Source organism: Ranitomeya imitator, chromosome 6 (assembly GCF_032444005.1).
Source record: "Ranitomeya imitator isolate aRanImi1 chromosome 6, aRanImi1.pri, whole genome shotgun sequence".
In the NCBI taxonomy this organism is placed as follows: domain Eukaryota; kingdom Metazoa; phylum Chordata; class Amphibia; order Anura; family Dendrobatidae; genus Ranitomeya; species Ranitomeya imitator.
Window position 1 is genome coordinate 388,658,008 of NC_091287.1, and position 1,151,525 is coordinate 389,809,532.

Sequence of the window (1,151,525 nt, forward strand, 5' to 3'; positions counted from 1 at the left end):
ACGTCCGAAAGCTTGTCGTTCTGTTTTAGACAGAATCCTATCACACTGCATAGGCTCAGGAATCTGCTCTGAGGACAACGCCACAGTGCGCACAGTTCTGCGCTCTCGCAAGCGCCGATCAATCTGAATGGCCAGAGACATAGAATCACTCAGATTGGACGGTGTGGGAAACCCCACCATAACATCTTTAACGGATTCAGAAAGCCCCTTTCTGAAAATTGCCGCCAAAGCATCATTATTCCATTTAGTCAATACAGACCATTTTCTGAATTTCTGACAATACAATTCTGCCGCCTCTTGACCCTGAGACAGGGCCAACAAGGTCTTCTCAGCTTGATCCACAGAATTAGGTTCATCATACAGTAATCCTAACGCCTGAAAGAAGGAGTCTACATTAAGCAAAGCAGGATCCCCAGATTCCAGGGAAAATGCCCAATCCTGTGGATCACCACGCAGCAGGGAAATGATGATTTTAACTTGTTGAATGGAATCACCGGAGGATCGAGGTTTCAATGCAAAAAACAGTTTACAGTTGTTTTTAAAACTCAAAAATTTGGACCTGTCACCAAAAAACAAATCAGGAGTAGGAATCTTCGGTTCTAAAGCAGGAGTCTGAACAATGTAATCAGAAATACCCTGTACTCTAGCAGCAAGCTGGTCTACATGAGAAACTAATTCCTGAACATTCATGCTAGCACAAGGCTCTTCAGCCACCCAGAGATAAAGAGGGAGAAGAAGACAAAACAGGCTGGAGAAAAAAAAATGGCTCAAGATCTTTCCTCCCTTCTTCTGAGATGCAATTAACTCATTGTTGGCCAGTAGTACTGTTATGAACAGGTGGCCTTGGAGCAGCATGAAATGACCTTCGCTGGAGCAGTGGTAACTTTACTGACCGCAAACCCTGATCCTATCATCGCAACTAGAAGTAGCCGTGGGGTGTGCCTAACCAGACCTAGACACCTCGACACAGCCGGAGAACTAAATATCCCTAAAGATGGAAATAGGAAAACTCTTTTGCCTCAGAGCAGATCCCCAAAGGATAGGTAGCCCCCCACAAATAATGACTGTGAGTAGGAGAGGAAAAGACACACGCAGACAGAAAACAGGGATAAGCAAAGGAGGCCACTACTACTTAGATAGGAAAGGATAGTACAGGATACTATGCGGTCAGCATAAAACACTACAAAATATCCACAGCAGAAAAATACAAAAACTCCACCACCCAACTAAAGATGTGGAGGGTATATCTGCGACTCCAGCGAATCCAACTAGACTGAGAAAAACATCAGGCACACTCTAGCAGGAACAAAAATAGAAACAAGATCAGCACAGAAAATAAACACACAGCAGTGTGTCTAAAAAATGAAGCCAAACACTTATCTTTGCTGAATTGGCAGCAAGCAGGAGAGGCCAGGCAGAGGACCAACACTTCCAAAGGAACATTGACTACTGGCAAGGACTAATGAGTCTTGCACAGCTAAATACCCCAGTCAGAATTGCAATTAGCAGAAACACCTGTCCAAGACTGCTGCTCAGGAACAATTGCATTACCATCAACAACCACCGGAGGGAGCCCAAGAGCAGAATTCACAACTGTTCTCCTGGTTGCCAGTCCTGAGTTTCAATCTTCTGGCTCTTGTTAAATAGTTTTTTAATCAAACTGCAGTGGGGCTACTAGTTTGGTTGGGGCCTACTAACGGTGTATGCCGCTCCGTGCTGTTCTCCAGGTTTCCTGTCGTGAAATTCCATTTTCAGGCTCTCGTTAAGTAGTTGTTGAAACAACACTGCATTAGGCCTACAAGTTGGGTCTGGGTAGTAGAGACGGTGTCTGCCGCTCCAAGGTGTTCTCCTGGTTGCCTTTCCTGAACTTCAATCTTCAGTCTCTTGTTAAATAGTTTTTTAATCGAACAACTGCAGTGGGGCTACTAGTTTGGTTGGGGCCTACTAATGGTATATGCCGCTCCATGCTGTTCTCCAGGTTTCTTGTCCTGAAATTCCATTTTCAGGCTCTCGTTAAGTAGTTGTTGAAACGACACTGCATTAGGCCTACAAGTTGGGTCTGGGTTGTAGAGACGGTGTCTGCCGCTCCAAGGTGCTCTCCTGGTTGCCTTTTCTGAGCTTCAATCATCAGGCTCTTGTTAAATAGTTTTTTAATCGAACAACTGCAGTGGGGCTACTAGTTTGGTTGGGGCCTACTAACAGTGTCTGCGGCTCCAAGGTGTTCTCCTGGTTGCCTTTCCTGAGCTTCAATCTTCAGGCTCTTGTTAAATAGTTTTTTAATCAAACAACTGCAGTGGGGCTACTAGTTTGGTTGGGGCCTACTAACAGTGTCTGCCGCTCCAAGGTGTTCTCCTGGTTGCCTTTCCTGAGCTTCAATCTTCAGGCTCTTGTTAAATAGTTTTTTAATCAAACAACTGCAGTGGGGCTACTAGTTTGGTTGGGGCCTACTAACAGTGTCTGCCGCTCCAAGGTGTTCTCCTGGTTGCCTTTCCTGAGCTTCAATCTTCAGGCTCTTGTTAAATATTTTTTTAATCGAACAACTGCAGTGGGGCTACTAGTTTGGTTGGGGCCTACTAACGGTGTATGCCGCTCTGTGCTGTTCTCCAGGTTTCCTGTCCTCAAATTCCATTTTCAGGCTCTCATTAAGTAGTTGTTGAAACAACACTGCATTAGGCCTACAAGTTGGATCTGGGTTGTAGAGACGATGTCTGCCGCTCCAAGGTGTTCTCCAGGTTGCCTCTCCCTAGCTTCTATCTTGAAGCTCTCATAGTTACATAGTTATTAAGGTTGAAGGAAGACTATAAGTCCATCTAGTTCAACCCATAGCCTAACCTAACATGCCCTAACATGTTGATCCAGAGGAAGGCAAAAAAAACCCATGTGGCAAAGAGTAAGCTCCACATTGGGGAAAAAAATTCCTTCCCGACTCCACATACGGCAATCAGACTAGTTCCCTGGATCAACGCCCTATCAAGGAATCTAGTGTATATACCCTGCAACATTATACTTTTCCAGAAAGGTGTCCAGTCCCCTCTTAAATTTAAGTAATGAATCACTCATTACAACATCATACGGCAGAGAGTGCCAAAGTCTCACTGCTCTTACAGTAAAGAATCCGCGTCTGTTATTATGATTAAACCTTTTTTCCTCCAAACGCAGAGGATGCCCCCTTGTCCCGGTTTCAGGTCTATGATTAAAAAGATCATCAGAAAGGTCTTTGTACTGTCCCCTCATGCATTTAGACATTGTAATAAGATCACCCCTTAGCTTTCATTTTTCCAAACTAAATAGCCCCAAGTGTAATAACCTATCTTGGTATTGCAGACCCCCAAGTCCTCTAATAACCTTGGTCGCTCTTCTCTGCACCCGCTCTAGTTCAGCTATGTCTTTCTTATTCACCGGAGACCAGAACTGTGCACAGTATTCTAAGTGTGGTCGAACTAGTGACTTGTATAGAGGTAAAATTATGTCCTCCTCATGAGCATCTATGCCTCTTTTAATGCATCCCATTATTTTATTTACTTTTGCAGCAGCTGCCTGACACGGGCCACTAAATGTGAGTTTGTCATTCACCCATACACCCAGGTCTTTTTCAGTGACAGTTTTGCCCAGTATTTTAGACTTAAGCACATAATTATACATCTTATTACTTCTACCCAAGTGCATGACCTTACATTTATCCCCATTAAAGCTCATTTGCCATTTATCAGCCCAAGCTTCTAGTTTACATAAATCATCCTGTAATATAAAATTGTCCTCCTCTGTATTAATTACCCTGCAGAGTTTAGTGTCATCTGCAAATATTGAAATTCTACTCTGAATGCCCCCTACAAGGTCATTAATAAATATGTTAAAAAGAAGAGGTTCCAATACTGACACCTGTGGTACCCCACTGCTAACCGCTACCCAATCCGAGTGTGCTCCATTAATAACCACCCTTTGTTTCCTATCCCTGAGCCAGCTCTCAACCCACTTGCACATATTTTCCCCTATCCCCATTATTCTCATTTTATGTATCAACCTTTTGTGTGGCACCGTATCAAAAGCTTTTGAAAAGTCCATATACACTACATCCACTGGGTTCCCTTGGTCCAATCCGGAACTTACCTCTTCATAGAAACTGATCAAATTAGTCTGACATGAACGGTCCCTAGCAAACCCGTGCTGATACTGGGTCATGAGGTTATTCCTCTTCAGATACTCCAGTATAGCATCCCTTAGAATGCCCTCCAGGATTTTACCCACAGTAGAGGTTAAGCTTACTGGCCGATAATTTCTGAGTTCAGTCTTTGTCCCCTTTTTGAATATTGGCACCACATTTGCTATACGCCAGTCCTGTGGTACAGACCCTGTTATTATGGAGTCTCTAAAGATTAAAAATAATGGTCTATCAATGACTGTACTTAATTTCTGCAGTACTCGAGGGTGTATCCCATCCGGGCCCGGAGATTTGTCAATTTTAGTGATTTTTAGACGCCGCCGCACTTCCTGCTGGGTTAAGCCGGTGACATTTAATTGGGAATTTTTATCACTAGTCATTTTGTCTGCCATGGGATTTTCTTGTGTAAATACTGATGAAAAACAGTCATTTAGCATATTGGCTTTTTCCTCATCCTCATCCACCATTTCACCCAGACTATTTTTAAGGGGGCCAACACTATCATTTTTTAGTTTCTTACTATTTATGTAGTTAAAGAATATTTTAGGATTATTTTTACTCTCTCTGGCAATGAGTCTCTTTGTCTCAATCTTTGCTGCCTTGATTTGCTTTTTACAGAATTTATTTAATTTTTTGTATTTATTTAATGCCTCATCACTACCTACTTCCTTTAGTTCTCTAAATGCTTTCCTTTTGTCACTTATTGCGCTCCTTACAGCTCTATCTAGCCATATTGGTTTCCTCCTATTTTTAGTATGTTTATTCCCATACGGTATATACTGTGCACAGGTCCTATCCAGGATGCTAATAAACGTCTCCCATTTTCTTTGTGTATTTTTATGTCTCAGGATATCGTCCCAGTTAATTGCACCAAGATCCTCTCTCATCCGTTGGAAATTTGCCCTCCTGAAGTTTAGTGTCCTTGTAACCCCTCTACTACAAATAATATTAAAGGATACATGAAAACTTATTATTTTGTGATCGCTATTTCCCAAGTGACCCCCAACCCTTATATTGGATATGCGGTCTGGCCTGTTGGTTAATATTAGGTCTAGCAGTGCCCCCCTTCTTGTTGGGTCCTGAACCAGTTGTGAAAGGTAATTGTCTCTCATAGTTGTCAAAAAACAATTACCTTTGCTGGAACTGCAGGTTTCTGTTCCCCAATCTATTTCAGGGTAGTTGAAGCCCCCCATAATAATGACTTCTCCTTGAGTCGCAGCTTCATCTATTTGCTTTACGAGGATATTCTCCATTGCTTCCATTATTTTTGGAGATTTATAACAAACCCCTATCAGTAATTTATTATTTTTTCCCCCTCCCCTTATCTCCACCCACAGGGATTCTACATTTTCATTAAATTCACCTATATTATCACGCAGGATGGGTTTTAAGGACGATTTTACATACAGACACACCCCTCCCCCTCGCTTATCTGTACAGTCATTTCTGAACAGGCTATAGCCCTGCAAGTTAACAGCCCAGTCATGGCTCTCATCCAGCCACTTTTCAGATATCCCCACCATGTCATAATTATGCTCCAACAACATTAGTTCTAATTCGTCCATTTTGTTGGCGAGGCTTCTGGCATTAGTATACATGCACTTGATGTTCCTCTCTGTACCTCTATTCTTTCTTAAATTATTAACTGTTCTAACCCCACCCCCCCATGCCACCGCCACCCCCAACTTCCTTATTTGTGCCCAGGTCTCTGTCTGCACTATCTTCCCCTCCTATAAATTGAATACCCTCCCCCCCAATTCCTAGTTTAAACACTCCTCCAACCTTCTAGCCATTTTCTCCCCCAGCACAGCTGCACCCTCCCCATTGAGGTGCAGCCCGTCCCTAGCGTAGAGCCTGTAGCCAACTGAGAAGTCGGCCCAGTTCTGCAGGAACCCAAACCCCTCCTTCCTACACCAATTCTTGAGCCACTTATTAACCTCCCTAATCTCCCGTTGCCTCTCTGGCGTGGCACGTGGTACAGGCAGTATTTCAGAAAATACCACGTTGGAGGTCCTTGCTTTCAGCTTGCGGCCTAAATCCCTGAAATCATCTTTAAGGACCTTCCACCTACCTCTAACTTTGTCATTTGTGCCAATGTGCACCATGACCGCTGGGTCCTCACCAGCCCCTCCCAATAATCTGTCCACCCGATCAGCGATGTGTCGGACTCGAGCGCCAGGTAGGCAGCACACCGTTCGACGATCCCTGTCTTTGTGACAGATTGCCCTATCTGTTCCCCTAATAATTGAGTCTCCCACTACCAGCACCTGTCTGGCCTGCCCTGCTCTCCTATTTCCCTCCTTACTGGAGCAGTCACTCCTCCGGCTTTCAGAGGACATGCCTGGCTGCAGCAGTGCTACCCCTGTACTGTCACCCCCCTCATCTGCCAACTTAGCAAACTTATTGGGGTGTTCCAGATCAGGACTAGCCTCCCTAGCACTCTTCCCTCTACCCCGCTTCCTAACTGTCACCCAGCTTGCTACTTCACCATCCTGCAGCTCTATCCCACCATCCCCCTCTCATCTGTCCCATTGAGCGTCTGCTCCGTGAGCAGAAGACTCCTCTCCATATTGTCTATGGATCTCAGTGTTGCCAGCTGCACATTTAGATTCAGAATCTGGGTTTCCAAATGCACAACATGCTCACATCTCGCACAGCAGTATGCACCCTCGATCGGCTGCTCAAGGACTGCATACATGTGGCAAGATGTGCACTGGATGGCATTAACAAGAGTGGAGCACATTTCCTAATGGGGATTGCACCAGACAGAAAAGTTAAATAAAAAAAATAAAAAATAAATACAAAGTATTAATAAGAAACAGACAGCAATTCAGTAATTCCTCCCCTGGAAACTCCCTGAATACAAAGTCACTGAATCACATGTCACACTTACCGCCGTCCACACTTATGCTCAGGCCACACTCAGCTCGCTCACACTCGCTATGCTGAAGATTTATAGATTTTTTTTTCTTTCTCTAGTTCCCTTAACAGCAATCCACCTTGCTGTTCAAATGCACTTCGTTAAGTAGTTGTTGAAACAACAATGCATTAGGCCTACAAGTTGGGTCTGGGTTCTAGAGACGGTGTCTGCCGCTCCAAGGTGTTCTCCAGGGTGCCTCTCCCTAGGTTCTATCTTCAAGCTCTTGTTAAGTAGTTGTTGACACAACACTGCATTTGGCCTACAAGTTGGGTCTGGGTTGTAGGGACGGTGTCTGCTGCTCCAAGGTGTTCTCCAGGTTGCCTCTCCCTAGCTTCTCTCTTCAAGCTCTTGTTAAGCAGTTGTTGAAACAACACTGCATTTGGCCTAAAAGTTGGGTCTGGGTTGTAGGGATGTTCTCTGCCGCTCCAAGGTGTTCTCCACATTGTCTCTCCCTAGCTTCTATCTTTGAAGCTCTCGTTAAGTAGTTATTGAAACAACACTGCATTAGGCCTACAAGTTGGGTCTGGGTTCTACAAACGGTGTCTTCCGCTCCAAGGTGTTCTCCAGGTTGCCTTTCCCTAGCTTCTATCTTCAGGCTCTCGTTAAATTGTTTTTAATATAACACTATATTTGGCCTACTTGTTTTGTTGGCCCTACTAATGGTGTATGCCGCTCCTTGATGTTCTCCTACACTGAACAATCCAGTGCCGCCTATTTACTTCTGTTACCAATTTTGAACTGCATTTAGCCTACTTACTGATTTAGGCCTACTCACTGTGTCAGCCTCTCATTACAGTTGTACTCCACTGAACAAAGCAATGCCCCCTGGTTAGTCCTGTTACCAATTTTGAGCTGCATTTAGCCCACTTTATTATTTGGGCCTATATCTGTGTTTCCTCCTCATCCTGCCCATTGCCCAGCCAGTGATAGATGAGTCTGCTGGTACATTGACCCAGAACGCTACATTCCCCGTGCACGCTACACAGCCAGAATGTGACCCTGCTGAAAGTCAAGTTCCCCTTCCCGCATACCATACCACCTTACACGGGGACAAAGAGGAAGGTGCAGATGAAAGTGCAGGTTCCTTCATCAGGTGGGGGGAATACTCGTTGGCGACGTCACTGGCACAGGGCCCCTCATAGTACGCAAAAGTGTCGCTGCCAGTGGGAGGCGCCCCCGCCGTGCAAACACACCGCCGTACTTTGAGGGGCCCTGTGCCAGTGCCAATGACAACGAGTGGGCCCCCCCTGCTTGCTCAGGATCACAGCACTTGCAAAGTTGAAATACTTACCTCTCCCTGCTCCACTGCCGTGACGTGGTCCAGATTTCCTGGGCCCACTAAATACTTGAACCAGCCCTACCTCCCACAATGACTTTAGCCAAATGACCCCCAATTTCCAATGCCTTACTATTATTATAAGGTAAATTAAGATTGACAAGCTTCAGTAACAAGAATGGATGTTTTTGCCATTAAAATGGGCACTGTAGGTGTTTTCCTGGCCTCCACTCATGTTGTGAATTCTGTGGCAGAGCTCCCTCCTGTGGTCACAAGTGGTACTTCGGCTGATTCTATGAGCTTCCGTTGGTGGAGGAGAGTGGTACTGCGGCTTCTGAGTTTCCTTCCTCAGGTGATGTGGTGAAGTCGTTAGGTGCTGCTATATTTAACTCCACCTAGTGCTTTGATCCTGGCCTCCAGTCAATGTTCTAGTATTGGACTTGCTTCCTCCTGGATCGTTCCTGTGGCCTGCTGCTCTGCATAGCTAAGTTTCGCTTGTGTTATTTTTTGTTTGCTGTTTTTTCTGTCTAGCTTGCATATTTGTTTTTTCTTGCTCACTGGAGGCTCTGGGACGCAGAGGGTGTACCTCCGTGCCGTTAGTCGGTACGGAGGGTCTTTTTGCCCCCTTTGCGTGGTTGGTTGTACGGTTTTGTGTTGACCGCAAAGTTACCTTTCCTATCCTCGCTCTGTTCAGAAAGTTGGGCCTCACTTTGCTAAATCTATTTCATCTCTACGTTTGTCTTTTCATCTTAACTCACAGTCATTATATGTGGGGGCTGCCTTTTCCTTTGGGGTATTTCTCTGAGGCAAGGTAGGCTTATTTTCTATCTTCAGGCTAGCTAGTTTCTCAGGCTGTGCCGAGTTGCATAGGGAGCGTTAGGCGCAATCCACGGCTGCCTCTAGTGTGGTTGGAGAGGATTAGGGATTGCGGTCAGCAGAGTTCCCACGTCTCAGAGCTCGTTCTATGTTTTTGGGTTATTGTCAGATCACTGTATGTGCTCTGACTTTTATGTCCATTGTGGTACTGAATTACCAAATCATAACACACTCACTGCCGACTATGCTCCCCCATTGACTTGCATTGGGTTTCGTGTTTCGGTCGATCCCCGACTTTTCGCGATAATCGGCCAATTCCACTCGACTCGACTTTTGAGATAGTCGGGTTTCGCGAAACCCGACTCGACCCTAAAAAACTAAAAGTCGCTCAACCCTAGTCCTGAGCCATTTTTATATCTACAGTGGGTACGGAAAGTATTCAGACCCTTTTAAATTCTTCACTCTTTGTTTCATTGCAGCCAATTGGTACATTCAAAAAAGTTCATTTTTTTCTCATTAATGTACACTCTGCACCCCATCTTGACAGAAAAAAAAACGGAAATGTAGAAATGTATGTAAATTTATTAAAAAAGAAAAACTGAAATATCACATCGTCATAAGTATTCAGACCCTTTTCTCAGACACTCATATTTAAGTCAGACGCTGTCCATTTCCTCGTGATCCTTCTTGAGATGGTTCTACTCCTTCATTTGAGTCCAGATGTGTTTAAATAAACTGATAGGACTTGATTTGGAAAGGCACACACCTGTCTATGTAAGACCTGACAGCTATCAGTGCATGTCAGACCAAATGAGAATCATGATGTCAAAGGAACTGGCCAAGGAGCTCAGAGACAGAATTGTGGCAAGGTACAGATCTGGCCAAGGTTACAACAGAATTTCTGCAGTACTCAAGGTTCCTAAGAGCACAGTGGTCTCCATAATCCTTAAATGGAAGAAGTTTGGGACCACCAGAGGTCTTCCTAGACCTGGCGTCCAGCCAAACTGAGCAATCGTGGGAGAAGAGCCTTTGTGAGAGAGGTAAAGAAGAACCCCAAGATCACTGTGGCTGAGCTCCAGAGGTGCAGTAGGGAGATGGGGGAAAGTTCCACAAAGTCAACTTTCACTGCAGCCCTCCACCAGTCATGCCTTTTTGGCAGAGTGGCCCAATAGTAGCCTATCCTCAGTGCAAGACACATGAAAGCCTGCATAGAGTTTGCTAAAAAAAAAAAAAAAACACATGAAGGACTCCCAGACTATGAGAAATAAGATTCTCTGGTCTGATGAGACAAAGATAGAACTTTTCGGTGTAAATTCTAAGCAGTGTGTGTGGAGAAATCCAGGCACTGCTCATCACCTGCGCAAATACAATCCCAACAGTGAAAGATGGTGGTGGCAGCATCATGATATGGGGGTGTTTTTCAGCTGCAGGGACAGGATGACTGGTTGGTATTGAAGGAAACACAAATTCGGCAAAGTACAGAGATATCCTGGATGAAAACCTCTCCCAGAGTGCTCTGGACCTCAGACTTGGCCAAAGGTTCACCTTCCAACAAGACAATGACCCTAAGCACACAGCTAAAATAACAAAGGAGTGGCTTCAGAACAACTCTGTGACCATTCTTGACTGGCCCAGCCAGAGCCCTGGTCTAAACCCAATATTGAACATCTCTGGAGAGACCTGAAAATGCTGTCCACCAACATTTACCATCCAACCTGATGGAAGTGGAGAGAATCTGCAAGGAACAATGGCAGAGGATCCCCAAATCCAGGTGTAAAAAACTTGTTGCATCATTCCCAAGAGGACTCATGGCTGTGTGAGCTCAAAAGGGTGCTACTACTCAATACTGAGCAAAGGGTCTAAATACTTATGAACATGTGATATTTCAGTTTTTGTAAATAAATTTGCAGAAATTTCTACATTTCTATTTATTTTTCAGTCAAGATGGGGTGCAGAGAGTGAAAATTTTAAAGGGGTATGAATACTTTCCGTACCCACTGTATTTACTGTCTAATTCCACAACTACCTCTAGAGGGAGCCTACTGGATACAATAATAAGAGGTAAATGTGTAAATCTAATCTCCCCCTAGCAGTGGATAGAGGCTGTTATGAAATTAATTAGCATGGAAGTATGAAATAATTTGACTTTCAAAAGATGTCGCTCTCCAGCACTCCAGATGTATCACAAATATAATTAGAGCTATTGATCTGTCTTTGATAAGTTGCAACACTATATAGAAATGTGATGAGTTCACACCCTTTACTCTACATTCACACATTGCATATTTGTTGCAAATCACAAAACAATATAAGTGAATGATATAGAAGCAGCCTTACTGCAACCTGTCTGCACAGGAGTGTAGGGGCATGCAGATAAGTATCAGTAATCAGCCATTCTCTAGTGCTCTCCCACACGTGGCCCATCATCGCCTCCTCATACAGTCAGTCCTCACTACCAGCATTGTACCATGATTTGCTGCCTCATTATAAAGCACATGATACAGTGTCAGGCTTAGCTTTAATGTCAGGCTTTACAAGGCGGCAGCACCCAATGAGGCTCTGATTTGCAGGCTCAATTGCATGGGAATTGGTTGAGGCTGCCAGTGGGAAAAGAATAGCAAGCCACATTAGCATCGCCCTCTCCCAGGGAGCTGCAGCTGCTGCTGCTCCTCCTCCAGCATTCAGTGGACTACTGCACAGACTTCTCCATACAACCCTGATACATTGCTCTGCAATCACAGCAGCCGAGGCCAGTAACAGAGGAAGCTGCGTCCATCCCACCCTGCTCAGCCCCACTCATTCCACGCAGGATTAGCCAGGCATTAGCTCCACTGCTGCTTTCCATTGGTGTCCGGCAGGTAAGCCCTGGTGTAATATCCCAGTGTACAGCCGGGGGCTGTGGTTGTGTCCCAGCAGCTCTGCTTACAAGGCAGGCAAAGATTTCAGCACCTGTCGCTGTCCACACTGCTGCCTCACAGATCCTGCACAATGAAGCCCAGCTCTGCCAACTCTGCATGCACTCAGACACCAATAATTGCTGTAGTATATAAAGGATATATATATATATATACCGTATATATATACTGTGCCTGTGACTAACAGGCTGCTGCACTGGACTGCTCTAACTGCTGCCACTACTCCTGCTAATAATGCCTTGTATTGTAAGCACAGCAGGGCCAGCAGCATGTATGTCTGCAGTATATATACACACACACATACATATTACACACACACGCACACATATATGTATATACACATGTTATAGATGTACACACATATATGTGTATGTGTGTGAGTGTGTGTGTATAAATATATATATATATCTCTATAAATGTGTGTGTATGTATATGTATGTATAATTATATTGCCCACTTATATGTATATACACACTACACACACATATATTGTATACACACATTTTATACATCTGTGTGTATGTACAGTATATGTTTGTGTATATATGTATATATGCATGTAGAATAATATGTGTGTATATGTACATATCTATGTATATACACATATTACACACACCACTTTTATGTATATACACATTTTGCAGATTTTATGTGTATGTAGAGTATATATGTGTGCATATGTGGGTATATGTATATATATACATATATGATTATATGTGTGTGTACAAATATATATACATATATTATGCACATATATATGTATGTGTCTATCTATATTTATATGCACAGTATAAACCCATATGTGTGTGTGTATATATACAGTATGTGTATGCATATATAGATACACACACATATACAGTATGTATACATACACATACATTCATATGCACATACACATTTTTATACACATACATATATATGTACGTAACTATGTATTAGATGGATGAACTGATAATAACTGTTGTTCACCAACCTATAACAAGAATAGTTGCTTGGCACTGATGATATGTGCTCTGCAGCACAAAAGCCACATCATTTGTTACAGAACCTTATTTGCAGCTTGTGTCTTTTTGTGTATGAATTACATGGCCATAGCCGCCACCATGTTATTCCGATAAGAAGTATTTGTCACAGGCAATGAAGCATTTTAATTTTACTGCAGGAGAGGAGTACTTCATTCTAAACACGCTCCACAGTGCAATTATCACAGAACTTGTGACATTGTTGGGTTACCATGCTGAAGGCATCATTACTCTGTAGGATTTTTGTCCGGTGGCACAAATTGTGTAATGTCAAGCATTAAGCACTTGACCCAAAGAGATTGTATTGCTATAAATAAGGAAGAAACACATCTGTAACTGTAATGCCAAGCATGCCACAAAAGTTGCTGGTCCTATAAGTGTCTCAATCATCTTAACTGTTCAGTACTAGCTGTTGTGCCTTAGGATCATATGTGTTCTACAAACAGATATTTGCTTAGAAATTCATGTATTTGCTGTTGCTGAGATGTATGTACTGTGTACGAATGTCTATCAGTGTATCTATCTTTATACTGTATATGCTGCAGCCTAACATCAGGCATACACAGAATCTGTACCAATTTATGTGTCTGTCTATGGAACCACAAGTCACACAAGTTAAAGATTTTCTCCCACTGTTTTATAACTGGAAGCCACAGCCTGGTCATCGCATTTGGAACCCTCAATGAGAGTATCACACATTCATTGTCATAAATACTAAATATATTTTCTTGCAGTATTTCAAAAAAACGTGTATTTTCAAAAAAAGCAGAGAGCAGAGGGCACCGCTAGAAATACAAAGGTATTGGGGCTCACCATGGGCTTGAAAAGTTACCTACTGACCAAAAGAAAAGAAGATCATGCCCACACAAATGGGAGCTACCCAACATATATAAAACATGTGACTTTATTGATACAAAAATGCAAAAAGCATATAAAAAAACACTTCACACAAAAGACAAGATTGTTATATATGCTTATCAATAAAGTCACATCTTTCATATATGTTGGGTAGCTCCCATTTGTGTGGGCATGGTCTTCTTTTCTTTTGGTCAGTGTTTCACAAACATGTAACGCAACTACAACCACAATACTGGACAATTATTAGGAGGCTTTAGGAAGTTGACTTTGAGCAGATACCAGCTCTAAACAGAGTGTGGCACTGGAGATCCCTGGTGGAGATCTCAGCAACTGAAGCCGAGGTTATTAGAAGTAGCCAGCAGCGGTCTGGAGTTTGTCGGCCAGTTCTGGAAGATTTAATTACTGATGAGGGATCTTTTTTAATATCTCATGTCAGGTCAAAACACCTAACACTGGGCCCTCCTCTATCAACCCAGACACTGAGATATCATGTGCAAGCTCACTGAGACAATGATGCACACATTGTTAAGAATGTCAGCATTCTAACCAGCTTATGTCTATGATACTGTGGGTCCTATCTACAGTATCTATCTATCTATCTATCTATCTATCTATCTATCTATCTATCCCACATCTATCTATCTATCTATCTATCTATCTATCTTTCTATCTATCTATCTATCTATCTATCTATCTATCTATCTATCTATCTATCTATCTATCTATCTATCCCACATCTATCTATCTATCTATCTATCTATCTATCTATCCCATATCTATCTATCTATCTATCTATCTATCTATCTATCTATCTATCTATCTATCTATCCCATATCTATCTATCTATCTATCTATCTATCTATCTATCTATCTATCTATCTATCCCACATCTACCTATCTATCTATCTATCTATCTATCACACATCTATCTATCTATCTATCTATCTATCTATCTATCTATCCCACATCTATCTATCTATCTATCTATCTATCTATCTATCTATCCCACATCTATCTATCTATCTATCCCATATCTATCTATCTATCTATCTATCTATCTTTCTATCTATCTATCTATCTATCTATCTATTTATCTATCTATCCCATATCTATCTATCTATCTATCCCATATCTATCTATCTATCTATCTATCAAGATTCAAAGAAGCTTTATTGGCAGGACCAAATACACATCAGTTTTGCCAAAGCAAGTGTATAGAGGCAATAGGGATAGGGACTGAGGGGATGTTGGGTAGGAGCTGTGGGGGGAGGTGGATGGGGCAGATCCAGGGTGGGGGCTATAGTCCATGGCATAGGAGAGGTGGATGGGGCAGATCCAGGTTGGGGGCTATAGTCCATGGCATAGGGGAGATGGATGGGGCAGATCCAGGGTGGGGGCTATAGTCCATGGCATAGGGGAGGTGGATGGGGCAGGTCCAGGTTGGGGGCTATAGTCCATGGCATCATAGTTCTCTTTCTCGTAGTCTATGACATTCGCTCACATACCGCGCTGCTATCTCCACCGCTCTCTCTTCTTCTCCCAGCAAGATATAGGTTTTCTCTTCCTCCTTCATGGTGATGAAGTCTGGGAAGAGATGTGAGAGTCTCCTGAAGTGAGTGTCCCTCACTGCTGAGTATTTGGAGCAGTGTAGCAGGAAGTGGGTTTCGTCCTCTATGGCCTCCTGATCACAGTGTTGGCACAGTCTTTCCTCCCTGGGCTTGTAGCTCTGCCTGTGTCGGCCACATTCGATGGCCAGACTGTGGGCACTGAGTCTATATCGGCTCAGAATCTTGCGATCTCTGGGGTCCGGAAGTTTCTCCAGATATGGGGCCAGTCTGTAGTCTCTCTGTAGGCTCCGGTACATGGTCAGTTTCTGTGAGCTGTTGATATCATTCTTCCAGTCACTGACATACCTCTCCTGGCCTTCGTCTGCCATCTTCCTAATTCCGGCTTTTGTCAGGTTGTTGTGATTGGTGTTCTGCTCCGGTTGGGTTTGGCTGGGCTGTTCCGGGGGTTCTGGTTTTTCTGTTTCACCTTCATGTATCAGGGCTTTATGGTGATGGGAGCTTGGATTGCTCCTATGCAGGTGAGCCCGGAATGACAGCGCCCTCTTTAGAACTGTTAGGTGTAGAGGGAATCTGCCCAGCTCGGCCCGACAAGCACTGTTGGAGGTGCTCCGATGGACCTGGAGAAGGTGCTTGCAGAATTCCAGGTGGAATATTTCTGTTGGACTGGAGTCCCACTTTGACCAGTCTGGGTAGGTGTGAGGACCCCAGACTTCGCTGCCATACAGGAGGATTGGGGCGATGATGGAGTCGAAGATTTTTAGCCAGACCCTCACTGGTGGCTTCAGATGGTAGAGTGTCCTTCGGATGGCATAGAAGGTTTTGCAGGCCTTGTCTTTCAGGGTCTCTATGGCTTGTTTGAAGTTCCCTGACCGGTGAATATCTAGGCCCAGGTAGGTATATTTGTCCGTTCCTGTGAGGTCGCAGTTGTTGAGGATAAATGATGGGTGTTGGTCTGATCTTCTCTTTCTCCTCTGGAACACCATGGTGTTGGTTTTCTTTAGGTTGACCGGTAGGGCCCAGGTGGAGCTGAATTTCTCTAGGATTTTCAGGTTGTCCTGGAGGCCTTTCTCGGTTGGTGACAGCAGCAGCAGGTCATCTGCATACAGCAGGAATTTCACCTGGGCGTCGTGGAGGGTGAGACCTGGTGCTGAGGAGGATTCCAGGGCGGTAGCCAGCTCGTTGATGTAGATGTTGAAGAGCGTTGGGCTTAGGCTGCAGCCTTGTCTTACTCCGCGGCTCTGCTGGAAAAAAGCCGTTCTTTTGCCGCTCACACTCTCGCTGCAGCTGTTCTCGGTGTAGGAGCTTTTGATGACATCGTAGGTCTTTCCTCCTATTCCACTCTCCAGCAGTTTCAGGAATAAGCCCGGGTGCCACACTGAATCAAAAGCCTTTTTAAAGTCCACAAAGCAGGCGTATATCTTCCCATTCTTTGTATTGTAGACGTGTCTCTGAATGAGGCTGTGCAGAGTATAGATGTGGTCAGTGGTGCGGTGGTTCGGCATGAACCCTGCTTGGCTCTTGTTGAGGACGTTGTGCTCGGTGAGGAAGGTGAGGATCCTCTTGTTCAGGATACTGTTGAACAGTTTTCCCAGGTTGCTGCTGACGCATATGCCTCTGTAGTTAGCTGGGTCATACCTGTCCCCACTCTTGTGGATGGGTGTGATGAGGCCTTGGTTCCAGGTACGAGGGAAGTAGCCGGCACTCAGTACAATATTGAAGAGTTTAACCATTGCAGCCTGTATTTCTGGTGGGCTGTACTTCAGCATTTCTGGTAGGATTCCATCTAGGCCACCGGCTTTTCTACATCTTATGGAGGAGAGTCTCTCGGTTACTTCCTGTAGTGTTATAGGTGTATCCACCGGGTTTTGGAAGTTTTTGATTTTTTCCTCCATTGCTTTTAGTTTCGCCATTATGTTTTCCTGTTCTTGGCTTAGTCCTTCCTTTGGAAGGACTTCCTCTATCTATCCCACATCTATCTATCTATCTATCTATCTATCTATCTATCTATCTATCTATCACACATCTATCTATCTATCTATCTATCTATCTATCTATCTATCTATCTATCTATCTATCTATCCCACATCTATCTATCTATCTATCTATCTATCTATCTATCTATCTATCTATCTATCTTTCTATCTATCTATCTATCTATCTATCTATCCCACATCTATCTATCTATCTATCTATCTATCTATCTATCTATCTATCTATCTATCTATCTATCTATCTATCCCATATCTATCTATCTATCTATCCCATATCTATCTATCTATCTATCTATCCCACATCTATCTATCTATCTATCTATCTATCTATCTATCTATCTATCTATCTATCTATCCCACATCTATCTATCTATCTATCTATCTATCTATCTATCTATCTATCTATCTATCTATCTATCTATCCCATATCTATCTATCTATCTATCTTTCTATCTATCTATCTATCCCACATCTATCTATCTATCTATCCCACATCTATCTATCTATCTATCTATCTATCTATCTATCTATCTATCTATCTATCTATCCCATATCTATCTATCTATCTATCCCACATCTATCTATCTATCTATCTATCTATCTATCTATCTATCTATCTATCTATCTATCTATCTATCTATCTATCCCACATCTATCTATCTATCTGTCCCATATCTATCTATCTATCTATTTATCTATCTGTCCCATATCTATCTATCTATCTATCTATCTATCTATCCATCGAGCTATCTATCTATCTACAGGTGCATCTCACAAAACTAGAATATCATAAAAAAATTAATTTATTTCAGTTCCGCAATACAAAAAGTGAATATTATATATTAGATAGAGTCATTACAAACAGAGTGATCTATTGCAAGTGTTTATTTCTGTTAATGTTGATGATTATGGCTTACAGCCAATGAAAACCCAAAAGTCATTATCTCAGTAAATTAGAATACTTTATAACACGAGCTTGAAAAATGATTTTAAAATCCGAACTGTTGGCCTACCGAAATTTAAATTCAGTAAATGCGCTCAATACTTGATATCTATCTATCTATCTACCTATCTATCTATCTATCTATCTATCTATCTATCTATCTATCTATCTATCTATCTATCTATCTATCTATCTACCCCATATCTATCTATCCCATATCTATCTATCTATCTATCTATCTATCTATCTATCTATCTATCTATCTATCTATCTATCTATCTACCCCATATCTATCTATCTACCCCATATCTATCTATCTATCTATCTATCTATCTATCTATCTATCTATCTATCTATCTATCTATCTATCTATCTATCTACCTATCTATCATCTTGTATGTACTATCAACCCATCACTGTCAATGTCATGATCCTCTTAACAGCTTGCTCTCACTTGAAATTTCTTTTTCACGTTTTGTTAGGAAGCTTCTAGTTTTTTCGTCATTTGAGCTTTTAGCTTTTTCTCTTTTCAGTTGTGCTGACGATAGGACACTGACCCAAGGTCACACATTGCAGGTCGTAGGGAAATTGTATCTAGAGATGACTGGTGCAGATAGTGAATTTTATTTGTAAAGCTTAATAATGATTTGAATTAGGCTATTTCCATTGTCTATAGTCTGGAAATGGTGATCTACATGGTTAGAAAAGCAAGTAATGTACAATGTTGTGTGGCCACATTGAACAACACATGCATGCACGGTGTATTTTGTATTTATGTATATTACTTAGTGTTGAGCGATACCTTACGATATTTGAAAGTATCGGTATCGGATGGTATCGGCCGATACCGGCAAAATATCGGATCTCGCCGATGACGATACTCGATACCAATACAAGTCAATGGGACACAAATATCGGAATGTATCCTCGATGGTTCCCAGGGTCTGAAGGAGAGGAAACTCTCCTTCAGACCCTGGGATCCATATTCATGTAAAAAATGAATAATAAAAATAAAAAATATGGCTATACTCACCCCTGGCTGTCACCGCTGCAAGCGTCCGCCTCCATTCCTGAGAATTGCAGAGAGTGAAGGACCTTCGATGATGTCGCGGTCAGGTGACCGGTCACGTGATCGCTCACCTGACCGCGACGTCATCGAAGGTCCTTCACTCACTACATTCTCAGGAATGGAGGCGGACGCTTGCAGCGGTGACAGCCAGGGTTCTTTGGAGGGGTGAGTATAGCCATATTTTTTTTTTTTATTATTTATTTTTTTACATTAATATGGATCCCGGGGCCTGAAGAGAGTTTCCTCTCCTTCAGACCCTGGGAACCATACGCACCGCACACTCCGATACCGTTTTCCGATATCACAAAAATATCGGAACTCGGTATCGGAATTCCGATACAGCAAGTATCAGCCGATACCCGATACTTGCAGTATCGGAATGCTCAACACTATATTAGAAAACTATTAGAAACCCTAAAATTTAGATGAAATGATAAAAAACTCTTTTCCTTAAGTTATTTGTGTTCTACATTTTCTAATGTACAAATTACACTGGTAAGTAAATAGTAGAGATCATTTTATACTTAACCTGTGTTAAACTAAATTAATATGAAATGGTGTTTATATGATATTAACATGTCAACATGTTCAAGAGCCATTTTGAGAGAATGATTTGTCATCTGGCTACAGTATGTGCTTAAGGGGAATCTGCCAGCAGGTTTTTGTTAAATCATCTGAGAGCAGCATAATGTAGCAAAAGAGACCCTGATTCCAGCAATGTATCACTTAGTTTTCTGGGTGCAGCCTTTGTGACACAATCAGAGTTTTTTGATGTGGCTCAAAAGGCTAACTCTGCCGCAGCTTTCTATGTACATTGTCTATTAACAGTGAGCTGCTAATCAGAGGAAGAGGTGGATTAGGACCAGAGCTCACATGCTGCTGTAGTCCAGGCAGTGATAATCTCCTGATCATATAACCTTCATTGTATGGAAACAACAGCACACAGTCTAATAAGTGACACATCTCTGAAATCTGTGTCTCAGCTGCTACATTATGGTGTCCTCAGATTACATGCTGACATATCCCTTATAAAACCTTATAAAAAAATTTCCGTATCTTGCGCATGCATATTCTCCAAAGCCAATTCATTGGAACAATAAAGGAAACTGATGTGTTCAAAAGAAATCTCCCGAAATAGGCAAAAAATGTGAATGCTTAGTTGTATTCAATGGCTTCTATTTGTATTAGTTTTTTTTTTGTTTCAGTAATTTGCTCAAACTATTAAATTAAACCGCAGAAATAGTGTTAAAGAATGCATAGATTTAGGAGTTGGCAAAAATGGTACAATTTGTGCCAAAGTTCCACGAGTGACATGCATAATTATAAATGTGGTACTCACTAGATATGTTAAGCACACTACTAGCTAAACTCATCTTAGCCCATTCTTTAGACAAATGTTGTGGACGATCAGTAAAAAAGTGTCAACGATGCATAATAAAAATTGTGCAAACCATTCTGTTTCTATTTTTGATGTTTTTTTGCCACATTATTATTCCGCATTTTTTACACATTTGCCACGTTTCCTCTGAAATGTAAAGGGAGCGTAATGTGTTAGACTAGGTTGGATAGACCAGTCTTTTCGTATTTACCGTACGTTTTCACAGCTTTCATAATTCTAATGATCTGATAATTTGTAGCGCATGTGTGTAAGAAGTGTGCAGGGAAAAGGCAAGATAATATATCATCCATCATATACAGTGTTTGGTGCACAGAGACTCACGGAGAGAACAGAGGGAGTTTTATGTTCAGAATTGCTTTAGTGCTGCCAGTATAATATGCAGGGACATGCCCGTCCATCAGATCTGTGATGTTAGTGTGTCTGTAATGAAAGACTAGTTGATATGTGACTGTTTTTTACCAATGTCGTTCCCAATACCATTACTAAATGATTCAATGCAATTTCTGCTACTCACTTTAATGATGGTGGACAAACAGGTTCTCTTCAATATATAGTTCTATAGGTGTGAAAGAAGGCAAGATAAATTATACAAAAAATATATATATTTTTTTAAACTCACTAATGCCCAATTGTAAGAATAGAGCTATCTATGTTATTGGCTCCAATGTAGGAATTTAATTCTGCACTGTATAACTTACAAATCCCTACTGATTTAAAGCAGACCCTCATATTCTCATCGTTTCGTCTTTTGCTTATTTGTGTAATTTCAAATGTAATCTATGGTTTAATAGGGGATATTTCATAGTTGCATCACTTTAAAGAAAAGGCCAAATAAAATAACTCTAAGAAACAGGAATAAGTAACTCTATATCTAAGTTTTCCGGAGTTGTACAGTCCCCAAGGCCCCACTTGTCTGCCTAAGGTAAGACCGAAAATGTCATCTTAAATTGTCGGCAGATCTTTTCGGTGTTACCGGCGAGTACATAAATTGTCCCTCATGTACAGAAACTGGGAAATTACTGCATAGAGCTGCAGTGTGTTACTGAACAATGTAACTTCGTAACCTTGGCTTTACTGGTTTTAAAGCAAGAGCTGACAATAAAAGAGAACATTTCTGTAAGTGGATATTGTAAATGAAGTATGATCGTCTAGTTTTCCTTTTATAAAATCAGTACAGTACAGAAGTAAATGCGAATGCAAGAAACCTTTGTAATGATATTATTGGGGAAAAGTAACATCTGCCTCAATGTCCATGAGTCTATATTTTTCTTTAACCCATTTAGCTCTTTGTAAATGCTTCAGATCCTATGCAGCCCCCCTAAAAAGTTGAGAACAAGGCCTCATGGTCACTGCTGTACATGTGTTCCACAATTTATGGATAGTCAATACAGTGCCAATAGTTTTCCATGGGCCTCTGTGGTATCATCGTTCAGAAGCTGTTTTTCTTATGGATTGCATGAGTAAAAGTCATACAAGCTGTATAAACAGGGAGTATTCTTCTCAAGAAGTATTGTCTCGGTTCATAAAATGACACACATACTGCATATGTTTTAGTGGGAATGAGGCTTAATAAGAAGTACACGGGGAAAGCAGGAGATGTGGATGAAGCGTTGGTTTGATTCAGTGAAGAGACTGTATGGGTGGACTTCTGGTTGACTGAGTGTGTTGGGGAGAGGAGTAATTTTACACTTAGCAATCATGGCTTGAAAAAAGGGCAGTTTCAGAATACATGTAAAAAGACCCCCAAACGCTTTAGCAGATAAATCTACTATACACATACAGTTATCTAATGAATGATAGTAAATTACAGATTCTCCTAAAGGCACAGTAAAGGTACCGTCACATTAAGCGACGCTGCAGCGATATAGGCAACGATGCCGATTGCTGCAGCGTCGCTGTTTCGTCGCTGTGTGGTTGCTGGAGAGGTGTCACACAGACAGCTCTCCAGCGACCAACGATGCCGAAGTCCCCTGGTAACCAAAGTAAACATCGGGTTACTAAGCGCAGGGCCGCGCTTAGTAACCCGATGTTTACCCTGGTTACCATTGTAAATGTAAAAAAAAAAACCACTACATACTTACATTCCGGTGTCTTTCCCCCCGACCTCAGCTTCCCTGCACTGTCTCAGCGCCGGCCGGCCGTAAAGCAGAGCGGTGACGTCACCGCTGTGCTTTACGGCCGGCCGGCGCTCACAGTCAGTGCGGGAAGCTGACGGCGAGGGGACAGACACCGGAATGTAAGTATGTAGTGTTTGTTTTTTTTACATTTACAATGGTTACCAGGGTAAACATCGGGTTACTAAGCGCGGCCCTGCGCTTAGTAACCCGATGTTTACCCTGGTTACCAGTGAAGACATCGCTGAATCGGCATCACACACGCCGATTCAGCGATGTCTGTGGGAGATCCAGCGACGGAATAAAGTTCTGGACTTTCTGCTCTGACCAACGATGTCACAGCAGGATCCAGATCGCTGCTGCGTGTCAAACAAAACGATATCGCTAGCCAGGACGCTGCAACGTCACGGATCACTAACGATATCGTTGTTAAGTCGCTCAGTGTGAAGGTACCTTAAGACTGTTAGGTTAGTGGTTGGATGGTCTCCTAACCGGAACACCTCTAGTTACATGTACAGATTCCTCATGTAGGTGGTTTAGTTAGAAAATCAATCACATTGTGGCTGTCAGTGTGAAGATGGATGGTAAATACATAGATATTATATTTGTTGTTCTTCTAGGACTTGCGGTAAGGTGCTGTGATATTATATTAAACACAGTCTGTTCAAAACGTTAATATAGCACCATAATCAGTAATTAGGGGTTTCTTTGTTGGGATTGCGGTATCTATGTAAACACCGGATTGTATAATATATTCTATTCTCACAGTATTGTGCGTCTTAAAAAAATAAATATCTCAGTGTTCTGGAATATATACAATTCCTGGACGTTGTGTTTTACTATTAGCTTTCTAACCAACTTTGAGGCTCTGTGCACACGTTGCTATTTTTTGCGGTTTTTCCCGATAAAAATGCTATAAAACCGCAAAAAAAACCGTACATTTTGTAAATTATTTACTAACATTAAGTGTTAAACTGGTTTTCAGATAAAGATATCTTCCTCTGTAGGGGTTTTCTAGATTAGAGCTTATCTAAACAGGCTGATAAAATAAATATGATTTAGTTGCACTTTGGAGATGTATCGAGCAAACCCAATAGATGCAACCAAATTCTACTATTGTCATTCTGGGCACATTAAGAAATACTGTGTTTTATAGACTGCACAAACTTAGGTTAGACACTCCTAAAATCTTAAAATTGCTTTTACTTTTTTATTTACAGCAGGGTATACATTGACAAGCAAAAGGGTAAAAATGTTTTGAACTTTTGACTTACAGGCTTCATATCTCACCATCCATTACAGGTTCTAATGAAAAACTATGAGATTATCTTAGTGCAATAAACTGGGACGATATCCTGAGACATAAAAGTACACAAAGAAAATGGGAGACGTTTATTAGCATCCTGGATAGGACCTGTGCACAGTATATACCGTATGGGAATAAACATGATAGAAATAGGAGGAAACCAAGATGGCTAAATAGAGCTGTAAGGTGCGCTATAAGTGACAAAATGAAAGCTTTTAGAGAATTAAAGGAAGTAGGCAGTGAGGAGGCATTAAATAAAGAAAATTAAATAAATTCTGTAAAAAGCAAATCAAGGCAGCAAAGATTGAGACAGAGAAACTCATTGCCAGAGAGAGTAAAAATAATCCTAAAATATTCTTTAACTACATAAATAGTAAGAAACTAAAAAATTATAGTGTTGGCCCCCTTAAAAATAGTCTGGGTGAGGATGAGGAAAAAGCCAATATGCTAAATGACTTTTTTCAACAGCGGCGTCTAAAAATCACTAAAATTGACAAATCTCCGGGCCCGGATGGGATACACCCCCGAGTACTGCAGGAATTAAGTACAGTCATTGATAGACCATTATTTTTAATCTTTAAAGACTCCATAATAACAGGGTCTGTACCACAGGACTGGCGTATAGCAAATGTGGTGCCAATATTCAAAAAGGGGACAAAAACTGAACTCGGAAATTATAGGCCAGTAAGCTTAACCTCTTCAGTGGGTAAAATCCTGGAGGGCATTCTAAGGGATGCTATACTGGAGTATCTGAAGAGGAATAACCTCATGGTCCAATATCAGCACGGGTTTACTAGGCACCGTTCATGTCAGACTAATCTGATAAACTTCTATGAAGACATACAGTGGGGCAAAAAAGTATTTAGTCAGTCAGCAATAGTGCAAGTTCCACCACTTAAAAAGATGAGAGGCGTCTGTAATTTACATCATAGGTAGACCTCAACTATGGGAGACAAACTGAGAAAAAAAAATCCAGAAAATCACATTGTCTGTTTTTTTATCATTTTTTTTGCATTTTATGGTGGAAAATAAGTATTTGGTCAGAAACAAACAATCAAGATTTCTGGCTCTCACAGACCTGTAACTTCTTCTTTAAGAGTCTCCTCTTTCCTCCACTCATTACCTGTAGTAATGGCACCTGTTTAAACTTGTTATCAGTATAAAAAGACACCTGTGCACACCCTCAAACAGTCTGACTCCAAACTCCACTATGGTGAAGACCAAAGAGCTGTCAAAGGACACCAGAAACAAAATTGTAGCCCTGCACCAGGCTGGGAAGACTGAATCTGCAATAGCCAACCAGCTTGGAGTGAAGAAATCAACAGTGGGAGCAATAATTAGAAAATGGAAGACATACAAGACCACTGATAATCTCCCTCGATCTGGGGCTCCACGCAAAATCCCACCCCGTGGGGTCAGAATGATCACAAGAACGGTGAGCAAAAATCCCAGAACCACGCGGGGGGACCTAGTGAATGAACTGCAGAGAGCTGGGACCAATGTAACAAGGCCTACCATAAGTAACACACTACGCCACCATGGACTCAGATCCTGCAGTGCCAGACGTGTCCCACTGCTTAAGCCAGTATTGTCCGGGCCCGTCTGAAGTTTGCTAGAGAGCATTTGGATGATCCAGAGGAGTTTTGGGACAATGTCCTATCGTCTGATGAAACCAAACTGGAACTGTTTGGTAGAAACACAACTTGTCGTGTTTGGAGGAAAAAGAATACTGAGTTGCATCCATCAAACACCATACCTACTGTAAAGCATGGTGGTGGAAACATCATGCTTTGGGGCTGTTTCTCTGCAAAGGGGCCAGGACGACTGATCCGGGTACATGAAAGAATGAATGGGGCCATGTATCGTGAGATTTTGAGTGCAAAACTCCTTCCATCAGCAAGGGCATTGAAGATGAAACGTGGCTGGGTCTTTCAACATGACAATGATCCAAAGCACACCGCCAGGGCAACGAAGGAGTGGCTTCGTAAGAAGCATTTCAAGGTCCTGGAGTGGCCTAGCCAGTCTCCAGATCTCAACCCTATAGAAAACCTTTGGAGGGAGTTGAAAGTCCGTGTTGCCAAGCGAAAAGCCAAAAACATCACTGCTCTAGAGGAGATCTGCATGGAGGAATGGGCCAACATACCAACAACAGTGTGTGGCAACCTTGTGAAGACTTACAGAAAACGTTTGACCTCTGTCATTGCCAACAAAGGATATATTACAAAGTATTGAGATGAAATTTTGTTTCTGACCAAATACTTATTTTCCACCATAATATGCAAATAAAATGTTAAAAAAACAGACGATGTGATTTTCTGGATTTTTTTTTCTCAGTTTGTCTCCGATAGTTGAGGTAACATAGTAACATAGTAACATAGTTAGTAAGGCCGAAAAAAGACATTTGTCCATCCAGTTCAGCCTATATTCCATCATAATAAATACCCAGAGGTCTACCTATGATGTAAATTACAGACGCCTCTCATCTTTTTAAGTGGTGGAACTTGCACTATTGCTGACTGACTAAATACTTTTTTGCCCCACTGTATGTTCCGGACTGGATCAAGGGAACGCAGTGGATGTAGTGTATATGGACTTTTCAAAAGCTTTTGATACCGTGCCACACAAAAGGTTGATAGATAAATTGAGAATAATGGGGATAGCGGAAAATATGTGAGGGTGGGTTGAGAGCTGGCTCAGGGATAGGAAACAAAGAGTGGTTATTAATGGAGCACACTCTAACTGGGTCACAGAGGTCAGTGTTGGGCCCGCTTCTTTTTAACATATTTATTAATGATCTTGTAAGGGGCATACAGAGTAGAATTTCAATATTTGCAGATGACACTAAACTCTACAGGGTAATTAATACAGAGGAGGACAATTTATTATTACAAGAAGATTTATGTAAACTAGAAGCTTGGGCTGATAAATGGCAAATGAGCTTTAATGGGGATAAATGTAAGGTCATGCTGCTACAAAGGCAAATAAAATAATGGGATACATTAAAAGAGGCATAGATGCTCATGAGGAGAACATAATTTTACCTCTATACAAGTCACTAGTTCGACCACACTTAGAATACTGTGCACAGTTCTGGTCTCCGGTGTATAAGAAAGACATAGCTGAACTGGAGCGGGTGCAGAAAAGAGCGACCAAGGTTATTAGAGGACTGGGGGGTCTGCAATACCAAGATAGGTTATTACACTTGGGGCTATTTAGTTTGGAAAAATGAAGACTAAGGGGTGATCTTATGTTAATGTATAAATATATGAGGGGACAGTACAAAGACCTTTCTGATGATCTTTTTAATCATAGACCTGAAACCGGGACAAGGGGGCATCCTCTGCGTTTGGAGGAAAAAAGGTTTAAGCATAATAACAGACGTGGATTCTTTACTGTAAGAGCAGTGAGACTATGGAACTCTCTGCCGTATGATGTTGTAATGAGTGATTCATTACTTAAATTTAAGAGGGGACTGGATACCTTTCTGGAAAAGTATAATGTTACAGGGTATATATACTAGATTCCTCAATAGGGCGTTGATCCAGGGAACTAGTCTGATTTCCGTATGTGGAGTCGGGAAGGAATTTTTTTCCCCAATGTGGAGCTTACTCTTGCCACATGGGTTTTTTTTGCCTTCCTCTGGATCAACATGTTAGGGCATGTTAGGTTAGGCTATGGGTTGAACTAGATGGACTTATAGTCTTCCTTCAACCTTAATAACTATGTAACTATGTACTTGGGCAGAAGAAATAATATGTATAATTATGTGCTAAATTGTAAAATACTGGGCAAAACTGTCACTGAAAAAGACCTGGGTGTATGGGTGAAAGACAAACTCAAATTTAGTGGCCCGTGTCAGGCAGCTGCTGCAAAAGTAAATAAAATAATGGGATGCATCAAAAGAGGCATAGATGCTCATGAGGAGAACATAATTTTACCTCTGTAATTTTACCACTTGTGCGACCATACTTAGAATACTGTGTATAGTTCTGGTCTCCGGTGTATAAGAAAGACATAGCTGAACTAGAGCTGGTGCAGAGAAGAGCGACCAAGGTTATTAGAGTACTGGGGAGTCTGCAATACCAAGACAGGTTGTTACACTTGGGGTTAGTTTGGAAAAATGAAAGCTAAGGGGTGATCTTATTACAATGTCTAAATGCATAAGGGGACAGTACAAAGACCTTTCTAATGATCTTTTTTACTCCCAGACCTGAGACGGGGACAAGGGGGCATCCTCTACGTCTGGAGGAAAGAAGGTTTAATCATAATAACAGATGTGGATTCTTTACAGTAAGAGCAGTGAGACTATGGAACTCTCTGCCATATGATGTTGTAATGAGTGATTCATTACTAAAATTTAAGAAGGGCCTGGATGCCTTTAGTGAAAAGTATAATGTTACAGGTTATATACACTAGATTCCTTTATAGGGCGTTGATCCAGGGAACTAGTCTGATTGTCATATGTGGAGTCGGGAAGTAATTTTTTCCCCAATGTGGATGTCATGATCCATTCCAGAGTTTAGTCCTCTCTGCTCTTTTCCGGGCGGATCATGTCAAGGGTTAACTTTGCCTCATTCTTTGCTCAGGTTTTCTATTTAGCTCCCAGATATCCTCCTTGTGGTGTCAGCTATAGTTCTTTTTTCGGCGTATGAACCTGACTCTGGTAACTCTTGATTTGTCCTGCTGCGATCCCTGACTTGTCCCATGGCTGTTTACTCCCACTATTTGCCCTTTTCCCATCGTTTCTCTGTTTATTTGATTGATTCTCTGGTTGTTATATAGAAAATGTTCAGCACAGCCAAAAGGAGGAGGTGCACGGTCATAGGTTCCCAAGCCTTTATGTAAAATGCAAGTGACTAGCACATTCCAAAAGTGTTGTGATGCAAAGAGGGGTTTTTATTTACATACAGTATTCACAAACATTTCGGTCGTTACTGGACCTTCATCAGTGTGCTAATATACTAGTATGCTTAGAGAAGCCCCGAGTAGCAAAGTTAGATTGCATCAATAAGAAGCCTGAAGACATATAGGTCGCGGGGGTAGGCACAAGCCGCAGAGATACAATGGTGTGTCACAAGTGACACTAACTGCTGGATGGAGCAGGAGCCATGAAGCAGGAGGCACGTGGTATGTACCACCAGTATGGGCTGCAAAATAGTGCTCAAGGGGTAGGCACAAACTGCTGAATGAAGCAGGGGTCACACGGTATACACCGTCAGTCTGGGCTGCAAGAATAGTGCGCACTATCCGCCTCATCAGCAACAGGAAGCATGCGGTGTCCACCGCAAGAGCCTGCACTGGCGGTACATACCACGTGCCTCCTGCTTCATTCCGCAGATAGTGTCAGTCCGTGCACTATTTTGCAGCCCATACTGGCAGTACATTCCGCGTGGCTCCTGCTCCATCCAGCAGTTAGTGTCACTTGTGACACACCATTGTATCTCTGCGTCTTGTGCCTACCCCCGCGACCTACATGTCTTCAGGCTTCTTATTGATGCAATCTAACTTTGCTACTCGGGGCTTCTCTAAGCATACTAGTATATTAGCACACTGATGAAGGTCCAGTAACGACCGAAACGTTTGTGAATACTGTATGTAAATAAAACCCCCTCTTTGCATCACAACACTTTTGGAGTGTGCTAGTCACTTGCATTTTACATGATTCTCTGGTTGTGACCTCCTGGCTTGGCTATTGACTTCGTTACTGTTTGTCCCTATTGCACTGTATATTGCCCATTCTGGTCTACTGATCTCTTGCTACATCCTGACTATCCGTTCTGTCTAATCCTTTTGTACTGTCGTTCTATCTCGTGCTTTGACTCGGCTTGTCTGGCCACTCTCTCGCCACTTGGTGGCGTCTGTTCTGCTGCTCTGTGTGTGCAGTCTCACTTCCCTCTCAAGCTCCCCGTAGTGGAGGTTGCGCTCTACTGCACTGCAGCAGCATGACAGTGGAGCTAAGTATTTACCACATGGTTTTTTGCCTTCCTCTGGATCAACATGTCAGGTTATGGGTTGAACTAGATGGACTTAAAGTCTTCCTTCAACCTTAAATACTATCTTACTATGTTAATTTTGTATATGTTTAGTTATGCAGATTCTTGTCAAGTTCTTCCTGTACTATACAAATTACAACCTGTTCTCAAATTCCCTAATAGCTCAGTGTGTTATTATGTTGATTCCCAATCAAAATGTCGCCAGTTTAAATCGAGAAGCAGCTATGAAGATGATTTCTTAAAACAAGACAAACAACATCATCCAGTTCATCAACTGTCTGTCGACCAAGAAAATTGCCAAAATTCATCATGGGAGTGCCATGACAGTTGGAAGAATACTACAAAATGAAGTCCATTCATCCATTCAAAAGCCAACAGGTGGATGTCTAGGCAAAATATCGGTATCAACATGTCAGCTCATAACAAGGTCTATTAGTTCTGTCAAGACAAGCATGGCAGTAGGCTTCATGATTGTGAGATCACAGACATCCATGCAAGTACCGTATGATGCACATTACACAAGGCTGGAATGGTGGCCCAAAATAGGTGAAGAAGCCTTGACTTGAATATCATCATAAGAAGTGTCAGCTCGAGTTTGCAAAAAAGTACGAAAAGAGGACAGTAAAAGATTGTAACCAGGTGATTTAGAGCATTGCAACAAAAGTCAATAAACTAGGCTCTGATGTGTGCAAATGGGTCTGGAAAAAACAAGGCAAAAGGGGCTAATGGATTGAGAAATGAAAGAACTGTCAAGTTCGGGGGAGGAAGCCTGATTATATGGGGTTGTTTCACAGCCAAAGGAGTTGGACACTTGACCAGGATTGATGGTGGTATCAATGCTGAGCTACATGTGAGTATCCAACAAGATGAGTTACTTTGTAAAGTACTATGGGTATTAAAAGGACAACATAGTTTTTCAGAAAGACAACGACCTGAAGCATACGTCGAGATTGGCGGAGAAATGGTTCAACGACGATGAAGTAGAGGTGCTCCAGATCTCATCCCAATCAAACACTTGAGGGGTAGAATAAAAGAAAAAGCTGTATACATACCCAAGTGAGTCAACCAGTATGCACCAGCTTTGGGAACGTGCTTGAATCTGATTGACAGCATGCACAGCAGGATTTAGGCATTGTTGAAAGCCAAAGGTGTATTTACAAAATACTAACAAAATAATCAAAATTAAAATTTAGATTTTTTTTGGAGCAAAACAGTAACAATGCAATGACATGACAAGAATCTGCATAACTAATAATATGTAAAATAGTTACAAGTCAAATTTATGTATGAGAAAGTCAAAATGATTGTCTAATGATGTCAGTTTCATGTTCATAGCAGTAGGGGATGATGAGATATGGAGCATGAAAGTCAAAAGCTCAAAAAATTGTTACCCTTTTGATCATCACTGTATGTTCATTTCCTTTCTATCTTAGGTTTTGACTCTTAAAATCCAACAGATTTATCAAAACAGTTCATGTTTGGTAAAGCTGGTGTACTTTGAGGCTGTCTAGTCTAAGTTTACATCACCTATTAGTTGTTTTTTTTGTCACATACATTACACCATGCCCCCTTTCCACCAAGACTTTCCCCTTTTCAGAGATGCCATGCTCCCTTGTCAGACAAACAGCAGAAAGTGTTTATACCACACAATACATGCAAGTCATGATAGACTGTTTGTTTTATCCAATTTACACTAGAATTCTGACATAATGAGTTTGACAGATCTGCCCTAATGTTTTTATTGCGTGTTTTGTTGCCTATTGTCTAAGGTTGTTTGTAGCTTTCTCACTTATTCCTTAAACATTTATTTTGTTTACTTGATAAAAGCTAAGGAATCCCTAAGATATAAAATCAGAGTATTTAGCCAGGCACCTAATCATTATTCTACTCCCATAAGGTAGAGAGGAGCAATTATAGAAATCTCCCTTCCTATGTGGTAATGTGCAGGAACACATCACTTTCTAGTTTATTCCCTGAAGGTAGAAAGCAGCTACATGTGTGTAGGCGGAATTCTACTGATTCATCATGTTTAATAGAAAAATATAATGGTGTGATACATATCTGCATTGCAACACATGCTCCGGACGCTACTGGCTGCACCTAAGTATATATATTTTTATAAAATGAACAAATAAAAATGAAAAAAATGAAATAACATATTTCATATTATTTTCTCCGCTGCTGGTGTGGGAGAGGGCTCGTTTTACGTGTTGATTTCTTTTTGTGTTAAAACTGTTTTTGGCCATTATATGACAGTATTTTGAGCATTTTTTCCCCTCCTGTACTAGATGTCCTACCGACATCTTTTTGTGTCTTTCAGCCTTTATCTTCCTCCAGATTCTCCCATTTCAACATGTAATTGATCTATGACTGCAGACAGATTTGTAGACAGATTTGAACAGTTTTTGAGAATGAATACTCAGTGCAGGTGACAAAAACCGAATGATCTCTAATATGATATATTGCAAATAAAGTTTCTTATCTTGTATTATTGATTTATTAAAATATAAGTGCGGTTACTGTGCAAGCCTGATTTAGATAAGCAAAATCTGCCACGCTTCCACATGGTACAGGAAGCGCAGATCTAGGCATCGCCCTGTCTCTGAACGTCTGGTATAAGCTCTGGTCACATCTGGGTCTCAGCGTGTAGTGACTTTTTCCTGGCTCAACCACAAACCTCTTGGTCAGACCTGACGGACTCTGCTAAAAGTCCATAGTGTCTGTCGGGCCACGCTGGAGTTGTGGCTTCTGATTTTAGGCAGAATGCAGGTTGCAGAACATCGTCTTAGCTATTTCATGCAATCAATTGTGATATGATCGCAAACAAAGCGCATTTTTCCTATAAAACACTTTCTTTAATTGGAGTTTGCATGTTTATTTCTTAAAAACTCTCATATTCGCATACCCGAATCTTTATACTTCTAACCACACACAATAGATTGTGCCAAAGTCAATGAATGTGGCCAAGATTTATATTATCTGTATGGACAGCTTAAAAAAATCAATGATAACCTATGTATTCTTAAAGTCAGTTGTGATTGTGCAGCTACATTTAGGCCACGTACACATGTTGAGTATTTGGAAAGTTTTTTACCTCAGTATTTGTAAGCCAAAACCAGGAGTGGAACAATCAGAGGAAAAGTATAATACCACTTCTATAAAACCACTTCTGTGTTTATCACCCACTCCTGGTTTTGGCTTACAAATACTGAGGTAAAATACTGACCAAATACTGAGGTAAAATGCTGACCCAATACTGTGAACATGGCCTTAGAGATAAATTGATCCTGAAATGCACAGAACCTACATGCAGTGAAACCACAAACTATGTTGTGACCAAGGCAGATGGGCATGTAATGCGGATGTGTGTTTAAAAAATATCTTTTATAGATGTGAAATAGAGTTAGCATAGCTTTCCAGATGGAATTGACAGTCATGTATTGTGCTTTATGACAGTATTTTCTAGTGTGTTCACAATTTCTGCATAATAAAGGAGAATTCAAATTGTTTGTCTTCCCTTCTTATGTGAGAAGCCGGTGATATCCTTCCTATCACTTCCATGGTTAGTAGATGGACGGGAATTCACCATCAGCAGATGCAGGCTGTTTGACAACCTTCACTCTGAAGATCATTGAATATTGAAAATGTCCCAAATAGCAGTCTACACAGTCTACACTGTGTAGATATATACACTCTCTATCTACACATAGATTTTGACAATAACAGAAAATAGTACATGTATTTATTCCCAGATTTCTTGTGTGGCGAATGAACATTGTACCGGTTTTGACTATATTCAGGATCTGCGATCTAAACTACTGTATTTCTTGATCCTTTCCAGTGGAATCACCAAATATCAGGGATAGTCAAGTTTCAGAAACATCAAATATTGGCTGTCTCATATAGTCAACCCATGGTTAGATGCACTGATAAGTCATATGGGCATTTTAGCCGAGGATCCCCCACTCAGAAGTCCTCTGTGTGTCATAACGAATTCAGTATGACCATATCTAGATGGCCATTGCAAAAACATTTTTTTTATCAAGATTTATCAGATTTTTTTCCTACCCCATCTGAGAACAGTATGACCTAGGGGCAGAGACCCTAATTCCAGAAATTTTCACTAGCTTTACTTGTTGCTACAGTTTTGATAAAATCACTGTTTTATCTGCTGCAGATCTATCATTTCTCTGTATACCCCAACCACTGACTTACAGCTCTCTGTAAACCCTGTGCATAGGCAGAAAGCTGCCAATTAGTGGTGGTGGCATGGTTGAACTACATGGCCATAGGTTTACTGATCTTCTAGTGATAATTTCCTGCTGATAGAATGCTGATTTTATAAAAACCCAGTAAGTGACATGACGCTGGTATCAGGGTCTCTGACTCTAAATAATGCTGCTCTTAGAAGTTACAAAACCTCGGTGACAGATTCCCTTTAATGGGAGTTGTCTCCCTTCGACATCCTATTAGTAATGCTTACAGTCATAATGACTTTTTTTTGACAGTCTGGTGCTTCTTAACTTCTGGCAAAACCAAATAGACTTGTATTCTTCGCTCTCATTATTTTCACTCATTGGCTAATGTGGATGTCCCTGTGAAGAGCTTTGCTGATTTTTCAAAAGATTACAAAAAATATCAGTCATGGTGCCATCAGAAAGGTCCTGGGAGTTCACAGCCAATGAACTCACTTCACCTATGTGGCGTCAGCACGAGTGCCATGGGGATTTTCTCACAGCGCTCGTGCTGATGTCAGAAAGGTGAAGTGAGTTCATTGGCTGTGAACTCCAAGGACCTTTCTGACGGCACCACGAGCAGGAGATTTTTCTCACGCTCTTGGTGCCTCTAACAAGTAATATGAGTTCACAGGAAGACACTGAGCACACGCTGCTTAGTGTCTTCGTGTGAATGGCAGGCTGTATGTTTGCATCATGCAACCATGCAGCCTTCCATTTAGATGTAAAATAAACAAAACAGTTTCACTCTGTAGTGCAAAAGCATGTCAATGTGAAATATATGAAATATGAATAGCAAGACAGGTTCTGGATACTAGGAAAAAATGAGACTCCTAGCACATAATTTGGCCTATTCATGCATGCCCATCAACCAACGACAAGGTGGTCTCAAAACTGATGGGTCTTAATGTGTCTAATGTGAATACCTCTCTAAGACTGAAGTCTGAATTTCTGGGTAATTGTGAATACCTCTCTTCCAAGTCAGATTTTATGGGTAGGTAGGACCTTGCTGCAATTAAAATCCACCACATGCTGAAGGACAGAGTGCTTGGTCAGAAAGCAAATATACAATGACAAAAAGACTGACTGGCACTTCTAAGCTAATGTGAACAGGTACCAACTAGGAACAGCTATCTTCATATACAATTATCAAAAAGGTTGCACACTGTAGTGCTAAAGCACGTCAATGTGAATTAAATGAAATATGAATAGCAATACGGCTTCTGGATACTAGGAAAAAAAGAGATGCTTGACAGATAATTTGACCAATTCATGCATGCCCATCAATCATTGACAAGGTGGTCTCAAAACTGATATGTCCTAACGTGGCTAGTGTGAATATGTCTCTAAGACTGAAGCCTGAATTCCTGGGTAGTAGAGCTAGACCTATCGTGGGATAAATGGGTTATCATCTTCTCTGCAGAAAGGTGAGGAATATTGTTCTTTTTTATTTAAATTCTCTTGCAGAAGACAATGGCGTCAGTGGATTGGGCAAGGTCGTAAGTATGGATTAATTAAGATTTATTAAAGGAGTCTGTGTCATTCTTGCAACTAAAGGACTTTATTCTGAGTTTTTGTGTTTTTATGCAATATGACTATGGGGTTAGTAATGCAGGCCACTTATTGATGCCTCTCCATTACTAACCTCGAGGCATGATGTCACCTAACAATTAGTGATGAGTGAATATACTCGTTACTCGAGATTTCTAAAGCACGCTCAGGGTCCTCCAAGTATTTTTTAGTGCTCGGAGATTTAGCTTTTCTTGCCGCAGGTGAGTGATTTACATCTGTTAGCCAGCATAAGTACATGTGGGGATTCCATAGCACCCAGGCAACCCCCACAAGTACTTATGCTGGCTAACAGATATAAATCATTCAGCTGCGGCAAGAAAAACTAAATCTCTGAGCACTAAAAAATACTCAGAGGACCCCCGAGCATGCTCGAGAAATCTCGAGTAACGAGTATATTCGCTCATCATTACTAACAATACAATGGTGACATAAACCCCCAAACTATCACCCCACTTGCCACCGCTACAGGGCAAGTGGGAAGAGCGAGTCTAAGTGCCAGAATTGGCACATCTTATAGATGTGTATTTTTTGGGATGGCTGAGAGCTGATGTCTTTAGCCTGGGGGTAGTATCAATGACCCCTTCATAGGCTATTAATATCAGCTGGCAGCTGTCTGCATAGCCTTTGCTGGTTATTAATTATAGGGGGACCCTATGTCATTTTTTTGGAGATCCCCATTTTAATAGCCCATAAAGGCTTAGTATACAGCTGTGAGCTGATATTAATAGTGTGGGAAGCTCCATGGGTATTACTTCTTTCCCTGGCTATAAACATATGCCCCCAACCATCAGCTTTCCCTCTGCTGGTTACGAAAATTGCACAGGAACCCACGCCATTTTTTTCAGAAAAGGAATCTTTTAACAATTAAACACATGTACAGAAAGCTGCACACACGGTACTAATTGTATTTGTCACTGAAATCTATATATCTATCTATTCTATGTGAATTTACTGTATGTAATCCATCTATTCTATCCTGTTGGCTCCTGCTCTGATTTTTTATTGGATTGCATTTGTTCGACTTAATCGCAAGTGCGAATGAGCCCTTAATCTGCAGGTTAGTAGAGTTCTGAAGCTGCCCGATCTCAGCATTTACCACTCTGCTGTTGGGAAGAAATTAACTTTATTACTCCCAGCATCGTTTCGGTTTCAGTAGCGGGAGTGGCACCGGCACGAGTCTAGTCACCGCTATGTACTGTATATGGAGAGCTGTGTCTGCAACCGCACCCCTGGCACTAACTGCTGTTCTTAATGCTGACAAGCTGCTGTCAGTCAGTGTCAGGGCACAGTTACAGGCGACGCTCTCTATATACAGAGTGGTGACTGGATCCGTGCCAGCACCACACCCGTGACTCAGGCCCGAACTCAGCTGGGTGAAGTAAAGTTCATTTTGTCCCAGCAGTGGGGCTCTAAGTGCCGAGATCGGGCAGCTTAAGGATGCTATTAACCTGCAGATTAACCCCATATACTGTATGCAGGTTAATAGTGTTTTTTTCATGTGGCAGGTTCCCTTTAAGAGATCTGTCTTTTCAGATTCTAAAATATTTATAATTCTTTTCTCCGTTGACTTCTTAAAATGCAAATCACTCCAATAAATCTCAGTTTGGACAGATCATTTTTATCATGTCTATCTGTCATCAGTAAGATAAGTTAAATATCTAAATCCCCTGACAACGTCTATATTTGCATATTTAGATTCTTCAGTGCTACTTTTGACACATTTTCCACACACGCACAATAGTGCCACACATTGTTAGCCCATGTTTCAGTCTTATCATTGGAAATTACATACTTACCATTTTTTCTAAAAAAAAACGGATAAAGACTCCTATGTGACTTTGCATTTTGCACAGAAAGATATGCCAGAAGTGACAGCCTGATTGGAAACGCATTTTATATAAATAGCGCTGTTATTTTTTCTCCCTGAGACAACATGTTGCTATGGCTACCAACGGAATGGTGTATTAATTCCAGATATTTTTTTCTAAACAAAATGTTGGATATTTGGTTCCGTAAAATATATAACATGTTTTTTAACAATTATCTATCTATTGGTCAATTCTAAAAGCACCTTAAATGAGAAGAAAACATTTTTTTAACACTGATAAGACAGATGTAGGAGGTGGCTTGATTCTCACATATTGGTCATGGCGCGAATTAGGTGCAGGCGTTATGTGGATAAACATTGCGTTGCGTTAAACTATTATGATGATGACGTTGCATGTCATAGGTTATGATAAGGTAGCGACTAACTTAAGAAAGTAGGTAACACACTAAAAACTGCAGCTGACCCTGCTGTTTCCTGTAGAGACTAGAGATCCTGTCCCGCAGTTTCTAGTGGTTACTGCATGAGCTGAAATAGCCCTAACCATAGACTAGATGATGGCAACTCGGACCTACGCTGCCTGAAAGGCTGTCAAGAGTCTCACGTTCGTCTTAAAGAACCAGAGGGCAGAGCAGAGTGCAAATTACCTGCAGAAGGGAAAGTGTGCTGAAATAGAAAGAGTAAAAAACCCCCCCCCACAAAATACAATATAAAGGATTAAGTATACAGCTGTGAGCTGATATTAATAGTCTGGAAAGCTCCATGGGTATTACTCCTTTCCCAGGCTATAAACATCTGCCCCAGCCATCAGCTTTCCCTCTACTGGTTACAAAAAATTCATGGGAGCCCACGCCATTTTTTTCAGAAAAAGAATCTTTTAACAATTAAATACATGTACGACACTTATAAACATAATGAATGCTACATCATTAATATCATCAGGACTGTGAAGAAGAGCAATACCTGAAATTAGAAAAGACAGCAGGGGCAACAAGATGACAATCCCCATCCAAAATAAATTTGATACAGCAGCTATTCATATTTACTTGCATCAAAGAATCCTGTGGTATACCTGTCCAGGATTCAATGTTATTTCAATGAAATACTGTATATACAGTAGCTAGTGTGACGCCCAGGAGACCGGGATACCCAGCACCGGACCAATGGAGTCTGTCTCTTGAGGGGGATGTCACGGGTGGCTTGACCCGGTGCTGTGGCCTCAGGCAATGCACAGTGTAAGGGGTATCGTGAGGGGACAGGCACTTACTTGATCAGCAGCAGGTTCTCCCAGCGGTGACGATCTCGATCCTGGATAGATGGCTATTGTCCAAATGAAAGACTGAGGCACTGAAACGTTTAACCAGTTTACTTTAACATAAAAGGATTTACAACCAGTCCTGTCAAAGGAGTCTGTATGGGAACTCTGAGTTACTTTGACCCTGCCGGGGTCTTCGCCTCTTATTGTGCGCAATTTCTGTGTGGCCCTGCTGCTGTATGTGAACTGGCTGCCGGCCCAATCTGTCCCCTCCGGGTCCTGGTTCGACGGGCAACCCGAGTCCTTTTATCAGCTTACCCCCTCCAGGAGTACCGCTGAACTCTGTGTCTGTTGCTGCATCCGACCCTAGTGAAGCTGATATCACCTCACGTTTTTCCGGTTGCTGTATTATATATAATGAATACAGCCACGGATCCGGTATCCATCTTTGCGCCTGTTCTGGGTAGTGATTAATGCTACCCGGTTCTCACAATGTCCTTTTTCTCTATCCCTCTTCTCCTCAGGCCGGTGATTTAGGCCTGGTAACAGTCACAGGGCTGTTAGAGATTCAACTGTATGACCTCTCACTATCAGCTCCTTGGCCCAACTGCCATTTCTTCTCTCAGACCAGAATGGATCAAGGGAAGTCTCTGGAGCTCCCCCTTCTGGCCGGAGGTGGTAGTGCAGTCTTGCTATTTTAGTATTTGTACTTACTGTCAGTAACTATTTTTGTGGCAAATACCCCTAGGGGTGCCACATTCCCCCTTAGTTAAGAACAGTACTCCGGGACTGTGGGACAATAACATTTTGAAATAACAATTAATATGTACAGAGTCTTAAAAATGAAAAGTTACAAAAACCACTCAAGGAAACAAAAATAGAGTTCTGTAAAAAGTCACTTCAAATAGCGTCCATTAATACAGTTCTATCCTTGAAGGTATTAGGAACGGCACTGTACTTAGTGTCCAGGAATTTAGTTCCATTTTTCCAACGGAGTTATCAATATAAAGTCTAAAGAAAGTTCAAAAAGAGCAAAAAGCAAAGTTCAAAAAGCAGTCTTTCCGGAGCTTTGATTTAGTGCCTCCGGGCTGATAAAAAGTTCAAGAATATGCAATAAGTTCATACAGACAAGTCTCTGTAGGCACTGGGCTTAAACGTTGCAGACTGATAACAATGACTATACTACATTTTCTGTTTAACTATATACGGCATAACATATATACAATTCACATTATGAGCTTTATAGTTGGTAATCTGCATACCTGGCCGGTAATTGACCCTGGGTACTACGCTGTGATCTACGTAATAGCGGTGTCTCTTCATGTGGTGTACTACTGTCTACTGCGGATGTAGTATCTGCCCGCTCTGCTAAAGATAATTCCACGACTATGGAGTTGGCAAGTCCACCGTGAATGGGATTACTCTGACCAGGAATCTGTTCTTCCTGGCCTGGAACCTCCTGTAGTACGGGGTCAGCCTCTTCCTGTCTTGGGACTTCTGGTATTGGGTTCGGTGTTGGGTAAAAGGCCACCATGGGAACCACTACTGCACCATGGTATGTTAGTAGGGTTTTGGGAAAGTCTCCTATACAGGTGTGATACACTTCCTCTTCTTTTTCCTTTACTGGTTGAACCTGTATGGGTTGAATAACTTCTGGTTCTGGCTGGACAACGTCTGGCTCTTTCAATGCTTCCGGACATAATTTAAGATTGTCTCTTGACACTAGTACAGATGTTAAGCCTCCGTTTTTGCTAATGAGACACATTTTAGGATTATCCACTCTTGTTGGTAAAACTGTGTAGGGTACGGCTTCCCACTGATTGTCCAGTTTATTGGTTCGACGATTTCTCTTGAGCACTTGGTCACCCGGTCTTAATGGGGTCGCTAGAGCATTCTGGTTGAAAGTTCGCTCTTGTCTTTCTCTAGTTTGCTGAAGGCTTCTTTCCACACTCTCTTGCACTTGGCGATACTGCTTTTGCCGTATGATATCCCAATTGGAGTCTTGAACTTCTGCGTCTGGTTTCAGAATTCCCATTTCTAGATCGATTGGTAATTGGCCGGGTCTTGCACGCATAAGGTAAGCTGGGGTGCAGTTGGTGGAGCTCACCGGGACATGATTATACAGATCCACCAAGTCAGGCAATTTCTCTGGCCATTGATTCCTTTCTGTCTCAGGTAAAGTCTTTAGTAGGTCTATTACAATATGGTTCATCTTCTCGCATAAGCCGTTTGTTTGTGGATGATAGGCCGTCGTCCGGATCTTTTTGCAACCATACATATTACAGAATTCTCTGAAGATCTCTGATTCAAAGGCTGTACCTTGGTCGGTGAGAACCTGTTCCGGATATCCATGGGGTCTACAAAAGTACGTTTGGAACGCTTTGGCTGCTGTTTTTGCTGTCAGATCTTTTACGGGTACTACTACCAAGAAACGTGAATAATGGTCCACGATGGTCAAGGCATAGACATAGCCGGACCGGCTTGGTGTCAACTTCACGTGGTCCATGGCTACAAGTTCAAGTGGTTGTTTGGTGATTATGGGCTGCAGTGGTGCTCTTTGGTTCTTTTGATCGTTTCTTCTGAGGTTGCACGGGCCACAATTTCTGCCCCACTGTTCGATTGATTTTCTCATCCCGACCCAATAAAATCTTTCTCTTAGAAGTACTTCTAACTTTTTCCAACCGAAGTGACCAGCACCATTATGGTAAGCTTCGAGGACCATCTTCACATCTTGTTTAGGCACAATAATCTGCCAAACCAATTCATGTGTTTTCGGATTGGTGTATCTTCTACAGAGCTTCCCTTGATACAGGAACATTTTGCCTCTCTCTTTCCAGAGTTGATGCGTCTCTTCTGGGGCATCCTCATAGGGATATGCACTTTGCTCAGTCAACAGTTCCTTCACCAACTTCACAGCCGGATTGCTGTCTTGGGTGTCAGCCCATCTATGGTGTGCTAACGGATTAAAATTCACCTCTTGTTGTTTCTGATAGGTACTTGACTGATGATGTTTTGCCTTGGGACGATGGAAGGCTGGTAGTTCAATTTCTTCAAGCTCCCCCGTTTCCTCTTCTACATCTCTCAAGTGTGGCATCCGGGATAGGGCATCGGCATTTCCATTCTTGCGACCTGCTCGATACTTGATTATGAAGTTGTAATTAGATAACCGGGCTATCCATCGCTGTTCTAACGCACCTAATTTGGCTGTGTCCAGGTGGGTCAACGGATTGTTGTCAGTATAGACAATAAATTCTGCAGCGGCCAGATAGTGTTTGAAACGCTCCGTCACAGCCCAAACTACTGCCAGTAGTTCCAATTTGAAGGAGCTGTAATTTTCTGAATTTCTTTCAGTAGGCCGGAGCTTTCTACTTGCAAAGGCGATGACTTTCTCCCGACCTTCTTGCTTTTGTGACAGCACCGCTCCTAGTCCCACATTACTGGCATCGGTGTAGAGGATGAAAGGTTTATGGTAATCTGGGTATGCCAGAACCTCTTCTCCGGTTAGTGCCTTCTTTAGTTGTTCAAAGGAGTCTTCCCTTTCGTCGTTCCACTGAAAAGGAGGGTTTCGGTTTGAAGGTTTCTTCGTCTGCCCTACCAAGGTGTCTTGCAAGGGTGCTGCCAACTTGGTAAATCCTTTTATAAATCTGCGATAGTAACCCACCAATCCCAGGAATTCTCTCACTTCTTTTGCGCTGGTAGGTCTTGGCCAATCCCTTATGGCGCTTATTTTCTCGGGATCTGGTGCTACTCCCTCCGAACTCACGATGTGTCCCAGGTACTGTACCTTTGGCTGGAGAAGGTGACATTTGGATGGCTTGACTTTCATGCCATACCTGGATAAGGCTTCGAACACTTCTGCCAGGTCTATTAAGTGTTGTTCGTAAGTCTTTGAGTAGACGATCACATCATCTAGGTACAGGAGGACGGTCTCGAAGTTCTTGTGTCCGAGGCAGCATTCCATCAGCCGCTGGAAGGTACCGGATGCGTTGCAGAGTCCGAACGGCATGCGATTAAATTCACATAGACCCATTGGTGTGGTGAATGCCGTCTTTTCCTTATCTCTCTCAGCCACAGGGACTTGCCAATACCCACTTGTTAAGTCTAAGGTGGAAAAATAATTAGCAGATTTCAAAGCAGTTAAGGACTCTTCTATCCTAGGCAAGGGGTAGGCGTCTTTATGGGTGATGTTATTAATCTTCCGGTAGTCTACGCACATTCTCATGGTTCCGTCCTTTTTTTTGACAATCACTAGAGGGGCCGCCCAGGGGCTACAGCTGTCTCTTATTACCCCGGCCTGTTTCATTTCCCTCAGCATATCTTTTGCACATTGATAGTGAGCGGGCGGTATGGGTCTATATCTTTCTTTTATTGGGGGATGGTCACCTGTGGGGATTGTGTGTTCTACCCCTTCTATCCGTCCGAAGTCCAATGGGTGTTTACTGAAGACTTGTTCATATTCCGTCACTAGCCTATACACCCCTTGTTTTTGATGGGTAGGTGTTGAATTTATGCCCACGTGTAGCTGTTGGCACCAATCCTCCATTTCTCCATCTGAGCCATTGCCTTCCACCTGACAGGTTGGTTCTAAGGGCTCAATGGTTGTGATGGCATTGTTGTCAACAGTATATAGCTTTGCCATTGTAGCATACCTTGGCAAAGTGACCTCTTCCTCTCCACAGTTCAAAAGTCGTACCGGCACTCGTCCCCGGTGTACCTCGACTATCCCTCGTGCTGTGAGTATAGTGGGCCTGCTGTCGGTGTACACTGGTTCTATTAAGGCTTGATAATCTCGTCCCTTAGTACCAATGGCTGCTCTACACCATACCAGCATTTCTGTTTTTGGTGGGATTACAATAGACGTTGGATCACTTACCCTCACACTGCCGATTTCTCCACCTGCAACTTCTACCTGTTGCCTTAACATCAATACTTTTATTTCCCTCCGGAGAACTCTCTGCTGGCAGGATTGGGCAGTTTCAGCAATTTGCTGTAAGACAGAAATGACTTCGGAAAAGCAGTTCTCTAACACATTCATTCCTATCAATACAGTTGGTTCACAGTTCCGCCGGTCAACATCAACAACAATTATACCCTGTTTCTTCAGTTCTACTTTACCAATCTTTATGGTCATCTCCCTGAATCCTAGTTTCGGTACCAACTTACCATTACTGGCCCATATATCTAGTTCAACATCAGAGGGCCCTTTATCAATATCTGCATCAGCCCAGTACCTTTTATAAAGGATATACGGTATAGATGAAATCTGGGAACCTGTGTCCAGCAAAGCGTTAAGGGGAATTCCGTCCAGCACGATAGGGATAATGGGTTGTCCTCCGATGTACCTGTCGTGCCAGGGTGTTGGGCCTTGAAAGTTCATTCCTGCGAAGCGGCCCGCATTCCCAGGGGTTTCCCGTTTAAATCACAATCTCGTGCAAAGTGGCCCGGCTGCTGGCAACGGCGGCAAATGGGCTGTCCATCCGGTTGGTAGCGGTCGCGGGGTCGTCCTCTCCATGTCGGGTATCTCCGGGGTCTCATCCATGGAACATCCTCTCTACAGTTTGCCAACTCCATCTTGTGTCCTCTCATCTCCTGCATGGTTTTAGCCATTGAAGCAACAACATCAGCTAAAGAGTCAAGCTTTTGTTGAAGAGCCTCATTAGTACTGGGCCCCAGGGGCTTAGCAATGGCCCCAGACATAGCTGATGTCACTGGCACTCCCTGTTGTTGAGGTGCCTCTGCCATGGGTTGCGCAGGATCCTGATCCCGAGGTGCCTCTGCCAGCTGGAGACGTATAGCGCTCTCCTTTAATTGGGCAAATGTCAATTCAGGGTTTTTAAAAACAAGCATGCTCACATGCCCCCGGTGAGAAGGGGTGTAGAGTCCCTCAATAAATTGATCTCTTAGCAGTTTATCCGCTCCGGTGTTAAAAATGGGTTCAGCCAGTGTAAGTGATTTAAGGGCTTCCTGCAGGTTTAAGGCAAAGTCTCTCACGCCCTCATTAGCTTTTTGTTTGCAACTAAAGAATCGTATTTTAGCTTTGCTGCTGGCCGTGGTTTCAAATGTAGCTTTTAATCCAGCAAATATGCGTTCAACAGTGCCTTTTAGATCAGCTGCCCATGCTGTGACTTCTCGCTTAGCATGGCCACTTAACTGCATCATCAGGAGACTAACACGCTGAACTTCACCCACAGGGAACATGTCAAAATGGGCCAGCATCTTTTCTCTGAAATCGTCAAGGGTATTAGGCTCACCTTCATACATTGGAAGCCATGGGCCACCCGGGGTATATGGCATCAGCACCGGCATGATGGGTGCCACTCCTTGCACCGCTGCGCTGCCGGACTCTCTATTGACACTCTGTCTTTCAGCTGCATTAGCGTTGCCGAGTGCTGCGGCGTCTCCGTGCTGCGACATACTGTGCCCCCTTAGTTAATCCGGACCCTTCCGGTCCTCCGCTTCCGTCGGGATAGTGTAGATTCGTTCTGCTATGCAGCAGGATCGATTTTCCCCTTGCTCTGATGTCAGAGCGCTCAGCTTGGTGCCGCCCACAATGACACGCCCCCTGCTGCTCCCACCCCCCGCGCTCTGTAATGGCGGATTCTGAAGTTTTTCAGTTAGACTGGGGCTCAGGTGATGGCGTAGCTCAATTAACAGTCTCGTACCTAACGGTTATGAAGTGATTACCTCAGGGGATGGCGGCCATCTTTACTCCATTATAACCAATGGGGAAAAGTCACTTTCAATAGTTTTCAATGGGGAATGGATTTTTCTTTAATAAAGTCAATTTTCAAGATTTTTCATCCCAGTTTTCACAGTTTTGGGCTCCAATCACGGCACACAATACCCGGTATACGGGCTGGCTAGATCCTGTTCGTGACGCCAATTGTGACGCCCAGGAGACCGGGATACCCAGCACCGGACCAATGGAGTCTGTCTCTTGAGGGGGATGTCACGGGTGGCTTGACCCGGTGCTGTGGCCTCAGGCAATGCACAGTGTAAGGGGTATCGTGAGGGGACAGGCACTTACTTGATCAGCAGCAGGTTCTCCCAGCGGTGACGATCTCGATCCTGGATAGATGGCTATTGTCCAAATGAAAGACTGAGGCACTGAAACGTTTAACCAGTTTACTTTAACATAAAAGGATTTACAACCAGTCCTGTCACCGGAGTCTGTATGGGAACTCTGAGTTACTTTGACCCTGCCGGGGTCTTCGCCTCTTATTGTGCGCAATTTCTGTGTGGCCCTGCTGCTGTATGTGAACTGGCTGCCGGCCCAATCTGTCCCCTCCGGGTCCTGGTTCGACGGGCAACCCGAGTCCTTTTATCAGCTTACCCCCTCCAGGAGTACCGCTGAACTCTGTGTCTGTTGCTGCATCCGACCCTAGTGAAGCTGATATCACCTCACGTTTTTCCGGTTGCTGTATTATATATAATGAATACAGCCACGGATCCGGTATCCGTCTTTGCGCCTGTTCTGGGTAGTGATTAATGCTACCCGGTTCTCACAATGTCCTTTTTCTCTATCCCTCTTCTCCTCAGGCCGGTGATTTAGGCCTGGAAACCGTCACAGGGCTGTTAGAGATTTAACTGTATGACCTCTCACTATCAGCTCCTTAGCCCAACTGCCATTTCTTCTCTCAGACCAGAATGGATCAAGGGGAGTCTCTGGAGCTCCCCCTTCTGGCCGGAGGTGGTAGTGCAGTCTTGCTATTTTAGTATTTGTACTTACTGTCAGTAACTATTTTTGTGGCAAATACCCCTAGGGGTGCCACACTAGCTTAGAGCATGAGGCTATATTGACCAGCTCTACCCTTGCCTACTGTATTCTCACCCTTTCCTTGTAGATTGTGAGCCTTCGCGGGCAGGGTCCTCTCTCCTCCTGTACCAGTTATGACTTGTATTGTTTAAGATTATTGTACTTGTTTTTTATTATGTATACTCCTCCTCACATGTAAAGCGCCATGGAATAAATGGCGCTATAACAATAAATAATAATAATATGTATTTCCTTTTTGCTCCCTGCTTGATGCTACCATACTTAAAACTACTCACAATAAGAAGTTCAAGTGTTTTCTCATGATTTTAACACCAATTTAAGTATGCGGCGGCATGTAAAGAGAGCTGAAAGAATTTTCCAAGGAAGAAAGGATGAACATCCCTTGAACTAGAACTGACAGACTCTTGTCTGGCTACAAAAAGTGCTTACAAGCTGTGATACTTTCAAAAGGGGATACTACCCATGCAGGATGCCCAAACATTTCCATCTGTCCATTTTCCTTTTTGTAATTTTTAAAATGTAAAAGTTGAAAATTATGTATTTTTTTGCCTACAATACAAAGGAAATATGTCACTTTTAACTTTAAGCCTTTTAGAGATCATTTCATCTTCAACTTGCTTAACTGTTCACAATAACAGTAATTTGGACCAGGGGTGCCCAAACTTTTTCATGCCACTGTAGATGGTATCAGGAAAATAAAAAAGCTGTGCAGTTTATCATAACTCATGAAAAGAGCCAAAATTGGAATGTGCTCATTCTGCATGGACTCTGAGAATTAGGATGGCCTGCATGTATGTCATGTCCACCCTGAAAGAAGATCCACTCAGGAAAAAATCATAAAGTGACAGTAAGTGAAATTATATAAGGCTTTTCTGGAATACAGTATGTCATTAGCAAATCAGATTATTTTTCACCTCTGGTCCAAAGATTGAAATGGGAGAAATGATTCGCCTATTTTTGACATAAATTCCCTAACTGAGAATGACAACATGGTGAATAAATTCCTCAGTAAATCCAACATACAGTATAGAGAATCAGTGTAATGCAAATTGTACTTCCTTTTTGATGGCGCTTCGTTTGAGAATCCCAGTGCATGCTGGGATACCCAAACGAAGCATCATCAGGGGCAGAGCGTCATCAGTGATGCTCGTTTTAGGGGCTGGCAGGGACTGTGCAAGTGATCGCAGCCTCTGCCCCCTGATTATGCTTGATTTGGTAATCCCAGCATGCACTGGGATTCTCAAACGAAACGCCATCGAAAAGGAATTGGAAGAATAAAAGAAAAGCAGTTAGTGTAGTTGGGGAAGGATAGGGATTTTTTAATTAAAGTATATTAGAAAATGGATTAGATTATGGCATTAAATAGATAGGGATTTAGGATGAAAATTCATTTGGACGTCGGACCACCCTATTATCAGTTGTAAAAAAGATTTTATATGTAAATACTCATTTGTACCTGTATATATTGTCATCATATTAGTGGTAATAAAAATGGAAAATGATTTGTCATTTTGCTTCATAGCAGGGAAATATTGGTGTCAAACATCAGTAGTTAACCATTCCAGTATTTAGAGGTTGTATTGATCTTTATTAGCACAAATGTCATGTAATTACAGTACACACATCTTATATTCGACACACTATATATTGCTCAGAATGATGTTAGTAATGCTTCATTGGGTTTGTATATGGCGACTAATCATTACCCAATTAGATGGCAACAAAATGCTAAAATGAATAAGCGCTCCACGCAATTGACTTAACCTCTATTCCATGTACATGTATTCACCTCTCTGATTTATTGGTGGTCCAGTGGCACTTTATATCTGTTTTCATGGACATTGATCTCAGTGCCAATATTATTCAATCAACCCTTCACGCTTCAGAATATTGTTATTGTTAATTTTCCCCTGATCTCTTCCAATGGGAAATGGTTAAGATGCAGGGGCATAGGTGTGGAGAAGTAATTAGCATTCTATGGTTAAGGCCGATTTCACATGAGTGTATTGCCAACCCAAACTTACTGAATCATAGACACATACTGTATATGGCTGTTAATGCTGGATGGGAGGTCCGGAGGTAGACTGCACATTGTGCTCCGTATATGGTCCATGAAATATGTTCGTGTGAAACTGACCTACCAGAGCTTTGGTAAAGGTGGAGAAAATGGCTGAACACTGTAAAAGAGTTTTTAACATATTTTTCAGTTTTCATTCAATGTGAGATCAAAATGGAGGATAACCATTAGATTAAGTTTGCATGCTGTGTAAAATATCTGTGTATATTCCGTACAAAAATTAACCTAAAGGCAGGTGCAGACAGCCATGTATTCTGTCTTTTGAGAGAGTCAGGATGATTATGCAAATGGCACTCTGATCAAACTCTGATCAGCGTTTGATCAGAGTGTGATGCGATTCTCTTAGATCAGAAGATGGAAACAAAATTTCTCTATCTTCTCTATTCTGTGAGTGTACAGAAATGGGACCCCACTCAGATGTCATCCGAGTGAAGTCCAATGGATTCCACTGACTCGTTGACTTGGATTGCTGAGTGCAATCTGAATATCAGATAAAACTCAGGAATGGAGTCATTGTTTTCTTGAACAGACTCTGTCTGAGGAACAAAAATCAAACATATACACGGCCCCTTATACTAACTTTGGTCCGAGTGCGATTTTCTGGATTTCACTCATTCTAATGTTTGTGGTAAATATGCAAAAAAAAAACATGTGAAAGATTCAGATTTTGCAGCAAATTTTCAGTTGATCTTTTTCTCTGCAAATTATATTCTATTACACATTAATAGAACTACGGTATTAATTTTTATTATTAGTTGTTCTACATTTTTTTAAAGTTTATGTTTACATAATTTTACTTTGACATCTTGATCGAAAGAACTGTTCTGCAGCATTTATCAGTGGAACGTTGTCAACCTTTGAACATGCAGAAATAACATGAAGAATCCACCCTGTGAAAAAATGTGTCGGCTCATTATTGTGTCAAGTGTTGAGTTGTAAACCACTGAAAGTGGTATTGTAGTACAGATATTAAATTATGATTATTGTTTCTCACAACGATTGTTGACAGTTATTGTTGGCATTTCCAATCTCCCTGACAATGGAGATCTTCGTGGCAAACTGCCACAATCATTTGGATGAATTACCATTAGAGTGACAGCTAAAGTGCGCTCAAGAATATAGAATGTGTACAGGCCAGTGTTTGTTAAAAGAAATGAAGATGGACTGTACATTACACTGAAGATCTTCACACACAATGACCTAATGTCAGGCGCACCCACTGATATCAACGGATTTTGCTAACACTAATGTGTATTGTTGTATGGGGGCTCCGGCCAACTGATGGTCGGTGAGATGTTAATTGATTTCGGACTGTTGATCCCTTTTTTCTCATGGAGATGATCCACTGGCTGAAATTTCTGTTCTCCGGGAGAGTAAAATAATCAGTAGTCCAAAATTGGAGAAGTCGATCAACATTTACCCCATAATACAGGAGTGCGCGGGCAAATGAGCTCTTTTATGAATGGGAGAGTTGGCTGAGATGGTTCTCAGGCAAACATTCGACCGACAGTCATCTAATATGTGTGGAGGTCTTCACGATATTTTTTGTATAAGGCCGGTACCACACACGTGAGAAATATGGCCAAGTCTCGCATGTTAATACTCGGCATTGCCACCGTCACTCAGGAGCAGAGTGTGCGGCTGCATGTATTGCTATGCGGCCGCACGCTCTGCTCGTGAGCGACGGTGACAATGCTGGGTATTAACATGCGAGACTCGGCCGTATTTCTCGCATGTGTGATCCCGTCCTTAAATGTAAAATTGGGACATTCTTATGTGTCTTTGTATAGTCAATGTCGTATAGATTGCACTATAGTTATACCTTCATAGTCACTAGCTTTCCTTTTCGCTCTTCCAGAAATTTCATTTTCTACTGATTTAATAACATTCATTTTTTTCACTTTTGAAAAAGGAATCTTAATGGGTTTGTTCAGCTAAAATATCTAAAAGCATCTTGGAAAGTTAAAAAAGACCTATCCAACTAATTAATACAGTGCTGATCTGGTGCAGATGCTTCCACATTCTCCATCAGTCTCTGGCGGTACAACCATTTGACCACTGTAACTAATCACGTAACTAGACTGCAGGTGAAGTCTCTATATTTAAGTAAAAATTAGGTCACCGCGCTACCTTTCTCCTAACTGATGGAAGAAGGTTCCCACAGAAAGAATAAAATGAGCACTTACTTCGTAGCTGAAGTGTCGATGCTGTGTCTGTGGGGACTTGGTGGAGCGCTGAGGAGATAAAAGCAGCCGCTCCTCCGTAGGTCCGAGATGAAGGATCCGGACGGCGGCGTGAAGCGGCAGGCCCGAGGGGAGCGTCCTCCCTATTGGCGCCTAGCCACCACGCGCGCCGGAAAAGAAAACAAGCAGCGTCCTGGCCAGGGGCGCCGCTACACTGCAGCAAGGAATAGGGGGGCGTGGTCTGGGTGACATCACCCGGAGCTGCGAAAAAATGAGCAGAAGACGGATGCCGAGCAGGGTCTCTATTGCCTATGCGAAGAAGGTCCGGTGACCTTCGAAACGCGTAGGCAATAGAGACCCTGCTCGGCATCCGTCTTCTGCTCTTCCTCGCTGCAGTGTAGCGGCGCCCCTGGCCAGGACGCCGCTTGTTTACTTTTCCGGCGCGCGTGGTGGCTAGACGCCAATAGGGAGGACGCTCCCCTCGGGCCTGCCGCTTCACGCCGCCATCCGGATCCTTCATCTCGGACCTACGGAGGAGCGGCTGCTTTTATCTCCTCAGCGCTCCACCAAGTCCCCACAGACACAGCATCGGCACTTCAGCTACGAAGTAAGTGCTCATTTTATTCTTTCTGTGGGAACCTTCTTCCATCACTTAGGAGAAAGGTAGAAATTTTTACTTTATTATTTCTTTTTACATACATGACAGGCTTAGCACAGTAGCTGTCTAGGCACCAGCAGCTTCCCCCACTTTCACGCTTACTATCGCTTGGAGCGCTGGTGTATTTACTATATAAGTCTCTATATTTCCCTGCCACTAATCACATGCTTTTGAGAAAGTTGTCCGGAAAGCATCAAAAACTGGTCCAATAAGATATAAGTAAGTTGACTCGAAACATGGTTGTTTTCAGAACTTTTTTATGGCTATTGAACCCTGCAGTGTATATTATACAGTACTATATCCTTGTTGCTTCATAATATAATTGCTACATAATACATTACTCCAGTACTGTAAACCTTGCATATTAAAAGGATAGTCATTTCGTATTAATTAATTAATGATAATGATACTAGTGATGAGCGAGTATACTCGTTGCTCGGGTTTTCCAGAACATGCTCGGGTGATCTCCGAGTATTTGTTAGTGCTGAGAGATTTAGTTTTTGTCAATGCAGCTGCATGATTTTCGGCTGCTAGACAGCTTGAATACATGTGAGGATTCTCTAGCAACCAGGCAACCCCCACATGTACTCAGGCTGTCTAGCAGACGTAAATCATGCAGCTGCATTGACAAAAACTAAATCTCCGAGCACTAACAAATACTCGGAGACCACCCGAGCAACGAGTATACTCGCTCATCACTAGTCTATACTCATTTTTCCAAAAGCTTAGATGTATTTTAAACTAAATGACATACATCCACTATAATTAAATGGAAAATTAAAAGTTGTGGATTTTATGACCATTTATATATGCATTTACCCTGTAGCTTTGTTTTTTTACATGGCCTTGGAACTTCTGAGCTAATAATTTTTATTAGATAATGAAAAATAAGTTTAACTTTTGTGCCCAGTTCTCCTGATGATTCTAGTTTGTTCAGCGAAACATGTCAGGCAGACACATGTATAACTGTTAAATAGCATCCATAAGTGTTAGGCCTCGTTCATGCATACATCTCAGTTTTGAATTTTCAAAAACATTCCATTTTTCTTTGGTGCAGTAATTAATTTTTTCATTTGCATTCCTTGTGTTAGTGCCATCTGTGTGTCATCCATTTCTCTTGTATGCAAAAATGGAGATTTCCCAAGCTACCTGTGAAAAATTGACAGCACACGAGTGCCAATTTTTGGACTTTTTCAGTTGAATGAAGTTTTGTCCTTAAAATGGACCAGAGCAGGATATGTCTGACCGTCGGTCTGGTGATGGAGTCTAGCAGGGCAACAGTAGCAGGCTGTATTTTATTCTCGTTAGCTTAGTAAGCGATAATATTAATTGAGCATTAGCAGTGGGCCTTGTGGCTAAGCGCAAAACACTGAGGTGTTTCTTTTAAATATCAGTATTGTGCATTCTGAAAGGATTCTTTAAGAATTTATAAATGCTAAGCTCAATTCTCTTGTACCAACGCAAAGGACAAGTCAAAAGGTGGCAGAAGAGCTTTTAGCAGCTTCTAGCCCAGCTGATCTAACAATCACTAATAGTCTGTAAGATGGCTTTTGTACTATACTTAACCGTGTAACTGGTGCCCGGTATAAACCTTATCTATGAACAAGTATAATACTTAGCAGCCACCCTCTCCCATGAGGTATAGGTGCATGAGTGACTTTATTATTGCATTGCAAGTGCGTGCATCCTCCCCATATAACATTATGGCTACACATGCTGCTGCTCTTGTATCAGTAAGTATGGCCTCATTCTGTGATTTTTAACTCTCTTAATACAGAACACAATAGCTATCCTTATAACCCTGCATAAAACACAAATTACATGTGTTAAATGAAAAATGTACCTAAACTGCACTCAAAGTTACTAGATCTACACATGAAAATGTTGCAATAATACATGTACAAAACCAATGACATACTATTCCGTATACTGTAATTGAGCCAGATCCTCTGATCAGGTGATGAACTCACCATATGTTCCCTTTCAGAAAATGTCAGTGCTATTGCTTCATGGCATTACATGAAAAAAAATTGATGCGTCTGGCAAAAGTGTGCTGTCACAGCAGCTTTGACCTGGTGAGACGCGCGTCATGGGGATGGTAGCATTTAATCACAGCGCCGTGTTTAGCATTCAAAAACATTGAGTTGATTCATAAATTTCACCTGCAGTGAAAGCAGAAAGAACACAACTGAGGCCACCACTAACAGAGGCAGAACACTTTCATCGATAGTGTTTGTTATTCTCTCTACTGGGTTGGAGATTTTGAAGTCACCACGCACTGAGTGTTTTTCTTTGGTTTATAGATTTCTGTGCTGATGTTGTCTTTGTAAGATTGACTTAAGTTCCATCTGAAATCTACTATTTGAAGAGCAAAAATAGTAATGTTGACCTGATGGGAAAGCCGCATCCTTGTGTTTTCCTTTGCATGAGAACGAATTTCGAGTTAACTTTATGCTCTTTTTGTTTAGTGAATATTAATGCATTCCTGGATGAAATTGTAAAATTATAAGGTCTTTTTATTTTATTTTCCAAACCACTAAAATGTGCATAGACCCTATAGAGTAATACAGAGTCCCATGAGTCTGTAGGCACTACATTTGCCACCATATGGTGCCGCCATACGGCACTGCATTAGAGATATTGTTCCCTAGAAGCTATGCTTCTAGGAGAACTCAGATGTTATACAGAGTGACAATAAACCCATAAGTCTTTAGTGTTTTAAATACAGATATTGGAATTTCATCCCATAATATCACATGACATTATCCCTTTTACAATAAAACTCATTGTCCTTACAGGTACTTTTATAGTAATCGAATATGTTAAATAATGATAACTCTGAAGTGTATTGTAATTGGTCGATTGTTGGTGGAACACCAAGGATCCAATAATTGGACAATCATCGTTATCATGGATGGCAAGACCACATGACTCTAAAAGTAATAAGAGATCCAAAAAGTGGGTAACTCAATGTGTATATCTACTGTGCCCTACAATGGAGAAAGTCACCCTTAATCCTTTTACCCCCAAGAGTGTTTTGCATGTTAATGACCGGGCCAATTTTTACAATTCTGACCACTGTCCCTTTATGAGGTTATAACTCTGGAATGCTTCCATGGATCCCAGTGATTGTGGCATTGTTTCCTCATGACATATTGTACTTCATGATAGTGGTAAAATTTCTCTGATATGACTTGTGTTTATTTGTGAAAAAAAATGGAAATTTAGCGAAAATTTTGAAAATGTCGCAATTTTCCAACTTTGAATTTTCATGCCCTTATATCACAGAGATATGTCACACAAAATACTTAATAAGTAACATTTCCCACATGTCTACTTTACATCAGCACCATTTTGGAACCAAAATCTATTTTTGTTAGGAAGTTATAAGGGTTAAAAGTTAAACAGCGATTTCTCATTTTTACAACACCATTTTTTTTAAGGGACCGCATCACATTTGAAGTCCCTTTGAGGGGTCTATATGATATAAAATACCAAAAAGTGACACCATTCTAAAACCTGCACCACATAAGGTGCTCAAAGCCACATTCAAGAAGTTTATTAACCCATCAGGTGCTTCACAGGAATTTTTGGAATGTTTAAAAAAATGAACATTTAACTTTTTTTGACAAAAAATTTACTTCAGATCCAATTTGTTTCAAGGGTAACAGGAGAAATTGAAACCCAAAAGTTATTGTACAATTTGTCCTGAGTACGCTGAAACCCCATATATGCAGCTAAACCACTGTTTGGGCGCACGGCAGAGCTCGGAAGGGGAAGAGCACAGTTTGATTTTTCAATCCAAAATTATCTGGAATTGAGATCGGACACCATGTCGCATTTGGAGAGCCCCTGATGTGCCTAAACAGTGGAACCTCCCCACAAGTGACACCATTTTGGAAAGTAGGCCCCCTAAGGAACGTATGTAGATGTGTGGTGAGCACTTTGAACCACAAGTGCTTCACAGAAGTTTATAATGTAGAGCCGTAAAAGTAAAAAATATTTTTTCCACAAAAATGATATTTTGGCCTCCAATTTTTTATTTTCCCAAGGGTGACAGGAGAAATTGGACTACAAAAGTTGTTGTACAATTTGTCCTGAGTATGCTGATACCCCATATGAGGGGTAAACCACTGTTTAGGCACATGGCAGAGCTCAGAAGGGAAGGAGCACCGTTTGACTTTTTCAACGCAGAATTGGCTGGAATTGAGATCAGACGCCATGTCGCGCTTGGAGAGCCCCTGATGTGCCTAAACAGTGGAAACCCCCCAATTCTAACTCCAACCCTATACCCAACATACCCCTAACTCTAATCCCAACCCTAACCATAACCCTAACCGCAAACATAACCCTAACACACCCCTAACCCTAATCCCAACCCTAATCCTAACCCTAACCCTAATCCCAACCGTAACCGTAATCCTAACTTTAGCCCCAAATCTAACCCTAACTTTAGCCCCAACCTTAACCCTAACTTTAGCCCCAACCCTAACCCTAACTTTAGCCCCAACCCTAACTTTAGCCCTAAATCTAGCACTAACCCTAATGGGAAAATGGAAATAAATACTTTTTTATTTTATTTTTACCTAACTAAGGGGGTGATAAAGGGGGGTTTGATTTACTATTTATAGCAGGTTTTTATAGCTGGTGTTTCTGTTTGGCAGCTTTTTATTGCAATGTATCACCACATTTTCAGAGCTATAATTTTTCCATATTTTGGCCCACAGAGTCATGTGAAGTCTTGTTTTTTGCTGGATGAGTTAATGTTTTTATGGGTACCATTTACGAGCACATGACATTTTTTTATCGCTTTTTATTCCAATTTTTGTGAGGCAGAATGAACAAAAAGCAACAATTCATGAATTTATTTTTTTTTTTTGGGGGGGGGCGTTTATACCGTTCCTTGTGTGGTAAAATTGATAAAGCCATTTTATTCTTTGGGTCAGTACAAAGACAGCGATACCTCCTTTATATTTTTTTATGTTTTGGCACTTTTATATAATAAAAACTATTTTATCTAAAAAATAATTATTTTTGCATCACTTTATTTTGAGAGCTATAACTTTTTTATTTTTCCGGTGATAAAGCTATAGGGTGGCTTGTTTTTTGCAGGACAAGATGATATTTTCAGCGGTACCACGTTTATTTATATCCGTCTTTTTGATTGTGTGTTATTCCACGTTTTGTTCGGTGGTATAATGATAAACCATTTTTTTGCCTTGTTTTTTGGGGGCTGGCAGCTCCCTTTGCAATTGTGGACCAATGACATCTCAGATGTGCACAGTGGGAGACATGTCTGGAGATGCTGAAGGTCATAGTAGCACCTTCAGGCCATACAGACTGCTTGCAGTAGCACAAGCAACATGCGGTTTTCTGTTGTGTTAAAAAATGGCTTTTATTACACTTTGAAGAAATGACCATACCATTGGTTCCACCACCAAATCAATGCAATTCTGTATTATCAGTGTACATGGAATAAAGACTAGAAAAGCCCAACTACCTTACAGTTTGCGACCCTACAACTTAATACTGGATAAGAGACCTTTGTGACATTCCCTCATTAATGGCCTCTTTATGGCGCTGCCAATGTAGTTTCCAGACCAATCTCTGATTTTCATTAAGCCAAAGACAAAAGCGAGACTCCCCAATAAAGTAAATATATATCATTGCAGGCTGTAGTGTGAGGTCAATAGAATATCTGTAGCTGAACGTCCAGCTTATAGCCCAAATTCGTGCAGATGCCTTTTGATGGTTTATGCAGACAATGGCACTTTAGGCTTGGTGTTTGATAGCCAATTTCCCTTGAAGTAAAGAATAGATCATGCTTTGTACAAAAAAAAAAGAGCATGAACCGCACATCCCAAAATTATACGTTGATCTAAAGCCGTTAGGCAAAAATTTATATACTGAACATGAGGTTTTCAGTTTAACATTCTGATCAGACTGTATGAAGCCCACTGCCACTTCACGTCAAACCTCGTAGTGGGTTCTATCGCCCTAACGGAGCGGAGCCATGCGGCGACCACCGCCACCGCGGCCACGCACCAGCAGGGCGGACGGCCTGTTGCCCCACAGCACCCATGCTGCAAAACTGAGCCCCCATGACTCCAGACCGCGCCGCCCCACCAGCACCAAGCCCCAGCAACAATGGCCGCCACACAGCACCAGCACCAAAATGAAAGGAGCATTGAAACTCACCTTCCTCCAGCTCTTCAGCGAGAGCCAAAATGGGCTAGACCCCTTACTTTGCAGTCTCCTGCTAATTAAAATCACCTGTGCCAAATGGGAGGAGTGCTGGTCCAAGAAAGACAAGAACATGCTTTGTACAAAAAGAAAAAAAAGAGCATGAACCGCACATCCCAAAATCATACGTTGATCTAAAGCCATTAGGCAAAAATTTATATACTGAACATGAGGTTTTCAGTTTAACATTCTGATCATACTGTATGAAGCCCACTGCCACTTCACGGCAAACCTCGTAGTGGGTCCTATCGCCCTAACGGAGCGGAGCCATGCGGCGACCACCGCCACCATGGCCACGCACCAGCAGGGCGGACGGCCGGTTGCCCCACAGCACCCATGCTGCAAAACTGAGCCCCCATGACTCCAGACCGCGCCGCCCCACCAGCACCAAGCCACAGCAACAATGGCCGCCACACAGCACCAGCACCAAAATGAAAGGAGCATTGAAACTCACCTTCCTCCAGCTCTTCAGTGAGAGCCAAAATGGGCTAGACCCCTTACTTTGCAGTCTCCTGCTAATTAAAATCACCTGTGCCAAATGGGAGAAGTGCTGGTCCAAGAAAGACAAGAACATGCTTTGTACAAAAAGAAAAAAAAGAGCATGAACCGCACATCCCAAAATCATACGTTGATCTAAAGCCGCTAGGCAAAAATTTATATACTGAACATGAGGTTTTCAGTTTAACATTCTGATCAGACTGTATGAAGCCCACTGCCACTTCACGGCAAACCTCGTAGTGAAGAATAGATCATGTTATAGTCAATTTCAGGGTTAATTCCATGACTTTTTCCTTTTGATGCTGCAATTTCAATGTTGAGGAGTGTATTTGATTAAGTCTATAGTCTAAGTCTTCTTTTGCAATCTTTAGCTTACCTGTAATGCAATTGAATGTCCTTTTACTGTTGTGTCTGAGTGGCTGTTATCGGAGAATCAGGGAAGACTTCCAGTTATGCATCTTCTTTAGACCATCAATAACACAATAAAACATCTGAGCTTTTGAAGTAGTTTCCTGCAAGCCTCTGCCTGACTAATGACCTTTAGTCATAGCCCTCTGTTCTGCTGTCAATATTAAGTTAGATAAACATCTGTTATATCTGATATTCTATCTTTTTAAACTGTGCAGTAAATGTTCAGGGACCCATTCAGTCAATCATGAGCAGATGCTCATGGGAAATAGTTCATTTAAGTTTGTCCCAAATTTACATTTTTCCAAAAAATTAAGGGAATACAAATTACACATTGGATCTCAATCAATAAAAGATTCAAGTGAATCAAGTGAATACTAAAATAAACAGAGTAATTTGTTGAGAATAAAAATGATGACTCAATGGTTGATAAAAAGCAATATTATCAACCAGGAAAGGTTTCTAATTACCATATTTTTCGGACTACAAGATGCAACAGACCATGAGACGCATCCCAAATTTAGAGGAGCAATATTGGAAAAAAATAATTTTTAATGTGAAAATAGGGGTCTGTCTTATAGAATGATTTAAGCTTACTGGGAAGGGGGCGGTGGTGGAAAGGGGTCACAGGGAGACAGGGTCACTGATGCAGGAAACCAGCGGGGGCAGGAGTGGGACGATGCTGCTGGTTGTGGATTGGGGAGATGAGGTGTCCCGATGGTGGATGTCATTTTGAGGGATTTTGGCATTTCTCCTCCTGTACTACTCACAAAGGAACAGGTGCTATTTGTGAAGCTGAGTTGATGTTTTTCTTTGGCTCTGATCATCTACTTGCGTAATGACCGATGTCCTGGTATCTGCTCTATGCCCTTGAGAATGTGTTGGGAGACACATCAAGCCTTCTTGTGATGGCATATATGCAGGGTCAGACTGGCCATTTGGCAATTCTGGCAAATGCCAGAAGGGCCGGTCTGGTTGTGGGCTGCCTTGTGTGCTACGTTGTTAACAGAATCAATGTTCTCAAGACACCCATACTGTTAACAGTTGTGACGGAGCACAAAGCTGGTCACTCTGTCACTTACCTCAGCATGCCGTGGGTATAATTAGAAATATTGGTCTTGTAGTAAATCTTCCTTTCCTCCATCCAGGGTAATATTAGTAATATATCCCATCTGGTTATTGGGGATGGGGACACCATGAGCCTGTGTGATTTCAAATGCAAGGGCTGAATTTCATCCCCAGTCCGTACCTGCATATATGCATGCACCATTCTGGATGAGCTAGACCAGAGGTCCCCAACTCCAGTCCTCAAGGCCCACCAACAGGTCTTGTTTTCAGGATTTCCTTAGTCTTGCCCAGGTAATAATTGCATCACCTGTGCAATGCAAAGGAAATCCTGAAAACATGACCTGTTGGTGGGCCTTGAGGACTGGAGTTGGGGACCTCTGAGCTAGACTACCTGATCAACCTGAATGGACTGCATTTACTGCCTCATATTACCAGTAGGTACAAAGAAGCCAAGGGAAAAATTAGAGAAGAACCTGGAGGGATAAGGAGAGAATAATTATTTGTGGCCACCACCTGAAAAACTATTCCCTTTTATGGGTTGTTTTGTTGTTGACTCTCTAGTGTACCTGTTGTCACTTTCATTACAACCCAAACAGGTAAAAATTCTCAATCACTGATGCTTCCTAAATGGACAGATTGATATTTCTGACGTCTAACTGACTTGCAGTTATACTGCAAATTGCCTCTTCAGAGAGGAAGAGGACTTGAACTCTACAGTGCCACCTGTTTTAAGCAGCAATCCTACAAGTCACTATCCACCAACCCTTTAATGAGTCTTGCACTATGGCTTAAGATAAAAGCCAAATCAGAATCTCGATTTGCAGACAAGGTGTTTTGGGCTATTGGCCCTCGCCAGTGCAAAGTATTAGAACTCATTGGGCTAGGTGAGAGGCTCTGGGCTGAGGCTTAAGGGGTAACATTTTTCCTTGTGGAGAGTGACATACCGGCTCTGTCAGGCACGGGAAAGATCCAACTTTGAAAAATTTGACCTCAAAAGTTAAATTTGCGATAAATATTCCACATAAAAACTAATACCAAGAAGTAGGAACACTGCCTAATAATAGTTAGGTGATGCACTGTGGCCAAAATGTAGAATTTAAATACATAGGCAAAAAGTAAAATGTGTGTAACTATGTTTATCTTTTTTCACTTTCTTAATTTTCTTTTGGGGGGAAATTTTTGGTTTAAAATTATCTCTCTCTTAACACAAAATGCCTATCTCCAAATAAAGAGGTTGCTATGAAGGACTGTCAAAGAAAGTAATTTACTGCAACAGCCAGCAGTATTGTGATGATGCCTATATTTGTTAAATGCGACTATTCAAGAAGTTAGTTTTTTTACATTGTCTTTATTGTGTTTCAGTTTTTTTAATTTTTGCATTTTTTTTTAAATATTGATCATTTCTCTCTTTTATCCAAACTGAAGTGTAATGTAAGGAAACCAAAAATGCTAGGTTGTGAAGTTACTACATGTAGTTTCATGACTGGAAATGAACATGTGGCAACAGTGGGCAGAATGGTTGAGGGGTATATAGTGTTTAAAGTAGACAAGGCTGAAAAAAATAGAGAGAAACCTTTTATGTAAAAGTTGGAAAAAAGTAAAACCACTACAACATGTCTACATGCCTTTACAAAATAGGATGAGACTACAAAATCGACGTAGAATTACGTGTTCAGGATGCTTAATTCTGGTGGTGTGCGTATATGTATAATATTATTTTAATCAACACACTCATTAGTAGGTAGAGAGATGTGTTTAAGAGTCAGAATTATGGAGACTTTTCTTTAAAAAATTTAAAATTTGGTTTGCGCGTCCCAATTACAGAAATTACATTTTAAGTGACACAAAAGTTTTCAGTTTGGATTTAGTTGCACAATTAGCAATGAGAGGCTTCATACTGGCCCTCTTTGCTTGGACTGTGTGAAAAAAATGGAAAAAAAAATGGAAACAAATGCATGATTGACTTTCGGGGAGTTTCTTGGTCATGGACCCAAAATTTCAATGTTTTGTTCATCGAGTCATTTAGTTATTACTTTTGTCTTGTGACATGGTGTTCTATCATGCTTTAAAAAACATTGTATCTCACCAAATTGCCCTTCCATCATTGGGAGAAGTTGCTCTTGAAGGTTCCATTCAAAAATGTGCACGTGTATCTAGGAGAATTGATGCTATTGTGAAGATAAAGGGTGGATACACCAAATATTGTTTTCATATAGATTGTTCATTTGCTCATTCGGTTTACTTTTTTTTTTTACGAATAACATATTAATAGTTGTATTTTTTTAAAACACTCTTAGTTTGTAGCATACAGTATTTCCACCCCTCTCTAAAACAGGACTACATACACTTTTGCTATATATATTTAAGAGTTCGGTAACAGCATGTTTCACAGTGCTGTAATGTATCAGTAATTTACTTTGTTAAGTGCATCATCGGTCCTTTAAAAAATCTTATTTTTCAACATTTTTGAGAATGCAAAGTTGGAAACTGAAAACAAACCTGTAAAATGACACCCTGTTGTGAAAGTGTCCAGTGAGCTGATAACACTATTTTCTGCTCCATCTGAGGCATCTGCTTACTATGAACTTGCCCTGAGGACATCTGCTTCACACTAGGAAAGGTACAGCGCCTAAGCCACAATTCCCATCTGCCACAAGGAAATTAATTGTTGTATTTTGTTGCTGCGATTCCCCAGGTGAGATAAGTTACATAAAATTGGTATAAATCATTTTTACACTTAGAAATCTAAGGTATTTTTTTGTCTCCCCCTGTTTTATTAGCACTATTATTGGAGATGTGGAGACCCTGTTAACTTAATTGTTTTGCTTCCTTGTAATTTGTCTTTTTGTGAGTTAGGCCTCATTCAGATGTCAGTGATTTTTATCATACAGAGAACACAGATTTGGTAACTGTTTCAGTTTCTCCATCAGTGATGTTCTGGTATTCAAAACAGGAATGGTTAATCTCCTCTCCCTTGTTAGAACTGAACATTACAAGACTGGCACATGGAATGGCATCCGTATACTGTCTGTGATTTTCACAAAGCCAGAGTTGTATGGATGATTTTGAGCCTTGATTTTGATAAAAAACAGACATGTCTGATTTTTTTTAATGCACACTGTCCAAAAAAAGTATAGACGTGTGAACAGCTCCATAGATTATAAGTACAGTGTGTGTTGTATCCGCGAACATGTATATGAAATACATGTTTCTGAATGAGGCTTTTTACCGTGGCATGAAAAATGTGGGCATCACTGGTCAAAATTACTGTTATTGTGAACAGCTAAGCAATTTGAAGGTGAAATTATCTCTAAAAGGGATAAACTTAAAGATGACACATTTCCTTTGCATTTTAGGCAATATATATATATATATATATATATAATATATATATATATATATATATATATATATATATATATATTTATTTTAAATTTTAAAAAGTATAAAAAGGAAAATGTGCCAATGCAAATGTTTGGGCACCCTGCATGGTTAGTTCCTAGTAGCATCCCCTTTTGAAAGTATCACAGCTTGTAAACACTTTTTGTAGCCAACTAAGAGTCTTTCAACTCTTGTTTGAGGGATTTTTATCCATTTTCCTTGGAAAATTCTTCCAGTTCTGTGAGATATCTGGGTCGTCTTGCATGCACTGCTATGTTTAGGTTTAGTCACAGATTTTCAATGATGTCCGGATCAGAGGACTGTGAGGGACATTGTAAAACCTTTAGCTTGCACCTTTTGAGGTAGTCTATTGTGGGTTTTGACATGTGTTTATGATCATTATCCTTTTGTAGAAGCCATCCTCTTTTCAACTTCAGCTTTTTACAGAAGGTGTTATGTTTGCATCAAGAATTTGTTGAAATTTCATTGAATCCATTCTTCCCTCTACCTGTGAAATGTTCCCCGTTCCATTGGTTGCAACACAACCCTAAAGAATGATTGGCCCACCCCCATGCTTAATGGTTGTCAAGATGTTCTTTTCTGAAATTCTGTGCCCTTTTTTCTCCACACATACCTTAAATCATTGTGGCCAAAGAGTTCTATTTAACCTCATTGGTCCACAGGACTTGTTTCCAAAATGTATCAGGCTGGTTTAGATGGTGTTTTCGAGAGGTTTTCTTCTGATTACTCCCTCCATAAAGGCCAGATTTGTGCAGATGTCTTTGAACAGGAGAACAATCTACCACAACTCCAGAGTCTGCTGAATCTTTCTGGAGGTCTTTTACCATCAAATGGGCATTCTGATTTGCCTCTCTAGAAAATCTATGAGCATCTTTCACTGAAATTTAGCTTGGTCTTCCAGACTTGACCTCCACTGTTCCTATTAGGCTTCTTTCACTCTTCTGTCGGTACGGGGCCGTCACAAAGCGTCTCGTGACTAACAGTGGTGATTTTTTGCACAACGTGGGCAGCGGACGCAGTGTTTCGACACGTCTGCTGCCCATTGTGAAGTTCCAGGGAGGAGGGGTGGAGTTCTGGCCACGTCTGCGCAGTTCAAAATGCAGGACGCGACGTATGAAAAAACATTCCCTTGAACGTTTTTTCGCTACGACGGTCTGCCAAATACCGATGCATCCAGTGCACAACGTACGGAACCTGTGTCCATACGTCGCGATGCGTTGGTAATACAAGTCTATGGAGAAAAAAACGCATCCTGTGGGCAACTTTGCAGGATGCGTTCTTTCTCCAAAACGACGCATTGCGACGGAGGCCAAATGACGGAAGTGTGAAAGAAGCCTTAACTGCCATTTCTTAATTACATTTGAACTGAGGAAAAGTAAACTTGAAAATATTTTGCTATCTTTACATAACCTTCTCCTACATTGTGGGCCTCTGCCATTGTCTTTTTCAGAGTGCTACGCAGCTCCTTAGAAGAACCCATGGATGCTATTTTTTAGTTAGCAAAGCCTGTTTTTTTTTTTAAAGCCAGGAAATTTGCATCACCTGGCTTTTCCTAACAATGATAGTGAACAATACACAACCGTAACAGGATAATTAAGGTCTGAAACCTTGGTCAAAGTTATCTGAGCACACAAATCTCCAAGTGTGCCCAAACTTTAGCATCGGCCCATTTTCCTTTTGTAATTGTTAAAATGTAAAACAATGACAATATATATTTTTTTTTTCCAAAATGCAAAGATAATGTGTCATCTTTAACTTTAGCCCTCTTAAAGATCATTTGATCTTCAACTTGCTTAACTGTTCACATTAACAGTAATTTTGACCAGGGGTATCCAAACCTTTACATGCCACTGTAAATATTAAACCGATGTCTCATCATTTTATTATTATTTCAATAATATAAGTACACATACTGTTGTATTTGTATTGAGATTATAAATATCAAAACATGGAACTTGGACATAGTTTTTTTCAGGATCTTTGACCAAAATATTTTTCCTTCCAAATCCAAATGAAAGGAGAAACTTTCATGTTTATTATCGTAAGACATCAAAGGGTAGTGTAAAACTATATGGCATAATTGCAATTTCAGGTGACTTTTGGGGATAAGTTATAATGTGTGTACGCGAGGAATCACACTATTTCTTACCATCCTATCAGCTGTATTCTGCATTCTAACAGTTCTCCCTTTTTACTAGTAGCCTCAGCATTTTCTCCTTGTGCCTCCCTGATATTGTTTCTTTTTGGCATTTCCTTTCTTCCCTCTCCTTAGAGTTTAACAGGCGAAAGGTGCCATTTGATTCTTTACTGCAGACAGATATGTAGATATATTTGAGAAAGACCGTACTTTGAAAAAAATAGAGTATGAGCACAGGTAGCATGTATCAGATGCTGGCTGCATGATTTCAGAAATATGTTTTACTCTGAAACGCTGCAGCATTTCAGAGACAGACATAGTTTAATAGATGCAGATGACTGAGCCACACCAGAGACTAGTTACAGAGAAGCCATCGTGGGCCCGCCTTTCAGACTAGTCTCCCGTTAAACATATGGCTGAAATCAAGCAGCCAGCATCTGACACATCCTTCCCTTCAGTTGGCAGCATGTCTCACCTATTAGGTTCCCTGTAAACTTGTACTTTTGATTTATAAAAACACTAATTCCGTGTTTTTGCTTTTTCCTACCTTTTTTCTGAGAGCCATAACTATTTTAGTTTTGAATTCGAGGGCTTGCTTTTTGCAGGACAAGTTGTGGTAAAATGAATGACAACATTGATTTTACTGAATAAAGGTGGACAAAATTCCAGATGCAGTGAAATTCTGAATTTTTTCGTTTTGCTTTTATGACATTTATTGAGATAAAAATTACCTGGCAATGTGGTTCTTCAGGTCAATACCACTATGGTGTTTTTTTTTTTTTTACATATTTTAGTAATTTAATAAATTATGAACTTTAACAAAAAAAAATTGGTTTGTGCTGTTATTTTCTGAGACCCGAAACAATTATATGTTTCTGTTGATGTAGCTCTTAGTTGTTTTGCGTGGCGAGCTGACATTTTTATTGGTAACATGTTTGGGGTATCTACAAAGGTTTTTATTGACTTTTTGGAGATAGGTGCAGTGACAAAATGACAGCAATTCATTTTTTTCTTTATGTTTACCATAAGGGTTGGTTAATTTTATACTTACACAACTCTGACTTTTACTGATGCAACAATACCAAATATGTTAATTTTTTAAAATTTCTTTATTGGCAATATGTTGGCAGAATATGAACTATTGCATGAATACTTTAATGTTTAGATTTTTCATGTGACTAAGGCTACGTTCACATTTGCGTTGTGCGCCGCTGTGTCGGCGACGCAACGCACAACGCAAATAAAAATGCACCAAAACGCATGCAAAAACGCTGCGTTTTGCGACGCATGCGTAGTTTTTTGCCGAAATTTTGATGCAAAAAAATGCAACTTGTTGCGTTTTCTTTGCCCGACGCTTGCGGCAAAAAACACGCATGCGTTGCACAACGTAGCACAACGCATGTCCATGCGCCCCCCATGTTAAATATAGGGGCACATGACGCATGCGTTGCCGCTGCGTTTCCCGACGCTGCGTCGGGAAACGCTAATGTGAACGTAGCCTAACTTAATTTTTTTTTAAATCCAAAATCTAGTAATTTTCACCTTGGCAGGTAAAGTTTTTAATTGTTTTTTTAATTAATTTTAATTCTTAAGTATGACTTTTTAGCAGTCATAAGAGATGATCATATAGATTTTTATTCCGCCACAAATCGTTTTGTTGTTTTTTTAAATATTTGCCATACTTGGTTACTTTGAATTTGAACAATCCACAAATCATTCAGCTGCGGCAATGAAAACTAAATCTCCGAGCACTAAAAAATACTCGGAGGACGCGAGGTAACGAGTATATTTGCTCATCACTAATTATGCATCAAATACGTGAGCTGTGTGCGCCATTTTGAAGAATTTGGTGCAAAAAACATTGGGAAATACCACAAGACAAAAAAATAAAAATGACTTTTAAATCAGTAAAAGTAAATCTTATTTCTATAAAAAATCTTTTACATTTTTCATTTTTGATGGAGAAATATTTGATTAAATCATTAATGTGTATTTTTTGACAATATAATCACTGTGCTGCTTATGCAGAGCTGATAAGAGTGCTTCAAGAAAAACTGTTTTTTTGTTATTTAAAGAAAGATACTCTTGACACATATAAGATTGCCTACTTATCACAGTTTGATGAAGCTTTTGAAATTAGCCTCCTGTAGATGGCTTTTGACTTCTTAGATTTGTAATCATAAATGTAGAAAATGAGAGCTCAACATTTGATGTACAATAGCACCCGATTTAAATCAAACAATGTTAGTTGGAAGTCCAATCCTATATCAGTTGGATTGCAGCATGTATTGTCATACTATAAAAAACATATTTTAAAAAAAGTATTTACTTTCTAATGCTATTGAATACTTACTCTATGCCTATAATTCTGCAAATATCCTCTTCAAATAGGAAGACAACAGGAAGTCTAGTACAAACTATTGGAGGTAGCAATACAAAACGACAATATCGACCCTTTAAAGAGCCCTGCAGTGTTACTTAGGGTATGAAGCCAAACCAGAAATTCTATTTACAGATGACTTGATGCTCTTCTGATTTTCATGCTCGGCACTGATGAGGGACAAAAACCTTAAAACATCTGCATGGAGTTTTTTGGAACGGCTCTTTAAATAGTAGACATTAGCTTTAAGGATTGCTACGTACAGTAGAGGGTACTAAAGTTCTTGTCCCTCTTTTCTTTTAGCTAATTGTTGATCAGTCTTTGCAAAGTTATGAATAGTGTTGAGTAGTGTTGAGCGATACCTTCCGATATCGGAAAGTATCGGTATCGGATAGGATCGGCCGATATTCAAAAAATATCGGATATCGCCGATACCGATACCCGATCCCAATGCAAGTCAATGGGACCAAAATATCGGAATTAAAATAAACCCTTTCTTGCCTTGTAGGTTCATTCTACATGAAGGAAAACAACTAAGAATAATGCCGGATGTATTTGGGGAGGTGGCGGAGACATTAAAGTCATAGAGGTTTATCCCAATCAAATAGAATAGCATGTTTTTTGTTTTTTTTTAAGACGTTCGGAGTGACAAAGATATTGACTATGTAATTTTTTTTTTTTATTTTGTCAGATATTGATGTTTCACTATTCCACGCCCTTCCCCTTCTTTTTTTTCTTTTTTTTTTTTCTTTTCCCACACTTTCATCTTCATCATCATCAGCATCTTTGACATCAACTTCTTCTTCACCTTATTCATCTTCTTCTTCATCCTTTACCTTTTTTTTTTTTTTTTTTTTATTACATTCTTCATATTCATTTTATTCAACTATTATTATTCTTCCTATTCTACATGTTCTTTTTATTCCACTGTTATTATTCTTCCTATTCTACTTCTTCATCATATTCTCATTTGTGACAGGCATTCCCGTAGTTGTTATCTATAAAAGTTGGAAGATTACACCTTCCGTTCTGCCAGTCACAAAAGTTACATTTGTCCGCGTTCAGTTTGGCCTGCAGCATCAGGCTTTATCCAGGGGCACCACGAGGAGGAACGGACTCACCCCCATACACTGCTTAGTCTTCTTCTGCATATAATTTAGATAATATCTTTTGCTCTGATATTAAGTCTTATGCTTAATGTTCTTCTGCTCTTTGTTCTGCAGCCTCTTGTTCTTCTGCTTCTCGGTCTTCCATGTCGTCGTCTCCAGGGTCGTCGTCTCCAGTGTCGTCATCTCCGCCGTCGTCGTCTCAGCCGTCGTCGTCTCCGCCGTCGTCGTCTCTGCCGTCGTCGTCGTCGTCATCGGGGTGGTCTTCCGGGTCGTCGTCGTCGTCATCGGGGTGGTCTTCCGGGTCGTCGACTTTAGGGTCTTCAACTTGGAAATGTAGCAGAAGGTACAAGAAGGCTGAGAAAATGCCAAGAACCAGCTGATGGAACTGGAACTCGGATGGCTACCCGAAGGTTCAAGAGCCTATGGAACTACCGAGGACCAGCTGACGTTACTGGAACCCGGTTACTAAGCAGGAGGTACCCGTGCTAAAAAGCACTACCAAGGACCGCCTGACGTTGGCGGAACTCGGATACCCAGAAGGAGGCACCTAAGCCAAAGGCTCTGCCCGGAACCAGCTGACGGTACTAGAACCAGGATGGGGAGCAGAAGGTACAAGAGCAAAAGACACTGCCGAGAACCAGCTGACGGTACTGGAACCCGGATGGGTAGCCGAAGGTCCAAGAGCCAATGGAACTACCGAGGACCAGCTGACGTTACTGGAACCCGGTTACTAAGCAGGAGGTACCCGTGCCCGAAAGCACCACCAAGGACCACCTGACGTTGGTGGAACTTGGATACCCAGAAGGAGGCACCTAAGCCAAAGGCTCTGCCCGGAACCAGCTGACGGTACTGGAACCAGGATGGGGAGCAGAAGGTACAAGAGCAAAAGACAATGCCGAGAACCAGCTGACGGTGCTGGAACCAGGTGGTGGACCTGAAGGTCCACAGGAGAGGAGAGAACAGCTAGGCCGCGAGGGAGCCGCAGTTACCGAACCCCAACAGTCCTACAGGGGGAGCTGGGCCTACTGGCACTACAGAACCAGCCTTGACTACCACTTCACGCAGCCCACATAGGAAGCTCCTAAACTGGAGGCACCCTGGAGTTGGCTAACCCGACCGCACCACGACGGGGCAAGCATAGGCGTCTCAGTGAGCTTGACACAACCCGGAAACAGCTGACGGTGCTGAAACCAGGCTTGGCACGAGGGAGTACCTGTGTCAAGAACACTGCCGAGAACCAGCTGGCGGTGCTGGAACCCAGATGCGTTGCCCCAGTGTGCAAGAGCCAATGGCACGACCGAGGACCAGCTGGCGGTGCTGGAACCCGGTTACTAAGCTGTAGGTGCCCGCGCTTAAAAGCACTACCAAGGACCGCCTGACGTTGGCAGAACTCGGATACCCAGGAGGAGGCACCTAAGCCAAAGGCTCGGCCTGGAACCAGCTGACGGTGCTGGAACCAGGTGGTGGACCCGAAGGCCCACAGGAGAGGAGAGAACAGCTAGGCCGCGAGGCAGCCGCAGTTACCGAACCCCAACAGTCCTACAGGGGGAGCTGGGCCTACTGGCACTACAGAACCAGCCTTGACTGCCAGTTCACGCAGCCCACATAGGAAGCTCCTAAACTGGAGGCACCCTGCAGTTGGCTAACCCGACCGCACCACGACGGGGCAAGCATAGGCGTCTCAGTGAGCTTGACACAACCCGGAAACAGCTGGCGGTGCTGAAACCAGGCTTGGCACGAGGGAGTACCTGTGTCAAGAACACTGCCAAGAACCAGCTGGCGGTGCTGGAACCCAGATGCGTTGCCCCAGTGTGCAAGAGCCAATGGCACGACCGAGGACCAGCTGGCGGTGCTGGAACCCGGTTACTAAGCTGTAGGTGCCCGCGCTTAAAAGCACTACCAAGGACCGCCTGACGTTGGCGGAACTCGGATACCCAGGAGGAGGCACCTAAGCCAAAGGCTCGGCCTGGAACCAGCTGACGGTGCTGGAACCAGGTGGTGGACCCGAAGGCCCACAGGAGAGGAGAGAACAGCTAGGCCGCGAGGCAGCCGCAGTTACCGAACCCCAACAGTCCTACAGGGGGAGCTGGGCCTACTGGCACTACAGAACCAGCCTTGACTGCCAGTTCACGCAGCCCACATAGGAAGCTCCTAAACTGGAGGCACCCTGGAGTTGGCTAACCCGACCGCACCACGACGGGGCAAGCATAGGCGTCTCAGTGAGCTTGACACAACCCGGAAACAGCTGGCGGTGCTGAAACCAGGCTTGGCACGAGGGAGTACCTGTGTCAAGAACACTGCCGAGAACCAGCTGGCGGTGCTGGAACCCAGATGCGTTGCCCCAGTGTGCAAGAGCCAATGGCACGACCGAGGACCAGCTGGCGGTGCTGGAACCCGGTTACTAAGCTGTAGGTGCCCGCGCTTAAAAGCACTACCAAGGACCGCCTGACGTTGGCGGAACTCGGATACCCAGGAGGAGGCACCTAAGCCAAAGGCTCGGCCTGGAACCAGCTGACGGTGCTGGAACCAGGTGGTGGACCCGAAGGCCCACAGGAGAGGAGAGAACAGCTAGGCCGCGAGGCAGCCGCAGTTACCGAACCCCAACAGTCCTACAGGGGGAGCTGGGCCTACTGGCACTACAGAACCAGCCTTGACTGCCAGTTCACGCAGCCCACATAGGAAGCTCCTAAACTGGAGGCACCCTGGAGTTGGCTAACCCGACCGCACCACGACGGGGCAAGCATAGGCGTCTCAGTGAGCTTGACACAACCCGGAAACAGCTGGCGGTGCTGAAACCAGGCTTGGCACGAGGGAGTACCTGTGTCAAGAACACTGCCGAGAACCAGCTGGCGGTGCTGGAACCCAGATGCGTTGCCCCAGTGTGCAAGAGCCAATGGCACGACCGAGGACCAGCTGGCGGTGCTGGAACCCGGTTACTAAGCTGTAGGTGCCCGCGCTTAAAAGCACTACCAAGGACCGCCTGACGTTGGCGGAACTCGGATACCCAGGAGGAGGCACCTAAGCCAAAGGCTCGGCCTGGAACCAGCTGACGGTGCTGGAACCAGGTGGTGGACCCGAAGGCCCACAGGAGAGGAGAGAACAGCTAGGCCGCGAGGCAGCCGCAGTTACCGAACCCCAACAGTCCTACAGGGGGAGCTGGGCCTACTGGCACTACAGAACCAGCCTTGACTGCCAGTTCACGCAGCCCACATAGGAAGCTCCTAAACTGGAGGCACCCTGGAGTTGGCTAACCCGACCGCACCACGACGGGGCAAGCATAGGCGTCTCAGTGAGCTTGACACAACCCGGAAACAGCTGGCGGTGCTGAAACCAGGCTTGGCACGAGGGAGTACCTGTGTCAAGAACACTGCCGAGAACCAGCTGGCGGTGCTGGAACCCAGATGCGTTGCCCCAGTGTGCAAGAGCCAATGGCACGACCGAGGACCAGCTGGCGGTGCTGGAACCCGGTTACTAAGCTGTAGGTGCCCGCGCTTAAAAGCACTACCAAGGACCGCCTGACGTTGGCGGAACTCGGATACCCAGGAGGAGGCACCTAAGCCAAAGGCTCGGCCTGGAACCAGCTGACGGTGCTGGAACCAGGTGGTGGACCCGAAGGCCCACAGGAGAGGAGAGAACAGCTAGGCCTCGAGGCAGCTGCAGTTACCGAACCCCAACAGTCCTACAGGGGGAGCTGGGCCTACTGGCACTACAGAACCAGCCTTGACTGCCAGTTCACGCAGCCCACATAGGAAGCTCCTAAACTGGAGGCACCCTGGAGTTGGCTAACCCGACCGCACCACGACGGGGCAAGCATAGGCGTCTCAGTGAGCTTGACACAACCCGGAAACAGCTGGCGGTGCTGAAACCAGGCTTGGCACGAGGGAGTACCTGTGTCAAGAACACTGCCGAGAACCAGCTGGCGGTGCTGGAACCCAGATGCGTTGCCCCAGTGTGCAAGAGCCAATGGCACGACCGAGGACCAGCTGGCGGTGCTGGAACCCGGTTACTAAGCTGTAGGTGCCCGCGCTTAAAAGCACTACCAAGGACCGCCTGACGTTGGCGGAACTCGGATACCCAGGAGGAGGCACCTAAGCCAAAGGCTCGGCCTGGAACCAGCTGACGGTGCTGGAACCAGGTGGTGGACCCGAAGGCCCACAGGAGAGGAGAGAACAGCTAGGCCGCGAGGCAGCCGCAGTTACCGAACCCCAACAGTCCTACAGGGGGAGCTGGGCCTACTGGCACTACAGAACCAGCCTTGACTGCCAGTTCACGCAGCCCACATAGGAAGCTCCTAAACTGGAGGCACCCTGGAGTTGGCTAACCCGACCGCACCACGACGGGGCAAGCATAGGCGTCTCAGTGAGCTTGACACAACCCGGAAACAGCTGGCGGTGCTGAAACCAGGCTTGGCACGAGGGAGTACCTGTGTCAAGAACACTGCCGAGAACCAGCTGGCGGTGCTGGAACCCAGATGCGTTGCCCCAGTGTGCAAGAGCCAATGGCACGACCGAGGACCAGCTGGCGGTGCTGGAACCCGGTTACTAAGCTGTAGGTGCCCGCGCTTAAAAGCACTACCAAGGACCGCCTGACGTTGGCGGAACTCGGATACCCAGGAGGAGGCACCTAAGCCAAAGGCTCGGCCTGGAACCAGCTGACGGTGCTGGAACCAGGTGGTGGACCCGAAGGCCCACAGGAGAGGAGAGAACAGCTAGGCCTCGAGGCAGCTGCAGTTACCGAACCCCAACAGTCCTACAGGGGGAGCTGGGCCTACTGGCACTACAGAACCAGCCTTGACTGCCAGTTCACGCAGCCCACATAGGAAGCTCCTAAACTGGAGGCACCCTGGAGTTGGCTAACCCGACCGCACCACGACGGGGCAAGCATAGGCGTCTCAGTGAGCTTGACACAACCTGGAAACAGCTGGCGGTGCTGAAACCAGGCTTGGCACGAGGGAGTACCTGTGTCAAGAACACTGCCGAGAACCAGCTGGCGGTGCTGGAACCCAGATGCGTTGCCCCAGTGTGCAAGAGCCAATGGCACGACCGAGGACCAGCTGGCGGTGCTGGAACCCGGTTACTAAGCTGTAGGTGCCCGCGCTTAAAAGCACTACCAAGGACCGCCTGACGTTGGCGGAACTCGGATACCCAGGAGGAGGCACCTAAGCCAAAGGCTCGGCCTGGAACCAGCTGACGGTGCTGGAACCAGGTGGTGGACCCGAAGGCCCACAGGAGAGGAGAGAACAGCTAGGCCGCGAGGCAGCCGCAGTTACCGAACCCCAACAGTCCTACAGGGGGAGCTGGGCCTACTGGCACTACAGAACCAGCCTTGACTGCCAGTTCACGCAGCCCACATAGGAAGCTCCTAAACTGGAGGCACCCTGGAGTTGGCTAACCCGACCGCACCACGACGGGGCAAGCATAGGCGTCTCAGTGAGCTTGACACAACCCGGAAACAGCTGGCGGTGCTGAAACCAGGCTTGGCACGAGGGAGTACCTGTGTCAAGAACACTGCCGAGAACCAGCTGGCGGTGCTGGAACCCAGATGCGTTGCCCCAGTGTGCAAGAGCCAATGGCACGACCGAGGACCAGCTGGCGGTGCTGGAACCCGGTTACTAAGCTGTAGGTGCCCGCGCTTAAAAGCACTATCAAGGACCGCCTGACGTTGGCGGAACTTGGATACCCAGGAGGAGGCACCTAAGCCAAAGGCTCGGCCTGGAACCAGCTGACGGTGTTGGAACCAGGTGGTGGACCCGAAGGCCCACAGGAGAGGAGAGAACAGCTAGGCCGCGAGGTAGCCGCAGTTACCGAACCCCAACAGTCCTACAGGGGGAGCTGGGCCTACTGGCACTACAGAACCAGCCTTGACTGCCAGTTCACGCAGCCCACATAGGAAGCTCCTAAACTGGAGGCACCCTGGAGTTGGCTAACCCGACCGCACCACGACGGGGCAAGCATAGGCGTCTCAGTGAGCTTGACACAACCCGGAAACAGCTGGCGGTGCTGAAACCAGGCTTGGCACGAGGGAGTACCTGTGTCAAGAACACTGCCGAGAACCAGCTGGCGGTGCTGGAACCCAGATGCGTTGCCCCAGTGTGCAAGAGCCAATGGCACGACCGAGGACCAGCTGGCGGTGCTGGAACCCGGTTACTAAGCTGTAGGTGCCCGCGCTTAAAAGCACTACCAAGGACCGCCTGACGTTGGCGGAACTCGGATACCCAGGAGGAGGCACCTAAGCCAAAGGCTCGGCCTGGAACCAGCTGACGGTGCTGGAACCAGGTGGTGGACCCGAAGGCCCACAGGAGAGGAGAGAACAGCTAGGCCGCGAGGCAGCCGCAGTTACCGAACCCCAACAGTCCTACAGGGGGAGCTGGGCCTACTGGCACTACAGAACCAGCCTTGACTGCCAGTTCACGCAGCCCACATAGGAAGCTCCTAAACTGGAGGCACCCTGGAGTTGGCTAACCCGACCGCACCACGACGGGGCAAGCATAAGCATCTCAGTGAGCTTGACACAACCCGGAAACAGCTGGCGGTGCTGAAACCAGGCTTGGCACGAGGGAGTACCTGTGTCAAGAACACTGCCGAGAACCAGCTGGCGGTGCTGGAACCCAGATGCGTTGCCCCAGTGTGCAAGAGCCAATGGCACGACCGAGGACCAGCTGGCGGTGCTGGAACCCGGTTACTAAGCTGTAGGTGCCCGTGCTTAAAAGCACTACCAAGGACCGCCTGACGTTGGCGGAACTCGGATACCCAGGAGGAGGCACCTAAGCCAAAGGCTCGGCCTGGAACCAGCTGACGGTGCTGGAACCAGGTGGTGGACCCGAAGGCCCACAGGAGAGGAGAGAACAGCTAGGCCGCGAGGCAGCCGCAGTTACCGAACCCCAACAGTCCTACAGGGGGAGCTGGGCCTACTGGCACTACAGAACCAGCCTTGACTGCCAGTTCACGCAGCCCACATAGGAAGCTCCTAAACTGGAGGCACCCTGGAGTTGGCTAACCCGACCGCACCACGACGGGGCAAGCATAGGCGTCTCAGTGAGCTTGATACAACCCGGAAACAGCTGGCGGTGCTGAAACCAGGCTTGGCACGAGGGAGTACCTGTGTCAAGAACACTGCCGAGAACCAGCTGGCGGTGCTGGAACCCAGATGCGTTGCCCCAGTGTGCAAGAGCCAATGGCACGACCGAGGACCAGCTGGCGGTGCTGGAACCCGGTTACTAAGCTGTAGGTGCCCGCGCTTAAAAGCACTACCAAGGACCGCCTGACGTTGGCGGAACTCGGATACCCAGGAGGAGGCACCTAAGCCAAAGGCTCGGCCTGGAACCAGCTGATGGTGCTGGAACCAGGTGGTGGACCCCAAGGCCCACAGGAGAGGAGAGAACAGCTAGGCCGCGAGGCAGCCGCAGTTACCGAACCCCAACAGTCCTACAGGGGGAGCTGGGCCTACTGGCACTACAGAACCAGCCTTGACTACCAATTCATGCAGCCCACATAGGAAGCTCCTAAACTGGAGGCACCCTGGAGTTGGCTAACCCGACCGCAGCACGACGGGGCAAGCATAGGCGTCTCAGTGAGCTTGATACAACCCGGAAACAGCTGGCGGTGCTGAAACCAGGCTTGGCACGAGGGAGTACCTGTGTCAAGAACACTGCCGAGAACCAGCTGGCGGTGCTGGAACCCAGATGCGTTGCCCCAGTGTGCAAGAGCCAATGGCACGACCGAGGACCAGCTGGCGGTGCTGGAACCCGGTTACTAAGCTGTAGGTGCCCGCACTTAAAAGCACTACCAAGGACCGCCTGACGTTGGCGGAACTCGGATACCCAGGAGGAGGCACCTAAGCCAAAGGCTCGGCCTGGAACCAGCTGACGGTGCTGGAACCAGGTGGTGGACCCGAAGGCCCACAGGAGAGGAGAGAACAGCTAGGCCGCGAGGCAGCCGCAGTTACCGAACCCCAACAGTCCTACAGGGGGAGCTGGGCCTACTGGCACTACAGAACCAGCCTTGACTACCAATTCATGCAGCCCACATAGGAAGCTCCTAAACTGGAGGCACCCTGGAGTTGGCTAACCTGACCGCAACACGACGGGGCAAGCATAGGCGTCTCAGCGAGTTTGACACAACCCGGAAACAGCTGACGGTGCTGAAACCAGGTTTGGCACGAGGGAGTACCTGTGACAAAAACACTGCCGAGAACCAGCTGGCAGTGCTGGAACCCAGATGCGTTGCCTATTAAAGATTGTCTTCCTAGAGCCCCAACTAGCGGTGCTGGAGCAAAGGGTAAGCAGGGGGAGCAGAGTGTAGGCCGAAGCCTGCACTGGAGGCAGCTTTGTGTTAGCGTTGCGTTTGCAGGACACTTTGCCGGCTACACAGTGTGGGAACAGCTGGCGTTGCTGAACCCCACTAATACAATGGTGGGTGTTTTTCTCTGTGCAGCTAGCACTTGCGGGCAAAAACTAGCGATGTTAGAGCCCGTGGTGAAGCAGGAGGAGGAGGAGAGGAGCAGAGTGTAGGCCGAAGCCTAGTTGAACCAATTTCAAAGGAAACCTTTAACCCCCCCTCAGGTGTTACAAAGTACAAGAGACACACCTTGTGCAGTATTAATGCTGCACAAGTGAAAGGTTGCTTATTAATTTGTCTACTTGCACACGCTGAATGAAAGACATACACAATTTAGCCCATTCTACAGTCAAACTGTAGTGGATGCGTGACTTGGCTTTTTAAGGAGACGCAGCACAGGTGTCCCAAATAACGCCTTGGTGCTTGGCGCAGCTTCCTGAGCGTTGTTATTTGCTGTACAGGAGTCTGCACTCTTGTGTTATCCCTTGGCAAAGCCCTGTTAGAGCTGCCCGTCTTATGACCTCATTTCATGTTGGCCGGTGCGGTTAACGATGGCCATAAATCCCAGACCCACAGTGCCTTTTCATAAAGTCACACTGCGGTGCTGGGATTCGTGGCCTTGAGCAGTAAATATTTTGGCCGCTCACACACGTCCTTACACCTGCTTCAGACTGGGCGGCCTCTGCTGATCCCTTCTCGCATGCCGCGGCCATGAGGCTGCACAGTCTGAAGAAGGCGGAAGGAGATGAGTTAAGACAGGCGAAGATATGCACTGCTCGTGCCCATCAATCACACCCTCGCAGTCAAAATAAGTAAGACAACGAGGAGCATTGTTTCAGGCAGGGCGGACGCACAGGCGCAACAAGCCAACCAATGATGTCAGAAGACGGGAAGCGCTACCAAGGGGGGTGCTGCGTATCATTAGAGAGGAAAGTCACACCTCAGGGACAGTGGAATGGTCTCAATGAGACACATTTTGTACGTGTTGAGTTCCACGTGGGCAAGGAGAAAAAGTCAGCCACCTTGTACAAATGCAGCAGTACTGCTGTACAAGGTGGCTGTTATACATAGAAACACCTGGGGGGGTGGGGCCAGGTTCCCTTTAATTTCAGTTCATGTGCCTGCGTGGCGTTTGCAGGTCACGTTGCCGGCTACACAGCAGGGGAACAGCTGGCGGTGCTGAACCCCACTAACACATTGGCTGGTGTTTTTCTCTGTGCAGCTAGCACTTCCGGGCAGAAACTGGAGGTGTTTGAGCCCAGGGTCAGCAGGAGGAGGAGAGGAGCAGAGTGTAGGCCGAAGCCTGCACTGGTGGCAGCTTTTGGTCAGTTGTGCCAGCGTGGCTTGTGCTGGACACGATGCCGGCTACACAGCGGGGGAACAGCTGGCGGTGCTGAACCCCACTAACACATTGGCTGGTGTTTTTCTCTGTGCAGCTAGCACTTCCAGGCTACAACTGGCGGTGTTATAGCCCAGGGTCAGCAGGAGGAGGAGAGGAGCAGAGTGTAGGCCGAAGCCTAGTTGAACCAATTTCAAAGGTAACCTTTAACCCCCCCTCAGGTGTTGCAAGGTACAAGAGCCACACCTTGAACTGCATTAATGATGCACAAGTCAAAGGTTGCTCTCTTAATTTTGCTCCTTGCACACGCTGAATAAAACACGTACACTATTTAGCCCATTATACTGTCAAACAGTAGTGGAGGCGTGACTTGTCTTTTTAAGGAGACGCAGCACAGGTGTACAAATTTACACCTAGGTGCTGGGCGCAGATTCCTTACCGTTGTTATTTGCAGTACAGGAAACTGCGCTCTTGTGTTATCCCTTGGCAATACCCTGTTAGTGCAGGCCGTCTCATGACCTCATTTCATGTTGGCCGGTGCGGTTAACGATGGCCATAAATCCCAGACCCACAGTGCCTTTTCCTAAAGTCACACTGCGGTGCTGGGATTCGTGGCCTTGTGCAGTAAATATGTTCGCCGCTCACACATGTCCTTACACCTGCTTCAGACTGGGCGGCCTCAGCTGATCCCTTATCGCATGCCGCGGCCATGAGGCCGCACAGTCAGAAGAAGGCGGAAGGAGGGGAGTGAAGACAGGGGAACATATGCACTGCTCGTGCCCATCAATCACACCCTCGCAGTCAAAATATATGAGACAACGAGGGGCGTTGTGTCGGGCAGGGCGGACGCACAGGCACAGCCAGCCAACCAATGATGTCAGAAGACGGGAAGCGCTAACAATGGGGGTGCTGCGTGTCATTAGAAAGGAAAGTCACACCTCAGGGACAGTGGAATGGTCTCTAATGAGACACATTTTGTACATGTTGAGTTCCACGTGGGCAAGGAGAAAAAGTCAGCCACCTTGTACAAATGCAGCAGTACTGCTGTACAAGGTGGCTGTTATACATAGAAACACCTGGGGGTGGGGGGCAGGCTCCCTTCAATTTCAGTTCATGCGCCTGCGTGGCGTTTGCAGGACACGTTGCCGGCTACACAGCAGGGGAACAGCTGGCGGTGCTGAACCCCACTAACACATTGACTGGTGTTTTTCTCTGTGCAGCTAGCACTTCCGGGCAGAAACTGGAGGTGTTTGAGCCCAGGGTCAGCAGGAGGAGGAGAGGAGCAGAGTGTAGGCCGAAGCCTGCACTGGTGGCAGCTTTTGGTGAGTTGTGCCAGCGTGGCTTGTGCTGGACACGATGCCGGCTACACAGCGGGGGAACAGCTGGCGGTGCTGAACCCCACTGACACAATGGTGGGTGTTTTTCTCTGTGCAGCTAGCATGTCCGGGCAGAAACTGGCGGTGTTTGAGCCCAGGGTCAGCAGGAGGAGGAGAGGAGCAGAGTGTAGGCCGAAGCCTGCACTGGTGGCAGCTTTTGGTCAGTTGTGCCAGCGTGGCTTGTGCTGGACACGATGCCGACTACACAGCGGGGGAACAGCTGGCGATGCTGAACCCCACTAACACATTGACTGGTGTTTTTCTCTGTGCAGCTAGCAGTTCCGGGCAAAAACTAGCGGTGTTTGAGCCCAGGGTCAGCAGGAGGAGGAGAGGAGCAGAGTGTAGGCCGAAGCCTGCACTGGTGGCAGCTTTTGGTCAGTTGTGCCAGCGTGGCTTGTGCTGGACACGATGCCGGCTACACAGCGGGGGAACAGCTGGCGGTGCTGAACCCCACTGACACAATGGTGGGTGTTTTTCTCTGTGCAGCTAGCATGTCCGGGCAGAAACTGGCGGTGTTTGAGCCCAGGGTCAGCAGGAGGAGGAGAGGAACAGAGTGTAGGCCGAAGCCTGCACTGGTGGCAGCTTTTGGTCAGTTGTGCCAGCGTGGCTTGTGCTGGACACGATGCCGACTACACAGCAGGGGAACAGCTGGCGGTGCTGAAACCCACTAACACATTGACTGGTGTTTTTCTCTGTGCAGCTAGCAGTTCCGGGCAAAAACTAGCGGTGTTTGAGCCCAGGGTCAGCAGGAGAGGAGCAGAGTGTAGGCCGAAGCCTAGCTGAACCAATTTCAAAGGTTACCTTTAACCCCCCCTCAGGTGTTGCAAGGTACAAGAGCCACACCTTGTGCAGCATTAATGCTGCACAAGTAAAAGGTTGCTCTATTTAATTTGCTCCTTGCACACGCTGAATAAAACACGTACACTATTTAGCCCACTATACTGTCAAACAGTAGTGGAGGCGTGACTTGTCTTTTTAAGGAGATGCAGCACAGGTGTCAAAATTTACACCTAGCTGCTGGGCGCAGATTCCTGAGCGTTGTTATTTGCTGTACAGGAGTCTGCGCTATTGTGATCCCTTGGTCATGCGCTGTGAGCGCTTCCTGTCTTCTGACCTCATTTCATGTCGGCCGTTGCGGTTAGCGATGGACATGAATCCCAGACCCACAGTGTGTTTTCAAAAAATCACACTGCGTGGCTGGGATTCGTGGCCTTGTGCAGTAAATATGTTTGACACTCACACATGTCCTTACACCTGCTTCAGACTGGGCGGCCTCATCTGATCCCTTATCGCCTGCCGCGGCCATGAGGACACCCAGTCTGAAGAAGGCGGAAGGAGATGAGTGAACACAGGCAAACATATGCACTGCACATGCCCATCAATCACACCCTCGCTGTCCAAAAAAATAAGACACCGAGGGGCGTTGTTTCGAGCAGGGCAGACGCACAGGCGCAGCCAGCTAACCAATGATGTCAAAAGACGGGCAGCGCTAACAAGGGTGGTGCTCCGTATCATTAGAAAGGAAAGTCACACCTCAGGGACAGTGGAATGGTCTCTAATGAGACACATTTTGTACGTGTTGAGTTCCACGTGGGCAAGGAGAAAAAGTCAGCCACCATGTACAAATGCAGCAGTACTGCTGTACAAGGTGGCTGTTATACATAGAAACACCTGGGGGTGGGGGGCAGGCTCCCTTCAATTTCAGTTCATGTGCCTGCGTGGCGTTTGCAGGTCACGTTACAAGCTACACAGCAGGGGAACAGCTGGCGTTGCTGAACCCCACTGACACATTGACTGGTGTTTTTCTCTGTGCAGCTCGCATGTCCGGGCAAAAACTGGCGGTGTTAGAGCCCAGGGTCAGCAGGAGGAGGAGAGGAGCAATGTGTAGGCCGAAGCCTGCACTGGTGGAAGCTTTTGGTCGGTTGTGCCAGCGTGGCTTGTGCTGGACAAGATGCAAGCTACACAGCAGGGGAACAGCTGGCGTTGCTGAACCCCACTGACACATTGACTGGTGTTTTTCTCTGTGCAGCTCGCATGTCCGGGCAAAAACTGGCGGTGTTAGAGCCCAGGGTCAGCAGGAGGAGGAGAGGAGCAATGTGTAGGCCGAAGCCTGCACTGGTGGCAGCTTTTGGTCGGTTGTGCCAGCGTGGCTTGTGCTGGACACGATGCAAGCTACACAGCAGGGGAACAGCTGGCGTTGCTGAACCCCACTGACACATTGACTGGTGTTTTTCTCTGTGCAGATCGCATGTCCGGGCAAAAACTGGCGGTGTTAGAGCCCAGGGTCAGCAGGAGGAGGAGAGGAGCAGAGTGTAGGCCGAAGCCTAGTTGAACCAATTTCAAAGGTTACCTTTAACCCCCCCTCAGGTGTTGCAAGGTACAAGAGCCACACCTTGTGCAGCATTAATGCTGCACAAGTAAAAGGTTGCTCTATTTAGTTTGCTCCTTGCACACGCTGAATAAAACACGTACACTATTTAGCCCATTATACTGTCAAACAGTTGTGGAGGCGTGACTTGTCTTTTTAAGGAGACGCAGCACAGGTGTCAAAATTTGCACCTAGGTACTGGGCGCAGATTCCTGAGCGTTGTTATTTGCTGTACAGGAGTCTGCGCTATTGTGATCCCTTGGCCATGCGCTGTGAGCGCTTCCTGTCTTCTGACCTCATTTCATGTCGGCCGTTGCGGTTAGCGATGGACATGAATCCCAGACCCACAGTGTTTTCAAAAAATCGCACTGCGTGGCTGGGATTCGTGGCCTTGTGCAGTAAATAGGTTTGCCGCTCACACATGTCCTTACACCTGCTTCAGACTGGGCGGCCTCAGCTGATCCCTTATCGCCTACCACGGCCAGGAGGCCGCACAGTCTGAAGAAGGCGGAAGGAGATGAGTTAAGACAGGCGAACATATGCACTGCTCGTGCCCATAAACCACACCCTCGATGACAAAATAAATATGACAACGAGGGGCGTTGTTTCTAGCAGGGCGGATGCACAGGCGCAGCCAGCTAACCATGATGACAAAAGACGGGAAACGCTACCAAGGGGGGTGCTGCGTATCATTAGAAAGGAAAGTCACACCTCAGGGACAGTGGAATGGTCTCAATGAGACACATTTTGTACGTGTTGAGTTCCACGTGGGCAAGGAGAAAAAGTCAGCCACCTTGTACAAATGCAGCAGTACTGCTGTACAAGGTGGCTGTTATACATAGAAACACCTGGGGGGGTGGGGCCAGGTTCCCTTTAATTTCAGTTCATGTGCCTGCGTGGCGTTTGCAGGTCACGTTGCCGGCTACACAGCAGGGGAACAGCTGGCGGTGCTGAACCCCACTAACACATTGGCTGGTGTTTTTCTCTGTGCAGCTAGCACTTCCGGGCAGAAACTGGAGGTGTTTGAGCCCAGGGTCAGCAGGAGGAGGAGAGGAGCAGAGTGTAGGCCGAAGCCTGCACTGGTGGCAGCTTTTGGTCAGTTGTGCCAGCGTGGCTTGTGCTGGACACGATGCCGGCTACACAGCGGGGGAACAGCTGGCGGTGCTGAACCCCACTAACACATTGGCTGGTGTTTTTCTCTGTGCAGCTAGCACTTCCAGGCTACAACTGGCGGTGTTATAGCCCAGGGTCAGCAGGAGGAGGAGAGGAGCAGAGTGTAGGCCGAAGCCTAGTTGAACCAATTTCAAAGGTAACCTTTAACCCCCCCTCAGGTGTTGCAAGGTACAAGAGCCACACCTTGAACTGCATTAATGATGCACAAGTCAAAGGTTGCTCTCTTAATTTTGCTCCTTGCACACGCTGAATAAAACACGTACACTATTTAGCCCATTATACTGTCAAACAGTAGTGGAGGCGTGACTTGTCTTTTTAAGGAGACGCAGCACAGGTGTACAAATTTACACCTAGGTGCTGGGCGCAGATTCCTTACCGTTGTTATTTGCAGTACAGGAAACTGCGCTCTTGTGTTATCCCTTGGCAATACCCTGTTAGTGCAGGCCGTCTCATGACCTCATTTCATGTTGGCCGGTGCGGTTAACGATGGCCATAAATCCCAGACCCACAGTGCCTTTTCCTAAAGTCACACTGCGGTGCTGGGATTCGTGGCCTTGTGCAGTAAATATGTTCGCCGCTCACACATGTCCTTACACCTGCTTCAGACTGGGCGGCCTCAGCTGATCCCTTATCGCATGCCGCGGCCATGAGGCCGCACAGTCAGAAGAAGGCGGAAGGAGGGGAGTGAAGACAGGGGAACATATGCACTGCTCGTGCCCATCAATCACACCCTCGCAGTCAAAATATATGAGACAACGAGGGGCGTTGTGTCGGGCAGGGCGGACGCACAGGCACAGCCAGCCAACCAATGATGTCAGAAGACGGGAAGCGCTAACAATGGGGGTGCTGCGTGTCATTAGAAAGGAAAGTCACACCTCAGGGACAGTGGAATGGTCTCTAATGAGACACATTTTGTACATGTTGAGTTCCACGTGGGCAAGGAGAAAAAGTCAGCCACCTTGTACAAATGCAGCAGTACTGCTGTACAAGGTGGCTGTTATACATAGAAACACCTGGGGGTGGGGGGCAGGCTCCCTTCAATTTCAGTTCATGCGCCTGCGTGGCGTTTGCAGGACACGTTGCCGGCTACACAGCAGGGGAACAGCTGGCGGTGCTGAACCCCACTAACACATTGGCTGGTGTTTTTCTCTGTGCAGCTAGCACTTCCGGGCAGAAACTGGAGGTGTTTGAGCCCAGGGTCAGCAGGAGGAGGAGAGGAGCAGAGTGTAGGCCGAAGCCTGCACTGGTGGCAGCTTTTGGTGAGTTGTGCCAGCGTGGCTTGTGCTGGACACGATGCCGGCTACACAGCGGGGGAACAGCTGGCGGTGCTGAACCCCACTGACACAATGGTGGGTGTTTTTCTCTGTGCAGCTAGCATGTCCGGGCAGAAACTGGCGGTGTTTGAGCCCAGGGTCAGCAGGAGGAGGAGAGGAGCAGAGTGTAGGCCGAAGCCTGCACTGGTGGCAGCTTTTGGTCAGTTGTGCCAGCGTGGCTTGTGCTGGACACGATGCCGACTACACAGCGGGGGAACAGCTGGCGATGCTGAACCCCACTAACACATTGACTGGTGTTTTTCTCTGTGCAGCTAGCAGTTCCGGGCAAAAACTAGCGGTGTTTGAGCCCAGGGTCAGCAGGAGGAGGAGAGGAGCAGAGTGTAGGCCGAAGCCTGCACTGGTGGCAGCTTTTGGTCAGTTGTGCCAGCGTGGCTTGTGCTGGACACGATGCCGGCTACACAGCGGGGGAACAGCTGGCGGTGCTGAACCCCACTGACACAATGGTGGGTGTTTTTCTCTGTGCAGCTAGCATGTCCGGGCAGAAACTGGCGGTGTTTGAGCCCAGGGTCAGCAGGAGGAGGAGAGGAACAGAGTGTAGGCCGAAGCCTGCACTGGTGGCAGCTTTTGGTCAGTTGTGCCAGCGTGGCTTGTGCTGGACACGATGCCGACTACACAGCAGGGGAACAGCTGGCGGTGCTGAAACCCACTAACACATTGACTGGTGTTTTTCTCTGTGCAGCTAGCAGTTCCGGGCAAAAACTAGCGGTGTTTGAGCCCAGGGTCAGCAGGAGAGGAGCAGAGTGTAGGCCGAAGCCTAGCTGAACCAATTTCAAAGGTTACCTTTAACCCCCCCTCAGGTGTTGCAAGGTACAAGAGCCACACCTTGTGCAGCATTAATGCTGCACAAGTAAAAGGTTGCTCTATTTAATTTGCTCCTTGCACACGCTGAATAAAACACGTACACTATTTAGCCCACTATACTGTCAAACAGTAGTGGAGGCGTGACTTGTCTTTTTAAGGAGATGCAGCACAGGTGTCAAAATTTACACCTAGCTGCTGGGCGCAGATTCCTGAGCGTTGTTATTTGCTGTACAGGAGTCTGCGCTATTGTGATCCCTTGGTCATGCGCTGTGAGCGCTTCCTGTCTTCTGACCTCATTTCATGTCGGCCGTTGCGGTTAGCGATGGACATGAATCCCAGACCCACAGTGTGTTTTCAAAAAATCACACTGCGTGGCTGGGATTCGTGGCCTTGTGCAGTAAATATGTTTGACACTCACACATGTCCTTACACCTGCTTCAGACTGGGCGGCCTCATCTGATCCCTTATCGCCTGCCGCGGCCATGAGGACACCCAGTCTGAAGAAGGCGGAAGGAGATGAGTGAACACAGGCAAACATATGCACTGCACATGCCCATCAATCACACCCTCGCTGTCCAAAAAAATAAGACACCGAGGGGCGTTGTTTCGAGCAGGGCAGACGCACAGGCGCAGCCAGCTAACCAATGATGTCAAAAGACGGGCAGCGCTAACAAGGGTGGTGCTCCGTATCATTAGAAAGGAAAGTCACACCTCAGGGACAGTGGAATGGTCTCTAATGAGACACATTTTGTACGTGTTGAGTTCCACGTGGGCAAGGAGAAAAAGTCAGCCACCATGTACAAATGCAGCAGTACTGCTGTACAAGGTGGCTGTTATACATAGAAACACCTGGGGGTGGGGGGCAGGCTCCCTTCAATTTCAGTTCATGTGCCTGCGTGGCGTTTGCAGGTCACGTTACAAGCTACACAGCAGGGGAACAGCTGGCGTTGCTGAACCCCACTGACACATTGACTGGTGTTTTTCTCTGTGCAGCTCGCATGTCCGGGCAAAAACTGGCGGTGTTAGAGCCCAGGGTCAGCAGGAGGAGGAGAGGAGCAATGTGTAGGCCGAAGCCTGCACTGGTGGAAGCTTTTGGTCGGTTGTGCCAGCGTGGCTTGTGCTGGACAAGATGCAAGCTACACAGCAGGGGAACAGCTGGCGTTGCTGAACCCCACTGACACATTGACTGGTGTTTTTCTCTGTGCAGCTCGCATGTCCGGGCAAAAACTGGCGGTGTTAGAGCCCAGGGTCAGCAGGAGGAGGAGAGGAGCAATGTGTAGGCCGAAGCCTGCACTGGTGGCAGCTTTTGGTCGGTTGTGCCAGCGTGGCTTGTGCTGGACACGATGCAAGCTACACAGCAGGGGAACAGCTGGCGTTGCTGAACCCCACTGACACATTGACTGGTGTTTTTCTCTGTGCAGATCGCATGTCCGGGCAAAAACTGGCGGTGTTAGAGCCCAGGGTCAGCAGGAGGAGGAGAGGAGCAGAGTGTAGGCCGAAGCCTAGTTGAACCAATTTCAAAGGTTACCTTTAACCCCCCCTCAGGTGTTGCAAGGTACAAGAGCCACACCTTGTGCAGCATTAATGCTGCACAAGTAAAAGGTTGCTCTATTTAGTTTGCTCCTTGCACACGCTGAATAAAACACGTACACTATTTAGCCCATTATACTGTCAAACAGTTGTGGAGGCGTGACTTGTCTTTTTAAGGAGACGCAGCACAGGTGTCAAAATTTGCACCTAGGTACTGGGCGCAGATTCCTGAGCGTTGTTATTTGCTGTACAGGAGTCTGCGCTATTGTGATCCCTTGGCCATGCGCTGTGAGCGCTTCCTGTCTTCTGACCTCATTTCATGTCGGCCGTTGCGGTTAGCGATGGACATGAATCCCAGACCCACAGTGTTTTCAAAAAATCGCACTGCGTGGCTGGGATTCGTGGCCTTGTGCAGTAAATAGGTTTGCCGCTCACACATGTCCTTACACCTGCTTCAGACTGGGCGGCCTCAGCTGATCCCTTATCGCCTACCACGGCCAGGAGGCCGCACAGTCTGAAGAAGGCGGAAGGAGATGAGTTAAGACAGGCGAACATATGCACTGCTCGTGCCCATAAACCACACCCTCGATGACAAAATAAATATGACAACGAGGGGCGTTGTTTCTAGCAGGGCGGATGCACAGGCGCAGCCAGCTAACCATGATGACAAAAGACGGGAAACGCTACCAAGGGGGGTGCTGCGTATCATTAGAAAGGAAAGTCACACCTCAGGGACAGTGGAATGGTCTCAATGAGACACATTTTGTACGTGTTGAGTTCCACGTGGGCAAGGAGAAAAAGTCAGCCACCTTGTACAAATGCAGCAGTACTGCTGTACTAGGTGGCTGTTATACATAGAAACACCTGGGGGGGTGGGGCCAGGTTCCCTTTAATTTCAGTTCATGTGCCTGCGTGGCGTTTGCAGGTCACGTTGCCGGCTACACAGCAGGGGAACAGCTGGCGTTGCTGAACCCCACTAACACATTGGCTGGTGTTTTTCTCTGTGCAGCTAGCACTTCCGGGCAGAAACTGGAGGTGTTTGAGCCCAGGGTCAGCAGGAGGAGGAGAGGAGCAGAGTGTAGGCCGAAGCCTGCACTGGTGGCAGCTTTTGTTCTGTTGTGCCAGCGTGGCTTGTGCTGGACACGTTGCCGACTACACAGCAGGGGAACAGCTGGCGGTGGTGAACCCCACTGACACATCACCTAGTGTTTTTTCTGTGTAGACAACACTTCCAGGTGGCAACTGACAGTGTTGAAACCCAGGGAATCAAAGAGGAGCAGAGTGTAGGCCGAAGCCTGCAGTGGAGCAAGTTGAAAGGGAACCTTTAACCCCCCCCCAGGCATTTGTTGCTGAAAGAGCCATCTTGTACAGCAGTAATACTGCACATGGAAAATGGTGGCTCCGAAAATTATGCTCCTTGCAAACGCTGAAGTACACACTCATATAATGTGTCCCCTCACACCGTCAAACCATCCTGGAAGTGGGACTTTCCTTTGTAATGTGACACAGCACAGCCGTCATTCCAACCCCCTTGGTGCCGGGCGCCACCTCCTCAACGTTTGGTTCTGTCACGGAGCCCGCGCTGTAATGTTATCCCTTGGCCATGCACAATTAGCGATGTCCGTCTTCTGACATCATGTAGGTGTCAGGCTGGCAGTGCCTGTGCGTCCAAGCCGCCCGAGATCCAACCTTGCAGTGTCATCTAATGTAGTCCCACTGCGGGCCAGGGATCCATGGGCATGCGCAGTGCATATCATCGCCTCTCACTCACCTCCTTCCTGCTTCTTCAGACTGTGCGGCGTCACGGCCGTGGCATGCTATTAGGGATCAGCTGACGCCGCCTTGTCTGAAGAAGCGTGAAGAAGGGGAGTGAGAGGCTAGTATATGCACTGCGCATGGCCATGGATACCAGGCCCACTGTGGGATCACATTAGACGACACTGCGAGGTGTGATTTCGGGCAGCGTGGACGCACAGGCGCAGCCAGGACGACAACAAATGATGTCAGAGGACGGGCAGCGCAAACTGTGCATGGCCAAGGGATAACATAACAGCGCAGGGTCCATGACTGAATCAAACAACGCTAAGGAGGCAGCGCACGGTGCCAAGGGGGTAGCAATGACGGCTGTGCTGCGTCACATTACAAAGGAAAGTCCCACCTCCGGGACGGTTGGACGGTGTGAGGGGACACATTACATGAGTGTGTAGTTCAGCGTTTGCAAGGAGCATAATTTCAAGAGCGACCTTTCCCTTGTGCAGTATTAGTGCTGCACATGGTGGCTCTTTCAGTAACAAACGCCTAGGGGGGGGGGGGACAGGTCCCCTTACATTTTAGTTGTGCCAGCGTGGCGGTCGCATGACACGTTGCCGGATACACAGCTGGGGATCAGCTGACGTTACTGAACCCCAATAACAGAGGAGCGACTGTTGACTGTGCACACAGCACTTCCAGGCACCAACTGGCGGTGTTAGAGCCCAGGGACAGCAGGAGGAGCAGATTGGAGGTATTGCCGCACACACAGCTGGGGATCAGCTGACGTTACTGAACCCCAATAACAGAGGAGCGACTGTTGACTGTGCACACAGCACTTCCAGGCACCAACTGGCGGTGTTAGAGCCCAGGGACAGCAGGAGGAGCAGATTGGAGGTATTGCCGCACACACAGCTGGGGATCAGCTGACGTTACTGAACCCCAATAACAGAGGAGCGACTGTTGACTGTGCACACAGCACTTCCAGGCACCAACTGGCGGTGTTAGAGCCCAGGGACAGCAGGAGGAGCAGATTGGAGGTATTGCCGCACACACAGCTGCGGATCAGCTGACGTTACTGAACCCCAATAACAGAGGAGCGACTGTTGATTGTGCAGACAGCACTTCCAGGCACCAACTGGCGGTGTTAGAGCCCAGGGACAGCAGGAGGAGCAGAGGAACAGAGTGTAGGCCGAAGCCTGATTGGAGCAAGTTGAAAGGGAACCTTTAACCCCCCCCCCAAGACGTTTGTAGCTGAAAGAGCCATCTTGTGCAGCACTAACGATGCAAAAGGAAAAGGTGGTTCTTTTAATTATGCTCCTTGCAAACACCGAAGTAAACACTAAAAATGTGTCCCCTTATACCGTTAAACCGTCCCGGAGGTGCGAATTTCCTTCGTAAAGGGACACAGCACAGCTGTCATTCCTATCCCCATGGTGCCGTGCGCTGCCTCCTCAGCGTTGTTTTAAGCTGTCACGGAGCCTGCGCTGTTCTGTTAGCCCTTGGCCATGCCCAATTAGCGCTGCCTGTCTTCTGACATAATTTGGTGTCAGGCTGTCACTGCCTGTGCGTCCACGCTGCTCCAGATCCCACCTCGCAGTCTCGTCCAACGTAATCCCACTGCAGGCCTTGGAACCATGGACATGCACAGTGCATATCCTCGACTCTCACTCCCCTCCTTCCCTCTTCTTCAGACTGTGCGGTGTCACGGCCGTGGCATGCTATTAGGGATCAGCTGACGGCGCACAGTCTAAAGAAGGCGGAGGGAAATGAGCGAGAGCCTGAGGGGAAGATATGCACTGCGCATGCCCATGGATCCCAGGCCCGCAGTGTGACTCAATCAGAAGACACAGCGAGGCGGGATCTCGGGCAGCGCGGCGGCCGCACAGGCGCAGCCAGCCTGACACCAAATTATGTCAGAAGACAGGCAGCGCAAATAGGGCATGCCCAAGGGATAACAGAACAGCGCAGGCTCCGTGACAGCTTAAAACAATGCTGAGGAGGCAGCGCATGGCACCAAGGGGGTAGGAATGACGGCTGTGCTGCGTCACATTGCGAAGGAAAGTCCCAGCTCCGGGACAGTATAACGGTATCAGTGAACACATTTTATAAGTGTTAAGTTCTGCGTGTGCAAGGAGCTAAAAAAAAAAGAGCTACCTTTTCCTTGTGCAGCATTACTGCTGCACAAGATGGCTCTTTCAGTAACAAACGACGGGGGGGGGGGGACAGGTTCCCTTACATTTAGGTTGTTGTGCCAGTGTGGCGGTCGCAGGACACATTGCCGGCTACACAGCTGGGGATCAGCTGATGTTACTGAAACCCAATAACACTGGGTCGTATGTTTTTACTGTGCAGCCTGCACTTCTGAGCCGCAACTGGCGGTGTTGGAGCCCAGGAATAGCAGTTCAGGTGGTAGAAAGATGAACACAGCAGGAGACCTGGATGACACCCAATTACTTAATCAGGCAGAGGAGTGGCAAATTCCTGCGAGATCCAGGCCTGGTTCATTTTCAGGAAAGTAAGCCGGTCAACGTTATCGGAGGATAGTCGCATGCGACGGTCTGTTAGTACACCACCTGCGGCACTAAAGACACATTCCGATAAGACACTAGCCGCAGGGCAAGCCAGCACCTCCAATGCATACTGGCTTAGCTCTGGCCATGTATCCAGCTTAGAGACCCAAAACTTGAACGGGGAAGAGCCGTCTGGGAGTACAGTAAGAGGGCAAGCCATGTAGTCTGTCACCATCTGACGGAACCGTTGCCTCCTGCTGACTGGAGCCGCCGGTGATGGTGTAGACATTTGGGGCGGGCACACAAAAGTGTGCCAGAGTTGTGCCATACTGGGCTTGCCTTGGGCAGAGGCACTGCTTCTGCTCCCTCTTTGGGCAGAGCCTCCCCCACTGCCTCGACGCACTGAGCTGCTTTGTAAAGCACTAGCAGCACTCCTCTCAGTTGGACAGGAGAAGATGATGGAATTCACCAGTGTGTCGTGGTACTCCCGCAATTTACGCTCCCGGGTCAACGCAGGGATGAGGTTTTGGACGTTGTCCCGGTAGGATCGAGGAGGGTGAACACCCAATAATCAGGCATGTTGAGAATGTGGTCGATGCGGCGGTCGTTTCTCAGGCACTGCAGCATGAAATCCACCATGTGCTGCAGAGTGCCAACTGGCCCAGAAACGCTGTCCCCTGCTTGAGACATGATCTCTGCCCGCTCGTCATCACCCCACCCTCGCTGTACACACTGACCACTGGACAATTGTGTCGCTCCCTCCTCTGGACGCAGCTCTTCCTCCTCCATTGACTCCTCCTCATCCTCCTCACAAATTGGCCCCTGCGTACCCCTTTGTGAGGAACCACGTGGCGCTGACTCTCCAGAAGCTGATGGAAAAGGTGACTCCTCATCCTCCACCTCTTCCACAACATCATTCCTTAACCCTTGCAAAGTTTGCTGAAGCAGGCAGATAAGGGGGACAGTCATGCTGACTAGTGCATCATCTGCACTTGCCATCCGCGTGGAATAATCAAAAGGACGCAAAACCTGGCAGACGTCCTTCATAGTGGCCCACTCTGTGGTTGTGAAGTCTGATCGGCGCTGACTGCGACTTCTTTGCGCCTGATGCAGCTGGTACTCCATAACTGCTTGCTGCTGCTCACACAACCGCTCCAACATATGTAACGTGGAATTCCACCGGGTAGGTAGGTCACATATGATGCGGTGTTCCGGAAGGAGGAATCGGCGCTGCAGAGCAGCAATGCGGGATCTGGCCAAGCTGGAACGCCGCAAGTGAGCACACTCTAGGCTGACCTTGTGCAGCAGGGCATCAAGATCCGGATAGTCCCTCAGAAAACTCTGCACAACCAAATTGAGCACATGTGCCAGACATGGGATGTGAGTGAGGTTGCCAAGGGCCAAAGCTACCACCAGATTTCGGCCATTGTCACACACTACCATGCCTGGCTGGAGATTCGCTGGCAGTAACCACACATCGCTCTCCTGCTTGATGGCATTCCAGAGCTCCTGCGCTGTGTGGCTTCGATGCCCCAATGAAACTAGTTTCAAGACGGCCTGCTGACGTTTGGCCACGTCTGTGCTCATGTCGGTCATAGGTAAACGTTCACGGGTCCATGTGGAGGTGGACTGTGACGGATCCTGCAGAGAGGAATCTGAGGAACTGGTGTAAGAGGAGGAGTCGATGCGTACAGACTGGATTCCTGCAATCCTTGGAGTGGGCAGGACACGTCCTGCGCCACTCGCACGATCTGTACCTGGCTCAACAACATTAACCCAATGGGCAGTGAGGGAAACATATTGCCCCTGTCCATGCTGACTGGTCCACGCATCGGTGGTGAGGTGGACCTTGCTACTGACGGCGTTCAGTAGCGCATGTTTTATGTTTGCCTCAACATGCCTGTGCAGGGCAGGGACAGCCTGCCTGCTGAAGTAAAAGCAGCTGGGCACCTTGTACTGTGGGACTGCCAATGCCATCAAGTCACCGAAGCTGTCAGTCTCCACCAGCCTGAACGAGAGCATTTCCAGGGACAACAGTTTGGCAATGCCTGCATTCAGAGCCTGTGCTCGGGGGTGGTTGGCCGAGAATGCCCGCCTTTTCTCCCATGCCTGTACTACCGATGGCTGTAGAGTAGACTGGGAGTGTGAGGATGACTGGGAAGGTGGTGCTGTGGGTGGAAATACACTAGGTCTCTGGACAACAGTGGAGGAAGAGGCAACACGAGATGAAGAGGTGGTAGCTGCCGCTGTTGGTTGGCCTACGTCTTCACTGTGTTTCTGTAACTCCACCGCGTGCCTGGTCCGCACATGTTTCCACATATTTGTGGTATTGAGGTTGCTGACACTTTTACCTCTTTTTACTTTCTGATGACACAGCTTGCATTTGACAAAACAAATGTCATCTGCAACTGTGTCAAAAAAGGACCAGGCACTGCAAGTCTTGGGAGCGCCCTTTTTGGCTTTGGAAAGAGACAGGCTCCTAACGGGTGCCAAAGTGGAGGCTACAGGCTCCGCAGTCTTCCCCCTCCCTCTCCCTCTTTGGCCCGTAAGGGGAAGCTCTTCCTCAGAGCTGCTCCCACCACCTTCCTGTTCCTCACGCCACGATGGGTCAAGGACCTCATCATCTCCACTACCCTCTGCCACCAACTGCTCCTCCTGGGTAGTCTCGGCAGCACAGTACGCATCAGAAAGCAGCACCTGAGTTTCATCATCAGATGCGTACTGCGCTGTGGTCACCGGAGGCACTGGCCCACCTGCCTCTTCAGAGTCAGAGAGAAAAAGCTGTTGGGCATCACTGCACACTGCCTCTTCTTCCATTTCTCCAATGCTGCTTGGCTGGCCCCCTGTTTCCAAGCCAAGAGATTCAGAGAACAGAAGTAGAGACGGCTCCTGTCCTGGGCTCTCTGACTGCCTGGCCAATTTGGCAGGTGGTGAAGAGACAGATGGCTGCTCTCCAGTGCTCTGTGCCTGAGAGGATGTGGCACTAACTGAAGTCGATGCCGAGGCGTTAGCTGCCATCCACCCGACAACGGCTTCAATTTGGTCTTCACGCAGCAGCGGTGCACGGCGCTCTCCGACAAAGCTGCGCATGAAGGACTGTTCCCTGCTGAAACTGAGTGACGACGAGTCACCGGCGCCCGCAGCAGGCACAGAATCACCACGTCCTCTCCCTGCTCCTCTCCCTGCTCCGCGCCCACGCCCACGTGCCTTACTCCCTGCCCTCTTCATCTTGGTTGACAGATAAAGATAAGCAGAAAAGTACTAAGGCCTTAGCGTGCTTATTCCTGAAATGCTCCTCCTAACAGGTGTAAGAAACACTAATGTTGTAAAGTGTGGACTAAACTTTATTATTTTTCAAATGTGGCCTACACAAGTGTTAAGTTGTGTTTGGTGAACTTTACTTTTTTTTGTGTGCAGATCGGGCTACAGAGCTAGTTTAAATCACACGGAGACCGTGCAGACAGCCGTAAACGGCGCTGCAAGGCCAAAAAACCCTCCTCTAGGTTATCCTATGTAGTGTTTTTCCACTATTTAGCTGGAGACGGGTGGAAAGACACTAATAGGAATTTTTTTTTTTTAATTTTAAACAGGCTGCACTATTTGAAAAAAAGGAAATTGTTTTTCAAGGTATGAGGCAGTAACGCACCCTGAGCTGAATCCAACCGGCTATAGCTGCACACAGACTACAGGGCGAGCTGCGCTCACACAGAGACCGTGCAGACAGCCGTAAACGGCGCTGCAAGGCCCAATAAACCCCCTCTAGGTTATCCTATGTAGTGTTTTTCCACTATTTAGCTGGAGACGGGTGGAAAAACACTAATAGGGAATTTTTTTTTAAATTTTTAAACAGGCTGCACTATTTGAAAAAAAGGAAAATTTTTCTCAAGGTATGAGCCAGTAACGAACCCTGAGCTGAATCCAACCGGCTATGGCTGCACACAGACTACAGGGCGAGCTGGGCTCACACGGAGACCGTGCAGACAGCCGTAAACGGCGCTGCAAGGCCCAAAAACCCCCCTCTAGGTTATCCTATGTAGTGTTTTTCCACAATTTAGCTGGAGACGGGTGGAAAAACACTAATAGGGAATTTTTTTAAAAATTTTTAAACAGGCTGCACTATTTGAAAGAAAGGAAAATTTTTCTCAAGGTATGAGCCAGTAACGAACCCTGAGCTGAATCCAACCGGCTATGGCTGCACACAGACTACAGGGCGAGCTGGGCTCACACGGAGACCGTGCAGACAGCCGTAAACGGCGCTGCAAGGCCCAAAAACCCCCCTCTAGGTTATCCTATGTAGTGTTTTTCCACAATTTAGCTGGAGACGGGTGGAAAAACACTAATAGGGAATTTTTTTTAAAATTTTTAAACAGGCTGCACTATTTGAAAGAAAGGAAAATTTTTCTCAAGGTATGAGCCAGTAACGAACCCTGAGCTGAATCCAACCGGCTATGGCTGCACACAGACTATAGGGCGAGCTGGGCTCACACGGAGACCGTGCAGACAGCCGTAAACGGCGCTGCAAGGCCCAAAAACCCCCCTCTAGGTTATCCTATGTAGTGTTTTTCCACAATTTAGCTGGAGACGGGTGGAAAAACACTAATAGGAAATTTGAGAAAAAATGTGCAGCAGGCTGCACTATGAGCAAAAAAGGACAACTGTGTGAGGCAGTGTGAACCCCCCCTGAGCTGAATACAACCGGGTATATGGCTGCACACAGACTACAGAGTGAGCTGCACACACACACACACACACACAGAGACCTTGCAGAACGCTGTTAAAACAGCGCTGCAAGGCAAGAGCAAGGTGAACAGTGAAGAACACACAGCGTTTTGCTAAATTAGCCTTTGGAAAGGAAAATAAAGCAATTAGCTAGCTCAACTGGCCCTCAGTTAGAACACAGCATCCTGTCCCTAACTGAAATCACAGCAGAGTGAGCGCAAAATGGCGGCAGCGTTTTTTATAGTGCAGAGTGACATCATTTCAGCAGCCAATCACAGCCTTGCCAGTACTTACATGCCCACCATGCTAAACAGGATGTGCCCACACTTCCAATCATTCCTCATTGGCTGCTGCGTTCTGTTTGAATTCTGGGAACTTCCGATTCCGGTATCCAATACGCAGGAAGTATCGGAATTCGGTATCGGAATTCCGATACCGCAAATATCGGCCGATACCCGATATTTGCGGTATCGGAATGCTCAACACTAGTGTTGAGCATTCCGATACTGCAAGTATCGGGTATTGGCCGATATTTGCTGTATCGGAATTCCGATACCGAGATCCGATATTTTTGTGATATCGGAAATCGGTATCGGAGTGTGCGGCGCATATGGTTCCAAGGGTCTGGAGGAGAGGAAACTCTCCTTCAGGCCCTGGGATCCATTTTAATATAAAAAATAAAGAATAAAAATAAAAAATATGGCTATACTCACCCCTCCGAAGAACCCTGGCTGTCACCGCTGCGAGCGTCCACCTCCGTTCCTGAGAATGTAGTGAGTGAAGGACCTTCGATGACGTCGCGGTCAGGTGAGCGGTCACGTGAGTGGTCCGCGTCGTCATCGAAGGTCACATTGGCATTCTTAAGGACGGAGGCGGATGCTTGCAGCGGTGACAGCCAGGGTTCTTCGGAGGGGTGAGTATAGCCATATTTTTTTTTTTTTATTCTTTATTTTTTACATTAATATGGATCCCAGCGCCTGAAGGAGAGTTTCCTCTGCTTCAGACCCTGGGAACTATCGAGGAATACCTTCCGATATTTGTGTCCCATTGACTTGTATTGGTATCGGAATTCGGTATCGGCGAGATACCGATACTTTCAAATATCGGAAAGTAGCGCTCAACACTAGTTATGAATCTTTGTAATTTACTCAATTACCTTAGCTTCCTTCCCTTTCTCTCAAACTCCATGCTAAAAGGGTTGTTAAAACCATCTTGTTTGTGTACTTATAGTAGCAGTTTTAAACTGTTGGTCTAGCAAATATCTGTGCTCCTATGTGAGCTTCTTTGCTCCCTCCCCATGGCTCAGACAAACAGAGTGTACAGTATGTAAATAGTGTCTGAGCATGGGGAAGGGTTGTAGTGAATTTCTTACCGAAGTACGGTTATTTGCTGCAGTTTGAAACAGCTATTCTAATTGCAAGAATAAGGTAGGTGATACAACTCTGTCATCAGAATTTTGAGAGAAATAAGTGACGTGCAAAACAGGATGCATGAAAGATTATAAGGATAATCACAAATATTCCACTTTGGAATTTTCCATCCATATTTAAAAAATAAAAATAGCTTGTTTTATACAACTTCTAGAGCAGGATGGGGAGAGTAATTTGGAAAAAAAATACCAATTTATTATGATTTTAGAGTCCCATTAAGTCAACTGAATAAAATCAGCTAGGAGCAAAGAGGTATGTACACAGACCACATACATACACGCACAGGTACAGTGGGGCAAAAAAGTATTTAGTCAGTCAGCAATAGTGCAAGTTCCACCACTTAAAAAGATGAGAGGCGTCTGTAATTTACATCATAGGTAGACCTCAACTAAGGGAGACAAACTGAGAAAAAAAAATCCAGAAAATCACATTGTCTGTTTTTTTAACATTTTATTTGCATATTATGGTGGAAAATAAGTATTTGGTCAGAAACAAAATTTCATCTCAATACTTTGTAATATATCCTTTGTTGGCAATGACAGAGGTCAAACGTTTTCTGTAAGTCTTCACAAGGTTGCCACACACTGTTGTTGGTATGTTGGCCCATTCCTCCATGCAGATCTCCTCTAGAGCAGTGATGTTTTTGGCTTTTCACTTGGCAACACGGACTTTCAACTCCCTCCAAAGGTTTTCAATAGGGTTGAGATCTGGAGACTGGCTAGGCCACTCCAGGACCTTGAAATGCTTCTTACGAAGCCACTCCTTCGTTGCCCTGGCGGTGTGCTTTGGATCATTGTCATGTTGAAAGACCCAGCCACGTTTCATCTTCAATGCCCCTGCTGATGGAAGGAGGTTTGCACTCAAAATCTCACGATACATGGCCCCATTCATTCTTTCATGTACCCGGATCAGTCATCCTGGCCCCTTTGCAGAGAAACAGCCCCAAAGCATGATGTTTCCACCACCATGCTTTACAGTAGGTATGGTGTTTGATGGATGCAACTCAGTATTCTTTTTCCTCCAAACACGACAAGTTGTGTTTCTACCAAACAGTTCCAGTTTGGTTTCATCAGACCATAGGACATTCTCCCAAAACTCCTCTGGATCATCCAAATGCTCTCTAGCAAACTTCAGACGGGCCCGGACATGTACTGGCTTAAGCAGTGGGACACGTCTGGCACTGCAGGATCTGAGTCCATGGTGGCGTAGTGTGTTACTTATGGTAGGCCTTGTTACATTGGTCCCAGCTCTCTGCAGTTCATTCACTAGGTCCCCCCGCGTGGTTCTGGGATTTTTGCTCACCGTTCTTGTGATCATTCTGACCCCACGGGGTGGGATTTTGCATGGAGCCCCAGATCGAGGGAGATTATCAGTGGTCTTGTATGTCTTCCATTTTCTAATTATTGCTCCCACTGTTGATTTCTTCACTCCAAGCTGGTTGGCTATTGCAGATTTAGTCTTTCCAGCCTGGTGCAGGGCTACAATTTTGTTTCTGGTGTCCGTTGACAGCTCTTTGGTCTTCACCATAGTGGAGTTTGGAGTCAGACTGTTTGAGGGTGTGCACAGGTGTCTTTTTATACTGATAACAAGTTTAAACAGGTGCCATTACTACAGGTAATGAGTGGAGGAAAGAGGAGACTCTTAAAGAAGAAGTTACAGGTCTGTGAGAGCCAGAAATCTTGATTGTTTGTTTCTGACAAAATACTTATTTTCCACCATAAAATGCAAATAAAATGTTAAAAAAACAGACAATGTGTCAGGGGTCGAGTTCCCGCTTCTGCACAGGGGGAATCTCAAGCCACCTCCGCTGCAGTCTCCCATTCTTGTCCAGCCACAGTGGAGTCTGCTCAGCAAAGACATCGGTCCCAGCGTCTTGCTCATTCTCACTCTGTTCAGAGAGTTACTGCTGCTTCTCCAGTCTCTGCCATTAAAGTCAGTGCTGGTCAGCAGCGAGCGGACTTCTCTGGGACTAAGTCCTTGTCTGCACGTACTGAGCATGTCCAGGGTAAGATCTCCCGTTGGAGATCGAGGGTCATGTGCTCAGGCTCTGCAGCACATTCCATTGGTCCTTTTGGCAGGTCTTGGAAGGGCAAAGGTACTGTAGCCACTTCCTGTGCTGCTGCTATATAAACTGCGCATGACCGCACGGCCATGCGCTAGTATTGTCTTACAATTGAATACGTGTGTTTGTTGTGAGTGCAAGTCGTTCATTAAATACCCCTACCCTATTGTATGACTGTTCGCGTATGGAGTATGGCTGCTATCTGGCGCCCGACTAATCTCTCAACGTGTCACACACGTATCAGCGTCTATTGCTGTGACCGCCAGTGCGGTGCCACGCGCCAGTAGTGTGCTTCCTGACCCACGTCTGGGTGCTTAGTGGTGGCTGCCAGCACGGCACAGTTCGCACTTCGGTGCTCTAATTATAAGAGTTGCCTTACACACCCTGTTGCGGTGTTGTGTCAGCAAGTGGTCTAATCGGACTTCAATCCTGTGTCTTGGGGTTGTGTTCGCTGACTCCTTGCTTGCACTCTTTAGTGCGGTATTGCGGACCTGTGGTTTTACCGGGTTCGCTTCCACCGCCATATTACGCTGCCATTTATTAGCAGCAGGTTTTTACCTGCACGGTGGACCCCGAACTGCAAACGCATCTATTACATCTTTCTTGGTGCGTTCCGCCAGTCCTAACAGAATACTAGGGCCAGGGTCTGGCTAGTAAATGGCAGACGATCAGCGTTTACAGCGGTACATCCAGCAGCTGGAGGGAAGGTTGGCGGCTCTAGAGCGTTCAACCTCAGCTGTGGATGTCACTGCTGTCGCTGTTCAGGCTGCAAGTGTAGCCGCAGCCAGTTTGTCCGCTGCCACCTCTGCCCCGACTTTATCCCGTCTCCCGCTTCCTGACAAGTTTGCTGGTGACAGTAAACAATGTCGCGGATTCATAAGCCAGTGCTCCATACACCTTGAGCTCCTGGCGGCGCGTTTCCTTACGGAACGGGTGAAAGTGGGATTTATTTTATCTTTCTTGTCGGGCAGGGCGTTGGAGTGGGCAACGCCACTTTGGGAGCGTGATGACCGTGTGGTACAGAGTGCTCCGCTCTTTCTGGACGCTCTGAAGCAGGTCTTTTTGGGACCCCGTATTACACACGATACCGCGCTCCAGTTATTGACAATCACTCAGGGTTCGTCCATGGTCAGTCAGTTTGCCATCCAGTTCCGGACTCTAGCCTCGGAGTTAGAGTGGTCGGATAAAGTTCTAATTCCGGTGTTCTGGGGTTGACTGGCAGACCACGTGAAGGACGCCTTAGCCACCAGGGAGATACCCGCCACACTGGAGGAGCTTATTTCTCTATCTACCCGCATCGACCTCCGTTTTCACGAACGAAGGTTAGAGCAGACCCAGTGTAGGCAGAGGTTTAAACTGGCTCCCACCTTCGCCAGACCTCTTGAATCTTCCGTTTTGGCGTCCGACTCCCATGAGCCCATGGAGGTTTCTCGAGCGGGACCTAAGTCTCAGGCCGCTCGAGTACCCATGGTTTGTAAAAATTGTCACCAACGAGGACATTACACTAATAAATGTCCACGGCGGTCGGGAAAACGATCGCGTCTAGTAACCTTAGGGGGAGGTTCACTAGACACAGCGGCTGTTTCCTCCAAATTGTCCTTTAAAGGGACAATCCTGTTTGACTCATCCACTCTACCAGTCGAGCTTTGTGTGGATTCAGGAGCAGAGGGAAATTTCATGTCCTCTGCTTTTGCTCTGCGCCACGCTGTACCACTTGTTATGCTCGCCAAACCTGTAACTGTTAGAGTTGTGAATGGGTCGACACTTCCACAACAAATCACACACCAGACTGTTCCATTCTCGTTGTCCATGTCCCCTTCCCACCAGGAGATTATTTCCCTTCTAGTCCTACCCGAGGGAATGGATGAGATTTTACTGGGAATTCCCTGGCTCCGTTACCACTCCCCACATATTGAGTATATTCTCTGGGAGAATATTGGGTTGGAGTAAGTCTTGTATGGGCAGGTGTGTGAGTGAGTGTGTACAGGTCTCTACTACCGAGGTACCCGCAGACCTTTCATCTCTTCCAAGGTACTATTGGTGCTATGCAGATGTATTCTCTAAAAAGGCAGCAGAGACTCTACCGCCTCATCGCCCCTATGACTGTCCTATTGACCTCTTGCCTGGAGCTGAACCTCCTCGGGGAAGGGTATATCCCCTCTCTCTCCCTGAGACGGAGGCTATGTCTCAATACATCCAGGAGAATTTGGCAAGAGGATTCATTAGGAAGTCAGTGTCTCCTGCAGGGGCGGGATTCTTCTTCGTACAGAAGAAGAACGGGGAATTACGTCCTTGCATTGATTACAGGGGTCTCAATGCTATCACCATTAAAAATAAGTACCCGTTGCCCCTGATATCGGAGCTCTTTGACAGGCTAAGGGGAGCAAAGATATTCACCAAACTAGATCTGCGGGGTGCTTACAACTTAATTCGTATCCGTGAGGGGGACGAATGGAAAATGGCTTTCAATACCAGGGATGGGCACTATGAGTACCTAGTGATGCCCTTCGGGCTCTGTAATGCCCCAGCCGTTTTTCAGGACTTTGTCAACGATATCTTCCGGGATATGCTTTCCACCTCGGTTGTAGACTATCTGGATGATATTCTCATCTTCTCTCCAGATATTGACTCCCACCGGAGAGATGTTGGCAGAGTCTTCGAACTCTTACGGGCGAATTCCTTATATGCAAAGTTGGAGAAGTGTGTGTTTGAACAGGAGTCCTTGCCTTTCCTGGGCTATATCATCTCGGCCCAGGGATTGGCTATGGATCCTGCCAAACTACAAGCAGTGATGAACTGGCAGGAACCCCATTCTCTTAAAGCGGTGCAGCGCTTTATGGGGTTCATAAATTACTATCGCCAGTTCATTCCCCACTTCTCAACTTTGGTAGCTCCCTTGGTATCCCTCACCAAGAAGGGAGCGAATCCCAAATCGTGGTCCGAAGGGGTCTCCAAGGCCTTCTCTTCTATAAAGTCCCATTTTGCCAGTGCTCCTATCTTACATCGTCCCGATGGTTAAGCCATTCCTTTTGGAAGTGGATGCCTCATCCGTTGGTGCTGGAGCAGTCCTCTATCAAAAGGATGCTCAGGGTCGGAAGCACCCATGCTTCTTTTTCTCAAAGACCTTCACACCAGCGGAGAGAAATTACTCCATCGGGGATAGAGAGTTGCTGGCAATGAAGTTGGCCTTTTCGGAGTGGAGACATCTCTTGGAGGGTGCTCGGTTCCCATTCCAAGTTTTCACGGATCACAAGAATTTGGTCTATTTACAAACAGCCCAGCGGCTGAATTCTTGTCAGGCCAGATGGTCCTTGTTTTTCTCCCGGTTCCACTTTACCCTACATTATCTCGCCGGGGAGAAGAACATTCGTGCTGATGCTCTCTCTCGCTCCTTCGTGTCAGCTGAGGAGGAGGAGGACGAGCCTCGGCTCATTGTCCCTTCGGAGAGTCTGAGAACTGTAGCTCCGGTTTCGCTGGAGTGTGTGCCCCCGGGCAAGACTTTTGTTCCCATCAATTTGCGTCCGGAGGTTCTCGCTTGGGCTCATTCATCCAGAGTGGGTGGACACTTTGGGGCAAAAAGGACATCTGAGCTACTGGCGAGGACGTACTGGTGGCCACATATGGTTCGTGACGTCGGAGACTACGTTCAGGCATGTGTCTCTTGTGCCAAGAATAAGTCTTCCCGACAACGGCCAGCTGGTTTGTTATACCCTCTGCCGGTGGCAGTCAGGCCCTGGGAGATGGTCGGGATGGATTTTGTTGTGGGTCTGCCCAAGTCTCGTGGCTGTACCATTATTTGGGTAATCACCGACCATTTTTCTAAAATGGTGCATTTGGTGCCGCTTTCCCGGTTACCTTCTGCACGGGCCTTGGCAGCGTTGTTTGTCAAACACATCTTTCGTCTTCACGGTATGCCAGACAAAATTGTCAGTGACCGAGGTCCCCAGTTTGCGTCTCGGTTCTGGAGAGAGCTTTGTCGTCTTCTCAGTATCGAGTTGAATCTCTCTTCGGCTTATCATCCCGAGACGAATGGGTTGGTAGAGAGAGCCAACCAGACCTTGGTCACATATCTGCGACATTTTGTTTCGGCTAAGCAGGATGACTGGGCATCTTTGCTACCGTGGGCGGAGTTTGCTCTTAACAATGCTGTCGCTGATTCCACTGGACAGACTCCATTCCTCCTTAACTATGGTCAGCATCCGCGGGTACCTGTGCCCATGCCCGTGTCTTCCGCCGATTGCAGGGTGGCAGACTGGGCTGTGGAGGCACGGGACATTTGGGATCGCACTCAGGATGCCATTCAGGCTTCCAAGGAGAGAATGAGGTCCTCCGCCGACGCACATCGGCGCCCCGCTCCAACCTTTGCTCCTGGCGACTTAGTGTGGCTCTCCGCCCGTAACATCAGGCTGCGAGTTGAGTCTACCAAGTTTGCACCTCGCTACTTAGGTCCTTTTAAGGTCCTCGAACAGGTTAATCCTGTGGTTTACCGTCTGGCCCTTCCTCCACGCCTAGGTATCACCGACACCTTTCACGTGTCCCTCCTTAAGCCCGTCTACATGTCCCGGTTTTCTGAGTCATCTACTGGGACGTCGGGTTCGTCTACGGATGATTACGAGGTGAACGCTATCTTGGGGTACAAGGTGGTTCGTGGCAAAAAATTTTATTTGGTGGATTGGAGGGGTTACGGTCCTGAGGATAGATCCTGGGAGCCTGCTGAGCACATTCAGGCTCCGCAGCTCATTGCTGCCTTTGAACGTAGCAAGGCCCAAGGAGGGGGGGGCCCTAGGAGGGGGGGTAATGTTAGGGGTCGAGTTCCCGCTTCTGCACAGGGGGAATCTCGAGCCACCTCCGCTGCGGTCTCCCATTCTTGTCCAGCCGCAGTGGAGTCTGCTCAGCAAAGACGTCGGTCCCAGCGTCTTGCTCATTCTCACTCTGTTCAGAGAGTTACTGCTGCTTCTCCAGTCTCTGCCATTAAAGTCAGTGCTGGTCAGCAGCGAGCGGACTTCTCTGGGACTAAGTCCTTGTCTGCACGTACTGAGCATGTCCAGGGTAAGATCTCCCATTGGAGATCGAGGGTCATGTGCTCAGGCTCTGCAGCACATTCCATTGGTCCTTTTGGCAGGTCTTGGAAGGGCAAAGGTACTGTAGCCACTTCCTGTGCTGCTGCTATATAAACTGCGCATGGCCGTGCGGTCATGCGCTAGTATTGTCTTACAATTGAATACGTGTGTTTGTTGTGAGTGCAAGTCGTTCATTAAATACCCCTACCCTATTGTATGACTGTTCGCGTATGGAGTATGGCTGCTATCTAACGCCCGACTAATCTCTCAACATGTCACACACGTATCAGCGTCTATTGCTGTGACTGCCAGTGCGGCGCCACGCGCCAGTAGTGCGCTTCATGACCCACGTCTGGGTGCTTAGTGGTGCCTGCCAGCACGGCACAGTTCGCACTTCGGTGCTCTAATTATAAGAGTTGTCTTAAGGCCCCGTCACACATAGCGACGCTTGAGCGATTCCGACAACGATACGACCTGTCAGGGATCGCTCAAGCGTCGCTATGTGGTCGCTGGTGAGATGTCACACAGTGCGATCTCCCCAACGACGCAGCAGCGATGCGGCGAACTGTAGCGACTTGTAGCGACCTGTAGAACAATGCTATTTCATGATGATTCAATGGGACGTCCTGTCAGCGAGGTCGTTGGTAAGGTGTCAAACACAGCGATGTGTGCTACCCAGCGGGACCTCAACGATCAAAAAATGGCCCAGGCCATTCCGACACGACCAGCGATCTCACAGCAGGGACCTGATCGCTGCTACGTGTCACACATAGCGAGATCGCTACTGAGATCGCTGTTGCGTCACAAAACTTGTGACTCAGCAGCGATCTCGCTAGCGATCTCGCTGTGTGTGACGGGGGCTTTACACACCCTGTTGCGGTGTTGTGTCAGCAAGTGGTCTAATCGGACTTCAATCCTGTGTCTTGGGGTTGTGTTCGCTGACTCCTTGCTTGCACTCTTTAGTGCGGTATTGCGGACCTGTGGTTTTACCGGGTTCGCTTCCACCGCCATATTACGCTGCCATTTACTAGCAGCAGGTTTTTACCTGCACGATGGACCCCGGACTGCGAACGCATCTATTACATCTTTCTTGGTGCATTCCGCCAGTCCTAACACAATGTGATTTTCTGGATTTTTTTTTCTCAGTTTGTCTCCCATAGTTGAGGTCTACCTATGATGTAAATTACAGACGCCTCTCATCTTTTTAAGTGGTGGAACTTGCACTATTGCTGACTGACTAAATACTTTTTTGCCCCACTGTATATACGAGCACATACATAAAGAAATACTGCATATGTATACACAAAGCACATACATACAGTCACATGTATATAAAAAATACATACAGACATACATACATACACATAGCAAACATATACAGTGCCTTGCGAAAGTATTCGGCCCCGTGGAACTTTTCAACCTTTTCCCACATATCATGCTTCAAACATAAAGATACCAAATGTAAATTTTTGGTGAAGTATCAACAAGTGGAACACAATTCTGAAGTTGAACAAAATTTATTGGTGATTTTAAATTTTTGTGGATATTCAAAAACTGAAAAGTGGGGCGTGCAATATTATTCGGTCCCTTTACTTTTAGTGCAGCAAACTCACTCCAGAAGTTCATTGTGGATCTCTCAATGATCCAATGTTGTCCTGAATGCCTAATGATGATAAATATAATCCACCTGTGTGTAATCAAGTCTGCACCTGCTCTGTGATAGTCTCAGGGTTCTGTTTGAAGCACAGAGAGCAACATGAAGACCAAGGAACACAACAGGCAGGCCCGTGATACTGTTGTGGAGAAGTTTAAAGCCAGATTTGGATAAAAAATGATTTCCAAAACTTTAAACATCCCAAGGAGCAGTGTGCAAGCAATCATATTGAAATGGAAGGAGTATCATATCACTGCAAAGCTTCCAAGACCCAGCCGTAACTCTAAACTTTCATCCCAAACAAGGAGAAGACTAATCAAAGATGCAGCCAAGAGGCCCATGATCACTCTGAATGAACTGTAGGCATCTACAGCTGTGGTGGGACAGTTTGTCCATAGGACAACAATCAGTCGTACATTGCACAAATCTGGCCTTTATTGAAGAGTGACAAGAAGAAACCCATTTCTCAAAGATATCCATAAAAAGTGTGGTTTAAAGTTAGCAACAAGCCACCTGGGAGACACACCAAACATGTGAAAGAAGGTGCTCTGAACAGATGAAACCAAAATTTAACTTTTTAGCAACAATGCCAAACAATATGTTTGGGGTAAAGGCAACACAGCCCGTCATCCTGAACACACCATCCTCACTATCAAACATGGTGGTGGCAGCATCATGGTTTGGGCCTGCTTTTCTTCAGCAGGGACAGGAAAGATGGTTAAAATTGATGGAAAGATGGATGGAGCCAAATACAGGACCATTCTTGAAAAAAATCTGTTGGAGTCTGCAAAAGACCCGAGACTGGGACGGAGATGTGGCTTCCAACAAGACAATGATCCCAAACATAAAACAAAATCTACAATGGAATGGTTCACAAATATACATATCCAGGTGCTAGAATGGCCAAGTCAAAATCCAGATCTCAATCCAATCGATTATCTGTGGAAAGAGCTGAAAACTGCTGTTCACAAATGATCTCCATCAAATCTCACTGAGCTCGAGCTGTTTGCCAAGGAAGACTGGGCAAGAATTTCTGTCTCTTGATGTACAAAACTGGTAGAGACATATCCCAAGCAACTTGCAGCTGTAATGGCAGCAAAAGTTGGCGCAACAAAGTAGTAAGTTAAAGGGGCCGAATAATATTGTACGCCCCACTTTTCAGTTTTTGAATTTCCACAAAAAATTAAAATAACCAATAAATTTCGTTCAACTTCACAATTGTGTTCCACTTGTTGTTGATTCTTCACCAAAAATGTACATTTGGTATCTTTATGTTTGAAGCATGATATGTGGGAAAAGGTTGAAAAGTTCCAGGGGGGAGAATACTTTCGCAAGGCACTGTATGTACACACAGAGCATATACATAAATAGGACACATACAGTCATGGCCAAAAGTATTGACACCCCTGCAATTCTGTCAGATAATACAAATTTTCTTCCTGAAAATGATTGCAAACACATATTTGGTATTATTATCTTCATTTAATTTGTCTTAAATGAAAAAACACAAAAATAATTGTCCTAAAGCCAAATTGGATATAATTCCACAGCAAACATAAAAAAGGGGGTGGACAAAAGTATTGGCACTGATCGAAAAATCATGTGATGCTTCTCTAATTTGTGTAAATAACAGCACCTGTAACTTACCTGTGGCACCTAACAGGTGTTGGCAATAACTAAATCGCACTTGCAGCCAGTTGACATGGATTAAAGTTGACTCAACCTCTGTCCTTGTGTGTACCACATTGAGCATGGAGAAAAGAAAGAAGACCAAAGAACTGTCTGAGGACTTGAGAAACCAAATTGTGAGGAAGCATGAGCAATTTCAAGGCTACAAGTCCATCTCCAAAGACCTGACTGTTCCTGTGTCTATCGTGCGAGGTGTCATCAAGAAGTTTAAAGCCCATGGCACTGTGGCTAACCTCTCTAGATTTGGACGGAAAAGAAAAATTGACAAGAGATTTCAACGCAAGATTGTGCGGATGTTGGATAAAGAACCTCGACTAACATCCAGTTCAAGCTGCCCTGCAGTCCGAGGGTACAACAGTGTCAACCCGTACTATCCGTCGGCATCTGAATGAAAAGGGACTGTATAGTAGGAAACCCTCGTTGTCCGCTATCATTTGCTATTTTCTTCAAAAATTATTTGGTGGTGCCTGTGCACTTGAATAAAAACAAAAAAAATTTTCTACATTGAAATTAAGACTTGAGTGCGGCTGTTTTTCTTGTATATTTGACGTTGGATGTCCAGCCAGCACCTTCTTCATTGGACTTTACAGTGTGCCCATTTTTTTCTGGATATAGTAGGAAACCCAGGAAGACCCCACTTCTTACCCCGAGACATAAAAAAGCCAGGCTGGAGTTTGCCAAAACTTACCTGAGAAAACCTAAAACATTTTGGAAGAATGTTCTCTGGTCAGATGAGACAAAAGTAGAGCTTTTTGGGCAAAGGCATCAACATAGAGTTTACAGGATGAAAAAAAGAGGCATTCAAAGAAAAGAACACGGTCCCTACAGTCAAACATGGCGGAGGTTCCTGTTGTGACCTGGTGGTTAGGACAATAATGGACCTGATGATCAAGAGCACTCGGAAAGATCTGATAGCTACAAAAACACGGGACAAGCTCTGGGAAGTGGAAACTCTGCTGACCGCAATCCCTAATCCTATCACACACACTGGAAATAGCCATGGATTGCTCCTAACGCTCCCTATGCAACTCGTCACAGCCTCAGAACTAGCTAGCCCTAAGAAAGGAAAATAAAGCCTACCTTGCCTCAGAGAAATTCCCCAAAGGAAAAGGCAGCCCCCCACATATAATGACTGTGAGTTAAGATGAAATCACAAACATAGAGATGAAATAGATTTAGCAAAGAGAGGCCCGACTTACTGGACAGACAGAGGATAGAAAAGGTCACTTTGCGGTCAGCACAAAAACCTACAAAAAGCCACGCAGAGAGTGCAGGGAAAAAAACCTTCTGCACCGACTCACGGTGCGGAGGCGCCCCTCTGCGTCCCAGAGCTTCCAGCATGCAAGGCAATATTCACAATAGCAAGCTGGACAGAAAAAATAGCAAACAGGAAAATAGCAAAGAGGAACTTAGCTTCTGCTGAAGTAAACAGGTAACAGAACGATCCAGGAGCGAACTAGACCAATAGTACAACATTGACAGCTGGCATGGGGCAAAGATCTAAGTGGAGTTAAATAGAGCAGCCCACTAACGACTTAGCCTCGTCACCTGTGGAAGGAAACTCAGAAACACCCACAGCCACCAGAGGAAGTCCATGGACAGAACCAGCCGAAGTACCATTCACGACCACAGGAGGGAGCTCGACAACAGAATTCACAACAGGTTCCATGATGTTTTGGGGTTGCTTTGCTGCCTCTGGCACTGGACTGCTTGACCGTGTGCATGGCTTATGAAGTCTGAAGACTACCAACAAATTTTGCAGCATAATGTAGGGCCCTGTGTGAGAAAGCTGGGTCTCCCTCAGAGGTTTTCCAAACTTGATCTCAGGAGAGCATATAACCTTATCCGCATTCAGGAAGGGGATGAGTGGAAAACAGCACTTTTCACCTCCGAGGATCTGTTTGAAAATTTGGTCATGCCCTTCGGTCTCACGAACACGACCACAATGTTTCAGAACTTCATGAATGATGTTTTTTCTGATTTTATCGGGCACCTTATGGTTGCCTACCTGGATGATATCCTTGTTTTCTCGCCTGACAAGGAATCCCACATTGGTCATTTGCGTGCTGTTCTTCAGGTTACAGGGAAATTCTCTGTTCGCTAAACCCAAGAAAAGTTTGATTTGTGTCCAGGAGCTTTCCTTTCTGGGGATCATCCTTTCTGCCAATGGGTTTTGGACGGATCCCGGAAAGGTACAGGCCATTGTTGATTGGGTGCAACCCAGAGACCTCATGGGGTTGCAACGTTTTTTGGGTTTCGCCAATTATTATCAAAAATTCTCAGGTGGTCAAGCCACTCACCGAGCTCACTCGCAAGGAGGCTGATCTCAAAGTTTGGTCACCTTTGGCAGTTGAAGCATTTGTTACATTAAATATGTGTTTTATGTCGGCTTCTATAATGTTTCAGCCCGATCCATCTGATTCATTCATTGTAGAGGTGAGCGCATCAGAAATAGGAGTAGGGGTGGTGTTGTCTCAGGGACCCGTTACTTTGACCAATTTAAGACCATGTGCCTTTTTCTCCCGGAACTTTTCTTCTGCAGAGAGGAACTATGATTTTGGTAACTGGGAGTTATTGGCCATAAAATTGGCTTTTGAAGAATGGAGGCACTTTTTGGAGGGGGTGGCTCATTGGATCACAGTGGTTACGGACCACAAGAACTTGTCTTATATTGAATCTGCCAAACAGTTAACTCTGAGACATGCGCATATGAGCTACGGACAGGGATAATGTCACGGACATGCGCAGTACAATGTGCACCATTGGACAAGAGTGGGCGATGTTTGTTTACTACTGACATGTGGACCAGCAGCCTATGAACTAGCGCGGTGAGGAGCGCTGCATGCTGGGCATATTGTTGTGGATTCTGTTTTTGGGCTCCCTCTGGTGGTTACAGATGGTACTGGGTGACTTGTGTTCTCTGCGGTCTCTGGTGTCCACCAGTTCTATCAGGATATGGGAGTTTCCTATTTAACCCTGCTGTTCTGTTCGGTCTGGGGAGACCTATTTTGAACTTTGGTATTTTTTGGGGTGTTCAAGATGCGGTTCTGAAACTTGTGGTTGATTGACTTAAATGAGGATGGGTCGGTCGGCCACGGGTTTCAGAGCCGCATCTTGAATATTTTAAAGAATATTGAAGTTCAAAGTCGGTCATTTTTGACCAACAGAACAGCAGGGTTAACCTGGCTTTCTTGTCATTTCCTCGCCGGCGATCAATGTAATCAGTGTGTCTTGTTACCTCTGCTTTCCGCTTCAGTAATCTTCAGGACAAGCTAAGTTTTTGATTTTCCTGTTCCACGTTTTGCTTTATTTTTGTTTTAGTCCAGCTTGCAGTTATGTGATTCCTTGTTGCTGGTTGCTCTAGTGGGCTGATATTACTCCTCATGTTCCATGAGTTGGCACATGAGTTCAGGTAATTTCAGGATGGTTTTTTGTAGGGTTTTTCGCTGACCGCGCAGTTCACTTTTGTATCCTCTGCTATCTAGTTTTAGCGGGCCTCATTTTGCTGAATCTGTTTTCATTACTACGTATGTGCTTTCCTCTCATTTCACCGTCATTACATGTGGGGGGCTGCTATTTCTGTGGGGTGTTTCTCTGGAGGCAAGAGAGGTCTTTGTTTCTTCTAATAGGGGAAGCTAGTCCTTCGGCTGGTGCGAGACGTCTAGAATCATCGTAGGCACGTTCCCCGGCTACTGCTAGTGTTGTGAATTAGGTTCAGGATCGCGGTCAGCTCAGTTTCCATCACCCTAGAGCTTGTTCCGTTTTTTGTGTGCTTGTCCTTTTGTGATCCCCTGCCATTGGGATCATGACAGTATCGCCGGCCCGAAAAGTGGTAATCATATTGGCTGAAGTAGGAGGAAAAGTAGTCTGAGGAAGTTTTTTTTTTTTTTTTTTCCCCTTCCCTCAGAGTTTGCTGCGTCTTACCTCCTCTTAATCCTTGAATGGCTCTGACCTCAGCTGTTTATCATGGACGTCCAGAGTTTGGCTTCCAGCCTGAATAATCTTGCTGCTAAGGTTCAAAATATACAAGATTTTGTTGTACATGCTCCTATGTCTGAACCTAGAATTCCTATCCCAGAGTTTTTTTCTGGAGATAGATCTAGTTTTCTGAATTTTAGGAACAATTGCAAGTTGTTTTTTTCTTTGAAATCTCGCTCCTCTGGAGACCCTGCTCAGCAAGTCAAGATTGTAATATCTTTCCTGCGGGGTGACCCTCAGAATTGGGCATTTGCATTGGCACCAGGGGATCCTGCGTTGCTCAATGTGGATGCGTTTTTTCTGGCATTGGGTTTGCTCTATGAGGAACCTAACCTAGAGATTCAGGCTGAAAAAGCTTTATTGGCTCTCTCTCAGGGGCAAGATGAAGCAGAATTATATTGTCAGAAATTTCGGAAATGGTCGGTGCTTACTCAGTGGAATGAGTGCGCCCTGGCTGCAAGATTCAGAGATGGCCTTTCTGAGGCCATTAAAGATGTTATGGTGGGGTTCCCTGCGCCTACAGGTCTGAATGAGTCTATGACTATGGCTATTCAGATTGATCGGCATTTACGGGAGCGCAAACCTGTGCACCATTTGGCGGTGTCTTCTGAACAGGCACCTGAGACAATGCAATGTGATAGAATTCAGTCCAGAAGTGAACGGCAAAACTATAGGCGGAAAAATGGGTTGTGTTTTTATTGTGGTGATTCAGCTCATGTTATATCAGCATGCTCTAAACGCACGAAAAAGGTTGATAAGTCTGTTGCCATTAGTACTTTACAGTCTAAGTTCATTCTGTCTGTGACTCTGATTTGTTCATTATCAGCCATTTCCGTCGATGCCTATGTGGATTCAGGCGCTGCCCTGAGTCTTATGGATTGGTCATTTGCCAACCGCTGTGGGTTTAGTCTGGAGCCTCTGGAAGTCCCTATTCCTTTGAAAGGAATTGACTCTACACCTTTGGCTATGAATAAACCTCAGTACTGGACACAAGTGACCATGCGTATGACTCCCGTTCATCAGGAGGTGATTCGCTTCCTGGTACTGTATAATTTACATGATGTCTTAGTGCTTGGTCTGCCATGGTTACAAACTCATAACCCAGTCTTGGACTGGAAAACGATGTCTGTGTTAAGCTGGGGATGTCAGGGGGTTCATGATGATGCACCTCCGATTTCTATCGCTTCATCTACTCCTTCTGAGGTTCCTGTATTTTTGTCTGATTATCGGGATGTTTTTGAGGAGCCTAAGCTCAATTCGCTTCCTCCTCACAGGGATTGCGATTGTGCTATAGATTTGATTCCTGGCAGTAAATTTCCTAAAGGTCGTTTGTTCAATCTGTCAGTGCCAGAGCATACTGCTATGCGGGATTATGTTAAGGAGTCCTTGGAAAAGGGACATATCCGTCCATCTTCGTCTCCTTTGGGAGCAGGTTTTTTTTCGTGGCCAAAAAAGATGGTTCCTTGAGGCCTTGTATAGATTACCGTCTTTTGAATAAGATTACGGTCAAATATCAGTATCCTTTGCCATTGTTGACTGATTTGTTCGCTCGCATTAAGGGGGCTAAATGGTTCACTAAGATTGATCTTCGGGGTGCGTATAATCTTGTGCGAATTAAGCAGGGTGATGAGTGGAAAACCGCATTTAATACGCCTGAGGGCCATTTTGAGTATTTGGTGATGCCTTTTGGACTTTCTAATGCTCCTTCTGTCTTCCAGTCCTTTATGCACGATATTTTCCGTGAATATCTGGATGAATTTATGATTGTGTATTTGGATGATGTTTTGGTTTTTTCTGATGACTGGGAGTCCCATGTTCAGCAGGTCAGGAAGGTGTTTCAGGTCCTGCGGGCCAATTCTTTGTTTGTAAAGGGTTCAAAGTGTCTCTTTGGAGTCCAGAAGATTTCTTTTTTGGGGTATATTTTTTCCCCTTCTACTATTGAGATGGATCCCGTCAAGGTTCAAGCTATTTGTGACTGGACGCAGCCTACATCTCTTAAGAGTCTGCAGAAGTTCTTGGGCTTTGCTAATTTTTATCGTCGTTTCATAACTAATTTTTCTAGTGTTGTTAAGCCTTTGATGGATCTGACTAAGAAGGGTGCTGATGTTGCTGATTGGTCTCCTGCGGCTGTGGAGGCCTTTCAGGAACTTAAGCGCCGGTTTTCTTCTGCTCCTGTGTTGCGTCAGCCAGATGTTTCGCTTCCTTTTCAGGTTGAGGTTGATGCTTCTGAGATTGGAGCGGGGGCGGTTTTGTCACAGAGAAGCTCCGATTGCTCGGTGATGAAGCCATGTGCGTACTCTTCTAGAAAGTTTTCGCCCACTGAGCGGAATTATGATGTTGGTAATCGGGAGCTTTTGGCCATGAAGTGGGCATTTGAGGAGTGGCGTCATTGGCTTGAGGGTGCTAGACATCGTGTGGTGGTCTTGACTGATCACAAAAATCTGATTTACCTTGAGTCTGCCAAGCGTCTGAATCCTAGACAGGCTCGTTGGTCACTGTTTTTCTCCCGTTTCGATTTTGTGGTTTCATACCTGCCAGGTTCAAAGAATGTGAAGGCGGATGCTCTTTCTAGGAGTTTTGTGCCTGATTCCCCTGGAAATTCTGAGCCCACTGGTATCCTTAGGGATGGGGTGATTTTGTCGGCTGTCTCCCCAGACTTGCGACGTGCTTTGCAGGAGTTTCAGGCGAATAAACCTGATCGTTGTCCGCCTGAAAGACTGTTTGTTCCGGATAATTGGACCAGTAGAGTCATCTCCGAGGTCCATTCTTCTGCGTTGGCAGGTCATCCTGGAATATTTGGTACTAGAGACTTGGTGGCCAGGTCTTTTTGGTGGCCTTCCTTGTCGAGGGATGTGCGTTCTTTTGTGCAGTCTTGTGAAGTTTGCGCTCGGGCTAAGCCTTGCTGTTCTCGGGCCAGTGGATTGTTGTCACCTTTGCCTATCCCGAAGAAGCCTTGGACGCACATTTCCATGGACTTTATTTCGGATCTCCCTGTCTCTCAAAAAATGTCCGTCATCTGGGTTGTGTGTGACCGCTTTTCTAAGATGGTTCATCTGGTCCCCTTGCCTAAGTTACCTTCCTCCTCTGAGTTGGTCCCTCTGTTTTTTCAGAACGTGGTTCGTTTGCATGGGATTCCGGAGAACATTGTTTCTGACAGGGGATCCCAGTTTGTGTCTAGATTTTGGCGGACGTTCTGTGCTAGGATGGGCATTGATTTGTCCTTTTCGTCTGCATTCCATCCTCAGACGAATGGCCAGACGGAACAAACTAATCAGACCTTGGAAACTTATTTAAGGTGTTTTGTTTCTGCTGATCAAGATGACTGGGTTACCTTTTTGCCGCTTGCCGAATTTGCCCTTAATAATCGGGCTAGTTCTGCTACCTTGGTTTCTCCTTTTTTTTGTAATTCGGGGTTTCATCCTCGTTTTTCCTCTGGTCAGGTGGAGCCTTCTGATTGTCCTGGAGTGGACATGGTGGTGGATAGGTTGCATCAGATTTGGAGTCATGTGGTGGACAATTTGAAGTTGTCCCAGGAGAGGGCTCAGCAGTTTGCTAATCGCCGTCGCCGCGTGGGTCCTCGACTTCGTGTTGGGGACTTGGTGTGGTTGTCTTCTCGTTTTGTTCCTATGAAGGTCTCTTCTCCTAAGTTCAAGCCTCGGTTCATCGGTCCCTATAGGATCTTGGAAATTCTTAACCCTGTGTCGTTTCGTTTGGATCTCCCGGCATCGTTTGCTATTCATAATGTGTTCCATCGGTCGTTGTTGCGGAGGTATGAGGTACCTGTTGTTCCTTCGCTTGAGCCTCCTGCTCCGGTGCTGGTGGAGGGAGAATTGGAGTATGTTGTGGAGAAGATCTTGGATTCTCGTGTTTCCAGACGGAAACTTCAGTATTTGGTCAAGTGGAGGGGTTATGGTCAGGAGGATAATTCTTGGGTGGTTGCCTCTGATGTTCATGCTGCTGATTTGGTCCGTGCTTTTCATAGGGCTCATCCTGGTCGCCCTGGTGGTTCTCGTGAGGGTTCGGTGACCCCTCCTCAAGGGGGGGTACTGTTGTGGATTCTGTTTTTGGGCTCCCTCTGGTGGTTACAGATGGTACTGGGTGACTTGTGTTCTCTGCGGTCTCTGGTGTCCACCTGTTCTATCAGGATATGGGAGTTTCCTATTTAACCTGGCTTTCTTGTCATTTCCTCGCCGGCGATCAATGTAATCAGTGTGTCTTGTTACCTCTGCTTTCCGCTTCAGTAATCTTCAGGACAAGCTAAGTTTTTGATTTTCCTGTTCCACGTTTTGCTTTATTTTTGTTTTAGTCCAGCTTGCAGTTATGTGATTCCTTGTTGCTGGTTGCTCTAGTGGGCTGATATTACTCCTCATGTTCCATGAGTTGGCACATGAGTTCAGGTAATTTCAGGATGGATTTTTGTAGGGTTTTTCGCTGACCGCGCAGTTCACTTTTGTATCCTCTGCTATCTAGTTTTAGCGGGCCTCATTTTGCTGAATCTGCTTTCATTACTACGTATGTGCTTTCCTCTCATTTCACCGTCATTACATGTGGGGGGCTGCTATTTCTGTGGGGTGTTTCTCTGGAGGCAAGAAAGGTCTTTGTTTCTTCTAATAGGGGAAGCTAGTCCTTCGGCTGGCGCGAGACGTCTAGAATCATCGTAGGCACGTTCCCCAGCTACTGCTAGTGTTGTGAATTAGGTTCAGGATCGCGGCCAGCTCAGTTTCCATCACCCTAGAGCTTGTTCTGTTTTTTGTGTGCTTGTCCTTTTGTGATCCCCTGCCATTGGGATCATGACAGCATATGTCGATCACATGATCTAAGATTTAGGAGCTGATTGGACTGCTCCTGTTCTGAACACGCCCACAATGCCATGACGATCGTGGATGCAGTACCCGGATTGGTGCGAGTGATATTTGTTTACATTGTGGACTTTGGGGACTTATTGGGGATTTATGAGTGTGATACAATAGCGGCGAGCGATCAGAGGTAGTTCGACTATGTTAGCGGCTAGTATATATAGGGGGCTGGCAATGTGGGACTGTTTTTATATGTGTATATGTATGTTGCACTATGATGTATTTTTTCCAGGTGTATGGAGCCACACCATTGGTTGCTTGTTATTTAATCGGTTTGGCCTAAGGGTATATTATGGTGGTTGTATTGTCTTTTCACTATGCTTGAAAAAGGTCCACGGACCGAAACGTTGCAGATGGCAGAATAAATACGGGAGCTGTTTTTTCACAATTGCTGTGGTGCTGTCCTTCTCTTCATGTGCTTCTAGATTCAGTAAACAGGCGCATTTTGTACCACTGGAAGGATTGCCTAATGCTGAAACACTATCTAAGGCTAGTTTCACACTAGCATTTCCCTGATGTGCGGCGGGCTGCGGACTTCCTCCGTGAAGCCCCACCCTCGGCTGCACCTCCGCTGCTAGCTCTGCCTACATCTGCATGCGGCCCGCATGCGGCCTGCGTACCTATATTTAACATTAGGTACGCAGGTCATGTGGCTGTATGCGGATGGTGACGCATGCGTCGTTTTGACGATGCGGCGACCAGCGGAGATGCAGCCATGTAGATGTAGGCGGAACTAGCAGCGGAGGTGCGGCTGAGGGCAGGGCTTCACAGAGGAAGTCCGCAGCCCGCCGCACATCAGGGAAACGCTAGTGTGAAACTAGCCTAAGCTGTTTGCTGAGCACATTGTACAGTTGCATGGTGTGCCTTTGAATGTGGTTTCTGATAGAGGGGTACAATTTGTGTTCAAATTTTGGAGGACATTTTGTAAAAGATTGGGTATTTGCTTGACCTTCTCCTCTGCTTACCATCCTGAGACCAACGGTCAAACAGAGAGGACCAATCAGTCACTTGAACAGATTTTGAGGTGTCTTGCTACATCTCAGCAGGATAATTGGTGTTCTTCATTGCCCGTGGCTGAGTTTATTTAACAATCGGATTAATCAGTCTACGGGCACCTCTCCATTCTTCTGTAACTATGGTTTTCACCCCCATTTTGGCAAATTTTCTAGGCTGAATTCATTATGTCCAGGGGCTGATATGGCAGTGCAACGATTGGGGGAGGTGTGGAGGGAGGTCCAGAAGAACATTGGGGAGGCTCAGGGCAAACAAACTTTTTGCGGATAAGCGGCGGTCTGTAGGACCTATATTCCTTGAAGGAGATAAAGTGTGGTTGTCTACCAAAAACATTCGTCTTAAGGTTCCTTCTGCTAAGCTAGGTCCCAGGTTTATTGGTCCTTACGAGATCATTGAGGTGGTCAATCCAGTTCCCTTTCACTTGTGCCTTCCTCCGTCACTTCAGATCCCCGATGTGTTCCATAAATCCCTTCTTAAGTCATTTGTACCATCCTCTGCTGGACCTCCATCCCCTCACCCTCCCGTCTCTGTGGATGGTCAGACCGAGTATGAAGTGGAACGGATTGTGGATTCTCGCATGGTCCATAGTTCACTTCAGCATTTGGTCCATTGGAGGGGTTACGGTCCTGAGGATCGATCTTGGGTCCCGGCATGATCTGTCCATGCTGATTGATTGGTTCAGGCATTTCACACACGTTATCCTGGGAATCTCCGGGGTCGGGAGGCCCTCCTTGAGAGGAGGGTACTGTCATTCCAGGGTTTAATCCTGTCTGCCCTTTTTCCGGGAAGAGCATGTCAAGGGTTAACTTTGCTCTGCCTCATTCTGGGTTCAGGTTTGCTATTTAGCTCCTATGCATCCTGCTGTCAGTGTCAGCTATAGTTCTACCTTTGGCATGTGAACCTGACTCTGGTAGCCCTTGTTTTTTCCTGCTGTGATCCCCTGACTTGCCCCGTGTCTGTTGACTCCCTCTGTCTGCCCTTTTCCCAGCATTTCCCTGTTTGTCAGTTTGATTCTCTGGTTTCTGAATTGGCTTGTATTCAGACTTGCTTCTTCCTTCTGACTTTGTCTTATCTGCTCCTGACCATTGCTGAACCTCCTAGCTTGTTCCTGACCACATTTACTTCTGATCCCTTTAGTACTTCTGCCTCTGATTTTTGACTTGGCTTGTCTGACCACTCTCACCACTTGGTGATGTGCTGCTGCTCGGTGGTGCTTCTCTGTGTACGCAGTCTCACTACCCTCTCAAGCTTCCTCTGGTGGAGGTTGCGCTATACTGCACCGCAGCAGCATGACAATTTGCCCACAAAGAGCTATCCAGAAGCCTCTTGAAGGGAGAAAAAGAAGCGCTGTGGTGAAGAAGAAAAGGAGAATGGTGGTCATGGTGGATTCCCTACTGAGAGGTACAGAAGCCTCTATCTGCCCACCGGACATCACCTCCCGAGAACTGTGTTGTCTTTCAGGTGCCCAAATCAAAGATGTGTCTGATAGGGTATCAAGATTCTTCAGTGCTCCAGATGACCACTCATGACTACTAATACTTGTAGGAACAAATGACACAGCAAAAAAGGACCTGCAAACTATATGCAGAGACTTTAAAGACCTAGGCCAGAAAGTGAAGGAACTGGGAGCGCAGGTTGTCTTATCATCCTCCTAGTGGATGGACATGGAACAAGGAGTTGGAACTAAACTCTACAGGTGAAATACTGGCTACGTCGATGGTTCTATCAGAAACATTTTGGAGTTCATGACCATCGAGTGAAATACTTGCATGATGTACTCCTTGCTATAGATGTGTTGCATCTTACAAAAAAACAGGAAAACACATATTTGGTAGACACCTTCCTACTGGCTATAGCCTCAAATGATTGGCTCCAGTCAACATAGACTACTATTAAACTAATATAATGTGCACTACATATATGAGTGATCAAAAATGTAACCTTTACTACAAAACATGAAATACTGAGACTATCATAGAATAAGGCCCCAAATGGGCTAGAAAAGCTAAAAAAAACGCACAGACACAATCCATCATTAACTTGTACATAGCTACCTAGGTAATGATATGTTGCTTCCCTCAGCTTGTGTCAAAACTTGCAACCCCATATAGTGTGTGTACAAAGCAAAGCAAACACCTCCTCTTGCTTGCTGGAGAGAGGTATTAAACACATTTATATGTCAAATCAGAGCACTCTTACCAGTCTCTAGGTTGTTCCCCCTCCGACAGGTACCCTCTGCAGGGGTTCAGTCCTGATCCTGTCTGGTTCAAAATAAGGTAATGGTGCATACGTTACTCTCGACGCATTTGTTCAAAACATGATTCATCATGAGAGCTCCCATAGGCTGGGGTCCGATGACCCTCTCTCGCACCAAGATCAGCACTCTGTTATCTATTTATGCAGCTTTCCTACCCTCATCAGGAGAGCTTTAAACTAGAGCAATAGGGGATGGGAAATATACGGCCAGGAAAAAGCATGCAGCTTATTAATTATTTTCAGGACCCTGCTATTAGAAGTGGAAATAAAGAACAAATACAACAAATTCTGAATGAAAATAGAGTAGCAGGACAAACCGATTACAAACCAAAATGTGTCTATACAAATGCATAGGAAAATAGCATGGGAAACAAACAAGGAGAATGGGAGTTGGAGCTGCTATCACATGGATGAACTCTTTTTACATCCGATGCCTTTTTTCTTAAAAAAGTATGCTATAGTGATCATGGGAGATTTTAACTATACAGTTATTTATTGGGAATCTCTCTCAGGCAAAAGAAATGGGTCCAGAAAATTCTTATCTTATCTCGCTTACAACTTTGTCTTTCAAAAGGTAGAATAGAGAACAAGAGGATCTGCAATCTTGGACATAATTCTTACCAACAGGGAGGAAATGGTTGAGGAAGTATAGGTGGCTGGGAATTTAGGAGGCAGTGATCATACTGTCCTCGAATTTTGGATTACAAGATCAGGAAAACCTGCGAAGACTCAGAATTTAAGGTTGGACTTCTGAAAGGCAGATTTTAATAAACTCAGAAAGAGGATAGGAAAGATCCAATGGCTGAATGCTCTAAAGGACAAAAATGTCCAAGAAGGATGGGAGATTTTGCTAAATAAAATTCTCACTGTAATAATCCTAAAAGGAAGGAGGAATCAGAAGCATTTAAAGAAACCAAAGTGGATGAACACAGAACTTAAATACTTGCCAAAAAGAAAAGGGATGTGAAAAAAGAAAATAAAAAGAGATGTGTATTAAATGGAAAGAGGAAGGAATATCTTTAGAAGAATATAATGCAATCTACAGTGAATGCAAAGCAAGCGTTAGACGAGCTAAATCCAGTAATGAAGTGAGCAGGACCGGACTGGCCATCGGGCAGTTCTCGTAAATGGCAGAAGGGCCGGTGCCAGGAGTGGGCCATTGCGCACCGACTTACCCACTAACCCCCCACCAGCGCCGCCGCCACATTCAACTATATCGGCGTCTATGACTCCGGTACAGTTGAATGCAATGATGGAGGAGAGAGCATCCTCTGGTGCTCCCTCTCCCATCATTCCCCGCTCTGCCTCTGACACTGTGGGTGTGCTCACTGTTGTAAAATTCTGCTCTTGGGCTCCCTCCGGTGGTTATGAGTGGTAGTGCTGCGGTAGTTGGATCGCAGCATTTATCAGGTGTATCTATTTTTTGCAATTTGGGCTGGGCTATATAGCCTTGCTTGATCCTTTAGTCAGTGCCAGTTGTCCATTGTTTTTGGAGGATTCACATCCCTTCTGGTCTCTCCTGTTTGCTGTGCTTTTCTTCAAAGATAAGTCCTGGCTTTGTTTTTGCTGTCCACCTGCTGTGGACCTTATAGTTCTGTGCATTTTCATGTATTTGTCTTGTCCAGCTTAGTCTGTGAAGGATTTTTTGCAGCCTAGCTATTTCTCTGGAGATGCAGATATACCCTCCATGTCTTTAGTCAGATGTGGTGTTTTGTATATTCTGTGGTGGATATTTTCTAGTGTTTTAATACTGACCGCATAGTACTCTGTTCTATTCTTTCTTTTTAGCTAGTATGGCCTCCTATGCTAAATCCTGATTTCATTTCTGCGTATGTTATTTCCCTCTTCTCTCACAGTCAATATTTGTGGGGGGCTGTCTATTCTTTGGGGATTTTCTCTGAGGCAAGATAGGTTTTCCTTTTCTGTCTTTAGGGTTAATTAGCCCTCCGGCTGTGTCGAGATGTCTAGGGAGCGTTAGGTACATTCCACGGCTACTGCTAGTTGTGGCGTTGAGTTCAGGTCTGCGGTCAGTACAGGTACCACCTTCTCCAGAGAACGTCTCATGTTGCTCCTAGGCCACCAGATCATAACAGTACAACTGGCCAACAATGAGTTAAACGCATCTCAGAAGAAGGGAAGGAAAGTGCTGAGCCATTTTTTTTCTGTAGTCTGTTTTGTCTTTCCTTCCCTCTTTACCTCTGGGTGGCTCAGGAGTTAGGCACTGGCATGGAAGTTCAGGAATTGGTTTCTCGTGTGGACCAACTTGCTGCTAGAGTACAGGGTATTTCCGATTATATCGTTCAGACTCCGGCTTTAGAGCCTAGAATTCCTACTCCTGATTTGTTTTTTGGGGACAGGTCCAAATTTTGGAGCTTTAAAAATAACTGTAAACTGTTTTTTGCTCTGAAACCCCGTTCTTCTGGTGATTCCATTCAGCAGGTTAAAATTGTTATTTCCCTGCTGCGTGGTGATCCTCAGGATTGGGCATTTTTCCTGGAATCTGGCAATCCTGCTTTGCTTAATGTTGATTCTTTCTTTCAAGCATTGGGGTTATGGTATGATGAACCTAATTCAGTGGATCATGCAGAGAAGACTGTAAACTGTTTTTTGCTCTGAAACCCCGTTCTTCTGGTGATTCCATTCAGCAGGTTAAAATTGTTATTTCCCTGCTGCGTGGTGATCCTCAGGATTGGGCATTTTTCCTGGAATCTGGCAATCCTGCTTTGCTTAATGTTGATTCTTTCTTTCAAGCATTGGGGTTATTGTATGATAAACCTAATTCAGTGGATCATGCAGAGAAGACCTTGTTGGCCCTGTGTCAGGGTCAAGAAGCGGCAGAATCATATTGCCAGAAATTTAGAAAATGGTCGGTGTTGACTAAATGGAATGAGGATGCCTTGGCGGCAATTTTCAGAAAGGGTCTTTCTATTTGGATGATATTTTGATTTTTTCCGATGATTGGGAGTCTCATGTGAAACAGGTCAGGATGGTATTTCAGATCCTCCGTAATAATGCTTTATTTGTGAAGGGGTCAAAGTGCCTCTTTGGAGTGCAGGTGGTTTCTTTTTTGGGCTTCATTTTTTCTCCCTCATCTATAGAAATGGATCCGGTTAAGGTTCAGGCCATTCATGATTGGATTCAGCCCACATCTGTGAAGAGCCTTCAGAAATTCTTGGGCTTTGCTAATTTTTATCGTCGTTTCATTGCCAACTTCTCCAGTGTGGTTAAACCTCTGACCAATTTGACGAGAAAAGGCGCTGATGTGACGAATTGGTCCTCTGCGGCTGTTTCTGCCTTTCAGGAGCTTAAACGCCGATTTACTTCTGCCCCTGTGTTGCGTCAGCCGGATGTTTCTCTTCCATTTCAGGTTGAGGTTGACGCGTCTGAGATTGGGGCAGGGGCCGTTTTGTCTCAGAGGAATTCTGATGGTTCCTTGATGAAACCGTGTGCCTTCTTTTCTCGGAAGTTTTCGCCTGCGGAACGCAATTATGATGTCGGCAATCGGGAGTTGTTGGCTATGAAGTGGGCATTTGAGGAGTGGCGACATTGGCTTGAGGGGGCCAAGCACCGTATTGTGGTCCTGACCGATCATAAGAATCTGATTTACCTCGAGTCTGCCAAACGGCTGAATCCTAGACAGGCTCGATGGTCCCTGTTTTTCTCCCGTTTTGAGTTTGTGGTCTCGTACATTCCTGGTACTAAGAATGTTAAGGCAGAATGCCCTTTCTAGGAGTTTTTTTCCTGATTCTCCTGGGGTTCCTGAGCCGGTCGGCATTCTGAAGGAAGGGGTGATTCTTTCTGCCATCTCCCCTGATTTAAGACGGGTTCTTCAGGAGTTTCAGGCTGATAAACCTGACCGCTGTCCAGTGGGGAAACTGTTTGTTCCTGATAGATGGACTAGTAAAGTGATTTCTGAGGTTCATTGTTCTGTGTTGGCTGGCCATCCTGGGATTTTTGGTACCAGAGATTTGGTTGGTAGGTCCTTTTGGTGGCCTTCTTTGTCGCAGGATGTGCGTTGTTTTGTGCAGTCCGGTGGGATTTGTGCGCGGGCTAAGCCTTGCTGTTCCCGTGCTAGTGGGTTGCTTTTGCCTTTGCCGGTCCCTGAGAGACCTTGGACGCATATTTCTATGGATTTTATTTCAGATCTTCCGGTTTTCCAGAGGATGTTGGTTATCTGGGTGGTTTGTGACCGGTTTTCTAAGATGGTTCATTTGGTACCTTTGCCTAAATTGCCTTCCTCTTCTGATTTGGTTTCGTTGTTTTTTCAGCATGTGGTTCGTTTGCATGGCATTTCGGAGAATATTGTGTCCGATAGAGGTTCCCAGTTTGTTTCTAGGTTTTGGCGGGCCTTTTGTGCTAGGCTGGGCATTGATTTGTCTTTTTCTTCCGCATTTCATCCTCAGACAAATGGCCAGACCGAGCGAACTAATCAGACTTTGGAAACTTATTTGAGATGCTTTGTGTCTGCTGACCAGGATGATTGGGTGGTGTCACGTTATTGGCGATACAGGACTGAAGGTCAATGGCCGAAGCAGATGTATACAAGTGACCGGACTGTGGAAAGACCTCGGGAGATGCAATATATGGCAGTGGCAGTTCAATATATCCGCAGATGCAGGGACCAGCTCGAGCCAGGGCCGGCCTGGATCACACACGTGCACAAAGTCCGTATGAGCAGCAGGAGTTCAGGGTAGTAGCAGCAGAAAGTCAATAAGAAGCAGAAAGATGCCAGCAAGACACCTTCCAACCAGGAGCTCAGAGATTGCTTCACTCAGTTAGACTGAGCACACAAAATTCTCAGCAACAGGAAGCTGCACAGGGCCAGGTATATATAGCAGGTCCAATCAAGCTCAATCAGGGTGGGGACAAATCAGCAGGGCAGGTGATGATCTCTATCTCAGACGAAGTTCATATGGTTTCAGGCATAAGTCAAGCAAGTTCCAAATAGCTCACCAAGCAAAGGAACAGACTAGCAAACAAAGAGTCGCAGGTTCAAATCCTAACAGGTGGCTTTCTTGCCATTAGCCGAGTTTGCCCTTAATAATCGGGCTAGTTCTGCTACCTTGGTTTCGCCTTTTTTTTGTAATTTTGATTTTCATCCTCATTTTTCTTCAGGGCAGGTTGAGCCTTCTTATTGTCCTGGTGTGGATTCTGTGGTTGACAGGCTGCAGCAGATTTGGGCTCATATGGTGGACAATTTGGTGTTGTCTCAGGAGGAGGCTCAACGTTTTGCTAACCGTCGTCGGTGTGTTGGTTCCCGGCTTCGGGTTGGGGATTTGGTCTGATTGTCTTCCCGTCATGTTCCTATGAAGGTTTCTTCCCCTAAGTTCAAGCCTCGGTTTATTGGTCCTTATAGGATTTCTGAGATTTTCAATCCAGTGTCTTTTTTTTTGGCCCTTCCAGCCTCTTTTTCCATCCATAATGTGTTCCATAGATCTTTGTTGCGGAAGTATGTAGTGCCCGTTGTTCCCTCTGTTGATCCTCCGGCCCCGGTGTTGATTGATGGGGAGTTGGAGTATGTGGTTGAGAAGATTTTGGATTCTCGTTTTTCGAGGCGGAGGCTTCAGTATCTGGTCAAATGGAAGGGTTATGGCCAGGAGGATAATTCTTGGGTTGTTGCCTCTGATGTTCATGCTGAAGATTTGGTTCGTGCCTTTCATTTGGCTCGTCCTGATCGGCCTGGGGGCTCTGGTGAGGGTTCGGTGACCTCTCCTCAAGAGGGGGTACTGTTGTGAATTCTGCTCTTGGGCTCCCTCCGGTGGTTATGAGTGGTAGTGCTGCGGTAGTTGGATCGCAGCATTTATCAGGTGTATCTATTTTTTGCAATTTGGGCTGGGCTTTATAGCCTTGCTTGATCCTTTAGTCAGTGCCAGTTGTCCATTGTTTTTGGAGGATTCACATCCCTTCTGGTCTCTCCTGTTTGCTGTACTTTTCTTCAAAGATAAGTCCTGGCTTTGTTTTTGCTGTCCACCTGCTGTGGACCTTATAGTTCTGTGCATTTTCATGTTTTTGTCTTGTCCAGCTTAGTCTGTGAAGGATTTTTTGCAGCCTAGCTATTTTTCTGGAGATGCAGATATACCCTCCATGTCTTTAGTCAGATGTGGTGTTTTGTATTTTCTGTGGTGGATATTTTCTAGTGTTTTATTACTGACCGCATAGTACTCTGTTCTATTCTTTCTTTTTAGCTAGTATGGCCTCCTATGCTAAATCCTGATTTCATTTCTGCGTATGTTATTTCCCTCTTCTCTCACAGTCAATATTTGTGGGGGGCTGTCTATTCTTTGGGGATTTTCTCTGAGGCAAGATAGGTTTTCCTTTTCTGTCTTTAGGGTTAATTAGTCCTCCGGCTGTGTCGAGATGTCTAGGGAGCCGTTAGGTACATTCCACGGCTACTGCTAGTTGTGGCGTTAAGTTCAGGTCTGCGGTCACTACAGGTACCACCTTCTCCAGAGAACGTCTCATGTTGCTCCTAGGCCACCAGATCATAATAGCTCACACTCACTCTGTCCCAGGCAGTGCAGTGGCAGCCGCCGAGACAGGAGCAGAGAGCAACGCGGGCACGTGGAGAGGTGAGTGTTTTTTTTTTACTTGACTGTGGGCCCTTTCTTGGGGGGGAGGGGGGAGGAGAGATGCGGGCTGTGCTGTATACTACTATGTGGACTGTGCTATATACTACTGTGTAGGCTGTGCTATATACTACTATGTGGGCTGTGCTATATACTACTATGTGGGCTGTGCGGTATACTACTGTGTGGGCTGTGCTGTATACTACTGTGTGGGCTGTGCTATATACTACTGTGTGGGCTGTGCTGTATACTACTATGTGGGCTGTGCTATATACTATTGTGTGGGCTGTGCTATATACTACTGTGTGGGCTGTGCTGTATACTACTGTGTAGGCAGTGCTGTATACTACTGTGTGGGCTGTGCTATATACTACTATGTGGGCTGTGCTATATACTACTATGTGGGCTGTGCTGTATACTACTGTGTGGGCTGTGCTATATACTACTGTGTGGGCTGTGCTATGTACTATTGTGTGGGCAGTGCTATATACTACTCTGTGGGCAGTGCTATATACTACTGTGTGTGCTATGTACTACTGTGTGGGCAGTGCTGTATACTATTGTGTGGGCAGTGCTATATACTACTGTGTGGGCAGTGCTATATACTACTGTGTGTGCTATGTACTACTGTGTGGGCAGTGCTGTATACTACTGTGTAGGCAGTGCTGTATACTACTGTGTGGGCTGTGCTATATACTACTATGTGGGCTGTGCTATATACTACTATGTGGGCTGTGCTGTATACTACTGTGTGGGCTGTGCTATATACTACTGTGTGGGCTGTGCTATATACTACTGTGTGTGCTATGTACTACTGTGTGGGCAGTGCTGTATACTATTGTGTGGGCTGTGCTATATACTACTGTGTAAACTGTAGATGTGCTGCTGATAACATGATACGGTATGGTGATATGTTAGTGATCTATTAGTGATCATTCTGTCCCATCATTTTTTCTCAGCTGGTGGAAAGAGGCCGGGAAACCAGCGTTGAACAACTTCAGTATTGTCGATCAAACTCATTTAGCGGCCTGAGATCAGCGCATGTAAATACGACCAAAATGCTTTTGTGTGATGTGCAATATGTTAGCATTTGAGGCCCCATTTTAACTTTGCCTAGGGTCCCACTTTGTCTAAAACCAGCCCTGCCTACAAGCGTACAAAGATATTATACAGTCACCATGTAACAAGTGGGCCTGTGCAACTTCAAATGCCAGGGCTGAATTTTAGTCCCAGTCCGGCCCTGGCTATATCTATCTATCTATGTATCTATTATCTATCTATAGATGTATCTATAGCACAATTCTTTTTTTTGTATATCTTTATTTAGCTTACAAAAGCACACACAAATCCGCATGAAAAAAACGCATCAAAAACGCATGTAAAAACGCAGGTGACCTTCCAGTGACCTCAGGTGCAGATTGGTGCAAATTTTACCTGCGTCAAATCCTGAACAAATCCTGATGCAATACTGACCGTGGAAACACGAGAAGCAATGGAATGAAACTGAAAGGGAGAAAAATACAGATTAGCTATTAGTAAAAACTTTTTTGACAGTGAGGGGGATCAATGAGTGGAATAGTCTGCTACCAGAGGTGTCGAGTTCTCCTTCAATGGAAGTCATCAAACCGAGGCTTTACAGACATCTGAGACATGACAGTGTGCATAACGCAAATTGGGTTAATGCTATGCATGGGTTGTTTTCTGTGCCAATCCTGTAGTAAGCAGCAGTTTTGTATGTGGGAACGTTAGTACGGTATGTGCTAAGTCCTCTGTATAATGACGGGTCTGTTTGACAGGTGGTCTTTATTGCCCTCTGTGCACTATGGTAACCATACATAATTTATATACTGCACTGTAAAAGGAATATGGACCATATTGTGAGCCTGGAATAGACTTTTACTTTCTGACCCAGGAGTTTTTCCGTCTAGTATATAAAGGTACATCGTTACATAAGTCTGTATTCATTGTGTAATAACATCAGTAAAATTATTTCTCACTTTTATTATTGGAAGTCCTTAGGTAACTTCTTCCGTTCTTATTATTTCATAGCGCATTGTGTCTCGTTAACTAGTTGTCCGATGACAACCATGTCAAGCGTATTCTAGATAGATATTACATAATAATCTGGTGCTCATTTGCACTGAAATTTAGGCTTAACTGTTTTATGAAAAATTTCAGAGAACAAACAAGATGATAGCTTTCCCATGTAGAATGATTTCTAGAACCCTTCGAAAATTACATACTCTTCTTTCCCTTTTTACAAATATGCCAAGATTAATTTTATGCTCTGTAGAGCACAGCTAGTGAGACAGCGAAGCAGAGTGACATTTCACACAGCCTGAGTCAACTTGCTGCTATGCCTGCTGGGAAGCAATGCACAAGCTAAAACTGTAGCACAGAAGTCAACGACTGGTGATCAGGATAGGTTATATAAGCATTTGTCAAGCTCTTCTCATTTCTGACAAACAAGAAAAAGGGGTCTTTACAATTACTTATCCAAAACAATTTCTTACCCCATAAAAAACAATGAAACAGAACACTGAACATGGCACAATGGAAAATATGGATATTAACTATCTGCAGATGAGCTATCCATTGTATTGTTTTAGCAGGGCTAGTTTATTATTTAAAGCAGGGGTGGGCAATTAATTTTGCCATGGGGCCGCATGAGAAAGTGGGATGGTTTTAGAGGGCCGAACTAATATAATTACTGTATTTTTCAGACTATAAGACGGACCAAACGATAAGGCGCACCCCAAATTTGGGGTGAAAATTGCAGAAAAAAAGATTTTTTATAAGATGGGGGTCTGTCTTATTGTCCGAATTTACAGTATCTTACGGTAAGATTCTTACCTGAGGGATGGTGGCAGAGTAGGGTCACAGGAGGCATGGTGTCGGCAGAGGTGGGGTGATGCGGTGTGGCGTGCACCTGAGCAGGGTCCCTTCCTGCGAAGGCGGGCGACGCCACGGCCTGGTGTCCATGGGGGGGTTGCAGCACTGGTGGTGCGGCGGCAGAGGTGCGGTATGGCGGGAGCAGGGTCCCTTCCACCGTTGAGGTGACGCAGCGGCCCGGAATGCAATGTGAGCAGCAGAGCCGGGTTGAATATCGGTGGCGGCGGCCATCTTCCCTAGGCCGCGCATGCGCAGATGAAGTACTGTGCTTCACGGGGCTTCAGAAAAATGGCCGCGGGAGGCCGCGCGTGTGCAGATGGTAATCGCAGCGGCCATTTTCCTGAAGCCGAGATCTAAATCTGCAAACTCGGCTTCAGGAAAATGGCCGCCGTGATCTCCATCTGCGCACGTGTGGCCTCCCACGGCCATTTTCCTGAAGCCCCGTGAAGCAGAGCACTCCAACTGTGCACGCGTTGCCTCGGGAAGATGGCCGCCGCCACCGATAAACAGGTAATCAACCTGGCCTTCACTCCAGCCGCCAGCGGTCCTCAGAAGCGGCTGGCGGCTGGCCGAGCGGTGTCGGGGGCGGCTGTCAGAAGTGACAGCTAGCTGGCGGGCCGCTTAAAATCATCAGGCGGGCTGGATGCGGCCCGCGGGCCGCATCTTGTCCTGGTCTGATTTAAAGGGAATATGTGAATAAGACCACCTCCCCCACCAAGCCGCGTATACTGACAAGCAGGTACTTGAAATGTAAGTCCATTGATACTTTTATACCTTCTATTGCTTCATTCCCAAGAAATGAGTATTTTAATTCATTTGCAAATCAGGCATTAATGGGGTTTTCCCAAGATCAAAAATTCATTTTAATCAATAGATCTTGGAATAATAATAACTTCTGCAATTGGATGTGTTGATGTTGAAATAAAATGTTCCTCTGCTAAGATAATCTTTGGGTCTTCGTTTACTACCTTGGCCCCTCCTTCTTCCTCTGGTGTCTGTATCTTCCTCATGTTCTAAAGTTTGCATCAGTACCATCTTCACTGTGGGCGGCACATACACAGATGGATCTCTTGGCAGTCTTCCATAAAATGGTGCTGATATATCATTTAGGTTACTGGATACAGCAGTTGTTATAGAATCATAGATTTAGCAGAGGTCAAAATACTGAGCCCTGTTTAACCAAACCAACACCACTGATTGACAACTTTCTGTGTACACTGTATATTGACAGAAAGATGTTAATGGTGGGGACATGGTTGAACAATAAGGTACAAGGCCTGTTGTCCTGTAGTGATATTCTCCTGCTAGTAAAACACTGATTGTATTGAAGCAGCAAAACCCAGCCCCATAAGTGACACATCCCTTTTAGGGTGTCAACCCCTATATTATGGTGCTCTCAGGTTACATATAGCAAAAACCTGCTAACAGATTCCCTTTAACCCCTTAACGACCGCCAATACGACTTTTAATGCTGGTAGTTAAGGGTACTTAAACCACAGTGCCATTAATTACCGGTGCTGTGGAAAAAGTGTATAGCACCCACCACAGTCGGATGTTCTCCCAGAGAACATGATTCGGGTCGGGTTTTTACTGACCCCGGGGTTGCGGTCGCCGTTATTAACCATATAACGGCGACCGCAAGAAAAAAAGTGCGCTTTGCCATTTAATTTCTCTGTCCTCTGATGTGATTGCACATCAGAGGACAGAGAAATAGGGTCCACGATCCCCCCAATACTTACCAGTGTCTCTGATGTCCCTGGGTCCTCTTGCTTCCCCCCACAGCCGCTGGCATCTTCTTCCGGCATGGGTGCATGCGCAGTGTGCCTGCTGAGATCTGCTGGCCGGCACCCAGCAACAATAGGAAGATTTTTCATATTGGTTCATTTTGGTCACTGTGATAGACCCTATAATAAAAAATAGTAAACATCCCCTTTATCACCCCATCAGTTAGGGAAAAATAATAAAATAAAGAAAATGTGTTTATTTCCATTTTCCCATTAGGGTTAGAGTTGGGTTAAAGTTAGGGTTAGGGTTAGGGTTGGAGCTAAAATTAGGGTTAGGGTTAGAGTTGGGATTAGGGCTAGGGTTAGAATTAGGGTTAGGATTAGGGTTAGGTTAGGGTTGGAATTAGGGTTTGGGTTAGGGTGGGTTAGGGTTGGGAATTGGGTTAGGGTTGGGATAAGGGTTAGGTTTGTGGTTAGGGTTAGGGGTGTGTTGGGATTAGAATTAGGATTAGGGTTGGGATTAGGGTTATGGTTAGGATTAGGGTTAGGGGTGTGTTGGGGTTAGGGTTGAGATTAGGATTAAGGGTGTGTTGGGGTTAGGGTTGTGATTAGAGTTATGGTTTGGGTTGGGATTAGGGTTAGAGGTGTGTTGGAGTTAGAATTGGGGGTTTCCATTGTTTAGGTACATCAGGGGGTCTCCAAACGCGACTTGGCACCACCATTGATTCTAGCCAATTTTGCGTTCAAAAAGTCAAATGGTGCAACCTCCCTTCTGATCTGCCGTGCACCCAAACATTGGTTTACCCCCACATATGGGGCATCAGCCTACTCAGGACAAATTGGACAACAACTTTTGGGGTCCAATTTCTCCTGCTACCGTTGTGAAAGGAAAAATTTTGGGGTGAAAAGATTATTTCTGTGGAAAAAATATGATTTTTTATTTTCATGTCTCTACGTTATAATCTTCTGTGAAGCACTTGGGGGTTCATAGTGCTCACCACACATCTGAATAAGATCCTTGGGGGGCCTAGTTTACAAAATGGGGTCACTTGTGGGGGGTTTCTACTGTGAAAGTAAAAATTTGGGGGTGAAAAGATCATTTTTATGGAAAAAATATGATTTTTTCATGGCTCTAAGTTATAATCTTTGGTGACGCACTTGGGGGTTCATACTGCTCACCACACATCTGAATAAGCTCCTTGGGGGGTATGTACACCCCTTAAAGTTACTTTAAATGTGAGGTGGTCCCTAAAAAAGATGGTTTTGGAAATTTTGTTGTAAATATGAGAATCGCTGGTCAACTTTTAATCTTTATAACTTCCTAACCAAAAACATTTGTTTCCAAAATTGTGCTGATATTAATTGTGCCATGTGCCATGGGAAAAGTTATTTATTAACTATTTTGTGTGACATATCACCACTCTGAGCATAAGGGCATAAAAATTCAAAATTTGAAAATTGCAAAATATTAAAAAATGTCACCATATTTCCATTTTTTTCATAAATAAACGCAAGTAATATCAAGGAAATTTTATCACTAACATGAAGTATAATATGTCATGAAAAAATAGTCTCAGAATCAGCGGGATCTGTGAAAGCATTCCATAGTTATAACCTCATAAATTGACAGTGGTCAGAGTTGTAAAAATTGGCCTGGTCATTAAGCTGCAAATTGGCTCCGTTACTAAGGGTACCGTCACACAGTGAAATTTTGATCGCTACAACGGTACGATCCGTGACGCTCCAGCGTCGTAGACTGCTGTCACACTTTGCAATGTACGACGCTGGAGCGATAATTTCATGACGTATGTGCGATGTAGAAGCCGTTGGTTACTATGCGCACATCGTATACGATATATGTTACACCATGCGATCATGCCGCCACAGCGGGACACTAGACGACGAAAGAAAGTTTCAAACGATCTGCTACGACGTACGATTCTCAGCGGGGTTCCTGATCGCAGGAGCGTGTCAGACATTGCGATATCGCTCGAACGTCACGGATATATCGCTCGAACGTCACGAATCGTGCCGTCGTAGCGATCAAAATTTCACTGTGTGACGGTACCCTAAGGGGTTAAAACTTGTGTTGGCTGCTTTGTCTAATCAGCACTTTCCACAATGAAGTTGCTATCTCCCAGGTCACTACTGTGAAGATTTAATCATGTCAGCTCAGATCATTTGTAACTGCAGTGGGAGAAACAATGGCTAACCCATACATTATTTGACTCATCCTTATACATGAGTTTAAGTATATTGTGTATACATTGATAACATATGTAGTATAGTGACCTATGTTATAGGTAGGGGGCGCTGTATGAGCTTCCCAGAGTGCGCATAGAGGCATATGGAGGCCATAGGAATGCATGGCAATCACAGATATAAGTGTGGTGATGAGTCAAAGTACGGCATTAAGGTGAATGGCCGGTGTGTGTGTCGCAGAGGGAGGACACTCTCCGCTGTCAGTCTGAGGTTATGTTGTGTTCTGTGACCTGTAGTCCTACATGTCTATGGTGTTGTTTAGCTAGGGAGGCTGGCAGGGCTGAGAAATGGGAGGGTCAAACTAGCCACATACACTCCCATCTAGGGGAGGGGTTACACTATATAGTGTGACTGTGGTTTGGTCACATGGTCTCTGAGTGTAGACCTGAATGGTCTGTGCTGGAAGGTCCTGGAGAGCCCCATGTGTTGGGAGTGTTCTCTCCCTGAAGAGCACATGTCGGGGGGCTCTGGACCTCGCACAGACTAGACTGTGGAACGGATGGAGATCTGTGTTGCATTGACCGGGGTCAGAGTGAAAGAAAGAGAGAGACATTGTGTCTGGGGCACCTCTGAGGCCAAGAAGTGTCCAGGAACCCGTGTAGGTTGCCAACGGGTAACGATCTGAAAACTGTGTGTTATGCTGATCGGGATCAGTGAGGTACTGTGATAAAGCTGAATATGTACAGACGGTGTTCATGCTGTTATCAAGTTCCTGAAGATGTTGTTTATGTGGATGGGAAATAAACCTAATAGAGCCTGTATGCATTACTCCCGTGCCAAGCGAGTGTCCCCCAAGACCCAAAGTAAGGGAAACGCTACACATAGTATAAAGTAATCTTATAGGTCTCCCTTTGTGAGCACCACTGAAAGCTAACATTTTTGAGTTAGCTTTCTCTTCTCCAAGTTACTTTAGATCTGTGTATCAGAACAAAATAAGTCTGACCACTATAAAGATATCTGTAATATATTACTCTAGATTAGATTAAAAATTGCAGAATTGTGAACCTATCCAGAATCCCAAAAAAACTCTAAATATTGTGTATTGATGGACATTCATTTTAAAGGGATGTTCAGTGTTCTCATTTCTTCTGGAGTGTCTGAGTCAGCGACATTCATGCCTCTGTGGCTGTCTCTCACACTGCAGATCTGCTTAATAAATATTAATGACCAGTGTTCTGTGTAGCGTCCTCTTTACTGTTATATTCTGGAAAAACAAATTGGCATGAAGGTAATCATGATTATATGGAGCATCTGAATGTTATTTTTTAATGTAGAGAAACTTTTTTTCACTGTTTGTGACATGTCATTGCTAATTATTCTAATTATTATGCTCATCTTCGCTTTGCTCACCAGCCATTAGGATCTCATTGGATGTGAGTTACTATTGTATTTATTATTTCAATCAGATATGTTTCTTACTTTTTAACTGCATGGATATGTTAATAATTAAAATACCATTTATAAAATTGTGCCGGACTATTCATCTATTATCAGATTTAACTTAATAATGAGGTACATGCAAACTAAGCAGAATTTTGGGAAATATGTCTGATTTCTTGATGAGACATTTGCTATTTTTGATTTTTATTCTTGCTGCCATTACTGGCAGGGAGTTTGGTGTGCTGGGGTGCACCAGCAAGTCACTGCCATGTTGAGGGTATCTATGTAAAGGGCAATACCAGAAAAGTGATAATTTGATGCAGACAATGGAAGTTCTTATTAGCCCTCTCAGATATAAAAAAAAACTGTTACTCATAAGATCAACTCCCCGCTGGAAGTCCTTCAGATTAGTGATGGATCAATTTGATATTGCATGAATATTATTCATATCAAAACCCCTTGTAAGGTATTATTATTGACTGCGAATATTAATATGTGCTTCATGCATATGAGTAATAACCGTGCCCCCAGGTTTCCCTTTAGGGTTTTTACTGTAATTCTGCAGATTAGTGGCATCCTTTTTCTCACAGAGATGATTATAGCCATCGACCTATTTTCTCAGCTATCCATGGTTTTCCCAAGTAGCATTCATACTTTTGATATTCTATGGGGCTGTGCACATCTGATTTTTTTCCTTGGACCATGTGATCTGCTAAAAAAAAAATTGGTGACCTGTCCGATTCAGAGCCAAGTATCAGATTAAAATTGGCAATGCAAGTCTATGGAGCCATGAAAGAAAAATCGGACTTCAAATGGATGAAGTGCGTGCTGATTTTCACTGACTGACAAAATGGAGAAGACGGAGAAACCTTTTTTTCGTTTTACTCTCCACATCCGATAAAAACTGATGCCTCTGTGATCAAAGTCTGATCAGAATAATTGCTGCGTCTTCCTCGGATGTGGAGCAAATGGTCGTGTGACACCAAAGAGATGATGTGACTAACTACAACAGCTAGACTACCCAGATTTAAAAAATGGAAAGCAATACAAATGAAAAAAAAAGACATGCTGTTTTTGTTAATGATTCCCAATATTATGCAAAAAATGTGAAACCACTGAAGCATTGCAACCCCTAACCCTAACCTGTGGGCAGCATTGTAACACAACCACTATGCTAGAGATAGATTTTTGCAGTCATCGGATAGGAGCCCATGTTACCATTCATAAGAAGGAATTCCAGTTCAGATCGAATACGCTTTAGGGTCAATTCACATGTTGTGATAATAAGATGTTTTGGAAAGTTTGTTTAGGAAAATGTCTGCAAATTGCAAACATCACCACTGCTTGTGAATAAACCCTTGCTCCTGAGAGTGTGATACAGTCGTTTCCAATGTTGACACCTATGAGAAATTAAGGCAATCAGAATAGAGATCTTTGCTGCCAATACCGTTATCACATTTCCAAAAATAGTTTTAATAACAAGAGCATTAGATCTGTACAGTCTTCCTGTCTCTCAATGTAGTGTGGACACGGACAGCAAGCAAAGTTCTGGAAAATCTCAACTGTTCGAAACACAAATTCTAGACACAAATTCTGTTGATTTTTTTTGTTTGGTTTAACATAAAATATGGAAGTTAAAAAAAAAGCAAATTCAAACTTTACCGATTCCTCTCCCGTCCATTGTCTTCAAGTTTGGTGACAAATCTACGCAGAAATAAACTACAACAAAATGCCACAAATCTGCAACGTGTACATAGGCCCTATAGCACAATACTTGTTTTATTAAAAGAGGTGCCCAATGCACCCTCCGACTGTTAATAAGGGGTTATCCAATAGTGGATAACAGCATTAATTGTAGACAGAAACGCACGGAGGATAAAAAATAGTACGAGCAATGGAGAGAGTTGAGTAGATATTAAAAATGAATGAGCAGAGAAGCCTTGAAGAGAATGAACATAGAAAGAATAAGACAGTAAGAATGTACAATGCAGCAGGGAGTGAAGCAATGTCCTTGTAGATATGGCACTTATTACATTTTTTTCTTGTTATGTCAGTATATCTTGCTGAGTATATATGACAGGACATACATAGATGTACAAAGACAAAATAACATAAATATTGAAGTCATCAGTTTATGCATTTGTCAGTCTACCAGGTAAGATGACATTAGTAGAGCACTAAAAGTGTACCTGTCATCTCACACAATATTGCGGTCCTCATCCTCCACATACTAAAGCTTCTTTCGGGTAGGCCAACTATATATGTTAGTCATATTTCTCTTGGTCTGTCATTGCAATCTACTTTTTTTTTTAGCAGTTTGTTTCTCATCATCACATCTTGTCGGCACTAAAAGTACTTGGATTTTCTTTTCCTTACTGCCCAGAATGCTATGCTCCTACCATTAATCAAAGGCTTGACTGCCCTGGAATGAAAGATAGCCTTTCTGTTATGCTTCTGAGTAATAAGACAGGCAGAATATCGGGAGAAAACAAATAAAAGTTCTGATATATCAAACACTTTTCAACAGAACAGTTGGGAATGTCAGAATATTTTTAAGCAACTCATAGATATGCAAAAAAGTGTACGATTTTTGACATTTTTATGTCAGTCTCAGGGAGCTTATTAGAAAGTGAATGGAGCGTAGCTATGAGGGGGCATTGCCAAGTGTGGCCGGGAAATTCAACATAACTTATGTAACAAAGGTAAACGGGACAGAAATGTACTCCAGTCATTGACTGGTGGATTCTTCTTGTGGTCGACCACAGAGGCTGAAAGATGAACCAAATTAATTATTAACGCTTCTTAATGAATTTGGCGAATCTAACGTTAATAAGCTCTTCATCTAAACCGGCGTACAAAATGCCAGTCTTGATCGGGCCTAAAGTGATTTTCCCATTTCCTATTTAGCACAATAACTATCAATGGAGATCAAGTTTTCTACAACTACAGTATTTGCCAGAGGAATCTCTGCTTATTTTATAATCAAGCCTGATTAGTGGTGAAATTCGTGCGCAGGCATTAACGATACATGGCAGGAGTGAGCTGGCATCTATCTTATTTTATGAGCCATTGGAATAAATTTGGAGCCTTTCCGGACTGCCCAGTATAGGTTTATTCTGCTTATACTGTATATTAGACAAGATTAGTAAATCTGCCCCAATGGTTCTCTAGCAACTTAGCAGATTTCAATAATTATTTTATAGGACTTATTACTTATAGAAGCTATTGAGCTCCATTGCATTTTTTTTGTTTATTATTCCTCTGTGCTATTAACCACCATGATTTTAACCCCGTAACGCTTCATGATGGATATAAAAGTCATGGTGTATGTCAGGATGGTCCCGCTACACACTCGACAGATGCCGGCTACAGTTCATAGCTGGCTTCTGCTTTTAATAGCAATGATCTGCACTATTACTGATTGCTGCTGTTAACCTCTTAAATGCCACTGTGTATCACTGACATCAGCATTTAAAAGTCACAATACAACCTGGGTGTAAGTTCAGGCATCAGTCTGCCCCCCTGAGAAACTATCGTGGGACACTAATAAGTTGCCATGTCAGCAGTGGGACTGCTGTAGGACCGTGTTGCTGCTGTAGGGCCCCGCTGCTGCCTTGTTAATTATCCTATGACATCAGACATAGGTTGGTCATCTTAGAAACAGTGATTTTTACTGTTTATAGTATTATTACAGTACTATTTATGTGGTCAATGTGATCAAAAGAACACAGGTTCAAGTCACGTAAAGAAGATTAAAAATGAAGTGAAAGAGAAAATAATTTAAAATTGCAGTTTTTCACTCACCACAACACCACAAGAAATGCAATTTGAAGTGATTAAAATGTTGTATCTCCAAAATAGTATAAGTAAACACATCAGCTCAACACACAAAAATCAAACCCTAATGCAGCTCCATTAATGGACATTAAAGGTACCGTCACACTCAGCAACTTTGCAACGAGAACGACAACAATCCGTGACGTTGCAGCGTCCTGGATAGCGATCTTGTTGTGTTTGACACGCAGCAGCGATCTGGATCCCGCTGTGCCATCGCTGGTCGGAGCTAGAAGTCCAGAACTTTATTTCGTCGTCAGGTCGGCGTGTATCATCATGTTTGACATCAAAAGCAACGATGCCAGCAACGTTTTACATGGAGCTAACAACCAGCGAGAACGGTAAGTGAGTCGCCGTTACGTCACAGGATCGCTCCTGCATCGTTCTGGAGTTGCCGTGTTTGACGTCTCTACAGTGACCTAAACAGCGACGCTCCAGCGATCGGCTCGTTGTCTATATCGCTGCAGCGTCGCTGAGTGTGACGGTACCTTAACATTTAAAAAAAAAAAAACTATGGAGCTTAGAGAATTCAGAATTTTTAAGCCATTAAAATATAAAAAAAATCTATATTTGATATCACCATAATCATAAGGATCTGGAGTATCAGGAAGCCTGTGGTTAAGTCATTTTTACTGAACAATAAAAGTAAACCTCAAAACCAAAGGCAATATTGCATTTTTTTCACCATTTTACCACACTTGGATTTTTTTTTAAATTTTCCATTATTCTATATGGTAAAACGAATGGTGTCATTCAAAAGAAGAACTATTTCAGAAAATTAACGAGCCTTTATAGCTCTATGTTGATGGAAGACTACAAAAGTTATAGAGATTTTAAAAAGAGGAGGAAAAAAGGAAAACTCAAAAATGAAAATTTGCTGCATTCTTAAAGAGTTGAAAACACTTAAAATAAATGCCTGGTAAGGGTAATAAAACAAGCTTACCCCTACGGTTCCTATGTAAATGAAATATTTCTCCTTGAAAGAGTAAATATATGGTTTTGCACTTAGTTATGGATCCATAAATATTTGATTGAGTCTGTAACTTAATTCTACTTTCAAGATTTGTATTGGTGCACATTTGTGCTTTGTTAGTAAAACCCCGGGATGTGATTTACTGAGGCAAACATAATTGCATTTAAACTTTCTTTCAAGATTTCTCTGAATCTGATAGGTCAGCATCACAAAGGTTCCTAAATACTGGGTCGCAGTTATGTACTCATTCATAAATCCTTCTGTTTTCCCAGAGTGCTTTGCCATGCAGCTGTGATAATAACTGTAATAAGCTTTGGGAAGATATTGTCTCCAATGCCTCATTTAGATTAGCAGTGCAGCACATCACCAGATGGAGCCTTTATCGAGCTCAAGGAAAGCACACAATCATTTTTGGCCGATGCTATCCGGGACTCCGGGAGGGCATGTTGTAATGGATGCCTTGTATCTTCATAATCATTTCATTTATGCAGGTTTTGTGCATATAAATAAAAGCATTTCTGGAAGCAGATATGCTACAAGAAAATAAAATATCCTTACATGAGTAGCTTGCCCCCGTCGTAGAGACTATGTAGTTGTTACTGCCTATTAGTTCCTATTTAGCCCATAATATTGGTTACTGATGGAGCCACAATTATCCCTAAAAGTAATGCTGTTGCTTCACGGGATGATATTTAGAGAAAAGCCAATGCATTTTTTTTAACTGGCATGTACTACAGTAATATTATCTAGCAGCATATTGTGTTGTCTTGGAAGAATGTCATACATGTGTTGATTAGGACTTTAAAAGTTGGTATGAGTTAGAGATGTGATGTTAATGAACCTTTGAAGCAAAAAGCATTAAGTTACTTACCGGTAATGGCATTTTTCAGAGGCCCATGACAGCACTACAAGAGAGGGTATCCGCCCTTCAGGAACAGGAAACCTACAGATACAAAAAGGGCGGCACCTCTCCCATGCATCAGTTGGTTTCCTGTTCCTGTAGGGACAGGATCCTACAGGGTCGGGCGTGGAGCCAGCGAGCACTTCAGGGTTGCTGTGTTGCTGTGCATGCGGAGGAGCGGGGGGAGATCAGCATCGCAGGGGCGAGATCAGCATCACAAGGGGCGAGATCTGCGGGGCAGGGGGGAGATCCACGGGGCAGTGGCAAGATTAGTGTCACAGGGGCGAAATCAGCGTTTTAGGGGCGAGATCCACGGGGCAGGGGCGAGACCAGGGTCGCACAAGGGAGATCAGCGTCGCAGGGGGGTGATCAGGGGGGCAGAGGGTGATCACTGGGGTGGGGGGTGATCACCGGGGGCAGGAGGGGGCTGTCATGTGTGGGGGGGCTGGGGATATGCAGGAGGAGATGGAGCCGGCGGTAGCAGCAGCAGGTGATCACCGGGGCAGGGGGAGGGGGTGGTCACCGGTGCAGGGGGGAGGAAGCGGAGGTCGGGAGTGAGCGGAGGTAAAGGAGGGAGGGAGTGGAGGTGAAGGAGGAAGGAGCGGAGGTTGGGGGTGTGGCATTAGATGGCAGGGGGAGCAGAGGGGAGTACCAGGTGGCGACCGAGAGGCGGTGGCAATCGAGGTAAGTATGCTGCAGGGCAGCATGCAGGCACCTCTCTGTTCAGCTTCCATGGACACCATGAAGCTGGACAGTGAGGCAGCCATCAATCACTCTGCCACGCTACATCTGAATGGAGAGATAGCGTCACATGGATGCTAGCTCCAGTCAGATCAGGGGGGTTGTGACAAGGTGGTCACCAGAGCGATCGTAGCCAAGGGGGGGCAAAGCCACCCCCCCGGACTAAAGTACAACTCCCCCTGTCCCTGCAGATCGGGTGAAATTACAGTTAACCCTTTCACCTGACCTGCAGGAACGCGATCACTCTGTGACACAGCATATGGGTCACAGGTCGAATTGGCACTGACTTTCATGACGCATACGCTGTGTCACAGGTCGGGAAGAGGTTAAAGTATTTATAATAAATTAAGTTTTTAACATGTCATGTTTTTTTTCCCTTGGAAATGCGTCTCATTTGCATGGGAACACTTACCAGACAAATTAGTAGCTTCAGCACCTATAGCTGCTCCTCCCTGAGCTAACATCGCTCAAATTTCAGTACACACGGCTACTGGGAGACATATGGTGTTGTACAACTACTTTCAAATTTCCCACTGCTATATATAAAATCTGGTGCAATTAGGTTTAATATAACCTCATTTTTCAGTATTACAGTGAGTGTCCATATTTCATAATAAATCCAGGGAATACACAGAAAAATGTTTTCATATGGCCACAGTGAACTAATGGTGCACAGCATGCAGGGGTGTATATATAGACGGGTCAGGGGCACGGACCATAACCCTGATGAAGAAGGACTGTGTCCTTTGAAATGCGTCGGCTTTCTGGTCCTCTCGCGCACGTATCGCTGAGAACTGGTGACATCACCTATACCATGCCCCCACATACCTCGCTACTACACAGCGGCGCTTCTGGCCAGAGCGTACCGCAAGCTTGCCTGCTCTGATACCCTGAGGGAATCCATTGCTATGGGAGGACGCTCCCCAATCTTTACACCCTCCACATGGAGTTTTCCCCACCACTGGAACATTAGGGCTGCCATCACTCTAGCAGTATTTGGTCAGTATTTTACATCAGTATTTGTAAGCCAAAAGCAGGAGTGGATGATATATGCAGAAGTGGTGCATATGTTTCTATTATACCTTTCCTCTAATTGTCCCACTCCTGGTTTTGGCTTACAAATACTGATGTAAAATACTGACCAAGTACTGCTAGTGTGACGGCAGCCTAAGACAAGCACTGCGCTCACCGGGAGCTGAGTAAGTAGCCTACTACCATGTACACCTTACAAGTTTGCCGGTGGCCATTCTTGCACAGGATATCTATCTTTTAACCTTCGGCTGTAGCGTGGTATCTCCTTTCTTTATAGCCTTATTATATCTGCTCACCAGACAGATTACACACAGAGTCTGTCCAGCTACCAGCTGCTTTGGCCCATTATCTGCCTGCAAGCACCAGTGTGTTCCACTCATTCATGTCCTAATTGATGACATGTTATCTATGAAGTTCAAACATATGAGCCAGGGTTCATAAAAATGAATAGTATATGAGCAGTAAGGAATATATTAAGTAAGTATATTGACAAGCATTCACTAATAATTTTAAGCCAACATTTATTAAGTGCTGTACAATACAGTGTGGAGTAAAGTAACATGTAAAGTAACATGATTAATTAAAACTGGAATTGCACATGGCAGTCTTGGCAAAGGGGCTTTCTGGAGTACGATATACCTAATTCATTAAGTGGCTCATGCACGGCTGCCAGGAATACCCTCTAGTCAGGGAGTGTAAAGTGATATAACTTAGCAAAGAATTTCATGGCTGGGCATAGCCATGCTCTGTCCTACACACATTATGCCCATATTGGTGTAGTTGACCGGGACTGGCGTGTACACACCAGATAGTGTTATATTTTTGCACACCTTTCAAGCTGCACAAAAACATTTTTACGGTGTTTTATGCCAGAATTCTGGGGTAAATATCTTAATGGTTTGCCCCCAAAGTTTATTATTTTATTTTGAAAATGTTCACCTCGTAAGATGAGGGATAATACCCCAAAAATGGCTGTCTGTTGATGGTGGGCATGATTGCTTATCAAAGGCTGGAGCAGTGACCAATATATCACCGCTGTGGTCAGTGAATGACTATAGCAGTCAGATGTCTGTATGACTGGATGGTCTCCAAGCTGCCTTCTCCATTGGGGTGGATATATGACCCCTGCAGCCAATCACTGGTCTTAGCCGTGAGCAGTGATTGGCTGGAACTCGATTTACTGATCTGGTCATATGGGAATGTGACAGCTTCTGCCAATCACTGACTGATATGGTGATGCGTTGGTAACCACCATAATCATTGATTGGCTGCAGCGGCCACATGCCAAGCCTAGATAAGACACTAGTGAGGGATAGACAATCATTAGGTGAGCATACATTTGTATTTTTAGACGATGCTGGGCCCTGTTTTAGACAAAAATAAAGAGGCAGACAAGCTCCTTAACAGCTTGTTGTATTTTAATTTTTTTTCAACTCTCCTTTCTATTCAGACAGGAGAACGCTGATACATTTACAATAAATCAAATGTATGTATTGAATTTACATGTATAAATTATTACTTTTCGTATATACTAAGGTAATAAACCTTTTGAAACACATTGGCCAAATGAGAAACACTTGTATCCTTACCGCCAAAAATAATAGAATGGATTTATGCTTTATATCTCCAATGGAAATGTTTTAGATTATTACTAAATCAAATTGCATTTCCTTTATGAAACAGAATATTCAATAGAAACATCTACAACGTATATCTTAATGCAGCAATGCTTTAGCTGTATTCATCTGTATCTTTCAATAATTTAAATTCTTCCAATAAAATTGGACAGTTATATAAAACTTTTCCTTATAAAATGAGTATTGTTCCTGCGGAAAACAGTTTTACAATACAACTGCTGGACGCAAAAATAAATTATTGGGAAAATTAATTGTGTGACTAATAATGTTTAAAAAAAACCCATACAAAATGGTAAAAAGGTCTGGTTAATTTCTAGCTGAGTGAAAATGGCTAATAAAATTTCAATGCATTTGTACATATAATTGAAAAGTGCTTGAAACCTATCACAAACTGAGCAGGGATAATGGTTCCCAATGCTGTGATGGAAAAGGGAACCACTTTCTGTGGATTCCTCTTTTGTTATACAGTATATAGAAAGTCAATGGCACTAAATAGCTTCAGATGTTGAAAAGTCAATTAAAACAAGTAAGTAAATGAGGTCTGCGAGCACATTCAAAGAAATGTTTTCTTTCCTATTTTTTCCTATTTTGTAGTATATAGGTGGAATACCACATTTTCAGTATGGCGATACTTTTGTTTTAGAGCAAAATTGCTATAGGAGTAATACTATTGTAATAATTTCACTGCTTAAATTGTGTTTGAAAGCTTTTGGGGCAACACACATTCTGAAAAGGCATGTCAGAGTCCAGTGGTGGATAAATACAGAAGATGGCCCCTGTGCAAGAACAGTACATGGGGCCTTTGCAGTCCAATAGCTCATTATAAGGCACAATACCACCTGTTTTTGAGGTGGAAGGGGCCCTCTTACCCCCTTGGCCTCTGAGTGGCCGCAGAGGTTGCACCAAATATATATCTGCCCCTGTCAGAGCCGCGTAATCAGGATCCTTTGTATAGACTGTAGATAGGTGATAATTTTTAATGTTAAGAATAACTCTTCAATCTTAAAATGACCTTTCAATATTAAGGCCCCCAATTCTACATTTGTATTTTTCAAGTCACTTTTGTTGTTTTTCTTGTCTTATTCTTTGACATTTTGGCACCAAATTCTTCAATACAGTGAATGTTCATTAATTTTTGCACAAAGTCAGCTACACTTTTACTTTTGACCTTTTTTGTGACTTTTTTAGCAGAAAATATTTGGAAAATCTTGCCTAATTTGCGCAATAATTTTCAGGAAATACATAAAATCATTGGCGTACATTTGCGCACAAAAAAATTGCAACATTTTGACAATTGGTGCATCAGTTGAAAGCATCTGAAAAGTTTAATTTCCATCCATAATTGCAAGCTTAAAAAACAAACAAAAAAGTAAACAGATGAACACTTAAAAAGGTGCAAATTAAAAGATGAGCATGGTGCGAAGAAAAAACAGGCGCAAATCATGAAAAGGCAAGGATAATTTGGTCCATAAGACTTTTAAATCAGTGATAAGCTACATTCACATGACCATATTTTCGATCTATGTGCTGTCTGTGAAAAGAAATTGACATCAGTTGACCTATGTTATTCAAAAGAGCTATTCAGATGTCCATGTTCTCTCACATGTGAAAAAACATTATACAGTACAATGTACTATTGTCTTCTGCATTTCAGATGAGGCTTGTCTATTCAAGTCTATGGGTGCACGAAAAAAATATGATCTCATATGGATCTACTGTATAACATCTGATTTCTAAGGACACATTGCAATTCTTTAACAAATAAAACTGTATTTGTTTTTGTAAACTTTAACAACTGCTGATATATAAAAATTAATTGCATGCGGATGACCATACAGGTGAAAAGTTGTACATTTATTCTGAATGAAAATCAAACAGTTGTTCATGCACTCTGGTCCAGATAAGTGGATTCCTCTTGTGTATTCAACCCATTCCTTATTCTGTGGTGGATTCATCTTGGTTTGTAGGTTTTGGTTTAGTTTCCCCAATATAGGTTTCTTCAGGGTTTCTTTTACACTGTAACATGTACATCAAATTGGGGGTTATACATGAAACTGTTCCAGTGTTTTCATAGTCCTGTTGAGTGTTGGGTATGTGGACTGTGCTAGATGATAAGAAATGGGTCCATGTCTTGCATTTTTACCTAAGGGAATCTTCGCTTAAGGAATTATTTACGTTTGGTGGCTATTTCTATGAAATAACAGTCCTCAATCATCTATATATAGTCATCATGGCTGAAAGTGCTGGTATCCTTGAAATTGCTCCAGAAAATGAAGTATTTCTCCCCCACAATTATTGCAATTACACATGTTTTGCTATATACATCTTTATTTCCTTTGTGTGTTTTGGAACAATACAAAAAAATAGAAAAAAAGGCAAATTGGACATAATTTCACACAAAACCCCAAAAGTTGACTGGACAAAATTTTCCGCACTTTTACAAAATTGTGCTTAAACATCTTTGTATTAAGCATAGGATGCTCATTCAAACTCACCTGTGGCAAGTAACAGGTGTCAGTAATATGAAAATCACACCCGAAACCAGATAAAAAGGGGAAAGCTGACTCAATTTTTGCATTGAATGTCTGTGTGTGCCAACCTAAACATTGAGATTAGAAGAGGAAAAGAAAACTGTCTGAGAACCAAAATTGTCCATCTCCAGATATCTTGATGTTCATTTGTCCACAGTGCACAACATAATCAATAAGTTTACAATTCATGACACGGTAGCTAATCTCCCTGGATGTGGACTGCAGAGAAAAATTGATGAAAGGTTGCAATGCAGGATAGTCTTGATGGTAGATAAGCAGCTCTAATCAAGTTCCAAAGTAATTCAAGCAGGCTGCACAAGTGTTAACCTGAAATGTCTATCAACATTTGAAGGAAATAAAACACTATGGCAGGAAAACTCCACCACTGAAACAGATTCATAAAAATTTTCTAAAATGTACACGAGTAACCCAAAATATTTCTGGGAAAGCGTCGTGTTGACAGATTAGACCAAGACAGAGCTTTTAGGTAAAGCACATCATTCTACTGTGTACCAAAAACAGAATGAGGCCTACAAAGAGAAGAATACAGTTCCAACAGTCAAATTGGTTGGAGCTTCAAAAATGTTTTGGGGATGTTTTGCTGCCTCTGGCACTAGGTGCCTTGAATATGTGCAGAGCATCATGAAATATGAAGATCACCACAGGATTTTGGGCCTCAAAATAGTGCCCAGTGTCAGAAAAATGGGTTTGCACCATAGGTCATGTGTCTCCCAGCAAGACAATGACCCCAAACATATTTCAAGAAGCGCCCAGAAATGGATGGAAGCAAAGTGCTGGAGTGTTCTGAAGTGGCCGGATCTAAATCCTGTTGAACACTTTTTTCTCTGCTTTTGTTGCGCTGTTCCAATACTCAAAAAGGAAGTAAACGTGAGCATTACAAAACATGTAATTGCAATAATTTTCTGGGAGAAACACTTGGGTGCCAACATTTTCGGCCATGACTGTGTGTGTACAAACATATTACAGCTTTGAACAACTACAATAGGTCTACTGGATTATGACTAGTGTTGAGCATTCCGATACCGCAAGTATCGGGTATTGGCCGATATTTGCAGTATCGGAATTCCGATACCGAGTTCTGATATTTTCAGTATATCGGATACCGGAATTGGAAGTTCCCATAATTCAAACAGCCAGAATTCAGCCAATGAGGAATGATTAGAAGTGTGGGCACATCCTGTTCTGCATGGTAGGCATGTAACTACTGGCATGGCTGTGATTGGCTGCTGAAATGATGTCATGATGCACTATAAAAGTCGCTGCCGCGATTTTGGGTTCACTCTGCTGTGAATTCAGTTAGGGACAGGACGCTGTGTTCAGACTGAGGGCCAGTTTAGAGATAGTGATTTGCTTCATTGTGCTTTACCCAGGCTAATTTAGCAACCGCTGTGTGAGAACCTTGTTTTTGCCTTGCAGCGCTGTTCACAGGTGTCTGCAAGGTGTCTGTGTGAGAACAGCTCACTCTGTAGTCTGGTCTGCAGCCACCGCTGGTTGTAGTCAGCTCAGGGTGTATCACTGCCTCATACCGTTCCATTGTCCATTTTTCAATTAGTGCAGCCAGCTGCACATTTGTTCAAATTTATTCTATTAGTGGCTTCCCATCCGTATCCTGCTATATTGTGGGAAAACACTATATAGGAGTACATAGAGGAGCTTTTTTGGCCTTGCAGCATTGTTCACGGCTGTCTGCACGGTCTATGTGTGAGTGCAGCTTACTTTGTAGTCTTTTCTGCAAAAAAAAATACATTAATTCCTGCTATTCCTTTTGATTGGGCTAAACCTCTATGCCTTTAATGTCTCCTCCACCTCCCCCAATACATCCTACGTTATTCTTAGTTGTTTTCCTTCATGTAGAATTAACCAACAAGGAAAGAAAGGGTTTATTTTAATTCCGATATTTTTGTCCCATTGACTTGCATTGGTATCGGGTATGGGTATCGGCGATATCCGATATTTTTTGAATATCGGCCGATACAATCCGATACCGATACTTATGGATATTGGAAGGTATCGCTCAACACTAATGATGACCACACAAGGCACAGACACTGTTGGTTGAACTCTCTTGCTTTTTAATGCAGTTCTTTTCATCAGCAATATAACAACAGGCTACAGAAGTAATGGATATAATAAACCTAACAGTATGCACAGTCTCCGATGGTAATATCAGTGGTGGCTTCTCCTGGGTGCTATTTAAACTCTGTCTTCAAGAGAACTTGAAACTACACAGTGCTAAAGAAGTAAACTGAAACAGGTTTAGCATACAAAAGTCTCTAAGGTGTTCATAAGGAGGTGGGGTTATGTGCTTTTTAATCACAAAATCAAAATGTTTTTACACTACACAGTTTCTCATGTCTAAGCTATGAGGCTTTCTGTTGTTTGCTTGTATCTTCAGTAGTGATGAGCAAGTTTACTGAATTTTAATATGGGAGATCCACTCAAATTTGGCAAAGAAAATTCTATTTGCATCAAATTAATTTATTAATCTACTTATTGAAAATGACTTTATTATGCTCAGAAGTCTATCCAGTTTCCAAAACATAATGATGATTAACAAAAATAAAAAATATTATACCTACCTCACCCTCGCCCTTATCCAGCTGAGCAGCCAATCTCCACTCTAGACTGCTTGCCCTCTCTGGTTTTTAGTTGTCCCTCCAAACTGTTTAGGACTCAATCTATCATGACATTGCTTGAGACCTAGGCTAAAGTTGCCAAGACATGGCAGGAAAGCGGAAATGTTATGCACAGGTGGACAGATGATAGTTACATCGGTATCATTTTTTAATTTTTATTTTATCCCTTTCCCAACCCATTGGATTCCAGCAAAATGGCAGATACCATTTTTCAGGAATAGTGCTAAATTAATTGCCCAAATTTGAATTCACCTGAAATCACAAATTTTGGAAAATTCTAAATTAATTCATTTAGTTTACTTTGCCAAATAAGTTACGTTGTCAGTTTATTTTCAACAATTAATCTTGAAGTAAGTCAGTTTACTACAACTCACAATACTACAAAAGCCCCCAATTGCCCTGAAAATACATGTGTAATACTCTGAGGTTTTTCAGGTTTGTATTTAACCCCCTTTGAGCCCTTCAGCACAAATACTGCATTAGTAATGGGAAAATAAAAGATCCATAACTGGTGGTAACAAACAGTCTGTGTTAGGACTGGCGGAACGCACCAAGAGAGATGTAATGGATGCGTTCGCAGTCTGGGGTCCACCATGCAGGTGAAACCTGCTGCTAGGACATGACAGACGATATGGCGGTACTCATAAGTATACACGCGTGGGTTAAACCTCACCCAGCGTGAAGAAAGCGATCCTGTTGCGTCACAGGATCGCGGTACCGCACATAGAGCGCGAGCAAGTGGTCAGCGAACTAGACCCCAACAGGGATAGTAGTCCGATTAGACCCTTGCTGGCACTACACCACAACTGGGTGTGAAAAGTATATACAATAGAGGCACCGAAGTGCAAACTGTGCCGTGCTGGCAGGCACCACTAAGTACCCAGACATGGGTCAGGAAGCGCACACAGGCGCGTGGCGCCGCACTGGCGGTCACAGCAGAGGACGCTGACACGTGTGTGACACGTTGAGTGTTAAGTCGGGCGCTAGATAGCAGCCATACACCATACGCGAACAATCATACAGTAGGGTAGGGGTATTTAAAGGACGACTTGCACTCACAACAAACACACGTATAAAGTTGTACACTAGCGCATGGCCGTGCGGTCATGCGCAGTTTATATAGCTGCAGGACAGGAAGCGGCCACAGAAACTTTGCCCTTCCAAGACCTGCCAAGAGGACCAATAGAATGCGCTGCAGAGTCTGAGCACATGACCCTCGATCTCCAACGGGAGATCTTGCCCTGGGCATGCTCAGTGTGCGCAGACAAGGACTTAGTCCCAGAGAAGTCCACTCGCTGCTGACCAGTATTGGCTTTAAAGGCAGAAGCTGGAGAAGCAGCAGTAACTCTTCTCACAGAGTCAGACTGAGCGAGACGCTGGGATCGACGTCCCTGCTGAGCAGGCTCCACTGCGGCTGGAGGAGAATGGGAGACCGCAGCGGAGACGGATCGAGATTCCCCCTGTGCAGCAGAGGAAACTCGACTCCTAACAGTCTGTTTACTAACACTTTGTTCTTACAGACTTTTCATACTTTTTAAAATTAAAAAGTCTAAATTGATCACTAATTGATGATTAGTCTTATATGATCAGGCAGACCTTTTTTTTACTGCCTGTAAGTTCTGGAGAATGACTGAAATTTTCTGTGCAAGGGCCCCCTAAGAATTCACCTGCCTATGCTGTGCAGGGTCCATACCAAACTGGTTTGACCATGCATTTTAGAAATGATTCATGCAAGGTCCTGGACTTGACAACCATCCATTTTTGTAATTTATACTGTGTCTAATATAAACATTAAATGCTGACTTCTGTGGCTAAAAAAAAACAGCAAAAACAAACCAGAAAAAACAACAGCCTTATCCAACAGCAAGTCAGATCACAAATGCACAAACAGGATGCAGCAGACCCGCATTATAAAGGCAGGGGCAGCACAGGTGCAAACTACTGATGAAAGCAGCTACTCACAAACCTTCCAATTCGTCAATTGGGTGGCTGCCTAATAAAAAATGCACACAAATGAGGCTTGAATAGAACGCCAGTTAACAGGTACATGTGACGCATAGTATCCGGTTCATTGCCTATTAATGATAGCCAAAATATTATATCAGGCGGGTTGCCCAGCACTATATGAGTGCACCCCACAAGGACAGATGCCCCAGTTCAGCCAACCAACAAAAAAGGGCCTGACTGCATCCTGACAAAGTGGTAAAATGTGCAATAAAAGATGAAAAAATGAAAACTAATGTACAGTGGGGGGAAATAAGTATTTGATCCTTTGCCGATTTTGTAAGTTTGCCCACTGACAAAGACATGAACAGTCTATAATTTTAAAGGTAGGTTAATTTTAACATTGAGAGAAAGAATATCAAAAATAAAATCCAGAAAATCACATTGTGCAAATTATATAATTGTATTTACATTTTTCAGTGAGAAATAAGTATTAGATTCCCTACAAACCATTAAGAGTTCTGGCTCCTACAGAAAACGCTCTTAATCAACTCATTACCTGCATTAAAGACAGTTGTCTTACATAGTCACCTTTATAAAAGACTCCTGTCCACAGACTCAATTAAACAGTCAGACTCTAACCTCTACAACATTGGCAAGACCAAAGAGCTTTATAAGGATGCCAGGGACAAGATTATAGACCTGCACAAAGCTGCAATGGGCTACAAAACCATAAGTAAAACACTGGGTGAGAAGGAGACAACTGTTGGTGCAATAGCAAGAAAATGGAAGAAATACAAAATGACTGTCAATCAACATCGATCTGGGGCACCATGCCCCACCTCGTGGGGTATCCTTGATCACGAGGAAGGTGAGAGATCAGCCTAAAACTACCCTGGGGGAACTTGTTAATGATCTCAAGGCAGCTGGGACCACAGTCACCAAGAAAACCATTGGTAACACATTACACCGTAAAGGTTTAAAATCCTGCAGTGCCCGCAAGGTCCCCCTGCTCAAGAAGGCACATGTGCAGGCCCGTCTGAAGTTTGCCAGTGAACACCTGGATGATTCTGTTAGTGATTGGGAGAAGGTGCTGTGGTCAGATGAGACAAAAATTGAGGTACTTGGCATGAGATGATTATGATGATCTGCAAAGAGGAGTGGAGCAAAATTCCTCCTGACATGTGCGCAAACCTCATCATCAACTACAAAAATGTGTGACTGCTGTGCTTACCAACAAGGGTTTTGCCACCAAGTAATAAGTCTTTCTTGCCAGAGGGATCAAATACTTATTTCTCACTGCAAAATGCAAAAAATATATATAATTTATACAATGTGATTTTCTGGATTTTATTTTTGATATTCTATCTCTCAATGTTAAAATTAACCCTTAAAATTATAGACTGTTCATGTCTTTGTCAGTGGACAAACTTACAAAATCAGCAAGGGATCAAATACTTATTTCCCCCACTGTAAATGATAAATTGGTTGAAGAAAATTGTAATATCTTAGCTTTTGTGCCCAGCCCTGCATAGGGTCCTATCATAGGAATTCTTCCCATTTGATACCCAAAAATTTAATTTCACAAAAAATAAATGTGAAGCAGAGACAGTAAAGAGCATTGTAGTAAAAAAAATGTGTATTTTTAACAAAATTCAACCCTCCTTTCCACCAAAAAAATGTGCCAATAAGTGCTAGGTAAGTTCACACCCCAAAAGTCAGCACCTCCAACAGGGCATTGTGTTGGTTTGGCATGTAAGGACGTAAAATTTGGCTATAAAAACAAATGTGTAAAAAAAATGAAGGCCCAACTTGTGGGTAGACAGGTGCATTTAAATGTCTGGACTGTTGGAATTTTCATTTGTTATTGTTTTTTTCTAAACCATTAGGCTACATTCCCATGATGAGCTTTTGGTGACTTTTTGATGTTGCAGATTTTTTGCACCACTCCTGCACCCATTAAGCAAAATAGGTAAATTCCTTTTATTGAAAATATCCAGCATAAAAAAACTAATCAAAAGATCGAGAGTGTAGCCTGGGTCACCCCTTTCACAAAAAGATTTGCACAAAAAAATGTAAAAAATTACATAGTTGCTTAGCATCACCTGGCCTTTCCTAACGATGATAATGAATAAGTCATAATCCTATCAGGCTAACTAAGGTCTGGAACCTTGGTCAACGGTATCTGAGCCCCAAAATCTCCAAATGTAGCCAAACTTTTGCATCTACCTATTTTCCTTCTTGTAATTTTTAAAATGTAAAAGATGACAATATTTTTCTTTTTGCCTAAAATACAAAGGAAATGTGTCATCTTTAACTCCAGGCCTTGAAGAGATCATTTCATCTTCAACTTGCTTAACTGTTGCAACCCAACAGAGGTCGTTCCAGCAGGTGGCACAATACACACCAAACAATGGGATGGAATGGATAGAGGAAGGCCCTCACAGTAGGGAACAAGGGATGAGGCACCTCCTGAGCTCCAACCTGTGCCTTTCCCTAAACTTCCCTAATGCCTTAAGCGGGTCCTTCCCCCCACCACCATCTCATGCCTAAACCCTGTTTCTCTCCTCACTATTCCCTGGCTAGTGGACTGGCAAGGACGAAAGCCTCACCACTGCATATGGTGAACAACACAGGGAGAGGGACAACAACAAGACAGACAGAAAAAGGGAAAATAGAACTTAACACAGTCCCCGCTGAAAAGCAGCACACAGCTGAGGATACAGCACCAGGACCACGAACTCCATGAACACAGTAGAAGCACCACTGCAACCAGAGAGCTTTTTACTCCAGGCTTGGTCAACATAGATTATTCTATCACCGACAGTCAGCTGATGCATCAGGTGGTCATTTAAAGGATGGAGGGAGTGGTCACCGCCCACATCAGCAGACCAGCAATGCAGCAGCTGTCAGAAAAGAAACAGACATTAACCCTTGCTGGCCTGAAAGGAAAAAGCTACATTTAAATTATAGTGGAATCAGAGATGCCATGAATCAAAACCTGAATCGTGACATTAACTGTTTGCAATAACAGTAACTGTTACCAGGGATGCCTAAACTTTTACATGCCACTGTATGTGAAGGACTGTGAGATCGGACATGATTAGAGATGGTCGAACCCAAACAGTAAAGTTTGGGGTCCATATTGAGCACCTAGTGTACGGACCCCAAAAGCAGACTTCTTCAGGAAGTCCGCATTACTGTTCTAGTTCGTCACCCTGAACAACAGCTTTTTCCACATTGTCATCTGTGTGACAGTGCGAGAAACACTGGCGTCTCTGAACGGCAGTAAGATCATTATTGCCAGTCAGAGAGCTACGGTTCCCACGTTGTCAGATGACAGCATGTGAGCCAACAGCTGTGACTGGTGGTAAAAAGGTTACCGCCAGTGACAGGTGTCAGCTAATGAAAGAGTACTACTCTCATCAGCCTACACCTGTTGTTGCTGATAACAGCAAGAGCAGGCACTGTTGATAGGAGTGTTCATCAGCTGGTGCCTCTGCTGTAAGAAAATATATATTTTTTTTTAAATGACATGGTGTCTCTTCTATTTTTGATAACCAGTGCAGGCAAAACCGACATCTGTGAGGTGCAACCCTCAGCTGTCAGCTTTATCATTGCTGTTTATCAAGACTAGAGGGGTCCCATGCCTTTTTTTGAATGATTTAAATAAATTATTAGAAAAAATGGCATGGCGTCCCCTCATTTTTTGAAAACCAGCCAAGCTAAAGCAAAGAGCTGGTGTTAGGGCTAGCGGAACGCACCAAATAATAAGACAGATAGAGTATGGTGCCTTCGCAGCCCGAGGTCCACCGTGCAGAGATGGAACCTGCTGCCAAGTAATGACGGACTATATGGCGGTACTCATAAGTATACACACGTGGGTTAAACTTCACCCAGCGTGAAGGAAGCGATCCTGTTGCGTCACAGGACCGCGGTACCACACATAGAGCGCGAGCAAGTAGTCAGCGAACTCAACCCCAACTAGGATTGAAGTCCGATTAGACCCTTGCTGGCACAACACCGCAACTGGGTGTGTAAGGAAACTAGATAACAATATTAAGGCACAAGAGTGCATGCGGTGCCGCACTGACGAACGCCACTAACCACCCAGGCTTGGGTAAGGAAAGCACAGAGGAAGTGCACGGCGCCGTACTGGCGGTCACAGCAACTGGACGCTGTAATGTGTGATTCGTGCTGTAGGATAAGTCGGGCGCTAGATAGCAACCATACACCTTCCGCGAACAGACATTCAATAGGGTAGGGGTATCCAAGGACGACTTGCACTCACAACATACACACATTAACAATTGTACACTAGCGCATGGCCGTGCGGTCATGCGCAGTTTATATAGTTGCAGCACAGGAAGTGGCCACAGAAACTTTGCCCTTCCAAGACCTGCCAAGAGGACCAATGGAATGTGCTGCAGAGCCTGAGCACATGACCCTCGATCTCCAACGGGAGATCTTGCCCTGGGCATGCTCAGTGTGTGCAGACAAGGACTTAGTCCCAGAGAAGTCTGCTCGCTGCTGACCAGCACTGGCTTTAATGGCAGAAGCTGAAGAAGCAGCAGTAACTCTCTGTACAGAGTGAGACTGAGCAAGACGCTGGGACCGACGTCCCTGCTGAGCAGACTCCACTGCGGCTGGATAAGAATGGGAGACCGCAGCGGAGATGGCTCGAGATTACCCCTGTGCAGAAGCGGGAACTCGAGACCTAACAGCTGGTTGCTGGCATTCTCAGACTGGTAATAGGCCATGGATATTGCCCACCCCAGCCTAATAAAACAGCCCACAGCCATCTCAGAAAAGGTGCATCTAATATATGCATCAATTCTGGCACTTTGCCTGGCTTTAACCACTTGCCCTGGTGTAGTGGCAAGTGGGGTAATAGTTATGGGGTAAAATCCTTTAATTGAAATAATGACATAGTGGAACCACTGTGTCGGGTCCGAGTAGAGATTGGAGAGGTGTGAGTATCTGACTCTTCACTAAAGCCCCTGATGGTGGGGTTAGACTTGGCTCCTGATGGCCACCAGATCCTACTCCAACACAGACCTCAGACGCACGGCAGCTGAGCTGACCCCCAGGTGACAGGTAGCTGGAACAACCCGGCAGGAGAGCAGCTGATACAGGAAAGCTTGGCAGGAACACAGGAACCACAGATGTAGATGGGTTCAGATGATATATGGATAGGCACTGGCAGGTGCAGGCTTGTCCGGCTGATATACAGATAGGCACTGGCAGGTACAGGCGAGTCCAAATGATGTACAGATTGGCACAGCAGGTGCACATGGTTCTAGCTAATATACAGATTGACATGGTAGTACTAGCATGGACTGACAGGAACAAGACAAGAACCAATAGTTTGAGTGGGGACAGGCAGAGACTAGTAGACTTAGAGGGTACTAACGGACAGGGACCTGACAACTAGCAAGTACAGTGGGGCAAAAAAGTATTTAGTCAGTCAGCAATAGTGCAAGTTCCACCACTTAAAAAGATGAGAGGCGTCTGTAATTTACATCATTGGTAGACCTCAACTATGGGAGACAAACTGAGAAAAAAAATCCAGAAAATCACATTGTCTGTTATTTTAACATTTTATTTGCATATTATGGTGGAAAATAAGTATTTGGTCAGAAACAAAATTTCATCTCAATACTTTGTAATATATCCTTTGTTGGCAATGACAGAGGTCAAACGTTTTCTGTAAGTCTTCACAAGGTTGCCACACACTGTTGTTGGTATGTTGGCCCATTCCTCCATGCAGATCTCCTCTAGAGCAGTGATGTTTTTGGCTTTTCGCTTGGCAACATGGACTTTCAACTCCCTCCAAAGGTTTTCTATAGGGTTGAGATCTGGAGACTGGCTAGGCCACTCGAGGACCTTAAAATGCTTCTTACGAAGCCACTCCTTCGTTGCCCTGGCGGTGTGCTTTGGATCATTGTCATGTTGAAAGACCCAGCCACGTTTCATCTTCAATGCCCTTGCTGATGGAAGGAGGTTTGCACTCAAAATCTCACGATACATGTCCCCATTCATTCTTTCATGTACCCGGATCAGTCGTCCTGGCCCCTTTGCAGAGAAACAGCCCCAAAGCATGATGTTTCCGCCACCATGCTTTACAGTAGGTATGGTGTTTGATGGATGCAACTCAGTATTCTTTTTCCTCCAAACATGACAAGTTGTGTTTCTACCAAACAGTTCCAGTTTGGTTTCATCAGACCATAGGACATTCTCCCAAAACTCCTCTGGATCATCCAAATGCTCTCTAGCAAACTTCAGACGGGCCCGGACATGTACTGGCTTAAGCAGTGGGACACGTCTGGCACTGCAGGATCTGAGTCCATGGTGGCGTAGTGTGTTACTTATGGTAGGCCTTGTTACATTGGTCCCAGCTCTCTGCAGTTCATTCACTAGGTCCCCCCGCGTGGTTCTTGGATTTTTGCTCACCGTTCTTGTGATCATTCTGACCCCACGGGGTGGGATTTTGCGTGGAGCCCCAGATCGAGGGAGATTATCAGTGGTCTTGTATGTCTTCCATTTTCTAATTATTGCTCCCACTGTTGATTTATTCACTCCAAGCTGGTTGGCTATTGCAGATTCAGTCTTCCCAGCCTGGTGCAGGGCTACAATTTTGTCTCTGGTGTCCTTTGACAGCTCTTTGGTCTTCACCATAGTGGAGTTTGGAGTCAGACTGTTTGAGGGTGTGCACAGGTGTCTTTTTATACTGATAACAAGTTTAAACAGGTGCCATTACTACAGGTAATGAGTGGAGGAAAGAGGAGACTCTTAAAGAAAAAGTTACAGGTCTGTGAGAGCCAGAAATCTTGATTGTTTGTTTCTGACCAAATACTTATTTTCCACCATAATATGCAAATAAAATGATAAAAAAAACAGACAATGTGATTTTCTGTTTTTTTTTTTCTCAGTTTGTCTCCCATAGTTGAGGTCTACCTATGATGTAAATTACAGACGCCTCTCATCTTTTTAAGTGGTGGAACTTGCACTATTGCTGACTGACTAAATACTTTTTTGCCCCACTGTATATTTGGGAACCAAATTAACAACGTCGCACAGGCAATACCATGCAGGTGGAGATGTCTTAATTAATAAGTGTCTCCCAGCCATTGGCTGGGGACATTTTAAGATTGCAGCCCCTTTAAGAAGGAGGGAGCTCATGCATGCCCTAAGCACAGTGTGTGAGAAAGTTCTCACATGGCAGCTATGAACTCCTGTGAACTTTCACACAGCAGCTCAGCACTACACACTGCAGGTGCAGATTAGGCTCCTGTCTCAGAGTGAGTGGGCTGTTGGTGAGAGCGGTCACTAATGTGACTGCTCTCCAAACCATCTGAACTGTCGTGGGACATTATGGATTATCTTCATGTCAAACAGATGAGGGATATGGTTGTTTATTATTTTTCTTCTTTTCCAGGGGACATGAGCTTCAGTGGATTAGGCAAAAAGGTGAGTATTATGGCTGTTTATTATTTTCTGCTTTTCTAAATCTTTTTTAGATGTTCTGCCAAATCTTCCGGCCCCGAATATCCACGATTCGCGCATCACTAGACATGTAATAAAGTGAGCTGCCGTCTCTTTCTTCTGTAGCCTTTGACATTGTGAAAATAGGAAGTAGGCATTTTTGGGGGGGCACGTCACGTGAACAGATTCACAAGTTGTTCCAATTTGCTGGGACCTGCACATTTTATGAAATTCTGCACAAAAGGCATTCACATCGAATTGATTCATTCATCTCCACTCACATATTATTTAACTCCTAAATTAAGCTTGTGACCATGGAATAAATATTGCAATGAATGCATGTTCTTTAGTGACAAAGGTATTATTAGTCAGCTTGCTGTCTTGTGAGCTAAAAATGTCTAAGAGAATATTATATTGTGTCAGAATACCAAGGAACATCTTGAATCTGGGAGACAAGCTCTGGATTCCAATGAATGTTTCCATGGTTATATAGATTTTATTGACTGTCAGTTATTAACAACAAGTGTACCAAATGGCTTAAGCAGCCATGTCATCATCTCCTGTCCTTTTTTGAGTCAGCAGTCATTCAAGTAAGTTACAGTACTCAAGATAATGATGCTCTTCAGTGCAGAAAGGATGAGTTTGAAATCAAATTCTATTTGACAGGAAGATCAGACAAAAATCTTGTTTTTTACTATCTTTTAGTTCCATAACTATTAACATGTCATTATTCAGTTGGCATATTTTGCCTTTCGAGAACAATCCAATGGTACTGTAAAAGAAAATGTGCAGTTTAATGGCTATCAACATTATTAGGAAAAAAAACTCAACCCTGGGACTAAAAAGTGACTTTACTATTTCTAAATTGACATTCTATTTCCTGATTTCCAAAATGGCTGTCATGCTCGTATGGAGGGTGCAGTGGTAAGTCTAACCCATGTCTTTCCTGCCTTTACAGTGTTGAGATGTGGTTTAGGTTTTGCTTTGGACTCCTTGTGCCACTGCAGTGGCCAACTTGGAACAGAAGAATTGGGACACCATTCTTAGTGAAAGACAATGGGAGCCCAACAGGGAGCACCAGATAGGGTGACTAAACATGACAAACGTATTGTGGCTATTCAGTGTCAAGGTGGAAGGTTGATTTAGGGTTAAAAAACTGCAAAAGATAAGTCTTATTTGTTTGTTTTTTTTGTTTTTTTGCCTAATGCAGTATGAATCTTCTCAATTTGGTTATACTGTACATGTATGAACCTAGCTTATACATGTTTAACCTTACCAGGAACTACAGTGGGGCAAAAAAGTATTTAGTCAGTCAGCAATAGTGCAAGTTCCACCACTTAAAAAGATAAGAGGCGTCTGTAATTTACATCATAGGTAGACCTCAACTATGGGAGACAAACTGAGAAAAAAAAATCCAGAAAATCACATTGTCTGTTTTTTTAACATTTTATTTGCATATTATGGTGGAAAATAAGTATTTGGTCAGAAACAAACAATCAAGATTTCTGGCTCTCACAGACCTGTAACTTCTTCTTTAAGAGTCTCCTCTTTCCTCCACTCATTACCTGTAGTAATGGCACCTGTTTAAACTTGTTATCAGTATAAAAAGACACCTGTGCACACCCTCAAACAGTCTGACTCCAAACTCCACTATGGTGAAGACCAAAGAGCTGTCAAAGGACACCAGAAACAAAATTGTAGCCCTGCACCAGGCTGGGAAGACTGAATCTGCAATAGCCAACCAGCTTGGAGTGAAGAAATCAACAGTGGGAGCAATAATTAGAAAATGGAAGACATACAAGACCACTGATAATCTCCCTCGATCTGGGGCTCCACGCAAAATCCCACCCCGTGGGGTCAGAATGATCACAAGAACGGTGAGCAAAAATCCCAGAGCCACGCGGGGGGACCTAGTGAATGAACTGCAGAGAGCTGGGACCAATGTAACAAGGCCTATCATAAGTAACACACTACGCCACCATGGACTCAGATCCTGCAGTGCCAGACGTGTCCCACTGCTTAAGCCAGTACATGTCCGGGCCCGTCTGAAGTTTGCTAGAGAGCATTTGGATGATCCAGAGGAGTTTTGGGAGAATGTCCTATGGTCTGATGAAACCAAACTGGAACTGTTTGGTAAAAACACAACTTGTCGTGTTTGGAGGAAAAAGAATACTGAGTTGCATCCATCAAACACCATACCTACTGTAAAGCATGGTGGTGGAAACATCATGCTTTGGGGCTGTTTCTCTGCAAAGGGGCCAGGACGACTGATCCGGGTACATGAAAGAATGAATGGGGCCATGTATCGTGAGATTTTGAGTGCAAACCTCCTTCCATCAGCAAGGGCATTGAAGATGAAACGTGGCTGGGTCTTTCAACATGACAATGATCCAAAGCACACTGCCAGGGCAACGAAGGAGTGGCTTCGTAAGAAGCATTTCAAGGTCCTGGAGTGGCCTAGCCAGTCTCCAGATCTCAACCCTATAGAAAACCTTTGGAGGGAGTTGAAAGTCCGTGTTGCCAAGCGAAAAGCCAAAAACATCACTGCTCTAGAGGAGATCTGCATGGAGGAATGGGCCAACATACCAACAACAGTGTGTGGCAACCTTGTGAAGACTTACAGAAAAGGTTTGACCTCTGTCATTGCCAACAAAGGATATATTACAAAGTATTGAGATGAAATTTTGTTTCTGACCAAATACTTATTTTCCACCATAATATGCAAATAAAATGTTAAAAAAACAGACAATGTGATTTTCTGGATTCTTTTTTCTCAGTTTGTCTCCCATAGTTGAGGTCTACCTATGATGTAAATTACAGACGCCTCTCATCTTTTTAAGTGGTGGAACTTGCACTATTGCTGACTGACTAAATACTTTTTTGCCCCACTGTATTTCCCTCAATTTAATTGGTCACAAAGGCACAACAGCTAATTAGTTATAGTGACTGATAAGGCGGCTGTCAATGACAGCTACATTCACTGCTTAGATCAGAGAAACAGTCAAACTTCTTTAAAGGGAACCTGTCAGCAGGATTGTGCACAGTAACCTACTGACAGTGTCAGGTTGGATCTGTTATACTGATTAAAATGATACCTTGGTTGATGAAATCTGTCTTGTGGTTGTTGTATAATCTGTATTTGCAGCTTTCAGTTAATGAGATTCTTGTGCTCTGGGGCGGGCCTGTGGGTGGTGTCTTCATGTGGTGATCTGCTTATATATGCATCTGTATGACTTATAACAGACCACTGATCCCTTAGCGACCTGCCTCCTATTTTACATACTGTATATCATATTGTTTTGAAAAAAAAATTACATTCATCATGCAGGCACCTGCACTGTAGTATGATCAGATCTATAATATCCTTTTGTTCATTTTATTTAGTGATATAAATTTGTTGACCAAAAAAAATGTCTTCCTCAAAAAGGCGTTAACCGTGCCTGCGCAGTAGCATAATTCGGAACGCGATAGATGCTACTGCGCAGGCGCCACCGCTGGCGCCGTTATGCTAGATGAAAAAATTGACTCCACCAAGATGGCGCCTGCACAGTAGCATTTATTGGACCGCCAATAGATGCTACTGTGCTGGCGTGGTCTGCACTATTTTGCTAGAGAAAAAAAATGTGACTCCATCAAGATGGTGCCGGTGTCCATTCTTTTAGGATTGCATAAAAGTGCCGTCGGCCACAGTTTTGTGCACTTCTGAAAAGCACGCCGCTGAACAGAGGTCAGCAGGAGTCCAGAGTAAATCTGCTGCTTCATTAGAGTGAACAGATCCCTCGCCCTCCAGGGTTTCATCTGAATCACGTCACTCAGAAATTTAGATGGAAACCCCAAAGTATGTAGTCAGGATAGAGCGCCTGATAAATGTGATCCCAAACGTTATGTAAAATGTTCCCAATAAAAGCTTCAACTCAATTCACGAAAAAAGCAAATCCCCACTCAGGTCTATCATCTATTAACGGAAATATAAGGGGCTTTCACATTACTGGTAGCACAAAGGCTATGGAAAAGCAAAATGTCTCCTCGCCCCCTATACAAATCCTTCTGAACCCCAGTGTTCCTAAACCACATATAGGGCCCACATGTTTGGCATTTCTGTAGTGATGAGAGCCTGCCTAATTTACAGTTTGTGTCTCCAGAAGCACAGGGTGGGCATAATGTACTGGTGACTGCGATGGCAGTTTGCAATTTTCACTCAGCAACATCCACTGCCTGTTTGTGGAAAACAGCCATGGAGTCAAAATCATCACTACATCTGTAGAAAAATTCCCAAAAGGTTATAATTTCCAAAGTGGGGTAACTTGAGGGAAGATTCTGATTTTCTAGCATTTAGGTGCTCTTTATATGGAGTCTGCAAACTAGTCTAGGAAAATCTGCGCTCCAGGAGGCAAAATAGTGCTCCATCCCTCCCGACTCTCTCCATATAGCAAAGAGGTACTGTACACATCCACATATGGGGTATTTCTACGCTCAGCAGAAATTGTGGGACAAATTTTGGTGCCATTTTTACCCATTTCATAGTGTGAAAATGTAAAACTTATGACTAACGCACAATCTTGGTGGTAAAAATGTAAATTATTTTTTCTTCACTGCTCAATGGTATAAAAGTCTGTGACACACCTGTGGTGTCAATATAATCACTGCACCCCTAGATGAATTCATTGATAGGTTTAATTGGTAAAATGAGGTCACTTATGATGGGTTCTGTTGTTCTGGCTCATCAGGGGCTCTGCGAATGTAACATGGCACCCTCAAACCAGTGCAGCAAGATCTGCACTGTAATATGGCGCTACTTTCCCTCTGAGCTTTGCACTGTGTCTCAGAAGTAGTTTTCGACCACATATGCTGTATTAGTGAACTCAGGAGAAATTGCACAACACACTTTAAGGTCCATTTTCTTCTTTTGCCCTTGTGAAAATACAAAATTTGTACTTAATAAAGATTTTTGTTGGAAATATATGATTTTTTTATTTTCATGGCTTAACGTTATAAACTTCTGTGAAGCACCTGGGGATTCAAGGTGCTCAATACACATCTAGATAAGTTCCCTAAGGGGTCTAGTTTCCAAAATGGTGTCACATGTTGGGGACTTCCACTTTTTAGGCACATCAGCGGCTCTCCAAACGTGACATGGCAACTGCTAATTATTCCCATAAATTTAACATTCAAAAAGTCAAATGGCGCTTATTTCGTTTCAGGCCCTGTCGTGTCCCCAAACACTTGTTTCATCCACATATTGGGTATCTGCGCACTCCAGAGAAATTGCACAACAAACAGTATGGAGCAATTTCTGCTGTTACCCTTATGAAAATGCAAAATATGGAGCTAGAAAAGATTTATTTGAGAAAAATGTGATTTTGTTTAAATTTCCACAGCTCTACTCTATAAACGTCTGTGAAGCACCTGTGGGTTCAAGGTGCTCCATACACATCTAGAAAAGTTCCATAAGGGGTTTAATTTCCAAAGTGGTGTAATTTGTCGGGGGTTTCCATTGTTTAGGCAAATCAGGGGCTCTCCAAATGCGGCATGCTATCTGCTAATCTAGTTAATTTTAAATTCAAAAGGTCAAATGCCTCTCCTTCCGTTCCAAGCCCTGCCGTGCGCCCAAACAGTGGATTTTCCCCACATATGGGGTATCGGCATGCTCAGGAGAAATTGTTCAACAAAACATATGGTCCATTTTCTACTGTTAAAAAATTAGGTCTAAAAAAAAATTTTTGTGAAAGAAAAGTTAATGCTTATTTTTTCCTTCCACATTCCAAAAATTCATGTAAAGCACCTGAAGGATTAATAAACTTCTTGAATGTGGTTTTGAGTACCTTGAAGGGTGCAGTTTTTAGAATGGTGTCTCTTTTAGGTATTTGTTTTCATATAGACCCCTCAAAGTCACCTCAAATGGTTTTGTAAAGTTTGTTGAAAAAATGAAAAATCGCTGGTCAACTTTTAACCCTTATAACTTCCTAACAAAAAAATTGGTTCCAAAATTGTGCTGATGTAAAGTAGACATGTGGGAAATGTTATTCATTAACTATTTCATGGGATATGACTCTGATTTAAGGGCATTAAAATTTTTGCCAAATTTCCTATTAGGTATATACTCACCCTCGGAGGCGCCCTGCTTCTTTCCGGCAGCCTTCCTTCCTAAGAATCAGCGCTTGCAGGACCTTGCGGTGACGTCGCGGCTTGTGATTGGTTGCGCGAGCGGTCACATGGGCGGTCGCGCGACCAATCACAAGCCGCGATGTCACCGCAAGGTCCTGCAAGCGCTGATTCGAAGGAAGAAAGGCTGCCGGTTAGTACCAGGGCGCATCAGAGGGTAAGTAAGTAAGTTGCAAACATATCGAAACTCGGGATCGGAATTCCGATACCAGATTCAGAAGATCGCCGACTTCATGGCCGACCCCACACAGGGGTCGGGTCGGGTTTCATGAAACCCGACTTTGCCAAAAGTCGGCGACTTCTGAAAATGGCCGACCCGTTTCGCTCAACCCTACTCTTCAGCCATCAGACAAGCAAATTTACTTCTGTTGCAGCCACACATTTTAAATTATGATTAATTACTACAGACCCCTTGCTGCCATTTTCTGAACTCCTTTTCCAATGTTTTTGTGCATTGTTCAGTCATTTGGCATTGTTTTCATGCAAAAGGTTTGGATTTTTGATGCAACTGACAGAGATCAAAATCATAGAATCTTTGTGAAGACAGAAGAATTTGTGTAAGCCTTCAGCCACTCAAAATATATTGTTAGTTCTCCAAATAAATTTAAACTTCTATGTTTGAAAGCATCCTTACATTTCAATATTTTTTCCACACGAGAATACAATTTTTGCACAGAACTGTATGCATACATATACATGTGAGACATGGAGCAGTTTGCAAGAGAAGAGTGGTCCAAAATTACAGTTGAGAGGTTTAATTTTTTGATAGTTAGAGCAAACGATTGACCGAAGTCATTTATTCCAAAGGGTGTGCAACCAAATATTAATTTGAGGGTGCCCACAATTTTGTCCTGCTCATTTTGTGTTAAATTGTCCAACTTGCCTTTCTTCTCATTTTTTGTGTGTATATCTGTGAGATCTCCCTGCTGTTAGCCCTGTCAGAAATTACGAGTGGTTTTCTAAATATTGCAAAAATATAAAAATTGAAGTGCATTTGTAATCAGCCCCCCTCCCCCTGAGTAAATTACGTTGTAAGAACACCTTTTGCGCCAATTACTGCTGTAAGTCTTTAGGAGTATGTCTCTACCAACTTTGCACATCTAGAGGCTGTAATTTTTGCCCATTCTTCTTTGCAAACTAGCTCTGAGTGAGACTGGATGGAGGCGTCTGTGAACAAGAATTTTCAAGACTTGCCACAGATTCTTAATGGCATTTAGGTCTGAACTTTGATTGGGCTATTCAAACACATGAATATGCATTGCTCTAAACTGTTCCTTTGTAGCTTTGATTGTATATTTTGGGTTGTTGTTATGCTGGACGATGAAACTACGTCACAGTCTCAAGTCTTTTGTAGCCTCTAACAGGTTTTCCACCGGGTTTGCCTTGTATTTAGCTCCATCCATTTTCCCATCAGCTCTGACCAGCTTCCCTTTCCCTACTAAAGTAAAGGATTCCCACAGCATAATGCTACCATCACCATGTTTGATGGTGAAGATCGTGTTTTCAGGGTGATGTGATGTGTTAGTTTTCCACCACACTTAGCATCTTGCATTTAGTCCAAAAAGTTTTACTTTGGTCTCATCTGACCACAACAACTTCTTCCACATGCTAGCTATGTTGCCTACATGTTTTTTTGCAAACTGTGTGAGACTGGGTGGAGGCGTCTGTGAACAACAATTTTCAAGACTTGCCACAGATTCTTAATGGCATTTAGGTCTGAACTTTGACTGGGCTATTCAAACACATGAATATGCATTGATCTAAACTGTTCCTTTGTAGCTCTGGTAATATATTTTGGGTTGTTGTTATGCTGGAAGATGAAACTATGTCACAGTCTCAAGTCTTTTGTAGCCTCTAACAGGTTTTCCACCGGGTTTGCCTTGTATTTCGCTCCATCCATTTTCCCATCAGCTCTGACCAGCTTCCCTGTCCCTGCTAAAGTAAAGGATTCCCACAGCATAATGCTACCATCACCATGTTTGATGGTGAAGATGGTGTTTTCAGGGTGATGTGATGGGTTAGTTTTCCACCACACTTAGCATCTTGCATTTAGTCCAAAAAGTTCTACTTTGGTCTCATCTGACCATAGCACCTTCTTCCACATACTAGCTATGTTGCCTACATGTTTTTTTGCAAACTGTGAATGGGACTTTTTATGGCTTGCATTCAAAAATGTCTTTCTTCTTGCCACTATTCTAAAAGGCCAGATTTGTGGAGTATATGAGTAATAATTGTCTGTGGACAGATTATCCCACATGAGTTGCGGATCTCTGTAGCTTCTCCAGAGTGACCATGGGCCTCTTGGCTGCTTCTCTGGTTAGTGATATTCTTGTTTGGGAAGTCAGTTTAGGTGGATGGCCATGTTTTGTTTAGGTTTGTAGTTGTGTCATACTGTTGTGAATTCCGCTCTTGGGCTCCCTCCGGTGGTTGTAAGTGGCACTTTTGTGAGTTCTGCTCTTGGGCTCCCTCCGGTGGTTTTAAGTGGAATGGCTGCTCCTTGGATTTAGCAGTCAGCAGCTGCTTCCACTGATTGTCTATTCTGCTCGGCTATTTAGCCTGGCTCTTTCCTTCAGCTTGTGCCACTTGTCAATGGTTCCTGGTTGGATTCACATCTCTTTGGATTTCCCTGTTATCCTGACCAGTTCAGCTAAGCTAAGTCCTTGCTTGCTCTTTTCTGTCCACAGGTTGTGGACTTATCCATTCTGTGCATTCTATGTTTGTCCAGCTTGTCAGTATGAATTAATTCTGTGTAGCTGGAAGCTCTGGGAAGCAGATTTACCCTCCACACCTTTAGTCAGGTGTGGAGATTTTTGTAAACTCTGTGTGGATTTTTTGTAGTGTTTTATACTGACCGCACAGTATTCCATCCTGTCCTACCTATCTAGCTAGACTGGCCTCCTGTGCTCATCCTGGTTTCATTCTGTGCATGTCTTTTCCCTCTCCACTCACAGTCATTACTTGTGGGGGGCTATCTATCCTTTGGGGATTTTCTCTGAGGCAAGATAGTTTTCCTGTTTCTATCTTTAGGGGTAGTTAGTTCTCAGGCTGTGACGAGGTGCCTAGGGAGTGACAGGAGCATCCCACGGCTACTTCTAGTGTTGTGTTGAGCTTAGGGACTGCGGTCAGTACAGGTACCACTTCCTTCAGAGCTCGTCCCATGTTGCTCCTAAACCACCAGATCAGAACAGTACAAGTGGACAAAAATGAATTAAATGCATCTCAAAAGAAGGAAAAAATTCTGAGCCATTTTTTTTTCTGTGCTCTGTTCTGGCTTTTTTTTCTCTTGATCTCTGGGTGGTTCAGGATTTATGCTCTGGCATGGATGTTCAGGGTTTGTTTTCTCGTGTGGATCAACTTGCTGCAAGAGTACAGAGTATCCAAGATTATGTTGTCCAGACTCTGGCTTTGGAGCCTAGAATTCCTACTCCTGATTTGTTTTTTGGGGACAGATCCAAGTTTTTGAACTTTAAAAATAACTGCAAATTGTTTTTTGCTTTGAAACCCCGTTCTTCTGGTGATCCAATTAAGCAAGTTAAAATCATCATATCCTTGCTGCGTGGTGACCCTCAGGACTGGGCATTCTCCCTTGAATCAGGGGATCCGGCATTGCTGAATGTAGACGCATTTTTTCAAGCGCTCGGATTATTGTATGACGAACCTAATTCTGTGAATCATGCAGAAAAAACCCTGGTGGCCTTGTGTCAAGGTCAGGAAGCGGCAGAATTATACTGCCAGAAATTTAGGAAATGGTCTGTGCTCACTAAATGGAATGAGGATGCTCTGGCTGCTATTTTCAGAAAAGGTCTTTCTAAAGCCCTTAAAGATGTTATGGTGGGCTTCCCTATGCCTCCTGGTTTGAGCGAATCTATGTCTCTAGCCATTCAGATTGATCGGTGTCTGCGCGAGCGCAAAGCTATGCACCATATGGCAGCGTCCTCTGAGCAGAGTCCTGAACCTATGCAATGTGATAGGATTTTGACTAGAACAGAACGGCAGAAATTCAGACGTCAGAATAGGCTGTGTTTTTACTGTGGTGATTCTGCTCATGTTATTTCTGATTGCCCTAAACGTACTAGGAGGGTCGCTAGGTCTGTTACCATTAGTACTGTACAGCCTAAATTTCTTTTATCTGTGACCCTGATTTGCTCATTGTCGTCCTTTTCTGCCATGGCATTTGTGGATTCAGGCGCTGCCCTGAACTTAATGGACTTAGAATTCGCCAGGCGCTGTGGTTTTTCCTTGCAGCCTTTGCAGAGCCCTATTCCTTTGAGGGGCATTGATGCTACACCATTGGCCAAGGATAAACCTCAGTACTGGACGCAGATGACCATGTACATGGCTCCTGCACATCAGGAAAATTGCCATTTTCTGGTGTTGCATAACCTGCATGATGTTGTTGTACTGGGTTTTCCATGGTTACAGGAACATAATCCGGTGCTGAATTGGAAAACTATGTCTGTGACTAGTTTGGGTTGTCAAGGGGTACATAGTGACGTTCCTTTGATGTCAATTTCCTTTTCCCCCTCTTCTGAGGTCCCTGAGTTTTTGTCGGATTTCCAGGATGTATTTGATGAGCCCAAGTCCAGTTCCCTTCCTCCACATAGGGACTGTGATTGTGCTATTAACTTGATTCCTGGTTGTAAGTTCCCTAAGGGCCGACTTTTCAATCTGTCTGTGCCAGAGCATGCCGCCATGCGGAGCTATGTTAAGGAATCTTTGGAGAAAGGGCATATTCGTCCGTCTTCGTCACCATTGGGAGCGGGTTTCTTTTTTGTTGCTAAGAAGGATGGCTCCTTGAGACCCTGTATAGATTATCGTCTTCTTAATAAGATCACGGTCAAATTCCAATACCCCTTGCCTTTGCTTTCTGATTTGTTTGCTCAGATTAAGGGGGCTAGTTGGTTTACTAAGATTGACCTCCGAGGGGCATATAATCTTGTTCGTATTAAACAGGGTGACGAATGAAAAACTGCATTTAATACGCCCAAAGGCCATTTTGAATACCTTGTGTCTGACAGAGGTTCTCAGTTTGTCTCTAGGTTTTGGCGGGCCTTTTGTGCTAGGATGGGCATTGATTTGTCTTTTTCTTCGGCGTTTCATCCTCAGACTAATGGCCAAACTGAGCAAACTAATCAGACCTTGGAGACCTATTTGAGATGCTTTGTGTCTGCTGATCAGGATGATTGGGTGGCTTTCTTGCCGTTGGCCGAGTTTGCCCTTAATAATCGGGCTAGTTCGGCTACTTTGGTTTCACCTTTCTTTTGTAATTTTGGTTTTCATCCTCGTTTTTCTTCTGGGCAGGTTGAGCCTTCTGATTGTCCTGGTGTGGATTCTGTGGTGGACAGGCTGCAGCAGATTTGGACTCATGTGGTGGACAATTTGACGTTGTCTCAGGAAAGGGCTCAACGTTTTGCTAACCGCCGTCGGTGTGTTGGTCCCCAGCTTCGTGTGGGGGATTTGGTTTGGTTGTCTTTTCGTCATGTTCCTATGAAGGTTTCTTCCTATAAGTTTAAGCCTCGGTTTATTGGTCCTTATAAGATTTCTGAAATTATCAATCTGGTGTCTTTTCGTTTGGCTCTTCCAGCCTCTTTTGCCATTCATAATGTTTTCCATAGATCTTTGTTGCTGAGATATTTGGTGCCCGTTGTTTCCTCAGTTGATCCTCCTGCCCCGGTGTTGGTTGAGGGAGAGTTGGAATATGAGGTTGAGAAAATTTTGGATTCTCGTTTTTCGAGGCGGAGGCTTCAGTATCTTGTCAAGTGGAAGGGTTATGGCCAGGAGGATAATTCTTGGGTTGTTGCCTCCGATGTCCATGCCACCGATTTGGGTCGTGCTTTTCACTTGGCTCGTCCTGATCGGCCTGGGGGCTCTGGTGAGGGTTCGGTGACCCCTCCTCAAGGGGGGGGTACTGTTGTGAATTCCGCTCTTGGGCTCCCTCCGGTGGTTGTAAGTGGCACTTTTGTGAGTTCTGCTCTTGGGCTCCCTCCGGTGGTTTTAAGTGGAATGGCTGCTCCTTGGATTTAGCAGTCAGCAGCTGCTTCCACTGATTGTCTATTCTGCTCGGCTATTTAGCCTGGCTCTTTCCTTCAGCTTGTGCCACTTGTCAATGGTTCCTGGTTGGATTCACATCTCTTTGGATTTCCCTGTTGTCCTGACCAGTTCAGCTTAGCTAAGTCCTTGCTTGCTCTTTTCTGTCCACAGGTTGTGGACTTATCCGTTCTGTGCTTTCTATGTTTGTCCAGCTTGTCAGTATGAATTAATTCTGTGTAGCTGGAAGCTCTGGGAAGCAGATTTACCCTCCACACCTTTAGTCAGGTGTGGAGATTTTTGTTAACTCTGTGTGGATTTTTTGTAGTGTTTTATACTGACCGCACAGTATTCCATCCTGTCCTACCTATCTAGCTAGACTGGCCTCCTGTGCTCATCCTGGTTTCATTCTGTGTATGTCTTTTCCCTCTCCACTAACATTCATTACTTGTGGATGGCTATCTATCCTTTGGGGATTTTCTCTGAGGCAAGATAGTTTTTTAGGGGTAGTTAGTTCTCAGGCTGTGACGAAGTGCCTAGGGAGTGACAGGAGCATCCCACGGCTACTTCTAGTGTTGTGTTGAGCTTAGGGACTGCGGTCAGTACAGGTACCACTTCCTTCAGAGCTCGTCCCATGTTGCTCCTAAACCTCCAGATCATAACACATACGCCTTGCATTTTTGGATGATGAATTGAACAATGCTCTGTCAGATGTTCAGAACTTTGGCTATTTTTTATAACCTAATCCTGCTTTACTCTTCTTCACAACTTTATCCCTGACCTGTCTGGTGGGTTCCTTGGTTTTGATGATGCTGTTTGATCCCTAATAGTCCCAAACTAATCTCTAAGTCTGTCACAGAATAGCTGTAGTTATACTGAGAATACATTTCAGAGAGATAGACTTAATTTACTAATTGCTTCTGGAGGCATTTGGTCACTCAGTATTTTATTCAGAGGTGTCAGGTTACAGAGGGCTGAATACAGATGCATGTCACAATTTTCAGATTTACATTTTTTAAATAATTAGAAAACCATATATCATTTCCTTTACACTTCACAAATACTTGTGTTAGTAGTGTGCAATATAAAAAAATGTGGAAAAGCTCACGAGCTATGAATATACATACATACAAAACACACATGTACTCATTCTCATATACATGTTGGTACGTAACATGAACCAGTTAATTTGGGCTAAAAAAATATATAAATTTGTCCTGCAAAAATACCTACGGTATATAGATTTAAAAACTAAAGATGTGATGGCTAAGAGAACTGTAAAGAATTCTTTATGCTTAAAAGGTTAAAACAAAATGATTCGGAATACCATCTCTTTTTTATTTTTTTAAATCATGTGATATTATGCTTATATGAGCAGCACATCATTGCACCAGTATATACCTCTGCTTTTATGAGTTATAAGGAAAGATTTATACTAGACATGGACAACTAATCTTAGTCATGGGAGCTTCGAGAATAACCAATAATTCACCTTCATTTCAAGTAATTAATAATGTCATTTTTATCTGAGAGAACGATACTTCTCCCGGGACAATACCCTGTACAGCTAGGTTGCTTTTTTTAGAAAGGTTACATTGCACTTTCATTTTTCTTGTCTTATTACAAGTAACATACATTTTAGATTACTGTACAATACTATTTTACTATGCTGAAAAGAATATACCACTTTCAATGCACTCTATTATGCTGTGTTAGTCTGTGATAGACAAACTAGTTGGAAAAGTGTAGATTATTGAAAAAGGGATATTTTCCTTATCATTCATAGCTTTATACGATTTATAGATGCATATTGTACAAATGTAATGTAATAAACATGCATTATTAGATTATTTAATAGAACAGAAAACTTCGTAAAAAAGATGATAAAAAATTTGTAATACAATTGGTTCTCTACAGGCCCTTTCAATAAAATAAACTTTAAATAGTGAGGATAACTATAAAGAAATTAGAAAAAAAATTGAACATATTTGTGGAAATGATTTTTGGATATGAGTGATTCTATTAAACCCAATGGTATAACGTAATGCATACCAGCTGTAAACTAATATATATCTAATAAGTAATACTGATGGACATACACAGAAATGTGCCCCTGTGCAAGAACAGTATATGGGCCCTTTGTAATCCAATATAATGCCCAATTCTACCTGTTTAAAGGTAGAAGTGGGCCACCGTACCTCTTGGGCCCCTGTTGCAGCAATGGTATGTCCGCCACCGATTTTCTAAATATTAAGACTTTTTTCAGATTTGATACAACGTATAGCAACTTTCAGCCTAGGGCTAAGGTTAGATAGGACAATAGGGGAATTTACTGAAAAGAAACCAGAGTTTAGTTCCAAGCATTGCCAAAAATGGTGTGTACTTGGCACTCACTTGCTGTTTAATTAGTTAAATGCTGATGTCAAACTCTTCCAGTGGTATTTTCTTGGAACAATTTCATGGCATAATTGTTATGGCACCCATCACCCCAATCACTTACTTTCCCCACAAGATCTCGGAAAGCCGATGGTTTGCCTTCAAATACAGTAAACTCGGATAACCAACATCTTGGTGCTTGGCTGGGATTCATAGATCAGTATATATGTAAGTAACAATTATTATATAAAAATACATTTATAAAATGTAAAAATATAAAACTTTAAATCACACAAAATAAAGAAATTTAAAAGTAAAAAAATATATATATATTTGGTTCTGTTCTGTCCAACATATCCGATGTAGAGTCAGGGATTTTGCATATAAATATTAATTGGTTGTAATGTAAATTATTTAAGCTTCTTAATTATTTCTAACGTAGTCACAGAAAATGAAGCCCTTGCTTAGATATCACAGGTGTCTCCCATCCTTTGGCCTCCTGTTTCTCTAGCTGTTTAGCACAATGTCCTCCTACAATGTTTTCCTGGACTTTGGCAATCCTACGTAAGTTTAATTAGTTAATATCAGAATTTTGTCAGATTCTGCTTATATATCAGGCAGTCAGCACATACAGGATGTGATTAATGAAAGCAATGTGCTTGAGGTTTGAGCATCTTTAATTCTCCATATGATGTAGATAATGGGTGTCTGTTGAATAGCTGGGTGATCAGATAGGAAAGGGTGTCAAGATTACCATTAGACTAGAGAAATTATTCTACTGAAAACTAACTTCATACAGTACTTACTACTTATCCTAAATGTATTTATATTCATTCTTGAAAGAATACTTTGGGAAGAACTGATTATGCCTATTGGACCTCAGGAGCAGTTCATGACTTGTATTCTTTTTGTCAGTCATTAGTGATAAAAGTAAGTAGATCACTTTACAGGCCCAAAAGCAGCCACTCCCTCATCAACGCCTGCTAATTTCTCACAACCCACACTGACCCAGCTAGCACTTCTCCCATGCAGACCCAATGGTCTTTATTGTCCACATGCTTGAAGTCAAACCATAGCATCCCCAACATGATTCCTTCAAGCTCCCAAAGCCTCACTTTATTTACACAAGGCTGAAGACGTAGACAGTCATACAATCCACGAGACATCTTCTCCCAGCCAGCTCACTAATTACCATTCTGTGACAACATTCTGAACTTTTGGGTGCCACATCATTGTGCCACTTCTGAATCTATACGTTACTGTTTCAAATAAAGGAGACCCACCAAGGTGGCATTACTCAATTTACAAGAACATGTCATGGCTGCTTCCAAAAGATTAATCTGCAAGCGAAAGGAACAGCAGCCTGTAAATGGCTAATCTGAGAAACAGCTGCATGTAAATGTCTAATCTATGAAACAGCAGCCTGTAAATGGCTAATCCGAGTCATCAGGCAGCAACCTATTTGTCATAGGTTTTACTTTCTTTGTTGTTGTTGCAGGTTCTTGCTTCCTCCTCCGCCTCCTTTAATACACAGAACCAAATTTTACTTTGCTTCCAATATAGCAGAAAATATGACAGCACTACAGATCTCCTCTGCTTTCCATACTGCACATTTGCACTCCTTTCCTCCCACACACAAAGTGGTATCTCCCAACTCAGAAGCTGTCAAAATAGTGGGACATTGAAGAGCCCATTTCAGCCGACTATGGTTTCGACGTTTTAAAGTGACAGAACTTTTATCAGTAAATTAGAATATACTTTTTACATTTCCTAATTCTATAAGTTATCACGTTTTATATTCCAGTTGCATTTTCATTCATGAAGTTTCTCTGGAGGTGATAGATCCTATTTAAAGGTATATCAAGTGTTGCATTTTACAAATGGCTGTTCCGTCTTCTGCGCTGCACTCTTGATGTGGTTTGAAAAAAAATAGTCATGGTCATTCTGAAATCTGAAACAACAATGATTCATGTCTCACCAAGCAAATTACCACATTATCCACATGCAATGAGATGACACAATCAGCCTCCTTGTTAGCGAATGTTCAGAGATGGCAGAATCAATTTACCAGTTTCAAGATCCACAGCTAATCATATCATCATTTGTATTTTGGAGAACCTAAATTACACTTTTAAAAGATTTGTTGCTCTCTAGAAGTATATTCAAAATATCTCTACAAAAAGGGTTATCTCTACTAGCGGAATGGGAAAATGGGTTCTCACTGGAAATCAACTCAAGAGCGCTAAAGGTTTGTCAGCGTGAATCTCAGTTGACTGTCTAAGTATATCTTGAATTTTGTCATTATTTTTAATTTTACCAAAGTACTGTAATTTTGACTAAAATATAAATTGCATGCATTTTATATACTATGCACAATATTTGCCACTCTTCTATTTTATAACCATGTCTGTCTTTCTACATGCTATTGTAGAATTTGATTACACAGCAACTTCTAAAGCTTTCAGATATTCTACATATATAGTTTTAAAACAAGGAATAATTATATACCCAGAACTGATGTTTCTCATTATTTAATTAATTCCTTAACAAGCTTTTTCTAAATCACAGAGCTGTGTTAACAATGACATGATCTGAAAAATGGAAATTTATTGATACATTTATAGTTGAGATGAAAAATGTAGACATTCCGGCTCAGATGTTTAAAGATGGCTCTCTGCTTGCAAAATCTGAATTACACTACATAATTCTGGACTAAAGTCTTGATTGTAATATAAACTGGAAATACAGTATAAAAAGTACAGTCGGGTTTTATCTGGGTTAAATGAGTAACAGAGGCAGAGAAAATGCTCAACTGAGGTGGTTGTGAGCCTAGCTTGAACAGATTTGGTCTGCTGCAGGTCTACAAAATGGTATATCATATAGAAGCTGGAGAAAAGTGGAGGTAAATCCACCTTGCCAAAAGTATTGAATGCAGTACGGGACAGTAAAATATGTTTATTTGTCAACTATAAGGAAAAACATTGAGCAAGAAAAATTTGCATAGAATAATATTATAATGAAAGCAGCTAATGTCCACCAAACATATGACAACTATCTTAAGTTTCAACTGTTCACCTGGAGGTTGCACAGTTTTGTAAGTAAAATTTCTCTTCACAGATGAGTCAGATGTGAATATTTTTAGCATTTACTATAATTGGAGATAATAAAAACACTGCACTACAACACCAAAACCTTATCCCAACTGTGAAACATGATGTAAGGAATATCATGGTTTGGAAATGACTTGCTACTTCAGAATTTGGACACCTTTGGAATCACTAAAGGAACAATGATTTAAAATATGTACCAAAACTTTTAAAGGTAAATGTAAGGGCAACAGTTCATGGCCTGGAACTTAAGAGTTGTTTAGGGATACTATAAGATAAGGATCCAAGAAAACTATCAAGAATGGTTCAAAAGAAGATTTGTGTTTTGGAATGGCCAGATCAGAGTTATGACCTTAAGCCTCAAGTTGTAGCATACTCTAGGGTGGACATGCAATTAGATATGAGCAAATCAGTTTGAAATGAATGGAATTTGCCTTACACGTTACAAAAAAAAAATCAGATTTGTCTGCATCCAACTTTTGGGATTTTGTTTTCTGTAGGAATCCAGGATAATGTCGGCTGACTGGAAAAAGGCTAAAAACAAAAAAACAAACAAAAAAATATACTTACACAGGATTCACCTGTCCTTCTCCAAACTCCTGTTGCGTTGTTTTCTTCAATCTGGTTACTGGTGGAGATATAATTTTTTTATTTTGCAGATATAATTTTTTTATTTTATTTAAGTAGGGATCTATGGATTCATACACTCAAGGATTCATGTATTATTTTCCCTGTACTGTGGATGTAATAAAAGATAGGAATAGCACATCTGAGTGCATGTTAATAGTTTTGTTAGATTGTGCTTGTGTAATCATATTTGGGATATCAGATCAGAATTAGTGATTATTGAGTGTGCCCGTTACTCTAGTTTTCCGAGCATGTTCGGGTGTTCTCCAAGTATTTTGGGTGTCCTTGTAGATTATGTTTGAGTCCCTGCAGCTGCATAATTTGCGGCTGTTAGACAGCTTGAATACATGCAGGGATTGCCTGTTTGTTAGGGAATCTCCACACGTATTCAGGTTGTCAGGCAGCCACAAATCATGTAGCTGCAGTTACACAAGCATAATCTAAGGACACCCAAAATACTCGGAGAACACCCGAGCATGCTCAGAAAACTCGAGTAATGAGCACACTCGCTCTTCGCTAATCAGAATACATTTTATAATTAATCAGTGCAGAAAAATAGGTCATTCCAAGGGTTCACTTTTTTGTGCAACTGTATGTCCTTATACAAGTGTCCATTATAAGACAGATTTGCATTAAAATCTGTGTACAAAGCTTACAAAGTGCTAGCCTTTGACCGTCTGCACTCAAAGAACTAGGAAAATGTCCCATATAGCTATAAATTATGTGGATATTCAATTTGTCTTATATAATAGGACTGGGGAAGAGTTAATGAAAAAAGAGTTATTCATGAGCTCGTCTATAAATATAAAATTGAAAATGAGTGCTATTAATGACATTATAGACACTTCTGTTGAGGATTGTAACATGCTTTCCTTATGGTTAGTGCTGCTGTAAAATGCTTTTTGTAATTCAATTTCCATACACATTCTTGAAATACAGTAAAATTGCTGTGCTTGGTATTGATTTATAACCTACACATTTCCTTTCTTCCATTGTTAGGGCTACATAGGGACACAATTGCTTGGCAGCAGCATCCGCCCTCTCTTGAGCCAAAAACAAAAGAACATAACATTTACATTTCTAGTTTAATTACTTGGTTTTCCGCAAAATTACGTATGGACTTTGTAGAAAGGACTAACATCTTGAAGTGCCCTATCAAAGGCCTGTATTTAGCACACAGCATATTCTTTGTTTTAACATTGCAGTCTAGTTTGAAAAGTTCACAGTAAGTGACCCATTCAGTAAAGGCTAGTTTCCTAAATGCCACACATTTATTTTCCTACTGTTTAGAAGCTAGAAAGTGCAACATACATATAATATAAATTAGCTTTATGCCAAACGAAAAGGTTATGCAAATTTTTTAACATGATGGACATAGAAATGGATGACATATTAGCTCTCTGATAATGACTTTCAAAGTAAATTTTCACATACTGTACATATCTTACTTTTCATTATCAAATTCAGTGAACGATAACATTGTTCTATAGATAAAAACAAAACTACATCACAGAAAAATGAAAAATTAGAAATATATACATTATATACATTCCATCCCATTCAATAACATTGCTTCTTTACTATATTTTGTACCATCTGTCATTAAGTTCTCGCATCAATTTTCCTCTTTTCACCTTGTACTGGAAAGTTCTTGACTGTACCTTGAGCAAATTTTTGATAATATTTTGAAGTATTAAAGCCAAAATGCAAGGTTCTTTGTAAAAAGTATTGTACCCTTTAGACTGCTTGTGCTTGTAATAATTAATCACTAGTCTTTGTCATTATTAAAACAAAGATTAGAATGTGTAGGGGTAAACTAAATAATTCAATCTTGGTGGGATTATTTGTATGGCTATATTATTATTAATGAAAACTGTTTATTACTTTATCATCATTTTAAAGACAAAGTCATTTTACGTTCAGAGACATAAGTGTTAAAAAGGCGACAAAATTAATCTTTTGTCTCAAACTGAAACATTTTACTGAACAGACTTAACAGTCAACCTCCAATATGTTTGCATCTAAAAACCAGCCCACCACACTGCTCCTGAATGGAGTAAAGTGGGTAACACAGTCTGCCTGAAAAGGCTCACATATGCTTGCAGTGAACACCAACTCCAAGAAATTGTGAATCATTCACGTCAAGCAAAGCCTGCCAGGAAATAAAGTGAATAGAACTTAGATTCATCAAAAACAACAAATCTATAATAGAAAAATATGTCTCTGACAAGTCCAAAGGTGTTAAGCTGCATACAGAATGTCTAGATTTGGACAAACAAAAAAATGCCTTGTACCATTAGGTGATATATTAAAGGGGATATCCAGGACTTTAAAAAAAGCATGTAATTTCTAACAGAGGCAACTACCTGTCTGTTGTACCCTTCACCGGTCATTGACTGCTCCTGTCAGAGATTCAGCTACTCCCTCTTAACAGAGGAGCAGTTTCTCTCCAAGTTGACAAGGGCAAGACTACTGGTGTCATGCTGATTAACGACAGCTCTCCACTGCCTTATTGGGGGAAGTTGGCTGTCAATCAGCATGACACCAGTAGTCCCACCCTGTCAGCAGGAAGAGAAACTGCTGCTCTATTGGCAGGGAGCAGCTGAATCTCTGGCTGGAGCAGTCAATCACCAGCATCGGGTACAACAGACAGGTAGTTGTGATGCAGCTGGTGAGGGAAGAGACTGTACACTCACAGCGTAGCTGTTAGGTCTCGAGTTCCCGCTTCTGCACAGGGGGAATCTCGAGCCATCTCCGCTGCGGTCTCCCATTCTTATCCAGCCGCAGTGGAGTCTGCTCAGCAGGGACGTCGGTCCCAGCGTCTTGCTCAGTCTCACTCTGTACAGAGACTTACTGCTGCTTCTTCAGCTTCTGCCATTAAAGCCAGTGCTGGTCAGCAGCGAGCGGACTTCTCTGGGACTAAGTCCTTGTCTGCACACACTGAGCATGCCCAGGGCAAGATCTCCCATTGGAGATCGAGGGTCATGTGCTCAGGCTCTGCAGCACATTCCATTGGTCCTCTTGGCAGGTCTTGGAAGGGCAAAGTTTCTGTGGCCACTTCCTGTGCTGCAACTATATAAACTGCACATGACCGCACGGCCATGCGCTAGTGTACATTTGCTTACGTGTGTTTGTTGTGAGTGCAAGTCGTCCTTGGATACCCCTTCCCTATTGAATGTCTGTTCGCGGAAGGTGTATGGTTGCTATCTAGCGCCCGACTTATCCTACAGCACTAATCACACGTTACAGCGTCCAGTTGCTGTGACCGCCAGTACGGCGCCGTGCACTTCCTCTGTGCTTTCCTTACGCAAGCCTGGGTGGTTAGTGGCGTTCGTCAGTGCGGCACCGCATGCACTCTTGTGCCCTAATATTGTTACTCAGCTTCCTTACACACCCAGTTGCGGTGTTGTGCCAGCAAGGGTCTAATCGGACTTCAATCCTAGTTGGGGTTGAGTTCGCTGACTACTTGCTCGCCTTCTATGTGCGGTACCGCGATCCTGTGACGCACCAGGATCGCTTCCTTCACGCTGGGTGAAGTTTAACCCACGTGTGTATACTTATGAGTACCGCCATATAGTCCTTCATTACTTAGCAGCAGGCTCCATCTCTGCACGGTGGACCCCGGGCTGCGAACGCACCATACACTATCTGTCTTATTATTTGGTGCGTTCCGCTAGCCCTAACATTACACTAGCGCCAGGGTCTGGCTAGTGATGACGGACAAACAGCAATCCTTGCGGTATATCCAGCAGCTGGAGGGTAGGTTGGCGGCTCTTGAGAGTGCAACCTCAGCTGTGGATGTTACCGCAGTTGCTGTACAGGCTGCTAGCGTGGCTGCAGCAACCCTGTCCATTGCCACCCCTGCTCCGACATTTTCTCGCCTCCCGCTGCCAGAAAAATTTTCTGGTGATAGCAAGTTTTGTAGGGGATTTGTGAGTCAGTGCTCTATTCACCTCGAGCTCCTGGCTGCACGTTTTCCCACAGAGCGGGCTAAGGTGGGATTTATAGTGTCTCTCTTGTCGGACAGGGCGTTGGAATGGGCTACGCCGCTGTGGGAGCGTGGTGATCATGTGGTGCAGAGTGCTCCGCTGTTTCTGAGCACTCTGAAACAGGTCTTTTTAGGACCTCAAGTCACCCATGATACTGCGCTCCAACTGCTGGCATTAACTCAGGGTGAGTCCTTGGTCAGTCATTTTGCCGTCCAATTCCACACTTTAGCTTCTGAGCTGGATTGGTCGGATAAAGCTCTTATCCCCATATTTTGGAGGGGCCTGGCTGACCACGTTAAGGACGCTCTGGCCACTAGGGAGATTCCTGCCACACTGGAGGAGTTGTCACAAGCGGGATCTAAGTCTCGGACCGCTTGTGCACTCAAGGTCTGTCATGTTTGCCAGCAGTCAGGACATCTAGCCACCAGATGTTCTCAGCGGTCGAGGAAACGTCAGCGTCTAGTGGTAGTAGGTGGAGGTACACTAGACACGGCGACGTTTGCCTCTAAATTGTCCTTTAAGGGGACAATTACTATAGGCTCATTCTCCCACTCGGTAGAGCTCTGCGTGGATTCTGGGGCGGAGGGCAATTTTATGTCTTCTGCCTTCGCCCAACGTCACGCAATACCCCTGGTTATGCTAGCTCAACCAGTAACGGTACGAGTGGTGAATGGGTCGACACTGCCCTCACAGATAACACACCAGACCATCCCTTTTACTCTGTCCATGTCGCCATCTCATCAGGAGATTATATCTCTGCTCGTCATTCCAGAGGGAATTGATGAGGTCCTGTTGGGAATACCTTGGCTACGGTACCACTCTCCTCATATCGAGTGGTCCTCTGGCAGAATCCTGGGATGGGGTGAATCTTGTGGGGGTAGGTGTCAGAGGGAGTGCGTTCAGGTTGCTACTACAGAAGTACCCGCAGATCTTTCCTCTCTCCCCAAGCAGTATTGGTCTTATGCAGACGTGTTCTCCAAAAAGGCGGCGGAGATCCTTCCACCCCATCGCCCCTATGACTGTCCTATTGATCTCTTGCCTGGTGCTGAGCCTCCCCGGGGTCGAGTCTATCCGCTATCTCTCCCGGAGACGGAGGCAATGTCACAGTACATCCATGAAAATCTGGCAAAAGGATTGATTAGGAAGTCAGTGTCACCTGCTGGGGCAGGGTTCTTCTTAGTGCAGAAGAAGAATGGGGAATTGCGTCCATGCATAGACTACAGGGGTCTTAACGCTATCACCGTTAAAAATAAGTATCCTTTGCCCTTGATATCTGAGCTCTTCGATAGGCTTCGGGGAGCAAGGGTATTTACTAAACTAGATCTGCGGGGTGCTTACAACCTCATTCGCATCCGTGAGGGGGATGAATGGAAGACGGCTTTTAACACCAGGGATGGGCACTATGAATATCTGGTGATGCCCTTCGGGCTCTGTAATGCCCCAACCGTTTTCCAAGACTTTGTGAACGATATCTTCCGGGATATGCTTTCCACCTCGGTCGTAGTCTATCTGGATGATATTCTCATCTACTCTCCAGATATTGACTCCCACCGGAGAGATGTTTGCAAAGTCTTCGACCTCCTACGGGCAAACTCCCTCTATGCCAAGTTGGAGAAGTGTATGTTTGAGCAGGAGTCCCTACCTTTCCTAGGCTACATCATCTCTGCCCAGGGATTGGCTATGGATCCTGCCAAACTACAGGCTGTGATGGACTGGCAGGAACCCCATTCTCTTAAAGCGGTGCAGCGCTTTATGGGGTTCATTAATTATTATCGCCAGTTCATTCCGCACTTCTCAACTTTGGTAGCTCCCTTGGTTGCCCTCACCAAGAAGGGGGCGAATCCCAAATTGTGGTCTGAGGAGGTCTCCAAGGCCTTTAACTCTATAAAGTCACACTTCGCTAGCGCTCCCATCGTACATTGCCCCGATGTTGATAAGCCATTTATCATGGAGGTGGATGCCTCTTCTGTTGGTGCTGGAGCAGTCCTCTTCCAAAAGGATGCTCAAGGTCGGAAGCATCCTTGCTTCTTTTTCTCCAAGACCTTCTCACCAGCAGAGAGGAATTATTCCATCGGGGACAGGGAGTTGCTAGCCATGAAGTTGGCTTTCTCGGAGTGGAGACATCTCTTGGAGGGAGCACGTTTTCCCTTCCAAGTCTTCACAGACCATAAAAATTTGGTGTACCTGCAGACAGCCCAGCGGTTGAATTCTCGCCAGGCCAGATGGTCCTTATTCTTCTCCCGGTTTCATTTCACCCTCCATTTTCTTTCTGGGGAGAAGAACATTCGGGCCGACGTTCTCTCTCGCTCCGTTGTGTCATCTGCGGAGGAGGAGGAGGAGCCTCGGCTTATTGTCCCCACCGAGAGCTTGAGAACTGTGGCCCCGGTTTCGCTAGAGTCTGTGCCCCCGGGCAAGACTTTTGTTCCATCCAATTTGCGACCGGAGGTTCTCTCTTGGGCACACTCGTCCAGGGTGGGTGGACATTTTGGTACCAAAAGGACATCTGAGTTACTGGCGAGGACGTACTGGTGGCCGCATATGGCTCGTGATGTCGCAGAGTATGTTCGGGCGTGTGTCTCTTGCGCCAAGAACAAGACTCCTCGGCAACGGCCAGCTGGGTTGCTTTTTCCTCTGCCGGTGGCGGACAGGCCCTGGGAGATGGTCGGGATGGACTTTGTGGTGGGCTTACCCAAGTCTCGTAACTGCACCATTATCTGGGTGATCACCGACCATTTTTCCAAAATGGTGCACTTGGTGCCTCTTCCACGGCTACCTTCTGCACGGGCGTTGGCTGTCTTGTTCGTCAAGCATATCTTTCGCCTACACGGTATGCCAGACAAAATTGTTAGTGACCGGGGTCCCCAGTTTGCATCTCGATTCTGGAGAGAGCTTTGTCGTCTACTCAGTATTGAGTTGAATCTCTCTTCGGCATATCATCCCGAGACGAATGGGTTGGTAGAGAGGGCCAACCAGACCTTGGTCACATATTTAAGACTTTTTATTTCTGCCAGGCAGGATGACTGGGCATCCTTGCTACCGTGGGCAGAGTTTGCACTTAACAATGCCGTAGCCGACTCCACCGGTCAGACTCCATTCCTCCTAAATTACGGCCAGCATCCGCGTGTTCCGGTGCCCATGCCTGTGTCTTCTGCTGACTCCAGGGTGGCAGACTGGGCTGTGGAGGCACGGGACATTTGGGACCGCACGCAGGATGCCATTCGGGCCTCCAAGGAGAGAATGAGGTCCTCCGCCGATGTTCATCGGCGCCCCGCTCCAACCTTTGCTCCTGGCGACTTGGTGTGGCTCTCCGCCCGTAACATCAGGCTGCGAGTTGAGTCCACTAAGTTTGCTCCTCGCTACTTGGGTCCCTTCAAGGTTCTCGAACAGGTTAATCCTGTGGTCTACCGTTTGGCTCTTCCTCCACGCTTGGGTATCACCGACACCTTTCATGTGTCCCTCTTGAAACCCGTATACATGTCCCGGTTTTCCGAGTCATCTGCCGGGACATCGGGTTCGTCTACGGACGATTACGAGGTGAACGCTATTTTGGGGTGCAAGGTGGTACGCGGCAAAAAGTTCTATCTGGTGGATTGGAAGGGTTATGGCCCAGAGGACAGGTCATGGGAGCCTGCTGAAAACATTCGGGCCCCACAGCTCATTGCTGCCTTCGAGCGTAGCGAGGCCCAAAGAGGGGGGGCCCTAGGAGGGGGGGGGTAATGTTAGGTCTCGAGTTCCCGCTTCTGCACAGGGGGAATCTCGAGCCATCTCCGCTGCGGTCTCCCATTCTTATCCAGCCGCAGTGGAGTCTGCTCAGCAGGGACGTCGGTCCCAGAGTCTTGCTCAGTCTCACTCTGTACAGAGACTTACTGCTGCTTCTTCAGCTTCTGCCATTAAAGCCAGTGCTGGTCAGCAGCGAGCGGACTTCTCTGGGACTAAGTCCTTGTCTGCACACACTGAGCATGCCCAGGGCAAGATCTCCCGTTGGAGATCGAGGGTTATGTGTTCAGGCTCTGCAGCACATTCCATTGGTCCTCTTGGCAGGTCTTGGAAGGGCAAAGTTTCTGTGGCCACTTCCTGTGCTGCAACTATATAAACTGCGCATGACCGCACGGCCATGCGCTAGTGTACATTTGCTTACGTGTGTTTGTTGTGAGTGCAAGTCGTCCTTGGATACCCCTTCCCTATTGAATGTCTGTTCGCGGAAGGTGTATGGTTGCTATCTAGCGCCTGACTTATCCTACAGCACTAATCACACGTTACAGCGTCCAGTTGCTGTGACCGCCAGTACGGCGCCGTGCACTTCCTCTGTGCTTTCCTTACCCAAGCCTGGGTGGTTAGTGGCGTTCGTCAGTGCGGCACCGCATGCACTCTTGTGCCCTAATATTGTTACTCAGCTTCCTTACACACCCAGTTGTGGTGTTGTACCAGCAAGGGTCTAATCGGACTTCAATCCTAGTTGGGGTTGAGTTCGCTGACTACTTGCTCGCCTTCTATGTGCGGTACCGCGATCCTGTGACGCAACAGGATCGCTTCCTTCACGCTGGGTGAAGTTTAACCCACGTGTGTATACTTATGAGTACCGCCATATAGTCCTTCATTACTTAGCAGCAGGTTCCATCTCTGCACGGTGGACCCCGGGCTGCGAACGCACCATACACTATCTGTCTTATTATTTGGTGCGTTCCGCTAGCCCTAACAGTAGCAACACTGAGCTGCCACACAGGTGTCACAGGTAACTAAAGAGTGGTCAGATGAGCAGAGTCAGAAACTGTCAGGAGCAGAAGTACCAGAGGCCACAGCTATGCACAAAGTCAGAGACAAGCCAGAAGTCAGAGCCAAATGGGAGAGTGGTATTCAAAATGTGAGACGTAAGATGAAGTCGGGATACAAGCCAGAAGTGAAAGCTGGTTGGGAAACGAGGTATCAGAGGCAAAAAGCAAGAGGTGGGGTTCAGAGATCAGGCTGAGTCATACACTGAAAGGAAAACTACCAGACAAACACTAAGTCAGGGATAGGGAATGGGTCTCACACAAATATGGGAAGTCAGAGGCAGAAGGATCACCAGGGTATACAGGTCAGCTGCTCCAGCCTGGAAGCATGAAATATCACTGATGCTAGCCAGCAAATTGCAGAGGACTGAAAAACCCAACCAGCTCGAAAACGAGGCAGAGGGGGTAAACTCCCACATGACCAGTCCAGAGGATAGCAGCAAGCAAACTCCAGAATCATGACAGTAGTTGCCTCAGTTAGCAACTGCATGCCTTTTTTTAAGTCCCAGATATCCCCTTTAAATTTGAGAAGCTATGGGTACTCCATCTGCCACCTACCGTATGGTATATTTGTGCGCCACAGCATTACAGAGTAATTTCCTTTAGAAAGAAATTTTAGAAAAGAAAATCTCTGATGAATAGTGTTGAGCATTCCGATGCCGCAAGTATCGGGTATCGGCCGATACTTGCGGTATCGGAATTCCGATACCGAGATCCGATATTTTTGTGGTATCGGGTATCAGTATCGGAGGTGTAAAATAAAGAATTAAAATAAAAAATATTGTTATATTCACCTCTCCGGCGGCCCCTGGAACATCACCGCGAGTCTCCGGCGTCCGGCAGGCTTCTTTGTTCAAAATGAGCGCCTTTAGGACCTGCGGAATGACGTCGCGGCTTCTGATTGGTCGCGTGCCGCCCATGTGACCGCCACGCAACCAATCAGAAGCCGCAACGTCATTCCACATGCCGGACGCCGGTTCCTCGCGGTGATGTTCCAGGGGCCGCCGGAGAGGTGAATATAACAATATTTTTTATTTTAATTCTTTATTTTACACCTCACTATGGATCCCAGGGCCTGAAGGAGAGTTTCCTCTCCTTCAGACCCTGGGATCCATCAGGATACCTTCCGATACTTGATGTCCCATTGACTTGTATTGATATCGGATATCGGTATCGGCGATATCCGATACTTTTCGGGTATCGGCCGATACTATCCGATACCGATACTTTCAAGTATCGGACGGTATCGCTCAACACTACTGATGAAGCATACTACTTTTTCCCATTGAATGCATATACTATGTAATTTAAGGCAAACACTTCTATATGAAATAACAAACATATGGAGGCACATTAGGGCTTCATGGACTTCTATCCATGCCATTACACAGCTGTAGCATATAGTATGTTTTATATTGCTCAGTTACATGAGAATTCTTTATGGAAGAACTATATATAAATTAGATACATTATATTTTCTTGTGCAGTGGGGGAAACATTATGCTACTTGAAGACTTTTCATCTAATATTAATATATTTCCTCTGCTCTTTTTGCTGTATCAGACATTATTCCCATTTTAAGTTTAGCTAACTTAAACTAAAGTATCTCCATCTCTTTTCATTTTCCTCAAGGAAAAGCTATCATAGGCCCTTGAGGACGAATTTTGGCCTTTGCAATTTCACTGCAAAGTTTAGTCAGTAACATTTTAATAAGACTGCCAGAGATAGATGAACGCTTCCTGCGTTCTTCATAGGGCATGCAAAGTGTTGTGCTTGGATTTCTTCATCCATGAAAGATGGCTTTGTGAAATGCTGATAAATTATGCATGATTGATGGTGGGTTATGACTTACACAATCAAGTGTCTTGATTCTGCAGAGCACAAAGTGAGTCCTCATTTTCAGAACATTACCAGGATAGGTTCGGCTCTTACTGTTGTCATGGATACAACAAATCCTTCATCCAACTAATTATTTTAACAATAGGTGCTCAGTATACTATACATGGTGATTGCAACAAAAGTTTTCAAGACAAACATAATTATTCATATTTATTTTAAACACATAATATGTTTAAAAATTATAGGTCTAATACTGTTCTTGCACATAAGATAAAGAGAGCCCTTAACATTTTTATTTCCGAGTTTTAATAGCTTTTAATAGTAGTATTACATTTTTGGATGCCCAAACATTTTTACTGTCTGTTGCCAGGATTCTTATCAAATCATTTTCTCTGACACGGTATATTATACAGCAGAAACATGTTCATCATTTTCAGTGGGAATTCTATTATTTCTTGAAGTAGGGCATGGCATATGAGTATTTTAGGGACAGATTCTTCTTTTGGAACCCAACCTGCAGACTCGGTGCAACTATATGTTACATAGTCAGTCACTGAATAAGGGACATACAGTCATGGCCAAAAGTCATATAGTCATGTCCTTGAAATTGTTCCAGAAAAATAAGCATTTCTCACAAGAAAGTTATTGCTATTACAGGTTTTGTTATACACTTTGTTATCCTTTGTGTTCATTGGAACAACACAAAAAAGAGAAAATAAGGCAAATTAGACAGAATTTCACAAAACAAACTAAATGGGCCAGACAAAATTGTTGGCATCCTCAACTTATGTGTTTGCACACCTTTTGGAATAAATAACGGCAATCCATCTCTTCCTAGAACCATCGACAAGCGTGAAAGACCCATGACCTAGGACATGAACCAATCTTTCTGACACTGGATGCTACATTGTGACCCAAAATCCTTTGGTAGTCTTAAGATTTCATGATGCCTTGCATATAGTCAAGCCACCTAGTACCAGAGGCATTCAAACTTTGGTAATTAGTAGAATTATTATTATGATTATTATTTATTATAATGGCTCCATTTATTCCATGGCGCTTTACATGTGAGGAGGGGTATGCATAATAAAAAACAAGTACAATAATCTTAATCAATACATGTCACGACTGGTACATGAGGAGAGAGGACCCTGCCCACGAGGGCTCACAATCTACAAGGGATGGGTGAGAATACAGTAGGCGAGGGTAGAGTTAGTCATGCAGCGGTTTGGTCGATCAGTGGTTACTGCATGTTGTAGGCTTGTAGGTCTTCAGGTTCTTTTTGAAAGTTTCTATGGTAGGCGAGAGTCTGATATGTTGGAATAATGTGCTTTACCAAAAGCTCTGTCTTGGTCCCACCTGTCCACAAGACACACAGAAGGATTTTGGCTTACTCACATAGATTTTGGCAAACTGCAGTCTAGATTTTTTATGTCTCTGTGTCAGCAGTGGGGTCCTCCTGGGTCTCCTGCTATAGCTTTCATTTCATTCAATTGTTGACATATAGTTTGTGCTGACACTGATGCACCCTGAGTCTGCAGAACAGCTTGAATTTCTTTGGCACTTCAGGTGAGTTTGAATGAGCTTCATATACTTGAAACAAAGTTGTTTACCCATAATTTTGGAAGGGTGCTAACAATTTTGTCCTGCTCATTTTTGGAGTTTTGTGTGAAATGATGTCCAAGTTATCTTTTTCTTGTTTTTTTGTGTTATTCCAATACACACAAAGGAAATAAATGTGTATAACAAAACATTTTCTAAGAGAGATGCTTCATTTTCTGGAACAATTGCAAGGGTGTCAACACTTTTGGCCATGACTGTATAATAGTGCATTCCCCTTTAAGGGCAAATGAGCAGCCATACAAGTTTTTTCTCATTGATAACAGCTGATTGTGAAGGGTTTAATAAGCTGGATTCGCCATGATCACTGTGGCAGCTTCACTATAAAGTTAAGCTCATATTACGTTTTGTCTACAGTTTTGTGACTCTATTAGAGACTCTTCTGACAATCCAAAAAATGTGATTTGGACAAGCATGCAAAAGAGACATAGACTTTAGTTAACAAAAAGAGTCCAAAACATGCATCTTTGGAGCTTTTAAAGGCTGTATTCATTTTTTTAAGTTGAGAACAATCGCAAAATTAATACTGCGCTATTGTTTCTGATTTCAAAGATGGATGCGGGCAGAAGCCAAACACAGTCACGAATGTGTGGTTAAAAGGTGTAATGTAGTGTCAGTGGTAACCTGGCAGCTCTACAAGGCTACTATGAACAGGCTTAGCTTAAGTTACTCTGCTTACCAGATCCTAGTGTTAGCCTAGCCATGACCCTTTAACCCTGTAAAGAAATTATTATTATTCATTTTATAGTGCCATTTATTCCATGGTGCTTTACACGTGGAAGGGGCAATTATAGACAAGTACAATAAATATGAGCAAAACAGGCACACACAAGTACAGAGGGAGAGAGGACCCTGCCCACGTCGACTCACAGTCTACAGGGATGGGTGAGGATTCACTAGGAGTAGGTAGAGCTAGTTGTGCGGAGGTCCAACAGACTAAAGATCACTGCAGGTTGTAGGCTTGTCAGAAGAGGTAGGTCTTCAGGTTCTTTTTGAAGGTTTCCGTGGTAGGCGAGAGTCTGATGTGTTGGGGTAGAGAGTTCCAGAGTATGGGGAAAGCACAGAAGAAGTCTTGTATGTGGTTGTGGGAAGAAGAAATAAGAGGGGAGTAGAGAAGGAGATCTTGAGAGGATCGAAGGTTACGTGTGGGTAAGTACTGGGAGACCATGTCACAGATGTATGGAGGAGACAGGTTGTGGATGGCTTTGTATGTCATAGTTAGGGTTATCAACTGGAGCCTCTGGACAATGGGAAGCAAATGAAGGGCTTCGCATAGAGGGGAGGCTGGGGAAGAGCAGGGAGACAAATAGATTAGTCGAGCAGCAGAGTGTAGGATGGATTGGAGAGGCGCCAGAGTGCTAGAGGGTAGGCTAGAGAGTAGGGGTTGCAGTAGTCGAGGCGGGAGATGATAAGGGAGTACCCTAGTGTTTTTGCGGTTTCAAGGTCAAGGAATGCACGGATCCCGGAAATATTTTTGAGTTTGAGTCGGCAGGAGGAGGCAAGGGCTTGGATATGTGGCTTGAAAGAGAGGGCAGAGTCGAAGATCACCCCCAAGCACCGAGTGTGTGGGACTGGAGAAAGTGAGCAGCCATTGACATTGATGGATAGGTCTCGTGGAGGGGCGTAGTGAGATGGGGGAAAGATGATGAATTCTGTTTTGTCCATGTTCAGTTTTAGAAAGCGAGCAGAAAAGAAAGCTGAAATCTGGACTTAAACAATGGCTTCTAGGCTGGGGTCATGGAATAATCTGGTATATGATGGTGCAGGCTGGCAGGAGGGGTCAGGTAGCCAGTTCAGAAACAAGAGGGCAGAAAAAGTACAAAATCAGAAGATGCAAGAATAGTCAATAAAACAAGCCGAACTCGAAAACAGAAAACAAACATAGTATACTGGAGCTGAACTAACAAGACTTAACCAAAGGGGCACAAGGCTATCTCTGGCAGCTTCCATCAGTAAGCTAGAAGTCTAAGTAGGGTGTGGTGCTCTACAATTGGCTGAAGCAGGGTGCTGAAAACTACAGCTAGACAAGCCTATACTGCCTGACTGGACGACACTGGGAACATACTATACCATGGGGGGTCAATGTGAGACTACACATTTAAGATATCCTTTTTCCAAAAATGCACTTTCAGTTCACTTTCAATTGAAGGATGTTGTTAGAAAGTCTTTTTGTACAGTATACAGGGCCTTATTTAGACTTTATGCTGCCCTAGGCACTGTACATGCAGCCTCCCCCATTGGTGAGTATGACTAATGAAGACACAGTGCAGTGTCTTAGGCTGCTTTCACATCAGTGATTTTTGCCATATGCAGCAGATTCGGCAGTTTTTCTGTGTCTGCCGTGTAACGGATCACTTACGGCAACACTGTGTTCGGTCTCATTCATTCCCTATGGGACTTGCAGACATGTGCAGCACTTGCAGTTTTGCCGCGATCCGGCAAATGCGGTACTTGCAGCAGCAGAAAAAAACGCTGCTAACAGTGTTTTTTGTCTCACCGCAAGTGCAAAACCGCAAGTGCCGCACATATGAGCAAGTAGCCATCACTACCTGTCCCTGCACTAATGCTAGCTCATCCCTAACCATCCCTCTCTGACCTGAAACTACACTATAAAGCTGTAGAAAAACAATTTATTAATTGACATATTCCTATGATAATGAGAGCTCCAGGCTACGGCGTAAGTGAATTGTTTTCCCTGCGGAGGGCTTCAGGAAGACGGCCGCCATAGGCGGCGCATGCGCAGACTGAGATCTGGACCTAGATCCCAATCTCCGCATGCACCATCTTTGGTGGCCCACAGGTTCAGAAATATGACCACCAGGAAAGCAATGCACTCCACTAACCTCACCACCAACATCAGGCCCGCAGCATTGCACCACTAGGATACCCCCTCCTCCAATTCAGGTCCCGCTGCATTGTCCCACTTCTGCCACTGCAGACTTCCAGAGGAAGGGACTCGGCCTCCTGTGATCCTGCTTACAAGACAGGAGACCATTATTACAGGACAAGGTATGTTATTACAGGACGGGGGATGTGATTACAGGACAGAAGTTTGTCAGGAGTTTGCTTCTGCTTTACTCAGCTCCAGCCAGGTGTCTAATCATTCACCTCTACTACTCTTGACTTCCATGCTACAGTCAGCATTATTTTCAAGCATAGTCCAGCTTGCTCGGTGTTGTCCACAATTACCTCTCAGCATGCAAATTATCAAATCCCTACAACTGTTTTCGGTCCTGCTCACACCTGGCTTCTGCAATTAAAGTAACACATCTCTTCAATTGAGTCTCAAGTTTGCCTAAACTTCATTATTTTCCTGTGGTCTATTTCCTTGCTACTAGTCACTGCTGTTAACCATTGTATTGCTGGAAGATACCAGACTGAATTTACTTCTATGTTACTTTGATGTATAACCAATGCTCTGCTGGAAGAATCCATACTGAATTCCTGTGAATAACTGCTTCCCTGTCAAGAAGATACTAGTTTCCTATACAGTTACTGTTCCTGTGTTTCCACACCAGACTCTACATCATTTGTGCTACCTGTGCCTTGTGTTTGTCTGTTACCCTGCATTCTCTGTTGTTCTGGTCTTTGTTGATACACAAGTCATTCGTCATGGCCCCTGCTACTGCACAATCTTCTTTGATCTCTGCAACTTTATCAGACATACAGCATAGAGTATTTACATCAGTAGGTGAGCCCTTAACAAGATGTATACAAGAGTAGTTACCTATAACGTGTAACCAATAACCTATACCCTATTGTATTTCTGATTTGTTATATGTATTTTAATGATGCAAGCTTCTTTGTTGCCATGGACAACTGCTCCATTTTTCCTACATATGTACAAGCGAATAAATGTTAATGGTATGAACAGCACTCCAATTCTTGGGTTTTGAGGCATCCACCAGTATACCAGACAGACCACCACACAAGAGCAAAAATATAGGAAAGAGACAGCAATCCAGGCTAGTTGCATACAAGTGCATTAGTCCAACATGCAATGTTCCGAGTCCGACTACAACATTACCTTTTCTTAACCCCTTAGTGACAGAGCCAATTTGGTACTTAATGACCAGGCCAATTTTTGCAATTCTGACCACTGTCACTTTATGAGGTTATAACTCTGGAACGCTTCAACGGATCCCGCTGATTCTGAGATTGTTTTTTCGTGACATATTGTACTTCATGTTAGTGGTAACGTTTCTTCGATATTACTTGCGATTATTTATGAAAAAAATGGAAATATGGCGAAAATTTTTAAAATTTTGCAATTTTCAAAATTTGTATTTTTATGCCCTTAAATCAGAGAGATATGTCACGAAAAATAGTTAATAAATAACATTTCCCACATGACTACTTTACATCAGCACAATTTTGGAAACTAAATTTTTTTTTGTTAGGGAGTTATAAGGGTTAAAAGTTGACCAGCAATTTCTCATTTTTACAACACCATTTTTTTGTAGGGACCACATCACATTTGAAGTCATTTTGAGGGGTCTATATGATAGAAAATAATGAAGTGTGACACCATTCTAAAAACTACACCCCTCAAGGTTCTCAAAACCACATTCAAGAAGTTTATTAACCCTTTACGTGCTTCACAGGAACTGAAACAATGTGGAAGGAAAAAATGAACATTTAACTTTTTTTTGCAAACATCTTAATTCAGAACCATTTTTTTTATTTTCACAAGTGTAAAAACAGAAATGTAACCATAAATTGTGTTATGCAATTTCTCCTGAATACGCCAATACCCCATATGTGGGGGTAAACCACTGTTTGGGTGCACCGCAGAACTTAGAAGTGAAGGAGCGCCGTTTGACTTTTTCAATGCAGAATTGGCTGGAATTGAGATCGGACGCCATGTCACGTTTAGAGAGCCCCTGATGTGCCTAAACAGTGGAAACTCCCCACAAGTGACACCATTTTGGAAACTAGACCCCTTAAGGAACTTATCTAGATGTGTGGTGAGCATTTTGAACCCCCAAGTGCTTCACAGAAGTTTATAACGTAGAGCCGTGAAAATAAAAAATCGCTTTTGTTTACACAAAAATGATCTTTTCGCCCACAAATTCTTATTTTCACAAGGGTAACAGGAGAAATTAGACCACAAAAGTTGTTGTGCGATTTCTCCTGAATACGTTGATACCCAATATGTGAGGGTAAACCACTGTTTGGGCGCATGGCAGAGCTTGGAAGTGAAGGAGCGCCGTTTTACTTTTTCAATGTAGAATTGGCTGGAATTGAGATTGGACGCCATGTCGCGTTTGGAGAGCCCCTGATGTGCCTAAACAGTGGAAACCCCCCACAAGTGACACCATTTTGGAAACTAGACCCCTTACGGAACATATTTAGATGTGTGGTGAGCACTTTGAACCCCCATGTGCTTCACAGAAGTTTATAATGTAGAGCCGTGAAAAAAAAATCGCATTTTTTCTACAAAAATGATATTTTTGCCCACAAATTTTTATTTTCACAAGGGTAACAGGAGAAATTAGACCACAAAAGTTGTTGTGCAATTTCTCCTGAGTACGCTGATACCCAATATGTGGGTGTAAACCACTGTTAGGGCGCACCGCAGAGCTTGGAAGAGAAGGAGTGCCGTTTTACTTTTTCAATGTAGAATTGGCTGGAATTGAGATTGGACGCCATGTCGCGTTTGGAGAGCCCCTGATGTGCATAAACAGTGGAAACCCCCCACAATTGACACCATTTTGGAAACTAGACCCCTTAAGGAACTTATCTAGATGTGTGGCGAGCACTTTGAATTCCCATGTGCTTCACAGAAGTTTATAACGTAAAGCCGTGAAAATAAAAAATCGCTTTTGTTTAAACAAAAATGATCTTTTCGCCCACAAATTCTTATTTTCTCAAGGGTAACAGGAGAAATTAGACCACTAAAGTTGTTGTGCAATTTCTCCTGAGTACGTCGATACCCAATATGTGGGGATAAACCACTGTTTGGGCGCACCGCAGAGTTTGGAAGAGAAAGAGTGCCGTTTTACTTTTTCAATGTAGAATTGGCTGGAATTGAGATCGGACGCCATGTCGCGTTTGGAGAGCCCCTGATGTGCCTAAACAGTAGAAATCCCCCACAAGTGACCCCATTTTGGAAACTAGACCCCCCATGGAACTTATCTAGATGTGTGGTGAGAACCTTGAATGCCCAAGTGCTTCACAGAAGTTTATAATGCAGAGTCGTGAAAATAAAAAATATTTTTTTTTTACACAAAAAAGATTTTTTAGCCCCCAAGTTTTTATTTTCACAAGGATAACAAGAGAAATTGGACCTCAAAAGTTGTTGTCCAATTTGTCCTGAGTATGCTGGTACCCCATATGTGGGGGTAAACCACTGTTTGGGCGCACGGCAGAGCTCGGAAGGAAGGAGCGCCTTTTTGGAATGCAGACTTTGATAGAATGGTCTGCGGGTATTATGTTGCGTTTGCAGAGCCCCTGATGTACCTAACCAGTAGAAACCTTCCACAAGTAACCCCATTTTGGAAACTAGACCCCCCAAGGAACTTATGTAGATGTGTGGTGAGAACTTTGAATGCCCAAGTGCTTCACAGAAGTTTAGAATGCAGAGTCGTGAAAATAAAAAATATATTTTTTTCCACAAAAAAGATATTGTAGCCCCCAAGTTTTTATTTTCACAAGGGTAACAGGAGAAATTGGACTGCAATAGTTGTTGTCCAATTTATCCCGAGTACGCTGATGCGCCATATGTGGGGGTAAACCACTGTTTGGGCGCACGGCAGAGCTCGGAAGGGAAGGAGCGCCTTTTTGGAATGCAGACTTTGATAGAATGGTCTGTGGGCATTATGTTGCGATTGCAGAGCCCCTGATGTACCTAAACTGTAGTAACCCCCCACAAGTGACCCCATTTTGGAAACTAGACCCCCCAAGGAACTTATCTAGATGTGTGGTGAGAACTTTGAATGCCCAAGTGCTTCACAGAAGTTTAGAATGCAGAGTCGTGAAAATAAAAAATATTTTTTTTTTCACAAAAAAGATATTGTAGCCCCCAAGTTTTTATTTTCACAAGGGTAACAGGAGAAATTGGACCACTAACGTTGTTGTCCAATTTATCCTGAGTATGCTGATGCCCCATATGTGGGGGTAAACCACTGTTTGGGCGCACGGCAGAGCTCGGAAGGGAAGGAGCGCCATTTTGGAATGCAGACTTAGATAGAATGGTCTGTGGGCGTTATGTTGCGTTTGCAGAGCCCCTGATGTACCTAAACAGTAGTAACCCCCCACACGTGACCCCGTTTTGGAAACTAGACCCCCCAAGGAACTTATATAGATGTGTGGTGAGAACTTTTAATGCCCAAGTGCTTCACAGAAGTTTATAATGCAGAGTCATAAAAAATATATATATATATATTTTTCCACAAAAAAGATTTTGTAGCCCCCAAGTTTTTATTTTCACAAGGGTAACAAGAGAAATTGGACCGCAGAAGTTGTTGTCCAATTTATCCCGAGTACGCTGATGCCCCATATGTGGGGGTAACCCACTGTTTGGGCGCACGGCAGAGCTCAGAAGGGAGGGAGCACCATTTGACTTTTTGAGCGCAAAATTGGCTGTCGTGTTTGGAGACCCCCTGATGTACCTAAACAGTGGAAACCCCCCAATTCTAGCTCCAACCCTAACCCCAACACACCCCTAACCCTAATCCCAACCTGATCCATAATCCTAATCACTAACCCTAACCATAATCACAACCCTTACCCCAAAACAACCCTAATGTCAACCCTAACCATAACCCTAATCAAAACCCTAAATCCAACACACCCCTAATCCTAATCTCAACCCTAACCTCAAACCTAACCCTAATCCCAATACACCCCTAATCACAACCCTAACCTTAACCCTAATCCCAAACCTAACCCTAATCCCAAGCATAACCCTAATGCCAACCCTAACCCTAATACTAACCCTAATCCAAACCCTAACCCTAATCCCAACTCTAACCCTAACTTTAGCCCCAACCCTAGCCCTAACTTTAGCCCCAACCCTAACCCTAACCCTAAGGCTACTTTCACACTTGCGTCGTTTGGCATTCCGTCGCAATCCGTCGTTTTGGACAAGAAACGGATCCTGCAAATGTGCCCGCAGGATGCGTTTTTTGCCCATAGACTTGCATTGCCGACGGATCGTGACGGATGGCCACACGTCGCGTCCGTCGTGCACTGGATCAGTTGTGTTTTGGCGGACCGTCGGCACAAAAAAACGTTCAATGAAATGTTTTTTTTGTACGTCGCATCCGCCATTTCTGACCGCGCATGCGTGGCAGTAACTCCGCCCCCTCCTCCCCAGGACATAGATTGGGCAGCGGATGCGTTGAAAAACTACAGCTGCTGCCCATGTTGTGCACAATTTTCACAACGTGCGTTGGTATGTCGGACCGACGCATTGCGACGGCCCCGTACCGACGTAAGTGTGAAAAAAGCCTAACCCTAAATTTAGCCCCAACCCTAACCCTAAATTTAGCCCTAACCCTAGCCCTAACCCTAGCCCTAACCCTATCCCTACCCCTAACCCTACCCCTAACCCTAACCCTACCCCTAACCCTACCCCTACCCCTAAACCTACCCCTAACCCTACCCCTAACCCTAACCCTAGCCCTAACCCTACCCCTAACCCTACCCCTAACCCTAACCCTACCCCTAGCCCTACCCCTAACCCTACCCCTAACCCTACCCCTAACCCTAACCCTAACCCTACCCCTAACCCTAGCCCTAACCCTAGCCCTAACCCTACCCCTAACCCTACCCCTACCCCTAACCCTAACCCTACCCCTAACCCTACCCCTAACCCTAACCCTACCCCTAACCCTACCCCTAACCCTAATTTTAGCCCCAACTGCTGTTCTCCTGCCGGCCGGCAGATGGAGACAGATGGCGGGCGCACTGCGCATGCGCCCGCCATTCTCTTCTGCCGGCGGCCAGGAGGAGCAGCAAGAGGATTCAGGGACACAGGTGAGTATTGTAGGGTCCCCGAATCCCCCTATTTCTCTGTCCTCTGATGTGCGATCACATCAGAGGACACAGAATTACACTTTACTTTTTTTTTTTTGTGGTCGCCGGTAAACAGTTAATTACCGGCGATCGCAAAACAGGGGTCGGTAAAACCGACCCCGATCATGCTCTTTGGGGTCTCGGCTACCCCCGGCAGCCGAAACCCCAAAGATTCTCGCGGGGCCGGCCGGCGGGCGCACTGCGCATGCGCCCGCCATTTTGAAGATGGCGGCGCCCACCGGGAGACACGAGGAGCATCGGGGGAGATAGGGAAGTGTTGGGGGGCCACCTGGGACCCCTTTTCTCTGTCCTCCAATGTGCGATCACATCGGAGGACAGAGAAATTAAAAAGAGATCGCGTTTTTTTTTTTTTTTTTGCGATCGCCGGTAAACGGTTAATTACCGGCGATCGCAAATGCGGGGTGGGTTAAAAAACCCCCGAATCATGTTCTCTGGGGTCTCGGCTACCCCCGGCAGCCGAGACCCCGGAGAAAATCCGACTCTGGGGGGCGCTATTTACTTTTTCCACAGCGCCGTTAATTAACGGCGCTGTGGTTTAAGTACCCTTAGCGGCCGCCGTTAAAAGGCGTATCGGCGGTCGCTAAGGGGTTAAACAGGATCTATAGGCAATGCCCCAAAGATTTGTTCAATGAAGAAGAGAAAAATGCCCTCAAACATCTTACATTGTACATGCGATTAGTCTCCAAGACCATAGACATTAAGGGTATGTGCACACGTTGCGGATTTTGCTGCGGATCCGCAGCGTTTCCGCAGCTGCGGATCTGCAGCAGTTTCCCATGAGTTTACAGTACAATGTAAACCTATGGGAAACGAAATCCGCAGTGCACACGCTGCAGAAAAAAACGCTCGGAAATGGAGCGTTTTATTTTCCGCAGCATGTCAATTCTTTGTGCGGAATCCGCAGCGTTTTTACACCTGCTCCAATAGAAAACTGCAGATGTAAAACCGCAGCAGAATCAGCAATAGAAACCGCGATAAATCCGCAGGAAAAAACGCAGCAGTTTTGCACTGCGAATTTATCAAATCCGCTGCGGAAAAATCCGCAGAGGAGCTTTCTACGTGTGTGCATACCCTAAGAGATACATGTGAATCATCGACCTTACAACACCATTTAGACTGTGCCGAGGTCTACTACAGAAGTTTTCTGACTACGTCATCTCCCATGCATAACGGGGGCTTAGTCTGAAATCAGAGCATCTTCCATCACCATGACAACAAGTGTAACCATGCTGGCAGTTATTAGCCGCAAGCACAATTTCTGTGCAAATAAAGTGTCAGAGCTGAATTTCACAATATAGACTCTGGCACTTTATTAGTTGTGACACCCCCCTCGTTCCCTGGAGATCTGCTTTAATAAATCATCTCACTCTCTGAGCAGCCATATTGCTATCTAATTCTTTGTCTACACATTGTGGGACAGTCAATGAATGTCAGATCTGCTACTTCTGTGAAGAACACACAGAGGGATCATTCTATTTACAGCCACATGACAACGGTCTAGAGTCTTATTGCAGCAAAGGCTTTTACTTCTGGTGAATAATAGAGATTTCAAGTAGTAAGACCAATCTTCGTCTATTTATAAAGAAGGAAACATAATATATCTCACTTCATTGCAGCTTTTCTGAAGCATTTATTTCTGCTTTGACTATAATGCAACATCATGATAATATATGAATGAAAGGGATTCATTTTTCTTTAAAATTGCAATATGTGTATCCTAAACAGGGGAAAACATAAAATATAAAAGTAAGAGGATACTACTACAGGCAGTAACATTCAATAATATTTTTTGTATTGTGATTTTTTTTGTGTGCCAATATATAGTGATGTTCTACTAAGTGTGACAAGGGCCTCCAAGTTGTATAGAAGTACAGCACAGACCAAAAGTTTGGACGCACCTTCTCATTTAAAGATTTTTCTGTATTTTCATGACTATGAAAATTGTACATTCACACTGAAGGCCTCAAAACTATGAATTAACACACATGGAATTATATACTTAACAAAAAAGTGTGAAACAACTGAAAATATGTCTTATATTCTAGGTTCTTCAAAGTAGCCACCTTTTGCTTTGATGACTGCTTTGCACACTCTTGGCATTCTCTTGATGAGCTTCAAGAGGTAGTCGCCGGAAATGGTCTTCCAACAATCTTGAAGGAGTTCCCAGAGATACTTAGCACTTGTTGGCCCTTTTGCCTTCACTCTACGGTCCAGCTCACCCCAAACCATCTCAATTGTGTTCTAGTCTGGTTACTGTGGAGGTCAGGTCATCTGGCGTAGCACCCCATCACTCTCCTTCTTGGTCAAATAGCCCTTACACAGCCTGGAGGTGTGTTTGGGGTCATTGTCCTGTTGAAAAATAAATGATGGTCCAACTAAATGCAAACTGGATGGAATAGCATGCTGCTGCAAGATGCTGTGGTAGCCATGCTGGTTCAGTATGCCTTCAATTTTGAATAAATCCCCAACAGCGTCACCAGCAAAGCACCCCCACACCATAACACCACCTCCTCCATGCTTCACGGTGGGAACCAGGCATTTAGAGTCCATCCGTTCACCTTTTCTGCGTCACACAAAGACACGGTGGTTGGAACCAAAGATCTCAAATTTGGACTTATCAGACCAAAGCACAGATTTCCACTGGTCTAATGTCCATTCCTTGTTTTCTTTAGCCCAAACAAGTCTCTTCTGCTTGTTGCCTGTCCTTAGCAGTGGTTTCCTAGCAGCTATTTTACCATGAAGGCCTGCTGCACAAAGTCTCCTCTTAACAGTTGTTGTAGAGATGTGTCTGCTGCTAGACATCTGTGTGGCATTGATCTGGACTCTAATCTGAGCTGCTGTTAACCTGCGATTTCTGAGGCTGGTGACTCGGATAAACTTATCCTCAGACGCAGAGGTGACTCTTGGTCTTCATTTCCTGGGGCGGTCCTAATGTGAGCCAGTTTCTCTGTAGCGCTTGATGGTTTTTGCAACTGCATTTGGGGACACTTTCAAAGTTTTCCCAATTTTTGACTGACCTTCATTTCTTAAAGTAATGATGGCCACTCCTTTTTCTTTACTTAGCTGCTTTTTTCTTGCCATAATACAAATTCTACCAGTCTATTCAGTAGGACTATCAACTGTGTATCCACCAGACTTCTGCACAATACAACTGATGGTCACAACCCCATTTATAAGGCAAGAAACCCCACTTATTAAACCTGACAGGGCACACCTGTGAAGTGAAAACCTGTTATGATCTGGTGGTTTAGGAGCAACATGGGACGAGCTCTGAAGGAAGTGGTACCTGTACTGACCGCAGTCCCTAAGCTCAACACAACACTAGAAGTAGCCGTGGGATGCTCCTGACACTTCCTAGGCACCTCGTCACAGCCTGAGAACTAACTACCCCTAAAGATAGCAACAGGAAAACTATCTTGCCTCAGAGAAAATCCCCCAAAGGATAGATAGCCCCCCACAAGTAATGACTGTGAGTGGAGAGGGAAAATACATACACAGAATGAAACCAGGATGAGCACAGGAGGCCAGTCTAGCTAGATAGATAGGACAGGATGGAATACTGTGCAGTCAGTATAAAACACTACAAAAAATCCACACAGAGTTTACAAAAATCTCCACACCTGACTAAAGGTGTGGAGGGTAAATTTGCTTCCCAGAGCTTCCAGCTACACAGAATTAATTCATACTGACAAGCTGGACAAACATAGAAAGCGCAGAACGGATAAGTCCACAACCTGTGGACAGAAAAGAGCAAGCAAGGACTTAGCTTAGCTGAACTGGTCAGGATAACAGGGAAATCCAAAGAGATGTGAATCCAACCAGGAACCATTGACAAGTGGCACTGGCTGAAGAGAGAGCCAGGCATAAATAGCCGAGCAGAAAGACAATCAGTGGAAGCAGCTGCAGACTGCTAAATCCAAGGAGCAGCCATACCACTTAAAACCACCGGAGGGAGCCCAAGAGCAGAACTCACAAAAGTGCCACTTACAACTACCGGAGGGAGCCCAAGAGCGGAATTCACAACAGTACCCCCCTTGAGGAGGGGTCACCGAACCCTCACCAGAGCCCCCAGGCCGATCAGGACGAGCCAAGTGAAAAGCACGAACCAAATCGGTGGCATGGACATCGGAGGCAACAACCCAAGAATTATCCTCCTGGCCATAACCCTTCCACTTGACAAGATACTGAAGCCTCCGCCTCGAAAAACGAGAATCCAAAATTTTCTCACCCTCATATTCTAACTCTCCCTCAACCAACACCGGGGCAGGAGGATCAACCGAGGGAACAACGGGCACCACATATCTCCGCAACAAAGATCTATGGAAAACATTATGAATGGCAAAAGAGGCTGGAAGAGCCAAACGAAAAGACACCAGATTAATAATTTCAGAAATCTTATAAGGACCAATAAACCGAGGCTTAAACTTAGGAGAAGAAACCTTCATAGGAACATGACGAGAAGACAACCAAACCAAATCCCCCACACGAAGCCGGGGACCAACACACCAACGGCGATTAGCAAAACGTTGAGCCTTTTCCTGAGACAACGTCAAATTGTCCACCACATGAGTCCAAATCTGCTGCAGCCTGTCCACAACAGAATCCACACCAGGACAATCAGAAGGCTCAACCTGCCCCGAAGAAAAACGAGGATGAAAACCAAAATTACAAAAGAAAGGTGAAACCAAAGTAGACGAACTAGCCCGATTATTAAGGGCAAACTCGGCCAACGGCAAGAAAGCCACCCAATCATCCTGATCAGCAGACACAAAGCATCTCAAATAGGTCTCCAAGGTCTGATTAGCTCGCTCAGTTTGGCCATTAGTCTGAGGATGAAATGCCGAAGAAAAAGACAAATCAATGCCCATCCTTGCAGAAAAGGCCCGCCAAAACCTAGAGACAAACTGAGAACCTCTGTCAGACAAAATATTCTCCGGAATGCCATGCAAACGAACCACATGCTGAAAAAATAATGGAACCAAATCTGAGGAGGAAGGCAACTTAGGCAAAGGTACCAGATGGACCATTTTAGAGAACCGGTCACAAACAACCCAGATAACAGACATCTTCTGGGAAACAGGAAGATCCGAAATAAAATCCATGGAAATATGTGTCCAGGGCCTCTCAGGGACCGGCAAAGGCAAAAGCAACCCACTAGCGCGGGAACAGCAAGGCCTGGCCCGGGCGCAAGTCCCACAGGACTGCACAAAAGCACGCACATCGCGCGACAAGGAAGGCCACCAAAAGGACCTAGCAACCAAATCTCTGGTACCAAAAATCCCAGGATGACCAGCCAACACTGAACAATGAACCTCAGAAATCACCTTACTTGTCCATCCATCAGCAACAAACAGCTTCCCCACTGGACAGCGGTCAGGCCTATCAGCCTGAAATTCCCGAAGCACCCGCCGCAAATCAGGGGAGATGGCAGAAAGAATCACCCCTTCCTTAAGAATGCCAACCGGCTCAAGGACTCCAAGAGAATCAGGCAAAAAACTCCTAGAGATGGCATCAGCCTTAACATTCTTAGATCCCGGAAGATACGAGACCACAAAATCAAAACGGGAGAAAAACAGGGACCATTGAGCCTGTCTAGGATTCAGCAGCTTGGCCGACTCGAGGTAAATCAGATTCTTATGATCAGTCAAGACCACAACGCGGTGCTTAGCTCCCTCAAGCCAATGTCGCCACTCCTCAAATGCCCACTTCATAGCCAACAACTCCCGATTGCCGACATCATAATTGCGTTCCGCAGGCGAAAACTTTCTGGAAAAAAAAGCACACGGTTTCATCAAAGAACCATCAGAATCCCTCTGAGACAAAACGGCCCCTGCCCCAATCTCAGAAGCGTCAACCTCAACCTGAAAAGGAAGAGAAACATCCGGCTGACGCAACACAGAGGCAGAAGTAAATCGGCGTTTAAGCTCCCGAAAGGCCTCAACAGCCGCAGAGGACCAATTCGCCACATCAGCGCCTTTCTTAGTCAAATCAGTAAGGGGCTTAACCACACTGGAAAAGTTGGCAATGAAACGGCGATAGAAATTAGCAAAGCCCAAAAATTTTTGAAGGTTCTTCACAGATGTGGGTTGAATCCAGTCATGAATAGCTTGGACCTTAACAGGATCCATTTCCATAGACGAGGGAGAAAAAATAAAGCCCAAAAAAGAGACCTTCTGAACTCCGAATAGGCACTTAGACCCCTTCACAAATAAAGCATTATCACGAAGGATCTGGAACACCATCCTGACCTGCTTCACATGAGACTCCCAATCATCGGAAAAAATCAAAATATCATCCAAATATACAACCATGAATTTATCAAGATAATTGCGGAAAATATCATGCATGAAGGATTGGAACACAGATGGAGCATTAGAGAGCCCGAATGGCATCGCAAGGTATTCATAATGGCCTTCGGCGTATTAAATGCAGTTTTCCATTCGTCACCCTGTTTAATACGATCAAGATTATATGCCCCTCGGAGGTCAATCTTAGTAAACCAACTAGCCCCCTTAATCTGAGCAAACAAATCAGAAAGCAAAGGCAAGGAGTATTGGAATTTGACCGTGATCTTATTAAGACGATAATCTATACAGGGTCTCAAGGAGCCATCCTTCTTAGCAACAAAAAAGAAACCCGCTCCCAATGGTGACGAAGACGGACGAATATGCCCCTTCTCCAAAGATTCCTTAACATAGCTCCGCATGGCGGCATGCTCTGGCACAGACAGATTGAAAAGTCAGCCTTTAGAGAACTTACAACCAGGAATCAAGTTAATAGCACAATCACAGTCCCTATGTGGAGGAAGGGAACTGGACTTGGACTCATCAAATACATCCTGGAAATCCGACAAAAACTCAGGGACCTCAGAAGAGGGGGAAGAGGAAATTCACATCAAAGGAACGTCACTATGTACCCCTTGACAACCCCAACAAGTCACAGACATAGTTTTCCAATCCAGCACCGGATTATGTTCCTGTAACCATGGAAAACCCAGTACAACAACATCATGCAGTTTATGCAACACCGGAAAATGGCAATTTTCCTGATGTGCAGGAGCCATGTACATGGTCATCTCCGTCCAGTACTGAGGTTTATCCTTGGCCAATGGTGTAGCATCAATGCCCTTCAAAGGAATAGGGCTCTGCAAAGGCTGCAAGGAAAAACCACAGCGCCTGGCGAATTCTAAGTCCATTAAGTTCAGGGCAGCGCCTGAATCCACAAATGCCATGACAGAAAAGGACGACAATGAGCAAATCAGGGTCACAGATAAAAGAAATTTAGGCTGTACAGTACTAATGGTAACAGACCTAGCGACCCTCCTAGTACGTTTAGGGCAAACAGAAATAACATGAGCAGAATCACCACAGTAAAAACACAGCCTATTCTGACGTCTAAATTCCTGCCGTTCTGTTCTAGTCAAAATCCTATCACATTGCATAGGTTCAGGACTCTGCTCAGAGGACACTGCCATATGGTGCATAGCTTTGCGCTCGCGCAGACGCCGATCAATCTGAATGGCTAGAGACATAGATTCGCTCAAACCAGAAGGCGTAGGGAAGCCCACCATAACATCTTTAAGGGCTTTAGAAAGACCTTTTCTGAAAATAGCAGCCAGAGCATCCTCATTCCATTTAGTGAGCACAGACCATTTCCTAAATTTCTGGCAGTATAATTCTGCCGCTTCCTGACCTTGACACAGGGCCAACAGGGTTTTTTCTGCATGATCCACAGAATTAGGTTCGTCATACAATAATCCGAGCGCTTGAAAAAATGCGTCTACATTCAGCAATGCCGGATCCCCTGATTCAAGGGAGAATGCCCAGTCCTGAGGGTCACCACACAGCAAGGATATGATGATTTTAACTTGCTGAATGGGATCACCAGAAGAACGGGGTTTCAAAGCAAAAAACAATTTGCAGTTATTTTTAAAGTTCAAAAACTTGGATCTGTCCCCAAAAAACAAATCAGGAGTAGGAATTCTAGGCTCCAAAGCCAGAGTCTGGACAACATATTCTTGGATACTCTGTACTCTTGCAGCAAGCTGATCCACACGAGAAAACAAACCCTGAACATCCATGCCAGAGCATAAATCTCGAACCACCCAGAGATCAAGAGGAAAAAAAAGACAGAACAGAGCACAGAAAAAAAATGGCTCAGATTTTTTTTCCTTCTTTTGAGATGCATCTAATTCATTTTTGGCCACTTGTACTGTTATGATCTGGTGGTTTAGGAGCAACATGGGATGAGCTCTGAAGGAAGTGGTACCTGTACTGACCGCAGTCCCTATGCTCAACACAACACTAGAAGTAGCCTTGGGATGCTCCTGACACTCCCTAGGCACCTCGTCACAGCCTGAGAACTAACTACCCCTAAAGATAGAAACAGGAAAACTATCTTGCCTCAGAGAAAATCCCCCAAAGGATAGATAGCCCCCCACAAGTAATGACTGTGAGTGGAGAGAGAAAATACATACACAGAATGACACCAGGATGAGCACAGGAGGCCAGTCTAGCTAGATAGATAGATAGATAGGACAGGATGGAATACTGTGCGATCAGTATAAAACACTACAAAAAATCCACACAGAGTTTACAAAAATCTCCACACCTGACTAAAGGTGTGGAGGGTAAATCTGCTTCCCAGAGCTTCCAGCTACACAGAATTAATTCATACTGACAAGCTGGACAAACATAGAAAGCACAGAACGGATAAGTCCACAACCTGTGGACAGAAAAGAGCAAGCAAGGACTTAGCTTAGCTGAACTGGTCAGGATAACAGGGAAATCCAAAGAGATGTGAATCCAACCAGGAACCATTGACAAGTGGCACTGGCTGAAGAGAGAGCCAGGCATAAATAGCCGAGCAGAAAGACAATCAGTGGAAGCAGCTGCAGACTGCTAAATCCAAGGAGCAGCCATACCACTTAAAACCACCGGAGGGAGCCCAAGAGCAGAACTCACAAAAGTGCCACTTACAACCACCGGAGGGAGCCCAAGAGCGGAATTCACAACAAAAACCATTTCCGGTGACTACCTCTTGAAGCTCATCAAGAGAATGTCAAGAGTGTGCAAAGCAGTCTTCAAAGCAAAAGGTGGCTACTTTGAAGTACCTAGCATACAAGACATATTTTGAGTTGTTTCACACTTTTTTGTTAAGTATATAATTCCATGTTTTAATTCATAGTTTTGATGCCTTCAGTGTCAATGTACAATTTTCATAGTCATGAAAATACAGAAAAATCTTTAAATGAGAAGGTGTGTCCAAACTTTTGGTCTGTACTGTATATATGGCCATAATCTACCTCTTGTAAAGGCTCATCAGCTAAGGTGGATTCACTAAGCCTCTTGTCCAGGTGGGCACAAGGACCAAAGTTAGTGCAGCTTCCAGAGGAGATGTGGAATTGTGGAGACTAAGATTAACTGGAAACACAGGAGCAGTTGGACAGGAGTGAAACCCAGCAAGGATGGATACTAGTTGAAACACAGTAGTATAGATAATGGAGCACACCAAAAATGGACAGTCTCAATCTCAAGACACATGTGTGTGTTGATGGGCGTTAAAGGGAATCTGTGATCAGGTTTTTACTATGTAATCTGAAGACAGCAGGAGATAGAGGCTGAAAGACAGAATTCAGGGATGTGTCACTTGTCAAACTGCTCATTGTTGTTAACTAACTGTGAAGGATTCATCACTAAGAGATTAATGACCCCCCACCTGCTATGATAAGCAGCTCACAGTCTATTGTCTTTGTACACTGAGAGCAGGCGGGGCTAGCTTTCTCAGCTCTGCTTCATTTTAAATCTAAAAGCTCTGATTGTGCAGGAACTACTGCACCCAGTAATTTAAGTGATGCATCGTTTTATTTAGCTTCTCTTTAACTACATTACGCTGCTCTCAGATGAGGTAGCAAAAACCTGCTGACAGAATCCCTTTTTAATAGGTCTATGGAGATGATGTCACCAGGCAACCTGCAAACCCCAATGTGGAGCACAACAGATTGCAGCGGACCCAGGAGAAAGAGCAGAGCCTGAGATACCTGGAAGAGCTGTGTAAGGCTGGTTTCACATTTGCGTTTTTTTGGGGGCGTTTTTGCGGTAAAAAACGCAAAAAACGCATGCTTTTTTCCCCTATATTTAACATTAAAAACGCATGGTTTTTTTTGCATGTGTTTTGACGCATTTTTGCAATGCATGTGTTTTTCTCTGCATGCGTTGTGTTGCAGAAATGCAACATGTAGTAATTTTTGCCGCAAAAAAAAAAGGCATGCGTTTTTTCGCGGCAAAAAAACCTATTGATGTCTATGTAAACGCATGCGTTTTTAAGCACATGCGTTTGTTTGCGTTAAAAACGCATGCGTTTTTATAAAAAAAAAATACAGAAAACACACTGATATGCCACCCCCCACCATATAGGTGATAAAGGGATCCTAACCCTAACCCTAAAGGGATCCTAACCCTAACTCTACCCCTAACCCTAACCCTAAAGGGATCCTAACCCTATCCCTAACCTTATCCCTAACCCTACCCCTAACCCTAAAGGGATCCTAACCCTAACCCTACCCCTAACCCTAAAGGGATCCTAACCCTACCCCTAACCCTAAAGGGATCCTAACCCTAACCCTAACCCTAATCCCTTTAGGGTTTGGGTTAGGGTTAGGATCCCTTTAGGCTTAGGCTTAGGGGTAGGGTTAGGGTTAGGATCCCTTTAGGGTTAGGGTTAGGGTTATCATCCCTACCCCTAACCCTACCCCTAACCCTAACCATTTCTGTTTATAGTGGGTTTTTTACTTTATTTTGATGATTGGCAGCTGTCACACATTTCTCAGCATGCGTTTAAAAAACGCAAACGCATGAAAAAACGCATGTAAACGCGTCAAAACGCCGCGTTTTTTTCACCACATGCAAAAACGCATGCGTCAAAAAAACGCAGCGTTTCCACGCGTTTACATGCGTTTTTTCACCATGCATTTTTTTAAACGCATGCGTTTTGAAACGCAAGTGTGAAACCAGCCTAACACCTCTATATGTTATAGATTGTATGTGGAATTTGTTAGAAAAAAAATACTTGTGTGCTTCAATATCTGCTGAATTACAGAGGTATTTGGCCACCGAAGCATTGTACTGTAATATTGTGCTGCATGAAAGCAACATATGGCGTCTAAAATAAATACATCATAGGCAGCTTCAGAAACTTGTAAGGTGGTTTAACTGGTGCAATCACAGCATTGCTAAACAGCAGGCTTTAGTTAACACAATCATAGCTTGTCACATAAATGCAGGTGAATAAAAGGAGAGCACCATTAATAAGGAAGAACAAAGGTAAACTGTACATTTAAAGGGGCTGGCCAGTCTTTTGCTAGAAGTTTGCAGTCTCTTTATATGACTGCTGACTTCTGAATCCTCACAGTGTGTGCCTACATTGCATACTTCTGGCCAAAGTCTAACTAGACTTGCATGGGTCCTCTGAATTCATTTGTATTGTGCTGTGATGTAGCCGCGACACTTTGTAATATTCGGTTACACAATTTGTGTCACTTGCCCTTTAGCCCCAATCTTAAGGATTCCCTGGTCTTTTCCCTTTAATTCCTATACATGAATAATTTCTAGAGCTTATCTTTATCACAAACAAGAGAAAAATAATCTATTACTAAGGGCAAAAAGTGGAAAGGGCCCCTAAAAGGGTACGTGTCATGTTGAATGTGGTGACCAATCTGTCAGCATAATGTTATTTAGCAAGAAAAGCTAAGTAATTTCTCCTGATATATGACATGATGACGGTGTGTTACACAGCATTTTCCCAGTTATAGGTTCCTTTTTAAGTATCCTGAGTTAGCTGAGTTTTGACAAAGGATTAACTGTCCTTGAGAGATTTTTGGGGGTCCTTAGAACCACACTTGGAGAACAGGAGCAAATCAGGGATCAACACTACAGCAGATTGGATACCAGTGCATCTGGTCATGGCGTTCAGTAATGATGACAAGATCACAATTTCTAAGAGAAATATGTTGCTACAAGTAGACAATATTACCATTAACTGTCAATAATCACTGAATTTAAAGCAAGCTTTCAAGAAATACTAAAAAAAGACTAATCACTAAAAGTGGTGCCCATTACTGGCTTCATACTGCTTGTGTTTGCAGTTGTTCCATTTCTACAAATGTCCAATTTTCTAGGCACAACCTAACTATCAGCTGGGCACCTTGCCAGTCTGCTACATCCAATAACTTTGTAAAAAGGTCAATGATATATTACAACTATACATCTCTATGAAGTTATCTAATAAAAATCTGCACAAAGATTAAACTCTCCAAACAGTAAAAGTAATAAAAATAAGTTGAGGAATTTTTTGTTGGAAGTGGCAGAAGGAAATGTGTAGTATAAATTTTATTTTATCGGGGCCAAACATTCAGATTGAGAAGGGGTTGTCCTAGTAGTGAACAATCCCTTTAATGTTATTTGAAAAGTTTTTCAGTCTATATTTGCACTTAATTAAATTAAAGGTATCCAAATGTAAACCTGTCTCAAGAGTACCCACATTTGGAATTGGATTGCCTCACAGAAATCTATATTGTATGAAAAATTCTCTTTTTTTGCTAAAGAAGTACAGTACTGTGCAAAAGTTTTAGGCAGGTGTTAAAAAAATGCTGCAACGAAAGAAGGCTTTAAAAAAATAGAAGTGTTAGTTTATTATAATAATAATAATTTTATTTATATAGCGCCAACATATTCCACAGCCCTTTACAAATTATAGAGGGGATTTGTATAGACAATAGACATTACAGCGTAACAAAAACACAGTTCAAAATAGATACCAAGGGGAGTGAGGGCCCTGCTCGCAAGCTTACAGACTATGAGGAAAAAGGGAGACACGAGAGGTGTCATCAATTATCAAAATGCAAAGTGAATGAATAAAAGCAAAATCCTAATCAAATCAATATTTGGTGTGACTTCCCTTTGTCTTCAAAACAACATCAATTCTAGGTACACTTGCACCGAATTTTTGAAGGAACTCTGTAGGGTGGTTATTCCAAACATCTTGATGAACTAACCACATATCTTATCTGGATGTAGATTTGCGCACATCCTTCTGTTCCTTCATGTAAGCCCAGACAGACTCACTAATATTGAGGTCAGATATTTGTGAGGGCCATATCATCAATTCCAGATGTCTTTGTTCTTCTTTATACTGAAGATATAGGGGAGCAAGTCATCAAAGCTTTTTGACAAATTCTGCCTAAAAAACGTTGAAAAGTGGTATTTTTTGCGCAAATGCATGGTTGTGCAAAAACTGTGACTTTTGGCATGTTCATGCCATTCTTAACCCGGCTCCGACAAAGTGGGCACAGCTGGAGTGGAATGGGGGCTCATCCCCACTCATCAATTTCATGACAAATGGCAACGTTCTCTACACCACAAATCTTACTCCAAAAGGGGCTCCATAGTAGCACACGTGACTATGCACCTCCCCAGATTCCTTAAGGTACAGGAGCCTCTAAATGAATAGGGAATGTCTGCTCCAAAACTCTCGTTCATCAAGATTGGTGAGAAAATCACAGGTATTTATGTATCATCCCCATATTTATTAATAATATTTGTTGTATATTTGAGGTAATTTCCTGCTGTAGACTAAATTTAGAGCCAATCAAATGCCTCCCTGATGATATTACACAATGGATAAGTATCTGCCTGTATGTGATTAAAGTTTCACCCTAGCTGTATCGAATTGTGATAAGGCAGTTATATTCATTTATACAAGTATACTCTATTTTTATGGATTTCATGCTGAACAATGTTCAGATTGCTTCTATAAGAAAATACAATGCAATATGGTGCCATACTGAGACACCATATGGTGACAAAAGCCAGTACAGAGCTGGAGTGACTTTATGTGGCTTTACACTGCAGTCTTTTATCGGTTAAACATTTTAATAATTTCTTATTTTTATCTGCTTATGCAATGCTGATTGACAACTTCTTGTTGCCAAAGCCCCCAATGGTGAGCCCCCAGCTGGGATGTCACTTAAAAGCTGCATCTTGTTTCTAGTAATTCTATTATAAAAGTTACGTAGATAGATAGATAGATAGATAGATAGATAGATAGATAGATAGATAGATAGATAGATAGAGAAGAAAAACCTTGTAGTGTTTCTATGGCAACATCCAATGCCATAAAATAAATGATTGCTTCTGCATGAGTGAAAGAATAATCTACTCCGCACAGCGCTGATATTGTCTATGGACAATTCCATTAACAAATCTGTAGAATTAGGATATAGCTTGAAAGAGACAAGAATCCTTTAGTAGGAAGCTAAATGAGGAACGTTCAAGATGGTTTCTAGCTGTATAGAGAAAAAAATGAAATAAGATTACTGGAAGAAGAAATAGAAGAAAACAGGAACAGACAAGGTGAGAAAACATTCATTAGAGCTGGACATAGGCAACACAAGTCATACTGAAGGAGCTGCAGGATCTTTTCAAATAGACTGTTATTCAGAGATTATATAGACCAAGATCAGAAAGGTGATAGTAAGAAAACAGAACAAGATGATTCAGCGACATCATTCGAATATCTATAGGCCTGATACTTTGTTGCCACTTAAGTGGCAGCCACCTTCTAACCCAGGACATTTGTCAGCCTCCGTCTGTGAGGTAGGACATTGGAACTCACTCACCATACAGCTATAGCCTTTGTGCAGCGCGGCACCTCTTGTTTGTTTGTTTGTTGTACAGATTTAGTTCTTGTCTGGCAGGGTTTTGCACACAGTCCGCCCAGGTGCCTGCAGCTTTACTTCGGGGTGTTTATCTTAGCGCCAGTGTGTTTGTTTTATTGCAAGTGTCTATTCGATTGCCGTGCTTAAATCAGTCTACACACAGTAGAGATGAGGAGATCTGGAAACATTTGAGGATTTTCCAAGGAGCTTTACAGCAAAGTTAATCTCTACTAATTGAATGTTCCTTATTATGGTCATGGGCCTGTCCAGAGGATAATAAACATAAAATTTGAAAATCAAGCAAAATAAATAAATAATACCCCTTTGTTTACCATCCCGCTTCTCACTGAAACCCGTCCGGTCTTTAGGGCTTCTTCTTTCCACTGTTGCACTCTGCATCTCTGATGTTTTCACTGTAGAATGGAACTTCTACCTGCAACCAGAATTAGGGTGTCCCTGGGCGCAATAGTTGGTGTCGTGGCATCACAACATGTACCATGATCATATAATGCGTACTGACCAAGGCCTAGTCATTTCCAGAAGCACTGTCACAGAGTGAAGACACCTGAGATGTAGAACTCAGTGGTGAAAAGATGAGGCCCTGAGGATCCAAAGGCAGTCAGTGAGGAGCAGGGTGCCCAGCAGGCGCGGGCTGGGCCGGGTGGCAGAAATGCATATGCCCCCTGGGCCGGTGTCTAAGCAGCTGCACAGGGCCGCTGGAGGACTGGCAGTGACTAATACATAGCGCACCTGTAGTGCGCGGTGGTGTCCTCCCGCCAGCAGCCCTGACATGTAGGCTGCAGGGGTATGTGATGAGCAAGCTCCTATGCGCCACTGCCACTCTGAGGGAGAGAGCCAGCAGCCAAGATGAAAGGTCGGCATACCCGCCTGTGTGTGCACGGAGCTCCGGCTTCTCCTGCTCTTATCTGCTATCCCGGCAGAGAAGGAGAGACGGGGGAGGTGCCGGACAGTGCAGAGCTGTGAGCAGGAGAAACTGAAGAGCTGCACATGGACATCAGCCGCCCCTGCACCACAGAGGAGAGTGTGTGATGTGTGTATGAGGAGAGTGTGTGTGTGTGAGCTGCGTGCGTGTGTGAGCTGCGTGCGTGTGTGTGTGTGAGCTGCGTGCGTGTGTGTGAGCTGCGTGCGTGTGTGTGTGAGCTGTGTGCGTGTGTGTGAGCTGTGTGTGTGAGCTGCGTGCGTGTGTGAGCTGCGTGCGTGTGTGTGAGCTGCGTGCGTGTGTGTAAGCTGCGTGCGTGTGTGTAAGCTGCGTGCGTGTGAGCTGCATGTGCCTGTCATACAGTGGGGCCGTGCGTGTGCGTGTCATTGTACAGTGGGGCCGTGCGTGTGCGTGTCATTATACAATGTGGTTGTGCGTGTCATTATACAGTGGGGCTGTGCGTGTGTGCGTGTCATTATGCAGTGGGGCTGTGTGTGTGCGTGTCATTATACAGTGGGGTTGTGCGTGTGTGTGTAATTATACAGTGTGGCTGTGCGTGCATGTGTCATTATACAGTGGGGCTGTGCGTGTGTGTGTCATTATACAGTGGGGCTGTGTGTGCCTGTCATTATACAGTGGGGCTGTGTGTGCCTGTTATTATACAGTGGGGCTGTGTGTGTCATTATACAGTGGGGCTGTGCGTGTGTGTGTCATTATACAGTGGGGCTGTGTGTGCCTGTCATTATACAGTGGGGCTGTGTGTGTCATTATACAGTGGGGTTGTGCGTGTGTGTGTAATTATACAGTGTGGCTGTGCGTGCGTGTGTCATTATACAGTGGGGCTGTGCGTGTGTGTGTCATTATACAGTGGGGCTGTGTGTGCCTGTCATTATACAGTGGGGCTGTGTGTGCCTGTCATTATACAGTGGGGCTGTGTGTGTCATTATACAGTGGGGCTGTGTGTGTCATTATACAGTGGGGCTGTGTGTGTCATTATACAGTGGGGCTGTGTGTGCCTGTCATTATACAGTGGGGCTGTGTGTGTCATTATACAGTGGGGCTGTGTGTGCCTGTCATTATACAGTGGGGCTGTGTGTGTCATTATACAGTGGGGCTGTGCGTGTGTGTCATTATACAGTGGGGCTGTGTGTGTCATTATACAGTGGGGCTGTGCGTGTGTGTCATTATACAGTGGGGCTGTGCGTGTGTGTCATTATACAGTGGGGCTGTGTGTGTCATACAGTGGGGCTGTGCATGTGTGTCATTATACAGTGGGGCTGTGTGTGTCATTATACAGTGGGGCTGTGTGTGTGTCATTATACAGTGGGGCTGTGTGTGTGTCATTATACAGTGGGGCTGTGTGTGTGTGTGTCATTATACAGTGGGGCTGTGTGTCATTATACAGTGGGGCTGTGTGTGTGTGTCATTATACAGTGGGGCTGTGTGTCATTATACAGTGGGGCTGTGTGTGTGTGTGTCATTATACAGTGGGGCTGTGTGTCATTATACAGTGTAGCTGTGTGTGTGTGTCATTATACAGTGGGGCTGTGTGTCATTATACAGTGTAGCTGTGTGTGTGTGTCATTATACAGTGTAGCTGTGTGTGCGTGTGTCATTATACAGTGGGGCTGTGTGTGTGTGTGTCATTATACAGTGGGGCTGTGTGTCATTATACAGTGTAGCTGTGTGTGTGTGTCATTATACAGTGGGGCTGTGTGTCATTATACAGTGTAGCTGTGTGTGTGTGTCATTATACAGTGTAGCTGTGTGTGTGTCATTATACAGTGGGGCTGTGTGTGTGTGTGTCATTATACAGTGGGGCTGTGTGTCATTATACAGTGGGGCTGTGTGTGTGTCATTATACAGTGTAGCTGTGTGTGTGTGTCATTATACAGTGGGGCTGTGCGTGTGTGTCATTATACAGTGGGGCTGTGTGTCATTATACAGTGTAGCTGTGTGTGTGTGTCATTATACAGTGGGGCTGTGTGTCATTATACAGTGGGGCTGTGTGTCATTATACAGTGTAGCTGTGTGTGTGTGTCATTATACAGTGGGGCTGTGCGTGTGTGTGTGTGTCATTGGTGCATTCACTCTGTCATTCTTTGGACTGCAGACTTGTGCTTCTCACATTGCTGGCAGTGCTGTGGTCATTTGGCGGGTGTGTGGCTGTAAGTTTGTGATTTGCATACATGCGGTCACATGCCGACCAGACTTGCATGGCCTAATGCAACTGTATTGAACAAGGCCCAAAACAGTCTAGTCGAAATGTGGCTGGGAATATATATATCGCATGCTTGCAGTCACAAGACCACCTGTTGCCGGCACCAGAGAATCTTCATAGCGCACGATATGAGGATTCACACAGTGTCTGTAGACATGTAGCATAAGATCCGACAACCCCTTTAACCCTGCTGTTTTGTTCGCATTTACTATACACTTGTAGTGTTCCGGGTCACTATGACCCGAACAGAACAGCAGGGTTAAGGATGAGCCGCTACTCATGGGCCACTGCTGTGTGCTTGCCCCCCAGGCCAAAATTTGCCAGTCAGCCCCTGGTGCCCAGAGAGGTAAGCGGTGAAGTATTAGTGTTTTATTATTATTATTATAGCATCATTTTTTCCATAGCGCTTTACATGTGAAGAGGGGTATACATAATAAAAAAACCAAGTACAATAATCTTAATCAATACAAATCACGACTGGTATAGGAGGAGAGAGGACCCTGCCCGTGAGGGCTCACAATCTACAAGGGATGGGTGAGGATACAGTAGGTGAGGGTAGAGCTGGTCGTGCAGCGGATTGGTCGATCAGTGGTTATTGCAGGATGTAGGCTTGTCGGAAGAGTTAGGTCTTCAGGTTCCTTTTGAAGGTTTCCACAGTAGGCGAGAGTCTGATGTGTTGTGGAAGAGACTTCCAGAGTATGGGAGATGCGCTGGAGAAATCTTGTATGCGATTGTGGGAAGAAGAGATATGAGGGGAGTATAAAAGGATATCTTGTGAGGATCGGAGGTTGCATGTAGGTAAGTACCGGGAGACTAAGTCACAGATGTATGGAGGGCACAGGTTGTGGATGGCTTTGTATGTCATGGTTAGCGTTTTGAACTGGAGTCTTTGGGTAATGGGGAGCCAGTGCAGGGATTGACAGAGAGGAGAGGCCGGGTAATAGTGGGTGGGTTGGTGGATTATTCAGGCAGCAGAGTTTAGAATAGCTTGGAGGGGTGCAAGAGTGTTAGAGGGGAGGCCAAAGAGCAGGAAGTTGCAGTAGTGAAGGCAAGAGATCATGAGGGCATGGACTAGGGTTTTTGCAGATTCTTGGATTAGGAATGTACGGATCCATGAAATATTTTTGAGTTGAAGTTGGCAGGAAGTGGAAAGGGCTTGGATATGTGGTTTGAAGGAGAGGTGAGTGTCAAGGATTACCCCAAGGCTTGTGGAACTGGGGAGAATGAGCAGCCATTTACTTTAACGGAAAGGTCTGTTGAGTCGAGTGAGATGCGGGAAAGATAATGAATTCTGTTTTGTCCATATTAAGTTTTAGAAATCTAGCAGAGTAGGATGAAATAGCAAACACATTGTGGGATTCTGGTTAGTAGGGTGGTGATATCTGGTCCAGAGATGTAGAGTTGTGTGTCGTCGGCATAGAGATGATACTGAAAGCCATGGGACTCTATGAACTGTCCAAGGCCAAAGGTATAGATGGAGAAGAGCAGAGGTCCTAGAACTGAACCTTGCAGGACTCCGACAGATAGGGGGCGAGGTGAGGAGGTGGTGATCGAGTGGGAGACGCTAAATGTTCAGTCTGTTAGGTACGACAAAATCCAAGATAGGGCCAAGTCAGTGATGTCAAGAGATGAGAGGGTCTGTAGTAGTAGGCAGTAGTCCACTGTGTCAAAAGCAGAGGACAGGTCTAGGAGGAGGAGGACAGAGTAGTGTCGCTTGGCTTTGGAGATTAAAAGGTCATTGGTGACTTTAGATAGGGCAGTTTCAGTGGAGTGATGCAGCCGGAAGCCAGATTGAAAGCGGTCAAAAAGGGTGCAGGAAGAGGGGTGGGAGGAGAGTTCAAGATGGACGTGTTGTTCCAGTAATTTTGAGGCATAGTGGAGAAGTGATATGGGGCAATAGCTATATGCAGAGGATGAGTCAAGAGAGGGCTTTTTGAGGATAGGTGTGATTGAGGCATGTTTAAAGCTTAAGGGGAAAACAACAGTTGTTAGTGATAGGTTGAAGAGATGAGTTAGGGTTGGGATGAAGACTGTGGTGAGGTTTGAGATGAAGTGGGATGGGATTGGGTCAAGTGTACAGGTGATGAGATGTGATCTTGAGATTAGAGTGGAGAGTCAATCTTCTGTAATGGTGAAGAAGTTGGTTTTGGAGGAGGAGGGCTGGGCAGTTGGGAGGAAGGGCTCTGGGGGTTGTCGACTAAAACTGTCTCTGATGTTATCAATCTTCTGCTTGAAAAATGAGGCAGTGTCTTCGGCCGAGATGAGTGGAGAGGGAGGGGGTGCTGGGGGACGGAGGAGAGAATTGAAAGCGTTGAATAACCGTTTAGGGTTGTGAGACAGGGAGGATATGAGAGATGAGAAATAAGTTTGTTTTGCTGCAACGAGTGTGGCATTGAAAGTAGTGAGGGATTGTTTGAATGTGATGAAGTGCTCGTTGGAGTGGGCTCTTTTCCATCTCTGCTCAGCAACCCCGGTAGCCCATCTCATTTCTTTGGTCAGGCTGTTGTGCCAGGGTTGTCTGTTGATTTTGCGAGCTTTGGTATGTGAGAGGGGCGACTTATTCCAGAGCTACAGTGATTGTGGTGTTATGTAAAGCAGTAGCGGCATCCGCATTGTGTAGTGAACTTATGTCGGTATGAGGGAGGAGGGATTCAGAGAGTGAATGTAGATCGAGGTGTTTAAGATTTCTGCGAGGGTGTGCAAGTTTGTGGAGTTGGGATTAGGCAAGGAGTGGAGAGGGAAGAGACTGTGACTAGTTTGGGTTTTTAATTCTACCAAGTGCTGACCTTTTGTGGTTCAGAAAAAAAATAGAGGCCAGCATGGTGCCATTTTGCTGTATTCGCACAGAGTGAGCTACAAAAATATGTATTTTAGAGAATACGGATCTTTGTAAAATTTGAGTGGAATTCAATTCCACTTCTATCTTTTATAGACAGTTTATTATAGCGCCCTCTAAAATTCATATACAGCTCATGATATTCTATAAGCAAAACATAACAACCTCACATTGCATATACTGTTCCATTGAAAGGATGCCTCATACATTTACAATCAGAAGTACTACAGGATGGGCCATTCATATGGCTACACCTAAATAAAATGGGAATGGTTGGTGATAACAACTTCCTGTTTGTGGCACATTAGTATATGAGAAGGGGGAAACTTTTTTATGGGTGGTGACCATGGTGGCCATTTTGAAGTCAGCCATTTTGGATCCAACTTTATTTTTTCCAATGGGAAGAGGATCATGTGACACATCAAACGTATTCAGAATTTCACAAGATAAACAATGGTGTGCTTGGTTTTAACATAACTTTATGCTTTCATAAGTTATTTACAAGTTTATGACCACTTATAAAATGTGTTCAAAGTGCTGCCCATTGTGTTGGATTGTCAATGAAACCCTCTTTTCCCACTCATGACACACCGATAGCAACACCGCTTGTAGGCGTAATGTACTATTTAAGTTTGGCTGCTTAGATAGCCCCTTTCTACGTGTTATATTATGTTATATGAGTGTTTCCTGCTTGCGGTAACTTTTATATTTGTTTCTACAAAGATAACCTCCCCCTTTGAGGCTGCTGTCAGACGTCCATAGATTCTCTCATATGAGAGAATCGGGCTGAATATACTAACAAGACTCAGCTCAAAATCTATCAGAGTTTCATCTGAGTCAGATAGTTAGTTAATGTGATCTGATTCTGTCACAGCACAGGTAGGGAGAAGAGGGAGCACTTAATTTTTTCCATCTTTTCCATTGTCTGTATCTGCGTAAATTGAACTCCACTTGGATGACATTTTTTCACGCACCAATTCGATCCGCAAAAAAATGCTCATTTACCCTTTCCCATTCAATAACATTGGTCTGAGCGATGTCCGTTTTTTTCATGGACAGCACTCAGACTGAAAATACTGTCATGTAAACTAGGTCTAAAAGAAAAAAAATGCAGAAAAACAAAAGTGGCAATTAATTTGTGATTAGTCCATAGTAAAACCAGCCATTTTAATAACAATCCCTAACCATTGTTTCTTGGTGATGGATAAAAATACATTCTGCAATAGAATTGTTATACTTTATTATGATGATCCCCTTAGCTGTTTATATCCCAGGAGAATTTGTCAGCACTTCATAAGGAGGGGGTAAGGAATAAATAGGAATAAATAGAATGCAAGTGCCTGAAAAGCTCTAGAAATATCTATAAAAATGTAGTTTATCTGAAGATCCGGAAGTGTAAGGATGTAATAAATCCCACATTTAATTAACTGCTTCAGTAAATAAATGAAAAGGAGCATTGCAGGCAGCTAAAGCCAATGTCCATGTTGTCATTGTGAGGTGGGATCTGCCCACATATTCCTTTTTATCTGCTATCTACAGTGGATTCCCTGCTTATAGAAAAGGTTTCCATTGCTAAAACAGTGGCTATTTCTATAAGTCAGCAGAGAACGGAACATCTATTAAAAGGACTATTTCATACATATCACTGTTAAATGATTATTATATATTGTGATGAACATTCTTCAGCATAGCCCATTATTATATGTATGCCTCAATACAATTAATGTGTTATATAATTTTCTTGGGGGCAGCAAACCAATGAATTTTATATCTGATTCTTCACAGAAATGGAAACTGTATAATACCCTATAAATGTACTGTATACGATAAACCCTCTTTATGCCAACGCGTTTTAGATTTTCACATTTTTTCATTGTAATCTCTAGATCCGGGTTCTAGATCAACTTGTGGCACACGTGGCTCGTTGATGGCGGACGCTCCGCTATGTTTACAGTTGTTTGCTTCCACTATGCTTTAGTGTTGGAGCAGACAGCAAGAAGCGGGATGAAGAGGAGGAGGACGAGCCAAGAAAAGGTTAGGGCTGCCTTCTCCTCCGTGCTGGACAGTGAGGGGATGCAGGCAGTCACACTAGTGAGCAGATACAAGCACAGGGCAGAACTAACAAGTGCTGCCTCTTTGGTCTCTCTAATAATGCTATTACCAGTCCAGGCAGGCAGTGAGACTGTGGTCAGCAGCAGGAAGCTCCTCCACCATTCATTCTATGCAGAGACTGGAGATCCAGCCAGGACCCTCTGGTACTTTGAGCCCAATATATGAGATAAGCGCAGTACGAATGTTTTGTTTTTTTGTTGTCACATGACATTCTCACATGATCTCTAGGTCCTGGCCAGATAGTCAGTTTCTGCACAGACTGAACTGTGGTGGACACATCCAATGGCTAGTCAGCAGAGATATAGAGCAGGACACATGCAAGGTGTGTATATGATGATGTAACAGAGCTGTGTGTACACTGTGGAGGAAACATACTGCATGGGGAGCATTGTAGGGGCCATGAAAGAGGCACCATACCGAGTGGGAATACTCCGATTTCAGACCCGGGACTGGAGGGTATGCATGAGTTATACACCCCCCTGACCAGTGGAGATAGGGCCATTTCTTAAAGAATGCAGACATGTTTTTCTAATCATAGACAATCCCTGTAATTTAGCTAATACAAGAGTAAGTTGAGTTGTGGGTTTACATACATCTAAATAATATTTATCCAAAGGCTGGTTTTGTTTCAAAATTCTTATCCCTGTGAACCTGATCCGTCTTTTTAGGTGTGATCCACATTTCATTCGAAGTTTCAATCTAGTTAAAGATTCCATTCAATGGTATTAGATCTGATGATAGTAAATTGCTTCCTATCATTTTATCGAATAGTAATCATTTTTATTTTCAATGAAGGAACCCCACAGATGAAAAGTGGATAGATCATGACAAATAGAGTAATACATTGGAAATTTATAAGAGGAATATAGAAACCAATTTTCGCTTTTTTCAAAATCTAAATCACTGAAGCATTATTTTCTATTATAATGCCATTTTGTATATACTTTATTTTAGCAATATAGAAGAGAAAAAACAAACACATCTATATTTAGGAGTAGCATGGATAATTATTCAGTTGTTCATTCAATTCATTTATTGAAGTGGTTGTTAAGTGAATGTTATGTGATTACAGAACTGCCACTGAATATCAGCATTTCCCATTTTAATTATCATGTGAAAATCCACAACTGAGGGGGTAAAGAAGCTTGAACACTAATGTGGAAGAAATAAATTATGCAAAAAACAGAAGTGTTCATCATGTTGCCTGATAGTGGTGGCACGCTGTGTATACAAGAACAGACTTACAAATGGGCCAACTGGAATTTTTCAACCTTGAATAAAAGGGGTTGCGTATAAGAATGTGACTTATAATATGTAGAATTTATAGCAATTTTAGTCTTATGATTTAGTATGGAGAGTAACAGAATCCCATTAGCCATGTGCCTCGGCAGATTGCCTCTGTTGGCTTTCATATGAATCTGATGTAGGTCGTACAGAGCTATGATATGGTTATTTGCATTTACCATATTACTCAATCTTTATATTTTTATTTATTTATTTTGGTGCAGTTGAGTATTATTTCTGCTTGGTATTATTAGAAATGAGTGAATATTTTGAAAATTGAATTCTTCAACTTCGCCGAATTTTCCCCAAAAAATTGATTTGGAAATAAATTTGGGCGTATCTCAATATTGGAAAGCTTGTAATTGCTCTGAAAATACACATGGGGACAGGCGAAAGAGACAGAAGACCCTGCTTGATCATAAGAGCTTAAACTGTACAGAAGAGAATGAGAGGCTCCCGTTAATCACAAGAGCTTACACTTTACAGGAGGGAGAGACTTAATCAGAGACTATGAAGATGGAAAGCTATTATTGTACAAGGTATGATAATCCATTAGGCTACTTTCACACTTACGTTGTTTTGCATCCATCACAATGCGTCGTTTTGAAGAAAAAATGCATCCTGCAAATTTGCTCGCAGGATGCGTTTTTTTCCCATAGACTTGTATTGCCGACGGATCGCGACGTAGGGCCACACATTGCGTCCGTCATGCACTGGTTGCGTTAGATTTTGTCGGCCCGTCGTTTGGAAAAAACGTTCAAGGGAACGTTATTCTGTGTGTTGCATCCTGTTTTTCCGTCTGCGCATGCTCGGCAGGAAATGTCTCTCTCTGTCTCTTTCCTGCCCGGGACTGCAGATGGAAATGTGAAAGCACACACTTCCGTCGGTACGTCGCGCCAACGCTTTGTGACGGGCGACTACCGACGGAAATGTGAAAGTGGCCTAAGATGTCATATCTGCAAGGCATTATGGGGAGGTCCGTGCAGCATCGCAAAATGACATTAACCTGCTGCCTGATGTTTCAGCAATGTGGTATAAAACTGTTACACTAGTTAAACCCCTTTCTGTAAAAAAGTAATGAAAAATGTTGCAAAAAACTATGCTTTTTCATTTTATCGACAAAAACGTGAATTAAACACAATCAAAAAGACAAATATAAAGAAAAATTGTATCAATGAAAATGTCATCTTGTCCTGCAAAAAAAGTTCCGCAAATGAAGAAATAAAAAAGTTATAGCTCTCAGAATATACAGGTCCTTCTCAAAAAATTAGCATATAGTGTTAAATTTCATTATTTACCATAATGTAATGATTACAATTAAACTTTGATATATTATAGATTCATTATCCACCAACTGAAACTTGTCAGGTCTTTTATTGTTTTAATACTGATGATTTTGGCATACAACTCCTGATAACCCAAAAAACCTGTCTCAATAAATTAGCATATTTCACCCATCCAATCAAATAAAAGTGTTTTTTAATAACAAACAAAAAAACAACAAATAATAATGTTCAGTTATGCACTCAATACTTGGTCGGGAATCCTTTGGCAGAAATGACTGCTTCAATGCGGCGTGGCATGGAGGCAATCAGCCTGTGACACTGCTGAGATGTTATGGAGGCCCAGGATGCTTCAATAGCGGCCTTAAGCTCATCCAGAGTGTTGGGTCTTGCGTCTCTCAACTTTCTCTTCACAATATCCCACAGATTCTCTATGGGGTTCAGGTCAGGAGAGTTGGCAGGCCAATTGAGCACAGTAATACCATGGTCAGTAAACCATTTACCAGTGGTTTTGGCACTGTGAGCAGGTGCCAGGTCGTGCTGAAAAATGAAATCTTCATCTCCATAAAGCATTTCAGCCGATGGAAGCATGAAGTGCTCCAAAATCTCCTGATAGCTAGCTGCATTGACCCTGCCCTTGATGAAACACAGTGGACCAACACCAGCAGCTGACATGGCACCCCACACCATCACTGACTGTGGGTACTTGACACTGGACTTCAGGCATTTTGGCATTTCCTTCTCCCCAGTCTTCCTCCAGACTCTGGCACCTTGATTTCCGAATGACATGCAAAATTTGCTTTCATCAGAAAAAAGTACTTGGGACCACTTAGCAACAGTCCAGTGCTGCTTCTCTGTAGCTCAAAAGTGGCTTTACCTGGGGAATGCGGCACCTGTAGCCCATTTCCTGCACACGCCTGTGCACGGTGGCTCTGGATGTTTCCACACCAGACTCAGTCCACTGCTTCCTCAGGTTCCCCAAGGTCTGGAATCGGTTCTTCTCCACAATCTTCCTCAGGGTCCGGTCTCCTCTTCTCGTTGTACAGCGTTTTCTGCCACATTGTTTCCTTCCAACAGACTTACCATTGAGGTGCCTTGATACAGCACTCTGGGAACAGCCTATTTGTTGAGAAATTTCTTTCTGGGTCTTACCCTCTTGCTTGAGGGTGTCAATGATGGCCTTCTTGACATCTGTCAGGTCGCTAGTCTTACCCATGATGGGGGTTTTGAGTAATGAACCAGGCAGGGAGTTTATAAAAGCCTCAGGTATCTTTTGCATGTGTTTAGAGTTAATTAGTTGATTCAGAAGATTAGGGTAATAGGTCGTTTAGAGAACCTTTTCTTGATATGCTAATTTATTGAGACAGGTTTTTTGGGTTATCAGGAGTTGTATGCCAAAATCATCAGTATTAAAACAATAAAAGACCTGACAAATTTCAGTTGGTGGATAATGAATCTATAATATATGAAAGCTTAATTGTAATCATTACATTATGGTAAATAATCAAATTTAACACTATATGCTAATTTTTTGAGAAGGACCTGTACTAGCGCAAAACAATTCTTTTTCTATAAAATTGTTTTTATTGTGTAAAAGCAGCAAAACATAAAAAAATATAAATGTGATATCACTGTAATCGTACGGACCCAAATAATAAAGGCGCCTTATGACTTTTACCATATGATGAACGGCATAACAGCAAAAAATAAGAAAAAAACAAAATCTGAATTGCTGGTTTTGTTCTTTCTGCCTCCTAAAAATTGGAATAGAACGCGATCAAACAATGTCATGTGCTCGAAAATTATACTAATAAAAATGTCAATTCATCCGGTATAAAATAGCCCCTAACATGACTCAGTCAGCAGAATTACAGAAAAAATATAGCTATCAAAATACAGCGATGCAAAAGTTTTTGCTAAAAAAAGCATCTTTTAGTGTGTGACAGCAGCCAAACATAAAACGCTGATATAAATCTGGTATCACTGTAATTACATCAACCTGAAGAATAAAGTTGTCTAATCACTTATATCTGAACGGCATAAAAAATAAATAAAACTAATTCTTGACCTGCTGCTGATTTGTTCATTCTGCCTCCCTAAGATCTCCGTACAGCTCAGCTCACATTTATCCTGCTCTCTACGCCGAGTGCTTTCACAAGGTTTTCCATATAAAACTCTGAAATATGTGATTCAGACGGAACCACTGGTGGGCGATTCCATATAAAGAGGCAGAAGGAGACACTGTGGACACTGTTTGTCCTATCACCCAGCAATGTCTGTCTTTTTAAGCATGCATTAAAGCACAGTAGGCCACAGTTTTGTGCACCTTTGAAAAGAAGGGCACTGCCTCATTATAGTGAAAGGATCCTTCAAGGGTTTTATCTGAATGAAGTGATTCAGAGATTTAGATGGAAATCGTGCTATAAGTGCTTAGCATAGCACACAAGATAAATGTGATCCAAAATGTTCCCAATAAAAGCTTAATCTTAATCCACAAAAAATCAAAGTTCACGCTCAGATCCGTCATCTGTCAATGGAAAAATAGAGGACTTGCATGTTACTGGGCGGCACGGTGGCGCAGTTGTTAGCATTGCAGCGCTGGAGACCTGGGATCAAACCCCACCGAGGACAACATCTCCAAAGAGTTTGTATGTTCTCTCCGTGTTTGCGTGGGTTTCCTCCGAGCACTCCGGTTTCCTCCCACATTCCAAAGACATACTGATAGGGAATCTAGATTGTGAGCCCCATCGGGGACAGTGATGATAATGTGTGCAAACTGTAAAGCGCTGTGGAATATGTTAGCGCTATATAAAGATAAAGATTATTATTATTATTAGTACTGATGCTTTTGAAACGCTAGTGGCTCTTCGACGTCTAAAAGAAATCTAGCAAGTTCTGCTCACTAAAGATTCAAATGCCCCCTCCTCCCTGCCTAAACCACATTTAAGGTACCGTCACATTAAGCGACGCTGCAGCGATCTAGACAACGATGCCAATCGCTGCAGTGTCGCTGTTTGGTCGCTGGAGAGCTGTCACACAGACAGCTCTCCAGCGACCAACGATCCCGAAGTCCCCGGGTAACCAGGGTAAACATCGGGTTACTAAGTGCAGGGCCGCGCTTAGTAACCCGATGTTTACCCTGGTTACCATTGTAAAAGTAAAAAAAAAACATTACATACTTACATTCCTGTCGCGTCCCCCGGCCTCAGCTTCCCTGCTCTGTGTAAGCGCACTTGCCGGAAAGCAGAGCGGTGACGTCACCGCTGTGCTTTGCTTTACAGCCGGCCGGCGCTGACACTGGGGGATGCAGGGAAGCTGACACTGAGGAACGTGACAGGAATGTAAGTATGTAGTGTTTTTTTTTTTTACTTTTACATTGGTAACCAGGGTATACATTGGGTTACTAAGCGGCCCTGCGCTTAGTAACCCGATGTTTACACTGGTTACCAGTGAAGACATCGCTGAATCGGCGTCACACACGCCGATTCAGCGATGTCAGCAGGAGATCCAGCGACAAAATAAAGTCCTGGACTTTCCCCAGCGACCAACGATCTCCCAGCAGGGGCCTGATAGTTGGTCGCTGTCACACATAATGATTTCGTTAACGATATTGTTGCTACGTCACAAAAAGCAACGATATCGTTAACGATATCGTTATATGTGACGGTACCTTAAGAGTCCATTGCCATTTCTGTAGTGATGAAAGCCCGCTTAATTTACTGGTGCATGTCTCTAGAAGCATAATATACTAGGCACTACAAAGTACTGGGCACTAAACTGGCAGATTTACAATTTTTACTCGGCAACATCCACTACTGCTTGTTTCTGGAAAACACCCATGGACTCAAAATTGTCACTACACCTGTAGATAAATTCCTAGAGGATTGTTGTGGAGACACAGTATTGTATCTTAAGTAACCAGACATCTATTTTTAGCAAGCCAGGAAGAACAGACTGCTATCTATATGTTGACTTTTGAGAATGTATTTGTTTCTTTCCGGTTGGTAAAGAAAACAGACTTTTGCTTGTGTAAGCCTGTAATATTGACTTGTAAGTTGATATTTGATATAACATATTCTGCTCTTATCCTTGATGACTAGTGATGTTTACTGATATGCTAATTATACATTGTACATGCCATCCAGTTTGTTGGCATTCAAAGCAGAGGAGAAAAACCTATGCAAAAAGATTACATAATCAAACAATGTGAATTGCTCTCCACAACCAGGGAGGTGTACAGACAGGCCCAGCAGACTATTGATGAGGCATGCATATGACGCTCTTCCCATTGGAAAATATAAAGTTGGATCCAAAATGGTTGACTTCAAAATGGCAACCATAGTCACCACCCATCTTGAAAAGTTTCCCCCTCCCATATACTAATGTGTCACACACAGGAAGTTGATATCACTCACCAACCATTCACATTTTATTTAGATGTATCCATATACATGGCCCACCATGTAGTGCCTAATGACATCTGCAAACTATAACAACAAAATCTGTACTATAATATGTCTCTCCTTCCCTTCTGAGCTTTCCACTCTATCTGAAAAGCATTTCTTGGTTACATGTAGCGTATTGGTGTATTGAAGAAATTTTACAACAAGCTGTGATGTCCATTTTTTCCTATTAGCCCTAATAAAATCTAAAAACTTGGTGCTGAAACAACATTTTAGAATTAAAAATATAATAATTCTTTCTTCACCGCCAATGGTATAAAATTCTGTGAGGCACAGGTGATGTCAACATGATCTGTTGTGAATTCTGTTGTCGGGCTCCCTCCTGTGGTCATGAATGGTACTTCGGCTGGTTCTGTCCATGGACTTCCTCTGGTGGGTGTTTCTGAGTTTCCTTCCACAGGTGACGAGGTTAATTCGTTAGCTGCTGCTCTATTTAACTCCACTTAGATCTTTGCTCCATGCCACCTGTCAATGTTCCAGTATTGGTCTAGTTCACTCCTGGATCGTTCTTGTGACCTGTCTTCCCAGCAGAAGCTAAGTTCCAGCTTGTATTTCTTTGGTTTGCTATTTTTCTGTCCAGCTTGCTATTTTTATTGTTGTCTTGCTTGCTGGAAGCTCTGGGACGCAGAGGGAGCGCCTCCGCACCGTGAGTCGGTGCGGAGGGTCTTTTTTGCGCCCTCTGCGTGGTCTTTTTGTAGGTTTTTGTGCTGACCGCAAAGTAACCTTTCCTATCCTCGGTCTGTTCAGTAAGTCGGGCCTCACTTTGCTAAATCTATTTCATCTCTGTGTTTGTATTTTCATCTTTACTCACAGTCATTATATGTGGGGGGCTGCCTTTTCTTTTGGGGAATTTCTCTGAGGCAAGGTAGGCTTTATTTTTCTATCTTCAGGGCTAGAAAGTTCCTTAGGCTGTGCCAAGTTGCATAGGGAGCGTTAGGCGCAATCCACAGCTATTTCTAGTGTGTTTGATAGGATTAGGGATTGCGGTCAGCAGAGTTCCCACGTCCCAGAGCTCGTCCTTTATTATCAGTAACTATCAGGTCATTCCGTGTGCTCTTAACCACCAGGTCCATTATTGTCCTGACCACCAGGTCATAACAATGATCACTATACCTGTAGATTAATTCATTGGGGGGGTGTCGTTTGTAAAATGGGGTCTCTTATGGAGGGGTTCTGCTTTTCTGGCACCTCAGGGGCTTTGCCAATATGACATGACCATTCCAGCAAAATTTGAATTCCAATATGGCCCTTCTTCCCTTTTGAGTTTAACACTGTGCCCCAATGTACTTATTTATCATGTATGGGGTATTGGCATACTTAGAAGAAATTGCATAACTAGTTGTTTGGTTCATTTTCTCCTATGATCCCTTTTGTAAATTAAAAACATTTTTTGTGGAAAAAATAGTAATTTTCCATTTACTCAGCCTAATGTTATTCATTTTTGTGAATCGTCTGAAGATTAAAAATGCTGACTACACTGTGTTAGGTGTTGATTTCCCTCCGCTGCACAGGGGGAGTCTCAAACCATGTCTGCTGCAGTCTCTCATTCTCCTCCAGCTGCAGTGGAGCCTGCTCAGCGGAGACGTCGGTCCCAGCATCTGGCTCAGGCTGATACTGGACAACTGGTTACTACTGCCCTTCCAGGCTCTGTTATTGTAGCCAGTGCTGATCACCAGCGAGCAGGTCTTTCTGGGACTAAGTCCCGCTTTTCCCATACTGAGCATGCCCACGGGACGACCTCCCATTGGAGGTCGGGGGTCACATGCGCAGGTCCTGAAGCAGTTCCTGTTGGACCACTAGGATGGTCCTTTAGTGCTAAAACTATAAAAGGTTCGCATGGCCGAGCGGCCATGCGGTAGTATCAAACCAATGTTAAAGAGCTCGGCACCAGTGTCGTCTTGCTTGTATGTGGTCAGGGTTTGGCTGAAATAAGCCCCTAGAATACCAGCACCTCCGGTGAGGAGTTGTTTGTCTGCTATTCTAACTGCATGACCACAGTTTTGCTCTGTTTGGTAGCTGTGTTCCACTGTGAGGTTAACAGGGCACAGCATATTGTTATTCTAGCAAATCTGTGAAGTAACAGAGTTCGCTAATACCGCCATATAGTACCGCCTATTACTAGCAGCATGTTTCTCTCCTGCACAGTGGACCCCGGGTTGCGAACGCACGAACTGTTTCATATATATATATATTCGGTGCATTCCGCCAACCCTAACACACCCCTAGATGAATTCTTCGAGAGGTGTAGTTTCCAAAATGAGGTCAATTGAGGGTGTTTCTGCTGTTTTGACATGTCAGTGTCTCTTCAAATGTGAACTGTAAAATTCTGAGCCTTGCCATGCGTCCAAACAGTAGTTTTCCACTACATATGGGGTATCAATGTACTCAGATGAAATTGCACAACAAATTTTACTCTTGTAAAAATAAAAAAAATGTGTAAAAAAACTTTTTTTGCAGGGAGAATGCATTTTTTCATTTTCACGGCTCAATATTATAAAATTCTGTGGGCTCACCACACCACTAGGTATGTTCCATGAGGGGTGTAGTTTCCAAAAATGGAGTCACTTGTGTTTTTTTGCTGTTTAGACAAATACAACATGGCATCCGCTATCTTTCCAGCCAATTTTATACTCCAAAAGTTGAAGGGTGCTCCTTGCGTTCCGAGTCCCCAAATAGTAGTTTTCCACCACATATGGGGTATTTGCGTGCTCAGGAAAAAAAGAGTAACAATTTGTATTGTTTATTTTCTCATATTATCCCTATTTAAAATTAAATACTTGAGGTCAAAGCAACATTTTTGTGGGAAAAAATGGTAATTTTCCATTTACTCAGCCTAATGATATACAATTTTGTGAATCACCTGAAGGGTAAAAATGGTCATTACACCCCTAAATAAATTCCTAGAGAAGTGTAGTTTCCAAAATGGAGTCACTTGTTGTGGTTTCTGCTGTTTTGGCATGTCAGGGGATCTTCAAATGTGACATAGTATCCAAAGTCTATTCCAGCCTTCCGCAATCTATTCCTTCCCTTCCGCGCCTTGCCATGCATCAAAACAGTAGTTTTCCACCTCATAAGCGGTATTTGTGTACGCAGGAGAAGTTGCAAAAATTGTATGGTCTATTTTATTCCTGTTACTCATGTGAAAATGAAAAATTTGGGGCAAAACCAACATTTTTGAGGTGAAAATGTATTTTTTCACTTTCATTGCCCCTATGTTATAAAAGTCTGTGAAGCACTTGTGGGTTTAAGATGCTCATCATACAGCTAGACAAGTTCCTTGAGGTGTTTCCAAAATTAGGTCACTTTTTGGGAAAAACTGTTTAAGCATATCAGGGGCTCTGCAAATGCACTTGTCATTGGCTATCTAGTTCAGCCAATGTTGCCCTTCAAAAGTTGAAGGGTGCTCCTTCTTTTTCACTACCACATATGGGGTATCGGAATACGCAACACATTATATGATCCAATTTCTCTTCATACACTTGTGAAAATGCAAAATTTGGGGCTAAATCAACATTTTTGTGTGAAAAAGTGAATTTTTCATTTTTTTTCTTACCCATTGAGGGGTGCAGTTTTTAAAATGGTGTCACTTTTGGGTATTTTCTGCCATATATGCTCCTCAAAGTCACTTTAAATGTGATGCGGTTCCTAAAAAATTGGTTTTGTAAATTTTGTTTGAAAATTGAAATTGCTGATCAATTTTAAGCTTTCTAATTTCCTAACAAAAAAATATGATTACTAATGTTGTTGATGTAAAGTAGATGTGGTAAATATTATTTATTAACTATGAAGTGTGATATAACTATCTGGTATAAGGGCATAAAAGCTATTAGTTGGTACATTCATATACACAGTATGTACTCAAGTTTAAACATTTCCAAAACTCCAATAGATCTTTGCAAATCCCAGTTTTGCTACCGCCTACATGGCTTCCATATGTTCTTTCACTTCCAAAAATGTATCAATATGTTAGTATATGACCCTTTTCCCTACAGTAGAGCAGATGGATATAAAAATCCTCCATGTCCAATCTCAATGGGTTCAAGCATATGAAAGACATGAGCATGGGTGGCACACAGAGACATAGGGACTTAACGATCTACCATAATGCTTCAATATGGCTTTTTTTAGCCCCTCACACATATAATAGCCTACAAGGCAGCACACAAAGGCCATACTGACTCTTTGCTGTCATCCTTATTTATCAACTGCCATATTTAGAGTTTTCTTACCTAGAAGCAATCCTTCAATCTTTCTGGAAGAAAATACTACAAGACAATTTAGGACCAATTCCATATGAAAATGGAGCCATACAAAGGTACACTATGGGCACAACTCATAATATCATGTCCAATAGAGTATGCCACCACTTTGCTATTGTTCATCTCTGTATGAATCCGACACAAAAAATCCTTTAAAAGACATTGATGGCACTTAATTTATGTCATCACATAATAACCATAGTTTGGTGACAATTAAAAGTCATTTCACAATAGAAATAAGTATTGTTAGTTTGCCATCTGTCACAAGGAATGGTACTTGTTTTATCTAGATCTTGAGGGACTATTCATTCTGGCACATAAAAAGGTAAATTAACATTGCATGTCTTTGAAATCAACTTGCAGTATCCAGGGCTTATGTGTTTGTTATATTTAATAAAAGTGTTCAGCTTTGACAGGAAAGGCGATTGTCTCCTCATTTTGTGAAATAAATTACAATCCGGATTATTGTTAGTTGGCAATTATAATGAGCTCGAGACCTTCTGGTTAGGATGTTCAAGTTGCGCTGCCAAAACGAAGAAGTAATGCTCTTGTCCTGTTGTCTACAATTATTAAGTTATTTCAGAGTTATGGTAGTTTCATTGGAAAATAAATTGGATTAGTAAAATCTACTGAACGAATTCTATAATAATAACATTTTTCATGACTTCTGGCAAAATATTAGTCAAACCCATTCATTTTTTTTGGTGAATAATGACTACGTGAAAATTTCCTATTTTAGACTTCATGCATAAATGTAATATTTCAAAGAAAAACTGGAGTTGTGGTGTGCATACCTGCCCTAGTTTTCAAAAACTCTAAGGCTAGGTTTATATTGCAGTGGCTATGTCGGGGCTTAACCCATTACTCGCCAAATTAGCAATTTTCATTTTTTTTATGACAGATTTTTAATGATTTGGGTCCTAATGAATCAGAAACATAATTTGCAAAATTTTTTCAAGTATGGATTTTTCAGAAAAGGGCGTCCCAATATTCAATTAAAAATGACAATGACATGATGTTAGGACTGGCGGAACGCACCCAGAAAGATGATATAGATGCGTTCGCAGTCCGAGGTCCACCGTGCAGGTGAAAACCCGCTGCTAGTAAATTGCAGACTATATGGCGGTACACTAAAGTAAACACACGTGGGTTCAACCTCACCCAGTGTGAAGGAAGCAATCCTGTTGCGTCACAGGACCGCGGTACCGCACCTAAAGCGCGAGCAAGCAGTCAGCGTACTTAACCCCAACTGGGATTGAAGTCCGATTAGACCCTTGCTGGCACTACACCGCAACTGGGTGTGTAAGGAAACTAATTAGAAATATATAAATGCACAGGAGTGCGAGCAATGCCGCACTGACGGACGCCACCAACCACAAAGGCTTGTGTATGGAAAGCGCTAGGCAAGCGCACGGCGCCGTACAGGCGAACACAGCAAGAGGACGCTGTAATGTGTGTATCGTGCAGATGGTTAGTCGGGCGTTAGATAGCTACCAGCATCCGCGAGCAGACAACAACTCTAGGGAGGGATATTTAGGAGCTTTCATCCATCGACATACATCCATCTACACACACACATATATAATTATGAGACAATACTAGCGCATGGCCGTGCGGTCATGCGCAGTTTATATAGTTGCAGCACAGGAAGTGGCTACAGAACTTTTGCCCTTCCAAGACCTGCCAAGAGGACCAATGGGATGTGCCGCAGAGCCTGAGCACCTGACCCTCGATCTCCAACGGGAGATCTTGCCCTGGGCATGCTCAGTATGTGCAGACAAGGACTTAGTCCCAGAGAAGTCTGCTTGCTGCTGACCAGTACTGGCTTTAATGGCAGAAGCTGGAGAAGCAGCAGTAACTCTTAGAACAGAGTGAGATTGAGCAAGACGCTGGGACCGACGTCTTTGCTGAGCAGACTCCACTGCGGCTGGAACAGAATGGGAGACCGCAGTGGAGATGGCTCAAGATTCCCCCTGTGCAGAAGCGGGAACTTGACCTCTAACACATGATTTCCTATTTTGAAAACATTCATTTTCAAACACAACACAAAAAATTGGACCTAATTATAAAAAATATAAAATCTTAGTTGCTTGAAGCTAAAGATTAGGCATCCCAATAAAAGGACATTGGTAGATAATGGGTTAAGTCCAATCCCCTGCAAAATAGGATTTGTGCGTCGTGTATCATTTTCAGCTGTATACGCTTAGTTGAGGAGGGCAGCAAGGCATAGTCAACTAAGTCTTTCCTCCAATAGGTGATTATAGCCGAAAATGATGCACGACAGAGCACACAGTGCATCATTAAAGTCTAAGGCCCTGTCAGTGTTTCAGATGTAGGTCTCGATGGAGCCACTGAGTGTAGTGACAAAATACAGCTCTGGCAAAAATTAAAAGACCACCACATGAAAACTCTGTCATGGGCATCCCAATCTCCCGATCTGAATCCCCTTGAAAACCTCTGGAATATAATCAAGAGGATGATGGATAATCACAAGCCTTGAAACAAAAAAGAACTGCTTAAATTTTTGTACCAGAAGTAGTGTGAAAGACTGGTGGAAAGCATGCCAAGGCGCATGAAAAGTTGTGATAAAAAATCATGGTTATTCCATAAAATATTGATTTCTGAACTCTTTCTGAGTTAAAACATTAGTATTGTTGTTTCTAAATGATTATGAACTTGTTTTCTTTGCATCATTTGTGGTCTGAAAGCACTGTTTTGTTATTTTTATTTTGACCATTTCTCCTTTTCAGAAAAAAAAGATACAAAATTTATTGCTTGGAAATTCGGAGACATTTTGTCAGAAGTTTATAGAATAAAAGAACAATTTAAATTTTACTCAAATATATACCTATAAAGAGAAAAATCAGGCAAACTGAACATTTTGCAGTGGTCTCTTAATTTTTGTCAGAGCTGAACATGAACCCAGTCTAAGCCAGTTTTCTGGTGTGAAATAGTCACACTATTTGGCTCAAGAAGTATTTGTGCAAAATGTTAGAAATAAGATGGCAAAAAAAATCACTATCTCTGACACTTTCTTAAAAATAGACAGGGTTTAGCAAAAGGTTGTGTGGCGAACCACTGTGTGAAAAATGTACTATAATGTATGCCAGAAAACTAGTGTACTTTGTAGTTTAAATCTACGTCAGCTCAGAACTGGAATTGATTTCATTTTCATGGACAGCACAAAGATGTGTTAAAATTATTTAGGGGTTTGCCCTTTCATACGTTTGTCACACTTTACTCTAGCAAGCTTTGGATTCAAGACTGGTATATAAATTACCAGTCTTGATAAACTCACTCCTTTATAATATAACTAGAGATGAGCAAATATCTTCATCTCCCTCCTTATTCGGCACGCTATAGCGTATACCGAAGAAGCTGCAACGGGAACCCGCATACCTGGAGCGCTCCTGATAATCAGCTGTGTGACAATTACAGCACATGTATGGAGAGCCTGTGTGTTGTGACTGTCACACAGCGGCGACACATGTAGATGTGGAGCCGGACGCCTGATTATCGCGAGCACTCCAGGTATCCGGGTTCCCTTTGCAGGTTCTTTGGTAAGCGCTATAGCTTGCCAAATAAGGATGGAGCCAAAGATATTCGCTCATGTCTAAACATAACTAGTTTTCAGGCGTTTTTATCTAATTAAAATACAAATCTCTCTTTTTCGCTAAAAATCGAAAATGATAATCTTTATATACGTGAATTGATTGAACCCACATGCACATGATTATGTTCTAGAAATGTTCCCTGTTAGTTCAACAGTGGACAGAGCACTTCAAAATATACTTTTGTTATCAATGTACTTTGTATATATAAAGTTTTGTTTGTCCAATAGTGATCTGGAATCCCTGAGCACCAATGAAACGTGATGTGGTGACAATATCTTCCCGAATACTCGTGGCACTTCTCCCTTGGGGACTGGTGGCAATGGCCTGTGATGCTGTGTAGTGAAGACGATGGACTAGGAAGCAGGAGAAGCCATTATAGTTAACGACAGAAAGTCTTTTACTGAAGTAAAAGAACATCACAGATAACTTACATGAGATTGGATAGAATTCACACTTGGATTCGACAGGGTTTTCATACAGATGGTTATACATGGCAGTAGTTTACATTTCTGATTTTAGCAAAATCTATCTTTACTACTTCCTGCACACGTTTGCAGCAGACACTTTTCCAGACACTCACATGAGACAAGCAATATAATTCCTTCTCTAAAACTTCCATAAAAGGTTGGCAGTTGTTGTCCACCACGGTATGTATACAGGTGGCCTTGTCTAACCCACCACAGTCTCAAGACTTCTAATAGCTATGATGTAAATCATTCAGCTACGGCACTGAAAACTAAATCTCCGAGTACTTACAAATACTCGGAGGACACCCGAGCGTGCTCGGGAAATCTCAAGTACCGAGTGACTCATTTGAGAGTCACGTACTCCACATGTTCAGTACAACACGTAACTGAAGAAGGTTCTGCTTGGACCGAAACATTTTCCGTGTACTACAATAAATCATTTCTCAAAGCATTTAAGCTGAGTGCTAGGTTTATATTTACTGAATTTATTGCAATGTGTCTTGTGGTTCTCCAATAATTAGGCCCCATTCTTAAAGCTACTCTAAGGGTACCGTCACACAGTGCAATTTTGATCTCTACGATGGCACGATTCGTGACGTTCGAGCGATATACGGTAGTTACGAGATCGCAGTGTCTGACACGCTCCTGCGATCAGGGACCCCGCTGAGAATCGTACGTCGTAGCAGATCGTTTGAAACTTTCTTTCGTCGTCTAGTGTCCCGCTGTGGCGGCATGATCGCATGGTGTAACATATATCGTATACGATGTGTGCATAGTAACCAACGGCTTCTACATCGCACATACGTCATGAAACTATCGCTCCAGCGTCGTAGATTGCAAAGTGTGACAGCAGTCTACGACGCTGGAGCGATATTGTTACGATGCTGGAGCGTCACGGATCGTACCGTCGTAGCGATGAAAATTGCACTGTGTGACGGTACCCTAACTCTGGCTCTAGTTAATAAAGGGAGTCCATAGTGGGGTATTCTCTCTATTTAAGGGGTATTACCATCCTATTGGGAGATCTGTATCTCTTTTAAAGGAACCTGTCAGCAGTTTTGGCTGATATAAGATACAGCCACTGCCATTCAGGGCTTATCTACAGCATTCAATAATGTTGTAGATAAGCCCCCAGTCTGACCTGAAAGATAAGAAAAATAAGTTTTACTATACTCACCTGGGGGGCGGTCCGGTGCGGTCTGGTCTGATGGGTGTAGCTGGTTCGGTGCTTCCGATTTTTTTATAATCACCGCCCTCCTGTTGCTTCATCGCTCTCCGACATCGCACTGCACAGGGATACTTATCTGCCCTCTTGAGGGCAGACCAAAGTACTGCAGTACGCTGGAACCGGGATAGATCAGAGAGGCCCAGTGCCTGCGCACTGCAGTACTTTACTCTGCCCTCAACAGGGCGAATCAGTATGCCTGTGCAGGAGCGCGATGCCGGGGAGCGATGAAGGATCAGGAGGGCGGCATCACAAGAAGAAGGGAAGCTCTGGATCCAGACCTACGACTCCCATCAGACCGGCCCCCCGGGGGGGTATAATAAAACTTATTTTTCCTATCTTTCAGGTCAGACCAGGGACTTATCTACAGCAATACAGAATGCTGTAGATAAGCCCTGAAAGGCACTGGCCAAATCTTATAAAAACTGCTGACAGGTTCACTTTAAGGTCAGAGCGACTGTGAATGGAGAGGCTGGCAGAACATGGGCGGCTTTCTGGTTTCATTTCTATGACCATAATTATTGTAAAAAGTTTAAGATATTAATCCTATATACAATCCTTATAGCCATCAATATTGCCTAGGGATAACAAATCAGACCAGCGGCTATCATGACTTTGATTCTGATTCATTTGTGAGAATCAAGAAATCCAACAAGTAAATTTCACAGCATTGTAGACCTATCAGTCGGATTGCTGCGAAACAAAACCATTACAATCCTAGCCTGGGTCCCTGTTGCTGAACAGTAAAACAAATATTCTGGTTATTTCAAATGATAAATGAATCAAACAATGGCTTTTCTTCCCCTTTGAACTATTACATGACAATTTTAATAGGACATGAAAAAGAATAAATTATTTATTTGTTTCCAGCAAGCAGAATCCTCTTATTGATATGGAAACTCTTCCAGCTATATACCGGAAGGAGCCATTTTTATCCATTGATAATTCAAAGCTTAAATAGGAATTGTGTGTTTCCATGGTAACCTGCTTGTCGACTTTTTGCACAGTGAAAAAAAATCTGTATGTAATGCCTTCATGTTCATATAAAGATAAAGAAATGTGAGTGATGATGTAAATTTGATGGCTTCCCTCCAAATTTTCTGAAAGCTGTGAACATTTTATATATATTGTTATTGCTGATTTATCTTTTTCAGTGTATAATATAACTTGGAAAAGCTTTAAATGTCAGTAAAATGCCCAACTTATAGTTATAGTTACTGATTATACTATTCTACAGCAAAGGACACTTATGATACATGACTCTGCTCCTTCAACTTCATCTCATCACTTACACTTTCAGTATTTTATTTTATGTTTTATATATCATATATTTTTTCATTGTTATTGTATTCAATAACATTGTCTTTTGCTTACTATCTATGTACATTAAAACCATCCCACAATGGACACCAATATACTTGGTCTTTTACACATCCTAGTAGTACTGTGTTTAGAAAAAATGACCAAGATCAACACTCAATAGAGGACACCCCAACAGTATATAGAAAAAACGGAGTATGAGTCCCATTTAGAAAAAGTATAAATACATATCTTTATTAACAAAACCGTCAAATACAAATTAATATAGACAATAAATCATTATAGACATAATATACACAGAGAGGAACCGAAGGACAGCACTGAAAAAGTCACTGCAGGGCGGCAGCCCCTGTGAATCCCTGTCAGTTACGCAATCATAAAGTGCCAATAGTGTATGTAAAGGTGAGGGACGCTATTGTTAAGTCCTTCTCAGTCCCTGGCTTACTAGAGGTAGGGATCCTGAGTAAATGACACGCAAACAAGGTATTGTGTGATCATATACAGGGGAAGCCCAGGAGCACATCTCTCTCTCTGGGCTTTGCCCTCCCTTTATATAGAAAAGAATTATTCTTTTACAGACATGCGCACAAGCGCTCATATTTCACTATCTCTTACATAAACAATCTATACCAGTCTTTATCAGTAGAAAGTTACATCATCTGGAAGGTGAATGAAAGGCTGCTATTGAAAGAAGGAATGCACACATGATTACTTCCATAAAAGGAAATGTCAAGTCAGCAGAAATGTATCTTGTTGTAAGCGAGATTTCTCAGAAAGAAGACAAGATGGATTCCTTTAGTTCAGTCTGATCTCCACAATTCCCCCCTTTGACATTTTCTTTTATTTATTTTATTACCACAGGGCCAAAGACAAAGCCTTTATTTGGTATTACACATGTACATGCTTGTATTCAATAAGAGAATCAAATCTAGTATTAATTCTTCCGTTTAACTCTCGCAACCTTTTCTTTGTTTTGCAATAAGTACAGATATTACAAAGGGATAGCAAAATAAGCGCAATAATCAGTATTAGCAAAGGATAACATAAGAGAAGAAGGAAAAAAAAAACAAAACTTTATACTCTTGCATCTATTACACAAAGTTTATCTGTGCATACTGAGATACTCTTGAGCACAATCTGGAATAGTACGTATATGACTACAATAATCATAACTATATGTATTATGCTCTGCATAATCCCAGCAACCCACCCACCGATTCCTCTGAACCAGTTGGCTGGGTTAAGAAAAGAAAAGGTATCTGACCACCAGCTATCCTTATTCTGGTCATTGTCTTTGTCATACTGATCTCTGAGTCGTTGTACGTCCTTTAATTTAAATGTCATACTCATAGTACTATTCGGGTCTATATAATGACAGCAGGTGGGTCCGATGATTTGACACATACCCCCTTGTGAGGCAGTTAGGTAATCCAATACCAGGGTATGTTGGTTAGTGACTATTATAAGCTGATTCTGTACAGCTATACTAGTGTTTAGTATATCCAATATATCCCAGATCTGATCATCTAGATAATCCGTGGCTCTAACTAATTTATCCCACATCTGTGTTAACATAGGATAAATAAAAATGGTACTAGCAATTTTGTTAGGAATTCCCATTTGTACTATATGTGGCCTCCCCGAGGGACGTGGTGAGTTATCTGCAGCTCTTTTATACAGTGTGTGCTTGGGCACAGCTTGCATATTCACTTGTTTATTTGAAATTATGAATGTAGCCGGGGTTAGGCGTCCTAATGTACAAGTACCCTTTATACCTACGGGAAGCCATTTATATGCTCCTTCTCCGCATATCCAAAATGTACCTTCAGGCAGATCCCATAGAGCTGAGTGCTGCAATACCAATCTGTGAGCCAAGTCCACAAATCTAGATACATTCTAAAGCATACACCAAGAGGGTTTTTGTCCCAAGGGGCTACAGTACCCGGCTGCGGGATTCCCACATACAGGCATTCCTTTGATATACTCATTGGATTCATTACAAACCAGGTTCCCCAGCTTACTTGTACAACTGTTTGCATCACCTTGGGGGAACAATTTAGAATGTTTCCATTTTCTATTATGTATGTATCTTTCCAATACTACAGGTTTGAAAGCATCAGAGGGGGGGACGGTTGTACTGAAACTAAGCTGTAGATTTTCTGTGGGGACCTGTCCTAAATTAGTTAATCCAGTCTTATTTCTAGGTACCCATTTTCCTCCCCTAAATGCTAAATATTGTAGATGTGTGTTACTCCCTGAGAGATTACCCTGCCACCAAGGAAATTCTACCCATCCCACAATTGGTATGGCGATTGTAGTATTCCACAGCCTAGCATTACCAATTTGGTTGTTGGCCAGGTTGTCTGAACAATTAGGCCAAGCGAATATTTCTTCTGCTAATACGGGAACTGCTAGAAAAGGTATACTTGTGGCTGATACCGGCGAATGGGTACAGATCCAACAATCTGTTAGGGTTTGTGTATTGTTTAACAAGTCATGCACTAATTTTCTATGATGTTGTACGAATCTATTGTTCAAAGGGGCTAGAGAATTCAGTCTATCCCACGCCTCCGTTGAGGTTATCATTATTAACATCAATATCATGAGTTTATACTGCTTTTCTTGCAATGGCTTGCATGTATCCATGATGCCTTTCCTTCAAGCTTGACTGATGTAGGTGTTGTCAACAGGACTTGGAAGGGTCCGTCAAACCTTGGTTCTAGAGCCTTTCTGGTGTGTCTTTTTACATAGACTTGATCACCTGGTTCCAACTTGTGACTTCCTTCTGTGTTGTCAGGATCTGGAAGGGAAGCAAAAACTTGTGCATGCACCTTAGTTAATTGTTTCTGAAGATTTTGCACATAAGAAGTCAATGACTCAATATTTAACACAAGTTGCTGTGGAAAATAACATCCTAAATTGGCAGTCCTGCCAAACAAAATTTCATATGGAGACAGTTTAGTCTTACCCCTTGGGGTATTGCGTATTGAGTAAAGGGCCAGTGGAAGGCATTCTGTCCAAGGCTTTCCTGTTTCAGCCATGGCTTTCTGTATTTTTAATTTTAAAGTTCCATTCATGCGTTCCACCTTACCAGAACTTTGAGGATGGTACGGAGTGTGTAACTGACTTTCAACACCCAACATTTTCAGTACATTTTGAAATATTTCTCCAGTGAAATGAGTACCCCTATCTGACTCGATCACTTCAGGGAGACCGTAACGGGGTATCAGTTCGGCAACTAGCTTTACAGCAGTGTTTTTAGCTGAAGCCTTCCGAACTGGATAGGCCTCTGGCCACCCCGAGAACATGTCCACACACACCAACACATACTCATACCCATTACTCTTTGGCAGCTGGATAAAGTCTATCTGCAACCGTTGAAACGGGTAGAGAGGTCGGACGTGGTGCTTCATAGGGGTCTTTGTTGTCTGTCCGGGATTATGTGCCAGGCATATAGCGCATGCAGCACAATAGTCTCTTGCATAGTTGCCAAAACCTGGAGCCAACCAGACTTGCTTTGCCAGTAGTGTCATTGCATTTGCAGACACATGAGTAGGGTGGTGCAGTCCACCAACTACAATCGGATACCAGGCTCTAGGTAGACATATTAGTCCATCTTTCTTCCAAATTCCCGCTTGTTCTTCTGCCCCTTCCTTTTTCCACCTGTCCCTCTCCTCTTCTCCTGCATCTTCCTGTGCTTGTCTCAGTCTATCTTCAGTATTTTCTGTGGGGTTTACAGTATGAACCTGTTGTAAGGGTTTGACTGCTGCTGCTTTGGCTGCTTTATCAGCCCTATCATTTCCCCTAGATTCCCTAGTGTCGAGTCTCACATGTGCAGCTACCTTGATTACTGCTACTTCTTTTGTTTCTTGTGCAGCCTCTAAGATCTGTTTGATCAGAGAAGCATGTTTTACAGGTTGTCCTGACGCTGTCATGTAACCTCTAGCTCTCCAGATTACTTCAAAATCAAACACAATACCATGTGCATACCTAGAATCAGTGTATATATTAGCTGTCTGGTTCTCAGCTATTTTAAGAGCTTCAATCAATGCTGTTAGTTCTGCTTCTTGTGCAGACTGTTTCGGTGGAAGTGGTTCTGCTTTGAGAGTTTCAGATTCTGACACAGCTGCATACCCTGTATGGAAGTTACCTGTGTCATCTGCAAACCTACTACCATCTATAAACAGCTCTAAATCTGGATTTTGAAGTGGTGTTTCGGATACATTGGGTAAGCCTACCGTTTCTTGTAAAATGAGCTCTGTACAATCATGTGTGTCTGTAGGGAAAAAATTTGCGTGTGGATCAGTGTCCTTATTCCCCCCTTCAGACTCGAGAGGTAGCAGTGTAGCTATATTGAGAGTCTGAAGCCTAGCAAATGTGATAGTAGAGGGGAGCAACAAAGAACACTGTAGCCGCAAATGTCTGGCCATGGAAATGTGTTTTGGTTGGACCTGGTTTAATATTCCATAAACATCATGTGTAGTTTGAACTGTGAGTGGATACTCTAGAACAATTTCTGATGCTTTGTCCAACAATAGTGAGACAGCAACAACTACACGTACACAGGTTGGCGCTGCTCTAGCTACGGGATCTAACCTTGCTGAAAGATATGCAATTGGTCTTTGTTTCCCTGCATGCTTCTGGGTAAGAACTCCTGTAGCATGGGAATCAACTTCTGCAGCCATAAGCTGAAACGGTTTGGTGTAGTCTGGTAGCCCTAACGCTGGAGCTGAAACAAGGGCATCTTTTAATTGTTGGAACGAAATCTGACCTTCTTTTGTCAACAAATAAGGTTCACTTTTTACACAGTCATACAGTGGTTGCATTAGTTGACTGGCATGTATAATCCATTGTCTACAATGAGACACTATTCCTAAAAATGCTCGTAGCTGTTTATGATTTCTAGGCTCATTCATCTGTCTTATTGCTTCAGTTCTTTGTGGTGTAAGATGCTTTTTACCTTGAGAAATGCAATGACCTAGAAAGACCACTTTGGTCTGACAAACTTGTAGCTTTTGTCTATTCACTTTACACCCTTCTTTTTCTAAAAAACATAGTAAACTTACAGTGGACCTTTCTGCAGTTTCTAGATCTGGGCAGCAAAGTAGTAGGTCATCCACATACTGCAAAATTACTACCTGTGGTTCGGGTTCAAACCTCTGAAGGACTGTTTGTAGGGCATTTGAATAAAGAGTAGGGGAGTGTATCATTCCCTGTGGAAGGCGTGTCCACGCCAACTGTTTGCCCTTAAATGTAAATGCAAACAAATGCCAACTATCTTGGTGTAAAGGAACCGAGAAAAATGCATTTGAAAGATCTATTACAGTAAATACTTGAGAACTGGCTGGTATCTGTGATAGTAACGTATGAGGATTGGGTACAACTGGGGTGATTGGATCTAGAACTTTGTTTATTTCTCTTAAATCATGTACCATACGATATTTGGGCATAGAACTCTTATCAAGAGTTCTCTTTTTGACTGGATACAGAGGAGTGTTAGCAGGTGATTGTATCTCTACCAAAACTCCTTTCTCTTTATATCCCTCTATCTGTTTTGTAATCGCTAGTTCCTGCTGGGCACTCACAGGGTATTGTCTGAGCTGTGGGAGAACAGTTCCTGGTTGCACAGATAGTTTTACAGGAGAGATATGCAATAGTCCCACATCGGTGTCACCCTGTGCCCACAGTGTTTCTGGGACCATTGAGAGGTCTAGATCTGTGGTGTACTCTTTTTCTTCAGCATAATCCTCAAAAGCCTGAATTCTAACATATTGTTCTAATGTTTCTGCATCATCAGGGATAGTCAGTATAACTGTGCCATCTTCCCTAAAATTGATGTTAGCTTCTAATTTCTTTAGGACATCAGTTCCTAACAAACATGTTGGGGCACCTCTGGCATACAAAAATCTGGATGCAAAACATTTAGGTCCTAATGAGACCTCTAGGGGCACAGTATATGGCAGTGTTCGAATTACCCCATCATAACCCTCAGCAAAAGTTGTTTGTTCTGAAATATCTTCCGGATTCGGAAGAAAATCTTGATTCAAAATTGAGGAAGTTGCACCTGTATCTATCAAAAATGGAATCTCTCTCCCCCCCACATTCACCTGTATCATAGGTCTTCTAGCTGGTAGGGAAGTTTGTAACACATCGAGTCAATCTGAATCTGGTATGGGACCATCTATGATGGTAGATTTCTGCTGGTTGTCCGTTTGGGGAGGGTTATTTCTGGGAACAAATTTGCCTGACTTTATATCTGCCAACTTCTTCCTGCACTCTCTTTGGAAATGACCTGGCTTTTTACAGTAGTGGCAAGGAAAGTTGTGTCTCACTCTTCCTCCTGTATTAGCTTGTGCTATTCTAACAGGCTTACGATTCTCTCTCATATCCATGACTATTCCTAAACATCGTTGTTTCACAATATTTGGTTGTTCAATTGTTCTCCAATCTGGAGTAGAGGATTTAAATTTTTCTCTGATTTTCGGATCTAGCCCCTCTATTAATTGTTTTGTAAAAAGTCTCCTTACTGAAGCATCAGTCAAATCCAATCCTTCATCCCTAAAGCTATTTTCTAATTCTTGACTATATTCTTCAATACTTTGCCCAAATTTCTGCATAATCACACCCGTAGATCCCCTTTCCCTCTGTTTTTCTCTCATGAAAATTATTAATGCCTCTGTGAACTGGGTACCTGATGCTTCTGTCTGTAAGGCACCCCCTTCTGCCACTGGTCTATTGGGCTGTAGGTGTGTCAATAATTCCTGAAAAAGTCCGGGGGACATTTTCATTCTACATAATTCTTCCCCGTCCGCCCAGACCCCAGCATGAGTCCGCATGATTTGTTGTATGTATTGTGCAAATCGGATGGGATATTGAGTGGGATCAGGCGCATTATGCAGGAGGGACATACCTTCAGCAGGGGACCAAGGAAAATACTGTCGGGTCTGGTGATATCTAGTTCCCATTACCCCGTCAGCACCAGGTTCCCTAAAGGGTCTTGGTACTACCCTAACAGGGGCAAGTACAGCGCCATGTCTAGGTGTACCACAGACTAGGCAATCATTTCTCCAATCTGGATTTTGTTGTCCACAGTGTGAACATACCCATCCTCCTACCCCACCAAGATTGGGATACAAGGCTGGAAATTGTTTTCCTCCTTCTGCTCCTCCAGATGGTACAAATGATTGGGCTTTTGGATCTAGGTAAGGTGGTGGGATTATGTCACAACTTTTTCCCTTCCCCATAATCCATTTGGAAGTGTCTGGATCATACTTCCAATTCTCCTCTTTAGCTGTTTTTGAGACCTCTATCATACAGTGTATGATTTCTTCCCACCCATTGTCTTTGATAATTCCACCTCGTTCTTTACTCAGTTTTTCCCATTCTGTACTGAACATAAGTGCTTCTGAAATTCCCAATTTTTCTCTTACCCTTCTAATCTGACTTCTGACTGTCTCCCCACATCTTTCCTGTATGATATCTGCTGCTTCCACTTGTCCTAAGACGGTTTTTGTCTGTTTATTTCCCATTTTTCTTTTTTATTTTTTTTCAATATTAGCTATTTCTACCCCAGGTGACGTTTGGACAATCACTTATCCTAGGTGATGTCTCGTTGCCTTCTCTCCTAGGGAGCTAAAATATTGAAGGGCTGATCTGCTCCATTCTTTCTAATGTGCAGAATGTACTTAAGTGCTATTATGCACGCAAACAGACCCAGCAACACCATACAGATCACAAAACTTTCTGTGTCAGTTAGCATACTTGTCCCAGGCTCATGGACCCGCGTCCTGGGCTCATTCTATCAAACCTTATCCAGAAATGAAGGAGGTTAAGCACTTAAATGAGAGTCAAGCATGGGCGGAGGTCTCCCCGAAAGGACGCAACCACATGACCCAGTTAGGCTGACTTCCGTGTATAAGGCTTATACCCCAACTATTTCGGCTTATTTTTCTACGCACTTTTGCTCTTCTTTCACAACATACCACAACCTTCACACTATTCACACACTGCCAGGGACAGGACTCATAAATCTATACAATATAGTAACCCGAGTTTTATAGGTATCTACTCACTACTAGACTAACCCAGCGTGACACGGCTCATAGAGATCTTTCGGATAATACAAGGCAGATAAAAGAGAACTAATAATGTCTCTTACCTGGCCAGGTTTTTCAGTTCATTTGCCGTCCATTATCCCAGATCTCCATTGTCCGTATCTGCAGGTGAATCTCGAGCAAATACTCTCATCTCGGGTCCCTGTTCGGTGCGCCAAAGAAATGTTAAGTCCTTCTCAGTCCCTGGCTTACTAGAGGTAGGGATCCTGAGTAAATGACACGCAAACAAGGTATTGTGTGATCATATACAGGGGAAGCCCAGGAGCACATCTCTCTCTCTGGGCTTTGCCCTCCCTTTATATAGAAAAGAATTATTCTTTTACAGACATGCGCACAAGCGCTCATATTTCACTATCTCTTACATAAACAATCTATACCAGTCTTTATCAGTAGAAAGTTACATCATCTGGAAGGTGAATGAAAGGCTGCTATTGAAAGAAGGAATGCACACATGATTACTTCCATAAAAGGAAATGTCAAGTCAGCAGAAATGTATCTTGTTGTAAGCGAGATTTCTCAGGAAGAAGACAAGATGGATTCCTTTAGTTCAGTCTGATCTCCACACTATGTAAACTGGATGACTAAAAGTCTATCCACATATCTCCCATAGTGGGATACTGAACGCCATATTCGGCTGCTATCGTACTCAATCCGGTTCAATATCTCTTACCCATAGGACAGGAGCACAGGGGTCACTGCCAAGGCCCCAACGCCCGTTTTGCGTCGGCTTTGTCAGGGGGGCGATGCTTCATCGCTCCCCGTCATCGTGCTCCTGCACAGGCATACTGATTTGCCCTGTTGAGGGCAGAGTAAAGTACTGCAGTGCGCAGGCACTGGGCCTTACCCTGTGCTCCTGTTCTACGGGTAAGAGATATTTACCTGCACTATTGGCACTTTATGATTGCGTAACTGACAGGGATTTACATTTGTATTTGACGGTTTTGTTAATAAAGATATGTATTTATACTTTTTCTAAATGGGACTCATACTCCGTTTTTTCTCTGGTGTTTTCTATCTATGTACATGTATTATCTTTATTTATCTATTCTATAAGGTAGGCTAAATGGCGGCACATAAAGTTCAGTCTGGCCCCACATTACGCTTGTCACTGTACAGTGTTCCATTAGGTATTATGTGTAGGAGATATCATCCCCTAAAGATAAAAAGTCCAAGAACTATATAAAACCCAAAACAAAACAAAAAAACACATTGCAATAAATAAACAAATAGCAATAGCACTTTAAAAAATATTATAGAATACATAAAAACGTAAAAGCCATCCCACCACGTCACGGTGACCCTATCCGGGACAGTCCTAATCTCTAGTATTAAAACCTAGTATTAAAATATATCAAGTGATGTAATGTGCTGAGAAGGACTGAGACCCCGCTAATGGACACCCAGCCATGGAGAACTATATGAATGTAATGTCCAGCTCAAGAAAAAGGGAAGCCACATACAAAAATGGCTGTGCATGCTAAAAATCATACAAAGTACAATTTTATTGGTTCAAATTATAACTCAAATATAAACACAAAAGCCCAAATTCATCAAGATTTGCATTCTGCACTTCATTCTTGATGATCTGTGCGCTCGAATGCAAAGCACCAAATTCATGCTACGCGCCATTGCCAGACATGTTACTCCAGTCAGTGCTTGGAGCACTTTTCTGTCATTATTTGTCACTTTGATGAATTTGTTAGGCATGCTTTCCCACACGAGCATTTCTTTCAAAAAGTTGGTGTAGTTTCCAGGAACTGCTATAAAAATGATAGAATTTTGCTCCAAAAATCTGGCAAAAATTGCTTGATGTATTGACCCTAAATATATAACACAAATGCTTAAAAACACGTAAGAGGAAACATAGGTGACTCATGCTGCCCAAACTGCGGGCAGCAAGAATTAGAGCCTTGCTCAACACTTGCGGACAGGTGTATTTGTCTCTGAAATCCTCTAGGGCCAAAGCAGAAATCAGATTAGTCCAAGGCCGACCCGGCCATCTCTTCCCAGCACTGCTAAAGGTGATTGACAGGTATTTCCCTATGTATACATGTCAAGCAATGTTGAGATACTTAAAGTATATTTTCTCTGAAAATTCTCAGAGCAGTTATGCAGCCACACTAATTCATGTTTGTGCAGCATGAATCAGATGACAGGTTTCCTTCAAAAAAAGCACACGTAATTCAAAAATCACAAAATCACTCTCCCTGCCCAGCACAAAAATAAGTACCACACAGCAGAAAGTGCAATTACGTATATAGCGTAACATAGCATATTAATATAATATATCTAATAGAATACCAATACCAAGAATAATGGCAAGCATTATAGTCAATCAGTTCAAGGTAATAGGGAATCTGTTAATTGGATTAATACTTCTAAACCAACTATATTGGCATGTAGGTCATAGGAAGCTGAATAAAATGATACCTTGGTATCTGTGATCCAATGTCTTTTTTCAGAGAAATCCATGTTTTTCTTAATGTCAGTCAATCGAGTTCAACCTATTGCCTACAATGTTGATCCAGAAGAAGACAAAAACCCCATGAGGAAGATCTAATTGCCCCATATTAAAGGAAAAATTCCTTCCTGACTCCACTTTTGTCAATCAGTCTAATTCCCTGGATCAAAGCCCCATCACAGAACGTAGTACTCACAACCTGTAATATTATATTTTTCAAGAAAGGCATCCAGGCCCTTTGAATTTTTGTAGTGAATCAACCATTACAACATCATCGTACTCACTGCTCTTACAGTGAAGAACCACTGACTGTGATTATGATGAAACCTTTTTTCTTCTAGATGTAGAGGATTTCCCCTCATCATCATTGCAAGCTTAGGTGTAAAAAAGATCATCAGAAAGATCTCTGTACTGTCCCTTCATACAGTTATATGAAAAAGTTTGGGCACCCCTATTAATCTTAAGCTTAATGTTTTATAAAAATTGTTTTTTTTTTGCAACAGCTATTTCAGTTTCATATATCTAATAACTGTTGGACACAGTAATGTTTCTGCCTTGAAATGAGGTTTATTGTACTAACAGAAAATGCGCAATCTGCATTCAAACAAAATTTGACAGGTGCATAAGTATGGGCACCCTTATCATTTTCTTGTTTTAAATACTCCTACCTACTTTTTACTGACTTACTAAAGCGCTTTTTTTTTGTTTTCTAACCTCATTGAGCTTTGAACTTCATAGCCAGGTGTATGCAATCATGAGAAAAGCTACTTAAAGTGGCCACTTGCAAGTTGTTCTCCTGTTTGAATCTGAGTGGCATCATGGGCTCCTCAAAACAACTGTCTAATGATCTGAAAACAACATAGTTGTTCAGGGGAAGGATACAAAAAGCTGTCTCAGAGATTTAACCTGTCAATTTCCACTGTGAGGAACATAGTAAGGAAATGGAAGAACACAGGTACAGTTCTTGTTAAGGCCAGAAGTGGCAGGCCAAGAAAAACATCAGAAAGGCAGAAAAGAAGAATGGTGATATCAGTCAAGGACAATCCTCAGACCACCTCCAGAGAGCTGCAGCATCAACTTGCTGCAGAAGGTGTCACTGTGCATCGGTCAACTATACAACGCACTTTGCACATGGAGAAGCTGTATGGGAGAGTGATGCGAAAGAAGCCATTTCTGCAAGCACGCCACAAACAGAGTCGGCTGAGGTATACAAGAGCACATTTGGAGAAGCCAATTTCTTTTTGGAAGAAGGTCCTGTGGACTGATGAAACCAAGATTGAGTTGTTTGGCCATACAAAAAGGCGTTATGCATGGCGGCCAAAAAAGACAGCATTCAAAAAAAACACTTGCTACCCACATTAAAATTTGGTGGAGGTTCCATCATGCTTTGGGGCTGGGTGGCCAATGCCGGCATCGGGAATCTTGTTAAAGTTGAGGGACGCATGGATTCCTCTCAGTATCAGCAGATTCTTGACAATAATGTTCATGAATCAGTGACAAAGTTGAAGTTACACAGGGGATGGATCTTTCAGCAAGGCAATGATCCAAAACACCGCTCCAAATCTACTCGGGCATTCATGCAGAGGAACAATTACACTGTTCTGGAATGGCCATCCCAGTCCCCAGACCTGAATATCATTGAACATCTGTGGGATCATTTGAAGAGGGCTGTCCATGCTCGGCGACCATCAAACTTAACTGAACTGGAATTGTTTTGTAAAGAGGAATGGTCAAAAATACCTTCATCCAGGATCCAAGAACTCATTAAAAGCTACAGGAAGCGACTAGAGGCTGTTATTTTTGCAAAAGGAGGATCTAAATATTAATGTCACTTTTCTGGTGGGATGCCCATACTTATGCACCTGTCAAATTTTGTTTGAATGCAGATTGCACATTTTCTATTAGTACAATAAACCTCATTTCAAGGCAGAAACATTACTGTGTCCAACAGTTATTAGATATATGAAACTGAAATAGCTGTTGCAAAAAAAACAATTTTTATAAAACATTAAGCTTAAGATTAATAGGGGTGCCCAAACTTTTTCATATAACTGTATATTTGTTCGTTTTAAGTGTACAACCTGTAGATCAGGAGAGCATACTAGTAACTGTCAGGGAAATCGTTGTACAGCCAGTAGATTTTAAAGGGGTGGTCCAAAGTAATTTTCATTCTAAATTCTAATCTATTTAGGGCCATAATCTTAACTATTTTCTAATATTCAGTACATTAAAAATTTGCTATTCTTCCTTAACTACACAATCTAACTGCTTTCTATTTTTTTCCCTATTTCCTTTGAAAATCCAAATGCATCCTGGATACTCAATCGAAGCATCTTCCAGGGGCAGAGGCTGCTGTCAGTGCCGCAGCCCCTGTCCCTTCCCTGAAATGAAGCATCATCAGTGATGCTTATTTCAGGGGTTGGGCTAGTCCCTGTGCGATGTGCAAAGTGCCATGTGCACAATGATAGTGCACTCTCTGTTGTCAGCTCAGATCAGCAGTAATGAGCTGGCAACAAAGCTGTATAAGAATACCCGGCGTGCAGAGACCAGCGCCGCCGTGCATGCCACTTCTCCACTGACATCCAGACGTAGGGGACCCTCCCTAATATAAATTCAGGTCCCTGAGATGGTACCGTTATCTATCAGACATTTACGATGTATCCTGTGGTGGTGCTATAAAAATGTCTCAGATGAAATTACACCTTTAACTCTCCCTTTATTCAGGAAATTAGGAAAAGAATATCACTAGTAGTTTTTAGAGGTTTTCATGTCTGATATTAAATGGAGCATTTTATGAGTCCAGCAGAAGCTAAAATTTCAATATTATAAGTGACAACAGAGCATTATATCATCATTCTGACATGGATTTGTAAAGTAAGAACATCAGGTCTAAGAGATATTTAATAATGTATGAATTCAATCTTGCGAATTATGGTGACAGATCCACTTTAAACTTTGAAAACTAAGTTGAGAGTCTTATTTATTTTTTATTTGCCATGGCTGGGGCATGTGGAGCCTTTTAACCTTTTCCTCACATAGGATATACTGGTATTATATTGGGTGAGTGTATATGGTGCAGTCTCAGGAGCTGAGCCTTTTCCACATATGCTGGATAGCAGCTGTGTTATCCTCCTCTAACAGCAGTGACTGGAGCTTACGCCAATCTCTGTTTAGCATCCGAAATGCTGCTGCCAGTCTAGGAGAGTGGCCCGCAACTATGGGGGTGCAGAGTTTCATGTACCACAGTCTGGGCTTCCAGGTAGACCATCAGTTTCCCTATGTATTGCAAAGCTGTAGTATAGAACAAATGATCAACCGAGTGCTGGTTCTAATCCTTTAAAGAGAATTAAAATAAAGTTTTTAGAAAAAATATAAAACATTCGAGTCATCTCTATTCCCAGTTTAAAAATAAAATAAAATAATTCACACTTCTGGTATTGCCACATCTACAAGAATCCATTCCATTCTATCAAAATGTAAAGATATATAACTCATGCGTTAAACGCTGTAAAGCAGAAAAAGAAAAAACAAACGCTAGAAGTGTTGCTTTTTTAGATACCTCTTCGGGGATGAGGCATCTAATAAAAAGCAATAATGGAATGAAAATTAATGAGTTCGTGTTGGAACCCACAAGCAAGTTGCAAAAAGCTGGAAACATTTGGATTTTTTTGCGACTTGCTTGTAACAGCCACAACCCCTTGTGGGTCGCAAAGTTTTTTCCACTGTGGCTTAAAACCACTCTGTGCCACTGATATATTGCATTACAGTAGAAGTGAAGATGGTCACATTTTGACCCACCTACAAGCAAGCTGTAAAAATCAGAACCAGGTGGATTTTCTGCCACTGGCTAGTCACAACCGTGGCACCATGCGGTTCGCAGTGGAAGAACATTCACTTCTATTGTGCGTCAATGTAGCCGCGACACTGACTGAAATCCTTTTTTAAGAACATCTTTGATGTTGCACCTGGTCTTTACTAGCATTGTCTGTCGATCAGTATCTTGTGCTTACATTCTTAGGCCTGATTAAGACTTTCCGAGTTGTATCTGTTTTTTATGTCACGGAAACAACACGTACTCATTATAATTTATTACGCTGTTCGCATGTCTGTTTTTTGCACCAGCACAGGTGACAAGGGCCAATACAGGTCTATGGGTCCATGAAAACACATACAGTGATGGCAAACGTGTGCCGTCTGTGTTTAACATAGCAAAGTAAAGGAGAACTTTTGAAATTTATTTATTTATCCATCTGTAAAAAAAAAGTGATGACCCCTCACTGATGGTCAATATGAAAACATGAATGACACACTGAAGGTAAAAATGGACACACGGATAACACACTGATGGTAAAAATGGACACACAGATAACACACTGATGGTAAAAATGGACACACAGATAACACACTGATGGTAAAAATGGACACACGGATGACACACTGGTGGTAAAAATGGATACACGGATGACACACTGGTGGTAAAAATGGACACACTGATGACATACTGATGGTAAAAATGGACACACTGATGGTGAAAATGGACACACGGATGACACACTGATGCACAACAATGATGACACCAGTACCATTTTATCACGTATGTTTTTAGACACGAACATGTGAATGAGGCCTTAAAGAGGTTGTAAGGTCTAGCATAGTGATGACCTATTAGTGGATTCAGTGGGGATCCAACATCCGGCACTCCAACCAATCAGCTGATATCTTCTCCCGCAGCAGCCACATGTTCCCTGTATACAGACTAAACACTACAGCTTCCACACTGCTGCAGTTTATCTCTTGAATGGGAGATAAAATGCAATAATCATCAGAAGGCACTAGAGAATGCAGAGAGCTGTGATGTTCTGCTCTGTACATCGCTTACAGATATCAGTTGTTTGGTGGGGAATGGCTATTGAGTGTCAATCCTCACTGATCTCATATTGATGACTTATCTTGAGATGGGTCATTAATAGGGTTGAGCGAAACGGGTCGGCCATTTTCAGAAGTCGCCGACTTTTGGCAAAGTCGGGTTTCATGAAACCCGACCCGATCCCTGTGTGGGGTCGGCCATGAGGTCGGCGATCTTCTGAATTTGGTATCGGAATTCCGATCCCGAGTTCCGATATATTTGCAATATCAGAAATCGGTATCGGAATCCATATTTAAGTGTAAAATAAAGAATTAAAATAAAAAATATTGCTATACTCACCCTCTGACGCGCCCTGGTACTAACCGGCAGCCTTCCTTCCTTAGAATCAGCGCGTAAAGGGCCTTAGATGACGTCGCGGCTTGTGATTGGTCGCGCGACCGCCCATGTGACTGCTCACTCGACCAATCACAAGCCGCGACATCACCGAAGGTCCTTCAAGCGCTGATTCTTAGGAAGGAAGGCTGCCGGAAAGAAGCAGGGCGCGTCCGAGGGTGAGTATAGCAATATTTTTTATTTTAATTCTTTATTTTACACTTAAATATGGATCCCAGGGCCTGAAGGAGAGTTTCCTCTCCTTCAGACCCTGGGAACCATTGGAAACCCAATGCACTGCATTGGGTTTCGTGTTTCGGCCGACCCCGACTTTTTTATAGGATCGGCCGATTTCACTCGACCCGACTTTTGAAAAAGTCGGGTTTCGTGAAACCCGACCCGATCCTATAAAAGTAAAAGTCGCTCAACCCTAGTCATTGATATATCAGTCACTGACAACCCTTTTAATAATGTGTCTCCATTCTGTTAGTCAAGTTAAGAAATTAATAGCAACAGCTAAAGCAGCATCCAGTGAAAGAGCTGTACTTAAGAATACCGACAGTAATTCTTTGCTTCCAGGGCTTCTGTGACTATAATTTGTGGGGGAGTTAAAAAATTGCTCTTAATTTCGGGAGCTAGATTTTAACAAAGACATGCTTACATTAACAAACAAAAGCCAGATTTCAAGACAAAGCTGCTGAATTGAAGTCAGTCTACAGTAAAATGTAATCAAATGCATTTCCTTGCTAAGCATTTATTCTGTTTTTGCTGCACCTACATTACCTTTTCTTTCCGATCCCTTGTTCATAGATCGCAGCCTTTGCCATATGTTCCTTTTTTCCTTTTAGAGCACAGTATTTTTCGACACTGTCTGACGTCTCACTGATCTTACATGAAATGGTATTTCACAAATTAACTAAAAGGCCTTCCGTGCAAAATCGCTCTTGGCTTGTAAAGTGTTCTCCAAAGATATATACACTGTAAAACTATTCAGCCGAAGACAGGAACCATCTTACTGAATGTAGGTCATGAGCAGCACTGGTTTTCTATGTAAATGCTGGAATTATTTTTCAAATCATATACTCAGTATGAAATAGTTGTGATCTGGAGAGGATCATGGTTCAAATATCTGAAGTATTCACACAGTGATGATTATCTTGCTAGTTCACTGGAATAGCAGTTAAATTACACCTCGGACTAAAAATAGGCAAATGCACCTGCAGTATTGTAGGAGCTTACCATGAATCTGTATAATTTGGACCTCTTTTGAGCAATTTCTCAGTTTCATTTATTTTTGGAAAACCTTGAATAATGCCCTGAACAATGGAAAAAAGAAAAAAAATGTCATAAATCTTCACGCAAATATGGTGTGCACCCCAATGTGCAACTTTTTTATGCTAGAAGAGTGGCTGAAGAACAATCATAAATTTCCCCCCATAGATGTTATAGGTCCCGTACTTGTCACCCTTCCAAGCATTTCAACTTTGTTTTACTCTGGGAGAATAGCAGAAGATAAGTAATACATTTCCCCCATAGATGTCATAGATGGAGTCATCTGCCTGGGATCCCTTTCATGAACCTGATCAGATTGCTGTCAGCACGAATTTCTGAAAATCAGTGTTGCTCAACATTTCTAAGCAAAATACCCTCTGCAAATCTTACATTGAAGTACCCTCATGGCTATCATAACTTATGTACTGTGTATTAAAAGCATAGAATGATCATAAATAGAGCACAGAGAGACGTGACATGCCCACTTGCCATGCATGGCAGTTTCCGTTTCTTTGTATTGCCAATGTTTGAGCAGCTAACTGTGGAAATTCTTGCTCATCTTCCTAAATTAAATACAGAAGACCATGAGTGGAATTAACAGAACTAGTGTAGCTCACCTTGCAATGCTATTTAAGTGTAGCATATCAACTTGACTGTGTTTTCAAAGTCCTGACCCCCTGTGGCCAGCCCATAGAGACAAATAATCCCATCGCAGCCATGAACAGTTGACATGGAAATGACCTTCAACTACAAACAGAAAAAAAAATTGCTTAAAAATGCCAATGAAAGGCACAAAAATCAGAACTAGTTGCTCCGTTTGTATCCAGGCTTAAGTCACAGCTTGTGATTTCTCCACTTAGTTAAACTACAGCCATAAAAGATCTTTTTTATCTATTAAACTCACATGTTAAAAGTCTGATGTGACTATCAGCCTCTTCAGCTGCTCTCTCCATGTCCACTGTCAGGTGTATAGTGCATCCACTGGTTCAGCCTTGTAAAATGTAGAAAGCGTTACCCTTTGATCCTTTACTTCTCACACATAAAACTCTTATTTTCATACCTGAAAAGAGAAAAGGTTGGCTTCTGGTTAAGGCTATACATTGCATGTTTGATGCTAATCACTGGCTTGTCACTCTCCACAAGGAAAACGTTCCTTCTTAGACGTGCTGTTAGACATCTCTATCCTAGCCAAGTGAGATCTCGTGCTTTTCACTCATGAGGAGCAAACACCCTGAAATATGTCTGCAAATGGAGTGTCTGTTTTGGAATCTTATTCTAAGTCATGTGGCAAAGGTCTTTAAAGGATCGATATGGACTCCATATAGTTCTACATACAGTATTATGGGTCCCACATAGTCCTGCATACAGTCTTATGTGCCCAACATAGTCCTCCATACAGTATTATGGGCCCAACATTGCCATTCATACACTATTATGAATATCAAGGGCCCCATATAGTCCCCCAAACATTATTATAGTTCCCATGTAGATCTCCATACAGTATTGTAGGTCCCCACTGTTCCTGTCTCTGCCGTGCATTTTCTGACCCTCTGCATTGCTCATCATCACATAGGACGCACCCTCTGCACTGAGACGTCACAGACGTCAAACACAGAGGGGGAATGATGGGAGAGGCTTCGTCAGTTGACTGCTCCCTCTCCCATCATTGTTTTCAACTGTATCGGCATCCAAGACCAGGACCTAGATGCAGTTGAAAGTACGATGCCGGTGTCAAGGCAACTCACTGGCCCCATATCAGCCACTCATTGATTCAATCTGACAGAAAAGGTACTGTAACACAAATTGCTGAAAAATGTAATGCAGGCAATGATGGAGTACAAACCCAGTAGAGGAATGTGATGCACTGGGCAATGTTCTGCTGGGAAACCTTGGTCCTGACGGTCATGGTGGTGTTACTTTTGACATATACTTCCTCACTAAACATTGTTATACACCTAGTACATCCCTCCATAGCAAGTGTATTTTTTATCAGCAGTAGCCTTTTTAACCCCTACCATTGGCAGCCAATTTTCGAATTTGAGTCATAACTTTTTATCTTTCCATTGACATAGCCATACCCCGGCTAGTTTTTTTTTTTACAAGCAATTTGTAGTTTTGAATTATGTCAAACATTTTAACATTCAGTGTACTGGTAAATGGAAAAAAAATTCCAAATGCAGTGAAATTGTGAAAAAATCTAATTCCGTCAGGGTTTTTGGTTTTTATGGTGTACATTATGTGGTAAAAACTACTCTTAATCATGATTCTCCAGGCCAGTATGTTTATGGCAATAACAAACTCATCAAGATATTTTATTTTTTTCATTTAAGTTAAGAAAAATATAATTTTGGAATATGTCACCATTTTCAGAGACCCTTAACATTTTTATTTTTTTGTTTGAGTTGTTTGGGAATTTGCAGAGATAGTAATAAACTATATTTGCTTTCTCTATGAGGGCTTCCATCTCAGACTGATGCCTCTTTGCTCCGACAGTTACATTACCTCTGTGCAGATGCTGACTTTGCAGTGACATTCTATAACATCATTGCAGAGATATATACGAAGTGGCCTGTTAATAACAATAATAATAATAATTTTATTTATATAGTGCCAACATATTCCGCAGCCTGTTGTTTTAAATCATAATTCGATCTGTAAATAGTTAAATATGTGACTTTTAGGAAAGTTGACATTTTTTCTCCATTTTATAGTTCACAGTAAATGCTACTAACTCGTTCTTATAAATATCTGCTCAGGAGATGATTTAACTGTGATTCATTTGTAGATTTCCAATTATGGTAATTAGTAACTTTTTATGCTGTCTGAAATTTTTTGGCTAAGTCATCCAGTAAAAAAAAGTGAAAGTTTGGCATCTCCACTTCTGTATAAAGGAGGCTGTAGAGTGGTCACTTTACTGCTAATTATGACTAGCTCTGTTTTTCTAGCTAGCATTAATAAATTCAGTAAGTACTAAATGATTTGGCTCGAATTGCACATGGTAACTTCTATTCAGACAATATGTTCTGTGCACCACTTTGAAATGGTCTATTAGAAACAGACTAAATGTGGGCTGTGACTTCTTCAAAGATTTTACTCTTTTCTACTTATTTTTTTCCTTCTCTCACAACCATTTTTATTAACCCATTTGTATAGTTCTTTAAGATTATGCACAATTTTGCCTCTTTTAATTTTGGTACAGTGCATCCAAAACAAAAATCCATATAAAAAATACAAAAATATGTTTACAGCTCCTAATTAGGGATATGTGTTTCCATGGTTATAGAAAACAAATAACATTTTTGTAGTGATTTGTCCACAAAGGGGTTGTCCAGGGCATATATAAAAAACTACTGTGGGATCTAATATTCAGAATCTTAGCAGTGTGTAATTTATTTATTGTTAGGGCGCAGTCAGACAGCCGTATAAATCGGACTGAGATCAGAACGCAGTGCAAGGACTGGCTGGCAGCTCTCTAGACCCGAATGTGACAGTTGCATAGAAATTCATGAAGCTGTCACGCTCAAGTCAGGAGAGCCACCGGTCAGTCCGTGCCCTGTGTTCCGATCTCGGTCTAATTTATACGGCCATCTGACTGTACCCTCAGACTGGGTTCCCACAAATGTATTTTGGTCAGATTGCTGTTCATTAAAAACAAATGGCACACAGACAATCCTCAAACCAGTGCTTTATTCAATCGGGCAGTTCAAAGGAACATTTTTTTTTCACGGACCAATATGGCCGTGAAAAAAATCACAGTATGCAGAAGTTTATTCCATTTATCATATGAGACTCATCAATCCCACCTGCATATAAAAATGGATGCAAATATCCAGCTATTTTTTTTTACATTGCATACTGTATTTAATTTAAAAAAACTGCTGCTGTATAAATACGGATTGCACACAGATTACTGACGGATGACAAATGGGCAAAAGAAAAATATCTGGATATAACTCAGACAATTTTTTATATATTTGTGTGATCCTGGCTTAAGCTAAATTACCGTAATTCAAGAAAAACAAACAATTTTTCATTTGTATTGTTATCTGAATGCCACTCATTTTTATACATTATCAATTAATGAAATTTACAAGACCAAAAATTGTTGCTTACGTTAATCATTGAATGCTATATGGATGACCTGTATGGCATTCAATTTTCTCTATGCACCTATAGACTTGAATAGACGAGTCTCATCCCAAATATGGAATTAACCAATGCGTGTTACAATTTTATTCAGATTAATTGAATAGCATTGCTTTGCATTCTGTCAGATTTTTCTATTGACAGCACTCGTCGAGTGAATATAGCCTTCGGATACTGTTCTGTTTCACAGTCCTGGTTGCCTTCACATGATCAATTACAAGTGCTTCTCACAAAATTAGTATATCATGAAAAAGTTAATTTATTTCAGTTCTTCAATACAAAAAGTGAAACTCATACAGTGGGGCAAAAAAGTATTTAGTCAGTCAGCAATAGTGCAAGTTCCACCACTTAAAAAGATGAGAGGCGTCTGTAATTTACATCATAGGTAGACCACAACTATGGGAGACAAACTGAGAAAAAAAAATCCAGAAAATCACATTGTCTGTTTTTTTAACATTTTATTTGCATATTATGGTGGAAAATAAGTATTTGGTCAGAAACAAACAATCAAGATTTCTGGCTCTCACAGACCTGTAACTTCTTCTTTAAGAGTCTCCTCTTTCCTCCACTCATTACCTGTAGTAATGGCACCAGTTTAAACTTGTTATCAGTATAAAAAGACACCTGTGCACACCCTCAAACAGTCTGACTCCAAACTCCACTATGGTGAAGACCAAAGAGCTGTCAAAGGACACCAGAAACAAAATTGTAGCCCTGCACCAGGCTGGGAAGACTGAATCTGCAATAGCCAACCAGCTTGGAGTGAAGAAATCAACAGTGGGAGCAATAATTAGAAAATGGAAGACATACAAGACCACTGATAATCTCCCTCGATCTGGGGCTCCACGCAAAATCCCACCCCGTGGGGTCAGAATGATCACAAGAACGGTGAGCAAAAATCCCAGAGCTACGCGGGGGGACCTAGTGAATGAACTGCAGAGAGCTGGGACCAATGTAACAAGGCCTACCATAAGTAACACACTACGCCACCATGGACTCAGATCCTGCAGTGCCAGACGTGTCCCACTGCTTAAGCCAGTACATGTCCGGGCCCGTCTGAAGTTTGCTAGAGTGAATTTGGATGATCCAGAGGAGTTTTGGGAGAATGTCCTATGGTCTGATGAAACCAAACTGGAACTGTTTGGTAAAAACACAACTTGTCGTGTTTGGAGGAAAAAGAATACTGAGTTGCATCCATCAAACACCATACCTACTGTAAAGCATGGTGGTGGAAACATCATGCTTTGGGGCTGTTTCTCTGCAAAGGGGCCAGGACGACTGATCCGGGTACATGAAAGAATGAATGGGGCCATGTATCGTGAGATTTTGAGTGCAAACCTCCTTCCATCAGCAAGGGCATTGAAGATGAAACGTGGCTGGGTCTTTCAACATGACAATGATCCAAAGCACACTGCCAGGGCAATGAAGGAGTGGCTTCGTAAGAAGCATTTCAAGGTCCTGGAGTGGCCTAGCCAGTCTCCAGATCTCAACCCTATAGAAAACCTTTGGAGGGAGTTGAAAGTCCGTGTTGCCAAGCGAAAAGCCAAAAACATCACTGCTCTAGAGGAGATCTGCATGGAGGAATGGGCCAACATACCAACAACAGTGTGTGGCAACCTTGTGAAGACTTACAGAAAAGGTTTGACCTCTGTCATTGCCAACAAAGGATATATTACAAAGTATTGAGATGAAATTTTGTTTCTGACCAAATACTTATTTTCCACCATAATATGCAAATAAAATGTTAAAAAAACAGACAATGTGATTTTCTGGATTTTTTTTTCTCAGTTTGTCTCCCATAGTTGAGGTCTACCTATGATGTAAATTACAGACGCCTCTCATCTTTTTAAGTGGTGGAACTTGCACTATTGCTGACTGACTAAATACTTTTTTGCCCCACTGTATATAGAGTAATTACAAACAGAGTGGTCTATTTCAAGTGTTTATTTCAGTTAATGTTGATGATTATGTCTTACAGACAATGAAAACCCAAAAGTCATTATCGCAGTAAATTAGATTAATTGACAGGGTGCATGTCCACGGTCCAGATTGTCTGGTTGGCGGAACGCACCAAATAAATATAAAGATAGTAATAAGGTGCATTCGCAGCCGGGAATCCACCGTGCAGAGATGGAACCTGCTGCTAGGTAATGGCGGCACTATATGGCGGTACTACTCCAGAATAAACACGGGTTTCATCACCCGGTATGAACTGATGCAAACTCTGTTTCTTCACAGAGCTGCAGGGAAAACAAAGGTAACACTGCGTCCACAGGGTGCAGCAGATGGATGCTAGTGGGATCCATGAAATTCACCTCCACTATGCTGGTGATTGATCTCGCTCTGACCCTCGGTGAATTTTGAGCCCACGCCTAAGGGCGCCCTGAGTCATATGTTGAGATCAAGCAAGATTTCCCACCCTACACTGACCGGTTGTAAGGACTAATAAAAGATTACTGCACAGAGTGCGTGCAGCGCCACTCTGGCGGATGCCACTAACCACCCTAACTAGGGCTAGGAAAGCGCACTAATTGGGCTCGGCGCCACACTGGCGGTCCCTGCTGGTTTGACGCAGTAAGGATCGTGCTCTTGTGTTAAGGATAGCACTGTCAGGCGCTAGGTAGCTCCATCATTCGCGAGCAGTCAACATCACTAGGAAGGGGTATGATTTAGGAGCATTTACCAGATACAGGCATACATCCACACACACGATAACAGGTTTATACTAGCGCATGGCCGTGTGGCCATGCGAACCTTTTATAGCTGTAGCTCTCCGGGACATTCCTAGTGGTCCAATTTGAGATGCCACAGGACCTGAGCATGTGACCCCCAACCTCCAATGAAAGGTTGTCCCTTGGGCATGCTCAGAAGAAGAAAAGCAGGACTTAGTCCCAGGAGCGCCTGCTCGCCCCTGATCAATGCTGGTTACAATGAAGGGAAGCAGTAACCAAACACACAGTATCTGCCTGAGCCAGGCACTGGGACCAATGTCTCTGCTGAGCAGGCTCCACTGTGGCTGGAGGAGAATGGGAGACCACAGCGGAGGTGGTTCAAGATTCCCCCTGTGCAGCGGTGGGAACTTGACACCTAACAGTCAGCGCTTTGGACAGAGCAGAAAAGCCGCTCCCCCAAAGCGCCGCCCCCTTCTGTATGTGCGGTGATTCTGGATGTGTTCATTGCACACATCCGGAATCACCGCACCCTATACATAGGACCCTGTTATTTACCTTGCAGCGACGGAGCATCACCGCAAGGTAAACAGACATGCTGCATTCTAAAAAGACGCACCTCAAGTCTGTAAATGCAGGGCTGCCGGATGCGTGTTCGCATGCATAGTGGAGACAAGATTTTATAAAATTCCCCCCACTATGCTGTAATATCTGGACGCTGCGGGTTGAACGTTGCGGTTGTATGCAGCATTCAGTCCGCAGCTAATCCAGATGTAATCCGGCCCGTGGACAAATACCCTTAGTCTGTTTCAGTAGGCTCCACAATCATGGGGAAGACTGCTGACTTGACAGATGTCCAGAAGGCAGTTATTGACACACTCCGCAAGGAGGGTAAGCCACAAAAGGTCATTGCTAAAGAAGCTGGCTGTTCAGAGTGCTGTATCCAAGCATATTAATGGAATGTTACTCCATCTGATGAAGATAGTGTGCCGCTATTGAAACATGTTGTGGAGTGTTTTAATAAAGATCTGTTTTAATTTTTAAATTTTTAATTGCCTTGTCCCATTTTGCCTCAGCGTTTCTTAAGACCATGATAACTTTTCCTCCCCATTCAAAAAATTTAGGGGGATTCACAAGGAGTGGACTGCTGCTGGAATCATTGCTTCAAGAGCCACCACACACAGACATATCCAGGACTTGGGCTACAAGTGTCGCATTCCTTTTGTCAAGCCACTCATGACCAATAGACAATGCTAGAAGCATCTTTCCTGGGACAAGGAGAAAAAGAACTGGACTGTTGCTCAGTGATCCAAGGTGTTCTTTTCAGATGAAAGTAAATTTTGCATTTTATTTGGAAAACTAGGTCCCAGATCTATAGGAAGAGTGGGGAGGCCCACAATCAAAGCTGCTTGAGGTCTAGTGTAGTGTGAAGTTTCCACAATCAGTGATGGTTTGGGGAACCATATCATCTGCTGGTGTAGGTCCACTGTGTTTTATCAAGACCAAAGTCAGTGCAGCCATTTACCAGGAAGTTTTAGAGCACTTCATGCTTCCCTCTGCTGACAAACTTTTTGGAGATGGAAATTTCATTCTCCAGCAGGACTTGGCACCTGTTCACACTGCCAAAAGTACCAATACATGGTTTAAAAACAACAGCAGCACTGTGCTTGATTAGCCAGCAAACTCACCTGACCTTAACCCCATAGTGAATCTATGGGGTAATGTCAAGACGAAGATGAGACACTGAGGTTGAAGGTTTTATTTTTTGCACGCCAATTTGATGTTTTTATAGATATCATTTTGATTGCCCGTCATTGCATTTTATTGCAAGATAGTGGCTATCAAGAAAACATAATTCTGGCATTTTGATTTTTTTCTCGTTACGCCGTTTAGCGATTGGGTTAATTTTTTATATTGATAAATCAGACGATTCTGAATGTGGCGATACCAAATATGTGTTTATTTGATTTTTTTTACTGTTTACTGATCAGATTGCCTACGTGTAGCAGAAATGCTCACTTGGAGCGCTGACCACAGGGTTGTGCTCATAGCAATACGGCAATGGCAATCATAGAGGTCTACTTCAGACCTCTGGTTGTCATGCTGACTCATCGGTGGACCCATGGTTATGTGTCGTGGTCACCGATGGGCGGGATTTCCAACACGCTTACGGTAAGAGCGAGATAAGTGCCGCTGTTAGAGATTGACAGCAGCCTATAACAGGTTAACAGCCACGGGTGGATCGCGATTTCACCAGCGGCTGTTTGAAGCACATGTCAGCTATTCAAAACAATGTCGAAAAGTGGTTAAAGTGGATTTTTGCCATATGGTGCTTTGCAGAATTGACAGTAGTAAGTTTAGACCATATTATACAAGGATTACTCAAAGAAGTAAGATATAAACATACAACTTTTTTCCCACTGGATGATTTGCAAAACCTTATCAGAAAAAAATGCCAAAAGAACTCCTCAGCAGGGGGCAGCCATCATTCTATCCTCAAATTTTGGATTACAAGAGTAGGAAGACCTGCAAGGTCTCAGACTTTAAAGTTGGACTTCAGAAAAGGCAGATTTTAATGAACTCATAAAGAGGGTAGGAAAGGTCCAATGGCTGGATGTTCTAAAGGACAGAAGTGTTCAAGAAGGATTGGAGATTTTGCTAAATGAACTTCTCACTGGACAATCAGTAACAATCCCAAAAAGAAGAAAGAATTGGAAGCATTTAAAGAGACCAGGATGGATGAACATACAGCTTAATCACTTGATAACAAGGAAAAAACATATTAAATGGAAAGAGGAGGCAAATCTAAAGAAAATATATGGGATTTAACTAATTTAAATGAATTTAAACCTCATGGTCCAGATTAATTACATCTTATGGTACTGAAAGAGTTAGCAGAGTTAGCAGAGGAAAATGGCTGAACCACTAGCCAGAATATTTTGAAAATTCCTGGATAACAGGAGAAGTCCCAGAAGACTGGAGAAGGGAAAATGTTGTCCCTATCTTCAAAAAAGGAAAGGTAATGGAGCCTGGAAATTATGGGTCAGTGAGCCTTACTTCTATACCAGGAAAGATATTTTAACAAATTATTAAACAGCATGTATGCAAGTACTTGGATAAGAATACAGTAATTAACCAGAGCCAGCATGGGTTTGTAGCAAACAAGTCATGCAAGACAAATCTAATTTCCTGCTATAATGGAATCACTGACTGGGTGGATCAGGACAGCAGATATAGTATATCTCGACTTCAGCAAAGCATATCGTTATTGAAAAAATGACAAGCGTGACATTGACAAGGATAGGGTTAGATGGATTCAAAACTGGCTCAAAGAGTGATAATAAATGGTTGCACATCCAATTGGAAGAGTGTTTCAAGTGGGGTACCACAATGCTCTGTTGTGGCCCCAATATCATTCAACATTTTTATAAATGACCTAAATAAGGGAGCCAAAGGTGAGATAATCAAATTTGCAGACGAAGCAGAGATAGGAGGAATAGCTAACAGTAGAGGAAACAGAGAAAGGATTCAGAAGGATCAAGAGAAGCTTGAACAATGGGAAGTGACTAATAGAATTATATTTAACAGGGAGAAATGCAAGATTCTACATCTGGGCAAGAAAAACAAAAATTACATCTATAGACAGGGAGGAATAAAACTAAGCAACAGCACGTGTGGAAAAAAACTTTGGTATACGAATAGATAACAAACTGCACGAGTTAACAGTGCGATGCATCATCAAAAAAGGCAAACACAGTTCTGGGATGTATTAAGATAAGCATAACTCGTGGAGTCTAGATCATGTGAAGCAATTATCTCTCTCTACTCCTCTTTGGTCAGACCTCATCTGGAATACTGTATTCAGTTCTGGGCACCACATTGTAAAAAAAGATATATAAAAACTGGAGCAAGTTCAGAGAAGAGCTACCAGGATAGTGAGCGTTCTGCAAACTATGACCTACAAATAACAGTTAAAGGATCTGGAAATGTTTAGCTTGCAAAAAAAGAAGACTAAGAGGAGACTTAAAAGCTGTCTACAAATATCTGAAGGGCTGTAACAGTGTAGCGGGATCATCCTTATTCTCATTTGAACATGGAAATGCTAGAAGCAATGGGATTAAACTGAAAGGGAGAAGATACAGATTACATATTTAAAAAAGTGTTTTGGCAGTGAGGATAATCAATGAGTGGAACAGGCTGCCACGAGTGGTAGTGAGTTCTCCTTCAATGGAAGTCTTCAAATAAAGGCTGGACAGACATCTGTCTTGGATGGTTTAGTGAATCCTACATTGAGCAGAGGATTGGACCAGATGAGGTCCCTTCCAAGTCTACCATTCTATGATCCTGTATTCTTCATTCCACCTGAATTATCACAGCTGCATTCTCCATTCTAGCATGATTTTATTAATATACCTTGCTTTCGGCTTTGACATTGACTGACTATTGCAATACAACACTGGGAGAAGTTTGACAGACGTTGCTTTCCTGCACATCCTAACTTCTTGCTGCACAGAAGGAATGATAGTCATAGTAATGTAGATGTACTACACCGATCTGTCAGTCACACATTACAGCTATGTTTAATATCTCCTCTCTGGCATTTTAGAAATTCAATTTTCATTTAGTGGCAATACAAATATCCTTCGAGATGTATTCTGTGTCCACTGTCCCGATATCTTTAGAGCGTTCTTGTGTAGGAGTATTTTTGAGAGTATTTTTTTTAATGCTTATGCAGTAGTAACAACGGTTGTCATGCTGTCATCTTTGTTGCTATGGAATTTTTTTTTTTATGCGTGCTCCTGTAGAACATGATCTGCCAGCTTAACTCTCACATATATTTGATGAAGATGTTTATTTTGAGACTGACATCATTAGAAAGGCAGGCGTGGCCACGTCTCGCAGCCCCAGGTGAGATGGCAGAGCAGATAGCAGCTCACCTGGACTGAATTTACCTAGGAAAGGTAAGGAAATCCACCTTCGCTTCAACTAAAGTGCATTGTGTGTCAGGAATGAATGGCGAGTACGTATATTTTTAGCTTCATGTGCCTATGGATGGATGAGAACAGACATTTAGTACATTATAAACACCTGCTATTTATTACAATTTTTTAAGGGAACATGGCAATTCATGGGGGAGCTAGAAAGGCAAATGACCTAATCATGCTGTATTGTATGTTGTGATCAAGATTGCGTGAATCAAATGCTGCAAAATGTATAGCAATCTGTAGGCGTACTTCTGTGTAGGAATTGAGAATGTCATTTGTCTTAGAGGACAAACAGATGACCCTTTTTTGACCATTGTAAATATTCTTAATATGGTAAGTTTATAGGTAAAGAATATAACAAATTCTACTAAACATGTTTACATTTGAAATATATTTAATATATATGCTATATAAAAAGTTAAGTAACTTATCTTGGTACTGGTCCTTAGTTACAGCCTGAAGCTCATGTTTTTACGTGTCCAGCAATACTGAAGTTCATGTATATAATGTATGGAGAGTGCTGCTGCATAGTGTTTGTATAAGGACCTTTGTAATGCAGCCATGGTTTATTTTCACCTGTATGTTCATTTATTACTTTAGGTAGTACTGGCCAATTCCTATATTTTCTGCCTACTCCAGAGTTGAGATTCTGAGTTTAATAAGCCTCTTGTATTCACATAACAGCAATATATTGCCCTTTTTGCTAACCATTTTATAGCTTTTTTTTTTCTTGCAACACAATAAATTGACTTTTCTGAGACACTGTTTAGGTACATGAGGTAGTAGAGGTAATGTTCTGGTTTAGAAAAATCTATGGTTAAATTCACACAATAAGGGATTTGTTAAACAAATTTCTGTAACAAGTTTGCAAGTTATCACCAATTCATGTGCTAGGAGAAGTGATATTAACTCGATGACCATAGGACTTCCACTAATCCCAAGCACAAGGGTCTGAAGTGCTTGGTCTGAGTAGAGCCGAGGTCCAGCATGCAGCATGTGCACCCCCTCTAGATTCACAGTCTGCGTGACTGCTACTGATGGCTGAGTGGTGTACTATGAAATCTCCTTCAGTCCCATAGACAACGAACCCGGGCATCTACTATGTCTTCCGACAGATGGTATTGGGGCAAAAAAAAGATCAGGCATTTTGAATTTCAATGCCAGATGCTTTTACTTTTAGGGGAGGTAAATAGCCACTGAAGGAGTCTGTCTCTGCTTACCCCTGTCTTCCTAATCAGAAGACATGCATGCTCGGCCAACCCAAGGGTGCATGTGTATGGAGGGTCAGAAGATATAGAACTGGCTATCAAATGAACATTGGGATGACAATTGTTTGATGTGTGTATCCAACTAAACAGCTAGTGTAGCAAGGAGAAATGTACTCAAATTAGCATAAGCTCAACAAACTGCCCGATTAAGATCCATGTAGGCTCAAAGCATATAAGCTGGAACACTGAGCTGCATTTTACTTTAATGCTCAATGAACTAAATTATTGTATGCAGTGTTAGAAAATCTACCTTTTTACTGTAATTGTGACTACAGCAGTAAACTCATACACATAGCCTTATCATATCTAGTGTTTAAAGAGCCAAGATAAGGCTGGCGTAGACCCTACTGTGTCTATATATACCTCAAATTATATATAGAGGCAAACAGAGGTTCTACCCTCTCAGATTTTTGTTCTCAAGTCCTCAGACAGTTCTCTTCACCTCTTTCTGTTCTCCATGCTTAGTGTGGCACAGACAGACACACAAGGCAAAGATTGAGTCAACTTCTCCCCATTTTTTCTGATTTCAGGTGTGATTTTCATATTGCCCACACCTGTCACTTGCCACAGGTGCATTTGAATGAGCGTCACATGCTTGAAACAAAATTGTTTACCCACAATTTTGGAGAGGTGCCAACAATTTTGTCTGGTCCATTGTTGGGGGTTGTGTGTGAAAAGATGTCCAATTTGCCTTTTTTTCTGGTTTTTTTTTTATGTTCCAGTACTCACAGAGGAAATAAACATGTGTGTCGCAAAACATGTGTAGTTGCAATAATTTTCTGGGAGAAATACTTCATTTTCTGGAACAATTTCAAGGGTACCAACACTTTCAGTCATGACTGTATATGTAGTTTCTAGGGCTGCACACTAGGCCTCTGTGTAGCGCAGTGTGGAACACTAGAAAAGTAAGCACACATACCCTGTGACGCCTGCTTGCTGCTGTGTTTCTGTGTCCCGTATAGTTATTCTTATATCGGACAGTTGGGCTAGGGTCGTCTATTCACAGGAATGTAAACTAGCCACTTATATAACTGCCCAGAGGAACTTCTCTATATTCCTTACCATCTATAATTTTTTAATAATTATTTTCACAGCCTAAAAGCAGAAGGATTATTCTCATAATTGCTTCAATGAAAGGATGAAATACTATTTCAACAATATCTGCCTGGAAAAGCGCTTTGAAAATGCTATTAACTATGTAGACATGCTTTGCAATGTCAAAATGGCTTGTTGTGCATATGTTTTAATTTTGTTTAACCGCTTCAGGCTTCGAAAGCTGTGAAGTGGCTAAAAGAAGTGACTTGACCAAAGTGTCTCAAATTAAACCCACCTGTGAAAATGAAAAAGATGTAATAAAAGATGCTTAAGAACAAAAGATGCTAGTGTGTTCTGAAGCGTCTTTCTCTGGCACATCTTAGCAGGTATATCGGCATCTAAAGACTTTGTGTGCCAAAACCTTGGATGTGCTATATCTTGTGTTCAAGTACTCCCTGTAGTGAACAACATCCATTATATATTGAGGAAAATGTCTAATTTAGATCAATTAAATAGTGATCTGTTAGCAAAAGAAAACATCATTTTCCGATCATAAGTGCAACCGTGAATAGAGAAAATGAAAAAAAAGATGAAAAAAATGAAGCACCGCTAGTAGTTACGATAGAATTAGCAGAACAAGCAGAAAGTAAAGTGTTGCACAAGCACCTAATGCTGCTGAGGTCTGTTTTTCAGATATTATACAAGGTAAAGGGAATCTGTCAGTAGGATCAACCCTTCTAAGCCACCTATACGGGCATGAACCTCATGGGAAACTGAATAAAATGATGTTAAGACTGGTGGAACGCACCGAGTAAATGATAAGGTGCGTTTGCATTCCGGGGTCCACCGTGCGGGAGAACCCGCTGCTGGCAAATGGCGGCACTATATGGCGGTGGAAACAAACTCTGCTACGTCACAGAACCATAGAACCGCACCAATAGCACAAGCAAGAGGTCACAGAACCCAGTTCCAAGACACGGGATTGGGTTCGTCTAGACCACTTGTGCTCGACACCACAACTGGGTGTCAGAACAAACTAAAGAAGTTTGAAGCACAAGAGTGCGAGCGCCACTAACCACCCAGGCTTGGGTTGGAAAGCGCTTTGTAATGCACGGCGCCGCACTGGCGGTCACAGCAATGGACGCTGTACGTATGTTTTTTTGCTGAGACGCTGTAGCTTATGCTAGTTGCTGATAGCTCAGCCGGGCGCTAGATAGCATACATCCGCCTTTCACGAACAATCATACACAAGGAAGGGGATGTTTAAAGAACGACTCGCACTCATCAACACACATACGTTTTCAAATGTACACTAGCACATGGCTGTGCGGTCATGCGAACCTTTTATAGCTGCAGCATGTACAGGACCTTCCCAGAAGGACCAATGGGAGGCTGCTACAGAAGTTGAGCACCTTCAGGACCTTTCTGGAGGACCAATGGGATCTGCTGCAGTATCTGAGCATGTGACCCTCGATCTCCAACGAGAGATCTTGCCCTGGGCATGCTCAGAAAGGGAAAAGCAGGACTTAGTCCCAAAAGCGTCTGCTCGCCGCTGCCCAGCACTGGCTTTAATGGCAGAAGCTGGAAAAGCAGCAGTAACCCTTTGCACAGAGTGAGACTGAGCAAGACGCTGGGACCGATGTCTCCGCTGAGCAGGTTCCACTGCGGCAGAAGAAGAATGGGGGACCACAGTGGAGATGGCCCGAGATTCCCGCTGTGCAGAGGCGGGAACTCGACCTCTAACAAATGATACCTTGATATCTGTGATCTGATGTTTTATTCCAGAGAAATCTTTTCTTAAAGTAAAGGAGCTCTTAAGATCTGGGGACCAGTGATAGATCTCTCTGAAAATCTGCCTCTAGAGTTATTTTGTCCAGGAGATCAGCCCCAAAACCTTTTTAGAAACAATCTGTCATAATTATTTTTGCCTCCTTGCAGATGACATTTGATATGTTATCCAAGTTTTATTGTATATGTGTGGATAGCCCTAGATTTTCAATGACTATGTTAGCCAAACTTCCCTTGTCCATAGCAACTTTTCACAGCCCAGTTATCATTTTTCAAGAGCAGAATATGAAACAAAATCTATGATTAGCAGCAATAATAAATTCACAATTTTTGTTTTAGACAGTATGCAAAAATTTTCCTCAGTATTGTTAACTAAAGCCAAAATAAAATTGCCCTTTGGGATTAAGTACATCTTTATTGCAAACTCAATCTAGCTTATTCCTAATTTCTCTTACATTCAGGATTTTATGTTTCCAACCTGAAGGTACAATGTCAACTTTTTAAGAGATTACAGATAGGGATGAGCAGTGCAGCAAAAGTTTGAGTTCAGGTTCCCGAGCTCTTTAGTCCATAGTCCGGTTTGGGTACCAGAACTGTACCCGAACTTGAACCAGAACCTGAACCCCATTCAAAACAATGGGGACACGAACTTTGGAGCAGGAAACTTCCCATAGAGCTATGCCTTAGTGGAGGAATGAATGTGTCGCATGGATTTATGTCTTTTTACGTCAACTAAGGAACTTGCCCCTCAGACTATGAGGGGTCATCACAACAGAACCAGACCCCAATCAGAGGACAATAAAACATTCCTTATCTAAGAACTGGTCCAATATTTATGGACATAACTGTTTATCACTCATGGTAATTCTTCTTCATGTCACCTGTCTTATCCATTTTTTTTTGTCTGTGCTATGTTGTGCATAAATATGTGATTCTTCAGAATTTCTTTTAGTCTTTGCCTGATGAAGAGACCTGAGTAGTCTCGAAAGCTTGCAATTTGTTACCATCTTTTCAGTTAGCCATTAAAAGGTATTAACCACTGAGGACTCTCAATTCTAAATATTTTTCATGGAACTATGAACATGCAGCGCCCCAGAGATCTGGTCGTTGCAGTATGACACTCTGCCACTAAGGGGAGTGATGGTACGTCTGACATGGTACATCTGGCACTGAAGGAATTCTACTGAACAGGTATCACCAGCACACATTACACTTCACACTCTGGCCACTAGGGGGAGCAAAAGGCTTTATTTATTGGGCCCCTCCTCACACTGGTAAAACTAGGAGTTGGATAGAAAGTTAGTCAGAAGCTGACTGGGTTGGATTCAGGCAACATCCTGTGGCAGGGGGTGTTGCAGGGAGAAGACACAGGGGGGTCCCTGTCTGGCGTGGGAACCTGGCATGCACCTAGAGACCAGAATAGAACGTTACGGAACCGCGCCTGCACACCCCATAGCGGTATCCTAGGAAAGAGACATGAAGCAAAGGATATTGTGAGACAGTGAGAAATGAGATCAAGCACAAAGGAGAGCCAGTAGGAGTCGTGCCGTGAGACCGAGGCAACATTCTACTGAGGCGCGTAGCCGGTGGCCGGAACACCGAGAGAGTAACTGACTCTGCGCCTTACTTCAAACTCCGCAGGACAGTTAATTATAGGTTGGTTGTCTCACCTAAACACCTACAAAGACATAGGGGGCAACAGTGGGAGAGGTGCGTCTCTAGCCCCTATCTGACCTCGGACGGGATAGTACGTCCGAGGTCAGATCCCCTGCTTTGATGCAGGGCTCCGCGGTGAGCCCGCATCAAAGCCGGGATATGTCAGCTGTTTTGAACAGCTGACATGTGCCCGTAATAGGCGCGGGCAGAATCGCGATCTGCCCGCACCTATTAACTAGTTAAATGCCACTGTCAATCGCAGACAGCGGCATTTAACTTCCGCTTCCGGCCGGGCGGCCGGAAATGACGTCATCGCCGACCCCTGTCACATGATCGGGGGTCAGCGATGCGTCAGGATGGTGACCATAAAGGTCCTAGAGACCTCTATGGTTACTGATGACCGGTGGCTGTGAGCGCCACCCTGTGGTCGGCGCTCACAGCACACCTCCATTTCTGCTACATAGCAGCGATCAGCAGATCGCTGCTATGTAGCAGAGCCGATCGCATTGTGCCTGCTTCTAGCCTCCCACGAAGGCTATTGAAGCATGGCAAAAGTTAAAAAAAAAAGTTTAAAAAAATGTGAAAAAAATAAAAAAATATAAAAGTTTAAATCACCCCCTTTTCGCCCCAATCAAATTAAATCAATAAAAAAAAATCAAATCTACACATATTTGGTATCGCCGCGCTCAGAATCGCCCGATCTATCAATTAAAAAAAAGCATTAACCTGATCGCTAAACGGCGTAGCGAGAAAAAAATTTGAAACGGCAGAATTACGTTTTTTAGGTCGCCGCAACATTGCATTAAAATGCAATAACGGTCGATCAAAAGAACGTATCTGCACCAAAATGCTATCATTAAAAACGCCAGCTCGGCACGCAAAAAATAAGCCCTAAACCGACCCCAGATCACGAAAAATGGAGACGCTACGAGTATCGGAATATGGCGCAATTTTTTTTTTTTTTTTAGCAAAGTTTGGAATTTTTTTTCACCACTTAGATAAAAAATAACCTAGTCATGTTAGGTGTCTATGAACTCGTAATGACCTGGAGAATCATAATGGCAGGTTAGTTTTAGCATTTAGTGAACCTAGCAAAAAAGCCAAGCAAAAAAGTAGTGTGGGATTGCACTTTTTTTGCAATTTCACCACACTTGGAATTTTTTTCCCATTTTCTAGTACACGACATGCTAAAGCCAATGATGTCGTTCAAAAGTACAACTCGTCCCGCAAAAAATAAGCCCTCACATGGCCAAATTGACGGAAAAATAAAAAAGTTATTTCTCTGGGAAGGAGGGGAGTGAAAAACGAACACGGAAAAACGAAAAATCCCAAGGTCATGAAGGGGTTAAGGTCCCGGAAGACCTCCAGGCCTTCCCGTCATACCGGTGCGTCCTAGCCATAACATACCTGGGGGACGTTGAACTAGAAACATCTGGAACATATTAGAAAGAACGAACGAACGAGAACAGAAGTTGTGAGGACTATTCCGAATGCTCAGCAGGGTAGGACTACAACACACAGGCGCTATTGGTAGGCAACGATTTCCACCTGCAAAGGGAATTCTGGAAGTGCTCATCGGACCGGCTGGTCTCAGATAGCCCTGTTAAGCGTACTCTGGATTGCGGATCCTGAAGCCTTCAGTAAAGAGGTAAAGAGACTGCAACCTTGTGTCCTCGTTATTGACTGCACCTCACACCATCACCATCCACCTTACTGGGAAGCCCTGGGGACATACTTCACCTGTGGGAAGGTATACCATCTAGCTGCCATTCCATCACCCCAGTGGACCCCACAGCAGCGTCGGTCACCCTGACCGAACACCACAGGTGGCATCACGAATCCCTGACAGACTGTACCACCTTTATTGGACGCCCCTTAGCAGGGTCGCAGACCGGGTCTAGCCACCGTGACATCCCCAGAACCGAACCAGAGAGGCCCGGTACTGAGAATGCGTGGCCCTGTGTCTGGGGGCGCTCCAAACATTAAAACGGACTTCCGGGAGAAGTCCGTGTCTGTAGTTTAGCATCGGCACAACCCCGAACTTTTACATTCGAGTTTGCTCATCTAATTACATGACAATGTGAAACCAAAAGCAGTTTTCATGTTTACTGGTGCTAGGATTTCTTCTCAGATTTTCCTTTTTAGCTGCCGTGATTCTGCAGGCAGATTGTCTAAGGCCAAGTTCAGTATTTGGTCAGTATTTTACATCAGTATTTGTAAGACAAAACCAGGAGTGGAACAATCAGAGGAAAAGTATAATAGAAACATATGCACCACTTCTGTATTTATCACCCACTCCTGGTTTTGGCTTACAAATACTGATGTAAAACACTGATCAAATACTGAATGGTCTTATTCTTGTCACTTATTGAAACTGTTTTCAAATCAGAGGAGAGATAATCCCCAAAAATATAATCAGCAATACAGGTTTCTCATTGATCACAATAGGAGTAGGTTTTTGGGTTGTTTTCATGGTCCTCTCTCCTCCTGTACCAGTTGTGACTTGTATTGTTTAAGATTATTGTACTGTTTTTATTATGTATACCCCTCCTCACATGTAAAGCGCCATGGAATAAATGATAATAATAATCTGCAATGTCTGGCTTGTGTACGTTGGGTTTGATCCGTTTGACACCAAATATGATACTTTATAAAATCAGAGCAGACTAGCAAAAAAAATTAACCCATATTAGTATAAATCAGTGTGTTGTATTTATAGCAAAAAAATTAAATGTAAGTGTCCTATAAGTGTCTAAGTAGAAGCCAGACTTGGTTAGTAATAATTATACAACATCAATAACCAATAGTTTATTATTGCATTAGGTATGTAATGAAGAGTCTACTGAACAAGTATTGTTTGTGTATAATGTTTTGTAATCTTGTAAGTAAAAAAAAACTATTAAGCTGTGTGTCCGCTGCATCCAAAGCGCTGCCATCTATTGAACACAGGTGAATCCGCATGGGTTCACTGAACTCACCGCGTCCAATACATGCTATTGGTGAAACTTCTATTGCGGAGACACATGTGCTGTAACATCTGGATGCTGCTGGTTGGAAGCTGTATAAGTACGCAGCGTCAAACCTGCAGCAATTTCTGATCATGTGCACATAGCCTGAGTCTGAGATAAAACATACCGCATTTTTCAGACTACAAGACGCACCGGACCATAAGACGCACCCCAAATTTTCAGAAGGAAAATAGGGAAATAAAAAATAATGTGTCAAATGGGGGTCCGTCTTACAGTTTGAATTCAGCTTACCAGGGAAGGGATCAGAACAAGTAGAGGAGTGGTCACAGGGGTCGTTCGGTGGTCCAGGCTGGTGCAGTGGCCTCTGGGAAATCTGATCCCAAGCTGGTGCCATGGCGGTGGCTCTGTGCTGGGGCAGGGACTCTGTGACTGGGGCTCTGTGCTGGGGCAGGGGCTCTGTGCTGTGGCTCTCTGCTTGGCAGGGACTCTGTGCTGGGGCTCTGTGCTGGGGCAGGAGGACTGTGCTCCAGGGCAGGGGCTGTGCTCCGGTGCAGTGGCAGCAGCTCTCTGTGCTCCGTGGGGGGCTCTGTTGGCCTTTCATAAAAGCCTGGAGGCCCCCGCACATCCATTGCTGCCATGTTGTGGTCGCCTCCGAGAACATGGCCTCCGGGAACATGGTCGCCTGGCTGGGGGCGGTGCATGCTCAGATTCAAATCTCGGCAGTGAGATCTCATCTCCTGAATCTGAGCATACACCACCTCCAGCCCGGCGGCCATGTTCCCGGCGGCCATGTTCCTGGAGGCCACCACAACATGGTAGCAACAGATGTGTGGGGGCCTCCAGGCTTTGACAAAATGCCGGTGGAGCCCCCCATGGAGCACAGAGAGCCGCTGCCACTGCCCCAGAGCACAGCTGCCACCGCCACACTACAGAGCTCTGCTGCACTGCCACAGCCACAGGATTTGTAAGTATATAGCAACCATAAGACGCACTCCCAATTTTTCCAAAAAATTTTTGGGAAAAAACTGCGTCTTATGGTCCTAAAAATACGGTATACGACTGGCAGATTTAGATGGCATGGTAAGAGACATTCACCATTTTGTGTCCAGTACTATTGCATAGTACTTCACTCTTGATTTGCTGCACAAACATGTGATGTTTTATGGGTCGAATGCAGATGACTGAGGAGGCTTTCTGCGTACTATCCAAATATATATTCACTAGGCAATATGAGTAAAGACTATGCAAAACCATGCACTAAAAATGGATCGCTATACAAATTATGTGCACAGGTTGTCTAAACAATAGCTATGCCACAGTCCAAACTGCTAATAAACCTGGCAAATCTTACAACTTCAGACACATGGCTGCATCAGACAGATTGCCTTTGTATCTAATGTGATGATGCTGTACAGACTATAAGCCTCTTATAGACCATGTTTGCGCCATACAGCTAAAAGCTGTATTCTCTTAAAGGAAAACTATAATAAGGTTTTTGTGAAAATTATATTTCTTAAAAGAATTTTGGCAATTTATTTTATTTTACATGTCACAAACTCTATTAAAAAACATGCCTCTGAGGCTTTTTTAGACTCTAACTTCTTGTTGTTTCAGGAAACAACACATGTACATACTGTAACCACAATAATCAGTTATAGTCCCTATGTTTTGTTTTGAAGTACCTAATGAGCATGTGCAAAGGGTCATTTTGAAGGAAGGGGAGCAGGGTCAGCTGTGAAATCACCTTTTGTTTTAAGTGTATCCTTTGTTACCAGCTGTGTAAATCTATCATTGTAATCCTGCCTCTGATGATAATGGAAGTGCAGAAAACTCTTCCTAAAAAGACAGGAAGTATGGGTACCGTCACACAGTGAAATTTTGATCGCTACGACGGCACGATTCGTGACGTTCGAGCGATATATCCGTGACGTTCGAGCGATATCGCAATGTCTGACACGCTCCTGCGATCAGGAACCCCGCTGAGAATCGTACGTCGTAGCAGATCGTTTGAAACTTTCTTTCGTCGTCTAGTGTCCCGCTGTGGCGGCATGATCGCATGGTGTAACATATATCGTATACGATGTGTGCATAGTAACCAACGGCTTCTACATCGCACATACGTCATGAAATTATCGCTCCAGCGTCGTACATTGCAAAGTGTGACAGCAGTCTACGACGCTGGAGCGATATTGTTACGACGCTGGAGCGTCACGGATCGTACCGTTGTAGCGATCAAAATTTCACTGTGTGACGGTACCCTATGAGTCTAAAAAAGACCCAGTGGCCAGTGAGAAAATTACAAGAGAAAGAGTAGTTTTTTAATAAAGATTGTGATATGAAAAAAAAATTACAAAATAAAAAAAAAACACGTGCAACACAAAGACCGGATTTGACAAAAAGTAATTTTCTGATTATAGTTTCCTTTAGAAAGGAAACTGTCAGTAAGAGAAACCCACCTCCAAACCATATATTTCGCCATACTGGTCTTTCGAAGCTAAATCTAGTAACAGTTGTATATCTTCTATCGATTACTGCATTACAGAGAAATAAGTGTTATAATTCACGAGCAATTGAGGTGTTCAATGCTCTGGGCATGACCGAGCACTTTGGAGCTTCAGCTTCTTGGGATTGTTTCCCCACTTAACACCATCCTCTTTAGATTGATTGATTCCTCACTGTCTGTGTGACATCAGGCACCAGGTGGCAGTCAGGCAGCTATCAATCAAGCTAAAGAGGCCGGTGCTAGGTGGAGAAATAATCTCGGGAGGTAAAGATTCCTAAAGTGCTCTGATCATGCCCAGAGCACTTAATGGCTCATTTGCATATCCATTTAAACACTTATTCATTGGGAATGTGGCAATAGACAGAAGATATAAAGTGTTGATGGATTTAGTTTCGTAGACCTTGCCTATTTACTATATATGGTTTGTGGCTGTTGATCACACTGACAGGTTCCCTTGTTACAATCACGTGGCATACTAATAATATAATGTTAGTTCTCACAGAGCTGCTGGCGATTTGGGGCATTAATAAATGACTTATATTACAATGTCTGTAAAGAGTGACACGACTGACCTGTCTTCAATTACTTTTAGTTTCTGCCTGAACTATGGATTATTCTGACTATAGCAGGGTATATGCACCTCAGTGCTTTTTAATGTGACATTGATTCTTGGAGACCAAACCAAGTAAAGACAAATACATTCACTATGGGATTTATTATCAAGTCTATATATTCAGTAAGACTTGATAAAGATGATCAAAACTTCAAATAATACCATAATACTTCTGTAATACTCCATGTGCCTTCTTATTATAAAGTAATTCTTATAGGGCATTAAAGCTTGAAAAACATGTGTGAGGCAGTGATGGGTATTATATGCGAGGGACGCTTTGTGTCCCCCCTCCCCCCCCCGGAAGCGTTTTAAGGCCACTGGAGTGCATTGCAATAATAGATACAGCTGTGGTTGCAATGCAGAATAAAATTAAGTTTTTATTGCGTTGTCTTGGACAAGCTATTTGCCCAAGGCAGATTTCAGAAAATGACAGGATGGAAAAAACTACAGGATGGTAGTGGGGCAGTTAGCTCCCTCCAGGCCGGGTCTTACAAGTGGCCCATGGCCACAGATTCCATTTTAAAACCCTGCAGTAAAGGGTTTGGGGTTGTCACTGTTTGTTTGCAAGCGGCAGAGCAGGTGGCTCTGCAACAGCCGGCATGGGTGAGGTAACACAGAGCCAAGAGCAGCAAACGCCTGGCACTCCTCATCATGACATGGTGGTGCAGTTGCCCATGGCAACCGGTCTCGGGTACGAACTGTTTTGACGCCCCGACTGCAATCCGGAGAATATCCTGTGCTTTTCATTTTGTGTGAGTTTTTGGACATTAAACACGTTTGCTTTGAACTTTCTTGGGTCACTGCCTCATTACTGTACGGTGTGGACACCGCTGCACTACATATGATATAACATTGCTATGACTGTACATTTCTATATGGCACAACTGTATGGACTGCATCATGTAGGTATTTCTGTATGGGATGGGAACCACTGTAAAAGAAACATATTATTGGTATATCTTATTATTTTGATACACAATCCTATATAAAAATGTCAATATGGTGCAATTACTCCTCACTACATTGATTATGTACATAGTGCCTTTTTTACAAAGACACTGGTGTAACAAATAAAAACCCAATAAAAAGGCACTCCAGACTTTTTCGTCTTCGATCTCTTTGTTATAGATCCTGAATGTAAGTGTAAAGGATATAGTTGTATACTCTCCTGCATCTCCATCTGTTATCAGCCCCGCTCCGGTCACTCTTTTGTAAGCTGCTGGATCATTGTGTGCTCTGAAGGTCACTTTTCTCAATACAATTCTATGGGACTCATAACAAGGCTGTGGAGCAACCACTGTGTGATATGGCCAGTCACAACTACAGTCATGTGGTGCCAAAGAAGGTTTGAAAATGGCAAAGATGGTTACTGTTGAGTATGTGACCAAATGCATCACATACACGATCCCTAACAAAGGGATTAAAAAATTAAACATTGAAGTGGTGCTTTAAGGTGTTATCTGAGCATGCTCGGGCCCTAACCGAGTGTCTTCAGCATGCTCAAAAAATATGTTCGAGTCCCCAGCACGTTCACTCATCATTAGTGAGCATATACAGTATTACATTGCCAAAATTTTGGAAGTTTGCTCAATGACAAAGACGTGAACAGTCTATAATTTTAAGAGTAGGTTAATTTTAGCAATGAGAGAAAGAATATCAGAAATAAATCCAGAAAAACGCACTGTATAAATTATATAAATGTGTTTGCATTTTGAAGTGAGAAATAAGTATTTGATCCCCTACTAACCATTAAGAGTTCTGGCTCCTACAGACCTGTTAGACGCTCCTAATCAACTCGTTACCTGCATTAAAGACAGTGTCTTACATAGTCACCTTTATAAAAGACTCCTGTCCACAGACTCAATTAATCAGTCAGACTCTAACCTCTACAACATGGGCAAGACCAAAGAGCTTTCTAACAATGTCAGGGACAAGATCATAGACCTGCACAAAGCTGGAATGGGCTACAAAACCATAAGTAAGACGCTGGGTGAGAAGGAGACAACTGTTGGTGCAATAGTAAGAAAATGGAAGAAATACAAAACGACTGTCAATTGACATCGATCTGGGGCACCATGCCCCACCTCGTGGGTTATCCTTATGGTATGTTGTTATTGTTATCTTAGTCAACCTGCCCTGCTGCCATCTCCCCCAGAGAGGATGCCCAGTGTACCCAGGCGTATTCAGCAGCACTGTTCAGTGTATAACAGTAATCTGTAGGTGGAAAACAGAAAAGGTCTCATTCACACCACTGCGTATCACATATGTACTTTGTCCATTGTTTTCATGGATAGATGATGTATCCATTATATTTTATGAGCATGTTCACATATCGATTTTCTTTTAAGATTGAAAGTCAGCAAAAAAAAGCCAAAGATGTCCGATTTTCTTCAGATTTGTAGACGAAAATCGCCCATTTAAATCAATGGGACTGTGAAATAATGGACAGCACCCAGATGCCATCCATGTGTCTTCCCAATGCTGTCAGGTTATTCTAATGGCTAAAAGAAGCTTGCCATTTTTTTCCATACAAGAATAAGTCATGGTAAAAACAAACACAAAGACAAAAACTGAAAATCAAATAAATCCCACCAAAATTTAGTCTGTTTTTCTCATGCGTTAAAAAAATGGACATGGGCTCTCATGAACTTAAAGGTGTATTCCCATCTCTAAGATCCTATCCCAATATGTAGTAAGTATAATAATAATAATATTAGCAAGTAGCTCGAATTAGAAATGTAGTATAGTTCTTCTGATAAAGCTATGTCGCCTACCCCATCTACAGGGCATTGCAGTAGCTTAGGTATCCATGGTTTATGACCACTCATCTAGTGACAGTTAGTTGTTAGTGGTCTTAACCCCTTACCGGCATCGGACGTACTATACCGTCCGATGCCGGCTCCCCTGCTTTGATGCAGGGCTCCGCGGTGAGCCCGCACCAAAGCCGGGACATGTCAGCTGTTTTGAACAGCTGACATGTGCCCATAATAGGTGCGGGCAGAATCGCGATCTGCCCGCACCTATTAACTAGTTAAATGCCGCTGTCAAACGATTTGAGCTGCATATTGCAGCATACTGCGATTTTCTTCTGATGCCGAATCACCGTGAGAAAAAACAGCTGATCAGCGCTTCCCCATAGTGTAACATTGGTACAAATGTTATCTCATAAACAGTCAGATAGCACTCGTCCGATGTATACGCTCATGTGAGTGAGCCCAAAGACACAGTTACAGACTAGTGTTGACTAGTGATGAGTGAACGGCTCAGATAACGTGTTATCCGAGCACGCTTGGGTGTTATTCGAGTATCTTGGGTGTGATCGAATAATATGTTCGAGTCCCCGTGGTCTAACAGCCGTGACTAATGCAACAACGGGGACTCGAACATAATATACGAGCATGCCCAAGATTCTCGGATAACACCCAAGCGTGCTCACACAACATGTTATCTGAGCCGTTCACTCATCACTTCTAGGGACACATCTAAATACTCAAGGGGTTAGACCTATTGCGCAGCTGAATTATCTCATGACACTGACAGATTGGGGCCCCTGTGCAAGAAATGTGCCTGGGCTCCCCTACCTGGTAATGGTACCCCTGGGACCTGAGGCTCCGATAAAGAAACCAGATCGCCATCATTAATACTGCCCTGCAAGCAGTGGCGTGGCTTACATAGCAATCACAGGGCCCCATAGCAAGTTTTATTTGGGCCTCCGCAATTCTAAAAAATATTTATATTTATATTTTTCACTGAGATGGAGATATATATACCGTATGTGTATACAGTATATATATATGTATATATATCTATATCCATATATCCGTTAGTATTCAGTTCTGCTGCTTCTAGCGCAGTCATACTTGCAGTCAGGTGACAACTAGTGTCAACTGCAACTGTCAGGCTTTGTGCCCACGTTACGTTTTTTATGCATTTTTGACGCATTTTTGCCGCAGCAGAAATGCTTAAAAACCACAATCCCATGCAATCCTATGGGATTCTGCAGTTGCTGTGCCCATGCCGCGGATTTTCCCGCTGCGGAATCGCATAGCGGTAAAATCCGCAGCATGTTCATTATTTCTTCGGAATCGCTGCAATTCCGCCTCCATAGAATCGCATTGAAAAGCTCACTTTACGCATGTGGCTTCAGGCCCTGGGATCCATATTTCTGTAAAAAAAAAGAATAAAAATAAAAAATATGAATATACTTACCTTCAAATGGCCCCCGGAGTCCTCCCACCTCTCAGCGGTGCACAGGGCGGCTTCCATTCCCAGGGATGCATTGTGCGAAGGACCTGGGATGACGTCGTGGTCACGCGACCGTGACATCACAAAAGTCCTTTGCGCAAAGCGTCTCTGAGAGCGGAACGTACCGGGAGCGCCGCTGAGGAGATCAGGGGCCGTCGGAAGGTGAGAATAAATATATTTTTTATTTTTTTATTATTTGTAACATTCTATCTTTTACTATTGATGCTGCATAGGCAAATTAATAGTAAAAAGTTGGTCACACTTGTCAAGCACTGTGCTTGTGTGACCAACCTGTCAACCACTTTTCCAAGTGATGCTTCAAATCGCTTGGAAAACGCAAGCATTCTGCAAGTTAAAAACGCTTGCAAAATGCTTGTGTTTTGTCGGAAAACGCATGCGAATTCCGCATGTGTTTTACCCATGTCAGAGAGTTGCGGAAATGCTGCGGACATTTCCTCAGCATTTCTGCAACGTGGGCACATAGCCTAAGTAAATAAACACTGCAGACGTGGCTGACACTCTAGTTGGCACAACAAGTGTGCAAAGCGCCTCCTCATGATTACATGATTACTGCTGGAACCGGCAGAGCCCGACCATGTATATAATATATTACATTATATGTCTGGTATCTGTATCATCTGGTATCCACTTTATTCATTGTCTGTAGAACTGATGGAAATAGCCAAGCACAGCGCTCACCAGCTTTATAGATAATGAATAGAGCAGAGACCGAGCATGCACAACTTTGCTCCATCCAGGACGAGACTGCAGAGCGCTGTTCTCAGAGTCTCTGGGGGCCCAGTGGTCAAATCCCCAGTGATCAGCAAGTCATCCACAATTTGATAGATCACATATACATTTACATACATAAACAGTGCATACATACACACATATACTGTACATACTCACACAGATACATATACTGTACATACATACAAACACTTATATCGTACATACGTTAACACATACACTGGACATACATATACCGTACATACATACACACACATATAGCGCACATACATACGTACATACATACACACACATATATCATACATACTCACACAGATACACATATATATAATGTACATACATACACTTATATACACATATAGTATACACCTACCGTACACACATATACTGTACATACACATATACCATATATATACACACATACACATATACCTTACATACATATATGCACATAGACAAACACCATATATACATACACACATATACTGTACATACACAGATTTACACATATATACCGTACATACATATACCGTATACACAAATAGTATACACCTACCGTACACACATATACTGTTCATACACATATACCATATAAATATACACACATACACATATACTTTACATACATATATGCATATAGACAAACACCATATATACATACACACATATACTGTACATACACAGATTCACACATATACCGTACATACATACCGTATATCGTATACACAAATATACACACACACATAGATACATACATATGCATATACTGTACATACATACACACATATACTGTACATACTCACACAGATACATATACATATACCATACATACATACACACACACTTATTTCGTACATACGTTAACACATACACCGGACAGTCATATACCGTACATACATACACACACATATAGCGCACATACATACGTACATACATACACACACATATATCATACATACTCACACAGATACACACATATATATAATGTACATACATACACTTATATACACATATAGTATACACCTACCGTACACACATATACTGTACATACACATATACCATATATATACACACATACACATATACCTTACATACATATATGCACATAGACAAACACCATATATACATACACACATATACTGTACATACACAGATTTACACATATATACCGTACATACATATACCGTATACACAAATATACACACACACATAGATACATACATATGCATATACTGTACATACATGCACACCCATACACACACAGATGTACAGACATACATACACACACATATACATATACTGCATATACTGTACATGCACACACATACACTCACATAGATACACACAGATATATACACACGTATATACAAAAACACATACATACTGTACATACAAACACACACATATGTACATATACATACACACACATACTAATTTAAGACCTCAGGTGATCAGATGAGCCCTGGAGGAGGTCGGCCTCATAGCTCAGAGATCAGCTGGAGAGGACTGCAGAACCCACTGTGGGGGATGGGGACACAGCAGAGAGGACATCAGCTCCTGGCTGCCGTTCTTATCTGTGCAGTGAGCCCTCCTCCCATGACCTCTTCTCTGTGAGATGCTGCTGGAAGGGAACAGTGAAGGGAGCCGAAGACACACAGTAAGTCTTGCTCTTCCTCCGCTGTTGTCCCCTGAGTGCTGCGCAGCCCGGGGCCCCTGACTACAGGTGAATACTCACCATTGGGATGCACCATGCAGGAGGACAGAGACAACAGCCAGTGAGCGGTCTCATCAGTCTGGTGGGGAAAGCATTCATTGGCCATCATCTCTCCCTGCATAACACACCCCCTTTTTGAACTCCTGCACTCTGTGCACCACGCTCTACCCACTCTGGATATTCGCATGATTACTGGAGGGAGTGAGAGGGGCCCGATGCTGCATGACACCGGGCCCCTCTCACTAACGCCCATAATCCTCACTCAGCGGCCCCATAGCCATAGTGGCTGCATACTCTGCCGCAATTGGCAGTAAGCTCCTGCCTGCAGGGGCCCTGCTCCACCCTTGGTCCTCGGTGCTGATGCACCAGCTGCACTGTTCGTATGTCCGCCCATGATCTCTACTGCCCAAACTTCCATCTCAGACCCTGATGTTCCTATTTCTTAGAGCCTTTTTTTGCTCTATGTTTTGATCGATCAGAAAAAGAAGCCTTGACATAAAGACTATGAACACTAACTGATGTCTGCAATATCTGTATTTGAAAATAAGCATAGACACTATGTTCTTGGACTATTGCTAACTATTTAAAATGGGATTCTCAAATTTTGAAATGTTCCCCCATCTATAGGGGACCCTAGTGATCCCGAGAACCAGGGTTCTGAAGATCCCCGTGTGAATTGAGGAGCCGTAGATCATGTACACTGCAGCTCCATTCATTCTTATGGGAGTGCTGAAGACCAGCCATGCTCAAAACTCGCCTGTCTCCGGTGGTCCCTTTAATTCCATCCCGACATGGCTAATCTCTGTTTGTGTTTGCTTTACTTTATCATAGTTTCATAGTTTTAAGGTTGAATGTAGACATAAGTCAATTGAGTTCAACCCATTACTTAACATGCTGATCCAGAGCAAGGCAAAAGTACCCATCAGGAAGATGGTAATGGTCCCATAATAGGGGAAAAATTCCTTCCTGACTCCAGACTTGTTCCATAGATTAACATCACATTACAGAATCTAGTACCCATAACCTGTAATCTTTAAAAAAAAAGCCATCCAGGCTCTCCTTGAACTTTAGTGAATTAACCATTACAACATCATGTGGCAGAGAGCTCCATAGTCTCACTGCTCTAACAGTGATTATGATTAAACTTTTTCATCTAATTGTTAGAAAGATCTTTGTAATATTCCTTCATAAATTTGTACATTGTAATAGATCACCCAAAAATACTTCATTTTTCCGAACGGTTTCAATTCACCAATTCCCTAAACCTTGGTTGCTCTTCTCTGCACTCACGTCCAAGTCCCCATGTGGGAATAGTAAACATTGCAAAAATAAAAAAGAAACAAAATGTTTTTAAGTGTTATAAAAAATAAATCAGTTTTAAACATTAAAAAAAAGTTTTCCTTTAAACAAAATCCCCACAAAAAGTCACATATTTGGTATCACTGCGTTCGAAATGACTAGTGCTATGAAATTGTATCAAGTTTCATTCAATTCTGCGAGTGAGTGTTGGTAAAAAAAAGTGAAAAACTCTAACGCAGTTGCCATTTTTGGTAATCTGGGCTCCAAAAAAAAGTGATCAAAAAGTCATGAGTGCTCCTAAATGGCAACAGTGGAAACTATACTTGTTATGCAAATAAAAAAAAAAAAACGCCTTTGATACCATATGACAATGAAAAAAAGTGATTTTTTTTTTTTAGTGAAACAGCAAAAAAAAACTGTAAAAAAGGTATACATTTGGAATCAATGTAATCATATCAAACCACAGAATAACATTGACATGTCAATAATAGTGTAACTCTGTAAATAATACAATTTAGAAACAATTCAATTTTTTTTCACGCCCGCCTCAAAAAAAAAGAATTAAACTGTGATCAAAATGTAATGTGTACCAAAAAAGTAGCCACAGTAAAAACTACACCTTGTCCTGCAAAAAACATATAGCATAGCTCCATCTACAGAACAGGAAAAAAAGTTATGGGTGTCAGAATATGGTGATAAAAAAAAGGATTTGTTACTTAAAGTAATTTTATATATTATATATTTCTTGAAGAAAAAAAAAAATATATATATATATATTTACCGTATATATATTTAAATTTTGTGCTTTTCTCAATCGTATCAACCGATTTACTGTAATAAAGACACTATGCCAATTATAACCAAACAGTGATTTTTTTTTAAGGAGACCTGTCACCAGGTTTGGCCTATATGAGATGCTGCCACCGCACTTTATAATGCTGTATATCTGACCCCAACCTAGAAGAACTGAAAAATAACTTTTATTATACTCACTTGCATGGTGGTCCGGTCCGAGGGGTGTCGCTGGTCTTGGTCCAGCACCTCCCACCTTCTTACAGTCACCATCTTCCTGCTTGCTTTGGGGGGATGACGCGTCCTTGCGTCATCCACACAGGCTCCCCGGCATCGCGGCTCCTGCGCACTTTTGAGGGCAGCGCAAACTACTGCGGTGCGCAGGTGTCGGGAAAGAAAGAAGAGTGAAAAAGAAATGGTCAGGCATAAAGTCCAAAACTGGTTGTGACATTGAGGCGGTTATAAATCCCCCACAATATTTTCTTTTAGGAAATTTAGATAATTGAAGTCTATGGTGTTTTAAGAGATTATACGAAGGTATCAGCTGTATGGCGGTGAGAGATTATTATACAATATCTAGAGCTGATTTGAAGTGCACTATTGCCTATAGTCATATTTCCTTCCACTTGTTGACACCCTCCATGCCCAGTATATACTAGGCACTACCTGATTCAGAGGAGGTATTCAGAACTGGGCAGCTCATGACGCATCATCTCTGCGCAATAAGCTCCGTGGGTGCTATGCTATGGAGGAGTTGGAAGCAAGAAATCTCAAGCTCCTTGGGCTTTTTGAAATGATTGAAAGGATAGAAAGATGAATATAAGATTTCCTTTCTGACATTCACCTGGGAAAAAGATGGTTATAATTTTCAGGTTCATTTTGCAAAGAAACTTATAAATACAATATAATTGATCAATGTGAAAATAAGGACAGTCCATCAGCAGTAAGACAGATGGTTTTGACTTCATGAACAATAAATGGTCTTTGATGCTTCATGTAGATAAACTCCTAACTGTGCAGTCACATCTGATCTTAGTGCTGAGGCTTTTATCGGTCTCGTACAGTTTGGTGGCATTCAGCGAGCAGAGGATGCCACTGGCAACAGTGACGTAGATGTTCTGCATTATTTTAGGAAGCCCAATCTCTGCTCTGTGTAATAGGCAAGATGCAGTTCTTTTGTGATTCACATATCAGGACAGATCGGGGAAAAAGCAAACAAAACACAAGCATACACATGGCACATAATGACTACATATGGATCAAAACAGCACGATTAACAGGGCTGCATAGAAGGGTCTGAGCACGGCTGTTTCCTGTTTAGCATTAAGATGAAATCCTAGTTACATCATAGAGAACAAACCAAGAAAAGAAATGGGGAAACAATCATTATACCAGAATATATCCGCTTATGTTTCTTGTATCTTATCTATGGCATTACAATATTTTGTCTGAAAACTATCTAAGATGTGAGTGTGCGACAATTAGCCTTTACTAAAGGTGCATCCTAATACTAGGCAACATTCTGAAGGTCTAAGCCTTTGTATTGTGTGGTTTGACTTATATCTGCTGCTGTAATTAGTAGATCTAATTCCAAAGTACAGGCAAAATATTTCAGTGTCATTTTACAATAATCACAATGAGCTGCAAACAATATTTTTTTTCTTTTCTGACCATCCATGTCTACAGATTGCTTGTTAGTGGGTGGCATTGGCGGACATGCATTCCTGCAGATGATGACATTAATGGACCCAAACTGTCAGTGACAGCCTGAGGATAAAGAATCTTCGGAGTTGGCTGGAGCTGAGTAATTCATTTGCAAGCTGCTCTGAAATATAAGCAGCACATTTACTAGTCTTACTGTACAAGGGACAGCGATTGGTGAACTACTCCTTGGATAATGCTTGAAAAGTACAGCATTGCCTTTGTAACCTAAAGATATTTGCATGTTATTTGTTTCACGACAATGGACAGAGCAATGCAAAACACTTATTTTTCACCTCTGTGGCTTACTTCCAAAATCTCTGGTTTATAGCAGAGCATCCCAGGAGTTAATTTTGAAAATGTAACTTTACTCCAAAATCGGCAGAAATCTTAGCAGTTACAGACAATGCACACAATTACAGTCAATGGTATATGTCTATGGATTTGCTTGCATTGCGGAAAAATCAGAATTCTTCCTGCAGTCAGTAAGATATCTCCAGTAGATGGGGCAGCACGGTGGCACAGTGGTTAGCACTGCAGCGCTCAGGTCCTGGGTTCAAATCCAAGGACAACATCTGCAAGAGTTTGTATGTTCTCATTGTGTCTGTGTGGGTTTCCTCCGGGTACTCCGGTTTCCTCCCACATTCCAAAAACATACTGATAGGAAATATACATTGTGAGCCCCAATGGGGACAGCGATGATAATGTCTGTAAAGCGCTGTGGAATTAATGGCGATATATAAGTAAAATAAATAAATAGACAGTCCATTGCTCCAATACACAGAATCTCTGCCTATTCACCAACTCTATTGTGGCATTCCAAAAGGCTATATGTGAACCGGATAATACTGATAATACTCCTGCAATGAAACATCTTGTGTCAATGTGACTTCCCCACATGTGAGACACCTCAGATCATGTGTTGGACACATTTAATTACTACTCTCGGGAATTTACAACAGGAAAATGGTTAAACAGCCAGTTCTAAATACTACTGGAGTTTGCTATGTATGCCGTGGTCAGCTCATGAGTCCAAATTATACACTTACACCTGATGGAGAACTTACATGTACGTAACTTTGCTCAATTTTTCCACAAAATTTGGTTGCAGTGAATAAATTTGTGTAAATCTCAATACTGGAAAGCTTGAAATGACTCAAAAAATACATATAGGTGAGAGATGAGAGAGAGAACCCAGCTGACCATAAGAGTTTGCAATCTACAGGAGAGAGAGAAAGAGGACCTCAATGACCATAAGAGCTTATAGTCTATAGCAGAGAGAAAGGACCCTGATGACCATGAGAGATTACACTCTATAGGAGAGAGAAAGGACCCTGATGACCATGAGAGATTACACTCTATAGGAGAGAGAAAGGACCCTGATGACCATAAGAGCTTACACTCTATAGCAGAGAGAAAGGACCCTGATGTCCATGAGAGATTACACTCTATAGGAGAGAGAAAGGATTCTGATGACCATGAGAGATTACACTCTATAGGAGAGAGAAAGGACCCTGATGACCATGTGAGCTTACACTCTATAGGAGAGAGAAAGGACCCTGATGACCATAAGAGCTTATACTCTATAGCAGAGAGAAAGGACCCTGATGACCATGTGAGCTTACAGGAGAGAGAAAGGATCCTGATGACCATGAGAGATTACACTCTATAGGAGAGAGAAAGGACCCTGATGACCATGAGAGCTTACACTCTATAGGAAAGAGAAAGGACCCTGATGACCATGTGAGCTTACACTCTATAGGAGAGAGACAGGACCCTGATGACCATAAGAGCTTATACTCTATAGCAGAGAGAAAGGACCCTGATGACCATGTGAGCTTACACTCCATAGGAGAGAGAAATGACCCTGATGACCATAAGAGCTTATACTCTATAGCAGAGAGAAAGGATCCTGATGACCATGAGAGCTTACACTCTATAGGAGAGAGAAAGGATCCTGATGACTATGAGAGATTACACTCTATAGGAGAGAGAAAGGACCCTGATGACCATGAGAGATTACACTCTATAGGAGAGAGAAAGGACCCTGATGACCATGTGAGCTTACACTCTATAGGAGAGAGAAAGGACCCTGATGACCATAAGAGCTTATAATCTATAGCAGAGAGAAAGGACCCTGATGACCATGTGAGCTTACAGGAGAGAGAAAGGATCCTGATGACCATGAGAGATTACACTCTATAGGAGAGGGAAAGGACCCTGATGACCATGAGAGCTTACACTCTATAGGAAAGAGAAAGGACCCTGATGACCATTTGAGCTTACACTCTATAGGAGAGAGAAATGACCCTGATGACCATAAGAGCTTATACTCTATAGCAGAGAGAAAGGATCCTGATGACCATGAGAGCTTACACTCTATAGGAGAGAGAAAGGATCCTGATGACTATGAGAGATTACACTCTATAGGAGAGAGAAAGGACCCTGATGACCATGAGAGATTACACTCTATAGGAGAGAGAAAGGACCCTGATGACCATGTGAGCTTACACTCCATAGGAGAGAGAAATGACCCTGATGACCATAAGAGCTTATACTCTATAGCAGAGAGAAAGGATCCTGATGACCATGAGAGCTTACACTCTATAGGAGAGAGAAAGGATCCTGATGACTATGAGAGATTACACTCTATAGGAGAGAGAAAGGACCCTGATGACCATGAGAGATTACACTCTATAGGAGAGAGAAAGGACCCTGATGACCATGTGAGCTTACACTCTATAGGAGAGAGAAAGGACCCTGATGACCATAAGAGCTTATAATCTATAGCAGAGAGAAAGGACCCTGATGACCATGTGAGCTTACAGGAGAGAGAAAGGATCCTGATGACCATGAGAGATTACACTCTATAGGAGAGGGAAAGGACCCTGATGACCATGAGAGCTTACACTCTATAGGAAAGAGAAAGGACCCTGATGACCATGTGAGCTTACACTCTATAGGAGATAGACAGGACCCTGATGACCATAAGAGCTTATACTCTATAGCAGAGAGAAAGGACCCTGATGACCATGTGAGCTTACACTCCATAGGAGAGAGAAATTACCCTGATGACCATAAGAGCTTATACTCTATAGCAGAGAGAAAGGATCCTGATGACCATGAAAGTTCTTTTTTTCTGGCCATTTTGAGAGTTTAATGGAACCAACAAATGTAATGCTCCAGATTCTCAACTAGCTGAAAGGAAGGTCAGGTTTATAGGTTCTCTAATCAGCCAAACTGTTTTCAGCTATGCTAACATACTTGCACAATGGTTTTCATGGGTATTCTAATGATCCATTAGCCTTCTTACACAGTTAGCAAACACAAAGTACCATAAGAACACTGGAGTGATGGTTGTTGGAAATGGGCCTCTATGTACAGTACCTATGAACATATTGCATTACAAACCAGACATTTGCAGCTAGAATAGTCATTTACCACATTAACAATGTATAGAGTGCATTTCTGAATCCTTTAATGTTAGTTTCATTGGCTTTTCTTTCAAAAATAGGGAAATTTCTAAGTGACCCTAAACTTTTGAACGGTAGTGTATATCTACTATATAATTGTCTAAGGGTCACTTCCGTCTTTGGCTGGTTTCACACTTGCGTTTTAAAACGCAGCGTTTTAAACGCAAACGCATTTGGTGCAAAAACGCGTTTAAACGCATTTAGACGCATGCATTTTTTAGTTTAAACGTGTTTTTACGCGTTTAAACGCATTTTTTCCTGCGTTTGCGTTTTTGAAACGCATGATGAGAAGTGTGCGACGGCTGCCAATCAAAATCAACTAGAAAACTCACTATAAACATAAATACCTAGGGTTAGGATCCCTAGTAACCCTAGGGATCCTAACCCTAACACACACCCTAGCCCTAACCCTAGGGATCCTAACCCTAACACAAACCCTAACCCTAACACAAACTCTAACCCTAACCCTAACCCTAAAACACAAACTCTAACCCTAACCCTAAAACACAAACTCTAACCCTAACCCAAACTCTAACCCAAACTGTAAAACAAACTCTAACACAAACCCTAACACAAACCCTAACCCAAACTCTAATCCTAACCCTAACCCTAACCTTAGGGATCCTAACCCTAACACAAACCCTAACCCTAACCCTAGGGATCCTAACCCTAACACAAACCCTAACCCTAGGGATCCTAACCCTAACACATAACCCTAACCCAAACCCTAAGGATCCTAACCCTAACCCTAACACAAACTCTAACCCTAACCCTAAAACACAAACTCTAACCCTAACCCAAACTCTAACCCAAACTGTAAAACAAACTCTAACAGAAACCCTAACACAAACCCTAACCCAAACTCTAATCTTAACCCTAACCCTAACCCTAGGGATCCTAACCCTAACCCTAACACAAACCCTAACCCTAACCCTAACACAAACTCTAACCCTAACCCTAAAACACAAACTCTAACCCTAACCCTAAAACACAAACTCTAACCCTAACCCAAACTCTAACCCAAACTGTAAAACAAACTCTAACACAAACCCTAACACAAACCCTAACCCAAACTCTAATCCTAACCCTAACCCTAACCTTAGGGATCCTAACCCTAACCCTAACACAAACCCTAACCCTAACCCTAGGGATCCTAACCCTAACACAAACCCTAACCCTAACCCTAGGGATCCTAACCCTAACACAAACCCTAACCCTAACCCTAGGGATCCTAACCCTAACCCTAACCCAAACCCTAAGGATCCTAACCCTAACTCTAACACAAACTCTAACCCTAACCCTAAAACACAAACTCTAACCCTAACCCAACCTCTAACCCAAACTGTAAAACAAACTCTAACACAAACCCTAACACAAACCCTAACCCAAACTCTAATCCTAACCCTAACCCTAGCCCTAGCCCTAGGGATCCTAACCCTAACACAAACCCTAACCCTAACCCTAGGGATCTTAACCCTAACACAAACCCTAACCCTAACCCTAGGGATCCTAACCCTAACACAATCCCTAACCCTAACCCTAGGGATCCTAACCCTAGCCCTAACCCTAACCCTAAGGATCCTAACCCTAACCCTAACACAAACTCTAACCATAACCCTAAAACACAAACTCTAACCCTAACCCAAACTGTAAAACAAACTCTAACACAAACCCTAACACAAACCCTAACCCAAACTCTAATCCTAACCCTAACCCTAACCCTAGGGATCCTAACCCTAACCCTAACACAAACCCTAACCCTAACCCTAGGGATCCTAACCCTAACACAAACCCTAACCCTAACCCTAGGGATCCTAACCCTAACACAAACCCTAACCCTAACCCTAGGGATCCTAACCCTAAGTATCCTAACCCTAACACAAACTCTAACCCTAACCCTAAAACACAAACTCTAACCCTAACCCAAACTGTAAAACAAACTCTAACACAAACCCTAACACAAACCCTAACACAAACCTTAACCCAAACTCTAACTCTAACCCTAACCCTAGGGATCCTAACCCTAACACAAACTCTAACCCTAACCCTAGAAATCCTAACCCTAACCCTAACCCAAACCCTAACCCTAGGGATCCTAACCCTAACACAAACTCTAACCCTAACCCTAGGAATCCTAACCCTAACACTAACACAAACCCTTACCCTAACCCTAAGGATCCTAACACTAACCCTAACCCTAACACAAACTCTAACCCTAACCCTAAAACACAAACTCTAACCCTAACCCAAACTGTAAAACAAACCCTAACACAAACCCTAACACAAACCCTAACACAAACCCTAACCCAAACTCTAACCCTAACCCTAACCCTAGGGATCCTAACCCTAACACAAACCCTAACCCTAACCCTAGGGATCCTAACCCTAACCCTAACCCAAACCCTAACCCTAACCCTAGGGATCCTAACCCTAACCCAAACCCTAACCCTAACCCTAAGGGATTCTAACCCTAACCCTAGGGTTAGGGTTAGGATCCCTAGGGTTTGGATTAGGGCTAGGGTTAGGGTTTGGGCTAGGGTTAGGGTTTGTGTTAGGGTTTGTGTTATAGTTTGTGTTAGAGTTTGTGTTAGAGTTTGTGTTTTAGGGTTAGGGTTAGGGTTGGGGGGTGGCTTATAAGTGTGTATTCTTGTGTTTTTCTATAAAAACGCATGCGTTTTAAAATGCATGCAAATGCATGTGCTTAAAAACGCATGCGTTTATATAGACATCAATACATTTTATTGCCGCGAAAAAACGCATGCGTTTTTTGTGGCAAAAAAACACCGCTAAAATTACTACATGCAACAAACCGCATGCAGATAAGAAACACATGCGTTGCAAAAATGCGTCAAAACGTATGCAAAAAAACGCATGCGTTTTTAATGTTAAGTATAGGAAAAAAAATGCTTTTTTTGCGTTTTTTACCGCAAAAACGCAAAAAAAAACGCAAATGTGAAACCACCCTTTCCGTCTGTCCTTCTGTCTGTCTTTCTGTCATGGATATTCATTGGTCGCGGCCTCTGTCTGTCATGGAAATCCAAGTCGCTGATTGGTCGCGGCAAAACAGCCACGATCAATCAGCGACGGGCACAGTCTGGAAGAAAATGGCCGCTCCTTACTCCCCGCAGTCAGTGCTTGGCGCCCGCATACTCCCCTCCAGTCACCGCTCACACAGGGTTAATGCCGGCGGTAACGAACCGCGTTATGCCGCAGGTAACGCACTCCGTAACTATTAACCCTGTGTGTCTCCAACTTTTTACTATTGATGCTGCCTATGCGGCATCAATAGTAAAAAAATGTAATGTTAAAAATAATAAAAAAACAAAAAACCTGCTATTCTCACCCTCTGTAGTCCGCCGAGCCGCACGCGCCTGCTGCCATCTTCCGTTCCCGGCGATGCATTGCAAAATTACCCAGAAGACTTAGCGGTCTCGCCAGACCGCTAAGTCATCTGGGTAATTTCGCAATGCATCCTGGGAACGGAAGATGGCGGCAGCCGCCCGCGTATCGCCGGAGCTTCGCTGGATCCCAGGGGTGAGTATATAACTATATTTTATTTTAATTATTTTTTTTAACAGGGATATGGTGCCCACATTGCTGTATACTACGTGGGCTGTGTTAGATACCGCGTGGCTGCTTTATACTACATAGGCAGTGTTATATACTATGTGGGCTGTGTCATATACTCCGTGGGCTGTGTTATATACTGCGTGGGCTGTGCTATATATTACGTGGCCACTGTTATATACTGCGTGGGCAGTGTTATTTACTACGTGGCTGCTATATACTGCGTGGGCAGTGTTATATACTATGTGGCTGCTATATACTGTGTGGGCAGTGTTATATACTACGTAGCTGCTATTTACTGTGTGGCCTGTGTTATATACTGCGTGGCTGCTATATACTGCATGGGCTGTGTTATATAGTACGTGGCTGTGTTATGTACTGCATGGCCACTGTTATATATTGCGTGGCCTGTATTAATGCATCGGGTATTCTACAATATGTATGTATATAGCAGCCACATAGTATATAGCACAGGCCACGTAGTATTTGTCTGCTATATACTACATGGCTCCTATATACTACGTGGCCTGTGCTATACACTATGTGGCTGCTATATACATACATAAATATATATTCTAGAATACCCGATGCATTAGAATCAGGCCACCATCTAGTATATACATATAGGTCATTATGAGATTAGAACCTACATCACCAGCATGTCTCCATATTTGTATACTCGCTACGTATAAAGTGAAGGTTAATCACACTTTTTAGGTCTAACAATTTACTAATATTTTCTATTAATATAGAAATTGCACAGGTAGTTTTTTCTTCTATCCTTCCAGTAGACGGGCATGGCACCAGGAGATGGAACAGGATCCTTGATGCAAACAACTGGCTAAGACGATGGTGCAGACAACAAGGATTTGGATTCCTGGACCACGGTGTGAATTACTGGTATGATGGACTCCTCGCCAGAGACGGACTACACCTCAACAAACCTGGGAAACACACATTCGCCAGAAGACTCGCTACACTCATCAGGAGGGCGTTAAACTAGAAGAAGAGGGGACGGGAAGAAAAACATTAGACTCGAACAAAGACGACCCAGGAAAACATACTCAGAAGGGAGGTAAGAACATTTCTAAAACAATCCACAGTGAGGAGATTGGAACAAAACAAAATCCTCTAAACTGCATGCTCGCAAACGCCAGAAGCCTGACAAACAAGATGGAAGAACTAGAAGCAGAAATATCTACAGGTAACTTTGACATAGTGGGAATAACCGAGACATGGTTAGATGAAAGCTATGACTGGGCAGTTAACTTACAGGGTTACAGTCTGTTTAGAAAGGATCGTAAAAATCGGAGAGGAGGAGGGGTTTGTCTCTATGTAAAGTCTTGTCTAAAGTCCACTTTAAGGGAGGATATTAGCGAAGGGAATGAGGATGTCGAGTCCATATGGGTTGAAATTCATGGAGGGAAAAATGGTAACAAAATTCTCATTGGGGTCTGTTACAAACCCCCAAATATAACAGAAAGCATGGAAAGTCTACTTCTAAAGCAGATAGATGAAGCTGCAACCCATAATGAGGTCCTGGTTATGGGGGACTTTAACTACCCGGATATTAACTGGGAAACAGAAACCTGTGAAACCCATAAAGGCAACAGGTTTCTGCTAATAACCAAGAAAAATTATCTTTCACAATTGGTGCAGAATCCAACCAGAGGAGCAGCACTTTTAGACCTAATACTATCTAATAGACCTGACAGAATAACAAATCTGCAGGTGGTTGGGCATTTAGGAAATAGCGACCACAATATTGTGCAGTTTCACCTGTCTTTCACTAGGGGGACTTGTCAGGGAGTCACAAAAACATTGAACTTTAGGAAGGCAAAGTTTGAACAGCTTAGAGATGCCCTTAATCTGGTAGACTGGGACAATATCCTCAGAAATGAGAATACAGATAATAAATGGGAAATGTTTAAGAACATCCTAAATAGGCAGTGTAAGCGATTTATACCTTGTGGGAATAAAAGGACTAGAAATAGGAAAAACCCAATGTGGCTAAACAAAGAAGTAAGACAGGCAATTAACAGTAAAAAGAAAGCATTTGCACTACTAAAGCAGGATGGCACCATTGAAGCTCTAAAAAACTATAGGGTGAAAAATACTTTATCTAAAAAACTAATTAAAGCTGCCAAAAAGGAAACAGAGAAGCACATTGCTAAGGAGAGTAAAACTAATCCCAAACTGTTCTTCAACTATATCAATAGTAAAAGAATAAAAACTGAAAATGTGGGCCCCTTAAAAAATAGTGAGGAAAGAATGGTTGTAGATGACGAGGAAAAAGCTAACATATTAAACACCTTCTTCTCCACGGTATTCACGGTGGAAAATGAAATGCTAGGTGAAATCCCAAGAAACAATGAAAACCCTATATTAAGGGTCACCAATCTAACCCAAGAAGAGGTGCGAAACCGGCTAAATAAGATTAAAATAGATAAATCTCCGGGTCCGGATGGCATACACCCACGAGTACTAAGAGAACTAAGTAATGTAATAGATAAACCATTATTTCTTATTTTTAGTGACTCTATAGCGACAGGGTCTGTTCCGCAGGACTGGCGCATAGCAAATGTGGTGCCAATATTCAAAAAGGGCTCTAAAAGTGAACCTGGAAATTATAGGCCAGTAAGTCTAACCTCTATTGTTGGTAAAATATTTGAAGGGTTTCTGAGGGATGTTATTCTGGATTATCTCAATGAGAATAACTGTTTAACTCCATATCAGCATGGGTTTATGAGAAATCGCTCCTGTCAAACCAATCTAATCAGTTTTTATGAAGAGGTAAGCTATAGACTGGACCACGGTGAGTCATTGGACGAGGTATATCTCGATTTCTCCAAAGCGTTTGATACCGTGCCGCACAAGAGGTTGGTACACAAAATGAGAATGCTTGGTCTGGGGGAAATTGTGTGTAAATGGGTTAGTAACTGGCTTAGTGATAGAAAGCAGAGGGTGGTTATAAATGGTATAGTCTCTAACTGGGTCGCTGTGACCAGTGGGGTACCGCAGGGGTCAGTATTGGGACCTGTTCTCTTCAACATATTCATTAATGATCTGGTAGAAGGTTTACACAGTAAAATATCGATATTTGCAGATGATACAAAACTATGTAAAGCAGTTAATACAAGAGAAGATAGTATTCTGCTACAGATGGATCTGGATAAGTTGGAAACTTGGGCTGAAAGGTGGCAGATGAGGTTTAACAATGATAAATGTAAGGTTATACACATGGGAAGAGGGAATCAATATCACCATTACACACTGAACGGGAAACCACTGGGTAAATCTGACAGGGAGAAGGACTTGGGGATCCTAGTTAATGATAAACTTACCTGGAGCAGCCAGTGCCAGGCAGCAGCTGCCAAGGCAAACAGGATCATGGGGTGCATTAAAAGAGGTCTGGATACACATGATGAGAGCATTATACTGCCTCTGTACAAATCCCTAGTTAGACCGCACATGGAGTACTGTGTCCAGTTTTGGGCACCGGTGCTCAGGAAGGATATAATGGAACTAGAGAGAGTACAAAGGAGGGCAACAAAATTAATAAAGGGGATGGGAGAACTACAATACCCAGATAGATTAGCGAAATTAGGATTATTTAGTCTAGAAAAAAGACGACTGAGGGGCGATCTAATAACCATGTATAAGTATATAAGGGGACAATACAAATATCTCGCTGAGGATCTGTTTATACCAAGGAAGGTGACGGGCACAAGGGGGCATTCTTTGCGTCTGGAGGAGAGAAGGTTTTTCCACCAACATAGAAGAGGATTCTTTACTGTTAGGGCAGTGAGAATCTGGAATTGCTTGCCTGAGGAGGTGGTGATGGCGAACTCAGTCGAGGGGTTCAAGAGAGGCCTGGATGTCTTCCTGGAGCAGAACAATATTGTATCATACAATTATTAGGTTCTGTAGAAGGACGTAGATCTGGGTATTTATTATGATGGAATATAGGCTGAACTGGATGGACAAATGTCTTTTTTCGGCCTTACTAACTATGTTACTATGTTACTAATATAAAACTAAACATAATTAAATGCCTATTCAGCATGTAGAAGAGGAAGCTTAGCTACTATTACAGGCTAAAGATTTCTTTCAAGCTCGGTCAAGATGTATGAGCATAATAAATGAATAGTAGAGTTATGCAAAAATGTACTTTGATCTTCAACCTATGTAGATTTGCTGACAAAGAAAGTTTCTGCTACTTGCAAATTCAACCACACATTTTCCATTGGATTATTATTGAAATCTAGACGTCAGTCTTAATGATTCTAGGTTGATACCTGCATATTTTCAGTACAGTACAGGGAAACATAGACCCCAATTCATCAAAATGTTTACTCCACAGAAACTGGCGAAGGTTAAACCAGCTGCACTCTCACTAATTTGTCACCTCTACAGCAGCACTGAGACATGTGCCTCCAGATACCTCATTTACATGCAAATCCCCGACACCTTAAACCGTGCAGCATTTGTTGGGCCAATTTAAAATCAAATATAGCGTTGTTTGAAAAAGACCCAGTTGGGGTCGAAATGTCACACGCTTCTTGATTTTTTTTTGCCTATCACACAAAAATTATTTTTTTTGTATCTTTTGTGGTGTCAGTATTTTCATTTCTTAAAAACTTTTGCAAATGAGTGAGAGTGCAACTGGTATAATGTTCGCCTGTTGAATTTTGGATTAGTCCTGTTCAGCTAGCACCTCCCCCTCCACAAGCTGAGTGCGCCTTCTTACTAATTTTCTACTCCACAGAAGTGTCATAAAACACTTTGAAGAGTCAACATTTTTTGGCTTAGCCTGGAGTTGTGAAAACATTTTGTGACTTTTAGTGTTTTCATGCCAGTCTTGGACAACTCTGCGAAAATGAGAAGATCTGGAGTAGGAGGAAGGGGCTTAGCAAAGCCCGAGCTATCTAATTTATTACTAGACTTGGCTTACCTTATGCCAAAAATCAGTCAATGACTGTAGTAAGATTTCTAACAAGGCGTACAGAGGCGCAAACCATTTGTAAAATGCGACTGATTCATTAAGTGTCATGTTTCTTTTATTGAATCTTACTCCACTATGCTCCTTAATTAAAACTGGCATGTACAGTGCCAGTCTTAATGATGCTATAGTTTTGGAATACAATATCAAATATTGAATGAGAACCCTACTAGAAAAGTAGATAACACATCATGTGACTTCTCAATCAACTTAGCTGTTGTGTGGATTATTTAGGTGCCTCATGACAGTGAAAATCTCCATGTAAAGAATAAAATGAGAACGGGACAATGGACACACACACAGTTCCTCTGCAGCCCAGGACTTATGTTATCCTTTATCCTTATCTGATTTGGAGGCATAAATAGCCTTGAGTGAAAAAAATTCTAAAGCTGCCATGTGCTTCAATGTCAACATAACTCAGTAATCACCCATAACTATTTGGAATTGTTTTGTTGCTTCCAGCCTTCTATCACACAGGCTAGTATTATCCCTCTGCTTGATGAAAGTTCAGTCCAGCAGTGATCATCATTTACCAGTGGGGTCCAACAGTATGTTCTCAATCAAGGTTTGAAAGTGCAAATGATTGAACTCAACAGATTGACTCCCCTAGGACAAGTAGATTTGTAGGTCACATCTTGAGCACCTCTGGTATTTCATTCTTGACTTTGAGCAATAAATGCACATTGTCTATACGTAACTCTGGAAAGCGGCATCTTTATTTGTGTCGGACTCAAATTATACATAATGAACTTCAGAAAGCTTTACAGCACTTTGCACACACAAAGCTTTCTTTCTTGCTTTTGTTCAAAATTACAAAAAAGATGTAATTTGTCTCCTTCAGTCTCTACTAGCTACATTGTACTATATATATTTTTTTCAAACTGTAGATCCCAAGATCTCAGAAATACCAGTAAGTTTATCCAATTGAGCAACCATCGCTTAAATTATACCTTAATTTTCATGACAATATGTAATCCTGTAATAATTAAAAGCTAAAAGAAAGATTCTGTCAGGATTCCGTAAAGCAAATTTAGAACTAAAGTTGGTATGCGCAGCTCTATACAAGCCCATAGTTTTAGTCGCCTATAAGGCTCTATGGTATTTTCTTATACCTCAGTTTCCCACCAAAACTTATAGAACTATTTCTTGTTTCATTAGTACAGCAAACAAAAACAAATAAATTGTGCTTTCCTATCAGTTACCGTTTTATGGAGGTATTCTCTCTGGATACATTGTATGTTATCAAATGATGGAAACATCCTTAATCTACATCTTTGCCATATGAAAAGCAAACTTTGTGACTGGAAGGACCTTAAAGTTAGGAGGTGGTGCAATACACAGGAATGTAAAAAAACACTTGCGAGAATATCTCTTTCATACACTACTGCTTATCATGAGCAAATTGTCAATGCTCTGTAAATCTTGTCTTCAACCAAATTGTCCCTTTGTTCAATCTGTGAAGGAGAAAAGATTGCAAAGTTCCCGACATGAGAAAATTAGGAAAATTCACTTTCCGATTAGATAGCGCTCCGTTGACTGTGCTAGTGCTGTAGAAATGTAATAGGATATTCTGTATGAAGTAATGAAGACATTTTTTTGTGCATCTTTGTTGTATTTTAAGGAGTGACATAAAAGAATTAACCTAATACCATGTTAGTAGGAACCTTGCAAATTGTTTTTCCAGCAGACGGTATCTGTATCTTTCATTTTGAACCCACTCTTCATGTTGTTTAGCAAATCCAATAATTCCATTATCTTTAATCCATTGCTGTTAGATAGCAGATTAGAAAGTTTGGCTTTTAAGTTTTAAATAGCCGATTACAAAGCTACTCTTCAGGTCAGGATCTCAGATAAATTGCTCTCTAACTTTGTATCTTCTAGATTTCTACTTACTAATGTTAATCAGTCATTGCAACATAATAATTCTTTTAGATTTTCTTAGTATTTTCTGCTAGTAGATTTTTATTGTATTTTTTACATCATTATGTGGCAGCCATCTCGCCAAAGCTGATTTAGTAGCTGAGAGATACACTTTAAAGCAGCCCCGACAGCTATAAAGATCACCTTTCAGGGCTTATATACAGTACTCCATAATACAGTACATAAGCCCACGATCCGCCCTGCAAGAGAAGAAAAATAACTTTATTATACTTACCTGGAGGGCGGTCCAGTCCGATGGGTGTCGCAGGTCCTGGTCCGGCGCCTCCCATCTTCTTACGATGCCACCCTCCTGCTTGCTTCATGGGCTCCCTGGCTTTGCACTCGTGCGCAGGCATAATTATCTGCCCTGTTGAGGGCAGAGCAAATTCCTGCAGTGCGCAGGCTCTGGGCCTCTCTGACATTTCCCGGCGCCTGTACACTGCAGCACTTTTCTCTGCCCTCAACAGGACAGATAAGTATGCCTGCGCAGGAGCGCGATGCCGGGGAGCCTGTGTGGATGACACAAGCAAGCAGGAGGATGGCATCACAAGAAGATTAGTGGCGCCGGACCAGGACCAGAGACACCCATCAGACCGGACTGCCTTCCAGGTGAGTATAATAAAAGTTTTTTCTTTTTTTGCAGGTCGGATCTGGGGCTTATCTACAGCATTATAGAATGCTGCATATCAACCCTGAAAGGGGGTGGCCGTAACTCGTATCAGCCAAACCTGGAGACAGGTTCCCTTTAAAAAAGTCAAAATTCTTACACCAATAGAGGTGGGCTTAAAAAATTGGAGAAAAAAAGGTTTAGACATTGTTGTATCAAAAGTTGCACCAAATTTATCAGACATATTGAGACACATTGACAAATTTGGTGCAATAAAGGCTAAGCTGACTTCATAAATACATTTAATAAATCGTCTCTATGATTTCAGACCATACTGATAATATAGATGCTGCAATTTTTCCTCTAACTAATGATTTGTGGTTTCAGTTACTGCTGGGGTTGTGTGAAATTATCATTTTTCCATTCTCATCTTATTGTGCAATTCGATCCTTCTCTTTGAATTTACTGCGAGCCCTTTATGTAGGAACAACGGACATGGGAGAATTGTAAAAATATGCCTTTCATAGGTCTATAAAAGATGACTGCAAATAAAAGAGTGTGATGCCTTGTGGACAATACATGTCTTCACTTCCACATGAAACTTTACAAGAATGCTGTAAAAATATTGTATTACTGCAGCAGGTATATGGTAATTCTGTAGTTTTCTCTCCAGTGAGCATAGACAGTGTTAGTAATAGCTGCCTCAGATCATATTTATTGGAATCAGCTGTCACATTAGTCACTGCTGTTTCCTAATGTGTCTGAGTGATATATAATTTCACTTAAAGGGGAGGAAAGGAGAGCTAAATAATTTATGCACAGTCAAAAGGTTTTTGTGACAGATTTGTTCCAGGCTGTACATTTTTTAAAGAAGAACCTATTGATAACCTCACAATGATGACCTTTACAGTTTAAATAGGAAAAAATAACAAGCAGAAAAAAAACAATGTATAAATAAAAGATTCATTTACTATAGTTTTACTTTTTTTTAACTTTAGAAAAATGTCTCAATCGTAAATAATTTGTAAATAATAGTAACATCTAATTGCTACCCATTTTGAAAAGCCCCTCTTGTATGTTGTTTTAATCAATTCTGGCGATTTTCTTGCCGGTCTTGATGAAGGGGTGTGGTGGAGTCTCTTGATTTATTAAGAGGGTCACGCCTCTCCATAAATCTGGAGCGTCTGACGAGTGGTGGACGCCTCCGTGTGCTACGCCTGCCTGCAGAGAGATTTCTGGCATACGGAACGTCACAGGTCATCATGAATTAGGCAAGCTGTGGCGTCACTCGTCATGCCCTACCTCCAACCATTTCGGCAGAGCTGGTATAAAGTCGTAAGAGCAGTGAGACTATGGAACTCTCTGCCGTATGATGTTGTAATGAGTGATTCATTACTTAAATTTAAGAGGGGACTGGATACATTTCTGGAAAAGTATAATGTTACAGGGTATATACACTAGATTCCTTGATAGGGCATTGATCCAGGGAACAAGTCTGATTGCCGTATGTGGAGTCGGGAAGGAATTTTTTTCCCCAAGGTGGAGCTTACTCTTTGCCACATGTTTTTTTTTTTGCCTTCCTCTGGATCAACATGTTAGGGCATGTTAGGTTAGGCTATGGGTTGAACTAGATGGACTTATAGTCTTCCTTCAACCTTAATAACTATGTAACTATGTAACTATGTAAAACTCCTCAACTCCTAGTTGCGCCAAAAATTGTGATTTTTTTCAAAGCTTTTACAGAATTCTGTCATGAAGGCTTTGATGAATTGGGCCCATAGTCTCCCATAAAAACACTGATTCTATTATACCATATCCAATGGAAAATGTCAATATTTTTTCTATCTATATCTATACCTTCAATTCCACAGCCCCATAGATTTTTTTAGGTGCTTGTACAGAGACATAATATTGTCATGTGTATGAAAGTCATGCAACACATTGAAATTACTTAAAGAAACACACCCATCAAAGTTTCTATCCTCTCAATATCTTGCAATCATCATATTGTATAGCACTGTGTACTTACAATTGCTCATTTTGCCTGTCTACCAAGCTAATTCTTCTTCAACTTCTGATGCAGCTGCTCCCTCCTCCCCTGCCAAGGACATTTGCAGTGACTTCTGACTCATGCAGGGAAAATTGACCTCCAGTTTCTACATATAACTTAGAAAGAATCAGTTAGTCAGTTTTTAATCATGTCATGTCGTACACCTAATGGAAAACAGAAGAATTATCTTGGTAGAAAGGCAAAAGGAGCAATTGTAAGTACACAATGCCGGAACTCATATTTATTTTAAACTACAATACATTGCAACAATTTCCCACCAGTTTCCATTTTAATACATTTTTCTACATCTATATTAGGCTGAAAAATTCCCAAACAGCTCTGTGTAGATGTTTGCCAGTAAGCAATGCTGGGAAATCTCAGCTCTGAAGTGTGCAGATTTGTAAATGCAGTTCTGGATTAAAATACAGGCTGGAATTTATTATCAGTACAATAGAACTAATGTAATGTCTTCCCAAGGTTATATGTGTTCAGAGGAAGACTACAGAGTTCATGTGTAAGAAAAGTAAAAAAAATACATGTAGTGTAGCTCTTGATTTTATTATAGTGGTTACATCAATAAAACAACATCGTGCTGGGATGTCTGTCTCTTTTCTCCTTTAATGAGATACATATGATTTCATGCGAGACCTTAGATTTCAGATATGCTGATAGACGGGATGTATGCATCAATAAATAAAGTGGCATCAAAAACCACCAAGAGCAATTAGAAGGTGACTGTGTGGGGGTAATCTCATAATACACCACAAACGGCCATTTAAATACACAGGGGAAAATGTTAAAGTACATAAGATAATGATATCCATTTATGCAAAGGTCCCAAGGGACTAAAATTGATCATTTAGCCCTTTGTGGCTATATATTTGAGGATTGTGCAGATAAGAGTTGGTAGCATATCCCTAATAATTAATGTGCCACATTAGTTTTATTTTCGGCTGCAGAAAGAATTATTGATGCATCTCTTTCTATTACCATAGTCTGCGGTTACAGGCTGAAAGCATTGTGACGCAGGTATAAAGATTAGCATTGTATGTAACTGTGTCAAACAACGTCTAAAATAAACCTAAACAGTCTGATAATATTAATTTGAACTATTACATAGCATATATATTCACCGTATATGTAAAGATACATGTAAAATGATCGTGATAAGACTGTCAGTACCTTTTTTGATTATAATCATAAACTTTTGAAGGAGTGGAGAAACCTTTGACACCCCCCTTGAAAGTTACTTACTGATATAATGTATTGCCATGCTTGAATGTAGTTTTATCTGGTTTTTGGCCTGTAGCAGTTGGTTAGCTGCAGATAGGGTTAACTATTGGGGTCAGCCCATTGAGGGAGGAGTTACGTGGGCAAAAGGAACTCAGTTCCTGTTATTAGGCAAATAGAGAACATTATTGAAAGGAGAAGGACTGATGGTGGTAATGTTTTCAGACCTACAAAAAAGGGTTGTGTGTGTGAAGGGAGACCACCATACTTGGATAGCACGCTCTGAAGTAATCAATGATTAAGTGGCAGAAGAATTCCTTATCTCAGGTAAGTGTGGCCTACAGCAAAAATTATCTATATTAGATAAAGAGTGGAGGTGTTGCCAGATCTGAGGGTCATAGAAGGAGAAGATAGCTAGTATGTACCACATGTTCTGCTATGGGGAACTAGATATGCAGTGGCACACCAAGGAGCATGAGGCCCTCATCAAATGTACTTTGAGAATAGTTGTAAGGAGTTGTAGTGATGCACCCCAGCCAGTGAGGTGCTCACACGAAGGGAAGATGGAAATTCCTATGGTTGCTGGTCTAATGTAACAGAAGTAATGTACCACCAAATCTAACTGTGAAGTTCCTGCCTCTGGGTTATGCACAAGATGTATTCTTCAAGTGTTGTGCCTGCTATCTGATGTATATACTTCTCATCAGTTTGTCCAGTAAAGAATAGTTTATGTTTGTTCTCTGCTCCCCTTCATTCATTTCTACTTCATGGGGTCATGGGCTGTCATGTTAAGTGGCAGCATGCGGTCTGCAGTGGCAGATCGCTTGGGCAAAAGCACACACACTCCGCCAGGATGCCATTTTCCTGTAGTGTGTCTGGAAACGGACGCGAACTTCAGCCACAGACGCCCAATTATATATCAAAAGTTCATTTTGAATGGATTGCTCCTTTAACCCTGCTGTTGTCTTCAGTCAAAAACGACCGATTTTGAACTTTAATATTTTTTTAAAATATTCAAGAAGCGGTTCTGAAACTTGTGGTTGATTGACTTTTCCTCATTTGAGGGGTTCTTACTATGCGTATTGTTATATATTTTTTTATGTTTACTTTTTGCTCCACAATTTTTTATACACTTGTACTCTTCGGTCAAAAATGACCAATATCCTTTTATAGTGATCTCCAGCCATTTTATGATTAAAATAAAGGAGCTATAATCTCATTTTGGACTATATATTACATCTACTACTATTTATCAATTTATTTAGGTCCTTTTGGTCCATGCAGATTTACACATACATACATTTTCTCATTACAATACTGCTGATGGATTACCTTCCAGTATAGTTATGTGCCAAATCTTTTTACCCTGCTGTTCCTGTAAAATAGTTCAATTCAGTTTGACCCAGGGACTCAAAGGACAAAATGTCACATGTTGGGTACTATTAGAAAAAATAAGCCAGAACTGCCGCAAGGTATTCTCAGTAAGAGAGACATTTATATTTCTATGTTTTATTTTACTAAGGATACCACAGTAGTTTCTTACGTTCCAAAGAAACACAAGCAGGTAATTCTGATGAGCACAATGCATCATGATAGTGAAATCAGTAATAGAGATGACAGAAAACTGGACATCATTGTAGAATATAATGCTACAAAAGGGGCTGTTGATACTCTAGATCAGCTGATAGGCACTTACACCTGTAAGCGCAAAACAAATCGGTGGCAAATGGTGATTTTTTACAATATGCTTGATGTGTCAGCATACAATGCATTCGTGTTATGGAAGGAAATAGACCCAAATTGGACCAAAAATAAATTATATAAGAGAAGACTTTTTATAGAGTTGGGAAAATCACTGGTTAGCCCATATATTGAAGAACGAAAGGTAATACCCAGAGCTGATGGAGCTGCAGCCATTGTCCACAGGATCCAACAGCAAGATAAAGAAAGTGAACCCACAGCTTACACCAGCACTGCTACAATACCCACGGACGCCACCAGCAATGCAACCAGCCTAAAACGGAAATGATGCGACTTCTGTCCAACATCAAGCAATCACAAATCAAATGTGATATGTTACAGATGTGAAAAATATTTATGCAAAAGACATGTCAATTATACCTGTGACAATTGCAAACAGTAAATTTTGCACTGTGTGACTTATTTATCATTTTACATAAAAAACTGAGCTGTTAATTTTTTTTGTTTGTTTTTTGTTGGAAAATAATATACCGTATTTTCCGGCGTATAAGACGACTGGGCATATAAGACGACCCCCAACTTTTCCAGTTAAAATATAAAATCTTCTCAAAAGTCGGGGGTTGTCTTATATGCCGGGTGTCGTCTTATAGGGTGGGTGCGGAGCAATTTGCGGTCGACGTATATAGTGGGGGGGAGTGGTCCCGATGACGAGGTGAGGGAGCGCCTCACCAGGAAAGTGTAAGTGAAGCAAACTGTCAGTGTCTGGGATGCCAGAGTTATTAAAAAAAGAGAGAGAGCGATGCTGTGCCTAGAAAAACACTCCTCTTTCACTCATCTGGCTCGCCCTTGTATCCTATTATCTCCTTCTCTGCCTCTGCTTCACTTACACCTTCCCGGTGAGGTGCCCCCTCACCTCGTCATTGGGGTCGCTCCCCCACAATATGCGGCGACCGCAGATTACTCCGCACCTGCCCGTATAAGACGATACCCGACTTTTGAGAAGATTTTCAGGGGTTAAAAAGTACTTATACGCCAGAAAATACAGTAATTACATTTAGTTTATTGTTATTAGTTATAGTTTACAGTTGGATGAATAATTATTTTTGTATGTGCAAATATGCAATATGCATAAATATTCCAATAAAGCCATGTTAAATGTTTTGACACAAAAAAATTACAAGTAAGTTTTTCTTTCCATTTTTCATTTGTTTATAAACAACCAGGTTCACATACAATAAAATACTGCAAAAATTATTCAATTCAAACACTTAAATTAGCTAAAAATCAAGACTTTATTAGGTCCGGTCAAAAATGACTGGAAGATAACAAGTGTATAGTGGAAACCAGGAGAATAGCAGGGTTAAAAAGGTGTCCTCTGTGGATGTAAAACCAACCAAAAAATGGTCAGAATATAAAAAGTAAAAGTCTGAGGTTGTCCACTGATCTCTAGCTCCTGGTTCATCTCGATAACCTGAAAATGGCTGCATAGCCAATTACCGGCAGCCAGTGGTGGTTGTATGGACAGTACTGTATATGTTCATGTCTGTGTATCAGGAGATCATCTCTGCCACAGAAAGTAGAGACTGGCTGGGGACTAGGCAGCTTTGGGACAGAATTGTTGTGGCATCAGAAGAAGGGGGTGGCACGGTGGCTCAGTGGATAGCACAGCAGACCTGCAGTGCTGGAGTCCTGGGTTCAAGCCCAACCCTGGACAACATCTGCAAGGAGTTTGTATGTTCTCTCCGTGTTTGCGTGGGTTTCATCCCACATTCCAAAGACATACTGATAGGATATTTAGACTGTGAGCCCCATCAGGGACAGCGATGATAATGTGTGCAAAACTGTAAAGCGCTGCGGAATATGTTAGCGCTATATAAAGATTATTATTAAGGTATTATTTTTTAGGGGGGTTTAAAGCGATCTTCTGACCAGTCTTATATCTGTTGTACCTAACTGATTTGAACTGGTTTTAAGTGAATATTAGAAGATATAGTTCTGAAGGACTCATTTTCCGATTATCAAAGTGGCTGCTATTTCCTCCATAACTACCCAGATAGGCTCAAATCTTAGAAACACCTCCAGGTAGTGTACAAGTGAGCGGTCTCTTTTCCATGAAGGTTCTTGTCTATAATAATGAAAGTAATAATTTCTAAAACTATTTTTACAGATTAAGTTATTTTAACCACAGAATTATGCAGTGTAGTTTCCCAGGCTGTTATTTTTCTACTGTGCATTTAGAAACAGATGGTATGAGTTAGATTTAAATATTAAAGCAATGTGTGAGAGGAGAAAATCTACATTTATGCTCTACCTGATTTTTTTTAATAAAAATGTATCTCCTTGCTTATATTTCAGTTGGCATTTTTTTATGATTTATGAATAATTTTTTTCTGACTACTTTACTTTGGATCTGCAGCATTCTAGTGTCAGAAGTTCGGATGTGCTGCAGAATTAAAAATTCATAGAATGGCATGAATTCACTGAAGATTTAATTTACCATGTGTGGATTAGATCTGGATCAAATCTTTATTGAACTGCAATTTGGAGTGGATTTACCCCCAAAAACCTTGAACAATCAAAAAATCCTTCATATAATTACCCTATTAGCGAGCTCAATGCGAGAAACTCTCGCATCAACTCCTGGCACTGCCGCCAGAAGCGGAGTGTGCGGCTGCGTGTATTTCTATGCAGCTGAAGGCTCCGGTCCCAAGTGCCGGCGGCAGTGCCGGGGCTTGATGCGAGAAACTAGCACGAGTTTCTCGCATTGGACTCACAAGTGTGACCCCGGCCTTACATTGTATAAAACTCGTCCGATTTCACTGATTTCCACTGAATTGGCCAACCAGATTATTTTGTGCACATAAGGATTAAGCGGTGGGAATTCAATCATCCGATCCTTTTGTTTGACTGAGAAATAAGCAGCTGCTAGGTGACTTTAGTAGAGGCTTTCTTATAGACAACACAGGAAACCTTGGCTGAATGTGTTTGTGTGTTACTTGACATGTTTATAACTGTACTAATTGACAAGGAAGTATCTATTGTGTTATGTGGCATAAAAGAGGAAATATCCTCTGTCTCCATGTTTTGTATGAACATCTTTTAAAAGATCAATTTATTAATATTTAATTTTTTTTACAGTACAGTGTAACATCACTGATCCTACCAGCTCATTTCCCTTCACATTTGCACAATAACAATGAAAATCTGACAAAAAAAGGTATGTGTACTGTACAGTCTTTTTTATATTTCTAAGATCTATTTTGTTTTAAATACATATGTATACCATATGGACATCTTTGCATTGAACTATTAGGCTGTGTTCCCACAATGAGCTTTTCATGATTTTGTTATGCTACAGAATTTCTTCACCATTTCTGCACCTATTATTTAAATTGGACTACTTGTGTCTTTTCATTGCGTTTTTGTGTGCAATTGTTTTAACATGTGTTTTTATCGCGTTTGTGATGCTGTGGGTTTTGTCTCTTGATGGTGTGTCATGCTTTAAATAAAGCTGTTTTGCTATTGATACTTCCTGGTATTTGGCTTTGACAAAACTTTATTGACATACTGAGGTGCGGATTACATGCTTTTTGATGCGTTTCAACTGTGGAAATGCACTAAAAACGCATGTACATTTTTTACTTGCTAAATGTTAACATCTAAGGGGAAATTCTGCTCAGAAAATTCAGTGTACCAACAAGAGAAATTGACATGCTGTGGATATCAAACACGCACCGCAGATGAGTTTATGTTAGGTTAAAAAAAGCACTGTGGGCATGAGACTTCTAGAATTCCCCTCCATTTTGCTGGAACTGTAAGACACTGCGTTCTTGACTCACACAGCATCAAAAATGCACCATAAGTTCATCATGGGATCGTAGCCTTATAGTGTTAATTTGCTCCTTAAATGCCAAATTAAAGGGAACCTGTCACCCCCAAAATCGATGGTGAGGTAAGCTCACCATCATCAGGGTCTTATCTACAGCATTCTGTAATGCTGTAGATAAGCCACCGATGTTACCTGAAATAGGAGAAAAAGACGCTAGATTATACTCACCCAGGGGCGGTCCCACTGCGGTCTGGTCAAATGGGTGTCTCAGGTCCGCTCCGGCGCCGCCCATCTTCATTCCATGACGTCCTCTTCTGGTCTTCATGCTGCGGCTCCGGCGCAGGCGCACTTTGTCTGCCATGTTGAGGGCAGAAGAAAGTACTGCAGTGCGCAGGCGCCGGAAAGGTCAGAGAGGCCCGGCGCCTGCACAGTGCAGTACTTTGCTCTGCCCTCAACAGGGCAGACAAAGTATGCCTGCGCCAGAGCCGCAGCGTGAAGACCAGAAGAGGACGTCATGGAATGAAGATGGGCGGCGCCGGAGCGGACCTGAGACACCCATCGGAGCAGGACCGCCCCTGGGTGAGTATAATCTAATGTCTTTTTCTCCCCTTTCAGGTAACATCAGCGGCTTATCTACAGCATTACAGAATGCTGTAGATAAGCCCCTGATGATGGTGAGCTTACCTCACCATCGATTTTGCGGATGACAGGTTCCCTTTAAGCAACTTTCTAAACAGTCTTCATTAAAAATTCCTTTCAGTTTTCATGCTGTGTAGTCTGTAAAACATCTTCACATTGCTGGCTGCCTTGTTGCTTCTGTCATAGATCTGACAGCACACGTTTCCGCTGGCTGCTGTGGACCCAGGGAAAGCATTATCATCTCTATCCAATCTTAACTTACCCTCACTTCTCTTAGTGTTAGAAATAATGAGACTGGGAGCAAGGAGGTTGTACAAGGCAGGACTGAATGTAGATGGATGTGAGTATCCTAGTGTTTAGTGAAGGCAGATCAAACAGACTGAAGAAATTTGGAGGAAAGCAAACACATGGCAGTCTAGAAAGAAGAGAGAGAGAATCACATACTCCTCAGCATCAGTATCTATCAGTACATCATAAATTAGATGCTTTGTGTGGTATAGAAGAAGTCATCGGTACAGAAATTAAAGGGGTTGTCCTGTCTAATTCGATAAGTCTGCAGTCACACTGCACGCTGCAGGGATTTGCTGGTTTCAGACCCAGGAATGGAGGGTATACATACCCCTGTCCAGTGGGCACGGCCTCGCTCTCCATATACTTGTATGGAGCAAAGCCGTGCTCTGTAGTCGGCCACACCCGTTGGTTGTCTGCCTCACTGGTCGAGGCAGGGGCTCAGCTCAATCCAAGTGAATGGAGCGAGGCCACGCATACTGGCTGGGAGTATGTATAACTCATACCCTTCATTTCCTGATCTGAAACCAGCAAATCCCCACAGTGCACGGTGCGTGTGCTGGGGGGATTCATGAGTCTACAGTCACACAGAGTGACTGCAGACTTATCGATTTAGACCTGACAGTCCCTTTAAGATGTCCTTATATATGAGAGCTAGTGAAGACAACAGTGTCCTGGACATACTGACCTTACATCCGGGATGTATTATTATATATTCAGATGCAGCATTTTTGGTCACAGAACTTTTGTGACAGTCCCATTCATCTAAATGAAATTGTATAAATTCATATTTTTCTGTAAATGCAATCCATTTAAGTTGAATAGAACTGATTTGCTGTGAGTTACAAATCTGTTGTGCATGAATTTACTATTAGATACCCAAATGAGCCTAAATACTTTTACGCCCAAACAGACTAAAGTATTATAGGAGTGATACCTTCATTGTCTAACCATCGGCTTTTATACGTAGATGACCCTAAATACATACAGAGGCCCAAACTTCTATGTAACCTTATACACCCATAATGATTCCAAAGGAAACAGTGTATCCTTGAACGATTTCTGTGTTATATTTTATTCTATCATGCGACAAATGTTCTGAAGCCTAACCAATGATCTTACTTTAATTCAAAGTGTTTTCCACTTTTAGAAAAGTAGACCCCAACCAATCAGGCAGTAGTAAAAAAGTCCAGCGCCTGCTCCTTGCCGCTGTTCCTTTGTCTGTGGTTTGGCTGCAGCGGTGACATCATGACTATAGCGTGCATAATTGCTGGAGCCAATCACTGAGCTCAAAGGCTCTGTTGTTGTTAGCAGCATGACCTACTGATATCAGTGATTGTCTGCAGTGGTGGTGCGTGCTGTGGTCATGTCATCACTGCTGCAGCCCAGCCAAAACACAGACATCTTAGCAATGGCAGGGAACCGGCAGAGGACCGATAAAGGATGAGTAACTAATTCTATTTTTTACTTCTAAGTGATCAGTTGAGGGTCTTTATTGACTGACCCTAAGGGCATGTTCACATGTGGCGTTTATGCTGCGCTTTTTAAAGCAAATTTACAGCTGTGTTTTGCAGTACCAGCAAAGACTATGAGATTTCAGAAATCTCATCCACACAACTTAATTATTTTGTCCTCAGTATTTTGTGATTTGCGTGCTTTTTACAGAATAGAGCATGTTCCTCCTTTCAGCATTTTTTCGGCATTTTGTACCCATTGAAAATAATGGGTAGTGAAAAAACTCAAGTATCAGGCTTTGCTGTGTTATTTGTGCCACAACCTTTATGAAGTAGAATATTTTTTTGTCACTAAATTTTATCAGCATGTACAAGAGACAAACGTAGCATGACAAAAACACAGCAAAAAACGCAACAAAAGCCAAGAAAAACCTGCTTTTATCTGCAATTTCTTTACTGCTAAGAGAGTAGGTTTTGCTGCAGAAAAAATGCAGCAAAAATGCCACATGTGAACATAGCCTTAGTCTGTATTTACCTGTCACCTATGTGCATTCACTGCCAAATTCTGTGTCCTTTTGGCCATGTAACATTTTCTGTGACCTTAGGACAGAATGAGTGACCCATGTCTCCTCATTACTTCTCTCCTCTCTCCTCTGTGCCGGCATATTTAACCTGAAGCTTTAGTTAATAAATTGCAAGTTTTTTTAATGAGGATTTTTCTAATTGTTAATGTTATCTCATGCATCAATGAATCGGAGCATGCTCAATTATAAAGTATAAGAACTTTTCTGTGTTGAAGAGCTAATGTACATACATATACACTGACAAGAGTAAGGTACTGGACAGCAATGGGTATTGCCTGCCCTATGCTTTTGGGACAGTACAACTTCACATACACAGATAATCTCCATACATCCATGGCTATGCTAAGGCTATGTGCACATGTTAACCAATTGGTGCAGAAATTTATAATTTCTGCATCTCTTGGCTTGAAAAACCTGGCATAAAATAGGCAGCTTTTTTTACATGCTTTTTTGGGTGCAGTTTTTCCCCTGCTCATTAGTATGAGTTCAATCTGCAGCAAAAACTCTGAAAGAATTGACATGCCACAGATTAAATCTGCAAGTCACAAATATTCAAAGTGTGCATGAGACATCTGGATTCTCATTCTCTTTGTTGGCATCAGGAAAGCCTTTAGATTTTGTGACAAATCTACAATAAATCTGCAATGTGTGCACAGCACCTAAGAAGTATAGAGAAACTGCATTGTCATCCAACATGTTAATAGACTACAGAAGGAAACCGCTTGAGATAACATTCTGTAGACAATGCAATAAAAATATTATAGGTACTATAGGGGGCTTTTTCTAGTATTGATACAGTTTAACAAGTTACCATCAATAACTGAACATGGATCATTTTTATATATTGTGACAGAGTCACTGGTGAAGTAATAGAGGGGAGATACGTGTCACTGCACATGATGGCGTCACTGATGTAAAACCAGAATAGTTTCCTCCAGCACACTACGTGTTGAGAGGGTGAAATGAGTTATGCTATGGGCTAGTTTTAGTGGACCTCCATAGAGCGGGTGGGAGGGGGTCCACCGTATCTCACCTGCAATGTCCTGACAGGACCTGTGTGATGTCAAGATCATGTGATCAGTCCAGTAGCGTAGCTACCAGGGGGGCAGAGGGTGCGGTCGCCCCGGGCCCGGAGCTCAAAGGGGCCCACCTGGAGCTACTGCCAATGCTAACTATATCAGTGTGCACAGCACGCCGATATAGGTAAGCTCCACTGTAGTGCAGAGAGACATGATTGATCTCCCTGCACTACAGCTGTCTGTTCTATAGACCGGGATGCTGAATGCCGGCCCGGAACTGTACCTAAGCTGCAGGGGTCCAACTGCAGACACGCCCACATTGCACGCTGTGTCTGCAGGAGAGACCTCACAGCGCAGGGAACTGGCTTCTTCCTGCTGAGAGGAGCAGGAGAAAGTCAGGACGCTGCTTCCCTCCCTGAGCCCTGCATACAGGAGCAGGACAGGAGATAGAACAAGGTAGGAGCTCATGCTGCAGGGGGCCGGAGGTGACTGCACTGTGCAGTAAGGAGGAGGCAGGACACTGTTCCTCTCCTGACAAGTCCCTGAGGTTTCTTGCATCCATTTTGCTCTGTCTCTGACAGTCTCTCTCAGTCTCCCTCGCTCTCTGTCTCTCTCGCTCTGTCTGTCTCGCTCACTCTCTGTCTCAGAGTCAGTCTCTCTCTGTCTCGCTCTCTCTCGCTCTCTATCTCTGTCTCACTCTCTATCTCGCTCTCTATCTCTGTCTCGCTCTCTGTCTCTCTCTGTCTCGCTCTCTCTCTGTCTCTCTCTCTGTCTCGCTATCTCTCTGTCTCGCTCTCTCTCTGTCTTGCTCTCTCTCTGTCTCGCTCTCTCTCTGTCTCTGAGTCTCTGTGTCTTTCTCTCTGTCTCTGAGTCTCTGTGTCTTTCTCTCTGTCTCTGAGTCTCTGTGTCTTTCTCTGTCTCTGAGTCTCTGTGTCTTTCTCTCTGTCTCTGAGTCTCTGTGTCTTTCTCTCTGTCTCTGAGTCTCTGTGTCAGTCTCTGTCTCTGAGTCTCTGTGTCAGTCTCTGTCTCTGAGTCTCTGTGTCAGTCTCTTAGTCTCTGTGTCTCTGTGTCAGTCTCTCTCTGTCTCACTCTCTCTTTGTTTGTCTCAGTCTCGCTCTCTCTCTGACTTGCTCTCTCTGTCTCGATCTCAGTCTCTGTGTCAGTCTCTCTCTGTCTATCTCTGTCTATCTGTCTGTCTCTCAGTCTCTCTCTGTCTCTCTCTCAGCATCTCTCTCTCTCTATCTCTTGTAATGTGGTCCTGTAGCCGGGGTCAGGGTCCTATCAGTCCAATGTGTCTCATCTCATATCAGTAAATACAAGGTAACAAACATGAAAATGCCATTTATATAAACAATAAAAATCCCCATAAAGTTGAGGATAAATATACATGATGAAGAGCCAAATAGAATAAAAATGGGAACAGCCAGTAAGTGAGTATAGATAATCACAATCACATATAGATGCATATGTATACTCAGTCTGAATAACATGGCCCACAAATGGGGAGAAGGGAAAAAAAAGAAGAGATGACATACAGGGGCGCGCACTTTCTTCTTTCATTGTGTTATATTCCCCCCCCCCCCTTTCTTCTGTTTTCCTCTTTCTTTCCATTCACCTCTTTAGGGTCTTGTCCAGACAAGAGTATTCCTTTTAGGGTTACCTGGATTCATTCAGGGACCTATTCCCATATGGTGGACTCTATACGCATTTACTGGTTGTTTTTATTTTCTGCAATTTGCAGCCCACAGAAAGGGACAGAGACCAAAATCCAAGGAAGATACAACGTGGGGGCTAATGCGGGGGCCATTATACATTTTCAATTACAGCAGGATCATCTGCTGAGCTTCCCCCTATACCCATGATTAAAGTGTGCCACCATAGTTGTAATCAAGGTTTAGGGGCCCACTCAGATGGTTCGCCCCCCCTGAGTTGAACCCTTAGCTACACCTCTGGATCAGTCACATGATGGAGTAGTCTCAAGGTCTGGGCTTAGATGGCTGAAGGTCAGAGCTTTCAGTGCTCAGTATGTGCCTGGAGAAGGAGCACTCCAGGAAAGTGTTGCATGGACGTGTGAAGCTGAACAGTGTGTGCTCTGACAGCGATGAGTAGGAGAAACCCCGCTCACTGAAGAACTGTGTTTGTTCTGCCACCACTTTCTTTTCCTGTTTTGCCCAGAGGGCTGTATTTTCTTTACCACACCTTGGTTTATGCTGCCTACAATAAACCAAAGGAAATCCTTAAAGCCACAGTGTACCTGTGTCCACCTCAGTGTGCAGCCAAGTAAGCCGATCTACCACAATATATTTTAGCATAAATTATTATTCAGACTGGAAAACCCCTTTAAGTTTATGCATGTGCTGATTTCCATAAAATATTTTATCTACACTATCAACATATTGTTTCTTTTAATGCCTTACCTTGATCTAATAGAAATGAATATTTGATACTTGAAACCATACCACATATCAAAGTCACTGCAACCTCTTCCTCAATGTATACAGTTACGAAGAAAAGATACAGAAGCAGTAATAGAATTCTAAAGCATGAGAATCTAGGTCATTTTGTGGTGTAATTAGCAGGTATTCAGAAATCCATAGTGGTTTATAAATATACATTAACTTTTGCAGAGAATTTAATAAACAAAGTTTTTCATGAAACATGACATAAATTCTCCACTTGCACACAAAGATCATATATTGCTACTAACAGCGGGTCCTTGAATAGTCTATGCCAAAATGTTTTACTGCACAAAATGAATTTCTAAAAAAAAAAAAAACCCATAAGGGCACACAATATATTTAAATAAGCTGGAATTATTAGCTTTCAAATAATTCTTTTCTTCTCGCAGTGCTTCCACCTACTCAGCTTCCATCCATTCTGTAAAGGAACTATATTTGGCCATAAGAATTTTCACCTGCTGCTGAAGATACCTCATAGGGTTCACAGACAAAGCCAGCTGAAAGTTTACTTTGCATTTCGAAGGCTAGTATTTACCAGGCAGGGCAATCACATAGGCAGCATTCATATGCTAGTGGCACACGCAGAACATGATGTGCTTATATTTCAATATGTTTAAATTGAAATCACTTATGGTTTTTAATTTGAGGCTTCCTTTTTTTTATTTCACTACTTTGTACAAAACTACAAAAAATGCAACATAATCAGCAGAGACAGCCATAAAAAGCTGAAGAAAATATCAAGACCCAACCATCTCTACAGAGAATGACTAACTACCAGAACAGTAGAGAAGTAGAACAATCATTGGTAGATCTCTCTAACAATTAGGGTCACAATCTGGCTGCAGATTAGGAGATAGTACATACTGTATTTTCCGGCATATAAGACAACTTTTTAACCCCTGAAAATCTTCTTAAAAGTCGGGGGTCGTCTTATACGCCGGGTGCAGACCAATGTGTATATGGTGGGTGGGGGGAGTGGTCCCGATGAAGAAGAGAGGTGGTGTCTCACAGGAAAGTGTGAGTGGAGTTTCCCCCTATTACCTCATTGTGGCAGCGTGGGGTTTCTGTGCTGGGGAGCGGCGGCGGCTCCTCTTTGTGCAGCATCAGGGCTCTGTGCTGTGCGGCGGCATATCTTAGTGCAGAGTCGGGTCTCCCCCGGCATTGCCTCAAAGCCCGGAGGCACCGGCAGCTCCATTGCTGCGATGCGGTGGCCTCCGGGAAAATGGCCACTGGGGGTGGCGCATGCTTAGATTCAGATCTCGTCCAGAGATCTCGGGAGACGAGATCTGAATCTGGTCATGCGCCGCCCCCAGCGGCCATTTTCCGGTGCCTCCGAGCTTTGAGGAAATGCCGGAGGAGCCCCGACTCTGCACTAAGATACGCCGCCGCCCCACAGCACAGAGCCCTGACGCTGCACGAAGATACGCCGCTCCCCAGCACAGAGACCCCACGCTGCTACAATGAGGTAATAGGGGGATACTCCACTCACCCTTTCCTGTGAGACATCCCCTCTCTTCGTCATCGGGACCACTCCCCTCAAAAGGCATATTAGTCACCGGCCCTATAAGACGACACATGGCATATAAGAAGACCCCCGACTTTTAATAAGATTTATATTTTAACTGGAAAAGTTTGGGGGGGTCTTCTTATACGCCCAGTCATCTTATACGCGGAAAATACGGTACTTTTAAGAACTTCACATTGAACTGTCAATGGCCAAATGAAAAGGGAAATCACATTTCAGACTTTTATGACATATCTACAGCCAATAGAAAAAACTCCGGCACACATGTTAGGGCATGTTAGGTTAGGCTATGGGTTGAACTAGATGGACATATAGTCTTCCTTCAACCTTAATAACTATGTAACTATGTAACAATAGAAGTCAATGCAATTTTCTTGTGAATTTATTAGAAAAATAACAGCGTTTCAAATAATGTTAAATCCGTTGAAGAAAAATATATGTAACACCGCATACGGAGAAAAAAGATTTCAATGAAATGAAATTGTTACCTGTGAATTGATGCATAGAAATCTTTTTTCTCCGTATGCGGTGTTACATATATTTTTCTTCAACGGATTTAACATTATTTGAAACGCTGTTATTTTTCTAATAAATTCACAAGAAAATTGCATTGACTTCTATTGTGTGCCGGAGTTTTTTCTATTGATTCTACTATTTTTCTCCTGAGCACCTTATCTAAGGACAGTGAGCACCTCATTTTCTATAGACTGATATCTACAGCCAATGTCATATACTGTATGTAATAGCATATGTCATAAAATGTTATGATCGCACCTCTCCGAAGGGTCCAGTGACCCACATCTACCACTGTACTTTTCATATACAGTGCAGGAAATAATTATTTGATCCCTTGCTTATTTTGTAAGTTTACCCACTGACAAAGACATGAACAGTCTATAATTTTAAGGATAGGTTAATTTTAACATTGAGAGATAGAATATGAAAATAAAATCCAGAAAATCACATTGTATAAATTCTATTAGTTTATTTGCATTTTGCAGTGAGAAAGTATTTGAACCCTCTGGCAAACAAGACTTAATACTTGGTGGCATAACCATTGTTGGCAAGCACAGCAGTCAGATGTTTTTTGTAGTTAATGATGAGGTTTGTGCACATGTCGGGAGGAATTTTGGTCCACTCCTCTTTACAGATCCTCTCTAAATCGTTAAGATTTTGAGTCTGTCGCTTGACATCTCGGAGCTTCAACTCCCTCCATAATTTTCTATGGGATTAAGATCTGGAAACTGGCTAGGCCACTCCATGACCTTAATGTGCTTTTTTTAGCTGCTACTTTGTTGCCTTGGCTGTATGTTTTGGGTCATTGTCTTACTGGAAGACCCAGCCATGACCCATTTGTAAGGAGGGGGTTGTCACTCAGGATTTTACGGTACATGGCTCCATCCATTCTCCCATTGATGCAGTGAAGTAGTCCTGTGCCCTTAGCAGAGAAACACCCCCAAAACATAATGTTTTCTCCTCCATGCTTGACAGTGGGGATGTTGTTCATTGGGTCACAGGCAGCATTTCTCCTCCTCCAAATACAACAAGTTGAGTTAATGCCAAAGAGCTCAATTTTTGTCTCATCTGACCACAGCACCTTCTCCCAATCACTCACAAAATCATCCAGGTGTTCATTAGGAAACTTCAGACGGACCTGCACATGTGCCTTCTTGAGCAGGGGGACCTTGCGGGCACTGCAGGATTTTACTGTAAACCTTTACAGCGTAATATGTTACCAATGGTTTTCTTGGTGACTGTGGTCCCAGCTGCCTTGAGATCATTAACAAGTTGCCCATGTGTAGTTTTAGGTTGATGTCTCACCTTCCTCATGATCAAGGATACCCCATGAGGTGAGATTTTACATGGTGCCCCAGATCGATGTCAATTGACAATCATTTTGTATTTCTTCCATTTCCTTACTATTGCACCAACAGTTGTCTCCTTCTCACCCAGCATCTTACTTATGGTTTTGTAGCCCATTCCAGCTTTGTGCAGGTCTATGATCTAGTCCCTGACATCGTTAGAAAGCTCTTTGGTCTTGCCCATGTTGTAGAAGTTAGAGTCTGACTGATTAATTGAGTCTATTACAGGAGTCTTTTATAAAGATGACTATGTAAGACAACTGTCTTTAATGCAGGTAACGGGTTGATTAGGAGCATCTAACTGGTCTGTAGGCAGGGCCGGCGTTAGGGGCAGGCAGACAAGGCAGCTGCCTAGGGCCCCCGCTCCCCCAGGGACCCCCAGCTAGTGGCACATCACACAACCGCTATGGGGCCCCTGTGAGGCAGGGGGGCCTGCCTGCCGTCAGCACCAACTTCGCCGCCGCATCGAACTCTACCGGCGTCTGCCAGTACAGTTCAAAGCAATGATGGAGGAGAGAGCATCAGCTGACGCTCCCTCTCCCATCATTCCCCACTCTGCCTCTGACACTGTGGGTGCACGATGATGTCATCACGCACTCACTGTGTGCCAGGCAGTACAGCCTCTGAGACAGGAGCAGGGAGCATCACAGGCACGAGGAGAGGTGAGGATTGTGTGTGTGCTTTTTTTACTGTAACAGTGAGTACTGGACTGTGGGGCCATTCTCGGGGGGATTTGAGCTGTGCTATATACTATGCGGGCTGTGTGATATACTATGCGGGCTGTGCTATATACTATGAGGCTGTGCTATATACTATGCGGGCTGTGTTATAAACTATGTGGGCTGTGCTATATACTATGTGGGCTGTGTTATATATATTATGTGGGCTGTGCTATATACTATGCGGGCTGTGCTATATACTATGTGGGCTGTGCTATATACTATGTGGGCTCTGCTATATACTATGCGGGCTGTGTTATATACTATGCGGGCTGTGCTATATACTATGCGGACTCTGTTCTATACTATAGTAATAATCTTTATTTTTATATAGCACTAACATATTCCGCAGTGCTTTACAGTTTGCACACATTATCATCACTGTCCGCTCACAATCTAAATTCCCTATCAGTATGTCTTTGGAATGTGAGAGGAAACCGGAGTACCCGGAGGAAACCCAGGCAAACACGGGGTGAACATACAAACCCCTTGCAGATTTTGTCTTTGGTAGGATTTGATAGTATGCGGGCTCTGTTATATACTATGTGGGCTGTGCAATATACTATGCAGGCTGTGCTATATACTATGTGGGCCGTGTTATATACTATGCGGACTGTGCTATATAAGATGAGGCTGTGATATATACTATGTGGGCTGTGTTATATACAATGAGGGTATGTTATATTTTATGGGGGAGGCTGTGTAATATACTGCTGTGGGTATATTATATTCTATGGGGAGGCTGTGTTATATACTATGGGGGTATATTATATTCTATGGGGAGGCTGTGTTTTATACTAAGGGGGCTGCATTATATTCTATGGGGGGCTACATTATATACTATGGGGAGGTGGGCTGCATTATCTTCTATAACGGTATGCATTATATTCTATGGGGGGCTGTATTAGATTTTATGAGGGAGGGTTGCATCATACTCTTTGATGAGGCTATATTCTATTCTATGGGGAGGTGGGCTGTAATATGTTCTATTCAGGGCTACATTATATTCTATGGGGTTGTATTATATTTATATTCTATGAGGAGTGAATGCAGCATACTCTATGAGGGGGCTACATTATACTACATGAGGGGGGCTGCATTATATTCCATGGGGGGTTACATTATACTCTGTGGGGTGGTTGCATTATACTCTGTGGGGTGACTGCATTATGCTCTAAGGGGTGGCGGCATTATACTATATGTGGGCTGAATTATACTGTATTGAGGCTATGGGGAATATATTATTCTATATGAAGAACTATGGGGTGCATTATACTATGGGAAGTGAATTGTACTACATGGATGACTATGGCGGTGCATTATACTATATGAAGCACTATAAGGAGTGTATTATACTATATGGAGGACTATGGCAAGTGTATAATACTATATGGAGGACTGAGGAGTGTTTAATACTATATGGAGGACTGAGGAGTGTTTAATACTATATGGAGGACCATGGGGCTTATTATGTTATATGGAGGACTATAAGGTGTACATTTTACAATATGGAGGACTGTGGTGTACATTATATTATGTGGAGGACTACGAGGTGTATTATACTAAACAAGCAAAATGCGAGTGATTGGATTGTTTATCCCAGAACAAAAATCATTGTTCTCAGCAGCACATCGCCGATGTAAACTGTAGATATGCTGCTGATAACATGGTACTGTTAGTGATCTATTAGTGATCATTCTGTCCCCATCTTTCTTTCTCAGACTGTAGAAAGAGGCCGGAAACAAGCGTTGAACAATTTCAATATTGTCGATCATACTCATTTAGCGGCCTGAACTCAGCGCATGTAAATACAACCAAAATGCTTCTGTGTGATGTGCAATATGTTAGCATTTGGGGCCCCATTTTAAACTTTGTCTAGGGCTCCACTTTGCCTAAAACCGGCCCTGTCTGTAGGAGCCAGAACTCTTAATGGTTGGTAGGGGATGAAATACTTATTGTCAAGAGGAAGATAAGAGACACCAGTCCCAACATTGTAGATGAGCTGATGGCTGCAATCAAAGCAACCTGAGCTTTCATAACACCACAGCAGTGCCACAGGCTGATCGCCTCCTTGCCACGCCGCATTGATGCAGTAATTGATGTGAAAGGATCCCTGACCAAATACTGAGTGCATTTACAGAACATACATTTCAGTGGCCCAACATTTCGGATTTTAAAATGATTTTTCAAGCTGGTGATACGAAGTATTCTAATTTACTGATATCATGACTTTTGGATTTTCATTGGCTGTATGCCATAATCCTCAACATAAATAGAAATATACACTTGAAATAGATCACTCTGTTTATAATTTTTCTGGCAAAAGGTTTTAAAACATATTTTAAGTCAATTTTGGCTGCTGATTACGAATATGAACTCCGTTTTTGGCTATCACATCAGGATTTCGAGATATTTTCAATTTTTGATGAAAATTACTCCTAATGTTCTATGATAAAAACACATGCTTTTTGGTACTACATTTTGTATATTTTTAATCAAGGAATAACAAAGATTACAAAGTCTGTATACAGCAAATCAAATATACTTACAGAATTAAACTACAAAATATAAAAACACATACCGTATATACTCGAGTATAAGCCGAGATTTTCAGCCCAAAATTTTGGGCTGAAAGTGCCCCTCTCGGCTTATACTCGAGTCACGGTAGTGGTGGGGTCGGCGGGTGAGGGGGAGAGGGCGCTGAGGTATACTTACCTAGTCCCAGCGATCCTGATGCTCCCCCTGCCGTCCCACGGTCTTTGGTGCTGCAGCGTCTTCCCCTCTTCAGCGGTCACGTGGGACCGCTCATTAAAAAAATGAATAGGCAGCTCCACCCTCATAGGGGTGGAGCCGCGTATTCATTTCTCTAATCAGCGGTGCCCGTGACCGCTGATAGAGAAAGAGGCTGCGGCACCGAAGACCAGCTGTGACAGGCAAAGGGAGCGTCAGGATCGCTGGGACTAGGTAAGTGTGTAATATTCACCTGTCCGCGTTCCAGCCGCCGGGCGTCGCTCCATCTTCCCGGCGTCGCTCCGCTCTGACTGTTCAGGTCAGAGGGCGCGATGACGCATATAGTGTGCGCGGCGCCCTCTGCCTGATCAGTCAGTGCGCAGAGACGCCGGGACCGGACGCAGAGGAGCTGCAAGCAAGAAAGGTGACTATGGCATTTTTTTTTTTATTGCAGCAGCAGCAGCAATGGCAGAGCTTTCTATGGCACAGCTATGGGGCAGTACTGAACGGCACACAGCACTATATGGCAGCTATGGGGCAGTACTGAACGGCACACAGCACTATATGGCAGCTATGGCGCAGTACTGAACGGCACACAGCACTATATGGCAGCTATGGGGCAGTACTGAACGGCACACAGCACTATATGGCAGCTATGGGGCAGTACTGAACGGCACACAGCACTATATGGCAGCTATGGGGCAGTACTGAATGGCACACAGCACTATATGGCTGCTATGGGGCAGTACTGAACGGCACACAGCACTATATGGCAGCTATGGGGCAATAATGAACGGTGCAGAGCACTATATGGCAGAGCTTTCTATGGCACATCTATGGGGCAATAATGAACAGTATGGAGCATTATATATGGCACAGCTTTATATGGAGCATCTTATGGGGCAATAATGAACGGTATAGAGCATCTGTTTTTGTTTTTGAAATTTACCAGTAGCTGCTGCATTTCCTACACTAGGCTTATACTCGAGTCAATAAGTTTTCCCAGTTTTTTGTGGCAAAATTAGGGGGGTCGGCTTATACTCGGGTCGGCTTATACTCGAGTATATACGGTATATATGGCACACAGGTGAATGACAAACGGCAGATATTTGAACTTTCTTCTCTTGGCTGATCTGTAATGTACAGCTTCTGGGTTGTCTCTCATCAAGCTCCAACAATAGTCAGCCATCAAATGTGAGTCCCACCGGCCTTGATACCGTTCTTCCATTGTTTTAATGTCCTGATGAAAACGCTCCCCTTGTTCCTTGCTCACATCCCCAAGGTTCTCTGGAAAAAAGTCCAAATGGCTGTGTAAATAGTGAATCTTGATACTCATTCTACATCCAAGATTTCGCAGACTCACTAGTAGCTCTTCCACAATCTCTTCATAGTTGTCTGCTTTCTTATTCCCTAGAAAATTCTGCACCACATTACAAAATGCATTCCAAGCTCTTTCTTCTCTCATTCATTGATATGATAAAATTTGGGTCTCTCATAAGTGTTCTTATTTGAGGTCCATCAAATATTCCAGCCTTTTTCCTCTCTTCACTAAGACCAGGAAAAGTTGAACATATATAGTTAAAGCATTCTCCACTGTGATTGAGAGCTTTGACGAACTGCTTCATCAATCCAAGTTTTATGTGTAAGGAAGGAAAGACAATGTCCTTCCTATCCACTGGAGGATCATGGATGACATTCTTATCGCCAGATGCCAAACTCTGTCGCTGAGGCCATTCAGTTTTCACCCAATGCTCTGCTGTAGCTCTACTGTCCCAGTAGCACAGAAAACAAGGGTGTTATCATAACAAATGGGAATTATGCATGTTCAAAGAAAACAAAGATATTCTCACATTTATTGAGAGACTAAATGAAAACTAAATTTACCTTAGTGAACCGTATAAACCGGCACTTTTCATACACTACTTATATTTATCATGGAATTCATGAAAATGGGCTATATACCTATAGCGCAAAAACGTGATGTGATAGAGAAATTATAAGACCAGATTTGAATTCAGCACCCTCATATTAGTCTAAAACTTTTCTTAACCCCTCTGTGACCTTGGACGTACTATCCCGTCGAGGTGCCCTGGGCCTATCTGACCCTTGACGGGATAGTACGTCCTGCCCTTTAATGCGATACCGCGACTTAAGTCGCGGTGATCGCATTAAAATTCCGACGCCATCTCACCTGGGAGGAGATGGCCTCGGCATCCAGGGCATTGTCGCCGCCCACCCGCCCTCTCGATCGCTGTGATTGGCTGTTCAATTCTGAATAGCCAATCACAGCCATTCTCATTGTTTCAGCCAATCGGAGCGGCTGAAACAATGAGGTCACAGGCTAGGATCGAGTACCGATGTACTCGATCCTAGGTCCGGTGCCTGGCAACGCCAGGCACCGGCAAGAACACCCCGGATTGGCGCGATCGCCGATCCCATCGATCGCGCCAATCGCAGGGCACCGCGCGGTATTACCGCGCTGTGCCCTGCCGGAACCTGCGTGGATCGGTGCTCTAATAGCACCGATCCTAGGATAGGACACAGTGCAGGGCCTGCAGGAGCCGATTGGCGCGATCGATGTCATCGTCGATCGCGCCAATCACAGGGCGCAGCGGCGATCACGCTGTGACCGCTCTGTGCCCTGCAGGTGACCTGGCTGTGACCTGCCTAGGATGGCGCGAACAGATCCGATCCTAGGCAGGTCACAGCCAGGTCACCAGGAAAGCTCTGATTGGTGGGATCGATGTTATGGTCGATCCCACCAATGACAGGTCACAGCAGCAGCATGACCGCTCTGTGACCTGTCTGTGTCACCTGCCTGACCTGTGTATGACCGCTCTGCAGGGTCCTCATTCTAGCTGAGGATTCCTACAGAGCGGTCATACTGCTGGATCTCCCTGCTGGATTTTGTGCCTGGATCTCCCTGCCGTGCTGGGTATTGTGGTGCCACAGCAGCCTGTAGCACCACAATCCCTGCTAAAGAAAGAAGACAACTAAACGTAAGTTTTATCCCTGATCCCTGCCCAATCCCCGTTCATCCACCCCAATCCCCGTTCATCCACCCCAATCCCCGTTCATCCACCCCAATCCCCCCTTCCCCCTCTTTTTGCCCCCTCCACCCCCATTTGTGCCGCCTCCGTGCGCACATTTAGTAGCCGCCGAGCGTTGATTGGTGACGCAGTTCACCGATCAACGCTCGCGCTCGCTTTTTTTCCCTCGCCCCCGTTGCGCCAACTCCGTACACACATTCCGCAGCCGCCAAAGTTTGATAAGTGACGCAGTTCACTTATCAGAGTTTGTGCCTGCCGTTTTCCTTTTTTTTTTTTACCCCCCTTTTGCGCCACCTGACTACAACCGTACGTTTTGATCACTGATCCCTGCCCAATCCCCTCTTTTTACCCCCCTTTGCACCTCCTTCCGTGCGCCCATTTAACAGCCGCCGAACGTTGATTGGTGACGCAGTTCACCGATCAACGCTCGCGCTCGCTTTTTTTCCCTCACCCCCGTTGCGCCAACTCCGTACACACATTCCGCAGCCGCCAAAGTTTGATAAGTGACGCAGTTCACTTATCAGAGTTTGTGCCTGCCGTTTTCCTTTTTTTTTTTTTCACCCCCCTTTTGCGCCACCTGACTACAACCGTACGTTTTGATCACTGATCCCTGCCCAATCCCCACTTCCACCCCCATCTCCCTTCCCCCTCTTTTTACCCCCCTTTGCACCTCCTTCCGTGCGCCCATTTAACAGCCACCGAACGTTGATTGGTGACGCAGTTCACCGATCAACGCTCGCGCTCGCTTTTTTTCCCTCACCCCCGTTGCGCCAACTCCGTACACACATTCCGCAGCCGCCAAAGTTTGATAAGTGACGCAGTTCACTTATCAGAGTTTGTGCCTGCCGTTTTCCTTTTTTTTTTTTTCACCCCCCTTTTGCGCCACCTGACTACAACCGTACGTTTTGATCACTGATCCCTGCCCAATCCCCACTTCCACCCCCATCTCCCTTCCCCCTCTTTTTACCCCCCTTTGCACCTCCTTCCGTGCGCCCATTTAACAGCCGCCGAGCGTTGATTGGTGACGCAGTTCACCGATCAACTCTCGCGCTCGCTTTTTTCCCTTCAGCCTTTTTGCGCAACCTCCGTACACACATCCCGCAGCCGCCAAACTTTGATAAGTGACGCAGTTCTCTTATCAGAGTTTGTGCCTGCCTTTTTTTTTTTTTTACAGGTTTTTCTTCTCCTTTTAGCATTTTCTTTTCAGATAAGTTTGCACAAATCACTATCCCCCCACACATACACATACAGTTATCAATAAAGTGCACCCAATCACCATATTCACACAAAAATGTCCCGCTCGTCCCGTTCGTCCCAACAGCGCTATTCATTGGAGGAGGCATATGCTTTCCTTGCCTCCGACACTGATAGCGAGGGAGAGGATCCCACTTTTCTTCACTTTTCTGATTCTTCATCCTCTTCCTCCTCCTCCTCCTCTTCCTCCTCATCTTCCTCCTCGGGTCCTGCGGAACCACCACGCAGACGCCCCAGGACAGAAGATGAGGCAGCCCCCACCACTCCTGAACCAGCGCTCCCCACTGCGGAACCCACATGGACCTCGCCCCCCGAAAATTACGAGCCACTGATTCCTGATTTTGTGGCAGAATCAGGAATCAAGTTTGACACCACGGGCCTCACAGAAACAGACTTTTTCAAAGTCTTTTTCTCTGAGGATTTTATTAACCTCATGGTGGAGCAAACTAATTTGTATGCTGGTCAATTTTTGGAGCAAAACCCCGGTACATCATTTTCCAACTGGTCTCCTGTAGACGCAGTTGAAATGATGCAGTTTTGGGGCCTGGTCCTCCACATGGGGATCGTGAAGAGGCCAGAAATGCGGCAATATTGGAGTGTAGATGTTTTATATAACACTCCAGTATTCCGAATGGCCATGGTTCGAAGACGTTTTGAGGTCATCCATAAATTCCTGCATTATTCCGATAATGCAGTGTCCCGCACGAGATGACCCCAACTTTGACCGTCTGTTCAAAGTTCGGCCGGTCATCGAACACTTCAACAAAAAGTTTTCTGAAGTGTACGTGCCCAAAAGGGACATCTGCGTGGATGAGTCCTTGGTCCATTTTAAGGGGCGGCTCGGATTCCGTCAATACCTGCCCAACAAAAGGGCCAGGTACGGAATCAAACTCTACAAGCTGTGTGAGAGTGCCTCAGGGTACATCCACAGGTTTAGAGTGTATGAAGGGAAGGACAGCAGGATTGAACCCCCTGAGTGTCCTCCTGTCCTGGGAGTGAGTGGGAAGATCGTGTGGGATTTGGTGCACCCACTGCTGGATAAAGGTTATCACCTCTATACTGATAACTTTTATACCAGCATCCCACTCTACAAATCCCTCTCTGCGCTAGGTACCGCAGCCTGCGGTACTGTGCGCAAAAATCAGAGAGGCCTCCCAAAGACGCTACTTCGGCAGATGCTCAGAAAAGGTGAGAGCAAGGCCCAATGTAGCGACCACCTGCTGGTGGTCAAGTACAAGGACAAGAGGGATGTCCTTCTCTTGACCACCATACATGGTGATGGCAGAGCCCTCAGCACTGTACGGGGTACCTCTACACAGGTCTGCAAACCGGACTGTGTACTGGGCTACAACAAAAGCATGGGGGGGTTGATCTCTCTGATCAACTCCTCCAACCATACAGTGCTTTGAGAAAGGCCAAGGTGTGGTACAAAAAGTTGGCCGTCCACATCGTACAAATTGCAATGCTCAACGCTTTCCTGCTGTTACGATGTGCACGCCACACCGATACGTCGTACCTTCAGTTCCAGGAGGTAGTGGTTAAGGCCCTGATATTTGGTACTCCGGAAGGAGAGGGCCCCAGTACTTCCGGAACTGAAGGTGCTCGTGTCGTACCAGGCCAGCATTTTCCGTGGGTGGTCCCGCCAACCGGCAGAAAAGGTAAGCCGCAAAAAAGGTGCCGAGTGTGTTACAAAAGGGGAATACGCAAGGACACCATTTATCAATGCGACACCTGCCCCGAAAAACCTGGCCTGTGTATGAAGGATTGCTTCAGATTGTACCACACCTCCATGCACTACTAATTTACTTTACAAGAAAGCGTACATTAGTTCCAAAAAGGGGGCACATCTAGATAAGTTCCTTGGGGGGGGTCTAGGTTCCAAAATGATGTCACTTGTGTTTTTTTTTTACTGTTTAGGCACATCAGGGGCTCTGCAAACGGAACATGACGACCGCAGACAATTTCTGCATTCCAAAACGTCACAACTTCCCTTTCGAGCCCCAACGTGTGCCTAAACAGTTTTTTCCCACATATGGCGTACCAGCGTAATCAGGACAATTTGGACAACAACTTTTGATGTCCAATTTCTCCTGTTACCTTTGGGAAAATTAAAAATTGGGGACTAAAATATCATTTTTGTGGGAAAAAATAGGATTTTTTATTTTCACGCCTGGGCATTATAAACTTTAGTGAAGCACGTGGGGGTTCAAATTTCTCACCAAACACCTAGATAAGTTCCTTAGGGGGTACAGTTTCCAAAATGGGGTCACTTGTGGGGGGTTTCTACTGTTTAGTCACATCAGGGGCTCTGCAAATGGAACATGATGCCAGCAGAACATTCCATCAAAGTCTGCATTCCAAAACGTCACTACTTCCCTTTCGAGCCCCAACGTGTGCCCAAACAGTAGTTCCTCCCCACATATGGGGTATCAGCGTACTCAGGACAAATTGGACAACAACTTTTGGGGTCCAATTTCTCCTGGTACCCTTGGGAAAATTAAAAATTGGGGACTAAAATATCATTTTTGTGGGAAAAAATAGGATTTTTTATTTTCACGCCTGGGCATTATAAACTTTAGTGAAGCACGTGGGGGTTCAAAATTCTCACCACACAACTAGATAAGTTCCTTAGGGGGTACAGTTTCCAAAATGGGGTCACTTGTGGGGGGTTTCTACTGTTTAGTCACATCAGGGGCTCTGCAAATGGAACATGATGCCAGCAGAACATTCCATCAAAGTCTGCATTCCAAAACGTCACTACTTCCCTTTCGAGCCCCAACGTGTGCCCAAACAGTAGTTCCTCCCCACATATGGGGTATCAGCGTACTCAGGACAAATTGGACAACAACTTTTGGGGTCCAATTTCTCCTGGTACCCTTGGGAAAATTAAAAATTGGGGACTAAAATATCATTTTTGTAGGAAAAAATAGGATTTTTTATTTTCACGCCTGGGCATTATATACTTTAGTGAAGCACGTGGGGGTTCAAAATTCTCACCACACAACTAGATAAGTTCCTTAGAGGGTCTAGTTTCCAAAATGGGGTCACTTGTGGGGGGTTTCCACTGTTTAGGCACATCATGGGCTCTCCAAACGCGACATGGCGTCCGATCTCAATTCCAGCCAAAGTTAGCTTGAAAAAGTCAAACGGCGCTCCTTTCCTTCTGATCCCTGCCATGCGCCCAAACAGTGGTTCCCCCCAAATATGGGGTATCAGCGTACTCAGGACAAATTGGACAACAACTTTTGGGGTCCAATTTCTCCTTTTACCCTTGAGAAAATAAAAAATTGGGGACTAAACGATCATGTTTGTGGAAAAAATAGGAATTTTTTTTTTCACGCCCGGGCGTTATAAACTTTCGTGAAGCACTTGGGGGATAAAAGTGCTCATGACACATCTAGATACGTTCCTTAGGGGGTCTAGTTTCCAAAATGGGGTCATTTGTGGGGGGTTTCCACTGTTTAGGCACATCAGGGGGTCGCCAAACGCGACATGGCGTCCGATCTCAATTCCAGCCAAATTTAGCTTGAAAAAGTCAAACGGCGCTCCTTTCCTTCTGAGCCCTGCCATGCGCCCAAACAGTGGTTCCCCCCAAATATGGGGTATCAGCGTACTCAGGACAAATTGGACAACAACTTTTGGGGTCCAATTTCTCCTTTTACCCTTGAGAAAATAAAAAATTGGGGACAAAACGATCATGTTTGTGGAAAAAAATAGGAATTTTTTTTTTCACGCCCGGGCGTTATACACTTTCGTGAAGCACTTGGGGGATAAAAGTGCTCATGACACATCTAGATAAGTTCCTTAGGGGGTCTAGTTTCCAAAATGGGGTCATTTGTGGGGGGTTTCCACTGTTTAGGCACATCAGGGGGTCGCCAAACGCGACATGGCGTCCGATCTCAATTCCAGCCTAATTTAGCTTGAAAAAGTCAAACGGCGCTCCTTTCCTTCTGAGCCCTGCCATGCGCCCAAACAGTGGTCCCCCCCACATATGGGGTATCAGCGTACTCAGGACAAATTGGACAACAACTTTTGGGGTCCAATTTCTCCTTTTACCCTTGAGAAAATAAAAAATTGGGGACTAAACGATCATGTTTGTGGAAAAAATAGGATTTTTTTTTTTCACGCCCGGGCGTTATAAACTTTCGTGAAGCACTTGGGGGATAAAAGTGCTCATGACACATCTAGATAAGTTCCTTAGGGGGTCTAGTTTCCAAAATGGGGTCATTTGTGGGGGGTTTCCACTGTTTAGGCACATCAGGGGGTCGCCAAACGCGACATGGCGTCCGATCTCAATTCCAGCCAAATTTAGCTTGAAAAAGTCAAACGGCGCTCCTTTTCTTCTGAGCCCTGCCATGCGCCCAAACAGTGGTCCCCCCACATATGGGGTATCAGCGTACTCAGGACAAATTGGACAACAACTTTTGGGGTCCAATTTCTCCTTTTACCCTTGAGAAAATAAAAAATTGGGGACTAAACGATCATGTTTGTGGAAAAAATAGGATTTTTTTTTTTCACGCCCGGGCGTTATAAACTTTCGTGAAGCACTTGGGGGATAAAAGTGCTCATGACACATCTAGATAAGTTCCTTAGGGGGTCTAGTTTCCAAAATAGGGTCACTTGTGGGGGGTTTCCACTGTTTAGGCACATCAGGGGGTCGCCAAACGCGACATGGCGTCCGATCTCAATTCCAGCCTAATTTAGCTTGAAAAAGTCAAACGGCGCTCCTTTCCTTCTGAGCCCTGCCATGCGCCCAAAAAGTGGTTCCCCCTCACATGTGGGGTATCAGCGTACTCAGGATAAATTGGACAACTTTTGAGGTCCATTTTCTCTTTTTACCCTTGGGAAATTAAAAAGATTATTGCTGAAAGATCATTTTTGTGACTAAAAAGTAAAATGTTAATTTTTTCCTTCCATGTTGCTTCTGCTGCTGTGAATCACCTGAAGGGTTAATAAACTTCTTGAATGTGGTTTTGAGCACCTTGAGGGGTGCAGTTTTTAGAATGGTGTCGCTTTTGGGTATTTTCTGCCATATAGACCCTTCAAAATGACTTCAAATGTGAGGTGGTCCCTAAAGAAAATGGTTTTGTAAATTTGGTTGTAAAAATGAGAAATTGCTGGTCAAATTTTAACCCTTATAACTTCCTTGAAAAAAAAAGTTTGTTTCAAAAATTGTGCTGATGTAAAGTAGACATGTGGGAAATGTTATTTATTAACTATATTGTGTCACATAACTCTCTGGTTTAACAGAATAAAAATTCAAAGTTGGAAAATTGTGAAATTTTCAAAATTTTCGCCAAATTTCCGTTTTTTTCACAAATAAACGCAAGTTATATCGAAGAAATTTTAGCACTATCATGAAGTACAATATGTTACAAGAAAACAAGCTCAGAATCGCTAAGATCCGTTGAAGCGTTTCGGAGTTATAACCTCATAAAGGGACAGTGGTCAGATTTGTAAAAATTGGCCTGGTCATTGACGTGCAAACCACCCTTGGGGGTAAAGGGGTTAAAGTCCATGTCAGAAAACATTTTTTTGTAGACCAGTGTAATATATGAGTTTCACTTGTTGTGCTGAAGAACTGAAATAAGTTAACTTTTTGATGATATTCTTATTTAGTGAGAAGCACTTGTACATAGTACATATTTGCTCAAAAGGCCTTACCCTACTTTCACACTAGCATCGGACTCGGCCAGTCGCAGTGCGTCGCGCCGAGGTTCCGACGCTAGCAGTGAAACGGAGGCACAACGGAGGCAGTGGATGCATTTTTCCTGCGCATCCGCTGCCCCACTGTAAGGTGCGGGGAGGTGGGGGTGGAGTTCCGGCCGTGCATGCGCGGTCGGAAAAAGCGGGTCGTCGGCAGCAAAAAACGTTACATGGTCCGCCACAACACGGCGCAACCATCGCACGACGGTTGCAACATGTGTCAATGCGTCGCAATGTGTCGCTAATGTTAATCTATGGGGCAAAAACGCATCCTGCAAACAACTTTGCAGGATGCGTTTTTTCCCCTAAAGGACACATTGCGACGTATTGCAAAAAACGCCAGTGTGAAAGTAGCCTTACTATTTTACTATTTCTTTAATTCACTTGCTGGAAAATTGTGTTTATGCCTTTCTTTCTAGGTTCATATGAATTGGATTTCTTTGGTTTAAACCTTTTCTGGACTTTGCTTTTCTTTAGGAGGAGTGGGTATTTCTTACTTTGCTGTCATTTGGTTGATTTTTCTTTGTTTGGTTATGTTACCTATTTAAGATTTGAAAATCTGTAATAAAAATGTATCAGATTAAAGAAAAGAATGAAGCAAATCAAAATGTGTATTTTAAGTATAGCAGGACAAATGGGCATGTATCTAATGTTTTATGGCTTTTGTTCCCTATCTTTATTGCTGATCTGTGACCTCTGACATACTTTCACTATACTTACTTTACTTAATCACCCTTAAATGACTTTGGCTGCTGAATTCCCCTGCCTTGGCTTTTTTACAGGCTCTTAAAGTCCCTCCTAATTATCTGTACTATACTATGTGATGTGATAGCTGCAAGTCTTTATGTGAAAACATGTGTGGTCATGCCTGAGCTTTATGTGGCTGATGCATTTTTTCAATATTTAATTGCCATTTTGTCTTTTTTTGGTAATTCACTTGAATCATATTGCTAATTTTTCAGAGGACCTGCAATCTTTCTAAAATTCAACGCAAGTTTGATTTGCATTAAATCAATTTCCTGATCTCTCTACATAAATATAGCACAGGGAGCCCAAAAGGGAGCCAAATTCAATAAAAGGCATAAGCCTTTTAAGAAATTTGATGCATCTTAAACCAGTGGAATTTAATCATTTGCACTATTTGCCACCGTATGTATTCTATGTTGCAATGTCTGTTGCTCAATGGGTTAGCTGAAAATCTGTCAGTCTATTTATTTAGACTAGAGAGTTTATAATTGTTACCGTTCTGCTTCTGAGCTGATTTATGTCCACGGAGTTCATGCCAACTTTCATGTGGTCATATAACTGGTATGAAGAGCTCAGAAGAAGTAAGATAAGTTAGCTCACCAATAAGAACCAGTTTACTGGCGAATTCTCAGCTAACTCATTTTGCAGCCACCAGCAACACAGGCAACACATTTACAAGGTAAATGGTGGAATTTTTTTTAAAGAAGTCTTATTGTAATTTTTTTTCAAAATGACATACGTTTAAAGAAAAAAAAAAGACATACCTTAAAGTAAATTAAAATTGTTCTTGAAGGTGTCCATATTTTTAGTCTGAATATATCTACATTTTAACAAAGTAGTTGTTTATATTCCTTGCAATGTTTGAAAGTATTTGAAAGATTCTAAAGGTAATGAATAAGTTATGTAAACCTACCCCAAATGTATTGGAGAAGTTTACATCCAATTAGCAAGAAGCGTGGAGCTGACATGTTATGTACTAAATTTTGGAACATGTATTATAAAATGGTAAATTCCTTGCTTCACTGGCCTCCTTTTGTGTAAACATCTTACATAAGACTTCAGTGCATTGAACTGTCATTGAATTTATTATTAAATTAAGGCATAATGTGGAACGTTTTCTACAGTGTTTCTTGTTTTTTGCTCACTGAACATATATTTTGCAGACTTCTGAGTAATAGCTGTATACATAGCCTGCACCCAAAGTTCTCAAAATTAACCTTGTCCAGAAAGTGCCCACACAGGCCTCTAACTGAAGCTTAAAATTAAGTACCACACAGACACACGGAGTAAGATGGTGATGTACAATAACAAATTATATTGTGGTACTGTGTTAGCCAGAAAAATCGATGTGAATACTTTTCTGCCCAATGATGACAAAAGTATTGTCAGAGTGATACCTTTATTGGCTAACATTATTTTCTGGTTAGCCAGTAAAGGTATCACTCTGAGAAGACTTTTGTCATCATTGGGCAAAAAAAGTATTCACATCAGAGTAAGTGGCAAAATTCTGGCTAAATACCTTTGCTATTATCTGGAACCTAATATTAACCCCTTTCCGACATTGGGCATAACAGTACACCCACGTTGGAATCCCTCCCTTTGATGTGGGCTCCGGCGCTGAGCCTACATCTTTCCCGGCACATGTCCGCTGTTTTGAACAGCTGCTAGTGCTTCTAACAACTGCGGGTGGAATCACAATCCACCCGCTGTTGTTAACCTGTTAAATGCCCCTGTCAATCTCTGACAGTGGCCCGGAAGTGCGTCAGAAATCCTGCCCGTGACGCTGTCATGTGATTGCGGGTCACCGATGGGTTGGCATGGCAAGCAGAGGTCTGCAGCAGACCTCTATGGTTGTCATAGCCGGATTGCTATGAGCGCCACCCGGTAGTCAGCGTTCATAGCAAGTGAGCATTTCTGCTACACACATGCGATCTGATCATCGTCTGTGTGTAGCACAAGCGATCATACAACTGCAGCTTCTAGTCTCCCATGGAGACTATTGAAGCATGCAAAAAGGAAAAAAAATTAACACAATGAAAAAAAAATTTAAACAATGAAAAAAAAATATATATGAAAGTTCAAATCACCCTCCTTTTGCCTCATTCAAAATAAAACAGTAAAAAAAAATTCAAAACTCTAGAATTACATTTTTTTGGTCACCACTACATTGCAATAAAATGCAACAACAGGCGATCAAAAGATCATATCTACACCACAATGGTATCAATAAAAAGGATAGCTCAGTGCGCAAAAAATAAGCCCTCACCCAGCCCAATATCATGAAAAATGGAGACACTACAGGTCTCGGAAAATGGCTCCAATTTTATTTTTTACTAAAGTTTGAATTTTTTTTCACCACTTAAATAAAAAAGAGCCTAGACATGTTTGGTATCTATGAACTCATAATGACCTGAGGAATCATAATGGCAGGTCAGTTTTAGCATTTAGCAAACATGGTAAAAAAAAAAACCTTTGGAATTTCAATTTCACTGCACTTGATTTTTTTTCCTGTTTTCCACTGCATGATATGTTAAAATTAATGGAGTATTTCAAAAGTAAAACTTGTCCACAAAAAACAAGCTCTCACATGGCCATATTGACTGAAAAATTAAAAAGTTATGGCTCTGGGAAGAAAGGGGAGCAAAAACCAAAAACGCAAAAACAAAAATACCTCCAATCATGAAGGGGTTAATAGACCCATGTCAACTGTAACATGGACCAATTCCAGTGAGTTACAATTCTAGGTGTTGAGTTGTATTGGTCAATGTACAGATTCTGCTTAATGGCATAGTTTGATTTTGTGAAGCACCTTTTAGATAGCAATGTCATGAGAAGCAATAGAGTCCTTTAAAATACATAATATTAAAGAGGTTGTCCACTGCTTTTTCATTTGTGACCTATCATTAGGATAAATCATCAATGTCTGATGGGATAGAAGGTGGATGTGTAGTGCCTTGCTGTGCCCACTATCAGAAGATGGAGCAGCTCCTCAATCGAGCAATTCCAACTACCGCCGACACTGAGAACAGCTGATCAGTGTAGTTTCAAGGTATCGGACCCTGACCACTGATCAGACATTGATGACCTATCCAAAGAATAGGTAATCAATGAAAAGTAGTGGACAACTTCAATCATTCTCGTATTTTAAACACATGTAGATTAAATATAGTATTAAAATTCTACAAAAGTTGCTTATAAGGGTCTGTAATAAGTTGATGATTCAACAACTTAATATTTATTGCTGTCAAAAAAGAGCAAAATATTAGCTTGAGAATCAAGAGAAAAGAATCTTACTTTCTAAAAACCAGCCTAGGGACAGCAAGATGGCCCTTATATCATGGGACTTACTGCTGTCAATGTTGTGGAAGAACCCTGGGGCCATGTAATATATACACAACTCTAAAACAAAAATTCCAAAGTAATTATACTGCAAATCTAAAACTAAAAGATTTACTCCTGTCATTATAGAAGATATCTATCATCAGAAAAGGACATGTTATTAAAATCAACTTTTCTTAAAACATATTTTTAAGTTAACATTACCTGTACTGTAGAGATCACTTCCCACCAGTTTCATTATCATCACAGGCAGGAGTGCTGTGTAATAAGATAACACCTCTTTGTGGATAGATAAACACGATGGTCAATATGTAATGAAAATAGCTCACCTCCTCCCCCTCTCCAGCATGTCACAGGGCATGTCTTAACCCCTTCCCGACCTGTGACACAGCGTATGCATCATGAAAGTCGGTGCCAATCCGACCTGTGACGCATATGCTGTGTCACAGAATGATCGCGTCCCTGCTGATCCGGTGAAAGGGTTAACTCCTATTTCACCCGATCTGCAGGGACAGGGGGAGTGGTAGTTTAGCCCAGGGGGGGTGGCTTCACCCCCCCATGGCTACAATCGCTCTGATTGGCTGTTGAAAGTGAAACTGCCAATCAGAGCGATTTGTAATATTTCACCTATTATAACTGGTGAAATATTACAATCCAGCCATGGCCGATGCTGCAATATCATCGGCCATGGCTGGAAACATTGATGTGATAAAACCTATCGCAGTGATCAAAATAAAAAAAATACTGAATGACCCCCACCTTTGTCACCCCCATAGGTAGGGACAATAATAAAATAAAGATTTTTTTTTTCTTCCACTAAGGTTGGGGTAAGAACTAGGGTTAAGGTTAGGGGTAGGGTTAGGGGTAGGGTTAGGGGTAGGGTTAGGGTTAGGGGTAGGGTTAGGGTTAGGGTTTCGGTATGTGCACACGTATTCTGGTCCTCTGCGGATTTTTCCGCTGCGGATTTGATAAATCCGCAGTGCTAAACCACTGCGGATTTATGGCAGATTTACCGCGGTTTTTCTGCGCATTTCACTGCAGTTTTACAACTGCGATTTTCTATTGGAGCAGTTGTAAAACCGCTGTGGAATCCGCAGAAAGAAGCGACATGCTGCGGAATGTAAACCGCTGCGTTTCCGTGCAGTTTTTCTGCAGCATGTGTACAGCGATTTTTGTTTTCCATAGGTTTACATTGAACTGTAAACTCATGGGAAACTGCTGCGGATCCGCAGCGTTTTCCGCAGCATGTGCACATACCTTTAGAATTAGGCCATGTGCACACGTTGCGGATTTGGCTGCGGATCCGCAGCAGTGTTCCATCAGGTTTACAGTACCATGTAAACCTATGGAAAACCAAATCCGCTGTGCCCATGGTGCGGAAAATACCACGCGGAAACGCTGCGTTTTACACCTGTTCCTCAATAGGAATCCGCAGGTGAAATCCGCACAAAAAACACTGGAAATCCACTGTAAATCCGCAGGTAAAACGCAGTGCCTTTTACCCGCGGATTTTTCAAAAATGATGCTGAAAAATCTCACACGAATCCGCAACGTGGGCACATAGCCTTAGGGTTAGGGTTGGAATTAGGGTTGTGGTTAGGGTTAGGGGTGTGTTGGGGTTAGGGTTGTGGTTAGGGGTGTGTTGCGGTTAGGGTTGTGATTAGGGTTATGGCTACAGTTGGGATTAGGGTTAGGGGTGTGGGGGGTTAGTGTTGGAGGTAGAATTGAGGGGTTTCTACTGTTTAGGCACATCAGGGGTCTCCAAACGCAACATGGCGCCACCATTGATTTCAGCCAATCTTGTATTCAAAAAGTCAAATGGTGCTCCCTCACTTCCGAGCCCCGACGTGTGCCCAAACAGTGGTTTACCCCCACATATGGGGTGCCAGCATAATCAGGACAAACTGCGCAACAATTACTGGGGTCCAATTTCTCCTGTTACCCTTGTGAAAATAAAAAAATGCTTGCTAAAACATCATTTTTGAGGAAAGAAAAATGATTTTTTATTTTCACGGCTCTGCGTTGTAAACGTCTGTGAAGCACTTGGGGGTTCAAAGTGCTCACCACATATCTGGATAAGTTCCTTGGGGGGTCTAGTTTCTAAAATGTGGTCACTTGTGGGGGGTTTCTACTGTTTAGGCACACCAGGGGCTCTGCAAACGCAACGTGACACCCGCAGACCATTCCATCAAAGTCTGCATTTCAAAAGTCACTACTTCACTTCTGAGCCCTGACGTGTGCCCAAACAGTGGTTTACCCCCACACATGGGGTATCAGCGTACTCAGGAGAAACTGGACAACAACTTTTGGGGTCCAATTTCTCCTGTAACCCTTGGGAAAATAATAAATTCTGGGCTAAATAATTATTTTTGAGGAAAGAAAACGTATTTATTATTTTCACGGCTCTGCGTTATAAACATCTGTGAAGCACTTGGGGGTTCAAAGTGTTCACCACACATCTAGATAAGTTCCTTTCGGGGTCTAGTTTCCAAAATGGGGTCACTTGTGGGGGGTTTCTACTGTTTAGCCACATCAAGGGCTCTGCAAACGCAACGTGACGCCCGCAGAGCATTCCATCAAAGTCTGCATTTCAAAACGTCACTACTTCACTTCCGAGCCCCGGCATGTGCCCAAACAGTAGTTTACCCCCACATATGGGGTATCACCGTACTCAGGAGAAACTGGACAACAACTTTTGGGGTCAAAGTTCTCCTGTTACCCTTGGGAAAATAAAAAATTGCAGGCTAAAAGATCATTTTTGAGAAAATAATTTTTTATTTTATTTTCATGGCTCTGCGTTATAAACTTCTGTGAAGCACTTGGGGGTTCAAAGTCCTCACCACACATCTAGATTAGTTCCTTTGGGGGTCTAGTTTCCAAAATGGGGGTCATTTGTGGGGGATCTCCAATGTTTAGGCACACAAGGGCTCTCCAAACGTGACATGGTGTCCGCTAATGATTGGAGCTAATTTTCCATTTAAAAAGCCAAATGGCGTGCCTTCCCTTCCGAGCCCTGCCGTGCGCCCAAACAGTGGTTTACCCCCACATATGGGGTATCAGTGCACTCAGGACAAACTGGACAACAACATTTGGGGTCCAATTTCTCCTAATACCCTTGGCAAAATAGGAAATTCCAGGCTAAAAAATCATTTTTGAGGAAAGAAAAGTTATTTTTTATTTTCATGGCTCTGCGTTATAAACTTCTGTGAAGCAGCTGGGGGTTTAAAGTGCTCAATATGCATCTAGATAAGTTCCTTGGGGGGTCTAGTTTCCAAAATGGGGCCACTTGTGGGGGAGCTCCAATGTTTAGGCACACAGGGGCTCTCCAAATGCGACATGGTGTCCGCTAACAATTGGAGCTAATTTTCCATTCAAAAAGTCAAATGGCGCGCCTTCCCTTCCGAGCCCTTCCGTGTGCCCAAACAGTGGTTTACCCCCACATATGAGGTATCGGCGTACTTGGGAGAAATTGCCCAACAAATTTTAGGATCCATTTTATCCTATTGCCCATGTGAAAATGAAAAAATTGAGGCGAAAAGAAATTTTTTGTGAAAAAAAAGTACTTTTTCATTTTTACAGATCAATTTGTGAAGCACCTGAGGGTTTAAAGTGCTCACTAGGCATCTAGATAAGTTCCTTGGGGGTCTAGTTTCCAAAATGGGGTCACTTGTGGGGGGGATATCCAATGTTTAGGCACACAGGGGCTCTCCAAGAGAATGCCAAGAGTGTGCAACGCAGTCATCAAACCAAAAGGTGGCTTGTTGTGAATTCTGTGGCAGAGTTCACTCCTGTGGTCACAAGTGGTACTTCGGCTGATTCTCTCTGGGATCTTCCGTTTGTGGAGGAAAGTGGTATTGCAGCTTCTGAGTTTCCTCCCTCAGGTGATCTGGTGAGCTCGTTAGCTTCTTCTCTACTTAACTCCACCTGATGCTTTGATCTATGCTTCCTGTCAATGTTTCAGTGTGGGACTTGTTTTTTCCCTGGATCATTCCTGTGGCCTGCTGCTCTGCAAAGCTAAGTTTTGCTTATGTTATTTTGTTGCTATTTTTCTGTCCAGCTTGCTTAATTGGTTTTTCTCGCCTGCTGGAAGCTCTGAGACGCAGAGGGACCACCTCCGTACCGTTAGTTGGTGCGGAGGGTCTTTTTGTCCCCTCTGCGTGGTTTTTTATAGGTTTTTGTGCTGACCGCAAAGTTATCTTCCCTATCCTCGTTCTGTTCAGCTAGTCGGGCCTCACTTTGCTTAATCTGTTTCATCTCTATGTTTGTGTTTTCATCTTACTCACAGTCATTATATGTGGGGGGCTGCCTTTTCCTTTGGGGAATTTCTCTGAGGCAAGGTAGGCTTATTTTTCTATCTTCAGGATTAGCTAGTTTCTCAGACTGTGACGAGGCGCCTAGGTTCTGGTCAGGAGCGCTCCACGGCTACCTTTAGTTGTGGTTTGATAGGCTTAGGGATTGCGGTCTGCAGAGTTCCCACGTCTCAGAGCTCGTTCTATTATTTTGGGTTATTGTCAGTTCACTGTATGTGCTCTGACCTCCATGTCCATTGTGATTCTGAATTGCCTTTCATAACAGTACAGGAAGCCAAAAGTGCTAATGATTCTCAATAGAGGGAAAAAAGAAGTTCTGAGACCATTTTTTTTTCTTTGCACTGTGTTTTGTCTTTTTTTTCCCCTAGACATTTGGGTGGTTCAGGACACAGGTGTGGCAATGGACATTAAAGGTCTGTCTTCATGTGTGGATCAGCTCACGGCAAGAGTTCAAAATATTCAAGATTTTGTGGCCCAGAATTCTTTGCTTGAACCGAGAATTCCTATTCCAGATTTGTTTTTTGGAGATAGAACTAAATTTCTGAGTTTCAAAAATAATTGTAAACTATTTCTGACTTTGAAACCTCGCTCTTCTGGTGACCCAATTCAACAGGTTAGGATCGTCATTTCTTTTTTGCGCGGCGACCCTCAGGACTGGGCGTTTTCTCTTGCGTCAGGAGATCCTGCATTGAGTAATATCGATGCGTTTTTCCTGGCGCTTGGGTTGCTGTACGATGAGCCTAATTCAGTGGATCAGGCAGAAAAAAATTTGCTGGCTCTTTGTCAGGCTCAGGATGAGATAGAGGTATATTGTCAGAAATTTAGAAAGTGGTCAGTGCTCACTCAATGGAATGAATCTGCGCTGGCAGCAATATTCAGAAAGGGTCTCTCTGAAGCCCTTAAGGATGTCATGGTGGGATTTCCTATGCCTGCTGGTTTGAATGAGTCTATGTCTTTGGCCATTCAGATCGGTCGAAGCTTGCGTTAGCGTAAACCTGTGCACCATTTGGCGGTATTACCTGAGCTTAAACCTGAGCCTATGCAGTGTGATAGGACCTTGACCAGAGTTGAACGGCAAGAACATAGACGTCTGAATGGTCTGTGTTTCTACTGTGGTGATTCCACTCATGCTATCTCTGATTGTCCTAAGTGCACTAAGCGGTTCGCTAGGTCTGCCACCATTGGTACTGTACAGTCAAAATTTCTTCTGTCCGTTACCTTGATCTGCTCTTTGTCATCATATTCTGTCATAGCATTTGTGGATTCGGGCGCTGCCCTGAATTTGATGGACCCCTTGCAGTGTCCTATTCCATTGAGAGGAATTGATGCTACGCCTTTGGCCAAGAATAAGCCTCAATACTGGACCCAGCTGACCATGTGCATGGCTCCTGCACATCAGGAGGTTATTCGCTTTCTGGTGTGGTCGTGTTGGGGTTGCCATGGCTACAAGCCCATAATCCAGTATTAGATTGGAAATCCATGTCGGTGTCCAGCTGGGGTAGTCAGGGGGTACATGGTGATGTTCCATTTCTGTCAATTTCGTCATCCACTCCTTCTGAGGTCCCAGAGTTCTTGTCTGATTACCGGGATGTATTTGATGAGCCCAAGTCCAATACCCTACCTCCGCATAGGGATTGTGATTGTGCTATCAATTTGATTCCTGGTAGTAAATTCCCAAAAGGTCGATTGTTTAATTTGTCCGTGCCTGAGCACACCGCTATGCGCAGTTATGTGAAGGAATCCCTGGAGAAGGGGCATATTCGCCCGTCATCGTCGCCATTAGGAGCAGGGTTCTTTTTTGTAGCCAAGAAGGATGGTTCGCTGAGACCTTGTATAGATTACCGCCTTCTTAATAAGATCACGGTTAAATTTCAGTACCCCTTGCCATTGTCATCTGATCTGTTTGCTCGGATTAAGGGGGCTAGTTGGTTCACAAAGATAGATCTTCGTGGTGCGTATAATCTGGTGCGAATTAAGCAAGGTGATGAATGGAAAACTGCATTTAATACGCCCGAGGGTCATTTTGAGTATCTCGTGATGCCGTTCGGACTTGCCAATGCTCCATCAGTGTTTCAGTCCTTTATGCATGACATCTTCCGAGAGTACCTGGATAAATTCCTGATTGTGTACTTGGATGACATTTTGATCTTCTCGGATGATTGGGAGTCTCATGTGAAGCAGGTCAGAACGGTTTTTCAGGTCCTGCGTGCTAATTCTTTGTTTGTGAAGGGATCAAAGTGTCTCTTTGGTGTTCAGAAGGTTTCATTTTTGGGGTTCATCTTTTCCCCTTCTACTATCGAGATGGATCCTGTTAAGGTCCAAGCCATCCATGATTGGACTCAGCCGACATCTCTGAAAAGTCTGCAAAAGTTCCTGGGCTTTGCTAATTTTTATCGTCGCTTCATCTGCAATTTTTCTAGTATTGCTAAACCATTGACCGATTTGACCAAGAAGGGTGCTGATGTGGTCAATTGGTCTTCTGCTGCTGTGGAAGCTTTTCAAGAGTTGAAGCGTCGTTTTTCTTCTGCCCCTGTGTTGTGTCAACCAGATGTTTCTCTTCCGTTCCAGGTCGAGGTTGATGCTTCTGAGATTGGAGCAGGGGCTGTTTTGTCGCAGAGAGGTTCTGGTTGCTCAGTGATGAAACCCTGCGCTTTCTTTTCCAGGAAGTTTTCGCCTGCTGAGCGTAATTATGATGTGGGCAACCGAGAGTTGCTGGCCATGAAGTGGGCATTCGAGGAGTGGCGTCATTGGCTTGAAGGAGCTAAGCATCGCGTGGTGGTATTGACTGATCATAAGAACTTGACTTATCTCGAGTCTGCCAAGCGCTTGAATCCTAGACAAGCTCGTTGGTCGTTGTTTTTTGCCCGTTTTGACTTTGTGATTTCGTACCTTCCGGGCTCTAAAAATGTGAAGGCGGATGCTCTGTCTAGGAGTTTTGTACCCGACTCTCCGGGTTTATCTGAGCCGGCGGGTATCCTCAAGGAAGGAGTAATTGTGTCTGCCATCTCCCCTGATTTGCGGCGGGTGCTGCAAAAATTTCAGGCTAATAAACCTGATCGTTGCCCAGCGGAGAAACTGTTTGTCCCTGATAGGTGGACGAATAGAGTTATCTCTGAACTTCATTGTTCGGTGTTCGCTGGTCATCCTGGAATCTTTAGTACCAGAGAGTTAGTGGCTAGATCCTTTTGGTGGCCCTCTCTGTCGCGGGATGTGCGTGCTCTTGTGCAATCCTGTGGGATTTGTGCTTGGGCTAAGCCCTGCTGTTCTCGTGCCAGTGGGTTGCTTTTGCCCTTGCCGGTCCCGAAGAGGCTTTGGACACATATCTCTATGGATTTTATTTCTGATCGTCCCGTTTCTCAAAAGATGTCAGTCATTTGGGTGGTCTGTGATCGCTTTTCTAAGATGGTCCATCTGGTACCCTTGTCTAAATTGCCTTCCTCCTCTGATTTGGCGCCTTTGTTCTTCCAGCATGTGGTTCGTTTGCATGGCATTCCAGAAAATATTGTTTCTGACAGAGGCTCCCAGTTTGTTTCGAGGTTTTGGCGAGCCTTTTGTGGTAGGATGGGCATTGACTTGTCTTTTTCCTCGGCTTTCCATCCTCAGACTAATTGCCAGACCGAGCGAACCAATCAGACCTTGGAAACATATCTGAGGTGCTTTGTTTCTGCTGATCAGGATGACTGGGTGTCCTTTTTGCCTTTGGCTGAGTTCACCCTTAATAATCGGGCCAGCTCGGCTACCTTGGTTTCGCCGTTTTTCTGCAATTCTGGGTTCCATCCTCGTTTCTCTTCTGGACAGGTTGAGTCTTCGGACTGTCCTGGTGTGGATACTGTGGTGGACAGGTTGCAGCAGATTTGGACTCAGGTAGTGGACAATTTGACCTTGTCCCAGGAGAAGGCTCAACTTTTCGCTAATCGCAGACGCCGTGTGAGTCCCCGACTTCGTGTTGGGGATCTGGTTTGGTTATCTTCTCGTCATATTCCTATGAAGGTTTCCTCTCCTAAGTTTAAACCTCGTTTTATTGGTCCGTATAGGATTTCTGTGGTTCTTAATCCTGTGTCTTTTCGTCTGACCCTTCCAGATTCTTTTTCCATACATAACGTATTCCATAGGTCATTGTTGCGGAGATACGTGGCACCTATGGTTCCATCTGTTGAGCCTCCTGCCCCGGTTTTGGTGGAGGGGGAATTGGAGTATATTGTGGAGAAGATTTTGGATTCTCGTGTTTCAAGACGGAAACTCCAGTGTCTGGTTAAATGGAAGGGTTATGCTCAGGAGGATAATTCCTGGGTTTTTGCCTCTGATGTCCATGCTCCCGATCTTGTTCGTGCCTTTCATGTGGCTCATCCTGGTCGGCCTGGGGGCTCTGGTGAGGGTTCGGTGACCCCTCCTCAAGGGGGGGTACTGTTGTGAATTCTGTGGCAGAGTTCACTCCTGTGGTCACAAGTGGTACTTCGGCTGATTCTCTCTGGGATCTTCCGTTTGTGGAGGAAAGTGGTATTGCAGCTTCTGAGTTTCCTCCCTCAGGTGATCTGGTGAGCTCGTTAGCTTCTTCTCTACTTAACTCCACCTGATGCTTTGATCTATGCTTCCTGTCAATGTTTCAGTGTGGGACTTGTTTTTTCCCTGGATCATTCCTGTGGCCTGCTGCTCTGCAAAGCTAAGTTTTGCTTATGTTATTTTGTTGCTATTTTTCTGTCCAGCTTGCTTAATTGGATTTTCTCGCCTGCTGGAAGCTCTGAGGCGCAGAGGGACCACCTCCGTACCGTTAGTTGGTGCGGAAGGTCTTTTTGTCCCCTCTGCGTGGTTTTTTATAGGTTTTTGTGCTGACCGCAAAGTTATCTTCCCTATCCTCGTTCTGTTCAGCTAGTCGGGCCTCACTTTGCTTAATCTGTTTTATCTCTATGTTTGTGTTTTCATCTTACTCACAGTCATTATATGTGGGGCGCTGCCTTTTCCTTTGGGGAATTTCTCTGAGGCAAGGTAGGCTTATTTTTCTATCTTCAGGATTAGCTAGTTTCTCAGGCTGTGACGAGGCGCCTAGGTTCTGGTCAGGAGCGCTCCACGGCTACCTTTAGTTGTGGTTTGATAGGCTTAGGGATTGCGGTCTGCAGAGTTCCCACGTCTCAGAGCTCGTTCTATTATTTTGGGTTATTGTCAGTTCACTGTATGTGCTCTGACCTCCATGTCCATTGTGATTCTGAATTGCCTTTCATAACAGTGGCTACTTTGAAGAACCTCGAATATAAGACATATTTTCAGTTGTTTCACACTTTTTTGTTAAGTATATAATTCCACATGTGTTAATTCATAGTTTTGACGCCTTTAGTGTAAATGCACAATTTTCATGGTCATGAAAATACAAAAAAATCTTTAAATGAGAAGGTGTGTCCAAACTTTTGGCCTGTACTGTACATTTGCATTCAATATAGTCTTGCTTTCAAAAGATTTAAAAGGCTGTAGTGGCACAGAGTTTATAAAAAACGTAGAGTAGGACTGCCCCATCTGAGAATGCCGTGACGTGGCAGGTTAGCTCAAAGAATTGATCAATTGTTTGCTAAATGTGTCAGTTTAAAGTACAGTTAGAAATTAATATGTGTATACTGTATGCACTTTATGTATTACCTGCTAACTAGTGATGAGCGAGTGTGACCTCCGAGAATTTGTTAGTGTTTGGAGATTTAGTTTTCATCGCGGCAGCTGAATGATTTACAGCTACTAGACAGTTTGATTACATGTGGGGATTCCCTAACAACCAGGCAACCCCCACATGTACTCAGCCTGGCTAGTAGCTGTAAATCATTCAGCTGCCACGATAAAAATTAAATCTCCGAACACTAACAAATACTCGGAGATCACCCGAGCTTGCTCAGGAAAACCCGAGCAACGAGTACACTCGCTCATCACAAGTGCTAAGGCAGCTCTGGCTTCTTGTTTTTTTTTATAATTTACCATAACTTTTATCTTCTTTGGCATAATTTTTAGACGTTATCACCCATAATTCTCTAGTATGTTGTTATAATAATAAATATAATAAATACATAAATAAAATAAATAATATCTGCAGGTTGTATGTTTGATTGTTGCATATGACTACATTTTGGTTTACTGCTATTCACATTAGCCCATTGGCTTGCTGCCAGCATCTGTAGGTTGTATATTAGGACCACAAGTATGGAAATCACACATGTGGTCCCATGACCACCCACCCACAGGGGGAATGGATAAGAATTCACACGGTCATGGTTCAGCGTTCTGCAGTCGCATAGAGTGACTGCAGACTTTTTTTTTCTGAGACTGGATGACCCCTTTAAGTATGTTTGTCTGTTCTGCTGCCCCAGAAATTTACCGTACTTTTTATAGTGAAATACAGAAATTAAATAGTAAAAAAAAGATCTTTTATTAATTATTACACCATTATGTTGTAAAATTGTTTTCATTTTGTAAGTTTGGAGCTCCTGTAATATCTGTGAGATTTTGTAGAATTAGTCTACACTTCTAGGATATTGTCTGGGTTATATAAACTATTTCTAGCACTGGTTTTGTTGTGTAGGTTTTCTTATAGCCTTGATATCTTAGACTACATTATATATCAGCCCTTGCTGCTGAACTCCCACATACTGTAACCCACTTCAGATGAAGTTCCTCTTTACATGTCTGTTACATTTGATTGACTATGACATGAGTTTCATTAGACTGGGTTAGGTTGTAGCAGGACAAATTACGTGAACCTCTTGAAATAATAAAATCTGACATAACAAGGACATTTTGCTATACAACTACAATCCTTTTGGTTTCTATGATTTAGATACACACAAAAGCACAGGCGAGCACCTAATAGCTCAAAATAGTAACATAGATTGGATTTAGATTACATTTATATTTTTCTACCCATTTGTGAAAGCTTAATATGGTTGCGCTTTGCTTGGCACATACGAGTCGTATACTTTAGATTTCCCAGTCATTGACTTTGTATTTCTTTTATAACTTTAACTGTAACTAGAGGTTATCAGAGATAATGGTGTATAGAAAGAGAGTGTAATTCACATATAGGACTTACTGGACTAGTAAGGATGTATTCGTAAATATCAAATTATACAGAAATTCTACCAAAGAAAGAAATAGTTTTTCCAAAGATTATAAGAAGCCTAAGCAAAAATATTACATAATCCTGAGAGACATAACTATACTTCGGCTAGGTTCCTATTTATAGAGTGCTGTCCACCAAGCACTATATTGAGTTTTCTGTCGGAATCCCCAAAAAACAAGAGCTCGATGGGAATCCCAACAGAGAGCCTGGATGGAGCCAATGTTGTGAATCTAGACAATGTCCAGCCTTTATTCTACAGCTTTTTTCCAGATAGGCACAAAGATATGGCAGATAATGGTTTATTGGATGTCTGAAAAAGACTAATACTTCCAGAATGGAGGCCTATGAGTGTCTGCATTAGCTTCATTGAAGTGCATGGCTCTGTTGTGGTTACTGTTGGAATTCTGTTTTTTTGGAGATTCCAACAGAAACCTTGGCAAAGTGCTCTGCAGAGACCAATGCTAAGGGTACCGTCACACTATACGATTTACCAACAATCACGACCAGCGATAGGACCTGGCCGTAATCGTTGGTAAGTCGTAGTGTGGTCGCTGGAGAGCTGTCACACAGACAGCTCTCCAGCGACCAACGATGCCGAGGTCCCCGGTAACCAGGGTAAACATCGGGTTACTAAGCGCAGGACCGCGCTTAGTAACCCGATGTTTACCCTGGTTACTAGCGTAAAAAAAACCAAACACTACATACTTACATTCCGGTGTCTGTCCCTTGCCGTCTGCTTCCCGCACTCACTGACTGCCGGCCGTAAAGTGAAAGCATAGCACAGCGGTGACGTCACCGCTGTGCTCTGCTTTCACTTTACGGCCAGCAGTCAGTGAGTGCGGGAAGCAGACGGCAAGAGACCTGACGGACACCGGAATGTAAGTATGTATTGTTTTTTTTTTTTTACATTTACGCTGGTAACCAGGGTAAACATCGGGTTACTAAGCGCGGCCCTGCGCTTAGTAACCCGATGTTTACCCTGGTTACAAGCGAACGCATTGCTAGATCGGTGTCACACACCGATCTAGCGATAACAGCGGGAGATCCAGCGACGAAAGAAAGTTCCAAACGATGTGCTACGACGTACGATTCTCAGCAGGATCCCTGATCGCTGCTGCGTGTCAGACACAGCGATATCGTAACGATATCGCTGGAACGTCACGAATCGTACCGTCGTAGCGACAAAAGTGCCACTGTGTGACGGTACCCTAAGTGTGAAGCTAATCTATCCTTAAAGGGGTTCTTCAATTTCCCACAACCTGACCAGCACTTCTGTCCATAAAATGGCTGCTGGTTGAAACAGATTAGTCCATCAGCCTCCTCCAATAGAAAAAAGCAGCTTTCTCATGTGAGATGTTTTACAATTTGAGAAGGCTGATTGACTGGTCTGGACACAATAGCTGGTCAATTTCTGAGGAAAGCTGCAATAACCACAGAAAGTGGCCAACATCTTTAACCCTTTTCTGACATTGGGCATAACAGTAGACTCCCCCTGTTTGGTGCAAACTCCGGCGCTGAGCCTGCACCTTTACAGGCAAATGGCAGCTCATCTATAAAGCTGACATGTGCCCACAACAGCCACAGGTGGAATCGTGATCACCCTGCGGCTGTTAATTAGTTAAGTAGCTGTTAACTAGTTAAATGCCGCTGTCAATCTCTGACAGGGCATTTAACTCGTGCTTACCGTTGCTAATCCCGCCCATCAGTGACCCCATAATAGTGGCTCACTGATGGGTTGGTGTGACAACAAGAGTTCTGCAGCAGACCTGCTTTGTTATCATTGCCAGATTGCTATGAGCGCCAGCCTGTGGTCGGTGCACAAAGCAAGTGAGCTTTTCTTCGACACACAGGCGATCTGATCATCGCCTGTGTGTAGCAGAAGCGATCAAAGTACTGCAGCTTCTAGCCTCCAAGGAGACTATTGAAGCATGCAAAAAGTAAAAAAAGTTGTGAAAAATATATATATATATAAAAAATATATAAAAGTTTAAATCACCCCCTTTTGCCCCATTTAAAATAAAACAATAAAAAAAATCAAATATACACATATTTGGTATCGCTGCATTCAGAATCGCCCGATCTATCAATATATAACATGAATTAACCCAATTGCTAAACGGCATAACAAGAAAAAAATTCAAAACATCAGAATTATGCTTTTTTGGTCACTGCTACATAATTATTATCAGAAAGAAATGTGGTCAAGTGTTAGTATGTATAGCTTATATTGTTTTTTCACAAAGTTGCCATTAGTGTTTCATGACAGCAGGGACAATAGTGAATAATTAGGCAGAACATATGTGTATTTTTAAAGGGACTCTGTCACCTGAATTTGGCGGGCTCTATTTACATTCCGATGGGCGGTGTTTTCTCTCCTTTGATGCACCCCTTCCTTTCCCGCTGGCCGCAATATGGTCTTGAATTTGATTTGGTTTCCTCCGTAGTACATGCGTGCACAATGCAATCTTGCCTTGCGCACGTGCAGTATACTTTGCCCAACTGCGGGCAAAGCCGAAAAGCATTAGGGCGCATGCGCCGGCGCACTATGTCCCAGAAGTATTTCACTGTGTGTCGGGACATAGTGCGCCAGCTGTTGTGAATTCTGTGGCAGAGCTCCCTCCTGTGGTCACAAGTGGTACTTCGGCTGATTCTCTCTGTGAGCTTCCGTTGGTGGAGGAAAGTGGTACTGCGGCTTCTGAGTTTCCTTCCTCAGGTGATGTGGTGAAGTCATTAGGTGCTGCTCTATTTAACTCCACCTAGTGCTTTGATCCTGGCTTCCAGTCAATGTTCTAGTATTGGACCTGTTTCCTCCTGGATCATTCCTGTGGCCTGCTGCTCTGCATAGCTAAGTTCTGCTTTGCTATTTTGTTTGCTGTTTTTTTCTGTCCAGCTTGTCAATTTGTTTTTTCCTGCTTGCTGGAAGCTCTGGGACGCAGAGGGTGTACCTCCGTGCCGTTAGTTCGGTACGGAGGGTCTTTTTGCCCCCTTTGCGTGGTTTTTGTAGGGTTTTGTGTTGACCGCAAAGTTACCTTTCCTATCCTCGCTCTGTTCAGAAAGTCGGGCCTCACTTTGCTAAATCTATTTCATCTCTACGTTTGTCTTTTCATCTTAACTCACAGTCATTATATGTGGGGGCTGCCTTTTCCTTTGGGGTATTTCTCTGAGGCAAGGTAGGCTTATTTTCTATCTTCAGGCTAGCTAGTCTCTCAGGCTGTGCCGAGTTGCATAGGGAGCGTTAGGCGCAATCCACGGCTGCCTCTAGTGTGGGTTGGAGAGGATTTGGGATTGCGGTCAGCAGAGTTCCCACGTCTCAGAGCTCGTTCTATGTTTTTGGGTTATTGTCAAGTCACTGTATGTGCTCTGACCTCTATGTCCATTGTGGTACTGAATTACCTTATCATAACAGTACTGGAAGCCAAAAGTACTAATGATTCTCAATAGAGGGAAAAAAGAAGTTCTGAGACCATTTTTTTTTCTCTGCACTGTGTTTTGCCTTTTTTTTCCCCTAGACATTTGGGTGGTTCAGGACACAGGTGTAGCGATGGACATTAAAGGTCTGTCTTCATGTGTGGATCAGCTCACGGCAAGAGTACAAAATATTCAAGACTTTGTGGTTCAGAATTCTATGTTAGAACCGAGAATTCCTATTCCTGATTTGTTTTTTGGAGATAGAACTAAGTTTCTGAGTTTCAAAAATAATTGTAAACTATTTCTGGCTTTGAAGCCTCGCTCCTCTGGTGACCCAGTTCAACAAGTTAGGATCATTATTTCTTTTTTACGTGGCGACCCTCAGGACTGGGCATTTTCTCTTGCGTCAGGAGATCCTGCATTAAGTAATATTGATGCGTTTTTCCTGGCGCTCGGATTGCTGTACGATGAACCTACAGTTAGGGCCAGAAATATTTGGACAGTGACACAATTTTCGCGAGTTGGGCTCTACATGCCACCACATTGGATTTGACATGAAACCTCTACAACAGAATTCAAGTGCAGATTGTAACGTTTAATTTGAAGGGTTGAACAAAAATATCTGATAGAAAATGTAGGAATTGTACACATTTCTTTACAAACACTCCACATTTTAGGAGGTCAAAAGTAATTGGACAAATAAACATAACCCAAACAAAATATTTTTATTTTCAATATTTTGTTGCAAATCCTTTGGAGGCAATCACTGCCTTAAGTCTGGAACCCATGGACATCACCAAACGCTGGGTTTCCTCCTTCTTAATGCTTTGCCAGGCCTTTACAGCCGCAGCCTTCAGGTCTTGCTTGTTTGTGAGTCTTTCCGTCTTAAGTCTGGATTTGAGCAAGTGAAATGCATGCTCAATTGGGTTTAGATCTGGAGATTGACTTGGCCATTGCAGAATGTTCCACTTTTTGGCACTCATGAACTCCTGGGTAGCTTTGGCTGTATGCTTGGGGTCATTGTCCATCTGTACTATGAAGCGCCGTCCAATCAACTTTGCAGCATTTGGCTGAATCTGGGCTGAAAGTATATCCCGGTACACTTCAGAATTCATCCGGCTACTCTGGTCTGCTTTTATGTCATCAATAAACACAAGTGACCCAGTGCCATTGAAAGCCATGCATGCCCATGCCATCACGTTGCCTCCACCATGTTTTACAGAGGATGTGGTGTGCCTTGGATCATGTGCCGTTCCCTTTATTCTCCAAACTTTTTTCTTCCCATCATTCTGGTACAGGTTGATCTTTGTCTCATCTGTCCATAGAATACTTTTCCAGAACTGAGCTGGCTTCTTGAGGTGTTTTTCTGCAAATTTAACTCTGGCCTGTCTATTTTTGGTATTGATGAATGGTTTGCATCTAGATGTGAACCCTTTGTATTTACTGTCATGGAGTCTTCTCTTTACTGTTGACTTAGAGACAGATACACCTACTTCACTGAGAGTGTTCTGGACTTCTGTTGATGTTGAGAACGGGTTCTTCTTCACCAAATTAAGTATGCGGCGATCATCCACCACTGTTGTCATCCGTGGACGCCCAGGCCTTTTTGAGTTCCCAAGCTCACCAGTCAATTCCTTTTTTCTCAGAATGTACCCAACTGTTGATTTTGCTACTCCAAGCATGTCTGCTATCTCTCTGATGGATTTTTTCTTTTTTTTCAGCCTCAGGATGTTCTGCTTCACCTCAATTGAGAGTTCCTTTGACCGCATGTTGTCTGCTCACAGCAACAGCTTCCAAATGCAAAACCACACACCTGGAATCCACCCCTGACCTTTTAACTACTTCATTGATTACAGGTTAACGAGGGAGACGCCTTCAGAGTTAATTGCAGCCCTTAGAGTCCATTGTCCAATTACTTTTGGTCCCTTGAAAAAGAGGACGCTATGCATTACAGAGCTATGATTCCTAACCCCTTTCTCCGATTTGGATGTGGAAACTATCATATTGCAGCTGGGAGTGTGCACTTTCAGCCCATATTATATATATAATTGTATTTCTGAACATGTTTTTGTAAACAGCTAAAATAACAAAACTTGTGTCACTGTCCAAATATTTCTGGCCCTAACTGTAATTCAATAACAACCACAGATACACCAATCACCGTATACCAGCAAAAAAATATAAAATTATAAAATATATAAAATCTTAATGTGAATGCCAGTGACTAGCGTCCTGTGGAGAGCAAAGTGGAAACCACCACCATACCAAGAGAGAGCAACCACAGCAAATATGGAGTAGTCCAAAAAGATCTACCAAGCAGGGATAAGATACAAATTGCCTTTATTGTATATAATTGGCAAATATTAAATAGAAAATACAATATATAATACAAATACAAAAAATTGTAAACATATGTGCGCACAAAGGGACAATATTTTTTGTATGAATAAAATCAATGTCAACAATGATACAGGCTGACCCTTTTATATAAGAGGTATTTTTTTTTTAAAAATTTATATATATATAACAAGCTCATACACCCCCCCACACTGACATATATTGTAGCCTGAATTATGTGTAGTATAAAATCCACATATATTTCAAGTATATACTCCTTAATGCAATGTGTGCAAAATATACCACGAAAATAATTTATCTGTGCAATATAGCAAAAAAGTGCAAGGAGAAGAGAGAAAACTGAATATAATCAATTTAATATGCTGAATTGTGAAAAACCACAAAAAGTGCAATGTGCAAAGGTAAAAAAACCGCAAAGAGCAACCATATGCGGATATTGCTACTAGGTGGTGTTAAAATAACTATAGTGTGCAGAAAAACTTTTTAAGGACGTCACTTATAATAGGGTAATACAGGTTATAATATGCCACTACTGGTTCAAACCCGTTTTGCACTATACGGTCCAAAGGGATCAAGGGACCGGATATCAATCCAGCCAATATGGCACAATGCAGGGGGATGTATAGAATCTCCAATGTACCTGTAAATGTGGGGTCAGCCGGATCCCAAAAAGGCGCACCCCTTTTTGGGATCCGGCTGACCCCACATTTACAGGTACATTGGAGATTCTATACATCCCCCTGCATTGTGCCATATTGGCTGGATTGATATCCGGTCCCTTGATCCCTTTGGACCGTATAGTGCAAAACGGGTTTGAACCAGTAGTGGCATATTATAACCTGTATTACCCTATTATAAGTGACGTCCTTAAAAAGTTTTTCTGCACACTATAGTTATTTTAACACCACCTAGTAGCAATATCCGCATATGGTTGCTCTTTGCGGTTTTTTTACCTTTGCACATTGCACTTTTTGTGGTTTTTCACAATTCAGCATATTAAATTGATTATATTCAGTTTTCTCTCTTCTCCTTGCACTTTTTTGCTATATTGCACAGATAAATTATTTTCGTGGTATATTTTGCACACATTGCATTAAGGAGTATATACTTGAAATATATGCGGATTTTATACTACACATAATTCAGGCTACAATATATGTCAGTGTGGGGGGGTGTATGAGCTTGTTATATACTGTATATATAAATTTTTTTTAAAAAAATACCTCTTATGTAAAAGGGTCAGCCTGTATCATTGTTGACATTGATTTTATTCATACAAAAAATATTGTCCCTTTGTGCGCACATATGTTTACAATTTTTTGTATTTGTATTATATATTGTATTTTCTATTTAATATTTGCCAATTATATACAATAAAGGCAATTTGTATCTTATCCCTGCTTGGTAGATCTTTTTGGACTACTCCATATTTGCTGTGGTTGCTCTCTCTAACTGTAATTCAGTGGATCAGGCAGAGAAAAATTTGCTAGCTCTGTGTCAGGGTCAGGATGAGATAGAGGTATATTGTCCGAAATTTAGAAAGTGGTCCGTACTCACTCAATGGAATGAAGGTGCGCTCGCAGCTATTTTCAGAAAAGGTCTCTCTGAAGCCCTTAAGGATGTCTTGGTGGGATTTCCTATGCCTGCTGGTCTGAATGAGTCTATGTCTTTGGCCATTCAGATCGGTCGACGCTTGCGTGAGCGTAAATCTGTGCACCATTTGGCGGTATTACCTGAGCTTAGACCTGAGCCTATGCAGTGTGATAGGACTTTGACCAGAGTTGAACGGCAAGAACACAGACGTCTGAATGGGCTGTGTTTCTACTGTGGTGATTCCACTCATGCTATCTCTGATTGTCCTAAGCGCACTAAGCGGTTCGCTAGGTCTGCCACCATTGGTACGGTACAGTCAAAATTTCTTCTGTCCGTTACCTTGATCTGCTCTTTGTCATCGTATTCTGTCATGGCATTTGTGGAATCAGGCGCTGCCCTGAATTTGATGGACTTGGAGTATGCTAGGCGTTGTGGGTTTTTCTTGGAGTCCTTGCAGTGTCCTATTCCATTGAGAGGAATTGATGCTACGCCTTTGGCCAAGAATAAGCCTCAGTACTGGACCCAGCTGACCATGTGCATGGCTCCTGCACATCAGGAGGTTATTCGCTTTCTGGTGTTGCATAATCTGCATGATGTGGTCGTGTTGGGGTTGCCATGGCTACAAGTCCATAATACAGTATTGGATTGAAAATCCATGTCTGTGTCCAGCTGGGGTTGTCAGGGGGTACATGGTGATGTCCCATTTCTGACTATTTCATCATCTATCCCTTCTGAGGTTCCAGAGTTCTTGTCTGATTACCGGGATGTATTTGAGGAGCCCAAGTCCGATACCCTACCTCCGCATAGGGATTGTGATTGTGCTATCGATTTGATTCCTGGTAGTAAATTCCCAAAGGGTCGACTGTTTAATTTATCTGTACCTTAGCACGCCGCTATGCGGAGTTATGTGAAGGAGTCCTTGGAGAAGGGGCATATTCGCCCGTCATCGTCGCCATTAGGAGCAGGGTTCTTTTTTGTAGCCAAGAAGGATGGTTCACTGAGACCTTGTATAGATTACCGCCTTCTAAATAAGATCACGGTTAAATTTCAGTACCCCTTGCCGTTGTTATCTGATTTGTTTGCTCGGATTAAGGGGGCTAGTTGGTTCACCAAGATAGATCTTCGTGGTGCGTATAATCTTGTGCGTATTAAGCGAGGCGATGAATGGAAAACTGCATTTAATTCGCCCGAGGGCCATTTTGAGTATCAAGTAATGCCATTCGGACTTGCCAATGCTCCATCAGTGTTTCAGTCCTTTATGCATGACATCTTCCGAGAGTACCTGGATAAATTCCTGATTGTATACCTGGATGATATTTTGATCTTCTCGGATGATTGGGAGTCGCATGTGAAGCAGGTCAGAACGGTGTTTCAGGTCCTGCGTGCTAATTCTTTGTTTGTGAAGGGATCAACGTGTCTCTTTGGTGTTCAGAAGGTTTCATTTTTGGGGTTCATCTTTTCCCCTTCTACTATCGAGATGGACCCTGTTAAGGTCCTAGCCATCCATGATTGGACTCAGCCGACATCTCTGAAAAGTCTGCAAAAGTTCCTGGGCTTTGCTAATTTTTATCGTCGCTTCATCTGCAATTTTTCTAGTATTGCTAAACCATTGACCGATTTGACCAAGAAGGGTGCTGATGTGGTCAATTGGTCTTCTGCTGCTGTGGAAGCTTTTCAAGAGTTGAAGCGTCGTTTTTCTTCTGCCCCTGTGTTGTGTCAACCAGATGTTTCGCTTCCGTTCCAGGTTGAGGTTGATGCTTCTGAGATTGGAGCAGGGGCTGTTTTGTCGCAGAGAAGTTCTGATTGCTCGGTGATGAAACCATGCGCCTTCTTTTCCAGGAAGTTTTCGCCTGCTGAGCGAAATTATGATGTGGGCAATCGAGAGTTGCTGGCCATGAAGTGGGCATTCGAGGAGTGGCGTCATTGGCTTGAAGGAGCTAAGCATCGCGTGGTGGTCTTGACTGATCATAAAAACTTGACTTATCTCGAGTCTGCCAACGGTTGAATCCAAGACAGGCTCGTTGGTCGCTGTTTTTTGCCCGTTTTGACTTTGTGATTTCGTACCTTCCGGGCTCTAAAAATGTGAAGGCGGATGCTCTGCCTAGGAGTTTTGTGCCCGACTCTCCGGGTTTATCTGAGCCGGCGGGTATCCTCAAAGAGGGAGTAATTGTGTCTGCCACCTCTCCTGATTTGCTGCGGGTGCTGCAAAAATTTCAGGCTAATAAACCTGATCGTTGCCCAGCGGAGAAACTGTTTGTCCCTGATAGGTGGACGAATAAAGTTATCTCTGAGGTTCATTGTTCGGTGTTGGCTGGTCATCCTGGAATCTTTGGTACCAGAGAGTTAGTGGCTAGATCCTTTTGGTGGCCATCTCTGTCGCGGGATGTGCGTACTTTTGTGCAGTCCTGTGGGATTTGTGCTCGGGCTAAGCCCTGCTGTTCTCGTGCCAGTGGGTTGCTTTTGCCCTTGCCGGTCCCGAAGAGGCCTTGGACACATATCTCTATGGATTTTATTTCAGATCTTCCCGTCTCTCAAAAGATGTCAGTCATTTGGGTGGTCTGTGATCGCTTCTCTAAGATGGTCCATTTGGTACCCTTGTCTAAATTACCTTCCTCCTCTGATTTGGTGCCATTGTTCTTCCAGCATGTGGTTCGTTTACATGGCATTCCAGAGAATATCGTTTCTGACAGAGGTTCCCAGTTTGTTTCGAGGTTTTTGTGGTAGGATGGGCATTGACTTGTCTTTTTCCTCGGCTTTCCATCCTCAGACTAATGGCCAGACCGAACGAACCAATCAGACCTTGGAAACATATCTGAGATGCTTTGTTTCTGCTGATCAGGATGACTGGGTGTCCTTTTTGCCTTTGGCTGAGTTCGCCCTTAATAATCGGGCCAGCTCGGCTACCTTGGTTTCGCCGTTTTTCTGCAACTCTGGGTTCCATCCTCGTTTCTCTTCAGGGCAGGTTGAGTCTTCGGACTGTCCTGGTGTGGATACTGTGGTGGACAGGTTGCAGCAGATTTGGACTCATGTAGTGGACAATTTGACCTTGTCCCAGGAGAAGGCTCAACGTTTCGCTAATTGCAGACGCTGTGTGGGTCCCCGACTTCGTGTTGGGGATTTGGTTTGGTTATCTTCTCGTCATATTCCTATGAAGGTTTCCTCTCCTAAATTTAAACCTCGTTTCATTGGTCCGTATAGGATTTCTGAGGTTCTTAATCCTGTGTCTTTTTGTCTGACCCTTCCAGATTCTTTTTCCATACATAACGTATTCCATAGGTCATTGTTGCGGAGATACGTGGCACCTATGGTTCCATCTGTTGATCCTCCTGCCCCGGTTTTGGTGGAGGGAGAGTTGGAGTATATTGTGGAGAAGATTTTGGATTCTCGTGTTTCAAGACGGAAACTCCAGTATCTGGTTAAGTGGAAGGGTTATGCTCAGGAAGATAATTCCTGGGTCTTTGCCTCTGATGTCCATGCTCCCGATCTTGTTCGTGCCTTTCATATGGCTCATCCTGGTCGTCCTGGGGGCTCTGGTGAGGGTTCGGTGACCCCTCCTCAAGGGGGGGTACTGTTGTGAATTCTGTGGCAGAGCTCCCTCCTGTGGTCACAAGTGGTACTTCGGCTGATTCTCTCTGTGAGCTTCCGTTGGTGGAGGAAAGTGGTACTGCGGCTTCTGAGTTTCCTTCCTCAGGTGATGTGGTGAAGTCATTAGGTGCTGCTCTATTTAACTCCACCTAGTGCTTTGATCCTGGCTTCCAGTCAATGTTCTAGTATTGGACCTGTTTCCTCCTGGATCGTTCCTGTGGCCTGCTGCTCTGCATAGCTAAGTACTGCTTTGCTATTTTGTTTGCTGTTTTTTTCTGTCCAGCTTGTCAATTTGTTTTTTCCTGCTTGCTGGAAGCTCTGGGACGCAGAGGGTGTACCTCCGTGCCGTTAGTTCGGTACGGAGGGTCTTTTTGCCCCCTTTGCGTGGTTTTTGTAGGGTTTTGTGTTGACCGCAAAGTTACCTTTCCTATCCTCGCTCTGTTCAGAAAGTCGGGCCTCACTTTGCTAAATCTATTTCATCTCTACGTTTGTCTTTTCATCTTAACTCACAGTCATTATATGTGGGGGCTGCCTTTTCCTTTGGGGTATTTCTCTGAGGCAAGGTAGGCTTATTTTCTATCTTCAGGCTAGCTAGTTTCTCAGGCTGTGCCGAGTTGCATAGGGAGCGTTAGGCGCAATCCACGGCTGCCTCTAGTGTGGGTTGGAGAGGATTTGGGATTGCGGTCAGCAGAGTTCCCACGTCTCAGAGCTCGTTCTATGTTTTTGGGTTATTGTCAGGTCACTGTATGTGCTCTGACCTCTATGTCCATTGTGATACTGAATTACCTTATCATAACAGCCAGCGCCGGCGCACTAATGCTTTTCGGTTCGGCTTTGCCCGCAGTTGGGCAAAGCATACTGCGCGTGCGCAAGGCAAGATTGCATTGCACACGCATGTACTACGGAGGAAACCGAATCAAATTCAAGACCATATTGCGACCAGCGGGAAAGGAAGGGGTGCATCAAAGGAGAGAAAACACCACCCATCGGACCGTAAACAGAGCCCGCCAAATTCAGGTGACCGGTTCCCTTTAATTAGAATATTCGATACCAAGTTTGGAGAACTATCACATACGCTAGCTTGTAATCAATTGTACTAAAGTCTTTGCTATTAAAATAAACAATTAAAATCTCTTGCCTTATCCAATAAAGTCACCTCTCAAACGGGCTTTTCCTATTGATTATATGTCGCTGCTAGAATTGAACATGTGACCTTTGTAGTGTTTTCCCCATACATGTAGGATAAGAATCAAAATTCGCCGTCTTCACCCAATCAATGATTAGGATGTAATGGCTGCAACATTTTAATTGGCCAACTTGATTATGTTTACTAGAAAACAAAAGCATTTTGACAGTCATGTAGATAAAGCACAGCAAAGACTTGAGTAGTCAACACTTTTCTCAAGAAAAGCAGTGTCAAATTATTTTCTATATGCCACTTAATTGTCAACCGGTAGCGCTAGGCTTGTCGAGCATTTATTCCTGTGCATTGGATTGGTGTCAGGAAACTACTTGCCATGAAGAAGAGAATACGAAGAATACAGTATGTATCACAAAGTGATCAAGATCAGCAGCACAGAAGACAAGCTGCAATCCAGGGGCTCCGAGAAATTATTACCGATTCTGTGGATATACGTGTTTGATAAAACCCCTTCAAATTATTCCCGCCATAACTATTTTGGTAGAGATTTTTCAGTTTTTTCATTGTGTCCAACTTTCTCTACTCCACTCTATTAGTGCTATGGAAAGAGCCGTCAAACGTGTTAGTCTCCATTTAGGCAAACGCCTGACAAGAAGACAATTCTAATGAGAAGAGAGTATCTCAGAAAATATTTATGTATGTTTACTTAGAATTATATGGTATCATCCTATATCCATATAATAAAGCTTGGGTTCAGTGCTAACACTAGAAATATTGACGTGCAAATCAAAGGAGTAATCTATTGTATTTGAAAAAAACAAGGACCGTGCAGTAGTAGAATAAAATAAGATATGCATGTGGTTCAATCTTGTCCTGTCCAAATCGATAAGTCTGCAACTACTCTGTGTGGCTGCAGACTTATGAATTCCCCCAGCGCACACACTGCATGTTGTGAGGATTCACCGGTTTCTGAACCGGAACAGGAGTGTATGTATTCTTTTGGACCGGACAACCCCTTTAATGTAAAGAACATTTTACTATACTTTTTGAAAGATGGAACCCCCTATACAATGTTGTTTTGGTTGAAATGAAACTATAGGTTAGAGGCATTATCCTAGTCCTCAAACTTTAGATCTCAGAGGTTCTTGTCAGTTTTTTTCTGTAAGAGAGTTCTATACTGTAAAAAGAGCAGTATAATATTAAAGGGGGAATGCGGCTTTGGCGTACAAGTCTCCATTCACTCTGTGTGATTGCAGAATTGTGAATCCTCACAGTGTGCAGTGCTTTCTGAAGAGACAATTTCCATATTTAATTTCCCAGAGTAGCATGCATGACATTTAAGTCTCCTCATACTGGCATGCCAGACCTGGCATGTCACTCTCCACAAGAAGAAACGTTACCCCTTAGATCTCAGTCTTAGCCTCTCTCCTAAGCCAAATCAGATCTCATACTTTGCACTGACGAGGGGTAATACCACGAAAGACCATGTCTGCAAATAGAGATTCTGATTTGGCTTTTATTCTTTCTAAGCCATATTGCATGGCTCGTTAAAAAGTCTATATTAACTTTTAGGATTGCTACTTCCAATACAGTGGGGAAAAAGTAGTCAGCCGTCAATTGTGCAAGTTCTCCCACTTAAAAAGATGAGAGAGGCCTGTAATTGACATCATAGGTAGACAACAACTATGAGAGTCAAAATGAGAAAACAAATGCAGAAAATCACCTTGTCTGATTTGGCAAGATTTATTTTGCAAATTATGGTGGAAAATAAGTATTTGGTCATTAACAAAAGTTAATCTCAATATTTTGTTTTATATCCTTTTCTGGCAAGGACAGAGGTCAAACGTTTCCTGTAAGTCTTGACAAGGTTGGCACACACTGTTTGTGGTATGTTGGCCTATTCCTCCATGCAAATCTCCTCTAGAGCAGTGATGTTTTGGGCCTGTTGCTGGGCAACATGGACTTTCAACTCCCTCCAAAGGTTTTCTACGGGGTTGAGATCTGGAGACTGGCTAGGCCGATTCTTACAAAGCCAATCCTTCATCACCAAGGTGGTGTGCTTGAGATCTTTATCATACTGAAAGACCGATCCACATTTCATCTTCAATGCTCTTGCTGATGGAAGGAGGTTTGCACTCAAAATCTCCCAATACATGGCCCCATTCATTCTTTCATGTACACGGATCAGTTGTTCTGGTCCCTTTGCAGAGAAACAGCCCCAAACATGATGTTGCCACCTCCATGCTTCACAGTAAATATGGTGTTTTTTGGATGCAACTCAGCATTCTGTCTCCTACAAATATGATGAGTTTTGTTTTTACCAAACATTTCTACTTATTTCTACTTTGGTTTCATCAGACCATATGACATTCTCACTATACTCTTCTGAATAATCCAAATGCTCTCTAGCAAACTTCAGATGGGCCTGGACATGTACTGGCTTAAGCAGGGGGACACGTCTGGCACTGCAGGATCTGAGTCCATGGCGACGTAGTGTGTTAATGATGGTAGCCTTTGTTACGGTGGTCCCAGCTCTATGCAGGTCAATCACTAGGTCCTCATATTGTTCTGGGATTTTTGCTCACTGTTCTTGTGATCATTTTGACCCCATGGGGTGAGATCTTGCGTGGATCCCCAGATCGAGGGAGATAATCAGTGGTCTTGTATGTCTTCCATTTTCTTATTATTGCTCCCACCATTGATTTCATCACACCAAGCTGCTTTTCTATTGCAGATACAGTCTTCCCAGCCTGGTGCAGGGCTACAATTTTGTATCTGGTGTCCTTCAACAGCTCTTTGGTGTTCACCATAGTGGAGTTTGGAATGTGACTGTTTGAGGTTGTGGACAGGTGTTTTTTTATACTGATAACAAGTTCAAACAGGTGCCATTACTACAGGCAATGACTGGAGGACAGAGGAGCATCTGAAAGAAGAAGTTACATGTCTGTGAGAGCCAGAAATCTTGCATGTTTTTAGGTGACCAAATACTTATTTTCCACCATAATTTTCAAAATAAATTTTGCCAAATCAGACAAGGTGAATTTCTGGATTGGTTTTCTCAATTTTGACTCTCATAGTTGTGGTCTACCTATGATGTCAATTACAGGCCTTTCTCATATTTTTAAGTGGGAGAACTTGCACAATTGATGGGTGACTAAATACTTTTTTCCTCACTGTAGGTGTCCTCTTTCTCTCTGAAGAGGCAATTTGCAAATTATACAAAAAACAATGTCTTTGGAAAAATGCATTGAGGGGAAAAAAAGGCCATTAAAACATTACCTGATATGCACTAAATTGAACCCTGTTTTGCATTGTGCTGAATTTATTACATAAACAGTAAATTAGAAATGAGAGGATCTGGCAAGATTTGAATTTGCCCAATAGTGTGGATTTTACTGGGAAATTAAATTTGCAGCGTAGTTGTTCTTCAGAAATTGAATGCTCTCTATTATGCTGAGGTGCTCCGTGACTGTCTTTACTAGTGTTGAGCATTCCGATGTTGCAAGTATCGGGTATCGGCCGATATTTGCTGTATCGGAATTCCGATACCGAGTTCTGATATTTTTGTGATATCGGAAATCAGAATCGGCGTGTGTGGTGCGTATGGTTCCAAGGGTCTGGAGGAGAGGAAACTCTCCTTCAGGCCCTGGGATCCATATTCATGTAAAAAATAAAGAATAAAAATAAAAAATATGGATATACTCACCCCTCTGGCGAACCCCGGCTGTCACCGCTGCGAGCGTCTGCCTCCGTTCCTGAGAATGCAGTGAGTGAAGGACCTTCGATGATGTCACGGTCACATGAGCGGTCAGGTGACTGATCACCTGACCGCGACGTCATCGAAGGTCCTTCACTCACTGCATTTACCTAAAGGGTAAATCTGCAACGTCAAAAATTCACCAAATGCTCATATTGGGGAAGTAGGCTTTTTTGGTAATGGTAGTTAAACTTTTAAAGAGAACCTGTCACCTGAATTTGGCGGGACCGGTTTTCGGTCATAGGGGCGGGGTTTTCGGGTGTTTGATTCACCCTTTCCTTACCCGCTGGCTGCATGCTGGCCGCAATATTGGATTGAAGTTCATTCTATGTCCTCCGTAGTACACACCTGCGCAAGGCAAGATTGCCTTGCGCAGGCGTGTATTACGGAGGACAGATAATGAACTTCAATCCAATATTGCGGCCAGCATGCAGCCAGCGGGTAAGGAAAGGGTGAATCAAACACCCGAAAACTCCGCCCATATGACCGAAAACCGGTCCCGCCAAATTCAGGTGACAGGTTCCCTTTAAGAATCTTTTGACATGTTGGACATAGAGGAGCTTAGAGAAATTTAGATTTATGCCTTAGCCACAATGTACACACCGCTGACGGCGAAGGTTGATTTATGGCTCATGTGTGACTACTGTATATGCGAACAGTTTGTATTTCATTTGTCATTGAAACAAAACTTAACCAAAGGCAAAGTGATGTTCACACAATATCAATAGTAACAGCCCAATAATTTACTGTGCACAAATTGTCACATTCGTTGTCTGCGCTCGCGGTGCTGTTAGTTGTATTCCACTATATGTTAATCATTGCATGTGTCAATTACACATAGCACGTACATCACAGATCTCTCTCTGACTTTTGCTTCGCTAATACCAAAAGCAGATATACGTTAATGAATGAGGACTTCAGCCTGATTAAACTGGAAGCCATGACACACAATAAACCTTGATATTTCAGTTTTGTAATTGGTCACTTTGGTAATGATGTACATGAACACATCTAAGATAATCAGACCCCGAGCAATCTGTAAATGTTTTCATGAAAATAAAAAAATAATAACAAAACTCTTGACGGTAAAATAAATAATTGGTTCTGTTAATATAAAAAGCTAACACTGGAGAAAACTGTTTCTTTTTTGTGATTTTTTTTTCCTTCATTACTTCTGCTCTGGTTCAAGGATGTTGGTTGTAAGCCAGAGGCAGTTTCAAGTCTTTCCCATGTACTCATTTAGTTTAATGTTCAAGTTGCACCCATCGGGCAAAGTGTCATCATCTATGTATCTCAGTAATATTCTTCATAACAAAATGCTAACAAAATGGAGGGGAGGAAAATTAAAAGGACTTGCATGTGTTGCTATCTATCTATCTATCTATCTATCTATCTATCTATCTATCTATCTATCTATCTATCTATCCCATATCTATCTATCTATCTATCTATCTATCTATCTATCTATCCCATATCTATCTATCTATCTATCTATCTATCTATCTATCTATCTATCCCATATCTATCTATCTATCTATCTATAAGATAAAAAAGAAAAAGCAGCACAGGAAAATAGAAAAAAAGTGGACTTTATTGCCTGAACGGCGTGGCGACGTTTCGGATATAGTATCCTTTCTCAAGCTTGAGAAAGGATACTATATCCGAAACGTCGCCACACCGTTCAGGCAATAAAGTCCACTTTTTTCTATTTTCCTGTGCTGCTTTCTCTTTTTTATCTTATATTTGGAGACCATTGGATTGCTGGTTGGGAGAGCTTTGCACAAAATGTGATTTAGTACTGGATGCTGTTCCAATTTTTTTTCGTATCTATCTATCTATCTATCTATCCCATATCTATCTATCTATCTATCTATCTATCTATCTATCTATCTATCTATCTATCTATCTATCCCATATCTATCTATCTATCCCATATCCATCTATCCATCTATCCATCCATCCCATATCTATCTATTTATCTATCTATCTATCTATCTATCTATCTATCTATCTATCTATCTATCTATCTATCCCATATCTATCTATCTATCTATCTATCTATCTATCTATCTATCTATCTATCTATCCCATATCTATCTATCTATCTATCTATCTATCCCATATCTATCTATCTATCTATCTATCTATCTATCTATCTATCTATCTATCTATCCCATATCTATCTATCTATCTATCTATCTATTCCATATCTATCTATCTATCTATCTATCTATCTATCTATCTATCTATCTATCCCATATTTATTTATCTATTTTTCTTTAAGTTATAAAATCTAGATTATATGTTCTTAATTTTTTTTGTGTTTTCACATGGCCTAAACTTATACATAGTGCTGCTGTGCTTTCTTTTTTCTATATAATGCAGTCTGGCAACTTGCACATGTTGACACTTAGGCTCTTTCACACTTCCGTCTTTCTTTTTCTGTCACAATGCGTCGTTTTGAGAAAAAAAACGGCTCCAGCAAATGTTTCTGCTGGATCCGTTTTTTTCTCATAGACTTGTATTAGCGACGGATTGTGACAGATGGCCACACGTTTCATCCGTCGTGCACTGAATCCGTTGTAAAATCGCTGTCCATCGGGCGGAGACAAGGCACAGAGGAACGTTTTTTGTGCACGTCGGAAAATCGTGCAGCGAGTATCATTCTGTATTGTTGGTAATTGTAATGCAGATGGCACGGTTAGCTCTATATAGCACTAAAGGTAAAAAGCACCAATAAATATAGGTACTTCCGTAGTATTACGCCATCTGAAATGCAGGAGTCTAAAAAATTAGGATAATAATCAATGTGGCTGTGATTATAGCACCAATCCATGTAGGCACCTAAGCTTTCTAGTTCTTATTGGTAAATGTGAATACAAATGTGTATTCTTTTGTCTATTTTTTTACTTGTATGGCAAGAGATGATAAATGGGGGCATTGACGGACACAATCTACCTGCCATCCATTAATCCCCCATGGTCCATTGGTCACCATTAGGTTCTCATATTACATAGTAACATAATTATTAAGGTTGAAGGAAGACTTTAAAGGGGTTGTCCACTACTTTCAGTTAACCCCCAAAGTATCCCCCGGGGACCCTAATGAATTTTATAAATACCTTCTGTTGCCATTTTCGCCTGTGAGCGGCGCTATGGTGGCGGCTGAGTCCGGGTCACGTGACCACCAGGCTGCAGCCGCTGCTAATTTCCACTGACGTCACGTCAATTTCCAGACGTCAGCAGCAGGTATGACCCAGCCTCCACAGACAGCAGTCACTCAAGAGTGACTGGGCTGTGGGCGGGGCTGCCTGCGGGGCTGTGCTGGGGCGGGCGGGGCTGGGATCTGTGGGCAGGCAGGGCTGGGGTCTGCAGGCAGGCGGGGATGGGGTCTGCAGGTGGGCGGGGATGGGGTCTGCTGGTGCTGAGATGTGCTGCGGTGGCGGGGGCAGGGCCGGCATAGGGGCAGGCAGACTAGGCAGCTGCCTAGGGCCCCTGCTGCCCTAGGGGCCCCCAGCCAGGGTTGGAAATACTGCTGATGGCACTGCTCCAGGGCCCAGAGGTGGAGGGGGCCCCTACAGGCAGGCCCAGTATCATGCAGGATCAGGCCCCTTTCACTCCCTCCTGTAATCATGGAACACCCAGTGCCGGAGAGAGAGCGGGGCGCAAAGTGCAGAAGTTCAAAGAGGGGGCGTGTCATGCAGGGAGAGACGCTAGCCAATGAACGCTTTCCCCACCAGACTGAGGAGAGCGCTCACTGGCTGCTGTCTGTCCTCTTGCATGGCGCGTCCCAATGGTGAGTACTCACCTGTGGTCGGGGCCCCAGCTGCACAGCACACAGGGACAACAGTGGAGGACGAGCAGGACTTACAGTGTGTCTTCTGCTCCCTCCACTGTTCTATTCGGAGCAGGCTGTGGCATCTCCTCACTGTGAAAAGATGGGGGAGGAACTCACTGCACGGGACAGCACTGCAGAACCAGGGGGCTGATATCAGTCTGCTCTGTGCCCCATCCCACACAGTTGTTTCTGTAGACCTCTCCAGCTGTACTATGTGACCTCATCCAGGGCTCATCTGATCACCTGATATCACAGATTAGCATGTGTGTATATACAGTATGTATGTGTGCATCTGTGTATGTACAGTATGTGTGCATCTATGTATGTACAATATGTGTGCATCTATGTGTATGCTTCTATCTGTGTGTATCTGTGTATGCATGGATGTATGTATGGTATATGTGTGTATGTATGGTATATTTGTGTGGCTGTATGTGTATGCCTGTACAGTATGTGTGTGTGTATGTGATTGGTTTTGCCGGAACAAAAATCCTTCTTCTCATCAGCACATTGCCCAGTGAAAACTGCAGATATGCTGGTAAGATGATACTGTATAGGGACAGATTGATCTACTAGTGATCATTCTGTCCCCATCATTATTCATCAGCAGGTGTAAAGAGACTGGGAAACAAGTGGCGAATGACTTCAATATTGTTGATCACACTCGTTTAGTGGCCTGAAATCTGCGCATGTAGCTACAACCAAAATGTTTCTGTGTGATGTGCAATATGTTAGTATTTGGGGCCTCATTTTAAACTTTTGCCTAGGGCCCCACTTTGCCTAAAACCAGCCCTGGGCGGGGGGGTGGGGATCTGCGCGGTGAATCTGCCATCAGTGGATCTGCTGGCAGTGGGGGTTCTGCACGGAGGGTGCTGGAGTGTGCGGGCGGGGGGGATGTGTGGTGGGGTCAATGGTGTGTGTCTCTGTTTGCAGGCATCATCTGATGGGACTACAAGTCCCATCGGGCTCTGCCTGCTACAGTGACAGTGAGTGACACATTAGCCAATGATGGGACAGTAGTAGTCCCATCATCCGGCTAATGTGTTGAAAGTAAAAAAAAAAAAGCACAAACACACATATACAGTACATACAACATACATTACACACATTCAGAGCATACACCATGCAACATGCACCATACATCATGCGACGTGCACCATGCGACATGCACCATGCAACATGCACCATGCGACATGCACCATGTGACATGTGACATGTACCATGAGACACGTGACAAGCACCATGCGACATGCACCATGCGACATGTGCCATGCACTATGCGACATGCACAATGAGACATGCGACATGTGACATGCGCCATGCGACATGTGACATGCACCATGCGACATGTGACATGCACCATGTGACATGTGTCATGCACAATGTGACATGTGCCATGCACCATGTGCCATGCACCATGTGACATGCACCATGTGACATGTGACATGCACCATGTGACATGTGACATTCGCCATGTGACATGCACCATGCGACATGTGCCATGCACTATGCGACATGCACAATGCAACATGTGACATGTGCCATGTGACATGCACCATGCGACATGTGACATGCACCATGCGACATGCGACATGCACCATGCGACATATGGCATGTGACATGCACCATGCAACATGCGCCATGTGGCATGCAGCATGCGACATGCAGCATGCGACATGTGCCATGCACTATGCGACATGCACAATGAGACATGCGACATGTGACATGCGTGCGCCATGCGACATGTGACATGCACCATGTGACATGTGACATGCACCATGTGACATGTGTCATGCACCATGTGACATGTGACATGCACCATGCGACATGTGCCATTCAGCATGTGACATGTGACATGCACAATGTGACATGTGACATGCACCATGCGACATGTGACATTCACCTTGTGACATGCACCATGCGACATGTGCCATGCACTATGCGACATGCACAATGCGACATGTGACATGCGCCATGCGACATGTGACATGCACCATGCGACATGCACCATGCGACATGCACCATGCGACATATGACATGTGACATGCACCATGCAACATGCGCCATGTGGCATGCAACATGCGACATGCACCATGCAGCATGCGACATGCGACATACGACATGCGCCATGCACCGTGCAACATGCGCCATGTGGCATGCACCATGCGACATGCAACATACAACATGCACCATGCCACATACAGTACATACATACACTACATACATGCAACATGCATATAGACATACAGTACATATAACATAGAGTACATACTCACCATCACTTGTCACGTTGTTCCCCGAAGCCAGTGTCACCTGTAAAAAATATTAAAATAACAAACAAACACTATACTCTCTGATCCGCAGAAATCCAATTAAAACAAGTGTCCCTCGACGATCTCTTATGGACAACAGCCGATCTCCAGGGGCTCCAGGAATACAATGATGGAAGGTATCCTTCCACAATGTATTCCCCATAATGTATTCCTATGCCCCTGTGAGAAAATAGTCCCTAGTCTCACTTCTGGCACTGCTGTGTGAGAAAGTTCCCACGCAGCTTTTGCCATAAAGTGAGACCAGTGAACTATTGTAACCTCTCAGTGATACACTGCAGGAGCCATTGTCTCCTGTCAGTGTGTCACTGAAGGTCCTATAGAGCAGTGACATCACCCGATGTCACTGTTCTATAGGGAAGATCATCGTAGGACACTCGTTATTAATTGGACTACGGCGGGCAGGTAGTATACGGTTTATTATTTTAATTTTTTGCAGGCGATCGAGTATGGTAAGTATGGTTAAATTAAGAATATTAAAATACTTTTTTTCTGGCTGTGCTTTTCTTTTTTAACTCTTTCACTACTATAGGATTAATAATGGATAGGCGTCTTATTGATGCCTCTCCATTATTAACCCGGTTTAATGTCACCTTATAATAGCAAGGTGACATTAACCCCTTATTACCCCATATCTCACTGCTACTCGGGAGTGGGAAGAGAGGGGCTAAGTGCTGGAATTGGCACATCTCACAGATGCACCATTTCTGGGGCGGCTGGGGGCTGGTATTTGTAGCGGGGGGGGGGCCAATATCCATGGCTCCTCTCTAGACTATGAATATCAGCCCACAGCTGTCTGCATAGCCTTTCTGGGTCCCCCTATTTTAATAGCCAGTAAAGGCTACGCAGACAGCTGCGGGCTGATATTCATAGCCTGGGAGGGGCCATGGGTTCCCAGGCTACAAATATTGGCCCCCGGCCGTCAGCTTTCCCCCTCTGGTGCAGAAAATTGCGCTGCCAAAAATTGCGCCATTTTTTTAAAAAAAATTTTAAACTGAAACATATTGTTCATTAACCCCTTTCTGCCAGTTGATGGAATAGTACGTCAGCTGGCAGTATCCCCCGCTTTGAGGTGGGCTTTGGCGGTGAGGCCACTTCAAAACAGCAACATGTCAGCTGTTTTCAATACAACAAAAAATTTACATGATCGCTAAACGGCTTAGCGAGAAAAAAAATTAAAAGACAGAATTATGTTTTTTTGGTCGCCGCGACATTGCATTAAAATGCAATAACGGGCGATCAAAAGAACTTATCTGCACAAAAGAGATATCATTAAAAACGTCAGCTTGGCGTGCAAAAAACTAGCCCTCACCCCACCCGATATCTCAGAAAATATAGACGCTACGAGTATTGGAAAATGGCTCAATTATTTTATTTCTTTTTAGCAAAGTTTGGATTTTTTTTTCACCACTTAGATAGAAAAGAACCTAGACGTGTTTGGTGTCTATGAACTCGTATTGACCTGGAGAATCATAATGGTAGGTCAGTTTTATGCTGTGTGCACACTTTGCAGATTTGGGTGCAGAATTTTCTGCACAAAATCTGCATCTCTTTGCATAAAACGCAGCTGCTTTTCTATGCTTTTTTTCATGTTTTTTCATGGTTTTTTCACGGTTTTGATGCAGGATTTTTGTGCAGTTTTCATGTGTTTTTGATGCAGTATTTGGTGCAGTTTTGATGCAGTTTTTGCTGTGGTTTTGATGCCGTTTTTGTTGTGGTTTTAATGCAGTTTTTGGTGCGGTTTTCATGCATTTTTCATGAGTTTTTGATGCGGCTTTTGGTGCGGTTTTGATGCAGTTTTTGGTGCGATTTTGATGCAGTATTTGGTGCGGTTTTAATGCAGTTTTTGGTGCAGTTTTGATGCAGTTTTTGGTGCAGTTTTTGGTGTGGTTTTCATGGAGTTTTTGTTCCGGTTTTCATGCAGTTTTTGGTGCGGTTTTCATGCAGTTTTTGGTGCGGTTTTCATGCGTTTTTTATGCCGTTTTTGCTGTGGTTTTCATGCATTTTTTATACAGTTTTGATGCATTTTTGGTGCTTTTTGCGCAGTTTTGGTACATTTTTTAAATTTGTTTTTGGTGCAGTTTTTGTGCGGTTTTTATGTGTTTTTGATGCAGTATTTGGTGCAGTTTTGATGCAGTTTTTGCTGTGGTTTTGATGCCGTTTTTGTTGTGGTTTTAATGCAGTTTTTGGTGCGGTTTTCATGCATTTTTCATGAGTTTTTGATGCGGCTTTTGGTGCGGTTTTGATGCAGTTTTTGGTGCGATTTTGATGCAGTATTTGATGCGGTTTTAATGCAGTTTTTGGTGCAGTTTTGATGCAGTTTTTGGTGTGGTTTTCATGGAGTTTTTGTTCCGGTTTTCATGCAGTTTTTGGTGCGGTTTTCATGCAGTTTTTGGTGCGGTTTTCATGCGTTTTTTATGCCGTTTTTGCTGTGGTTTTCATGCATTTTTTATACAGTTTTGATGCATTTTTGGTGCTTTTTGCGCAGTTTTGGTACATTTTTTAAATTTGTTTTTGGTGCAGTTTTTGTGCGGTTTTTATGCATTTTTGTGCATTTTTGTATGCGTTTTTGAAAGCTAAATAAAGATGTATTATTGAACAAAAAAAAAGATTTGTGATGTCAAAATTGTCCAACCTCCGCTTTTACATTTGTCCAACCCACACTCAATTACACACATAGATAGACAGATAGATGATAGATGAAATGGATAGACAAATCTACATATAGATAGATCTATAGATGCATACATCTACATATCTATTCATATATCTATCTATAGATATATCTGGATAGATATATCTATTGATAGATGTATGGATAGTGAAGGGTGCATGTCCACTGTCCGGATTACATCTGAATTAGTTGCAGATTGGATGCTGCGTACTTGTAGTCCCATCGGATGATGACTGCACACACACCCCAAAAGACCCCCTGCACAGCCCCGCACACACCTGAACACTCCGGCACACACCCGAACAGTCCCGCACACACTCAAACAGTCCCGCAAACACCCAAACAGCCCCGTACAGCGCCGCACACATATACACGCACATAGTCACCGCCCATACACTTCCCTCCTCCCAAACTGCAGCGTTTCTTGGACACAAATCCGTAACAAAACTGCAGATCTTTTTTACATCTGCGGTTTTGCTGCAGATGTGCCCGACTCAATGAAAGTTTAAGGGTGCAGAAACGCTGCAGTTCGGCACAAAATAAGTGATTTGCTGCGGAAAAAGCTGCATTTCAGTGCGGCTTTTTCCGCAGTATGTGCACAACAAGTAATAGACTTACACTGGTTGTGCGCTACAATGCGGATTTGATACAATTCTGTGCTGCAAAAACCCTGCGGATCTGCAATTAAATTCGCAATGTGTGCACACAGCCTTAGCATTTAGTGAACCTAGCAAAAAAGCCAAGCAAAAAACAAGTATGGGATTGCACTTTTTTTTGCAATTTCATCGCACTTTGAATTTTTTTCACATTTTCTGTTACACGACATGGTAAAACCAATGGTGTCGTTCAAAAGTCGAACTTGTCCCGCAAAAGATAAGCCCTCACATGGCCATATTGATGGAAAAATTATGGCTCTGGAAAGAAGGGGAGCGATAAATGAAAACGAAAAAAGGGGATTAGAAACATGGATATGGACATATCTATGGAAATAGACATATATATATATATATATATATACAGTCATGGCCAAAAGTATTGACACCCCTGCAATTCTGTCAGATAGTACTCATTTTCTTCCTGAAAATGATTGCAAACACAAATTATTTGGTATTATTATCTTCATTTAATTTGTCTTAAATGAAAAAACACAAAAAGATATGCCCTAAAGCCAAATTGGATATAATTCCACACCAAACATAAAAAAGGGGGTGGACAAAAGTATCGGCACTGTTCGAAAAATCATGTGATGCTTCTCTAATTTGTGTAATTAACAGCACCTGTAACTTGCCTGTGGCACCTAACAGGTGTTGGCAATAACTAAATCACACTTGCAGCCAGTTGACATGGATTAAAGTTGACTCAACCTCTGTCCTGTGTCCTTGTGTGTACCACATTGAGCATGGAGAAAAGAAAGAAGACCAAAGAACTGTCTGAGGACTTGAGAAACCAAATTGTGAGGAAGCATGAGCAATCTCAAGGCTACAAGTCCATCTCCAAAGACCTGAATGTTCCTGTGTCTACCGTGCGCAGTGTCATCAAAAAGTGTAAAGCCCATGGCACTGTGGCTAACCTCCCTAGATGTGGACGGAAAAGAAAAATTGACAAGAGATTTCAACGCAAGATTGTGCGGATGTTGGATAAAGAACCTCGACTAACATCCAAACAAGTTCAAGCTGCCTTGCAGTCCGAGGGTACAACAGTGTCAACCCGTACTATCCGTTGGCGTCTGAATGAAAAGGGACTGTATGGTAGGAGACCCAGGAAGACCCCACTTCTTACCCCGCGACATAAAAAAGCCAGGTTGGAGTTTGCCAAAACTTACCTGAAAAAGCCTAAAACGTTTTGGAAGAATGTTCTCTGGTCAGATGAGACAAAAGTAGAGCTTTTTGGGCAAAGGCATCAACATAGAGTTTACAGGAGAAAAAAAGAGGCATTCAAAGAAAAGAACACGGTCCCTACAGTCAAACATGGCAGAGGTTCCCTGATGTTTTGGGGTTGCTTTGCTGCCTCTGGCACTGGACTGCTTGACCGTGTGCATGGCATTATGAAGTCTGAAGACTACCAACAAATTTTGCAGCATAATGTAGGGCCCAGTGTGAGAAAGCTGGGTCTCCCTCAGAGGTCATGGGTCTTCCAGCAGGACAATGACCCAAAACACACTTCAAAAAGCACTAGAAAATGGTTTGAGAGAAAGCACTGGAGACTTCTAAGGTGGCCAGCAATGAGTCCAGACCTGAATCCCATAGAACACCTGTGGAGAGATCTAAAAATGGCAGTTTGGAGATGGCACCCTTCAAATATCAGGGACCTGGAGCAGTTTGCCAAAGAAGAATGGTCTAAAATTCCAGCACGGCTTAGTGTACAGTGCAATGCATCATGGAACTTGTAGTATTAGAGCACAATAACTCAGGAGAAAGGAAGTTGTCGATTAACCCCATGAGAGCTGGATCCAACACTGAAGATGTGCTGCTTCAGCATGATAAAAGGTAGTATTGCTAAAATAAACACAGTAGATGTTTTCAGTGGCTCATAATAGCAAGATTTATGAAAAAAAATTATTGTAGTGCATAACTTCTTTAAGTCCATCTAGTTCAACCCATAGCCTAACCTAACATGCCCTAACATGTTGATCCAGAGGAAGGCAAAAAAACCATGTGGCAAAGAGTAAGCTCCACATTGGGGAAAAAAAATCCTTCCCACCTCCACATATGGCAATCAGATTAGTTCCCTCGATAAACGCCCTATCAAGGAATCTAGTATATACTGTATAACCTGTAACATTATACTTTTCAAGAAAGGTATCCAGTCCCCTCTTAAATTTAAGTAATGAATCACTCATTACAACATCATACGGTAGAGAGTTCCATAATCTCACTGCTCTTACAGTAAAGAATCCAAATCTGTTATTATGCTTAAACCTTCTTTCCTCCAGACGTAGAGGATGCCCCCTTGTCCCTGTTTCAGGTCTATGATTAAAAAGATCATCAGAAAGGTCTTTGTACTGTCCCCTCATATATTTATACATTAAAATAAGATCACCCCTTAGCCTTCATTTTTCCAAACTAAATAACCCCAAGTGTAATAACCTATCTTGGTATTGCAGACTCCCCAGTCCTCTAATAACCTTGGTCGCTCTTCTCTGCACCCGCTCTAGTTCAGCTATGTCTTTCTTTTACACCGGAGACCAGAACTGTGCACAGTATTCTAAGTGTGGTCGAACTAGTGACTTGTATAGAGGTAAAATTATGTTCTCCTTATGAGCATCTATGCCTCTTTTAATGCATCCCATTATTTTATTTGCCTTTGTAGTAGCTGCCTGACATGGGCCACTGAATATGAGTTTGTCATCCACCCATACACCCAGGTCTTGTTCATTGACGGTTTTGCCCAGAGTTTTAGAATTAAGCACATAGTTATTCATCTTATTACTTCTACCCAAGTGCATGACCTTACATTTATACCCATTAAAGCTCATTTGCCATTTATCAGCCCAAGCTTCTAGTTTACATAAATCATCCTGTAATATAAAATTGTCCTAATCTGTATTGATTACCCTGCAGAGTTTAGTGTCATCTGCAAATATTGAAATTCTGCTCTGTATGATCCCTACAAGATCATTAATAAATATGTTAAAAAGAAAAGGGCCCATTACTGATCCCTGTGGTACCCCACTGCTAACCGCTACCCAGTCCGAGTGTGTTCCATTAATAACCACCCTTTGTTTCCTATCCCTGAGCCAGCTCTTAAACCACTTACACATATTTTCCCCTAACCCCATTATTCTCATTTTATGTATCAACCTTTTGTGTGGCACCATATCAAAAGCTTTTGAAAAGTCCATATACACTACATCCACTGAGTTCCCTTGGTCCAGTCCGGAACTTACCTCTTCATAGAAATTGATCAGATTAGTCTGACAGGAACAGTCCCTAGTAAACCCGTGCTGATACTGGGTCATGAGGTTATTCCTCTTCAGATACTCCAGTATAGCATCCCTTAGAATGCCCTCCAGGATTTTACCCACAGTAGAGGTTAAGCTTACTGGCCTATAATTTCCGAATTTAGTTTTTGTCCCCTTTTTGAATATTGGCATCACATTTGCTATATGCCAGTCCTGTGATATAGACCCTGTTATTATGGACTCTTTAACCCCTTTCTGCCATTAGACGTACTATTGCGTCCATGTGGGGTGGGCTTTACTTCCCAAGGACGCAATAGTACGTCATATGCGATCGGCAGCGCTCACGGGGGGAGCGCCGCCGATCGCGGCCGGGTGTCAGCTGCCTATCGCAGCTGACATCCGGCACTATGTGCCAGGAGCGGTCAAAGACCGCCCCCGGCACATTAACCCCCGGCACACCGCGATCAAAGATGATCGCGATGTGCCGGCGGTGCAGGGAAGCACCGCGCAGGGAGGGGGCTCCCTGCGGGCTTCCCTGAGCCCCCCGCAGCAACGCGATGTGATCGCGTTGCTGCGAGGGTCTTACCTCCCTCCCTCCCTGCTCCAGACCCGGATCCAAGATGGCCGCGGATCTGGGTCCTGCAGGGAGGGAGGTGGCTTCACAGAGCCTGCTCAGAGCAGGCACTGTGAAGCAGCCTGCACTCCTATCAGATCGGTGATCTGACAGAGTGCTGTGCAAACTGTCAGATCACCGATCTGTGATGTCCCCCCCTGGGACAAAGTAAAAAAGTAAAAAAAAAATTTTTCAAATGTGTAAAAAAAAAAATAAAAAAAATATTCCAAAATAATGAAAAAAAAAATAATATTATTCCCATAAATACATTTCTTTATCTAAATAAAAAAACCAAAACAATAAAAGTACACATATTTAGTATCGCCGCGTCCGTAACGGCCCGACCTATAAAACTGGCCCACTAGTTAACCCCTTCAGTAAACACCGTAAGAAAAAAAAAAAAAAACGAGGCAAAAAACAACGCTTTATTATCATACCGCCGAACAAAAAGTGGAATAACACGCGATCAAAAAGATGGATATAAATAACCATGGTACCGCTGAAAGCATCATCTTGTCCCGCAAAAAACGAGCTGCCATACAGCATCATCAGCAAAAACATAAAAAAGTTATAGTCCTGAGAATAAAGCGATGCAAAAATAATTATTTTTTCCGTAAAATAGTTTTTATCGTATAAAAGCGCCAAAACATAAAAAAAGATATAAATGAGGTGTCGCTGTAATCGTACTGACCCGAAGAATAAAACTGCTTTATCAATTTTACCAAACGCGGAACGGTATAAACGCCTCCCCCAAAAGGAATTCATGAATAGCTGTTTTTTGGTCATTCTTCCTCACAAAAATCAGAATAAAAAGCGATCAAAAAATGTCACGTGCCTGAAAATGTTACCAATAAAATCGTCAACTCGTCCCACAAAAAACAAGACCTCACATGACTCTGTGGACCAAAATATGGAAAAATTATAGCTCTCAAAATGTGGTAACGCAAAAAATATTTTTTGCAATAAAAAGCGTCTTTCAGTGTGTGACGGCTGCCAATCATAAAAATCTGCTAAAAAACCCGCTATAAAAGTAAATCAAACCCCCCTTCATCACCCCCTTAGTTAGGGAAAAATTAAAAAAATGTATTTATATCCATTTTCCCGTTAGGGCTAGGGTTAGGGCTAGGGTTAGGGCTAGGGTTAGGGCTAGGGTTAGGGTTAGGGCTAGGGTTAGGGTTGGGGCTAGGGCTAGGGCTAGGGTTAGGGTTAGGGCTAGGGTTAGGGTTAGGGCTAGGGTTAGGGTTAGGGTTGGGGCTACAGTTAGGGTTGGGGCTACAGTTAGGGTTGGGGCTAAAGTTAGGGTTAGGGTTTAGATTACATTTACAGTTGGGAATAGGGTTGGGATTAGGGGTGTGTCAGGGTTAGGGGTGTGGTTAGGGTTACCGTTGGAATTAGGGTTAGGGGTGTGTTTGGATTAGGGCTTCAGTTATAATTGGAGGGTTTCCACTGTTTAGGCACATCAGGGGCTCTCCAAACACGACATGGCGTCCGATCTCAATTCCAGCCAATTCTGCGTTGAAAAAGTAAAACAGTGCTCCTTCCCTTCCAAGCTCTCCCGTGTGCCCAAACAGGGGTTTGCCCCAACATATGGGGTATCAGCGTACTCAGGACAAATAGGACAACAACTTTTGGGGTCCAATTTCTCCTGTTACCCTTGGGAAAAAACAAACTAGGGGCTAAAAAATAATTTTTGTGGGAAAAAAAAAGATTTTTTATTTTCACGGCTCTGCGTTATAAACTGTAGTGAAACACTTGGGGGTTCAAAGTTCTCCCAACACATCTAGATGAGTTCCCTGGGGGGTCTAGTTTCCAATATGGGGTCACTTGTGGGGGGTTTCTACTGTTTAGGTACATTAGGGGCTCTGCAAACGCAATGTGACGCCTGCAGACTATTCCATCTAAGTCTGCATTCCAAATGGCACTCCTTCCCTTCCGAGCCCTCCCATGCGCCCAAACGGTGGTTCCCTCCACATATGGGGTATCAGCGTACTCAGGACAAATTGGACAACAACTTTTGGGGTCGAATTTCTCCTCTTACCCTCGGGAAAATACAAAACTGGGGGCTAAAAAATAATTTTTGTGGGAAAAAATTTTTGTTTTATTTTTACGGCTCTGCATTATAAACTTCTGTGAAGCCCTTGGTGGGTCAAAGCGCTCACCACACATCTAGATAAGTTCCTTAGGGGGTCTACTTTCCAAAATGGTGTCACTTGTGGGGGGTTTCTACTGTTTAGGTACATTAGGGGCTCTGCAAACGCAATGTGACACCTGCAGACCATTCCATCTAAGTCTGCATTCCAAATGGAGCTCCTTCCCTTCCGAGCCCTCCCATGCGCCCTAACAGTGGTTCCCCCCACTTATGGGGTATCAGCGCACTCACGACAAATTGGACAACAAATTTTGGGGTCCAATTTCTCCTGTTACCCTCGGGAAAATACAAAACTGGGGGCTAAAAAATAATTTTTGTGGGAAAAAATGTTTGTTTTATTTTTACGGCTCTGCATTATAAACTTCTGTGAAGCCCTTGGTGGGTCAAAGCGCTCACCACACATCTAGATAAGTTCCTTAGGGGGTCTACTTTCCAAAATGGTGTTACTTGTGGGGGGTTTCAATGTTTAGGCACATCAGTGGCTCTCCAAACGCAACATGGCGTCCCATCTCAATTCCTGTCAATTTTGCATTGAAAAGTCAAACGGCGCTCCTTCCCTTCCGAGCTCTCCCATGCGCCCAAACAGTGGTTTACCCCCACATATGGGGTATCAGCGTACTCAGGAAAAATTGTACAACAACTTTTGGGGTCCAATTTCTTCTCTTACCCTTGGGAAAATAAAAAATTGGGGGCGAAAAGATAATTTTTGTGAAAAAATATGATTTTTTATTTTTACGGTTCTCCATTATAAACTTCTGTGAAGCACTTGGTGGGTCAAAGTGCTTACCACACCTCTAGATAAGTTACTTAGGGGGTCTACTTTCCAAAATGGTGTCACTTGTGGGGGGTTTCAATGTTTAGGCACATCAGTGGCTCTCCAAACGCAACATGGCGTCCCATCTCAATTCCTGTCAATTTTGCATTGAAAAGTCAAACGGCGCTCCTTCCCTTCCGAGCTCTCCCATGAGCCCAAACAGTGGTTTACCCCCACATATGGGGTATCAGCGTACTCAGGACAAATTGTACAACAACTTTTGCGGTCCAATTTCTTCTCTTACCCTTGGGAAAATAAAAAATTGGGGGCGAAAAGATAATTTTTGTGAAAAAATATGATTTTTTATTTTTACGGTTCTGCATTATAAAGTTCTGTGAAGCACTTGGTGGGTCAAAGTGCTCACCACACCTCTAGATAAGTTCCTTAGGGGGTCTACTTTCCAAAATGTTGTCACTTGTGGGGGGTTTCAATGTTTAGGCACATCAGGGGCTCTCCAAACGCAACATGGTGTCCCATCTCGATTCCAGTCAATTTTGCATTGAAAAGTCAAATGGCGCTCCTTCGCTTCCGAGCTCTGTCATGCGCCCAAACAGTGGTTTACCCCCACATATTGGGTATCGGTGTACTCAGGACAAATTGTACAACAACTTTTGCGGTCCATTTTCTCCTGTTACCCTTGGTAAAATAAAACAAATTGGAGCTGAATTAAATTTTTTGTGAAAAAAAGTTAAATGTTCATTTTTATTTAAACATTCCAAAAATTCCTGTGAAGCACCAAAAGGGTTAATAAACTTCTTGAATATGGTTTTGAGCACCATGAGGGGTGCAGTTTTTAAAATGGTGTCACACTTGGGTATTTTCTATCATATAGACCCCTCAAAATGACTTCAAATGAGATGTGGTCCCTAAAAAAAAATGGTGTTGTAAAAATGAGAAATTGCTGGTCAACTTTTAACCCTTATAACTCCCTAACAAAAAAAAATTTTGGTTCCAAAATTGTGCTGATGTAAAGTAAACATGTGGGAAATGTTACTTATTAAGTATTTTGTGGGACATATATCTGTGATTTAATTGCATAAAAATTCAAAGTTGGAAAATTGCGAAATTTTCATAATTTTCGCCAAATTTCCGTTTTTTTCACAAATAAACGCAAGTACTATCAAAGAATTTTTACCATTGTCATGAAGTACAATATGTCACGAGAAAACAATGTCAGAATCACTGGAATCCTTTGAAGCGTTCCAGAGTTATAACCTCATAAAGGGACAGTGGTCAGAATTGTAAAAATTGGCCCGGTCATTAACGTGCAAACCACCCTTGGGGGTAAAGGGGTTAAAAATTGAAAATAATGGTCTATCAATGACTATACTTAGTTCCTGCAGTACTCGAGGGTGTATCCCATCCGGGCCCGGAGATTTGTCAATTTTAGTGATTTTTAGATGCCGCCGTACTTCCTGCTGGGTTAAGCAGGTGACATTTAATGGGGAATTTTTGTTATCACTGATCATATCGTCTGCCATGGGATTTTCTTGTGTAAATACTGATGAAAAAAAGTCATTTAGCATATTGGCTTTTTCCTCATCCTCATCAACCATTTCACCCAGACTATTTTTAAGGGGACCCACACTATTATTTTTTAGTTTCTTACTATTTACGTATTTAAAGAATATTTTGGGATTATTTTTACTTTCTCTGGCAATGAGTCTTCCTGTCTCAATCTTTGCTGCCTTGATTTGCTTTTTATAGAATTTATTTAATTTTCTGTATTTATTTAATGCCTCATCACTACCTACTTCCTTTAATTCTCTAAATGCTTTCTTTTTGTCACTTATTGCGCCCCTTACAGCTCTATTTAGCCATATTGGTTTCCTCCTATTTCTAGTATGTTTATTCCCATATGGTATATACTGTGCACAGGTCCTATCCAGGATGCTAATAAACATCTCCCACTTTCTTTGTGTATTTTTATGTCTCAGGATATCGTCCCAGTTAACTGCACCAAGATCATCTTTCATCCGTTGGAAATTTGCCCTCCTGAAGTTTAGTGTCCTTGTAACCCCTCTACTACACATTTTATTAAATGATACATGAAAACTTATTATTTTGTGATCACTATTTCCCAAGTGACCCCCAATTTGCAAACTATGTAGATTAATATATACTTATTTTATATTCAATTGCTGTGACACTTACGTATGATGAATGCCATTTATCAGTTATCTGTCGCTGATAGGTTCTTGTGTTGGCTTTTATTTTTAACTTTTTAACTGCATGACTTTAGATCATATTCATTTGGTATAATGACAAATTGTATAACTTAACCCAATTCACGAAAAGTTAAGGATGAACACATATGCAGTTATATCAATATTGTTTTAAAACATTGGTAACAGATTCAAATTATGTATCAGTGGGGATCCACTATGCTGAGACCTCACCGACCCTGAAGAGGAGGTGCAGAAATACTCAGCTGACATTGGCCAAGTTTGTTCAGCTGACAGAGAGAAGAGACGTCAGTAGTGTATGCGTCATAGGCAGAAAGGGCTTCGCCGGTAATATTATATTGATGACTTATCCTTCTTTTGTTTTTGTTTGCATTGTAATGATAGGCCATCAGTATCAGATCTGATGTTACTAGTTCCAGTGGTGGCTGGATGTATACAATGAATGGATCTCTACTGTACAGCTCTGTGCAATATGTAGAAGTTACTATGAAGTAGTGCACATCAGTTCTTATTAAAGCAGGAGCAGATATGCAGTATTCGGGAAAGGCCAAATATCCAAATATAAACATTGTACGGCGCGGCACTGTTCAGCACTGTTTGATGTGTAGCAGCTGCTGTCAAGTACTGTAGATCAAATAAGAGCTAATGCACAATACCTGGCAGTGGCCACTACACATTAACCGTATCTGTGTTGTTTATCTCCACTCCATGTTTCCATTCAGATACCACGGGATCTACTAACTGTGGAAACTGCCGACTGGAGACGAGCAGACTTGACAGAATTTGAATTCACCAAATTGTACATATTTTTCCATTTTCCAGGAAATTCTATTTGCAGCTGAGTTATTCTCCTTGAATTGAATGTCCTTTATTATGTTCTGGCATCTTCCCAGACCCCAAAGCATAATAACGCGGAAGGTGTAAAAAAAAAATCTCACCCCACCGCTCACCTGTCCGGTCCCTGTGCTTCTCACTGCATGCTGCATGCCATTATGGTACCAGAGATATCGGCCTCTTTAGTGTGTGCTAATTTTTCTGGTTTGTTTCAAAGGAGTGTATCTCACCTAGTAATTGTGCATAACAGACTAAAAACATGCCAACAGAAAATACTGTGACCTACTCCCTTTTGGAAAAAAAAACTGAAAAATTAGCAGTAAATAAAAAGCCTCATATCTCTGGAATCGTATGGCAGGTTAAAAAAAAAAAACGCAAATTACTCAGGGGTCCCGAGGGAATAAAATGAGTCAAAAGCTGGCTACTTTTGGCTCGCTGACAGGTCCTCGTTAAAGCCATGTTCATATTTGCATTATGAACTCATATAGTATATAATTCATACTATAACCAAAATGCTCTCTGGGATCCATTACTCAACAAACCTGTTGGCTTACAGACGTTTAACTGAACGTAGATGATACCGTGATATCACAAAAAGGGTAATTTGCCAACTAACCTGAGATAGGTCGATAGCTTGTACCGAGTTAAATTATCTTAATTCTCTTAAGTGAAATATTTTTCTGTGATAAGTTATCAAGATGGAGCGTTATCTGTCAAGATAAACTTGGCTACATCTGTAAAATCAGGAGTGAACAAGGTGTTCATCAGTTTAACAGGGAAAATGATTTTCGACTCCTCTGACACAGATATCAGCACAAGATCGGCTTTAATTTTTCTAATTGGAAATTGCATAACACAATTTAATTATTTAGATCACTCCACATATAAGCTGGACTCATTTAGTAATAACCCTGCAGGAGTTATCAGTAGTATATATGTATTTTTCACAACAGCCTCTACTCTGCAAATGCTTTGCTACTACTAAGATCTGCAGTCCATATAATAACGAGAGTCCCATGATGATCTCCCCTATAGAGCTGTCACATCAGGAGATGTGACTGCTCTACAGGGCTTCCAGTGACACACTGACAGGAGGTAATGGCTTCTGCAGTTTTATCACTGAGAGTTCATGCTTTCACTTTACGGCACTGCTGCGTGAGAATTTTCCCACGCAGTGGTGCCACAAGTGACAGCTTGAACTCCAGTGACTTCTGACGGTGGAGTGATAGTGGAGGATACCTGCTGTCATTGTATCACTGGAGTCCCTGGAGAAGGGTCACATATGCCGATGTGTCAGCTCTCCACGTGAGATCGTCGTGGGACACTCGTTGTTAAATTGATTACATCGGAACTGGGAGTATACTGTTGGTTTATTATGTTATTTTTTATTACAGGTGATTGAGTGAATCGGGGATTAGTTGTATGGTGATTATGTACTGTATATGTGTGTATGTGTATTTTTTTTTACACAGTAGCCTGATGATGGGACTACTACTGTCCCATCATTGGCTAGCTGTCACTGTAGCAAGCATAGCTGGATGGGACTAGTAGTCCCATCGGACGATGCCTGCCTACATACAGACCCGCACACACAGCCCGGCACACACACCCAAATACATGCTGATACACACAGACACTCGCACACAGACACCCGCACACAGACACGCACATATTCACCGCTCGTACAGTCTCCGCCCACATACATATAGTTTCCGCCCACACACTCTTCCTCCTCCCTATCTGCAGCGTTTCTCGCACGCAACTGGACAGCAAAACCGTAGATCTGTTTAAACCTGCGGTTTTGCTGCAGATTTTCCTGACTCAATGGTAGTCAATGGGTGCAAAAACTCTGCAGATCCGCAATATGAATTGACATATAGCGGAAAATAAAACGCTGCAAATCCGCGCGTATTTTTCCTGCAGCATGTGCACAACAATTCTCAATTGTCCATTGACTAACATTGTTTGTGCACTACACTGCGGATTTGATGCAGTTGTGAGTAAAATAAATAAACTTCTCTGGGTTCACTGTTAAATAACTTTTGCTTGTAAATGTAATAATTCTAGTAATATCATAATCATTTTCATGTGGCAATTGTCAGTCAGAATTACGAGGTTAAGCCACAGTTAGATGTTGAAGAGCATTTCAGTGTACTTTAAATTGCAAACTCTGATGGCTATTGATAATCTTATTAAAAGCATAGCAAAAGCAGAAAATCATATCGTACAACTAGTGTGAAGATAATCTAGGAAGACATGTGGAAAATGTGTCACTATGCAACAAACCAAAATAGTGGAGATTAGTAGAACATTTGAGAGCAAGTTGTCAGATGTGCCCTATTTAATGATGTGATGTAGTCACTGCAAGCCTTTAGATTTGGATAATTAAGAAACGGTATAACGTTATATTTTTATGATTATGAGTAATATCATTATATATTGCTATTGTATCTCTTCTGTAAATATCAGTTATTAAGAAGTGTGATGATCATATGGAAGCACTAAAACATCCAACCAAACAGAATGTCTACGTGATACATGACCTAATTTTGAAGATGAAGCTAGAATTTCATATCTGTCTCTCACTGAATAATATTAATCTCCTTTTTACCTTCAGAAAAGGGCCCTGCAGCGACTTAGTTAATGCAGCTGTTGCCGTCCTCCTTCTTCACAGTGCCAGGCAGAGTGCCCCAATAATTGTACCATCTCCAGTGCCTCACGTACAATGCTACACACTGTACAAGAAACAATGCTGCTAATGTCAGCCGCAGTTTACCTCAAACAGTGCCAACCACAATCGCCACAGAGATTGCTTCTTGCAGTGCACACAGTGGCAATTAGTTCTTGCCTTACAGTAAAGGTCTAATGCGGTGCCAGTCACAACACCAGTCACAACCAAAAGCCACGGTGTCCCTGTGCCCCCCAAAAAGTCAAACTGGTATGTCCTTCATACAGTGCTATTCAGAAATCGAGCCACATTGGCCCTCAGTATAAACCAAACACGCCCCTCACACAGTGTCAGCCAAGAAAGTAGATATCTCTTATATTCCTCTGTATTGTTGGGAAGAAGGTTCTAGACAATAACCACTAAAATGTGAAACCAGAACCAGAGCTGAATTAAGCAGAGACGAGCAGATTAACCCCTTAACGGCCGCCGATACACCTTTTAACGACTGCAGTTAATGGTACTTAAGCCACAGCGCCGTTAATTAACGGCGCTGTGGAAAAAGTGAATAGCGCCCCCCAGAGTCGGATTTTCCCTGGGGTCTCAGTTGCCGGGGGGTAGCCAAGACCCCAGAGAACATGATTCGGGGTTTTTTTTACTGACCCCCGGGTTGCGATCGCCGGTAATTAACCGTTTATCGGTGATCGCAAAAAAAAAAAAAGCGATTTCCCACTTAATTTCTTTGTCCTCCGATGTGATCGCACATCAGAGGACAGAGAAGTGGGGTCCCCAATAGCCCCCCGATACTCACCTGTCTACCCCGGTGCTCCTCGTGGCTCCCGATGGGCGCCGCCATCTTGTTCTGACCAAAAATGGCGGGCGCATGCGCAGTGCGCACGCCGGCCGGCACCCGGAAAATGATCGGGGTCGGTTTTTACCGACCCCTGTTTTGCGAGCGCCGGTAATTAACTGTTTACCGGCGATCGCAAAAAAAAGCGATCTTTCATTCTCTGTCTTCTGATGTGATCGAACATCAGAGGACAGAGAAATAGGGGGATTCGGGGACCCTGCTATACTTACCGGTGTCCCTGGGTCCTCCTGCTTCTTCTCTTGGCCGCCAGCTTCTTCATCCGGAAAGAAAATGGCGGGCGCATGCGCAGTGCGCCCGCCATATTCTGCCGGCCAGCAGGTGGAGTAGTTGGATCTAAATTTAGGGTTAGGGTTAGGGTTGGGGCTAAATTTAGGGTTAGGGTTGGGGTTAAATTTAGGGTTAGGGTTAGGGTTGGGGCTAAATTTAGGGTTAGGGTTGGGGCTAAATTTAGGGTTAGGGTTAGGGTTGGGGCTAAATATAGGGTTAGGGTTGGGGCTAAATTTTGGGTTAGGCTTCTTTCACACTTGCGTCGGTACAGGGCCTTCACAATGCGTCGGCCCAACGTACTGATGCACGTTGTGAAAATTGTGCACAATGTGGGCAGCGGATGCAGTTTTTCAACGCATCCGCTGCCCAGTCTATGTCCTGGGGAGGAGGGGGCGGAGTTACGGCCACGCATGCGCGGTCGGAAATAACATAGTAACATAGTAACATAGTTAGTAAGGCCGAAAAAAGACATTTGTCCATCCAGTTCAGCCTATATTCCATTATAATAAATACCCAGATCTACGTCCTTCTACAGAACCTAATAATTGTATGATACAATATTGTTCTGCTCCAGGAAGACATCCAGGCCTCTCTTGAACCCCTCGACTGAGTTCGCCATCACCACCTCCTCAGGCAAGCAATTCCAGATTCTCACTGCCCTAACAGTAAAGAATCCTCTTCTATGTTGGTGGAAAAACCTTCTCTCCTCCAGACGCAAAGAATGCCCCCTTGTGCCCGTCACCTTCCTTGGTATAAACAGATCCTCAGCGAGATATTTGTATTGTCCCCTTATATACTTATACATGGTTATTAGATCGCCCCTCAGTCGTCTTTTTTCTAGACTAAATAATCCTAATTTCGCTAATCTATCTGGGTATTGTAGTTCTCCCATCCCCTTTATTAATTTTGTTGCCCTCCTTTGTACTCTCTCTAGTTCCATTATATCCTTCCTGAGCACCGGTGCCCAAAACTGGACACAGTACTCCATGTGCGGTCTAACTAGGGATTTGTACAGAGGCAGTATAATGCTCTCATCATGTGTATCCAGACCTCTTTTAATGCACCCCATGATCCTGTTTGCCTTGGCAGCTGCTGCCTGGCACTGGCTGCTCCAGGTAAGTTTATCATTAACTAGGATCCCCAAGTCCTTCTCCCTGTCAGATTTACCCAGTGGTTTCCCGTTCAGTGTGTAATGGTGATATTGATTCCCTCTTCCCATGTGTATAACCTTACATTTATCATTGTTAAACCTCATCTGCCACCTTTCAGCCCAAGTTTCCAACTTATCCAGATCCATCTGTAGCAGAATACTATCTTCTCTTGTATTAACTGCTTTACATAGTTTTGTATCATCTGCAAATATCGATATTTTACTGTGTAAACCTTCTACCAGATCATTAATGAATATGTTGAAGAGAACAGGTCCCAATACTGACCCCTGCGGTACCCCACTGGTCACAGCGACCCAGTTAGAGACTATACCATTTATAACCACCCTCTGCTTTCTATCACTAAGCCAGTTACTAACCCATTTACACACATTTTCCCCCAGACCAAGCATTCTCATTTTGTGTACCAACCTCTTGTGCGGCACGGTATCAAACGCTTTGGAAAAATCGAGATATACCACGTCCAATGACTCACCGTGGTCCAGCCTATAGCTTACCTCTTCATAAAAACTGATTAGATTGGTTTGACAGGAGCGATTTCTCATAAACCCATGCTGATATGGAGTTAAACAGTTATTCTCATTGAGATAATCCAGAATAACATCCCTCAGAAACCCTTCAAATATTTTACCAACAATAGAGGTTAGACTTACTGGCCTATAATTTCCAGGTTCACTTTTAGAGCCCTTTTTGAATATTGGCACCACATTTGCTATGCGCCAGTCCTGCGGAACAGACCCTGTCGCTATAGAGTCACTAAAAATAAGAAATAATGGTTTATCTATTACATTACTTAGTTCTCTTAGTACTCGTGGGTGTATGCCATCCGGACCCGGAGATTTATCTATTTTAATCTTATTTAGCCGGTTTCGCACCTCTTCTTGGGTTAGATTGGTGACCCTTAATATAGGGTTTTCATTGTTTCTTGGGATTTCACCTAGCATTTCATTTTCCACCGTGAATACCGTGGAGAAGAAGGTGTTTAATATGTTAGCTTTTTCCTCGTCATCTACAACCATTCTTTCCTCACTATTTTTTAAGGGGCCTACATTTTCAGTTTTTATTCTTTTACTATTGATATAGTTGAAGAACAGTTTGGGATTAGTTTTACTCTCCTTAGCAATGTGCTTCTCTGTTTCCTTTTTGGCAGCTTTAATTAGTTTTTTAGATAAAGTATTTTTCTCCCTATAGTTTTTTAGAGCTTCAATGGTGCCATCCTGCTTTAGTAGTGCAAATGCTTTCTTTTTACTGTTAATTGCCTGTCTTACTTCTTTGTTTAGCCACATTGGGTTTTTCCTATTTCTAGTCCTTTTATTCCCACAAGGTATAAACCGCTTACACTGCCTATTTAGGATGTTCTTAAACATTTCCCATTTATTATCTGTATTCTCATTTCTGAGGATATTGTCCCAGTCTACCAGATTAAGGGCATCTCTAAGCTGTTCAAACTTTGCCTTCCTAAAGTTCAATGTTTTTGTGACTCCCTGACAAGTCCCCCTAGTGAAAGACAGGTGAAACTGCACAATATTGTGGTCGCTATTTCCTAAATGCCCAACCACCTGCAGATTTGTTATTCTGTCAGGTCTATTAGATAGTATTAGGTCTAAAAGTGCTGCTCCTCTGGTTGGATTCTGCACCAATTGTGAAAGATAATTTTTCTTGGTTATTAGCAGAAACCTGTTGCCTTTATGGGTTTCACAGGTTTCTGTTTCCCAGTTAATATCCGGGTAGTTAAAGTCCCCCATAACCAGGACCTCATTATGGGTTGCAGCTTCATCTATCTGCTTTAGAAGTAGACTTTCCATGGTTTCTGTTATATTTGGGGGTTTGTAACAGACCCCAATGAGAATTTTGTTACCATTTTTCCCTCCATGAATTTCAACCCATATGGACTCGACATCCTCATTCCCTTCGCTAATATCCTCCCTTAAAGTGGACTTTAGACAAGACTTTACATAGAGACAAACCCCTCCTCCTCTCCGATTTTTACGATCCTTTCTAAACAGACTGTAACCCTGTAAGTTAACTGCCCAGTCATAGCTTTCATCTAACCATGTCTCGGTTATTCCCACTATGTCAAAGTTACCTGTAGATATTTCTGCTTCTAGTTCTTCCATCTTGTTTGTCAGGCTTCTGGCGTTTGCGAACATGCAGTTCAGAGGATTTTGTTTTGTTCCAATCTCCTCACTGTGGATTGTTTTAGAAATGTTCTTACCTCCCTTCTGAGTATGTTTTCCTGGGTCGTCTTTGTTCGAGTCTAATGTTTTTCTTCCCGTCCCCTCTTCTTCTAGTTTAACGCCCTCCTGATGAGTGTAGCGAGTCTTCTGGCGAATGTGTGTTTCCCAGGTTTGTTGAGGTGTAGTCCGTCTCTGGCGAGGAGTCCATCGTACAAGGAATTCACACCGTGGTCCAGGAATCCGAATCCTTGTTGTCTGCACCATCGTCTTAGCCAGTTGTTTGCATCAAGAATCCTGTTCCATCTCCTGGTGCCATGCCCGTCTACTGGAAGGATCGAAGAAAAAACTACCTGTGCATCCAGTTCCTTTACTTTTTTCCCCAACTCTTCAAAGTCCTTGCAGATTGTCGGTAGGTCCTTCCTTGCCGTGTCATTGGTGCCAACATGTATCAGAAGAAATGGGTGGACGTCCTTGGAGCTGAAGAGCTTTGGTATCCTATCGGTCACATCCTTGATCACCGCACCTGGAAGGCAGCATACTTCTCTTGCAGTTATGTCCGGTCTGCAGATGGCTGCTTCTGTGCCTCTCAGTAGTGAGTCTCCCACCACCACCACTCTTCGTTGCTTCTTGGCTGTACTTTTTGCTGTCACTTGTTGCTGTGTGCCCTTTTCTTTTTTGCTTGCTGGTATTGCTTCATTCTTGGGTGTGCCATCTTCATCCTCTACAAAGATTTGATATCGGTTCTTCAGTTGTGTGGTTGGTGATTTCTTCATGGTCTTCTTGCTTCTTTTGGTCACATGCTTCCACTCATCTGCTTTTGGAGGTTCTCTGACACTTTTTGCACCTTCTGTGACCAGTAGAGATGCTTCTGTTCTGTCTAGAAAGTCTTCATTCTCTTTGATGAGTTTCAAAGTTGCTATTCTTTCTTCCAGACCCCGCACCTTTTCTTCTAAAAGGGCCACTAGTCTACACTTCTGACAGGTGAAATTGGATTCTTCTTCTGGTCGATCTGTGAACATGTAGCACATGCTGCAGCTCACCATGTAGGTTGTCACATCTGCCATGTTGCTCCTAGATCCTGCTGACTTGCTGTGTGTTTTCCTTCTTGTGTAATCTACTCAGCCAAGCTCTCTTGCAATAATGTCCTACAGGCAAAAATTCGCGCGGTTTGGTGATGCTTTCGAAGCAGCTGGTCCCGGCTGTACCCAACGATCTTCTAGCTTAGGGAGACTTCGCTTCTCCCAGAAGGCACCTGGAATATGCAAATTAGCCTCCTGAAGCTTGAATCCCTGGTTTGGTGATGCTTTCGAAGCAGCTGGTCCCGGCTTTACCCAACGATCTTCTAGCTTAGGGAGACTTCGCTTCTCCCAGAAGGCACCTGGAATATGCAAATTAGCCTCCTGAAGCTTGAATCCCTGGTTTGGTGATGCTTTCGAAGCAGCTGGTCCCGGCTGTACCCAACGATCTTCTAGCTTAGGGAGACTTCGCTTCTCCCAGAAGGCACCTGGAATATGCAAATTAGCCTCCTGAAGCTTGAATCCCTGGTTTGGTGATGCTTTCGAAGCAGCTGGTCCCGGCTGTACCCAACGATCTTCTAGCTTAGGGAGACTTCGCTTCTCCCAGAAGGCACCTGGAATATGCAAATTAGCCTCCTGAAGCTTGAATCCCTGGTTTGGTGATGCTTTCGAAGCAGCTGGTCCCGGCTGTACCCAACGATCTTCTAGCTTAGGGAGACTTCGTTTCTCCCAGAAGGCACCTGGAATATGCAAATTAGCCTCCTGAAGCTTGAATCCCTGGTTTGGTGATGCTTTCGAAGCAGCTTGGCGGACGCGATGTACAAAAACCGTTACATTGAACTTTTTTTGTGCCAACGGTCCGCCAAAGCACAACTGATCCAGTGCACAACGGACGCGATGTATGGCCATCCATCGCGATCCGTCGGCAATACAAGTCTATGAGCAAAAAAAGGCATCCTGCGGGCACATTTGCAGGATCCATTTTTTGTCCAAAACGACAGATTGCAATGGATGCCACACGACGCAAGTGTGAAAGTAGCCTTAGGGCTAGGGTTAGAGTTGGGGCTAAAGTTAGGGCTAGGGTTAGGGTTGGGGCTAAAGTTAGGGCTAGGGTTAGGGTTGGGGCTAAAGTTAGGGCTAGGGTTAGGGTTGGGGCTAAAGTTAGGTCTAGGGTTAGGGTTGGGGCTAAATTTAGGGTTAGGGTTTGGGCTAAGGTTGGGGCTAAAGTTAGGGCCAGGGTTGCGGCTAAAGTTAGGGTTAGAGTTGGGATTAGGGTTAGGGTTTGGATTAGGGTTGGCATTAGGGTTAGGGTTGGCATTAGGGTTATGCTTTGGATTAGGGTTAGGTTTGGGATTAGGGTTAAGGTTAGGGTTGGGATTAGGGGTGTATTGGGATTGGGGTTAGGTTTGAGGTTAGGGTTCAGATTAGGATTAGGGGTGTGTTGGATTTAGGGTTTTGAATAGGGTTATGGTTAGGGTTGACATTAGGGTTGTTTTGGGGTTAGGGTTAGGGTTTTTTGGGGGTTTCCACTGTTTAGGTACATCAGGGGGGTCTCCAAACACGACAGCCAGTTTTGCGCTCAAAAAGTCAAATGGTGCTCCCTCCCTTCTGAGCTCTGCCATGCGCCCAAACAGTGGTTTACCCCCACATATGGGGCATCAGCGTACTCGGGATAAATTGGACAACAACTTTTGGGGTCCAATTTCTACTGTTACCCTTGTGAAAATAAAATCTTGGGGGCTACAAAATCTTTTTTGTGGAAAAAAAAATATTTTTTTATTTTCATGACTCTGCATTATAAACGTCTGTGAAGCACTTGAGCATTCAAAGTTCTCACCACACATCTAGATAAGTTCCTTGGGTGGTATAGTTTCCAAAATGGGGTCACTTGTGGGGGGTTACTACTAGGGTTGAGCGACCTTTACTTTTATAGGATCGGGTCGGGTTTCACGAAACCCGACTTTTTCAAAAGTCGGGTCGAGTGAAATCGGCCGATCCTATAAAAAAGTCGGGGTCGGGGTTGGCCGAAACTCGAAACCCAATGCAGTACATTGGGTTTCCAATGGTTCCCAGGGTCTGAAGGAGCGGAAACTCTCCTTCAGGCCTTGGGATCCATATTTAAGTGTAAAATAAAGAATTAAAATAAAAAAAATCGCTATACTTACCCTCTGACGCGCCCTGGTACTAACCGGGAACATTCCTTCCTTAGAATCAGCCTTCCAGGACCTTGCGGTGACGTCGCGGTGACGTCGCGGCTTGTGATTGGTCGCGCGGCCGCCCATGTGACCGCTCGCGCGACCAATCACAAGCCACGACGTCACCGCGACGTCACCGAAGGACCTGGAAGGGCTGATTCTTAGGAAGGAAGGCTGCCGGAAAGAAGCAGGGCGCGTCCGAGGGCGAGTATATTCCTATTAGGTATATACTCACCCTCGGACGCGCCCTGCATCTTTCCGGCAGCCTTCCTTCCTAAGAATCAGCCCTTCCAGGACCTTCGGTGACGTCGCGGTGACGTCGCGGCTTGTGATTGGTCGCGCGAGCGGTCACATGGACGGCCGCGTGACCAATCACAAGCCGCGACGTCACCGCGACGTCACCGCAAGGTCCTGGAAGGCTGATTCTAAGGAAGGAAGGTTCCCGGTAAGTACCAGGGCGCGTCAGAGGGTAAGTATGGCGATATTTTTTATTTTAATTCTTTATTTTACACTTAAATCTGAATTCCGATACCAATTCCCGATATCTTAAACATATCGGGAATCGGTATCCGAATTCCGATTCCAGATTCAGAAGATCGCCGACTTCATGGCCGACCCCACACAGGGGTCGGGTCGGGTTTCATGAAACCCGACTTTGCCAAAAGTCGGCGACTTCTGAAAATTGCCGACCCGTTTCGCTCAACCCTAGTTACTACTGTTTAGATACATCAGGGGCTCTGCAAACGCAAACATAACGCCCACAGACCATTCTATCAAAGTCTGCATTCCAAAACGGCGCTCCTTCCCTTCCGAGCTCTGCCGTGCGCCCAAACAGTGGTTTCCCCCCACATATGGGGCATTAGCGTACTGGGGATCAATTGGAAAACAACATTTGGGGTCCAATTTCTACTGTTACCCTTGTGAAAATAAAAACTTGGGGGCTACAATATCTTTTTTGTGGAAAAAAAATATTTTTTATTTTCACGACACTGCATTCTAAACTTCTGTGAAGCACTTGGGCATTCAAAGTTCTCACCACACATCCACATAAGTTCCATGGGGGGTCTAGTTTCCAAAATGGGGTCACTTGTGGGGGGTTTCTACTGTTTAGGTACATCAGGGGCTCTGCAAACGCAACATAATGCCCGCAGACCATTCTATCGAAGTCTGCATTCCAAAACGGTGCTCCTTCCTTCCGAGCTCTGCCGTGTGCCCTGTTATGACCTGGTGGTTAGGACAATAATGGACCTGGTGGTTAAGAGCATACGGAATGACCTGATAGTTACTAATAATACAGGACAAGCTCTGGGACGTGGGAACTCTGCTGACCGCAATCCCTAATCCTATCACACACACTAGAAATAGCCGTGGATTGCTCCTAACGCTCCCTATGCAACTCGTCACAGCCTAAGGAACTAGCTAGCCCTAAAGAAAGAAAAATAAAGCCTACCTTGCCTCAGAGAAATTCCCCAAAGGAAAAGGCAGCCCCCCACATATAATGACTGTGAGTTAAGATGAAAATTACAAACACAGAGATGAAATAGATTTAGCAAAGAGAGGCCCGACTTACTGAACAGACAGAGGATAGGAAAGGTAACTTTGCGGTCAGCACAAAAACTACAAAAAGACCACGCAGAGGGCGCAAAAAGACCCTCCGCACCGACTCACGGTGCGGAGGCGCCCCTCTGCATCCCAGAGCTTCCAGCAAGCAAGACAAAAATCAAAATACCAAGCTGGACAGAAAAATAGCAAACAAGAGAAAAACAAGCAGGAACTTAGCTTCTGCTGGGAAGACAGGTTACAAGAACGATCCAGGAGCGAACTAGACCAATACTGGAACATTGACAGGTGGCATGGAGCAATGATCTAAGTGGAGTTAAATAGAGCAGCCAGCTAACGAATTAACCTCGTCACCTGTGGAAGGAAACTCAGAAGCAGCAGCCCCACTCACAACCACCAGAGGAAGCCCATGGACAGAACAAGCCGAAGTACCATTCATGACCACAGGAGGGAGCTTGACAACAGAATTCACAACAGTACCCCCCCCTTGAGGAGGGGTCACCGAACCCTCACCAGAGCCCCCAGGCCGACCAGGACGAGCCAAATGAAAGGCACGAACCAGATCGGCAGCATGAACATCAGAGGCAAAGACCCAGGAATTATCTTCCTGACCATAACCCTTCCACTTGACCAGGTACTGGAGTTTCCGCCTCGAAATACGAGAATCCAAAATCTTCTCCACCACATACTCCAACTCCCCCTCAACCAACACCGGGGCAGGAGGATCAACGGATGGAACCACAGGCGCCACGTATCTCCGCAACAACGACCTATGGAATACATTATGGATGGCAAAAGAAGCTGGAAGGGTCAAACGAAATGACACAGGATTGAGAACCTCAGAAATCTTATACGGACCAATGAAACGAGGCTTAAACTTAGGAGAGGAAACCTTCATAGGAACATAACGAGACGACAACCAAACCAAATCCCCAACACGAAGTCGGGGACTCACACAGCACCGGCGGTTAGCAAAACATTGAGCCTTCTCCTGGGACAATGTCAAATTGTCCACCACATGAGTCCAAATCTGCTGCAACCTATCCACCACAGTATCTACACCAGGACAGTCTGAAGACTCAACCTGCCCTGAAGAGAAACGAGGATGGAAACCAGAATTGCAGAAAAACGGCGAAACCAAAGTAGCCGAGCTGGCCCGATTATTAAGGGCGAACTCAGCCAAAGGCAAAAAGGACACCCAATCATCTTGATCAGCAGAAACAAAGCATCTCAGATGTGTTTCCAAAGCCTGATAAGTTCATTCGGTTTGGCCATTTGTCTGAGGATGGAAAGCCGAGGAAAATGACAAATCAATGCCCATCCTAGCACAAAAGGATCGCCAAAACCTCAAAACAAACTGGGAACCTCTGTCCGAAACGGTGTTCTCCGGAATGCCATGTAAACGAACCACATGCTGGAAAAACAATGGCACCAAATCAGAGGAGGAAGGCAATTTAGACAAGGGTACCAAATGGACCATCTTAGAGAAGCGATCACAAACCACCCAAATGACCGACATCTTTTGAGAGACAGGGAGATCCGAAATAAAATCCATAGAAATATGCGTCCAGGGCCTCTTCGGGACCGGCAAGGGCAAAAGCAACCCACTGGCATGAGAACAACAGGGCTTAGCCCGAGCACAAGTCCCACAGGACTGCACAAAAGAACGCACATCCCGTGACAAAGACGGCCACCAAAAGGATCTAGCCACCAAATCTCTGGTACCAAAGATTCCAGGATGACCAGCCAACACCGAACAATGAACCTCAGAGATAACTCTACTAGTCCATTTATCAGGGACAAACAGTTTCTCCGCTGGGCAACGGTCAGGTCTATCAGCCTGAAATTTTTGCAGCACACGCCGCAAATCAGGGGAGATGGCAGACAAAATTACCCCCTCTCTGAGAATACCCACCGGCTCAGGAACACCTGGAGAGTCGGGCACAAAACTCCTTGACAGGGCATCAGCCTTCACATTCTTAGAGCCCGGAAGGTACGAAACCACAAAATCAAAACGGGAGAAAAATAGCGACCAACGAGCCTGTCTAGGATTCAACCGTTTGGCAGACTCGAGATAAGTCAAATTCTTGTGATCCGTCAAGACCACCACGCGATGCTTGGCTCCTTCAAGCCAATGACGCCACTCCTCGAATGCCCACTTCATGGCCAACAACTCTCGATTGCCAACATCATAATTGCGCTCAGCAGGCGAAAACTTTCTAGAAAAGAAGGCACATGGTTTCATCACCGAGCCATCAGAACTTCTTTGCGACAAAACAGCCCCTGCTCCAATCTCAGAAGCATCAACCTCGACCTGAAACGGGAGCGAAACATCTGGCTGGCACAACACAGGGGCAGAAGAAAAACGACGCTTCAACTCCTGAAAAGCTTCCACAGCCGCAGAAGACCAATTGACCACATCAGCACCCTTCTTGGTCAAATCAGTCAACGGTTTAGCAACACTAGAAAAATTACTGATGAAGCGACGATAAAAATTAGCAAAGCCCAGGAACTTTTGCAGACTCTTCACAGATGTCGGCTGAGTCCAATCATAAATGGCCTGGACTTTAACAGGGTCCATCTCGATAGTAGAAGGGGAAAAAATGAAACCCAAAAATGAAACCTTCTGAACTCCAAAGAGACACTTTGACCCCTTCACAAACAAAGAATTCGCACGAAGGACCTCGAACACCATTCTGACCTGCTTCACGTGAGACTCCCAATCATCCGAGATGACCAAACTATCATCCAAATATACAATCAGGAATTTATCCAGGTACTCTCGGAAGATGTCATGCATAAAGGACTGAAATACTGATGGAGCATTGGAAAGCCCGAATGGCATAACCAGGTACTCAAAATGGCCCTCGGGCGTATTAAATGCTGTTTTCCATTCATCGCCCTGTTTAATACGCACAAGATTATACACACCACGAAGATCTATCTTGGTGAACCAACTAGCCCCCTTAATCCGAGCAAATAAATCAGACAGCAGCGGCAAAGGGTACTGAAATTTGACTGTGATCTTATTAAGAAGGCGGTAATCAATACAAGGTCTCAAAGAACCATCCTTCTTGGCCACAAAAAAGAACCCTGCTCCCAATGGTGACGACGACGGGCGAATATGACCCTTCTCCAAGGATTCCTTTATATAACTCCGCATAGCGGCGTGTTCTGGCACAGATAAATTGAACAGTCGGCCCTTAGGAAACTTACTACCAGGAATCAAATTAATAGCACAATCGCAATCCCTATGAGGAGGTAGGGCACTGGATTTGGGCTCATCAAATACATCCCGGTAATCCGACAAAAACTCCGGGACTTCAGAAGGGGTGGATGACGAAATAGAAAAAAATGGAACATCACCATGTACCCCCTGACAACCCCAGCTGGACACAGACATAGATTTCCAATCCAATACTGGATTATGGACCTGTAGCCATGGCAACCCCAAAATGACCCCATCATGCAGATTATGCAACACCAAAAAGCGAATATCCTCCTGATGTGCAGGAGCCATGCACATGGTCAATTGGGTCCAGTACTGAGGCTTATTCTTGGCCAAAGGCGTAGCATCAATTCCTCTCAATGGAATAGGATACTGCAAGGGCTCCAAGAAAAAACCACAGCGCCTAGCAAACTCCAAGTCCATCAAATTCAGGGCAGCGCCTGAATCCACAAATGCCATAACAGAATAGGATGACAAAGAGCAAATCAGAGTAACGGACAAAAGAAATTTCGACTGTACCGTACCAATGGTGGCAGACCTAGCGAAACGCTTAGTTCGCTTAGGACAATCGGAGATAGCATGAGTGGAATCACCACAGTAAAAACACAGCCCATTCCGACGTCTGTGTTCTTGCCGTTCAGCTCTGGTCAAAGTCCTATCACATTGCATAGGCTCAGGTCTATGCTCAGATAATACCGCCAAATGGTGCACAGCTTTACGCTCACGCAAGCGTCGATCGATCTGAATGGCCAAAGACATAGACTCATTCAGACCAGCAGGCATGGGAAATCCCACCATGACATCCTTAAGGGCTTCAGAGAGACCCTTTCTGAAAATTGCTGCCAGGGCACATTCATTCCACTGAGTGAGTACAGACCACTTCCTAAACTTCTGACAATATATCTCTACCTCCTCCTGACCCTGACACAGAGCCAGCAAGATTTTCTCTGCCTGATCCACTGAATTTGGTTCATCATAAAGCAATCCAAGCGCCAGAAAAAACGCATCAACATCATGCAATGCCGGATCTCCTGGCGCAAGGGAAAATGCCCAGTCTTGAGGGTCGCCACGTAACAAAGAAATAATGATTTTCACTTGTTGAACAGGGTCACCTGAGGAGCGAGGTTTCAAAGCAAGAAACAATTTACAATTATTTTTGAAATTCAGAAACTTAGATCTATCCCCAAAAAACAAATCAGGTGTTAGGGTTCGAGTTCCCGCCTCTGCACAGGGGGAATCTCGGGCCATCTCCGCTGCGGTCTCCCATTCCTCTCCTGCCGCAGTTGAGCCTGCTCAGCGGAGACGTCAGTCCAAGCGTCTTGCTCATTCCCACTCTGTACAAAGAGTTACTGCTGCCTTTCCTGCTTCTGCCATTGAAGTCAGTGCTGGGCAGCGGCGAGCAAACGCTTCTGCGACTAAGTCCTGCTTTTCTCATTCTGAGCATGCCCTGAGTAAGATCTCTCAGTGGAGATCGAGGGTCACATGGTAGGAAGGTCCTATAGCTGCTAGGACTAACTCCTGCTTTTCACACACTGAGCATGCCCAGGGTAAGATCTCTCAGTGGAGATCTAGGGTCACATGCTCAGGTATGGCAGTCTCTCATTGGTCCTTCTAGGAAGGTCTTTTACTTGCTGCAGCTATATAAGGCTCGCATGGCCGCACGGCCATGCGCTAGTATCAATGCATGACATGAGTTTTGCGCCAGTGTGGTCACGCTTGTGTGTATTCAGGGACCCGGCTGAAATAAGCCACTAGAATACCGGCACCTCTGGTGAGGAGATTGTGTGTTTGGTTACAGGGCCCCGGCTGAAATAAGCCACTAGAATACCGGCTCCTCCGGTGAGGAGATTGTATGTTTGCCTCCTGGACTGCATGACCACAAGCTGCTATCTGCTCAGCAGTTACTGTGTATTCCTGTGGAGTTTAACAGGACACAGTCCTTTCCTTATAGCGACTCTGTGATGCAACAGAGTTCGCTTCTACCTCCATATTGTGCCGCTGTTTGCCAGCAGCAGGTTCTTTTCCTGCACGGTGGACCCCGGGCTGCGAACGCACCAAATAACATCTCTATATTTACTCGGTGCATTCCGCCAGCCCTAACAGTATACTAGCGCCAGGGTCTGGCTGGTAAATGGCGGATGATCAGCGTTTACAGCGGTACATCCAGCAGCTGGAGGGTAGGTTGACGGCTCTCGAGCGCACAACCTCAGCTGTGGATGTTACCGCAGTCGCTGTTCAGGCTGCAAGTGTAGCTGCAGCCAGTTTGTCCACTGCCACCCCTGCTCCGACTTTATCCCGTCTCCCGCTTCCAGACAAGTTTGCTGGTGACAGTAAGCTATGTCGGGGATTCGTGAGTCAGTGCTCCATACATCTTGAGCTTCTGGCTGCACATTTTCCTACGGAACGGGCGAAAGTGGGATTTATTTTATCCCTTTTGTCGGGCAGGGCGTTGGAGTGGGCAACGCCGCTATGGGAGCGCAATGATCGTGTGGCGCAGAGTGCTCCTCTCTTCCTGGACGCTCTGAAACAGGTCTTTTTGGGACCTCGTGTCACCCACGATACCGCGCTCCAATTGTTGGCAACAGCACAGGGTTCGTCCATGGTCAGCCAGTTCGCCGTGCAATTCCGGACTCTGGTCTCTGAGCTGGAATGGCCGGATAAAGTCCTTATTCCGGTGTTCTGGAGAGGACTGGCAGACCATGTGAAGGACGCCTTGGCCACCAGGGAGATTCCCGCCACACTGGAGGAGCTTATTTCTATATCTACCCGCATCGACCTCCGTTTTAACGAGCGGAGGTTGGAGCGGGCCCAGTGTAGGCAGAGGTTTCGGCTGGCTCCCACCTTCGCCAGACCTCTGGAATCTTCCGTTCAGGCGTCCGACTCCCATGAGGCCATGGAGGTTTCTCGAGCGGGACCTAAGTCTCAGACCGCTCGAGTACCCGTGGTTTGCAGAAATTGCCAACAAGAAGGACATTATGCCAATAAATGTCCACGGCGGTCGAGTAAACGATCGCGTCTAGTAACCCTTGGAGGAGGTTCACTAGACACAGCGGCATTTTCCTCCAAGCTGTCCTTCAAAGGGACAATCATATTAGGCTCTTACTCTCTAACAGTCGAGCTTTGTGTGGATTCTGGAGCTGAGGGGAATTTCATCTCCTCAGCTTTTGCTCTGCGCCATGCAATACCTCTGGTGATGCTCGCCAAACCGGTGACTGTTAGGGTAGTGAATGGGTCGACACTTCCATCTCAGATCACACACCAGACTGTCCCTTTCACGTTAGCTATGTCCCCATCCCACCAGGAGATAATTTCCCTTCTTGTCCTTCCCGAGGGAATGGATGAGATTCTGCTGGGAATACCCTGGCTCCGTTTCCACTCCCCACATATTGAGTGGTCCTCTGGGAGGATATTGGGTTGGAGTGAATCCTGTAAGGGCAGATGTGTGAAAGAGTGCGTTCAGGTTTCCACCACCGAGATACCCGCAAATCTCTCTTCTCTTCCCAAATACTATTGGTCCTATGTAGTGTTGAGCGATACCGTCCGATACTTGAAAGTATCGGTATCGGATAGTATCGGCCGATACCCGAAAAATATCGGATATCGCCGATACCGATATCCGATACCAATACAAGTCAATGGGACATCAAGTATCGGAAGGTATTCTCATGGTTCCCAGGGTCTGAAGGAGAGGAAACTCTCCTTCAGGCCCTGGGATCCATAGGGATGTGTAAAATAAAGAATTAAAATAAAAAATATTGATATATTTACCTCTCCGGCGGCCCCTGAACTCAGCGCGGGTAACCGGCAGGCTTCTTTGTTCAAAATCAGCGCTTTTAGGACCTGAGAATCACGTCCCGGCTTCTGATTGGTCGCGGGCCGCCCATGTGACCGCCACGCGACCAATCACAAGCCGTGACGTCATTCGCAGGTCCTTAACGCGCTCATTTTTTAAAAATGAGCGCGGTAATGACTTTCAAAGACGTAGCGGCTTGTGATTGGTCGCGGCCACGCGACCAATCACAAGCCGCTACGTCTTTGAAAGCCATTAACGCGCTCATTTTTAAAAATGAGCGCGTTAATAGCTTGCGGTGACGTCGCGGCTTGTGATTGGTCGCGTGGCCGCGACCAATCACAAGCCGCTACGTCTTTGAAAGCCATTAACGCGCTCATTTTTAAAAATGAGCGCGTTAATAGCTTGCGGTGACGTCGCGGCTTGTGATTGGTCGCGTGGCGGTCACATGGGCGGCCCGCGACCAATCAGAAGCCGGGACGTGATTCTCAGGTCCTAAAAGCGCTGATTTTGAACAACGAAGCCTGCCGGTTACCCGCGCTGAGTGCAGGGGCCGCCGGAGAGGTAAATATATCAATATTTTTTATTTTAATTCTTTATTTTACACATCTCTATGTATCCGATACCGATACCCGATACCACAAAAGTATCGGATCTCGGTATCGGAATTCCGATACTGCAAGTATCGGCCGATACCCGATACTTGCGGTATCGGAATGCTCAACACTAGTCCTATGCAGACGTCTTCTCCAAAAAGGCTGCGGAGACCCTTCCGCCTCACCGCCCCTATGACTGTCCTATAGATCTCTTGCCTGGAGCAGAACCTCTTCGGGGACGTGTCTATCCCCTCTCTCTTCCGGAAACGGAGGCCATGTCCCAATACATCCAGGAGAATTTGGCAAGAGGGTTCATTAGGAAGTCAGTGTCACCAGCAGGGGCAGGGTTCTTCTTCGTGCAGAAGAAGAATGGAGAATTACGTCCTTGCATAGATTACAGGGGTCTTAACGCCATCACCGTTAAGAATAAGTACCCGCTGCCCCTGATTTCTGAGCTTTTTGATAGGCTAAGGGGAGCTAAGGTATTTACCAAGTTAGATCTGCGGGGTGCTTATAACCTGATTCGCATCCGTGAGGGGGACGAATGGAAGACGGCATTTAACACCAGAGATGGGCACTATGAGTATCTGGTGATGCCCTTCGGGCTCTGTAATGCCCCAGCCGTTTTCCAAGACTTTGTCAATGACATCTTCCGGGATATGCTTTCCACCTCGGTCGTAGTCTATCTCGATGATATTCTCATCTTTTCTCCAGATATTGACTCCCACCGGAGAGATGTTGGCAGAGTCTTCGACCTCTTACAGGCAAATTCTCTCTATGCAAAGTTGGAGAAGTGTATGTTTGAGCAGGAGTCTTTACCTTTCCTGGGCTATATCATCTCCGCCGAGGGATTGGCTATGGATCCTGCCAAACTACAGGCTGTGATGGACTGGCAAGAACCCCATTCTCTTAAAGCGGTGCAGCGCTTTATGGGGTTCATTAATTATTACCGCTAGTTCATTCCCCACTTCTCAACTTTGGTAGCTCCCTTGGTAGCCCTCACCAAGAAGGGAGCAAATCCAAAATTGTCGTCAGAAGAGGTCTCCAAGGCCTTTTCTTCTATTAAGTCCCGTTTTGCTAGCGCTCCCATCCTACATCGTCCCGATGTTGATAAGCCATTCATAATGGAGGTGGATGCCTCATCCATTGGTGCAGGAGCAGTCCTCTTCCAAAAGGATGCTCAAGGTCGGAAGCATCCTTGCTTCTTCTACTCCAAGACCTTCACACCAGCGGAGAGGAATTATTCCATCGGGGACAGGGAGGTGCTAGCGATGAAGTTGGCTTTCTCAGAGTGGAGACATCTCTTGGAGGGGGCTCGCTTTCCCTTTCAAGTCTTCACGGACCACAAAAATTTGTTATATTTGCAAACAGCCCAGCGGCTAAATTCTCGCCAAGCCAGATGGTCCTTGTTCTTCTCCCGGTTCCACTTCACCCTCCATTATCTCGCTGGGGAGAAGAACATTCGTGCTGACGCCCTCTCTCGCTCTGTTGTGTCATCTGAGGAGGAGGAAGAAGAGCCTCGGCTTATTGTCCCTTCTGAGAGCCTGAGAACCGTAGCTCCGGTTTCGCTAGAGTCTGTGCCTCCGGGCAAGACTTTTGTACCCATTAATTTGCGACCGGAGGTTCTCTCTTGGGCTCATTCGTCCAGGGTGGGTGGACACTTTGGGGCAAAAAGGACATCTGAGCTACTGGCGAGGTCGTACTGGTGGCCACATATGGTTCGTGATGTCAGAGATTACATTCAGGCGTGTGTCTCCTGTGCCAAAAATAAATCTCCTCGACAACGGCCAGCAGGGTTACTCTATCCCTTGCCGGTGGCAGACAGGCCCTGGGAGATGGTCGGGATGGACTTTGTGGTGGGTTTGCCCAAGTTTCGTGGCTGTACCATCATTTGGGTTGTCACCGATCATTTTTCTAAAATGGTGCATTTGGTCCCGCTTCCACGGTTACCTTCTGCACGGGCCTTGGCAGCGTTGTTCATAAAACACATCTTCTGCCTACACGGTATGCCGGACAAAATTGTCAGTGACCGGGGTCCCCAGTTTGCGTCTCGGTTCTGGAGAGAGCTTTGTCGTCTTCTCAGCATTGAGTTAAATCTCTCTTCCGCATATCATCCCGAGACGAATGGCTTGGTAGAGAGGGCCAACCAGACCTTGGTCACATATCTGCGACATTTTGTCTCAGCCAGGCAGGATGACTGGGCATCCTTGCTATCTTGGGCAGAGTTTGCGCTGAACAACGCCGTGGCCGACTCCACTGGACAAACCCCATTTCTCCTTAACTATGGTCAGCATCCGCGGGTACCTGTGCCTATGCCCGTGTCTTCCGCCGACTCCAGGGTGGCAGACTGGGCTGTGGAGGCACGGGATATTTGGGACCACACTAAGGATGCCATTCGGGCCTCCAAGGAGAGAATGAGGTCCTCCGCCAATGCACATCGGCGCCCCGCTCCGACCTTTGCTCCTGGCGACTTGGTGTGGCTCTCCGCCCGTAACATCAGGCTGCGAGTGGAGTCCACTAAGTTTGCACCTCGCTACTTGGGTTCTTTTAAGGTCCTCGAACAGGTTAATCCTGTGGTCTATCGTTTAGCCCTTCCGCCACGCCTGGGTATCACCGACACCTTTCATGTGTCCCTCTTGAAACCCGTATACATGTCCCGGTTTTCCGAGTCATCTGCTGGGACATCGGGTTCGTCTACGGACGATTACGAGGTGAATGCTATTTTGGGGTGCAAGGTGGTACGTGGTAAAAAATTTTATTTGGTGGACTGGAAGGGTTATGGTCCTGAGGACAGGTCCTGGGAGCCTGCTGAGCACATTCAGGCTCCGCAGCTCATTGCTGACTTTGAGCGTAGCGAGGTCCAAGGAGGGGGGGGCCCTAGGAGGGGGGGTAATGTTAGGGGTCGAGTTCCCGCCTCTGCACAGGGGGAATCTCGGGCCATCTCCGCTGCGGTCTCCCATTCCTCTCCTGCCGCAGTTGAGCCTGCTCAGCGGAGACGTCAGTCCAAGCGTCTTGCTCATTCCCACTCTGTACAAAGAGTTACTGCTGCCTTTCCTGCTTCTGCCATTGAAGTCAGTGCTGGGCAGCGGCGAGCAAACGCTTCTGCGACTAATTCCTGCTTTTCTCATTCTGAGCATGCCCTGAGTAAGATCTCTCAGTGGAGATCGAGGGTCACATGGTAGGAAGGTCCTATAGCTGCTAGGACTAACTCCTGCTTTTCACACACTGAGCATGCCCAGGGTAAGATCTCTCAGTGGAGATCTAGGGTCACATGCTCAGGTATGGCAGTCTCTCATTGGTCCTTCTAGGAAGGTCTTTTACTTGCTGCAGCTATATAAGGCTCGCATGGCCGCACGGCCATGCGCTAGTATCAATGCATGACATGAGTTTTGCGCCAGTGTGGTCACGCTTGTGTGTATTCAGGGACCCGGCTGAAATAAGCCACTAGAATACCGGCACCTCCGGTGAGGAGATTGTGTGTTTGGTTACAGGGCCCCGGCTGAAATAAGCCACTAGAATACCGGCTCCTCCGGTGAGGAGATTGTATGTTTGCCTCCTGGACTGCGTGACCACAAGCTGCTATCTGCTCAGCAGTTACTGTGTATTCCTGTGGAGTTTAACAGGACACAGTCCTTTCCTTATAGCGACTCTGTGATGCAACAGAGTTTGCTTCTACCGCCATATTGTGCCGCTGTTTGCCAGCAGCAGGTTCTTTTCCTGCATGGTGGACCCCGGGCTGCGAACGCACCAAATAACATCTCTATATTTACTCGGTGCATTCCGCCAGCCCTAACATCAGGAATTGGAATCCTAGGCTCTGACATCGGATTCTGAACCACAAAATCTTGAATGTTTTGTACCCTTGCAGTGAGATTATCCTTACAAGAGGACAGACCTTGAATGTCCATATCTACTCCTGTATCCTGAACCACCCAGAGGTAAAGGGGAAAAGAGAGACAAAACACACTGCAAAGAAAAAAAAATGGTCTCAGAACTTCTCTTATCCCTCTATTGAGAAGCATTAATACTTTGGGCCACCTGTACTGTTATGACCTGGTGGTTAGGACAATAATGGACCTGATGGTTAAGAGCACACGGAATGACCTGATAGTTACTAATAATACAGGACAAGCTCTGGGACGTGGGAACTCTGCTGACCGCAATCCCTAATCCTATCACACACACTAGAAATAGCCGTGGATTGCTCCTAACGCTCCCTATGCAACTCGTCACAGCCTAAGGAACTAGCTAGCCCTAAAGAAAGAAAAATAAAGCCTACCTTGCCTCAGAGAAATTCCCCAAAGGAAAAGGCAGCCCCCCACATATAATGACTGTGAGTTAAGATGAAAATTACAAACACAGAGATGAAATAGATTTAGCAAAGAGAGGCCCGACTTACTGAACAGACAGAGGATAGGAAAGGTAACTTTGCGGTCAGCACAAAAACTACAAAAAGACCACGCAGAGGGAGCAAAAAGACCCTCGCACCGACTCACAGTGCGGAGGCGCCCCTCTGCATCCCAGAGCTTCCAGCAAGCAAGACAAAAATCAAAATAGCAAGCTGGACAGAAAAATAGCAAACAAGAGAAAAACAAGCAGGAACTTAGCTTCTGCTGGGAAGACAGGTCACAAGAACGATCCAGGAGCGAACTAGACCAATACTGGAACATTGACAGGTGGCATGGAGCAATGATCTAAGTGGAGTTAAATAGAGCAGCCAGCTAACGAATTAACCTCGTCACCTGTGGAAGGAAACTCAGAAGCAGCAGCCCCACTCACAACCACCAGAGGAAGCCCATGGACAGAACAAGCCGAAGTACCATTCTTGACCACAGGAGGGAGCTTGACAACAGAATTCACAACAGTGCCCAAACAGTGGTTTGGGCACATAAGGGGTACCAGCATACTCAGGACAAATTGGACAACAACTTTTGGCGTCCAATTTTTCTTGTTTCCCTTGTGAAAATAAAAACTTGGGGGCTAAAAAATCTTTTTTGTGGAAAAAAAATATTTTTTATTTTCACGACTCTGCATTATAAACTTCTATGAAGCACTTGGGCATTCAAAGTTCTCACCACACATCTAGATAAGTTCCATGGGGGTCTAGTTTCCAAAATGGTGTCACTTTTGGGGCGTTTCTACTGTTTAGGCACATCAGGGGCTCTCCAAACGCGATATGGCGTCTGATCTCAATTCCAGCCAATTCTATATTGAAAAAGTAAAACAGCACTCCTCTTCCAAGCTCTGTGGTGCGCCCAAACAGTGGTTTACCCCCACATATGGGTATCAACGTACTCAGGAGAAATTTCACAACAACTTTTGTGGTCTAATTTCTCCTGTTACCCTTGTGAAAATAAAAACTTGGGGCGAAAAGATCATTTTTGTGTAAACAAATGCATTTTTTTATTTTCACGGCTCTATGTTATAAACTTCTGTGAAGCACTTGGGGGTTCAAAGTGCTCACCACACATCTAGATAAGTTCCTTTAGGGGTCTAGTTTCCAAAATGGTTTCACTTGTGGGGAGTTTCCACTGTTTAGGCACATCAGGGGCTCTCTTAACGTGACATGGCATCCAATCTCAATTCCAGCCAATTCTACATTGAAAAAGTAAAACGGCGCTCCTTCACTTCTAAGTTCTGCGGTGCACCCAAAAAGTGGTTTACCCCCACATATGGGGTATTGGCGTATTCAGGAGAAATTGCACAACACAATTTATGGTTTAATTTCTGTTTTTACACTTATGAAAATAAAAAAATGGTTCTGAAGTAAAATGTTTGCAAAAAAAAATTAAATGTTCATTTTTTCCTTCCACATTGTTTCAGTTCCTGTGAAGCACGTAAATGGTCATTAAACTTCTTGAATATGGTTTTGAGAACCTTGAGGGGTGCAGTTTTCTAGAATGGTGTCACACTTGGTTATTTTCTATCATATAGACCCCTCAAAATGACTTCAAATGTGATGTGGTCCCTAAAACAACATGGTGTTGTAAAGATGAGAAATTGCTGGTCAACTTTTAACCCTTATAACTCCCTAACAAAAAAACATTTTGTTTACAAAATTGTGCTGATGTAAATTAGACATGTGGGAAATGTTATTTATTAACAATTTTTCATGACATATTTCTCTGATTTAAGGGCATAACAATACAAAGTTTAAAAATTGCAAAATTTTAAATTTTTTTGCCATATTTCCATTTTTTTCATAAATAATCGCAAGTAATATTGAAGAAATGTTACCACTATCATGAAGTACAACATATCACAAAAAATCATTCTCAGAATCAGCGGAATCCGTTAAAGCGTTCCAGAGTTATAACCTCATAAAGTGACAGTGGTCAGAATTGTAAAAATTGGCTCGGTCATTAAGTACCAAATTGGCTCTGTCACTAAGGGGTTAAAACAATCGCACTCATGCCCTGTAGCCCAAGGGGCCCCAAAGTCATTAAAATCTGCAGTGACTCTATGCGACTGCAGACTTTTCAATCTTCACAGCATGCACTGTGCACTCTGTCAAGATTCTCCAGTGCGGGCTCTGAGAACAGGCAGTTATGTGACTGCAATTATGCAATTTGCATACTTCTGGCCACATTCTGACTAGATGTGTCCATCATTGCTCATTACACTTGCATTGAACGAGGCTGCGCATGTTTAGTCGGCACAAGACTGCATGTATGCAAATCACCTACTTGGAATCACGCATCCACCCCTGTTGCAAATGCAGGAGAATCCTGATAACAAACACAATGCGTGCTGTGAGGAATAACAGGTCTGCAGTCATATAGAATAATGGCAGACTTGAAGCCCAAGCCTGGACAATCATTTTCAAGCTGTGTTCATATTTGCATTTTGACCTCTGTTCATAATATAAACTAAAATGCTCCCTGGGATTCATTATGTTACAAACCCGTTGACTTACAGAAGTAGCCAAGTTTACCTGAACACAGATAAAACTGTGATGTCACAGCGCAAAGAAAAGGTCTTTCGACAACTATCCTAAATTATCTTAACCATGCTGTTCTTTTCATAATGGCTATACACTTGTTCTGTCCGGGTCAATATGACATATTAAAGTCTGTTCATTTTGGCATTTAGCTCCTCTAAGAATATTATTTCAATACCAGTTTCATTATTTCGCTGTGTGTTAACATGGTTGGTCAAAAACAAATAAAAAAATGAAAAAGAAAGCTCAAGTTTGCTTTATTTTCTTTAGAAAAGGGTATTCTCAGAAATCACTCATTTGCTTTACATAAATATTTACTACAACTAGAACATTGAATATTTGTTTTATCACAGGAAGATGGACAAATGCTCCATCTTTTCCTTTAGGCTTTTTCCTGTGCTCCTGGATGCGGTAGATTCACATTGTTGATCATGCTGCGGGATACGGTTTACTATGGCTTCTGCTTCTTCACTTCAGGGTTTTACTTTTCATCCTAAAATAGTCGTATCTCCAGTAATGTAAAATGCTGAACTATGAACATCTCTTTTACCAACAATATCTTACGGCATTTTAGTGTTGCTTTTTCATACAGTGCCCACCATTGTAAGGTTATGTGCACATGTATTTTTTAGGGCTGCGGATTTTTCTGCAGCGGATTTCAGAAATCCGCAGGTAAAAGGCACTGCATTTTACCTGCGGATTTACCTCGGATTTACCGCGGTTTTTATGCGAAATGTGTGCAGATTCCACCTGCGGATTTACATCTCCGGATTCCTATAGAGGAGCAGGTGTAAACCGCAGCGGAATCCGCAGAAAGAATTGACATGCTGCGGAATGTAACCCACAGCATTTCCGAGTGTTTTTTTCTGCAGCATGGGCACTGCGGATTGCGTTTTCCATAGGTTTACATTGTACTGTAAACTCATGGAAAGCTGCTGCGTACCTGCTGCGGATCCGCAGCAAAATCCGCAACGTGTGTACATAGCCTAAGTTTTCTTTTTAGCAACAGTTACCCCAGTTGGTGAGATGTAAAAAAATAGTCACATGTCACATTTTGCCCTCTTACGTCAAATCTGAAATTACTTGCATACCCTGGTTCTTTTCAGGTTTTTCTCCAGGCTGTTTTCTTGTTTATACCTGAGCATTTGGAGCGTATGAACTGCTGCTGTCACAAAGTGTCCATATATTGATGCCGTACTTTGCTGACCTACCTCGGAATGGCACATGTTGTTCATCCACAGTGACATTTTCTTCAGCCTTGTATAAATTTGAAAGAATCTCTATCCATTTATCACAAACTTTTATGATAGCGGCTAGTTCATAGACAATTATCTGATGTTAGCAGAGGACAATTTTCCTGCTGGGGCCGAAGGCTGCAAAATCCAAATTACCGTACATTTTTCTTTTTAGACTGAATAGTTGCATCAGACTAGTTGTCTAGGTATCGTGCCTCATCAGATGCAACTTTAGAATTCTCATAAGTACTTTCCATGCCATTTATGTGTCCACCTCATTTTTGGACACTTTCTCCAGCTGGATATCTTTTTTAGAATCTGAGGTGTCCGCAAACCTTTATAGATCAGCTTTACTCAATGGACGTCTTCACCACATTTTTATCCAATTTTTGAAATAATGGACGCTCATGACTTTCACAAAGTAAATTCAGCGTAGTGGAATAAAATAGCACTTTATTAATAAATAATAATAATAATAATAAAATCACTGCAAACACTAACCAGTAAAGCAACAATAAGAGCTTATATACTACAGCGAAAGAGACCTGTATGGCTGGAGACCTGTAGAAAACACTATTGATCCAAACAGTACATATATAACAATCCTTATTTCATACAAAAAAAGTTAAAACAAAAAAAAACCCACTCATAATAATAACGTCTATGATTTTGCATCGGGACCCACAAGCTTCAAGTTACACCATTGCCAAAGAGCTTTTTTTCTTAGATAGTGAATGAATATCCTTGATATTTAGCTTCCAAGTTTTAGCTTTCTCTGTTTTCATGACTCAATTGCTGCAATGGGGCAGTAAATTCAATTTAATTTTATCAATTAGATGAAGTTCCATAGCAGATGTGACTCATTTTAAAAATAAAAGGCACTTGGTAAAAAATAACTTCCTTACTTTTATGATAACTTTCACTATAAAAACAAGAAGTATCGTTTCTCCTTGCGGAGAGTGACATGTTAAGCATGTCGAGGTGAGCAGACTTAAAGCAGCAATGCTCCTCTGGGAAATAAGCAAATTGTCTCTTCAAAGAGGAAGAGGACTTGAACTCTAGTGCCACCTATTGGAAGTAGCAATCCTAACAGTCAATGTCGACCCTTTAACGGGCCTTGTCACATGACTTAGGATAAAAGCCAAACCAGAATCTCAATTTGCAATTTGAGATTTCCCTTTTCTTCCCATCATTTCCAGTTCAGAATATTACCAGGCAGTCAAACCAAAAGCTGTTATTGCTTGATTATAGATATAATGTATCAATAGTCCGACTCCTAATATACTGTTGTTAAACAAAATCTTGTATACCAATGCAAATATTACCATCAATGCCAACAAACCATAACCGTATAGTGCCACCATACTGATAATGGTGAGCAAAAACCACTGTAGTCAGTCTGATATTACCACCATACAGTGAACACATATTGATAAATAATAGACCATACAATATATGTGTGTGATTCACCAATAAATCCACTGACTCACCAGTTACATTCTCTCTGATCGTAGACGTTCTTTTACCATTGTCATCTCCATTTATCTCCATTCCATGACTCATCTCTGCAGAATGTAAAACACAGATCACTTTGGTTTATCACTTTTCCAACAACCTTTACACAATCTGCATAGTACTATACCCATTTAATGTGGCCCAGTCTCACTGGTGTCTTCCACAGTAATAGTACCCTTCTTTTGAATGCCTCCAAACATTAGCTTCCCTACTTGGTAATTGTGCCCCCTCTGTGCCTCCATGCGGTAATAGTGCCCCATGCTTTAATGGATCCACTTCTGTGCTCATATGGTGTAATAGTGCCACTTCTGTGCCTCCACATAATAGTAGGCGTAGTTATGCCGAGTCTGTGCCCCCGCATGGTATTAGTCCCCCAACATGATAATAGTGCTATGTCTGTGCCCCTAAACAATAAAAATTCTTTCCCTATGTCTTCACTTGGTTGCCTCAGAGTAATGTCCCCCTTTTTGCCAACTTAGTAATCGCACACATTTTTCTCACGATTACCGTATTTTTTGGACTATAAAATGCACTTTTTCCCCAAAAAATTTGGGAGGAAAATGGTGGGTACGTCTTATAGTGCGAACGCAGGCTTACTGGGGGGTTGCGGCAGAGGTGTGCTGATGCTGCGGCAGTGCGGAGTGCACCTGAGCAGGGTCCCTTCTTCAGGATGCCGATGGCAGAAATGTGGCGGCGCTGCTGATCGGTGTCTACGGTGAGCCGACTGCACCACCGATTTCCCTGTGGCCATCTTCCTGAAGCCATGGGCCACTGGAGGTTTCATGAAAATGGACGTCAGAGGCCATGTGTCTGCAGATTGAAATCTCGGCGGCACTCGGCTTCAGGAAAATGGCTGCCGGAGGCCGAGCGTGTGCAGATTGAGATCTCGATGGCCATTTTCCTGAAGCCGAGTGCCGCCAAGATTTCAATTTTACTGAAGCCTCCGGCGGCCCACAGCTTCAGGAAGATGGCCGCAGGGAAACCAGTGATGCAGTCTTCTCCCCGTTGTGCACCAGGTCGCAGTGCCACCACATTTCTGCTGGATACGCTTTTACATGCACAGACATTTTTTTTAGCAATTATACATGTTACTAACGAAAATCAAAATGGATGATTATCCTGTTGTCTGATCTTTAACCATTTAATGTGAAATCAGGTATGTGAATGCAGAGGTTGCAGCATGTGCAGAGGGCTCAGGAGCCCAGCTCTCTCCATGCACGTCTGATGCTATAATACATAGCATACTGTGTCTTACAACTGAGCTCTGATTGCTGCTGTTAACCATTCAGGCCCTGCTATCTCTATCTCTATCTCTATCTCTGATAGTGTTCAAATGGAACATGCACCAAAGCTCATATATAATGGCTCCCATTGGCCCTCTGCAATTCAGTTTGTAGAGCTCCGATGGGTTTCCATGTCAGCCAGGGCGTGCTGAAGCCCCCCATTGCTGCCTTGTTAGTTTTCATATGAAGCTAAGCACCTGACTGAGCTTTGTAAAAGACTGCTTAACATAAGCAATCAGATATTCACAGGGTCAAGGAGACAGAAGAATCTTAAAGTATTAAAGAATAGAAAAATGTAAAAAGTATAAAAATCAAATCAACCTCTTTTACCCCTTTAAAAATGAAAAAAAGTAAAAAAAACAAACATACGGTATTTGTGTGAGGTAGTGACTCATGTCACAGGTAGGGGTCGCTGTGTGTTCTCCCCAGGTTGTCCATGGAGACGAATAAAGTCCATAGGTGTGCATGGGAGTCACGGATTTCCGGTTCAGGTTTTCCATGTGGCTTAAAGCCACAGGATTATTTGCTAAAAACCCTGCAGTATGGGGTACGGGTGTATCAGGTGCAAAGTCAGCGTCAGTCTGGTGTGTGCTGGTGTGCAGAGCAGAGGCCTGCAGAGTGCTGGATGAGTGCATGGAGGCACAGGCCAGCAGAGCCAGCAGCTATGGCAACTGAATAGCCTGGCACCCGCAGCGTATACAGTGATGCAAGTCGTCCATGCTAACTGGTCTCGGATGTGAACAGTCCTGTGCCCAGAGATGCCAGAGGTGGATGTCCTGTGCCCGAAAGAATCAGATGTGGACAGTCCTGTCCCCGGAGGTGGATGTACTGTGCCCAAAAGAGGACTGACATGCGTATCGATTGCAAACAGGTGGATATGGTGCCAGACTGCTATCCGGAGATATCCTGGGTTGTGTATGGCTGTGTGAGTAGATAGTCTGTGATACAGCGGTGCAGGACACCCATGGGAACTAGTCAGAGGAGTACTGGCATGTGTAGTGTCTGCAACATGTAAAGCTGTGTGTTTGGAGACTGTAATATGGCATGAGGTCGCACCACGGTACTGGACAAGGAGAGGTCCGGTGTGTTTAGGGACTGCAATCTAAAGCCATATGATGTGTAGTGCTAAGAAACCGTCACTGAGACGACATGCAGCTGTGTGCATTTAACTTTGATGACGTGTACTATAAAATGCTATGCACCTTTATGTGTGAAGTAACACAGTAAAGAGACTTTTATGTTTGAACTTTGTGGGTCACTGCCTCTTCACTGCGTACGATGCTACTGCTGCATTACATATGGTGGAGAATGCGGGCAGTGTGAACTGAGGCATACCCCCAAAGCATGCTGCATTGCGTTGTGCAAATCTGCTGGAAATTTTTTCAAAACAGTTTGCTGTGGCTCGGCGGGGCCACGAAGATTGAAGGCTTCTGGCAGTAACTCGGTGGGGTTACGAAGATTTACTGTGGATCGGCGGGTCCATGAAGTCTGCATTGCGGAGAAGCTGCAGCTGCAGCAAGAGGTTCTGCAGCAGCAGATGCTGCAATTGCAGCAAGAGGTTCTGCAGCAGCAGAGAATATTCTTATGTGCTGTGTCGGGTGTAGAACCTGAAAATGCAGAGATTCCTGCCATAGGGATTGCCAAATTAGGGTCAGAATGTAATCCCGATAGGCTCCCCCTAGAGGTATTGGCAGGAGAGACTGAAAATGTTGTTTTGGGCAGGGATGTCGCAGGTTCATACGGATGCCCTGTCTCGCGCCCATGCGGGGTAACAAGTGTTCAACCCCACAGGTATGAACAGGGGGTGGGGATATGTGAGGCAGGGATTCATATTACAGGTAAGGGTCGCTGTGTGTTCTCCCCAGGTTGTGCATGGAGACGGTTGAAGTCCATAGGTGTGCATGGCAGTCATGGATTTCCGGTCTGGGTTTTCCATGTGGCTGAAACCCATAGGTATGTTTGTTAAAAACCCTGCAGTAAGGGGTATGGGTGTGTCAGGTGTCAGGTGCAACAGCACTGCCAGTCTGGTGTGTGCTGGTGTGCAGAGCAGAGGCCTGCAGAGCACTGTCTGAGTGCATGGAGGCACAGGCTTGCAGAGCCAGCAGCTATGGCAACAGAATAGCCGTATACCCGCAGCGTATACAGTGATGCAAGTCATCCATGGTAACTGGTCTCGGATGTGGACAGTCCTTTTCCCAGAGGTGGATGTCCTGTGTCCGAAAGAGTCGGATGTGGACAGTCCTGTGCCAGGAGGTGTACCCGGAGGTGGATGTTCTGTGTCCGAAAGAGGAATGGCATGCAAACAGGTGGATATGGTGCCCGGCTGCTATCCAGAGGATATCCTGGGCTGTGTACGGCTGTGTGAGTAGAGAGACTGTGATACACCCACAGGAACTAGTCAAAGGAGGACTGGCGTGTGTTGTGTCTGCGACATGTACAGCTGTGTGTTTGGAGACTTTATTATGGCTTGTGGTCGCCCCACGGATACTGGACAAGCAGAGGTCCGGCGTATTTAGGGACTGCAATCTAATGCCGTATGCTGCATTACATTTGGCATTGACACATTTGTAAAATTCTGCTTTATGAAAATATAAGATTAATTAACCCAATCGATAAATGCTGTAACAAAGAAAAAGAAGTGTCAGAATTGTGAATTTTTGGGGGCCACTGTACCTCCCTAAAAAAATACTATAAAAACTAACATAGTGCCTATGTTTAAAGGCAATTTATAAAATCATGAAAACAAGTAGATTGCCACACAAAAAAACAAGATGTGACACAGCTTAAGCATGAAAAATAAAAATCTTATGGATCTTGGAAAATGGCGACTTATACCTTACCCCCAAAATATATTTTTTACAGACTTTGAAATTTTAATTTTTGCCTCCTTTGTAATGAAAAAATGTACTCTATTGTGCGTAGTATAAGATGCACCCCAAATTTTCTGAAGGAAAATAGGAAAACTTTTTGTTTTAATAAAATATCCATCATGGCCCTCTGAGGAAGCCAATGCGAAATGTGCGTTGGGGCTAGGCGCATAGCATCACTAGCACCTGACCATGGGATATGGTGGGATGAATATATAGGAAATATAACATTGAGCACATGCTGCAAGCTGAAGCATTTGTTGCTCCCTCCTACTATCCTACCCCTGATATTGTTTAACTGTAAAGGCACTATGCATTTTTTTATGGATATCTAAGCTTTCAAATTAAGCTAGTAATATGCATGCTGCTATCTACCTGGTCTCTACACTTATATGTATACTGATACCTGTCAATTTGTTGTATTTTCTTATATGTGTGATTATGTTCTTGTGATTTCAATAAATTGATATTTTTTATATATACATTATTTTTTTCTCGACATTTACTCTGTAGTTTCAGTTTAAACTAATGCTACTGCATTGATGTATATTGTGAAAATCACGGTTTCCTATGAGCTCTCACAGGAGTTGCGTGATGACAGGCACAGAGGTCTTCATCAGACCTCTGGCTGTTACAGCAACCCATGATCGCATCATGGAAGTGCCAATGAGTGGTTGGAGAGGTGCACTACCCTGCCGCTATGCTGTAAATGCCACTCTCACAGATTGACGGTGGCATTTAACAGGTTAACTTTAACAGCATAAGCTGTTAGAGGCAGATGATGCGAGCCACCTTCAGAGTCAGAGAGAGGTCATATGACGTACATAGTGCGTCAGATGTTGTTAAGGGGTTAAAGGAATCTGTAAGTAGGATTTCATACTCAGCTATACCCAAAATATTTATCTGTACATTTAGCTCTTTTAAAGACAGGTACAGCAATACCTTTAGACTATGTGCCCACATTGCGTTTTTTATGTATTTCCGCCGTGTTTTTGCACCAGCGAAAATGCTTAAACGCTTAAAAAATGCATTCCCATGCAATCCTATAGGATTCTGCAGTTGCTGCACCCATGCTGCGGATTTTCCCGGAATTGCATAGCGGTAAAATCCTCAGCATGTTCATTATTTCTGCGTAATCGTGGCGATTCTGCTGCCATAGGATTGCATTGAAATGTTCATGTTACGCATGTGGCTATGACCACCATGCATAGAGTGAGTGCTTCATGTGCGGCTGCTACCCGGATCTGGAGGAGAGAAGACTCTCCCCCAGGCCCTGGGTACAATATTCCTGTAAAAAAAGAATAAAAATAAAAATAGGGATATACTTACCTTCTGATGGTCCCTGGAGTCCTCCCGCCTCTCAGCGGTGCATGCGGCGGCTTCCGTTCCCAGGGATGCATTGCGCGAATCACCTGAGATGATGTCGCGGTCATGTGACAGTGAGTTCACAAAGGTCCTTCGCGCAAAGCATCCCTGGAAACGGAACGTACCGGGAGCGCCGCTGAGGAGATCGGGAGCGCCGCTGAGGAGATCGGGAGTGCCGCTGAGGAGATCGGGAGCGCCGCTGAGGAGATCGGGGGCTGTTGGAAGGTAAGAATAACCATTTTTTTAAAATTATTTTTAACATTATATCTTTTTACTATTGATGCTTGACAAGTGTGACCAACCTGCCAATCACATGCTTACAAATCGCAACGTGAGCACATAGCCTTACATGGCCAGTCCATTCCTTCATTACTGAATAATCAGTGTTTGAATTTATATGCAAATGTGTTTGTAGATCCAAAGCCTCTGTCACTCCAGCTCTATTCCCCAAACAGCTCTGCCTCTTGCTTGACTGACAGCCTCTAAGATGTGTGCTTTCAGACAACGAAGCCATCAATCAAGCAGGAGTAGGTGGCGCTGGGCATAGAATAGAGCTCGAGCGACAAAGGCTTCAGATCTCCCATAACCATTGGTATATCAGTCTCAGTAATAGAGGAATGGAGTGGCCATGCAGAGGTATTACTGGATTTGTCTTTGAAAGAGCTTTGTGCACATATAAATAGATTGGGGTGAAATGCTGCTGATAGATTCCCTTTACCCACAGTCTGGGCATCATTGTTTCTGTATGTTGTGTACACATTTTTTAATTACCAGACATAATTGTTTAATTTGGTCTTTTTTAGGCTGGAGTCACACTCGGCGTAAGACAATACGGTCCGTATATTACGGCCGTAATAGGCTGAAAAGTCACCAAAATAGTGGTCCGTAGCTCCTCCGTAGGCAGGGTGTGTCAGCGTATTTTGCGCATGGCATCCTCCGTATGTAATCCGTATGGCATCCGTACTGCGTGTTTTTCTCGCAGGCTTGCAAAACCAACATACGGCTATACAAGGGATCCATGTGTAAAAAAAAAAAAAAACATATATACTGTCTATATATATATATATATATATATATATATATATGTCAGTAGACACATATATGTATATATATTATTACTTCATACAGCGCTAGATAGCTTTAAAGCCGGTAATTCAATTGCCAGCTTTTGCTATCTCCTTCCTAAAACCCGACATGATATGAGACCTGGTTTACATACAGTAAACCATCTCATATCACCTTTTTTTTTGCATATTCCACATTACTAATGTTAGTAGTGTGTATATGCAAAATTTGGCCGTTCTAGCTATTAAATTAAAGGGTTAAATGGCGGAAAGAAATTGGCGTGGGCTCCCGCGCAATTTTCTCCGCCAGAGTAGTAAAGCCAGTGACTGAGGGCAGATATTAATAGCCTGGAGAGGGTCCACGGTTATTGGCCCCCCCTGGCTAAAAACACCTGCCCCCAGCCACCCCAGAAAAGTGTTGTGAATTCTGTGGCAGAGCTCCCTCCTGTGGTCACAAGTGGTACTTCGGCTGATTCTCTCTGGGAGCTTCCGTTTGTGGAGGAAACTGGTACTGCTGCTTCTGAGTTTCCTCCCTCAGGTGATCTGGTGAGGTCGTTAGGTGCTTCTCTACTTAACCCCACCTAATGCTTTGATTCATGCTTCCTGTCAATGTTCCAGTGTTGGACTTGTGTTTCTCTGGATCATTCCTGTGGCCTGCTGCTCTGCATAGCTAAGTGCTTCTTTGCTATTTGTTGCTATTTTTTCTGTCCAGCTTGTCTATTTGTTTTGCTGGAAGCTCTGGGACGCAAAGGGTGTACCTCCGTGCCGTTAGTTCGGTACGGAGGGTCTTTTTGCCCCTTTGCGTGGTTTTCTTTAGGGTTTTGTTTAGACCGCAAAGTTATCTTTCCTATCCTCGTTCTGTCTAGAATATCGGGCCTCACTTTGCTGAATCTATTTCATCCCTACGTTTGTCTTTTCATCTTACTCACAGTCATTATATGTGGGGGGCTGCCTTTTCCTTTGGGGTATTTCTCTGAGGCAAGGTAGGCTTATTTTTCTATCTTCAGGCTAGTTAGTTTCTCAGGCTGTGCCGAGTTGCATAGGGAGCGTTAGGCGCAATCCACGGCTGCCTCTAGTTGTGTTTGGAGAGATCAGGGATTGCGGTCTGCAGAGTTCCCACCTCTCAGAGCTCGTTCTGTTATTTTGGGTTATTGTCAGATCACTGTGTGTGCTCTGACCTCCATGTCCATTGTTATACTGAATTGCCTTTCACAACAGTACAGGAAGCCCAAAGTACTAATGATTCTCAATAGAGGGAAAAAAGAAGTTCTGAGACCATTTTTTTTTCTTGGCATTGTGTTTTGTCTTTTTTTTCCCCTAGACATTTGGGTGGTTCAGTACACAGGTGTAGCGATGGACATTAGAAGTCTGTCTTCATTTGTGGATCAGCTCTCGGCAAGAGTACAAAAGATTCAAGACACTATTGATCAGAAATCTATGTTAGAACCAAGAATTCCTATTCCTGATTTGTTTTTTGGAGATAGAACTAAGTTTCTGAGTTTCAAAAATAATTGTAAGTTATTTCTGGCCTTGAAACCTCGTTCCTCTGGTGATCCAGTTCAACAGGTTTTGATTATTATTTCTTTTTTGCGCGGCGACCCTCAGGACTGGGCATTTTCTCTTGCGCCAGGAGATCCTGCATTAAGTAATATCAATGCATTTTTCTTGGCGCTCGGATTGCTGTACGATGAGCCTAATTCAGTGGATCAGGCAGAAAAGAATTTGCTGGCTCTTTGTCAGGGTCAGGATGAGATAGAGGTATATTGTCAGAAATTTAGAAAGTGGTCCGTGCTCACTCAATGGAATGAATCTGCGCTGGCAGCTATGTTCAGAAAGGGTCTCTCTGAAGCCCTTAAGGATGTCATAGTGGGATTTCCTATGCCTGCTGGTTTGAATGAGTCTATGTCTTTGGCCATTCAGATCGGTCGACGCTTGCGCGAGCGTAAATCTGTGCACCATTTGGCGGTATTACCTGAGCTTAAACCTGAGCCTATGCAGTGCGATAGGACTTTGACCAGAGTTGAACGGCAAGAACACAGACGTCTGAATGGGCTGTGTTTCTACTGTGGTGATTCCACTCATGCTATCTCTGATTGTCCTAAGCGCACTAAGCGGTTCGCTAGGTCTGCCACCATTGGTACGGTACAGTCAAAATTTCTTCTGTCCGTTACCTTGATCTGCTCTTTGTCATCATATTCTGTCATGGCGTTTGTGGATTCAGGTGCTGCTCTGAATTTGATGGACTTGGAATATGCTAAGCGTTGTGGGTTTTTCTTGGAGCCCTTGCAGTGTCCTATTCCATTGAGAGGAATTGATGCTACGCCTTTGGCCAAGAATAAGCCTCAATACTGGACCCAGCTGACCATGTGCATGGCTCCTGCACATCAGGAGGTTATTCGCTTCCTGGTGTTGCATAATCTGCATGATGTGGTCGTGTTGGGGTTGCCATGGCTACAAGCCCATAATCCAGTATTGGATTGGAAATCCATGTCGGTGTCCAGCTGGGGTTGTCAGGGGGTACATGGTGATGTTCCATTTTTGTCAATTTCGTCATCCACCCCTTCTGAGGTTCCAGAGTTCTTGTCTGATTACCGGGATGTATTTGATGAGCCCAAGTCCGATGCCCTACCTCCGCATAGGGATTGTGATTGTGCTATCAATTTGATTCCTGGTGGTAAATTCCCAAAAGGTCGACTGTTTAATTTATCCGTGCCTGAGCACACCGCTATGCGCAGTTATGTGAAGCAATCCCTGGAGTAGGGGCATATTCGCCCGTCATCGTCGCCATTAGGAGCAGGGTTCTATTTTGTAGCCAAAAAGGATGGTTCGCTGAGACCTTGTATAGATTATCGCCTTCTTAATAAGATCACTGTTAAATTTCAGTACCCCTTGCCTTTGTTGTCTGATTTGTTTGCTCGGATTAAGGGGGCTAGTTGGTTCACCAAGGTTGATCTTCGTGGTGCGTATAATCTGGTGCGAATCAGGCGAGGCGATGAATGGAAAACTGCATTTAATACGCCCGAGGGTCATTTTGAGTATCTAGTGATGCCATTCGGACTTGCCAATGCTCCATCAGTGTTTCAGTCCTTTATGCATGACATCTTCCGAGAGTACCTGGATAAATTCCTGATTGTGTACTTGGATGACATTTTGATCTTCTCGGATGATTGGGAGTCTCATGTGAAACAGGTCAGAACGGTTTTTCAGGTCCTGCGTGCTAATTCTTTGTTTGTGAAGGGATCAAAGTGTCTCTTTGGTGTGCAGAAGGTTTCATTTTTGGGGTTCATCTTTTCCCCTTCTACTATCGAGATGGATCCTGTTAAGGTCCAAGCCATCCATGATTGGACTCAGCCGACATCTCTGAAAAGTCTGAAAAAGTTCCTGGGCTTTGCTAATTTTTATCGTCGCTTCATCTGCAATTTTTCTAGTATTGCCAAACCATTGACCGATTTGACCAAGAAGGGTGCTGATTTGGTCAATTGGTCTTCTGCTGCTGTGGAAGCTTTTCAAGAGTTGAAGCGTCGTTTTTCTTCTGCCCCTGTGTTGTGTCAACCAGATGTTTCTCTTCTGTTCCAGGTCGAGGTTGATGCTTCTGAGATTGGAGCAGGGGCTGTTTTGTCGCAGAGAGGTTCTGATTGTTCAGTGATGAAAACATGCGCTTTTTTTTCCAGGAAGTTTTCGCCTGCTGAGCGGAATTATGATGTGGGCAACCGAGAGTTGCTGGCCATGAAGTGGGCATTCGAGGAGTGGCGTCATTGGCTTGAAGGAGCTAAGCATCGCGTGGTGGTATTGACTGATCATAAGAACCTGACTTATCTCGAGTCTGCTAAGCGTTTGAATCCTAGACAGGCTCGTTGGTCGCTGTTTTTCGCCCGTTTTGACTTTGTGATTTCGTACCTTCCGGGCTCTAAAAATGTGAAGGCGGATGCTCTGTCTAGGAGTTTTGTGCCCGACTCTCCGGGTTTATCTGAGCCGGCGGGTATCCTCAAGGAAGGAGTAATTGTGTCTGCCATCTCCCCTGATTTGCGGCGGGTGCTGCAAAAATTTCAGGCTAATGAACCTGATCGTTGTCCAGCGGAGAAACTGTTTGTCCCGGATAGGTGGACAAATAAAGTGATCTCTGAGGTTCATTGTTTGGTGTTGGCTGGTCATCCTGGAATCTTTGGTACCAGAGAGTTAGTGGCTAGATCCTTTTGGTGGCCATCTCTGTCACGGAATGTGCGTTCTTTTGTGCAGTCCTGTGGGATTTGTGCTCGGGCTAAGCCTTGCTGTTCTCATGTCAGTGGGTTGCTTTTGCCCTTGCCGGTCCCGAAGAGACCTTGGACACATATCTCTATGGATTTTATTTCAGATCTTACCGTCTCTCAAAGGATGTCAGTCATTTGGGTGGTATGTGATTGCTTTTCTAAGATGGTCCATCTGGTACCCTTGTCCAAGTTGCCTTCCTCCTCTGATTTGGTGCCATTGTTCTTCCAGCATGTGGTTCGTTTGCATGGCATTCCAGAGAATATCGTTTCTGACAGAGGTTCCCAGTTTGTTTCGAGGTTTTGGCGAGCCTTTTGTGGTAGGATGGGCATTGACTTGTCTTTTTCCTCGGCTTTTCATCCTCAGACTAATGGCCAGACCGAACGAACCAATCAGACCTTGGAAACCTATCTGAGATGCTTTGTTTCTGCCGATCAGGATGACTGGGTGTCCTTTTTGCCTTTGGCTGAGTTCGCCCTTAATAATCGGGCCAGCTCGGCTACCTTGGTTTCGCCATTTTTCTGCAATTCTGGGTTCCATCCTCGTTTCTCTTCAGGACAGGTTGAGTCTTCGGACTGTCCTGGTGTGGATACTGTGGTGGACAGGTTGCAGCAGATTTGGACTCATGTAGTGGACAATTTGACCTTGTCCCAGGAGAAGGCTCAACGTTTCGCTAATCGCAGACGCCGTGTGGGTCCCCGACTTCGTGTTGGGGATCTGCTTTGGTTATCTTCTCGTCATATTCCTATGAAGGTTTCCTCTCCGAAGTTTAAACCTCGTTTCATTGGTCCTTATAGGATTTCTGAGGTTATTAATCCTGTGTCTTTTCGTCTGACCCTCCCAGATTCTTTTTTCATACATAACGTCTTCCATAGGTCATTGTTGCGGAGATACGTGGCACCTATGGTTCCATCTGTTGACCCTCCTGCCCCGGTTTTGGTGGAGGGGGAATTGGAGTATATTGTGGAGAAGATTTTGGATTCTCGTGTTTCAAGACGGAAACTCCAGTATCTGGTTAAATGGAAGGGTTATACTCAGGAGGATAATTCCTGGGTTTTTGCCTCTGATGTCCATGCTCCCGATCTTGTTCGTGCCTTTCATGTGGCTCATCCTGGTCGGCCTGGGGGCTCTGGTGAGGGTTCGGTGACCCCTCCTCAAGGGGGGGTACTGTTGTGAATTCTGTGGCAGAGCTCCCTCCTGTGGTCACAAGTGGTACTTCGGCTGATTCTCTCTGGGAGCTTCCGTTTGTGGAGGAAACTGGTACTGCTGCTTCTGAGTTTCCTCCCTCAGGTGATCTGGTGAGGTCGTTAGGTGCTTCTCTACTTAACCCCACCTAATGCTTTGATTCATGCTTCCTGTCAATGTTCCAGTGTTGGACTTGTGTTTCTCTGGATCATTCCTGTGGCCTGCTGCTCTGCATAGCTAAGTGCTTCTTTGCTATTTGTTGCTATTTTTTCTGTCCAGCTTGTCTATTTGTTTTGCTGGAAGCTCTGGGACGCAAAGGGTGTACCTCCGTGCCGTTAGTTCGGTACAGAGGGTCTTTTTGCCCCTTTGCGTGGTTTTCTTTAGGGTTTTGTGTAGACCGCAAAGTTATCTTTCCTATCCTCGTTCTGTCTAGAATATCGGGCCTCACTTTGCTGAATCTATTTCATCCCTACGTTTGTCTTTTCATCTTACTCACAGTCATTATATGTGGGGGGCTGCCTTTTCCTTTGGGGTATTTCTCTGAGGCAAGGTAGGCTTATTTTTCTATCTTCAGGCTAGTTAGTTTCTCAGGCTGTGCCGAGTTGCATAGGGTGCGTTAGGCGCAATCCACGGCTGCCTCTAGTTGTGTTTGGAGAGGATCAGGGATTGCGGTCTGCAGAGTTCCCACGTCTCAGAGCTCGTTCTGTTATTTTGGGTTATTGTCAGATCACTGTGTGTGCTCTGACCTCCATGTCCATTGTTATACTGAATTGCCTTTCATAACAGAAAAGGCACATCTGGAAGATGCGCCTATTCTGGCACTTGGCCACTCTCTTCCCATTCCTGTGTAGCAGTGGGATATGGGGTAATGAAGGGTTAATGCCACCTTGCTATTGTAAGGTGACATTAAGCCAGATTAATAATAGAGAGGCGTCAATTATGACACCTATCCATTATTAATCCAATACTAGTAAAGGGTTAAAAAAACACAACCACATTATTAAAAATTATTTTAATGAAATAAAAACAAAGGTTGTTGTAATATTTTATTCTACGCTCAATCCAATCACTGAAGACCCTCGATCTGTAACAAAAAAAATAATAATAAACCAACAATATCCATACTTTCCGCAGATCTGTAACGTCCAACGATGTAAATCCCTCTGAAGGGGTTAAAATATTTTGCAGCAAGGAGCTCTGCTAATGCAGCACTGCTCCTTGCTGCAAAACTCCGGGGAATGAAGGTAAAGTAGGTCAATGACCTATATTTACCTTAATTTGCGGTGAGGCGCCCTCTACTGGTTGTCCCTAGATCGTGGGAACTTTCCTAGAAAGCTCCCAGGCTCGAGTTCATATGAGGACAACCAGCAGAGGGCGCCTCTTATGAACTCCATTATTAATCTGGCTTAATGTCACCTTACAATAGCAAGGTGGCATTAACCCTTCATTACCCCATATCCCACCGCTACACGGGAATGGGAAGAGAGTGGCCAAGTGCCAGAATAGGCGCATCTTCCAGATGTGCCTTTTCTGGGGTGGCTGGGGGCAGGTGTTTTTAGCCAGGGGGGGGGGCAATAACCATGGACCCTCTCCAGGCTATTAATATCTGCCCTCAGTCACTGGCTTTACTACTCTGGCGGAGAAAATTGCGCGGGAGCCCACACTAACTTTTTCCGCCATTTAACCCTTTAATTTAATAGCTAGAACGGCCAAATTTTGCATATACACACTACTAACATTAGTAGTGTGGAATATGCAAAAAAAAAGGTGATATGAGATGGTTTACTGTATGTAAACCAGGTCTCATATCATGTCGGGTTTAGGAAGGAGAAAGCAAAAGCCGGTAATTGAATTACCGGCTTTAAAGCTATCTAGCGCTGTATGAAGTAATAATATATATACATATATGTGTCTCACTGACATATATATATATATATATATATATATATATATACCTATTCTATGTGCACACATTTATAATACCTATTCTATTGTAAGATGTCAGTGTGATTTTACTGTACACCGCACTGAATTGCCGGCTTTTCTCTCTAACACCGCTGCGTATTTCTCGCAAGTCACACTGCTGGTCTGTGTGTAATCCGTATTTTTCTGGCTTCCATAGACTTTCATTGGCGTTTTTTTGCGCAATACGGTGACAAACGCAGCATGCTGCGATTTTCTACGGCCGTAGAAAGCCGTATAATACTGATCAGTAAAATACGGCAGATAGGAGCAGGGGCATAGAGAATAATTGGGACGTTTGTTAGGCGTGTTTTACGGACGTATTTTCTGCACTCATACGTCCGTAAAACTCGCTAGTGTGACTCCAGCCTTACTGGTATGTAGTAACCAGCCTGCCTGCACAACCGCTTGTATTCAGCGTGTAAATACGCTATAATTTATCGGTTGTTTTCATAAGTAAATGGTGTTTATATTCTTCTGCCCTAGACAATGCTCCTGCAAATAATTGTTATTGCAAATCAATATTTATGAGATTTTTTTTATGTGTAATATGAGGATTTATTCACTGCCGAGCCTTGTGCCTAAAAACAAAATGGAAACGGATAATTCATCTCCCTTTAAACTGCGTTCACAGCTCAGTTGTGATGGCAGAAAAAATTTAGGAGCATGGTTGCCATAGCGCCAAATTACTGTGCTCATTTAGGCACGATGTAATGCTGGAGATTACTAATTTTACAAGTGACTAACGCAGCACAGGGATAATACGGGATAATTGTACATTTGCTTCTAAAAAGTGTCACACTTACTAAATTTAGTCAAAAGTGCATCTCTTGTAATCACTGCTGCCTGAGTCCCTGATAAACTGCATCTTGTTTACCAACTTGTCTTGTGTGTTTCATCTCTAGACAAAAAAGGTAACAAAATCTATCTTAATTGGATGGAAGCAATTATAATTAAGGTCTATTTAACTAGCCTTGAATTTCAGTTAGAACAAAACATGAAACGTTCCTGCTGCATGCGATACTCTGCTGCTTGCAAAAACGAAAAATTTAATAAAGCCAAAAATTAGAGATGGCAGAATTGTTTAAGAGGTCTGAGCGTAGATTTATTTTTAAGATTTATAACCAATGATAATGAATTCCAACAGCAATAATGATGATAGTAATGATAATATAAATATTTTTTTTTTAACGGCCTTTGACTCGATCTCGAGCCATGGCGACATGATGGATGAATGGTCTGTAGGAAGATCGATCTTGTGCAAGCCTAGACAGGTCCACCAGGGTCTTCTTTGCTGTTACTTTGATAGTATGAAGCCATCAAGAATCAATACAAAGATATTTCTAGTAAATTGAAGCTTACCTATCCGCAGGATTGTCAGGTTGGTGCTGTTATACTGATTAAAATGATAACTGGGGTGAAGAAATCTGTCTTGTGGTTCTTGTGTAATCAGAAGTTTTCAGTTAATGAGATGCCTGTGCTCCAACTGTATGCAGTCTTATCTTCCTTCCTGCTGTAGGCACACCTGAGCAATAATCATGCTGTCTGATCAGCATCTGCCACACAGGTGAGGTGGATGAATTATCACGACAAAGAAGAAATGCTCACTAACATAGATTTAGACACATTTGTAAACAATATTTGAGAGGAAAAGGCTTTGTGTACATAGAAAAAGTCTAAGCTCTTTGAGTTCAGCTCATGAAAAATGGGAGCAAAAACAAAAGTGTTGGGTTAATATTTTTGTTCATTGTATAAGTTGGAGTAGATTCCTGCTATAATTTATGCCACTTTCTAACACAAATTATAGTGAAATCCGTCAGGCCTCATCCCATTCAACTTCATCCTCCTTGAAGAGTGGTAACAAGTCACATTTTTGTGCACGTTTTTAAAATGGCCTAAACTATGTAATAAATTCCACTCTTAGATTTTTCCCATAATTCAATATTTGATACCCATATGACATAATCTAATCTAAAAAATCAACAGCCATTATACATCCAGCTCATAGAAAGTCAGACTTTCAATTGGCTGCAGATTTATAATCTACAGTTTGAGCTCCATACAGAAACTATAGACCACTTTAAGTGGGGGTAAATAATCTTATCACTTTACCCCTATAGTTGATCTATGGATTTTTCTTCTTATTTATGTCTTCACATCATTCTAAAAGTGATTTTTCAGCTGATACTTCATAGAGGAATTGTGTATGATGCTATTTCTATGTATATAATGGAAGGAATTTCCAGAATTACCAAGAATGAGTTTGCTTTTTTATCTATTTTTTATATCTCCTTTTTTATTGACTGTGTCTGGGAATGCTGCACAGTCACCTTTAGAATGAATATGGGTGAAGCATGGAAAAGAGAAGTGCGTTCAAGAGAAATACTTAAATTTAATGACAATTATCTTTCATTTTCACAATTTGTCCCTTCTTCTGGCTTTACCTCTAGTTTTCAATTTTTTTGGAGCTGACGGTGGAGACTACCTGCTATGATGTCTCCAATACACAGTACACAGAGAGGTGGATGCTTGCTCTTCTTTCTCTGTAGCACAAGAGCAGAAGTAGCAGTAGCATGAAGGACATTATACAGTAAGACTCAGCTGTGTTGCTGGGAATCCATCACTGAAGTGATATAAATATACTAGAAGCTGCATCTCGATTTGCCTGTATCTACCTGGCCTCTCGCTCTGCTGAGTGAGCCTCACTTCTACTCCCCTTACCCACAACAGACTTCAATATTCTCCTATAAACTGAGGGACAGTGAAGAAGTGACTTAAAAGTGAGAAAAACACATATTTAGCTGAAAAAAATAGATTACAAAGGTTCTATATTTCCCAGTACTATTGATTCACGCAAAGTTTGTTACAACAGTGACCATTTCATCTGGATTCCTCTGCTCACACCATATAGTAGATATATATTGATTTATTTGTGGATACATTTTTTTTCAAACTGTGCTAATGTGCTGTGTATAGAGCTTTCATTCTCAGGATCGGATGGGATCCCAGAGATCAAATTCTAAGTGTTGACATATTCTGGCAGTATTATATCACTTAGATGGGAAGATTCCATTAGAGGACTATATAGACATGTACATTTTTGTTTAGTGGCAATCTCACCTCGACTTCTGTAGATACACATTGATGTTTCCTTTACACCTCTAGGCAGCATAACTTGTGATTTGGCTTCCACTTTATCATGTGAGCTTTCATCAAGCTTCTGCCGAGCATCACCAAGCATTTTACACCTCAGCACTATGTCAGGAGAAATCCATATGTACTAGAATAAAGGAGATGAAGCTTGACATATGCGGCTTGGCTGTCATTTCTTGTAGGGGTCGTAAATCAGGTCAAGCTTCTAATGCTAATATATCGTAAGTAAAATGTGAATCAGACCAAGGTCTTCCAAAGACAGTCTACTCATACAACGATAATTATAAAACAATAGATTTCATTTGTAATTGCATAAGTATCGTGGAATATGTTAATCATTTTTCCAAGCTCCCTGCTATGCATCTGCCATGCTGATCTTTTAGTTTCTGGGTTCTGCAGCTACGTTTTTCAGTGCCTTAAATTAATTCATTATATTGATGGAAGAGAATGAGAGAATGTGAGCGATGAAATGGAGAGAACGTAGATGAAGGTAAAGAAAAGGGAAGATTTCCTACTTACATTATAACAGCACCTCCTTGTGGCTGACACCTATTGTCATTCAAATGTTCTAACCATCCGAGACACATGAAATATTCCAGGTTCTGCAGTTTTATGACCCTAATGTCATTACCACTTTTTTTTGTTGTATAATGCAAAAAGTGTCGCAGATAGCAGCTATTCAGATGACCGCATTACTATTTATTAATTTTCAATGGATCTTCTAATAAAACTAACATACTAAACAATTCGACCTATGACATGTAATAAAAGTACAAAGGAAACCAAATGTCTGCCATTGTGGTACATCTGTTACACATTACGGGAAGATTCCTAAAGGAAAATGACATCATTCGAGCTTACAGGTCAGGCTGGCTTCATTCATCACATCTGAAGTAGTCAACTCTAAAGGAAAGACGTAGGCTATGTGTACACAACGTCGCTTCCAGGTGTATTCTGCCTGAAGAGGCACTTAAAAAATGTCAAAAAAATTGAACATATGCAGAGAAATGTCAAAAAAGGGCTAAAAGAAGTGATCAACTTATTCTACTAAAAGCTTCCAAGCTATTTTATATACAAAATGTAAACATATGTATTTATAGAAGGTAAAAGAAAAAAAGACGCCAACGGCAAAGCCGCCGCAAAAGACGTCCAACGGCTGTCAGAAATCATGCTTCAGAGAAACGCTGGCTAAACACCTATAGCAAAAATGATGCAGATCCATTGGTGTCTGAGAGACGCCATGTGCGCATATCCAAATTATATCAAAACTGAGGGGCTGATTCATCCTTTTTTCTGGACTAAAAATGGTTCTAAGGCTCGGGTCACACAATCGTATTTTCTCTCATCCGAGAAGCTCAAGCCAATATACTAATTCAACTCTAATCAGAGTGTGATCAGAGTATAAATAGTAGAATACCACAGCACCAAGAGGGTGAATACTTTCACAAGCCACTGTACATATCATGCCCTAATCCTAAATTCCATGCGTTATATGTAAACATTGGTCTATTATTTATTACTATTATTATTATTATATATTTATATAGCACCATTGATTCCATGGTGCTGTACATGAGAAGGGGTTACATACAAATTACAGATATCACTTACAGTAAGAAAACTAACAATGACAGACTGATACAGAGGGGCAAGGACCCTGCCCTTGCTGGCTTACCTTCTACAGGATGGTGGGGAAGGAGACAGCAGGCTGGGGGGGGGGTTTGCAGCAGCTCCGGTGTTGGAGAGGCGGTAGCTCCAGTAGTGGGGAGAAGGCAGCGGGGTCAGTGCAGGCTGTAGGCTTTCCTGGAGAGGGGGGTTTTCAGGTTACGTCTGAAGAATCCAAATGTGGTTGATAGTTGGACGCATTGAGGCACAGAATTCCAGAGGATGGGGGATATTCAGGAGAAGTCTTGGAGGCGATTAGGTGAGGAGAGAATAAGTGTGAAGGAGAGAAGGAGGTCTTGGGAGGACCGGAGATTACATGAGGGAAGATCGCACATCAGAGGAGAGATAAATAGGATCCCCAATTTCCCCCTGGTACCTCACGGTGTCCCTGAGTCCTTCTGCTTCCCCCCATAGCCACCAGCATCTTTTTCTGGTAAGAAAATGGCGGGCACATGACAGTGCGCCCGCCGATATCTGCTGGCTGATACCCAGCAACAATAGGAGATTTTGCTATTGGTTCATTTTGATCACAGTGATCAAAATAAAAAATAGGAAATACCTCCCCCCCTTTATCACTCCCTTAGTTAAGGAACAATAATGAAATGAAATATATATATTTATTTCAATTTTTCCATTACGGTTACAGTTGTGCTAAAGTGAGTTGTGCTAAAGTGAGGGTTAGGGCTATTGTTAGAGTTAGGGTTGGAATTAAGGTTAGGGTTGGGAATAGGGTTAGGGGTGTGTTATGGTTAGGGTTGGGGCTAAAGTTAAGGTTAAGGCTGGCACTAAAGTTAGGGTTGGTGCTAAAGTTAGGGTTGGGGCTAGAGTTGGGGTTATGGTTAGGGTTTTGATTACGTTTATGGTTGGGATCAGGGTTAGGATTGGGATTAGGGTTAGGGGTGTGTCAGGATTAGGTTTGTGGTTAAATTTATGGTTAGGGGTGTGTTGGGGTTAGGGTTGTGGTTAGGGTTGAGATTAGGGTTAGGGATGTGTTGAGGTTAGGGATGTGGTTAGGGTTATGGTTAGGGTTGGGATTAGGGTTAGAGGTGTGTTGGGGTTAGGGTTGGAGTTGAATTGGGGGTTTCCATTGTTTAGGCACATCAGGGACTCTCCACACGCGACATGGCGTCCGATCTCAATTCCAGCCAATTCGGCATTGAAAAAGTCAAGCGGTGTTCCTCCCTTCCGAGCTCTGCCGTGCGCCCAAACAGTGGTTTAGCCCCATATATGGCATATCAGTGTACTTGTGACAAATTGGACAACAACTTTTGTTGTCCAATTTCTCCAGTGACCCTTGTGAAAATAAAAATTTGGGGACTAAAAAATTCATTTTTGGGGAAAAAAATGATTTTTTATTTTCATGACTCTGCTTTATAAACTTTAGTGAAACACTTGGGGGTTCAAAGTTCTCACAACACATCTAGATAAGTTCCTTGGGGGGTCTAGTTTCCAAAATGGTGTCACTTGTGTGAATTTCTACTGTTTAGGCACATCAGTGGCTCTGCACACGCAACATGAAGCCCGCAGAACATTCCATCAAAGTCTGCATTCCAAAACGTCACTACTTCCATTCCGAGCCCCAAAGTGTGCCCAAACAGTAGTTTTCTCCCACATATGGGATATCAGCATACTCAGGACAAATTGCACAACAACTTTTGGGGTTCAATTTCTCCTGTTACCCTTGTGAAAATACAAAATTGGGGCTAAAAAATCATTGTGGAAAAAAATGATTTTTTATTTTCACTTTATTAAATGATTTTTTATTTTCACTTTATTTAAACTTTAGTGAAACACTTGGGGGTTCAAAGTTCCCACATCCCACATTTTAACGCAAATGTGAAACTAGCCTTAGCCTGCAATTTTTTATTTTCCCAGGGGTATATGGAGAAATTGGACCCCAAAAGTTGTTGCACAATTTGTCCTGAGTACTCTGATACCCCATATGTGGGGGGTGCCACTGATTTTGTGCATGGCAGAGCTCGGAAGGGAAGGAGTGCCATTTTGGAATACAGACTTTGATGGAATGGTCTGCGGGTTTCACGTTGCATTTGCAGAGCCCCTGATGTACCTAAAAAGTAGAAACTCCCCACAAGTGACCCCATATTGGAAATTAGACCCCCAAGGAACTTATCTAGTTTGTTGTGAGAACTTTGAACCCCCAAGTGTTTCACTAAAGTTTACTGTATAATTTACAGTATATAATCTGTAGACCCTTCTTACAACACACAATGTACAGATACCCTTATACCCTTGGATGTTAATACACAATATAACAAAGCAACACTTGATAGCAGTCATATTTATATGCACATTATTGCTATTATATTTATGTGCTATGTCTTATAATTTCATGTTTGCTTAAATGGCATTTAATAACAGCTGTCCACGATTTTAGCAGACTCCATTATGCAGTACAATAAGGCTTCAGCTTTGATTCATGTATTTGAATGAGAATATGTAAGTATGTAAATCTAAGCATGAATATCAGTATCCAGCAAGTATGATTTTTACGTTCCATTATACAGTCTTTGGACTCATGTACGTGTCACAGCCGATTGTATAGAACGGGTAGAATATTACATGAACACCATATCGCTGGTAGTACGCACAGGGCCGGTTTTAGACAAAGTGGGGCTCTAGTCAAAAGTTTAAAATGAGGCCCCCAATGCTCACATATTGCACCATGACACTCAAACATTTTGGTTGTTTTGACATGCGTTGAGTTGCGGCCGTTCAATTAGTGTGATCGACAATATTGAAGTCGTTTGGCTCTTGTTTCTCGGCCTCTTTACACCGGCTAATGAAGAATGATGGGGACAGAACACTAGTAGCTCAATATGTCCCATATAGTATCATGTTATAAGCAGCAGGGCTGGCCAGGCGGAGTCAGGGTCCATTTTGGTGCAGTTGGTATTAACTGGACAGACTCTTACTCCTTAAATACATTATATAATACATTGGGTGCAAGATGTGCTGTCATTTTTTCATAGTAATTTGGGAAAGTTATGAAATGTCCTATAAATCTCTGTTCTGTTACTGATCTCAGGATCTCGTCTGTTAGTTGAGATGAATCTGTGCTGCACTTTATGTACATGCTCAGTAGTGACCAGTGCTGTGGTGATGGAGTCAGGGAAGTTGAGGAGTCGGAGTTGGAGGTTTGGCTTACCGACGCCACAGCTCTGATTAGCAGCATACCTGTAGTGTACACCAGTGATGTGATGCCAAGAACAATGATTTATGTTCTGCCATGAACAATCCAATCACCCAATGAATGAGCAGCATTGTGCTCGTTCGCTGGACGATTGCCAACATATATATATATATATATATACACATATATATACAGTGGGGCAAAAAAGTATTTAGTCAGTCAGCAATAGTGCAAGTTCCACCACTTAAAAAGATGAGAGGCATCTGTAATTTACATCGTAGGTAGACCTCAACTATGGGAGACAAACTGGGGAAAAAAAATCCAGAAAATCACATTGTCTGTTTTTTTATCATTTTTTTTGCATATTATGGTGGAAAATAAGTATTTGGTCAGAAACAAACAATCAAGATCTCTGGCTCTCACAGACCTGTAACTTCTTCTTTAAGAGTCTCCTCTTTCCTCCACTCATTACCTGTAGTAATGGCACCTGTTTAAACTTGTTATCAGTATAAAAAGACACCTGTGCACACCCTCAAACAGTCTGACTCCAAACTCCACTATGGTGAAGACCAAAGAGCTGTCAAAGGACACCAGAAACAAAATTGTAGCCCTGCACCAGGCTGGGAAGACTGAATCTGCAATAGCCAACCAGCTTGGAGTGAAGAAATCAACAGTGGGAGCAATAATTAGAAAATGGAAGACATACAAGACCACTGATAATCTCCCTCGATCTGGGGCTCCACGCAAAATCCCACCCCGTGGGGTCAGATTGATCACAAGAACGGTGAGCAAAAATCCCAGAACCTCGCGGGGGGACCTAGTGAATGAACTGCAGAGAGCTGGGACCAATGTAACAAGGCCTACCATAAGTAACACACTACGCCACCATGGACTCAGATCCTGCAGTGCCAGACGTGTCCCACTGCTTAAGCCAGTACATGTCCGGGCCCGTCTGAAGTTTGCTAGAGAGCATTTGGATGATCCAGAGGAGTTTTGGGAGAATGTCCTATGGTCTGATGAAACCAAACTGGAACTGTTTGGTAGAAACACAACTTGTCGTGTTTGGAGGAAAAAGAATACTGAGTTGCATCCATCAAACACCATACCTACTGTAAAGCATGGTGGTGGAAACATCATGCTTTTGGGCTGTTTCTCTGCAAAGGGGCCAGGACGACTGATCCGGGTACATGAAAGAATGAATGGGGCCATGTATCGTGAGATTTTCAGTGCAAACCTCCTTCCATCAGCAAGGGCATTGAAGATGAAACGTGGCTGGGTCTTTCAACATGACAATGATCCAAAGCACACCGCCAGGGCAACGAAGGAGTGGCTTCGTAAGAAGCATTTCAAGGTCCTGGAGTGGCCTAGCCAGTCTCCAGATCTCAACCCTATAGAAAACCTTTGGAGGGAGTTGAAAGTCCGTGTTGCCAAGCGAAAAGCCAAAAACATCACTGCTCTAGAGGAGATCTGCATGGAGGAATGGGCCAACATACCAACAACAGTGTGTGGCAACCTTGTGAAGACTTACAGAAAACGTTTGACCTCTGTCATTGCCAACAAAGGATATATTACAAAGTATTGAGATGAAATTTTGTTTCTGACCAAATACTTATTTTCCACCATAGTATGCAAATAAAATGTTAAAAAAACAGACTGTGATTTTCTGGATTTTTTTTTCTCAGTTTGTCTCCCATAGTTGAGGTCTACCTATGATGTAAATTACAGACGCCTCTCATCTTTTTAAGTGGTGGAACTTGCACTATTGCTGACTGACTAAATACTTTTTTGCCCCACTGCATATATATGAACTCTAGTATGTGCAGCCAGTATTTAAAAATGTGCATGACACACACACACATACGAACATATATTTAAGTTAGAATAATGCGAAAATGTATATACACTGTGTATATATATATATATATATATATATATATATATATATATACTGTATATATATTATACATACACACACATATATAGCACGCACTTCCGAAAGGGTACACCCAGATGCCCCAACTAAACTTGTATGTGTTGGATGTGAGTGTTAGAGTCCTGGGCAGTGCTCCCTCCTTTCCTGAGAGTGGGATACCACACCTCTGGGTGAGGTGCAGCATCTCTGTGGCGACTGGACCCCAGGAGCACCTCACATACATGGCACAAGCTTATACGCACACACACTTATACTCACACATGTACATGGGACACACACACACGTACATGGCACACGCTTATACACACACACTTATACACACATACATACATGTTCATGGCATGCACTTATACACATACATACATACATGGCATGCAATTATACACACAAATACATGACACACACTTATACACACATGTACATGGCACACACTTATACACACACACTCATACACACACATACATACATACATACATACATTGAAACAATAATCAAAAAACACCTTTGAAATAATGGGGTAAAGAGCATAGTGTAGTCAAACTCTCCCCACCATATTATATAGAAAATGTTACTGTGAAGTACTCCAAATACAATATTTAGAACTACAGAAAAACTGAGTAACAACACGCCACAATATGGATAAAAATTACCAAAAACATCTTTATTAAGACAAATATACATATAAAACAGGTCAAACCAAATCCATATAAATACAATAGTCTACACCAAGGAGGACAAAGAGGTATACATGGGGTGAGTAAAATGGTCAAACAAAGTAAAGAGACTAGGGAAAGAAAGCCACTGTATATAGTGATGCAGCCACTCCAGAACTAATAGGAAGATCAGCAATCAAAGGACCGAAGTCCGTATATAGTGACCACTTCAAATATATAACATCCATTCATCAGCCAGCTTACCCATAATAAGTCCGGACCAAAACTGCACCCCAGATGACCCCTGACGCGCGTTTTGCGGATAGCTTTATCAAAGGGGATAAGTATATATATATATATATATTTATATATATATATATATATGTACATGGCATGCACTTATACACACACATACATACATGTACATGGCACGCACTTATACACATACATACCTACATGTACATGGCACGTACTTATACACACATACATATATGTACATGGCACGCACTTATACACACATACATATATGTACATGGCACGCACTTATACACACACATACATATATGTACATGGCACGCACTTATACACACACACATACATACATGTACATGGCACGCACTTATACACACACATACATACTGTTAGGAGTCGAGTTCCCGCCGCTGCACAGTGGGAATCTCGAGCCGTGTCTGCTGGGGTCTCCCATTCTGCATCAGCCGCATTGGAGCCTGCTCAGCGGAGACGTCGGTCTCAGCGTCTCACTCAGCCTGATACTGTGCAAAGGGTTGCTGCTGCCTTTTCAGGCTCTGCTATTGTACCCTGTACTGGTCTGCGGTGAGCAGGCTTTTCTGGGACTAAGTCCTGCTTTGCACACACTGAGCATGCCCAGGGTAAGATCTCTCAGTGGAGGTCTAGGGTCACATGCTCAGATACTGCAGCGACTTCCATTGGTCCTCCAGGAAGACCCTGTACCTGATCAAGTTCTGTGGCAGCCTTCCATTGGTCCTTCTTGGAAGGTCCTGTACATGCTGCAGCTATAAAAGGTTCGCATGGCCGCACGGCCATGCGCTAGTATCACCTTATGTTATGAGCTTGTTAATTGTGGTTGCGCCTGTACGTGTGTGTTCAGGGACCCGGCTGAAATAAGCCCCTAGAATACCGGCACCTCCGGTGAGGAGTATTGCATGAAGGTATTCAGGGACCCGGCTGAAATAAGCCCCTAGAATATCGGCTCCTCCGATGAGGACTGTTTGTATGCTTTTCTGGGTGCGTGACCACTGACTGCTTCCAGCTCAGCAGTTAGCTGTGTTCCCCTGTGACGCTAACAGGGCACAGCATCTTATTTCTAGCGACTCAGTGGAGTTAACAGAGTTCGCTTATACCGCCATATAGCGCCGCCATTTGCCATCAGCAGGTTCCTCTCCTGCACGGTGGACCCCGGATTGCGAACGCACCTATTTATACATATATATATACTCGGTGCGTTCCGCCAACCCTAACACATACTTGGCACACACTTATACACATAAACTCTTATACTTACATACATACATGTACATGGCACACACTTATGCACACTTACATGGAACAAGAGCAGGAGTTGCTGACAGCAGGACAGGAGCCATTTCCACCAGGAGCAGCACACACAGTGCTGCACTACTTACCTCACAGCTCAGGTTGGTAGCTGCCATCTGTATGTCTCTGTCTCCCTCAGAAGCCCTGTGCAAGAGGACAGGAGCACTGGCCAATGAGCACTTCTATCACTCTGATGGGGGAGGTTCAGTGGGCGATGCTCCTGTACTTCACTGCACGCTCCTTTTTCATTGCCACAAATGTCCAGACATTCCCAAAGTACATGGCCTGTGGTGATATCATGGTCACATGGCAGGTCACCTGATCGTGAAGTCACTACAGGTCCTCAGCCAGTCTCTACAAGGAAGCTTCACTGATAATGCTATTATAAGTGAAGATTCTGCTGTAGATGCTGGGGGCACCCAAGGGAGTGAGGGCCCTAGGCAGTTGCCTAGTCTGCCTTGCCCTAACACCAGCCCTAAGTATGCAGGTTTCTTGGAGTGTTGTCGAATGGAGATATTTCCCACTAGAAGTAATACTACTAAAGGAGAATACCTCAGTATGTAATGGATTCCAACTCTGCATGCCATTAATGAAATATACTATTTGTGGGTTCAATGGGTAACTTTGACTTGCATCTGCACTACAAAAATCCTCCATATAGCCTCCAAACTGAAAGTTGCATCTTTGTAGCAATGATGCCAATGAGAATCGTCATTAAAACTTTAAAAAAAACAAGCTTTGCTCATGTTAGTCCGTTTGTGGAGGCTATTTTTTTAATTCTAGTCACATGATAGTCTCTATGGGAACTGTTCCACTTGACATTTTTGTTAAAACTACCCCATTGTTTGTACCATTTTAATAACCAGCATAATCTATGAGGCCAAATAGCAACAGTACCTTTTTAGTTTAATGAAAACTGCTTAAATTTAATTCCAAAACTAAAGTCAAAAATATAAAACTTATGAAAAATTAAAATAATAGAAATAACAGTGATTTAGTAAAAAGTGGTATTGCAGCACTTGCTTTGAAGGTCAGTGGAATAAATAAAGGCTTTTGTTCAAATATTGTGCAATTTCTGTCCACTTGGTTTGCCAAGTTTTGAATGATTCATTGATAAATATGGCTCATTGATTATTTTCTATTACTTTACAAGCAACTTTAGCTTTTCTCTGCACTGCCTCACTATTTTCCACCTTTTATCCTTGCAACTGCATCACAACTCCATTTAAATGGTTGGGCTTTATGCATTTCCCTACACAACACGCAGATGTCAATACCTCTGTAGAAGGGGAAATCTGGTAGGTAGTCGTATTGCTGATCATCTTCATTGACAGCTTCTCTAGTGGTTCAAGCATATTCTAGTAATTTGGCTAGACATTGAATTTAAAAAAATGCATAATATCCACCTAAATCTACAACTATGAGGTCTATTTGGTAAATTTGGGGAAAATTTACAATGTTTGTTCTTTTTTGTGCCTGCTTATTTTGCTTACTTTGTGACAAGTTAATTTTAATTTAGTATATTAACTAATCCTATGCATGTAATTTTAGTCCGCCTTTGAAGACAAGTTATTCCTTAGATGGGCTACTGAACAAAATATCTACTGTTCATGGAGCTACTTACCACATTACTCAAAAAACAACTAGATTTACAGGCAAAGAAATCCAGAAACTTCCATTGCCAAGTCAATCACTTGACATGAATCACATAGAACATGTTTGGGACACAATTAATCATACATTGAGACAATATTCATGAAAATCTGTTTCCCGTGGAGAGTTTTGAGATTACTTGTATGTCAAGTGGGCCAACATTCTACAGGTCAAGATATCATAACTTGATTTGATTAAAGAGTTTTCATCAGTTTAAGCATTTTAAACTGACCTTATCATGGAGTAGCAGCTGCAGTGGTGAATAAAACATAGTTTATATATTTTTGTATTTGCCATCTCCAAGATATTAGATTGGGAATAAGTTAGAACTCGTGATTGGTTCATAGGGCTGCTACAACAGATTTGTATCTGGAGACATGTACTTCTTCCCCTGTATGATGTTGACCAATTATAAGGAAGCAGCAGCATACAGGGGAAAAAGAATATGCCCCCCTACAAAAGCTTAGAACAGGTTTCTCTGTGTGAGATGTAATAATATATGATCTCCTCATTGATCTCACAACAGAGCTGTGTGTGATTACAAAATGGCGGGAGGAGAGCAGGGATGCTTGTGATTACTAATAATTCTTCAGTTTTCATCTCACAACAACCAACGTTGGGGGAGTCAGCACAGCAAAGCTGAGAGCACTGTAGGAGGAAAGCTGTTAGAAATGTTTGCAATGAGACAAAGCTCAGCTCTGTTGTGAAGGTCCTCCCTCCACAGTGACTGCAATAAGGTGAAAGCTGAAAATATGTGTGCAATCTCACGTAGCTCTACAGTGAGATCAGTGAGAAAAGTGCTTCCTGTCATTCAGTGTTTCACAGAGGAGAAAACCTATTTTAAGCTTTTGTGAGAGTGTGTTCTTTTTCGCCTGTATCTTGCTTCCTGCTTATGATTGGTCAGTGTCATACAGGTGAAGAAGGACACTTCCCTAGATAAAATGTTATAATACCCAGTTGTGATTATCATAAATTATAACTTAAACTTTTCCAGCTAAAATTCCTGTAATGGAGATGGAAAATTTAAAAATAAAAACTATGTTTTACTCAGCTCTGCAGGCATTATTTCATGATGTGGGCAGTTCAACATGCTCGAACTGTAAGAGGTCCTCTTTAAAGGGAATCTGACAGAAGGTTCAAACCTCAACTGACCTAAACCATCTAAATGGACATAGAGGTGAAAAATTGAATAAAATGATACCTTGATATCTGCAATCCGATGTCTTATTCTAGAGAAAGCTTTTAGGTCTGTAGACAGGATCTACGTCGCACAGACAGTCTGCCTCCAGAAGTTATTTTAAATGAATAGGAGAGTTCCCAGTGTGATATATTAACAGAAGCATACATTCTAGATCATGTGAAGTCATTATTACCCTCTACTCCTCTTTGGTCAGACCTTATCTGGAATACTGTGTCCAGTTTTAGGCACCACATTGTAAAAAAGACATCAGTAAACTGGAGCAAGTTCAGATAAGAGTGACCAGAATGGTGACTGGTCTGCAAACCATATCCTATGAGGAACGTTTACAGGATTTGGCAATGTTTAGCTTGCAAAAAAGATCGAGAGGAGACTTAATAGCTGTCTACAAATATCTCAAGGACTGTCACATTGTAGAAGGATCATCTTTATTCTCATTTGCACAAGGAAAGACTAGAAGCAATGGGATGAAACTGAGTGGGAGGAGACACAGATTAGATATTAGAAAAAACTTTTTGACAGTTAGCTTGATCAATGAGTGGAACAGGCGGCCACAAGAGGTGGTGAGTTCTCCTTCAATGGAAGTCTTCAAACAGAGGCTGGACAGACATTTGTCTGGGATGATTTAGTGCATCCTACTTTGAGCAGGGGGTTGGACCAGATGACCCAGGGGGTCCTTTCCAACTCTACCATTCTATGATTCTTTGACTAACAGACTCTGACTTTCCTGATCTTACCACAGAGCTAACCAGAGCTAACACAGTACAGCAGAGCTGAGCTTTGTCTCATTGACAGCACATCTGCTACTGTAGCTCTCATATCATTGTGTTGTCAGTTCTGCTGCAGAGCTGTGTCTGATTACAACTAACACTTCTGACACAGCTTTCTTTTCGCAGTCAGTGTAGCTGAAAAGAAATGCAGCAGTGCTGACAGCACTATAACAGCAGAACTACAGCTGGAAATGTATTTGTATGTGGAACAACTCAGCTGTTATGTGCTGTCCTATCCCTGACATTGACAAACTTTGAGATGGAACCTGAAGAAGTGTAATTTGTAATCACACACAGCTCTGCAGTGAGAGCAGTAGAGCAGACTGTCCATGTTGACATGTCTCACAGTGGTAAATGCCCCTGTCACTTAAAATGAGCTTTGGAGGCTGACTCTCTTTGAGATCTCTGCCCTACCTATAAATCTTAACAGCTCATCTGCATATTAATAAAAATATTGATTTCTCTGAAATAAGGAATCGGATCGCAGATATCAAGGTATCTTTTTTTCACTTTTTATGTCTTGCATGCTCATATAAATAGTTTACAAAGGTTGATCCTTCTGACAAATTCCCTTTAAGGCTTTGTGGAAAGTAAATGTTAAGACAACTGAGCATTGATTTGCATATTTGGCATTAGTGTGAAGTGGATACTGTGAAATAGCAATGCCCAAAAATCAGTGTGACTTTTTATTTATACGTTATCCCTTTAGATCAGGGGTCAGGAACCTTTTTGGCTAAGAGAGCCGTAAACGCCACATATTTTGAAATATAATTCCGCGAGAGCCGTACAATATGTTTAAAGGGCCATTGACAGATCAATCGCTCCAATGTTCACTTAGTACAGCAAGGAATGCTCCTCCCTGCTGTATAAAGCCACAACTGGACTGAAACAATGGTAATTAGCAGTAAAAAATTAAATAAATAACTTACATTGTGAGCTTGCGATGCATGACATCAGTCCAGCAGTCTGGCTTCTTCTTTTTCCTGCGCATGACTGGAAGCTGGCATTCTTCCCACCTGATGTTGAGAGAATGCCAGATTTGAGTATATAGTATACAGTGTATATATAGTGTCAGTGTATAGGCAACACTGACTCACCAGTGACGTCTCTAGGTGAAGTCCTTCATCTTTCATCCAGCACAGACCGCCATCATTCCTTCCAGCCAGGACTCGTTTCTGCAGGAAATAACACAGTTATCTCGAGCTCCGCTTGCAGAACACATTACTTAATTTTTCACAACTTCTACATTACATCACATGAAGAAAAAAAGGCGATATAGTGTCACTCTGCACAGTAACCGTATCTACATTCTGCCCATGCCTCAAGTCCTGCCCCCAGTGTGTCCAGCATATTACCCCCATGTTGTCCAGCAATCTGCCCCAGTGTGTCCAGCATATTACCCCCATGTTGTCCAGCAATCTGCCCCAGTGTGTCCAGCATATTACCCCCATGTTGTCCAGCAATCTGCCCCAGTGTGTCCAGCATATTACCCCCATGTTGTCCAGCAATCTGCCCCAGTGTGTCCAGCATATTACCCCCATGTTGTCCAGCAATCTGCCCCAGTGTGTCCAGCATATTACCCCCATGTTGTCCAGCAATCTGCCCCAGTGTGTCCAGCATATTACCCCCATGTTGTCCAGCATATTACCCCCAGTGTGTCCAGCAATCTGCCCCAGTATGTCCAGCACTGCCCCCAGTGTGTCCAGCAATCTGCCCCAGTGTCCAGCCTTTCCCCAGTGTGTCCAGCAGTCTGCCCCAGTGTGTCCAGCATATTACCCCCAGTGTCCAGCATTGCCCCAGTGTGTCCAGCAATCTGCCCCATGGTCTCCTGTATTGCCCCAGTGTGTCCAGCAATCTGCCCCATAGTCTCCTGTATTGCCCCAGTGTGTCCAGCAATCTGCCCCATGGTCTCCTGTATTGCCCCAGTGTGTCTAGCATTCTGCCCCATGGTCTCCTGTATTGCCCCAGTGTGTCCAGCATTCTGCCCCATGGTCTCCTGTATTGCCCCAGTGTGTCCAGCATTCTGCCCCACGGTCTCCTGTATTGCCCCAGTGTGTCCAGCATTCTGCCCCACGGTCTCCTGTATTGCCCCAGTGTGTCCAGCATTCTGCCCCATGGTCTCCTGTATTGCCCCAGTGTGTCCAGTATTCTGCTCCATGGTCTCCTGTATTGCCCCAGTGTGTCCAGCATTCTGCCCCATGGTCTCCAGTATTGCCCCAGTGTGTCCAGCAATCTGCCCCATAGTCTCCTGTATTGCCCCAGTGTGTCCAGCAATCTGCCCCATGGTCTCCTGTATTGCCCCAGTGTGTCCAGCATTCTGCCCCATGGTCTCCTGTATTGCCCCAGTGTGTCCAGCATTCTGCCCCATGGTCTCCAGTATTGCCCCAGTGTGTCCAGCAATCTGCCCCATAGTCTCCTGTATTGCCCCAGTGTGTCCAGCATTGCCCACAGACAGTCAGACATAAAGAAAAAAAAAAAAAAAGTAAAATCCTCACCTCTCCCATTCCTAGCGTAGGTCCGGTGCAGTCAGCGTCTCTCCGGCTCTGCGACGCTCAGGACAGAGAGGCTGAGCGGCGTGCACAGGAGTCACGTCATCGCGCCCTCTGCTCTGAGACGTCGCAGAGTCAGAGGACGCTGCAGCTGCCGGCGCCGCAGGAACCAATAGAGGTGAGTATTAGAGCGGGGGCGGGGCCCGGGGGTGGGGGGAGCTGGTCATGGCGGCGGACGGCGCCGCCCGAAGATTTAAAGGGGCGTCTTTTTTTTTTTTTTCTCCCCGCTTCCTACTTGCCGGCCCCCTGTCTGCGAGCCAGATACGGCCATCAAAAGAGCCATATCTGGCTCGCGAGCCATAGGTTCCCGACCCCTGCTTTAGATGATTAGTTCATAGGCTTTATAAATAGGCTCAGCCATTTCTGAATATCATATCACATACCGTAGCCATTAAGATGTTATAAAACATCAATGACAGTAGATCAGTGCTGTTTCTTTAAAATCATACTTTTTATGATCACCCAGAGGAGATGCAATATCCATCTCAAATTTTCACCTTATTGTAAATGTTCTGATTCTTCTATGTTACTCTTTACAAGCTTTTTCAATTATTTGTCTTTGATTAGAAATTAGTTTCATGACCCATTGTCTTTGAAGGTCATTATTCATGTTTTATTGTCTGTTACATTGAAACCACAGAGAACAGGAAATGGAATTGTAGGCAATAGAAAAAGTTTCAAAATGGTTGGAGAAATCTGATTGAATATATAACGTAAGAGACAGAAATGGAGGCCTTTGTAATCATTTAATATCCAGTAGAGTAATAATACAAATATAAAACATCCTAAATTTAAGATGATAGCATTTACTAGAATGTTTCTAACTCGTTGGAACTGGAATAATACTGTTTAAAAGGCGCCATTCATTTTAACTAACTTCTGACATGTTGCAGTGCTATACCAGAAGTCTTAATCAGTGGATGTCAAGAAGACTATAGACATTCTATGTATCCATACACGGCTTGCTATTCTTTATGATACGAGCTAACCAAATAGTAATGAGGGAGCACAGTGTTTAGTATGATTAGTGGTGTCTCATCTGAAATTCAGCCTGTGGTTGGTGTTCATAGGAGACTGTGATTTTGCTTTTCACAGCTGTGCATAGCACAAGTGATCAGCCGATTGCGGGGTTAAGTCCCCTAAAATGACTATTAAAAACAGTAGAAAGTGGTTAAAAATGTTTTTAAAAATATGAAAAAATATAAAAGTTCATATGACCTCATCCCCCATTTGCCCCGTTAAAAATAAAGCAATTACAAAAATTAAAAATACACATATTTGGCATGGCTGTGTACATAAAAGTCCTGTCTATCAAAATATAAATAAATTAATCTTATCAGTAAGTGGCATGGTGAAAAAGAAATGAAACAGTACAATTAGGTTTTCTGCTGGCACAAGGGTCTCAAACAGATGTCCAGCAGTCATGGCAACCCATCGGCACCCCGTAATCATATTATGGATGCACCAATGGGTGCATAGAATGACATGCCCCTTTCCTGTACACATTAAATGCCACTGAAAGTCAGCGACAGTGGCATGGGAGAAAAAACAAAAGTGTTGCATTTATATTTTTGTTCAGTTTATGATCTTTGGAATTCTGACATATTTAGCTGAATAAATGTGTATTTTATTGTGTTTCTATATAATGACCGACATTTGTATATGTAATATTTGAGTGATGTTTGTATTTTGAATCCAATGCAACTGCTACACAGCTAGTATTGCGATATATAAAAATTGCAAGCATTTCAAAACATTCACACAGTCATGGCTTAAAGTGTTGGCTCTCTTGAAATTGTTCCAGAAAATAAAGTATTTCTCCCAGAAAATTGTTGCAATTACACATGTTTTGTTATGCACACATTTATTTTATGTGTGTGTGTTTTGGAACAATACAAAAAAAAACAGAGAAAAAAAATGCAAATTGGACATAATTTTACACACAACCCCAAAAATAAGCCAAACAAAATTGTTGGCTCCTTTCCAAAAATGTGGGTAAACAACTTTGTTTCAAGCATGTGATGCTCATTCAAGCTCACTTGTGGCAAGTAACAGGTTTGGGCAATATGAAAATCACACCTGAAATCAGATGAAAAGGGGAGAAGTTGACTGAATTTTTGCATTATGTGCCACACTAAGCATGGAGAACAGAAAGAGAAGAGAACTATCTGATGACTTGAGAGCTAAAATTGTTGAACAATATCAAACAATCTCAAGCTTACAAGTTAATCTCCAGAGAGCTTGATGGTCCTTTGTGCTCTGTGCTCAACATATCGGTAATCAAGAAGTTTACAACCCATGGCACTGTAGCTAATCTCCATGGAAGTGGACAGAAGAATAATATTCATGAAAGATTGCAATGCCAGCTAGTCAGGATGGTGGATAAACAGCCACAATCGAGTTTCAAAGAAATTCCAGCTGTCCTGCAGGCTCAGGGTGCATCAGTGTCAGCGCAAACTAACCGTTGACATTTGAATGAAATGAAGTGGTATGACAGGAAACCCAGGAGGACCCCAATGCTGACGTAAAGAGGCATAAAAAGCTTGACTTCAGTTTGCCAAAATGAACGTGAGTAAGCCAAAATCCTTCTGGGAAAGCATCTTGTGGACAGATGATACAAAGATAGAGTACTTTACTTTTTGGTAAAGCACATCACTCTACCGTTTACCGAAAAAGTAATGAGGCCTATAAAGAAAAGAACACAGTACCTACAGTCAAATGTGGTGGAGGTTCAAAGATGTTTTGGGGTGGTTTTGCTGCCTCTGATACTAAGTGCTGTGATGCAGTGACCCCTGTGGCAGCTAGAAGGTGCTGTGTGTGCTCCTCAGGATATGCATGGAGGCGTATCTGTTAATAATAATATTTATTTTTATATAGCGCTAACATATTCCGCAGCGCTTTACAGTTTTGCAGACATTATCATCACTGTCCCCGATGGGGCTCACAATCTAGAATCCCTATCAGTATGTCTTTGAAATGTGGGAAGAAACCGGAGTGCCCGGAGGAAACCCACGCAAACACGGAGAGAACATCCAAACTCTTTGCAGATGTTGTCCTGGGTGGGATTAGAACCCAGGACCCCAGCGCTGCAAGGCTGCAGTGCTAAGCACTGCGCCACCGTGCTGCAGTGTCTGTTGTTGTAATGGTGGTGAAACAGTGACTGGCAGAATTGTAAGTGACCGATATGTGTCCCAAAGGGAGTCTGCGTGCTAAGTCTGATGTAATGTTGTTGTTCTGGGACCTGTAGTCCCACAAGTGTTCATATAGTTGTAAGGGAGACTTACTAGGCTAGTTATGAGAGATGGGAGGGTCTAACTGGCCACACACACACTCTCACCTGTGGGAGTGGTTACAGCTCCATAATGTGACCAGGGTGTGGGTCACATGGTTGCTGAGTGTGAACCTGAATGGTCTATGCTGGAAGGTCCTGGAGAGCCTTTGTGTTGGAAGTGTCATCTCCCTGAAGAGCACATGGTGGGGCTTTGGACCTCGTGGCCTGGGGTGTTGGACAGACATCCATAATAGCACAGGTCACATGCCTGTGTGTTGGACGGTCCCCGGTAAGGACGGACGTCCTGAATAGCGCACTGAGTAACCTGTGTTGGAAAACCTGGGAGTAGGCTTCCTGAAGAGCACAACCTGTGTTGGATGTCCTGGGAGTAGGAATCCTGAAGAGCACATGACAGTGTGTCGGACGGTCCCATGTGGGATGGATGTCCTGAATAGCGCACAGTAAGACTATGGTCCTGGACAGTCTATATTGGAAGCTCCTGTGAGTGGAGTCTTCCTGGAGCACCTGAGAGGCTGTGGACCTGGATGGTCTGTGTTGGGGAAGCTAGCGTCCTTCGGTGGCTCTGGACTGACTGATGTGTGCCAGCCAGGCAAGTTGGTGAACCCCGTAAGGGAGTTTCCCCAGGAGAGAGGACTGACGAGGAGTCAGCAGATGGAGCAGGAGCTCCCATAAGGTACCATTGACTGTTGGTGCTTGTGATAATCTATGAACTGTGCGGTCTCCCACAGAAACTGAACGACGTGAGGTTCAGCGTGTTTAGAGACCGCGACCCAATGTCATATGCTATATATGACTAGGGACGTTGATGAACTGTTCGGCATATGGAGTCCCATGGTAACTGGATGAAGTGAGAGGTCCAGCATGTTTAGTGTCTGTGAGACAAAGCCGTATATGAAGTGTCTAAGATAAAGCTGCAAGATAATATCACCGATTGGTGCCTATTGTGTTCTGTGAAATGTAAATAATGAACTGTGCATACCCGGTTTATGACGCCATAATAAATTGCATGGACTGTGTTTAAACGAAAAACTGTGCCCGTGTGCTTGAATCCCGTGTCAAGAAAGTGTCCCCAACACATGCGGTAAGTACAATCTTACAGTGCCTTGACTGTGTGTGTTCTGTCCTCACTAGCTGAGGCAGGCTCATACGTAGCTATACAGTTAGCTAAACCGCTATACCGGGGTCCAATAAGGAGACTGTGGTTGAGTCTGTGCTTTATTAAACGTAGTGGTATATTGATGCGGTGAAACTGTGAACAATGATATACATAGAATCAGTGCATGGCATAGAACAGATACATAATACACATGATATACATTATGCATAACATTTAGGAAGCTAGTAACTGAACTGGGAGTACAACTGGCTAGGCTAGGCTAATATGGAGCAGAAATATCTATAGGAAGCATAAAGACATACCGGCAATGCAATCGCAAGGGGGATGAAGTGAAGCGTCTTTCCTTGAAGGCAGACTGAGGAAAGTGAAAGGAAAAATGGAGGGAAATGGAGGCTGAGCTACCATAATGCATTGCAAAGGAGGAGGAGAATCAGACATGGATAATACAAAAACAAGATTGAACTGCCAACATAACTCTGGCCGCTAGAGGGAGCCAAAGCATCACAGATGAATAAAGGCATGAATATATCAATACTGTATACTGAGGAAACTGCAATTATGCAAGCAAATAATCAGGGCAACAATATTAGATGGCGGAGACAGAACACTCCCCGTCTGGCATCAACGGATGTCACTACTCCTTTCTTCCGAAGGCAACAATAGGACCAGTTCAGATACCGGTCTGGAAAATGTCTTAGGTTCATTCCCTTTGGTCATCCTTAGCTCAACTTTGTGGACGTTGCCGTCCTTGCTCGGGAACGTTGCGGTAACTAGACCAAGTGGCCACTGGTTCCGGTGAATCTGACAGTCTTTCACAAGAACAAGGTCACCTATGTTCAGATTAGGTTTAGTAGATTGCCACTTCGTCCGTGGCTGCAGGGTAGACAAATATTGTTTGCGCCACCTGTCCCAGAAAGTATTTGCAAGACTTTGTACCTGTCTCCATTGGCGCTTGTAGAGGTCCTTAGTGTCGAATCCTCCTGGAGGGGCACTGGACAGTCCTGTTTTCTGGGTAAGTAAAGCAGCTGGAGTCAATAACAAAGGCTCCTCAGGGTCGTTAGGAACTGGAACTAGGGGTCTTGCGTTAATTATAGCTGCAGCTTCAGCCATGAAGGTGATGAGACTTTCATGGGTAAGCCTCGCTACTCCTTTACATTTTTCCATGTCACGAGTTCTGGTGGTCCTGAATGAGCGAGCTATATGTGTCAGGCAGGTAATGGCTCGAGAAAGTGACTTCCAACTTGAGAATCTGTCGAACCTGCAAGATCCAAGCTGGATAACAGAGGTCACTGTATGAAGGGTAGACACCTCAGGGCGGATTTCAGCATCTGAGTCCTCTCCTACTAGTTCAAAGGTGTCTGGAAAACATTCCTCAATGTACAATAGTTTTGGTCCCGAGAGCCACGTTGTGCTTCCTAGTCGACTTGCGTCAACTGCTCTAGTTGCATGATCTGCGGGATTCTGGTCTGTGGGTAGGTAATGCCACTGCTGTGGGTGAACTGATCTCCTGATTCGTAGCACTCTGTTATTGACATAAACGTAGAATCGCCTGCTTTCGTTGTGGATATATCCCAGGACTACTTTGCTGTCTGAGTAGAACTTGGCTTGTGTCAGGTCGATATCCATTTCGGATGCGATGAACTCCGCTAACTCAATGGCTAAGACTGCGGCACAAAGCTCTAACCTGGGTATAGTGTGCTCTGGTTGTGGTGCGAGTTTGGCCTTTCCCATGACGAAACCAATGTGGCACTGACATTTGGAGTCTACAGTTTTGAGGTAGGCAACAGCAGCAATTGCTTTGACAGAAGCATCTGCAAATACGTACAGTCTTTGGCTCTGTATCTCAGTAGATGGCACAGGGGTGTACGGTCTCGGCACATTCAGGTTGGAGAGTGCCGCTAACGAGTTCTTCCACTCTTCCCACTGGATCCTCTTCACAGGTGGCAGAGGTGCATCCCAGTCAAATTTTTCCCTAGTTAAGTCTCTTAGTAGGGCCTTGCCTTGTATAGTAACAAGAGCTGCGAAACCCAAGGGATCGTACAGACTGTTGATGGTAGACAGGACGCCTCTACGTGTGAAAGGCCTTTCTTCCTGGTTGTCCTGAAAGGTGAAAGTGTCTGACTGTAGATTCCAGAGAAGCCCGAGGCTGCGTTGCATTGGTGCGGGGTCTGACCCCAGGTCCAGGTCTCTGAGACCATTACATAGGTCTTGAGAAGGGAACGCTTCCATGAGTTCTTGGCTGTTTGAGGCTATTTTATGAAGCCTAAGGTTCGAGCAGGCAAGCATGTCCTGAGCTCTCCTGAGAAGACTGATGGCAGTCTCATTTGAAGGTATGGCTTTTAGACAGTCGTCGACATAAAAGTCCTTTTCTATGAATCGTCTGATATCTGCTCCGTATTCTGCTTCTCCTTCCTGAGCCAACCTTTTGAGTCCGTAAATGGCGACTGCAGGTGAAGGACTGTTGCCAAAGATGTGCACTCTCATGCGATACTCCGTGACTTCTTTAGTAGGATCATTGTCTCTGTACCAGAAGAATCTTAGGAAGTTCCTGTCTCTCTCTCTCACAAGGAAACAATGGAACATTTGCTGGATGTCAGCGATGAAGGCAATGGAATCCTTACGGAAGCGCATAAGTACACCCAGTAGTTTGTTATTGAGGTCTGGTCCTGTCAGTAGAACATCATTCAGGGAGACATCATTAAATTTAGCACTGGAATCAAACACGACTCTGATCTGGCCTGGTTTCTTAGGGTGGTATACTCCGAACATGGGTAGGAACCAGCATTCTTCAGAGTCTTTGAGAGTGGGAGCTAGTTCTGCGTGACGGTTTTCAAAAATCTTTGACATGAAGGAGAAAAAGTGATCTTTCATCTCTGGTTTCTTTTGCAGACTACGAATGAGAGAGGAGAAACGTTGTAATGCCTGATTTCTGTTGTTCGGTAGACGTGGTCTGTGGGTTTTGAAGGGAATAGGTGCGACCCAGCTGTTGGTCTCATCTTTAACGAGTCCCTTGTCCATTACCTCTAAGAACAACTTGTCCTCTACCGACATTGCCACTTGGTTGTCCTGCTTAGTTCTCTGGAAGACTGTGCACCCTAACTGCTCCTCATAGCTTCCCGACACTATATTGCTGTCGTGAGTAAAGTCTATTAGATGGTTGGGCAGTTGGATGCTGTGTGGCAGTTCCCTGACATGGAACTCATTGTTACAAGGTTGAAACAGAGATGGACGTCCTTTCTCCAATGTATTTGTCAGCATGCTTGTCACAGAAGATGGGGCATGCATGCGTCCCAAGCATACGTTGCCAATTATGACCCATCCTAGGTCTATCTTTTGGGCATAGGGAGCATTGTGGAGTCCATTGATATGACGTCTCACTTTATGAACCTGCAGGATATCTCTCCCCAACAGCAGAATTATCTGGGCCTGCTGGTCGAGTTCCGGTATAAGGTGTGCTATTCGTTTTAAGTGAGCGTGATGGATTGCTACATCTGGTGTAGGGATTTCAGATCTGTTGTCTGGGATCTGGTTACATTCGATGATCGTAGGTAGCGGTAGGCAGAATTGTCCATCTAAAGACTCGATCTGGTAGTCAGTAGCTTTCCTGCCTGCTGTTGTCACAGTACCTGCACACGTCTTTAAGGAGTAGGGAGTCCTTGGCCCTTTGATGTTGAATAGGTCAAAGAACGTTGATCTAGCCAAGGATCGATTACTTTGATCATCCAAGATAGCATACAGTCTTACAGCTTGGTCTCTATGGCCCTTCGGGTATACTTTGACGAGGCATATTTTTGAACAGGACCTACTGTCTATTGTCCCTTTGCAGACCTCGGTACATTGTGAAGTGATCTCTGGCGTAGCTGTATCAGTGTTCCTTTCCTCCCCGCCATGCTCACTGTCAGCTGGCGTGTTTTGTGTACTCCATGGAGCTGGGCCAGGGTGTAGAGCGGTGTTATGATCTGTGGTGCCACATTCTGTGCATTTTACACTGACCTTGCAATCCTTGGCGAGATGAGCTGTGGACGAGCAGCACTTGTAGCAGATACCGTTTTCTTTCAGGAAGCTTCTGCGATCTGGCATAGATTTTCCTCTGAAGGCTCTGCATTTCAGGAGAGGATGAGGCTTCTGATGAAGTGGGCACTGCTTGTCAGGGTCCTGCACCTTTGTCTCTGATTGGGAGCAGCCAGCAGACCTGTAATTAGAACCTGGAGAAGAAACATAAGTCTTGTGTACTTCCACAGATGTTCTGCGTGGATTTGCAGGTGGTGACGGTGTGGCATATGGTATTGCAAAGTCAAAGCTGGGATCGTTTCTAATTCTCGCTTGTTGGTGTATGAAGTCTACAAAAACGGAGAAGGGAGGGAATGGAACGCTGTGTTTGTATTTGTACGTGGAACCATGTGTGAGCCACCTCTCCTGTAGATTGTAGGGCAACTTCTGGACTATAGGGTTAACACCTCTGGCTGTGTCGAGAAATGCAAGTCCCTGTAGGTCGTCCTCATATTTGGCAACTTGGACTTCCTTTAGCAGGTCGCTTAGCTCTCTAAGTTTCTGGAGACCTTTGTTAGATATTTTAGGAAAGTCATCGATTCTTTTGAACAAGGCTCTTTGTATTACTTCTGCTGAGCCGTAACACTCATCCAGCCTTTTCCAGATCTCTTTGAGGCCAGTCTCAGGGCGGTTTATATTAATGTCTCTGATCCTTACTGCGTGTTTGACTGACTCTTCTCCCAGGTATTTGACTAACAAGTCTATCTCTTCCCTGTGTTGTAGCCCCAAGTCTCTAATGACATTTTGGAAGGAAGCTTTCCAAGCTCTGTAACCTTCAGCTCGGTCAGTGAATTTCATGAGTCCCTTGGCAACCAGTTCACGTCGTGTGAAGAACTTGGCAAATTCTGTCGTGAACCGGTTGTCAGCAGAGTATACTGGTGATGGGTCGCCCTGATAGTGATGTGAGGTGCGTTCGTACCTGTTAGTGTCCTCATGGTGGCGCCAGCCGGTGTCGTATTGCTTCGGCCTGATGTACGGTGCGTCAGCAGGGTGATCCACGTTGGTTACCTGATGAGGAGCAAGGTAGTCATTAGCAGAGTTGTTTTGCCTCACATTTTCGAGTTTGTTTCTGTCCTGAGCCTCGTGACGACTCTCGCTCACTTCGCTGGAGGTGTCGTATTCTGGTTTTGGTACTGGTTCAGGGTTATAGTTTGGATCAGGAAGTTCATTAACATACTGAGATGTGCGTTGTGGTGAGTCTTGCAGTGGAAACTCCAGACTCGACGTACTGCTTTGGCTATGCAGCTTGGGATTTTGCACGGCTTCTAGCGATTCTGCTTCGGCGAGGGCTGCGGCAGCTTCCCTTTTTGCTGCTAGGCTTTCTAAGGCGGCATCCACACGTGCCTTCTCTAACTGCGTTCTTCTCTCTTGGTCGGCTCTCTCTAAGCGTGACCTTCTCTCTTGCTCGTCTCTCTCTAAGCGCGACCTTCTCTCTTGCTCGTCTCTCTCTAAGCGCGACCTTCTCTCTTGCTCGTCTCTCTCTAAGAGTGACCTTCTCTCTTCGTCATCTAGGCGTGCTTTTTCTAATTTAAGTTGCATCTCTTGGTCAGCAAAGCTCGCTCGTATTTTGGCGGCTTCAGCATTTGCGCGGGCAATGGCGACCGCGCTGCTGATGTTGTCTTTAAGGAGACGGAAGTAACAGATCTTGTCCTATGTGATTTGTGAGACATGGTGTCTTGGGAAAGTGCTTGGCTGTGCAGAGATTGCTGCAGCTGTATTCAGTCTCTGTGTAGCCGGTGACTTGAATCCCACTAGTTGGATGGTTGCCGTTTCACTGTTCTGTCCTCACTAGCTGAGGCAGGCTCATACGTAGCTATACAGTCAGCTAAACCGCTATACCGGGGTCCAATAAGGAGACTGTGGTTGAGTCTGTGCTTTATTAAACGTAGTGGTATATTGATGCGGTGAAACTGTGAACAATGATATACATAGAATCAGTGCATGGCATAGAACAGATACATAATACACATGATATACATTATGCATAACATTTAGGAAGCTAGTAACTGAACTGGGAGTACAACTGGCTAGGCTAGGCTAATATGGAGCAGAAATATCTATAGGAAGCATAAAGACATACCGGCAATGCAATCGCAAGGGGGATGAAGTGAAGCGTCTTTCCTTGAAGGCAGACTGAGGAAAGTGAAAGGAAAAATGGAGGGAAATGGAGGCTGAGCTACCATAATGCATTGCAAAGGAGGAGGAGAATCAGACATGGATAATACAAAAACAAGATTGAACTGCCAACATAACTCTGGCCGCTAGAGGGAGCCAAAGCATCACAGATGAATAAAGGCATGAATATATCAATACTGTATACTGAGGAAACTGCAATTATGCAAGCAAATAATCAGGGCAACAATATTAGATGGCGGAGACAGAACAGTGTGCACGGCATCTTGAAATCTGAAGATTACCAAAGGATTTTGGGTCGTAATATAATACTCAGAGTGAAAAAGCTGGGTTTGTTTTCTACGTCATGGGTCTTCAAGCAGGACAATGACCCCAAAGCATACTTCAATAAGCACCCAGAAATGGATGGGAAAAAAGCACTGTAGAGTTCTGAAGTGGCAAGCAATGAGTCCGGATCTAAATCCCATTGACCATTTGTGGAGAGATCTTAAAATTGCTGATGGGAGAAGTCAACCATCAAATATGAAAGACTGGAGCAGATTGCAAAAGAAGATTGGTCCAAATGTTCAGTTGAGAGGTGTGAGAACCTGGTTGATGGTTATAGGAAGCAAGTGATTGCAGTTATTTATTCCAAAGGGTGTGCAACCAAATATTAAGTTAAGGCTGCTATCAATTTTTTTCCAGCCCATTTTGGGGGTTTTGTGTGAAATTGTGTCCACTTTGCATATTTTTTTCTCTCTTTTTTTATTGTGTTGTTCTAATACATACGAATGAAACAAACATGTGTATAACAAAATGTGTAATTGCAATAATTTTCAGGGAGAAATACTTCATTTTCTGTAACAATTTTAATGGTGCCAACACTTTTAGCCATGACTGTATATAATGCATTTGGAAATAAAACAAGATTAAAAAAAAAAAAAAAAGACTAACAAGAAAAGCATCACATGTCTTTGCAGAAAACCATATCTATCGAAACATTGCATATTTTCATCACATCGGGAAATCTTGGGTACATATAAAATTAATTATTGTGAATCTAATCTATCTTTCTTTTCTCTTGTCTTATTTACCTTTAGTAGTAATATGAATATGCACGGAGAACATTTCCAAATATTTACATTGCAGATGTGAATTATTCAAATTGGGCCCAAACTGTTAATTTCTTTATGTTGACATCACATTTGCTGTAGTTTACACCGACTCAATTAATCTTTAGCAATCAAGTTTTTATATGCATTGCAGAGCAAACAAATAAGAACTAATGGTTTCTGTATATTTAGGCATAAAACCCTAAAGTCAAAAGCAGAGAATCATTTTACATGTTAATTTTTAGTCATAAATTCACTTTAGTTTTTAGATTTTGTTTCATTATGAATTTGTAGTTTGCATATTCTCATGTAGGACGTTGCCTTAAACACATTGTGAATAATTCAATTGTTGAAGCAAACATAAAGCTAGGTTCACATTGCGTTAGGGCAGTCCGTTTAGCGCATACGCTAACGGACTGCGTTAACGCAATGTCAAAAAAGGGATCGCGTTTAGCGATCGCGCTAGCGCAGATACCCGATCTGCGCTAGCGAGAACGGACCCAAAAACGCTGCAGACAGCGTTTGAGGTCCGTCACAAAATAACGGAGCATCGATAACTCATGCCAAAAATGGCATGCGTTAGGATGCGTTACATACATTGCAGTCAATGGGTGCGCTAACGGATCCGTTACATTGCGTTAGTGGCGCTATGTAACGGATTCCGTTAGCAGATATCCACTATTGCAATGTGAACCTAGCCTTAGAAACTTTGTAATTTTATCTTTCTCTACCCATGACTCACTAATCAATCATTCTGAAAGTCTGCTTTAATCTGTGTAATTTAAGAGAAAAAGGACTGCTGACTCTCTTAGGGATCAGTTTACAGTTGTTTAGTACAGGATCAGAGTGAGAAAAAGAGCAAAAAGTCAAACATTGTTGCTGCTTTCTTACAAGTATTATATTGCCCACCCAGGGGCATAACAACTGCGGTCACCACTGTGACTGGGCCCAGCGGGTTAGGGGCAGCATATGCTAGCTGAAACTTCAACTGGGTGTGTGTCCTCAGACGCACAGCCTGTTTAAGTACATTACTCACACAGACCCATTGGGTGCGTGCACGACAATACATGCTGCTGGACAATCAGAGGCCAGCACCTTACGTCGGCATGCACGTGATGGGAAGCATGGCAGTGACGTCATGTACTCCCATAGCATGCCAAAGTCAGCTGATGGCTTCATAAAAGAACTCTGTGTGGCAGGAGAACAAAGGGAAGGTAAGTATTTATTTATTTTTTAAATCAGTGACCATACTAGTACATGGATGATGATGGGGATGCATTATACTTGACTATGGATGACTGCCATGGGGTGTATTATACTTTATGGATGACTAGGGGGTGTTTTACAGGTGCTTTTCACAAAATTAGAATGTCATCAAAAAATTAATTTATTTCAGTTCTTCAATACAAAAAGTGAAACACAAATATTACATAGAGTCATTACAAACCGAGTGATCTATTTCAAGTGTTTATTTCTGTTAATGTTGATGATTATGGCTTACAGCCAATGAAAACCCCAAAGTAATTATCTCAGTAAATTAGAATAATTAACAAAAACCACCTGCAAAGGCTTCCTAAGCATTTTTTAATCTGTATCGGTAGGCTCCACAATCATGGGGAAGACTGCTTACTTGACAGATGTCCAGAAGGTTGTCATTGACACACTCCACAAGGAGGGTAAACCACAAAAGGTCATTGCTATAGAAGCTGACTGTTCACAGAGTGCTGTATCCAAGCCCATTAATGGAAAGTTGAGTGGAAGGAAAAAAGTGTGGTAGAAAAAGGTGCACAGGCAACCGGGATAACTACAGCCTTGAAAGGATTGTAAAGAAAAGGCCATTCAAAAATTTGGGGGAGATTCACAAGGAGTGGACTGTTGCTGGAGTCATTGCTTCAAGAGCCACTACACATAGATGTATCTAGGACATGGTCTACAAGTGTCGTATTCCTTGTGTCAAGCCACTTATGACCAATAGACAACGCCAGAAGCGTCTTACCTGGACCAAGGAGAAAAAGAACTGGGCTGTTGCTCAGTGGTCCAGGGTGTTGTTTTCAGTTGAAAGTAAATTTTGCATTTCATTTGGAAATCAAGTACCAGAGTCTGGAGGAAGAGTAGAGAGGCCACAATCCAAGCTGCTTGAGGTCTAGTGTGAAGTTTCCACAATCATTGATGGTTTGGGGACCCATGTCATCTGCTTGTTAATTATTCTAATTTACTGAGATAATGACTTCTGGGTTTTCATTGGCTGTAAGCCATAATCATCAACAGTGACAGAAATAAACAGTTGTAATAGATCACTCTGTTTGTAATGGATCTGTATAATATATGAGGTTCGCTTTTTGTATTGAAGAACTGAATAAATTAACTTTTTGATGATATTCTGTTATATTCTGATATTTTGTGAGAAGCAACTGCATCTTTTATTGATGACTATGGGGGTGCACTACACTTTTTGGGTGACTATGGGATGCATTATACTTTATGCATGACTATGGGCTGTGCATTATACTTTATGGATGTCTATGGGCTGTGCATTATACTTTATGGTGGAATATGAGCTGTGCATTAAACTATATGGATGACTATGTGCTGTGCAGTATATTATATGGAGGACTATGGGATGCATTATACTATATGGAGGACTATGGATGGTGCATTATACTTCTTCTATGGAGCCCCATTACTTCTATGTACTCCCCTGGTGCGTATAATGGTTTATTTTCTTCTATACACCAAAGAACAGTGGCAAAACAGAGGACACATACCAAACTGGTGGATATACTGTATATAGCAGAATGGGACCCGGATAAGGGACATATACTGGAATGGGCGATTGGGGGCCCCGGTCCAATACTTGCACCAGAGCCCATCAAACTCTAGTTACGCCACTGTCTTCACTAAGACCTGATTTTACCGTCATTGCGCTGCTTGTGAAGATGTATTAAACACAATTGGGAGAGCAGAAATTCCTCAGGTCTATGTGTATTGCATGTAGGAGGCATCAAGGCAGCAGGTCTTTAACCATTAGCTCAAAGAAATTAAAGATAAAATGTTATGAATGGAAAACTGGTGATTACTAAAGGATCCAAGTTGTATAATGGCCCAAAATAGTGTCATTTCTAATGCATACGTGACAAATTATTCTAAAAAGAAGTCACATAAAACAACAGATAAGCATTAGGTTAATTAAGGTGTAACTATTGAAATTGATGAAGATTTAGATCAATGTACTGCCTCTATGGTAAGCTGAATTTCTATGGAACAAGCGTTCTTCTTTAGGGCAGCCTATAACATGCAGTTTGGGAAAGTTATACCTTTAAATAACATTGCAAAGTGTTATTGTTCTCCAATAGTAATTTTTGTCACTTTATACTTCAAGCAGAGTGTTATTTTATGGTAGACTTCAGACTTCGCAATATATTTCATAGATTAGCTTCTCAGGTAATGAGCCCCCGTGTAGAGATGAATCTCTATAGGACAGCAATACAAAATGCTATCTAACACAGGAAAAAGTATACCACATAAACCTGCTCCATAATCTCCATAAGTCTAAAGAAATAACAACATAAAGCATTCCAAGGAAGACTTTGCGTTCTGCATCTCTTATGTCCTAGACGCCTTTTAATTTATATAGGTGATTATTCTTTGTTAGGGCACTTGTCATGTTTTATTATGTATTCACTTTCTGTTTACGTCAGTACTAAAAAGATACGCAGAACAATATATAAATTCAGTACAGATCCTAGGTCCGGATGTTCGTGTGCGGGGTGATGAATGAATGGGAGACTTTGTTATTTAATCATAAACCCGTAAAAATACAGACAAGGATGAAACACAGACAATGCTTGACCCTGGAGAATTTTCTTAATGGACATTTCTAAAGGAAACCTATGTTTGGAGCGTAGATATTTGTTTTTCTAGTGTTCACAATGGGAGCTATAAAATAAAATTAGGACAATAAGGATAAATAAATGCAATAACTGAGCCAGCAGATTGCACTTCTTGGTTAACTTTACTCTTTTGGAAATAGTTTTCTTGAACTTCAATATTATAAAACATTCTTTCTAAATATATGCTCATCTATCATCTTCAATGTATCATCTATCTATCTATCTATCTATCTATCAGTCATCTAACTATTAATACATAAGGTTATGTATGGGCAGCATGGTAGCTCAGTGATTACCACTGCAGACTTTCAGCGCTGGGGTCCTGGGTTTAGATCCCACCAACTACAACATCTGCAAGGAGCTTGCCTGGGTTTCTTTCAAGTGCTCCAGTTTCCTCCCAAAATCCAAAGATATACAAATAGGGAATTTAGATTTTGATCCTTATTGGGGACAGGGCTGAAAGTGTCTGTAAGACACTATGGAATTGATGGCGCTGTATAAATGAGTAAAATATATATAGGTACACATACTGTATATACTGTACTGTGCCATCTATCTAAAATGCGCAGTATATCTATCTGTCTGGCAAACTATCTATCTCTTCCATACATGGTACAGAGAATACAGTTTCACGTTGCCCTTGGACTACGGCAAACCCAACAGTCAAGTTAGGAAAAGAGAATATTAGTTTATTATCCCCGTGCTATGACATTATTGTGCTCATTATTCTGTATTATAATGGACATCATATTCATCAAATCATAGTATCAAATTTATCAAGATTCTTATTATCTTAAAATTTTGGGCAAATCCTGTAGGATTCTGTTTAAAATTGGAGAAACAATAGCCATAAGTCCACTATGTTTGGTCATTTCGATGAGGGAAAGACAAATGTCAGACACCTCTGCGGGTGGCATGTCTCCAATTGCCCAGTAATGGTGTAATTCTCATTGTTGGCAGATATCAAAATAATTTAATGTGTACAAGCATGTCTTAGGTGTTGAAATAATTTGTTATGCATGATATCAAACAGTTGATATTTTAGATAGCCAGGCTTCAATTCATGAAGGCGCTTAGGTCAGAAAATTAGAAAAAACATTTTCAAATGTTGTAAAAAATTTTCCCAATTCGAAAGTTTGCTACTTTTTAAGCCAGTCTAAGCCCGCCTGTCTAATTCATCAAAAGTGACACTGCTCTAGTGGCACAACTTACTCCAGAATTGTATTACAGTCTGACAGTCACTTATAAGAAGCCCCAAATTCATTAAGTGGTGCATCTTACGCCAGCAGTCCCAATCATTAATACTGGCATATAAAACAACAGTTTTAACTAATCAGACCCCAAGCTTTGGTTTTACATGAACTGGAAAGTACAGTATTTTTTGGACTATAAGACGCACCGGAACATAAGACGCACCCCAAATTCTGGGGTGAAAATTATAAAAACAAAGATTTTTATAAGATGGGGGTCCATCCTATTGTCTGAATTTAAGGTATTTTACCTGAGGGCTGGCGGTGGTACAGCAGAGTCACAGGAGGCTGATGTTCGGTGTGGGCTGTGGGGAGTGCACCTTAGCAGGGTCCTTTCCTGCTAAAGTGGGTGATGCCACGGCCTGGTGTCCACGGGGGTTGCGGCAGTAGTGTGGCAGTGGCAGAGGTGCGGTGATGCTGAGGCGCGATGGGCAGTACGGCGTGCACCTGATCAGGGTCCCTTCCTCAGGTGTGTTGACGCCGTGGCCTGGTATCCAAGGCAAGCAGCAGAGCTGGGTTAATCACAGGTTTCTCGGTGGTGGTGGCCATCTTCCTGAGGCCGTGCGTGCGCAGATTGAGTACTCTGTTTCCAGGGGCTTCAGGAAAATGGCTGCAGGAGGCAGCGCATGCACAGATGGAAATCGCAGTGACTATTTTACTGAAGCCAAGTGAAGCCGAGATCTCAATCTGCGAACTCAGCTTCAGGAAAATGGCTGCCACGATCTCAATCTGCGCATGCGCAACCTCCCGCGGCCATTTTCCTGAAGTCCCAGGAAGCAGAGAACTCAATCTACGCATGAGTGGCCTCAGGAAGATGGCCGACGCCACCGAGAAACCCGTCATTCAGGTGCACGCCTTACCTCCGATCGTGCCTCAGCATCGCCGCACCTCTGTCGCCACCACACCACACCACTGCCACAACCAACCAGTAAGCTTGCGTTCTAACTAAGACGCACCCCCCCCCCCATTTTCCTCACAAAAATACTGTAGGTCAATGAAAGTTTCTTAGACATGTGAATAGGTAAGGGGATTAAAGAAATTATAAGTGAGGGGATCCGATTGAATCCAATAATTAAATAATCAGAATGGTTATCATAATTATTGAAAAACTAGACATGACCCTTATATATTGTATATATTTATAGCTCTGGCAAAAATTAAGAGACCACTGCAAAATGTTCAGTTTGTCTGATTTTTCTCTTTATTGGTATATTTTAGGGCAGCACGGTGGCTCAGTGGATAGCACTGCAGCCTTGCAGCTCTGGAGTACTGGGTTCTACTCCCACCAAGGACAACATCTGCAAGGAGTTTGTATGTTCTCCCCATGTTTGCGTGGGTTTCCTCCAGGCACTCCGGTTTCCTCCCACATTCCAAAGACATACTGATAGGGAATTTAGATTGTGAGCCCCATTGGGGACAGTGTGTGCAAAACTGTAAAGCGCTGCGGCATATGTTAGCGCTATATAAAGATTATTATTATTATTATATTTTTGAGTAAAATGAAAATTGTTCTTTTATTCTATAAACTTCTGATAACATGTCTCTGAATTTCCAAGCAATAAATTTTGTTTTTTTTTCTGAAAAGGAGAAATGGTCCAAATTAAAAACCCCCAGTGCTTTCAGACCTCGAATAATGCAAAGAAAACAAGTTCATAATCATTTAGAAACAACAATATTAATGTTATAGCTCAGGAATAGTTCAGAAATCAATATTTTGTGGAATAACCATGATTTTTAATCACAGCTTTCATGCATCTTGGCATGCTTTCCACCAGATAGATAGAAAAAAAGGCCGTGCTCTATGCATAGCAAAATATAGATGAAAAAAGTTTATTTCATGTCCAGGTACAGAACATTTCGACTCAAAATGTGAGCATTTTATACTTGGTAAAGCCTCACATCTTTACCCGAAATGACTTGTACGTTGGGCATGGAATAAACTTCTATCTATTTTTGCTATGTATGGAGTGCGACCTCTTGTTCTCCTATATATTATCATTATCCGGAGGATTAGTAGGATTGCACTCAAACTTTGGAAGACTGGTGCTGCTTCACCTTCTTTTGAAAAGTAGATAGATAAATAGATAGATAATAGATATATAGATAGATTAATAGATGATGGATAGATAGATGGATAGATAGATATATACATATAGATAGATAGATGGATTAATAGGTAAATAGACAAATATGAGAGATAGATAGATAGTGTAATGCTGCGGTAGCACTGTACGCAGTGAAGAGGCAGTGACCCACAAAGTTAAAACACAAGTCTCTTTAATGTGTTACTTCACACATAAAGGTGCATAGCATTTTATAGTACACGTCATCAAATTTCAATACACATAGTTGCATCTCGTCTCAGTGCCTGTTTCATAGCACTACACATGCTGGACCTCTCCTTGTCTAGTATCCCTGGGGTGACCGCACACCATATTACAGTCTCCAAACACAGCTTCACATGTTGCAGACACTACACACTCCGCTGTATCACAGAATCTTTACTCACACAGCCGTACACAGACCAGGATATCCTCTGGATAGCAGCCGGGCAACATATCCACCTGTTTGCAATCATTACACATGCCAGTCCTCTTTTGAGTACAGGACATCTGCAGCACCTCAGGTGACCGGTTGCTGCAGGGATGTTGCTTTCCTTTCGGGGAGGGTAATATAATACTCAGAGGCAATGGAGTTCTCTTCACCAGGTAAGGCACCCACACACAACATATTCCAAATCCAGGCCAGGAGGGGGAGCTCAGGACCCAGATTCAGGGGAGCTTCCCTAAGCTATATGTATCCTGAACTGGAGGAGGAGCTGGACAGTTGGTCCTAGGAGACCAAGCAGAGCAGACGTCTAGAAGAGGCGCAGCGCAGACAGAGAGGCCTGGCAGCTACGAGGGAGCTGCAGCCTCTGGAAGGAGGAAGACCTGAGGGGTTGAATGTGGAGGAGCCAGAGGGGAAGGAGCAAAGGAGGGGAACAGGGGTCAGAGGGCAACTGTGACCGGGCACCCTCAGAGCCATAGCGCAGAATTGAGGTACCGGGTGCCCGAGGCCTTAGTGGAACTGTACGACACTTGGCAGAACCGGAGGGCATAAGATCATGCAGACATTGCCCACACCACACCTGAGACGTAGCAGCATCTGAGGAGCCTGGGGCATGATAGAGTCCCTGTAAAAAGGCTCAAGCTGCCCGTCATGCAAGTACCTGTCTCAGGACAGGGGGAATAGAGGACTCTGCAGGAAGCTCCAGGCAGCAGGGACCTCACTTTAGCAGGCACTAGTTGGAAAGGCTCTACTGGAACAAGAGAACCCTCAATTGCCTCTGGGCCGGCCAAGCCATACCATCATCCGTGCCTGGTACCCTGGATTGTGGCCTGCTAACTATAGTAAACCAGGTAAAGACTTTAAAACTTGTGTCCTCCACTTATTCATCTGCATTCACCAACTTGCCACACACCTTAGGACCCCTGGGGACCCCGCTTCACCTGTGGGAAGTGTACCATCAGTACTGCAATAACATCCCCCAGAGGACCCCTTTAATGCAGCGTCGGTCCCACTATTGATGGAACACCACAGGTGGTGTCACAACAGACTTATAAACACATATCCCTTAAAAGACCTTTCCCCTTTAATTGGACGCCCAGGGCCACTGTGACATCTGTTTAAGACTAGACCTGGTACCGAGTACCCCGCTGCTCTGGTGGGCGTTCCATATCCACCTCCATTTCACCTCCTGGGCACAGGACTGGCCACATCCAAGACCAGTTACCATGGATGACTTGCATCGCTGTATACACTGTGGGTGCCAGGCTATTCAGCTGCCATAGCTGCTGGCTCTGCTGGCCTGTGCCTCCATGCACTCAGCCAGCGCTCTGCAGGCCTCTGCTCTGCACACCAGCACACACCAGACTGACACTCACATTGCACCTGACACACCCATACCCCTTACTGCAGGGTTTTTAACAAACCTGTGGCTTTCAGCCACATGGAAAACCCGGACCTGAAATCCATGAACACACAGCCACCCCTACCTGTGATACGAGTCACTGCTTCACAATAGATAGATTAGATAGATTAGATAGATAGATAGATAGATAGTGCAAACAAGCAGCTGGCAGAATCCTGGATGGGAGGTGTGTGTCACTGAGGTGGCAAGCCTCTGGATTGTAAAACCTGGCAAACAGGCTCCATCACTGATAGGTGCTGAGAGCGTTAATACGACCAGTATGGATTCAGGTTATACATGAGATGGACTGGTCTAGTCATTCCCACCCTCCAATCCAGCAGGTACAGCTGATATCAATATGGTAGCAAAGCTCTTCATAAGGGCCCTGAGGTGGAAACACCTCTAATACTTGTCTGGACTGAAGGTTAAAAGACCTGGTATATGTTGCTCAATCTCTGCCAGAAGCTGGAAGAGCAGGACTGAGATTATAACAGGTGAGCCGTACCTTCTATGGGACTGTTTATTGTTATGTTATACCTTTTTTTTGGTGAAAATACTTTTTCATGTTCTGTTGCAACTGTTTATGGACTCAAAAAAACCTTCCTGTTTGCACAAAAAACTGCACGTTTGTGTGAACGCTGCCGACTGACAAACAGCTGATTCCATACAATAGATAGATAGAAATACTGTACATAGATATTATTAGATATCATGAGCTGCAAGCAAATAGCTTATTGTAATTTAATAAATGAATACAATATACTTCAATGATTAGTTTTCCTTTCTTAGAATGTATAGGGGAAAAAACATGCAACCAGTAATTGTTTACGAATAATACAAGGCAAATCTACAATTATTGAAGTTGTCATTAGGTATAATTGTTTCATATCATGCATAGCTCAGCTTGGTCTTCTGAACCCTGTAGGACAAATAAGTGCTTGAAAAGAGCTGAAATGGACACTGGGAATCTTGATATTTTATCTGTGTCTGACTGAACAGAACATAAAGCCTTCGACCTGTGAATAGTGTATTTTCTCTGCTGGAGAGCATCTATACCTTGTTATTTTGCCTGGTGCAGGGTGCTCATTTGACTGTATGAATTTAAATTAACAGCATTTGCCTAATGAATAGGCAGCTGCTCAGTGGAGTAAATGACTCATACCGGGAGATTTATACATTGTTTAGCTCTATTATTCATGAACATTGATCACAGAATTGAGAAGGAAGTTGTTGATTTTTCTTAAATATTATTCTACCACGGGTTTAAAAAGTTTACATCCTGAAAAAGAATATGTGCTCATAAATGGTCATGGATTTTGGAATGGTGACAGGGCTAGAGCAGGTGGCCAGGGCTGTATCGCCTTCATTTTAAAGGGAACTTGACATCTGATACACGCTGCCAAATCCATCAGCAGCGTGTATCAGCCACTGGCTGTACGATCACAGCCGTGCATGTTTGAATCTGGAATGCTGCGGCGTTTCAGAGACAACCTGCTTTAACCCCTTAGTGACAGAGCCAATTTGGTACTTAATGACCAGGCCAATTTTTGCAATTCTGACCACTGTCACTTTATGAGGTTATAACTCTGGAACGCTTCAACGGATCCCGCTGATTCTGAGACTGTTTTTTCGTGACATATTGTACTTCATGTTAGTGGTAACATTTCTTCGATATTACTTGCGATTATTTATGAAAAAAACGGAAATATGGCGAAAATTTTTAAAATTTTGCAATTTTCAAACTTTGTATTTTTATGCCCTTAAATCAGAGAGATATGTCACGAAAAATAGTTAATAAATAACATTTCCCACATGTCTACTTTACATCAGCACAATTTTGGAAACAAAATTTTTTTTTGTTAGGGAGTTATAAGGGTTAAAATTTGACCAGCAATTTCTCATTTTTACAACACCATTTTTTTTTTAGGGACCACATCACATTTGAAGTCATTTTGAGGGGTCTATATGATAGAAAATAATGAAGTGTGACACCATTCTAAAAACTACACCCCTCAAGGTTCTAAAACCACATTCAAGAAGTTTATTAACCCTTTACGTGCTTCACAGGAACTGAAACAATGTGGAAGGAAAAAATGAACATTTAACTTTTTTTTGCAAACATCTTAATTCAGAACCATTTTTTTTATTTTCACAAGTGTAAAAACAGAAATGTAACCATAAATTTTGTTACGCAATTTCTCCTGAATACGCCAATACCCCATATGTGGGGGTAAACCACTTTTTGGGCGCACCGCAGAACTTAGGAGTGAAGGAGCGCCGTTTGACTTTTTCAATGCAGAATTGGCTGGAATTGAGATCGGACGCTATGTCACGTTTAGAGAGCCCCTGATGTGCCTAAACAGTGGAAACCCCTCAAGTGACACCATTTTGGAAACTAGACCCCTTAAGGAACTTATCTAGATGTGTGGTGAGCACTCTGAACCCCCAAGTGCTTCACAGAAGTTTATAACGTAGAGCCGTGAAAATAAAAAATCGCTTTTGTTTACACAAAAATGATCTTTTCGCCCACAAATTCTTATTTTCACAAGGGTAACAGGAGAAATTAGACCACAAAAGTTGTTGTGCGATTTCTCCTGAATACGTCGATACCCCATATGTGAGGGTAAACCACTGTTTGGGCGCACCGCAGAGCTTGGAAGTGAAGGAGCGCCGTTTTACTTTTTCAATGTAGAATTGGCTGGAATTGAGATTGGACGCCATGTCGCGTTTGGAGAGCCTCTGATGTGCCTAAACAGTGTAAACCCCCCACAAGGGACCCCATTTTGGAAACTAGACCCCTTAAGGAACATATTTAGATGTGTGGTGAGCACTTTGAACCCCCATGTGCTTCACAGAAGTTTATAATGTAGAGCCGTGAAAAAAAAAATCGCATTTTTTCTACAAAAATGATCTTTTTGCCCACAAATCTTTATTTTCACAAGGGTAACAGGAGAAATTAGACCACAAAAGTTGTTGTGCAATTTCTTCTGAGTACGCTGATACCCAATATGTGGGGGTAAACCACTGTTAGGGCGCACCGCAGAGCTTGGGAGAGAAGGAGTGTCGTTTTACTTTTTCAATGTAGAATTGGCTGGAATTGAGATTGGACGCCATGTCGCGTTTGGAGAGCCCCTGATGTGCCTAAACAGTGGAAACCCCCCATAAGTGACACCATTTTGGAAACTAGACCCCTTAAGGAACTTATCTAGATGTGTGGCGAGCACTTTGAACCCCCATGTGCTTCACAGAAGTTTATAACGTAGAGCCGTGAAAAAAAAAAATTGCATTTTTTCTACAAAAATGATATTTTGCCCACAAATTTTTATTTTCACAAGGGTAACAGGAGAAATTAGACCACAAAAGTTGTTGTGCAATTTCTCCTGAGTACGTCGATACCCAATATGTGGGGGTAAACCACTGTTTGGGCGCACCGCAGAGCTTGGAAGAGAAAGAGTGCCGTTTTACTTTTTCAATGTAGAATTGGCTGGAATTGAGATCGGACGCCATGTCGCGTTTGGAGAGCCCCTGATGTGCCTAAACAGTAGAAATCCCCCACAAGTGACCCATTTTGGAAACTAGACCCCCCATGGAACTTATCTAGATGTGTGGTGAGAACCTTGAATGCCCAAGTGCTTCACAGAAGTTTATAATGCAGAGTCGTGAAAATAAAAAATATTTTTTTTTCCACAAAAAAGATTTTTTAGCCCCCAAGTTTTTATTTTCACAAGGGTAACAAGAGAAATTGGACCACAAAAGTTGTTGTCCAATTTGTCCTGAGTATGCTGGTACCCCATATGTGGGGGTAAACCACTGTTTGGGCGCACGGCAGAGCTCAGAAGGAAGGAGCGCCGTTTTGGAATGCAGACTTTGATAGAATGGTCTGCGGGTATTATGTTGCGTTTGCAGAGCCCCTGATGTACCTAACCAGTAGAAACCCTCCACAAGTGACCCCATTTTGGAAACTAGACCCCCCAAGGAACTTATCTAGATGTGTGGTGAGAACTTTGAATGCCCAAGTGCTTCACAGAAGTTTAGAATGCAGAGTCGTGAAAATAAAAAATATTTTTTTTTTCACAAAAAAGATATTGTAGCCCCCAAGTTTTTATTTTCACAAGGGTAACAGGAGAAATTGGACCACTAAAGTTGTTGTCCAATTTATCCTGAGTATGCTGATGCCCCATATGTGGGGGTAAACAACTGTTTGGGCACACGGCAGAGCTCGGAAGGGAAGGAGCGCCATTTTGGAATGCAGACTTTGACAGAATGGTCTGCGGGTATTATGTTGCGTTTGCAGAGCCTCTGATGTACCTAAACAGTAGTAAACCCCCACAAGTGACCCCGTTTTGGAAACTAGACCCCCCAAGGAACTTATATAGATGTGTGGTGAGAACTTTGAATGCCCAAGTGCTTCACAGAAGTTTATAATGCAGAGTCATAAAAAAATATATATATATATATTTTTCCACTAAAAAGATTTTGTAGCCCCCAAGTTTTTATTTTCACAAGGGTAACAAGAGAAATTGGACCCCAGAAGTTGTTGTCCAATTTATCCCGAGTACGCTGATGCCCCATATGTGGGGGTAACCCACTGTTTGGGCGCACAGCAGAGCTCAGAAGGGAGGGAGCACCATTTGACTTTTTGAGCGCAAAATTGGCTGTCGTGTTTGGAGACCCCCTGATGTACCTAAACAGTGGAAACCCCCCAATTCTAGCTCCAACCCTAACCCCAACACACCCCTAACCCTAATCCCAACCTGATCCATAATCCTAATCACTAACCCTAACCATAATCACAACCCTTACCCCAAAACAACCCTAATGTCAACCCTAACCATAACCCTAATCAAAACCCTAAATCCAACACACCCCTAATCCTAATCTCAACCCTAATCCCAAACCTAACCCTAATCCCAAGCGTAACCCTAATGCCAACCCTAACCCTAATACCAACCCTAATCCAAACCCTAACCCTAATCCCAACTCTAACCCTAACTTTAGCCCCAACCCTAGCCCTAACTTTAGCCACAACTCTAACCCTAACCCTAAGGCTACTTTCACACTTGCGTCGTTTGGCATTCCGTCGCAATCTGTCGTTTTGGACAAGAAACGGATCCTGCAAATGTGCCCGCAGGATGCGTTTTTTGCCCATAGACTTGTATTGCCGACGGATCGTGACGGATGGCCACACGTCGCGTCCGTCGTGCACTGGATCAGTTGTGTTTTGGCGGACCGTTGGCACAAAAAAAGTTCAATGAAACGTTTTTTTGTACATCGCATCCGCCATTTCTGACCGCGCATGCGTGGCCGTAACTCCGCCCCCTCCTCCCCAGGACATAGATTGGGCAGCGGATGCGTTGAAAAACTACAGCTGCTGCCCACGTTGTGCACAATTTTCACAACGTGCGTCGGTATGTCAGGCCGACGCATTGCGACGGCCCCGTACCGACGTAAGTGTGAAAGAAGCCTAACCCTAAATTTAGCCCCAACCCTAACCCTAAATTTAGCCCCAACCTTAACCCTAAATTTAGCCCGGTTTTAGGAAGTTTCGCCCCCAGCAGTTCGCCCCCAGCATTTCGCCCCCAGCAGTTCGCCCCCAGCAGTTCGCCCCCAGGTACACTTCGCCCCCGAACATTTCGCCCCCAGCATTTCGCCCCACAGGATGTTTCGCCCCCGCACATTTCGCCCCCGCACATTTCGCCCCCAGCAGTTCGCCCCCGGATGTTTCGCCCCCGGATGTTTCGCCCCCAGATGTTTCGCCCCCAGCAGTTCGCCCCCGCACATTTCACCCCCAGCAGTTCGCCCCCGGATGTTTCGCCCCCGGATGTTTCGGCCCCGGATGTTTCGCCCCCAGCAGTTCGCCCCCGCACATTTCGCCCCCAGCAGTTCGCCCCCGGATGTTTCGCCCCCGGATGTTTCGCTCCCAGCAGTTCGCCCCCGGATGTTTCGCCCCCGGATGTTTCGCCCCCAGCAGTTCGCCCCCGGATGTTTCACCCCCAGCAGTTCGCCCCGGATGTTTCGCCCCCAGCAGTTCGCCCCCGGATGTTTCGCGCCCAGCAGTTCGCCCCCGGATGTTTCGCCCCCGGATGTTTCGCCCCCAGTAGTTCGCCTCTGGATGTTTCGGTTTTAGGAAGTTTCGCCCCCAGCAGTTCGCCCCCAGCAGTTCGCCCCCAGCAGTTCGCCCCCAGCAGTTCACCCCCAGGTACACTTCGCCCCTGAACATTTCGCCCCCAGCATTTCGCCCCCAGGATGTTTCGCCCCCGCACATTTCTCCCCCGCACATTTTGCCCCCAGCAGTTCGCCCCCGGATGTTTCGCCCCCAGATGTTTCGCCCCCAGCAGTTCGCCCCCGCACATTTCACCCCCAGCAGTTCGCCCGCGGATGTTTCGGCCCCGGATGTTTCGCCCTCAGCAGTTCGCCCCCGCACATTTCGCCCCCAGCAGTTCGCCCCCGGATGTTTCGCCCCCGGATGTTTCGCCCCCAGCAGTTCGCCCCTGGATGTTTCGCCCCCAGCAGTTCGCCCCCGGATGTTTCGCCCCCGGATGTTTCACCCCCAGCAGTTCGCCCCCGGATGTTTCACCCCCAGCAGTTCGCCCCCGGATGTTTCGCCCCCAGCAGTTCGCCCCCGGATGTTTCGCCCCCAGCAGTTCGCCCCCGGATGTTTCGCCCCCGGATGTTTCACCCCCAGTAGTTCGCCCCTGGATGTTTCAACTCCAGATGCTTCGTCCCCAAGCAGTTCGCCCCCGGATGTTTCCCCTCAGCAGTTCGCCCCCCGGATGTTTTGCCTCCAGCAGTTCGCCCCCAGATGTTTCGCCCCCAGCAGTTCGCCCCCACACATTTCGCCCCCAGCAGTTCGCCCCCGGATGTTTCGCCCCCAGCAGTTCGCCCCCAGATGTTTCGCCCCCAGCAGTTCGCCCCCGTATGTTTCGCCCCCAGATGTTTCGCCCCCAGTAGTTCGCCCCTGGATGTTTCAACTCCAGATGCTTCGTCCCCAAGCAGTTCGCCCCCGGATGTTTTCCCCCAGCAGTTCGCCCCCCGGATGTTTTGCCTCCAGCAGTTCGCCCCCAGATGTTTCACCCCCAGCAGTTCGCGCACGGATGTTTCACCCCCAGATGTTTTGCCCCCAGCAGTTCATCCCTGGATGTTTTGCCTCTAGCAATTTGCTCCTGGATCTTTCGCATCTGGGAAAGACCTGCCTGAACTGAACATTGGCAGGTTTGCTTATCACTAATAATACACCATATGAGTCTAAGATATATAATTCTGATCAAATTAGTTTTTTTATTTTAAAACTTTGTTTTCTAGATGAGTCATTTTACAAACAGACAGGAAAATAGTAGGATTTCTTTGGTTACTAAGGAGGTCGTGCCCCCTTGGTAGCAGAACGGATCCTGGCTCCCTATGATACATTCAGGGCTGCTTGTTCACAGCCCTATGCAAAGCTCCCTTTCACCCTCCGCTCATGTGCTCTTTCCTGGACAAGAGGAGGGCTCCCCCTGCCTGTGTAAAGCCATTACAGGATGGAACACATAGGGGGGCTTTGCAGAGGGCTGTAAACCAGCAGCCCTTTATACATCATAGGGAATATATTGTTAGTTGCATGCTCCTGTGCAGCCACACCCTCTAGAATCCATCCACAAGTACTGCTACTAAGGAGAAAAAACCTCCTTAGCAACCACTGAAATCCTGCAGCACATGGAGCTTTAACTTGGATGAGACTTTTCACACAGAAGTGAAGCTGCTGGAAGGTCTCCTTTGGAAATGAATATCATGGGCACAGGTACTATAACATAACATATTTTTTGTAGAGTTATGCTTTAACTGTATGTATAAAAACTGTTTAAACAAGAAACATAAAAAGGTATAGAGGGGAAGGATTAGAGAAAAAGAGAAAATACAAATTACAGGTTATAATGCTTGAATTATTTTACAGCTAAGAACACTGCTCTCAAAACATACAATATGTGACCATGAACTAAAATTCAAAGCTGTAGGCAATGCCTCTCAGATAATCCATCAAGCTTCTATTATTGAAATCTTGCACGATACGTTTAACCCTTGCTGAAATTGCAGCATACTTTTTGTTTCTTGCAGCAATGGGATTTCCTGCTATTATCTGAATAATTTCAAAACTATGGAGCTCTTGCTGATGTTTCAGACAGTTAATGAACCGGTATATATTTTGGAAAAGAGTACCACATGTTTCTCGAAAGCTACGGTGCCATCCTTCGACATCATTATTTGTTCGCTGTTGATCATTCAATGTTCGCTCATACACATTCCAGAATTGAATTGGAAACAAAGGTGCTTGACGTCCTCTGCGATTCATTCGACCGATATAGCTGTCTTCAAAATAGTTAGCAATAGGTATTGCTTTTTGTGGAAAGTCAGGATCTTCCACCAACTCTTCAAATGATTGCACAACATTCTGTGGTGGTAGAAAGGCCAGGGCAGGTATCATGCGTATCCAACGGGCAAATTCATGGTCACCTTGGTATTGCATCTTGAGTCCTTCATTTTGAACTTTACGCCAAACCGACTGTGATAAGTGGAAAAAGCAACCAGTCTTCACAAGGTTGGGGAACTCACTTTCAAATGCCTGTATTGCAGCTAGTTCAGAATCCAACATCAGGTTGTCTGGCTGCAGTCCAGGCTGCAAGTTCTTCAGCTCTTGCAGCAACCTCTGGTATGTAGAACGGCTCTTGTCTGTCAGCAAGGTGTACACTAGCGGAACAACAAGGCCGCTGTGGACTACATGGATTGTGTAAAGTTGCTTAAACAAGGCTGGTGTAGTGAAAAACATGCCATCAGCAAACCACTCTTTACTTTGTGCCAGTAGATGGAGATTGTCTCTTGTTCCAAATATCAACATACGGCTGTGTCCATTTCCTAATTTAAAATGAAAGTATTAGTAGAGGAAATAACAGAAAAAGTGTAACAAGCAGCAGAGAATTTTGGGATAAATTCACAAAAAAAAATATCCTAATCAGAAGCCTCTGTTCATATCTCACATTAAAAACTCACATTTTGCTCCAGATTTTTGGATTTCATAATAAAAAAACTGAAGCAAAATCTAGTGTGAAGGGGCCAACCAATAGTTTTTTACAACATATATTGTCCCAGTGGAAAATGATATATTTTTGTTTAAAATTAAAATTACTTCCAAACTTGAAATAGGTCACATTTTTTGGGTACCTTTAGACCCTTCAACTAGACGGCCGTTCAGCACGGCCGATCGCTGCCATGCTGAACAGCTGTCTAGTTGACAGCCGCATCCAGACGCGGCGTGCGGCTAGACGTCTGAATGAATGACTGGGAGGGCCGCCCGCCTGAATGAGGTGTTCCATTCAAGCGGATGGGCGCGCTAGTCGTCGGGTGGGCAGGGCGGACGTTCGTGACTATGCTGTCTCATTGAGAGGATTGTGCAGGATGCAAAAAACGCCAGTAAAATCACCAGTGTGCTTTTGGCCTAAGGCATAACTGAATGGTCCATTACACTGGGGTCATATGAAGCATTAATGTGTAAATCCCATCCACATGCTGATGAAAAAATTTTGTTTACAAAAAAAAACATGCAGTGCAGCATGTCAATGTATGCTGCCATTATACAAAGAAAATTCCAGCCATTTAGATAAGAGGCTGAAATCCTGCACTAAAACCTGCACCTAAATCCATAGAGTTAAGTGAAGATTTTGATACAGAATTAGGGTACCACAATAGTGGCCACTAGGGTTGAGCGACCTTGACCTTTTTAGAGTCGAGCCGGGTTTTGCGAAACCCGACTATGTCCAAAGTCGGGTCGAGTGAAATCGGCCGATTATGACGTAAAGTCGGGATCGACCGAAACACGAAACCCAATGCAAGTCAATGGGGCAGCATAGTCGGCAGTGAGTGGGGGCCAGGAAAACACCTAGAGTGCCCATTTTAATGTCAAAACCATCCATTCTTCTTAATGAAGCTTGTCAAGCGTAATTTACCTTAAAATAATTGGAAGGCATTTGAAATTGGGGGTCATTTGGCTAAAGTTGTGGGGGGTAGGGCTGGTTCAAGTAATTAGTGGGCCCAGTAAATCTGGACCACGTCACGGCAGTGGAGCAGGGAGAGGTAAGTATTTCAACTTTGCAAGTGCTGTGATCCTGAGCAAGCAGGGGGGGGCCCACTCGTTGGCATTGGCACTGGCACAGGGCCCCTCAAAGTACAGCGGTGTGTTTGCACGGCGGGGGCGCCTCCCACCGGCAGCAACACTTTTGCGTACTATGAGAGGCCCTGTGCCAGTGACGTCGCCAACTAGTATTCCTCCCCCCACCTGATGAAGGAACCTGCACTTTCATCTGCACCTTCCTCTTTGTCCCCGTGTAAGGTGGTATGGTATGCGGGAAGAGCAACCTGACTTTCAGCAGGGTCACAATGTTGTTGTGTAGCGTGCACGGGGAATGTTGCGTTATGGGTCAATGTACCAGCAGACTCATCTATCACTGGCTGGGCAATGGGCACGATGAAGTGGAAACACAGATATAGGCCCAAAGAAGAAAGTGGGCTAAATGCAGTTCAAAATTGGTAACACAGGAATAACCAGGGGGCATTGCAGTGGAGGACAACTGGAATGAGAGGCTGACACAGAGAGTAGGGCCAAATCAGTAAGTAGTCGAAATGCAGTTCAAAATTGGCAACCGTAGTAAACAGGCGGCACAGCTTTGTTCAGTGGAGGAGAACAGCAAGGAGTGGCAGACACCGATAGTAGGCCCCAACCCAACTAGTAGGCCAAATGCAGTCTAACATTAACAACTACTTAACGAGAGGCTGAAAATGGAATTTCAGGACAGGAAACCAGGAGAACAGCAAGGAGTGGCAGACACCGATAGTAGGCCCCAAACCAACTAGTACGCCAAATGCAGTTGTTCCATTTAACCACAATTTAATGAGAGCCTGAAGATAGAAGCTCAGGAAAGGCAACCTGGGGAACACCTTGGAGTGTAACACACCATCTCTCTCCACCCCATACCCATTTTGTAGGCCTAATGCTGTGTACTTTTCTACAACTACTAAACGAGAGTCGGAAGACCGAAGCAATGGCAAGGAAACCTGGGGAACACCTTGGAGTGTAACACACCATCTCTCTCCACCCCATACCCAATTTGTAGGCCTAATGCAGCCTACTTTCCGACACCTACTAAACGAGAGCATGAAGATCGAAGCTCAGGAAAGGCAACCTGGGGAACACCTTGGAGTGTAACACACCATCTCTCTCCACCCCATACCCATTTTTTAGGCCTAATGCAGTGTACTTTTCTACAACTACTAAACGAGAGTCGGAAGACCGAAGCAATGGCAAGGAAACCTGGGGAACACCTTGGAGTGTAACACACCATCTCTCTCCACCCCATTCCCCATTTTTTAGGCCTAATGCAGCCTACTTTCCGACACCTACTAAACGAGAGCATGAAGATCGAAGCTCAGGAAAGGCAACCTGGGGAACACCTTGGAGTGTAACACACCATCTCTCTCCACCCCATACCCATTTTGTAGGCCTAATGCTGTGTACTTTTCTACAACTACTAAACGAGAGTCGGAAGACCGAAGCAATGGCAAGGAAACCTGGGGAACACCTTGGAGTGTAACACACCATCTCTCTCCACCCCATTCCCCATTTTTTAGGCCTAATGCAGCCTACTTTCCGACACCTACTAAACGAGAGCATGAAGATCGAAGCTCAGGAAAGGCAACCTGGGGAACACCTTGGAGTGTAACACACCATCTCTCTCCACCCCATACCCATTTTGTAGGCCTAATGCTGTGTACTTTTCTACAACTACTAAACGAGAGTCGGAAGACCGAAGCAATGGCAAGGAAACCTGGGGAACACCTTGGAGTGTAACACACCATCTCTCTCCACCCCATACCCAATTTGTAGGCCTAATGCAGCCTACTTTCCGACACCTACTAAACGAGAGCATGAAGATCGAAGCTCAGGAAAGGCAACCTGGTGAAAACCTTGGAGTGTAACACAACCTGTCTCTACACCCCATACACAATTAGTAGGCCTAATGCAGCGTAGTTTCCAACAGCTACTAAACGAGAGCCGGAAGATCGAAGCTCAGGAAAGGCAACCTGGGGAACACCTTGGAGTGTAACACAACCTCTCTCTACACCACGGAAGGGCTGATTCTTAGGAAGGAAGGCTGTTGTAAATAAGCATTGCGCGTCCGAGGGTGATTATATTCTTATTCGGTATCTACTCACCCTCGGACGCGCCATGCTTCTTGATTTGTAATTAATGTTTATTTGCAATGTGCTTTTGACTTACTCAATTATTTTTTTAATTATTGATTTTATTAAATTAATAGTTTAACATCTTATTGGAAATAATTTAAAGGAGACGCGACAGGACAACACTCGGTGGATGCCATATCTGTGTTAACAACTCCAAAAAACTTTCAGTTAACTTCTTGCAGGAGAAAGAAATTGTAGCTGTTGGACCTTTGTAGTACAGTTCCAGATATTTGTTGTGTGTTTGTTTTGATTGTTAAAATGTCTGCATTTGAGATCTCAACACGATCTTATTTTTATAATCAAATTAATTTTTTAAATATTTTATTAGGTTGGTTCAAGGGGTACACGGGCCGCAGTAGACAGGTCAGTGGAGGCCTAGTGGAAGGAGGGACCACAGACAGGCATCGAAGGCCTAAAATAATAACACATGGCTTTAGGCAATTTTAAATTGGTTCCAGGGGTACACGGGCAGCAGTGGTGTGGTCAGTGGAGGCCTAGTGGAAGGAGTGACCGCAGACAGGCATCGAAGGCCTAAAATAATAACACATGGCTGTAGGCAATTTTAAATTGGTTCCAGGGGTACACGGGCAGCAGTGCCCTGGTCAGTGTAATAGTAGTTGAAAGAATGGACCGCAGACAGGCATCGAAGGCCTAAAATAAAAAAATTGGGCTGGCTGTAGGCAATTTTAAATTGGTTCCAGGGGTACACGGGCAGCAGTGGTGTGGTCAGTGGAGGCCTAGTGGAAGGAGTGACCGCAGACAGGCATCGAAGGCCTAAAATAATAACACATGGCTGTAGGCAATTTTAAATTGGTTCCAGGGGTACACGGGCAGCAGTGGTGTGGTCAGTGGAGGCCTAGTGGAAGGAGTGACCGCAGACAGGCATCGAAGGCCTAAAATAATAACACATGGCTGTAGGCAATTTTAAATTGGTTCCAGGGGTACACGGGCAGCAGTGCCCTGGTCAGTGTAATAGTAGTTGAAAGAATGGACCGCAGACAGGCATCGAAGGCCTAAAATAAAAAAATTGGGCTGGCTGTAGGCAATTTTAAATTGGTTCCAGGGGTACACGGGCAGCAGTGGTGTGGTCAGTGGAGGCCTAGTGGAAGGAGTGACCGCAGACAGGCATCGAAGGCCTAAAATAATAACACATGGCTGTAGGCAATTTTAAATTGGTTCCAGGGTTACACGGGCAGCAGTGGTGTGGTCAGTGGAGGCCTAGTGGAAGGAGTGACCGCAGACAGGCATCGAAGGCCTAAAATAATCACACATGGCTGTAGGCAATTTTAAATTGGTTCCAGGGGTACACGGGCAGCAGTGGTGTGGTCAGTGGAGGCCTAGTGGAAGGAGTGACCACAGACAGGCATCGAAGGCCTAAAATATTAACACATGGCTGTAGTCAATTTTAAATTGGTTCCAGGGGTACTTGGGCAGCAGTGCCCTGGTCAGTGTAGTAGTAGTTGAAAGAATGGACCGCAGACAGGCATCGAAGGCCTAAAATAAAAAAATTGGGCTGGCTGTAGGCAATTTTAAATTGGTTCCAGGGGTACACGGGCAGCAGTGGTGTGGTCAGTGGAGGCCTAGTGGAAGGAGTGACCGCAGACAGGCATCGAAGGCCTAAAATAATAACACATGGCTGTAGGCAATTTTAAATTGGTTCCAGGGTTACACGGGCAGCAGTGGTGTGGTCAGTGGAGGCCTAGTGGAAGGAGTGACCGCAGACAGGCATCGAAGGCCTAAAATAATCACACATGGCTGTAGGCAATTTTAAATTGGTTCCAGGGGTACACGGGCAGCAGTGGTGTGGTCAGTGGAGGCCTAGTGGAAGGAGTGACCACAGACAGGCATCGAAGGCCTAAAATATTAACACATGGCTGTAGTCAATTTTAAATTGGTTCCAGGGGTACTTGGGCAGCAGTGCCCTGGTCAGTGTAGTAGTAGTTGAAAGAATGGACCGCAGACAGGCATCGAAGGCCTAAAATAAAAAAATTGGGCTGGCTGTAGGCAATTTTAAATTGGTTCCAGGGGTACACGGGCAGCAGTGGTCTGGTCAGTGGAAGTCTAGTGGAAGGAGTGACCGCAGACAGGCTTCGAAGGCCTAACATAACAAACTTGGGCTGGCTGTAGGCACTTTTAAATTGGTTCCAGGGGTACATGGGCAGCAGTGTATGGTCAGTGGAAGTCTAGTGGAAGGAGTGACCGCAGACAGGCTTCCAAGGCCTAACATAACAAACTTGGGCTGGCTGTAGGCACTTTTAAATTGGTTCCAGGGGTACACGGGCAGCAGTGGTCTGGTCAGTGGAAGTCTAGTGGAAGGAGTGACCGCAGACAGGCTTCGAAGGCCTAACATAACAAACTTGGGCTGGCTGTAGGCACTTTTAAATTGGTTCCAGGGGTACATGGGCAGCAGTGGTCTGGTCAGTGGAAGTCTAGTGGAAGGAGTGACCGCAGACAGGCTTCCAAGGCCTAACATAACAAACTTGGGCTGGCTGTAGGCACTTTTAAATTGGTTCCAGGGGTACACGGGCAGCAGTGGTCTGGTCAGTGGAAGTCTAGTGGAAGGAGTGACCGCAGACAGGCTTCCAAGGCCTAACATAACAAACTTGGGCTGGCTGTAGGCACTTTTAAATTGGTTCCAGGGGTACACGGGCAGCAGTGGTCTGGTCAGTGGAAGTCTAGTGGAAGGAGTGACGGCAGACAGTCTTCGAAGGCCTAACATAACAAAATTGGGCTGACTATAGGCACTTTTAAATTGGTTCCAGGGTAACACGGCCAGCAGTGGCCTGGTCAGTGTAGTAGTTGTAGAAAGAAGGGACCGCAGACAGGCTTCGAAGGCCTAACATAACAAAAATGTCAAAACAATGGTATTGTCAGTGCCAGGCATTGAAGGATGTCAGCGCCTAGACTACACATTGGTGAAGCTGTGAGAGATAATTTTGCTAGTGGTAGAGCACTGTTTGAGCTGGGGGGGGAACTGGCTTGTGGCCGGCGGTACAGGCACAGGGCCCCTCATATTACAACGGTGTGTCTGACGTTGGGTGCGCACCACCACCGCCAGAGACACTTTATTGTACTATGAGGGACCCAGTGGCAGTGCCGTCGACCAAAAGCGGCCACACCCACCTCTTCAGACAAACAGCACTCTCAAGGGTCCAAGCGCAAAGTGGCGATAGCACGGCCCCGTGTGGGGAGTTTGGCCATTTCGTGAGGTGGAAACATGTCGTATGCTGGACAATCAGGTGAAGAAAATTACGAGATTGGAAAAGTCATTCAGAATAGTCCACAGGCAAGACCTTTTCATAGGAAAGCTAGGTGTCAGCCGGGCAGGGTGGGGCAAAAGATTTTGAAATCCAGTTGTGGTTCATTTTAATGAAGGTTAGATCATCTACATTTTGGGTAGCCAGACGAGTCCTTTTTTCTGTTAGTATTGAACCTGCAGCACTGAATACTCTTTCTGATAGGACACTAGCTGCCGGGCAAGCAAGCTCCTGCAATGCATATTCTGCCAATTCTGGCCAGGTGTCTAATTTGGATGCCCAGTAATCAAATGGGAATGACGGTTGAGGGAGAACGTCGATAAGGGATGAAAAATAGTTTGTAACCATACTGGACAAATGTTGTCTCCTGTCACTTTGAATTGATGCTGCAGTACCTGTCCTGTCTGCGGTCATAGAAAAATCACTCCACAACCTGGTCAGAAAACCCCTCTGGCCAACGCCACTTCTGATTTCTGCCCCTCTAACACCTCTGGTCTGCTGGCCCCTGGAGCTCGTGTGAGAACGATCACGGGCGCTGTGTGCAGGGAATGCCAGAAGCAAACGGTCAACAAGAGTTGATTGTTTTGTTGCTAATATTAGTTCCAAGTTCTCATGTGGCATAATATTTTGCAATTTGCCTTTATAGCGAGGATCAAGGAGGCAGGCCAACCAGTAATCGTCATCGTTCATCATTTTTGTAATGCGTGTGTCCCTTTTGAGGATACGCAAGGCATAATCCGCCATGTGGGCCAAAGTTCCCGTTGTCAAATCTGCGGTTGTGCTTGGTTGAGGGGCAGTTGCAGGCAAATCTACGTCACTTGTGTCCCTCAAAAAACCAGAACCCGGCCTTGCCACGCCACCAATTTCCCGTGCCCCCGGGAAAGCTTCCTCATTAAAAATATACTCATCCCCATCATCCTCCTCATCCTCCACCTCCTCTTCGCCCGGTACCTCGTCATGTACACTGCCCTGACCAGACAATCGCTGACTGTCATCAAGGCTTTCCTCTTCCTCTGGTGCAGACGCCTGATCCTTTATGTGCGTCAAACTTTGCATCAGCAGACGCATTAGGGGGATGCTCATGCTTATTATGGCGTTGTCTGCACTAACCAGCCGTGTGCATTCCTCAAAACACTGAAGGACTTGACACATGTCTTGAATCTTCGACCACTGCACACCTGACAACTCCATGTCTGCCATCCTACTGCCTGCCCGTGTATGTGTATCCTCCCACAAAAACATAACAGCCCGCCTCTGTTCGCACAGTCTCTGAAGCATGTGCAGTGTTGAGTTCCACCTTGTTGCAACGTCTATGATTAGGCGATGCTGGGGAAGGTTCAAAGAACGCTGATAGGTCTGCATACGGCTGGAGTGTACAGGCGAACGGCGGATATGTGCGCAAAGTCCACGCACTTTGAGGAGCAGGTCGGATAACCCCGGATAACTTTTCAGGAAGCACTGCACCACCAGGTTTAAGGTGTGAGCCAGGCAAGGAATGTGTTTCAGTTGGGAAAGGGAGATGGCAGCCATGAAATTCCTTCCGTTATCACTCACTACCTTGCCTGCCTCAAGATCTACAGTGCCCAGCCACGACTGCGTTTCTTGCTGCAAGAACTCGGACAGAACTTCCGCGGTGTGTCTATTGTCGCCCAAACACTTCATAGCCAATACAGCCTGCTGACGTATGCCAGTAGCTGCCCCATAATGGGAGACCTGGTGTGCAACTGTGGCAGGTGCGGATGGAGTGTTTGTGCGACTGCGGTCTGTGGACGAGCTCTTGCTTCTGCAGGAGGACGAGGAGGAGGAGGAGGAGGAGGGGGTGCGAACGGCTACAGACAACTGTTTACTAGACCGTGGGCTAGGCAGAACTGTCCCAAACTTGCTGTCCCCTGTGGACCCTGAATCCACCACATTTACCCAGTGTGCCGTGATGGACACGTAACGTCCCTGGCCATGCCTACTGGTCCATGCATCTGTTGTCAGGTGCACCTTTGTGCTCACAGATTGCCTGAGTGCATGGACGATGCGCTCTTTAACATGCTGGTGGAGGGCTGGGATGGCTTTTCTGGAAAAAAAGTGTCGACTGGGTAGCTCGTAGCGTGGTACAGCGTAGTCCATCAGGTCTTTGAAAGCTTCGCTTTCAACTAACCGGTAGGGCATCATCTCTAACGAGATTAGTCTAGCTATGTGGGCGTTCAAACCCTGTGTACGCGGATGCGAGGCTAAGTACTTCCTTTTTCTAACCATAGTCTCATGTAGGGTGAGCTGGACTGGAGAGATGGAGATCGTGGAACTAGCGGGGGTGCCGGTGGACATGGCAGACTGAGAGACGGTGGGAGATGGTATTGTTGCCGCCGGTGCCCTAGATGCAGTGTTTCCTACTACGAAACTGGTGATTCCCTGACCCTGACTGCTTTGGCCTGGCAAAGATACCTGCACAGATACAGCAGGTGGTGCGCTAAATGGTGGTCCTACACTGCCGGAAGGGATGTTGCGTTGATGACTAGCTTCATTGGCCGAGGGTGCAACAACCTTAAGGGACGTTTGGTAGTTAGTCCAAGCTTTCAAATGCATGGTGGTTAAATGTCTATGCATGCAACTAGTATTGAGACTTTTCAGATTCTGACCTCTGCTTAAGGAAGTAGAACATTTTTGACAGATGACTTTGCGCTGATCAATTGGATGTTGTTTAAAAAAATGCCAGACTGCACTCTTTCTAGCATCGGATACCTTTTCAGGCATTGCAGACTGAGCTTTAACCGGATGGCCACGCTGTCCTCCACCAGGTTTTGGCTTTGCCACGCGTTTTGGGCAAGATACGGGCCCGGCAGATGGAACCTGTGGCGATGTTGATGCCTGCTGCGGCCCCTCCTCCTCCTCTGCTTCAGAACTGCTGCCGCCTGCACCCTGTTCCCCCAATGGCTGCCAATCGGGGTCAAGAACTGGGTCATCTAATAACTCTTCTTGTACCTCCTGCGCAACTTCGTCTGTGTCACCGTGTCGTTCGGTGGTATAGCGTTCGTGATGGGGCAACATAGTCTCATCAGGGTCTGATTCTTGATCAGCACCCTGCGAGGGCAATGTTGTGGTCTGAGTCAAAGGACCAGCATAGTAGTCTGGCTGTGGCTGTGCGTCAGTGCACTCCATGTCAGATTCAATTTGTAATGGGCATGGACTGTTAACTGCTTCACTTTCTAAGCCAGGGACGGTATGTGTAAAGAGCTCCATGGAGTAACCCGTTGTGTCGCCTGCTGCATTCTTCTCTGTTGTTGTTTTTGCTGAAGAGGACAAGGAAGTGACTTGTCCCTGACCGTGAACATCCACTAACGACGCGCTGCTTTTACTTTTACCAGTTTCACGAGAGGAGGCAAAAGAGCTAGAGGCTGAGTCAGCAAGATAAGCCAAAACTTGCTCTTGCTGCTCCGGCTTTAAAAGCGGTTTTCCTAATCCCAGAAAAGGGAGCGTTCGAGGCCTTGTGTAGCCGGACGACGAACCTGGCTCCACAGCTCCAGACTTAGGTGCAATATTTTTTTCCCCACGACCACCTGATGCTCCACCACTACCACTACCCTCATTACCAGCTGACAATGAACGCCCCCGGCCACGACCTCTTCCACTAGACTTCCTCATTGTTTTAAAAACGTAACCAAACTAACGTTATTTGTTGCAGTCACACAACTTACACGGTGAGCTATAACTTCAGTATGATTTAGCTACCCCTTTACAGGTTGGTGAGACCACAGCGAAAATCAGGCCCAATGTTACACACTCTTTTTTTGGTGGCTGCAAATTAGAGAGATGCCCCACACGCAGGACTGTCACTGAAGCACAAATGTTAATATTAATGTCACACTATTATTTTTTTTTTATTTTTATTTTTTTCAGGAACACTTTAGAAACCCCCCCCAAAAAAAAACATTGATTTTTGCAGGGAGAATTTAGAAAACAAATGTAACAAACTATATGCTTTCTATGGGCCACTGAGTGAGAGATGACGCACACAGGAATCAGAAGTGGCACACAAGCCCAGAGGCCAATATTTTTCTACCAATGATTGATGGAGTTATTTTCTCTGGTAGATTTTGGAACCCAAATCAAGGAAAAAAAATATAGGCTTTCTATGGACCACAATTGGAGAGAGAGAGAGAGAGAGAGATGGCACACCCAGGAGTCAAGACTGGCACACAAGCAGAAAGGCCAATATTAATCTCCCACTGTTTTTTTTTTTTTTTTTTTTTTTTTTTCAGGGAGACTTTAGAAAAAAAAATAATAAAAAAAATATGATTTTATCAGGAAGAATTTAGAAACCAAATAAAATAAAATGATTTTTTCAGGGAGAATTTATAAAACAAATAAAACCAAAAATAGGCGTTCTATGGCCCACTGACTGAGAGATGACGCACCCAGGAGTCAAGACTGGCACACAAGCAGAAAGGCCAATATTAATCTCCCACTGTTTTTTTTTTTTTTTTTTTTTTTTTCAGGGAGACTTTAGAAAAAAAAAAAATAAAAAAAATATGATTTTATCAGGAAGAATTTAGAAACCAAATAAAATAAAATGATTTTTTCAGGGAGAATTTATAAAACAAATAAAACCAAAAATAGGCGTTCTATGGCCCACTGACTGAGAGATGACGCACACAGGAATCAGGAGTGGCACACAAGCCCAGAGGCCAATATTTTTCTACCAATGATTGATGGAGTTATTTTCTCTGGTAGATTTTGGAACCCAAATCAAGGAAAAAAAATATAGGCTTTCTATGGACCACAATTGGAGAGAGAGAGAGAGAGAGAGAGAGAGAGAGAGATGGCACACCCAGGAGTCAAGACTGGCACACAAGCAGAAAGGCCAATATTAATCTCCCACTGTTTTTTTTGGTTGATTTTTTTTTTTTTTTTTCAGGGAGACTTTAGAAAAAAAAATAATAAAAAAAATATGATTTTATCAGGAAGAATTTAGAAACCAAATAAAATAAAATGATTTTTTCAGGGAGAATTTATAAAACAAATAAAACCAAAAATAGGCGATCTATGGCCCACTGACTGAGAGATGACGCACACAGGAATCAGGAGTGGCACACAAGCCCAGAGGCCAATATTTTTCTACCAATGATTGATGGAGTTATTTTCTCTGGTAGATTTTGGAACCCAAATCAAGGAAAAAAAATATAGGCTTTCTATGGACCACAATTGGAGAGAGAGAGAGAGAGAGAGAGAGAGAGATGGCACACCCAGGAGTCAAGACTGGCACACAAGCAGAAAGGCCAATATTAATCTCCCACTGTTTTTTTTGGTTGTTTTTTTTTTTTTTTTTTCAGGGAGACTTTAGAAAAAAAAATAATAAAAAAAATATGATTTTATCAGGAAGAATTTAGAAACCAAATAAAATAAAATGATTTTTTCAAGGAGAATTTATAAAACAAATAAAACCAAAAATAGGCGTTCTATGGCCCACTGACTGAGAGATGACGCACCCAGGAGTCAAGACTGGCACACAAGCAGAAAGGCCAATATTAATCTCCCACTGTTTTTTTGTTTTTTTTCAGGGAGACTTTAGAAAAAAAAATAATAAAAAAAATATGATTTTGTCAGGAAGAATTTAGAAACCAAATAAAATAAAATGATTTTTTCAGGGAGAATTTAGAAAACAAATAAAACCAAAAATAGGCGTTCTATGGCCCACTGACTAAGAGAGAGAGAGAGAGATGGAACGCTTAGTACTGGCACACAAGCCCAAAGGGCAATATTAATCTCCCTTTTTTTTCCAGGGAGAATTTCTAAAACCCCCAAAAAAAAAAAATAGGCTTTCTATGGCCCACTATTTGTGAGAGAGATGGGACGCTCAGGACTGGCACAGATGGCACGCTCAGGACTGGCACAGAAGCCCAGAGGCCAATATTAATCTCCCTTTTTTTCTGGGAGAATTTATAAAACCAAAAAAATATTTAAATAGGCTTTCTATGGCCCACTATTTGTGAGAGAGATGGCACGCTCAGGACTGGCACAGATGGCACGCTCACAACTGGCACACAAGCCCAGAGGCCAATATTAATCTCCCTTTTTTCAGGGAAAATTTATAAAACCAAAAAAAAAATTAAATAGGCTTTCTATGGCCCACTATTTGTGAGAGAGATGGCACGCTCAGGACTGGCACAGATGGCGCGCTCACAACTGGCACACAAGCCCAGAGGCCAATATTAATCTCCCTTTTTTCAGGGAAAATTTATAAAACAAAAAAAAAAAATTAAATAGGCTTTCTATGGCCCACTATTTGTGAGAGAGATGGCACGCTCAGGACTGGCACAGATGGCACGCTCACAACTGGCACACAAGCCCAGAGGCCAATATTAATCTCCCTTTTTTTCAGGGAGAATTTATAAAACCAAAAAAAAAATTAAATAGGCTTTCTATGGCCCACTATTTGTGAGAGAGATGGCACGCTCAGGGCTGGCACAGATGGCACGCTCAGGACTGGCACACAAGCCCAGAGGCCAATATTAATCTCCCTTTTTTTCAGGGAGAATTTATAAAACCCCAAAAAAAATAAAATAGGCTTTCTATGGCCCACTATTTGTGAGAGAGATGGCACACTCAGGACTGGCACACAAGCCCAAAGGCCAATATTAATCTCCCACTGTATTTTTATCAGGGAGAATTTATACACCCCACAAAAAAAAATACAGAAAAATGAAAAGGCTTTCTATGGCCCACTATGTGAGAGAGATGGCACACACAGGGATGGCACTCTAGCAGAAATGCCAAATTGCCAATCTTAATCTCCCACCAAAAAAAAAAAAAAAAAAAACACAGGGAATGTCCTACAATTACTATCTCCCTGCCTGCAGTAATCTCAGCCAGGTATGGCAGGCAGCTACTATCTCCCTGCCTGCAGTAATCTCAGCCAGGTATGGCAGGCAGCAATAAGGAGTGGACTGATGCACAAATGAAATAAAAAGTGTGGACAAACAAAAAAGATAGCTGTGCAGAAAGGAAGGAACAAGAGGATTTGTGCTTTGAAAAAAGCAGTTGGTTTGCACAGCGGCGTACACACAGCAATGCAGCTATCAGGGAGCCTTCTAGGGCAGCCCAATGAGCTACAGCGCTGAGGGGAAAAAAAAAAAAAAAAAACTTCCACTGTCCCTGCACACCGAGGGTGGTGTTGGACAGTGCAAATCGCTGCAGCACAAGCGGTTTTGTGGTTAATGGACCCTGCCTAACGCTATCCCTGCTTCTGACAAAGCGGCAGCAACCTCTCCCTAAGCTCAGATCAGCAGCAGTAAGATGGCGGTCGGCGGGAACGCCTCTTTATAGCCCCTGTGACGTCGCAGACAGCAAGCCAATCACTGCAATGCCCTTCTCTAAGATGGTGGGGACCAGGACCTATGTCATCACGCTGCCCACACTCTGCGTTTACCTTCATTGGCTGAGAAATGGCGCTTTTCGCGTCATTGAAACGCGACTTTGGCGCGAAAGTCGCGTACCGCATGGCCGACCCCGCACAGGGGTCGGATCGGGTTTCATGAAACCCCGACTTAGCCAAAAGTCGGCGACTTTTGAAAATGTTCGACCCGTTTCGCTCAACCCTAGTGGCCACAATTGCAGGCACAAATAGATTCCTGTGAGATCTGCAGTTGCTACCGCAATTACAGCCGCTGCGGAGATGCCGCTCCGCAATCCCCTTCCATCAGTGGGCACGAGGCCTCAGGCTTTATCCAGACAAGCTGGATTTACAGGCGTATTCCGTGCTGTGTTTCCTGAAAGAAACCCGCCCTTTCATGTCTATGGTGCGGGTTACGGGCAGATTCCGGCTGGGGCCAGAAAACGCCCCACCGGAAAATAGCTTTAAAGCTATTTTCCGGCGGATCCCGTGCTTAACTTGCCCATTCAAGGGAATGGGCAAGAGGGAAACCTCCTGAAAAATGCCTGCAAACCACTGGAAAAACGCTCGGTTTAGGCAATAGCAAGGCATGACCACGCCCATAGCAGAGCTTGGCCACGTCCCCTATTTGCAGAAGCGTTTTGCCAAAGCGCTTAAAAAGTGCTTGCAAGCAGCAGGCAAAATGCCTCTGCAAATCATGGCGTATCTCTCACCTGAGCTCCGGAGTTCAGCCCGACCTGTACACGGATCTGCAGGACTGAACTACGAGAGCCGAGGAATCAGCTGGTGATGGCAGTTCAGCCCGTGCATGCCGAAGACAGGCGAGGCTGAACTCCGGGGCAGCATCCAGGACAGGTATGGCCAGTACAATGCTGCATATTTGGAATTAGTGCTGGCCGATCCGATCACTGAAGATCGTAATTTATTACGATTTTCAGGCTGATCGTTATTTTAAATTACGATCCGATTTGTAGCCAGATCATGATGATGATCAGAATTAGAAATCGGAATCCTCCGTAATCTGAAAACACTGTCCGGGCATATATAGCTCTGGAGAATTAATTCCAATCTTTTGGTATGATCAGCCCGATCTGATCCTATCTTTCCAGTGATCGGCCAACACTAGTTGGAATCAGTAGGCCTCACTACATTATATTACCCTCAAAGTTTCCCTTGAAGGCAAAAATCACATAGTATTTTATATCAGCACCTTACAGTCTAGCATTTTTCACATTTGTGCAAAATAAACTTTGCAATAATTATGCATAATGGAATTGTTTTAATACAATTTTAAATGGTTAAGTAGCTTACCAGAGTCATGCAGAAGGAACTGCTGCTGGACACCATCAATACTGATCTCCTGGAACTCCAGGGGGATAACAAGTTGATCAAGGGTTTGAGGTAACCTTGGGATATTGCCAAGTTGCCTTGCTAATCGTATTGTCCTCTTCAGTGATGCTTTCCTTGGGAGAAGTGCTGCAACATTAGAATGGGCTCCTGAAACGACGTCTGTGAGAATCTGTTGTGGTGTCTCCTGTGTTGTCCTTGCCCTGGTGACTGCCTCATTAACAAGTCGGATTGCTTCAGGTCTTGCAGCTTGTGCTGCGTGACTGTGAAGATTGACTACTTTCACAACTTCGCCAGATTCTTCATTGGTCCAAACACGTCCCTTGCAAGTCGACCGTTTTTCACATGCCCAGATGGAATGGACATCATCAGCGGTTCGTTTGCAAAATAAGTAAATGTGATTCTCATGGACCAACTTCCTCCTTCCACGTTTGGACAGAACTGAATTCATAGTTGTAGAAAGTGAATTGCTGTGGAAGCTGACTGATTTTTTGTGGCAGTACACTTCTCTCTTTGTGGAGATTTCAGACACTGCTATATTCTGATGTACAGATGGAATAAAAGCTAGTCTAATGTAACTTGCAGGACATGTGACCTGCTACTTCTTACATCTGCAACAAAACTTGCAACAAAGCAGGTCAGTGCTGGGTCAGGTAAAAGTTCAAAATTGTTTAGATTTTAGGCCTCTTGCACACTGTAATTTTAGAGTGGTTTCACACTTGTGTTTGTGGCCGCCAGAGGTCAATCCGCTCTGGATCTGACATCCAGCTGACCCCAGGGCAATGCTGGCGGAATGCTGGCATTCCGCTCGCATTGCCCATAGAAGTGAACGGCTCGGTTCCGCGATCTGCAGCCGCCCGTTCGCTTTCATAATGCCGCATTCCGCTATCAGTGTCAAAATAAAAAGAAGAGCTTTTTCTTCTTTTCATTCCACTGCAGGATAGCGGAATGCGGCATCACAGAAGCGAACGGGCGGCCTGTAGTGCATATGTAGCAGAAGTGTAAAAGCACCCTTATGCTGCCACTATTTTAGAACTCCAAAGCACATGCTTTACTGACATTTTTTAGAGCGCTTTTGTGAGCGCTCTCGGTAATGACCCATAAGATACAGGCTATTGATGAATGCTAAGTGCTCAAAAATAGCTCCTGTAATAAAATAAAAAGAGCTGGCCGAAACAACACCTCGCTTTTCCAGCCATTGACTTATTTACTATATAACTGTCTAAGGGTCACTTTCGTCTTTCTGTCTGTAACGTTTTATTCGTATATTCATTTGTCGCGGCGTCTGTCTGTCTGTCAAGTCGCTGATTGGTCATGGCAAAGCGCCCACGACCATTGCCACGACCAATCAGCGACGGTCACAGGCTGCCAGAAAAATGGCCGCTGCTTCACTGCCCTGCACTCACCGCTGACCGCTCACACAGGGTTAATGCCAGCGTTAATGGATCGCGGTGTACCACACTCCGTTAATGCTGCTATTAACCCTGTGTGACCAACTTTTCACTATTGATCATGCCTATGCAGCATCAATAGTGAAAAGATGTAATGTTAAAAATAAAAAAAAATTAAAAAAAGTTATTCTCACCCCCTCCGATGTCGCGCTGTCCTCCGCGCCTCTCTCCAGTGCACGCCGTGCCTTCCGGTCCGAACGATGCTATGCGTCCAGGACCTGCGATGATGTCACGGTCATGTGACCGCAACATCATCGCAGGTCCTATGCTCAGACCGGAAGCCACTGCCAGCACTGCAGAGAGGCGCGAGGACTTCAGGGCCCGTGGCTGAGGTGAGTATATCTTTATTATTTTTTTTTTTAACACGAATATAGTGCCCACATTCCTAGACTACGTGGGCAGTGCAATATACTACGTGACAAGTGCAATATACTATGTCGGCTGGCCAATATACTACATGTGCTGTGCAATTTACTACGTGGACTGTGCAATTTACATGCGCTGTCCAAAATACTACTTCGGCTGTCCAATATACTACATGGCCTGTGCAACATACCACGTGGCTGCGCCTTCTAGAATACCCAATACGTTAGAATCGGGCCACCATCTAGTATATTCAAAATTGGCAATCTTCTTAGCGATTTTCCAGTGCTTAGCACTTGGGAAAGTGGCTACTGTGAAAGAGGTCTTAGGGCTAAAACACAAGGCAAAAATTCCCTGCCTAATTTGGGGCCAAAACATCTGGGGGGCAAAAAGCTGGGGGTGAAACATCCGGGGGCAAACTGCTGGGCACGAAACATCAAGGGGCGAAACATCCGGGGGCAAAACATCCGGGGGCGAACTGCTGGGGGCGAAACATCCGGGGGCGAACTGCTGGGGGCGAAACATCCGGGGGTGAAACATCCGGGGGCGAACTGCTGGGGGCGAAACATCTGGGGGCGAACTGCTGGGGGCGAAACATCCGGGGGCGAAATGTGCAGGGGCGAACTGCTGGGGGCATAATGTGCGGGGGCGAACTGCTGGGGGCGAAACATCCGGGGGCTAAACATCCGGGGGCGAAACATCCGGGGGCGAACTGCTGGGGGCAAAATGTGCGGGGGCGAACTGCTGGGGACGAAACATCCGGAGGCGAAACATCCGGGGGCGAAACATCCGGGGGCGAACTGCTGGGGGCGAAACATCCGGGGGCGAACTGCTGGGGGCGAAACATCCGGGGGCGAAACATCCGGGGGCGAAACATCCGGGGGCGAACTGCTGGGGGCGAAATGTGCGGGGGCGAAATGTGCGGGGGCGAAACATCCTGGGGGCGGAATGCTGGGGGCGAAATGTTCGGGGGCGAAGTGTACCTGGGGGCGAACTGCAGGGGGCGAAATGCTGGGGGCGACCTGCTGGGGGCGAAACTTCCAACTCCCATTTAGCCCCAACCCTAGCCCTAACACTAGCCCTATCCCTAGCCCTAACCCTAGCCCTAACCCTAGCCCTAACCCTACCCCTAACCCTAGCCCTAACCCTACCCCTACTCCTACCCCTAACCCTAACCCTACCCCTAACCCTAGCCCTAACCCTAGCCCTAACCCTAACCCTACCCCTACCCCTAACCCTAGCCCTAAACCTACCCCTAACCCTACCCCTAACCCTAACCCTACTTTTAGCCCCAACTGCTGTTCTCCTGCCGGCTGGCAGATGGAGACAGATGGCGGGCGCACTGCGCATGCGCCCGCCATTTTCTTCTGCCGGCGGCCAGGAGGAGCAGCAAGAGGATCCAGGGACACAGGTGAGTATTGTAGGGTCCCCGAATCCCCCTATTTCTCTGTCCTCTGATGTGCGATCACATCAGAGGACAGAGAATTACACTTTACTTTTTTTTTTTTTGCGGTCGCCGGTAAACAGTTAATTACCGGCGATCGCAAAACAGGGGTCGGTAAAACCAACCCCGATCATGCTCTTTGGGGTCTCGGCTACCCCCGGCAGCCGAGACCCCAAAGATTCTCGCAGGGCCGGCCGGCGGGCGCACTGCGCATGCGCCCGCCATTTTGAAGATGGCGGTGCCCACCGGGAGACACGGGGAGCACCGGGGGAGCTAGGTAAGTATTGGGGGGCCACCTGGGACCCCTTTTCTCTGTCCTCCGATGTGCGATCACTTCGGAGGACAGAGAAATTAAAAAGAAATCGCGTTTTTTTTTTGCGATCGCCGGTAAACGGTTAATTACCGGCGATCGCAAATGCGGGGTGGGTTAAAAAAAAACCCGAATCATGTTCTCTGGGGTCTCGGCTACCCCCGGCAGCCGAGACCCCGGAGAAAATCCGACTCTGGGGGGTGCTATTCACTTTTTCCACAGCACCGTTAATTAACGGCGCTGTGGTTTAAGTACCCTTAGCGGCCGCCGTTAAAAGGCGTATCAGCGGTCGCTAAGGGGTTAAATTCCTTCCTCGGACTGAGCTGCGCTATTGGTTAGTCAAACCGGTGGCTTCTCCCCGCCCACTGACAGTGACTGACAAGTCACATGTAGGCAGAGTCATATCAATCCAGGACAGCGAGCTTGAAGAAGTTGCCGGGGGCCATCCTCTCTGACTAGTACACAGAGCGAAACATACAAGGCTGGGATTGCACAGCTGGTGCCTGATACATGCTGCCCACAGATTGGGCAACATGTATAAGGTGTCAGGATTTCTTTATGGATTTTAAAGGGAACCTGTCACCAGGTTTGGCCTATACAAGTTACGGCCACCGCCTTTCAGGGCTTAGCTACAGCATTCTATAATGCTGTAGATAAGCCCCCGATCTAACCTGCAAGAGAAGAAAAATAACTTATTATACTCACCTGCAGGGCGATCCGGTCTGATGGGTGTCACAGGTACTGGTCTGTCGCTTCTCATATCCTTGCGATGCCCCTCTCCTGCTTGCTTCACAGGATCCATGGCATCACGCTCCTGTGCAGGCGTACTTGTCTGCCCTGCTGAGGGCAGAGCAAATTCCTGCAGTGCAGCAGATGCCGGCCTCTCTGACCTTTCCTGGAACCTGCACACTGCAGTACTTTGCTTTGCCCTCAACAGGGCAGAGAACTACGCCAGTACAGGAGCGCAATGCCGGGAAACCCATGTGGATGATGCATGGATGCGTCATCCATATGAAGCGAGCAGCCGGGCGGCATCACAAGAAGAGGGGAGGCACCGGACCGGGACCTGCGACACCCATCAGACCGGACCGCCGCAGTTGAGTATAATAAAATTTATTTTTCTTCTCTTGCAGGTCGGATCGGGGGCTTATATACAGGATTATAGAATGCTGTAGATAAGCCCTGAAAGGAGGTGGCCGTAACTCGTATTGGCCCAACCTGGTGATAGGTTCCCTTTAAGGATGGCCAAACCTCTCAACCCCCCAGCAATCCAGAAGTGGTCAATCAAAGTTGAAAATGTCTAAAAGTCTTTGAGTCCCCAACATAATGTAAATGACATGCTGTATTCTTTGAATAAATAAATCAATACATATTTTTTGTCTGTGACATCTAAGGTAATTCTGTCACTTGATTGTCCTTTGTTTTGACTTGAAATAACCCTTTACTTAGCAATAAAGATTTTACTGTCTATTGTGATTGCATTCATTGCATACAGTTAAAATTCCATTTATTCCCCATTTAATTGTTATACTTAAATGTTGTTCTAAGGATTTTCAGTGGCTCAGTGGTTAGCCCTGTTATTTTACAGCTCTGGGGTGCAGGGTTCAAATCCCACCAAGCACAACATCTCCAAGGAGTTTGTATGGACTCCCTGTGTTTGTGTGGGCTTCCTCCAGGTTCTCAGGTTTCCTCCCACATTCCAAAGACATACTGATAGGTAATTTAGATTGTTAGCCCAATTAGGAACAGTGATGATGTCTATTAAGTGCTGCAGAATAAGATAGATACATTTTAGATTTATAGTGTATTCTATTTTCAATGCACAACCCAGTAACTTATTAGTTTGTCAGACTAGGTACCAAGAAGGTGCCATAGGGTCACCACTCCAGAAAATCATGTGAAAAAGGAGAGCAGAGTATAATGGTTAAAAAGACTAATTTTAATTAAAGGACAAGGTAGCCATATAGTTAAAAAAAAAGTACAAACAAGACAAACAGAGCAATTATAGAAGAATTAAAAGAGTGTCCGCAGCATCTCAATATCATGAATGGAAAAATGTCCCTATTGCTAAAAACAGCACAACATTTTACCCTCAAAAATTTGAGAGGACTCAGGAGCTGAAAGAACCGGATGGATACAATTCCCAAAATGTGTTTTGCGTGGATATTATCCCTGTTTTCTCAAGGGGAGGTATCTCTCTGTCCTCTCCCAGAGAAAGAGAAAAGGGGTCCTAGGGGCCAGGGAAGTGAGGAATCCACCCGTGGCACCCGAATTCACAGGTGGAAGTTGGGTGGAGGGACCAGGTCACAGGGGGGACCAGCCCCAGACTAGTGGAGGAACTTCAAGTTTTAGCTAGCAAACCGGAGCCTGTGGTACCTGTATGTGCCACAGCCAAATCCACACACATTCACTGAAAAGGCAGCCATAGAGGGTCGTGGGGACCAGGAGAGCATCGCCAGACAGGACCCGAGGCTGCTGGCTTGGGACACTGTGTGTGAGGTGCCGGGCAGGAGGGCGAAGCCAGCGTAGAAAGATGGCCTAGAAAGGTACACAAGAAGGGAGTCTCAGTAAAGTGCACCCAAATTACCTGAGAGCTGGCTGGACCACAGATCCGGAGGACATAGCACCCAGCTGGAGACTGTAACCAACCGACTGTGAGTAAAATGTGAAAACTGCACCCTGCTGTGTCCTCAGAATTATTACTGTGTCACCTGCCCTGTACTACAACAGTCCATCATTGACTTTAACACTTTAACTGCCCTGGGGCCTAGCTCTACCTGTGGAGAGCTGTAACACCTCTGCTGTGTCACCAACTGCCTCAGTGGACCTGAACTGCAGTGTCGGCCATTTTCTTATTGCCGAATACCACGGATGGCGTCACAAACTAATCCCCTATAAACTTTATTTCCCCTTCATTTCAATTTTCTTGGACGCCCAGGGACACGGACCGGGTCACTGCTGCCATGACAACCCCTGACGAACCGTCAGATCCAGCCCTAGTACCCCATGACCCTAGCGGGCGCTCCAGTGAGACCTGGTAAGTGGCCAGAAGCACCCAGGATGCCAGGCCAAGGACATGGAGCACAGAAGTGAAGCCTAACTACCAAGGAGGACCCGGACTGGACATCGGACTTGGGCAGTTTGAATCGAATTGCTCACCTCCAATTCTCTGTTAGTATATTCCACACTTAATTGCCAGCTCTGAGGCACTAAAAATTGACATCATTAGACATTAACTGATGATTAGTTGCAAGGATAAATTCTCAATAAGCCAAACTTGATTCACCATTTCATACATCTGTTTTCATAATGGTCTCTCACCAAAGATATCTAGTAAGCCATTTTTGCTCCATTTTTACTCTTGAAGTAAATGTGTTCTCTGAGTTGGGCTACGCTCTTCTCATATTGATATCATGGATTCCTCTTTACAGGAGCCTAGACAAATGTGACAGATCCATTTTCATCTGTTTTGTAACAGATGTTAATGGATCCCATTGACATAATGAGTCCATCAGGTTTCTATTTCCTTACAAGTAAATAGCACAGCAGACTCTTAAAGAGCATCAATCATTTTTGCACAAATCCATTTCGAAAAATATAATAAATATATTTCACATTTGGAGATTTCTTTTCTCCTGTCTGGCATGTGATTTACAGAGGTTATTCCCCTGGATGCTCATGAATATTAATGAGATATTTCCACCTACATACTTTCTGCTGACTTGCTAATCATATGACTGTGCTACAATGAACATGATTGGTGAAAACTCTCACTGAATATGCCTGAATAATTATCCCATAAAGTCATTCAAAGACAAGACTCTTAGACTTAGGGTCACACAAGCGTATAAAAAAATCGGTCCACTTTTCATCCGGAAAAGTGGTACGATTTTTTTTCTCACTTGTCATCTGTATGCAATCCGTTTTTTGTTTTTTTTTACTCAGCAGTTATTAATTATTTACAGGCCCAATTGCAGTTTTATGCTACAAAATTGCAATGCATCCGTAAATATTGGAATATATATTGTGGCTCCTTACAGCGTCCAATTTTTTTCTCGCACCCATAGACTTAAATGGATGAGTGTCTTCCAATGTCGGAGTCAAGTCGCAGCATGCTGCAATTTATTTCACAGGCAGATTGTGTCAGTGGAAAAAAATGGTCATCAGCACTGCCTCATTGAATTATATTGGCCCAAGTGCTATCTGATAAATAATCGGATAAAACTCGTTTAGTTTATACGGTGGTGTGAGCACCACCAACACTAAACCTATAAAATCAAACAAACAAAAAACAGTTAGCTGCAGAAAAAACACACCATAAGTTAGTCTGTAAAATTTAAAATAATTTTTGCAGAGAGCATAAGTTCTAACTTTCTCCAGATCCCTTCCATTTTAGATGACAGATGAAAGAGGGTGAGGTGTTAAGGTGGCCACTCACATCAGATACAAGTAGGTTGATGGTTGAGCAACTAGAGAATGAATACATCTTAGATTGTCACGCCAATGCGTTGGTACCCATTTTCCTCGACATTGGCTGTTAGTTATTCAAACTTCAATCGTGGAACTTTTGGATCTTTTATACTTGGAAGGCTTGTTAACAGATAATGAAAGTCTGTCATCTCTTGGCTAAAATGACATTTGTTGTTTTTATTTATTATGTATTTCTTATATAGAGCCATCTAGTGATGACCAAACTTGCTCAGATAACGTCTTATCCGAGCATGCCCGGGTGTTATCCGAGTACCTGGGCGTGCTCGTATTCTATGTTCATTCCCTGCAGCTGCATGATTTGTGGCTCTTAGACTGACTCAACACATGTAAGGATTAGGGTTGAGCGAAACGGGTCGAACATTTTCAAAAGTCGGCGACTTTTGACAAAGTCGGGTTTCATGAAACCCGATCCGACCCCTGTGCGGGGTCGGCCATGCGGTACGCAACTTTCGCGCCAAAGTCGCATTTCAATGACGCGAAAAGCGCCATTTCTCAGCCAATGAAGGTAAACGCAGAGTGTGGGCAGCGTGATGACATAGGTTCTGGTCCCCACCATCTTAGAGAAGGGCATTGCAGTGATTGGCTTGCTGTCCGCGGCGTCACAGGGGCTATAAAGGGGCGTTCCCGCCGACCGCCATGTTACTGCTGCTGATCTGAGCCTAGGGAGAGGTTGCTGCCGCTTCGTCAGAAGCAGGGATAGCGTTAGGCAGGGTCCATTAACCACCAAACCGCTTGTGCTGTAGCGATTTCCACTGCCCAACACCACCTTCGGTGTGCAGGGACAGTGGAAGCTACATTTTTTTTTTTTTCCCCTCAGCGCTGTAGCTCATTGGGCTGCCCTAGAAGGCTCCCTGATAGCTGCATTGCTGTGTGTATGCCGCTGTGCAAACCAACTGCTTTTTTCAAAGCACAAATCCTCTTGTTCCTTCCTTTCTGCACAGCTATCTTGTTTGTTTGTCCACACTTTTTATTTAATTTGTGCATCAGTCCACTCCTTATTGCTGCCTGCCATACCTGGCTGAGATTACTGCAGGGAGATAGTAATTGAAGGACAGTTCCTTTTTTTTTTTTTTTTTTTTGTGGGAGATTAAGATTGGCATTTCTGCTAGAGTGCCATCCCTGTCTGTGTCATCTCTCACTCAGTGGGCCATAGAAAGCCTATTTATTTTTTTGCTTGATTTGGGTTCTAAAATCTACCTGAAAAAATCACTACATCAATCAGTGGGAGAAAAATATTGGCCTCAGGGCTTGTGTGCCACTCCTTACTCCTGTGTGTGCCATCTCTCAGTGGGCCATAGAAAGCCTATTTATTTTTTTGCTTGATTTGGGTTCCAAAATCTACCTGAAAAAATCAATAAATCAATCAGTGGGAGATTAATATTGGCCTTTGGGCTTGTGTGCCAGTCCTAAGCGTGCCATCTCTCTCTCTCAGATAGTGGGCCATAGAAAGCCTATTTATTATTTTTTTTTATTGGGTTTATAAATTTTCCCTGGAAAAAAAAAAAAAAGTGGGAGATTAATATTGGCCTCTGGGCTTGTGTGCCAGTCCTGAGCGTGCCATCTCTCTCACAAATAGTGGGCCATAGAAAGCCTATTTATTTTTTTGGTTGATTTGGGTTCTAAATTCTACCTGAAAAAATCAATAAATCAATCAGTGGGAGATAAATATTGGCCTCTGGGCTTGTGTGCCACTCCTGACTCCTGTGTGCGTCCTCTCTCACTCAGTGGGCCCTAGAAAGCCTATTTTTTGTTTTATTTGTTTTCTAAATTCTCCCTGAAAAAAATCATTTTATTTTATTTGGTTTCTAAATTATACCTGAAAAAAATCATTTTTTTTTTTTCTAAAGTCTCCCTGAAAAAACAAAACAAAAACAAATCGGTGGGAGATTAATATTGCCCTTTCTGCTTGTGTGCCAGTCTTGACTCCTGGGTGTGCCATCTCTCTCTCTCTCTCCAATTGTGGGCCATAGAAAGCCTATTAATTTTTTTGCTTGATTTGGGTTCCAAAATCTACCTGAAAAAATCACTAAATCAATCAGTGGGAGATAAATATTGGCCTCTGGGCTTGTGTGCCACTCCTGACTCCTGTGTGCGTCCTCTCTCACTCAGTGGGCCCTAGAAAGCCTATTTTTTGTTATATTTGTTTTCTAAATTCTCCCTGAAAAAATCATTTTATTTTATTTGGTTTCTAAATTATTCCTGAAAAAAAATCATTTTTTTTGTATTTTTTTTTTCTAAAGTCTCCCTGAAGAAAAAACAAAAACAAACAAATCAGTGGGAGATTAATATTGCCCTTTCTGCTTGTGTGCCAGTCTTGACTCCTGGGTGTGCCATCTCTCTCTCTCTCTCCAATTGTGGGCCATAGAAAGCCTATTAATTTTTTTGCTTGATTTGGGTTCCAAAATCTACCTGAAAAAATCACTAAATCAATCAGTGGGAGATAAATATTGGCCTCTGGGCTTGTGTGCCACTCCTGACTCCTGTGTGCGTCCTCTCTCACTCACTGGGCCCTAGAAAGGCTATTTTATGTTTTATTTGTTTTCTAAATTCTCCCTGAAAAAATCATTTCATTTTATTTGGTTTATAAATTCTTCCTTAAAAAATAATTTTTTTTTTTTTTTTCTAAAGTCTCCTTTTTAAAAAAAAAAAACACAAATCAGTGGGAGATTAATATTTACATTTGCGCTTCAGTGACAGTCCTGCGTGTGTGGCATCTCTCTCATTTGTTGCCACCAACAACAGAGTGTGTAACATTGTGCCTGATTTTCGTTGTGGTCTCACCCACCTGTAAAGGGGTAGCTAAATCATACTGAAGTTATAGCTCACTGTGTAAGTTGTGTGACTGCAACAAATACCGTTAGTTTGGTAACGTTTTTAAAACAATGAGGAAGTCTGGTGGAAGAGGTCGTGGCCGGGGGCGTTCATTGTCAGCTGGTAATGAGGGTAGTGGTAGTGGTGGAGCATCAGGTGGTCGTGGGAAAAAAAATATTGCACCTAAGTCTGGAGCTGTGGAGCCAGGTTCGTCGTCTGGCTACACAAGGCCTCGAACGCTCCCTTTTCTGGGAGTAGGAAAACCGCTTTTAAAGCCGGAGCAGCAAGAGCAAGTTTTGGCTTATCTTGCTGACTCAGCCTCTAGCTCTTTTGCCTCCTCTCGTGAAACTGGTAAAAGTAAAAGCAGCGCGTCGTTAGTGGATGTTCACGGTCAGGGACAAGTCGCTTCCTTGTCCTCTTCAGCAAAAACAACAACAGAGAAGAATGCAGCAGGCGACACAACGGGTTACTCCATGGAGCTCTTTACACATACCGTCCCTGGCTTAGAAAGTGAAGCAGTTAACAGTCCATGCCCATTACAAGTTGAATCTGACATGGAGTGCACTGATGCACAGCCACAGCCAGACTACTATGCTGGTCCTTTGACTCAGACCACAACATTGCCCTCGCAGGGTGCTGATCAAGAATCAGACCCTGATGAGACTATGTTGCCCCATCACAAACGCTATACCACCGACCGACAAGGTGACACAGACGAAGTTGCACACGAGCTACAAGAAGAGGTAATAGATGACCCAGTTCTTGACCCCGATTGGCAGCCATTGGGGGAACAGGGTGCAGGCGGCAGCAGTTCTGAAGCGGAGGAAGAGGGGCCGCAGCAGGCATCAACATCGCAACAGGTTCCATCTGCCGGGCCCGTATCTTGCCCAAAACGCGTGGCAAAGTCAAAACCTGTTGGAGGACAGCGTGGCCATCCGGTTAAAGCTCAGTCTGCAATGCCTGAAAAGGTATCCGATGCTAGAAAGAGTGCAGTCTGGCATTTTTTTAAACAACATCCAATTGATCAGCGCAAAGTCATCTGTCAAAAATGTTCAACTACCTTAAGCAGAGGGCAGAATCTGAAAAGTCTCAATACAAGTTGCATGCATAGACATTTAACCACCATGCATTTGCAAGCTTGGACTAATTACCAAACGTCCCTTAAGGTTGTAGCACCCTCGGCCAATGAAGCTAGTCATCAACGCAACATCCCTTCCGGCAGTGTAGGGCCACAATTTTCTGCACCACCTGCAGTATCTGTGCAGGTTTCTTTGCCAGGCCAAAGAAGTCAGGGTCAGGGAATCACCAGTTTCGTAGTAGGAAACACTGCATCTAGGGCACCGGCGGCAACAATACCATCTCCCACCGTCTCTCAGTCTGCCATGTCCACCGGCACCCCCGCTAGTTCCACGATCTCCAGCTCTCCAGTCCAGCTCACCCTACATGAGACTATGGTTAGAAAAAGGAAGTACTTAGCCTCGCATCCGCGTACACAGGGTTTGAACGCCCACATAGCTAGACTAATCTCGTTAGAGATGATGCCCTACCGGTTAGTTGAAAGCGAAGCTTTCAAAGCCCTGATGGACTACGCTGTACCACGCTACGAGCTACCCAGTCGACACTTTTTTTCCAGAAAAGCCATCCCAGCCCTCCACCAGCATGTTAAAGAGCGCATCGTCCATGCACTCAGGCAATCAGTGAGCACAAAGGTGCACCTGACAACAGATGCATGGACCAGTAGGCATGGCCAGGGACGTTACGTGTCCATCACGGCACACTGGGTAAATGTGGTGGATGCAGGGTCCACAGGGGACAGCAAGTTTGGGACAGTTCTGCCTAGCCCACAGTCTAGGAAACAGTTGGCTGTAGCCATTCGCACCCCCTCCTCCTCCTCGTCCTCCTGCAGAAGCGAGACCTCGTCCACAGACCGCAGTCGCACAACCACTCCATCCGCAGCTGCCACTGTTGCACACCAGGTCTCCCATTATGGGGCAGCTACTGGCAAACGTCAGCAGGCTGTATTGGCTATGAAGTGTTTGGGCGACAACAGACACACCACTGAAGTTCTGTCCGAGTTCTTGCAGAAAGAAACGCCGTCGTGTCTGGGCACTGTAGATCTTGAGGCAGGCAAGGTAGTGAGTGATAACGGAAGGAATTTCATGGCTGCCATCTCCATTTCCCAACTGAAACACATTCCTTGCCTGGCTCACACCTTAAACCTGGTGGTGCAGTGCTTCCTGAAAAGTTATCCGGGGTTATCCGACCTGCTCCTCAAAGTGCGTGGACTTTGCTCACATATCCGCCGTTCGCCCGTACACTCCAGCCGTATGCAGACCTATCAGCGTTCTTTGAACCTTCCCCAGCATCGCCTAATCATAGACGTTGCAACAAGGTGGAACTCAACACTGCACATGCTTCAGAGACTGTGTGAACAGAGGCGGGCTGTTATGTTTTTGTGGGAGGATACACATACACGGGCAGGCAGTAGGATGGCAGACATGGAGTTGTCAGGTGTGCAGTGGTCGAAGATTCAAGACATGTGTCAAGTCCTTCAGTGTTTTGAGGAATGCACACGGCTGGTTAGTGCAGACAACGCCATAATAAGCATGAGCATCCCCCTAATGCGTCTGCTGATGCAAAGTTTGACGCACATAAAGGATCAGGCGTCTGCAGCTGAGGAAGAGGAAAGCCTTGATGACAGTCAGCCATTGTCTGGCCAGGGCAGTGTACAGGACGAGGTAGCGGGCGAAGAGGAGGAGGAGGACGAGGAGGATGATGGGGATGATTATATTTTTAATGAGGAAGCTTTTCCGGGGCCAGTGGAAATTGTTGGCGCGGCAAGGCCGGGTTCTGGTTTTTGGAGGGACACAAGTGACGTGGATTTGCCTGAAACTGCCCCTCAACCAAGCACAACCACAGATTTGAGAACTGGAACTTTGGCCCACATGGCGGATTATGCCTTACGTATCCTCAAAAGGGACACACGCATAACAAAAATGATGAACGATGACGATTACTGGTTGGCCTGCCTCCTTGATCCTCGCTATAAAGGCAAATTGCAAAATATAATGCCACATGAGAACTTGGAACTAATATTAGCAACCAAACAATCAACTCTTGTTGACCGTTTGCTTCTGGCATTCCCTGCACACAGCGCCCGTGATCGTTCTAACACGAGCTGCAGGGGCCAGCAGACCAGAGGTGTTAGAGGGGCAGAAATCAGAAGTGGCGTTGGCCAGAGGGGTTTTCTGACCAGGTTGTGGAGTGATTTTGCTATGACCGCAGACAGGACAGGTACTGCAGCATCAATTCAAAGTGACAGGAGACAACATTTGTCCAGTATGGTTACTAACTATTTTTCATCCCTTATTGATGTTCTCCCTCAACCGTCATTCCCATTTGATTACTGGGCATCAAAATTAGACACCTGGCCAGAATTGGCAGAATATGCATTGCAGGAGCTTGCTTGCCCGGCAGCTAGTGTCCTATCAGAAAGAGTATTCAGTGCTGCAGGTTCAATACTAACAGAAAAAAAGGACTCGTCTGGCTACCCAAAATGTAGATGATCTAACCTTCATTAAAATGAACCACAACTGGATTTCGAAATCTTTTGCCCCACCTTGCCCGGCTGACACCTAGCTTTCCTATGTAAAGGTCTTGCCTGTGGACTATTCTGAACGACTTTTCCAATCTCGTAATTTGCAGCACCTGATTGTCCAGCATCCGACATGTTAACACCTCCCTAAATGGCCAAAGTCCCCACACGGGGCCGTGGTATCGCCACTTGGCGCCAGCACCCGTGAGAGTACTGTTTGTCTGAAGAGGTGGGTGTGCCCGCTTTTGGTCGATGGCACTGCCACTAGGTCCCTCATAGTACAATAAAGTGTCTGGCGGTGGTGGTGCGCACCCAACGTCAGACACACCGTTGTAATATGAGGGGCCCTGGGCCTGTACCGCCGGCCACAAGACAGTCCCCCCCCCCAGGTCAAACAGTGCTCTACCACTTGCAAAATTTTCTCTCACAGCTCCACCAATGTTTAGTCTATGCGCTGACATCCTTCAATGCCTGGCACTGTCAATACCATTGTATTGACATTTTTCTTATGTTAGGCCTTCGAAGCCTGTCTGCGGTCACTCCTTCCACTAGGCCTCCACTGACCTGTCTACTGCTGCCCGGGTTCCCCTGGAACCAATTTTAAATTGCCTACAGCCAGCCCAATTTATTATGTTAGGGCTTCGAAGCCTGTCTGCGGTCCCTCCTTCCACTAGGCCTCCACTGACCTGTCTACTGCTGCCCGGGTTCCCATTGGAACCAATTTTAAATTGCCTACAGCCAGCCCAATTTATTATGTTAGGGCTTCGAAGCCTGTCTGCGGTCCCTACTTCCACTAGGCCTCCACTGACCTGTCTACAGCTGCCCGGGTTCCCCTGGAACCAATTTTAAATTGCCTACAGCCAGCCCAATTTATTATGTTAGGGCTTCGAAGCCTGTCTGCGGTCCCTCCTTCCACTAGGCCTCCACTGACCTGTCTACTGCTGCCCGGGTTCCCCTGGAACCAATTTTAAATTGCCTACAGCCCGCCCAATTTATTATGTTAGGGCTTCGAAGCCTGTCTGCGGTCCCTCCTTCCACTAGGCCTCCACTGACCTGTCTACTGCCGCCCGTGTTCCCCTGGAACCAATTGTAAATTGCCTACAGCCAGGCCAATTTATTATGTTAGGGCTTCGAAGCCTGTCTGCGGTCCCTCCTTCCACTAGGCCTCCACTGACCTGTCTACTGCTGCCCGTGTTCCCCTGGAACCAATTGTAAATTGCCTACATCCCAATTTTTGTTATGTTAGACCTTCGAAGCCTGTCTGCGGCCCGTTTTTCCACTACTACTACACTGACCAGGCCACTGCTGCCCGTGTTCCCCTGGAACCAATTTTAAATTGCCTACAGCCAGCCCAATTTATTATGTTAGGGCTTCGAAGCCTGTCTGCGGTCCCTCCTTCCACTAGGCCTCCACTGACCTGTCTACTGCTGCCCGGGTTCCCCTGGAACCAATTTTAAATTGCCTACAGCCAGCCCAATTTATTATGTTAGGGCTTCGAAGCCTGTCTGTGGTCCCTCCTTCCACTAGGCCTCCACTGACCTGTCTACTGCCGCCCGTGTTCCCCTGGAACCAATTGTAAATTGCCTACAGCCAGGCCAATTTATTATGTTAGGGCTTCGAAGCCTGTCTGCGGTCCCTCCTTCCACTAGGCCTCCACTGACCTGTCTACTGCTGCCCGTGTACCCCTTGAACCAACATCAGAAAATATAAAAATAAGTATTTTGCTTATAAAAAAGAAAATACTGGAGAGATATCAAATGCAGACATTTTAACATTAAAAACAAACACATACAACAAAAATCTGGTACAGTACTAAAAATGGCCACCAGCTACAATAACTTTCTCCTGCAAGTAGTTAACTGAAAGTTTTTTTCAATTTAAAACACAGATATGGCATCCACCGAGTGTTGTCCTGTCGCGTCTTCTTTATATTATTGCCAAGAAGATGCAAAACAATGAAAATAATAAAATCATTATTTACCAAAAGAATAGAGTAAGTCAAAACAACATTGCAAATAAACATTCATTACAAATAAAGAAGCAGGGCGCGTCCGAGGGTGAGTATATACCTAATAAGAATATAATCACCCTCGGACGCGCCCTGCTTCTTTCCGACAGCTTTCCTTCCTAAGAATCAGCCCTTCCGTGGTGTAGAGAGAGGGCTTGTTACACTCCAAGGTGTTCCCCAGGTTGCCTTTCCTGAGCTTCGATCTTCATGCTCTCGTTTAGTAGTTGTTGTAAACTACACTGCATTAGGCCTACAAATTGGGTATGGGGTGTAGAGAGATGGTGTGTTCCACTCCAAGGTGTTCTCCAGGTTGCCTTTCCTGAGCTTCGATCTTCCGGCTCTCGTTTAGTAGTTCTTGGAAACTACACTGCATTAGGCCTACAAATTGGGTATGGGGTGTAGAGAGATGATGTGTTCCACTCCAAGGTGTTCTCCAGGTTGCCTTTCCTGAGCTTCGATCTTCCGGCTCTCGTTTAGTAGTTGTTGGAAACTACACTGCATTAGGCCTACAAATTGGGTATGGGGTGTAGAGAGATGGTGTGTTCCACTCCAAGGTGTTCTCCAGGTTGCCTTTCCTGAGCTTCGATCTTCCGGCTCTCGTTTAGTAGTTCTTGGAAACTACACTGCATTAGGCCTACAAATTGGGTATGGGGTGTAGAGAGATGGTGTGTTCCACTCCAAGGTGTTCTCCAGGTTGCCTTTCCTGAGCTTCGATCTTCCGGCTCTCGTTTAGTAGTTGTTGGAAACTACACTGCATTAGGCCTACAAATTGGGTATGGGGTGTAGAGAGATGGTGTGTTCCACTCCAAGGTGTTCTCCAGGTTGCCTTTCCTGAGCTTCGATCTTCCGGCTCTCGTTTAGTAGTTGTTGGAAACTACACTGCATTAGGCCTACAAATTGGGTATGGGGTGTAGAGAGATGGTGTGTTCCACTCCAAGGTGTTCCCCAGGTTTTCTCGCCAATGCTTCGATCTTCATGCTCTCGTTTAGTAGTTGTTGGAAACTACGCTGCATTAGGCCTACAAATTGGATATGGGGTGTAGAGATGGTGTGTTCCACTCCAAGGTGTTCTCCAGGTTGCCTTTCCTGAGCTTCGATCTTCCGGCTCTCGTTTAGTAGTTCTTGGAAACTACACTGCATTAGGCCTACAAATTGGGTATGGGGTGTAGAGAGATGGTGTGTTCCACTCCAAGGTGTTCTCCAGGTTGCCTTTCCTGAGCTTCGATCTTCCGGCTCTCGTTTAGTAGTTGTTGGAAACTACGCTGCATTAGGCCTACAAATTGGGTATGGGGTGTAGAGAGATGGTGTGTTCCACTCCAAGGTGTTCCCCAGGTTTCCTCGCCAATGCTTCGATCTTCATGCTCTCGTTTAGTAGTTGTTGGAAACTACGCTGCATTAGGCCTACAAATTGGGTATGGGGTGTAGAGAGATGGTGTGTTCCACTCCAAGGTGTTCTCCAGGTTGCCTTTCCTGAGCTTCGATCTTCCGGCTCTCGTTTAGTAGTTGTTGGAAACTACGCTGCATTAGGCCTACAAATTGGGTATGGGGTGTAGAGAGATGGTGTGTTCCACTCCAAGGTGTTCCCCAGGTTTCCTCGCCAATGCTTCGATCTTCATGCTCTCGTTTAGTAGTTGTTGGAAACTACGCTGCATTAGGCCTACAAATTGGGTATGGGGTGTAGAGAGATGGTGTGTTCCACTCCAAGGTGTTCTCCAGGTTGCCTTTCCTGAGCTTCGATCTTCCGGCTCTCGTTTAGTAGTTGTTGGAAACTACGCTGCATTAGGCCTACAAATTGGGTATGGGGTGTAGAGAGATGGTGTGTTCCACTCCAAGGTGTTCCCCAGGTTTCCTCGCCAATGCTTCGATCTTCATGCTCTCGTTTAGTAGTTGTTGGAAACTACGCTGCATTAGGCCTACAAATTGGGTATGGGGTGTAGAGAGATGGTGTGTTCCACTCCAAGGTGTTCTCCAGGTTGCCTTTCCTGAGCTTCGATCTTCCGGCTCTCGTTTAGTAGTTCTTGGAAACTACACTGCATTAGGCCTACAAATTGGGTATGGGGTGTAGAGAGATGGTGTGTTCCACTCCAAGGTGTTCTCCAGGTTGCCTTTCCTGAGCTTCGATCTTCCGGCTCTCGTTTAGTAGTTCTTGGAAACTACACTGCATTAGGCCTACAAATTGGGTATGGGGTGTAGAGAGATGGTGTGTTCCACTCCAAGGTGTTCTCCAGGTTGCCTTTCCTGAATTTCTATCTTCAGGCTCTCATTAAATTGTGGTTAAACGGAACAACTGCATTTGGCGTACTAGTTGGTTTGGGGCCTACTATCGGTGTCTGCCACTCCTTGCTGTTCTCCTGGTTTCCTGTCCTGAAATTCCGTTTTCAGGCGCTCGTTAAGTAGTTGTTAATGTTAGACTGCATTTGGCCTACTAGTTGGGTTGGGGCCTACTATCGGTGTCTGCCACTCCTTGCTGTTCTCCTCCACTGAACAAAGCTGTGCCGCCTGTTTACTACGGTTGCCAATTTTGAACTGCATTTCGACTACTTACTGATTTGGGCCTACTCTCTGTGTCAGCCTCTCATTCCAGTTGTCCTCCACTGCAATGCCCCCTGGTTATTCCTGTGTTACCAATTTTGAACTTGCATTTAGCCAACTTTATTCTTTGGGCCTATATCTGTGTTTCCTCCTCATCCTGCCCATTGCCCAGCCAGTGATAGATGAGTCTGCTGGTACATTGACCCATAACGCAACATTCCCCGTGCACGCTACACAACAACATTGTGACCCTGCTGAAAGTCAGGTTGCTCTTCCCGCATACCATACCACCTTACACGGGGACAAAAAGGAAGGTGCAGATGAAAGTGCAGGTTCCTTCATCAGGTGGGGGGAGGAATACTAGTTGGCGACGTCACTGGCACAGGGCCTCTCATAGTACGCAAAAGTGTTGCTGCCGGTGGGAGGCGCCCCCGCCGTGCAAACACACCGCTGTACTTTGAGGGGCCCTGTGCCAGTGCCAATGCCGAGTGGGCCCCCCCTGCTTGCTCAGGTTCACAGCACTTGCAAAGTTGAAATACTTACCTCTCCCTGCTCCACTGCCGTGACGTGGTCCAGATTTACTGGGCCCACTAATTACTTGAACCAGCCCTACCCACCACAACTTTAGCCAAATGACCCCCAATTTCAAATGCCTTCCAATTATTATAAGGTAAATTACGCTTGACAAGCTTCATTAAGAAGAATGGATGGTTTTGACATTAAAATGGGCACTCTAGGTGTTTTCCTGGCCCCCACTCACTGCCGACTATGCTGCCCCATTGACTTGCATTGGGTTTCGTGTTTCGGTCGATCCCGACTTTACGTCATAATCGGCCGATTTCACTCGACCCGACTTTTGAGATAGTCGGGTTTCGCGAAACCCGGCTCGACTCTAAAAAGGTCAAGGTCGCTCAACTCTAGGAAGGATTGCTTGTTTGTTAGGGTCCCACATGTGTTTGTTAGAATCCCCACATGTGTTGAGGCTGTCTAACATCCGCAAATCATGCAGCTGCAGGGACTCGAACATAATATATGAACATGCCCAGATGCTCGGATAACACCCAAGCATGCTCGGATAAGATGTTATCTGAGCAAGTTCGCTCAACACTAGCGCCATCATGTTTTACACACGCTTTTATCATCACTGCCCCTGCAATCTAAGTTCAATATCAGTATGTCTTTAAAGTGTAGGAGGAAATCGTAGTATCCCCAAACAAACTCGGAGAGAGTACAAACTCCTTGCAGTTGTTGGTCATGGTGGTATTTTAACCGAGGACCCCGATGCACAGCAGAGCAACCAAGCTAACCATTGAGCACCGTGCTGCCCCAATTTCATCCAAAGTAGGGTCCCTCTGTCTCTCAGCCAAATAAAGCATGCATGTTTATTTGGGAGTCAGTCAATAGATGTCTTATGTGTATGGAAAACTGACCAATTTATATTTGAATAAACAAGATAAAATAAGATATATGCTTAATTTAGGTTCAAAGGAATATATTATGAGATGACTTTAAACAATGGTAGACAAGCAAGTTGGGAAGCAAGTGTTATGCAATATACCTACTGGAATCTCTAATACAAAAACTTGTAGAAATTAAGTCATACTAAAATACCACTCTATAAAATTAATAAAACAGAAAAGTTAAAAGTTAATCAACAATCAATTCATGTCCATTGCTACTCTAAAATCATTGGATTTGCAGAGTAATTAGATAAAATTGTGAAGTCCAGAGAACTTATAATAGTCTTCGGCTCAGTGTTTTCTTTCTTTATTTCCAGCTACACCTGAATGAGAGCTGATTTGTTACTTGAGGAATCATTAATTTTACTTCTTCCTGTAGGCTTTTTGTAAATTGTGAAATCAATCCTAACTGACAAAGACTAAAGATAGTGTGCCGTTTGCACAGTCGGCACATTTATATATGTCAGGTAGTCTTTTTATCTTATTTGGTAAAACAATTTGACTCCAAACTTTTCCCCTTGATTACTGATTCATGGAGCTATCCAAATACAATTACAAGTTTTAATCACTCATAAATGAAAATCATGTACATCACCTTTCTAATCAATAACGTAGAAAATAATTGCATTCTCTAACGGTATGTGTAAGCTGTAATGTAGGAATACCAATAAGTGAAACAATCATCCAGCATGCACATAATAGGGCAGATTGATTAAACTAGTGCAAGGTAAAAGTAGAGGAGTTACCCGAAAAAATCAATTAGATTCCACCTCTTATATTTTAGAGGCCTGTTTATAAGTATGATATTATTTCCAATAAATTCTAAAAGAATATCATTATATTATATTATTACATTCACTGTGCAAAACGGAGATCAGAGATAGCAGTTACAGAGGTTTTAACCAATCATTACTCTTCTTCAATATCGCCAGACGATCAGCAGGAGACATAAACCTTAGAAAGGTCAATTGGAAACTAATTATGTAAGATTCTGACAGTGACAAAATAGAGCAGCACAGTTTTTTTCTAGCTTTCTGTCATTTAATTCATGGTAGGCACAATTATTGATGAGAGAGGGGGTACCTTGGAATGGTTTAACCCCTTTACCCCCAAGGGTGGTTTGCACGTTAATGAGCGGCCAATTTTTACCATTCTGACCACTGTTCCTTTATGAGGTTATAACTCTGGAACGCTTCAACGGATCCCGGTGATTCTGACAATGTTTTCTCGGGACATATTGTACTTCATGATGGTGGTAAAATTTCTTTGATATTACCTGCATTTATATGTGAAAAAATGGAAATTTGGTGAAAATTTTGAAAATTTCACAATTTTCCAAATTTGAATTTTTATGCAATTAAATCACAGAGATATGTCACACAAAATACTTAATAAGTAACATTTCCCACACGTCTACTTTACATCAGCACAATTTTGGAACCAAAATTTTTTTTGTTAGGGAGTTATAAGGGTTAAAAGTTGACCAGCAATTTCTCATTTTACAACACCATTTTTTTTAGGGACCACATCTCATTTGAAGTCATTTTGAGGGGTCTATATGATAGAAAATACCCAAGTGTGACACCATTCTAAAAACTGCACCCCTCAAGGTGCTCAAAACCATATTCAAGAAGTTTATTAACTCTTCAGGTGTTTCACAGGAATTTTTGGAATGTTTAAATAAAAATGAACATTTAACTTTTTTTCACAAAAAATTTACTTCAGCTCCAATTTGTTTTATTTTACCAATGGTAACAGGAGAAAATAGACCCCGAAAGTTGTTGTACAATTTGTCCTGAGTACGCTGATACCCCATATGTGGGGGTAAACCACTGTTGGGCGAAAGGGTGAGCTCGAAAGGGAAGAAGCGCCATTTGACTTTTCAATGCAAAATTGACAGGAATTGAGATGGGACGCCATGTTGCGTTTGGAGAGCCACTGATGTGCCTAAACATTAAAATCCCGCACAAGTGACACCATTTTGGAAAGTAGACCCCCTAAGAAACTTATCTAGATGTGTGGTGAGCACTTTGACCCACCAAGTGCTTCACAGAAGTTTATAAGGCAAAGCCGTAAAAATAAAAAATCATATTATTTCACAAAAATTATATTTTCACCCCCAATTTTTTATTTTCCCAAGGGTAAGAGAAGAAATTGCACCCCAAAAGTTGTTGTCCAATTTGTCCTGAGTACGCTGATACCCCATATGTTGGGGCAAACTCCTGTTTGCTCGGAAGGGAAGGAGCACTGTTTTACTTTTTCAACACAGAATTGGCTGGAATTGAGATTGGATGCCAGGTCGTGTTGGAGAGCCCCTGATGTGCCTAAACAGTGGAAACCTCCAATTATAACTGAAACCCTAATCCAAACACACCCCTAACCCTAATCTCAACGGTAACCCTAACCACACCCCTAACCCTGACACACCCCTAACCCTAATCCCAACCCTATTCCCAACCGTAAATGTAATCCAAACCCTAACCCTAACTTTAGCCCCAACCCTAACCCTAGCCCTAACCCTAGCCCTTACCCTAACCCTAGCCCTAACTCTAGCCCTAACCCTAACCCTAGCCCTAACCCTAATGGGAAATGGAAATACTGTATTTTCTGATGTATAAGACTACTTTTTAACCCTTGAAAATCTTCTCAAAAGTCGAGTATCGTCTTATACGCCAGGTGTCGTCTTATAGGGCAGGTGCGGAGTAATCTGCGGTCGCCGCATATTGTGGGGGGAGCGACCCCAATGACAAGGAGAGGGGGCACCTCCCCGGGAAGGTGTAAGTGAAGCAGAGGCGGAGAAGGAGATAATAGTGACAGTAAAGTGACTGATCGCTGAACTGACACTTTGCTGTGCGCTGGTAAGCCACCTCCTTGCAGGACCCGGATGCAGCCCTGTGGCCATTTTGGATCCAGGCCTGCAGGAAGAGGGAGGTAGGAGACCCACAGAGCAACGCGATCACATCTCGTTGCTCTGAGGGTCTGAGGGAAGCACACAGGGAGCCCCCTCCCTGCGTGATGCTTCCCTATACCGCCGGAACACTGCGATTATGTTTGATCACAGTGTGTCGGGGGTTAATGTGCCAGGGGCGGTCCGTGACCGCTCCTGGCACATAGTGCCGGATGTCAGCTGCGATAGTCAGCTGACACCCGGCTGCGATCAGCCGCGCTCCCCCGGTGAGTGCGGCTGATCGCTCTGGACATGCTATTCCGTCCTTGGGAAATAGGGCCCACCCCACATGGATGGAATAGTACGTCCAGTGATAGAAAGGGGTTAAGTCCAGTGTAAAGTTGGACGGACCCCTGGATGTTTGGGTCTTACAGGTTTGGCCAAACAGTTAAAAAAGTTTGGGTTTGGGTACCAGAACAGTACCCGAACCCAAACCAGGACCTCATTAATGGGGGGCCCGAATATCCACTGTGTGCCACCCTGTCATGTGCATGGCAGCGTGGCAAACACTGCTTCTGATCGTCGGTAAAAATATTACCGCTTGTCAGACAGCTGCAGTTCCCACGCTGTCAAATGACAGCATGAGCCCACAGCTGTGATCGGAAGTAAAAAGTTTACATCTGGTCTCTGGCATTGACGGATGGAACTTCTGTTACCATCAGCCTACGCCTGCTGCCGCTAATAACAGTGAGAGCAGGCAATGTGAGTATTCATTTGCTGGCGTCTGCCCTCTAAATACATAATCATTTTAGAAAAAATGCTGTGGGATCCACTGTATTTTTGAAAACCAGTCGGGCAAAACACACAGCTTTGGGTGCAACCCTCAGCTGTCAGCTTTAGCAAGGCTGGTTATCAAGAATAGACAACCTTTTTTGAAAACCAACCAAGCTAAAGAAGACAGCTGGGGGCTGGTATTCTCAGACTGAAAAGGGGCATGACATCGGCCCCTCTCAGCCTAAAAATAGGAGTCCGCAGCTGCCCAGAAATAATAAATGTACCTTTTCTGGGTGACTGTGGGCTGCTATTTTTAGGCTGGGGGAACCAATGTCCATGGTACCTTACCAGCCTGAGAATACCAGCCTCCAGCTATCTACTTTAGCTTGGTTGGTTGTCAAAAATGGGGAGGGACCCCGTGCCATTTTATTTATTTAAATAATTTAAAAAATCGGAGTGGAGACCCCTCTGTTCTTGATAACCGGCCTTGCCAAAGCTGACAGCTGAGGGTTGCAGCTCCCAGCTGTGAGTTTAGCCTGGCTGGGTATCAAAAATACAGGGGAACCTATGCCAATTTTTTTGTAATTATTTATTTAGAGCCCATACGCTAGCTGATGAATAATCCCATCAGCAACCGCCTATTGTTACTGTTATTAGTGGCAGCAGGTGTAAGCAGTAGTCCCATCAGCCGACAGCATGGGAACCGCCACTGTCGGACCAGCGGTAATGATTTTACCACCTATCAGAAGCAGAATTTGCTGTTAAAGCAACATTAAAGCAGCAATCCCTTTAATACTCTAAAACAGCAATAAACTTTTTTAGTGCAAAACAGGATATAGACATTAAGAAAAATACTATAATAAAAACGTATTGTTTTGTTTAGCTTCTGTTGACCGTATTTACACCTTCCTGTTAAACAGCAGAGATGTTTGACAAGTTAGCCCTATTTAATCCCAGGCCATTCTATTTGTTTGCTTCATTTTCAGTGGTTTAAAGTGCCTAATGCATTCGCTTCATGATAATTGTCATGTATTATTTACCATCAGCATTAAATGGCTTTTCCTATCTCCAACAAAATATTCAAGTAGATTAAAACTGTGAGAGCGATGTCTTGCATGCATATGGAAAAGATTTGTAGTTCTTAATTGCTTCTCTGTGGTGTGTGTGTGAAAATAATGCTACACAATTAAAATGATAAATATTTACAAATATTTAATTAAGGACGCACTTAAATGAAGGGAAAGAGTACTGAGGTGCAGGCGTTGCCTATAATACACTGTGAGATAATAAACTATGAGTTCAAGAAATTTCTGATTGTGCCCTACGTGGAAGTATACTAGTGAACTGAATCACTGAATCATATGCAACATGCAACTTCTTAAAGGGAATCTGTCACCTCATTTTGCCACCATAAACTGTGGCCACCGCCATTAGGGGCTTATCTATAGCATTCTGTAATGCTGTAGATAAGCCCCCGATGTAACCTAAAAGATAAGAAAAACAAGTTATATTATACTCACCAGGGAGTAGTCCGGTGCAGTCAGGGCCCGATGGGTGTCGCAGGTCCAGGTCCAGCACCTCCCATCTGCATGCGATGATGTCCTCTTCCTTGCTTCTGTCGCTGCTACTACGCAGGCGTAATTTTCTGCCATGTTGAGGTCAGAGCAAAGTACTGCGTGCGCAGGCACCGGGAAAGGTCAGAAAGGCCCAGCGCCTGCAGTACTTTACACTGCCCTCAACAGGGCAAATCAGTATGCCTGCGCAGGAGCCACAACAGAAGCAAAGAAGAGAACGTCATCACATGAAGATGGGAGGCGTCGGACCTGGACCTGCGACACCCATCGGACCTGGACCACATCGGACCGCCCCCTGGTGAGTATTATTATTATTTATTATTATAGCACCATTTATTCCATGGCGCTTTACATGTGAGGAGGGGTATACATAATAAAAACAAGTTCAATAATCTTAAACAATACAGGTCACAACTGGTACAGAAGGAGAGAGGACCCTGCCCGCGAGGGCTCACAATCTACAAGGGATGGGTGAGGATACAGTAGGCGAGGGTAGAGCTGGTCGTGCAGCGGTTTGGTCGATCAGTGGTTACTGCAGGTTGTAGGCTTGTCAGAAGAGGTGAGTCTTCAGGTTCTTTTTGAAGGTTTCGATAGTAGGCGAGAGTCTGATATGTTGTGGTAGAGTTCCAGAGTAGGGGTGATGCGCAAGAGAAATCTTGTATGTGATTGTGGGAAGAGGAGATAAGAGGGGAGTAGAGAAGGAGATCTTGTGAGGATCGGAGGTTGCATGCAGGAAAGTACCGGGAGACGAGATCACAGATGTATGGAGGAGACAGGTTGTGGATGGCTTTGTAAGTCATGGTTAGGGTTTTGTACTAGAGTCTCTGGGTAATGGGGAGCCAGTGAAGGGATTGTCAGAGGGGAGAGGCCAGGGAATAGCGGGGGGACAGGTGGATTAGTCAAGCAGCAGAGTTTAGAATTGATTGAAGGGGTGCAAGAGTGTTAGAAGGGAGGCCACAGAGCAGGAGGTTACAGTAGTCAAGGCGGGAGATGATGAGGGCATGGACTAGGGTTTTTGCATATTCTTGGTTTAGGAATGTACAGATCCGTGAAATATTTTTGAGTTGAAGGTGGCAGGAAGTGGAAAGGGCTTGGATATGTGGTTTGAAGGAGAGATCAGCGTCAAGGATTACCCCGAGACAGCGAGCTTGTTGGACTGGGGAGAGTGGGCAGCCGTTTACTGTAATCGATAGGTTTGTTGGGGGCGTCGCGTGAGATGGGGGAAAGACGATGAATTCTCTTTTGTCCATGTTTTATAAATCTAGCGGAGAAGAAGGATGAAATAGCGGACAGACATTGACGGATTCTGGTTAGTAGGGTGGTGATATCTGGTCCAGAGATGTAGATCTGCGTGTTGTCAGCATAGAGATGATACTGAAAACAGTGAGATTCTCTGAGCTGTCCCAGGCCAAAGGTGGCAGCTGTCAATCATTCAGCTGCCGTGATAAAAACTAAATCTCCGAGCAGTCATAAATACTCGGAGGTCACCCAAGCATGCTTGGGAAAACTCGAGCAATGAGTACACTCGCTCATCACTACTCATTACTTTTGATTTGAGCCGGTGATGCAACGCACTGTTATTGTGCACAGAGACAGAGACAGAGACAAGAATCTACTGAGTATCTGTTGGAATTGACAATGCCTCTGCCCCCTGATGACATTTCGTTTGAGTATCCCAGCATACACTGGGATTTTCAAATGAAGCATCATTAAAAATGAAGTAGTAAAAAAAATAAAGTAGTTAGTATAGTTAAGGAAGGATAGGGACTATTTAACTAAAGTATATTAGAAAATAGATTAGATCTTGGCATTAAATAGAAAAGCATTTAGAATGATAATTAATTTGTGTTTTGGACTACCTTTTTAATATATGATATTATTTACTTGTGTTAGTTCTATTATTAATATCCTATCCTAAATAACCATAGAAAGTAAATAATGTAACTTATGGCAAGTTTTGTTATTTTTGTTTCTATTAATTGTATTTATTTTGAATATTATATTTTCTTAAACATTAATGTGAACATACCATTAAATAAGTTGAAACATGCAAATAGATTTATTTTTATAGTGTTGTATAGCAATCTTTCACCATTTGAAGGATCTATAACTCTACATAAATAAATAACATTAATAATAATAAACAATTAGCAACAATAGCAACAATAAGAGCTTACATACAACAGCAAAACAGACCTGCACAGATCTGTACTCAAAGGCCATCCATCTGCAGTAACTCTCAAATGTACTGAGAGTACGGACCTTGAGGAATTGGAAAAATAGTAGATGCAATAGATAATCCACAATGATACTATAAATCATTTATATGACTGAAAATATGTCAGGAGATCTTTATAAAACACTATCGCCATATTGACTCTAACAGTACATATGTAAAAATCATTATTTCAGAGGAAAAAAAACAACACTCATAATAATAAGACCTACCAATAAACAAACTCTCCTAACCACAATTTGTAGATCCTCATAATAAATAATCTGAAGCTTAACAAACTTTCAGACCCGAACAGTTAAGCAGGGTTAATGTGATATGTTCCAAGAGTGAGCTGACAGAGGGAGGGGTGAAGGAGGTTTTGGACTGGTAGATGAAGATATTAGCCTCATGAGAGCCAACATGGATTACAGGCAGTAGCTTGTTTTGCATCACAAACTATAGACAATGGAGAGAGGCTGCAAATAGCTGCTGGACTTGAGGTCTCAGGAGGACAGTGCTGTTTAAATAGGCTACATTTACCCATAGTAGCACCAAGCATACAGTACATATATTGAAAGATGTAGACTTTTATTTTGATTTCCAGGGACATATTTTTTTTACTGAGCATTACATATTTTCAGAAGCATTTGTTTAAAAGCCTCGGGGAAGAAAATCTTTGGAAACCAAACCTGAAATACTTTGGAAATCTATTCAGCTGTTCAAGAAGATCAGATAGAACTGAAGGGGAACCAGACTCCTCTTGAACTTAAGATTTAACCTCTTTGTGGTTTCCTTGGTAGTGATGTAAGTAGAACAGAAGACTGTTTCCTGAGGATCATTGCATAAATCCAGGAAGGCGCCACCCACCTGTTCAATAGCAAAACTGACAAAATGAGTACAGTTTTGTGATAAACTGTACATGTATTCATTAAAGAGAATCTGTTAGTAGGATCAAACCTTCTAATTCATCTATATGGGCATGTAGATCATTGGAAACTGAATAAAATGATATCTTGATATCTGTGATCTGATGTCTTACTTGAGAGATATCCACGTTTTTCTTAAATGTAAATCTGTTCAGAACTGTGAGCCGGGCACTGATCTGCATGATAATCTGCCTCCAGAGATTATTGTAAATGAAAGGAAACGTTACCAGTGTGATACATGTTACTAATATAGGACAATAGAACTGAACTTTGTCTCACAACAAACAGCTCTGCTGTATTTAAACAATATTGAAACCATGTCTGGCTGTGAGATGGAAGCTGAGAGGAACCTGCAGATGTGTCAGTTATAGCCACACACAGCTCTGCAGTGAGATCAGGAGAGCAGAGAGCGGTCATTACATGTAACACTGCTAATGTCCCCTTTCATTGAAAATAAGTTGTGGAGGCAGATTCTCAAGCTGATTAGTGTCCAGCCCACAGTCCTGAACATCTAATTTACATATAAGAAAAACATGGATTTCTCTGGAATAAGACATCGTATCGCAGATATCAAGTTATCATTTTATTCTGCTTCCTATAACCTACTTGCCCATATAGACAGCTTAGGAGGGTTGATCCTACTGACAGATTCCATTTAAACATTCTAGAACTAAACTCCTTGACCAGGTGTGACACAGTAACTAGTGTTAATGTACTTTATCAGGTCAGTTCAGTCAAAAATGGAATGAGATGGCCTCTTCCAAAGTTATATAACACTTAAGTAACTAATGATTACAAATACATTAATAAATAGGAAGAATTGAATGGCACTAGGAGCTGTAGTACATTTCAAGGCATACAACAGATGATCCTTCAGGACTAAAAAACCGGTTGCTTTTTGCCACTGGGAACTGGTGCTTCACATATAATAGTCAAAAAGATAGTCCATAGTAAAAAGTAAAAAGAAATGCGGCACTCACCCAGTTTGCAGTGAAGTTGATGTCTTTTATTTTACCATATCAATGTTACAGACATTTTCTTGGAGTCGGCAGGTAAAAAGTGAAGGTGCGGGGAGTGAACAGCAGGACGATGGCCGTTTCGCACACTCAGCACTTCTACGGGACGTCCCCGGTGTTCAGTACTGGTCTTTTCTGTTTCTCTGTGACCCCACCACTATGCAGACTCTTGGGGTAACACTGTACTTCACATGACACAGGAGTATTTTTTACAATGAAAGTCTAGGGAGTATAGAACAAGCCAACTAGTCACAGACAAGCAGTGAAGAATGGCACTGGACATCGGAGAACGAGGCAGAAGATGAGTATATTCATACACTCGATGGGTGGAGAGTGGAATGCGACCCAGCACCAGGCAGAGATGCCGGTCTCAATGCACCTGATCAAGAAAGTTCCTGGAACAACCGATGTCATGAAACACGGTGCACGGGATGCCAGCCAGAAAATAGTACAGCGTAAATGTCCAAGAAGAAAGGAGGCAGTGTGGGAGAAGAAGTGGAGACAACGTAGGTCATATACTCAGACTACATTACATGCATGTACACACATTTAATGCATTCAAAAGTTAGTGCTTCTTTAAACACTGCAAAAACTTCCAAACTCCATGTAGATTTTGCCCTTGGTTGAATGAGTGAGTGGATGTTTTTTTCCCTTTAGTGACCCATATAAGCATGGTAGTGAACTGCTAACAAATGGTAGAATGCTCAGACATCAGCTTAGAAATAATTGTTTGCAGCGCTTATTCCCATCATACCAGAGATTGGGCTGCCACAATATACAAACTGTATGGGGATTGAACAATCATGTTAGCAATCGTTCATCCCCAGTTTAGCCACTTTACAAGGCATTAACGCGATCAATAATCTTCTTATTATATTATTGATCGGCATTCATTCGAGCAGAAAACCTCCTCATGTAAATCTGCTTTTGCTCTGTTGCCCAAGAAGTTTCATTTACATTTAGTACAAGAACTCATAACTCTGTATATAAAATGACCGTACGTAAAGTCAGAAGCAAATATTTTTTTTTAATTCTGTGAAAACTCTCTTCATTCTATGACTGAGTAGAAACTGCAGATCATAAATTCACATTCAGAGTGAGTTAATCTATTCTCAAGCTGTAAAAAGATGATGCCTAAGTTGTCATTGTAATATTTAATGCAATCCCGATCTTCAGTCTGTTGTGGGAAATTAGAAGTGACATATAACCAAAACCACTGGAATTTTACATAATACAGTCAGACAGAATGTGTTTCATTAGCTGTGTCATGCTTGATATAACAGATATACCTCACAAGCGCATGAAGCAAAAGGATATAAAACAAATCTGCAGCAGAAGCATGTTTGGTTCTCCAAATAGGCTATGGCTAATCTTCGATTACAGCACAGCCCTGAAATGACTGCGCCAAGTCTACTGTTCATTTATTACAATTACTACACTGCTAACCATAAAACTCCAGTTACTGTTTCCTTGTGTCTTATTCATTCTATTTTATGATTTAATTTATTCTTAGCAATGTTTTTATTATTAATCACATCTTGTTAATAGTTGCCTCCGGGTTACATAATCTATATTAAATAAATTACCACATTTTATCAAATAGTGCATTATAGGACTCAATGACAGAAAATATAATTTGGGTTGGTATAGGTTTTATCTCCTGGCACAAGGACAGTAAGGGGCAAAACTCATATTTGGGCTGCAGTGCTAACAACAAGCTGTTTGGCAGTTCTGAAGTTGACCTAATGTGTATCCCCGAAAATAAGAGCTACCTTGAAAATAAGCCCTAGATTGATTTTACAGGATCTTTTGAGTATACTTGAAATATAAACCCCACTACAAAAATGAGCTCAAGTTACTGTCAGGGACAGTGTTGGGGGAATGCAAACTGGGCAATTGCCCAGAACCCCTACTGTCCTAGGGGCCTCCAGCATTTTATTCTGAGGTTAAGAGTGCTTAAGGATGTGACCATGATGCCACCAAAGGTTCTTTAACTGCAGGAGCCTAGAGGAACTGAAGAGGAGACAGGCTGGTATTTACTGTATGTGCAGGTTGTATACACAGTGTATTTATATGAAGTGTATGTACAGTTGTGGCCAAAAGTATTGACACCCCTGCAATTCTGTCAGATAATACTCAGTTTCTTCCTGAAAATGATTGCAAACACAAATTCTTTGGTATTATTATCTTCATTTAATTTGTCTTAAATGAAAAAACACAAAAAGAATTGTCCTAAAGCCAAATTGGATATAATTCCACACCAAACATAAAAAAGGGGGTGGACAAAAGTATTGGCACTGTTCAAAAAATCATGTGATGCTTCTCTAATTTGTGAAATTAACAGCACCTGTAACTTACCTGTGGCACCTAACAGGTGTTGGCAATAACTAAGTCACACTTGCAGCCAGTTGACATCCTTGTGTGTACCACATTTAGCATGGAGAAAAGAAAGAAGACCAAAGAACTGTCTGAGGACTTGAGAAACCAAATTGTGAGGAAGCATGAGCAATCTAAAGGCTACAAGTCCATCTCCAAAGACTTGAATGTTCCTGTGTCTACCATGCGTCAGTGTCATCAAGAAGTTTAAAGCCCACGGCACTGTGGCTAACCTCCCTAGCTGTGGACAGAAAAGAAAAATTGACAAGAGATTTCAACTCAAGATTGTGCGGATGTTGGATAAAGAACCTCGACTAACATCCAAACAAGTTCAAGCTGCCCTGCAGTCCGAGGGTACAACAGTGTCAACCCGTACTATCCATCAGCATCTGAATGAAAAGGGACTGTATGGTAGTGTTGAGGGAGGATCTAAAGTGATCCTTCACGGTTGACTCAGTGATTTCCAAATTAATCTAAAGGGCGTTGCCTGTTATGTAGGCAATCCAGTGACACAGTGTGCCAGCAATCAGAGCACATACAGTGATCTGACAATAACCCAAAAAACAATAGAACGAGCTCTGAGACGTGGAATCTCTGTAGACCGCAATACCTGAACCTATCCTAAACACAACTAAAGGCAGCTGTGGATTGCGCCTGACACTACCTATGCAACTCGGCACAGCCTGAGGAGCTGACTAGCCTGAAGATAGAAAAACAAGCCTGACTTGCCTCAGAGAAATACCCCAAAGGAAAAGGCAGCCCCCCACATATAATGACTGTTAGCAAGATGAAAAGACAAACGTAGGGATGAAATAGATTCAGCAAAGTGAGGCCCGATATTCTAGATAGAGCGAGGATAGCAAAGAGAACTTTGCAGTCTACAAAAAACCCAAAAGCAAAAAACCACGCAAAGGGGGCAAAAAGACCCACCGTGCCGAACTAACGGCACGGCGGTACACCCTTTGCGTCTCAGAGCTTCCAGCAAAACGAATTAACAAGCTGGACAGAAAAAGTAGCAACAAAAGCAAAGAAGCACTTATCTAAGCAGAGCAGCAGGCCACAGGAAAGATCCAGAAGCTCAGATCCAACACTGGAACATTGACAAGGAGCAAGGAAGACAGAATCAGGCGGAGTTAAATAACAAAGCAGCCAACGAGCTCACCAGAACACCTGAGGGAGGAAGCTCAGAAGCTGCAGTACCACTTGTGACCACAGGAGTGAATTCAGCCACAGAATTCACAACAGTTGCCGGCAACTGAAAATGACCAGACGGAGACTCGTGCCTCTGTGTGGGGGATCGAGCAGATCTCTGGGCCCCCGTTTATTGTCTGACTTTTCATAGTCATAGAAAGTATACTTCAACCAATCAGCATAAGAACACGTTCACAGTTCTTAACCTATAAGAATACAGGAAAAACTTAACCCATGAGGATACAGGAAAAATGGAAACTACAGATATGGTCATGTCTTTTTGGCATAGAAAAACATATTAACAGATGCCTCAGTCTTGTATAGCGATACCCCCACGAGTCTCTTATCTGGCTCACTCGAGTTAGAATACTCAAGGTCTTTATACCAATTATGAACCATAGACTAGCTGAATAACAAAATGTTATCTTCGTGAGAAACAGGACAGAGTTATTTCATAGCAGCTCTAACCTTCTACCTAAGTAAATAACAGAATTTATCTTTAACCAACAACAAAATGGAGTCAAAGCACAAAATGGAGAATCTTTCATAATTTGTTCCTTCACATTCCCCCCTAGATAAATTTTGTTAATTAATGTCCAGCATCAGAGGTACTATCCCAAGCTATAAGCTCGAGGGGTACTGGTCTTTACATGACTGGTGTCATGTTACCAGCCATGGCTGTTGCGGCGTACCCGTCCCCCCTGTATACTAGAATTTATGAATAACAATTATTGATAACAGTGGTTGGGATCTTTTGAAGATAGCCATGCGCTTGGCTTCAACATCTTCATCAGGTAACTTTGTGAAATCGGTGTAGAGAAGAGCAGGGGTGGCAACGCTTTTGGTTTCATCATTAGTTGTCTTAGTGCAGAATTTCCTAATACATACAGAAATACATCAAAAAACAAGTTTTAGTATTACATACATGACAAGGATAAAGGCAGCGATGTGTAACAAACTTTGCAAGATTCCAGCTATCCAGCCCCCAAAGTCCCTCAAACCAATTGGCTGGATTAAAAAGGAGAAGATATCTGACCACCAACTGTCCTTATTACGGTCATTGTCTTTATCATATTAATCTCTGAGTCTTTGAATATCTTCTAACTTTAACTTTAACTTTAGAGTACTATTGGGATCTATATAATAACAGCATGCGGGTCCAATAACCTGACACATACCACCCTGTGCTGCTGTTAAGTAGTCCAGTACTACAGTATATTGATTAGTGACTATGGTAAGTTGGTTTTGGACAGCGACAGTAGTATTAAGTATATCCAATAAATCCCAAATTTAATCATCTGGATAATCCGTGGCCCTAAGCAATTTATCCCACATTTGTGTAATCATAGGGTAAATGAAAATAGAACTGACAATTTTATTGGCTATACTCATCTGTACTATTAATCTTTCATGATATTGTACAAACTTATTATTCAAGGATGTTGGAGAATTTAGGCTGTCCCATTCGGTTATCAATATTATTATATGGAAATACGAAAAACCAAAACATCATGTCCCCTTATTTGCCACTAGTCTGTTTGACCAGCTTGCAGTGCGATACGTGGATCCACGTCGGCCTTCCTTCCAGCTTTACTGACATAGGAGTAATGAGGAGGACTTGGTAGGGACCATCATATAAGGGTTCTAGTCCGTGTTTTCTGACATAGCTTTTCACGACCATAAAACCACCAGGCTTCAAATTGTGACAAGTGTCGGTTTCTGCTGAATCTGGAAGGAAAGAAGAAACTAAAACATGGGTGTTAGCAACATTTTTACTAAACTGAATAACATATTGAACAGCACGGTCAGTTTCTTCTGATAACTACTGAGGCTGGAAATTTGTAACTGAGGGCCTAGCACCAAACAATATCTCATATGGGGACAGGCCATGTTTTGCAATAGGGGTAGTACGAATGTGTAAGAGCCCTGGCCATGGAGCCGTAGTCTCCTGCATCATTTTGGTCAATTGTCCCTTCAATGTGCCGTTCAGCCTCTTAACATTCCCACTGGATTGTGGATGGTACGGAGTATGGAGGGCTACAGTGGATCCAAGCATTGTCAGAACCTCCTGATACACATGAGAAGGAAAGTCCGGGTCTTGGTCACTTTCAACAACTTCTGGAACACCATATCTGCATATAACTTCCATCACCAGTTTCTTTGCTGTGGTCTTTGCAGTCACGTTGGTAACGGGGAATGCTTCTGGCCAATTGGAGAACATATCGACAACCACCAGACAATATTCATACCTTCAGACTTAGGCAACGTGATGAGGTCCACCTGGAGCCTTTGGAAAGGATAGTCGGGCTTAGCAAGGTGCTTTGGGGTTACACGTTGAAGTTGACCAGGATTGCAGGTCTGACAGATACCTCGATGTGTGGGCCCATGCGCCCACGTGGCAATAGCAGGGTACATCTGCTTAGGGAGACACACAAGTTGGTCCTTTTTCCAGCGACCATTGTCCATACGTGCTCCATCAGCTTTCCACTGCTTCACTTCTTCCTTTGGAGACATTCTCTGCATCGTCATTAAGCGGTCTCGCGGGGTCCGGCAGAAAACCTCAGTCTGTTGTAGATCATCAGGTTCCTGTAGAGTCAGTGTTTCTTGTAACTGTTTACGCTGAGAGCGTGTGGTCACCATAGCTGGTATGGTCTGTTCAACAGGCAGAAGAGCAGCGGCTTTTGCTTGCATATCCGCAAAGGCGTTACCACCACCAGTCTGTGGACTGTTCCATAGTACCATGCTCTTTAACTTTGATAATGGCCACCTGGGTAGGTAATTCGATTGAGTCCATAAGGGTTTTAACAGCTTCGGCATTCTTCACTGAGTCCCGGCAGTAGTAACAAATCCTCGATTGGCCCATAGGGCTCCGAAACCATGAGCAATACCAAATGCATACTGTGAGTCCGTGTATTTATTAGCCCGCCTGTCTTTGGCCAGAACACATGCAGTAGACAGATCCTGAAGTTCTGCTTCTTGTCCTGACAGGGAGGGAGGGAGTGCAGCTACGTGCACTACAGTGTCTTCCGTAGTAACAGCTTATCCGGTGTGGACTCTGCCAAAATCATCACCATATCTGGAACCGTCTTTCAGGGCATTGTAGAGAGGTTGCATTATGCGGGATGCGTCCGGTATTCACTGACAACAATAAGTACATAGTCCAAGAAACCGCTGGAGCGCAGTCTCATCTTTTGGAAATGGAAGGGAGCTGACGACTATTTTTCTTTCTTCTGTGAGGTGTCTGGCACCCTGAAGGAGACAGTGACCCAAAAATATCACTTGACCAAGGCAGAACCGAAGTTTCGAGGCCGAAACCCGACAGTTCAGATCTGCCAGATACTTGTGAAAACTAACAGTGGCAACAATGGCTTCCTGCTCTGTCTGTGCACACAACAAAAGATTATCCACATACTGAAGCAACGTGACATAGGCATATTCTAACTGACAGGGTTAAAGACACTCGCCCATATTTTTTTGCAAACTGATTGGGAAAGGGCGTGTAGGATACACATCTCATTATATTCATCTGCATAGGGGTTATATAACGTAAGGACCATCCGACCATCATCTTGGCTCACCAACTCTCTAGGTCTGCTCAGGTGCACTTATACGTCCATCATATTATCTTTGTCTGTAAAATGGGAAAGGTTTGTTCTCAGGGTCAGCCAATTATTTTAGCGTAGCTAGCTAGTCAGAGGGCTTCCAGGGATAATACTCCTGTATCTGTCTTACACCACCTGATGTGGTTGGTTCTCTGGTGGTGGGGGTGACATGATGACCGGTTGGGGGTGACATGACATGCTGGTCTACAGCTCCTTCCCAAAAGGATTACTGTCAGTTTACTCCCAAAAGTTAATGTCCCCACTACCCACTAACCACAATCCTGTGTCAGCTTCTTATATCACTACATGTGATCTTGTCTGGACAGGATTCAGCGTAATTCACTTAGGTTGGGTTGCAGCACAGATTATACAAGTATTTCTCCAGTCTGGGTTTGTCTGACCGTAATATTTACAAGTCCATCTGTCTTGTCTTGGTCTGAGAATTAACATGGCGAGGGAGATTTCCAGACACAGGGTTAAAATGAATATTGGAGTATGAGACTGGATTTGTGTAAGGGAGGGGGGCTGGAGCTGAAGTCTTCTGCTTGGGCCATTGATAAGGAACGAGCTGGGAGCTGTGTCCTTGCAGCTGTGGGGGGGGCTGAGAGCGGTGGGGGCTAGAGAGCACAGCTGCTGATACAGAATGGGTTAAGTTCTTCTGGAAACTTTGTACTACTTTTTTTTTTTTCAATGCATCATCCAGAATGGAAGTCTCAGTATAGGGTCTCATTGACATTATTGCCTCTTTCAATTCAGATTTAAGGCCGGACATCAAAGCTACTGCAAAAAGGTGTGAATGGGCTTTATTATACAGTGAAAACCCCAAATCTTTAAGTACTACCATAAGACGCCCATAGAACCTCTCGGCAGTCTCCCCCTTGTCCTGTGTGACATCTGTGAGGGAGGTAGCGTGGTCCACTAGTCTATCTTGTGCCCAAACTTTTAAAGCATTACAGAAATCAACATCACTCTCATAGGTTCCCCCGTCCAAATTCACATTATAGGTCACCTGGAGTAAGTGTAACAGATCTCTCCGGGGAGTGGAATAAATCTCTTGATTCGCTGCGATTTGTCTATAGGAGGCCATGGGGGAGGTTTCTGGGTCTGGTAACTGGTTACAAAGGGTGTTTATCTGGGATGGAGAAAAGGGGGTATACTTTGACCTGTCATGAGTAGGTTTCACATCATCTTCTTCAAACTCTGATATTACTGACTCAGGGGCGGGAGGAGGTGGCTGTAGTACGGGCACAAGAGGCATCTGCTGCAGAAGCGGGGCAGGAGGCTCTGTTACAGTTAGAGATTGTATTGCCTGATGGGCCGTTAGGTGGCTATCGAGAACAAATCGGACCTCCTCCAATTTTATGGGGTTTTCCTGTATACAGTGCTCTATTGCTGATACTATGACCATAGCGGCATCCTTCCTGGGATATTGAAAGATACCGGCAGAGATTAATGGTATGGCCATTGTACGTTGAGGCATCGTACCGGGGGTAACAGAGGAGGCATACAGGATTGCGTTCTGGACAGCCTCGGTAAGTAATTGTTGGGATCTTGGGATATTGGTAGGATTATATCGTGGTCCCACTGCATGTATCACATATTGGCACGGCAGCTGTCCTGCTCTGGTTGCTGCGACCTGTCCTGTTTCTACCTGGCCATAAGTTTGTATATACGAATTAGATTCTTCCTGTATCATGGGTCCGCCTTTCTGTGAAATCATTGCAGCCAGTCCTCCAGCATGGTGGAGTTGATTGTTTGTGGCATTTACTATGGCCCCAACATGTTGTCTTGTGAGATCCCCTGACCCTATCCTAAAGAGCACATCATGGCTGTGGGGTCCAGGAATAACATTAGAATACATTTCCTGGAAATCTTCTATCTCCTCTGTATATCCTGTCTCTGACCGAGTGACTAAGGTAGGTGGGGCGGATACTCATAACCACTCGCAATACTAGGCATAACAGGAGCTGGTGCTGGCGGTGGCCGATAATAGGTGCCGTCAGCGTTTAGCAAGGGAAAGGTGGGGGCTGCGACCCTGGGTCTCCTCGCTCCACAATTGTAACAGACCTGTCTCCACTGAGAATTAGTAACTCCGCATACATCACAAATCCACCCGGCAGGATCATAGGGTGGGGGCGCACTGAGTTTTGGCAACCCAGAATATATTGGTGCTTTGGGATTGAGGGGCACGGAGTTTACAGTCGGGAGGAGAGGCTTGATTTCCTGGGGAGGGACCATATCATCTAACAGGGAGCCCCCCTGTTTCAGATTATTATTTTTTAATTATTTGTCTTTCTAACACATTACCCACAATCACTTTCTCAATTCCTTCCTGCACCACAAAACATTCAGCCACTTTCTCAGTCTTTGTCATAGTAGTAGACAGCTTCCCTTTTTCAACGTAACAAAAACAAATCCGAATTCACTTTCTCTGTTAATCCTTAGTAAATCTTTTACCAATATTTTAATTACACTGATAACCAAACTATCATACAAGTTCCTTCTAAAACAAGACACCATATTTTACTTTAAACTTACAATAATTCTTACTACACAAGGAGAGGATGCAGCGACTCGCCCCCTCCATACCAGAAACACGGAACAGATAAGAACATCACAGCATTCCTCAGCACAGAAAGCAGAAAGACACAGCGCAGTTGTTTGACCCCTCCCATCGGGAAATCTACACAGAAACAGAATACAGCAGTTCTCAGACTTAATTAATTTCTGCAAAACCTTCATAACACAATTCATATGCCAGAACACCTTAGAAAAACCAATGATTGAGAATATTTTCCTCATCTTTGGGCTAACAGTATCAGATTCAACACACAAATTCAAAGTCTTCTCTTACTTCCATGGAAACATGATTCTCCTTTAGAGCTAAATATCCTTACCTAGTTGTGCACAATACCGAGAGGCCTTTACGGTTTGATCCACTGGGTCTCTCTGTCCCCCGCTGGGACAACCCAAAAACGCGGTACTCAGTGAAAGGAGGAGGGCGTCTTAGACTTCCCTCCGAATACCTCTGGATATATATACTGTATACTTCTATATATTCCTGAGTTACGTATCCTACCCAATCTTCGATCACCTCACCGCGCCTGATTCTAACAATGATCAGGAATTCAGGATATTTTGACTATAAAGAGAATTACATCACTGGTCAATCCGGGGTGTCCGTCCCTTATGAGGTACGGTTCGAGCACTGGGCTCCCAACGGAACTACACCTCTATATGATTCCACCCAAAAATCACCCACCATCGGGGACAAACCTCAGATCCTCTTTGCAGCAACAAACACAGGAAAACCACACCAAACGGTCAGTCTGGACAGTATAACTGCCAACTTACCGTGGTTGTTGTGGGGGATGATCAGTCCCAATTTTCCAGTGCCTGTGTCAGGTCCGAGGGTCCTTTGTCTTGTTGTCCTCCGGGGAAGAGGAGTCCCTAATTGGGAGCCCCACGAATGGGCGCCAAGCTGTTGAGGGAGGATCTAAAGTGATCCTTCACGGTTGACTCAGTGATTTCCAAATTAATCTAAAGGGCGTTGCCGGCAACTGAAAATGACCAGACGGAGACTCGTGCCTCTGTGTGGGGGATCGAGCAGATCTCTGGGCCCCCGTTTATTGTCTGACTTTTCATAGTCATAGAAATTATACTTCAACCAATCAGCATAAGAACATGTTCACAGTTCTTAACCTATAAGAATACAGGAAAAACTTAACCCATGAGGATACAGGAAAAATGGAAACTACAGATGTCTTTTTGGCATAGAAAAACATATGTTAGGAGTCGAGTTTCCTCTGCTGCACAGGGGGAATCTCGATCCATCTCCGCTGCGGTCTCCCATTCTCCTCCGGCCGCAGTGGAGTCTGCTCAGCGGGGACATCGCTCCCAGTGTCTTGCTCGCTCTCACTCTGTACAGAGAGTTACTGCTGCTTCTTCAGCTCCTGCCATTAAAGTCAGTGCTGGTCAGCGGCAAGCGGACTTCCCTGGGACTAAGTCCTTGTTTGCGCACACTGAGCATGCCCAGGGCAAGATCTCCCATTGGAGATCGAGGGTCATGTGCTCAGGCTCTGCAGCACATTCCATTGGACCTCTTGGCAGGTCTTGGAAGGGCAAAGTTTCTGTGGCCACTTCCTGTGCTGCAACTATATAAACTGCGCATGACCGCACGGCCATGCGCTAGTGTACAATTGAATACGTGTGTTTGTTGTGAGTGCAAGTTGTTCATTAAATACCCCTACCCTATTGTATGACTGTTCGCGTATGGAGTATGGCTGCTATCTAGCACCCGACAAATCACTCAACGTGTCACACACGTATCAACGTCTATTGCTGTGACCGCCAGTGCGTCACCACGCGCCAGTAGTGCGCTTCCTGACCCACGTCTGGGTGCTTAGTGGTGCCTGCCAGCACGGCACAGTTCGCACTTCGGTGCTCTAATTATAAGAGTTGCCTAACACACCCTGTTGCGGTGTTGTGCCAGCAAGTGGTGCTCGCCTTCTATGTGCGGTACCGCGATCCTGTGACGCAACAGGATCGCTTCCTTCACGTTGGGTGAAGTTTAACCCACGCGAGTATACTTATAAGTACCGCCATATAGTCCGTCATTACTCAGCAGCAGGTTCCATCTCTGCACGGTGGACCCCGGGCTACGAACGCACCGTACACTATCAGTCTTATTATTTGGTGCGTTCTGCTAGCCCTAACAACATATTAACAGATGCCTCAGTCTTGTATAGCGATACCCCCACGAGTCTCTTATCTGGCTCACTCGAGTTAGAATACTCAAGGTCTTTATACCAATTGTGAACCATAGACTAGCTGAATAACAAAATGTTATCTTCGTGAGAAACAGGACAGAGTTATTTCATAGCAGCTCTAACCTTCTACCTAAGTAAATAACAGAATTTATCTTTAACCAACAACAAAATGGAGTCAAAGCACAAAATGGAGAATCTTTCATAATTTGTTCCTTCACAGTAGGAGACCCAGGAAGACCCCACTTCTTACCCCGAGACATAAAAAAGCCAGGCTTGAGTTTGCCAAAACCTACCTGAAAAAGCCTAAAACATTTTGGAAGAATGTTCTCTGGTCAGATGAGACAAAAATAGAGCTTTTGGGCAAAGGCATCAACATAGAGTTTACAGGAGAAAAAAGAAGCATTCAAAGAAAAGAACATGGTCCCTACAGTCAAACATGGCGGAGGTTCCCTGATATTTTGGGGTTGCTTTGCTACCTCTGGCACTGGACTGCTTGACCGTGTGCATGGCATTATGAAGTCTGAAGACTTACAACAAATTTTGCAGCATAATGTAGGGCCCAGTGTGAGAAAGCTGGGTCTCCCTCAGAGGTCTTGGGTCTTCCAGCAGGACAGTGAACCAAAATACACTTCAAAAAGCACTAGAAAATGGTTTGAGAGAAAGCACTGGAGACTTTTAAGGTGGCCAGCAATGAGTCCAGACCTGAATCCCATAGAATACCTGTGGAGAGATCATCATGATTATATTTGAATAAATGTTGTTTTTCTTTTGTTCAAGATTAAATGTGGAAAAAATAAGACATCCCTTAAAAATAATCTCTAATCCATCTTTCAAAATGAAAAATAAAATAAGACCCTGTCTTATTTTGGGTGAAACATGGTATTTAATAGGTTAAAATGGGCAAACTGAGTTCCCAATATGGTGCGTTTTATGTCACATCAGATCACATCTAGTTTTAATATAAACCCCAAACTCTCTTTGCATTGACCCACTGAATTTATTAAATGAGCTTAACCCCTTAAGCCCCGAGGGTGGTTTGCACGTTGATGACCGTGCCAATTTTTACAATTCTGACCACTGTCCGTTTATGAGGTTATAACTCTGGAACGCTTCAACGGATTTTCTCGAGACATATTGCACTTCATGATAGTGGTAAAATTTCTTTGATATTACCTGCGTTTATTTGTGAAAAAAGCGGAAATTTGGTGAAAATTTTGAAAATTTCGCAATTTTCCAACTTTGAACTTTTATGCCCTTAAATCACAGAGATATGTCACACAAAATACTTAATAAGTAACATTTCCCACATGTCTACTTTACATCAGCACAATTTTGGAAACAACAGGTTTTTTTTGTTAGGGAGTCATAAGGGTTAAAATTTGACCAGCAATTTCTCATTTTTACAACACCATTTTTTTAGGGACCACATCACATTTGAAGTAATTTTGAGGGGTCTATATGATAGAAAATAACCAAGTGTGACACCATTCTAAAAATTGCACCCCTCCAAGTGCTCAAAACCATATTCAAGAAGTTTTTTAACCCTTCTGGTGCTTCACAGATATTTTTGGAATGTTTAAAAAAAAATTAACATTTAATTTTTTTCACAAAAAAATTACTTCAGCTCCAATTTGTTTTATTTTGCAAAGAATAGCAAGAGAAAATGCACCCCAAAAGTTGTTGTACAATTTGTCCTGAGTACCACGATACCCCATATGTGGGGGTAAACCACTGTTTGGGCGCATGGCAGAGCTCGGAAGGGAAGGAGCGGCGTTTGACTTTTCATTGCAAAATTGGTTGGAATTGAGATGGGACGCCATGTTGCTTTTGGAGAGCCACTAATGTGCCTGAACATTGAAACCCCCCACAAGTGACACCATTTTGGAAAGTAGACCCCCTAAGGAACTTATCTAGATGTGTGGTGAGCACTTTGACCCACCAAGTGCTCCACAGAAGTTTATAATGTAGAGCCGTAAAAATAAAATATAATATTTTTTCACAAAAATGAATTTTCGCCCCCAATCCTTTATTTTCTCAAGGGAACAAGAAGAAATTGTACCCCAAAAGTTGTTGTGCAATTTGTTCTGAGTACGCTGATACCCCATATGTGGGGGTAAACCACTGTTTGGATGCATGGCAGAGCTCGGAAGGGAAGGAGCGCCGCTTGACTTTCCAATGCAAAATTGGCTGGAATTGAGATGGGATGCCATGTTGTGTTGGGGACCCCTGATGCGCCTAAACATTGAAACCCCCCACAAGTGACACCATTTTGGAAAGTAGACCCCCTAAGGATCTTATCTAGATGTGTTGTGAGAGCTTTGAACCCCCAAATGTTTCACTACAGTTTATGACGCAGAGCCGTGAAAATAAAAATTCTTTTTTTTTCCACAAAAATTTTTTTTAACCCCCAGTTTTGTATTTTCCCAAGGGTAACAGGAGAAATTGGACCCCAAACGTTGTTGCGCAATTTGTCCTGGGAAAACTGATACTCTATACGTGGGGGTAACCACCGTTTGAGCACATAGCAGAGCTTGGAAGGGAAGGAGCGCTATTTGGAATGCAGACTTAGATGGAATGGTCTGCAGGCATCACATTGCGTTTGCAGATCCCCTAATGTACCTAAACAGTAGAACCCCCCCACAAGTGACCCCATATTGGAAACTAGGCCTCCCAAGGAACTTATCTAGATGTGTTGTGAGAACTTTGAACCCCCAAGTGTTTCACTGCAGTTTATAACGCAGAACTGTGAAAATAATTTTTGTCCCACAAAAATGTTTTTTTAGCCCCCCAAATTTTTATTTTCCCAAGGGTAACAAGAGAAATTGGACCCCACAAGTTGTCCAATTTGTCCTGAGTACGCTGATACCCCATTTGTTGGGGTAAACCCCTGTTTGGGTGCACGGGAGAGCTCGGAAGGGAAGGAGCACTGTTTTACTTTTTCAACGCAGAATTGGCTGGAATTGAGATCGGACGCCATGTCGCGTTTGGAGAGCCCCTGATGTGCCTAAACAATGGAAACCACAATTCTAACCAAAACCCTGACCCAAACACACCCCCAATCCCAACCACACACCTAACCCCAACCCTAACCAAACCCCTAACCCTGACACACCCCTAACCCTAATCCCAACCATAAATGTAATCAAACCCTAACGCTATCCCCAACCCTAACCCTAGTCCTAACCCTAACCCTAGCCCTAACCTTAACCCTATCCCTAACCCTAACCTTAACCCTTACCCTAACCCTAGCCCTTACCCTAACCCTAGCCCTAACCCTAACCCTAGACCTAACCCTAATGGGAAAATGAAAATAAATACATTTTTTTAATATTTTTTATTTTTCCCTAACTAAGGGGGTGATGAAGAGGAGTTTGATTTACTTTTATAGCATTTTTTAGCGGATTTTTATGATTGTCAGCTGTCACACACTAAAAGACGCTTTTTATTGCAAAAATATTTTGTACACATTTTGAGAGCTATAATTTTTCCATATTTTGGTCCACAGAGTCATGTGAGGTTTTGCATCGCTTTATTCTGAGAGCTCTGCCGTGTGCCCAAACAGTGGTTTACCCCCACATATGGGGTATCAGCATACTCAGGACTGATTGGACAACAACTTTTGGGGTCCAGTTTTTCCTGTTTCCCTTGCAAAAATAAAAAAAAATGGGGGCTAAAAAATCATTTTTGTGGGGAAAAAAATGATTTTTTATTTTCATGGCTCTGCGTCAAACTACTGTGAAGCACTTGGGCATTCAAAATGCTCACCACATATCTAGATAAGTTCCTTGGGGTGTCTAGTTTCCAAAATAGGGTCCCTTGTGGGGGGGTTTCTACTGTTTAGGTACATCAGGGGCTCTGAAAATGCAACATGACACCCGAAGACCATTCCATCAAAGTCCGCATTCCAAAAAAACGGCGCGCCTTCCCTTCCGAGCTCTGCCATGCACCCAAACAGTGATCTCCCCCCACATATGGGGTATCAGCGTACTCAGCATAAATTGCACAATAAATTTTGGGGTCCAATTTTTCCTGTTACCCTTGTGAAAGTAAAAATCTGGGGTGAAAATATCATTTTTGTGGAAAAAATATCATATTTTATTTTCATGGCTCCACATTATAAACTTCTGTGAAGCAGTTGGGGGTTCATAGTGCTCACCACACATTTAGATAAGCTCTTTGAGGGGGGGTTCTACTGTTTAGGTACATTAGGAGCTCTGCAAATACAACATGACGCCCGCAGACCATTCCATCAATGTCTGCATTTTATAACATCACTACTTCACTTCCGAGCTCTGCCATGTGCCCAAACAGTGATCTCCCCCCACATATGGGGTATCAGCGTACTCAGGACAAACTGGACAACAAATTTCGGGGTCCAATTTCTCCTGTTACCCTTGAGAAAATAAAAAATTGCGAGCTAAAAAATCATTTTTGAGGAAAAAAAAGTTTTTTATTTTCACTTTTTGGGTCTAATTTCTCCTGTTACTCTTGTAAAAATAAAGATTTGCCGTGCACCCAAACAGTGGTTTACCCCTACATATGGGGTATCAGCGTATTCAGGAGAAATTGCACAACAAATTTTGTGGTTCATTTTCTCTTTTTACTCTTGTGAAAATAAAAAAAATTGATTCTGAAGTAAAATGTTTGCAAAAAAAGTTAAATGTTCATTTTTTCCTTCCACATTGTTTCAGTTGCTGTGAAGCACGTCAAGGGTTAATAAACTTCTTGAATGTGGTTTTGAGAACCTTGAAGAGTGTAGTTTTTAGAATGGTGTCAAGTTTGTGTATTTTCTGTCATGTACACCCCTCAAAGTGACTTTAAATGTGAGATGGTCCCTAAAAAAATGGTTTTGTAAATTTTGTTGTAAAAATGAGAAACCGCGGGTCAACTTTTAACCCTTATAACTTCCTAACGAAAAAAAAAATTGTTTCCAAAATTGTGCTGATGTAAAGTAGACATGTGGGAAATGTTATTTATTAACTATATTTCGTGACATATCTCTCTGATTTAAGGGCATAAAAATTCAGTTTGAAAATTGCAAAATTTAAAAAATTTTCGCCATATTTCCATTTGTTTCATAAATAATCGCAAGTAATATCGAAGAAATGTTACCACTACCACATGAAGTACAATATGTCATGAAAAAGAATCAGCAGGATCCATTAAAGCGTTCCAGAGTTATAATAACCTCATAAAGTGACAGTGGTCAGAATTGTAAAAATTGGCTCGGTCACAAAGGGGTTAATATACACAGAAACTACAATGTCTGTGATAACTGAGACACAAAAATGACTAAGCTTTTTAGACAGCAGAACAGGGTGGGTGGGGAACATTTAGCGAAACGGGGGGGGGGGGGGGGGGAGAATGACAATTACGGTATGTCTTTCTATATCAACTAAGTAGTGTGTTCCTCAGACCTAGTAGGGGTTTTACAACCTGACCAGACCTCAATCACAGGACAATAAACCTTTCACACTCCTTATCTATGAATTGTTCCAATATATACAGCCACAAGTGTTTCTCCCTCTCCCCAAATTATAGTTTTGCTTCACATCACCTGTCCTATCTAGTTCGTTATTCCTGTGTCCTCTTGTGCATAAATATGTGATTCTTCAGAATTTGTTTTAGTCTTTGCCTGATGAAGAAGGGACCTGTGTAGTCTCGAAAGCTTGCAATTTGTTACCATCTTTTCAGTTAGCCATTAAAAGGTATCAACCACTGAGGACTCTCAATTCTAAATATTTGTCTATCTACTGGCTAACACGGTACCAAGATATATATATATATATATATATATATATATATATATATATATAAATTTTTTTATTTTTTTTTTCTGTAAAATTATGTAGTTGAAACTTTGAAGAATATTCATTTACTTTATATTTGATTCTGCAGGCTCAGGTTTCCTAGCAACTACCTGACCAGTATTTAAATAATTAAATGCGACTATATGTTTTGCTGATCACAGAAAGCTCTGTCTGCCATATTACCAAACTGTATCTCTGTCATACATAGGTTTATACAGTGCATCTATGCACTAAAGATTGGGGGAGGCAAAGTGCAGCAAGTGGATATTTACCATACAAACTCTCATTTGCTAGTATTATCTTTATGTTCAAGTTCTGCCCCCCTGTGCATTGATCTGTAAGAAATGTCCATACAGGCAGTCTTTATACATAGATCCATTGTCAGAAATCATATTGTTCCATAGACAATATTGGGAAATGAGCCCATTCCTATGTGAATATAGGGCATTAAACCATTAATTACAATTTAGCAAATTGTAATTAATGGTTAAAAGCCCTACGCTGACTTAGTGGGCAGTAATTCTGGTGTGTAACATTCCTATGTGAAAACACTATTTTATGATTTGTACTATTTAAGAAATGTATATAACTAACTCAAGATGTTTGCAGAAATACCAGTTCATGAGCTTAGTATTGCATATGATTGTGACAAATGATTTATTAATGATGGCAATTAACAGTCATACTGAAGTCAAAGGATTATTACTAGACATGTAGATATATGCAATGTAACAAGATATGACACTTCTGTTACAGATCAATTGGCTAATAAACCTGGATGCCTTATACAAAACAATGTATTAATACACACAAATTCTTAGTTCTTACTTTACCAGTATAAACACTATGATGCAATCACTCCATGTTACAAGGTGACAATATAGATTTCCCATTATTTGCTATGATGCAGAGTTTTGCCACCATAAATAAACATTGGCAAACCTATAAATTATTCATATGTAGAAGCATGCAGCGCTGTATGTAATGCTTCCTTGTGTGCAGGATAAGTCTTATCAATATTTAATTCATAGGGCAAGAGTTTGTTCTTGAAGGACAATATCATAAAATAATATGGTTTGTATATTATGGTTTGTATATTATAGAAATGCATGCCTACATGATGGTTCATGAGTTATAAGTCTTGTAGAAGGGCGAGGGATTACTGGTGCCTTATGGGGAAAGAGAGATGGAGAGAGTCTTAAAAGAATAAGTAATAAAAAGAAGTAAAGAAGGCGAAGGCAGAGAAGAATTACAGTCCAAAAACACAACCATATTATTTATTACTCTATATGGTGTTTTGTCTTTATCTGCTTAGAAATGCCAGATAAAGAAGGAATGCTCTAAGAATTTTGAAAGAGAATAATACATTTTAAATAATACACTATCTACTATATAATTGTCTAAGGGTCACTTCCGTATTTCTGTCTGTCCTTCTGTCTGTCCTCCTGTCACAGATATTCATTGGTCGCAGCCTCTGTCATGGAATCCAAGTCGCTGATTGGTCGTGGCAAAACGTCCACAACCATTGCCACGACCAATCAGCGACGGGCGCAGTCCGGCAGCAACATGGCCGCTCCTTCCTCCCTGCAGTCAGTGCCCGCTCCGTACTCCCCTCCAGTCAGCCCTCACACAGGGTTAATGCCAGTGTTACCGGAGCGCGGTGTAACGCACTCCAGTTACGCAGCTACTAACCCTTTGTGACCAACTTTTTACTATTAATGATGCGTATCCAGCATCAATAGTAAAAAGATCTACTGTTACAAATAATAATAATAAAAAAAAGTTATTCTCACCCTCCGACGTGTCGTCCTGTCCTCGGCAGTGCAAGCGGCAGGTTCCGGTGCTAAGGATACTATGCAAGAAGGCCTGCCATGACGTCACGGTCATGTGACCGTGACGTCATCACAGGTACTGCGCTCATACCAAACCTATGACCGGAAGCTGCCGCGTGCACCGCACACAGGCGACAGGACTACAAGGGGCCCTTCAGAAGGTGAGTATGTTTATTTTTTATTTTTTAACCTGCTACATATGTGGCTGGGCAATATACTACGTAGCTGGGCAATATACTATGTGACTGGCCAATATACTATGTGTCTGTGCTGTATACTACATGGCTCTGTTCTGTATACTACGTGGCAATATACTATGTGACTGGGCAGTATACTACGTGACTGGGCAATATACTACGTGACTGGGCAATATGCTATGTGGCTGGGCAATTGACTACGTCACAGGGTAATATACTACGTAACTGGGCAATATACTACATGACTGGGCAATATACTACGTGGCTGGGCAATATACTACGTGACTGGGCAATATACTACGTGACTGGGCAATATACTACGTGGCTGGGCAATATACTACGTGACTGGGCAATATACTACGTGACTGGATAATATACTACGTGGCTGGGCAATATACCGTACTATGTGGCTGGGCAATATACTACGTGACTGGGCAATATACTACGTGACTGGGCAATATACTATGTGGATGGGCAATATACTACGTGACTGGGCAATATACTATGTGGATGGGCAATATACTACGTGGCTGGGCAATATACTACGTGACTGGGCAATATACTACGCGGCTGGGCAATACACTGTCACAGGGTAATATACTACGTAACTGGGCAATATACTACGTGACTGGGCAATATACTATGTGGATGGGCAATATACTACGTGACTGGGCAATATACTACGTGACTGGGCAATATACTACGTGACTAGGCAATACACTATGTGACTTGGCAATATACTATGTGGCTCTGTGCTGTATTCTACATAGCTGGGCAATATACTACGTAGCTGAGCAATATACTATGTGACTGGGCAAAATACTACGTGGCTGGGCAATATACTACGTGACTGGGCAATATACTACGTGACTGGGCAATATACTACGTGGCTGGGCAATATACTACGTGACTGGGCAATATACTACTTGACTAGGCAATATACTACGTGACTGGATAATATACTATGTGGCTGGGCAATATACTATGTGGCTGGGCAATACACTATGTCACAGGGTAATATACTACGTGACTGGGCAATATACTACGTGACTGGGCAATATACTACGTGGCTGGGCAATATACTACGTAACTGGGCAATATACTATGTGACTTGGCAATATACTATCTGGCTCTGTGCTGTATTCTACATAGCTGGGCAATATACTACGTAGCTGAGCAATATACTATGTGACTGGGCAAAATACTACGTGGCTGGGCAATATACTACGTGACTGGGCAATATACTATGTCACTGGGCAATATACTACGCAGCTGGGCAATATACTATGTAGCTGGGCAATATACTATGTGTCTGTGCTGTATACTACATGGCTCTGTTCTGTATACTACGTGGCAATATACTATGTGACTGGGCAGTATACTACGTGACTGGGCAATATACTACGTGACTGGGCAATATGCTACGTGGCTGGGCAATTGACTACGTCACAGGGTAATATACTACGTAACTGGGCAATATACTACATGACTGGGCAATATACTACGTGGCTGGGCAATATACTACGTGACTGGGCAATATACTACGTGACTGGGCAATATACTACGTGGCTGGGCAATATACTACGTGACTGGGCAATATACTACTTGACTGGGCAATATACTACGTGACTGGATAATATACTACGTGGCTGGGCAATATACTATGTGGCTGGGCAATATACTATGTCACAGGGTAATATACTACGTAACTGGGCAATATACTACGTGACTGGGCAATATACTATGTGGATGGGCAATATACTACGTGACTGGGCAATATACTACGTGACTGGGCAATATACTACGTGGCTGGGCAATATACTACGTGACTGGGCAATATACTATGTGACTGGGCAATATACTATGTGGCTCTGTGCTGTATTCTACATAGCTGGGCAATATACTACGTAGCTGAGCAATATATTATGTGACTGGGCAAAATACTACGTGGCTGGGCAATATACTACGTGACTGGGCAATATACTATGTCACTGGGCAATATACTACGCAGCTGGGCAATATACTATGTAGCTGGGCAATATACTACGTGGCTGGGCAATATACTACATGGCTGGGCAATATACTACGTGGACATGCATATTCTAGAATACCCGATATAAAATATATAAAAAGACACATATGCATGTTTTCTCAATATCTGACATGAAATCAGAATAAACTTTTCCAATTTTAGGTCAATTAGGATTACCATAATCTATCTATTTAATTGTCAAAGGGGTACTTCCATCTGTTTGTCGGTCTGTCGCGGAAATCCCGCGTCGCTAATTGGTCGCGGCCGGCCGGCCACGACCAATCAGCCACAGGCTTAGCCAGGCCCAAACTGACCCCTCCCTACTCTCCTCTAGTCAGTGCCCCCTCCCTACTCCCCTCCAGTCAGTGCCAGTGTGTCTCCCCATCCCGGACCAACTTTTTACTATTGATGCTGCATATGCAGCATCAATAGTAAAAAGATATAATGTTAAAAATAATACAAAAGTATAAAATTGTGCTATTCTCACCTTCCTCCGTCCACCGATGTGCGCGGTGCTGCCGCCAGCTTCCGTTCCCAATGATGCATTGCAAAATTACCCAGATGACTTAGCGGTCTCGCGAAACTGCTAAGTCATCTGGGTAATTTTGCAATGCATCACTGGGAACGGAAGCTGGCGGCAGCATCGCGCGCATCGGGACAGCTTCGGTGGATGCTGGAGGGTGAGTATATAACTATTTTTTATTTTAATTTTTTTATCAGGGATATGGTGCCCACACTGCTATATACTACATGGGCTGTGTTATATACTATGTGGGCTGTGTTATATACTGCGTGGCTGCTATATACTACGTGGGCTGTGTTATATACTGCGTGGGCTATGTTATATACTGCGTGGGCTGTGCTATATATTACATGGGCTGTGCTATATATTACATGGGCTGTGCTATATATTATGTGGGCTGTGCTATATATTACGTGGGCTGTGTTATATACTATGTGGCTACAATATACTACATGGCTGCTATATATGCTATATACTACGTGTCTGTCTGTGTTACGTTGGCTGTGCTATATACTATGTGGCTGCTATATACTATGTGGCTGTTATATACTATGTGGTTGTGCTATATACTAAAGGCCCCTTCACATTAAGCGACGCTGCAGCGATACCGACAACGATCCGGATCGCTGCAGCGTCGCTGTTTGGTCGCTGGAGAGCTGTCACACAGTCAGCTCTCCAGCGACCAACGATGCCGGTAACCAGGGTAAACATCGGGTAACTAAGCGCAGGGCCACGCTTAGTAACCCGATGTTTACCCTGGTTACCACCCTAAAAGTAAAAAAAAACAACCACTACATACTTACCTACAGCCGTCTGTCCTCCAGCGCTGTGCTCTGCACTCCTCCTGTACTGTCTGTGTGAGCACAGCAGCCGGAAAGCAGAGCGGTGACGTCACCGCTCTGCTTTCCGGCTGACCGAAGCTCACAGCCAGTACAGGAGGAGTGCAGAGCACAGCGCTGGAGGACAGACGGCTGTAGGTAAGTATGTAGTGGTTGTTTTTTTTAACTTTTAGGATGGTAACCAGGGTAAACATTGGGTTACTAAGCGCGGCCCTGCGCTTAGTTACCGGATGTTTACCCTGGTTACCAGTGAAGACACGCCGATCCAGCGATGTCAGCAGGAGTCCAGCGACGAAATAAAGTTCTGGACTTTATTCAGCGACCAACGATCTCCCAGCAGGGGCCTGATCGTTGGTCGCTGTCACACATAACGATTTCATTAAGGATATCGTTGCTACGTCACAAAAAGCAACGATATCGTTAGCAATATCGTTATGTGTGAAGGTACCTTTAGTGGCCGTGCTCTATACTATGTAGCTGTGCTATATACTACGTGGCTGTCTGTGTTAGATACTACGTGGCTGTGTTATATACTACGTGGCTGTGTTATATACTACATGACTGTGCTATAAACTACGTGGCTGTGCTAAGCGCGATGTACATACATACATAGATATTTTAGAATACCTGATGCGTTAGAATCGGGCCTCCATCTAGTTATTAATATTTGCCAAATCCAAGAATAATGAGAGAGAGAGAATGTTTTAACCCCTTCAAGACTTTGCCCTTTTCCGTTTTTGTGTTCTCGTTTTTCGCTCCCCTCCTTCCCAGAGCCATTACTTTTTTATTTTTCCATCAATATGGCCATTTGTGGGTTTGTTTTTTGCGGGACAAGTTGCACTTTTGAACGACATCATTGGTTTTAGCATCTTCTGTACTAGAAAACGGGAAAAAATATTCCAAGTGCGTGAAATTGCAAAAAGAGTTTAATCCGACACTTGTTTTTGATTTGGCTTTTTTGCTAGACTCACTAAATGCTTAAACAGACCTGCCATTTCTCCAGGTCATTACGAGTTCACAGACATCAAAGATCTCTAGGTTATGTTTTATCAAAGGCTACGTTCACACTAGCGTTGCGCCGCCCTGCGTCGGCGACGCAACGCGCGACTCACGGAAAAACGCGTGCGTCGTTTTTTGACGAAATCGGACGCAAGAAAAATGCAACTTGTAGCGTTTTCTTGCGTCCGACGCTAGCGTCTAAAACGACGCACGTGTCGGAAAACGCGTGCAAAAAGACGCACGCGTCCCCTATGTTAAACATAGGGGCGCGTCGCCGCTGCGTCGCCGCTGCGTCGCCGACGCAACAGCGACACGACGCTAATGTGAACGTAGCCTAAGTGGTAAAAAAAAATTTCAAACTTTGCTAAAAAAAAAATTGGGTAATTTTCCGATACCTGTAGCGTCTCTATTTTTCATGATCTGGGGTCAGATGAGGGCTTATTTTTTGCATACTGAGCTGACAATTTTAATGATACCATTTTGGTGCAGATACGTTCTTTTGATCACCCGTTTTTGCATTTTAATGCAATGTCGCGGTGACCAAAAAATGTAATTCTGGCGTTTCTAATTTTTTTCTCGCTACGCTAATTAGCAATCAGGTTAATGCTTTTTTTATTGATAGATTGGGCGATTCTGAACTTGGCAATACCAAATATGTGTAGGTTTGATTTTTTTATTGTTTTATTTTGAATAGGGAGAAAGGGGGGCGATTTAGACTTTTATATATTTTTTTTTTTTTTTCATATTTTTTTAACATTTTTTTTTACTTTTGCCATGCTTCAATAGCCTCCATGGGAGGCTAGAAGCTGGCATAGCCTGATCGGCTTTGCTACATAGCAGCGATCATCAGATCACTCCTATGTAGCTGAATTACAGTCTTGCTATGAGCACCAACCACAGGGTGGCGCTTACAGCAAGCTGGCATCAGCAACCATAGAGGTCTCAAGGAGACCTCTGGTTGCTATGCCGTTGTTGCTATGCCAACGCATCGCTGAACCACGATCATGTGATTGGGTCGGCGATGTGCTCATCTCAGGCCTGATGGCCAGAAGCGCCGGTTAAATGCCACTGTCAGCATTTGACAGTGGCATATAACTAGTTATTAGCAGTGGGTGAATCACGATTTCAACTGCCACTATTGTGGGCACATGTCAGCTGTTCAAAACAGCTGACATGTCCCGGCTTTGATGCAGGCTCACCGCCGGAGCCCACATCAAAGCAGGGGATCCGACCTCCACAGTAATAGTACGGCGGAGGTTGGTAAGGGGTTAAGGCATTTTTATTACTTACTGCAAAGTCAAAAGTTTACATACATTTCATTAGCATTTGGTACCATTAAACTGAATGACTTTGGTCAAAAGTTTGGGATATCCTTACACATAGATGGTCAGAATTTGGGCCAATTCATCCTGACAAATCTGGTGTAATTGATCCAGGTTTGTAGGTCACCTTGCTTGCACATGCCTTTTCAGCTTTGCCCATACATTTTCAATAGGTTTGAGATCAGTGCTTTGCGATGGCCACTCCACAACATTGACTTTGTTATCCTTAAGCCACTTTGTTACCATTTTGGCAGTGTGCTTCAGGCGATTGTCCATTTGGAAGACCCATTTCCGCTCAAGCTTTAACTTCCTGGCTGATGTCTTGAGATGTTGCTTCAGTATTGCCACATAAACTTCTTTTCTCATGTTGTCAACTGTTTTGTGAAGTGCGCCAGTCCCTCCGACAGCATAACAACCCTACAACATGATGGTGCCACCCCTATGTTTCACAATTAGGATGGTGTTCTTAGGCTTCGAAGATTCTCCCTTTTTCCTCCAAAACTAACGGTGGTCAATAGGCCCAAAAAGTTCAATTTTAGCTTCATCAGATTACAGGACATATCTCCAAAAATTAAGAGCTATGTCCTTGCATTTGTAAACATTAATCTGGCTTTTTTATGTTTCTTTTGGAGTAATGGCTTCTTCTTGGCCGAGTGGCCTTTCAGCTCATGTTGATGCAGTACTGTTTTCAGTGTGGATATTGGCACAATCTTACTAGCTTCCACCATCATCTTCACAAGGTCTTTTGCTTTTGTTCTTGGGTTGATATGTACATGTTGGACCAAAGCACGTCCATCTCTGGGACACAGAACCCATCTCCTTCCTGAGCAGTTTGATGGCTGGACATTCTCATCTTGTTTGTACTTGCATATATAATTGTTTGTACAGATGAATGAGGCACCTTCAGGTATCTTGAAATTGTACCCAAGAATGAGCCAGACTTGTGCAAGTCCACAATTCTCTTCTTAATATATTTGCTAATTTCTTGAGACTTTCCCATGATGCTACACAAAGAAGCAGTGTTTTTCAGGTGTGCATAAAAATACATCCACTGGTGTGTGTCTAATTAACTATCAGAATTTTCCAAACATATGACATCATCATATGGACAGTCCAGAATTGTTTAAAGGCATAGTAATCTTAGTGTATGTAAACTTTTGACTTTTCAGTAACAAAAATGCCTTTAAACATTCTCTCTTTCTCATTATTCTGGCATTTGGCAAATAATAATTATGGTAATCCTAATTGACCTAAAACGGGAAAGGTTTATTCTAATTTCAAGTAAGATATTGACAAAAACATGCATATGTGTCTTTTAATATAGTGTATGTAAACTGGTTTCAACTTTATATATATATAGTATATTGTTTAAAACACATTATTCTCTTTCAAAATTCTTAGAGCATCCCTTCTTTATCGGGCATTTCTAAGCAGATAAAGACAAAACACCATATTGAGTAATAAATAGTATCGTTGTGTTTTTGGACTGTAATTCTTCTCCACCTTCGCCTACTTTACTTCTCTTTACTACTTACTCTTTTAAGACTCTTTCTATCTTTCTTTCCCCATAAAATATAAGAAATCTCTCGCCCTTCTACAAGACTTATAACTCATGAACCATCATGTAGGTTTGCATTTCTAATTATAATATACACACCATATTTTTTATGATATTGACGCCCCCGGAAGAAGCTTGGGCGAAACGCGCGTCGGGGCGCTTGGGGAATCGAGACACACCGCTCCTCGAGGTAATATACCTATTCCACTGTATAGTTGGTTTGCTGCTTTCTATGTAGTTAGGATATTTGGGGGTGTTACATAGTGCTTGGTATCTGGACAAGGGCATTTCGCTGGTGTATGGGAGTATTTGTAGCTCCTCCTTGGATTTTTCCTTCCTGCACCTTATTTTAGGCATTTACATATGTTTGCCCATCCCTTTCTCTTTGTTATGTTTCAGTAACCTCTATAGTGGTTAGAGTTATAGGTACCCATACATGTATTGGTTACAGTGTGTTATATATAGTGGTGGATGTGGTTGCTGTCTCTCCCCTCGTAGGACACTTTGTTTGGCATGTATCTAATCCTGTCTGTTGTATGTTTTTATACTGTAATTTCAATAAAAAGGTTTTTTTAATATTGTATGGATCTCTTCGTGCGGTAAATTGAATCTAAATCCGCTTTGTGTTGATATAGTTAGTTGAAGTGCCGTATATAGTCCACATTTTGACATTTGTTGATAAGTAATGCTTCTACATATGAATAATTTATAGGTTTGCCAATGTTTATTAATGGTGGCAAAACTCTGCATCATAGCAAATAATGGGAAATCCATATTGTCACCTTGTAACCTGGAGTGATTGTATCATATTGTTTACACTGTTAAAGTAAGAAGTAAGAATTTGTGTGTTTTAATACATTGTTTTTATAAAGTGTATGTAAACGTCTGGTTTCAACTGTATATAGATGCCACATGTTGCTCGTTCTATTGTGAGCAACCTGCTGGACTTAAAAGTACTACCGTGGCCTGCAGTGTCTCCAGACTTATCTCCCATTGAACACATTTGAAACGTGCATGGTTTTATTGAAAGATGCAGACTTTTTCCTGCACCACTGCTTGAAGAAAGTGTCTCCTATATACTGGCAGTAGGTTTGGGAGTTGATTTTGAACCCATATTCATCCCCCAAAGGTCCAACTGCCTCAACTTTATTAATACCAGCCCATAGCTGTACTCAGGCTCGGACTGGCCCATAGGGGAGCAGGGGAATCCCCCGGTGGGTCCCTGTGCAGATCTGGGCCACCAACCCCATTGTATGGGCAGTACTAGGAATAATTCACTTGCTTCACTTTGTACAGAAGAAAAACAGCATATCATCATTCATTAACCAAACTACCCAGTTTACGACTATATAGAGATATAGGTACATTTGTGAATTAGGGCAGTGTATTATTTGTATGCAAGTGAAAAGTGGGCCCCCAAAGTCAATGCAACTGTTGGTCCCTTGGCATCCCAGTCCAACACTGGCTGTACTCAACTCCATCTTGTTGGTTTGTGGTCTGTGACCATTACTGATCCAGCCATGGGCCCATCCATCTGGCCCATCAAGTCACTCTCATCTCATCAGTCCATGAAACCTTTGAAAAATCTGTCTTCAGATATTTTTTGGCCCAGTCTTAATAATTCAACTTCTGCATCTTGTTCAGTGGTGGTCGGATTTCAGTCTTTCTTACCTTGGCCATATCCACATTATTTTTCAAAAACATAGATAGTGTTTTAAAATATATATTTTAAAAAGTTAAGGGATCATGAAAATCATTGATATATCTTAAAGTCGTATTCCCTTCACAAAGGACATATGAAAGGATGTGTCATACTTTTCCCTTAGTGTGTTTTGTCCAACTTAATCCAATGGTTTAATTTTTCCGCTGCACAGCAAAACTTGCTACCACTGCATAGTAAATTAAATGTATCTGTGTTGCAGTTCCATGCACAGGATCTTATGGGGTCTGGGCAGGAACACCCTATTAATTAAAAAAATATTAAGTATGTCAAACATAACTCATTCATTCTGATAAAAACTGGTATTCCACTGGTTGATAGTGGGTCACACCTACGAAAATGTTACATGATAGATGATGTGGTTGATGTATATCCAGTAAAATTGGGGCAAAATGATTCGCAGGATGTGCTCCTGCAGCAGATCAGGAATCTCAGGTTCCTAGACCAGAGCCCGGAGATCTGTCTCCTATCTCCTAACATACAAGGCTGTTTTTTTGACCAACTGGCCTGGAAGAACATAATCATTGCATTGTGATGAACATGTGATGTTGTGCCATGGTGTTTAATCAAAAGAAGAATGGCGTATGCCAGAATGAGGGAGATTGTTCTCATGGTTCTAGTGCAGAAGCCAGAACTGGCCGCTAGACTGGGTATAGCCAATCAATTCACACCAACTCTAATGTCCAGTATAAAGCGCAGGAGAAGTATACACAGAAATCATAATGACTTCATTTAATTCAGTGTGTCTTGTATAACAATAATACTATTTGTTTTATGAAATGGAAAATGTCAATTAAAGGATCGGAAGTAGAATAAATTCTTATCAATTAGTATGAACATTAGGCTGCCTAGAACAGAAGGTCTCTCTGTTGTTGGAAGGATATCAAATCTGAACAATCTAATATCAATCTCATGCAAGTGTGAAAATACTTTAGAAAATAAAATAGTAACAAATGAATCACAGTTTAAAAGAAAAGCTTCTACAAAGCAACATTAAAAAATACTTTTATATTTATGTAAAAGTTACCTATAAGAATCAAAGCCTGGATAGTAGCAATCAACCGAAATGTAAAATAATAGGAGCAGAATGATTGGTTTGTGTATCGCCCCGTCTAGGGCTAGGGGTACTCGGTACTGGGTCCTGTGGTTCTCAAGGGGGATGTCACAGTGGCTGACCCGGTCCGTGGCCCTAGGGACGTCCGTGCAAAAGGGGAAAGGTCTTTAAAGGGGAAATGTTCATGATACCACCTGTGGTATTCGGTCAGGGTGACCAACGCTGCTTTAAGGGGTCTGCTGGGATGATGTTATGGCAGCTAGATGGCATACATTCCCACAGGTGAAGTATGTCCACAGGGCTTCCCAGTGTGTAGATGGTGGATAGTGTGAGGCGCAGTGAAGAACGAGGACACAAGGTTGCAGTCTCTTTACCTTTTTACTGAAGACTTCAGCATCCACAGTCCAGAGCACAAATCACAGGGCAAGCAGAGTCTGGCTTTGGAGGCAAATTCAGAGTCCCCTTATCCAGGTGGAAATCAGTAGCCTTCCTCTAGCACCTTGGTGTTGTAGTACCTTATTGCTGAGCCTCTCATAAGGTCCTCACAGATGTTGTAGATGCTATAGATGTTCTCTCTCTGTCTGTCCCCCAGATGGATAGGACAACCCGTATGACCAGTGGCTCGCGGCTTTTTACAGGGACTCTATCATGCTCCGGCCTCTCGTGGGTGCCACCTTGCCTCCTGGGTATGGGGCGGATCAGTAACGTGAAATTAGCAGTCCTGCCGGTCTCTGGAGCAAGGCATAAAGGACTGTTGCTCCCTCGGTGTTCTGGCTACCGGATCCCGCGCCTCAGAAGGAAGCAGCCTGTGCAGGACAGAACTCCTTCTGGTTTCCACTCCTTTTGCTATGACTTCTTTTCTCACCCTCTCTACAATACAGTTCTCGGTTCGTGTCCTTTCTTAGAAACTGCCGCACGTGGGGCAGGCGCAGCTCCGTGACCTTCTGTCTAGGCGTCTGACAGGCTCCCACCCTGTCGGGGACCAACTACCTGAGCGGAGCTCAGACAGCAACTGCCTAACTTCCTCTCCAGGCCACCAGTTTTACCTAAGTGTGAAGAGTGCCCTAATAAATAGGAGCATAGCTCCCCCTGGTGGATTGGAGTATGAAATGTGTTGTATGTTTGTGATACCCAGTAAAGAGATCTCCTTCATTGCCTCCAAACGTAACATCACTCCCCGATAGAGGAAAATGATATTACTGCAACGACCAGGGCCCTGGGGTGCTGCATTTGCATCAGGCAAACACAAGTCCTGTACCTTTGTATTTGAGTGACATTCTTTTTTATTTGCTGATATAAAATGCTTCAGCATATTTATTGGACTTTTTTTTGCATTTTCAGGCTTTATTCCAGTGTGATACTCTCAAAAATCACCCTTTGTCTTTACATTGCCTATTTAGCTTTACATTCTGCGCAATTAAATGCTTTCCACAACTTTATCATCTTGGTTAGGTCTTAATTAAGGTCACTCCTCATATGGAAAACTTTTCCTAGCAAAGATTCAGTCTTCACATACGATTTGAATAAAAGGAAAATGTATTTACAATTATAATAAAAAATGAATACAAATATACATGATAAAAATTACGTATACTGAGGACTCGATGAATATGAGTGTGAGAGACTTGCTGCAAACGGGTGATGTATTTAATGAGGATCTGTCAGCAGGATTTTGTTATTTAATTTGAAGGCAATATAGGTAGAGTGGGGTAGGGCCTGAGACACCGATTTCAGTGATGTGTCACTTATTAGGCTGTGAGCTGTTATTTTAAACAAATGAGTGTTTTATCAGCAGGAGATTATCACTGCCCAGACTACAACTCCACCCCACCACTGATTAGTAGCTCACAGACAATGTACACGCAGAGCCTGTTGGGGGCGCGGGTTAGCCTTCTCACCTCTGCTACATGTTACATCTAAAAACTCTGATTGTATCACAATTGCTGCACTCAGAAAACTACGTCATACATCATTGGAATCTGGGTCTCATTCTCTGCATTATACTGCTCTCAGATGAGGTAGCAAAAACCTGATGACAGATTCCCTTTAAGTCAAAATTCTGGCTCACAGCCATGGATTCTCAAAATAATATTGTGGCTTTGCATAAACATTTTCCAGCATTTCAGGGATGCCCAAAAGATAAAAATGCTGTTTTCACACCGATAAAAATAAGCATTTGCCTTTCAGTTATATACTACTAGATGGCAGCCCGATTCTAAAGAATCGGGAGTCTAGAATCCATATATACTTTATTTATTCAAATGTAAGAATAATACAATTAATAAATAATAGTAAGAAAGAACAAAAAATGGCTGCACTCACCAGCTCTTGACAATTCTTGTTATTTAAGGTACAGTTACACAGGATCCATGAACATGCTTATGAGGGGAGGGATGAAAGACATCAGACGACAACTTTGCGTGTTGTGGGCAGTGTCAGGTAGTAGGAAAATAGCCAGTTAATAATAGGCAATAGGTCTTTGCAGGAATGCAGATATTAATAAATAGGCAGTTTATATTGCAGAGAAATTGCTGGGCAATAATGGACAATGTCCTTATGTGGCAAATAATAGAGCAATATACCCAATGTGGCAAAGAAGAGGTTAATAAACGGCAGTCTCTCAGTATAACAGTCAGTGAATAATAGGCAGTATATGGAGAAAACACCAAACAAAAGTTCAAAATTGGTGTGAAAATGTCACTGAACCACTTCACAACTAAATATATATAGTTTTGGTAAATGGTATTATCATTTTTTTGATGAAATTCGGCAGGAGCTTGAAGAGCAACGTCACTGGGCCCGCCTCCACGCAGTAGAAACTTGCTGTGAGGTAAAAATTCAAAAATCACACCAAAATGGCGGGCGGAGTGTGTCACAGTACGGCACGTTTCTGATTGGTCGCTTGCAGCAGGCGGCAACCAATCAGACACTGGACACTGTTGACGTCACTTATCTCCGGACATTAGCTCCGGACATTAGCTCCGGACAGGAAGTTGGCACAAATTGCAGGAAGTAGTATTCTAGGCAATTATATATTAGATAACATTTTACATGTTGCAAACATTAACCCCTTCACGAAGCAGCCCTTTTTAGTTTTTGCATTTCTGTTTTTCACTCTTCTTCTTCTCAAAGTCATGAGCTTTTATTTTTCTATCAATATGGCAATGCGAGGTCTTGTTTTTTTGTGGGACATGTACTTTTGAACAACACCATTTGTTTTACCATGTTGTGTACTCGAAAACGGTAATGCTAAAACTGACCTGCCGCTATGATTGTCCAGGTCATCACGACTTCGTAGATACCAATGATAAATAGTCTCCATTTTTCGTGATCTAGGGTTGGGTGAAGGCTTACTTTTTTGCGTGCCCAGCTGTCATTTTTAATGATACCATTTTGGTGTAGATACGATCTTGTGATTGCCCGTTATTACATTTTAATGCAATGTTGCTGCGACCAAAAAAACTGTAATTCTGACTTTTTGACTTTTTTTCGTTATGCTGTTTACCGATCACATTTATTCTCTTTATAGCTTGATAGATTGGATGATTCTGAATGTGGCGATGCCAAATATGTGTATTTTTTTATTGTTTTTTGAATGGACGAATGGGAGGTGATTTGAACTTTTTTTTCTTTCATATTTTTAAAAACATTTTTTTCTACTTTTTGCATATTTCAATAGTCCCCATGGGAGACTAGAAGCTGCAGTTGTCCGATCACCTTTGCTACACGCAGGCGATGATCAGATCACATGTGTGTAGCAGAAATGCTCACTTGCTATGAACGTTATTCCTCCTTGCAGGCTTGGGCTATTCAGTGAATAGTGAGCAGCAGGTAACCATGCCCCCACTGAATGACATCGCTAGGAAAAATAGGGTTAATTTCCTGCCAGCAGTGGGGATCTCAATGCGGGCCTTGGGCAGCTTCACAATGTTATTAACCTGTAGATTATCCCCATCTGCAGGTTAATAGCATTTTTTATATGACAGTTTCCCTTTTAAGGCTGCCGTCACACTAGCAGTATTTGGTCAGTATTTTACATCAGTACTTGTAAGCCAAAACCAGGAGTGGAACAAATAGCGGAAAAGTATAATAGAAACATATGCACCACTTCTGGATTTATCACCCACTCCTGGTTTTGGATTACAAATACTGATTATAATACTGACCAAATACTGCTAGTGTGACGGCAGCCTAAATGGTCACTGTTATTTCTCCACTAATGAGCCCCTTTACTTCTGCCTTATGAATTTATGGTCAATCTGAAAAACAGCTCTAATGCATCGTGGTCAAACAAAGTGGATTTCCAGCTCACTGAAGCATCAGGTTACAGTTTCTACTAAACTATATGAAGAGGGCAGGGTAATGAAAAGTTGAGTGCAGTGAAAGACCAGATAGTTACAGGCAGATTATGCTGTAGTTTCTCATTAACTTATTTCACTTCATTGCTGGATTTGTAGTGGCACAGCTCATGCTGCTGTTGTGTCTAGCTGTGTGCTAGAGAGAAAGAAAGGCAGGAATCCATCTCTGCCTGTAGCTGCTATGATGTTTCATATACACAGGACAGTCTCCACTCACTAGCTCAGAAACAACTGAATATTCAAGACAGAGTCTGCAGAGTGGAAAACTGGTGAAAAGTGCAGGAAAAAGAGTGTTATTCTCTATGTTCACGGTAGTAGACTAAAAACTTTTAATAATGTTTGGATATAAAAGGGAACATATTCTGCAGTAAAAAATAATTTGAAATGTGTTCAAACTCTTTATTTTTATTTTAAAGGTAAATGGAATATATCAGGTCGTTTTTGCTGGAATTAAAGTTCTGTTATCAGTTCAGAAAGAGGTCCATCCTTACTGTATTCTTAACATGATCAAGGTGACATCTGTATTATCAGGTGTAGATATGAGCAAAAATGTCTCAATTTTTATTGTCCTGAACAAATGGATGTCATTGCTGAAGTCCCAAGTAGAGATGGGGTTACTGTTACTGTTCGGGTTTGGCTGCCCGAACACCGAGTGTTTGTCATGCTGTCATGTGAATGACAGTGCGGCAAACACCGCTTCTGATCGGCGGTGAAATCATCCCCACTGGTCAGAGAGCCGCGGTTCCCACGCTGTCAAAAGACAGCGGGAGCACTCAGCTGTGATCGGAGGTATACAGTTTACCTCCGGTCACTGGTGTCCTAGTGTCAACTGATGGGACAACTGATCCCATCATCTGACACCTGCTGCCGCTTTTAACTGCGAGAGCAGGAGCGGTGGATGAGAGCATTCATCAGCTGCACCTGCTCGGTAAATAAATAATTTAAAAAAACGGCGTGGGTTCCCCCGTATTTTTGTTAATCAGCCAGGCAAAACTCACAGCTGGGGGCTGCAACTCTTAGCTGTCAGCTTCAGCAAGGCTAGTTATCAAGAATAGAGGGGTCCCCACACAGTATTTTTTAATTATTTAAATAATGAAAAAAGCGGTGTGGGTCCCCCCCATTTTTGACAGCTAATTTTGCTAAAGCAGACAGCTGGGGGCTGGTATTCTCAGGCTGGTATGGGGCCATGGATATTGACCCCAACCTAAAAATAGCAGCAAGCAGCTGCCCAGAAAAAGCACATCTATTAGATGCACAAATTCTGGTGCTTTGCCCGGCTCTTCCAACTTGCCCTGTAGCAGTGGCAAGTGGGGTTGATGTCACCTTTGTATTGCCAGGTGACATCAAGCCCACAGCTTAGTAATGGAGAAGCGTCTATAAGACACCTCTCCATTACTAATCCTATAGTTGTATTATAAATAAACATATTATAAATAAAGACACAGCCAGAATAAAGTCCTTTAATTGAAAAAATGACAGAGACTCCATTAATATTTTCAATTAAACCATACTTACGATCTCGCCTAATTCCACCAAAGCCCTCGATCACCTGTATTAAACCAAAAATAATAAAACATACCATACCTGTTCGTTGTTGTGTCCCACGCCATAATACATGTCTGGGGGAGAAATAGTTTTCAACCTGGATGGTGCCAAGATGCGACCGTCCAGGCTGAGAACCACTGGTGAATGAGCTGCTGTGAGTGCAGCCTCAGTGACTGGAGGTAATGTCATCGAGGTTACCTACTGTCACTGAGGCTCCATTCCCAGCCGGGCTGATCTGCAGTGACCTCGGTGAGATCCCCGCTAGCAGTGTGAGAGTTTTTCTCACGATACTTTTGTTATATTACAGGATATCACACATTATAATGTCAGTATTATACAGAACTACCTGCATGAAACAAAACTTTACCAAATTTTTCCATTGTCATATTTTTTTCCACTTTTGGCAAACTGTTTAAAAACAACATTTTTGCAACCTGCTCCAGAAAACACTTGAATATTTATTTTATTGCCCCGGGGGTTATTACTGGCTGTATTTCTCAAAATTGTTATTTCTACTCAGCAGTTTGCGCACAAAATGTTTTGTAGCTTTTCTGAAAAAAGTGCACGTGCATTGTATAAGTAGGTTTTAACAAATTTAATACAAGAATACTTTGGGCCAAGTTATCTCTATTGGCATATGTTTCCATACACACTCATTGAAAAAAGACAGCATTCCCAATCTCTGATTGGAAAAAAAAATCATGATTTATTCTCCATTCAATACAATTTTTTCGCCTAGTAATAGAGCCATTTTTGTATTTTTGGTAAGCAAAACTCTTATGTCATATGGCTGAATATATCAGAATTTTTCCATTGGAAGCATTGAAGTGCTGACTACATGTGATGGGACTCTGGTCAGGAGGCTTAGGCTTGCACCCAGATGCTGTGTTACCTATAAATGGTGCTGCTGTCATTTTATCTTATTTTTATATTTTGAAAAGTCACAAGGAAAAAATATTAGATATGGATATATAATAATTATCCCAGGCATTAAACATATAATATACGGTAAACTAAGGTTTTCGTGAAAATACTGTTTACCGTTATCAATCAGCTTAATAAGAATAAAACATCTTGTAAATGTCAAAAGCATTTCACATTTCAACTCTCTTCTCGTTTCTTCTGTCAATTGTGAAAGCAAAAGAAGAAAACAAATGTGATGTTGATTGATATTCTACACATTTATATTTGTGTTTTATTTCCCAAAGAAAGCCCGTGAATTTCAGATTGAAACGTATTCAGATATGCAGATTCTCCTCTCCGAATAATATCACAGATGTTTACTTGTAGACCAATTTTACAAGTATAATGAGTTAGTAAAGTTGACTTTTAGAAACGATTACATTCCTTACGATAATCTGGCATCGTATGTCCATCGTACTGGTGGCTTCTCACTAATAACAGTACTAGGTTAATACTTCATACATAAGTCATCCCGCAAAGAATTGGATCATAGCAGACAGTAAGCAAATAGAGCTTCTATGGTATTGTGTTCTGACAGCACTAGAAGCTTTTTCCAAATAAAATTTATTTCACTTTACAAATGTTTTTTTACTTCTCATTTCTTCATAGTTTTACTAGTAACATTATCTTCTCAAAACTGATATAGTGTATGGATTGAGGGAAGAGTGTATGATACCAAGATTCTCCACCCCTGTCCTATAATTCTGCGAGAGAATCGGATCACAGTAAGCTGATACTGGACTCAATCCCTGGTAGTTTGAACCAAGTGTCAGCATAATCGATCCAATTTTCTTGCATGAGAGAATCAACGCTCATGTGACCCCAGCCTTAAACTGTGGCATGTCAGCACAGTAACGTCAAAAAGAACTGTGCTTTCAATAACTTTTCAGACTAAGCTGTGGTGCAAATACATGAGGAATAACACTATTTATGGCCATTATATGGTTTATATCCTGCATTTTTTACCGTTTTCCCTGTTGCATGCCCTATCTCTTAAAGGGAACCTGTCACCTGAATTTGGCGGGACCAGTTTTGGGTCATATGGGCGGAGTTTTCGGGTGTTTGATTCACCCTTTCCTTACCTGCTGGCTGCATGCTGGCCGAAATATTGGATTGAAGTTCATTCTCTGTCCTCCATAGTACACGCCTGCGCAAGGTAAGATTACTTTGCGCAGGTGTGTACTACGGAGGACAGAGAATGAACTTCAATCCAATATTGCAGCCAGCATGCAGCCAGCAGGTAAGGAAAGGGTGAATCAAACACCCGAAAACTCCGCCCATATGACCCAAAACCAGTCCCGCCAAATTCAGGTGACAGGTTCCCTTTAATTCATAATTGATTGTGATCTCTTAATTCATAATTGATTGTGAGCTAAATGGCAGCAGACTTGGTCCTGTGATGTCTCCCATACACAACATGCCCTTCACTGCTTAATTAGCAAACAGTCAGAAGCAGCCGAGACATGGGAGGAATTATACAGCGGCAGTGATCAGTGTGGCTGTGAATCCAACTCTGGGGAGAGGTAAAAGAAGTTTTAAAAATGGTCAACACTATCTTTGTGTGTCTCCATTGCCTGTTTTCTTATGCTGCCCCTCACTCATCCTTCCCCCTCACCTCTCTACGGTGTGTTGTACAGGTGTTGGCAGGTGATGTCTCCCATTCATGGCATGACACACAGAAGGGGACTCCTGGTCTTCACTGCTTAAGTAGCAGTCAGAAGCAGCAGAGACATGATGGGAGGAATTATACAGCGGCACTGATCAGTGTGCCTGTGAATCCAGCTCTGGGGAGAGGTCAAATAATTTTTAAAAAAGATCAACACTATCTTTCTGTGTCTTCATCTGCCTGTTTTCTTATGCCGCTCCTCACTCATCCTTTCCCCTCACCTCTCTATGGTGTTGGAGAGGTATTGGCAGTCCCTGTGTTGGCAGTCTGTCTTTGCCTTGTCTGTGGCATTTTTTTCAGAGTGGATGGTGAAATTAAGAGTCACAGAAGAGAAGAAGTGGCTCATAAATGTAGACGGTAGCATATTTTCCTGATCAAATATATTACAAAGTTCCTCTGACTGTTGATTTATACAAAGTTGTTTAATATTATAGCTTAGCCTCTTTGGTATTTTATTGACCATGGATGTTTATATATTGCAGAATATCCTAGTGCTATATGAATAAAGCATATTAATATGTGTGACTGTCATTCAAACATTGTGCAGATTGTCATATTACCCCGAACTCAATGCTGATATTACTTTTTATAGCATGCAATGATAGTAAGGAGGCGACATGTCACAATATGATTTTGGAGTGAGATAATGGGAACACTGCTTTAAACCTGGCAATTGCTCCTTTATAGAAGTAATCATATCAGTGGGGTACTACATCCTCCCTGAACGAGCCACACTGTGATTACCTGCGCTGCAAGGAACGAGCAAGCGTCACTCAATGTGCTACTGTATCCTTAGATGCGCAGAAATGGCGCTCAATACCCCTTGAAGCTAGAATGCGCCACTGAAAATAGTGCTGATCAAAGGCGTGTAAGCATGGCATTTTTCAGTCTGTTTTATTCCTGCTGTGCTAAGGAAGAGATCTCATGGAAATGCCTCTTCCATCTGCGTCTGCAGTTTCAAGGTGCTCGTTTCTTTTAATCTCCGATGGCAAATTCTCGGTAGCTGTTACTTTGTGATATAAACATTTGCTTATTAAAAGTTCTAACAGCTCTTAGATAACTTGTCAAATTATGTTAACCAATGCATTGTAAATGGGTCATCCCGGAAGAGTCCTGTTACAGTTCCCCTACCTACTTTACTATTGGTTCAGAAAGAACATAAATACCAAAATGACATTTGGGCACTTATGGTCAAGTTACAACTGTGTATATATGAGAGAAAAGGTCATTCTGCTGCCTCTAGAGCTAAAGGTATAACCCGGGTGTAGTTATAGGGATGCAGATGCTCCTCTGCCACATGGGACACCAGTAATCTAAATCTTGGTATCAATTGTATAATAAAAAATGGTATAAGGTAGGTTGGGGCCCTGTTACAGATTTTACCTCGGGGCACAAGAGCTTTCTGTAATGGTCCTTCACCCCAATTATCTTGTATAATTTTTAAACAGGTTGTCCGCCTTGGGAAAAGTCCGAGGTCATCCTGTTTGGCTGCAGACTGCTGATTTATGACAGCATGCTGTGCACATGCTGCCATGATTTCCTGGCATGGCTGGTGCAAGTTGGTGGTCACGTGACCACATGTATGCCACCTTCATACTTGTGCGTGATTCTATGCGATTTGCATATGTGCTTGACTTCTTTACATAGAAGTGAATTGAGAGAAGCCAGACACATCTAGTCAGCATGTGACCATCAGTATGCAAATCGCTTACATTCAGTCACGTGACTGCCCACTCACTCTAACGGTACCAATGCACCGAGTGCCAACTTTTGCCCCAAGCCTGGACAATGCGATTAATAAAAGTCTTGCCAGATATTGCAAAGGAACCTGTGAATCTCCAAACTGCAGGACTGTTTGTGATCACAGTTTCTGCACTCTCATTAGTTGAATAGGTTTATCACCTGTTTATAAGGTAGGTTACAAATATATGATTCCTGGAGATCCAACTGCTGGGATTCCCACTGATTACAAGATAGTGGCTCTATGTTCCCCATGTGAATGGAGCAGTACAACCATCACTGCTGGTCACAAGGGTGGCCTACTGCTTCTTTCCTAAGAGGTCACGGCCAGGACCCACATTTTGGCAATGTTCGTTGAATAACCAGTTTAAAAATCTGATTAAAATAATGATAATATTCTAGATTTCAATATTTGTTGCATTTGTGATGGAACCTTTTAATAGTATTCTCATTAAAAAGTGCATGATAGACAAAGGAAAGGTGTAATCAACTATACCGGATGATCATTCTTGAGTGAGTAATATGGTAAAGGGGTTATTCAATGCTTAGATATTGATAGCTTATCCTTAGGATAGGCCATGAATTCCATATTGGTGGAGGTCAAAGAACTCAGCACCCAACCAATTAGCTATTTGCAGTGGCCGGATGTAAACCAGAGCCAGACAGCACAACACAGCTACATACACTATGCGCTGTCCATCCTCAGATACTGCATCTTAGGTTCTGTTCACATCAATAGGAGACAAGCTGCAGTACTTGAGAACAACCACTATAGTGTATGGAGCTTTACTGTTCCCGTGGTGTACACTGTTTGTATCCAGCCAGCAAACACCTGATCTTTAGAGGTGCCAAGTGTCAGACCCCCACTTATCTATTAATGATGCTCATTCCTGACCATAGGACATCAATATCTAAATGAAGGACAATGCCATTGATTACAGCATTTATGCCATAATTATTCTGTACTAATTGAGATGCTAGCCATGTTCAAATTTTCTATGTAACTTTTTCATGTGACATGTTCATGTTTTCTATATTTGTAAATCAGATTACATAAACTTTCCTAACATATTTATTCTTTTATAGGCCTTGGTTTAGAACCTGACCACTGGCTACAATAAATAGTCAATGACTCTGGAATATCTTTCAGCTCAACTATGAAAGGATTATCAAGCAGCCGTAGCCATCATCATGGGGTTGTATGTGACTCAGTATGTGATGCCCTCCCTCACCATACAGATAGAAAGCCATATTTGCTCAACCCAGTAGATCCTCATCCTGCGGATCACCCTTACTATGCTCAAAGGAACTCCTACCCAGTAGAATGCATAATGCCCTACGGGGATCAGATTGCTAGCAGTACATTTCCAAGGAGACATTACAATTCCCACCATGAGCTTAAAGATGAGTGTGCTCTAGTGCCCCATGGAAGTGTTGGAAAAGGTAACCGACTTCCTACTAACCTCTTGGATCAATTTGAAAGGCAGATTCCTATCAATCGGGATGGATATCACACTTTGCAATACAAAAGGAGTGCAGTGGAACACCGCAGTGACAGTCCTGGTAGGATACGACATTTGGTTCATTCTGTCCAGAAACTGTTCACAAAATCACATTCACTTGAAGGCCCAACGAAAGGAAACTCTAATGGAAATAAAGCCAGTCCAGAAGAAATGCAAACTGTGAGGTATGGCAAGCGAAGTAAGAGCAAAGAAAGGAGAGCTGAACTGAAACCGAGAACAAACATTTCAGGGTGGTGGGGTTCACAGGATAACTTAGACAATGATGTCTGCATGTACCATGGTCCCACTGCTGTCATGACTATGGGGAGATGCCCGGACCGCTCCACGTCTCAGTACTTTATGGAAGCTTATAACACACTTAGCGAACATGCATTAAAGTCATCAAGAAGCAATAATGATGTAAAATGCAACACTTGTACAAACCTACCTGTGAGTTTACCTGTAAGTTTGGACAGCCAGATGCTAAAGAAAAGTTCTTGGGCATCCACACTAACAGTAAGCAGGGCTCGGGAAGTCTACCAGAAACCTGCAATAAACATGGATCAAGCACTGGTAAAGTCTGACTCATGTCAACAAGAGAGGTCATGCCAGTACCTGCAGGTAGGCCTCCGAATGTGTTCCTTTGTCACTTGTCCTTCTTAAATCATGTGTAATTATTACTGATAAATTACTAACACAATGAAAAATGCAAAGCATTTGTGATGCCTGCCATACATGATTATTCATTCGTTTATATTGAATAAGTGCAAATAGTCATGATTTTAAAAAAATGTCTAATGTTCCTGTGCATAATTGTTTCCATGGTAACAGACTGCAAACAAACTGTGTAGTCTGACTCCATAGTCATACGCTTTTCATCTGTACTCACTTCTCATGAACATATATATATATAGTAGAAGTGAGTGATATTAGGGAATCAAAACAGTCCCAACAAGCACAGAAGTTATATTCTTGACCTTTATTGAATCAATCTAGACATTCTTCGTTCAGTCCCGAGCTTTCGACAGCAATAAAGAAGGGTGAACCTATGATCACAATATATAATGGAGTCTCAAGAAAAGGACATCGCTAAATTAGTGTTAATCACTAGTGATGAGTGAGTATGCTTGTTACTCGAGATTTCTGAGCATGCTCGGATGTTCTCTGAGTATTTTGGGCTCGCTCAGAGATTTAGTTTGTGTCACCGCAGCTGCATGATTTGTGGCTGCTAGACAGCCTGAACACATGTGGGGATTCCCTAACAACCAGGCAACCCCCACATGTATTCAGGCTGTCTAGCAGCCACAAATCATGCAGCTGCGGTGACACAAACTAGATCTCCGAGCGTGTCCAAATACTCGGAGATCACCCGAGCATGCTCGGAAATCTCGAGTAACAAGCACACTCACTCATCACTATTAATCACAGAAGCGAGGGATGTGACTGCTATATCAGACTACACACTTTAATTCAATCGATTTGCCTATTTGCTTTGATTTTTCAGAAATATATAGTACTAAAGTTGGGTTTAGCCCTTTGCTGTTTTGCTGTTTTCAAGCTGTGTCTTTCTACACCTTAAAATATCACTATACAGAAGGAATATAATTTTCAATTCTATTTGCAAAAATCTCATTTCCATTTGAAAGGCGCATATCTTCTGTGGTGTTTTATTGCTGCAAACTCTAATTGTTACAATTTTTCTCTATTTTTCTCTATTGACTTCCAAAGGGAAAAGCATAGCATTGAAAACCAATAAGATTTATAGAACTTTGTTTACAAAAAATCTGAACCATAATGTTGTAAAAAAGACTGGAACACAAAGCCAGTCTTCATAAGCCACTTTAATATGCAAGTATTTTAGTCAGTAATTCGGATCAGTATTCATAAGACGGGAGTGGAACCTACAGAGAGAAAGCATAATGGAATCATTCGTACACTTCACTGTTTTGTAACTTTTCTAGATTGGGATTCAGAACTTGGACACAAAATACTAACATCTTATAGTGTTCTTAAAAGGGGGTAGTCCTAAATCCCTATCTATTTAATTCCATAATTTATTTTATAATATACTGGAAAAAATCCATATTCTTGTTAACTAGACAATCTAACTGCTTTTCTTTTTTTTCCTACTTCCTTTTTGATGACATATCGTTTGAGAATCCCACTATTGTAAAGGGCCATGTAGAATATAACCCTGCAGTTCATTGTTTCTCAAGGGCAATTGAAGACCACAAGTCAAGTTACTTAATTCCATTAAAGATAAGGAGGATATAGGATATATACACAGGTCGAAATCAATAAAAGTAAAATAAGTTCATCAATAAGGGCCAGAAAAAGACTCCCAAAAAAACTCCTTAGGATAAATATGTGGACTCATATTACCAAATGGGCAAAGGAAAATAAACCACAACCAAAGTGAATCAGCAGGGAACCAGAGGCCCACCAATACCGTCAAGCCTTTCACTGAGAAAACTTTGTCCGGTGGTAGAAAAGTAGCGATGGATTGTAACATTGGGAATAGTAGCAGTCATTAATTTATGTATTGTTAGAATTCTGCTCTTTTTCATAAATCCAGAGGTAGTCACAAAACATTGAGAGAAGATGAAGAAAAAGCAATCGGCTTGTGACCGGAACTATGCAAATCACATATAAACAGTCACATAATGACTGCCAGGACTGAGACAGAGCAGAGTCCTAACAGCGTATATACTACACCAGTTGTGCAGCATGGGGAGGGGACACTTGACGGAAAATTCTTAGTAGTACTTTCTTTTTTTTTTAAATTTGCAGACTATGAACATGACGTTGTAGCATAGAAACTGGGGAGTGAACAAAAGTGCAATAGCTTCTTAACTGGTAACACAGTGAGAAACCAATTGTGGGTGCTAACTCACCTGGTGGGGTAGCAACATGCACAACACATAAATCAGCTGCAGAAGGACACGAGTCCGTAGACCGAATAGGATATTCAACCAGTAAAGGAAAGAAATTGGGTTTGTCCTGAAGAAGAGGTCCTGTGTGACCTTGAAACTAGAGATGAATGAATATTTCAATATTCGGTTTGACTCACAATCACCAAATTTGCAATATTCGCCAATTTAATCACTGAATATTGCCAAACATATGCAGCACAAAAGCCGATGTTTCTCACGCTATGTAGCAGCATGGGAAACACCAGCATATTGCTTCTGATCAGCGGTGAAATCATATCCGTCGGTCAGAGAGCCGTGGATCCCATGCTATCAGAAGACAGCATGAGTGCTCAGCTGTGATTGAAGGTATAAAGTTTACCTCTGATCAATGGTGTCAGCTGATAGGACTACTCCTACAATCATCTGACACCTGCTGCTGCTAATAACAGTGAGAGCAGGAGCAGCAGATGTCAGTATTCATCAGCCGCTCCTGCGCTGTAAATAAATAATAATAAAAAAAATACCTGCATGGGTTCCCCTGTGTTTCTGATAACCAGCCAGTTCAAGCTCAGGAACTTCACAGCATGTGTGGTGAAGTTACTGAGCATGAACTGCGGTGACCTCATCACTGACTTTTACCCACGGTGCTGAGGTCACAGCAGTTCAGCCCTGCTAGGAACAAAGCCTCAGTTACCGAAGGTAACCTCGATGACGTCACCACCAGTTACTGACACTGCACTTACAGCAGCTCAGTCACCAGTGGTTCTCAGCCTGGACAGTCTCATCTTGGCACCGTCCAGGTTGAAAGCTATTAATCCCCCAGACATGAATTACTGTCTGGGACAGAAAGACAGAAAGACCGACAGGTGAGGGATATTGTTGTTTTTTTAATTTTATATACTCGCCAATGCAAGCCTACGGTGCGAGAAAAAAATTGCACAGCACTCGGACCATGCGAGTGCTTTCTGATTTTTACACACCGATTTCCTTTGAAAAGCCAGCAATTCATGTGCTGCGTACAGTAAAATCACACTGACAGGTTAGAATAGAATAGATAGAATAGATGTACAGTGCCTTGTGAAAGTATTTGGCCCCCTTGAACTTTTCAACCTTTTCCCACATATCATGCTTCAAACATAAATATACCAAATGTAAATTTTTGGTGACGAATCAACAAGTGGAACACAATTGTGAAGTTGGTTGGTTATTTTAAATTTTTGTGGAAATTCAAAAACTGAAAAGTGGGGTGTGCAATATTATTCGGCCCCTTTAACTTAATACTTTGTTGCACCACCTCAGCGACCAATCACAAGCCGCGACGTCATCGAAGGCCCTTTACGCGCTCATTCTTCGGAACGAAAGCAAGGCGGTTGCAGCGGTGACGACCAGGGCGCGTCAGAGGGTAAGTAAATCAATATTTTTTATTTTTATTCTTTATTTTACACATGAATATGGATCCCAGGGCCTGAAGGAAAGTTTCCTCTCCTTCAGACCCTGGGATCCATTACAGGATACCTTCCGATATTTGTGTCCCATTGACTTGTATTGGTATCGGATATCGGTATCGGCGATATCCGATATTTTTCGGATAACGGCCGATACCATCCGATACCAATACTTTCAAATACCGGACGGTATCGCTCAACACTACTGATCAGTCTTCTCCTTGTTTGAGATGAAAGTTTAGAGGGACGGCCGGGTCTTGGTAGATTTGCAGTGGTATGATACTCCTTCAATTTCAATATGATTGCTTGCACAGTACTCCTTGGGATGTTTAAAGTTTTGGAAATCATTTTGTATCCAAACCATTCTTTAAACTTCTCCACAACAGTATCATGGACCTGCCTGTTGTGTTCCTTGGTCTTCATGATGCTCTCTGTGCTTCAAACAGAACCCTGAGACTATCACAGAGCAGGTTCATTTATACGGAGACTTGATTACACACAGGTGGATTATATTTATCATCATTAGGCATTTAGGACAACATTGGATTATTCAGAGATCCACAATGAACTTCTGGAGTGAGTTTGCTGCACTGAAAGTAAAGGGGCCGAATAATATTGCACGCCCTACTTTTCAGTTTTTGAACTTCCACAAAAATGTAAAATAAACAATAAATTTTGTTCAACTTCACAATTGTGTTCAACTTGTTGATTCTTCACCAAAAATTTACATTTGGTATCTTTATGTTTGAAGCATGATATGTGGGAAAAGGTTGAAAAGTTCAAGGGGGACGAATACTTTCGCAAGGCACTGTATACACATAGAATACATAGATACAGTAGATGTCAGTGACACATACACATATATATGTACAGTATATATGATAGATAGATAGATAGAAGAAAAGCCAGAAATTCATCTGCTGTGCACTGTAAAATCACTGCAGGAGCCAACAGGACAAAAGAGATGGAATAAATACAGTAAATACAAATAGAATAGGTAGATATACAGATGTCTCTGACAAATACAATTAAAACAGTGTGTGTAGTTAAAATGGTGTGGGCTCCCGGGCAATTTTTGAAACCAGCAGAGGTAAAACCAAAGGCTGGAGGACAATGTTTATAGCCTGGGAAGGGGGTAATAATATCAGCTCACAACTGTCTACTTAGCCTTTACTGGCTATTAAAATAGGGGACCCTAAAAAAAATGATGTAGGGTCCCCCTATAATAAATAACCAGCAAAGGCTATGCAGATGGCTGTGTGCTGATATTAATAGCCTAAGAAGGGGCCATGGATGCTTCCCCCAGGCTAAAAACATCAGCTTTTAGCCACCCTAGAAAAGTCACATCTCTAAGATGCGCCAAATCTGGCACTTATCCTCGCTCTTCCCACTTGCTCTGTAGTGGTAGCATATGGGGTGATAGTTGGATGGGTTGATGTCACCTTTGTATTGTCAGGTGACATCAAGCCCCGAGGTAAATAGTGGAGAGGCATCAATAAGACACCCCCCATTACTAACCCCATAGTCACATTGTATGAAAACACAAACACTGAGAAAAAGGTCCTTTAATTGAAAGAATGACAGAGACTTCTTTAATAATATTAATTAAACCATACTTATGACCTTGCCCATTCCCGATGCCCTCGTCATCTGCAAAAGAGGTAAAAAAACAATATTCCTCACTTTTCTGCAGAAATGCTTTTAATCCATTTGTCCCACAATGGGTCTAGTTATGTTACATCTAGATGGCAGACTGCATGGTAGCATGATGCGACCATGCAGCCTGTCATCCAGTAGACACTGAGCACCGTGTGCTCAGTGTCTCTCTGTGAAATCCTATTACCTTTCTGATAACACCGCAAGCGTGAGAAAGTACTTCTGCTCGCGGTGCCCTGTGACAGGTCCTGCGAGTTCACAGCCATGTCATCTGCTGGTATGGGTCCACTGTGTTTCATCAAGACCAAAGTCAACGCAGCCGTCTACCAGGAAATTTTAGAGCACTTCATGCTTCCCTTTGCCAACATGCTTTTCGAAGATGGAAATTTCATTCTCCAGCAGGACTTGGCACCTGTCCACACTGCCAAAAGTACCAATACCTAGTTTAAAAACAACAGTATCAATGTGCTTGATTGGCCAGCAAACTCATCTGACCTTACCTCATAGAGGATCTCTGGGGTATTGTCAAGAGGAAGATGAAAGACATCAGCCCAACAATGTTGAAGGCTGTTAGCAAAGCAACCTGGGTTTCCATAACACCTCAGCAGTGCAACAGGCTTATCGCCTCAATGCAACACCACCTTGATGCAGTAATTACTGGAAACGGAGCCCCGACCAAGTATTGAGTGCATTTACTGAACATACATTTCAGTAAGCCAACATTTTGGATTTTAAAATCATTTTTCAAGCTGGTGTTATAAAGCATTCTAATTTACTGAGATAATGACTTTTGGGCTTTCATTGGTTGTAAGCCATAATCATCAACATTAACAGAAATAAACACTTGAAATGGATCACTCTGTTTGTAATGACTCTATATATGAGTTTCAATTGATACTGATGATATGATATTCTAATTTTGTGAGAAGCACCTGTATGTGGTTAGATTCAGCTTCTCTTTGCCTACATGAGTCTGCTTGCACATGAGGTAGCAAAAACCTGCTGACAGATTCCCTTTAAACTGAAAAAGTGCTATTTTATTTACATGATACTGGCCCCCGAGGAAGCCGAAAGTGAACCGTGCGTTGGGGCGCATGTGTGCACCTAAGGAAAAGGATATAGGTAAGAACATATAATTTGAACACTTGTACTTTGACACAAAGGGTTTCTTACTATGCGGTCCGAGACCGATTTTGAATTGAGGGATATGTGTCTCCCCATACTCATGTGTTAGTAGGGGACTGTAGTCGCTTTTGATATTATGCACTGGCACTTTATTATTCTAATATTGCTGGTTATATTGAGAAAAAAAATCTCCCTCTGCTTTATTACTTCTGTGCCTATACCCTGCTTCTGTGGTGCAACACATTTTTTTCATGGGTGCACCTGTACTGTATATTCAAATAGCTCTGTTCGTGATACTTGGATTTTGATTGTCATTTAATTGTATTTTATGGTAATTTTCTATTGTAAATAAAATATACCTTTTTGTTTAGTACCTTTTTTTGTGATTTTTATGTTTCAAGTCATGTGTTCTAATTTATTTACATGAACCTTTGCAAAATATTAACCCTTTCCAAGTTGTGAAATACTTTGGATGGTTTGGAAACTTTGTGTATGTTCATGTACAGAACCGTACACTTCAATTTGTTTCCTACTGCCGTGATATCATAAGACAGGTATAATGAATGCAGCATTATAATAAAAGTATAATGCACACAGTAATGTCACAGCATGGCAATACCCATAGTGATTTCATAGAAATAACAAAAATGTTGATATCACAGATAAAGGTTAAACAAGTGATATCATAGCAAAGGTATAATAAAGATAGCATTCCCAGAATATTGTACTCAGTAATGTCATAATATAGAAATAAGAATGAACATAGTGATGTAACAGCTGAAGTCTTATTGATGTCACAGCACTAAGATAATGCACTATTATAATAGAAAGATAAACAGCGATATGGCAGCACAAAGGGAATAAACACTATTACTTTCTGAGGCACAGTGGTTGTTCCTGCCCCAATAATTAATGGGGTCCAACACCAGGCACGGACACCAATCTGTCGTTAGCTCCAGAGACTTGATGTGAAAATTTAATGGAGCTCAACAGCAAAAACGGTTCAATAAGTAGAACCTATCGTTGAGAACTGCAGATCTGCTCTTATTCTCCTAAATAGGTGATCGTCTGCAGTTCTCCTTAACGGCCGCTGCACGCCAAACACATCTGTGCAGTTCAGCTTCATACAATGTTTACATCCAGCTGCCACTGGAGAAAATGGCAGCTGATTATTGGGGGAGCTGAGTGTGGGACCTCTATCAATCCATTATTAATCATCTACCCTAAGCCTGAACATCTCCTTTCAGTATCTGGCCAATGATGAAGTTAAAATCTCGAGTTCTGCATTTATTGACTATTCTGCAATATGTCTTCCCATTAAAGTGTTAAGCAGCATTAAATCTCCTTACTGTACTAAGAGCATCTGGGACCTTCCCGAGTACATCATAAATCTGCAAGACCACAGATGTCACAAATATTGGTTATTAAAAGCCATTTACTCTGCCGTGCAAATTAATTATTTTTCACGTAGCGCATATTAGTGATAGAGCACAAAGAACTTTTTAGGGATAGTACACGAATGACCCTGGTTCTTAGGGGACTGGAGTTCTTAGAAATGTATTTGGAAATATATTAGTCAATTTGGACCAACAGAAACACGTCACATCATCTTTGTATCACAACATGCATGTATCACAGTATGTATGTATCACAGCATGCATGTATCACAGCATGTATGTATTATTATTATTATTATTATTTATTATTATAGCGCCTTTTATTCCATGGCGCTTTACATGTGAGGAGGGGTATACATAATAAAAACAAGTACAATAATCTTGAACAATACATGTCACAGCTGGTACAGGAGGAGAGAGAACCCTGCCCGCGAGGGCTCACAATCTACAACGGATGGGTGAGGATACAGTAGAGCTGGTCGTGCAGTGGTTTGGTCGATCAGTGGTTACTGCAGGTTGTAGGCTTGCCGGAAGAGGTAGGTCTTCAGGTTCTTTTTGAAGGTTTTTATGAGAGTGGGCAGCCATTTACTATAATGGATAGGTTCGTTGGGGGGTCACGTGAGATGGGGGAAAGACAATGGATTCTGTTTTGTCCATGTTAAGTTTTAGAAATCTAGCGGAGAAGAAGGATGAAATAGCGTATAAACATTGAGGGATTCTGGTTAGTAGGGTGGTGATATCTGGTCCAGAGATGTAGATCTGTGTGCCATCGGCATAGAGATGATACTGAAAACCGTGAGATTCTATGAGCTGTCCCAGGCCAAAAGTGTAAATGGAGAAGAGCAGGGGCCCTAGAACTGAACCTTGCAGGACTCCGACAGATAGGGGTCGAGGTGAGGAGGTGGTGTGTGAATGGGAGACGCTGAATGTTCGGTCAGTTAGGTATGACGAGATCCAGGATAGGGCCAAGTCTGTGATGCCAAGGGATGAGAGGGTCTGTAGTAATAGGGAATGGTCCACTGTATCAAAGGCAAAGGACAGGTCCAGGAGGAGGATAGAGTAGTGTCGCTTGCTCTTGGCGGTTAATAGGTCATTGGTGACCTTAGTTAGGGCAGTTTCAGTGGAGTGGTGTGACCGGAAGCCTGATTGTAAGCGGTCAAAGAGGGAGCAGGAAGATAGATGGGAGGACAGTTCAAGATGGATGTGTTGTTCCAGTAGTTTTGAGGCATAGGGGAGAAGTGATATAGGGCGATAGCTAGATACAGAGGATGGGTCAAGAGAGGGCTTTTTGAGGATAGGTGTCATTAAGGCATGTTTAAAGCTTGAGGGGAAAACACCAGTTGTTAGTAATAGGTTGAAGAGATGGGTTAGAGTTGGAATGAAGACTTTAGCGAGGTTTGGGGTGAAGTGGGAAGGGATCGGGTCAAGTGCACAGGTGGTGAGATGCGATCTTGAGAGTAGAGTGGAGAGTCGATCTTCTGTAATGGAGAAGTTGGTTTTGGAGGTGGAGGGCTGGGTAGTTGGGAGGAAGAGCTGTGGGGGTTGTCGACTAAAACTGTCTCTGATGTTCTCAATCTTCTGCTTGAAAAATGAGGCAAAGTTTTCAGCTGAGATGAGTGGGGAGGGAGGAGGTGCTGGGGACAGAGGAGAGAGTTGAAGGTGTTGAATAACTGTTTAGGGTTGTGAGACAGGGAGGATATGAGAGATGAGAAGTAGGTTTGTTTTGCTGTGGTGAGTGTGGTCTTGAAAGTAGTGAGGGACTGTTTGAATGCGATGAAGTGCTCGTTGGAGTGGGATCTTTTCCATCTCCGCTCAACAGCCCTGGAAGCTCGCCTCAGTTCTTTGGTCAGGCTGGTGTGCCAGGGCTGTCTGTTGATGTATCACAGCATGTATGAATCACAGCATGCATGTATCACAGCATGCATGTATCACAACATGTATGTATAATTAATAATAATAATAATTTTTATTTATATAGCGCCAACATATTCCGCAGCACTTTACAATTAAGCGGGGACATGTACAGACAATAAATTCAGTATAAGTTAAGACAATTTAAACAGTGACATTAGGGGTGAGGTCCCTGCTCGCAAGTTTGCAATCTACAAGGAAAAGGGGGGACACAATAGGTGAAAAGTGCTTGTTATTTCAGGTCTGGCAATTATAATAAATGGGGATTTTCATATGAAGCTGTATGATCCGGTCATCAGCCCATGTGTTTAAGTGCAATAGTCAAGTATCAAGTGCAGTTATCGTGTGCATGGAGGGTGTGGAAACAGATGAATAGTAGGGTGCAGATTCACATGCAGATAATATTTGGAAGGAGGGAACAGGGCAAAGTTAGTTTACTGAGTAGTTGATATGGTAGGCTTGTTTGAAGAGATGGGTTTTTAAACCGCGCTTGAATAGGTCAGGGCTAGGTATCAGTCTGATCGTCTGGGGAAGTGCATTCCAGAGAGCTGGCGCAGCACGAGAGAAGTCTTGGAGACGGAGGTGCGAGGTTCGGATTACGGGGGATGTTAGTCTTAGGTCATTTGTAGAACGGAGGGCATGTGTAGGGCGATAGACGGAGATGAGAGAGGAGATATATGGCGGTGCAGAACTGCGGAGAGCTTTGTGGGTGAGAGAGATGAGTTTATACTGGACCCTGTAGCGAATGGGTAGCCAGTGTAATGACTGGCACAAGATGGAGGCATCGGTGAAGCGGTTGGACAGAAATATGACCCTGGCTGCCACATTCAAGATGGATTGGAGAGGAGAAAGTTTGGAAAGAGGGAGACCAATCAGAAGAGAGTTGCAGTAGTCCAGACGAGAATGAATAAGAGCAACAGTAAGAGTCTTAGCAGTTTCAAAGGTGAGAAAAGGTCGGATTCTGGAGATGTTTTTAAGATGCAGGTGACAGGAGCGAGTGAGTGATCGGACATAGGGAGTAAAGGAAAGTTTGGTGTTGAATATGACCCCAAGACAGCGGGCATGCTGTTTGGGAGTTATGGTTGAACCCTCCAGGGTAATTTTGATGTTGGGTAGAGTGAGTTTAGTAGAAGGGAGAAACACAAGTAGTTCAGTTTTGGGGAGATTTAGTTTCAGATAGAGGGAGGACATGATGTTAGAGACAGCAGACAGACAATCCTTGCTATTTTGAATTAGGGTAGGGGTGATGTCGGGGGAAGAAGTGTATAATTGGGTGTCGTCAGCATAGAGATGGTACTGGAACCCAAATCTGATGATTGTTTGTCCAATAGGGGCAGTGTATAGAGAGAAGAGGAGGGGGCCCAGGACTGAGCCCTGCGGAACCCCGATAGTAAGGGGACGAGGAGAGGAAGACGAGCCGGCAAAAGATACAGTGAAGGAGCGGTCAGAAAGGTAGTTGGAGAACCAGGAGAGGGCTGTGTCCTTGAGGCCTATGGAGCGGAGCATGGTGAGAAGGAGCTGGTGATCCACAGTATCAAATGCGGCAGATAGATCCAGGAGAATCAGCAGAGAGCAATGACCTTTGGATTTAGCTGTTATTAGGTCATTAGAGACTTTAGTGAGGGCAGTTTCAGTGGAGTGTAAATAGCGGAAACCAGATTGTAAGGGGTCAAGAAGAGAGTTATCCGAGAGATAGCGGATTAGATGGGAGTGGACCAAGCGTTCCAGGAGTTTAGAGATGAAGGAAAGGTTAGAGACAGGTCTGTAGTTAGCCGTGCAGTTCTGGTCCAGGGATGGCTTTTTAAGTAAAGGGGTAATTATGGCATGTTTAAATGAGGAGGGAAAGATGCCTGAGGAAAGAGAGAGGTTAAATATTTTAGTCAGGTGAGTGGTGACCACTGGTGAAAGAGACTGCAGGAGAGGTGAAGGAATGGGGTCACTACTGCAGGTTGTAGGCCGGGAAGAAGCGAGGAGCTTGGAAACTTATCACAGCATGTATGTATCACAGCATGTATGTTTCACAACATGTATGAATCACAGAATGTATGTATCACAGCAAGTATGTATCACAGCATGTATGAATCACAGCATGTATGTATCACAGCAAGTATGTATCACAGCATGTATGAATCACAGCATGTATGTATCACAGCAAGTATGTATCACATCATGCATGAATCACAGCATGCATGTATCACAGCATGCATGTATCACACAATGTATGAATCACAGCATGTATGAATCACAGCATGTATGTATCAGAGCAAGTATGTATCACAGCATGTATGAATCACAGCATGCATGTATCACAGCATGCATGTATCACAGCATGTATGAATCACAGCATGTATGTATCACAGCATGTATGTATCACAGCATGCATGTATCACAACATGTATGAATCACAGCATGTATGTATTACAGCATGCATGTATCACTGCATGCATGTATCACAGCATGCATGTATAACAGCATGTTTGTATCACAGCATGTATGTATCACAGCATGTATGAATCACAGCATGTATGTATCACAGCATGCATGTGTCACAGTACGCATGTATCACAGCATGTATGTATTACAACATGTATGTATCACAGCATGTAGGTATCACAGCATGCATGTATCACAGCAAGCATGTATTACAGTATGTATGTATCACAGCATGTATGAATCACAGCATTTATGTATCACAGCATGTATGTATCACAGCATACATGTATCACAGTATGTAGGTATCACAGGATGCATGTATCACAGTAGGTATATATCACAGAATGTATGAATCACAGCATGCATCACAGCATGTATATATCACAGTTTGTATCACAGCATGTATGTATCACAGCATGCATGTATCACAGCATGTATATATCACAGTTTATATGTATCACAGCATGTATGTATCACAACATGCATGTATCACAGCATGTATGTATCACAGCAGGTATGTATTACAACATAATAATAATAATCTTTATTTACAGTATACAGCGCCAACATATTCCGCAGCGCTTTACAGTTTAACAGTTTTAAACACAACAGTCATAAGTAATAACGCTAGCAATACAATAATTAAAGCAAAATAAGATGACCCTGCTCGTGAGAGCTTACAATCTACAATGAGGTGGGGGAGATACAAAGTACAGGAGCTTATTTACAATGATGTATTTACAATGATGGTCCAGCCATCTTCAGGGGGTGGGGGATAGATGGGGATAGTGAATGGGTTACACACACACACAAAAGCTTAAAATGACTTTGGTTAGGGAATGTGATAGGCCACTCTGAACACATGTGTTTTGAGGGAGCGCCTAAAACTATGCAAAATGTGGATGGTCCTAATATCTTGGGGTAGAGCATTCTAGAGGATTGGCGCAGCGCAGGAGAAGTCTTGGAGTCGGGAGTACGGATTAGCGCAGAGATTAGTCAAAAGTCATTTGCAGAGCGCAGCAGTCAGTTAGGCTGAAAGACCGAAATGGGGGAGGAGATGTAAGGGGGTGCCGCACTGTGGAGAGCTTTGTGGGTGAGAACAAGTACTTTGAATTGGATCCTATAATGAAAGGGCAGCCAGTGTAATGACTGGCGAAGAGCGGACTCATCTGAATACCGATTAGCTAGATGGACTACCCTGGCTGCCGCATTAAGGATAGACTGGAGCGGGGAAAGTAGAGTGAGGGGAGGCCAATTAATAGAGCATTGCAGTAGTCCAGGCGGGAGTGGATCAGGGCAACAGTGAGGGTTTTAGTTGTTTCCATGGTGAGAAAAGGACGGATTCTAGGGATGTTCTTTAGGTGTAAGCGGCACGAGCGGGCAAGAGATTGTAGGTGGTAAGGAGCAGAAGAAGTTCAGTTTTGGAGAAGTTGAGTTTCAGATAGAGAGTGGATATGATGTTGGAGACTGCTGACAGTCAGAGGCGTTCTGTAGTACAGCGGGGGTAGGGTCAGGGGATGACATGTATAGTTGTGTGTCATCAGCATAAAGATGGTACTGAAAGCCAAATCTGCTGATGTATGTATCACAGTATGTATGTATCAGTATGCATGTATAACAGTATGTATGTATCAGTATGCATGTATAACAGTATGTATGAATCACAGTATGTATGTATCATAGCATGTATGTATCACAGTATGTATCACAGCATGTATGTATCAGATTAGATAAATCCGCAGTGCAAAACCGCTGCGGATTTATCGCAGATTTACCGCGGTTTTCTGCGGATTTCACTGCGGTTTTACAACTGCGGTTTTCTATTGGAGCACCTGTAAAACCGCTGCGGAATCCGCAAAAAGAAGTGACATGTTGCAGAATGTAAAGCGCTGCGTTTCCGCACGTTTTTTTCTGCAGCATGTGCACAGCGTTTTTTGTTTCCCATAGGTTTACATTGAACTGTAAACTCATGGGAAACTGCTGCGGACCCGCAGCTGCGGATACGCAGCGTTTTCCGCAGCGTGTGCACATACCCTTATTCTTTTATTTTTGGATGGTGAAGCATAGAACATATACTGATTATAAAATTCTGTAGCAATGTTTGACAATATCATATTAAATCTGCATCAATCTTGGAAACATATCTCCGCAAAGTCATTTACATGTATTACAAGCAACGAAAAATTAAATTTATAACAAGTCTCCGTTAAGTTGATACATATGTGATAAACCTCACAGCAGATGTGCGTGAGGATAGGTCTTTTCAACAAACACCTCAGGCCTCTAACACTAATATTTTAATCCTTTACTTTCTGGTTTCTTCAAATTTGGCTTTGTGTTTGTAGGGTTGCTTTGCTAGAAAATCTCTTCATGGGTATGAGCACATAATGTCTTTTTTTCAGGCAGATTTCACCTTGGAAACTACCTGAAAAACCTATTGGACACCACTCAAACAATAAACATATGCATTTTTATGTAAAAAAATGACTTTCTGTGCCTTACGTTCAGGTTTTTGAACGTCTTTTAACCCCTTCACGACATTTGAACACCAATGTTTAGCTGGTGTTCATAAGAGATCGTGATTTTCTCTATACATAGCAGTACTGATGTACAGCATAAGTGATTGGACAATGGCAGCTTCAAGTCCCCTAAGGAGACTATTAAATGCAGTTAATAGTTTAAAAAAAGTTTTTCAAAATGAAAAAAAACCGCAATTGTTCAAATCACACCTCTTTTGCCCCATTAAAAATAAAACAATTAAAAAATGCATATTTGGTATTGCTGTGTTCGTAAATGTACAGTCTATCAAAATGTAAATTCATCCAATCAGTAGACGTTGTAATGAGAGAAAAAAATCAAAACTACAGAATTACGTTTTTTGACCACCATGACATTGGGATCAAAACATTGTATGCACCCCAAAATGGCGTAAGTAAAAACACCACTTCAGGCTGGTTTCACGCGTCCGTTCCTCTAGAACGTGTAGTGACAGTTTTCTCACGTACCGGAGACACTGACACAAGTAGACCCATTCAAATGAATGAATCTATGCAGACGTCAGTGTGTTTTGATGGACCGTGTGTCCATGTGCAAAACACGCAGACATGTCCGTTTTTACAAACGTGCCACACACGTACACACGGAGAACAGTGTACACTGTCCTCCATGCACACGGACGGACGCCTGTAAGCACTGTTCCCCTGCATGTGGTGCTAAACACGGCTTTCACCCATTATCCCCTGCTCTGCCGGCGAGCAGCGAGAGCAGGGAACAATAAATGAAAGAAAAAACTGATGTGGGGTCCCCCTATAATTTTAAAGCAACCCGACAAAACTCACAGGTGCGGGCTGCTATTCTTTAGCTGGTAACGAGCTATGGATATGGGCCCCCCAGCATAAAAACAGCAGCCCGAAGCTGCCCAGAAAAGGTGCATCTATTAGATGGGCCAATTCTGGAGCTTTGCCCAGTTCTTCCCACTTGCCCTGTAGCAGTGGCAAGTGGGGTAATGAGGGGTTAATGTCACCTTCCTATTGTAAGGTGACATTAAGCCGGCTTAGTAATGGAGAGGTGTCAATAAGACACCTCTCCATTACTAATCCTATAGTTGTTAAAGGCTTAATCAAACACCACACAGTAAGAAAAAAGTCTTTTAATTAAATAAAACAATATATACAGTTTTTCCGTTTTTAATAGTCTGCCATTTTAAGCGAAGCCCTCGATCTCCTGTAAAAAATGTCAAAATAATAAACCAACAATATACCCATACCTGTCTGGTGTACAGTCAGTCCCACACAGTAATCCATATCTAGGAGAATGTACAGTTTACAACTGGGAGCGCTGCTACTGCGATGGCTCCCAGCTGTAAACTACTGGGGAATGAATGAAAGGCTAGGAGAGGAGCTTCAGTGACTAGCGATGACGTCACCGAAGCTGTGCTCCCTGCCAGCATGAACTCAAATGAACTCTTGAGTGAGGGAAAATGCCGGCTGATTTTCCAATGCTGAAGAGTTCATCTTAGTTCAGGCCGGCAGGGAGCGCAGCTTAGGTGACATCACCGCTAGTCACTGAGGCTCCACTCCCAGTATTTCAATCATTGTTTTATGTCATTATTTTTGCTTAAAAGAAAATGCTTCTTCATTATTCAATGGAGTGAAAAAAATAACTGTAAAATAATAGTAAATAAAGACGTCACAAAAACACGGAGAGAAAAAGTTGCAAATGGCCAAAACCTTGGGAAAAATACTAGAAAATGACCAAGAAAATGACACAAAACACAGAAAAACAAATGCCAGAGTTTAATGATGTGTCTTCTGCTAAAAAAACTCATCAAGTTTGTGCACACCTCATTTTTTAGGTTTTGGAGCACAAATTGAGTGGAAATTTGCTATGTGCACTTTAAGTTATTCAATACATTTTTGCAGAGGAAATTGAGTGGAAACTAACATGAAATCTCCAAATCTACCTAAAAAATGCAGAAGTTCTCATAAACTTGCCAAGTTTCCGCTGAACTTCTGCTCAATAAACTCAACAAAAGACTCCACGTGCACATACTGTAGCCATTGAGTGGAAAGTTTCCAAACCTTTCTCCAAATCACAAAACTGCAAAAATGCAGGAAAAAAACTCTGTGTGCATTCTAACAAAGTGCAATTCCCTTCCAGACTGTTGCCGTCCCTCTGTGATCAGGCTTTCAAGGCCTACTGCAGAAAAACATATCCACAACATGATGCTGCTCTTTAGCAAGTGTAATAATTGTGAATTCTGTAGATAACATATTGACACTTTCAAAAGTCACGAGACTTAGGAGGATATTTTAGCTATGAACAGTGGCGTAACTTGAAACTCATGGGTCCCGATGCGAAAGCTCCAAAGGGACCCCCAAATATTTTAAATATTTAATAGCAATAGTCTTTTTCTATATGCCAAAGGGACTTTTAGAGCCCCCTAGGCTCCAGGGCCCGGGTGTGATTGCAACCCTTGCACCTGTTGTAGTTACACCCCTGGCTATGAAACCTTTCATTATTAAAGGGAACCTGTCACCCCCGTTTTTTCAGATTGAGATAAAAATACTGTTAAATAGGGCCTGCGCTGTGCGTTACAATAGTGTATGTAGTGTACCCTGATTCCCCACCTATGCTGCGAAATACATTACCAAAGTCGCCGTTTTCGCCTGTCAATCAGGCTGGTCAGGTCAGGTGGGCGTGGTGACATCGCTCGTTTCTTCTCCAGCTTTCCGTTGGTGGCGTAGTGGTGTGCGCATGTCCAAGTTCCGAATCCACTGCGCGCACGTGAAGAAACAGCGCGCGATCTGCGCTATTACCCCTGTCATCGGTGGGGCCGGCCATCTTCCTGGGGTCGCGCGTGCGCAGATGGAGTGCTCTGCTGCACGGGGCTTCAGGAAAATGGCCGCAGGATGCCGCGCGTGCGCAGATGGAGATCGCGGCGGCCATTTTCCCAAAGCCGAGTTTGCATCTCGGCTTCAGGAAAATAGCCGCCGCGATCTTCATCTGCGCACGCGCGGCATCCCGCGGCCATTTTCCTGAAGCCCCGTGCAGCAGAGCACTCCATCTGCGCACGCACGGCCCCAGGAAGATGGCCGCCCCCACCGATGACAGGGGTAATAGCGCAGATCGCGCGCTGTTTCTTCATGTGCGCGCAGTGGATTCGGAACTTGGACATGCGCACACCACTACGCCACCAACGGAAAGCTGGGGAAGAAAAGAGCGATGTCACCACGCCCACTTGACCTGACCAGCCTGATTGACAGGCGAAAACGGCGACTTTGGTAATGTATTTCGCAGTATAGGTGGGGAATCAGGGTACACTACATACACTATTGTAACACACAGCGCAGGCCCTGTTTAACAGTATTGTTATCTCAATCTGAAAAAACGGGGTGACAGGTTCCCTTTAAATTAATTGATTCAGTAGTTTCCAAAGGAGTGTCTTCCACGTTTTTAAGAAACTTGTATTGTAATTTTTTGATGATGAGATTATCACTATTTAAAAAAATAACCCAGTGTTTTCAGACCTCAAATAATGCAAAGAAAACAAGTTTATAATCATTTAGAAACAACAATACTAATGTTTTAACTCAGGAACAGTTCAGAAATCAATATTTTGTGGAATAACCATGATTATTAATCACAGCTTTCATGTGTCTTGGCATGCTTTCCACCAGTCTTTCACACTGCTTCTGGCGCAAAAATGTCTTCTTTGTTTGATGGCTTGTGACTATCCATCATCCTCTTGATTACATTCCAGAGGTTTTCAATGGGGTTCAGGTGGAAATTGGGCTGCCCATGACAGGTTTTTGATGTGGTGGTCCCTTTTTGCCAGAGCTGTAAATATCCCCCATAAAATTGAAAAAGCAGACTGGTGTTGGTGAATAATGGATCCTTACTTTTTCATTATTTTCACTATTTTGGAACTGGTGCCTCCTCTTTGGATTTTTATCTATTTGATAGGAAGCTGTTGTGAATTTGCTTTTTGGCTCCCTCTAGTGGTTACTAGTTTTTTGACTCTGGTTTTTCTGTCTTTCCTTTTATCCGCACCTGGGTCGTTAGTTAGGGGCGTTGCTTTATAAGCTCCCTGGACACTCAGTTCTATGCCTGGCAACGTAGTTATCAGAGCTAATCTGCTGTGCTCTTGTCTACTGATCCTGGTCCGGTTATTCAGCTAAGTCATTTACTTTGCTTTTTGCTATTTGTTTTTGGTTTTGTATTTTTGTCCAGCTTGTTCCTAATCTGTATCCTGACTTTTGCTGGAAGCTCTAGGGCGCTGGTGTTCTCCCCCCGGACCGTTAGACGGTTCGGGGGTTCTTGAATTTCCAGTGTGGATTTTTGATAGGGTTTTTTGTTGACCATATAAGTTACCTTTCTATATTCTGCTATTAGTTAGCGGGCCTCTCTGTGCTAAACCTGGTTCATTTCTGTGTTTGTCATTTCCTCTTACCTCACCGTTATTATTTGTGGGGGGCTTCTATCCTGCTTTGGGGTCCCTTTCTCTGGAGGCAAGAGAGGTCTTTGTTTTCCTCTACTAGGGGTATTTAGATTCTCCGGCTGGCGCGAGTCATCTAGGATCAACGTAGGTATGACCCCCGGCTACTTCTAGTGTTGGCGTTAGGAGTAGATATATGGTCAACCCAGTTACCACTGCCCTATGAGCTGGATTTTTGTATCTTGCAGACTTCCACGTTCCTCTGAGACCCTCGCCATTGGGGTCATAACAGTTTGCCAGGCCTATATTAAATGTTTAATGCATTGCAAAAGAGGGATTATAAGAAAGAAGATTCTGAGTTTTTTTTTTTCTCCTCTCTCATTTTTTTTTTTTTTTTTTTTTCTTCATCCCCTTTACCTCAGAGTGGCTTATGCTTGCTGCAGACATGAATGTCCAGACCTTGATTACAAGTGTGGACCAGCTGGCTACTCGTGTGCAGGGCTTACAAGATTATGTTATCAGAAGTCCTGGGTCAGAACCTAAGATACCGATTCCTGAACTGTTTTCCGGAGACAGGTTTAAGTTTAGGAATTTCAAGAATAATTGTAAATTGTTTTTGTCCCTGAGACCCTGTTCATCTGGAGACTCCGCTCAGCAAGTAAAAATTGTTATTTCGTTCTTACGGGGTGACCCTCAAGATTGGGCTTTTTCGCTGGCGCCAGGAGATCCGGCATTGGCTGATATTGATGCGTTTTTTCTGGCGCTCGGTTTACTTTATGAGGAACCCAATCTTGAGATTCAGGCAGAAAAGGCCCTGCTGGCTATGTCTCAGGGGCAGGACGAGGCTGAAGTGTATTGCCAAAAATTTCGGAAATGGTCCGTGCTGACACATTGGAACGACTGTGCACTGGCCGCTAATTTTAGAAATGGTCTTTCTGATGCCATTAAAGATGTTATGGTGGGTTTTCCCATTCCCACAGGTCTGAATGATGCTATGGCACTGGCTATTCAAATTGACCGGCGATTGCGGGAGCGCAAGACCGCAAATTCCCTCATGGTGTTGTCTGAACAGACACCTAATTCGGTGCAATGTGATAGAAAAACCGCAAATTCCCTCATGGTGTTGTCTGAACAGACACCTGATTTAATGCAATGTGATAGAATCCTGACCAGAAATGAGCGGAAAATTCATAGACGCCGGAATGGCTTGTGCTACTACTGTGGTGATTCTACACATGTTATCTCAGCATGCTCTAAACGTATAGCTAAGGTTGTTGGTCCGGTCACCGCTGGAAATTTGCAACCTAAATTTATTCTGTCTGTAACTTTGATTTGCTCACTGTCGTCTTATCCTGTCATGGCGTTTGTAGATTCAGGTGCTGCCCTGAGTCTTATGGATCTGTCATTTGCTAAGCGCTGTGGTTTTACTCTTGAACCATTAGAAAATCCTATTCCTCTTAGGGGTATTGATGCTACGCCATTGGCAGCAAATAAACCGCAGTATTGGACACAGGTTACCATGTGCATGACTCCTGAACACCGCGAGGTGATACGTTTTCTTGTTTTACATAAAATGCATGATTTGGTTGTTTTAGGGCTGCCATGGTTACAGACCCATAATCCCGTCCTGGACTGGAAGGCTATGTCAGTTTCTAGTTGGGGCTGTCGTGGTATTCATGGGGATATCCTGCCTGTGTCTATTGCTTCTTCTACGCCTTCGGAAGTTCCGGAGTATTTGTCTGATTATCAGGATGTCTTTAGCGAGTCCAGGTCCAGTGCATTGCCTCCTCATAGGGACTGTGACTGTGCTATAGATTTGATTCCAGGCAGTAAATTTCCTAAGGGAAGACTCTTTAATCTGTCGGTACCTGAACATACCGCTATGCGTTCGTATATCAAGGAGTCTTTGGAGAAAGGACATATTCGTCCGTCTTCTTCCCCTCTTGGTGCAGGATTCTTTTTTGTGGCTAAAAAGGACGGATCTTTGAGGCCTTGTATTGATTATCGGCTTTTAAATAAGATCACTGTCAAATTTCAGTATCCTCTGCCGCTGTTGTCTGACTTGTTTGCCCGAATTAAAGGTGCCAAGTGGTTCACCAAGATAGACCTTCGTGGTGCGTACAACCTTGTGCGCATTAAGCAAGGTGATGAATGGAAAACCGCATTCAATACGCCCGAAGGTCATTTTGAGTACTTGGTGATGCCTTTTGGGCTCTCCAATGCGCCTTCAGTTTTTCAGTCCTTTATGCATGACATTTTCCGGAAGTATCTGGATAAATTTTTGATCGTTTATCTGGATGATATTTTGGTTTTTTCTGATGATTGGGACTCGCATGTGGAGCAGGTCAGGTTGGTCTTTAAAATTTTGCGTGAAAATTCTTTGTTTGTCAAAGGCTCAAAGTGTCTCTTTGGTGTACAGAAGGTTCCCTTTTTGGGGTTTATTTTTTCCCCTTCTGCTGTGGAGATGGACCCGGTCAAGGTCCGAGCTATTCTTGATTGGACTCAGCCCTCGTCAGTTAAGAGTCTTCAGAAGTTCTTGGGTTTCGCTAACTTCTACCGTCGTTTTATCGCTAATTTTTCTAGCGTTGTGAAACCTTTGACGGATATGACCAAGAAGGGCTCCGATGTAGCTAACTGGGCTCCTGCTGCCGTGGAGGCTTTCCAGGAGTTGAAACGCCGGTTTACTTCGGCGCCTGTTTTGTGCCAGCCCGATGTCTCACTTCCCTTTCAGGTTGAGGTGGATGCTTCGGAGATTGGAGCAGGGGCCGTTTTGTCGCAGAGAGGCCCTGGTTGCTCTGTTATGAAACCTTGTGCCTTTTTCTCTAGGAAGTTTTCGCCTGCCGAGCGAAATTATGATGTGGGCAATCGGGAGTTGTTGGCCATGAAGTGGGCATTTGAGGAGTGGCGTCATTGGCTCGAGGGTGCTAAGCATCGTGTGGTGGTCTTGACTGATCACAAAAATCTGATGTATCTCGAGTCTGCTAAACGCCTTAATCCGAGACAGGCCCGCTGGTCATTGTTTTTCTCCCGCTTTGATTTTGTTGTCTCGTATTTACCAGGTTCAAAGAATGTGAAGGCCGATGCTCTTTCTAGGAGCTTTGTGCCTGATGCTCCTGGAGTCGCTGATCCTGTTGGTATTCTTAAGGATGGAGTTATCTTATCAGCTATTTCTCCGGATCTGCGACGTGTGTTGCAGAGATTTCAAGCTGATAGGCCTGAGTCTTGTCCACCTGACAGACTGTTTGTTCCGGATAAGTGGACCAGCAGAGTCATTTCCGAGGTTCATTCCTCGGTGTTGGCAGGTCACCCGGGAATTTTTGGCACCAGAGATCTGGTGGCCAGGTCCTTTTGGTGGCCTTCTTTGTCAAGGGATGTGCGGTCATTTGTGCAGTCCTGTGGGACTTGTGCTAGAGCTAAGCCTTGCTGTTCTCGTGCCAGCGGGTTGCTCTTGCCCTTGCCTGTCCCGAAGAGACCTTGGACACATATCTCCATGGATTTCATTTCTGATCTTCCGCTATCTCAGGGCATGTCTGTTATCTGGGTGATATGTGATCGCTTCTCCAAGATGGTCCATTTGGTTCCTTTGCCTAAGCTGCCTTCCTCTTCCGATCTGGTTCCTGTGTTTTTCCAGAACGTGGTTCGTTTGCACGGCATCCCTGAGAATATTGTGTCAGATAGAGGATCCCAGTTCGTTTCCAGGTTCTGGCGATCCTTTTGTAGTAGGATGGGCATTGATTTGTCGTTTTCCTCTGCTTTCCATCCTCAGACTAATGGACAGACGGAGCGAACCAATCAGACTTTGGAGGCTTATTTGAGGTGTTTTGTCTCTGCTGATCAGGACGATTGGGTGACATTCTTGCCGTTGGCTGAGTTTGCCCTTAATAATCGGGCTAGTTCCGCCACCTTGGTTTCGCCTTTTTTCTGCAACACTGGTTTCCATCCTCGCTTTTCTTCAGGTCATGTGGAGTCTTCTGACTGTCCTGGGGTGGATTCTGTGGTGGATAGGTTGCAGCGGATCTGGAATCATGTGGTGGACAACTTGAAGTTGTCACAGGAGAGGGCTCAGCGCTTTGCCAACCGCCGCCGCGGTGTGGGTCCCCGACTACGCGTTGGGGATTTGGTATGGCTTTCTTCCCGCTTTGTTCCTATGAAGGTCTCCTCTCCCAAATTTAAACCTCGTTTTATTGGTCCTTACAAGATATTGGAAATCCTTAATCCTGTATCTTTTCGTCTGGATCTTCCTGTGTCGTTTGCTATTCACAATGTATTTCATAGGTCCTTGTTGCGGCGGTACGTTGTGCCTGTAGTTCCTTCTGCTGAGCCTCCTGCTCCGGTGTTGGTTGAGGGCGAGTTGGAGTACGTGGTGGAGAAGATCTTGGATTCTCGCCTCTCCAGGCGAAGACTTCAGTACCTGGTCAAGTGGAAGGGCTATGGTCAGGAGGATAATTCCTGGGTGGTCGCCTCTGATGTTCATGCGGCCGATTTAGTTCGTGCCTTTCATGCCGCTCATCCTGATCGCCCTGGTGGTCGTGGTGAGGGTTCGGTGACCCCTCACTAAGGGGGGGGTACTGTTGTGAATTTGCTTTTTGGCTCCCTCTAGTGGTTACTAGTTTTTTGACTCTGGTTTTTCTGTCTTTCCTTTTATCCGCACCTGGGTCGTTAGTTAGGGGCGTTGCTTTATAAGCTCCCTGGACACTCAGTTCTATGCCTGGCAACGTAGTTATCAGAGCTAATCTGCTGTGCTCTTGTCTACTGATCCTGGTCCGGTTATTCAGCTAAGTCATTTACTTTGCTTTTTGCTATTTGTTTTTGGTTTTGTATTTTTGTCCAGCTTGTTCCTAATCTGTATCCTGACTTTTGCTGGAAGCTCTAGGGCGCTGGTGTTCTCCCCCCGGACCGTTAGACGGTTCGGGGGTTCTTGAATTTCCAGTGTGGATTTTTGATAGGGTTTTTTGTTGACCATATAAGTTACCTTTCTATATTCTGCTATTAGTTAGCGGGCCTCTCTGTGCTAAACCTGGTTCATTTCTGTGTTTGTCATTTCCTCTTACCTCACCGTTATTATTTGTGGGGGGCTTCTATCCTGCTTTGGGGTCCCTTTCTCTGGAGGCAAGAGAGGTCTTTGTTTTCCTCTACTAGGGGTATTTAGATTCTCCGGCTGGCGCGAGTCATCTAGGATCAACGTAGGTATGACCCCCGGCTACTTCTAGTGTTGGCGTTAGGAGTAGATATATGGTCAACCCAGTTACCACTGCCCTATGAGCTGGATTTTTGTATCTTGCAGACTTCCACGTTCCTCTGAGACCCTCGCCATTGGGGTCATAACAGGAAGCTCTGCCAGTTTCCTTGAGGGAGTTTTGCACCCTTTTAGGTAGTGCTTCTATTTTTCATTTGTGGCGTCATCATGGGATGGGACACTGGCATGAATCATTCATGCCAGTGTCCTTTTCTCCTGATGATGCCACAAATGCAGTGAAACCAGGGCTATAAATCTTTTTGTCCTATTCTGACAGATTGGTATTAGCACCCCAGGGTGTTACCCATTAAACGTATAAAATTGAGCATTGTTATTAATAAAAAGTTGAAGCCGATTAGGGACAAAGTTTTCGATTTACCCCAAAGCATTTTATATTTAATAATAACCATAAAAGTTTAATTGTTGGGCTTGACAGTGAGGTTTTTGGAGTTTTCCCCAATTTGGTAATAATTGATGTATCCCACCAAATACTTTATTTTGTCCCCAAATTTGTAGCTCGTTATGTGGTTTCAACGAAGGCCATTTTCTAACAATAGATTCACTGACCTGTTGAAATTCTTTTATTAAAATTGCCATCCTACCTTCTAGTGTGAATTGGGCAAAGATTGTAATGTTTCCGACAAATGTGACCCTTTGGTTAAGATTTTCATGGACTGGGGCCATACTTACTGGTTGGCTTCCAGCACATGTAGATGTTTACAACATATGAACTTTTGTTGCCTCGCTCTGTGACCCTTTTGTAAGTCAACAATCATTTTCTTTTTTGTTACGTTGGCTGATTTATTTAGATTTGGTTATTTGTTTCTTTTCTTTGTGTGAGCCTGCCCTATTATCGCAAACTGGTTTCTGTGGCAATGAAGCAGAATTACACGCTGAGTCTTCCACTTTCGAAGACTGAGGAATATTCAGCTTGCTCTGCATGCCAATGAATGGTTATTGACATTGCTCCTGAAGGTTGGCATCCATTGAGCTATTATTCTAAAAAAAAAACAGGCAATCTCGATATATAAAGCTAGGAAATCACGAAAATGATACAGCCCTCGTTTTGTTTTTTGGCCATAACATCGAACACGTTAAGGTTGAGTAATAACTGGCGAGGACACTAAATTACATGTGTTAGACAGTCAGTTCTGAGCAGTCATTAAGCATTGTTCTCTCGTTCTGTGATCTCATTTCATTAATTATTTGCGTGCTAAAAGGAAGCTTAAGTTACAAATATAGTGTTTTGTGAGTGATTGTTAAGCACTCCTCTCCGGTCCCTGTGTTTACCGCTATAGTCACCCACTTTGAAATGGCAGAACGATGAGAAAAACCTAGATCTTTCTTGCTGCCTAGAGCTGAAGAGATGATGAATATAATTTATCATAAAGAATGTTTATTTGCATATTCAAGGCGAAAGGTAAGTGTCTGGCAATTACTATGCATGCATAATATCATATGTGTCAGACACACTGATTACGTTGATGCCGCTTGGGCTAATGCTATGATTCACTTGTGACATTGTGTTGCCGTTATCATATTTCCCATTTTTTGCATTAATTCTTAGCATTTTATTAGCGGCCATCAGTTTTGCATTTGCTTTTACATGTGAGATATAGTTAAGGCTCAAATAATGAATATGCAAAATGAAGAATGCTTTTTGTTTTCCATATTAATAATCAAAATGAACTAGTTTTCATGCAAGTAAACATGTATATTGCATGTAGCATTAACCATTTGTGAGATGGAAAGATCTGAGTGTCGCCTATGAGCCTGATTGTTATACCGTGCTGTTATATAATGCCATTACGTTCTATTTTGTGACACTTGATGCTAATTCGAGCAGCCCGCCGGTCTTTAGTGTTGTCCAATAGTAAATACCAGCATACACCACCTATATTAAGCCAATAGCACATTGCTTTTATTTTACTATATTGCCTTTTGTGTATTTCTAGATGATGTTTTTCATTTTATGCTATGATATGCCATTTTATACAGATCTAATGGAAGGCATTCCGATAGATTGCATTTCCAATAAAATTCAATTTTTTTCTATAATTTATTCTAATGAATAGTTTGAGATTGGTAATGGCTATACAGGTGTATAATTAGATTATTGCTGCAATGCAATCAGAAGGAGAGTAAAAATGCTGCGAGATCTGCATTCTGTACGACACTCGGCAGCAGCAGACACGTCGCATCAGTTGATATAATATTTACGTTATCATAATTATGCAGAGCAAGTAAATTACATTTAATTAACTGAAAATCGAGGCCTGAAACAAACCTGTTCTTGGCATTGAGATTTATCTACTTTCCATAAAACATAAAGCTAGAAGAGAAGTAAATATTATTTGAAGTGAGATCTAAGATTTGGGATTTAAAGGTAAGACCTTAAAGGGAATCTGTCAGCAGGTTTTTGCTACCTCAGCTGTGAACAGCATAATGTAGAGAAAAATATCCTGATTCCAATGATGTATCACTTAGTGTACTGGCTGCAGCAGTGCTGACACAATAAGAGCGTTTAGATCGGGTCGCCTCATGGCCCCCTGAGGAAGCCCACGTGAAACGCGCGCAGGGGCTGGGAGTCTGGTGTCACACTGGGACAGATATGGGTAAGGATCAATCCTGAGTTAGCCAATACACTCATGGCCTCTTAAAGGCACAGTAACATATTTTACTTGGGTTTATCCCTCATGAACATGATTCTCCCGGTCCTTTACTTCTGTGTGTAATGTTGACTTCCAGACTCAATATACCTGAATCCTTTCTCAAATGTGCCTGTCATTTATGTATTACTATTATCTCTATTGGTGAAAAACATTTTATTAAATGTTTATGGTTAATGTAGTAATAAAAACTATTTTGTAGTTACTTCCAAGACAGACTTGCTGACGCCACTTGTTCTAATGTTTCTAAGAAATTTTAGATGTAGCAGTGCTCAGAAAGCTAACTCAGCCCACACCACTGATTACCAGCTTTATTGCGTACACTGTATATTGAAAATGAGCTGCTACTCAGTGGAGGGGGCGTAGTTGGACCAGGAGGCACCAAGCAGCTAGTCCTTTAATGATAATATCTTGCTGATAAAACACTCATTGTATCAAAACAACACCACAAAGCCTAATAAGTGACACATAGCCGAAATCAGTGTCTCAACCCCTACCTCAAGCTTCCCTCAGATTACATAGCAAAAACCTGCTGACAGATTCCCTTTAAGATTATTCAGAAAACCTGAAATAACATCACTCACTCAACTATCTCCACATTATCCTTCTGACCAACAAAGGTAGCATACGGAAGCTTCTTTCATAGATTATTCTGATTATAGAGGTCTCTATTTCTAATAGTCAACATTCTGGACTCCAAAATTCACCAGGACTAAGCGTCAACCACTATTTTGTAATGGAAAGAAAACCCCAAGCTCTCCATTGTGATGACCTTGGAAAAACAAATCCTATAGCTTAACTTCTAGAGCTCTGAGAGTGTATATGAGTAAGACCCTACGTGGAGAGGGATGCCGAGCTTGATTGCAGTCACACTTGAATTTTCAGTTTCTGACCAGTAGAGCTAAGCTTTAAGGCTTTTTTTAATAAGGCAATAAAAATGCCAAGAGCCGACCTGAGCATCTCCGTGCTGATCCCTGACAATAGGTTCAGGAATATTACATCGTAACTGGAATAATGCAATATTCTGCACTATTCACTGCGACGACTTCTAGGCTTATATTTCAGTTGATGGCAGTGAAACGGCATCCGTGTTACATGCCTTTACGCTTGACTAGGTTGCAAAAAGTAATCTATTATTTGAACATTAACATGTGATGCTGGTAGAAATAGTATTATGTAACATCATTATGCTTGTGAAGGAATTTCAGAGCCTACAGAGCGAGACAATTCTATGAAGAGAGGAATTAACTATTTCAACTTTCCGCCCATTGATCTGTCATAGTGATTAGTTTAATCCCACTGGACAGATAGAATTGTTCAGGAAGTTCAAAGTTATCATTATGATATCAAACCCCGGCAGTCTGGTATACTTCTTATTTTTACGGAAATATTTCTAACTCAATTGAGTTAATTAGGGTCAGATGGATCCAACACGTTCTCATAAGTAAAAGACCCTGTAATGGTTCTATTACTAAGCCAGTTTTATATACCACATCCATTGTAAAAAGCTCTGCTACTTCTGCCTCATCCCCCTATCCCCTACTTTAGGACAGAGATGTAATCATGGAAATAAATGGGGATACTGGTTTTATAGATCCACAATGTATCCGTAAATATGTCATTTAAAAGTGACACATGTATCACAGTGATTTTTGAGGGGCAAATTAATTATTTAAAAAACAGCAATTCTGCTGGCTTATTTTGGAATAAAAAGTACATTAACTTTATTTTAAGGGAAAGTATGATTATGGAGATGCCAAATTTATACAGTTTTTTTTGTTTTCCTACTTTAAGAAACATATAAAAAATGCTTTAAGTAAAATTAAAAATAAGATTGTAAAATTAAATTTAAAAAGTTGTGATTTCCGTTGTCTTCTTATGAAAAGTGACAAAATGATAATATTACTGTAGGCAACACCTTCAATTTAGAAATAATTCTGAACAAGGGAGAAGGTCATGAAAAGCCATGTCCACTCTCTGTGTGTCTCCATATGGCGCCTCATTGCAACATTTTAATCACTCCTAGAAGCAATACTTTACAAGGACCTGATGTGTCAAAAAAACTATCAACCTGCAGGTACGGGTTTAATCTGCCGATCAATAGTGTCCTGACATCTTGTGGTGCCAGCACTGAGAGCCCCGCTGCCGGGAGGATATTAAATTTATTCCAATGGTAAAATCAAATAAGAAAGGAGAGCACTCACCAACCACTGTAATTGTCCTTACTTTATTGTGGCATCAATACAAACATAGCAAAATGTGGCAGGGAGAAACTGTGGTTCCTTTAGACAACGGCCGTTTCGCGCCAATTGCGCTTCAACAGGTCTTCTGAGTAAGCACCCGAATACCGCTTGGGCAACTGCTTGTTTCTCCATTTGGACATGAGTGGTGTTTTGGACTGATTGTGCAATATATTGTCTCTTCTAATCTTGCTCAGGATATTAAATTTATTCCTCCTGGCAGTGTTCAACTTCCAGTCATAGGAGTGGTGCCGCCACGGCTTCAGTCACTGCTCTGTGCTTAGACAGGAACAGCTGTAACTGTGCCCCCGGTACTGACTAACAGCTGGCCCTAATTCTAAGTCTGGTATTAGTCAGTACTGGGGGCACACTTACATCCACCGCGCTCTATACACAGAGCAGTGACTCAACCCACTCCGGCGCCCCTATGACTGGAAGCCGAATGCTCCTTGGGGAATAAAGTTAATTTCCTCTCGACAGTGGGGCTCTCGGTGCCGTGGTCGCATGGTGTCAGAACGCTATCAACCTGCAGATTAACCCCATATCTGCAGGTCAACAACGTGACTTTACATGACAGATCCCCTTTAACAATTTTTTTTCATTCTCTTGAGGTCTTTAGTGAGATGAAATATTGTTGTTTAGAACTAAAGCATATGATCCCATATTTACATCTTGAAAAAGATTAAGACCCTCAGCAGGCTTCAAATGCATGAAACATGGTATAAAGTGTTATCTAATGTTCTAGGGATTATATTCTTGCTCGGAAGTATTGGGAAGTGTTTGTTAATGCAATATTGATGTAATTTTTTATTGATATATTAGTTTTAGACTTCTACCAGCTGATACAGTAAAGGACTTAATATCCGTTACTAGAGCTGTGCATCAAGGTAGGAAGTCTTCCATTAGACCTGATGAGACTTATTCATGAGGATCAATGCATTTGATCGGGGAGATACATGAGATAACTTTATTTTTAAATCGCGTTCACTTATCAAAGTCCCCTCTGTGTCAAGGGCACGAGACTGATTGCTGAAGTAACTGACATATCTTTTAGCGTCTTTCAGGAAATTTGCTCTTCCTTTCTTGTATTCATTTCAGCTGCACAACACTTGGAATAAATTGAATCAAGTTAACATTCTCTCAAGTAACTTCTGTGCACATTTTTGAGGTCAGTAGAGCTCACGTACATTATCAATGGATTTTCACTTAAGTTGAAAAGTTATTACTAAAACAAGCTTTAGTTGCATTCTATATGCAGGGTGGTAGCACTCAGTAGTAGCCCACCCTAAGAGAAGATATGCACCAACTCCGAAAGAACAATAAACTAGAAAGAAAAGCACTTCTGCAATTATGCACACCACAAAAAATTATAAATACGGTAGTAATATTGAAAAATTTTATTGGCACACCACAAAATTAGATTAAAACATAATTAAAACCAAAGACAAAAGCATATCCACTCAGGTTGAATAATAGAATGCCCAATATACAAAAATATGCATAAATGATCCCTATTTTAGACCTTCTGGCTCATGAGGCAAATATAGTAGAGAAAACATGGGTGACCCCACATGATCAGCAAGGGGACCCCACATAATTAAAAGGGTCCAAAATATCATGCCCATTAACGATGGACCACGGTCTCCATACCGCTCAGTCTCTGGATTTGGGAGGCCATCCTCTTTATATGCTGAGCATTGGGTAACTTAACCTTTGTATTCTCGCAGCATTATGGGGCCTTCCTGCCCTAATGCGTAGATGCCTTGGATCTTTTTGTAGCTATCGTTATGGGATGTGATATTTTGGACCCTTTTCCATATGTGGGGTCCCCTTGCTGATCATGTGGGATCACCCATGTTCCTCAATATTTGCCTCATGAGCCAGAAGGTCTAAAATAGGGATCATTTATGCATATTTTTGTATATTGGGCATTGCATTATTCAACCTGAGTGGATATGGTTTTGTCTTTGGTTTTAATTATGTTTTAATCTAATTTTGTGGTGTGCATTATTCAACCTGAGTGGATATGGTTTTGTCTTTGGTTTTAATTATGTTTTAATCTAATTTTGTGGTGTGCCAATAAAACTTTTCAATATTACTATTTATAATTTTTTGTGGTGTGCATAATTGCAGTAGTGCTTTTCTTTCTAGTTTATGTCTTAGTTACTACTGACCTTGCACCTCTAGTCTTTTGTTATTTATACAGATAGTGGTGCACTTAAGGTACCTTTACACATAACGATTTCGTTAACGATATCGTTGCTTTTTGTGACGTAGCAACAATATCGTTAACAAAATCGTTATGTGTGACAGTGACCAACGATCAGGCCCCTGCTGGGAGATCGTTGGTCACTGGGAATGATCAGGACCTTTTTTTGGTCGCTGATCACCCGCTGTCATCGCTGAATCGGCATGTGTGATGCCGATCCAGCGATATGTTCACTGGTAACCAGGGTAAATATCTGGTTACTAAGCGCAGGGCCGCGCTTAGTAACCCGATATTTACCCTGGTTACCATTGTAAAAGTTAAAAAAAAAACAGTACATACTCACATTCCGATGTCTGTCACGTCCCCCGGCGTCAGCTTCCCGCACTGACTGTGTCAGCGCCGGCCGGCCGTAAAGGAGAGCACAGCGGTGATGTCATCACTCTGCTTTACGGCCGGCGCTTACACAGTGCAGGGAAGCTGACGCCGGGGGACGTGACAGACATCGGAATGTGAGTATGTGCTGTTTTTTTTTTTTTAACTTTTACAATGGTAACCAAAGTAAATATCGGGTTACTAAGCGCGGCCCTGCGCTTAGTAACCCGATATTTACCCTGGTTACCCAGGGACTTCGGCATCGTTGAAGACAGTTTCAATGATGCCGAAGTCTTTCCCCTGATCGTTGGTCGCTGGAGAGAGCTGTCTGTGTGACAGCTCCCCAGCGACCACACAACGACTTACCAACGATCACGGCCAGGTCGTATCGCTGGTCATGATCGTTGGTAAGTCGTTTAGTGTAACGGTACCTTTAGTTTTTTCTTTATCAACTCCGAAAGAACAATGTGACAAAAGGTACTGAGTACTCCTTATCCACCTTAAGTTGAAAAGTGAAGTTTGTCTGTTATGTATTATTCAAGAAGGTTTTTTTTTTTACTCCTTCTATTGAACCCCTTAATGGGCAGAAATTTAATTTCTTCCATATGCAATTTATGATTTAATCTCTCTTATATATATATGCTGTGTATACACTCAACATTGAATTTGCAACACCAAGAAGAAAAAGTTATGCATTTATGGAAATTACAGGATCAATAGAAATGTTATTGATATTGGAAATTATGAAAAAATGGAAACAGCATTTTCAAAATATCACCATATTTTCAGTATCAACTATGAGCGCCACAAGCAGAAGCACACTCATATACAGGCCTTGGCATGCTACCAATGAGGTTATTAATGGTTGTCTGAGAAAATTACTGCCATGCTGAATGCATGGGGCACACATCAAGATCAGCTGCTGGTAGCTCCCTTTCCACTTGTTTGAAGATGTTGCAGGCCAGGAAAGCACATTTAGGATATGCGGACTGTTTACAGTTGGACAAACAAAATTTGGCTCGGGATTCTCTTCACAAATAATGTTATCTGGGGCACTTTGGAGAGATGACTGGACTACTGGTTCTATGCCCAAATCAAAGTAATACAGAATTGTTAGTCTAAGGGGTAAGGTTTCTCCTTGTGGAGTGTGACATACCAGCTCTAGCTTGTTAAGGTAAGGAGGCTTATTCGCCGTGCAATGCTCCTCTGGGAAATTTAATATGCAAATTACCTCTTCAGAGAAAAAGAGGATTTGAATTCTATAGCGCCACCTGTTGGAAGTAGTGATTCTACAAGTCACAATCAACCCTTTAACGAGTCGTGCTATATGACTTAGAATTAAAGCCAAATCAGTAACTCAATTCGCAGACACGGTGTTTCTGGCTGTTGCCCTTCATCAGTGCGAAGCATGAGAACTGGTTTGGCTAGGTCAGAGGCTCTCGACTGAGGTCTAAGGGGTAAGGTTTCTCCTTGTGGAGAGTGACATACCAGCTCTGGCTTGTCTAGGTAAGGAGGCTAATTCGCCCTCCAATGCTTCTCTGAGAAATTTAATATGCAAATTGCCTCTGTCAAAAAGTTTTTTCTAATATCTAATCTGTGTCTCCTCCCATTCAGTTTCATCCCATTGCTTCTAGTCTTTCCTTATGCAAATGAGAATAAAGATGATCCTTCTACAATGTGACAGCCCTTGAGATATTTGTGGACAGCTATTAAGTCTCCTCTCAGTCTTCTTTTTTGCAAGCTAAACATTCCTAAATCCTGTAAATGTTCCTCATAGGACATGGTTTTCAGACCAGTCACCATTCTGTTTGCTTTTCTCTGAACTTGCTCCAGTTTGTTGATTTTTTTTTTTAAATGTGGTGCCCAAAACTGGACACAGTATTCCAGATGAGGTCTGAGTAGAGGGCAATAATGACTTCACGTGATCTAGACTGTATGCTTCTGTTAATACATCCCAGAATTGTCTCTCTCCTTTTTACTGCTGCATCACACTGTTGACTCAGTCTGTGATCTATTAGTATACCCAAGTCTTTTTCACATGTGCTGTTGCTTAGCCCTATTCCTCTCATTCTGTATATGCTTTTCTTTCATTTTTATTGCCCAGATGTAGTACTTTGCATTTTTTCCTGTTAAAAATCATTCTGTTAGTTGCTGCCCATTTCTCCAGTTTATTCATATCTTTTTGAATCCTCTCTCTTCTCTAGTATTAGCTATCCCTTCTAGCTTTGTGTCATCAGCAAATTTAATCAGTTTACTCTCAATTCCTTCATCTAAATCATTGATAAAGATGTTGAACAATACAGGGCCCAGGACAGAGCCCTGTGGTACCCCACTTGAGACATTCTTGCAACTGGATGTACAGCCATTTACGACCACTCTTTGGGTCCGATTACTAAGCCAGTTATGAATCCACCTAACAGTTGCCTTGCCCATTCCATACTTAGTCATTTTTTCAATAAGGATTGTGTGAGATACTTTGTCAAATGCTTTGCTGAAGTCAAGATATACTATATCTTCAGCATTTCCCTGATCCACCCATTCAGTGTTTCTGTCATAGAAGGAAATTAAGTTACTCTGACATGACTTATTAATTACAAACCCATGCTGACTCTGTTTAATCACTTCAATCTTACCCAGGTACTTACATACATGTTGTTTAATAATTTGTTCAAAGATCTTTCCTGGTATAGACGTCAGACTCACCAGCCTATAGTTCCCTGGGTCCACCTTCTTCCCCTTTTTGAAGATAGGAACAACATTTGCTCTTCTCCAGTCTTCTGGGACTTCTCCTGTTCTCCAAGAATTTTCAAAGATTATGGAGAGTGGTTACAAAATTTCTTCTGCTGGGGCGTAATTCATCTGGACCCAGAGACTTGAATTAATTTATGTTAGCTAAGTGTTTCCTCACTATATTTCTGTTTAGAAATATCCTGAATTCTTCCATTCCCTTAATAGGACAGTGAAAATCAGTTGCTTAAGTAGCTTAAGCTAATCTGATTTGTGCCCTGCAGGTTCTGCAGACAGCATTATATTCTTCTTTAAAAATGCCTCCCTCTTTCCATTTGATAAACATTTCTTTCTTCCTTTTTAGCATCTGTTTAAGTTCTGTGTTCATCCTTCCTGGTTTCCTTAAAAGCTTCCTATTCTTCCCTCTTTTTGAAATTGTTAACGATTGTGCTTTGAGAATCTAATTTTTCGAGATTTCCCATCCTTCCTGAACATTTTTGTCCTTAGAGATATCCAGCCATTGGATCCCTCCAATTCTCTTTCTGAGTCCCTTAAAATCTGCCTTTCTAAAACCTAACCTTGACGTCTGAGTGTTCACAGGTCTTCCTCTTCTAGCCCCCTTTTTTGCCCTAATATGATTTATTGTATGATGCATTTTACTTAATGGGCTGAAAGGATTTTGAGGCATTGATATATATATATATATATATATATATATATATATATATATATATATATATATATATAAACTATTTTGAACATTGTTGGTTTCATACCCATAGTGTCTCTTAATTCTTACATTTTTGTCATCATCAGTTATTTCTTTATGAAACTTCCTTGTCTTGTTTTATGTATGATTTTATGTAATTGATAATAAAAATATATATTTTATTCATATCTGCCCAAGTCTCTGTGTTTTACCAGTAATATATCTGGTAAATATGTGTTTATCATATTGATTGGAGGTGGCCATTCCACTATTGGACCTTTTTTGGTAATGTATAAGTTTTTTTCAAAATTGCAAAGTAAGATATGAAAAATGCACTATAGTAATTTTGCAAAAAAAGTAAGCTTAAGCCCGGGTTACGCATTCTACACCTTTGTTCTGAATCTGGGTTTAGTTGTATCTGCTCACTTGTGTTTGGGCTTCTGCTGACAGCCATTTGTTCAGAGGCAGACAGATCACTGTCAATTTTCACTTCCTATTTTCAGTCATATCTACTATATAATTGTCTAAGGGTCTCTTCCGTCTTTCTGTCTGTCTTTCTGTCTGTCTGTAACGGAAATCCCAAGTCGCTGATTGGTCACGGCAAAACAGCCACGACCAATCAGCGACAGGCACAGTCTAGCGGCAAAATGGCCGCTTCATACTCCCCGCAGTCAGTGCCCGCTCCATAATCCCCTCCAGTCAGCGCTCACAAAGGGTTGATGGCAGTGTTAATGGACCGTGTTATGCCACGGTGTAACGCACTCTGTTAACGCTGCTATTAACCCTGTGTCACCAACTTTTTACTATTGATGCTGCCTATGCAGCATCAATAGTAAAAAGATCTAATGTTAAAAATAATTAAAAAAATAAAAAATAGTTATATACTCACCATCCATCGGCCCCTCGGATCCAGAACAGGTCTTTCCCGCTCCTCGCGACGCTCCGGTGACCGCTCCATGCATTGCGAACTCGCAAGATGATGACGTCATCATCTCGCGAGACCGCAATGCACTCTTGAGACAGGAGTGCATGAGGAGCATTGGTAAACGCTTCGCCTGGATCCGGAGGCCAACGGAAGGTGAGTATATAACTATTTTTTATTTTAATTCTTTTTTTTAACAGGGATATGATGCCCTCATTGCTATATGCTATGTGGGTTGTGCAATATACTACGTGGGCTGTGCAATATACCACATGGGCTGTGCAATTTACTACGTGGGCTGTGCAATATACTATGTGGGCTGTGCAATATACTACGTGGACTGTGTAATATACTGCGTGGGCTGTGCAATATACTGCGTGGGCTGTGCAATATACTGTGTGGGCTCTGCTATATACTACGTGGACTGTGCAATATACTACGTGGGCTGTGCAATGTACTTCGTGGGCTGTGTAATGTACTACGTGGGCTGTGCAATGTGCTACGTGGGCTGTGCATTGTGCTACGTGGGCTGTGCAATGTACTCTATGGGCTGTGCAATATACTACGTGGCTGTGCTATATACTATGTGGCCTGTGCTATACACTATGTGGCCTGTGTTATACACTACGTGGCCTGTGTTATACACTAGGTGGGCTGTGTTATACACTACGTGGGCTGTGTTATACACTACATGGGCTGTGTTATATACTGCGTGCGTGGGCTGTTATATACTATGTGAGCTGTGTTATATGCTACGTGGGCTGTTATAAACTACGTGGCTGTGTTATATGCTATGTGGGCTGTTATACACTCCGTGGGCTGTGCTATATAATCCGTGGGTTGTGTTATATACTACATGGCTGTGCTATATACTCCATGGGCTGTGCTATATACTCCGTGGGCTGTGCTATATACTACGTGGCTCTGCTATATACTACGTAGCTGTGCAATATACTACGTGGCTGTACAATATACTACGTGGCTGTGCAATATACTATGTGGCTGTGCTATTTACTACGTGGGCTGTTATATACTACGTGGTTGTGCTATATACTACATTGCCGGCCACGAACAATCAGCGACAGGCGCAGTCCAGCCGCGAATTGGCGCGGGATTTGAACCATGCTTTGCTAATTGGTCGCAGCCGGCCGAATCCTGTGTATTCAATGTATTTTTCTAAATTCTTCATAAATAAACTACATACATATTCTAGAATACCCGATGTGTTAGAATCGGGCTACCATCTAGTCATCACATAATCTTCCAGATCCTCAGCATAAGTAATGCTGTCGCAAATATCCACTGTTTGTTTTGGATTTTAGGATTCTGTATTACTTTCTACAGTGACAGTGTATTAGATCAAGTTATTGTGAAGCTATGCCCTGACTCTCCTTAGGAAGTGGTGCTCTTGTATTCTTGACATTATTACAGCATTCCTATCTTACAATATTTTGACAAGTGGACTCTGTAAGATCCTTTGTCAGCCTCTTTTTTTCAGTTTTTTAACACTTCCCGGATGTCTGTGACCCAGTTGTGTATGTCACATATGGATACCTACATTATGTCCATGTGAGCTTTGTCTCACTTCTTCCTTTACTGTATGAAGATGATATTATTTCTTATCTCTTTTGCATCAGATATCATACTCTCTCCATTTAGGATGGCGCACTTTCCACCTTGAAATTTTATAGAGCATTGTTTAGCTTTCATACGCTTTACTGATAAAAGTCCCCCTTCTAGTCTGGAAATATACAATATCTCTTTTTCTGGTATGGATAAATTCTGTCCATTCTTAATGGAAGCACATCAGGAATCCATGTGTGAACAGGTTACTACAATGCAACAAGCAGATAGAGATGAGTCAGATGCACAAATCTACAATGAAGCCCAAACTTTTGCATCATCCCTTTTTTTTTTCTAATTTTAAAATGTAAATGATGAAAATATATAGATGTATATATTGCCTAAAATTCAAAAGAAATGTCATCTGTAATTTAGGCCTCTTAGATCATTTCACCTTTTAACTTGCTTACGGTTCACAATACCAGTAACTCTCTCATTCACATGTATATGTATGTACTGTCCCGGGGAGGGGGTGTATGTCTGTATACCTGGGGGGAGGACGAAGGTGATGTATGTATACCTGGGGGGAGGATGAAGGTGGTGTATGTATACCTGGGGGGAGGACGAAGGTGATGTATGTATACCTGGGGGGAGGACGAAGGTGATGTGTGTATGCTTGGGGGGGAGGATGAAGAGGATCTGTGTATACCTGGGGGGAGGATGAAGGTGATGTGTGTATACCTGGGGGGAGGATGAAGGTGGTGAATGTATACCTGGGGGGAGGACGAAGGTGATGTATGTATACCTGGGGGTAGGACGAAGGTGGTGTATGTATACCTGGGGGGAGGACGAAGGTGATGTATGTATACCTGGGGGGAGGACGAAGGTCGTGTATGTATACCTGAGGGGAGGACGAAGGTGATGTATGTATACCTAGGGGGGAGGATGAAGGTGGTGTATGTATACCTGGGGGGAGGACGAAGGTGATGTATGTATACCTGGGGGGAGGACGAAGGTGATGTATGTATACCTGGGGGGAGGACGAAGGTGATGTATGTATACCTGGGGGGAGGATGAAGGTGGTGTATGTATACCTGGGGGGAGGACGAAGGTGATGTATGCATACCTGGGGGGGAGGATAAAGGTGATGTATGCATACCTGGGGGGGAGGATGAAGGTGATGTATGTATACCTGGGGGGGATGAAGGTGATGTGTGTGTATACCTGGGGGGGGGATGAAGGTGATGTATGTATAACTGGGGGGGGAGGGGTGAAGGTGATGTGTGTATACCTGGGGGGGAGTGAAGGTGATGTGTGTATACCTGGGGGGGAGTGAAGGTGATGTGTGTATACCTGGGGGGAGGATGAAGGTGATGTGTGTATACCTGGGGAGGATGAAGGTGATGTGTGTATACCTGGGGGGGGGGATGAAGGTGATGTGTGTATACCTGGGGGGAGGATGAAGGTGATGTGTATATGCCGGGGAGGATGAAGATGATGTGTGTATACCTGGGGGGGGGGATGTGTGTATACCTGGGGGGAGGATGAAGGTGATGTATGTATACCTGGGGGGGAGGATGAAGGTGATGTATGTATACCTGGGGGGGGGGAGGATGAAGGTGATGTATGTATACCTGGGGGGGGGATGAAGGTGATGTGTGTATACCTGGGGGGGATGAAGGTGATGTGTGTATACCTGGGGGGGTGAAGGTGATGTGTGTATTCCTGGGGGGGATGAAGATGATGTGTGTATACCTTGGGGGAGGATGAAGGTTGTGTGTATACCTTGGGGGAGGATGAAGGTTGTGTGTATACCTTGGGGGAGGATGAAGGTTGTGTGTATACCTTGGGGGAGGATGAAGGTTGTGTGTATACCTGGGGGGAGGATGAAGGTGATGTGTGTATACCTGGGGGGGATGAAGGTGATGTGTGTATACCTGGGGGGAGGATGAAGGTGATGTGTGTATACCTGGGGGCGGGATGAAGGTGATGTATGTATACCTGGGGGGGAGTGAGGGTGATGTGTGTATACCTGGGGGGGAGGGATGAAGGTGATGTGTGTATACCTGGGGAGGATGAAGGTGATGTGTATATACCGGGGAGGATGAAGATGATGTGTGTATACCTGGGGGGGGGGAATGAAGGTGATGTGTGTATACCTGGGGAGGATGAAGGTGATGTGTGTATATCTGGGGGGGATGAAGGTGATGTGTGTATACCTGGGGGGGGGGAATGAAGGTGGTGTGTGTATACCTGGGGGGTGATGAAGGTGATGTGTGTATATCTGGGGGGGAATGAAGGTGATGTGTGTATACCTGGGGGGGGGAATGAAGGTGATGTGTGTATACCTGGGGAGGATGAAGGTGATGTATGTATATCTGGGGGGGATGAAGGTGATGTGTGTATACCTGGGGGGAGAATGAAGGTGATGTGTGTATACCTGGGGGGAGAATGAAGGTGATGTGTGTATACCTGGGGGGGATGAAGGTGATGTGTGTATACCTGGGGGGAGGATGAAGGTTGTGTGTGTACCTTCGGGGGGGGGGGGGATGAAGGTGATGTGTGCATACCTGGGGGGGATGAAGGTGATGTGTGTATACCTGGGGGGAGGATGAAGGTGATGTGTGTATACCTGGGGGGAGGATGAAGGGGATGTGTGTATACCTGGGGGGAGGATGAAGGTGATGTGTGTATACCTGGGGGGAGGATGAAGGTGATGTGTGTATACCTGGGGGGAGGATGATGGTGATGTGTGTATACCTGGGGGGAGGATGAAGGTGATGTGTGTGTATACCTGGGGGGAGGATGAAGGTGATGTGTGTATACCTGGGGGGAGGATGAAGGTGATGTGTGTATACCTGGGGGGAGGATGAAGGTGATTGTCACGATTCACACCGTTACCGTCACCCCTACATCACGGATCGGGGTGCCTTTAGGCCAACAGACGGCTATCACATGTGCAGGGGGGCTTATCTTGGTTATCCCTCCACTGCTACAATGTGATGAAAACACACACACAAGGCTATTGACCTCTTAGTTTACAGCAGGGTCTTATTTTAGGTATAACACTGCTCTTCAATATACCACGAACTGCAGGGATTTATGTATATCCCGCTTTACAGTTCCGCTTGAAAACTTGCAGCTCTCTGGCGCCTCCCTCACCCTCAGGTCAGACTAGGTACGCCAGAAAGGCTGCCTGCTATGTACTGGCTATTGAGCACGCTGCAGCGAGGCGATATAACTACTCCCACTCAGGCAGGAACAATAATTATCAACGCCGCAGTCGCTACGACTCCCAAAGGCCCCGCACAAGGTATGCTGCCACCAGCTTCAATTAAACGGGTCCGAAGCTAACCCAGAACAGTAGCGTAATTCCCTTCAGAAGACTCAGGGTACGTTTTAGAGCAGGAAGAACGAAAACTAGTAATTTATATATTTTACTCCGAAAGAAGGCAGTGTTTATAAAAAGGCATATAAAGATGTTACAATATGATACAATTGAAATATGTACAAAGGTAATTATAAAAATAACATGGATTAAATAAGAAAGGTAAAAATCACATGTTCTCAGTTCATGTCAGGCAAAACCATGGTGGTAGGCGGAACCCCAAATATCCCAGTGCATCAGGAGGTCTGGATAGAAACAGCTCCTTAAGTAAAAACTCTGCTTAATCCAGGCTGGGTTAAGTGTAAAGACTTTTAAACTCCAGCCTCGTGACATCACTAAAGGGGTTGAGTTAAGATCGCCCTCCTCTTTCCTCAGCTGTCCAGTTTTCTCCAACCATTCTTATGATTGTCATATCTTTGCTGGAGAATCTGGCAGAGTCATAACACACTCCTCATCCATCTTGTATTAAGATTTGCTCTCTATAGATACTAAATTCGGGCTAGTTGGGACACCCAGTTCCAGAGAAATCCGTACTTTTTTACCTGTTGGAATTAGAGGCTAGCGCTTACAGTGGCTGATAGATCCGCCGATGGACTTTAGCAATATGTACTTATTATTTTCCTAGCCCAAATCGGTGGCCCAGAATCTTAGAAAAAGAGCCTCATGTTTTAAAAGAGAGATCCGACCAGTTTCAGCTGGTGGGAGATTTGTGCCGCCACAAGTGCAATAAACCTTTCTGGCTTGGGGGCAGGGCAGAGCATTGAGAAGAAAAGCTTCACTCACACATAGAAGCAAAGAGAGAAGGGGGGGGGGGGTTAGCCCACAGCAAAGCTATGAAATCATATTACATTTCATACAATATCGTGACAATGATGTGTATACTTGGGGGGGGGGGGGGGGGATGAAGGTGATGTGTGTATACCTGGGGGGAGGATGAAGGTGATGTGTGTATACCTGGGGGGAGGATGAAGGTGATGTGTGTATACCTGGGGGGAGGATGAAGGTGATGTATGTATACCTGGGGGGAGGATGAAGGTGATGTGTGTATACCTGGGGGAAGGATGAAGGTGATGTGTGTATACCTGGGGGGAGGATGAAGGTTGTGTGTGTACCTTGGGGGGGGGGGGTGAAGGTGTCGTGTGTATACCTGGGGGGGAGTGAAGATTATATGTGTATACCTGGGGGGAGGGCGAAGGTGATGTATGTATACCTGGGGGGAGTGTGAAGGGGATGTGTGTATACCCCGGGGGGGGGGGATGAAGGTGATGTGTGTATACCTGGGGGGAGTATGAAGGGGATGTGTGTATACCGGGGGGGGGGGGATGAAGGTGATGTGTGTATACCTGGGGGGAGGATGAAGGGGATGTGTGTATACCTGGGGGGTGGATGAAGGTGATGTGTGTATACCTGGGGGGAGGATGAAGGTTGTGTGTGTGTACCTTGGGGGGGAATGAAGGGGATGTGTGTATACCTGAAGACTCATCTCTTCCGACAAGCCTACAGCCTGCAGTGATCCTCAACCTACTGAACCGCCGCACAGCCAGCTCTACCCTCTCCTAATGTATCCTCACCCACCCCCTGCAGACTGTGAGCCCTCGCGGGCAGGGTCCTCCCTCCTTATGTACTCGTGTGCCTTGTTATCTGCTCATGTTTAATGTATTTGTCTATATTTGCCCCGTATTCACATGTAAAGCGCCATGGAATAAATGGCGCTATAAAAGTGTATAATAATAATAATAATAATAATGTAACCAACTAAGCTACTAATCTAACACGGAAATGAAGGTGTCAATTTTTGAAGCAGTCAGTTGTTCGGTACAGAGTATCAAGTCACACAATATTAGCTGTAATGGCAATAACAACAATTCAACAGTTTCAATATATTATTCTCTATTCTATTTTTCAGTGTGAATGGCGCTTTAATGTCTTTCCACTTTTCTTTCATGGGCAGCAGTCGCAAATAATAGGCCCGTCACTACAGAAGTCTTTCAAGCAGTTTTCATTACTACACTGTCACTAACGGGGGTCACTGGTCTTCCCCGCTAGGCCACAAGTCGTTAGCAGCCAGTCACTTCATACTCTATGTGTGCTCCTCATGCTTGCCAGTCCCGGCCGCTTGTATGGCCCTGGCCCTCACTGTGTACCATGCATCTACAATGGAAGTAACGGCCCGATTCACTCATGTCTCCTGGTCACCACGGCAGACGTTTGGCCCCATACAATAATCCAAATTTTTCAGTACTTTAACCCCCTTCTGTCATCTGACATACTATCCTGTCCATGTGTCCTGGAATAGTAAGTCATGGTGATCAGCCGGGCACATGCGGGAAGATCAGCTGATTGCTGTGACAATCAGCTGATACCCGATACTAAGCACCAGGAGTGATCACGGACTCCCGTGCACTTTAAACCGGAGAATACTGTGATCAAACATGATCACAGCATTCCAGAGCCGGCAGAGGGGCTGACAGCACCTCTGCCTTTGGATCGGAGACCCCACGGTAAAAATGTTACGTGCCCGAAAATGGTATCAATAAAAACGTCAACTCGTCTCGCACAAAACATGACTCTGTGGGCCAAAATATGGAAAAATTATAGCTCTCAAAATATGGTGATGCAAAACCTATTTTTTGCAATAAAAAGCGTCTTTTAGTGTGTGACAGCTGCCAAACATAAAAACTCGCTATAAAAATACGCTATAACTAGTAAATCAAACCCCCCTTTATCACCCTCTTAGTTAGACAAAAGTAATAAAATGAAAAAAATGTATTTATTTCCGTTTTCCCATTAGGGTTAGGGTTGGGGCTAAAGTTAGGGTTAGGGTTGGGGCTAAAGTTAGGGTTGGGATTAGGGTTAGGGTTGGGATTAGAGTTAGGGGTGTGGTTAGGGTTATGGCTAGGGTTGGGATTAGGGTTAGGGGTGTGTTGGGGTTATGGTTGGAATTAGAATTGGAGGGTTTCCACTGTTTAGGCACATCAGGAGCTCTCCAATCGTGACATGGCATCTGATCTCAATTCCAGCCAATTTTGCATTGAAAAGTCAAATGGCGCTCCTTCCCTCCTGAGCTCTGCCATGCGCCCAAACAGTGGTTTATCCCCACATTTGGGGCGTTAGCGTATTGTACAACAACTTTTGGTGTCCAATTTCTCCTATTACCCTTGATAAAATAAAACAAATTGGAGCTGAATTTTTTGTGACAAAAAGTTTAATGTTCATTTTTTTTAAAACATTCCAAAAATTCCTGGGAAGCACTTGAACGGTTAATAAACTTTCTTAATGTGGTTTTGAGCACCTTGAGGGGTGCAGTTTTTAGAATGGTGTCACTTTTGGGTATTTTCTATCATATAGACCCTTCAAAGTGACTTCAAATGTGATGTGGTCCCTAAAAAAAACATGGTGTTGTAAAAATGAGAAATTGCTGGTCACCTTTTAACCCTTATAACATCCTAACAAAAAAATGTTAGCTCCAAAATTGTGCTGATGTAAAGTAGACATGTGGGAAATGTTACTTTACTTTTTTTGTGTGACGTTTCTGTGTGATTTAAGGGCATGAAAATTCAAAGTTGGAAAATTGCAGAATTTTTCTAAATTTTTGCCAAATTTCCATTTTTTTCCACAAATAAATGCAAGTTATATTAAAGAAATGTTACCGCTATTATGAAGTACAATATGTTACGAGAAAACATTGTCAGAATCACCAGGATTCATGGAAGCGCTCCAGAGTTATTACCTCATAAAGGGACAGCGGTCAGAATTGTAAAAATTGGCCCGGTCATTAACAAGCAAACCACCCTTGGGGGTAAAGGAGTTAAATGGTAAGATGCATAAAATAAAAAAGTTGTGAATCTTGAAAGAAGGGTAGGGAAAAAACGAAAGTGTAAAAATGACCATTTTTACAGAAGGGCGTAAGAGAAACCTACAGGTAGAAGAGGTGCATTTTTTCCTATTTTACTGTTCCTGTTTGTTCCCCTCGTTGCTTTGGCTTACTTATGCAAATGCTGAACACAATATTGTGAGAGTGGCCTAACACTGACATTTGCCACTATTCCCAATGTTTCTTTTAAATGTTTTTCCTAATCAATCAGCAACAGGATGAGTCTGCAGAAAGAAATAAGAAGTGTCTATACAGCACCATTTATCTCTGCATACTCAAAATGTGATTTTTATACATTCATTATTCATGGCAAGCATAGCAGTAGACATTTTCCACTTGCAAATATTCTAAAAAATATAGTATAGGGTGAAAATGAAAAAAAATGTCATTGGCATTGTATTCTGCACAAGCAATGAAGAATTTTATACAATGTCAGGTCCATTCTATATTAAAAGTATAAAACTTTGTGTGTAAATGATTTACTTAATTGCATTACTGTATTTTTCGGTCTATAAGATGCACCGGACCATAAGACGCACGCAAATTTGGGGTGAAAATTGCAGAAAAAAAGATTTTTTATACGATGGGGGTCCGTCTTATTGTCCGAATTTACAGTATCTTACCTGAGGGCTGGCGGTGGCAGAGCAGGGTCACAGGAGGCATGGTGTCGGCAGAAGTGCGGTGTTGCAGTGGGTGATATGGTGTGCACCTGAGCAGGGTCCCTTCCTGTTTAGGAGGGCGATGCCACGGCCTGGTGTCCAAGGGGGGTTGCAGCAGTGCTGTGGCGGCAGCAGAGGTGCGGGGATGATGAGGCACAGTGAGCGGTAAGGCGTGAGCTGGGTCCATTCCACAGGTGAGGTGATACAGTGGCCCGGTAAGCAGCAGAGCCGGGTGAATCATGGCTTTATCAGTGGCGGCGACCATCTTCCTGAGGCTGCGCATGCGCAGGTGAAGTGCTCTGCTTCCCGGGGCTTCAGGAAAATGGCTGCAGGAGGCCGCGTGTGCGCAGATGGAGATTGCGGCAGCCATTTTCCTAAAGCTGAGTTCGCAGATTTAGATCTGCCGCCTCACCTCTGCCGCCGCCACACCGCTGCCGGTAAGCCTGCATCCCATCTATAAGACGCATCCCCCATTTTCCCACCTTTTTTTTAGGGGGGGGGAAATGCGTCTTGTAGTCTGAAAAATATGGTATTTTTCAATAGTTATTGTTAGTTTGGCATTTAGTTATTATTTTATGTAGATAGATTTCATCTTAAGTCATTATATTCATACTTATCCTTTATTTTTAGGTTCCGCAAGATGAATGGAGCGGGTATACCCCCAAGAGCAAAGAAGAGGAGATTCCATGTCGACGAATGCGCAGTGGCAGCTACATCAAAGCCATGGGAGATGATGACAGCGGGGACTCCGACACAAACAGCCCAAAGCCATCTCCAAAGATTGCAGCACGAAGAGAGAGCTACCTTAAGGCTACGCAGCCATCACTCACAGAACTCACTACTCTCAAGTAAGACAGGTTTTTTAGTCTACATTGCAAGGTATGTCCTGTGGGACAGGATATGTCCCTCAGTTCGACACACTGCAGTTGGCAAGAAAACCTTAAAATTTGGATATTGATTATGTAAGAAGTTCATCTTTAACTCTTCATACTTGTTATGATGTATGATCCAAAAACAGAAGTTGGATTGAATTTCCTACTAAAATTCAAGGAACCTGTTAGAAGCTTTAACCCCCATAAAATCATTTATAGGACTGTGCAGAACTTTGAATGATAAGCTAGCCATTCCCTTTTTATGATGCCAAAGCTCTGCTCCAGCAGTGAGAAATCACATTTTGAAGTTGTGTCTGGAAGTGCGTTGGGGTGTGACAATGCTCTACTAACTTCTCAGCCTCCAATATATTCCCAAACTGGCAGCACCCTCCCTTGTCTGATTGACAGGTTGCTTGCTCTGGTATATGGCCACTGACCTGTCAATCAACCAAGGGAGGGTGCTTTTAGGTAGGAAAAGCAGCTTGAGTCTGAGAAAGTAGAAGTGCATTGACACACACCTATGCCCTTCCAGAAACACTTACCAAATAACAATTTCTGACTCTTAGAGCAGTGCCTTAGGGTCATAAAGGGATCGGATGGCTTATGTTTTAAAGGGCTGCACAATTATATTAGTGGTTTGACGGTAGGCAGGTAAAACTTTCTGACAAGCTCCTTTTAATATAGTTTTATAATGGATCTCTATCTTCCCTTTATCTTTTTACCTTTTTCTGCAGTTTAAAGCTCTGTGGAGGTATTTTGATTTTTTTTTTAGGATTCAAAGGGAGAGACTTTAATTTTGTCAGCAGTATTCATCTCTTGTTTGTTGACCAACTCAATCGGCCTAAATTCTGAAATAAGTAGTAAAATGATTCTCTAATCAACAAGCACTAAATATTCTGCAGTGCTTCACAACTGGAGACGTAACAAACTAATTAAAATATTGAATAAAAGGTGAAGTCACTTTCAGTCTAAATGTTGATTTTATCCAGAAACATTCCAGCTAATGGAAATATGAGTAGAGTTGCATGAATCTAGCCAGTATACGAGCCAAGATCTATGGTTTTCGTCCTCAATCACTATGTAGGTCTGACTTGGTGGTAGATCACTAGAACTGCACCAGTATAGTCTTTTCTTTATAGCGGTGTCCACAGCAACCCTTAGAATGGTTCTCTGGACATGATGAAAAGCCCAACTTTAATTAAATGGACATGAGCATGTTCAACCTTTGCTTCACTTTTTGTCTATGGAACTGATACAAATATAGAAATGTGCAAGAATTGTACGCTGGTGTGGGAAAAATGTAAGAATATTTAAAAAAACTAGAAGAATTAATAGTTTACTATTTATCAATGAACAAAATATAAAATGAGTAAAAAAAAAAGAAAAATGTAAATCAATATTTGCGGCTGTTAGGAGTCGAGTTTCCTCTGCTGCACAGGGGGAATCTCGATCCGTGTCTGCTGCGGTCTCCCATTCGGTATCGGCTGCAGTGGGCTCTGTTCAGCGGAGACGTCGCTCCCAGTGTCTCGCTGGGGCTGATTCGGTGCATAGGGTCACTACTGCCTTTTCTGGCTTTCCTATGGTACCCTGCACTGATCTGCGGCGAGCGAGCCTCTCTGGGACTAAGTCCTTGATTACTCACACTGAGCATGCCCAGGGCAGGGTCTCCAATTGGAGGTCGAGGGCCACATGTTCGGTCACATGCTCAGGTGCTGCAGTACATTCCATTGGTCCTTCTGGAAGGTCCTGAAAGGGCAAAACATGCTCAGGTACTGCAGCACTTTCCATTGGTCCTTCTGGAAGGTCCTGAAAGGGCAAAAACTTCAGTAGCAGCTTCCTGTGCTGCAACTATATAAACTGCGCATGACCGCACGGCCATGCGCTAGTATCGTCTTTTGCTATATGCTTTGCGCCAATGTGGTCATGTGTTTGTATGTGTTCAGGGACCCGGCTGAAATAAGCCCCTAGAATGCTGGCACCTCCGGCGAGGAGATTGTGTATAAGTGTGTTCAGGGACCCGGCTGAAATAAGCCCCTAGAATGCTGGCTCCTCCGGCGAGGAGATTGAGTATGCATGCATGACACTCACTGCTCACATCTGGGTAGTTGGCCTGTGCCTCTGTGAAAGTCTAACAGGGCACAGAGCTCACCTCTCGCGGTTACTCTGTGAAGCTAACAGAGTTAGTATATACTGCCATATAGAGCCGCCATTATTTAGCAGCAGGTACTTTCCTGCACGGTGGATCCCGGGTTGCGAACGCACCAATTCCTTTTAATAAACAATATATTTGGTGCGTTCCGCCAACCCTAACAGTATACTAGCGCCAGGATCTGGCTAAGTAATGGCGGATGAACAGCGATTGCAGGGGTACATCCAGCTGCTGGAGGGCCGGTTGGCGTCTCTTGAGCGTGCAACCTCGGCGGTGGATGTTACCGCAATAGCTGTTCAGGCTGCTAGCGTGGCTGCAGCAGCTTTACCCACTGCCACCTCTGTTCCGACCCTATCTCACCTTCCTTTGCCTGAGAGATACTCTGGGGACAGTAAGTCCTGTAGGGGTTTCGTGAGCCAATGTGGTATACACCTCGAGCTTCTGGCTGCACGTTTCCCTACTGAGTGGGCAAAGGTGGGATTCATAATCTCTCTCCTGTCGGACAGAGCGTTGGAGTGGGCTACGCCGCTGTGGGAGCGCAACGATCATGTGGTGCGGAGTGTTCCTAGGTTTCTGGACACTCTGAAACAGGTCTTTTTAGGACCTCAAGTCACCCATGATACAGCGCTCCAACTGCTGGCTTTGACTCAGGGTTCAACCATGGTCAGCCATTTTGCTGTTCACTTCCGGACATTAGCGTCTGAGTTGGAATGGCCAGATAAAACCCTCATTCCCGTATTTTGGAGGGGGCTGGCTGACCATGTGAAGGATGCTTTGGCCACTAGGGAGATTCCCGCCACACTGGAGGAGCTCATAGCCGTATCTACTCGTATTGACCTCCATTTTAACGAGCGGAGGTTGGAGCGAGCCCAGTGTAGGCAGAGGTTTCGGCTGGCTCCCACCTTCGCCAAACCTTTGGAATCTCCAGTCCAGGCATCCGAGTCACATGAGGCCTTAGAGGTGACACGAGCGGGATCCAAGTCTCAGTCTGCCCGTGCACATAAGGTCCGTCATGTTTGCCAGCAGTCAGGACACCTTGCCTCCAAGGGTCCTCAGCGGTCGGGGAAACGTCAGCGTCTAGTGGCAGTTGGAGGAGGTACACTAGACACGGCGACGTTTGCCTCAAAGTTGTCCTTCAAGGGGACAATTACCATAGGCCCATCCACTCTTATGGTCGAGCTATGCGTGGATTCTGAGGCAGAGGGTAACTTTATGTCTTCCGCTTTTGCCCAGCGTCACGCAATACCCTTGGTGATGCTCGCCAAGCCGGTAACCGTTCGAGTGGTAAATGGGTCAACACTACCTTCACAGATTACCCACCAAACCATTCCTTTCACGCTATCTGTGTCTCCATCACATCAGGAGATAATCTCCCTATTAGTCATTCCTGAGGTCCTGTTGGGGATACCATGGCTTCGTTACCATTCTCCTCATATTGAGTGGTCCTCTGGGAGAATTTTGGGTTGGAGTAAATCTTGCGAGGGTAGATGTCTGAGGGAGTGCATTCAGGTTGCTACTACACAGGTACCCGCAGATCTTTCCTCTCTCCCCAAGCACTATTGGCCCTATGCAGACGTGTTCTCCAAAAGAGCTGCGGAGACCCTTCCGCCTCACCGCCCCTATGACTGTCCTATTGACCTCTTGCCTGGTGCTGAGCCTCCCCGGGGTCGAGTCTATCCGTTATCTCTCCCGGAGACGGAGGCAATGTCCCAGTACATCCAGGAGAATCTGGCAAGAGGATTCATTAGGAAGTCAGTGTCACCGGCAGGGGCAGGGTTCTTCTTCGTACAGAAGAAGACTGGAGACTTACGTCCATGCATAGACTACAGGGGTCTTAACGCCATCACCGTTAAGAACAAGTACCCACTACCCCTGATATCTGTGCTGTTTGATAGGCTACGGGGAGCGAGGGTATTTACAAAGTTAGATCTGCGGGGTGCTTACAACCTGATTCGCATCCGTGAGGGGGATGAATGGAAGACGGCTTTTAACACCAGGGATGGGCACTATGAATATCTGGTGATGCCCTTCGGGCTCTGTAATGCCCCAGCCGTTTTCCAAGACTTTGTGAACGACATCTTCCGGGATATGCTCACCACCTCGGTCGTAGTCTATCTGGATGATATTCTCATCTTCTCTCCAGATATTGACTCCCATCGGAGAGATGTTCGCAAAGTTTTCGACCTCTTACGGGCAAACTCCCTCTACGCCAAGTTGGAGAAGTGTGTGTTTGAGCAGGAGTCCTTGCCTTTCCTTGGTTATATCATCTCTGCCCAGGGTTTGGCTATGGATCCTGCCAAGCTACAGGCTGTAATGGACTGGCAGGAACCCCATTCTCTTAAAGCGGTGCAGCGCTTTATGGGGTTCATTAATTACTATCGCCAGTTCATTCCACACTTCTCAACTTTGGTAGCTCCCTTGGTTGCCCTCACAAAGAAGGGAGCAAATCCCAAGTTGTGGTCAGAGGAGGTCTCCAAAGCCTTTCTCTCGATCAAGTCACACTTCACTAGCGCTCCCATCCTACATCGCCCCGATGTTGATAAGCCATTTATCTTGGAGGTGGATGCCTCATCCGTTGGTGCTGGAGCAGTCCTTTTCCAAAAGGATGCTCAAGGTCGGAAGCATCCTTGCTTCTTCTTCTCCAAGACCTTCACACCAGCGGAGAGGAATTATTCCATCGGGGACAGGGAGTTGCTGGCCATGAAGTTGGCTTTTTCGGAGTGGAGACATCTCTTGGAGGTAGCTCGCTTTCCCTTCCAAGTCTTCACTGACCACAAGAACTTGGTGTATCTGCAAACGGCCCAGCGGCTGAATTCTCGCCAGGCTAGATGGTCCCTGTTCTTCTCCCGGTTCCATTTTACTCTCCATTTCCTCTCCGGGGAGAAGAACGTTCGTGCTGACGCTCTCTCCCGCTCCGTGGTGTCATCGGAGGAGGAGGAGGAGGAGCCTCGGCTTATTGTCCCTTCTGAGAGCCTGAGAACTGTAGCTCCGGTTTCGCTAGAGTCTGTGCCCCCAGGCAAGACTTTCGTACCAGCTAACTTGCGACCGGAGGTTCTCTCTTGGGCTCACTCCTCCAGAGTGGGTGGGCATTTTGGGACCAAGAGGACATCTGAGCTTCTGGCGAGAACATACTGGTGGCCGCATATGGCCCGAGATGTCAAGGACTATATTCAGGCGTGCGTTTCTTGTGCCCAGAATCGGTCTCCTCGGCAACGGCCTGCTGGGTTGCTTTACCCTCTACCGGTGGCAGACAGGCCCTGGGAGATGGTCGGGATGGACTTTGTGGTGGGTCTACCCAAGTCGCGTGGCTGCTCCATTATTTGGGTTGTCACCGACCATTTCTCCAAGATGGTGCATTTGGTGCCGCTTCCTCGGTTACCCTCAGCACGGGCCTTGGCGGTGTTGTTCATTAAACATGTTTTCCGTTTGCATGGTATGCCTGGTAAGATTGTCAGCGATCGGGGTCCCCAGTTCGCATCTCGGTTTTGGAGAGAGCTCTGCCGTTTACTCAGCATAGAGTTAAACCTCTCCTCTGCATACCATCCCGAGACGAATGGGTTGGTGGAGAGAACCAACCAGACTCTGGTGACATATTTGCGACATTTCGTCTCTGCTAGGCAGGATGACTGGGCATCTTTGCTACCTTGGGCGGAATTTGCCCTGAACAACGCCGTAGCCGATTCCACTGGTCAAACTCCTTTTCTCCTTAATTACGGCCAGCATCCGCGTGTCCCTGTGCCCATGCCCGTGTCATCCACCGATTCTAGGGTGGCAGACTGGGCGGTGGAGGCACGTGACATCTGGGACCGCACACAGGATGCCATCCGGGCCTCCAAGGAGAGAATGAGGGTTTCGGCTGATACACACCGGCGCCCCGCTCCGGTCTTTGCTCCTGGCGACTTAGTGTGGCTCTCCGCCCGTAACATCAGGCTGCGAGTTGAGTCCACTAAGTTTGCTCCTCGCTACATTGGCCTGTTTAAGGTTCTGGAACAGGTCAACCCTGTGGTCTACCGTTTGGCTATTCCTCCACGCCTTGGTATCACCGATACTTTCCACGTTTCCCTCTTAAAGCCCGTTCATTTGTCCCGGTTTTCCGAGTCATCTGCTGGGACATCGGGTTCATCCACGGATGAGTTTGAGGTGAATGCTATTGTGGGGTGCAAGGTGGTACGTGGCAAGAAATTTTATCTGGTGGACTGGAAGGGTCACGGCCCAGAGGATAGAACCTGGGAGCCTGTGGAGCACATTCGGGCTCCGCTGCTTATCGCAGCTTTTGAGCGTAGTGAGGCTCAAGGAGGGGGGGGGCCCTAGGAGGGGGGGTAATGTTAGGAGTCGAGTTTCCTCTGCTGCACAGGGGGAATCTCGATCCGTGTCTGCTGCGGTCTCCCATTCGGTATCGGCCGCAGTGGGCTCTGCTCAGCGGAGACGTCGCTCCCAGCGTCTCGCTGGGGCTGATTCGGTGCATAGGGTCACTACTGCCTTTTCTGGCTTTCCTATGGTACCCTGCACTGATCTGCAGCGAGCGAGCCTCTCTGGGACTAAGTCCTTGTTTACTCACACTGAGCATGCCCAGGGCAGGGTCTCCAATTGGAGGTCGAGGGCCACATGTTCGGTCACATGCTCAGGTGCTGCAGTACATTCCATTGGTCCTTCTGGAAGGTCCTGAAAGGGCAAAACATGCTCAGGTACTGCAGCACTTTCCATTGGTCCTTCTGGAAGGTCCTGAAAGGGCAAAAACTTCAGTAGCAGCTTCCTGTGCTGCAACTATATAAACTGCGCATGACCGCACGGCCATGCGCTAGTATCGTCTTTTGCTATATGCTTTGCGCCAATGTGGTCATGTGTTTGTATGTGTTCAGGGACCCGGCTGAAATAAGCCCCTAGAATGCTGGCACCTCCGGCGAGGAGATTGTGTATAAGTGTGTTCAGGGACCCGGCTGAAATAAGCCCCTAGAATGCTGGCTCCTCCGGCGAGGAGATTGAGTATGCATGCATGACACTCACTGCTCACATCTGGGTAGTTGGCCTGTGCCTCTGTGAAAGTCTAACAGGGCACAGAGCTCACCTCTCGCGGTTACTCTGTGAAGCTAACAGAGTTAGTATATACCGCCATATAGAGCCGCCATTATTTAGCAGCAGGTACTTTCCTGCACGGTGGATCCCGGGTTGCGAACGCACCAATTCCTTTTAATAAACAATATATTTGGTGCGTTCCGCCAACCCTAACAGCGGCGACCACCCTTTTGTCTCGAAAACAGCAGCAAAGCATCAATTCTTTAGATACATTCATGCACAGTTTTTGCAAAGTCAGCAGAGAGGTTGTTCCGAACATCTTGGAGGACTAACCACATATATTCAGTGGATGTAGGCTTGTGCATATCTTTTTTGTCTATTCATGTAAGACCAGACATTCTATGATGTTGAGATCATTGCTCTGGAGGGTGTGAGATATCACTTACTGCATGTGTTGGGGGACACTCGCTTAGTAACGGGACTCAGTCACACGGGCACATTTTTCTCACAAAAGCAGTTCCTGCAGTTTATTATGCAATCATAAACCGGGTTATGCACAGTTCATTATAAACTTCATAGAACACAATAGGCACCAACCGATGACATTAAGTCGCGGCTTTAACTTATATACTTCTTATAAGGCTTTAACTCACAGTTCAGACACTACACCCGCTAGCCCTCCTTGACTAGTTCCTGGAGGTGTCCGTACATCTTATCAATGTCTCTAGTCCCATAGCACACATGACAGTGATTTGCAATCTCTAAACACGCTGGACCTCACTTCGTCCAGTTATTGTGGGAGACCACACAGTTCATTACTGACACCCTGTCAGTGCACACAGTTCCCCATACTCTGGGTTACCTTCCAGGAGCTCCTCCTCCACACGCTGACTCCTGTCAGTCCTCTCTCCTTAGGGAAGCTGCCGACCTGGGATCACCATCCCGAACAATGCCTTGCTCACTAGGCCACATGACAGTCCAGATCCTCAGACGGGCTGTATCTCCCCCAGTGCAGTGCTGTTGCAGACTCTGCATTCTCTCCTTCCCATGTGCTCTTCAGAATATCCTACTCCCAGGACTTCTAAAACAGGTTGTGCTATTCAGGACGTTCGTCCCCACCTGGGACCATCCAACACACAAGTCTCTAAGTGCGCTGTTCAGAGATCCGATCCTACTCTCAGGATCTCCCAACACACCAGTCTTCAGATCCACGGCCTCTCAGTGCGCTGTTCAGGGATCCGGTCCACACACAGGACCTCCCAACACACAAGCTGTCCAGGATCTCACACACTCTCCATTACAGAGCACATTCAGGTCCATACACAGGAACCATTACAGACTCCATTGCAGAGACCACAGGAGCCATATGACCCACACCCTGGTCACATTATGCAGTTGTAACCATTCCCATAGATGGGTGATGTGTATGTGTGGCTAGTTCGACCCGCCCAGCTCTCATAACTAGCCCTGTAAGCCTCCCTTCACAATTATACAAACACTTGTGAGACTACATGTCCCAGAACAACAACATTACTACAGGGTTAAAGCACAGACTCCCTCTGCGACACTTACCAGCCAATTACAATTCTGCCAGTCAGTGTTTCACCATCATTATAACCACAGATATGCCTCTATGCATATTCCAAGGAGCACACACAGCGTCCCCTAGCTGTAACAGGGGTCACTGCATCACGGGGATCACATAACTTCCAGCAGCCAATGGAGGAATACAATGTAGAATGAGGCAATGGAAGTACAGTACAGACCAAAAGTTTGGACACACCTTCTCATTTAAAGATTTTTCTGTATTTTCATGACTATGAAAATTGTACATTCACACTGAAGGCATCAAAACTATGAATTAACACATGTGGAATTATATACTTAACAAAAAAGTGTGAAACAACTGAAAATATGTCTTATATTCTAGGTTCTTCAAAGTAGCCACCTTTTGCTTTGATGACTGCTTTGCACACTCTTGGCATTCTCTTGATGAACTTCAAGAAGTAGTCACCAGGAATGGTTGTCACTTCACAAGTGTGCCCTGTCAGGTTTAGTAAGTGGGATTTCTTCCCTTATAAATGGTGTTGGGACCATCAGTTGTGTTGTGCAGAAGTCTGGTGGATACACAGCTGATAGTCCTACTGAATAGACTGTTAGAATTTGTATTATGGCAAGACAAAAGCAGTTAAGTAAAAAAAAACGAGTGGCCATCATTACTTTAAGAAATGAAGGTCAGTCAGTCCAAAAAATTGGGAAAACTTTGAAAGTGTTCCAAAGCGCAGTTGCAAAAACCATCAAGCGCTACAAAGAAACTGGCTCACATGAGGACAGCCCCAGGAAAGGAAGACCAAGAGTCACCTCTGCTTCTGAGGATAAGTTTATTCGAATCACCAGCCTCAGAAATCGCAGGTTAACAGCAGCTCAGATTAGAGACCAGTAGATGCAACACAGAGTTCTAGCAGCAGACACATCTCTACAACAACTGTTAAGAGGAGACTTTGTGCAGCAGGCTTTCATGGTAAAATAGCTGCTAGGAAACCACCCCTAAGGACAGGCAACAAGCAGAAAAGACATTTTCGGCTAAAGAACACAAGGAATGGACGTTAGACCAGTGGAAACCTGTGCTTTGGTCCGATGAGTCTAAATTTGAGATCTTTGGTTCCAACCACCGTGTCTTTGTGTGACGCAGAAAAGGTGAACGGATGAACTCTACATGCCTGGTTCCCACCATGAAGCATGGAGGAGGAGGTGTGATGGTGTGGGGTTGCTTTGCTGGTGACACTGTTGGGGATTTATTCAAAATTAAAGGCATACTGAACCAGCATGGCTACCACAGCATCTTGCAGCGGCATGCTATTCCATCCGATTTGCATTTAGTTGGACCATCATTTATTTTTCAACAGGACAATGACCCCAAACACACCTCCAGGCTGTGTAAGGGCTATCTGACCAAGAAGGAGAGTGATGGGGTGCCATGCCAGATGACCTCGCCTCCACAGTCACCAGACCTGAACCCAATTGAGATGGTTTGGGGTGAGCTGGACCGCAGAGTGAAGGCAAAAGGGCCAACAAGTGCTAACCATTTCTGGGAACTCCTTCAAGATTGTTGGAAGACCATTTCCGGTGACTACCTCTTGAAGCTCTTCAAGGGACTGCCAAGTGTGCAAAGCAGTCATCAAAGCAAAAGGTGGCTACTTTGAAGAATCTAGAATATAAGACATATTTTCCGTTGTTTCACACGTTTTGGTTAAGTATGTAATTCCACATGTGTTAATTCATAGTTTTGATGCCTTCAGTGTGAATGTGCAATTTTCATAGTCAGGAAAATACAGAAAAATCTTTAAATGAGAAGGTATGTCCAAACTTTTGGTCTGTACTGTAGATAGTTGAGGAGATAAAGTGGCGATTCCTATGATTACATTAGGTTGATTATGAGCCATGGACAGTAGTAATGTAATTCTTAATGAAAGTACAGTGGTGTTTATAGTACTAGAGAACATCAGTGAGCCTAAAATTATTTTATATGCTATAATTCTGTGGTTGTCTTATCAGAGAGATATGGGTTTCAGGACAATGTTTGCTAAAGTAAGAACATAGTTAAGTGTAGAGCTTTACTATTACAACCAATTCCATAGATAATGAGAGGTTTTGATCATGCATGTCCACCACTCACTTAAGTGAACGATGGGGTTACCAAATGATACATTTATCATCTCTCATGTGGATAGTGGATAAATGTTGTTTGTGAGCCCACCCACTTAAAGTGACATGAACAAAAATGAACCATTGCTGACCTGCTAGCGGAATTTAACAAAAGGATATAAAAAAATGGACAAATAGACAAAACACTGCGACATATGGATGATAATACATATGACGATTGATTGTTTATCAAGTGTAAATGACAATCCCAGAAAACGCAAAGAGTATCTGTAATCAAGGTGCTGGAAACATTTAGACATGATCAATTGCATTTTAATGTATTTATAAAAAACATTGGTCTGATTGTAATAAGTGCCTGGAGGTCCACTTTCATCTTTATGATATATCCTTGTGGAATATGATTTCCTCCATTTTCATTTCAAGCCCCCATAGCTCATATCTCATACGCTTTTATTATATTTTTAGATGCTAATTTGTGCTCATAATTATGTAAACTCTCTGTGCAATTACATAACTGTAATTACAGCTTGCTCTGCTTCCCGCAAACTATTACAAAATGAAGCAAAATCAACACTTGTCTAAATCAGATAAAATAACTAAAATAAGTAAGTGCAAAGACACCGAGGTTACAAAGTATCCACAGATAATTGCACATGAAAAAAAGGTTGCATATGTGGTCCTGTCTTGTCATTTGCATTGTATTGATTCATATTTCAGTGTGATAGTTATTATGGAAATTTAGGCAAAGTATACAAGTGTCCAAAGACATACTGATAGGGAATTTAGATTGTGAGCCCCCTTGGGGACAGTGATGATAATGTGTGCAAAAAATGTAAAGCGCTGCGGAATATGTTAGCGCTATATAAAAAAAAAAAAAAAATAAAGATTACAAAAAAAATGGAACTCATTTGATAATTATTCACTAATATGAATGTGTGAATGTCGCTCAATCTTTAACGTTGCAAGAACTTGTTGCAAGAATTGTGATGCCAAAAATTACCTGCGCTCTTCTCAATCACAATATACGTCTGCCTGGGTGGTGACTCACTAGAATTGCACCAGTTTTGTTTAGGGTCTTTATTTGAGGCTCCGGTCACACTACTGTATTTTCTCTCATCTGAGAAAATCGGTCTGATTATGCTAATCACACTTTAGTCAAACTCTAAGTAGAGTTTGATCACAGTGTGATCCCATTTTCTCAGATGTGGAGAAGATGGAAGAAAAATTGGACTCTCTTTTTCACTCAGTTTGATTTCTCTGTGACATCTCTCCTTGGTACTAAGTGTTAGGTGTTGAGTTCCCGCCACTGCACAGGGGGAATCTTGAACCATGTCTGCTGCGATCTCCCATTCTCCTCCATCCGCAGTGGAACCTGCTCAGTGGAGACGTTGGTCCCAGCATCTGGCTCAGACTGATACTGTGCAAATGGTTACTGTTGCCTTTCCAGGCTCTGCCCTTGTAGCCAGCACTGGTCAGCGGCAAGCAGGCTTTTCTGGGACTAAGTCCTGCTTTTCACGCACTGAGCATGCCCACAGGAGGACCTCTCATTGGAGGTCGGGGGTCACACGCTCAGGCCCTGTTGCAGCTAATATTGGTCCACCAGGAAGGTCCTGTAGAGCTGCAACTATAAAAGGTTCGCATAGCCGCATGGCCATGCGCTAGTATCAAATGTGTTTGGCTTATGCCAGTGGATACTATACATATATGGTGTGAGGCTGTAGCTTTAGTACTGTACACTCAGGCAGGCAGCTAGCATCAGTGGGGGCAATTAGCCTTGGCTTAGCATCTGGTTCGCTCATGTGTGCGGTTAGCACAGAAGAGTTCCAGAGCAAGCACAACCCTTAGTTACGGTAATAGTTTTGTGTACAGCGCGACTCTGTGAATCAACAGAGATCGCTTCCAGTTCACATGGGGTGAAGCTTAACCCATGTGTGAGCGCAGAGGTTATCTGCCGTTACTTTACAGCAGATATCTCTGCACGGTGGACCCCGGGCTGCGAACGCACCTTGTAGCTACCTTTCTATACTCGGTGCGTTCCGCTAGCCCTAACACTAAGAATGCTAAAGCTGATGCTTTATCACGTAATTTTGTTCCATAGTTGAAAGATGAAAATCCAGTCAAAATTCTTAGTGAAGGGATGGTGGTGGGTGCTCTAAGGATTGATCTCACACAGCACATTGTGGAAGCTCAGGTTGGTGCATTGGAGGGCTTGCCACCCAGCAAACTTTTGGCGCCATCCTCGCTTCACACTGATCTTGTTAATGAAGTGCATGACTTTGTGTTGGCAAGACATCCTGGTTCCTCTGCCACCTGGAAAGCTGTTTCTAGGACATTTTGGTGGCAGAGTGTTTGAAAGGATGTTGATGAGTATATCCGTAAGTGCAGAGTTTGCACCAGGTCTAAAGTCTCTCGTCAGGCCCCCAGCAAGCGATTTTTTTGCAAATAAGGTTCCGTCTCAACCTTGGACTTATTTGTCCATGGATTTTGTCACAAATTTGCCTAATTGTGGTGCTAATACTATAATATGGCTGGTGGTGGACCATTTCCACAAGATGGTTCACTTGATTCCTCTACTAAAATTTCCTACGTCTAAGAATTTAGCTACATCGTTTATCTCTCATATCATTATTTTACATGGTGTTCCTAAAAACATTATTTCCAATACAGGGATTCTGTTTATGGCTAGTTTTGGTGTAGATTTTGCTCCAGATTAGGAATTAAACTTTCATTCTCCTCAGGTTATTATATTGAGGCTGATGGTCAGATAGAGAAAACAAACCAAGAAATAGAACAATATTTAAGATTTTTTGTGTCATATAATCAAGAAGACTTGGTGGATTTTCTTCCTCTGGCTGAGTTAACTCTTAATAGCTGCATGTATACTACTACCAGTAGCTCACCTTTTATTATTGTGGGGGTTTTCATCCAGTTTTTGAAGATTTTTCAGGTTTGCAGTATGTGGTCCCAGAGGAGGAAAGATATTGTTCTCGTTTGATAAAGGTCTGAAGAGAAGTTGAAAAAGATCTTTGATAACTTGCGATCAGACCAAGAGAACTGCGAACCACAGACGTAGGAGGGCCCCTGTCTTTAGGGTGGGAGATTTTGTTTGGCGAGCCTCAAAAAATCTTAATCTTAAGGTTCCTTTGAAAAAATTTGCTCCTAAATTTGTTGGGCTGTATAAGATAATTAAGATCATTAATCATGTGAAGGTTAAGAATCTCCAACTCCCTGTTCAATGGATGTTTAATAATTCCTTCCATTCCTCTCTTCTTGAAAAGTTTGAGAGGATATCAGGTCCTCAGAAAATCATTGAGATTGACTTGGTGGAGGACAAGGAGTATGATGTGGAACCAGTTTTGGAGTCCCAGACGTGTCAGATGTCGACTGCAATATATTGTTAAATGGAACGGTTTCAGTCCGGAGCATAATTTCTGGGTTGATGCAGAAGATTTGCATGCAGGTTATCTAGTCAGAGAGTTCTGTCAGTGACATCAGTGGTTGGGGATCTCAGTGGGTCCAGTGGCCCCTTGTAGAAGGGGGGTACTGTTATGCATCTGGGTTCGAACTCTTGACAGTGCTTTGTGGTCAGTTGAGCCATAGCAGATACACCTTTTCTCTTGGTGTTTAGTTTCTGTTACCCTTGCTTCAGTCTTTTTAAGGTAACATGTGATTTCATTTTCTCATTTGCCTGCCCTATCACCTTTCGGGTGAAGCTTTATTTACTTTCCCCCTTCTAATATTTCCTGCTGTTGATAGTCTCATTTGGATGTCCAGCCATACTGCTGTAGTATAAGCCAGTCAGTGAAAGACCATCTAGGGTTTCTCTCTCTGTTGTTTATGTTCTTTACCCTGCACCTGTTTCTTTTTAGGAAGTAAGCAGAATATTCTCTAACAATACATACTTAATCCTTTATTGTGTATTTCATGGTTTGTTTTACTCACTCTAGGATCACTTTCTATTTCAGCACACTTTCCCTTCAGTAGGTAATTTGCATGCTGCTCTACCTTCCAGTTCCTTAGAAAGAACGTGAAGCGCTCAAGGGCCTTTCATGCAGCATAGATCCAAGTTACCATTATTATTTATTATTATAGTGCTATTTATTCCGTGGCATGTTACATTTAAAGAGGGGTATATATAATAAAAAAACAAGTACAATAATCATGAATAATACAAGTCACTGAGGAGACAGGACTCTGCCTGCCTGCGAGGGTTAACAATCTATATAAACCCCTGAATCTTTCTCATTGCCAATTTATCTTTCGGTTCTCTGGCTCTATCTTGTGCTATCTGCTCCTTACTGCTTGTTGACTTCCTGTGGACTGACCTCATCCTGTTCCTGACCATGCTTTGTCTGCTAATTTTATGTCTCGACTGCCCTACCTGTTCTGACCCAGCTACCATGACTTCTCTTGTCTCTCATTCACTCATCTGGCCAGCAGCCTTTCCGAGGAATCAATCCAGTGGACTCCATTGTAAGATTCCTGTACATGGATTAAGGGGCAAAGGCAGGAGTTCCTATCGAACAGGCTGCCCAAGGTGACCTTTTTGAGCCTTCGGCCTCTGATGAATTTTATACTCTGTAGTTGTCTAACACATTTTGCTATTATTATTTTTCTATACTAGCAAAAAGAGGGAAAAAGTATGATTGCAATAATATGTGCACTGCATATCATATTTAAAAAAGCACACATTAACCTTTCCTACCTCCCATAGCTAAAGGTTACTGAAACATGAAGTAGACTTAGTGGTCTGTACCATGTGGATATTAATGATCTGCAATTTAAGTAAAGACAGGTTTATACAGACAGTCTATTATTACTGTCCAAACTGAACACCTTTCTTTTCAACTTTCCACATCATTCCATGCTTGAGTCAGTACAAATGGTTTGTGGGAAATTGATTATTAATTTGATCATTTGCTGTCTTTACCCGGGCCAGATAAAAGATATGGGAATCCCATGAACGAGCAAATTGCTAATTCATCACAATGGTTGTTATGCTTACATTGGCCAATGATAGAAAACATTCAATCTTATGATCGCTCGTTTGTCATCACTTGTAAAAGGTTCTTTAGAATTGGACACCACATGTGCTTCACATTCAGCACACATTTCACCAAGGCTTCATGATAATCCAAAATAATAATTCTAACTACAATGCGATTGTTAAGCTTTTGTAATGGGCTTAATTAGAGAGATCAACATATAATGTTTCACGCTGTGTGCATTCCTATTTCGCCTGCCAAAAATCATATTAATGTTTAATTAGAATATCTGTAGTGAGTCATTTGTAACCAAGCAAAGGGTGAATTCAGATCAGCACCGTTTATTAACTTTTACGTTAAATCTATTATAGCCATTAAGACAGAGAATACAGTGAGGAAACATGTGCCCAAAGAGTATAGAACACATAAATCTGAATTTTACGAAAGGTAAAGCAATCATTAATTATTTAAGGTCAACATGATGACCTTAAATATTTTAGAGGTCTCCTAATGGAATTGAGCAAATATAGTAAATCTTGTTTAAGAAGGAAAGTACTTATAAAAGTGATCTATCTTACTGAACTACATTCATTGTGGGACACCTGTATCCCAAAAATGGGGGAATTCTCTTAGTACTAATAACTTAAGTAAAACATTTATGGTTTATATGGGTTTTTTCCAAGTTTTATGTTCATAAACTAGGAAAGCCTAAATATGGTGCAAATTTTGGAGCAAATGCACATTTGCTCACTGCATACCGAGATTTGGTTTCCAACTACTACACAGTTCCGAATGTGCTAAATATATTAAGAGGAGTGCAACGTCTAATAAATTTGGCCCAAAATAACACTATGTTCTATTACTTAGACTGTAGCCTTAGCACATGTGAGCCAATGTTTCCGACCTGCCATATGCAATTCTGTCTAGCTCAGGGTTGTCATCTTGAGTTTATATTTTTTAGAAAAAAACGACAACTGAAATATTGACAGACACATTGGAACACTATAATGAAACAATGGGATTATAAAATATATTTGTCTGCTACTAAGAATACTGATATAAGCCCATTAGCAGCATTTGCTCTGGACTGTAAAATGATGACAAAAGTTAACTAGTTCATAATTGAAGGAGTATTTCCATAGTTGAGAATTAACCGTCATCTACAGAATAGGGGATAACACTGAGGGTCCAACACTGGGAACTGCACCAATCCCAACAATGGGGCTCTGGCTCTGCAGAGTTCCAAATTGAATACAGTGGATGTGCACATGCCTAAACTCTGCTCCATTCATTGTCTAAGTAACTGCTGGAAACAGCCAAGCTCTGTCTTTATAGAAGAATTCAAGCATACGCTTCTCTCTGCTCCATTCAAAACTGGGTGGCATGTCCCCTTTTTCAGATTGTCAAATGTGAAATACAATATTTGTTAACCACCCTTCGCAAAGTCAAACTCAGCAGATCTCCTGTTAGGCATTTACACATTGAACCTTAGTATTTCAATTTGTTCTCATATGAATATGAAAAGTTGTGATGGTATAATATCTTAGCTCTTACATTAAAGTCAATTGTGTTTTAGGCACCTGTATGTATAAACATATTCTGCAGATTGGGAATGAGAAGTTGAGTTGTGCAGCTCGATCCATCCCTTAATTGATATAACGTTAGTATGTACTAAGTAAAATGCCAATATTTCAACTGCATGAATTTTCTTCTACATCTTTCTGAGAGTTTCTAAAATTGGCCAGATTGATCATGGAAAATAAAAATGGCTCATATCGTAGTGTTATGAGCCAGCACATGCTGTATTAAAGCTGGAGACAGGAACATGCTGTAAAAATCAGCTGCCCATCTTTGCATCTCTAATTTATTATCTCCAGGCTCATTTAAGATAGAACTTAACATAACAGTCTTATGAGTCTTTACAATCATTGGTTAGTTGTATTTATGATATGGATTTTCTGTTGGAAAAGAAACAAGAAAAGAGAAGTATAACTAATATGAGGTTAATTGCATCTGGGATCGAGTAGGTAATTTTTGTTCATCATGGTGTTAAAGGGCCACTGTCACCCCCTCCAGCCATTATAAAGTAAAATTGCCACCTTGTGCAGCAGTAATGCTGCATTCTAACAAGGTGGCTCTTTTAGTTTTTGTTTCTGTTATTCCCTCAATAAAGCGTTTTATAATTTTCCCCAAATACCTATCTTTAGCCAGGGAGGCAGGTCTGAAGCCCCCTCTTTGAAGCGCCCAACTGCTGTCAGTCATCTCTTCTGGGGCGCTGGTCGCCTCCCCTTCAGCGCTGTTTACGTCTGAAATCCGGCGCTGGGCTGTGTGTGCCTGCCAGGGGCAGGCGCATTGAGTAGTGGCCGTCATAGCTCAGATGCCATAGCTCATAATGCATAACACACTGTGGGGCGGGGATTCATCAACAGGGTTGCTGCACTGCCCGCACAGGCGCTGTCAGGAACTCGGCATCTGAGCTATGATGGTCACTACTCAATGCGCCTGCCCCTGGCAGGCACGCATAGCGCAGGTGCCGGATTTCAGACGTAAACAGCGCTGAAGGGGCGGCGACCAGCGGCCCAGAAGAGATGACTGACGGCAGTTGGGCGCTTCAAAGAGGGGGCTTCAGACCTGCCTCCCTGGCTAAAGATAGGTATTTGGGGAAAATTATAAAATGCTTTATTGAGGGAATAACAGAAGCAAAAACTAAATGAGCCACCTTGTTAAAATGCAGCATTACTGCTGCACAAAGTGGCTCTTTTAGTTTATAACAGCTGGAGGGGGTGACAGTGTCCCTTTAAGTCATGGTTAGACATAGATGCATCTGCATAGCCATCCTATTTAACTAAGAGGAGGGGTCTGAGCTAGAAAAGGAGAGTTCCAAGCAAGCTCTATGTCACAGTTGTGTCAGATGCTACAGACAGTCGCTCTGGGTCTGGCTGCAGAAGGTCTCTGTGTTTGGCATTGCAGATGCCTTCTTAATCCTTCCGACTTTTGGGCCGAGTGGCAACCTCCCTCCGACTCTAATTGACACATCTGGATCTGGGTGTTCATAGACTCTCTGTCTGTTACAGGGAGCCGCTGGTGATAATCACATTTTCCCCTTGTGAAGGCTTGGAGCTATAACAGTCGGCTTCCTTCCTCTCTGGTGCTGTTGGAGGATGTTTGGTGTTACCTCTTTGAGTCTGCTCAAGATAAGTTGCTTTCCCTCCTGTTTGTCTCCCTTCTTCTCTTTAGTGTACAGTGGAGACTGACCAGTGCTCATCCCTCGTCCCTATTCAGGACTTAGCTCAAGGGATATACAGGGCTTAGGTTCCTGCTTGGCAATTGGTGTGGAACCAATGTAGGGATGGTAGGGGAGGCAAGGTGCTATTAGAGCTGCCTAGGGGTCTCCACTCCCCCTTTCCATCCCCTCTTCCCATCATGTTGCACTTAGTCTTCCCACACTTTGCGTTACACTCTAACGCCAATGGGAAGGTATATAGGGTCACCATGCACCTCTTCTTTTGACCTTTTCTCAGTTTGCAGCATGAATTAACATACTACTTGGGTTCCTTCTTCTCCAGAAATTTGCAATTTCATTGCCCATTCAAAGCTACTAAACTAAATTAAAGAAGCACTCCAGTTATTTTTTTTATTCCCTAGACCTGTGTAAATGTTGGTGTAATGTAGTGTATACATGTAAAAATTGCTTTTTAAAGCATTTTTTTAACTCCATTATGTTATACAGGACTGGTTAGGGAGAGAGTTGAATCATACATAGCTGAATCCTGCTGGATTGGTGGGCATGAGGGACCTGACAGGCTCCCTCTATATATATTTCCATTTTTAAATATATTTTAGTTGTACTTTGTGGTCATAAAAAAAGAAAAATGTGAAAATGTGTAAGACAAAAATTTATTTTATTTTTCTATTGCTATTGTCCAATATCTGCAAATAAAAAGTTTGAAAATGTCATAAAAATGATGTCCCATGTATCTTGATAGAAAAATGTAAAATTTGTTAGAGTATTTGAACGAGAAAAATTTTTTTTACAGCTTTTTAAAACGCATGTATGGAAAAAAAATGTGCCTGGTTGGGAATAAGGTCAATGGCCTGGTTTTGAACTGGTAAAACTGGTCAAATATATTACATAAGTCAATTGTGTGTGCATGGGTGTCTTCCAACTATCCTCCAATAGCAGAAGTTGGTGGAAAGAAGGATGTAAAGTGGCTCCCTGGTCCCTGGATTAAAAAGCTGTTCGCTGACAGCACATGAATTATAACTAGCCAGCAGATGAAATATAGCTTTTTTGCGTGATTGCATAAGGTTTGTCATAATATCCTACATTTTTTGTTCTAATTTTATATACTGGTGATATTCTAAAAATGTGTATATATCTAAAGCAATAAAGATTACGTGTTTGGATATTTATCATTCATAATATGATGTTAAAATAACAAGAGACTCTAAAGATATTCCAAGGACAGTTGAAGAGGACATAAATATAACAGCTTACTTTTTCTAAAATGATACAGTAAGGTTAATTGCAGTGCAGAAGTCTGAGGTGCACATTATCGGATCAGCATCTGTCAGGCATGGAGGAGAAGGTTCATACTTAGTGCGTGGATCAGCTTCATATTCTGATCACAACTATTATTCACTTCCCCTGGGAATGTTCCTGAATTAGAACATTTCCCATGTTTTCTTCAAAGATTAAATCAGATGTATAAAGATTGCTTGCTAGGAGATCAGTCAGGTGTTTCAGGTATGTTTCCAAGTAACTACACATCTGCTTGAGCCTGTTTTATCACAAAGCTTTTTGACTTGTTTGCAGTGAAATTGTCTTGACTAGTGTTGAGCATTCCGATACCGCAAGTATCGGGTATCGGCCGATACTTGCGGTATCGGAATTCCGATACCGAGATCCGATACTTTTGTGGTATCGGGTATCGGTATCGGATCCATAGTGAGGTGTAAAATAAAGAATTAAAATAAAAAATATTGATATATTCACCTCTCCGGCGGCCCCTGGACATCACCGCGGGTAACCGGCAGGCTTCTTTGTTTAAAATGAGCGCGTTTAGGACCTGAGGAATGACGTCGCGGCTTCTGATTGGTCGCGTGCCGCCCATGTGACCGCGACGCGACCAATCAGAAGCCGCGACGTCATTCCTCAGGTCCTAAATTCCTAGAATGAGCGCGTTTAGGACCTGAGGAATGACGTCGCGGCTTCTGATTGGTCGCGTCGCGGTCACATGGGCGGCACGCGACCAATCAGAAGCCGCGACGTCATTCCTCAGGTCCTAAACGCGCTCATTTTAAACAAAGAAGCCTGCCGGTTACCCGTGGTGATGTCCAGGGGCCGCCGGAGAGGTGAATATATCAATATTTTTTATTTTAATTCTTTATTTTACACATTAATATGGATCCCAGGGCCTGAAAGAGAGTTTCCTCTCCTTCAGACCCTGGGAACCATCAAAATACCTTCCGATACTTGGTGTCCCATTGACTTGTATTGGTATCGGATATCGGTATCGGCGATATCCGATACTTTTCGGGTATCGGCCGATACTATCCGATACCGATACTTTCAAGTATCGGACGGTATCGCTCAACACTAGTCTTGACTTAAAAACAAAACTGAGTCCAGATGTTATTTTTATATGTACACTAAAATATTGTAAATGCTACAAGCACAGTCATGTAGTTTGTGGAGTTTTTGTAGTATTTTTTGGTTAGCGCAACATGCAGCATTCTCTAGGTATAGCATTTAGTGATGAGCGAACATACTCAGCTAAGGTGACTTTGGTGTGCTCAAAAAATATGTTCAAGTCCCAGCAGCTGCATTTCTCACGGCTGGGGGACGCGAACATATTATTCGAGCACGCCGAAGTCACTCGGTTAGCACCCGAGCATACTCAGATAACACCTTATCCGAGCACGTTCGCTCATCACTAATAGCATTCTAAAGAGCAAAGATAGTGAAGAACATAAAGAAAAATGAGAATTAGGCTTTCTGCCTTTGCTGGCTTAAAGGGAACCTGTCACCCCCAAAATCGAAGATGAGCTAAGCCCACCAGCATCAGGGGCTTATCTACAGCATTCTATAATGCTGTAGATTATCCCCCGATGTATCCTGAAAGATGAGAAAAAGAGGTTAGATTATACTCACCTGGGGGGGCGGTCCGGTCTGATGGGCGCCACTGTCCGGTCCGGGGCCTCCTATCTTCATAGGATGATGTCCTCTTTTTGTCTTCACACTGCGGCTGAAGCAAAGAGCAAAGTACTGCGGTGCGCAGGTGCCTGGCCTCTCTGACTTTTCCCGGCACCTGCACACTGCGGTACTTTGCTCTGCCCTCAACAGGGCAGACAAAGTACGCTGGAGTCGCAGCATGAATACAAGAAGAGGACGTCATCGTAAGAAGATGGGAGGCCCCGGACCAGACAGCAACGCCCATCAGACCAGACCGTCCCCCAAGTGAGTATAATCTAAATTCTTTTTCTCATCTTTCAGGATACATCAGGGGTTTATCTACAGCATTACAGAATGCTGTAGATAAGCCCCTGATGCCGGTTGGCTTAGCTCATCTTCGATTTTGGGGGTGACAGGTTCCCTTAAAGCCAACAAAACCATGTAGGTAACTTGTTCACTTGCTCGATACCCTTTCTAATGCTCCTAAAGAAAGGAGGGTGGAAATAATCTGTTATCCAATAGTAAAGCAAGTGCAAGCTGTGATCTCCCCTTTCTCATTGGCCCATAGCGTTTTCTTGTTTGACCACATGGTAAATATGTTCTCTGCAAAGAATTAGATATATTAAAATCAATCCATGGTTTTACGTGCATATAATATGCATGAGGGATGTGTTTTGGTCCTGGTATCTGGCATCTTCTAGTCTAGCGGATCTTAAAAATAAATTAATTTTTTCACATTTTTCAAGTATTTAGTGTGGAGAATATACCTGCAAAATGATTTAGCTCAATTCTCAAAATTAAAAAAGTTAAAGCACCTTATAGGGATCGATCTCCAGCGCTCACTCGGTGCTCTGACCGCTCAGCGCACAATGGCGCATTCCATCGGCGTTGTGGGCATGTATCGTCTGACTCCGTTTGAGACTACAGATTTCATCGCAGAAAAAAAACCAGCTCTGCAGGAATTTTATGAGCACGAGGAAGGATTATTCTATGGTCCTGGAATAGTTGATTGATCATAAGTAAACGTGTCTCTGTGTAATCAGTATGAAAAACTTTAATGTGCTTTTCTTGAAACCACTTTTTTCAAATCGGTGGCCATGATATCAACACAAGCAATTGGTCAATTGAGTCAGGCTTCTGCATCCAAAAAATGCTTATACTTTTTCCACAAAGCAAATTAAAATAACTAAAATAACATAAAAATCGAGCTTCTAGACTAGAGGACCCCCTTAATGTTCTCGACCCCCTTATACTAGGGATGAGTGAAGAAATGCTCATTAATCAAACTGAGCAATTCCTAATGCTCGGGTGCTCCTTTTGAGTAACGAGTAGTGTTGAGCGATACCGTCCGATACTTGAAAGTATCGGTATCGGATAGTATCGGCCGATACCCGAAAAATATCGGATATCGCCGATACCGATATCCGATACCAATACAAGTCAATGGGACATCAAGTATCGGAAGGTATTCTCATGGTTCCCAGGGTCTGAAGGAGAGGAAACTCTCCTTCAGGCCCTGGGATCCATAGGGATGTGTAAAATAAAGAATTAAAATAAAAAATATTGATATATTTACCTCTCCGGCGGCCCCTGAACTCAGCGCGGGTAACCGGCAGGCTTCTTTGTTCAAAATCAGCGCTTTTAGGACCTGAGAATCACGTCCCGGCTTCTGATTGGTCGCGGGCCGCCCATGTGACCGCCACGCGACCAATCACAAGCCGCGACGTCACCGCAAGCTATTAGCGCGCTCATTTTTGAAAAATGAGCGCGTTAATGACTTTCAAAGACGTAGCGGCTTGTGATTGGTCATGGCCACGCGACCAATCACAAGCCGCGACGTCACCGCAAGCTATTAACGCGCTCATTTTTAAAAATGAGCGCGTTAATGACTTTCAAAGACGTAGCGGCTTGTGATTGGTCGCGGCCACGCGACCAATCACAAGCCGCGACGTCTTTGAAAGCCATTAACGCGCTCATTTTTAAAAATGAGCGCGTTAATAGCTTGCGGTGACGTCGCGGCTTGTGATTGGTCGCGGCCACGCGACCAATCACAAGCCGCTACGTCTTTGAAAGTCATTAACGCGTGGCCGCGACCAATCACAAGCCGCGACGTCTTTGAAAGCCATTAACGCGCTCATTTTTAAAAATGAGCGCGTTAATAGCTTGCGGTGACGTCGCGGCTTGTGATTGGTCGCGGCCACGCGACCAATCACAAGCCGCTACGTCTTTGAAAGTCATTAACGCGCTCATTTTTAAAAATGAGCGCGTTAATAGCTTGCGGTGACGTCGCGGCTTGTGATTGGTCGCGGCCACGCGACCAATCACAAGCCGCTACGTCTTTGAAAGTCATTAACGCGCTCATTTTTAAAAATGAGCGCGTTAATAGCTTGCGGTGACGTCGCGGCTTGTGATTGGTCGCGTGGCCGCGACCAATCACAAGCCGCTACGTCTTTGAAAGTCATTAACGCGCTCATTTTTCAAAAATGAGCGCGCTATTAGCTTGCGGTGACGTCGCGGCTTGTGATTGGTCGCGTGGCGGTCACATGGGCGGCCCGCGACCAATCAGAAGCCGGGACGTGATTCTCAGGTCCTAAAAGCGCTGATTTTGAACAACGAAGCCTGCCGGTTACCCGCGCTGAGTCCAGGGGCCGCCGGAGAGGTAAATATATCAATATTTTTTATTTTAATTCTTTATTTTACACATCTCTATGTATCCGATACCGATACCCGATACCACAAAAGTATCGGATCTCGGTATCGGAATTCCGATACCGCAAGTATCGGCCGATACCCGATACTTGCGGTATCGGAATGCTCAACACTAGTAACGAGTATAATTGGAGTCAATGAGAAATCCAAGCAGTTTTCCAGCAGACCCTGAGGAGGTCTGAAGGACAGCGAAAATGTTGAAATCAATGAAAAAAGTGCTGAATGGAAGGAGAACAGCATGGGGTAGACCCCTGGTAACATCTCTGACTCTTACTCGTACAGTGAAAAAAAAGTTAAGAAACATTCTTTCCTGTATAATGACTTGTACAGTATATAACGCAAAATGTAAAAAGGATTTAAAATAATAATATAATAATCTTTATTTTTATATAGCGCTAACATATTCCGCAGCGCTTTACAGGTTGCACACATTATCATCACTGTCCCCAATAGGGTAGGGCTCACACTCTAAATTCCCTATCAGTATGTCTTTGGAATGTGGGAGGAAACCGGAGTGCCCGGAGGAAACCCACGCAAACACGGAGAGAACATACAAACTCTTTGCAGATGTTGTCCTTGGTGGGGCTTGAACCCAGGACTCCAGCGCTGCAAGGCTGCTGTGCTAACCACTGCACCACCTTTAAAAGAATAATAATAATTTTATTAAATCAAAATTCAATTTTTTTATTAAAAAAACTGGAAATGTCAGTGTGATTTATGAAGGAAGCAATAACTGCCAAACATTTGATGGAAGAGGGACTCAGATACACACTGTATTAGACATAAAGGAGGGCCTTATACACATTGTGATGAAACTGTCATGTAGTGGTACTCCTAGACTCATAAAGGCTATGCACTATATGCGAAGCCTGACGAAAATTACAAGAAGGGTCATCCATACACCCTTGAAGGTACCAACTGTAGTGTCTCATACAAATATTGTAATCAAAGTGTAATTGCGGTACTCCTACACTCATAGAAGCTCTGCACACAGTGCAAACTCTACTTAACATTACAAGCAGGGTCATCCATACACTCATGAAGGAACCAACTGGAGTGCCTCATTCAAATATTAAGAAAGTGTAGTTGTGGTACTTCTACATTCATAAAGGCTCTGCACATAGTGCAAAGCCAGAAAAGAAGAAAAAAAAATATAAGGAGGGTCATCCATACACTCACTCAAATATTAAAAAAAAGTGTAGTTTGGTACTTCTACACTCATAAAGGCTCTGCAAACAGTGCAAAGCCAGAAAAAAAATTATAAGGAGGGTCATACATACATTCTTGAAGGCAACAACTGGAGTGCCTCCTTCAAATATTAAGAAAGTGTAGTTGTGGTACTCTTATACTCATAAAGGCTCTATACACAGTGCAAAGCCAGAAAGAAAAATAAAAGGAGGGTTGTCCATACACCGTTGAAGGTAAAAACTTGAGGGCCTCATTCAAATATTGAAGATTAAATCACTTTGGTGTGGAAAAGTGGGGGCTAATCCAGGCTGTGTTCATTTTTATCAGAGTGAGTCTGTCAGCATTTTCTGTTGACAGGTGAAAGCGCTTGTCTGTTATGATCCTCCCGGCGGCACTAAAATACTGCTCAGTCAAGATTCTAGCGGCAGGGCAGCACAACACCTCCAATGCATAGAGGGACAGCTCATGCCAGGTGTCCAGCTTTGAGACCAAATAGTTGAAGGTCGCAGAGGAATTAGGGAATATGGTGGTTGGTCAGCTAGGTATTGCTTGACTGTAATGCTGGGAGGATGTCATGAAATTGACTCAGTGTACCCCTTCTTCTGCTGTACCTGGTGTGTGTCTCGCTAGTCTCTCCTCCTTGGTTGGGCAAGGAAGCTTGCCCCCTGCTGCTAGCGTAGTCTGATGAGAATTTTTTACTCACGTTTACTTTTTTTACTTTTACTCAGTGCGTTGTCATGTCGCCCACAAGTTGGTGAACTGGCACTTGCATGCACTGCTGCAACACTGCCAGAGCAGAAGCAGTTGCAGCTGAATTTACATTTTTCAATCTTTTTTCATTGCAGCCATTTGGTAAATTCAAAAAGTTCATTTTTTTCTCAATAATACACACTCTGCACCCCATCTTGACTGAAAAAAACAGAAATGTTATTTTTGCAAATTTATTAAAAAAGAAAAACTGGTCATTAGTATTCAGCCCCTTTGCTCAGTATTGAGTAGAAGCACCCTTTTGAGCTAGTACAGCCATGAGTCTTCTTGGGAATGATGCAACAAGTTTTTCACACCTGGATCCTCTGCCATTCTTCCTTGCATATCCTCTCCAGTTCCATCAGGATGGATTGTGAACATTGATGGACAGCCATTTTCAGGTCTCTCCAGAGATTCTCAATTAGGTTTAGGTCAGGGCTCTGGATGGGCCAGCCAAGAATGGTCACAGAGTTGTTCTGAAGCCACTCCTTTGTTATTTTAGCTTTGTGCTTAGGGTCATTGTCTTGTTGGAAGGTGAACCATCGGCATAGACAGAGGTCCAGAGCACTTTGGAAGAGATTTTCATCCAGGATATCTCTGTACTTGGCCGCATTCATGTTTCCTTCAATGACAACCAATCGTCCTGTCCCTGCAGCTGAAAAAGACTCCCATAGCATGATGCTGCCACCACCATGTTTCACTGTTGTGATTGCATTGGGCAGGTGATGAGCAGTGCCTGGTTTTCTCCACACATACCGCTCATAATTATTGCCAAAAAGTCTATCTTTGTCTCATCAGACCAGAGAATCTTATTTCTCATAGTCTGGGAGTCCTTCATGTGTTTTTTAGCAAACCTTATGCAGGCCTTCATATGTCTTGCACTGAGGAGAGGCTTCCGTCGGGGTACTCTGCCATAAAGGCCCAACTGGAGGAAGGCTGTAGTGATAGTTGACTTTGTGGAACTTTCTCCCATCTCCTTACTGCATCTCTGGAGCTCAGCCACAGTGATCTTGGGGTTCTTCTTTACCTCTCTCACCAAGGCTCTTCTCCCATGATTGCTCAGTTTGGCTAGATGGCCAGGTCTAGGAAGACTTCTGGTGGTCCAAAACTTCTTCCATTTAAGGATTATGGAGGCCACTTTGATCTTAGGAACCTTGAGTATTCCAGAAATTCTGTTGTAACTTTGACCATATTTGTGCCTTGCCACAATTTTGTCTCTGAGCTCCTTGGCCAGTTACTTTGACCTCATGACTCTCATTTGGTCTGACGTGCACTGTGAGCTGTAAAGTCTAATATAGACAGATCTGTGCCTTTCCAAATCAAGTCATATCAATTTAATAAAAAAAACACAGCTGGACTCCAATAAAGGAGTAGGACCATCTCAAGGAGGATCATAAGGAAATGGACAGCATGTGACAAATTTGAGTGTCTGAGCAAAGGGTCTGAATACTTACGACCATGTGATATTTCAGTTTTTCTTTTTCTATCAAATTTGCAAAAATTTCTACATTTCTGGGTTTTTTCAAGTTGGGGAGCAAAGTATACATTAATGTGAAAAAATGGCTGCAATGAAAAAAAGAGTGAAAAGTTTAAAGGGGTATGAATACTTTCCGTACCCACTGTATATACACACACAGCAGTCTTGTTTGTGAACCCTTCAGAATATTCCTTTATCTATGCATAAATTTGAACTAAAACAAAATCAGATTTTGACATAACTTTTAAAAGTAGATAAAGAGGACTAAATCAAACAAAACAGTTGAAATAATTGGACTTCGTAATTTATTATAAGGGAAATGATCCATTATTAGATGTCTGTGAGTGACAAAAGTGTGTACAAATTTGATTTAAGTATTGTTAGAGGAGGGATTTCTAACCTACTCAGGTGTTCTCTGTCTTAGGTACCCAAGCGATGAAGCAATAATCAGAGACAGACTGCTCATTGTCTTTCCAAATAGTCTCTGTTTAATGGGAAGGTTAAGGTGTTCTTTTATAGTACAAGATCAAAGGGAAATGAGGCATTACACAATAATCTGGCAGAAATATGAGTTATACAATGGGTTGTCAAACACATCCTGGGATATGAGATAAATTACATGAGAAAATGTGGGGGTACTTCCCGCATGTCAATGTGCTCTGGTTCAAAAGTTAAAGTTCTCAAGAGAATCTGGCTGAACAAATAGAATTTTTAGGTGATTACAGACCATATTCAAAACAACATGTCTTTGACAATTTCTGGGAATTGTAGGAACTGACCATTGGCCATAAGTAGGGTTGAGCAAAACGGGTCGGCCATTTTCAGAAGTCGCCGACTTTTGGCAAAGTCGGGTTTCATGAAACCCGACCCGACCCCTGTGTGGGGTCGGCCATGAGGTCGGCGATCTTCTGAATCTGGTATCGGAATTCCGATCCAGAGATCCGATATGTTTGCAATATCAGAAATCGGTATCGGAATCCATATTTAAGTGTAAAATAAAGATTTAAAATAAAAAATATTGCTATACTCACCCTCGGATGCGCCCTGGTACTAACCGGCAGCCTTCCTTCCTTAGAATCAGCGCGTGAAGGGCCTTAGATGATGTCGCGGCTTGTGATTGGTCGCGCGACCGCCCATGTGACCGCTCGCGCGACCAATCACAAGCCGCGACGTCACCGAAGGTCCTTCAAGCGCTGATTCTTAGGAAGGAAGGCTGCCGGAAAGAAGCAGGGCGCGTCCGAGGGTGAGTGTATACTTTTGAAAAAGTCGGGTTTCGTGAAACCCGACCCGATCCTATAAAAGTAAAAGTCGCTCAACCCTAGCCATAAGTATATCGGCATGTAGACAGATGATAACTGGGACATAGGCCATTATTGCATAATACTGTTTTCTTCTATTTTATTCAGAATATAAATTAACCACTTCTTTCACAGTATATGGTGTGACCCCCTTGCATCTAAACATTTCTGGTATTGATTAATCCTGCACATCCACTTAGAGGAATTGTTCCAAAAACCATTTTTTTGTCCATGTGATCTTTAGCAAATTTCAGATAAGCAGGAGTGTTCTTTTTAAAAAAGAGTGGCTTTCTCAGTAACATTAACTAATATGAGAGAGGCCTTTAGTTGCTTAAAGGTTAACTTGGGTTCCTTTGTGATTATGCAAACTGTGGGTCATAATCATCTTGAATTTTCTCTATTTTTTCACTATCTGTCTGACTGTGGATTGGTTTAGTCTAAACTCTTTATTGATGATTATGAAACCTTTTCCATAAAAACACTTTTACACCCCAAAAGACAAAAGTATTCTAAATTTTATATATTTATTCATATATATATATATATATATATAATTATTTTACCAATTTGCTTGATTTGGATCTCTTTAATTACTTGTAAAATTTGTGTGAAAATATGATGTAATTCTGAAGGGTCCACAAACTTTCAAGCACAAGAATCTACTTGTACCAGTATATGAAGGGATGGAATGACTGGGCTGTCACACCGCATTCCTCTACATCCACTTCTTTTTTACCATTAAGTCCCTCCTCCCATGGGCAATAGTTTTTTTCTACTCTCTCTCTCTCTCTCTCTCTCTCTGGATCCCTAGATAACCAGTGATTCCATTCCTTCATACTGTATACTGGTGTAAGTGGATTTTTCCTTTTTCGTCCAAGAAGGATATTCCACACATATTCCACTGTAGTCTGCGAAGAGTACATTACCCAAAACATTGCTATACTTCAACTTGCGTTGTAATAACTTTTTATGGAATATGAGGCAAATGATAAAAAGCATTTTAAAAAGTTATTTTTTATGCCTATACTTGGTGTGCTATTCCTTTCTACACTTTTTATTTTCTTAAGAAGTTGGGAGTAATGTGGTCTTCTCCAGTAGAACAGGCACCCAAGCTCTTCTTTGGCAGCTGATCAAGCAACCATTTGTCCATTGTATACAATAGTTAAGTTCTGCCAGTTGTTTTTGGAAACAGTCAACAAACTACTCATTAAGCACATTTCTTAAAGATTTTCTGAGCCACTTTAATGTAGCGAGACAGGTTACTGTATAATAACATATGTGAAAAGTACCCGGAATGCCAATCATCAAACGAAAACATCTGTACAGACATCTGTTCATCCAGCAAGTAATTTTAGGTACTACTTGAAGAATAGCGGATACATTTCTAGACTGTAATATAGGTTGAAACTCATGATCAAAAGAGTTTTATGTAGTTTTATTAAGTTGACATAGTCACTTTGGTTATCTACAAGACCTAATAATGGATAGCTGGCACAATCACTACTCTACTGACAATACTACATCACTAACACATACATGCCAAGAGTCACGATTTTGGCAGGACAGTCTAGCATCGACCTAACTGCAAATGGGACCTACCTAATCAGTTACCAAATGTATGTGAGATAGAATTTGTAGCATCTTATAGAAGTAAAGCCTATTTCACTGAAAATTAAATGTGCTTGAAAATACTTGAGATATATTTTATTACAATGAAATCCCAGTCCTACAATATGGCTCTCAGATCTTAGAGCACACCTAACAAAGAGATATACTCTAATAATCAAATATTAATGTGAATCTGTCAGGTGATCATGCTGCTAGAACCACAGGGAGCATAAACCAGGGACCTGGTTTATGAGCGGCATGATCACTTGACAGGTTCACATCAATACAGTATTTACTACCGGTTGCTTGGACAGCATGAATCACCTGACATGATCCTTTTAAAATCTGCCTTGTCCTTTAAAACTCCAAAATATAAAAACTGTACTATTGCTTTTTACCAAATCAGCATTTAACATGTCATGTCAGGATACTTTATAAGATGGCATGAGGAAAACACAGAGATCATTTGCATACATGTAAAATTCAATAAAAATATGCAGATTCACCTCAAATATTTCTCCTTGAAACTATAGCCAGTCCCCTCAGTTCTTTTAATCAGTATCTTGATCTCCACCGAGTTGGCAAAAATAATATTGTTTGTGCAGTATTAAAACTAATATCTGTGTATATACAGAGAGAAAAAGAGATAACACTCTTTGTATATTCTATTTACTTATATCAGTTTTAGTTCTGCACAAATAATATTAATATATATATATATATATAATAATATTAACAAATATAAATACACACACTCGTCAACAATGAAATTCCAACGTCAAGTAGAAAAAGTAATGGAATTATGAAAATCACAGAATCTGTAGACATGTTAATTGTATGCAAACCATCAAGATCAACTGCTGGCAGCTTCTTTTGCAACTGTCGATTAATGACATCCCAAATGCGCTCAATATAAGTCCAAAGAGGATGCAGGCTACGTTAACATATTTGGGCCGCATAGGGTGCTAACGGTTACATAAGTAACCTGGCCTGCTGAAAAAGTCTTTTGGGACCCTTTTACTTTCCCTCCTGATGGCTTCTTCATGGTGTTGCCTATATGTTTTCCAATCTAATCGCCAGCTATCATTGTATCCAAGACAAAAATGGGATTTATCACTGAAGAAGATACATAGTAACATAGTAACATAGTTAGTAAGGCCGAAAAAAGACATTTGTCCATCCAGTTCAGCCTATATTCCATCATAATAAATACCCAGATCTACGTCCTTCTACAGAACCTAATAATTGTATGATACAATATTGTTCTGCTCCAGGAAGACATCCAGGCCTCTCTTGAACCCCTCGACTGAGTTCGCCATCACCACCTCCTCAGGCAAGCAATTCCAGATTCTCACTGCCCTAACAGTAAAGAATCCTCTTCTATGTTGGTGGAAAAACCTTCTCTCCTCCAGACGCAAAGAATGCCCCCTTGTGCCCGTCACCTTCCTTGGTATAAACAGATCCTCAGCGAGATATTTGTATTGTCCCCTTATATACTTATACATGGTTATTAGATCGCCCCTCAGTCGTCTTTTTTCTAGACTAAATAATCCTAATTTCGCTAATCTATCTGGGTATTGTAGTTCTCCCATCCCCTTTATTAATTTTGTTGCCCTCCTTTGTACTCTCTCTAGTTCCATTATATCCTTCCTGAGCACCGGTGCCCAAAACTGGACACAGTACTCCATGTGCGGTCTAACTAGGGATTTGTACAGAGGCAGTATAATGCTCTCATCATGTGTATCCAGACCTCTTTTAATGCACCCCATGATCCTGTTTGCCTTGGCAGCTGCTGCCTGGCACTGGCTGCTCCAGGTAAGTTTATCATTAACTAGGATCCCCAAGTCCTTCTCCCTGTCAGATTTACCCAGTGGTTTCCCGTTCAGTGTGTAATGGTGATATTGATTCCCTCTTCCCATGTGTATAACCTTACATTTATCATTGTTAAACCTCATCTGCCACCTTTCAGCCCAAGTTTCCAACTTATCCAGATCCATCTGTAGCAGAATACTATCTTCTCTTGTATTAACTGCTTTACATAGTTTTGTATCATCTGCAAATATCGATATTTTACTGTGTAAACCTTCTACCAGATCATTAATGAATATGTTGAAGAGAACAGGTCCCAATACTGACCCCTGCGGTACCCCACTGGTCACAGCGACCCAGTTAGAGACTATACCATTTATAACCACCCTCTGCTTTCTATCACTAAGCCAGTTACTAACCCATTTACACACATTTTCCCCCAGACCAAGCATTCTCATTTTGTGTACCAACCTCTTGTGCGGCACGGTATCAAACGCTTTGGAAAAATCGAGATATACCACGTCCAATGACTCACCGTGGTCCAGTCTATAGCTTACCTCTTCATAAAAACTGATTAGATTGGTTTGACAGGAGCGATTTCTCATAAACCCATGCTGATATGGAGTTAAACAGTTATTCTCATTGAGATAATCCAGAATAACATCCCTCAGAAACCCTTCAAATATTTTACCAACAATAGAGGTTAGACTTACTGGCCTATAATTTCCAGGTTCACTTTTAGAGCCCTTTTTGAATATTGGCACCACATTTGCTATGCGCCAGTCCTGCGGAACAGACCCTGTCGCTATAGAGTCACTAAAAATAAGAAATAATGGTTTATCTATTACATTACTTAGTTCTCTTAGTACTCGTGGGTGTATGCCATCTGGACCCGGAGATTTATCTATTTTAATCTTATTTAGCCGGTTTCGCACCTCTTCTTGGGTTAGATTGGTGACCCTTAATATAGGGTTTTCATTGTTTCTTGGGATTTCACCTAGCATTTCATTTTCCACCGTGAATACCGTGGAGAAGAAGGTGTTTAATATGTTAGCTTTTTCCTCGTCATCTACAACCATTCTTTCCTCACTATTTTTTAAGGGGCCTACATTTTCAGTTTTTATTCTTTTACTATTGATATAGTTGAAGAACAGTTTGGGATTAGTTTTACTCTCCTTAGCAATGTGCTTCTCTGTTTCCTTTTTGGCAGCTTTAATTAGTTTTTTAGATAAAGTATTTTTCTCCCTATATTTTTTTAGAGCTTCAATGGTGCCATCCTGCTTTAGTAGTGCAAATGCTTTCTTTTTACTGTTAATTGCCTGTCTTACTTCTTTGTTTAGCCACATTGGGTTTTTCCTATTTCTAGTCCTTTTATTCCCACAAGGTATAAACCGCTTACACTGCCTATTTAGGATGTTCTTAAACATTTCCCATTTATTATCTGTATTCTCATTTCTGAGGATATTGTCCCAGTCTACCAGATTAAGGACATCTCTAAGCTGTTCAAACTTTGCCTTCCTAAAGTTCAATGTTTTTGTGACTCCCTGACAAGTCCCCCTAGTGAAAGACAGGTGAAACTGCACAATATTGTGGTCGCTATTTCCTAAATGCCCAACCACCTGCAGATTTGTTATTCTGTCAGGTCTATTAGATAGTATTAGGTCTAAAAGTGCTGCTCCTCTGGTTGGATTCTGCACCAATTGTGAAAGATAATTTTTCTTGGTTATTAGCAGAAACCTGTTGCCTTTATGGGTTTCACAGGTTTCTGTTTCCCAGTTAATATCCGGGTAGTTAAAGTCCCACCTCCATTCCAGCCTCCATTGCCTTCTTGCTCTACATTATGATATATTTTGATAGCACTGGAATTAAGTCAATGGAACACTATAGCTGGACTTCTGGCTTGTAGCTCAATGTCATGCAAACAGCTCGGTTTGTGGAGACACTGTTTGCCTTGGTATGTGATATCTATTTTCACTTGCAGTGCAGAATAGATCGTAGTCATTCTTCTTCTCAGATGAGACCATGTGGGTAACACCCCAAGGAGGTATTCATGATGGAACATTACACCTGTCTTACTCCTGGAATTATGGTGTGGGTTGGAATAATATACAGTAACTGGACTCCTCTAGTCTTCATTCCAGGTACAGTAACAGCTTGGCGTTATTCCGCTTTGGTGGTGGATGCAGTGGCAAAGTTATTTCTCCAACGTATCCCAGAAGTCATATTTCAACACAACACCAGGCCACATTTTGCTCAGGCTATTATCCGCAGTCTGTGTGGCCCAAACAAGTTACCAGGGTCTGCGCCACCTCTGGACTTGTCCCCCATCGAGCACCTCTGGGATATCAGCAATATTGAAGGGAGCTTCCAGCAGCAGATCATGATGATTTGCCTTTACAAGTGTATTCAGTGTGCTAAAACATTCCTCAGATGAGACAATAAATAACCACATTGATAGCAGCAAAGCCATGTTAGTGTGTATATTTCGGCATGTGGCTGATACTGAATAAATCAAGACATTTTCAGAATTTTCTTTCCATCTTTTCTTCATTGCATATCATTAATAGTGATGAGCCAATGTACTCAGATATAGTGCTAACCGAGCATCTCCGGCGTGCTCGAAAAATATGTTTGAGTCCGTACCTGTATGTCTCACGGCTGTTAGACAGCAACAACACATGCAGGGATTTCCTGTTTGTTAGGCAATCCTTGCACGTGTTGTGGCTGTCTAGCAGCTGTGGAGACTCGAACATATTTTGCAAACACATCCAAGACACTAGAATGCTCGGAAAACACCTATCCGTGCACTAATCATCAACAAATCTATCATGGCTATTTCAGTGTTGAGAATATTATGTATCTATATATATATATATATATATATATATATATATACCATATATACTATATATACTCGAGTATAAGCCGACCCGAGTATAAGCCATCCCTCCTAATTTTGCCCCCAAAAAACTGGGAAAACTTAATGACTCGAGTATAAGCCTAGGGTGGGAAATGCATCAGCTACCGGTAAATGTCAAAAGTAAAAATAGATACCAATAAAAGTAAAATTAATTGAGACATCAGTGGGTTAAGTGTTTTGAATATCCATATTGAATCAGGAGCTCCATATAATGCTCCATAAAGTTTACGATGGCCTCATAAGATGCTCCATATTAAAATATGCCCCATATAATCCTGCATAAAGGTTAATAATGGCCCCATAAGATGCTCCATAGACACATTTGCCCAATATAATGCTGCACAAATGTTGATTATGGCCCCATAAGATGCTCCATAAAGATATTTGCCCCATATAGTGCTGCACAAACCTTGATTATGGCCCCATAAGATGCTCCATACAGACACTTGCCCCATATACCGTAATGCTCCATAAACGTTAATTATGGCCCCATGAGATGCTCCATAAAGATATTTTCCCCATACAGTGATGCACAAACATTGATCATGGCCCCATAAGATGCTCCATACAGACACTTGCCCCATATAGTGCTGCACAAACGTTGATTATGGCCCCATACAGACACTTGCCCCATATAGTGTTGCATAAACGTTATGGTCCCATACAGACACTTGCCCCATATAGTGCTGCACAAACGTTATGGCCCCATACAGACACTTACCCCATTTGGTGCTGCACAAATGTTATGGCACCATACAGACACTTGCCCCATTTAGTGCTGCACAAATGTTATGGCCCCATACAGACACTAGCCCCATATAGTGCTGCACAAACGTTATGGCCCCACAAGATGCTCCATACAGACACTTGCCCCATTTGCTGTTGCTGCGATAAAAAAAATCACATACTCACCTCTCCGTCGCTCAGGCCCCCGGCACTTTCAATATTCACATGACTTCGTTCCGGCACTGCTCCATCTTCAGTGTCTTCTGCACTGACGTCCAGGCAGAGGGCGTGCACTAACCACGTCACTGTGCCCTCTGACCTGAGCGTCACTGCAGAAGACGCTGAAGACGGAGCGGCGCCGGAATGAGATGCAGGTGAAAATCGCGCAGCGCTGCACTCCCCTCTCCGTTATACTCACCTGCTCCTGGCGCTGTGCAGTTCCTGCTTCCCCGACGCCGCAGCTTCTTCCTGTACTGAGCGGTCACCGTTACCGCTCATTACAGTAATGAATATGCGGCTCCACCCCTATGGTAGGTGGAGCCGCATATCCATTACTGTAATGAGCGGTACAATGTGACCGCTCAGTACAGGAAGAAGCTGGGGCACCAGGGACGTGCAGGGACCTGCAGGGACCGCGCTAGGAGTAGGTGAGTATAATTAGACTGCCCTGCTCCCCCTCCGCTGCTGACCCCTGGGTATGACTCGAGTCTAAGCCGAGAGGGTGACTTTCAGCCCAAAAAAGTGGGCTGAAAATCTAGGCTTATACTCGAGTATATACGGTATATACATATATATATATACAGTATATGTAGAATAGTATATATATTTATATAATATATATGTAATATTGTAGGGACAGGAAGCAGTTTCATCAAAATGTCCAGGCTGGTTTACTAAAGACCTCATACCGCTCAGCATAAGCAAGCAAAAAGACAGCCTTTTTCAGCCCAGAGTGAAAAACCATACAGTAGTGCGGGTTCAAACACTCAGGTTAGTGTCTTTTGGCAAACACACTGGAGATCTACACATCTCGAGACACAGACTCTGAATGAGACAACTGGTCTCCATTTTATTTGCCATACCACACCCACCAGGGTGGGAATATGTGAGCAGCCAGTCCCACCCATCTCTTTGACTGCTCATAAACCAGGCGCCAATACACTCTATTAACTCTCTCAGCACTATACATGCTGGAGCCTGCTTTCCTGGGCTTACATCACCAAAGCTACCAACCTCAATGATATATATTTCCCCTCAAGGACCTGTTCAACCGCCATCTTAAAATATATGTATGCATCTTACAATATACAGCTCTGGAAAAAATTAAGAGACCATTACAAAATGTTCAGTTTGTCTCGTTTTTCTCTTTATAGGTATATTTTTGATTAAAATGTAAATTGTTTTATTCTACAAACTTCTGACAACATGTCTCCGAATTTCCAAGCAATAATTTTTGTATTTTATTTCTGAGGAGAACAAAGAAAAATTGTCAAAATAAAAACAAACAGTGCTTTCAGACCTCAAATAATGCATAGAATACAAGTTCATAATAATTTAGAAACAACAATACTAATGTTTTAACTCAGGAAGAGTTCAGAAATCCATATTTTGTGGAACAACCATAATTTTTAATCACAGCTTTCATGCGTCTTGGCATGCTTTCCACTAGTCTTTCACACTGCTTCTGTCGCAAAAATGTAAGCAGTTCTTCTTTGTTTGATGACTTGTGACTATCCATCATCCTCTTGATTACATTCCAGAGGTTTTCAATGGGGTTCAAGTCTGGAGATTGGGCTGCCCATGACAGGGTTTTGATGTGGTGGTCTCTTAATTTTTGCCAGAGCTGTATATATATACAGTACATACTGACAAGTTATTCACTAAAATTGCAACATCACCAAAAAAGTTGTGGAATTTTGGAAATAACGAAATAACAGGATATATATGTGTATGGATATACAGTATATGCCCTTCAAGCCGCAGCCCATTTTCGTTTTTGTGTCTCTGTTTTTACTCCCCTGCTTCCCAGAGCCATAACTTTTATTCCGTCAATATGGCCATGTGAGGGCTTGTTTTTTTCTATCTTGATAGATCTGGCAATTCTGAACATGGTGATACCAAATATGTGGGTTTTTTTTTATTATTGTTTTATTTTGAATGAGACTAACAGGGAATGATTTGAACTTTTGTTAATTTTTAATATGTTTGAAACCTTTTCTTTTTGTTCTTTTCACTTGCTTCAATAGTCTCCATGGGAGACTAGAAGCTGCGATCTTATGGTCGCCTATGCTACACACAAAGATTGACCATGGCATTTAACAGGTTAACAGCCATGGGTGGATCGCGACATGTGCCGGAAAAGATGTGAGCTCAGAGCTGGAGCCCACATCAAAGGGAGAGACACAACATGCGCTGTACATGTATGGCGCATGTCGTGAAGGGGATATATAGTATTTACACTGTGTGTCCAATTATTAGGCACGGGAGTATTTTGACCATATTGTCATTTCTATACATATTTTCCAACATCGAGCTGTATTATCTTGAATGCTTATTGGATGAAGCATATCAGGTGATGTGTATTTATGTAAAGAGGGAAGGGGTGGCCTAAAGCTACAATGCTCTCTATCAAGGTGTGCAGAATCATTGGGCAGCTTGTTTTCCTGAGGCAAAAAATAGATTTAATTGACTCTTCAAAAGTGAAAAATTGTTACAGATTTAACAGAGTGATGCCACACACTTGAAATTGGAGAGTGATCACAAAACCATCAAAACTTTTTTCACACATAGTCAGCAGGGTCGAAAAAAATGTCTTGAGCAAAAAATCTGCACATTGATTGCCAAAGATTTGACAAGACTCAAATGTGAAGTAACCAGGAATCCATTATCCTCCAGTGCTGTCATATTCCAGAACTGCAACCTCCCTGGAGTACCCAACAGTTCAATGTTGGAGTACCCAACAGTTCAGTTCAGTGCTCAGAGACATGGTAAAGGTAAGGGAAGGCTGAAACCCGACCACCACTGAAAAGATGCATAGGTTGAAAGGCAAGACTGGGCCAATAAATATCTGAAGACAAGTTTTTCAAAGGTTTTATGGACTGAGGAGATGAAAGTGCCTCTTGATGCTCCTGATGGATGGGTCTGTGGATGGATCATTAATGGGCAGCCAGCAAGGTGGAAGTTGGGAATTTCTATGGGCTCATATTATTAATGACGAATTAATGGGACTTTTCAAGTGGAAGATGAATTCAAAATCAGCGCCGAAACCTACCTCCAGTTTTTACAACACACTTTCTTCAAGTAGTGGTACAGGAAAAAGTCTGCATCTATCAAGAAAACCATGATTTTTATGCAGGACAATACCCCATTTCATGCATTGAAGTCCTCTACTGCTTGGCTGCCAGTAAAGGTCTTAAAGATAAAAGAATAATGACAAGACCACTTCATCACCTGACCTGAATACTATTGAGAACTTGTGGGTTCTCCTTAAATGGGAAATGTATGGTGAAGGAGAACAGTCCACCTCTCTGATAAGTGTCTGGGAAGGTGTGGTCTGTGCTGCCCAAAAAGTTAATTGTGAAGAGATTTAGAAACTGACAGAGTCCATGGTTGGTAGGTTTATGACTGTTATTGAAAAGAAGGTTGGCTATATTGGTCACTGAAATTTTTTTAAATTGTCGCAAATTAATTTTTTAACATTTTGAGTTGTTTGGTTATTATTCTCAAAGTAACAGATGCAAAAACACTTGAGGTGGAAAATGTATGCTATTCATTCACTTTCACAATAATTCTGCACACATACATATTGTCCTATGAAAGACAAAACCTAATTTTTACTTTCTTACAAGGGTATTGCAATCTCCACGATCCTATCCCAATATGTAGTAGGCGTAATAATAATAATAATATTAGCAAAGAGAAAACACAGTAGTTTGACAATAAATGGCTTCACCCAACCACTAACCATGAGTGGAGAAAAAGTTTTGGTGTTATCAATTATATTCTCTGAAAAAAGGCCAAGAAAGCAACAATTCTGCTGGGGTATGTAAACTTTTGAGCACAACTGTATATATATATATATATTGCATCCATGGATACATAAGGTCCTGCAATGCCTGCATATGAGGAGAAATGCATAGTGAGTCAGAAAAACTATACTACATTTCAAATTGGATGTATTTGCTAATATTATTATTATTATTATTATTATTACTACACCTACTACATATTGGAATAGGATGTTGGAGATGTAAATAAAACTTTAAATATTCAGGTTTCATGCTTATTAATCTTCTGAATGGACTGACATCACTGGGTCATAATAAAAATGCATAGATTAATGTATACAGTACATATCTGTAGATATCTGTCTATCCGTGTATATAGTATACTTGTCAAATTTGTTCTATTTATTTTGAATTTTCTAGTGTTAGAGAATAAAAAATATTTTCACCTGCTTAGATATAAAACAAAGCAGAATAAACAATTTGAGCATTTTCCATGCAGCAGCTATTGATAAGTGAGGTGCTTTGTTTAATTGCCTGGCTCAGGCTTTATTTTTTCTATAAAACATAACATCTGGCGCCGTCAGGTCTTTTGGCACAGCTACTATCTCTGCTGAATGATCATGATTAGTATCTACTCTGTTTATTCACTAACCACCTTCAAGTGTTCTTGGGACCGTGCCATCTGGTCCTGGGATTCTCTTGTAAGCATCATATAGTTTCTTATACTTTTTTTATTTTTGTGATGCTAAGTTCTATTTGAGAAACTTTTATGACATATTTGAAGTCTGGATAAAATGATGGACTCAGATTTAATAAATTAATACAATATCATTCACTCTATTTCTAATTTCTGTTCAGATTTATTTAGATGACCATTTACAGTATATTGAATAGAAAAAAATTCTGCTACAGAAGACATGTCATTAGGCCCCTGGAAACAAAGAGAACCCATCGTGTCGCTATTAGATTTGGCATGGAGCTAAAACAGGATTGAGATTACCACCTTAAAATGGCACTCACTGGGGTGAGGATGGACTTTGCATAAAGAATCCCAAGGCTGCATTAGTAGAGTAGTCACTAACAGCAACCAGTGGCGAAACGATAGCGCTCAAAGACCATGACCAAGATCAGGCCTTGAGGGTACGGGGCCACGTCTGGATTCCCAGACCAATAGTGCTTTCAACTTTATGACGGTGATAAAGTTGAAAACTGAAGCTCCCTGCACCACAACCTACTTTGGCAAGCAGCAGATTTCTTTCATGTCAGGCAGCTCGATGACATCACTTCATCCTGCCGCCTGCCCTGTGCTTACTGCAGGGAGGTGGGGAGTTGCATTGCGTTGTGAGACCTCATCTCACTCTCTTTGTGAGAAATGGGGTGAGTTGAGTTCCAATGTATTTATTAATAGCAGAAGGAGGGTATGGGAGTACTATTATATAGGAGCACATTATTAATACATGAAGGCCCAAGGGACCATAATTTATAAATGAAGACAATGGGGGGGGGTATTATTTTTATATGGAAGCAAAGAGTGGGCATTATTAGTGTTAGGAAAGTGGGGGCATTAATAAGTGGCGGCGCAAAGGTGGCAGTTTTCTCGGATACGGTCATTAACACTGTTATCTACCACTATATGATCATTGCATGTGTGTCATATTGGACTTAGTTCAGTGTTTTTGTTCATTGTAATATTTAGTCAGTCATTATATGGTAGTAATATTTGTCCCATATATAGTGGTATTTATGGTAATATTAGCCTTGGAATACTTGGTTTTGTTCAGCAACAGTTTAATGGTATTATATAGTTACTACTGTATATGTTGGTCATGATGTGGTGTTCCTTATTATTGCTGAAAATACTGATCTATAAAGTAACATATTATTATATTGATATATAAATTTATATTTGTGTTATTTTTTGAGAGGAGATGAGCATATGTAGATTTTAGTGGTATCTGCCAGATGAAGGGAGTCCAGAAGGTGCCTGGACCGCATATGATTCTACAAAACAGGGCTGCGCGGCACTCCAATACTCGGGATACTATTCCAATATTATGCAAAAATAGATTCGGAACACACAATTCAGATGCAGGAAAAATAGAAATAATTTTATTGGTATAGGTACATCCACCGTTTGAAAATGTTGACATTTCGGCCAGAACTAGGCCTTCATTAGAAATTGTCTTTAGCTCTTGAGGACAAGAGTCAGGTCAGGTACACCAGAGCAGAGGAGTCATAGAGGAACTAAATTGAGCGCTGGAGACATGCACTTCTGTGCAGGGGATAGTGCATGTCTCCAGTGCTCTATTCGGTTCCTCAATGACTCCTCTGCTCAGGTGTACTTGTCTTGGGTGTGCCGCACATGATTCTAGCTACACCACCCCTGATAATAACTTCTCATCACATGCAGATAGTCTTTCCAGTTCAATAAACAGAAGAATGGTTATACAAATCTGGGGTCATACATGTCAAATGTAATGCAACGTGTGGCAGCATTGGTGTTATGACCTGGTGGTTAGGACAATAATGGACCTGGTGGTTAAGAGCACACAGAATGACCTGATAGTTACTAATAATATAGGACGAGCTCTGAGACGTGGGAACTCTGCTGACCGCAATCCCTAATCCTATCACACACACTAGAAATAGCCGTGGATTGCTCCTAACGCTCCCTATGCAACTCGTCACAGCCTAAGAAACTAGCTAGCCCTAAAGATAGAAATATAAAGCCTACCTTGCCTCAGAGAAATTCCCCAAAGGAAAAGGCAGCCCCCCACATATAATGACTGTGAGTAAAGATGAAAATTACAAACACAGAGATGAAATAGATTTAGCAAAGTGAAGCCCGACTTACTGAACAGACTGAGGATAGGAAAGGTAACTTTGCGGTCAGCACAAAAAACTACAAAAAGACCACGCAGAGGGCGCAAAAAGACCCTCCGCACCGACTCACGGTGCGGAGGCGCTCCCTCTGCGTCCCAGAGCTTCCAGCAAGCAAGACAAAAATCAAAATAGCAAGCTGGACAGAAAAATAGCAAACAAGAGAAAAACAAGCAGGAACTTAGCTTCTGCTGGGAAGACAGGTCACAAGAACGATCCAGGAGAGAACTAGACCAATACTGGAACATTGACAGGTGGCATGGAGCAATGATCTAAGAGGAGTTAAATAGAGCAACCAGCTAACGAATTAACCTCGTCACCTGTGGAAGGAACCTCAGAAGCCGCAGCCCCACTCACAACCACCAGAGGAAGCCCTTGGACAGAACCAGCCGAAATACCATTCATGACCACAGGAGGGAGCTTGACAACAGAATTCACAACACATTGGGTCAAATCCCACCACGGACAGAATTTACAAGGAGTTTGTATGTTCTCCCCATGTATGCCTCTGGGTTTCCTCTGCGTTCCACTACTAGGACAACCCCTTCTCATTCCTCATGTTTAGCCCAGTTAAAATAAAACCACTTATACTCACCTTCCGTGCCAGTGCCGTTCCAGCGGTGTCGGCACTCGCATTCCAGAGGCTCATCTCATGTAAAATTGTTATGTCAAGTGAGTCCTGCGTCCATTCAGAGCTGGGGTCACTGTGCCAACCTTTGGACATATTGAACACCAACAGGAAGTCAGGGCTGCTCTCTGACTTCCTTTTGATGTTTGACTTGTCCGAAGGCTGGGACAGTGAAGCCGGAGATGAATGGGCTCAGGGCTCACATGATATAACCTTACATGAGCTCCAGGAATGTAAGTGCCAACATAGCTGGAATGCCGCCAGCATAGGAGGTGAGTATAGGTGTTTTTATTTTAACAGGGCTAAACATGAGGAATGAGAAGGGGTTGTCCAAGTAGTGAACAACCCATTTAATCAATAAAGAGCCCCATAGAAGAAAAAACAATAGATACTCACCTCCAGCAACAGCACTATTCCAACAATATTGGCGTTGCTGTCCTCAATGGGTGATGTGACATTGTTCTATCACAAAACCACTGATTGGCTGCAGGTTATCAATATTCTGTCAAAGTGGATGTCTGCTCTGATGAATAGTAAAAGTTGCAGCCAATTAGCAGCCATGGATGGGCTACAGTGGTCACGAGACACAAAGCCTCACCAACCAGTCATATCACCAATTAGTAACAGCAACACCGACATCCCTGTATCATTGTTTTTATTTTCTACATGGCACTAAATTGATTAAAGGGTATCTGTCAACAGGTCTTCACCCTACAAACTATTTATATGCGGATGTAGCTATTTGAAAGACAAGTCCAGCAATACCTTTACATGGCCAATCTATTTCTCCATTACTGAGACATCATCATTTGAATTGATATGCAAATGAGGCTGTAGAATCTGAAGCCTCTGTCACTCCACCTCAATTCCTCACCCAGCACCACCTCCTCCTCCTGCTTGTCTAACAGCTCATTTGCATGAAGTTATACAGCATAGAGGTGGACAGTCAAGCAAGAGGAGGTGGCGTTGTGCAGTGAATAGATCTGAAGTGACAGACGATTCAGATATACAGCCTCATTTACATATCAATTCAAACGTTGATTTCTCATTAACTGTGTAGCGGACTGGTCATGAAAAGGTATTGCTGGACTTGTCTTGAAAGAATTACTTCTGCATAAAAATAAAGGCAGGTGAAATCCTACTGAAAAATTCCCTTAAAGCAAGGTTTGGCCAGAAAACCCCTTTAAGTATGGGTGGTATATTACATTACACTAGGCAGTGCTCCCTAGTTTTTAGTATTGTAGTTCAGCACATGCCCCACTGGACACACTAGCAGCCCCCACCTCTAAATATTTCCTCCCGGCATCAAAAAATCTATTTCTTTCTAGGATACTCAAAGCACCTTATTAAAACCATCCGTCAATGAAATTTGTATTTTTCTTCTCTGTTTTACACTAGTTGCCCTCAAGACTCAGAAGGCGTATATACATTTCCACAATAACAGAACTTAGGCCTAGAGGCTCTGTTTGCATTGAAACAGCATTTATAGACTTGTTTTTGCCAACAAGAAAGTAGATGAAACCATTCAGTTCTGCAAAGGAAAAGTCCAACTTTGCTAATGCATTTTGTAAAGGGTATTAGTACCTTCAGGGGATATTTTTTAATATATTTTTTCTCTAGTACATTGCATGCATTTCTTACTGTATTATCCTCAAAGTAGAATCTGACACATTACAAGCGGGGACATTATAGTGTACTGTGACAAGTCAACTGCAATGTTGTCCGTTCTGAAATAAACATGTTCTATGCAATAAGAACAGAGAGCAACTGAGTTTGTCACTTTAACTAAATAAAGGGAATTTATCTTCTTTATACCATACTAGCTGAAGAGCCCGGCGTTGCCTGGGCATAGTAAATATCTGTGGTTAGTTATAGCACCTCACTTCTCTTATTTTCCCATCACACCTCTCATTTTCCCAATCACATCTTTCATTTTCCCCCTCACATCTCTCATTTTCTCCCTCACACCTCTCATTCCCCCCTAACACTTACACATACACATAATAGGCAGGTCATGTGACTGACAGCTGCCGTATTTCCTATATGGTACATTTGATGCTCTTGTAGTTTGTCTGCTTATTAATCAGATTTTTATTTTTGAAGGATAATACCAGACTTGTGTGTGTTTTAGGGCGAGTTTCGTTTGTCAAGTTGTGTGTTGAGTTGCGTGTGGCGACATGCATGTAGCAACTTTTGTGAGATGAGTTTTGTGTGGCAACATGCGTGTAGCAACTTTTTGTGTGTCGAGTTGCATGTGACAGGTTAGTGTAGCAAGTTGTGTGCAGCAAGTTTTGCGCATGGCGAGTTTTGCGCGTAGCGAGTTTTATGTGTGGTGCCTTTTGAGTATGTGCAAGTTTTGTGTGAGGCAACTTTTGCATGTGTTGCAACATTTTTGCATGTGGCAATTTTTCCGTGCGTGCAAGTTTTGCGTGTGGCGAGTTTTCCATGAGGTGAGTTTTGCACTTGTGGCGAGTTTTGCAAGAGCCTAGTTTTTGCATGTGGCGAGTTCTGCGCGTGGCGAGTTTTGAGCGGCGACTTTTGTGTTTCGACTTTTATGTGGCGAGGTTGGTGTATTTGTGGTGAAATGTGTGCTGAGGGTAATATGTGTTCAAGCACGTGGTAGTGTGTGGCGCATTTTGTGTGTGTGTTCATATCCCTGTGTGTGGTGAGTATCCCATGTCAGGGCCCCACCTTAGCAACTGTACGGTATATACTCTTTGGCGCCATCGCTCTCATTCTTTAAGTCCCCCTTGTTCACATCTGGCAGCTGTCAATTTGCCTCCTACATTTTTCCTTTCATTTTTTCCCATTATGTAGATAGGGGAAAAATTGTTTGGTGAATTGGAAAGCGCGGGGTTAAAATTTCACCTCACAACATAGCCTATGAGGCTCTCCGGGTCCAGACGTGTGACTGTGCAAAATTTTGTGCCTGTAGCTGCGACGCCTCCAACACTTTTCCTTTCACTTTTTCCCCATTATGTAGATAGGGGCAAAATTGTTTGGTGAATTGGAAAGCACGGGGTTAAAATTTCACCTCACAACATAGCCTATGACGCTCTCAGGGTCCAGACGTGTGACTGTGCAAAATTTTGTGGCTGTAGCTGCGACGGTGCAGATGCCAATCCCGGACATACATACACACACACTGTTAGGGCTAGCGGAACGCACCAAGTAGAAATAGATATTTATTATAAATGGTGCGTTCGCAGCCCGGGGTCCACCGTGCAGGAAGAACCTGCTGCTAGTGAATGGCGGCACTGTTTGGCGGTATAGACGAGCTCTGTTACCTCACAGAGCAGCCGCGAGAGGAAAGCACTGTGCTCTGTTAGCCTCACAGGAGCACAAGCTTACTGCCTAGCTGATAGCAGTCTGTGGTTATTCAACATGCAATCTCCTCACCGGAGAAGCCGGTATTCTAGGGGCTTATTTCAGCCGGGTCCCTGAACACTCTCATACAATCTCCTCACCGGAGGTGCCGGTATTCTAGGGGCTTATTTCAGCCGGGTCCCTGAACACACTTATGCATAACCACACTGGCGCAAAGCACATATGACTTGATACTAGCGCATGGCCGTGCGGCCATGCGAGCCTTAAATAGTTACAGCACGTTTAGGACCTATCAAAGAAGGACCAATGGAGTGCTGCAGCACCTGAGCATGTGACCCTAGATCTCCAGTGAGAGATCTCGCCCTGGGCATGCTCAGAGTGCAAAGCAGGATTTAGTCCTAGCACCTACAAGGACCTTAGCTGCAGTATCTGATCATGTGACCCTCGATCTCCACTGAGAGATCTTACTCTGGGCATGCTCAGAATGTGAAAAGCAGGACTTAGCCCCAGAAGCGTCCGCTCGCCGCTGCCCAGCACTGACTTCAATGGCAGAAGCAGGAAACGCAGCAGTAACTCTTAGCACAGAGTCAGACTGAGCGAGACGCTGGGATCGACGTCTCCGCTGAGCAGGCTCCACTGTGGCAGGAGAAGAATGGGAGACCGCAGCGGAGATGGCCCGAGATTCCCCCTGTGCAGAGGCAGGAACTCGACCCCTAACATTACCCCCCCCTCCTAGGGCCCCCCCCCCTCCTTGGGCCTCGCTACGTTCGAAGGCAGCAATAAGCTGCGGAGCCCGAATGTGCTCAGCAGGCTCCCAGGACCTATCCTCAGGGCCGTAACCCTTCCAGTCCACCAAATAAAATTTTTTACCACGTACCACCTTGCACCCCAAAATAGCGTTCACCTCGAAATCGTCCGTAGACGAACCCGATGTCTCGGCAGATGACTCAGAAAACCGGGACATGTATACCGGCTTAAGGAGGGACACATGAGAGGTGTCGGTGATACCAAGGCGTGGGGGAAGGGCCAGACGGTAGACCACAGGATTAACCTGTTCGAGGACCTTGAAGGGACCCAAGTAGCGAGGTGCAAACTTAGTGGACTCTACACGCAGCCTGATGTTACAGGCGGAGAGCCACACTAAATCGCCAGAAGCAAAGGTCGGGGCAGGGCGCCGATGTGCATCGGCGGAGGACCTCATTCTCTCCTTCGAGGCCCGAATGGCATCCTGAGTGCGGTCCCAAATGTCCCGTGCCTCCACTGCCCAGTCTGCCACCCTGGAGTCAGCAGAGGACAAGGGCATAGGCACAGGAACCCGCGGATGCTGGCCGTAATTAAGGAGGAAAGGAGTCTGACCGGTGGAGTCGGCTACAGCGTTATTAAGGGCAAACTCTGCCCATGGTAATAAAGATGCCCAGTCATCCTGCCTGGCAGAAACAAAATGTCGTAGATAAGTGACCAGAGTCTGATTGGCCCTCTCTACCAAACCATTCGTCTCGGGATGATATGCGGAAGAGAGATTTAACTCAATGCTGAGAAGACGACAAAGCTCTCTCCAGAACCGAGACGCAAACTGTGGACCGCAGTCACTGACAATTTTGTCTGGCATGCCGTGTAGGCGGAAGATGTGTCTTATGAACAACGCTGCCAAGGCCCATGCAAGAGGTAACCGTGGGAGCGGCACCAAATGCACCATTTTCGAGAAATGATCGGTAATTACCCAAATGACGGTACAGCCGCGAGACTTGGGCAAACCCACCACAAAGTCCATCCCGACCATGTCCCAGGGCCTGTCTGCCACCGGCAAGGGATAGAGTAACCCAGACGGCCGTTGTCGAGGAGACTTATTTTTGGCGCATGAGACACACGCCAGCACGTAATCTCTGACATCTCGGAGCATATGCGGCCACCAGTACGTCCTCGCCAGCAGCTCAGATGTCCTTTTTGTCCCAAAGTGTCCACCCACCCTGGAGGAATGAGCCCAAGAGAGAACCTCCGGTCGCAAATTTATGGGCACAAAAGTCTTGCCCGGAGGCACAGACTCAAGCGACACCGGAGCCACGGTTCTCAAGCTCTCAGAAGGAACAATAAGCCGAGGCTCTCCTTCCTCCTCCTCAGATGACACAACAGAGCGAGAAAGGGCATCAGCTCGAATGTTCTTCTCCCCAGCGAGATAATGGAGGGTGAAGTGGAATCGGGAGAAGAATAAGGACCATCTGGCCTGGCGAGAATTTAGCCGCTGGGCTGTTTGCAAATATAGCAAATTTTTGTGGTCTGTGAAAACTTGAAAGGGAAAACGAGCCCCCTCCAAGAGATGTCTCCACTCTGAGAAAGCCAATTTCATCGCTAGCAACTCCCTGTCCCCGATGGAATAATTCCTCTCCGCTGGTGTGAAGGTCTTGGAGAAGAAGAAGCACGGATGCTTCCGACCTTGAGCATCCTTTTGGAAAAGGATTGCTCCAGCACCAACGGAAGAGGCATCCACCTCCATTATAAATGGCTTATCGACATCGGGACGATGCAGGATGGGAGCGCTAGCAAAATGAGACTTAGTAGAAGAAAAGGCCCTGGAGACCTCTTCAGACCACACTTTGGGATTTGCTCCCTTCTTGGTGAGGGCTACCAAGGGAGCTACCAAAGTTGAGAAGTGGGAAATGAACTGGCGGTAATAATTAATGAACCCCATAAAGCGCTGCACCGCTTTAAGTGAATGGGGTTCTTGCCAGTCCATCACTGCCTGTAGTTTGGCAGGATCCATAGCCAATCCCTGGGCGGAGATGATATAGCCCAGGAAAGGTAAAGACTCCTGCTCAAACACACACTTCTCCAACTTTGCGTAAAGAGAGTTTGCCCGTAAGAGGTCGAAGACTCTGCCAACATCTCTCCGGTGGGAGTCAATATCTGGAGAGAAGATGAGAATATCATCCAGATAGACTACGACCGAGGTGGAAAGCATATCCCGGAAGATGTCATTGACAAAGTCTTGGAAAACGGCTGGGGCATTACAGAGCCCGAAGGGCATCACCGGATACTCATAGTGCCCATCTCTGGTGTTAAACGCCGTCTTCCATTCGTCCCCCTCACGGATGCGAATCAGGTTATAAGCTCCCCGCAGGTCTAATTTGGTAAATACCTTAGCTCCCCGTAGCCTATCAAAAAGCTCAGAAATCAGGGGCAGCGGGTACTTATTTTTAACGGTGATGGCGTTAAGACCCCTGTAATCTATGCAAGGACGTAATTCTCCATTCTTCTTCTGTACGAAGAAGAACCCTGCCCCTGCTGGTGACACTGACTTCCTAATAAACCCTCTTGCCAAATTCTCCTGGATGTATTGGGACTAGTGTTGAGCGATACCGTCCGATACTTGAAAGTATCGGTATCGGATAGTATCGGCCGATACCCGAAAAATATCGGATATCGCCGATACCGATATCCGATACCAATACAAGTCAATGGGACATCAAGTATCGGAATGTATCCTCATGGATCCCAGGGTCTGAAGGAGAGGAAACTCTCCTTCAGGCCCTGGGATCCATAGGGATGTGTAAAATAAAGAATTAAAATAAAAAATATTGTTATATTCACCTCTCCGGCGGCCCCTGGACATCAGCGGGAGGATCCGGCGTCCGGCACGGCTTCTTTCTTCAAAATGCGCGCCTTCAGGACCTGTGGAATGACGTCCCGGCTTCTGATTGGTCGCGTGCCGCCCATGTGACCGCCACGCGACCAATCAGAAGCCGCGACGTCATTCCTCAGGTCCTAGAAGGCGCTCATTCTAGGACTTTAGCTGAGGAATGACGTCGCGGCTTCTGATTGGTCGCGTGGCGGTCACATGGGCGGCACGCGACCAATCAGAAGCCGGGACGTCATTCCACAGGTCCTAAAGGCGCGCATTTTGAAGAAAGAAGCCGTGCCGGACGCCGGATCCTCCCGCTGATGTCCAGGGGCCGCCGGAGAGGTGAATATAACAATATTTTTTATTTTAATTCTTTATTTTACACTTCCGATACCGATACCCGATATCACAAAAATATCGGATCTCGGTATCGGAATTCCGATACCGCAAGTATCGGCCGATACCCGATACTTGCGGTATCGGAATGCTCAACACTAATTGGGACATAGCCTCCGTCTCAGGGAGAGAGAGGGGATAGACACGTCCCCGAGGAGGTTCTGCTCCAGGCAAGAGATCTATAGGACAGTCATAGGGACGGTGAGGCGGAAGGGTCTCCGCGGCCTTTTTGGAGAAGACGTCTGCATAGGACTAATAGTATTTGGGGAGAGTAGAGATATCTGCGGGTATCTCAGTGGTGGAAACCTGAACGCACTCTTTCACACATCTGCCCTTACAGGATTCACTCCAACCCAATATCCTCCCAGAGGTCCACTCAATATGTGGGGAGTGGAAACGGAGCCAGGGTATTCCCAGCAGAATCTCATCCATTCCCTCGGGAAGGACAAGAAGGGAAATAATCTCCTGGTGGGATGGGGACATGACTAACGTGAAAGGGACAGTCTGATGTGTGATCTGTAACGGGAGTGTCGACCCATTCACCACTCTAACAGTTACTGGTTTGGCAAGCATAACCAGAGGTATTGCGTGGCACAGAGCAAAAGCAGAAGACATAAAATTTCCCTCTGCTCCTGAATCCACACAAAGCTCTACTGTATGAGTGGATGTGCCTAACAGGATTGTCCCTTTAACCCCTTACCGGCATCGGACGAACTATACCGTCCGATGCCGGCTCCCCTGCTTTGATGCAGGGCTCCGCGGTGAGCCCGCACCAAAGCCGGGACATGTCAGCTGTTTTGAACAGCTGACATGTGCCCGTAATAGGCGCGGGCAGAATCGCGATCTGCCCGCACCTATTAACTAGTTAAATGCCGCTGTCAAACGCAGACAGCGGCATTTAACTACCGCTTCCGGCCGGGCGGCCGGAAATGACGTCATCGCCGACCCCCGTCACATGTCCGGGGGTCGGCGATGCGTCTCCATTGTAGCCATAGAGGTCCTTGAGACATCTATGGTTACTGATTGCCCGTCGCTGTGAGCGCCACCCTGTGGTCGGCGCTCACAGCACACGTGCAATTCTGCTACATAGCAGCGATCAGCAGATCGCTGCTATGTAGCAGAGCCGATCGGCTTGTGCCTGCTTCTAGCCTCTCATGGAGGCTATTGAAGCATGGCAAAAGTTAAAAAAAAAAAGTTTAAAAAAATGTGAAAAAAATAAAAAAAACATAAAAGTTTAAATCACCCCCCTTTCGCCCCAATCAAAATAAATCAATAAAAAAAATATCAAATCTACGCATATTTGGTATCGCCGCGCTCAGAATTGCCCGATCTATCAAATAAAAAAAAGTATTAACCTGATCGCTAAACAGCGTAGCGGGAAAAAAACTCGAAACGCCAGAATTACGTTTTTTTGGTCGCCGCGACATTGCATTAAAATGCAATAACGGGCGATCAAAAGAACGTATCTGCACCGAAATGCTATCATTAAAAACGTCATCTCGGCACGCAAAAAATAAGCCCTCAACCGACCCCAGATCACGAAAAATGGAGACGCTACGAGTATCGGAAAATGGCGCAATTTTTTTTTTTTTTTTTTTAGCAAAGTTTGGAATTTTTTTTCACCACTTAGATAAAGAATAACCTAGTCATGTTTGGTGTCTATGAACTCGTAATGACCTGGAGAATCATAATGGCAGGTCATTTTTAGCATTTAGTGAACCTAGCAAAAAAGCCAAACAAAAAACCAATGTGGGATTGCACTTTTTTTGCAATTTCACCGCACTTGGAATTTTTTTCCCGTTTTCTAGTACACGACATGCTAAAACCAATGATGTCGTTCAAAAGTACAACTCGTCCCGCAAAAAATAAGCCCTCACATGGCCAAATTGACGGAAAAATAAAAAAGTTATGGCTCTGGGAAGGAGGGGAGCGAAAAACGAACACGGAAAAACGAAAAATCCCCTGGTCATGAAGGGGTTAAAGGACAATTTGGAGGAAAATGCCGCTGTGTCCAGTGAACCTCCTCCAATGGTCACTAGACGCGATCGTTTCCCGACCGCCGTGGACATCTATTAGCATAATGTCCAAGTTGCTGGCAATTTTTACACACCACAGGTACTCGAGTGGTCTGAGACCTAGGTCCCGCTCGAGAAACCTCCATGGCCTCATGGGAGTCGGACGCCATAACAGGAGATTCTAGAGGTTTGGCAAAGGTGGGAGCCAGCCGAAACCTCTGCCTACACTGGTTCCGCTCCAACCTCCGCTCGTTAAAACGGAGATCGATGCGGGTAGATATAGTAATGAGCTCCTCCAGTGTGGCGGGAATCTCCCTAGTGGCTAAGGCGTCCTTAACATGATCTGCCAGTTCTTTCCAGAACACCGGAATAAGGACTTTATCCGGCCATTCCAGCTCAGAAGCTAGAGTCTGGAATTGGATGGCGAACTGGCTGACCATGGACGAACCCTGAGTAATTGCCAACAATTGGAGCGCGGTATCGTGGGTGACACGGGGTCCCAAAAAGACCTGCCTCAGAGCGTCCAGGAAGATAGGAGCACTCTGCACCACACGATCATTACGTTCCCAAAGCGGCGTTGCCCACTCCAACGCCCTGCCCGACAAAAGAGACAAAATGAATCCCACTTTCGCCCGTTCCGTAGGAAAACGTGCAGCCAGCAGCTCGAGATGTATGGAGCACTGACTCACGAATCCCCGACATACCTTACTGTCACCAGCAAACTTGTCTGGAAGCGGGAGACGGGATAAAGTCGGAGCAGGGGTGGCAGCGGACAAACTGGCTGCAGCTAAACCTGCAGCCTGAACAGCGACAGCAGTAACGTCCACAGCTGAGGTTGCACACTCTAGAGCCGCCAACCTACCCTCCAGCTGCTGGATGTACCGCTGTAGACGCTGATCGTCCGCCATTTACTAGCCAGACCCTGGCGCTAGTATTATGTTAGGGCTAGCGGAACGCACCGAGTAGAAATAGATATTTATTATAAATGGTGCGTTCGCAGCCCGGGGTCCACCGTGCAGGAAGAACCTGCTGCTAGTGAATGGCGGCACTGTTTGGCGGTATAGACGAGCTCTGTTACCTCACAGAGCAGCCGCGAGAGGAAAGCACTGTGCCCTGTTAGCCTCACAGGAGCACAAGCTTACTGCCTAGCTGATAGCAGTCTGTGGTTATTCAACATGCAATCTCCTCACCGGAGAAGCCGGTATTCTAGGGGCTTATTTCAGCCGGGTCCCTGAACACTCTCATACAATCTCCTCACCGGAGGTGCCGGTATTCTAGGGGCTTATTTCAGCCGGGTCCCTGAACACACTTATGCATAACCACACTGGCGCAAAGCACATATGACTTGATACTAGCGCATGGCCGTGCGGCCATGCGAGCCTTAAATAGTTACAGCACGTTTAGGACCTATCAAAGAAGGACCAATGGAGTGCTGCAGCATCTGAGCATGTGACCCTAGATCTCCAGTGAGAGATCTCGCCCTGGGCATGCTCAGAGTGCAAAGCAGGATTTAGTCCTAGCACCTACAAGGACCTTAGCTGCAGTATCTGATCATGTGACCCTCGATCTCCACTGAGAGATCTTACTCTGGGCATGCTCAGAATGTGAAAAGCAGGACTTAGCCCCAGAAGCGTCCGCTCGCGGCTGCCCAGCACTGACTTCAATGGCAGAAGCAGGAAACGCAGCAGTAACTCTTAGCACAGAGTCAGACTGAGCGAGACGCTGGGATCGACGACTCCGCTGAGCAGGCTCCACTGCGGCAGGAGAAGAATGGGAGACCGCAGCGGAGATGGCCCGAGATTCTCCCTGTGCAGAGGCAGGAACTCGACCCCTAACACACACATACACACACACATTCAGCTTTATATATTAGAAGATATTAGATATCGTATTTTTATGTACAAAACATATGTGGATGTAGGTAGTATAAACTACTATATAATTGTCTAAGGGTCACTTCCATCTTTCTGTCTGTCCTTCTGTCTGTTTGTCATGGATGTTCATTGGTTCCGGCGGCAACATGGCCGCTCCTTCCTCCCCGCAGTCAGTGCCCACTCCGTACTCCCCTCCAGTCAGCGCTCACACAGGGTTAATGGCAGCACTAACGGACCGCGTTATGCCGCGGTGTAACGCACTCCATTAACGCTGCTATTAACCCTGTGTGACCAACTTTTTACTATTGATGCGGCCTATGCAGCATCAATAGTAAAAAGATCTAATGTTAAAAATAATAAAAAAAATAAAAAATTGTTATATACTCGCCTCCTCGCAATGCCCCGGTGACCGCTCCATGCATTGCGATCTCGCGAGACCGCAATGCACTCTGGAGACCGGAGCGCGCGAGGAGCGTCGTAAACGCTTCCTGGATCCAGGGGCCAATGGAAGGTGAGTATATAACTTTTTTATTCTAATTCTTTTTTTAACAGGGATATGATGCCCACATTGCTATATACTACGTGGGCTGTGCAATATACTACGTGGCTGGGCAATATACTACGTGGGCTGTGCAATGTACTACACGGGCTATGCAATATACTACGCGGGCTGTGCAATATACTACGCAGGCTGGGCAATGTACTACGCGGGCTGGGCAATATACTACGCGCGCTGGGCAATATACTACGCGCGCTGGGCAATATACTGCGCACGCTGTGCAATATACTACGCGGGCTGTGCAATATACTGCGCTGGCTGTGCAATATACTGCGCGGGCTGTGCACTATACTGCACGGGCTGTGCAATGTACTGCGCGGGCTGTGCAATATACTGTGCGGGCTGTGCAATATACTGCGTGGGCTGTGCAATATACTGCGTGGGCTGTGCAATATACTGTGTGGGCTGTGCTATATACTGCGTGGGCTATGCAATGTACTACGTGGGCTGTGCAATGTACTACATGGGCTGTGCAATGTACTACTGGCTGTGCAATATACTACGTGGGCTGTGCAATATACTACTTGGGCTGTGCAATGTACTACTTCGGCTGTGCAATATACTATGTGGGCTGTGCTATACACTTCGTGTCCTGTGTTATACACTACGTGGCTTGTGTTATAGACTAAGTGGGCTGTGTTATATACTGCGTGCATGGGCTGTTATATACTACGTGAGCTGTGTTATATGTTATATGGGCTGTTATTCACTCCGTGGGCTGTGCTCTATACTACGTGGCTGTGCTATATACTCCGTGGGCTGTGTTATATACTGCGTGGCTGTGCTATAAACTACGTGGCTCTGCTATATACTCCGTGGGCTGTGCTATATACTCCGTGGGCTGTGCTATATACTACGTGGCTGTGCTATATACTACGTGGCTGTGCAATATACTACGTGGCTGTGCTATTTACTATGTGGGCTGTTATATACTACGTGGCTGTGCTATATACTACGTGGCCGGCCACGAACAATCAGCGACAGGCGCAGTCCGGCCGCGAATTGGCGCGGGAGTTGAACCATGCTTCGCTAATTGGTCACAGCCGGCCAAACCCTGTGTATTCAATGTATTATTCTAAAATCTTCATAAATAAACTACATACATATTCTAGAATACCCGATGTGTTAGAATTGGGCTAACATCTAGTACATACATACAGTGGGGCAAAAAAGTATTTAGTCAGTCAGCAATAGTGCAAGTTCCACCACTTAAAAAGATGAGAGGCGTCTGTAATTTACATCATAGGTAGACCTCAACTATGGGAGACAAACTGAGAAAAAAAAATCCAGAAAATCACATTGTCTGTTTTTTTAACATTTTATTTGCATATTATGGTGGAAAATAAGTATTTGGTCAGAAACAAAATTTCATCTCAATACTTTGTAATATATCCTTTGTTGGCAATGACAGAGGTCAAACGTTTTCTGTAAGTCTTCACAAGGTTGCCACACACTGTTGTTGGTATGTTGGCCCATTCCTCCATGCAGATCTCCTCTAGAGCAGTGATGTTTTTGGCTTTTCGCTTGGCAACACGGACATTCAACTCCCTCCAAAGGTTTTCTATAGGGTTGAGATCTGGAGACTGGCTAGGCCACTCCAGGACCTTGAAATGCTTCTTACGAAGCCACTCCTTCGTGTGCTTTGGATCATTGTCATGTTGAAAGACCCAGCCACGTTTCATCTTCAATGCCCTTGCTGATGGAAGGAGGTTTGCACTCAAAATCTCACGATACATGGCCCCATTAATTCTTTCATGTACCCGGATCAGTCGTCCTGGCCCCTTTGCAGAGAAACAGCCCCAAAGCATGATGTTTCCACCACCATGCTTTACAGTAGGTATGGTGTTTGATGGATGCAACTCAGTATTCTTTTTCCTCCAAACACGACAAGTTGTGTTTCTACCAAACAGTTCCAGTTTGGTTTCATCAGACCATAGGACATTCTCCCAAAACTCCTCTTGATCATCCAAATTCTCTCTAGCAAACTTCAGACGGGCCCGGACATGTACTGGCTTAAGCAGTGGGACACGTCTGGCACTGCAGGATCTGAGTCCATGGTGGCGTAGTGTGTTACTTATGGTAGGCCTTGTTACATTGGTCCCAGCTCTCTGCAATTCATTCACTAGGTCCCCCTACGTGGTTCTGGGATTTTTGCTCACCGTTCTTGTGATCATTCTGACCCCACGGGGTGGGATTTTGCGTCGAGCCCCAGATCGAGGGAGATTATCAGTGGTCTTGTATGTCTTCCATTTTCTAATTATTGCTCCCACTGTTGATTTCTTCACTCCAAGCTGGTTGGCTATTGCAGATTCAGTCTTCCCAGCCTGGTGCAGGGCTACAATTTTGTTTCTGGTGTGCTTTGACAGCTCTTTGGTCTTCACCATAGTGGAGTTTGGAGTCAGACTGTTTGAGGGTGTGCACAGGTGTCTTTTTATACTGATAACAAGTTTAAACAGGTGCCATTACTACAGGTAATGAGTGGAGGAAAGAGTAGACTCTTAAAGAAGAAGTTACAGGTCTGTGAGAACCAGAAATCTTGATTGTTTGTTTCTGACCAAATACTTATTTTCCACCATAATATGCAAATAAAATGTTAAAAAAACAGACAATGTGATTTTCTGGATTTTTTTTTCTCAGTTTGTCTCCCATAGTTGAGGTCTACCTATGATGTAAATTACAGACGCCTCTCATCTTTTTAAGTGGTGGAACTTGCACTATTGCTGACTGACTAAATACTTTTTTGCCCCACTGTATATCTGTCCAACGAATGCTTTTCCAGAACTCAGCTGGCTTCTTTAGATGTTTTTTGACAAAGTCAAATCTGGCCATTCTTTTTTTAAGATTAATGGTTTGCACCTTGTGGTGAGCCCTCTGTATTTGCTCTCATGAAGTCTCCTGTTTATGGTAGATTTAAAGGGAACCTGTCACCAGGAATAATGCTGTTAATCTGCAGATATGCAGTTAATATGCTGGTTAACAGAGTCATGATGCTGTCCGGCGTCTGTACGTAGCCGAATGCAGTGGGGAGAAAATTATCTTTATACTCCTCGACACTGGACCCACAGCATCGCACCGCTTCTACTGCCACCAGCTTCCTGAGGAAGTGACTCTGCCTCCTGTGATCCCGCTCCAAAAATTTTTGTTAAAAAGTTCATGTTATAGTTTGTAAAATATGATAATATACAGCTCTGGCAAAAATTAAGAGACCACCACATCAAAACCCTGTCATGGGCAGCTCAATTTCCAGACCTGAACCCCATTGAAAGCCTCTGTAATATAATCAAGAGGATGATGGATAGTCACAAGTCATCAAACAAAGAAGAACTACTTAAATTTTTGCACCAGAAGCAGTGTGAAAGACTGGTGGAAAGCATGCCAAGACGCATGAAAGCTGTGTTTAAAAATCATGGTTATTCCACAAAATATTGATTTCTGAACTCTTCCTGAGTTAAAACATTAGTATTGTTGTTTCTAAATGATTATGAACTTGTTTTCTTTGCATTATTTGAGGTCTGAAAGCACAGGATTTTTTTTAATTTTGACCATTTTTTTTGTCAGAAAAAAATACAAAATTTATTGCTTGGAAATTCGGAGACATGTTATCAGAAGTTCATAGAATAAATGAACAATTTACATTTTACTCAAAAATATACCTATAAAGAGAAAAATCAGGCAAACTGAACATTTTGCAGTGGTCTCTTAATTTTTGCCAGAGCTGTATATGTTAAATATATACAGTGGGGCAAAAAAGTATTTAGTCAGTCAGCAATAGTGCAAGTTCCACCAGTTAAAAAGATGAGAGGCATCTGTAATTTACATCATAGGTAGACCTCAACTATGGGAGGCAAACTGAGAAAAAAAAATCCAGAAAATCACATTGTCTGTTTTTTTATCATTTTTTTGCATATTATGGTGGAAAATAAGTATTTGGTCAGAAACAAACAATCAAGATTTCTGGCTCTCACAGACCTGTAACTTCCTCTTTAAGAGTCTCCTCTTTCCTCCACTCATTACCTGTAGTAACGGCACCTGTTTAAACTTGTTATCAGTATAAAAAGACACCTGTGCACACCCTCAAACAGTCTGACTCCAAACTCCACTATGGTGAAGACCAAAGAGCTGTCAAAGGACACCAGAAACAAAATTGTAGCCCTGCACCAGGCTGGGAAGACTGAATCTGCAATAGCCAACCAGCTTGGAGTGAAGAAATCAACAGTGGGAGCAATAATTAGAAAATGGAAGACATACAAGACCACTGATAATCTCCCTCGATCTGGGGCTCCACGCAAAATCCCACCCCGTGGGGTCAGAATGATCACAAGAATGGTGAGCAAAAATCCCAGAACCACGCGGGGGGACCTAGTGAATGAACTGCAGAGAGCTGGGACCAATGTAACAAGGCCTACCATAAGTAACACACTACGCCACCATGGACTCAGATCCTGCAGTGCCAGACGTGTCCCACTGCTTAAGCCAGTACATGTCCGGGCCCATCTGAAGTTTGCTAGAGAGCATTTGGATGATCCAGAGGAGTTTTGGGAGAATGTCCTATGGTCTGATGAAACAAAACTGGAACTGTTTGGTAGAAACACAACTTGTCGTGTTTGGAGGAAAAAGAATACTGAGTTGCATCCATCAAACACCATACCTACTGTAAAGCATGGTGGTGGAAACCTCATGCTTTGGGGCTGTTTCTCTGCAAAGGGGCCAGGACGACTGATCCGGGTACATGAAAGAATGAATGGGGCCATGTATCGTGAGATTTTGAGTGCAAACCTCCTTCCATCAGCAAGGGCATTGAAGATGAAACGTGGCTGGGTCTTTCAACATGACAATGATCCAAAGCACACTGCCAGGGCAATGAAGGACTGGCTTCGTAAGAAGCATTTCAAGGTCCTGGAGTGGCCTAGCCAGTTTCCAGATCTCAACCCTATAGAAAACCTTTGGAGGGAGTTGAAAGTCCGTGTTGCCAAGCGAAAAGCCAAAAACATCACTGCTCTAGAGGAGATCTGCATGGAGGAATGGGCCAACATACCAACAGTGTGTGGCAACCTTGTGAAGACTTACAGAAAACGTTTGACCTCTGTCATTGCCAACAAAGGATATATTACAAAGTATTGAGATGAAATTTTGTTTCTGACCAAATACTTATTTTCCACCATAATATGCAAATAAAATGTTAAAAAAATAGACAATGTGATTTTCGGGATTTTTTTTCCTCAGTTTGTCTCCCATAGTTGAGGTCTACCTATGATGTAAATTACAGACGCCTCTCATCTTTTTAAGTGGTGGAACTTGCACTATTGCTGACTGACTAAATACTTTTTTGCCCCACTGTATATATATATATATATATATATATATTATGAGGGTCCACATTTCCGATACAGAGCTCCTAATTCCCTATTAGTTACCTATTTACACCATGTTCCAAATTGCTGTATTATGCAAATTACATTTTTCTCGGATTTTCCTAAATGGTCGGCGCAAATGACAGTCAGTCTAATAAAAGCCATCACCTGTTAGAGTATACATCGAATTTTATTGAAGAAACCTCCCAATGATAACAGTATAATCTTCAAAATGAATAAAAACTCAAAATGCACTGTTCCAAATTATTAGGCACAGTAGAATTTCTAAACATTTGATATGTTTTAAAGAACTTAAAATACTCATTTGCGGAATTTGCCTCATTAGGAGGTCACATTCACTGAACAAAAAAGATATTTAACACCAAAACATGCTAACAGGCCAAGTTACTTGTTAACATAAGAACTAGTGATGAGCGAATATACTCGGTACTCGAGATTTCCCGAGCATGCTCGGGTGTCCTCCGAGTATTTGTAAGTACTCAGAGATTTAGTTTTCAGCGCCGCAGCTGAATGATTTACATCTGTTAGCCAGCTTGATTACATGTGGGGGTTCCCTAGCAACCAGGCAACCCCCACATGTATGCAGCGCCCCAGGGTCCTGGTCATTGCAGTAATGTCATTTTCCTATAGGGGGAGTGATGTAACGTTTGGAGGCAATGATGGAAAACTCTTTGTTAGGTAACACAATGCATGCAACATGTTCACACTCCAGACCAGAAGGGGGAGCTCTAAGCCTGTTTAAGGTGAACTCCCCTATAAGAACATCCTGATCTGGAGGGAAAGGGTTTCAGTTCCTGTCAGGAAGACAGAGGGAAAGGAAGCATAGGAGCCGTGTGGCCTGAAGTGCTACAGCTCCTGCGAAGAGACACTGAAAGAGAACTGTATTGCAGAGAGGGTGAAAAGAAGTCATAACAAAGGAGTGGATTTCAGAGGAGTTCTGCCCTGCACAGGCTGCCTCCTTCTGAGGCGCAGGATCCCGGTAGCCGGAACACCGAGGGAGCAACAGTCCTTTATGCCTTGCTCCAGAGACCAGCACGATAGCTAATTTCACGTTACCTGCCCGCCCTATACCCAGGAGGCAAGGTGGCACCACTTAGAAGCTGGAGCATGATAGAGTCCTTGTAAAACGCCTCAAGCCACCGGTCATATGGGTTTGTCCTATCCATTTGGGGGACAGAGAAAGGGACATAACATCTACAACATATGTGAGGACCTTATGAGACGCTTAGCAGTAAGGCACTACAACACCACGGTGCTAGAGGAAGGCTACTGATTTATATCTGGATAAGGGGACTCTGGATTTGCCTCCAAACCGGACGGACTCTGCCTACCCTGTGGCCTGGTACCCTGGACTGTGGATGCTGAAGCCTTCAGTAAAAAGGTAAAGAGACTGCAACCTTGTGTCCTCATTCTTCACCGCGCCTCTCACCATCCACCATCTACACTCTGGGAAGCCCTAGGGATACACTTCACCTGTGGGAAAGTATACCATCTAGCTGCCATAACATCACCCCAGCGGACCCCTTTGCAGCGTCGGTCACCCTGACTGAATACCACAGGTGGCGTCACAAACATATCCCTTTAAAGACCTTTCCCTTTAACATGGACGTCCCAAGGGCCAAGGACTGGGTCAGCCACCGTGACATCCCCCTGTGAACCGAAGGACCCAGTACCGAGTATCCCTAGCCCTTGGGGGCGCTCCATGTACTTATGCTGGCTAACAGATGTAAATCATTCCGCTGCGGCGCTGAAAACTAAGTCTCCGAGTACTTACAAATACTCGGAGGACACCTGAGCATGCTCGGGAAATACCAAGTATATTCGCTCATCACTAATAAGAACCCTTCTTTGATATCACCTTCACATTTCTTGCATCCATTGAACTTGTGAGTTTTTGGAGAGTTTCTGCTTGTATTTCTTTGCATGAAGTCAGAATAGCCTCCCAGAGCTGCTGTTTTGATGTGAACTGCCTCCCACCCTCATAGATCTTTTGCTTGATGATACTTCAAAGGTTCTCTATAGGGTTGAGGTCAGGGGAAGATGGTGGCCACACCATGAGTTTATCTCTTTTTATGCCCAGAGCAGCCAATGACTCAGATGTTTTCTTTACAGCCTGAGATGGTGCATTGTCATGCATGAAGATGATTTTGTTCTTGAACGCACATTTCTGCTTTTTATACCATGGAAGAAAGTTGTCAGTCAGAAACTCTATATACTTTACAGAGGTCATTTTCACACCTTCAGGAACCTTAATGGGCTCTACCAGCTGTTTCCCCATGATTCCGGCTCAAAACATGACTCCTCCACCTCCTTGCTGACTTCACAGCCTTGTTGGGACATGGTGGCATCTACCAACCATCCACTACTCCATCCATCTGGACCATCCAGAGTTGCTCAACACTCATCAGTAAACAAGACTGTTTGAAAATTATTCTTCATGCATGTCTGGGCCCACTGCAACCGTTTCTGCTTGTGAACACTGTTTAAGGGTGGCGAAATAGTAGGTTTATGCACCACAGCAAGCCTTTGAAGGATCCTACACTTTGAGGTTCGAGGGACTCCAGAGGCACCAGCAGCTTCAAATAACTGTTTGCTGCTTTGTAATGGTATTTTGGCAGCTGCTCTCTTAATCCAATGAATTTGTCTAGCAGAAACCTTCCTCGTTATGCCTTTATCTGCATGAACTCTGTCTGTGCTATGCTTCAGTCACAAATCTCTTCACAGTATGATGATCACTCTTAAGTTTTCGTGAAATGTCTAATGTTTTCATACCTTGTCCAAGGCATTGCACTATTTAACGCTTTTTTGCAGCAGAGAGATCCTTTTTATTTCCCATATTGCTGCAAACCTGTGGTCTGCTTAATAATGTGGAACATCATTTTTTAGTATTTTTCCTTTAATTAGAATCACCTAGAAAACTAATTATCACATGTGTTTAAGATTGATTTCAGTGATCCATTGAGCCCTGAGACACAATACCATCCACGAGTTTATTTGAAAAACAAAACAATTAAATCTTTATGACACTTAAATCCAATTTGCATAATAATTTGGAACACAGTGTATATATACCGTATTTTGCGGTTTATACGACACATTGGATTATAAGATGCACCCCAAATTTTGTGGAGAAAAATAAGAAAGAAACCTTTTTAATAAAATGGTGGTGCCTCTTACAATCCATGCATCTTATTGCTTACCGGGGGTGGTGGGGGCAGTGAAGAGGGGTCCCAGGGTCACTGCTGGTGGAAGCAGGAGTGGGGCGATGCTGCGGACCCCAGACTGGGAGAAAGGGGTATTCGGATGTGCGATGCAGCAGGTGTTCAGTGGTGCGGGGGCTCCGCCAACATTTTGTGAAAGTCCGGAGCCACCGTACTTCCATGGTTTACTTGGCGGTGGACTCCGGGAAAATGGCTGCTTGGAGAGGCGCATGCGCTGAAATCTCATCTCCCGAGATCTTGGTGCCAAGATCTTCATCTGTCCATTTTCCCGGAGTCGACCGCAATGTAAACCATGGAAGTGCGGGGCTCCTGGGCTTTCCCAAAATGTCGGCAAGGCCCCTGCACCACCGAACACACACCCGCAGTGTCGCACCTCCAAACAATCCGTCATCCCAGCCTGCGCCCTGCAGCAATGTGCCACTCTTGCCTCCTCCAGCAGCGACCCTGGGACCCTGCTCCACTGCGGCCGGTAAGGTATATTCGAATTATAAGATGCACCCCTATTTTCCCCCAAATTTGGGGTAAAAATGCCTCTTATAATCTGAAAAATATGGCAAAACATTTTAATTCTTGCCTGGAGCCACTACTATTCATTTTTAGGACCTACTTCTAGTTTTAAACATTCATTGTCTTGAACGCATTTCTCCCTGTAATGCATGCTGGATAATATTTGTGAATCCAGAATGGTGCAGTCTTCACTAGCTTTCATGTATTGGTGCAGCTTTCCGCATTGATCTTTTCTTCTACAGCTAATAAGGATGCTTGTTGTTGATGTTGATAATCACTGATGCTGGGGATTTTTTCTTCTACCTCTTTGGGTGCTTTGCTCTCTGTGCATCGTCTATGTAGCTCCATCAACTCCTACTATGTCTGTTTTTTTATCTTTATTCACTAATGCTAATATAGTAACCACTTGTATCATCTGCTCTCCATGAAAACTTTTATACTTTTCCCCGCTCTAGTCTTTGATTCCCTTTCTGCTGCTGCCTTTAACACTGGGAGAATGGAGAAGAACAGGAGAGCCAGGAGCAGTGTGCAGTCAGATTTACATCAGAATCAACTGGACAGCCAGCTGTTTGAAGGAATTGCTCAGATTCTACAACAATGATCTAGTAGTTAATGTCAAATTTAAAGTTTGATTTTTTTAGAAAATTTACTGTTTGCATTTAAGCAAGTTGAAATTAAACAAATTAACTAGGGCAAATGTGATGTGTTTTTAGCCATTAAGGTTGATCATAACAAGGATTTTATGAACGGATATAAAAGTGGAAATTCTTGAAGCTCATGCTTGAGGGACCTGAATGGCAACTATGTTTTGTTGGTATGTTTATTTGCACTTCGTTCCAAGACAAAATGTTTTTAAACACAAAAAACAACTATTATTCTTCCAAGAATAGTAGAATTATTGCATTCAATGATGATGTTTCTCTTTTACAGAATCTCCAATGAACACTCTCCAAAGCTTCAAATTCGGAGCCACAGTTACTTGAGGGCAGTGAGTGAAGTTTCCATCAATAGGAGCATGGACAGCCTTGACCCATCAACCCTCCTTACGTCTCCTAAATTCCGATCTAGAAATGAGAGCTATATGAGAGCCATGAGCACAATAAGTCAGGTGAGTTCCCCGCCAGTTCACAATTCACATAAGGCTTATAAGGATCAGTTTTGATCTGGAGCGCATGTGAAATAAATGACGCAACCTACATAATATTCACTGTATTTTAGTATGGAACATTGTGAATTAATTTCATCCTAGCACATTGTGGTGTTTAAAATGTTAAACATGGGTTACAATACTGGTGGAGCACTGCTGGAATCCAGTGGCCGGAGGAGCACGAACAAGGAACAGAAAGCGGTAATAGAAATCCTTGGAAATCGCAAAAGAGTTGTAGGAAACAATCATCAGTAGATACATGAGAACAATCTAGATAAGAAACTGGAGACTGAACTAGACTAATAGCTAGACACAATACTCAAGCAATGAGTGAGAGATCCATGTGGCTTTTAGTAGGCCCAAACAGGAAACAAGATGAACTCCCCAGGTTCAAAATCTGCCATCTTAGTAAAGGGCAATTGCATAACACAACAGCAGCCTCCAGTGGTGAGCAGTGGGATTGCAGCACAATTACTATTAATGTGAATAATAGCAGCCACTAGTGGTCAAACTGTAGGTAGACAAGAGAAATCCTGACATTTTACCCCCCCCCCCCCCCTTTCAACAGCGGCCCCGGACATTGCTTTACTTAGTTTTTGTGGGTACTTTTGGTTAATCTCTTTAAGAGCATTGATATTTTCAACAGATGCCCAGGAGTTATTTTCAGGGCCATATCCTTGCCACTTTACTAAGTACTGCAACTTGCTTCTGAATATTCAGGAGTCCATGACTATTGCAGCTGTGTAATGTTCTTGCCCATCAATAGGATCAGGAGGAGGTAGAAGATGCCCTGGGAAAGGATTTGGAATAAATGGCTTTAGTAAAGAGATATGGAACACTGCATGGATCTTCATTGTTCTGGGAAGTTAAAACGAAAAGCTACTGAGCTAACATGTCCAATCATTTTGAAACGACCAATACATTTTTGGCCCAGTTTTGGTGAGGGTATATGGAGTTTCAAATTCTTGGTGGCAACCCATACTTCATGACCCACTTGGAAGCTTGAAGCAGGTCTGCCAGATTTATCCGCTGCTTCCTTATATTTCTCCTGGACAATTCTTAAAGTGTCTTTTAGCATTTCCAGATTCTGTTGCAGGGATTGTATTCTGTCAGTGACAGCAGGAATAGGCGCTTTTCTGGGAAAATTAGAACGACTGATTGGATGATAACCCAAATTTGCAAAGAATGGTGTTTATTTGGTCAAAGCATTTTGAGAATTGTTGTATAAAAATTCTGTCATAAGAAGAACATCAATGCAGCCATCCTGAAGATGACAAATGGAGCATCTGAGATATTGCTCTAAGGTTTGGTTTGTGCATTCAGTCTGACCATTAGATTGGGGATGGAATGCAGAAGATACGCTGACATCAATGTCCAATGCTTCACAAAAATTCTTCCAAATCGCAATGTAAATTGTGCGCCATGATCAGAGACTATTTCGTCTGGAACCCTATGAAGACACAACACATTTTGAATTTACGAGACCAGCAGTCTCTTTTAATGAAGGCAAACCAGGGCAGGGGACAAAATATGCTGCATTGATGAGTTGGTCAACCACTACTAGGATGTAACTCTTCCCCTTTGTAACTGGTAGTTCAAAAATTCCATAGATATAGAGCCCCAAGGACGAGATGGAATTTCAGAGGCTGCAATAATTCCATTGGTGATGTGCAGGGTGTTTTATAAATGGCACAGGAAGATACACATTGTTTAACATCTTTTAGGCAGTTAGGCCACCAAAAGAAGTGACATAGAAATTCTTGTGCATTTTGGATTCCTTTGTGTCCTGCTAAATTGGAGTCGTGGATCAGTTTTCATACCTTTAGTCTCACAGTTTCTGGAACATAGATGCAACATAGAGTCCATACTTTAGTTTGAAAGGTAAGAACAATATCATCAGGTGGATACAGACGAATTGGGTCTGTCTTTTATGCTTCCCGTATACCTTTCAGAAAGTCTTTGTTATGGATCACCCCCAGGAAGTTGGACTCAGGCAAAATAATTGTTGGTGGTGCTGCTGTAGAAGAATATTTAGAGAACAACCTAGATAAAGCATCAGCCTTACCATTAGGGGAGCCAGGTCTGTAAGAGATAACCAAGTTGAATAAATTAAGAAAAAGACTCCATCAAGCTTGGCGGGGGGGACAAACATTTAGGAGACCTGATTACTTCAAGGTTGCGATGGTTAGTTAGAACAATAATTTGTTGAGTTGCTCCTTGTAGATGATGCCTCCATTCCTTGAAAGCAGCAATGACAGCTAAGAGCTCGTTGCTTCCCACATCATAATTCTTTTCTAAGACAGTCAAACTTTGGGAGAATTAAAACAAAAGGAAAAGAAGCCACAATATAATCTGCACACCACCAATAAGTTATATGAAACAAAAGACAATTTTATTGGTAACAAAGGTAATTTAAAAACAGTTAAAAATACACAGAACAACTCCCCCATGAGGCCTGTCCAAAACAATATCTCATAAATGGTATAGATAACACATGGTGCCTGACACAAGTACACAAAATATAAAGGCACAGCTGGGTTTAATCCATACAAATGTATACACCACCTGTTATTCCATCCCAGTGGGGAAATCCAAGTCCCGGCTACAAGCCTAATAATATAGACAACCCATGGGAGAAAATATAGAAGATAATAAGATATCAGTCCCTACTGAAGGATGGATAGAGCATGGCCATTGCCCCTAATAAGGCTGTCAAATAAACAAAAAACAAAAAAACCTCAACAGCGTGCGTAGAGAACCAACTTTGGGAGAATTAGGCATAAGGATGTAGCAAATCTTTTGTTCCTGTTATTTGTAATAGAATTGCCCCTGCTGCACCATCTGAAGCATCCATGTTTACAATAAAGGCATGTTCAGGATTGGGATGAATCAGTGTAGGAGCTGTGCTGAACTTCATCTTCGGGCAAGAAAAAGCATCTTGAGCATCTTGTGCTTTAGGAGACCAAACAAATGATATGCCTTTCTTTGTTAATTCAGTGATTATACCTGAATAATCCTTAATTAAATGTCTTTTTAATTTTTTGGCGTTGGCTACTCAATGATAGCTTGAATCTTGCTAGAGTCCATTTGCAGTCCTTGAGTAGAGATTATATAGCCCAAGAACTGGATCTCTGTTTGATGCAACTAACATTTCTCCAGCTAGCAGGTTTCACATGATTCTGATGTTCTTCCGAAGAAATAAAAAGATTAGTATATCATCCAGATAACTGACCATAAATTGGTCAAGCAAGTCTTGGAAAAGGGAACAAAACAAAGTTGCCTATTATCTCTTCTTTTTAACCCAATCGTAGAAACCCTATTTTGCATCCTATCGAACCCAAATACTTTTAAAGGTATCACAACAAGAAAAAAATACAGTTTTCTTTGCAGGCGATATAATCCTGTTTATGTCTATCCCTAAAGACCACCTACCAATTTTTGTTGACCTTCTTAATGAATTTGGTTCTTATTCAGGCTTTAAAATACTCACCTTAACCGAAAGTGTGAAAAATATTCTCCAAAATACTTTGTGTCTTAGATTGGCCTTAGGCATAGTACACCTTACCAAAAAGATAAGTATGACCATGCTAATATGCCAACTACAAATCCTCCTATTGTTGCTTAACTCCTTTGCGACATGTGCTGCACTAGTACTGCGCTGCGGGAACTGCATTTGTGCCACGGTCAAAAAAGAATTTTTTGCAATAAAAAGCATCTTTTAGTGTGTGACAGCTGCCAAACATAAAAACCCACTATAAAGACCTGCTGTAAGTAGGAAATCAACCCCCCCCCCTTTATCACCCCCATAGTTAGGTAAAAATAATAAAATAAGAAAAATGTATTTATTTCCATTTTCCCGTTAGGGTTAAGGTTGGCGCTAAAGTTATGGTTAGGGTTGGGGTTAAAGTTAGGGTTGGGATTGGGGTTAGGGATGGGATTAGGGTTAAGGTTGGAATTAGGGTTAGGGTTGGAATTAGGGTTAGGGATGGGATTAGGGTTAGGGTTGGTATTAGGGTTATGGTTAGGATTGAGGTTAGGGTTAGGGGTGTGTTGGGGTTAGGGTTGGAGTTAGAATTGGGGGGTTTCCACAGAGCACAGAGCACATCAGGGGCTCTCCAAACGCAACATGGCATCTGATCTCAATTTCAGCCAATTTGCGTTAAAAAGCCAAATGGCGCTCCTTCCCTTCCGAGCTCTACCATGTGCCCAAACAGTGGCTTACCCCCATATATGGGGTATCCGCATACTCAGGACAAATTGCACAACTTTTGGGGTCCAATTTCTCCTGTTACCCTTGGGAAAATAAAAAAATGGGGGCGAAAAGATCATTTTTGTGAAAAAAATATGATTTTTTATCTTTACGGCTCTACATTATAAAACTTCTGTGAAGCACTTGGGGGTGCTCACACCACATCTAGATAAGTTCCTTAAGTTATCTAGTTTCCAAAATGGTGTTACTTGTGGGGGTTTCCACTGTTTAGGCACATCAGGGGCTCTCCAAACGCAGCATGGCATCCGATCTCAATTCCAGCCAATTTTGCATTGAAAAGTCAAACGGTGCTCCTTCCTTTTTGAGCTCTGCCGTGCGTCCAAACAGTGGTTTACCCCCACATATGGGGTATCCGCTTACTCAGGACAAATTGCACAACAACATTTGGTGTCCAATTTCTCCTGTTACACTTAGTAAAGTAAAACAAATTGGATCTGAAGTAATATTTTTGTGAAAAAAAGTTAAATGTTCATTTTTTTTAACATTCCAAAAATTCCTGTGAAGCACCTAAAGGGTTAATAAACTTCTTGAATGTGGTTTTGAGCACCTTGAGGGTGCAGATTTTAGAATTGTGTCACTTTTGGGCATTTTCTGTCATATAGTATAGGCCTCTCAAAGTCACTTCTAGTGTGAGGTGGTACCTAAAAAAAAATGGTTTTGCAAATTTTGTTGTAAAAATGAGAAATCGCTGGTCAAATTTTAACCCTTATAATGTTCTAACAAAAAAAATTATGTTTCCAAAATTGTTCTGATATTAAGCAGACATGTGGGAAATGTTATTTATTAACTATTTTGTGTGATATGATGCTCTAATTTAAGGGCATAAAAACTAAAAGTTTGAAAATTGCAAAATTTTCTAAATTTTCACAAAGTTTTAATTTTTTTCACAAATAAACGCAAGTCATGTCGAAGAAATGTTACCACTATCATAAAGTACAATATGTCATGAGAAAAAAGTGTTATAATCAGTGGGATCCGTTGAAGTGTTCCAGAGTTATAGCCTCATAAAGTGATAGTGGTCAGAATTGTACAAATTGGCTCTGTCATTTAGGTGAAAACAGGCTTCGTCTCAAAGGGGTTAAACACTCGTACATTATTATGCTTACTAAAGCATTCAATAATTTCTTATGGAGAGGGAAACGCTCCAAAATCAGCCTAATTAAACTCATGGCTTCTAAGAACCATCGCAGTTTTAATCTTCCTAGCGCTAGAAATGATATCCTAGCTTGCCTCACATGCTATATAATAGACTGAATCCACAAAAGACATACTTATTCTAACTGATTTTGCATACCCTTTTAATTTATAACAGGATTCTTTAACTCTTTACCAACATCGGGTGTAATAGTACTCCTATGTCGGTATCCCTCCCTTTGATGTGGGCTCCAGCAGTGAGCCCACATCTTTCTGAGGATATGTTAGCTGTTTTGAACAGCTGACATGTGTCCACAATAGCCGAGGGTGGAATCACGATCCATCCGCGGCTATTAGCTAGTTAAATGCCGCTGTCAAACTCAGCGGGATTTAAATGGCACATCCGGGAATCGGAATAATTAAAAGCGTCAGCTCGGCACACAAAAAATAAGCCCTCACCTTACCCGAGATCACAAAAAGTGGAGATGCTACGGGTATCGGGAAACAGCACAATTTTTTATTTTTTTTTAACAAAGTTTGGATTTTTTTTTCACCACTTAAATAAAAAAGAACCTAGTCATATTTAGTGCCTATGAACTCATAATGACCTGGATAATCATAATGGCAGGTCAATTTTAGCATTTAATGAACCTAGTAAAAAAGCCAAGCAAAAAAGGGTGGGATTGCACTTTTTTTTTGCAATTTCACCACACTTGGAATTTTTTTCCCATTTTCTAGTACAAGACAAGGTAAAACCAATGGAGTAGGTCAAAATTACAACTTGTCCCGCAAAAAAAAAGCCCTCACATGGCCATGTTGATGGAAAAATAAAAAAGTTGTGGCTCTGGGAGGAATGGGAGCGAAATACAAAAACGCAAAACCGAAAAAAGCTTCGGGGTGAAAGGGTTAATTCTCATCTTGCCTCTCTAACTCCCGCAAACAAACATTCAATAGTTTTTATAGATACTCTCCCAAGTTGGAAGGCAGTTAGAGAAAAGTATGGTCTCTCTTTCAGAATTTCAAAACATCTGCGTCTTTGGTAAAACCTCGCATTTCCTTAGGGCATGAAGAATAAACTATTTAATGTGGTGCAAGAGTAGTATAATCAATATCTCCCATCTTTTTCACCCAACTTGAGACCAGATGGCTGACAATTACGGAGTATTTTGAAAATTTTTACCTTCACCACTCTCATTATCTACAATATGAACATATTAGACTCTCCATTATGACTAATCTACGAGATGTCAATTTTGAATCTGAACAAAATGGCCAAAACACTATTTTCCTATATCCAACTGGCACTCCCTCGATATCATCACTTTACTCCATGGTGAAACCTAACCTACGGGGAGTACATCCCAAAACCTTTTTAAACACTGGAGGTTGCAATTGGACGATGTCGATATTCCTTCCAAAATCAGAGTGGGGTGGTCTACATTTCGTAAAAGCAATTTGCTAATGAATTTTGGTGAGAAATACAGCTTAAAATTATGCATGTGGCTATTTACTTTTAATATTCCTAAAATGGATACATCATCTGACAGATAACTGCATGCGCCAAATGTCATCTTTCTGATTCTGACCTAATATCATGGTATATGGTACTCTCTCGATACTGTCTCCTTTTGGAAATTGAAAGATCTAGTGGGCACCCTTTGGAGCCCTATATGTCCCTTGTCTCATTAAGCGGCCCTCCTACACTATTGGGATAACCCATATGTTGGCACTAACCTATTTAGAGGCCTCCAAAATTCTTCACACTATACTGTTATTAACCAGAAAACTAGTCTTTAAATATTGGTTATAACGCTCCTTTCCCCTCTATCCTAGAACTGATAGCCCAGATAAAACACTTTATGGAGGTTGAGCAAGGGGATGCAATTACTAATAAATAATCACAAGCAGGTGAATTCCTTTTGAAGTGGAAACAGTTATAAAATGTTGTAACCTGGAGGAAAGAGAGGAAAAAAAATCTTTTGTCACAACCGCATGGTGCATCTTAGAGGACTTAAAAAACAACCTAGGTCAACTCCGTGTCAATAATTGAATAAGGGAGCCACACTTGGCTAATAATGAATTTTTTCCCCTACATCATTTTTTTGATGGCTATGGGACTACTACTCAATTCAAAGAAAAAAAAGATATTGACTACTGCCAGGTACAACCCAGACACATTTGAGATGGACGGTGACGAACTGGAAGTTGTAAAGGACTTGAACCTACTAGGATCAATGATCACTCAAGATGCAGTAACGACATCGGAAGTCAATAGGATAATAGCTATCGGCAAATCAACAATGAGGTCACTGGACAAGGTCTGCGAATCGAAGAACATTTTACTGGTGACGAAGACACTGCTCGTACATAGTCTGGTCTTCCCTGTAGTAACATATGAATGCAAAACCTGGACAATAAAAAAAACAAGACAGAAGGAGAATCAACGCCTTTGAAATGTGGTGCCGGAGAAGGATCAATACCATGGATGGCAAGAAGAACAAATAAATCAATTTCGGAACAAATCAAGCCAGACATGTCAGTAGAAGCAAGGATCACTGAGCTACAACTTGCCTACTTTGGATATATCATACGAAGAGAACAATCACTGGAGAAGGACATCATCAGATGAATAGATGGGACAAGGTGAAGAGGAAGAACAGCAACCTGAAGGCCTGATACAATTAAGATAGCGACAGAGAAGACGCTGGTAGATCTATCTAGGCTTGCACAACTTCGATCTTCCTATAAAGCGTTTATCCATCAAGTCACCATGGCTTGAAATCGAGCTGAAGGCATTTAAATAATAATTTATATTGGTTTGCTTTAATGTTAATTTTAATTTTCCTTTTGCTTTTATATGTTACAAAAATTTACTTTTTACTATTTTATAAAGAGAAAATTAGTCATCGATAAATATGCCATAATCAATCATTTTATTTACCCTGTCTATGCACTGGATGCAGTTTATTTTGTTGAAATTATTGATTTTATTGCTTAACGAAACTTTCAATAAAAATTATATATATTTCGAAAATCACTTTATATTAAATAAATGGACTGATAAAATGTCAGTATTATTTTCTACCTCTATGGCTACTTTAACACTTGTGTTTTTCAGCTTCCGTCACAATCCGTCATTTTTTGAGAATGCGGGATCCTGCAAAAAAATGTGCAGGATCCTGCATTTTCCCATAGACTTGTATTGGCGACGGATTGTGACGGATGGCCATCCGTTTCATCCGTCGTGCACTGGATCCGTCAGAAAATAGCGGTCCGTCGTGTGGAGAAAACATTCAGAGGAACGTTTTTTCTGCACGACGGAAAATCGGTCAGCGATGGGTCCTGCGCTTTCAGTCGTCGGCTATAATGGAAGCCTATGGGCGCAGGATCCGTTGCTGACCGTCACACACAAGAATCCAGCGATGTGTCACGTTTTCCCCTCTGAGCATGCCCGAAAGGATTGTCAAATCCGGGAAAAAGTCTCTCTCTCTCTCTCGTCCCCGGACATTTAATTCCCGGAATTTGTGGACGACGCATCCGTCATTACACTGGATGCATCACACACGTTTTTCCCTATTTTCGTGACATCCGTCGATACATCATTTTGCTGCACAACGACATACAGCACAAAACGCAAGTGTGAAAATAGCCTTAGTTAACATTCCTTTGGTCTAGAGATCCAAGTTCTAGAGCAATTTTAGAGTATAATTTTTATTCCACAATTTTTTTTATCAGTCAAAATATTAACAGATGACAGCATCACAATCAATTCTTAATTTACTTTACAGAAGGAACAGTATTATATTATACGGTACATGAGCTAACTGGTTCACAATCTACATTAGGGTCATTACTCGTTTTCGATCTCGTAAACTGCATTAAACATAATAAGATTTGATAATACATGGTCCCAAGAATTTCTCATTCTTAAAAAAAATTAATAGTGAGACTCTCTACTTTTGCTTGTCAACCAGTGAGTTGCCTACATCATGGTTGCAGAAAAGTTTGTGTATAAAAACTATTCAAGTTAATGCCTGGAGCAAAATAAACATATACGGTAAGTCAGTCCAAATCCATGCCGCATGTAGACTAGAGGACAGAATCAGCTGAAGTTCACTGTTTGAGTCTCTCATTCTACTATACAAAATGAGCTCTATTTGGCTGAGATTCATCGAGTGTGCATTAGAGATGAGCGGATCGATTGGAGGAGGATTGCGTTGTAGTCAAATTTCCTTAAATTTTGCAGTTTCGCTTGAATTCATACATTTTGAGATTTGATTTGAGGATTGCAAAAAAATGTGTCTGAAACCATTTCCTACACTGCTGAAGCACCAAAGAGTGAGCTAATATAATTTTATGTTGCCGCAGCTATGACATATTAAAGATGATCATACCTTGTTCGATGGTGGTCAGTATCTAGGAAATCACAGATCAGCGGTTCCCAGAGGAGTACTGCTTGTACAGCAGAGTAATTTTCTTTCTCCAGAGTTACTGGATAAGTCTCTCCGTTCTGTAGTGTGTGAGATCATATGTTCAGTGGAGTGCTCTCTGTCTCTCCCTCTTCTGTAGAGTAATAAGCTCAATAGGAATCCGCAAATGTAAAACCGCAGGTGGAATCCGCACAAAAACCGCAGAAAAACCGCGTTAAATCCGAACCGTCAGCTGCACTCACCAACTGCACCTATTACAGTCTCAGTTTCATGTTCAATATGTTATACAAATATGTACTTATAAGAGCTTTTCATAATTTTCAGGTCAGTGAAATGGAAGTCAATGGTCAGTTTGAATCAGTATGTGAATCCGTTTTTAGTGAACTAGAATCTCAGGCGGTGGAGGCGCTGGATCTTCCAATGCCCGGCTGTTTTCGAATGAGAAGCCACAGCTATGTTAGAGCAATCGAGAAAGGATGTTCTCAAGATGACGACAGCGTGCTGCTTAGACCCTCATCACCTCCGCGCACAACTACTACAGTGAGGACAATCCAGAGCAGCACCGGTTAGTACTAGCTCATTCATTATTATTAGTAGTAGTATTTTTGTTAAACCTTTGTTTTATTGACCGTAAGACATTTCAGTAAAAGCAATATCTCACATTTAATACTAATTTCTGTGACAAGTGATTTGTTTATCAATAGATTCCTTCATGTGGAAAAAAAAACCTCCAAGTGCCATGGGGTGAAAATAGCAAAATTATGTACACTCACCCTCTGCCGTCACGTCACCCCTATCAATTCAGTACAGGCCATTTGTGGTGCCATCTTTGGCATGGTCCAAAGACACCCATTCACTATTTTGTTACCTGAGAAACTGTAGGTGATAGATGCCATTCTGTACTATCTGTTAAACATATATACCAAAGGCTTCCATTGGAAATAGTCTCCATATAAACCCTGGGCAGACACTGAAAACACAGAGCTTGAAAAAAAGCCTTATATTGAGTTTTTCCTGACACACTTAGATTTATTTCAGTTGCCCACTAGCAACAAACTACAACCATTTACTTGATTACTTCTAGTACACACTGTGGCAGTTGTCATGAAGAGTTATAGCTTTACCTTACACTCCAGTAAAGTCTACCTCTGTCATCAGGCGCCATTTCAATTACTCTGAAGTGGTGCTGGTGATGGAAGAGTCAACATTACCAGCATGGCTGCACAACACAGACACTGTCCATCTAAGAATACTATTGTGGCTATGACTTGTGGTACCAACCATCCAGGTTTAGTGTGTGTTTTCTGTCCAGCTGTTAAGCAGTGGGAATCGGCTCCCTGCTGTTGCCCCCGGGGGCAGTACCACACTTTATTTAAACTCTCAGCAATCTGCTGGAGGTTGCCAGTTACTGTTTGGTTTACCATAGACATCTCTGATTCTATTTGTGTACTGAATACATGTTTCTGACTTGATTTAGACCTTGTATTCTCTACTATCCTTCCTGACTTTGACCCCACCTTATCTGACTCTACTCTTGACTGCCCTCCTGGTATTTGATGCCGGCTATTCCTCAAACTAGGGTTTTTTCTCCTGATTCTGTCCCTGGTTCTGTCTCTCCAGTTACTGACCTGGCTAGTCTGACTACTCTTGCTTCAGGCTCGCGGCTCCGGCCAGCAGCTACTCCACGGACACAACCCAGGGGGCCCCAGTGTAAGTATAGGAGTTCAAGGAAGATGGCCAGCATAATTCTGGGCCTGGTAAACAGAGTGGTCAGTGCCAAGTTTGTCTAACTTTGCCTTTTTGAGATGCCGAACTTAGTCAGTCATAACTATTAGAAATTTATAAAAAGTAAAGCAATGTTTTAACCAATTTAAGTTTGAGAGATAATTAACTGGTCTCTCCAGCTCAAGATATATATTGTTTTAGCTTTCAAGTTAACTGTTGTGAATTTCCTGTACTTTATTTATTCAAACTGAATAAAATGATAATTGTTAAAGCTCAGAAGACACTTTAGAAGTCAATGCATCGTATGTATCTACCTTTGACATTATTTACATTTTTTTTTAGCATAGTTAACATTTACTTTTTAGGCTCATAATTCTATAAATTGTTTCATAATACATCTTTATAATGGTTTGGATTATGTTTATCTGTTATTCCCTGTTTAAATTTTTGTCTATGTGAAACAATGGGTTCTCCACTACTGCAAAAGGTAATCTTAAAGGGCCAAGAGCCGACATACCTCCCGAATCAGTACTTCTCCACTGCACTCCGTACTGTATTTCCCAGCAACAAAATCTGGCAAAGGCTGTCACATAACTGCTGCAGCCAATCAGCTGCCACTGAGCGACTCCATATGGGTGGTTTCCTCCTGTGTGGATGGAATGCAAAGGCTGCAGTCAATCAGTGGCTGATCAACTGCAGCAGTCACATGATACCCCCTTTCCCTTCCAGATGTTGATGTCAGGAGACTGCCAGGAGTTGCTTTCCGGGATTTTTTTTCTTACAACAAGCTATGCCCATTAAGATGAACTTTTTTTTTTAGCGGCAGACAAACATGTTAAATAAAAAATTCTGTCTGCCTTCAACCACCATCAGAGAGTGCTCACTGCGGTCACTGATATTCCATGTAGCTGACTAGTAAATCAGTATACAGTAAGCCCTGGAGCTTTCACAGGCATGGCTTTAGGCATTCAAATTATCATCATCAAAGTGGAAAGCTAAAGAAGCAACAGCCATCAAATAAACAGCTGGTGTGCTAAGCTGTTCTGAAACACAATATTTACATAGTGTTCATGATTTAGTATTAGTTTTTTGCACATCACAGCATGAACATTGCTTATGCATGTTATGGTAGTGGCATGACACGCCACAGTACTTGTTTGATGACTGCTATATCTGTATTAAAGGGAATCTGTCACCGGATTTTTGCTACCTCATCTGAGAGCAGCATAATGTAGGAAAAGAGACCCCGATTCCAGCGATTTATCACTTAGTTTACTGGGTGTAGCAGTTGTGACACAGAGTTCTTAGATATAGCATGTATCAGAGCGGAGAAAGCTAACCCCGCCCACACCACAGCTTTCTGCAGTTATTGGCTATTTACAGGGAGGTGCTTATATTGGGAGTGGGTGTGGTCGGACTAGGGCTCACATGAGCTGTAGTCCAGGTAGTGATTGGTGATAAAACCTTCATTGTATGGAATCAACAGCATCCAGCCTAACAAATGACACATTGCTGAAATCTATGTTTCAGCTGCTATATTTGCTGTCCTCAGATTGCAAAGCCAAAACCTGCTGACAGATTCCCTTAAAAGAAATTTGAAGCTAAGTATAAGCAACATTGATCTCCTTTGTTTAGAAATGTATATTGTGAAATTAAGCAGCCTAGACCAATTTCAACCTAAAAGGCACATGACGTCTATAATTGTAGTGAAATTGAGATTAATTTCTTAGCAATGTATTTGGTGTAAGTAAGAGAGAGGTTCCTTCTAGTTCAAAAATATGTATTATTTATATTCTTGAATACTGTTACTAATGCTGCAATGATACCACAATACAATAAGCCATAAAAAAGGAATTTGTAAAAAAATAAATACTAGGAATCTAATGTACAATACACTACATCAACGCCAGATGTTTTAGAGAAAGAACAGCTCACAATACTAATGGCCCGAACACTTGCTGTTTATTGATCCAAGTCTACGGTAGAGTTAAAGTTTCAGCACAGATCGGCAATCGATAAGCTGAAGGTGAAGAGGCAAAGGCAGAAATAAATGGAAGATGTGTAACATGTCAGTGCAATTTCTCAAATGATAGGTTTAATCACTTTATTTATGAAGTAGTTTACGGAACTTGTTTTCCCCTTTCACTAGCAGATACGATTATGAATTATCCATAATTAATGAGGGACCAAATCTGAATATTTTCTCATTTGCATCCCCTTAATCATAGAGTGGTGACAGCAAGGAAAAAACCATGCCAAAAACACTCACATGGAATTTAAAACAGATGTTGTTTTGGTACTCTGTGATACTGAGAGGATACGGCAATGATGCTCGCATTGCTCAGAATAGCTTGTTATGTTATGTCAGTATCGGGGTGACATGTTGATGATAATTATTCCCTTCACAGCCTGAGCCTGCTATATATGCACGATTTGTGACAAAGGCCATTTCACAGGATTTCCACATTTAACCTTGCTGAAAGAAATGCAAATCTAACCAGTAAGGGAAAGACAAATTAGCAGATTTGATACAATTTCTGACATTTTAAAAATGTTTGTTTATGTTAATGGAGTAATAAATCATGAAAAATGGAAATAAAAATGCAGCTGAAAATGTACTCGCTCGGATATTCCTGATGTAAAGTCTCTTCTATCTCACACTACTCCTTTCTACAGTTATATAGGGCAGATAAAAGTCAGAGGAGCTAATGGTGGAAGAGCAGAGCCCACATCTCCATCTATTGGTGGCTAAAATAATGGTGGGAATCTAAGCAGCAAATATCACAAAGATCACCTGCGCATTTAGTGTCTTCAAAGGCAAAGAAATGAGTGAAGGTACACGTTCACACTGTGGCCACCTTGCAGACAAAAGCAAAACAGCATAAACGCCATCCCACCGCGACAAGGTGTACCCAATCGGGACAGTCCTATTTTTAGTATTAAACCTCACCCTGTCACCAGACCTACACGTAGATGGGGGCAGAGCAGGACCCAGGCTGACTGTTCAGACATCTGCTTGTCATCATCCGTTCCAGAGTTTATTAGTGTCTGCCCTTTTTTCTGGATGGATCATGTCAAGAGTTAACTTTGCTCTGCCTCATTCTGGGTTCAGGTTTGCTATTTAGCTCCCATGAATCTTGCTGGCAGTGTCAGCTATAGTTCTGCCTTTGGCGTGTTAACCTGACCATGCTGGTAGCTCTTGATTTGCCCTGCTGTGAACCCTTACTTGTCCTGTGTCTGTTAATTCCCTCTGTCTGCGCTTTTCCCAGTATTTCTCTGTCTGTCTGCTTGATTCTCTGGTTCTGATCTCCTGGCTTGGTTATTTACTTTGTTGCTGTTTGTCCCTATTGTACTGTATATTGCCCGTTCTGGTTTACTGATCTCTGGCTACGTTCTGACTATCCGTCTGTCTAATCCTATTATACTGTCTTGCTATCTCGTGCTTTTGATTCGGCTTGTCTGACCACTCTCACGCCACTTGATGGCGTCTGTTCTGCTGTCCTGTGTGTGCAGTCTCACTTTCCTCTCAAGCTCCCCCTGGTGGAGGTTGCGCTGCACTGCACTGCTACACTGCAGCAGCTTGACACTGCCAATGGAAAGCTGTATATAGACAAAAATGCTATCCCAATTGGGTACACCTTGCCGCCGCGGGATGGCTTTTACAACTTTTTTATCAAAACTAAGTACCCCATGTTATTTACTGTACATGTACTATTACTATTTATTCATTTGCTTAGTGCAGGGTATTTGTTCATTTTGGTTTTATTTTAGGTTTTATTCAGTTTTTTTCTGAAGAGATTTCCTTTAAATGTCTATCATAACACACACATTTATTAATTAACAGACTTGTCCTAAAAATAATCCCTAACATTTGGGAGAACAACACTTCAAAATCAATAGCAACATAATTACCCCCAAAAAAATTGTTAAGAAGTGTTCAGAAAATATTTAATGTAAAAAGAGTCTTTATTTATTAATCATAATAACACATAATAGAATAGAATAAAATAAAATAAGGTGCCTCATGCAAATAGGAGACCCAGTAACGAAAAAGCTTTGTAGGCAATATATAGGGAAACTGCCATCTACTGGCTACATTATTAATCATGGTAAAGCACACACCTTGAGAATAGACAGTAATACAGAATTCCAAGCAAAATGCCCAAAGTGGATTGGGGAAAGTAATAAATATGGTATTAAAAGTGTCACACAATTTTGACTTTCCTGTGTATGGCAACTGGTGATGATGGGATTTGTGCACATTTTGTACATTTGTTATGAACATGTAGAATGTAAATAACATGGGGTACTTAGTTTACACTGTTTTGATAAAGATGGTGTAGGAGTCATTCCACCATGACAAGGTGTGCCCAATTGGGATTGCATTTTTATCTACATGCAGCTTTCCATGGAAGATACCAATAACAAATGAGAGAAAAGAATTGCTGGATGGCTGGAGAGATGAAGAGTAACAAACAGTGATGAGCGAACGTGCACGGACAACGTCTTATCCAGGCACGCTCTGGTGTTATCTGAGTATCTTGGGCGTGCTCATATATTCTGTTCGATTCCCTGTGTCTACATGATTTGCGGCTGCTAGACAGCCTGAACACATGCGGAGATTGCCTGTTTGTTAGGGAATCTCCACATGTTCAACAGCCGCAAATCATGCAGCAGCAGGGACTCGAACATAATATACGAGCACGCCCAAGATACACAGATACACGTTATCCAAGCACTTTCATTCATCACTAGTAGAAAACTCTTACTGAGTTTTTGGAATCAATCACAGTGAAACTTTCAAGAAAGCTGAGGAGGCCTTTTATTTGTTTCATTCAATGGAGAACTTAATGGGTGGAAGGGCTAAATTCAGTGATTTAAGGAATGTTATGAGGCTTTCAGGTGTACCCTGCTAAAGAAGAAAAAAGTCATCGAAATGATTAAAAACCTATTCTAGAATACTGACGTAAGATGCAAGTATTCAAACACTTTATTCCAAAAGTAATCAAATTGACAATCCTAGTACAGCCAAAGAATGTTATTTTCTTACACGTTTTAGACTAAATCGAAGTTCTTATTCAGACTTAGGATGAGGCTGAAACATGTAGGAAATAACATTATGACGGTAGTCACTACTCATGAACAGGCCGTGAGGCAGAAGAGTCAGACATTCCGGGGTCAATACCGAGAGAGTATATAGATAACCAAGGGAAAAGACAAAGGCATAAGTCAGGTCACAGTCCAGGGTCAATAACAAGAGATAGCAGAGCAAAAGCTGAAGGACAAGTCAAAGGGGTAGTCAGAACACAGTCCAAATGGTCAGGCAGCAGAAGATCAGAACTCAGAGCAACAGAATCAGGCTAACACTCACCAAGAAGCACAAACTATATCTGGAAGAGATCAGGAGTAGACAGCTCAGTTAAGTAGCTATGCGATTACCAGAACACTGAACACCTGCAGAAAGTCCTGCACACCCCAGTCACAGACTGGACAGCTGAGCAGTCAATTAAGGCACCAACAGCCCAGCAAGCCCATCACAGTATTGGACAACCAACCTGCCAATGATGACACAGACAGCTCAGCAAGACAGTTTCCATAGAACAGCATAGTAATTATTCACTGAGCGGAGGAATCGTGACAAACATTCTTTGGATGTATCAGGATTGTCATTTTTAGAAGTTTTGGATTATAGTGTTGGAATATTTGTAATCCAAAAACTGGCTTGAAATTCCACCATCTTTTATTACTGTTTTGCCACATCGGCAGGAATGGTGTTTCCATGTTGAAGAATTCTGGAAGCCTCATTCAGGGTGAGCTGGTTCAAAAATGTTAAAACTTTGGACACACCTGTTCATGCAGTGGATTTCCTTATTGGAATGTGCCCATTGTAGATTCAGACTGAAGGCAGCAAAACCACAAAGGAACAAGAGTAAAACAATCCAGAATGTGTTACACTTTAAATTACTCAAAAAGGGGGTATTTTGGGTAATCTGAGATTTAACGCATTCTGTCTTTTTTTTTAAACTTGTTTCGTTACTCTTTGTTTCCATATGTGCTCCTTGTTTTGCTGCCTTCAGTCTGAATCTGCAACATACACATCACAATAATATGAAGGAAAAACATTGCATTAACCGGTGTGTCCAAACTTTATAATGTATATTTCTAATATAAACAAGTTTTTAACATAAATTAGAGTGTTTCAATTGCTTTTTTTTTGCACAAGTCAAGTATGGCTTTTTACTATCTGAAAATTCAAACAGGGTCCTTTGTAAATATTCCTCGTTATTTTTTGTAAGAATAAAATCCCAAATAATACAATATAATAGATAGATAGATAGATAGATAGATAGATAGATAGATAGTGGGAGATAGTGGGAGTAATGATATATACTCTATGTACCTGTATAGAAAGAGCAAGAGAGAGAAAGAGAGATTAATGTGTCGTTTGGAACAAGATGTCACAGTAACCAAAAGCATTTTCTGTGTTTCTCTCCCCCAGTATAAAATGTTCATCTCTTTGTGAATTTACTTGGTGATGCGTGGGAGTGTTAGAATTCTTTGAAGGAGCTGTGCTGCAAATGTGTTTTGTTCAGAAAAGATCCTTTGGTAATAGTGGATGCTGTTATATACTGATTAGATTGTGACGTAGGCTTCTTATGTATTAATAATAATAATAATAATCTTTATTTATATGTAGAAGATATCAAAATAAATGAAATGACAATCAGACATTTTTTTTCTTGAGTAAAGTAAAATTAGCCATAAGGGTTTTTTAGGAATAGACGATTTGTTATTTTGAGTCTAAATGTATTACATAGAAATGCAGTTACTCATCTACATATCATTTCTAACATGTACTGTATGTCACTGTCCCCTGCTTTGGAATTACCAAGAGATTTACTAAGGCCTCATTCACATGTCCGAGTTTAAACACGTTGGTGAAAAATGGTATTGGTGTCATCAGTGTTTTTGATCAGTGTCATCAGTGAGTGGTCAGTGTGTCATCAGTGTGCGGTCCTTGTCTCTGTTTTTATCAGCAGTGTGTCATCAGTGTATGGTTCATGTGTCCATTTTTACCCTCAGTGTGTCATCAGTACATGGTCCGTGTGTCTGTTTTTACCATCATTGTGTTATCAGTGTGTGGTCCGTGTGTCCATTTTTACCCTTAGTGTGTCATCAGCGTATGGTATGTGTGTTCGTTTTTACCATCAGTGTGTCATCAGTGTATGGTCCATGTGTCTGTTTTTACCATCAGTGTGTCATCAGTGTATGGTCCATGTATCCATTTATACCATCAGTGTGTCATCAGCGTATGGTCCGTGTATCAATTTATACCATCAGTGTGTCATCAGTGTATGGTCCGTGTGTCCATTTTTACCATCAGTGTGTCATCAGTGTTTTTCAAGGATGTATGCATAAATAAATTGCAAAGCTTGCCCTATACTTTTCAATGTGAAATGTGAATGGCACGTGGATGCCATCCGTGTGCTGTATGTATTTTTCACAAAGACTTGTTAGGGTATGTGTCCACGGTCCGTAATCATTGCTCTTTGGATGGAGCGGAAAACCCGCTCCGCCCAAAGCGCCACCCCCTTCTGTACGCGTGGTGATTCCGGATGTGTTCATTGACACATCCAGAATCTCTGCACCCCATACATAGGGCCCTGTGATTTACCTTGTGGCGACTTTCACTATTTTAAACTGGCTTATGGGCATTGTGTGAATCACAGTTCACCTTTATGGGAACCTGACAAAACCCCGATGCCCTCCGAACCACCAGTCCCTTTTAAATACATGCCTAACAAGCCCTTTAAAGTGTTTGACATATTAAGAAATCTTCAAAAAAATGTATTTTTATGGTTTGTTTTTACTATGCAGATGAAAAGAAAAAACATTGTATTTCAGCTCACCCGCATGGCAGAATTTGCCATAGTCCAAATGTAATCCGAGCACGGAAAGCGTCTCTGTCCAACGCTGAGGTAAATGAGCAAAAAAGAAAAAAAATCCAGCTCCAGGAGTAAAATTAAACAAAATTTTTTATTAAATATCTTTAAAAATTGGAAAGCTGCTTAACAAAAATATAAATCACAAAATAAGGATGAAGACAAACATCAATTCGCTGAACGCGTTTCGAGCGCCAAAAGCGCTCTTAAACTTCAGCATAAGTTTATGCTGAAGTTTAAGAGCGCTTTTGGCGCTCGAAACGCGTCCAGCAAATTGATGTTTGTCTTCATCCTTATTTTGTGATTTATATTTTTGGTAAGCAGCTTTCCAATTTTTAAAGATATTTAATAAAAAATTTTGTTTAATCTTACTCCTGGAGCTGGATTTTTTTTCTTTTTTGCTCATTTACTATGCAGATACCCTTTTTACTAGTCAATGGGGGAACTGGATTCCCCAGACTCATTGTCCCACTCAGTATGTTATCACTCTCCTGTGAGCATGATAACATGATATTCAAGAATCAGTGCCAGCTCTCTGCAAATCTTGCGCACTCTCGTGACTTTCTTTCCTTCATGTCATTACGCCTCTGAAGCCGGGTGTACGCTTCCCATCCATCATCAGAGGTGCACTGCGCCTGTGCAGAAGCAAAGAAGAAGTCTGGCGTCAACTGAAGAGCCCAAGATGAAGCCTACTTACTCCGGGACATAATAATAATAATAATAATAATAATCTTTATTTATATAGCGCCAACATATTCCACAGCGCTTTACAGTTTAACAGTTTCAAACACAAAAGTCATAAGTAACAACATGTGCGGTGGACTTCAGCTGCTGGTCTGGGTGCAGGTATCCTGCGACTGCTCATGAGTTATGGGGGTCTGGAGGTGTTTGCTTGTTTTTGGGGTCGCCCTGTTGCAGAATGATTGGGCACACGCCGTGGCGCCTTTATTGTGCCGCTCCAGTGTCTGCAACATCAATCTAACCCAGAATACCATCACCTTAGAGAGACCCTACTGCTTCTATACAAAGACCACGCCGAACAAAGTCGCCTTATACGTAGTGAAGGACTCTGCTGTGAGCCAGCAACTAGCGTTGACCAGTACCTACTACACGACGGATAAGGGAAGTACAGGACTGTATGTAGTTGATACTATTGCTAATCCCGACTGCGCTGAGAACCCCACCACTGCTGACGTAGAAAAATACGTGTACCGCGTGGGAAGTAATGTGAACTGCTTCAATAGCGCGTACTGCAATGGACCTCTGGACAACAACACTGTTTATAGGTTTAAGTATGCATTTTACGATGCAAATAATGCATTGCTGCTCGAGTCAGATTGGTCAGCTCCAATCACCACTAAGCAAGGAGTATCTTCAACCAACATAGACACCTGGCCCGGTAGAAGAAGCGGTGGGATGATTGTCATCAACTCCATTCTTAGCGTGTTGACCTTCTTCGTTTTGGCAGGTCTGGTGTCCGCGATAATTACATATTTCATGTCTCCGACAAAAGAACTGGAGCCTACAAGACATGAAAGCCGGATGGGTCATGTAGTGCCGCAGAGTGTGGAAGGAGGAGCTGCTGCTGCCGAGGGCAGTGAACGCTACTCTACCACCAACCTGCAATCGTGAGGAAGCTCTGCAAAAATCCAGTGCAAATAACTGATGAGCCGTGATTATGAAGTCATGAATTAAATGCCGACCATCAGATTTCTAGTTGGCGGGAGGGGGTGGAGAACGCTGATTACTGGGGTTTCCTTTTAAATACATGCCTAACAAGCCCTTTAAAGTGTTTGACATATTAAGAAATCTTCAAAAAAATGTATTTTTATGGTTTGTTTTTACTATGCAGATACCCTTTTTACTAGTCAATGGGGAACTGGATTCCCCAGACTCATTGTCCCACTCAGTATGTTATCACTCTCCTGTGAGCGTGATAACATGATATTCAAGAATCAGTGCCAGCTCTCTGCAAATCTTGCGCACTCTCGTGACTTTCTTTCCTTCATGTCATTACGCCTCTGAAGCCGGGTGTACGCTTCCCATCCATCATCAGAGGTGCACTGCGCCTGTCCAGAAGCAAAGAAGAAGTCTGGTGTCAACTGAAGAGCCCAAGATGAAGCCTACTTACTCCGGGACATGCGCGGTGCACATGGCCGGGGTCACACTTGCGAGTGTGATGCGAGAAACTCGTTTGAGTCTCTTGCATCAATACCTGGAACTGTCTCCAGCACTCGAGGCCGGAGTGTGTGGCTGCATGTATTTCTATACAGCTGAACGGTCTGCATGCTGACGGCAGTGCCGGGTATGAATGCTAGAGACTCACATGAGTTTCTCGCATCACACTCGCAAGTGTGACCCCGGCCTTAGAGGCACACTGATGTGTAGGCAAGAAAGTCTTGTACATTTGCAAGATTTGCAGAGAGCCAGCAATGACTTCGGCTCTTGCAAATGATGTTCTCACTTCCACAGGGGACTGATAACATGCTGAGTGGGGAAACCAACACCCCATCAACTAGTCAAAAGGTTATTTACATATTAAAAATGGACTTGAAAATTTTTTTTTTTAAAGATCTGTTAATGTGTCAAACACTATAAAAGGTTTGTTAGGCCTGGTATTTAGAAAGGACTATACAAATGTTCTTGGTTTGTAGAACATGGGGACTTGTCAGGTTCCCTTTATAGACTGTAGTATATTCTGATTAAAATAGTTGATTTAGGATGTAGACATTTACATGAGACTGAATTAAGCGAATTTACTCGGGTTCCCTCTAATTTGGCAAGCTACAGCGCTAACCGAATAAGCTGCAGAGGGAACCTGGCTTCCTGGATCGTGCCAGCCTATCAGCTGATCGGCTCCTCAGCTGCATGTGTCGCGGATGTGTGACAGCCATGACACATACATGGAGATCCTGTTTGTTGGGCTCTCCATGCATGTGTTGTTACTGTCACACAGCCGCGACACATGCAGCTGAGGAGCCGAACGGCTGATAGGCCGGCACGATCCAGGAAGCCGGGTTCCCTCTGCAGCTTATTCGGTTAGCGCTGTAGCTTGCCAAATTAGAGGGAACCCGAGCAAATTCACTCATCTCTACATGAGACTTCTGGACAAGATGAGACACACAGGAAATAATTGCCTTTTTATATTACCAGACTAGCGGATGACACTATAATGATATTATGACAGAGACAGTCAAACAGTAATGGTATAAAATCTTATAGACCTTATTGCTAGTTGCCCCAACTGTCCAACTATCGTAAGGGAAAACAGAAATTATGAAGCACCCTTGTTGGTTTCTGAAAATTAATTTGTTGTATGAAGACTGTATGTGTTGGGTAGTTTTTCCTTTAGTGTGCTGGTTTGGATAAATATACATTTGTTATCTCCGAGCTTGCGGAGTGTTCGCTTTTCCTAGCCTGTTGTAGGACCTGTGCTCTGAGGCAGTCAGATTGCTCCTGCAGTTGCTCATTTTTCCCAGACTGTACCATGAACCTGCCACCTCCCCTTCCCCTCTCACAGCACAGAGGGAGAGATGCTGCTGCACGGGAGGTAAAGAGGGGTGTAGACAGACATATGGCACATACTATATACATAAACATTACTCAAGTTTTAAATTAAGTAAATAAAATATACCTGTAGAGTAACTGTAATTCTTTTTAATATGCAATTTTCACTTCTTTATTGTCTTCTGAAGCTTAGGAGCCTTGAGAGGATCAGACTCTAGTCTTTAGTACTTGGCTTTTTACTTAGTTGTTTGAAGTCACAATTTGCCATGACACCAGCTTTTTTGCCTAATTGATATTGCCCACAACGATCAAGGCAGATTGTGAAGTTCATCAGATGAACAAGAACAATATTTTACATGCATTTTAACATATCTCCTTAACTCAGGAGATTCTTGTGCTGCATTATTAAAAGAACATTTTGATCTTTTGAAAATTCTGATCAAAGTTGTTATACTAAATGCAGTCACTTTGCAGTCCCTATTTCAGTATTGCAATGTTTGTTTAAAGATTTTTTTTTTTAAACGAGGCAACACTCCTCATTCACAGCTTTTGATATAGATTATGTGTTCTGTGTAGATCCTCTTCATGCATCTTAAGTAACTTGTACAAGGAAAGGTGTTGAATAGTGGAAAGGACTGCTGCCTAAAGGTACCGTCACACTGAACGATATCGCTAGCGATCCGTGACCTTCTAGCATCCTGGCTAGCGATATCGTTCAGTTTGACACGCAGCAGCGATCAGGATCCTGCTGTGATGTCGTTGGTCGCTGCAGAAAGTCCAGCACTTTATTTCGTCGCTGGACTCCCTGCAGACATCGCTGAATCTGCGTGTGTGATGCCGATTCAGCGATGTCTTCACTGGTAACCAGGGTAAACATCGGGTTACTAAGTGCAGGGCCACGCTTAGTAACCCGATGTTTACCCTGGTTACCAGCGTAAAAGTAAAAAAAAAAAAAACACTACATACTTACCTTCCGCTGTCTGTCCCCAACGCTGTGCTTCTCTGCACTGGCTGTGAGCGCCGGCCAGCCGGAAAGCAGAGCACAGTGGTGACATCACCGCTCTGCTTTCCGGCCGCTGTGCTCACAGTCAGTGCAGGAAAGCACAGCGCCGGGGACAGACAGCGGAAGGTAAGTATGTAGTGTTTGTTTTTTTTACTTTTACGCTGGTAACCAGGGTAAACATCGGGTTACTAAGCGCGGCCCTGTACTTAGTAACCCGATGTTTACCCTGGTTACCGGCATCGTTGGTCGCTGGAGAGCTGTCTGTGTGACAGCTCTCCAGCGACCAAACAGCGACGCTGCAGCGATCGACATCGTTGTCGGTATCGCTGCAGCGTCGCTGAGTGTGAAGGTACCTTAAGAGTAAGGCCTAGTTCACATGAGCATAATAATGTCATGTTCCTGTGGCCTAGTGGGTTAAAGCACCTGTCTGCTGAGGTCATCATGCGTTCAAATCTCGGAAGTGCCTATTTTGTCACTGTAGAGGGATCATCCTTATTCTTATTTGTACATGGAAGCCCAAGAAGCAAAGGAATGAAACTGAAACGGGAAAGATACAGATTAGATATTAGAAAACAAATTTTGACAATGAGTGTGATCAATGAGTGGAACAGGCTGCCACGAGAGGTGGTGAGTTCTCCTTCAATGGAAGTCTTCAAACAGAGGCAGGTCCGACATCTGTCTGAGATGTGTTAGTGAATCCTGCATTCAGCAAGGGTAATTTATATCATATACTTGATGTTTTCAACTGGTTTTTACACATAATAGGGATTATGGCTTATTATTTATGCAGTGTCTAATGAGCGTCGTTAGAGTTTACTTTATGACCAGACTAAAGATAAGGTTTTTTCATCAGATCAATAATACATCTCCTGTTTTTTAGGGTAGTTATGAGAAATGGTTAATTATTCACCTGTTCATTATTCTTGTTTTCGCCTCACATGATTGTGTGGCGCCCCAGGGTCCTGGTCATCACAGTAATGTTGCTTTCCTCACGGGGAGAGTGATGTTACATTTGGAGGCAACGAAGGAGAACTCTTTGTCATGTAACACAATGCATGCAACATGTTCACACTCCAGACCAGAAGGGGGAGCTCTAAGCCTGTTTAAGGTGAACTCTCCTATAAGAACATCCTGATCAGGAGGGAAAGAGTTCAGTTCCTTTCAGAGAGACAGAGGGAAAGGAAGCAGAGGAGCCGTGTAGCCTGAAGTGCTACAGCTCCTGGAAGGAGACATTTCAGAAAGCAGAATACGTTGCAGTGAGCGTGCAGGAAGGCAAAGCACAGGAGGGGATACCAGAAGGGGACCAGCCCAAAGCAGGCTGCCTCCTTCGGAGGGGAAGAACGCCAGTAGTGGAACACCGAGGTAGTAAGGACCTCTACGCCTTACTTCAGAGACCGTCTGGACAGCTAATTGCACGTTACCTATCCGCTGCTACACCCAGGAGGCACGGTGGCACCCCTCAGAAGCTGGGGCATGCTAGGGGGACAGAGAGAGAGAGAGACACAACATCTGTGAGGACCTTATTTGAAGCTTATGCAGTAAGGGACTACACCACTACAGCGCAAGGGAAGGCTATTGATTTCAACCTAGACAAGGGGCTTGGGGCTGTGGACTTGCCTCCAAACCGGCCGGACTCTACCTGCCCTGTGATCTGGTGCCCTGGACTGTGGCTGCTGAAACCAACAGTAAACAAGGTAAAGAGACTGCAATTCTGTGTCCTTGTTCTTCAGTGCACCTCTCACCATTCTACCATCTACATACTGGGAAGCCCTCTGGGAAGGTATACCATCTACCTGCCATAACATCCCCCCAGCAGACCCCTTAAAGCAGTGTCGGTCATCCTGACCGAATACCACAAGTGGCGTCACAAGCATAAACCTTATCCCTTTAAAGACCTTTCCCTTTTATACGGACGTCCCAGGGCCACGGACCGGGTCAGCCACCGTGACATGCCCCTGTGAATCGCAGGACCCAGTTCCAAGTAACCCCCTTGCACTGACGGGGCGCTCCACCTGTTGTGTTCAATTATGATTGGTCACATGTAATTATACAGTATATACTGTACATATATATATGTATATATATATATATATATATATATACTGCTCAAAAAAATAAAGGGAACACTCAAATAACACATCCTAGATATCACTGAATGAAATATTCCAGTTGTAAATCTTTATTCATTCCATAGTGGAATGCGTTGAGAACAATAAAACATAAAAATGATCAATGTAAATCAAAATTATCCCATGGAGGTCTGGATTTAAAATGATACTCAAAAACAAAGTGGAAGATCAAATTACAGGCTGATCCAACTTCAGTGGAAATGCCTCAAGACAATGGAATGATGCTCAGTAGTGTGTGTGGCCTCCATGTTCCTGCATGACCTCCCTACAGCGCCTGGGGATAGTCCTGATGAGGCAGTGGATGGTCTCCTGAGGGATCTCCTCCCAGACCTGGACTATCCGCCAACTCCTGAACAGTCTGTGGTGCAACGTGACGTTGGTGGATTGTGCGAGACATGATGTCCCAGATGTGTTCAATTGGATTCAGGTCTGAGGAATGGGCGGGCCAGTCCATAGCTTCAATGCCTTCAACTTGCAGGAACTGCTGACACCCTCCAGGTGAGGTCTGGCATTGTCCTGCATTAGGATGAACCCAGGGCCAACCGCACCAACATATGGTCTCACAAGGGGTCTGAAGATCTCATCTCGGTACCTAATGGCAGTCAGGCTACCTCTGGCGAGCACATAGAGGGCTGTGCAGCCCTCCAAAGAAATGCCATCTACACCATTACTGACCCACTGCCAAACCCGTCATGCTCAAGGATGTTGCAGTCAGCAGATCGCTCTCCACGACGTCTCCAGACCCTGTCACGTCTGTCACATGTGCTCAGTGTGAACTTGCTTTCATCTGTGAAGAGCACAGGGCACCAGTGGCGAATTTGCCAATCCTGGTGTTCTGTGGCAAATGCCAAGCATCCTGCACGATGTTGGGCTGTGAGCATAACTCTCATCTGTGAACATCGGGCACTCAGACCATCCTCATGGAGTCGGTTTCTAACCATTTGTGCAGACACATGCACATTTGGGGCATGTTGGATGTCATTTTGCAGGGCTCTGGCAGTGCTCCTCCTGTCCTCCTTGCACAAAAGCTGAGGTAGCAGTCCTGTTGCTGAGTTGCTGCCCTCCTATGGCACCCTCTATGTCTCCTGGTGTACTGGCCTGTCTCCTGGTAGCGCCTCCAGCCTCTGGACACTACGCTGACAGACACAGCAAACCTTCTTGCCACAGCTCACATTGATGTGCCATCCTGGATGAGCTGCACTACCTGAGCCACTTGTGTGGGTTGTAGAGTCCGTCTCATGCTACCGCGAGTGTGAAAACACAACCAACATTCAAAATTGACGAAAACATCAGCCAGAAAGCATTGGTACTGAGATGTGGTCTGTGGTCCCCACCTGCAGATACACTCCTTTATTGAGTGTGTCTTGATAATTGCCAATAATTTCCATCTGTTGTCTATTCAATTTGCACAACAGCATGTGAAATTGATTGTCAAAAGGTGTTGCTTCCTAAATGGACAGTTTGATTTCACAGAAATTTTATTTACTTGAAGTTATATTCTGTTGTTTAAGTGCTCCCTTTATTTTCTTTAGCAGTGTATATATATACAGTATGCATATATATATATATATATATATATACAGTATATATATATATATATATATATACATATATATATGTATATATATACATATATATACACAGACGATATGGAAAGTCTTCAGACCCCTTTATATTTCATAAGTATTCAGACCCTTTGCTCAAACACTAATATTTAAGTCACATGCTGTCTTTTTCCTTGTGATCCTCCTTAAGATTGTTCTATTCCTTCATTAGAGGCCGGCTGTGTTTAATTAAACTGATAGGACTTGATTTGGAAAGGTGCAAACCTGTCTATATAAGACCTCACAGCTCACAGTGCATGTCAGACCAAATGATAATCATGAGGTCAAAGGAACTGGCCAAGGAGCTCAAAGACAGAATTGTGACAAGGCACATAATTGGCCATGGTTACAACAGCATTTCTTCGGTACTCAAGGTTCCTAAGAGTACAGTAGCCTCCATTAAATGGAAGAAGTTTGGGACCGCCAGAAGTCTTCCTAGACCTGGCCATCTAGCCAAACTGAGCAATCGAGGGAGAAGAGCCTAGGTGAGAGAGGTAAAGAAGAACCCCAAGAACACTGCGGCTGAGCTCCAGAGATGCAGTAGGGAGATGGGAGAAAGTACCACAAAGTCAATTATCACTGCAGCCCTCCACCAGTCGGGCCTTTATGGCAGAGTGGCCCGACGGAAGCCTCTTCTCAGTGCAAGACATATGAAAGCCTGCATAGAGTTTGCTAAAAAAAAACACATGAAGGACTCCCAGACTATGAGAAATAAGATTCTCTGGTCTGATGAGACGAAGATAGACCTTTTTGATGATAATTCTAAGTGGTATGTGTGCAGAAAACAAGGCACTGCTCATCACCTGCCCAATACAATCCCAACAGTGAAACATGGTGGTGGCAGCATCATGCTATGGGGGTGTTTTTAGCTGAAGGGACAGGATGACTGGTTGTCATTGAAGTAAACATGAATGTGGCTAAGTACAGAAATATCCTGGATGAAAACCTCTTCCAGAGTGCTCTGGACCTCAGACTTGGCCGATGGTTCACCTTCCAACAAGACAATGACCCTAAGCACAAAGCTAAAATAACAAAGGAGTGGCTTCAGAACAACTCTGCGACCATTCTTGACTGACCCAGCCAGAGCCCTGACCTAAACCCAATTGAGCCTCTCTGGAGAGATTTGAAAATGGCTGTCCACCAACGTTCACCATCCAACCTGACAGAAGTGGAGAGGATCTGCAAGGAAGAATGGCAGAGGATCCCCATTCCAGGTATGAAAAACTTGTTGCATCATTCCCAAAAAGACTCATGGCTGTACTAGCTCAAAAGGGTGCTTCTACTCAATACTGAGCAAAGGGTCTGAATACTTATGAGCATGTGATATTTCAGTTTTACTTTTTTAATAAATTTTCAAAAATTTCTACATTTCTGTTTTTTTCAGTCAAAATTGGGTGCAGAGTGTACATTAATGTGAAAAATGATCTTTTTTTAACTTACCAAATGGGTGCAATGAAACAAAGAGTGAACAATTTAAAGGGGTCTGAATAATATACAGTGCATAGGTTTAGAAGTCTACGAGTCCCACTACCTAGTTATTTTAACAGAATGTGTATGAAGCCCTCCTTTTTGTCTAATACATAGTGTATCAGAGTCCCTCTTTCTTCTAATTTTTATAAGTTCTTGCATTGTCCACATAGGCTTTGTGTATTTTAGGGTCCTTCCTTTATAAATTAAACAGGATGTGTCTAACCATGTCACATATACCACATGCCCAATTAAGGTGGTAAAATCTTAAAATTACATTTATCAGTGACTACCTGTGGGTATAGTTTTATTTCTCCCTCTATTATGTCATCTGCTGTAGTCATAGACGACAAGGAAATACTGTGAGAGATGGCCTGGCTATTAAGTGGTGGAGGAGGTTTTTTATTCTTTTTTTAATTTTGACTTATATACAAGTCATTACACAGGAAAGAATGTTTCCTAACATTTTTTCCGGTAAAATCCATTTTAGCTTTGGTTTTGTATGTTTGTCAGTCCATAAAAGTGGAGTAATACTCTGACAACATTGCTCCCAGTAGCAACCTGGGAGTCAGAGATGGGTCCAGGCGTCTTCCCCATACTATTCCCATTCCATTTGAGCACTGTATCTATCAACTTCAGTGATTTTTCTGCCCATTCTGACCTCCTGTTAGGGTCTTCCAGAAAAATGCTTGAGTTTCCCATTGCTTCCATTATACTGGATACTCAAGTTGAGCCCGTCCGGGCGTTCAACCAACTCGATTTGAGTACTCAAGCATTTTAGTGCTCCCTCATCACTAATATTGGATCTTCTGTCTCGGAATTATATCATTTTCTTTTTTACCTTGGGAAAGGTGCTGTTCTGGGGCCGAAATGTGTTGGAAAAATAAAGAACCATTTTGGAAAACAAAAGCTTTCTCATTTACCACAGCGCATCCCATTCATCATGATATCGTCCTCCTCTATTTATAAATACTTGAACACTTATAAGTTCATCTTTAGTGTTCATAACATTGTATATAAGTGTGTTAGTTTTATACAAGTGTTGTGCGCTCAGCTGAGCAGGTATTAGAGAAGCAAATTCTGACCTAGAAATTAGGATTTTAGAACTTCGTGGTCTAAAACACGTTGCCACAAGGAACGTTTTTACAACCTGTTGGATTTCATTAAAGGTAAAGAGAAATTTTTGCCTATTATCAGGTAGCAGAGTGCTGACATTTTCTACTTTTCTCTTTCCTTATTTATGACTCAAGGTACAATGGTGGGTAATGGCCACAATGTGGAAGTAAATACACTGGTCTGTAGATATAACACAGGTAGCACTTTCTGTTCTGGTTGAACAGAGTGGTAGCAAATTCTAATGCCAATTCTGAAAAATCTAAGAAGCATTTATTACACTAATCAACCAAATTGTAATTATGTGAGAATCAAATCCAAATTTCCCAACAACCAGCTGTGAGTGCATATGAGGTGACTTCTCATTGTATTGGTGGCTTTAATTACGAGAATGGTTTTCCTGTCTAAACCCTCTTCAATCCTCTTCATTATTTCCCACTTTTAGGAAGCAATTCAAAGCCTGTATTTTCAACATGATTTGATTGTGGTGATATGTTCTGCCACAGTAACCTTTCCTACAGATGGTGCTTTGTAGATCCTATACATGATTGCAGGTCTTGAAATAAGCGTTACAAGCAGCACAGCTGTACATTACGAAAACTGAGTCGAAATATACATAGAATTTTACGTAGTGAAGAGATAGAAGAGGATGGAGTGATCATTACTGTCATCTGGTTCAGTGCAAAGGGAAATATTCTTCTCTCCCACCAGAAACCTTAACGACATTATAATGCAAACATTATTGCGATGTACGATGATGATTTCAATGCTTTTTATATGTAAAACCAAGAGCAAACAGAGTGGCACACATTCCCTTAGATTGATAGGAATGATTTCAGGCATAGTTCACACCAAGATTCTGGCACAACATTTTTTAGACTGAGCTCAGCATCTCTGCCATTGTAGATAGCATAAGCCGCTAAGCTTACTGATAGGCTGCAGTGCTGACGACTTCACATCACCGCTGCAGCCTGTTCACAATCGTCGGATCAGTAGCTGGACCTAGGGAAGAGGCGTACCAGCTGACTTTGTTATTTTTATCATGGTAAGAATGATTTTATGCAAAAAGATAAAAGGGGAAACCTTTTTAATGTATTGCATAAAGAATGTCACTGTGTGCACAATTCTTGATACTTTTTCCCCAAAATGGGTTTAGTTTTCAATTTTTAATAGCGCAACCCAAGATATTTGGCACAAACAATTAGTCTAAAGTAAGCTAAATATGAGTTGGCATAAGAGAAAGAAGTCGAACTTATAGCAAAATGCACCCCTTCTGAGGAAGATACAAGATCGAATAGCGCGTCAAAGGGGTACGCTGGACCTGTACCTACATAGGGTAATTATAGCATCTTTGGGTATTTGATTTGATATTCTTTTTGTACAAATTGCTACTTTACTGTTATGATGTGCACATTGTCATTGGCTATTTAGCCTGATATCACATTAACAATGTAATTTACTCATTTAGGCATAATTTAATTTACTTCATGTCCAGTGTGTGCTGTTTTGCCATTACCTGTATGGTGTACTAGCATCTCCTATTTTTAAAATGTTTTTTTTAAATCTCATATTTGAATAAAATTTCTATATTTAAAATTATTTGATATTGGAGGACTCCTTTTGCTTTTTTGTTTGTTGATCTATATGCGGTCCTCCGCATGTATTTTGGGGCTACTCATTTTTTGTTTTAGCAAAATGTGCCAACTCTATAAAATACTATGGCCTCGATTTATCAAGTCAATTCCACCAGCATTCTTGTGAATTGGAATATAAGGGTTAATTCTGCACTGCTGGTAGATCAAGGATGGAAGATGAAAGCGGTAACCATATTTGCAGTTTATTAGTCAATGCGTTTTGAAGTTACAAACATCTTACTCAAGACAAACCACAGTGAGTGTCCTGATGAAGAAGTTTGTAACTTCAAAACGCATTAACTAAAAAGGGCTCATACACATATGTGAGAAAAAAAAGGTCCATTTCCGGGCCAAAAAAACGGACTAGTGCTATGCGAGTGCCATGCAAGTGTCATGCGAGTATAATACGAGTACAATGTGATTTTCACACCTAGCATCGGATTTACATCCGAGTGCAGTGCGATTGCTATCCGATTGCAATGCGATTTTAACATGAGCTTATACATACAGCAGTTCTCTAATACATAACTGTACACATCCTTTTAAAACCAAATATTCTTCAAAACATATATATTTATATATATATAGATAAAGAAGAACACAGCAGCACATGTACATGAATCTAGGCCATGTGAAAACACAGAAAAATATTCAATACGAATTATATTTCTCAAAAATATTTTTTCATAAAAAATTTTTCAAAAACATTTTTTTCATAAAACTTACAGTTATAGATAAAATGAAGATTCTTAGCACATAAATTGGCCAATTCATGTGTGCCCATCAACCACGGCAAGGTGATCTCCCTCTGATGGGTCCTACACTACCATACATGCCACTTTTGGGCCACCAGCCTACAACTCTGGACAAAACATGTCACTCTGGGCTAAACCTACAATTTATGGGCAGGTAGAGTCGATTACCACCACCTGCAAGGTCAATGGGAGGAGTGCAAAGATCAGTCAGGATGCAGCTGCATCCATACATCAAATAGAGAACAAAAAAAAAACAACCAGCACTCCTAATGTGAACACGTGCAAGCTGCAAGCTGCATCATATAGATAAAGAAGAACACAGCAGCACATGTACATGAGTCTAGGCCATGTGAAAACACAGACAAATATTCAATACGAATTATATTTCTCAAAAATATTTTTTCATAAAAAAATTTTCAAAAATTTTTTTTTCATAAAACTTACAGTTATAGATAAAATGAAGATTCTTAGCGCATAACCAGCACTCCTAATGTGAACACGTGGAAGCTGCAAGCTGCATCATATAGATGATTGATGGGCACACATCTTATATATATAAAATATTAAAGATTAAAAGCCGGCAAATGATCTGCCGCGTACAGTATAGAATAGGTTTTAATAGAATAGATATAAACACATAGAATAGGTATATATATATATATATATATATATATATATATATATATATACATATACAGTATGTCAGTGACACACATACACACACATATACAGTACAGACCAAACGTTTGGACACACCTTCTCATTTAAAGATTTTTCTGTATTTTCATTACTATGAAAATTGTACATTCACACTGAAGGCATCAAAACTATTAATTAACACATGTGGAATTATATACTTAACAAAAAAGTGTGAAACAACTGAAATTATGTCTTATATTCTAGGTTCTTCAAAGTAGCCACCTTTTGCTTTGATGACTTCTTTGCACACTCTTGGCATTCTCTTGATGAGCTTCAAGAGGTAGTCACCGGGAATGGTCTTCCAACAATCTTGAAGGAGTTCCCAGAGATGCTTAGCACTTGTTGGCTCTTTTGCCTTCACTCTGCGGTCTAGCTCACCCCAAACCATCTCGATTGGGTTCAGGTCTGGTGTCTGTGGAGGCCAGGTCATCTGGCATAGAACCCCATCACTCTCCTTCTTGATCAAATAGCCCTTAGCCCATATATATATATATATATATATATATATATACATACACACACACTGCTCAAAAAATAAAGAGAACACTTAAACAACAGAATATAACTCCAAGTAAATCAAACTTCTGTGAAATCAAACTGTCCATTTAGGAAGCAACACTGTTTGACAATCAATTTCACATGCTGTTATGCAAATTTAACAGACAACAGATGGAAATTATTGGCAATTATTAAGACACACTCAATAAACCCAGCAGCCTTAGTGCAAGGAGGAACAGGAGAAGCACTGCCAGAGTCCTGCAAAATTACCTCCAGTAGGAGTAGGCCACAAATGTGCATGTGTCTGCACAAATGGTTAGAAACCGACTCCATGAGGATGGTCTGAGTGCCTAATGTCCACAGATTGGGGTTGTGCTCACAGCCCACACCGTGCTGAACGCTTGGCATTTGCCACAGAACACCAGGATTGGCAGATTCGCCACTGGCACCCTGTGCTCTTCACAGATGAAAGCAGGTTCACACTGAGCACATGTAACAGACATGATAGAGTCTGGAGATGTCGTGGAGAGCGATCTGCTACCTGCAACATCCTTCAGCATGACCGGTTTGGCAGTGAGCCAATAATGGTGTGGGGTGGCATTCCTTTGGAGCGCCGCACAGCCCTCCATGTGCTCGCAAGAGGTAGCCTGACTGCCAATAGGTACCGAGATGAGATTCTCAGACCCCTTGTGAGACCATATGCTGGTGCGGTTGGCACTGGGTTCCTTCTAATGCAGGACAATGCCAGACCTCATGTGGCTGGAGTGCGTCCGCAGTTCCTGCAAGATGAAGGCATTGAAGCTATGGACTGGCCCACCCATTCCCGAAGCCTGAATCCAAGCCTGAATCTGATTAAACACATCTGGGACATCATGTCTCCCACCATCCACCAACGTCACGTTGCACCACAGACTGTCCAGGAGTTGGCAGATGCTTTAGTCCAGGTCTGGGAGGAGATCCCTCAGGAGACCGTCCGCCGCCTGATCAGGAGCATGCCCAGGTGTTGTAGGGAGGTCATACAGGCACGTGGAGGCCACACACACTACTGAGCGTCATTTCCTTGTCTTGAGGCATTTCCACTGAAGTTGGATCAGCCTGTAACTTCATTTTCCACTTTGATTTTGAGCATCATTCCAACTCCAGACCTCTGTGGGATATTAGTTGCGATTTACAACTATCATTTTTAGGTTTTATTGTTCTCAACACATTCCCCTATGTAATGAATAAAGATTTACAACCGGAATATTTCATTCAGTGATATCTAGGATGTGGGATTCTAGTGTTCACCTTATTTTTTTGAGCAGTGTATATATATATATATATATATATATATATATATATCTTTATGTTGCACAGATATATTGATAGATTAGTCGTTAATTCCTTTGTCGGCTTCTGTAAAATCAATGCAGGAGACATGGTTTACATTCAGTAAATCCATGCAGAAAAGTTAGATATATAGATATGTGTGTGATCAATACAATTAGCATAGTGTGTGTGCAAATTAGGGGACATGTATGAATCTAATATTCTTTTCAGGGAAAAAAATGGCGTGGGCTCCGGCGCAATTTTCAAAACCAGCAAAGGGAAAGCTAGCAACTGGGGGCAGATGCTTATAGCATGGAACGTGGGTAATACCTATGGACCTTCACAGGCTATTAATATCAGCTCACAGCTGTATACTAAGCCTTTACTGGCTATTAAAATAGGGAACCCCAAAAAAATGATGTCGGGTTCCCCCATAATTAACTACCAGCAAAGGCTATGCAGACAGCTGCAGGTTGTCATTAATAGCCTAGGAAGGGACTATGGATATTGCCCCCCCCCGGCTAAAAACATCAGCACTCAGCCACCTCAGAAAAGGTGCATCTGTAAGATGCACCAATTCCGGCACTTAGCCTCGCTCTTCCCACTTGCCCTGTAGCAGTGGCAAGTGGGGGTAATAGTTGTGGGGTTGATGTCACCTTTGTATTGTAAGGTGACATCAAGCTGGCTTAGTAATGGAGAGGTGACACCTATCCATTACTACTCCTATAGTTGGTAAAGGGTTAAATAAAGACACAGCCAGAATAAAGTTTTTTAATTAAATAAAACACAACACAGTTTGACCATTTTATTGTTTCTGCTAATCCATGTGACACCCTCAATCTCCTGTAATAAATAAAAAATAACAAACCAACAATATACCATACCTGTCCAGTGTTCAGTCCCATGCCGTAATCCATATCTAGGGGATATACTGTTTACAACCGGGAGCGGTGCAAATGTGACCGCCCCGGCTGTAAACTACTGGGGAATGAATGAGAAGCTGCCGGTGCTTGCTTCAGAAACAAGTGCTGACGTCACTGAGTCTGCGCTCCCTCACAGCCTGGATTCAGATGAACTCTTGAGCGTAGGAAAATGCCAGCTGATTTTTCCATGCTCAAAAGTTCAGTGCGGGTCAGGCTGTGAGGGAGCGCAGCATCAGTGACATCACCTCTATTCACTGAAGCTGTTCTCACAGCCAGCATGAACTGCTGTGACCTCCTCCCTGGCATTTTTCCACGTCCTGAAGTCACAGCAGTTCATGCATTTTGTGACAATGAGACTTCTGCACATGTTCACAGGTATTTTAGCCCACTCCTCATGAACAAACGTATCCAGCTGTCTCAGGTCTGAAGGTGCCTTCTTCACACTGCATGTTTCAGCTCCTTCCAGAGATGCTCCATAGGATTCAGATCATGGCTCATAGAAGCCATTTCAGAATAGTCCAATGTTTTCCTCTTAGCCATTTCTGGATGTTTTTAGCTGTGTGTTTTGGGTAATTGTCCTGTTGGAGGATCCATGACCTGCGACTCAGACCAAACTTTTTGTGACTAATGCTTTTATGGTATTGAGATTTCATTGTACCCAGCACACATTCAAAACATCCTGTGCCAAATGTAGCAAAGCAGCCTGAAAACATAACCAAGCCTCTGCCATATTTTCCAGTAGGTACAATGTTCTTTTCTTTTTATGCTTCATTTTTGCATCTGTAAACATAGAGTTGATGTGACTTGCTAAAATCTCCAGTTTTGTCTCATCTGTCCAAAAGACATTCATGAAAAGCTTGTCAATATGCATACTGGCCAATTCCAGTCTCACTTTTTTATGATTTGCTTTCATTAGTAATTTCCTCCTCTGTCATCTTCCAGGAAGTCCACTTTAACCAAGACAGCGACACTGATGTACCTTGACATTAAAGTTCACCTCTAATTTATTTAGAAGTTGTTCTGGGCTCTTTGGTTACCAATCATATTATCTATCTCATCAAGTTGTCGCTTGTGACCTTGTCCAAGGAGGTTGGCTACAGTGCCATAGACCTTAAACTTCTGATTAGTTGGGAGATTGTCTTGTAGCATTTAGCTTTAACATTTTTTCTTATTTCCTGACAAAACTCTTTCCTTACATTTCTTTGGTCCCAGTTCAGTCTGGACGACCATGATACCAAACAGCACAGTGACTACTTTTCACCCTTTAAATGGAATCTGTCAGCAGGTTTTGCTATGTAATATGAGAGCAGCATAACATAGGGGAAGAGAGCTTGATTCTAGGGATTTATACTGGGCTACTTGATGTAGTTTTCATAGACTACTGTTTTTCTCTAGTCTAGATGTAACAGGGATGTCTTTTGCTCTGTGTATAACCCCCCATCACCCATGACTGGCAGTTTCCTATGTACAATATAGATTGTGAGATAGCTGCTACTCAGAAGGGGGTGTGGTTACACAAATTAGTCTAACTGCTTGTCTCTTGAGCTGTAGTCTTGGCAATGTTAATCTCCTGATCATAAAACATTGTTTGCATTGAAACTATAACACACAGCCTAATAAATGACACATCCCTGGAATCAGGGCCTTATGCCCTATAATATTCTACTCTCAGATTAAATTGTAAAAACCTTCCGAAATATTCCTTTTAAGTAGGCAGACTGACTGATTACAAGATTGCAGACACCTACTATGATGACACCTACTGGACACCCCTTAGTTAGCATCAGAGCATCATAATTGAACTTACAGTCAAATTATTCTCAATATTTTCTAGAGGTACCATCATTTTTGTCCAGGCCATTTTCATTAGCTTGTTTTCAACAAAATGAGAATGCTGGGTCTGGTTATAAATGGTATATTCTCTAACTGGGTCGCTGTGACCAGTGGGGTACCGCAGGGGTCGGTGTTGGGACCTATTGTCTTCTACTTATTTATTAACAATCTGGTAGAAGGTTTACACAGTAAAATATTTATAATTGCAGATGATACACAACTATGTAAAGCAGTCAATACAAGAGAAGATAATATTCTGCTACAGATGCATCTGGATAAGTTGGAAACTTGGGCCGAGAGGTGGTAGGTGCGGTTTAACAATGATAAATGTAAGGTTATACACATGGGAAGAGGGAATCAATATCACCATTACACACTGAATGGGAAATCACTGGGTAAATCTGACATGGAGAAAGACTTGGGGATCCTAGTTAATGATAAACTTACCTGGAGCAGCCAGTGCCAGGCAGCAGCTGCCAAGGCAAACAGGATCATGGGGTGCATTAAAAGAGGTCTGGATACACATGATGAGAGCATTATACTGCCTCTGTACAAATCACTGGTTAGACCGCACATGGAGTACTGTGTCCAGTTTTGGGCACCGGTGCTCAGGAAGGATATAATGGAACTACAGTGAGTACAAAGGAGGGCAACAAAATTAACAAAGGGGATGGGGGAACTATAATACTCAGAGAGATTAGCAAAATTAAGATTAATTAGTCTAGAAAAAAGACGACTGAGGAGCGATCTAATAACCATGTATAAGTTTATAAGGGGACAATACAAATATCTCTCTGAGGATCTGTTTATACCAAGGAAGGTGACGGGCACAAGGGGGCATTCTTTGCATCTGGAGGATAGAAGGTTTTTCCACCAACATAGAAGAGGATTCTTTACTGTTAGGGCAGTGAGAATCTGGAATTGCTTGCCCGAGGAGGTGGTGATGGCGAACTCAGTCGAGGGGTTCAAGAGAAGCCTGGATGTCTTCCTGGAGCATAACAATATTGTATCTTACAGTTATTAGGTTCTTTAGAAGGACGTAGATCTGGGGATTTATTATGATGGAATATAGGCTGAACTGGATGGACAAATGTCTTTTTTCGGAATTGCTAACTATATTGTTATAGGGTTTTTTACGTTTTCTGTTAAATGTCTGATTTTCATTAGTTGATATTCTGTAAATTTAGATTGAAAATTAGTTTTGTCAGTTTCAAGTTATTTCAGTGATACATGTGGGTTTTTCTTACTTTAACAAAAAGATGACAACAATTCTGCCCAGTTCTGTATATATAAAGTGGGTATGGAAAGTATTAATACCCCTTTAAATTTTTCACTATTTGTTTCATTGCAGCCATTTGGTAAATTCAAAAAAGTTCTTTTTTTATCATTAATGTACACTCTGCACCCCATCTTAACTGAAAAAAAAATGAAATGTAGTAATTTTTGCAAATTTATTAAAAAAGAAAAACTGAAATATCACATGGTGATTCAGACCCCTTTCTCAATATTGAGTAAAAGCTCCCTTTTGAACTAGTACAGCCATGAGTCTTCTTGGGAATGATGCAACACTTTTTCACACCGGGATTTGGGGATCCTCTGCCATTCTTCCTTGCAGATCCTCTCCAGTTCCGTCAGGTTGGCTGGTGAATGTTGGTGGACAGCCATTTTCAGGTCTCTCCAGAGATGCTCAATTGGGTTTAGGTCAGGGCCTTGCTGGGCCAGTCAAGAATTGTCGCAGAGTTGTTCTGAAGCCACTCCTTTGCTATTTTAGCAGTGTGCTTAGCGTCATTGTCTTGTTGGAGTGTGAACCTTCGGCCAAGTCTGAGGTCCAGAGCACTCTGGTAGAGGTTTTCATCCAGGATATCTCTGTACTTGGCCACTTTCATGTTTCCTTCAATGACAACCAGTCGTCCTGTCCCTGCAGCTGAAATACACCCCCATAGCATGATGCTGCCACCACCATGTTGCACTGTTTGGGATTATATTGGGCAGGTGATGATCAGTGCCGGGTTTTCTCCACACATACCGCTTAGAATTATCACCAAATGGTCTATCTTCGTCTCATTAGACCAGAGAATTATATTTCTTATAGCCTGGGAGTCCTTCATGTGTTTTTTAGCAAACTCTATGCAGACTTTCATGGCCACTCTGCCATAAAGGCATGACTGGGGGAGGGCTGCAGTGATAATTGTCTTTATGGAACTTTCTTCTATCTCTCTACTGCATCTATGGAGCTCAGCCACAGAGATCTTGGGGTTCTTCTTTACCTCTTTCACCAAGGCTCTTCTCCCACGATTGCTCGGTTTGCTGGACAGCCAGGTATAGGAAGACTTCTGGTGGTCCCAAAATTCTACATTTTTGTATTTTTTTCAGCGTGTACATTATTATGAAAAAAATAAACTTTTTTTGAATTTACCAAATGGCTGCAATGAAACAAAGAGTGAAAAATTTAAAGGGGTCTGAATACTTTCCGCACATACTGTGTATATACAGTGCCTTGCGAAAGTATTCGGCCCCTGGGAACTTTTCAACCTTTTCCCACATATCATGCTTCAAACATAAAGATACCAAATGTAAATTTTTGAGGAAGAATCAACAACAAGTGGAACACAATTGTGAAGTTGAACGAAATTTATTTCTCATTGTAAATTTTTGTGGAAATTCAAAAACTGAAAATTGTGGCGTGCAATATTAATCGGCCCCTTTAACTTAATACTTTGTTGCGCCACCATTTGCTGCGATTACAGCTGCAAGTCGCTTGGGGTTTGTCTTTATCAGTTTTGTACATCGAGAGACTGAAATTCTTGCCCATTCTTCCTTGGCAAACAGCTTGAGCTCAGTGAGGTTTGATGGAGATCGCTTGTGAACAGCAGTTTTCAGCTCTTTCCACAGATTCTTGATTGGATTGAGGTCTGGACTTTGACATGGCCATTCTAACACCTGGATACGTTAATTTGTGAACCATTCCATTGTAGATTTTGCTGTATGTTTTGGATCATTGTCTTGTTGGAAGACAAATCTCTGTCCCAGTCTCAGGTCTTTTGCAGACTCCAACAGGTTTTCTTCAAGAATGGTCCTATATTTGGCTCAATCCATCTTCCCATCAATTTTAACCATCTCCCCTGTCCCTGCTGAAAAAAAGCAGGCCCAAACCATGATGCTGCCAGCACCATGTTTGACAGTGGGGATGGTGTGTTCAGGGTGATAAGCTGTGTTGCCTTTACACCAAACATATCTTTTGGCATTGTTGCCAAAAAGTTCTATTTTGGTTTCATCTCACCAGAGCACCTTCTTCCACATGTTTAAACAACACTTTTTATGGATATCTTTGAGAAATTGCTTTCTTCTTGCCACTCTTCCAAAAAGGCAAGATTTGTGCAGTGTTCGACTGATTGTTGTCCTATGGACAGACTGTCCCACCTCAGCTGTAGATCTCTGCTGTTCATCCAGAGTGATCATGGGCCTCTTGGCTGCATCTCTGGTCAGTCTTCTCCTTGTTTGAGATGAAAGTTTAGAGGGACGGCCGGGTCTTGGTAGATTTGCAGTGGTATGATACTCCTTCTATTTCAATATGATCGCTTGCACAGTGCTCCTTGGGATGTTTAAAGTTTTGGAAATAATTTTGTATCCAAATCCAGCTTTAAACTTATCCACAACAGTATCACGGACCTGCCTGTGGTGTTCCTTGATCTTCATGATGCTCTCTGTGCTTCAAACAGAACCCTGAGACTATCACAGAGCAGGTGCACTTATAAGGAGACGTAATTACACACAGGTGGTTATATTTATCATCATTAGGCATTTAGGACAACATTGGATCATTCAGAGATCCACAATGAACTTCTGGAGTGAGTTTGCTGCACTGAAAGTAAAGGGGCCGAATAATATTGCACGCCCCACTTTTCAGTTTTTGAATTTCCACAAAAATTTAAAATAACCAATAAATTTCGTTCAACTTCACAATTGTGTCCCACTTGTTGTTGATTCTTCCTCAAAACTTTACATTTGGTATCTTTATGTTTGAAGCATGATATGTGGGAAAAGGTTGAAAAGTTCCAATGGGCTGAATACTTTCGCAAGGCTCTGTGTGTGTGTATATATATATATATATATATACATATATATATACTGCTCAAAAAAAATAAAGGGAACACTAAAATCCCGCACCCTAGATAACACTGAATGAAATATTCCAGTTGTAAATCTTTATTCATTACATTATTCATTAAGAAGTGGAATGTGTTCAAAACTATAAAACCTAAAAATTATCAACGTAAATCACAACTAATATCCCACGTACTGTAGGTCTGGATTTGGAATAATGCTCAAAATCAAAGTGGAAAATGAATTTACAGGATGATTCAACTTCAGTGGAAATACCTCAAGGAAATGATGCTCAGTAGTGTGTGTGGCCTCCACGTGCCTGTATGACCTCCCTACAATGCCTGGGCATGCTCCTGATGAGGCGGTGGATGGTTTCCTGAGGGATCTCCTCCCAGACCTGGACTAAAGCATCCGCCAACTCCTGGACAGTCTGTGGTGCAACATGACGTTAGTGGATGGTGCAAGACTTGATGTCCCAGATGTGTTAAATCAGATTCAGGTCTGGGGAATGGGCGGGCCAGTCCGTAGCTTCAGTGACTTCATCTTGCAAAAACTGCTGACACATTCCAGCCACATGAGGTCTAGCATTGTCCTGCATTAGGAGGAACCTAGGGCCAACCGCACCAGCATATGGTCTCACAAGGGGTCTGAGGATTTCATCCCGGTACCTAATGGCAGTCAGGCTACCTTTGGCGAGCTCATGGAGGGCTGTGTGGCTCGCCAAAGAAATGTCACCCCACACCATTACTGACCCACTGCCAAACTGGTCATGCTGAAGGATGTTGCAGGCAGCAGATCGCTCTCCACAGCGTCTCCAGACTCTGTCACATCTGTCATATGTGCTCAGTATAAAACTGCTTTCATCTGTGAAGAGCACAGGGTGCCAGTGGTGAATTTGCCAATCCTGGTGTTCTGTGGCAAATACCAAGCATCCAGCACGGTGTGGGGCTGTGAGCACAACCCCCATATGTGGATATCGGGCACTCAGACCATCCTCATGGAGTCAGTTTCTAGCCATTTGTGCAGACACATGCACATTTGGGGCCTGCTGGAGGTCGTTTTGCAGTGCTCTGGCAGTTCTCCTGTTCCTCCTTGCACTAAGACTGAGGTAGCGGTCCTGCTGCTGGGTTGTTGCCCTCCTACTGCCTCCCCCACGTCTCCTGGTGTACTGGCCTGTCTCCTGGTAGTGCCTTCAGCCTCTGGACATTACGCTGACAGACACAGCAAACCTTCTTGTCACAGCTCGTATTAATGTGCCATCGTGGATAAGCTGCACTACCTGAGCCACTTGTGTGGGTTGTAGAGTGCGTCTCATGCTACCATGAGTGTGAAAGCACAACCAACATTCAAAAGGACCAAAACATCAGCCAGAAGTCATTGGTACTGAATTGTGGTCTGTGGTCCCCACCTGCAGAACCACTCCTTTATTGAGTGTGTCTTGATAATTGCCAATAATTTCCATCTGTTGTCTGTTCCATTTGCACAGCAGCCTGTGACATTGATTGTCAAACAATGTTGCTTCCTAAGTGGACAGTTTGATTTTACAGGAGTTTGATTTACTTGGAGTTATATTCTGTTGTTTAAGTGTTCCCTTTATTTTTGAGCAGTGTACTGTATATACAGCTGTATATATATATATATATATATATATATATATATATATATATATACAGTTGTGCTCAAAAGTTTACACACCCCGGCAGAATTTTTGCTTTCTTGGCCTTTTTTTCAGTGAATGTGAATAATAACACCAAAACCTTTTCTCCACTCGTGGTTAGTGGTTGGGTGAAGCCATTTACTCTCAAACTAGTGTGTTTTCTCTTTTTAAATCAAAATGACTACCCAAAACTTTCAAATGACCCTGAACAAAAGTTTACATACCCTGGTGATTTTGGCTACTAAAGGTAACATCCACACCTGTGACCTGTTTGCTTGTAATCAGTGTGTGTGCATAAAAGCTGAGCGAGTTTCTGGAATCCAGACAGACTCTTGCATTTTTCATCCAGCCACTGATATTTCCGGATTGTGAGTCGTGGTGAAAGTAAAAGAATTGTCTATGCATTTATAGGAAAAGGTAGTTAAACTGTATAAAAGAGGAAAGGGATACAAAAAGATATCCAAGGAATTGATAATGCCAGTGAGCAGCATTCAAACTGGTTTTAGCAAATGGAAAATCAGGGGCTCTGTGAAAACAAAACCACTGTCAGGTAAACCAACAAAAATGTCATAAACTGCCAGAAAAATTGTTCAGGATGCAAAGAAAAACCCACAAATAACATCAGCTGAAATACTGAACTCTCTGAAAACTAGCGGTGTGGCTGTTTCAAGATACACAATAAGGAGGCATTTGAGGAAAAATGGGCTGCATGGTCAAGTCGCCAGAAGAAAGCCATTACTGCACACATGCCACAAAGTATCTCTCCTACAATATGCAAAACAGCACAGATACAAGCCTCAAAACTTCTGGAACAAAGTAATTTGAGCAAAATTGACCTTTTTGGCCACAACCATAAACGTAACATTTGGATTTGGAGAGAGGTCAACAAGGCCTATGATGAAAGGAACACCATTCCTACTGTAAAGCACGGAGGTGGATCACTGATGTTTTGGGAATGTGTGAGCTACGAAGGAACTTGGTCAAAGTTAAAGGAAAGATAAATGCAGCAAGTTATCATCAAATACTGGGGGCAAATTTGCACTCATCAGCCCAGAAGCTGGGAATGGGACATACTTGGACATTCCAACATGACAACGATCAAAAACACAAGGCCAAGAAGACCTGTCATTGGCTACAGTAGAACAAAGTGAAGGTTCTGGAGTGTCCATCTCAGTCTCCTGACCTCAATATCATTGAGCCACTCTGGGGAGATCTCAAGCGCATAGTTCATGCTAGACAACCCAGGAATTTACAGGAATTTACAGGAATTGGAGGCTTTTTGCCAAGAAGAGTGGGCAGCTTTACCGTCTGAGAAAATAAAGAACCTCATCCACAGCTACCACAAAAGACTTCAAGATGTCATTGATGTTAGACAAAGTTTTAGTGTAATCATTCATATTTTCTGAAAATAGGCCAAGAAAGCAAAAATTCTGCTGAGGTATGTAGACTTTTGAGCACAACTGTAAATAAATATATATATATATATATATATATATATATATATAAATATATATATATATATATATATATATACACACACATGAGACAGCATAGTCATATCTAACTGCAACAGGTATAACAATAGTGACCATTGTTACATACGGTACTCGGAACAAGATAGGAACAGCGCCTGACTATGGGTACACAGCAGGGAAATTCACCACAAATCTGCATGAATTTTGGAAATTTAGGTAACCAGATGGTATCTTCACCACCACAGGTTATCTGTAATCCATGGTGACAGCAAAGAACATGAGAGCCCTTGAAAGTCCAGACTATAACAGGGACATTTGGGTAGTCCTTCATATTAGTAAGAGTGTGGCAGACTTGTTTTCAACCCTCTTACATTCTTAGTGAGCTCCTGACCTAATCATGCAAACGTTTTACCATCCAAAATGATTATGCATTTGTTTGTATTTTGTAACTCTTAGGACAAATAAATCAATACAAGGAGCTCCATCCTGAGAGCTACGCTAGCGGACATTGTGTGACAGATCTTTACCTCTGTCTCTTATATCCATGCTTTCCAGACAGTCTTACTTGCTGACCTCAGTCAATCCATTAAAAAAGATCTATTATGACCAAAATGTTCATTTTGATTCTATAATAGATGGATTATACTTAACCTGGATGCAAAATTAATGCATGAACTGGATTTTCTTGCTTCAATTTAAAATAAATAATTGAAATAATTGAATACCTCGCCTCTTGACTCTAGAGAGTCAAGATTATGCTTTGACTGTTTTTTTACTCTACCAAGTTCTTCTCTGGCAATCTTGAATCTGTGACAGATTGCAGAAGATATAAATATTAACTCATTACTATATGATTCTGAAAAAAGTTATTAATCTTAGTAACCCTTTTGATGCCACTACTTGTTCATACTTTTTCAAACATACAGGTGCTTCTCACAAAATGCATATATCATCAAAAAGTTAATTTATTTCAGTTCTGCAATACAAAAAGTGAAATTCATATATAGAATCATTACAAACAGTGATCTATTTCAAATGTTTGTTTCTTTTAATGTAGATGATTAAGGCTTACAGCCAACGAAAACTCAAAAGTCATTATCTCAGTAACTTAGAATAATTAACAAAAAAACGCCTGCAAAGGCTTCCTAAGCATTTACATAGGTCCCTTAGTCTGTTTCAGTAAGCTCCAGAATCATGGGGAAGACTGCTGATGTGACAGATGTCCAGAAGGCAGTCATTGACACACTCCACGAGGAGGGTAAGCCACAAAAGGTCATTGCTAAAGAAGCTGGCTGTTCACAGAGTGTTGTATCCAAGCATATTAGTGGAAAGTTGAGTGAAAGGAAAAAGTGTGGTAGAAAAAGGTGCACTAGCAACCAGGATAACAGCAACCTTGAATGGATTGTTAACAAAAGTCCATTCAAAAATTTGGGGGAGATTCACAATGAGTGGACAGCTGCTGGAGTCATTGCTTCAAGAGCCACCACACACACAGACATATCCAGGACATGGGCTACAAGTGTTGCATTCCTTGTGTCAAGCCACTCATTACCAATAGGCAATGCCAGAAGCGTCTTTCCTTGGCCAAGGAGAAAAAGAACTGGACTGTTGCTCAGTGGTCCAAGGTGTTGTTTTCAGATGAAAGAAATTTTGCATTTCATTTGGAAATCAAGGTCCCAAAGTCTGGAGGAAGAATGGAGAGGCCCACAATCCAAGCTGCTTGAGTTCTAGTGTGAAGTTTCCACAATCAGTGATCGTTTGGGGAACCATGTCATCTGCTGGTCTAGGTCCACTGTGTTTTATCAAGACCAAAGTCAGCGCAGCCATCTACCAGACATTTTAGAGCACTTCATGCTTCCCTCTGCCGACAATCTTTTTGGAGATGAAAATTTAATTCTCCAGCAGGACTTGGCACCTGTCCACACTGACAAAAGTACCAATACCTGGTTTGAAAACAACAGTATCTGTAACGAATGGAAACGGAGGCACAGATGGTGAAGTTCACATTCGTTTTTATTGAAATTAAACATGGAACCTCTGGACCATGGTCCAGGGGGCTCCGAAGGGGGCGTGACTACGTGAGCCCCAGACACCCGTGGTAAGACCCCTCGAACAGGGTCAGAATGGCATACCTGGGGGACATGGGTGCTACCTCCATTTAGGCCCCGGATTCGTGGTAGCTGACCCAGTGGGACAGATGGACAAGCAGGGTTAGCAGGTGAAGTAGAGCTAACTGGTGGGTACCGGGGGAAGGGTAGAAGCTGGTTCCAGCAGTACTGATGTTGTCTTGAGGTTCAGGTGACTGAATGGTGGGAAGGGACGGAGCTGGAGTAAACAGATTGGAGATCATCCAGGAAAGCCAGGTAACAGGTAGCAGATAGTCTGTGGAGACGAACAGTATAAGCGGAGCACTGACAGACACGTCAGAAACAGAAGCACATGCTAGCAGGAACCGGAAGGTAGCAACTGAGGATACTTGTTGCTCCGGCACCCTCCCTATGGTGGAGGGGCTAGAAATAGTAATCATTAACACGCCATTGGTCAGAAGCACTTTAAGAGACTGGAAGCGAATGCGCATGCGACCTAAACACACAGCCCGAGGACCTGCTGGCTGCATGCCAGGAAGCAGAGGAGAGAGGGGAAGCAGAGGCCCTGCCAGGACAGCGTGGAGCCAGCACAGAGCGGGAGTCCCGACGGGGACCCTGCGAAGGTACAGGGACCGGACCGGACACAGTATCACTGTGCTTAATTGACCAGCAAACTCACCTAATCTAAATCCCATAGAACATCTATGGGGCATTGTCAAGAGGAAGATAAGAGACCCCAGACCCAACAATGCAGACGAATTGACAGCTGCTATCAAAGCAACCTGGGCTTCCATAACACCTCAGCAGTGCCACAGGCTGATCGCCTCCATGCCACGCCGCATTGATGCAGTAATTGATACAATAGGAGCCCAGACCAAGCACTTAGTGCATTTACTGAACAAACATTTCAGTAGGCCAACATTTCTGATTTTAAAATCATTTTAGAAGCTGGTGTTATAAAGTATTCTAATTTACTGAGATAATGACTTTTGGGTTTTTATTGGCTGTAAGCCATAATCAACATCAACAGTTTGTAATGACTCTACATAATATATGAGTTTAATTTTTTTTTGCATTGAAGAACTGAAATAAATTAACTTTGTGATGATATTCTAATTTTGTGAGAAGCACCTGTACCATATACATACACGATGACATGCAAAAGTAAAACCTGAATTATAAAATTTAAAAAAAGTCATTCATACAGTGGAAGGCTTTTCAGGAGGAGAGTTAATAGTAACATAGTGTAATCTTTCTTTTTACTGTCATTATTGTGTTATTGTGCTATTCACTGGGAAGTTTAAAAGGTGCGGTGGAGAATGGATATCTATGTCATTTATTTATTTCTCTTAGAAGTTCCAGGAAGGGGGTTTAAAGGATTTGTTGCTTATCTGTCTGATTATTTCTTCACGAAATATGTACCAAATGTTAATTTAGACAGTACTGAAGTCCTGAGATCAAACTACTGCATGTAGTAAATGATTTCTCATTAACACTGTTATAAAAATTCTATGAGGGTGATCTTCATTCAAAATTCATAAATTAGACTACAAAGCCCTAAGAATAAAGGGAGGCTGAACAAGAAGCGATCTAGAAAATATTTATTGTTCTGCGGAACAATCAAAAAAATATGAGCAGAAATAATCCACAGCGTGACACAGATTCCTCACTGCCTTAGAAAAAAGGCCGCTGTTTTCATGCTGCTTGACATTTATAGAAAATACTCCTTGATTTTAAACCTTGAGTTCTTTGTACTGCTATAAAAGTTTGTATATGTCTCCCTTGTTTTGCCTTCATTGACCCTAGCTTGTGTTTATGATATTCAGTATATCTGTGCAGCTTTTTACTTCATGAATAACAAGTGCTTCTTTCATTATTCACTGTTCTACAGTTTGTTGGCCAATGACATTGAGTGGTAAGGGTATTGGCAGGTTCCAACAGCTGATAAATCTTCCAATATTTCAGAATAATGATGCTCAAAGTGGTAAATGATGGTAAAATATTGAGACATGCCAACCCTGTGCACTGGGGTCATAGTACTACAGTACAAATTGGTCAATGTACCATCTTTTGTTGTTGCTTACCACGTTGCAGACTCTTATGTCCCATCCTTCTTACATAGTAACTGTGAAGAGGGAGCAGCTGCCATATTGGACATGGGGCATAATGCTGGCCTCCTATCAGAGATTGGCCTGACTCCATTTTGTCTCATATCAGATTTCACCTGGTCACACGCATGCAGGGACATGAGCACTCCTGGGCCCCACCTTTTCCCTACTTGAATGAAGACCCTTTAGTATGGTAATGGACAGAGACCAGTGTAGCAGGCAGATGGCACTTCAAAGCTTGAATGAGGAAGCCACGCCAGCAAGGGGCATGGAGGTGCCTGGGGGCTCAATTAAAGCATACATGTCAGACAGCTACAGGAAGACACGTCTATTGTCTTCCCAGCCGGACCGTCGACAACATGAAATTATGAATTATGGACACATCGTCTGAGGTACAGGCTCATAGAAAATATCCTCATAGCCCTGAAGAAATTGCGAATCTGACAGTGCAACTCCCAGGTCAGTGAGAGTTCTGGAACCTGAGATATAGAGATCAACCTCCCACAGCGATTGAATGGGTCCAGGTTTGATCCATGTACGACCTGCAGAACAAACCATATGCACTGGTACCGCCTGTGTATTGATCCGATCATCCTGAGAGAAGTTATTCCATTTATTAGGTATTGGGAATAGAATTAAGAGCTGAGGACACATGCAGAGTCAGACACAACAGAAGAAGATGATGATGATGAAATAAGGGACAGGGCATATGCCAGCCAGAGGGGAGCAAGCACATGCTTTTTGGGGGCTGCCCAGCAACTAGAAGTCGTGTACCTGTGGAATGCAGAGCTCCCCGGCCTCCACAAGCGACCTTCAACCTGGTAAATTGACATCCAGCTTTATACCTCTAAGCCTTGTACTATTATTGTTATATTTTACTCTGACTAACTCTTGGTATATTCTTACTGTATATTTCTTGTAATTATCTAGTGCTCCCTTAAGGCACTTAAACCATAAATTAATTTTGGGCTGATCCTTTTATTCTGATTGCAAATCTTAGAATACCCAGCGTGGGTAACAGGGCAGTCTCCTCGGCAGCCATTTGCTCTAGGTGCATTTCCCTTATTGACCTGAGAGACAAATGGGGCGCCGGACAGCTGTGCCTTTGCAGTTACGTCACGGATTGGTGATGTGAGAGGAACCAATTTTCTTCACAGTAACATAGTAACATAGTTATTAACTCCTTCATGACCTTGGGATTTTCTGTTTTTCCGTGTTCGTTTTTTGCTCCCCTCCTTCCCAGAGCCATAACCTTTTTTATTTTTCCATCAATATGGCCATGTGAGGGCTTATTTTTTGCAGGATGAGTTGTACTTTTGAACAACATAATTAGTTTTACCATGTCGTGTACTAGAAAACGGGTAAAAAATTCCAAGTGCGGTAAAATTTAAAAAAAAAGTGCAATCCCACACTTGTTTTTTGTTTGGATTTTTTGCTAGGTTCACTAAATGCTAAAACTGACCTGATATTATGATTCTCCAAGTCATTACGAATTCATAGACACCAAACATGTCTAGGTTCTCTTTTATCTAAGTGGTGAAAAAAAATAATTCCAAACTTTGCTAAAAAAAAAAATTGTGCCATTTATCCCATACCCGTAGCGTCTCCACTTTTCGTGTTCTAGGGTCGGGTGAGGGCTTATTTTTTGCGTGCCGAGCTGATGTTTTTATTGATACCACTTTTGTGTAGATATGTTCTTTTGATCGCTCGTTATTGCATTTTAATGCAATGTCGCGGCGACCAAAAAAGCGTAATTCTGGCATTTCAAATTTTTTCTCGCTAAGCTGTTTAGCGATCAGGTTAATGCTTTTTTTTATTGATCGGGCTATTCTGAACGCGGCGATACCAAATATGTGTAGGTTTGATTTTTTTTATTGTTTTATTTTGAATGGGGCGAAAGGGGGGTGATTTAAACTTTTATATTTTTTTCACATTTTTTTTCCTTTTTTTTAACTTTTGCCATGCTTCAATAGCCTCCATGGGAGGCTAGAAGCTGGCACAACTCGATCGGCTCTGCTACATAGCAGCGATCATCAGATCGCTGCTATGTAGCTGAATTGCAGGCTTGCTATGAGCGCCGACTACAGGGTGGCGCTCACAGCAAACCGGCATCAGTAACAATAGAGGTCTCAAGGACCTCTATGGTTACTATGCAGAAGCACCGCTGACCCCCAATCATGTGACGGGGGTTGGCAATGCACTCATTTCCGGCCTGATGGCCGGAAGCACCGTTTAAATGCCGCTGTCTGCATTTGACAGCGGCATTTAACTAGTTAATAGTGGCGGGTGAATCGCGATTTCACTCACCGCTATTGCGGGCACATATCAGCTGTTCAAAACAGCTGACATGTCCCGGCTTTGATGCGGGCTCCCCGCTGGAGCCCACATCAAAGCGGGGGTTCTGACCTCGGACGTACTATCCTGTCCGAGGTCAGAAAGGGGTTAAGGTTGAAGGAAGACTTTAAGTCCATCTAGTTCAACCCATACCCTAACCTAACATACCCTAACATTTTGATCCAGAGGAAGGCAAAAAAAAAACCATGTAGCAAACAATAAGCTCCACATTGGGGAAGAAATTTCCTTCCCGACTCCACATACGGCAATAAGACCAGTTCCCTGAATTAACGCCCTATCAAGGGCATTCTTGACTTTATTTTGGTACCACAGAGACTTTAACTTTTGGGGTTGTCTTTTTGAGGAAAAGATATAACGTCTCTCTCAGAGGCAGACACAGACAGCTAAGGGCTCCTAGCAAGACAGCATTGGGGCACCATGGTATTCAGCATCTCATTATAAAGCACCCCTGTATGTCTCGCCAACAATTTACAATTGTGAGCCATAAAATTAATTTGCCTAGGCATTTACCTGCAATTTACTACATGGTAGAATGCTGTTTGTAAGGTGAGTGGATCCGAATACCTAGAGGAACAATTAAGCTCATAGTGAGCTTTAGTGCAAAATGTGAACCTGGGTTCCCTCCTCTACCCCTGACAGAACCCCTGGTCTCCCTAACCCACCAGCAAGTTGGTTGGATGCATAAGACCAGACCACAGATTACCACCATATAGTGACCAAATTATAACACCATACTGATCATTACCAAAAATCAATGTACTAACACTAATATTGTCACCAGTGACAGTTACACATGAGAGATCTGTAGATAGTATAAATCAGGGGTGGGAAACCTCAGGCCCCAGGGTCATTTATGGCCCTCGATGACCTTTTATCAGGCCCCCGAGCAGATTCTCAGGGACCGCATTCTTGGGCAGGGAGCTGTATTTTGATTGCCGCCAGCTCATTAATTCTTTCTTGCTCTGTTAGCACAGACACGCAGTGTTCACTACTGAACACTGAAGGGCATGCAATGAAAGATTATGTCCCGACACCAGTGCCAGAGTCAGGATGTACTATGTAGGCCGAGTTTGTACGGCCCCCGAAGAATGGTATAAATACCCAAATGCCCTTGGCAGAAAAAAGATTCCCCACCCCTGGTATAAATGTATGCAATAAAGTTAAATATAATGACATTGTAAGGGTGGTGGACAATGGCTGTCACGTTCCTACCCCTTAAGACACCCATTGCATTGTGTTGAAATGTCATGTGAATTGTGTCCTGTGTCTTTGTGAATATCGTGATGTAATGTGCCATGTGAAATGTAATATGCTCCTGTGTAATGTATAGAGTGTGATAAGTATTGTAAGCATAATATGCATAGTGTTACATGTGATGTATAGTGCACAGTTGAGTATAGGAAGTTCTGCCCAGCAACAGACAGCAGGGTCAGAAGTTGTCAATGTTTGGGACTAGCTCACAGGGGGTGGGAGTAGTGTTAGGGAGAGCAACTGTTTCCTGTTGGCTAGTCAATTAGGGACAAGTTCTAGCAGTAGTAGGAGGTGTCTGTGAGCAGTGCTGCCATTGTGGGTGAACTACAGAAAGGAGACTAAGGGTATGTGCACACACTGCGGATTTTGCTGCGGACCCGCAGCAGTTTCCCATGCGTTTACAGTATAATGTAAACCTATGGGAAACGAAATCCGCAGTGCACATGCTGCGTAAAAAAACGTGCGGAAACGCAGCAGTTTACATTCCGCAGCATGTCAATTCTTTGTACGGATTCCGCTGCGGGTTTACACCTGCTCCAATAGAAAACTGCAGTTGTAAACCTGCTGTGGAATCCACAATAGAAACCGCGATAAATCCGCAGGAAAAACCGCAGCAGTTTTGCACTGCGGATTTATCAAATCCGCTGCGGAAAAATCTGCAGCACTTACAGATACGTGTGCACATACCCTAAGGGACAAGGGAGTAGCACAACCTTGAAGTGACTGAAGAGACAGAGTAGCCTTCCACTTTAAAGGGGTCCTTGAAAAGGATGATGTGTCACCAGAAACCCTGAGCTAGCAAAATGTCAAAGGTAACGGACCTAAACAGGATTGCGTTTGACTAGTGAGGGTGCTGAGCTGTAGATCAAGGTTGCCAGTCGAATGTAGTAATAACATCCATTATTCCTGCCCATTTATAGTAAAAACTAGATGGTGCCCCGATTCTAACGCATCGGGTATTCTAGAATATGTATGTAGTATATTTATGAAGATTTTAGAATAATACATTGAATACACAGGATTTGGCCGGCCGCAACCAATTAGCGAAGCGTGGTTCAAATCCCGCACCAATTCGTGGACCGTAGTATATTGCCCAGCCACGTAGTATATTGGCCAGTCGCGTAGTATATTGCCCAGACACGTAGGTATATAACACTGACCACGCAGTATTTAGTTGTGTGTGCACCGTATCACTGTTAAAAAAAATTATTAAATAAAAAATAGTGATATACTCACCCCTGGGATCCAGCGAGGCTGTGTGATGCGGCCGCCATCTTCCGTTCCCAGGATGCATTACTAATTTACCCAGAAGACTTAGCGGTCTCGCGAGACCACTAAGTCATCTGGGTAATTTCGCAATGCATCCTGGGAACGGAAGATGGCGGCCGCATCACACAGCCTCGCTGGATCCCAGGGGTGAGTATATCACTATTTTTTAATTAATAATTTTTTTAACAGTGATATGGTGCACACACTACTAAATACTGCGTGGGCAGTGTTATATACCTACGTGTCTGGGCAATATACTACGCGACTGGCCAATATACTACGTGGCTGGGCAATATACTACGGTAAGAAAACACGGCACTCAGTAAATATGAGGGTTGGCGGTGCTCAAGTAGGGTGTCCACCCCGTATATTAACCCCTTCATGACCAGGGGATTTTTCGTTTTTCCGTGTTCGTTTTTCGCTCCCCTCCTTCCCAGAGCCATAACTTTTTTATTTTTCCGTCAATTTGGCCATGTGAGGGCTTATTTTTTGCGGGACGAGTTGTACTTTTGAACGACATCATTGGTTTTAACATGTCGTGTACTAGAAAACGGGAAAAAAATTCCAAGTGCGGTGAAATTGCAAAAAAAGTGCAATCCCACATTGGTTTTTTGTTTGGCTTTTTTGCTAGGTTCACTAAATGCTAAAAATGACCTGCCATTATGATTCTCCAGGTCATTACGAGTTCATAGACACCAAACATGACTAGGTTATTTTTTATCTAAGTGGTGAAAAAAAATTCCAAACTTTGCTAAAAAAAAAAAAAAAAAAATTGCGCCATTTTCCGATACTCGTAGCGTCTCCATTTTTCGTGATCTGGGGTCGGTTGAGGGCTTATTTTTTGCGTGCCGAGATGACGTTTTTAATGATAGCATTTCGGTGCAGATACGTTCTTTTGATCGCCCGTTATTGCATTTTAATGCAATGTCGCGGCGACCAAAAAAACGTAATTCTGGCGTTTCGAGTTTTTTTCCCGCTACGCTGTTTAGCGATCAGGTTAATACTTTTTTTTATTTGATAGATCGGGCAATTCTGAGCGCGGCGATACCAAATATGCGTAGATTTGATATTTTTTTTATTGATTTATTTTGATTGGGGCGAAAGGGGGGTGATTTAAACTTTTATGTTTTTTTTATTTTTTTCACATTTTTTAAAACTTTTTTTTTTAACTTTTGCCATGCTTCAATAGCCTCCATGAGAGGCTAGAAGCAGGCACAAGCCGATCGGCTCTGCTACATAGCAGCGATCTGCTGATCGCTGCTATGTAGCAGAATTGCACGTGTGCTGTGAGCGCCGACCACAGGGTGGCGCTCACAGCGACGGGCAATCAGTAACCATAGAGGTCTCAAGGACCTCTATGGCTACAATGGAGACGCATCGCCGACCCCCGGACATGTGACGGGGGTCGGCGATGACGTCATTTCCGGCCGCCCGGCCGGAAGCGGTAGTTAAATGCCGCTGTCTGCGTTTGACAGCGGCATTTAACTAGTTAATAGGTGCGGGCAGATCGCGATTCTGCCCGCGCCTATTACGGGCACATGTCAGCTGTTCAAAACAGCTGACATGTCCCGGCTTTGGTGCGGGCTCACCGCGGAGCCCTGCATCAAAGCAGGGGAGCCGGCATCGGACGGTATAGTACGTCCGATGCCGGTAAGGGGTTAAAGATGAATGAAACTTGGCACTCAATTTTTGAGAAGAAAGGCTTCTTAGTTTATTGATGCATCCAGACAAACAAAACCGCTAAATGTTTTCGGTCCACACCGGACCTTCGTCAGAGCGTTTTTTAGACATTGACTGGATGAGGAAGCTAATGAGCCTAAATGAGCGTCAGCCAGAGCACGGGATATAGGAGCTGCAGTCTGCTGCAGGATCACAATGGAAGGTGAAGCGCCAGAGGAGAGGCACAAAGCCTGGAGGGAGTAACGGCGCTGGATCCTGAACGCTAGTAGTGCAGAGCAGCGTCGCTCTCCTCTGTCCTGGGCAATATACTACGTCGCTGGGCAATATACTACGTCGCTGGGCAATATACTACGTGGCTCTGTGCTGAATACTATGTCGCTGGGCAATATACTACGTGGCTCTGTGCTGAATACTACGCCGCTAGGCAATATACTACGTGGCTGGGGAATATACTACATGACTGGGCAATATACTACGCAACTGGGCAATATACTACGTGACTGGGCAATATACTACGTGACTGGGCAATATACTACGTGGCTGGGCAATATACTATGTGGCTGTGCAATATACTACGTGGCTGTGCAATATACTATGTGGCTGGGCAATATACTACGTGGCTGGGCAATATACTACGTGACTGGGCAATATACTACGTAGCTGTGCAATATACTATGTGGGTGGGCAATATACTATGTGACTGGGCAATATACTACGTGACTGGGCAATATACTACGTGACTGGGCAATATACTACGTGGCTGGGCAATATACTATGAGGTTGGGCAATATACTACGTTGGCTGGGCAATATACTACGTAGGCTGTGCAATATAGTACGTGACTGGGCAATATACTACGTGGGCTGTGCAATATACTACGTGGGTTGTGCAATATACTACGTGACTGGGCAATATACTATGTGGGCTGTGCAATATACTACGTGGGTTGTGCAATATACTACGTGACTGGGCAATATACTACGTGGGCTGTGCAATATACTACGTGGGTTGTGCAATATACTACGTGACTGGGCAATATACTACGTGGGCTGTGCAATATACTACGTGGGCTGCGCAATATACTACGTGACTGGGTAATATACTACGTGACTGGGCAATATACTGCGTGGCTGGGCAATGTACTACGAGGTTGGGCAATATACTACGTGGGCTGGGCAATATACTACGTGGACATGCATATTCTAGAATACCCAATGCGTTAGAATCGGGCCACCATCTAGTACACTGATAATGTCCCCCATTCTGGCTCCAATACTGTAATAATGTCGCTCGTCCAGGCCCCAATAGTGAAATAATGTCTCTCATTCTGGAGCTCTTCACATTGACATTAAGAAAAACCTAAAGATTCCTCCCACCTGACCCCTACTCACAGTAAACAGCACCCTGTTCATCCACCAAAGCCAGTGCAAGCACATAGATACACACACGCTTATGCACACCTTCAGGCACATACACACAGGCGCGTACATACATACATACACACACAGGCACATAGATACACACACACTCATACATAACTACAGGCACATATATAGGCACATAGATACACACACACGCTCATACATACCTACACCCACATACACACAGACATGTACACACATACATACACACACAGGCACATGGATACACACACGTGCTCAGACATACCTACAGGCACATACACACAGGCATGTACACACATACATACACATACAGGCACATAGATCCACGCACCCGCTCATACATACCTAAAGGCACATACACACAGGCATATACACACATACATACACACACAGGCACTTAGATACACACACACATTCATACATACCTACAGACACATACACACAGGTATGTACACACATACATACACACACCGGCACATAGATACACACACACGCTCATACATACCTACAGGCACATACACACAGGCACGTACACACATACAGTACATACACACACAGGCACATAGATACACACACAAGCTCATACATACCTACAGGCACATACACACAGGCATGTACACACATAGTACACACACTGGCACATAGATACACACACACGCTCATACATACCTACAGGCACATACACACAGGAATGTACACACATCCATACACACACCGGCACATAGATACACACACACGCTCATACATACCTACAGGCACATACACACAGGCACGTACACACATACAGTACATACACACACAGGCACATAGATACACACACACACTCATACATACCTACAGGCACATACACACAGGCACGTACACACATACAGTACATACACAGACAGGCACATAGATACACACACAGGCACATAGATACACACACACGCTCATACATACCAACAGGCACATACACACAGGAACGTACACACATACAGTACATGCACACACAGGCACATAGATACACACATGCTCATACATACCTACAGGCACATACACACAGGCATGTACACACATCCATACACACACAGGCACATAGATACACACACACTCTCATACATAAATACAGGCACATACACAGAGGCACGTACACACATACAGTACATACACACACAGGCACATAGATACACACACACACGCTCATACATACCTACAGGCACATACACACAGGCACGTAAACACATACAGTACATACACACACAGGCACATAGATACACACATGCTCATACATACCTACAGGCACATACACACAGGCAAATACACACATACATACACACACAGGCACATAGATACACACACACTTACACATACCTACAGGCACATACACACAGGCACGTACACACATACATACACAGGGACATACAGGCACAGACACATTTTAACATACTATGATTATCGTGAAGCATAGAGGTATTTCAGGCAGTTCTTTCCTAGAACATTTGGATATATAAAGTAACAGAACAAGTGACTCGCTGTCATTCACATTGATACGTCACTGAACTCCAACTGTTGCTATGAAACATAACATCAAAAATAGTAATGTTCCTATGATCTCTGAAGGTAGAATGCAAATTTTGCACTGCTCTTTACAAACAATATGTGCTGCATATGAAGCAAGGTCTTTGCAATCAAGCTGGTGCAAACAAATCTTCAAAGGAGACCTGATTTACAGTACAATAGCAGGAAAAACAAACTGCTTAGAACCTCCAGTTTGAAGTGAGTCTGAATTTGAAGTTTGAAGTTTGAAGTCAGGTCCAGTGAAATCGGCCGATTATTGCGAAAAGTCGGGGGCTGACTGAAACACGAAACCCAAAGCAAGTCAATGGGGAATCAAAGTTGGCAGTGAGTGGAGGACAGGAAAACACCTACAGTGCCCATTTTAATGCCAAAAACATCAATTCTTATTACTTAAGCATGTCAATCTTAATTTACTTTATAATAATAGTTAGGCATTGAAAACTGGGGGTCATTTGGCTAAAGTTGTAGGGGGGTAGGTCTGGGTCAAGAGTTTCGTGGGCCCAGGAAAAGCGGAATACGTCACGGCGGTGGAGCAGGGAGAGGTAAGTATTTCAACTTTGCAAGTGCTGTGATCCTGAGCAAGCAGAGGGGGCCACTCGTTGGCACTGGCACAGGGCCCCTCATAGTACGGCGGTGTGTTTGACAGCGGGTGGCGCCTCCCACTGGCAGAGACACTTTTACTTACTATGAGGGGCTCTGTGCCAGTGACGTCGCCAACGAGTATGCCCCCCCCACCTGATGAAGGAACCTGCACTTTCATCTGCAATTTGCTCTTTGTCCCCATGTAAGGTGGTATAGTATGCGGGAAGGGGGACCTGACTTTCAGCAGGGTCAGATTCTGGCTGTGTAGAGTGCAAAGGGAATGTAGTGGTCTGGGTCAATGTACCAGCAGACTAATCTAGCAGTGGCTGGGCAATGGGCAGGATGAGGAGGAAACACAGATATAGGCCCAAATAATAAAGTAGGCTAAATGCAGTTCAAAATTGGTAACAGGACTAAACAGGCGGCATTGCTTTCTTCAGTGGAGGAAAACTGTAATGAGTGGCAGACACAGTTAGTAGGCCCAAATAATAAATGTGGGCTAAATGTCTGCCAAAAAATTGTTCATAAATAAACAGGCGACATTGCTTTGCTCAGTGTCGGAAAATTATAATGAGTAGCAGACTACGTTAGTAGGCCCAAATAATAAAGTGGGCTAAATGTCTGCCAAAAAATTGTTCTTAAACAGGTGGCATAGCTAGGCACAGGGGTGCGCTCCTCTGCTGAGTAGCAGACAGTGGTAGTTGGCGCAAAGTATTAACTGGTCTAAATGGAGGCCAGAGCCCCTGTATATTTTAACTATCATCTATCATTTCAACAAATTTGTATTGACAGTGCCATTGAAGGATTTAACAGCACAGACTACACAGTGGTGGAGCAGGGAGAGGTAAGTATTGCAAGTGGTAGAGCACTGTTCGAGCTGGGGGGCGGCGGTACTGGCACGGGCACCTCATATTACGACGGTGTGTCTGACATTGGTTGTGCACCACCACCGTCAGAGACACTTCATTGTACTATGAGGGACCCTGTGCCAGTGCCGTCGCCCAAGAGTGGGCCCACCCACCTGTCCAGGCAAACGGCACTCGCACGGGTGCTTGCACCAGGTGGTGACCATGGCCCTGTGGGGGGAGTCAGCCCATTTAGGGAGGTATAAAAATGGCCTATGGTGGACATTCAGCAGCTGCAAATGGAGGAATTGGAGCAGTCAGTAAGAGGAGGCCAAAAGCAAAACATTTTTCAGGCAAGCTACGTGTCAGCAGGGGAAGGTGGGGAAAAATAATTTGAAATCCATGATTGGTTCATTTTAATGACGTTAGATCATCAACATTCTGCGTAGCCAGACGTGTCCTTTTTTCGGTGAGTATTGAACCAGCAGCACTGAAGACTCTTTCTGATAGCACACTAGCAGCAGGGCAAGCGAGCTCCTGTAATGCATATTCTGCCAATTCAGGCCAGGTGTCTATTTTAGATGCCCATTAATCAAAGGGGAATGACCTGTGAGGGAGAACATCGATAAGGGAGGAAAAGTAGTTCGTAACCATACTGGACAAATGCTGTCTCCTGTCACTTTGAATTGATGCAGCAGTACCTGTCATGTCAGCGGTCATTGTGAAATCACTCCACAACCTGGTAAAAAAAAACCCTCTGTCCAGCGCCACTTCGGATTTGTGCACCTCTAACACCTCTGCCATGTTGCCCCCTACGGCTCGTGTGAGAACCATCACCGCCGCTGTGTGCTGGAAATGCCTGAAGCAAACGGTCTACAAGAGTTGCTTGTTTGGTAGCCAATATTTGCTCAAGGTTCTCATGTGGCATGATATTTTGTAATTTTCCTTTATATCGTGGATCCAGGAGGCAGGCCAACCAGTAATCGTCATCGATCATCATTTTGATAATGTGGGGGTCCCTTTTTAGGATACGCAAGGCATACTCAGCCATGTGGGCCAATGTTCCAGGTGTCAATTCACTGCTTGTGCTGGGTTGAGGAATACTTTCTTGCAAATCAACATCACTTGTGTCCTGCAAAAGCCCTGTACCTGACCTTGCAACACCACCAGTTTCTATTGCCCCCTGAGAAGCATCCTCCTCCCATAAATATTCATCCCCATCATCCTCCTCTTGATCCGCCACCTCCTCCAGGAGAGTTCCCTGAGCAGACAATGGCTGACTGTCATTAAGGCTTCCCTCCTCCTTGGCTGCAGACGCCAGCTCCTTAATGTGCGTCAAACTTTGCATCAGCAGATGCATTACTGGGATGCTCATGCTTATGATGCCATCGTCTGCACTTACCAGCCGTGTGCGTTCCTCAAAACACTGAAGGACTTGACAGAAGTCTTGTAGCTTCGACCACTGCACAACAGACAACTCCATGTCTGCCATCCAAGTGCCTGCCCGTGCATGTGTGTCCTCCCACAAATTAATTAGAGCACGCCTCTGTTCGCACAGCCTCTGAACCATGTGCAGTGTGGAGTTCCACCTTGTTGCAACATCGATTATTAGGCGGTGCTGTGGAAGAGTCAGCGATCGCTGATGGTTCAGCATACGGCTGGACTGTGTGGGCGACCGGCGGATGTGTGAGCAAAGTCTTCACACCTTCAGGAGCAGGGCTGGTAACTCCAGATAATTTTTGAGGAAACACTGCATCACCAGGTTAAAGGTGTGAGCCAGGCAAGGTATGTGTTTAAGTTCTGAAAGGGCTATGGCAGCCATAAAATTCCTTCCGTTATCACTGACTACCTTGCCTGCCTCAAGATGTACACTGCCCAGCCATGACTGAGTTTGTTGCTGCAAGTACTCGGCCAGTACTTCCACGGTGTGTCTGTTGTCGCCCCAACACTTCATTTGTAACACAGCTTGCTGACGCTTACCACTAGCTATTCGATAATGGGACACCTCGTGTGCATCACTGGCAGCTGCGGATGGAGTGGTCGTGCAACTGCGCTCTGTGGACAAGCTTTTGCTTCTGGAGGAGGAGGAGGAGGAAGAGGGGTGGCGAACGCCTACAGCCAACTGTTTCCTAGACCGTGGGCTAGGCAGAACTGTCCCACTATGGCTGTCCCCTGTGGACCCTGCATCCACCACATTAACCCAGTGCGCCGTGATGGACACGTAACGTCCCTGGCCATGCCTACTGGTCCATGCATCTGTTGTGAGGTGCACCTTTCCACTGACTGATTGCCTCAGTGCATGGACAATGCGGTTTTTGACATGCTAGTGGAGGGCTGGGATGGCTTTTCTCACAAAGAAGTGCCGACTGGGTAGGTCATAGCATGGTACTGCGTAGGCCATCAGGTCTTTGAAAGCTTTGCTTTCAACCAACCGGTAGGGCATCATCTCTAACGAGATTAGTATAGCAATGTGGGCATTCAAACCCTGTGTACGTGGATGAGAGGATGAGTACTTTCCTTTCCTAACGAGAGTCTCTTGTAGGGTGAGCTGGACAGAGAGCTGCATATGGTGGAACTAGCGGTGGTGATGGTGGACATGGTGGATTGAGATGGTATTCTTAATGTTGGCCTACATACAGTGTTTCCTACCAATAACTTTGTGATTCCCTGACTGCTTTGGCTTTGCGACGATACCTCCACATTTGCTGCTGGTGGTGTCCTAACCGGTGGGCTTACAGTGAGGGAAGCAATGTAGCATTGCTGACTACCTTCATTCTGAGCAGGTGCACCAATGATACGGAACGTTTGGTAGTTAGTCCAGGCTTGAAAGTGCATGCTGGTTAAATGTCTAAGCATGCACGTTGTATTTAAATTTTGAAGATTCTTCCCTCTGCTAAAGGTCTTTGAGCATTTCTTACAGATAACTTTTGACTGATCAATCGGATCTTGGTTTAAAAATTGCCACACTACACTCTTCCTACTATGGAATACCTTTTCAGGCATTGCACGCTGTGCTACTTTAACCGGATGGCCACGCTATCCTAAAACTGTTTTTGTTTTTGACAAACGTTTTTGGCCTGATACGGGCCTGCCAGATGACAGCTGTTGCGATGTAGATGGCTGCTGCGGATTATCCTCCTCTGCTTCTGAGCTACTGGCAGCGGCACCTTCTTCCCCAATGGCTGCCAATCTGGGTCAACAACTGGGTCATCCATCACCTCCTCTTCAATGTCATGTGCACCTTCCTCTGTGTCACCGTGTAAGGTGCTATAGCGTTCAGGACAGGGCACCATAGTCTCATCAGGGTCAGATTCTGGCTCAGTACACTGCAAGGCCAATGTAGTGATCTGAGTCAATGGAACAGCATAATAATCTAGCTGTGGCTGTGCATCAGTGCACTCCATGTCCGATTCATCTTGTAATGGGCAGTTAACAATTTCCCTTTCTAACCCAGGCACGGTATGTGTAAAGAGCTCCATGGAGTAATCTGTAGTGTCACCTGACGCATCCTTCACTTTTAGTTTGGTTGAAGGACACAAGGAAACGTCTTGTTCCTGACCGGGAGCATCCACTAACGACTCGCTGCTTTTATATTTGGAACTTTCTGAAGAGGAGGCGAAAGTCAGCAAGGAAAGCCAAAACTTTTTCCAGCTGCCCCGGCTTTATAAGCTGTTTTCCTACTCCCAGATAAGGGAGCCTTCGAGGCCTTGTGTAGCCAGACGATGATGCTGGCTCAACACCTCCAGCCTTAGGTGCTATTGTGCTTTTGCCACTACCACCAGATGCACCACCACCACCATCAGTACCACCTGGCAACCACCGCCCATGGGCTCTTCCACCAGACTTCCTCATTCTTTGGAAAATCTAACCAAAATAAAAACCGTTATATGGTACTGTAAAACAAGGTAGAAGGTGTATATAAACTTGTTGAGAATTTAAATCTCCCTTTTTTTGGGGGGGAGACTGAACCAAAACTCAGGCCCTGTGCATAAAACAACACAATGTAAGTGGCAGAAAGTGGCTGGCTGATATACGACAAACTAATAGGACTGAAGTATATCCACTTTGTGAGAATTTGAATCTCCCTTTTTTTTTGGGAGACTGAACCAAAACTCAGGCCCAGTGTATATAACAACGCAATCTAAGTGGCAGAAAGTGGCTGGCTGACATACGACAAACTAACAGGACTGAAGTATATCCACTTTGTGAGAATTTGAATCTCACATTTTTGGGGGAGACTGAACCAAAACTCAGGCCCAGTGTATAAAACAACACAATGTAAGTGGCAGAAAGTGGCTGGAAGATATGTTGTGAATTCCGCTCTTGGGCTCTCTCCGGTGGGGTTGTAAGTGGCACTTTTGTGAGTTCTGCTCTTGGGCTCCCTCTTGTTGTTTCTAGTGGTATGGCTGCTCCTTGGAGTTAGCTGTCTTCAGCTGCTTCCACTGATCGTCTTTTCTGCTCGGCTATTTATGCCTGGCTCTGTCCTTCAGCCAGTGCCACTTGTAAATTGTTCCTGGTTGGATTCACATCTCTTTGGAGTTCCCTGTTATCCTGACCAGTTCAGCAAAGCTAAGTTTTTGCTTGCTCTTTTCTGTTCACAGTTTGTGGACTTATCCGTTCTGTGCTTCTATGTTTGTCCAGCGTTATCAGTATGAATTAATTCTGTCTTGCTGGAAGCTCTGGGAAGCAGATTTACCCTCCACACCTTTAGTCAGGTGTGGAGATTTTTAGTAAACTCTGTGTGGATTTTTGTAGTGTTTTATACTGACCGCACAGTATTCCATCCTGTCCTATCTGTCAAGTTAGACTGGCCTCCTGTGTTCATCCTGGTTTCATTCTGTGTATGTCTTTTCCCTCTCCACTCACAGTCATTATTTCTGGGGAGCTAATCTATCCTTTGGGGATTTTCTCTGAGGCAAGATAGTTTTCCTGCTTCTATCTTTAGGGGTAGTTAGCTCTTAGGCGGTGACGAGGTGCCTAGGGAGAGTTAGGAGCACCCCACGGCTACTTCTAGTGTTGTGTTGAGCTTAGGGACTGTGGTCAGTACAGTTACCACTTCATTCAGAGCTCGTTCCATGTTGCTCCTAAACCACCGCATCATAACAAAGATATATGAAAAAATACAAGGACTGTAGTACAATTTCAATCTCCTTACAATGATCTCAGGACAAGTATGGCAGCAATAAAAAGGACTGCTGCACACAAAAGTGTGAACAAATAAACAAGATAACTGTGCAGAAAGTAGCAACAGGATTTTTGCTTTTAAAAAAGCAGTTGGTTTGCACAGCAGCGTGCAAACAGCAATGCAGCTATCAGGGAGCCTTATAAGGCAGCCTAATAATCTACAGAGCTGATGCACAAAAATATAGCCTCCACTGTCCCTGCAAAAAAATGGTGGTGTTGGACAGTGGAAATCGCTACAGCACAAGCAGTTTCGGGGTTAATCTTCACTCCCTAACTATATCCCTTCTTCTGATGAAGCTGCAGCAACCTCTCCCTATGCTAAGATCGGCAGAAGTAAGATGGCGGTCAGCGTCATTGCCCCTTTATAGCCCCTGTGACGCCGCAGAAAGCAAGCCAATCACTGTCATGCCGTTCTCTAAGATGGTGGGGACCGAGACCTATGTCATCACGCTGCCCACACTCTACGTCCTCCTTCATTGGCTGAAAAATGGCGCTGAAAGCATCATATGAAATGCGACTTTTGCGCTCAGATCGGCGACCTCATGGCCGATCCCACACTAGGATCGGGTCGGGTTTCATGAAACCCGACTTTGCCAAAAGTCGGCGATTTTTTAATTTGTCCGATCCGTTTCGCTCAACCCTACTGACATATTTATATTGTCCAGACCAAATAACGTACTACAACGTAAGCCAAAAATGGTTAGAGAACATGCTGTCTTACGCATTAAACCTCAGTTGCGTCCTCTGCCAGATCTTTTCTTACCAGAACATGGCAAGTATTCATGGGATTCCGGTGTAAGTTAATATCAGACAATAGAAGCCTGTTATAAAAATACAATTGAAAGAAACCCGTTCTGTCTGCTACAGCAGTGAGATCCATTGTATTAGGGAATATGCATTGTACAACTCTGCAGGGCTGAATGTGACGAGGCAATTAAAATGCATTTGTGCTAAGGCTTTCTGACTCAGAACAATGTGGGTTCTCTCCTGCTCAATGTGTTCATTCCTTGAATCTAGTGCTGTGAGTGGGTGGAAGCAGAATATAAATAACTTTCCAGAGGAGTACAACTGAAGAATTACTGTGGTGAATATGTGCATGCAAATAGGTGGAGAGGAACCGAATTGTTGACCCGGGATGAAGACTTGGGTAACACCACCCTATGTAATGCAATGTCATAGTGATGGGTCTTCTCCATATTCTGTCTTAGTGTCCTTACATCTGTTGCGTGCAATGATTACTCATATACTGTTATCATATGAATAATGCTTGCAGGATGTGGGAGCTGAGAAAAAATGTTACGTACATAGACCTCTCAGTACATTGCGTTCTACTCCTTACAATGAAACATCCACATTTCTGTGCATTTACATACAGAGGGTGTTTTTATTAAAGATACAGAGCCAACATATATTTCATAATTGGCTTTCTATCAATAGTCCTATGAAAGCATACCTGCAGTGACAAGTGCATGCTTCACAGTGCCTTTACAACTTCACGAAACTTTTGCTCTGTAATCATTGCCATGTTATACATAAGGTGGAACTACTGCTTGGTCTCAATCACTCTGCGCACAAGGTTACTAGCTCACGGTACTGCACGCATCACTTCACCTCATCACACTGCAGAGAAATGAAGAAAGAGAGGAAGAAAGAAAGAAAGAAAGAAAGAAAGAAAGAAAGAAAGAAAGAAAGAAAGAAAGAAAGAGTCCTGTGATTCCAGCTCCTTGCTGATGCTGCTGGAATCACAGGACTTTATTAGCTAGCAGATTCTCTCTACAGTCTTTCAGACAGCAAGTAAATTCCCGTTTGGATGAAAAATTAAAATGGCAGGATTTAATGAGGCTGCTTGGTGAAAACAATCCAGACCATTGATCGGTATTGGTCTGACTATTCAGACATTCACCAATTGGCAGATTGGCAGCTTTTATCCCCATGAGAATGGATCGGCAGTACGTATGTACAAAACGCCATTCAGCAAGGAGGAAGTAAAGGGTCGCAGTTAGTCACGTCTTCTGAAATCAGATTAAGAAAAAAATGCTCACTGTTATCACTTACTAGAGAGCATAGTCATTATTTCTTATATGATGTCAAGCCGTGCTGAATGTATAGTAAAAAATAGAATAATCTAAATAGATATAGAAACATTATAAATAAGTGGTCATGTAAATTGTAAGTGGAATGGTTCTTACTACAAGGACTGAACTTCATTCTCTGTCTTCTCTTATCAATATTAGACCGGTGATGGTCCAACTATTGGCACCCCTTCCAATCGAGTGTATGAAAAAGGTCATGCAAATGCCACGGTTTCTTCGAAGTTTACAGTAGCATGCAGGCTAGTTTCTACACTACATCTTTTTTATTAGCAGCTGCGTGATATTGCAGTGTTATTCTATTAACTGGTTGTTCTCATCTTCTGTTCTTCAGGAGCATATCGCTCCCTGCCCCGGCTTCCTGCCTGCTGGGAGACGGTGCGCTCCTGAAGATTCATTGAGCACGCCACCGTATATCTAACAGAGGAAGCTTTGCATCTGCAGCATAGGAGAAACATAGAAGGGACTGTGGTGGGTTTAATCCAGTGATCCATCAAGATTTAGTGCGGCGTGAGCAGGGACAAACTCTTTAAAGGATTAGGACAACACTGAAATACTGTACATTGTATCACTGCTGTGAAAAGTACACAGGCCTGAAAGTACAAACGAGCAAGTACAAACCATTCCTCAAGCTGTTGAAATGATTGAATAGTCACTGTGTGTATACTCTGACCCCATTGATCCACAGAATGGGTGATAACTTGGTGATGGGTTCAGGTCTGACCATTCGTGAAACTTTATTCCCATTAGAATGTAGTAGCAGTACACATGTGCAACATGTGGGCCATTCATTGTCTATGAGGCTGCCAAGAGCTGCGCTCAGGTTTTTCTGGTAGCCCATGTAGCGTGGCTAAAGGTCATGTGATTAATGGACGGTATGTATCGCAGAGGTGGGTGGCCCTGTGATGGAAGCCTGGGTATGTTTTGCTCAAGCAGATCTACTGCTGAGGGATTTGTTTACATTGGGAAGGCTTCCAGGTGATTGGAGAGATGGGTGGGTTCAGTCACCTACAAACCCACTCTAAGAGGCGTGTTTGAATACCTAAGATGGTTTTGTGTTGAAGGACCTGTGGTGATGTCATACTCACCTGACTGGCCATGTGACAGGTATCTGGGTGTGGTTACACTTATGTAAAGAGGTGTGTGTAGCCCATGTGGTGAGTGTTTTGGAAGTCTGTCAGAGTGGACACACTTCCATGTGTCCTGGCCGGACACTGCAGAGTGGCCTGTGTGTTGGACGGTTCCACGTGGGGACAGACGTCCTGAACAGCACACAGAGACCATATTTAGGCTGGAGAGCCTACGTGCTGGACATAGCACAGCCTGTGTGCCTACAGGTCTGAGAGAGAGCGGAGCTCTACTATGGACATTGAGGATTCATCTGTCTGACGTAAGACTGTTTACCTGTTGTTCATGCTGCTATGTGGTTTATGGAGCAATAAACCCACTTGAACACTGAAGAGAGTGTGCCTCCTGTTACCTCCTAAGCATCTGAGCGAGTACAACCCCTATAATTGATGGAGTATGCAGGCAGCGATCCAAGGAGCACATGTTTGTTATGATGAGGTAATTCCGTACCACAATGGACATAGAAGTCAGAGCACATACAGTGACCTGACAATAATCCAAAAACATAGAACGAGCTCTGAGACGTGGGAACTCTGCTGACCGCAATCCCTAATCCTCTCCAACCACACTAGAGGCAGCCGTGGATTGCACCTAACGCTCCCTATGCAACTCGGCACAGCCTGAGAAACTAGCTAGCCTGAAGATAGAAAATAAGCCTACCTTGCCTCAGAGAAATACCCCAAAGGAAAAGGCAGCCCCCACATATAATGACTGTGAGTTAAGATGAAAAGACAAACGTAGAGATGAAATAGATTTAGCAAAGAGACGCCCGACTTTCTGAACAGAGCGAGGATAGGAAATGTAACTTTGCGGTCAACACAAAACCCTACAAACAACCACGCAAAGGGGGCAAAAAGACCCTCCGTACCGAACTAACAGCACAGAGGTACACCCTCTGCGTCCCAGAGCTTCCAGCAAGCAAGGAAAAACAAAAAAGCAAGCTGGACAGAAAAAACAGCAAACAAAATAACAAAAGCGGAACTTAGCTATGCAGAGCAGCAGGCCACAAGAACGATCCAGGAGGAAACAGGTCCAATACTAGAACATTGACTGGAGGCCAGGATCAAAGCACTAGGTGGAGTTAAATAGAGCAGCACCTAACGACTTCACCACATCACCTGAGGAAGGAAACTCAGAAGCCGCAGTACCACTCTCCTCCACCAACGGAAGCTCATAGAGAGAATCAGCCGAAGTACCACTTGTGACCACAGGAGGGAGCTCTGCCACAGAATTCACAACAGTACCCCCCTTGAGGAGGGGTCACCGAACCCTCACCAGAGCCCCCAGGACGACCAGGATGAGCCATATGAAAGGCACGAACAAGATCGGGAGCATGGACATCAGATGCAAAGACCCAGGAATTATCTTCCTGAGCATAACCCTTCCACTTAACCAGATACTGGAGTTTCCGTCTTGAAACACGAGAATCCAAAATCTTCTCCACAATATACTCCAACTCCCCCTCCACCAAAACCGGGGCAGGAGGATCAACAGATGGAACCATAGGTGCCACGTATCTCCGCAACAATGACCTATGGAATACGTTATGAATGGAAAAAGAATCTGGAAGGGTCAGACGAAAAGACACAGGATTAAGAACCTCAGAAATCCTATACGGACTAATGAAACGAGGTTTAAACTTAGGAGAGGAAACCTTCATAGGAATATGACGAGAAGACAACCAAACCAAATCCCCAACACGAAGTCGGGGACCCACACAGCGTCTGCGATTAGCGAAACGTTGAGCCTTCTCCTGGGACAAGGTCAAATTGTCCACTACATGAGTCCAAATCTGCTGCAACCTGTCCACCACAGTATCCACACCAGGACAGTCCGAAGACTCAACCTGCCCTGAAGAGAAACGAGGATGGAACCCAGAGTTGCAGAAAAACGGCAAAACCAAGGTAGCCGAGCTGGCCCGATTATTAAGGGCGAACTCAGCCAAAGGCAAAAAGGACACCCAGTCATCCTGATCAGCAGAAACAAAGCATCTCAGATATGTTTCCAAGGTCTGATTGGTTCGTTCGGTCTGGCCATTAGTCTGAGGATGGAAAGCCGAGGAAAAAGATAAGTCAATGCCCATCCTAGCACAAAAGGCTCGCCAAAACCTCGAAACAAACTGGGAACCTCTGTCAGAAACGATATTCTCTGGAATGCCATGTAAACGAACCACATGCTGGAAGAACAATGGCACCAAATCAGAGGAGGAAGGTAATTTAGACAAGGGTACCAGATGGACCATCTTAGAGAAGCGATCACAAACCACCCAAATGACTGACATTTTTTGAGAGACGGGAAGATCTGAAATAAAATCCATAGAGATATGTGTCCAAGGCCTCTTCGGGACCGGCAAGGGCAAAAGCAACCCACTGGCACGAGAACAGCAGGGCTTAGCCCGAGCACAAATCCCACAGGACTGCACAAAAGAACGCACATCCCGCGACAGAGATGGCCACCATAAGGATCTAGCCACTAACTCTCTGGTACCAAAGATTCCAGGATGACCAGCCAACACCGAACAATGAACCTCAGAGATAACTTTATTCGTCCACCTATCAGGGACAAACCGTTTCTCCGCTGGGCAACGATCAGGTTTATTAGCCTGAAATTTTTGCAGCACCCACCGCAAATCAGGGGAGATGGCAGACACAATTACTCCCTCTTTGAGAATACCCACCGGCTCAGATAAACCCGGAGAGTCGGGCACAAAACTCCTAGACAGGGCATCCGCCTTCACATTTTTAGAGCCCGGAAGGTACGAAATCACAAAGTCAAAACGGGCAAAAGACAGCGACCAACGAGCCTGTCTAGGATTCAACCGCTTGGCAGACTCGAGATAAGTCAAGTTCTTATGATCAGTCAAGACCACCATGCGATGCTTAGCTCCTTCAAGCCAATGTTGCCACTCCTCGAATGCCCACTTCATGGCCAGCAACTCTCGGTTACCAACATCATAATTTCGCTCAGCAGGCGAAAACTTCCTGGAAAAGAAGGCGCATGGTTTCATCACCGAGCAATCAGAACTTCTCTGCGACAAAACAGCCCCTGCTCCAATCTCAGAAGCATCAACCTCGACCTGAAATGGAAGCGAAACATCTGGTTGACACAACACAGGGGCAGAAGAAAAACGACGCTTCAACTCTTGAAAAGCTTCCACAGCAGCAGAAGACCAATTGACCACATCAGCACCCTTCTTGGTCAAATCGGTCAATGGTTTAGCAATACTAGAAAAATTGCAGATGAAGCGACGATAAAAATTAGCAAAGCCCAGGAACTTTTGCAGACTTTTCAGAGATGTCGGCTGAGTCCAATCATGGATGGCTTGGACCTTAACAGGGTCCATCTCGATAGTAGAAGGGGAAAAAATGAACCCCAAAAATGAAACCTTCTGAACACCAAAGAGACACTTTGATCCCTTCACAAACAAAGAATTAGCACGCAGGACCTGAAACACCGTTCTGACCTGCTTCACATGAGACTCCCAATCATCCGAGAAGATCAAAATATCATCCAAGTATACAATCAGGAATTTATCCAGGTACTCTCGGAAGATGTCATGCATAAAGGACTGAAACACTGATGGAGCATTGGCAAGTCCGAATGGCATTACTAGATACTCAAAATGGCCCTCGGGCGTATTAAATGCAGTTTTCCATTCATCGCCTCGCTTAATACGCACAAGATTATACGCACCACGAAGATCTATCTTGGTGAACCAACTGGCCCCTTTAATCCGAGCAAACAAATCAGATAACAAAAGCAAGGGGTACTGAAATTTAACCGTGATCTTATTTAGAAGGCGGTAATCTATACAAGGTCTCAGCGAACCATCCTTCTTGGCCACAAAAAAGAACCCTGCTCCTAATGGCGACGATGACGGGCGAATATGCCCCTTCTCCAAGGACTCCTTCACATAACTCCGCATAGCGGCGTGCTCAGGCACAGATAAATTAAACAGTCGACCTTTTGGGAATTTACTACCAGGAATCAAATCGATAGCACAATCACAATCCCTATGCGGAGGTAGGGTATCGGACTTGGGCTCATCAAATACATCCCGGTAATCAGACAAGAATTCTGGAACCTCAGAAGGGGTGGATGACGAAATAGACAGAAATGGGACATCACCATGTACCCCCTGACAACCCCAGCTGGACACAGACATGGATTTCCAATCTAAAACTGGATTATGGACTTGTAGCCATGGCAACCCCAACACGACCACATCATGCAGATTATGCAACACCAGAAAGCGAATAACCTCCTGATGTGCAGGAGCCATGCACATGGTCAGCTGGGTCCAGTACTGAGGCTTATTCTTGGCCAAAGGCGTAGCATCAATTCCTCTCAATGGAATAGGACACTGCAAGGGCTCCAAGAAAAACCCACAACGCCTAGCATACTCCAAGTCCATCAAATTCAGGGCAGCGCCTGAATCCACAAATGCCATGACAGAATAAGATGACAAAGAGCAGATCAAGGTAACGGACAAAAGAAATTTTGACTGTACCGTACCAATGGTGGCAGACCTAGCGAACCGCTTAGTGCGCTTAGGACAATCAGAGATAGCATGAGTGGAATCACCACAGTAGAAACACAGCCCATTCTGACGTCTTTGTTCTTGCCGTTCAACTCTGGTCAAAGTCCTATCGCACTGCATAGGCTCAGGTTTATGCTCAGATAATACCACCAAATGGTGCACAGATTTACGCTCACGCAAGCGTCGACCGATCTGAATGGCCAAAGACATAGACTCATTCAGACCAGCAGGCATAGGAAATCCCACCATGACATCCTTAAGGGCTTCAGAGAGACCCTTTCTGAAAATAGCTGCGAGCACACCTTCATTCCATTGAGTGAGTACGGACCACTTTCTAAATTTCTGACAATATACCTCTATCTCATCCTGAGCCTGACATAGAGCCAGCAACTTTTTCTCTGCCTGATCCACTGAATTAGGTTCATCGTACAGCAATCCAAGCGCCAGGAAAAACGCATCGATATTACTTAATGCTGGATCTCCTGGCGCAAGAGAAAATGCCCAGTCCTGAGGGTCGCCACGTAAAAAAGAAATAATGATCCTAACTTGTTGAACTGGGTCACCAGAGGAGCGAGGTTTCAAAGCCAGAAATAGTTTACAATTATTTTTGAAACTCAGAAATTTAGTTCTATCTCCAAAAAACAAATCAGGAATAGGAATTCTTGGTTCTAACATAGAATTCTGAACCACAAAGTCTTGAATATTTTGTACTCTTGCCGTGAGCTGATCCACACATGAAGACAGACCTTTAATGTCCATCGCTACACCTGTGTCCTGAACCACCCAAATGTCTAGGGGAAAAAAAAGGCAAAACACAGTGCAGAGAAAAAAAAATGGTCTCAGAACTTCTTTTTTCCCTCTATTGAGAATCATTAGTACTCTTGGCCTCCAGTACTGTTATGATGAGGTAATTCAGTACCACAATGGACATAGAAGTCAGAGCACATACAGTGACCTGACAATAACCCAAAAACATAGAACGAGCTCTGAGACGTGGGAACTCTGCTGACCGCAATCCCTAATCCTCTCCAACCACACTAGAGGCAGCCGTGGATTGCGCCTAACGCTCCCTATGCAACTCGGCACAGCCTGAGAAACTAGCTAGCCTGATGATAGAAAATAAGCCTACCTTGCCTCAGAGAAATACCCCAAAGGAAAAGGCAGCCCCCACATATAATGACTGTGAGTTAAGATGAAAAGACAAACGTAGAGATGAAATAGATTTAGCAAAGAGAGGCCCGACTTTCTGGACAGAGCGAGGATAGGAAAGGTAACTTTGCGGTCAACACAAAACCCTACAAACAACCACGCAAAGGGGGCAAAAAGACCCTCCGTACCGAACTAACGGCACGGAGGTACACCCTCTGCGTCCCAGAGCTTCCAGCAAGCAAGAAAAAACAAAAAAGCAAGCTGGACAGAAAAAACAGCAAACAAAATAACAAAAGCGGATCTTAGCTATGCAGAGCAGCAGGCCACAAGAACGATCCAGGAGGAAACACGTCCAATACTAGAACATTGACTGGAGGCTAGGATCAAAGCACTAGGTGGAGTTAAATAGAGCAGCACCTAACGACTTCACCACATCACCTGAGGAAGGAAACTCAGAAGCCGCAGTACCACTCTCCTCCACCAACGGAAGCTCATAGAGAGAATCAGCCGAAGTACCACTTGTGACCACAGGAGGGAGCTCTGCCACAGAATTCACAACACATGTTGCAGCGATGGCTGGTCTGAGCCAGAAGAGTGGACGGTCTTGACAACCGTGAGTAATGCTGATCGGGATCAGTGAGAACTGCTGTTTATGGGATACCTCTGAGGAGAAGAGAGGTATCCGAGAACCTGTGCGGCACCAACAGGTAACGGATGGAGATCCGTGTTATGCCGATTGGGATCAGTGAGAAAATGTGTTTGGGCTGTAAAGCTGAGAACGGATGGAGATCCATGTTGTGCTGACCGGGGTCAGTGTGAAACAAAGAAGGAGACATTGTGTCTGGGGCACCTCTGAGGCCAAGTGGTGTCCAGGAACCCGTGCAGGTTGCCAGCGGGTAACAGTCTGAAAACCGAGTTTTGTGCTGATCGGGATCAGTGATTTTTTTGTAACAGACAGGAGTCTGTGCTATGCTGACCAGAGGTCACTGAGAGACTGTGTTTTTTTTTCTATAAGCACATGTGCAAGTGCTTGCTGTGGACCGGCGAGTCCATGTATTTCTTTTTTCCCTTCTGTGATCGACTTGCTGTGGCTCGGCGGGGCCACGAAGACTGAAGGCATCTGGCGGTAACTCGGCGGGGTTACGAAGTTTTGCTGTGGATCGGCGGGTCCACGAAGTCCGCGGTGCAGAGCCTTGTGAAGTGTAGCTGCAGTTGCAGCAAAGAGAAAAAAGAGAGAGAAAAAAAAAGAGAAAAACATTGCTGGGTTACAGTGTGCAGACTCTTAAAGGGCCAGAGTCACATTGGTGTGCTGTGCGAACTGGGGCCTGAGAGTACGGTGGGAAGTCCACAGGGTGTACCCAAAGGGGGGTGGAGTCCCAAAAACAGAGTGGTGACCCAAATAATTATGGTTGGCCAAAAAGGGGCTGGGCATCCCAAAAAAGGGGCGGCGTTCCAAAAGATGGTAGTTGCCCAAAAGGGGGTGGAGTCCCTAAAGGGGGTGGTGGCCCTAAAGGAGAAAATAGCCCACAAGGGGGGGTGGCCCTAAAAGGGGCGGAGTATAAAAGGGGGTGGAGTCCCTAAAGGGGGTGGTGGCACTAAAGGAGAAAATAGCCCACAAGGGGGGGTGGCCCTAAAAGGGGCGGAGTCTAAAAAGGGGATGGTGACCCCAAAAGGGGTGGATCTTTCAAAAGGGGAACAGCAATGTTTGTGTTTTATGTATTCCGAGTGCGGCATAGACTTCCCGTTTGATGACAGGGCGCAGGTGTGTACTGTTATGTTACACCACATGAAGGAGTATCTGGACTGCTGGACTCAAAGAGTCAGGTGACTCTGACAGGAACTCCTCTCGTCTTCTGTCTGAGAAAAAGGTCAATGTTCGCTGCATTCATGGGGTCACTTAACTATACTGTGGACAGAGTGATCATTGATATGTCCAAAAATGTAAAGTGCCAAGATGGCGGTATAACACCAGACTTGTTTTACCCCTTTGAGGGGGGCCGAGACTTTGTGATCTTTGAAGACATATGGGAAGTTGATGCAGTGTGGGGTTGTTCAGAGGAGAGACGGAATGGTCATATTGAAGCCCCACCACAACAAGCGGCTGTAGTGATTCTGGATTGTGTGATGTGTGAAAAGGAGATAGCGACACCTAAGGTCGATAGTCCAGAGTTCCAGGTGATTGGAAGAAAGTGTGGGTCTGACACGTGTTTAAATGCGGAATTGCTGTTCCAGGATGACAGAGTGAGAGGGGGTGACTCCTATTCAGACTGTGACTCGAGCACAAAGGGAAAGGAGTGCAGTAAGGAGGAGCCGAGTAAAAATCACAGATCTTCATCACGTCGTGGGGGCCGCAGAAGGGCGGGACAAGTTATACCCTCTGAGAAGAAAGATGATGAGGAAGAGACAGGGTCAGGTGCAGATAACGTTATTGTCCTTGATGAGGGGGTCACTTTATCTCTGACAAATCCTAGCACTGAGGTAGTTAGTGACGGGCTGGGGTTAGAACAGACCTGTAGTAGACCCACATCTGCAATGCCCGCAAAGAGTGAAGTGGCTCAGTATGATGAAGTACCTGATGCTGAAGAAACAGGTGGAACTCTGAAGAGGCAGAGTGTGGGTGGGCAAGAGACCCCATCTGATAATCTAATTAAAGAGGTGATGGTGCGACATGTGCTGGCCAAAAGAGAGCAGGACCATGAGATAGAGCTGCTTAAAGAAATAGTTGAGCGAGAAAGGGTCCTGAGAGAGGTGATTGAGCACAGAGTGGGTGAGCTGGAAAAGGAAGTCGCTGAGCTCAGAGGTCACCTGTCAGCATGTCAAACCATAAATAAGGCCGTATTAAAAGATATGGAGGTGCTCAGAGAGGCCCAAGAAAAGAATCAGCAGGAACTTCTCCAGAGATGATGAGCATCGCTGCCTGGTAGAAGAGCAAGATAAAGTTCTCCAAGAGCTCAAGACAAAGGAGACTAATCAACAGCTCCAGAAATCCACAGATGACCAGGAAATCGAACTGTTACGCTCTCCCGATCTGATCGCGGTGAATGAGAGTAAGCTGGAGAGGCTGACCAAAGAACAGGCCTCCAAGGAGGAAGAAATCCAGCAAGGGAAGTGCCACGCAGATGGCCGAACAAAGGACATCGAGGTCTTGGAAAACTGCGCTGACGCTAAGGACGAGGAGGTCCAACGATATGACCAAGAAGGTGAGACTTCGATTTTCAAGTGCGTAATTGACGTACCCAAAGACATGCAAGAAGCGTGTGCCAGTGAGGAGGTGCATGAATTGTTTAAAAAGGTGGTCGACGCATGTAGGGTGCACTGGGCACCTGAGACCCATCAACTGGTCATACTGTCCACTAAGGAAGTCACAGTGAAGCGGGTGGCTGTCCTGAGAGAGATGCATCTACAATGCCTCCGCACAAAACAAAGGATCATGTTGAAGAATAAGGAAGCCGTTCGACGTCTGGAGCTAGCAAGAGAAGCTCAAAGTCGGTTGGGTATTGTAGAAGATGTCGTGCAAGTGCCCAGAGGTCTGGTGGGGAAAGTCATTGGAAGATTTGGCAAGGTGATGCAAGAGATGGTGAATAGGTCCGGTGTTATGAGAGTGAGCATTCCGGTTGATGATGAAGCCCAGGTCGTGAGTGAAGATGGGATGGTTCCATTCCTTGTCGTCGGATCCATGGAGAGCCTTGGGAATATCCAAATGCTCCTGGCGTATCGTGTGGCATACCTGAAACAGATAGAGCAGCTAAGACGTGAGAGGGAGCAGATCAATATAGAGCTGCAAGGATTGGCAAACAGGTTGCCACCACCTTCAACTCGTGGTCTAGAGAGGCAAAGAGGTTTTCTAAAGACTGGAAGTTCTCAAGCAGAAGTTAACAGAGGATATAGAGGTAAAGTGAAGAGCTGCTCTCTGAAGAAAGACAATAGGAGAGATCAAGAACCGAGAGAGAACCGAAGGTGGTCAGATGGAAGAGTTGGAAGTAGTGATTCCTCAGTTAGTTCAGGGCTCAGTGACTTAAGCGGGAGATCCTATAGCAGACGAGATGACAAGGGGTTGTATAGGCTGAACTGGATGGACAAATGTCTTTTTTCGGCCTTACTAACTATGTTACTATGTTATGTTACTAAGGGGTCATCGTTGTCAAAGGATGTGATGGAAAGGGATGACGAATGCCGACGAAAGGGTTCAATAACAGGCCCTGACTTAGACAGACAGTTTGACTGTCAGGGACGACTGAGAGGGGTCTCTAGTCAGTTTAGGACAAGTGCCAAGCTCCACGGCTTTAGGCAGAGGGGGGAGGTATGTAGCGTGGCTAAAGGTCATGTGATTAATGGACGATATGTATCGCAGAGGTGGGTGGCCCTGTGATGGAAGCCTGGGTATGTTTTGCTCAAGCAGATCTACTGCTGAGGGATTTGTTTACATTGGGAAGGCTTCCAGGTGATTGGAGAGATGGGTGGATTCAGTCACCTACAAACCCACCCTAAGAGGCGTGTTTGAATACCTAAGATGGTTTTGTGTTGATGGACCTGTGGTGATGTCACACTCACCTGACTGGCCATGTGACAGGTATCTGGGTGTGGTTACACTTATGTAAAGAGGTGTGTGTAGCCCATGTGGTGAGTGTTTTGGAAGTCTGTCAGAGTGGACACACTTCCATGTGTCCTGGCCGGACACTGCAGAGTGGCCTGTGTGTTGGACGGTTCCACGTGGGGACAGATGTCCTGAACAGCACACAGAGACCATATTTAGGCTGGAGAGCCTACGTGCTGGACATAGCACAGCCTGTGTGCCTACAGGTCTGAGAGAGAGCGGAGCTCTGCTATGGACATTGAGGATTCATCTGTCTGACGTAAGACTGTTTACCTGTTGTTCATGCTGCTATGTGGTTTATGGAGCAATAAACCCACTTGAACACTGAAGAGAGTGTGCTGTTGTGAGTTCTGTTTTTGGGCTCCCTCTGGTGGTTACTGATGGTACTGGGTGATTTGTGTTCTGCTGTCTCTGGTGTCCACCTGTTCTATTAGGATTTGGGAGTTTCCTATTTAACCGGGCTTTCTTGTCATTTCCCCGCCGGCTATCAAGGTTATCAGAGTGTTTTGTTACCTCAGCTTCTGGCTTCAGTAATCTTCAGGACAAGCTAAGTTTTTGACTTTCTTGTTCCACGTTTTGCTTTATTTTTGTCTTGTCCAGCTTGCATATAATTGTTTCTTTGCTGCTGGTTGCTCTAGCGGGCTGTAATTGCTCCTCATGTTCCATGAGTTGGAACATGAGTTCAAGTAATTACAGGATGGTTTTTTGAAGGGTTTTTTGCTGACCGCGCAGTTTACTTTTGTATCCTCTGCTATCTAGTTTTAGCGGGCCTCATTTTGCTGAATCTGTTTTCATACTGTGTATGTGCCTTCCTCTCATTTCACCGTCATTATATGTGGGGGGCTGCTATTTCTGTGGGGTATTTCTCTGGAGGCAAGAGAGGTATGTGTTTCTTCTAATAGGGGAAGTTAGATCTTCGGCTGGTGCGAGACGTCTAGGATCAACGTAGGCACGTTCCCGGCTATTGTTATTTGTGTGTTCAGGTTTAGGGTCGCGGTCAGCTCAGGTTCCATCACCCTAGAGCTCGTTGGTGCTTGTCCTTTTGTGATTCCCTGCCATTGGAATCATGACAGTATAGCCGGCCAAAAATGTTTGGGCTGAAGTAGGAGGAAAAGTAGTCTGAGGAAGTTTTTTTTTTTTTTTTCTCCTCTGAGGTTGCTGTCTAGCCCTAATTGCAGCCTGGCTGATTTTTTTTTTATCCTCCTCTTAATCCTTGAATGGCTCTGACCTTAGCTGTTTATCATGGACGTCCAGAGTTTAGCTTCCAGCTTGAATAATCTTGCTGCTAAGGTTCAAAATATACAAGATTTTGTTGTACATGCTCCTATGTCTGAACCTAGAATTCCTATTCCAGAGTTCTTTGCTGGAGATAGATCTAGTTTTCTGAATTTTAGGAACAATTGCAAGCTGTTCCTTTCTTTGAAATCTCGCTCTTCTGGAGACCCTGCTCAGCAGGTTAAGATTATTATATCTTTCCTGCGGGGTGACCCTCAAAATTGGGCATTTGCATTGGCACCAGGGGATCCTGCGTTGCTTAATGTGGATGCGTTTTTTCTGGCATTGGGTTTGCTCTATGAGGAACCTAACCAAGAGATTCAGGCTGATAAAGCTTTATTAGCTCTCTCTCAGGGGCAAGATGAAGCAGAAATATATTGTCAAAAATTTCGGAAATGGTCAGTGCTTACTCAGTGGAATGAGTGCGCCCTGGCTGCAAAGTTCAGAGATGGCCTTTCTGAGGCCATCAAAGATGTTATGGTGGGGTTCCCTGCGCCTACGGGTCTGAATGAGTCTATGACTATGGCTATTCAGATTGATCGGCGTTTACGGGAGCGCAAACCTGTGCACCATTTGGCGGTGTCTTCTGAACAGGCACTTGAGGCAATGCAATGTGATAGAGTTCAGTCTAGAAGTGAACGGCAAAACTATAGGCGGAAAAATGGGTTGTGCTTTTATTGTGGTGATTCAGCTCATGTTATATCAGCATGCTCTAAACGCACAAAAAAGGTTGATAAGTCTGTTGCCATTAGTACGTTACAGTCTAAGTTCATTCTGTCTGTGACTCTGATTTGCTCATTATCATCCATTTCCGTCGATGCCTATGTAGATTCAGGCGCTGCCCTGAGTCTTATGGATTGGTCATTTGCCAAGCGATGTGGGTTTAGTCTTGAGCCTCTGGAAGTCCCTATTCCTTTGAAGGGAATTGACTCTACACCTTTGGCTATGAATAAACCTCAGTGCTGGACACAAGTGACCATGCGTATGACTCCCGTTCATCAGGAGGTGATTCGCTTCCTGGTATTGTATAATTTACATGATGTTCTAGTACTTGGTCTGCCATGGTTACAAACTCATAATCCAGTCCTTGACTGGAAAACAATGTCTGTGTTAAGCTGGGGATGTCAGGGGGTTCATGATGATGCACCTCCGATTTCTATCGCTTCATCTACTCCTTCTGAGGTTCCTGTATTTTTGTCGGATTATCGGGATGTTTTTGAGGAGCCTAAGCTCAGTTCGCTTCCTCCTCACAGGGATTGCGATTGTGCTATAGATTTAATTCCTGGTAGTAAATTTCCTAAAGGTCGTTTGTTCAATCTGTCAGTGCCAGAGCATACTGCTATGCGGGATTATGTTAAGGAGTCCTTGGAAAAGGGACATATCCGTCCATCTTCGTCCCCTTTGGGAGCAGGTTTTTTTTTCGTGGCCAAGAAAGATGGGTCCTTGAGGCCTTGTATAGATTATCGTCTTTTGAATAAGATTACCGTAAAATATCAGTATCCTTTGCCTTTGTTGACTGATTTGTTTGCTCGCATTAAGGGGGCTAAATGGTTCACTAAGATTGATCTCCGGGGTGCGTATAATCTTATACGAATAAAGCAAGGTGATGAGTGGAAAACCGCATTTAATACGCCTGAGGGCCATTTTGAGTATTTGGTAATGCCTTTCAGACTTTCTAATGCTCCTTCGGTCTTCCAGTCCTTTATGCACGATATTTTCCGTGAATATCTGGATAAATTTATGATTGTGTATTTGGATGATATTTTGGTTTTTTCTGATGACTGGGAGTCTCATGTTCAGCAGGTCAGGAAGGTGTTTCAGGTCCTGCGGGCTAATTCCTTGTTTGTAAAGGGCTCAAAGTGTCTCTTTGGAGTCCAGAAGATTTCTTTCTTGGGGTATATTTTTTCCCCTTCTACTATTGAGATGGATCCCGTCAAGGTTCGGGCTATTTGTGACTGGACGCAGCCTGCATCTCTTAAGAGTTTGCAGAAGTTCTTGGGCTTTGCTAATTTCTATCGTCGTTTTATAACTAATTTTTCTAGTGTTGTTAAGCCTTTGACGGATTTGACTAAGAAGGGTGCTGATGTTGCTGATTGGTCTCCTGCGGCTGTGGAGGCCTTTCAGGAACTTAAACGCCGGTTTTCTTCTGCTCCTGTGTTGCATCAGCCTGATGTTTCGCTTCCTTTCCAAGTTGAGGTTGATGCTTCCGAGATTGGAGCGGGGGCGGTTTTGTCACAGAGAAGCTCCGATTGCTCGGTGATGAAGCCATGTGCATTCTTTTCTAGAAAATTTTCGCCCGCTGAGCGGAATTATGATGTGGGTAATCGGGAACTTTTGGCCATGAAGTGGGCATTTGAGGAGTGGCGTCATTGGCTGGAGGGTGCTAGACATCGTGTGGTGGTCTTGACTGATCGCAAAAATCTGATTTACCTTGAGTCTGCCAGGCGTCTGAATCCTAGACAGGCTCGTTGGTCACTGTTTTTCTCTCGTTTCAATTTTGTGGTTTCATACCTGCCAGGTTCAAAGAATGTGAAGGCGGATGCTCTTTCTAGGAGTTTTGTGCCTGACTCCCCTGGAAATTCTGAGCCCACTGGTATCCTTAGGGATGGGGTGATTTTGTCGGCCGTCTTCCCAGACTTGCGACGTGCTTTGCAGGAGTTTCAGGCGGGTAAACCTGATCGTTGTCCGCCTGAGAGACTGTTTGTTCCGAATAGTTGGACCAGTAGAGTCATCTCCGAGGTCCATTCTTCTGCGTTGGCAGGTCATCCTGAAATATTTGGTACTAGAGACTTGGTGGCCAGGTCTTTTTGGTGGCCTTCCTTGTCGAGGGATGTGCGTTCTTTTGTGCAGTCTTGTGAGGTTTGTGCTCGGGCTAAGCCTTGCTGTTCTCGAGCCAGTGGATTGTTGTCACCTTTGCCTATCCCGAAGAGGCCTTGGACGCACATTTCCATGGACTTTATTTCGGATCTCCCTGTCTCTCAAAAAATGTCCGTCATCTGGGTTGTGTGTGACCGCTTTTCTAAAATGGTTCATCTTGTACCCTTGCCTAAGTTGCCTTCCTCCTCTGAGTTGGTCCCTCTGTTTTTCCAGAACGTGGTTCGTTTGCATGGGATTCCGGACAACATCGTTTCTGACAGGGGATCCCAGTTTGTGTCTAGATTTTGGCGGACGTTCTGTGCTAAGATGGGCATTGATTTGTCCTTTTCGTCTGCATTCCACCCTCAGACGAATGGCCAGACGGAGCGAACTAATCAGACCTTGGAAACTTATTTAAGGTGTTTTGTTTCTGCTGATCAGGATGACTGGGTTACCTTTTTGCCGCTGGCCGAGTTTGCCCTTAATAATCGGGCTAGTTCTGCTACCTTGGTTTCTCCTTTCTTTTGTAATTCGGGGTTTCATCTTCGTTTTTCCTCTGGTCAGGTGGAGCCTTCTGATTGTCCTGGAGTGGACATGGTGGTGGATAGGTTGCATCAGATTTGGAGTCATGTGGTGGACAATTTGAAGTTGTCCCAGGAGAAGGCTCAGCAGTTTGCTAATCGCCGTCGCCGCGTGGGTCCTCGACTTCGTGTTGGGGACTTGGTGTGGTTGTCTTCTCGTTTTGTTCCTATGAAGGTCTCTTCTCCTAAGTTCAAGCCTCGGTTCATCGGTCCTTATAGGATCTTGGAAATTCTTAACCCTGTGTCGTTTCGTTTGGATCTCTGTTGTGAATTCTGTGGCTGAGTTCACTTCTGTGGTCACAAGTGGTATTGCAGTCTCTGGGCTTCCTCCCTCAGGTGTTTTGGTGAGCTCGTTGGCTGCCTTGCTATTTAGCTCCACCTGAGTCTGTCTTCCTTGCTCCTTGTCAATGTTCCAGTGTTGGATCTGAGCTACTGCATCTTTCCTTGGGCCTGCTGCTCTGCTAGATAAGTGCTTCTAGTTTGTTTTCTGTTTTTTCTGTCCAGCTTGCTATTATCTTTTGCTGGAAGCTCTGAGAAGCAAAGGGGTGCACCGCCGTGCTGTTAGTTCGGCACGGTGGGTCTTTTTGCCCCTTTGCGTGGTTTTCGTTTTAGGGTTTTTTGTAGACTGCATAGTTCTCTTTGCTATCCTCGCTCTGTCTAGAATATCGGGCCTCACTTTGCTGAATCTATTTCATTCCTACGTTTGTCTTTTCATCTTGCTAACAGTCATTATATGTGGGGGGCTGCCTATTCCTTTGGGGTATTTCTCTGAGGTAAGTCAGGCTTGTATTTCTATCTTCAGGCTAGTCAGCTCCTCAGGCAGTGCCGAGTTGCATAGGTAGTTGATAGGCGCAATCCACTGCTGCTTATAGTTGTGTGAGGATAGATCAGGTACTGCAGTCTACAGAGATTCCACGTCTCAGAGCTCGTCCTATTGTTTTTGGTTATTGCCAGATCTCTGTATGTGCGCTGATTACTGCACGCTGTGTTGCCTGATTGCCAGCCATAACAGTACAAGGAGCCACACCAATGATTTCCAATAGAGGGAAAAAAGAAATCCTGATATCATTTTTTTTTCTTAGCTCTGTCTTCAGTCTTTTTTTTCCCCTAGACATTAGAGTGCTTCAGGACACAGCTGTGGACATGGATATTCAGGCTCTGTGCTCCTCAATGGATAATCTCGTTGTAAATGTACAAAAGATTCAAGATACTATTGATCAGAAATCGATGCTAGAACCAAGAATTCCGATTCCTGATTTGTTTTTTGGTGACAGAACTAAGTTCCTGAGCTTCAGAAATAATTGTAAGCTATTTTTGGCCTTGAAACCTCATTCTTCTGGTAATCCTATTCAACAGGTTTTGATTATTATTTCTTTTTTGTGCGGCGACCCACAGGACTGGGCGTTTTCTCTTGCACCAGGAGATTCTGCATTGAGTAATGTTGATGCATTTTTCCAGGCGCTGGGATTGCTTTACGATGAGCCTAATTCAGTGGATCAAGCTGAGAAAAATCTGCTGGCTTTATGCCAGGGTCAGGATGATGTAGAAGTATATTGTCAGAAATTTAGGAAATGGTCAGTACTCACTCTGTGGAATGAATCTGCACTAGCGGCTTTGTTCAGAAAGGGTCTCTCTGAAGCTCTTAAGGATGTAATGGTGGGATTTCCTATGCCTGCTGGTTTGAATGAGTCTATGTCCTTGGCCATTCAGATCGGTCGTCGCTTGCGCGAGCGTAAATCTGTGCACCATCTGGCGGTATTGTCTGAGAGTAAGCCTGAGCCTATGCAGTGCGACAGGACTATGACTAAAGTAGAACGGCACGAACACAGACGTCTGAACAGACTGTGTTTCTATTGTGGTGATTCTACTCATGCTATTTCTAATTGTCCTAAACGCACTAGGCGGTTCGATAGCTCTGCCGTTATTGGTACTGTACAGTCCAAATTCCTTTTGTCCATTACCTTAATGTGCTCTTTGTCATCATATTCTGTCATGGCGTTTGTGGATTCAGGCGCTGCCCTGAATCTGATGGATTTGGATTATGCTAAACGTTGTGGATTTTTCTTGGAGCCTTTGCGGTGTCCTATTCCGTTGAGAGGAATTGATGCTACACCTTTGGCCAAGAATAAGCCTCAGTACTGGGCCCAGCTGACCATGTGCATGGCTCCTGCACATCAGGAAGTTATTCGCTTTTTGGTACTGCATAATTTGCATGATGTGGTCGTGTTGGGGTTGCCATGGCTACAAACCCATAATCCAGTATTGGATTGGAACTCTATGTCGGTAACCAGCTGGGGTTGTCAGGGAGTACATGGTGATGTTCCATTTTTGTCTATTTCGTCATCCATTCCTTCTGACATCCCAGAGTTCTTGTCGGACTTTCAGGATGTATTTGAAGAGTCCAAGTCTGATGCCCTACCTCCGCATAGGAATTGTGATTGTGCTATCGATTTGATTCCTGGTAGTAAATTCCCTAAGGGTCGTTTATTTAATTTGTCCGTACCTGAACACACCGCTATGCGCAGTTATGTGAAGGAGTCCCTGGAGAAGGGACATATTCGCCCATCGTCGTCACCATTGGGAGCAGGGTTCTTTTTTGTAGCCAAGAAGGATGGTTCGCTAAGACCGTGTATTGATTACCGCCTTCTTAATAAGATCACTGTTAAGTTTCAGTATCCCTTGCCATTGATTTCTGACTTGTTTGCTCGGATTAAGGGGGCTAGTTGTTTACTAAGATTGATCTTCGTGGTGCGTATAATCTGGTGAGAATCAGGCAGGGAGATGAATGGAAAACGGCATTTAATACGCCTGAGGGTCATTTTGAGTATCTGGTGATGCCGTTCGGACTTGCCAATGCTCCATCTGTTTTTCAGTCTTTTATGCATGACATTTTCCGTGAGTATCTGGATAAATTCTTGATTGTTTACTTGGATGACATTTTGATCTTCTCAGATGATTGGGAGTCTCATGTGAAGCAAGTCAGAATGGTTTTCCAGGTACTGCGTGCTAATTCCTTGTTCGTGAAGGGATCAAAGTGTCTCTTCGGTGTGCAGAAAGTTTCATTTTTGGGGTTCATCTTTTCCCCTTCTACTATCGAGATGGATCCGGTTAAGGTTCAGGCCATCCAGGATTGGACTCAGCCGACATCTCTAAAAAGTCTGCAGAAATTCCTGGGCTTTGCTAATTTTTATCGTCGCTTCATCTGTAATTTTTCTAGCTTTGCCAGACCATTGACCGATTTGACCAAGAAGGGTGCTGATTTGGTTAATTGGTCTTCTGCTGCCGTGGAAGCTTTTCAGGAGTTGAAGCGTCGTTTTTGCTGTGCCCCTGTGTTGTGTCAACCTGATGTTTCTCTTCCGTTCCAGGTCGAGGTTGATGCTTCTGAGATTGGTGCAGGGGCGGTTTTGTCACAGAGAGGTTCTGGTTGCTCAGTGTTCAAACCATGTGCTTTCTTTTCCAGGAAATTTTCTGCTGCTGAGCGTAATTATGATGTGGGCAACCGAGAGTTGCTGGCCATGAAGTGGGCATTCGAGGAGTGGCGTCATTGGCTTGAGGGTGCTAAGCATCGCGTGGTGGTTTTGACTGATCATAAGAACCTTACTTATCTTGAGTCTGCCAAGCGCTTGAATCCTAGACAGGCCCGTTGGTCGTTATTTTTTGCTCGTTTTGATTTTGTGATTTCATACCTTCCGGGCTCTAAAAATGTGAAGGCGGATGCTCTGTCTAGGAGTTTTGTGCCCGACTCTCCGGGGTTATCTGAGCCGGCGAGTATCCTCAAGGAAGGAGTCATTGTGTCTGCCATCTCCCCTGATTTGCGGAGAGTGTTGCAGAAATTTCAGGCTAATAAACCTGATCGTTGTCCGGCCGAGAAACTGTTCGTCCCTGATAGGTGGACTAGTAAAGTTATCTCTGAACTTCATTGTTCGGTGCTGGCCGGTCATCCAGGAATCTTTGGTACCAGGGAGTTGGTTGCTAGATCCTTCTGGTGGCCATCTCTGTCACGGGATGTGCGTGCTTTTGTGCAGTCCTGTGGAATTTGTGCTAGGGCTAAGCCCTGCTGTTCACGTGCCAGTGGGTTGCTTTTGCCCTTGCCGGTCCCGAAGAGGCCTTGGACACATATTTCGATGGATTTCATTTCTGACCTTCCCGTTTCTCAAAAAATGTCGGTCATTTGGGTGGTCTGTGATCGCTTTTCTAAAATGGTCCATCTGGTGCCCTTGGTTAAATTGCCTTCCTCCTCTGATTTGGTGCCTTTGTTCTTCCAGCATGTGGTTCGTTTACATGGCATTCCTGAGAATATTGTTTCTGACAGAGGTTCCCAGTTTGTCTCGAGGTTCTGGCGAGCCTTTTGTGGTAGGATGGGCATTGACCTATCTTTTTCCTCGGCCTTCCATCCTCAGACTAATGGCCAGACCGAACGAACCAATCAGACCTTGGAAACATATCTGAGATGTTTTGTTTCCGCTGACCAGGATGATTGGGTGTCATTTTTGCTGTTGGCTGAGTTCGCCCTTAATAATCGGGCCAGCTCGGCTACCTTGGTCTCTCCATTTTTCTGCAATTCTGGGTTCCATCCTCGTTTCTCTTCAGGACAGGTTGAGTCTTCGGACTGTCCTGGTGTGGATTATGTGGTGGACAGGTTGCAGCAGATCTGGACTCAGGTAGTGGACAATTTGACCTTGTCCCAGGAGAAGGCTCAGCTTTTCGCTAATCGCAGACGCCGTGTGGGACCCCGACTTCGTGTTGGGGATCTGGTTTGGTTATCTTCTCGTCATATTCCTATGAAGGTTTCCTCTCCTAAATTTAAACCTCGTTTTATTGGTCCGTATAGGATTTCTGAGATTCTCAATCCGGTGTCTTTTCGTCTGACCCTCCCAGACTCCTTTTCCATACATAATGTATTCCATAGGTCGTTGTTGAGGAGATACGTGGCACCTATGGTTCCATCTGTGGAGCCTCCTGCCCCTGTTTTGGTGGAGGGGGAATTGGAGTATATTGTGGAGAAGATTTTGGATTCTCGTGTCTCTAGACGGAAACTCCAGTATCTGGTCAAATGGAAGGGTTATGCTCAGGAAGATAATTCCTGGGTTTTTGCCTCTGATGTCCATGCCCCAGATCTTGTTCGTGCCTTTCATGTGGCTCATCCTGGTAGGCCTGGGGGTTCTGGTGAGGGTTCGGTGACCCCTCCTCAAGGGGGGGGTACTGTTGTGAATTCTGTGGCTGAGTTCACTTCTGTGGTCACAAGTGGTATTGCAGTCTCTGGGCTTCCTCCCTCAGGTGTTTTGGTGAGCTCGTTGGCTGCCTTGCTATTTAGCTCCACCTGAGTCTGTCTTCCTTGCTCCTTGTCAATGTTCCAGTGTTGGATCTGAGCTACTGCATCTTTCCTTGGGCCTGCTGCTCTGCTAGATAAGTGCTTCTAGTTTGTTTTCTGTTTTTTCTGTCCAGCTTGCTATTATCTTTTGCTGGAAGCTCTGAGAAGCAAAGGGGTGCACCGCCGTGCTGTTAGTTCGGCACGGTGGGTCTTTTTGCCCCTTTGCGTGGTTTTCGTTTTAGGGTTTTTTGTAGACTGCATAGTTCTCTTTGCTATCCTCGCTCTGTCTAGAATATCGGGCCTCACTTTGCTGAATCTATTTCATTCCTACGTTTGTCTTTTCATCTTGCTAACAGTCATTATATGTGGGGGGCTGCCTATTCCTTTGGGGTATTTCTCTGAGGTAAGTCAGGCTTGTATTTCTATCTTCAGGCTAGTCAGCTCCTCAGGCAGTGCCGAGTTGCATAGGTAGTTGATAGGCGCAATCCACTGCTGCTTATAGTTGTGTGAGGATAGATCAGGTACTGCAGTCTACAGAGATTCCACGTCTCAGAGCTCGTCCTATTGTTTTTGGTTATTGCCAGATCTCTGTATGTGCGCTGATTACTGCACGCTGTGTTGCCTGATTGCCAGCCATAACAGATCTCCCGGCATCGTTTGCTATTCATAATGTGTTCCATCGGTCGTTGTTGCGGAGGTATGAGATACCTGTTGTTCCTTCGCTTGAGCCTCCTGCTCCGGTGCTGGTGGAGGGAGAATTGGAGTATGTTGTGGAGAAGATCTTGGATTTTCGTGTTTCCAGACGGAAACTCCAATATTTGGTCAAGTGGAAGGGTTATGGTCAGGAGGATAATTCTTGGGTGGTTGCCTCTGATGTTCATGCTGATGATTTGGTCCGCGCTTTTCATAGGGCTCATCCTGGTCGCCCTGGTGGTTCTCGTGAGGGTTCGGTGACCCCTCCTCAGGGGGGGGTACTGTTGTGAGTTCTGTTTTTGGGCTCCCTCTGGTGGTTACTGATGGTACTGGGTGATTTGTGTTCTGCTGTCTCTGGTGTCCACCTGTTCTATTAGGATTTGGGAGTTTCCTATTTAACCGGGCTTTCTTGTCATTTCCCCGCCGGCTATCAAGGTTATCAGAGTGTTTTGTTACCTCAGCTTCTGGCTTCAGTAATCTTCAGGACAAGCTAAGTTTTTGACTTTCTTGTTCCACGTTTTGCTTTATTTTTGTCTTGTCCAGCTTGCATATAATTGTTTCTTTGCTGCTGGTTGCTCTAGCGGGCTGTAATTGCTCCTCATGTTCCATGAGTTGGAACATGAGTTCAAGTAATTACAGGATGGTTTTTTGAAGGGTTTTTTGCTGACCGCGCAGTTTACTTTTGTATCCTCTGCTATCTAGTTTTAGCGGGCCTCATTTTGCTGAATCTGTTTTCATACTGTGTATGTGCCTTCCTCTCATTTCACCGTCATTATATGTGGGGGGCTGCTATTTCTGTGGGGTATTTCTCTGGAGGCAAGAGAGGTATGTGTTTCTTCTAATAGGGGAAGTTAGATCTTCGGCTGGTGCGAGACGTCTAGGATCAACGTAGGCACGTTCCCCGGCTATTGTTATTTGTGTGTTCAAGTTTAGGGTCGCGGTCAGCTCAGGTTCCATCACCCTAGAGCTCGTTGGTGCTTGTCCTTTTGTGATTCCCTGCCATTGGAATCATGACAGTGTGCCTCCTGTTACCTCCTAAGCATCTGAGCGAGTACAACCCCTACACCCAATACAAAATGAATGGCAAGACAGCCAGATGTTCAACCTGCCATGACATTTTGGTATGGAAATAAAAGTTCCAGTTTCTGACGATCGATGCAGGTCCTAGCGGTTGATCACCAATCCTGCAGATAGATGATACCTTGTTTTCACCAGACAACCCCTATAAACCATCCCATTTTCTATAATATTGTGCGGCAGTAACAATGGCTTCCATATGAGATGATGCTGTATGCAAACCCCTGTAACTCACGTTACACGCATCATGGGAATATTCTGCCAGCAAATACTTTTCTCATGGAAAAGAAATGAAACATCTGCCTTGCCGTGCTGACTATAAGATGAAGGCCATGTTAGTGGCAGAAGCCCTCTGCTAGAATTCAGGAGACACCTCAGAAGATTAATTGCAGTGTCGTGAGGCTCTGCTCCAATTTAGACTTGTATGGAGAACTGCTGATAATGGGGGCGCTCCGCAGGGTTCAGGACTGCTAGAAACTTGCTCAATGAGCGTCTACTACTATTATTGTGAGGTAGTTATATCAGAAGATGGTGTAAAAACGGCAAACTACAGCAATTATCCTACAGGAATATATTGTGAGTCTAACAATGAGAAGAATATGACATGGATAATCACTGTACAGTGGGATATATGCATCAGTGGCCTTACAGTATGCTGTGAATATCATGCTCAGTCTGCAGGGTATGTTTCTCTGCTATTACCTTTAATTGAAGGCCATGCATCTGTGCCTTGTACATATGTATTCCTGGATACATGATCAGATGTGTATTTATCTGTGCAGTCCGTTTAAAGGGAGCTGGGCAGCTTTGAAAAGTTGGGCAGTCTACGGGCAGCATGTTATAGTATAGATCAGATGTGGCTGAGCAGGTTTCTGGGAAACTATTCCATATATATTCACTTGTATTTTATTGATAGAAATCCATACTTATTCTGGGATTAGCAATCCAGTGGGCGGTCCTAATCACTGACTGATGGCCTGTCCTGTGGAAGTGTGCATACAGTTAGCTGTCAGTCACTCATTAGGACCGTCTCCTTGACTACCCTGAAAGAGCAGGAATTTGGATTCATAAATGAATAATACTTCATCTTTTTCTACAATATCAGTCTGTTCAGCTCCTTCTGTTCTATAACATTCTGAGGGCTGATTAGACTGCATGTATAACGTGCCATGTTTCATATAAGCATTCAAACATGACATAAGAGGAAGATTTTTTTCCCTCATCAATAACAAGCCAAAATGTCATAGAGGTAAATTTACAGAGAAGTCAAAATGACCTTAAATGTGGTTGTTATAATGTCAATGGAGAGATAGACACACATGTGCAGCTTTCTCCATTCATTTATACAAAAGTTTTGAAAATTCCCAAGCAGCCGAAACTCTCATACAAGTGAAGGGAGAGAGCTGCACATGGTTGGCCACCCCTCCATTCCTGAGGTCTCTTCTCAAGGTAGATGCTCCTTACATTGTTTTGTGACTTTTTCAAATTCACTGTCACTCCTAAAACCAGTTACTTTGGCAGTGAAAAATATTTAGAATTGAGAGTCCTCAGTGGTTGATACCTTTGAATGGCTAACTGAAAAGATGTTAACAAATTGCAAGCTTTCAAAATTTGGCAGTGAATTCATTTTTCTGTAAGCATGTTGTCTCATGTCATTAAAGTTTCTAAAACTTTGTAGAACTGTTTTATTATTATTTGTTACTGGAAAAACCAGACAAGACTCTAAAATAATGGAGCCATTCATTATAATGAGACAAATGGAGTTACTTTGCACTCGGTTTGACCTCATATTTGGCAAGCTTCCTTTTTTACGTGGGTTCAAAAGCATGGTCAACCAAAACACACATTTTTCAGGGCTTCAGAAGGAAGCCTCAGTGTGTGGCTTAAACATAATGTGAACTCAACCACTAAACTCATTCAGACTACAAATCAAAATGTAGAGATTAATTTAGATGCCAGACCAGACGCATTATTGATATAGGTCTCAGAGTATACAGCCAGCTATGTCTTGTGTGTTCACTGTGTGTACACTGACTAGCACATGTGCATGCAAACAACCACAGACAATTCACTAAACACGTTAGCAAAAGTGCAATGCTGCATACATTTAACAAGACACTGGCCTCCTAATATGATCCCCACCCCAAAAAAAATTTGGCGGAATAGCCGTAGCCACAATTCCCAAACTTTGAAAAACAGGGAGGGCTCCCTGAAATTTGGGGTGCGTCTCATGGTCCGGTGCATCTTATTGTCTGCAAAATACGGTTTGTGCCCCAAAATGTAACCACACAGTATGATGCAACCATACTGAATTCTGCCCCACAGTACCCCTATATGCACAGTATGATGACCCCCACAGTGCCTCCAGCAAAGTATGATGCCCCTCAGTGCCGTCCACAATTTGAGATGCAGACAAAGTGTTCCCAAAACAGTATGATGTCCCAACAGTGTTCCTAATATAATATAAAACCCATATAGCATTATACCCCTAAATTGCTCCCCACACAGTATGATGTCCCCACAGTTCGTAGTGATATCATCGCACTGCCTTAGGCTGGTTTCACATTTGCGTCTGTGCGCCCTGCGTTTCTTCTGCATGGATCCACATGCGTCATGCCTACCTATCTTTAACATGATAAACACATGGACATGCGTTTGCATGCGTTCACTTGTGAATGCGTAAGCATGCATCATTTCAAGGTGTGCAGCTGGGTCTGGTGAATGCAACATGTTGCATTTTTTGAGGAGTCAAATATTCACACCCATACACATGCTGATGATTGAGGATGGAGTGCGTCAAAACAACGCATTACTGTCTATGGGAAAGCAAGCGTACGCAAGGACATATATACGCTTGTGTGACGCCCCAGGGTCCTGGTTGTCACAGTGGCATTGCTTTCCTCACGGGTAGAGTGATGTCATGCTTGGAAGCGATGAAAGACCTCTTTAATAAGGTAATCACATATCCACATCATGTTCGTACTCCAGGCCAGAAGGGGGAGCTCTGAACCAGCTTAAGGGGAACTTCCCTAATAGATTCCGGCTGGAGGGGAAGGCAGTGAGCAGTCTGTCAGAGGACAGAGATGAGAGCAGTCGGATAGTGAGTGTCCGAAAGACTCAAGGGGCCGTGTAGCCAAAGTTGCTACAGCTCCTGGAGAAAGAGATACAGAAGGAAAGGACAGTTTGTGGAAAGTGTGCAGGAGAGCAGAGCACTGGAGAGTGATACCAGGGGAGCTTAGCAGCGTTCTGGCTACCTCCCTGGCTGAGCGCAGATTCCGGTAACCGGAAGACCGAGGCCGTGTCGGATTCTAAGAGGCACAGCAGAAACCGGAAGGACAGCTGGACTTTAAGTTATCTGTCCTCCTTTATATCCAGGAGGCACAGTGACACATAGAGCCTGGATCATGATAGAGACCCTATAAAAAGGCTCGAGTCACCTGTCATATGGGTTTGTGTCCTAACCTATATGGGGGACAGAGAGGAACTGTGAGGACCTTATCAGAAGCCATAGGCAGTAAGGGAACTACAACACCACCGAGCTTTGAGGAAGGCTTTCATCTCCACCTGGTAAAGGGGATTCTGGATTCGCTTCCAAGCCGGCCGGACCCTGCCTGTACCTGTGATCTGGTGCCCTGGACTGCGGTTGCCTGAAGCTACAGTAAACCAGGTAAAGAGACTGTAAAGCTTGTGTCCTCCGTTCTTTACTGCATCACGCACCATCTATACATCGGGAGCCCTGAGGACCTACTTCACCTGTGGGACGTTATACCATCTTAGCTGCCATAACATCACCCCAGAGGACCCCTTTAAGCAGCATCAGTCCCCTCTGACCGAATACCACAGGTGACGTCACGAACACAAACTTTATTTACCAATCCCCTTAAAGACCTTTCCCTTTAATTGGGCACCCAGGGCCATGGACCAGGTCGCAGCCACCGTGACATCCCCTGTGAGTATCGGACCCGGTACCGAGTACCCCATGGCCCTGGCGGGCAACTCACTTGCGTTTGATGTGAATGCGTACAACAGACTGAAAAGATACATGAACTGGTTTGCCACACCCAAAACAAAGCTGTATAAATCAAAGAGGATGTGGGCACTGGAAATCCAGTACTCTCTTGTCTCTGGAACTGATAGGAGCTGCTCTGAAGACTGCTTTGCTGAAGACTCTGGATTTCACTCAGGATGTGAGTATATACAAGCTCTGAAAATGTCTGTCTCTCTCTCTCACTGCAGTCTGTACTCACTTCTGTCTCTCTTCCAGACTTCTTCAAAGATGTCCTCAAGCGAACAACAGAATTCCTCCCACAGTGGACAGGAGATTGATGAAGTAAGTACATTTGCTACTGATTGGTAAGTATTGACTATCAATATGACACATGTGGTAAAATCATGTATTATCTTTACAGGACAGTTTCAGTGCGTCAGAGCAGGAGCAGACTCAGGCCCAAGTTCAGGTGTCAAGACGGCGTGTAAGGGTATGTGAACACGCTGCGGATTACTCGGCGGATTTATCCGGACTGATTTTGGTAAATCTGCAAGTAATCCGCACTGCGGAATTACCGCGGATTTACCTTGATTTTTTTGCGGATTTTGTGCAGATTCCACCTGCGGTTTTACACCTGCGGATTCCTATTATGAAGCAGGTGTAAACGCTGCGGAATCCGCACAAAGAATGGACATGCTGCGGAATAAACAACTCTACGTTTTCGCGCGTTTTTTTCCGCAGCATGTGCACTGCGGATTTTGTTTTTCATAGGTTATCATGGTACTGTAAACTCAAAGGAAACTGCTGCGAATCTGCAGCGGCCAATCCGCTGCGGATCAGCAGTAAAGTCCGCAGTGTGTGCACATACCCTAAGTGTTCTTGAGTGTTATTGTGGAATATTAATGTTTTTCTTTGATTTCTAGGTTGCACATCATTCTTTTAAAAAATATTAATGTTTTTCTTTGATTTCTAGGTTCCACATCGTGACGTACCCATCGATAATGTCCTCCTCATCACCCTGGGGCAGGAGCGAGTTCCGTTGTTGGACACCTGGGATCAGAAGCACTCGGACACTCTGGTCATTCGGCGGCTATGGCATGAAGTGGCCAGAGCGCTCGTGTAGTTGAAAAACTTCTGAGGGTTTGCACGCAGCTCTGTGTACAAGGAGTGGTAGGCTCCATGGCTCTCTCTGACTTCAACAATGGGGTGTTGCCAGTAGTGACGACGACGACGTCTTCTCCGCCTTTCTTTCTTCATAACAAGCCACAGCAAAGGCATAAGGCAAGTTCAAATCCAAATCCAGATTACGATATAAGCTCTCCATGCGAAGATCCATCTTGCAGCTGGATACAACAGCAAAAGATGGAGATTTCATCTGTACAAGGGTATATACAGAGAATTTCTATGACACACGCCCATTGAACGTGGCTTGTGTGAAGGAAATTCTTGAACAGCATCCAAACGCATGCGCATAAAAAACGCAAACGAATGTCAAAACGCATGCAAACGCTGCATTTTTTCCAGATGATGTGGATAAAAAACGCAGCGTTTGCATGCGTTTGCGCATGCAGATGATATGCAAAGCGCATATACGCAAATGTGAACTTAGGTGAGTCTCAGGCGCACAGACTGAATGGTGCAGAAGAGGAAACAGCTCACAGCTATACTATTCTACTAAACTATATGTGTATTCTGAAAATGCAGAAACCAATTAAATTGTGAGTAAGGGTGGGGGGCAGACTCACAGGTCGGGTGGTCTACCCTATGGACAGTACACTCTTGAAAGCCCCACCCCGTGGCGCAGTATAGGGGGGGTCTCATGGGAACACGGACTCTATTATTTTGTAAGGATAATTTGAATTATATTGAATTCTTCATTAAGTGTATTTATTTCACTGTTTTTCTCTTTTAGTCAGAGATCAATTTTTCTGTCAGTTTTCTGTTTTTTTTCTGGTTACAGCTGGTTGGTAGTGGTGCTATGTTACTGCTTGCTGACTGGCAGTTTGAAAAAAGGCGGGAAGATTATTCATTGCTGATTGGCAGTTTGAAAAAAGCGGGAAAGGTATTCTATATTTAGTTTGAGATTCCCCTCGGTTTTACTCATTACAGCTACTGTGAAGAAAGAAGATCTCGCCCTCCCTCCCTATTTTAAGTAAATTTCCTTTTATCGTGGTTGTTTATTTGTGGGTAAAATCGCCCTGTATACGGGCGGATTGGTACGGTAAAAAGTTTGATGTTTTTTTGGTTTACTATTTATTTAAGTTATTCATGTAACCCTGAATAAACAACACGGCCATTGTTCTCCAACTTGAGTGTCTGCGTCTTTATTTATTATGGGTTCTGTGTTACCATGGGTTGTTCAAATGTTCCCTTTTTAGCAGTGAGTGCTTCTCTGCCTCCAGGCTTCCTGTTTACACCGGGGTGGTGTGCTTCTGAATACTGACAGTTCGGACTAGCTGCATGGTTGTGCCACAAGTTTAGATTTGTCGCTCTCAGGCCCCTAGCTGAGCTTTGCCTCTGTAGCATGGGAGAAGTACAGGGGGACTGAAGCTGATGAGAGGCAGAGGTCCTGCCAGCTTCACTGCGCCACAGTCAGGCTATAAAGCATAGCGCCTACAAATAGCGTGTGCTCCAGAGTGGTAACCGGCCACTCTGACACTGCAGGGAGCTGGTAACCAAGGCAATGAGCTTTACAGTATACAATTAAAAGTCTTTCTTGAAAACAGAGAGAATTGTTAAAAGGAGGTAAATTGCAAAGTTGATTGTTTCTATAAGCACTTTTCAATGTTAATAACTTTAGACAACCACTTTAATGGTGCAGCCCTCATCACTGCTGTGTTATCCTCAGCGGAGACATGACTGAGCAGGCACACATATACTAATGTGTCAGGCATTTTAAGCAAAGAGGGGAATAGCTTAAAGGGAACCTGTCACCCCGAAAATCGCGGGTGAGGTAATCCCACCGGCATCAGGGGCTTATCTGCAGCATTCTGTAATGCTGTAGATAAGCCCCCGATGTTACCTGAAAAAGGAGAAAAAGACGTTATATTATACTCACCCAGGGGCGGTCCCGCTGCTGGTCAGGTCGGATGGGCGTCTCCAGTCCGCTGCGGCGCCTCCTATCTTCTTTCCATGACGTCCTCTTCTGATCTTCAGCCACAGCTCCGGCGCAGGCGTACTTTGCTCTGCCCTGTTGAGGGCAGACAAAGTACTGCAGTGCGCAGGTGCCGGGCCTCTGACCTTTCCGGCGCCTGCGCACTGCAGTACTATCCTCTGCCCTCAAGAGGGCAGAGCAAAGTACGCCTGCGCCGGAGCTGTGGCTGAAGATCAGAAGAGGACGTCATGGAAAGAAGATAGGAGGCGCCGGAGCGGACCGGAGACACCCATCCGACCTGACCAGCAGCGGGACCGCCCCTGGGTGAGTATAATCTAACGTCTTTTTCTCCTTTTTCAGGTAACATCGGGGGCTTATCTACAGCATTACAGAATGCTGCAGATAAGCCCCTGATGCCGGTGGGATTACCTCACCCGTGATTTTCGGGGTGACAGGTTCCCTTTAACATCAGGAATCAGTCTCTGATATTCACATAGGAAAATGCTTTGTCCAAACCAAACTGTTTCAGGTGTATTGTCATATTCCATGATGTTCCCGCATGTTCACCCTCCGACAAGTCTCCTAATAATCTAGAAAGGGTTGGGTTCTGTGATTTCTGTCTTAGTATATTTATAGGTTTTCCTGAGAAGAGACCCTCTGTCAGTTTATTAGACTCCATGATAGGTGCTGATATCCCACTTGTTAGAATCTACAAACACATCTCTGTGACAGTCTTCTGGCAGAGCGACACATGGCAAGTCTTCAGAATGCTTATATATCCCATGGTGTGTGCTGCCATCTTCTGGAAATAGAAGAAAATGTATTTTTTCATTCGCCTTTTTTGGGGGAATCAATTTTGAAGTCAAGTGTTTGCAACCCATTTATTATTGTGTTATGCGTCTTTAGATATCATTTTACTTTGGCGTACAACAAGATTGTTATCTTTTTGTATAGCATAAAACTTGCACAATGCCTTTGATAAACTCCCCTCTGTGGTTATAGGTTAGGATCAGTTTTGGCCTCCGTCAACCCGACATGTCACTATAGCTTTTTCTTTACTGTAAGACGAGAGTATGAAATATCATCCCAATTTTATCCAGAGAACTCGGACGATTTTCAACTAATTTTCATCTGTGTACCATCCGTGTGTCCGTTTTTTATGTTTCTGTGAAATCCATGTGAAGTGTGTGTGCTGTCCATATGAGATCCATTTTCATACAGGTAAATTAATAAATGCACATGATCACATACAGTTTCCGAAGTTTATAATAGAAATATATCTATCAAAATCTGATGGCACTCAGATGCTCCATGTAGGATCTGATTTTTTTTCTATACCTTTAGACTTACAAACGTGAGTCTCATCCGATACTCAGAATCCGAGAAGTATCGTTTCTCCTTGTGGAGAGTAACATGATAAGCATGTCGAGCCGCAATGCTCCCCCGGGAAATATGCAAATTGTCTCTTCAGAGGGGAAGAGGACTAGAACTCTAGTGCCACCTATTGGAAGTAGCAATCCTAACAGTCAATGTCAACCCTTTAACGAGCCTTGTCACATATCTGATACTCAGAATAAAATAGTGAATACTGCATTTTTTAGTGGGGTACAGCACACGGATCGATAGAGTTTCACTGAACCTTATAAACATGAATTTTGAAACCAGCTTCATATTTCCTGTCTGTGAGACTCAGAACATGTCTATTCTCATCCTTTCGCAGATCAGGCATTAAAGTCTACAGAGATCAGTGAGACTCGGCAAAACTGTGAAAACATGTCTATCTCTAAGCATGGCTGTGAGAGGACCAATCTGCATGAAATCATGCGCTTCTGGATCAGCCGAATGATTCACTGCGTCTGCATGGAATTCACGCAGGCGCAGTAAATCAGACCACCGCCATCTTTGTGAAGACAGATAGCAACGGTCACATTAAAACTGTGCATGTGCTCCTCCTGTACAAAGATGACCGTGGTCAGTGAATCATTCGGCTGATCCCGGCAGCGGCGTTTTCGCGATGGTGTTCCGCTGGTGGTACCACGCAAGAGGCTGCGTATGGCGTATATAGTGTGTGTCTGTGTGTGGTGTGTACGGCATATACAGTGTGTGTGGTGCGTACGGCATATACAGTGTGTGTTTGTGTGTGTGTGGTGCGTAAGGTGTATACAGTGTGTGTGTGTGGTGTGTACGGCATATACAGTGTGTGTGGTGCGTACGGCGTATACAGTGTGTTTGTGTGTGTGTGGTGCGTAAGGCGTATACAGTGTGTGTGTGGTACGTACGGCATATACAGTGTGTGTTTGTGTGTGTGGTGCATACGGCATATACAGTGTGTGTTTGTGTGTGTGTGGTGTGTACGGCATATACAGTGAGTGTGTGTGTGGTGCGTACGGCATATACAGTGTGTGTTTGTGTGCGTGTGGTGCGTAAGGCATATACAGTGTGTGTGTGGTGCGTACGGCGTAAACAGTGTGTGTTTGTGTGTGTGTGTGGTGCATAAGGCGTATACAGTGTGTGTGTGTGTGGTGTGTACGGTATATACTGTGTGTGTTTGTGTGTGGTGCGTACGGTATATACAGTGTGTGTTTGTGTGTGTGGTGCGTAAGACGTATACAGTGTGTGTGTGTGTGTGGTGCGTACGGCATATACAGTGTGTGTGTGTGTGTGGTGCGTAAGGCGTATACAGTGTGTGTGTGGTGCGCATGGCGTATACAGTGTGTTTGTGTGTGTGTGGTGCATACGGCATATACAGTGTGTGTGTGTGGTGCGTAAATCGTATACAGTGTGTGTGTATGTGTGTGTAGTGCGACAGTGTTCCGCTGGTGGTACCGCGCAAGAGGTACCATATTGAGACACCCACCACTTGGGTGTCCCAATATGGCGGTCAGTGAACTTGCACCACTTGGAATTCTGGGATCCAGACACATCTGGACGGAACAAGATGTGAAGACATTACAAGGTAAGTATATATTAAGATTTATTACCATGAATTTGGATAAGCTCTTAGTAAAGCAGTGCTGAAGTGCACTCATCACAGGGAAGCAGTTTTGTGGGTTAATGGTGGCTCACATTCGCATCCGCATATATGGAGATTTTTAATAAGGACTTATATCCAATGTGCTAAGCAGGTTTGCAGACCCATGTCAATCACAATAATTTACCAGTTCCTACAGAAAAATCTGCAGAGTGTAGTAGTAACTGGAGGGTCCTATCAGTTTACCATGTGGAGACAGGGAATATCGTACATCAGTGGCTTTCTTAGTAGTATTCCTCAGCACAATGAAATGGGAAAATCTTGTGTACAATATCTTATTAGCTGAATAATGCAGAAAACGCCCTACAGCTGACCATAAAATAGCACCCCCCAAAGCTGGAATTCAGGATTTCCCTTGGTGATGGAAGTAACAAAGATTGAAATATCCCACTGTTCTATCTACTTCTTGCATTTATGAAATATATTCTATTACATTGGTAATAATCAATCTGTACAATGAATAGTTATTAGTAGCAGTCATCCCTGAGTAAAACTGTCCTATCACTAGATGATCCGCTTGATTACATTGTGCTTTATACAATAATACATCTCTCCATTTCGGTTTCTGTCCAGTTCTCATCTGTTTGTAACAGGATTTTTTTTTAAATTTGCTCCGTTGCAAACAGACCAAAACCACTGCACAGTGTAAAGTAAACTTTCCATTTTTTAATAGATCTGTCATTAAAAATCTAATAAAAGGGACACATTTGTAATAAAAACAAGTTTACAAAGCTGTTATGCCTGAAGTTTTGTAAACTTGTTATTTGTGGCTTGAACAAGGCTTGTCATGGCCGAACGTTGCTTGATGCATCTACCTCATTTGTAACTAATGCCATATGCTTTTAACCAGGGGCGGACTGGGCCAGGTGGCAGGAATGCATCTGCCCCCCGGGCCGGTGCCTGAGCAGGAACACAGGGCCGCTGGAGGAGCAGCAGCGATTTTAATACATAACACGCCGCATCCCTCCAGCCGGCCCTGTGTGTGCGCGTTGCCTGCTCTGACAAGTGCCGCGGCGGCCCGCACTAGTGTGCGAGCACGGCCGCGGTCCTCATTCCTGCGCGTGCTCCTCTGCTTCCCATGTCAGAGCGGGCAAGCAGGAGACCATGCGCGCGCGCGCGGTGGCCCGCACTAGTGTGCGAGCACGGCCGCGGTCTTCGATCCTGCGCGTGCTTGTCTGCTGCCGCCTGCCCATGTCAGAGCAGGCAAGCACGAGACCATGCGCGCACATGCTGATATTTGAAAAGCCGGCGCGCATAGCCTGACTGTGTCTGACGCTGGCCGGCCTGCACCAGCGTCAGAGAAGCCTGCTCACCAATGCCTGGGGCTGGGATCCTCTTCACCGCCGATGCTGGACAGGACCCGACCCTGGACAGGACCCGACCCACCTCAGTTCTTCATCCCCCGACCTCCCCCCCCAATCTCAGGGACCTGGGTGAGTCCCGAGATGATTTTTTTACTGTATATACAGCAGTATTGCCTAGATAATGTGTATAGACTGCTATATATACATTATATAGGTGATACTGCTGTATATAATCACTATACCACTATAATGCATGTATAGCAGTCTATATCTTATATAGGTAACACTGCTACTGATGCGTATATACCTTTTATAGGTGACACTGCGGTGTGTGTGTGTATGTATGTATATGTATGTATATATATATATATATACACACATATATGTACATATATATACACACATATATGTACATGTATACACAGCAGTATCACCTATATAAGGTATATACGCATCAGTAGCAGTGTAACCTATATAAGATATAGACTGCTATACATACATTATATAGGTGGTATAGTGATTATATACAGCAGTATTACCTATATAATGTATATAGCAGTCTATACACATTATATAGGCAATACTGCTACTGATGTGTATATAGGTGATACTTCTGTGTATATATGTCGTTATGTAGGTGATACTGGTGTGTGTGTGTGTGTGTGTGTGTGTGTATGTATATACACACACACACACACACACACGTACATATATACACAGCAGTAACACCTATATATAACGTATATACACATCAGTTGCGGTATTGCCTATATAATAAATTTAGACTGCTGTATATATGATATATAGGTGATACTATCATTATATACAGCAGTATCGTCTATATAACGTGTATCCAACATTTGCAGTATCACCTGTATAATGTACAGACTAATGTATATACATTATACAGGTGACACTGCTGTGTATAGTCGCACTATCTATCTGTGTCTAATCTACATATATATATATATATATATATATATATATACATACAATTGCCTAAGGGGTACTTCCATCACGAAAATCCCGCGTCGCAGATTGGTCTCGCCAGCTGTCTGTCATTGACCAATCAGCGACAGGCACAGTCCGATTAGTCCCTCCCCTACTCCCCTGCAGTCACAGTGCCCGCCGCCCGCTCCATACTCCCCACAGTCAGTGTACCCGGCGCCCGCTCCATACTCCCCGCAGTCAGTGTACCCGGCGCCCGCTCCATACTCCCCGCAGTCAGTGTGCCCGGCGTCCGCTCCATACTTCCTGCAGTCAGTGTGCCCGGCGTCCGCTCCATACTTCCTGCAGTCAGTGTGCCCGGCGTCCGCTCCATACTTCCTGCAGTCAGTGTCCCCGGCACCCACTCCATACTCCCCGCAGTCAGTGTGCCTGGCGCCCGCTCCATACTACCCGCAGTCAGTGTCCCCGGCGCTCCGCTCCATACTCCCCGCAGTCAGTGTCCCCGGCGCTCCGCTCCATACTCCCCGCAGTCAGTGTCCCCTGCGCCCGCTCCATACTCCCTGCAGTCAGTGTGCCCGGCGCCCACTCCATACTCCCCGGAGTCAGTGTGTCTGGCGCCCGCTCCATACTACCCGCAGTCAGTGTCCCCGGCGCTCCGCTCCATACTCCCCGCAGTCAGTGTACCCGGCGCCCGCTCCATACTCCCCGCTCCATACTCCCCGCAGTCAGTGTCCTCGGCACCCGCTCCATACTCCCCGCAGTCAGTGTGCCCGGCGTCCGCTCCATACTACCCGCAGTCAGTGTCCCCGGCGCCCTCTCCATACTCCCCGCAGTCAGTGTCCCCGGTGCTCCGCTCCATACTCCCCGCAGTCAGTGTCCCCGGCACCCGCTCCATACTCCCCGCAGTCAGTGTGCCTGGCGCCCGCTCCACGCTCCCTGCAGTCAGTGTGCCTGGCGCCCGCTCCATACTCCCTGCAGTCCGTGTGCCCGGCGCTCGCTCCATACTCCCCGCAGTCAGTGTCCCCGGCGCTCCGCTCCATACTCCCCGCTCCATACTCCCCGCAGTCAGTGCCCGCTCCATAATCCCCTCCAGTCACCGCTCACACAGGGTTAATGCCAGCGGTAACGGACCGTGTTATGGCACGGGTAACGCACTCCGTTACCGCCGCTATTAACCCTGTGTGACCAAGTTTTTACTATTGATTCTGCCTATGCAGCATCAATAGTAAAAAGATGTAATGTTAAAAATAATTAAAAAAAAAACCTGCTATACTCACCTTCCGTCATTGGACGATGCGCTCCAGCCGGCCGCCATCTTCCGTTCCCAGAGATGCATTGCGAACTTACCCAGAAGGCTTGGCGGTCTCACGAGACCGCTAAGTTATCTGGGTAATTTCGCAATGCATCCTGGGAACGGAAGATGGCGGCCGCATCACACAGCTTCACTGGATCCCAGGGGTGAGTATATAACTATTTTTTATTTTAATTATTTTTTTTAACAGGGGTTATATACCTACGTGACTGGCCAATATACTACGTGACTGGGCAATATACTACGTGACTGGGCAATATACTACGTGACTGGGCAATATACTACGTGGACATGCATATTCTAGAATACGTTAGAATCGGACCACCATCTAGTATATATATAATCTGTTTCATCTATATAATGTGTGTCACAGTATCACATACAATATATAGGTAATACTACAACTATACACATCAGTCGCAGTATCGACTATGTATTGTATATACAGTAGTTTCAATGTGATATATGTTCAGCAGTCGCAGTGTCTCCTATGTGATCTATGCATCATAATATAGTATAATGCTGTCTTAATTACCGTATATTGTAGAGATGTTTATAAAGTGTAGAGATGTTTATATAGTATGGCGCTATGTATATATTGTGGAATTCACACTATATATACACTGCTGCCACATCTTTACACCATATAATATATGCACCGCTCTATATTCCTTAACACGGTATATAATATGCCCCTGTGTATATAATATATTGTAGTATACCATATATACTTGTGTACATATTTTTTTTCTGCTGAAAACACCCCCTTGGCTTATACACAAATCATTGCCCCAGAAAGACGGAGAAGGAGCAGCGGGTGACAGAGGCAGGAGCCGGCGGCTGTGGCTAAAGCCTGTGCCGCTGCTAAAGAGAAATGAATATTCACTGCACTGGCAGTGAATATTCATTTCTCTTATAGCGTTGACAGCCACAGCCGCCGGCTTCCAGCACACATCCTGCTTACCTTCCCTGCGCACCCTCGCTGCATCTGGTTCCGGCGCTAGCAGCTCTTCAGGACGACCGATCACGTGTCTTCCGCTCATTAAGATAATGAGTATTCACCCCTCTCCACTCCCATAGGTGTGGGTAAATATTCATTACCTTAATGAGCGGGGGACATGTGATCGCCCGGCCACAGGAGCTGCTGGCACTGGAACGAGATGCTGCGAGGCCATGCAAGGAAGGTAAGTAGGATGTGGTTTTTTATTTTTTTTTAGGAACCATGCATACAAGAACAGGGATAAGGAGCCATGCATACAAGGATGGGGATTACGAGCCATGCAGACAAGGATGGGGATAAGGAGCCATGCAGACAAGGATGGGGATAAGGAGCCATGCAGACAAGGACGGGGATAAGGAGCCATGCAGACAAGGATGGGGATAAGGAGCCATGCAGACAAGGACGGGGATAAGGAGCCATGCAGACAAGGACGGGGATAAGGAGCCATGCAGACAAGGACGGGGATAAGGAGCCATGCACACAAAGACGGGGATAAGGAGCCATGCAGACAAGAATGGGGATGAGGAGCCATGCACACAAAGACGGGGATAAGGAGCCATGCAGACAAGAATGGGGATGAGGAGCCATGCATACAGGGACAGGAGAGCCATGCCTACAAGGACGGGATGTGGAGACAATGCATACCCGGCTTATAATCGACTCAATACGTTTTCACAGTTTTTTGTGGCAAAATTAGGTGCCTCGTCATATACTTGGGTCGACTTATACTCAAGTATATACGGTATATTGTGGAGCTGTGTATTCTTCTAATGTCCTGCATAAATGGTGTAATTCTCAATATCTATTCTTATGTATGTGTGTATCTGTCTATCACTCCGATTAATTGTGAGAAAAGTAGCGGACTCTTTATTGGCCCATGTGGCAACGTTTCGGATCCATAACTGAACATGTCTTTGATATGGAAGTGAAATGTTGCCACATTGACTAATAAAGAGTATAAAAAAAAAAATCGGTTCCATTTTCTTCCACAAAAGTGGTACAATCTTCTTCTCACTTGCTGTCCGTGTGCAGTTGTGTTTTTTTTTCTCAGCAGATGTTGCAGTCTGATACACGGTGAGTCAGACCATTGAGGAGATGGAGAAATTAATTTCTCCGTCTCCTCCACGCCTGTGCTGCGAGAGCATTGGAGCACGGACACTCTGATCACGCTCACAGCAGAGCAAGAGCCGAGTATCATTGGCAGATCACATGCGATGCCATATTCTAGTGTGATTCCACCCTAATGAGCACCGGTATTAAGCCCACGTTCAGATGGTCAGTATTTGTTCAGTATTTTCATCAGTATTTGTAAACCAAAACCGGGAGTGGAACAATCCAGAAGAAAAGTATAATAGAAACATATGCCCCACTTCTGTATTTATCATCCACTCCTGGTTTTGGCTACAAATACTGAGGTCAAATACTGACCAAATACCGAACGTGTGAATGTGGCCTTATTCTGTATCTATACACTGCACAGTACCGCTCCTCATTATAGAGTGGGGCTGTGTGTGTCACTATACAGTGGGGCTGTGTGTGTGTGTGTCATGATACAGTGGGGCTGTGCCTGTCATTATACAGTGGGACTGTGTGTGTTATATATATATATATATATATATATATATATATATATATATATAAATAATATCTCTATCTATCGCATGCTTGCGGTCACCAGACCACCTGTTCCCGGTGCCGGTACCAGAGAATCCTCACAGCGCACAGTGCGCACGATATGAGGATTCACACATAGTGACTGTAGACATGTAGCTTAAGATCCGACAACCACTTTAGGGATGGGCCGCTACTCATGGGCCACTGCTTGTGCTTGCCCCCCAGGCTAAAATTTGCCAGTCAGCCCCTGCTTTTAACCCCTTCACTCCCGGAGCTTTTTCCGCTTTTTCATTTTCGTTTTTTGCTCCCCTCCTTCCCAGAGCCATAACTTTTTTATTTTTCCGTCAATATGGCCATGTGAGGGCTTATTTTTTGCAGGATGAGATGTACTTTTGAGTGATACCATTGGTTTTACCATGCCATGTAACAGAAAACGGGAAAAAAATTCCAAGTGTGATGAAATTGCAAAAAAAGTGCAATCTCACACTTGTTTTTTGTTTGGCTTTTTTACTAGGTTCACTAAATGCTAAAACTGACCTGATATTATGATTCTCCAAGTCATTACGAATTCATAGACACCAAACATGTCTAGGTTCTCTTTTATTTAAGTGGTGAAAAAAAATAATTCCAAACTTTGCTAAAAAAAAAAATTGTGCCATTTTCCGATACCCGTAGCGTCTCCTCTTTTCGTGTTCTAGGGTCGGGTGAGGGCTTATTTTTTGCATGCTGAGCTGATGTTTTTATTGATACCACTTTTGTGCAGATATGTTCTTTTGATCGCCCGTTATTGCATTTTAATGCAATGTTGCGGCGACCAAAAAAGCGTAATTCTGGCGTTTCAAATTTTTTCTCGCTACGCTGTTTAGCGATCAGGTTAATGCTTTTTTTTATTGATCAGGCGATTCTGAACGCGGCGATACCAAATACGTGTAGGTTTGATTATTTTTTTATTGTTTTATTTTGAATGGGGCGAAAGGGGGGTGATTTAAACTTTTATATTTTTTCACCTTTTGTTTTCCTTTTTTTTTTACTTTTGCCATGCTTCAATAGCCTCCATGGGAGGCTAGAAGCTGGCACAACTCGATCGGCTCTGCTACATAGCAGCGATCATCAGATCGCTGCTATGTAGCTAAATTGCAGGCTTGCTATGAGCGCCGACTACAGGGTGGCGCTCACAGCAAACCGGCATCAGTAACCATAGAGGTCTCACTTGTATTTTGTTTGGCTTTTTTGCTAGGTTCACCAAATGCTAAAACTATCCTGCCATTATGATTCTCCAGGTCATTACGAGTTCATAGACACCTAACATGTCTAGGTTATTTTTTATCTAAGTGGTGAAAAAAAATTCCAAAGTTTGCATTAAAAAAAAAAAAATTGTGCGATTTTCCGATACCCGTAGCGTCTCCAATTTTCGTGATCTGGGGTCAGGTGAGGGCTTATTTTTTGTGTGCTGAGCTGGCGTTTTTAATGATACTGTTTTGGTGTAGATACGTTCTTTTGATCGCCCGTTATTGCATTTTAATGCAATGTCGCGGCGACCAAAAAAACGTAATTTTGGCGTTTTGATTTTTTTCTTGCTACGCCATTTAGCGGTCAGGTTAATCCTTTGTTTTTATTGATAGATCGGGCGATTCTGAACGCGGCGATACCAAATATGTGTATGTTTGTTGTTTTTTTAATTGTTTTATTTTGATTGGGGTGAAAGGGGGGTGATTTGAACTTTTATATATATATTTTTTTTATATTTTTAATCACTTTTTTTTTATTTTGGCATGCTTCAATAGCCTCCATAGGAGGCTAGAAGCATGCACAACTCGATCGCCTCTGCTACATAGAGGTGAAGCACAGATCACCTCTATGTAGCAGAAATGCAGGTGTGCTTTGAACGCCGACCACAGTGTGGCGCTCAAAGCAATCGACCATCAACAACCATAGAGGTCTCAAGGAGACCTCTGGTTGTTATGGCAATGCACTGCTGACCCCCGATCATGTGACGGGGTCAGCAGTGCGAGAACTACCTGCCGCGCGGCCGTGAGCGCTAGTTAAATGCCGCTGTCAGCGCTTGACGGCGGCATTTAACTAGTTAATGGGCGCGGGCGGATCGCGATTCCACTCGCGCTCATTGCGCGCACATGTCAGCTGTACAAAACAGCTGACATGTCGCGGCTTTGAGGTGGGCTCACCGCCGGAGCCCACCTCAAAGCAGGTGATCTGCCAGCTGACATACTATTCCGTCAGCTGGCAGAAAGGGGCTAAAGAAAGAATAAAAGTAATTTTTTTTATCCCAATGAGAATTTTTTTTCCTCATAACTCAGATTCTGTTGGACTTATTAGCTAAATTAGGTTACTTGCGTTTTTTTTTCTTGTAATTTTGAGTGCGTTTTTTTTTTCATGCCTTTCCATCTCATTTATGATGTTGTGTTTTTTTCTCTTTTTTTATGTCATTTTTTTAAATAAAACTGCTCAATTTTTAATACTTTCTGGTACTCATCTTTGACTAAGCTTTGATACGGTCTTGGGTAGGTTACATGTGGCTTTAGTGTGTTTTATATGATTTTTCTACATCTAATGCAATTCTATGTGGAAAATCCGCACAGAAAACTCAGCATACTTATAAGAGAAATTGACATTTTGTGGATTTCAAACACGCACCGTAGATCAGTTTACGCTGCGTAAAAGCTCAGGGCATGAGATTTCTATAAATCCCATCTACTTTGCTGGAACTGTAAGATGCAGCGTTTTTGGCCAAGCAAAAATATGCAGCATCAAAAACGCACCAACAGCTCATACTGGGAACTTAGCCTCAGAATTCAATGAAAAGCAAAATAACGGATCCAGCTATTATCTGTTTTTTGGGGGAAGCAAGACAGAAAAGATATGTAAATTTTGTTTTTTGACCCAGCTAAAAAACAGATAGTCGTCAAATGGAATTCCTTTTATGACATTTCTGACTGAATTATTTTATTTTCGATTTTGCCATCCCAAAGCAGTTCTAAAAACGGAAAAAACTATAGGACAATAGTTTAGCCTAAGGCCAGTTTCAAGCATCTGTAAAACATTGACCTTGCTTGCATCACAACATCCAACAGCCCGACTGCGTGGTCTCCTGACTTGAGATAACGGCCTCTTAGGCCTCATTCAGACGTCTCTTTTTTACATGCGTGTCTATCTTTGGTTTTCATGGATAGAATATGTATTAATAATAACCTATGGGACACAAGTATATTTTATTTTTGTGGACCATGTGTCCTCAAAAATATAAAAGAGACAAATCGGTTTTTGATCCACTTCATGGATCAAATTTACCCATAGGTCTGTGAAAATCACTGATGGAAAAACTAAATGAAATGGTGAAATTAGAACAAAAAAAAGCGTAAATAGAGTCTAATCTGATAACCAAGTGGAATCAAATATTATAGGTATGCCCACCTGATGGGGTTGTGACAGTCACAACTCCTACAGCAGCATGTAAAGGCTGCTATAAGACCACTGTTGTGAATTCTGCTCTTGGGTTCCCTCCAGTGGTTGTTGGCCTGGCCAGGTGTATCGGATAATTACAATTCTGACTGGGATATTTAGGTGTGCAGGATCCTTTAGCCCCTGCCAGTTGTCAATGTTTCTCTGGAAGTGTTGGATCTCTGCCTGGCCTCTCCTGCTTATCTGCCAGTTCAGCAAAGCTAAGTGTCTGTTTATTTTCCTGTGGCACACATGCAGTGTGCTTATTTTCAGTACTGTTCTTTTGTTTTTCTTTTGTCCAGATTAGACTGTGTCTGTGTTTTCTCAGTCTGGTTGGTTTCACTGGAGTTGCAGATTTGCGCTCCTACATCTTTTAGTAGATGTAGGAAGTTTTTTGTATATTCTGCTGTGGATTTTTTGAAGGGTTTTAATACTGACCGCACAGAACTCTGTCCTATCCTGTCCTATCTAGCTAGAGTGGCCTCCTGTGCTAAATCCTGTTTTTTCTGCCTGTGTATGTTTTTTCCTCTCCGACTCAACGCCAATATTTGTGGGGGGCTGTCTATCATTTGGGGATTTTCTCTGAGGCAAGACAGTATTCCGATTTCCATCTTAAGGGGTATTTAGTCCTCCGGCTGTGACGAGGTGTCTAGGTGTGTTAGGTACACTCCACGGCTACTTCTAGTTGCGGTGTTAAGTTCAGGTTTGCGGTCAGTATAGTGGCCACTTTCTCCAGTGAAAGTTCTCATGCAGCTCCAAGGTCACCGGATCATGACAGACCACCAATGCAATAAATAAGGAATACGGTGGTGTAGAGTCCGCGCTGCCCAAGGTTCAAAGGTACAATCACATACAAAGGTGAAGCATAAGTGCAGTTTATTATGTCAACGCGTTTCAAGGTTTTCAAACCTATTCATCAGGACAATTGTGGTTTGGCCCTGATGAAGAAACGCTTGAAACGCATTGAAGTAAGCTTTGAACCTTTGAACCTCGGGCAGCGTGGACTGCAAACCACTGTATTACTCATTCATTTATGGTAAAACCTGACACCAATCAAAGAATGATGAAACTCTAATCCAAAATATTTAAGAAACTCAACCATTTTTTGAGTATGTCAGAAATCTTGGACGTCTGAATTAGGTTTTCGGCATATGTGATGGGGATAGCCCAGGTCAGAAGACCCCGGGGTCTGACTTGTTGCTGTAAGCATAGTCTGTGTTTCACAGACGTGTGGAACCGACTTTGTTCTACAGTTAGCCAAAACTGCTACAGAGCAAAGTCCTTTATTTGTACAATGCACTCCCCGACCCTCTTTTACCCATTTATTACCTTTATCAAATCAAATATTCGAAAGGGCTCTGCCGTAAATCTATCCCTTGATGATCTCCAACTCTGCTACATCCGGATAGTGACATGACAGTAGCATGTGAATCCAGCTGCAGCAACGAGTTGACATCTCTAAGGTTATCGCAGTTCATAGTCGATAAACTGTGGTAACCTTAGAAACCTTAGCGAGATCAGCGCTCATAGCAGCAACTGGATTCCCATGCTACTGTCAGTGTGTTCTGGCTGGCGTGCTGAGAGGTTGCATTATTCATGCCGACTTCAACTCAAAAATATTTCCCGAATCCGTTCATTCCTCTACCAAGAATCTGCAAAAACCCTAGTGCATGCCCTCATCATCTCTCGCCTTGACTACTGCAACCTCCTGCTCTGTGGCTTCCCCTCTAACACTCTCGCACCCCTCCAATCTATTCTAAACTCTGCTGCCCGACTAATCCACCTGTCCCCCCACTATCACCCAGCTTCTCCCCTCTGTCAATCCCTTCACTGGCTCCCCATTGCCCAGGGACTCCAGTACAACACCCTAACCATGACGTACAAAGCCAACCACAACCTGTCTCCTTCATACATCTGTGACCTCATCTCCCGGTACTTACCTACATGCAACCTCCGATCCTCACAAGATCTCCTTCTCTACTCCCCTCTTATCTCCTCTTCCCACAATCGTATACAAGATTTCTCTCGCGTATCCCCCCTACTCTGGAACCCTCTACCGCAACATATCAGACTCTCTCACCTACCATTGAAACCTTCAAAAAGAACCTGAAGACCTACCTCTTCCGACAAGCCTGCAACCTGCAGTAACCACCGATCGACCAAACCACTGCATGACCAGCTCTACCCTCGCCTACTGTATTCTCACCCATCCCTGGTAGATTGTGAGCCTTCGCGGGCAGGGTCCTCTCTCCTCCTGTACCAGTTATGACTTGTATTGTTTAAGATTATTGTACTTGTTTTTATTATGTATACCCCTTCTTACATGTAAAGCACCATGGAATAAATGGCGCTATAATAAATAATAATAATGTCACTACTCAACACATCATCGGATGTAGCAGAGTTGGAGATCATCGTGGAATGTGGGATGGATTTATGGCAGAACACTTTGGAATTTCTTAAAGGTATTGGGTAAAAGAGGGTCGGGGACTGCTTTGTAGAAATAAAAGACTTTGCTGTGTGTGTCTTTTTTGCTTTAAACTTACCGGGTTAGTAATGTGGGGTGTCTTATAGATGCCTCTCCATTACTAACCCTTGGGCTTGATGTCAGCTGACATTACAAAACTGACATCAATCCCAAAACCAAATTACCAGGGTAAGCGGGATGCATCTCATGGATGCGCCATTTCCTGGTCGGCTGAGGGATGATGTTATTAGTCTGGGAGGGGGCCAATATCCGTGGTCCCTTCCCAGCCTATTAATATCAGCCTGCAGCTTTCTGATTAGCCTTTTTGCCTGATTATTAAAATGGGGGGGACTCCACATCATTTTTTCGGGGTACCCCCTTTTTAATAACCAGCAAAGGCAAACTAGACAGCTGTGAGCTGATATTTACCCCTTTCTGACATTGGGCGTATTAGTACGCCGATGTCGGACACCCTCCCTTTGATGTGGGCTCCAGCAGTGAGCCCACATCTTTCCTGGCACACGTCAAGTGTTTTGAACAGCTCAGAAACAAGGCCAATGCATATAAATTGCGCACACCTGGGTCACAAAATACAAAAGACAATTTTATTGACACCAAAGCACAAACACATATAAAAGCATTTAAAAACAGAAAAGCTGTACCGTCTGTTCATGTATTAGCCTCCAAGGAGACAGGGGTGTCGCTATTCTGTTGTCAAATACTTTTATATGTGTTTGTGATTTGGTGGGAGAAATATGGAATCCAATGTTTAATATTTGTAATAAAGTTTTGAATTTTCTCAGGAATTCCAATTACGCCAACCAGTGAGCCACCGTGCTGCCCACAGCTTCTCCCCCTTCTTCTCCATAGAATTTTAGATTGTCATCTCCTGTAATGCGAACATCTGTCTTCACTGAATACACATTCTACAGATTTTATCCATGTATTGAGAGTAAAAGATCAGACCAGGAGCAGAAAGAAGCAGATTTCTCTGATTTGAAATATTACAAAAATTAAATAAAAAATAAAATGACGGTTAATCATTAACCTTTTATTTACCTTTAGTTTGGATTTAAAGCCTAAAACAATAACTCCATATATCTCATGACACATGAACAGCTTGTTTCTGTAGTTCCATGGACTGTTACAACATTTATAATCCAGTAGAGGGCGTAGTACAACCAGAAGTTATCCGGTAGACGTGTAATCTGAGGTGAACATGGAGAGCTGACCACACGTATAATGCGCTGGAACCGCAGCCATATGATGAAATCAGAATTAGAAGGCTTTTGACAATGATGGTGGAACTGTAGAGACGGGAGCGATGAGTGTCAGACATGGACATCTTCCCTCGGACACCAGAGGGGAGGATATGTTACGGTTCCTAAGACACGATGTGGTCTGTATAGGTGGCACAGCTCACGGCATCTGTACCTATACAGATCGGAACCAACGCGTTTAGCCGGGATGCCACTCTTTTCAGATCTGGTGTAACTGCATAATGTTCCCCGTGCCCGTTCTTTGTCCATCTTGCTTAATATCCCTACTTGGTTTTGCAGTGAATCATCCATTTTGCAATCAGGCGTAAGACTGACGACAACCATTGAGCTGTACAGCAACCTCTGCCATGGATGTTCCGCAGAACTGAAGCTTTACCACATGCTTCCCGTTCCATTTCATTAACCCTCTCGGCTACAGATTTTGCTTTTAAGTGGCCAAAAATTCAAGGCAAGCTTCAAGGATGCATGAGCTGAGATTAATGGTTAACGTGTGACCCTCTGATCAGCACTGAGAATGGACCACCTCTCAAGAAGTTTCTCAGACTAAAAGATGTGAATATTTTTCTGCCCAATGATGACAGAAGTATTCTAGGAGTGATACCTTTGGCTAACCAGAAAATAATCTAGTTAGCCAATAAAGGTATCACTCCCAGAATACTTCTGTCATCATTGGGCAGAAAAATATTCACATCGATTTTTCTGGCTAACACGGTACCACAATACAATTTGTTATTGTACATCAGACTAAAAGAAAAAGGGTCTGCTTTCTTGCAACAGCGCCACCCATGCCCATGGGCTTGCAGCTGGTATTGCACCTGAATGATGCGGAGCTGCAATACCAGACAAAACCTATAGCAAAGTTTGGCGCTGTTTGAGGAAACAAGAGAACAAGCAGCCCCTTTTTTAATATTTTACAACCCACTTTTTGGTGTATGGGATGTGGAACAGTCTGACACGGGAAAGCTCTACGCTGTGGAGCTGTTCGGGCATCCCACTAAGGATGACGTGTTTTAAGGAAAAGGTAAGTAAAGTGTTTTTATATTTTTCTATAAGATGTATTTCTGCGGTGGTCCAGTGAGAGGGGACGGGACGGATGTCCATCAGATTATTGTGCTCTGCTAAAACCTACTACAGAAAACCTAATGTAACCCAGCAAAGAATGCGCTCAGCAAAACTTGCCTGGAAACTATTGACTTATGCATTCCTGAGACTGTCTGCTCCCTCTTGGTTTACGGAATGCTTTGATTTGCTCATGTGGCGAGGAAGCAGACTACATCCTTCCAAAAAAAGTGGGCATTGACCAGAAAATAGACCTACTGGGAAACTGCAGGATATGTAAGGTGAGCTATATAGTTCTGTGATCGCGAGGAAGGCCGAATGTAAAGGTCAATTGGATGGATCTAAAAGGCGCTTAATATTCATTCCTTCTCCCAAGATCAAATCTCACATCACTTCCTTGTGTCTCAGATTCACAATGAAGAATGTTATCCTGGTTCTGAAATATTCATTATGTAACGTCTATGAATGAATGGCAGGGGAGAGATATTCTTTTTACAAGCCATGCAAGTCAGTCTAGGCAAGACATGCCTGGTTTTATTAGCACTGCAGCAGAAGATGACTGTGTTGATTCTGTTGGATCCAGTGACCAGTTCACCTGTTTGGCAGTAAATTCTTAAAATGAGGTTCATAGTGAAACTTTAAGGCTGGGGTCACACAATCTTATAGTTTCTCCTCTATATTGATTACGGTAATGATACTCCAATGAAACTCTGATCTAAGTTTGATCAGAGTCATCTTAGAGTGATTTGATTCTCTCAGATGATAGAATCGTAGCATAGGTGAAGAGAGGATGAAGAGCAAAATTTCTCCATTCTGTGAGTCGGCAGAAAGCAGGCTGCACTCAGATGTCATCAGACTGCAGTCCAATAATTTCCACGCATCCATAGACTTGAATGGGTGCGCGTGCTACAATTTGCGGAGTCACTGGCAGCATGCTGCGATTTTTTTTTTCTCATGCTGAATCGGCAAGAGAAAAAAACGCTGATCAGTGCTGCCCCATAGTATAACACTGGGCCGAGTGCTAACCAATAAAATGTCCAATGGACACGCCAGTGTGAGCGATCACCAAAGGCAATTCTTTCAGCTTTTGTTTTCTTGTTACATAATAGTTTCTTGACAGGCTTATTTTATTACTTGTTTAACTCTTATCCTACCCTAAAAGGAGCAGAAACATAAATAAGAAACACTTTACAATGCCAAATTGTAAAAAAGGGGTAAAGAAGGATACGTAGGAATCAGGAGAGTGCACTGATTCGGCAGTGCAGGGTCAGGCACAACTCTAGTACAAGTTGTGAAAATGTGAAAACAAGAAACTTTGTGATATGTATTATCGGAGAAATCTGCTTCCTTCTCCTCCTGGACTGTCAGTCATTCTCAAAATTCTCAATTCATGGCTAAAATCTGTCTACAGTGAATACAGATTTCCCATTACTGAGATAGGAGATGACAAATTGTGCTCATAAAGTTCGATGAAGGCCCTTAACTACCCTAAAATGTAAAGTGCTACAGAAATAAAATGATTATTAACTATCATTAAACATGTCTGTGTCTGCCTCTAGCTTCCCCGTGCTCCTCATGCCCTGTCCATAACATCTTATGAGCACCAACGTTATCTCTTAGTTCGGAAATGTGAAAATCTGTCTTTACCCAATACAGATTTATTCATGGATTGAGAGTGAAAATTCAGTCCAGGGTGCGAAATAAGAAGCATTTCTTGTCTACAAATATATAACTAGTATGGCTATACTGTAAAAACTCTTGAAACCAAGAAGAGGGATGGTCCTAACAAAGTAGATGGACAATAATGCACAGTGTATGAATGAACTGAAAATATATGACTTGGGCGGCCTTAGATGGTCTTTTGAGAATTTTCAATGTATTAAAAAAGTGATCGTTTTCTTCTCTTTTATCAAGTGTTTATTGTTGGAACCAGTGGCGTACATAGAGTCCGATTGACCCCAGTGCACAATTTTGACGTGGATCACCAAAAGCATTTAAGCCAGTTGTAAGGACTCTTATAGTATTCTAGATCCTATAAAGACATATGTGTTCACCCCTCCATGTAATTATGTATTGCATCCTGGCCCGTTTGTCTAATAATCCATCCCAGAGCCTTCCTGTAATAATGTTCCCTATCCTGGGCTCCTTCCTGCATTAATGTTCTCCATCCTAGGCCCCTTTCCTGTAATAATATCCACCAACATGGACCCCTTCATGTAATAATGTCCCTATCCTGAGCTCCTTCCTGTAATAATGTCACCTATAATGGGCTTCATCCTGTAATAATGTTCCATCCTGGACCCTTTCTGTAATAATGTCTCCCATTATGGACCCATTCCTGTAATAATGCCCCCATCCTGGGCACCTTTCTGTAATAGTGTCCCAATCATTGATCCCTTCCTGTAATAATATCCCCATCCTAGGCCCCTTCCTATACTAATGTATGCCATCCTGGGCTGATTACTGTATTAATGTTCCTCATCTTGGGACCCTTCCTGTAATAATGTCTGCCATCCTGGACCCTTTCCTGTAATAATGCCCCGCATTCTAACCCCCTTCCTGTAATAATGACCTCCATCCTGTGCCCCTTACTGTAGTAATGTCTGCCATCCTGGGTCCCTTCCTGTTATTATGCCCCCATATTGGCCCATTCCTGTACAAATTTCTACCATCCTGGGCCCTTTCCTATTATAACGTGCCTAATCCTGGACCTCTTCCTGTAATAATGTCCTTCGTTATGCTGCTCTTTTCCAACACATATAAAAAATAAACAATTCTTCATGATATGAATTCTCCATCATATGTGGCATCCTCTTTCATAGCCGGTGCAGAGACCTGCAGCTGGTTTTGGCGTGCCTGAAACGGGCGATTGTTACACTCCTGGTTGGAAATAATAGTTTTCAACCAATAGGTCCATTCATTTACCACTTAAAGGGAAACGTTCCCCAGTTTTAGAATTTCAAACTGCCCACATCATGGAATAGTGGAGGCAGAGTTGAATAGCTCTTATTTTCGAATTTGTCCTCTCAATTGCTGAAATATTAGCTTGCAAAATTTAGGTTATAATTTATGTTAAGTCCAAATGGGTATTACCAGAGATTTTCCACTTGGGGCACACGTTCTTTTTCCCCTCTGTGTTGTAGCCTGCTTATGATTGGTCAACATCATATACGGGAAGAAGTACACACCCTCAGAGAAGAAACACTACTTGGTTGTAACATAAATTATAAGATAATATCTTGGCAATGGAGAATAAAAAGTAAAAATTAACAACTGTTGTACTCAGGTCTTCGGCCTCTATTCCAAGATGTGGCATGCTTAATGTGCTAAAACTGGTGAAAGGAATGGTAATTTTTCATTTTTCTGCTTTTGCTTTTTCCTAACATTCTTCCAAGAGCTTTAACTTTTTAATTTTCTTGCCGATATAGCTGTATGAAGGCTAGTTTATTGTAGGTATGACTTGTACTTTAGAATGACACTATACTTGGATACAGGAAAATTCCAAATGTGGTAAAATTGCCAAAAAAATGTAATTTTGCAATAGTTTTCTTTTTATGACATTCATTGTTTGTTAAAAATGTCCTGACAATACAATTATCCAGGTCAGTACAGTACCAAGCTGCCTTCTTTTTTTTTTTTAATGGTGAAAAAAATTGGAAATTCAATTAAAAAAATGCATGTGATACCATTTTATGAAACCCGTAAGGCTTTTATTTCTCAGTTGAGTGACCTGTGTAATCGATTGGCTTTGTGTGGAGATCTGAAGTTTCTATTTTGGGGGAATGATTTTTGGGGGTATGACATTTTATAACTAACTATTGCAATTTTTTGCCGAGCTGCAAAGACCGAAAAGTCGCAATTCTGCTATTTCAATCAATTTTTCTCTTTACAATTTTTACCGATCGGGTTAATTAGTTTCTACATTTTGTTAGATCAGACTGTTATGGAGACACTGATACAAAATATCCGTCCTTTCACATTTTATTATATCGTTAGTTTTAATGGAGGAAAAGAAAGGCGATTTGAACTTTTATGTTTTTTATATATATATTTTTTTTTTTATCAATTTTTTTCAGCCACTTAGGGGACTTGAACTTGTGATCATCTGATTGTCTATACTATATATACTGAAATGCAAATGTATTGGAGTAAATAATATCCAAATTGCCCCTTCAGAGAGGAAGAGAATTTGAACTCTATAGCGCCACCTTTGGAAGCAGCAATCCTACAAGTCACTGTGTACCCTTTAATGATCCTTGAAATGTGACTTGGATTCTGAATTTGCAGACATGGTGTTTCGGGGTACTGCTCATCATCAGTGCAAAGTATGAGAACTCATTTGGCTAGGTAAGAGGCTCTGGATTGAGGTCTAAGGGGTAACCTGCGAAGAGTGACATACTGGCTCTGGAATGCCAAGATAAGGAAGCTTTAAAAGTGTCGATAGTGACTTGTTGGATTGCTTCCAACAGGTGGCACTATAGAGTTTAAGTCATCTTCCCCTTTGAAGAGGTCATTTGCATATTGCATTTCCCAGAGGAGCATTGCATTGAGAATAAGCCTCCTTACTTTGTCATGCTAGAGCCGGTCACAAGGCGAAATGTTACCCCTTAGACCAGAGTAAATAGTAAAATTCACTGTTTCCTGGTCTTTATAGGAGCACCATTATGATGGTATGGGTGTCTTCAGCAGATCCCTGACTGTCATGGCAACCCATTAGCACCACGCTTATGCCTTGGTGACACACACTATGACGTTGTGATGGCACAGCTTGGAATGTGACATCAGAGGCCTAATTAGCATCGGAAACAAAGGCTCTGAATGAAGATGCCAGACATCGTAAGTTGAAGGAAAGAAGAGGCCAGACATAAATTTGTAGAGGACTAGGGGACTGTGGCGGCGAGATAAACAAGTAATGAGCATTTTTTCACCCTATTTTTATTATGGGGTTTGGAGAGACCCGAAATAACTTCAAATTGATTTTCTTGAACAAACGAGCCAACTGACAATTTAAAGTACAGAAGATCTGCTCATCACTGATCACCCTCTCGCTCCTCCAGCTGTCCAGCACTGGCTCTCATGCAGTGCTCCCCTTCTTTGTTTATATGTGAGCATCATTTCACCACTGCAGCCAGTCAATGGCAGTAATTGTCAGGTGCCTTACTACAGTCGTCACTGCTCAGAGATGGGAGCCACAATGCCATTTGTACAGCAGTAATTTATGGGTTTGGAAAAGCTAAGATCCTCAGCCACAATGGTAACAACACGTACATACAGTTGGTGTAAAATATCATACTGTTGTACCATGACACATATTTTTCTTGCCCCTCCATAGTAGTAGACCAGCATTTTGTGATATATATTTGTATTAGTATTAGTATTATTCCTACATCTAATTGGAAACCTACTATGGTCAATACTATTACAATGGAACAAGTAGTTAGATTTGCTGAATGTCACTGCATCTTATTGGAATGTGGTGTGTGCTGTTACACCTACACTTAAGGGGCCCATATACCTTAGATAGCAGGTGTCCAAACCAATCATTTCTCCCAACTCTCCAAAATATTTACATATGGATAGTGGAGTTAGCCGCTCACAGACACAGATGGCGGCTGCTTATCTCGTAGTTAAACAGAAGGACTGTGTGTTGTAATTCAAGATTCCCAATCCTTTTGTTCCCAGACACCATCTTTCAGAAAGAATCACATACACATTTGATAAGTCAGTGGATCCCCCTGAAATCAGCTGGTCTTGGCCAACTTTAATGGTTTACCATTGGTGTAACCTGCACCTGAGGGCTTAGGAGGACCACTTAGGAGGACCATTTCCGCCTCCAAAGCAGCAAGTAACTTCTGTCACACAAAGAGGTGCATTAATATGAGCTATTGGTCTGCAATGGGTCCATGTATTGTTCTTACTCAAGGGCCCTCTTCTGTCTGCCTCCTACCCTGTTTGGATGTCTTAAGGACCTAGGCTTGACTGATTCAATCTATACAGTGATGTCATAACTGAAAAAAGACATTATACTACAAATTCGAAGTACGGCTAGAGCAGCTATATTGTCCTGCATGAAAGTTTACCACCTCCAGTAACTATCTCGCCAGCGGGAAGAATGGCTGCTGAGAAGAAGCGCATCTAATCCCTGTCAACGCTATGTGTGTAGTAATATTGTGTAAATGGCTGATCATACGTGTTCTGGTAACATCATGACGCATGAGTGAGTAAATAAGTGAATCACCTTGCAGACGACTTTACAAATTCTCTGTGCCTGTTAATAAATACACTTAGCAATAGCTTAGCGAGACTTGTAAAACAGGACACCAAGAGAAAACTAAGCAAACGCTTATGTGGGTCATTCGGATTTAGTCCAGTTTGAAACCTAAATCCTTGTGTCAATTTGGTACAATTAGAAAGCATTTCACGGCTTTGGCAGCCATGGTGGAAATGGTAAACACGAGTAGGTTGTAGGCTGGAGCGGTGCAAGTCTGTACTCCCGCACTCATGGATGACAGAGAGAAAAGGCCGGATTTACTGTAATGATATGTTTGGAGTGGGTGGCTGAGCAGTGAGGTAATGTGCATTATTGTGTTCCCAGGAGCTGAACTTTACTTCGGGCTCAGAAGGCATGTAAACCAGACACAGCTTTTGTTTGCATTCTTAGCTGAGAGTCAAGGAAATAAATGTTCACGTGGTTGTGGGACCATCTGCTGTTGTTGCACGGAGCTTAACTTCAATAGGACATTTAGTGCGGACCTGAATTTTCCAGCACAGTCAAAGTTTGCAAAGAGGAACTTTGTCTGTTTGCAAAATGTCATTGAATACTAGATCCAAAAAAAAAACAATATAAATTAAATGATTCGTATACTGGAAAAAAACAATTACGAAAAGGAATGATCTAAAAAAAAGTCTCAAAGGTCACTTAAAAATGCTCCTATTCATTTCCAATGAAAAACCACTTTGCCGTTCATATATTCAGTGTTTTGTGCCTTTTGTTTTCTTGCTCTGGGTTTGGAAAAAAAAGAAAGTTCATGTCACTGTGAAGCGGCTAATGATGGAGACCGCTCCTAACAAGACTGTAAAAACCGCATCAAGAGAAAACTCTTCCAAAACCCTTTAAGCCATGTTCACACGAGTTATTTCCAGGTGGGCCCACTCTGAAGCACCCATTAAAAAAAACACTTGGAATTTTTTTTCCGGCTTTTCAGTCCACTGTGTGGCAGAATGAATGGTGTCATTCAAAAGTACAACTCGTCCCGCCAAAAAAAAAAAGCCCTCGTGCGGCTATGGTGGGAAGAATAAAAATAAGTTATAGCTCTTGGGAAAAAAAGGAGGAAAAAAAACAAAAATTGCCTCGGGGTGAAGGGGGTTAATGCAATTCTACAACACTGAAATGAGTGAAATTTGCATTAAAATGTCACAACAGAAATTCCATTGCTGCTAATTGAAAAATCTCCCCCTATGTCAATTACTACAAGAAAAATCCCCTTACTGTGTGGATGAGATTCATGCAAACTCAAATCACATTGTGGGGCTTGTAATCCGCCATGGAAGTTACATGCACAAATCTGCCCCGAAAATCAGCATTTCTGTTCCATGTCCTGTGCATCTACCTTATATGTCTGGTAGTTAGACTATTAATGGACTGGAGCATGGAGGAATGGCAGCACAAAGATTTTACAATTGTCTATATGGACTTTTTAATAAGGAAATGTTAGCTTTCAGGACATCTCCAAATAGCACCCTGCCTCCATTAATTAACATGCCATTTGCAAGATAATGAAAAATACTAAATATTTGAGGACCTGATTGAGAAAGCTGGTCCTACTAGGACAATAATCCCATTACAGTCCTCACACAGATTAGACATGTAGATGCCTCTCCCCAGGGGCGTTCATGTTTCCTGCGTAATGCCTTAGGGGTGGAGATGCCGATAAACACCCCCATGGTACGAAGCACATATTCCACATAATTACACATTATTGTCATTAGTCTTTATCACTGACATAACTTCCAGGTCTGGCTGATGTGCACTTCCTGACTTCTCCCTTTTTTGATCTTTTTACCTAGATCAAGTATAGATCTGTCCAGATTTACGTCCCTGTACTTACATATGAAGAGTAATATAATGTGCTGTACGGTACGCAGCAATATAATCCAGCATCAACGTGACCTGAAATGCGCTGGATTATCACATATTCTGTTTTATCGCCTCACGAATAGAAAAGTACACAACTCAGGTTCCACAATCTTACAATGAAATGTATGCTGCTAGTAATGACAAGTGCTGGATTACCAGATTGTTGGGCATAGAAGCCGCCAGAATTTCACTGCATAGAAGTGAACCACATGTAGATGCACTCGACAGGTGCTAAGATATAGGCACACACTGAAAATGTATATAATGCAATATTATATGACACATTTAGATCAAATTGTGTGATCCACCTGCCGCAAAAGATGATCGCACCGATGGGTCTCCAAATTTACATTAAAGGGAACCTGTTATGAAAGGCAATTCAGTACTACAATGGACATAGCGGTCAGAGCACATACAGTGATCTGACAATAACCCAAAATCATAGAACGAGCTCTGAGACGTGGGAACTCTGCAGACCGCAATCCCTAATCCTCTCCAAACAACACTAGAGGCAGCCGTGGATTGCGCCTAACTCTGCCTATGCAACTCGGCACAGCCTGAGAAACTAACTAGCCTGAAGATAGAAAATAAGCCTACCTTGCCTCAGAGAAATACCCCAAAGGAAAAGGCAGCCCCCCACATATAATGACTGTGAGTTAAGATGAAAGGACAAACGTAGAGATTAAATAGATTCAGCAAAGTGAGGCCCGACTTTCTTAACAGATCGAGGATAGAAAAGGTAACTTTGCGGTCTACACAAAACCCTAAAGAAAACCACGCAAAGGGGGCAAAAAGACCCTCCGTACCGAAGTATCGGCACGGAGGTACACCCTCTGCGTCCCAGAGCTTCCAGCAACAAATTAGACAAGCTGGACAGAAAAAAATAGCAAACAAATAGCAAAGAAGAACTTAGCTATGCAGAGCAGCAGGCCACAGGAATGATCCAGGGAAAAGCAAGTCCAACACTGGAACATTGACAGGAAGCCAGGATCAAAGCATTAGGTGGAGTTAAGTAGAGAAGCACCTAACGACCTCACCAGATCACCTGAGGGAGGAAACTCAGAAGCCGCAGTACCACTTCCCTCCACCAACAGAAGCTCACAGAGAGAATCAGCCGAAGTACCACTTGTGACCACAGGAGGGAGCTCTGCCACAGAATTCAAAACAGTACCCCCCCCCTTGAGGAGGGGTCACTGAACCCTCACCAGAGCCCCCAGGCCGACCAGGATGAGCCACATGAAAGGCACGAACAAGATCGGGAGCATGGACATCAGAGGCAAAAACCCAGGAATTATCTTCCTGAGCATAACCCTTCCATTTAACCAGATACTGGAGTTTCCGTCTAGAAACACGAGAATCCAAAATCTTCTCCACAATATACTCCAATTCCCCCTCCACCAAAACCAGGGCAGGAGGATCAACAGATGGAACCATAGGTGCCACGTATCTCCGCAACAATGACCTATGGAATACGTTATGTATGGAAAAAGAATCTGGAAGGGTCAGACGAAAAGACACAGGATTAAGAACCTCAGAAATCCTATACGGACCAATGAAACGAGGTTTAAACTTAGGAGAGGAAACCTTCATGGGAATATGACGAGAAGATAACCAAACCAGATCCCCAACACGAAGTCGGGGACCCACACGGCGTCTGCGATTAGCGAAACGTTGAGCCTTCTCCTGGGACAAGGTCAAATTGTCCACTACATGAGTCCAAATCTGCTGCAACCTGTCCACCACAGTATCCACACCAGGACAGTCCGAAGACTCAACCTGTCCTGAAGAGAAACGAGGATGGAACCCAGAATTGCAGAAAAATGGCGAAACCAAGGTAGCCGAGCTGGCCCGATTATTAAGGGCGAACTCAGCCAAAGGCAAAAAGGACACCCAGTCATCCTGATCGGCAGAAACAAAGCATCTCAGATATGTTTCCAAGGTCTGATTGGTTCGTTCGGTCTGGCCATTAGTCTGAGGATGGAAAGCCGAGGAAAAAGACAAGTTAATGCCCATCCTACCACAAAAGGCTCGCCAAAATCTTGAAACAAACTGGGAACCTCTGTCAGAAACGATATTCTCTGGAATGCCATGTAAACGAACCACATGCTGGAAGAACAATGGCACCAAATCAGAGGAGGAAGGCAATTTAGACAAGGGTACCAGATGGACGATCTTAGAAAAGCGATCATAGACCACCCAAATGACTGACATCTTTTGAGAAACGGGAAGATCAGAAATAAAATCCATAGAGATATGTGTCCAAGGCCTCTTCGGGACCGGCAAGGGCAAAAGCAACCCACTGGCACGAGAACAGCAGGGCTTAGCCCGAGCACAAATCCCACAGGACTGCACAAAAACACGCACATCCCGCGACAGAGACGGCCACCAAAAGGATCTAGCCACCAACTCTCTGGTACCAAAGATTCCAGGATGACCAGCCAACACCGAACAATGAACCTCAGAGATAACTTTATTGGTCCACCTATCAGGGACAAACAGTCTCTCCGCTGGACAACGATCAGGTTTATTAGCCTGACATTTTTGCAGCACCCGCCGCAAATCAGGGGAGATGGCAGACACAATTACTCCTTCCTTGAGGATACCCGCCGGCTCAGACAAACCCGGAGAGTCGGGCACAAAACTCCTAGACAGAGCATCCGCCTTCACATTTTTAGAGCCCGGAAGGTACGAAATCACAAAGTCAAAACGGGCAAAAAACAGCAACCAACGAGCCTGTCTAGGATTCAACCGCTTAGCAGACTCAAGATAAGTCAAGTTCTTATGATCAGTCAATACCACCACGTGATGCTTAGCTCCTTCAAGCCAATGACGCCACTCCTCGAATGCCCACTTCATGGCCAGCAACTCTCGGTTGCCCACATCATAATTTCGCTCAGCAGGCGAAAACTTCCTGGAAAAAAAAACGCATGGTTTCATCACTGAGCAATCAGAACCTCTCTGCGACAAAACAGCCCCTGCTCCAATCTCAGAAGCATCAACCTCGACCTGGAACAGAAGAGAAACATCTGGTTGACACAACACAGGGGCAGAAGAAAAACGACGCTTCAACTCTTGAAAAGCTTCCACAGCAGCAGAAGACCAATTGACCAAATCAGCACCCTTCTTGGTCAAATCGGTCAATGGTTTGGCAATACTAGAAAAATTGCAGATGAAGCGACGATAAAAATTAGCAAAGCCTAGGAACTTTTGCAGACTTTTCAGAGATGTCGGCTGAGTCCAATCATGGATGGCTTGGACCTTAACAGGATCCATCTCGATAGTAAAAGGGGAAAAGATGAACCCCAAAAATGAAACCTTCTGCACACCAAAGAGACACTTTGATCCCTTCACAAACAAAGAATTAGCACGCAGGACCTGAAAAACTGTTCTGACCTGCTTCACATGAGACTCCCAATCATCCGAGAAGATCAAAATGTCATCCAAGTACACAATCAGGAATTTATCCAGGTACTCTCGGAAGATGTCATGCATAAAGGACTGAAACACTGATGGAGCATTGGCAAGTCCGAATGGCATCACTAGATACTCAAAATGACCCTCGGGCGTATTAAATGGAGTTTTCCATTCATCTCCTCGCCTGATTCGCACCAGATTATACGCACCACGAAGATCTATCTTGGTGAACCAACTAGCCCCCTTAATCCGAGCAAACAAATCAGATAACAATGGCAAGGGGTACTGAAATTTAACCGTGATCTTATTTAGAAGGCGGGAATCTATACAAGGTCTCAGCGAACCATCCTTCTTGGCTACAAAAAAGAACCCTGCTCCTAATGGTGACGATGACGGGCGAATATGCCCCTTCTCCAGGGATTCCTTCACATAACTGCGCATAGCGGCGTGCTCAGGCACGGATAAATTAAACAGTCGACCTTTTGGGAATTTACTACCAGGAATCAAATTGATAGCACAATCACAATCCCTATGCGGAGGTAGGGCATCGGACTTGGGCTCATCAAATATATCCCGGTAATCAGACAAGAACTCTGGAACCTCAGAAGGGGTGGAAGACGAAATTGACAGAAATGGAACATCACCATGTACCCCCTGACAACCCCAGCTGGACACCGACATGGATTTCCAATCTAATACTGGATTATGGGCTTGTAGCCATGGCAACCCCAACACGACCACATCATGCAGATTATGTAACACCAGAAAGCGAATAACCTCCTGATGTGCAGGAGCCATGCACATGGTCAGCTGGGTCCAGTATTGAGGCTTATTCTTGGCCAAAGGCGTGGCATCAATTCCTCTCAATGGAATAGGACACTGCAAGGGCTCTAAGAGAAACCCACAACGCTTAGCATACTCCAAGTCCATCAAATTCAGGGCAGCGCCTGAATCCACAAATGCCATGACAGAATACGATGACAAAGAGCAGATCAAGGTAACGGACAGAAGAAATTTTGACTGTACCGTACCAATGGTGGCAGACCTAGCGAACCGCTTAGTGCGCTTAGGACAATCAGAGATAGCATGAGTGGAATCACCACAGTAGAAACACAGCCCATTCAGACGTCTGTGTTCTTGCCGTTTAACTCTGGTCAAAGTCCTATCGCACTGCATAGGCTCAGGTTTAAGCTCAGGTAATACCGCCAAATGGTGCACAGATTTACGCTCACGCAAGCGTCGACCGATCTGAATGGCCAAAGACATAGACTCATTCAAACCAGCAGGCATAGGAAATCCCACCATGACATCCTTAAGGGCTTCAGAGAGACCCTTTCTGAACATAGCTGCCAGCGCAGATTCATTCCATTGAGTGAGCACGGACCACTTTCTAAATTTCTGACAATATACCTCTATCTCATCCTGACCCTGACAAAGAGCCAGCAAATTTTTCTCTGCCTGATCCACTGAATTAGGTTCATCGTACAGCAATCCGAGCGCCAGGAAAAACGCATCGATATTACTCAATGCAGGATCTCCTGGCGCAAGAGAAAATGCCCAGTCCTGAGGGTCGCCGCGCAAAAAAGAAATAACAATCAAAACCTGTTGAACTGGATCACCAGAGGAGCGAGGTTTCAAGGCCAGAAATAATTTACAATTATTTTTGAAACTCAGAAACTTAGTTCTATCTCCAAAAAACAAATCAGGAATAGGAATTCTTGGTTCCAACATAGCTTTCTGATCAATAGTGTCTTGAATCTTTTGTACTCTTGCCGAGAGCTGATCCACAAATGAAGACAGACTTCTAATGTCCACCGCTACACCTGTGTACTGAACCACCCAAATGTCTAGGGGGAAAAAAAAGGCAAAACACAGTGCAAAGAAAAAAAAATGGTCTCAGAACTTCTTTTTTCCCTCTATTGAGAATCATTAGTACTTTGGGCTTCCTGTACTGTTATGAAAGGCAATTCAGTACTACAATGGACATAGCGGTCAGAGCACACACAGTGATCTGACAATAACCCAAAATCATAGAACGAGCTCTGAGACGTGGGAACTCTGCAGACCGCAATCCCTAATCCTCTCCAAACAACACTTGAGGCAGCCGTGGATTGCGCCTAACTCTGCCTATGCAACTCGGCACAGCCTGAGAAACTAACTATCCTGAAGATAGAAAATAAGCCTACCTTGCCTCAGAGAAATACCCCAAAGGAAAAGGCAGCCCCCCACATATAATGACTGTAAGTTAAGATGAAAAGACAAACGTAGAGATGAAATAGATTCAGCAAAGTGAGGCCCGACTTTCTTAACAGATCGAGGATAGAAAAGGTTACCTTGCGGTCTACACAAAACCCTAAAGAAAACCACGCAAAGGGGGCAAAAAGACCCTCCGTACCGAACTAACGGCACGGAGGTACACCCTTTGCGTCCCAGAGCTTCCAGCAACAAATTAGACAAGCTGGACAGAAAAAATAGCAAACAAATAGCAAAGAAGAACTTAGCTATGCAGAGCAGCAGGCCACAGGAATGATCCAGGGAAAAGCAAGTCCAACACTGGAACATTGACAGGAAGCCAGGATCAAAGCATTAGGTGGAGTTAAGTAGAGAAGCACCTAACGACCTCACCAGATCACCTGAGGGAGGAAACTCAGAAGCCGCAGTACCACTTCCCTCCACCAACAGAAGCTCACAGAGAGAATCAGCCGAAGTACCACTTGTGACCACAGGAGGGAGCTCTGCCACAGAATTCACAACAGGAACCTGTCACCAGTTTTATCATTTATCAACTAAAACCATCACCTTATTCAGCGCCAGTGGTGCATTCTATAAATGTTTATATCACCCCCTGACTCCCCGTTTACACCCCCTAAAAACCTTTCAAAGTTCTGCTCGCCGTCCTCCTAATTTGATTGATGTGGATGATGCCTCCGACATCATCCACATAAGGCTACTTTCACACTAGCGTCGTGCACTGCACGTCGCAATGCGACGTTGCGGCCCACCGACGCATACTGTGGAAGCGCCGCACAACGGGGGCAGCGGATGCTGTTTTTCAATGCATCCGCTGCCGCATTGTGAGTTGCGGGGAGGTGGGGTCGGAGTTCCGGCCACGCATGCGCGGTCGGAAATGGCGGACACAATGCAGCAAAAAACGTTACATGTAACGTTTTTTGCTGCCGACGGTCCACCACAACACGACGCAACCGTCTCACGACGGTTGCGACGTGTGGCAAAGCGTCGCAATGCGTCGCTAATGTTAGTCAATGGAGAAAAAACGCATCCTGCAAGCAATTTTGCAGGATGCGTTTTTTCTCCTAAACAACGCATTGCGACGTGCAGTGCATGACGCTACTGTGAAAGTAGCCTAACCGGTTGAAATCCCACACCTGCCGAGAGAAATCGCCGGCTCGCACCCGGGCACTGTGCTTTGCCCTACTGTGGGCAGAACCGAAAACATCAGTGCTCATGCGCACAGCAATGGCGGTGAAATAGTTCTTGTACATGAGCCAGAAAGACATGTGTCGGTGTGTTTGCATGAACCAGCTGTTTCTCTGTGCATCCGTGAGATTTTGCCTCCTGCGTCATCCATGTCCATCAAAGCAGGAAGACGGCGAACAGCAGCCGGGAGGAGGGGTAGAGAAACCAGAATGGACGCCTTTCGGACCGGACCGACATGATTAACATAGAGCACGGAAGAACTTTAAAAGGTTTTTGGGGATATACAGGGGGAGTCAGGGGGTGATATAACCATTTATGGACTGCACCACAGGCGCTGAATAAGGTGATAGTTTTAGTTGACAAATGACAAAACTCATGACCAGTTCCCTTTAAATTTGTACAACATGAGATACCTCTTTCTCTTGATCCTAAGCAAACAGTACTTAAAATATGCAACTTTTCTTTATATAATAGTTTTACTCAACAGGTGGCCATACAGATTAGATGAATCTCAGACACACCGGGCGATTTCAGAGGGATTAGTCGGCCATTTTATGTGTTTGTGTCCCAATTCACTTATTGAAACATGTTGTAAGAAAGAAGGATCAGGCATGTTGCATTTAAATATGTCTAATCCTTTTGTTTTAAGAGAGATAAACTGCTATAATTGCTGCCTGCTGAGCAAAAAGTGTCTGTGTATGATAGGGCTGGGAAGAATAAGGGTCCATTTACACAGATCTACCGGCGGCACGACACCACCGACAATCGGTAATCTTTTACCTATCAGCAGTCGTTTGCAATGCCAGTTCTGTTTATACAGATTATGATGCATCGCCGAGAACGATGAAAGATCATTTCACCTGATGAGCGAGCATTTTGCTCATTCATTGGGTGATCGACAGCCTGTTTACACAAGAATATAATCATGAAACGAGCATTTGTTACCACGCTTATTTGCTATTATCTTGCAATGTAAATTTCCCATAACTCTGACACATATCTAAAATACCTGGCCAGGATTTTAAGGTAAATCCAACTGAGTTACAAACATAGGCCAAGAAACGACTGACATCCAGGTGCATAGCTCCTATTTTTTGTCTTTTAAACAATAGAGATCATTAATGACAGCGGGGGGTTGGAAAGTCTTCAGTAGGTTTTCTTTGTGCCCTTGGGAACTGAAATGAAGATATCACTAAGACCTCTTTTGTGCTGATACAATGCTGTCAGATCTCAGGAATGCTGAGCTTCAGCCACATCTTATTTATCAGTAGGATTATAACAATAAGCTACAAAGCACAGAACCACTCATTGTAGTGAGCGCCCCTTACCTCCTGGAGGCGCTGGTCTCACGCTCTACACTGAGTACATCAGTCAGAAGGTAGATATCAATTGATGACAGATGAGAAGCAGATTTTTCTCATCTGGTTTTCTGATCTTCTGCATTTGCTCCATGATATGATCGGCTTTCATTTATTTTAGATATGTTCATTTATAGCTGTAAATTGGATTTTATTCATGAATGGAAAACAAAGGATTATTGTAATTGATCTTATCTTGATTCATAGACTTAAGGTACCTTCACACATAACGATATCGTTAACGATATCGTTGCAACGTCACGCTTTTTGTGACGTAGCAACGATCTCGCTAACGATCTCGTTATGTGTGACAGCGACCAACGATCAGGCCCCTGCTGGGAGATCGTTGGTCGTTGGGGAATGATCAGGACCTTTTTTTGGTCGCTGATCACCCACTGTCATCACTGGATCGGCGTGTGTGACGCCAATCCAGCGATGTGTTCACTTGTAACTAGGGTAAATATCGGGTTACTAAGCACAGGGCCGCGCTTAGTAACCCGATATTTACCCTGGTTACCATTGTAAAAGTTAAAAAAAAAACAGTACATACTCACATTCCGATGTCTGTCACGTCCCCCGTCGTCAGCTTCCCTGCACTGACTGTCAGCACCGGCCGTAAAGCAGAGCACAGCGGTGACGTAACCTCTGTGCTCTGCTTTACGGCCGGCGCTGACACAGTCAGTGCGGGAAGCTGACGGCCGGGGACGTGATAGACATCGGAATGTGAGTATGTACTTTTTTTTTTTTTACTTTTACAATGGTAACCAGGGTAAATATCGGGTTACTAAGCGCAGCCCTGCACTTAGTAACCCGATGTTTACCCTGGTTACCCGGGGACTTCGGCATCGTTGAAGACAGTTTCAACGATGCCGAAGTCGTTCTCCTGATCGCTCGTCGCTGGAGAGAGCTGTCTGTGTGACAGCTCCCCGGCGACCACACAACGACTTACCAACGATCACGGCCAGGTCGTGTCGCTGGTCGTGATCGTTGGTAAGTTGTTTAGTGTAACGGTACCTTTACCTAACCATACAACCTAACTGACCTCACTGCTAACTTAATAATCTCTTAAGTTGACTCATAATGTTAATCTGGCCGCACTCATAGATCAAAATCGTCTGATTCTGCCAAGTAGGAGGGATCAGGCAAATGCATATATGTATGAAGGTCTCCCGGACTCTTCATTGATGACGCTTGTTGGGGAAGAAGAATCTTGGATTACCAAAAGAATATGACCTGGGCTTGTTCCCTCCCATCTCCTTCATTGTAATAAACATGCACACTCAGCTGAGCATCTATGCTTATAAGGGCTGGGAAAATCGGGTGGGTTGGCCGAATGAGTGGTAGGCTCACAGTTATCTATGTGCATAGCCACTTTTATACATGAGGGGAAATGTCCTGTAAACCATTCTAATATACAGCATCCTAATATTCCTGGTCTTTGAAGGCTTAATCACACCTAGTTTATCAGCCCTAAAGAGTAACCAACATTTTAATTTATATTTCATAAATCAATAAAAACACTGCCTGGACTGATTATTCATTCTCAAAATTCTCAATTCCCAGGTAAAATCTGTATTCAGTGAAGAGAGATTGTCCCATTGTATGTAGATGTGAGGGGAAGGGAAGCGCTAGAGACAGAGCAACTTCCATCTTCTCCCCCTCACGTCTACATAGAATCGTAGCGATTATCAGTTATTATGTCAGTGATGTAACCATCTGTCTTCACTGAATACAGATTTTATCCTGGAATTCAGAATTTTGAGAATAGTCAGTCCTGGCAGAGAAAGAAGCTAAATCATCTGATAAGATATATCATAAAGTTGATTATTTTTATGTGTTCTATTGATTTATGAAATTAAAATTTAAATGCTGATTATTCTTTAACTGTCCTGATCTGCGAGTTAAGTCTGTCATGTTGATGATCGGATTGAACAATCCAATAGACAACTGATAGTCTGTATTCTGGTCTATCACAGTCTTCTGTGTTTGGTAGGCATTATGCATTCACACAGTCCAGTATTATTTATTACTAGATGGCAGCCCGATTCTAAAGAATTGGGAGTCTAGAATCCATATATACTTTATTTATTCAAATGTAAGAATAATACAATTAATAAATAATAGTAAGAAAGAACAAAAATAATAGGCAGTATATGGAGAAAACACCAAACAAAAGTTCAAAATTGGTGTGAAAATGTCACTGAACCACTTCACAACTAAATATATATAGTTTTGGTAAATGGTATTATCATTTTTTTGACGAAATTCGGCAGGAGCTTGAAGAGCAACGTCACTGGGCCCGCCTCCACGCAGTAGAAACTTGCTGTGAGGTAAAAATTCAAAAATCACACCAAAATGGCGGGCGGAGTGTGTCACAGTACGGCACGTTTCTGATTGGTCGCTCGCAGCAGGCGGCAACCAATCAGACACTGGACACTGTTGACGTCACTTATCTCCGGACATTAGCTCCGGACATTAGCTCCGGACATTAGCTCCGGACATTATCTCCGCACATTAGCTCCGGACATTAGCTCCGGACATTAGCTCCGGACAAAGCCACGGAAGTTGGCAGAAATTGCAGGAAGTAGTATTCTAGGCAATTAATCTCCGGACATTAGCTCCGGACATTAGCTCCGGACATTAGCTCCGGACAAAGCCACGGAAGTTGGCACAAATTGCAGGAAGTAGTATTCTAGGCAATTATATATTAGATGTCTCTGTCAAAACCATTATTGAATCCAACAAGGATGTAACTACAGTAGGTGCAGGGGCTGCAGTCACACCCGGGCCCCGGAGTCTAAGGGGCCCCTAACATTTCTTTGGTCTATATGAAAAGGCCAATACTATTAAAGACTTGCAATTGGGGACCCCATTGGAGCTTTTGCATTGGGGCTCATGAGCTTTAAGTTACGCCACTGAAATCCAACATAGTAATTTCTCTTTTAAGGATTTTAATGGTTTTGTAAAAAAAATACATTAAATCTGCACTTTGTGAAATAGGCCAAAATATCCAGAAAAGTGTGTCCTATTTGTAAGATGAATGAGGCAATGTTTCGGTCAGTTCATTATCTGTGTGACTTTTAACACATGCTGTATTGGCCTCGTTGACATGGTCAGTACTTGGTCAGTATTTTACCTCAGTATTTTACCTCAGTATTTATAAGCCAGAACCAGGAGTGGAACAATCAGGGGAAAAGTATAATAGAAACATATTCACCACTTCTGTATTTAGCACTCACTCCTGGTTTTGGCTTACAAATACTGAGGTAAAATATTGAAAACACTAAAATACTGTTCTTATATTTTGTGTGCTGTATTGCTCCAGTGCTGGCCGTATGTAGGAAACCAAGTCATAAGATGTCATTGCATGTTATGTGTATGTGGACATCCCAACAGTCCACCAAGGTCTGCCCTAAGGAGAAGGCAGAAGAATGGATTTCAATATGCCTGATGCTTTGTTCCCTGTGGATACGTCCTGTCGGAGGTACATGGATTTGTTCCCCTTTCCTAAATATTTCACATGTATGTAACCTGTAAGTCAATGAAAACTTAGCTAAAATAATTAATTGAGCAAGTTGTATCCTTAGCAAGCCCAAGGGAAGTTTTTAAAAATAACAGCATCAGAACTGCCATCAGTAGACATCTGTTACCGGCTTTCTGGCCAGCTGAATCATGCACACAGCTAGTGTCTGACGAAAAGTTCCCCCAGACCCAGGGACTGAAGCTCCTCTAGCAATATTAGTTAACACCACAAAGGTTGAAACAGCCTTTTGATCTTTCACTCTGCATTTCTTAAGCTTCCTAAATGCTAGAAATCCTTTGAAAACCCTTGTTTTATGGCAGGTAATTGTAATGTCTCTGAATCACCTATCTACAGTACAATCAAATTAAGAAGGCTGCATATTCCCTTTATTCCTGTGATAAAACATGCATTCCCAGCACATGTATGGAGGGAGCTGAGAGAGATACTGGAGCTGTCAGCCAGACAAATCTACTGCCCGTGTAAGATTATCCAAAAGGTATTTCCCAAGATTATTTTCTATTCTTGTGTCTTACCCACTGAAGAAAATAATAAAATATGCTTTATTCAGCCACCATAGTTCCACTGCCTCCTCTGCTCCCGATCATTGTTGCAGCAGTGACGTCATAACTACAACACAAGTGACGGATGCAGCCAATCTCCGGGCTTAGTAGTGATGCCCATGTAGCTGGCACAAAACCGCTGAACGAGCTAGGGAAATAAAAAAATGCTTGAAAACCCCTTTAATAGGTGAGTGGTGGGAAATAATCTCATGTTAAGTCTGCAAGACCAGCTGAGGATGGCGACTACCCTGGAGGCAGGTGTTGGCGAAAAAAAAAGATCAAGCTTGTTGGAGCCTACTTTTTCAGGTTGGTCTCCAAGCCTGTTCTTCCTACAGAAGTCATCACATGACCACTGCAGGCAATCAGTAGCTGCAGTGGGGAACAGTGGCCAGTGATTGGCTGCTGCAATCACATGTCTGTATGTGCAGATTATAGTGGTGAAGTATGACAGACATGCAGTGACCCAAAACAAGTTCAAAACAAACATAATGTAATGTCCAGAACTTACAAAGTAAAAAGCAAATGGTATTCTCCGAATTGCAGCCGAGAATCAAGACAGTCCGTATTCGAGACCGGTTGCCTTGGGCGACTGCATGACCGTGCTACGCTGAAGGGTACCAAGCCTTTTGGCTTCGCTTGGCTCCATGTTACTTCACACTGGCTGAGCTTTGCAGAGCCATCTGCTCTGCATGTTTGCAAACCAAAACTGACACACCTAACCCTTTGCTGTAGAGTTTTTAAAATGGAATCTGTGGCCATTTGCCACTTGTAAGACCTGGCCTGGAGGGAGCGAACTGCCCCACTACCATCCTGTAGTTTGCTCCAAAAATAAAAGCCCATGCCGAGTTTTCTTAAATCTGCTTTGGGCAAATAGCTTGTCCAAGACCACACTTACTTTTATTTTGCACTGCAATCACAGCTATATCTGTGACTGCAATATACTTCAGCGGCCTTAATACGCTTCTATGCGCTTCCTGGGGGACACATAGCGACCCTCGCATATAATAATGTCACTGCCTCACAAGATACAATCCATACAAGGAAATACAAATCCTCTTACACTGTACAAATCATCTACATCGTTACTTATCTTTGTTATTTTCGTCTACATTTTCCCATCATGTGATATAATTTGGAACAATAGAAGCAGAATGTATAATTTCGGCTTTGCTGTGTATTACAATGTGTTCGTGCAGTGCTGGGTGTTGCAGAAATAGTTAGAATCCTGCTCTGGTGACTTCAGGAACAGTGTGGGAGTATGTTTATGACGGATCTGTGTGTGTAAGACGATCCTCCACTGCAGTTCTGACAAGTTCATGTTCTCAAGACTTTTTGTTTCCTAAATCAAATGCAGGACAGATGTAATTTCCTGCCTGTAGTCATTTCCCCATCTTGACAGGCAGTCAGTGTGCTCAGATTGCATTTACAGTAGGTGGGATCCAGATCCTTGCAGCTTCCTTCTCTGCTCCACTGACAAAAGGGAGGATTATTTATATTGTGCTGCTGGGCCAGGTGGCTTGGCTCACTGCAGAGTCCGTAGCCTGGATTACCTACAGGGTAGCATCCCACCAGAATACATCCATTTTTACGCGTTGTATGTCTGTGCTGTGGCTTTTGTGCAGAAATGCTTTGTGCAGCTGCCAGTGCATGCCCTTAATTTTATAGAAGAAGACAATCTCGGCTGCTTTCCCATGTGTTCACAATGTAGAAAAAAGAAACAAATTGTCTTTTGTGATGTATAGAAATATATTAAAGGGGCTTCTGGGTTTTATGTAAATAACATTTGAGCATAGTATAAGTGATAAATACATCTTTATTTATACATTACATTTCATATACATTACATCAATTTTCAGTACATTTATACAAACCTATAAATTGAAATCTCCTTTAAGGGTTAGTTGTGATCAAATCACATTTTCTTGCCACAATCTTGTACAGCAAGAAAGTCATTTGGACAACGGTAAATAAACTCACCCTAATGGAAGAGTAAGACGGCCGAATAACTCTAATGGGGATCACAACGCAATGCTCGGACTGGCAGGTGGCTCTCCTGACCCAGGCGTGACAGCTGCATAGAGATAGTGTCACGCTGCTGCAATGCAGGTAGGTGCAGGCTCCACTAGATGGCAGTAGAGTGGAAGCACCTATACAGCGCTGACCTGCAGTGCAGCAGTAAGGCTACCACAGGTGGCAGCAGAATAGTCAAACAAGCAGGGTCAAATCCTAGACTGTAGCGCAGTACCAAAGGAATAAGCAAACTCACAGTCAGAGACAAGCCAGGGAGTCAGTAACGGTCAGGAGCGCATAAGCCAAAAGACAGAAGCAGGTTAGGATACAAGCCAAGTCAAAACCAGGAAGTCAGCACACGAACAGGACACACTGAGTCAGGACGGGAATAGGGGAAAACAGAGACATGGGTTCAGACAGCAATGTATCAGGACAAATCAGAGCAATCAGAGTCAGATACAGCAGCACTAGGCAAAAACTATAACTGACATCGTCTGCAGGAAGCAGCGGTGATAAATAGCCAACCTGAACCCAGACAGAGGTTGAAAAAGGTTAACTCTTGACATGACCAGACCGGAAAAAGGGAAAACAGGACTCAAAACCCAGTCTGGATCATGACAGATATATGCTGTCCTTTTCCGGTCTGAATTGCCTCTGGCCAGTCTGAGCATTGCGTTGTGAATGTTCCTCGTCCAAGTTATATGACCGTCTGACTTTTCACTAAAAGAATGTTCATATGAATGTATCTTCAGTCCATGTTCTGTTTATGTGTACAACCAACCATCCACATACAGCACATGCACCAATTGCAGCCTGTACTAGACTGGTGTGAATTATGGACAAGACTACTATATGTCAATATTAGGCAGCTCCTGCACTAGTTGTCTATAAGAAGAAAATGTCCAGCTTCACCGAATCCGTGAAAAAAGTTTTCTTTATTCACAAACTTAAACATGGAGGATACAAACTTCAGCACAAACCATATGGGTACGAATCTCTATTCGTCTATGCCTACAGAATTGTACATAGAGCCAAAGACCTCTGTAATTTGTGGACATCACTGGTCCATAAAGTTCAGTGCACATCTGAAATTAACCTAATAATAAAGGCCTCTTTACACTAGTCCACAGACATCCTGCATCTTCCTCCAGGTTTCAGCAATCAGAAGAAGATCCTTTCTGAGTCAGGACCCTCCTACTGTGTATTAATTAATTAATTTATTTTTCTCACTTATCTAGCGCCATAATTCCACAGCGTTTTACAGACATCATCATTACAAGGGAACATAGAGGAGAAAAGTATCTTCTGGGCTTTGTGTTTAGAGAGAGCTGAGAAGTGTTCTGATGAACAATTTTTGTTGGTACTACATGAAAGCAGTCCTACTGACACTCTCAAGAGAAGCCCCCTCCAAGTTGGTCAGAATCTGCACAGGGATGTCGTCTTCTTTGTGATGTTGGCAAAATGTGGAAAATGAACTCACGTCAAAGAAAATGTGATGGGGCAACCAAGACCTTCTATGGTCCAGAGTTTAGTGCTGTTAAAGAGGACCTATCACCAGGTCAAAAGTGGCCATTTTTTGTTCTTATTTTATTTTCACTGCTCCTCTGCATATTTAGTTTTTGTTGTTTTGTTGTTTGTTTGTTTTTAATCCGCCATAGAGCTACAGAGATATGGGTCTTTTTATTTAATGCTAATGTTTATTATCTTTTCCAAAGGGGTGTCCATGACAGGCTTGTACGTGGGTGTCTTTTTAGGATGCTCTGCACTATTACCCTGTGAATTGCACTCCCTTGGCTCAAATCTTTGAAACCGTATGGCAGAAATCATATCATTCAGGGAAGAAATGGGAATAACGAGCAAAAGCTGGTCACATTTGACTTGTTGACAGATCCTCAAAGCCACATTTGAAAAGGGGTCTAATTCTTATTTTTGTCATCATGCGCTCTGTCCTGTATGTATACTACTGGTAACAGCAAAGTAAAATATGTTTCTATGGAAATATCAGTATTTATACAGCAAAATCAGGACCAGAAGAGGTGCAAACTTTTCAATTATACTGATTTGCTATAGGATCCTACAAATAAAAATGCCCAAAAATGTTCATGAAACGTCCAAAAATAAGCCACTTTGTAGTTCATTTTCCTGAGTGTCTATTTTAAGGTGAAACTCCGGTAAAATGTATGGTTGCGATGTACAATGTGTATGGAGGGCTGCATTTTTGGATTCTGTACTGCATAATAACCAGCATAACCCATTTGGTGAGAAAATTAATACTTTCACTACAAAAGTAGCAGAGAGGAGCTTGTCATACGTTGAAACCTGAGTTTGTTGTGCTCCTCAGGGCGACGATGATCCCATGCGGGGCGTTATATGAATGTAATGTAACCCCTCTTATTTACTGCACATATTGTAGCATTGTCGGTCAGAGACTTTCCAGTTAGGACCAGAAGTGCATTGGAAACACTCAACCATTTAGTTATAAAACAAACAATACTTTGTAGATTACTCCATGAGCAGTTCAATACAGAAGAAGTAAAGCTTAATGATTAACTCTGTGATTATAGAGCTGAGCGTGAGTAATCGGACTTGTATTAATAAGATCTATTCGAGCTTTGTAAACATTTCGCATTTCTTGAAATAAGCTACATAAGTGACACCTGTTAATACGCCCCCCTATCACTAGCAATCTCTAACTGTAAATGCTAGACATGTGTTTCGCCCCGGGGTTTTGTTATTTCTTTTGTTTTGTTCCGCTTCCAAAACCTTTTTATAGTTTTGACATTTTTGAATCTGAAGGTTTTTTTTGTGCAAAATTATGCTTTATGCTCTATTATATTCAAGATCCAAAGGATAGATGATGCCTTGTAGGTCGGTGGGGGTCCGATATCTAGGACCCCAGACGATCCTGTAAATGGGGCTCTGAAATTGGCTGGAGAGTGGGCTATTCAATATTTGTAGGAAGGAAATGATGTTATTGACTTACACATTAACCTTTCATGGCACTAATCGTATTCATAGGTATAATAATTCCTACCAAATGTTGGGTCACAAAAGTCAACGTTTTTCATCATAACCAACTTCTTTATATTTTTGTAAAGCGGCCTTAGGTGTAAGGAACCTGTAAGTAGATGTGACCATGCCAAACTAACAGGAATAGATAGAAAAATCAGAGGTCTGCGGTTTATATCCTACCTGTAAGTTGCAAGTAAATGGCGGAAATCCCTTCTGAGAAATAGACTTATTCCAGCTTTCCTTTATGTCTAATAGTGGTGGATCCGAGATCTGAAATGCACTCGTTCTCTGCACTGAACACTCCTCAACCCTCTCACTCTGTGCATGATTGATGGCAGTAGTGGGCACCTGGATGGGCCATAAGGTGGGTGGGCACCTGGGTGGGCCATAATGTGGGTGGGTACCTGGGTGGGCCATAATGTGGGTGGGTACCTGGGTGGGCCAAAGGTGGGTGGGCAATAAGGCTGCAAAAACAATTGGACCCAGTTGCATTTTCGTGACTTGCTTGTGATGGTCGCAGTACCCCATTCACCTGCATTACTCTACAATGTAGCATCCCATGTCATCATGTAGCCCCGGCCTAAGTCAAGTATACAGGGAGGAGTGGTGGAGCTCTGAGTACTGATACACGAGCAAACTTCTTTCCTTTAAAGGGACTCTTCTACCAGGTTTTTGCTACTCCATCAGAAAGTAGCAAGATGTAGAAGCAGAAACCTTGAATCCAGCGATGTGTCACTTACTAGGCTGCTCGCTGCAGCTTTGATAAAAACTCTAAATGCTGAGCTCTGTATAAACCCGCCCACACACCTGATTGGTAGCTCTCCATGTACACTGTGCATAGGCAGAAAGCTGCCAATCAGTGGTGAAGGTGGGGTTTTACAGAGCATGGAGGAGTACATGATAGCAGGTTTTCTAGTCTTCTATTGAGAAAATAAGCAGGAGATTATCAAAACTACAGCAAGCAGCCCAGTAAGTGACTCATCGCTGGAAAAGGTGTCTCTTTCTACATCTTGCTGCTTAGGTGGCAAAAACCTGTTGATAGATTCCCTTTAAGCGCTGAGTAATTGTTGTTTTCAGTCTGCTGTCATGAGTAAGGCCCATGTATGTGCAGAAAAGACAGTGACGTAATGAAAACACAAACTACATGAAGCAGCTATGTAAAGAACGAGCGCAGATCTAAACTGATTGTTTACGGACTATAAGGGCTGCGGCTTGTGAACTATAGAAGGACGTTGTGTAACCTGCTGCCAATAACATCCTCTTAGTCATAGTTTAACCGATAAGCGTTCGCTTTTGTCTGCTGCCATATCAACTACACAGCTCTTAGGCAATAATCCACATGTGCTAGATTCAGCTGTCAAACTTATTGGTCCGCTGCCAGATCCAGCAACCGCCAACTGTAAGAGAAGGAACAAAGAAAAGCACATGTTGATATAAGAGTTAGAAAATGTTTCCCTCAGACACACCCGTCCTTCCAGAGCAACGGTTATTCTAGAGAAGGAAAGAATCCTGCTGATCGCCCCAGATAAGGGGCACAACAGATGGCTTCATTCACCGCCTGCACTGATAGCAATGGGAGCCATGGGATCCTATTACTCTGTGAGGATCGCCGCTTTCTGCAGGGAAATTATATTCTTTGTACACGATGACTTCAATTTGCTGCATTTCCTGGGAATGTTAGAGGGCGCGCAGGAGTTAAGTTACTCTGATCAGACGTCTCAGAGCCTATCCGGAAAGAACAACTTGGGGGAACTGCACCCCCTAGCACCCTCCAACCATCAGGGTATGCAAGGTGTTATAGTCTCCCAACAGGAGAGCCACAATGCTTACTGGTGGAATTATGCAAGAATTACCACACATTATGGATCGTTTATGGTGCTTTTGCTGAATTTATGCAGTTTTCCTGGGTGTGTGTGTGTATATATATATATATATATATATATATATATATATATATATATATATATATATATATATATATATATATCTTAGCTGCAGCTAGATGGGAGCTGGAAGGGGATTATAAAGTACAATGAAGATGATATTTTATTTTTAATTCTTTTGCTATTAGAGGTTAAAGAGTCATCGTCGTTTCAATTTTTATTTCATAAATCAATAGTGCACATTAAAATAAGCAACTCTGTAATATATATTATCTGAGGAATCTGTTTCTTTCTCCTACTTGGCTGATGATCAGTCATTCTCAAAATCCTCAATTCCTGGTAAAATCTGTATTCAGTGAAGACAGACTACTCCGTTACTGAGATAGGAGATGGTGGCTGCTAATGACACATTCTATGTAGAGAGGAGGAGGGAGGAGGAGAGAGGAGCTGGAGGCAGCGCTCCTTTCTCCTCCTTCTGTAGCAGCTGTCCTCCCCTTTTTCAGTAATGGGAAAATCTGTCTTCACTGGATACAGATTTTGCTTTTGAATTGAGAATTTTAAACATGTAAGATCAGTCCTAGAGGAGAAAGAAGCAGATTTCTCTGTTAACACCTTTCAGACCCTGGGCGTAATAGTACGTGTACGTCGGAATCCCTCCTGGCACATGTCAGCTGTTTTGAACAGCTGACATGTGCCTCTTAGGGTACGTGTCCACGTTCAGGATGGCCGGCGGTTTTGACGGAGCGGCATACTCGCTCCGCCCAAAGCTCCGCCCCCTTCTGGAGACGCGATGATGCCGGATGTGTTCATTGCACACATCCAGAATCATCGCACCCCACCAATGGGGCCCTGTGTTATGCCTTGTGGCGGCGCAGCATCGCCGCAAGGTAAACGGACATGGAGCGATCTAAAAAGACGCACCGCATGTCTGGAATCGCAGGGCCACCAGATGCGTGTTACCACGCATAGTTGAGACGGGATTTAATGAAATCCCCTCCACTATGCTGTAACATCTGGATGCTGCGTGTTTGAACGTGGAAACATACCCTAACAGCCGCGGGTGGAATTGCAATCACCTGCGTCAGTTAACCTGTTAAATGTCGCTGTCAATCTCTTACAGCAGCATTTAACTTGCACTTTCAGTAAGTGCTGAAAATCACTCCCATCGGTGACCCCGTCACATGATCATTGGTCACTGATGGGTTGGCATGACAACAGTCATGTCGTATTGCTATGAGTGCCACCCGGTGGTCGGCGCTCATAGCAAGTGAGCATTTCTGCTACACACAGGCAATCTGATCATGTGTGAGGTGTCTTTTTGTCTCCAAGCGCGCTTGTAAAATGACGGGCGTAACTCCACAATTTGGTCTCACTGGTGATCTGTCAGCTGACATTTGGGTCAGAACGAAAAACAGCTACGACACCTGTGTGTAGCAGTACCGATCAGACAACTGCAGCTTCTAGTCTCCTGTAGAGATTATTGAAGAATGCAAAAAGTAGAAAAAAAAAGCGTTTTTAAAAATATTAAAAGAATGAAAAAAATATGAAAGTTCAAATTACCCCGCTTTCGCCCCATTCAAAATAAAACAGTAAAAAAATCAAACATGCATGTATTTGGTATCACCGCGTTCAGAATCGCCCGATCTATCAATATAAAAAAGAATTAACCCGATCGGTAAATGGCGTAATGAGAAAAAAAGTCAAAACATCAGAATTACGGCTTTTTGGTCATTGCTACATTGCAATAAAATGCAATAATGGGCGATCAAAAGATCATATCTACATCAAAATTGTATCAATAAAAACGATAGCTCGGCACGCAAAAAATGAGCCCTCACGTAGCCTCAAACCATGAAAAATGGAACCTAGACATGTTTGGTGTCAATGAACTCGGAATGACCTGGAGAATCATAATGGCAGGTCAGTATTTTTGCATTTAGTGAACATGGTAAAAAAAAGTAAGTGCAGAAGTGGTGCAGAAAATCTGCAACATTAAAATGCACCAAATACTCATTGTGAGAAGTGAGCCCTATGCGTTCTAAAACTCCATATGCTCAGTATAGACATTTTTCTATAAAATTTTGCATAGGGAAAAAACAATGTCTGAGAAAAGCATGTGCCATCATAAAAAATCTTGAAGAAATGCATGAAACTCGTGAACCAATGTAGGTATTTAGGCCCCCACCTCCACTCCACAAAAAAAAAGTGTGACAGTACCACAATGGGTTTCCAGAGTTAGTCACTGCGCATATGTTTCAATTTTGCTCACCATAATCATAGAAACACTGCGATGCTTCATAAACAGGTAGAAGCTGGATGTGTGTAGAAATGCCTGGTAATTACCCCCCAGGGAACATCCTCCGTATCCCTGTTACAGATGTAATTCCCGGCCTGACCTTGGGTATCATCTGAACTAACAGCTTCATAGAGATATGATGATTAGTCCAGATCATATCCAGTGCGGAGCCTTACACATCACATACTGTCATTATCTGTCAGGGTTGGCTGACAACCTGTAAATGAAGGCAGCCAGACATTCCCAAGGCTTAGCTCTCCTGACATTACGCCAGAGGTGTTTGACAAATGCTAAAATTGAGCAATCTGCATATTCATGTGGGAAGCAGAGTTCTGATTTGATATGATATGATTAGAAATGAGCATAAATTAGTTTAAAAGGAAACAAGAGGGCGTCTGTCTGCTGGGATTGTAAAACGCGCGAACTGCGGAAGCAAAACGGGCAAAAAATGTCATTAAGACCAATTTCAGAAATGTTTTTCATTCTCATAATAAATGCAGTACAAGAAGTTTGCATGTTCTCCCCGTGTTTGCATCTAATTAATGGTACTGTATAAGAGAGTAAAAGGAGTAACTAAGCGTTGTAATAGAAGGGATGCAAAGATGTCCATAACTTTTACCTTGTATCAATCCCCTCTACAAGGGAGAACGTGAAGGCAATATTCAGTTTATCAAGGCTCTTGTCCTAAGCTAACGCTTGCTACATCAGTCCTAATGTGTTTTCACTTTGTGTATGATTGTTGGCCACTGTGATTATCAGAGGTGAATAAAGAGACACAAATTACAAATTTCATTCACTTCTGTAAAAGGAGACTTAGGTTATGTGCACACGTTGCGGATTTGGCTGCGGATACGCAGCGGATTTGACGCTGCGGATTCGCAGCAGTTTTCCATGCGTTGTACAGAACCATGTAAATCTATGGAAAACCAAATCCGCAGTGCACATGCTGAAACGCTGTTGTTTATTTTTTGCAGCATGTCAATTTTTTGTGCGGATTCCGTAGCGTTTTACACCTATTCCTTAATAGGAATCTGCAGGTGAAATCCGCACAAAAACCGCTGTAAATCCGCAGGTAAAACGCAGGGCAAAATATCTGCGGATATTTTGGGATCTGCGCGGAAAAATACGCACACGAATCCGCAACGTGTGCACATACTGTACCCTTAGTCCCCACACCCTGAGTAAATGTCATCACTGAGCTACATGCACACGTTTGATAGCAGCAGTTCAATGTGGGTGCACAAGCCTGATAGCAGTAGCTCAGTGTGGAGCCGTTTCACAAACGTGATAGATAAACTTCCTATTCCCTTTGTTGTCCGGTCTCCTACTTATCAGCATGTTTTAACCTGTAATACTGAGTTTCCTCCTCAAGGGTGGGCTCAAACAGTTACAGGATAATGGAAATCCCCTATTATACATCTCCTCATCTTGGCGAACCAAGAGTAAAGCTTTGAAAGCCGAAACGCGTAGGTGGTTATTCTACTGGAGGAACTGCCACTCTTTTAAAGTACCCAATAAATCGTGGATTTTATCTTTCACATTCCTGCTGCCTCACTGGAATTCTTTTTTCTCTGCTTTGCTATTCAGCCCATCCCAGGGTGGCTCCTCCCGAGTCTACCATCTGGTCTTGAGCAACTTTCACGATGAGCTGATTCTCCACTACTTGTCCACTACTTTATCAATGATGACATATCTTTAGGATATGAAGAAGAAGAAATAAGCAACAGTCTGCAGAGCGCTCAGATGAAGGTCGCAGGGGGCCAGCGGTGAAGAGAATAAAAACCTTTAATCCACAATGCGCTTCAACGACATATCGTCGTCTTCATCAGGTGGTCATCAGTTATCACTTTCATCTGAGCACTCTGCAGACTGCGTTGCTTATTTCTTCTTCATATTCCATTCCTCCCTCGGGGGACCACGGCTGGAGCTGCTACAGATGGACTGCATGTAACTCCCCTTACCTACTGAGAGGACTATTCCCCAGAGCTCCCCTAGATCGCGCTTCATCTCCTCTCATATCTTTAGGATAGTCATTAATATCTGATTGGTTGGGGTGCGACAACCGGCACACCCGCCTATCAGCTTTTCTGGGTAGCGTTGGACAGAACTGCTCCATTGCGGAGCTGCTCCATTTTCTGACAGTGGCCACGGCTAGGTGCGGCACATCTGCCTCCTATTATTTTAATAGGAGGCGAATGTGCACTACCCAGCTGAGGCCACTATCAGAAGATGGAGCAGCTACGCAGTTGAGCAGTTGCGGTCAGCGACCGCCACTGCCACTGGAATCAGCTGATCGGTGGGGGTGTCGCACCTCGACTGATCAGACATTGATGACCTATGCTAAGGATATGTCACCAATGATAAAGTAGTGGACAACTTCTTTAAGGCTCTGCAGCACCACAGAATAATTCATGTGGCCACTTCCTAAGCGATGTGCACAGATAGTAATCCCCAAATGACTAACTAAGCATATCCAAAGGCTGGGTTTTTTAAAAAAAAATAACACACAAAATCCAGAATATTGTCCCCAGTGCTATAATCCGTAGTGCAGACTGTTGCTCCTGTGGCTGTATACTTCTTGCACGCTCTTTGAAGCTGAGTCTGTTCACTATGCTTAATCATCCAAGGAGTTTGAATACAGCCCACCAATCGTCTTGTAAGAATGCATCTTTTGAAGTGACCGTGACGATTTCTCCCACTCCCACAGAGGCAGCGAGAAACCACCAGACTTATTCATCCAGGCAGACCGAATTCCTCCTGTTAATATTTCATAGCAAACGTTTGATTTCCTACCATAAAGAATGATCGGAGATAACCAAACGTTACGTATGAAGGCCGAGAAAATGAATATTCAGCCGAGTGTTTGACAATCCATATAGAAAGAATATCACTGAGAGCGGGGAATGGTTCACTGTGCTCAGCCTGCCGTGAAGAAATATCCCTCCTGTTCTGGACTATTCAGGCTGTATTTATTTGAAAGGGGATTAAGTCCTAGGGTGCCATGACAGGAAACGTCATGTGATTAAGAAGAGGGCTCAGGCAGACTGTAAGCACAGGGAGGAAATGATTTCTGCTCCACTTCATGCATTTTGGGTGAGTTATAACCATAGGGTCATTGCATTCAACCTCAAGAGCCAAGAGTGTTCCACTTTAAAGAAAATTGCTTTTTTAAATTACTATGTTATGGGAAAGAACAATGCATAATTCAGACAAGGAGACACTATGGGGGAGATTACCTAATTCTAGCATACTAGGTAGGAGGAAGCCTTTATAAATGAGTCACATTTGGCGAGACAGGGAGGAAACAACCCCTTCAACCAACACAATTGTCATTATTTCCAGAAGTGTTGTCCACGTTGGTAAATATAGTCATGGCTGAAAGTGTTGGTTACCTTGAAATTGTTCCAGAAAATTAAGCATTTCTTGCAGAAAATTATTGCAATTACACATTTTTGTTATACCCATGTTTATTCCCTTTGTGTGTATTTGAACAACACAAAAAACAGAGAAAATAAGGCAAATTGGACAAATTTTCACACATTTTGCAATAAATAGCTGCAATCAATCACTTTCTAGAACCATCAAGCTTCTTACACCTCTTAACTGGAATTTTGGACCACTCTTTTTTTTTGGCAAACTGCTCCTTGTCTTCCATATTGGAGGGGTACCTTCTCACAACAGCAATTTTAAGATCTCTCCACAGGTAGGTGTTCAAAACAACCCCAAAACATTATTGAACCTTCACCATATTGGACTATAGGTACTGTTTTTTTTTCTTTGTATGCCTCTTTCCGTTTTTGGTATATAGTAGAATGATGTGCTTTACCAAAAAGCTCTATCTTGGTCTCATCTGTCTACAAAACGCTTTCTCATAAGGATTTTGGTTTACTCACATACAATTTCGCAAGTCTAGCTTTTTTATGTCTCTGTGTCAGCAGTGTGGTCCTCCTGGGTTTCCTGGCAAAGCATTTCATTTCAATCAAATGTTGACAGTTTGTGCTGACATTGGTGCACCCTGAGCCTGCAGGGTGAATTTCTTTGGAACTTGATTGGGGTTGCTTATCCACCATCCGGACTATCCTGCATTGCAACCTTTCATCAATTTTTCTCTGCCGTCCACATCCAGGGAGATTAGCTACCGTGCCATGGGCTGTAAACTTCTTGATTATGTTGTGTACCTTGGACAAAGGAACATCAAGATCTATGGAGATGGACTTGTAACCTTGAGATTGTTGATATTTTTCACCAACTTTGGTTCTCATGTCCTCAGACAGTTCTCCTCTTTCTGTTCTCCATGCTTAGTGTGGCACACACTGACGCACAATGCAAAGAATGAGTCAACTTCTCTCCTTTTTATCTGGTTTCAGGTGTTATTTTCTTATTGCCCACACCTGTTACTTGCCACGTGTGAGTTTGAACGAGCATCACATGCTTGAAACAAAGTGTTTACCCACAATTTGGAAAGATGCCAACAATTTTGTCCAGCCCATTTTTTGGAGGTTTGCTTGAAATTATGTCCAATTTGCCTTTTTTTGTGTTGTTCCAAAACACACACAGAAAATAAACATGTGTATAACAAAACATGTGTAATTGCAATAATTTTCTGGGAGAAACACTTCATTTTCTGAAACAATTTCAAGAGTGCCAAAACTTACTGGCAATTATGCCAGTAAGAATAAATTCATTCAGTCCTCACAGACACATGTTAGATTGAATGTTGGAGACAGTTCTACATATTGAAATTCAGGTCCGTACTAGGACTGGAATTCAGTCCTGAAGATACACAGGCCTATGTCCCCCCAACCCTATACTCACTTTCCTAGAAAGGGTCTCCATGACAAATATTATCCTGCCTGGCTTTGGAGGAAATCAAGGTTTACTGCAAGACCAGGAGCAGATATAGACAAAAGATGGCCAAGGACAATATATGGGCTCTTTGCAGCTCAAAAAAGCACCTTTTATGTATCTGTAACAGAAGCTGCTTTTTGCTTTACAAGTGAATGTGGGCCCCCTTTCTCTCAAGGTTCCTGTATGTCTGCTTCAGTCGCACTAATAGTATATACGCCCCTGTGCAAGACCAATTTTACTGCTATATAAGATAATAAATAAAGAAATAATTCTGACAATCTATGACTACATATTACCTCCAAAAATAACAGAATAATACCCTCGTACTGATTTTTTAAAGGTGTTGCCCACCCCTGAGTACATTTTCAGCAAACCATGCAGCCTATGAAGTCCTAACGATGTATATAATACACACTGTTAGGAACCGGCAATGCTACTTGTTGTCACATGCCGACTAGAGTATCAGACCCCTCGCTCAATGTGTTGAGACATCAGACGGAACATGATTGTGTGCAAATCACATAGTTGCAGTTACATTACGACTCCAGGAACCATCGAGCGCAGGTGAATCCTAATAGTGTTCATATTACATGGCGGTAGGATTTAGCAAGTTGCATGGATTGCCAAAAATATACTTAAGCATGGACAACCCTCTTAACAAAAATGATTATACAAATGCCAATATTAGAAACAATACAGAAATATAATAGCCAAATAATTCAGCCAGACCATAACCAAATATTACACAGTAATAGTGATAATAGCATCATTCTGATCATTAACCAAAACGATTATACTAAAATGGATATATCCCCCACTCCCTAATTATGCATCCTAACAGTACAAATAATGCCCCTCTTGTACCTATTAAAGTATACAAAGAAATTAATCTTGCGTTACCCCGCTCCTAAACCTATCGGTGATGAGCTTCTCCTCTCTACAGTCCATGATGTCATCCTGCTGCCCAGCTTCCCCTGGGTTGAATTGTCTTGCAGGATGCAGGACAGAAGTTACCTGTGCAAGTGGGGAAGCAAGGAGCCGATGACTCTCTGCTCTGCTCCTGTTGTCCACAGCATCCGCATACTGAGGATGCCGATACTGTTGGAAGTCTTGCTTGCCGATACAGTCTACTACATCTGGTTTCTGCCAAAAGGTCAGTTCAGCCCTGTAACTATTGAAACTTGAAACTACTGGCATTTGACAAAAATATTCTAAAGGGATTGACTCATCTTCCTAATCAGATAAATTGAAAATAAGTTTGAAAAGTATGAAAAAAAATAAAAACACACAAGTTCAAATCACCCCCTTTTGCACCATTGAAAATAAAACAATAAAAAAAATAAAAAAAATTACAAATATTTGGTATTACTGCATTCAGAAATGTCTAATCTGTAAAAATAAAAAATAAATTAATCCTATGAGTAAACAGCATAATGAAAAAAAATTGAAATGCTAGAATAATAAAGTGCAGTAAGAGGCAATCAAAGCATCATAACTACCCCAAAATGATTTCAGTAAAAACGTCAGCTTGAGGCACAAAAAAATTAGCCCTCATCGCGCCCCATATCCCAAAAACTGAAAACAATAATGGTCTCCGCAAATGACAAAAAGAGGCAAAATAAATTTTCATACAAATTTTCAAATTTTTTTCATCACTTAAATAAAAAAAAGTTACGTTTGGTACCTGCGTATTCATGCTGACCTAGAGAATCATGTTGCCAAGTCAGTTTTACCATATATTGAACATAGTAAATAAAAAAAAAAAAAGCAATTGTGGAATTGCCCTTTTGTTTGCAATTTCACCGCACATGGAACTTTTTTCCCATTTTGCATCTCAATGGTGTCACTCAAAAATATCACTCGTCCTGCAAAAACCAAGACCTCATCAGGTCATCAGGCTGCATTGATGGAAACATTTTAAAAAAAATATAGCTGTTGGAAGATAAGCCGGAAAATACGAAAACAAAAAAAAAAGAAAATGGCCCTGGGGGTGAAGGGGTTAATTCTATAGTTTATTACTCGATGCCTAGGAGTGCAGCTAAGAGCTTGCAAGTGCTGCACTGATCGTTGGATCCAGCCACCTTCAGTGCCCTTGCTCTCCTCTGATGCTACAGCATGAAAGAGCGGACTGTTCGATCGAATGGCTCAGTCACGTCTCTGGCCAAATGATCCGTCATCACGTGTGCAGGGTTCTCTGGCAAAGAGGACGCCTGGAGGTAGAGAAGCAATGTGCTCCTCAAGAGAGAAGACTAGAGATACTCTTTAACAACCTGTGCTATTTCTGTTAGAATAATCGTGTGGGTACTGTCACTGTACCCCAAAGATCAGTAGCAGTTGAACAGTTCTGTTCGCGCTACTGCTGTGATCAAAGAAAACTCTGTTCCCGGCTGTTAACCTTGTCGGTGCTGTGAAGAAGGATCTGCTTAATGGCGAGCCTATAAAATATTTTCAGGGCTGTCTCAAGTAATTTGCTATTAAAGGGAATCTGACAGCAGGTTTTTGCTTCCTCGTTTGAGAGCAGCCTGATGTAGGAACAGAGACCTTAATGGGGGCAGTGGTTCTGACACAATCAGAGTTTTTAGATTTAGCAACATTGACTTTTAGGATTGTTACTTCCAATAGGTGGCACTAGAGTTCCTCTTCCTCCAGAGACAATTTGCATATTTCCCAGAGGAGCATGGCAGACTTGACATGTCACTCTCCGCAAGGAGAAATGTTACCACTTGGATCCCAGTCAGACGCCTCTCACTCAGTCAAACCAGATCTCACACCTTGCACTGATGAGGGGGCAGTATCTCAAAACACAGTGTCTGCAAACTGAGATTCTGGTTTGGCTTTTATCCTGTCAGGTAGCAAGGTTCGTTAAAGGGACAGCATTGACTTATAGGATTGCTACTTCCAATAGGAGGCACTATAGTTCTACTCATCTTCCTCTCTGAAGAGATTGTAGATTTAGCAAACCAGCAGAGCTGAGAAAGCTACCTCCGCCCACATCAGGCTTTGTATGCACATTATCTATAGACAGTGAGCTGCCTATCACAGGAGAGGGCGGAGTCGGACCAGGAGGCGCGTGCTGCAATGATAAGCTCCAGGTGCTAAAACAATCATTGGAAGAAAACAAAATCACAAGCTTGATAAGAGAGGCATCACAAAAATCACAAGCTTGATAAAAGAGGTATTTTAACCCCTACAACATGCTGTTTCGGATTACATAGCAAGAACCTGTTGACATAAATTAAAAGGGCGACTAAGCATTGTAATACACGTAATACATATAAAAAATGAAAAATATGGGTTATACTTTATATACCGTAATCACTTTAATTTCAACTAGACGCAAGAGGTAAAATAAAATGAATACTTGGAGGATACATTTATAAAATATTTTCAATTGTTTAATGACAAATTACACCTATTCACTGAAAAACACATTGATCCAAAAGTCATCACAGAATAAAAGCATCTCTACTTACTAATACCTAATCACATTACTTACTCACTGTAGAATGCAGCAGGCCCCCATGACTAAATGCGGAGGTAGCACATTTGCACAACACAGATTAAACAACCACTCACACACCGACCCATTATGTAGGGGCTGTTTAGTATTTAAATGCACGCGGATAAGGCTTGTACAGGGCGCCAGTCACACAGATACGTGTAGAGCCTATAGGTCACTATTAGATCAGGCAGGCTTCCAAACACTCTATGTGCACCCCATGAGGACAGGACTCCAGTTTCCCCCACCAATACTACAGGGCGTGGCAGCACCATGCAAAAATTTCAAAAGATATTTGGTATTTGTTGATATTTTGGCCAAGATATGCAAGCTTGAAACATATGTCAAGGATTCTCATTGTCTTGCATGTCCCTGGTCTAACACCAAGAGACAAGTTGTAAATTCAGAAATGTATTTCATGTTTCATTGAGAATATTTCAGATTTCATTGAGAATTTTGTTAACACAGAACTTGCATCAAATGCCCATACATTTGCAAACCACTTTGCAAGACAATTGGGGTAAGTTTTGAGAATGTCTATGTTCACATTATGTTTGAGCCACATATCCTTGGCTTCATTGGGATTTTCATCTGAACCCCTGAAAAACAGATTTCATACAGAACTCCTGACTAAGCCATTGCAACAAGGCAGGCGAAATCGCTTTCTGCCCTCTGGCCTACAATTCGCCAGTGTCAACCATTTTAAGGTTAATCATGTTCTTGTGCCTGCCAAAATGGAGGCAGTTCAGACTCATTCTGCATTAATACAATGAATGGCTCCGCTGGTAGATCTATCCAAATTTCACTTTTCAGGACTTCCGCCGAAAGTCCTGATGGAGTCACAAATGTGTGGCCTGAATGTAATGTGAACCTGGTATAAAGGTACCGTCACACTCAGCGACGCTGCAGCGATATAGACAAGAGCCGATCGCTGCAGCGTCGCTGTTTAGGTCGCTGTAGAGACGTCAAACACAGCAACTCCAGAACGATGCAGGAGCGATCCAGTGACGTAACGGCGACTCACTTATCGTTCTCGCTGGTCGCTCCATGTAAAACGTTGCTGGCATCGTTGCTTTTGCTGTCAAACATGACGATACACGCCGACCTGACGATGAAATAAAGTTCTGGACTTCTAGCTCCGACCAGCGATGGCACAGCGGGATCCAGATCGCTGCTGCGTGTCAAACACAACGAGATCGCTATCCAGGACGCTGCAACATCACGGATTGTTGTCGTTCTCGTTGCAAAGTTGCTGAGTGTGACGGTACCTTAAGTTGTCACGTATGTTTGCATGAGGAATAAAACACTGTTTCTGGCTGTTAAATGACTTGAATTCTACTTTTTTTAGCAGTTTGGAATCCTCAGCAGTTTATCTTTGTGTATTCTGCCTCTTTCTCTCTTCAGTTACCCTTCCTCCCAACTCCATAGTCTTCTGTTTGTAATTTGAACCTTTATTAAAGACAGTTCTGCAGACAAATTTGACCAGTTTTTAAAGGGAATCTGTTGCCGGATTTCACACCCCAAACTATGTATACAAGGGGTTCTCACTAAATTAGAATATCATCAAAAAGTTAATTTATTTCAGTTCTTCCATACAAAAAGTGAAACTCATATATTATATAGAGTCATTACAAACAGTGATTATTTCTGTTGATGTTGATGATTATGGCTTACAGCCGATGAAAACCCAAAAGTCATTATTTCAGTAAATTAGAATAATTAACAAAAAACATCTGCAAAGGCTTCCTAAGCATTTAAAAAGGTCCCTTAGTCTGTTTCAGTAAGCTCCACAATCATGGGGAAGACTGTTGACCTGACAGATGTCCAGAAGGCAGTCATTGACACGCTCCACAAGGAGGGTAAACCACAAAAGGTCATTGCTAAAGAAGCTGGCTGTTCACAGAGTGCTGTATCCAAGCATATTAATGGACAGTTGAGTGGAAGGAAAAAGTGTGGTAGAAAAAGGTGCACAAGCAACCGGGATAACAGCAGCCTTGAAAGGATTTTTAAGAACAGGCCATTCAAAAATTTGGGAGACATTCACAAGGAGTGGACAGCTGCTGGAGTGATTGCTTCAAGAGCCACCACACACAGCCAGCATCATCTTCTCCTCAGGGGTGGACACACCATTTGTGCAACCTGTGCAGCTACAAAAGGGCTCAATAAGTAAGGGGGTCTACTTCCCCCTCCAAGGCAGGTAGAATTGTGCAGTATGAAAATGCAAAGGACCCATATGTTGTTCTTGTACATGGGCCCTTTTCTGTCTGTGTCCAATCCTATTTCTCCTGCTTGACTAATGGCTAAGGTCACCAGCATAGATGTTGTAGAAGGAGGAGGAGGCAGAGCTGTGCGGTGAATAGAGCTGGAGTGACAGAGGCTTCAGATTATCATTATTTATTTTTGAAGTAACATTAATTCCATAATGCAGCATATTTGGTTACATATATATTACATACCGTAAGTAAAATATAGTATACAAACTGACTGCTACAGAGAAGACCCTGCCTCCATGATCTTAGAATGTATAGAGTAAGGGGGAATGAGGCTGTAATTTGGGGGCTTTGTGCAGCAGTAGGGGTAAAGAGGTGACAGTGGATTTCATGCTGTAGATTTTCAGATCTGCAATATTTCTTTGTTCTTATTTACATATCAATACAAATGGTGATTTCTCAGTAAGGAAGGAAGGGATCAGCCATGTAAAGGTATTACGGACTAGTCTTGAAAGAGCAGGAAGGGATCAGCCATGTAAAGGTATTACGGACTAGTCTTGAAAGAGCAGGAAGGGATCAGCCATGTAAAGGTATTACTGGACTAGTCTTGAAAGAGCTACACAGGCATATAAATGGTTTGGGGAGGAATTTTGCTGATAGATTCCCATTAAGAATACATGATCAGTGCAAGGACACTGATGACTGAGTGAGGGAAGAAGGCATTTTTCTTTTGGGAGACATATTGTAAAGTTTCATGTCTTCAGTTGTTCTTTATGAAAATCAGTTAGAAGTGTAATTACTACTTAAAGTTTGTGGGGCTCCTATTCCACCTTATTTTAAGGGCCCCCTAGAAGTTATAATGAGCTGAGACAGCGACTCCCTTAGTAGCAGCCAGTTTCTCCCATTATATACTCAGTATACTCAGAGAATTTCTTTGTTTTTGGCCAAATAACTTACTACTAAGAACCAAGTCAAGGTATGGTCTAATTGCTCCCTGCGTATAAATCTTACTGTGTAACTTACTCCATTGTGTACAAATTGCACATCCTGAAGTCTCTACAAGACACTTGGCATGCAGCGACATGTGAACATAGTTCTCTTTTGTTCTCGCTATGAAACATGGAGATGTTTATTTGAAGTTGGTTTCGCATTTGCTTGGATGTTGAATATTTGACCAGTGTTCTTGAATTAATTGCAGGCTCCTCTGGCAGGGAGTTGTAATACAATGGTAAAACAAGCGCAAACACAAATCCATTCAGATTTCCTTTTAAAGGAGATGTCCCATGCGCGTATACTAAGAGCACACCTTGTACCTTTTATCATACATGAGTCATGTGTTACCGGGAGATGACAGTGACAGCGTGTCTGTGCCTGACATAGGCTGTCAGTGAACCTGTCTGTGCTTTATTCCTGTACTTTGATGCCTACATCCTTCTCATACTTTGCATGTGATTAAGATTTGGCAACTTTAAGAATTTTTTTCTCTATCTCCTACTCATCCCAGAGAATCACACTCTGATCATAGTGTCATTTCCATATTTGATCTAATTCTCTCGGACGAGAGAATCTACGGCTGTCTGCACCTGCCCAAACCATGTCCAGGAAAGTGCCCATGGATCACAGAGAAGATTAAGAAGGCTCCCCTAACATGTACATGAGAAGATTCTGCATTAACTACAGTATTTTTCAGACTATAAGACGCACCCCGAATTTTAATTTCAATCTCAGGAAATCTCGCTGATTTCAATCTGAAGAAATGAGATCTCGGTGCCGAGATCTCAATCTGCGCATGTGCCGCCTCCGGCAGCCATTTTCATGAAGTCCACAGCATAGAAACCATGGAAGTGCACATGCTCCAGATTTTCACAAAATGTCGCAGAACCTCTGCACTGCTGAGCAGTGCCGGACACCCCCTCCTACCAGCCTGGAACTCACAGCTTCACACATCCAAACACCACAACAGTATCACCTGACTCCTGACACCATTGGCCCCCCACTTGGTAAGCTACATTCGGACTATAAGACGCACCCCCATTTCCCCCCCAAAAAAATTGGAGGGGAAAGTGTGTTCTATAGTCTGAAAAATATGGTATTTATTAGTAACCACCACAAAATCACTTCCCCAACACATTTGTTATAGATAAAGTAAGCAGCCTCATTAAACAGCTATTTCCATCTTCATAAATAGGCAATGTCAGATCGTGCTTGCAAATTACTGTCTTTTAAATTCTGTACAGTATTTTTGTTGACTGCTCATTGGCTTGGAGACAGACCACTTCTGATAGACAGCAGAGCATGGTAGTGCTTACAAGTTCCTTTCTATTGAGCTTGTAAGTAGTGTATTGAAGCTGGGAAGGATGGCTAGATTGTGCTATTACCTCTAAATTCCAGCTGGCTTCCACACAGTGCTTACCAAGCTACACAACAGTGATGTGGAGTCTCCTAAGAAACGTGCTGTAAAGGAAAGACATGTGTTAAAGGGAACACATGCTTTTGAAAATGTTTTTTGATCTGCAGGATGTTATAGAGCAGAAGGAACAGATTAGACTGAAATACATTTTTGTGGGAACAGTTAAAGTAATACTTGCATGTAATACATTGAATTCCCTGCATAGGCAGCTGTCAATCACTAAATAAGACCACCCAATGGACTCAAGTGCTTATAAACACCAGGGATTTCAATAAATAAAATTAAACGTTTCCAAGAAACCTATATATCATTCTGCTTAGGCCCCTTTCACACATCCGTCTTTTGTCATCAGTCACAATCCGTTGGCTCGACAGATCAATGGATCCGTCGCAGATTGTGGAAAACTGATGCGACAAATCCGGCTTTTGGACAGATCTGACTAGCTGATCTGGCTAATTGGATCGGAGCATGCTCAGTTAAAAAAAACATAATCCGTCACTGGATTTCATCATTTAAGTAGGCTGCCATTCTAGCAAACGACGGACAGCGAAGGATCCATCGCTGTCCGTTTTTTAGATGTACACAAAAAACGTTACTTTGTCTGTTGTCTCTGGCTGCCGGACAACCAATTTTCGATGCATCCAGAGAACAAAGGATGAAACGTGAGGCCATCTGTCGCAATCCATCACTAATACAATATCAATCGCCGGATCCGTTTTTGTTTTTCAAAATTCGACGGATTGCGACTGATGGGAAAAAACTGATATGTGAAAGTGGCCTTAGATGCCAACTTTCTATACCATGCTGTCCACAGATCGGACTGCACGCACAATATGACAGGTTCCTATTAATATCTTAAGAATGGGTGAATATTTTTAGTAGTAAATAGCAAAAGTCATTATCTTCACAAGAAATATCCAACAATATCCATCTATGAAGATGAGACTATCCCTTTAATCAGTGGTATAGCCTGAATCTCATGGGTCCCAATGCAAAAGCTCCAACAGGGCCTCTGATAATTCCAAGTGTTTAGTAGAATTAGTCATTTCATATAGGCCAAAGGGACTTTTTGGGCCCCTTAGGCTCTAGGGCCCAGGTGCAATTGCAACCCCTGAACCTATTGTAGTTATACCCCTGCCTTTAAGGCACATGGCTTCTATGGAGTTTGAATCATAGCCTGACTGCGTGGTATGGAAGGAGTACGACGCAGAAAAGGTGAACGGATGGACTCTACATGCCTGGTTCCCACCGTGAGGCATGGAGGAGGAGGCGTGATGGTGTGTGGGTGCTTTGCTGGTGACACTGTTGGGGATTTATTCAAAATTGAAGGCATACTGAACCAGCATGGCTACCACAGCATCTTGTAGCGGCATACTATTCCATCTGGTTTGCGTTTAGTTGAACCATCATTTATTTTTCAACAAGACAATGACCCCAAACACACCTTCAGGCTGTGTAAGGGCTATTTGACCAAGAAGGAGAGTGATGGGATGCTACGTCAGATGACCTGGCCTCCACAGTCACCAGACCTGAACCCAATCGAGATGGTTTTGGGTGAGCTGGACCGCAGAGTGAAGGCAAAAGGGCCAACAAGTGCTAAGCATCTCTGGGAATTCCTTCAAGATTGTTGGAAGACCATTCCCGGTGACTACCTCTTGAAGCTCATCAAGAGAATGCCAAGAGTGTGCAAAGCAGTCATCAAAGCAAAAGGTGGCTACTTTGAAGAACCTAGAATATAAGACATAATTTCAGTTGTTTCACACTTTTTTGTTAAGTATATAATTCCACATGTGTTAGTTCATAGTTTTGATGCCTTCCGTGTGAATGTACAATTTTCATAGTCATGAAAATACAGAAAAATCTTTAAATGAGAAGGTGTGTCCAAACTTTTGGTTTGTACTGTACTTCTGGGGAAGTTGGCTCCTTTTATTATTTGTAAAAAAAAAAAATAAAAATCTGTAAAGTAGATAATATAATGCATTCTTAAGAAGTAGAAAAATTTACAAGCGCTTAAAAATATATCTAAAATCATTGCAGTCCAGTAGGTAAGAAAGATGAGGTCTTTCATTCATATCCTAATAGACACATGCAAGAATGGGATGAGGGGTAGGAAGGGTATGCACCTGTCTAGGGTGCCACCTCCTGCCTTCCCGATCCTCAACATCTCCTCCTCTACTCCCCTCTCATCTCTTCTTCCCACAACCGCATCCAAGACTTCTCCTGTGCTTCCCCCATACTCTGGAACTCTCTACCCCAACACATCAGACTCTCGCCTACCATAGAAACCTTCAAAAAGAACCTGAAGACTCACCTCTTCCGACAAGCCTACAGCTTGCAGTGATCCTCAACCAGCTCTACCCTCTCCTAGAGTATCCTCACCCATCCCCTGCAGACTGTAAGCCCTTGCGGGCAGGGTCCTCCCTCCTTATGTACCTGTATGCCTTGTTTTTTTTGCTCATGTTTAATTGTATTTGTCTACATTTGCCCCTTTTCAAATGTAAAGCGCCATGGAATAAATGGCGCTATAAAAATGAATAATAATAATAAATAATAATAACAATAATTCTAGATTGTAAATGTAACGCATTGGAGGGGAAGGAGGGATGTGCATTAGGGATCCTGTCACCTTAGTCTCTGAGCTATTCCTTTGCTCAGGGGTGACTTCATCTGCCTACGGCACCAAAATACTTTGCCCCAGCCCTAGACCCATGGGTTACCGATGTGGCCAATGTCACATTTGTATTTGCTATTTCACTGTTCTGTTTCGTTGCTGCATGTTGTACCTCTTTTCCTGGCAAAATGTAGGAGTCTACATCAATGGCTCTGAACAGAGTCACATACTGTAATGGTCACATCTGCCGTCTTATGTTGTAGCTAGGAGTCAGCACAATCCGTGTCAACACGTCCTAAGCTCACCTTTGTCCTCAGCACCTTCTCTGTTCTGGAGTACTATATGTTGTGTATCACTGTTGTTTCAGGAAGACGATGTTCTGTAATATGATAGCATTCACACATGGAAAAATGGGAGACATGTGAGAAGTGTTAATTGACAATCTTTGGTTTCTTTTTCAGTATCTTCATGTATCACCACATATAAAAAGACACCTCCTCCAGTGCCACCCCGGACAACTACAAAACCTTTCATCTCCATCACTGCTCAGAGTAGCACAGAATCTGCCCAAGATGCCTACATGGATGGACATGGACAAAGGGGGGATATGATTAGTCAGTCAGGGCTCAGTAATTCTACTGAGAGTCTGGACAGTATGAAAGCGCTTACAGCCGCTATTGAAGCTGCCAACGCTCAGATTCATGGCCCAGCAAGCCAGCACATGGACAACACCATGACAGTGAACTCCACTTCAACTGTTTCCACCATCACTGCAGATGACAGGAAAAAGAATCAGTTCAGGAAAAACTTATCCATTGGAATTCAGGTAATCCAGCCATTCTTCTACATCCCACATGGAAGTATTAACGATTTCTGATCAGAATTGCAACATACAGACCATCACAACACAAGCAATCTGTAAGCACACTGACAATCCCTGTCTGCAGCCACCAATAAAGCCATTCTTAGTACTATGCGTAAAAGTCATAGAGCACACAAATAATAAGAATATTACAATATACAACTCCACTTAATGTTTTTCCCTTTTTTAAAATAAAATAAAAAAATTACAGTGTGTAAAAATATAAAAATAAATAAATTCCTAAATAAAGGAAAAATATATATATATATTGTTCCAATAAATACATTTCTTTATGTAAACTAAAAAAAAACAATAAAAGTACACATATTTAGTATCGCCGCGTCTGTAATGACCCGACCTATAAAACTGTCCCACTAGTTAACTCCTTCAGTGAACACCGTAAAAAAAAAAAGCCGAGGCAAAAAACAACGCTTTGTTATCATACCGCCAAACAAAAAGTGGAATAACACGCGATCAAAAAGACGGATATAAATAAACATGGTACCGCTGAAAACGTCATCTTGTCCCACAAAAAACGAGCCACAAAACAGCGTCATCAGTGAAAAAATAAAATAGTTATAGCACTCAGAATAAAGCGATGCAAAAATAATTATTTTTTACATAAAATAGTTTTTTTGTATAAAAGCGCCAAAACATAAAAAAAATAAATGAGATATCGGTGTAATTGTACTGACCCGAAGAATAAAACTGCCTTATCAATTTTACCAAAAACGGAACTGTATAAACGCCACCCCCAAAAGAAATTCAGGAATTGTTGATTTTTGTTCATTCTACCTCACAAAATTCGGAATAAAAAGAGATAAAAAAATGTCACGTGCCTGAAAATGGTACCAATAAAAACGTCAACTCGTCCCGCAAAAAAACAAGACCTCATTACCCTGTGGACCAAAATATGGAAAAATTATAGCTCTCAAAATGTGGTGACGCATAAAATATTTTTTGCAATAAAAAGCATTTTATTTTAGTGTGTAACAGCTGCCAAATATAAAAACCCGCTATGAATAGTAAATCAAACCCCCTTTATCACCGCCTTAGTTAGGGAAAAATAATAAAATAAAAAAAATGTATTTATCTCTATTTTCCCACTAGGGTTAGGGTTAGGGCTAAAGTTACGGTTGGGGCTACAGTTAGGGCTGGAGCTAAAGTTAGGGTTAGGGTTAGGGTTGGGGCTAAAGTTAGGGTTAGGGTTTGGTTTACATTTACGGTTGGGATTAGGGTTGAGATTAGAGTTAGGGGTGTGTCAGGGTTAGGGGTGTGGTTAGGGTTAGGGGTGTATTGGAGTTAGGGGTGTGGTTAGGGTTGGGATTAGGGTTAGGAGTGTGTTGGGGTTAAGGGTGTGTTAGGGTTAGGGGTGTGGTTACGGTTGGGAATAAGGTTAGGGGTGTGTTCGGGTTAGGGTTGGAGTTAGAAATGGGGGGTTTCCACTGTTTAGGCACATCAGGGCTCTTCAAATGCAACATGGTGTCTGATCTCAATTCCAGCCAATTCTGCATTGAAAAAGTAAAACAGTGCTCCTTCCCTTCCGAGCTCTCCCGTACGCTCAAACAGGGGTTTGCTCCAACATATGGGGTATCAGCGTACTCAGGACAAATTGGACAACAACTTTTGGGGTCCAATTTCTCTTGTTATCCTTGGGAAAATAAAAATTTGGGGCTAAAAAATAATTTTGTGGGAAATGTTTTTTTTTATTTTCACGGCTCTGCATTATAAACTGTAGTGAAACACTTGGGGGTTCAAAGTTCTCACAACACATCTAGATAAGTTCCTTGGGGGGTCTAGTTTCTAATATGGGGTCACTTGTGGGGGGTTTCTACTCTTTAGGTGCATCAGGGGCTCTGCAAATACAACATGATGCCCGCAGACCATTCCATCTAAGTCTGCGTTTCAAACGGCACTCATTCCCTTCCCTTTAGGCACATCAGGGGCTCCCCAATGCAACATGGTGTCCCATCTCAATTCCAGCCAATTTTGCATTGAAAAGTCAAACGGCGCTACTTCCCTTCCAAGCTCTGCCATGCACCCAAACAGTGGTTTACCCCCACATATGGGGTATCAGCGTACTCATGACAAATTGCAAAACAACTTTTGGGGTCCAATTTCTCCTGTTACCCTTGGGAAAATAAATAATTGGGGGCGAAAAGTTCATTTTTGTGAAAAAATATGTTTTTTTATTTTTACTGCTCTACATTATAAACTTCTGTGAAGCACTTGGCGGTTAAAAGTGCTCACAACACATCTAGATAAGTTCCTTAAGGAGTCTACTTTCCAAAATGGTGTCACTTGTGGGGGGGTTTCCACTGTTTAGGCACATCAGGGGCTCTCCAAACGCGACATGGCGTCCTATCTCAATTCCAGTCAATTTTGCATTGAAAAGTCAAACGGTGCTCCTTCCCTTCCGAGCTCTGCCATGCGCCCAAACAGTGGTTTACCTCCACATATGGGGTATATGCGTACTCAGGGCAAATTGCACAACAACTTTTGGGGTCTAAGTTCTCCTGTTATCCTTGGTAAAATAAAACAAATTGGATCTGCAGTACATTTTTTGTGAAAAAAAGTTAAATGTTCATTTTTTTTTAACATTCCAAAAATTCCTATGAAACACCTGAAGGGTTAATAATTAATAAACTTCTTGAATGTGTTTTTGAGCACCTTGAGGGGTGCAGTTTTTAGAATGGTGTCACACTTGGGTATTTTTTATCGTATAGACCCCTCAAAGTGACTTCAAATGTGATGTGGTCCCTAAAAAAATAGTGTTGTAAAAATGAGAAACTGCTGGTCAACTTTTAACCCTTATAACTCTCTAACAAAAAAAATGTTGGTTTCAAAATTGTGCTGATGTAAAGTAGACATGTGGGAAATGTTACTTATTAAGTATTTTGTGTGACATATCTCTGTGATTTAAGGGCATGAAAATTCAAATTTGGAAAATTGCGAAATGTTCAAAATTTTCGCCAAATTTCCGTTTTTTTCACAAATAAACGCAAGTACTGTCGAGGAAATTTTACCCCTGACATGACGTACAATATGTCATGAGAAAACAATGTCAGAATCACCCGGATCCATGCAAGCGTTCCAGAGTTATAACCTCATAAAGGTACAGTGGTCAGAATTGTAAAAATTGGCCCGGTCATTAACATGCAAACCACCCATGGGGGTTAAGGGGTTAAGGTATCATTTGATTCCATTTCTTATGACCTGTGTGCCCATATAGACAGCTTAGGAGGGTCAATCCTACCGACAGATGCTTTTTAAAACAATGCAGAAATTAATACGACACTATAGTAACTGAAATCGGTAATAAAGTATGAGTAATAGAATGTTATTAACATTTAACTAAAGCGTATTCATGTCATTACACTGTCTCATTATTAGAAGTATGGGTTTTCCAACAGTAAATTTCTTAATAAAGCCAATATTTGTTCAAGGAGTAGTGCCCTTTCAAAAGTTGCAGATGTGTTATTTATCTAAGAAATCTATGTTACATTTACATTTATTGGGAATCTGTAGTTATTTCACAATGCAAGCAGCATGCATTGTTAAACAGAACCCTTAGACCTGATGAAGCCAGTGTAGTTACTTTGAAAATCTATGGCAGAATAGCTGTTTAATCATATTTGAGGGTTCCTCCACTTGATATTAAAATTAGCTAGCACTTGCCTGCATCTCATAAGGAGATATTCCTCATCTTAATCTTATCAGGCTATACTCCAAAGACATACTGATAGGGAATTTAGCGCTGATCTCTGTAAAGCGCTGTGGAATTAATGTACAATAATTATAAATAAATATAAAGTGATTCGTGGGTGAATTTTCAAAGTAAGTACAGCAGCCTCATCAGGTCTAAGAGATTTTTTTTATACATGCAGTCTGTATAGTTGAATTTGGCAACATATCTGTTTTAATAATTTGAGAAAACTCCAAATAATATAAGGAAATGAAAACTCAAATTATTCTGAAGAAAAATCACTGATGTTCTGAAAAAAATATTTTTCACTATGACTACACAATTCTAAGCACACTGGTTTGTTATTATTAGGAAACAATCATATTAGCTGCTTCATATTTTTTTTTTAGGTTGATGGGCCAGAAGAAGCCGCTATCGCAGAGCAGAGAGAGGCCGCCTTCAGATATCAATCAGTAGGAATTCAAGTAGAAGAAGAACGAGCGTAAGAAATCTGCATCTTATTTCATAGTACTAAGCTAGAGTAAAATAGTGAATTAATAGGTAGTGCAGTTTCTGAACAGTGATTTCTATCCCTAGTTTTCTTGAATAGTAAGTTACTCTTGGCTTATGTTAGAGAGTAGAGGTGACGTTTGTCTCACATGACTAAGGTGTTTCTTAATAGCATGTATACCTAGGAATAAAAGAAAATGTATCTAGTTCATGATGCAGCGTGTTTCAAACTTACGTAATACAAGAAATAATAGACCCATATGTCAAATAAAGAGAATAGCAGGAGTCGGCCATAAATCTGGGATCTCTGTCATCTGAAGTCACACCATTTTATTCTAACAAATTGCCATAATAATATCTAAAATTATTAGATTTAGGTTAAAAATGTTCACAATGTGCAAAACGTTCATTGGTGTGCTGTGCAGGACTAAAATAAAAATATCAGCCTTAAAGGGAACCTGTCACCCCGAAAATCGTGGGTGAGGTAAGCCCACCGGCATCAGGGGCTTATCTATAGCATTCTGTAATGCTGTAGATAAGCCCCCGATGTTACCTGAAAGATGAGAAAGAGACGTTAGATTATACTCACCCAGGGGCGGTCCTGCTGCTGGTCCGGTCGGATGGGCGTCTCTGGTCCGCTGCGGCGCCTCCCATCTTCATTCCAAGACGTCCTCTTCTGATCTTCAGCCACGGCTCCGGCGCAGGCGTACTTTGTCTGCCCTGTTGAGGGCAGAACAAAGTACTGCAGTGCGCAGGCGCCGGATAGGTCAGAGAGGCCCGGCGCCTGCGCACTGCAGTACTTTGTTCTGCCCTCAACAGGGCAGACAAAGTACGCCTGCACCGGAGCCGTGGCTGAAGATCAGAAGAGGACGTCTTGGAATGAAGATGGGAGGCGCCGCAGCGGACCAGAGACACCCATCCGACCGGACCAGCAGCGGGACCGTGCCGGTGGGCTTACCTCACCCGCGATTTTCGGGGTGACAGGTTCCCTTTAATTCGTCAAAGTGTTTTAATCAGAACTATGCCATGAAGCAGCATGAGTACCAAAATGTTGTCACAAAACAGAGTTGCACAAAAAAGTTCAATACTTTTGCCCAGCTCCGTCAAAATGAGCGGAGCTGGGGCATAAAGTTCATCAACACATTTGTGCCTCTTAACGAATCAGGAGCTTCTGATTCCAACATCCGTCCAACCCCCCCCCCCCCCATTAAGACTGGTGGGAAAACCTCTCTTGATTAATTGAGTCATCGTGATTGGATGGGTGATTGTTATTCTTTTATTACTTTTGATCCATTAATTTTATTTTGAATGAGATTTTGTACAAGGTGATTCAGAAAGCATAAAGCATGGTGCAACTATCCAATTATTATCTATAAAGTACAGATGTTCAAAGTGATTTCCATTGGTCACACGGCAGATGTCTAGGTGGTAGTCCAGTTCTGTCCACATGTGTGTCAGTATGTCCTCAGATGTGGAGTCCACTGTTTCAGTGATGCATTGTCTCAGATTCACCAATCTTGCGCTAACCTCCATGATCGCCAGATCTAACTCCCTGAGATTTCTGTCTGTGGGGCTACATCAAAGACTTGGGGTATCTCCTCCCTCCTGGCCTTCCAGCCACAGGATCTGACTGACCTGAAATGACCCATCACTGAAATAGTGGAGTTCGAATCCAAAGATCTACTGGAACAGGTCCAGAAGAACTGGACCACCGTCTACACATCTGCCGTGCCACTAATATTAATCACATCTGTGGTTTATAGATATAACTTGGATACATCTTGTATCTTAGTATGTTCATACATTTTTGTTATGTCCTCTTGGTTAGGAACCTTCTTTTTGGTAACTTTCTAGATAAATGTATGCATGCGCCTAGTCTTGATGTCCACTCTGTCCTATTTTTTTTCTCTTTTGAATGGGTAGTTTTAAATATTTTTGCATAGAGTATGTTGCTACATTTTTAATAATTGTGTTAACTTTTTTATATTTATTTTACTATGTAATAATGAGTCCTAATCTAAGTGATCAAGACATGCTGTAGGTTGTATAAGTTTATTTGCAGATTACTGATGCAATCACTTATTTGCTAAGTACTGCGGTCATAGGCATCAATGGAAAGATAAATGTCATATCTTCCCAATAAAATACAGTGATTACGCTGGTAGTTTTACAACATAAGCACAATTTTTGGTAGGTAGCAGACAGACAACAAACATTTCTAATGAACCTTTCTCATGAAGGACTCAAAGAGCAGTTCAGGAATTGACTGATTCACTTGATAAAACATCCTGTGTAGAAAGCAAATGAGATATCTGCCATCAAGCGCCAAACTGAACAGGTGTGCTTTCAGTCTTGTTTTAAATGTGTCCATGGAAGAAATCTCTATGATCGATCCATGTAATGAGCTCTAGAGAGCGGGCGCTCAATGACAGAAGACTCGGCCTCCAAATATTTTATGGTGGATCCTGGGTGTGACCAGATCATTCACGCCTACTTGTCCAACAGGATGGCACAGATCATGGGGCTACACTATTTTTTTAAGTATCTGAAGCCCTAAATTATTTATGGCTTTAAAGGAAACTTGTCACCTGATAAAACGCTGTCAGTCAGTGCCGAGAGTGCGGTTACAGCCGCCGCTCTCTATACACAACGCAGTGACTGAATCTACACCAGCGCCGCTCCCGTGACTTAAGCTGGACCATTACTGGGAGGAATAACGTTTACTTCTTCCCAGCAGCATGCATCTAAGTGCAGGTTCAGAACGCTATTATCCTGCGGATTAATCCCATATCTGCAGGTTAATAGCGATTTTTCACATGACAGGTTCGCTTTAAAGGGAACCTGTCACCATGAAAATGCAGTCCAATCTGCAGGCATCATGAGGAGGTTCAGTACAATCCATGTTTTCATGATTTAATCCTCTGTTCTTTCCGGGATATTCGGTCCATTGGGCAGTCCTATCAGTGATTGACAGCCGTCTCTGTGTGCACACTTATAGAAAGCAAGCTGTCAGTCACTGATAGGACGGCCCACAGGACTGAAATCCCCAGAGAGGACAGAGGATTAAATGTTTAACACACAAGTTGTACTCAATCTTTTCTCACAAAGTGATATATTAATCTGCTCAGCTCCCCCTGTCCTCCTGCTCTATATCATCATGCCTGCAGATTGTACTGCATTTTCATGGCGACAGCTTCACTTTAATGATTTTCAACCACACTTTAAATTTTTTTCAAATTCTAATTCAGCCAGTGCAGTGTGCGGAGGTTTGGTTTATGGCAGTAAGGCATGGTTGTTTGCTTAGTTATTAGCCAAGCTGTAGTGTTTTGCACTAACTCAAGGTTAACTAAATAAATAATAAATGAATAGATCAACAAATTAGGTCATGTATTGATTTTCCAGAGGCTTACGTATACGAGGAGTCCAGGTTGCCGACATTGCAGCTATGGAGGAATACAGACAAGGTGAAGAGGACATCTTGGCATGTCTTCCTTTAGCATATAGAATATTTTAGAGGGATGACCACATAACATTGCTAAATATACACTGCAGATATGATTTCCAATCAACTGCTACCTGAGGAGCATTTTTGCTTATGGATGCTACAGCATACAGTTTTCACTAACCCTTATCTCATATTGTGTCTTGGATCCCTTGAGCAGAGCATCAGTCGCACATTTCTTGCACATAACTGTAGGGAAAACACAGATGTTCATCAAAATTCATGCAGTAAGTACATGCATCATTTTTCTGATTTGCAGTTGTTAGTAGCAGCAATAAACACACCTCTCTGTAACTTTAGGTTTCCCTTAATAAGGCTCATTTGGCTCAGTATTTGTGGTCATTACTTCATATCCTTCATTTTCAGTCTTGTGATTTAGTTACTTGAAATACAGTATATAGATGTTCTGTCCATGTTGGAAGGTAAATCCTTCCAAAGAGGTAAAACGTATAACTTTGATTAAACTTTAAATGTGTCTTTAGAAAGGGAAAATATACAATCCCAATTCTAAAAACGGTTCCAGTGTATAATGAAAAGAAAACAAGAAGGTATTGATTTGGAAATATTTTATAGCCATATTTTATTGACAACAGAACATAGAACACAGATCATTTTTTTCATTTCATTTTAACCCCTTTCCAACATCGGGCGTAATAGTATGCGGATGTCGGACTCCCCCTGCTTGGTGCGTGCTTCGGCGCTGAGCCCGCACCTTTCTGGGCACATGTCACCTGATATATACAGTGGGGAAAAAAAGTAGTCAGCCACCAATTGTGCAAGTTCTCCTACTTAAAAAGATGAGCGAGGCCTGTAAATGGCATCATAGGTAGACAACAACTATGAGAGTGAAAATGAGAAAACAAATCCAGAAAATCACCTTGTCTGATTTGGCAACATTTATTTTGCAAATTATGGTGGAAAATAAGTATTTGGTCATTAACAAAAGTTTATCTCAATATTTTGTTATATATCCTTTGTTGCCAATGACAGAGGTCAAACGTTTTCTGTAAGTCTTCACAAGGTTGGCAATGGAAGTGCGGGGGCTCCGGGCTTTCACAAAATGTCGGCAGAGCCTCCACACCCCCGAGCACCACCGAATACTGCCTTACCAGTCTGGGATGGGAGTCACTACAGAACACCCCCTTCGCAGCCCAAGGCCAGCAGAATCGTCTGACTCCTGCTGTTGCCACACTACTGATAAGTATATTCCGACTATAAGACACCCCCCCCCCCATTTTCCTCCCAAATATGTTGGAGGAAAAGTGCATGTTATAGTCCGAAAAAATATGGTACTTTTCCATTTCTCTTGTTAACTCTGTCCCAACCTTTTTGAGATGTTGTTGCTGTCATTAATTTCTAAATGAATTATTTTTTTCAAATGCAATGGGAAAATGTCTAATTTTCAACTTCTGATACGTGATCAATGTTCTGTAGTGGATAAAATATGTCTGTAAGAGATTTCAAAATCATTGCACTCTTGTTTTTTTACATTTTATACAGCATAATAACTTCTTTGGGGGTTGTAGAAATACGGCCCTGGCAAAAATTAATAGACCACCACATCAAACCCTGTCATGAGCAGCCCAATCTCCAGACCTGAACCCCATTGAAAACCTTTGGAATGTAATCAAGAGGATGATGGATGGTCACAAGCTATCAAACAAAGAAGATCTGCTTACATTTTTGCGCCAGAAGCAGTGTGAAAAACTGGTGGAAAGCATGCCAAGACGCCTGAAAGCTGGGATTAAAAATCATGGTTATTCCACAAAATATTGATTTCTGAACTCTTCCTGAGTTAAAACATTAGTATTTTTGTTCCTAAATGATTATGAACTTGTTTTATTTGCATTATTTGAGGTCTAAAAGCACTGGGTATTTTTTTCTAATTCTGACCATTTTCCTTTGTCAGAAAAAAATACAAAATTTATAGCTTGGAACTTTGGAGACATGTTGTCAGAAGTTTATAGAATAAAAGAACGATTTACATTTTACTCAAAAATATACCTATAAAGAGAACAATCAGACAAACTGAATATTTTGCAGTGGTGTCTTAATTTTTGCCAGAGATGTAGATGTCATTATTATGATAAATACATTTCTAAATATTTTGACTTAAGCAAATCACTCCATTATGTAATAAAGACAGACATTTGTCCTAGAATGTTAATAGGACAGTTGCCTGTGAGCATGTGCAGTAGGAAGCTCTGCTCCCTTCCTTCATGTGTAGGAATATGTGATCCCAGTGGATATTGTGATCTAATACTGGAGAAACCAGGGATGCTGAGGTAAGAAGAAGCTGCTCACCCTGCTAGCCACCTGTCTATCTGATGATCTAATACAAAATATATCAGAGGTACTGAGGTAAGACGAGGGTACTCAGTCTGCTGTCCACGTTGTCTATCTTATCCAATACTGGAAATACCAGGGATGCAGAGGTACTGAGAGATCACTCACACTGCTATCCACCCTGCCTATCTAATCTAATACTGGAGAAACCAGGGGCACTGAGGTAAGAAGAGGCTGCTGTCCACACTGTCACACTGTCTATCTGATGATCTAATACTAAAGATACCAGAGAGGTAAGAAGAGGGTACTCATTCTGCTGTTCACCATGTCTATCTCATCCAATACCGGAGATACAAGGGCAGTTACAGTAAAATGAGACTGCTCACACTGCTGTCCACCCTGTCTATCTGATCTAATACTGGATATACCAGGGACACTGAGGTAAGAAGAGGCTGCTCACACTGCTGTCCACCCTGTCTATCTAATCTAATACTGGAGATACCAGGAGTACTGAGGTAAGAAGAGGCTGCTCACACTGCTGTCCACCCTGTCTATCTGATCTAATACTGGATATACCAGGGACACTGAGGTAAGAAGAGATCGTTCACGCTGCTGTCCATCATTTATTTCCTACCTATCTTATCACGGGGTTACTGCGACAGTGTGGAGCTAGAAGACCACAGCATTTGATTGCTCCTACGCCGGCGTTGAGAAGAAGCATTTCTCCTTCATTTTAAATGTGTTTATTCCTTCTGACAGACCAGGGCTTAATTGGCTCGGTTAGCTACTCCTTTCCCCTTTATAATCTGGGCTCTGATACTAATCCTCGTCAGAGCTAGCTTTATTGCTGCATGGTTAACGGAGAGAGAGGTGTTCATATCAGAAGGAGAGTTGGAGGAGTTATAAGTGACTGTTGCTTGGTTTGTATACATGGTAATTCCTTATCCTTCTCTGTTTTGGTTTATTCCCCTACCTTCACACCCCGGTGCATTCTTCTGTTATATATGAGTGAATATTTTGAATGCCTGGAGTTTTCTGTTAACCCTTGTTTGTGTTGCCTTGTTTGTCGGGTTGGTGTATTACAGTGCACAGTAGCGCCCCCTCTTCCCTGAGTGGGTGGAGAGAACAGATGGAGGGCTAATTCCGGAGATAAGGCAAGAGTGGAGGCACGGACATCTTCACCTTCGGAACTATCCTGGAGAGTAGGGCGAGCTAAGGCGCCTCCTAGTGTTAGAGACAGGGAAGGAGCCCTTGGTCCTGGTTCACTCGACAGCTGTGACATGCCATAATACTTGAGATAATAATGGTGCTGGATAATAGGGGTGTTGTGGCTAAGAAGACATTTCTCACATTACTGTCCACTATGTCTTTCTAAATGCTAATAATGTATATCACATACTGTCAACCTTTCTCCAGGTTACAACAGCGGAGCTTGCTTCTGCACATGCTCACAGAGACCTGTCATATTAAAAATCTAGGGCAGGTTCCTTGTTGTGAATTCTGTGGCAGAGCTCCCTCCCGTGGTCACAAGTGGTACTTCGGCTGATTCTCTCTGTGAGCTTCTGTTGGTGGAGGGAAGTGGTACTGCGGCTTCTGAGTTTCCTCCCTCAGGTGATCTGGTGAGGTCGTTAGGTGCTTCTCTACTTAACTCCACCTAATGCTTTGATCCTGGCTTCCTGTCAATGTTCCAGTGTTGGACTTGCTTTTCCCTGGATCATTCCTGTGGCCTGCTGCTCTGCATAGCTAAGTTCTTCTTTGCTATTTGTTTGCTATTTTTTCTGTCCAGCTTGTCTAATTTGTTGCTGGAAGCTCTGGGACGCAAAGGGTGTACCTCCGTGCCGTTAGTTCGGTACGGAGGGTCTTTTTGCCCCCTTTGCGTGGTTTTCTTTAGGGTTTTGTGTAGACCGCAAAGTTACCTTTTCTATCCTCGATCTGTTAAGAAAGTCGGGCCTCACTTTGCTGAATCTATTTCATCTCTACGTTTGTCTTTTCATCTTAACTCACAGTCATTATATGTGGGGGGCTGCCTTTTCCTTTGGGGTATTTCTCTGAGGCAAGGTAGGCTTATTTTCTATCTTCAGGCTAGTTAGTTTCTCAGGCTGTGCCGAGTTGCATAGGCAGAGTTAGGCGCAATCCACGGCTGCCTCTAGTGTTGTTTGGAGAGGATTAGGGATTGCGGTCTGCAGAGTTCCCACGTCTCAGAGCTCGTTCTATGATTTTGGGTTATTGTTAGATCACTGTATGTGCTCTGACCGCTATGTCCATTGTAGTACTGAATTGCCTTTCATAACAGTACAGGAAGCCAAAAGTACTAATGATTCTCACTAGAGGGAATAAAGAAGTTCTGAGACCTTTTTTTTTTCTTTGCACTGTGTTTTGCCTTTTTTTTCCCCTAGACATTTGGGTGGTTCAGTACACAGGTGTAGCGATGGACATTAGAAGTCTGTCTTCATTTGTGGATCAGCTCTCGGCAAGAGTACAAAAGATTCAAGACACTATTGATCAGAAAGCTATGTTGGAACCAAGAATTCCTATTCCTGATTTGTTTTTTGGAGATAGAACTAAGTTTCTGAGTTTCAAAAATAATTGTAAATTATTTCTGGCCTTGAAACCTCGCTCCTCTGGTGATCCAGTTCAACAGGTTTTGATTGTTATTTCTTTTTTGCGCGGCGACCCTCAGGACTGGGCATTTTCTCTTGCGCCAGTAGATCCTGCATTGAGTAATATCGATGCGTTTTTCCTGGCGCTCGGATTGCTGTACGATGAACCTAATTCAGTGGATCAGGCAGAGAAAAATTTGCTGGCTCTTTGTCAGTGTCAGGATGAGATAGAGGTATATTGTCAGAAATTTAGAAAGTGGTCCGTGCTCACTCAATGGAATGAATCTGCGCTGGCAGCTATGTTCAGAAAGGGTCTCTCTGAAGCCCTTAAGGATGTCATGGTGGGATTTCCTATGCCTGCTGGTTTGAATGAGTCTATGTCTTTGGCCATTCAGATCGGTCGACGCTTGCGTGAGCGTAAATCTGTGCACCATTTGGCGGTATTACCTGAGCTTAAACCTGAGCCTATGCAGTGCGATAGGACTTTGACCAGAGTTAAACGGCAAGAACACAGACGTCTGAATGGGCTGTGTTTCTACTGTGGTGATTCCACTCATGCTATCTCTGATTGTCCTAAGCGCACTAAGCGGTTCGCTAGGTCTGCCACCATTGGTACGGTACAGTCAAAATTTCTTCTGTCCGTTACCTTGATCTGCTCTTTGTCATCGTATTCTGTCATGGCATTTGTGGATTCAGGCGCTGCCCTGAATTTGATGGACTTGGAGTATGCTAAGCGTTGTGGGTTTCTCTTAGAGCCCTTGCAGTGTCCTATTCCATTGAGAGGAATTGATGCCATGCCTTTGGCCAAGAATAAGCCTCAATACTGGACCCAGCTGACCATGTGCATGGCTCCTGCACATCAGGAGGTTATTCGCTTTCTGGTGTTGCATAATCTGCATGATGTGGTCGTGTTGGGGTTGCCATGGCTACAAGCCCATAATCCAGTATTAGATTGGAAATCCATGTCGGTGTCCAGCTGGGGTTGTCAGGGGGTACATGGTGATGTTCCATTTCTGTCAATTTCGTCATCCACCCCTTCTGAGGTTCCAGAGTTCTTGTCTGATTAACGGGATGTATTTGATGAGCCCAAGTCCGATGCCCTACCTCCGCATAGGGATTGTGATTGTGCTATCAATTTGATTCCTGGTAGTAAATTCCCAAAAGGTCGACTGTTTAATTTATCCGTGCCTGAGCACGCCGCTATGCGCAGTTATGTGAAGGAATCCCTGGAGAAGGGGCATATTCGCCCATCATCGTCACCATTAGGAGCAGGATTCTTTTTTGTAGCCAAGAAGGATGGTTCGCTGAGACCTTGTATAGATTACCACCTTCTAAATAAGATCACGGTTAAATTTCAGTACCCCTTGCCATTGTTATCTGATTTGTTTGCTCGGATTAAGGGGGCTAGTTGGTTCACCAAGATAGATCTTCGTGGTGCGTATAATCTGGTGCGAATCAGGCGAGGAGATGAATGGAAAACTGCATTTAATACGCCCGAGGGTCATTTTGAGTATCTAGTGATGCCATTCGGACTTGCCAATGCTCCATCAGTGTTTCAGTCCTTTATGCATGACATCTTCCGTGAGTACCTGGATAAATTCCTGATTGTGTACTTGGATGACATTTTGATCTTCTCGGATGATTGGGAGTCTCATGTGAAGCAGGTCAGAACAGTTTTTCAGGTCCTGCGTGCTAATTCTTTGTTTGTGAAGGGATCAAAGTGTCTCTTTGGTGTGCAGAATGTTTCATTTTTGGGGTTCATCTTTTCCCCTTCTACTATCGAGATGGATCCTGTTAAGGTCCAAGCCATCCATGATTGGACTCAGCCGACATCTCTGAAAAGTCTGCAAAAGTTCCTGGGCTTTGCTAATTTTTATTGTCGCTTCATCTGCAATTTTTCTAGTATTGCCAAACCATTGAACGATTTGACCAAGAAGGGTGCTGATTTGGTCAATTGGTCTTCTGCTGCTGTGGAAGCTTTTCAAGAGTTGAAGCGTCGTTTTTCTTCTGCCCCTTTGTTGTGTCAACCAGATGTTTCTCTTCCGTTCCAGGTCGAGGTTGATGCTTCTGAGATTGGAGCAGGGGCTGTTTTGTCGCAGAGAGGTTCTGATTGCTCAGTGATGAAACCATGCGCTTTCTTTTCCAGGAAGTTTTCGCCTGCTGAGCGAAATTATGATGTGGGCAACCGAGAGTTGCTGGCCATGAAGTGGGCATTCGAGGAGTGGCGTCATTGGCTTGAAGGAGCTAAGCATCGCGTGGTGGTATTGACTGATCATAAGATCTTGACTTATCTTGAGTCTGCTAAGCGGTTGAATCCTAGACAGGCTCGTTGGTCGCTGTTTTTTGCCCGTTTTGACTTTGTGATTTCGTACCTTCCGGGCTCTAAAAATGTGAAGGCGGATGCTCTGTCTAGGAGTTTTGTGCCCGACTCTCCGGGTTTGTCTGAGCCGGCGGGTATCCTCAAGGAAGGAGTAATTGTGTCTGCCATCTCCCCTGATTTGCGGCGGGTGCTGCAAAAATTTCAGGCTAATAAACCTGATCGTTGTCCAGCGGAGAGACTGTTTGTCCCTGATAGGTGGACCAATAAAGTTATCTCTGAGGTTCATTGTTCGGTGTTGGCTGGTCATCCTGGAATCTTTGGTACCAGAGAGTTGGTGGCTAGATCCTTTTGGTGGCCGGATCTGTCGCGGGATGTGCGTGTTTTTGTGCAGTCCTGTGGGATTTGTGCTCGGGCTAAGCCCTGCTGTTCTCGTGCCAGTGGGTTGCTTTTGCCCTTGCCGGTGCCGAAGAGGCCTTGGACACATATCTCTATGGATTTTATTTCTGATCTTCCCGTTTCTCAAAAGATGTCAGTCATTTGGGTGGTCTGTGATCGCTTTTCTAAGATGGTCCATCTGGTACCCTTGTCTAAATTGCCTTCCTCCTCTGATTTGGTGCCATTGTTCTTCCAGCATGTGGTTCGTTTACATGGCATTCCAGAGAATATCATTTCTGACAGAGGTTCCCAGTTTGTTTCAAGGTTTTGGCGAGCCTTTTGTGGTAGGATGGGCATTGACTTGTCTTTTTCCTCGGCTTTCCATCCTCAGACTAATGGCCAGACCGAACGAACCAATCAGACCTTGGAAACATATCTGAGATGCTTTGTTTCTGCCGATCAGGATGACTGGGTGTCCTTTTTGCCTTTGGCTGAGTTCGCCCTTAATAATCGGGCCAGCTCGGCTACCTTGGTTTCGCCATTTTTCTGCAATTCTGGGTTCCATCCTCGTTTCTCTTCAGGACAGGTTGAGTCTCCGGACTGTACTGGTGTGGATACTGTGGTGGACAGGTTGCAGCAGATTTGGACTCATGTAGTGGACAAATTGACCTTGTCCCAGGAGAAGGCTCAACGTTTCGCTAATCGCAGACGCCGTGTGGGTCCCCGACTTCGTGTTGGGGATCTGGTTTGGTTATCTTCTCGTCATATTCCTATGAAGGTTTCCTCTCCTAAGTTTAAACCTCGTTTCATTGGTCCGTATAGGATTTCTGAGGTTCTTAATCCTGTGTCTTTTCGTCTGACCCTTCCAGATTCTTTTTCCATACATAACGTATTCCATAGGTCATTGTTGCGGAGATACGTGGCACCTATGGTTCCATCTGTTGATCCTCCTGTCCCCGGTTTTGGTGGAGGGGGAATTGGAGTATATTGTGGAGAAGATTTTGGATTCTCGTGTTTCTAGACAGAAACTCCAGTATCTGGTTAAATGGAAGGGTTATGCTCAGGAAGATAATTCCTGGGTTTTTGCCTCTGATGTCCATGCTCCCGATCTTGTTCGTGCCTTTCATGTGGCTCATCCTGGTCGGCCTGGGGGCTCTGGTGAGGGTTCGGTGACCCCTCCTCAAGGTGGGGGTACTGTTGTGAATTCTGTGGCAGAGCTCCCTCCTGTGGTCACAAGTGGTACTTTGGCTGATTCTCTCTGTGAGCTTCTGTTGGTGGAGGGAAGTGGTACTGCGGCTTCTGAGTTTCCTCCCTCAGGTGATCTGGTGAGGTCGTTAGGTGCTTCTCTACTTAACTCCACCTAATGCTTTGATCCTGGCTTCCTGTCAATGTTCCAGTGTTGGACTTGCTTTTCCCTGGATCATTCCTGTGGCCTGCTGCTCTGCATAGCTAAGTTCTTCTTTGCTATTTGTTTGCTATTTTTTCTGTCCAGCTTGTCTAATTTGTTGCTGGAAGCTCTGGGACGCAAAGGGTGTACCTCCGTGCCGTTAGTTCGGTACGGAGGGTCTTTTTGCCCCCTTTGCGTGGTTTTCTTTAGGGTTTTGTGTAGACCGCAAAGTTACCTTTTCTATCCTCGATCTGTTAAGAAAGTCGGGCCTCACTTTGCTGAATCTATTTCATCTCTACGTTTGTCTTTTCATCTTAACTCACAGTCATTATATGTGGGGGGCTGCCTTTTCCTTTGGGGTATTTCTCTGAGGCAAGGTAGGCTTATTTTCTATCTTCAGGCTAGTTAGTTTCTCAGGCTGTGCCGAGTTGCATAGGCAGAGTTAGGCGCAATCCACGGCTGCCTCTAGTGTTGTTTGGAGAGGATTAGGGATTGCGGTCTGCAGAGTTCCCACGTCTCAGAGCTCGTTCTATGATTTTGGGTTATTGTTAGATCACTGTATGTGCTCTGACCGCTATGTCCATTGTAGTACTGAATTGCCTTTCATAACAGTTCCTGTTGTTGTAACAAGTTGCCTCCCATTTTAATGTTTTGTAATGATTACATCACTAAACAAAAGAAATGTGATTTGCTAATTAAAGCAGACCTGTCACTAGATTTTACACTACAAACTACATTCATTCATTTATGGATATCTCTTAGACCTTATATGGATGCTGTATTTACTTTGGACATCCTTATCAGAATGGCTGTATAATCTTTTATCAAAGGTTTACTGAATCTCCACCCACCTAACCAGAATGACAAATCCACATTACTCCTCCTTCTTGATGCTGCTGAGATCTCTCACAGCTCAGTACAAGCTGCAGCTGTCACTCAGGCCTGTGTGGAAATTAAATACATTTGGACTCATCAGCCATTTTACTCTATAAGTAGAATTCGTAAAATGCTGATCTTAATATCAGGATTATAGAGACATTCTGCCATGAAATTTCAAAGTAAATACACCAGCCTCATTAGATATAAGACATCTGTTTAATTTTTGTATACAGTTTGTATGTGTTTACAGATCCACTTAAAGGGAACCTGTCACCCCCAAAATCGAAGATGAGGTAAGCCCACCAGCATCAGGGGCTTATCAACAGCATTCTGGAATGCTGTAGATAAACCCACGATGTAACCTGAAAGATGAGAAAAAGAGGTTAGATTATACTCACCCAGGGGCGGTCCCGCTGCGGTCCGGTCCGATGGGCGTCGCGGTCCAGTCCAGGGCCTCTTATCTTCTTATGATGACATCCTCTTCTTGTCTTCACGCTGTGGCTCCGGTGCAGGCATACTTTGTCTGCCCTGTTGAGGGCAGAGCAAAGTACTGCAGTGCGCAGGTGCCGGGAAAGGTCAGAGAGGCTCAGCGCCTGCGCACCACAGTACTTTGCTCTGCCCTCAACAGGGCACATAAGTACGCCTGCGCCCGAGCCTGAATATAAGAAGAGGACGTCATCCTATGAAGATGGGAGGCCCCGGACCGGACCGCGACGCCCATCGGATCGGACTGCCCCTGGGTGAGTATAATCTAACCTCTTTTTCTCATCTTTCAGCATACATCGGGGGGCTTATCTACAGCATTACAGAATGCTGTAGATAAGCCCCTGATGCTGGTGGGCTTAGCTCATCTTCGATTTTGGGGGTGACAGGTTCAGTTTAAGAGGTATTTAGGAATGTATTTATAATGATAATTCTTTTATCTACCCAGATCTTTTCCTATTTGTCTAGAACCCCTATAAAGTTTATTTCAGACTACCTCATACTTTAATGATTAGAGAAGTATTCTGCTTTGGACAAATTCTACTTATTAGAAGCTGATCACAAATAGCCTGAACCCCCAGCCATGCCTTATTGTAAAAGTCCTTACAAGTGGCATTTAGAATTAACAATACAACACAAATCCCTTAAAGATGCAGCTAGTTTACACCCTCTCATTATCACAAGTCCCCTAGCTGGTGACTCATCCAGTCTCCTGAACAGTTTGGAATTTAAGACATTAGGTTTTAGCACCGGACCCTAACAATAACCCTTTTATTTTTTTTACCCAATAAACTACATGTGTAAAATTAGTAAATGGACAGAGATGGATCGATAAAGATTGAGCTGTCTCCCTCTTCTGCCTCAGTTAGTTGACATAAATGTTGAACAGAAGGATATTCTTCTTTGGATGATGAAATCACTACTTTTGCATAAGTTCAGCATTGGTGTGAATTATTTGGTTTCTCCTCTGGTTACTGTTCTGCCCGGAGCAGGAAGTGCAGTGGTTCTTGTTCTGCCAACAAAAGTGTGAAAAGCAATACTTCTGTTATATCGCGCATCGGCAGTCAGTGAGCTCTCGTCAACCACATACAGTAGTGTGAGCATTGGGGGGGTCACTGTCATTAAGGTTATGTCAGACTCACATACAGATCAGATGTAGGGTCACAATAGTGGATCATCTGACAGAATTATACAGAAACTCACAGATCTGGAATTGTGTTCCTAATTCTATATTATCCTTATTTTGGAATCAGTTTAATTCACATAAAAAACATAAGTAAAAAGTGTCAAAAGATAATAGGACTCATTTGTTATCCTCCCTGAAGCGCTACCCCCACTGATATTAAATGGAAGGAATGTTACAGCTTGTTTTGTCTCGTGACCTTTTAACCTTCTTCTTGACCGGTCACTCATCACTGCCCTCTGGTCGCTTCTCTCATGGGGGATCTCGGTGCTGTGCACCATGCAGTTCTAATGGATTTAGAGCTGACTTATGTTCAGAGCTGATTTCAGTACCTTTATAAATATACACATTTTAACACCCTATTTTGGGGATTTTTGGACATAACACAGACATACTGTATAAGTCCATGACAACACAAGCCCCATTTTCAAATAAGTGAATACACAACACACCACAAATAGTGTGGAAACAAATGGCCGTGGCCATTTATTTTGAGTTACTTGAAAAGGTTAATTTATTCACTCTTAAGTTATAATATTTGAAAAGAATTCATCAGCTACCTTAAATCCTGACCAACATATCCAAATGCGCCCTGAAAACCGGGCGATTTTCACACAAATAAACGACACAACAAAAATAAAAAACAGGGAGGGAGGGTGGGGATCTTCAATCTTCCTGTGACGAATGATCTTCGCTTCGCTGTACAAAACAGCTGATTTTAAAGCCAAATTCTTCCCGCACTTTTTCCCGAAAGCCAATGAAAATTTAAATAAAAGAGCGGGAAGCCAGCCAGTTTCAACCAGATGGAACCTGCTTGTGGCCAGCACAGCTTACCAGGATTATTAACCATTTATGCACTATACCTTTTTTCATTTATTAAAACGATAAAAACACATAACATGACATTCCTATACATAGGGGCCATGTTCTCATGAGACCCCCCCCCCCCCTCTATTCATGGAGGGGGGCTTCCATTATATCAAGGGACATAACTTACAGGAAATAACTACACTGAAATACAACGATTGATATACAAGTACTCATTAATATGCAAACATTACCCTTAAAGGGGTGGTCCGAAACTAATGTTGATTTTCATCCTAAATGTCTGTGTTTATTGTAATAATATAATAGTTTTTCTAATATGGCTTAGTTAAAAAGTCCATACCCTTCTTTCTCGCTCTAATCTAACTGCTTTATTTTTTCACCTATTTCCGTTTTGTTGACACTTCATTTGGGATACTCAAATGGGACATCATAGGGGGCAGAGGCTGCGGTCACTGACAAGGCCTCTATCCTCACCTTGACCCAAAACATCATCAATGACGTCCATCTCTGGGGCTGGACTAGTCCCTGCTGCACTGTGCATGCTTAAGTTGTCGATTTCAACGTATACTCAGTATGATCTCCCTTCATACTGTGCAATATTCTTCTAAGTGCACAGTGACTGCATACTCCCTCACCGGCTCTAATGAAAAGTGAAGAACAGGCAATAGAGCGCACTGTCAGTACACATTGTAAGGAGGGAAAACAGCCAGCCCCGCCCCTGAAAGTGACGTTGGTCTCTATTCACTGCATTTTCTCCTTACCTTGCGCAATAATAGTGCACTCTCTTGTCATATCATCACTTCCAATTACAGCCGGCTTGGGAGCACACTGAAGGGAGACAACCGTCACAATGCTCAGTGCAGCAGGGACTAGCCCAGTCCCTGAAAGGGTGGTCACTTATGACACTTCGTTTCAGGGAGGGGACAGCGGCAGTGGCAGTGACTGCAGTCTCTGCCCCCTAATGACATCCCCTTTGAGTATCCCTGCATGCATTGGGGATTCGCAAAAAAATACTTATGAAATCGAAAATAGGTAAAAAATGTAAATAAAGCAGTTAGATTAGAGTGAAAAGTGTAGGGACTTTTTTTTAATTATACCATCTTAGAAAAACAATTATTGAAATAGAGAGACATTCCAGATCAAAATCAATTTTAGTTTCAAACCCAACCCTTTAACTCGCAACCAGAATAACAGGGAGACAGATTCCTAGTAACTACAGGCAACTTTTATGGTGTCTGCATTCTGTCACTGAAGAGAGACCAGGGACTGTTGTTCTGTCCATTAACACATCATGACAGATGCTCTCCCTCCTTAGAGAATGCAGCCATGGCAGTCTGTATATTACTGATGGTGCCAGGCACAGCAGTCACAGGGAACTTCATCTTGCCTGTTACCTAAATTATTGCTGGTTGGAAAGAGTGTATTTGGGGTATTAGTAACATATTGGGGATTGCTGACAATGCAATTCCTAATATACAAGGGACAGAATAATAAAGGTGAACTAACCTCATACAATAACACACACAAGGGAAATTTCTGTGTTATTGGTGGTAATACTATGAGAATAGAGACTTTCCCAGAGAAGAATATAGAAAAATCCTCTAAAATGAAAACCAAACTTGAGCTGATAATTTCACTTGCTTTTTGTTTCTTCAGTCCAGGTAAGGATCTGTGCACACGTTTCAGATTTGTCTGCAGAATTTTCTGCACCAGAATCTGCATCTCTTGGCAAAAAACGCATGTAAAATTCCTTGCGTTTTTTAGGTGTTTTTGATGTGTTTCTGCTGCGGTTTTGATGCGGTTTTTGTGTGAATTTTCATGCATTTTTCATGCAGATTTGTCTGCGTTTTTGTAACCTAAATAAAGTTCTATTATTTAACAGAAAAAAAGAATTGTGATGTCATTTTTGTCCAACCTCTCATTTTACATACTGCATTGAAGAATAATGTTTATACACACAGACAGACAGATATAGACAGACAGATATAGACAGACAGATATAGACAGACAGATATAGACAGATAGATAGATAGATAGATAGATAGATAGATAGATAGATAGATAGATAGATAGATAGATAGAAGATAGATAGATAGATAATAGATAGATAATACCAAGGCCGATGTTTAGTAATGAACCTAATAAAATGGTACATATATAGTTAAATAAAGACACACATAAAATCTGCTTGCAATATCATTAATTTAAAAAAAAGGGAAAAAAATGGCGTGGGTTCCCGTGCAATTTTCTGCGCCAGAGAGGGAAAGCCGACGACTGGGGGCCGATGTTTCTAGCCTGGGAAGGGGGTAATATCCATGGAGCTTCCCAGGCTATGAATCTCATCTCAGCCCGCAGCTGTATGTTTAGAGTATGTGCACACGTTGCTGATTTCCTGCGGATCCGCAGCGTTTTTTACCGTGCAGAAACGCTGCAGTTCCGCAAGTGATTTACAGTACAATGTAAATCAATGGAAAAAAAATGCTGTGCTAATGGTGTGGAAAATTCAGCCCAGAAACGCTGCAGATTAAAAGAAGTAGCGTTTTTGTACCCATTCTATTATAGAAATCCGCAGGGGTAAAAACGCAAGAAATCCGCACAAAATCCGCAGTAAATCTGCAGCAAATCCACACAAAATCCGCATAAAAACGCATCAAATCCGCACCTGCGTTTTTCTGCCAAGAGATGCAAAATCTGCACAAAAAATTCCACAGGCAATTCCGCAACGTGGGCACATAGCCTAAGCCTTTATTGGCTATTAAAATAGAGGACCCCCAAAAAAATTACTTGGGGTCTCCCTATAATTATTAGCCACAAAGGCTATGCAGACAGTTGTGGGCTGATATTCATAGCCGAGAGAGGGGCCATGGATATTGGCTCCCCCGGCTACAAATACTAGCTCCCAGCCACCCCAGAAATGGCGCAACTGTAAAGCTGTGTGCCCACGTTGTGTTTTTTATGCATTTCTGCCGTGTTTTTTGCCGCAGTGGAAATAGATAAAAACGCTTAAAAACCACATTCCCATGCAATCCTATGGGATTCCGCAGTTGCTGTGCCCATGCTGCGGATTTTCCCGCTGTGGAATTCTCCTCCAGGCCCTTAGGAACCATATTTCTGTAAAAAATAAAAAGGATTGAAATAAAAAATAGGGCTATGCTTACCATCTGATAGCCCCCAGAGTCCTCCCGCCTCTCAGAGGTGCACGCGGCAGCTTCCGTTCTCAGGGAAGCATTGCGCAAATCACCTGGGATGACATCACGGTCAAGCGACCGTGACATCACAAAGGTCCTTCGTGCAAAGCATCCCTGGGAACGGAACTTACCAGGAGTGCCGCTGAGGAGATCGGAGGCCGTCGGAAGGTGAGAATAACCATATTTTTTATTTTTTTTATTATTTTTAACATTCTATCTTTTACTATTGATGCTGCATAGGCAGCATCAATAGTAAAAAGTTGGTCACACTTGTCAAGCACTATGCTTGACAAGTGTGACCAACCTGTCAATCACTTTTCCAAGTGATGCTTCAAATCGCTTGGAAAACGCAAGTATTCTACAAGCTAAAAACGCTTGTGTTTTGCAGGACACGCATGTGAATTCTGCATGCGTTTTACCCGCAGCAGGGAGTTGCGGAAATGCTGCGGACATTTCTGCAGCATTTCTGCAATGTGGGCACATAGATGCGCCAATTCCGGCACTTAGCCTCTCTCTTCCCACAGCCCTGTAGCGGTGGCATAAGGAGTAAGGTGGAGTATGATTGTAAGGTGACATTAAGCCCGATTAGTAATGGAGAGGCGTCAATAAGATACCTATCAATTACTAATCCTATAGTAGTGAAAGAGTTAAACAAAGACAGAGCCAGAAAAAAGTATTTTAATATTCTTAATTTCACCATACTTACAACCACACCTAATGCCCTGAAGCCATCGATCACCAGCAAAAAATAAAAAATAATAAACCAACAGTATACTCCCTGTCCGACGCAGTCCAATTAATAACGAGTGTCCCACAACGATCTCCCCTATCGGGTGATGTCACTGCTCTACAGGGCCTCCCACGATACACTGACAGGCGATAATGGCTCCTGCAGTGCATCCCTGAAGAGGCTACCTGAGTTCAGGCTCACTTTACGGCAATGCTGCATGGGAATTTTCTCACACAGCACTGCCGGTGAGAGAATGAACTCGGGTGACCTCTCTTCCAGCAGAGGGATACATCACGGAGGATTACCTCCTCCTGTCAGTTCATCGCGGAGGCCCTGTAGAGCACTGACATCTCCCGATGTTACTGTTCTACAAGGGAAGTCAATGGGTGCAGAAACGCTGCAGATCCGCAAAAAGAATTGACATGCTGCAGAAAATAAAATGCTGCAAATCTGCGCAGATTTTTCCGCAGCATGTGCACAACAATTCTTCATTTCACATAGAATAGCATTGCTTGTGCACTACACTGCGGATTTGATGCAATTCTGCGCGTCCAAAAATGCTGTGGATCCGCATCTAAATCCGCACATAGCCTAACGCTTCTACTTAAATATTTTTTTCTGTCCTTTGTTTCCAAAGGCTTTTGTATAGGACTTCATAAGCACCAGAAAAACAACATATGCTACAAATGTAGCAAAACAATAACACCACAAGATGCTCCAAAAGAAACACTATAAACAACATGGGATTTAGGTTTTGGGGTTTTTTTGCAAGCAGTGAAATGCTGAAACAAAAGTGCTCAAATATTGTTATGTAGTTGATTATATTTTAGAAAGATCAAATGTTTAATCTGCATATTATTTTTTTTTTTAAATTAGCATTTTATTTTCCCGCAGATATACACAATATGAACTTCTGAATTAGCCATAGGCTAGTCCAAATGAATGAGAGTTGATCTGCAGCACCGAGGAGCGGCCATTACAGCGTGTGGCGTTGTGTGTGTTCTTCTCCATACATCAATCCTGCCGCTTTTGGAGCTGTTGATTGTTGGACCCCCACTGATATGACATGACATAGGAGTAGAAACCCGCCCTGCATTGTCCTTTTCCATCCGTATATTTTACTCCATTCAACCTTTTCTTTTCCATCCTGAGCTGACTCATCTGTAAATTATAGTTTTGTGATATTCACCTTCCCGAACAAGATTCTGCAAATTGTACACACAGTGTCTAAGGGTGGAACCCCCATTATATTAATCGTTTAACCATTTTCTTTCTGATTTTTATTTTTTTAAGGAATTTACCCTTTATAAATATACACAATCCTATTTTTTCTCTTTGGAAAATGCCTATATTTGTTTTGTAAGCAGACTGACTCTAAGGTCGGGATCACACATGTGAGAAGCACGTCCGTGTCTCGCATGTGAAATCCAAGCTCTGGCGCCGGCACTGTGGAGCGGAGCGTCCAGCTCCATGTGTTCCTATGCGGCCGCACGCTCCGCTCTGGAGTGCCGGCGCCAGAGTTTGGATTTCACATGCGAGACACGGACGTGTTTCTCGCATGTGTGATCCCGACCTAACTTTCGATGTGTGGCCACTTCTGCATTCTGCACAGCTGCTTTACCAGGTGTGCTTGTGGCTGAGGGAAACCTATTCGTTGTACATGGGTGGCTCCCAGGGTTGGGGACCGGATCTGAGACATCTATGGCAAATCTTATGGATATCTCATTTCATGGTGTATTCCTTTGTGAAGGTTTACATAGCTCGCATTGTTTATAAACCAACCTCGGCATCCATAAATTGTCACGGTGGTGGCGGCTGTGTCTTCTACTGTGCAGTGGTTGAGTTCTACACTGGCTGAAATATTAGGCCACGTGCACACGCTGCGGATTGCTCTGCGGATTTTTCCAGACTGATTTTGGTAAATCCGCAGGTACACCGCACTGCGGATTACCTGCTGAATTACCGCAGATTTTCCGCGTTTTTTTGCGGATTTTGTGCGGATTCCACATGCGGTTTTACACCTGCGGATTCCTATTATGGAGCAGGTGTAAACCGCTCCAGAATCCGCACAAAGAACTGACATGCTGCGGAATAAACAATGCTACGTTTCCGCACGTTTTTTTCCGCAGCATGTGCACTGCGGATTTTGCTTTCCATAGGTTTGCATGGTACTGTAAACGCGTGGAAAACTGCTGCGAATCTGCAGCAAAATCCGCAACGTGTGCACAGGCCCTAAGGGATTGTGCTGTTTGTCTCTGCTCTTGTGCTGGACACTGTGCTCACCATGAGTTCTTGGTGAGTTTTTGCCCTTACATATTTTTGTTGAGTCAAAAATGCAGCGTCTTACAGTTCGAGCTGTGGCAAGAAGGGTAACTGTGTCAGTCAGCACAGTGTCCAGATCATGAGGCAAATACTTCTCTAGTTTTCTATGCAGATCTTTCACACAGACTTGCATTAGATGCTGAAATTACATAGTTATTAAGGTTGAAGGAAGACTATAGGTCCATCTAGTTCAACCCATAGCCTAACCTAACATGCCCTAACATGTTGATCCAGAGGAAGGCAAAAAAAACCCATGTGGCAAAAGTAAGCTCCACATTGGGGAAAAAAATCCTTCCCGACTCCACATACGGCAATCAGACTAGTTCCCTGGATCAACGCCCTATCAAGGAATCTAGTGTATATACCCTGTAACATTATACTTTTCCAGAAATCTATCCAGTCCCCTCTTAAATTTAAGTAATGAATCACTCATTACAACATCATACGGCAGAGAGTTCCATAGTCTCACTGCTCTTACAGTGAAGAATCCACGTCTGTTATTATGCTTAAACCTTTTTTCCTCCAGATGTAGAGGATGCCCCCTTGTCCCTGTTTCAGGTCTATGATTAAAAAGATCATCAGAAAGGTCTTTGTACTGTCCCCTCATATATTTATATATTAAAATAAGATCACCCCTTAGTCTTCGTTTTTCCAAACTAAATAGCCCCAAGTGTAATAACCTATCTTGTTATTCCAGACCCCCCAGTCCTCTAATAACCTTGGTCGCTCTTCTCTGCACCCGCTCTAGTTCAGCTATGTCTTTCTTGTACACCGGAGACCAGAACTGTGCACAGTATTCTAAGTGTGGTCGAACTAGTGACTTGTATAGAGGTAAAATTATGTTCTCCTCATGAGCATCTATGCCTCTTTTAATGCATCCCATTCCGCAAGTAAAAAAAAAAAACAGAAACGCATCAAAAACATGTGTAATCCTCACATCAATAAAGTTTTGTCAAGGCCAAATACCAGGAAATATCAAAACAAAGACATACCAACAAGGGTCAAAAAATGCAGCACCAAAACTACGACAAAAACACAAGTAAGAAAACACATGAAAAAATGAATTGAAAAAACGCAAGTAATCTACGGTAATTTACCTAACAGGTGCAGAAATTGTGCAGAAAATCTGCAAAGTCAAAAACTCAGCAAAAGCTCCTTGTGGGAGCATAACCTTAATGGGCCATTCCTCATAGACAATAACTTGCTGATTGCTGGGATCTTAACAACGGATGATTATAGCAGCTGCTGCTCGATTCATTGTCTATGTGACTGCACTCAGTTTTCTCTAGCAGACCACTAGCCAAGGAATAGAGCGCAATAGCTGAAGTAGCTGATGCCATTTTGAGAATCCATGTATACAGTAGCTTTTTTACATTCATTATCCATGAGCACTTACTAAAGTCCTGAAGCACTTTAGCATTTTTTTTATTTAATAACGGAGCAATAAAGCGGTTGACTCCATATAATAAATTATTAAAATTGCTAACTGCTTGTAAAAACAAGCAACTTTGTAATGTATCCCGTTGCCCAGGTGACAGGCCACCTCTGCAGTCTATCAGTAGTGGATGGTCTCCTAGGCAAGGAGGTACAGCTCTTAGAAGCTCTTTCCTGTAGAGCTTGCAAGTGCTGTTCTGAAGCCACTTGGATCACAGGATTCGGAAAGTTTTAGTGCAGCTGTGTGTCTCCGATGCTTCAGAAGGCAAGTTGTCTCTGCTTGTAGTATGGGAGAATGTTCCGGCACAACCAGGCAGCCATGTGAACTGTTAATCATGAGCAGACCGCCCCCCAACAAGGCGGGAGGCAGGGGAGTAGTGTGCTCCTGAAGAACTGTGTTGAGATGACTTTTTAATCATAAGTAAGCAGTTTGCAATGAGTTTCCAACAATACAGTGGAAACCTGTTGTTACTTTTATGAAGCGGCAGCTAAGTTGAATCCCAGCCTCAAGGTCCCAATGCCAATACTGATAGAAAACTAGGATTCTCTTTTAATTTCTTCTTTCATAATCCTTACTAGGTTGAATTTGATGGACAAGTCTATTTTAACTCTACCACTTATGGAATACATTTAGGAGCTGTTATTTGTGCAGTTTTCTAATAAACAAGGTTAGGTTTCCCTAACGATCACCAAAACCTACACTTACAGGCCGATAATAAATCTCATCAAACATGGGTTCCTCTACAGAGAGATATTCTGTTTAGTCCTGCGGTGGCTTGCCTTCTTTTCTGTGAAGTCATGCAAGAAAATGGATGACTCAGATTGCTACAAAAGGAGAGCCAGAAAAGTCCTAAGCATTAGGTATACTGCCTTATCTGGAGCGGCGGATAATTCCTTCTGAATTACGGTAACTGCTTTCAGAAATGAAGCTTACAACTCGCTGGTGTGTCAGGCTGATGGCACGTAAGCCGCTACACTCAGTGACATTCAGGTGACTAAGACATCTTCCGAAACATGAAAGAGATCATTGTTGTCCTGTTAGAAAAACTTTCATTCAGAGCAACAATAGATGCACAGATGGAGCAGGACTGTGGGTTGTGGGAGCGAGCGTGTTGGCGCTTGCTATTTTAGCGTTAACCATTGCAGCTGCATTTTCTTAATCTACTATATAATTGTCTAACGGTCACTTCCGTCTGTCTTTCTGTCTGTCTGTCTGTCATGGATATTCATTGGTCGCGGCCTCTGTCTGTCATGGAAATCCAAGTCGCTGATTGGTCGTGGCAAAACGTCCACGACCATTGCCACGACCAATTAGCGACAGGCACAGTCCGGCGGCAACATGGCCGCTCCTTCCTCCCCACAGTCAGTGCCTGCTCCATACTCCCCTCCAGTCAGTGCTCACACATGGTTAATGGCAGCGCTAACGGACCGCGTTTTGCCGCGGTGTTACGCACTCCATTAACGCTGCTATTAACCCTGTGTGACGAAGTTTTTACTATTGATGCTGCCTATGCAGCATCAATAGTAAAAAGATCTAATGTTAAAAATAATTAAAAAAAATAAAAAATCGTTATATACTCACCGTCCGTCAGCCCCTCGGATCCATAACAGGCCTTTCCCACTCCTCGCGACGCGACGGTGACCACTCCATGCATTGCGATCTCGCGAGATGATGACGTAGTGGTCTCGTGAGACCGCTACGTCATCATCTCGTGAGACCGCAATGCACTCTTCAGACCGGAGTGCGCGAGGAGCGTCGGGAACCACTTCGATCCGGGGGCCAACGGAAGGTGAGTATATAACTATTTTTTATTTTAATTCTTTTTTTTTAACAGGGATATGATGCCCACATTTCTATATACTACACGGGCTGTGCAATGTACTACGCGGGCTGTGCAATGTACTACGCGGGCTGTGCAATATACTACGCGGGCTGTGCAATATACTACGCGGGCTGTGCAATATACTACGCGGGCTGTGCAATATACTACGCGGGCTGTGCAATATACTACGTGGGCTGTGCAATATACTACGCAGGCTGTGCAATTTACTATGCGGGCTGTGCAATATACTGCGAGGGCTGTGCAATATACTGCATGGGCTGTGCAATATACTGCATGGGCTGTGCTATATACTGCGTGGGCTGTGCAATATACTGCGTGGGCTGTGCTATATACTGCGTGGGCTGTGCAATATACTGTGTGGGCTGTGCAATATACTGCGTGGGCTGTGCAATATACTGCGTGGGCTGTGCAATGTACTACGTGGGCTGTGCAATACACTACGTGGCCTTTGCTATACACTACGTGGCCTGTGCTATACACTACGTGGCTTGTGCTATACACTACGTGGCCTGTGTTATACACTACGTGGCCTGTGTTATACACTACATGGCCTGTGTTAGACACTACGTGCCTTGTGTTATACACTATGTGGCCTGTGTTATACACTACGTGCATGGGCTGCTGTATGCTATGTGAGCTGTGTTATATGCTATGTGGGCTGTTATACACTCCATGGGCTGTGCTCTATACTATGTGGCTGTGCTATATACTCCGTGGGCTGTGTTATATACTACATGGCTGTGCTATATACTACGTGGCTCTGCTATATACTCTGTGGGCTGTGCTACATACTTGAACCACGCTTCGCTAATTGGTTGCGGCCAGCCAAATCCTGTGTATTCAATTTATTATTCTAAAATCTTCATAAATAAACCACATACATATTCTAGAATACCCGATGCGTTAGAATCGGGCTACCATCTAGTATACATTATCTTAATACATATGAATAAGCCTTAGGCTCCATTCACACGTCTGTGCTTCATATATATATATTCTATCCTTGTTTTTTATAGATAGAACACATGCCCATTATATTATATAGCCATTTTAACTTGTCCGTTTTTAGGGGGACTGATCTGTTTTTGATCCAATTAGCAGATAAAACCATCTAAAAATGTTAGTACTTAGATGTAGAGATGATTGAACATTTTCAAATTAGAATTCATCAGGTTCAACCAGTTTTAAAAAAAAAAAAATCAATTGGCAGTGAATCCCAATACTGCAAAGCCTCTAATTGTCCTGAAAAGACAAGTGTGACACTCTGAGGTTTCTGAAGACTGCATTCAATCACAACACAAACACAGACTTAGGCTGCCAACACACTATCAGTATTTGGTCAGTATTTTACATCAGTATTTGTAAGCCAAAACCAGGAGTGGGTGATAAAAGCAGAAGTGGACTGGTTATGTGTTTCTATTATACTTTTCCTCTAATTGTTCCACTCCTGGTTTTGGCTTACAAATACTGATGTAAAATTCTGACCAAATACTGCTAGTGTGACTGCAGCCTTAGGCTGGTTTCACATTTGCGTTTTTGTTTTTTTTTGCGTTTTTGCGCAAAAAAATGCAAAAAAAAGCATGCGTTTTTTTCCCTATACTTAACATTAAAAACGCATGCATTTTTTGCATGCATTTTGACGCGTTTTGACAACGCATGCGTTTTTTCTCTGCATGCGTTGTGTTGCAGAAATGCAACATGTAGTAATTTTTGCAGCGTTTTTTTGCCGCAAAAAAAGCATGCGTTTTTTGCGGCAAAAAAAACGTATTGATGTCTATGTAAATGCATGCATTTTTAAGCACATGCGTTTGCACGCGTTTTTAAATGCATGCGTTTTTATAGAAAAACACAAGAATACAGACTGAAAAGCCACCCCCCCAACCCTAACCCTAACCCTAAGGGATCCTAACCCTAAGGGTTAGGGTTAGGATCCCTAGGGTTAGGGTTAGGGTTAGGATCCCTAGGGTTAGGGTTAGGGTTTGGGTTAGAGTTTGTGTTTTAGGGTTAGGGTTAGAGTTTGTGTTAGGGTTAGGGTTAGAGTTTGGAAGTTTGTGTTAGAGTTTGTGTTAGGGTTAGGGTTTGGGTTAGGGTTAGGGTCCCTAGGGTTAGGGTTAGGATCCCTAGGGTTAGGGTTAGAGTTTGTGTTTTAGGGTTAGAGTTTGTGTTAGGATTAGGGTTAGGGTTAGAGTTTGTGTTTTAGGGTTAGGGTTAGAGTTTGTGTTAGGGTTAGGGTTAGAGTTTGGGTTAGGGTTAGAGTTTGTGGGTTAGGGTTAGAGTTTGTGTTTTAGGGTTAGGGTTAGGGTTAGAGTTTGCGAGTTTGTGTTAGAGTTTGTGTTAGGGTTAGGGTTTGGGTTAGGGTCCCTAGGGTTAGGATTAGGGTTAGGATCCCTAGGGTTAGGGTTAGAGTTTGTGTTTTAGGGTTAGGGTTAGAGTTTGTGTTAGGATTAGGGTTAGAGTTTGTGTTTTAGGGTTAGGGTTAGGATCCCTAGGGTTACTAGGGATCCTGTTGTGAATTCTGCTTTTGGGCTCCCTCCGGTGGTTGTAGATGGTAATGTAGTTGTGCCTGGACTGCAGGATTGGACAGGTGTATCTGCTAATTGCAAAGCTGACTGGGGTATTTAGCTTTGCAGGACTCATTAGTCCCTGCCAGTTGTCAATGTTCTATTGCCAGTAATGGTTCTCTGCCTGGCCTCTCCTGCCTGCTGCCATTTCAGCTAAAGATAAGTGTCTTATTCTTTTCCTTAGGCTCACAGGCTGTGTGTCTATTTTTTCGTGCGGTTTATAGTTTCTATTTTGTTCCAGCTTCGACTGTCCTGTTGTTTTCTCAGTCTGGTTGGATTTGCTGGAGTTGCAGATATACTCTCCACACCTTTAGTTAGGTGGTGGAGTTTTTGTATTTTTCTGCTGTGGATATTTTGTAGATTTTGTGCTGACCGCTCAGTATCCTGTACTATACTTCCCTATCTAGGTAGAAGTTGCCTCCTTTGCTAAATCTGTTTTCCGCCTGCGTGTGTCTTTTCCTCTCCTACTCACCGTCATTATTTGTGGGGGGCTGCCTATACTTTGGGGGTCTACTCTGAGGCAAGTCAGTTTTCCTATTTTCTATCTTTAGGGATAATTAGTCCTCCGGCTGTGTCGAGGTGTCTAGGTCTGGATAGGCACACCCCACGGCTACTTCTAGTGTCTGTGATAAGTTCAGGGTTAGCGGTCTGTATAGTTACCACTAGGGTTGAGCGACCTTTACTTTTATAGGATCGGGTCAGGTTTCACGAAACCCGACTTTCTCAAAAGTCGGGTGGAGTGAAATCGGCCGATCCTATAAAAAAGTCGGGGTCGGGGTCGGCCGAAACCCAATGCATTGCAATGGGTTACTATGGTTCCCAGGGTCTGAAGGAGAGGAAACTCTCCTTCAGGCCCTGGGATCCATATTTAAGTGTAAAAGAAAGAATTAAAATAAAAAATATTGCTATACTTACCCTCTGACGCGCCCTGGTACTAACCGGCAGTCTTCCTTCCTTAGAATCAGCGCTTGCAAGACCTTCGGTGACGTCGCGGCTTGTGATTGGTCACGCGACGGCCCATGTGACCGCTCACGCGACCAATCACAAGCCACGACGTCACCGAAGGTCCTTCAAGCGCTGATTCTTAGGAAGGAAGGCTGCCGGAAAGAAGCAGGGCGCGTCCGAGGGTGAGTATATACCTGATAAGAATATACTCACCCTCGGACGCGCCCTGCTTCTTTCCGGCAGCCTTCCTTCCTAAGAATCAGCGCTTGAAGGACCTTCGGTGACGTCGTGGCTTGTGATTGGTCGCGTGAGCGGTCACATAGGCCATCGCGCGACCAATCACAAGCCGAGACGTCACCGAAGGTCTTTCAAGCGCTGATTCTAAGGAAGGAAGACTGCCGGTTAGTACCAGGGTGCGTCAGAGGGTGAGTATAGCAATATTTTTTATTTTAATTCTTTCTTTTACACTTAAATATGGATTCCGATACCGATTTCCGATATTGCAAACATATTGGGAATCGGTATCGGAATTCCGATACCAGATTCAGAAGTTCGCCGACCTCATGGCCGACCCCACACAGGGGTCGGGTCGGGTTTCATGAAACCCGACCTTGCCAAAAGTCGGCGACTTCTGAAAATGGCCGACCGTTTCGCTCAACCCTAGTTACCACTACTCCAGCGAAGGTTTTTTCATGTTGTTCCAAGGCCGCCTGATCATAACAGTACAACTGGCCAACAATGAGTTAATTGCATCTCAGAAGAAGGGAGGAAAGGTTTTGAGCCATTTTTTTTTTCCTCAGCCTGTTTTGTCTTCTCTTCTATCTTAATCTCTGGGTGGCTGAGGAACCTAGTTCTAACATGAATGTTCAAGAGTTAGCTTCTCGTGTGGATCAGCTTGCTGCTAGAGTACAGGGTATTTCAGATTATATTGTTCAGACTCCTGCTTTAGAACCTAAGATTCCCACTCCTGATTTATTTTTTGGTGACAGATCCAAATTTTTGAGTTTCAAAAATAACTGTAAACTGTTTTTTGCATTGAGACCCTGGTCCTCTGGTGATCTGTTATGATGCGGTGGTTTAGGAGCAACATGGAACGAGCTCTGAAGGAAGTGGTAACTGTACTGACCGCAGTCCCTAAGCTCAACACAACACTAGAAGTAGCCGTGGGGTGCTCCTAACTCTCCCTAGGCACCTCGTCACCGCCTAAGAGCTAACTACCCCTAAAGATAGAAGCAGGAAAACTATCTTGCCTCAGAGAAAATCCCAAAAGGATAGATTAGCCCCCCACAAATAATGACTGTGAGTGGAGAGGGAAAAGACATACACAGAATGAAACCAGGATGAGCACAGGAGGCCAGTCTAACTTGATAGATAGGACAGGATGGAATACTGTGCGGTCAGTATAAAACACTACAAAAATCCACGCAGAGTTTACTAAAAATCTCCACACCTGACTAAAGGTGTGGAGGGTAAATCTGCTTCCCAGCGCTTCCAGCAAGACAGAATTAATTCATACTGATAACGCTGGACAAAAAAAGAAGCACAGAACGGATAAGTCCACAAACTGTGAACAGAAAAGAGCAAGCAAAAACAGCTTAGCTTAACTGGTCAGGATAACAGGGAACTCCAAAGAGATGTGAATCCAACCAGGAACCATTTACAAGTGGCACTGGCAGAAGGACAGAGCCAGGCATAAATAGTTGAACAGAAAAGACGATCAGTAAAAACAGCTGAAGACAGCTAACTCCAAGGAGCAGCCATACCACTAGAAACCACAAGAGGGAGCCCAAGAGCAGAACTCACAAAAGTGCCACTTACAACCACCGAAGGGAGCCCAAGAGCGGAATTCACAACAGTACCCCCCCTTGAGGAGGGGTCACCGAACCCTCACCAGAGCCCCCAGGCCGATCAGGATGAGCCAAGTGAAAAGCACAAACCAAATTGGTGGCATGGACATCGGAGGCAACAACCCAAGAATTATCCTCCTGACCATAACCCTTCCACTTGACAAGATACTGAAGCCTCCGCCTCGAAAACCGAGAATCCAAAATCTTCTCAACCTCATATTCCAACTCTCCCTCAACCAACACCGGGGCAGGAGGGTCAACCGAGGGAACAACGGGGACCACATATCTCCGCAACAAAGATCTATGGAAAACATTATGAATGGCAAAAGAGGCTGGAAGAGCCAAACGAAAAGACACCGGATAAATAATTTCAGAAATTTTATAAGGACCAATAAACCGAGGCTTAAACTTAGGGGACGAAACCTTCATAGGAACATGATGAGAAGACAACCAAACCAAATCCCCCACACGAAGCCGGGGACCAACACACCGACGGCGGTTAGCAAAACGTTGAGCCCTTTCCTGAGACAACGTCAAATTGTCCACCACATGAGTCCAAATCTGCTGCAGCCTGTCCACCACAGAGTCAACACCAGGACAATCAGAAGGCTCAACCTACCCAGAAGAAAAGCGAGGATGAAAACCAAAATTACCAAAAAAAGGTGAAACCAAAGTAGTCGAACTAGCCCGATTATTAAGGGCAAACTCAGCCAACGGCAAGAAAGACACCCAATCATCCTGATCAGCAGACACAAAGCATCTCAAATAGGTCTCCAAGGTCTGATTAGTTAGCTCAGTTTGGCCATTAGTCTGAGGATGAAACGCCGAAGAAAAAGACAAATCAATGCCCATCCTAGCACAAAAGGCCCGCCAAAATCTAGAGACAAACTGAGAACCTCTGTCAGACACAATATTCTCCGGAATGCCATGCAAACGAACCACATGCTGAAAAAACAATGGAACCAGATCTGAGGAGGAAGGCAACTTAGGCAAAGGTACCAGATGGACCATTTTAGAGAACCGGTCACAAACAACCCAGATAACAGACATCTTCTGGGAAACAGGAAGATCCGAAATAAAATCCATGGAAATATGCGTCCAGGGCCTCTCAGGGACCGGCAAAGGCAAAAGCAACCCACTAGCGCGGGAACAGCAAGGCTTGGCCCGGGCGCAAGTCCCACAGGACTGCACAAAAGCACGCACATCGCGCGACAAGGAAGGCCACCAAAAGGACCTAGCAACCAAATCTCTGGTACCAAAAATCCAAGGATGACCAGCCAACACTGAACAATGAACCTCAGAAATCACCTTACTCGTCCATCTATCAGGAACAAACAGCTTCCCCACAGGACAGCGGTCAGGCCTATCAGCCTGAAATTCCTGAAACACCCGCCGCAAATCAGGGGAGATGGCAGAAAGAATCACCCCTTCCTTAAGAATGCCAACCGGCTCAAGGACTCCAGGAGAATCAGGCGAAAAACTCCTAGAGAGGGCATCAGCCTTAACATTCTTAGATCCCGGAAGATATGAGACCACAAAATCAAAACGGGAGAAAAACAGAGACCATCGAGCCTGTCTAGGATTCAACCGCTTGGCCGACTCGAGGTAAACCAGATTCTTATGATCAGTCAAGACCACAACGCGGTGCTTAGCTCCCTCAAGCCAATGTCGCCACTCCTCAAACGCCCACTTCATTGCCAACAACTCCCGATTGCCGACATCATAATTGCGTTCCGCAGGCGAAAACTTTCTGGAGAAAAAGGCACACGGTTTCATCAAGGAACCATCAGACTCCCTCTGAGACAAAACGGCCCCTGCCCCAATCTCAGAAGCGTCGACCTCAACCTGAAAAGGAAGAGAAACATCCGGCTGACGCAACACAGGGGCAGAAGTTAATCAGCGTTTAAGCTCCCGAAAGGCCTCAACAGCCGCAGAGGACCAATTCGTCACATCAGCACCTTTCTTCATCAAATCAGTAAGGGGCTTAACCACACTGGAAAAGTTGGCAATGAAACGGCGATAGAAATTAGCAAAGCCCAAAAATTTTTGAAGGCCCTTCACAGATGTGGGTTGAATCTAGTCATGAATAGCTTGAACCTTAACAGGATCCATTTCTATAGACAAGGGAGAAAAAATAAAACCCAAAAAAGAGACCTTCTGAACTCCGAATAGGCACTTAGACCCCTTCACAAACAAAGCATTATCACGAAGGATCTGGAACACCATCCTGACCTGCTTCACATGAGACTCCCAATCATCGGAAAAAATCAAAATATCATCCAAATTTACGACCATGAATTTATCAAGATAATTGCGGAAAATATCATGCATGAAAGACTGGAACACAGATGGAGCATTAGAGAGCCCAAATGGCATCACAAGATATTCAAAATGGCCTTCGGGCGTATTAAATGCAGTTTAACCATTCGTCACGCTGTTTAATACGAACAAGATTATATGCCCCTCGGAGGTCAATCTTAGTAAACCAACTAGCCCCCTTAATCTGAGCAAACAAATCAGTAAGCAGAGGCAAGGGGTATTGGAATTTAACCGTGATCTTATTAAGAAGACGATAATCAATACAGGGTCTCAAGGAGCCATCCTTCTTAGCAACAAAAAAGAAACCCGCTCCCAATGGTGACGAAGAGGGCCGAATATGCCCCTTCTCCAAAGACTCCGTAACATGACTCCGCATGGCGGCATGCTCTGGCACAGACAGATTGAAAAGTCGGCCCTTAGGGAACTTGCAACCAGGAATCAAGTTAATAGCACAATCACAGTCCCTGTGCGGAGGAAGGGAACTGGACTTGGGCTCATCAAATACATCCTGGAAATCCGACAAAAACTCAGGGACCTCAGAAGAGGGGGAAGAGGAAATTGACATCAAAGGAACGTCACTATGTACCCCTTGACAACCCCAACTAGTCACTGACATAGTTTTCCAATCCAGCACCGGATTATGTTCCTGTAACCATGGAAAACCCAGTACAACAACATCATGCAGGTTATGCAACACCAGAAAACGGCAATCTTCCTGATGTGCTGGAGCCATGTACATCTTCATCTGTGTCCAGTACTGAGGTTTATCCTTGGCCAAGGGTGTAGCATCAATACCCCTCAAAGGAATAGGGCTCTGCAAAGGCTGCAAAGAAAAACCACAGCGCCTGGCGAATTCTAAGTCCATTAAGTTCAGGGCAGCGCCTGAATCCAAAAATGCCATGAGAGAAAAGGACGACAATGAGCAAATCAGGGTCACAGATAAGAGAAATTTAGGCTGTATAGTACTAATGGTAACAGACCTAGCGACTCTCTTAGTACGCTTAGGGCAATCAGAGATAACATGAGCAGAATCACCACAGTAAAAACACAGCCTATTCTGATGTCTGAATTCCTGCCGTTCTGTTCTAGTCAAAATCCTATCACATTGCATAGGTTCTGGACTCTGCTCAGAGGATACTGCCATATGGTGCACAGCTTTGCGCTCGCGCAGACGCCGATCGATCTGAATGGCTAGAGACATAGATTCGCTCAAACCGGCAGGCGTAGGAAAGCCCACCATAACATCTTTAAGGGCTTCAGAAAGACCTTTTCTGAAAATAGCAGCCAGAGCCTCTTCATTCCATTTAGTGAGCACAGACCATTTTCTAAATTTCTGGATGTATAACTCTGCCGCTTCCTGACCTTGACACAAGGCCAACAGGGTTTTTTCTGCATGATCCACAGAATTTGGTTCGTCATACAATAATCTGAGCGCTTGAAAAAATGCATTAACATTCAATAATGCTGGATCCCCTGTTTCAAGAGAAAAAGCCCAGTCTTGAGGGTCACCCCGCAGCAAGGATATGATGATTCTTACTTGCTGAATGGGATCACCAGAAAAACGGGGTTTCAAAGCAAAAAACAATCTGCAGTTATTTTTAAAGTTCAAAAACTTGGATCTGTCCCCAAAAAACAAATCAGGAGTAGGAATTCTAGGCTCTAAAGCCGGAGTCTGGATAACATAGTCCTGGATACTCTGTACTCTTGCAGCAAGTTGATCCACATGAGAAAACAAACCCTGAACATCCATGCCAAAGCATATATCCTGAACCACTCAGATATCAAGAGGAAAAAAAAGACAAACCAGGGCACAGAAAAAAAAAATGGCTCAGAACTTTCTTTTCCTTCTTTTGAGATGCATTTAATTCATTGTTGGCCACTTGTACTGTTATGATGCGGTGGTTTAGGAGCAACATGGAACGAGCTCTGAAGGAAGTGGTAACTGTACTGACCGCAGTCCCTAAGCTCAACACAACACTAGAAGTAGCCGTGGGGTGCTCCTAAGTCTCCCTAGGCACCTTGTCACCGCCTAAGAGCTAACTACCCCTAAAGATAGAAGCAGGAAAACTATCTTGCCTCAGAGAAAATCCCCAAAGGATAGATTAGCCCCCCACAAATAATGACTGTGAGTGGAGAGGGAAAAGACATACACAGGATGAAACCAGGATGAGCACAGGAGGCCAGTCTAACTTGATAGATAGGACAGGATGGAATACTGTGCAGTCAGTATAAAACACTACAAAAATCCACGCAGAGTTTACTAAAAATCTCCACACCTGACTAAAGGTGTGGAGGGTAAATCTGCTTCCCAGAGCTTCCAGCAAGACAGAATTAATTCATACTGATAACGCTGGACAAAAAAAGAAGCACAGAACGGATAAGTCCATAAACTGTGAAGAGAAAAGAGCAAGCAAAAACTTAGCTTAGCTGAACTGGTCAGGATAACAGGGAATTCCAAAGAGATGTGAATCCAACCAGGAACCATTTACAAGTGGCACTGGCAGAAGGACAGAGCCAGGCATAAATAGTTGAACAGAAAAGACGATCAGTGAAAACAGCTGAAGACAGCTAACTCCAAAGAGCAGCCATACCACTAGAAACCACAAGAGGGAGCCCAAGAGCAGAACTCACAAAAGTGCCACTTACAACCACCGGAGGGAGCCCAAGAGCGGAATTCACAACAGTGATCCCATTCAGCAGGTTAAAATCATCATATCCCTGCTGCGTGGTGACCCACAGGATTGGGCATTTTCCCTGGAATCTGGCAATCCTGCTTTGCTTAATGTTGATTCTTTCTTTCAAGCATTGGGGTTATTGTATGATGAGCCTAATTCTGTGGATCAAGCTGAGAAAACCTTGTTGGCCCTATCTCAGGGGCAAGAGGCGGCTGAATTATATTGTCAGAAATTCAGAAAATGGTCTGTGCTGACTAAATGGAATGATGATGCTTTGACGGCAATTTTCAGAAAGGGTCTTTCTGAATCCGTTAAGGATGTTATGGTGGGGTTTCCCACACCCTCCAATCTGAGTGATTCTATGTCTTTGGCCATTCAGATTGACCGGCGCTCGCGGGAACGCAGAACTGTGCGCGCTATGGCGTTATCCTCAGAGCAAATTCCTGAGCCTATACAGTGTGATAGGATTCTGTCTAAAATGGACCGACAAGGTTTCAGACGTCTCAACAGGTTGTTTTTATTATGGCGACTAGGGTTGAGCGAAACAGATCGTTCATTTTCAAAAGTCGCCGACTTTTGGCAAAGTCGGGTTTCATGAAACCCGACCCGATCCCTGTGTGGGGTCGGCCATGCGGTACGCGACTTTCGCGCCAAAGTCGCGTTTCGTATGACGCGCTTGGCGCCATTTTTTTCAGCCAATGAAGGGGCATGGGCAGAGTGATGACATAGGTCTTAGGGGCGTGGACGCCTATCGCCATGTTGTTGCTTGTGCGCTGTAGCGATTTGCACTGTGTAACACCAGCTTTTCAGTTCAGGGACGGACGGAGGAGAGAGAGAGAGAGAGAGAGAGAGAAGAAAAAAAAAAAAATCCCATTGGCTTTGCATTGGGTTTCGTGTTTCGGTCGATCCTCGACTTTTCGCCATAATCGGCCGATTTCACTCGACTCGACTTTTGAGATAGTCGGGTTTCGCGAAACCCGGCTCGACCCTAAAAAAGTCAAGGTCGCTCAACCCTAGTGGCGACGCTTCTCATGTCATTTCTGTCTGCCCTAATCGGACAAAAAGGATCGCCAGTTCATTTACCATCAGTACTGTACAACCTAAATTTCTGTTATCTGTGTCCTTCATCTGCTCATTGTCGTAATTTTCTGTCATGGCGTTTGTGGATTCAGGCGCCGCCTTGAATTTGATGGACTTTGACTTTGCTAGGCGTTGTGGTTTTCCTTTGCAGGCTTTGCAGAATCCTATTCCTTTAAGGGGCATTGATGCTACACCCTTGGCTAAAGATAAGCCCCAGTTTTGGATACAGGTGACCATGCGCATGGCGCCAGCCCACCAGGAAGATTGTCAATTTCTGGTGTTGCATAATTTGCATGATGCTGTCGTGCTGGGTTTCCCGTGGTTGCAGGTCCATAATCCTGTTTTGGATTGGAAGTCCATGTCTGTAACTAGTTGGGGTTGTCAGGGGTTCATAATGATGTTCCTCTGATGTCAATCGCTCCTTATCCCTCTTCTGAAATTCCGGAGTTTTTGTCTGATTTCCAGGATGTATTCGATGAGCCTAAGTCCAGTTTCCTTCCACCGCATAGGGACTGCGATTGTGCTATTGATTTGATTCCAGGCTGTACGTTTCCTAAGGGTCGACTTTTCAACCTTTCTGTACCTGTACAGACCGCCATGCGGAGTTATATTAAGGAGTCTTTGGAGAAGGGGCATATTCGTCCATCTTCTTCACCGTTGGGAGCGGGGTTCTTTTTTGTTGCTAAAAAAGATGGTTCTTTGAGACCCTGTATTGATTATCGCCTCTTAAATAAGATCACGGTCAAGTTTTAATACCCCTTGCCTTTGCTTTCTGATTTGTTTGCTAGGATTAAGGGAGCTAGTTGGTTTACTAAGATTGAGCAGGGTGATGAATGGAAAACTGCGTTTAACACGCCCGAAGGTCATTTTGAATACCATGTGATGCCATTCGGACTCTCTAATGCTCCATCTGTTTTTCAGACCTTCATGCATGATATCTTCCGGAGTTATCTTGATAAATTCTTGATCATATATTTGGACGATATTTTGATTTTTTCCGATGATTGGGAGTCTCATGTGCAGCAGGTCAGGATGGTATTTCAGATCCTTCGTGACAATGCCTTGTTTGTGAAAGGGTATAAGTGTCTTTTTGGGGTGCAGAAGGTTTCCTTTTTGGGCTTTATTTTTTCTCCCTCATCTATAGAGATGGATCCGGTTAAGGTTCAGGCCATTCATGATTGGATTCAGCCCACATCCATGAAGAGCCTTCAGAAATTTTTGGGTTTCGCTAATTTTTATCGCCGTTTTATTGTTAATTTTTCCAGCGTGGTTAAACCCTTGACTGATTTGACTAAAAAGGGCGATGATGTGGCAAATTGGCCCTCTGTGGCTGTCTCTGCCTTTCAAGAACTTAAACGTCGTTTTTCTTCTGCTCTAGTGTTGCGCCAGCCGGATGTTTATCTTCCGTTTCAGGTTGAGGTTGACGCTTCTGAGATTGGGGCAGGGGCCGTTTTGTCTCAGAGGGATCTTGTTGGTTCCTTGATGAAACCGTGTGCCTTCTTTTCCCATAAATTTTCGCCTGCGGAACGCAATTATTACGTCGGCAATCGGGAGTTGTTGGCTATGAAGTGGGCATTTGAGGAGTGGCGACATTGGCTGGAGGGAGCTAGGCACCGTATTGTGGTCTTGACCGACCATAAGAATTTGATTTACCTCGAGTCTGCCAAACGGTTGAATCCTAGACAGACTCGATGGTCCTTGTTTTTTTCTCGTTTTGATTTTGTGATCTCGTACCTTCCTGGTACTAAGAATGTTAAGGCTGATGCCCTCTCTAGGAGTTTTTTGCCTGATTCTCCTGAGGTCTTGGAACCAGTCGGTATTTTGAAGGAAGGGGTGGTCCTTTCTGCCATTTCTCCTGATTTACGACGGGTCCTTCAGAAATTTCAGGCTGACAAATCTGACCGTTGTCCTGTGGGGAAACTGTTTGTTCCAGACAGATGGACTAGTAGAGTGATTTCTGAGGTTCATTGTTCTGTGTTGGCTGGTCATCCTGGTATTTTTGGTACCAGAGACTTGGTTGGTAGGTCCTTTTGGTGGCCTTCTTTGTCGCGTGATGTGCGGTCTTTTGTGCAGTCCTGTGGGACTTGTGCGCGGGCCAAGCCTTGTTGCTCCCGTGCTAGTGGGTTGCTTTTGCCATTGCCGATCCCTGAGAGGCCCTGGACGCATATTTCTATGGATTTTATTTCCGACCTTCCTGTTTCCCAAAGGATGTCGGTTATCTGGGTTGTTTGTGACCGATTCTCTAAGATGGTTCATTTGGTGCCTTTGCCTAAATTGCCTTCCTCTTCGGATTTGGTTTCGTTTTTTTTTCCGCATGTGGTCCGTTTGCATGGTATTTCGGAGAATATTGTGTCCGACAGAGGTTCCCAGTTTGTTTCTAGGTTTTGGCGGGCCTTTTGTGCCAAGCTGGGCATTGATTTGTCTTTTTCTTCTGCATTTCATCCTCAGACAAATGGCCAGACTGAGCGAACTAATCAGACCTTGGAGACCTATTTGATATGCTTTGTGTCTGCTGATCAGGATGATTGGGTGGCTTTTTTGCCATTGGCCGAGTTTGCCCTTAATAATCGGGCTAGTTCGGCTACTTTGGTTTCGCCTTTTTTTTGTAATTTTGGTTTTCATCCTCGTTTTTCTTTTGGGCAGGTTGAGCCTTCTGACCTTCCTGGTGTGGATTCTGTGGTCGACAGGTTGCAGCAGATTTGGGCTCATGTGGTGGACAATTTGGTGCTGTCTCAGGAGGAGGCTCAACGTTTTGCTAACCGTCGTCGGTGTGTTGGTTCCCGGCTTCGGGTTGGGGATCTGGTTTGGTTATCTTCCCGTCATGTTCCTATGAAAGTTTCTTCCCCTAAGTTTAAGCCTCGGTTTATTGGTCCTTATAGGATTTCTGAGATTATTAATCCGGTGTCGTTTCGCCTGGCGCTTCCGGCCTCTTTTGCTATTCATAATGTCTTCCATAGATCTTTGTTGCGGAAATATGTGGAGCCCGTTGTTCCCTCTGTTGATCCTCCGGCCCCTGTGTTGGTCGATGGGGAGTTGGAATATGTTGTTGAGAAGATTTTGGATTCTTGTTTTTCGAGGCGGAAGCTTCAGTACCTTGTCAAATGGAAGGGTTATGGCCAGGAGGACAATTCTTGGGTTTCTGCCTCTGATGTCCATGCCGCTGATTTGGTTCGTACCTTTCATCGGGCTCATCCTGATCGACCTGGGGGCTCTGGTGAGGGTTCGGTGACCCCTCCTCAAGGGGGGGGTACTGTTGTGAATTCTGCTTTTGGGCTCCCTCCGGTGGTTGTAGATGGTAATGCAGTTGTGCCTGGACTGCAGGATTGGACAGGTGTATCTGCTAATTGCAAAGCTGACTGGGGTATTTAGCATTGCAGGACTCATTAGTCCCTGCCAGTTGTCAATGTTCTATTGCCAGTAATGGTTCTCTGCCTGGCCTCTCCTGCCTGCTGCCATTTCAGCTAAAGATAAGTATCTTATTTTTTTCCTTAGGCTCACAGGCTGTGTGTCTATTTTTTCGTGCGGTTTATAGTTTCTATTTTGTTCCAGCTTCGACTGTCCTGTTGTTTTCTCAGTCTGGTTGGATTTGCTGGAGTTGCAGATATACTCTCCACACCTTTAGTTAGGTGGTGGAGTTTTTGTATTTTTCTGCTGTGGATATTTTGTAGATTTTGTGCTGATCGCTCAGTATCCTGTACTATACTTCCCTATCTAGGTAGAAGTTGCCTCCTTTGCTAAATCTGTTTTCCGCCTGCGTGTGTCTTTTCCTCTCCTACTCACCGTCATTATTTGCGGGGGGCTTCCTATACTTTTGGGGTCTACTCTGAGGCAAGTCAGTTTTCCTATTTTCTATCTTTAGGGATAATTAGTCCTCCGGCTGTGTCGAGGTGTCTAGGTCTGGATAGGCACACCCCACGGCTACTTCTAGTGTCTGTGATAAGTTCAGGGTTAGCGGTCTGTATAGTTACCACTACTCCAGCGAAGGTTTTTTCATGTTGTTCCAAGGTCGCCTGATCCTAACCCTAACCCTAACCCTAGGGATTTCTGTTTATAGTGGGTTTTCTAGTTGATTTTGATGATTGGCAGCTGTCACACACTTCTCATCATGCGTTTCAAAAACGCAAACGCAAGAAAAAACGCATGTAAATGCGTCAAAACGCCGCGTTTGTGTTAAAACATGCAAAAACGCATGCGCCTAAAAAACGCAGCGTTTAAACGCGTTTTTTCACCAAATGCGTTTGCGTTTAAAACGCTGCGTTTTTAAACGCAAATGTGAAACCAGCCTAAGTTATGTCAAAGTGACTTCACCATAGAAACAGATGGTAACCCGGAAGTCACCAACAGCCCACTTACTAATACAGTGCGCTGACAGACTTTTTGTTTTATTTTTTTAATTAAAATAAACAGTCCAAAAATTATCCCTTTTAGGCTACGTTCAGACTAGCGTTGTGCGCCACTGCGTCGGCGACGCAACGCACAACGCACGCAAAAACGCGGCAAAACGCACGCAAAAACGCTGCGTTTTGCGACGCGTGCGTCGTTTTTTTGCCGACAATCGGACGCAAGAAAAATGCAACTTGTTGCGTTTTCTTGGTCCGACGCTTGCGGCAAAAAAGACGCATTTGTCGCAAAACGCAACAAACAAAAACGCATGCGTCCCCCATGTTAAACATAGGGGCGCATGACGCGTGCGTCGCCGCTGCGTCGCCCGACGCACACTAGCACAACGCTAGTCTGAACGTAGCCTTAGTCATTTGTGATGAGACAGACCATTCTGTGAAGAACAGGTACTCAAACTGATGGTAAAATAAGTTACTGAGACAAGTAATGTGCCACACATTCACAACGCGCTCGGCTTCCTCCTCATTAATGCACTTTTCAAAAGCAAATTGTGGTCTTGGTTTGTTAGTATTGCTGCCCAGTTGGCTGGTGCCAGTGGTGGAGGTTGTGACTCTGCCAATGGCTCCCTAATTATTAGAAATGGAAATGGTTTTATTTTCTTTTACACAACCCCATCCATTGCCTTTTCTACTTTTTAATTTACTACACACATCTTGCACAACGCTATAATTAACTTTTGAAACTGTTTTCAACCCCAATTATTCGATCTTATCAAAAAGGATATAACAAGAAATGCTTGGTAGGGATGTACACAATTCAAAATGTGCAGCACGGTGGCTCAGTGATTAGCAGTAGCCGCACAGTGCTGGGGTCCTGGGTTCATATCCCACCAAGAGCAACATCTGCAAGGAGTTTGTGCACTCCAAAGGCATACTGAAAGGAAATTCAGTCTTCAATGGGACAGAAATGATGATGTTGGTAAAGCGCTGCAGGATATGATGACGCTTCATATGCAAGTAAAATAAATTAAAAAAATGTGACCGCAGGCTATAGTATAGCCTTGGTATGTATGGTTGTCAGATTGGACTAGTAAAACAGGTTGACAAATACATACATGCACAGTTTAAGGTCTCCTTTTTAAAAAAAAAATTCAACCTTTTTTCAAAAACTGATGTGATAAGTAATGCTAGGTAGGTACATAACCAAAAAGCCAGCCCCTTCAGCTGGACACTGCATTAGTGTGGTGTATATGAATGTAAAATTTGACTAGTAAAACAGATGTGCAAAAAAACACGCACACTTTGTGAGGTAGACAGTCGCAGTTAAAAGTCTGGATTGTAAGACATTTTCATTTGCTTTAAACAAAAGGAACAATTATTCCGCCTTCACAAAAAGGATTAAAGGGAATCTGTCAGCAGGATTTTGCTCTGTAATCTGAGGAGAGCATGAGGTAGGGGTTAAAACACCGAATTCAGGGATGGGTCTCTTGTCAGGCTGTGTGCTGTTGTTTAATTAAAGGGAGTCTGTCACCACATTTCAATTATCTAAACTACACCTCTCAAAAAAATAAAGGGAACACTTAACCCTGCTGTTCTGTTGGTCAAAAATGACCGACTTTGAACTTCAATATTCTTTAAAATATTCAAGATGCGGCTCTGAAACCCGTGGCCCACCGACCCATCCTCATTTAAGTCAATCAACCACAAGTTTCAGAACCGCATCTTGAACACCCCCAAAAAATACCAAAGTTCAAAATAGGTCTCCCCAGACCGAACAGAACAGCAGGGTTAATCAACACAATGTGACTCCAAGTCAATCACACTTCTGTAAGTCAACCTGTCCAGTTATGAAGCAACACTGATTGTGAATCAATTTCTCCTGCTGTTGTGCGATTGAACAGACAACAGATAGAAATGATAGGTAGTTAGCAAGGCAACCCCTATAAAGGAGTGGTTCTGCAGGGGATGACTACAGACCATTTCTATGTTCGCATCATTTTTGGCTGTTATTTTGGTCACTTTTGCATTTTGTCATTCCTCTCACCATTAGAGGTACAGTAGCACGAGGCGGTGTCTACTGTACAACCCACAGAAGTTGTTCAGGCTCTTACAGAACGGCCCATCAATGCGAGCTGTGGCAAGAAGGGTAACTGTGTCGGTCAGCACAGTGTCCAGATCATGAAGCAAATACCAGGAGACAGGCCAGTACACCAGGAGACGTGGAAGGGGCCATAGTATGGCAACAACCCAGCAGCAGGATCTCTACCTGCTTCTTTGTGCAAGTAGGAACAGGAGGAGCAGTGCCGAGCCCTACAAAATTGCCTCCAGCAGGCCACTAACATCCATGTGTCCACTCAAACTGTCAGGAACAGACTCCATGAGGGTCAGACATCCACAATTGGGTGTTGTGCTTACCGTACAGGGCAACTGGCATTTGCCAGAGGACACCAAGATTGGTGCCATGTGCTCTTCACGGATGAGAGCAGGTTCACACTGAGCACATGTGACATACATGACAGAGTCTCAAGACGCCATAGAGAACATTCTGCAGCCCACAACATCTTCCAGCATGACCGGTTTGGCACTGGGTCTGTAATGGTGTGTGGAGGCATTTCTTTGGAGGACCACACAGCCCTCCATGTGCTATCCAGAGGTACGCTGACTGCCATTAGGTACCGTGATGAGATCCTCAGAACCATTGTGAGACCATATGCAGGTGCAGTAGGCCCTGCGTTCCTTCTGATATATGACCATGCCAGGCCGAATGTGGCAAAGTGTGTCAGCAGTTCCTGCATGATAAAGGCAATGAAGCTATGGACTGGCCTGCCCATTCCCCAGACCTCAATCCAATCGAGCACATCCTGGACATTATGTCTTGTTCCATCCACCAACGCCATGTTGCACCACAGACTGTCCAAGAGTTGACTGATGCTTTAATCCAGGTCTGGGAGGAGAACCCTCAAGAGAACATCTGCCACCTCATCAGGAGCATGCCCAGCCATTGTAGGGAGGTCATACAGCACGTGGAGGCCAGACACAGTACTGTGCATCATTTTACATGTGTCAGAAAAGATGTGGGCTCACCGCCGGAGCTTACATCAAAGGGAGGGTGTCCGACATCGGTGTATTAATACGCCCGATTTCGGAAAGGGGTTAAAAGTACAATAAAGAAGTACTGAATATTATTATTGAGTTGACTTGTTCGCTGTGCATTGAGTTCTATAATAGATGCTTTAAATAAACTTCATTCTATATTAACAGTCTCTCACTTTGTCATAAAGTAACTCTGCCCATTGTGGCACAAAATACATAAAAATTCATTGTTATAACGTGTTATAGAAAATATGGTATTGTCCAAATAAAGAAGGAACCCCCGGGCAGGAGATCAAAGGATCCCAATGAACCATAGATGAAATACTGAGCAGAGCAATGAGCTTGTACAGTGTGAATAAGCAAGTCACTAAATGGAACACAAAGTATCAAAGAAATGCATGCTAAAATGGGGAGGGAAATGCGAGACTGCAGAACTCACCAGAAGAAACGCTTCTGTAACCCATCTTCTTACTATGCAGAACTTATACAAGTCCACTTTTATTTCCATCATACACTTTTTTTGTGGATTATTGCATATAGAGGAAGTATCATTAATAAAATCAAACAGGTTATTTGTGAATAATCAGTTAAAGGGAATCTGTCAACATGTTTTTGCTACCCTATCTGAGAGCAGCATGATGTAAGGGCAGAGACCTTGATTCCTGCGATGTATTACTGCTTTCTGCAGGTCTTTTTTTTATAACATCACTGTTTTACCTGCTGCCGATCTAGCAGTTCTCTGAGTGCTGAGTGCTGTATAATCTTTTTAAGGACAGCGCCAAGTCATTTAGGCATGGACCAAACACGTTGGGGACATATTGCAACATTTATCTTTTCCATTCTTTAAGAATGATGTCTTTTAGAGCCTGGATGCTGGATGGAGAGTGATGCTCAAGCTGTCTCTTCTGAATTCCCCATAGGTGTTTTATTGGGTTCAGATGAGGAGACATACAGTACAGTCATGGACAAAAATTTTGAGAATGAGACAAATATTATTTTTTCCAAAGTCTACTGCTTCATTTTTTCTAATGGCAATTTGCATATACTCCTGAATGTCAGAGTGATCAGCTTAACAGCAATTACTGTACTTGCAAAGTCAATATTTGCCCAGAAAATGAACTTTAACCCCCAAAACACATTTCAACATCATTGCAGTCCTGCCTTAAAAGGAGCAGCTAACATCATTTTAGTGATTGATCCATTAACACAGGTGTGGGTGTTGATGAGGACAGGGCTGGCAATCAATCAGTCATGATTAAGTAAGAATGACATCACTGGACACTTTAAAAGGAGGCTGGTGCTTGGTATCATTGTTTCTCTTCAGTTAACCATGGTTATCTCTAAAGAAACACGTGCAGCCATCATTGCACTGCACAAAAATGGCCTAATAGGGAAGAGTATCGCAGCTACAAAGATTGCACCTCAGTCAACAATCTATCGCATCATCAAGAACTTCAAGGAGAGAGCTTCCATTGTTGTCAAAAAGGCTCCAGGGCGCCCAAGAAAGACCAGGAAGCACCAGGACCGTATCTTAAAACTGTTTCAGCTGCGGGATTGGACTACCAGCAGTGCTGAGCTTGCTCAGGAATGGCAGCAGGCTGGTGTGAGTGCTTCTGCACGCACTGTGAGGCAGATACTCTTTGAGCAAGGCCTGGTTTCAAGGAGGGCAGCAAAGAAGCCACTTCTCTCCAGAAAAAACATCAGGGACCGACTGATATTCTGCAAAAGGTACAGGGAGTGGACTGCTGAGGACTGGGGCTAAGCCATTTTCTCTGATGAATCCCCTTTTCGATTGTTTGGGACATCTGGAAAAACAGCTTATTCGGAGAAGAAGAGGTGAGCGATACCACCAATCTTGTCTCATGCCAACTGTAAAGCATCCTGAAACCATTCATGTGTGGGGTTGCTTCTCAGCCAAGGGAATCGGCTCACTCACAGTCTTGCCTAAAAACACAGCCATGAATAAAGAATGGTACCAGAATGTCCTCCAAGAGCAACTTCTCCCAACCGTCCAGGAGCAGTTTGGCGCCCAACAATGCCTTTTCCAGCATGATGGAGCACCTTGCCATAAAGCAAAGGTGATAACTAAATGGCTCATGGAACAAAACATAGAGATTTTGGGCCCATGGCCTGGAAACTCCCCAGATTTTAATCCCATTGAGAACTTGTGGTCAATCATCAAGAGACGGGTGGACAAACAAAAACCAACAAATTCTGGCAAAATGCAAGCATTGATTATGCAAGAATGGACTGCTATCAGTCAGGATTTGGTCCAGAAGTTGATTGAGAGCATGCAAGGGGGGAATTGCAGAGGTCTTGAAGAAGAAGGGTCAACACTGCAAATATTGACTTGCTGCATTAACTCATTCTAACTGTCAATATAACCTATTGGTACTCATAATATGATTGCAATTATATTTCTGTATGTGATATAAACATCAGACAAACACTAATAAAAACCAGAGGGCATCAGATCATGTGAAAATATAATTTTGGTGTCATTCTCAAAACTTTTCAAAAAACTGCAGTAATGCAGTTTAAATTTCGTGTTTTCAAGTTTGCATGTTTTGGCGCTGCAGTGTGCTGCCCTATTTATTTAACTATGTACGAGTTGGCGACTGTGGGTTCAGCACCTGTTCACACTCAGTCTATGTTTGGATGTGCAGATCAGGTTTTTTGAAATGTATTCTCTAGCCTTCTGATCGTGCACTCCCTGCCTCCTAGCTTCAGGTGTTTTAATTATAGTAGGTCCAATACCCCTCCACAGTGAGAGAGAATTTGAGTCCAAGGAGAGGTTTCACATGTACCCATTCAGATGGAGACGTTTATTCTCAGCGAGGTAGGTTTAGAGTAGGACCTCGTATAAGAGAGATGCCGTAAAGTGGCTACGAGGTACACATAAAATTGGCCATTTTTATGCGCTAAAAGCTCTCATTTTTCATATTTCTAGTGCAGTAATGCAGTTTAAATTTCGTGTTTTCAAGTTTGCATGTTTTGGCGCTGCAGTGTGCTGCCCTATTTATTTAACTATGTACGAGTTGGCGACTCTGGGTTCAGCACCTGTTCACACTCAGTCTATGTTTGGATGTTCAGATCAGGTTTTTTGAAATGTATTCTCTAGCCTTCTGATCGTGCACTCCCTGCCTCCTAGCTTCAGGTGTTTTAATTATAGTAGGTCCAATACCCCTCCACAGTGAGAGAGAATTTGAGTCCAAGGAGAGGTTTCACATGTACCCATTCAGATGGAGACGTTTATTCTCAGCGAGGTAGGTTTAGAGTAGGACCTCGTATAAGAGAGATGCCGTAAAGTGGCTACGAGGTACACATAAAATTGGCCATTTTTATGCGCTAAAAGCTCTCATTTTTCATATTTCTAGTGCAGTAATGCAGTTTAAATTTCGTGTTTTCAAGTTTGCATGTTTTGGCGCTGCAGTGTGCTGCCCTATTTATTTAACTATTCTCAAAACTTTTGGCCATGACTGTACTTGGCCACTGAATGACTTTCACCTTCTCTTCTTCAGAAATACAACAGTGGCCTTTAATGTGTGTTTCAGATCATTGCCATGAGTGATGATAGCATTTTTTCTTTCAATATACAGCAGTACATCTGTAACTTCATGATTGAAATGTAGCTCCCCGACGCCAGCAGCACTCATGCTGTCCTACGTAAGGACACTGCCTTCCCATGTTTCACTGTAGCCTCTGTGCATTTTTCTTTGTACTCCTCACCTTTGCAAATGTCAATTTTGAAGCCATCAGTTCCAAAAAGTTCCAGTAGTCTTCATTTTTTCAGCATGGAACCTGGCAAATTGTTAAGTGGACTTTTTTGTGAATGCGCTTTGTCCTTCATGGACGACACCCATACATGCCATTCATCTGCAGCATACGCCGTGGTGTGTCATGGGAAACACTAACCCAGATCGGGCTTTCTACTTCTTCAACTAACTGCAGTGAACTTTCACGTCTATTTCCTTCAACCCTTCTTATCATAAGACGCTCCAGTTTAGGTGTTTACTTCCATGGTCAGCCTGGATATCTCTGTCAGATGCTTGCAGTTCCATCTTTAAGCTTTTGTACTACTTTTGCTACAGTATTGTAATTCATAAGTTAAGTTTTGTTGATCCTCTTGTAGCTTTCACCTTTCTTGTGTAAAGAAATTATTTTCTTTGTCAGCTTTGACATTTCTCTTCCATGTGGTGCCATTGCTGATCGCATGAAATGGGAAGAAGTTTTCTTTGTTAAGTAACGCTCTTTTATACTGTTTGCTGAATGCATATTTAATGATAATTAGACTTACCTGTGATGGAATTCTTGTTAATCTGAAGTCTATACCTTAGCTTTGCTCATAAAATTAATTGAGGTGCAGTCATTTTTGCAACATTTTCTTGAAGGAATTACTTTTTGAGGGATCAAAACTAACAAATCTTGTTTGCAATCAATGGCTCACATTTGTGGGAGCATTTTGTTATTTGGTATCCCATAGAAAATGTGGACTCTGAAAGGAAACTAAATGTTTTCTGACAAATCTGCTGGGGCATACTTAAAGGGAACCTGTCACCTGAATTTCGCGGGACTGGTTTTGGGTCATATGGGCGGAGTTTTCGGGTGTTTGATTCACCCTTTCCTTACCCGCTGGCTGCATGCTGGCTGCAATATTGGATTGAAGTTCATTCTCTGTCCTCCATAGTACACGCCTGCGCAAAGCAATCTTGTCTTTCCCAGGCGTGTACTATGGAGGACAGAGAATGAACTTCAATCCAATATTGCAGCCAGCATGCAGCCAGCGGGTAAGGAAAGGGTGAATCAAACACCCGAAAACTCCGCCCATATGACCCAAAACCAGTCCCGCCAAATTCAGGTGACAGAGTCCCTTTAATTGTGCTGAGCTCTGTATATATACTCTTTAGTAACCAATCCTTTTGATTTCACTGCTTCAACATCAAAGCCCAACCACGTGCCAACTTTATTGACTTGACAAGTATGCAGCACCGTAGCTTTAAGGATTCTATAGAACTCCAAAGTGATGGTTCATGTTACTGTGAAGCATGTGTATTCCCTCTACCTATGTTCCCACGCCTTCAAAGAAACGGATTTATCTGCTAGTGACAGACCTGATTTATCAAAAGAGGAATGCAAACACTGAACAGGGTCCAAAGCGCTGCAGACTATTGTGATGTCACCTTTTGTGACAGAGATAAATGTTTTCATTTGCAATATGTAACCTTAGCTACATGAAAGTGAAGTGCTGCACACAAGGGGATCAGATGCAAATACAGGACATGGCACATCCTGCAATGTTTATTGTGCAGAAAATCTTGTTTGTATAAAATCGCGCAGGCTGAGACATGAATCACAAATATTTCATCCACTCTCAGTAACCGGCAGGAGCTTTATGTTTAGATTATAGTCGTAGGCTACAACCTGTACAGCCCATGCCACAGATCTATTATGTAGGCAAAATAAATATTTAATCTGTGCTCCTCGACTTACATGTCACCATATTTAACCCCTTTCTGCCAGCTGACGGGATAGTACGTCAGCTGGCAGTATCCCCCGCTTTGAGGTGGGCTCCGGCGGTGAGCCCACCTCAAAGCCGTGACATGTCAGCTGTTATAAACAGCTGACATGTGGCCACAATGGGCGCGAGCGAAATCGCCATCCGCCCGCGCCCATTAACTAGTTAAAGAGTTTGACAGCGGCATTTTACAAACGACGGCAGCCGCACGGCCAGAAGCGCTCGCACCGGTGACCCCCGTTACATGATCGGGGGTCATCCATGCATTGCCATAACAACCTGACCCCGTGGTCAGCGCTCATAGCAATGCTGCATTTCTGCTAGATAGAGGTGATCGTGTAGTGTATGCTTCTAGCCTCCCATGGAGGCTATGGAAGCATGCCCGGAAAAAAAAAGTGTGTTTAAAAATATTTAAAAAAATAAATAAAAAAATTATAAAAGTTCAAATCACCCCCCTTTCACCCCAATCAAAATAAAACAATAAAAAAAGATCAAACCTACACATATTTGGTATCACCCGATCTATCAATAAAAATAAAGGATTAACCTGATCACGAAACGGCGTAGCGAGAAGAAAAATCAAAACGCCAAAATGACATTTTTTTTTGTCGCCGCGACATTGCATTAAAATGCAATAACGGGCGATCAAAAAAAGCATATCTAAAAAAAGTGGTATTTTTTGCTCGGCACGCAAAAAATAAGCCCTCACCCGACCCCAGATCATGAAAAATGGAGACGCTACGGGTATCGGAAAATTGCGCAATTTTTTTTTTAAGTAAATTTTTGAATTTATTTTCACCACGTAGATAAAAGAGAACCTAGACATATTTGGTGTCTATGAACTCGTACTGACCTGGAGAATCATAATGGCAGGTCAGATTTAGCATTTAGTAAACCTAGCAAAAAATCCAAACAAAAAACAAGTGTGAGATTGCACTTTTTTTTTGCCCCGTTTTCTGTTACACGACATGTATCAATAGTATCGTTCAAAAGTACAACTCATCCCGCAAAAAATAAACTCTCACATGGCCATATTGACGGAAAAATAAAAAAGGTATGGCTCTGGAAAGAAGGGGAGAGAAAAACGAAAATGAAAAACGAAAGAAGCTCCGGGGTTAAGGGGTTAAAGAAGCAAACTGTAAAACGCTGCACTATTTAAAAATAAAAGATTATTATTATTCATGAATACAAATTTTGGAAAAAAAAGAAATAAAACTTAAAAAGGATAAAAATAACTGGCGTTAGAAATGTGTTGTCATTGATGTGTGCATTGTTATAGATGTGTGGAATTTAGTTATATTTCAGGAGTATCATGTGAAGATCCAGCCTCTGATATCAATTGTGTATTCTATCTTAAAAGATATTCCTCAATTTGTGCCTAAATTGCACTACTCAAACAGAGAGGGAAACAGTAATATCCATATACACAAAAGCATGAAAAGAGCAGGAGAATCTGACGCGTTTCTATCGCCAAAAATGACCCGACACGCTTTTAATGGCAGAAACGGTCAGCTCTTTTCTATGGAGTATATGCAATACTACAATAAGCTGTTCTTTGTTAATCAAGATGGAATAAAATTTTGATATTTTTATACAAAGAATTGGGACTTGCAATATTCTGTACCTTTTTTCAGGAAACATAGTAATGCTGGCGCACTGTACAAGTACATGTAGTGATCGGCACATTTGTGAACAGATTGCATTACCTCATAATGGAAGAGGCATAAGAAAAAAACTGAAAAGTGTTGTTTATAGTTACAGGGGTCATCCACTATTCGGAAAGCACCTTCTCAATCGCTGTATTCTCCCTTATAAAATAGCAACAGCCTCTACTCACCTCCGGTGAAGGCGATGATGGCACTGGCTCTCCCGGGGCTTACGTGACATTATGTCACATGTTCCCTGCAGCCGTTTGATGGCTGTTTCCCTCTCACTGCCTTTGGACGTAACTGACATCATAAAGCAGCAACAAATCTCACTTTTTCCAGGTTTCAGTTTTGTCCGAAGGAAGGGAAAGTGAAGCGGCCGCTGATTGGCTGCAGAGCTCACATGACATAATGTCATGCAAGCCCCGGAAGAGCCAGTGCCGTCATCGCTGGACTAGTGCTGGCCCTGGAGGTTGGCTTAGGCTGTTTATTTTATAGGAGTGACTACAGAAAATGAGGAGGGGTTATCTATGTAGTGGACAACTCCTTTAAATGTAAGCGTGATCTTCATATTTTTACATGTCCTAACCACAGTTTTATTGAACTCCAGAGATTGTATTATAATGCTTTGATGTACAGAAGTAATAGGGCATGATTCCAGTACTTAAGTTCCCAATGTCTTATGTGCCAGTCCAGCATTTACAAAATTGGCCAAATTGTAAATAGGGTTGTCCACTACTTTATAGGTTTAAACTTAATGGGCCCAAAGTAATGTAAAAAAGAAAGAAAAATATCATCGCCTAAGGCTACTTTCACCCTGGCGTTTTTTGCCAGATGTCGCAATGCGCCGTTTATGGCAAAAAACGCATCCTGCAAAGTTGTTTGCAGGATGCGTTTTTGCCCCATAGATTAACATTAGCGACGCATTGCGACGCTGTGCCACACGTCGCAACCGTCATGCAACGGTTGCCCCGTGTTGTGGCGGACTGCCGGGAGCAAACAATGCTACATGTAACGTTTTTTGCTGCCGACAGACTGCTTTTTCCGACCGCGCATGCGCGGCCGGAACTCCTCCCCCACCTCCCCGCACCTCACAATGGGACAGCGGATGCGATGAAAATCTGCATCCGCTGCACCCGTTGTGCGGCGCAAACAACGCTAGCGTCGGTAACCTCGGCCCGACGCACTGCGACGGGCCGAGCCCGACGCTAGTGTGAAAGTAGCCTAACATAACAGCGACACTCCCTTGCACTCAGCACTGCTTCCCAACCAATCTCCTGGCATCCACGTATGGTGGGTATGGGTGTCCCGTGACTGATGGAGCCAATCAGCGGTATCTTTAACATTCTGTCCAAAGAGGAAAAGAGATGTTTCTTCCTGTTTGGACAGAAAGTGAAGGCTGCAACCCATCAGTGGATGCTGAATAGCTGCAGCGGTCACGTGATTCCCCATGCTGGATATCAGGGGACCAATGGGGAAGACAGTGCCTAGTACCGAGGAGTGGCATGGTCATGTAGGTGTGTTTAGTATTCTTCTTTATTTCATACACCACCCTACTTCCTTTAAAGCAGTAGACAGCCGTTTTTTAAGCCCTTTTATGGGGCTCTGTACAAGGACACAAAATTGCATTTCTTTGTTACCTCTAATCTTCACACCATAACTTCTATTCACATACATTATTGGAAATGGAAAGATATTGAAACTCCAGTGTTCTTGTATTTGGCAGACTGTGAGGTGTTAATGTGATGCCCCGCTATTCACTGCATAACTTTTCATGTTATCTCTTTATTAAAGGTTACGCAGACTGACCCGGTCAAACAGTGTTACTGCTGCTGTGCAAGCAGATTTGGACCTCAGGGAGCATTTTGATTGTCCAGTGGAGCTGGCTGACCAGGAATTTCAATACAGCCGGCCATTGATCAAACAGTATTCCAGAGATGCATGTACCTCCACAGTCAGCATCCAGGGCTCAGGCAATCATTACCATGCCTGTGCAGTGGAGGAGGACTTTGACGCTGATTTTGACCCTTCCATACTACCTCCTCCAGACCCCTGGATTGACTCCATTACAGAAGATCCATTGGAAGCAGTTCACCGATCAGTTTGTCATAGAGATGGACACTGGTTTTTAAAACTTCTTCAAGCAGAAAAGGATAGAATGGAGGGTTGGTGTCAACAAATGGAAAGAGAAGAACAGGAAAACGATTTGCCTGATATTAGTAAGTTTTTCATTATATACATATAAAATCAAATAAAGCCTACCATGTAATACCGTCATGTGAAACTATATGGATGGTATGTTGTCAGAAGGTCTACTCTGGACATACAGACATAGAAAGCTCTTCTTTTACTTTTTTATGTTAAGATGTCAATTCTAGACAGCAATTTCAGTGTCTAAAGTTTGGAAAGTACCAACTATGTAGAAAGTGGGTCCTGAAAAAAGTCCACTATAATTAATAAGAAGGGAAAGTCCAGGTTCCTCCTAAACAAAATATTAGTCATTTGCAGTGCAACTAAATCTGTTTGTTCACATTTGACTTTGAAGTTTAGAACTGTTCTTCCTTCTCTGATAATGAGGTTAGTTTTGTCCTTGACTTGTCTTCATTACTTCATATTTGTATCAATCTATTGTTGTAGGCGGCTTGTGTCTTGTTTTCCCCTCTTGCATGGATCACACCCTGGGGGTTTGAGATGAAAGGGAGTCTGACAGCCCCTCCAACCTGACAGTATAAACTAAGGACATAGTCTTAAGGTATCTTCACACATAACGATATCGTTAACGATATTGTTGCTTTTTGTGACGTAGCAACGATATCGTTAAGGAAATCGTTCTGTGTGACAGCGACCAACGATCAGGCCCCTGCTGGGAGATCGTTGGTCGCTGAGGAAAATCCAGAACTTTATTTCGTCGCTGGACTCCCTGCAGACATCGCTGGATCGGCGTGTGTGACACCGAACCAGCGATGTCTTCACTGGTAACCAGGGTAAACATCGGGTTACTAAGCGCAGGGCCGCGCTTAGTAACCCGATGTTTACCCTGGTTACCAGCGTAAAAGTAAAAAAAACAAACACTACATACTTACCTACCGCTGTCTGTCCCCGGCGCTCAGCTTCTCTGCACTCCTCCTGCACTGGCTGTGAGCTTCGGTCAGCCGGAAAGCAGAGCGGTGACGTCACCGCTCTGCTTTCTGGCCGCTGTGCTCACAGTCAGTGCAGAGGAGTGCAGAGAAGCTGAGCGCCGGGGACAGACAGCGGTAGGTAAGTATGTAGTGTTTGTTTTTTTTACTTTTACGCTGGTAACCAGGGTAAACATCGGGTTACTAAGCGCGGCCCTGCGCTTAGTAACCCGATGTTTACCCTGGTTACCCGGGGACCTCGGGATCGTTGGTCGCTGGAGAGCTGTCTGTGTGACAGCTCTCCAGCGACCAAACAGTGACGCTGCAGCGATCGACATCGTTGTCGGTATCGCTGCAGCGTCGCTGAGTGTGAAGGTACCTTTACAGGGGATATAGCTCCAGTAAAAATCCCAATTTAGTGATCTAATCACTGCCTCCATTTTGCAGAAACTGAAGTTTAATAAAACATGCTAATTAGGGTGCTCTGCTAACCCTTGCTATCTAAACAGTTCAGTACACCATTCTGTCCCTTGGTTTTGCATGCCTCCACCTCCCACATTGGTGTTTGACTGCACTGGCTTACATGAGCTTTTCTGCAGACTGTGCTTAGCATAGGCAAGCCAGTGCTGTCACTCACCAGGGAAGGAGGCAGGGCTCGCAATACTAGTGCACCGAGCACCCTAAGCATATTCGATAAAACTTCACTTTCTGCAGACCTAAGGCAGGTAGTAGAACATTAACCCCTTCACGACCTTAGACGTATGGGTACCTCCAAAGTGGTGTCTCTCCGGCGCTGAGCCCACATTTTTCCCGTCACATAACAGCTGATCTGATCAGCTGTCATGTGCATTTAACAGCCGCAGGCGGATAAAAGATCCACCCACATCTGTTAGTCAGTTAAATGCCACTGTCAATCACTGACAGCAGCATTTAGCACGGGGTGGGCACAAGCGTCACAAGTCTTGCCCATCGGCGCCTCTGTCACGTGATCGCGGAGCGCTGATGGGTTATCATGCTATGTGGCACATGTGATCAGACGATCACAGCTTCTAGTCTCTTAAAGGGACTATTATTTCCTTCACCCCGAAGCCTGTTTTCATCTTCCTGACCAGGCCAATTTATTTTATTTGTGAGAGAAACAGAAATTTGGCAAAATTTTAGAAAAATTTGCAATTTTCAAACTTTTAAAATTTATGCCCTTAAATCAGAGTCATATCGCACAAAATAGTTAAAAAATAACATTTCCCACATGTTTACTTTACTTTAACATGCAGGCGCTCACAAGCCACCCTCCGTGCAGGACCCGAAGGGACTCCATGGCTATCTTGGGGCTGGGGGTCCCATGGAGACCATCAAGACAACACAATCGCATCGCATTGTCCTGATAGAAGTGCACAGGGAACCCATTCCCTGTGCAATGCTCCTCTATGTCGCTGTCACTACTGACAGCGGCATAAGAGGCGTTAAATGCCCGTGATCGGTGCTAGCACCAATCGTGGGCATTGCTGGGGGGTGTCAGCTCTCACATAGAGTAGGGTAAAAAGAATAAGCCCTCTCAAAGCCCAGAGTATGAAAATGGAAATGCTATGGATCTCAGAAAATGGCAACATAAGCAAAAAAAAATTTCTTACAAACTTCAGATTTTTTTTTTAGACCACTTAAATACAAAGAAGCTATACATGTTTGATGTCTAATTTACAAGGACCGACATCCCGCATATACATATGTACAAAATATCCCTATCCAGGGAAAAGAATAACAAAACAATAAGAGGTGTAACTCCCTCAATGAATGAATCCTACAGAAAATTGGAGTGCTATGCCTGTTATGACCTGGTGGTTAGGACAATAATGGACCTGGTGGTTAAGAGCACACGGAATGACCTGATAGTTACTAATAATACAGGACAAGCTCTGGGACGTGGGAACTCTGCTGACCGCAATCCCTAATCCTATCACACACACTAGAAATAGCCGTGGATTGCTCCTAACGCTCCCTATGCAACTCGTCACAGCCTAAGGAACTAGCTAGCCCTAAAGATAGAAAAATAAAGCCTACCTTGCCTCAGAGAAATTCCCCAAAGGAAAAGGCAGCCCCCCACATATAATGACTGTGAGTTAAGATGAAAATTACAAACACAGAGATGAAATAGATATAGCAAAGAGAGGCCCGACTTACTGAACAGACAGAGGATAGGAAAGGTAACTTTGCGGTCAGCACAAAAACTACAAAAAGACCATGCAGAGGGCCCAAAAAGACCCTCCGCACCGACTCACGGTGCGGAGGCGCTCCCTCTGCGTCCCAGAGCTTCCAGCAAGCAAGACAAAAATCAAAATAGCAAGCTGGACAGAAAAATAGCAAACAAGAGAAAAACAAGCAGGAACTTAGCTTCTGCTGGGAAGACAGGTCACAAGAACGATCCAGGAGCGAACTAGACCAATACTGGAACATTGACAGGTGGCATGGAGCAATGATCTAAGTGGAGTTAAATAAAGCAGCCAGCTAACGAATTAACCTCGTCACCTGTGGAAGGAAACTCAGAAGCCGCAGCCCCACTCACAACTACCAGAGGAAGCCCATGGACAGAACCAGCCGAAGTACCATTCATGACCACAGGAGGGAGCTTGACAACAGAATTCACAACATATGCCCCACAACACTCTATGAATGAGAGTAACTATCTATTTTGTTTAAAAATTGTCAAACTTTATTTCGCACTCATGTAAAACGACAAGATACAAAACATAATATGATGGGTGAATGGTAATGACAAAGACAGGCGGGACACCATAAAAGATACTATAAGTCACTATATCACCTACCTTGAGGCTCAAAACGGTTCCATGGCGATGTATTTTAAAGGTATAAATGATTTGTAGAGAACTGGGAATGGAGCAAAATGTGTAGAATTCAAAACGTATGATCAAATAACCGCCAAATGGCTTGTTGGTACAAAAGGTAGTGTTCCACAGGTGCTCCCTCACTGTCTGTCCATAAATGCAATCAGAAAATACATGTAAGGAACATTGTCCGAATGCCTACATATAGGTAAAGTGCTGATAGTAGTGCTTACCCATGTAGTATAACAGCTGGTGCACTCACGTGCCGTAGCCCCGACGCATGTTTGGCGCTATGGGCTTCATCAGGGTACTCGTTTGATATCTGCGTACTCGTACTGACCTGGGGAATCATATTGCCAAGTAAGTTTTAGCATTTAAGGAACATGGTAAATAAAAAACCCTAAATACAATTGTGGAATTACACTTTTTGCTATTTTAATACCCTTGGAATTTTTTCCTTTTCTCCAGTATATTAAATGGTAAAATCAATGGTGTCATTCAAAAGAACATTTCAACCAGCAAAAAACAAGTCCTCATACAGCAATTTTGAGAAAAAAAATAAAAAAATTATGGCTCTAGGAAGAAAGGGAGCAAAAAATGAAAGCGCAAAAACAGAAAATGACAAGGTGGTGAGGTGACGGGGGTAAAGACGTGATTTTTTTTTTAATTGAGGCTATATCTTCTTCAAGACCAAGTGCCGGAAGCATTAATATTGGCGATGTGTGTGTCACTTTTCTGGTGTAAGTTGTGCCACTGAAGTGGCATAACTTTTGATTAATTAGATGGACGGGCTGTGGAACATGCTGTTGCACTCTGCACTTTTTGGTGAAATTGGCTGAGACTGGTGTAAAAACATTAAAAGTCGTAAAATACTGGAGTTGTGCAAAAATATTGTGATATATTACAGAGTTTTACACCAGAAAAAAGAGGGGACTTGTACTGACAATAAAGACATTACAGAATAACACATAACTTAACAGATACCAAAAGGAGTGAGGGCCATGCTCGTCAGCTTACAATCTATGAGGAGATAGGGGAGACACGGAAGGTAAATGATAAAAAGTGCTTTTATGGACCAGCCATCAGTATAATATATAGGGTATTCACAGACATAACACTGCATGAACCGATCACCAGCCAGAATCTGTAGTACAGATACAAAGTGCTATTAAGTGCATGGAGGCTGTGTAAACAGATTCTACGAGGGTCCTGTTAGGGCTAGCGGAACGTACCAAATAATTAGAAAGATGGTATAAGGTGCGATCGCAGCCCGGGGGCCACCGTGCAGAGATGGAACCTGCTGCTGAGTAATGACGGACCATATGGCGGTATAATGTGGATACACACATGGCTTAGCTTCACCCGGTATGAAGGAAGCAAGCCCTGTTGCGTCACAGGGCCACGGTACCGCACAAAGAGCGCAGGCAAGGAGTCACAGAACTCTGTCCCAAGAGTCAGGGAAAGAGTTCCTCTAGACCTCTTGTGCTCGACACCGCTACTGGGGTGTCAGAATTTAGCAGAAATAATAATTTAATGCACAAGAGTGCGTGCAGTGCCGCTCTGGCGGACGCCACTAACCACCCAGACTTGGGCCAGGAAAGCGCTAAATTAGCACACGGCGCCGCACTGGCAGTCACTGCAATCAGACGCTGTGTCATGTGCTATGTGTGCAGGTAGCACTGTTGGGGGCTAGATAGCATCCACCATTCGCGAGCAGTCAACAACAGTAGGAAAGGGATGATTAAGGAGCGACAGTCACAAATCTACACACACACGTTATCAAGTATACACTAGCGCATGGCCAAGCGGCCATGCGAACCTTTTATAGCAGCAGTGCTATGGGACCTTACAGATACAATAGGAGCCGCCACAGGACCCGAGCATGTGACCCCCGACCTCCAATGGGAGGTCGTCCCGTGGGCATGCTCAGTATGGGAAAAGCAGGACTTAGTCCCAGAAAGACCTGCTCACTGCTGATCTACAAAGACAAAGCCTGGAAGGGCAGCAGTAAACAGTCGCACAGTATCAGCTTGAGCCAGACGCTGGGATTGATGTCTCCGCTGAGCAGGCTCCACTGTGGCTGGAGAAGAATAAGAGACCACAGCGGAGATGGTTCGAGATTCCTCCTGTGCGGAGGCGGGAACTCGACACCTAACAGGTCCTGATTGGGAAGAAATTTTTGGAAGTTTTAGAACATGAATAGTTACATAAGTGAGGTAATAGGGCATTCTAAAAAGTGCCTTTCTAAGGCCCGCTGAATACTGTGGATATTGGGAACTTATCGAATTGTTCTGACTCTAAGTAGTGCATTCCAAAGAATTGGTCCAGCTCTTGAGAAGTCTTGGAGAGGGAAGCGTGGGAGGTTGTTCTAAGTCCAACTTATCCTGGTTTGTTACTCCTGTTATTTCAGCTATCTGACCCTGCTTATTTGTCACCTGTCGTTGACCCAGGACTGACTCACACCTCCGTTTACCTGGCTATTCTGCCTCTGACTCCATCCTCCTAGTTCTGATCTCGGCTACCTCCTGCCCTCATTTCTACTTCCTGATTCTGTTCAGTATCGGCCCTCTTTGGTTTTGACACAGTTAGCCAACTTTCTTTTACCACCTCGCTCCAGCAGCGACAGCTAATCCATTGATGTAGATTCCAACATGAGACCCTGATATAACTCCAGATCCCTGTAAAGGCGTTAGAGAATGAAGTCTAGGGTACACCTGAGACCTACTAGGCGAAATGGCTTGCACAAAATCTGTGTTGAAGCCCTATTAAGAGTTACCAGGCTCCACAAACAGTTCACCTTTACACTATGGGTCTGTTCACCAAGCATTCGCAAGAAAGCTGGGATTAAACTTGTGAGGCCAAATCTATGGCTATGTGAAAAAGACAGACAGCACAAGGATGCTATGCACGTCGTATCCGAGTGCTGTCTATTTTTATTATTTAATAATTAAGAAAAGCTTCCACTTTTTCACATAAAAAATGAATGATGCTAGTGTGAGGGGTAGCAGGGCCAGGGCCGTAGTCGTGGCTGAGAATATCTGTTTACACGTGCCCTGGCCTCCTGTCACATGAAAACACTGTCCCCTTTGCAGCGTATCTTTGACTACACCTTCTGCACCATCAGGGTCCCATCTGGGCTGAAGTTCTGCAGCCGGTGTTGTTATACAAAAAGAGACAGAGTCTGGGTCCAACTCAACAATAAAGCATTTACTTGCTTCAGTATATGGTAGGTCCATTTCAGTTACAGCCATGTCATAAGTTTCCACACAGTATGCATCCGTCGCTTTTCCTGTGTCTCCCCTCACTACTCTCAGGGTGTCCCCGGGACGTACCGACCCATTCGGTACTGCAGCGTCCTCCCTGTCCGGCTTAACTAATTTCAGGAGTTCCTCTGTCCATTTCACATCAGACATAAGGGCATCTGCCCACGTAGTAAGCTGCTACATCTTGGAGTGACCTGCGTCTCTGTACTACTGTGACTTCTGCTGTCACTGCTGCTCTCACTTCTGCTAAAACCTTTGGCCACTATCCGGCCCTGGACCAACTGGGCTCTTAATCTTGAACATTGCGGAGTCACTGCGCTGTCCCGAGCTTTAAAGCCCTACAGGATGCCTTGGGCTCCCTGGCCTTCTGGGCTGTCTGGGCTCTCAGGCCCTACTGCCTAAATACAGGAAATGCTCACTATCTTATCCCACAGTATAGACTCCTCCGATGTAAACTATGTACACTATTATACCCCCATCTAGTGTCCACCTTGAGGTAATGCACTTAACCTAAACCACAGCACAATATACATAGCAGCATAAGGTATTAAAACATACTGTATACAGTTAGCAACATTTAACAACGTTTAAACGGGACGTGCTTGGGGTATAAAACAGTCTGTGACCCCTTACATTATAATGGTAAAAACAGACACAAACAGACCAAACAATGATAACATCTTTCTGATTTTTCACACTCAAGAAAAAAATGGATGTCTGAATGAGGCTCAAGTATGATTTCTTATAATCTCCCTCGCATCTTATCACTGCTTGGTAATGATAATGACTACACTGCTTCTATTATCATTATTTATTTATATAGCACCATTGATTCCATGGTGCTGTACATGAGAAGGGGTTACATACAAATTACAGATATCACAGTAAACAAACTAACAATGACAGACTGATACAGAGGGGCGTGGATCCTGCCCTTGCGGGCTTACATTCTACAGGATTGTGGGGAAGGAGACGGTAGGTTGGGGGTCGCAGTAGCTCCGGTGGTGTTGAGGTAGTAGCGTGGTCATTGCAGGTTGTAAGATTTCTTTAAGAGATGGGTTTTCAGTTTCCGTCTGAAGCATCCGAATTTGGTGGATAATCAGACATGTTAGGGTACAGAATTCTAGAGGAAGGTGGATATTTACTGGTCAGCACTGTAGCCTTGCTGCGCTGGGGTCCTGGGTTCAAATTCAACCAAGGACAAAATCTCCAAGAAGTTTGTATGTTCTCCCCATGTTTGCGTGGGTTTTTTCCGGGTTATCCAGTTTTCTTCCACTCTCCAAATAAATAGAGCAAAAAAAAGGGGAGAAGCCAGCGCAGCCTAAGGTTAAGACGCAATACATAAAGTGCAAATGCACATATTAATTTCTAACTGTATTTTCAAAATGAGACATTTAGCAAACAATTGATCAATTCTTTGAGCCACCCCGCCTCTTCACGGCAATCTCATATTGGGGCAGTCCTACACTACGTTTTTTATATTCGCTGTGCCATAAAGGTCTCCTAAATGAACTAAATGCAAGACCACATTAAAAACATGCTGTACCTGGAGCATATACTGAGTCACCCCCATGGCGCCAGAGTAGGCAAGCGAGGATAAAGGTTGACCAGGTCCAGACAGACATTTCGGATCCAACCTCCATACTGCCCATCCAGAGCCACAGATGAAGAGTGAAACAGGCTGAGGCACAGGTGCATAATTAAACAAAGCCTGAGGCAGGGCAGGGCTGCTGTGTGTGGACAGCAGCCTATCAATCACTGAGACACAGAAAGAATGGCGCACATGACCAGCCACGGCGCACGGCAACAGTGGTGGTCAGCCACTGGTCCTATAAATACTTATAGGAAATTTAGATTGTGAGCCCCATTGGGGACACTGAAGATAAGGTCTGTAAAGTGCTGTGGAATTTATGGTACTATATAACTGAGAAATATAAATAAAATAAATATTCGGGAGAAGTTTTGGAGGCAATTGAGTGAGGAACGAAAAAGTGCGGAGGAGAGAACTAGGTCTTGGGAGGACCGGAGGTTACGTGAGGTATGATATTACTGCAAGATAAATTGGCTGATTCTTAAAGAAGCAGAGCCACAACTATTCCTAAAATAACTTCTATAGAAAACAAGATTGTGATACGCAGACAGTGTATACATAGCCCAATGCCCTGAGGCTTTCACATCTTAACTAATGACATTTCCTGCAACTAGTTCATAGTGCTGGCCAAGAACAGCTCTACTCACCATGAAAAGACACTGTCAGGGGCTGACACTTCATCTTGGCATGTGTCCCACAAGTCTCCTTCTTACCTTCTTCTACAGCCCTGATGATTATCACTGCCCTCTGACACCACTGACTGTTTCCTCCTAATGGAATTCCGTTCTGCTTGTCCCACATTACTCCAGCACCATCTGTCAACTGGAGCCTTAGGTCTGAGATATCTAGCTCTGGACTAAACTCTTGTCAACACCTCTTTACAATTAAACCAGCTCTTTAAGATAATTTGGATCTTACCTACATCTTCTTGGTGTATTACAACCCATGGTAGCAGAAGCTTTATTTCTGTATGTCTAGAACTTGGGCATATTATGGCTTTTATTTGGTGTAAGGCGATGCATTAGTATATCATTGTCTATCTACGTACAAACAGACCAGACTACTTTATTAATGTAATCATTGCGGGGTCATTCTAGTTTATATATATTCTATATGATGATTTGACATACATAAACCATGATCATGGGACTGTGGGATTTGGTGTTTATACAATGCACGGTGTCAGGGTGGGTGTCTGGATGTAACTGGATACATATGTAAGTAATCTGTCTTTAAAGCCCCCTATGACGTTTTCATAGCTGAAAGACATTTACTCTGCATTGTTAGCAGGAACCTTTTTTCCATTTACACTACAGGAGTTAAAGCATTCAGAAACATGTGGTCCGTCTACATCAAAACTCAGGAACTTGTGCAGTACAAGCATTATTTATCATATTAAGCTACGAGATATTTTACCTCTTCTCACTGGGTGGTCCTCAGGAAACCATCACGTACTGTTCGGCTGAGGTATCACACTAGCATTAGACATGAAGACTTGTGGCTGGGGTTTAGACACAATGAGAAAAAAGGTGAACACAGATGACTTTTGCCCCTTCAGAATTTTGTTAGGCTACGTTCACATTTGCGGTGTGCGCCGCAGCGTCGCCGCCGCAACAAAACGCATGCGTCGTGCGGCCCTATCGTTAACATTGGCGCCGCATGGAGCCGCATGTACATGCATTGTAATGCGTTTTGGTGCGTTGTACGCCGCATGCGGCGTTAGGGCGCACCTGTCAGGGCGCGGCAAACGCAACATGTTGCATTTTTCGGGCGGCGCCGACCTTTTAAAAAACGCATGCGTCGTGTTTGCGTCGTCGGTGCGCCTTTTTCCCCATTGACTTGTATTGACAACGCAGACGACGCAAGTACTTGCGTCGTGGTGCGTTGTACGACGCATGCGTTTTCCAATAAAAAATGCAAAACATAACACTAACCCTCTTCTAGCCATTGGTGGTCCTTATCTATTGTGTAGACACTTTTTTTGGGGGGGGTGGGATGAAGAATGACTCACTGCACAAAAAACGCATGCGTCGAAAAACGCTGCGTTTTTTGGTCAAAACGCAACTGCGTTTCCAAAAAACGCAGCGTTGTGCATGTGTTTTGCTGCGTTTTTGTTTGCGTTGTGCGTTGCGGCGACGACACTGCGGCGCACACCGCAAATGTGAACGTAGACTTAAAGGGGTTTTCAATGTCAATGTTCATCTTCAATATCACGGTCACTTTGGCAAACCATCTGACTTTCTAACAAACATCTACTGTAATTTCTAATAAATGGTCATAATCTAATATATAATTGCCTAGAATACTACTTCCTGCAATTTGTGCCAACTTCCGTGGCTTTGTCCGGAGCTAATGTGCGGAGATAATGTCCGGAGCTAATGTCCGGAGCTAATGTCCGGAGCTAATGTCCGGAGATAAGTGACGTCAACAGTGTCCAGTGTCTGATTGGTTGCCGCCTGCTGCGAGCGACCAATCAGAAACGTGCCGTACTGTGACACACTCCGCCCGCCATTTTGGTGTGATTTTTGAATTTTTAGCTCACAGCAAGTTTCTACTGCGTGGAGGCGGGCCCAGTGACGTTGCTCTTCAAGCTCCTGCTGAATTTCGTCAAAAAAATGATAATACCATTTACCAAAACTATATATATTTAGTTGTGAAGTGGTTCAGTGACATTTTCACACCAATTTTGAACTTTTGTTTGGTGTTTTCTCCATATACTGCCTATTATTTTTGTTCTTTCTTACTATTATTTATTAATTGTATTATTCTTACATTTGAATAAAGTATATATGGATTCTAGACTCCCGATTCTTTAGAATCGGGCTGCCATCTAGTACAAAATAATTTTAAAAGTTGATGGTTTTGCAAAATTATCTGTTAACAATTTAGCAAAAGTTACAATTTATTGATATTTTGGATAAATAAAAGCCTTTCGGGAGTTAAGAGTGGCATTTCTGAGAACGCAAGTATAAAGAGTAGTAAACAAAATAAAATGTGTACAATAAGCAACTGATAGCTAAATAATATATATGGTCCAATACAAACTTATAGAAAAATGCTGATGTCATAGTGTATGTATGAGAACTTCAGATGTCTCAATGCACTTGAGTGAAGGAAGTAAATATTAATATTAAAGTAATTAAAAGGGTACTCCCAAAATCACAATGTGCGCTTATAATAATGTACATATATATGTATATGTATGCCAATAAAACAAAATTGAAAATCTGCCCTATTTTGCACATATCACCACCATACACCTATGGATGACCCTCCAGGCAAAATGTACTGTTCAGTAGCACTGGAACCTCACTTTAGTAGTTGCCGCTCATGGATGAACATGCGCAGTGCAGTCTCTCTCAGGCTGGTTTCACACTTGCATTTGGCTGGTCTGCGTATGGCTTAAGATCCGCCTATGCTCCGCCTACTTCCGCATGCATCCTCCGTACCTATCTTTAATATTGTGTACGCAGGGACATGCGTTGTATGCGGATGCGTCTGCATGCATGTGGAGTTTTGACGTGCCCGCCGACCGCACAGGAACGCAACATGTTGGGCACATACGGTAGATTGGACAATAGAAGCATTAGGTAATTTCAATACTTAGATCAGCTCAATGATAACTCAGAGACCTGGGGATAGTCGGGAGCACACAGGAGAGGGAGGAGGGTTCTGAAGCACTGAGGAGAAGCAAGTGCTGCTGAGAAATGAAGCTTTATTAGATAATAGTACAGCCCATTCTGCTTGATGCACAGAAAGGCAGAAGGAGATGAAAAAAGACACAAAAGTGCAAAATAGATACTTTGTGTTGGGCTAAGTCTGTATATTAACAATAAGTGTGCAGTTATTGTCTTGTGAAAAATAATATGATTCTTGGAATGACCCTTTAACTGCACCTGGTAGGGAGCCGTGATTTCTAAGACAGGATTGAAGGGCTCCATCATTTACAACCTCCACCCTCGATAAGACACTGATTGAACATTTTGCAGATGTGCTCAAATTTCAGGCGATAAATTAGCTTTTACAGTAGTGTTGGACTTGTGTTTTCTACAGAAGATGTATGGAAGGTTTTTTTTACAACTAAAACCCCATCTAACCCACTTCTTTGAGTAATTGGAGTGCAGCTTTACTAGAGGGTCCTGCTACAGAAAATCTGCATTGTATTCAATGTGTCTGCTGCAGCACACATGAAGCCTGGCCACTCCCCGTAAAATGATCCAGGCCTCGGTAGGACAAAGCAGGCCTTGTGTGAAACAGCTGCTCCATGGAGCCAGCTCATTACAACCTGACAACAGCCTGGATCACTGCGGGGATCTGGGCGCCATTATCTCACTGGCAGCTAAACTGCTGCTTGGTAAACTCAATAGTTAGTATTCCAGGCTACAAACTCTACGTCTGCCAGACATATGTAGTCAAGAGATGCCAGTGACAAATATTTCCACTTCATTCATGGGGGAAATAGAATATTTGATAAATATTTCTGCTGATTTAAAAAGGGAAAACAAATGTTTTTGACATCAGAGCCTGATAACAAAGACTGAACACTGAGGATCCATATAGAAAGTTACTGGCCAGTGTAAATCTTAGGCGGCGGATGAGGCGCTCACCTTCCTTTACATGGAGACTGAAGAGCCTTCTGTCTGTCTTGAAAGCACAGCAGTCAGTTCAGACTTGCAAAGATAAAAGCATTCTTGACATTATTAGCTTCCTAGTAACAGCGCAGCCGGGCAGATTTACTGACAATGCTTAACCAGATACCATTCCTTTTCTGCTGTTATCCCATACAGTTCACAAAGTAAGGAATCAGTTATGTCCTTCTTTAATCTAATTGCTGCTGTAGAAGAAGAAATGGCTTTCTGAGTGATCCTACAGGTGCACATTCATTTATGATCACACTTGTGACCACATGCAACAATAAAGGTTCCAGGAGAAAAGTCAGCTGGTATTTATTTTTTGTTGCTTGTACAGCGGCAATATAATCTGCAGCATTATACAGAAAGTGTCATCTCTTACATCAGTATATACAGCTCTGGCTAAAATTAAGAGACCACTGCAAAATGTTCAGTTTGTCTGATTTTTCTCTTTGTATGTATATTTTTGAGTAAAATGTAAATTGTTGTTTTATTCTATAAACTACTGACAACATGTCTCCAAAGTTCCAAGCAATAAATTTTCAAATAATGCAAAAAACAAGTTCATAATCATTTAGAAACAACAATACTAATGTTTTAATGCAGAAAGAGTTCAGAAATCAATATTTTGTGGAATAACCATGATTTTTAATCACAGCTTTCATGCGTCTTGGCATGCTTTCCACCAGTCTTTCACACTGCTTTGGGGTGACCTTATGCCACTCCTGGTACAAAAAAATTCAGCAGTTCTTTGTTTGATGGCTTGTGACTATCCATCATCTTCTTGATTACAATCCAGAGGTTTTCAATGGGGTTCAGGTCTGGAGGTTGGGCTGCCCATGACAGGGATTTAATGTGGTGGTCCTTCATCCACACCTTGATTGACCTAGTTGTGTGGCATGGTGCATTGTCCTGCTGGAAAAAACAGTCCTCAGAGATGGAGAACATTGCCTGAGCAGAAGGAATCAACTGTTTTTCAAGGATAACCTTGTATGTGACTTGAATCATACGTCCTTCGCAAAGATTAATCTGCCCAGTTCCAGCCTTGCTGAAGCATCCCCAGATCAACACCTGGTCGTCTAATGGTTAGACGGAGACCTGGAGAGGCGTACAAGCCACAGTGTCTTGCACCCACTGTGAAATTTTTTGGAGGATCGGTGATGATCTGGGGATGCTTCAGCAAGGCTGGAATTGGGCAGATTAATCTTTGCGAAGGACGTATGATTCAAGTCACATACAAGGTTATCCTTGAAAAACAGTTAATTCCTTCTGCTCAGGCAATGTTCCCCAACTCTGAGGACTGTTTTTTTCCAGCAGAATAATGCACCATGCCATACAGCTAGGTCAATCAAGGTGTGGATGAAAGACCACCACATCAAATCCCTGTCATGGCCAGCCCAATCTCCAGACCTGAACCCCATTGAAAACCTCTGTATTGTAATCAAGCAGAAGATGGATAGTCACAAGTCATCAAAAAAAGAAGAACTGCTTACATTTTTGTACCAGGAGTGGCATAAGGTCACCCCAAAGCAGTGTGAAAGACTGGTGGAAAGCCTGCCAAGACGCATGAATGCTGTGATTAAAAATCATGGTTATTCCACAAAATATTGATTTCTGAACTCTTCCTGACTTAAAACATTAGTATTGTTGTTTCTAAATGATTATGAACTTTTTGGGGTTTTTTTTTGCATTATTTGAGATCTGCAAGCAATGCATTGTTTTGTTATTTTGACCATTTCTCATTTTCAGAAAATAAATACAAAATTTATTGCTTGGAACTCTGGAGACATGTTGTCAGTAGTTTATAGAATAAAACAACAATTTACATTTTACTCAAAAATATACATATAAAGAGAAAAATCAGACAAACTGGACATTTTGCAGTGGTCTCTTTATTTTTGCCAGAGCTGTATAAAGTTAGGCCTCATTCACATTAGGCTTTTTTTGCTCATTCCTTATTCAGACATCTGAAATTCACATACATGTTCTATCCAAGTTTTTTGTGAATAGAATACCGTAAATAACCATCATAGTCTACACGGCTGTTCACATGTCTGGCGGGGAGAAGTCGGCTAAGGATGAAGCTGGTTAAGGGTGAAGCCAGTCTCGTCTTTGAATGTGGACCCCCAGTCGGTACTTTAAACTATATTTTCTCTGAAATGCCGAAGCATTTCAGATGAAAATATACCTGGCTGTAATTGCCAGGCTGCGAATCATGCTACCTGTGGTTTGGATAGCATGAATCGAATGACAGGTTGCTTTCTAGTTGAAATGCTGCATTTTTGCAAGCATTTTAAATTATTTCATATAAAATCTATCTAAAATATAAAGAAGGAAGGCAGCACTCCAAATAAAGTGTGCAAAAAGTCAGGGTACTTTGTTGACCCATCTTAAATGCAACATTTCGGATCCAGAAGAAAAACAGTGGTGAGCCTTTCTCATGAGTGCTGCCTGTCTTCGTTCTATTGCACCCAATATTATATGGTACTCCTTCCTTCCTTCCTTCATTTCTTTTTCCTTCCCTCCCACCCACCCTTTCTTCCTTCCAACCCTCCCACCCGCCCTTTCTTCCTTCCTCCCTCCATTCTTCCTGCCCTGTCTTACTTTCTCCCATCCTTCCTTCCCTTTTTCTTTACTTCCTTTCCTCCCTCCTTCCAGTTCTTTCTTTCTTTCTTTCTGTTTTTATTTCTTTTCTTTCCCTTCCTCCCTCCTTCTTTCTTTCTCTCTTTTCTTTCTTCTCTTCCCTCCATACTTCCTTCCCTTTTTTCTTACTTCCTTCCCTCCCTTTTTCCATCCTTTTCTTTCTTTCTTTCTTTCTTTCTTTCTTTCTTTCTTTCTTTCTTTCTTTCTTTCCTTCTTTCTTTCTTTCTTTCTTTCCATCCCTCCCTCCTTCCTACCCTTTTTCTTTCCTTACTTCTTTTCTTTCCTTACTTTCGTCCTTCCCTCCATCTCTCCCTCCTTCCTACCCTCTTTCCTTTTGTCACGATTCTTCTGTTTAGTGTCTGGGACTCAGTGATAGACAATTCTGTCATCCTATCCTGTGCTGGGGCATATTGAGCTGTCATTGCTTTGATTGACAGCTCTGCGAACCTATCTGAGACTGGTAGGTGCAGTGATTTCCACAGGTGCTCGCTGTTCTTGGTAATTGCCCTGCTATTTAGGTGAGCTGTCTGGCCCAGATCACTGCCAGTCAAAGCTTGTTCTAAACTTGTCCTCTCTGGTGTGTGTTCGCCTGATCTCTGTGCTGCAAGTTCAGATCTTCTGCTGCTGACCTTTGGACCGAGTTCAGACTACCGGTTTGTTATTGCCCCTTTGCATCTAATATTCTGCTGCTGACCTTTAGACCGTTTTCTGACTACCAACTTGTTACTGCACATTTGCTTATCCGCTATTTCTCTAGTATTCTGAACCTGGCATGTGACCTGACTTACGATTTTGTATTTTCCCTTGGTTTACTTCGTGGTCTTTTAGTATTGACCCCAGGAACGTCTGACTTCGCAGACTCACGACCTGTCCATGGGTTGTGACTAGCTTCACATTTAGACAGGCCAGATGATCCTTAATTTTCTCTAGATTAAATTTTTCCATCACGTTCAGACCGGGGACTAAGAATGTTAGGGGTGACGCTTTGTCACGCAGCCTTGATTCAGTTTCTCCTCCAGAACCTCCATTCTTTCTCTAGGAATTTGTCCATGGATTTCATTACGGATTTGCCTTAATCTGGTGGAAAAACGGTTATTGGGTGGTGGTTGATTGATTCAGTAAACTAGCTCACTTTATTCCAATATCTGGGTTACCTAATGCTGCAACACTTTCCAGATCATTTGTCAATCATGTGGTGATATTGCATGGCATTCCTTTAAACATTCTATCTGATAGAGGGGTGCAATTTGTCTCTAAATTCTGGAGGGCATTTTGTAAGAAGCTAGAAATTGATTTGTCATTTTCCTCTTCTTATCACCCTGAAACCAACAGTCAGACAGAGAGGACGAATCAATCTCTAGAACAAATTTTAAGATGTTTTGTGGCAGCTCAGCAGGAGGACTAGTCTTCATTTTTTCCTCTTGCTGAGTTCGCTTTTGCGTCAATCAGTCCACTGGGACCTCTCCTTTCTTTTGTAATTATGGTTTTCATCCTCATTTTGATGAATACTCTAGGATGAATTCTGGATGCCTTGGACTGGAGGTGACCATTCAGAAACTCGGAGATGTTTTGAGGGAGGTTCAGAGGAATATTGAGGTTGCTCAGTTTTGGCCAAAATGTATGGCTGATAGGAAACGTCCAGCGGGTGCCACTTTCAGAGTTGGGGATCAAGTTGGGGAAGAAAGTACTAAAAGTACTTTCAGCAAAGTTGGGTCCAAAATTCATTGGCCCGTTTGAGATTTTGAAGGTAGTAAATCCAGTTGACTTTAGATTAAAGCTTCCACAGTCCCCTCGTGTCCCGAATGCTTTTCACAGATCCCTGTTAAATAGGTTTGTTCCATCCATGTTGTCTGTCTCTTCCCCTCCTCCTCCAGTCTCTGTTGACAGAGGTCTGGAGTATGAGGTGCAGAGGATCGTGGATTTGGGAATTCTCTCCAACATGTTATTCACTGGAGGGGATACGGACCCAAGGAGAGATCCGGGGTTCCGGCTCATTCCATGAACGCTGATCGTTTGGTCGGAGCTTTTCATTGCAGATTTCCTGGGAAACCAGGGGGTCCGGTGGCCCCTCTTTAAGACGAGGGGGTACTGTCACAATTCCTCTGCTCAGGGTGTCTGGAACTCAGTGAAGGACAGCTCTGTCGTCCTATCTTGTGTTGGGGCGTGCTGAGCTGTCAGTACTTTGATTGATAGCTCAATTGACCTATCTGAGACTGGTAGGTGCAGAGATTTCCACAGGTGTAATTGTTCTGTTATTTAGGTGAGCTGTCTGGCCCAGATCACTGCCAGTCAAAGCTTGTTCTAAGCTTGTCCTCTCTGGTGTGTGTTCACCTGATCTCTGTGCTGTAAGTTCTGATCTTCTTTTTGTTGCTGACCTTTAGACCATGTTCAGACTACCCATTTGTTATTGCCCCTTTGCATCTGATATGCTGCTGCTGACCTTTGGAATCGTGTTCTGACTACCAACTTGTTATTGCCCATTTGCTTATCCGCTATTCCTCTGGTATTTTGACCCTGGCATGTGATCTGACTTTCCCTTGGTTTACTTTGTGCTCTTTTGGTATTGACCCCGGAATGACTGACTTTTCTGATTCACGGCCTGTCCGTGGGTTGTGACAAGCCTCACACCTTTCTTCTTTTCTTTCCTTCCTTTTGCTCCTTTTCTCCAATATATACTATATATATCTGCATATGCAGAATGTAAAAATTCTGAATCCTCAGTGGTTTAAAGTCTAACTGAAAATGTGATGACAAATTGTAAGCTTTTGAAACTACTTATGTCTCTACATAGGGCAAGTTCATCACAACATCTGAAGAATCATATATTTATGCACAGAATACACTATTCCTATGACCTTTATTTTTATTTTATCATTCTACTAGCTAACTCAGGCACAAAGATATTTTTTATCTTGGGTAATATTAATGATTACAAAGTATGACATATTTGGCGTATTACTGTAATAATATTAGCTTTTAGTCAGAATATGTAACGGATAATATACGGAGGTCCTAAACAAAGTTTAATTTGTGGAAACTGGTTTCCTGTATTATAATAAACTCTAGAAATTCTTTAATCTTCCCAATATTCTCATGTATGTGTAGAATATTTAGGAGACCTAAAATACATTATTTTTGTGATGTTTCTTTGGAATATTTAGTATTTTGGGGTCATTGGAATGGAGCCTCTTAACCTACAGGTTTTTCTATGGGGCTATTTCTGCCAGTCACATAAAAGTGAAAGGAGTGGAGGTCACACATGCATATTACCACACGATTTACACTGGGACTTTGGTCTCCATCTCAGGATCTGTGGGGTTCTCAGAGATTGGATCTCCAGTAATCATGCTTTTTTGAATGCATTGGTAAAAAAAAACCTTCAAATTCATGATGACTAAGTATCTACTGTATCTTTCTAGCTACACCTCCATAATGTAGGCAGTGTGGTCTAGGACCATTGCACTGTCAATGAACATGTCTGCTCCAAAGTGACAGCTCCCTGGCAGTGACATCTATACTTTCCGCAACCAACCTGTAGCCACAAGTATATACTCCTGTCCACGCTTGTCACATAGACACTACTCAATGGCCGTCACCTTATGTAAGGAATGTAAACTGTTCTCTGTATTCTTGTAGTTTTAGAGAAGATTCGAGGTGCGGTTGGCTGTGCCCAGCTCCTGATGTCACAGAAATTCTACCAGTTCCGAGAGCTTTGCGAGGAAAATCTGGTATGTAAGATCCATATCCAATACAATAACAGCACCAATATATTGCTTCCTATATGTATTGAATTTCTTACACAAAAAAAAGACATAATAAATTATGACTAAATACAAGCAGCTGACCTGGCATGCCTATTCTTTGGCAATTCTCTGTTCTCTTTTATTGTGTCTGGTTCAACATGCTCTAAAGTTACAGAGTTTTCCTGTTTCTAATCCCCCTCATTACAATTCCCTGGCAAACATCAATGACTTGTATTGCATACAGCACATTGTTTGTGTTTCCATATGTACATTTGCCCAGGCATGCTCACTCCGGTGCTGGCAAGAGTAACTCTATTCCGCCAGCGCACTGATATAACATGCCTCTCCAGTTATTAGGTATTAGCACTTCTGATGACCTAAATCCCAGTAATTGCTGGAATTACTCTTCTTCGCCTCACATCTGTCGTATATGATTTTGAAATGGGGAAAATAGTGCAGCAGCTTAGCAATGACTCCAACTTCAGTTTACATTTTTCGAATGGTTGTCTTTCCTCCCAAGGGCCACTTGGTAAACTGGGCAGATAGATAATGCTTTGCCATTTATGTTGTTAGGAGGATAATAAGCTTCAGTCAGTGCATCTTTAAAGAGAACCTGTCATCAGGGTTATGGATATTGACCTAAAGCGATGCCATGTTGGCGCTGTAATACTGATTTATTACACACATTGAGTGAAGAAATCCACAGCCTGGTTGTTTTAAAACCATTTTTGGAAGTTTTGGTCTTTGTGCATCGTGGTGGGACTGCGAGGTAGGACTGTGAACAGGGTTTTTGGCTCTGCCATGGCCCCTCTACTGTCTCTGGTGTATTTATCCTCTTCTTGATGTACATTTTCCACCTTTGCTGTCATAGCTTCGGGCAGCACTTGCGCAGATTTTTCTTCAGGAAAATGGAATCGGTGCTGGCGCATGCGCAGATTGAGATTTCACTTCACTGACAAGCCGAGATCTCGATCTAAGCATGCGCCGGCACTGGCATCACTTTACTGAAGACTGCCAGCAGATCACAGATTTCTTCACTGAATGTATGTATAAACCAGTATAACAGAAGTAATGGACATACCCTGTGTTTAATATGTATAACCTTGATTACAGGTTCTCTTTAAAGCATCCATATGCATCCGAGAGCTGCTGACGAATGCTCTTTTAGCTGATAACTATCTCTCCTGACCCTGACTCCTCCTCCATCATAGACATGTCTGCTCTGTTCAACCGAGCATACATGTGCTCCATAATTAGAAAGGAGAGTCAAGGACCCAAACACATTAAATGAAAGTCAATTTGGGCAGGACCTGTTGACTATCTGATGTGTAAGGGAGATGGAAGGATCAGACAGATGGAATTTTCAGGTGAGTTAAGACTAGAGGAGTCGGGTAGAGGCTTCCCCTATCTCCTTGTTGAAAGCACATGAACACCCAAACGCTCATGTAGTTTGGATTAGGGAGAGACAGCTGTCTGCTGAACGAATGTTTGGCCGACCGATATCTCTTGTGTATGACCAGCTTTAGATGCTGTCAGACATCTCTAGTGGAAGCTTCTCAAAGGAAAAAGGATTGAGCTTTTAAATACAAAATGTCCGATTCCTCACTCTCTGGCATCATCTAATTTTAGGGAGTATCAGTTCATATAAGAGTTCAATATTCCAATCAATAGTATAGGAGTGGTACAGGATGACCTGACAAAGCGAGATACAGGGTGAAACAGCCATAGGATACTATTCATCCACGTTCTGATGTTTCTGCAATAATAAATAGAATGAAGTGAAGCAGTGGTAAGGGCCCTGATTTTCTACTTTTTACCTATACTATTGAATGGATTATACTCTTATCAAAATTGGTATCCTCTTAATATATTGCAATCATCATATTATATTGCACTGTGTACTTACATTTTGCCTTTCTACCCAGCTAATTCTTCTGTTTTCCATTAGGCTTATGACATTACATGATTAAAACCAGACTAGTTGAATCCTTCTAAGCTATGTGTAGAAACAGGAGGTTAATTTTCTCTGTATGAGTCATAAGTCACTGCAAAAGTCCCCTGGCGAGGAGGAGGTGTAGGAAGAAGCAGCCGGATCAGGAGTTGAAGAGGGGAATGATTAATGCAGGGACAAGAGAGTTCCTGTTTCTAAATAATGCAGAGAAAAGAGAAGAATTAGCTGGGTAGAAAGGCAAAATGAGCAATAGTAAGTACACATTGCTATATAATATGATGATTGAAATATATTAAGATGGGAGAGCTTCTTTAATGGCTTATCATGGAAAGTATTCACATTTTGGGTCTATCATAGCATTCTGGCTCATAAAGATGGAGTCAAAATGAGGATGCCTACCCTTCATGATGTCCATGTGCTCTATCCATAGGATAATCCCTATAGCCTAATTAGACTGTATATTTCATTTTTCAGTAAAATGTTTTAGAATTACATATAGCTGCCAATTTTATAAAGTAAAAGTTAACAAATGTGCCATAGAAAAGTATCCATATAATCTCTATTGTGTTTGTATCTGGCAGAATCCTAATGCACACCCAAGACCTACTTCTCAGGATTTAGCTGGGTTCTGGGATATGCTACAATTGTCAATAGAAAACATTAGTATGAAATTTGATGAACTTCATCAGTTTAAGGCCAATAACTGGAAAAAGATGGACTCTATAGATAAAAAGGTAAGTAATGTATACCAAAGCATATTGCTGTATAGTATGCACTACAATAAATGACAACTTTGAACTGTATCCTATATTAGCAGAATGCAACATAGGGATTCTGTAACCTGTTGTGCGCTGGTAGGATTGAGCCCTGACTGACATACAGAACAAGGCTCAATCCCCAGAGCTGTACTTCTCAGTATGGCTGAAATGAATTGTTTGCAATGGCATTCTATTCTGTTGAAAAAAAAAATAGGCTTGCGGTATATTTCGGTGTAAAGAGCAATCATCAATTTACTTGCACATTCTAGGAGGTGCTACCAAGAAAATTAAGGAAGCACAGAAAACGCTACTGAACTACAAAAATCAGCAACAAAAACTGCAAAGGAACCTCTGCCATCCTTCAAAACTAGGACACAATAAACCTTTTAACTTATTGCGCGTAATTATTTATATCTTTTTGGTGGGGTTTTCATTCTCAGGTAATATTTTAATATTTTCCCTACAAGATGAATCATTTGCCGATTGTAAAACATTTCACTTCAGATGCCGATCTGATGAGGTCTGAACCTTTTATTTTTGATCACCCTTTAACGAGCTCCCTGCTGGGCATCAACGGATGACTGTCCGAGATCCGCCAATAAATTCAGATTAGGTGGTGTATAGGATTACTATTGCAATTATGACAATGTTGGGTGCATTTAAAGGGAACCTGTCACCAGATTCCTCCCATAAAAAGAAGGGCCAGCACATGTAAGTCCTCTGTTACAGTATTCTAGAATGCTGTCTATATGTCCCCAGTCTGCTCTCCATAAATCAAAAAAGAGCTTTTATGACACTCATCATCAGCGAGGTCCGGTCCGATGGGCATTCTGATCTTGGTCCGTTACCCCCTCTTTTCTTGCGAAAAGGACACGTCATCCACACAAAGCAAGAAGGAGGATGGCGGTTGCAAGAAATGAAGAGATGTCGAATCAAGACCAGCGAGCCCACTGGAGCAAACCGTGTCGTTGGTGAGTATAATGAAAGCGATTTTTTTGTTTTATGGAGAATGGATTGGGGACATATAAACAGCATTCTAGAATACCATAAAAGAGGGCTTACAGGTGAAGGCCCTACTTCATATGGAAAAACCTGGTGATAAGTTCCCTTTAAAGGTGCTCTAAGTTTGGAAAATAAGTCTCACTGTAAGTAGGCAGCATCTAACTAGGTTTTAGCTTACTGTAGAAGCAATTAATTTAGTTTTATGTAAAACAAAGCTCCAGAAGTGATTCAGTAGGTTGGCACTAAAAAGAAACTCCGGAAGAATTAAGACCTAAAGAAACAACTGAGACCAATAAACTTGGAAAGCCAAAACCTTTCATTAATTAAATCGGCAAATCTTCAAATTTCTGTGGTCTTTTTTAAAATATTACGTTTTGTTCACACCACAATTGTCCCAAAACGTATATACACATGGAATTAGGTTTCTTCTTTTTTTCTATTAAAAAGACTTTCTTCATCCAAGCATCAACTATGGAGTGATATGAAAATCCAATGCTATGTTTGGGTCCACCGTTTTGTGGTGGGTTTGCTTTTGTGGTACAGAATAGTGTAGAAGGCTACATTACTTTAAAAACACTACATTTGAGCTAAACGTACTCGCTGTTGCCAAATGTTGGTCATATAGAAGCTTAGAGAATTAGTTTGTTATACATTGGCATACATTTTTGTTTAGGAAACGCATTAAGTAAATACCAAACATGTGGTGTAGGGTTGAGCGACTTTTCTTTTTATAGGATCGGGTCGGGTTTCACGAAACTCGACTTTTTCAAAAGTCGGGTCGAGTGAAATCAGCCGATCCTATAGAAAAGTCGGGGTCGGGGTCGGCCGAAACTCGAAACCCAATGCAGTGCATTGGGTTTCTAATGGTTCCCAGGGTCTGAAGGAGCGGAAACTCTCCTTCAGGCCCTGGGATCCATATTTAAGTGTAAAATAAAGAATCAAAATAAAAAATATTGCTATACTTACCCTCGGACGTGCCCTGGTTCTCACCGGCAGCCTTCCTTCCTAAGAATGAGCGCCTGAAGGACCTTCGATGACGTCGCGGCTTGTGATTGGTCGCGTGAGCGGTAACATGGGCGTCACGCGACCAATCACAAGCCGCGACGTCATCTAAGGTCCTTCAGGCGCTGATTCTTAGGAAGGAAGGCTGCGGGTTAGAACCAGGGCGCGTCCGAGGGTGAGTATATACCTATTAGGAATATACTCACCCTCGGACGTGCCCTCGGACGCTTCCTTCCTAAGAATTAGCGCCTGAAGGACCTTAGATGACGTTGCGGCTTGTGATTGGTCGCGTGACGCCCATGTGACCGCTCACGCGACCAATCACAAGCCGCGACGTCATCGAAGGCCCTTCAGGCGCTCATTCTTAGGAAGGAAGGCTGCCGGTGAGAACCAGGGCGCGTCCGAGGGTGAGTATAGCAATATTTTTTATTTTGATTCTTTATTTTACACTTAAATATGAATTCCGATACCGATTCCCGATATCTTAAACATATCGGGAATCGGTATCGGAATTCCGATCCCAGATCAGAAGATCGCCGACCTCATGGCCGACCCCACACAGGGGTCGGGTCGGGTTTCATGAAACCCGACTTTGCCAAAAGTCGGCGACTTCTGAATCTGGCCGACCCGTTTCGCTCAACCCTAATGTGGTGTGAACAGAGCCTATACGGCCAAAGAGAAATGGAGAATACAAACTTATCACATGCATTAAATGTGGAAATGACAGGATGCAGAAAGCAGACTCTCATGATGAATATTGAGAAAACAATGAAATGAAGGGATCTGTGCAACCTGTTTCTCAAGTCTATTCCAGTTTTTCTGTTTGCTGGGTCATAAACATCTGGAAACCCTGCGGTCTTCAGGAATATACAGTGCCTTGCGAAAGTATTTGGCCCCCTGGAACTTTTCAACCTTTTCCCACATATCGTGCTTCAAACATAAAGATACCAAATGTAAATTTTTGGTGAAGAATCAGCAACAAGTGGAACACAATTGTGAAGTTTAACAAAATTTATTGGTTATTTTAAATTTTTGTGGAAATTCAAAAACTGAAAAGTGGGGCGTGCAATATTATTCGGCCCCTTTACTTTCAGTGCAGCAAACTCACTCCAGAAGTTCATTGTGGATTTCTGAATGATCCAATGTTGTCCTAGATGCCTAATGATGATAAATATAATCCACCTGTGTGTAATCAAGTCTCCGTATAATTGCACTTGCTCTGTGGTAGTCTAAGGGTTCTGTTTGAAGCACAGAGAGCAACATGAAGACCAATGAACACCACAGGCAGGTCCGTGACTGTTGTGGAGAAGTTTAAAGCCAGATTTGGATACAAAATGACTTCCAAAACTTTAAACATCCCAAGGAGCACTGTGCATGCGATCATATTGAAATGGAAGGAGTATCATATTACTGCAAATCTACCAAGACCCGGCCTTCCCTCTAAACTTTCATCTCAAACAAGGAGAAGACTGATCAGAGATGCAGCCAAGAGGCCCATGATCACTCTGGATGAACAGCAGAGATCTACAGCTAAGGTGGGACAGTCTGTCCATAGGACAACAATCAGTCGTACACTGCAAAATCTGGCCATTATGGTAGAGTGGCAAGAAGAAAGCCTTTTCTCAAAGATATAAATAAAAAGTGTCATTTAAAGTTTGCAACAAGCCACCTGGGAGACACACCAAACATGTGAAAGAAGGTGCTCTGATCGGACGAAACCAAAATCAAACTTTTTGGCAACGATGCCAAACAATATGTTTGGCGTAAAGGCAACACAACTCATCACCCTGAACACACCATCCCCACTGTCAAACGTGGTGGTGGCAGCATCATGATTTGGGCCTGCTTTTCTTCAGCAGGGAAAGGAAAGAAGGTTAAAATTGATGGAGAGATGGATGGAGCCAAATACAGGACCATTCTTGATGAAATCCTGTTGGAGCCTGCAAAAGACCTGAGACTGGGATGGAGATTTGTCTTCCAACAAGACAATGATCCCAAATATAAAGCAAAAGATACAATGGAATGGTTTACAAACGCATCCAGGTGTTAGAATGGCCAAGTCAAAGTCCAGACCTCAATCCAATCGAGAATCTGTGGAAAGAGCTGAAAACTGCTGTTCACAAACGATCTCCATCAAACCTCACTGAGCTCGAACTGTTTGCCAAGGAAGAATGGACAAGAATTTCAGTCTCTCGATGTACAAAACTGATAGAGACATACCCCAAGCGACTTGCAGCTGTAATCACAGGAAAAGGTGATGCAACAAAGTATTAAGTTAAAGGGGCCGAATAATATTGCACGCCCCACTTTTCAGTTTTTGAATTTCCACAAACATTTAAAATACCCAATACATTTCGTTCAACTTCACAATTGTGTTCCACTTGTTGTTGTTTGAAGCATGATATGTGGGAAAAGGTTGAAAAGTTCCAGGGGGGAGAATACTTTCACAAGGCACTGTACATGTCATTGTTCTAACATTATTTGGTAGCCATGTTATTATGCCTCAGGACTACAGTAAGGTTACACTTTACATTTTAGTGGACGACTTGCAACCACTATTATAATGGCATATATACTCGGATATATACGTACTATTCATTTAACGCTATAAGCTACATTAACAACTAAGTGAATCTTGCTATGGGCCAAGAATAAGTTGTATAACTTATAAGAACAGATTACAATTTGTTTGTCCGAATCTCATATCTGATCGTAGATATTTAGAATTATATAGGATCTTTAAAATATAACCATATTTATTTACAAAGCAAATATATAGTAAAATACCTTTAGTTAATAAAATTGTTTCAGTTTGCAATCTTCGTTCTTTCATTCAATCTTATATGTCCTGATAAGCAGTTTCCACCTTAATTCAAGTTTCAGCTGTTTCTCCTGTTGGAGTATCTCTCTCAGTAATATAGGCTGGAAATGAGGAACAGCTTCTATCCTGCACACATGTCCTTTTTACGCTTTCTTCCTTTTTTATAGCCTGTTTTCTCTGTCTCCCCCGAGACGATCGATCCATCCCCTCTCCACATTGAGTACAATGCCTCTCACTCCCTTCTAGCATATGACCATGCTATATAGTAATATTTGTAACCTCTAAGATCTCATTGTAAAAAACAATGTTACATATTTAAAGGGAATCTGTCACTAGGTTTGTACATGATGTAAAACCAGAGACCCTGATTCCAGTGAAATGTCACTTACTGGGCTGTTTACTGCAGTTTAGATTAAAAACTGTTTTATCTGCTGCAGATCCACAAGTTTTCTGAAAGCTGAACTGTATAATCCCGCACGTACCACTGATTGACAGCTTTCTGTGTACATTGTGCATAGACAGCAACTTGTCAATCAGCAGTTGGGGAATGGTTGGACTACCTGGCAGCAAGCCAAGTAGTCCTCTAGTGAAACAATGATTTTATGAGAACTATAATATTCAGACTAGTAAGTGACAATTCACTGGAATCAAAGTCTCTGCCCCTACATTACACTGCTCTCGGATTAGGTAGCAAAAACCTGGTGTCAGATTCTCTTTACTATATCTGTCTTTTACTGGATTCTGTTGAGTGAAATACCATTAAACCACGCTATTCCATCCTCTTTTATAGGCGGTATATTATATGTGTACAGGGGCCAGTTAGAAACAAAAGGACATGCTTTTGGCCTCCAACGGGCTAATAAAACCCTATGGCCATGATGATGTCTGCGTAAACATTTGATTAACTTTGTTAAATACTTTTTATTACATATCTTAGAGTACACCTAAGTTACATTCTGTAATACAGCCCAAAGCTGTTGTAAGAATTTTGCTACTGATAATTGACTGTGCCCTTTTGCTCAGCTACAGTAACAATTTTGAGAGAATAGCTGGCCATACATATAAGTTAGCTGATAAAAAAGACTAAAGATATGCATGCTCATATTAAGAAGAGATACTGTAATCCATTGCTAGTTGGGGGGGTACAGTCATACTAGCCAACTCGCATTAGTATGCCAGTATTTGTGAACTTGGTAGATCTGGCTGATATTTATATTATATATGGGCAGTTTTTTCCAGCTTGCTGGAAGCTCTGGGACGCAGAGGGAGCGCCTTCGCACCGTGAGTCGGTGCGGAGGGTCTTTTTGCGCCCTCTGCGTGGTCTTTTTGTAGGTTTTTGTGCTGACCGCAAAGTAACATTTCCTATCCTCGGTCTGTTCAGTAAGTCGGGCCTCACTTTGCTAAATCTATTTCATCTCTGTGTTTGTATTTTCATCTTTACTCACAGTCATTATATGTGGGGGGCTGCCTTTTCCTTTGGGGAATTTCTCTGAGGCAAGGTAGGCTTTATTTTTCTATCTTCAGGGCTAGCTAGTTTCTTAGGCTGTGCCGAGTTGCATAGGGAGCATTAGGCGCAATCCACGGCTATTTCTAGTGTGTTTGATAGGTTTAGGGATTGCGGTCAGCAGAGTTCCCACGTCCCAGAGCTCGTCCTTATTATCAGTAACTATCAGGTCATTCCGTGTGCTCTTAACCACCTGGTCCATTATTGTCCTGACCACCAGGTCATAACAGTACAGGTGGCCCAAAGTACTAATGCATCTCAATAGAGGGATAAGAGAAGTTCTGAGACCATTTTTCTTTCTTTGCAGTGTGTTTTGTCTCTATTTTCCCCTTTATCTCTGGGGGGGTTCAGGACACTGGTGTAAACATGGACATTCAAGGTCTGTCCTCTTGGATGGATAATCTCACTACAAGGATACAAAACATTCAAGATTTTGTGGTTCAGAATCCGATGTCAGAGCCTAGGATTCCAATTCCTGATTTGTTTTTTGGTGATAGATCTAAGTTCTTGAATTTCAAAAATAATTGTAAATTGTTTCTTGCCTTGAAACCTCGCTCCTCAGGTGACCCTGTTCAACAAGTAAAGATCATTATTTCTTTGTTACGTGGTGACCCTCAAGACTGGGCATTTTCCCTTGCGCCAGGAGATCCGGCATTGCGTGATGTTGATGCGTTTTTCCTGGCGCTTGGATTGCTTTATGACGAACCTAATTCAGTGGATCAGGCAGAGAAAATCTTGCTGGCTCTGTGTCAGGGTCAGGATGAAGCGGAGATATATTGTCAGAAGTTTAGAAAGTGGTCTGTGCTCACTCAGTGGAATGAATGTGCCCTGGCAGCAATCTTCAGAAAGGGTCTCTCTGAAGCCCTTAAGGATGTCATGGTGGGGTTTCCCATGCCTGCTGGTCTGAATGAGTCTATGTCCTTGGCCATTCAGATCGATCGACGCTTGCGTGAGCGTAAAGCTGTGCACCATTTGGCGGTACTATCTGAGCATGGGTCTGAGCCTATGCAATGTGATAGGACTTTGACCAGAGCTGAACGGCAGGAACACAGACGTCGGAATGGGCTATGTTTTTACTGTGGTGATTCCACTCATGCTATCTCCGATTGTCCTAAGCGCACTAAGCGGTTCGCTAGGTCTGCCACCATTGGTACGGTACAGTCTAAATTTCTATTGTCTGTTACTCTGATTTGCTCTTTGTCATCCTATTCTGTTATGGCATTTGTGGATTCAGGCGCTGCCCTGAATTTGATGGACTTGGAGTATGCTAGGCGCTGTGGTTTTTTCTTGGAGCCCTTGCAGTATCCTATTCCATTGAGAGGAATTGATGCTACGCCTTTGGCCAAGAATAAGCCTCAGTATTGGACCCAATTGACCATGTGCATGGCTCCTGCACATCAGGAGGATATCCGCTTTCTGGTGTTGCATAATCTGCATGATGTGGTCGTTTTGTAGTTGCCATGGCTACAGGTTCATAATCCAGTATTGGACTGGAAATCTATGTCTGTGTCCAGCTGGGGTTGCCAGGGGGTACATGGTGATGTTCCATTTTTGTCTATTTCGTCTTCCACTCCTTCTGAAGTTCCAGAGTTTTTGTCGGATCATCGGGATGTATTTGATGAGCCCAAAGCCAGTGCCCTACCTCCTCATAGGGATTGCGATTGTGCAATTAATTTGATTCCTGGTAGTAAGTTTCCTAAGGGCCGATTGTTCAATTTATCTGTGGCAGAACACGCCGCTATGCGGAGTTATATAAAGGAATCCTTGGAGAAAGGCCATATTCGCCCGTCGTCATCACCGTTAGGAGCAGGGTTCTTTTTTGTGGCCAAGAAGGATGGTTCTTTGAGACCTTGTATTGATTACCGCCTTCTTAATAAAATTACAGTCAAATTTCAGTATCCTTTGCCGTTGCTGTCTGATTTGTTTGCTCGTATTAAAGGGGCTAGTTGGTTCACCAAGATAGATCTTCGAGGGGCGTATAATCTTGTGCGTATTAAACAAGGCGATGAATGGAAAACAGCATTTAATACGCCCGAGGGCCATTTTGAGTACCTGGTTATGCCATTCGGGCTTTCCAATGCTCCATCAGTATTTCAGTCCTTTATGCATGACATCTTCCGAGAGTACCTGGATAAATTCCTGATTGTGTATTTGGATGATATTTTGGTCTTTTCGGATGATTGGGAGTCTCATGTGAAGCAGGTCAGAATGGTGTTCCAGGTCCTTCGTGCGAATTCCTTGTTTGTGAAGGGGTCAAAGTGTCTCTTTGGAGTTCAGAAGGTTTCATTTTTGGGGTTCATTTTTTCCCCTTCTACTATCGAGATGGACCCTGTTAAAGTCCAGGCCATTTACGATTGGACTCAGCCGACATCTGTGAAGAGCCTGCAAAAGTTCCTGGGCTTTGCTAATTTTTATCGGCGCTTCATTGTTAATTTTCCTACTGTTGCTAAACCGTTGACTGATTTGACCAAGAAGGGTGCTGATGTGGTCAATTGGTCTTTTGCGGCTGTAGAGGCTTTTCAGGAGTTGAAGCGTCGTTTTTCTTCTGCCCCTGTGTTGTGCCAGCCAGATGTTTCGCTTCCGTTTCAGGTTGAGGTTGATGCTTCTGAGATTGGAGCAGGGGCTGTTTTGTCGCAAAGAAGTTCTGATGGCTCGGTGATGAAGCCATGTGCTTTCTTTTCTAGAGAGTTTTCGCCTGCTGAACGTAACTATGATGTTGGTAATCGTGAATTGTTGGCCATGAAGTGGGGATTCGAGGAGTGGCGTCATTGGCTGGAAGGAGCCAAGCATCGCGTGGTGGTCTTGACACATCACAAGAATTTGACTTATCTTGAGTCTGCAAACGGTTGAGTCTGAGACAGGCTCGATGGTCGTTATTTTTTTCCCGTTTTGATTTTGTGGTTTCGTACCTTCCGGGCTCTAAGAATGTGAAGGCTGATGCCCTGTCAAAGAGTTTTGTGCCTGACTCTCCAGGTGTTCCTGAGCCGGCAGGTATTCTCAAAGAGGGGGTAATTTTGTCTGCCATCTCCCCTGATTTGCGGCGGGTGCTGCAAAAATTTCTGGCTGATAGACCTGACCGTTGCCCAGCGGAGAAACTGTTTGTCCCTGATAGATGGACTAGTAGAGTTATCTCTGAGATTCATTGTTCAGTGTTGGCTGGGCATCCTGGAATCTTTGGTACCAGAGATTTGGTGGCTAGATCCTTCTGGTGGCCGTCTTTGTTGCGGGATGTGCGTTCTTTTGTGCAGTCCTGTGGGACTTGTGCTCGGGCTAAGCCCTGCTGTTCTCGTGCCAGTGGGTTGCTTTTGCCCTTGCCGGTCCCGAAGAGGCCCTGGATGCATATTTCTATGGATTTTATTTCGGATCTCCCTGTCTCTCAAAAGATGTCGGTCATTTGGGTGGTTTGTGATCGCTTTTCTAAGATGGTCCATTTGGTACCTTTGTCTAAATTGCCTTCCTCCTCTGATTTGGTGCCATTATTTTTCCAGCATGTGGTTCGTTTACATGGTATCCCGGAGAACATCGTTTCTGACAGAGGTTCCCAGTTTGTTTCAAAGTTTTGGCGATCCTTTTGTGCTAGGATGGGCATTGATTTGTCTTTTTCCTCGGCTTTCCATCCTCAGACAAATGGCCAAACCGAACGAACTAATCAAACTTTGGAAACATATCTGAGATGCTTTGTTTCTGCTGATCAGGATGATTGGGTATCCTTTTTGCCGTTGGCTGAGTTCGCCCTTAATAATCGGGCCAGCTCGGCTACTTTGGTTTCGCCGTTTTTCTGCAATTCTGGTTTCCATCCTTGTTTCTTTTCAGGGCAGGTTGAGTCTTCAGACTGTCCTTGTGTAGATACTGTGGTGGATAGGTTGCAGCAGATTTGGACTCATGTGGTGGACAATTTGACATTGTCCCAGGAGAAGGCTCAACGTTTCGCTAACCGCCGGCGCTGTGCGGGTCCCCGACTTCGTGTTGGGGATTTGGTTTGGTTGTCGTCTCGTTATGTTCCTATGAAGGTTTCCTCTCCTAAGTTTAAGCCTCGTTTCATTGGTCCGTATAAGATTTCTGAGGTTATCAATCCTGTGTCACTTCGTTTGGCCCTTCCTGCTTCTTTTGCCATCCATAATGTGTTCCATAGGTCGTTATTGCGGAGATACGTGGCGCCTGTGGTTCCATCCGTTGATCCTCCTGCCCCGGTGTTAGTTGAGGGGGAGTTGGAGTATGTGGTGGAGAAGATTTTGGATTCTCGTGTTTCGAGACGGAAACTCCAGTACCTGGAGGGTTATGGTCAGGAAGATAATTTCTGGGTTTTTGCCTCTGATGTTCATGCTGCCGATCTGGTTCGTGCCTTTCATTTGGCTCATCCTGGTCGGCCTGGGGGCTCTGGTGAGGGTTCGGTGACCCCTCCTCAAGGGGGGGGTACTGTTGTGAATTCTGTTGTCGGGCTCCCTCCTGTGGTCATGAATGGTACTTCGGCTGGTTCTGTCCATGGACTTCCTCTGGTGGGTGTTTCTGAGTTTCACAGGTTACGATGTTAATTCGTTAGCTGCTGCTCTATTTAACTCCACTTAGATCTTTGCTCCATGCCACCTGTCAATGTTCCAGTATTGGTCTAGTGGTATTCTCAGGCTGGTAAGGGGCCATTGAGATTGTCTGCCCCAAGCCTAAAAACATCATCCTGCAGTCGCCCAGAAAAGGTGCATCTTTTATACGTGCCAATTCTGGCACTTTTCCCGGCTCTTCCCACATGCTCTGTAGCGGTGGCAAGTGGGGTTAATATTTGTGGGGTTGATGTCACCTTTGTATTGTCAAGTGACATCAAGCTCACGGCTTAGTAATGGAGAGGCGTCTAGAAGACACCTATCCATTACTAATCCTATAGTTATATTGTAAATAAACACACAGCCAATATAAAGTCCTTTATTTGAAAGAATACCATATAAGGAAGCCGGTGAATACCAATACCTGGTATTCGGGAGTTGGGCGAATCCAAACAGTAACACAGACTTCCTGGTGAAGTTCGTGTTCGGTGTTCGTGCACAAACAGTTGGTACAGATGCCGAGCTTTACTCTTCAGGTTTGCTACAACTCTACTCTTTGTAGATCTGAAGCCTTTGCCACTCCAGCTCTATTCCCTGCCTACGGCCTTCTCCTCCTGCTTGACTGAAGGCTCTTTTGCCTGAAGTCACCCAACTTATAAAAGAGCTAAATGGGCATATAAATAGTTTGGGTTGTTAAATCATGCTGACAGATTTCCTTTAATTAATTTGGTGGATCTTTAAGCTGCTGTATGCAAGCATGAGAAATATACTTCAGTCATTGACTGGAATACATTCCTGTCTTGACTTACACCACTTTTGTGGTGTAAATTATGATATATTTGTCAAGCCGTACTCTGCCGTGAGCGCCCCCTCTAAGCTCCCTCCCACTTTTCAAAATGGTAGTGGAGGTGGCATGAAATGCCACAAGCCACAGCATGTAAAGGCATTTCAAATGTACCCAAAGAATTCTGGTGGAAACAGTCTGATGAATCTGCTCCCTATGCAAATTGGGAGAACAATTTGTAAAGATTTTGAGCTATCAAGGAATGCAGGTAGATTTCATTTCTAATACTTTCACATTTGTGGATGTAGCTCTTAATAGGATCTGTATAGTATAAGATCAATGCATGATTAACTTTTTGTATAATTAACTCCAAGATTCATATACCTATTTTAATGTTAACAAAAATAAAAAATAAATAGTAATAGTATTAAAATAACAACAATAAACTATAGTACTAAATAGGCAAATATTCTACTTTTTATTGCTTTTTTATCATTAGTTATTAGTACCTATTCTGTAGTTTGTTCTAGTTTGCACTCTACTATAGCGCCTCCAAAGTAAATTGATTTACGATAAAACAAATGAATACTGTGAGTAAATGTATATGATACACCTTCTTGTTAGTTATCTACCTCACTGGAAGCAATACTCTTCCATTATTATACTATATACCTAAATATGTTGATGGCAGGAATCTCAGTAGTGTTAGGACACATGGATGTGCCAGAAACATGCTAGAAATTATCTGTGTAATTTGTAACATGTCTAAACTTTACAACCTGTATAATGTATGTATTCTGATACATACATATGAAAAATCACTATACATTTGTGTGTTAGAATAAATAATTTCTGGGGCAACTCTTTGGGATTCCCCAGTCCTGGGTCACATGTGCCATGTGGCAGAGCATCAGTCAGACTAATCAATTTGGTAGCTAGATCGGCTCATGATACACTGATTGTGTTTTTACCTTCCTGGAGACAAGTAAGTTACTACCAGACACCAGGAACTGTGCAAGTTTTTTTGGTTTACACAAAAAATTTGACACACTTCTCCTTGGTCGCAAAGGACTGGATTCTATTGGATCCCTCGGCGATTAGACACTATGGTGCTTATTCAATAGATCCATATTTTATTGCACATGTGGGGCAGTGAATTCAGTTTGATTAAATAGTGTGATTTAGTAAGACAAGATAATATAGCTAGTCTCTAAGGAGGAACGTTTATCGTTGTGGAGAGTGACAAACTAGGGAGACTTATAGGCCATGCAGTGCTTCTCTTGGAATTTAAATATGGATATTGCCTCTTCAGAGAGGATGAGGACTTGAACTGTAGGGCCACTTATTGGAGTAGTAATCCTAAAAGTCCATAATGACTCTTGACGAGTCTTGTGACATGACTTAAAGGTACCGTCACACTAAGCGACGCTGCAGCGATACCGACAACGATCCGGATCACTGCAGCGTCGCTGTTTGGTCGCTGGAGAGCTGTCACACAGACAGCTCTCCAGCGACCAACTATGCCGGTAACCAGGGTAAACATTGGGTTACTAAGCGCAGGGCCGCGCTTAGTAACCCGATGTTTACCCTGGTTACCAGTGTAAAAGTAAAATAAAAACAAACACTACATACTTACCTTCCGCTGTCTGTCCCTCGGCCCTCTGCTTCTCTGCCCTGTGTAAGCACAGCGGCCGGAAAGCACAGCGGTGACGTCATCGCTCTGCTTTCCGGCCGCTGTGCTTACACAGGGCAGAGAAGCAGAGCGCCGAGGGACAGACAGCGGAAGGTAAGTATGTAGTGTTTTTTTTTTTTTTTACTTTTACGCTGGTAACCAGGGTAAACATCAGGTTACTAAGCGCGGCCCTGCGCTTAGTAACCCGATGTTTACCCTGGTTACCAGCGAAGACATCGCTGAATCGGCGTCACACACGGCGATTCAGCGATGTCAGCAGGAAGTCCAGCGACAAAATAAAGTGCTGGACTTTCTGCAGTGACCAACGACATCACAGCAGGATTCTGATCGCTGCTGTGTGTCAAACTGAACGATATCGCTAGCCAGGACGCTGCAACATCACGGATCGCTAGCGATATCGTTCAGTGTGACGGTACCTTAAGGCCCTCATAAACATTAGATGACTGTCGTCCGATCAGTTAACAACTATGTCAGCCAACTCTCCCATATACAGGAGAGCTAGTTCAGCTGAGCACTCCTGTATTCTCTATGAGAAAGCCACTGAAACGTTAGCTAGTGGCTTGTCTCTGGGAGAACGATAATATCGGCAGTTGGCCAGGCTCAAATAGTCAATAGATTGTCTGTCTAACCCACTGATTTCAGGGGATTCACCCGACATTAGTCTACTGTGTATGGGGGCCTTTATAATAAGAAGCCAAACCAGACACTCCATTTGCAGACACGTGTTTCGGGTTGTTTGTCTTTCATTAGTGCAAAGGATTGCCAACCTAATAGGTGGCACTAGAGTTCCAGTTTTCATCCTCTATGAAAAGGTTATTTGCATATTTATATTACTAGAGAAGCATTGTATGACCTATAAGTCTCCTTACGCCGGCTTGGCAAACTCCACAAGAAGAAACTTTCTCCCTATATAAGGCCTCTCACCTAGCTAAATCAAACCTCCTGCTTTGCGCTGATGAAAGGCAAACACCCACGAAACATGTGTTTGCAAATGAAATGTCTGGTTTGGTTTCTTATACAAGTAATTCTTATCCAAGTGTTTAAACATTTAGTTATCCTTTTACTAGCTGTGTAAGGGAAATTATGACAGGGTGTGAACTTTCCAGATTTTCCAACTAAAGAATCTCAAAGAATAAAATACAAAAGGCCTCATGGAAAATAATTAATTGATGCGAAAAGGAGAGCAGTTGTATAGAGCCAGCAATCATGTTATAGTTTTCAATTTATTTGGTTCATTATTAATATCAACTATTTTTTTTTATAAGAAACCCATACAGCCTTGTTCTCACCACTTTAATACATAGTGCCATTTAAAGGATAAGAGTTTAATAAGGTCACTACCAAAATGTAAAATGGATTCCTTTGCTTAAACTCCTATATGATCTCATGTAAATTTTGTAAATGTTTTGATAATTTGGTATATCAAAGCTAGTCAAAGAACTTGTGCAGATCATCTTCACATCTTTTCGGTCCAGTCATCTTGTGACTTCAGTCAAGTCCTAATATCACACCATTGGCTTCTACAAATATTGATTAGCTTCTCTCATAACAACCTTATTGCTTTGCTTTTCACATGTTGGCCACAACTCTAACAACTCACATTCCCAAGTACCTCCGCTTATGGTATATGCCCATTCATTGCAATTTTATGCATAAGTCCATTCTTTTATGAAATGTTTTATACTAACTGAGAATAATTTATTGCAAAAAGTATGACTTCACTTTTAATTATTTAAGTTGCTTTGATGCCAAGAAACAATGCTAAGTGATGACCACTCTAGTGGCCATATTAGCTATAGTCATCAAATTTAAAGTCTATGTTTTGTAATATTGCTTCAGCTTCATCAAAGAGGTTCTCCACTAATTACATTTTACCTCATAGGCTTCCACTGTTAAAAAAAAACCACAGAGCTTTACTCACCTTCGCTCTTATTCAGTGGTGGCTCACAACGCTGTCACCAGTCTTGGTTGATGAGATGCAGAGGTGATGTCATGTCTCCATCTGACTGCTGCAGCCAATCACTGGGCTCACCAGTTTTGTGCCATCTACCTTACTGTATTCATGGTTTTACATCCATACCAAACCCTATCTGCCTTATGATGAATTCACACTTAAACCAAAATGAAGGCTGGTTCAGTAGCTTATTATCTTTATTTTGTGTCTGAAGCCAGCCTAATACCAGGATAGTTTACCATCAGTTTCTAAAACGCTAATAAAAAAAATACAACCAATATGGCAGCATTTCACGTTGTCTTTTTTTAAGAATAAACACTTAAAAAAATAATTTAAAATATTTGAGAATTTGAAATTCTGATTTGCTAAATTAATGTATACAATTATGGGTGAAAAATGTACTAGAAATATAAAAATCACCATAAATGAGTACAAAATACCAGTTGCCTCTTACTTACAGTAAATACTTGTTTACTTTGCATCCATGTATTCCTTATTTCCTTCTCTGTCCCACTATTTTTAACGTATGTATTTGCATTCATTTTATATAAATGTATTAGTTCATTGTTTGTCCTAAACCTTGTATTTGTCATGAACTGTTTCCTGTAGAGCAATTCATTCATTTTTATGATCCTGTTTATGCTACCACCGTCCATAACATCTACTCTGGCATAGTTATTTCATAACTTTCCACCTAAAAGATCAAGCACACTCATTTACTTTAACTGACTACTAGACAGGAACCGTGACCCATTAGGAGAAGGGACCTCATAAATCCAACATTTTGTATATACATAAGTTCTTGTTTACAAATGTGGGGTCTAGAAGCCATCAGTGAACATGAAATAACATGAAGCAGACACTCGTGTTCTAGTATTCTCCAATATCCAAGGGATATTCTTATAAGCATTTACCTATATATTATTCAGGAAAACATCACCTATGTAAAAGTAATCTTCAATCAAAAATATCTAATGGAAAAAGGTTTGGAGAAAATGCAGTTGTTTTTGCCATCTTGAAACCTTTTGTGAATGTATATTAAAAAGTAGGCTTTGTGCACACTGTGTTTGCGGCATCGGATGGTCTTCCAACAATCTTGAAGGAGTTCCCAGAAATGCTTAGCACTTGTTGGCCCTTTTGCCTTCACTCTGCGGTCCAGCTCACCCCAAACCATCTCGATTGGGTTCAGTTCTGGTGACTGTGGAGGCCAGGTCATCTGGCGTAGCATCCCATCACTCTCCTTCTTGGTCAAATAGCCCTTACACAGCCTGGAGGTGTGTTTGGGGTCATTGTCCTGTTGAAAAATAAATGATGGACCAACTAAACGCAAACCGGATGGAATAGCATTCCGCTGCAAGATGCTGTGGTAGCCATGCTGGTTCAGTATGCCTTCAAATTTGAATAAATCCCCAACAGTGTCACCAGCAAAGCACCCCCACACCATCACGCCTCCTCCTCCATGCTTCACGGTGGGAACCAGGCTTGTAGAGTCCATCCGTTCACCTTTTCTGCGTCGCACAAAGACATGGTGGTTGGATCAAAGATCTCAAATTTGGACTCATCAGACCAAAGCACAGATTTCCACTGGTCTAATGTCCATTCCTTGTGTTCTTTAGCCCAAACAAGTCTCTTCTGCTTGTTGCCTGTCCTTAGCAGTGGATTCCTAGCAGCTATTTTACCATGAAGGCCTGCTGCACAAAGTCTCCTCTCAACAGTTGTTGTAGAACTCTGTGTGGCATTGACCTGGTCTCTAATCTGAGCTGCTGTTAACCTGCGATTTCTGAGGCTGGTAACTTGGATAAACTTATCCTCAGAAGCAGAGGTGACTCTTGGTCTTCCTTTCCTGGGGCGGCCCTCATGTGAGCCAGTTTCTTTGTAGCGCTTGATGGTTTTTGCCACTGCACTTGGGGACACTTTCAAAGTTTTCCCAATTTTTCGGACCGAGTGACCTTCATTTCTTAAAGTAATGATGGCCCCTCGTTTTTCTTTACTTAGCTGCTTTTCTCTTGCCATAATACAAATTCTAACAGTCTATTCAGTAGGACTATCAGCTGTGTATCCACCAGACTTCTGCACAACACAACTGATGGTCCCAACCCCATTTATAAGGCAAGAAATCCCACTTATTAAACCTGACAGGGCACACCTGTGAAGTGAAAACCATTCCCAGTGACTACCTGTTGAAGCTCATCAAGAGAATGCCAAGAGTGTGCAAAGCAGTCATCAAATCAAAAGGTGGCTACTTTGAAGAACCTAGAATATAAGACATAATTTCAGTTGTTTCACACTTTTTTGTTAAGTATATAATTCCACATGTTTTAATTCATAGTCATGCCTTCAATGTGAATGTACAATTTTCATAGTCATGAAAATACAGAAAAATCTTTAAATGAGAAGGTGTGTCCAACTTTTGGTCTGTACTGTATATCTAAAATACAATGGTTTTGCACATGTTTGGCTAGAAGTCTAAGGGTAGGTCACATACATGTCACGAAATTTTTTCCAGCATATATGCTTAACAAGCACTTAAATCATGGTGTGAACACAGCCTTACACAGTTAGATCAGTTTCACATGACCATTATACAGCCTCATTTTAGGATAATTATTATGAACATTAAACATGAACCCTGAGGAGTCTGAGCCTAGGCCTTCACAGCTTGGTGAAACCATCATGGCTTCTAGTGTTAAAAGTCATAGTGCCCAATTCATGAAGGTACTAGCATAAAACACCCTTAAACATCACATAATATTGTGTAATCATTTTGTCAATTGTCATGCCATCTTCATTCATGCGGGCGGAGCTGGCGCAGGACCAGATGGGTGAAGACCACCCAATAAATTAATCAATTTGCGGCGTAGCTTACAGCAGAAATGTTACCCCAGCAGTTATTAGCTCCATGTGAATAGAGCGTCACTAAACACCAAACATGTGCAGCTGTAGGATGCCACCATCAGAAGCAGTTCTTCTAAGGCTAGGTTCCCATTGCGTTAGGGCAATCCGTTAAGCACATAGTGCTAGCGGATTGCGCTAACGCAATGCTTCTATAGGGTCAGCGTTCTCCCTCCCCGCTAGCGCAGATCCCCGATCTGCGCTAGCGAGGAACGGGCCTCGGACGCACCTCGGACGCTGCTTGCAGCGTCCGAGGTCTGTCACAAAAGAACGGCACATCGCTAGCGCATGCCGAAAATGGCATGCGCTAGCGATGCGCTTCAGCAAAAAATAACATTGCTGTCAATGGGTGCGCTAACGGACCCATTGCACGGCGTTAATTGCGACATTTTTGCAATTAACACAATGTGAACCTAGCCTGACTTGTAATATCTCTCCAACACTGTGTGAGATGCTATGCTTCTGCCAAATTCATACAACAGTTTATTATCCGCCCCTACTAAATCAGAAGTATAGAGAGAGATAAGGACCCCAAAAACTTCTATGGGTGCTCTATTTTGGCTCCATGCAAATCACAGCAGGTACAAAGCTGTATAGCAGTGTGCATGAGACCTTATGTTTAAGGTTGACGGAGCTAATCTTCTGTACCTCGTGAAAACTAGAACTGTGACCAGTGAGAGAAAAAGGAATCTATTCAAATATTAATAACTGCTATTTACTGCTGTTAAAAATAAAGTTATTAAATAAATTTATGTTCTATATCTTTTTAATTGCTAATTTTCAGCACATAGTCAAGCTCAACTTTGATGGGTTTTCTAAAATCAGATAATACTAGTCTAATAGAGTAAATGGCATAAAATACCAAAAGAGCCATGACCTAAATAGTGGATCGTTCGGCCATCCAGCGTTTTCTAACTGCAGCTGTCACACATCGTTTACCTATGTGACCGCTGCAGCCAATCATTGAGCTCCTGGAAAACTTCTTGCCTCACCTGTATTTTTAGATTGTGCTTCAATACAAGCCAATTCTTTTAATTTCCTTTCATTTGCTGTCATTTAAAAAACGTCAAAACATTTATGAATTTTATGGGGTTACTGATCTATTCTGATTAAGGCCTGATGAGTGTGAGAAAGTTGGATATTAACAACTTGACGCCCAGTGGCATCTAGTTCTTTGTGTTTTGTTCGGGGATTTTTCCAGTTAAGTCAGCTTTTAAAATCGAGCAATGATTTCTATAAACAGCCCCAGGCTGAAAGTTATACTTTTGTGTCACTGCTCTATTCACTTGTAACCGTACAGTTGAACTAGCATGACCTTGTTTGGACACTTTCAAGCCCATTTTGTGCTCACGCTGTAACACTCAGGTGCCTGGTGAACTGCTTTGCCGATGTGATCTAGTAAACAATCCCCATTACTAATTTTGTGCAGTACATTTCATTCATTCTCGGATAACTGACCTCCATTGATACATTTATAAAAAGGTTGTTTGCTCCTTTTGTACTCATCTATTCTAGGACTACAAAGCCACAAAGAATTTTCAAACCAAAAAATAAAAGCGGTCATGTGTAGTCACAATGTGAACAATTGCTTTATCCAATCACTTAAAGGAAATATGTTAGCATGTTTTTGCTACCTCATCTGAGAGCAGTCTGATGTAGGCAAATAGAAGTTGAATACAAAGTGTATCACTTAGATTAGTGGGTGCAGCTGTTCTATGTTGTAAGATTTAGTAGTACAGCAGAGCTGAGTAAGCTAACCCCACCCACACCAGGCTCTGTATACAGTTTTGCTCAAAAGTGTACATACCCTGGCAGAATTTTTGTTTTATTGGCCTTTTTTCAGAGAATATGAATGATAACACCAAAACTTTCTATCCACTCATGGTTAGTGATTGGGTGAAGCCATTTATTGTCAAACTACTGTGTTTTCTCTTTTTAAATCATAATGAAAACCCAAAACATCCAAATGGCCCTGATCAAAAGTTCACATACCCCATTTTTTAATACCATGTATTGCCCCCTCTAACATCAATGACAGCTTGAAGTCTTTTGTGGTAGTTGTGGATGAGGTTCTTTATTTTCTCAGATGGTAAAGCTGCCCACTCTTCTTGGCACAAAGCCTCCAGTTGCTGTAAATTCCTGGGCTTTCTAGCATGAACTGCGTGCTTGAGATCTCCCGAGTAGCTCAATGATATTGAGGTCAGGAGACTGAGATGGCCACTTCAGAACCTTCACTTTGTTCTGCTGTAGCCAATGACAGGTCAACTTGGCCTTGTGTTTTGGATCGCTGTCATGTTTGAACGTCCAAGTACGTCCCATACGCAGCTTACAAGCTGATGAGTGCAAATTTGCCTCCAGTATTTGCTGATAACGTGCTGCATTCATCTTTCCTTCAACTTTGACCAAGTTTCCTGTGCCTTTGTAGCTCACATTTCCCCAAAACATCAGCAATCCACCGCCGTGCTTTATAGTAGGAATTGTGTTCCTTTCATCATAGGCATTGTTGACCTCTCTCCAAATGTAACGATTATGGTTGTTGCCAAAAAGTTCAATTTTGGTCTCATCACTCCAAATTACCTTGTTCCAAAAGTTTTGAGGTTTGTCTCTGTGATGCTTTGCTTATTGCAGGTGAGATACTTTGTGGCATTTGCACAGTAATGGCTTTCTTCTGGCGACTCGACCATGCAGCCCATTTTTCTTCAAGTGCCTCCTTATTGTGCATTTTGAAACAGCCACACCGCTAGTTTTCAGAGAGTCCTGTATTTCAGCTGATGTTATTTGTGTTTTTCTCTATGCATCCCAAGCAATTTTCCTGGCAGTTGTGGATGGCATTTTTGTTGGTCTACCTGACCGTGGTTTTTCTTTCAGAGCCCCTGATTTTCCATTTGTTAATCACAGTTTGAACGCTGCTGATTGGCATTATCAATTCCTTGGGTATCTTTTTGTATCCCTTTCCTGTTTAATACAGTTCAACTACCTTTTCCTGTAGATGACTCACAATCCAGAAACGTCAGTGGCTGGATGAAAGATGCAAGAGTCTGTCTGGATCCCGGAAACTCACTCAGCTTTTATGCACACACACTGATTTTACAAGCAAACAGGTCACAGGTGAGGATGTTACCTTTAGTAGCCATTCAAACCCATTTGTGTCAACTTCTGTGCATGATATCAGGCCAAAATCACTAGAGTATGTGAACTTTTGATCAGGGTCATTTGGATGTTTTGGGCTGTCATGATTTAAAAAGAGAAAACACAGTAGTTTGAAAATAAATGGCTTCACCCAACCATTAACCATGAGTGGAGAAAAAGTTTTGGTGTTATCATTCATATTCTCTGAAAAAGCCCAGAAAGCAAAAATAGGATATGTAAACTTTTGTATGCAAGGTCCATAGACTGTGAGCAGCCTATCACAGGAGGCGGGATGTCAGACCAGAAGGCACAGCACTGTGTCTGAGCAATGATAGGCTTCTGCTGCAAAAATAATCATTGCAAGCAAACAAAACCACAGAGCTTGATAAAAGAGGCATCGCTAAAATCTGTGTTTTAACCCCTACCTCATGGTGTCTTCAGATTACATTGCAAAAACCTGTTGACAGATTCCCTTTAAGGTGCAATTACATTTACACAGGCAGATATTGGTCCAGTGAGCATCAATAAACAATATAACAAGTCAAACGCTGCTTTACACTGTCCGATACAAACTGTATGGGACAGAATGATCATTAATAGGTTTATTTTCTTCCCACATTGTATGCATGTTGTTAGCAGCCCATTCCATGGTTATTCCATGTACAGCTTATTATAATTTATAGGCCCACATTAAAGATCGTCTGTCACTTGCTGTAAATGCAGAATATTTTCATTTAATATAAATGCCATTGTTCTCCTGAATCTGCACTAGTTTTCTTTTGATTCTGTCTGTCCATTTCTCAGATGTAGCCCTGCTTCCCTGTAAATAAATCTAGCCAAGAGGTCATGGTCCCTAATGCTTCTCTGTGGAAGTCTTCTTGTGGACAACACACCTCTTTGGCTAACAAGACTATATTTATATATGGAAAAGAGTAACATATCTCATGAATGAAGAGGTGCAGAAACAAAAGGAAAACAGTGTCATATTCAGAACAGCGTCATTTATACCAGATACAAAAATGATATATTTACATTATGAGACAAGTTCTCTATAATGAGTGTTCTGCTCCATTGTCGGCTGATTTGTGGCATGTTTACACAGGCCAGTGATAGAGAACATTCTGTGACAAGACCTTTACTTGTGGTTTTCCAAGATACTATGCTTGACTTCTACATTTGGGCATTGCACGAACAATAGTTTTCTAATACACTGTTATTAATAGATTAAAGAAGCACTCCTCACATCAAAGTTTTTATCCTTTTAATACATTGCAATCATATTATATAGCACTGTTTACTTACAATTGCTCAGTTTGCCCTGCTACCCAATTAAATTCTTATCTTTTCCATTAGGTCTATGACATCACATGATTAAAAATAGACAAGCTGAATCCTTCTAAGTTCTATCTAGAAACAGGAGGTCTATTCTCCCCCCATGAGTCATCATTAGGACTACAAGTCTACATCACTGCAAAGTCTCTGGCAGCCCAGCTCCACGCCCTCTTCAACAGAGACAGCTACTCCACTCCTCCCTCCCGCCAGGGACTTTGCAGTGAGGTAAAATTGTAGCTCAACTGACGACTTATGTAAGGAAAAGAGACTTCCTGTTTCTTCATGGAGCTTAGTAGGGTTCAGCTAGTCAGTTTTTAATCACATGATGTCATAGATAGTGATGGGCGAACCCCCCGATGTTCGGGATCGGCGGGTTCACCCGAGTTTTTCTGTAAAGATTGAGTTCGAGGCTAGAGATGACGCGAACCCCGAACTTGGACTTTAAAGATATGGGATGGGGGTGGGGGGGCTGTAAAAGAAAACTTAAAATTAATAATAAACATTATGATTATACTTACCTGTCCAGCGACGCGTCCCCCTGTCTCCCAGCCGCATCTGCTTCCGGGGCTGCTCATTACCTTCTGGCAGTATTCACTGCACTCGGCAGTGTGCAGTGAATACCACCGGAAAGTAATGAGCGGCCTCGGAAGCAGATGCGGCCGGGAGACAGCGGGACAGGAGGACGCATCGCTGGACAGGTAAGTATAATATTTATAATGGTTATTATTAATTTTATGTTTTCTTTAACAGCCACACTGGCTGTAACATGGGTTTCCCATGGAAAACCATGTTAGGGACCGCGTGACCGAACACTATGTGTTTGTTACGGTCCCGAACTTTACAGTTCGGATTCGCCCATCCCTAGTCATAGACCTAATGGAAAAAAGAAGAATGAACTGGGCAGAAAGGCAAAATGAGCAATTGTAAGTACATAGGGCCATACAATATGATAATTGCAATATTTTAAAAGAATAAAGCCTTTGATGGGAGTTTAATAGAATTCAATCAATCAGCAGAATGCAGTCTGTTACTTATTGAAACTTGTATTATTATAAATTGTTCTCACTTGCTCAGCATTATACAGTTGTCTCAGTTACAATGATTATGAGCAAGTGTTCTTAGGCATGCTTATTTCACGATAATCCTGCGGCAAAGCCCTCTTTCATTAGGTGAAATGCACTTTTGAGCTGCACAAAATATCATTTTGTAAGCAGGACTTGTGCTGCCGAGATCAATGGCAGCCCAATGTACATAGTTAAGCGTGGTCTGCCTATGTAAACAGACTATTAAACAGCCACCAATCAGTGAGTACTTACCAATTGAAAAACCAGTTAATGTAAACCCACCATTTTGCTCACAGTTGCATCCCTCCATGCCCAATGTGATGTCAGCATCAGACAATCCCTTTATATAATGACTGACTGTATCCCATAAATAGTCCATAAACATATAATAATAATAATAATTTTTATTTATATAGCGCCAACATATTCCGCAGCGCTTTACAAATTATAGAGGGGACTTGTACAGACAATAGACATTACAGCATAACAGAAATACAGTTCAAAACAGATACCAGGAGGAATGAGGGCCCTGCTCGCAAGCTTACAAACTATGAGGAAAAGGGGAGACACGAGAGGTGGATGGTAACAATTGCTTTAGTTATTCGGACCGGCCATAGTGTAAGGCTCGGGTGTTCATGTAAAGCTGCATGAACCAGTTAACAGCCTAAGTATGTAGCAGTACAGACACAGAGGGCTATTAACTGCATAAAGTGAATGAGAACATGATGCGAGGAACCTGATTGTTTTTTTTCTTTTTTTATAAATAGGCCACACAGGGATCGTTAGGTTAATGCATTGAGGTGGTAGGCCAGTCTGAACAAATGAGTTTTTAGGGTACGCTTAAAACTGTGGGGATTGGGGATTAATCGTATTAACCTAGGTAGTGCATTCCAAAGAATCGGCGCAGCACGTGTAAAGTCTTGGAGACGGGAGTGGGAGGTTCTGATTATTGAGGATGCTAACCTGAGGTTATTAGCGGAGCGGAGGGCACGGGTAGGGTGGTAGACTGATACCAGGGAGGAGATGTAGGGTGGTGCTGAGCCATGGAGTGCTTTGTGGATGAGGGTAATAGTTTTGTACTGGATTCTGGAGTGGATGGGTAGCCAGTGTAATGACTGGCACAAGGTAGAGGCATCGGTGTAACGGTTGGTGAGGAATATGATCCTGGCAGCAGCATTCAGGACAGATTGGAGCGGGGAAAGTTTGGTAAGAGGGAGGCCGATTAGTAGAGAGTTACAATAGTCCAGACGAGAATGAATAAGTGAAACAGTAAGAGTTTTTGCAGAGTCGAAAGTAAGAAAAGGGCGAATTCTAGAAATGTTTTTGAGATGCAGGTAAGAAGAGCGAGCCAGTGATCGGATGTGGGGGGTGAATGAAAGACATATAGACACAGACTGAAGAACACTGGGCCCACCAGAGGATTTGAGGGCCCACCTTTCTCCCCCACTAAAGAGCCTCATAGCAGCTGCAAGGTTTCCATAATGAACTATCCTGAAGGAGGAGGCAGGGCCCACCGGAGGATTCTCAGGTTCTCTGGTGGGACAGTCCAACCCTGTATAGACAACAGTAAGGGCTCAGACACAATACTACTGATGTCACAAGAAAAACTGGAGTTTATTACAGCACATGGTATCCAGCTTACTTATGTACAGTGGGTGAATACATGTATTATATAGATTACAACATGCGTTTTGGAAGCTGGGTAAGTTTCAATGTGTTTTAATAGCGCACTCATCAGTGCATATACATATTGGCACGAGGCCTTATTTTTGTACTCTTTTATTATATTATTGCATTACACTGAGCTAGTACTTGCTCTCGTGAGCCAACAATCTGCATATAGAATTGATTTTAATAGAAGCCAAACAGCTTTTACTGTCTCCTCAGTGCACCCTGCTCAGTGATGTCATTTAATTAACCTTACTTGACTGTGGCGAAGCCATAGCTGCTTTGTATTTAATAGAAATCAGGAAAACCATACATCTGTATTTACTTACAGGCCATGAAACATTTGTAACGTTAGGTTCTGTGCAATTCTTTCCAAACTTTAGCATAACATTATAGAAAGCCAACATTCCCTATAACAAATGAAAGCTGTTTTCAACAAAAAAGGAGTAGGAGACCTGAGCACATTTTCACCAAAGTAACCATTTTTGTTTGAGACGGGGTGCTATTATATAGGGTCTTTTAACAGGAAGAGAAAATAAAGGGAGATTGTCACCAGTAAATTTTCACAAAAAGAGGCTCTAACTAGGAGTCAGAAGCTATTGATCCTTTATTTCATACAACCCCTGGCAAAAATTATGGAATCACCGGTCTTGGAGGATGTTCATTCAGTTGTTTAATTTTGTAGAAAAAATGCAGATCACAGACATGGCACAAAACTAAAGTCATTTCAAATGGCAACTTTCTGGCTACTCCTGATACTTAGAATACACTTAACTCAAGAAAACACTGTTGCCACCATCTGATAGATGTCTTGTGAATACCTGACCTTCACCAGTTACACCTAGAACAATGGACATTTACTTACAATCTCCTATCGAGACGGTACAATATCATATTAACCATCGAGAGTAACTTCCATTGGCAGATGTAATGACAATCTCAATGGTTACATGTGAGGGTATAATACCGGACATACCGTACTGTCTGAACTCCGCTAAAATCTAACTACAAGTGTTTATCGACTTCAGAAGGAACAGATCCATACAATCTGTATGATTTTTTTTTTGACAGTTGTGTACTGACTATTCTCATATAATCAGTGATACTCTGTATAGTTGCACAAGTGAAAGAAGTGACATCCATTGAGGGTGTAGTTCCAGTATAGTGAATATTGACATCTGTATTGTAACTGCAGTATCACGTCTACACCTGGTGATTGACGACAATGCTAAAGTGTGTGACCAAGTGAAGTATTCCTGTGATTGGTTACCTCCACTTGTTGTATACAAATAAAGCCTTTTGATGTTTTTACAATGAATGTTGTTTCCTGTTGTTCCTCTTTCTATTAGATACTGTATAGTACAATCAATACAGGGGTGTAAACTACATTAACGTTGCTTATAATTGGGTCAATGGTGGTGTTAAGAGTAAAATCCCAACATAACTACTGAACCCTGTGGCTCCTGTGTACCGCCGCTGGTGTCCTTCAGTGCTCCCCAGTCTACTTCCAAGGAACACCAAGCAACTCATCAACCACTGATTGGCTGCAGCAGTCATGTTCCACCTGATCCTGGCTCTTCTTCTGGCTTGGAAGGAATAAGACTAATGAAGACAATCAGGGGCTTAGTTAGGTGACTGTGGTCTCTTTTTGTTAGCACCACCATGGGTCCATCATTAAACAAAGTAATAAAAGCTGGCTTTTTCCGTCTTTTGGTGCAAATATGTAATTCCATAATCTATATCTATTCAAACAATCGCAAATAGTCCATGAAGAAATCAATTATGGTTTATGCATGGAATGCCATGTAGTTTATGGGCATCTTCTACCAATTTTGTTTTTTATGTAAACTCTTTACACATTTGAGATGAACATGTACTGGACTGTTATATTTTTTTATGGTAACTGTGAAATGTTAGACTTTTGTGTGTCTGAGAACCTTGTGGCAGAATCACGGCTGACTTGCCATGGTTTCACAGCAAGCTCTGGCTGGCCACATTAAAGTCCTGCTTTGCCTGTACTTGATGCAAGTCCACTGTAATTGTCAGATGTTCATTCATCTCTGCCTGTGCTACATGCACACTGACAGGATTTCCCTCTATTTTCATCACATGACCACAGGTCTGTGATTTGCATACTTGCAGTCATGTGCCAACTGGTTTCTCATCTACTTCTATGAATAACACATTGAGAGAAGCAGAAATAACTGCTAGTCTGCATGTGACCGCCAGTCGCATACTTGTGGATTTGTGATGACCATTTGAGCTGACAACAGAGCGGAATCCTGACTGCGTGCAAGTTGCACAGTGTCAGAATTTGGCAATTTGCAATCACATGCTGTTGAAAAATTATACTTAGCCAGGAAAGCCCTTTTAACTGGTAATTGTACCCGTATGTCTCAAACAGAATAAGGAAACAGAGAGAAAAGCTTTCGTAGCTTGTATGGAGAATTTGTATAATGCAATAAACCTTCTGCTTTAATCAGGAGAGAAGGGTCCCTCCTCCCGTGCCAAAGAAGCCATCGAAAGGTCAGGCCCCACTGGTCCGGGACCGATCTCTGGAAAGCACAGAGAGACAGCGGCATGAGGCCCGGAAGCGGCTGATGTCTGCAAAGCGCGCCGCGTCCGTCCGGCAGAATTCAGCGACTGAGAGCGCGGATAGCATTGAGATCTACATCCCAGAGGCTCAAACCAGGCTATGAAGCCATCACAAGCAACACTGGGGGAATATTATATATCTCTATATATTTATGACACAAAGTTACATATATAATATATCCTCTAGTTTGGTTTGGAAACACAATCATGTGTATATGTTATTTTGTATTTTTCTTCTCTTTCTATACTCTCTGTCACTTCATTCATTGCCACCTAGCTGTCATGAAGTCCTTCTTTCAGGTCGTGCTGTAAGCAGTCAGTTCTCTGAGGCTGTGATCCTGCATCTCCCCTCTCACTCGTTTTATCACTATAATGATCTTCGACACAAGTCATCTCAACTGGACCTTCTCTTATTTTACAGGCTTAAAATAAAGGAAGAATAACTCCTTTGTATAGAAATCCTCATTGTGCCCTGTTTTATTTCCCTTTTGTCTAGAGCTACAGTAGTCTGTAATCTAGTGTACAGCAATAGAAAATTGTAGGGTATACAGTACTGTGGACTCTGATGTCTTCCTATTCTAAATGTGAAAAGCATGGGCTCGAATTCCCAACTTCTTTTCTATGTAGAGCAGATGGAGCACTTTATTGTAGGCCACAGGCGCACCTCTCCCCAAAGGCGACAGGTGACAGAGGAGGATAGCTGTACTTCCAAGGAACAGGCGGGCAGGTGATATATCTGTTCGCACTCCATGACTTTCACGCATGACACACTATGAGACATGCTTACGCTATTACAAGAGAGCACTGACAGATTTGTTCCCGATGACAAAAATATATATATATATGTATTCAGACTTGTGATAAAGTAGGATGAAATGTTCAAATTCCAACAAACCATTCTGAAATAAAGGCAATAATGTGAAAAGATAGATTGAAAATTAAGAGACCACCTTTTGTGTTCATTTTTAGGATATATCTACCACCATTGGTTGCTTTGAAGGTCCAGAAACTGTTTTGCTCCGATAAGTGAATCTTCTGCCAGGTTCATGGGTCTCAATCTGAGATAAGCATGAATATTAGTGATGAGCGAATATACTTGTTACTCAAGATTTCCCGAGCATGAGCGGGGGTCCTTCGAGTATTTTTTAGTGCTCGGAGATTTAGTTTTTCTTGCCGCAGCTGATTGATTTACATCTGTTAGCCAGCATAAGTACATGTGGGGGTTGCCTGGTTGCTAGGGAATCCCCACATGTACTTATGCTGGCTAACAGATGTAAATCATTGTGCTGCGGCAAGAAAAACTAAATCTCCGAGCAGTAAAAATACTCGGAGGACCCCCGAGCGTGCTCAAGAAATCTCGAGTAACGAGTATATTCGCCCATCACTAATAAATATGGGAACAGACCCTGATTCCAATGCTGTGTCATTTACTGAGCTTCATGCTTTTCTTTTGATAATATCACTTTTTTTCTGATAATCTACTCAGTGGTTAGTTTTGTCTAACCTCACTCGCATCTTTGATTGATGGCTTATTGTATACTCTGTGCATAGGCAGAAAGCTGCCAATCAGTGGTGGAGACAGGGATATCTAGAGCTCATCAACATGGAGGACTACATGTCAGAAGTTCATCACTGAGAGGACTTGTGAAGATGCAAGACACAAGACAGTGTTTTATCAAAACTAAAGCAAGAAGTCAATTAGGGGACACAGCGCTGGAATCGGGGTTTTGGCAGCTACTTTATGCTGCTGTCAGATGGAACAACAAAAACTTGATGGCAGATTCTCTTTAAAGTCGTTTTCCACTTTTATTCTGCTCCCTGTATGTGCGATCAGATGTCCCTAAAAGTCAACTTATCCAACTAAAAGTCAACTTGATGAGACATTCTGCTGTTTAAGCAGAGGCAGGAGCAAAGGACAGGCTTCAACGCACTGTACAATTTATTTGCAAGACAATCTGAGTTAGCGCATCCCTTTATATGAGTAGAGGAGAGGAAGAAGGTCTCATCACCAGAAGACCCCTGAGAGCTTTATGTAGGATGCTATGGGAAACAAATTGCTTTGGAAATACTGAGCAGCTGCAGTATCTAGAAGACAAGTACAGTTATTCCTATGGAAGAAAATATGGAAAGCGAAGGCCAGAACCAGTGAGAAAGCAGCAATTATGCTAAGTACATGCAAGATTGATTTTAGAAAGCCCTCTCTCTTTAATATATTTCCTCACTGGCAATGTTCACATTTTCAAAAATTCGATGAGGATTTTGATACAAATTCAATCATCAAATCTACTAACATTCTGCATCCAAAGCAAGTAAATGTCGGAAGGGAAATTGTCGCCAGGTTTGAGCTACCCCATCTTAGAGGAGCATGATCTAGGAGCAGAGACCCTGATTACAGCACTGTGTCACTTACTGAGCTCCTTGCTAAAGTTTTGATGAAATCAGAATTTTCATCTGTAAACGATCTTGCAGCTCTCTGAATGCTGAGCTCTATAACCACTGTGAAGGAAGGCAAAAAGGGGATCACGCAGACCCCCTCCGCTGCCACCATTTGTGATGAGCCCGTACCTCGCCACCCCGCCTGCCGTCACTATTACATCAGATGGGTCACGTAATGCGGTCTCCCCGCTTTCACCAACGTAAGGTTCTGCACCCTGGGGACACGTACGGTCAACTTGGTTATACATATACAATGGTCAGATATGCAAATATAGAAAGTGGTAAGACAAAAGATATAAGCAGATGGATCATGTCAATTACCAAGTTGCTGTTTGACCATGTGTGCGCTGCACCGCAGAGGGAATGGGCTGCCAGCTGGTTCCTAGGTCCTTCACAGCTTGCTACTTGACATGACCCCCCCTTTCGAAGTGGACCGGATGCATAACAGAGAGAGCCCACGTGGCCTTGCACTAGCCTTTATCCCTTTGGCCACTCCCCTCCTGCCCTCTCGGCTGAACCGAAATCCCCTCCCCTTGCCTCTAGCAGCTAAAAACTCCAAAACTTAAGATGGGACATAACTCCTCAATAGGTCCAAGGAAGGTGGTTTTGGCGCCATCGGATCCAGCCTGGCCCCTGCTATGTGTTGGGACTAGACAAATTTTTGCTATCTAGTACCTTCTATCCATTTTTCATATCTCCCATCCCTGTGGTGCTAGACCAGATCGAGACCTTGGAAGGCATTCAGTCTGCTCCAGAGATCTCGAAAATGTAACCAGTGTGTGACAAGGATGTACAATAAGTCCATATTCTCTTTATGAAATCATAGCTGCCATAACAAAGAAGTTAAGGTACCTTCACACTGAGCGACTTTAGAACGATAACGATAGCAATCCGTGACGTTTTCAGCATCCTGGCTAGCGATATCGTTGTGTTTGACACGCAGCAGCGATCAGGATCCTGCTGTGAGATCGCTGGTCGGAGCTAGAAGACCAGAACTTTATTTCATCGCTGGATCACCTGCTGACATCGCTGAATCGGCGTGTGTGACGCCGATCCAGCGATGTGTTCACTTGTAACCAGGGTAAACATTGGGTTACTAAGCGCAGGGCCGCGCTTAGTAACCCGATGTTTACCCTGGTTACCATTGTAAATGTAAAAAAAAAAAACACTACATACTTACATTCCGGTGTCTGTCGCGTCCCCCGGCGTCCGCTTCCCTGCACTCCTCCTTCATCCTGTGTCAGCGCCGGCCGTAAAGCAGAGCACAGCGGTGACGTCACCGCTCTGCTTTACGGCCGGCGCTTACACAGGATGCAGGAGGAGTGCAGGGAAGCGGATGCCGTTGGACGTGACAGACACCGGAATGTGAGTATGTGGTTTTTTTTTTACATTTACAATGGTAACCAGGGTAAACATCGGGTTACTAAGCGCGGCCCTGCGCTTAGTAACCCGATGTTTACCCTGGTTACCCGGGGACTTCGGCATCGCTGGTCACTGGAGAGCTGTCTGTGTGACAGCTCTCCAGCGACCACACAGCGACGCTGCAGCGATCGGCATCGTTGTCTATAGCGCTGCAGCGTCACTTAATGTGACGGTACCTTTAGACCGCATGGTACCCACATAGCAAGCCAGCCTTTTGTCCTGAGCTTAGCTGGCTCAAGGTGTGACATCTGTCACTCACAACCTTTTGAGGCTTGAGAGGATAGGATACAAATAATTGATATGAAATTATATCTCCCATATTCTTCACAACCTCGCCCACACCACTGATTGGTTGCTTTCTGTGTAACTGTGCATAGACAGAAAGCTGCCAATCTGTGGTGGAGGTGGGTTATTCACAGCTTATAAATATGGAGGACCTTATGGCAGCAGGTTTAACAGTCCTTTAGTGAAAATCTGCTGATAATATGGTGAGTTTATAAAAACTACAGCAAGCAGCCCAGTAAGTGACACATCGCTGGAATCAGGCTCTCTGTCTGTACATTGTGCTGCTATCAGATTAGGTGCTAAAAACCAGGTGAGAAATTCCCTTTAATATCCCATTCACCTGCAGTAGAAAAATCTGGACGAAATAATGATTGCACTTATAGTAAAATATGCAGCATGCTTAAGATTGTGCTTGGAGATGATGTGACAATGGGGCTGACCAATGCACTGATCCATTAGGAGATCCAGGGCAACCCAAGAACCCAAGAGTCAGCCTCTTTTCTGGTGTCTTTTCTGTGGAACATACATGCTGGATGCTGGTGGCAAATCCTGAATGTGTGAACATAAGCGTACTCTACATCCAAAATACTATACTGCATACAGCCATTGCTTGCATTAGCATACACTGAACCATCAAATTCCATCAGAGTTTAATTTATCAAATACATCTCAAAAATAAAACCCTACATTATTGTTCTGTTAAACTTTTTGAAGATTTTTTTAACAATTTTTGTTTTTCTATTTTTGTACATAATTTGCTAAATGTCTACAGTAGTTCAGTGAGAAATAATGTTTTAAAATATATATATATATATATATACGTAAATATATATATATTTATATATATAATGATGCACTTTACCTTAACATGTTTGGAGAACAGGAGCTCAGGAGAAATATCCACGCTGTGATTTTCATCATCAAAGTTTGTATTCAGATATAGCATTGTACTAGAATAATAATACAATCCAGGATGAATCAGTTGTACAACAGTAGAGAAACGATGTGCAATGAATGCATCAATTCTAAGGCCAAGTTCCCACATAGTGTAAATGCTGCATGCTTTCGCTCTAAGTTTTTTCTGCCAAAAATCCGTGTGTGCAATGTTATGAAAACTCCTGCCCTCTTTGCTTTTAAACCCCGGTGTCGAAGAGTGTGTTTTTTGGGGGCATCTACTGCAATCCTGAAAAAGCAGTTGGGTTTTTAAGAGCAAAATCCCAGTGTTTGTGAATTAAATAAAAACCTGACGCATGAAGCGAAATGGTGCTTCAGATGAGCAAAAAAAATGTATCAAATATGGAAAAAAGGCACACAAAAAATACTACAAAACCGCAATAACCTGAGAAGATTGCTATTTTGTATATCGGTGCAGACAGCCTGCATAAAACACAATTAAACCCAATGGAAAAAGAAATTATTAAAAAAAAAAACTGCACTTTTACACTTGGGAACATGGTCTCAGAGTAGTAGATGCACTTATGAACCTAGATATGTGACATATGTTTAATATGAATGATCCATGGGATAAGACTAGACCATGACATTAATCAATTTACGTAGAGTCTCATTAGGTCGTATACAATAGATATAAACTTCAGATATATACCACAAAACTTTGGAGTCTTCTAGAAGAAAAGCTTTTAAATTGCACTGTAACTACAGAAGGCTACTGTGTATACAACCTAAAATGTAGTCATTATAATGATGTACAATATATTAAAACATTTAGATATTATGTATTTAAGGAACAGTGCCTATGAAAGAGGGAGATACTATGTAGAAGTGGATAAGAAAAGTTATGGTAACACCACCACCAGCGGTTTCCATGGCTGGAGATTCTCACTTGCATATGGAAATTCTAACATTGTTTTGTGTCATTTGGTAAATTACTCCCCAAAATACTCAGATGCATAGATAGGTCACAATAAAAGGGTGTTCAAAGACCGCTGGTGTTTGACCATTGGGGCCCCCACCGATCCAGAATCTATGGCCATTCTTTTGTATGTTTGGTGGTGCTTCATTTAAAACCCATCAGACTGAAATATCCGAGCGATGTCCCTGGCTATCTCTTTCGGTCCCACAAACTTTGAATGGAGTGGTAGTGTGCACGCTTGGCTGTTTCTCCATTGAGGCTGGTGACACGGGCGACTGGTTATTGTCTTCTGTTTTGGTCTAAGTGGTGGGATCACCCCTGGTTAGACGCAACCCTTTAGTTGAACTTTTATTTTGAACATGTAGATTGGATTAGTGATGTCAGTAATTGGCCTTCATTTATCAAAACTGAAAGGGTAGTTGGTTTTGTTACCTATCGCAGTCAGATATGAAAGCTGCCTTGCGATTGGTTGTGATGAGCAACAAAGCCAATTTTTCCGTTTTGATTTACGAGGCCTGACAATGTATGTTGTGTTTTATTCCAATTCAGTTGCTGTCATTTGTTGGATCCTCACAGTCAGCGTTCATTGGTTTCAGAATGTAAAGTGTTTCATTTTGTTTGGGGCTACTATCCTAACGTGGTTCTTGTTCTTCACAAAATGAGTTAAGTCTAGCTGTGCTGATGTTTCCTGCTTCTGCTTTGCATAAGATTGCATATGTGCCCATGCCCAAGGATTCCCAAAAATGCAATCAGTAAAGTTCCCAATTTCATAAAAATAGTCCTATCAGGCCAGTTTTGCTCACTATATGCAAATTACTGTCCAGGGACCAGTGTCAGATGTCCAGGAGATTCCTTCCATGTAGGTCTTAATAACTTAACTTCTTCTGATCAGCAGGAAGTTTATATATTGGACAAATATCTTGTTGAAAGAAGAAAATTAAAGCAATAACATAAACTAAATTCTTTTGGAAGTAGTTAATTGTAGGAAGCGATTGTAATGTGGATTACAGGTCTACTTAAAGAGTAGGTCGCTTTAGGGCAGCTTGTTAAAGTCTTGGAAATCCTGAATTCTTATGGACATTTGGGAAAGGTTTGTCGTAAAATGTATATCCAGAGAAGTTTCCATCCTTTTGCTCTGCGCTCATTGGAATTCTAATTAATAGGGAAATCTTCACATAACTATACAGGAAATGTGAACTTAGATTAGAGGTTAGATATTACAAATTCTTGGTTAACAAAACCCATCATAAACACAGTGCAATCAGCTATAGTGGGAGATACATAATAAACATCTAATTGTGGAAAATCCCACCACTAGGGCCCTTGTTCCTCCTCAATATCATCAGAATTTACTGGAGCAGGTGGACAAACAAGAAATTAGGGTGCTGAATTAAGCACTTAGCTATCTCCATCAAATCCCTGGACACAGAACTTAATGGAGGATAATGACCGCCTGTTCTCGGGATCGGTGGGGTTCTCAGCATTGAGCTCCAAGGATCAGGTATTTATCACCTGTGGGTGGTCAATAAATATCTTTGCTTCTCCTAAAGAAGTTGTAAGACCTAAGAAAGTGTGACACTTTTTTTTCCCCATAAACAGCTCCACTCTACTTCATAGGCTAAGTATGTAGTGCTCCATTCAAACTCCATGGGACTGAAATAGTCACTTTTTTCTAGCCCACAGACTAGAATGTTGCTGTCTACAGAAAAAACAGCTGAAAAGCTTTAATCTAATCAACATTTATTTAAATCTTGTTCACGTTTACATGGTCACATGTTTATATGGTCATATTACAACTCATGGGCCAGAGTTATATTCTGCCAAATTTGAGCATTTTTTTCTGTATTTTCACAATAGGATCCAACCTATTTTAGAAATATGCAATCAACTAATTTAAATGACCTTCTATATAGTTTTTCTTAGTTGTTGCTTTTCAGTACACGAAGTACAAAGTAATAGATTTATCATTTTTGCACACAATAACTAATGTGCTAGAGATGAGAAATTCTACTGCTCTTGTCTGATGTCAAATCCAGTCATCTGTGGCAGCTGGGCTTCACTTCTGTGCCCAGGATCTGGGCATCCTAAGCCCGAGATCCTTGTCACCTCTACCGTTCCTGATGTCATGAAAAGGAATAAGTATAATGGGATCCAAAGTGAAGAATGGCTACCTTGAAGGACCAAATTGAACACCGGACCAGGGCAGCATGAATCTACTTGCTCATCTCTATAATCTAGATGTCATATATATATATATATATATAAATATATATATACTATATGGTGGCCCAATTGTAATACATCGGGCATTCTAGCATATGTATGTATGTATATAGCAGCCACATAGTATATAGCACAGGCCACGTAGTATATAGGAGCCATGTAGTATATAGCAGACACGCAGTCTATAACACAGCCACGTTTTATATAACACAGCCCACGTAATATATAGCACAGCCCACGCAGTATATAGCACAGCCCATGCAGTATATAACACAGGCCACGCAGTATATAACAGTGGCCACACAGTATAAAACAGTGGCCATGCAGTATATAACACAGCCCACGCAGTATATAACACAGCCCATGCAGTATATAATACAAGCCACGCAGTATATAACACAGGCCAAGCAATATATAATACAGGCCACACAGTATATAACACAGGCCACGCAGTATATAACACAGGCCATGCAATATATAACACAGACCACGCAGTATATAATACAGGCCACACAATATATAACACAGGCCACGCAGTATATAACACAGGCCACGCAGTATATAACAGCCCACGCAGTATATAACACAGCCCATGCAGTATATAACACAGCCCACGCAATATATAACACTGCCCACGTAGTATATAACACATCCCACGCAGTATATAACACAGGCCACGCAGTATATAATACAGGCCACACAGTATATAACACAGCCCACGCAGTATATAACACAGGCCACGCAGTATATAACACATGCCACGCAGTATATAATACAGGCCATGCAGTATATAACAGTGGCCACACAGTATATAACACAGCCCACGCAGTATATAACACAGGCCATGCAGTATATAATACAGGCCACGCAGTATATAACACTGCCCACGTAGTATATAATACTGCCCACATAGTATATAGCAGCCATGCAGTATATAACACAGCCCACGTAATATATAGCACAGCCCACGCAGAATATAACACAGCCCACATAGTATATAACACAGCCCATGCAGTATATAATACAAGCCATGCAGTATATAACACAGGCCAAGCAGTATATAACACAGGCCAAGCAGTATATAATACAGGCCACGCAGTATATAACACAGACCACGCAGTATATAACACAGCCCACGCAGTATATAATACTAGCCACACAGTATATAACACAGGCCAAGCAGTATATAATACAGGACACGCAGTATATAACACAGGCCACGCAGTATATAACACAGGCCATGCAGTATATAACACAGACCACGCAGTATATAATACAGGCCACGCAATATATAACAGTGGCCACGCAGTATATAACACAGGCCACGCAGTATATAACACAGGCCACGTAGTATATAACACAGGCCACGCAGTATATAACAGCCCACACAGTATATAACACAGCCCACGCAATATATAACAAAGCCCACGCAATATATAACACTGCCCACGTAGTATATAACACAGCCCACGCAGTATATAACACAGGCCACGCAGTATATAACACAGGCCACGCAGTATATAACACATGCCACGCAGTATATAATACAGGCCATGCAGTATATAACAGTGGGCACACAGTATATAACACAGCCCACGCAGTATATAACACAGGCCATGCAGTATATAATACAGGCCACGCAGTATATAACACTGCCCACGTAGTATATAACACTGCCCACATAGTATATAGCAGCCACGCAGTATATAACACAGCCCACGTAATATATAGCACAGCCCACGCAGAATATAACACAGCCCACATAGTATATAACACAGCCCATGCAGTATATAATACAAGCCATGCAGTATATAACACAGGCCAAGCAGTATATAATACAGGCCACGCAGTATATAACACAGACCACGCAGTATATAACACAGCCCACGCAGTATATAATACTAGCCACACAGTATATAACACAGGCCAAGCAGTATATAATACAGGCCACGCAGTATATAACACAGGCCACGCAGTATATAACACAGGCCATGCAGTATATAACACAGACCACGCAGTATATAATACAGGCCACACAATATATAACAGTGGCCACGCAGTATATAACACAGGCCACGCAGTATATAACACAGGCCACGTAGTATATAACACAGGCCACGCAGTATATAACAGCCCACGCAGTATATAACACAGCCCACGCAATATATAACAAAGCCCACGCAATATATAACACTGCCCACGTAGTATATAACACAGCCCACGCAGTATATAACACAGCCCACGCAGTATATAACACAGGCCACGCAGTATATAACATGCCACGCAGTATATAATACAGGCCATGCAGTATATAACAGTGGCCACACAGTATATAACACAGCCCACGCAGTATATAACACAGGCCATGCAGTATATAATACAGGCCACGCAGTATATAACACTGCCCACGTAGTATATAACACTGCCCACATACTATATAGCAGCCACGCAGTATATAACACAGCCCACGTAATATATAGCACAGCCCACGCAGAATATAACACAGCCCACATAGTATATAACACAGCCCATGCAGTATATAATACAAGCCATGCAGTATATAACACAGGCCAAGCAGTATATAATACAGGCCACGCAGTATATAACACAGACCACGCAGTATATAACACAGCCCACGCAGTATATAATACTAGCCACACAGTATATAACACAGGCCAAGCAGTATATAATACAGGCCACGCAGTATATAACACAGGCCACGCAGTATATAACACAGGCCATGCAGTATATAACACAGACCACGCAGTATATAATACAGGCCACACAATATATAACAGTGGCCACGCAGTATATAACACAGGCCACGCAGTATATAACACAGCCCACGCAGTATATAACACAGCCCACGCAATATATAACAAAGCCCACGCAATATATAACACTGCCCACGTAGTATATAACACAGCCCACGCAGTATATAACACTGCCCACATAGTATATAACACATCCCACGCAGTATATAAAACAGGCCACACAGTATATGATACAGGCCACGCAGTATATAACACAGCCCACGCAGTATATAACACAGGCCACGCAGTATATAACAAAGGCCACGCAGTATATAATACAGGCCACGCAGTATATAGTAGTGGCCACACAGTATATAACACAGCCCACGCAGTATATAACACAGGCCATGCAGTATATAATACAGGCCACGCAGTATATAACACTGCCCACGTAGTATATAACACTGCCCACATAGTATATAGCAGCCACGCAGTATATAACACAGCCCACATAATATATACTGTAGCACAGCCCACGCAGAATATAACACAGCCCACATAGTATATAACACAGCCCACACAGTATATAACACAGCCCACGCAGTATATAACACTGCCCACGTAGTATATAACACATCTCAAGCAGTATATAGCACAGGCCACGCAGTATATAATACAGGCCACAGAGTATATAACACAGCCCACGCAGTATATAACACAGGCCACGCAGTATATAACACAGGCCACGCAGTATATAATACAGTCAACACAGTATATAACAGTAGCCACACAGTATATAACACAGCCCACATAGTATATAACACAGGCCACGCAGTATATAATACAGGCCATGCAGTATATAACACTGCCCACGTAGTATATAACACTGCCCACATAATATATAGCAGCCAAGCAGTGTATAACACAGCCTACGTAATATATAGCACAGCCCACGCAGTATATAACACAGCCCACATAGTATATAACACAGCCCACACAGTATATAACACAGCCCACGCAGTATATAACACTGGCCACGTAGTATATAGCAGCCACGCAGTATATAACACAGCCCACTTAGTATACAGCAGTGTGGGCACCATATCCCTGTTAGAAAAAATTATTAAAATAAAAAATAGTTATATACTCACCCGCCGGCGTCCAGCGAAGCTGTCCCGATGTCCGCGGTGCTGCCGTCAGCTTCCATTCCCAGCGATGCACTGCGAACTTACCCAGATGACTTAACGGTCTCGCGAGACCGCTAAGTCTTCTGGGCAATTTTGCAATGCATCTCTGGGAACGGAAGCTGGTGGCAGCAGCGCGCGCATCGGCGGACGACAAAAGGTGAGAATAGCAGGTTTTTGTTTTTTTATTATTTTTAACATTAGATCTTTTTACTATTGATGCTGCATAGGCAGCATCAATAGTGAAAAGTTGGTCACACAGGGTTAATAGCAGCGTTAACGGACTGCGTTACCCGTGGCATAACGCGGTCCATTAACGCTGCCATTAACCCTGTGTCAGCGCTGACTGGAGGGGAGTATGGAAAGGGCGCCGGGCACTGACTGGACGGAAGTAGGGAGGGACTAATTCTCGGCCGGACTGTGCCTGTTGCTGATTGATCAGCGACGTGGGATTTCCATTACAGACAGACGGAAAAACCCTTAGACAATTATATATATAGAGAGAGAGATTTACTTTACTTTTGACCTATCTATACTTTATTTCTACATACTGTGCACAAAATAAAATGGTTTGCATTTGTAAAGGGACAAAAAAAAGTATGTGCTATATTACTAAGATCTGCATCCCAATCCACATTTTTAAGTCTTTGTTAATAAAATTTTCATATGCAATTGTGAAACACACAAACAGCACCCTGAATCAGTGCCAATAAGCCCAATATGTTTGCATAAAGATGTAACTCCTACCCAGTATCCCACCAAAGAGTCTGAAATATTCTCATTACAAATATTCTCACATTACATTATAGGCAAATATAGTAAAATATATAAATACAAATGATGATATGAGCTGTATTGAGTACTAAGAGTTGCTTAGAAATTAAGTATTATATTTTTTGCAGATGTTGCCATAACTCTGGACCTTTTTTGTAATGAATGTTGATGAATAAAAATGAAATTTTTAATATTTAAATGGAAAAAATGATTTATTTATATTTCACTTTATTTTACCTGTATTGTCAATGTTTGAATGTGCACCTTTGAATTATATTTAAAATTGTGCATCAATTCTTCTATTTTATTTTATTTTTTCAGTTTTCTTTTGTATTTGATTGCATAAAATAAAACCATACCTGGAATGTGCCAAGTGTCAGACCTGCATTCCCAGTTGTGATTTTAAATGTTTTGCTTATTCCAATCAGTTTTACAAAATTGAAAGCATTTTGATAGATGTGAAAGAGCATTTGTATGCATTTATGGACTAGTACTTTCCTCGAGTCACCTTCCAAGTTTGGTGCGTGGACTGAAAAATTGTAAATAAATTAATGTTTCCCATAATGTAAAATAATAAAGAAAATTAAAACAAAAAAAAAAAGAGAAAAACAAAAAAATATGAAATGGAATAAAATTATTAATGCATTCATTGTAATGGTTGTGGATGTTTTTTAATAAAATAGTGATACTATAAATAAGCCAGCAAAAGCAGTCTACCTGAAGAATATAACATGGGACAACATGTCCATGAAGAATATACTTTACACGAAATAAGACGACATAAAAGACACATTACAAATAGATCAAATTCAATCTGAAGACTACATTAGTCACTAACTCATATACACACGTATTCAGTGCTGAAGTCCAAATGTCCCCAAAGTCCATCTTGACCTCCATGTCCACCCAGTAGCTGGTTAACAAAACCACTTTGGTTGTGTTCACGATAAGATAAACGAACGACTACAGACGGGTTGAGAATAAAACGTTTCTATTTTTATTTAGACAGCTTTAAATTTCCAGTTACATTAAAATGTGGCATCAAGATGTAACCCAATGCGTTTCAGACAAGGCAATGCCCAAAATGCGTTGGTTTATGTCTTGATGCCACATTTTAATGTAACTGGAATTTTAAAGCTGTCTAAATAAAATTGGATGAGTTTTAATGAGCTGCAGACCTGTGTTTGTCATGATTGCACTATAAGCCAAGCAGGGGCTTTTTCTAACGTTCTGAGGACTTACAATAACTGCCTACAACGAGCTGGTGAATCCCTTGTTTTGTGTTTGTCAAAAATATTAATATAATTCTTGATAGGATATTATTATTCAGTATAATTTCATCCCCTGAACACTCCACTAAAGTACCAAATGTGGTCTGACAAATAATCAAGTGACATGTACAAGTGCTTCTCTCTAAATTAGAATATCATCAAAAAGTTAATTTACTTCAATTCTTCAATACAAAAAATGAAACTCATATATAGAATCTATAGAATTACAAACAGAGTGATTTATTTCAAGTGTTCATTTCTGTTAATATTGATGATTATGGCTTACAGCCAATGAAAACACAAAAGTCATTATCTCAGTAAATTATAATTAATAAAAAACATCTGCAAAGGCTTCCTAAGAGTTTAAAAAGTTCCATTATTCTGTTTCAGTAGTCTCCACAATCACAGGGAAGACTGCTGACATGACAGATGTCCAGAAGGCAGTCATTGACACACTGCATAAGGAGGGTAAGCCACAAAAGGTCATTGCTAAAGACGCTGGCTGTTCACAGAGTGCTGTATCCAAGCATATTAATGGAAACTTGAGTGGAAGGAAAAAGTGTGGTAGAAAAAGGTGCACAAGCAATCGGGATACCCGCAGTCTTGAAATGATTGTTAAGAACAGGCCATTCAAAAATTTTGGGGAGATTCACAAGGAGTGGACTGCTGCTGGAGTCATTGCTTCAAGAGACACCACACACAGACGTATCCAGGACATGGGCTACAAGTGTTGTATTTCTTGACTCAAGCCACTCATGACTAATAGACAACGCCAGAAGCGTCTTACCTGGGCAAAGGAGAAAAAGAACTGGACTGTTGCTTAGTGGTCCAAGGTGTTGTTTTTACATGAAAGTAAATTTTCCATTTCATTTGGAAAACAAGGTCCCGGAGTCTGGAGGAAGAGTGGAGAGTCACACAATCCAAGCTGCTTGAGGTCTATTGTGAAGTTTCCACAATCAGTGATGGTTTGGGGAGCCATGTCATCTGCTGGTGTAAGTCCACTGTGTTTTATCAAGACCAAAGTTAGCACAGCCGTCTACCAGGAAATTTTAGAGCACTTCATGCTTCCCTCTGCCGACAAGCTAAATTTTTCTCTCTTTGTTTCATTGCAGCCATTTTTAAATTCAAAAAGGTTCATTTTTTTTCTCATTATTGTACACTCTGCACCCCATATTGACTGAAAAAAAACAGAAATGTAGACATTTTTGCAAATTTCTTAAAAAAGAAAAACTGAAATTTCACATGGTCATAAGTGTTCAGACCCTTTGCTCAGTACTGAGTAGAAGCACTCTTTTGAGCTAGTACAGCCATGTGTCTTCTTGGGAATGATGCAACAAGTTTTTCACACCTGGATTAGGGGATCCTCTGCCATCCTTCCTTGCAGATCCTCTCCAGGTTCGTCAGGTTGGATGGTGAATATTGGTGCACAGCCATTTTCAGGTCTCTCCAGAGAAGCTCAATTGTGTTTAGGTCAGGGCTCTGGCTGGCACTCAAGAATGGTCACAGAGTTGTTCAGAAGCTACTCCTTTGTTATTTTAGCTGTGTGCTTAGGGTCTTTGCCTTGTTGGAAGGTGAACCTTCGCCAAGTCTGAGGTTTAGAGCACTCTGGAAGAGGTTTTCATCCAGGATATCTCTGTACTTGGACGCATTCATGTTTCCTTCAATGGCAACCAGTCGTCCTGTCCCTGCAACTGAAAGACACCCCCATGTTTCACTGTTGTTATTGTATTGGGCAGCTGATGAGCAGTGCCTGGTTTTCTCTACACATACCACTTAGAATTATCACTAACAAGGTCTATCTTTGTCTCCTCAGGCCAGAGAATCTTATTTCTCATAGTCTGGGAGTCCTTCATGTGTTTTTTTAGCAAACTCTATGCAGGCTTTCATATGCCTTACACTGAGGAGAGGCTTCCGTCGGGCCACTCTGCCATAAAAGTCCGACTGGTGGAAGGCTGCTATCACAGTTGACTTTGTGGAACTTTCTCCCATCTCCCTACTGCACCTCTGGAGCTCAGCCACAGTGATATTGGGGTTCTTCTTTACCTCTCTCACAAGTCTCTTCTCCCACGATTGCTCAGTTTGGTTGGACGGCCAGGTCTAGGAAGATTTCTTATTCACCACTTAATGAATAAGGTGCCTCTTACTCCATCACATCCTTTCATTGAAAATGGGGCGTACAACACCAGTCTTATTGAAGTGGTGCCTAAGTACTAAAAGACTGCAATTAATGAACAATTAATGAACATGACTATGGATCAGGTAGGTTCATTTTCATTGGACTGAGGGTGCACATTTTCTTCTATATATCAATATCATATGCTGGAAAATTCATATTAAATATTCAACACCAATGGCCAGACTACATGTATCAATAAAACAATTGTTCTATATATTCCTCACTTATACGCAGGTCACGCATATTCATCCTGTACAGGTAACCTGGAATGTGTATACTTCTATTAAGATCAAACACCCCATACATAAGGCAATGCCAACTCAGCACTCATTTCATAAGAGCTCATAGTTTCACTGCAGTAGGGCAGCCCGTGTTTATGATGTTTGAGCTGAGTTCGAGCCAACTGGAAAAGTATTCATTCCAAAAAACAAGAAGAGGCTGAAGAAATGCAGAGTGGTCAGCCTGGGACAACTTTACAGCCATGTAGAAGCTTATTTCTGGCGAAGAACCGGGCAATGCTGGCGTGAAGACTATTGAGGTAATTGGGTAATTTATCCCGAGAGATTTTGAAGAACACGGAAGATTAATCACACGCCAAAATCCTGCTGCTACTGCAGCTACCAGCTGTGAAAGAATGGATGCCAAAGAGTGAGCACATTAATGAAAACCTAAGGAAGACTGGGTGTTTATGACTGAGCATGCCTACAAGGGAATGCCAAAAGTCTCCAGTGGAGGAATGGCAATATCGAGGAAATCTTTAAAATGACCATTTATAAAAATATACCTTTTTAGCACCAAGTGTCTTAAATTACATAGAAACTCAATATTCATAACCTAATCATGTCAAACTTGCTGAGCACACATAGTTGGGTAACCCTTTAACAAGTTTTGGTATCATACATGATGATGATAGTTTTGTTTATGTATCATATTAATGAATAGGCCTTCAGAAATGTCCTAAAAATCACCAGCAAACATAATTCCTCATTGCCTCATCCAGTAAAGATGTAAAACAAATATGTTATTCTCAGACATTTCTTAACTATGTATTTCTAGAAAAACAGGGCAACAACCAATCTGGAGACTTTGTCAAGTGATTGTCCTGCAGCTTTTTTTCAGATCCATTATTGGCAAATTTGTCTAGTTATAGAAACCATATATATGAGAGCATAATTGGGCAGATTCATCATTCAGCAGTCTGGGTAAACTGACATAAATATTAGTAACAGCTAACACAGAATATTCTCAACTCATCAGGCCAATTTCATGACAAATATTTATAGTGTTTTTTTCAACTTTAAAGGAAATGCAATTTACCATTTACCTTCACATTAGCTTACTGTTCGGAAAAAAAATCTCTGTTATGACTAAAGTCTGGAATTTGGTGCAAAATATTAGTTTTAAGACATCTAGAAGGGGTTATATTGGCCAAACAATTTACATAGTTGTCAGCTGTATTTTGTCTTTCGGCTACTCTTTACAAGTCCACCAGGATCATGCACACTCAGATCGGTATATTTACTTTCTTGGGTGACAGGAATGAACCTGAAGGTGTTTATAGTCCTTTGGAAACAAAGGCTGGGGCATCTTGAAACTCATCCTTCACCATAAATCGGCCATTGTGTGAAACGTGGGACAGACCAATACATATTAGACAGTCTAAACTGTCAAAATCAGTTCAGATGATTTGTATTAATTGTTTATGATGAACTTAAAGAGACTGTTCGTCATTTTCATTTTTATTTCATAAGCCAGTAGTACACATGAAAATAAGCAACGTTGTAACATCTCTTATCAGAGAACTCTGCTTCTTTCTGTCAGAATTGATCAGTAGTGATAAGCAAACTCGTGGATGTTCGGGTTTGCCAGGTTCGGGCGGACTTTTTTAAAAGTAAGGTTTGGGACTCGAACTTGACCCGAATTTGACCCCAGACTCCGAATTCAATTCAAGTCAATGTTGTAAAATGGCTGGAAAATAGTTGGAGTAAAGGTACCTTCACACATAACGATATTGTTAACGATATCGTTGCAACGTCACGCTTTTTGTGACGTAGCAACGATCCCACTAACGATCTCGTTATGTGTGACATCGACCAACGATCAGGCCCCTGCTGGGAGATCGTTGGTCGTGGGGAATGATCAGGACCTTTTTTTGGTCGCTGATCACCTGCTGTCATCGCTGGATCAGAGTGTGTGACGCCGATCCAGCAATGTGTTCACTTGTAACCAGGGTAAATATCGGGTTACTAAGTGCAGGGCCGCGCTTAGTAACCCGATATTTACCCTGGTTACCATTGTAAAAGTAAAAAAAAAAAACACTACATACTCACATTCCGATGTCTTTCCTCCGGGCACTCCGGTTTCCTCCCACATTCCAAAGACATACTGATAGGGAATTTAGATTGTGAGCCCCATCGGGGATAGTGATGATAATGTGTGCAAAACTGTAAAGTGCTGCAGAATATGTTAGCGCTATATAAAAATAAATATTATTATTATTACACCATCCCATTTAAGGGTTCAGCTGTTTATCCCCAAACACTGGATCCCATATTCTATATGTGCCCTCACAAGTGATTTCTAAAGGGCTAAAACTACGTTGGGATGACGGGAACCACAGTACATGGTTCCCATCCACCACTACTTTTTCAGTGGGCCATCTCTGCCCTGCACAAACATGTAAAAAATTTGACCAGGTGTGCACTGGGCAACACCATCAATGTAAAAGTCCACATAATCACTGATACATGGACCAGTAAGTATGGGCAGGAACTCTATATCTCTCTAACTGACCCCTGGGTAAATGTTGTATGGTCTGGGCCTGAGGCAGAAAGCAATTTGATGCATGTCCTATCACTGCAGAGGATATCTGTATGTTTTTTTGATGTTTCTCTGTTGTTGCCTCCTCCTCCTCTGCTTCCTCCAACGCCTCACAATCCGGTCAACATAACAACTGCACTACCAACTTCAGCATCCCACACTGCTCAGGAGCTGTGAATGGGGATCAAAGAATAGAGATGCATGGTTGGTGCCACTAAACCTCAAGCCCAGGCTGGTGGTGTGCAATAGCGGGCAAAATCTTGTAGCAGCTCTGGGCCTAGCCGGTGTGACACACATCACTTGCCTGGCGCATGTGCTGAATTTGGTGGTGCAGAGCTTCCTTAAAAAGTACACAGATGTACTCTCAGCTGCTGCTGAAACTACAGGACGTCTGAGCAAGCTTTTGGTGTTCTCACCCTGATGCTGCTTTGCTGTCTGCACTGCAGCCTCACTTCTGCCTTCCTGCTCACCGCTTCATAGATGACATACCCACAAGGTGGAACTCCACCTTGCACATGCTACAGAGACTGTGTCAGCAGCAGGCAATACTAGAGTTTGAGATGCAACGCACACGGGTGAGTCACTCTGCGGAACATCACCACTTCAAGACCAACTATTGGGCCTCCATGTAGGACTTTTGTGCAATTTTGCACTGTTTTGAGTACTCCACAAACATTGGCAGGACTGATGACTAGGGTTGAGCGAAACGGGTCGAACATTTTCAAAAGTCGCCGACTTTTGGCTAAGTCGGGGTTTCATGAAACCCGATCCGACCCCTGTGCGGGGTCGGCCATGCGGTACGCGACTTTCGCGCCAAAGTCGCGTTTCAATGACGCGAAAAGCGCCATTTCTCAGCCAATGAAGGTAAACGCAGAGTGTGGGCAGCGTGATGACATAGGTCCTGGTCCCCACCATCTTAGAGAAGGGCATTGCAGTGATTGGCTTGCTGTCTGCGACGTCACAGGGGCTATAAAGAGGCGTTCCCGCCGACCGCCATCTTACTGCTGCTGATCTGAGCTTAGGGAGAGGTTGCTGCCGCTTTGTCAGAAGCAGGGATAGCGTTAGGCAGGGTCCATTAACCACAAAACCGCTTGTGCTGCAGCGATTTGCACTGTCCAACACCACCCTCGGTGTGCAGGGACAGTGGAAGTTTTTTTTTTTTTTTTTTTCCCCTCAGCGCTGTAGCTCATTGGGCTGCCCTAGAAGGCTCCCTGATAGCTGCATTGCTGTGTGTACGCCGCTGTGCAAACCAACTGCTTTTTTCAAAGCACAAATCCTCTTGTTCCTTCCTTTCTGCACAGCTATCTTTTTTGTTTGTCCACACTTTTTATTTCATTTGTGCATCAGTCCACTCCTTATTGCTGCCTGCCATACCTGGCTGAGATTACTGCAGGCAGGGAGATAGTAGCTGCCTGCCATACCTGGCTGAGATTACTGCAGGCAGGGAGATAGTAATTGTAGGACATTCCCTGTTTTTTTTTTTTTTTTTTTTTTTTGGTGGGAGATTAAGATTGGCAATTTGGCATTTCTGCTAGAGTGCCATCCCTGTGTGTGCCATCTCTCTCACATAGTGGGCCATAGAAAGCCTTTTCATTTTTCTGTATTTTTTTTTGTGGGGTGTATAAATTCTCCCTGATAAAAATACAGTGGGAGATTAATATTGGCCTTTGGGCTTGTGTGCCAGTCCTGAGTGTGCCATCTCTCTCACAAATAGTGGGCCATAGAAAGCCTATTTTATTTTTTTTTGGGTTTTATAAATTCTCCCTGAAAAAAAGGGAGATTAATATTGGCCTCTGGGCTTGTGTGCCAGTCCTGAGCGTGCCATCTGTGCCAGCCCTGAGCGTGCCATCTCTCTCACAAATAGTGGGCCATAGAAAGCCTATTTAATTTTTTTTTTGGTTTTATAAATTCTCCCTGAAAAAAAGGGAGATTAATATTGGCCTCTGGGCTTGTGTGCCAGTTGTGAGCGTGCCATCTGTGCCAGTCCTGAGCGTGCCATCTCTCTCACAAATAGTGGGCCATAGAAAGCCTATTTAATTTTTTTTTTGGTTTTATAAATTTTCCCTGAAAAAAGGGAGATTAATATTGGCCTCTGGGCTTGTGTGCCAGTTGTGAGCGTGCCATCTGTGCCAGTCCTGAGCGTGCCATCTCTCTCACAAATAGTGGGCCATAGAAAGCCTATTTAAATATTTTTTTGGTTTTATAAATTCTCCCAGAAAAAAAGGGAGATTAATATTGGCCTCTGGGCTTCTGTGCCAGTCCTGAGCGTGCCATCTGTGCCAGTCCTGAGCGTCCCATCTCTCTCACAAATAGTGGGCCATAGAAAGCCTATTTTTTTTTTTTTTTGGGTTTTAGAAATTCTCCCTGGAAAAAAAAAGGGAGATTAATATTGCCCTTTGGGCTTGTGTGCCAGTACTAAGCGTTCCATCTCTCTCTCTCTCTCAGTCAGTGGGCCATAGAACGCCTATTTTTGGTTTTATTTGTTTTCTAAATTCTCCCTGAAAAAATCATTTTATTTTATTTGGTTTCTAAATTCTTCCTGATAAAATCATATTTTTTTTATTATTTTTTTTTCTAAAGTCTCCCTGAAAAAAAAAAAAAAAAAAACAGTGGGAGATTAATATTGGCCTTTCTGCTTGTGTGCCAGTCTTGACTCCTGGGTGCGTCATCTCTCAGTCAGTGGGCCATAGAACGCCTATTTTTGGTTTTATTTGTTTTATAAATTCTCCCTGAAAAAATCATTTTATTTTATTTGGTTTCTAAATTCTTCCTGATAAAATCATATTTTTTTTATTATTTTTTTTTCTAAAGTCTCCCTGAAAAAAAAAAAAAAAACAACCAAAAAAAACAGTGGGAGATTAATATTGGCCTTTCTGCTTGTGTGCCAGTCTTGACTCCTGGGTGTGCCCTCTCTCTCTCTCTCTCTCTCTCCAATTGTGGTCCATAGAAAGCCTATATTTTTTTTCCTTGATTTGGGTTCCAAAATCTACCAGAGAAAATAACTACATCAATCATTGGTAGAAAAATATTGGCCTCTGGGCTTGTGTGCCACTCCTGACTCCTGTGTGCGTCATCTCTCAGTCAGTGGGCCATAGAACGCCTATTTTTGTTTTTATTTGTTTTATAAATTCTCCCTGAAAAAATCATTTTATTTTATTTGGTTTCTAAATTCTTCCTGATAAAATCATATTTTTTTTATTATTTTTTTTTCTAAAGTCTCCCTGAAAAAAAAAAAAAAAAAACCAAAAAAAACAGTGGGAGATTAATATTGGCCTTTCTGCTTGTGTGCCAGTCTTGACTCCTGGGTGTGCCATCTCTCTCTCTCTCTCTCTCTTTCTCTCTCCAATTGTGGTCCATAGAAAGCCTATATTTTTTTTCCTTGATTTGGGTTCCAAAATCTACCAGAGAAAATAACTACATCAATCATTGGTAGAAAAATATTGGCCTCTGGGCTTGTGTGCCACTCCTGACTCCTGTGTGCGTCATCTCTCAGTCAGTGGGCCATAGAACGCCTATTTTTGTTTTTATTTTTTTTATAAATTCTCCCTGAAAAAATCATTTTATTTTATTTGGTTTCTAAATTCTTCCTGATAAAATCATATTTTTTTTATTATTTTTTTTTCTAAAGTCTCCCTGAAAAAAAAAAAAAAAAAACAAACAAAAAAAACAGTGGGAGATTAATATTGGCCTTTCTGCTTGTGTGCCAGTCTTGACTCCTGGGTGTGCCCTCTCTCTCTCTCTCTCTCTCTCTCTCCAATTGTGGTCCATAGAAAGCCTATATTTTTTTTCCTTGATTTGGGTTCCAAAATCTACCAGAGAAAATAACTACATCAATCATTGGTAGAAAAATATTGGCCTCTGGGCTTGTGTGCCACTCCTGATTCCTGTGTGCGTCATCTCTCACTCAGTGGCCCATAGAAAGCATATAGTTTGTTACATTTGTTTTCTAAATTCTCCCTGCAAAAATCTATTTTTTTTTTTTGGGGGGGTTTCTAAAGTGTTCCTGAAAAAAATAAAAATAAAAAAAAAATAATAGTGTGACATTAATATTAACATTTGTGCTTCAGTGACAGTCCTGCGTGTGGGGCATCTCTCTAATTTGCAGCCACCAAAAAAAGAGTGTGTAACATTGGGCCTGATTTTCGCTGTGGTCTCACCAACCTGTAAAGGGGTAGCTAAATCATACTGAAGTTATAGCTCACCGTGTAAGTTGTGTGACTGCAACAAATAACGTTAGTTTGGTTACGTTTTTAAAACAATGAGGAAGTCTAGTGGAAGAGGTCGTGGCCGGGGGCGTTCATTGTCAGCTGGTAATGAGGGTAGTGGTAGTGGTGGAGCATCAGGTGGTCGTGGGGAAAAAAATATTGCACCTAAGTCTGGAGCTGTGGAGCCAGGTTCGTCGTCCGGCTACACAAGGCCTCGAACGCTCCCTTTTCTGGGATTAGGAAAACCGCTTTTAAAGCCGGAGCAGCAAGAGCAAGTTTTGGCTTATCTTGCTGACTCAGCCTCTAGCTCTTTTGCCTCCTCTCGTGAAACTGGTAAAAGTAAAAGCAGCGCGTCGTTAGTGGATGTTCACGGTCAGGGACAAGTCACTTCCTTGTCCTCTTCAGCAAAAACAACAACAGAGAAGAATGCAGCAGGCGACACAACGGGTTACTCCATGGAGCTCTTTACACATACCGTCCCTGGCTTAGAAAGTGAAGCAGTTAACAGTCCATGCCCATTACAAATTGAATCTGACATGGAGTGCACTGACGCACAGCCACAGCCAGACTACTATGCTGGTCCTTTGACTCAGACCACAACATTGCCCTCGCAGGGTGCTGATCAAGAATCAGACCCTGATGAGACTATGTTGCCCCATCACGAACGCTATACCACCGAACGACACGGTGACACAGACGAAGTTGCGCAGGAGGTACAAGAAGAGTTATTAGATGACCCAGTTCTTGACCCCGATTGGCAGCCATTGGGGGAACAGGGTGCAGGCGGCAGCAGTTCTGAAGCAGAGGAGGAGGAGGGGCCGCAGCAGGCATCAACATCGCCACAGGTTCCATCTGCCGGGCCCGTATCTTGCCCAAAACGCGTGGCAAAGCCAAAACCTGGTGGAGGACAGCGTGGCCATCCGGTTAAAGCTCAGTCTGCAATGCCTGAAAAGGTATCCGATGCTAGAAAGAGTGCAGTCTGGCATTTTTTTAAACAACATCCAATTGATCAGCGCAAAGTCATCTGTCAAAAATGTTCTACTTCCTTAAGCAGAGGTCAGAATCTGAAAAGTCTCAATACTAGTTGCATGCATAGACATTTAACCACCATGCATTTGAAAGCTTGGACTAACTACCAAACGTCCCTTAAGGTTGTTGCACCCTCGGCCAATGAAGCTAGTCATCAACGCAACATCCCTTCCGGCAGTGTAGGACCACCATTTAGCGCACCACCTGCTGTATCTGTGCAGGTATCTTTGCCAGGCCAAAGCAGTCAGGGTCAGGGAATCACCAGTTTCGTAGTAGGAAACACTGCATCTAGGGCACCGGCGGCAACAATACCATCTCCCACCGTCTCTCAGTCTGCCATGTCCACCGGCACCCCCGCTAGTTCCACGATCTCCAGCTCTCCAGTCCAGCTCACCCTACATGAGACTATGGTTAGAAAAAGGAAATACTTAGCCTCGCATCCGCGTACACAGGGTTTGAACGCCCACATAGCTAGACTAATCTCGTTAGAGATGATGCCCTACCGGTTAGTTGAAAGCGAAGCTTTCAAAGACCTGATGGACTACGCTGTACCACGCTACGAGCTACCCAGTCGACACTTTTTTTCCAGAAAAGCCATCCCAGCCCTCCACCAGCATGTTAAAGAGCGCATCGTCCATGCACTCAGGCAATCTGTGAGCACAAAGGTGCACCTGACAACAGATGCATGGACCAGTAGGCATGGCCAGGGACGTTACGTGTCCATCACGGCACACTGGGTAAATGTGGTGGATTCAGGGTCCACAGGGGACAGCAAGTTTGGGACAGTTCTGCCTAGCCCACGGTCTAGTAAACAGTTGTCTGTAGCCGTTCGCACCCCCTCCTCCTCCTCCTCCTCGTCCTCCTGCAGAAGCAAGAGCTCGTCCACAGACCGCAGTCGCACAAACACTCCATCCGCACCTGCCACTGTTGCACACCAGGTCTCCCATTATGGGGCAGCTACTGGCATACGTCAGCAGGCTGTATTGGCTATGAAGTGTTTGGGCGACAATAGACACACCGCGGAAGTTCTGTCCGAGTTCTTGCAGCAAGAAACGCAGTCGTGGCTGGGCACTGTAGATCTTGAGGCAGGCAAGGTAGTGAGTGATAACGGAAGGAATTTCATGGCTGCCATCTCCCTTTCCCAACTGAAACACATTCCTTGCCTGGCTCACACCTTAAACCTGGTGGTGCAGTGCTTCCTGAAAAGTTATCCGGGGTTATCCGACCTGCTCCTCAAAGTGCGTGGACTTTGCGCACATATCCGCCGTTCGCCTGTACACTCCAGCCGTATGCAGACCTATCAGCGTTCTTTGAACCTTCCCCAGCATCGCCTAATCATAGACGTTGCAACAAGGTGGAACTCAACACTGCACATGCTTCAGAGACTGTGCGAACAGAGGCGGGCTGTTATGTTTTTGTGGGAGGATACACATACACGGGCAGGCAGTAGGATGGCAGACATGGAGTTGTCAGGTGTGCAGTGGTCGAAGATTCAAGACATGTGTCAAGTCCTTCAGTGTTTTGAGGAATGCACACGGCTGGTTAGTGCAGACAACGCCATAATAAGCATGAGCATCCCCCTAATGCGTCTGCTGATGCAAAGTTTGACGCACATAAAGGATCAGGCGTCTGCACCAGAGGAAGAGGAAAGCCTTGATGACAGTCAGCGATTGTCTGGTCAGGGCAGTGTAAATGACGAGGCACCGGGCGAAGAGGAGGTGGAGGATGAGGAGGATGATGGGGATGAGTATATTTTTAATGAGGAAGCTTTCCCGGGGGCACGGGAAATTGGTGGCGTGGCAAGGCCGGGTTCTGGTTTTTTGAGGGACACAAGTGACGTAGATTTGCCTGCAACTGCCCCTCAACCAAGCACAACCGCAGATTTGACAACGGGAACTTTGGCCCACATGGTGGATTATGCCTTGCGTATCCTCAAAAGGGACACACGCATTACAAAAATGATGAACGATGACGATTACTGGTTGGCCTGCCTCCTTGATCCTCGCTATAAAGGCAAATTGCAAAATATTATGCCACATGAGAACTTGGAACTAATATTAGCAACAAAACAATCAACTCTTGTTGACCGTTTGCTTCTGGCATTCCCTGCACACAGCGCCCGTGATCGTTCTCACACGAGCTCCAGGGGCCAGCAGACCAGAGGTGTTAGAGGGGCAGAAATCAGAAGTGGCGTTGGCCAGAGGGGTTTTCTGACCAGGTTGTGGAGTGATTTTTCTATGACCGCAGACAGGACAGGTACTGCAGCATCAATTCAAAGTGACAGGAGACAACATTTGTCCAGTATGGTTACAAACTATTTTTCATCCCTTATCGACGTTCTCCCTCAACCGTCATTCCCATTTGATTACTGGGCATCCAAATTAGACACCTGGCCAGAATTGGCAGAATATGCATTGCAGGAGCTTGCTTGCCCGGCAGCTAGTGTCCTATCAGAAAGAGTATTCAGTGCTGCAGGTTCAATACTAACAGAAAAAAGGACTCGTCTGGCTACCCAAAATGTAGATGATCTAACCTTCATTAAAATGAACCACAACTGGATTTCAAAATCTTTTGCCCCACCCTGCCCGGCTGACACCTAGCTTTCCTATGAAAAGGTCTTGCCTGTGGACTATTCTGAATGACTTTTCCAATCTCGTAATTTTCTTCACCTGATTGTCCAGCATACGACATGTTTCCACCTCACGAAATGGCCAAACTCCCCACACGGGGCCGTGCTATCGCCACTTTGCGCTTGGACCCTTGAGAGTGCTGTTTGTCTGAAGAGGTGGGTGTGGCCGCTTTTGGTCGACGGCACTGCCACTGGGTCCCTCATAGTACAATAAAGTGTCTCTGGCGGTGGTGGTGCGCACCCAACGTCAGACACACCGTTGTAATATGAGGGGCCCTGTGCCTGTACCGCCGGCCACAAGACAGTTCCCCCCCCCAGCTCAAACAGTGCTCTACCACTAGCAAAATTATCTCTCACAGCTTCACCAATGTGTAGTCTAGGCGCTGACATCCTTCAATGCCTGGCACTGACAATACCATTGTTTTGACATTTTTGTTATGTTAGGCCTTCGAAGCCTGTCTGCGGTCCCTTCTTTCTACAACTACTACACTGACCAGGCCACTGCTGGCCGTGTTACCCTGGAACCAATTTAAAAGTGCCTACAGTCAGCCCAATTTTGTTATGTTAGGCCTTCGAAGACTGTCTGCCGTCACTCCTTCCACTAGACTTCCACTGACCATACACTGCTGCCCATGTACCCCTGGAACCAATTTAAAGTGCCTACAGCCAGCCCAATTTTGTTATGTTAGGCCTTCGAAGCCTGTCTGCGGTCACTCCTTCCACTAGACTTCCACTGACCAGACCACTGCTGCCCGTGTACCCCTGGAACCAATTTAAAAGTGCCTACAGCCAGCCCAAGTTTGTTATGTTAGGCCTTGGAAGCCTGTCTGCGGTCACTCCTTCCACTAGACTTCCACTGACCAGACCACTGCTGCCCGTGTACCCCTGGAACCAATTTAAAAGTGCCTACAGCCAGCCCAAGTTTGTTATGTTAGGCCTTGGAAGCCTGTCTGCGGTCACTCCTTCCACTAGACTTCCACTGACCAGACCACTGCTGCCCGTGTACCCCTGGAACCAATTTAAAAGTGCCTACAGCCAGCCCAAGTTTGTTATGTTAGGCCTTGGAAGCCTGTCTGCGGTCACTCCTTCCACTAGACTTCCACTGACCATACACTGCTGCCCATGTACCCCTGGAACAAATTTAAAAGTGCCTACAGCCAGCCCAAGTTTGTTATGTTAGGCCTTCGAAGCCTGTCTGCGTCCCGTTCTTTCAACTACAACTACACTGACCAGGCCACTGATGGCCGTGTTCCCTTGGAACCAATTTTAACTTGCCTACAGCCAGCCCAATGTTAGGCCTTTGATGCCTGTCTGCCGTCACTCCTTCCACTAGGCCTCCACTGACCTGTCTATTGCTGCCCGTGTACCCCTTGAACCAACATCATTAAATATAAAAAAAATTAATTTGATTATAAAAAATAAGATCGTGTTGAGATCTCAAATGCAGACATTTTAACAATCAAAACAAACACACAACAAATATCTGGAACTGTACTACAAAGGTCCAACAGCTACAATTTCTTTCTCCTGCAAGAAGTTAACTGAAAGTTTTTTGGAGTTGTTAACACAGATATGGCATCCACCGAGTGTTGTCCTGTCGCGTCTCCTTTAAATTATTTCCAATAAGATGTTAAACTATTAATTTAATAAAATCAATAATTAAAAAAATAATTGAGTAAGTCAAAAGCACATTGCAAATAAACATTAATTACAAATCAAGAAGCATGGCGCGTCCGAGGGTGAGTAGATACTGAATAAGAATATAATCACCCTCGGACGCGCAATGCTTATTTACAACAGCCTTCCTTCCTAAGAATCAGCCCTTCCGTGGTGTAGAGAGAGGTTGTGTTACACTCCAAGGTGTTCCCCAGGTTGCCTTTCCTGAGCTTCGATCTTCCGGCTCTCGTTTAGTAGCTGTTGGAAACTACGCTGCATTAGGCCTACTAATTGTGTATGGGTGAAACAGTGGCGCATCTGCGGTCCCTCCTTCCACTAGGCCTCCACTGACCTGTCTACTGCGGCCCGTGTACCCCTTGAACCAACCTAATAAAATATTTAAAAAATTAATTTGATTATAAAAAATAAGATCGTGTTGAGATCTCAAATGCAGACATTTTAACAATCAAAACAAACACACAACAAATATCTGGAACTGTACTACAAAGGTCCAACAGCTACAATTTCTTTCTCCTGCAAGAAGTTAACTGAAAGTTTTTTGGAGTTGTTAACACAGATATGGCATCCACCGAGTGTTGTCCTGTCGCGTCTCCTTTAAATTATTTCCAATAAGATGTTAAACTATTAATTTAATAAAATCAATAATTAAAAAAATAATTGAGTAAGTCAAAAGCACATTGCAAATAAACATTAATTACAAATCAAGAAGCATGGCGCGTCCGAGGGTGAGTAGATACCGAATAAGAATATAATCACCCTCGGATGCGCAATGCTTATTTACAACAGCCTTCCTTCCTAAGAATCAGCCCTTTCGTGGTGTAGAGAGAGGTTGTGTTACACTCCAAGGTGTTCCCCGGGTTGCCTTTCATGAGCTTCGATCTTCCGGCTCTCGTTTAGTAGTTGGTGGAAACTACGCTGCATTAGGCCTACAAATTTGGTATGGGGTGTAGAGACAGGTTGTGTTACACTCCAAGGTTTTCACCAGGTTGCCTTTCCTGAGCTTCGATCTTCATGCTCTCGTTTAGTAGGTGTCGGAAAGTAGGCTGCATTAGGCCTACAAATTGGGTATGGGGTGGAGAGAGATGGTGTGTTACACTCCAAGGTGTTCCCCAGGTTTCCTTGCCATTGCTTCGGTCTTCCGACTCTCGTTTAGTAGTTGTAGAAAAGTACACAGCATTAGGCCTACAAAATGGGTATGGGGTGGAGAGAGATGGTGTGTTACACTCCAAGGTGTTCCCCAGGTTGCCTTTCCTGAGCTTCGATCTTCATGCTCTCGTTTAGTAGGTGTCGGAAAGTAGGCTGCATTAGGCCTACAAATTGGGTATGGGGTGGAGAGAGATGGTGTGTTACACTCCAAGGTGTTCCCCAGGTTTCCTTGCCATTGCTTCGGTCTTCCGACTCTCGTTTAGTAGTTGTAGAAAAGTACACAGCATTAGGCCTACAAAATGGGTATGGGGTGGAGAGAGATGGTGTGTTACACTCCAAGGTGTTCCCCAGGTTGCCTTTCCTGAGCTTCGATCTTCATGCTCTCGTTTAGTAGGTGTCGGAAAGTAGGCTGCATTAGGCCTAAAAAATGGGGAATGGGGTGGAGAGAGATGGTGTGTTACACTCCAAGGTGTTCCCCAGGTTTCCTTGCCATTGCTTCGGTCTTCCGACTCTCGTTTAGTAGTTGTAGAAAAGTACACTGCATTAGGCCTAAAAAATGGGTATGGGGTGGAGAGAGATGGTGTGTTACACTCCAAGGTGTTCCCCAGGTTGCCTTTCCTGAGCTTCGATCTTCATGCTCTCGTTTAGTAGGTGTCGGAAAGTAGGCTGCATTAGGCCTAAAAAATGGGGAATGGGGTGGAGAGAGATGGTGTGTTACACTCCAAGGTGTTCCCCAGGTTTCCTTGCCATTGCTTCGGTCTTCCGACTCTCGTTTAGTAGTTGTAGAAAAGTACACTGCATTAGGCCTAAAAAATGGGTATGGGGTGGAGAGAGATGGTGTGTTACACTCCAAGGTGTTCCCCAGGTTGCCTTTCCTGAGCTTCGATCTTCATGCTCTCGTTTAGTAGGTGTCGGAAAGTAGGCTGCATTAGGCCTACAAATTGGGTATGGGGTGGAGAGAGATGGTGTGTTACACTCCAAGGTGTTCCCCAGATTTCCTTGCCATTGCTTCGGTCTTCCGACTCTCGTTTAGTAGTTGTAGAAAAGTACACAGCATTAGGCCTACAAAATGGGTATGGGGTGGAGAGAGATGGTGTGTTACACTCCAAGGTGTTCCCCAGGTTGCCTTTCCTGAGCTTCTATCTTCAGGCTCTCATTAAATTGTGGTTAAATGGAACAACTGCATTTGGCGTACTAGTTGGTTTGGGGCCTACTATCGGTGTCTGCCACTCCTTGCTGTTCTCCTGGTTTCCTGTCCTGAAATACCATTTTCAGCCTCTCGTTAAGTAGTTGTTAATGTTAGACTGCATTTGGCCTACTAGTTGGGTTGGGGCCTACTATCGGTGTCTGCCACTCCTTGCTGTTCTCCTCCACTGAACAAAGCTGTGCCGCCTGTTTACTACGGTTGCCAATTTTGAACTGCATTTCGACTACTTACTGATTTGGCCCTACTCTCTGTGTCAGCCTCTCATTCCAGTTGTCCTCCACTGCAATGCCCCCTGGTTATTCCTGTGTTACCAATTTTGAACTGCATTTAGCCCACTTTCTTCTTTGGGCCTATATCTGTGTTTCCACTTCATCGTGCCCATTGCCCAGCAGGTGATAGATGAGTCTGCTGGTACATTGACCCATAACGCAACATTCCCCGTGCACGCTACACAACAACATTGTGACCCTGCTGAAAGTCAGGTTGCTCTTCCCGCATACCATACCACCTTACACGGGGCCAAAGAGGAAGGTGCAGATGAAAGTGCAGGTTCCTTCATCAGGTGGGGGGAGGAATACTAGTTGGCGACGTCACTGGCACAGGGCCTCTCATAGTACGCAAAAGTGTTGCTGCCGGTGGGAGGCGCCCCCGCCGTGCAAACACACCGCTGTACTTTGAGGGGCCCTGTGCCAGTGCCAATGCCAACGAGTGGGCCCCCCCTGCTTGCTCAGGTTCACAGCACTTGCAAAGTTGAAATACTTACCTCTCCCTGCTCCACTGCCGTGACGTGGTCCAGATTTCCTGGGCCCACTAATTACTTGAACCAGCCCTACCCCCCACAACTTTAGCCAAATGACCCCCAATTTCAAATGCCTTCCAATTATTATAAGGTAAATTACGCTTGACAAGCTTCATTAAGAAGAATGGATGGTTTTGACATTAAAATGGGCACTCTAGGTGTTTTCCTGGCCCCCACTCACTGCCGACTATGCTGCCCCATTGACTTGCATTGGGTTTCGTGTTTCGGTCGATCCCGACTTTACGTCATAATCGGCCGATTTCACTCGACCCGACTTTGGACATAGTCGGGTTTCGCAAAACCCGGCTCGACTCTAAAAAGGTCAAGGTCGCTCAACTCTACTGATGACACCATCAGCGTTACTATCCCACTTATATGCCTCCTAGAAACACAAAGCTTCAGGCAATGATGGATGAGGAGGTGGCACAATAGGAAAAGGAGAAGGAACAAGGACCATTCACACCATTATCAAGCCAGGTGTGTACACATCTTAGAGAATGGGTTCCTGTATCAACAGTGGACAGGTACACAAATGTCCAGCCAGGTAACAGTTTTGGAGCATAAGGAGGAACAACCATGTTCACTGCAGGGTGGTGCTCAAAGCAGCTCACGGACATCACTGGAGCATGCATGGCGGGATACCTAAGATACAGACAATACAGAGGACCCAGACAATACACCTCCAATCGAAGACAACTCGTCATTGCCACTGGGCAGCCTGGCACACAAGAGGCAATACATGCTGCTGTGCCTGCGCAATTACTGCTGAGTTGTCCGGATTGTTACAAGTGCTGATTAATGTGTGGCCACCCTGCTTGATCCCCACTACAAGAACAACGTGCCATTCTTACTTCCATTACTATTAAATTTTCAAAACATCTAGATTTATTCTGTGTCAAGTATAAAATCCCCACACTTACACATCTACTCTGCAATAAATTAAGTTATTAATGTTTGTATGAGGAATGTTCTACCATGCTCAATTCATTTGGAAAACAAGTCATCAAGATCTGCTGCTGGCAGTTACCATTGCAATTTCTGACCAATAACGTCTCAGATGTTGTTTCAATGGGAAACAAGTCTAGAGACGCTTATGGATGTGGTAGCACATTTAGGCCATGGAGGTTTCTCACAGTAGCAACATGTTGCCTGTCGTTGTCGTGGTGAAAAGTTGTTCCTGGAAAAATAGATGTACCATTGGTTCCACTACTAAAGCAATATAAAACAGAGCCGGTAGTCTATCTGAGATTAAGACTTGAGGGATCGACCTAGTATTTTTTACCCAAACCATAATCCCGTGAATCGGATCGGTGTGGCATTCCCTCAAGAAGGCCTCTTCATGGCTTGACCAATCTCTTGCCATAATTGCTGAAGAGGATAGACCTCTATTCCAGCCTTCATTGTCATCTTGCTCTGACCCATGATAGCTGTGGTGCAAGGTCAATAGAACACCTGTAAATGGCTGTGTGACTTGAAGCCCAATGTCATACAAATATCTTCTGATGGTTTGTGCAGACACGTCCAGATGCTTTAGGCTTGGTATGTGACATCCAATTTCAATTAAAGTAGAGCTTGTTCCAGCTGTGTAACCAGTTATACAGCCATATCTCCAAAGTGTCTCCAGAGCAGTTTTTTAGCACGATGCCGGGCCTCATGTTACTCATCCTACTGTGCACACCCTGCATGGTCTAAATGTGCTATCATGGCCTGCACAAATTTTTGTCTCTGCATGTTATCCCAGACAGACTTGATGATAATGAGCTAAGACCTCTGTGAGGGCCAAATCATCACTTCCAGGACTCCTTGTCCTTCATTATGCTGAAGATACAGTTCTTAATGACACTGGCTGTTTGTTCTGGGGTCGTTGTTCTACTGCAAAATAAATATGAAGTCAATCATATGCCTCTCTGAGAGTATTGCATAATGTATAAGTATCTGACCTCAGCTATGAGGTAAACATTACTCTTGAATAGTGATGAGCGAGTGTACTCGTTGCTCGAGTTTTCCCAAGCACGCTCGGGTGGTCTCCAAGTATTTGTAACTGCTCGGAGATTTAGTTTTTGTTGACGCAGCTGCATGATTTACGGTTGCTTGCCAGCCTGAGTACATGTGGGGATTGCCTGGTTGCTAGGGAATCCCCACATGTATTCTGTTATGACATGGTGGTCAGGACAATAATGGACCTGGTGGTTAAGAGCACACGGAATGACCTGATAGTTACTGATAATAAAGGACGAGCTCTGGGACGTGGGAACTCTGCTGACCGCAATCCCTAATCCTATCACACACACTAGAAATAGCCGTGGATTGCTCCTAATGCTCCCTATGCAACTCGACACAGCCTAAGAAACTAGCTAGCCCTAGAGATAGAAAAATAAAGCCTACCTTGCCTCAGAGAAATTCCCCAAAGGAAAAGGCAGCCCCCCCACATATAATGACTGTGAGTAAAGATGAAAATACAAACACAGAGATGAAATAGATTTAGCAAAGTGAGGCCCGACTTACTGAACAGACCGAGGATAGGAAAGGTTACTTTGCGGTCAGCACAAAAACCTACTAAAAGATCACACAGAGGGCGCAAAAAGACCCTCCGCACCGACTCACGGTGCGGAGGCGCTCCCTCTGCGTCCCAGAGCTTCCAGCAAGCAAGACAACAATAAAAATAGCAAGCTGGACAGAAAAATAGAAAACCAAAGAAATACAAGCTGGAACTTAGCTTCTGCTGGGAAGACAGGTCACAAGAACGATCCAGGAGTGAACTAGACCAATACTGGAACATTGACAGGTGGCATGGAGCAAAGATCTAAGTGGAGTTAAATAGAGCAGCCAGCTAACGAATTAACCTCGTCACCTGAGGAAGGAAACTCAGAAACACCCACCAGAGGAAGTCCATGGACAGAACCAGCCGAAGTACCATTCATGACCACAGGAGGGAGCCCAACAACAGAATTCACAACAGTATTCAAGCTGTCTATCAGCTGTAAATCATGCAGCTGAGGCAAGGAAAACTAAATCTCCGAGCACTTACAAATACAAACAACGAGTATACTCGCTCATCACTAATCTTGAACAAACACCCAAAATCTATATATATATCTATATATATTATTGCTGAAATGCAGTTCCAAACTTGTAAAAACCTCCACCATGCTTCAATGTTGCCTGCAAACACTCATTATTATACCGCCTTTTGAAAAACAAACTGCCAGGTGTTACAGATATTTAAAATTTTTACTCATCAGCCCAGAGCATGTGATGCCATTTTTCTGCTCCCTAGGTTCCTATATTTTCATGCACAGTTGAGTGGCTTGACCTTGCTTCCATGTCAAAGATATGAATTTTTTTAGCCACAATTCATCCATAAACACCAGTTTTGGCAAGACTTCTTCAAACATTTGATGGGTGTAGCTAATTTCCAGGGGTTGATACCAGCTCTGACCTGATGGCACTACAGGATATTTTCTGATTTTGAAGGGAAATAAGCATGATGTGATTTCATCTGCTGCACTAAGTTTCTTTGGCAGACCACTGCATCTATAGTTTTCAACATTGCCATTTCTTAGTGTCCTCGATCTTGAGAAATAGAGGCAGATACTTATCCATCATGCAATACTATCAGGAAGACGTCTGATTGGCTTCAAATGTATTCCACAAGAGGACGACTCCCCAACAAAGGCTCCTTTATTAGAGCTGAAACGCATAATATATTTTTCTTTCAATTAGGTGGTCATCTTCTTGTTCATCTACTGAATCCACAATCCTTCTTGCACGGAGGATTGCTACAACAAAATAGTCCATACTCCTCTTATTTATCACTTTCTGAGTGGCGATCACGTTGGATGATTTCGCCTCGAAGCTCCTTGATTAGATCCCGCACAATTTTATAATGTGGGAAGAATACCTTAGTATACGTTTATACTGTAAACGTCTATACTGTATACGTCTAAACTGTATTTAGGCAGGAAACTGCAAAATAGCAACAAGGTTGGCAATTGAACCAGAATTAGGGTCTTTGCCTTTACTTTATGCTACCTTTGGGTCAGGCAAACACCTAGTTTCATTTTCCCTTTTCATCTGTATGTACAGACAGATTTATACACATTGTTCTTTTAATGCTAATATTCCCACGTATCCAGTTTACATGGCATCACATATCTATACTGTCATTACTAGGAATCTAAACAATGTGCAATGATTAGATAAAGGCTCTAGAGAGTCAATCCGAACAGATGAGAATGCATTGCATTATTTGGTGGGTTTTTTAAGCATTTTATGAACCAGTTACGAACCTACAAAGATTGCTATGGTTTATATATGAAGAATGACACTGTACAAATTTCATGCAGCACCTATAAAAAAAAATAAACAACTGCAAACATTGTGTCATGGTTTTTTATATTTTGGGTGTAACTGAAGTGGAGATGTATCAAGTTTGGTGCAGAGGAAAAAAGTAAAATACTTGTCCTTGGTAACTAGTTAACTTACCGTACTTTATTTTCAAAGGGACCGCTGATAAATGAGTGACAAATCAAATTCTATCACCATGGCCATTTCTTCTCGGTCTCCCATTGTGTGTGTGTTCATCAACAGTAATGATCATGACTAGTCCATAACAGCAAGAATTCCATTGCACAGAAGTCGCTGGCAATACCACTTAAATACAACAGTCAAGAGCAACTTTACAGTGTGGAAGAAAATGTTCAAAAAAGTTTTCATTATTTTGGGGAAACTATTACAATGTCAAATATACCAAAAATAATTGAAAAGTCATACTCAACTTAAGAATAGGTGACGTCTTGCCATTCAAGCCTGAACAATCCTGAGCCCAGTGCTCAATGCTCACTACAGTTTTGTTCACTGCATATGAGATTTCATGGGAAAAACAAGAACGGTCTGTCTCTGGAAGTCCCATAAACAATTAACCCCACTCGCACCCCCAAGCCTGCTTTCACCTTCATGACCAGGCCAAATTTTACAATTCTGACCAGTGTCACTTTATGTGGTAATAACTCTGGAACACTTCCATGGATCCCACTGATTCTCAGACTGTTTTTCATGTGACATATTGTACTTCATGATAGTGGCAAAAATTGTTTGATAATGCTTGCATTCATTTGTAAAAATATCGGAAATTTAGTCAAAATTTTGGACTTTCAAACTTGAAATTGTTAGCACTTCTGTCACACAAAATAGATCACATTTCCACATGTCTACTTTAAATCTGTATCATTTTTTAAACATATTTTTATGTTAGATAGGAGGGTTAAAATTTGATCAGCAATTTCTCATTTTTCTAACAAAATTTACAATATCATTTTTTTAGGGACCACATCACATTTGAAGTGACTTTGTTGGGCCTAAAAGTGACACCATTCTAAAAACTGCAACGGTCAAAGTGCTCAAAACCACATTCAAGACATGTATTAACCCTTCAGGTGCTACACAGGAATTAAAGCAATGTGGAAGGAATAAAATGAACATTTTACTTTATTTCACAAAAATGTTATTTTAGCTCTAAATTTTTGAGCACACAGCAGAGCTCAGAAAGGAAGGATCACTTTGTTAATGCAAAATTGGCTGGAATTGAGAGCGGACACCATGTTGCATTTGTAAATCCTGATATGCCTAAACAGTAAAAAAACAAAAACAAAACACAAGTGACCGGATTTTAGAAGATGGACCCCTCAAGGAAAGTATCCAGATGTGTGGTGAGCACCTTGAATCACCAGATGCTTTACAAAAGTTTACAACATTGAGCCACGAAAATACACTGCTCAAAAAAATAAAGGGAACACTTAAACAACAGAATATAACATCAAGTAAATCAAACTTCTGTGAAATCAAACTGTCCACTTAGGAAGCAACACTGTTTGACAATCAATTTCACATGCTGTTGTGCAAATGGAATAGACAACAGATGGAAAGTATTGGAAATTATCAAGACACCCTCAATAAAGGAGTGGTTCTGTAGGTGAGGACCACAGACCACATCTCAGTACCAATGTTTTCTGTCTGATGTTTTTGTCACTTTTGAATGTTGGTTGTGCTTTCACACTCGTGGTAGCATGAGACGGACTCTACAACCCACACAAGTGGCTCAGGTAGTGCAGCTCATCCAGGATAGCACATCATTGCGAGTTGTGGCAAGACGGTTTACTGTGTCTGTCAGCGTAGTGTCCAGAGGCGCTACCAGGAGACAGGCCAGGACACCAGGAGGCGTGGAGGGGGCCGTAGGAGGGCAACAACCCAGCAGCAGGACCACTACCTCAGCCTTTGTGTAAGGAGGAACAGGAGGAGCACTGCCAGAGCCCTGCAAAATGACCTCCAGCAGGCCACAAATGTGCATGTGTCTGCACAAATGGTTAGAAACCGACTCCGCCACTGGCACCCTGTGCTCTTCACAGATGAAAGCAGGGTCACACTGAGCACATGTGACAGAGTCTGGAGATGCCGTGGAGAGCGATCTGCTGCCTGCAACATCCTTCAGCATGACCGGTTTGGCAGTGGGTCTGTAATGGTGTGGGGTGGCATTTCTTTGGAGGGCCACACAGGCCTCCATGTGCTCGCCAGAGGTAGCCTGTCTGCCATTAGGTACCGAGATCAGATCCTCAGACCCCTTGTGAGACCATATGCTGGTGCAGTTGGCCCTGGGTTCCTCCTAATGCAGGACAATACCAACCCTCATGTGGCTGGAGTGTGTCAGCAGTTCCTGCAAGAGGAAGGTATTGAAGCTATGGACTGGCCCACTCGTTCCCCAGACCTGAATCCGACTGAATACATCTGGGACATCATGTCTCACACCATCCACCAACGTCACGTTGCACCACAGACTGTCCAGGAGTTGGCGGATGCTTTAGTCCAGGTCTGGGAGGAGATCCCTCAAGAGACCATCCACCGCCTCATCAGGAGCATGCCCAGGTGTTGTAGGGAGGTCATACAGGCACATGGAGGCAACACATACACACTGAACATCATTTCCTTGTCTTGAGGCATTTCCACTGAAGTTGGATCAGCCTGTAATTTGATTTTCCACTTTTGATTGTGAGTATCATTCCAAATCCAGACCTCCATGGGATATTCATTTTGATTTACATTGGACATTTTTATGTTTTATTGTTCTCAACACATTCCACTATGTAATGAATAAAGATTTGCAACTGAGATATTTATTTCAGTGATATCTAAGATGTGGTATTTTAGGTGTTCCCTTTACTTATCTTGAGCAGTGTACAAAAAAAAAAATCACATTTTAACCTCAAAAATGTTGTTGTAGCCCCAGATTTTTCATTTTCACAAGAATAGCAGGAGAGAATGTACACCAAAATTTGTTTGGAAATTTCTCCTGAGTACACCAATACCCTCAGAAGGGAAGAAGTGACATATTGAAGTTCAGATCTTGCTGGAATTGTTTGAAGTTACATTGACAGAGACCCTGAGATACCAGTTACAACCCCCCGTGCTTCAAGTAATTTTTTACCATTGGGCGGTGAAGAAAGAATAGATGTTTACTAACATTTTTACCACTAAAATATTGTTTCAGCCACAAGTTTTTTATTTTTATAAGGACTAATAGGAAAAAGCGGACCTCTCAGTTTGTTGTGCAATTTCTCCTGAGTGCGTCGTTACTAGTGATGAGTGTACTCGTTGCTCGGGTTTTCCCAAGCATGCTCAGGTGACCTCCGAGTATTTGTTAGGGTTTGGAGATTTAGTTTTCACGGCAGCTGAATGATTTACAGCTACTAGCCAGGCTGAGTAAATGTGGGGGTTGCCTGGTTGCTAGGTAATCCCCACATGTAATCAAGATGGCTAATAGCTGTAAATCATGCTGCTGAGGCGATGAAAACTTAATCTCCGTGCAGTCATAAATACTCGGAGGTCAACCGAGCGTTGTTGGGAACATTTTACACAACATTTTGTGTCACATTTATCCCGTGTCCTGAGCTGAGCACTTACATTGGGGTTTCCAACAAAATCTCCAAGTGATGCAATTCAGATGATACCCCCGAGGGAGCCATACACTATAATGCGGCAGCAGAGTTACTCTGGACCCAGTCTAGCCTCTGTTCAGCGCTGTCTTGTGGTCGACCGCACTATTAGGCACACTTCAAAAGACAGAAACCGCTGGAACATAGGCCAGATTGTGTCCACAGTGCCTCCATCTGCCTCATTATAGGGATTCTTCCCCCGAGTTCCGTCTGGATCACGTATTTCAGAGATTTACATGGAAATCCCGGTGTAAGCGCGCAGTAGAATGCAGGATAAATGTGATCCAAGCCTTACTGCGATCTTTGGGAGGCAGAATGAACAAATCAACAGCAGGTGAAGAATAGGTTTTATTTATTTTTTAGGCCATTTCTTGTTGGTTATAAGTGATTAGATGACTTTAAAAATATTTAGAATTGAGAGTCCTCAGTGGTTGATACCTTTTAATGGCTAATTGAAAAGATAGTAACAAACTGCAAGCTTTCGAGACTACTCAGGTCTCTTCATCAGGCATAGACTAAAAGAAATTCTGGAGAATCACATATTATGCACAACACATCACAGGTAAAAACAAAACAAAACATGGATAAGACAGGTGACATTAAGCAGAATTACCATACTAAAAGGTATCAACCACTGAGGACTCTCAATTCTAAATATGTTTCTATGTACTGGCTAACATGGTACCAAGATATATATCTTTCCTGTATCTAGGGGACTTTATTCTTTCGGTCGGTGTGATTACAGCGGATTTTTAATGTTTGGCTGCTGTAAAACACAAAGACGCTTTTAAAATAAATACATTTTGCATCGCTATAGTAGAGCTATAATTTTTCTATATTTCTGCCTAGTGTCATGTTTTTTGCAGGACGAGTTGACTTTATTGCTACCATTTCTGGTCGCAATGTTTTTTGATCACTTTCTATTCCGATTTTTGGAAGGCAGAATGAACAACAACAACAAAAAAAAAATCAATCAATTCAGGAATTTTTTTTAAAATGTCATTCCACGTGTGGTAAAATTGATAAGGCAGTTTTATTCTTTGGGTCAGTATGATTACAGATACCATATTTATATAATTTTTAACGTTTTGGTGCTTTTACTCAAACTATTTTATAAAAAAAAAGTTATATTTGCATCGCTTAATTCTAAGAGCAATAACTTATTTTTCCACTTATGAAGCTGTATAGAAAATCAAAATACATGCTGATCTAACTTTAATGGAAATACCTCAAGACAAGGAAATGCTGCTCATTAGTGTAAATGCTCTCAACCACAGAGGTACTGTGCAGTAGCATGACGCGGTATCTAGAACCAACAAAAGTTGTTCAAGTAGTGCAGCTCATTCAGAATGGCACATCAAATGCGAGCTGTGGCAAGAAGGGTAGCTGTGTCTGTCAGCAGACAGAGCATGGAGTAGATACCAGGAGCCAGACCAGGGCACCAGGAGCCGTGGAGGGAGCCGTATAAGGGCAACAACCCAACAGCAGGACGGCTACCTCTTCCTTTGTGCAAGAAGGAATGGGAAGAGCAATGCCAGAACCCTGCAAAATGACCTCCAGGAGGCCACTAACACCCAGGTGTCTGTTCAAACTGTCTGAGGCCGGTTTCACACGTCAGTGGCTCCGGTACGTGAGGTGACAGTTTCCTCACGTACCGGAGCCACTGACACACGTAGACACATTAAAATCAATGCATCTGTTCAGATGTCATTGATTTTTTACGGACCGTGTCTCCGTGTGCCAAACACGGAGACATGTCAGTGTTCGTGGGAGCGCACGTATTACACGGACCCATTAAAGTCAATGGGTCTGTGTAAAACACGTACCGCACACGGACGTTGTCCGTGTGCAGTCCGTGTGCCGTGCAGGAGACAGCGCTACATTAAGCACTGTCCCCCCCCACTGGTGCTGAAGCCGCGATTCATATCTTCCCTGCAGCAGCGTTTGCTGTAGAGAAGATATGAATAATTGTGTTTAAAATAAAGATCTATGTGCCCAATCTGTGCGCCCCCCCCGCTGTTCTGAAAATACTCACCCAGCTCCCTCGTTGGCTGGCGCTGCTTCCTGTTCTGGCCGCATCTTCTACTGTATCAGCGGTCACGTAGGGCCGATTACAGTCATGAATATGCGGCTCCACCTCCCATAGGGGTGGAGCCGCAGATTCATTACTGTAAATGAGCGGCCCCACGTGACCGCATACAGAAGATTCGGCTAGAACAAGAAGCAGCGCAGGCGAGGGAGCAAGCAGGGTGAGTATTTTCAGGGGGGGGGGGTGGGCGCACAGGGGGTGGGAGCCCATAGATCTTTATTTTAAACACAATTATTCATATTTTCTCTACAGCAAACGCTGCTGCAGGGAAGATATGAATGGCGGCTTCAGCACCAGATGCTGGTACGTGTGGTACCCAGCATGGTGCGTGTGGTACCCAGTGGGCACACGTGTGCCACACTGATGTGCCACAGAAACGTAGGGGCACACGGACACGGATAATTCCGGTACCGATTTTTTCCGGTACCGGAATTATCTGGACGTGTGAGACTGCCCTGAAACAGACTCCGTGAGTGTGGTATGAGAGCCCAACGTCCACAAGTGGATGTTGTGCTTGCAGCCGAACACCATGCAGGGCATTTGCCAGAGAACACCAAGATTGGCAGATTCAACATTGGGGCCCTGTGCTCTTTGCGGATGAGAGCAGGGTCACATTGAGCACGTGACAGTCTGAAGACACCGTGGAGAATGTTCTGCTGGCTGCTAAATCCTTCCGCATGACTGGTTTGGCAGTGGGTCAGTAATGGTGGGTGGGCATTTCTTTGGAGGGCCGCACAGCTCTCCACATGCTAGCCAGAGGTATCCTGACTGCCATTTGGTACGAAGATGAGCTCCCCAGACCTATTGTGAGACCATTTGCAGGTGTATTGGGCCACCCTGGGTTCCTTTTGATGCATGACAATGCTAGGTCTCACATGGCTGAAGTGTGGCAGCAGTTCCAGCATGATGAAGGCATTGATGCTATGGACTGGCCTGCCCGTTCCCCAGATCTGAATCCAATCAAGCACATTTGTAACATCAGGTCTCGTTTCATCCACCAACCCCACGTTGGACCACAGACTGTCCAGGAGTTGACTGATGCTTTAATCCAGGTCTGGGAGGAGATCAGGATAACATCCAGAGCCTCATCAGGACCATGCCCAGGCGTTATAGGGAAATCATACAGGCACAGAGGCCACACACTACTGAGCATCATTTCCTTGTCTTGAAGCATTTGTACTGGAGTTGGATCAGCCTGTAATTTGATTTTCCACTTTGAGCATCATTACAAATCCAGACCTCTATGTGATATTAATTTTGATTTACATTGATCATTTTTGTATGTTTAATTGTTCTCAAAGCATTCCACCAAGTAATACATATTTGTAATTGGAATGTTTCAGTGATAGCTAGGATGTATTTTACGGTTCTCTAATTTTTTGATCATTGTACATTAATCATTTTGATAATGCTTTGTTCTACTATTTCTTTAGCAGTATGCTGAAAAAGACTTTTATGGTGTTTACTCACTAGTGTGACAGTTTTATACAAGTGATGCCAAATGTGTATTTTTTTTTTTTACATAAATGTATTTATTTTTATGATTTGTACAATTTTCTGCTTTTTTTTTTTTTTTTTACTTAGTCCCTCTATGGGACTTTCATGGCTCTGCTCGCTGGTATAAAACATTGCAATGCACGAGCATTGCAATGCTTTATACCTGTCAGGCCATGTTCTGAGCATGGTCCAACAGGCTTTCCGTAGCCTGGTGACCCGATATCGTCATGACGATCTCAGGTCACCATGGCAACAATCAGGCCCTTGCGATAATATGGCAGGGGTGCCCATCAGAGGGAGCGAGGGAGCATACGATCATAGCATTTAAGGGGTTACACAGCCGGAGGCAGTGTGGCAGCACTCCCGGCAGCGAGACGGGTGCCAGCTTTCATATTAACTGAACACCAGGCGGTGATTGCAAGGGCGAATTACATAAATTCTAGGACACTCCTTCCCAGCTAGGATGTATGGGTAGATGTCAGATCGTGTAGGGGTTAATGGGCACATCAGAAACCCATTCTTAGAGATCGGTATGGATAGGGGGTTCTATCAGTGGGACCCCAAAAGATTAGCAAATCATCACTTACCTCTTGGCATAACCATTTATTGACCCATACTAAATTAGCATAGGCCCAACCCGGCTGACCGTAATATGTATTTGGCCCGCCTAACTCTCCCTGAAGTGATGTAGGGGAGAAGTAATGATCCGGCGTGTGACTTGATTGCAGATTTTTTTCCCCTTGGTAAAACTAGTAAGGAGCAGCTCTCTTGTAGAGAGTCGAAAAAGATAGCCATCGGCTGAATGATGGTTCAGCTGGCAGGTTTCTAGTCTATATGGCACCCCTTAGTAATAGGTCATTCATCCTTGATTTCCAAGACTGAAAAACACCAATGGAAGCAGCTACTGGGTCGTCACAATTTTCCACACTCTTAAAAAGGTATTCAAGTATGTAATGATGCCATAGTAATAGATAAAATCACTATACAAAATGCCAGCCATGCTATAGGAAAGCTGGTAGGAGATAGATATATATATATGTATTATATACATAATTTTTTTTTTCTTCCTCTCCTTTTGAGGCATTGACGTACAATGAAATGAAATCAGGGTACCAGTGCCCAGATAGATGTATTAAAGATATTTATCTCAAAAGGAACCGCCGAACAATCCTTGTCAAGTGTAAGGAGACAATGAAAATTATAGGTAAAACTTATTTTCATTGTCTCCTTACACTTGACAAGGTTCGTTCGGCGGTTCCTTTTGAGATACCGGTAAATATCTTTAATATATCTATCTGGGCACTGGTATCCTGATTTCATTTCATTGTACGTCAATGCCTCAAAAAGGAGAGTGCCGAGCCCAACAAATCAAGTCTGATTTTGGTCATACTGATGGATTTTCTTGACTTTTAAATACCGCTGGATTACCCTACATTGGCATGAATAGGATATTCAAGGCATTTTACTTACAAAAATACAGAAGACAAATATGAAAAACTAGCACATCAGTGTAGATTGTGAAGAAATGTCTAACAAAAAAGCAGTAAGCATAAGGACTTAATTTTAGAGTATAAAAGGATTCTATGTTTAGAGCACATGAAATATTTAGCACTAGGGGCGACAGGTTTCTGGCAATATGTCTGTAATAAGATCTGTTGAATAGCCATATGGCTTCTCCGAGAAAGGAGTGGTATGACTGCATAAAGAGCCAAAGTAACCCTTACCGGTTTTTGTCTGGGTAAAATCAATTATTAGCAGCCAATAAAAAAACTCTCAAACTAGGTTACTATTGGGTTAGACCTCAGATATCCTACAGAGGGTCTGCAAAACAAAACCTATTGGTGTTTACTTAAAGGATGTAATTAGATGGTGTCATCTGCAAATCACTAAAAAAAATAAATAAATAATATACCAGTCTCCCGTCATCCGCAATTTTTTTTTTTGTGAGGGCTTGCTTTAGTAACAGACAGCGCCGTGTTCATGACCTATGGATAAATACATAGCAGGCAGACACTCAAATCACGTCACTGAGGGTTAAGCTTCGCAAAAATTTGTGTAAATCTTAGAATTCCTAAAGTGAAAAGATCCACCAATTACACAGATAATAAAAGTTATTCACCGTAGCAAACATCTGGCATTTCCTGGAGATCCAGAATATATATTTACAATTGACACTTTTTGCCGCAGAAATTACTTCAACTATCTTATTCACCTGAATGAGGTCTGCAGAAGTGAGTCCATTGACACAGCCCTATTCAGCTTCATGGAAATGGATTTACAGTTGTAGACATTTCTGCAACAAATCTGGTAGATGTGACTGATCCCTGGAGAACACACACAGAGTTCATTAAGGCCACGTGCACACGCTGAGTATTTGGTCGGTTTTTTACCTCAGTTTTTGCCAGCAAAATCAGGAGTTTAACAATCAAAGGAAAAGTATAATAGAAACACGTCACCATTTCTGCATTTTTCACCCACTCCTGGGTTTTGTCTGACAAATACTGAGTTATAAAAAACTGACCAGATACACAACGTGTGAATGTGGCCTAAGGTTATGTTCCTAGAGTTTTTTTAGTATTTCTAGGGGACCACGATAGAAATGGGTGTGATGACAACCATTGCATGCACACCAGCAACTAGTCCATGTTAGGGTATGCACACGTAGAATGGTCCACTGCGGTTTTTCCTGCGGATTTATCGCATTTTCTACTGCGGATTCCGCTGCGGATTTACATCTGCAGTTTTCTATTGGAGCAGATGTAAAAACGCTGCGGATTCCACACAAAGAAGTGACATGCTGCGGAAAGTAAACCGCTGCGTTTCCGCGCGTTTTTTTCCCGCAGCATGGGCACAGCGTTTTTTGGTTTCCCATAGGTTTACATTGTACTGTAAACTCATGGGAAACTGCTGCGGATCCGCAGCAAAATACGCAACGTGTGCACATCCCCTAAATGTTGCTGGCAGTGACGGACAACGGCATCTCAATGAATAACCAGCAGCAATAAGAGCCAATATCTCCGGTAGCTGCTGTTCTAGGCAGATGCTGGCAGTGTAGTAACACAGCTTGCACCTGCTTGCTATGGATCGGGTTCGGCTCCTGAGCTCGCGCTATACATCCTGTGATGAAAATATACATTATAAGTGGCTAAGAGGTGTGGGTTTTTTTTTGGTAGATTTTTTAAAACTGTCACAAATTTTTTTATGGATTTTCTGATTCATTAAAAGTATGCATTATTTAGAAAAAAAATAAGAACAAAACGGCACTGTGATTTGTTATTTTCTATATTACAAAAAAAATACAAAAAAAAAAAAATACATGTCAAAGAAACAAAAACTTTACATAGCAGTAATATTCCAGATGGGAACAGTATCCAGTTACATGGCATTCTCATTCCATCCCCAGGTAACAAAAAACAAAACATTTCTTTACATTACCTCAAACAAAATATTTTATTATATACTGGGAAAAAAAATTAAAAACTAAAAATGTAGACAGTATGTGAGCATTTTCTGTTGCTCTGGAATGATAAAAAAGGTCTATCGGTTTCAGTCTAAATATTGCACAGTTTGAAAGGTACCAAAAATTATTAAAAAAAAGTCACAATCTTGGGAAACACCTCACATTTAAGCAAAATCTACCAAGAAACGTAAAGCATGTTGTTTCTACAGTAGCTCTATCTTAAAGAAGATTGGAATGAAATACAGTATAGTTAGGATGTAGATGTGATCATATAATATATACGATCACACAAACACTTGATATCTGCTCTCCTTCACCCCTGAGATTTGTTTAAATTACTGAAAAAAACAAACAAAAAAACAAAAACACATGGCAACTTTCTGAATTCAATATCCATGAATGGCAATGGAGAAACTCACTAAAGTCAAAGGCTGTAGTCACAGTCAAAAGGACCAAGAAAAAAAAAAAAAAAGAATTACCGTATATAAAACAAAAACAGTCATTGAAAAGGGTAAGACCTCTTTGTGTCAGGAAAGCTTCACTTTCATAATCCCGTGTGCAAATAACACGAATATATATTAAAAAGGAAAAAAATAAAAAACTCAATTAATGCAAATTGTCTTTGATATCGACTTGGGCAGTTCGAAGGAAATGTTCAGAACACTTTTGACAAGTGAAGATTTAGGACATGAGTTTCGACTGAAGCTCCATCTCTGCTGCTTGTTTGAGGGCAACATCAACCAATAACTGGAAGCCACTGAAGTCCTGATTGTGATCCGGTGGGGTAGGAGGAGGAGTGTTGAATAATCCATTCTGTGTATTTGTGTTTTGTCCTAATTTTATAGTGTCTTCAAGGCAGACAAGTGAGGTTTCAGTTAGTTTTTTTGCCTCAGATTCGTGCTGCTCTAGGATTTGTCCAGCATTCAATACATGGGTGAAGTTGAAAGGAGCGTCATTTAGTGATGTGACAGTGGTGTGACAGATGACGGAGGGTCGAGCTAGGAGAGATTGCGGAGAAGACAGTTGTGATGCCAGTAACTTCCCTGAGTTCTGGTTTGACCCGGTAGAACTGAAATGAAAAGAGTTCTCATCTATAGTGGGAATGTAGGGCTTTGTTCCCGTCGGAGAGTCCATCTGTATCACATCGGTAATTTTGGCTCCCTTTCGTGAAATGGTGAACTGATTAGGGTCTTTTCCATCTTTCCTCAGCATATCAGGCAAAAGCCTACGCCTTGCATTGATGAACCAGTTACAAACCTACAAAGAAAGAAAGAAAAATCATGATTTTTATTCCTCATTACACTGGAGTTAGACTTCACAAGGAGCAAATTGACATTCAGGAAGAATGAGAATTCTTTGGCGTTCAGCTGTTGCTCAACAACTCATGGCAGGCGAAGCATCCTAGGAGATGAGGTTGAGGAACAACTGTAGTGGGAAATCTGCCCAGCCCCGCTGCAGTTCTGGGATGGGAAATGCCGGATAAATTGTCATCATCTTGGTATCTGGATTTTTCAACATCCCATACACTTCTCAAAACTTTTTACACCCAAGATAATAATATGCACTTGGTTTCTAAGAGAAGGCAATGTGGTAAAAGTCCATAGTAGCTCAAGGTGCCAGTTCCAGCAGCTATTCTACCCCTCGATTGTTATACATATTTGTATGCCACCATAAAAAGCTATTGCACAAACATAAGACCACACATAGGGTTGGCACAAAGTAATGCATACATTAGCCGTCATATTTGCGGCACATATTTCAATTTTGGATGCTTTCTTTGACTATATTTTGTGGCATTCTTCTCCAAGAATTTGTGCTGAAATCTGTGTGGCTTTTCGAAATTACCGTTACCGCTGCGTTTTATACCTGTATCTTTGTACAAAATCAGACCAACAAGATGCCACAAAAAGGAGCCGATAACTCCAGAAATATCTGGAAACCGTCACTCCTGTTAATGATCTAAGTATTGACCTCGGACTCAAACTTCCGTGTACAGGTTAGAGATGCTATACATCAGAATCATAAAGTTTCTACTAAAACAAAGGCCTACTTGTCCCTCCCTAATAACGCCCGAGGAATGTTACGTCTGAAAGCTTTCATTTTTGATAATGTTGTTCACATGTTATTTCCCATACCTTAGGCTAATGGTGGGAAGTTTAGCTTTGAAACAAGATGCTGTTTGTCTTTTGGTAGAGACTGCGGTGACTCACTGACTGCTGAACTTATGTGCTACCAGGCATATCTTGGCTTACCTCACGCCAACCCAGACACATTTAACCCCTGCATTTCAAGATGTGGAGCAGAAGGGAATGAGCAGGTCTGTTAACAGAAACTAGATCCTTAAGGAGGCTATGAGTGCTGTGTATGGCAATCTATTTCAACACAAAGGTCTGAGTAAAAGGGAAAATCCTTTATTGCTAATGCCCTCATTGCATATCCCATTTTATTTCGCTTTTCTTTTCTCAAAAAAATTAATTAAAACTTGGCATAAAATCCCTGAAAACTGAGCTGCAATAGTGCAACATTACACAATTATAAAGAGCAATTTCATAGTGCATTGTGAAGAAGTACCAACTTTCCAGAATATACAACCTCGTCACTTAAAAGCCTCCTGTGACAGCAAAACATGAGTGATCTGTCCTAAAAAAGTATGTATGTATGTATGTATGTATGTATGTATGTATGTATGTATGTATGTATGTATGTATGTATGTATGTACTACCCCACAAACAACAGAACCAAAACAATTATGAGAACTGCCCCTTTTTCACAACTACGCGTTTACTGGTCAGATTCCTTTAGGAGGATGTCAGACAAGAGGATGTATTGCTTCCTGGGTAAATGACAGGAAATGAGAAATGCTAAAATCTGGAGCACAAGATTTAACATTTTCAGCCATGCGGAGATTTGGCCATTTGCCTCATGTACTGAAATGACAAGGATGTTTTGCAGCATAGAAGAAAAAACAACACATACGAATAACTTGGCCAATGTTTTCGTAGGCGGTTTCCACTTCATGTGTCTACTTACATAAAAGACACCTAAAAAGGCACAACATAATTTCCAGCATAAAAGCTACAAACTACAAAACAAAAAATCCAGCTAGGCCCCAAATGATGATTACAAGAAGATCCATATCGCAGTTTCACGTTGCTCAACATATCAAACATACCTGTAGTGTGGAGAGATGGGTCTGCCGAGACAGGAGGGCTTTCTCTTGCTCTGAGGGGTAGGCATTATAGCGATGCTCATATAACCAGTCTCGCAGAATTTGGACTGACTCTTTAGGCAAGTTTCCACGCCTCCTTCTCTTCCCTGAGCCAGCAGTGGAGGAGAGATCCAGGGGAATATCCATACCATCATCATCCTCAGTCTCACTGCCCGATAGCGGAACTAACCCTAAGAAAAAGACATGTCAACATTTACTTGGTGTCAAGTGCCATAGCATTACATCAAGGGGTGGGAAATCTGCCCCAGGTCTCTGTAGGTAAAATGCCAAGAACATAGCAGTAGTGACATCACCCGAGCACAGCGCTTTACAGTATTCCATCCTCCGCTGAGGTCATTTACTTTTCACAGCAGAATGTATCAGAGGGTATTCCAAGTCAGACAGAGGCAAAGTATGTCCTTAAAGCTATCCATCTTGTAGCTGATCATTGTGCTCATGGGTTGGGATTCATGCTGCACAGATTTATACTCACAGATCTGTTACACAGGGAGGCGCAGAGCTCTTTACCATCACAATAAAGCCTTCAATGACATTGCTTTGTTTACCTCAGTCTATACAATGGGAGATGAGCCGTGTGTAAGGGCACCAGCATTAATCAATCACTGAGGATTGCTGGAAGTGCATTGTGTCGCAGGATGAATGTGACAGACGCGGTCTCCAACGCTCATATGAACACAATGTGGAATCTGAATGAGCTGGGACACCCAACGGATATTTTCAGGAGACGGCTGGGTTGTAAAAGCCAGAAATACCCTCCATTACTAGCAAACACCACAAGCCAAATGCATAAAACTCTTCGTTAGAAAGAGAAGTGTTCAAAGAAATTACTGCTGTGTTATATTTGCATAAAACCATGGTGTGTGACTTCAGTGCCAGCACTGCAATGTATCAGACGAGGGCTCCTGGTCTAAAATCACTGCATTACTACTAATGGTTATCAGCACAGTACTTTCCCTTTCTGAGCAATGCTTATGTCATTTCATACTGACACCGACCTGACAGATGACTCAAGCATGTTGCAAAACAGAAACCCGAGGGTGGCTCGCCACCGCTTTATCCTAGCGCAGCAAGGAAAGTTTCGTCATTTACACAGAGAACATCGAGATCTGGCGCATGGCTGCGAGACATTTACACAAAGAGGACTGGCTATGCCATACTGTCCCAGTACAAACAGTACGTTGAGAATATATCCTCTATATAAATGTATCCTCTAAGAAAAAGCGATTACAGAAATCCCCTAAAAACCCAAGCTGAACATAAATCTTGGTAAAACAATGCAGATTAATTACAGAAGATGTAATGATTAATCGTTGGCCAAGAAAAAAAAAACAAAAAAAAAAAACAAAAAAAAAAAAAAAAAACACTTAAGTCGCCGTCATCAAGTGAGGAACTGCTTCAGGAAGCTGCCAAATGTTAAAAACCAGTGCCTGGATATGCCAACAGCTCTAAACCAGCGGGAGCTTTAAGGCCATCTATCCCAACAGGAAACGGCGCAGACTGAAAGCACAAGCAGTCAGAGTTCTTATCGGTTGCGTAAGTAAAGAGTGGCGTTCAAACCGCTTCACTAGGGAACCTGTCATTTCTAATTGTTACTTGTCCTGCTGAAAGCCACCCATAAATGTCTGTGTGATATGTGGCTCGATGGAAGATGTTAACAAGATGAAGCCTGTGCACAATTCATACAAGGCAGCAATTCAATATTTTATGTGATTAATCTATTATTATTACACATACACGTGTGTGAACTGGCTCGATTTCCAGGTCAACTGTGCCCAAGATAGGAAAACGAAGGCGAGCAGGTGCTGCCCTGTTTAGAACAAGACTACCCTTCATAAATCAAGGCCATGCTCATTTTTGTTAGTGAAGTTGGTGATAGGTCTTCAAAACGACGGCTCTCTAAACTTAGTTTTCTAGCCAAATTTCATTAACATTATGGCAATGACATGAGCATTTATTGTACAATTAGGATTGGTGGAGGTGCTGGCATCCAGAGTCCGTCATGGCAAGTTGTAAGCAAAGAAAAGGAATAGTAGGGTCATTAGTCCTGTATACCAGATGAGGAATCCATCAGTACAACTTCAAAGAGTTCTTCAAGACCTACACTGGAAACAGATGTTTTACCAAGATCTAAATAATAATCGGTATTTATTTTTGTATATTAAAAGTTGAAAAAGTTGACACTGACAGATGTCAATACAATACTGATGTGAGGGTGGAAGTGGTTAGACAAAGCACGTGGCGATTGTGGGAACAATATATAAAACAGCTTTACGAGTGCATGGAACCGAATGACGTCGAAGAACAAGTTCAAACATTTGCTACACAGCCCAAAAAAAAAAAAAAAAAAAAAAAAAGATAAATCCACCATTTGTTAATTATGCCTAACATATACAAAGCAATCATCCACTTAAGTGATCTGGGCCCTTAGAAATAATCATCATAAAAAAGTCTGAAGTCTTTCCATTGATTTAACAGCTTTGCAGTTAAAAAAAAAATAAATAAATATAAAAAAAGGGCTTAGAATAAATTATCCAAGGAAGACAAATGTGCCTTCTCTTACTCCCGGGACACAACAGATCTGTACTATCAGAAATGTCAGCTTTGTACTTAGATGACTTTTCACAGACAGGAATCTAAGGGACTTTCCAAAAAGACTCATTTCTCAAGTTCCTCTTCAAGGAGCTTTAACAACAGCTACATAGTATCTGGCTAGATCCATTCAGCAGCAATACACTGGCCATAAGATCTTAGTGGTTGGGTTACTTCTTAGTTAGCTTAGAAGTTGTCCATGTAGGATACTGGAAGAGAAGGAGGCAGCACTACTAGCCTTTCTTCCTTGCCACCATCTGAACAAAAGCTCCAAACATGTCCAAACAGCAGGGGGATGGGGAGCAAGCCTTTTGTTTCAACTGCCTGAAAAAGTTTCAAGCATCTGCAAGCAGTTTGTCCCATCCTGATCTGTCAGCAGCACTGCCCCCTCCCTGTCACCCTGCTGTCTCCTGTGTGAACAATGCTGAGCACACACAATCAGCCTCACATGGCACATATACATATATACACACATATATAGCCAGCTATTAATGTGCACCGCACTCGAAATATCCTCCACTGGGCACTTCCGAAGGACAAAGAACATTCAACTTCAGTGGAGAAAACAAAAACAAAGTAATGCTCAGACCAAGTCAATGCAAAGTTCTTATTGTCCTATAACTAGGCAATTGTCAGGAGGCTCTGCCATGTGTTCTCCTCATAGGGCTGTGTGCCCCTGCCCAGCTCTGGGGATGCAGCAGTGGTGGAGCACATGGTGCTGAGGAACAAAGGAATCCAAACTTGGGAGGCTGGGAGGGATGGAGGGAGCAGAGCACTCTCACACTCCTCCATCTGGCCTCCAACTCGCTCCAAACTTTTAGGAAAGTGGTTAACTAGACCGAAAAAGCTCATAATCAGCAAAATGGTAGTCCTAAAAAGTTAAGTAGCCCTTCCCTCAGGAATGCAAGCCTACTCTCCAAACAAAGACTTTCCCAGGAGGCTCAGTGTGGTGAAGCCCAAGGGGGGAATAAGCCTCCTGGTGGCCCTGGGCTAGCTATGGCACCTCCTGGTGGCCCTGGGCTAGCTGTGGCGCCTCCTGGTGGCCCTGGGCTAGCTGTGGCGCCTCCTGGGCTAGCTGTGGCGCCTCCTGGTGGCCCTGGGCTAGCTGTGGAGCCTCCTGGTGGCCCTGGGCTAGCTGTGGCGCCTCCTGGGCTAGCTGTGGCGCCTCCTGGTGGCCCTGGGCTAGCTGTGGCGCCTCCTGGTGGCCCTGGGCTAGTTGTGGCGCCTCCTGGTGGCCCTGGGCTAGCTGTGGCGCCTCCTGGGCTAGCTGTGGCGCCTCCTGGTGGCCCTGGGCTAGCTGTGGAGCCTCCTGGGCTAGCTGTGGCGCCTCCTGGTGGCCCTGGGCTAGCTGTGGAGCCTCCTGGTGGCCCTGGGCTAGCTGTGGAGCCTCCTGGGCTAGCTGTGGCGCCTCCTGGTGGCCCTGGGCTAGCTGTGGCACATGTGCTCGCAGTGACCTCCCTCGTGGTGGAGAAACTTTCTTTGTTCCACCAGTGAGGCTGAGCCAGGCTCCACTCTTCCTTTGTGTGCAGCTCGCACCAAACTTTTACCAGTCACAACAAACTCACAGGAACAAGTCACTTCTCCCCCAAAAGAAACCTAGAAGACAGGAGACTGGCCACCAAAACTTCCCCAACAACTCGGCAGCCCTGCCAGGACCATGGAGGACAGTTCCCAGGAAGAGCAGACACATGCCACCAAACAAAGGGCAGCTGGGTGCACCGGCTGGGCACACGGAGGCTGAGCGGCCGGCGGCAGCCCGACTCCCCTCACCCACCTTTCTTTGCCTTCATGGTGGAGCCGGCTGCTAGTGACACTGCGGAGCGGAGAGGCGGCAGCGTGTCCCGGGGTGTCCCGACCACTAGTGGATGGAGAGTCCCGCTGCTCCGCACGAGCTGTGCGCTCAGCAATCCCTCCCAGCGCCTGTCAGACACAAGGGGAGGAGAGACGCGATGGCTTCCCCCTTCCTCCAGACACGGTGAGTGCACACCGCCGGCACCAGAGGGCGCCACACTCCTCTCCTGCAGCGGCGCTACCACTACTATCATAGCTACAGCCAGTCAGTGAGTGCAGCATGGACGGGTGCTGGGCTCCATGCCCGCTATACACACACTGCCAGTGCTGAGCCGCTCGGAAGGCTCGCCCTTCTACCTCAGCTAGGTCCAGTGCTCTGGTTCAGGTGAGCACAACGCCTGCAGCCCCCCAGTCCTGGCACAACCTGTGGCCCTCCTCGTTATAGAATCCTCCAGCAGTCTGCCCAGTAAGTGCTCCCCAGTTCGGGGGATGGGCAGCCTGGTCTCCTCTATGCCCTCCTTCCCTGGGTAGTGCCCTCCTACTGCTCATCTCATGACACAGCTACTGCAGGGAGACCTCAGCTCACATGGCCACAAGGACTACAACTCCAGGCAGAAGTTATGGAATCGCCGGCCTTGGAGGATGTTCATTCAGTTGTTTAAAAAGCAGATCACAGACAAGGCACAAAACTAAAGTCATTTCAAATGGCAACTTTCTGGCTTTAAGAAACACTAAAAGAAATCAAGAACAAAAAACGTGGTAGTCAGTAATGGTTACTTTCTTTAACCAAGCATAGGGGAAAAATGATGGAATCACTCAATTCTGAAAAAAAAAAAAAATATTATAGAATCACCCTGTAAACTTTCATTCCCAAACAAACACCTGCATCAAATTAGATCAGCTCCTTAGTCTGCATCTAAAAAGGAGTGATCATAACTTGGAGAAGTGTTGCACCAAGTGGACTGACATGAATCATGGCTCCAACACAAGAGATGTCAATTGAAGCAAAGGAGAGGATTATCAAGAGGGTAAATCATCACACAGTGTTGCAAAAGATGTTGGTTGTTTACAGCTGTGTCTAAAGGTACCGTCACACTCCGCAACGAGAACGACAACAATCTGTGACGTTGCAGCGTCCTGGATAGCGATCTCGTGTTTGACACGCAGCAGCGATCTGGATCCCGCTGTTATATCGCTGGTCGTCGCTAGAAGTCCGGAACTTTATTTGGTCAGATCGGCGTGATTCGTCATGTTTGACATCAAAAGCAACGACGCCAGCAACGTTTTTACATGGAGCGAGAACGATAAGTGAGTCACCGTTACGTCACTGGATCGCTCCTGCATCGTTCTGGAGTTGCTGTGTTTGACGTCTCTACAGCGACGCTCCAGCGATCTAGTTTAGGTCGGATCATTGTCTATATTGCTGCAGCGTCGCTAAGTGTAACGGTACCTTAAAATCTGGACCAAATACAAAACAACATGAGAAGGTTGTTAAAGACAAACATACTGGTAGACCAAGGAAGACCTCAAAGCGTCAAGACCGAAAACTTAAAGCAATATGTCTCCAAAACAGGAAATGCACAACAAAACAAATGAGGAATGAATGGGTGGAAACTGGAGTCAACGTCTGTGACTGAACTGTAAAAAACCGCCTAAAGGAAATGGGATTTACATAAAGAAAAGCTAAATGAAAGCCATCATTAACACCTAAACAGAAAAAAACAAGGCTACAATGGGCTAAGGAAAAGCAATCGTGGACTGGATGAAAGTCATATTTAGTGATGAATCGCAAATCTGCATTGGGCAAGGTGATGATGCTGGAACTTTTGTTTGGTGCCGTTCCAATGAGATTTATTAAGATGACTGCCTTAACCCCTTAGTGACAGAGCCAATTTGGTACTTAATGACCAGGCCAATTTTTGCAATTCTGACCACTGTCACTTTATGAGGTTATAACTCTGGAACGCTTCAACGGATCCCGCTGATTCTGAGACTGTTTTTTCGTGACATATTGTACTTCATGTTAGTGGTAACATTTCTTCGATATTACCTGTGATTATTTATGAAAAAAACGGAAATATGGCGAAAATTTTTAAAATTTTGCAATTTTCAAACTTTGTATTTTTATGCCCTTAAATCAGAGAGATATGTCACGAAAAATAGTTAATAAATAACATTTCCCACATGTCTACTTTACATCAGCACAATTTTGGAAACAAAATTTTTTTTTGTTAGGGAGTTATAAGGGTTAAAAGTTGACCAGCAATTTCTCATTTTTACAACACCATTTTTTTTTTTAGGGACCACATCACATTTGAAGTCATTTTGAGGGGTCTATATGATAGAAAATAATGAAGTGTGACACCATTCTAAAAACTACACCCATCAAGGTTCTCAAAACCACATTCAAGAAGTTTATTAACCCTTTACGTGCTTCACAGGAACTGAAACAATGTGGAAGGAAAAAATGAACATTTAACTTTTTTTTGCAAACATCTTAATTCAGAACCATTTTTTTTATTTTCACAAGTGTAAAAACAGAAATGTAACCATAAATTTTGTTATGCAATTTCTCCTGAATACGCCAATACCCCATATGTGGGGGTAAACCACTTTTTGGGCGCACCGCAGAACTTAGAAGTGAAGGAGCGCAGTTTGACTTTTTCAATGCAGAATTGGCTGGAATTGAGATCGGACGCCATGTCACGTTTAGAGAGCCCCTGATGTGCCTAAACAGTGGAAACCCCCCACAAGTGACACCATTTTGGAAACTAGACCCCTTAAGGAACTTATCTAGATGTGTGGTGAGCACTTTGAACCCCCAAGTGCTTCACAGAAGTTTATAACGTAGAGCCGTGAAAATAAAAAAAAAAAAATCGCTTTTGTTTACACAAAAATGATCTTTTCGCCCACAAATTCTTATTTTCACAAGGGTAACAGGAGAAATTAGACCACAAAAGTTGTTGTGCGAATTCTCCTGAATACGTCGATACCCCATATGTGAGGGTAAACCACTGTTTGGGCACACCGCAGAGCTTGGAAGTGAAGGAGCGCCGTTTTACTTTTTCAATGTAGAATTGGCTGGAATTGAGATTGGACGCCATGTCGCGTTTGGAGAGCCTCTGATGTGCCTAAACAGTGGAAACCCCCCACAAGTGACCCCATTTTGAAAACTAGACCCCCCAAGGAACTTATCTAGATGTGTGGTGAGAACTTTGAATGCCCAAGTGCTTCACAGAAGTTTAGAATGCAGAGTCGTGAAAATAAAAAATATTTTTTTTTTTTTTTCACAAAAAAGATTTTGTAGCCCCCAAGTTTTTATTTTCACAAGGGTAACAAGAGAAATTGGACCCCAGAAGTTGTTGTCCAATTTATCCCGAGTACGCTGATGCCCCATATGTGGGGGTAACCCACTGTTTGGGCATACGGCAGAGCTCAGAAGGGAGGGAGCACCATTTGACTTTTTGAGCGCAAAATTGGCTGTTGTGTTTGGAGACCCCCTGATGTACCTAAACAGTGGAAACCCCCCAATTCTAGCTCCAACCCTAACCCCAACACACCCCTAACCCTAATCCCAACCTGATCCATAATCCTAATCACTAACCCTAACCATAATCACAACCCTTACCCCAAAACAACCCTAATGTCAACCCCAACCATAACCCTAATCAAAACCCTAAATCCAACACACCCCTAATCCTAATCTCAACCCTAACCGCAAACCTAACCCTAATCCCAATACACCACTAATCAAAACCCTTAACCCTAATCCCAAACCTAACCCTAATCCCAAGCGTAACCCTAATCCCAACCCTAACCCTAATACCAACCCTAATCCAAACCCTAATCCCAGCTCTAACCCTAACTTTAGCCCCAACCCTAGCCCTAGGGCTACTTTCACACTTGCGTCGTTTGGCATTCCGTCGCAATCCGTCGTTTTGGACAAGAAACGGATCCTGCAAATGTGCCCGCAGGATGCGTTTTTTGCCCATAGACTTGTATTGCCGACGGATCGTGACGGATGGCCACACGTCGCGTCCGTCGTGCACTGGATCAGTTGTGTTTTGGCGGACCGTCGGCACAAAAAAAGTTCAATGAAACTTTTTTTGTACGTCGCATCCGCCATTTCTGACCGCGCATGCGTGGCCGTAACTCCGCCCCCTCCTCCCCAGGACATAGATTGGGCAGCGGATGCGTTGAAAAATTACAGCTGCTGCCCACGTTGTGCACAATTTTCACAACGTGCGTCGGTATGTCGGGCCGACGCATTGCGACGGCCCCGTACCGACGCAAGTGTGAAAGAAGCCTAACCCTAAATTTAGCCCCAACCCTAACCCTAAATTTAGCCCCAACCCTAACCCTAACCCTACCCCTAACCCTAATTTTAGCCCCAACGGCTGTTCTCCTGCCGGCCGGCAGATGGAGACAGATGGCGGGCGCACTGCGCATGCGCCCGCCATTTTCTTCTGCCGGCGGCCAGGAGGAGCAGCAAGAGGATCCAGGGACACAGGTGAGTATTGTAGGGTCCCCGAATCCCCCTATTTCTCTGTCCTCTGATGTGCGATCACATCAGAGGACAGAGAATTACACTTTGACTTTTTTCTTTTTTTTTGCGGTCGCCGGTAAACAGTTAATTACCGCCGATCGCAAAACAGGGGTCGGTAAAACCGACCCCGATCATGCTCTTTGGGGTCTCTGCTACCCCCGGCAGCCGAGACCCCAAAGATTCTCGCGGGGCCGGCCGGCGGGCGCACTGCGCATGCGCCCGCCATTTTGAAGATGGCGGCGCCCACCGGGAGACACGAGGAGCATCGGGGGAGATAGGCGAGTATTGGGGGGCCACCTGGGAACCCTTTTCTCTGTCCTCCGATGTGCGATCACATTGGAGGACAGAGAAATTAAAAAGAGATCGCGTTTTTTTTTTTTTTTTTTTTGCGATCGCCGGTAAACGGTTAATTACCAGCGATCGCAAATGCGGGGTGGGTTAAAAAACCCCCGAATCATGTTCTCTGGGGTCTTGGCTACCCCCGGCAGCCGAGACCCCGGAGAAAATCGGCCTCTGGGGGGGCGCTATTCACTTTTTCCACAGCGCCGTTAATTAACGGCGCTGTGGTTTAAGTACCCTTAGCAGCCGCCGTTAAAAGGCGTATCGGCGGTCGCTAAGGGGTTAAGAGAACATGCAAATATCCATACCTCCCAACTTTTGAGGAAGGGAAAGAGGGACAAAGTTAGCGGCACGCGCAGCGGCAAATTTTAGGCCACACCTCTGCCAACACCCATTTCACAACTAGTCACGCCCCAACCACACCCATTTAGCACTTCTGATCTCAATGTTTCGTAAACAATTATAAACAAAAAAAATATGGCCACACAGTGCTCCACACTGTATAATGGCCCCACATGATGCTCCATACTGTATAATAGGCCCAAATGATGCTGCATACAGTGTACTGGCCCCACGTGATGCTCCATACAGTATAATGGGCCCTCATGATGCTGCATACTGTATAATGGCCCCAAATGATGCTGCGTACAGTGTACTGGCCCCACGTGATGCTCCATACTGTATAATGGCCACACATGATGCTGCGTACTGTATAATGGCCACACATGATGCTCCATACTGTATAATGGCCACACATGATGCTCCATACTGTATAATGCCACACATGATGCTCCATACTGTATAATGGCCAGTGTGCCCCATACTGTATAATGGCCACACATAATGCTCCATACTGTATAATGGCCACATTATGCTCCATACTGTATAATGGCCCCACATGATGCTGCATACAGTATACTTTCCCCACGTGATGGTCCGTACAGTATAATGGCCACACATGTTTACCCCCACCCCCATCATTGCCTCCTCCATCACCACACACACACACACACACACACCTTTCACCCTCGCAGCAGCCGTCAGCTTCCACTCCCACGGCGCTGAATGGTGTCATCCAGCTGCGCCACTGACTGCTCACGTCGCTGCAGCTGTGATACGCCACTAATAAAGACCTCTCCATGTCTCCTGTGCCAGTCAGGGTCAGAGCGAGGAGCAATATCTGCTCCGTACATCTCGTACACACACACGGCTCAGCTCCGTACACCTTTCACATGCTGCTCCAATCCGTAGACCTCGTATCCTCACGGCTGCGCTCAGTACACCTCTTACACACAAGACTCCGCTCCATACACCTTTCACACGCTGCTCCGATCCATACACCTCATACACACACGGCTCTGCTACATCCACACTCTAAACACCTCCTGACCTCACACACTTACCCTCGTCCGGCGCCATGGCAACCAGCAGAGTCCTGTACACGGAGGTCCTCCCAATCATGTGACCCCCTGACTCCTCCCATCCTGTGACCTCATCACAGGTCCTGTGCGCACAGAGCAGCCAATATGTGGTGTGCTGCTCTGCGGGTGCAGGGACTCAGGGAGCTGACCGGGTGATACACACACCTCCCAACCAGTTCGGGACAACTAATACTAATGTCCCGCCCGGAATCGCGGGGCTGACTGTCAAAATCAGGACAGTCCTGCTGGATCTGGGACGGTTGGGAGGTATGAAATATCCACAGTCATTGATGATATGGGGCTGCATGTCAGGTAAAGGCACTGGGGAGACGGCTGTCATTACATCTTCAATAAATGCACAAGTTAATGTTGATATTTTGGACACTTATCAATTGAAAGGATGTTTGGGGATGATTAAATCATTTTTCAAGATGATAATACATCCTGCCATAAAGCAAAAACTGTGCAAACATTTCTTGAAAAAAGACACAAGGTCAATGTCATGGCCTGCAAATAGTCCGGATCTCAATCCAATTGAAAATATTTGGAGGAAGTTGAAGAAAATGGGTCCATGACAAGGCTCCAACTTGCAAAGCTGATCTGGCAGCAGCAATGCGAAAAAGTTGGAGCCAGATTGATGAAGAGTACTGTTTGACACTCTAAGTCCATGGCTCAGAGACTGCAAGCTGTTATAAACGCCAGAGGTGGTGCAACAAAATACTAGTGATGTTGGAATGTTTTTTTCGCGATTCCATATTTTTTTTCCTCACAATTGAGAGATTCCATAATTTTTCCCTTATGCTTGGTTAAAAAAAAAAGTAACCATTACTGACTACCACATTTTTTGTTCTTGATTTCTTTTAGTGTTCCTTAAAGAAAAAAATCTGTCCCCATACAGTATCTTGTTATCAGCAGCACATCTACGTTTTACACTGGCAATGTGCTGCTGAGAACAAGGATTTCTGTGCTGGCGTAAACAATCCAATCACTCGAATATCCAGCATTTTCTAGTTTAGTACAATACACCCCATAGTCCTCCACATAGTATAATATGAATCAGTCCTCCATATAACATAATACACTCCTCGGAGCTCAATTAAAATACACTGCTCAGTCCTCCATGTAGTAGAACACACTTCCTATTGTATAATACACTCCCTATAGTCCTCCATATAGTATGATACACTCCTCAGTGCTCCATATAGTATAACGCACCGCCATAGTCATCCATGTAGTACAATTCACTTCCCATAGTATAATGCACCCCATTGTTCTTCATATGGTACAATGTATTCTCCTTAGTCCTCAGTACAGTATAATGCAGCCACCCCACAGAGTATAATGTAACCCCCCATAGAATATAATGCAGTCCCCCTCCTATAGTATAATGCAGCCCCCCATTGAATATAATGTAGCCCCGTCAGAGTATGATGCAATCCTCCCTTGTAGAATATAATGCAGCCCCTCCATAGAATACAATGTAGCCCTCCTCATAGTATAATGCAGCCCCCCATAGAATAAAATGTAGCCACCTCATAGTATAATGTAGCCCCATCAAAGTAGAATGCAATCCTCCGTCATAGAATATCATACAGCCCCCCATAGAATATAATGTACCCCCCCCCCCCCATAGATTGGGCCTCACAGTCCAGCACTCTGACATATTAAAAAAAACAAAAAAACCCACACACTACACAATCCTCACCTCTCCTTGTGCCCCGCACTGCTCCAGGCTCGGCTCCGGTCTCAGCGGCGGCACACAGTAGGTGCGCGATGAAGTTACGTCATCGCGCACCTGCTGTGTCAGAGGCAGAGGGGGATGATGGGAGAGCGAGCATCATCTGACGCTCTCCTCCATCATCGCTTTGAACTGTATCGGAGTCATAGACCCTGGCATAGTTGAATGCGGGGTGGGGAGCTGGCGGCAGGGGAGTACATAAACGATGGGGCCCCATAGAGGAAGTCCATTTTCCACCTTCAGAGATACATATTTTTGTAGGGTTTCCTCTCTTGGCTCTCACCCATCTGATGGCACCAGAGATGAGATTTAAAACAAAACACTAGTATGTCGAGGATTGTGTCTTTGGGTTTTCAGCACGCGTCTCAAAATGATGTTCTCTATCCAATGAAGCAAAGACTTTTAATAACTGGGTTGTGTAGTTAGATAAACATTTTGCCTTATTAACCTTTTATTCCAAGACCTGGTTTCAGCATTCTTATATTTCCTTTGATAGATTAGTTGAGTTGGTGTGTAATACAGGTTAAGGTGTTCTTTTAGTAAAGTCAGATGTAGAGTCAGCCTTTTGCTTGTTATCAGTCCATCCCAATTGTTTTCACCTGTTTGGTTGCCAGTTTGACTTATATTCACTCATCACTAGTAAACATATAGTAAACATAGTCGTTATTCGAGATTTCTCAAGCATGCTCGGGGGTTCTCAGAGTATTTTTTAGTGCTCGAGATTTAGTTTTTCTTGCTGCAGCTGAATGATTTACATCCGATAGCCAGCTTAAGTACATGTGGGGATTCCCTAGCAACAAGGCAACCCCCACAAGTACTTATGCTGGCTAACAGATGTAAATCATTCAGCTGCGGCAAGAAAAACTAAATCTCCGAGTACTAAAAAATACTCTGAGAACCCCCGAACATACACGAGAAATCTCGAGTAACGAGTATAGTCGCTCATCACTAGTGTTTACCAATGGGGTGTTCCATTTCCAGTTACTATTTTTAGGTCCTTTTTAGAATGGGTATTACTCTATAAAAACAGTGAGTAATTGGTTGAAAGTAGCTGGTGATAGTCTTTGCGAGGGAAGACAAAAAAATAAAAATAAATAAATAAATAAATATATATATATATATATATATATATATATATATATATATATATATATATATATATATATATATATATATATATATATATATATATCCTAAGCGCATCGGTAACAATTGAGTATCTAGAAAAAGTTTGCTCACAGGAAAGCTCAGGAATGGTTGTGCAGCCATAGCCTTCTCAAGCTTTGTGGATGCTCTAGTGTAGAGTAATTTTTCATTTCTTAATCAAAAGGCTGGGAAAACACGGGTATTACATACCTGGTAATGTGTTTTTTTCATGAGACATGACAGCACCACGAGAGAGGTGATCCGCCCTGTTATGATCTGGTGGTTTAGGAACAACATGAGACAAGCTCTGAAGGAGGTGGTATCTGTACTGACCGCAAACTCTGAACCTAGCAGCGCAACTAAAAATAGCAGTGGGGGGGTACCTGACGCTCCCTAGACCCCTCGGCACAGCCTAAGATCTAACTTCCCCTAAAGATGGAAACAGGAAACCTATCTTGCCTCAGAGAAAATCCCCAAAGGAAAGATAGCCCCCCACAAATATTGACGGTGAGAGGAGGGGAAAATAACATACGCAGAAATGAAATCAGATTTTAGCATAGGAGGCCAGTCTAGCTTGATAGATAGGACAGGAAAGGATACTGTGCGGTCAGTATAAAAACTACAAACCAATCCACACAGTTTACAAAATCTCCACACCTGACTAAAGGTGTGGAGGGTAAATCTGCTTCCCAGAGCTTCCAGCTAACAGAAAAAATCCATACTGACAAGCTGGACAAATATAGAATGCACAGAACAACAAGTCCAGAACATGTGGACTGAAATGAGCAAAGCCAGAACTTATCTTTGCAGAACTGGTCAGGAAACCAGGAGAATCCAAGCAGAGATGTGAATCCAGCCAGGAAATATTGACAAGTGGCACAGGCTGAAGAAAGAGCCAGACTTAAATAGCGGACTATAAGTGGAGGCAGCTGATGACAGCTAACTCCAAGGAGCAGCCATACCACTAGAAACCACAAGAGGGAGCCCAAGAGCAGAACTCACAAAAGTGCCACTTACAACCACCGGAGGGAGCCCAAGAGCGGAATTCACAACACCGCCCATCAAGGACAGGAAACCTTCAAGATAAAAGGGGCGGTTCCTCTCTCCACATCAGTTGTTTTACAGAGTACGAGAGGAACTCCGCCGGTTAGTGTACACATAAATAATACATCTTATACGGTTCTATTCACCGATACCCCAGGGAGTGTATAATGCACCCAACTAATGACGTGATCAAAAGGGTGGGAATATAAGGGTGCCATCATCTCTCATGAAAAAACACATTACCAGGTATGTAATACCCGTGTTTTTCCATCATACATGACTGCACCACAAGAGAGTTAGAGATTTGTATTCTCTTTTAGGGAGGGATCATTGCTTGTAACACTCTTCTCACAAATGTGAGATCAGAGGACGCAAATAGGTCTAGTCTATAATGTTTAAAAAATGTAGACGGAGAGGACCATGTGGCCGCCTTACAGATTTGGTCGATGGTAGCATCTGCTCTCTCCGCCCACGATGTCGCCATGGCCCCTGTGGAGTGGGCTTTCAGACCCTGTGGAACAACCCTGCCTGCACTACTATACGCTAGAATAATGGCTTCTCTCACCCATCTAGCGATAGTTTGTTTTGAGTCTTTAAGGCCCTTCCTTGACGCCTGGAATGAAACAAAGCCCTCTGTTTCCTACAGGATTTTGTCATCTCTAAATACTGTAGGATACATCTTCCGACATCTAGGCAATGGAGTCTGTCCTCTTTCTTGTTACTAGGATTGGGACAGAAAGAGGGTAGGGTTATATCCTGAGCCCTATGGAATCTCAATACCACTTTGGGGAGATATGCCGGATCTAATTTTAATACAACCCTATCATCCATAATGTGTGTGTAAGGGGGGGGGGGGGGGGGGAGGGTCAGCTGACAACGCGTGTAAATCCCCAACCCTACGGGCCGATGTAAGTGCCACTAACAAAGCTGTCTTTAACCCCTTTACCCCCCAAGGGTGGTTTGCACGTTATGGACCGGGCCAATTTTTACAATTCTGACCACTGTCCCTTTATGAGGTTATAACTCTAGAACGCTTCAACGGATCCCGGTGATTCTGACATTGTTTTCTCAAGACATATTGTACTTCATGATAGTGGTAACATTTCTTTGATATTACCTGCGTTTATTTGTGAAAAAAATGGAAATTTGGCGAAAATGTTGAAAATTTCGCAATTTTACAACTTTGAATTTTTATGCCCTTAAATCACAGAGATATGTCACACAAAATACTTAATAAGTAACATTTACCACATGTCTACTTTACATCAGCACAATTTTGGAACCAAAAATTTTTTTTGTTAAGGGTTAAAAGTTGACCAGCAATTTCTCATTTTTACAACACCATTTTTTTTTTTTTTTTTAGGGACCACATCTCATTTGAAGTCATTTTGAGGGGTCTATATGATAGAAAATAACCAAGTGTGACACCATTCTAAAAACTGCACCCCTCAAGGTGCTCAAAACCACATTCAATAAGTTTATTAACCCTTCGGGTGCTTCACAGGAATTTTTGGAATGTTTAAATAAAAACTAACATTTAATTTTTTTCACAAAAAATTTACTTCAGCTCCAATTTGTTTTATTTTACCAAGGGTAACAGGAGAAAATGGACCCCAAACGTTGTACAATTTGTCCTGAGTACGCTGATACCCCATATGTGGGAGTAAACCACTGTTTGGGCGCATGGGAGAGCTCGGAAGGGAAGGAGCGCCGTTTGACTTTTCAATGCAAAATTGACAGGAATTGAGATGGGACACCATGTTGCGTTTGGAGAGCCACTGATGTGCCTAAACATTGAAACCCCCCACAAGTGACACCATTTTGGAAAGTAGACCCCCTAAGGAACTTATCTAGAGGTGTAGTGAGCACTTTGACCCACCAAGTGCTTCACAGAAGTTTATAATGCAGAGCCGTAAAAATAAAACAAAAATTTTTTCCCACAAAAATTATTTTTTAGCCCCCAGTTTTGTATTTTCCCGAGGGTAACAGGACAAATTGGACAACAACTTTTGGGGTCCAATTTCTCCTGAGTGCGCTGATACCCCATATGTGGGGGGGGAACCAGCGTTTGAGCGCATGGCAGAGCTCGAAAGGAGCATCATTTGGAATGCAGACTTAGATGGATTGGTCTGCAGGCGTCACATTGCGTTTGCAGAGCCCCTAATGTACCTAAACAGTAGAAACCCCCCACAAGTGACCCCATATTGGAAACTAGACCCCCCAAGGAACTTATCTAGATGTGTTGTGAGAACTTTGAACTCCCAAGTGTTTCACTGCAGTTTACAACGCAGAGCCGCGAAAATAAAAAATCCTTTCTTTCCCACAAAAAATTATTTTTTAGCCCCCAGTTTTCTATTTTCCCAAGGGTAACAGGAGAAATTGGACCCCAAAAGTTGTTGTCCAATTTGTCCCGAGTACGCTGATACCCTATATGTTGGGGTAAACCCCTGTTTGGGCACACGGGAGAGCTCGGAAGGGAAGGAGCACTGTTTTACTTTTTTAACGCAGAATTGGCTGGAATTGAGATCGGACGCTTTGTCGCGTTTGGAGAGCCCCTGATGTGCCTAAACAGTGGAAACCCCCCCAATTATAACTGAAACCCTAATCCAAACACATCCCTAACCCCAATGGTATCCCTAACCACACCTCTAACCCAGACACACCCCTAACCTCAACCGTAAATGTAATCCAAACCCTAACTTTAGCCCCAACCCTAACTGTAGCCTTAACCCTAGCCCTAATGGAAGAATGGAAATACATACATTTTTTTAATTTTTCCCTAACTAAGGGGGTGATGAAGGGGGGTTTGATTTACTTTTATAGCGGGTTTTTTTAGTGGATTTTTATGATTGGCAGCCTTCACACACTGAAAGACGCTTTTTATTGCAAAAAATATTTTTTGCGTTACCACATTTTGAGAGGTATAATTTTTCCATATTTTGGTCCACAGAGTCATGTGAGGTCTTGTCTTTTGGGGGACGAGTTGACGTTTTTATTAGTAACATTTTCAGGCACGTGACATTTTTTGATCGCTTTTTATTCCGATTTTTGTGAGGCAGAATGACCAAAAACCAGCTATTCATGAATTTCTTTTGGGGGAGGCGTTTATACCTTTCCGCGTTTGGTAAAATGGATAAAGCAGTTTTATTCTTCGGGTCAGTACAATTACAGCGATACCTCATTTATATCATTTTTTTAGGTTTTGGCGCTTTTATACGATAAAAACTATTTTATAGAAAAAATAATTATTTTTGCATCGCTTTATTCTGAGGACTATAACTTTATTTTTTTGCTGATGCTGTATGGCGGCTCGTTTTTTGCGGGACAGGATGACGCTTTCAGCGGTACCATGGTTATTTATATCTGTCTTTTCTTTTTGATCGCGCGTTATTCCACTTTTTGTTCGGTGGTATGATAATAAAGCGTTGTTTTTTGCCTCTTTTTTTTCTTACGGTGTTTACTGAAGGGGTTAACTAGTGGTATAGTTTTATAGGTGGGGTCGTTACGGACGTGGCGATACTAAATACGTGTACTTTTATTGTGTTTTTTTTTTATTTAGATAAAGAAATTAATTTATGGGAATAATTTTTTTTTTTTTTTTTTTTTTTAAACACGTGTGGAAATTTTTATTTTTTTTTACTTTGTCCCGGGGGGGGGGGGACAAAGTAAAAAACAATTATTGCTTGCCAGGTCACAGTTGAATAAGGCTGCTAAAGCTGAAATGTGTACTTTGAGGGTACTAACAGCTAATCCCAGATCTATGCCCTTTTGCAGGAACTCCACTATTGCCGCTATCGGGACCTCCCCTTCCCGTATTGGCCCTGAGCATATTCTCCCATAGATCTTGGTCGTTACTGGTTTTCTGCTACTGAGCAAGGTGGATATTAAACCTGCTGAGAACCCTTCTTTCTCTAACAACGACCGTTCAAATGCCAGGCTGTCAAATGTAGCCCGGAATTCTGCGGGTGGTTGAAGGGACCCTGTGTTAGAAGGTCCTGGTCTTCCGGGAGTACCCACGGGTCCGTCACTGACATCACTCTCAGCCAGTAAAACCATGGTCTTTTCGGCCAGAAGGGAGCTATTACAATCACTCTGGCCTTGTCCTCCCTGATCTTCAGAACTGCTGCAATTAGACATATCGGTGGGAAGGCAAACAAGAGTCCTGACGTTCATTCTATGCTGAAGGAGTCTACTGCCAATGGCCTGTCTGCTGGGTTCAGGGAGCAGAACTTTGAACTTTTTTCTAGGCTTTTGAGGCAAAGAGATCTACACTGGGTCTTCCTTACATGTGTACTATCCATTGAAAAATTGACTTTTTTTTTTTAAGGGACCATTCCCCTTGCCTTAAGTGGTTCCTGCTTAGAAAGTCTGCCTTTATGTTGTCCACACCTCGAATATGCAGGGCCGATAATGAAAGGAAATACCTTTCGGCTAGAGTCATGAGTCTTTTGGTTATGTGCATCAGTGACCGAGAACAGGTGCCCCCCTGGTGGTTCACGTATGCGACCGCTGTTCAGTTGTCTGATAGGACTCTCACATGATGCCCTGTTACGTGTGGAAGTAACTCCTCCTTAGCGCTTTTTCGATTGCTAGGAGTTCCCACTCGTTTGAGGATAGATTTTTCTCCTCTTGAGCCCAGGGGTCTTGGACCCATAGTGTGTCTGAGTGAGCTCCCCATCCCCATGGACTGGCATCCGTTGTGATTACTTTGGAGGCTGTGTATGTTCAGGGAACTTCTCATTTGTTTGATTTTTTCCTCTGGGAGGCGACACTCCTGCGCCACGGAGTCTACTGTGATCCCTAGGAAATTCTGGACCATTGCTGGCTCTAGTTTGGATTTTTTGAGGTTCAGTTGCCATCCTAGTGTCTGTAGAGTGCCCATCACTATTCTGACCTGCTCCTGACAGTGGGGAAAAACTTTTCTCACTATCAGGAAGTCGTCTAAGTAGGGTATTATCAGAGTGTCTTTTTCTCTGAGATGTGCTGTGACCTCTGCAATCAGTTTTGTAAATACCCGTGGGGCTGTTGCTATCCCAAAGGACAGAGCCCTGTACTGAAAGTGACGCAACTGTGACCCCATCTGAACTGCCACTCTGAGAAACTGACGATCTTGTTGTCCGATTGGGACGTGATAGTAAGCGTCCTTTAGGTCTAGGACTGACATGTAACACTGAGGATATAGAAGTTTCACCACTAATTTTATTGTTTCCATTTTGAAAGATGGAATTATTAGATATTTGTTGAGGCCTTCTAAATTTATTATTGTCCTCCAAGAGTTGACCGTTTTTGTTTTTTTTTTTTTATGAGAAAAAGGGGGGAATAAAATCCTTCCATCCTTTCCTGTATAGGAACTTCTTCCAAGACGTGCTTGTCTAGGAGTGGTTACTTCTCCTTCCAGACTGTCTTGTTTCTCTTGGGAGGACTGTACCGGGGTCTGCATGTATCTTCTTGGAGGCCAGTGGTGGAATTTTAATTTTAGGCCTGATCCTATAATCTGTCGGATCCATACGCTGGAGGAGATCCTCTCCAAGGCTGGAAGGAAATGAGAGAGCCTCCCTCCCACCCGAGAAGGACCATCTCTGGGAGGGTTCTTAGTGTCCCTGGGGGGGGGGGGGGGGGGGTACTTGCCAGAATAGAAACCTTTTCCTCCCCTGGATCGCTTGTCCAAGTTGTTCCTGTCTTGGTCTCTAAACTGCTGCCTTCGGAATCTTCGGCCTCTCTGAAAGGAGCGCCGAAAAGGCTGAAATGGCTGCTTTGGAAAATTTTCATTTTGTCACCAGCTTTTTCCAACACCTCGTCTAATGCCGGACCAAACAGGAAGTTCCCCTCACATGGCAAAGAGCAAAGTTTCATCTTTGCCTGCGTATCTCCTGGCCAGCATTTAAGCCATACCGCACGGCGTCCTGTGTTGGCTAAAGCTGCTGACTTTGCTGCCAGTCTATCCGAGTCTGCTGATGCTTCAGCTAGAAACACTGCCGCTGCTCTCATGGTTGGTATTGCCTCTAGGATAGTTTCTCTGGGAACTTTTTGTTCTACCTGTTCCTCCAGGTTGTCTATCCAGATTTTTATGGATCTGGCTACACAAGTGGCTGTGATAGCTGGCCTTCGTGCCCCTGCTGAGACTTCCCATGCGGTTTTCAGGGAACTGTCCACTTTTCTATCCAGAGATTCCTTTAGAGAACCTAAATCCTCGAATGGCAGGGAGGATTTTCTGGCAACTTTTGAAATTGCCACATCAATTTTTGGGGCTCTATCCCAAGATGAGGACACCTCCTCTTCAAAAAGACATCTTCTCTTTAGGGAGGTGGTTATTTGGGACCTTTTTTCCGGTTTTTGCCATTCTCTTTTAACCCCTTTACCCCCAAGGGTGGTTTGCACGTCAATGACCAGGCCAATTTTTACAATTCTGACCACTGTCCCTTTGAGGTTATAACTCTGGAACGCTTCAACGGATCCTGGTGATTTGGACATTGTTTTCTCGTGACATATTGTACTTCAGGATAGTGGTAAAATTTCTTTGATAATACCTGCGTTTGTGAAAAAAAAAAACGGAAATTTGGCAAAAAATTTGAAAAATTTCGCAATTTTCCAACTTTGAATTTTTATGCCCTTAAATCACAGAGATATGTCACACAAAATACTTAATAAGTAACATTTCCCACATGTCTACTTTACATCAGCACAATTTTGGAACCAAAAATTTTTTTTGTTAGGGAGTTAAGGGTTAAAAGTTGACCAGCAATTTCTCATTTTTACAACACCATTTTTTTTTTTTTTTTTTTTTTTTTTTTAGGGACCACATCTCATTTGAAGTCATTTTGAGGGGTCTATATGATAGAAAATAACCAAGTGTGACACCATTCTATAAACTGCACCCCTCAAGGTGCTCAAAACCACATTCAAGTGCGCTGATACCCCATATGTGGGGGTAAACCACTGTTTGGGCACATGGTAGAGCTCGGAAGGGAAGGAGCGCCGTTTGACTTTTCAATGCAAAATTGACAGGAATTGAGATGGGACACCATGTTGCATTTGGAGAGCCACTGATGTGCCTAAACATTGAAACCCCCCACAAGTGACACCATTTTGGAAAGTAGACCCCCTAAGGAACTTATCTAGATGTGTTTTGACAGCTTTGAACCCCCAAGTGTTTCACTACAGTTTATAACGCAGAGTTGTGAAAATAAAAATTAATTTTTTTCCCACAAAAATGTTTTTTTAGACCCCCAAATTTATATTTTCCCAAAGGGTAACAAGAGAAATTGGACCCCAAAAGTTGTCCAATTTGTCCTGAGTATGCTGATACCCTATATGTTGGGGTAAACCCCTGTTTGGGCACACGGGAGAGCTCGGAAGGGAAGGAGCACTGTTTTACTTTTTCAACGCAGAATTGGCTGGAATTGAGATCGGACGCCATGTCGCGTTTGGAGAGCCCCTGATGTGCCTAAACAGCGGAAACCCCTAACCCTAATCCCAATGGTAACCCTAACCACACCTCTAACCCAGACACACCCCTAACCCTAATCCCAACCCTATTCCTAACCGTAAATGTAATCCAAACCCTAACCCTAACTTTAGCCCCAACCCTAACTGTAGCCTTAACCCTAACTGTAGCCTTAACCCTAACTGTAGCCTTAACCCTAACTGTAGCCTTAACCCTAACTGTAGCCTTAACCCTAACTGTAGCCTTAACCCTAACTGTAGCCTTAACCCTAACTGTAGCCTTAACCCTAACTGTAGCCTTAACCCTAACTGTAGCCTTAACCCTAACTGTAGCCTTAACCCTAACTGTAGCCTTAACCCTAACTGTAGCCTTAACCCTAACTGTAGCCTTAACCCTAACTGTAGCCTTAACCCTAACTGTAGCCTTAACCCTAACTGTAGCCTTAACCCTAACTGTAGCCTTAACCCTAACTGTAGCCTTAACCCTAACTGTAGCCTTAACCCTAACTGTAGCCTTAACCCTAACTGTAGCCTTAACCCTAACTGTAGCCTTAACCCTAACTGTAGCCTTAACCCTAACTGTAGCCTTAACCCTAACTATAGCCTTAACCCTAACCCTAGTGGGAAAATGGAAATAAATACATTTTTTTTTATTTTTCCCTAACTAAGGGGGTGATGAAGGGGGGTTTGATTTACTTTTATAGCGGGTTTTTTAGTGGATTTTTATGATTGGCAGCCGTCACACACTGAAATACGCTTTTTATTGCAAAAAATATTTTTTGCGTTACCACATTTTGAGAGCTATGATTTTTCCATATTTGAGTCCAGGGTCATGTGAGGTCTTGTTTTTTGCGGGACGAGTTGACGTTTTTATTGGTAACATTTTCGGGCACGTGACATTTTTTGATCACTTTTTATTCCGATTTTTGTGAGGCAGAATGACAAATGCATGAATAGCTTGTTTTCGTTTGGGGGAGGCGTCTATACCGTTCCGCGTTTGGTAAAATGGATAGAGCAGTTTTATTCTTCGGGTCAGTACGATTACAGCGACACTTCACTTATATTATTTTTTTATGTTTTGGCGCTTTTATACGATAAACTATTTTATAGAAAAAAATAATTATTTTGGCATCTCTGAGGACTATAACTTATTTTTTTGGTGATCATGCTGTATGGTGGCTCGTTTTTTTGTGGGACAAGATGACGTTTTCAGCGGTACCATGGTTATTTATATCTGTCTTTTTGATCGCGTGTTATTCCACTTTTTGTTTGGCGGTATGATAATAAAGTGTTTTTTGCCTTTTTTTTTCTTACGGTGTTTACTGAAGGGGTTAACTAGTGGGCCAGTTTTATATGTTGGGTCATTATGGACGCGGCGATACTAAATATGTGTACTTTTATTGTTTGTTTTTTTATTTAAAGAAATGTATTTATGGGATTTTTTTTTTTTTTTTTTTTTTTTTTTTTTTTTACACATTTGGAAATTTTTTTTTTTTTACCTTGTCCCAGGGGGAAGGGACATCACAGATCGGTGATCTGACAGTTTGCACAGCACTCTGTCAGATCACCGATCCGAGCAGTGCAGGCTTCACAGTGCCTGCTCTGAGCAGGCTCTGTGAAGCCACCTCCCTCCCTGCAGGACCCGGATGCCACGGCCATCTTGGATCCAGGACTGGAGCAGGGAGGGAGGTAGGAGACCCTCGCAGCAACGCGATCACATCGCGTTGCTGCGGGGGGCTCAGGGAAGCCCGCAGGGAGCCCCTCCCTGCGCGACGCTTCCCTGCACCGGGTGTTCCGGGGATTAATGTGCCGGGGGCGGTCCGTGACCGCTCCTGGCACATTGTGCCGGATGTCAGCTGTGATAGGGGGGGGGGAGCACAGCCGATCGCTATGACGTACTATCCCGTCGAGGGTCAGATAGGCCCAGGGCACCTCGACGGGATAGTACGTCTAAGGTCAGAGAGGGGTTAGTCAGTTCTTGTAGCTGTTCATTAATAGGGAATGACCTCAGTTTTTTCTTTTGTAGGCCACTGAACATAAGTTCTTGGACTGTCTTTTTTGCCTTCTCGTCTACCAGCCCCATGGTAGAGCGAACAGCTTTTATAAGCTTATCCGTAGCCTCTGCTGGAAATGTATCCTCCTCCTCTGAGCTACTATCTGAGCAGCGAGCTGTGTCCGAGTCCTCTGACTCCGAGGAATCCCTTTAGGATGCTACTGAGGGGCTGGATCTGCCCCTAGACATGGTATTTGTGTCGGCTGCCTAACGCTTTTACAGACCTAGAGACCTCTGACTGGATCAGAGATCTTAGGCTCTCCGTAAAGGAGGGTGTTTCCTTCTGTCATCAGAAGTCTTCATCTTGAGGGTTCCCCGTCAAGAACAGGAAACCAACTGATATGGAGAGAGGAGTCGCCCCTTTTATCTTGAAGGTTTCCTGTCCTTGATGGGCGGATCCCCTCTCGTGGTGCCATCATGTATGATGGAAAGAAAAGTCATAGTGAAGGCTCAGTCAACTGTTTCTTTTTCAATCCCATCATGCCTCAAATTTGTTCTTAATTTGAGGCATCATTTTTTTTAAATTGCTTTTGCCCTGGCATTTTTTGAAGTTAGTCTCATTGAGTGCCTTGAAGCCTGGAGGCCTCTTATTTGAAGATGTAGTTCTATTCAATTAGTGTTTTAGAGCACCGAATATGAAAATCTGACATTTATGGTAAAGGATGCTGGATTTCTTTATGCCCAGTAAAACCATTGCTTGCTCTGTTGAGTTGGTAACGGGATATCTTGAGATACAACGTGAAGGCATTACAATTAACCCATTTGGATGAAAATTCTAAGCAAATCACACCTCACTACTTGTGCACTTGAATCCATCCCATCACCTCCCTAACCTCACCACCACACTTATCCCAGCTCTCACCCAACTCTTCAACCCATCAATAACCTCTGGTACCTTCCCTTCTGCTTTAAAACCTGCATCAAGTCACAACTATACTGAAGAAGCCATCCCCTTGACCCAATCTCTACATCCAGCTATCATCCCATATCACTGCTCCCATTCACTTTCAAACTCCTTGAACAATACATCCATCCAAATTGGACGTTCACCCCACCTCTCATCCAACTCACTGACAATTTACAATCTGCCTTCCATCCCCACCACTTCACCAAAACTGCACTAACCAAAAGTTTCAAAGACTTCTCAAAACCAACACAAATTTTCTATACGCTTCCTTTTAGATCTGAGCTATGCTTTCGACAGTCAACCACTCACTTCTACTACAGATCCTCTCTTCCCTTGGCATCAAAGACCTTGGATCTCCTCATACCTTACTAAGTGCACAATTAGCTTCTCCCATTCACCTCATCATCCCGCCCTCTCTGTTGGTGTCCCTCAAGGCTCTGTCATGGTACCCTACTCTTCTCCATCTGGCCTGGCACAACTGGCTTCCAGTACCACTTATATAGTCATGGCCAAAAGTATTGACACCCCTGCAATTCTGTCAGATAATACTCAGTTTCTTCCTGAAAATGATTGCAAACAAATTCTTTGGTATTATTATCTTCATTTAATTTGTCTTAAATGAAAAAAAACACAAAAGAGAATGAAGCAAAAAGCAAAACATTGGAGTTTTGTGTGAAATGATCAAAAATGGGCCAGACAAAAGAATTGGCACCCTCAGCCTGCTATTTGGTTGCACAACCTTTAGCCAAAATAACTGTGACCAACCGCTTCCGGTAACCATCAATGAGTTTCTTACAATGCTCTGCTGGAATTTTAGACCATTCTTCTTTGACAAACTGCTCCAGGTCCCGGATATTTGAAGGGTGCCTTCTCCAAACTGCCATTTTTAGATCTCTCCACAGGTGTTCCATGGGATTCAGGTCTGGACTCATTGCTGGCCACCTTAGAAGTCTCCAGTGCTTTCTCTCAAACCATTTTCTAGTGCTTTTTGAAGCGTGTTTTGGGTCATTGTCCTGCTGGAAGACCCAAGACCTCTGAGGGAGACCCAGCTTTCTCACACTGGGCCCTACATTATGCTGCAAAATTTGTTGGTAGCCTTCACACTTCATAATGCCATGCACACGGTCAAGCAGTCCAGTCCCAGAGGCAGCAAAGCAACCCCAAAACATCAGGGAACCTCAGCCATGTTTGACTGTAGGGACCGTGTTCTTTTCTTTGAATGCCTCTTTTTTTCTCCTGTAAACTCTATGGTGATGCCTTTGCCCAAAAAGCTCTACTTTTGTCTCATCTGACCAGAGAACATTCTTCCAAAACGTTTTAGGCTTTTTCAGATAAGTTTTGGCAAACTCCAGCCTGGCTTTTTTATGTCTCGGGGTAAGAAGTGGGGTCTTCCTGGGTCTCCTACCATACAGTCCCATTTCATTCAGATGCCGACAGATAGTACGGGTTGACACTGTTGTACCCTCGGACTGCAGGGCAGCTTGAACTTGTTTGGATGTTAGTCGAGGTTCTTTATCCAACATCCGCACAATCTTGCGTTAAAATCTCTTGTCAATTTTTCTTTTCCGTTCACATCTAGGGAGGTTAGCCACAGTGCCATGGGCTTTAAACTTCTTGATGACACTGCGCACAGTAGACACAGGGATATTCAGGTCTTTGGAGATGGACTTGTAGCCTTGAGATTGCTCATGCTTCCTCACAATTTGGTTTCTCAAGTCCTCAGACAGTTCTTTGGTCTTCTTTCTTTTCTCCATGCTCAATGTGGTACACACAAGGACACAGGACAGAGGTTGAGTCAACTTTAATCCATGTCAACTGGCTGCAAGTGTGATTTAGTTATTGCCAACACCTGTTAGGTGCCACAGGTAAATTACAGGTGCTGTTAATTACACAAATTAGAAAAGAATCACATGATTTTCCGAACAGTGCCAATACTTTTGTCCACCCCCTTTTTTATGTTTGGTGTGGAATTATATCCAATTTGGCTTTAGGACAATTCTTTTTGTGTTTTTTCATTTAAGATAAATTAAATGAAGATAATACCAAATAATTGGTGTTTGCAATCATTTTCAGGAAGAAAATGAGTATTATCTGACAGAATTGCAGGGGTGTCAATACTTTTGGCCATGACTGTATATCTCCAAACTATTCTTCCAATATCTATCCATACGTACTCTCTGGTCCTCCCAAGAACAAAGTATTGCGATTTGACAAAACGTAATCTGGAATTGGTGTCCATAGGCCGTTAGAAGGATGTTTGACAAGCGCAAACTCCTGTAAACTGCAGGAGTGCAACATTGCAATAATGGAAAGGACATCTTTTTGTCAGGGTTACAAGATCGTATAGAAAGGGTACTCTTCATGTTGGCTGGGGGTCAGAGGCTTGTGTAGACAGGTTATGAGACCCCCTACATGGCGTTAATGTTCTAGTAATCTAAAAATTTGATCTCATGCAGGTATCGATACTATTGATATTGAGGTTTGCATGTTAAAAGTGCAAGTTACAATTTAATGACAATCACACTATTAGAGCACAGGCCGACCAGTTAACCCACAAAATGTAAATATTGCGTTTGGGTCTCTTCAGTTACATTATCCATTAGGTTATAAAAATGGTCTTTACAACATCTCCTATGGTATTGCATCTTTATGCAGTCTCCCAGACAGGCGCGCTGCAGAGGAAACTCTAGTGCTCAGTCTCCTCTGACAGCCAGCAGTGCTGGTGTCACCAGTTACTATGAAGACCCATGCAGCACAGGAATGGCTGCATACATCACTGTTTGTCACTGACTGCTGTGGTTGTGTGTGACCAACACAACAGGCTTAGCAGTTCACGCATCCTGTGTCAGATCTCATATGAAAATGAATTACACTTGTAGAGTTTCCGCTGTTGCCGACCCACATATACACAATCATGCTAAAAATAGTTGTCCCCAATAGTGAGGTTATTCCCCCCCCCCCCCTCAATCACAGAGTGCCGCTCTGTCTGCCGTTGCCCAGCTAGTAGTCACTTTAGTGATATCACAGGGAAATAACTGCCACTACACTGACCCTGTAATGAGCAGTGTCACAGTGGCTCCTGTTAGGCTTCTTCCCAAGCAAATTCGTGTTCCATATTCCATTGTGTCTCCAACTGTCTGTCATATTCCACATCTGTGGAGAAAATGAAATCTGGAAAAGATTTCATCCATTCTAAGTTTATGCTTGAAAACATACAACTCTGCCCTTCACCTATGCAAACAAACCTACTTTAACCCCTTCACCCCAAAGCCTGTTTTCACCTAAGTGACAGGGCCAATTTTTACAATTCTAACCACTGTCACTTTATGGGGTCATAACTCTGAAACGCTTCAACGGATCCTGGTGATTCTGACATTGTTTTCTCGTGACATATTGTACTTCATGATAGTGGTAAAACTTCTTCGATATGACTTGCATTTATTTGTGAAAAAAAAAAAAAAATTGTCAGAAATTATGAAAATGTAGCAATTTTCAAACTCTTAGTTTTCATGCCCTTAAATTAGAGAGTTATATCACATAATATAGTTAATAAACAACATTTCCCACATGTCTGCTTTACATCAGCACAATTTTGGAAACAATTTTTTTTTTTGTTAGGGAGTTATAACGGTTAAAAGTTGACCAGCAATTTCTCATTTTCGCAACAAAATTTGCAAAACCATTTTTTTTTTTACGGACCACCTCACACTTGAAGTGACTTTGAGGGGTCTATATGACAGAAAATGCCCAAAAGTGACACCATTCTAAAAACTGCACCCCTCAAGGTACTCAAAACCATTCAAAAAGTTTATTAAACCTTCAGGTGCTTCACAGGAATTTTTTGAATGTTTAAAAAAAATTGAACATTTAACTTTTTTTTTTTTTTTTCACAAAATTTTTACTTCAGGTCCAATTTGTTTCATTTTACCAAGGGTAACAGGAGAAATTGGACCACAAAAGTCGTTGTACAATTTGTCCTGAGTACGCCGATACCCCATATGTGGGGGTAAACCACTGTTTGGGCACATGGCAGAGCTCGGAAGGGAAGGAGCGCCATTTGACTTTTCAATGCAAGATTTGCTGGAATTTAGATCGGAGCCCATGTCACGATTGGAGAGCCCCTGACGTGCCTAAACAGTGGAAACCCCCACAAGTGACACCATTTTGGAAAGTAGACCCTCTAAGGAACTAATCTAGATGTGTGGTGAGCACTTTGAACCTCCAAGTGCTTCACAGAAGTTTATAATGTAGAGCCGTAAAAAAAAAATTTCATATTAATTTTCACAAAAAATGACCTTTTTGCCCCAAATTTTTTATTTTCCCAAGGGTAACAGGATAAATTGGACCCCAAAAGTTGTTGTGCAATTTGTCCCGAGTACGCTGATACTTCATATATGGGGATAAACCACTGTTTAAGCGCATGGCAGAGCTCGGAAAGGAAGGAGTGCCATTTGATTTTTCAATGCAAAATTGGCTGGAATTGAGATCGGACGCCATGTCGCATTTGGAGAGCCTCTGATGTGCCTTAACAGTGGAAACCCCCCACAAGTGACCCCATTTTGGAAAGAAGACCCCCTAAGGAACTTATCTAGATGTGTGGTGAGCACTTTTAACCCCCAATTGTTTAACTGAAGTTTAGAATGTAGCATTGTGAAAATAAAAAATCATTTTTTCTTTCCACAAAATGATGTTTTAGCCCGCAATTTTTTTTTCCCAAGGGTAACAGGAGAAATTGGACCACAAATGTTATTGTCCAATTTGTCCTGAGAACGCTGATACCCCATATGTTGGGGTAAACCCCTGTTTGGGCACACGGGAGAGCTCGGAAGGGAAGGAGCACCGTTTTACTTTTTCAAAGCAGAATTGGCTGGAATTGAGATCGGACGCCATGTCGCGTTTGGAGAGCCCCTGATGTGCCTAAACAGTGGAAACCCCCCAATTCTAACTGAAACCCTAACCCCAACCCTAGCCCCAACCCTAACGGGAAAATGGAAATAAATACATTTTATTATTTTTCCCTAACTAAGGGGGTGATGAAGGGGGGTTGGATTTACTTTTATAGCTTTTTTTGGCGGATTTTTAGGGTTGGCAGCTGTCACACACTGAAAGACGCTTTTTATTGCAAAAAATAGTTTTTGCATCACCACATTTTGAGAGCTATAATTTATCCATATTTTGGCCCACAGAGTCATATGAGGTCTTGTTTTTTGCGGGACGACTTGACGTTTTTATTGGTAACATTTTCGGGCAGATGACATTTTTTGATCGCTTTTTATTCCGATTTTTGGGAGGCGGAATGAACAAAATCCAGCAATTCCTGAAATTCTTTTAGGGGGGGCGTTTATACCGTTCAGCGTGTGGTAAAATGGATAAAGCAGCTTTATTCTTCAGGTCAGTACGATTACAGCGATACCTCATTTATGTAATTTTTTTTTATGTTTTGGCGCTTTTACACAATAAAAACTATTTCATATAAAAAAATAATTGTTTTTGCATCGCTTTATTCTGAGCTATAACTTTTTTATTTTTCTGCTGATGATGCTGTATGGCGGCTTTTTTTTGTGGGACAAGATGACGTTTTCAGCGGTACCATGGTTATTTATATCCGTCGTTTTGATCGCGTGTTATTCCACTTTTTGTTCGCCTGTATGATAATAAAGCAATGTTTTTTGCCTTGTTTTTTATTTATTTTTTTGCGGTGTTCACTGAAGGGGTTAACTAGTGGGATATTTTTATAGAGCGGGTCGTTACGGACACGGCCTTACCAAATATGTGTACTTTTATTGTTTTTTTTTAATTTACATAAATAAATGGATTTACTGGGAAAGGTTTTTTTTATTTGGGGATTTTTTTATTTTATTTTTATACATTCTATTTTTTTTTTTTTTTACTTTCTACCATTGTCCCATGGTGGGACATCACTGTATTAGATCAGATCGTTGATCTGACACTGTGCATAGCACACTGTCAGATCAACGATCTGACAGGCAGTTTAGCTGGCTTTCCGGCGCCTGCTCTCAGCAACTCAGCAGGCGCCGGCTAGCCAGGTCATTTCATGACCCGGAAGGAGTCCGGCGGCCATCTTGGATCCGGGGACTCCTTCCGGGTCACCGGAGCAACGCGATCTCATTTCGTTGCTCCGGTGGGAGAGCGCAGGGAGCCCCCGTCCCTGCGCGATCCCCCTCTATGCCGCTGTCACTACTGACAGCGGCATCAGAGAGGTTAAGTACCCGCGATCGGCGATAGCGCCGATCGTGGGCATTGCTGCGGGGTGTCAGCTGTCATATACAGCTGACACCCGCACCCGATCACCGCGGCGCTCAGCGCGAGACCGCGGTGATCGGTGCGCCGTACTAGTACTGCTGCATGTCACGAAGGGGTTAAAACACCATCACCTCACTATCCAACAATCCTAAACAACTAACTTTTCATTCTCTCCTCAATCTAAGGCCAGCCTCACACTCAGCGTATAAAAATACGGTCCGTAATTTACAGCCTTAATACGCAGAAAAGTCCCCAAAATAGTGGTCCGTATGTCATCCGTAGGCAGGGTGTGTCAGCGTTTTTTGCGCATGGCATCCTCCGTATGTAATCCGTATGGCATCCGTACTGTGCGATTTTCTCGCAGGTTTGCAAAACCAACATACGGACATACGATTTTTTGAGCACATGGATCCATTGTATGTCCGTTTTGCAAACCTGCGAGAAAAATCGTGCAGTACGGATGCCATACAGAGGATGCCATGCGCAAAATACGCTGACACACCCTGCCTACGGATGACATACAGACCACTATTTTGGGGACTTTTCTGCGTATTATGGCCATAAATTACGGACCGCATTTTTATACGCTGAGTGTGACGCCGGCCTAATAGAAACCCGTCACCACTTCTGTATTTATCACCCACTCCTGGTTTTGGCTAACAAATACTGAGGTAAATACTGCCCAAATACTGAACGTGGCCCAAATGTGGGGTTTGGTCTCACGGATCAGCTGTGATTCTATGCAATTACACTGGACTATTTCATAATTGAAAACATATCTCCATGTGTGAACTCAGTCCAGGGAACAATGCCGTGCCCTCACAGGCGTTTTCTGCAGCTTTTTTGAGACATGTCGCCATACGACCTCTGAACACACAGGGGATTCATTATTTGCAGGGGGTTTTTTTTGTCTTTGGTGAGGAAAAAAAAAAAAAGTATTTGATGAGGGGAACGTGGTTCACAAACTTTAACCAAAATTGCCCTTTTTGTCTTCAATGGGAAGAATATTTAGGAAAGTCAGTAAAACCCCATGGTCAAACAATGCAGTAAATCATCAGCTCCGACACGCCGAGCAGAGGCTGACTAGACACCATGTCTGACTGACTAGACTGCCGTCATGTGTCAGTGACATAGGGAGGGCAGCACGGAGACGATTGTGTGTACACTGTACAGCTGCCGGCTCCACCGGTCCGCACTCTGCAGTGTCGGCCATGGCGGCCGCTGCATGGCTGTGAGTGCCGGCTGGTGAAGTCATACACTGGCTGCCGTGTGCGGTTACATGACTCGCATCCGCCGGATTATGGAGGGGGCAGACACATCAGCCTGAGTCACTGCAGCTCCTGCTTTTCCCTGCTGGACGGTTCCGCCTCCACCTTCCCCCACTCATCACTGCTCTCTGGCAGCTGAAAAACAGAAACTAGTACTGTTGTTTATCCGCCAGGCTGCAGCTTGTGAGGGCTGGAGCAGAGAGACATTCCTCCCAGGCAGCCAGCCTCCTCCAGCTGGACACATCACATGCCTGCCCCCAGAAAGAAAGACCACCCCGCCATACACCCAGCAGCAGGCCACTGCTTCCTCCATGTAGATCACATACTAACTGTCCCCCATCTCTGCTGGGCTGTGGATTCCACAGAAGACCCCTCATTGTCAGACTCTCCCCCACTGCAAACTCGTGTCCTGGGGGGCATTGCTCAGACTATGGTGTGGGGGCAGAAAACCTTTGAGCTTTATTTTAGATAAACAATGGCTACAAGGTCTGCACAAAGTCCGTATTGTCTGATACACTCCCCACCCTCAGCATTTCAGGGCATTGTATTTTTCTGCCTCTGGAGAGGTCTCATGTCTGGAGCACCAAGTGCCGCCATAATCATGTGTTAGGGTATGTGCACACGTTCAGGTTTTTTCGCAATAAAAATGCATTAGAAACTGCAGACATATGCATCCTATCATTTAGAATGCATTCTGCAATTTTTGTGCACGTGATGCGTTTTTTTTCCACAAAAAAAACGCATCGCGGTAAAAAAAGCAGCATGTTCATTAATTTTGCGTTTTTTCCCCGCTTTTCCCGATATTCTATGCATTTGGAAAAAACGCATAAAAAAAACGCATGCGGATTTCTGGCAGAAATGTCAGGTAAATTTCTGCCAGATATCCTGACGTGTGCACATACCCTTAGTATCCCAAAATCGGCAGTTCAGATACAATAACATATTGCAGAGCCACATGACAGCAGTGTAGGTGTATGTATTTTATATGTATTATATATACAACTGTGCAGGCGAGGCCTGTGCCTGCGGTCACTGCAGCCTCTTATGGTATTATATATACAACTGTGCAGGCGAGGCCTGTGCCTGCGGTCACTGCAGCCTCTTATGGTATTATATATACCTGTACAGGCCCTGTGCCTGCGGTCACTGCAGCCTCTTATGGTATTATATATACCTGTACAGGCCCTGTGCCTGCGGTCACTGCAGCCTCTTATGGTATTATATATACCTGTACAGGCCCTGTGCCTGCGGTCACTGCAGCCTCTTATGGTATTATATATATATATATACCTGTGCAGGCGAGGCCTGTGCCTGCGGTCACTGCAGCCTCTTATGGTATTATATATACCTGTACAGGCCCTGTGCCTGCGGTCACTGCAGCCTCTTATGGTATTATATATACCTGTACAGGCCCTGTGCCTGCGGTCACTGCAGCCTCTTATGGTATTATATATACCTGTGCAGGCGAGGCCTGTGCCTGCGGTCACTGCAGCCTCTTATGGTATTATATATACCGGTGCAGGCGAGGCCTGTGCCTGCGGTCACTGCAGCCTCTTATTGACTATAGCCATCACATGGGGCAAATGATCCTCGCTGGAGGCCGGACTGTGCAGACACCTGCACATAACCCTGATGGGACTGGAGAGTTTATATTTTATGCACATCTCACCCGAGGATCTACAGACTCCAATGTGTTACACATTTATTACGGAATTTATGCCACTCATTCTTGGTCTCCATTGTGAAAAGTGCACAGAAAATCTGCATTTATGAAGTTGAAATGCTGCAGATAGAAAAGTGCAAAACAGGTCACTTTCCGTCTTGAAATGAAAAGCAATGTGTGAGATCCAACTACGGCAGATTGCGCCTTGCTTGTTGCAGTCGCAGCACCCACAGTGCTGCCCAGGGCAGGACTGGCCATTTGGCAAATGCCAGAAGGGCCTGTCTGGTTATGGGCCGACTTGTCTGCTACATTAAGAGAATCGGTGTTCTCAAGACACCCATACTGATTAGGCTAGGTTCACATCGCGTTAGGGCAATCCGTTTAATGGATGCGCTAACGATGAGCCCCAAATTGTCTGTATTTTTCCGATCGCGTTAACGCATGGTTGCATTGCATCGGCCTGCGTTAGCAATAAAGTTCTATGCAGAGCGAATGCTTCCGTTTGATGTATCGGACCCGAAAATGTGGTAGACCACATTGAAAGATGCGTCACAAAATAACGGATCATCGCTAACGCATGTCGAGTTTGACATGCGTTAGGATCCGTTATGCTAATGGAAGTCTATGGGTGCGTAAGCGGATCCGTTACATTGCGTTAGTGCCGCTTAGAAAAAGATCTGTTAAATGGATTGCCCTAACACGATGTGAACCTAGCCTAAGAGTTGTGACCGAGCACAAAGTTGCTGCCTCCGTCACTTACCCCAGCAGGCCTCGGGTATCATTAGAAATATAGGTCTTGTAGTAAATCTTGCTTTCCTCCATCCAGGGTAAGATATCCCATCTGATGCTTGGTACGGGGACAGAATGGGCCTGTGTGATATCAAGTGCCAGAGCGGAATTTCAGCCCCAGTCCGTACCTGATGCCGCCCCAATCACTTGTATTAGGCTGCAATGTAACAGCAACACATATTGAACTTTGGGCAAAGTCTCTGTACTCGCAACCTTAATTTTTAGATCCCACTCCTTTACAAGTGCCAGAAAACTACACCACATTCTACAAACAATTGGTGGAAACTACACTGAGGAAGAGGTCTGTAACCATGGTTACACTATGCCAGCATTTGGCCTTATTTATAATTTTTCCGGTTAACCAAAGGTTTTGTTTTTTTTTCTTTTTAGTAAGTTTATATAGGCCCTATTCAAAACAGAATCTTTGACCTCACAGTTTACAGGTGAAAAACATTTATTCTATATGTATTACCTGTAAAAAAAACAAAAAAAACAAACAAACACCAAAGTGTAGAATATTAAAACAAGTTGTAGATACTCCCATGTGACTCAGGGTGTTTGCCTGCACCCACTGCAACTGTTTGGACATTTTATTTAAACCAATGTGTGTATAAATCCCTGCCAAGATCTGGCTTCAGCGGGTTGGCATGCAGTCCTCCAAATCTAACAATATGACAGGAGTTTGTGCAGAAGAACCTGGTTTTTGGGTCTGACTAATCCTCTGAGTCACAGAGTCCCAGCAGGTGAAGAGCGGAGGAATTCCATCTCCAGTAATAGTCTTCTCACAGCCCTAAATGCTAACCCCACTATAGCGGAAAACAACTGCAGTCAAGAAGTGACAGTAGAAGGGAACTAATGACTCAGCTGGCAGGAGTCAGCCTTCATTTCCTGGAAGCACTGCTGTCATTTCAGTGACTGGTTATACACACACATGAATAAAGATCTACATGCAAAATCATTGCTAACGTGCAAGAAACTTTCCATTGAGCAGTAACGTCCTAGGAACACCTGGTTAGAAGCACATGAAATTCACACTGTGTCTGACGGAGCGGGAAGGAGAAAGATTAGCACTCAATTTGTGAACCCCCTCCTAGTTACCAATACTGAAACAAAATACTTCTGTGGAGCCAATGGATTTTATACACTCATAGCCTTATAAATTACCATGTATGCGTTCATACATACCTGATCTGTATTTGCGCCATATCACGATCATCTGTTTTCCACAGCTCAGGAGATCTGACCCGCAGTCCTTGCTTGGGCCACAAAACATGGATATGTGAATGCAGCCTTATGTAGTTCAATTTCCTGTCTCCTAGAGTTCATTAGGCTAGGGGCAACACAGCAAGATGCAGATCCTGAGGCAACAATTTAACCCCTTAGGCCACGTGCACACGTTCAGTATTTTTACCTCAGTATTTGTAAGCCAAAACCAGGAGTGGAACAATCAGAGGATGAGTGTAATTGAAACCCGTCACCACTTCTGTATTTATCACCCACTCCTGGTTTTGGCTTACAGATACTGAGGTAAAAAAAACTCACCAAATACTCAACGTTTGCACATGGCCTTAGCTACCGCTGTCAATTATAACTGTGGCATTTAAGAGGTTGGAAACGGGTGGGAGGTGTCCCTTTGAACATCTCTCAGCCCACCTACAATGTGATTGTGGGGTGCAGATGGTATTGTCATGGCAGTTGAGGTCTACTAAAGATCCACGTGTCTGCCACATGCTATGACATAGCATAGAAGATCAGTAATTTTTCAATTCACTGCAACACTACAGTATTGCACAAGTGATCACAGGTTCAAGTCCCCTTGGGAACAATTTAAAAAAAATAAAAAATGCAGAATGACTGTTTGCTGCTGACTGCGTCCTGCTGACTCACCTGCGCTGCGTCCAAAACACTGCATTCTACATTAGAAGCACAGTGGATGGGATCTATAGAAATCTCATGCCCACCGTGCTTTTATTTAGCATTGGGTAAACTCACCCGCGGCACAAGTTTACGAGCCGCAGCATGTCAGTTATCAGCAGTGGAGATACCAGTCTCCACAACAGAAATTTCCACTATAGATATGTATTGGATGCGGTAATTCCACAGGTTTCAGTGAACACATGCGGATTTATCTGCATGATTCGAACACAGCGGTTCGGACGCAGAAGAAATACACAGTGTTCAAAGCACGCCTGCTTCCTGATCGTGGACACATAACCTTAGGGTGTGCTCATTCTCAGGAATAGGAGGACTACATTAGAAGCACAGTGGATGGGATTAATAGAAATCCCATGCCCGCTGTGCTTCAATCCCTGTAGCAGAGACTCTACGTATTTTGACCAATAGAATGTCATTACATGTGGTAAATCCGTATGTACTGACACACGGTAATTAGAACGCAGCGTTTTGGACTCAGCAAAAATACCCTGCGTCCAAAACACTACTATTCCTGATCGTGGGCATGTAGCCTAAATTATCTACAGGACCATTAGTTTCCTATGCTTCAGAATTGTAATGTATCCATAAAGTCCATATTCATATTTTTTCTCATGTGGAATACAGCTGAGAAAAAATAGATACATAGATCTGCACTGCCTCATTGAAGTACGGTACATTGGTCCAGCGAACCCTAAGGGTATGTTTCCACGTTCAGGAAACGCTGCGTTTTTGACGCTGCATTGAGCCGCAGCGTCAAAAATGCAGCGTCCAGATGTTAGGCTACGTTCACATTAGCGTTCCGCTAATGTGCGTCGCTGTTGCGTCGGCGACGCAGCGGCGACGCGCCCCTATGTTTAACATGGGGGACGCGTGCGTTTTTTTTGTTGCGTTTTCCGACACGTGCGTCGTTTCCGACGTTAGCGTCGGACGCAAGAAAATGCAACAAGTTGCATTTTTCGTGCGTCCGATTTTCGTCAAAAAACGACGCACGCGTCGCAAAACGCAGCGTTTTTGCGTGCGTTTGCGTGCGTTTTTTTGTGCGTCGTGCGTTGCGTCGCCGACGCAGCGGCGCGCAACGCTAATGTGAACGTAGCCTTACAGCATAGTGAAGGGGATTTTATGAAATCCTGTCTCCACTATGCATTAAAAGACGCATGCGGCATACCCGCGAAAACGCACATGCGGCGCGTCTTTTAAGAATGCAGCATGTCCTTACATTGCAGAAAAAACGCAAGAACAGCGCAGGTTACCTGCCAGTGACCTCAGGTGCAGATTTGGTCAGGATTTTACCTGCATAAAATCCTGACCAAATCCTGATGCAATCCTGAACGTGGACACATACCCTAAGGGTACGTGTCCACCTTCAGGATGGCCGGCGGTTTGGTCGGAGCGGCAAACCAGCTCCACGCTAAGCTCAGCCCTCTTCTGGGGACGCGATGATGCCGGATGTGTTCATGGCACACATCCGGGATCATCGCACCCCACACATAGGGCCCTGTGTTATACCTTGCGGAGTCGCAGCGTCGTCGCAAGGTATACGGACATGCTGCGATCTTAAAAGATGTGCCGCATCTCCGGAGTCGCAGGGCCGCCGGATGCGTGTTACCACGCATAGTGGAGACGGGATTTCATTAAATCCCCTCCACTATGCTGTAACATCTGGACGCTGCGTGTTTGACGCTGCGTCTCTATGCAGCGTCAAACACGCAGCATTTCCTGAACGTGGAAACATACCCTAACTCACATTAATATGAGGAAGGTGAGTTTCATTGCTCCTTTCATTTGGTGTAGGTGCTGTGTGGCGGCCATTGTTGCTGTGGTTTTGTGCTGGTGGGGCGGCACGGTCAGGAGTCATGGGACTTTGCCTTGCAGCATGGGCGCTGTGAGGAATAAGGCCGTCCACCCTGACAATTCATTGTTGCTGCAGCGTTGGTCGGCGCACGGCTCCGCTCCGTTGGGGCGATAGGGACCCACTATGAGGTTTGCCGTGACGTGGCAGTGGGCTTCATACAGTTTGATCAGAATGTTAAACTAAGAACCTCATGTTCAGTTATATAATTTTGCCTAGATCAATGTATGTTTTTTGGAGGTGCGGTCCATGCTCTTTTTCAGCACATTAATATATGAGGGCTTGATTACCTAAAAGCTATAGAAAGGGCAGCACAAGAAGGAATGACAGACATGAGTGGTGTGTTACGACTACTCATTATGTTTTCTAGATGCAGAATTGTTCAGTTTTATTTCTGGCCTCTCATCAATGACTTCTTAATAACGTCCTGAGAAATCATTAATAGCACCTGTCTAATGAACAGTTAGATTCATGTGTAATAAAATGTCCTTTGGATGTAATTTTTGCAGCCAGAAAATGTCTCGACTATGCAGCGTCTTCATAATAATGTGTATTAGTGGGAGCTTATGTCTACTGTACCGATGTAAATGAAAAAAAAAATATTAATGAAAATCACATCACGGAGATCTATTCGCCTAGTTTTCTGTTTAAGAGAAGCTGTCAGGCTATGTGCACACGTTGCGGATTAGGCTTAGGAATTTCTGGTGCGGATTCTGCCTCTCCTGGCAGAAAACGCACCTGCGGTTCCGCAGCGCTTTTTGTGCGGTTCCGCAGCGTTTTTTGTGCGTTTTTGCTGCGGTTTTCTTGCGGATTTGCTGCGGTTTTTACCCCTGCGGTTTTCTATAATGGAATGGGTACAAAAACGCTGCAGATTCACAAAAAAGAAGTGACATGCTACTTCTTTTAAACCGCAGCGGATTTTCCGCAAAGTGTGCACAACATTTTTTTTTCTCATTGATTTACAGTGTACTGTAAATCAATTGCGGATCTGCAGCGTTTCTGCACCTCAAAAAACGTTGCAGATCCGCAGAGAATCCGCAACGTGTGCACATACCCTCAGGGTATGTGCACACATCACGATTTCTTGCAGAAATTTTCCTGACAAAAACCGGACATTTCTGCCAGAAATCCGCATGCTTTTTTTCATGCATTTTTGACGCGTTTTTGGTGCGTTTTTTGTGCGTTTTTTTTCAAATGTATAGAATAGCGGGAAAAACACAGAAAATCCGCAAAATTAATATACATGCTGCTTTTTTTTACCGCAAATGCGTTTTTTTCGCGGAAAAAAAACGCATCATGTGCTCAAAACATGCAGAATGCATTCTAAATGATAGGATGCATAATGTATGCGTTTTTAATGAGTTTTTATAGCGATTTGATCGCGAAAAAAACGCGAAAAAACCTGAACGTGTGCACATAGCCTCAAGGACATAGCTCTAAAAAAACAGTTGCACCTTTAGGTCATGTTTCCACGTAGTGTAAATACTGCATATTTTACCTCCTAATATTTTTTGTGAGCAGAAAATCTCTGTTTAATTGTTCGAGAAGTGGATGTAATTTCATGAAAACTGCCCATTTTGCGCCTAATGACTCTGCTGAACTGTGTATTATTTATTCATATTTTCTCTATAGACTTCTATAGGAAGGCTGAAAAAATTGCATGTAAAAATACATTTAAAAAATCACAATTGCTTTTTTTTAAGTACAGAGTCAATGCTTTTTTACTGCCAAGAGAGCAGGTTTTTCCTGCAGAAAAAAAAGCCTCAAAAACGTAACATGTGAACATAACCTTAGTGTTTTAGGCTTTGGGTTGTATGCCCACAATACTATGTATTTTTGCGCAGTCAAAAACGCAGCGTCTTAGGCCGGCGTCACACTAGAGAGTTTTATGGACGTATGAGAGGCAATGCACACGGACCAATGATTTTCTATGGGGCAGCTCCTATCTGCCGTATATTTCTCGGCCGTATTTTACGGCCGTGGAAAATCGCAGCATGCTGCGTTTGTCAGCGTATTGTGCAAAAAATCCGCCAATGAAAGTCTATGAAGGTGAGAAAAATACGGATTACACACGGACCATCAGTGTGACTTGCGAGAAATACGCAGCGGTGTTCTAGAGAAAAGCTGGTAATTCAGTGCGGTGTACAGTAAAATCACACTGACAGGTTAGAATAGAATAGATCAAATAAATGTCTACACATAGTATAGGTAGATATATATATTTATATTTTCATACAGAGCTAGAAAGCAGAAAAGCCAGTAATTCAATTGCCGGCTTTTGCTATCTCCTTATCAAACCCGACAGGATATGAGACATGGTTTACATACAGTAAACCATTTCATATCCCTTTTTTTTAACATATTCCTCACTAACAATGTTAGTAGAGTCTGTGTGCAAAATTTGGGGGCTCTAGCTGTTAAAATAAAGGGTTAAATCACGGAAAAAAACTGGCGTGAGTGGGAAAGCCAGTGACTGAGGGTAGTTATTAAAGGGAATCTGTCACCCTGTTTTTTCAGTACGAGATAAAAATACGTAGTGGTTTGTGCATGCCCATCTCGGCGTTCGCATCTCGGCTTCAGGAAAATGGCCGCCGCTATCTCCATCTGCGCACGCACGGCATCCCCGCGGCCATTTTCCTGAAGCCCCGGGCAGCAGAGGACTCCATATGCGCACGCGCGGCCTCAGGAAGATGGCCGCCCCCACAGATCACCAGGGAAATAGCGCAGATCGCGCGTTTTTTCTTCTCCTGCTCAGTGGATTCAGAAGATGGGCATGCGCAAAACCACTACGCCACCAACGGAAAGATATGCAAGATCTGGGGGAAGAAACAGCGATGTCGCCACGCCCATATGACCTGACCAGCCTGATTGACAGGCGAAAACGGCGACTTTGGTAAGGTATTTCGGCAGCATAGGTGGGGAATCAGGGTACACAAAATACACTATAGTAACGCACAGCTCAGGCCCTATTTAACAGTATTTTTATCTCGTACTGAAAAAACGGGGTGACAGGTTCCCTTTAATAACCTAGAGAGGGACCATGGATATTGGCCCCCCTGGCTAAAAACATCTGCCCCCCAGCCACCCCAGAAGAGGCACATCTGTAAGATGCTCCTATTCTGGCACTTGGCCACTCTCTTCCCACTCTCGAGTAGTGGTGGGATATGGGGTAATGAAGGGTTAATGTCACCTTCCTATTGTATTGTAAATTTTGCACACAGACTCTACTAACACTATTAGTGAGGAATATGTAAAAAATAAGGGATATGAGATGGTCTACTGTATGTAAACCATGTCTCATATCCTGTCGGGTTTGATAAGGAGATAGCAAAAGCCGGCAATTGAATTACTGGCTTTTCTGCTTTCTAGCGCTGTATGAAATATAAATATATATGTGTCTCAATGACATATATATATATGTGTGTGTGTGTTTTCATGAATATTTGAGCTCATCGATACATTATATGTCCATTCTGCAAGGTTGCGAAAAACGTAGTACGGATGCCATACGGATTACATGCGGAGGTTAACATGCGTAAAATACGCAGCCACACCCTGCCTACAGAAGACATACGGAACACTGTTTTGGGATCGTTTCTGCGTATTACGCCTGTAAAATACGGACCGTATTTCCCTACTCTGAGTGTGACGACGGCCTTAGGGTACCGTCACACATAACGATATCGTTAACGATATCATTGCTATTTGTGACGTAGCAACGATATCGTTAACTAAATCGTTATGTGTGACAGCGACCAACGATCAGGCCCCTGCTGGGAGATCGTTGGTCGCTGGGGAAAGTCCAGGACTTTATTTTGTCGCTGGATCTCCCGCTGACATCGCTGAATCGGCGTGTGTGACGCCGATTCAGCGATGTCGTCACCGGTAACCAGGGAAAACATTGGGTTACTAAGCGCAGGGTCGCACTTAGTAACCCGATGTTTACCCTGGTTACCGTTGTAAATGTAAAAAAACAAACACTACATGCTTACATTCCCGGTGTCTGGTCATGTCCCTCGCCTTCAGCTTCCCGCACTGACTGGTGAGCGCCGGCCAGCCGTAAAGCAAAGCACAGCGGTGACGTTACCGCTGTACTTTACGGCCGGCGTTCAGTCAGTGCTGGAAGCTGAAGGCGAGGGACCTGACCAGACACCGGGAATGTAAGTATGTAATGTTTGTTTTTTTACATTTACAACGGTAACCACGGTAAACATCGGGTTACTAAGCGCGGCCCTGCCCTTAGTAACCTGATGTTTACCCTGGTTACCCGGGGACTTCAGGATCGTTGGTCGCTGGAGAGCTGTCTGTGTGACAGCTCTCCAGCGACCAAACAGCGACGCTGCAGCAATCAACATCGTTGTCGGTATCGCTGCATCGTCGCTTAGTGTGACGGTACCTTTACAGTTCCAGAAAAAGTGGATGGGATTTATAGAAATCTCATGCCCAGGGTTTTTTTTTTACTCAGCATAAACTGAGCTGCCTTGTGTGTTTAAAGTCTACACCATCTCAATTTCTCTTGCGAGTACGCTGAGTTTCATATGCAAATTTTCCCCACAGACTTGCATTAGATGAGGAAAATCTGCAGGGTAACCCCTTTCTGACATTGGACGAACTATTCCGTCCATGTGGGGTGGGCCATAATTCCCAAGGATGGAATAGTACGTCCAGCATAGCTCCCAACCGTCCCTCATTGTGCGGGATTGTCCCGGTTTTCAGCCTTTGCCCCGCACTCCCGCACGGGACGCTCTGATCCCGCAGACAGCAGGACCGACACGCCCCTTTGTGTAGTTAAGCCATGCCCCAGGCCAAGTTACCCTTCCGTATGGCTGCCTCAGTCCTGCAATCCACGGAGGTCCCGATCTGCCGATCATGTGACCCCTGACTCCTCCCCTCCTGTGACCTCATCACAGGTCCTGTGCATACTCGCAGAAGGCAGGCTTAGCTGTGCTGGTTAGGGTTGCTGCCACCTTGCCACATGGTCCTGCAGGAGGTAATGTGCTGCCGATCAACACAATCACTTTATTATTGCTGAATAATCTAGAAAGCACTGTCCGTACACAGCAACAAATAGGTGAAGTTCAGAGACATTTTCCATTGCTGTAATTCCTATGTGCTGGTAACACAGAGCAGCAGAGCAGGTGGTGGATGGACGGACAGGCTGTGTGCCCTGAACTCTCAGGAATGGACAGAGAGACCGAAATCAATGGTGATATTCACAACTAGAGAGAAACAATCGCTGCGACATTACTGCAGCCAGTGACATGTGCAGGGTCCCTATAGGCAAAGGCAGAGGACAGGATGATGTTACCCCTCCTGTGCCAGGACCACCGACGAGTCTCACAGATACAGTGCTGTAGAGCTGACAAGGCGTGTAATGCCTTGTGTGGGGTCAGGAGGTGTTTACAGTGTGCATGTAGCAGAGCCATGTGTGTATGAGGTGTATGGAGCGGAGCCGTGTGTGTGCAAGGTGTACGGAGCAGAGCCGTGTGTGTACGAGGTGTACGGACAGGAGCCGTGTGTGTACGTGGTGTACGGACAGGAGCCGTGTGTGTACGAGGTGTGTGGAGCGGAGCCGTGTGTGTACGAGGTGTACGGACAGGAGCCGTGTGTGTACGTGGTGTACGGACAGGAGCCGTGTGTGTACGAGGTGTGTGGAGCGGAGCCGTGTGTGTACGAGGTGTACGGACAGGAGCCGTGTGTGTACGAGGTGTACGGACAGGAGCCGTGTGTGTACGAGGTGTGTGGAGCGGAGCCGTGTGTGTACGAGGTGTACGGAGCGGAGCCGTGTGTGTACGGAGCGGAGCCGTGTGTGTACGAGGTGTACGGAGAGGAGCCGTGTGTGTACGAGGTGTGCGGAGCGGAGCCGTGTGTGTACGAGGTGTACGGAGCAGAGCCATGTGTGTAAGAGGTGTATGGAGCGGAGCCGTGTGTGTGCAAGGTGTACGGAGCAGAGCCGTGTGTGTACGAGGTGTACGGACAGGAGCCGTGTGTGTACGAGGTGTGCGGAGCGGAGCCGTGTGTATACGGAGCGGAGCCGTGTGTGTACGAGGTGTACGGAGAGGAGCCGTGTGTGTACGAGGTGTGCGGAGCGGAGCCGTGTGTGTACGAGGTGTACGGAGCGGAGCCGTGTGTGTACGAGGTGTACGGAGCGGAGCCGTGTGTGTACGAGGTGTACGGAGCGGAGCCGTGTGTGTACGAGGTGTACGGAGCAGAGCCGTGTGTGTACGAGGTGTACGGAGCAGAGCCGTGTGTGTACGGAGCAGAGCCGTGTGTGTACGAGGTGTACGGAGCAGAGCCGTGTGTGTACGGAGCAGAGCCGTGTGTGTACGAGGTGTGCGGACAGGAGCCGTGTGTGTACGAGGTGTGCGGAGCGGAGCCGTGTGTGTACGAGGTGTACGGAGCGGAGCCGTGTGTGTACGAGGTGTACGGAGCGGAGCCGTGTGTGTACGAGGTGTACGGAGAGGAGCCGTGTGTGTACGAGGTGTACGGAGCGGAGCCGTGTGTGTACGAGGTGTACGGACAGGAGCCGTGTGTGTACGAGGTGTACGGACAGGAGCCGTGTGTGTACGAGGTGTGTGGAGCTGAGCCGTGTGTGTACGAGGTGTACGGAGCGGAGCCGTGTGTGTACGAGGTGTACGGAGCGGAGCCGTGTGTGTACGAGGTGTGCGGAGAGGAGCCGTGTGTGTACGAGGTGTGCGGAGCGGAGCCGTGTGTGTACGAGGTGTACGGAGCAGAGCCATGTGTGTAAGAGGTGTATGGAGCGGAGCCGTGTGTGTGCAAGGTGTACGGAGCAGAGCCGTGTGTGTACGAGGTGTACGGACAGGAGCCGTGTGTGTACGAGGTGTGCGGAGCGGAGCCGTGTGTGTACGGAGCGGAGCCGTGTGTGTACGAGGTGTACGGAGAGGAGCCGTGTGTGTACGAGGTGTGCGGAGCGGAGCCGTGTGTGTACGAGGTGTACGGAGCGGAGCCGTGTGTGTACGAGGTGTACAGAGCGGAGCCGTGTGTGTACGAGGTGTACGGAGCGGAGCCGTGTGTGTACGAGGTGTACGGAGCGGAGCCGTGTGTGTACGAGGTGTACGGAGCAGAGCCGTGTGTGTACGAGGTGTACGGAGCAGAGCCGTGTGTGTACGAGGTGTACGGAGCAGAGCCGTGTGTGTACGGAGCAGAGCCGTGTGTGTACGAGGTGTACGGAGCAGAGCCGTGTGTGTACGGAGCAGAGCCGTGTGTGTACGAGGTGTGCGGACAGGAGCCGTGTGTGTACGAGGTGTGCGGAGCGGAGCCGTGTGTGTACGAAGTGTACGGAGCGGAGCCGTGTGTGTACGAGGTGTACGGAGCGGAGCCGTGTGTGTACGAGGTGTACGGAGAGGAGCCGTGTGTGTACGAGGTGTACGGAGCGGAGCCGTGTGTGTACGAGGTGTACGGAGCGGAGCCGTTTGTGTACGAGGTGTACGGAGAGGAGCCGTGTGTGTACGAGGTGTACGGAGCGGAGCCGTGTGTGTACGGGGTGTACGGAGCGGAGCCGTGTGTGTACGAGGTGTACGGAGAGGAGCCGTGTGTGTACGAGGTGTACGGAGAGGAGCCGTGTGTGTACGAGGTGTACGGAGCGGAGCCGTGTGTGTACGAGGTGTACGGAGCGGAGCCGTGTGTGTACGAGGTGTACTGAGCGGAGCCGTGTGTGTACGAAGTGTACGGAGCGGAGCCGTGTGTGTATAAGGTGTACGGAGCGGAGCCGTGTGTGTACAAAGTGTATGGAGCGGAGCCACGTGTGTGTGCGAGGTGTATGGAGCAGAGCCACGTGTGTGTGCGAGGTGTATGGAGCGGAGCCACGTGTGTGTGTGAGGTGTATGGAGCGGAGCCACGTGTGTGTGCGAGGTGTATGGAGCGGAGCCGTGTGTGTGCGAGGTGTATGGAGCGGAGCGCGTGTGTACGGAGCGGAGCCGTGTGCAAAGTGTACGGAGCGCAGCCGCGTGTGTAGGAGTAGCTATGTGTGGCCATTATATGGTACGAAGTATCGTGCGGCCAATATACAGTATGGAGCATCGTGTGCGGTCATTATACAGTATGGAGCATCATGTGCGGCCGTTATACAGTATGGAGCATCATGTGCAGGCATTATACAGTATGGAGCATCATGTGTGTTCATTATACAGTATGGAGCGTCATGTGTGTTCATTATACAGTATGGAGCATCATGTGCGGCCAATATACGGTATGCAGCATCATGTATGTTCATTATACAGTATGGAGCGTCATGTGCGGTCGTTATACAGTATGGAGCATCATGTGCGGCCGTTATACAGTATGGAGCATCATGTGCGGCCGTTATACAGTATGGAGCATCATGTGCAGGCATTATACAGTATGGAGCATCATGTGTGTTCATTATACAGTATGGAGCGTCATGTGTGTTCATTATACAGTATGGAGCATCATGTGCGGTCATTATACAGTATGGAGCATCATGTGTGGCCATTATACAGTATTGAGCATCATGTGCGGTCATTATACAGTATGGAGCATCATATGTGGCCATTATACAGTATTGAGCATCATGTGCGGTCATTATACAGTATGGAGCATCATGTGTGGCCATTATACAGTATGGAGCATCATGTGTGTTCATTATACAGTATGGAGCATCATGTGCAGCCAATATACAGTATGGAGCGTCATGTGTGTTCATTATACAGTATGCAGCATCATGTGCGGTCATTATACAGTATGGAGCATCATGTGTGGCCATTATACAGTATGGAGCATCATGTGCGGTCATTATACAGTATGCAGCATCATGTGTGGCCATATTTTTTTGTTTATAATTATTGTATATGAAACAGTGTGATCAGCAGTGCTAAATGGGTGTGGTTGGGACGTGGATATGGGTGTGACTAATTATGAATGGGTGTGGTCAGAGGCGTGGCCTACAATTTGCCGCGGCGCGCCTTGCGCGCCGCTAATTTCTCCCTCTTTCCTAACTTCAAAAGTTGGGAGGTATGCGTCCAGCGCGATCGGCCGCGCTCACGGGGGGAACACGGCTGATCGCGGCCAGGTGTCAGCTGACTATCGCAGCTGACATCCGGCACTATGTGCCAGGAGCGGTCACGGACCGATCCCGGCACATTAACCCCCGGCACACCGCGATCAAACATGATCGCAGTGTTCCGGGGGCATATGGAAGCATCGCGCAGGGAGGGGGCTCCCTGCGTGCTTCCCTGAGATGATCGGTACCAGGCAATGTGCTCACCTTGTACCGAGCGTCTCCTCCCTGCAGGCCCCAGATCCAAAATGGCCACAGGGCTACTTCCGGGTCCTGCAGAGAGTACTTCCGGGTCCAGAGCAGGCTCTGGTAACCAAGCAGCAGGGCACGCCAGATCGCTGATCTGACACAGTGCTCTGCAAAGTGTCAGATCAGTGATCTGTCACTAAACAGTGATGTACCCCCTGGGACAAAGTAAAAAAAAAAAAAATTTTAGATGTGTAAAAAAAAAATAAAAAAAAATTCCTAAATAAAAAAAATAAAAAAATATTGTTCCCATAAATAAATTTCTTTATCTAAATAAAAAAAATAAAAGTACACATATTTAGTATCGCCGCGTCCGTAACGACCCAACCTATAAAACTGTCCCACTAGTTTAACCCCTTCAGTGAACACCGTAAAAAAAAAACAAAAAAAGAAAACGAGGCAAAAAACAACGCTTTATTATCATACCGCCGAAAAAAAGTGGAATAACATGCGATAAAAAAGACGGATATAAATAACCATGGTACCGCTGAAAACGTAATCTTGTCCCGCAAAAAACGAGCCGCCATACAGCATCATCAGCAAAAAAATAAAAAAGTTACAGTCCTCAGAATAAAGCGATGCAAAAATAATTATTTTTTTTATAAAATAGTTTTTATCGTATAAAAAGCGCCAAAATATAAAAAAATGATATAAATGAGGTATCGCTGTAAATGTACTGACCCGAAGAATAAAACTGCTTCATCCATTTTACCAAATGCGGAACGGTATAAAAGCCCCCCCCAAAAGAAATTCATGAATAGCTGGTTTTTGGTCATTCTGCCTCACAAAAATCGGAATAAAAAGCGATCAAAAAATGTCACGTGCCCAAAAATGTTACCAATAAAAATGTCAACTCGTCCCGCAAAAAACAAGACCTCAAATGACTCTGGACCAAAATATGGAAAAATTATAGGTCTCAAAATGTGGTAATGCAAAAAATATTTTTTGCAATAAAAAGCATCTTTTAGTGTGTGACGGCTGCCAATCATAAAAATCCGCTAGAAAACTCGCTATAAAAGTAAATCAAACCCCCCTTCATCATCCCCTTAGTTAGGGAAACATAAAAAAAAATTTAAAAATGTATTTATTTCCATTTTCCCATTAGGGTTAGGGCTAGGGTTGGGGTTAGGGTTGGGGCTAAAGTTAGGGTTGGGGCTAAAGTTAGAGTTAGGGTTGGGGCTAAAGTTAGGGTTGGGGCTAAAGTTAGGGTTGGGGCTAAAGTTAGGGTTAGGGTTGGGGCTAAAGTTAGGGTTGGGGCTAAAGTTAGTGTTAGGGTTGGGGCTAAAGTTAGTGTTAGGGTTGGGGCCAAAGTTAGGGTTGGTGCTAAAGTTAGGGTTACATTTACGGTTGGGAATAGGGTTAGGGGTGTGGTTAGGGTTATGGTTGGGATTAGGGTTAGGGGTGTGTTGGGGTTAGGGTTTCAGTTAGAATTGGGGGTTTCCACTGTTTAGGCACATCAGGGCTCTCCAAACGCGACATGGCGTCCGATCTCAATTCCAGCCAATTCTGCGTTGAAAAAGTAAAACAGTGGTCCTTCCCTTCCGAACTCTCCCGTGCGGCCCAAACAGGGGTTTACCCCAACATATGGGATATCAGCATACTCAGGACAAATTGGACAACAACTATTGGGGTCCAATTTCTCTTGTTACCCTTGGGAAAATAAAAATTTGGGGGTCTAAAAAAAACATTTTTGTGGGAACAAAATTAATTTTTATTTTCACAACTCTGCGTTATAAACTGTAGTGAAACACTTGGGGGTACAAAGCTGTCAAAACACATCTAGATAAGTTCCATAGGGGGTCTACTTTCCAAAATGGTGTCACTTCTGGTGGGTTTCTACTGTTTAGGTGCATCAGGGGCTCTGCAAATGCAACGTGACGCCTGCAGACCAATCCATCTATGTCTGCATTCTAAATGGCACTCCTTCCCTTCCGAGCTCTGCCATGCGCCCAAACGTTGGTTCTTTCCCACATATGAGGTATCAGCATACTCAGGACAAATTGGACAACAACTTTTGTGGTCCAATTTCTCTTGTTACCCTTGGGAAAATAAAAATTTGGGGGCTAAAATATAATTTTTATTAAAAAAAAAAAAAATGTATTTTCACGGCTCTGCATTATAAACTGTAGTGAAACACTTTGGGGTTCAAAGCTGTCAAAACACAGCTATATAAGTTCCTTAGGGGGTCTACTTTCCAAAATGGTGTCACTTTTGGGGGGTTTCAATGTTTAGGCCCATCAGGGGCTCTCCAAATGCAACATGGCGTCCCATCTCAATTCCAGTCAATTTTGCATTGAAAAGTCAAACGGCACTCCTTCCCTTCCGAGCTTTGCCATGCGCCCAAACAGTGGTTTACCCCCACATGTGGGGTATCGGCATACTCAGAACAAATGGCACAACAACTTTTGGGGTCCAATTTCTTCTCTTACCCTTGGGAAAATAAAAATTGGGGGCGAAAAAATCATATTTGTGAAAAAAGATGATTTTTTATTTTTACGGCTTTGCATTATAAATTTCTGTGAAGCACTTGGTGGTTAAAGTGCTCACCACACATCTAGATAAGGTCCTTAGGGGGTCTACTTTCCAAAATGGTGTCACTTGTGGGGGGTTTCAATGTTTAGGCATATCAGGGGCTCTCCAAACACAACATGGCATCCCATCTCAATTCCAGTCAATTTTGCATTGAAAAGTCAAACGGCGCTCCTTCCCTTCCGAGTTCTGCCATGCGCCCAAACAGTGGTTTACCCCCACATGTGGGGTATCAGCGTACTCAGAACAAATAGCACAACAACTTATGGGGTCCAATTTCTTCTCTTACCCTTGTGAAAATAAAACAAATTGGAGCTGAAGTAAATTTTTTGTGAAAAAAAGTTAAATGTTAATTTTTTTTAAAACATTCCAAAAATTCCTGTAAAACACGTGAAGGGTTAATAAACTTTTTGAATGTGGTTTTGAGCACCTTGAGGGGTGCAGTTTTTAGAATGGTGTCACACGTTATTTTCTATCATATAGACCCCTCAAAATGACTTCAAATAACATGTGGTCCCTAAAAAATATTGGTGTTGTAAAAATGAGAAATTGCTGGTCGACTTTTAACCCTTATAACTCCCTAACAAAAAAAAATTTTGGTTCCAAAATTGTGCTGATGTAAAGTAGACATGTGGGGAATGTTACTTATTAATTATTTTACATGACATATCTCTGTGATTTAAGGGCATAAAAATTAAAAGTTGGAAAATTTTCAAAATTTTTGCCAAATTTCCGTTTTTTTCACAAATAAACGCAAGTTATATCGAAGAAATTTTACCACTATCATGAAGTACAATATGTCACGAGAAAACAATGTCAGATTCGCCAAGATCCGTTGACGCGTTCCAGAGTTATAACCTCATAAAGGGACAGTGGTCAGAATTGTAAAAATTGGCCCGGTCATTAACGTGCAAACCACCCTTGGGGGTAAAGGGGTTTAACATGCATGTAATCAGCACATAAAGTTTTATCAAAACCAAATACCAGGAAGTATCAAAAACAGCAGCTTCATTTAAAACATGACACCAAAAAGAGCATCAAGGACACTACAAAAATTCATGTAAAAAACACAGGTGAACTAATTTATCCAACAGGTGCAGAAATGGTGCCGGAAACCTGCAACATCAAAAACTCACCAAATACTCCTGGTGGGAGCATAACCCTTAGGCCGGCGTCACACTAGCGAGTTTTACGGACGTATGAGCACATAAAATACGTCCATAAAACACGCATTACACACGGCCAAATGCTTCTCTATGCCCCTGCTCCTATCTGCCGTATTTTACTGATCTGTATTATACAGCTAGCTATGGCCGTAGAAATTCGCAGCATGCTGCGTTTGTCACCGTATTGCGCAAAAAAAACGCAAATGAAAGTCTGTGAAAGCCCCAAAATACGGATTACACACGGACCAGCAGTGTGACTTGCAAGAAATACGCAAGAGAGAAAAGCCGGCAATTCATTGCGGTGTACAGTAAAATCACACTGACAGCTTACAGTAGAATAGGTGGAATAAATGTGTACACATAGAATAGGTATATATATATATATATATATATATGTCAGTGAGACACATATATGTATATATATTAATATTTCATCCAGCGCTAGATAGCTTTAAAGCCGGTAATTCAATTACCGGCTTTTGCTATCTCCTTCCTAAACCCGACATGATATGAGACATGGTTTACATACAGTAAACCATCTCATATCACCATTTTTTTTGCATATTCCACACCACTAATGTTAGTAGTGTGTATATGCAAAATTTGGGCGCTCTAGCTATTAAAATAATTTTCTCCGCCAGAGTAGTAAAGCCAGTGACTGAGGGCAGATATTAATAGCCTGGAGAGGGTCCATGGTTATTGGCCCGCCTGGCTAAAAACACCTGCCCCCAGCCACCCCAGAAAAGGCACATCTGGAAGATGCGCCTATTCTGGCACTTGGCCACTCTCTTCCCATTCCCATGTAGTGGTGGGATATGGGGTAATGAAGGGTTAATGCCACCTTGCTATTGTAAGGTGACATTAAGCCAAATTAATAATGGAGAGGCGTCAATTATGACACCTATCCATTATTAATCCTATAGTAGTAAAGGGTTAAAAAAAAACACACATTATTAAAAATTATTTTATTGAAATAAAAACAAAGGTTGTTGTAATAATTTATTCTACGCTCAATCCTTCTGAAGACCCTCGCTCTGTAACAAAGAAAAAATAATAAACCAACAATATACATACCTTCTGAAGATCTGTAAGGTCCCACGATGTAAATCCATCTGAAGAAGTTAAAACATTTTGCAGCCATGAGCTCTGCTAATGCAGCGCTGCTCCTGCCTGCAAAACCCCGGAGAATGAAGGTAAAGTAGGTCAATGACATATTTACCTTCATTTGCGGTGATGCGCCCTCTGCTGGTTGAATTACCGGCTTTAAAGCTATCTAGCGCTGTATGAAGTAATAATATATATACATATATGTGTCTACTGACATATATATATATATATATAGACAGTATATATGTTTTTTGTTTTTTTTACACATGGATCCCTTGTATGTCGGTTTTGCAAGCCTGCAAGAAAAACACGCAGTACGGATGCCATACGGATTACATACGGAGGATGCCATGCGCAAAAAACGCTGAAACACCCTGCCTACGGAGGAGCTACGGACCACTATTTTGGGGACTTTTCAGCGTATTACGGCCGTAATATACGGACCGTATTGTCTTACGCTGAGTGTGACGCCGGCCTTAGGCTGCCATCACACTAGCAGTATTTGGTCAGTATTTTACATCAGTATCTTACATTTGTAAGCCAAAACCAGGAGTGGGTGATTAATGCAGAAGTGGTGCATATGTTTCTATTATACTTTTCCTCTATTTGTTCCACTCCTGGTTTTGGCTTACAAATACTGATGTAAAATACTGACCAAATACTGCTAGTGTGACGGCAGCCTAATCCGTTGCTGCCTTTGTCTGAATACGTTCTATACTCCAATATGTACATTCTTCGGACATGTGCGCGCAATGTGTATAAGATCCCAGTGCACCCTCCAGGTTTTTCAAGACCGAAGCACTTCAGGAAAACGCCAGTTGGTTGTTTTTCCAAAGCGTCTTTTTAATCATTTTATTATAATAAATAGTGAGCAGCTTTTTCAAAGCTTGAAGCTGTTTAACGAAGCTCCAAAAGACTGAACACTGTAGTATTTCTTTTAGCTCTTTTTCACGAGGGTTCCAGGAATCCAGGCAAAATCTGCCTGAGAAAGATGTAGTCCCTTTATGTGGCTAAGTGGTTCAGTGCACCTTCCCATCTTCTTTTTATTCATGTATCTTCGCCCCCTTCATTGACAGCACTGGCTCCTGTAAATTGTACACGTATAACAAGAAGGGGAGAGGGTACACTCAACTTCTCGACCACACACAGGATGCACAGAGCATCCTATAAGCATACATGAATAAAGAGGGATTTTCTTGCGTAAAATTGCTTAAATGTTGGAAAATTTCTGTGCAGTTTGCAAAGTTGATGAAAAGTGGGCAGAACTTTGTCGCTTGGAGGCATTGGAATACTGACAATGGTAAATAAACGTCAGCGCTTGATGGACTTTGTGACTCTGTGTTCCTGCAGAGATCAGGACTACCAGAGTCCTGTAAGCACCGGGATTCCAATGCAGAACTGTAGCTCTGATCATGACATTACCTGCAGGCAGCAATGGTGCCACAATGTTGAACAGCTATTATGCTCTTAGCAGCATAGTATATGCACATATTGTTAGCACCTGTTATTATGTCCCTTGTTAGTGAGTCCTAGGCACTATGCACTTTAAAATTTGACTTATAACAAATAGGCTAATGCAGCGCCCCAGGGTCCTGGTCGTTGCAGTAATGTCGTTCTTCCACCAGGGGGAGTGATGTTACGTCTGAAGGCAATAAAGGAGATCACCTTACCAGGTATCGCAAACTACACAACACACTTCACACTCCAGGCCGCCAGGGGGAGCCATACTTCTATCTATTAGGGCACTCCTCACAATTAGGTAAAACTGGCAGCCTGGACAGGAAGAGAGAGGAGAAGCTGGCTGGAGAGAGAGGGAGCCAGATGCAGACTGAGGTCTGCGGAGGACAAGGGTCCACGGAGCTGCGCCTGCCCCACGTGTGGCAGCATCCTAAGAAAGAGACATCAGAAGGGAATTGTCTTGTAGTGAGTGAGAAACGAAGTCATAGCAAAGGAGAGTAAACCAGAAGAAGTTCTGCCCTGTAAAGGCTGCCTCCTTTCTGAGGCGCAGAAGCCGGTAGCCAGAACACCGAGGGAGTAAGGATCTCTATGCTTTACTTCAGAGACTGGCAGGACAGTTAATTCCACGTTGGCTGCCCGACCTTACACCCAGGAGGCACAGGTGGCAACTTGTGGGGGCCGGGGCATGATAGAGTCCCTGTAAAAAGCCTCAGGCCATCAGTCATACGGGTTTGTCTTATCCTATACATCAGGGGGACAGAGAGAAAGAGACGTTACATCTACAATAGTTGTGAGGACCTCACCGAGAAGCTCAGCAGGGAGGGACTACAATACACAGTCGCTAGAGGAAGGCTATTGAATTCCACCTGGATAAGGGGAACTCTGGATTTGCCTTTGGACCGGCCGGACTCTGCCTGCCCTGTGATCCAGTGCTCTGGACTGTGGACACTGAAGCTTCCAGTAAAGGTAAAGAGACTGCAACCTTGTGTCCTCGTTCTTTACTGCGCCTCTCACCATCCACCATCTATACACTGGGAAGCCCTGAGGACATACTTCACCTGTGGGAAGGTATGCCATCTAGCTGCCATAACATCACCCCAGCGGACCCCTAAGCAGCGTCGGTCACCCTGACCGAATACCACAGGTGGCGTCACGACCATTATCCCTTTAAAGATCTTTCCCCCCAATTTACCACGGACGCCCCTAGGGCCATGGCCCGGGTCAGCCACCGTGACATCCATCCCCCTCGAGAACCGAAGGGCCCGGCTCCGAGTATCCCACTGCCCTACTGGGGGCGATCCACTAACACTTGGTCCATTGTATACTGGTGCTATTACTTACCATGAATTTATAATCTGTCTTGGTGCTACTGTGATATGGTTTCCTGTTATGATGTGGTGCCGCAATTATTTTCGGCTTACTACCGAGCATACTGGCCCACGTTTTCTATGTTTTTATGATTGTCGTTGTGTATTAATAAAGTGTTATTTTTGTTACATTTAAATTCTGTGTGCGCCTTTTCCTTATATGTTTCTATCCCTTATGGTGCTGACCTTTTACAGCAGTATTACAGCAGTCCTGTTCTAGATGCCAGGGTGTAGATAACTAGATACTCAATATACTTGTACACAGGTCACAGCTATTTGTCAAAGGTTTAATATTTGTTTTCCTTATTATAGTGAATAGATCTGTAAGAGGTTCTGTCTGAATCACATATTTCGAGATCTAGATGGAAATGCTGATGTAAGTGCTCAGCGCTGAGAGCAGGATAAATGTGAACAGAGTCTTAAAAGTGATCTGAAATGTTCCCCAAAATGCTACCAAGAAAAGCTTCTGTTAACAAAAATATAGGGGGTTTCAACGTAACTGGTAGCACAAAAAATGGAAAATCAACCTGTGTATTTTACATATGTAATGCAAGTCTATGGAGAAAATGTGCACATGAACCTACACCCAGCGTACTTGCAAGATAAATTGACATGTTGCCGATTGAAAACATGCAACGCAGGTCAGTTTACATTGCATAAGATTTCTTAATCCCATCCACTTAATCTTAATCCCATCCACTTTGCTGGGACTGTAAGACTTATTTTTAAAATACACAGCATCAAAAATCTCATTGTGCCTTAAGGTGGCCTTACCCATAAGGTCTCATTAGGGTTTGTCCCTAAATTACTGATATGAAACTTTATGTTTATGGTGCAGTCAGAAAGGAAAAGCTGGGGACATGGCGAGACTAACAGCTATCTGAACCATATTCCCTTTTTCATCAGTCATGACAACCTTAACCTTCGTCTGGCTGAGTAGGTACAATTGTAACTACTGTATTTTCCGGCGTATAAGATGACTGGGCATATAAGACGACCCCCAACTTTTCCAGTTAAAATATAAAATCTTCTCAAAAGTCGGGGGTTGTCTTATATGCCGGGTGTAGTCTTATAGGGTGGGTGCGAAGCAATCTGCGGTCGACGTATATAGTGGGGGGGAGTGGTCCCAATGACGAGGTGAGGGAGCGCCTCACCAGGAAGGTGTAAGCGAAGCAAACTGTCAGCGTCTGGGATGCCAGGGGTATGCAAAAAAGAGAGAGCGCGATGCTGTGCCTAGAAAAACACTCCTCTTTCACTCATCTGGCTCGCCCTTGTATCCTATTATCTCCTTCTCTGCCTCTGCTTCACTTACACCTTCCTGGTGAGGCGCCCCCTCACCTCGTCATTGGGACCGCTCCCCCCACAATATGCAGCGACCGCAGATTACTCCACATCTGCCCTAGAAGACGACACCTGGCATATAAGATGACACCCGACTTTTGAGAAGATTTTCAGAGGTTAAAAAGTAGTCTTATATGCCAGAAAACACAGTATTCCGTTTTAAAATTGCAATAACTTTTTTTTTTCGAAAAGCCGTAGAGGGCTGAAATTTCGTGACATCTCTGCAGTTTTGGTCCAGAATATAAATTTCAATAAAATATATATGAAGGTACAATTGTACCTCTGCAGCCTGTTAGGCCGGTTTCACACGTCAGTGGCTCCGGTACGTGAGGTGACAGTTTCCTCACGTACCGTAGACACTGACTCACGTAGACACATTAAAATCAATGTGTCTCTGCACATGTCAGCGTGTTTTCACGGACTGTGTGTCCGTTTGGAAAACACGGAGACATGTCAGTGTTCGTGGGAGCGCACGTATTACACGGACCCATTAAAGTCAATGGGTCAGTGTAAAACACGTACCGCACACGGATGTTGTCCGTGTGCAGTCCGTGTGCCGTGCAGGAGACAGCGCTACAGTAAGCGCTGTCCCCCCAGCGTGGTGCTGAAGCCGCTATTCATTTCTTCTCTCCAGCATCATTCGCTGGAGAGAAGATATGAAAAATCTTTTTTTTTTTTTTTTTTTTTGGGTGTTTAAAAAAAAAGATCCCTATGGGAGGTGGAGCCGCATATTCATCACTGTAATAGGCGGCACCACGTGACCGCTCATACAGGAGAAGCTGCGGCGAGGACAGGAAGCAGCGCCAGCGAGGGAGCTGGGTAAGTATTTTATTAAGTGTGGGGGGGGTGCACAGGGGGTGGGAGGGGGTTGGGGACAGGGATCTTTTTTTTTTAACACCCCAAAAAAAAAAAAATTTTATATCTTCTCTCCAGCGAACGATGCTGGAGAGAAGAAATGAATGGCGGCTTCAGCACCAGATGCAGGGGACAGCGCTTAACTGTAGCGCAGTCTCCTGCACGGTGCGTGTGGTACCCAGTCGGCACACGGGCGGCACACGGATGCCGCACATGTGCCACACTGATGTACCACGTGAGCACACGGACACACGGACACGGATAATTCCGGTACCGATTTTTCCGGTACCAGAATTATCTGGACGTGTGAGACTGGCCTCAACGTTGTAAAATTATGCAGCCTGACGAAGGTTAAAGACAAACTGTGTTTTTACAGAACACAGTTTTAGTCATAAAAATGTTTTTCTTGTTATTGTTTGTTTGTCATAGCTTGGACCCCCTCTGCTCCCGCACCTCAACTTCACTTTCCACCATTGAACCTGTCACAGAAAAAGTTACCTGGCTCCTCGCTTCTTCTCACCCTACAACCTGCACCAATCATCCTATTACCTCACATCTCCTTTCCCCCGGCTGTCACTGCCCACCTAACTAAAATATTTAACCTATTTCTTTCTTCAGGTATCTTTCCCTTGTAATCCAAACATAACCCCTTTACTAAAAAAAATACATTCCAAGACCAGAACTGCTCTGCTAACTACAGACCGGTGTCTAATCTCCACTTCATCTCCACACTCCTGGAATGCTGGTCCTCTCTCCCCTAATCCGCTATTTGACAGATAACTCCCTTCTTCACATATTCTGTAGCACTTTACAATTAAGCTGAGACATGTACAGGCAATAAAGATATTACTGAGTAACACATAGTTCACCAGATACAGGAGGAGTGAGGGCCCTGCTCGCAAGCTTACAATCTATAAAGTAATTGGGGGAACACACTCAGTAAAAAGTTTTTGTCATGTGTGGTTCATTCATCATTATAATAGGAGGTTTAACCCCTTTACCCCCAAGGGTGGTTTGCACGTTAATGACTGGGCCAATTTTTACAATTCTGACCACTGTCCCTTTATGAGGTTATAACTCTGGAACGATTCAACAGATTCCAGTGATTTTTACATTGTTTTCTCGTGACATATTGTATTTCATGTTAGTGGTAAAATTTCTTTGATATTACCTGTGTTAATTTGTGAAAAAATGGAAATTTGTCGAAAATTTTGCAATTTTCCAACTTTGAATTTTTAGGCCGTTAAATCACAGAGTTATGTAACACAAAATACTTAATAAGTAACATTTTCCACAATTTCTCATTTTTACAACACCATTTTTTTAGGGTCTACATCACATTAGAAGTCACTTCTAATTCACAAAAATTTTACCATAGCTCCAATTTGTTTTATTTTACCAAGAGTAACAGAAGAAATTGGACCACAAAAGTTGTTGTTCAATTTGTCCTGAGTATGCTTATTCCCCATATGTGGGGGTAAACCACTGTTTGGGTGCATGGCAGAGCTCGGAAGGGAAGGAGCGCCGTTTGACTTTTCAATGCAAAATTGACTGGAATTGAGATGGGACGCCATGTCGCGTTTGGAGATTCCCTGATGTGCCTAAACATTGAAACCCCCCACAAGTGACACCATTTTGGAAAGTAGACCCCCAACAAGTGACCCCATATTGGAAACTAGACCCCCCAAGGAACTTATCTAGATGTGTTGTGAGAACTTTGAATCCCCAAGTGTTTCACTGAAGTTTATAACGCAGAACCGTGAAAATAAAAATTCTTTTTTTTTCTACAAAAATTATTTTTTAGCCCCCAGTTTTGTATTTTCCCAAGGGTAACCAGAGAAATTGGACCTCAAAAGTTGTTGTCCAATTTGTCCTGAGTACGCTGATGCCCCATATATGGGGGGAACCACCGTTTGGGCGCATGGCAGAGCTCAGAAGGGAAGGAGCGCTGTTTGGAATGCAGACTTAGATGGAATGGTCTGCAGGCGTCACATTGCGTTTGCAGAGCCCCTGGGGTACCTAAACAGTAGAAATTCCCCACAAGTGACTCCATATTGGAAACTAGACCCCCCAAGGAACTTATCTAGATGTGTTGTGAGAACTTTGAACCCCCTAGAGTTTCACTACAGTTTATAACGCTGAGCCGTGAAAATAAAAAAATCATTTTTTTTCCCACGAAAATGATTTTTTAGCCCCCCAAATTTTTATTTTCCCAAGGGTAACCAGAGAAATTGTACCCCAAACGTTGTTGTCCAGTTTGTCCTGAGTACGCTGATACTCCATATATTGGGGTAAACCCCTGTTTTGGCGCGCGGGAGAGCTTGGAAGGGAAGGAGCACTGTTCAATGCAGAATTGGCTGGAATTGAGATCGGACGCCATGTCGCGTTTGGAGAGCCCCTGATGTGCTTAAACAGTGGAAACCCTCCAATTCTAACTGAAATCCTAACCCGAACATGCCCCTAACCTTAATCCCAACCACATCCCTAACCCCAACACACCCCTAACCCTAATCTCAACCCTAACCACACCCCTAGCTCAAACACATCCCTAACCCTAATCCCAACCATAACCCTAACCACACCCCTAATGTTGACACACCCCTAACCCTAATCCCAACTGCAAATGTAATCCAAACCTTAACCCTAACTTTAGCCCCAACCCTAACTTTAACCCCAACCCTAACTTTAGCCCCAACTCTAACCCTTACTTTAGCCCCAACCCTAACCCTAACTTTAGCCACAACCCTAACCCTAACTTTAGCCCCAACCCTAACCCTAACTTTAGCCCCAACCCTAACTTTAGCCCTAACCCTAGCCCCAAACCTAACCCTAACTTTTGCCCCAACCTTAACCCTAACTGTAGCCCTAATCCTAACTGTAACCCCAACCCGAACTGTAGCCCCAACCCTAACTGTAGCCCTAACCCTAACTTTAGCCCCAACCCTAACCCTAACTTTAGCCCCAACCATAACCCTAATGGTAAAATGGAAATAAATAAATTTTTACAATTTTATTATATTTCCCTAACTAAGAGGGTGATGAAGGGGGGTTTGATTTACTTTTATAGCGTTTTTTTAGCAAATTTTTATGATTGGCAGCTGTCACACACTAAAAGACACTTTTTATTGCAAGAAATAGTTTTTGCGTCTCCACATTTTGAGAGCTATAATTTTTCCATATTTTGGTCCACAGAATCATGTGAGGTCTTGTTTTTTGCGGGACGAGTTGACGTTTTTATTGGTAACATTTTCGGGCATGTGACATTTTTTGATCGCTTTTATTCCAATTTTTGTGAGGCAGAATGAACAAAAACCAGCAATTCGTGAATTTCTTTTGGGGGGGCGTTTATACTGTTCCATGTTTGATAAAATTGATAAAGCAGTTTTATTCTTCGGGTCAGTATGATTACAGCGATACCTCATTTATATCATTTTTTATGTTTTGGCGCTTTTATACGATAAAATCTATTTTATATAAAAAAAATATATTTTTGCATCGCTTTATTATGAGGACAATAACTTTTTTATTTTTTCACTGATGATGCTGTATGGCGGCTCGTTTTTTGCGGGACAAGAAGACGTTTTCAGTTGTACCATTTATTTTTATATTCCTCTTTTTGATTGCGTGTTATTCCACTTTTTGTTCGGTGGTATGATAATAAAGTGTTGTTTTTTGCCTCGTTTTTTTTTAAAGGTGATCACTGAAGTGGTTAACTAGTGGGACAGTTTTATAGGTCGGGTCGTTATGGACGCGGCGATACTAAATATGTGCACTTTTATTGTTTTTTCATTTATTTAGATAAAGAAATGTTATTATTGGAACAATATTTTTTTTTTCTTAGGATTTTTTTTTTTTTTACACATGTAAATATTTTTTTTTTTACTTTGTAACATTGCCCCAGGGGGGACATCATACTATAGTGTCAGATCACTGATCTGACACTTTGCAGTGCACTGTGTCAGATCAGCGATCTGACAGGCACTGCAGGGAGGCTTCCCGTCGCCTGTTCTCAGCAGGCGCTTGAAAGCCACCTCCCTGCAGGACCCCGAAGGCCGCCCGTGGCCATTTTGGATCCGAGACCTGCAGGGAGGAGGAGGTAGGAGACCCTCGGAGCAACGCGATCACATCGCGTTGCTCCAAGGGTCTCAGGGAAGCACGCAGGGAGCCCCCTCCCTGCGCGATGCTTCCCTGTGCCGCTGGAACTCTGCAATCATGTTTCATCGCAGTTTTCCAGGGATTAATGTGCCAAGAGCTGTCCGTGACCACTCCTGGCACATAGTTCCGGATGTCAGCTGCGATAGTCAGCTGACACCTGGCCCCGATCGGCTGCGCTCCCCCCGTGGGCGCGGCTGATCGGTAATGACGTACTATCCTGTCGGTGGTCACATGGGCCCATATCACCTCGACGGGATAGTACGTCATATGTCAGAAAGGGGTTAAAATAAAGCTCCATGATCCGGTCATCAGCCAGTATCTGGCTGCCGTCACACTAGCAGTATCTGGTCAGTATTTTACATCAGTGTTTATAAGCCAAAACCAGGAGTGGGTGATAAATGCAGAAGTGCTGCATATGTTTCTATTATACTTTTTCTCTAATTGTTCCACTCCTGGTTTTGGCTACAAATACTGATGTAAAATACTGACCAAATACTGCTAGTGTGACGGCAGACTCTGTCTAAGTACAGTTACCAAAGTGCTATTGGGTGCATGGAGAATCTGAAGACAGAGGAATAGGAGAGAACAGATTCTTAGAAAATGGGTAACAGGGAAGAGTTAGATTAGTTTAGTGAGATGATAGGCCTGTGTAAAGATATGTTTTAAAGCACACTTAAAAATGTGGAGGGTTAGGTAAATCAGATTTTCTAGGATAGTTCATTCCAGTAAACTGGCGAAGCAGGAGAGAAGTCTTGGAGGCCGAAGTGTGAGGTTCTCATTATGGAGATAATTTACATTACAGGCTACATTCCCACAATCAGCTTTTATTTTGACGCTGTGTATTTGCTCTGCATCAAAAACACAATGTCAATTGCTACTTTCACACTTCCGTCTTTATAAAGACATCGCAATGCGTCGTTCTGTGCAAAAAACGCGTCCTGCAAAGTTGCCCACAGGATGCGTTTTTTGCACATAGACTTGTATTACCGACGCATCGCGACATATGAACACACGTTCCATACGTCGTGCACTGGATGCGTCAGTAATTGGCAGACCGTCGTCACAAAAAAAACGTTCGATGTAGGGTTGTTTTGTGCGACGTGTCCGCCATTTCCGACAGTACATGCGCGGCCGGAACTCCGCCCCCTCCTCCCCGCTCATCACAATGGGCAGCACAACGTCCATTGGTACGTCGGGCCGACGGTTTGCGGAAGTGTGAAAGTAGCCTTACAGTTCCAGGAAAGTGGATGGGATTTATGGAAATCTCATGCCCATTGTGCTTTTTATTTATGCTGTATAAACAGACTTGTGGTGCGTTTTTCAAATCAGCAGCATGTCAATTTTTCTTGCAGGTATGCTGGAGTATTCTGTACAAATTTTCTTTCCAGACTTAGATTAAATGTGGAAAATCCACAGGTAAAAACACACATGCGTTTTTTTTTGCGTTTCTGCAAAGGAAACGCATTAAAAAAATGCATGTAATCCGCACATACATATGTCAATAGAGCTCAGTGAAATTAAAATACCAGAAAGTTTAAAAACAAAGCAGCTTAATTTAAAGAATTACACCACAGAGACAAAAACGGCATGTTAAAATAATGCACATAAAAACACAATGAAATAAGGCAAGTAACCTAATTTAAATAATAGATGCAGAAATTTTGCAACATAAGAAACGCACCAAAAGCTTATTGTGGGAAGGTAGCCTTCTTGTTCACAATGAGTCATACACTTCTTACCGTTTGTGCCATTTAATAAAGGATTGCAAGCTGTTGTGAACAGGGCCCTAAAGCCTTACTTGAATAGTTTTTTTTAGTTTTTGACAAACGTATAATTCTGTTTGTATATATAACATTTGTATTATAAAGTGCTGTGGAATATGTTGTGTAACATTACTATGTAGTAGTGTGGCGGCATATCCCACATAATTGCTTCATGCTAATAGCTTAGGGCAGTACCATGCTGTCAACCTCTTCACATTCTCCATCTGCATGGTAAATCAATCTTACATGCAAAAAGGAAAACAAATGGCCTTCTAAAACCACTGAAGATGACCCCCTCTGACCTTCCGCCTTAAGGCCTTACAGCTGTAAAAACCCTTGCGACAGGTAAACTATTTCTATACTTAGCCATGAGGTCTAAAGGGGAAGGTTTCTCCTTGTGGAGAGTGACATACCATCTCTGGCTTGTCAAGGTAAGGAGGCTTATTCGCAGTTCAATGCTCCTCTGGGAAATTTAATATGCAAATTGCCTCTTCAGAGAAAAAGAGGACTTGAACTCTATGGCGCCACCTGTTGGAAGTAGTGATCCTACACGTCACAATCAACCCTTTAACGAGTCTTGCAATATGACGTCTCTGAATTGAGATACTGATTTGGCTTTTATCCTAAGTCATATTGCAAGACTCCTTAAAGGGTTGATTGTGACTTGTAGGATCGCTGCTTCCAACAGGTGGCGCTATAGAGTTCAAGTCCTCTTTTTCTCTGAAGAGGCAATTTGCATATACTTAGCCATAGATGGCTCATTTTTTCAAAGCAATAGAGGCACATAAAACTGTAGTTGTGAAAGACTAAGGGGTTAATATAAGGTAACCAGCTTTGCCTCGTCTTGTTTTTGAACCTGTACTTTTTGAAAGGTAAATCTTAATTGACAGTTCCGAAGATCTCAGATTTGTGAAGAAACAGGCAAATCTATTCTAATAAGACTATAACATGGGGATTCTCAAGCCTTTTCAATGCGAGCAGATCTGCTGAGAGGAACTGAGGACAATTGGAAACACAAACAAGCCGTTTGCAGCAGTTATGTCACCCTACCACATGGAGGAATGCAGAGTAATTTGAGCTTTCAAAGAGTATCACTTTACACTCTGCAGCATGGAAACCCTGCCGGATTCTGAACACACTACTCTGCTTCATTTTGCTCTTTATTTTTTTTAGTATTCAAAAGGAAAACTGAAAGATGCTAAAATTAATGTTTGTTAAAGGCAAGAGAAAATCGGGGAAGCATAAATTGAGACTCATGTAGGCTACCTTGGCTTAAAAAAATGATGGATTATCAGAAATCTTCTCCCTTTGGACATTTCCATATGTTAAATGCAAGCAATGCTCAAAAGCAGAAGAAAATAGACAACAATAAGGAGGTCACTGTCACACATTCTGAACATCCGAACACCAAACACACACACACAAAACGGCATTCAGACGTATGCGTCATCGGGGCCATAGACTATAATGGTGCCGACAGGGCGAACATGTGCTCTGTCGTGCATCATTTTTGTCCATATATGCCTACTGGAGGCCAATAATAAGACAAAAATTTTGCACGGCAGAGCACAAGTTCACTCTGTCTGCACAATTATAGTCCATGGCCCTGATGACGCTTTAAAAACAGGGTGGCACATGTTAAGGAGCTGAAACTCCTAAACCCTTCATCCAGTTTTAATGTGGATTCCCTCAAATGAAAGCTGAAAGTCTGAACTTCAACTGCATCTGAATTGTTTTGTTTAAAATTCAATGTGGTAATGTCTATAACCAAAATTAGAAAAATTAGTCCAAATATATATGGACTTAACTGTATAACAAAAACAAACTTAAAGATTTTGGAACGTTGGTGGAGGTGATGGCGGCAGTCCTGTTTCAGTATCTTGCTGCCTTTGTTGGGCCAATTGTCCTTCACCTTGTGTGGGAAGATTCTCTTGCCCATGCTGGAGATGTTGGCCATGGTCTGATTGTAGACTTGCCAAGAGACCATAGGGATATTGAGTATGTGCCTCATGGGGATTATAGTAGCCACGTGACTCATACCCCCCAATATGGCCATGTCGTCCAAACCCAGGTTGGGACCAGACTCCAACACTGGATCTGTACAAGTGGCCATATTGGGAAGGTTGGTGGTAGGATGGCATTTGTGGCTGTTGTGGCAATGGTTGGTTTTGAGGGGGAAAGGGTTGAGGCGTAGGCACACGTGGAGAAGGTGCATCAGATCCCTGTTGAGCATGCACTTGTGGGTTGTTTGAACTCTCATGAGGTTACGGGGTGACAGCTGCCACCTCTCCAAAAATTCAAACACCTCATATGGGGTATTGGGGGGGGGTGCATGCATCAATAAGGATCTGAATGCACCCTCTCACACGTAGCCTCGCCTCACGGGGTAGGGGACTGAGGTATTGGGTCAGGCTGCGGGAATATGCCTCCTCACCCTCATCCTGGGCAGCCCCGGACAGATAGTTCAGTACCCCCTTATCCACATGCCTCCTTGTAGTATCCTGGAGCTCTCTTCTTCATCGGCGAGATATCACAGCAGGCTATGGGGAGGCCTCCAGTGGTACAGTAGGGCTGCTGTTTGCAGGATCCTCCTGGCAGACGGGTGCTGGTGCAGCTGTGGGTGGTGGTGCAGCATCTGGGCCTGTTGTTGGTGGAGCTTCTGGTGCTGATGGACCTGGAGGGATGCAGCTGGAAGGATCAGAAGATGGGCCAGCCACCTCTTCACCTTCCCCGACCGGATCAATTATGGCCTCTAAGTCTGGCCCTGTCTCCCTTTCAGTGAGGTTGGACTGAGTTCTGTTATGAAAGTGTGAAAATTAAAATTTTTTATATATGAGCATAAAATACATATGTGTAATGTGGTGTGATGTATGATCTTACGGTCTGAGATCCATACTGGCATACTGGCGAGAAATGACAGGCGGTCATATTGTATGTATTTTCTTTTTTTAGGTGCCGAAGCACCACTCCTGCCCCGCTGCTGTCTTTCCCTCCTATATTGGTCACGTATGCTGCGCCATCATCTCATAACATCTTCCACTACAATGACAGACAATAGAATAATGTATAAGGGCATTGCGCACAGTTGCACAACAAGTTTACAGAGATTTGACATAGTCATGTGGCCTAGTAAGCTGGATTTTTTAAACATTATCTTCAATCATAATAATTTTATTACAAACACGAGAATAGGAATTAAGGGGATAGTGTGAAAACATGTTATTTACTGCAGTTTAGAATATTATTTGAAAAACATGAGTGACCTTACTTAGTTGCTGCTGTCCCTCACGTGGCCGCTTTTCAAAATCCTGAAAAAGAAGGGCATATATACTCCTCCATGCCACCTCTTTTCTGGCCCGGTTGAAATAATGGTCATCCCTCTGGTCCCAGATATCTGGCCTTTCTTGGACCAGGACCAGAAGCATTTCCACGTTAATCACAGAAGCCATGCTGCAGGACTCCTTGGAGGCATTCTTCCGGGATGTGTGGCTCGCTTTTTGAGCTAATTAGCATGTCTAAGCTTCCTGATTAAGGCTTGGCACATTTCCTGTCACCTGGAAAAGTCTTGCGAATTTCTCACACGCATGGTTCGTATGTAATTGCATTGCATTTTTCTTCCACCCATAGGCTTTCATTGGTGGATTTTTTGCGCAATACGCTGACAAACGCAGCATGCTTTGATTTTCTCAGCCCATAAAATACGGCCGAGAAATATACGGCTGATGGAAGCTGCCCCATAGAGAAACATTGGTCCGTAAGCAATGCGTTGTTTTTGCGCCTCTCCCTCATCCGTATTTCTGTCTAGTGTGACCCCGGCCTTATACTGGATGGAAGGCAATGTGCGGCCCATAATATTATATGGAGCATTGTACGGGGCCCATTATACTGTATGGAAAACAATGTGGGGCCCATGATACTGTATGGAAAGCAATGTGGGTCCCATAATGCCATGTAGAAGACTATATGGGGCCCATTATACTGTATAGAAAGCAATGTGGGGCCTATAATACTATATGGAGGACTGTGTGGTATCCATTATATTGTTTGGAAAGCAATGTGTGATCCATAATACTATATAGAGGGCTAGGTGGAGCACATTATTTTGTATGAAGGACCTTATGGGGCCATTATTCTGTATGAAGGACTATATGTAGCCCATTATACTGTATGAAGGACTATGCTTGGCCATTATTCTTAATGTAGGACTATACGGGGTTATTATTCTGTATGGAGGACTATGTGGGGCTTATTATACTGTGTGGAGGACTATATGGGCCATTATACTGCATGAAGTACTATGTGGTGTCATGATTCTGCATTCATACCCCGTATTCTGTGTTCTGTGGTCGACTTCTTTTTCCACTTAGCCACAACACATACACCTTTTCTTTGGGTGTTTTAGTTCTGTTATCTTTGTGTCTATCGGTTTTGGGTAACTGGTGTTTTTTCTTACATTTTCTCTGTCTCTCTGTCCTATCACCTTTTGGGTGGAGCTTTAAATACCTTCACCTACTGGTGTTTCCTGCTAGTGATAGACTTTGTTGGATTCATTCACTTTGCTGTACTTTGTAAGTGGTTGCAGTAGTTTTGTGTGTGATTCCTTTATTCCTTAGGGAATTGCTACTCTGGTGATCCTAGGAGCTGCTAAAAACATTCAGAATAAGCCGACGTCGAGTGGGGATGACATTACGTTATCTTAGGGTGCCAACCTCCGTGGTCAGGCAAGGATAGACCAGGGTCAGAGATGGGTTTATTCCTAGTCTGAACAAGGACCTGTCAGTCAAGTTCAGGTATTTGTCTTTGTGATTTGTACATTACTCATGTGAATGTGATTTGCAGTCATAACATGCGAGGCCATTATTCTCTATAGAGAACTATGTGGGGCCCATTATTCTGTGCGGAGGACTATGTGGGGCCATTATTCTGTATGACGGACTATGTAGGGTCCATTATACTGTATGGAGGACTATGGCTTTTGTTGGCATCATGCTTTATGTGGGCAAAGAAAGGTCAGTATAGGCAGTTTAGTAGGAGAAAAACTACTTTGTAATGCCTGAAAAGTTATGAGATATGCTATTCTATGACCTCACCAAATATTAAACTTTTGCTTTCGGAGGGAGGGGGGGTGTTGGAACTTCTGCTATGGGGTCACATGATTTCTATGTACGCCCCCACCTGCTAGGAATACCCAATGCTCCAGTCATGTGATCTAACTTTTAAGATCTATTAAATAAAATGTACAGGGTGGGCCATGTATATGGATACACCAAAATAAAATGGGAATGGTTGGTGATATCAACTTCCTGTTTGTGGCACATTAGTATATGGAAGGGGGAAAACTTTTCAAGATGGGTGGTGACCATGGCGGCGATTTTGAAGTCGGCCATTTTGGATCCAACTTTTTTTCCAATGGGAAGAGGGTCAGGTAATACATCAAACTTATTAAGAATTTCACAAGAAAAGCAATGGTGTGCTTGGTTTTAGCATAACTTTATTCTTTCATGAGTTATTTACAAGTTTCTCTTTGTTTACAGCCATTGACATGTCGCAGAGGTTAACATGTGAGGAGCGGATAGAAATTGTGTTGATGTCTGGTGAATGCAGTACCTGGGTCATTGCAGCAGATTTCAATGCAAGACACCCTACGCAAGAAAACTGTCACCAGTCTCATTTGATTTAGGTGTATCCATATAAATGGCCCATCCAAAAAAGTTTGCCTCATCACTGAACATAATATTCTGTGTAAACTGAGGGTCCTGTTCCAATCTTTGTTTTGGCCATTCTCCAAATTCAGCGTGCCAATCTGGGTCATCCTCGTTGAGGTGCTGCAGCAGCTGGTTTTTGTAAGGGTACCATTTGTAAGTAGCTAATATCCGCCAAAGAGATCTTCTATTGATGCCAGATCGGCGCCCTGAATTTGCAGAATGGGCAAAACACAAAAATTGGAACAGGAACCTCAGTTTACACAGAACATTATGTTCAGTGATGAGGCAAACTTTTTTGGGGTGGGCCATTTATATGGATACACTTAAATCAAATGGGAATGGTGATGGTTTTCTTGCGTAGGGCGTCTTGCATTGAAATCTGCTGCAATGACCCGCGTACTGCGTTTACTGTGTGAACTTTCAGACCCCCTCAGGTTTATTAGGGGTTCCAGTGGTCAGACATCACAAATAAATGTATTTAGTGAAACAACCACATTTTGTATATGTTATTTGTTTTAACTTTTTTAATATTTTAAAACATTTAACTTTATTTTTCTTGTAACGTTTATAATACATTGGGATTCTTCATTTCAATACATTGTAGGAGATTTGTATCTGCTTTTGTGTTTTGTAGAAACTATAGTAGTTCACAGGGAACTTGTTGCAAAATTATACTATTTCTGGGGGCTACCTTAGGTTCTGTTGGCTGCTAGTAAACCAGAAAAGCACCACTCAGACCACAGCCTGGGCTTACTACGGAATAGTACAGAATCAGGGGCTTTTTGTAAAAAACATTATAAATATACATCCTTCACTAACATAACATAGTAAGATTTTTAATTGCAAATGTATAAAGCTACATCCTATTACCGTACTGCGTTTTTGACGCTTTGTTTCTACAACCTGACTTAAAGCTTATTTGATCAGTAGTATTTCCACTGTTCTGTTAGTTCACCAAATGAATGAATAAATACACAAATGATTTAAAAAGAACATTTCCCACTGGACCAAGTGAGAATTGAGAAGTGACTGTTTCTAGGTTCCTCATAATGTAAATCAGACTGCAAGGGTGGTCTGCTTCATACTCTGGACCTTCACATGAGCATATTTCTGTCTGCGGGATTTCAGCACTACATGTTTCCATAGAGTATTTTTATACTATTGACAGTTTAGAATTTGTTACTTCTTCAAAACTTTTTTCCCTTAAAAGTCTGTTCCCAGTAATGTCAAAACATCAGAATTCATGGCTCTGCAAGTTCTCTGTTCAGAAAAAAAATATTCTATTTCTGGAACAGGGAACATTCTGCTCTAGATTTTCAAAGAGGTAACGCTGGTAGGTGGTTTTCGGTACAAAAGAAAAAAAAAACATTTCAGATTTGAGGTTTTTAAAGAGGTTGTTTTGTTATTTTTGTTAATGATCAGGTTGAGCACAAAGTTTCTTAAGACCTAGGTCCTATGCCCACATTGGTAGGTCATGGTTGCCAAACCAAAGCAATGCAAATCTCCTGTCTTTGGCATCCTCAGCACCTTTGATTATTAGTAGTGATGAGCGAATATACTCGTTGCTCGGGTTTTCCAGAGCACGCTCGGGTGACCTCCGAGTATTTGTTATAGTTTTCATTGCCTCAGTTGCATGAATTACGGCTTCCAGATATGCTGAATACATGTGGGAATTCCCTAACAAACAGGCATTCCTCACATGTATTCAGCTTATCTGGAAGTCGTAAATCATGCAACTGAGGCAATGAAAACTATAACAAATACTCGGAGGTCACGCGAGTGTGCTCAGGAAAACCCGAGCAACGAGTACACTCGCTCATCACTAATTATTAGGCCTCACAACGTCATTACGTAATGACACATGTGTGACATAGTGGCAGCCTACCAATCAGAAGAGGCTCCCAAGATGCTGCAGGTAGTAGGAGGTTCTCAGTGCTTTGGTCCAACGGTCACAGTCTACCAATGTTGCCGTTGGACCAAGGTCGTGCCAATATTTTTGTCTATAATTACTGTGCTTACTGATACACTGTACGCTTTCATCATTGTATTCAAACATGAAAATGTGCTGTTAAACAAAATAAAAATATGGCTGAATATGAAGCCTGGCTGTCCTATTGATGTCAGTCTTTAGCAGTTTCATGTGTATAAGTATGTGACCTCATCACCTATGAATTCAGGTTTTGCATGCATGTCTCCACATTCTCTGCACAATAGACAAATTAAAGACCAAAGGTCAGGAACTGTTTGGCCAAGAGCAAATGATCACCTATATAACGCATCTCCAATACACATGAATTATTGTTTTTGCAAAGTGTTCATGTACTTTCAGTTGGAAAAGTATACTAAGTAACTGCCATATACCACTGGTGGCCACTTGTGTCCAAGGAGAACAAAAATAAAAGGCATTTAAATTCTGTCTGCCTGATCTTTATTTAAATTGTAACCACCGTTTTACTTTTTGTTTTTCATAAATGAATAGTACTCACAACTTGGTAATATATCTTACAAAAAAAGCCACAAAAAGGTCCCAAACATGCACACACATCAAATGGGAAGCTATATAAATGTAATGTGCAGTTCAAAGAAAGGTACACATTGTCACTGGTGGGGCGGCTTTTATGCATTTTTTTTAAATCAAAACAGTGTTTACTAGGCACCCTATTTATTTATATGCACTATTGCTTTTACTTATTTACTTACAGCAGGGTATATGTTCATTTTGTTTCTGGCTTAATTTCTTTTTTTATGTATCAGACACTGGTTGCATGATTTCAACCATGTATGTTTGACCCTAAAATGCTGCAGCGTTTCAAAGAAAGACATACACTAAAAACTGCTGCACGGGTGACTAGTCAGACAGAGTGGGTCCTCAGTGGCTTCTCCCCTTCCGCTCTCCAACAATGATAGATCTCTCCATGCACTTAGAGAGACATATGTCACTCCACGGGAGTGGGTGGAGAGAAGTCACTGGGGACACACCTGTTCGACTAATCACCCGTGCAGGCCGGTCCCCTGGGGCTTTTAAAGTAAGTTGTTCTCTGAAATGCAGCAACGTTTCACAATCACACATACCTGACTGGCATCATACGGCCAGTGCCTGATACATTCTTCCCATAGGTCATGCAACATGTGTCAATGGTTCCTTTTAAGCATCAAAGGTAATAGAAGTTTATTATTTTTGAATTGTAAGGTTAAAATCCACGACAACTCTTGAATAAATTCACAATACATAGAGAATGTTTTGAATTGAAAAAGTTGTAGGGCCCAATTAATAAAGACCCACATTGTTCACACCGGTCTTGATGAGGGGGCCTGCTGAAGTCAAATGCTTCAGATCTATGACTCTAGAGCATCTGATGAGTGGCTTGTGCCTCCATGCGCCACGCCAGAAATCTCCCTCCCATCAGGAACTGGAGATTACTGCTGTAGGGAACGCCTTAGGTCGTCATGAGGTAGCCGAGCTGTGGAGTTCCACCCATTTTGTGGGAGCTGGGAGAATCTGGTGTGAAAATGCCAAAAGTCTGAAAATGTGGGCATAACTCTGAGTTTCGCCTAAACTTTGAGAATTTTCAAAGCTTTTACACCAGAATTCCCACGTGAAAGGTTTTGATGAATTGGGGTCAGAGTGTGAAATCCACACAAGGACAGTACATGTGCATTTATGAACTTTGAATGTGTTACTGCCCCAATCTAACGTCAGACTATTTCATGGGTCTTGATTTTATTTTAGAAGTATAATAATGTCTCAGTGTGACACTGTTATTACTGTAGGATTTAGAAACCTGATCGCTTTGTTCAGAGGTTCCATGGAGCAGTTTATATGCAGCTGGTGGTTAATCCCACGGCTCAAACGAGCTAACAGTGCTCCATACACCTCTGTCATTCTAATTGTCCATTTTATTGAACTGAGTAATTTACTTCTCCTTGAGTGCTAGTGACATTCCCAACATACAAAAACATATTACTGAACAGAGAGGAAGTAATTACATTCAAGAAATCATTTTACTAAATAAATATTAATCTTACCTTATAGACTAAATATTATAGGTCTTTAATTACATCATATAGTTGATGTCCTTAGAAATCAAGAAGATCAAAATTACACATTAGTATATATTCATTATTAATTAATGGCATAAGGAATATACATTTATACACTAAGGAAGCAACTATTCATATTTTAAAAGCAATCTAATATACAAAGCTGAATGTGTGTGTGTATGTGTGTATGTCCGGGATTGGCATCTGCACCGTCGCAGCTACAGCCACAAAATTTTGCACAGTCACACGTCTGGACCCCGAGACCGTCATAGGCTATGTTGTGAGGTGAAAGTTTAAACCCCGCGCTTTCCAATTCACCAAACAATTTTGTCACTATCTACATAATGGGGAAAAAAAGAAAGGAAAAGTGTTGGAGGCGTCGCAGCTACAGCCACAAAATTTTGCACAGTCACAGGTCTGGACCCCGAGAGCGTCATAGGCTATGTTGTGAGGCAAAATTTTAACCCCGCGCGTTCCAATTCACCAAACAATTTTGCCCCTATCTACATAATGGGGAAAAAGTGAAAGGAAAAGTGTTGGAGGCAAATTGACAGCTGCCAGATGTGAACAAGGGGGAATTAAAGAGTGAGAGCGATGGCGCCAAAGAGTATATACCATACAGTTGCTAAGGTGGGGCCCCGACATGGGATACTCACCACACACGGGGACATGAACACACACAAAAAATGCGCCACACACTACCACGTGCTTGAACACATATACCACCCTCAGCACACATTTCACCACACATACACCAACCTCGCCACATAAAAGTCGAAACACAAAAGTCGCCGCTCAAAACTCGCCACGCGCAAAACTCGCCAAATGCAAAACTAGGTTCACGCAAAACTCGCCACACGTGCAAAACTCGCCTCATGGAAAACTCGCCACACGCAAAACTTGCACACGCGGAAAAATTGCCACATGCACAAAAGTTGCAATGCATGCAAAAGTTGCCTCACACAAAACTTGCACATACTCAAAACGCACCACACATAAAACTCGCCACACGCAAAACTCGCCATGCGCAAAACTTGCTACACTAACCTGTCACATGCAACTCGACACACAAAAAATTGCTACACACATGTTGCCACACAAAACTCATCTCACAAAAGTTGCTACATGGATGTCGCCACATGCAACTCAACACACACAACTTGACACATGAAACTCACCCTAAAACACACACAAGTCTGGTATTATTCTTCAAAAATAAAAATCTGATTAATAAGCAGACAAACTACAAGAGCAACAAATGTACCATATAGGAAATACGGCAGCTGTCAGTAACATGACCTGTCTATTATGTGTATGTGTGAGCTAATATATACTGCCAAGGGGGAGGGCTTCCTGATGGCTGGGGATTTATCAGGCTGCCAATTTACCTTATAAATACTGAGGTAAAAATACTGACCAAATAACGTGTGAACGTGGTCTAATGCAGGAGGAGATGACATACAGATATATACTATATACAGGGGAGATGACACACACGTATATACTATATACAGGGGAGATGACACACAGGTATATACTATATACAGGAGTAGATGACATACAGGTACATACTATATACAGGGGAGATAACACACAGGTATATACTATATACAGGGGAGATAACACACAGGTGTATACTATATACAGGAGGAGATGACACACAGGTATATACTATATACAGGAGGGGATGACACACAGGTATATACTATATACAGGGGAGATGACACACAGGTATATACTATATACAGGAGGAGATGACACAGATATATACTATATACAGGAGCAGATGACACACAGGTATATACTTTATACAGGAGGAGATGACACACAGGTATATACTATATACAGGAGCACATGACACACAGGTATATACTATATACAGGAGGAGATGACTTACAGGTATATACTATATACAGGAGGAGATGACATGCAGGTATATACTATATAAAAAAGGAGATGACTGTCACGATGCAAAAATAGGAAAACAGGAGATGTGGAATCTTGGCCCCTGAACTGCCCCTCAGGCTAGGGGAAGCCTGTTGTGAATTCTGTGGTCAAGCTCCCTCCTGTGGTCATGAGTGGTACTTCGGCTGGTTCTGTCTATGAGCTTCCTCTGGTGGATGTGAGTGGGGCTGCGACTTCTGAGTTTCCTTCCTCAGGTGACGAGGTTAAGTCGTTAGGTGCTGCTCTATTTAACTCCAACTAGTTCTTTGTTCCTGGCCTCCAGTCAATGTTCCAGTATTGGTCTTGCTTTCTCCTGGATCTTTCTTGTGGCCTGTCTGCTCTGCATAAGCTAAGTTTTGCTTGTGTTACTTTTTATTTGCTATATTTTCTGTCCAGCTTGCTATATTGGTTTTACTTGCTTGCTGGAAGCTCTGAGACGCAGAGGGAGCACCTCCGTACCGTTAGTCGGTGTGGAGGGTCTTTTTGCCCCCTCTGCGTGGTTGTTGGTAGGTTTTTGTGCTGACCGCAAAGCTATCTTTCCTATCCTCGGTCTATTCAGTAAGTCGGGCCTCACTTTGCTAAAATCTATTTCATCTCTGTGTTTGTATTTTCATCTTAACTCACAGTCATTATATGTGGGGGGCTGCCTTTTCCTTTGGGGAATTTCTCTGAGGCAAGGTAGGCTGATTTTTCTATCTTCAGGGTTAGCTAGTTTCTCAGGCTGTGCCGAGGCGCCTAGGTTTTGGTCAGGAGCGCTCCACGGCTACCTTTAGTGTGGTATGATAGGATTAGGGATTGCGGTCAGCAGAGTTCCCACGTCTCAGAGCTCGTCCTATGTTAGTAACTATCAGGTCACTTTGTGTGCTCTTAACCACTAGGTCCATTGTGGTTCTGAATCACCTGTTCATAACAGTACTGGAGGCCCAAAGTTCTAATGCTTCTCAATAGAGGGAAAAGAGAAGTTCTGAGACCATTTTTTTTTCTCTGTACTGTGTTTTGTCTTTCTTTTCCCCTAGACATTTGGGTGGTTCAGGACACAGGTGTAGTGATGGACATTAAAGGTCTGTCTTCTTGTATGGATCATCTCACTGCAAGAGTACAAAATATTCAAGACTTTGTGGTTCAGAATTCTATGTTAGAACCAAGAATTCCTATTCCTGATTTGTTTTCTGGAGATAGAGCTAAGTTTTTGAGCTTTAAGAATAATTGTAAACTGTTTCTGGCTTTAAAACCACGCTCCTCTGGTGACCCAGTTCAACAAGTTAAGATCATTATTTCTTTATTACGTGGCGACCCTCAAGACTGGGCATTTTCCCTTGCGCCAGGAGATCCTGCATTATGTAATATTGATGCGTTTTTTCTGGCGCTCGGATTGCTGTATGATGAACCTAATTCAGTGGATCAGGCAGAGAAAAATTTGCTGGCTCTGTGTCAGGGTCAGGATGAGGTAGAGATATATTGTCAGAAGTTTAGGAAGTGGTCTGTGCTCACTCAATGGAATGAATGTGCGCTGGCAGCAATTTTCAGAAAAGGTCTCTCTGAAGTCCTTAAGGATGTCATGGTGGGATTTCCTATGCCTGCTGGTCTGAATGAGTCTATGTCTTTGGCCATTCAGATCGGTCGACGCTTGCGTGAGCGTAAAACTGTGCACCATTTGGCGGTATTATCTGAGCATGGACCTGAGCCTATGCAGTGCGATAGGACTTTGACCAGAGCTGAACGGCAAGAACACAGACGTCAGAATGGGCTGTGTTTTTACTGTGGTGATTCCACTCATGCTATCTCCGATTGTATAAGCGCACTAAGCGGTTCGCTAGGTCTGCCACCATTGGTACGGTACAGTCGAAATTTCTTTTGTCCGTTACTTTGATCTGCTCTTTGTCATCCTATTCCGTCATGGCATTTGTGGATTCAGGCGCTGCCCTGAATTTGATGGACTTGGAGTATGCTAGGCGCGGTGGGTTTTTCTTGGAGCCCTTGCAGTATCCTATTCCATTGAGAGGAATTGATGCTACTCCTTTGGCCAAGAACAAGCCTCAGTACTGGACCCAGCTGACCATGTGCATGGCTCCTGCGCATCAGGAGGATATTCACTTTTTAGTGTTGCATAATCTGCATGATGTGGTCGTGTTGGGGTTGCCATGGCTACAAGTCCATAACCCAGTATTGGATTGGAAATCAATGTCTGTGTCCAGCTGGGGTTGTCAGGGGGTACATGGTGATGTTCCATTTCTGTCTACTTCATCATCCACCCCTTCTGAGGTTCCAGAGTTCTTGTCGGATTACCGGGATGTATTTGATGAGCCCAAGTCCAGTGCCCTACCTCCGCATAGGGATTGTGATTGTGCTATCGATTTGATTCCTGGTAGTAAGTTTCCTAAAGGTTGACTGTTTAATTTGTCTGTGCCTGAGCACGCTGCTATGCGGAGTTACGTAAAGGAATCCTTGGAGAAGGGTCATATTCGCCCGTCGTCGTCGCCATTGGGAGCAGGGTTCTTTTTTGTGGCCAAAAAGGATGGTTCGTTGAGATCTTGTATTGATTACCGCCTTCTAAATAAAATCACGGTCAAATTTCAGTACCCCTTGCCGCTGCTGTCTGATTTGTTTGCTCGGATTAAGGGGGCTATTTGGTTCACCAAGATAGATCTTCGTGGTGCGTATAATCTTGTGCGTATTAAGCAGGGCGATGAATGGAAAACAGCATTTAATACGCCCGAGGGCCATTTTGAGTACCTGGTTATGCCATTCGGGCTTTCTAATGCTCCATCAGTGTTTCAGTCCTTTATGCATGACATCTTCCGAGAGTACCTGGATAAATTCCTGATTGTATACTTGGATGATATTTTGGTCTTCTCGGATGATTGGGAGTCTCACGTGAGGCAGGTCAGAATGGTGCTCCAGGTCCTGCGTGCAAATTCTTTGTTTGTGAAGGGGTCAAAGTGTCTCTTTGGTGTTCAGAAGGTTTCATTTTTGGGTTTCATTTTTTCCCCTTCTACTATCGAGATGGACCCTGTTAAAGTTCAGGCCATTTATGATTGGACTCAGCCGACATCTATGAAGAGTCTGCAAAAGTTCCTGGGCTTTGCTAATTTTTATCGTCGCTTCATCAATAATTTTTCTAGTATTGCTAAACCGTTGACCGATTTAACCAAGAAGGGTGCTGATGTGGTCAATTGGTCTTCTGCTGCTGTGGAAGCTTTTCAAGAGTTGAAGCGTCGTTTTTCTTCTGCCCCTGTGTTGTGCCAACCAGATGTTTCGCTCCAGTTCCAGGTCGAGGTTGATGCTTCTGAGATTGGAGCAGGGGCTGTTTTGTCGCAAAGAAGTTCTGATGGTTCGGTGATGAAACCATGCGCCTTCTTTTCCAGGAAGTTTTCGCCTGCTGAGCGTAATTATGATGTTGGCAATCGAGAGTTGCTGGCCATGAAGTGGGCATTCGAGGAGTGGCGTAATTGGCTTGAAGGAGCTAAGCATCGCGTGGTGGTCTTGACTGATCACAAGAACTTGACTTATCTCGAGTCTGCCAAGCGGTTGAATCCTAGACAGGCTCGTTGGTCGCTGTTTTTCTCCCGTTTTGACTTTGTGGTTTCGTACCTTCCGGGCTCTAAAAATGTGAAGGCGGATGCCCTGTCTAGGAGTTTTGTGCCCGACTCTCCGGGTTTGTCTGAGCCGGCGGGTATTCTCAAAGAGGGGGTAATTTTGTCTGCCATCTCCCCTGATTTGCGGCGGGTGCTGCAAAAATTTCAGGCTAATAGACCTGACCGTTGCCCAGCGGAGAAACTGTTTGTCCCTGATAAATGGACGAGTAGAGTTATCTCTGAGGTTCATTGTTCGGTGTTGGCTGGTCATCCTGGAATCTTTGGTACCAGAGATTTGGTGGCTAGATCCTTTTGGTGGCCGTCTCTGTCACGGGATGTGCGTTCGTTTGTGCAGTCCTGTGGGATTTGTGCTCGGGCTAAAGGTACCTTCACACATAACGATATCGTTAACGATATCGTTGCTTTTTGTGACGTAGCAACGATATCGTTAAGGAAATCGTTATGTGTGACAGCGACCAACGATCAGGCCCCTGCTGGGAGATCGTTGGTCACTGAACAAAGTCCAGAACTTTATTTCGTCGCTGTATCTCCCGTGGACATCGCTGGATCGGTGTGTGTGACACCGATCCAGCGATGTCTTCACTGGTAACCAGGGTAAACATCGGGTAACTAAGCGTAGGGCCGCGCTTAGTAATCCGATGTTTACCCTGGTTACCAGCGTAAAAGTAAAAAAAAAAAAAACACTACATACTTACCTACCGCTGTCTGTCCCCGGCGCTGTGCTCTGCACTCCTCCTGCACTGGCTGTGAGCGTCGGTCAGCCGGAAAGCAGAGCGGTGACGTCACCGCTCTGCTTTCCGGCCGCTGTGCTCACAGCCAGTACAGGAGGAGTGCAGAGAAGCAGAGCGCCGGGGACAGACAGCGGTAGGTAAGTTTGTAGTGTTTTTTTTTTTTTTACTTTTACGCTGGTAACCAGGGTAAACATCGGGTTACTAAGCGCGGCCATGCGCTTAGTAACCAGATGTGTACCCTGGTTACCCGGGGACTTCGGGATCGTTGGTCGCTGGAGAGCGGTCTGTGTGACAGCTCTCCAGCGACCAAACAGCGACGCTGCAGCGATCCGGATCGTTGTCGGTATCGCTGCAGCGTCGCTTAATGTGAAGGGGCCTTAAGCCCTGCTGTTCTCGTGCCAGTGGGTTGCTTTTGCCCTTGCCAGTCCCGAAGAGGCCATGGACACATATCTCTATGGATTTTATTTCGGATCTCCCCGTCTCTCAAAAAATGTCGGTCATTTGGGTTGTTTGTGATCGCTTCTCTAAGATGGTCCATTTGGTACCCTTGTCTAAATTGCCTTCCTCCTCTGATTTGGTGCCATTGTTCTTCCAGCATGTGGTTCGTTTACATGGCATTCCGGAGAACATCGTTTCTGACAGAGGTTCCCAGTTTGTTTCGAGGTTTTGGCGAGCCTTTTGTGCTAGGATGGGCATTGATTTGTCTTTTTCCTCGGGTTTCCATCCTCAGACAAATGGCCAGACTGAACGAACCAATCAGACCTTGGAAACATATCTGAGATGTTTTGTTTCTGCCGATCAGGATGATTGGGTGTCCTTTTTGCCTTTGGCTGAGTTCGCAGTTAATAATCGGGCCAGCTCGCCTACTTTGGTTTCGCCGTTTTTCTGCAATTCTGGTTTCCATCCTCGTTTCTCTTCAGGGCAGGTTGAGTCTTCTGACTGTCCTGGTGTGGATACTGTGGTGGATAGGTTGCAGCAGATTTGGACTCATGTGGTGGACAATTTGACATTGTCTCAGGAGAAGGCTCAACGTTTCGCTAACCGCAGGCGCTGTGTGGGTCCCCGACTTCGTGTTGGGGATTTGGTTTGGTTGTCATCTCGCTATATTCCTATGAAAGTTTCCTCTCCTAAGTTTAAGCCTCGTTTCATTGGTCCGTATAGGATTTCTGAGGTTCTTAATCCTGTGTCTTTTCGTTTGACCCTTCCAGCTTCTTTTTCCATCCATAACGTATTCCATAGGTCATTGTTGCGGAGATACGTGGCACCTGTGGTTCCATCCGTTGATCCTCCTGCCCCGGTTTTGGTTGAGGGGGAGTTGGAGTATATAGTGGAGAAGATTTTGGATTCTCGTATTTCGAGACGGAAACTCCAGTACCTGGTTAAGTGGAAGGGTTATGGTCAGGAAGATAATTCCTGGGTCTTTGCCTCTGATGTTCATGCTGCCGATCTGGTTCGTGCCTTTCATTTGGTTCATCCTGGTCGGCCTGGGGGCTCTGGTGAGGGTTCGGTGACCCCTCCTCAAGGGGGGGTACTGTTGTGAATTCTGTGGTCAAGCTCCCTCCTGTGGTCATGAGTGGTACTTCGGCTGGTTCTGTCTATGAGCTTCCTCTGGTGGATGTGAGTGGGGCTGCGGCTTCTGAGTTTCCTTCCTCAGGTGACGAGGTTAAGTCGTTAGGTGCTGCTCTATTTAACTCCACCTAGTTCTTTGTTCCTGGCCTACAGTCAATGTTCCAGTATTGGTCTTGCTTTCTCCTGGATCTTTCTTGTGGCCTGTCTGCTCTGCATAAGCTAAGTTTTGCTTGTGTTACTTTTTATTTGCTATATTTTCTGTCCAGCTTGCTATATTGGTTTTACTTGCTTGCTGGAAGCTCTGAGACGCAGAGGGAGCACCTCCGTACCGTTAGTTGGTGCGGAGGGTCTTTTTGCCCCCTCTGCGTGGTTGTTTCTAGGTTTTTGTGCTGACCGCAAAGCTATCTTTCCTATCCTCGGTCTATTCAGTAAGTCGGGCCTCACTTTGCTAAAATCTATTTCATCTCTGTGTTTGTATTTTCATCTTAACTCACAGTCATTATATGTGGGGGGCTGCCTTTTCCTTTGGGGAATTTCTCTGAGGCAAGGTAGGCTGATTTTTCTATCTTCAGGGTTAGCTAGTTTCTCAGGCTGTGCCGAGGCGCCTAGGTTTTGGTCAGGAGCGCTCCACGGCTACCTTTAGTGTGGTATGATAGGATTAGGGATTGCGGTCAGCAGAGTTCCCACATCTCAGAGCTCATCCTATGTTAGTAACTATCAGGTCACTTTGTGTGCTCTTAACCACTAGGTCCATTGTGGTTCTGAATCACCTGTTCATAACAGAAGCCCTTCTTTTCTTAACCTGGGGGTACCCTTGAAGGTAGGGAGGCCCAAGTTACCGACCTGTCCCTGTCTCCTGTTAAACCCTGAACTAAACCCCCAACCCCCACCCCAGGAGGTGAACAGAGAAAACAGCACCACAAAGCAAATAAACAATATTGAGGGGAACACGATACCAAAAGGTGAATGCACAAACTACAAAGTAACAAACAAACAATAACACCACACTTAGCTTTCTCTGCTGCAATGCACTGCACAGCAGAGTAAGGCACCAGGAATGAGTATTTAGCTGAAGAACAACAGCACTCAGCAAGCTCCTTTTCCAGCAAGGTTGGTATCCAAAGGACCTGTATAACCAACAGTCAGCTGAAGCACCAGGTGACCTTATAAAGGATGGTGGGAGTGGTCACAAACATCAGCTGACCAGGCAGCAATGCAATGCAGTGCAATAACACCAGCGGCCACCGGGGGGAGTAAACTGCATTAACCCCCAATGACCAGAAAGGAAAAAAGTTTATATCTGAGGGAAACCAGATCTGCCACAGATCCAAACATGGATCGTGACAATGACACATAGGTATATAGAGGAGGAGATGACATACAGCAGGTATATACTATATACAGGGGAGATGACATACAGGTATATACTATATACAGGAGATGACATACAGGTATGTACTATATACAGGAGATGACATACAGGTATATACTTTAAATAGGAGGAGATGACATACAGGTATATAGTGTATACAGAAGAGATGACATACAGGTATATATATATACAGAAGGAGATGACAAAGGTATATACAATATACAGGAGGAGATGACATACAGCAGGTATATACTATTTACAGGGGAGATGACATACAGGTATATACTTTATACAGCAGATGACATACAGGTGTATACTATATATAAGGGAGATGACAAACATGTATATACTGAGGGGAAAATGAGAGGTGTGAGGTGAAAATTAGGGGTGTGAGGTGAAAATGAAAAGGTGTGAGTGCAAAATGAGAGGAGTGAGGGAAAATAGTGGAGTGATCGGAAAATGACAGATGTGAGATCAAAATGACAAGTGTTAGGGGGGAATGAGAGGAGTGAGGGGGAAAATAAGTGGAGTGAGGGGGAAAATGAGAGGTGTAAGGGAGAAAATGAGAGATGTGAGGGGGAAAATGAGAGGCGTGATGGGAAAATAAGAGAAGTGAGGTGCTATAACTAACCACAGATATTTACTATGCTCAGGCACCGCCGGGCTCTTCAGCTAGTAAATATATATATTTATATATATTAACATAAAAAGGAATATAAAAACATGGCTTTATAGGGCAAGTTGTATTTTTAATGTATATTGCATAATGTGGTGTTGATTACATATAATATGCAATTTTGCCATTGTTAATTGGGTTTATCTTAATTTTTTGTGTGGGGTAAATGCAAATTCTTAGGTATAATCCAAAGACTTTTTAAAATTGTTTTTCTTGTCTCAAATATTATTTAGCACATGTTTTTGAAACAAGGTTTAAGAACAAAGTCTGCAGTTACTCTATGTGATTTCAGACTTCTGAATAGTGACAACGTGCTGATAATTTCCCGCTATTGCTGATGACGATTCCCCGGTATTGAATAGTCACGATTTAGAAGTCTGCCATGCCATAAAGTGAGTGCAGCCAATTATGTTCGGGTCTGGACCCTTTTATGCAGTTTTTGTTGACAAGCCAAAGTGGTAACCTTAGTGGAGCCACTAGAAAGATTGCCAGGAGACCAGAAAAATGTGGGTACAAGAGTGGCAGGGAACTGGCCATTGAAGTATATTTATTTATTTATTTTTTTAGATCATTTAAAAAAATTGTTAGAAATTAAATGGAGTAGAACACCCGCTAAAATAAAATGGTGTCCCATAAAAATTCACTCTTTTTTGCCTCTAGACAGAAGCGCCTGGTTGCTGTCCAACTATACCCTACAAGCTCTGCCAGATTCACAAATTCACAGCTTCTTCCTTTCTAATTCTCTTACTCTTCTGGCTCTCATTGAAATCTGGATCCAGCATTCAGACACCTCCTCCTCCGTATCGTATGTTGGGATTTATTTTTCTCATACCCCTAGACCTGAGAACAAATAAGGTGAAGGTGTTGATCTGCTTCCTTAATCAAAATCTTCCTTCAGGTCATTCCCTGAGTAACTTAATGTATCTTCCTTTCTGTTAAAGGGAACCTGTCACCTGAATTTGGCGGGACTGGTTTTGGGTCATATGGGTGGAGTTTTCGGGTGTTTGATTCACCCTTTCCTTACCTGCTGGCTGCATGCTGGCTGCAATATTGGATTGAAGTTCATTCTCTGTCCTCCGTGGTACACGCCTGCGCAGGGTAATCTTGCCTTGTGCAGGTGTGTACTATGGAGGACAGAGAATGAACTTCAATCCAATATTGCAGTCAGCATGCAGCCAGCGGGTAAGGAAAGGGTGAATCAAACACCCGAAAACTCCACCCATATGACCCAAAACCCGTCCCGCCAAATTCAGGTGACAGGTTCCCTTTAAAGTCCTCTAGTTTGACAATAGGGATAGCAAGAGTTAATGGTTGTGAATTGATTAGCCCAATGTGGGAGTGGTTAAGTTGAAGGGAAAGTGGCAATTTTCTGTTAGTATGTCAGATAGGGCCTGGAGTGCATAGCAAATGGACCTAAAGGTCCATGGTGAGCAGTTATATTGCCTCGGAGTTTGGTATTACTATAACTATGTGTACTAGTAATTATAATATTGAAGTTTGGTATTATTTTATGTAAGGGTTTATATTAATGTTACTGTGGATCAGTATCTATTACACCAGTTAGGGAAGGAAATAGTTAAATATCCTCACTATGCTAGGGTGCTAGGAGAATGACTTGGTGAGTGGAGTTAGGTACACTAAACTCTACAGCAAATGTAGTTTGAGCTAGAGTTAGAGTTGGAGTTAGAGTTGGAGGTAATTTGAGTACAGTACAGTGTCTGAGTGAACACCAGCAAAAGGACAGCTCAAGAAACGTGACGGAATTAATTTCCCTGGAGCATCTAGTCAGAAGAAAGTGTGGAAAGCATCTACTCTTCTTCTACTGGGAATGGAGGAATTCCTTGGTTCTCAAGCGTACACAGTCTAATTGGCATGTGTGCCAAAAATGCAGGAGGAGTACTCAGCCAGAAGAAAGACACTCATAGTCACCTATGGGAAACGTCTGCCCACCTCACACATAATGAAAATTAGAGTAAGTGGAACATGGAAGCCACATAGGGGTCACGGCCCTAGAGGGGTAGAAGATAATTCCATAGTGCCAGCATTGGACACTGGACTTAGACTTGCTGTCACGCGCTTTTCCTATGCATCCGGTTCTCAATATCTTCGGTCTGTTGCTTTGGAACTTTTGTCACCTGCACATGCTTTATTGTATCATCTCTGGCTGTTATCCTTTTGGCTGTGCTGCAAGTAAAGTTAACCTGTTTCATCAATAATCTGACTCTCCTGTCCCCCTCCCACCACCAACACCACAGAGTATACAGTAGTAATCACTGTTGTTTAACCCTTGCACACCCACAGCTGTATGTCCTATTACAGTGCGCTGGAGCGCTAGGCAACATGCAGGACCACCAACAACCACGTGACAGTGAAGAGGATCCGACCCATGCCCTATATACTAAGTACCCTGTACTCTGGTTCTCACACAGTGCTGCATTCTAGAGTGACCCTAAGTTAGAGGAGACCGAAGAAAAAGGATAGCGAGATCCGGAGCAGAAAAGACAGAGTGACCTTATGGAGATGGGTCCTGGAAGGGGACGCCTATCCACAAGGCCCCAGGTTTATAACGCTTGAAGGTAACGGGCCTAAACAGGACTAAGTACATGAGATAAGTAAAGTGTCCCAGGCGGAGTTCAAGAGCATCAGCATTACCGGCCGTACTGGAACCCTAGAGGGAAAAGAGGAACCGTGGGACAAGTGAACGACCCTTACTAAGCAGGACTGTAATGTTAAAGTCCAGGAAAAAGAAGCAAAAAAGAAATGCACTTACCCGTGATCTGTAGTCACAATTTTATTTGGACATTTTTCGAACTATGCAGGGAGGGATGTGAAACAGAACGGACAACGGCCGTTTCGTGCCTCAGCACTTCAACGGGTCCTACCAGCTGTGGGTACCTATTGGTAGGACCCGTTGAAGTGCTGAGGCACGAAACGGCCGTTGTCCGTTCTGTTTCACATCCCTCCCTGCATAGTTCGAAAAATGTCCAAATAAAATTGTGACTACAGATCACGGGTAAGTGCATTTCTTTTTTGCTTCTTTTTCCTGGACTTTCGTATTGCACTGTTTGTATTGCACCCCGTGGATCATATAAAGGATTTTGGCGGTTTCCTCCTGAACAAGGATTGTCATTTATATAGGGTCTGACTATAACAGCTGTGCGGGTTAATATTTTCTTCATTTTGTTTGGCATACTGTAATGTTAAAGCTGGGTTGTGGTGAGGAAGTGATAAACAGTGGACATAGAGAACATTAGAGAAAGGAAGGAAGGAAACTGTGTGGAAAATGCTTTGAGTTGTAAAGGAGACATTCATAAGACAGTGTACCCGCTATCTCTTGTATATATTCCCTACCAAGTTCCGGTTAAGTAAAAATTTTATTTTTTAATGGTGGTCTCCCTCATTGAACTGGTCCTGGCAAACCATCAACATCAGTACATGCCGCCTGCACGGGCAAGCACCTTCACAGTACAAGTCCGCACACCCAGCCAGGTCCCCCACTTTCATGTAGCATGCAGGGGTGTAAGAGATGAGTACCTCGCCCACGTTACACACACCTGCAGACTCCTCCCCCCCAACTGTGAGTAGTGGCTGTCTAACCGTCCTGTGGGCCAATCCCACCACTTCTTGGATCACTCTGCAATCTGGCTTCTGCACTTTTTATCCTATGACATACCCACTCTCATCACTTTAACATCCCCATTGATTATTCCCTCACCCTATCTGACACTCATCTTTTAACTTTCTATTTATACCTTACACAGCTTAGTAACTCCCCTATACATGAAGACAGGAAGACCTGGTTTTCTCCAGGTTCTGCTCAGTGTATGATTTTCCTAACTCCCACTCTCTGACCACAAACTTCTTTCCTTCTCTTGCAAGATTTGTCACTCCACTCAGGACATTCCTACATACCATACAGGCAGAAATCTGCATGCCATCAATACCCAGCAACTCATGAACAATTTACAGACAGTTTGGCTCCAATCTCCTCCTCCTGCCCTGCCTTAGCTTTAACACATTATAATAAGACATTTGAAAGTGTTCTTGATAAAGCAGCACGCCCTTCAAGCAGAACATCCCGGGTCAGACTTTGACAACCCTGGCACCTACTGCAATCACGTTTTCTCCAGCGATTCTGTAGGTGTGCCAAACCTATGTGGAGAAAATCACTTTCAGCTGAAAATTTCATCCATTATAAGTTTATGTTTAAAATATATAACTCTGCCCTCCACTTTGCCAAGCAAGCCTAATTCACCACCCTCATCACATCACTATCCAACAAACCAAAACAACATTTTTCACTCCCCCCTTCAGTCCAAATGTGCAGGCCCCCATCACAAAACTCAGCACTTAGCTCAAATTTAAAAAAAATTGCCATATCGAAAAGAAAGTATCTCCCAATGTCCTAATAGTACAGATACCCTGCCCATGTTCTCCTTTCAACTAACATCCTCTATAACCTGAACCTCCCACTCTCGTCTCCAAGACTTCTCTTATGATGTGACAGTGCTCTGGAATGCTCTACCCAGACAATTTGATTAATTATAGTAATTGATTAATTATAGTATCCACAGTTTCAAGTGTGCTCTAAAAACTGATTTTTTTTGACTGGCCTATCACCTCACCTCAGTAATGTAACTGTTCCCTGTTCTTCCTACATTTTCTTAAAAAATCTGGTCCCTTGTATCACCTATTTCCATACCCTGCACGCAATCAATAACACTGTATCTTAAAGGGAAACTGTCACCTACTTTTTCGTATATAAGCTTCGGCAACCGCCATCAGGAGCTTATCTACAGCATTCTGTAATGCTGTAGATAAGCCCCCGATCTAACCTGAAATATAAGAAAAACAAGTTATATTATACTCACCTGGAGGACGGTCCGGTCCCATGGGCATCGCGGTCCGGGTCCGGCGCCTCCCATCTTCATGAGATGATGTCCTCTTCCTTGCATCTATCGCAGCTCCTGAGCAGGCGTAATTCTCTGCCCTGGTGAGGGCAGAGCAAAGTACTGCAGTGCGCAGGAGCTGGGAAAGGTCCGAGAAGCCCAGCGCCTGCGCACTGCAGTACTTTACGCTGCCCTCAACAGAGTAGATAAAGTACGCCTGCGCCGGAGCCGCGACAGAAGCAAGGAAAAGAACGTCATCGCATGAAGATGGGAGGAGCCTGACCCGGACCGTGACGCCTATCGGACCGCACCGCACCGGACCGCCCCCCAGGTGAGTATAATATAACTTATCTTTCAGGTTACATCAGGGGCTTATCTACACTATTATAGAATTCTGTAGATAAGCCCCTGGTGGCGGTGACCGCAGCTTAAATACGTAAAAGTAGGTGACAGATTCCCTTTAACATACAGTTAGGTCCAGATATATTTAGACAGAGACAACATTTTTCTAATTTTGGCTATAGACATTACCTCAATGAATTTTAAACAAAACAATTCAGATGCAGTTGAAGTTCAGACTTTCAGCTTTCATTTGAGCGTATCCACAGTAAAATTGGATGAAGGGTTTAGGAGTTTCAGGTCCTTAACATGTGCCACCTTATTTTTAATTGACCAAAAGTAATTGGACAGATTCAATAATTTTAAATAAAATGTTCATTTCTAGTACTTGGTTGAAAACCCTTTGTTGGCAATGACTGCCTGAAGTCTTGAACTCATGGACATCACCAGACGCTGTGTTTCCTCCTTTTTGATGCTCTGCCAGGCCTTCACTGCGGTGGTTTTCAGTTGCTGTTTGTTTGTGGGCCTTTCTGTCTGAAGTTTAGTCTTTAACAAGTGAAATGCATGCTTTTTTGGGTTGAGATCAGGTGACTGACTTGACCATTCAAGAATATTCCACTTCTTTGCTTTACTAAACTCCTGGGTTGCTTTGGCTTTATTTTTTGGGTCAATTTCCATCTGTACTGTAGTATGAAACGACGACCAATCAGTTTGGCTGCATTTGGCTGGATCTGAGCACACAGTATGGCTCTGAATACCTCAGAATTCATTCGGCTGCTTCTGTCCTGTGTCACATCATCAATAAACACTAGTGACCCAGTGCCACTGGCAGCCATGCATGTCCAAGCCATCACACTGCCTCCGCCGTGTTTTACAGATGATGTGGTATGATTTGGATCAGGAGCTGTACCACGCCTTCGCCATACTTTTCTCTTTCCATCATTCTGGTAGAGGTTGATCTTGGTTTCATCTGTCCAAAGAATGTTCTTCCAGAACTGTGCTGGCTTATTTAGATGTTTTTAGCCTTTTTATTCTTGATGCTTATGAGTGGCTTGCATCGTGCAGTGAACCCTCTGTATTTACTTTCATGCAGTTTCTCTTTATGGTAGATTTGGATATTGATACGCCGACCTCCTAGAGAGTGTTGTTCTCTTGGTTGGCTGTTGGCTGTTTCTCTTCACCATGGAGATTATTCTGCAATCGTCCACCACTGTTGTCTTCCGTGGGCGCCCGGGTCTTTTTGCATTGATAAGTTCACCAGTGCTTTTTTTCTTTCTCAGGATGTACCAAACTGTAGATTTTGCCACTCCTAATATTGTAGCAATTTCTTGGATGGGTTTTTTCTGTTTTCGCAGCTTAAGGCTGTGTGCACACGTTGCTGATTTTTCAAGTTTTTTTCGCTTTTTTTCACGATAAAAACACTATAAACCCACAAAAAAAAACAGCATACAATATGCATCCCATCATTTTGAATGAATTCTGCATGTTTTGTGCACATGATGCGTTTTTTTCTGTGAAAAAAATGCATCGCGGTAAAAAAACGCAGCATGTTCATTAATTTTGCGGGGTTTTTTTGTGGATTTCCCACTATAAAATGCATTGGGAAATGTCCGGAAAAAAACGCGGCAAAAACGCGCAAAAAAACATGCAGATTTCTTGCAGAAAATTTCAGGTTTTTCTCAGGAATTTTCTGCAAGAAATCCTGAACGTGTGCACATAGCCTTAGGATGGCTTGTTTCACCTGCATGGAGAGCTCCTTTGACCGCATGTTTACTTTACAGCAAAACCTTCCAAATGCAAGCACCACACCTCAAAACAACTCCAGGCCTTTTATCTGCTTAATTGAGAATGACATAACGAAGGGATTGCCCACACCTGTCCATGATATAACCTTGGAGTCAATTGTCCAATTACTTTAGGTCCCTTTAAAAACAGGGTGGCACATGTTAAGGAGCTGAAACTCCTAAACCCTTCATCCAATTTTAATGTGGATACCCTCAAATGAAAGCTGAAAGTCTGAACTTAAACTGCATCTGAATGGTTTTGTTTAAAATTCATTGGGGTAATGTCTATAACCAAAATTAGAAAAATGTTGTCTCTGTCCAAATATATATGGACCTAACTGTATACAGATACTGGTTGGTGACCGGTTCATGATTGTGATCAGGGCCCTCATTCTTACGTGTTACTTGGTAATGTCTGATATTGTTTGTACATGTCCCTTCTGAATTGTGAAGTTCTTCCAAATAATAATAATTTTTATTTATATAGCGCCAACATATTCCGCAGCGCTTTACAAATTATAATAGGTTGGTGCTATAGAAATAAAGATGATTATGATGCAGGGTGGCTCAGTGGTTAGCACAGCAGCCTTGCAACGCTGGAATCCTGGGTTCAAATCCCACCAAGGACAACATCTGCAAGGAGTTTGTATGTTCTCCCCGTGTTTACGTGGGTTTTCTCCTACATTCCAAAGACATACTGATAGGGAATTTAGATTGTGAGCCCCAATGGGGAAAGCGATGATAATGTGTGCAACCTGTAAAGCGCTGCGGAATATGTCAGCGCTATATAAAAATAAAGATTATTTATTATTTTTATACCATTTATATTATCTTTAGGCCAGTTCCCTACATTCTTGTTTTCTAACAGTATACCTCAGGACAGGGTTTCTAGCCATCTACTACTACATCTACTATACCTTTGTTGCTCTATAAGTTATTTATTTTATCTTGTTTAATTTCAGCTTTAACCCCCTTAATGACAGCATCCGTGGATGTACAGCACCTGGGCACTATCACTGTATGGAGTGGGATAGGATCTTAGCCCCCTCCATGTACAGTACAGTGGTACTACATAGCCAGCACCTAAGAGTGCCTATTGCCATCGCAACTAGTTTAACCCACTAAATGCCACTCTCGAGTGACAGCAGCATTTTACAGGTTTTAACATGACGGCAGTCACTTCTGATTGGTTGTCATGTCAGCTGGGGGCCCTCTGAGGCCCCCCATATCTGCTTGGTGAACTCTCCAAGGAAACCCAGCTTGTGGCTCAGGTTTTGTGGGGGACTGTCAGTTTCACAAAGCACTGCAATCCCTATTAAAAATGAACTATTTAAAAAACAAATGAATATTTAAAAAAAGTTTTAAAAAATTAAAAAAATAAAAAGGTTAAATCACCCTAGTTTTCCTCAATCGTAAATAGCAAAATGTAAAATATCACAAAAAATTACATATTAGGTATTACTGCTTAAGGTAATAGACTGAAATAAAAAAAAATATAAAAAATTATTTAGCCCATTAAGTTAACGCAAAAATGGAAAAAAATGAAAACTGAAATTCTAGAACTGGTGTTTTCCGGTCGGAGCAGTTCCTTCAAAATGCAATAAAAAGTGGACAATTCATTGAATGTGCCCTAAAATGGTATTAAAAAAACATCAGCTCTACATGAAAAAAAAAAGTCTTCACACAGGATATCCACTGAGGAATATAACAACTATGGGTCTCAGAATATGGTGACACAAACCCATATTTTATATATTTTTTAAACCACTAAAATCTAAAATAAAAACTTAAGTTTTGGTATTATAGTAATCATATTGGCCTGGAGAATCACGTTGTGAGATCATTTTTACCACATAAAGAACACTGGAACAGCTAACCCTAAAAACAATGTTCATTGCACTTGTAATTATTTTGTGTTTTTCGGTACACTATTTGATAAAATTAATGATGTCATTCACAAATAGAACTGGGCACACACAAAAAAACAAGCTTTAATCTATATATATAATTGCCTAAGGGTTTTTCCATCTGTCTGTCTGTCTGTTTGTCTGTCTGTCTTTCTGTCTGTCTGTCTGTCTGTCCTGGAAATCCCGCCTCTCTGATTGGTCGAGGCCACCAGGCCTCGACCAATCGGCAATGGGCACAGTATCGACGTAGATGTAATAATGGTTGCCATGGCGACGATGATGTCATAAAGGTTGCCTCGACCAATCAGCGACGGGCACAGTCTGCCGCGAATTCTGGAATCATCATTGTCCATATACTACGGGGACATGCATATTCTAGAATACCCGATGCGTTAGAATCGGGCCACAATCTAGTATAATATAATATTCTATGTTAACCCATTAAGGACCGCCAAGATTAATTAAAACGGTGGTCGCAAAGGGGTCTTATTATATCAACGTCATTTAAAACGGCGATAGGTAATAAGGGTATAGCACCCAGAGTCCGATAATCTCCGGGGTTTCAGCTATTGGAGGAGACGATCAGGGCCGGATATTCCAGTACCCGATAACATGAATACCTCCACCATCACCGGGCCCTCATGCTTCATCTAATGTCCATTTTTTGTGTTCTTTAGCCCAACCTAGTCTCTTCGGCTTGTTGCCTGTCCTTAGCAGTGGTATTCTAGCAGCTATTTTACCATGAAGGCCTGCTGCACAAAGTGTCCTCTTAACCCCTTAATCCCATATGACGTACTATCCCGTCGAGGTGGGGTGGGCTTTAATTCCCACCGACGGGATAGTACGTCATAGGCGATCGGCCGCTCTCACGGGGGGAGCGCGGCTGATCGCGGCCGGGTGTCAGCTGCCTATCGCAGCTGACATCCGGCACTATGTGCCAGGAGCGGTCACGGACCGCCCCCAGCACATTAACCCCCAGCACACCGCGATCAAACATGATCGCGATGTGCCGGCGGTATAGGGAAGCATCGCGCAGGGAGGGGGCTCCCTGCGGGCTTCCCTGAGCCCCCCGCAGCAACGCGATGTGATCGCGTTGCTGCGAGGGTCTCCTACCTCCTTCCTCCTTGCTGGACCCGGATCCAAGATGGCCACGGCATCCGGGTCCTGCAGGGAGGGAGGTGGCTTCACAGAGCCTGCTCAGAGCAGGCACTGTGAAGCCTGCAGTGCTGCATGTCAGATCGGTGATCTGACAGAGTGCTGTGCAAACTGTCAGATCACCGATCTCTGAAGTCCCCCCTGGGACAAAGTAAAAAAAATTTTTTTCCAAGTGTGTAAAAAAAAAAAAAAAAATATTCCTAAATAATGAAAAAAAAAATATTATTCCCATAAATACATTTCTTTATCTAAATAATAAAAAAAAACAATAAAAGTACACATATTTAGTATTGCCGCGTCCGTAACGACCCAACCTATAAAACTGGCCCACTAGTTAACCCCTTCAGTAAACACCGTAAGAAAAAAAAAAACGAGACAAAAAACAACGCTTTATTATCATACCGCCGAACAAAAAGTAGAGTAACACGCGATCAAAAAGACAGATATAAATAACCATGGTACCGCTGAAAACGTCATCTTGTCCCGCAAAAAACGAGCCGCCATACAGCATCATCAGCGAAAAAATAAAAAAGTTATAGTCCTGAGAATAAAGCGATGCAAAAATAATTATTTTTTCTATAAAATAGTTTTTATCGTATAAAAGCGCCAAAACATAAAAAAATGATTTAAATGAGGTATCGCTGTAATCGTACTGATCCGAAGAATAAAACTGCTTTATCAATTTTATCAAACGCGGAACGGTATAAACGCCTCCCCCAAAAGAAATTCATGAACAGCTGGTTTTTGGTCATTCTGCCTCACAAAAATCGTAATAAAAAGCGATCTAAAAATGTCACGTGCCCGAAAATTTTACCAATAAAAACGTCAACTCGTCCCGCAAAAAACAAGACCTCACATGACTGTGGACAAAAATATGGAAAAATTATAGCTCTCAAAATGTGGTAACACAAAAAATATTTTTTGCAATAAAAAGCGTCTTTCAGTGTGTGACGGCTGCCAATCATAAAAATCCGCTAAAAAACTCGCTATAAAAGTAAATCAAACCCCCCTTCATCACCCCCTTAGTTAGGGAAAAATTAAAAAAATGTATTTATTTCCATTTTCCCATTAGGGTTAGGGCTAGGGTTAGGGCTAGGGTTAGGGTTAGGGCTAGGGCTAGGGTTAGGGCTAGGGCTAGGGTTAGGGTTGGGGCCACAGTTAGGGTTGGGGCTAAAGTTAGGGTTAGGGTTGGGGCTAAAGTTACGGTTAGGGTTTAGATTACATTTACAGTTGGGAATAGGGTTGGGATTAGGGTTAGTGGTGTGTCAGGGTTAGAGGTGTGGTTAGGGTTACTGTTGGGATTAGGGTTAGGGGTGTGTCAGGGTTAGAGGTGTGGTTAGGGTTACTGTTGGGATTAAGGTTAGGGGTGTGTTTGGATTAGGGTTTCAGTTATAATTGAGGGGTTTCCACTGTTTAGGCACATCAGGGGCTCTCCAAACGCGACATGGCGTCCGATCTCAATTCCAGCCAATTCTGCGTTGAAAAAGTAAAACAGTGCTCCTTCCCTTCCAAGCTCTCCCGTGTGCCCAAACAGGGGTTTACCCCAATATATGGGGTATCAGCGTACTCAGGACAAATAGGACAACAACTTTTGGGGTCCAATTTCTCCTGTTACCCTTGGGAAAATACAAAACTGGGGGCTAAAAAATATTTTTTGTGGGAAAAAAAAGATTTTTTATTTTCAAGGCTCTGCGTTATAAACTGTAGTGAAACACTTGGGAGTTCAAAGTTCTCACAACACATCTAGATAAGTTCCTTGGGGGGTCTAGTTTCCAATATGGGGTCACTTGTGGGGGGTTTCTACTGTTTAGGTACATTAGGGGCTCTGCAAACGCAATGTGACACCTGCAGACCATTCCATCTAAGTCTGCATTCCAAATGGCGCTCCTTCCCTTCCGAGCCCTCCCATGCGGCCAAACAGTGGTTCCCCCCACATATGGGGTATCAGCGCACTCAGGACAAATTGGACAACAACTTTTGGGGTCGAATTTCTCCTCTTACCCTCGGGAAAATACAAAACTGGGGGCTAAAAAATAATTTTGGGGGAAAAATTTTTTTTTTATTTTCACGGCTCTGCGTTACAAACTGTAGTGAAGCACTTGGGGGTTCAAAGCTCTCACAACACATCTAGATGAGTTCCTTAGGGGGTCTACTTACCAAAATGGTGTCACTTGTGGGGGGTTTCTACTGTTTAGGTACATTAGGGGCTCTGCAAACGCAATGTGTGGGCGGCACGGTGGCGCAGTGGTTAGCACTGCAGCCTTGCAGCGCTGGAGTCCTGGGTTCGAACCCCACCAAGGACAACATCTGCAAAGAGTTTGTATGTTCTCTCCGTGTTTGCGTGGGTTTCCTCCGGGCACTCCGGTTTCCTCCCACATTCCAAAGACATACTGATAGGGAATTTAGATTGTGAGCCCCATCGGGGACAGTGATGATAATGTGTGCAAAAAATGTAAAGCGCTGCGGAATATGTTAGCGCTATATAAAAATAAAGATTATTATTATTATTATTAATGTGACACCTGCAGACCATTCCATCTAAGTCTGCACTCCCTTCCGAGCCCTCCCATGCGGCCAAACAGTGGTTCCCTCCATATATGGGGTATCAGCGCACTCAGGACAAATTGGACAACAACTTTTAGGGTCGAATTTCTCTTCTTACCCTCTGGAAAATACAAAACTGGGGGCTAAAAAATAATTTTTGTGGGAAAAAATGTTTGTTTTATTTTTACGGCTCTGCATTATAAACTTCTGTGAAGCCCTTGGTGGGTCAAAGCGCTTAAAACACATCTAGTTAAATTCCTTAGGGGGTCTACTTTCCAAAATGGTGTCACTTGTGGGGGGTTTCAATGTTTAGGCACATCAGTGGCTTTCCAAACGCAACATGGCATCCCATCTCAATTCCTGTAAATTTTGCATTGAAAAGTCAAACGGCGCTCCTTCCCTTCTGAGCTCTCCCATGCGCCCAAACAGTGGTTTACCCCCACATATGGGGTATCAGCGTACTCAGGACAAATAGTACAACAACATTTTTGGGGTCCAATTTCTTCTCTTACCCTTGGGAAAATAAAAAATTGGGGGCGAAAAGATAATTTTTGTGAAAAAATATGATTTTTTATTTTTATGGTTCTGCATTATAAACTTCTGTGAAACACTTGGTGGGTCAAAGTGCTCACCACACCTCTAGATAAGTTCCTTAGGGGGTCTACTTTCCAAAATGTTGTCACTTGTGGGGGGTTTCAATGTTTAGGCACATCAGGGGCTCTCCAAACGCAACATGGTGTCCCATCTCGATTCCAGTCAATTTTGCATTGAAAAGTCAAATGGCGCTCCTTCGCTTCCGAGCTCTGTCATGCGCCCAAACAGTGGTTTACCCCCACATATGGGGTATCGGTGTACTCAGGACTAATTGTACAACAACTTTTGGGGTCCATTTTCTCCTGTTACCCTTGGTAAAATAAAACGAATTGGAGCTGAAGTAAATTTTTTGTGAAAAAAAGTTAAATGTTCATTTTTATTTAAACATTCCAAAAATTCCTGTGAAGCACCAGAAGGTTTAATAAACTTCTTGAATATGGTTTTGAGCACCTTGAGGGGTGCAGTTTTTAGAATGGTGTCACACTTGGGCATTTTCTATCATATAGACCCCTCAAAATGACTTCAAATGAGATGTGGTCCCTAAAAAAAAATGGTGTTGTAAAAATGAGAAATTGCTGGTCAACTTTTAACCCTTATAACTCCCTAACAAAAAAAAATTTAGGTTCCAAAATTCTGCTGATGTAAAGTAAACGTGGGAAATGTTACTTATTAAGTATTTTGTGTGACATATCTCTGTGATTTAATTGCATAAAAATTCAAAGTTGGAAAATTGCGAAATTTTCATAATTTTCGCCAAATTTCCGTTTTTTTCACAAGCAAACGCAGGTACTATCAAAGAATTTTTACCACTATCATGAAGTACAATATGTCCCAAGAAAACAATGTCAGAATCACTGGGATCTGTTGAAGCGTTCCAGAGTTATAACCTCATAAAAGGACAGTGGTCAGAATTGTAAAAATTGGCCCGGTCATTAACGTGCAAACCACCCTCGGGGCTTAAGGGGTTAACAGTTGTTGGAGATATGTGTCTGCTGCTAGAACTCTGTGTGGCATTGACCTGGTCTCTAATCTGAGCTGCTGTTAACCTGGAATTTCTGAGGCTAGTGACTCAGATAAACTTATCATCAGAAGCAGAGGTGACTCTTGGTCTTCCTTTCCTGGGGCGGTCCTCATTTGAGTCAGTTTCTTTGTAGCACTTGATGGCTTTTGCAACTGCACTTGGGGACACTTTCAAAGTTTTCCCAATTTTTCGGACTAACTGACCTTCATTTCTTAAAGTAATGATGGCCACTCGTTTTTCTTTACTTAGCTGCTTTTTTCTTGCCATAATACAAATTCTAACAGTCTATTCAGTAGGAATATCAGCTGTGTATCCACCAGACTTCTGCACAACACAACTGATGGTCCCAACCCCATTTATAAGGCAAGAAATACCACTTATTAAACCTGACAGGGCACACCTGTGAAGTGAAAACCATTTGCGGTGACTACCTCTTGAAGCTCATCAAGAGAATGCCAAGAGTGTGCAAAGCAGTCATCAAAGCAAAAGGTGGCTACTTTGAAGAACCTAGAATATAAGACATATTTTCAGTTGTTTCACACTTTTTTGTTAAGTATATAATTCCACATGTGTTAATTCATAGTTTTGATGCCTTCAGTGTGAATTTACAATTTTCATAGTCATGAAAATACAGAAAAATCTTTAAATGAGAAGGTGTGTCCAAACTTTAGGTCTGTACTGTACTTGTTCAACCACATGCTGATGCAACCACAGCCACCAAAAACAACGAGGAAGGAGGTCTTCGGTTGCCTTACCACCTGAGTGGCCAGCAAGTACAGAGTTATGAAATGCTCAAATCACTTTGCGGCGCAATTTAGACTGCATAAATAACCTCCCTGATGGGCAGGAGGCAGGTGCGTCCCCCTAAGCCTCCAACACCTTACCTTCCTGGTCAGTGTACAAGGCCGAGATGCCTACCCCCTTCTGCAAAATTGAGGCAGGGTCCTCCAAGTCAGACAAAAATGCCGTTAAGTACCCTGTATATACAGCAGAAGGGGAAAGTTTAGGCAGTTAATTTACATTAATCTCCCCACTTTACAATCTCTCTGGATTGCGAATCCACAGTTAGATTATACTTCACCAACAAGGGCAAACCCAGAGCCATTGGAGTGTGGAGACGCTTTAGGACATAGCAAGGGACTATTTCATAATGCGAAGACCTCACCTTCAGTCTTATGTTATGAACAATTTGTGTCAGTGTTCTCTGTGCAAGTGGTGCTGAGTCGATGGCGCAAATAGAAATAGGTTTTGCCAAGTTAGAGCAGACAAAACAATGAGTTCTAGCAAACTCACCATCCACCATACTGACTCCAGCTCCACTGTCTACAAACACAGAAATGTTTTCAGACCTGCTAGCACCTCCTCTGCTGTCAGAACAAAATGAGAATTGCAGGTTGAAGACGAACACACCCCTTGATTATCAAGCTCAAGGATCTCAAAGGTTAATCGAGTCTCTTTTTGCTTTGGGATTGCAGGACATGCCCCAATAAAATGTCCCTTCTTCCCACAAAAAAATGCACCCTTTTTCTTGCATATGTCAGAGGAAACATGCCACGTGAATGCACCTCCCAAGTGAATGGGTTCCTCTAACACCGCAAGTATAGGTTCACCCCTGGACCTTTCCTCCAACACCAGGATCTTGTCCAGGAAAGAGGGTTCAGAAGCAATTGGTTTTACCCATCTGTCCCTCAGGCATCTATCCACCCGAATAACCAAGGACATGGCAGCCTCCAGTGACACAGGAGTTTCACACACTGCTAATGCATCCCTTAACCTTTTAGTGAGGCCCTGAAGAAATTGGCTTCTGAGAGCCAGGTCATTCCAATTGGTGTCAGTTGACCACCTGCAGACTTCAGAGCTATAAGTCTCTACTGGACGATTCCCTTGCTGAATGCAACTCAGCCTTGATTCAGCCAAGGAAAAACGGTCAGTATCATAATAGAGAAGGGCTAGAGCCCTGAAAAACACTTCCACAGACTGTAGACACATAGAATCCTGTGAAAGAGAAAACGCCCAGGACTGAGGTTACTCTTGCAAAAGTGAAATAACAATTCCTACTTGTTGCACCTCATCTCCAGAGGAGTAAGGATGCAGTTTAATGTGTAATTTGCATGCCTCTTTAAACACAAAAAACTTCTCCCTAACCACAGCAAACCTGTCCGCAAAGGCAATTTGTGGGGTCAAGCTGGACCCACCTACCTGCAACGTCCTCCACAACAGGAGCCTGCAGCCGCTGCCATTGCTGCTGAACTTCAGAACAAAGGTCAGTCACCTCCAGTGACAACCTCTGCAGCTGCTCTGCCAGCACAGCAACGATATCCATGAACACATCAAAAGAAACAACATTTTTTTCTTTTGCAATCATGAACAGCGGGTGTTAAAGTCACACACTTAGGAGGAGAGACTAAGTGCAACACCAAGGGATAAGGGAAGAGGAACCAAACACTAGGGAAGGGGGAAGTGGAGACCCCTAGACTGATCTAACATCACCCTGTCTCTCCTACCATCCCTATATAGGTTCCGCACTTATCGCCATGTCTTTCAGCCAAATTTGTGTTTCAAAATTCAGATATTGCTCTTTCCATTCTTGAGCTCTGACGTTTGTGCAAACAGAACTTTTTGGCTACATGTGGGCTATCGCCGCACTCGTAAGAAAGTGGGTAACAAACTGTGGGGTCCACTTTTTGTTGTTTCCTCTTGATAAAGTGAGAAATTTGGGTTTTAGAGGTAGTTTTTTTTTCATTCCACTTTACTTTAATTGCTGTGTAGCAACTAAAGGGTTAAAAAATTCCCGACAACGGTTTTAAAGTATTTGAGGAGTGCTTTTTTTAAATGGTATCACTTTTGGAGATTATCCAATACATAGGCCCCTCAAAGTCCACTTTCTGTCACGCACCGAGTAGAACAGAATAAGTGCAACATTAAGGGAAGGGGAACCGCACCTATCGCTTAACAGGATACCTAGTCCCTGTGTGACCCTGGCGACAAGCCCTGCATCGGGAAGGACAGGATAACACTAGTCAATCCTACTAACACTAAAGACAGTAAGAATAAATGAAACCAGGGGGACACTTAGCTTGAGTAGACTCAGGGAGAAATGCCGACGCCCTCCAAACTCCAAGAGGACCCTAGCAGACTGCTACAGCTCCAAGCTTCAACAGAGCAGCGGAAATAACACCCACACCTCCCAACAGGAAGTTGGGAGTTATAAACACCCAGGTCCAGGTGTGGTCATTAGCACCAAGGGAGGTGGCCACTAGTCTGCAAAGCAAACCAACGAGAGCTTTTGCAGATAGATGCAGTGCAACGGTCTGCAGCCTCTGACACATCCGTGACACTGTGGGTCTTGGCCCCCGCAAACCATAACAGTAAAATCAGCAATATAATATGGCACTCCTTCCTTTCTGATCATTGCATTGTGCCTCAAAAGTAATTCCTGATTACATGTAGGGTATTGGCGTACTCAGGAGAAATTGCACAACAAACTGAGAGGTCTATTTTTCTATTAGCCCTTATAAAAATTAAAAATTTGCAGCTAAAGCAACAATTTAGCAGTAAAAATGTAAAACTTCTTTCTTCACCACCCAATAGTATATATTTCTGTGAGTCACATGTGGTGTCAACATGCTCACTATCCCCGTATATTAATTAATTAGAGATGAAGTTTGTAAAATGATATAACTTATGGGGGGTTCTACTGTTCTGGCACCTCAGGGGCTCTGCCAATGTGACATCACACCCTCAAACCATTCCAGCAAAATCTAAACTCCAATATGGCACTTTGTTCCTTCTGAGCTTTGCACTGTGCCTCAAAAAGTGTGGTTTTCAACCACATATGGGGCATCTGTGTACTCAGGAGATATTGTACAACAAACTATGTTCCATTTTGCTCCTTTACCCTTGCGAAAAGAAAAAATTTGTGGCAAAACCAATATTTCTGTGGAAAAAAAATATTTTTTCTTATTCACAGTTCAACATTATAAACTTCTGTGAAGCATGTATGGGTTCCAGTTGCTCACCACACATCTGGATACAGTCCTTGAGGGATCTAGTTTCTAAAATGGGGTCACTTGTGGGGGATTTCCACTGTTTAGGCACATCAGGGGCTCTACAAATGAGACGTGGCATTCGCTAATGATTCCAGTAATATTTGCATTCAAAAAGTTAAATGGTGTTCCTTCCTTTTCGGGCCCTGCCGTGCTCACAAACAGAAGGTTTTTCCACCAACATAGAAGAGGATTCTTTACTGTTAGGGCAGTGAAAATCTGGAATTCCTTGTCTGAGCAGGTGGTGATGGCGAACTCAGTCGAGGGGTTCAAGAGAGGCCTGGATGTCTTCCTGGAGCGTAACAATATTGTGTCTTACAGTTATTAGGTTCTTTAGAAGGACGTAGATCTGGGGATTTATTCTGATGGAATATAGGCTGAACTGGATGGACAAATGTCTTTTTTTGGCCTTGCTAACTATGTTACTATGTTAGTCTTCCTCAACATATGGGATAGCGGTAAACTCAGGAGAAATTGCAAAATATATTATATGGTCTATTCTGTTACCCTTGGGAAAATGCAAAATTATGGCATAAAAGAAAATTTTTGTGCAAAAAAAAAAAAAAGATTTTTTTTCTTTCACTGCTCCACATTATAAACTTCTGTGAAGCACCTGGGGGTCTAAGGTGCTCACCACACATCTAGATAGATACATTCTTTAAGGGGTCTAGTTTCCAAATGGGGTCACTTTCACGGGGTTTCTATTGTTTAGTCACATCAGTGGCTCGCCAAACGCCACATGGCGTCCGCTTTTGATTCCAGCTATTTTTGTGTTCAAAGAGACAAATGGTTCTCCTTCGCTTCTGAGCCTTGCATCCTGCACTTGAGGGGTGTGGTTTTTTAAATGGTGTCACTTTGGAGTATGTTCTGTCATATAGGTCCCCAAAGTTTAGGGACCACAAAGTGATGTGGTCTCTAAAAAAAATGGTTTTGTAAATTTTGTTGGAAAGATAAGTAATTGCTGATCAACTTTGAACCCTTCTAACTTCCTAACAAAAAATTCTGCTGTAAAGTAGAAATGTGCGAAATGTTATTTACTAACTATTTTGTGTGGTGTAATCTGACTTGAGGGCATAAAAAAATTACAGTTAAAAAATAGTGAAATTTTCAAATTTTTGAAAAATTTTAGATATTGTCATAGATATACGCTAATCATATCGACCAAAATTTGCCACTAACCTAAAGTAAAATATGTCATGAAAAAACAGTCTCAGAATCAGTGGGATCCGTTGAAGCGTTCCAGAGTTGTTACCACACAGAGTGACATTGGGCAGATTTGGCCTGATCATTAAGGTCAAAATTAGCTCGATCACTAAGAGGTTAAATTCAACACACAATGGGCATGAGTTTTCATAAAATTACATTTACTGTAGTCATAGAATGATATTCGATAACTAAGGGCCTCTGCCAGAAACTTTCTTTCAGAATGGGCAATGGTTTTTAATTGTCTGAACAACTTTTTTTTAATCAGGTGAAATAAAGATACATATTTTTTATTCACATGGCCATCTGGATCATTTTCATCCTTTTTTTGTCAATTTTCTCCGGTGATCAACAGTATTGCATCCATGCTGTTTAACAAGGAGAAAAACAACATTTACCACACAGTGAGGCTCTTCCCAAATGTTGTTTTTGTGCTTCTTCTACACTTACTGTACTTTGCTTGAACTGTTAAACATAGAGGATTTTCAGCACAAAATGACACAGCAGGAAAAATGCATTTACGTTAAGTGGGTACATGGCCTAATAGTTTGTTAAAACTGTCAAAATTGTTTGACAGTTGTAGACCTTCAGTTAATGTCTTATGATCAGTGTTTGACTGAAATCTCACCTTTTGACCTTAAATCCTTCAGGACCACCAATGTGTTATTTAATAGAGAATAATACATTTTTACCAGAATTTTTAAGGAATATTACAATGTTACTTTTGAACAACTGCAGTGTTCTGAAAAGTTGAAAAATGCATTTCAAAAGTTTCTGAATATGATGTGGATATTTATGGACTCAGCTGTTTATACCAGAGAATTCCACATCTTTCTGACATGTGACGTAATATCCCATCGAGGTGGGGTGGGCCCGTATGACCACCGACGGCATAGTACGTCATAGCGATCGGCCGCACTCACGGGAGGAACGCGGCCGATTGCGGCCGGGTGTCAGCTGACTTTTGCAGCTGACATCCGGCACTATGTGCCAGGAGCGGTCATGGACCGCCCCCGTCACATTAACCCCCGGCACACTGCGATCAAACATGATCGCAGTGTTCTGGTGGTATAGGGAAGCATCCCACAGGGACGGGGCTCCCTGCGGGCATCCCTGAGACCCCCGGAGCAATGCGATGTGAACGCGTTGCTCCGAGGGTCTCCTACCTTCCTCCCTGCAGCAGGCCTGGATCCAAAATGGCCGTGGGGCTGCATCCGGGTCCTGCAAGGAGGTGGCTTCACAGCGCCTTCTCAGAGCAGGCGCCGGGAAGCCTCTATGAGTGCACGTCAGATCGCTGATCTGACACAGTGCACAGCAAAGTGTCAGATCAGCGATCTTACACTATAACATGATGCCCACCCTGGGGCAATGTTATAGTGTAAAAAAAAATATTCACATGTGTAAAAAAAAATTTAAAAAAATTCAGAAAAAAATATATATATATTGTTCCCATAAATACATTTCTTTATCTAAACAAAAAAGACATAATAATAAATAAAAGTACACATATTTCGTATTGCCGTGTCCGTTACGACCCAACCTATAAAACTGTCCCACTAGTTAACCCCTTCAGTGAACACCGAGTGAACACGGGGCAAAAAACAATGCTTTATTATCATACCGCCAAACAAAAAGTGGAATAAAACGCGATCAAAAAGACATATAAATAACCATGGTACCGCTGAAAATGTCATCTTGTCCCGCAAAAAACGAGCCACCATACAGCATCATCAGCGAAAAAATTAAAAAGTTATAGTCCTCAGAATAAAGCGATACAAAAACAATTATTTTTTCAATAAAATAGTTTTTATCGTATAAAAGCGCCAAAACATGAAAAAATGATATAAATGAGGTATCGCTGTAATCGTACTGATCCGAAGGATAAAACTGCTTTATCCATTTTACCAAACGCGGAACGGTATAAACGTCCCCCACAAAAGAAATTCATGAATAGCTGGTTTTTGGTCATTCTGCCTCACAAAAATCGGAATAAAAAGCGATCAAAAAAAGTCACGTGCCCGAAAATGTTACCAATAAAAACGACAACTCGTCCCGCAAAAAACAAGACCTCACATGACTCTGTGGACCAAAATATGGAAAAATTATAGCTCTCAAAATGTGGTAGCGCAAAAAATATTTTTTGCAATAAAAAGCATCTTTTAGTGTGTGATGGCTGCCAATCATAAAAATCCGCTAAAAAAACCCGCTATTAAAGTAATTCAAACCCCCCTTCATCACCCCCTTAGTTAGGGAAAAATTAAAAAAAGTATTTATTTCCATTTTCCCATTAGGGTTAGGGTTAGGGTTAGGGCTAGGGTTAGGGCTAGGGTTAGGGTTAGGGTTAGGGTTTGGATTACATTTACGGTTGGGAATAGGGTTGGCATTAGGGGTGTGTCAGGGTTAGGGGTGTGGTTAGGGTTACCATTGGAATTAGGGTTAGGGGTGTGTTTGGATTAGGGTTTCAGTTATAATTGGGGGGTTCCCACTATTTAGACACATCAGGGGCTCTATAAATGCGACATGGCGTCCAATCTCAATTCCAGCCAATTCTGCGTTGAAAAAGTAAAATAGTGCTCCTTCCCTTCCGAGCTCTCCCGTGTGCCCAAACAGGGGTTTACCCCAACATATGGGGTATCAGCGTACTCAGGACACATTGGACAACAACTTTTTGGGGTCCAATTTCTCCTGTTACCCTTGGGAAAATACAAAACTGGGGGCTAAAAAATAATTTTTGTGGAAAAAAAAAGATTTTTTATTTTCAAGGCTCTGCGTTATAAACTGTAGTGAAACACTTGGGGGTTCAAAGTTCTCACAACACATCTAGATGAGTTCCTTGGGGGGTCTCTAGTTTCCAATATGGGGTCACTTGTGGGGGGTTTCTACTGTTTAGGTACATTAGGGGCTCTGCAAACGCAGTGTGACGCCTGCAGACCAATCCATCTAAGTCTGCATTCTAAATGGCGCTCCTTCCCTTCCGAGCTCTGCCATGCGCTCAAATGGTGGTTCCTTCCCACATATGGGGTATCAGCGTACTCAGGACAAATTGGACAACAACTTATGGGGTCCAATTTCAACTGTTACCCTTGGAAAAATACTAAACTGGGGGCTAAAAAATAATTTTTGTGGAAAAAAAAAAGAATTTTTATTTTCACGGCTTTGCATTATAAACTGTAGTGAAACACTTGGGAGTTCAAAGTTCTCACAACACATCTAGATAAGTTCCTTTGGGGGTCTAGTTTCCAATATGGGGTCACTTGTGGGGGGTTTCTACTGTTTAGGTACATTAGGGGCTCTGCAAACGCAGTGTGACGCCTGCAGACCAATCCATCTAAGTCTGCATTCCAAATGGCGCTCCTTCCCTTCCGAGCTCCCCCATGCGCCCAAACGGTGGTTCCCCCCACATATGGGGTATCAGCGTACTCACGACAAATTGGACAACTTTTGGGTCCAATTTCTCTCCTGTTACCCTTGGGAAAATACAAAACTGGGGGCTAAAAATAATTTTTGTGGGAAAAAAAATAATTTTTAATTTCACGGCTCTGCGTTATAAACTGTGGTGAAACACTTGGGGGTTCGAAGTTCTCACAACACATCTAGATAAGTTCCTTGGGGGGTCTAGTTTCCAATATGGGGTCACTTGTGGGGGGTTTCAATGTTTAGGCACATCAGTGGCTCTCTAAACGCAATATGGCGTCCCATCTCAATTCCAGTCAATTTTGCATTGAAAAGTCAAATGGCGCTCCTTCCCTTCGGAGCTCTCCCATGCGCTCAAACAGTGGTTTACCCCCACATATATGGTATCAGCATACTCATGACAAATTGTACAACAACTTTTGGGGTCCAATTTCTTCTCTTACCCTTGGGAAAATAAAAATTGGGGGCAAAAAATCATTTTTGTGAAAAAATATGATTTTTTATTTTTGCGGCTCTGCATTATAAACTTCTGTGAAGCACTTGGTGGGTCAAAGTGCTCACCTCACATCTAGATAAGTTCCTTAGGGGGTCTACTTTCCAAAATGGTGTCACTTGTAGGGGATTTCAATGTTTAGGCACATCAGTGGCTCTCCAAACGCAACATGGCGTACCATCTCAATTCCTGTCGATTTTGCACTGAAAAGTCAAACGGTGCTCCTTCCCTTCCGAGCTCTCCCATGTGCCTAAACAGTGGTTTACCCCCACATATGGGGTATCAGCGTGCTCAGGACAAATTGTACAACAATGTTTGGGGTCCATTTTCTCCTGCTACCCTTGGTAAAATAAAACAAATTAAAGCTGAAGTAAATTTTTTGTGAAAAAAAGTTAAATGTTCATTTTTATTTAAACATTCCAAAAATTCCTGTGAAACACCTGAAGGGTTAATAAACTTCTTGAATGTGGTTTTGAGTTTTTAGAGTTTTTAGAATGGTGTCACACTTGGTTATTTTCTATCATATAGACCCCTTAAAATGACTTCAAATGAGATGTGGTCCCTAAAAAAAAATGGTGTTGTAAAAATGAGAAATTGCTGGTCAACTTTTAACCCTTATAACTCCCTAACAAAAAAAAATTTTGGCTCCAAAATTGTGCTGATGTAAAGTAGACATGTGGGAAATGTTACTTATTAAGTATTTTGTGTGACATATCTCTGTGATTCAATTGCATAAAAATTAAAAGTTGGAAAATTGCGAAATTTTCAAAATTTTCGCCAAATTTCCGTTTTTTCACAAATAAACGCAGGTAATAGCAAAGAAATGTTACCAGTAACATGAAGTACAATATGTCACGAGAAAACAATGTCAGAATCATCGGGATCCGTTGAAGTGTCCCAGAGTTATAACCTCATAAAGGGACAGTGGTCAGAATTGTAAAAATTGGTCTGGTCATTAACGTGCAAACCACCCTTGGAGGTAAAGGGGTTAATATGTACAGTGGTATGTAAAAGTTTGGGCACCCCTGGTCAAAATTACTGCTATTGTGAACAGTTAAGCAAGTTGAAAATGAAATGATCCCTAAAGGAGATTTGTTTGCTCAGATAACTTTGACCAAGGTTTCAGACCTTAATTAGCCTGTTAAGGTTATGGCTTGATCGCTTTCATCATTAGGAAAAGCCAAGTGATGCAAATTTCCTAATTTTACAAAAACCCAGCCTCCTTTAACTTATGTCAAAAAAACAGCAGCCATGGGTTCTTCTAAGCAGCTGCCTAGCACTCGGAAAATGAAAATGAAAACGGTGGAGGCTGGCAAATTAGGAGAAGGCTATAAGAAGATAGCAAAGAGTTTTCAAGTTGCCCTTTCCTCAGTTCAAAATGTAATTAAGAAATGGTAGTTAAAAGGAACAGTGGAGGTCAAGATAAAGTCTAGAAGAACAAGCAAACTTTCAGTGAGAGCTGCTCGTAAGATTGTTAGAGAGGCAAATCAGTACCCCTACTTTACTGCAAAAGACCTTCAGAAAGATTTAGCAGATTCTGGAGTTGTGGAATATTTTTCTACTTTTCATAGACACCTGCACAAATATGGCCTTTAGGAAGAGTCATCAGAAGAAAACCTCTCCTGCGTCCTCAACATAAAATTTAGTGACAGAAGTATGAAAATGAACATCTAAACAATCCTGATGCATTTTGGAAATAAGTCCTGTGGACCGATGAGGTTAACATAGAACTCGTTGCCCACAATGATCAAAGGTATCTGTGCAAAAAAGGGCACAGAATGTCAGGAAAAGAACATCTCACCAACCATTAAGAATAGGGGTGGATCCATCATGGTTTGGGGTTGTGTTACAGCCAAATGCACTGGGAACATTTCACTGATAGAGGGAAGACTGGATTCAATGAAATGTCAACAAATTCTTGATTCAAACATAACACCATCTGTAAAAAAGCTGAAGTTGAAAAGAGGATGACTTCTACAAATGGATAATGATCCTAAGCACACGTCAAATTCCCTATAGACTACCTCAAAAAGTGCAAGCTGAAGGTTTGGTTTTAAAATGGCCCTCACAGTCGCGATTTCAACATCATTGAAAATCTGTGGCTAGACCTCAAAATAGTAATGCATGCAAGACGACCCAGGGATCTCACAGAACTGGAAACATTTTCCGAAGAAGAATGAATGAAAATCCCTCACACAAGAAGTCTTGGCTAGCTCCAAAAAGAATTTGCAAGCTGTGATACGTTCAAAAAAGGGGTACTACTAGTTACTGACCATACAGGGTGCCCAAACTTTGCCTCTTCCCATTTACCTTTTTGTAAACATTAAAATGTAAAAAATGATAATTTTTTTTGCCTAAAATACAAAGTAAATGTGTCATCTTTAACTTTAGCCCTTTTAGAGATAATTTCATCTTCAACTTGCTGAACTGCTCAACATACCATTAATTTTGACCAGGGGTGCCCACATTTTTACATGCCACTGTACATTAGCTGTTATATCGATGGGCTGGACATAGATCTCCATGAGAATCTGCCTCCAGAAGTTTTTGTTAACTGAAAGGAGGTGTTACCACTGTGAGACATGTAATGACTGACAGTCTTCTCTCCTGACCTACATATCTCACACTGGTAACAACTCCTTTCATTGAAATAAGATCTGGAGTTAGAATCTCAGAGAGAGCTATGTCCATCCCATAGATCTTATCACCTCACTTACATATAAGAAAATCTTGGATTCCTCAGGAATAAAACATTGGATCACAGATATCAAGATATAATTTTATTCAGCTTCTTATGACCGACATGTCCATGATCCTACTGACAGATTCCCTTTAACAGCTGTGTCTATAAATGTTCACATCACATTCAACAAATTTCTAAATGGATTCCCTTTAAAAGACATAGAAAATAGGCAAATGTTGTATATATTTCAAGTATTAAAGCATATCCTGATTTACAGTACATTGAAATGTCTATAATTGCCTATGCAAACTTATTAAAGTTTGCCACAGTTTATACAAATACTGTTTTGCCTATACCCACTATTAGACATATGAATCTATCCGACATCAATATGTTGTTTAAGCACCATTATATTCATTAGTGCAGTGTATACCTTTGTGGTTTTCAGAAGCCAAATTAACTAAATTAGAGGAAATCAAATTAAGTACTCTGAGAACATACAAAATACATACAGATGTTCCCAGGTTAGATTGGTACATAAAAACAGCATTTCAAGACACTGAGCTACTGTGATGCCCCATGGGGCCTAAAATGTCAAAATTAAAGGTCAGTTGAAGATACAATTGTTCTGATTGTTTTAAAAATGTAGTGCCTCATATGTTGGCATTTTGTACACAATGGGTCCAGTGAATCAAAACTGTATTTTTATGCTAGTGTTGATTGAGGGTGTGCAGTAGTAAGATGAAGTTGGCAGAGCTGGCATAAAAATCCCACAATTTTCACAAATTTGCGCAAGCATGAGTTGCACAAAAATATAGCAACATTTCAGATAGTTTTACTCAAGATTTCTAGCACAAACTGTTTTGATGAGTCAACCCCGTTGTATGCATCGCAGACTCAAAGGCACTCGGCATATTGAGAGAATCTACTATATAATTGTCTAAGGTCCACTTCCGTCTTTCTGTCTGTCTGTCTTTCTGTCTGTCTGTCTTTCTGTCTGTCTGTAACGGAAATCCCAAGTCGCTGATTGGTCATGGCAAAACAGCCATGACCAATCAGCGACGGGCACAGTCGGGTGGCAAATTGGCAGCTCCTTCCTCCCCACAGTCAGTGCACGCTCCATACTCCCCGCAGTCAGCGCTCACACAGGGTTAATGGCAGCGTTAGCGGACTGCGTTATGCCACGGTGTTACGCACTCCGTTAACGCTGCTATTAACCCTGTGTGACCAACTTTTTACTATTACATAGTTACATAGTTATTAAGGTTGAAGGAAGACTATAAGTCCATCTAGTTCAACCCATAGCCTAACCTAACATGCCCTAACATGTTGATCCAGAGGAAGGCAAAAAAAAACATGTGGCAAAGAGTAAGCTCCACATTGGGGAAAAAAATTCCTTCCCGACTCCACATACGGCAATCAGACTAGTTCCCTGGATCAACGCCCTATCAAGGAATCTAGTGTATATACCCTGTAACATTATACTTTTCCAGAAAGGTATCCAGTCCCCTCTTAAATTTAAGTAATGAATCACTCATTACAACATCATACGGCAGAGAGTTCCATAGTCTCACTGCTCTTACAGTAAAGAATCCGCGTCTGTTATTATGCTTAAACCTTTTTTCCTCCAAACGCAGAGGATGCCCCCTTGTCCCTGTTTCAGGTCTATGATTAAAAAGATCATCAGAAAGGTCTTTGTACTGTCCCCTCATATATTTATACATTAACATAAGATCACCCCTTAGTCTTCGTTTTTCCAAACTAAATAGCCCCAAGTGTAATAACCTATCTTGGTATTGCAGACCCCCCAGTCCTCTAATAACCTTGGTCGCTCTTCTCTGCACCCGCTCTAGTTCAGCTATGTCTTTCTTATACACCGGAGACCAGAACTGTGCACAGTATTCTAAGTGTGGTCGAACTAGTGACTTGTATAGAGGTAAAATTATGTTCTCCTCATGAGCATCTATGCCTCTTTTAATGCATCCCATTATTTTATTTGCCTTTGTAGCAGCTGCCTGACACTGGCCACTGAATATGAGTTTGTCATCCACCCATACACCCAGGTCTTTTTCATTGACGGTTTTGCCAGAGTTTTAGAATTAAGCACATAATTATACATCTTATTACTTCTACCCAAGTGCACGACCTTACATTTATCCCCATTAAAGCTCATTTGCCATTTATCAGCCCAAGCTTCTAGTTTACATAAATCATCCTGTAATATAAAATTGTCCTCTTCTGTATTGATTACCCTGCAGAGTTTAGTGTCATCTGCAAATATTGAAATTCTACTCTGAATGCCCCCTACAAGGTCATTAATAAATATGTTAAAAAGAAGAGGGCCCAATACTGACCCCTGTGGTACCCCACTGCTAACCGCTACCCAGTCCGAGTGTGCTCCATTAATAACCACTCTTTGTTTCCTATCCCTGAGCCAGCTCTCAACCCACTTGCACATATTTTCCCCTATCCCCATTATTCTCATTTTATGTATCAACCTTTTGTGTGGCACCGTATCAAAAGCTTTTGAAAAGTCCATATACACTACATCCACTGGGTTCCCTTGGTCCAATCCGGAACTTACCTCTTCATAGAAACTGATTGCAGCATCAATAGTAAAAAGATCTAATGTTAAAAATAATTTAAAAAAATAAAAAATAGTTATATACTCACCGTCCGTCGGCCCCTCGGATCCAGAACAGGCCTTTCCCGCTCCTAGCGTCGCTCCGGTGACCGTTCGATGCATTGCGATCTCGTCATCACCTCACAATACCGCAATGCACTCTTGGGACTGGACCGCGCGAGGAGCATCGGTAAACGCTTCGCCTGGATCCGGGGCCGACAGAGGGTGAGTATCTAACTATTTTTTACTTTAATTCTTTTGTTTAACAGGGATATGATGCCCACATTGTTATATACTACGTGGGCTGTGCTATATACTACGTGGGCTGTGCAATATACTACATGGACTGTGCAATATACTACGTGGGCTGCGCAATATACTACGTGGGCTGTGCAATTTACTACGTGGCGGTGCAATATCCTACGTGGCTGTGCTGTATACTACGTGGGCTGTGCTATATACTACGTGGCTGTGTTATACACTACATGGGCTGTTATATACTACGTGGGCTGTGCTATATACTACATGGGCTGTGCTATATACTACGTGGGCTGTGCTATATACTATGTGGGCTGTTATATACTACGTGGGCTGTGTTATACACTGCGTGGGCTGTGTTATGTACTGCATGCGTGGGCTGTTATAAACTACGTGGCTGTGTTATATGCTATGTGGACTGTTATACACTCCGTGGGCTGTGCTATATACTCCGTGTGCTGTGTTATATACTACGTGGCTGTGCTATATACTCCGTGGGCTGAGCTATATACCCCGTGGGCTGTGCTATATACCCCGTGGGCTGTGCTATATACTATGTGGCTGTGCTATGTACTACGTGGCTGTGCAATATACTATGTGGCTATGCTATATACTACGTGGCCGGCCGTGAACAATCAGCGACAGGCGCAGTTCGGCCACGAATTGGCGCGGGAATTGAACCACGCTTCGCTAATTGGTTGCAGCTGGCCGAATCCTGTGTATTCAATGTATTATTCTAAAATCTTCATAAATAAACTGCATACATATTCTAGAATACCCGATGCGTTAGAATCGGGCTACCATCTAGTCTACTATATAATTGTCTAAGGGTCACTTCCGTCTTTCTGTCTGTCCTTCTGTCTGTCACGGAAATCCCAAGTCGCTGATTGGTCACGGCAAAACGGCCACAACCAATCAGCGACGGGCACAGTTCGGCGGCAAAATGGCCGCTCCTTACTCCCCGCAGTCAGTGCCCGCTCCATAATCCCCTCCAGTCAGCGCTCACAAAGGGTTAATGGCAGCATTAACGGACCTCGTTATGCCGCGGTGTAACGCACTCCATTAACGCTGCTATTAACCCTGTGTGACCAACTTTTTACTATTGATGCTGCCTATAGCCTTTCCCGATACTCGCGACGCTCCGGTGACCGGTCCATGCATTGCGGTCTCGCGAGATCGCTACGTCATCATCTTGCGAGACCGCAATGCACTCTTGAGACCGGAGCGTCGCGAGAAGCATCGGTAAACGCCTCGGCTGGATCCAGGGGGCGACGGAGGGTGAGTATATAACTATTTTTTATTTTAATTCTTTATTTAACAGGGATATGGTGTCCACATTGCTATATACTACGTGGGCTGTGTTAGATACTGCGTGGGCTGTGCTATATACAACATCTCTGTGCTGTATACTATGTGGGCTGTGCTATATACTACGTGGCTGGGCAATATACTATATCGCTGTGCTCTATACTGCATGGGCAGTGTTATATACTACGTATCTGCTATATACAGTTATATGAAAAAGTTTGGGCACCCCTATTAATCTTAAGCTTAAAGGGACTCTGTCACCGAATTTGGAGGGAACAATTTTCAGCCATAGAGGCGGGGTTTTCGGGTGTCTGATTCACCCTTTCCTTACCCGCTGGCTGCATGCTGGCTGCAATATTGGATTGAAGTTCATGCTGTGTCCTCCATAGTACACACCTGCGCAAGGTAAGATTGCCTTGTGCAGGCATGTACTACGGAGGACAGAGAATGAACTTCAATCCAATATTGCAGCCAGCATGCAGCCAGCGGGTAAGGAAAGGGTGAATCAAACACCCGAAAACCCCGCCTCTATGGCTGAAGATTGTTCCCTCCAAATTCAGGTGACAGAGTCCCTTTAATGTTTTCTAAAAATTTTTTTTTTTGGCAACAGCTACAGTCATGGCCAAAAGTATTGACACCCCTGCAATTCTGTCAGATAATACTTCTGTCAGATTCTTCCTGAAAATGATTGCAAACACAAATTCTTGGTATTATTATCTTCATTTAATTTGTCTTAAATGAAAAAACACAAACGAGAATGAATCAAAAAGCAAAACATTGATCATTTCACACAAAACTCCAAAAATGGGCCAGACAAAAGTATTGGCACCCTCAGCCTAATACTTGGTTGCACAACCTTTAGCCAAAATAACTGCGACCAACCGCTTCCGGTAACCATCATTGAGTTTCTTACAATGCTGTGCTGGAATTTTAGACCATTCTTCTTTGGCAAACTGCTCCAGGTCCCTAATATTTGAAGGGTGCCTTCTCCAAACTGCCATTTTTAGATCTCTCCACAGGTGATCTATGGGATTCAGGTCTGGACTCATTGCTGGCCACCTTAGAAGTCTCCAGTGCTTTCTCTCAAACCATTTTCTAGTGCTTTTTGAAGTGTTTTTTGGGTCATTGTCCTGCTGGAAGACCCATGAACTCTGAGGGAGACCCAGCTTTCTCACACTGGGCCCTACATTATGCTGTAAAATTTGTTGGTAGTCTTCAGACTTCATAATGCCATGCACATGGTCAAGCAGTCCAGTGTCAGAGGCAGCAAAGCAACCCCAAAACATCAGGGAACCTCCGCCATGTTTGACTGTAGGGACTGTGTTCTTTTCTTTGAATGCCTCTTTTTTCTCCTGTAAACTCTATGTTGATGCCTTTGCCCAAAAAGCTCTACTTTTGCCTCATCTGACCAGAGAACATTCTTCCAAAACGTTTTAGGCATTTTCAGGTAAGTTTTGGCAAACTCCAGCCTGGCTTTTTTATGTCTCGGGGTAAGAAGTGGGGTCTTCCTGGGTCTCCTACCATACAGTCCCTTTTCATTCAGATATTACGGGTTGAACACGTATTACGGGTTGAACACGGTCCTACTGGTCAAACATGGCGGAGGTTCCCTGATGTTTTGGGGTTGCTTTGCTGCCTCTGGCACTGGACTGCTTGACCGTGTGCATGGCCTTATGAAGTCTGAAGACTACCAACAAATTTTGCAGCATAATGTAGGGTCCAGTGTGAGAAAGCTGGGTCTCCCTCAGAGGTCATGGGTCTTCCAGCAGGACAGTGACCCAAAACACACTTCAAAAAGCACTAGAATATGGTTTGAGAGAAATGTTTGTCCAACAGTTATTAGATATATGAAACTGAAATAGCTGTTGCCAAAAAACAATTTTTAGAAAACATTAAGCTTAAGATTAATAGGGGTGCCCAAACTTTTCATATAACTGTACTACGTGTCTGTGCTATATACTACGTGTCTGTGCTATATACTACGTGTCCGTGCTATATACTACATCGCTGTGCTATATACTACGTGGCCTGTGTTATATACTGCATGGGTTGTGTTATATACTACGTCTCTGTGATATATACTACGTGGCTGTGCTATATACTACGTGGCTGTGGTATATATTATGTGGCTGGGCAATACACTACATCGCTGTGCTATATACTACGTGGCCTGTGTTCTATACTTCATGGGCAGTGTTATATACTACGTCCCTGTGCTATATACTACGTGGATGTGCAATATATTACGTGGCTGTGCAATATATTACGTGGCTGGGCAATATACTACGTGTCTGTGCTATATACGTGTCTGTGCTATATACTACGTGGCTGGGCAATATACTACGTGGCTGAGCAATATACTACGTGGCTGAGCAATATATTATGTGGCTGGATAATATACTACGTGGCTGAGCAATATACTACGTGGCTGGGCAATATACTACGTGGGCTGTGCTACATACTACGTGGCTGTGCAATAAACTACGTGGCTGGACAATATACTATGTGGAATTTGAACCACGCTTCGTTATTTGCTCGTGGCCAGCTGGACAAATTCTGTGTGTAAATTGCATTATTCTGAAAACTTTGTAAATAAACTACATACAGATTTTAGAATACCCAATGCATTAGAATCGGGCCACCATCTAGTATCTTCATAATTAAAGGGACTCTGTCACCTGAATTTAGCGGGCTCTGTTTACGGTCCGATGGGCGGTGTTTTCTGTTCTTTCATGCACCCCTTCTTTTCCCGCTGGCTGCAATATTGTCTTGAATTTGATTAGGTTTCCTCTGTAGTACATTCGTGCACAATGCAATCTTGCCTTGCGCATGTGCAGTATGCTTTGCTCAGCTGCGGGCAAAGCCGAAAAGCATTAGTGCGCATTCACCGACGCACTATGTCCCGGAAGTATTTTGCTGTGTTCTGGGACATAGTGCTCTGTTATGATCTGGTGGCCTTGGAGCCGCATGGAACTTTCTCTGGAGTTGGTGGAAACTATACTGACCGCAAATCCTGAACTTAACACTGCAACTAGAAGTAGCCGTGGGGTGTGCCTAACAAATCCTAGACACCTCGACACAGCCAGAGGACTAAATACCCCTATAGATGGAAGTAGGAATTCTATGCAAAGAAAAAAGAAAAAAAGCCAGCTCACCATATCCAGCAGAGCACGGAACCAAGTCCTGACATGATGCGAACCAATGGAAAAAAAAACCACGATGTTCCAGCTCCAAAAGGTAAAATAAACAAACTTTATTGGGAAAATATAAAAACATGAAAAATCATGAGCTCCATGAAGACAACACCATGACCTGCGTGAGTTTGGCTACGCGTTTCGACCGGAAAGGTCTTTGACAAACAAAAAACATCATGTTTTTTTTTTTTCCAGTAGGAATTCTACCTTGCCTCAGAGCAGATCCCCAAAGGATAGGCAGCCCTCCACAAATATTGACTGTGAGTAGCAGAGGAAAGACACACGCAGGCAGGAAACAGGATTTAGCAAAAGAGGCCACTTCTAGCTAAATAGGAAAGGATAGGACAGAATACTAAGCGATCAGTATTAAAACCCTTCCAAAAAATATCCACAGCAGATGATACAAAAAATTCCACCATCTAACTAAAGATGTGGAGCGTATATCTGCAACTCCTGAGAATCCAACTAGACTGAGAAAACACTGACACAATCTAAGCAGGACAAGAGAAAACAATGAATAGCACAAAATTATTAGCACACAGCATATGTGCCACAGAAAAAGAAACCAAACACTTATCTTTGCTGATTTAGCAGCAAGGCAGGAGGAACCAGACAGAGAACCTACTCCACCCAGAACCATGGACAACTGGCAAGGACTAATGAATCCTGCACACCTAAATACCCCAGTCAGAACTGCAATCAGCAGAAACACCCGACCAAGACTGCTGTTGTGAATTCTGTGGCAGAGCTCCCTCCTGTGGTCACAAGTGGTACTTCGGCTGATTCTCTCTGTGAGCTTCTGTTGGTGGAGGGAAGTGGTACTGCGGCTTCTGAATTTCCTCCCTCAGGTGATCTGGTGAGGTCGTTAGGTGCTTCTCTACTTAACTCCACCTAATGCTTTGATCCTGGCTTCCTGTCAATGTTCCAGTGTTGGACTTGCTTTTCCCTGGATCATTCCTGTGGCCTGCTGCTCTGCATAGCTAAGTTCTTCTTTGCTATTTGTTTGCTATTTTTTCTGTCCAGCTTGTCTAATTTGTTGCTGGAAGCTCTGGGACGCAAAGGGTGTACCTCCGTGCCGTTAGTTCGGTACGGAGGGTCTTTTTGCCCCCTTTGCGTGGTTTTCTTTAGGGTTTTGTGTAGACCGCAAAGTTACCTTTTCTATCCTCGATCTGTTAAGAAAGTCGGGCCTCACTTTGCTGAATCTATTTCATCTCTACGTTTGTCTTTTCATCTTAACTCACAGTCATTATATGTGGGGGGCTGCCTTTTCCTTTGGGGTATTTCTCTGAGGCAAGGTAGGCTTATTTTCTATCTTCAGGCTAGTTAGTTTCTCAGGCTGTGCCGAGTTGCATAGGCAGAGTTAGGCGCAATCCACGGCTGCCTCTAGTGTTGTTTGGAGAGGATTAGGGATTGCGGTCTGCAGAGTTCCCACGTCTCAGAGCTCGTTCTATGATTTTGGGTTATTGTCAGATCACTGTATGTGCTCTGCCCGCTATGTCCATTGTAGTACTGAATTGCCTTTCATAACAGTACAGGAAGCCCAAAGTACTAATGATTCTCAATAGAGGGAAAAAAGAAGTTCTGAGACCATTTTTTTTTCTTTGCACTGTGTTTTGCCTTTTTTTTCCCCTAGACGTTTGGGTGGTTCAGTACACAGGTGTAGCGATGGACATTAGAAGTCTGTCTTCATTTGTGGATCAGCTCTCGGCAAGCGTACAAAAGATTCAAGACACTATTGATCAGAAAGCTATGTTGGAACCAAGAATTCCTATTCCTGATTTGTTTTTTGGAGATAGAACTAAGTTTCTGAGTTTCAAAAATAATTGTAAATTATTTCTGGCCTTGAAACCTCGCTCCTCTGGTGATCCAGTTCAACAGGTTTTGATTGTTATTTCTTTTTTGCGCGGCGACCCTCAGGACTGGGCATTTTCTCTTGCGCCAGGAGATCCTGCATTGAGTAATATCGATGCGTTTTTCCTGGCGCTCGGATTGCTGTACGATGAACCTAATTCAGTGGATCAGGCAGAGAAAAATTTGCTGGCTCTTTGTCAGGGTCAGGATGAGATAGAGGTACAGTGGGGCAAAAAAGTATTTAGTCAGTCAGCAATAGTGCAAGTTCCACCACTTAAAAAGATGAGAGGCGTCTGTAATTTACATCATAGGTAGACCTCAACTATGGGAGACAAACTGAGAAAAAAAAATCCAGAAAATCACATTGTCTGTTTTTTTAACAATTTATTTGCATATTATGGTGGAAAATAAGTATTTGGTCAGAAACAAACAATCCAGATTTCTGGCTCTCACAGACCTGTAACTTCTTCTTTAAGAGTCTCCTCTTTCCTCCACTCATTACCTGTAGTAATGGCACCTGTTTAAACTTGTTATCAGTATAAAAAGACACCTGTGCACACCCTCAAACAGTCTGACTCCAAACTCCACTATGGTGAAGACCAAAGAGCTGTCAAAGTACACCAGAAACAAAATTGTAGCCCTGCACCAGGCTGGGAAGACTGAATCTGCAATAGCCAACCAGCTTGGAGTGAAGAAATCAACAGTGGGAGCAATAATTAGAAAATGGAAGACATACAAGACCACTGATAATCTCCCTCGATCTGGGGCTCCACGCAAAATCCCACCCCGTGGGGTCAGAATGATCACAAGAACGGTGAGCAAAAATCCCAGAACCACGCGGGGGGACCTAGTGAATGAACTGCAGAGAGCTGGGACCAATGTAACAAGGCCTACCATAAGTAACACACTACGCCACCATGGACTCAGATCCTGCAGTGCCAGACGTGTCCCACTGCTTAAGCCAGTACATGTCCGGGCCCGTCTGAAGTTTGCTAGAGAGCATTTGGATGATCCAGAGGAGTTTTGGGAGAATGTCCTATGGTCTGATGAAACCAAACTGGAACTGTTTGGTAGAAACACAACTTGTCGTGTTTGGAGGAAAAAGAATACTGAGTTGCATCCATCAAACACCATACCTATTGTAAAGCATGGTGGTGGAAACATCATGCTTTGGGGCTGTTTCTCTGCAAAGGGGCCAGGACGACTGATCCAGGTACATGAAAGAATGAATGGGGCCATGTATCGTGAGATTTTGAGTGCAAACCTCCTTCCATCAGCAAGGGCATTGAAGATGAAACGTGGCTGGGTCTTTCAACATGACAATGATCCAAAGCAAACTGCCAGGGCAATGAAGGAGTGGCTTCGTAAGAAGCATTTCAAGGTCCTGGAGTGGCCTAGCCAGTCTCCAGATCTCAACCCTATAGAAAACCTTTGGAGGGAGTTGAAAGTCCGTGTTGCCAAGCGAAAAGCCAAAAACATCACTGCTCTAGAGGAGATCTGCATGGAGGAATGGGCCAACATACCAACATCAGTGTGTGGCAACCTTGTGAAGACTTACAGAAAACGTTTGACCTCTGTCATTGCCAACAAAGGATATATTACAAAGTATTGAGATGAAATTTTGTTTCTGACCAAATACTTATTTTCCACCATAATATGCAAATAAAATGTTAAAAAAAACAGACAATGTGATTTTCTGGATTTTTTTTTCTCAGTTTGTCTCCCATAGTTGAGGTCTACCTATGATGTAAATTACAGACGCCTCTCATCTTTTTAAGTGGTGGAACTTGCACTATTGCTGACTGACTAAATACTTTTTTGCCCCACTGTATATTGTCAGAAATTTAGAAAGTGGTCCGTGCTCACTCAATGGAATGAATCTGCGCTGGCAGCTATGTTCAGAAAGGGTCTCTCTGAAGCCCTAAAGGATGTCATGGTGGGATTTCCTATGCCTGCTGGTTTGAATGAGTCTATGTCTTTGGCCATTCAGATCGGTCGACGCTTGCGTGAGCGTAAATCTGTGCACCATTTGGCGGTATTACCTGAGCTTAAACCTGAGCCTATGCAGTGCGATAGGACTTTGACCAGAGTTAAACGGCAAGAACACAGACGTCTGAATGGGCTGTGTTTCTACTGTGGTGATTCCACTCATGCTATCTCTGATTGTCCTAAGCGCACTAAGCGGTTCGCTAGGTCTGCCACCATTGGTACGGTACAGTCAAAATTTCTTCTGTCCGTTACCTTGATCTGCTCTTTGTCATCGTATTCTGTCATGGCATTTGTGGATTCAGGCGCTGCCCTGAATTTGATGGACTTGGAGTATGCTAAGCGTTGTGGGTTTCTCTTAGAGCCCTTGCAGTGTCCTATTCCATTGAGAGGAATTGATGCCACGCCTTTGGCCAAGAATAAGCCTCAATACTGGACCCAGCTGACCATGTGCATGGCTCCTGCACATCAGGAGGTTATTCGCTTTCTGGTGTTGCATAATCTGCAAGATGTGGTCGTGTTGGGGTTGCCATGGCTACAAGCCCATAATCCAGTATTAGATTGGAAATCCATGTCGGTGTCCAGCTGGGGTTGTCAGGGGGTACATGGTGATGTTCCATTTCTGTCTATTTTGTCATCCACCCCTTCTGAGGTTCCAGAGTTCTTGTCTGATTACCGGGATGTATTTGATGAGCCCAGGTCCGATGCCCTACCTCCGCATAGGGATTGTGATTGTGCTATCAATTTGATTCCTGGTAGTAAATTCCCAAAAGGTCGACTGTTTAATTTATCCGTGCGCTATGCGCAGTTATGTGAAGGAATCCCTGGAGAAGGGGCATATTTGCCCATCATCGTCACCATTAGGAGCAGGGTTCTTTTTTGTAGCCAAGAAGGATGGTTCGCTGAGACCTTGTATAGATTACCGCCTTCTAAATAAGATCACGGTTAAATTTCAGTACCCCTTGCCATTGTTATCTGATTTGTTTGCTCGGATTAAGGGGGCTAGTTGGTTCACTAAGATAGATCTTCGTGGTGCGTATAATCTGGTGCGATTCAGGCGAGGAGATGAATGGAAAACTGCATTTAATACGCCCGAGGGTCATTTTGAGTATCTAGTGATGCCATTCGGACTTGCCAATGCTCCATCAGTGTTTCAGTCCTTTATGCATGACATCTTCCGAGAGTACCTGGATAAATTCCTGATTGTGTACTTGGATGACATTTTGATCTTCTCGGATGATTGGGAGTCTCATGTGAAGCAGGTCAGAACAGTTTTTCAGGTCCTGCGTGCTAATTCTTTGTTTGTGAAGGGATCAAAGTGTCTCTTTGGTGTGCAGAAGGTTTCATTTTTGGGGTTCATCTTTTCCCCTTCTACTATCGAGATGGATCCTGTTAAGGTCCAAGCCATCCATGATTGGACTCAGCCGACATCTCTGAAAAGTCTGCAAAAGTTCCTGGGCTTTGCTAATTTTTATCGTCGCTTCATCTGCAATTTTTCTAGTATTGCCAAACCATTGACCGATTTGACCAAGAAGGGTGCTGATTTGGTCAATTGGTCTTCTGCTGCTGTGGAAGCTTTTCAAGACTTGAAGCGTCATTTTTCTTCTGCCCCTGTGTTGTGCAACCAGATGTTTCTCTTCCGTTCCAGGTCGAGGTTGATGCTTCTGAGATTGGAGCAGGGGCTGTTTTGTCGCAGAGAGGTTCTGATTGCTCAGTGATGAAACCATGCGCTTTTTTTTCCAGGAAGTTTTCGCCTGCTGAGCGAAATTATGATGTGGGCAACCGAGAGTTGCTGGCCATGAAGTGGGCATTCGAGGAGTGGCGTCATTGGCTTGAAGGAGCTAAGCATCGCATGGTGGTATTGACTGATCATAAGAACTTGACTTATCTTGAGTCTGCTAAGCGGTTGAATCCTAGACAGGCTCGTTGGTCGCTGTTTTTTGCCCGTTTTGACTTTGTGATTTCGTACCTTCCGGGCTCTAAAAATGTGAAGGCGGATGCTCTGTCTAGGAGTTTTGTGCCCGACTCTCCGGGTTTGTCTGAGCCGGCGGGTATCCTCAAGGAAGGAGTAATTGTGTCTGCCATCTCCCCTGATTTGCGGCGGGTGCTGCAAAAATTTCAGGCTAATAAACCTGATCGTTGTCCAGCGGAGAGACTGTTTGTCCCTGATAGGTGGACCAATAAAGTTATCTCTGAGGTTCATTGTTTGGTGTTGGCTGGTCATCCTGGAATCTTTGGTACCAGAGAGTTGGTGGCTAGATCCTTTTGGTGGCCGTCTCTGTCGCGGGATGTGCGTGTTTTTGTGCAGTCCTGTGGGATTTGTGCTCGGGCTAAGCCCTGCTGTTCTCGTGCCAGTGGGTTGCTTTTGCCCTTGCCGGTCCCGAAGAGGCCTTGGACACATATCTCTATGGATTTTATTTCTGATCTTTTATTATTTTTTATTATTATTATACATTTTTATAGCGCCATTTATTCCATGGCGCTTTACATGTGAATACGGGGCAAATATAGACAAATACATCTATATATATAATTGCCTAAGGGTTTTTCCGTCTGTCTGTCTGTCTGTCTGTCTGTCTGTCTGTCCAGGAAATCCCGCGTCTCTGATTGGTCGAGGCCGCCAGGCCTCGACCAATCAGCAACGGGCACAGCGACGATGATGTCATAATGGTTGCCATGGCGACGATGATGTAATAAAGGGTGCCTCGACCAATCAGCGACGGGCACAGTCTGACGCGAATTCTGGAATAATCATTGTCCATATACTACGGGGACATGCATATTCTAGAATACCCGGTGCAATAGAATCGGGCCACAATCTAGTTAAACATGAGCAGATAACAAGGCACACGAGTACATAAGGAGGGAGGACCCTGCCCGCGAGGGCTCACAGTCTGCAGGGGGTGGGTGAGGATACACTAGGAGAGGGAAGAGCTGGCTGTGCGGCTGTTCAGTAGGTTGAGGATCACTGCAGGCTGTAGGCTTGTCGGAAGAGATGAGTCTTCAGGTTCTTTTTGAAGGTTTCTATGGTAGGCGCAAGTCTGATGTGTTGGGGTAGAGAGTTCCAGAGTATGGGGGAAGCACGGGAGAAGTCTTGGATGCAGTTATGGGAAGAAGAGATGAGAGGGGAGTAGAGAAGGAGGTCTTGGGAGGATCGGAGGTCGCGTGTAGGTAGGTACCGGGAGACCATGTCACAGATGTATGGAGGAGACAGGTTGTGGATGGCTTTGTATGTCAGTGTGAGGGTTTTGAACTGGAGTCTCTGGGCGATAGGAAGCCAGTGAAGGGCTTGACACAGGGGAGAGGCTGGGGAATAGCGGGGGGACAGGTGGATTAGTCGGGCAGCAGAGTGTAGGATGGATTGGAGTGGTGCCAGAGTGCTAGAGGGGAGTCCAGAGAGTAGGAGGTTGCAGTAGTCGAGGCGGGAGATGATAAGGGCATGCAATAGCGTTTTTGCAGTGTTGCGGTCAAGGAAAGCACGGATCCGGGAAATATTTTTGAGTTTGAGCCGACAGGAGGAGGCAAGGGCTTGGATATGTGGCTTGAAAGAGAGGGCAGAGTCGAGGATCACCCCGAGGCACCGGGCGAGTGGGACTGGGGATAGTGAGCAGCCATTGACATTGATGGATAGGTCTGGTGGAGGGGTAGAGTGAGATGGGGAAAAGATGATGAATTCTGATCTTCCCGTTTCTCAAAAGATGTCAGTCGTTTGGGTGGTCTGTGATCGCTTTTCTAAGATGGTCCATCTGGTACCCTTGTCTAAATTGCCTTCCTCCTCTGATTTGGTGCCATTGTTCTTCCAGCATGTGGTTCGTTTACATGGCATTCCAGAGAATATCGTTTCTGACAGAGGTTCCCAGTTTGTTTCAAGGTTTTGGCGAGCCTTTTGTGGTAGGATGGGCATTGACTTGTCTTTTTCCTCGGCTTTCCATCCTCAGACTAATGGCCAGACCGAATGAACCAATCAGACCTTGGAAACATATCTGAGATGCTTTGTTTCTGCCGATCAGGATGACTGGGTGTCCTTTTTGCCTTTGGCTGAGTTCGCCCTTAATAATCGGGCCAGCTCGGCTACCTTGGTTTCGCCATTTTTCTGCAATTCTGGGTTCCATCCTCGTTTCTCTTCAGGACAGGTTGAGTCTTCGGACTGTCCTGGTGTGGATTCTGTGGTGGACAGGTTGCAGCAGATCTGGACTCAGGTAGTGGACAATTTGACCTTGTCCCAGGAGAAGGCTCAACGTTTCGCTAATCGCAGACACCGTGTGGGTCCCCGACTTCGTGTTGGGGATCTGGTTTGGTTATCTTCTCATCATATTCCTATGAAGGTTTCCTCTCCTAAGTTTAAACCTCGTTTCATTGGTCCGTATAGGATTTCTGAGGTTCTTAATCCTGTGTCTTTTCGTCTGACCCTTCCAGATTCTTTTTCCATACATAACGTATTCCATAGGTCATTGTTGTGGAGATACGTGGCACCTATGGTTCCATCTGTTGATCCTCCTGCCCCGGTTTTGGTGGAGGGGGAATTGGAGTATATTGTGGAGAAGATTTTGGATTCTCGTGTTTCTAGACGGAAACTTCAGTATCTGGTTAAATGGAAGGGTTATGCTCAGGAAGATAATTCCTGGGTTTTTGCCTCTGATGTCCATGCTCCCGATCTTGTTCGTGCCTTTCATGTGGCTCATCCTGGTCGGCCTGGGGGCTCTGGTGAGGGTTTGGTGACCCCTCCTCAAGGGGGGGGGACTGTTGTGAATTCTGTGGCAGAGCTCCCTCCTGTGGTCACAAGTGGTACTTCGGCTGATTCTCTCTGTGAGCTTCTGTTGGTGGAGGGAAGTGGTACTGCGGCTTCTGAGTTTCCTCCCTCAGGTGATCTGGTGAGGTCGTTAGGTGCTTCTCTACTTAACTCCACCTAATGCTTTGATCCTGGCTTCCTGTCAATGTTCCAGTGTTGGACTTGCTTTTCCCTGGATCATTCCTGTGGCCTGCTGCTCTGCATAGCTAAGTTCTTCTTTGCTATTTGTTTGCTATTTTTTCTGTCCAGCTTGTCTAATTTGTTGCTGGAAGCTCTGGGACGCAAAGGGTGTACCTCCGTGCCGTTAGTTCGGTACGGAGGGTCTTTTTGCCCCCTTTGCGTGGTTTTCTTTAGGGTTTTGTGTAGACCGCAAAGTTACCTTTTCTATCCTCGATCTGTTAAGAAAGTCGGGCCTCACTTTGCTGAATCTATTTCATCTCTACGTTTGACTTTTCATCTTAACTCACAGTCATTATATGTGGGGGGCTGCCTTTTCCTTTGGGGTATTTCTCTGAGGCAAGGTAGGCTTATTTTCTATCTTCAGGCTAGTTAGTTTCTCAGGCTGTGCCGAGTTGCATAGGCAGAGTTAGGCGCAATCCACGGCTGCCTCTAGTGTTGTTTGGAGAGGATTAGGGATTGCGGTCTGCAGAGTTCCCACGTCTCAGAGCTCGTTCTATGATTTTGGGTTATTGTCAGATCACTGTATGTGCTCTGCCCGCTATGTCCATTGTAGTACTGAATTGCCTTTCATAACAGACTGCCCTTCAGGGACATCTGCATTACCACCTACAACCACCGGAGGGAGCCCAAAAGCAGAATTCACAACAGTACCCCCCCCTTGAGGAGGGGTCACCGAACCCTCACCAGAGCCCCCAGGATGATCAGGACGAGCCAGATGAAAGGCACGGACCAAATCAGCAACATGGACATCAGAGGCAAAAACCCAAGAATTATCCTCCTGGCCATAACCCTTCCATTTGACAAGGTACTGAAGCCTCCGCCTCGAAAAACGAGAATCCAAAATCTTCCCAACCACATACTCCAACTCTCCATCAACCAACACAGGGGCCGGAGGATCAATAGAGGGAACAACGGGCACCACATATTTCCGCAATAAAAATCTATGGGAGACATTATGGATATCAAAAGAGGCCGGAAGCGCCAATCGAAAAGACACCGGATTAATAATCTCAGAAATCCTATAAGGACCAATAAACCGAGGCTTAAACTTAGGGGAAGAAACCTTCATAGGAACATGACGGGAAGACAACAGACCAGATCCCCAACCCGAAGCCGGGAACCAACACACCGACAACGGTTAGCAAAACGTTGAGCCTCCTCCTGGAACAACACCAAATTGTCCACCACATGAGCCCAAATCTGCTCCAACCTGTCAACCACAGAATCCACACCAGGACAGTCAGAAGGCTCAACCTGCCCAGAAGAAAAACGAGGATGAAAACCAAAATTACAAAAGAAAGGCGAAACCAAAGTAGCCGAACTAGCCCGATTATTAAGGGCAAACTCAGCCAATGGCAAGAAGGCCACCCAATCATCCTGATCAGCAGACACAAAGCATCTCAAAATAAGTCTCCAAAGCCTGATTAGTTCGTTCGGTCTGGCCATTTGTTTGAGGATGAAATGCAGAAGAAAAAGACAAATCAATGCCCAGCCTAGCACAAAAGGCCCGCCAAAACCTAGAAACAAACTGGTAACCTCTGTCGGACACAATAATCTCCGGAATACCATGCAAACGAACCACATGCTGAAAAAACAACGGAACCAAATCTGAAGAGGAAGGCAATTTAGGCAAAGGCACCAAATGAACCATCTTAGAGAACCGGTCACAAACAACCCAGATAACAGACATCTTCTGGGAAACCGGAAGATCAGAAATAAAATCCATAGAAATATGCGTCCAGGGCCTCTCAGGGACCGGCAATGGCAAAAGCAACCCACTAGCACGGGAACAACAAGGCTTGGCCCGCGCACAAGTCCCACAGGACTGCACAAAAGAATGCACATCACGTGACAAAGAAGGCCACCAAAAGGACCTAGCAACCAAATCTCTGGTACCAAAAATACCAGGATGACCAGCCAACACAGAACAGTGAACCTCAGAAATCACTCTACTAGTCCATCTGTCAGGAACAAACAGTTTCCCCACTGGACAGCGGTCAGGTCTGTCAGCCTGAAATTCCTGAAGGACCCATCGTAAATCAGGGGAAATGGCAGAAAGGACCACCCCTTCTTTCAGAATGCCGACCGGTTCAAGGACCTCAGGAGAATCAGGCAAAAAACTCCTAGAGAGGGCATCAGCCTTAATATTCTTAGAACCCGGAAGATACGAAACCACGAAATCAAAACGGGAAAAAAAATAAGGACCATCGAGCCTGTCTAGGGTTCAGCCGTTTGGCAGACTCGAGGTAAATCAGATTCTTATGATTGGTCAAGACCATAATACGGTGCTTAGCTCCCTCAAGCCAATGTCGCCACTCCTCAAACGCCCACTTCATAGCCAACAACTCCCGATTGCCGACATCATAATTGCGTTCAGCAGGCGAAAACTTACGGGAAAAGAAGGCACACGGCTTCAACACGGAACCAACAGAATCCCTCTGAGACAAAACGGCCCCTGCTCCAATCTCAGAAGTGTCAATCTCAACCTGAAACGGAAGCGAAACATCCGGTTGGCGCAACACCGGAGCAGAAGTAAATCGGCGTTTAAGCTCCTGAAAGGCAGAGACAGCCGCAGAGGACCAATTCGCCACATCAGCGCCTTTCTTAGTCAAATCGGTCCAGGGTTTAACCACGCTGGAGAAGTTAGCAATGAAACGGCAATAAAAATTTGCAAAACCCAAAAATTTCTGAAGGCTCTTCACGGATGTGGGTTGAATCCAATCATGAATGGCCTGAACCTTAACCGGATCCATCTCTATAGATAAGGGAGAAAAAATGAAGCCCAAAAAAGAAACCTTCTGCACCCCAAAGAGACACTTAGACCCCTTCACAAACAAAGCATTGTCACGAAGGATCTGAAATACCATCCTGACCTGTTCCGCATGAGACTCCCAATCATCGGAAAATATCAAAATATCGTCCAAATATACAATCAAGAATTTATCAAGATAAGTCCGGAAGATATCATGCATGAAGGACTGAAAAACAGATGGAGCATTAGAGAGCTCGAATGGCATCACAAGGTATTCAAAATGGCCTTTGGGCGTATTAAACGCAGTTTTCCATTCATCACCCTGCTTAATACGAACAAGATTATATGCCCCCGAAGGTCAATCTTAGTAAACCAACTAGCCCCCTTAATCCTAGCAAACAAATCAGAAAGCAAAGGTAAAGGGTATTGAAACTTGACAGTGATCTTATTCAAGAGGCGATAATCAATACAGGGTCTCAAGGAGCCATCCTTCTTAGCAAAAAAAATAAGTCCCGCTCCCAGCGGTGAAGAAGATGGCCGAATATGCCCTTTCTCCAAAGACTCCTCAATATAACTCCGCATGGCGGTATGTTCAGGCACAGACAGATTGAAAAGTCGGCCCTTAGGAAACTTACAGCCTGGAATCAAGTCAATAGCACAATCACAGTCCCTGTGCGGTGGAAGGGAACTGTACTTGGGCTCATCAAATACATCCTGAAAATCAGACAAAAACTCTGGAATTTCAGAAGAAGAAGAAGAAGAAGAGGAGATCGACATCAAGGGAACATCATTATGAACCCCCTGACAACCCCAACTAGTCACAGACATAGACTTCCAATCCAACACAGGATTATGTACCTGCAACCACGGAAAACCCAGCACGATAGCATCATGCAAATTATGCAACACCAGAAATCGACAATCTTCCTGATGGGCTGGCGCCATGCGCATGGTCACCTGTGTCCAAAACTGGGGCTTATTTTTAGCCAAAGGTGTAGCATCAATGCCCCTTAAAGGAATAGGGTTCTGTAAAGGCTGCAAGGGAAAACCACAACGCCTGGAAAACTCAAAGTCCATTAAATTCAAGGCGGCGCCTGAATCCACAAACACCATGACAGAAAATGATGACAATGAGCAGATCAAGGACACAGATAACAGAAATTTAGGTTGTACAGTACTGATGGTAAATGAACTAGCGATCCTCTTTGTACGCTTAGGGCAGATTGAAATGACATGAGAAGCGTCGCCACAATAATAACACAACCTATTCTGACGTCTGAATCCTTGTCTTTCCGTTCTAGACAGAATCCTATCACACTGCATAGGCTCAGGAATTGGCTCTGAGGACAACGCCACAGCGCGCACAGTTCTGCGCTCCCGCAAGCGCCGGTCAATCTGAATGGCCAGAGACATAGAATCACTCAGACCAAAAGGGGTGGGAAACCCCACCATAACATCTTTAACGGGTTCAGAAAGACCTATTCTGAAAATTGCCGCCAAAGCATCACCATTCCATTTAGTCAACACAGACCATTTTCTAAATTTCTGACAATACAATTCTGCCGCCTCCTAACCCTGAGACAGGGCCAACAAGGTCTTCTCCGCTTGATCCACAGAATTAGGTTCATCATATAATAATCCTACAGCCTGAAAAAAGGAGTCTACATTAAGCAAAGCTGGATTCCCAGATTCCACGGAAAATGCCCAATCCTGTGGATCGCCACGCAGCAGGGAGATGATGATTTTAACCTGCTGAATGGAATCACCAGAGGATCGAGGTCTCAGAGCAAAAAACAGTTTGCAGTTGCTTTTAAAACTCAAAAATTTGGACCTGTCACCGAAAAACAAATCAGGAGTAGGAATCTTCGGCTCTAAAGCAGGAGTCTGAACAATATAATCAGAAATACCCTGTACCCTAGCAGCAAGCTGGTCTACACGAGAAGCTAATTCCTGAACATCCATGCTAGCACAAGACTCCTCAGCCACCCAGAGATAAAGAGGGAAGAGAAGAAAAAGCAGACTACAGAAAAAAAATGGCTCAACACCTTTCTTCCCTTCTTCTGAGATGCATTTAACTCATTATTGGCCAGTTGTACTGTTATGATCTGGTGGCCTTGGAGCCGCATGGAACTTTCTCTGGAGTTAGTGGAAACTATACTGACCGCAAATCCTGAACTTAACACCGCAACTAGAAGTAGCCGTGGGGTGTGCCCCGACACAGCCGGAGAATTAAATACCCCTATAGATGGAAGTAGGAATTCTACCTTGCCTCAGAGCAGAACCCCAAAGGATAGGCAGCCCCCCACAAATATTGACTGTGAGTAGTAGAGGAAAGACACACGCAGGCAGGAAACAGGATTTAGCAAAAGAGGCCACTTCTAGCTAAATAGGAAAGGATAGGACAGAATACTAAGCGGTCAGTATTAAAACCCTTCCAAAAAATATCCACAGCAGATGCTACAAAAAATTCCACCATCTAACTAAAGATGTGGAGCGTATAATAATAATAATAATAATAATTTTTATTTATATAGCGCCAACATATTCCGCAGCGCTTTACAAATTATAGAGGGGACTTGCACAGACAATAGACATTATAGCATAACAGGAATACAGTTCAAAACAGATACCAGGAGGAATGAGGGCCCTGCTCGCAAGCTTACAAACTATGAGGAAAAGGGGAGACACGAGAGGTGGATGGTAACAAATGCTATAGTTATTCGGACCAGCCATAGTGTAAGGCTCGGGTGTTCATGTAAAGCTGCATGAACCAGTTAACTGCCTAAGTATGTAGCAGTATAGACACAGAGGGCTATTAACTGCATAAAGTGAATGAGAACATTTTTTTTTTTTTTTTAAAATAGGCCACACAGGGATCATTACATTAATGCATTGAGGCGGTAGGCCAGTCTGAACAAATGAGTTTTTAGGGCACGCTTAAAACTGTGGGGATTGGGGATTAATCGCATTAACCTAGGTAGTGCATTCCAAAGAATCGGCGCAGCACGTGTAAAGTCTTGGAGACGGGAGTGGGAGGTTCTGATTATTGAGGATGCTAACCTGAGGTCATTAGCGGAGCGGAGGGCACGGGTAGGGTGGTAGACCGAGACCAGAGAAGAGATGTAGGGTGGTGCTGAGCCATGGAGTGCTTTGTGGATGAGGGTAATAGTTTTGTACTGGATTCTGGAGTGGATGGGTAGCCAGTGTAATGACTGGCACAAGGTAGAGGCATCGGTGTAACGGTTGGTGAGGAACATGATCCTGGCAGCAGCATTCAGGCCAGATTGGATCGGGGAGAGTTTGGTAAGAGGGAGGCCGATTAGTAGAGAGTTACAATAGTCCAGACGAGAATGAATAAGTGAAACAGTAAGAGTTTTTACAGAGTCGAAAGTAAGAAAAGGGCGAATTCTAGAAATGTTTTTGAGATGCAGATAAGAAGAGCGAGCCAGTGATCGGATGTGGGGGGTGAATGAAAGATCAGAATCAAGGATGACCCCAAGGCAGCAGGCATGTTGCTTTGGAGTAATGGTGGAACCGCACACGGAGATGGCAATGTCAGGCAAAGGTAGGTTAGTAGAAGGAGAGAACACCAGGAGTTCAGTTGTTGACAGGTTTAGTTTCAGATAGAGGGAGGACATGATGTTAGAGACAGCGGTAAGACAATCACTGGTGTTTTCTAATAAGGCAGGCGAGATATCAGGAGCAGAAGTGTATAATTGGGTGTCATCAGCATAGAGATGGTACTGGAAACCAAATCTACTGATTGTTTGTCCAATAGGGGCAGTATACAACGAGAAGAGGAGGGGGCCTAGGACTGATCCTTGAGGAACCCCAACAGTAAGGGGAAGGTGAGAGAAGGAGGAACCAGCAAAACATACAGTGAAGGATCGGTCAGAGAGATAGGAGGAGAACCAGGAGAGAACGGTGTCCTTGAGGCCGATGGAGCGGAGCATAGTGAGGAGGAGCTGATGATCCACAGTATCGAATGCTGCAGAGAGATCCAAGAGAATAAGCATGGAGTAGTGACCATTAGATTTAGCTGTTAGTAGGTCATTAGAGACTTTAGTGAGGGCAGTTTCAGTAGAGTGTAAAGAGCGGAAGCCAGATTGAAGAGGGTCTAGAAGAGAGTTATCTGAGAGATAGCGGGTAAGACGGGAGTGGACCAGGCGTTCGAGGAGTTTAGAGATGAAGGGAAGATTAGAGACAGGTCTATAATTAGCGGCACAGTTTTGGTCGAGGGATGGTTTTTTAAGTAATGGATGTATGATGGCATGCTTAAATGAGGAGGGAAAAATACCAGAAGTGAGGGAAAGGTTGAATATTTTTGTTAGGTGAGAGGTGACAGCCGGGGAAAGGGACTGGAGGAGATGTGACGGAATGGGGTCACTGGTGCAAGTGGTCGGGCGAGAGGATGCAAGGAGCTTGCTTACTTCTTCTGTAACTGGTTCAAAGTCAGAGAGTGAACTAGATGCAGTGGGGGAGGGAGGACAGTGCATGGTATGAAGAGATTGGGAGATGATTTCCTGTCGAATGTGGTCAATTTTTTCTTTGAAGTAATTGGCCAGATCGTCAGCGCGGAGATCCGTGGTTGGGGCCTGCTCTCTTGGGTTGAGTAGGGACTGGAACGTGTCAAAGAGATGTTTAGGGTTATTGGACAGGGAGGTGATGAGGGTGTTGAAATAGGTTTGTTTGGAGAGGTGAAGAGCAGAATTGTATGTCTTTAGCATGAACTTATAATGGATGAAGTCTTCGGGTAGATTATATTTTCTCCACAGACGTTCTGCGCACCTGGAGCACCGCTGCAGGAAACGTGTTTGCAGCGTGTGCCACGGTTGTTGCCGTCTGTGCCGAGTTTTATGTATAGGAGGAGCAGCTTCATCCAGAGCACTTTGCAGGGTTGCATTGTAATGCTTCAGAGCAGAATCAGGACATGAGATGGAGAAGATTGGAGCAAATGAGGACTGCAGGTTCTTCATAAGTTTCTGGGTGTTAATGGCCTGTATGTTTCTATAAGTGTGGAAAATGGGGGTGAACTGAGCTGGATGGCAGTTCTTGATAGAGAATGAAAGAAGGTTGTGGTCAGAGAGTGGGAGAGGGGAGTTTGTGAAATCATCCACTGAGCAAAGCCGGGAGAAGACCAAGTCAAGGGAGTTTCCATCTTCATGCGTTGGAGAGTTAGTATGCTGCGAGAGGCCGAAAGAGGAGGATAGAGATAAAAGGTGAGAAGCAGATGGGGAGAGGGGAGAAGCAATGGGGATGTTGAAATCACCCATGATAAGGGTGGGGGTGTCACAGGAGAGAAAGTGTGGAAGCCAGGTGGCAAAGTGATCCAGGAACTGATGAGAGGGGCCGGGAGGACGATACACCACCGCCACTCGCATGGAGAAGGGGATGTAGAGTCTGACCACATGGACCTCAAAGGAAGGGAAGACAAGTGAGGGCACTTGGGGGATAACTTGGAAGGTACATTTGGGTGAAAGGAGCAGACCAACGCCTCCACCTGCTCTGTTGTCTGATCTTGGGGTATGAGAAAAATGTAGTCCACCATAGGGAAGAGCAGCAGCAGCGGTGGTGTCTGACTGCTGGATCCAGGTTTCAGTAAGAGCCAGGAGATTAAGAGAATTAGAAAGGAAGAAGTCATGAATGAAGGAGAGTTTATTACACACAGAGCGAGAATTCCAAAGGGCACAATTGAAAGAGACAGAAGGTATGCATGGAATATTAATAAGGTTAGAGGGGTTTCTGGGTGTAACAATTGGGAGGTTGACCTGGCTATAACATGTATATCTGCAACTCCTGAGAATCCAACTAGACTGAGAAAACACTGACACAATCTAAGCAGGACAAGAGAAAACAATGAATAGCACAACATTATTAGCACACAGCATGTGTGCCACAATAAAAGAAACCAAACACTTATCTTTGCTGATTTAGCAGCAAGGCAGGAGGAACCAGACAGAGAACCTACTCCTCCCAGAACCATGGACAACTGGCAAGGACTAATGAATCCTGCACACCTAAATACCCCAGTCAGAACTGCAATCAGCAGAAACACCCAACCAAGACTGCCCTTCAGGGACAACTGCATTACCACCTACAACCACCGGAGGGAGCCCAAAAGCAGAATTCACAACAGTGCGCCGGCGCATGCGCACTAATGCTTTTCGGCTTTGCCCGCAGTTGGGCACAGCATACTGCGCGTGCGCAAGGCAAGATTGCATTGCGCACGCGTGTACTACGGAGGAAACCTAATCAAATTCAAGACAATATTGCGGCCAGCGGGAAAGGAAGGGGTGCATGAAAGAACAGAAAACACCGTCCATCGGACCGTAAACAGCCCGCCAAATTCAGGTGACAGGTTCCCTTTAACATGGAAATAGTATTGGCCATAACAGGTTTGGGATCTGTAAAAAATAGATTTGTGCAGCACGGTGGCTCAGTGGTTAGCACTGTTTCTTTAAACGCTGGTGTCTCGAATTCAAATCCCACCAAGGACATCATCTGCAAGGCGTTTGTATGTTCTCCCTGTGTCTGCATGGGTTTCCTTCGGGTTCTCCGGTTTCCTCCCACACTTCAAAGACATACTGATAAGGAATTTAGATTGTGAGCCCCAATGGGGACAGTGCCGATAATGTATGAAAAGCGCTGTGGAATACGATAGTCCTAAATAAGCAAAGCAGAACAAATAAATAATAATACATTTGCAATACAGCCAAAAGTATAAGCCCATATATTCACATCCAAATTATGTAACTTGGGACTGTATAAAACCTCCATTATGGGCAATGAGAGAACATATTGTTTGTTTTCACATACTCACCATAATATTTATGGTACTGGCACATTGGTCAAGGCTAGAAGATACCTGGGCTTTTAGCCAAGTTTTCAGGTATATGGAAGCTTGTATATGTGGTAATATACTGGCAGTTGTATACAGTACGACAAGGTTATGGTTGCATGAGGCAATAATGTAACTAGTAAAGTTACAAGGTAGGCGGCCACATTGGGCCCACTGGCGTGATGGGATCCACCGTTGCTTCAGTTCCCTAAATGAGCGCCACTCCCAAATTCATTAGCATCCACAGGGCGCTGATATTGATGGCAGAGCAGGCGGCTACTGGCTCTATGCCTTAATATTCCCCGTTGTTTAGGCCACAGTCTACTTTAGGCCAACAAGATGCTGAGGCCGAACTCAAGTCATCAGCATCCCTGCTGCTGCGCACATTAGATTATCCCAGTTAGGGGACTATAAATTGTTTTTTTCTGTGTTGTGCAATCAGGGGGTATAATTATTTTTAAGAGGGAAGTAATTGAGCATTAGCATGTTTTGAAAGGGCACTACAGGGGCATTATAACTTTTGAAGAGACATAGTTTTAAGAGTGCATTGAATGAGCATAATTATTTTTAAGAGAACATTATAAGAGCATTATTACTATTCCCAGAGCGCTCTCTGTAGGGCAAAATTACTTTTATGGCAGAGGGGGGCATTTTTAGTTTTTAACCCCTTCCCCTGCCAAGGTCATAGCTTCTATATCTTGCAAAGTGACAACTCAGTAGCTAAGGATGTATGAGATACATCCTCACTACTAATGGCTATATCTGGATCATAGATACAGAGGCTAAGACAAAATCTGCCACTGTAGTCATGCCCTAACCCAGGGCATTAGGATTTAAAGATAGAGCAGCACTCACTTTAACCCATAATGTCTCGGGCCGTGTCATTGTAAGAAGAGAGACCGGACTGGGAGTACCTTTTTCACGCCAGGGTCGGAACTGTCACCTTTATTGTCTGGTGGAACGTTTAGAGACCTGGACCGACCTTTGCACTGGACAGCAGGGGGCGGAGCTAGGATAAAAAGGGCTGAGTGCGCGAAACGGGGAGCAAACTTGGCGGGAAGATGCGGAGTGCAGCAGGGGAATTTTGGCGCTCCATCCTTTAAGCACCGTGACAGCGCAGGACCACGCTACATTGTCCTGGCTGCTCCCTACAAAACGTGTGACCAGGGAACTGTTTTCCACCCGTTGGCCCCCAGTGCTCCAGTTATTCAACGTTACGGGCCAGTGTATAGCGTGCGCATGCCACCTACGAGAAACTAGGTGACTTCTCATGAACTTTATCCTTACTCACCCACTTACTTCGGCCGGGCCCTTTCAAGCCCTGGCAGTGCGAAGGACTGCTCTGCTCACTGCTACTCCAGACCCCGAGACAGACATCGAGGACTCATCGTCCCTGCCAGGAACTGGTACATCGACGCCTACAGGCCTGCATCGTATCCATCATGTGCTGACCGTGTCGGCACCACCGTACACATCTGAGACTCTCCACTCTGAAGCCATCGGAGGACTGATAAGTTTACCACTATTGAACATTGGTTATATCCTTTGCCCTCATCCCCTCCGTTCGGATATTGAAAGTGTTAATACTACCTGCCTCTACATTCTTTCCTCCCTGCGTGGAGTATACCCCTGTTATAGTAAAGTTAATTTTAACCCTTGCTCTGCCTCCTTTCCGTTACTGCATCCCGCAACCTGCTCACATCATCACTACAACGGTTATTCTGGACTCATTTTGATGCATGAAACCTTAGCTGCAATATGAACCCAGAATCTCCTCCATAGCTGTTATGAGTCTGAGATACATCAAATTGACTTACCAAACCTTTCAGCCAATGTGAAGCAGGATGGTGGTGGGGGAGGGCTGAAGCAATAAGAGAGATGTGTGATCACACCAGCAAGGTAAAGAAAAAATGTTACAAAAGCAAAAAAAAAAATTGTCTAAAAATTTGAAATAAAAATATGAAAATTAATTCCCTTTCATGTTTCAGTGGGAAGCAGATCTTAACTCCACCATGTTTCCTGAGCGCTGACACCATTCCTGCACTTTGTAAAGTAAGAATAGCCGTCACTGACAAAAACTTTACAAATCATTCAGGTTTATAAGGTCCGTGCCAGGCTCAATAGACTCTATCAGACCTTTGTTTCCAAGACTATAATTATACTTTCACACATTTTCACATATGGTGGACATGCCCTGTATCCCACAGGTTTTGGAACAGGGTCTCCTGGTTAATGTTGGCAGTCATAGGCCGTACTACTAATTTTTATCACACTATAATGTTAACAGGGAACAAAAGCACTCAAAAATAAATAAATAAAAAAACATAGAGCTAAATCTGCCTTATTATTGTGACAAAAATAATTATTTCCATGAGCCAATGGTAAAAAAATCTCTGAAATGCTGATTTTTAAAAAAAATATAGAAGGAAATATTTCCTCAATACTACTACCTCAGGGGCTCTGCAATTGTGATACAGCATATGAAAACCAATCTCGCAAAATGTCCACTCCAAACACTAAACGGCGATCAAAAGGGGAAAATTCGACCACATAAAGGGCATTCTCAAGTTTGGTAACATTGTGGGCTGTTTTGCCTCAATTACTCCTTGTGAAAATGAAAAATGGAGGGCTTACCGGTATCTTATATTTTACTGCAAAAAAATTAATTTTTCATTTTTTTTCTGTTCACTTTAATTCATGTGAAGTAAATGAAGAGTGCTTCCTAAATACTATTTTGAATACTACAAGGGGTGCACTTTTTTTAAAATGGGTTGATTTGTGTATGACCTCTAATATACAATATATTGGCCCCAAAGGATCTTAAAAACTGAATCAACCTCAAGTCAAATAGAGTTTTGAACGTTTTTTGCAAAAATGGTCTCTCCAGTTCTGATGATTTTGTATAAAATGTAGAAGTGAAGCTGCAATGCAATATTGATTTCTTGTATAGAAATATTTATTTCTAAATACCCATATCTTCCATTGACTCCCATATGTGTGATAATCTGTGTGATGTGTAAATGTCTCCGTCATCCCGGTTTCAGGGACACAATTAGCACATGACTTCAACATCTGACGCCTCACACAGAACCTTTTACTAAGGTCATTTCTAATTCAAATCTAGGGGCAGCAAACGGCTCAACGCCAAATGGGCCACATCCTCTGACTATAAGTGTGACCCCAAGTGTGTGTGATTATGAAACCGGCTGGGAGGGTTCCTCCTTCGGAAGTTGTCCCTCCATAATTACCAAAATCTGGTAAGAATTAGTAAGCATAATATGATATATATATATATATATATATATATATATATATATATATATAATCTTTATTCAATGCATTTCCTTATGTATTTATTGTTGTGCCTTGTACAAAACAAAACCAAGTTCTAGTAACGGAGCAAACAAAAATGTTTTTCTTTTTTACAAACATCTGTGCTTGAAATCTTGATTTGTGAACTAGTCATTGTAAATCTACCATTCCGAAGAGCAGATTCCTACAGTAAATCCCTGCTCTGCTTCCCTCTAGTGGTAAAATGGCATCATGTTTACTGCAGTGGAATACTGTAATAATGTCATTATAAATCACTGTGTCTACATGCCTTGTAAAAATGGCACACTTTCTTGTTTGTTGTTATATGTCTCTTAATAACTCTGATCCATGTAAAGTAAGTTATAGTGTAGACATGTATTAGACAATACTATATTAAATGAAGGATTTGAATTTATTTAAAGAAAATACTTATTCTTCACAACGGTCTCTGTCTTTTTCTGCTGTTTATTACACAGTGAAACTTCTCTGAGACAGCAGCCAGTCGGAGGGTGGTCTGCTCAAAAAGACAAATATTACACGGCAGAACTGAAAATATGTCACGGAAATCTGTGCTGGTAAACATATAGGGCTTGAAACATCAAATCCTTTACGTCAATATTCTGGCATAAAAAGCTTTGAAAAGTCGCATTATTTTGGTGCAACTGGCGGCTGACCTAAAATTCTGCAACTTCTGGTATTCTCATGCCATTTTCACCCAGCTCCGACAAATGGGATGGCGTTGCAATGGGCGTTGCAATCTCCGCTTTCTTTTGCTATGTCACAAATCTTACTCTAGTGGGGACTGGAGTAGGATTTGTGGTGAGGTGCACACAGAGGTGTACGCCACTCGTCTGATACACCTCTTCATTAATCAGGAGCATCCGACTTCAATGCCTCTTCTCATCAGCACCGGACTGCACAATGCCGGTCTTGATGTACCGGGCCCTTACATTTTTGCTGTATTGAATGGCATACTGTGAATGAAAACTGAATGAATGAGCATCCCCAATGTAAAGAAAGGGATAGTCCAGAAGTATAACAGGTAAAATGTATTACACAATATTATATTAAATGAAGGATTTGAATGGACTTAAAGTGAACCTGTCATCAGTTTTGGCCGATATGAGTTACGGACACCGCCTTTCAGGACTTATATACAATACTCTATAATGCTGTATATCTGCCCCCAACCCGACCTGTAACAGAAGAAAATAACTTTTATTATATTCACCTGCGGGGCGGTCCGATCTGTATTTTTACAGAATTGTATATGTCTGACAGGAGGGGCATAATGAGGAGTGACTGTAGCCTTCCCTGGCTGATCCTTTACACTACATGTTTTCACAATCAGGTAAGACAAGCTTGACATTTTCAGCTTGGCCTACCTGTTTTGTTCTATACAGCCAACAAAATTGTCACCCAGCTTTAGAGCCATGGACTGGAGAGTAACATGGATTGATGTGACATATCGAAATATTATTCTGCTTTATCTTCACCAGCATCACTTATTTTCTGTCAATTAGGCACTCACACCACTTATAGAATTCAACGAAAGCTTTACCATAGGTTGAATGCACTGGAACCTGCAGTCAGCATCGGTTTTGTGGTTTTGATGTAATAAAAGTGTTTCCTACACAACCAGATGGACCCATTAGATTAGATTTCAGTTTGGAAAGTTGATGTTACATCTCATGAAAATACCAGGTTAGGATGTGTATAAAGCCAAAGTTCCAACGACATGAGATCAGTTAACCAGGTGTCCCATGCAAAGCCGTTCTCAGCATAGCACCAGACATGGGAATGGAAATATATCAATATTGTAATCAATAGATAAATGCAATAAACACAAATATTTTTCTACCAATTACTGAAAAGATGGAACCACAGTGTCCACTTTTCTTTTACTTTATGCTGAAGTTGGCCACATTTTTGTACCAGTGATAAAAAATAGATCTTACTAATTCATCCTGATTTCATATTTGGCCTTAAATCTTCTACTGAGGATGAGAAATCACAACTGTGCGTTCCTCGTCACTGTGATTCAGTGGAGATGTAGATACAGAAACACACACGTCACCTGTGTCCATAGCCTTTGTAGTTTCATCTGCACTGAATTGCCCCAATATCATACTTTTTTCTATTACCTTTTTGCTGAATAAATTTAGAAGGGACATTAGTTGTGTAATTCAAGAATATCGGCCTCCTGCAGCAAACTATAGTGAATATTCTGTCCTTCATCTTACATAGTCTTTTTCAAAATTTTAGTGGCTGCTTGTTAAATTTTATAAATAAATATAGATATACAGTCATGGAGGAAAGTGTTGGCACCCTTGAATTTGTTCCAGAAAGTGAAGTATTTCTTCCAGAAAATGATTGCAATTATACACGTAATTGTTATACACACGTTTATTTCCTTTGTGTGTATTGGAACATCACAAAAAAAGGGAAAAAAAGGGCAAATTGGACATCTTTTCACACAAGACCCCATAAATTGGGCTGGTCAAAATTGCTGTGGTGCTTGTTCAAACTCACCTGTGGCAAGTACCAGGTGTGGGCAATATGAAACCAGATAAAAAAAAGGAGAGAAGTTGACAATCTTTGCATTGTGTGTCTGTGTGTGCCACACTAAGCATGGAGAACCGAAATTCTTTATGTAAAAAAGGTTGTGACTCCTTATTATCACTGGACCAATAATGTTTATTTTGCATTTTACATGTAGCACTATTAGTTTACATTATTGTTGGCAGCACATCCCATGTGTACATGGATGGAGGTACTGCCAAACAACGATAATAATAATTCATAGAGCGCCAACTTATTAAATAGATACAAATAATCTCAGACATTTCAGAGTAACATAGTTTAAGAATGAATGAGGGCACTGCTGCGGATTTACAATATGTAAGGAAATAAGGGCAATACTTAAGGAAAAAATGTACTTGTACAATATGGCCCAGCCATATTTTATAATAAAGGTATTCATGTAAATCTATCCAGTACCTTTATAGATGCAAAGTACTACTGAGTGCCTGGAACATGGGGAAAACTGATAAAAGGAAGGGATCAAGTTCTGAGGAAAAATAGAGAAATGGACTGATGAAAAGGATATTAGTCGTGATGTGCTATGCCTGCCTTGAAACATGTATTCTTAGGACACACTTTAAACTGCAGACACTTGGAATTAACCGGATTGTCTGGGGTAGTGCATTCCACAGTATGGGGGCAACACAAGAAAAATCTTGGAGACAGGATGAAAAGTCTTATTAGCAGAGAGCCGGAGTAGGGTGGTAGATCGAGATAAGAAAAAGAGAAAACACAGTAGTTTGACAGTAAATGGCTTCACCAGACCACTAACCATGAGTGGAGAAAAAGATTTGGTGTTATCATTCATTTTCTCGGAAGAAAAGGCCAAGAAAGCAAAAATTCTGCCGGGGTATGTAAACATTTGAGCACAACTGTATTTAGAAGCGCAATGGATGGGACTGTTTTGAGGGCACTGCGGATGGTCGTTTTTGGAAGCATAGCTTTGCATGCTGTTTGTAGTGTACATGACACTGTTGATGGTGGGTACTCTTTGGCATCATAGGGAAGATCGCTGCAGTGTTCCCACTAGAGCATTAATGTATATTACCAGACAATACAAACCCAAGCAGTCACAGAGGAAAGGGAAGATCCATGTCAATTACTGATTGATACTAAGTTCTCTTTTCTCTACAGAGAGGTTCAGTTAGGCTACATTCACATTTGCATTCTGCCGCGCTGCGTCGGGCGCAGCCGCGGCGACGCATGCGCCATGCGCCCCTACATTTAACATGGGGGCGCATGGACATGCGTTTGCATGCGTTTTGCGATGCATGCGGTTTTTTTGCCACAAGCGTTAGGGCGCAGAGGACGCAGCAAGATGCATTTTTTTTGCGTCCAAAATTCGGCAAAAAAGGACGCATGCGTCGCAAAAGTATGCGTTTTAGCGTGCGTTTTTGTTTGCGTTGTGCGTTGCATCGCCGACGCAACATCGCACAACGCAAATGTGAACATAGCCTAAGGAGGAAGATCCGCTCTTCACCTTTGCTAAAACAGATCACTGAAGAGAAAACTGTTTTTTTATAACAATGTAGAGTAATTCAGTTCCCAGATAGTTTGTTTTAGAAGCCTTGAAGCCCTTCTGACAAGGATTACAAATCAGACATTCAGAGACAGTGACTCAGCGCCTAATGACACCTAAATGCACATTGCCAAATAGTCAAACAGCAGAACAGGCTTCGCTGTCATCAGCAGCCAACCCTGCGAGCAGTAAACAATGGAATTATCTCCAGAATTCCAGAAGACTATGGCCTTAGGTGAGAAGAGCTGACATATAACATGAAACCTCCATTTACAGCAGCTTGACAGCCTAGCTTTCATCATTGAAGGACACAGTACGAGCATTGTCCTATTGGAAAGGAAAAAGAGAATTGTTCTAATCGTATCTATTATTTTCCTGTAATGATTATATCATACATTATATATATAGCATAATAGTAACAATTATTGTGAAAATCCCAAAGAACACCCTGTGAGATACCAGATGACAGCCCATACCAGGCATCTAGTGTTCATGTTTATATCTGAGGCACTTGAGGTTCCCATATATATTTTGCAAAAAGTTGACCAAACATTTCAACAGTTTTGTTTGAGAATCTAATTTGTATGAAGTTCACAGAATAACAGGAAAAAAAAAGGATGAGCCATGTTGAATTACAACTTGCCCGATCCTTTGTCTTAGCAGGAGATATAGGAACAAAGGTGTCTGGAAGTCGCTCCCTACAAAAAAAATACCACCGGGGATAGTGTATGGAAACCTTATACGGTACCTCTCATAGCGTGTGGCCGCCTATATAATAAGCCAGAATGGTGGCTCAGTGGTTAGCACTGCAACCTTGCAGCACCGGGGTCCTGGGTTTAAACCCCACCAGGGATGACATCTGCAAGGAGTTCGTATGTTCTCCCCGTGTTTGCTTGGGTTTCCTCTGGGTTCTCCGGTTTCCTCCCATATTCCAAAAACAAAACTGATAGGGAATGTAGATTGTGAGCCCCAATGGGGACAGTGATGATGATGTTGTCTATGAAGTACTGTCGAATTAATGGCGCGGTATACGCAAGTAACATAAATAATAGCTAGCCAGATACTAAACAGTTTTCTAAATATGCTTAATTAAAATTAGAGAAAAAAAAACGGCCTCTAGAGCAGGGGTGTCAAACTGCATTCCTCGAGGGCTGCAAACAGGTCATGTTTTCAGGATTTCCTTGTACTGCACAGGTGATAATTTAATCTCCTAAACAAATAATGAGTTGGTGATTAAATTATCACCTGTGCAGTACAAGGAAATCCTGAAAACATGACCTGCTTGCAGCCCTCCAGGAATGCCGTTTGACACCCCTGCTCTAGAGGATCCAATTTTCTAGCAAGTTGGGGCCCAATTTCTGGGTTTTGGGAACCCAGCCTGACCATTACATTAGCAATCAGGCTGCGAGTTCATGCAGAGTATCCCAAAATATCATTATCCTGACTGCAATGGTGCTGTGCGCATTAAAACAACAGTAACTGCCGGTAACTCCTGAATATGCCGCCAATGTGTAGCTTGATTAAAGTGCAAACAGCACGCGTTTAGTCAGAACAGTGCGATCTCGCGATAACCTCAGAGATCTCGCAGTCTGACGCCAAGTGTGGCCATGCTGGGCTGTGACAAGCATGGTGGGTTCCCATAACTCGGAAGTTCTGACCAGACATTTCTTAGAAGAAAAAGTATTTCCAGTGATTTCTGCCTGTGCCAACCTTCTTTTGTCTTTGCATCACACAAACCGGTATTGTTACATTTGCTTGTTGTGACTGCCTGTGAAAACAGAATAAAATAAAGACTAGATAGAAGAAATGTTGGGACGCATCAGTGACGGGACATGCCGTTTACACCTGGGGCGAACAGCAGGCACCACTCCCATAACTAGAGGTCTGCACATAGACATGAGTTAATTACATGGTGCAGCTAGACGTTCAGCTTCTGCGTACTCTCATTATACTCGATCCATCCAAGCCATGGACCAAGGGCCGAAGAAACCGTCAGATTCCGATGCCACAGTTTGAGAGTGTTTACTGTTAATAAAACGCATATACTCGGCCTGGAAGAAGCGTGTAGCCATAAACCTCTGGTTACAGATCCTGTCACCATATCGATCATTCTGGAATAAAGGGGATTATGTTGTCAGTGGTGAGGGCAACTATTTTTATAGCTATCCAATCTAGACATTGGATCTGTACATTGCAGAGCGCCACCATGTCCGATGACAACCTTCTGAATATTTGGGCGTATATTCTCTCATGTAAGGGAATCGGGCCCATTATACTAATGACTCTCTGCCAGAGTTTGATCTGAGTGTCACCTGAGTGGGATCCGATTCTCTTCCATGACAGAATCGTACTTCATTTCTCCATCTTCTCCATTGTCCTCTGTGCACATACATCGGACTGCACTCGGAGGACACCCGTAGACTTTTATGTGTGCTTGTGATCGGATTCTCGGATGCACTGTGTACACAGTCTCACTTCCCTCTCAAGCTCCCTCTGGTGGAGGTTGCGCTATACTGCACCGCAGCAGCTTGACATTATAGCTGACCAATACATTTAAAGGGACTTCTGCATTTTTTTTGTCTCTGCCCTGATTGCTATGGATCCGCGCCATACCTTGGCGGATCAAATGGACAGTTTGACAGTTATGATACAAGATCTGTCTGTGGAGCAGAGGGCCTTGGCTTCATCTCATAACCACCTGCGAAGGGAGCTTTCTGACACAGTAAAATCATAGTGTCCCAGGCTATGAGCCGGACACTGATCCACAAGAGAATCTGCCTCCAGAGCTTATTTTAAATGAAGAGGCGATATTACCAGTGTGATGTGTGATGGTCGCTCTCTGCTCTCCTGATCTCACTGCAGAGCTGTGTGTAATTATACCTGACATATCTGAAGCTTCCAGCTCACAAGCCGAGAGTATTGCAATACAGCAGAGCTGTGAGAGCTGCTGCTTCTAACACGTTTGTTATGGGACAAAGTTCAGTTCCACTGTTCTGTTAGTTACAAGCTCACACTGGTAACTCCCCTGTTATTAAAATAATGCCTTGAGGCAGATTCTCGCACAGATCAGTGTTCGGTCCACAGCCTGAAACAGCACATTTACATGTAATAAAAATATAATTTCTCTGGAATAAAACAACAGATTGCAGATATCAAGGTCCAATTTATTCAACTTCTTATAACCTAGCTACGTGCCCATATAGATGGCTTTGGAGGGTAGATCCTACCGACAGATTCCCGTTAAAAGGGTTTTGCATGAAGGTCTGAAGTCACTTTAATCGCAGATACATGTCTAATATTGATCTGACTTCCGGATCAAAATCTGCAATGCCAGTCTATGGCTCTGTGAAACAAATCAGACAGCACTCGGATGCCATCCATGTGCTGCTCAATATTAACTGACTGATAGAGAAAAGAAACTTTTTTTTTCCCCATGTATGAGAAAAGCTGATGAAACTCGGACTGAACTCAGACCAAACCTTAATAAAACGCTGATGAAACGTTCACTTTTTCTTGTACGTAAAAAAACCTGACATGTGAACAAGGCCTTATTCACCATTTTCAGTAGTAGCAGCAGCAAAAACCTGCATGTCCGTAAAGCCCCCGTCACACACAGCGAGATCGCTAGCGAGATCGCTGCTAAGTCACAAGTTTTGTGACGCAACAGCGATCTCAGTAGCGATCTCGCTATGTGTGACACGTAGCAGCGATCAGGCCCCTGCTGTGAGATCGCTGGTCGTGTCGGAATGGCCTGGGCCATTTTTTGATCGTTGAGGTCCCGCTGGGTAGCACACATCGCTGTGTTTGACACCTTACCAACGACCTCGCTGACAGGACGTCCCATTGAATCATCATGAAATAGCATCGTTCTACAGGTCGCTACAGTTCGCCGCATCGCTGCTGCGTCGTTGGGGAGATCGCACTGTGTGACATCTCACCAGCGACCACATAGCGACGCTTGAGCGATCCCTGACAGGTCGTATCGTTGTCGGAATCGCTCAAGCGTCGCTATGTGTGACGGGGCCTTTAGTCTTTAGTACATCAGTCTGCAGTTTGGGCTGTTTAACCACAGAGCATTGCATAGACTGGATGCACATATTTATGAAGGTTCTCAGAACGTGAAATATTTCAGACAAAGTAGTGAAATCGAGTCCTCCTCCATACTTGCAGACTTCTCGCCCACTGTGCGTGGCGGCTTACAGAGAACACTTTAGATAAGTACAGGTATTATTTCTTTTGTATTGTCAGATCCTACAGTTACTGCGCACGATTGACATATCCTACACTTCAGCCCTGATCTGTAGTGAGAACATTAGTCTTGTTTCTCCCATAGTTAGCCCAAAGCAATGTGCTGACGTAGGCGGTGAGTCACATGATTATTATTATAGCACCATTAATTCCATGGCGCTGTACATGAGAAGGGGTTACATACAGGGTTATAGATATCGTTTACAGTACACAGGTTTACAGTGACAGACTGGTGGAGAGGACCCTGTCCTTGTGGACTCACATTCTGTCTGTCTGCACGGCCAGATACATTTTATAAAGATCCCTAATATTCTCAGGTAAATAACTTCCAATTACAAAACTATGATATGAAAATGAAAGAACATATTTAAAGTGACCACGGATTTAACGGGAACCTGTCAGCAGTTTTGGCCGATATAACGGCCACCGCCTTTCAGGACTTATACAGCATTATAGAATGCTGTATATCTGCCCCCAACACCACCTGGAAGAACTGAAAAATAACTTATTATGCTCACCTGCAGGGCGGTCCAGTCCAAGGGGTGTCGCTGGTATTGGTCCATCTCCTCCCTTCTTGCTTTGTATGATGATGCAGGGTCGCGTCATCCATAAGGTCTCCTCGGCATCGCGCTCCTGCACAGGCGTACTTCTATCCTCTGTTGAGGGCAGAGCATAGTACTGCAGTGTGCAGGAAATGTCAGAGGGGCCCGGCGGTGGAGCGCGATGCCGGGAAGACCTTGCGGATGACGTGACCCTGCATCATCCACACAAAGCAAGAAGGGAGGAGACGGACCAAGACCAGTGGCACCCCTTGGACTGGACCAGCCTGAGGGTGAGCATAATAAGTTATTTTTCAGTTCTTCCAGGTGGTGTTGGGGGCAGATATACAGCATTATAGAATACTTTTTATAAGTCCTGAAAGGCGGTGGCCGTATCTTATATCGGCCAAACCTGCTGACAGGTTCCCTTTAAACGACTGCTTATATGAAATGTGCAATTCACACCTGTTTGAACCTGTCAGCACATTTATACACAAGCAACAAGTACTGGCGCTTATTCTCTAATAAAAATGTTATCTCCATAAGAAATCTAGCAAATAAGTCACACGCAAAACAGGCTGGAAGGGCACTGGGGACCCCGGGGCCTGCCCATGCCATTAGACTGCATCTTCCATGCGAATTGACACCCTCCCAGTGCAGTACCACCCCCTAATGTCTCGACACCCCCACAGTGCACTGATAGCCTGATTTGCACATGACTCCTATGCTAGATTTCTCATGACCAGCTCATTGAATCAATATAAAATGAGGCTTTTTTTTTTTTTTAGTGGAAGCGGCTATACAGCCGCACCTATGCTTCCATATGTAAAAATAGGTACCTTAGCCCAATAACATGATCTCGGAGGTGACTGCACCTGGAGAGGTCTCGGGTGGTGCGCATTTTCCATGTGACCGATACCGGCTAGATTAGTCAACATCTCTCTCTCAACTGTGGCCGAGCTCCAGCTGTGGCCGTTAACCATTTAAACGCCACCGTCAGAGGCACTTAAATGTAACATGCGCAGCTACATACGCTTAACGACTTCCATCTGCGTCCTATGACATGATTGCAGGGCACCAATGGGTTACTATGGCACCCAGGGCCTACTCTAAGCCCCACGTTACTGCCATCTTGGTCCTCCTCTGAAGCTTATCAATATACTGAAGCGTCAAAGGAGACTGAGACACTTCAGAGATACAAATTATTATTCTCTGATCTTCCTAAATGGTCGATGCGGATGAGTCGCTATAATGTTCAAATCACCAACCTTCAGAGGATGTGGAAACTGTATGAAGAACAGCACAGTTTAGTACACAGCCTAGTGGTCACTGCGGGGTACTGCAAGCAGCTTCTCACCAATTCTCTGAGGATACCACTAGAGGGCGCTCACTTGTATTTGTCCAGCACTGACCATCAGTCAGATAGGATTCAGCTGCCCTCTAATGACTGCACTCAGTCCTCTGGTTCAGGGGGATGGCAGCAGTGAGTTTCTCTACCATGAGCCCCCAGCTTCTCAGTGTGTGGCCCCTGGACACAGGTGGAGGTCACATTAACAGAGAGGAAAAAGCACATTAGTATTTCCTTACTACCACATTGTATACATTGTCCATCTCTGTGTGTTGCCAGCCTCTGTCATGCGTCACCTTACAAAATAAAATGTTCCTTGAAGAAATGCCAGATCCAATAAGAAGCAAACGGTTCTGGGTTTCTATTCAGTTCAAAGGATACAAATCCTAAATATACCATGGAATAATATATTCTAGCTATTCTAGCCTTCTGTGTATTTACTGCCACCAGTCATCTCCAGAGTTCACAAACTAACAGACAGAAAATACAACCGGGTCATAAAAGAATCTCTGAAAAGATTACATTTACCGTGTTTACCCCCTTGAGATCTGTTCTGGTGTTAACAGGTTTTAAAAGTTTCAAATTTCAAATAACAAGTGGGAAAAAAAAAAAAAAATCAAAACCACTGACATTTCCTGAAGCACCTTCCTCCAGAAAAACTCAGTGGGTTCACCCATCTGAAAAAGCAGATGTGTGCCCATACCCTGTGGCTACGTGTCCACACCCTGTGCCCACGATGAGCTTTTAGTGCGTATTGATGCTGCGTATTTTGCTGCATCAAAAACTCAACATCTTACAGTTCCAGCAAAGTGGATAGGATGTATAGACATCTCCTGACCACTGTGCTTTTAAAAGAAAAAAAAAAAAAAATACTCGACAAACTGACCTGAGTTTCAAATCCACAGCATGCCAATTTCTCTGGCAGGTACACAAGTTTTCTGTGCGGATTTTCCTCAGACTTGCATTAGATGCGGAAAAGAGGTAAAAAAGGCTAAAAGGTAAAAGACGCATATGCGTTTTCAGTGCATTTCCACTGCAGAAACTACTCAAAAACGCATGTAATCCAAAGCCAAGTATATCAAAGTTTTGTCAAAGCAAAATACCAGGAAGGATCAAAAACAAAATACGGCAGCCTTATTTAAAGCATGACGACATAGCAAACAGACAAAAAAAAAAGTTAAAAAAGTGCAATGAAAAACCACACGTAACACTTTACAAGTTGGTGCAGAAATTCTGCATCATCAGAGACTCATGGTGGGAAGGTAGCCGTACAGGTAAGAACAAGAAGAGGTCAGCTTTATATTAAAAGGAACTCGACACCATGACGATACGGTCCAAGCTGCAGGCCCCATTGTAGAGCGAGAGGGGGGCGAGTAGTTGGATGGACAGTTTTGTGAGAAAAGATCCAGTATGGCTGGTGTTCTAATCATTTAGGCCCCTGCCATCCATGATTGACAGCTTCCCTTACATACAGAGACAGCTGTCAGTCACTGATCACTGGACTGAAAATCCCAGAAAGAGCAGAGGCTTACATGATAAACACAGGATATGCGGAACCTTTACTCAACACTATAGCTCCATCTGCTCTATACCATGGGGTCTGCATTTTCACAGTCACATGTTCCCTTTAAAAGCAATGACACATTGATATTGCAGCATTTATTTGATGTGATATCCCAATAGAAGTGCAGAACTATTTCCTTTCCATCATCCTTAGTTTGTTAATGCTTGTCCCATATGCTTTCTGCTGCATCAGCCCCATAAGACCATACACAGAAGCGCTCCAGGTCTGCGCTGCACATATATTCCGCTCTCAGAGTCGCTGCACTGTGCCCTAGTTACAGAATTACTTCTGGTGGCTCCTGTCATCAGTACTTCTGTTTTTCTACTGCATCTGTCTTGGATAATACAGCAATTCCTTTGCCATGAGTGAGAGGGATAAATAACTCACATACTTCTGAGGAGCCATTGTGCATAGATTAGGGATCCAAATAGATGCAGCTGTCCACTCAATGTAACAAGACAGCTTTCCAGGATAAAGAAAGATTACTACATTCCGCCTAAAGTCGAGCTAGGACGCCTACACAACGACACGGTCATTTTATATTAATTAGAAACTGATTCTCGTGTGCGCGTGGTTTAGGGCACTATGGAGGCAGCACAACACCGCAACCCAATTGTGGACACCTGATCTGGGGACTGGAAGGATAGTGCAGACACATCCCTTAGACAAGGAACATGGTAACACAGTTGTACATTTGTGGATTTCCAGGAGGAAAGGAACAAAACAGAAAAGGTAATGCAAGTATTTACGGACAGGTGGAATTACTGATGAGAATTGTCAGAGGACAAGTTAACAGGTTAAAAACGTACAAAATTGTTTTATTTTTTATTTAAACAAGCCAAAAAAAAGCAATCTATATTTTGGCCCCGATTCATCCAGACCGGTAATATTCTAACCGATCTTGATGAGGAGGCATGGTGGAGTCAGACGTTCCCAACTCACGAGGAGGTGAACGCCTCCTTATGAATCAGGAGCTTCTGTGAGGAGTGCACCTCCATGTGTGACTGGAGGAACATTTCTGGAGTATGGAACTCCACAGTTAGTCATGAATTACATGATCTGCATCATCGCGCCCCCATTCCACCCATTTCGGCAAAGCTGGGAAAAAAAGGTCATGAAAATGCCAAGTGTCACAAAATTCTTAAGCAACTCTATTGCGCCAAAATATTGTGACTTTTCAAAGCAGTTTGCACAAGAATTCTGGAAACATTGCTTTGATGAATCATGGCCTTTATGTTTTTGTGGGCTTCTTTTGTGTACACGCTGAGGTTTTCTGCTTTTAAGAAGAAAAACAAAAAAAAACTGAAACAAGGCTATTCGTAGTGTCCACTGTATTTGAGGAAGGAGAAAAACACAAAAACAAAAAGTTCTGTACGTGTACATTTCATATATGCTGGAATAAATGGATCTGGACACGATTTCTCAATTATTTGACTGTACCTAAAATTCAGGATTTAGCCTACATTCACACAGTGTCCGTTTTTACATCTGTGTGAAACAATCCATTTTTCTCTCATATCTTACAATATTGCCTGTTTTTTTCCTCAGCCATTTCTAAAAACTGAAGGCGGTAGACTTTCTGAACTTTTACTTATTCATTGACTTCTAGCAGTGGATCAGTTATGAAAAAAAATGGATCCACACTTAATGGCGAAGTTTGATCCACAATAAAGGATGAAAATTGGACATCTTCTAAGCCTCAAGAACTCAAATATGTGGATTTGTGATGTATGAATGTATGGATCAATGATCTATGGATCTATGTGCTGTCCAAGAAAGAAAACCGCACACGGATGTGTGAATTCAGCCTCATTGAGATGTCCATTTTTCTCGTACTCTGAAAAAAAATGTTTTTGTTTTTTTTTAAATCAGAACTTGATCAGTTTGAGCAGAGTGGTCCATTTGTTCCGTTTTTCCTCTTACATGGCGGGGGGGGGGGGGGGCGGGGGAAGTATCTCCATATTCTACTATGTGACAAGTCTGATCACACCATTTTTACATCAACCCACAGACTTGCATTGCAGATTATGATCTGACCCGTGGATTAAAAATCTTACATTTCTCTGTGATTTTCTGCAGACCGCTCTGCCAAAAATCACACATGTGAATGGCCCTATAGACTATCAAATGTACAAGTGCGGTCCATGGAAACAGTGATAGCACTCGTTCAAGAAAATCAGAATGAGGCCTTAGGGTATGTGTCCACTTTCAGGATGGCCGGCGGTATCGCCGGAGCGGCTTAGCCGCTCTGCGGTAAGCCCCGCCCCCTTTCTGGGACGCGATGATGCTGGATGTGTTCACAGCACACATCCGGCATCATCGCTCCCCACCATAGGGCCCTGTG

The 1,151,525-nt window shown here is 43.4% G+C and overlaps 3 protein-coding genes across 8 annotated transcripts; 2 read left to right on the forward strand and 1 right to left on the reverse strand.

Annotated features, from left to right (window-relative positions):
- The first annotated feature begins 11,754 nt into the window (after positions 1 to 11,754).
- Positions 11,755 to 949,060, forward strand: DLGAP1 (DLG associated protein 1). 6 transcript variants are annotated; one of them, XM_069731137.1, is made up of 13 exons: positions 11,855 to 12,029; positions 313,175 to 313,253; positions 565,376 to 566,412; positions 612,806 to 613,023; positions 678,850 to 679,027; positions 689,225 to 689,465; positions 690,521 to 690,610; positions 840,116 to 840,480; positions 844,612 to 844,703; positions 897,888 to 898,312; positions 917,814 to 917,905; positions 920,453 to 920,605; positions 948,493 to 949,060. In XM_069731137.1, the coding sequence occupies exons 3-13, from the start codon at positions 565,447 to 565,449 to the stop codon at positions 948,706 to 948,708; spliced, it is 3,036 nt and encodes a 1,011-aa protein (XP_069587238.1). In that variant the 5' UTR covers positions 11,855 to 12,029; positions 313,175 to 313,253; positions 565,376 to 565,446; the 3' UTR covers positions 948,709 to 949,060. The 6 variants fall into 6 exon arrangements, with proteins under 6 accessions (XP_069587242.1, XP_069587238.1, XP_069587240.1 ...); XM_069731139.1 differs by lacking the exon at positions 948,493 to 949,060 and adding an exon at positions 920,899 to 921,023; XM_069731140.1 differs by lacking the exons at positions 11,855 to 12,029; positions 948,493 to 949,060 and adding exons at positions 267,935 to 268,129; positions 920,899 to 921,021.
- On the forward strand, positions 699,394 to 700,200 carry LOC138642278 (uroplakin-3a-like). The gene has a single exon (XM_069730353.1). The coding sequence runs from the start codon at positions 699,439 to 699,441 to the stop codon at positions 700,198 to 700,200; it is 762 nt and encodes a 253-aa protein (XP_069586454.1). The 5' UTR covers positions 699,394 to 699,438.
- Positions 949,061 to 995,350: 46,290 nt separating the features above from the next.
- On the reverse strand, positions 995,351 to 1,003,302 carry TGIF1 (TGFB induced factor homeobox 1). The gene is made up of 3 exons (XM_069731143.1): positions 1,003,138 to 1,003,302; positions 998,718 to 998,944; positions 995,351 to 996,801 (listed from the first exon to the last, which is right to left on the reverse strand). The coding sequence occupies exons 1-3, from the start codon at positions 1,003,151 to 1,003,153 to the stop codon at positions 996,226 to 996,228; spliced, it is 819 nt and encodes a 272-aa protein (XP_069587244.1). The 5' UTR covers positions 1,003,154 to 1,003,302; the 3' UTR covers positions 995,351 to 996,225.
- Positions 1,003,303 to 1,151,525: the final 148,223 nt, after the last annotated feature.

Excerpts from the sequence above, each read along its gene's own strand:
- DLGAP1 (XM_069731137.1), top strand. The coding sequence starts at position 565,447 with ATGAAAGGATTATCAAGCAGCCGTAGCCATCATCATGGGGTTGTATGT. Across the intron at positions 566,413-612,805 it reads GGTCATGCCAGTACCTGCAG|GTTCCGCAAGATGAATGGAG; the intron begins GTAGGCCTCCGA and ends CTTTATTTTTAG. Across the intron at positions 613,024-678,849 it reads ACAGAACTCACTACTCTCAA|AATCTCCAATGAACACTCTC; the intron begins GTAAGACAGGTT and ends TCTCTTTTACAG.
- LOC138642278 (XM_069730353.1), top strand. The coding sequence starts at position 699,439 with ATGGGGGTCTGGAGGTGTTTGCTTGTTTTTGGGGTCGCCCTGTTGCAG.
- TGIF1 (XM_069731143.1), bottom strand. Across the intron at positions 996,802-998,717 it reads CCCATCTCTCCACACTACAG|GTTTGTAACTGGTTCATCAA; the intron begins GTATGTTTGATA and ends CTTTCTTTGTAG.